Below are 1,099,693 nucleotides of genomic sequence, written 5' to 3'. Positions count from 1 at the left end.
TTTAATATATGAAATATACATGCATATATATATTTGAATTCAAAACTTGGAATTCAAAAACTTTCTGGCAGCTGGGAGGAAAGAGTGGGTTATCAGGAAAGACTTCTTAGTGGTAATGACATTTCGGTAAGGTTTTTAATAGCTAGGATTTCAGTAGCTGGGCAGTGGGAGGGAGTTACTGGTGGCGTTGATAGAGAAGCATAGGTGTGTTTGGCTGGGGACCCTGAGGTGTAAAGATTCAGATTGGAATTCGGCTGAAACAGAAAATGAGAGTCGAATAAGACTGTGTACAATGCTTTGGGCTGCCAGTAGCTGAAATGCTGACTCTGATTTAAAGTGAAAAATTATATCCTATCATATCATATTGTATCATATCACAGGATCTGCAGAGGCAAGGCGGACTTGACAGTTGCTTCAGCAGCTTGCAAATGCCATTGAGGACCCAGGATCTTTCCATCTCTCTGTTCTTCCACCCTTGGGGTTGGCTTACTTCCAGCCATCACAGCCAGACACACAATGTCCAAACAGAGACTTTTCTTCTCCCTGAGACTCTCTCAAGAGCAAGGAAATTTCCCCAGAGGCCTCTAAGACGCTTCTCCTCACAGCTCAGTGGCCAGAACTGAGCTACTAGCACATTCCTAAACTAATCACGGGCAAGGGGATTTGGATTATTCTTAGATCAATCAGGGCCTCCCTTTTCCCCTGAGACACATTTCTTTACGGGGGAATAAATGGATCTCTGAGCAAAATAAGGGTTGGTTAGGATAAAGGAAGGAGGAAAAGAGATGGATGCTGGATGGAGACCAGTAATATCCACTCTGAGGACCAACAGTTGTCACAGGCTTTCTATGTGCAGGGACAGGTTTGCTGTATTTTGTAGTTTGTCTAACACATGGTGGATCTAGATAATGAAGAGCTTTTACAAGGGCTGGGCTGAGATAGCTAGACTTTTTTCCATAGTCATGAAGAGCCTTACAGGATTTTGAGTAAGGAAATGATACAATCAGATTATGAGATTTAGAGACTTAGAGGAACGCATTTGTGAAAATGGAGAAAACACAAGTGTACCTGAAAGTAGTATAACTACTTGTCAAAAATATGGTGTCATATTATCACTAGCTTTCCTCATTCTTCATTTCCAGTAGCCCCGCCCCCATCCTTCTGTCTGGCATTTGGTAATTCAACTGTACAAGCTAAGCTTTACTGTCATATGAAGCAAATCTGAGGTGAAAATAGGATGAAATGGAGATAAATAACCAATAAAGTCCAATGATACTCAGATTGGCACTGTTTAAAAGCAAGAAAGAGTCCCTTTCTGTGCCTCTGGCTTAGGTTCTAGTTGGCAGATTCTGCTTTTACCTACTTCATGGTGTGTTTTATTCGCCTGAGCTGAGCTTCCATCTCCCTCTACATGTTCTGAGCTCAGCTCCTCCAACTCTGTTCATCCCAGTCCTTATCACCCCTTCTTCTGCTCTTGCTGTCGAGACTTTCCCAGGGGCGTCCTGTGGTCCTTCCAGGTAACTTGTAACGGCTCTCCTTCCTCTTCTCATTTTCTCATTTCCTTCTCATTTTCTTTTGGGGTTTTCAATATGCCATCTAGCCACTTCATCCAGACACGCAATATCCTTGCTTCTATGCACCAGAGGGAGTGAGACTATTTAAATGTAATTTTGTTTCTTAATCAAATCTCTGAACTCACCTTTGGGAGTCAATATTTTTATCTTTTACCATCAGAATTTTAAAAGATCCAAAACATCACAGAATTAAAATGAGAGCTAAGGTCACTAAAGATGCCCAAATATTGAAAGACCAAAAAGGCCTCAAGAAATGATGTGGTTAACTCATCTCTGAGGTGGTAACTGTGTTAAGATAATATTCTGAGTACATCTCACTTTCTTATTTGCTCTCAGAGGTTTGTTAGTTACATCTCTGTTACATCCTAGAGCCACAAAGAGCTCTCGAGTTAGGACTGGACTAGTCCTAACTGGGAATTCACCAGTGTTGGCCTCTCTATAGCAGAAAGGGAGCAGAGAGGGAAGGCCAATGCCAGGTCTCGCAGGAACCCTCTTTACTCCTTTTCCACGCCCCCTAAGCAATTCCACAAGCGCTTGTGTGCTTGTCGGTAGCATGAGGAAAAGGCTTGTAGTGTTTCCAAAGGGATAAACTGTGAGGGAGTGGGAACAACAGATGGCCCTGGAAAGTGAAGCAGAACTGCTAAGCCCAAGGTTGATGGAATACAAGCTTAACTAGGGAACTGGGAGCTGTTTCCTAGTCGAGGTCTGACTTTAGGATTTGCAAACGTAGGACAACCCCTAATGCTGTCTCCTCTCAAACTCCTCTTTGGTCTTCGCCCAGCCTCCTGGCAGCAGTGAATCAGGAGGAATTCTATCTCTTGGGAGGATAGTCCCACTCAGTGCCACCGCCACATGGGCAATGCATTCCTACCACCTCCTACTGGAGTTTTGAAAGGATTTCTCACAAAGGAAGATGCTCCGTGAGAAAGGTAGGTTTGTTGTGCTTCTGGAGACTGGACTGTATTGAAGGTACACAGAGTCTAGAAATGGAAACCCAGAGAGTCAAATCTACTGTCCCAAACCACACAGCACATTTGTTCCAGATCCAGGACTAGAACCCAAACCAATGCTCCCTTGCGATTACTCCAATGTGAGTGAACTGGGCCTTCTAGAGTGCAGCTGAGGTCCTGAACACTTCTGCTTACATAATTTATAGGACAGCATAAAGCACGTAGACTTTCAAACGATCAACTCTGCTAACATTATTAATACGGGACATCCTGTCCTGGACTTTCGGCTTTCTTTGTCTGCCTTTCCCTCCAAATGCCTACAGCGCGTCTTCCCAGGAGTGAGCAAACACCAGTGCTGCCTAGGTCATGGATTTTGTCAATATGAACTGAAAATGTGCCGCCTTTTTTATCATCGCTAACAGCTTTCTTAATTAACCTGCTGGTAGAGTCAACAGCACGGTTCACTGTTGGTTGTTTGCTCTCCAGCCACGACAGAGTCGAGATGCTCTTTGAGAAGTACAGAATACTTGCCTGAGGTTATTTTGTTTTCCCGAAAGAAAGAAAGGAAAAAAAAGCAAACCTCACCACCACAGTGAATTTGACTTAATTGCTAAAACTTCCTTCGGATTGTTTTGCCCCGAGTAACAGCCCTTCCTTAACTAATAACGTTAATTATAGCAACCACTGGTTATAAAAGTGTACTTTTTCTCTTGACTTGGGCTGTTTCTGTGAACTTCTAATTATGAAACCGGGGATCGGCAAGTCACCTTCTTAGGTTTTCGTTAGATGGGATGTAGGGTCCTGGAACTACACAGTCCGTATTTTCTGCTCTGTAAATCAGTCCGTCGTGGCTAAAATTGATCTGCTGGGTTCAGTCTCTAAAACTTGACTGTCGCGAGGGATGAGTAAGGCGCAAAAACAGGATCCTGCTTCTCAAAGAACTCATCTTTAGAGAATAACAAAGTTGGGGATGTTGTATACCATCTTTAAGATGAATATAGATTTACCAACAAAACTCAAATCCTTCATTTCACCTCAGAAAGTTTACTAGGGGGCCAGCCGGGTGGCGCAATGGTTAAGTTCGCACATTAAGTACGCACGTTCCGCTTCTCAGCGGCCTTGGGTTTAACGGTTCGGATCCCGGGTGTAGACATGGCACCACTTGGCAAAAGCCATGCTGTGGTAGGCGTCCCACGTATAAAGTAGAGGAAGATGGGCATGGATGTTAGCTCAGGGCCAGTCTTCCTCAGCAAAAAGAGGAGGATTGGCAGTAATTAGCTCAGGGCTAACCTTCCTCAAAAAAAAAAAAAAAAAATGTTTACTAGGATGGTGCAGTTACTGTGGAAAAAAAAAATATATATATACGCACATATTGCCGTTTAAATTTAAGGCACCAAAAAACATTCAATACAAGCCAATTCTCTGGCTCTGTACCCACAACGTTTTCATCTGATTATGAAGGAAATAAAAATTTTCCTGCACTTCAGGCTATTATGTTGGTATTTTTTTAATGGGATGGTTATCAGTTAAAGGCCTTGTTGGGCTCAGTGATAATGAGAAACTAAAAGGATCTATTGCAGCTGCGTTATCGCCAGGTAAGGATGGGTCTTATGTTTGATGACACATATTCAGTGGTTGATTGTGCAAGAAATAGTGATGTTTTTCTAGGTTGTTTTGCCTCCTTATGTATCAATCCAGCTTGCTTTCCTCATGCTGCCTTGCAAAGCTGTCTTTTCTCTTTGAGAGTCACTCAGCAGTGTCAGAGGCCCTCACACTTGCTGGCTCACCTCCACCCACTCTTCTGTAATGTGTGGGGTAGACATTCTCACCCCTGGCCCTCTGGGCAGTTCATGATTGGCCCTCACTTTCATATCCAAGCTAGGAGAAGCAGGAAAGGCAGTTCACAGCATGTGGCCACCATATGTGGAGGGCGGATGGCTGGGTGGGTGGTGGTGGACTACTGATCCTTTCTCTCGTGATGATGGACACACCCCTACCCACACACCACAAGAATTTCCCACAGACTCAGTTGAGAATTTGGATCCCAGCAGATGAGTTCCAACCCGTGACTGTATCTGCTTAATGGGATGCTGACTGACAAAAGTTTCCTTTCTGAGTTCTTTCCCGATCCCTCCTTTTGAGTCCTCCATTCTCTTACCCTTGTGCTTCATTTTAGAGACATATAATGTTAAATGGGTGCCTTGGTTAATCAGAATTGCTAACTTTTGTTTTTCAATGAAAGTAGATAGCCATTTAAAATTTGTCAGCCAATTCTCTACCCTAGAGATGGCAAGTCCTCTTGGTGGTTTCCCTTGCTCTGAGAAGAATAACTTTAATGAAAGGTAAACAGGTAAGTCCACAAACTAGTCTCTGGTGGATTGGAGTAGAGATCTGCTGGCAGGAAAAGACCAAGGGCCCTAAAAGGGGGACTCACCATGATGGCAAAGGGAGGGTCTAGAAATGTAACCCCAACTTTGCAACAGCAGAGTGATGGAGAGACGGTTCTGGTGTAGCATGGACAATGTGGATGTGCTGGGGGAGGGGGTGGGACAGCCGAGCAAGGAAATGCAAACCAAGAGCTGTGGACCTTGAGAACGCCATCATCATCCTGTCAGAAAGAGCTGCTCAGCACAAAGATCTGGGCCAACAATGGCATGGTCACAGGAGAGAATGGGAACACTGAACTGTGACTGTGTGGGCCTGCAGTAAGACAGTGATAAACAAAAACAGCCACAAGTGGGCTATCTAGTGAACTGGTCCTATACGGCACAATTCTTCCCATGAGGTGTTTATAACCAGAACTCGTAGTACTTTGGATAATTTAGAGACAGGGATTGGATATCCTGCCAATCTCTGGAGCCCCAAGCTAGATTTAGTTTGAAAAACAAAAGGATGTGGCTTCATATGTACCCAAGGTGGGACTCCAGTCATTGAGACTAATTTAGAACTAAAAGGGACCACAGAGATCATTTAGTTCTTATTTTGCAGAGAAGAACTAATCAAGTCCAGATTAATTTACCCTCATCACAAAGCAAGTAATGTGTAGAGTTTGTACAGGACACAGAGCTGACTCCCAAACCAGCGTCTTTTCCATTGTCAAAGCTTGCAACTCCCTGAAAATGAAGTATTTTTTACTTTAAGGAATCTGAGATTTAGGAGGGTGCAAACTTCAGCTCCTACTTTGGAATTTAGAGACTAAGCCTGAATTTTACAGTTTCACACTTTGGGAAATATATTATTAGGTTTCCTTTAGTCATCAGGGGAGCCTAGAGATTTCTCGGTGAGGTAACTACAGAGATGAATCTCTTATCTTTTACCCTAACCCCTGATCTCTCTCCTGAGCTCTCATCCTCTATATACAACCACCAACACTACTTCTCCATCTAGATGATCAACAACATGGTTAAAGCCTAATGTGTTATTTTAGGCTCAACCCAACCAGCCCCCTCTTCCCCAAACAAAATCCTATTACTCTTCCTGAGTTTGGGGAATGGTACCACCAACCTTTCCCTCGGCCATACAAAGTCCTACAGATTCCAACTCCTAAAAAATCATTTTATGGCCTCTTTTTCATTCCCACTGCAACTGCAGTACTTTAGGGTCTTACTACCTTCCACCTGGACTGTAGCAGTCTTTTAATTGGTCCCTTGGGTTTTGATCCTGTTCTAGATCTTTTTTCTCACAGCCATCAGAGTGATTTTTTTCCTCCCTAAAGCCCCAGTACATAGCTGTATATCCTAGTTGTAAGTCATTCTAGTTCTTCTATGTGGGATGCTTCCCCAGCATGGCTTGATGAGCAGTGTGTAGGTCCGTGCCCAGGATCTGAAGGTTTCTCTAACCTTTCAATTCCACAGGATAAAGATGAACATTCCACCTTTTGTGTCCAGACTTAACCATTTATATTTCTATCCTAGCACCTTTAACATTTCAGGGCAATTATTTCTTCCATGTCTGTCTCTCCCCCAAGATTTTGGGGACAACTTGGTGGTAAAGAGCATGTCTTATTTATCTTTGATTTTCTAGTACCAAGCACAGGCCTGGCATATAGTAAGTAGGCTGCCAATAATTCTTTTCAGAATGAAGGAAGGAAAGCAGGGAGGGAGGAAGGAAGGGAGGGAGGGAGGAAGGAAGAAAGGTAGGAAGGAAGGAAGGAGGAGAGAGATAGGTTGGGATGGAGGGAGGAAAACAGATACTATCACAATACGTTATTTTTCCATTTTTTAAATTGTTTCCAGAAAGAAAGGCGTGTGGTAAAACTTTGACCACTATTTCTGTAAAGCACTGAAGCTGATTACCCAACATAGAAATTCAATTAGTAGTGTTAGAAAAGATAAGTATTTATTCATTTTCAGATTGTCCTATGTGGCCATTGGTGAGAGGTCTCAATCCTAAAACAAAGAGAAATTAGTCTTAGTGACCATAGTGGACATTGGTCATGTTTTTGGCTCATTGGTCCAGATGCCCTTCCTATGTTTGGAGAATTCTCGTACATATAAGTCTTTTGCGGAAGCAGAGCCCCTACCCCCTACAGTAGCTACAGAGGTGGGGCACCCACATTCCCAGCATCCTTTCCATGCAGGGCACAGATTTATGTGTGCACAGGGCTCACCAATTATATGTACTCATAAGGAACAGGAGCTGATGACAGTTAGGTGTGGGCACAGGGGATAATTCTTTTCTGGTGGCAGTAATGGTATCAGCAGCATCAGAGTTCAGCACCAGCAGCTATGCAGACCAGAATGACTGGCAGGCAGCAGCAGTGTCCCTGTTGGCCCATTCTGCAGAGGGACATTAGCCAAGCATCTGATGCATTGCCTTCCTCTGTTTCCACCCAATTTTTGAGCTTGGTCTTCCAGCTGTCCTAGCAGTTCTCTGAACGAATTAATCTTTTCAATAAATTCCTTTTCTGCTTAAAGTCCTTTCTGTTGCAACTAACAAACCCAAAAGACCCAGAACTCCTTGATGATTCATAAATGCTCGGGCTTCAGTGAGTTGGGTCTACCAGTGAGCATGATTTATATGAGTCTGGTTGATAAAATATCTCAACTACTGGTGAGTCAATGGTTAGTTCACTCCACATTATTAGGGGGATTTTTCCAGGCAGATTATTTTTCAGAAAAGCTTCATTGGGGCGGATTTCCTTATCCTAAATCACACCCCCATGTGTTAGCACAGTGCCTGGCACACAACAGGTACTGGATAAATACTTGCTGGAGGAACGAACGAATGAATATTTTAAATCCAGGAAACTGTTGCGTAATTTTACTATATCGATTAGTACTGTTAAGACAAAACCCTTCAGAAAGCACTGGACAAACTAGATGGTCTTTAAAGAACCTCTTCTTATATGTGATTTGTGATGAACTCACTCAAGAGTAATGCTTGCAGATATTCTAGCAACCAGTTCAGTTCAACAAGTTTTATTGACCCTTACTGATCCTTTCTTGGAACTGTTCTAGGCGTTCATGTCCAGGTTATGGCTCCCCCAGTTGCTGTCTCTGACCCTTGGCCAGACTTAATCTCTATGACACTCAGTTTCATCATCTGTAAAATGGAGATAATAATCCTTCCTCAAAGGGTTGTTATCAAAATCAAAATGTTTCTGATGCCCATTTCTTTTTGACTTTATTATTCCAGTTTCTAATCTCAGCATCATCCCTTACATTTAGTTCAAAATCCCTCATGAGCATCTTCTCTGCTCCATGAACTAAGTTACTGTGGATATAAAGGTGAGTAGGGTGTGCTCTTACTCTCAATGAGTTTAAGTGTAGTCAAGGAGATGGATGAGCAAAAAATCCCGGTTAATGTGAGGGCAATGATGGAAGCGAACACAGGTACCACTAAGAAAGTACAGAGAAGGGTAACTAATGAAGGGAGAGATGACAAGTGTGGAAGGCTTCCTGGAGATGTCCTTGAGGGGAATCTCCAAGGGGGAAAGAGAAAGGAATGGATCCCCAAGAAAAATGAACTATGGGAACAAAGGTAAACACATAAAACAGCATTTCAGTATTTCTGGAAGGTGAAGTTCAAGATGGGGTGGGAAGAAAGCCAAGTTTGCAGAGGGAGTTGGGTCAGATCACAGATGACTGTATATGTCACAAAAGGGGCATGGGACTCTGGAAATAGGAAGCTCCTAGAAGGTTGTAAACAGGTAGGTATTTTCAATACTCAGTCTGGCAATAATATGGAGGATGAATATTAGAAGCCACAAGACTCAGAGAAGAGAGGCCCATTGGGAAGTCATCACCCTGGTCCAAGTGAATGATTGTGTGGGTCCAAAATGGGGAAATGGTGGAAGAGAGAGGGATGAAGAAAGAGAGCCAAGAAGTGTTTAGAAGACATTAAACATGTTATGGGGAAGGCCTATTAGTCTCCTTGGGGTTCACCTTTGTTCTGTTTTCTAAATATTATCAATGGTGAAAAGAGGTTGAACTGATGATGATAAATGGTCACTTGGCACATATATTCCTCACCTCTCCATCTTCGAATAGGATGGAATTCTAGCCTACCAGACACTGCGCCCAGTACCAAGTTGTGACAGAACCGTTCCAAATCATCTTCATCTATATTCAAAGATCACACCGGTAATGGAAAGACTTCTGATATTTTCCATGTCCAGAAGACATTTCTGACGTGGTGTAAATTATTCATCTTTCTGGAATTCCTTGTAAAATATTCTACATTTTTCAGATAATCCTACTCAGAAGTTCAAATGAATCTTCAGCTAGCATTTCCTTTCCTATTTTCCCTGGACTGCCTATATACATTTAAATGAAATAGAAAAAAGAAGCAAAAAGGATATTAGGGTAAATACATGATACCATTGGCCAAAAATGTCAAGAATGGCTGCTCTATTCTGTCAGATAGAAATGAGGGCAGATAGCTATTTCACTGAGATTTACATTCTCCTCCCCACAAACGAATCTAATCTCAGCCTGATGTTCACAGGCTAGGCCAACAGGAAGACAGCCTAAATGTGGAGTACAGAGATGCAGAAATACTGGCTCCGTTCCCAGGAGGCCAGGTCAGGATAAGAATCAATATTTCAAGAGCTCAGGATTAGGAAACACACATATCAAACCTTGTTCATTAAGGAAACAAACACAAAGCCACAGACATTGTGTATCTTGCACAGACTGATCAGGATGAAGTGTTTGACTCATCTGCAGAAATGTACCCCATATTCTTGTACCTTTCGGACTAGTACAAGTTGTGTAAAAGATTCTTAGAATTAGACCAAGACTGCTTAGAGAACAGCCATAAATAAAATCTTAAAGGCCCTGATAAATGAGCTTTTGGGGGTAAAGGGAAGACAGAGCAGGGCTCTAAATGCAATTGTGTAGTTGCACGCTGTTTAAAAAATAACAGTCACAGAAATCAAAGGAGGTAGAATTTGCTTGGGTCAGCAGCAGCCCTTGCTCAGATTTGTCAGACCTCCCCTGGGTCCTCACCTCCCGCAAACATTTGGAAAATCCAGGCAACCAAAATTAGTCCCAGCCAATTGGTACTTTTCCTGTTTGTATCAAAGGAAAAGCATTGAAACCACAGGGTGATTAATATCAGCTCACACACTGGGACATGAATCTGCAGGTATAACTGGGGGAATTTCACACTTTCCTTTTTTCCTCTCAAAAATAATGAATGAAAGCAACTGCATTTAGAAAAGGGGTTTTCCTCCAGGAAAGGTTAGGTCTCTCGTGTCCTAGGGAGCACTCAGGTTTCCCATAGCCACATGGGCTTTTTCTAGGGCATGCCTTGGTCTAGCACTTCCAGGTGTCCACATAAAGAGAAGACATACCACGAAGGAGGGGGTGGCCAAGGGCAGAGTCTCGAAGATCTAATTGCAACTCTGACAAGCATCAGATCAAAGGAGTCTCTCCTTGGTTCTTTGATCTCTTGATAACCACATTTAGCACCCTCCTCTGGCTGTGCCTGGGGCAGGCAGCCCTCCCTTCTAACTCCCTCATCTCTTTCTAGTTTAAATAATTCAACTGCTAAGCATTTTCAAACGAGGGGAAATAAGCAAATGCTTTAACATCCAACTCACTTGCTGGATTTAGTAAAGCCTCCCTACCACATTAATAACAGATTGGAAAACAAAAATAAACACCACATCATCCTAAAAAGGAGCGTTATTGCTTTTAATACGTTCTCTGACTTAAAGTTGAGCAGCAAGTGCACAGAAATGGGGCAATGACCACAACTTCACCTCCAGAGGTACCTAGGGTGGGGAGGGAGGGCAAGAGGCGGCTTCTAGTCCTTCTGTTAGTGGAGGCAAGAATCTGAGGTGCATCAACCATCATCATCAGCCCTCGTCTCTTCTTCCTTCCTTGCCTCCCAATTCCCAAGACAATTAGATGGGCCTCCCCTTCGGGCTCCACATCCCCCAGTGTCTTCTGGTGCTGGGTTTCCTCATCAGGTGTGTCCAGCATATTCTGCTCAGAAATGGCCTTAACTGAAACACTAGGGAGTGGGAGAAAAGCCATGCCATGGAACTTGCTTCTCCCCTAAGTAATACTGGGTTGCCAGCTTTAGCAGATAAAAATCCAGGACAGCCCATTAAATTTGAATTTCAGATAAAGGAGGAATCATTTTTTAACATAAGTGTGTCCCAACTATTGCATGGGACACACTAATACTAACTAAACAATATTTGTCCTTTATCTGAAATTCAAATTTGTGTCCTATATTTTATCTGGCAACCCTACCAAGGTCCCTCTGTCACCAAACCTTGCTAGAAATCCACAGGGTAACCCGGCCTTGGAGTACAGCAAAGATTGAGTCAGCCCTACCCTTAAGCTCCCTTATGAATCTGGCCCAAGGCAGGCCTTTTACCAGAAGGTGGGGGAAGAAGGGGCTAGCATTTGTTGAGCATCTGCATACTTCGGGTCCCATTTGATCCTCACAACACCTCTACAGGATAAAGACTATTTCACATTTGATGGAACTAAGACCCACAAAAGTCAAGGAGTTTGCCAGCTTCTAAGTGTTGGAAGTAGGATCCTAACCCGAGCATCCCTAAGTTCAAAGCCATGTTCTTTCTACTACCTGCCTCTGTCTCCTTCCCTCTCCCTAATAAGGCATGACACATACCCAGGTTAATGGACTTGCTCATTCTAGATATATCTTTTCATGTTAAACAAAAGTACTAGATCTTATCCTCTAGAACTCTTTGTTCTGCCGTTAGAAACTGAGGGGTATGAGAAATCCCATCTAAGAAAAAAGAGCAGATCTGAACAAGGACCTTAGATATTTAAGTAAATTGAAGGTAGTCACGAGTGGTTTTCCTCACACCAGTGAGCCGGTGTAAACTCATTAATCTGCACTGAATCCAAGCTAGGACAGCAGCATATTGTCAAATCCTGGCTTCCTTATTCTCTAAGGCAGTGGCTTTCAAATTTGCGTGCTTCAGGTCAGGTGGAGGACTTGTTTAAACACAGATTGCTGGGTCCCAGCCCCAGAGTTTCTGTCTCAGTAAGTCTGGGATGGGGCCGAGAATTTACATTTCTGACAAGTTCTCCGGTAACTCTGATGCTGCTATTCTGGGAATCCCACTTCGAGAACCACTGCTCTAGGACTAGAAAGGGGGCTTCCCTAAAAAGAATTTACAGTATTTGGAACTTAAATCCACATACGCTTTGGAATTCAAGACCAGCCTACACCTCTCATCGCCACATTGATACGGAAAATATCCTGTAATCCTACTTCTTCAATGAAATCTACCTTCATTCTTTCTCTCAATTATTCCCACCGATACAAATTAGGCACCCACAAGGTAACAGATACTGTACAGATCCTCAGGACTCACAGATGAGCTAGACCCAGTTCCTGCCAGTGCAGGAGACAACCATATAAACAAAAGAACACCAGTGAACTAAGAGATGTTATAATGGAAGCAGATTAAGTCAGTCTCAAAGGAAGAGAGAGAAGGAAGATAGGATTCTCAAGGGTCTTAACCTTCAAGGCTAAAGACCAGGTTGCAGGAAGACAAACGGAGGAGAGAAAATCCATGCAGAGGGAATAGCATGTGCAAAAGCACAGAGATATGAAAAAACATGGCAAATTCAAGGGCTGCAAGAAACTTCCAATGATTAATGTCTATGGTCGATTTGGCAGTGGGTGGGGCGTTATTGTGGGGGAACTCAGTAGGCAAGTCCTGCAGAGATACTTGGCTTTCTTTTCTTTTGAGATGACGATGAGGCGTGGGGTGGTTTTGGGGGGAGGGATGACATATTCAGGCCTATCATTTGGAAAGGTTATCAGAATGCAGAGGTTAGGGATATCAAACTCAGGAGCTGTTGCACAAGACCCACCAGAGAGGGTGAGAGTGGGACCTCTCTGAGTCGAATGGAGAAGCAAATACTGATGGTCTGAAAATGAAACCTTCCTGTCCGCTCTTGTTACTCTCCGCTGACAAAAGGATCCCAAGTTTTGAGGAATAAGACGTAAATATTTCCGTGTGTTTTTACACTGCTAACTTCGTAAGTCTGTGCCTTAGTTAAACTGTGCATTTCTATTCCAGTAATTACCGCTTTTGTAAGGATTGCTTTAACTCATTACTATTTGTTTAACTTTACTCTCCTTCCATTCCTAGACATCTGTTTATTTATCCAAAATCATTTAGTAGCTTACTGGCTGGTAAAGGAGACAAGCAAATAAACGGGTAGTTGAAATTCAATGTGGCACACAATACGATGGAGGTAACTACAAAGATCTGTGAAACCACGGAGGAAGGAAAGTTGAACCCCAAAACAGACGATTGAGCAATTAATTTTCGAATCACTTTGAAATTAATTTTGTGGACTTGAATAGAAAATATCAATTCATTCCCTAAATTAAAACCTACTTCCCAGAAGATCACGTATTTTTTTCTTTGTACAAGGCCTAAGTGCACCTCTAGCACAGATGCTTGATAAATATAGTTTGGTAATTGAGAAGGTTAATGAAACTGTTTTAACATATTAATCTCATGCGAATATCAAAATTCTAAAATAAGTAGAACTGTCTTCATTGTGTGACTTTGTCCAAATAAAAAATATTTTATTTGATTTTAAAAAGAGTTTTTTCACTTGTAGTAACCAAGGGTTCTCGAGAATGTCATATAAAATTACCAGGCACCAAAACCCAGCCTTGAAGAGAGAGCTTGACTTTAAAAGAGAGAACGAGTGGGTCATGTCCTCGGAGCTCATTATGGTGTGATATAATTGAGCACATAGGAGAAAAATACACCAATGTTCGAGAATTACAATTTTAGAAGATAAAAATATTTTCGTAAATCGCTCTTACTCATATATTGGGAATCTGAAGTAGCCCCAGTAGCATGATGAATGAACAGAATCTCTTTAAATAAGGCAAGTTTGGAAAGCCATCTTCCAACAATTCGATGCCAAATGCTTGAGGTGGAGATGACAGAAGCTACACTAAGGGGCAGACCCTTCTCTGGGCTTCCTGTAGGCTGTAAAGTCCACTGGGAGTCCTGAGGACAGTGGCTTCTCCCCAGCTCCATAAATGACCTTTGGCAAGTCACCCACTGTGGTGGCCACAAAAAGTCATTGTCTGCCTTTGAGAGCTGCCAGCAGCTGTATCCATCAAGAGACCAAGAATGTAAATGATCCTCCCCAAGCCCAGTGCCTTGACCTCACAGTGGGGAAAGTCCACGCCTTTGCAGCCAAAAAACTTCCAAGATGACTGAAATAAAATTAACTGGAAAAAATGAGAGAAAAGAAATTAAATGGAATGATACAGGATCGCCTCTCTTTTTGCTGAACTAATTCATGTTTGGCCTTGTTCTTGATAAAAATAATTCAAGATTGGCCCTAATAGTCTAAGGAAAGGCAACTTCCAGGCTGTGTTCATGGCCCCACCCCTCTGAGGCCATGCAGCTCAGGTGATGACCTGGCTGACTCCCAGAGACGACAGTGACCCAAAGCCATGGGGGCCTGTTCGTTAGGCCCTTCCACCTGCAGCCCTAGCTGTGCTGTAGGTTGCTGGCATCTTTCTTAATCGCCTAGAAAGGTCCTGGGTATTTTTTTTTTCCTTTTTTTTTTTTTTACAGCAGGCATTTGTGAAATGAAGTTTGTACGAAAAAAAAAAAAAGGCATTGGAAAAGATTTTTAGCAACTAGTACAGCAGAAAAGTTGTTAATCCTGGAAAAATTACAAAACAAATTGGGTTCATCATTGCCACCATCGCATCTTGCTTTCATCACCCCATCAAGTCACGTGACCCTGCTTCCACCTTGGGCCCCTCTGCTGTCTGGCTGCTTTCTGTCTACACAGCAATTCATACTTTGAACTTCTTAGTTTTCTTAAAGCACACCATACATTGAAACTATCCTTCTTTTTCCCCACCTTGGGTCTATTTCCATCCTATGTACCTGTCAAAATTCCTTCCTTGTAGTATAATGGATTTTAGGTAAAAAGCAAACTGATCAGTTATTTACACTAGGGTATGAACAGCAACAACAGCAGCAGACACAGTTGCTGGCTCACCTGTTCTCTTCTTCCTTGTAGTTATAATCCCAACTGATTGACTTGTTTTCCCAGCCTCTTTAGCCTAGGGGGGCCATGAGTCATAGTTCTGGCCAATGGAACATAAGCACATGACTGCTGGGAACGTCCTTCAAAGCGTTTTCCTGATAAAAGGGCACAGACGCCTCTGGCACCTTTCTTTTTCCTTCTTCTTCTTAAAAGCAGGCATGTCAGCTGTAGGTGCAGAAGCCATGCTGGAACCAGGAGGCAACCAGCAAGAGGGTAAGGCCGAGAAAATCACGACAAGACCGGTTACCCACCTTGTTTCCTCATCCACCTGTGTGGAACCCTGGATCCCTCCAGTACACTCTCTCTCTCCAGCACCTTCCCTTGTGTCTTTCTTCTCTGCTCCTTTGCTCTCTAATCCACCACTAGGGCTCCATCTAATCACTGACTTCCTCCGCCACTGCTTGTCCCCAAACTCCTGTCCTATAGCTGGAAAAAGTTGATTGGCTCCATTGCACATTTGAGGTTTTTCGTTGTTGTTTTTATTGTATGGTAAGAACACTCAACATGCGATTAGCCTCTTAGGAAATTTTTAAGTGTACAATATAGTATTGTTAACTCTCGGCATGATGTGGTACAGCAGATCGCTAAAACTTATTCATCTTGCATAATTGAAACTTTATATCTGGTGAACAGCAACGCCCCATTCTCCCCTCCCCCCAGCCCCTGGCAACCCTAATATGGACGAACCTTAAGGATATTATGCTAGATGAAATAAGCCAGGCAGAGAAGAGGAAATACTGCATAATTCTACTTATATGAGGAATCTAAAATAGTCAAATTCGTAGAAACAGACATTTGACTATAATATCCTTGAGGTTCATCCATATTGTCACATATGGCAGAATTCCCTTCTTTTTTCAGGCTGAATAATATTCCACTGTATGCACACATTTGATTTTTTTTTTTTTGAGGAAGATTAGCCCTGAGCTAACATCTGTCGCCAATCCTCCTCTTTTTGCTGAGGAAGACTGGCCCTGAGCTAACATCCATGCACATCTTCCTCTACTTTATATGTGGGACACTTGCCACAGCATGGCTTGACAAGCTGTATGTAGGTCCACACCCGGAATCTGAATCGGCAAACCGTGGGCTGCCAAAGCGGAACAGGCGAACTTAACCGCTTAGCCACCGGGCCCGCCCGGCACACTTGATATTTTAATCACGGTTTTAACCTTTCCCCAGGCCTCATCTACAGTCAGGACCACACACCCTTCCCCATGGCTAAAGGAGAATGGAAAATACTGGAATGTTATAACTTTCCCTGGAACTTCCAACTTCTGAATCCTGAACAACTGTGCTTTCAAGATCGCCAAGTGGTCTCTGGCTTCCTCTTCTCCTGCTTCTCCCCCATTATTATTAGATACAGAGTAATGGTTAACGTTTTGGTCAGAAGGTCCCAGGTGCCTACCCCAGCTCTGTTGGGAGAGCTGAGTAACTTGTGAAGCAACTTAAGTTCTTTCCACCCTCAAACTCCTCACTTGGAAAATGAATTCATTTTACATTTCATTACGGATTATTATAAAATACAAACAAGTTAACATATAAACACAGAATAAGTATTTAATAAATAGTAGCCATTGTTTTTAACAGGGTCTATGCCAGTAAACAAGTCACATCTGCCTCTCTGGGGCCACCTTACCCAACACCATCAGCATTCATTCGCTGGGTCATGGATCTCCTTGTCTCCAGAGCATCCTTAATTCTCGAGAGGGGGTAAAAACGCACTGTTATAAAGAAATTAGATTAAATTTGTTTTTAAGTTTCATTATTTTAGTGGAAGAAGCTGGGATAGAATTAGAACAGCAGAGCTGCACAAAGGGAAACAAGATAGAGGAGCGTCAGAGCACTGGGACGGGGAAGAAGAAAATAGTAGGAAAAGGAGAAGGAAGTAGGACAAATGTACATTTGCCCCAGAGACAGTCCTAATTAGGCTCTTTTCTTCTCTGTTGCTGTTTTTGCTTCCTTTGGTTTAAAAATAAAGTGGCCTGTTTTAGCTCTAATTATGCCTTTTATTTTCATATTTATAAGATTAAAATTGCATAACCTGCCCAGGACAAACTGTGATCTAAGGCATTTGATGTGTGTGGGAGAAGCAAGGGAAAAAAGGCCTCCAGCCCAACCCGAGGAGGCAAAATGCTTATGGAGTATGAGAACCTTGTTGACTTAAGTTTCTGGATTGTTCTCCCAGGCAAGGAAAACCATCTTAAAAAACAAACAAACTTGTATTCTGGGGTATTTCCCAGAAAAGACGCAGGTATGGTTTAGTAAGTTGGAATTTGGTTTTGTTTTTGGAGCTTCAGCCGGGTGGTAAAAGGTCAGCGTTGTGTTGTAATCCACTCTGGTGCCTTCCTCCCGTAATCCTAACCACAGCCCTCTAAAAGCTATGCAGCCTGGCAATTAGTAAAATGAAATTTCATTTTCTAAACATCTTCTCCTTGATACCTTAAAAAGTTACAGCTGAGTTTTAGAATGTTCTGGAAAAACTCTGGTGGTCGAAATTTCAGAATAATTTCCCTAGGAGAAAACTGTTAAAACTATTTCCCCTAAAATAAGTTAATGAGATGGAAAGATGGGGCAAAGCAGCATGTCTAACATGACTGAGGTCTCGTGAATTGGGTAGAAGGAAAATGAGGTGGCGATGTGTGGGAAGAAAGAGGTTTTTTTATATGAGCTGCATCACCTTTTGACCTGCAAACAAGTGTGCTCATTGGGAGGAGGCCCGCTAGCTCTGCTCTAGTCTGTTCAATGCACCACAACCTGTTGAAGCACAGACAGCATGTCAGCACGGTCCTGGATTCTGGGCCTCCAGGAAGGGATGCTCCAGCTCAGCCCCAGAGAGTGAGAGCTCCCTGACGTCAGCCTAGAGCAGAAGCTGCCACCTATACACACTTGGAGGTGTCAAACAAACAAATCACGTGGCAGTGAACATCGTCAGTGGAGGCCACATTCATATTGTGGTTCCCAACTTCAAACTGGATTACAATCCTTATTTCCTCATTGTCCTTTATAATTCGGCTTGGCATGCTAGACTCAAGGCAGCCACCACTCTATTCTCTATGATTGCGATGGGAAGCCACCTACACACACCATGAACTAAAAGCTTCATTTTGACCTCCATCCCGTTACCAAAGCTTAGTGCAACAAAGTGAGACACATTGGCTTGAACTTTATTTTGTCCCCTGTCTTTACCTAACTTTTTAAATAAGAAACCGGGCAGCAAAAAAGGTAGGAAGGAAAAGTTAAGAGCCTATATAATTTATACACTAGTTAATCAGCTCCAGACTAAGTCAAGAGGCCAACTCTTCTGTTATGGGTTGAATTGTGTTCTCCCCAAAATTCATATGCTGAAGTCCTAACTCACAGCGCCTCAGAATGTGATCATATTTGGAAATAAGGTCATTGCAGAAGTAATTGGTTCAGATGAGATCATACTGGAGTAGAGTGGGCCCTAATTCACCACAACTGGTGTGCTTATAAAAGGAGAAAGTTGGACATAGACACATGCACACAAGGAGAATGCCATGTGAAGATGAAGGCAAAGATCGAGGCGATGCTTCTATAAGCCAAGGAGCACCAAAGATTGCCAGGAACCACCAGAAGCGAGACGAGAGGCCTGGAACAGATTTTCCCTCACAGCCTCAGAAGAAGCCAACCCTGCTGACACCTTGATCTCAGACTTCTGGCCTCCAGAACCGTGAGACAGGAAATTTCTCTTGTTTAAACCACCCAGTTTGTGGTACTTTGTTACAGCCACCCTAGAAAAGAAATATGTCTTTATATTTAAAAGCCCTACGATTTATAAACAGGGCCCTCTGATCGTGAATAGAAGAGTGTGGGTCCCCATTCGACCACTTCCCAGAGAGCACAGGATGAGCTTTGTGTTTACAGAGCGCTGTGTGAGACTCTCATAGTAATGAACAGAAATCTTCATTGCTTATGATTTAAAGCACGATGTCTTGTTTCTCACTCATTTGCCCCTGGGGAAGTCTTGTCCACCTCAGGTTATTAACAGGTTCATTTATTCCCCACACAGCTGTGCTCTAATGAAGATGAGAGTGATCTTTAGAACCACTGTCAACCATTACTTTCTACAAAACCATCTTACTGCATCCTTAATATTACTATAATCTGTCAAATGCGTGCTGCCCCCACTCCAAGGGCAGCACAGATGTAAATTAAAATAAAGGTAAAACAATTCGTAGGGTCATAACATCAACACTTCCTCTGCCATGCAGCAGTCATTCTGCATTAAACCCTTTAGTATGCTAATATCTATTACTAAGACCATTTACTAAGGGCTTAGCAGGAGGGGGAATCTCTCAAAGCATCAGTTGATTTCTTTGAGGCCATGATTGTTATTGCCAGGACTCTCGAAACATTCTAGCAGGTCCCAAATGGAACTATGTCTCCATTCCCCAAAGGAGGCTGACGTGGGAAGGCTTCCTGCCCGGGATCGCACCGGCTATGTGGCTTATGAGCACTGGCTTATGCTGGAAAATACTGACATCAACAGGAAAGGGGAGCAGGTTGAATGAATATTATCAAGCAGATTTTCTGAACTACCTTTTGCCAAAATAATCCATTCGGTTGACTCTTTACATGTGAGCTGGTCATGAAAATGCGTTTCTCCCTGGAAATCTGCTGTCAGAGGGACTGGCATTTCATCATCCTCTCCAGGCTGTTTCCCTAATATTTACATTTCCTCACACTACTTCACTTTGATCTGACTTTTTCCTTCCAAGCTCCCAAGCTGAAATTTCAACAAAACTCCACCCCAAGAGCTCCTCCCTACTGGTCCTAATAATTTTTATAAACAGAAAATGAAAATCGTGTATACATTGAGCAGGGCAGAAAATGATGGCTTTCACTCGCGTCCCTGAAGCCAACACCTCATGTCCAATCTGCCAAGCGCCAAAGATAGCATTTGGTACTTCAAAGGAGAAAGAATGACTAAAAAAGGGACTCAAAATGTGGCGCTTCCATGGGGCTTTCCAATCAAGTAATCACTAAAGGGTCTGGGCAAGGTATTTTTAAACAATCCTTTGGAAAAGAAAAGACTTCAGACCCAAATGCAAGTAATTTGGTAATTAAATGTCATGCGAGGGACCAACTACTTGTCTTACGTGAGCACATAGAAGATGCGCCTTCTGTAAACCTTCTGAGGGTTTTACCTTCTTTTCAATCCTGTGAATTCTTTGAAATTGTCACCTCTTTAATAGTGGTGACTGTGGATGTGAAGCCCCATCCACTTGGTGACAATCTGGGAGAGGCGAAAGCCCAGGGTCTGCGGATAGGCAGGGCTGGGTTTAATGGGGGCGGTGCCACCCTGCTCGTTGTCTGATCTAGATGATTGTTTTGAGGATTAAAGAAGCTAACGTGTAAAGTATAAGTACTGATTTGGTGCAAGTGCTTAAAACTGTAGCTTTCACTACTGCTTGTGTTTCAGATCGTATCGGGCACTCAGGAAATCTGGGTAAGAATCTAATGGGCTCTTTGGCCTGACCACCCTTGATTTTCTACGCAGAGCACAAATATGAAATAAACAGGTGTATCTGTATCTCTTCCTTGTTTGGGTACTTTCAACTCAGTCAGTCCATTCAAGGTCCTAGGGGGTTCATATGTCCATTTCTCTTGAATCTGATAAATTCTGCCCTCTGCCCTAAACTTTTCATACACATTCCCAAATGTCATTCCCAGTCCTATGGAATCACCACTCTAGCTTTCTTTGCTCTCATGCCCAGGCTGCCAGGCATTGCTGCAAAAAGCCAAGAGTTTGATTGATTAATTAACTGATTCATTCATTCAACAAATGTTTACTGAGCTCCTACTATGTGTGGAGAGCACTTTGTTAGGGACAGACAGGACAGACATGATGGTCCTCATGTCTGTCACCCTCACAGACTAGTGGGCGGGACAGCGAATGAACAAGTGGACACACAATGCATACACTACTCCACAAGGTGACAAGCGCTGTGAAGGAAATCACCAGATGCTGTGATCGAGGATCATGGGGGAAGTGTGAGGGCACATCGTGGCCTTCCTCAGGTGGGGATGATCAAGCTAAAACCTAAAGGATGAGAGGGGCCGCTCACAGGGAATGGCACATGCAAAAGCCCTGGGGAAGGAATGTGTCGGGCATGTTTGGGGAGCTGGGAAGGCCTGTGTGGCTGAAGTGAGGAGTTGAAGGAATAATGGTGTAGGACAGGGTTTGGGGGCAAGCAGGGTTCAGCTCATGCCAGGCCTGGTGGAGTTAGGATTTTATCCTCAGAGAAATGAGAAACTATTGACAAATTTTAAGCAAAGGATGGGACAGGATAAGATTAAGATTTATCAAGTAAAGGAGACTCTCACATCATCCCTGAAGCTGCGCCATTCTGGCATCCAGTTCCTGTGGGCTTCCCATGGTATTGCCTGGTATGGATGCTCAAAAGCTCTTCTCCCTGCATCCTCCCTCAGAGGCCCCACCTCAGGTCCCCTCAGCACTCACCCTCCCCATCTACTTGAGTGAAAGATTACAGTCTTCATCCTTCCTTTCTCTCTCTTATTGTGTTAAAATATATCTAACACAAAATTTACCATTTTTAAGCCTACAATTCAGTGGCATTAAGTACATTCACAGTATCGTGCAACCCTCATCGCTATCCGTTTCCAGAGCTTTCTCATCATCCCGAACTGAATATACCCACTAAACAACATCATTTGTCTTTTAACTTCTCTCCTGTGCACCTTGACCAGCGGGTTCCATCTTGTCTCTGAAGGAAAAGTGGGCCTTGCCATGCCAAGGCCTGTGCTCTATGCTATTCTTCATTCCACCCCCTTCAACCTTCTCTGAGCTGTTTCCATGGACACAGCCTGCTTATGTCTTCAGTCTTAGCACTCTCTCCTTAAACCTCACTGACAATCAGACCTATGTCTTTCTGGCAGTAATGTGAATGAATGAATGAACATGTATTTTAAAAATCCTTCCTTCAACTACACCACTTCCTTGGTATGAGCCTAAATTGCTCCTTCGCGTCCATGCCTAGGTTCCGAGTTATTCTGTACTCTGTCTGTATTGCTAACACCAGCTGTATTCCCAGTGCCAGGGATCATGAGCCCCGGCCTCACTGCAGCAGGTGACAGTGCTTACTGCCCCCTCCTCCTCCTTGAAATTCTTTGATTCCCTGGCTCCCGTCATGCTACATTACGGCAGACCCTCACACAGGGAATGCCTCCTTTTCTCTCTCCTTCCCTCATTTCTCTCTCTCCTCTTGTCCCTAAACATAGGCAGCTCCCTAGGTTCTGTTCCCTAACCTAGTGCTTCAACCATCAGGCTCACCTTTTCAGCTGCCAGCTGGACATTTCCATGGGGACAGGCTGCCAGGCTCTCAAATGCAATAGGTCCAAAACCAAACTCATCATTTTCCCTGGCCGGGCCCAACTTCGCTTCCAGTTCATGCGTCCCAAAGGCCGTCATTGCCACTGCCCTAGCTCAGGCCGTCATCAACTTCTCTTACTATAGCAAGAATCTCCTGTATGTCTCTGACTCCATTCTTGCTGTGCATGAATCCACCCTATCTGTTTCTTCCAGATTAGTCTTCCTAAAGCCTGGGCTTTCGTTCAAACACATCAGTGACACAGACTGACACTGACATACAAATGTATGCCTGACATGCAACTGTTCCCAGCCCACCTTTCAGCCTTATCTATGACAACAGACTGGACCACCAGAGTCCCAAGCATTTTACAGCATCTGGGCTCCTATCCTCTTCTTTGCTCCCCCATCTGAGTTCTATATCCCTTGCCTTCCTCAAGGTGCTTCCTGCTGATGCTCTTCCTTCCTAAAGCCCTCCCTGATTCCTTCTACCCCAAGTGGTTCCTCGCTATAGCCCTTCGTTCGACTTTCCTCCTTTTTTTTTTTGAGGAAGATTAGCCCTGAGCTAACATCCATGCCCATCTTCCTCTACTTTATATGTGGGACGCCTACCACAGCATGGCTTGCCAAGCAGTGCCATGTCCGCACCCAGGATTCGAACCAGTGAACCCAGGGTTGCCAAAGCGGAACATGTGCACTTAACTGCTGCACCACCGGGCTGGCCCCTCAACTTCCCTCTTGACACTAGTCCTGTTCTAAGTTGCTCTGCCTGATGGCAGTTTCTTGCCGTCCATCTCTCTCCAAACCACTTTGCCTTGTCTGTACAATTATGCCTGGATGCCTCGATGATTTCTCCTGTGTGTTCTCCACCCACCGTCTCTGAGCCTGGCACCGTAGAAAGAATAGTGGACCAGAGTCAAAGCCCCTGCATTCCACTGGCTGTTCTACCTGAACAACTCACTTGACCACACTGGCACCTCACTGCTTCATCTGTGAAACCAATGCTTTAGATTAGGAAGATCTCTTAAATCTTTTCCACCAAATCTCAACCTTTTAATTCCTGTTTCTCCCAACACCTAAGACAATGCCTGCTGTTTACAGAAGAAGTTAAATTTTCACCTCTCATGTTGCTTACTTCTTAAACCAAAAAAGTTACTTCCAGGACATGATAGCCTTTTTCAAAAGGAAAAGTTAATTTTTTCCCACTTTTTTATAATTAGCCTCAACTCTGATATCAAACATATAATCAGATGAGTGCTCTAAAATCAGTTATGTGCACAAATAGATTTCTACGTGCAAATCAAATTAGGCTTGTTGGCCCAACTATAACCTATGTATCATACAAACCATTGGCACTCAGGGTCAGGAGTAAATGTATCAGAGGACGTCCCATTTTGCTCGACTTGAGCACTTGCTATACAGCTAGGATCATTTATGAGTATTGGCCATATCCCATGGAGATCAGAGAAGCCAGGGCTCACAGCCCCTATGGTGTTCGATCCACTCCTACTTCTCCTCTGGCTGAGATCCCCCTTAGCTTTTCAGGGAAGCCCCCTCCATGCCCCATCTTTTCCCACTTCCTCACTCAAGATCATTCAGCTTTTAGTTCTTCCTGGGACCTCAATACAGGCCAAGGACGTCTACACCCTCTGACCTAGGACCAGCCCCATTTCCATGCACTTAGTCTTTCTGAAGCCCTCATCACTCCTGGAAAGCCTGATTGAAAATAAATCTCATGCCCAAGCAATCTCCTTGGCAGACTTTCCAAACTCTTGGTCACAAGTTCAATCACAATCTTCCTCATAGTGAAGCGTCTGTGCCCTCAGAACACATGTGCATGCTCCTGTAGGAGAATGGATGAGAGAGGGTGTGTGTCTCCAGCTCTCCTGGGAGGTTGTTCCCTGCCCATGCTCCATTCTCCAGGTCAAAAGCTACCAATATTTATTCACTGAGTTACAAACTTACAGGCTGCAAACCCTCCTCCCCCAGTCAAAAGCAGTCCCATCATAAGATCTTACCCATAATATCCTTCAGAAGGCGAAGAGCTCTCTCTATTTTGTGTTGTTTGTTTCTATATTTTAAATGTCTGCCTAGTTCAGATGATTATCAAGGGCTAATCCTGAGAAAAAGAGTGAAGGAGGTGGTGTTATGCCCTGAGCTTGCATATTCCCTGCATTTCCCATGATTCCCCAGCCTGGGCTCCCTCTTCTTGGGGAGAAAGGATTGGACTCCAAGCCTGCACACCTTAATGGAGAAGGGCTCAAATTGTAGTCCAGTGTCACCCCCATCAGAAAGCCCTTGGTTGCTTGTGAAAATGCAAACTCCTAGCCTCACCCAGACCCACTGAATAGGAATAAGACTCACTGAACAAGAATATTAGGAGGTAAGGTTTGAGGTCTGTCTCTTGTGCTTAGCGTGCATTGCAGTCCATGAGCTCATACATCTCAGGGATCGTTTAGCGGAAGGCACTGTCCTCAATTACGGGAACTTGAGGATTTATGACCAATCTATAGAGAGCGTGGGAGGCTGGAGGTGGGTGGGGGGACATTTTGAAAATCAGTGGTCTTATTTATAATGTAAAAGTCACAATGCCTTCGGGTCACACCACCTGAGTCTATTAATATATTCTACCTTCTTGAACTAGCTGGCACTTCAAATCTATGCCAGTTTAGAAACTCTGAAAATAGGACCGCATTGAGGTTTTGAAATGAGCTGTCGGTGTCAAGAATGTGACACCTCTCTTCCAGGGGTTGTAACTTCCTCCCACATTCAGTTATAACAATTGTACTTTATGCACCGTTGGAGGAGCAAATGGTCAAATTAAAACTCCACAGCACACTGCTCCTTCTCCTCTCTCTTATACACAGACGATACAGAGACTTTCTGCCAACAGAAGCCTTCACAACAGATTTGAGAAATTTTTAGAATCCAGCTCAAAGAGCTTGAGAAACAGACCCCTGCTGGATTTTCTTCCAAAAATAATTCTCTTTACTAAGGAGCATTAATAGTTTCCAACTTTAAATAAAACCTGTCTATATGTACCTTAATTATCTATCTGTATGAATAAAATTAAACATTTTAATATATAGATATGGATATAGATGTATACCCATTAATCCTCAAGGCTATTTTTCAGTGCATGGCCTCTGAGCAAATCTTATTAGCTGGGCCCACCTCTCCTGCCTGACATTTTCTTAACAGATGAAGCCTGGTGTAAATGAGGAGAGCTTTGATTGGTTACAGCTAGAAATCATGGGTGTTTGTGAAAATGCTGATTCCTGGGCCCTGGATCTTACCAACCAAATCAGAATCTCAGGGAGTGAAGTGCAAGTGATCTGCATTTTTAACAAGCTCCCGAGGGCATTGTGATAACTAGCCTAGAACATAAACATCACAAACTACTCACTTGGAAGATGGACACGTTCTTGCCAGGGTCTGAGTCACGCGAATGTGGCTTAGCTCTCTAGCGAGGTTGGGTGGCGAGGTGCGAATCCGTCTTTCCCTTTGGAAATATCTCACAGCGTATACCAGGTGCTCTACAAATGCTAGATATTTGTTGGGTTGTGTCTCCTACTTTTGACAGAGAGAAGAGGGGACGCAAAATGCCCATAAGAGAATGTGTGGGCGAGGGGGCTCATACTTATGGCTTTTTATCTATTGGCTCATTTTATTAGCCAGCTAATAGTGATTTCTACTCCATATTCTAAAGCTGCTCAGACTTTGGATCTGGAAACATAGCCCCATTCAGCTCTTCCATAGGATAGCTCTGCTGTCCCTGTGCCAGTAGCACACAGCTTCACCCAGAGTCCGAATTTACCTCCAGCAGATTTCTATCTCACCTCTCAAATTGGCTGAAGACTCAGGACTCAGTCTGATACACAAATTCTTTCTGGAAATCAAATAACACTTTGGAAGGTAACTGTAATAGTATGGCTTGATACTGTCCCAAAAAAAAAAAAAAACTTTTTTCTATGATACTCAGAATCATGGCTGTTTTAATAAACCCTCCATAGCCCACAGAGTGAAAAGTTTGGAAAAGCAATATCTCAGTGTATTTAGGGACTGAAAATGCCCTTCAGAATTGGGAAGGGATAGAGAAGATAGGAAAGAGAAAGACTAAATAATTCATGAAGTAGCTTTCCATATCAGTGATATTAAGAACTACAGTCATTATTATAAAAGTTTAGGATTTGGATCTAAGATCTGTGTACTATGAGAAAACATTGAGCTTATTATTGCTTTAATATGTTTTTACAGCCTAATTCCAGGCACTATCTAAAGCTACATATTTAAAAATAATAATGCTACATTTTTTAACAAAAGAAATTCCTTAAAATGTTCATTTTGAGTAAACCATTTGATAGTGCCTTATTCCAATAAAAATCTCATTTCAGCTTCCCTTCACTGCGAGGTTCTAGGCCTGGCTGGAGCTAAAATTTTCCTTTCCTGAGATGGTGGAATTTCCATGAAGGTCAGAGTTTATCCCTGAAGCAAAGGTTAGACAGGTCAGTGATTTGGCAGTAGAATAAAGAGCTTGAGAGGGACCGAAAAGCAAGATTACAGAGAATATTAAAATACAGTCTACTCCCCAAAATGTAAAACAATTTAACATCACACTCTCATACATGGTGCACATTAACAGAAATACTTAGAAACCAAGGAAAGGAAAGTTGTTTTCTTTTGCTGCTTTTTTCCCGAAGATCTTTGAGTTTGCACAGACACGCCCAAAACATTTGGCTTGTTCCCAAAACTCCAGACTCAAGTACTGCTGTAAAAATAGCTGTGAGCTAGAAGGCACGAAGGGTGGCAAAGTCTGTTTCTGAAAGGGGCCTTGTTTGGCTTCAGCCTCAAAGATTTTTACGTGTACAAACTCATTTGTCCACGTGGATAAGTGCAGTCACAACGATAATCACATTTCCAGGGCAAATAGTCACATGAAGTAAAAATCTCCGACAGTCTTCACGCTTTGAGGGAAAAGAGAGAGAGGCATTCCAGATGTTGCTAGATAATGCTGAGCTGTTTCCATGAAAAGCTGTAGGAATGGCATTAGCTCACATGGAAATAATGTTTTAACTAGCTGGGAGTGGTTCCTGGAGCTTGCCCTGATCCTGCCCGGATCAAACCCACTCTGGGCCGAAGCAGAAACTATATCCAGGTACTGAACTGGCAGAAATAGTTCAGCAGAACGCTGGTAGAAACAACCTCTGGTTGCAAAAGACAGGACATTCATCACTGCCTCCGTGGGCAGGGGTAAAAATGCCCATGAAGACCAAGAACAGAAATCTTAGGGCTCCAGGTCTCAAGAAACGCTGACATAACACCTCAGAGATAACCAGGGAGACCTGTTTCTGAGCGACTCGGTGGATGCAAGTACATCAGTAGCAAAGAAAGACATCTTCTCTCCATAACCACTGGGAAAACCTGCTACTGTTCAGTTATATTTTTCATTCCTTCTGGGTAATAAACAATCCTGGTGACATGAATTGATTTTACATGATTTCAGTGCTAATGAAATGTCGAGAGTGTCAGCTCAAATTAAAATCTTTTTATTTCAGGATGAATAAATACAAAAGGGTTCTTTGGAATCAGGCTTTGAGCTTGAGTCCAGAGCTCCTAAGAAATAGTGCAATGCCTCACCCCCCAAATCCTAGTATGTATTTGTAAAATAAAATAGTGTCAAAATACTTTCCATGTGCCTCCGCCTTAACCACATGATCGCTAAGAAGTGGCTCCTGACTCCCCGCAGGGCCTGTCCACGTGGCCATCACTGTGAAATCCTTGCAGAATTCAGCCTTAAAGAGACAGTGCTCCATAAAAGCGACTTCTTTCCTGTCTTGACCACTGTGGGCATGAAATTCCTGACTTGAATAGTTAGGGAGGATCTACCAGATCTGACTGTCTTGCTAATTGGGGTAAGTAGAGTGCAGAGCACTGTCTTGGCCACGATCCTCAAAGTCAGCTACAGCTGGGATGTGGGCAAGCCTGGCTCCTCACACCTCCACAGGGTGTGAAGCAGAGGAAATCTACAGACGAGAGGAGGGCCTTGGGAAGCCAGGGACCATCTGAAAAGCAAAGTGGTGGGGCAGTGAGTAGAGGGAAGAGAAAGAACTAGAAGAAAAGAGTCAACAAGAGAAAATCACATGAAAGAGCTAGCCGGCTTAGGAGGTAAGAATCTGGAGTGTTTCTTTAAGCCATTGATATACATGGGAACAGAAATTTTATAGAGAAAGTAGAGAAACGACGTGTGGTGGAGCTATTGAGGACATCAAGTCAGTTCAGAGGACAACAGCAATACCCAGAGGGCCTTTGACTTGGGTCCTTATGAGGAAAATAGCAGGTTTTGTTGAGAACGTTGAATACAATTCTAATGAGAATTAGATTCGCTTTAGGGTTATCCCATAAAATACAGGACAGATATTGCACGGGATGGACATATACTAGAACCATTATTCATTGTTTATCTGAAATTCAAATGCAACTAGGCATCCTGTGTTTTTATTTGATAAATCTGACAACCCAGATTCGGTTTACAATGCATACTATGATTACTTACACAAAATGAAATATCAAGTTCACATAGAGGGTTTTGACACATGTCTCTCATTCTTTTTCCTCTAAGGAACTGGGGGGAGGGGATAACCTTTAACTAGCATGACTTCAGAAACAGTCTCTCTTCATCTCAAGTCTTGATCCCACTGTATATGCTGTATGTGGTTTGAGAACCACAAATCACGCCAACTGTGCTGTGCTGGCCCCTTATTGTTTCCAGGCCATTATTTCTAAGTCTTCATCTCCCTTATGCATTTACTCTAAGTACAGCGGTTCAGCACAAATCTATAAATCTTCATAAATCAACTTCTACAGAAGGCCTTGTTTGCCTCCAAAATCTTCTCCAAAAAGCTTACTAATCTATATTCCTCATTAACTTAGGAAAAGCTGCACAAAACTACATTGCATCTTTTTTCTGTGCCATAAGCATTCTCTACGTGGTGGGGCTTCCCAATTGCTATACTTCTCTCTCTCTCTCTTTTTTTTCTCTCTCACATACAGGAGACCAGGCCCTATGGAGCTTTCTCTATCTTTCAGAGGATTCAGCATGCTGTGGAATTTTGTTTCCATTTTCCATCTCCTTGCCTGACAGTCTTACCCTCTGCTATGATGTCAACTAATAGCTCCATGGGGATGATCAAAACCCGTGTCTCCAGCTGTGATCTCTCTCCTAAGATCCAGACCTAAATATTCAACTGCCTGCTCAACTTAGCACCAGGGTACTTCATCAAAAGTGCCAGAAAAACATCTTGGACCCACTGATTGCAGGCCACTCCTAATGTGGCATGATGGGAGGTGAAGCAGCCTGTAATCACAGGAAGTAGTTTTACCCTGGAGAGGAGGGTATCTGCAGGTTGTCTCCTTCTCTGAGGACCTTTGAAGGATAAAAGGCCGTGGAGTCATGGAAAGGAGTTCCACTTTGAAGGTCAGATGCAGGGTAAATAGCCCCATGTTCTGAGACGGCGGGGCCAAGGGAGATTCTCTGTGATTCAAGGAAAGTAAGAAAAGCTGCCCGAGGCTTGATGGAGGACTGAGGGAGAAGAGGGGAGCTGTTCTGCGGAGAGGTAGATGCCTGGATGAAACTGGAGCCGAGTGTGGCTGAGAAGGGGCGTGTCCTCTCTTCTTTTACATGAGCTCAAATGAGTTTTTGTTTTGCTTTGTTTTGTTTTGTTTCCACAAAGTCTTATGGAGGCTAGCGTTTCATGGGTGGTTACTATAAGTTTGATAGCACCCTTGTTAAGGATAAGAGAGGAAGTGCTTAGCCAATAGCGTAATATGCAGCAAGCAGCGGTAAACCTGAGAAGGATGGCCGCCTCCGTGGGGTGAGCATCTGGAAAGGCAGATTTGGTCAGTGCAGTGGATTGTTCTCACAGCTTAAAGCTTCAAATTAGATTACTGACTAGGTTAATTTTCTTTGGGATATTGGATTTAGTTTGCATTTCAAAATCAGAGTTCATTAAATTTGCATTGCACTTGATTATCTTCCATTAAGAAGCACATCTTGAAGTTTCATTACTGGGAAATGTATGTACGTTGACACCTCCTTGGTTTCAATGCTGAGAATGCAAATATAGGAGCTTCCTATTGATCTCATTGTCTTCCACTAGGCAGCCTAAACCCATCTTTTATTTTAAATCCCCATTCCACTTTCTTGGAAAATTAGCACCACTGCCTGTAACTACAAAGAGGGGCAAGCCTAGAAAACAACTGCTAAATTGTATAGGTCCTTCACATAATGAACAAAGTAATTTAATGAATAAAAACTGCTTTAAACAATATTTCTAACTTAGTAAATACATGATTCAATACCTTGTAAGCCTATTTGGGGTTTTGTTTTTAGTTTGTTTTTTCAAATTCTGCCATCTCTATGCAGGTTTTTAAAGCTATATTTCATATTTCATATCAATAACCAGGGGTGGTACATCAGATCACAGAATCTGAGCTCTGGAAAACATTACAAAAGCATTTAAGAAAGAAGAAGAAATAATCCTATGAAACACCAAGCTAGCTTTGCAGAACTGAAAATCTCTGCCAGTCAGCCCTGGCTTTGGGTAATATGGGTGACTCTCCTCTTTATGACAAAAGAGTATGTTCCAAGGCAAATGAGAATTTCAAAGGAAGAGCTCACAACTTCTACACTTTTTTTTAACCTCTCGCTTGCAAGAGATCGGGACTCCTGGAGGTTTTAACCAAAGCTGTGGAGAGGTGGAAAGTTCTCACTCTTTTTGTTTGTTTTAACTGCAACACTGGGGGGCCCTTGCCTCAGGAGAACGAACACAAAGTGGGGAAGGTATTTGTGAAGCCTAATAAAAGCTTATGAGCGTTCTACCTCATTTCTAAATTCTGGAAGCCATATGTCATCCTTTCTGTTTCCTCAATTGTGACGTGGTAAAGTTTAGACAACACACAGGAGTCCCCCAGCAGAGGCCAGGCATTTTAGAAATAAAATTTGTCTCATTTGGCAGTACACTTTATCGAGGCAATGTGTGAACTTTGATCACCCTGTCTGTCCACCTGTCAGAGGTGTATAAAGTTCCATAATCTGAGTGCTGGCTCTGAGTTGGAGATCCTTGGGAGCCATACGCACACCTTCCAGCTCCCCCTTGGGTCTTGAGCTCAGGGAGCCATGGAGGTGGCAAGAACCCTGAAGACATGTTGCTACAGGCTCGGGGTTGTGATCCCAGATGCTCCCATGGCCACATGTTCTTTTCATTTAATGTCTCACAGCCAGAGACTGAAAAAGGAACCTGAAAAATCATGTCCTGGTCACTAGAGGCAAAGGTTTCACTAAAATGCCTTTCAACGTGATTAGGTTTTCCTCCAGGCAAAGCCATATTCAAGAAGGCTTGCAGAGGAGAAAGCAAGTTTCAGAGGCTGAGTGGGCAGTACGTTGGGAGGCAAGACAAACAATTATCGCAGGTGAGAATCCAGGCAGGCTGGAGAGTCAATACAAGGTAAATTCAATAGAAGTCAATACAATAGAAGCACAAGATAAACCCCCCACAGAACCCAGGTATAGATTCAGCTAAGCAATGGTTCTCAGCTCTGACTATACATTAGACTCCCCTGGACTATGCTTTAATCCGAATTCAACACTCAACCCCTCTCCGTAGAAACTGAGGCCAAATTTGGAGCTTGGGTATTGTCATGTTTAAAATCCTCCCCTAGTGACTCTAATTTGCAGTCAGAATTGAGAAGGACTGAGCTAAAGATTTCTTAAATAGTCCATCTGGGGCAGGTAGGGATCTCACGTCCCAGACAACAAGAGCTTAACTCCAGGTAAGGACAGGGAGTGAAGTACACCCGGCTAGGAAAGGGAGTGAGAGGAGGCAGATGAAGTTGGAACTTGATGTAGATGCTTGGGCAGCTATAACTTCTGGTTATAAAATACGTCCTTGGGCCTGGGAAAATGGAAGAGGGTCTGATCCTCAGTCTGTGGGAGTCATATTGCTGTTATTCCCCAGGTCTACATAATCCCCTCAAAGCCAAGTGGCCCCATTGTTGGCTCCACTTCAATAGGGATCATGGCTCTATGTTCTCCTACCAAACGCTCCCCCCAAGGCCCTGCCACCTCAGAGGCCCTGAATGTATGTGGGCTCAGTTATCCACCCCTCGGAGATCTGCATCCCCCCATCATCTTTCCCAGTCTCCGTGGATCCAGCAAAAGATGTTTCAGATCCGCTCCACTTCTAGCAGAGGAGAAAATTAACACACATAGGTTTCTCTCAAAAGTATCTTTGCACACTATACAAAAATCTTGCCACCTTCTTTCTTGTCTAATTATGAACACATTGAAAAGCAGTAAGTCCTATTAAAGCCATCTTGGAGAAGTCAGTCACCAAGAAGAGATATGCAATTTTCTGGCCAAGTTCGAAGTACTTAGCAGATGTCATGACTTCCTCCCAGCATGGCTCAGTCTATCTTCTAGCAATAAACACAGTCAATCCTTGGATAATTTCTCTGTTTCTAATAATCTTCCAGGATTAATAGATAATGAGTACTTTCCCACATGACTGGAGCTATCCTGTCCATCACTATTCTACCTTCTGAGCACCATTTCGGATTAAACTGGTCTAATAGTTGAAGTTCTGTGTGATAACTGGATTCTATTATTAAACCAGTTTAGAAAACATCACCTGTTTTGAGTGTTGATGTCAGCAATTTCTAGGTTAGGGATATAATATATCCACCAGAGCAATCCTTCCGGCTGTAACAATATTCTCCAAATTGACCATTACAGTTAAGATAACCGGACCTAATAGAATTATTTTTCCTTTGGCAATCATATTCTCTTTCACGCTTCTCTCTTGCTTTCATTCTCCTAAACCTTCAGGAGTTGTCCCTGTTATACCTTAAGCCACCTGGAACATAAAACTTAGCCTGTTCTTCAGTTATTTCAACAAATCCACTCAAAGCAGGTATTTTATGATTTTTTTTTCTTAGCAGATTTCACTGGAGATTTGTGGATTTGCAGGAAGGAGTCACGCTGCACACCACTGGGACTTCAACCATCTCCCTTGCTCTACCCTTGTTTTCCCCTCTCTCTGAGCGCCACACTGAAAAGAATAAATTAAACCTTCCAAAGACAATACTCTCAAAGGAACCATAAGGAAAATGCACCATCTCTCTCAAATCACTTTTAACCGAAAACCTTTGCAAATCAATGGCTGTTGATGTGTTCATTGGAAACAAAGGCTTTCAAATGGGTTTTTTCTTTCTTACCTTTTAACAAACTCCAGTTTCTAATGACTCAAGGTCCAGAGCATTCCCAAACATATACAGAATCTGGTTGTCACGGTGTCACCAGAAGTGTCATTGCTCTGGGAGTTGACTCTTCCCACCCTGGGAATGGTTTCCTTAGAATATGGAAGCTTTTTATTTTTTTTGTAGACTTTATTTTTTAGAGCAGTTCACAGCAAAATTGAGCGGAAAGCACAGAGAGTTCTCATATATCCCATGCCCCACACAGGCACAGCCTCCCCCACTATCAACATCCCCCACCAGAGGGGTCCATTTGTTACAATCGATGAACCTATGTTGACATATTATTATCATCTGGAGTACAGAGCTTACATTAGGGTCACTCTTGGTGGAAGGAAGTATTTTTAGCAAGGGGTTTTATGACACTGCTCTGTGATTTGGGCTCTGCTAGGTCTTATGAATTGATACTTAACTTAAATCCCCATCAGAGGGCAGACAAAATGAGGGCAGGGGACTCAATTCTGAGTTCTATACAGTTGCAACAGCCTTCAATATTGCGCATAGTTATTGCTGTGGACTTACCTTAAAGTTGGGGAGTAGAAAAATTATGCTTGTCTAAAAATTCAGGAATAGTCACAAACATGACTTTCAACAAACCATCAGGGGCTGTTTTCATGACGTCATATGCGTGAGCTTTCAGGGCAGGGACGAACATCGTGCCCTAGAAGGTTATAAGGTTAGCCTGTCAGGTGTACCCATATTACTTAAGCAGGGCCAGGTGCTGGGTGTTCAACTCAAATCTGCAGTGTGACAGCATCAAAATGTGGGGTAACTAAGTTAGGCGTTGCTTAAAAGGGAGAGAGCGTCTTGTCACTGCTTCTTTTATTCCATTTGGATCCTCAATTCATTTCTAAAATAGCCTTGGTTCCAAAGCAAACACATCTCAGTTGATGTGCCCTGATGTGCTTCTTCACCCAACTGGGACCCGACAGCCTCACTTCGTGGATTTTTGAAGACATCACAGTTACTGCTGAGCTTCTCATTGCGCACTCGGAAGAGGCCTTCGCTTTTAAATGATTCTGAAGACTGAACTCTGTTAGAGGACAGCTCTCAGGGAGCTCATGTGTAGCAAACTGCTGAGAATTCTGAGGACAATGTAGCATATTATTTCATAGCTCCTAAAACTCCTACTAACACACTGAAGCAAGAAAATACCATAACTTTTTGGACACTGGAATGCAGGATAAGAGGAGGGCAGCTGGCACTTGTTCTAAGTTTGTAGAAAAACAGGTTTTCTTTTTGGAAATCATGACTAATTTAAGTGATCATGAAAGACTGAAAATTAACCTTTCTAGTTGGCCTTCCGAAATGAATAAGGATCATTTCAACATAATTAAGAAGAGTGCTTCCCTTTTTTTTTTTTTTGCTTTCTTTCTTGAAAATAAAGCTTAGTTGAGCAGCTCAGCTTTGTAAAATTCTATTTTAAAAATTATGATCTTTGTAGGGAAGGACTAAGGTGACATTTTCCAGCTTATTTACTTCTCTGTACTATCTTAATATTCTGTAATAAGTGTGTGTTGCTTTTATCATTTTTAAACCCTGTTTGTAAATACATATATATATAAAACCCTATGGTTCCTTATAAGATAAATTCAAATCTTTCTTGAGCATCCTTATCGATTAAAAGCAGAGGTAAGCAGATGGATTTATTTTAGTGATATTGCAAACTATCTTAAGTCGAGTTGGCCATGCCCAACCAGCCTCCAGAGACTAGAGCAGTGGTGTGCGGGTAAACAGTAAATGTTGACAGGCCAGCTTTCCCAGGAAAAATAAGCCCTGATTTGTAGCACTGCTCATTTTTGTGTGGATTTCAAGCTACTTTGTGATGTCACTGAACACAGAATTGAGAGGCAATGTGCACACTGACCTCTTTTGAGTCCATAGGGGCCAGTGCGTGCAACTCCAGCAAACCAGTGGGACGGCAGGTACACACACACACACTCACCACCCGGGATGTGTTACAATGAAAGCAAATCTCAGACTGATTCTGCAAACATTTCCCATCAAACAGGCACACGTGTTCTTGGAAGGGGAGTCCAGCCCCAGGTCTCTGCCTTCTTAGGTACTCCAACAAGCGCTTTCTAAAAAAGACTCACTTGAGGCACATATTCCCAAAGCCAGCAGCACGATTCGGTTTACTTTCCAGTGGGTATCAGGTAACAGAATCAGGGCCAAATAAAATGCCATTCTGAGGAGTGAAGCGACTGGGTTCCTGCATCCTTAAACTCTGAGCAAAGAGAGAGATGCCTGCGGACTGTTTCCAGCCAGTCCATGCATCACAAACACCACTTGTCTCGACAATGAAAAATGCTTTCTAACATCTCCTGGGCTAAATCACAAAACCTCTGCTGCTGATGGAGACAGCCAAGAAGCGAAGCCTTGGAGGAGCCACCTCTGGATTGCGAACAGAGGGCTGCAAATGCTAACGAACCACCCTTGGGGTGGGCGTTCCTGCTCAGAGTATACTAACCGCTCCAGAGTAGAGATTAAAACTAACATCTGTATATCTTACTCGCTGTCCTTTTGGAAGCTGTAAGTAAAGTTGGGTGCCAGTCTGGTCCCACATGTTCCCTAGGGTCTGCCAGTTGAGGCAAGATCGCTTCCGCATTCCTTCCGGTCGGCCTCTGCACCGGAAGGGAAAGCCAGGAACTGCAAAAGTTTTTGAGTCCACTGATTGGTCCAGTGGCCAGGCTGACCTAATCTGCTGTCTCCAGGCTCACCTGTGATCTAGATTTGTTCTGAGTCTATTCCTGTAGGCCTAAGGGTTTGGAAGTGAGCACAGTACAAGGGCAGGTTTCGTGGGGTAAGGGAAGGGTAAAGATGATAGAAGGTAGCTGAGCAGCGCACAGAACACCTAGGCTTAAGCATCAATATTCAATATACAGAACATTTCCACCAGCTCATTTCATGTTATCTTGGCCAATCTCCAATGGCCACTAGTCATGTGACCCTAGGCAAGTCATCTGGTCTTTTGAGCCTCTGTTTTCTCATCTATAAAACAGAGAATATTACACCTTCCTCAGGGAGATGGTGTAATTAATAGACTGGTTAATGAAAAAAGAGCTTTTACAATGCTGCCACACACAGTACAGGCCACTAAAACAGTCCATATCATTATTAATCTTGACTAATTGATATCAGGCTAAAAATCATAGCCAATTTCATGTGACAAGAAACTTTAAGAACATGAAAGTATGCTTTATCTCTCTAAAGTTTCCTCCTTCCTTCTCCCTCATTCCTCTCACTTATTCTGAACCCAATTTGTAGAATCAACTTATCAATCTATCAACGAACGGTGTCCTTTTTTTGACATTAAATTGATTCCAGACTTAAGGAATATGGGGAAGCTCTGAGCAGAAACTGGGAGAAAAGGCAATGTTATCGTTATTTTTACACACTAAAAAAACAAGAGCTAAAAATAGCTCACGGATTATTCAGGAAAAGAAGATCTAGATATGACAATCTCAGATTGTCATTTTGATTTCTGCTAGACTATCATGCCTCCTACTGTTTTAACCTAGTTTTTAAAATTTATTTTGTGCACTCCAGCAGCATCCTGCCTGTCATGGGTAGTTTTTATTGCTATGCTATCTTGTGCCAAAAGATTTGTTGCTGCTGAGAACATTTTTAGGGGATAATATGATTTAATGATTAAGCCTCTGTAAGTAAATATGTAAGCACAAACATATGCAAGAACATAACATCCATAGATGCTCTCATGCTAACAAAGATTTTTCAGTTGCTAAAAATTGGCCCAAACTCAGGACTTTTCTTTGTTTTTTCTCTTGGTCTAGTTCCCTCGAATGCCCTGATTCGACACTCTGCAAAGGCATTGAATGGGGTCTGGCTGGCAGGCTTGTGACCACAGCATCCTTCTACCCCATCAGCACCAGCCTGAGAGAGCCTGGGTGACAGGGAGGTGAGCAGGGGCACAGTAGAGAGCCAAGCCGGCCAGGGAGGGGAAGAGTGAGCTCATTTCTTCCCTGCTCCCTCCGCCCCTTAGGAGAAGCCTGTGACACCAGTAGAAGCTCGTGTTTCCAGTCACAAGATCCCCAGAAGCCTGGCTCTGCAGGATCTGCCAGGGCTGTGGTTGCTGCAGATGCAACCTTGACTCTGCAGCCTTTCTCAGGAGCACCTCCCTGGCGGACACCCCGGGGTCGGCTGGTCCACGTCAACAGAGACAGCTTTCCGCCCTAGGTTTTTCCCCAGGGCACCAAATTAGGGCCTCAAGACTGAGAGGTAGATACTAGTCCAATTCTTATTTTATGTGAAAAAAGATGATTTCCATAACCAAATAAAAAGGGTAATAAGAGAGCTCACTGGGGACACTTGAAAGTCAGCTCAGCCAAGGGCAGGTGCATACATAGGGCTGTAACCCACACAGTTCTGGCCAGGTGTTCAGAGCTGTTATGGCCAGAGGGTATTTGTGGTACTTGGAAGCATCTCAGAATCTCCACCCTCTGCCCATTAGGGGGAGAGGGAGAGAAAGAGGGCAGGAGGGCTTCTAGAAATGGACCTCTTTCTAGAAATTGACCTCTCCACCTAAGCTACAACAGGCTCTCTTCCCCGTGGTGTGGATGGGGCAGGTTAGAGAATGCAGAGGAGCAGAGAGATTGATTCCCAGCACAAGCAAGGGCGGTTCATGCTTAGAGGAAAAGATATCTTCCTCCAGAGTTAGTTGCACCATTAAAAACAGAGATAATGGAGCTATGAAGACATACTTGACTCTCTGTAAAGGAGCAAATCGTTTCTTTTTTCCCCTTAAATAAAATGGCTTGATCAGCTCTTGGACTGAGGAAGAAAGGGTAGAAGGTGAAGCACAGACGGCATGGGATTGTGGGAGGCGAGGAAACCAGGACAACGCTCCACAGAAGAAATGCCCAGCCACTTGGAGGCGGGAGGAGAGTTGTGAGGCAGGTAGAATAGGAGGGAAGAGCGTTTCTCTCATCTCCAGTGAGGTCTGACTTCCCTCCAGCGTGCTTAGGGACGGTCCTCAAGGTCTCTCCTGTGGAAGCCCCCGCTTCTGCTGCTTTCCCGCTCCAGTGGGGCCTGACTCTGCTCAGCCCAGGCTGCCCAGTCAGCTTCCACCAGGTTCCACTGGCAAGGGGAGAAAAGGTCCCGTAACCTCACTTCTACTTTACACACAGCCCCAAGACAGTATTATCCATAGAAACATATCTATATCTATAAGAACAATGTTTACATATATAAAAATATAATGTTTTATAAAGATCATCTGTTTTTAGTGACTTCTCTCCTCAAGGGCTCTGGCTCAGCCCTTAAAAAAAGGAGTGGTATTATTTAAGATGCGTCTTGTTATGGGTAGATTTGTGTCCCCAAAAAACGATACGTTGAAGTCCTAACCCCTAGTACCAGTGAATGTGACCTTATATGGAAATAGGGTCCTTGCAGACGTAATTGAGTTAAGATGAGGTCATTAGGGTGGGCCTTAAACCCAATATGACTGCTGTCCTTATAAGAGGGAACACCATGTGAAGACACAGACACGCAGAGGGATGATGGCCATGTGAAGAGAGAGGCAGACTGGAGTGATGTGGCCACAAGCCAAGGAACACCTGGTGCTACCAGAAGCTGGAAGAGGCCAGGAAGGATCCTCCATAGATTAGGAGGGAGTATGGACCTGCCAACATCTTGCTTTTGGATTTCTAGCCTCCAGAACTGTGAGAGAACAAATTGCTGTTTTATACCACCCAGATTGCAGTACTTCGCTATAGCAGCCCTCAAGGAAATAAAAACTCCTTCTGTCTCTCGTTGTCCAAATATCATGACCCTTTACTCTTTCATCCCTGAAGGTGTTCTTTCCCAAGAAACTCCTTGGATTACATGCAAATATGTCTTGGTAGGCCTAGCCTTGACCTTCCAGTTGGATCTTAGTCCTAGAATGAACACAGCTAACACTCCAAAGCTGGTACTTCCACTACATCTCTCTAAAACACGTCATTTTTTTCTAAATATAGTAGCCAGAGAGGTCCCTAAAAACATACCTTCAAAATTCTCATTTCAACAGCATTTACTACCCACGACCGTAGACTGCGGGGGAGGCTCAAATGAAGTAGATAGTGTCCGCCTTCAAGGAGCTGATACTCTTGCTGGAGAGAAGAGACTAAAAGATATTTTTTTAAGTGGACTCTAAATAATAGTATCTAATTAGACATTAAAATGTCGTATAGAGCTGAGATTCTGAGGGAGTTCAGAGAAAAGGCTTAGAGATGTCAAGAAAGGCCTCGGGAATACGGGCTTGAGGGTTGAGGTGGAGGAAATAGCTTGAGTGAGGCAAGGAGAAGGGTGAGGGTGGGATATTTTGGGACAGGAATGCATCCACCTGCCTGTCGTGGAAGGCCAGAAAATCACGAGGAATAAAACTGTTCCCAGATTGCAGAAGGACTTGACGTTCAAGTGAAAGGAAAGTCCATTTGCCTCTAAACTGCTCAGGAAAGCTGACTGCTCTGCAGGGTTAAACAGGCAGAATGACAATTAGCTAGTCTGACCCCAAGTTGTGGTTTTGACTCTCTGTTTCTATGAGTTTCTGAAATCCTTAGGGACTGGAGGTAAGTATTCACTTCCAAAAGCAATTCTCAAAAGATTAACAGAGCATTGAAATGTCATGGTGACTCTCCAAAACATTTCATCCCTCTCTGTCATAAACATAATCACAGCCTGCACCCCCACGCCTGGTGGGGAGGAAGGCTGGAAATGTATGAGGTGTCTTAAGTGTGCTCTCAGAGATAGGCTCCACAAATAGCCCTGCAAGCATTCCTCAACCCAGAGTTATGGATGCCAGATGCTGTTAGCAGCTCGTGACTGCAAAGACCAGAAACAGGGGCCTTAGCGATACCACCGTAATCTAGCTCCCAGCGTTAAGGCTCTTATCGCGCTACTCACCCACCTACGAAGTGGTGAACATTCTTCTTTCCAGGAACAGCCCCCTTGTTTTTGGCTTCTCTGTTTGCATTCTTGGTCTGTGAACAAGAAACAGCTGAGTGCATGGTGCCGCGCTCTAGAAAAGTACTGAGATGGATTTACAGAATGCTGAGCTCACTGAGTATTCTGGCCAGCCTGAGCATGGAGACCCAGTGGTCCTAAATACCAGCCCACACACCAGGGGGCACCTAAGGATGAAATGTTTGAAAGTGTCATCGTGATGTTTCAATGCTCTGTGGATCTTTTGAGAATTGCTCTTGCAAGTGGATACCTGTCTCTGGTCCCTAAAGATTTTGGAAACTCATGGAAACACTGTGCCTTCAGTTGCAACTTGCAATAATGCATTTGTGACAAACTGTCACTCTGCCCCTTCCAAAGGCCTGGAGCTGCACACTCTTTGGTTTCTCCTTCTACGTGGGGTAGACCGGGCACCCTTCGAGGATTTGCTACAAGTGTCCAGGCAGGTTCATCACCGAGATATTATCTTGAGAAAGTCTATGTAAGTTATTTTGCCACCTTCCTGCTAGGCCTGGAGACTACCACCTGATCTACCTAGTGAGCGAGACAGAACTGCCTGGGTACCCTGAGACAAGAATCCAGGCCAGGGCTTTGCCCTATTGCCACTTCACAGTTTCCCAAGTGGAGCAGAGCGACATTTATCATCACTCCTCCCACAGACTTAATGTATCCTTGAATATAAATTATTTCTTATTATAAATCGGGGGTCACTGAACTTGTTCTGTAAAGGATCAGGTAATAAAAATTGGGGGCTTTCTGAGCCATGTGGTTTTTGTCTCAATGACTCCATTCACTGGTGCAGTGCAACTGTAGCCATGGACGATGTGTAAATGAATGAGCATGGCTGTGTTCCAATAAAACTTTATTTACAAAATCAGGCAGTAGGACAGATTTAGTCTGTAGGCCATATTCCTGTTATAGATGTACATATACCTAACTATTTTGGAACAGCCTATTATTATTTTAGAAGTGCTTTCACAGATACCTTTATTTCTCACAACCCTGGTAGACATGGGCCAGTGTTGTGTACACCCATTTTGTACGTAAGGCAATTGATGCTTACTAATAACTTCTCTGATGCCAACAGTTAGAAAATCACAGAGATTCAGACACAGACCTTTTGTTTCAAAGTCCAACATATCTTCTACCATGCCAGTATGTTCCAGAATGTGTCTCTCTCTCTCTCTCTTTTAATAGGTGTTATGTGAGAGAGGAGTTCTGGAGTCAAGTAAGTTTGGGAAACTCCACATCAACCAAGGTTAAGGAGGCTTTTAATGTTTATGAAGACTCTCCAAGAGTGGATTATAGCATGCTGAGTTTTCCAAACATATTAGATGCCAGACCCCTTTTATTCTTCTTGTCAAAGCAGTTCTTGGGACTCGTGTTCCTTGGATCAGAGTCTAGGAAATCCTTCACTAAGCATATATACAAGCTACGGAGAAGAAGAGTTTCAGAGAAGAAATGTTAGACTGAGATATCAGACAGGTTAAGGCCACATGGCAGCCTACCTAAGACACACCATGAATTTTGATGAAACCTTGACCCAGGAGAGTGATAGCTGAATGAAATAGGAACCATCACACCTAGACCCAAGTTCAGTCCAACCAAAGTAACCAAAAGAAGCGGGGAGAGAAATGTATTTTGCTCTTCCCACATCGTATCTGCCTCTGCCTTTTCTCCTTCTTAGAAGGAATTGCTAATCTGATTGGCCACAATCCAAGCTGATGGTTGGGCTTCTTTTCCCTCATAATCTCTTGAGTAGAAGGCATAGGACATAGCCAAAACGCAGTATGGCATTTGGTTATAGTCCATAGTTTCTGAGGAAATACTCCTTTTTATGATGCCAGATGCCAATTATAATTAGCAGAATACTTTATTGAGCCAATCAAAGAAATGAGTTTCCCCTGAGGTTTTGATGATATTTTGAAGGCACTTGATTGGGAACCCAGGAATGTCTGAACCCTGACCGCGAACTGCTCAAGATCTAAGTGAGGTCTCCTCTCACCCTTTATCACCAAATCCAAGAATCAGAACGAGCACACTGGGACGTGTTTGTGGGGAGCTAGAGTTTAAAATATTTCTGAGTCCTACAAGGGATCCTGACTCAGTTTACGAATAGTGCTACACTTTGTGGAAGATGTGCACAGAAGAGAGGAATGGTGTGCGAGCTTCAGGGAACAGGGCAAGAAGCACATGGAAGAAGTGAGTATGGCTTTTGTTTTACAGCCTGGTCTCACTTGAGCCTGTTGGCTGCACTGCCCGTTGCAAGGCAAAGAAGTGTATGCTAGTTAGTTGAGGTCTTCTGTCTCTTCATCTTTGGCCGCCTCACCAGGGGCTATTCTGGGATGTTAAGATTATTCCTCCCTTTAACCTCCTTTAAGGATCATGCGTCAACAAGTAGGCAATGAGTGTGTACAACTGCAAGAAGGTAGAGAATCATTGCCTTTGAAAGAGCTTGGGGACAAGCTCACCAGGAGATGAAGTAAAACTGGGATACCAAGGTCTTTGATAGAACACGGCAAGACAGTAGCAGAAATAGCCTTTCCCTCCTTTTGTGAGTGAGCGCTCTTTGTGCTTGGAGGCACCTGAGAAGAGCTTGCAATGCCCAGAAACCATAGACTGTATCTGCAAAAACAATACAAATCTAGGATACAAATCATTTCTCTTCATAAACGATGCATGATCTTATGCATCTATCTTAAACCTTTGAGGCATACAAAAGAAAGAAATACACTTATGCAAATCAATCAACCAGTTCATCATATTGCACCTATTTCCAAACATTTTCCTATGAGCAAACAATCAGTTTTGGGTACTACAGTGGGCTAACTGGTGGCCCCCCCAAAAGCTATGTCTACATCCTAATGCCCAGAACCTAGGAATGTGACCTTATTTAAAAAAAAGGTTTTGCAGATATAATTAAGTTACTGATCTTGAGATGATCATTGAGATGAGGAGTCATTATGGATTATGTGGGTGGATCTCAAATCCAATGACAAGTTTCTTTAATAGAGACACACAGAGGAAAAGGTGATGTGAAGATGGAGGCAGAGATTAGAGTGATACAGCTACAAGCCAAGGGATGCCAGTAGTCACCAGAAGCTGGAAGAGGAAAGGAACAGATTCCTCCGCAGAGCCTTCAGAGGGAGAACTGCCCCACTGACACCTTGATTTTAGACTTTCAGCCTCCAGAACTGTGAGAGAATGAGTTTCTATTGTTTTAAGCCACTAATGTGTGGTAATTTGTTATAGCAGCCACAGGAAACGAACACAGGTACTTCATTTTTTAAATGTATTTTTGTAAAATTTCAAATGTACACACACACACAGATATACTCACTCACGTTGAGCTTCTGAAATTCTATACCTCCAAGTACCAAGATCTCATACCAAGCCCACCGCATAGACCTGATCTCAGCTCCTCTGTTGATTCTAGAACAGGCAAGAAGCATCTCCCTTGGTTTTAGGGAGGAGTATTGTTTGGGTGGGTGAGGGGCTGCACGTGGGGAGGAAGGGAGTCTTCTCACAGGACCAACCCACCAGCCAAATTAAATGGAGTTGGAGGTGGTCACAAACTTTCACCGGGGACTTGACTTGTGTTGCACGGACAAAGAGTTAAAGGAATACTATCATCCTCGGCTCAATCCTCTCACTCTGCTCAAAGCGGTGGGAACACCTCTCTGACAGGCAGCTTCTGAACTGCTGAAATGGGATTCGATCTGGCTCACTTCCCGGCTCTGTAAGCTAAAGTGCAAACCGTCCCTATGCCTTTTCTCCATTTAATCTAGTATAAAATTGTAATTCTCTCAGTTTAATCTTCTTCACAAAAGCTGCCATTTTACCCAAAGTTGATTTCTGTCTCCCTTGAGAAACTACAAGGGAGAGGGTGGACCCTGGGCGAGGACTGAGGAGACGATTTAGTTGGGAAAATTATCTGGGTCCCCAAATGGCACAATGACATGGAAGGCTTTTTTGCTTTAATCAATTAGGTCAAAAGGCATAGCAGATTTGGAAGGAATGAAATGACCAAAAGGCACTTGCCCTCCAGGAGCTGAATAAGCCCAATTCAATTAAGTTTCTGACAGGAAGGCACTTAATTTTTCTAATAAACAGATATCCAGCAAGAAAGTGGGAGTAAGCAAATTCCAGCAAAAAAGCAATAGGCAGTGTTCTCCATAGTCACTTCTCAACTTTCAGGTTCTTGTGCTGTATTTTTCCATTACAAAAAAAAAAAAAAAAGACTATGCATAGAAAAAAAAAGGGAAGCTGGAAGTCACTGCCAAAACAGATCAGTTCCACCAAACATGCACCAAAGAGCTCTCTTTCCTGCCCTGGAAATTATGCGGCACTCTCCACCCTTCTAAATTACACTGTCTTGATATCCTTTATTTTCCTACTAAATATACAGAATGGAGATATTAGTTGATAATGCGGCCTGTGCCACTTTTGGCAGAACATGTTCTTTATTTTTTCCCCAAGAACAGAACCAAGTTCTGGATCACAAAACCTTTAGAAATAATGGTCAGCATTTCTTTATCCTTTACAAAAACATGGTGCCCATCTCTTATCTCATACCATCGATGGGACCCAGAGGCTGCAGCAGTAGTCTCCGTGTGTAATAATTTTGTGGAAATCACAGCTGAAGAAGGGGTGCATTAATATTGCATTTGGATTTTGCCCAGTATGTGTGTCTCCCCCCATGTCTTCATAAATATTCCAGAGCCTTAGATGGAGAAAAAGTGACAGTGGAATCAGTTTCTAAGTTAAAAGCAATCACAGCCTTGAGGTGAAAACAGCAGCCAATAGCCTCAGTGTTGGTCACGATTTGGGTTGAGGTTGGCCTGCTAAGAAATTCACCAACACAAGAACCCTAGCTGGTCCCAACACTTATTTCCCACCGAAATGAAAGCATCCGACTTCTAAACGGTAGTTTCAAATAAAGGCAATAATTTGTTTCCAGCTGGTACAATTGTTTAATAAAATGCCTGCTGGGTCTCCAGAAGTAATATTCTCCTCTCCCCAACAGCAATGAAAATTACCCCGTCTTGGGGACCACTAACTCAATCCACACAAAATGTTCTCAACTTGAAGTATAAGATTTTCAATGACAGTAATTTGCCATATGGAGGAATGAAAAAAAGTTTCAGAGATACATAGTAAACCGGAGGAGAAAAAAAAAATCTGAGCAGAAGGCTGAAGCCATTTCACTATTGTAATAATTCTTCTTCTAATGTTTTAATCAAAGGAAGCAGCCTGTCTGTCTCCCCTCATCTATATTCAAGCCACCACACTTTGTAGGTGTTAATCTCCACGCCTTCAGGCTGTTAGAAGGGAACGGAAATTGGCAGTCCCTGAACTGCAGACGCCTGTACACTGACAGTACCTGGCACTGCCCTTAATTATCTCAATTATGTTAATGTGTGTTGTTTGTCAACAGCTAGAAAGAGATGAGTCTGTTAGGCAGTTGGGGAGATGGGTTTTTAGATGTAGGTTTGGGCAATGAAGATTTCCTTTCTGTTATAGTTTCTCTTTTTTTTTTTTTTAAAAAAAGGGGATTTTTATATTTATGAGAGTGAAAGATGAAACTGAAAAACCTCTCATAATCTCAGCTAGTATGCCTTCTTAAAGTCATTTATCTAATGTGGTTTTGGGAGTTTTTATTCTTCTTCCACATGAGTGATCAAAAAATATATAAATATACAAAGAATAGGAGTGAATAAATACAAATGTAGCATACACACACAGAATCCAGGGGCTGCAAGTGATTTATTTTCCGGACGCCAAATAAATAATTTAAATTAATAAATAAAAACCAAATGAAATAAGATATAAAATCAGTAGCAGCACATAGTTTCGAATGCAACAGGAAAACATGTTGAGCTATCCACGTAAAAGAAAAACAATGTGATTTAGTATTCAAAACCTTAACATTAGCTGGTCTTTTTCAGAGCAGAATGGCGAAGCTCGTGTAATAAGAATCCTGGTCAGTTTTCCAGTTTCCTGGCACAAACAAGCCCTGGAACCCAGCCTGGTCTATCTAGACCACGGAAGTGAAACTGACCTATGGCAATTGAGTTCTTGCTAGTCGCTGATCAAACACATGCGGGGTGTGCTCCCGTATCAGCAGCAGAAGGGAGAAAGAAGAGTGTGTGTTGTTTTTTTAAGCCACAGGTTACAGGGAATGTGTGTGCTCTTTATGACCTACTCTGAATGCAAGCTTTTCTGAGTATTTTCTGAGTATTTCCTGAGCTGACTAGATGCAGCACGGCCTAATCCCTGGAGGGAAAGGAAGCAAGCAGCTGCTTGCCTGAGTGACGAGGCTCTAACTTCAATCGTCTGAGCGGCAGTCTCCTCATCTGTTGAGATAATGCTAAGCAGACTGGTTGGTTTTTACCAGCCAGCTCTTGAAGCTCCTATGTTGCCGCTTACTAGAGAGACCTACAAGAGTAGGGAAGCAAAATGGTGCCCGAGTAGAGACTGGCGTGTTACTGTTCTGCCAAAAGCATCAAAAGGCACTGGAACTTTCCAAACCCCACAGGGACCCTCTTAAGATGTGACTCCCTTCTAGAAGAAGAGTCCTCACACAGCAGGGCAGCAGAATGGAGAGAGCTAGTAACAGTGGTCAAGGACCTGGGCTCCAGCCCTGGCTCTTCCATTGACTAGCTGGGTGATGTGGGTAAGTCACCACCTGCTAGCTGTGGGATTTAGGTAAGCAGTTTGATAGTTCTAAACCACATTCCTTACCTGTAAGACACAACTACTACAACACCCCTTTTACTGGGTTATTTGTAAGAATTAAATCAAACGATGTAAGAAAAAAATTGATACACTATCAATGCTGTACAGATGTAATTGTCTCCCTTTTCTTTTTAAGGCAAATCCTGCTTCTCTATTTGGAGAATTCTTATTCTTTCTGTGGTGCTGGATGTGTCACCCTCCCAGAGAGAATTTTCTTCCAATGCGTACAACACCAGGGTTTTCTGTTGAGGGGCGATCTATCTCATTGGTCATATGTTAGAATTTAATTCTATGGAGAAAGAAAAAGAACTGTTTCTTCATACTGAAAGGGCGTTTTTTTATAAATGCTGTTTGGAGATGAGGCCAAATCAAATATAAATTTGAGTTTTTCTGCCTAAAGAGAACTGGATTGAATTGACTTTGCTGTGTCCCTGATGAGAGAGAACTTGACTGGGACAGTGGGGCCTTCTCCTGCTCTGCAGCTGGGGAGAGCCAGTGAGATGGGGTGGGAGGGAGCCCTGTTCTCACAGGCACCTTCTACTGGTCACCCCCTGTCACCCAGGCAAGGAAGCAGAGCCAGGGTTACTGCCCTCCTCCCAAGAGTATCCTAACCGTTGTAGGGTTGCCAGATAGAATACAGAACACCACATTAAATTGGAATGTCAGATAAACAACGAATAATTTTTTAGAATAAGTATGTCCCAAATTTTGCTAAATCTGGTATTCCTAAACTGTTGCTTGAGGCAGAGGAATCATGGAATCACAGAATTTCTTTTTTTTTTAAGAAGGGCAACCATAGCAATCCTTTAATTCAGCCTCCTTCTTTCATGTATGAGGGAAAGGAAGTCTGGAGGGCAAAAGCTACTTGTTCTCATAAATAGCAGCAGAACCAGGCCTAGAATCACCCTGAAGAGCTGACTTTCTACCTATACCAATTTTGTGACTGACTTTTTAAAAAGCTATTGAATACACAGTCCCTTCAATTTTTCTGAATATTTATTCCCATGAACCGAGGAAATTATTGAGCTGTGATTAGTGGTTGCTGTTTTTACACCAAAGCCTTTGTGTGTTTGCGGCAACAGAAACAGCAAGTACTAAAAGGTTAATTAATGACCATCCATGGCCACCTCTGCTGACCACAGGATGTAAGAACAGTAGGGGATTTTGTTTGAGGTCACTCATTTAACAGGATTTCCACCATGAGCTAACTCGAGATAATTAGATCATCAGGCAAGGAAGGAGCAGATTAAAGGGGTAAGAAAGGAGGCAGACCAGGAAAAGACTTTTGCCTCAGAACTCAAAACCAAAGTATATATGTTTTGGTCACCATCTCATCTTTTGACCTTTATCCTTTGTCCTTTGACTTTGACCTATCTGCAGACCCAAGGATGCCCTTGTCTCGTTCCCCTTCCATAGCTGGTGCACACGTGGGTGCCTCATCTCTTATAGGAGCTCCACTTCTTCTCTAAGAAGAATTAGGAGTGGGAATTGTTTAGAAGCAGATTTTTGTCTCAAGGTCAAGGATACAACAAAAACATTGTGCAGCATAATTAAAGCTGGATTTGAAAGAAGGCAGGGACACTTACCATGTTTTAGGTGCAATACAGGGGAAAAGAGATGAGACTCAAAAGCGTCAGTGTCATGAATAGAAACCTGCTCTTTTTTTCCTTTTCTTTTCAAATATTTTTACATTGTGCTATGAGACACTTGGTACACACAGAACATTATAAAAAGAATGCTAGGAGACAAGCTTTGTCTCATCACCTTTTTTCCCACACTTCAGAGCGGGCCAAAACACTCCGACTCTGTAATTGGCCACGTCTCAATGCCCGCAAAGTGTTTTTGGAACTGATATTTCTTGTACCCTCTTCTGTGACTTGCCTTTAACAGCACACACAGCCCACCATGGGACTTTCCCCTTCGTGTTCAGCAGTTAGCGCTGAATCTCCTTGGCAAGGCTCTCAGTGACTGCACAATCTCACACCTGCCAGCACTGGAAAGTTCTGGAAATAAGGACTCTGTGCCAGACATTCCTTTGGAGCACTTCACTTCACGCAGTTCCTCATTCTCCCGGCCACTAGACAAGTAACCGATTTCTTGAACTTGGTTAAACTTTTCGCAGTGACAGTGTACAAAGAGCATATCCAAGAGCTGAGGTGGGTGCCAAGGCCCTTGGGTTCCAACACTGGCTCTCGCCTGACTTTCTTATTGCCTCATTTCTGTGTCATGCCTCCCACTTCCCAAACCCCCTCACATCTGTTCCTCCTTTGTTCTTTACGGCAGCTCTGTGAGACTGAGTGGGCAGATTCAGATCAAGTAACACGTTTTGAGAGCTTACCTCGTGCCAGGTTTTGTTAGGCATTTCCACATATTTTTTCTCGTGTGATGCCGCTGACAACCCTACGAGGCGGGTAGAGGGAAGATATCCACCATACAGATGAAAAACTTGGGGATCAGAGAGTGGAATGCTCCAGAGTTGAAAGCTGACCCTTTTTCTGCACGACATATAATCTGTTTCAAATTCTGTGCCTCCATTAAAATTCTCTCATTAACTATAGTGAGCCCAAGAAATGGCAGTCTACTCATGTGAATGATATCTCACAGTCTAAAAATAATGACAAGTAATTATGGCCACAACCTGTTACTTATGCCCATTCATGGCCTCTTTATTCCTGGACGAGGTTGGGGCCTACATCTAGCCCTTCAGATGGTTAATAAATACGAAAGTGGGAGGAGGAGTTCTAGATGCTTCTGCTACAAGCTCCTGGAACACCTTCAATCTTCTCTGTAGCATTTTCTCAGTAATAAAACTGCTAAGTGCTAAAATTCTCTTTATTTGCTACTTTACAGAAGTAATACAAGATAAGGTGTAAATTGGCGCCTCATTGCTATTTTCATCTGCATTTTCCTCCCTCCTGGGGAGGTTGAGAATCTTTTTCTGTTTATTGACCATTTAAAGTTGCTTTTCCTTGGGTTCCCTGTAAGTGTTCTCTCTCTCTCTGGAGTCCACGTTCTACCAGGGAAGGTAGCAAGTGTGTCTGTTATTCCGGTTGTTTCTGGTTCCTAGGATAGTTGCCGGAAAATAATAAACTCTCAGTAAAGAGTTGTTTAATGAATAAGTGAATATCTTTTGACCCAACAATTCTCCTCCCAGGAAGTATATTAAAGAAACAATGGCCATGTGTAAGGATCTGTCCATGAAAATTTCGTTATAGGATTGTTTATCACTGGAAATAAAATAGGTAATGACATTTGCTACAGAAAGAAAATAATAATGACTATAAGAGCTAACTTTTATTTAGTGGATATTATTAGGTAGTGTGTTGAAAGTTTTTAAAAATGTATCCCGTTTAATCCTCACAATATATTGTTTTAAAAAAACACTACAACGCTGTATGCACAATATAATTCTAGCTGTTTAAAGAAATGTTTCTCTGTGTATCAGTAAATAACTGGAAAGATATATACCAGTGTTGATAGTGGTTTATTTGCATGATTAAAAAAATACAGTTGATTTTTATTTTCTTTTTTACTTACATCTACTTTTATCCAAGTCTTCCCTACCTTTTGTGATAAGAAAAAGAATGTAAGAAAAGCTATGCCTGAATAATATTCTAATATCTAGTGCTTTCTTCTTGGTTTTTTTGTTTTTTTTTTTTGTGCTTTTTTCTGAGGAAGATTTGCCCTGAGCTAACATCTGTGCCAATCTTCCTCTTTGTTTTGTATGTGACGAACCACAGTATGGTCACCGACGAGTGGTGTAGGCCTGCACTCAGGAACCAAACCCATGCCACCAAGGCAGAGCGTGCCAAACTTAACCACTAGGCCATGGGGCTGGCCCTCTTGTTGTTTTAAATAAAGTGTGTATATATCTATGTAGGCATATATATAAAAAATATACATATAAAAACATATAAATATACACAATTCAAAAATATATTATAATTAAAATATATATAAATATGTATAATTCAAAAAATATGTGTACATATAGAGACCTCTGTTTATATACACATATAAGCATATATGTATATAAAAACCAAATAAAGTCCTACAATAAAGAATAAAGCTGATAAATACCCAATGAAATAGCTCATTGGCCATCTCATTTTTCCTACATAATGTATGTCCTGGGGCTTGTTTCCCCATGAATGAGGTCCATTTGTCTCCTCAGTCTTTTAGGGTTGGCCCAAAGGGCCATTAATCATTCTGTCTGGAGTTCAGAGAGAACCCTCTGGAAACAGGGAGAGGTGTAACAAGCCGGTCCAGCCTCAGCAGAAATGATGAAGGTGTCTGGCCACTGGGATGGAACCCGGCCCAGGCATGAAAGTGATGATGAAGAGTGTCATTTCCTGCCTCACTGGCCTGCACCGCAGGTGAGGCCCCACCTGCCCCACTCAGACCCTCAAAGCTGTTCTTTCCCCTCATATTTTATGCAACCGAGTGAGGTTTTTCTCTCAGTGGAAATCAAGACCGGAATCCAGAGAGTGGAGCTGAAATTCTGTACAGTGAGCAGTATAATGTGAAAACAAAGAAGCCATTGATAACAGAACACAAGGAAGATTTCCCCTTAGCAGCAAAACCACCCAAAACCAAATAAAAACAGTCAAAAAATTTTTTTAAACCCTTAAGAAATCCTACTCTGGTTCTCCCATGTGTTTTATCCAAAATTCCCTTTCCATGTAGCAGCAACCTCCACAGAAGCTGCCACTAATAAATCTTGCCATTCCTCATCCTCAGAAAACTCACGGGCTGATTTCGTTTGTGTTGACTTAAGCTATTTCTAAGGACCTCGTGGACATCAGGCCAAGCCCAGACCCCATCCAGGGCTCGAGGAAAGCTGTATGGAGATGCAATATGAATGTCACAAGGTCAATCCCCAAACAATCAAAGTAAGAGCCTTAACATAAGTACAGAAACTGGTCAAACCATGTCATCCTCCATGGACCCATCCCTTCCCACTGTGAGTCTTCCTGAGAGTTCAGTCCCAGTGTACCACTGGGCTTTTCTGTGAACCAAGGTCAGGTGTCAATGAAAATCAGCCTGCAGAGAGAGGATATTCATATACATCCCTATTAGTACTCTTAAAATAAATGTCTTTTTCCCCTAGAGACCTGGATCTGCCATCAACCAACTACAGCTCTCTTGGCATAGACAGTCCTCCCCATCCAGCCCAGGACCACACCTGGAGAAGGGGGGATGGAACTTTGCAGGTGTCAGAGGCATGAAGGATCCCTCCCTGTCACAAAGGGAGGTGCACCAGAAGTCAGTAACGGGCCGAGGAGGCAGGAGGCAGGCACAGAAGCAGCCAGATCTCCCGGAAAGCCCTACCTAGGTGTCTAGTCTTGGGGATATTCGTCAAGACAGCTGCACCCAGCACACAAATCATCATTCAGTTGTTGCTGAAGAAAATACAGAGATGCTGTGCTGGACCGGCTCATGCCAGCTCATGAAAACCAATGATTCCATTTTCAAGAAGTTTGAAAGCCATTCCAGTTCCCACTGGCAGCTTGAAATCGGCCAGAGAGAGAGTACTGAACCATGGCAATCAGCAGAGGCTGCTAACAATGAGGACTCCTTTTGTTTGTTTGAGAACCCGTTGTTAGGCGTTTCCCGACACACCACCTCGAGAGCCCCACCCCCAGCGAGGCCAATGTGTTGGACTAGGGTGCCGCCTTGGCTTCCCCTCCCAGCTCTTTCACTCACTACCTAGAAAACACTGGGGCAGTTTCTTAACCAACCTGTGCTTCTGTTTCTTTCTCTGCAGGATATGATAGAACCTATAGGACTAATTGAGTTAATTAGAGAAAATGCTAAGAACTGTGCCTGCACAATGTAAGTATTTTCCACCATTATCTGCTTTTAATACCCTAGGGCACACAATGGATTGAGAAGCACTGAGACAAAAACAAAAGCAAAAAAACCTGAACGCTTAACAAAGTAGTTTCAGGGTTCAAACATGGCTGGCAATTTGGAGACATCCAGGTGCTAGAATTTTTCAAAGTGAGCCAAGAAAACGAGCAGAAACACAAAAACAAGGACTCGCCAAATAGGTGTAAAAGAGAGATGTAAATTTAAACACACATGAGGAATAAAGTGGCTTCATCTGCTGATTTCTCCTCCAATGTGCATAAGTAGGAATGGAAAGATAGGAAATCCTTGTAAGTTTAAAGTCCATCCGAGAAGCTCAATTCCTTCCTAGCAATTATTCAGATGACGTTTTGCTGTGTTTAGAAAAAAAACTCCCAGAGCACTTAATTTACAGAGGCAGAAACTTTGGTAACTTCTCAGGCATTTGCAAAGCTGCTGCTGGAGCCAAGTGTTACTGTGAGTAAGTGGGTACCAGTAAACATTCAGGGGTTTTTTTCCATATGAAGAAAGTTCTATTTTGTCCAAGGCTTCACTCACCTGGCAGTTACAGGCAAAATTTCTTCCTAGAGCACTGGGCCCCCTGCCTTCTTTTGAACTCCACGACTTAAGATATTTATTGTTTCAGGGACAGACTTTGCCAGGAGCATTTTGGTCTCAGTCAGCAAACAAAAATAGATGCACTTCAAAAATGAGCCAAGTGTTGTTATGTTTCTGATTTTTGAATCCTCCCAACTATTTTCAAAGAAATTCCTGCCGTTTGAAATCATCACCTGAATGTCTTGAGAAGCTTTAAATCACGTTAGACAATTAAACAGATTCCCAGCACCGCTAAGGCCGTCCGTGTGTGTGGGTAGCACGTTCTCAACACAGGGATGCCAGAGGTAATAATACGAGGGCACGCGGCAGGTGCAGGCAGCGTCTTTTGTTCCCTGGAAAAGACCACATCTCCAAGTTGCTTTGATAATATCCCCGTCACTTCTTATCAGCATGACGCTTCCAGCATAGTTTTGTTGGGAAATGTTTTTTGTGCCAAAAAGACCACGTGAGCTTTGACTCCAATCTTGATTTCTCACGTTTAATAAAGTAGAAGAAAACAGAGCTGGAGGACATTACTCCAAAGACATAAACTTTCTTTTCCACGATTATCTACAGCATAGCATGTGCCTGAGAACACGGACAGGAGTGCTACTGTAATGTGATAATCCTGACACTGTGGAGCATAAAGGAGCCGTCAGGCTTGAGCATCTACATCTGTCTGGACAGGGTGACTTTGAGGCACTAAAAGATTGATGAAGAAGCACCATAATGCATGTAGATAAGAAGAACTTTTCAGCCTTAAATACATACTGTGATTGTGGCTCCGTGTCCGCAAAGCACACTGAAGCGTATAGAAGCAAAGGTAAGCTTTGTATGCCAATATCAGATGGACAAAAAGGAATGATGGAGATGGATATGCCTTATATATTTACTTGTAATAGCCTTGTTCCAAAAACGATTTGGGCGGCTCAAAGAAATACATAAAATTTAAGACAAGTTGTTTTTGAGTTTTCCTTAATTGCGGTAAAATACACACAACATACATTTACTGTCTTCAACTGTTTTTAGGTATACAGCTCAGCAGTGTTATGTATATTCACATTGTTCTGTGACCAATCTCTAGAACTTTCTCTTCTTGAAGAGTTGAAACTCTATACCCATGAAACAACAACTTACCACTAAGTTGCTTTTTACAATGTTTGTGAATTACTTACTGAAAATAAAAAATACTTTAAAAACTCAATCAAAACATAATGACCTTTGCTGTTCATTAAAGAAAGCTTTTGACTTGGAAGCATTTTGCCTGCCAACGTGACAATTCCTTTTGACAACAAAAAAAGGCCATTAAGGAAATCGGCATAGACTTACGTGAGGGTAGGCAACAGTAGAATGAAGTCTGTAACTTTAATACATAAAATACATGTGGTAAGATCCAGTATGTTGCAAAAGCTGAGCCACAAATTTCACTGGAGGCCCTCCAGCACCTGATATGAAGAGAGAAGGACGAGCAGTTACAGGATTCTAAAGCAAATCCACTGTGGCTCTCTTGAGACCAGCCAGGGAATGAGTTTCAGGAAAGGTAGTGACTGAAGGGTGTTGGCAAGAAGTGTGCATGAGATTAAGATGGAAAAGGATGGAGGTGAATGGAAATGAGATGAACCCAGGCCAGAAGTTGAGAGAGTCTAAACGAAATTAGAGGATTCTTCTAGAGTTCACAGGTGGAAGGATAGCACGCAATTTGCTTGACCCAGGCTGGGGTTGAGGGATGAAGACAGATCAAAAGATCCTAATTATAGATTCCAGCACAGCAAATAGTGAGCTAAGGCAGAGCTAGGTCAGGAGAGAATGCTGCATCAATGTGAGAAACTTCCTCTCCAGACACAACCTACTTTATACCCAAACGAGTGGGGCTAAGAAGAAAGCTCACCACAAAATCTATTTCTAAGCTGAGCACCTGGAATCTATATCCCAATGGATAAGTTATATTTCCATATTCCTTGTTCCATAATACACATTGCACTTTAAAGGTTTCCAAGGCTATATCCTAAAGAGGAAAATCCTCTGGGTGCTGGCACTAGAATCTACTAGAAGAAAATGGAGAAAATTTCTGCTAAATTTCAGGCATAAACACAAATGCAAATCTGTCTCTTAGGATTGATGGCATGGATGGTAGGGAAGAGAAAGTTTTCTCAGATTCTCAAAAGATGCTTTTAGATGAACGGAAGAGAAACAGTCAAATCTGGATGTTCCTGACAGCATCTTGCAGCTTTTCTTGGAAGAATTTTAGCAATGTTTTGTGAAATTTGGAGAGTTTTCAAATATATTCTGTGGCTTTTTTTAATAAAGCCAGATCCTATAGAACTAGAATATTACTCTTATTCCTATAGAAATGTTACCATTACATTTTAGCTGCAGTAGGTGCCACTGGTAGGTTCCGGGACAAGTTCCATTATTTGTTAGCTATGCAACATTGGGAAAATCGCTTAAACTCTCTGACCTTTAGTTTTCCATCTGTAACCTGAGGGTGATAATACCATCTGAGGAAAATCATTAAGATGGATGTGAATCAAATGGGACACAAGAAAGTGTTAAATGGATTTAAGAACACAATGTTTAACTTCCAGCAACATGGCAGATGAATCTGATGTGGCCTGAATTCCTCCAGTTGCAAAGATACCCAAATATTGGATAAAATATAACATTTAAAAATGTAGAGGGAGAGCTGAGCCTCAAAGCAAATAAAGGAAACCACCCAGTGACAGAAAAGAGAGAAATCAAAGCCAGAGGACTGAGAAAAAGCTGATGAGATGCAGCCCCGGGGTTTCCACTGGGTTTCCAAAGTTCCCGGATGCAGAACAATGAGTGTCTAGTGCCCACGAGATAAGAGGTAGAGCCTTTGCCTCTAGAAGGTGATGGGAGGATAAAGTCCTGAGCCAAGAGCGACCCCAGTCATTAAAAGGGGCTGTTTTAATCTGCTCAGGTTACCATAACAAAATACCACAGGCTGGGTGGCTTAGGAGAAATTTATTTTCTCATAGTTTGGGAGGCTGCATTTCTTAAGATCAAGGTATTGGCAGATTTGGTTTCTCCTGAGGCCTCTCTCCTTGGCTTGCAGACGGCCACCTTCTCCCTGTGTCCTCACCTGGCCTTGTCTCTGTGTGTGTGCATCCCTGGCATCTCTTCCTCTTCTTATAAGGATGCCAGATCTATTGGATTAGGGTCCCACCTTTCTGACTTCATTTAGCCTTAACTACCTCTTTAAAGGCCCTATCTCCAAATACGGTCACATTCTAAGGTAGTATGAATTAGGGTTTCAACACGTGGATTTTGGGGGACACAAATAATAGGGTCCATAATAGGGGCCAACAAAAACTCTACAGATAGGCTCAGAGAGGCAGTAAGAAAGCTTAAGAAAGCTTGCCATTTATGAGAAGCCTTAGAGGAGAAGGAAGGAAAAGACAACCAATGAGAAATAAAAGCCCAAGATTGCAATATGTACAAGTGTAGGCTTTAAACCTATCCTGCCTACAGGGTATGGGAACTGGAAACTAAGAAACTACCACAAAATGCTGGTCCAGGGGCACTGAAATTTCTAAAACCCCAGCAGAAACTTAAAAAAACCCAAAACTAATCAGAGCAAAAATTTTACAACTCAGGACGTGACATAGATTTTTTTTTTAATCCTGCCGAAAATTAATTCATGAAAAAAATACAAACTACATAAAGAAACTACGATGAGAGTCATCAAATACAATAGATCCATGGGTCTCAAAGTGTGTTCCCTGCACCAACAGCATCAGTAGCACCTGGGAACTTGTGAGAAATGCAAATTCTTGGGCCCCACCCAGACCTTCTGAATGAGAAACCTTGGGAGTGGGGCCCAGAAATCCATGTTTTAACAAGCCCTCCAGGGATTCTGATGGCTGATGAAGTGTGGGAAGCACCGCAATAGAGGAAGGAGCATCCCAGCCACTGTGGAAGATGACACTTCCAAACAATAGCCCCTTCCCCTTTTCTGGAAGCCACCATCTTAGACACTCATGCCATCGAACATACTATCCGCCACCCACCCCTGTTGGCATGATGTTCAAAGCCCCAGGTCACTTCCCTTCATTCCTAAATGACTCTCTCCCTCTCTCACTAGCCCTCCCTGCTCTCTCCCCAACTCAGAACAGATACATCCAGCATAATACAAACAATTTTAGTTTACCTAAAATCTTACAGCATGAAATAACGCAGTATGTAATGTATGGACACATAAATGCACAGTGAAGCTATACAAACGTGTATGGGGGTGGGAAGACCAACTTCAGCAGAGTGCTTCTCTCCAAGGAGGGAGAAAAGGAGGGAAATGGTACCAAGAAGGGACCTGAAAAGGGGATTTGACTGTATCTGTACCATTCAGGTTTTTAAAAATATAAAGCCAACACAGCTCAATGTTAACGTTTGTTAAATGTCGACAGTGGGTATTATTTTATTCTCTGCATTTATTTTTCATGTCTGAAATATTTCCAAGTATTTTGTTTGTTTATTTGAGAAAGTGGCAGTAGGGAAGAAATGTTCCTTGCTACAATGACGATGACGATAGGACAAGCCCAAATACAAAGCAATATTAACTTTGCGCAGGTGAAGACATCAAGGAGTGCCAAGTGGCAAGTGACCATATGAAAGGACAACTACAAGACATTGAAACCAAGAGCCAGGCCAGACTGCAGGAGGATGGACGTATCCCATGTCAGAGCACAAGTCATGGGAGAAGGAGGATCAGGCACGTTAACACAGGCAAAATCCAGGGGATACCACCAAGGTCAGCAGGGAAGGTAAGGCTGTGCCATCAACGTAGGTGACATCCAGGTGAGCCAGGGCCAGAAACGCGGTCCAAAGAGACAAGCATCCAGGATTCAAACTTGCTCTAGGCAGGCAGCTAAGATTGGTTGCCAGAATAGGAATTCCATTCTGTCAAGCAGGACTGGATTAGGAATTTTGCCTTAGAATTCTAGGGAGGAGGTTAGATGCCTGCAGTTTCACAAGAGAAGTTTGGAAAGTGAATGACAGAAATTCAGCAGAGGCCCCAAACCAACTTGCACCTGGATGTTTAGTTCCCCGCACCCTAGAGCGACTGCCAGATGACAGACACAAGGGAGGTGGGTGGGGTATTAGCCCTGACCCATCTCTGTCTAACTCAGAAGACGGGAATTTTTGCCAGGCTGGAGCTAAGCGCTTTACAAGCATGATCTCACGTAACCCTCCCAACCACCTGGTGAAGTTGGTTCTATTATCCCCATTTACAGATGAAGACCCTGAGGCTTAGAAAGACAGAGTAACTTGCCAATGACACAAGGACAGTAAATGGCAAAACTAGGATCCAATCCCAGTCTGTCTGATCCCAGAGCTCACAATCTCAGTCCCTGTATTTTCCAGCCTCCTTTCCTTCACATCAGAAAGACTTGCCTGACTGTCTGGAGATAACAGCATCGAACAGTCAGACAAGGGCTCTGTCTTCATGGCGCTTATATTCTAGAAAGTAGCCCACCACCCCCATCTTAAATACCAAATGTAGGATTAGAGGCTTTTTTTTAGAACATACCCCAATTACCTTAGCCTGATATTTTTTAAAAAGTGTGTGTCTGGTGGGGAGGTGGTTTGGGGAAAGAAAGCGTAATCCTGAGGTTGTACAGGCAGAAGGCCCTGCTACATGGAAAGGCCAGGATTTCTAACAGACGCTTCTAATCACTCTCGATGTGACAAAACTGTGACGGTGACCTTTGAGCTAAAAGGAAAAGAAGGGGGCTCATCCCAATGAAATGCCCACCGACAGGGAGACCCTGGTGTGGCTGGGGCACACGCGGTGATTGTTATTCTAGCCCGGGGAGGAAAAAGTCAATTCCAAAATTGCTTGTTCATGTCATGGTAAATCCTTAATGCTTTTAATGAAAATTCTTCTCCTTCATGAAGTATTTTCTATTTTAAAGAAGAACAGCAAATTAATACAGCGTTTCCAATAGCCTTTAAGTCAGGTTTAATTGGGGCACTTCCCTCCAGTGAATCGAAAGATGCCATTTGTCTTCATCGCCAGGGTGGAATGCTAAACTGGAAGCAGGGATGAAATGTCAAGGTAAAATAATGCTAATAATTATTCTGAATGTTACATTCTCCTTGACCTTGGAATTTAAAGGGCCAAGATGAAGGCTTTTTGTCAAAAGTCAAGAAGTCATCTGGAGACGCTGCTGACATTTATGATTAATGTAATCTGGGATTATTAGGAGAGAAATGCAGAATATGATTAGCTTCTAGTATCTCAGTAATTCATTTTTATGTCATTATAGAAACCATATAGAATATGGACATAAAAAGAGCTGACATGCTGTGGATAACCCTAATCTCTAGAAATTTAAAAAGGAAACCTCTAAAGATAAGTAAGACTTTTTAATTAAAGCAGCAGTGACCAATATAATTAAATTTATAGGTCTGTGGGAAAAAAGGGAAGAAAATTACCCCAGTCGAAGGAAAGATAATGATTTCTTATGCATAATACACATGTGCACACAAAAGAAATCAAGCCTCTATCTGCTGGGTCCTGTCACTTCAGAGAATTTTCTGGTTCATTTGCAGTGACAAGAGAGGCACCGTGCCCTGATCTGGCAACTCAAGCGGCCCCTGAAAAATGAGACTCTGGGTGAGCGCAACACCTCTGTGATGGGAAAGATGGCTTCCTGTATTCGTTGAAGAAAATGCAGATCCTGTTTTAAATAAAACTTTTGGTTCAAAGCTTTCGCTGGGAAACGTGCAAAAGTGAGGAAGAGCCCACTGTTTGTGACCTGGTTCCCTGCCCCCAGCCCCTCCTCCTACATTCCATCTCATTCCCCACCCCCCTCTCACTCAGCCTGAAGCAGGAATGCGGGAGGGGTGGGGCGTGCAGGGGAAATTGATTCTTAGAAAGAAAAATAAATAAATAAGAAAGATTCACAGACAAACTTAAAACAAAGCAAAAAAGAAAAAAGGCTTCTGAGAGACGTATAAAAGATTTAACCGACTCATTGTAAAATTAAAAACTGGATATGAAGTTTCCTCAAAAAATTAAGAATAGAACTACCATACAATCCAGCTATTCCACTGGTGGGTATTTATCTAAAGAACATGAAAACATGAATGCATAATGATACATGCACCCCTATGTTCATGGCAGCATTATTCACAATAGCCAAGACTTGAAAGCAACCTAAGTGCCCATCAAGGGACGAATGGACAAAGAAGATGTGGTATATATACACAATGGAATAGTACTCAGTCATAAGAAACTATGAAATCCAGCCATTTGTGACAACATGGATAGACCTTGAGAGTATTATGCTAAGTGAAATAAGTCAAAGGGAGAAAGTCAAATACTGCATGATCTCACTCATAAATATAAGATAAAAACAGTAACAAACAATCACACAGAGACAGAGATTGGACTGGTGGTTACCAGAGGGGAAGGGGGAAGAGAGGAGGACAAGAGGGGTGATTAGGCACACATGTGTGGTGATGGATGGTAATTAGTCCTTGGTTGATCAACACGAAGTAATCTACACAGGAATTGAAATATAGTGATGTACACCTGAAATTTATATAATGTTATAAACCAACGTTACTGCAATAAAAAAAATAAAATGAATTTAAAAATTAAATTAAAAACTGGCAATATGAAGCATTACATCACACAATCAAGCAATACACGTAATTCTGATATATGTGCAAACAACGTATATGTATATGATGCATGATATACGTATGTATAGTAATTATTTCCTCAATTTTTTCCCCAACAGGGACAGATGAGAAATAGCGAGTCAGCAAAGAGAGAAAGAAGAGGTGAAAAAAGGTGAGGAGGGAATAGGAGAGAGAGAAATGGGGAAGCCTCTGAGGGTGGGGTCAGTCAGGGAAAGCGCTGGTAGAAGACAAAGGATCAACAGCCACTGAGAGAAAATCTCCCAGTCAAGAATGAACCTGGTGGAATGGGCTAGAGTGGGTGACCCAGCCCGAGTGACAAAAAGACACAGGAGGTCAAGGTTCAAATTTGCACCCCATCCCTACCCCTCCCAGAGTACCTGCGTGCCATGCAGGAGGAGAGGCCTTATGGGAAAATGGCAAGAAATATCTCACTGAGAGTCCGGTGCCTCTTGTCCGGCCTTTCCTCTCAAAGGGATGAGCATTTCCAGCTGGAGAAAGAGAGTGAGGGCCAAAGATGGGGAAACAAATGGTATTTGTAGGAAAAAAAAATCCCTCAGCAAAGGGAAGAGAAAGCAGACATCCTGGGCACCACAGCCAAGCCTGGCAGCCCCTCTCAGAGCCCTGGAGATGTCAATAGAGACAGAGATAAAGAAAAAGTCACAGCTGGAAGGACGGAAGGCAGAGTAGAGGTGCAGAGTCCACACGAAGCTATCCTCCTTCCGTCAATTATAGGGATTTGTAGAGAGACTTGAGAAACAGAAGACAGGGGACACTTGTAAAAATTACCTTACCTAAAACTCAAGTTAAGAGGGCCAACAGTTATAAGCTTTTAGATTTGGGGGAACCAAGGAAAATTTCAAAGTAGGAAGACACTAACTTACCATTTTAAAAGATCACTCGATGTAAAATAGAAAATGGACTGGAGGGAAGAGATATCTCACGTAGATGGGGAGATCTGATACTCTCCAACTCCCTAAAATTCTGAAAAAATAATCAGGGTGTCTAAATTTCAATTCATTTTGACCATATGATTTTTATGATTCTCAAAAATTATGTGGTAACTATCTGCTAGACTAAAAGATTTCCTCCATCCAACACCACTAGAAAACTCATCTCCACAGAAGAAAGCAGTGTCTTGATATTTGCACGTACTGTCATTCCTTAAAACAGTTTGTAAATCACCTAAGTAAATATTTCAATACTTAATCGAGATATTCTGTTCTCAGTTAAAAATTACATACTCCAACCTGACAAACCGCCTTAATCATCAAATTTGGTCCTGAAAGACTTCCAATTGTTTCCAAACATCAAATCAATCCTCCTCGGGCAAAGATTTGTCAATTTTACTATTTAAGAAAAAATCTGAGACAAGTTCTGACTGTATTTGTTTTTAAAAGTCAAAACTGGTTTAAGCAACAGAAACATTTGAGCAACATTATTTTAATAAGCTTATGGTCTCAGAGAGTGATTAGGTGGTAGAGGGCATTGGGATACAATTTCCAGCATGAGTATTTTTTAAAAATCAGACATGATTTTATATCATATGAGACGTTTGTGTTCATCGGAGTGATGGAGGGACAATGCAGAGAATACATGTATATATTCCATGCAGTGGAGGCATCATCAAGATTCTAACGGAACACTTTTAGAATCTCATTATTCTTGAGGTTATAGGCCAAACAAAATGTAATTACGGTACATGCAAACTAGCCACATCATAACCAAACATTCTGTTCAGTTTCACTTTTGTAAAACAAAGGAAGTGATAGCATTCCTTTGGTTCAGTTTCTAAACTTCTGCTGCTTAAAAAAGGATACATTAATATCCATTAATGCAAGATCCCATTAAACAGTCATAGAGAAAGGCCAATTGCTTTTATTTCTGACAACATATCTTTTCCTGGCCAGCCCACAATGGCTTCAACCCATTCAGAGAAGGGCCAGAGAATACTTACAGTCCAGAGAGCTAATTCTCGTATCCTCCACTAAATATATTCTCCTAAAAAATTGCCAAAGGTCGTTTCTAAAAATCTACAGTGAAATTCATAAAATATTGCGGGTAGGTGATAAATATTCTGTAAGAAAATTTGCTGTTAGAATTAAATATATATCAGCAGCAACCGAACCAATTACCCAACTACACAACACATTTTGAAACACTGTTGGCCAGCTGTACCACTTACTGCAGTGTAAGAATTGACACCAGAACAAACTTCAGACATATTCAATGTTTCAAAAACACAACTAAGAGACAAAAGGGATTAGAAAAAATTTTTTTCCAGCTTTGTTGAGATATAATTGACATATAACGTTGTGTAAGTTCAAGGTATACAATGTGTTGATTTGATACACTTAGATATTGTAAAATAATCACCACCCTAGTGTCAGCTGACACCTCCATCACCTTATATAATTATTCTCTCTTTGTGGTGAGAAGATTTAAGATCTACTCCCTTAGCAACTTTCAAGTATATAATACTGTATTATGAATTATAAACACCATGCTGTGCATTAGATCCTCCGAACTTATTCATCATATAACTGGAAGTTTGTACTCTTTGACCCACATCTCCCTATTTCCTCTACCCCTCAGCTCCTGGGAACCACCACTCTACTGCTTCTATGAGTTCAGCTTTGCTAGATCCCACATATAGGTGAGATCATACAGTATTTACCTTTCCTGTCTGACTTATTTCACTTAGCATAATGCCCTCAAGGTCCATCCGTGTTGCTGCAAATGATAGGATTTCCTTCTTTCTCGTGGCTAAATAATATTCCATTCCATATGTATATATACCACATTTTCTTTATCCATTTATCTGTTGACAGACACTTAGATTGTTTCCATTTCTTGACTATTGTGAATAATGTTGCCGTGAATATCAGAGTGCAGATACTTCTTCAAGATCTTGTTTTCATTTCTTCTGGATATATACCCAGAAGTGGGATTGCTGGATCATATGGTAGTTCTATTTTTAGTTTTGTGAAGAAACTCCATGTTGTTTTCCATAGTGGCTGAAACAATTCACATTCCCACCTGCATGTGTTCCCCTTTCTCCACATCCTCACCAACACTTGTTAACTCTTGTCTTTTTGATCATAGCCATTCTAACAGATGTGAGGTGATATCTCATTGTGGTTTTGATTTGTATTTCCCTGATGATTAGTGATGTCGAGCACCTTTTCATGTACCCGTTGGCAATTTGTATGTCTTCTTTGGAAAAATGTCTATTCAGTTCCTCTGCCCATTTTTTCATCAGGTTGTTTGTCTTTTGGTTATTGAGTTGTATGAGTACCTTGCATACTTTGGATATTAACCCCTTGTCAGATATATGATTTGCAAATATTTTCTCCCGTTCTGTAGGTTGCTTGGAAAATTTCATGATAGTTCTACCAGGTAACACCTTCCATGAATAGCTAACCTTAAGGTTATTTTTTTAATAGCTTTATTGAGGTATGATTACAGAAAATCCACCCACTATAAATATAAAATTTGATGATATTTTGCACATTTGTTTCATTGTGTAATTATCATACCTACCATGATCCAGTTCTAGACCATTTCATAAAGTTTCCTTGTGCCCAGATACTGCCAACCCTCAATCCCAATCCCAATCGCAGGCAACCACTGACCTATTTTCTGTCTCTATAGATTTGCCCTTTCTGATCATTTCATATAAACTGAACCCTGTAGTTTTTCCTGCCCAGCTTTTTTCACTTAGCACCGTCTTTAAAGCTCATCCAGCTTGTAATGTGTAACAATAGTTCATTATTTCTTACTGCTGAATACAATTTCATTGTGTGGGTATACCACATTTTGTCTATCCATTCACCAGTGGATGAACGTTTGAATGTGAATATTCATAACATCATTATTTATAATAGCTTCGAACTAGAAACCATCCAAGTCTTTGTGTGGACATACGTTTTAATTTCTCTTGGGTAAATACCTATGAGTATAATTGCTGAGTTGTATGTTAAGTCTATGTTTAAGCTTTTAAGAAAAAGCCAAATTGTTTTCTCAAGTGGTTGTACCATTTTACATACCTGCCAGCAGTGTGTTAGGGTTCCAGTTTCTCCACGTCCTCATCAACACTTGGTATTGTTAGACTTTTTCATTACATTACTTTTTCATTCGAGTGAGTGCGTAGTAGTATCTCACTGTGGTTTTGATTTGCATTTCTCCAATAACTAGTGATGTTGAGCACTTTTTCAAGTATTTATAGCCATTTTTTTTCACCATTTGGGATCACACTTTAATAGTCACTCTGGGGCATTGGTGGGATACCCCACAACTACGAGAGTCATACTACAGTGGGACAATAAAAGTCAATGGTTGAAAGGAAGAAGCAAGTCATCCCTGTGCTCACGCAGGCTCCCAGAGGAGAAGGGGTCACCAGGTCACCACGGGATGGAAGCTGTGGAGATCTGGTGCCTGGTGTGAAACGGTGTAGGGGCTCCCCACAGCCAGCACCCCTGAGCACAGAGGTGCACCTGGAGGATGCAGGTATGAGGGAGCAGTGGGTACACCTCCCTCCACACACAGATGCTGTGCCATTTCTTCTTTGGCAAAATGACTATTTAAATCTGCCAATTTTTAATTGGGCTATTGTCTTATCATTTAGTTGTAGGAAAGTTTTAAAATATATATTTCATATATAAGCCCTCTATCAGATATACAAATATATGTTTTGCAGTAAGCTATAAATATATCCTCTGTGTGTGTGGGTGTGTGTGTGTGTGTGTGTGTGTGTGTGTGTCTACTCTATTCTAGGTACAAGTCCTCTATCAGATTTGCAAATATTTTCTCTTAGTCTGTGGCTTGCTTTTATTTTCTTGATGGTGTCTTTGTTTCTTTTTGTTGGGGAAGATTTGCCCTGAGCTAACATCTGTTGCCAAGCCAATCTTCCTCTTTTTGCATGAGGAAGATTCTCCCTGAGCTAACATCCGTGCCAATCTTCCTCTATTTTATGTGGGATGCTGCCAAAGCATGGCCACAGACCAGTGATGTAGGTTCACACCCAGGAACCAAAGCCAGGCTGCCAAAGCAGACCATGCTGAACTTAACCACTAGGCCACAGGGCCAGCCCCCTTAATGGTGTCTTTTGAAGAGCAAAGGATTTTAATTTTGATGAAGTTCAATTTATCAATTTTTTAAATGAAAGGTAGCTTTGGTGTCTATCTAAGGTCAAAAAGATTTTCCCCTATGTTTTCTTCTAGGAGTTTTAGAACTTCAGCTCTTACATTTGAGTCTATGATCTGTTTTAAGTTCATTTTTGTGTATGATGTAAAGTTTAGGTTGAGGTTTCTTTTTTTCCTATGGAAAAAAATGCTAACTGTTCCAGAACCATTTGTGGAAAAGATCATCCTTTCTCCTACTGAACTGACTTTGCACTCTTGTCAAAAATCAGCAGACCATAAATGTAAGAGTTTACTTCTGGATTTAGTTGACTAAACTTCATTCCATTAATCTATATGTTTTTCCTATGCCAATACTACAGTATTAGTTGCTATACCTTCATGATGAAATTGGGCAGTGTAAGATGTCCAACTTTGTTCTTTTCCAAAATTGTTTTGGCTAGTCTAGATCCTTTGCATTTTCATATACATTTAGGATCAGTTTGCCAATTCTTATTCCCCCATAGAAGCTGTTGGAATTTTTATTTTAATAGTGTTGAATCTTTAGATCAATCTGGGGAGAACTATCATCTCAACAATATTGACTGTTCCAATCCATGAACATGGAATGTCTCTCAATTATTTAGATCTTCTTAAATTTCCATCAGAATGTTTTCCAGTTTTCAGTGTAAAAGACTTGCTCTTCTTTTGTTAAAATTTTTCCTAAGTATTTTATTCTTTTGGAAGCTACTGTAAATGGAATTGTTTCTTAACTTCAATTTTGGATTGTTTGTTCCAATACATAGAAAAATAATTGATTTGTGTATAATGATCTTTAACCTGAAACTGTGCTAAATGCTCTTATTAGTTTGAATAGCTTTTTTGTAATCTCCTTAGTATTTTCTATAAAGGATCATGCTGTCTGAAAACAAAGAGAGTTTTACTTTTTCCTTTCCAAACTAGATGCCCTTAACTTCTTCTTCTTGCTCTATTTCACTAGCTGGAGTCTCCAGTATGATGTTGAAAAGGAGTAGTAAAAGCATTCAGTTCACTATTAAGTATTATGTTAACTGTGGATTTTTCATACCTGCCCTTTATCAAGTTGAGGAACTTCCCGTTTGTTCCTTGTTTAACATGAGTTTTTTAAAAGAAATGGGTGACATATTTTGTCAAATGCTTTTTCTGCATTTATAGAAATTATCATTAATTAATCATGTAGGGTTTTTTTTTTTTTGTCTTTTATTGTATTAATACGGCATGTTACATAACAGTCAGCCCTCTGTACTTGCAGGTTTTGGAGACTCAGATTCAACCAACCATAGATTGAAAGGCCTACAGTTGTTGCATCTGTACTGAACATGTACAGACTTTTTTTCCTTCTCCTTATTCCCTAAACAACACAGTATAACTATTTACTTAGCATTTACATTGTATCAGGTATTACAATTAATCTAGAGATGATTTAAAGTAAATGGGAGGATGTGTGTAGGTTATATGTAAATACTACACCATTTTATATAAGGGACTTGAGCATCTATGGATTTTGGAATCCATGGGGAGTCCTGGACCAAATCCCCTACAAACACTGAGGGATGACTTTGGAAATTAAACTAACCTTGCATTTCAGGGATGAATATCACTTGGTGATGATGTGTCATCTTTTTTTAGATGTTGCTAGATTCAGTTTGCTACTATTTTTTAAAGGTTTTTGCGTCTATCTTCATGAGGAATATTGGCCTGTAATTTTCTTTTCTTGTGATGTCTTTGGCTTTGGTATCAGGGTAATACTGGCTTCAAAGAATGAGTTAGAAAATGTTCCCTCTTTTTTCTGAAACAATTTGTCTAGAATTGATATTTTTTTCATCTTCAAGTAGTTGATAAAATTCACCGGTGAAGCCATTTGGGACTGAAATTTTATTTGTGGGAAGGTTTTTAGTTACTACTTCAATCTCTTTACTTGTTATGCTTCTATTCAGATTTTACATTTTTTCTTGAGTTAATTTTGGTAATTAATGCCTGTCTTGGAATTTGTCCATCTTATCTAAGTTGTCTAATTTATTGGCATGGAGTTATAAAATAGTCCATATATAATTTTTTTGATATCTGTAGGGTCATGGATATCACCTCTTTCATTCCTGATTATAGTGATTTGTGTCTTCACTCTTTTTTTCTTGGTCAGTCTACCTAAAGGTTTATCAATTTTCTTCATCTCTTCAAATAACCAATTTTGATTTCATTGGTTTTCTCTATTGTGCTTGCACTTTTTATTTCATTGATTTTTACTCTTTATTATTCCACTCCTTCTGCTTGCTTTGGGTTTAATTTGCTCTTCTTTTGCTGGTTTACAGTGGAAGCTTAGATTATCGATTTGAGAATCTTTTTTTTAACATACGTATTTAAACCTGAAAATTTCCCTCTAAGTACAACTCTAGCTGCATCTATAATTTTTGGTACATTGTGTTCTCATTTTCATTCGGATCAAAATATTTCTTAGTCTCCCTTTTGATGTCTTCTTAGATGTATGTTTTATTTAAAACTGCGTCATTTAATTCCCAAATATTTGTCTAGTTCCAAAATTTCTTTCTGTTATTGATTTCTACTTTGATTCTGTTATGGTTGAAATGGTTTCAATCCTTTTAAATTTATTAAGACTTGTCTTATGGCATAGCATATGGTCTACGCTGGAAAATATTCCTTTTGCACTTGAAAAGAATGTATATTATGTTGTTGTTGGGTGGAGCGTTCTATAAATGTCATTTTAGGCCACTTAGGTCAAGTTTGATAGTATAGTGCAAGTCTTCTATATATTTGCTGATTCTCTATTTAGTTACTCTATCAATTATTGAAATCTTTAATTTTGGAATCTTCAGCTCTGACTGTTGAATTTAGACATCTCTTCTTTCCTTCTGTCAGTTTTTGGTTCATGTATTTAGAGGGCACTGTTGTTACATACATATATTTACAACTGTCACATGACTTCATGTATTGATTCTTTTATCATTATGAAACGTCCATCTTTGTCTCTAGTAATACTTTTTGGCTAAAGTTTATTTTGTCTGATATTAACATAACCACTCAAACTCTCTTATGCTTATTATTTGCATGTTATATCTTTTCTACCTTTTACAGTCAATCTATTTGTGCCTTTAACCCTAAAGTGTATTTGTTGCAGACAGTATATTATTAGATCTTGCTTTTTCATCCATTCTGGCAATCTCTGCCTTTTGATTGGGGTGTTTAGTCCACACACATTTAACATAGTCATTGATTTGGTTGGATTTACATTTGTCATTTTGCTACTTGTTTTCCATGTCTCAAGTCTCTGATTCTCTTTTACTTCTTTATTTTGGGTTAATGGATATTTTCTAGTGTACCATTTTAATTCCTCTTTTTATGTTTTAATTTTTTTTTTCCCTTAAGCTATTTTCTTAGTGGTTGTAATCTCGGGATTACAATATGCATCTTAAATTATAACAATCAACTTCAGTCTGATTCTGACTTAATTCTGGTAAAATATAGAAATGTTGCTTCAATACAGCTACATTTTCCCCTCCTCCTTTATCTTAGTATTGTCACACATATTACACATATATATGTCATAAACCCAACAATATGGTGCTAGAATTATTGTTTTATACAATTTTAAATGTATTTTCAAGAACTTAAGAGAAGAAAGGAGAAAAATAAATTTATACAGTCTTTTATTTTTACTCAGACATTTTCTATTTCTAACCGTTAGTTTTATGTCTTCCCATCTATTCTCTACCTCAACCTTCTCTTCTACTTCCCTCAAAGTGGCCCAGCCACAGGAAAACATGACACCACAGAAAACATCCTGAAACTAACAGCTGGCCAAAAGTCAGATTTCTGATATATAAATTCTGAAAGAAAGAAACTTTTTCAAAAATGATTCAAGTACCATCTTCCTAAATAGCCTCTTCCTAGAAGCAATCTTGCTGTGTAAAATGAAAGAGCAATTTAACCTATTGTTTCACATTCTTCTATTTTGAGGGCAAATTTCACATTCTTCTATTTTGAGGGCAACTTACTACGACTTATGAACCTCATCCTTGAATAGTTGCTGATCTTTTTCCTTCCCACAGATATTCTTGGCAATATCCTTTGTTGTGCATTTCTAAAATCCAGGTGTTTCCCTCTACCTCTCAACGAGCCAGTTCATTTCCTAGGTGTGATTACTTGAATATTCTTCCTGGGTATTATTTAATGAGGGAGTTAGCAGGTGAATATCTTTCTGGCCTGTGGCAACTGAACTCAGACTTAAATCTACAGTAAACAACACCCTGGAAAAAATCCCTCTACATTCAAACTCTTTCAACTCTGGGATAATTAATTGAACTCTTAGACTTCTAAGTTTGCATTCCAAAAGAACAGTAAAATAATTATTCTTGGACCTGTTAAGACTCGACTAAATATTTCATAAGGATATAATTATGGTTTCAGGACATCACTAAGAAAATATTCCAACGTGTCATATCTGTTTAATTGTATGTATAAACCTATGTATGCAATTGCTTCATAAACATAAATACATATTTGCTTTCTATATATTTTTCTGTTCTTGTTTTTACTGCTGGTGGTTTGGGGTTCCTTAAATTACTGTCCACAAAGCTTCTCACCATTTTAAAATAGGAATATAATATTTATAGGTATGAGATTTCATACCTACAAACTTTCATTCTTTTATCAATTCAACTACTGGGTCTGCTTAATTCACAGTTGAATTAATAAGAGAATGAAAAAGAAGGAAAGAAAGAAGAAAAAAGAAAGAAAAAAGAAAATATAAGCTAAGAAATGTTGGTGAGATTTGGGAAGAAATAATCTGCATCTGCTTTGCTTTATCTAATTATTATCCCTTGTTTGATCTAATTACCTGGGAGCAAAACCTTGGAGCCCTGAAGAGAAGGAAGTATAGAGAATCAGGTTCAGAGGAAAGTCTAAAGAAATTGTATATTAGTCACCAATGTGCTTTAATTAAAAAAGGTAAAAAGGACATTCTTCTCCCTCTAAACAAAGACCCATTGAAATGGAAACTAATGATATCTGCAGGAAAATAGAAAGAGTTTGATGCAGAAAATAACTAACATCCTACACAGTAATATTTTGTTATTGGCAAACAGAAAGCAATAGTTCAAAATTTATCAAGCTTATCAGTTCCACCTAATTAAGGATATAGCCAGAGGGTATCATAAACAAAACTCTAATAACTCACTTCTGAGCTCCTGGTCCGAGTGAAATCTAATATCCTTCTTGAAATGTGCTTGGTGGTCTCTGTTCATCTTGACCTTCATCCAAAAGGCAACCACATGGAAACACTCTGCTCTGCTGAGGCCAGGGATGGAAATATTGAGATTACACTCTTGTCATCTATGACACACCCTTGTCTTCAGCCAAAATACTGCCAGAGGATGCATGAAATTTGTATGTGGTTCTTTGAGGAAGAAGGCCTATAGAACCTGGAGGAGGATAATTTAAGAATTTCTATTTCAATTACTGCCACTATCTCCACTCCATTTATTCCAAAATGAAGCCCAACATTTTCCCAGAAAACCTCCCTTCTCAACTTAGAAGATGTTTCAGTCTGAAACTTACTTGTTCACCGGGTGCGTGGATGAGGGTCAAGAAAGGTTCTCTAAAGCTAAAATTAGAAACTGTAGAAATAATGGGTGAATGCAAATTCAAAGACCCTCCTCATCTTCTACTCCTCCCCCGAATTCTCCATCTTTTTCTTTGGAAGTCACTTCTTATCCCCTTTCAGTCTATGGTCAGAGGGGAGAGTGTTTGGGTCCCTCCCAAATCTGTGTGTGGAAGCCCTAACCCTCGATGTGATGGTATTTGGAGATGGAGCCCTTGAGAGGTAATTAGGTTTAGATGAGGTCATGAGGTTGGGGCCACCATGATGGGAGTACTATCCTTGTAAGGAGAGGATGAGATCAGAGGTCCCTCTCTCTCCACCTGTGAGCACACAGTGAGAAGGTGGCCATCGATAAGTCAGGAAGTGAGCACTCACCAGCATCTAACCATGCTGGCACTCTGATCTCAGACTTCCAGCCTCCAGAACTGTGAGAAACAAATGTCTGTTGTTTTAGCCACCCAGTCTATGGTATTTTGTTATGGCAGCCTTATCAGACTAAGAAATGAGAGATGCGTTTAAGAAGGGATAGCTGTTCTCAGGCTACAACTCTGCGTCACACTGAGATATGGGTGGCTGTAAGAGCCAGCAGACAAGAGGAGCAGGGCAACATGAGTCAGGCAGGCAAGGCATCTCTGCCAAGAGTGGATATGACTGGAAGGGCCAGGTAGATAAATGAGTCAGAAGCAGGAAATCCACTTCTCAAAAGAATTGAATGCAGCAGGAAATACACAAGTGCTGGGTCTACCCAGTGATAAGTCAGCAGATACTCTCTGGCCAAGAACTCAAAGAAGCAGAGAAAGGGATGCAAGAAAAGGGGAAAATTGAAGGCAGACACTGACTTGGGGCAGAAGCTGATCTGTACTCAAGACAGGCTGCAGATACATCCTGGACCTACCTCCACACAAGGTGGTCAGGCTCCTATGTTCTATAATGCCCTCACATTGTAGGTAGCCTAATAAATGATTCCCAGGAGTGGGACTGGCCCCACATGAGATGGTGATAACCTGGAATCATAAAGTCTAGAAACTCAGAGCTAGGAGAAATGAGAGTGATCATTGAACACTCCTAGTTATACAGATGAGGAAATTAAGATCCCCAAAGACTAAATGATATTACCCCCAAGGTTACACCATTAGGAGTACAAAACTAGCTAAGTTACAAAACTTAATGCCCCTTCAGCACTTTGCACACTACATCACGATTATCTTCCCTTACACAGTGTCTGGAGACTATCACACATCACTCTGGCTTAGAGCTCGGCATGCTCTCCAGGCACAATCTTGTCTCAAAGAAATAATTCCTTACACTGGGGTCAAATTATGGAAGGTCTAGAATGCAAGCTTATGGAAATTAGATTTTTTTCCTGTCAGTCAAGTTTCTTCATATGAAAATGTTAACTGCTCCTGAAAGTTCTAAGTAAAGAGTATACGTGTGGTGTGCGTGTGTACACACACATTCTCCTGGGAAGAGTTTTTTAAGTAAATTATCATACAGGTAAAGAATCACCATTGTAGATAAAGGAGAGTTAAAGAACATTTTTAAGCTGGAGAATGTCATAACCACAGACTCTTTTTTTCATCTTTCTTTCTTTTTGGTGAGGAAGATTGGACCTGAGCTAACATCCACGCCAATGTTCCTCTATTTTTTTGTATGTGGGACGCCACCACAGCATGGCTTGACAAGAGATTTGTAGGTCTGCACCCAGGATCTGAACCTGCGGATTCATGCCCATGAAGCAGAGAGCGTGAACTTTAATCACTACATGACCACGACCAGGCCAGCCCCAGAATCTTTTTTCCTGGATTACAAAGAAATGGGGATTCTACTTCTAAAATACTACTTCTAACAACCATCCTGACTTATTCTTAAAGAAGCTAAGTTTTTCTTCTGTCTGTTTCACGAACTCAAAGAAATAAATATTACCCTACTAAGTGTTAGAGACTCTGTGAGCAAATACTTCTAAGAATGTAACTCCCATTCTTACCCATTGGAGCCACGTTGTCGAGATGACGAATCCTGTTCGCCGGTCCAGATATGCTGAGGAACTTGTTCTGGGCTGGCAGAGGAGGAAGAGTGACCGTCCCTAACCTGGAGTTCACCTGATGTTCTGAGAAGCCATACTCCAAGGTCTGGTTCGCTACTTTGTCACCTGCCCTTTCACTATGTGCGACAGGAATGGTTCCTGTTCCCAGCCCACCTGCAGGGCTTGCCCTTAGCAAAACTGACAAGTAGGAAGAGTTCGCCTTCATTAGTCTCTGCAAACTTTTTGACTTCAGGCTTCTAAAAGTTGAGTGGGACAGCTAATTAGTTTGTGGTTTTCAAATCATATGGCCTATTTCGCTATAAAATCCTCCTTTCGTCCAAGCCCTTTCCTCCTATTTTATTGACATCTCTGGCTCCTCCTCTCTGTCACTTCCATGCTAAGAAGAGGATTCACAATGGGGTCTGGGACCTTTGTGTTTTTGGAAATGTATATCAATGAGTTACCTCTCCCAAAGGTGCTAACATGGAGAATTAATCTCTAGATGTAGAATAAAAGGATTTCTCAAGGAGTAATATCGCCAATAAGCTATTCAGAGAGGTAAGGACATTTTCTGAGCGCCTAACATCATGCCAGAGGGTCCCACCGTCTTGCGCATATGCACCTGTAAGCTGGGCTACTGGGAATTTTCCTGTAACACAAAACAACGTTTGGAAGGAAAGTGGAGAATGCTGACTCCAAAATAGTTACAGAGTAATCACCACAGAGTCTCTCCAAATGTGTATTTTAAATCTGTTGACAATTCTTCTCTAAGTACTAGTGTGTATGTATCTACTTAGCACTAAAAAAAGGCTGAAGAAGAAAACTTCAGTTTCTACATGCAAAATGTTCTTTTAAATAACAAAAAAAATGCAGATGTTGCGAGGCTCACATTTCCAACCAGGCCTGTAAAAGATCATTTTACACCAGGACTCCCACAAGGAGCTCTGAGAAGCCAAGAATCACGGGCTCATTTTTCATACAAGCCAGAGAATTGTTTTGATCCCTTCCACACAGTTTGCAGAAGTCTTGCTAACGCAAACCATACCATTTTGAGTTCAGTAAATAGCAAACACAAAATGACTAAGCGTTTTAAAAATATTATTCCTTCAATAACCTTGAGAGCAGGAACCAGAACACCAGTTTGAATCCTGGAGAAGCCCAAAGCCACACCCTAGATCTTTCCCCTTGGTCACCAGGGAACGCTGGCCTTCACCTTGATTGCTTTGAAAAAAGTGGCAGTGTTCTCCCGTCTCCAATTTATATCTGACGTGGTTATTCCCACTCTGCTTTGCCCTGGCCAGAAGAGCATTGCTAAGTCTTCTGCTTTTCTAAAAGTTGAACAAATACGGCTTATAAAAATTCAATCTGACAGTTAGCAAGTTGGAGGACTTCAAATCATGTGGTATATCTTGCTATAGATTCTAACACTGTAACCGAAACAACGTTTCCGTGAAATCTAATTTTGACCAGCTAGTTACAAGCAATGGGCATTATCAAGCAGAATATTTTATAATTCAAATAGACCATTAATCTATTTTCTGCATTTTGGAAAAATCCGCAATGGGATTTGAGCTTTCCCAGTTTTCTTCTACATCCATCGATCCGCTATGCGACATGCAAAGTCCCTCTCCTGGCTTTAAATTCCATTATCTTGAGGAGGGACTCAAAATGCCTGTCCCTCCCACGAGGGAAGGAGGAAAACATTCCAAAATGCTCTTGGGTGCTTTTGGATTCAAGATGACCCATCAAACATGTTTGTGGCCCCCTTCTCTTAAAAATAATCCCTCAAGTCACCCCAAAACAACAATGATGGGGCAACACAAAGTTTATGTTTAATGAAACCAGAAGATACCCAGAACTGAGACAATGATACATAAAGATGGAAAGAAAATGGAAGAATGGTAAACACTTTGCAGAGGAGGGAGGGTTCAGATTTAACTGTTGGTAGGGATGACAATCCTGAGAAATAAGCCAGTGTGCCATCTCAGAATCTAGAAGAGCTCAAGTATTGGAGACATCAGTTTCAGCACGAAAGAGGTACATTTGAGATAGGAGATAAACACAGGGAAATTGTGTGGAATTCTATACAGGAAACAAATTGACCCTGGTCTTCTTCTCAACTTTTACTGAGGAAAACTTCCAAAATGGAGAAAACTATAAACAAATAACTCCCCTCTCCTCCCTCTGAAAGAAAAACTCAAGAGGAAATAAAAACAATGCAGAAAGCAGAAGAAAACTTCAAAATATTACCATCATGAAAGAAGAATAAGGTGCTATTTAATAACAACAATAATAATAATCAGCATTTAAGAGCTCTTGGAAGTTAATGAGATGCAAACTCATAAATTCAATAAAGCAACTGGAAGATAAAGCAGACTTTTCAAAAAATGATAAAGATGGACAACAGGAGGAAAAAAAGCAAGAAAATTAAGGGTTAGACAAGACTGTCCAATACCCAAATAATAGGAGTTCCAGAAAAAGAATACAGAGGAAACATTAGTGAGAACATTATAAACACAAGAAAAAATTCTAGAACTGTAGTAAATGAAGCTGAACCTCCAAACTGAAAATGTCCATTGAGTGAATATTTTTTTAAACGACCTTCATCAAGACACATTATCGTATTTGAGGACACGAAACAAATCACAAATCCTAAACACTCTGAGAGAGGAAACCCAGTTTACATAAAAGAAGCAGGGGTCAGAGCAGCATTGGGCATTGTGCTAGTCTGCTTGGGCGGCCATAACAAAATATCATTGACTGGGGGGCTTAAACAACAGATATCTGTTTTCTCACACTTCTGGAGGCTGGAAGTCCCAAGATCAGGGTGCTAGCATGGTCAGGTTCTGGTATGAGCTCTCTTCCTGGCTTGCAGACAGACACCTTCTTGCTGTGTCCTCACCTTCTTCTGTGCACGTGGAAAGAGAGAGAGAGAGATCTTTCTCTCTTCCTTTTCTTATTAGGCCACCAATCCTATCGAGTTAGGACCTCACCCTTAGGACCTCATTTAATCTTAATTACCTCCTAAAAGCCACATCTCCAGACACAGCCACATTGGAGGTTGGGGCTGCCACATACAATTTTGGACAATTCAGTCCATAGTAGGCATCTCAACAGCAATATTGGAAGCTAGAAGATAATGGAGAAATACAGGAAGGAATCATTAGGCAGATAATTTCTCAGAAACATCAACAGTGTTCAAAGGAGACTCTAGAATTACAACTACAACAAATAACAAATGTTCATTGTTTACATAACATAATAATAAAAGCTTCATAGATGAATTTAATTTTTTATTAAGTGACGCAACTAAAGTGAGAGAGGATGGGAGAGAAGAGGAAGGGAGGTAGAAGAGCTGAAACACCATGTATCCAAAAAGGAACTCAGTAATATCTAAAACCGATTACTCTGATATGGCTTTAGAGGTTGTGGTAGACATGCTCTAAGGGGACTCCAGTGTGGCATGCCCTTGTCTATTCTCCCCCACCTTAAATGCAGGTGGAAACTGTGACTTGTTTCCAGCCAATAAACTATGGCAAAGGTGAAGAGACTTTGCAGGTGCAATTAAGGTCCCAAATCAGTTGATTTCAAGGTAAGGAAAAGGAAGATTATTCTTGGTGGACCTGAATTAATCAGGTGAAAGTCTTTAGAGAGAGATTTTTCTGCTGAAAGAAGTGAGAGGGCCAGGCGGCAAGGACTATCCAGTGGCCTTGAGGAGCTGAGAGTAGGCCACAGCTGACAGCCAGCAAGAAAACAGGAACCTCAGTCCCACAGCTTCAAGGAACTGAATTTGGCCAACAAGCACGTGAGCTCAGAAGAGGATTCTGAGTTCAAGAATGGAATTCAGCTCTGTGACGTCTTGGTGACAGCTTTGTGAGACCCCGAGCAGAGGAGACAGTGAAGCTGTGCCCGGACCTCTGAACTACAGAAATAATGAGCTAAGAAATGTATGTGATGTTAAGCCATTAAGATTGCAGCAACTTTGTATGCAGTGATAGGCAATTAATGCATGGAAATAGTATTTAGAAAAGTAAGGGAACAAGCCACAAGGCATTAACGTGGTTACCTTTGAAATGCTGGACTCAGGAAGGCTGGGGTAGGGGGTGGCAGGTTGGTAGAGAGAGACTATTTTAGTTGTTGTTGTTATGAGGCTTTTGCTGTTAGCATTTGACTTGGAAAACTATATCCACTTATTACTTAAAAAAAATTAATTTTTACAGAAGGTAACCTGAGGAAGATTTTAAAATTATAGGACTTATTTCAGACGACATAGGATAATACATATAAAATTGCTTAAAAAATAAAAAGTGCTATACAAAGCTAGGGACTTGTAATTAAGTTTCAAAATCTCTACCTGTTAGAGATGAATGCTTGTGTCTCCCGCCCCCAAGGCCATGCGCTGAAGCCCCAGCCCCCAAGGTGGCTGTGTTTGGAGACGGGGTCTCTGAGAAAGTAATTAAGATTAAATGAGGTCATAAGGGTGTGGCCCTGAGCGAACGGGATTAGTGTCCTTATAAGAAGAGACAAGTGTGCTCTGTCTTTGCCTGTTCTCTCCATGAACATGTGCTTATGGAAAAGAGGCTACGTGAGGACGTAGTGAGAAGGCAGCCATCTGTTAGACAGGAAGAGAGTCCTCACTAGAATCTGAATCGGCCAGAACCTTGCTCTTAAACTTCTAGGCTCCAGAACTGTGAGAAAATACACACCTGTTGTTTAAGCCACCCAGTCTGGTATTTTGTTATGGCATCCTGAGCAGACTAATGATAGTCCAATGGTCTGGTGTGTTTTGTAGTTGAATATAATAATTTTTAAGTTCATTCTAATTATTTAAATTTAAGAAGTGCTTTTAAAATATAAAATACAGGGGCCGGCCCTGTGGCTGAGTGGTTAAGTTCGCGCGCTCCGCTGCAGGCGGCCCAGTGTTTCATTGGTTTGAATCCTGGGTGCGGACATGGCACTGCTCATCAAACCACGCTGAGGCAGCGTCCCACATGTCACAACTAGAAGGACCCACAACGAAGAATATACAACTATGTACTGGGGGGCTTTGGGGAGAAAAAGGAAAAATAAAATCTTTAAAATATATATATATATGTATAAAATACAGTTGCTTCATGAATGGGAGCAAATAAAACAAGAGCTTCCTTAGTATAATATGTGAATACAACTTAAACTTGCTATTGCTAAGTGAATACATATGTATTGAGAAAATAGCAAAAATAGAGAAAAGAACACAACAAAGCAATTATCTGATAAAAATGTGCACTACCAGTGTCATGCAAGGATGCTTATTGCAGCATTGCTTAGCGTAGTGAAAAACCACACTAAATGTCTAATAATTAGAAGGTTAGATAAATTATGTCACAGCCACACATGAAATATTATGTAGTCATTTAAAATCAGTTTTGGAGGAATAATTAACGCCCTAAAACACATTAACATTATTATTAAGAGGAAAATATTACAAAACAGTTTGAACAGTATAATTCAAATTGGGAGTGTGTGTGTTTATGAACAATATATGTCAAATGCCAATGGTTATCACTAGGTGGTAGGATTAGAAGTAGTTTTCTTTTTAGGGCTTTTCTGCATGTTCTAAATATTTTACAATAAACATTTCTTGCTTTTGTACTGTATATGTATACATATTTTTATTTGGAGACCATATTATGATAATTTTGCTCTCACTAGTTCTCAGAGAATTTGACAAGTTGGTTCTTACATTTTAATACAGCAGATAAATCCCAATTTCACAGTTTACCTAGCACATTCTCTTCTCCTAGTAGATGAGAAATGCAAGTGGGCTATAAATCTTGCTGGTAGCAAAAGCAAAAGGAGTTGCAGTCACAAACCATGCAATGGAAAGTGGAGGAATCCATTCTGAGGCTTTGCAGCCTCTGCCGTACTAGGCTGTCCACCATGTCCACCACGTCCACCACACACTGTACTGCTTCCAAGACTGGAAAGTGTGCTAAGAACACAGCAAATTCTTCTGGTGAAAACTTCCTCTGTTCTTCCAGGGACCCTAAGAATTTGGACACTGCTTTCTCCCCAAGATTTAAACGGAATTCCCAAAGGAGAAGAGAAAAGTACACCCCAGCTCTCCTCTCTCATTCCTTCTCTTCTCTTTCCTTCTCCTTATAGCAAAGGACTCCGTTCACTGAAAGAAGGAGACAGCCGACTCTCTAAGCAGTGGGGGAACCACCTCTAAGTGCAGCGCTGAGAATGGTGTGGGCAGAGCTTTCTTATAGGAAGCAGATGTTCCCAGGAGTTGGCAAAACTGTGGAACTATAGTAGTAATAATCAATTTGTTTTTAAATTTTCCCTCACCAGTGTTAGCTGAAACTATGCCAAAAACCACAACCACGTATTGGAAACTATTCCAATAACCAACCACATTGACTCATTGATTCACAAAATTGTTACCAAAAATTAACCATTTAGCCTCATTAAGAAAGGAAGGTAAATGGTGTAGATGATAATTGATAAGCCTACATTTAATTGGAAGTGGTGTTTCTTATCTCACAAAAAAGGAAGTTGGATATACTATAATCAGCGTCACCTTAAAGGTTGTGCGTGAACCATTGAATGAATGATGTCTGTCTTCAGACCTTCTCACTTACCAGTATCCCCATGCCACCTTCATTTGGGACTATCTCTTTCCACTCCACCTGGAGACCAGGAATTCTACCACAGAACTGCCTGGCAAATAATTCAGTGGATCGGGATGTGGAAGGGATCAGAGTCTCTCATCTCAGGGACCTCCAGGAGTCATACAGATAATCCCGTTGACTGAGGTGGTCTTCCCCTCTCCTCACCCCCATTTCTTGTTTAACTCCTCCTCTCCCTCTCCCACCTCCAACCATCTCTTACAAAGCAGCAACCTTCACTAAACGTGTAGAGGAGAACCTGTCCGCAGACATGGGATGGAATATTGTGCTGAGTTACAGAAAAAGTGATATTAGAAGTTCTTCAGCAAGCTCTGGGCTCACCCCACCCTAAACCACAGCAGCATATACTACTGCACTGATTCTCAAGGGGGAGGGGAGGAGCACGCCCCCTCTCAGAATAAGACATCAGAATACAGAGACCAGACATATGTAGTTGGCAAAGCACATTCAATTGATATAATGTTTATTGACAAAACCTCCAAAAGCAAAGTTCAATAAAATTGGTTTAGTTGGTGGGGATACACAGAGGATAAACTAAGAAAGTATTATATAGGTTTGAAAAGGTTAAGAAACACAGTAGCATTGCAACTCAAATTGAACAAAAGAAAAATCTAATAAGAACTCATATGAATGAAATCATAACATCCAGTGAGCAATCATTTAATCAGCAATGTTCTATCTTTTTACAAAACCTTCTATAACACCACTGGATAGCGGAGAAATCCTCACGGCTCCCTAGTTCTTAACAATTCTTGAGACATCTTCTCTCTAAGGATTCAGCAGGGCTAAGTTCCTTTTTTGAACACGGAAAAATTGAGTGGTGTTATGGGGTGAATTATGTCCTCCCAAAAGATATGTTGAAGTCCTAACCTCCAGTACCTCAGAATGTGATCTTCTTTAGAAAAAGGGTCATTGCAGAGGTAATTAGTTAGGTTAGGATGAGGTCATACTGCGGTAGCACGGGCCCTTAATCTAATAGGATTGATGTCCTTGTAAGAAGAGGAGAAGGGACACAGACACACAGACGCATGATGGAAGAAAGTCAGGTGACGTCGGAGGCAGAGATTGAAGTGATGCATCTAGAAGCCAAAGATTCCAGGGTATACCAGAAGTCAAGGAAGTATCCTCCCCTAGAGCCTTCAGAGAAAGTATGGCCTTGCCGACACCTCAGTTTCAGACATCTAGCCTCCAGAACTGTGAGAGAATACATTTCCATTGTTTTAAGGCACCCAGTTTGTGGTACTTGGTTAGGGCGGCCCGAGAAAACTAACACAAGTGGAAGAAACTCATGGGCGACTTTCTTCCAACAATTTGTAATTAATGCAATTGATCCATCATGCAATCAATGTGGTTGAGAATTATGAGGAATAACGGCAGCTAGTGAGTTTTCTGTGCCTAAAGTACAAATGAGGCAAACGTTTCATTTTCAGAAATAAGCGTACTAAGATCCTGCTGGTGGAGATATTCAACCATAGACAGGATGCCTATTCAGCAGAAATTTTGGAAAGAACTTAGTTTTTCTATATGAAGAGCTGAAGTCTAGAGACACCATAAGGTGTCTCACTGAATTTTATGCCTCCATCCTGAAGTTCCCCCATGAGAAGTGTGCAGAATCCACATCAAATCAGACTAAGCCTTTTTGGACTTGTCTCAAGGAAAAATACAAGTGTTTGGCAGGTTGTACCAAAAAGCCTGGCATATACCTTAGTTGTTTATATCCATTCTGCCTGGAAAACTCTCTCGTCCCCCTGACATAGACTTTTCCAATGCTTTCAAAACGAAGGATCATGTATTGAGCACCTACCACATTCTAGATTCTAGGTTCGTGTTCTTTTGCACTTACAGTCATATTTAATCATGTGCACTTACTCCAGGCTGTGCTGCATTATCATGTCTAAGGTACTATAATAACACCCCTTCTAGAAAAACAATGCAGCTTCTGTATGAAAACCATCCTGCATAGATAGATAAATCATGGTTTGTGAATCACTTCACCATCGACCCATACGATGCTCACTTGCAGGTAAGAGCCAATCTGAGATCTTGTCCTAATAATTGCAGAAGTAGGCCAGGGAGAAGTTCCAATACCAGAAATGGGAGTGGAAGTGGCAGATCACATCTAGGACCTGCAGTGGTGGAGGACTCAGGATGTTATTATTCAATATCACCCATTTAGACGTGCTGGCAAGCACCATGCAAACAGACGCTGTGTGATATACACTGCGATCTAATTAAGGGCGTGGGCTATTTTTCTAAAAGCAAAAGCACTTATTTATCCATTTTAATTGTAACTGCTTTGTTTGTATAGGACATTTTAAGAATTTGCTCCAGAATCAGAAGATATATATGACTTTTCATAAAACCTATAGAGGGTATAAAGAATCATGCAATGACTAAAACCTATGTTCCTATTTCCCCAGTTTAAGAAGCTGGCTTTTTTTTTCTCCTCTGATATAACTGTCACAGTCTGAGAAGTATCTTGAACGAAGACTCTGATGTAAGAGTCTCCAAAGATACAAGGCTGAGTTGATGAAAACTGGCCAAGACTGGTAAATTATGGAATGAAATGTACTCCCATTCCTCTTATCCTACTTACCCTCAGAAGTTTCCAAGTCAGCCCCTTTTTAAACACAAGATTTCTGATTACACAACTAATAGCCCTTATCTTCCTGTGAATGTGGATAGAGATACTTCTATCCGTGCCAGCCCAGACTCTCCATCTCAGACCTACTGCCAGACTCACTGGATATGGGTTCTCCCATCCTGTATTCCATCCCATTCTTCAGGCTCAACAGTGCCAGGTGCGGCAGTAATACTAGGAGTAGTTAACCCAGTAATCACTGGGGTGAAACGCTGAACCAATAGAGACCCCAGCCCCATAGAACGTCTCTGATAGGGGATGACCACTTGAATGCCCAAAGTAGACTCATTCATGAACATCAACAAAACCCTAGCTGGGATGGCAGAGGAACAGAGCGTCCACACACACATGACCTAAGAGAGAGCTCCTGGGCCTCCCTCCTGGAGCCTCCCAAAATCTCCCTGCCACTTCTCCCCAAAGAACTCCAGCCTGCCGATGCCAGAACTAGTAAAAATATCCTATAGCATTCAGTAGACCATTTTCTCAGGATAATCACATCTTTCAAAAACATTTCTGTCTGTCTCAGCATTTTAGAAGATAAAGATGAATCACGAATCTTGCTCTCAGAAAAAGGAGTCGATTCCCTGATCAGATGGCTAAGAAAAGGACTCCATTTTTGAAGATTATTCCTAAATGATCATTATACTAATACAGTCATCTATTAATTGACTGTAGACACTTAAAATACTTCTAATTAATGTTGCTGTTAATTAATGTTAAAAGCGTTTAACCTGTGCCCATCAATTAATGAATGGATAAACAAAATGTGGTATATTCATACAACGGGATATTACTCAGCCATAAAAAGGAATGAGATACTGATAGAAGCAGACCCAAAAGGTCACATGTTATACGATTCCATTTATATGGTATATACAAAATAGACAAATCCACAGAGACAGAAAGCAAATTAGTAGTTGCCAGGGACTGGGGGAGAGAGAATGGAGAATGACTGCTTGATGGACTAGGGGTTTCCGCTTGGGGTAATGAAAAGTTATGAAAACAGATAGTGATAATGGTTGCCCAATATTGTGAATGTACTTGATGCTACTAAATTGCACACTTTACCAGGGTTAAAAAGGTAAATTTTATCCCAATTTTTTAAGAAAAGGATTTAACCTCTGGGTTTCCATTTCTTCCGCTATATTCTTGAATTTATCTTCTTGGCATGTTACGGAAAATATATAATAAACTATTTTGTGAAAATTTTCAGAAATGGAAACTTGTATGGAAGTGCAGTATAAGAACCACCATGCTGAGCACACGCTCAATGGCCGCAATTGTCCATGACACCAGCTTACTGGGACCACATATTACAGGTGACAGCTGTGCTCCCACACACGTCACAAGCCCCTCGACTTCTCCTTTTCTCTCTCCATCCCCACCCCCAGAGGAAAACAGCTCCTAAGATAAATTGCTAGTCACAATTTACCATCAGAACACTATTTAGAAGCATAAACAGCAGTTGTGCTTATTTCTAATGTATTCCAGGTACTTGATATGCTGAGAGCACAGGATGATTTTTTTTCACACCTTTGAACTCCTCAGGGTCAACCTAGACCATTTTGTTGGTTTAAAATACACATTGGTCAAGCATTGTGAGGTCTCCCTGGTGGATAAAGAATGGCAATTTGATTCACCGTGCTGAGATTTTTCTTTAATTTAAATCGCTTAAATTTCAAACTACATCTTTTATTTCTTTCAACAACGTCAAATGTTAGCACATCACTTGCCTCTCTGCTTCTAGAAATGAAGACTAGAAATCTTACTACGAAACATTAACTCAGTGGGCTGGTCTGGCAGAGTAATAGATCTTAGGAGCTGCGGTGGCAAAACCTTGCCTGGGCTTCCTCAAGTCACAATAATAAAGCACTGTGATTCTTTTATTGAACCAATAGCATTTAAGTCACAAATATGTCTATGCAGAAAGCAGTTGTGGCGGCTCCTCCAACAGATGACTGAAGGACCCCTTCAGTACCAGCGTTGATGGGCCCTGGTGCTAAAGGTGAAAATAATAGGTTAGATTAGAAAGAACTGCTCAGACCCAGAGCGATCAATGACACCTCAGAATTGCTTATTTGAGCTGTGATCACTCTTATTTCACATGCAAAGCACACTGTATTAGCAACCAGATGGTATCTTCCTTTTCCTGGTGGACTTCCTAGGATTTTCAGACTCTTGCCTGAATTAGTTCACTTTCTCTGGCCGGACTAATAAGGTTTCAGCTAGCTGACAAGCTTGAATACAAAGAAAAATTAATCCCAACAGATAAGCACAACCATTTATTGGGCTTAATAAGAAGAGAGGAGAAAGAAAAAGAAAGAACAACTTAAACATCAATATAGTCGATACCCTAAAGTCTCATTTTTTTAACCCCTGAAAACTTGTAAAATCATAGATCTGAGAGGGATATCAGAGGTCAACTATTCAACATGCTGGATTAGTTATCAACTGCTACATAACAAATTACTCCAAAATTTAGTGGCTTGAAACGACAGCATTTATTATCTCACAGTTTCTGTAGGTCAGGAATTCAGGTGCAGCTGACCTGGGTCTTCTGCTTCATGATCTCTCACAGGCTGCAGTCCCAGTATTCACAGGGGCCATAGTCATCTGAAGGCTGGACCAGGGAAGGCTCTGCTTCCAACACCACTCAAGAGATTGTCGGCAGAAGTCCGTTCCTCATGAGCTGATGGATTGAGGCCTCACTCTGTCTCTTGCCATGTGAGCCTTTCCATATGGCAGCTCACAATATGGCAGCTGACTTTATCAAGCAAGCAAAGGAAAGGGCGAGAGAGAGAGTGCGAACAAAACAGAAGTCTTTTGCAATCTTTTGCAAACTAAGAAGCAAAATCCCATCACTTTTTCTATTTATCAGAAGCAAGTCACGAGGTCCAACCCACACTTAAGAGCAGGGATTACACAGGACACGCATATCAGGAGGTGGGTCATTGGGGGCCATCTCAGAGGCTGTCTGCCAACTGTGTCCATTAGACGTTTCTATCTTCTCCACAGAATCTCCTCTGGCCTCTGCTTTAACCTCTTCTGCCACGAGGAGCTAACTCACCACATCCTGCAGCCCCACCTCGTCCCACTTCAGAACGCTAACTACCTAAGCAGTTTTCATAGTTAACCCACCTGCCACTGTTTGGATCCCTGAGATTCTGTTAAATACCCAGAAACTCTTAAGAGACCCTTGAATTCAAGATATTTATAAAGGAGATGTTTAGAGATGGGAATTTTGCTCATGAGATAAGCTCTGGGAAGAGAAACAGAGTTTAGTTATCACAAGGGAATGTTCTCACACAACCATTTAGGGCAATCTCAGCATCACAAGTATCACGGGCCAGCTGTGTAAGGGGAAGACAAGCACCACGCCCATCCCACAGCTGCATTCCCCCTAATGGGCCCTGTGTCTTGAGTTTCCAAACCACCTCGGAGATGCATACAATTTTGTCTGCTTGTCCTTAAAGCTACTAGAGAATGTTTAAAATAACTCTGGACTGTGCTGTCCTTACAGAGGTTCAAAGGAAGGGTGCCAAGGACAGTTGCTGCGGTTGTGAAGCACCCCAGAGCAATCTGCAAAAGGGGAGGGGACAGTGACACAACCCTGGGGATAAGTGGGAAAAGGACTTCCAATCAATTGGGAAAGAAAAAAGCCAAAGGGCCAGAACCCTGAAAACAGTCATATCATAAGCCTCAGATGTCATGATTTTCCAAGAGGCTGTGTTGCATCTGGTCAGGGGCGGTTAGATACACACAAATGTGGACTGGAGCTGGGCAGTGGGAAGGGCAAGAGGGGAGAGAGGCCTGTGTCCCAACTGCATTCTATTCATCCCATTTCCATGGTCACATTAATAATTTTTGACACACCACACACATTTAAATTAAAAAATATATGTGGGACATGAGTCGCGGTGGGCAGGAGAAGAAAGACCAAAGAGAAACACGTCACACGCTTTTTCCTCGCTCCATCTCCTTTGTGTTGTCTGAAATTCTGTGAACTGCATCCTGAGGCCTAAACTAGTGGACGGTAACGTTATTCACTAACTTAGAGTGTATGTAGCTAAAATCTAACCCACTTTAAAAAAATCCTCTAATAAATTAGAAAGACACTCGACTCAGATAGAAACGGGTTGCAAATGGAAAACTGCATCACTTTGAATCCTAGAAGCAGGTAAAATGCTACCTGAATCGACCTGCTGGAGAGGTTATTTCCAATCAGTACTAATGGTAACATGGTTGCTTGTGGGTGTGTTAACTACTTCTGTCCCTCTCACCTAGCTTTTTCTCTCTGCCATTTGCGCTCTTCTCAGAAATGAACCATGACCTCTCTATTTTGTGTAGTTGTCCTCAGCTTCCAGGGTGATGGTCAGCATCCACCCAACGGGAGTTTAATTTTTGACTTTGGCTGAATTGTAGGGATGAGAAACAAAAAGTGCAAGGTCTATATCCACTCCCTAACTTCAGCACTTTTCCAAATGCCCTGGAGCAAATTCAGTGTGTTCGTTTAGCCTCAAATGCTTAGTCACCAGTAGACGATGAACACAATTCCCAACCAGTGTTAGAAATAACACTACAGGACTGATGACAGTACATAGGAGTGTATTTCTCGAAGATGTTCTGCTAAGAACTAATAAACATTAACCCTTCAGAAATACGTAAATGGGAGTGTGTACAGGGATATAACAAACAGGAACCCAAATTGCACTCAGACTCCCAAAGTGCATTTTAGCAAATCTGACGTTGTTTGGGAGTCCAGAAATATGTGCATGATATACCTAAATTAACATATGAGCTGTAGACCAGAGGCTTCCAGAATCCAAGGGGCCTCCAGGCCAGCCAAATAATATGTCCATTCAAATTAACCAGTCTACCTCCATATCTTCCACTCTGTATGGCAGCTCTTCAATATAAGTAAAAAATTCAAGAACAGGAAATTATATATTTCCAGATTTATTTAAAGGAAAATTAAGGTGCCTTCAACTAATCCAATTTAAAACTGAATCAATCTATCTTCCCTCTTATCCAATGTCAATGTTTCTATTACGAGCCCCATACTCTGTGGTTCACAAGTAACTAAGCTAATGATAATAAAGCATTTTGTACTTTTGAAAGACACATGCTTTAAAGAGAAACCTATTAGCAAATGAGGAGAAGGAGGCTACGGGATGGTTTCTTCCCCGTTCTTTTTCCACTAGAAGAAAATGCCTGGTGGGCTTCACCCAATGTGGGCTACATAAATCCTCCATGTGGTTTGTCAGCCATTCTCTTGTGAGATTCGAGATTACAATGAGACCAATCCATGCTGTTTCTGGCCTGACTTAATAACATACTAATTGTAATTGACTAAACACCAGGCATCAGCTCACACATGTCAAGATTCATTTCTATCACCATTTTGGATCTATTGTATTCTACAGAGAGGCATGCCGGGAAGAGTCCAGTGGGTCACCAAAACATGGCAGATCTGAGGTCAATATCACAATCTAGAATATGAAGCCAGATGGCCCAAGACCAGGGGAGAGAAGCAGGAAGCTAAGGTCAAGCAGGCACTGCAGGATGAGTGAATGAGGTCACTGAACCTGGCCTATTATGATTGTAGCTCTTCACGATGAGTGAGTGAGCTCAGTTCCTCTGAAGATCCAGAGTTGGGGCTTCGCATTAAGGAGTTTTAAAACAGGGCTGATCTCCCATTTAGATAGATCCACCACTCAAATCATCTAAATATCTTCATTTCTGGATGCCTCTGCTCTTTCTATTACCCACAATTGGAGTTCACTGCTTTGCGGGATAAGGGAAGGCAGGGGAATGAGACAGTCTTTTAAAAATATGAATTTATCTAGATTTAGGCATAATGAAGATATAAAGAGGCAAGACAGCCTAGTGAAGTTTGACTAGCCCATTAGCACCCTTTGTCACCATCAAATAGGATTATCCTGAGAAACTGGCACAGAGAGAGGTTGGCCAAGGATCTTCTGAATTTGAAAGGTAGACCACAAATAGAATTCAGGATTTCTGATTCCTACTTTGATGCTCCTTTCAGGGCTACTTAACTATCTTTACATGAAAATTGTTAGGATGCAATGTTTCTTTCCATTAGTTTCCAGCAACACATATATGTGAAATTGTGTCATTTAGAAGCATCTGCAAAACTAAGCCCAAGAAACATTTATTGAGTAGAGTACTTTGTGCCAGGGACTATTCAAAGAACTAGAGAGAGAAAGGCAAATAAGAGATTGTTCTTGCCCTCAAGAAGCTTGCTCTGCTGGGAGACACATTTACCCCCTTAATCCAGACCCTGCATGGAAATACATTTTCATACATTCTCCGCAGGGCTTTGGTGGAGAGCCCTTACCTGGGTTCTCTTGAACTGCCGTGGGGTTAATCCTTCAACAATAGGAAGCCTGGTTATCTATGAGTTTAGGTATCTCTTCTCCACCCTCATCCCTTCTCCTCCAGCTCACATGGAAGGGCACTGGGCCCAGACAACAACCTTTTCCTCAAATCTCTGCAAGATGGAAGAGCCTGTTAGCAGAGTCTGTCCCTGTCCCCGTGCATTTACTAGGACAGATTTCTTCTCTCAACACTGTATTTATTACTGGGGCGTGAAACACAAATCTGCAGATGCCTTTTCCATTTGCCTGCTGTTAAGAGCCTGCTCAATAATTTAGCTCTCTCTCCCTTAAGGACATTTGGTTTCTGTTGGCTGTTGCATAAGACGGTGCGGGATGAGTTCTGAGGTGTCTTGGATTCCTCCCACCCTCTCGCGTGCCTCCCTTGCCGTTGGCTCTTGCAAGAATTGGTTTGCAGCTGCAGGAGCAGCAGCTTCTTAACTCTTGGGCATCCACAACCCTACTGCTCTTTCACAGACATAGTACTGTTCTGTCTCCCCATTACATTATCACAGTAAATTGATGGTTACTTAAAAAAAAAAAAAAACTGTCACAATAGGAGACCAAACACTGGCAACAGATAAAACAAAAGGAGGCACCAAGCTCTTTAATTAAGGTTCATGAAGGCATGTGAATCCTAGCTCTTAGTTACCCTGCTGCGCCTCTGCCTGATTAGCGACAACGCATCTGCTCAGTTTCCTGGTATCCGTCTGTACTGCTAGGGAGAAATGTATTCGGGTCGCTCTGATTCTCAATAAGATGGCTCAAAGGCATCAGCTGTAGATAGACTAATGGTTATGCATGTTGACAGAGTGTTTCCTATGCTCCTTGCTGTGTCGACATGCAACATCACACCACCTTACACGTACCTGGGATTAACCCCTATCCACACAGACGGCCCAAATGAAATGCCCATGACTTTAGGATGACTCACTTTGCTGCTATAGTGTTTAAACCTGGAAATATACCTCAATCACATCTTTTCATAAACTCTACCTATGTATTCTGCAATGGCTCATGCCATAGAATTCCTCCTTTCTTCAATTAAAAGGACTCGGAGAATTGAGATCTTTCTGAACAACACAAGGGACTTTTCATTTCACTATGTCATGAATGTGCATCTGTGCATACAAGGATTCTTTCTCACCAAGACCAGGGCAGCCAAGACTGAAAGGACCACTAGTCAGAGTTGTTTGGGCAGAGCATGCTGTGCTATTAAAGTTATGTTTTCAGTGATTTTAGTTTTCCCAAAGAGCTTATTTGCCACATCTATAAAAATGTGTTAGCACTATGTGGATCCTAATATTCTTTACAAATACACTATTCTGTGATTCAATAACATTGATCACATAAACTCAGGTTCAAAGAATTTGAAACAGCTGAGCCGACCTCATACCCAAACTCAGAAATCTGGAACTTAAAAATATTTTCCTGGGCCTGCCTCGTGGTGTAGTGGTTAAGTTCTTGTGCTCTGCTTTGTCGGCCCGGGTTTCGCTGGTTCGAATCCTGGGCATGGACATGGCACCACTCATCAAGCCATGCTGTGGTGGCATCCCACATACAAAATAGAGGAAGGTTGGTACAGATGTTAGCTCAGGGCCAATCTTCCTCACCAAAAGTAAATAAATAAATAAATTTCCTAAAACTGGTGAAATCCAAATGAAATCTGCAGTTTAGTTAATAGTAATGTATCAACGTTGGTTTCTTAAGTTTGACAAATGTACCATGATAACGTAAGATGTTAACATTAGAGGGAACTAGTGAGGGGTGTGTGAGAATTCTCTGTATTATCTTTGCAACTTTTCTATAAATCTAGAATTATTCCAAAATAAAACAATCATTTAAAAAATTTTAATATATATTTTCCTCACTTGGGTGTAAATAAAAGCAACATTTAATTTAAACTGGGTATTTACAAAGTAACATCGTGCCAGCCCTCTGATTTCAGAAACAACAAGGTCATAGAGAGACACGGGTTAGAATTTTGCTGCAGCTGTGAGTTTCATGCTGGTACTCATTAGACCATTGTCATTCCTTGAGTACTTTGCATTCCTTCCAATGTCACAGGAAGGGGCCTCAGCCTTTTAAGAACTTCCCATTCCTTTGGAGAGGAATTCCATATTGTATGCCTTGAACTATGAAGACAGTAATTGGTATAAAATCCTAGGGAAGAGATAAACTACAGGAAGAATTTTCCTCCTAGTCTGACCAAACCAGGAAGTTTAAGTGCAAAGCTTTATAAATTCCGAGAGCTTCTAGGCAAGCATGGACCAAGCATTGTTTTGTCACTGCATGAGAGATTTCCTTATCCTTTTTCACACTAGCACATCAATTAGGGTTAAATCTGGTGCAATTATCATTAGTCTGGCCCTTTCTTTTTTTCCCCACTTAAACACCTTGTAGAACTTGTAGTGGTAACTCCATAAGGGACTTAGAAATGGCCTGACCCATTCTACTCCTGAAGCCCAGGGGTGGGTTTCAGATTAAACAAGGACACACAGGCAGAAGTACTTTGAATAAATTGCGGCATAATTATAAGGTATAATTACTATTGATATCCTGACCAGCCACTCCGCCAAGATCACACAACTGCTTAGACCATGGAAGATTCTAAACTCCAAAGAGCCTGGCATGGGTCTTTGTAATTTAATTATGGACAGTCCTGAATCCCACACGAGGAAGTGTTTAATAAATAATCAACCCATTGCAATGTGTACTCTTTAATCCCAAGCCAGGAGAGAGGCTCGCTTTCCTCTTTGGAAAGAGCGAAGCCTGAAGAGAGAGGATTTGTTTACCAATTTGAAAACGGAGCAGAGAAAAGCTTGCCGCTTATTCCTGGGGGAGAAGAATGTGACTGTTATAGGCTGCTGTGTTACATCAATTTAAAAGTAATTTTTCTGAATTAAGAGAAAATTGAGTGAGGAAAATGCTTCCTTTTGGAAATTTAATTCCCAACTGAGTATTTATATGCTGGTATTCTTCGCAAGTACATAAGCAGTAAGCTGCTACATGTGCCAACAATATCAACTAGGACAGGAAAAGAGCCGTTTTTTAGACATTTTCCTCCCAGTCTTACCCTTCTCCCCTCACTCCATACTCCTCTCGATCCCACCAAAACCCAAGCCAACTCCTTTAAAAACAGGCATAAAATAATCAAGTCCCGCGCTGAATATCAACAAAATCCATGGCCATGAATGGGAATGAAGGAGAACATTTCATTTCATATTTAAAATGTTAAACTGGGTGCTTATAATTCCCCTGATTTAGCTTTTTTAATTAAAAAATTCAAGCTTTATTCAGAATTTGCATATTCATGCCTCTATAATGTGCACTGATTGCATTAACGGCGGAGAAAAAGCATGTAAGTGCAGCACAAATATAGTTACTCATCAAGTGCACCATCTATGTATGCATAGATAAATATTTCCAAACAAATTAACATACACCCCAGCACAGGTGCCCTGGCCTCACAGCTCCCTCTATTTCAATCCTGCTTTTCCTTCCACCAAATTTCAAGAGCCGGAGCACCAGTTTAGAAATTTTATCATTCGGTGATCTATAGAATTAGTGGATCCCTTTGCCAAAGTCATTGATCAGTGACTAACTTTTTGACCAACAATAGTTAGGGAAAGGAACATTCAACTGCACTCTTTATTAAAAACCAAAAGTATCACTTCCATAATTCAGAAAAGACCTCCAATAGTTTGTAGTTGTTAGTCACAGGAAGGGGCAGTTCCCAGGCCTGAGAAGTGAATATCACTCACCAGGCAGGACAAACACTATTAATGGCCCACCAATAGCCAGTTGCCTCTGGCTTTTTGCTTCCAGAATCATGATTTTGAAGCTGCAGTGTACCCAGCTCTCAGAAGTAGGCCATGTTTGTTTGTTTGTTTTGAGGAAGATTAGCCCTGAGCTAACATCTGCCGCCCATGTTCCTCTTTTTGCTGAGGAAAATTGGCCCTGAGGTAACATCCATGCCCATCTTCCTCTTCTTCATATGTAGGACGCCTACCACAGCATGGCTTGACATGCAGTGTGTAGGTCTGCACCCAGGATCTGAACCAGCGAACCCCAGGCCGCCAAAGTGGAACGTGCAAACTTAACCGCTCGGCCACCAGTCCAGCCCCAGAGATAGGCTATGTTTTGTCTAAGCCAGAGCTTGGCAAACTACTCCTGGGCCAAATTCAGCCTGCCACCTGGTTTTGTAAATAACATTTTGTTGCAACACAGACACACCCGCTCATTTACTTATTGTTGATGGCTTCTTTCACACGCTCCAAGGACAGATTTGAGTAGCTGCAACTGAGAAAAATACAGGCTGCAAAGCCTCAAATATTTAGGACCAGCCCCTTTACAGAAAACGTTTGCCAAGCCCTGGTACAAGCCAAGACCAGCCAATTTCCCAGCCTTCCTTGCAGCTGGGAAGATGTCAGATTGTATACAGTAGGTGAGAAAAAAGATGTTACTGAGCACTACTTTTGGATAACAGAATAGATGACAGACATATTCACTGAAATAAGAACCACGGAAGGGCATCAGATTTGAGGAGTAGAGTGCATGGAAGAAGATATGAGTTCAGGAGATCTGAACATATTATTTGAGGTACTGTGGGAAGTCAGGTAAACAGTGCAACATACAAGTATAGAACTCAGTAAAGAGGTCTAGACGAAGCCCTCTAAGGTCAATTGCTTCTTTAACTTTAATTCACGCAGACTCTTCTTGGATCTTATCCTCTGCAAACCATCATCTCCAATAAAATCCTCTTGACCATTGCCTCCTTCTTATGACTCTGACTTAACTTAGTTTCGACAGCACTAGCATTTCCTGGTTCTCTTCCTACCTCGCTCACAGCTCCTTCTATCTCCTTTGCCTGCCCACATTTTGTCCTTCATGCCCCAAATTAGGGAGTTCCTTCAGGGTTTATCATCAAGCTTTTTTGCTTCCTCAATATTCTCTCCCTGAGCATTCTCATCAGCCTCATAACCTTCAAGCAAATGACTCCCAAATTGACCTTTCTCTATATCTTGACCCATAGTTACCTGTTACACATCCCCAAATAGGTGCCATGTTGGCAACTCAAATTCTATGTACCTAAAATATTTATTTATCTTCCCCCAACTAGAGAAAAGACACAGACCATGGAGCTGGAATTACTTGTTTTGAGACCTGGCTTTGAATCTTACTAGCTGTGTGAGAGTTAGCAAGTTTCTTTATTACTCTGAGCCTCCATTTCATCATTTCCATGTGCCTCAAAAGAGGTACCAAGTTCCATTCATGGGTGTACATTAGTAGAAACTGTTGATTTGGAATAAATGGTGGGTGAAACCTGGAAAAACTTAGAGGAGAAGATAACACTTGAGCTCGAAAAGTGTGGGAAACTTGAGGAATCTATACATTCTTCTTCTGTAGTGCCCATCTGGTTTAAATTGAGTATATGCTTGGGTGGAGCATACTCTGACTTCTGGCCCCCTGTTGGGAAGGAGAGAAGACCTGAACACCGGTTTTGCTTTCATCCCCCACTCCCAGCTTCATTTCATACTTGCTTAGTTCCAACCTGGTTCCAGCTGCTGCTCTGGTCTCCACGGCCTGTGCTGATTGGTGTGTCTCTGACTCCCTTTATCCTCTGGCTATTCCTGAAATCTGCGCTTCCAAGTCAGCTCAAATTTGATCTCAGGTTTGCATCTGCTTTTCTGAGGCTTTAACTTCTGTGATTTGAACAAAGAACAACCACCAACTGTAAATGAGCTCTACAAAAAGGCAGATGTTTTGAGTGGGTTTACGTCAAGTAAATGGGAGAATATAGGCAATACAACAGGAACAACTTTCAGGGGTATTCACTGAGGCAGCGGCCAGAAGGCTGCATTCGCGCCCTTCCTTGCTGTGGTACAGCTCCGGGTGGTCACCCTGAGATGCCAACAGAACATGCAATGGAGATGAAATTCTTTTGCCCTACTTCCACTTTCTCTACTACATTCCTATTTAGTGTTTGCTGGAAGATCAACTTCGAGCCTTCACGCTGGACCTGAGATGAATCCCTTACCAAAGAAAGCATTTTCCAACTTCATAAGCACCCAAAGGCCAGATTCAGAATGCCTTAGTCATCTCCCTTTTAAAATCTTTTCAAGGGGGCTGTCATTCCAGAGACCTACAATGTGGTCTATCTATTCCTACTCATCAAGAACATGAGAAAGCAAACTGGATACGAGAAAGAAAAAATAAGTGATTTCCAAGAATATGTAGTCCAAGAAACAGAAAGTAAAGATGGAATTCCTTGTCTCTCTCTCAGCTATTGCTTTAGGACTGGGAGGTGCCCAGGAAGACCGAGTTACCACAGAAGCCACACTCCTCTACCAGAGTCTAGGGGCAGAGTTCTTTCTTTGTAGTGATAACTAGATAGTTCTGCCAGCTAGTGTGGAACCACAGGCCTGGTATTTGAACAGGAAGTGAGGCCAATCCTAAATAAAATCAAACTGTGAAGAAAGGAGAATTAAAATAAAAATTGAAGGGCTGGCCCTGTGGCTGAATGGTTAAGTTCACGCGCTCCGCTTTGGCGGCCCAGGGTTTCGCCGGTTCAAACCCTGGGCCTGGACATGGCACTGCTCATCAGGCCATGCTGAGGTGGCGTCCCACATGCCACAACTAGAAGGACCCACAACTAGAATATACAACTATGTACTGGGGGGCTTTGGGAGAAGAAGGAAAAAAAATGAAGATCGGCAACAGATGTTAGCTCAGGTGCCAATCTTTAAAAAATAAAAAAATAAAATAAAAATTGACAGCATAGTTCACAGAGCCAGTGCATGGCTCAGCTGCCTGAAAGTTGCTGCCATCATACACCTTGGACATGAGATATGAAAAATTGTCTTGCTAGCTATTGGCTGAGGAGGTTGTGAGATGCACGTTTGTCTGCACTTTGTCACACCTATGACACTGGGAAGGTGAGGGGCTGGTGAGAACGTTGACAAGCTGCTAAGTTTCTTTGGAAACAGCATGTAAAGGCTGCCAGGAATGCAGGAAGCTTAATGTTCTAATTCAAAAGCTCTACCCATCATGCTGTATAATGACAGCAATATGATTTTAAAACAACTATTTCAGAAGGACATTGGATTAAGAATCCGGAGCTCTGAGCTCGAGCCCTGCCTCTGCTAACTTGTTGTATAACCTTGACCAAGGCTTCACTTCTCCAGGTCTGTGTGTCTCAAAGGGTAGTTTCTGCTTGGAGGGAAGAGAATGGAAGTCAGGGAGAGATTGGGGAGAAGGTGGCAGGGAGAGATGAGACTTGGTTCCTGGGTTCCTGGGCCTAGGTTGGGCAGGCCTGGGGCCCAGAGAACAGAGAAATGCAGAACAGGACTTAGCCAACACTGCTCCAAAGAGGTTTTAGCTTATCGCCCACCATCTTGGCTGAAACATTTCCATCAGCAGTGACTTGAATAGCAGCTTTCTAAAAGACAGGTCCAAGTCCTAAGCACGAGAACCTGTGAATGGGATCTTATTTGGAAGAAACGTTTTTGCAGATGTAATTAAGGATCTCAAGATGAGGTCATCCCGGATTTAGGGTGGGCCCTAAATCCAATGACAGGTGTTCTTAGAAAAGCAGAGGGAGGCTTGAGAGGTTCAGACACACAGGGGAGAAGGCCACGTGAAGACAGAGGCAGAGACTGGAGTTCTGTAGCCCCAAATCGAAGAACGCCTGGAGCCACTAGAAGCTGGAAGAGGGATGAAGAATTCACCCCTAGAGACTTCTGAGGGAGTATGGCCCTGCCAACACCTTGATTTCAGACTTCTGGCCACCAACACTGAGAGAGACTAGGTTTTATTGTTTTAAGCAACACAATTTTGGGTAATTTGTTACAGGAGCCCTAGGAAACTAATACAACATCCTTGTGAATGTGACAGTCTAGCATCTCTTTAAAAATAATCCCTTTCTCCCCTTGGGGTCTCAAAGATGTTCATTTCAACCAGCTTTGAGGCCCGATTTAAACATAGCAGGGAGTAGGAATATGTCTCTCTAACCCTGTCAAACACTATGCTATTCCCAGAGCGAAGAGTACTTGCTACTTTAGTCCAACTCTGAGATGAACAGCAAAGTGGCAGAGGTGATGGAAGCTATTTGATGATGTTGCCAGGAGAAGACAGTTTTTCCACAAGCACTTCCTGTGAGGAGATGAGAGATACGCTGACAGGACAGGAAAGGCCAACAATGAGTTTTTGGCACTGGCTCATTTTTGGTGTGAGTGTTTCATCATTTGAGAGCGTGGTTCTCAGCCAGCACAGGCCCATATAAGCTGTGTGTTATGTGATTATGAACTACCACTTCATGACTAATTATAAAGATGCTCTAGTTCTCCTTATATGCCAGCGATACTACCCATCCTTCACATGCATGTGCAATTCATTCTCAAGTCTCATTCATGCCTTGATTCATTAACACAACAAATATTTTCTGAGCCCCCATGGTTACTCCCGCCTAAGTGTAGGTGACCACCCCACACTCTCATCCAATTTCTCTTGTGACCCATGACATGATTTTCAAAGCAATGGCAGGTATGTGGCAGGAGGTAGGGGGAATGGTGTGGCCCTAGTATAATTTGAAGCTAACTGGTTGACCAGCAACCCAAGGAGAGAGAGAAACTACAGAACAAAATCATAATAATGATACTCCAATTTCTCAAGAAAGCTGAGATGATTCCTAATTTAAAATACCCACTAGGTTTTCATTACTGAATTCACCACCTCTGTGTGCCAGGACCAAGAGTACTGCATGGACTTTCGAAGGTAGAACAATTTTTTTTAAAGTTTTTAGCACTGAGAGGAATCAAATTGCTTCACAATTTAAGTGAGCTTGAGTGGTTTAAGAAAAGGGAACTAGAGAAATACTCCAGGAGGCATTCTCCTTCACTAGAAACGAGTTATTACAACCTTGACTGCACATTTCAGTTTCGATGAGTTAGTTTTTGTTATTTTCATTTGCAGTAAAATCTGTATAAAATTTACCATCTTAACCATTTTTAAGTGTACAGTTCTGTAGAGGTAAGTATATTCACATTGCTGTACAGCCAATCTCCAGAGCTTTTCCATCTAGCAAAACTGAGACTCTGTACCCATTAAACAACTCCCCATTCTCCCCTCTTCCTCTGGGAACCACCCTCCTACTTCTGTCTCTGTGAATTTGATGACTCTAGAGACCTCATGTAGGTGGAATCACACAGTATTTGTCTTTTTGTGACTGGCTTAGCATAATGTCTTAAAGGACATAATAACCTTGATAAAATGCTTAATGTCACTTAGCATAGCGACCTCAAGATTCATCCATTTTGTAACGTGTCCGAATTTCCTTCCTTTTTAAGGATGAATAATATTCCATTGTGGTAACATTTTGTTTATCTATTTATCCATTGACGGACATTTGGGTTGCATCCACCTTTGGGTGTGCTAATGATGCGTTAAATGTTTAATTCTTCTTTTGTGGGTAAAATGCTCCTTGTGCTTTTCTTTGCATATTTTCATAGCTTGTTCAGAACTAAAATACACCATGTAATTGTTAGCTACGAATGACCTTGAAGAGGTTCCTGGCGATGTAAACCAGTCCTTCTCAAGGGGCTCCTCTGCCATCCCCTTTCAGCCAGAGCTTCTTCCAAGGGAACTCCACTGCACATTGATGAGACAATTTCTAGCAGTTGTATTCCTGTTTGATCACGAAAAATGTATGTGACCTCTGCTTCTTTACCAAAGGGTCTTGTTATTTACACACCATAACTGAAATTGATTTCCATCTTTTGTGTGTGTGTGTGAGGAGGATTGGCCCTGAGCTAACATCTGGTGCCAATCTTCCTCTTTTTTTTTTCTCCTCAAAGCCCCAGTACATAGTTGTATAACTAGGTGTAAGTCATTCTAGTTCTTCTATGTGGGACACCATCACAGCATGGCTTGAGGAGCTTTGTGTAATTCTGCACCCAGGATCCGAACTGGCAAACCCCCTGGCGCCGAAGCGGAGTGTGCAAACTTACCCACTATGCCACTAGCCCAGCCCCAATTTCCATCTTCTATTCGCAGACATTTACATCTCCTGTGGCAAATACCACAGTATCCTGAGACATTGTTCCCTGGAACTTTCAACCCCTCTGGTCATTCTAATGGATTTTGAATGGCATGTCCCTTCTGGTACATTCTATAAGAGGAAGGCTATATTCTCCATCCTTGAATTCCAAATGAGGTCCTCTGCAACCTCAGCCCAACCTGAAATAGAAATTTGGGGGTCCACATTTCCCCCAAACATGTTCCACAGATCTTATGAGCATAAAAAGCTTAATGATTTCCTGTCATGTTGATTTTTAAAGATGGTCCTTAATTTCTGTTGAAAGGGTAAAGCCCATTTTTACGCCAGGCAGGTGGTCCCAGGCCAGACAGCATCTGAGATCAATCCCTCCATTGCAGAGACCAGGGAGAACACAGAGGCCACCATGGGAATATAGGGAACAGATCCTTCTCTGTCACCCCAGTCCTCCCTAGATCTTCTTCGATGTCACATTCAGAAAGAGCAAGCAGAGACTCTTATCAAAGACTGATAACTTATCTGTGTCATCAAAGAGGTTCCCACTCTGCAATTACTTGATGTGTGACCTTGGCCTCATCACATAGCCTCTCGGTGCCTCAGTTTCCTCATTTGTCATAAGGGGTTAATAGTGATACATCATTCTGTTACGATTGTTAAATGAGCTGAAACTTGTAAAATGCTTAGAAGAGTGTCTTGCACATAGTTAACTCTCAATACATGTTAGCTATCATATCATTAGTACTAGATTACTAGTTTGGCTGGATTAGAGCCATTTTCCTATCCTTTCCTCTCTCACTCCCTTTCCTTCACCAATTGCCCATTGAAGGGGGAGACTTCTAAGGAAGAGCAAATTATTTAACAGAAAAATAAAGAACCTGCATTTCCTTTGTAAGTGAAAAGTGCAAATCACACTACATTAGGTTCAGTTAAGGGCAGCGTTGATATAGAAAAGAAATGGGAATGTCTTAGTTTGTTCAGGCTGATATAACAAAATGCCACAGACTGGATGGCTTATAAACAACATAAATTTATTTCTCACAGTTCTGGAGGCTAGGAAGTCCAAGATCAGGGTGCCTGCATCACCGTGTTCTGGTGAGAGCCCTCTTCCTGGTTCACAGCCAGATCCTTCTTGCTCTGTCCTCACATGGTGGAAAGGGCTAGGGAGCTCTGTGAGATCTTTTTAATAAGAGCACTAATCCCAAAGTGACATCTCTGAGATGACAGAATAGGAGACCCCAGCCTCCGTCTCCCCACAACGATCAACAATTTGGCAGCTACCCATGAACAAAAACAGCTCTGGGAAAGCTCTAGAGTCCACTGAAGGAACTTCCACCACACATGGATGCAAACAAACTTGAGAATAACCACACAAAAAGAGAAGGAAGAACAGCTTGATTTTGCTTGTATCATCCCATCCCCCAAGCCAGCACTGCTCAGTGCCAAGAGGGAACTCCCCAGCTAGAAAGAGTTCTCTTGAACTACCAGCTTCCCCAGCCTTTTAGGGCACCCGCTTCAGTTTCACCCCACCCACACACCAGCCAAGCTGAGATGTATAGAGACACTTAGAAACAAAGAAGATAAGTAGGGACTACTATTATCAGCTACACAACAGGAGTGCCCTTAGTTCCCAGTGACCTGCTCTGCAGACAACCCCAGCAGGTTTGCCACTGAAAAAACCAATGGTCCAGCACAGCCGCTGCAAAGCCCCCGCCCCCGGCAGATTTCACTCTTTTCCACCTCACAGGTATTTGTGTTCACTCACTTCAGCTGCCTCAGTCCCTCCTCGCTCCCCACCATCCCTCCTGCCCCAACAGAGCTGGTGCAGACCAGCAGCCAGCGCAACCCTCTGCAGCTGCACAAGTGCAAGATGGTAGCCTAGATCCCCGTGGTTGACGTCCTCCATCACGTGCATGCTCAGGCTAGCCCCTCCAGCTGTGTACTTGCATGGCGCCAGCCTAACACCCATCACCAGCCTCTACTGTGGCATGCTTACCTATGGCAAGATCTTACAGCCATGGAAATCCACGCCAATAGTCAAGGCCCCCATGGTTGCTTGTGGGCCTGGATTCAGTCCTATCTTCTTTGCTAGCCTGCACCACTGGGCTCAATTGTAACTAGACCCTCCCGGCTATCCACATGCATACCCCCAGCCTAAACTCTGTCACTAGCCTCCACTGCCATGTGTACAGCCATGGAGAGACTGTGCAGCCACAGGAGGGCACACCAACAGCCAGGGCCCCTGCAGCTACTTGTGGGCCTAGTTCTGGCCTTGTCTCTTGTCATTGGCCTGCACCATTGGGATTACCTGCAGATAGTCCCTCCAGCTGTGCACCTGCATGCCCCCGACCTGACTCCCAACACCAGCCTCCACTGCTGTGTTACTATGGTGAAAACCAGCAGCCACAGAAGTGTACACTACTGTGCACTAGCACCAGGGCCCCCATAGCTGTAGTGTGCCTGCAGTAGGCCCTGGCTCTCACAGCCTGCCCTGGGCCCCACCACTATGTGTGTGTTTGCAACTGGCCTGTGACACTACAGAGACACGGATAGCTGTCTTCCATAACTAAGTGTGTGCACACCATCAGCTCCAGCCACCACTGCTGCCTGCCTTGATCCCTGGAGGTGCTGCAGAGGACCAAGGAGCTGATGCAGCCTCTGTGGACACCCCACAGCACTCACCAAAAACCACATAGTTGTTAATGCTGTAAACCACAGTGGTCTGAGCCAATGAGTATTCATACCTTCCTGGACCCAGAGCCACCACATGCTCCTCTACTTGAGGCCCTGCACCACTAGAACTGGGATCAACAGCACACTCCAGCATGCCACCACCCTCAGGTGACGGTCTTTCCTTACTGAAGTCAGTCCATAAAGTCTGGAAGAGATGACTATATCTTCACATGTGCAGACACCTATTCAAGTCTAAGGATCACAAAGGAACAGGGAAACATTATTTAACCAAATGAACAAAGTAAACTTCCAGTAACTGACCCCAGAGAAATGGAAATACAGGAAAAATTGCCCAAGAAATAATTCAAAGTAATTGTTCTAAAAGGGCTCAGAAGTCTGCAAGAGAGCACAGATAAACAATTTAATGAAATCAGTAAAACAATACGAGAACAAAATGAGAAGTTCAACAAAGAGGTAGAAAACATAAAAAAGAGCCAAACAGAAAATTTCAAGTTGCAAAATACACTGACTAAACTGAAGAATTCAATAGAGAGCTTCAACAACAGATTATACCAAGCAGGAGAAAAAATCAGCAGGCTCAGAGACAAATCAATTGAAATTCTCCAGTCAGAGAAGCAAAAAGGAAAATGAACAAAAAGGACTGAAAAAAGTCTATGGGACTTATGAGACACCATTAAGAGAAACAATCTACACATCACTGGAGTCCCAGAAAGAGAACAGAGAAAGAAAGGGGTAGAAAGCTTATTCAAAGAAATAATGGCTGAAAACCCCAAACCTGGGAAGAGATGATGACATCCAAGTTCTTGAAGCTAACAAGTCACCCCAAAATTCCAATCCAAGATGATCTTCATCAAGATACATTATAATAAAACTGTCTATGGGGCTGGCCCAGTGGCATAGTGGTTAAATTCACATGCTCTGCTTTGGTGGCCTGGGGTTCACCAGTTCAGATTCCAGGCGTGGACCTAGCACTGCTCATTAAGCCATGCTGTGGCAGCATCCCACATAGAAAACAGAAGATGATTGGCACAGATGTTAGCTCAGCAACAATCTTCCTCAAGCAAAAAGAGGGAGATGCACAGAGTTGTTAGCTCAGGGCCAATCTTCCTCACCAAAAAAAAAAAAAAAAAAAAACCTTCAAAAAACTCCACTTGTCTAAAATCAAAGACAAAAAGAAACTTTTAAGAGCAGCAAGAGAAAACCAAAACTCTCTCAAATAAGGGAACCCCATAAAGCTATCAGTGGATTTCTCAGTAGAAACCTTTGCAGGCCAGGAGAGAATAGGATGATATATTCAAAGTGCTAAAAGAAAAAAACCAACCAATAATACTTTAACCAGCAAAGTTGTCCTTCAGAAATGAAGGCAAGATAAGGACTTTCCCCAACAAATGATAGCTGAGGAAGTTCATCACCACTAAACCTGCCTTACAAGAAATGCTGAAAGGATTCTTCAAGCTGAAACAAAAGGGCACTAACAAGGAACACGAAAACATATGAAAATATACGACACACTGGTAAAGTTAAGTATATAGTCAGATTCAGAACATTGTAATACTATAACACAGAGATGTGTAAACCACTTAACTCTAATATAAAGATTAAAGGACAAAAGTATTAAAATAGTTATAGATATACTAATTCATTAATAGAGACACAATATACAAAGATATAAAGTGTGACATCAAAAGCACAAAATGTGGGGGAAAGGTTAAAGGATAGAGCTTTTGTATGCAATGAAAGTTAAGGGTTATCAGTTTAAAATAGACTGTTATATCTATAAGATGTTTCAAGTAAGCTTCAGGATAATCAGAAACAAAAACCTATAGTAGATACAGACAAGATAGAGAAAAGAGAATCAAAGTATATCACTATGGAAAATCATCAATTCATGAAGGAAGACAGAGAGGAAGAAAGGGACAAAGGAATTAAAAAACAGCCTAAAACAATTAACAAGAGGGCAATGGTAAATCCTTACCTATCAATAATTACTTTAAATGTAAATAGATTAAATTCTGCAATCAAAAGTCACAGAGTGGTTGAATGGATTTTAAAAAGAGAAACCAACTATATGCTGCCTAAAACAGATTCACTTCAGCTTCAAGAATACACACAGGCTAAAAGTGAAGGGATGGAAAAAGATATTCCTTGAAAATGGAGACCAAAGAGATGGGGGCAACATACAAAGTAAACTTTAAGTCAAAAACTATAACAAGAGACAAAGGTCATTATATAATGATAAAGGGGTCAATTCGTCAAGAGAATATAACAATTATAAATATATGTGTACCCAACATTGGAGCACCCAAATATATTAAGCAAAATCTAACTGATCTAAAGGGAGTAATAGAGAACAATATAATAAGAATAAGTAACTTCAATACTCCATTTTCAATAATGGATAGATCATCCAGACAGAAATCAATAAGGAAATAATGAACCTAAATTATACTTTAGACCAGATGGACCTAACAGACATATACAGAACATTCCATCCAACAGCAAGCAGAATACAATTTTTCTCAAATGCACATGAAACATTCTCCAGGATAGATCATGTGCTAGGTCACAAAACAAGTCGCAGCAAATTTTAAAAGGTTAAAATCAGACCAAGTATCTTTTCCAACCACAATGGTATGAAACTAAAAATAAATAACAGGAAGAAAACTGGAAAATTCATAAATATGTGGAAATTAAACACAATGCTCCTGAAAACCAATGAGTCAAAGATGCAATCAAAAAGGAAATCAAAAAATATCTTGAAACAAATGAAAATGGAATCACAACATACCAGAACTTATAGGATGCAGCAAAAGCAATGCCAAGAGGGAAGTTTCTAGTAATCAATGCCAATAGTAAGGAAAAAGAAGAATCTCATATAAACAACCTAACTTTATACCTCAAGGAATTAGGAAAACAAGAACAAACTACGCCTAAAGTTAACAGACGGAGGAAGATAACAAAGATCAGAGAAGAAAAAAATTAAAGAGAATAGAAAAATAATAGAAAAGAATAAAAAAACAAACAGTTGGTTTTTTTGAAAAGATGAACAAAATTGACAAACCTTTAGATAGACTTACCAAGAAAAAAGAGAGGGGACTCAAATAAAATTATAAATAAAAGAGGAGACATTATAACTGATAGCATATAAACACAAAGGATCATAAAAGACTACTATGGATAATTACATACTAACAAACCAGAAAACCTAGGAGAAATAGATAAATTCCTAGAAACATACAACCTACCAAGTCTGAATCATGAAGAAACAGAAAATCTGAATAGACCAATAACAAGTAAGGAGATTGAATCAGTAAAAGACCTCCCAACAAAGAAAAGCCTAGAACATATGGCTTCACAGGTGAATTCTACCAAACACTTAAAGGCGAACTAATGCCACTCCAAAACTCATTTTACAAGGTCAGCATTAACTTGATACCAAAGCCAGATAAGGACACTACAAGAAAAACAAACTACAAGTCAATATCCCTGATGAACACAGATGCAAAAATTCTCAGCAAATTACTAACAAACCAAATTTGGTAGCATATTAAAAGGATTGTATACAATGACCAAATGGGAGTTATCCCTGAGGTGCAAAGATGGTTCAATATATGCAAATCAATAAATGTGATTAATAACACAGTAATAGAATGAAAGATAAAAATCATACGATCATCTCAATAGATGCAGAAAAAGTACTTGACAAAATTCAACATCCATTCATAATAAAAACTCTCAATGAGTTAGATATAGAAGGAACATACCTCAACATAATAAAGGCCATATATGACAAACTCACAGCTAACATCATAGTCAATGTTGAAAAGCTTTTTTTCTAATATCAGTAATGAGTTTGCCTACTCTCACTACTCCTATTCAATATAGTCCTGAAGTCCTAGCTAGAGCAATCAGGCAAGAAAAAGAAGTAAAAGGCATCCAAATCAGAAAGGATGAAGTAAATTGTCTCTGTTTGCTAATGACATGATCTTGCATATAGAAAATCCTTAAAACTCTACAAAAAAATTCATAAACCTAATAAAGTAAAGTTGCAGAATACAAAATCAACATATAAACATCAGTTAAATGTCTATACAGTAATAGTGAACTGTCTCAAAAAGAAATAAAGAAAATAATCCCACTTACAGTAGCATCAAAAACAATAAAATACATAGGAATAAATTTAATCAAGGACACAAAAGATCTATAAACTGAAAACTGTAAGACATTGATAAAAGAAATTGAAGAAGACACAGTAAATGGAAAAATATCCCATGTTCATGGGTCAGAAGAGTTAATATTATTAAAATATCCATACTACCATCTATAGATTCAATGCAGTCCCTATCAAAATTCCAATGGCATTTTTCATGGAAACAGAAAAACAACACTAAAATTCCTATAGTACCACAAAAGACCCCAAATAGCCAAAACAATCTTGAGAAAGAACATAGCTGGAGGCATCACATTTCCTGATTTCAAACTATACTACAAAGCAATTGTAGTCAAAACAGTATGGTGCTGGCATAAAACCAGACACATAGATCAATGGAACAGAATCAAGAGCCCAGAAATAAAATCATCTTTATCTGGTCAACTAATATTTGACAAGGGAGCCAAAAACACTCAATAAGGAAAGGATAGTCTCTTCAATAAATGGTGCTGGGAAAACTGGATTTCCACATGCAAAAGAATGAAATTGGACCCCCATCATACATCACTCACAAAAATTAACTTGAAATGGATTATGGACTAAAATATAAGACCTGAGAGTGATGTCAGCATCATGGTGGAGTAAGATCTTTCCTTAGACTCTTCCTCCTAAGATACAACAAAAAGGACATTCGTAAAACAACAGAGGACATTCACACAGCACAAAAGAGTCTGAGAGACCCACGTAGCCATAAGTCTGAAGGTGGAGATGCTGCAGCCCCTGGAGGAAGTGGAAGGAAGTTAAGCGATCTTCTCTCCCTCTCCCAATGGCAGTGACCCAGGGCATGGGACTGCACATGGCTCTGAGAAAAAAGGGGGAGAGGAGGTGGGGTCGCTCTCTGTGGGAACACCTTTGCTCTCCAAGTTCCCTCACAGCCCGTGGGAAAGCCCCACACAGAAGTGGCTAAGCTATTGTGTGGATGTCCTCATCAAGCCAGCATACCAAGAGAGCAGATAGTGAGGGCCGAACGAGAACATACCCAGGATCTATATATAGAACACTCCATCAGAAAATGGCAGAATACACATTCTTCTCAAGTACACATGGAACATTCTCAAGGATAGACCATATATTGGGGAACAAGGCAAGCCTCAATAAATTTAAGAAGATTGAAATCATATCAAGTACCTTTTCCAACCATAATGCTATGAAGTTGGAAATCAACTAGAAGAAAAAAGCTGGGAAAGTGACAAAAATATGGAGACTAAACAACATGCTACTGAACAACCAGTGGATCATTGAAGAAGTTAAAGTGGAAATAAAAAAAATCTAGAGGCAAATGAAAATGAAAATATGCCATATCAACTCATATGGGATGCAGCAAAAGTGGTCCTAAGAGGAAAATTCATAGCAATACAGGACACCTTAACAAACAAGAAAAATTTCAAATAAGCAATCTTAAACTACAGCTAACAAAGTTAGAAAAAGAAGAACAAAAAGCACCCAAAGTCATCAGAAGGAGGGAAATAATAAAAATTGGAGGAGAAATAAATGAAACTGAAACAACAACAAAAAAGTAAAAAGGATCAATGAAACGAAGAGCTGGTTCTTTGAAAAGATAAACAAAATTGACAAACTCTTAGCCAGACTCACTAAGAAAAAGAGAGAGAGGGCTCAAATAAATAATTGGAAATGAAAGAGGTGAAATTACAACAGATACCACAGAAACACAAAGGATTATAAACTAATACTATGGAAAACTATATTCCAACAAATTGGACAATCCAGAAGAAGTGGATAAACTCTTAGACTTATACAACCTCCTAAAAGTGAATCAAGAAGAAATGGAGAATCTGAATAGACCAATCACAAGTAAAGAAATTGAAACAGTAATTAAAACGTCCCAAAAAACAAAATTTCAAGACCAGATGGCTTCTCTGGAGAATTCTACTAAACATTCCAAGATTTAATATATATCCTTCTCAAACTCTTCCACAAAGTTAAAGAAGATGGAACATTTTCTAACACATTTTACAAGGCCAATGTCACCATGATCCAAAAGCCAGACAAGGAGAAAGAAAGAAGGAAAATTACAGGTCAATATCACTGATGAAAATAGATGCAAAAATCCTCAACAAAATATTGGCAAACTCAATACAGAAATACATTAAAAAGATCATACACCATGATCACATGGGATTTATACCAGGAATGCAGGGATGGTTCAATATCCACAATAAAACCCAGATGATCATCTCAGTAGATGCAGAGAAAGCATGTGACAAGATCCAATATCCATTTATGATAAAAACTCTCAATAAAATGGGTATAGAAGTACCTCAACATAATAAAGGTCATATATAATAAAGCCCCAGCCAACATCATACTCAATGGGGAAAAACTGAAAGCCATCCCTCTGAGAATAGGAACAAGACAAGGGTGACCACTCTCACAACTCTTATTCAACATAGTACTGGAGGTTTCATCCAGAGCAATTAGGCAAGAAAAAGAAATCAAAGGAATCCAAATAGGCAATGAAGAAGTGAGACTCTCGCTGTTTGTAGATGACATGATTTTATAAATAGAAAATCCTAAAGAATCCATCAGAAACTATTAGAAATAATCAACAACTACAGCAAAGTTGCAGGGTACAAAATCAACTTATAAAACTCAGTTGCATTTCTATACTCTAATAACGAACTAACAGAAAGAGAACTCAAGAATACAATCTCATTTACAATTGCAAAAAAATAAAATAAAATATCTAAAAATAAATTTAACCAAGGAGGTGAAAGACTTACTTAAACAATGAAAACTATAAGACATTGTTGAAAGAAATCGATGATGACATAAAGAAATGGAAAGATATTCCATGCACATGGATTGGAAGAATAAATATAGTTAAAATGTCCATAGTACCCAAAGCAATCTACACATTCAGCAATTCCAATCAGATCCCAATGACATTCTTCATGGAAATAGAACAAACAATCCTAAAATCCATATGGGGCAACAAAAGACCCTAATAGCTGAAGCAATGTTGAGAAAAAAGACCAAAGCTGGGGATATCAGAATCCCTGACTTCAAAACATACTATAAACCTACAGCAATCAAAACAGCATGGTACTGATACAAAAGCAGACACATAGATCAACGGAACAGAATTGAAAGGCCAGAAATAAAACCAAACATCTACAGACAGCTAATCTTCGACAAAGGAGCTAAGAACATACAATGGAGAAAGGAAAATTTCTTCAATAAATGGTGTTGGGGAAACTGGACAGCCACATGAAAAAGAATGAAAGTAAGACTGTTATCTTTTGCTATACACAAAAATTAACTTAAAATGGATCAAAGACTTGAAGGTAAGACCTGAAACCATAAAACTCCTAGAACAAAATATAGGTATACACTCTTTGACATCAGTCTTAGAAGGATCTTTTCAAACGCCATGCCTACTCGGACAAGTGAAACGAAAGAAAAAATAAACAGGTGGGACTTCATCAGACTAAAGAGCTTCTCCAAGGCAAAGGAAACCAGGAACAAAACGAAAAGACAACCCACCAACTGGGAGAATATATTTTCAAATCATGTATCCAACAAGGGGTTAATCTCCAAAATATGTAAAGAATACACATAACTCGACAACAAAAAAACAAACAACTCAATCAAAAAATGGGCAGAGGATATGAACAGACATTTTTCCAAAGAAGATATACAGATAGCCAACAGGCACATGAAAAGATGTTCAACATCACTAATCATCAGGGAAATGTAAATCAAAACTACACTGAGATATCACCTTTTACCCCTTAGAATGGCTATAATCACCAAGACAGAAAATAACAAATGTTGAGAGGATATAGAGAAACGGGAACTCTCATACACTGCTTATGGGAATGCAAACTGGTGCAGCCACTATGGAAAACAGTATGGAGATTCCCAAAAAACTAAAAATAGGAATATCATATGACCTAGCTATCCCACTACTGGGTATCCATCCAAACAACTTGAAATCAACAATCCAAAGTGACCTATGTACCCCTATGTTCAATGCAGCATTATTCACAATAGCCAAGACATGGAGGCAATCCAAGTGCCCATCGATGGATGATTGGATAAAGAAGATGTGATATATATACATGATGAAATGCCACTCAGGCATAAAAAAAGACAAAATCATCCCATTTGCAACAACATGGATGGACCTAGAGGGTATTATTGTAAGCAAAATATGCCAGACTGATAAAGATAAACACAATATTATTTCACTCATACGTGGCAGATAAATAAACACATGGACAAAGAGAACAGTTCAGTGGTTACCAGGGGAAGGAGTGTCGGGGGTGAGCACAGGGGGTGAAGGGGAGCACTTTTATGGTGATAGACAAGAAATAATGTACAACTGAAATTCACAATGATATAAACTATTATGAATTCAATAAAAAAAATCAACAAATGGGACTACATCAAACTAAAAAGCTTCTACACGGCAAAAGAAACAGTCAACAAAATGAAAAGTCAGCCTACAGAATGGAGAAAATATTTGCAAACCATGTATCTGATAGAGGGTTAATATCCAAAATATACAAGGAACTCATACAATTCAATAGCAAAAAAACCCCAAACAACCCGATTAAAAAATGGGCAGAGGACTTGAACAGACATTTTTTCAAAGACATGCAAATGGCCAATAGGCACACAAAATGGTACTCAACATCACTAATCACCAGGGAGATGCAAATCAAAACAACAATGGGATATCACCTCACACATGTTAGAATGGCTGTAATAAAAAAAATAAGAGGTGCATGCTGGCGAGGATGTGGAGCAAAGGGAGCCTTTGTGCCTTGTTGGTGGGAATGTAAATTGGTACCGTCATTATAGAAAACAGTATGGAGTTTCTTCACAAAATTAAAAATAGAACTACCATATGATCCAGTAATCCTGCCTCTGGGTATATATCTGAAGGAGATAAAATCATTATCTCAAAGAGATACACACCCATGTTCATTGTAGCATTATTCACAACAGTCAAGATGTGGAAACAACCAGTGTTCACTGAAGGCTGAATGGATAAAGAAGATGTGGTATATATACATATACACAATGTAATATTATTCAGCCATGAGAAAGAAGGAAATTCTGCCATTTGTGACAATATGCATAGAGTTTAAGGGCATCATGCTAAGTGAAATAAGTCAGACAGAGAAAGACAAATACTGTATGATCTCACTTATATATGGAATCTAAAAGCATTTGAACTCATAGAAAGAAGTAGAATGGTGGTTGCCGGGGGCTGAGGGGTGAGTGAAACAGGGAGATATTGGGCAACGGGGACAAACTTTCAGTTATAAGATGAATAAGTTTGAGGGAATCTAATGAACAGTATGATGACTACAGTTAAGACGGTATTGTATTCTTGAAAGTCGCTACGGGAATAGAGCTTTAATGTTCTCACTGTAACAACAACAAGAAAATGGTAATTACATGAGGTCAAGGATGACTTAACTAACCTTTTTTGTGGTCAACATTTTGCAATATACATGCGTATCAAATCATCACACTGTATACTTTAAAGTTACACAATGTTATATGTTAATTATATTTCAGTAAAGCTATAAAAAATAACCCTAATCTCATTCATGAGGGCTCTGGCTTCATGACCTGTTCACCGCCCCAAATCCCCACATCCAAATGCCATCGCCTTTGAGGGTTAGGATTAAACACAAGGAATTTTGGGGGCCAGATTCAGACTATAGAAGGGAGCAAAGCTGGAAACACTGGGGACCTATAAAGAAACCCTGAAAATATGTATGGCATAGAAACTGGCCAGTTTTCCAATTCTGTCTGAGTGTTGATGGTGCTAATCTGTGGAACGCCATCTGGAGATGGAAAGGTGGGTTAAAGGAGAATGAAGTGCCAGCCACAAAGGCCTTTCCTCACTGTGTCCTCCATATGTAAATCTGATTCCCTGTTAGTGTGACAAGTGAGTTCTAGAAAGAATAAACAAAGTGCTCTGTCTGTAGGTCACTTGTCTCAACAGTCTGGTCATCTATTCTGACTTCCTTCCTGTTATTCCTTCCTGCGAGACCCTCCCCCTAATTCTCAATGAGTGCCCTGAGCTGGGCCTTCCCTTATCTTTTATGCAAACAGCCTTTAAAGGTAAGGAAAGAAAGATGTGGACTTTTATGGCTCATAAAGCTGCTCACAGATACCTAATTTAGCACAATCCACTTCCATTAACCGTATAGTTTAACACTTTCACACCACAGTGATCTTAAGTTTTCAGTAGCCAATGATGAATCCAAAAGAAGAGGGGTGCTTTTAAATCAAAGTCTTGTGTCCCCTTTTGAAAATGATAAGAATAGTCTTTTGAGCGTCACCACAGAACATCTACGGAGATCTGCTGTTTTTGGAGGGTGTAATCAAACTGTAAGGCCAACAGCAAATCCCTCTTGGCCTCTGGCTTTTCATCTGTAAAATAAGAAGGTTGGAATAGTTGGTCTTCAAGGCCTTTTCAGCTCGTATATACTATGATTCTGCTAACATTGGAGGGCCCACAAGAAGGTTACATGGAGTTACAAAATCCTTCAAAAATTTAGATGAAAAGGGGCAAATGGCCCAAACACTCCTGGCTACTTTTAGAGTTGACTCAACTGGGCTTGACTGACTCATTCCAACCCCCTGATGGGTCCTGCCTTCTCTTCCAGACTTCTCTTCTGACCACCTTTAAGCAGGACTATCCCTCCAACACAGCCAAATATCAAGCTTTCCTTGTGGCTGGTGCCCCAGATCTACAGACCTGAAGGTTGGCCTCTGTTTGGCCCATTCCACCCTCAGTTCCCACGACTCATGCACAGCCCAGTCTCTTTATCTTTCTGCACCAGCCTTTGCCACTTCCAAGACAGCAGAGCTGAGTCCCTCAAGCTTGCGGAAGAGAAGTAACCCCATTTCTAAGGAGGCAACAGTGTGGGGGGAGCTCTGGTGACCTGTCTTTCCATACTCTGCTCACCCTTCCCAAGAACAAGTCATTCTCCTGACTGGGGAGACTATGGCACGAGTGGGTGGGGTCATTTTGGTTCTGGAGTGGGAAGGAAGCAGCCTCCTCTCCCTTCTCTCCCCCAAGGCTTCCTCACAACTGGTGAGGACGGCAGGCAGCCGGCTTCTCTTCTGGGTCCCTGTGGTTCTCACTCTGGTGCAGGGCGCAGGGTCTGGCTTCTAGAATCAGCGTTAGGAGCCCATAGTTCTCTCCTCCACTCTCTGGCTCTCTCTGTTGTGCCACTGACTGGATTCATTAGGTGACTGTGACTTTCTGTGTTTGGCTGAGCATCTTTGTTTCAGACCCCACTCTCCAAGAGATGAAAACCAGGCTCCATCCTCGAGATTTAGGGAGCAAGAAGTCCATTTGGGGTTTAGGTTTCAGGCTTTGGTGTAGGATGTGGAGTGTACATTGCCCACAGTTTTCCAGGAAAGGTGTGCTTTGGGTAATGAAGCTGATAAGTCTGTTCCTCATTTGACCCCTGGTGTTTGTTCTCAATTATTTGAACATTGGAACAGATGCGAGATACGTGGTGGATCCAAATGCTCCAGCAACGTGATGCATTTACTGAGGACCTGACAGGCGCCAGGTACTCAGCTTATCCACACTTTTGGATTCATGCTCTTTTTCCTCAACGCTCTTTTTCTATTTTCCCATCAACTAAAGAGATCCTTCTTTCCCACCTCTCAAGTACAGATTTCAAATTGACCTCCTGCATGAAGCCTCCAGAAATAATTTCAAGTCAACAGACACCATATCTCTACTCTGAATTTCTTTATATTTATAAATGCTATGTAATATGGTCAGTTTAAACAGGGTTAAATGCCCTGGTTATTTCCTTCATATTCACCATGTCTCTCCAAACCTGTTAGAAGTTACACGTTGAGGAATGATATTTTTTCCAGTATCTCTTCTACTCCATACGAACACCCCTATATCCCAGGTTATCTGACACAGTTTCAATTTTGTGTAATTATATTAATTTATTCAGCAAAAGCTCTACTGAACTCCTACAACAGACAGACTTGAAAGAGACAAAGATAAATTAAACATAGACCCAGTGTGGATTTCAAATTCCATTGGGAGAGAAGTTCCAATAGGAAATTCTGTCATGGAAGTCTGAACAGAGTCATGAAAACAGAAGATAGAGTAACTCCCTTTGCCTGAGGAAGAGTCAGGAAGGTCTTACAGAGGGGGGAATGTGTGAGCAGGGTTTTGAAGGATGAATAGAGCACCCCACATAGATAAGAGGGAAAGATATTCTAAACAGAAGATATGGTATGTGCAAAGACATGGAATCATCAGTGGACAGAGTATGGCGCAGAAAATAATGAAAATCTTAGAGGACCTGGAATGAGTTGCCATAGAAATGACTAACAAGGGATTAGTTTGGCAAAGCAGATTGGCAGCATGCAGTGAGAACTTTGTATACCAATCGAAGGTGTTTGGATGTTATGCAATCAGCAACCAGCAACCAATGGTGATTCATAAAATCAGCTTTAGCTTTAAGATTTTTTAAATAGAAATAAACTTAGAATAAATTTCTGGTTTGAAAACTATGCTTAGGATATGCACAACACCCAGGAGAATGCTGGACACACAGAAGGCCCTAAATAAGTTCCTATTGAATATGAATTCAAAGAGAGTCAGAAGGAAGGAAGCACGAAAAGAGATGGTGAGGCCACATTTATCACTCTTCCAAATCTTAGCTGCCACTGATCATTCCACCAAAGATAGGAGGCTCCATAACAATACAGAAGTTATTTTTCTCAAAAAGAACAACTTCATGGTTACGGGTTCTGCCCATGCCTTAGTCATCGCTGTGAAAACTGTGCCCCTCCTAGTTGGCCACTGTGCTCTCCAGGGTTGAGCAAATCTGCTCTGGTCCCACAGGCTCTCACCTGTAGCCGAGGAGGCTGGGCATAAACCACACTCATGCATTCAGTTCATACTTAGTGAGGGCCTGTCATGACTCCTCCACTTTACCACGGGTGGTGAAATGACTATCTCGTGTCTAGAAATAAATGTGGAGGTGGAGTTACCAGATAAAAATATTTTGAAAAATTAGGCACAGATGGTTGAGCATTTCTGTAACACTTTCTTAGTCTTTTACTTTCTCCTCTTCTTTCTTTAAATAATGCAATTAAAGGAATCCCTTAAGGTGAGATCTGGTCTCCAACCCAGCCCTGGCACTTTCTAGCTACGTGACCTCAGTCAAGTCACTTTACTCCTCTAAGTCTCAGTTGCTTCTCTCTATAACGGACTGTTGTGAGAATTAGATGAGATGATGCGCAGAAAGGGCCTACAACAGCATCTGGTACAAAACAGGCTCTTAAATCATGGTGTCTATTATTATAAAAAACTTGTTCTGAGACTCTAATCTCTAAACCCTTTGGATGAATTCCAAGGAGGACCAACACACATATAGAGTGTGTCAGGGTGACATTTTTGGAAATTATCCAGGAAGCTCACTCCTTACATCTGGTTCCACCTTGATTCTGACAGCTAGATCTATGTTCTCAATTTCAAAACTTCCTTTCACAGTAATTATCAGTGAGTCTCCAGTCTCATCTCTTTCTCCTTTACTGTAGAACTGACCGTCTCCCAGAAGTGGCCTCAGCTTAGCCTATCCCTAATGCCAGCTTCTGGGCCGACGGTTGAGCTCTGGAAATGCTTTAAAAGCATTTTAAAATCCTTAACAAGTCCTCCAAAAAGATATGTTCTCCATTGGTGAAATCATCCCGCGCAAACACACATGAGGTAATAATATTAAATTAGTAGTTGCTGTTAATTATAAATGAGTGCAAAAAATAATCTCATATTTGTTCTGACCTCTTTTTAAATTCAAAGCAGGAAGGTGGGGAACACAACACACTCTATCAACCTTCCAGAATTAGCAGGATAATATGACCATAGACAAGGATTCGTTGAAAATAAAATCCCTGATAAGAGTTTGAACAGCTCACAGGCCATCCCTGGGAAGAAAATTCATTAAATCCAGAAGGGTTGCTCTCTCACCCTACCCACAGTACCCTCATACCACACTGCCCACAATTAAAAGGTATAAATCTCACCCAGCTGTCAAGAGGGCCCTCACACAGAGACAAGATGGCAGATGTAAAAATGGAAGGATGGAAAATCCCTTACAAGTACTTTACAAATCTATATGTTGATTACTAGTGTTTTACAAGCCTGTAGAGATTAAATTATTCCTTTTTCTTTCTTCTTCTTTTTTTTTTTTTTTTGAGGAAGATTAGCCCTCAGTGAACTGCTGCCAATCCTCCTCTTTTTGCTGAGGAAGCCTGGCCCTGAGCTAACATCATGCCCATCTTCCTCTACTTTATATGTGGGACATCTACCACAGCATGGCGTGCCAAGCAGTACCATGTCCATATCTGGGATCCCAACCGGCAAACCCCGGGCCACTGAGAAGCAGAGAGTGTGAGCTTAACTGCTGCACCACTGGGCTGGCCCCTCCTTTTTCTTAATCATTGTCTTTGAACAGCTTCCTCTCTGAGATCTGTCTACAGGCCCAAGTGATATGGACTCCAAAATTCCAGCTGTTAAGAACAGGCAGGGCAGCCCACAGCAGCTCCCAATCCAGCACCAATGAGCTTTCTGCTAAGAAGGAAGCTGCCTTCATATAATGGATCTCTGTCTTGGCTGCACATTGGAATCATCTGGAGAGTGTTAAAAACTATTAATGACTGGGTCTTATACGTAGCACGGTGGTCCCAAACTTTGCTATATATTAGAATTACCTGGGGAGCTTTCAAGACTCCTAACGCCCAGGCTGCACCCTAGACCAATTACATTATTTTCTCTGGAGGTGGCACCAGGGATCAATATTTCTTAAAATTTCTTAGGTGATTCCAATGTGTAGCCAAGGCTGAGAACCAGTGTGAGGTTCTGATGTGAACGGTCTGGAGTGTGACCTGGCTGTGGGATTTTTAAACTTCCCTAGGAGATTCCCGTGGGCGGAGCCCTGCCCTAAAGGAAGCCCTGAGCAATGGGATCAAATAAAGATGAAGGAGACAGTGCAGACCAAGGACACACTCCCATGAAGGGATACTGTCAACGAAGGGTCACATCAGTCCTGGACAGCCTGAGCGACCTAAGGTTGACACAATCTCGGCATGCACCGTTAGTTGCCTGCGCAATATCCACACTCCCCTTTATTCTTTACTAACAGAACACCAATTTTGTTCTGGTGACAATGTGCCCAGTTTGAAGAAAACTACATTTCTCAGCTTCTTGCAAATATGAATAGACATGTGATAAATCTCTGACCAATGAGATATAAGTGGAAGTCAGAGAGCGAGGATTCTGGAAAAGCTCTTTAAAAGGAGCCAGCTCTCTAGAAGTGTTTTTGGCCTTTGTCCTTCCTCCTGCCTGAAGCACAAACGGAAGGCTGGAGATGAGCTAGCCATCTTACAACCAAGAGGACACAACCACTACACACAGAGAATGTTGGAATAGAAAGCTAGAAAGAATCTGGGATTCTGAAGCCATAGAGAGCCGCCATACCAGCCTATCCACAGACTTCTTGTATGCAGGAGAATTATGGCCTAACTTGTTTAAACTTTTTCTCCCCCATATTCCTCACAGGATGACAGACCATCCAAAGAGGAAAGGGACAAGATAAAGCCAGTAGCAGAAGAAGGAATCCACAGCAAAAGCAACAAGAGAGTCAGGCAGAAAGTGTGAATTAAAAACAAACTGGGAGGCTGGCCCGGTGGCAGAGTGGTTAAGTTTGTATGCTCCGCTTCGGTGGCCCAGGGTTTTGCTGGTTCAGATCCTGGGCACAGACATGCCACCGCTCATCACGCCATGCTGAGGCAGCGCCCTACATGCCACAACTAGAAGGACCCACAATTAAAAATACACAACTATGTACTGGGGTGGGGGGGGCGCTTTGGGGAGAAAAAGGAAAAATAAAATCTGTTTTAAAAACCCAAAAAACAAAAAACAAAGTGGGAAGAAATAGAAACATTGGGGCAGAGCACGTTTCTATTTTAGGGATAACCTACTTGGAAAATACCACTCCCTTTTTTCTCCCTCTTGGTCTGTCACTTGTTAGTTCCATGACTCTTTTCTAAGTTTTCTTGAATCTGGCTGCTTGTTAATCTGTATGACTCTAGAATTAAGGACCATGCAGTTTATTTCACGCAGACGTATATACATACACATGTATATAATGATGCAAAACAAGCGAAACCATTGTTTTTCTAGCTCTTTCAAGCACAGAACATTTTCTTTAACGCCCCCAAAATGGTGTGTTTATGTGGTTTTCTTTCCTGCTAAAAACTGTTAGCTTCTTGTGAATGAGACTGTCTCTTTCACCTTCATATTCCTATTACTTAATAGAGCTTAGCACATAATAGATATCATTAAATGTTTGGAAGAAAGGAAAGAGGAAGGATGGATATGTCAGGAGGGGAGCAGGCACCCTTCCTTAGAGGGAGGGACATTTTAACGATTTTTAAACAACTTCCAGTGCTGGCCACTAGGTGGTGAAGTTGGCTTAAGACAGTTTTGTTGTTACTCAATCTGTATAAAAGGATTCATTATATATGCATCATTTTAAAAGTTGGGTCTTTGTAAACAGTATTGTTTCATTAGGAAGTTCAATTCCTCTCCACTTCCAGGTTTCTTCTCTGAGTTTTATCAAGCATCCCTAGGGATTTCCTTAAAGAAAATCTGACCATCTTTAATTTGTCTTTGTCTCATTAATAGCAGATGCTCTCTCAACTCTGTATGGATTAGTGAACTATTCACAAATTTTAACAACTCTAAAGACTATTAGTTATGTTCAATGAGATGACTCCTGTAAAGTGCCCAGTATTGTGCCTGGCAAAATGAAAAAAAGCATATGTTGGTTCCTTTCCCCTTTCTTTTGATTAAAAACAATACATGTCTTCCAAGAGTGGCTTTATAAGTGTTGGTTCTAGCTAGTGGCAAGATTTGAGACTTATTGAGATATTCTTCCAGACATGTGTTAATTCAAATTCTTTGAAAAATTATCAAAAGCAATTGTTGAAATTAAACAGCAAATTGAAATTCTTTCCAATTTTCCAGTATTTCCCTTTTTCTCTCTCATTCTTTCTCTTTCTCTAATCCTTCATGACAATAAGATGACTAGTTATAGTAAGTCATAGCATAGGGAGAAATGAAGTGGTTGACAGCTGTGAGGATGACACTTCTAGAATATCTTCATGAATGACAGTGAGCTAAGGTTTCATTCTTCTGGTGCTTTCCTTGTGTGAATGGGGAGCGAACATATGGTCTCTTTTTTCTTAATGTTTTCTGGCTCATGACATTAGAAATGTGCTGATATTGAAACTTCTAAGGGAAAAGCTAATGATGAATAGAAAAAGTAAATTCATTATTTTGTAAGTGCCAAGGATAGTGATTGTAGGAGGATATGAAGACCCAAGAACCTCACATCCTTTCAGAAAGTAGGCAGGAGAATTCATCTTAAATAAATTAAATGACCTCACAGATGATTCTCCTTTCAAAAATCCATAGTTAGACAGTAATAGCAAATGCTAAGGTAGGTATTATTCTTTATAACTATAAAATACAAATACTCATGTTTAAGGAAACTTACTTTAGAGAATTCGATTAATTTTAAGAGCTTATCAAAATAAATGTTCTGCCCAGAGAAGCGAATCACAATTCAAAGCAAATTGGTAATTTGAAAGTTATCCCCAAAGGTATTTTAAAGCTTTCCACCAGTTCAAATACTGCATTTGCTCACAGAAGATGAATTTCAAGATTAGTGTTTGTTAAGTCAAATTATTTGACTGTGTAATTTTGGATGGGGCAGTGATTTAACAAATTAAGAAAGAAATAATAGTTGTTGGAATACTATACACTATAAACAGTATAGCTTTGTATAATACATGTGGTTTTGTTAAGATACTCCAAATAATGTGTTACACAATTATACAGTACAATGCCAACACTCCCGTATAAGGACATGCACACAAAGATATAAAACTGAAAAGCACCAAATGTTTATAGTTGCTAGTTACTAACACGCAGAAAAGAACACTGAATACACATCAATGTCCAAAATAGGGCATTTGTTGTCCACACTGAATGATATAATCAATAGATTTCCTAGTAGTTATTTTAATACAGACTCCTAGTATTTATTTTAACATGGACTGAGAGTGAAAATTAGTTGGCTAGCTTGGTCAGTCACTTGTTGATTTGGCTCCCTTTTCAGTGTTTTCTGACCCATTTCACACCAACCTGTGCAAAAATGGCAAAGCCAGACAAAATGGTAACATCAGCAAAGCATACTGGGGTACACCGAGAACCCAGTTATCCCAGGCCGCCCCTATGTGCCCCAAGGCTGAGAAATCAATATTCGGTAGGCCCAAGTGGGAAACTGAGTTTAGTCCTTTTATTGGATAATGAACTTCTGGGCAAATTACAGTGCGACTGAATCAGAACAGTGAATGTTGGTGGTTATTTCTGGCTTACCTAGGGTGGCGTTACAGAAGCAGTATTCTTACTAATACTTGGTCAGCTCGTTGGCTAATTGAAATATATGGTTGAAGTCGTGGAATAAAAAATGACTTTAAAATATATAAATGTCCATTCATTTGAATCTTTTCCTATAGAACCAGAGCATTTTCTTTGACTTTGGGTCTAACAACTGGAATCATGTTTCTTGTAAAAACCACATCCTTAAGCACCATCTTCAATCCTCAGTTTCTGTTTCTTTAAAGAGGAGTGAGAATTTGGTCAGTCGTGAAGAAATCTGGGTGACAAGATCCTTCTGCTCTCGCACAGCTTTTTCCTCTATTGCAGGTTTCTTATGCACCATTTTTGTTAGCAATGCACCTTTATCCCATCTTTACAAAACACGCAACTTATTTTCCAATGAAATCACAACCACACGTTTCCTTCTTCTCAAACTCACACTTCACTTCCATAACACGATTTAAATAGACTACATATTTATTACATAGTTACAATAAGTAAAATGTCACTTTGGGGACAACTGATCCCCTAGTGGGAGAAGTCCAGGCATTGTGCACAGCAGTTCCCAGAGCTATTTCCTGGGCCTCGATGTAACGTAAGCTGTTTCACGGCTTATAGGGCAAGGAGACTAGCTAGGCAGGGGTATCCTTTAAGTGGTGGCTTGTCACAAGAGCGTCTACTGAAATTCCTAGTCTGAATACACGTATTTTGATAGATAGCATTTATTATTTTGGGACTTTGTGATCTACGTGTTTCCTTCTCTTTTGATTTTTACATTTTTCACTCAGTGTGCAGACGATAGAATGATTTGTATTGTAATTGCTCAAAGTGTGCACACTCTGGAAAAAACCACGCAGGGCTCGGAGAACACAGGCTGTCTGCACAGTGGCTCAGTGTTTTCCCCTATCTATCCTCGTGATTTGTTATTTGTCACAGCATAGGAGATTTATAATGGAAATTTCTATCTAGATAGGCCAAAGGGGGCTCTGGGGGGCTTTTGTGATCCTAGTGTTTTCTGTGATATAGGACTATTCTCCACCATTGATTACTCTGATTTTTGCTAATAAAATGTCTTCAGACATTTTTATATTAAATGTGTGCCATTTCCCAGACATATTCAGTAATAAGTTTCCTTAGTGATGAGAGCCCTTCTCCCCTTGTGTTGTTTGGGGGTGTGAGATGTGAGAGATGAAGGGCTGGGTGGGGGCCACATTCACACTGATTCAGTTTCCAGAGCTCATGAACTACAGTGTGCTCTACAAGACAAGAAACAATTCTGTGTTGTTTCTCTTTTTTTAAAAAATGTATTAAAACAGCAATGAAATGCCACTGTACAACTATTAGAGTGGCTAAAATCCAAAAAACTGATAAAACCAACTGCTGGTGAGAACGTGGAGCAACAGGAACTCTGTTTCATTGCTGGTGAGGATGCAACATGGTACAGCCTCTTTGGAAGACAGTTTGGCACAAGCTAAACATACTCTTACCATACAATCCGGCAATTGTGCTCCTTGGTACTCACCCAAATGAGCCGGAAACTTAAATTCATCCAAAAACCTGCATACAAATGTTTATAGCAGGTTTATATGTAATTGCCAAAATCTGGAAGCAATCAAGATGTTCTTTAATAGGTGAATGGATAAACTGGTACATCCATGCAATGGAATATCATGCAGTGATAAAAATAAAAGAGCTATCAAGCCACAAAAAGACATGGATGAATTTTAAATGCATATTTCAAAGTGAGAAAAGCGAGTCTGAAAAGGCTATATACTATATGATTCCAACTATATAAAATCCCAGAAGAAATGAAAGTTTAGAGATGATCCACAGATTAGTGGTTGCCAGTGAGCCAGGAGATGGAGGCTAGGGCCAAAGAGGTGAAGCATGGGGGTTTTTAGGACACTGAAACTATTCTGTATGATCTTAGAATGGTGAATATAAGACTTAAAGCATATGTTAAAACCCATAGAAAAATACAGCACAAAGAGTAAACCTTAACGTATGAAAATTAAAAAAAAATCATTCCAGAAATTAGAGGATCCCAGGATGGGATTCAAAGTGTGGTAAAAGAATCTGAGTGTGTCCCAAATGCATGAAACGATCTCATGAAGGGGGTTGTAGAATAGGAGGTACCTACCTAATTAACTTCGGAAATGAGTTATGAGTTATGAAGCTCTGATCTATGTTACAACAGGGATTGAAAACATTATGCTAAGTGAACTAAGCCAGATATAAAAGAACAAATATCGTATGATTCCACTTCTATGAAGTATGTAGAACGGGCAAACTCATAGACACAGAAAGTAGAACAGAGGTTACCAGAGGCTAGGGGAAGGGAGAAGCAAGAGATATTGCTTAATGGGCACAGTTTATCTCTCTGAGATGAAAAAGTTCTGGAAATAGATAGAGGTGGTGGTTGCAGAGTCTTGTGGGTGTACTAAATGCCACTGAAATGTTCACTTTAAAATGGTTAATTTTATGTTATGTGAATTTCACCTCAATTTAAAAATAAAAGTTGGGGTTGTAGCCATCAAGAGGGAGGATTTTGAAGGGCAATGTCAGGGTCCCTCACATGACCTCTTGCAAACAATGGTGAAGTGCAGCTCTACTCTTAGCTGTTCTCTCCGTGACCAATGGAAATGGTGTACGAACAAGAGGAAATGTAACAAACGACCCCTAACATCTATAGGACACTATACGCTATAAGCCTACACAACACTTCACCCACATTAGCTCCTTTGAGTCCTTAGACGGGAACTTTTCCCGCGATTCTATTAACTCGGGTCTAGAGTCCTCACTCAGGGAAAACTCCTGTTGTGGTTTAATTGAATTAAATCCACAGACTCACACTGAATTTTAATACATTATAGATTATCACTGACACCATTATTCTGTTTAACAATTAGATCTGTCAGATAGTGGGGCTGGGTTGGCAATAACCGTCAGCATAAATGCCTTCGCAAATACAAATAAGCCCTCTTTGAAGTTCAGAGAACATCTTGACATGAAGTCAGTGAAAAAAAGTTGAAAAATAAAAGGTGTCCTACCTCTGTACCGACGGAAACTACTGGCCCAAGATACTGCCTGATGTTCAGTGGTAATTCGACAGAAAAGATGAACCCAAGGATTATATTCCATCTATTACTTAATTTCAATAATTTCTTGGTCTTTGTATGCCTTCTTGCAGGATAATTTTATTGTCTTTTTTTCCCTCCTAAATCTAATTTTAATTTAATGTCATAAATACTTCCATTCCTCTGCATAATTACTTTCCCCTGGATTCATTTTGGGGTCAGATTGTGGACAATACCCTTGAGAATGAGCAGACGATACTTACCCAGGAGTTGGCCTTTGTTGGTGACCCGGGGTCTATGAGCGGTTGGAGCACAACAAGAGGTGATGACATGAGCTAGATAGAAAGGTTGCAGTAGAACTTTAAACGTTTCATCAACTGAATCCTCCTTTGTCCTAGGAATATTGATATAGCAACCCTAAGACTAGCCTCGGATTTTTGCCTACAGACTACCTTTTCATTAAATACAGTTTTTAAAAGGTAGCTGAAACAGTTCTTATCATTTCCAAGATGGACATGGGCTTAGAGGGGAAATTTTAGAAAAAATCTTGAAAGGAAAAGTTTAAATTGGGAAATAAAGATGCTAAAATCACACAGCGTGGTTTGGTAGCTGTAGAGAAAAGACCTGCTTCATCATTTTCCTCGGAAAAACTTGCCAGAGCACAACTAACCCAGGGCGTAGCTGGACAACGTGAAAATGACCAAGCTTCTTAACTCAGGCCCGTATCGCAGAGCTGGGTGCTGAGGATGGAGGGAACGAATCCAGCGCTGGGTGAAACGTCCACTGACTCCGCCCTGTCGAGGCCCCTGACTACCAAGAAATCCAGGAGCAGAACGGGTGTTCCTGGATGATGCCCAGCTCTCATTCACAGGTGCTGCACATTTCTCCACCAGGAAGAAAGACAATGAGCTTTACCCATGTGTTTTCACGTATAAAGTCAAATCAGGGTCCAGGGAGTAAAGTGAAAGAAAAACTTGGAGGGGCTGACTCAGTCCTCTGCTAGATACTTCTTTCCGTATTTTCAAATGTAAGAAGGAGGCTACAGGAAATGAAACAAGCAGTCTAATGGAGATTGATCAGGTCCCTAAATGCAGGCGCAGGTGGGCAGCTGGTCAGGAAGGGGCCTTGAGCCTCAGCTGCGGAAGAGGCTTGGTCTGGCGAGTATGGCTTTGACACCTCTCTATCATTTCTCTGTCTCCCCTCTTTTGTTTTGATTGTTCTCTGACTACAGTAAGCCTCAAATCCAGAGCCTTCTTCAAGGAATGCATAGTAGAATTTATTACAATTTACTTATTTGTTTCATTCTAATAAATTTATAATTTATTATAAATCCACTTTATTTTTCATTTTTTTAAATGGTAACCTTCTATGTATGGCAAGTGACATAGATTTTCCACTTGTCATAAAAGTTTTCTTTTAAAACAGATCAATTTAAATTTCCAAAGTGATTGACTGAAAGCAAATTATGAAGTAAACAACTCTGTTGATGGTACTTGGCTGTAACAAAAGATCATGAGGTTTGAGAAACATCACAATCGGACAAAGCCTTTCTCTTTGTTAATAACAGCTAATATTTAATCAGCATCTACTATGGATAGGACACTGTGAAGGGCGATTTTCACACCTGATCCATCACAACCCTGCAAGGTAGGTATTATGAGCCCAATTGGACAGAGAAGGAAGTTGAGTCTTGAAGTTAAATTTCATTGTGAAGATCACACAGTAAGAGAAGTCAAGATCTGAACTCAAGTCTAATGTCCAAAGCTCTGAGCTTTCTAACACACTACTCTGGGTTCTTCCTAGCAGAGTGGGGGCTGTCCGTTGGATCTGTGAGAAGAGGATCTCCATGAAGACCTGTTGGAGAACCTCCACAAAGGGCATTTACCCTCTGCCTCCTTCCCCAGCTTAGATCTCAGAAGTTGCCCATATTTCCTTCTCTCCTCATTTGCTTCATATGAAATCTGGAGCCTGTTTTCATTATTTTCATTCCCAGTCTGAACACTTCTTCCATCCCAAACCCCTACTTCTGTTCCACCGTTATGAAAACACCTGTCTTCCACAATCTGGTCTTCTAACAAGTTGTGTTGGGAAAAGGCAGTGCCCGCTGACCTCGGTGCGAATTAAAACGTATCAAAGAGTCCGAGTCTTAGAGTTGTCAGACCTCCGTCTCCATGAGGAGGAACTCAATTTTCACTCATACCCCAGCAAGAGATTAGCAGCTTGAAATCACTTTGACAGTGTCGGTTGCTCTATCGCATACCACAGGGAATTTTAATTCCAGCCTGTGAAATTGTAATTGCTTCTCGAGGAGAAGTGAGGAATCCTGGGTAATGGCCACAGCCAAGCTCAGTGTCAGAGTTGCCAGTTGCTGCCACATCAGATATTACTTGCTGTTATTCAAAAATCACTCCAGGTTTCCATATGGGAAGTTGCACTGGGGAGTGAAAGAAAATTAACAGAAACTGTCAGCTGTTCAGAACGGCACAGACAGCAGTGTGACAGAGGTGGGTGACCTCCCATCAAAAAAAGGTAACTTTTTCCCTTTTTGGGGTGAAGATAAAAGAGTTTCACAAACAAATTTCATTACTGTAGGTTTGCAGCTAAATGATGTCATTATTAAGCAAAAAATTATCTGGGCCATGGCATGATAAGATTAAAGCTGCCAATTTCTATTCACTCCTTCCTGGAAAGAGTGGGGCGGTGGGGGGAAGTGGCCCAAAAGAGTAATTAAAACAATGAAGATAGCAAGTCCATGTCAGGTTGATGTTCACAATGGATTAAAATTACCTGCTATCAAAGTTAAACTGTCTGAGAAATTGCTTCCTGGCTGTGTTTGGAATAAAGGGCATTTGGAGCTACCACATCTGATTACAAAACATTCAGAGATGGAGAAAATTATCTGCAAAGGGAAAAACCTGTTACCTGTCACCCTCTGAAGATAGGGGAAGTTCTGACGAGGACTAAGTGGTTCTGAAATTAATTTTATTTTTCTACTGAGGGTTGGAAAGAGAATGGGGCTCAATATAATTGCTTAGGAAAATACAGTCTGTGGCATTGCTTCTTTTGTTTTAGACATTAGAGAAAATTCAGTGGGCTTTACTTTTCTGCATTTGATGATATTGAGGGCAAACTTCATGTACTAGATTTCACCTTTCCGATTAACGGAAACTTGCCCTTGCAAGGTTCTTCCACCTGGGACAGCTTCTCTTAAGCTGTCCCCACTCCTCTACTCCAGTCTCCCTGAAATTATTCCGCCTCTCTGCTGGCTAAATCCACTCATCGTTCAGCTGTCTGGTTTATGGTCCTCGCTTGCTCTGTGAACTCATGACACCAGCCACTACCCCTTTCAAAGTCCTTGGTATTTTTTGTCTCCATCTTTCCCTGGCCTCACCTTCCTTTAGAAAGCTTTCCCAGACCTCCCCAGCCTGGGTTAGATGTCCCTTCCATGCTCAGATAATTCCCCATATTTTCTGTCTTGAGTAGTGGGGTTACAATTGCCCCCAAGCTTCACAAATGTAGGGACAGTGTCTGTCTTGTCAACTTTCTTTATCCCAATGCCAAGAACAGTGCTTGGCACATGGGAAGTACTCACAGAACATTTACCAAAGTTGTCTTTCCCCTTCAAAGTCTTCATCCCGCACCCAGGAGGGATTGTTTCTCCTCATGCCCTCACATGACCTTGAGCACCTCCTAAATGCTGAGCTACCCGTGTTCCCGGTCTCAGGGCATCCACTTGTGCCCTACCCACACCCTGGTCTGATACATACTAATGTACACTGCAGGCCCCACAGACTCTTGCGTGAGAGCAGTAAAGCAAACTGTTTAAGAACAAGACTCTAGAACCAGATTGCCTGGGTTATAATCTTGGCTCTGCCATTTACCAGCTAATGACTTTGGATGAGTCACTTCTCGGTGCCTCAGTTTTCTCATCAAGAATAGTTGTTCTTTCTTCAAGGTGGCTGAGGATTAAATGAGCTAATATATTGAAAGTTCTTGGGAAATTGCTTGGCTCTACATAAATGGTAGCTACTATTACAACGATGATAATGGTGATGAGGATGAGGATAAGGATAATGTTACAATTTACTATTAGTATTACTGCTACATACATCAAAGGCATTTTTTGCTACTACTTCTATTTGCCTTGACTCTGTGCCAATCTAACCAACCCTGGAACATGATTTCCAAAACCAATAATGGCAAATTACAATGACTTGAGCTTCCTCCAAAGTTGTCATCCAGGACCCTTCTCCTTATTTCTGTTCTGTTCCAGGTTCTTCCGCCATCTCCATTCCTGGATTTTAGCATTGGCTTCCTGTTCCCGCGCCAACAACAGAACAGAAACTCCAACTACTATGGCTTAGATTCATCCTCTCATTACCTCAGGGAGTGCTTCCTAGCTCCAGTCACAGACCTCAAGTCTTTTTTTATTTTTTTATGATTATAACTTCTTATTTTAGTGGAAAGAATTTTTTAATGTTTATTTATTTTCATTGCAGCAACACTTATTTATAACATTACATAAATTTCAGGTGTATATTTCGATTTGCATAGATTACGTCATGTTCACCACCCAAAGACTAATTACAATCCATCACCACACACATGTGCCTACTCACCCCTTTCATCCTCCTCCCTCCCACCCTTCCCCTCTGGTAACCATCAATCCAATCTCTGTCTCTATGTGATTGTTGTTGTTTTTATCTTCTACTTATGAGTGAGATCATACGGTATTTGACTTTCTCCTACTGTCTTATTTCGCTTAGGATAATACCCTCAAGGTCCATCCATGTTGTCATAAATGACTGGATTTTATTGTTTCTTATGGCTGAGCAGTATTCCATTGTATATATACACACCTTCTTTATCCATTCGTCCCTTGATGGACACCTAGCTTGCTTCCAAGTCTTGGCTATTGTGACTAATGCTGCAATGAACGTAGGGGTGCATGTATCTTTACACATTTGTGTTTTCATGTTCTTTAGATAAATACCCAGCAGTAGAATAGCTGGATCATATGGTAGTGCTTTTCTTAATTTTTTGAGGAATCTCCATACTGTTTTCCATTGTGGCTGCACCAGTTTGCACTCCCACCAGCAGTGTATGAAAGTTCCCTTCTCTCCACATCCTCTTCAACACTTGCTGTTTCCTGTCTTGTTAATTATAGCCATTCTGATGGGGGTGAGATGGTGTCTCATTGTAGTTTTTTTTTTTTAAAGATTGGTCCTGAGCTAACATCTGTTGCCAATCTTTTTTTCTTCTTCTTTTTCTCCCCAAAGCCCCCCAGTACCTAGTAGTATATTCTAATTGTAGGTCCCTCTAGTTGAGGTATGTGGGACGCCACCTCAGCATGACTTGATGAGCGGTGCTAGGTCAGTGCCCGGATTCCGAACTGGTGAAACCCTGGGTCGCAGAAGCGGAGCACGCAAACTTAACCACTCAGCCATGGGGCCAGTCCCTCATTGTAGTTTTGATTTGCATTTCCCTGACAGTTAATGACGTTGAACATCTTCTCGTGTGCCTGTTGGCCATCTGTATATCTTCCTTGGAGAAATCTCTGTTCAGATCTTTTGCCCATGTTTTACTTGGGTTGTTAGTTTTTTTGTTGTTGAGATGTATGAGTTCTTTGTATAATTTGGATGTTAACCCTTAATCAGATAAATGGTTTGCAAATATCTTCTCCCGATTGTTAGGTTGTCTTTTAGTTTTGTTGATGGTTTCCTTTGCTGTACAGAAGCTTTTTAGTTTGATGCAGTTCCATTTGTTTATTTTTTCTATTGTTTCCCTTGCTTGGTCAGACATGGTACTTGAAAATAAGCTACTAAGACCAATGTCAAAGAGCGTACTGCCTATGTTTTCTACTAGAAGTTTCATGGTTTTGTGTCTTACATTCGAGTCTTTAATCCACTTCGAGTTGATTTTTGTGCATGGTGTAAGGGAATGGTCTACTTTCATTCTTTTGCATGTGGCTGTTTACTTTTCCCAACAACATTTACTGAAGAAACTCCTTTCTCCATCGTATGCTCTTGGCTCCCTTGTCAAAAATTAGCTGTCCCTAGATGTGTGGGTTTATTTCTGGGCTTTCAATTCTGATCCATTGATCTGTGTGTCTGTTTTGGTGCCAGTACCATGCTGTTTTGATTACTGTAGATTTGTAGTATATTTTGAAATCAAGGAGTGTGATGCCTCCAGCTTTGTTCTTTTTCCTCAGGATTCCTTTGGCTATTGGGGGTCTTTTGTTGTTCCATATAAATTTTAGTATTCTTTGTTCTATTTCTGTGAAAAAATGTTGTTGGAACTTTGATAGGGATTGCATTGAATCTATAGATTGCTTTAGGAAGTATGGACATTTTAACTATGATAATTCTTCCAATTCAAGAGCATGGAATATCTTTCCATTTCTTTGTGTCTTCTTCGATTTCTTTCAGCAATGTTTTATAGTTTTCAGTGTAGAGATCCTTCACCCCTTTGGTTAAGCTTATTCCGAGGTATTTTATTCTTTTTGTTACAGTTGTAAATAGGATCATATTCTTAATTTCTCTTTCTGCTACTTCATTGTTAGTGTATAGACACACAACTGATTTTTGCATGTTGATTTTGTTTCCTGCAACTTTACCATATTCATTTATTATTTCTGAAAGTTTTTTGGTGGATTCTTTAGGGGTTTCTATACATAAAATCATGTCATCTGCAAATAGTGACAGTTTCACTTCTTCCTTTCCAATTTGGATCTCTTTTATTTCTTTTTCTTGCCTGATGGCTCTGGCTAGGACTTCCAAGACTATCTTAAATAAGAGTGGTGAAAGTGGGCATCCTTGTCTGGTTCCAGTTCTTAGAGGGCTAGCTTTCAGATTTTCTCCATTGAGAATGATATTTTAGCTGTGAGTTTGTCATATATGGCCTTTATTATGTTGAGGTACTTTCCTTCTATACCCATTTTATTCAGTTTTTATCTAAAATGGATTCTGTACAATGGCCTCAATCTTAACCCCAACTACTAAGTGCTGAGAAATTTTCCCTACTGATAGAGGATGAGTTGGGATGTTTTATCCTTTAAAGTATTTAATGAAAGGCAACATTTATGGTAACAGAATTATGGAGTGACATAATCAGCCCCTGAAATATTAGGTAATCCTGGACTCATGGGGCTGTAAGTGACTCTGGTGGGTGGCCCATAACCGGTGTGTGTTGAATCAGGGAATCTAGCCCAATCAAAGATATCGAACCTGGTGGAGAGTAAATGGGGCCATTGGGTTAGCCTTGGGGGGGAAATGTGTAGGTCCGCACTACTCTAAGGGTGGAGAAGGAAAAGGTTCCACATCAGGTGCCTAAAACCAAGAAAATTATCACTATACTACAAAATATAACATAGTTATAACAGAGTCCATAAACTTAGGAGTGTAAGGAATATGAGTTCCTTATCTTAACTCCACCCAAGTTTCTTTTTATAACCCCATGCTGGTGGGGAGAGAAAAGTCAGTCTGGGTCAATTCAGCACAGTGCCCCCACTGCCTTCTCTCTGGGGTTGTGAATAAGAACTCAGGGGATGGAGACAGTTGCACCTCTGGCCCAAGCTGGCATCGGGCTACATAGGCATTTTCTTAGCTGTGAGAGGAGCCTCCAGGTTATGATATGACATGCACTGAGTTATGATACATTTCCGGACACAGGTCTGTTCAGAGTTAAACCCCAAACATCCCAAAACCGAAGAGAATGCTTGGGATCCCTGTTCAGAAATGCTCCAAATTAGAGGCAGGGCCTTCGACACGTCACTTAACTCCCCTTAACCTCAGTTTCTCCATCTGTAAAGTAAGGGGGTCCACCTCCATGGTCTCTACTAGCCCCTCTTGGTCCTATTGGAAGCTGACCTGCAGAGTTCGCCACCTCTGCCTTTTCCAGCACGACCAGGTTCAGGAGAAGGGGAGAGACACACACCGGTCCCCTTTTGCTAAACTTTGGGAAAGAGCAGTCTTTTCACGAAAGCTACTCAAATCTCAACTGAAATTTCAAATACTACCGTAAGAAAGTTTCAACTTCTCACGCATTACAGCGCTGTTTAGAATTGATTACCAGGTGGTGGCTTCCTGGGAGTTTGCCTTTGTAGCTTCAGTGTTGGGTTGCCACAGGTTTTGCTTTCAATATTAACTGGAGTTACTGCAGCTCCTCAGATGGACGGCCCAACTCTGTCACTTGGCGTGAGGGAAAACTGGTGTTAAATTGCTTTTTGTCCCACTTTCCTTTTGATTGGTAGGTCTAAAGACATTAAAGATATTCTTCCACCTGAAGTACGACATTTTTAGCTCCTGAATTTTCCGGTGGCTTGTATAATTCTGATTGCTCAAGGCAATCTGGTTTGATAAGATTAAATTTTTTAGACTGGTGTCCAACCAACTTGTACCTTGTCGTATGATTGCTTTGGAGCTTTCAACCTTTCTAACTTTAAAAATCTTGGAGGATGCTGTGTTAAGAGGGAAAAAGAGAAGAAGGATCTTCATTGGAACCTTGAGAATCTTAGCCTGCACGGATGGGTTAGAGATCTTATGCTTAGGAGGAATGTACGAGAAGAAAAACTATTGGAGAATGACAGACAAGATATAAAATCAGGAAAGGTGGGAAGTGGTCAAGGGCAACAGCCATGGAAGACCTTCCCTTCGAAGTTTGCAGATCATTCTCTTAAATGACACAAAACCCAACCCATCCTGGATGTTTCTTCATGTAAAACATTTTAAAGTAGATCTTATGTTACTTTATTTTTTATTTTTCTGAGGAAGATTCACCTTGAGCTAACATCCATTGCCAACCCTCCTCTTTTTTTTTCTTTTTTGTTTGGGGAAGACTAGCCCTGAGCTCACATCCATGCCAATATTCCCCTACTTTGTACGTGGGACACTGCCACAGCATGGCTTTGAGTGGAGTAGGTCCCGCACCCCAGGATCTGAACCCATGAACCCAGGCCCCCAAAGCATAGCATGTGGAACTTTAACCACTCAGCCACGGCGCTGGGCCCTAAAGTAGATTTTAAAAAATCCTTTACTGCCTCTAAAAGGGATCCAGACTCTATAAGCTGTATCTCCTGGTTCAATTTTTGTCTGACTTCTGATTTTACTCTCGGTTATGGAACCAAGTGAGACATGATATTGACTATTCACCGTTGTTCCCTACATGAGAGACTGTGCTATAATCACGTTACTTACTCAGGCCCAAAACATAGGGTTGAGACTAAATTATAGTCTAGCTTTTCCGGTCTTGTAGACATGACAAGTTTTAACACTTCAATGGGCCAATAGTTAGGAACTTAGAATTTTTGTGAAGTTTGGAATTGAGGGTAATGAACCATAATGTGGTGTCTATGGGCAGCAGAAACCCTTCCCTTATGTCTCACATGACGCCAAGTAAGGTTCCAGAAACCATCCTGGCTGAAAAAACAAAAAACGTGGAAACAGAAAACCAGGAGCATCTGCTCTCTTAAGATCACGGCCTGAGATAGTTATCACAGGTGGCTTTTTGGTTAAGTATTCAGATCTGCTTATTGAGAATAGAGCACATGAATTCTTAACTGAACAGGTGTATTAACAGAATTTGAGACACAGAAGATCAAAACCAGAAAGCTGGAGTCAGTCATCTGAATCACAGTAGAGAAGCAGAGAAGGTAGCAGGTGCTTGAGGGATAGAGGGTTGCTAGGTCTCCAGAAGCTGTTCAGCATGGAAGTGCCAAAGCAAAGATTAAGGATCAAAGATGCTGAACTACAAAGGTGGGAGCTTGACTCTTACTGAGGCACTTTCTTAATTAAAATAATAATGGGATCCACACATCCGGTTCCAGTTATGTGTTACAGGAACAATCGTAAAACAAACAACCCCCCCATGTCAGCACTACTAATGTCAGTAATAGCATTAGAGCTGTCTTGATAGGGATTGTGTTGAATCTGTAGTTCACTTTGGGTAGTTTTGATATTTTAACAATGTTAAGTCTTCCTATCTGTGAACCTGTGATATCTTTCCATTTATTTATATATTTTAAAACTTCTTTCAGCAATATTTTGTCGTTTTCAGCATACATATCTTTTGACTCCTTTGTTAGAGTTATTCCTCAGTATTTAATTCTTCTAGATGCTATTGCAAATGAAATTGCTCTCTGAATTTCTTTTTTGGACTGTTCACTACTCGTATATAGAAACAGAACTGATTTTTGTGTGTTGATCTTGTAATCTTACAACTTTGCTGAATTTATTTATTTGCTTTAGTAGCTTTCTTGTGCATTCTTTGGGATTCTCCATTCACAGGATCATGTCATCTGCAAATACAATTTTACCTTTTCCCTTCCAATTTGGATACCTTTTATTTCTTTTTCTTGCCTAAGAGCTCTCACTAGAACTTCCAGTCCAATATTGAATAGCAACAGTGAAAGTGGGCATCTTTGTCTTGTTCCTAGTCTTCAGGGGAAAGCTGTCAGCCTTTCACCACCGAGTATTGTGTTAGCTGTGGGTTCTTCATAAATACCTTTTATCATGTTGAGGAATTTCCCCTCTACTCCTAGTTTTCTAAGAGGTTTTTGTCATGAACGTGTGTTTCATTTTGTCAAATACCTTTGCTGCATCAATTGAGATGATCATATGGTTTTCTCCCCTTCGTTCTGTTGATATGATGTATTACATTGATGGATTTTATGTTGAGCCAGCCTTGCATTCCTGGGATAAATCCCACTTGGTCATGGTGAATAATCCTTTTAATATGTTGTTGAAGTCAATTTGCTAATACTTTGTTGAGTATTTTTGCATCTATATTCATAAGAGATAATGGTTTGTAATTATTTTTTCTTGTCTTTATCTGGGTCTGATATCAGGGTAATGTTGGCTTCATAAAATGAGTTCAGAAGTGTCAGAAGTGTTCCTTCCTCTTCCGTTTTTTGAAAGAATTTGAAAAGGATTGGTATTAATTATTCTTTAAATGTTTGGGGGAATTCACCTGTGAAGCCATCTGGTCCAGGACTTTTCTTTATTCATGCTATTCAGGGGAAAGTCTAGTGTCTAAGGGAAGAAAGTTTTGCTGCAAGGCATTTTCTTAAGAGGGCCAAGCCCCTCAGAAGAATTTTCCAAGGGGCCCCTACTAATATAACTAGTTCAATCTTATGCTTCACTCATCAGATATGTTTAAATTACTTCTGGTTATTTCAAAACAAATTACACCTGCGAGGGTAAAGATATCACACAAATTCCTCCTGCAAGGGCAAAGATTCACAAAATAGCACCAGGAATTACCTTCAGGATTGAGTGTCATCAGTCATTCCAAACTGACTCTGAGGGAGATAACACTCAAATTTAAAAGCAAACTATAGTTTATAATTAGACTCATTACTTATGTATACATTACATTGATGGTATGCTTTCGTTCACAAAGTTTGGGCCCAACTATAGTCATAAGTAAATATCATGCTTTATATCTATTTGAAAATCGTTGTCTAGTTAAAAACCACATGTGATTTATTCCTCTTTATGGAAACAGGGGGTTAAAACAGAACTTAAAAGCTTGGATCTTGGAAACAGTCTGGGAAAACATCGATAGTTATTATGATTAATTAGGCATATTAAAAGCAGATTAGGTAAACCCAAGGGTGAAAGTTCCGAGTTCTTCTGGCTTTTTAAACTCTAAGTTTTCCCTTACCTTGACCTAAGGGTTTGGGTTTTTTTTGGGTTTTTTTCCTTTTCTCCTCTGGGCACTTGCCTCATCAGTACTCATAAGTGTATTCAGATGACCATAAACCAGAAAAACTGTAAAAGACCAAATGAAATCCTTTGCTTCAACTTCTACCCAGTTGGGATATTTTGGCTATGGAACCCTAGGAAACAGAACTGGTGGAAAATAATTGACAGAAAACCAATGAAGGATAATAGTGTCTGCATTTCCTTTTACCCCCAAGGTAGGGTGGGAAGTCATGACTTCTCGGCCTCCCTATTAATCTGTTTGTTCTTTTCATCTCTAGCCATGGAAAATCTCCTTCTTGATCTTAGATTGGCCACCCAAATATGCTCCACACCATTCATTAATTCAATATCCTCAAATACAGCTGCAATCCATTTTCTTTGAATTTTTCTGCCTTTGCTGTATTCGTTAAAATTAGACTCTAAGTCCCTTGAGGCAGGAATCTTTTTATTCCATATATCATTCTTTTGGGTGGTCATGTGTTAATATCAGAATTTAAAGATTTTATTTTTTCCTTTTTCTCTCCAAAGCCCCCCAGTACATAGTTGTATATTCTTCGTTGTGGGTCCTTCTAGTTGTAGCATGTGGGACGCTGCCTCAGTGTGGTTTGATGAGCAGTGCCATGTCCGTGCCCAGGATTCGAACCAACGAAACACTGGGCTGCCTGCAGCGGAGAGCACAGACTTAACCACTTGGCTACGGGGCCAGCCCCATTAATATCAGAATTTAAAACACCTAACTTTATTTATAAAATTGGTTTAATGACTAATGTAATATTTAAATGGTTAAAGTAATCATGAAAGGGGAAGAAATGATGTATGCCAAAGACATACTACTTGATATACACGATCTCATTTCATCTCTCAATGACACTACAGTGGAATCATGTCCCTGTTTTACAGATAAGGCTCAAAAAGAGAAAGTGGCTTGTCTTCAATTTTCTTTTTTTTTTTTGAGGAAGATTAGCCCTGAGCTAACTACTGCTAGTCCTCCTCTTTTTGCTGAGGAAGACTGGCCCTGAGCTAACATCCATGCCCATCTTCCTCTACTTTATATGTGGGATGCCTACCAGAGCATGGCGTGCCAAGTGGTGCCATGTCCGCACCCAGGATCCGAACTGGTGAACCCTGGGTCACTGAGAAGCGGAACATGCAAACTTAACTGCTGTGCCACCGGGCCAGCCCCTGGCTGCAATTTAAAGCAAACTTTTGCTGATATCAAAAATCTCATGTTCTTCCCCTATATTATCTGCCTCAAATTTGTATTGGAAACAAGCGAGATTTGAATCCAGTTGATTCAGATCCTTAACTCTTTTATGGTTCCCTACCTCAAAATTTATGGTTTCAACACCATAAAAATATCAAGTTCAATGGTAAGGCAAGTGTAAATTTATCAAATACATGCTATTGAAAAATTAAAATTTAAACCTAACTAAAAATTTTTTTGAGAAGAGATTAGGACCCCAGATTAAACATAAATTTGGCAGGAGTCTTCTAAATTTGGCTGTATGATAGAGGTTTTCAAGGTTTCTTGATTCATCGCACCTCTTGGCCAAAAGAAACAGCTAACCATTCTGTTCATTAAGTAGGTAGGTCCAAACAACTTAACAAATGTTTGTGTCCTAATATCTTATGAAAACTGTTTGAAAAAACAATACATGTAAATTGAAAGAAATATATTTTTATTTCATTCTAAAGTTAACATAATTGTTTATTAATGGAAGGTATGCATCTTTTTGGGCACTGCACAACTTCTGAAACCTTGAAATAGGTTTCTAGTTCCACATCAATTTTCACTTAATACAGGCTTTGTGATAAAACTGCCAAAACCCCAGTCTTACAAAGATATGGCATCATCAAAAAAATGTTGTGTGTTCTAATGTTGAAGATGAACTATTTTGAGCTGGTAGTTTGCATGGTATCTGAAAGATGTCACTGTATTTCCTGCAAAAATTTAAAATATCCTGGAATTATGTCAGCACCATGGCAGTGTGAGTTGCTCCCTTTGTCTCTCCCCTGTAAGTTGCAACCAGTAGGACACCCATAGACCAACAAAGGATCCTCTGCACAGCAGAATAGATGCCTGAGAGATCCATACATCTATATATCTGAAGATAAGTGGACTGGACTTTGCAGAGGCAGCTGAACCAGGGGAGCAACAGCAGTGGCTTCAAAGGCCAGAGTCTTTAGGAACTGCAGTGGCGCCTGCAATCAAAGGCTCCAGGAACCACAGTGATGCCCGCTAATGGAGGCTCCTGGAACAAAGGTGGTATCCATGAACGGAGGCTCCAGGAACTGCTGCAGCACATGCAACTGAATGCTCTGGGAACCACAGTGGTGCCTGTGACCCAGCCCTCTCCCTTTACCCTGGGAGCAGTGGAGGTGCCTGTGACCTTGGTCCTCCCAGCAGTGGGGGCTGCATCTAAGACCCCAGTGCCCCTGGCAGTGGAAGCAGTGCCCATGACTTGAAGTTCTAGGAACTGTGGTTATGTCCAAGACCAGAGGCTCCAAGAACCACAGTGGCACCAGTGACTGGAGGTTCCAGGAACCACGGTGGCAACCATGACCCTAGTACCACCCACCCCCAGCAGCAGTGGTGGCAGTGCCTGTAACCTTGGCCTGCTGGGTAGTGGCAACAACCATGAATCCAGTGCCCCAGGCAGAGGCAGTGGTAGCAATCCCAGAAAACCTGAGAGCAGTAGCAGAGGCAGTGCATGACTCTGGCCCCCTGGCCACAGTGGCACCTGAGGCCAGAGAGAACCAGGTAGCAGTGGCTGTGAAGCCCACAACCCTGGCACTCTCCAGCTGCAGCAGCACTCACAACTCCATCCCCTTTACCTGTGGAGATGGTGCCTGCAAACCCAACAATCACAGATGTGGTGGAGGCACCCCACGATCCTGGCTGCCCCTGTACCCTCCACCATGGTGGCAAAATTCATGACCCAGGTCACCCCAGAAACAGCAGAGGCACTTGCCAGCCCAGTGACCCCAGTGGCAACACCTGTGACCACAGCAACACTGGCAGCAGCAGGGCACTAGAAACCTTGGAGGTACAAGTAGCACAATGAGTTCACTGATGACACCTCTGGCAGAGGCAGTGGAGGGTGGAAAGAGCTGGCTCTCAAATACAACCAGAAGCAGCTCAGAATCAAAGTAACCAAAGCCTTATCTAAATAAGAAAGGTGTTTACTACTACAAATGCACTGGCAGAAGAACAACTCATCAAGCACCGTGAAAAATTGCGATAACATGGTATCACAAAAAGAAAATGACAATTCTCCAAAAACCAAACTTGAAGTCATGAAAGAGTGTGATCTAACTGACAGAGAACTCACAATAGCTGTCATGAGGAAACTGACGAGCTACAAGAAAACTCAGAAAGACAGTTCAGTGAGCTCAGGAGTAAAATGAATAACAGAAGAATTACTTTACCAAAGAGATTGAAACTCTAAAAAAAACTAAACAGAAATTCTGGAACTGAAGAACTCAATAGATAAGATGAAGAATGTAGTAGAAAGCATTGGAAATAGAGAAGACCATATGGAAGAGAGAATTAGCAAGCTAGAAGATAGGACTCTAGAAATAATTCCAGTGGAAGATGAAAGATAACTAAGTTATTAAAAAAATGAAAGGATTCTATGAGAAACATCCAACTCCACTAGTAAAAGCAACATAAGGATAATGAATATTCCAGAAGAAGAAAGGGAGAAGGGAGCAGAGACCTTATTTAAAAAAATAATAGCTGAGAATTTACAAAACCTGGAGAGGGAACTGGCTATAAAAGGACATGAAGCTAATAGAACACTTAACCATCTCAATGAAAAAGACCTTCTCCAAGACACATTATATTAAAATTGTCAAAAGTCAATGACAAAGAGAGAATTTTAAAAACAGCTAGAGAAAAAAGGACAGTAACCAGAAAGAAACTCCCATTAGGTTATCAGCAGATTTTTCAACAGAAACTCTACAGGCCAGGAGAGAGTGGAATGACATATTCAAAATATTGAAAGATAAAAACTGCCAGCCAAAAATACTCTATCCAGCAAAGCTATCCTTCAGATATGTAGAATAAAGGCTTTCCTAGACAAACAGAAGCTGAGGAAGTTCACCACCACCAGACCTACCTTACAAGAAATATTGAAAGAAGCTCTTCTACCAGAAATGAAAGGCAAAGTACACAAAACTTTGAGTAAGGTAATAAATAGACCCAGAAAATTGAAAAGCCATTACAGAATAGGGTGTTAAACAACTACAGCATAAAGGTTAAAGGGGGACAAAAGTATTTAAAATAACTAAAGCTACTTCAACATGGCAATAAACTCACAACATAAAAAGGGATAATTTATGACAACAAAAACATAAAAGGGGAGGAGGAAAAGGATGGAACCTGATTAGGCAAATGAAGATAAGATGTTATCATCAGAAAAAGGAGTATTTTATCTACAAGATTTGGTATACAACCTCATGGTAACCACAAAATGAAAATCTAGAGCAGAGACACAAAACATAAAAAAATCGGTAACTGAGAAAAACATCATAAAAATCACCAAACTAAAACAGCAGACAGAAACACAAGGGGCGAAAAACAATGGAGATATGGAACAAAAATGAAAGATAAAATGGGACTAGTAAGTCCTCACATATCAATAATCACCCTAAATGTTCTTTATATATATTATATTACTAAAGTAGGGCTGATCTATGCACAAGAGATAGCAGAGACAAGGTCTGCTGCAGAATTTCAAAGGTACGGAGAGAAGAAATAATGAGGAGAATGGCAGAGTTCATGCCAACAAGTGGATTGCATCCAAAACTCTCACATACTGCTAATGGGAACGTACAGTGGTACAATCAATTCAGAAAACTTTTTGGCAGTGTTTACTAAAGCTGGACATACACAAATGCCCCAACTCAGCAATTCCATTTTTAGATATGTGTTCACCACAGAAATGCTTCTATGTGTGTACCAAACACATGTTTATTGCATTATTATTCATAACAGCCAAAACCTAGAGACAATTCAAATGAAGAATGGATAAATACAATGTGGTATTTTCATACAATGGAATTCTATTCAGCAATGAAAGTGCTGAATGACTATTGCTACATACACAACCTGGATGCATCTCACAATCAATGTTGAGCAAAAGAAGGCAGACACAAAATAGTGCATGCTATAGGATTCCATTTATACAGAGTTCATAAGCAGGAAAACCAATCGATGATGTTAGAAATAAGGATAGTAGTTACCTTTGAGGGGCAGAGTTAGTGGTTGGGAAGGTGAATGGGGAGCCTGCTGGTGCTGGTTACAACGTGTGTTCAGTTTTTGAAAATTCATCAAGTTGTCCTAAGACTTACGTACATTTTCCTATGTATGAAAGTTTTCATATATACAGTTTAAGAAAAGAAATTGGCCAAAATATTGAAAAAAATCTTGCTATAGATTGAAGGTTTGTATCCCTCCCCAATTTGTATATTGAAACCCAATCCCCAGTGTAATGGTGGGAGATGGGGCCCTTTGGAGGTGATTAGGTCATGAGGATAGAGCTCTCATGAATTGGATTAGTGCCCTTATAAAAGAGACCCAGAGAGCTCACTTGCTCCTTCCACCATGTGAGGATGCAGCGAGAAGATCCCCATCTACAAACCAGGAAGTGGGCCTTCACAAAATACTGAATCTGCCAACGTTGATCTTGGACTTCCCAGCCTCTAGAATTCTGAGAAATCTGTTGTTTATAAGCCACCCAGTCTATGATATTCTGTTATAGCAGCCTGAACGACCTAACACAGATCTCTTCATTTCCTTTTTAGCAGAGAGGGTCACATTTCAAAATACAAAAAAACTTCGGTACTAAGGGCAAACAGAGAAAGAAAATATGAGGTACAAAATGTTTACAACCTGCAGGTCAGTTGTCCCATCATGGCTGACTCTGAGTCAGAAGAGGTTAGGTTACGCTGTGGTTAACAACTCCCAAATCTCAGGGGCTTAACCCAAATTTCTCTCTTGCTCATTGACATATGCCTAGCACATGCTGGCAGGGGGCTTTGCTTGTCACACTCACTAGGACACTCAGGCTGAGTGAGGGAGGCTTCCTCCTGACGTGTGCATCCACAATCACCCCAGCAGTGGGAAGAGCACGTTTGCCCCAAAGACAGACATGACCCTGCCACTCCCATTTCATTGGCCAAAGCAGGTCACATGGCCAGGCCTAACTCCAAAGGGTTGAGAGATATGCAGTCACACTATGGGCAGGAAGGAGAGGGGCTGGAAAGGTGGCAGCACTTCTGATGACCACATTTGCTCCCACGGCTCCCAGGCTCAGTCCCGTTCAGATTCCTGTCCATCACACTCTTCTCTCCTCCCTCTGTCTAGCAGGTGGTCATGGGAAAAAGCAAGCTGGATTTCCAGACTGCTGCCACTGCTATGGTGACTGATATCATGGACCATCTGCTCCCTGCAGGGCAGTGGCCTTTTAACCTTCTGCACCAAAGAGCAGAGTGAAGTTGCAGCCTAACCAGATAAGTAACAGTCGGGCAGAGTGGCGAGAATCCTGTTTTGTCCAAACAGTCCCTGAGAATCCCCATCAGGGTTGGTGAGAGGGCAGAGGGGATGTCGGATGGCTGGGTGTATCATTCTCTTAAAGGAAGAGAAAATGAAGGAAGGAGAGTGGAGGAGTGAAAAGGAGAGAGCTAGAGGGAAAGAAAGAAACTGATGACGGGGTGAGAGGAAAAGAGTCAGAAGGAGAAAGTAAAGAAAAATCTTTCTGTCTCCCACCAGTTACGGATGTAAAGCTTTTATGTCTTAGATAGTGTGACTCTAGGCTTCAAGTAGTATTTTCACTTCTGCCAGGTTTTGATTAAATAAGTAGCACACTGGAACCCACTCTGTTTATTAACAAAGAAATGACTGGGTATGTATCTCAAGAAAGGAAGGCCCGGGAGGGTTCTATATTCTGCCAACACTTCCCCCTCTTCCTGCTGAGATGTGCGGGGTGCACCCAAGGGGACGTTCCACCGCAGGACTCTCGAAGAGGCACAGGCATATCCTGCACATTTTAGATGTGAGTCCCGCTTAGAAGCCCATACCAAGATTGGGACAAATGTAGTTAAAGTTTTGGGTTTAACTCACCAACTGATGACATAATTAAATTTTAACTTGGGTACCTTAAAAGACACATAAAAAGCTGAAACATTGTGAGACAAAAAGCAGAGCTGAGAAGGGGTATGAATTTGAAGATGAATAAAGTCCTATGGCAACCACAGGACACCTGAGTTCTCTCTAAAATCCATATCTTGTATTTAATTCTGATAGTGATAAGACTTGCTTATTACGCCAATTCCTTTTATTGTGAAAGAACTCATTCATTCAGTAAAGGCCAAGATGTCAGGGAGACATAAAAACATTTGATGTAATTGATGAAAAATGTCAGAAAAGGGGCAGAGCTTGTTTTAGCAAATGCAGTTTTGGAAAGTTTGTAGGTGCTAAAGAGGTGGGTGATTCCTCACACTTCTCAAACTGTTGCCAAGAGTCCTTTAATTGGCAGACTCTCCCTGCACATTCCAAAAGGACTTAAGTTCCAAAAATAGGTTTCTATAGAAACTTTTCAGGAACACATCTGCTGTGAAAAATAAGATGTTTGTAGCATCGGGACTCCAACCAAAGCATAAAGAGGAAGATACATTTAAAAATGTTTATTAAAGATTGAAAATTCTTCCCACATCAGGGAAAGGTGATCTGAACAGCTGTACAATTAGGTTCTGACTTGAAGCTTGAAGATAAAAAGAAAATGCAACCACTTGCATTTCTTGCTAAAAATAAACCAAAGGAGCTTAATTGAAAAGATATGCTATGGCAGCTGTTATTAGGTTTTAGGTCAAATAACCAATGGGTCCAACTCAATGTGAGACAGGGTAAGCCTCATTAAAAAGTGTGGCTGAAGAGGAGGCAGTAAGACCCGTATAAATTACTGCCCTTTGAGAACTGATGTGGATGCCTTCTTTCTTGTTGAAGATTTTAATTAGAAATGTATTCTTCTTCACAGATGCTTCATTGAGTTGTGTTTTAATTATAGACCTTGACAAAAAAAGCACAAAGAAGGGCAAACAGAGCCAGGCCCACAGACATCCTCAGTGCACAGTCTTGATGCAGCCTTTGCAATCGTAGCACCATTCTGGAACTCGCCGAGCCTCGCCGAATCGTAGCAGAGGGGCGGGATGTTGAAGTCAGGTGATTTCCAAGCCTACTTCTGAATTCCTACAAAGAGAGAAACAGAGAGGGAAAAAAAAAGATTTTAAGATGCAAACAAAGCCATACTGTGATATCAGTCAAGTACTGGGTCCCTGGAAGGAGGTATCTTGTTTTATTATCGAGATACAATTGGCACATAACATTGTATTCGTTTTAGGTGTAAAACATAATGATTTGATGTTTGCATATATTGTGAAATGATTACTTCAATAAGTCTAGTTAGTATCCATCACTGCATTTAGTTACACATTTTTTTTCTTGTGATGACAGCTTTTAAGATCTACTCTCTTAGCAACTTTCAAATATACAATACAGTGTTGTTAACTATAGTCACCATGCTGTATGTTACATCCCCAGGACTTATTTATGTTATAAGTGGAAGTTTACAGCTTTTGACCAGGTTCACTCATTTTGCTCACTTGTCACCCCCCAGCTCATCTCTGATAACCACCAATCTGTTCTCTGCATCTGTGCATTTTATTTTTTAGATGTCACATATAAGTGAGATCATATGGTATTTGTCTTTCTCTGACTTACTTCATTTAGCCTAATACCTTCAAGGTCCATCCATGTTGTTGCAGATGGCAAGACTTCTTTTTTTTTTTAACAGCTGAATAATATTCCACTGTGTGTGTGTTTGTGTGTGTGTATATACACGTCAAATCCTCTTTATCCGATCCATGGATGGACACAGGTTGCTTCCACGTCTCAGCTACTGCAGATGCTGCTGCAAAGAATACAGGGTGTAGGTATGTTTGACTCAGTGTTTTCGTTTCCTTTGGATAAATACTCAAAAGTGGAATTGTTGGATCGCATGGTAGTTCTATTTTAATTTTTTTTAGTAAACTCCATACTGCTTTCCATAATGGCTGCACCAATTTACATTCCTAGTAACAGTGTATGAGGGTTCTTTTTTCCACATCCTTGCCAACACGTGTTATTTCTTATCTTTTTGATAATAGCCATTCTAACAGGTGTGAGGTGATATCTCAGGGTGGTTTTGATTTGCATTTCCCTGATGATTAGTGATGTTGAGCATCTTTTCATGTACCTGTTGGCCATTGCATGTTATCTTTGGTAAAATGTCTATTCAGATCCTCTGCCAATTTTTTAATCAGTTTGTTTTTTGCTGTTGAGTTGTATGAGTTCTTCATATGTTTTGTGTATTAACCCCTTATCAGATGTCAGATACATGATCTGCAAATATTTTCTCCCATTTGGTAGGTTGCCTTTTCATGTTGTTGGTGATTTCCTTTGCTGTGCAGAAGCTTTTTAGTGTGATGTAAGGAGCTATAATTTTCTTGCTCCTTCAACACAGGCACATTCAAACACCCACCCTGGGCCAGGTGGCCCCAAGTTTGGTATAAGTCACAATTCCTTTCTTTGAAGGGTCAGACCAAGTTCATGATTTTCCAGAATATACACAAACTCTATGAGAGATAAACAGTGTTTATGGAGAATCAAGGCAGAATTCATGAAGGGTAGAATTTATGTAGAGCTGAGTCATATCACAAATATATCTAACGTTTAGAGATACAACCATATCTACTCAGAGAAGGAAGAATGACAGAGATTCTCAGCTGGAGCATTGTTGCAGGAGCACTGCCCCCAACTCTCAAGGGGACCCTGAGTCTGGGTAGCTAGAAGGACCCTTCCCCACATGCAGCCACCTCCATTTACCCTACCATATAACCACTTTCATTTTCCCTGTGAGCCACACATGGACAAAGTTGGGAAATCCTGCTTGGGTGGAGCATGAGGAGCTGGGCGACATGGCTGCACTCCTTTTTAGGTGGTCTCTGTTCCCAGATGCTTTTTAGCAGGTGTGAGGAGGAGCGGACAGGCAGCACGCGGCTACTCTCACGGTGGTTCCAGTGTTTCAAAGCGTAACTTCGGTTCCATTATAGAGGATTTCCACCTGTTGTTCAGGCTTTAGAATCAGTGCCTCCTGTGGTGAATCGTGAGCAACGTTTTGAGGGATGGAGGTGGGTGTGGGGAAGGGGAACACTGGATGGAAGGAGCAACGTGGGGCAGGAGGGGCAACCAGAGGCAGCGCAGCGTAAGGCACATCTGTGTAAGAACCAGAAACCCACGGCAGCACGAAACGCCTCTGAACGACCATTTTACTTTTCTTCTTCTTCCCTTGCAAGCACTCTAACAATCTCCTGGTGACACCTTGGGCCTGTGTGTGAGAAGTGGGGACTTGCGGCTCACCACACAGAACCCTGGAACTGCGCTTTACAGAAGGTGACGCTGGCAGGAATGGGTAGGGGGATTGAGGGCAGGGCAGAGAATGGGGGTAGAGAATCCAGTGGCACGTTGTGGTGATAGATGAGGCGGGAGATGATGAGGACCTATGTGAGGATGACGGCAGACGCATGGAAAGGAGGGAACATGAGACGATGTAGAATCAACAGGATTTGAGTGCAGGTGAGTAGGAAATGAGAGGGACAAAGAGTAGGATTGGGGAAATGGAAGTAACTTCCACAGCCCAATTTCCACTGATAGATGTGAAAGAATTCTTGCTTTGACTGTAGGAGACTAATTGCAAAATTAATAAAGCTGTTAGCTGCAAAAATAAATCTCTCAACCTCAGCAGCAGCCAAACCATTATTTATTTCTGTGCTCCTCAGGTATCTGGGCCGACATCCTGCTGGTGTCCCTGCACTGGGAACCCTCAACAAGGAGGCACACAGCTGGACGTCCTCCCCACAGCGGAGGGGACAATGGCTTGGAGCTCAGTGGTGCACCCAACGTGCCCCCGCCCTAGGAAACTGCTCTCTTGCGAGACGGGCTTTCTGTGTATATTTTAGAGCTGGGAATACGTTAACCAGCTTTCATTTTGACCGATTAAAAATAGTTTCAAGGTCTTAAGGACAGCATTCATACAGATATGGCAACCTTGGGAAAGAATGTGCTCCTTTTTCAGCTGAAATGACAGAAGCCATGTGAGTTCTTCAAAAGCAGTGACGCTGCCTAATTCCTCTCTGGGTTCTTGGTACCTGCACAGCTGCAGGTCTTAAGCAGGTACTCAGTAAATACTTAGAAATGAATGAGTGAATGAATATGAGGGTGTGTATTCCAGATGAGATGTAACCAGTCAAAAACATGCTTATCTATGTCTCTGGTGATCAATGTGTCCTGTGACATATTCAGGGCACCATCCTACATGAGTCATGAGCTGTTGCCTCTAGCAATTAAACCATCACTTCTTTAGTTTGGGTTTTCAAAACCAGAACGAAGAGGCTGATTAATTTCTCCCCTGCCTGAGGTTCAACATTTTTGAGAAGCCAATGAAGATCACAGACTGTTCCCCAGAAAAATGCGGAGGTGCCCACGCGCATACACACACAGCCCCACTCATACTTCTGCATTTTATTTCAGGAGGTTCACAGACAGCCTCACCCAGGAGTGGATCCAGATATCACGGGGTCTGAAGCTTTCTCTTTAAGAAAAATAAATATGAATACAAAATTATTTGAGGTAGAGGGCCTTGGAAGAAGCCCCTCAAAGTGAGAGGTCCTGAAACGTAAGCTGTATTAACTTCAGGAAAAAGTCCCCCTCTGTTCCACCCACAGTTCTGAATGCTGGACCTTGGTTCTGTGCCTGCAGTTCAAGAAGCTGTCATTCAGTGATCAGTGATGCCAGGCCAGGGGTCAGGCTGACCCAGGCAGGACTAGTGAGTCCTAAAGTGTAAAGCATTTGGTTGAATTTATAATACATTCGGCTTCACAAAACTGCAGCACAGGTAACATGACTGTCCTCTCAGCCTGAAAAAAATTCTTTGACTTTTTTTTTTCTTGAGGAAGATTAGCCCTAAACTAACATCTGCCACCAATCTTCCCTTTTTTGCTGAGGAAGACTGGCCCTGAGCTAACATCTGTGCCCATCTTCCCCTACTTTATATGTGGGACGCCTACCACAGCATGGCTTGACAAGAGGTGCATAGGTCCGCACTGGGAATCCGAACCAGTGAACCCCAGGCTACCAAGCAGAAAGTGTGAACTTAACTGCTGTGCCACCAGGCCGGCCCCAATCCTTTGACTTTTGATGACAGTTTCACAAAATTTCTTCTCTTTCTTCCAAGTTATTTGCCATAAAATTTTGCTCAAAATATAAAAGTTACCTATTAAACTACCATAGTGGATTATTGTTGGTTGCAATCGACTTAGTCATTCTTCCTTGGGTATTACTTTTTCCCCTCCTCCCCTCAAACACCTCAAAAACCTGTGAACGTAACTGACACATAGAAAGTATTTTGGCGCTGAGCCGCCCTCCTGTTCCTAGTGGACAAGCCTATATCACAGAATCTCATGGGGAGCAGCAGCTTGCACATGCAGCCGCGAGCGGCCCACCTGACCTGCCACTCTGCCCCTAAGATCAAGGTGGGAGCCTGACAACAGAGCGGGAGAGGGAACGGGTAGCTTGTCTCCACCACGCTGTGCTTTTATTATCCTCACCTTTTACCAAGTCGAGATCTTGATTAAAGGAGTCTGATGACATGTTTTTAAATATAAGATGGAAAAAAAGTTTCTCAGATGACAGAGTAATCAGTAGGCAGCTAACTTTGTACATTTCAGCTGTCACTACCACTGTGATACTGACGGAAAAGTAATTTAGAAACACAGGAAATACAAGGACTTTCTCATAAAGCCCAAGATGCTCAAACAGTGAAATGTACAACTACAGCAGATTTCCACACAGTTAGAAGCAGTATTCAACAACAGAAAGTAATTTCATAAAGAAATTACATTTCTATAATGTAATGAAAATAAAAACTGCTTATACATGAAGTGATGACAAATAATCAATAGTAAGATAAAAGTTTACATACACACACACAGAACGATATCATTGACTTTAGAGAAAAACTTAGTATGGTTGATAGTTCTGGAAAGTAAACAGAAGGCTTGAACCTTTCCTAAACCTCTTAAACATTATCAAACATTATCAAAGTTATTAATCCCCGAAATTCAAGATGCACTTGCATCTCTATCATGCACCAAATACGAGAAATTTTATTGTTTACTAAAACTAACCAAATGCCAACTCTCAGATTTACAATTTTTAAGGAATCAAATTCCATTTAGAAATGCCTTTTTCAAAACAGACAGAAATTTGAAACAAGGCAAGATATGACCTTTGTTCAATCAAAAGGATCTACGTATTTATCCAGTTATGGCAGATGAAGGACACACTGAGAGAACATTAACTTTAAGATGGACTTTTTTCCTCCTTGTAAATCTCACTTAATTAATAACAATAATAATTATTATTATATAATATACCATATATTATAATTATATCAATATATTATATATCAATATTACAATAGCATTACTGTTAATAATTATTAATAATTTCTAAATATATTTACTTGCTAGTTCTTAAACACATTCTACTAATTTGAAAAGTATAGCTTATCAAATCCTATTAGTGTAGTAAATCTGTTAAAGTAGAACAAATATATATACCAAAAAAAAAGAAACACTCAAAACAAAAACAACTTAATGTTCAGAAACTTTAGGGATCAGAATGGAATACTACTCAGCCATAAACAAGATGAAGTCTTGCCATTTGTAACAATGTGGATGGAATTTGACAGTATTATGCTAAGCAATATAAGTCAGACAGAGAAACCCAAATACCCTGTGATTTCACTCATATGTGGAAGATAAAAAATAATAACAACAAACACACATATAGACACAGAGAACAGATTAGCGGTTACCAGAGAGGAAGGGGAGCGAGGGGAGGGCGAAAGGGGTAAAAGGGCACATGTGGACGGTGACAGATGGCAATTAGACTTTGGTTGGTGAACATGATGTAGTCTACACAGAAATCGAAATACAATGATGTACATCTGAAATTTATATAATGTTATAAACCAATGTTACCTCAAAAAAAAAAAAAGAAAAAAAGACAAACAAAGATGGTAACACTCATCTATCTTTAATTATTTCCCCCTCCTCTAGCAGTTACATGTATATCATTGGGAAAAGAAAGAGGCCTTTAACCTGAGCACATTTAATGCCCTGAGGACAAAGGAGCCCAGTTCCAGTAGCAGCTCTAATCCCAGCTCCAGCTGAGGATTCTTGGGCAAATGATTTATCCTCTTTTTGTCTCCATACAAATCACATGTAAAATGGAGATACTGTTAGCATTTGCACATCATGGGGTTGTTATGAGGATCAAATGAAATGTATATTAAGTGTCTTGAACATTTAAAACTCAATTAAGATGAAAATATTCCATGGTATTTTGTGGTTCCAATGGAATATGCAAACTGCCTGAGACAATCTTTTGTAAAATTACAAAGTCACTTTTTCATTTGCTTTTCAAATATGATTAGTTGATTTAAGCTGTTTTTGTTCCTTATACACATCATCAGGAGGCACATGGTATAATGAACTAGTGTGGGTTTCAAATCTGGCAGACCAAAAACTGAAGCCAAGTTCAGACATTTATTTGCTGTGTGACCTTGGGCAAGTGGCTTAAGCTCTCTAAGCCTCGTTACCTCTTCTGTGGAGTAGGGATAACAAGATCCACCTTAAGATGTTGTTGAAAGGGTTAGAGATAATATGCCTGGAGTACAAGCAGAATGCCTGGAATACATGTTTAAATAAAGGGCTACTATTGTGTTACACTGCAGGAGCGTGGATTGGAAAACAGAGAAGGCCAGAGCCTCCCACAGCCCTTATCAACAGTCCCGAGATGAGGACGTCCTGTGCTGGATAGCATCCTCATAAGCACGAACCCATGAGCGACAAGCTGAGTGAAGTCACCGTCCCTTACTTCCTGGGCTCAATCTGCAGAGGGAGCCTTCTGGAAAGGCTCTTAACTAGAATCATCCCATATAACAAGAGAAACTTGGATTCCACAATTTGTGAAGATGGATTCAACCATCAGATGTGCCGGGTGCCTATTTTTAAATTGACTTTTTCTTTCACTATCTAATAGGAAACTAACAACAAAAAAAAAAAAAACAAGAAAAAAGTCACTGGAAACCCCACAACTTTACATAAAACCTTTCTGCCCTTGCTCTGCACCTTGCCTGAAACAACCGTCTTCCCTCTACCCATTCTCCATCCCTGGCCTCCTCATTTTCTCAGGCCTCAACCAGTGTGCAGCACCAGACTGCCCTTCATCTAGCTTTTAGAGGCTGCCTGCATCCGTTGGCTTGTGGCCGTTTCCTCCATTGTCAAAGCCAGTAGCACAGGCTTTTTTTAGAAGGACCCTTGTGATTTACAGTGGACCCAGCTGGATAACCCAAGATAATCTCCCCATCTCAAGATCTGTAACTTGATCACATCCCTGAAGTCCCTTTTGCCATGTAAGGTACCACATTGGCAGGTTCCTGGGAATAGGATGTGGGCATTTGGTGGTGGTGGTGGGCAGGGCAATATTGTGTGTACCGCTCATGGCATACGTGACCCCCCAAGTTCTCATTATCCCAGCAGAAGGTGTGCTCAGTTCAGGCAGAGCTGAACTAGCTGCACCAGAGAACACACTGCAACAGAAGCCTATCGCTCTACACGTTTATAGGGAAAGGGGCACAGGGCGCCTCCTGGGGACTGCATGCCTGGCTGGCCATGAAGCGTCCTGGTGGAGGAAGGCAGGGGCCCTCCAGGCTCAGCCTCTGCTACCGCCTTTTCCTTCCTTTGAGCTAACGCAGACCTGCCAAGCCAGCTGCTTGAAAGAAACTGGGCCTCCAGGGCCACCGATATTTGTCCCACTCATAGCTCTTTCAGCCAAAAGAAATAGGGACCTAAAGGAGAGGGGACCTAGGAGGTAGACACTCAATGTTCTCTGAAGGGAGATTTGCATCTCTACTTGTTCCTTTGAATTCTATCTTTATATTTTCATACAGTTGCAAGTATTCTTTTCTTGGGACCTGGATGGGCTTGGCCTTCCAATGGAAGGAAGACATGCCCTTCAGAGGCCTCCCTCACAGTTTCTCCTCCTTCTCAGCAGGAATGTTTATAAATTGTAATCTGTGATACAGCCACAGAACCAGAAGCATAAGGACCTAGCAAGAATGGTGGAGGACAGGCTCTAAGCAAAAATACTAAGTAGAAGCAGCAATATTTATGGAATGTTCACTCTAAGTACTTAAATGCATTCTCCCTTTTAGTCCTCCCAACTTCCCAGGGAAGGCATTAACATGAGTTAATCCCAATTTTAAGTACTCCTCCAATTTAGAGGGTAGGTAGAGAGGGTGAGGCAGATAAGAGGCTTGGCTTTAGTCATACTAAGTTCAGCCTTGGTAGTGACGTACCAGAGATGCATCTATAAATGCAATATAAAGAAATGAGAAACACCACGGCACTGCATAATTTTAAAATGACTATCAGGATCAGGATTCTCACCAAACAGACTTCATCCACTTTACTTGCCACTGCATCTCATGGAGGTGATGGTGTTATTTTGTGTTTCCCTACAGAGGCCATTCCAGGAAAGCCACCCTCAGGTCACGCAGAGACATTTCACGCTACCAGTCTTGCAGTTCTGAGCCATGTCGAGACTTTGTAAATGTGACCTGTAGATGGCATAATGCTGGGTTTTCTCTGAACACACAGGCAGGCGCCCACATGCACACATACTTGATCTGCTCACATTAGAACATGTTGCAAAATGTGTTTTAATGAGGAACAGTTGGTATGGTTCTGCTCAAATAAAAGATATCCCTGTAAGAGAGTTGCCACCTGTCTTCCCATCTTGCAGTGCAGCTTCTAAATGAGTGCTTCTGTCCCTGACACCTGCAGGTGTTGCCAGGGCCCTGTAATGGCATTTCACGTGCCAGCTCCCTTCCTTGGGATGACAGACAACCTCGTCCCTATGCTTCATGTCATTACCAGATACTAGGACATACAGCCGATTAAGGGTGCCAAGTTACCTTTCTCCACTCTTCTTCTAGACATTCCTCAAATTGGGAACATCTTCATATTGTATAATTAGGAGTGCCCAATTATCTCCAAACCAGAGATATTAGTATTTTCTAGTTCTTAAAGTCTAAAAATGTTATATGCATAGTCCATTAGCATTATAGGTACACCCACATGGAATAGGATCAACAAATTAAATTTGGAATCAATTATGCCTTTTCATTTATTCAGGGAGAACATTTACATTTTAAAACCTCTGCCTCAGAGTTACACATGACAGCACAGTACTGTCAGCCTTTTATCACATTTGGGCACGAGCAATTCTAAATCAGCCATAATTCATATGTAATTTTTCCCTCCTCCTCTCACCTCAAATGTATAATTGCTATTAGGTCATTAAAATTGCAAAGAAAAAATTTTAAACTGAAATATACACACACATAAAAATCACTATAATCCTGGTTTTTTTATCTTATTTTGGTGACAGAAGAGTAAACACAAGCCGTTGCTAATAAGCCCAAACATAAATTATTAAACTATCTACCGTATGATCAAATGCATTTCAGATTATATTCTGAATTAATTTTGCCTTGACGTCCACCCAAGGAATACATCTGATGTGCCCCCCTGCATGGTCGTGGTGATCCCTCTCTTTCAGGATGCCCAAATCTCTGACTTGAGTTGTGCCAAATGAAAGAAAGAGATGATCATATCAAAAACCAAAGCTCGGCATCCACCACTTACCTAAACATTATTTTCTGTAAGATCACAATTCATCCGACTCAAGTGATGTGAAAACAACTCTTAAGCTCTGAACTTTTTAATGGATTCACAATATTTCCTATGTGTAAATTTTTCTCATGCCTCCAAGACACTTTTAGAGCTTATAGTGGAAGCAAACAGGGATGAAGAAAAAATCGTTTGATAGCTTGTAACTCAAGATAACTTAGAGTTTAGAATTTTTTTTTTTTAACATCCGAGCCTGAACATATGGCCTATGCGGAAAACCTATCGAAACCAAATATGTGATCAATGCAAGGAAATTATGTTAAAATATACATTATGCAGTGCAGTATACTATCAGAAAAGAACCTCAAAATCTCCCGATTTTGTAAAGTTTGCTTTGAATACAAAATTATCTCCATATCTGAAACCTGTTTCTATCATAATTGCATTTTAATCCTCAAAAATATAAACTTAAGGAAGCGCTTCTTAATGTAAACATACCTGATGCAAACTGCTGGATTAGTTCCTGATGACAAAGAATGAACAGAGGTGGCTGCTCAGTCTCTGTAAGGCGTTCTCCACCACCCAGGTGTGGCCTTCTATCTGAATACCTTCATCTTTTTTAACCTTCTTAATCTTTCTTTAACATAGCACCAAATATCCATTCAAATGGCTTGCACTTTCCTCATTTTTGGCTTGTTACATTTACCAAAATAAGCAGGTGGAGTGTAGGGTGGAAGAATCTGATCTAGAATTAACAACGGTATAAAAATCTTTGCCTATAGTAATGTATTGTCATTTGTTTGTACATAAACTCTTGAGTTCTACGAAAAGCTTTTTTAGAACCTTTTTAGTTCTAAAAAAAGCTTGAGAGGTTGCCCAAGCTTTGCTAAAAGGTATGTTATCAGAAGTATGGCATCTTAACTGGAGATCCATTTCTTTTTACTTCTTCATTCTTATTTAAATTTTTTCCTCCAAAGAGAAGGCACACAGAAAAGGTTTTCTTACTAGCCAAAATTAAGGAAAACCCAAGTTATTTATTTACTATGTCAAAGTTTGGAAATCTAGAACTTATGTAAGTCTCTCTTCTGCTAACTAAATATCAGCCACAGATGTATAGACAAGTATACACACACACAGGCACATGAAATAAAGAAGGACCAAGAGGCTCACTTAGAACTATGGAGTCTGTAATCACAATGTTCATGATAGTGGCAGAAATCTGAACTCATCTATTCCAAATATTGGCTGGAGATAAATAATACAAACTAAAGCTGCTCCACAGGTGTGGCAAAGCTGAAGAAAGAAAAAGTGAAGTGGGTCAAGATGCTTTACTGATGATGAAGTTTTTTTGATAATCTCTTCAACCACAACCCAAACCATCCTCATTCCACGGAGTGTAAACAGGAAGCTGTGAACTAGGATGCTGATGAACATAACAATTGGGTGTATTAAAGTTAATCTTCAAGTAATCAATTCAACTCAAAATAATTACTCCTAACCATGAGAATGTGTTGGAGGATGTTTCTGTTTTAAAGGAAAAAGCAGCCATGTGTGATGTTAATTGCCATTACAACGCAACCCTCTCATCCTGTTCTAAGTATCACTTTCAATGACACTGGAAATATGGTTTCAGCATCATTGAGCTCCATGAACTGCATAAAATGAATAAAGGAGACGGCAGGTGCTTTGTTCTATCTCAGTCTCATAAATGATGAGCTAACATGTAAAATGTTTCCTATAGATGACCAGGATGGTTATTCAGCTTGGAAAATTCAGATAAACTAGCTAAGAAAAATTACATGGTACATTCTTACTATAATTACATTAAACTCAGCCATCTGAAGAATGCTCACATTTCTATCTATTTTCCTCTCACTTTCAAAGGTCCATTATGTGTTCCTCTAAAAATCCATTCCAAGGCATGCCCCTTTTCCCTTTCTATTTCGAATATGGGTAATTTTTAAAAAGTAAAAAATAATGATCCTATCAAAAGTCACTTAAAATAATGGAGAAGATTAAGAAATTTAATTATTTATATCACTATAAAAGCATAGCAGGCAGCCTCTAAAATGGCCCTCAATGATCCTTACCTCCTGGTATTCACATCCTTGTGTAACACTTTCCCCTTGACTATGGGCTGAGCTTACCGACTTGTTTCTCATTAATAACACTTGACATAAATGATGGGATGTCACTTCTGAAATCAGGTTACAAAAAACTGTGGCTTCCACGTTTCTCACTCTCTCTGCTTTCCTGTTCTGAGGGAAGTCAGCTACCATGCCGAGAGTTGCCCTATGCAGAAGCCCACATGAGAAGGAACTGAGGGAGACCTCTGACCAACAGCCAAAAAGGACTAAGACCTTAATCTACAACACATGAAGAACTGAATCCTGTCATTACCACACAGGTGAACTAGAGAAGCAGATCCCCCCCAGCTGACCCTTCAGATGAGACTGCACTCCTAGCCGACATCTTGACTGCAGCCTCCTAACAGGTATTGAGTCAGAGGCACCCAGCTAAGTTGTGCCCAGATTTCTGATCCACAGGAGCTCTGGGATAATAAATGTTTATTGTTTTATGCTGCTAAATTTTCAGGTAATTTGTTACATAGTAACAGATAACTAATATAAAAAAGATGCCAGGTAGAGGGCTAGAAACCGATTCACACATATGTTGAAACATGATGAATAACAGAGGCATTGGAGACCAGTAGGAAAGATGGACTTTCAATAAAATTTTCTGGAACACCCGATTATACACACATAAAACAATGAAATTTGACCCCTATCTACCATGCTTAAAAATCAATTTCAGGTAGATTGATTACTTACTTGGGAATGGCAAAACCAAAAAAATTTTAGAAGACAGTATGGGCAGAAAATCTTTCTCACCCACAAGGTAGGGAAATAATTCTTAAATCACAAAGATAAAGGAAGTTCTAAAGGCACCAAAGAGAGGTTAAAAGACAAGCCACAAACTGGGAGATGACACTTGCTTCACACATAGCTGACTTTAGAATATATAAAGAAATCCTAAAAATCAATAAGAAGGTATCATCAATAAAAGAAAATGGGCAAAAGACCTACACAGAGTCTTTATTGAGGAGGAAATCTAAATAAATATATAAAGGAAACCCATAAATATATAAAAATATGCCAACCTCATTTGTAATTAGAGAAATACAAGTTAAAAACACAATGAGACACCAATTCACATACACCAGGCTGGCAAAAAAATCTCTGCCAATATCAAGTGTGGGTGAGAACATAGAGGCACCAGACCATCTCAACACTGCTGCTGGTGATGTTCTAAATTAACCACTTTGGGAAAGACTGGGGCATTATCTAGTGAAGCGGAAGCCGGGCACACCTCACAATCCAGCAGTTCCACTCCTGGGTGTGTCACGGACACTAGAGAAATCATTGTAGGCACATGCCAATCTCATGTCCCCATCATGACTTACGTGATTTAAGTGAGAAGCTCTAGCAGGGTTTAGGCTAGAGAAGAGGGCGGGGAAGGGGTTGGCCAAAGGTACAAAAAGTAGCCCCAGGATGTGGGGCTGACACTTGATGAAAACATGAAGTCTCCAAGCTGTCTCCCTAACGACCTGTCTCTTCTCTTTGATGGGCCCCAGTAACTACCTCCCTCTTCTCCTTTTCCACCTCTCAATTCCTAAGGTGTTCCCCCCACCTTTTAAAAAATAACTGGCCAATGTGGAAAACAGAAGGGACATAAACAGCCACTTAGTTGCCAAAACACGTATCCTCACTTTTTACTTGGACTCTATGGGATAAGATCAGTCCCTGTATTAGTTTCCTATTGTTGCTATTGCTGTTGTAACAAATCACCAGAAACTAAGTGGCTTAAAACAATACAAAGTTATCATCGTACAGTTCTGGAGCTGAGAAGTCCAAAATGGATCTCACTGGACTAAAATCAAGTGTGGTGTTGTCCTTATTCTGGAGGCTCCAGGGGAGAATCCTCTTCCTTGCCTTTTCCAGCTTGCATTCCTAGATGACCTCCTTCCATCTTCAAAGTCAGCATTCTCCTCACTATGACTTCTGATTCTCCTGCGCTCTTCCAGTTTTAAGGACTCCAGTGATTACACTGGGCCCTCCTGGATAACCCAGGATACTCTCCTGAAGGTCAGCTGATGAGCAAATTGAACTCATCTGCAACCTTAACACCCCCGCTTCCCACCCTGTAACCTAACACATTCACAGATTCCATGGATCAGGACGTAGACATCTTTGGGCGGCTGTTATTCTGTCTACCACAGGCCCCAAGAGTGAGAATGTTGAGTTGTTGGGTACATATACTTCAAAAACAACAGCCAAACTCTAGAGTACCTGAAATTTCCTAATAGAAGACCATGAGAAAGTCCCTTAACTTTTGTTCTGGATCCTTTATGTGAAAAATGAGGTGTTTTTTTTTTTTTTTTAAACTAGATCCAGCCCTTCAAGTTCTACAACTCAGTATCTAAAAACATGACACTGAGTTGTAGAGCTGGAATGCTTGGATCTATGATTGAAGCAGAATGTGATTTCTTGTGGGGCTACAGGAGGGTGGAAAGATGTGTAACCCACAAGCAAAAAAAGCCAGGATTTCACAGGTTGTGGCAGACTGACTATATTAATGGTCCCAACTCTTTATACTCCCTGTATCTGTGATTTCTGTCATATAACTTCACAGTGTTCTCCCTGGTCTTGGCCACGTGACTTACTTTGACCAATGGGATGTTATCAAACATGATGCCAAGGCTTGAAAAGCACTTGTGCATTTCTGTTTGCTGTTCTTGTTCCTCTGTCTTTACGAGAACTTGCCCAGGTTAGCCTGTTGTAGGGTCAGACACGTGGAGCACAGCTGATGCATCCAAGCAGTCCCAGCTGTGACTATCTAGATCCGCCAGCTGCCAGCTGAACCACCAGACATGTTAGTGAGCCCCATCGAGATTAGAAAAGCTGCTTAGCCACTCTACAGTTAACTGCAGATGTGTGAGCGAGCCCAGCTGAGATCAGCTGAACACCACTAAGGTTTTGTGATTCGTCATGAGGCATTTATAGTGGCAAGAGCTAATGATATACTACAGGATGACCAGATATTTGGTCTCGCAATCTTTTTCATAAGGGACACATGTCTATTTCCAGCCCAAGTATATCCATTCATTCATTCAGTAGACACTGACTGAGCATTTGCTCTCTGTCAGGCACTGCTCCAGACATTAAGGATAAAGAAGTGAAAAGGAAAATTTCCCAGCACTCATGGATGGGACTTCCATTTTATTAACTGGAGACAAAGAAACACATAAATATTTGGTATATCTGATGGTGAAGTGTATTGTTCAAGGGGAACAATAAAGTACAGTAAGGACAGGAGATACTAGTTGTGAAAGATGGTGGGGGTTGCTATTTTACAGAAGGTTACTCAGGAAGGCCTCACTGATAAGGTGGTGTTTCTGCAGAGACTTGAATGAAGGAGATGATATGTGGGCATCAAAGAGAAGCACATTCTAAGCAGAGGGAATAGCAAGTGGAAAGGCTCTCCTGAGGGAGCATACCTGGTGTGTGCATATTCAAGGAGCAGCATGGAGGCCAGTGTTGTTGGCTGAGTGTGCTTGAAAGGGAGATGATGACGTCAGAGAGGCAACGGGGTAGGGGGTGAGGGAGTGGAGGGGAGGGAAGGGAGGCCAAGGCCCTAGGGACTTTGGCTTCTACTCTGAGCATAATAGGAAACCTAGCTGGGCTTTAATTTTAATTTTTTAATGTGGTAAGATATATAACAAAAGTTACCATTTTAATTGTTTTTAAGTGCACAATTCAGTGGTATTAATTACATTTGCTATGTTGTACAACTATCATCACTATTTATAAAACTTTTTCATCACTCCAAAGAGAAATTCTGTAACCATTAAGAAGTAACTCCCCATGTCCCTTATAATGTCTAGTCTACTTTCTGTCTCTACAAACTTGCCTACTCTAGATCTTTCCTATAAGTGGAATCACATAATATTTGTTCTTTTGCGTCTGGCTTATTTCACTTAGCATAAAGTTCTCAGGTTCATCCATGTGTTAGCATGTTTCAGAACTTCATTTCTTTTTATGGCTGAATAAAATTCCACTGTATGGATACATCAAAATACTAATATATTGAATGCATTCTGTTTATGCATTTGTCTGTTGATGGACGCTTGGGTTGTTTCTACCTTTTGGTTACTGTGAGTAATGCTGCTATGAACATTAGTGTACAAGCATCTGTTTGAGTGCCTGCTTTCAACTCCTTTGGGTACATATGCTAGGTCACATGGAACCCTAGATGGTTTTGAGCATGAGAAAGACCTGATCTGATTTACAGAGAGGTAGAAACAGGGAAACCAATTAGGCAGACTGTGTTTATTTTCAGATAATATAGTAGAGAGCATGAAAAACTACCTCTCACAAGAACATTTAAAAGAAAAAGACTGTAGCAAATAACACTATCCTATACCAAGGATGCTTTGTAACTGTTCGTAGGAACTGCTCTCATCTGAAGGATAACAGAAAAGAAATAGCCAAAGTCACTGAAAATGGAAATTTAAAAACACAATCACAAAGTATTTATTTTAGGTAACTATACTTTATAAATGCCGCTGCTGTCATAAACATGCCAGAAAAGACCAATGACCAAGTCCTCGTCTCACGGTGTATACTACGTGATTTGGGCAAAACATAAGTCATGCCCATGCACATGATAATGCATCTTAACTAACTAGGCCCAAACAAAACCTTTACTGACTACACCATGTCACCAATTTCACAACACATATTCACTGATTACTTCTTATGTGCCAGTTACTGCTGAATGCTTCCCATGCATTACCACACTTCATTGTCAAAACCACTCTATCAGAAAGATTCTATTACCCCCAGTTTATAGAAGAGGATGGTAAGTGACCAGCCAATGATCACACAGTTAGTAAGGCATAGAGCCAAAATTCAAATCCATACAGGATGACTCCAAATGTCATGCGCTTAAGGGATGCTCCATTCTTTCAAAATGGATTTGGCCAAGAGAGAAGCCCTGGAGCCAGGGGCCTTTAGAAGGAATACGCTGATTTGATAAAGTAAATGTGCAATGGTTCTTCGCTTTTTTTGTCCTTTGGACTTCTGTCTCAAGTGGTGGCAAATCTGAAAGGCACTGATCTTACTTTTGTAGGCTGACTTCCCACTAGATAACTGTTGGCTTGACATGTGCTTGAATATTTATGTTTCTCAGTAATTTTATAGAATTGCATTGGGGAGATAGAGGGACAGGAGAAAATTTCATTCTCCAAAGCCCTTTAAGTTTAAAACATTACAAACTATGTTAGAAAACAAAGAAATTTATGTTTCTATTATTTTAAGCATAATACTCTGAGTATGACAGGAGAAACAGGCTGTCACTTTCATCATTAGAAAGTAAAAGGAAAGAAAACTAAAATTTATGGTTAGAAGCATGCCCAGATCTAAAGTACTTATACCTACAGTTCCCATGAAAAGCATTTAAATTTGCAAGATTACTATCAGTTTAGAAAGGAGCTTTTGCAATCTGCTTATCAAGATGTTAAACGACTTCAAAGAGCAGGTTGGGTGGCTTGAGTGTGATTTTTTTTCAGCCCTTGAAGAATATACTAATTTCTTAAGTTGAAGTAACAGAAGTTATCAGCCTATTATGTACTCTCAACTTCCCTGTCTCTGGTTGAGAAACTATCCATTCCACCGTGTGTATCACCGAAAGCCAAGTCCATTCAACAAATACGTAACGAAGCACCAACTCTGAGCCAGGCACTGTGCTGGGGCCTGGAGCTGGTGGTGACTAGAACAGACAGGGTGGCCTTGCTCTCATGAACTTTTCCTCACACAGACGACTTTCACTGTTAGACACGTGCTCAAAAACTTACCAACATGCAAGGTAGAAACTTCTAGTATTCACCCGTATCTTCTCCCTATTTATACAGAAGTATGTATTTCCCAAACTCATGAAGTTAGGAGGGGCCATGTGAATAGTTCTGGACAATGGCTGTGAATAGAAATATCACCACTCCCATGTGGAGGCTGTGAAAAGCCTGGTTTCTCCAGCAATTCTCTTCCTGCCCTGGACAGCTGCAGTCAACCTGGGTCCCTGAGTGACTGTGTGGAGCAGAAAAACCCCCAACTCCAAACTGCCCACTAAATGGTATGAGATGTGTTGTAGCGTGAGCAGGAAATAAATCTGTGCTGTGTTAAGCCTGAGATTTCCGGTTAACTTGTTACTGCAGCACAGTCTAACTTATCATGGACTAATAATACATGTGCTTTATTGTCTAATGTGTTAGGTACACTCCAAAACCCAGAGGTCCCACTCTTCATACTGAACATTATTTTACACTGCCTCCCAGCTGCCCACATCTGCTTATGGATGCCCAAGTAAAGCCAGATTTATTCCTGTGCATTCTGTCATGACTTACGTTCTTTACACAGTGAGAAAAATTTCCTTCTTCACTTGCCTCATTAAGTCCTTCTCACCTTCAAAGTCCAGTTCTAATCTCACCACGTCCATGAAACCCTCTGTAGGGTTCTTCACACTGACAGTTCTTCACCTTGTAAATTCTACCATACTGATTCCAAGAAACATTTCCTATCTTCCTCTGTCCCAAGGGTGCAAACTTGAGACACTGATTCAACACTCAGATGCAAAGTGTGCGAGACATGGATTGTGAAGCAAGCTTCCTGAGGAAGCAGACAGGGCTTGGGGCCTCTGCCCTGCTGGGGCAGGAGGGGCAGAGGTAACATCTTTTACCACCAGCTTCTAGTGGTCCTGGGTGTTGTTTCTGGAGACTCAGCAGAGTCCATTCCCCAGCCCTTCCAACAATTCTGTGAACTATCTAGTATCCCTTTTAAGCCCTTTCCTGTTTAAACTAACAGAATTGTTTTCTGTTGTCTGCAACCCTGACCCATACATTCCCTTATCCCGCAAGTCTTCAGAGGTCTCCCTATGTTCCACTCCTTACGATCTGATGCCATCCAATTTAGCACTTGATATACTATACATTTTTGTTTCATGAGCACATATCTTCTCTTCCCAACTAGACTTTCGTCTCCTCGAGGGCAGGGATCACATCTTAGACTCCCGTATCCTAAGCAGTGCTTGGCCCGGTGCTGGATCTACCTGAGGAACTGGCAGATGACCAGATAATTTATCATCCAAACCAGGACACTTTGGAGGATGAAAGAAAAGGCACTACTATTAATTTTACCAGGACAAAAGGTATAAACTAGGACTGTCCCAGACAAACCAAGACATATGGTCATACTTCACACTGATAATTATTGGCTGAGTAAAAAGGGAAAGACATTTGAAGGAAAAGTAACGTAGTCAAAATGACAACACAAAAGAGCCATTCCGGACACCTCAGATTTGGTAAAAATCATCCATAAAACTTTAATCACAAGAGGAATTACGTCACACAGGGCAGCTAGTGTACCCACATAGGACCCTCTCCCTCACCCCAAACCCTCCCGACAAAGGTCACAACAGAATAGCAATATAACCACAAAACATCCAGACTGAAATCTCCTCAAAGGCCAAGACCACTTTCATTATTTCTGTCTCCAATATTTAGTCCGGTGCTTAGACAACATTATGTTCAATCAATGCTGAAACATATCATAAGAAGCCAGGCATTACCTACATGTTGCATGTGAATAATTCAGGCTCAGGGGGCCTGATTCTCTTCACTTGCTCTCCCTGCTCTGGCAGTCTGCCCACGCCGTTGCCTAAAGCTCACAGCTCCTTCTACCCCCGTCTCCAAAGTGAGCAAAGGATACAGAGGCGGGGAAAGTGCTTGCCCAATCTCATCCTATGATGCCTTTTTGTGAGTGTGTACAGCAGTGTAAAGAGCACTTCATGTGTTCTAGCTGCCCTAGCCTCGGCTAGAATAAAGTGAGGTAATACAGGTAAAAGCCTTCACATCACATAGTAGAGGCTCACTAAATAGTAGCTATTATTATTATCAAGGCACAATTAGTTCTTTGATGCACGCAATTCCCCTCACCATGCTCCAGCTACAAGCCTCAGAAGGAGGAAAATTATCATCCGTGATTGCACAATTAGTGATGCAAGTGAAATGAAAGCTAATTGTTTAGCATTCGCTTGCTCTGATGGTACTTTGGACGGTACTCAAATTGGTATGTGGAAGGTACTGCAAACATACTAAATATACTTCAAGCTGACATAATCATACTGGTTCAGCTGTAATGCCCAATAAAATACAGCTCAGCAGCACAGAATAAAAGCTGTGTATCTAGACTGTGAGACCCAAATATGTCCTAACGGATCTGCAAAAGAAACTAATTAGATGCAATATGAAAGAAATGGACTAAATATTAACTGTATTATGGTTTTAACTGTGACACCAATTTAACATATGGGCAATGAAGAATTCACTCGTTATAAAGTTTAAAAAAAACCCCAGAAATCAGAAAAACTGCTTGGGATTGGAGCCAATATCTTGGCGGTGGAAGGAAAACTAGGAAGGAACACACCCTCATTTGCTTCTACCACGGTTAGCTGATCTGTTTGAAATTAGATCCACTTTCAACTGTTTTAACTTAATTATTAAGCCATTTTTTAACCTCATGAATGCAGTTTTCATGTGCTTTCAAATCTGGCCCTGAACTAATAGACCCTTTCACTTCAGTGGTTTTGGAAATGAATGTTAGATAGAGAGGAAAGCATTTTAGTGGTGCTTTCCTAAGGGTCAAAGCTCTACAAATATAGTATAGTTTGCACATAAAACTCAGTATACCTGAATATCCTGCTGCCCCTTTGTCTGGTAATGAGGCAAACCACGGCACCCTTTAAAATTTCTGCTTCCTTTCTAAGTGCAGTGGACTGTGTTGGTGCTGAGCTATCTAACTGCTCAAGCAAATCTATTATTAGATCAAAGTCCCAATAGATGAGAAACAGGTGGCAGCCCGGCACCCTGGGGGAGCATTCCCTTCACTCGTGAGAAACAAAATGGTAGGTCCAGGTCTCCATTCCAGAACATTCTCCTTTAAAGGGGCATTAAAGAATAAGAGGAATAAATGTCTGTCAGTAAGAACAGCCAATGCTATGAGATTGTTACTGAGCCTCTTTCTGTTAATTTGTCATTCTCATTATGCGGAGGAACCTCCTGAAGTGATCTGGCTTCATTTGCCATTTTGTAGGAAATCGATTGCTGATGATTACAACATTTGAAATGACAAAAGATTGGGCAACTTTAACCTTCATTGCTTAAAGTAAAATAATGCCTTAGCATGTACACAAATTGATAATAGTAATAGTAGCCAACGTTTATTGACTGCTAAGCCATTTCCATGTAAATCCTATCAGGTGGGTACTGTTATTATCCCCATTTACAGAGGAGAGAACTGAGGTGGAAAGAGGTTGAGCAACTTGCCCAAGGTCACAGTTCTTGTAAGTGGTGAACCAAGGATTCCAATCCAAGTGATCAGAATCCAGAATCCATGTTCTTAATTGCTATACTATACTATACTATAATTGCATAGTGAAACCCAACGGAAGCAAGGTATCTTATAAAAAAAGTAAAGTAAACAAAATTTACATAAAAGCCAGGAAAGTACTGCTGTTTAAAGGCATACTTATTGAATCCCTTTATCAAATACGAATATATCTATCATGCACGAGGCACTTTGTCCACATTATCTAATTTAATCTTTTGCAAATCTGTTATCTCCATTTTCCAAATGAAGAAACTGTGATTCAAGGAAGTAAGTTGCACAAGATCACAGGAATTGTAATTGTAATCTGAACCCAGGGTGAGAGACTCCAAATCCTCAAGCTCTTTCCACAAAGCCACCCTGCCTCTTCTTTCTTTAAAGCGATTCTTTATTACTAGGAATAAACTCAAAATGAGAACAACTTTGGAATAAAACTGACTCCTTATAAGTTTAGAAGTAGGAGAGAATTTTGTTCTTTTCCATCTTCTCCCAGGCACAACATAGCTCTGACTTCTTAAGTATCGATCTTGGTAGGAGTCAAGTGATTTGTTATAACATGGGCCATAAAAGGAGAAAGAACGTCAGTAGCAAAACCAGTTAGCCTTTATCAAGCAGCAGTAGTGTTCATATTCTCTTGTCTTCCTAAGGCAGACTTATAACTTGAATAGCACTTTTAACAGAGCACAGAGAAAATGATTAATATTATCCATTTTCTCATTTTTTTCTCTCTTTTTTTGTATTCAGTGTAACCTTAATCTGGTATATAAAGGAAGCTACTAGTCCAGAAGCGAGCGTATAAGACTTCTGTAACTCAAAAGGGAAAGGCATTATGGACCTGGGCTTAAAAATTCGGGTTTGACCTACACCCATCAGGGAAGCAACTACCAAAAAAATAGAAAATAGCAAGTGTTGGCAAGAATGTGGAGAAAGTGGAACCCTTGTGCACTGTTGGTGGGAATGTAAAATGGTACAGCCACTGTGGAAAACAGTATGGTAGTTACTAAAAACATTAAAAATAAAATTACCATATAATCTAGCATTTCTACTTCTCGGTATATAGCCCAAAGAACTGAAAGCAAGGTCTCAAAGAGATAGGAGTACAACCAGGTTCATAGCAGCATTACTCACAATAGCCAAAAGGTGGAAGCAACCTAAGTGTCCATTGATGAATGAATGGATAAACAAAATGTGGCTAATATATAATGGAATATTATCCAGCATTCAAAAGGAAGAAAATTCTGACACATGCTGCAACATGAATGAACCTTGAGGACATTATACTAAGTGAAATAAACTAGTCACAAAAAGACAAATACTGCACGATTCCTCTTATATCAGGTACCCAGAATAGTCAAATTCAGAGAAAGAAAGTAGAATGGTGGTTGCCAGGGCAGGGGGAGGGAGTTTCGGTTTTGTAAAATGAAATGAATTCTGGAGATTGGTTGACAACAATGTGACTACACTTAACACTAATGAACTGTACCCTTAAGTGGTTAGGACAGTAAATTTACGTTATGTATATTTTACCACAAATCAAAAACAAAACCAGGCTTGAAAGTTGGTAAGACCTAGATATAAAGCCTGACTTGCCTCTTCTACCTTCTAACTTTGTGACTCAAGATAAGTTATCTATTGAGTTACTGAAGCTCAGATTCCTCATCTCCGAAATAGGGATAAGAGCAGTATCTTTCTCATAGTTATGAGGATGATATGAGGGAATGCACGCGAGACATTTAGCACAGTGCTTGGTTCACAATAAGTACTCCATAATTGTTGGCTTTGAGTCAATAGCAGTAGGCACGGAGTATTTAGCCAATGGCAACGCCGAGTGGGTACTGAGAGGAAAAATCCCTTGTGGTCTCTCAAGAGGCCTCAGGAGGCAGCATTTGTTGCCTTGGGGGGATTTAACATGGCCCAGGGTTTGGCTCACCGCCTTGAAAGCTCAGAAACTGAAATGCTCAGCATCCACAGAAGAGACCAGGTGAATAAGACACAGGAGACGAGCGTATAAAACCAGAATGCCAGTTATCAACAGCACATTTATAGAAGGCTGAACAAACCTAATTTCTCGCCTGGTAATCATGGACTCCACAAAGGGAAGTAAGTGAATCAGATGTACAATGGTACCAGGTAAGATAACTAGATGTATTCCTTTCTATATAGGGATGGTTTTCAGACTTTTCGAAGTCCATTTGTCAAAGCATCCTCTCCTCCAGGATGCAAGTGTTCGCTGCCAACGTTGGCTTCTGGACCTTGCTTGTTTGGCTTGCATGTCTGACTACTCCTACCCTCTGACTGTTTCTCTCACCACTTTAATGCCTTCCATCACACTGCAGTGAATTCCTGCCGGCCTGGGAGACAGTAATCTCTTTAAGGTGATTCTACCTATCTTTTCTTTGACCAAAAAGGTGTTGGGTTTCAGACAGGGTAGTACTATTCCTCTCAGATAACAGAGCAATATAGACTTTCATGTATTTTGTTTAAAAGCTTAACAAAAATCATTAGAAACATTCACTGAATTTCTACATATGGCTAGGGAGTAGTAACCACCAAGATATATTGTTAAGTGAAAATAGCAAAGTGTTTATCATTTATCTAAGAAAAAAGTGATAAAAAATATGTCTATGTATTGTTCATATTGTTAAAACAAACCATTGGAAGAATAAACTAAAACAAACAAAAGTCCTTAAACAGGTGGGAGAGGAAGCAGGGTGGAGGGAAGAGGAGTAAGTAGAAGGTAGAAGGTGGACTTCTCACACCATACTTTTTTGTAGACTTGATTTTGCAAAGTATTTTACATAATTATGAAACAAAATTAAATTAAAAATATTTTTTAAAACAAAGGAAAACAAATGCTCCTAAGTGTGTACTGATTTGTTGGCGTAACTACATGGAGAAGAACTATTTTCAGGAAACTTTAAAACCATTATTTGCCTATACTTTCCTAGTGGGATATACCCTAAGAACAAAACAACTACAAAACTACCTGCCACACCTTAAACTGCTTTCAATGATTATATTGTTGGCGGTAGTGTTAGTGCGGTTATTATCAGACAGTTATGTGGGTATTACAGGATAAAGCAAATGAGTAATTGTGTTTTTGGGAACTGGAATGGAAGGAAAGTTACAGATGCCAGACAGAAAATTTCTAAATTTGACCTGGATGAAAGCATTGGTATGATTGGGGGAAAAAAAGGGTTTTCTAGCTCCACCTGCCAAAAGGCATAAGAACAATGACCAACTCAACAGCGTACACTATAGTCCCTAAATACTGTTTTTCACTAAAAGAAACCAGAGCTCCTTGGAGACATGGCTAATTCCAGGTCTGGAGCAGAGAGTGTCCAAGATGAGCCTGGAACATCCTGTCATATCAGAAGGCAAGGAACTATTAAGATCTCAAGGAGCTATGTCACAAGAATTGAGAAACCAATCTGAAGAGCTTCTACTGTCCAAAAATGCAACCATTTGAGTCACCAATTAAATATAATAATTGCAATGTATAAAAGCACATCAAATATGTAAAAAATCCATGAGTTTATAATACTAAAAATCCTCATTGGTTACTTTTGGAGGATGCTGAGGAATCAACTCAAATCTTGGAAACTGGTTCACAGAGAGCAGGCATCAAACCTTTATCTCACCTTTCCTGTATGAACTGTACCTTGGGGTAAATAAAAATAAGAGAACGTTTCTTTTCAGAGGAGTACTTTTAGCTCATAAATGAGGAAGGAAAGACAGAATTAGAATCCTACCATTCTGAAACCCCTAATGACTTCAATGATCGTAGGCAATGCCCAAAATTGACTGACACCTAAGGAGGACACCCAGACATTATATGCCTCATAAGAGCATCACATGAAAATAGACTCTCAAAAACTCAAACCTGAATCTGATTAAGTCTCTAAATCTAACTACCACTTTATAAAACAAATGGGGAACACAGAAACCTGTTAAATCCTATCAGAGGATGTAATTAGCAAATTCCAGACTGTGGGAAATGCTGCAGGACAAATAACCTGGTTTCTTTTACAAATAAATGGCAATACAAAAAGAGAAAAAAGGGAAAGCCTATAGGTTAAAACGACTTACAAAACACACTAATTGCAATGAGTGGACTTTATTTGCATCCTGATTCAGAAAAATTGTTTAAAAAATAGCAAAATTAGAACATTGAGTTGACACTGACCGGATAAAGAATTAATGTTAATTATTTTTAGATTTGATACTGTACTGTGATTAGGTTTTTAAAACGAATCTTCACCTTTTAGAGATATTTTCTGATATATTTCTAGATGAAATGATAAATAGGATTTTCTTTAAAAGAATCAGGGGGAGACGGAGGTGAATGTGAACACACATGACATAAGATCAGCTATGACTTGATACCTGTTAAAGGTGAGTAACGGGTACATGGAGTCATACTAGTCTCTCTACATTTGAATATGCTTGAAAATTTCTGTAATAGAAAATTTCCATAATAGAGTTAAAATGAAACAATTCTGTGATCCCAATCTTTGATAATGGCTCTCAAATAATTTTTCATATTATTGAATGGTCATGGATTGGCACAGGTGACATCAGCTCCGCTTATCCAAAGGTTTTCTTCAGATGGAATGACTGAACAGCACAGCAATTTTCCAAGGAAACTTCAATTGTATAAAAAGATCATCACATTAAACAGGGTATGTTACCACAAATTTAGGTTCCATGTGTGAACATGGTAAAAATATCATGCTCTTAACATCTTAAAACTGTTTTCCTCAAAGTTGCTATTCCTCTGGCCCCTTTCACTAAACATACACACAGCTTTTGCCTATCCCCACCACCATTTTTATAACCCCCTTCTGAAGAATTATTAATATATAGATGAGAGACAATCTCAAGCATCCAAGGGGATGTTGTTCAACTATACTTTCTGAAGCTGGTATTGTGAAAATTTGGTATTATTACATTAAAATGTTAGAACTGCTTTTCAAATATTAAACGCTCCTCCCCACTTGAGAATTATTTTCCTGGAAGAGTGGTTCTCAAACTTCAGTGTACATCAGTATTACCAGGAGAGCTCGTTAAAAGAGTACTGGGTTCCTCTCCCATAGTTTCTGATTCAGGTCTGGGTCGGGGCCTGAGAATTTGCATTTTTACAAGTTCCAAGACATCGCTGATGCTGCACTTCTAGGGACCACACTTGAGAATTACTGTCCTAGAACATCTACAAAAACTTGTGTGTCCCCTGCTGCCTCCTATCTCTTCTTCATCCTAAGAACAAAATCCCCTGACAGTTTCCATAGAAAAGTTCATGATCTATCCCTTCTTTGATTTATATTTATCCCTTTGAACTCTATGATGCCACCCATTGGATAATTATTACATAACCATTTTCTGAAATTAATTCTCCTTAAGTGATACTTATTCAAAAATGTTCCCTATTACATTGGAAGTGCATTTGGGCTTCCACCTTCCCTAAAAATAATCAGACTAATTTTGTTTCTCTTGACTACCCTCCTCTTCTTCTCTTCCTCTATTCCTCCAACCAAACTGAAAAGAGGATCAGTGATAATCATAAAAAGATTTTACTATATGCTCTTTCCATTAGAATATAATTTGTTAGAGGACAGTAACCTTTTGACTTTATTGTAGCTTTCCTTTTCTATCACATTATAGGCATTTACCTATTATTATTTGAAAATAACATGGCCTGATTTCTATTAATATTTATAGAATTCAAAGTCCTGGCGCAGGGCAGGCATTCAATCCATTTTTGTCAAATGAAATATTTCAGTCACAGAATCTTAGAGACAACTGAGGTTCAGGAAACCTAAGTGATATACAAAAGGTCACAAAGTCTGTTACCACAAATGCCAGAATCCTATAAATCTAGATGTCAGGACTCCCACCCAGCCTGTGCTTCTTCCCCTAGTCTGTTGTACCTCTCACTAGTTTCACCAAAAGAGGTCAACAGGGCCTAAAGTGAGACAAAAGAAATCCAAGAATAATCATAAAATTCACAGTTAAGGAAATACATTTACTATGGGAAAGAATTTTTTAGCACAACAGTCTGCTTTAGATACTTTGGCCTTTCTAGATTTGTTTACAAAGTATGAGGAGGAGGTTACCATTCTACAAAAACACAGGAAAAGCCTAGAAAATTCAGAAAGATAGAAATTCTGATGGGATTGGTTCTCTGGCACTGAAGAGATTATCCTAATAGAGAAATTCACCCCCAACTCCAACATATACAATGCGTACTGTATGATCACGGCTGAAATAATTAACAAAACCAAAATTGTTAGTACCAAGGTCATCTTTAGAGTCTCCTCTTTCCAGATGCAGCTATATTTGGAGGAAAGGAAAATAACCACTATTTATTATGTTCTAAGCATAGGATTAGGTGGTGAACATACACTATTCCATGTATTCCTTTGAACAACCCCTATGAGATAGCCATTATTATTCCCATTTAACAGACTAATCTAAAGCTTGGAGGAGTCACATGCCTAGTGTAAATTGGCAAGTCCAGATGCAAACCCAGGTCCATCTGACCCCAAGGTCACACTTCATCCAGAGTTAAGCTCATTTTTTTCATTTAAGAGTTCCAGCACTTTTATCAGTGTGCAAAGATCTCAAAAAGTCTGAGACATGATTATAACCTCTATCATCTACCAACAGATCCTATAAAAATGGAAGCTGTTCTCTTCCTGCTTAATTTATATTGGTTCATATAATCAGCAAAAACATTTGTAACACCAGGACAAATTCATTAAAGAAGGCTTTTCAACCCTGAATTTGGCATATCTTTAAAAGCTGACAAATAATGAAGAGTAAAGCTATGTTCAGTAATTTATATGAAGTCACAAATGGTGATGAAAGACTTGCCTGATGTTTCCCTTAATGTAAATATGCAAATCAATATTCCTAACCCTATGGTCTCATGCACGCTATAAGACTATTCCTAGAAGGGCCAGCAGCCAACTGATCTTTATCCTCATCTTACCCAGGACTTTGGGGCCATCCTGGTTCAGAGGAGGCTGGTGGTAGAACTGATGACAACACTACTTCCTAGGCTAGAGGAAGGGAGAGGAGAGTAGAAAAGCCTGCCCATAGCATTTAAATGGGTCTGCCCTTTTAGAAAGTAATAGTTATGGAACTAATAAAAGAGTACTACTTTTGCTTATTTCTGTATTATTAATGATGATATTTTAAAACACTATTCCTTTTAACAGGCATACATGAAGGAACTAAATCAGGTTGGGTCTTGGAAAAAATCCTTTGCCCACTACTGCCCATTTGTTGTGAAATCCTTTCCACTGGGGCAACATAAAATCAACCTGGTTAAACACCCTGTGTAGAAAAATAAAAAAATAAGTCAACTTCCTTTAAAAGTTTCTTAAGTATTAGCTAACATATCAAAAGCTAAATCTCTAGCAATATAATTTAAATGCTGGATCACTCTGTTCCTTCCTGGCCATCCATCCAAAGCCCCAAGTATGAACTTTTTTAAACAGCAAACATTAACGGTTATGCTTATCAAGTTTTACAGTTCACCCCTGGTTGAGCAGGATGACACACTTGGCAGGGTTTTGACAAAGGCTAGTCTACATCATTCCACTATCAGTCAGATGGCCGGGCACACGGATTCTTTACATGCACTTGTCAAGCTCGTGAGAGGTATCACCCATGTTTGGATACCAGAGTCCATCACCACACTAAGTGAGAATATAGATAAAAGCACCCTCTTTATCACTCTTCCCAAAGTTTAATTAACATGCCCTTGCAATTTATTTTGAGGGAAAACATAATACATGTATTAAAACAACTTTGGAATACGATGGCCAGATAAATATCACTTACCTTTTGTCTGTATGTTAAGTCACTGCTATATACTTTTTTTGGGAGCGCTTAACAATTGTGTTGGAGAAAGGACATCAAATGATGCTTAGAAAGGTGATACACATTTTCATTTCACACTCCATCGGCTTTTACAGCTGTAGCTCAATGAAATGTAAGAGAGAGCTTGGCAAACAGCCATATTTACCAAGGTATAAAATAGGGGTCAGGTTACTTTTTTATAGAAAGAAAAAAATGTTTAATTTTCACTCCACATGACTAAAGCAGATATTCAGCTAACACCCTAGAGAAAGGCACCATAACCACATACTCTGACATGGTTTAATGCCTGTTTAACTGTAGGTTTTTACTGTATTATAAACAGCTTCATAAAGCCAAAAACTATTCCTTTCCTCACCTCCTTCCACCCAGGATCTACTGACACAGAAACAGACCGGATCAGATCATCTTCCGTGTTAAATCTTTCTCCTGAAAATGATGGCTTTTGCCCTCTGCTACTAGCCTAGAAGCAGAAACAGCTTATCCCCTTTACAGGCAGAGAAGCCAAGCTACAGGCATCAGCAAAAATGCATCTTTCTCATTCAGACTTCAATCCGTCAGAAAGGATTAAAGCCTCATGCATATATAAAAAGGAAACTATAAATGATAACAGAAACATGGTCTGGAATCTCTGTGCTTCCACAGCTGCTGTTTACTGGCAGGGCAGAGGGGACAGTCTTTTACTCACCTCTGTTAAACCTGAGACTTCTCCTTTTGCTAATGGTTTGCTGATGGATGGCGTGTATACTTTGGCGTCTGACACTGGCTGCCCTTTCATAAAATGTTTCCCTGATTCATAAATGTCCACTTCGACCATTTTCCCCATGAACGTGGGGTTCTTTGGCACTAAAACCTTTAAAAAAATTTCAGAAGGCTTAATGTTATTTAAAATAACCTTTTTATTTTAGAACAGTTTTAGATTTATAGAATTATTGCAAAGATAGCACAAAGAATTCCTGTATACACCGCACTTAGTTTTCCTATTATTAACATCTTACATTAGTATGATACATCTGTCACATTAATGAGTCAATATTGACATATTACTATTAACTAAAGTCTATACTTTATTCGGATTTCCTCAGTTGTCTTCTAATGTCCTTTTTCTATTCTGGGATCCCATCCTAAGTGGGCTCTATCTTCCAGCTGTCCAAGGATTTGGGGATCTACCAGGAAGGGAAGGCATTTCTGGGAGGAGCTATAGGGCTGTAGATAGAGCTCTTTCATTGTAGGACGCCTGTTGTCCTAAGGCATGTGGAAGGCAGACCTGGGAAATCCCCCAGCAGTCAGCCAGTCACTTCTGGACAGGCCTTTGATATTCTGCTCTTGGCTGTCCCATGCAATGAAGAAAACTGAGACAACACTGATGAAAGCCTTACATTTTTAATAACGTCCAAGTTAGCTGTCAGACTAATGGCTGGAGTAGACTCTTCAAATAAAGGCCTACATGTTTGTGTGTATACGTGTGTTGTGAGTGTGAGTGTGCACATAAGCATCTGCTTTGGGGAAAGGGGAAGAACATTTAAAAGAAACCTTTTCAATATCCCAAACATTGGTGTTTGGAGTTAAATAACTCCTTTAACTAATGATTGCCATTCATTTCTTTTCACTCTACTATAAAATGCACGCATTTGTTAGTTCTTCCTCCATACAGAATCAGCTACTCTGAAGAGTACTTTGGCTAGTTGACAGGAAACTGTCAGATGGTCTCCTTCCACCAGAGATTTCTGATAAAGGTACTTGTTTACTTCGAGCAAACGTTTCCCCTCCTTTGGGACTTACAGGTAGTTTGTATGCATTATGTCCGCCTCACACTTCTATTTTAGTATTGTAGCTGTTTGCCAATCTCTTCAAAGTTAGGTTCCAAAATAAATAGACTAATTCTAATCCAGCAAGACTCTGACATCTAGATACAATCTTCACTTCTGGAACTCATCTTTTTTACAAAAATAACTTCTATGAAATCTTTGATATGCTCAGTGGTAGAGACAAAAGTCCGATGAGAGCCCCAAGTTCCACAGCTAATTTCTCTGAGAGGCAAAACTGGACCTTGGTCTTTCTGAGTTTGACTTTTTATGACCACTGAGTACACTGCTTCATCAAAGTATAGGAAAAAGGTCACCTGGGTGGCGAATTACTCATGGCAAGCAAATGAACTAAAAGAGCTTTCGTATCAGGATATGAAAGCCCTTTTAAAGCAGTTTTTATAAAACAAGAAAATCTCTAGAGTAAACTGTCCCTGGGAGATTTGGTACTATTCTGGGGGAAAATAACTCTCCTTGATCTGCTGCCTTGATCTGAATGAAGGGCTCAGTGTTTGTTCTCCTCCGGTTTTAATAATTGGAAAAAGCCTGACTGCTTTAAATTGGAGGAAACAGCTAATGAGGCATGCCATTGCCTTTAAAATGAAGGGGAAAGAAGTTCCCTGCTGAGGCAAAAACCCAGATGGCAAGAGAAAGGAGAGGGAAGAGGCAACCAAAAGACAATCAAGCTCCTCCCCAGGGCTGAGCAGAAGGTTGGCCTGAATAGGAAAATGGCTCTCTGGAGTCAATTAATGAGATGGAAAATGGGGAAGAGATGCAGCTCAAACATGGGGTGTTGGGAATCCTTCCTCAGCTGCAGACTCTCCTGGGTACCATACAGGGCATGTTTAGTCCGGGCCTTGAAAAGCTCCCCCACGTTTCCTGAGGACCCAGTGCCCAGTCTGAGATTATTCCACGTGGAACATCAACGCTGGAGGCTTCTTCAGCTACTGCTTCCCTGCCATCTGACATGGTCTGTCGGCTTTCCTGGCCCACCCCCTACTTGACTTGTCCACGCCGGCCTTAAGAGTCTGCCCAAGTTCTAATTCTAGCCATGACCCACAGAAAAAAATTTCACCTCTTATTTAATGAGAAAGGAACACAAAAGTAGGAAAACTCATTTGATATAAAGAAAAGTTAATACAATCCAGGAATGACCCATGAAATCCCTATGCCCCCAGGAGAGTCTCCCATCCAGGAGGCCATATTCTGTCTTCTCTTTGGCCCTTTCCAGGGTCGTGCCCTTGAAGGAGGCATTCTGTTTTCTTCAGTCACTTCTGAATTGCTTTACCACCTGGGGAAAGTGGAATCCCAAATGCTGAAACACAAGTCTGGCTACGGGTGGGGCAAGGCATGCTAGCTTGCTCGGACAGGGAAAGGCAGCTAGTAAGTGCGGAGCCCTTGGGGCTGGCCTCAAAAAAAACCTCTCAAAGTGAAGTTGGTTCAATCCTCACACTGGTCTCCAGAGTTGTTCACTCTATTTGAGTTGAGTCCATGGAACAGACTCTTTTCTTTGCCCCCAGCATTTTTATCAGGGTGGAAGTTAAAAAAAAAAAAAACAAAAACAAATACTAAAACTAAACAAAAAACCAACCAACCAAAAACCTACGTGAGTGCTGAGAGGAAATCCCTGCCCTTCCACACTGATGCTGCCCATGCAGACATGCTTCCTGTCTTCTGGACAGAACTTTCCCCTCTACTTTGCCAGGCTGTGGGAATTTTGGCAGTGATAATTGCCTGTTCTAAACTCCTAAAAGCCCTAAAGCTGGTCCTGTCAAAGATTCATGAGGACTAAAACACACTTATTCCTTTGTATAGAATGTTTTGTAGACTAAGCCACAAAGATAAGCCCCATGTTAGCCTGGCTGGCTTGATGCTATAAAATAGCCTTGCTGTGACAAGATTCTGCAGCCCGCCCTCCCTGCTACCTGAGCCCCCACCGTGTCCCTTTTGCTTAAACTGATTTACTCTTAGAACTCTTTCTCATTTTGGAGAAATCTTAAGAATCTGGAAGTGTCTCTTACCTGCTCATAGAATCGATTATGTGCAACATAAAACTTGGAATCAAAAGATTCCTCTGTTACTAACACTTGTTGTCTTTCACCAACCTGTGGAGAGAAGGGGAGAAAAAAGGAAAGATAAGGGTAAACCTGAGAATCCAAAATAAATGCCAGTCTGAAGAGTCCTAGACCAGTAAGGAGTGTCTTGTTGAATTTAAAGTAGACCCTAGATTGCTAGTTTCTTAACAGCTAACACAAGAATCACTGATTCAAATCTCCTGAAAGACATTATTATCTATGTAGTAATATAAAATTAGCATAGTATAAAATCTTACTTCCTTACATAACCATGAAACAAAACTTGATCTTATTTCCTCCTTCAACAGAAGTAAGATAATTAAGGCTTCTAAGACATACAAAAATCTTTTAAATATCACTTTGTTTCTTGAAACAAAGTTGGAAAACAAGCCAGAACAAGCTGCTACTAATCCAAATTCATGAAAATATTTTGGCAATATGAAAGAGTAGTAATAAACATTAATTTGAGTTATGAGGGATGTAACACTAAAGAAAATGCCTCCAACACTAGTCATTAAATCCTTCACATAAACATTTCACATGTTGCATATGATTCTGAAATTACTGATTAATTCACAGATCTACTTGTTATATACATTTTCTTTGTCACAGGCAACTGTCTCTTCTTTGTTGCAGCCATGACCTCATGTTCATTTTTTTTTAAAGAATAAGCAAAAATATGGGATTCTTAATTCTCTACAGGATCAATCTACATTTACGATCTAAATATGCATTTTTAATAATCAAGAAGTTAAATCAGCCAAAACACTAGTTAAATAAATGTGATTATTCTAGAAACTTCTACCATTTCAAAGTTTATTTTACTGTGAAACGCAACATTTAAAGTATCAATTACTTTTTTTTTACAAGGTTGTCAAAATGTCTGATGTAGCAAACTAGCTGTATTGAATGATTAGGCCCGGAATTATTTTTGCCATTGCTACTTGAAAAATACAGCCCTCTATATTAAAGCACGTTGGCAAGAAGACTTTGTAAAAGCAATCCCTATTCTCAGACGTAGGAACTTGTCACCCTGTTCAGGCAGTTACCATTTAGGAAACATAAACACAGCTGCACTAAATAGACTACCTAATAATTAAAAAAAACCCAAAAACCCCCAACCAGACTCCCCTCTCCAGCATACAATGCCAATACCTAAATACACCGTAATTTACTATTTCATTCAAAATGTAGCCCCCTTACCCAAAGGTTGTAAGGTCTCTAGGATGATACTTATCACAGACTTTTTTAAATCCCTGAAAACCAATGAAAGTTCCTGCAACATTAATCTCTTTTAAAAATCAAGTTGCAACAACAGAAAGTTCCCCCAACTTCTACTTTGAGCTTTAATGGCTCTGTTTATTAAAAAAGATGGATGAATACTGGGTTTCACTGAAGTATATTCTTCTGGAAGGAAACTTAGACTGTTTGCACACATTTCACAGTGTGAGTTGCTTACAACTTAGGATAAGTATTTGTCAATGGTTCTTAAGGAAATCTGCCATTACACTTCATCTAACATTAAGTTTTCAGGAAATTATCAACAATACGAGACTGGAGAGCCACTGAAAATGTATGCTGCTTCTCTCCTCTTGTAAGAATTAATGTGGATAGTTGTAGTCATCATTTGGGGGCTGTTCTATTTTATCTGGAGATAATAATGATGACAGTAACATATACACATAGAGTTAGAAAGACTCGCTATGTTTACACACAGAGGGCAGGGCTTTCGATCAACCATCAGGGAACTATTTGTCAGGGAGTATTTGACTATTATTTGCCAAAGGGATTCAGGAAAACTGCTATGTGCAGTCATTTATAGCGGCAAACACCTCTCCTTTTTTTTTTTTTGTCTCATTGGTGAGGCTCTTAAAGATCCCCAGAGGATACTCAGCAAAAATGAGCATAAGAAAGGCAGGACTTTGATCAAAAGCTGCTGCAATCTATCCTCACTCCCTAAAAAATCAACAAAGACAAATAAAAAGAAAATATGCAGAAGACCATTTATTAAGAATGAAGTTGTAATGAAATGAGTATCAAATACCATCTTTAAGAGAATCAACTATTTCAAATAACGTTAAAAACAACAATGATGTTAAGGAAGGGCATTCAGGTGGAACTCTTGAAGAGGCAAATTTGCCTTAGTGACATCAAGGAATTTATGGGCCAAGGGTATGTATATGAAGCCTCAAAATCTTTTTTTAAATAAGCCACCTCCCCCTATACTGTTTTCTTCCCAATCCCACAGGATAATCTACGGTGGTTAAAGACCCGCATAGAGCAAGATTTAGGGTAATCATCCCGATTTGTCTAAGAATGCCTCTGCTATCCAGCAAGGAACTCCCAGTCTCAGAAAAAAGCAAGGCATCTGGAGAAAAGGGCCAGACTACAGATATCCTTAGGCCACTAGGACAACCACTACCAGCTATCTACTATGCTAATGGTGGAGCTAATCCTCTAGAAGGGATCAGTTTGTCTTACATACAGAGGATGATGGAGAATACACTGTGCCTCATCTGATATTCTGTATCATCTACACCCATGTGATATTCTGCTGAGAAGCAGGCTTCCATGGCTACCTCACCGTCACTGCAGAACCTTGCCTAACAGCTGGAACCACTGATAGGAACGCAAGGTCCCATCACTGGTTTAAGACCAGCCCTTTGCAGAAGTTGTTAACAGAAAGGCTGCTTGTGTAATTTAAAACATGAACAAGCTCCTGTGAATACATAAGAGTTCGTTGAAAATAACAGTTTTCATAAACTTTGTGACTGGTACCACAATGTGGCTGTTCAGCAAGAGATGATTAAGATGCAAGTGGAATTGTAAACCTAAAGAATAGTCTAGAGGATGGCTTCAAGATAACTGGATCAAGCACAGGAAGAAAGGGGAAAGTCATCTGGAAGCAGAAGGAATGGTCAGAAGCGGGAATGCATGGTTCTAGCAGAACCTAGGGGAGAGGAGTCTGAAGAAAGGTGATTCACAATCATCAAATGCCACATATTTGAATTGGGCAGTACGGTGGGAAGACATAGGGTCTGGGTAGACTATTTTTAAGATAAAAGAGATCTGACTAAGTTTTCGGCCTTCACTTTCCTCATTGGAAAAAATGAGAGTTTGGTAGCAGTGACATGGAGGTGGGGAGAGAAGAGTGGGGCTGAAGAAGAAATGGATAATAATATTTAAAGGACCTTTCTGTTCCAAAATTCTAAGTCATCGTTCATGGTAGATCTGTAGGTTAGGGATTGGTATGCTGGCAAGGTTTCAGATGAAGGAAATATGTACTCTAAATCCAGGCTCTCTTTTCTTACAGTAAATGTATGCTTAAAGCCCTCTGCAAATTACAGCTACTTTCTTGCTGCACTTGAAGTAACAACCTGATCTTTAATACCACCAAAGAAATATTTACAAAGTCTCTTAAAAAACTATCAAGTGACCTGAACCTAAAGAAGCCTGTCAAAATCTTTCTAACAAACCCCTTTTTTATAATCCCAAGAAAGACGTCCCTTTTCCTTCTGATGTGTTTTATAGGTATATAATTTATAGAGATGATTAAATAAATTGCTTACTTAATTCCCATAACATTTTAGAGTTTAAGAACTTGGGATGGAAACAGAAACCCATGCTCTAGCATTTCTATGGAAAACTCAGTTTCCATTGACAAAATCTGCCCCTCAGGACATTTGTTAGGACTTCTGAAGTGGCTGCCAGTCCTGGTACCTGCTTTAAAGCCAAGCATACTTTGTAATTTACTCCTCAAATGTCAGCGGAGAAAGTAATTCTTCCGAGGATGCGCAGAACTTCATTTAGTTCATTTAACCTGACATTAAAAAGACACTTTATAAAAAACGTATAATAAAAACAGGCACGTGAAACGATCCCTCCATTTCACAGATTGGGTCAATGAAGAGAAGGAAGGTGCAGAAAAAGCCCCCACAAGATCTGCATTACTGGTGATCTCATAGAACGCTCGGGAACTATGGCCCTGGCCCGGCTGTGAAAGAATGAGTGTGGTACAATTTTCCAGGCCTTGTTGAAAAGATATGAGAAAAGCTCTTATACTTTTTTTTTAACCACAAAGGCGGAAAATAAAGACAATATTCCCCTAAATAGACAAAGAAGGTAAGAACCTGAAGAGGGCTTAGCAATCTCTGATTTCATAGAAAACTAAAGTCCGGCAAGATGTGATGATTTGCTTAGTGGCAGTGGCGGAGAAGAAAAGGCAGTCTTGGCCCCATTCCCACTGCTTGATGCCTCCTCTTTAATCGCTAGCTGTAGAAAATGTACGACATCATGGATCTAATTTTGCAGTGCATGACTTCTCCTTTAGTAGAGAAACATCTGTGACAAACAAAAAGCAATGTTTTTTAAATTCAACTTTTGGGTAGAATTTTCAATCCATTACATAATCAGCTAGCTGTGGTATTTGTGTCACATCTATGCTTAAAGTTTCCCAAGTGCCTGAAGTTGTGAGAAACATCAGTTCTAACCATATGGCCAGAGAACACACATAAAACACCCACTTGCATTAAAAAAGCAGCGGTTTCCAAGAGAGTTTGGTTGCTGAATGAATGCTCATTCAAGTACACTCTACTTCGTCATTTGTCCTAAAACAAACAATATTCTATATGGCTCTATGAGGACTTAAAGAGAGAAACTAAAAGGAATTGTTTCAAGACAGGCAGACAATACTGAAATTAAACAAAGACATAGAATATTTGGCCTTCTATCCTTAACCCAGTAAGAAATGCTACTTATATAAGTATTCCTTGGACTAGAAGCAAAAGGTTTCTTTTAAACTCTTCTATGACTTTAAATATAAACCTTATGTAAAGTTTACTTTTCTCTTTACTAGTTTTATTTTTCTCCTTCTCACTTTTGTTTTACTTAAACAGAAAACCTGAGCTGTGGCTTTGGAAAATAATTATAATTCAGTTTCTTTTCTGAAGGGTTAAGTTAGAGAGATTTCACTATTTCAATAAAACTGCTCAGAGTATCGAAAAACATTCACAAAGGACAGAGAGAAATTTGAGGACCAGTGTAAGAGAAATATGTATTTCTTGAAAACAGTTATAAAAAGGTAAAGACATTATTTCGCTTCCCCTGAAAAGTTTCTAGCAATTAATTTTTCTGTCCAATTGCCTTAGGAAAAAAATGGAGATTAAAACATACATATCAAAAGCTCTCATAATTATTTATATCACGTTCCTAATAAACTTGAATTTTATCTCTGTTTATCCTACAAAATATTCTGACATGCTACTTCTGCAGCTAAATTCTTTTTTTTTTATTGTAGATAATAAAATACAATTTTTCTACCTGACTGGTTTCTGAATGCATGACTCTGGGAAATGTCAAATGTCTTTCTTTAGCTCCAGTCAAATTAGTTTTTTTTTTTTTCCCCTAAGCTGCCTGGAACATGTTAAACACAAGGCTGTGACCTTAAACTCTGAAATAATATTTCTAGTGTCTGTGCAAAAGCCTGCCCTCACATACACCTTTAGACTAATTACTGCAGTGTAATGTTGCCAGTGAACCACTGTAATTACACTTGGAGAAAAGTATGGTCTTGTTCTTTCGTAGCTAATGAAAATGATAACCTTTCCATTTTGATTCATCATTCACAACAGGCAGAGCATGCGATGCTGGGTCTCCAGGGTATACGGTAATTTTCCTGACTGTTTATGCACACTTCTGTTTTCTGGCCCTGCAGAAGCTGGAATTAAAGAACCAGGCATACTTACGCTAAAAACAGTCAACAGTAATAATAGCAATAACATTAAAATTTAATATCATCCTTACTCTACAATGCCATTCTATAATGAAACAGGGCCATGACACAGGACTGTGTGTCAAAAATGATGATAGCATAGAAAACAAGTAATGGGCCTCTAAGTCCATCCTATTCAAAATGCTTGCCATCATTTTATTGGTTATTTAAGGATACTTGAGAGAAGATGTTGGACAGTTTATTCTCAAAGTCAATGGACTTGTATCTGACTCTTAAACAATGACAGAAAAACATTCTACTAGATTTTTTAAAAACAGTATCTTCTGTGTGAAAAAACAATTATTCTTTAGCTCTACTTATTAGTAGGATTAAACATATTCAAAAGGGAAGGAATGTTTCTTTGAGGTAGACTATCCCCACCTCTAAGTATTTCATCTACACATATCCATTAACTACCACGAGTGTTTATTAGAAAAGACTATTGAATATTGAACATGAAGAAAAACTGAAAAACAATTTAGCTTTTTGAAAGTCCTTCCTCCCAAAGCAATGATGCAAGATGCAAAGACCAGACCCAAGGTGGTTCTGTTGAATCAAATCAGATTGAAATTTCTTCTAACAACAGCCCCGTGTGCTGTTTTCTTCAATTGCTGGTTGGTTTTCTTCCAGCCATGTGCTCACCTCAGTAAGAGAAAGACAACCCATGGGAGTCTTTTCCCAGTTGGAGGCAAAATGCCATTTGTAATAACAAAAGTATTTTCATCTGTTGGTTGAGAACTAACAGTAATAGTACAGTATGGTGTTTTATTGATCTGGTTAAAATAATTCTTGACAGCAAATAGTTATATGACATATGCCGACCTGATCTCTTTCCAGCAGCAGAGATCTACATATGAGTGCCGACTGAACTTCCAATTAAAAAAACAGCCAAGATTTAACCACCTGCCTGTACATTTTTAGTATTCTAGAACATTCTAAGGCGTTATCTACAATGCTTTTGTGGAATTTTTTTTTTTTTTTGTGTGTGTGTGTGTGTGTGTGAGAGGAAGATTTGCCCTGAGCTAACATCTGTTGCCAATCTTCCTCTTTTTGCTTGAGGAAGATGGTCCCTGAGCTAACATCTGAGCCAGTCTTCCTCTACTTTGTATATGGGACACCACCATAGCATGGCTTGATGAGTGGTATGTAGGTCTGCATCTGGGATCTGAACCTGTGAACCCTGGGCTGCCGAAGTGGAGTGTGTGAAGTTAACTGCTACACCACCGGGCCAGCCTTGATTTTTTTTTTTTAATTTTGGTAAGAACACATAAGATCCACTCTCTTAACAAATCCAAACAAGTTACCCTTCCTTATCACAGACCTGGTACAAGTAGGTTAGATCTATTTTTCCCATGCCAGGCAAGCTCTACAATGCCCAGGCAGCAGAGGAAAACACTGAACATTTAAAACTATCTAAAGCCCTATGGCCAGATGTTGCCAGTAATATCCATCCATGACGTATTATTAATGGGATAACTAAGTGGGACTCTAATAGGATATGTGTGTGAAACTTTTTTTTTGAGGAAGATTGGCTCTGAGCTGACATCCACTGCTAATCCTCTTTTTGCTGAGGAAGATAGGCCCTGAGCTAACATCTGGGCCTATCTTCCTCTATTTTATATGTGGGACACCTGCCATAGCACAGCTTGATAAGCGGAGTGTAGGTCTGCACCAGTATTCGAATCGGCAAACCCTGGGCCGCTGAAGTGGAGCGCGCAAACTTAACCACTGTGCCACCAGGCTGGCCCCCGGAACTCTTCGCTATTAAAAGTTCAACTCTAAGAGGCAACAATTATCTACATTCACTTCCACCTTCCTGCTCTTTTCCCACTGGTCTCTATCAGTCATTACTCAGGAAGTCTGGGCCAATCTTCTTTGATGAGCTTCACATAAAAGCACAGAGGTGACTACACTTATAGCTCAGAACTACTGAACAGATTAGAGGAGATATGTTCCAAGACCCCTAGCAGCTGCTTGAAACCACGGATAGTATCAGACCCTATATATACTATGTTTTTTCCTATACGCATATAGATATGATAAAGTTTAATTTATAAATTAGGCACAGTAAGAGAGTAACAATTAATAATAAAGTTGTCTTTGAATCCATTACTAAGTAAAATAAGGGTTACTTGAACACAAGCACTGTGGTACCGAGATAGTCCATCTGATAACCAAGACAGCTACTAAGCAACTAAAGGGCAGGTAACATGTACGGTGTGGATATGCTGGACAAAGGATGATGCATGTCCATGGCGGGACAGCTCAAGATTTCATCTCGCTACTCAGAATGGTGCATAATTTAAAACTTATGAGTTATTGCAGTTTTCCATTTAATTTTTTAAATTTTTTTGAGGAAGATTAGCCCTGAGCTAACATCTGCTGCCAATCCTCCTCTTTTTGCTGAGGAAGACCGGCCCTGAGCTCACATCTGTACCCATCTTCCCCTATTTTATATGTGGGACGTCTGCCACAGCATGGCCTGATAAGCAGTGCACAGGTCCACGTCCAGGATCTGAACTGGTGAACCCTGGGCTGCCAAAGCAGAGCATGCAAACTTAATGGCTTCACTCCTGGGCTAGCCCCATCCATTTAACATTTTTGAATGCGGTTGACTGCAGGTAACTGAAACTGCAGAAAGAAAAACTGTGGATAAGGGGGGACTGCTGTATCTTCTTAGGAAGTGTCTTTAGAATTCTTGTTTCACTGATGATGCAATACATGAGTTTGATTACACAGAGAAAGAAAGACAGATGACTGAGTTTTAGAGATTTAGTGTTTATGTAATCTAATAATGTGCAGTAATTACTACCAACTCCCCTCATACCTTTGCTCAAAGCCCTCATTCCGAAAGTACTGAACAAGGATGCTGAGAGCCAGGCAACTTCAGTCTCCTACACTACCAAACACTTTATCGAAACAGTATAAGACTCAGAAGAATTCAAAGAAAGGTTCAGACATTTGGAGGAAAAGATGTGTGGGTGTGGTATGCAGGACACCTTCCAATTTTCTTTGTGGCAAAGAAGGCTTCTCTTCAAATACTAAATTATAGGAGTGAATAGATAAATTCTAGCTTACACAGCCTCTAAATGCGAATTTCGTAATCATGAATTCAGAGCTGGCGGGGTGGAGGAATTAATAGATCATTTAGTTCTAACCCTTCATTTTACAGATGAGAAAACTAAAGCCCCTTAGAGATTAAGTGATGTGGTCAAAGTCACACACTTGTAGTGTTTATCCATAACATTAAAAATAGAGTTTATCCTGAAGCTTGTTTTTAGGCAAGTGGTGAATTACTGAATTACTCTAAACCTGTACCATCTAGTACAGTGGCCACTAGCCACCCATGGCTGTTGAGCAGATAAATGTGGCAAATCCCAACTGATATGTGCTGTACAACACACCCAGTATAAAACACACACCAGATTTAAAAAACGTAACATAAATAAGAGATAGTGTAAACTATTTCATTAATTTTATATTACATATTGAAATGGTTAATATTTTTGATATATTGAGTTAAATAAAATATATTAAAATGAATTTTGCCTGTTTCTTTTTACTTTATAGAACAGCTACCAGAAATTTAAAACATCTGTGGTTCACACTATATTTCTACTAGACAGGGCTGTTCTAAAACACTGTCATCTAGTTTTTAAGGATTTAGCAGAAATCCCTTATTTCACTATTTTAGAAAGGACCGTATTGGTCATTTTTCAAGAAAATATTTTTAATCTTACCACAAACACTCTTAATTGCAGTAATCATGTAAATGCAATGCTTTAATTTTAGGAAAGAATGCATATATATTAATAAATTGTAAAGGCAGGAATTTTGTATTGCTAAATTTCTCTTTTTGATCTTTAAATTATTTTTGCTTCCATTTTTCTGGTTGACCACAGCTTCACCAAAAGCTATAGCATGATCAACTTGCTGCTTGTTTTTAGGGAAATCCAGGCAACCAAGGAGAGGCCATCTAAATTTTCCAATCTGTACATTTCCCATTTTGTGTGGCTGCAAAAGCAACCAGATAAAACACAATGACGTTTGGACTTAGGCAGAAATTGATCATTCTCAAATTCATTTTTAGAAAAACAAAAATGAATGTCCAAAATACGTACCGTCTTTGCTAAGATAAATCTTTCATTACCAGTCCTGTTACCAAAGAACTCAGCGTAGACCTGAGCAATAAACAACACGTGCAGTACACCCTACCATCTTTCAACCATTTGCCAGTCAGGATTGAGGCTGAGGAAGCAGAAAGGATTAAGCAGAAATCAAAGACAGCCAAGCTCTAATGGTGTCTAATTAGCATAACAAAAGACACTGCCACAATCTTTCAGCAGTGGGCAATACATCTCATTAAAGAAGACTGAATAACAATTATTCTCTCCTGCTCCCCCCCACCCCCACCCCCACGCTTTTTGGCTTAGCTCCGGGAGCCCCTGAGAGCTCAGCTCCAGAGCTTCAGCTTTATTGGCCAGGCATGCAGGCTGCAGGGGAAAGAGCCCACTTGTATTACTGTGCACCTGCATCTCAATGTTTTATTCCGATTTCCTCTCCCACTGTGCAAATGCAGCTTCTTCAAGCACATACAAGTCCTGCCATGCAGCTTATAGGTATATAATATTGAGAAATGGCAATGATGACCTAAAAAAATAAATACTAGTTCCTCCTAAAATGTCTTTACTTTAATTTTAAAGAAAATTAATCTTTGTCTTCACCTATTTTTTCTCCTTTAATGTGACTCCATTGTCTCAGAGTTAATGAAGCTACATAGAAATTCTACCAAATTTTATTGCACCCAGTAATTACCTGTGAGTGCGCACACACACACACATTTACACATATACACATCATGCAATTTAAATGGGAGTAGTTTGGTTCAGACCTATCCTCTCTTCCTATTTCCTCTTGATGTTAACCAACTAAGAAAATACATGAAATTCAACACAAGGAATTGACGTTGCAGGTGAATACGTGGATAGTTTTTGTATGAATTTAAACCAAGAATAAAAGATTCTACTTAAACCAAGAATAAAAATATTCTTCTAGGGTGAAGAAAGCTTCAAGTAATGCTATGTACTTTTTCATATCAATCTACTTTGGGGGAAGGATCGAGTGGGGAGGGGAGAGACAAAGGATGCACTTATTTAATCCAATTTCCAATTCTGAGCTGTATTTTTTGATCAGTAACACCTTTCAAAAAGGAATCTAGTCATAAGGGCTGCTTTGATTTTTTTTTAATGGCCTCTCCTGTCAAACACTATATTACATAGTCTACTTAAATCTGAACACTACCATGTCTGCGAGTTGCTCTAGGAAAAGCTGTTTATCACAGATGTGGACAGGAACCTCTGCAATCATTACTGAGACTAAAAAGCAGAAACTGAGCCAACTCACCGAGTAGCTGGGAAAACCTACTGAACCTCTTGGCATGTCTGGGTTTTCCAAATTGCTGCAAAGTTATTGCATTGCAGGAACTGAGAGACCTTGAGGATATTCAAGTCATTAACGTCACAGACTGGAGACCTGGGGTGAGAGATTTTAATGCTATATATACTCTGCTTGCGGCAGTATACAGTTAAAATAAAACTTGGACCCCACTTAAATCCTAAAAGGGCTTCTCTATGTGGTGAACTACTCAGCATTCAACAGTTCGTTCCTACCCTCCATCCTACAGGTAGAGGGGATTTTTATTATTCTCTCTCCCACTGAATTTCTCCTGTTTAATAGATGACATGGTAATTGTTTTTGTCTTTCTGCCTATTTCCACCTTAAAGTTTTGCCAAAAATTAGTATGCACACTATTATGAATTGTATACTGCTTTATATTTTAAAGCATAATAATTTTGTATTTTAATCCCCAGTGAGTGACAAGATCTCTCATAACCACCACAGTCTCAGGCTATTGCCTTAACATTTTACCAATTGGTACAATCTTCTTCCCTTTTAAGACAGAACTCCAGCCAATAGGATATGACCTTGAAGAGTACTAATCAGGGAGTCAAGAAGCCTTTAGTTTTACCTCTGTTACTAACCAGCTGGAGCGAATCATTCACTTTTGGGCCTCAGTTTCCTCATCTAAAAAAAAGGGGGGGGGGGGGTGAAACCAATAATGGCTCCCATATCCTTCATTTCTAAATTAAGAGTTCCATCAAGGAGGCAGGGCCAGCAAGGTGTGCTGCAGTGCATGTTAAGGGCCACAGTAGAGAGGGAGGTTCTGCTGACAGAGGTTGTGGTGGTGGTGGTGGCAGCAGCAGCAGCAATAGCAGTAGCAGTAGTGTCCTGTGGGCGCAGTGGGACCCGGCCCTTGCCTGACAGCTTGGCAAACCTCATTACCACTCTTCCTTCCTTTCACATCCAGAGCTGACACATAGTCTGGGATTAACAATATTTGCTAAAGGCAAGGATGGATGAAAGAATGAACAGGAGTAATATTTCGGGGATTCAGTTTACCTGTCTGAAAGAAATAATCAAAATAATAACCTGGCTTGAATCTTGAGTTGTCTTCAGATTAATAACCTAGCTCTTGGGAGTCAGTGTAGGTGCTGGAAAAGTGTGATTAGTATGGGTAATACTGCTGAGAGCACTCCTGCCACCGCCAGGAGTAAATTCCAAGATTTCCTGCATCTTCCATTGATAACAAGAAGATAGCTCTGTGAGCTGAAAGACATTCACGAGTTCAACATGAGTTCTACTGGATATCTTGATTCAAGCAGACAAGAGAAAATGTTAATTTTAACTAGAAAACTATCTTGCGGCTTGATCCAATGACTGCTTCAGAACAGGTATAACTTTTAGAAAGCAATACTGTATGGATACATGACTATTTTGAGTATAGATTGTTGCTAAACACACTAACAAAGTAGCAGGCTGTAGGAGAAATTAGGATCCTGGCCTTAAGGAGCACAGGTCAACACCCCTGCCCGGCCTGCTGCTGCCCCTCTTGAGGAATCCTGCCTGAAAAGCAGAGAGAACTTTCCTGCTCCCTTTCCAAAGCTATGACTCAAAAGAATTTCAGAGAGGTAAGACAAAGCACACTTAATGGGGAGAAAGAAGGAAAACCGTCCAACATTGATAAATCTACAATTCATTTTTTCAGTAGCTGTTGGAAAGATGAATTATGCGGGGAAAAAAAACCCTGAGCAGCTTCTTGTCATTTCTAAAACATGATCCCATGTCTGCCTGAAAGAGTTAAGGGTGTATAAATATTTATCATTCTTCTTTCAAAAGGATAAGAAAAATTCTTTTTGCATATATGAATTTCAGATTGCTAAGCAAACATTAGGATATGGTCAGGGGCCTATCATCTTAATGAGGATATGGTAATGATAATGGTTTTTTTTTTAGCTTGCTTATATGTGATCAAAAAAACCCAGAGATTCTGATTTTATACTAAGGCATGCACACACTCAAGAATAGTTAATGCTTTTAGAAGCATATGGATGGGATGACAGGAATACCATCAAGGGCTTACAGTGGGACCAGGGTGAAAGATTCATTAATAGTGATAAATAGGATATGCCTTTCTTAATGGGTTTGCAATTGCATATTTAATATAGCAGGCCAGTGACTATGCATTTTAACGGTCTTTATTTTTAAGAGAGCTGCCAGATTTTAATTACAGATTAAACAGTTATTTGCAAATGAGTACCTCTTCATTAACATATCAGAATCATAATAATAAACAATTCTCTGCTACTAAACAATACATAGGAGAATGTGAAGTTTAGAACAGTATATATGTATGGTGCTACGGTAACAGGACAAAATATCCTATTTACCTGGAGCAAGCTGATAGCTTAAAAAATTTTAAGGGAAATAAATAACCTAGACAAAAGCTCAAAAGGTTCTAAATTTTATGAGATTAGAGAGTTTGTTCTTTTTCTTTGCAATTATAACCATCCTGCCGAATACCATGCCTGGTTCACAGAAGGTTCTCAATAAATATTTGTTGAATGAATGAATGAAAGAACTAGCTCTTTTAACAAGTATATAGTTATATTTTTGCAGTTATGTTGTCATGCACTGATACTTTTTGAAAAATTGCTAAATTGGAATACAATCATCAGTGAGGTTAATTCTCAGAGAATTTAATTCTATAACTTATTCTAAAGGCCATGGAAGAAATGCATTTTTCTGTTATCACCTTTATAACAAACAGCAGCTATAATAATCTTATTTCACATAGTTCCTATTTATATATTTATCTTTATTAAAGACTTTATTTTTTTTGAGCAATTTTAAGTTCATAGCAAAATTGAGAGGAGGGTACAGAGATTTCACATATATCTCCCTGCTCCTACACATGCACAGCCTCCCCCATTAATGTGTCAATGTAGGTTCATTAATTGTAACAAACGTACCACTCTGGCAAGGGATGTTGATAATAGTCCCTTATTTTTCATTTTCACATATACTTTTGTTGTTTCCAACACAGAGAATTTAAATAACTTGCTCAAGGCTACTTTGTGAATCAGATATAGCTCACAGGTGCCAAGCTCTCTAGCCCAGCATTTTCTGTAGTATACAATGCTGCATCATCTCTTTGCTATTTATTTTGTGTCTGGAAGAAAGCACAGAACAATCTCCCTAAGAGAAAATAAGAGGTATTGTAACAAGCATGCAACACGGTGAAGTAGAAAAAGGTAGAAAACGGAAGAGGAATTTTCATTATCATCATTCACTAATCAACAGAGAAAGATGGAAAATTAGTCACCTAGAGTTCTCTGCTTTGTATTAGGTTACAACATATCAAATACTGAACTGCTGAGGTCAAAATGCAGACTAAGAAAACTGTCTTTAAAATCAACATACAAGACTGGTGATTAGATCTCTAAATTGACTCCAGCGAGATGAAGATACACTTGACTTTCACCATTCAGAGATGAGGAGATTTGGGGAAAAAGAAAGTCAGATATGGGACAGCTTCTTGCATACCAGATCACAACTGGAGGACAAAACCACCAAAGGTTCTTCAAAAGATGTACTTGTTCCTTTTTTTTTTTTAGGGGACATACAAGATGGATAAGAATTAATAAAACAAAATCGGTAGTCCCAAAGGATCATTCACACCTAAGCAAAAAAGTACTTGGGCAGAAGTTTTAAAACTGAAAATGTTAGTCTAGTTTCCTTAACAGTTATTTCATATTGGCTTAGGGAGCCTCTCTTCGAGGCTTTCTAGAAAGCAGTGAAAAATCAATAACTACAACTGGGACCATAAGTTAACTTCTGCTTACTTCTAAAAACCCCTGGAGCTGTAAACAGCTGTCTCCAGCAAGCCCAATGGTGTATTCCAGCTGATAAATTCTTAGGTATCACAAGGATGGGCAAGTGATATAAAATTTAAAGGTCTCAGATTTACTGTTTGAAATAATAGTGATGGTGGGGAGTCATGATCAAGTTCAAGCAACAAATGGAGAAAATTTGATTCTACTACTTACTTCTCATAATCCCATGACTATGAGCACAAGCACCGTCCCTACCACTACTTCTGTTCCGTGATGAAATGGTTTACCTATTTCTTCACTAAACACCCTATGGGGTAGGTACCGACATTATCCTCACTGTACAGATAAGGAAACTAAGGCTCACTGAGGTGCTCCTAGCCAAAGTCACACAGTTAATAACGGTGAAGCTGAGTGATGTCCCTTTTTTTTTTAAGTTCTAAAATTCAAAGTGATAGTAATCTATTACTCGGATTACACATAGAGATTTGTGCAGCAAATAAAAAATGCTGTTTTGTGAAGGTGATAGCTAATAGCTTAAAATATTCAGTCACAAAAATTTTATTTGATTTTTAAAAAATACAAAGATATATTATTATGAATAGATTATTTCCAAATTCTTCAGCTTGCCAGAAAGCTAGTAGGCAAGAAATATGAAATGAATTTAATGCTAATTATTAAAATATGCCTTCCTCCCGGAGCATTTCCTAGAAAACACAGGGGAAATGCCCCCCATGGAACTACTTGTCCCTAACTAGGCATCTTAATGTTCAGTACCAGACTTTGCTGAGCATTAGTCTTGAGGTTAAATAAGGCCCCAGACTGATAAATGAAGGACATATCTGACTGCTAATTAGCAAACCCAAGATGATGAATTGTTGATTCAGGGCAATTTGCTTTATAAGCCTATTTCAGGTAATGTTTTTATTACTGTCTCATTCTCTCTCCCTCTCCCCATCTTCCCCAATGCCAACACCCTGAACCCTTCTCTGACTGAAAATCCCAGACCCTCTTTGCAAAGGTATTGTGGCCTTCCCTGACCCTGAAAAGGGGCGAGGGGAGACAAGCAGTGCCACACCAACAGCAGAGAAATTACTTTTCTTCTGAGTCTATCACTTGCTGTGTCCTAGGTTAAAAGATGACAGAGATACGGGCAAATAAGAGTTTCTAAACTTGTAAAACTAATTGTGACAGTAATCCTGTCACAACCTTGGAGGTGAAGTGTTGTTTGGTTAAAAAAACAAGAAAAATGGGGCAGGTTGGAATCACGCTCTAAACCGTGTGCTCTACTATTGAGCAACCAGAGTGTTGGAGAAAGAACATGGAACCTGGGCGCGTTGGAGACCGGGCTTTGAGCTCGCACGTGCTTGGGTAAGTCCTCTCAGACCCTCAGTGAAATGCAAGTACAGCTGGTTCACATAACAAATGAGAACAGGTGCCACTCCTTAAGAAACTGAGCGTTGCTACATGAAGATTGGTTCTTGGTAATACTGACATCACTGTATAACCAGAGTGGCCCAGTGATTGTACAAGCGAATAAGTCATTGTCTGGAAACTTTTTTGGGCACCATTTTCAACCAAAGTTAATTCCCTTTGCAATGACTCTGTTTAACAAGATCATCTTTCACAACGTGATCCCTCCTTTCTTCCAACTAACAAGACTTATATACATGTTAAAATTAACATTAACAAGTTTTTTAAAAAGCTAAAAAATATGGCCTCCTTTTTCAGAATTACACAGGGTATATCATATGAACAGCACGCTCATGTTTTCTCCACTATCAGTGGCACTATAAATGGTGAATATTTACAAAGAAACAATAGACATTGGCTTTGTGTAAGAATTTTACATTAGAAAAGATCCTTAAATATAGAACCCTTATCACATAGTTTAGAATGATGATAAGAAATGTAATTTCATGACTGTTTCCTTTTCTCTCTCATCTCACTCCTTCCCCAGATCACTGCCCTTGCCTTGGATACTATACGATTGCCCCTGAATCTCCATTTCTCATCTTCTCCGCTGCCCTATGCTTGCAACACTGGCTGCTACTATCTTTTAAGTCACATTTCCTTATTTAGTTGACAGACTAGACAAGGTATCAAGAGGTGATAAAACAGGTCGAGTTTAAGCGAGATTCTGACTTTTGTTTGGACAAGCTATTCACTTTTGCCATCTATAAAATGGGAAAAGCTTATATTGAACTATCTTAGAATTAAAGAAATATATATAAAAGTATCAGCTAGAACACTACAGAACACATTTAAAAATTTCACTTCTCATATTGGTTTATTCAACATTTCTGGTTAGAGTGCAAGGCTTTGAGAAAATTTTTACCAAAAGTAAACTATTACTCTACGCGTTTGCTCTCATCTTTTTGGAAAAAATTATCAAATATATCAGTAAATGATGATTCTTCAATTTCCTTACAGAGTAAATGTTTGAGTAGATCCAGATAATGGATCTCCTTGCTACTAAAAAAAAAAAAAAAAAAAAAAGGTAGATCAGACGAAAACCTTAAATAATACCTAGCCAGGTTGAAGGTCATGTCACACTCTCTAAATCAAGCCTTTGGTTTTGTAAATCAAGTGTTCTGGTTTTGTTCAAAACACCTACTTTCCTCATGCATTCATTTTTAGTAGTTAAGGAAAAGAGGGTAGAAAAAAAGTCACATAAATTGAAGTTTTCAAATAGAATTAGGCAGTTAAATCAAATCTATGAAAAATTCATAATCATTACAAACTAGTTCTTTCTTGTATTTGATAACATATATGCTCTACAAAATAAAGTGTGTGTGTGTGTGTTGAGAGAGTGATGTTCAATTTATCAAAACAATAATTATCATGACATATAAAAACTAAATATTATAAAAATGGAAATAAGCCAATGTATTAAAGTGGGGGAAAAACATTCTAAAGTAGAAGGAAAGAGACCTAACTTTAAAAACAATTCAGTATTTTATAGATTTGCATTCTGTTCGTCTACCTAAATTAACTGAGAATACCCAAAAGTCTAAAAAAGCACATTTCAGTATGATTCTAATTTAAGAAGGAGAAGCCTGGCTTACGTAAATAATCTAAACGAATAGCGGAGTTATGGATTTTAAAACCGTCATTCTTCTGTAATAGTCAGGGGACTGTGAGGATTGCTTTTCAGAAATGAACTTCCATCCTGTGAAGACATTTTCAGACTACAGGGGCAGAAAGACCCTGTGCCTCAGCTGTCTTGGACTTAAGATTTCCCATTCTGTCGCACGCGTGTCATTCTTCATGTACAGGCAGCTATTTCTACACATGAATTCAAAGCAGCATTTTTGACTCCTTTATTTAGACTATAATTTCCAAAAAAACCCAAGCAGATTAAAAATGTCACCACTGGGGAGAAGAGTTGCATATGCAGCATACCCATTTGCCTTATTTGCACATCTTTTTAAATGCCAGTCTTCCACTTCTTCTGTTTCAGTGTTTGGCCTTGCAACAGTAACACCAAATTAATCAGCAGGGACACTCATAAACAATCTACGGTTTTAAATTGATTAATGTATAGAAAAATGTTCTTTTCTTTTAGAAGTATATTTACATGCATGAAAAACCAAAACCAAAGCTTCAAACCTTTAATGCTTCTCTTATCATATGGTCTTAAATGAAATAAACTTCTATTCCATCTGAAGATGTATGCCAGGGAAGAATCTTCATTTCATTTGTTTTTACTTAACAAATACCTGTAGTGAGCGCTTTACAAATATTAGCTGGTTCAATGCTCAAAACAACCTCATGCAGCAGGGACTTACTCACGAGGAGTCCAAGACCCAGAGGCACCAAGTCCCTTGCTGAGGTCCTACAACAGGGAAGCGATACGCACAGTACATGTCCAAACCCGGCGGTCTGGCTCCAGAGTCCAAGCTCTGAACTGCCATGCTGTGCTAGCTCTTCAATTCGAAAGTCAGGTTACAGCTTTAAAGTGATGTCATAAATGCTTAATTAATCCTGGAGAGCTGATGACTACCATGTAGCCTGCTGCAGAGTTAAAATGGTCCCTTTCTTATTAAAAGAACTTTGCTAAACCAATATGAAATATTCACAACTTTAGGAGATAAAAGTCAAGTGACACCTTTAAAGTCTCCAAGGGATGAAAGAGACTCTGCAGCTAAAATGGTAACTTTAATGTTCATCTATTTATTGGTAATTTTAAACCTGTCTAGATTTTCAAAACGGATAATCAGCGTACAACAAGACACACAGAACCACGAGCTTTTAAAATTTTCTGTGTGTGTGTGTGAGGAAGAGTGGCCCTGAGCTAACATCTGTGCCAATCTTCCTCTGTTTTATGTGGGATGCGGTCACAGTGTGGCTTGAGGAGCGGTGCTAGGCGCACGCCCAGGATCCCAATCTGTGAACCCCGGGCACCAAAGCAGAGTGAGCGAACTTAACCACCATGCCACTGGGCCAACCCCTAACTATGAGCTTTTGAAAATGAAAATAAAAGATTAAATCTATGGAGGAAAAAGTGGAAGCTAATTATACCCTAAACCTAATCTATATGGTCACTGCAATTGAACATGGAATTTATCTCGAGCTTCCTGAGAGTCAAGACAAAAAGACCAGCATCGTCACCTAGATGAGCTCCATTGTTTCAAAAAAGGGGGATGAAGACCTCATTTGGAAAGCAAACTTAGTAAACTAACAGATTTATAATTTTAATCTACTAGTAAGTAGATTTTATAGTCAGGAAACCTATTTTATCATCCTTGCCCAGGAAAGTGCTTTGTAAGAAGGGGCTGCCCAAAAAATGTACATTAAACTAGAATACGAAAATGTATTGCAACATAAAAATAGTTTTTGGCTGTGTAACAAGTTAGAGCTCTGCCATATTATGGGGTCACCATCAATAATCAACTGGATTAACAGGCTTGTAATGGGATTCTTGCCTCTATTTTATGTTTCTCTGATCCATTTCCCATAATCCATCTGCAGAGATATTTTAAAAACTCAAGTCTGGTCATGTCATGCCTCCGCTTAAAACCCTACAATGGTTCCCCACTGCTCTCAGGAGAAAGTTGCCACATAAAGCCCTATTTCATTTTTTAAATGAGTGCACAGGAGGCCATATAATGAAGATGTCATAATTTATTTAACTACTCTCCTATTAATAGGCATTTGGCTTGTTTCCAATTTCTGGCTATTACCAACAATAGTACTTGCCTCTTTGGACTCATGGGTGAGCATTTCTCTAGAAGTGGAATTAAACAAGGTTGAAGGAAGAATATTTACATTTATGACTTTCATATATATAACTAAATTGCCCTCCAAGATGGATTTATCAATTTACACGTTCCCACTTAGTACATGAAGGCTTTCTTTCCTACAACCAACAGCATTGCATATCATCAGCTAAAAAAAACCTTCGCTAGCATAAAAGGTGAACAAACACTTTTGTTGTAATTTCATTTTCTTAATTGCTAGTGAGATGGAACACCTTTGGTGCATGTCTTTGCCCATTTTTTTGTTATACAATTACTGAATTACAATTACTAGAAATATTTTTTCCTGGTTTGTTGCTTATCTTTTGTTTATTGTATCATTCATTATATAGAAGTGTTTACTGTTTTGTAGTAAAATTTATCAAAAAACCTTGTTGGACTTTTGATTAAGATTATACTGGCTCTATAGAATAATATGAGGAGAACTGACATTATCACTAAACTGTCCTAAGTAGGAACGTATTATGTTTTATAAATATATCTTTTATATTTTTCCAAAAGAAATCCGTTTTCATCAAAGATCTTTTTCTTTTCTTGTTAGATTTGTAGGTATATGTATTTGTTCGGTTTCTATCATGAATGAGAACTTTTCTATTACATTTATTTATTTATGTATTTATTTTTCTTAAAACTTGTTTACTCTGAGTATCTCTCAGGCAGAAAAACAAATGTATTATGTATTAAAGAACCAAAGAGTGATGAGAGAAGATAAAATAGAAATCTTCCTGATGTTTTGATTACTAAAGCATTACAGTAGTGAGAAAAGAAGGAAAGCCAGAGTTAATAGAAACTAATTTATAATTCTGATTTTAAAACTGCCTGAGAATGACAGTGTACAGTTTTTAGAGAAAACAATCTCCCAGAAAATCACCCGAGGGTGTCTCCAGGTCTGGCTTCTCACTTCAGTCATCTATCTATTAAAAAATGTCAAAAAAAAAAAAAAAAGTGGTTCCACAAGTTTCCCTAATTGTCGGTTTAGTTTTGAAGTCTTTTCTGTCAAAAATTCTTTATTAGGTCTTATCAGAGAGCCCCAAACCAATCTATATATAGCTTGTTTTACAGAATGGAGTGGCTTCTTCTCATGAATAGATCAGGCATTCCTGGTGTAAACCAAATTCCATATGCTACAGAGTAAACCCTATATAGTTTTTTTTCAGAATAGTATAATGAACCCAATTTAATATCACTCAGCTTCAACAATTAACTCATAGCTAGTTTTCTTTCATGTATTACCATCTTTTACCTCCACAGATATTTTTCTTTTCTTTTTACATGTTGACCCCTTCACTCATTTCTCTACCCACCTCCCTGCCTCTGGCAACCACTCATCAATCTGTTCTTTGTATCGATGAGCTCGTTTTTTTTTTTTAGATTCCACATAAACAGATCATATAAAATTTGTCTTTCTCTGACTTATTTCACTGAGCATAATGCCCTCGAGGTCCATCCATGTTGTCACAAATGGTAAGATTTCATTCCTTTTTATAGGTGAATAATAACCCTTTGTCCACAATGTCTTTATCCGGTCATCCTTTGATGGACACTTAGGTTGTTTCCATATCTTGGTTACTGTAAATAAGGCTGCAGTGAACTGGGAGGTGTACATATCTTTTTGAGTTAGTGTTTTTGCTTTCTTTGGATAAATAGTCAGAAGTGGGATTGCTGGATCTTATGGTAGTTCTATTTTTCATTTTTTGAGGAAACTCCATACTGTTTTCTATAGTGGCTGTACCAATTTACATTCCTACTGACAATGTATAAGGGTTCCCTTTTCTCCACATCCTCTCCAACGCTTGTTATTTCTTGTCTTTTTGATAATAGCCATCTTAACAGCTGTGAGATGATATCTCATTGTGGTTTTGATTTGCATTTCCCTGATGATTAGCACTGTTAAGCACCTTTTTATGTACCTGCTGGCCATCTGTATGTATTCTCTGGAAAAATGTCTATTCAGATCTTCTGCCCCTTTTTTAATTGGATTACCTTTTTGCAGTTGAGTTATATGAGCTCTTTATATATTTTGAATATTAGCCCCTTATCAGATATATGATTTACAAATATTTCCTCCCATTCAGTAGGTTGCTTTTTCATTTTATTGATGGTTTCCTTTGCTGTGCAGAAGCTTTTGAGTTTGATGATTTTTTTTGTTCATTTTTGCTTTTGTTGCTTTGTTGTCAGATTGAAAACATCATCGCCAAGACCTAAGTCAAGGAGTTTACCGCATATGCATTCCTCTAGGAGTTTTACGCTTTTGTGTCTTACATTCAAGTCTTTAATCTATTTTGAGTTAATTTTTGTGTATGGTGTAAGACAGTAGTGAAGTTTCATTCTTCTGTATGTGGGCATCCAGTTTTCCCAACACTATTTATTAAAGAGACTGTCCTTTCCCCATCGTATATTCTTGGCTCCTTTGTCATAAATTATATGTGTGGGTTTATTTCTGGGCTCTCTATTCTGTTCCACTGATTGATGTGTCTGTTTTTATACCAACACCATACTATTTTAATTACTATAGTTTTATAATATAGTTTGAAATCAGGAAGCATGATGCCTCCAGCTTTTTTACTCTTGCTGAAGATTGCTCTGGCTGTTGGAAGTCTTTTGCGGTTCCATACAAATTTTAGGATTATTTGTTCTCATTCTGTGAAAAATGCCACTGGAATTTTGACAGGGATTGCAGTGAATTTACAGATTGCTTTGGGTAGTATGGACATTTTAACAATGTTGATTCTTCCAATTCACAAGCAAAGACTATCTTTTCATTTATTTGTGTCTTCTTCAATTTCTTTCATTAATGTCTTGTAGTTTTTAACATACAGGTCTTTCACCTCCTTGGTTTAATTCATTCCTAGGTATCTTATTCTTTTTGATGTAATTGTAAATAGGACTATTTTCTTAATTTCTCTTTCTAATAGTTTATTATTAGTGGATAGAATCACAACTGATTTTTGTGTATTGATTTTGTATCCTGCAACTTTACTGAATTCATTTATTAGTTCTAAAAGTTTTGGTATGGAGTCTTTAGGGTTTTCTATATATAACATCATGTCATCTGCAAATAGTGACGGTTTTACTTTTTCCTTTCTAGTTTGGATGCGTTTTATTTATTTTTTCTTGCCTAATTGCTCTGACTCCAACTTCTAGTACTATGTTGAATGAAAGTGGTGAGAGTGGGCATCCTTGTCTTATTCCTGATCTTAGAAGGAGGGAATATGTATTAGCTGCAGGCTATCATCTATGGCCTTTATTATGTTGAGGTATGTTCCTTCTATATCCACTGTGTTGAGTTTTAATCATAAATAGATGTGGAATTTTGTCAAATGCTTTTCCTGCAACTCTTGAGACAGTCATATGATTTTTATCCTTCATTTTGTTAATGTGGTATATCACTTTGATTTGCAGATGTCAAACCATCCTTGCATCACTGCCAATAAATCCCACTTGATCATGGTGTATGATTCTTTTACTATTGAATTCAGTTTGCTAATATTTTGTTGAGGATTTTATATCGACGTCCATCAGGGATACTGGCCTGTAATCTTCTTTTCTTGTGGTGTCACTGTCTGGTTTTGGTATCAGGGTAATGCTGACCTCATAAAATGAGTCTGGAAGAATTCCTTCCCCTTCTGTTTTTTAGAAGAGTTTCAGAGGGATTGGTATTAATTTTTCTTTGAATGTTTGGTAGAATTCACCAGTGAAGCCATCTGGTCCTGGACTTTTATTAGTTGGGAGGTTTTTGATTACTGATTCAATCTCCTTACTAGTAATCAGTCTGTTGTGATTTTCTATTTCATCATTCATTTAAATTGTCCTTTTCTGTTAATTTTAGTTTTGCTGGGCTCTTATAGCTGGTTCATACTCAATTATCTTATTGGTTTTTCAGTTAATTCTCTTATGTTTCCTGTAATTGTGTGTATACTTGTCTGTATTCTCTACTAGACTAAAACTTCCGTGACAAAGGAGACTATTTTTAACTTTTCACGGTCATGTTCCCACTCTCTAGCACAGTTCATGGCACACAGTGGGCAATCAGTAAACATTTGTTGAAGTGAATGGAATTTAAAATTAAATTCAGGTTTCTCTTCTCCTATATGGGTGTCAGTGCATTTTCATTTCTCCCTGCAATGGTAAAACTTCTTGCAGGAATTAACATAGGATTCTACTATCCAAAAACTTAATAATTAACCTATGAAAATAATACATATGAAAATTAAAAACACTTTCCTAAATAATCACTGGATGAAAGAGTAAAGAAAAACTCAAAATAAGTCAACTTAAAAATAAAAAAGATCAGAGGCTGGCCCCGTGGCCAAGTGGTTGAGTTCATGCACTCTGCTTCGATGGCCCAGGGTTCGCTGGTTCGGATCCTGGGTGCAGACATGGCACTGCTCACCAAGCCATGCTGAGGAGGCATCCCACATGCCACAACTAGAAGGACCCACAACTAAAAAATATGCAATTACGTACCAGAGGGCTTTGGGGAGAAAAAGGAAAAAAAAAAAAGATCAGAACAGTACACACTAGATATAGAAAAATAAAATAACACATGCTCAACTTCAGCAGTTAGAAAAATAAGAACAACAACCCCAACAACAGCAACACCCTAAGAAATGCAAAATAAAGGCATACAATTAAAAACAAAAATAGAAATTACACAAATAGGAACAATTAACCATTAACTGTATTTGTGCTTGTATGCGGCGGTTCACCAAAACGAAACAGAAGAACAAATTAATACCGAAGCAGACAGAACTTTAGCAAAACCTCTTAAGGAAGACAAACACTAAAAGAGAAAATCAGGAATGAAAAGGGCATGCCAATAATTCAGACAGGATTACATACAACTCTATGCTAAAAAACGTAAAAAAGAAAATCAATAAAATGGGTAGTTCACTATAGGAATGTATTATAAAAATTGACTCAAAAAAAAAGAAAACTGATATGCATACAAACAATTAAAAAGGATATTAAACAATTTCTTCTTCAAAGACTCTAGGCAAGAAGGCTTCTTAGCAGTGAACTCTTTGAAACTTTTAAGAAACAGATAACCTCTTGCTACAGAAAGAGATGCAGAGCATAGAAAAAATATGGCAAATCACCCCGTTAGGTTTTAGGAAGTCAGAATTACTATGATTGGAAAAACCTAAGAAGAGTAACATGAAAAAAGAATGATAAATACAAGGGTGTCTTAACCTCAAGATAGTGTAATATGACAGATAAGAAAATAGATTGTGGAGTCCCAATCCCAGCTTCACTATTTCTAGCAATGTCACTTTGAGCAACTTCTTTTCCTTGTGATGCCCCAGACTGTAGGAAGATTAAATGGAATAATCCATGTAAAGCACTGAGTAACATGCGAGCAACAATATTTTAAGGGGAGGACTGTCCATGGCACCTTTAAAATATGTAAAAATTTGCATTTTGTCAGTATGTCCATTTTTCTGAGAGGAAGATTCATGATTTTCATGAGATTCTTATATGAATCATGGCGCCCCCAAATTATGATCCACTACTATATACTAATCTTACTTCTGAGTATAGATACAGAACAAAAATCTGGATGCAATATAATCAAAATAAACACAACAGCACATTAAAAGAATCATTCATCAATACTCCACAAAAAAATCTTTGGAATTGAAGGCCACTCTGGGGTGAGTGTGCACCGGACAGCTTGTCTAGAAAGCAATTTGCAGTATCTATCAAGAACTCTTTAACCTAATAGCTGTGCTTCCAGGAATATATATAAAGAAAATGGCCATTGAGACAAAAATAATGTGTGTACAGATGCTCATTAAGGGCTGCTTTATAATAATAAAACATTAGGAATAATCTGGATGCCCAACATAGAGGAATACTTAACAAACTGCCGTATCCATTCACTGGCGTAGTATGTAGCCATTAACTACAAGTTTTTTGAGAACTTTAATGACACAAAACAATGCTCACGATATGATTTTTTCAGTTAACTTGTATATATAATATAACACCAACATTGTAAAATAAAATAAATGAACATAGTCTAAAGGAAGGAAATACACCAAAAGGGTCATAATGGTTAACCCTGGGTGGTGGGATTACACGTGATCAATATTTTCCTTCTTTACTCTTCAGATAGTCTATAATAAGCATTTTTAAAACAACTACATAGAAGCTATTTAAAAATACCTTACTACGGGGGCCGGCAGGGTGGCGCAGCAGTTAAGTGCGCACGTTCTGCTTCGACGGCCTGGGGTTCGCCGGTTCAGATCCCGGGTGCAGACATGGCACCGCTTGTCAAGCCATGCTGTAGTAGGCGTCCCACATATAAAGTAGAGGAAGATGGGCACGGATGTTAGCTCAGGGCCAGGCTTCCTCAGCAAAAAGAGGAGGATTGGCAGCAGTTAGCTCAGGGCTAATATTCCTCAAAAAAAAAAAAAAAAATCTTACTAATAAAGACGGGTAATCAAAAATGGATCATCAGAATTACCGCTCCCTGTGTTGTAATTTTGGCTCATAATATTGTTCTAGCTTTCTATTTAGTATTAAGATAATTTAAGAATACTGATGACTAATGACAGAGCTGCAAGCAGAGTATAACTTTGAGTCTTTTAAATAGCTGAATGGTGTTGGCTAAAGTGTACGCTGTTTTGGCAGCCTCTATAAATGGCATGAAGTTTCCCTACCTTCCACATGGAAATATCAGTGAAAAGTGTTCAGCGCATCAGTAACATTTTAGAAACAGTGTCATGATTTTTTTGTCCCAAACTTTATAAAGAAGAAAGGAAACCTAAAAAAGTCCTGAAGTAGGTAATAGATATGAAATAAGATGACTAATAAAACTACTTTTGTAATTTTTCCTTCTAACTCCAATATTACATGATATTACATGATTTTCCAGTCAACCACAGCATCTTCTGTAACAGAAAAATATGGTCCTGATGATCATCTCGGGTGGCAGGCTTTAGGCAATTTATCAGACAAAGCTGAAGACAGCATACACTAAACTTCACTTGTATGCTCCACAGAGCATTAGCTGTCTTCATTGTTACTTTGTTTCTCTCAGTGGTAGGTATGAATTCGTCTACACTCATCAAAAATTTGATGGCTTTTCTATCACTTTTTTTCGTCCTGTCAGAAAACTGACAAACCTACTCAGGGTTATACAAGTTGGTAAACAACACTTTTTAAATTACACAGGTTTTTGGTGGGGACACAGGTACACAGCATTTATGATATCTGCTCAGCTCTATTATTGTCATGGGGTGGACTTCGTAAAATATTCTAATTGTATTTTTTTTCATGTCCAACTTGTAGACCATCTTATTTTGCTTCTTCTCGTATTCCTTTCATCTGGATAAAAATTATCCTGCATATGTTCCTACTTTCCCTAAATAAATAATTTCTTCCTTGCCTCTCACATGGAATATCTCACAAGTCTTCACTCACCTGGAACTTTGTCTTGTAGACCAAGAGGTCAATGTACATTAAATCAGCCCCTGTCTTGCGCAGAAAAGAATATACTTCCATATTCATGTTGTAGTAAAAGAGGATATTTATAAAGAAGCAGAGAGGAGAAAGAGGTGTATGAGAAAGAGAGCGAGAGAGGAACAGACAGAGAGATGGGAATAAGAAGCAAGATGGAGAGATATAGAAAAATATTAAAGCGCTATTGGTTTGGGAGTACATATATTACCTAAGAGAAAATTGCTAAAAGCTTGTTATTTACTTGGGCTATGGGTATGTTAAAAATCGTTTTTATAGCTCTTTGAAACCACACTGATTTTTAGAATACTCCCTTTAGCCCTTAGAAACAGATGGTATGCTTTTTATTTTGAAATTACCCCATCAGCTTGTCCCACTTGTGGCGTATTACTTTCTGATTTGTAAGACAATAGTTCTGAGTCCAAGGAAATGTACAAGTACAGGAAAAAATTTTCCTCATGTGCAGCTATGTCAGTTACATATTAAAGGTTCTTCCCAAGAGTGAATCAAAATTAAAGTCTCTGTAGCTTCCATATGTTACTTTTAAAGCATCTGCTCAAACGAGTTGTCTTTCCAGGCTGGTTGACATTTTAGGACCCTGATAATGATCCCATCTTGCCTTAACCTCAAATGCCCTTTATAAGGAACACTGATGAAACAGCTGGAACACCTGGATATTACCTGCAGGGAATCTGGTTCTCACCAGGAGTAGAAGGCTGAGTTCACTGATGTCAGAAGCTGTCTATTACCTTTCCAAAGAATACACTGATTGACTTGATTTCATTTTCTGCTTTTGTACTCAAGTCACTAGTCATCATGCTCCCTGTAGTCAACTGTAATCTTTGGCTACATACAGGATATCCCAAACGCAGGCTGGAATATAACCTTACCATTCCTCAGGCTTACTGTCAAACAGTAATGCTCTGCTCACTCTGCAAAGCCATTTGTAATCTAGTATACCTTCTCGGGTATGCATGTCTAGAGTCTATTTATCAGCACACAACAGTTTCAAGGGCTTCTGAAGACATCTGTAGAAGGAGACGACAGAAGGCCTCAGAAGCTCAGACATATATTCCAACATCAGCTTGCAGGTCCTTGTGTCTCCTTGAGTAAGGCTTATGAAGCCCCATGTTAAATAAATTTTATTAAATTAAATAAAAGGAAATCTATGACAGTCCTGATCTCCTTCACTAGCAATGAAGAATACGTTAGACAAGAAGCTGTCACCTGGCCATCCATTTATAACATACTTTGAATTTTGGTCACTTAATCAGCTTACAAGCTTTGCAGTAGTCATCCAAGAGTGGGCATTCTCATTGTGTCAAAGGAAGGTCACAAGAATAGAAGACAGAGGCCCTTGCACTTTCCATAAATTTGATGTGAACAGAGTATATATTCTTCACCACAATGAAGTCTAAATAATTCTGGTGACAGGTAAAATGATAAGGTTGAGAGTTGAGTAGCTATTGATAGATAAGGTCCTCACGTCTATTATAAATTAGTGGCCGTCTTTGTTTCTAAGCTAATTAAATATTTCCTGGTATTTATTAAATAGCCCTTGCATGGTTCATATGAATCAGTCATGGTTACTTTTGGTGGTACTTTCATTAGAAGTGATTAAGTCAACCAACCGTCACCTTTGACAGTACATTTGGCAGAAATATTTTGGGAAAAAACTCAAAAATTAAAATTTAACAGCATTACTACTCAAACTCCTTCTCACCTGGCTCAAAAAACCCCACTAAAACTAAGCCTGAATTCATAAGAACTAGAGGATAAACAAAAAGCTTAAAATAAGCCATATTAGATGTACAGCTTGGCAAACCACCGTGCCTGTTTTGCTTTTCTCATTTTACATGATTCTCACCTGCCCTGTCGCATTTGCTCCTCACAACAACTATCTGCAGTATTACGATCTCCAGGACATAGAAAAGGAAACTGAGGCTCCCGGAGGTTAAGTGATATACTCAAAGTCACCCAGCAGGCTGGGTTTTCTGCTTTCCACTTTCACACCCACCTTCGTAGGAGGCCAGCACTGATGTAGACATAAATAGATATTCCGGAGCAACACATGAGACAGAGTAGGGCATGATGATCTAGTGGCTTTTCTTCATGAGAGCAATTTGATTATTCCTCTATTAAAAAAAACTCATGCTCCAAATTATTCATAGTAGGTCTAAAATTTTCCCTTTCGGTAAAAATTTTCCACTATGCTGTCTTTGATTAGTCTATTCAAAGTTAAGCCTTTGTCCATCTAAAGTTCTTCCAATAGTTAAATGTGAGATGAGGACAATATGCTTGTACTAATGTTTATTTGGTTGATGACCAGTGTACTAAAGGATCTGGCCTATCGAAAAGGTATTAAGGCAATTAGCCTTTAACAAAACTGCCAGCTGAGGAGGCAGCATCCTTTCCCCTGCCACTGCTGTAGGTTTACACTATTTCTTGCTTGGCATGCTATCCTTTTCACTTTATGCTATCCTCAATCTCTCCCTATCTTTCTCAGGCAGGTAAGGCACTCCCTCTTCTCAGTTATCACACTGACAGCATGCCACCCATGGTTCTATAATTGTTCTATATTCGTATAAGACCCATTCCTCTACTAGCCTCTCAGTCTAGGGCAGTGATCAGTGTGTCCTTTATCCTCAGCATCTGCGACGTGCTTGGGCCATAGTTAATGCTAAAAAATACCTTTTGAGTGAATGAAATGAAAACATTATTAAAATGAGAACAATACGTCAACATAATAATTAACTAATCTAGTGTCTTCTAATGGCTCTCTAACCAGGATGTTTAACTTCACTATTTCCTTCTCCATAAAGACAAATGAAGAAAATGGGTTTATAGGTATAAAGATTTTTTTTTAACCTCAAAATGTAAAAACAAGCCATTAATTTATTTGTTATATTGTTTCAGAACTGTTCTGAGTAAATAAAAATCAAATATTTCAATTAGCTATCAATTACTTTTTGGCTCTTTATAGTCTGAGCTTAGAACCCATAACAATAATGATTTTTTACTGTACTACACAAAAACCTCAGCACCACATTTTAGGAGAGTTGGGCAATAAAAAAGCAGCTGATTTCAGGAATGGAGTGATTGCTCAGAAATTCTTAGAATAGTCTAGCAATTTAAATAAAGACAAAGTAGTCCTTCCTCTCATGAAACAGAAAGTGGAAGGAAGGGGATGTGAGAAGATTATCTTTGCTGTTGCCAAAGCTGTGGTCAGTTACTTTGCAACAATGTTTTTAGTCAGGAAGTTGTTCCTATGGAGAGACACTGGGCAAAGAGGAAAGAAAGGGTTTTTGCTTCCATACTGATTAACCGCATCTTTGCTGTCTATTCTGTTCAGTTCAAAGTCTTCAGAAGGTGTGCTAATGTCACAAATATGAATAAGCCAGATCCTTTACCTTGTGCAACCTTCCAGTGTAGCGATGTCAACATATAAAAAAAGAGATTCTTCCCAAGATAACGTGTTTGTGCTTATAATCAAAGCAGCAAGCACAGGTACAGAGTACAGGGGCTGGCCCACGAATGGTGAAGTCAGTAGTCAAGCTTCAAGGATGAATAAAAGTTAACCAGGTTTATAAAAATGGGAAGGCTGGTTCAAGAAGAAAAAACCATCAAAGAGGAGAGGGCATCCTGATCTCCTCTTAGATGTCAAGGATTCTTTGACTCTGTGTTTATAAATATAAGCCTCTCAGTTGACACTATACCATCATTGATGGATCTTTACTTGGTCGTTACTTTTAGGAGCCAATGCCATCAAGCTAATTTAGTTTCAGGATAGGAAATGGTGGGAAATGATGATGGAAAGTAGACAGGGGCCAGTCCAGGCCTTTGTGTGTTACGCTGAAGCATGTGGGCCTGCTTTTGTGGGTAATGGTGGGTGCTGTAGGGTATTAGGCATGGCAGTGACATGGTTAAATTTGTGTTTTGACTAGATCTATGGCTCCTAGTCTTTTGGATTCTAAACGCTACTAAAATTAGGGAGGGTAAAGCCATTAAAAAAAAAGTTTGTTTATAAGATTCATCACTTATTATTCTCTAAGTAGGGACACACTTCTTTGAAAATTTAGTATCTATAATCACAATAATTTTATAATAGCAAGACATTTTAAAGAAGAATCTTTAAATAGTGAATTTAAACTGACTGTATTGTATGGTCTTTATTTTTCTTATGTCAGATTGGTGAAAACGTCGTCCTGGACCAGCATGTGACAGTCCGATAGTTAGGAGCACTGGGACAGATCATTCCAGGACTATAATTCAGACAGAGCTGGAGGAGCAAGCAAGACCACTAATAACTAAAATGACAGCATCATTTTAAGGCCACAAGTTTAAGATAAGATTTGTGTTAGAACTCAACTCCATATACCTTTTTCTGATTTTCACCTAACAGATGTCTGTGGTTTAGGAGCCTCCACAGAATAAGGATTTTTTGCTGGTCGGTTAGAGAGGCGTTGAGGGAGAATGGAGTGAGAAGGGAAGAAAGGAAACACAGAAGGAAGGGGGAAAGGTGTGACTTGAAATCAAGACACTGAAGCTACTCTATCCCCAAACCACAGCGGGTTCTCTGTGTGGCCACACGTTGGTGTGTGCTGTGTGTTATTGTGAAGACTCAGAGGCTGGGATCCAGCCTAAGGCAGCTAATGATGTGTGTGAGGCCTCTGCATTGTTGAGAGGTGTGAAGTGGAACCAGGTACTAAACAAACCCCAGGAAGGTGGCCTATGCAACTAGAGCCCAGAAACAACAATCTTCAGCCATCTCAGAGAAGTGACTTTTTCACAAGGCAGGACTGAGCAAGGAGTGAGGAGGAGGCAAAAAGGACCATTTGCTAGCTTCACACAGCAGGCGTGAATTTAAGGCCAAATTCTATGTGTTGAGAGGTAGACATCCTACTATCATTCTGTGTGTGAGGAAAATCCATCTTGATGGATTATAACAGATGGGTTCAGGTGTGACACTAGTAAATGAGACATCAAGACAGTCTTATTCCAGGTCCTTTCGAGCACTCAAGAGGCAGGGAAACTACAAATACGATGCTAATCCTGACTGAGCCAGGTGTCTTTTGTTTTTATTTTCAATATATTAGGGCAAAACCTCCATTCACTGGGATTCATCCAACTCAAACTTTGGGCCCAGAGCCGGTTCTACGCAAAACCATGGAATAAGCCTCACAGTTTTGAGCCTTCTTTACCCTTTTTCCATCAAAGGCAGTTTTCAGTTCTAGGGTCTCAAATTTAAAAATGTTGCCTCTTTTGGTGAAATGTTCATTTTTATGATCCCATTGAGATAAAGCTTTATGGGGAATTAGGAGTCAATATGGAGAGCAGAAGGGTAGTATATCGTATGTGTTGTCCTGACAACCACGCCACTAGGAAATGCTTTTGAATGTTCTCTAGACTTTCGGGAAAAAGGAGTAAATTAAGGTTCATAATTAGGATTTTTTTTTAAAGCAAAATTTCAAAGAATTCTGTGGAGTCAGTAAAGTTCAATATCTTAAAGTACCAATGAATAAACTTTTAGTACCAAACAAATTAATATTCAGAAAAAAGATTCTAAAGAATCAAAGATACTATACTCACTAATATAATCTAGACAGAATTTTAAAAACAAAGGTTGAAACTGAAAGGACACTCTGTTTAACGAGAAGACAGCTGTTCAACGTAACCACCCATTCCAGAATCCACCCTGCTGAGTCCTGGAACTGTCCCAGTGTATTTCCTGAGTCAATTATCAATTTGAAAACCTTTCTAAGGTTTAAATTGGTCTCACAAATTAGTCACTCACATTTTTGGAGTTTGAAATCAATCTCTCCCTTCCTACCAAGGCATTTGTCAATCTCAAATCTCTGCTTCCTGCAATTAATCCTGTTTCAAGAAAATATGAGCATACATTAACGCATGGAAGTAGTGTCTGTATTATTTATTAAAAGCCTCATGCTAGGCACAATAGACACTTGCATTCAAGCACTGAATTAATGCAAATGGCACTTTATACTTTTCCATTCAAACATGCCTGTCCTTAGCACCACAGTTTAACTTCTTTCTAAATGTAGCTTTTAGTAGAAAATGACAATTATGAGCCCTTTGAGATTTAAAATCTGAAACTCAAATTATCAAGCCTTAATAAAAGCCTACTAAATTCCTTTATGTGTTATATTATGTCTGCTTAATTACTGCAAGCCCATAAAGGAAGCAATGTAGAAGCAGAGTTTATATGTTAGCTTTACACAAGAGTGGTTTTTGAGGCTCTTTCCTCTAAATTTAATTTTTATGTGTACATTTAGAAACATATATTCAGAAACATTATACATCTAAAACATAGATCACTCCTATAAATATATTAAGTGGATAAATTCTCTTAGAAGGCAAAAAGTGATTAAAACCACCAAAAAGTTCTTTATCACAAAACAGTATATTCTCAGTTCAGTGGGCATCTCTTTATTGTTGCTAACAATTTCTCTCTCACACTGATCAGAAAGAGAGATACAACTTGCTTGTTGAAACTACCATTTTAATACTGTTTTTCTACAGAGCATAAATAATCTTTTAATGAAGCAGGAAATCACTGTTACTTAGAAAATGGTCTTTCCTTATCTGCTGCTGTTTAGAAAAAAAAATAGCAAGCAACATTATTTTTATTTGGATAACGTCAATCTTATACAGTATCTTTGGAGGGGAGAAAAAAATGCAGCCTTGTCAAGTACATGAGGAGGATGGGCCTAAATAATATAAGGTTTCCACAATGCCTTTAGTTCAGAGGAGATGGGTAATTATTCTGTGCTGACATGCAAGATGAGGCTGGTGCCACCAGGAGGTCATCTTCCCTGTTCACCGCCCCCCCCCCCCCAAAAAAAGGGGCTTCCTGTATTATAATCAACTCTTATTTTTCCTTAATTTGCATTTTCTAATTTTCCACTAGCCATTTTCTTGACTGAATTAGCCACTGTTTAAGTAAAATTACATATGTATCCAAAAATTGTAGTGAATAAAAAACCAGTTTTCCCCTTCGAAAACAAAAGATAGAACGAAAACAAAAAGGTAAGAGGCTCAGATGCCATTTCAAAGCCAAAAGATTCTTATTGATCTTTCACTGAAACTTTCAAATCTAGGTATATGTGGTTTAAAGTGGATCTGCAAAAATATTTACAGACCAAAAATATGCTACATACAGCCCAAATGAGAAAAGGGCTTCCTCAGAGAACTGTCACAAATGGACAAAAGCAAAAGGCAATCCAAAGTCGCAAGAACAAATTCTAGACATGTGGTGTCACAGTGGGGCTTTTTACATCTCTTGTTCTGGAAATACATGATACAAACATAATCAGGTCTCATTGCAAAGATCTTTTTCAAGAGCAGCTAGGATGCCAATAATCTGCCTGTCTTGTCTCTTCTGTAAACATATTCTCAAACCCAATCCATGCTTGGTGGAACTACAGGGAAATTTCTGAATCTCAAACCCTGCCAGGAGCAGAGATCTACACTGCAGACCACAAAACAAATATACAAAGGAGGTAAGATCTCAACAGAGTGGCAATTAATGAATCAAGTGTCATTGTCAAGAGTGGATATCTGTGAGAACAGTGTAAACCAGGGCAACTGAGGACATGCTTTCATAGAACAGAATATATTATAGAGGTGATCGTGTTCATTTAATTCTTCTACAAGTCTTCACTGAGCATGTACCATATATTAGGCAGTGGGCTGGGCTCTGGTGATGTCACGGTAAACAAAACCAGATATGGTCCCTGTCCTTATGGAACTTACAATCTAGTGAGGGAGACGAACTGTGATCAAATAATCACACAAATGTAAAATGGTAACTCTGAGGTGTGTTAAGAGAAGCGTCACGTGTTGCTATGAGAGTGTATGTGATGGTGATTTGGCCTGGTCAGAGGGGTCTGGGAAGGGTTCTCTGAGGAACTCTGACGGTAGCCAGGAGCTAACAAGTAAAGAAGGGTGGGAACAGCATTTCAGGCAGAGGAACAGCATGGAGAGGCCCTGTAGTGGGAAGGAAGAGCATTTGCTTGAGGGAACAAAAGAAATAAGGTGTGCCTGGAGCAGAGAGGGCCAAGAGGAGTGTGGGGAGAGCTCCAGCCTCACAAACACAGAAGGGTTTTCCCTTTTCTCTAAAAATAATGAAAGCCACTGAAGAGTTTTAAGCAGAGAACTGATATAATCAGATTCGTTGGTATAAAAGATCATTCTAGTTTCCTTTTTGTGAACAGATTTGAGAGGGAAACAAGAATGATTCAGAGATGAATTAGCAGGCAACTGCTATAGTCCAGGCAGGAGAAGAGGGTCGCCTGGGCCAGAGTTGATTTTTAAGTAGAAACATACAAGTAACTTCCTACCCTGTCATCAGTGTGATGTTTTTCACTACTGGCAGATTTTCTTTTATCTGAGTAAGAGAAGTGGCATTCTATCCTAGAAATGAAAGCATCTTTTGGCAAAACAAAACTTTATCCTGGAAAGATAAATCATATGTAATTATATGACTACAATTTTATAAAACTAAAAATATATAATTAGGTACACATATGTAAAGGTTAGAAGTTGAACATTTAAAAAATTAAATGGGAAACTCATGTGCATGTTAGTCATTCTGGACTGAGTTTTAAAGGACACAATATTTCTATCAACCTAAATTAAATCACTCAGATTACGGACCACAGACTTGTAGTAGGTGATGAAATCCACACTAGGTTTCCAGACTTAAACTGTCAATACATCTATGAGTATCATCATACATGATTTGCTTGTGGTTACTCATGTCTCAAAAGAAGACAAAATGGAAATACATAAGAAACTAAGAGATATCCATAAAATGGAGTACATGTTTATGGTCCAGGAAGGGAAATGGTGGGGCATAAACCCATCCCAAGCTTTAGCAAAGAAGTGAACAAGTGCCTACAGTTATCTGGCTTGCAGCCTTCATCACGATCGTCTGAGTTTTTACCTCTGACTAAAGCAGGAAAAGCATATCAGATCCCTGCAGATGCTGAAAGCTGAAGGCAATGGAAGGAAATCTTTGACATTCTGTCACCTGAATGACAGGACAAAATGCACTGCAATAAACAACGGTTGGAGCAGGATAATTTGATGCACTGGGACCTTAAGCTTCTCCAGATGCTGAACTCAGCTTGGGATGTAAGATAAGAGAGCAGCATTTACCCTACTGAATAAAGTCGGGTTGGGTGAAACCAGAAAAAAAGAAACTTCCTTGTATAAACTGAAACCAGTTCACCAACAGGCATATCCTCAGATATATACAACAATTCACATATGAAATACACACAATATTCATATAAGTTACATACACATGTAAAACATACTTACACATACGTATAAAATATAACTTGTCCACGGGCCTAATAATAAACGATAGTAAAGCCAAAAAGAAAAACAAATGCTCATGAGGAATCTTAACATGGAAATAGCACTATACCAATATTAAGCTCACTTAATATCATATTGCTCCACAACTACTACAAATAAAATGCCTCTGAATAACATTTCTTTTCCAAATAAACAAGCACATGCAGACACAGATTTTTGACTGTGAAGATTTAATTCACAACAGAAGGATGTTGCTTATGGAGTGAGAAGTGAAATCACAGTCCCTCTGGGCACACCCAGGTGTCTGCCAGTTTCGATAACAAGGCTGAGTGATGTGCTTGCAGTTCTCAAAGACTGTTTTGTTTCAATAAGGCCAGTTTAGGTGACTGCTATAATAAAACAGAAGTACCACTACCCATTTGGGTTACGATGACTCAGAACCAACAAAGCAGCCTGCTTTACTGGCGAAGATTTTGACTTAGTTTTTCTTTATATTACTTAAGTAAAAAAACTTACAAAAACAAAAAACAAAACAAGACATCAACACAAGCATATGGTTTTGTAATTACAAGATACACCATGCTTGTGGAATGAAGAACAATGAGAAAAGACAATCTTAAGAACAATAGCTAACATTTATTGTCTGTCTATTATGTGAAAGGCATTGAGCTAGCAACTTTATGTACATTTATCTTGTTTAAAACCCTGGAAGGTGATTGTTATTAGCCTATTTTAACACTACTGGCTCAGAGCATCGAAGCAAATTTGTCCAAGGTCTTAGAGCTTATAAGCGATAGAGCAGGGCTCACACTCATATCTGCTGAATTCTGCCAAGCTCAAAAGCCCATCTCTTTCCACTCTACCCACTGTCTCTCAAATATCACTGCAGAACAAAGAACAAGGTGCAGACAAAGAAATCAAGAAACATGTATTAAGATCCAAAGGAATACATGGCTAAAATGTGCTTAAGTCCTATGCTGACAACCAACCCAGGCACAAAGTAGACCCGTCCCCTCGCCAAAGCTTACCAGGCTTTCAGAGTGCTGTTTCCTTCCTACTTTACATGGCTTGATACCTTCAGGAAGGATTCCATGCTAAAGCAACGACAATGGCGTGCACACCAATCTTGCCCCTTAGCTTTGAGGGATCTCTGTGTCTTTCCAGCTATTTGAATTCTATTAATCCCACCGTACAATTTTTTTGATGGCTGCCACTCTTAACTGTTGACCCATCTCTGTCTATCTTCCTTCCACACACAGTTCTCTCTTCCTCACCTTCCATTCATGTTTCCATTCCTTCCTCCACGGGCTTGCTGCACCACTCCACAAAATGGCACTGGAAAACTTTCCTCTCTTTCTCTCGTCTTTACAAAAGCATTAAAGGTTTGTTTTAGAAATTTTCAAAAATACAGAAAGTCACAACAAAGAAAATAAAATCACCTGGGATTCTGCCACTTAGAGATAACTACTATTAACATTGTGGTGTATATTTTACCGGTCTTATTTTTTCTAAGCAAATGCATAATTATGACTTTTATAAAATTGATATCATATACATATTATCTGGTAACACTTTTTCATTTTTTGACATACCAATGAACATCCCCTCATCATTCAATATTCTTCCACAACATGATTTTCCGGGACTGCATGGCATTGTATTGTATGAATGCAGCATATTTATTTAACTCATCACCTATTACTGGATATTTAGATTATTTTTGACATTTTATTATCATAAAGTTTTTCGATGAACAGTCTCATAGATTCATGTTTACTCCAATTCATGACTCTTTCTTTATAATATACTCCTCTGCACATTTGGAAGCCCTTGATATATTCTGTCCAGTTGCCCTTCTCACAGATTTTACGAAATTTCATTGCCAGAAAGACTAAGTACTAATGCATGGGAAATGGGTATCTTGAACATAATGAATAACCACCAGCTTACAAAGTAACTTATAAGTGAATTAACTAATTCATTCCGAAAACACTCAGTAACCTTCTAAATGTGCTGGGTACTGGGGATACAGCAAGTAGGCACAGTCCTTGCTCTTATACAGCGTTCCATTTTATCAGGACAGAAAACGAAGGAAGCAATAATAACAAACTGTGAAAAACAGGAGGTCATGAAAACGGAGAAAGATGACTAGCCTGAAAAGGCGTCCGGAGGTGGAACGGAAAGTCTCGGGACTGACTGGGTACCCTGGGCGAGGCCAGGCTCTGCCATGAGCTCCTCAAATCAAGTTCCTCACCCATCCTGCCACAACAACTATTCTCCTCGTTCTCCCATGATTTCTATTTTTATTTCTAGCTTGAGCTGAGGCAAAACAATGTTTTATTTCAAAAGTCTCCTCCCAACTGTAAAAAAAAAAAAGCTACTAAATATAAAACCTTCTTAAAGTTAATCCCTACCCCCAGACACATACACACTGATTAAAAACAGAATAATTCTGGAGAAGACTTAGGTAAAATAAAACAATTACTTAGGGAAAACGTTCTTCTAGAAGATTATGTAGATTTGAATTATAGGTTTTTCCATGAGTTTCTAGACATTTGTAATCAATATGGTAAAAAATTCTCATGAACATAAATGGCTACCAAAATTGGTCAGCAGTAAATGGCCTAACGGTTTTAAAAGGAAGCAATCAAAGCAAACAATAATTATATCCTCAAAATAACATCATCATCCGTGTATTTTAATATTTTACACAGTATAGCATTTAGCAACCACTGAAGCTAACAACTTCTAGAAAGCTATTTTTCCATTTCATGTAGACAAGAGCCCAAATGATTAAAACTTTAAAAATTATGTCTAATGAGTCCTCATTACACAATTGCTTTAGAAACAAAGCACCACTGTTTCTGTCAAAGAATAAATGCATAAGGATTGGAAAATGTACCAAATTCTGGTCTTTTTAAATACATGATGACATATGGAGCCAAATAATATTAGTACATAGATAATAAATTACTCATCATTTGATTTATTTGTCTGAGGTATAAAATACTTTACATTTAAAGGGGAAAAGAAGGTATTAGAAAAAAGGGGTACTGAATCAATTTTGATTCCTTAGAATAGGTTGTATATGTATTACTTCTCTGTAATTAAGTTTTAAGCACATACATAAAAAGCAAACCCAAGTCTTCTATCCTATGCATGTTTGCACGAGTATGGGTGATGTATATAGCATTTATCCAGTGCTTAGCACGTAAAGCATTTTTCTAATCTCTTCGCATGTATTAATTTATTTCATTATTAAGACAACCCGTTAAATTTTCTTTTTTTCTTTCCACTTTATGGAGGAGGAAACTTAGGCACAGAGCAATTAAGCATCTTTTCCAAGGGTATACAGCTAGTAAAAGGCAGCCAGGCACGAATGCATATAAAACTCAGATGTCATCTGGAGTCTCCTTGCTCCTTCAGATCTAGGCTCCAACCTTCCACATCTTGTCCTATGGAAAAAAGTTCAGTGCCCTTCTCCAAATGACTTTAAACATCTAGAGGACTGTCACTCTTAAGGTTATATCTAGCTCGCAATTTTTGGTCTTCTGACTTAGTTTCGTAATTAAGTGCGCACATGGAAAAATGTAAACCACCTAAAACTGAATATTAGTTATTCCCCCACGTCTTCTCCCTTTTTTAACACTATGTCTGTCATTTACACTGAGAGAAAAATTCCCTGTATTTTTCTACCGCAGTGAGCTCTTTTTTGTTGCCAATCTTTTTTTTTCCTGCTCCTTCTCCCCAAAGCCCCCCAGTACATACACAGTTGCATATTCTAGCTGTAGGTCCTTCTGGTTGTGCTATGTGGGATGCTGCCTCAGCATGGCTTGATGAGCAATGCCATGTCCGCACCCAGAATCTGAACCAGTGAAACCCTGTGCTGCTGAAGCCGAGCACACGAACTTAACCACTCGGCCACGGGGCTGGCCCCTGCAGTTAGTTCTTTAGTCTTGTTTCCCTCTAACTCACAGCTTCAGCTTCTTACTTTGTCCATTAAAATGGTTATCAAGATAGTGTCTTGAACAAAGCTTTTTCCTTTCCTACCAGGAATTCTGTTGTCACCTAAGAGAATGATGCCCTTCCCCCCATATGTGCACACAAATATGAAGGTAAGACGTCCTATATTATGACTAACATAAAATATTGCTACTGATGATTATGTAGGTGCCATAAAGAACAAACCTGACATATGTTCACTGACTTAGCAGAACAGAGGCAGAAGCAATCCAAGTTCAAATGACATTAGGTTAATTCATTAAAGTTTAAATAAATCCATACAGGAGCAATTATTTTTCTTTGTATTTGAGAATCCATGGCTAGAAATGACAATGCTTAATGATTAAAGGAAATCACATCCCTCCAGCCTGCCAATGAGGTTGTCTATATCTGTAACAAGTGTTAAAAAGTCATGTCAAAACATTACTAGAAAAGAAAGGTTAGGAATATAATTGGGGGCATACACAAACTACTAAATCATATGTATCTAATTCATATAAAAATGATTTTTCAAAACACCACCTACTTCTGAACTGGTGAATATGAATTATTCACATGGCTTTATATACTGGGGGGATTATAAAGAGTAGGAGAAAGAAAGGATTCAACATAAATTCCAGAAAATGAAGCAATGTTTCATAAATTGCTGGTTTCCTAAGAGTCAAACAAAAATATTTCTTGAGCATCGCTACACAAGGCCACCTAGATTGAGATGACTCTGGTAACCTCTGGAGCTGAGCAGTGCGTAGCCCAAGTGGCTGCATGAGATGGTCCTGCGTTTAGGTATTCCATCTGGCAATGACCAGGAAAGATAAAAAGTAATTCAGTGTTTGAAGAACACTCTTTGCCTTCAAAATGTTTTTACGGTAATTGAAGAAAAACTGATTAAGCATTATGGATACATATAAAACATACTCCATAATTTTGTGCTGGAAATAAAAGTTCAAAATGAGTGGTATGGCTGGTATGGGCTCCAGGAATAGCATACACTATGTGCTCCTTGAGAGCAAGGACTGTCATTAGTAGTCATTGACTCAGTCGTGAATTCACTTGAATTTGACTCAGTAAATGTTTGCTGAATGACGTTTGTAGAGGTGATATACAGAACAGGCTACTTCTTGAATAAGTTTGGCATTTGTCAGCTATGTAAGAGAAGGAACTTTTTTTTTTTTTTGAGGAAGATTAGCCCTGAGCTAACATCTGTTGCCAATCCTCCTCTTTTTGCTGAGGAAGACTGGCTTTGAGCTAACATCCGTGCCTACCTTCCTCTACTTTATATACGGGATGCCTACCACAGCATGGCTTGCCAAGCAGTGCCATGTCGGCACCTGGGATCTGAACTGTCGAACCCTGGGCTGCCAAAGCAGAATGTGCGAACTTAACCGCTGCGCCATCGGGCTGGCCCCTGGAACTATGTTTTTTAATTGAAGTATAATTTACACACAATATCCTATTAGTTTGAGGTATACATCATAATGACTATCTGTGACTATCTATTTATATATACTATGAAATGATCACGATAAATCTAGTTACCATGTCACCAAAGTTACTACAATATTATTGGTTATCTTCCCTGTGCTGTACATTACTTCCCCATAACTTACTTATTTTATAACTGGAAGTTTGTACCTCTTAACCACCTTCACCTATTTCACTTACCCCCAATCCCTCCCCCTCTGGTAACTGTTAGTTTGTTTCCTGAGTCTGTTCCTGTTTTGTTTGTTCATTTGTTTTGAAGTGAAATCATATGGTATTTGTCTTTCTCTGCCTGACTTATTTCACTTAACATAACACCCTCAACATCCATGTTGTCGCAAATGGCAAGATTTCACTCTTTTTTATGGCTGAGTAATATTCTATTGTATATATACACCACATCTTCTTTATCCATTCATCTACCGGTGGACAGTTAGGTTGCTTCCATATTTTGGCTATTGTGAATAACACTGCAATGAACATAGGGGTGCATATATCTCTTTGAATTAGTGTTTTCATTTTCTGTGGATAAATACACAGAAATGGAGTTGCTGGATCATATGGTAGGTTCTATTTTTAATTTTTTGAGGAACCTCCATACTGTTTTCCATAGTAGCTGCACCAATTTACACTCCCTTCAACAGTGTACAAGGTCTCCCCTTTTTCCACATCCTCATCAACACGTGTTATTTTCTGTCTTTTTGATCACAGCCATTCTGACAAGTGTGAGGTGGTATCTCATCGTGGTTTTGATTTGCATTTCCCTGATGATCAGTGATGTTGAACACCTTTTCATGCGCCTGTTGGCAATCTGCACATCTTCTTTGTAAAAATGTCTATTCAAGTCCTCTGACCATTTCTCAACCAGGTCGTTTGTTTTTTTGATATTAAGTTGTGCAAGTTCTTTACATATTTTGGATATTAACCCCTTATTGGATGTATGATTTGCGAGAAGGAATTCTGTCTTATTCAAGAGTATACCCGTATTACTTGGCCCAATGCCTGGTACCTATTAATTCATGTTTAGCAATTTAATGGTAATTAGAGAAGACAGTAGGTTAAACTGGAGACTAGTACCATGCCCATCTGAAAGCAAAAAGGAAAGAGTCCCAGAAAAAGGGAGACAGAGACTCCGGGGGACAACTGTTAGAATTCCAGGAAAGCCTGTAGAGACCTGACTGAGAGCTAAGGGGAAGAAAGGGCTTTATCAAGGAAGAGAGGAACCTCTTCTGAGACAGGAAGGAAAGAAAAGATCCTGAAGGATGCACAGACTTATCTGTAAGGGGAAAGGAAAGAACATCAAAGAGGTTACAAATCTCTCTATCTTCTCATTTAATGAAAATGATAATACTCATTTAAAAAGCCTAATTGTCAGCAGAGACTACTATTATTACTCAACAAGAGTAATGGTGGAGTGGGCAGGATCTGAGCCATGAAAATGGCAAAGGATGAAAATAATCTTTGTGTGTGTTTGGGGTAGGGGTGGCATGCTAGGGAGAGATAGAAAGTTAAAAAAAAATTAGATATGAACCATATTTCTCAAACCAATGCTCTAATTGTTCAATAATTTTATCAAGAACTGTGCTAGGCACTGTGGGGAATTTAGAGAAATATAAGATACGGCTCTTGTTCCTGAAAAGTTAAATAACAACCTAGAGATATTTCATGGCAGAGTGTGACTATATGCCAAAAAAGTGGAAGAGATAAGGGTAAAACGTTCCATGACAAGAACTATATTCATTACCTGTTATTTCTTGTTCTATTAAATTCTAATAATCATCTCCTCTATTGTTTTTTGTTGTTTATTTTGTTGTTTATAGTCAATAAAGTCATTTCTGGCTTTCATACTGGAATTGTCATTTTAGTAGGTACTTGAATTTTGCGGAAAAAATTGCTTTTCCTCAAGGTTCACTGAATAAAACAGGTCACAAAGCTTTGGCTGAACACAGGGTCATTTCTTAGGTAGACAGAATAGAGTCTTTCAAGAAATAGTCTTTGTGCGTCCCAGAGATACACAACAAAAACTGTTACTACTGTCCATCCATACTGAGTCTGGGGTTTGAGAGGGTTAAACTAAAAATCAAGTTATTGCTGCTTCTCTTTTGGTTCAGTACAGCTTTTCTATAATTCTCTAGAGCTAGGCAGCTGACAGCATGGATTTTTATTGAAGAAATGCTATGACATTTGTTCTAAATGTCACATTTCTCCCCCACAAACTAAAAATAGCATGTCACCATACCCCTACCCCTAATAAAATTGTTGGCTTGGAAATGACATTGATAAGCAAAATGAAGCATATAACCTTTTCTCTCCTTTTCTATAAATGTTTTATTTATTCCTGAGTAACATTTGGTATCTTTTGTAGGCTGAGATCAAAGGGACAAATCAGTAAATTTTACTGCTGAAGTAGGCTTTACAGTATGGGGTTGTCATTTTTAAAGCATGTTCCAGGCAGGCACTGCTGTCATTTGAGTAGTGATCTAGTGACTGACAGAAAATATCTGTAGAAATAATGTGTGCTCTCATAGTAATGTGACATTTTATGAGCAGTTTGACTGTTTTCATTACTCTGATTTCAGTCTGGTGAAGAGCAAGTAAGAAAGCCAGCAATGGGATATGGAAAGGCTGTCAGGATGAAGTTGATAGGACAACCTTGAAATTGGGCTGCTGTATTTAATAAGACTTTGTGGCAATTATCTGAAAGCATTTTAAATATTAAGTTGACTTGAATGCTTAATCTGATCAATTCCAAGGTCACTGGTTTTATTGACAAGAGTGTTTAGCTAACTGACACTTAAAGCCAAGTTTCAGGCAAACTTTATGCAGGCTGTGGCTATTCCTGTCTTCATTATCCTAACTAGGATTTTTGTTTTAAGGGTGAAGATTTAGTTATGTAGGAAAACTTTCATGACAACAAACTTCATAGCTGAATTGTTCTCCTCTCTGGTGGAATTCTGTTGAAAAGAGTATTGCTAGAAAACACGGTCCTGGGCTGAAGGCCACGGAAACAAGCTTGAACCAGAGGCTCTCGAAGAATCAGCAGCAGTTCAGACTTTCCACAGGGCAAGTAAGGAAGAGCAGTGTACTGTGCTTATGAGTACTCAACACCCATTTCTTTCTTGCTCCTGGAAGTGTGTGCTGTTTGGTAAATGTGCAGTTAATGGGGGAATTCTTTAGATTTTTACGTCTCATTTGAATTGGGATTTTCAGGACGTATTATCTACTTGCTGTTTTGGTAACGCACAATTTGGAATTCCCAAATTATTTCAAGATTGGTACATGGGATGGATTTACTTCAAGAGTGAATTCAGCCCCTTCCCAGTGTTTGCCTCTTTACATGGCTTCTTTGCTGTCAGTACATGGTCACTTTCAGAAAGACTTGAAGATGTCACTCTAAATTTTCAATTACTTTTATTAGCATAATTTAGGGCTACAAGTCTATGCTATAAGGTTGTTTGGGAATTTGAGGATTCACAAAGGAGGAAGCATAGCCAACAAATGTCGAAGGACCACCGTATACAAATTACTGCAACCAGGTAAGTCCCAGTTCCACTGTTTACTACCAAAATAATTTTATTATATAAGTTCCCTCTTTTAAATAATTTTTTGTAAGTAAATTACTGTGTTTCCTATTTTGTTGTAAATCCTCGTCCCCCAAATGTTTACTTTCACTGTAAGCTCCTTGAGGGAGGCTCCTGTCTTAATCATTTGCATCCCTAAGCACCTAGCCTACAGCAGGCACACAATATACACTGATATTTCCTTCATAATACTAAAGCTAGTATCTCTTATACTTCCACATGTAAAACTTCATCCTAGTGTTCTAGAACTTAACTAAAAATTCAGTCTTCACCTCATATAGTTCATACTTTTTAACTCATGAATGGTAATCTTTTCCATCTGAAAAGTATATGCACTTAATTTTGGTCAATAGTCTGCAGCTTGCATTGTGTCTTGCGCCTCTCCATGCCATAACACCCCCCCCCCCAATTTTATTATTAATTCCTATGGACTTTGTATCAGTATACCCCGTCTTTGAAATTACAATCAGATGCTTTAAAAACTCTGATCATTCTTTCCAATTTTGAAAACATAATCAGTGCGCTTTTAAAAAGCCTGCAGCCGTAGTTACCAGCCAAAAATGGACAGCATATCCAGAAAACCTGCATACATTTTTTAAAAAGGATAAAATAATTTATTTGGAACTCAAAACTATAGTACTGTGATTCTGTGCTTTGTTCAGGCCATAGAAAACATTGAAAAATAAGTGCTTCTGAATTTCGTAAAGTTCTTACACATTCTTCTGCATATATTGTTATATATATAAATGAGATTATTTAGAATTTTGACTAACTGGTGGCTATACTTTCTATTAGATCAGATTTTTTTTTTTTTAAATGGATGAATTAAGACTACTTTCTCAAGTAAATGTGGCTGTACTGTGGGGCAGGGAAGGGCAACACCGAATTCCCAGTTGTAGAAGTCCAGTATTTCACTGTACGGCCCCTCAGCTAAGGCACAGTCTCTTCCATAAGTTCATTCATAAACACTCCCATCTTCTTGTCTGCCTTCCCATCCCCCTCCAAAACAAAACATTTATTAACTGAAGCTTCCAACTGTGACAGAAATTACAGTCATGTTAATGGTACAGATGGTGTAAAAAATGTAATCTAAAAACATGATTAAAAAACTCAGGAGCTAGGTACCCCAAGTTCATCTCGGATATGGTTGACCAGACATCTATGAGGAAGGAAATACACGTTTTTGGTTAATTAGTTTGCTTTTATCCATCCCTGTAATTAGAACATGCCTTTTCCCTACTTAATCCTAAAACAGTCATTAGATTTAATAAACCTTTCTCGATTGCCACAAATGAGAAAATGAATTAGCTAAAAAGTAAGCATTAAGCTGGTATTAGCAATATGATTGCAACATTATGTGAATAAAAATGTTTTAGTTTAATTATTCAAGATCAAATATATCATTCTATAACTTGTTACAAAAGAGTATACAGGGTTTACCCCCCTCCCTTCTTCCTTATGTTGGTTCACAAGGTAGTAAAAACATTAATGCTGTCTCCACAGATTACATTCCACCAAATGGAAGTCATTATTAATCATTCTTTCCAAAAATCAACCCATAATTAGCTTCTTCTCAAGTCAAAGTAGAGTCAGAATCCCATATGACCAAAGGAGAGAGGGTGGTCTTGGTTGCCGGACACTAATTAGGAAGCTTGGCTTATATACTTTCAGGGCTCCCGTGAATTGTCCAAAGAAATGGAGCTGCAAGCTAGCCTTTGTTATTCGTATTATTTTAACTTCTAAGCCCTTGTGTGATGGTCTGATCTCTCAGGGAGTCCAGAACGGTCTCCTGACTCCAGAGGTCCCACTAATCCCCATCATGCTATACTTGCCGATCTGCTAGAAAAGTTAGTGACTCACATGGTGCTACTTTTCCGAAGATCAAAGGTTAAAATCATTTCTAAAAAGTGAAAAACAATATACTATCAAGTTGAAGACCCCAGCTTTCTAGACTTAAATCTTGTGGCGCACTTTCTGTTAGTACTAAACGAAGTTACTCTTTGTTACTCTACCTCAATGAGATAACTTCATGCATTAAAAATAACCCAAGTTGGTCTTCACCTAGATCTTGTGATACACTCACAGGAAAAAACTATTTGTTGCGTGGCAGGTTCTAGGGTGTCAAAGTTCTCCCCCATCAAGCCCCTGTCTGTGCTTGCTAAAGAAGTCCTCGGTCACGGCATTCACAGCCATTGTTGCTGATGGGCCATGGACGACTGTGGGCTTCCGGAAATGTACATTTGGGCCTGGACCAGACGGGTGAGCACAGAGGAGAGGAGGGTTATTTTGATCATAGGAAAACAGCAGAGATCTGATGGAACCCTGGATAGGAGGGTAAGTTCAAGAGTATCTTAGAGGGACCAGTCTGTTCCAGGAAAAACACTAAAGTCTCTAGAAATGATTCTACATATTTTCCTCCTCACTCCAAAACTCATAACATTGTGAAAGCAACCAGGTTCAGTTGGGTCCTTCTACATTTATTCTGAGTTGAACCTACCTTGGAATTTGTAGGATAGATTAGGAAAGTTGGGGTCAGAGATCAAAAATATTCTTTCCTCTGGGCTATGGGACATAAACTGCAACATTTGTTGGTAATTTTTATGGAGGAATGGTACTCCATGGAGCTGTTAGTTGGTTATGTCAGCCATAATAGTTAGAATTATTATTCTAATTTCATAAAGGGAAAAAACCAAAGACCCAGGGGCTGGCCCCATGGCCGAGGGGTTAAGTTCATGTGCTCTGCTTCGATGGCCTGGGGTTTGCTGGTTCAGATCCTGGGCATGGACCTACACACCACTCATCAAGCCATGCTGTGGCAGCATCCCACATAGAAGAACTAGAATGACCTACAACTGGGATATACAACTATGTACTGGGGCTTTGGGCAGAAGGAAAAAATGAAAGAGGAAGATTGGCAAGAGATGTTAGCTCAAGGCCAATCTTCCTTAAAAAACAACAACAAAAACAAAAAACCCAAGACCCAGAAAGTACCTGCCGGGGCTCAAGCAACATCTGGCCCCTGACACCCAAAGCCATATCTGATGATAAGTTTTCTTTTACTAGGCAACTACATCACACATGGTTCAGACCCACTAAGGACAGCAGAAAGATATAACATAGGATATTAGCAATTTAGAAGTATATAGTCTCAAAGTCAGTTTTCACATGCACTTATTTGAATAAAATGTTACATTCTTTTGCACCATAACCTTTAGGAAATATCACTCTTTATGTTGCCTAGAGTCAATGGCACTGAAGTGTAGGATCAGCCACAAATCGGTCACGTGATTTTAGACAGACATTTAGCTTCTCTGGGCGATGGTTACCTCGTTGCAAAATGAAATAGGTAAGATGATCTCTATGATTCTTTCTAATATTAAAATTACTTGATTTCACTCTTTTCCCCAATACACAGATTACAAAGCTGATTTACTGTTCTTTGTTGAGATTAACTTTGAATGCTCCTCAAAAAGAAGCTAGGAATGCTGAATAAACTGTTCTTTTATAATTGAGGTGGAATAAGAGAGATGTGCGTCAAGATGGCTCTTTGACCTAGAGGTTAATAGAGAGTTCCAGTTTTCTGAGATGTTGCTAACACAGTTTCATAGGAGAAAAAAAATCTCCTCTCTTAAGAAAGTTACAAAGCTTTTGGAAACATTTTTTTTTAATGAGTTACTACAAACGAGATATTTATTCTAAATGTGAAAAATAAAATCTCTTCTCATAACATTACAAAGCTTTTGGAATCTTTTATTCTTTTAAGGAGTCACCAGAAATGAGATATTTATTCCGAATGTGAAAAGATCACCTCAGTAAATGAGGACATTTACAATATTACTTTAAAATTTTTATAGACTTTCCACTCTTCATCATTAAGAACAAACATGAAAATCTGCACAGTTTCAACAGTGAGGACATTGTTCTGAGAAGGAAAATGTGACTGCCTGGAAACAGAGGCTGTGAATCCTGCACATGCAAATGAGCTCCATGCCACCCAGCTCTGCAGCCCTCACAGACACATGTGGAAGACATTAACATCCTTAAGGCTCCAGGTAACCTAAGGGGACTTGACCACCTAATGCTCAAGCTTAGCAAAACAGGAGAACGAATGTGGACACCTGATGCAGTTGAAGCCACTTTGCGTAAATCTCTGATTTAGAGGAAATAAGAATACTTAAAACAAGAAATCTTCGAAAATATGTGAGGTTATGGCATTCTCCTCGTTAGCCTCCTCACCCCAGCCCCAGCTTGCCTCGTCTGATTTCCTTCATTTTTAAGAACAAACAGATGATTCAGGAGGAACTGCCCCATTGCAGAATCCAACCTTGTGCCTGACACTGGGCTCCCCGCTCACAGCACAGTCCTAACCACATGGTGGTTGCTTTAAAAACAGTAACGAACATATGTGACTTTACTCTCGTGAAGGGAAATCCCTTGCTTGACTAAAGTCTAGGTCATTTGACCTTCACAATTCTGTTGGGTTAACAGGCCCATTTGCATAGATCAGAAAACTGAGGATCAAGGAAGCTAAATAACTTGTTCAAAAGAACATGGCTTAGTGGTGAGAAGATTCATATGTAAAGTGCTTTGTGTAAAATACTCTAAAATCAAAGTAATTAATTTGATGATTTTAGCACATCTCTACAAACTAAGGCAAAATTTAAAACTGCATACAGAATGTTATTTTAGTTTTTTCTGAATACAGTATGCCTACTAAAATTTTGGTGTTTTTCACCTTCAAACTCCCTCTTCACGTAGCTATAAATGAGGTGTTCCTCCTTTATTCCAGAACAGCAGGCAATTCAGTGAAATGCACTGTTCTACGACCTGAGTTGTTCCAGACAGGCTGTCACTGAGCCTTCAACAGAGAGCAGCGAGATACACAATTCCCCTCCTGACGAGGGTCCCTGGAGATGCAGGTCTGGAGAATTATGGCATTAAGAAACGATGTTTGGTACAATCAATAGTCTTTCAGGTTGACTTCATGTGGAAAGAAAGCAGTATTAAGCAATTATGCTGCACATGAGCATTCTATATAAGAGTGCATAGTTGATCATTTTTATGGTTTAATAAAAATGTATTTGCTTTTGTTTACTACAAATATACCAACTGAAACATCTGACACAGAATGGCAGTTGGCTGGCAAGACACCAGCTAAAAAACAAAAGCCTGACAAATTAAAAAAATAAAATATCAGTTTCTAATTTAAATAACATCAATTCAATTTTATTTAAAACAAACACAAAGCTTTTGTTTGAGCTGTTAGTCACCTCATTTTTCTTCAACAGAAAAATTAACAGAAGAGCTTTTGTGATCAAACACTAACGTTAGAGGTTTATATGGTTCTACCTTGCACTCATGAGGCACATTTATCATTACAGTCACACTTGCCTTGATGACACAACACTCAAACAGAAAAAACAAAACCCAAAAAACGAAACCTACCAAACAGAGAAATGCTGAGAGAAAAACAGACTTCTGGAAATTTGTTACTGTGCGTATTTTTAACTTTCCTAACTCAGGGTACACTGACCCATACTATTGGTTGCTTTTATTTTTGATCTTCCAGCAAAATTGTATTTTTAGCTTCTAAGAAATAAAATACAACTAAATGAAATGTGAACTTGCAGATTTCTGTTTCACCATCTAAGAGAAAAGATTAGGCCGAATCAGCAAATTAATTATGTTCCCTACATTTTGAGCCTGATGGAATGATCATTTGGCTACATGCTGCATAGATCACGCATTCTTCTCTGTAACGAGGCAAATTAGATATTTATGCTTCTATTCCAAACAAAGCAGACACGCTGTCTGGCAGGATTTTTTTCTACACTAGTTAGAACTCTGGTAAATAAAGCTTATAGCTTCACCACGCGGCTCTTCAGCCCTGCTATACATTAACAATCTTTATGAGGGTCATGCTGCTGCTTAGTTAACAGTCAATAAGTGCACCATTGCCATTACCATCTCTAACTTTTTGTAATAATTTTGTAAAAATAATGTTTCCTTGCTTGAATTTGCACACAAACTAGTTCATATTTATTCTTTAAGACCGCCTTCCTATAATTTGTACTTCCCTTTTCTCCTAAAGCATTTTATTTGTATTCTTGCCTCTGCTTTTGGTTCAGATTATCAACACAATTGCTCATCTCTCAATCTTCATAATACCTGGCACAATGCTCCTCATACCCTAGGCACATCAGCCTTCCATAATCTGCTCAGTTGCTGCCAGTGAGGGTCCCTGGCCTACGAATCCAGCCAGCCTCATTTAGTTCTTGAGCCAATCATTGTCAAGGTGGAAAGTACACTGGTGGCCACCAGCTCACTAGGAGGTAGATGCTAGAATTAGCTGTGCTACCACAAATCCTGCTGCTTGAAATGAAAACTGGGTACCTCAATTTCTGTGGAGTCCCAGCTCTCTTGAAACTCCTGACAGACTGGATTGATCCACACAAGCAGGCTTTTAAAAATTTTCTGCTTGGTAGTGTAGCTCTCAGCAGGTGCTACTCTCTTACTTAGAAATCTAGGTACTCAGAGAGGACCCTAATCCTAACCGCTTGCCTCTTAGCCAATCCCTCGCCAGGAGCGAAGGAAAGGAAAGGAAGAATTAGCAGTAGTTAAGCTCTTGCTTCTTCAGCACCCAACTTGGAATCCGGTGAGAAATAAATTCATCACCATACTATAGGGACCGCCTAGACCAGGGATGCTCAAACTACCTGTGGTGAAGATCAGCTTTTTAAAGTATTTTCCCTACTTCCTTTCTTCCTTTCCTTTCTGAAAAATATTTCAGATGCATCAGGAACCAATTTACTTAAATATACAGTAAAAATTAGAGACTAGAAAAATGAAATTAAAAAGACATACAAGTCCCCAAATTTTTAGTGTAAGACTGAAGAGACAAAAAAACTATTCTGTCAAATTTCCAAATGCTTACTCCAACTTCCGTACTTCCTTCTAATTTGTGGGCTGGCTGGGCCTGAGGACCATGCTTAGAATAGCACTGGTGTGACCCTCTTACTGTCATGTGCCAATCAACTCTTAGAGTTGTTGAGCGATCAGCAGGAGCTAGCCCCTTTGTAAGGATAATTTCATCCTTTCTTCTTGCCTCTTCCCTACCCTTGCCCAAGGTTTCCTCCCCATCCACAATGCCAGTGTTACTGATATCCTAAGCATGCCTCACGCCAAGGCTCATACTAGTTAGGAAAAGTACACAATAAATATTTGCTGAATGAACTAATTCCTGTGTGAAAATGTCATTGATTGATTTGTTCATTCAAAAAATTACTTATTAAGAGCTCAGTATGTGTAAGGAACGGGGTGAGTTCCAGGGACATCCAACTTGTTCCTAAGTAGTTTTTAGTCTAGTGGGAGAGACAGAAAGTAAACAAATAACCACAATTCACTGGAATAAATGTCACAGCAGAGGGAAGCACAGAATGCTTTGAAAGCACATAAAAAAGTGCCACTTATCTCACTCTGGGTTTGTAACAAGCAAAGGCTTCTTGGAGGAGATGGTGCCTGAGCTGAGTCCTGAAGGATTAGAAGACATTTGCTAGAGGAGAAAGTAGGACAAGAGCAGAAGAAACAAAATCTGCAAAGATAAAGAAGTAGACAGAGCTTGGCATGATCAAGAATCAAGTGGCTCAGTAAAGCTTAAATAGAGAGGACAAGGAGGGAATGGTGAATATGAGGTCTGAGTAGCAAGAAGGGCCAAAGTTTTAAGGAATCCAGAATTTCCTAGTGATGGGTATTAGTGGTATCACTGAGCGTAACAATTCTTTGCTGTGAAGGACTATGCTGTGCAACATTCAGGATGTTTAGTATCCCTGGCCCCTGGGCATTAAATGATGTCACTGATAGAGTGACATCAACCCTGGTTGAGAACCTTGGGTACACGGATGATTTGATCAATAAGTGGACAAGTCTCTTAGGAAGATGCAATGGTACCAATCTGCCTGAATTAAAATGTTCTGCAAAAGGTATGTCCAAGGAAAACCATATCAGCCTTGTCCAAGGTATTTTCAAAGAAAATCACATCAGACTCTAGTGTTTACGTCTGGCCTCCACACAAGCAATCTGTAAGTAACTTTCCCATAAATTCAATTCCACTCAGCAAATATTTACTTAGAACCTATTAAATGTCAACTACTAGCCTAGTTTCCTTTAAGGGCATTTGAAAATATAAGACACAGTCTCTATCCATGAGAAATTTACAATCTAGTTGCTAAGAGATAATTAGGCAAACATGCAAGGCAGTATATAATCCAGTGTTTGACAGTGTATTATTTCATATGTTTCATGGGAACATTTAGCAATTAAGTGGATTCCTCTTTATTCCTTCTCCTTGATCTTTCATATCTGACTCACATCCTCTATCAGAAGACTAGAACAAAGAAAGAAACAGTCAGTTAGCAGAAAGCTGAGCTCACCAACAACTACCTATGACTCTTCCCAGTCTCTCACTTACTAGGGATTTTGGAGAAAAGAGTATCTTAATTTACCTGAAAGAAACAAATATTCTTCCCTGTAATACAGCCTAATAATTAACAAGATTTTCATTCACTTTCATTAATTTTCCATAAGTGAAGATTTTAAGGAAAGGCACAAAATACAGATTTTGCACTAAAGGTGGAAATTATTTTTCTCTACCTCCTCCAGCTCTATTATATCTTTCTTAGGATGGGTTGATGACTAGAAATAACTACATCTTGCAGTTGGGCTGTAGGTGCTGTCCTCTCTTCTGTTCCCAATTCTCTTCCTTGATGACACTGTGCATTTTAATACACTACATGGTCACCGAGTATAATAAGCTTCTGCCTGAAGGGAACAGCTTCCAATGATTTGTGGATATCTTTGCTGGGGTCACAAGTCATCAAAAGTAACCTCCTTAAAGGGGAAAAAGTCAATTCAAAGTTATAATTTTCAGGGACACTGTAAGTGACAAGTTCCAGAAAGTCTGTTAGAAAATAGGAAGTTCATTAATATATGAGCATCAACAATTAGTAGTTAATGCTTTGGCTTAAATCCTTGTTTCTTTTGCTAAAATGGAAATAGCCAGGGAGATTTTCATATTGACCCTTTTCAATAATTTCTACCTTGTCATGGACATGTTTATCACATTCTCTCCTGAAAGCAGGCTTGACTGTGGATGACTGGAGACAGCAAGAGGTTGTGGAGTTCATAAGCAACGAAAAGGTCAGGCAAAGGGCAAGAGGAGAAGCTAACTGCTAGAAGAGGCAAACTTTACTTCGGAGTTTTCTCCATGATTGGCTCTGACTTTGAATTTATGGATGAAAATGGGCTTGTCTGAGCTAATCCATGATGTGTGCAAGTTTTCATTATAATGTATTTTTCTCAACTGCCATGGAAAGACATGAGAAATAAAACATGAAAATACTTAATAATTCAGTATTTCCAAGTGTCTAGACTACTGAGCATACTAAATAGTAATTGTTTAGAAGGAAGGGAAAGGAAATGGGTAAGAGATTTTACGAGTACTTATAATGAATCCGCTGTTTTCAGAGATTCGTTTCTCACAACAAAGTAGATACTATATTCCCTATTTTACAGATGACCAATGTGAGGGTCAGATAGATTAGGTTATGTGCCCAAAGTTTCACAGCTAGTAAAGGAGAGAGTGCACGTTCCAAGCCAGTTCATTTGAACTGCAAAGCACTTGTTCTTTCTGGTCTACACCATGCTGCCTAGATGTTTAAGCAAATTCGGATTACAGAAATGTTAGAAATAAAATTATGTTTGTTAAAGGATGGGCACTGAAAAAGCTGTGGGCTGTGGTTGTCTGTGGTTGAAATGAAAAAGCGACAGTTTTCCCCAAACTCATACACACACACACACTGATAATGTTGGTTATTATGGCTGAGCCACTGAATTTCTTTGGAGGAACCATTTCCTGCTGCATGACAAATATACGTGACAATAAACTATTAACCCAGACCTTTTGGGGTTGAAGGCTACAAGCATCATTTGAAGCAAAAATATGACCCCAGTAATACATATGAAAGTAAATTGCTTTGTTAATGTTACAGGGAGAAAGTGGAAAATGAATAAAATAGCAAGAATAAAACTGAACTGAGACTGAAAGGAGGAAATTCTGAGTACAAGGCATATGTAACGTGACAAAGAGTACTGTTCTAGAAATGTTTATAATCAATAAAGGTGGAGTGGAAAATTGAATAGCTGTGATATTAAGACCTTATACTCTTAAGAAAAATATGGACACCATGGCCTATAAGTTATTTGATTCTGACAAGCGTCTTCCTATCTTGTCTAACATTACTTATATTAACCATATAAGAGGCTTTCCCTTTATTAGTCTGTGTTTCTGCCATCTGAAAATAATGAGCTTAAACAGCAATCATGCTGTCATTTTACCCCATGAATAGGTTTTTTAATGAAGAATACTAATGAAATTATTGCTTTAGAAAAGAAAACCAAGTCACAATTTTATGTGTTTTATAAAAAAAAAATCCTGAATCATAAAAATAAATACTTTCAAAAGATAAATATCTCATATATTTAGGAGAAGATTTTAGCCTATTTATCATTTCAAGGCTTTTTCATGCTTAACTACCTTTTGAAAACTGTAATAGGCTGTGGAAAAGAAAATAAGAAGAGTAGTTCCTTTCTTTATATGATAAATCTGCCTTTGGCAGCGAAGGTCAAATACAGCCTGTAAATAACTGAAATAACTCATAACTAGTAATATACAGGTTGATCAACTATTATTAAAAATAAATAGTTTTTTTAGCAAGAAGAGTATCTTCAACTTGAAACTAAATAATTGCAGTACACTAGCTTAACTATAAAACGAGGAATTCTAAAAAGCAAATGTTCTCTTTATAAATCTGATGAGTCTTGGTGACCTTTTGTTCACACTAATACTAACAAACTTTGCATAATGCATGACAGTCCCACTCTTGAGCCCCTCCCAATAGAGCTTCCTGCTTTTATTCCAATCAGTGTATTCTATGGCCATGAATATGGGGCAGGACACGTTAGTAAGGGTGAGGGGAGAGGGGATGGCAATGGTAGACATCAGCCTGGGCTATCAATAACCTTCGAGGCCCTTGGGAAGAGTAGAGGGCAAATAATTTATTGCAGTATAGGAGAGATAGCTAGGAAGTAATTCCTCAGTATTATCTTTATGATTTGAGACAGAGTCAAAAGAAATAGTCCATGAGTGCACTGTTATTAAGAAAAAAGCACTGGACAGTTATTTGGACAGCCTCAGTTTTTTGGTTACAATTTCAGGCAGATGTGAAACCCAAAAATGAAACCATCATGCTCTTGGTGAACTGGCATAAGGGCCACAACGGTTAAGATAAATCTTTAAATATGGATTTTCGGGGAAAAAAGGCAGGCATTTTTAGGTCTTAGGGGAATGAGGAATAAATTTATCTAAATCAAATAATTATTGAGTCTTGGTTCCCACAACTGTTTTCAGGCGTGAATAGTACTGAATTCCTTATGCTTTCAAAGTTTCAAATGACCTTCAGTTAAATTTTTATAATGTGGTTCCTTTAAAATATATTTATGCTTTTCTATTAACCCCATTACTAATAATAGAGTAATTAATAATAGTGGTGGTAGTGGCATTCTGTATGAGTGTTAGAATTAAAAGCCGTGAATCTCCATCCTCCCCAGCACACCGTGAGTGTGCTGAGACATGGGACCACACAACATCTTATTCTCTGTGTTCCCGTTGCTTTGCACACAATGACTGAATAAACAAATCTGAGTTTTATAAAATTTCATATAATGACTATTGAGTCCCATTTAGAATGCTGGCATCAGGGCAAGACTTACTGTTTACAGACATAAAAATCTGCTCTGTGACACGAGGCAGTGTACAGAGGACACCTGATTTTACCTAAAGTCAAAGCAAACACAAAATACAGCCTAGAATGTAATTTATTTTTCCCTGATTTGGAAAACCATACATATGTCTGGTTGTCCTGCAGACAAGCCGGCAACATGAAAAAGTGTTTAAAATTCAATAATAATGTAAACATTCATATATTCATGACAGTGCAAAAACAGAATAGCATAGATTCATTAAAACGTTATAAATTTAAAAATCACTTGTGTTTTTGTATTTATATACTTGAAAGAGGTTTACTTGGCTTTCTGGGAGTTGACTTCATTCTGAATCAAAGTCTAACGATGACTTGTGGAGGAAGGGAAAGCTGTCTAGTTCACTAACTTGTCCATCTGTTCGTGCCCCCCCTCCTGCATGGCAGCAGTTTTCTGATACAGAAGTGAAGCACTTGCCTCTGAAAGCTGTCTTTTTGGCAGTGCCCTCCTGAACTAATGAAACGTTCTGGTTTAAAAGTCCTTCCCCTTCCAGTCCTGTCTGAGCTTCAGGATGAATGTCCTTAATTTTAAAGAAACACAGGCCAATAGTTTATATGTTGCTTGAAGAAGGAAATTAAATTATGTTGTATTTCACTAGCATGTGGTCCTTTTCAGGGGAAAAATAGTTTTCAACTCCTGCAGTAAACCCTAGAGGGAACTTATACCAGAAGAGGAACTCAGGCATCACGTATTCATCATCTCACTAGTTCTTAAATTTACTATGACACAGGAGGAGAATGTTCACTGTGCAAACTCTCATGAATACAACAGATGAAACTCAGGAAAGTTTAATCAACAAAAATGACAGTACATATATTTTTATAGCATTTAAAAGTTTGCAACACACGCACGTTATCTCATTTGACCCTCAGGAACACTAAAGGTAGGGCCGGGATGATCTCCATTTTCAAGATAAGAAATCAGCTTTGAGAGTATTAAAGATATTTCTTTTTCAGATAAAAAACTCACTAAGATTATTGTATCTTAGAAGGAGGGTTAATCTGGAAATAGGCCAGCCAGTTTGAACACATTTTCACTATCATCCAGCTACTGGAGTGGCAGAGCCAAGACATGAATCCTGCCTTCTCATAGCAAAACCAGTGCTTTTCATAAATTCCTAGAACTACCTCAGTTTTCTCAGGGTCAGGAGCCTGTTTATTATAGATTTTCTACTCTCTAGTTTGTCAATGCAGTGTTCTTGGCAATGTGCACTTTCAAAAAAAATCAATTAATAGAATGAATTAAGCAACAATGAGATCTAAATTATTAGAAGAAAATAGCTGAAAATAGCTTTAAAATAAGAAATGGATGAGTTGAATATTTAACTTTACTGATTTTACTCCTAAAATGATTTTTTCCAGCTTTATATGTAACGTTATTTTTAATATCTTAAAACTCTTAAGGTGTCGGTTTATACCCATGTATTACATTTTATATAATTTCTGTTGATATTGCTCACAGTGCTTATGTGACTAATTAAACCTCGATGAAATCATGTTTCAAACAGAAGCTGTAGTTTACTTATTTCTCAACAAAAACGATGATCATCTGCCTTGTTTCCCATGCAGCAGTCCGTGATTGATTACTGTTACAGCGTGGATTGTAGTTTGCATTCTGCAGCACACAAGCATTCATCTTCACTCATTCTTCAAGAGTATAATTCATTAAAATACTACTTTAAATCTGGGGCACATACAAGAAGATGTAACCACATAGGAATATAGTGCTGTTATGACAAAACATAATTAATAAAACATAAAATGTGTTTTATGAAGTTATGGTTTTAATTTGCAACCTCAAGAAATATGCTCTTGCAATTTTGTACAAGGTAACTTCCCAGGAGAATTTAAGTTCCCCACCCTCCCTCCTCCAGGTTCTGAAAGGATTATGATTAATGCACACTCAATCTCTCTCAACTGGAAAAGGTCCTAGCAAATTTCTAAAACTAAATTTAAGCTACTGATAAGTGAGAGAGACCTAAATCTGGAGCAAACTTTGTTTGACTTGTGAATTCCTGTCCTGCCTCTCCTGGCCTCTCTTTCTTTTTTTCTCTGGATGTTACTACACAGCAGGGGACAGAGTGTGTCAAAAGTGGGCCCAGCCGGAGGCAGCAGAAAAGAGCAGGGCCACATACATCCCCAGTGACCCCAGCAAACGGATGACCTACATTTGATGCAAGTAGTTCACACGAGAAAAAGTGAATCTGTGTTGCAGCTTGAGTTTAACCTGTATTTTAAGAGGCAATTAGAGATATATAAAGTAAATATGGGTAAGATCAGTATTACAGACATACATCACTCTCAATTCATATGAGACATTAGCAAAACTCTGTGTTCATGTAAATGTGCACATGGTCTTCTTTCTCTTAATTCCTCAATCTTCATAAACAAATGTACTAGTGGGAGGTTAGTACAAGTAAAAACAGCATTAATGGGTCGCATATTAATATTTATGTTTTACTATATAAAGACCTTGCATACATTATGACTGTTTTGCAAGCTGAATGAATAACTAATGTTACATTATGTATGGGTACATATTAAACAGACATGTCTACACTTTCTTAGTTCAGGATATGATTAATGCAGCCTATCAGAAGCCAGATGGTGCAGAACCAGAACCATCAATCAAAATGAAAAGACCACTGCATGCTATCCACAATGAGGTTCTCACAAATGGAGATTCTGTTCACAGACCCTAACTGGTAATAGGCAGAAAACGCCAAGAACATAGCTGCACTGTCCCACTGGGATAAAAAGTCGTAGCTCAGGGTTGGCTAGATAAAAAATCTGGCGCAGGAACATTCATCGCTGGAGCCCTGAGCAGCAGAGCTGGGAAAGCCCGAACAAACCGAACAGCCTGTCCCTAAGATTAAAAAAAAATTAGAAGCGTTTTAATTATTTTAATAATGTTTGCACTGATGACAGTATCTGTCAAACAGTACCCATTTCCCATTTGATTTAGGATGGGACAGTGCCACGTAGTAACAAAGCAGCTGCCACTGTCTGCCTGACACGTGAGCTGGCATCTTGTTTCTCTTGCACAGGCTTATTATAAATAACCCCAAATGCTTTAGTGTTACTTTGCAGCCTTTCTTCACGAATCTATGGGAAACAATTTTAGTCTCTGTTATGTTTAATACTAATGACTATTTTTGGGGCAGTTGTAGGGAGAAAGGTGGTCGAAAGACGTTTCCTGTTCCTTTAATAGCCTTACATAAAAATAACTATAGAAACACAAGGTGCTTTGTCTTTGTAAATGGATCGTGTGTGCTTAGAAAATGTTAAATAATCCCCAAGCGCTGTAGGACCTCAAAAAAAAAAAAAAAAAAAAAACCACTCTAAAACGCATATATAGGTTCCAATTCCTAATAGTCACTGAAATACCATCTCAGAATTCTAATTTTGTGGAGTTTTGGGAGGTAGACAGATGTGCAGGCATGGAGAAAATTCCAGGAAATACTTCTTCTAGAAGAGTTACGCAGAAAAATGAGATACTTAAACAATACATTAAAATCCACAAATACAAAAGGCTAATGGAAATAAAAATCTTCGGAAAACCTAAATGTGTTATCTAAAGATATTTCTGCTTCAAGATAAAAATTACATTATGACCCTCATAACTTGACATGTGGGATAACTTGGAAAGAGAACAATCCACTCTTGCTTTTGTAGCAATAATGAAAAAAGGAGTGACTATGTACATTAATATAAATAAGACCTTAAGTAGAATGGTTGAGCTTAAGAGATTTTTTAAAATTTTGGTATTTCTTTCTATCTTCATTATTATGTTATTTTAAAATAGGACTGATATTCTAATTTAGTAAAACTTTGTTACCATCTTTTCTCTAATAATATGAACACTTTCCACATTGTTATAAATTCTGCATAAACAATATTTTTCAGTTGGGTATTATTCCACTGCACATATATACTATGATATACTTATATAATTAATTTCCTTAATGGTGGACATTCACATTTTTTTCTCTCTCCCTCCTATTAACAATATTACAGTGAATACTTTTGTGAAAAGTGGTATTTGCGTCTTTAAGATTATTTCCTTAGAACAGATTTTTCAGAAGCTGAATTGCTGAGCTAAATGATATGAACTTTAAGGCTCTTTCTAAAATTTATATTCTCATCCAGCATTCAGTAGTCTCAATTAAAAAACCTTTAGTAATTTTGTAGGTGAAAATAATACTTTATTGTAATTTAAATTTGTACTGTTTTAATTACCAGCTAAGTTAAGAATTTTTCTATGGTTAAACAACTGCATTTCGTTTTTAAAGCCTTCCTCATGTCTTAGAAAATGTATCATTCTTATTTACATATAAAAAGAATTACAGAGTGCTCCTCCTTGTATACTGAATTTGTCTAATTACTTGAAAGTAATAAACTGTATTCCTTTAAAATATTTAAAAATAAATGTTTGTCAGTAATTCAGACCTTGCATACGTTATGACTCTGTTTTGCAAGCTGAATGAGTAAGTAACGTTACATTATGTATGGAAACATATTAAACAGACATGTCTACACTTCCTTAGTTCAGGATATGATTAATGCAGTTTTAAGTCTCCCTTGAAACTACTTCAAATCAGTGAAAATTTAAAATAAATAACTAAATGTTCTGAACTGATGAATAACATTTTAGAGTAGCCATCTAGTTTTTCTGTTTTTTCCCCCAGCATTAGGAATGCTAGATGACAGCTGTCTTTCTCAGTAACTCCCTCCCATGAAATCTATCCCTGTCTTACTTCTACCAAAACTTGAATATTGGGTGGTTAGTATCAAGTTCTTTTTGACTGGTTTATGGTGACTTTTCCGATATACATATAACAACATGGACCACATCAAAGTAACGTAGACACCTGGTATGAAAGAAAAGTAGTTGTGATCAAAACATACAAGACCATACCATCAAAATGGTCCAAAAACCAGTGGAAATTAAACTGAAACAGAAACTATGTATCTTTTCAGGACTAGATGTAACAGAGATAAACACCCAAAAACGCCAGACCTGCCATGAAGACTGGTATTTCCAAAATTCAGTGATGCTTATATATGTAAAGCAGACGACACAGTTAAAAAAAAAAGTCAGAGCGAACCAGATTTTGAAAAACCCAGAGTCATCAAGATTTTCTCTGGCCCAGTCATAGTCTTTTTAAAAGAAAGTAATCTTTGCTCCTTTTATTTCTCACTATAGAAATTATATTATATAAAAGGTAGAAAATTAGGAAGCACAGATACATAATATTGGCACCATACTGAATACACTGTTTTGTAACTGCTTTTTGAACTCAGGTATATCATAAACACTACCCTGCACCATTAAGTAGTCTTGGGAACACACTTCTTTTAGTGCCACTGTGGCAGCTAGTGCAGAGGGAAAACCAGGGATGAGAGGACTTAGGGCATTGCTGACAAAGAGAAATCAAATTCACGTCTAACTGGCAGGTCCTTTTCATCCTGGACTGGAGATTTCTGCCATACCTTCCTCTCCCCGCCAGCCTTCCCAGTCCTAGCCACTGTACTCCCTGGGTGCTGGCTATAGACAGGTCTGCCAGGGAGCAAAGGAACTACCACCAACCTGGCCAATTCTGTGGCTTCCTCCCAGCAGAAAAGCAAAAGAGGGCAAGCCAGAGTTGCTTTCTGTTATAGAAACCCACATTAGGTCTCTATAACCCAAGAGTAGTAGTTGTGCTATACTATACCACTATAACTTCTCCTGTGATCTGTACACTTGGCCCCCGATAAAAGCCAAGTAACCTGGAAATTCATATTTAACAAATCAAGTTCACATCAACCTCAGGGACTTAAAATATCAAGTCCAGTTTGCTACAAGGTGGAGTGTACTGGAGTTTTGAATCCCAGAATAACTGGAAATAAAGAGAGTTCTTATTCCTCAGGATGCAAATACTGAAAATCAACAATAGCTACAAAGGAAAATAAACAACGACGACCAAAAAAACCAAGAAACACCTTGTGGTGAAGTGAAAGGCCTATCAGACAAGGAGCCAGCAAATCTGACTTTAAGGTAGAGTTTTATTATTAACTAGTTAACTGCCTGTGGAACTTAACCCCTGTGGGCCTTGGTTTCCATATCTAAATTAAAAAGACAGAAAAAAGAAGGGACTATATTAAGCTGACCTTACAATTCCTCCCAGTGTTAACATTTAATGATACTAAATATATACTCCATTACTTTGATTATTTAAAGGACAAACATAACACATAAACCCATCTATCACCAATGAATTAGCTTGTAAAATATTTTAGGTAATCTTATTTTGGGTTATATCTAGAGACATCAGTACAATTATTCTATTTTTCCTCCCTGTGCTTTTTTTTCTTTTGGGTAAACTAGAGTTGGAATTTAAAGATAGAAGCCTGTAGGACAATAGTGTTTCTATAAAGGAATGACTGGACCACACCAACTAGGCTACAGCATGCTAATGAGTCTACACACATCTAAGCAGAATTCTAAGGCGCAGGTTCCGTCAGTGAAAGTGTGAATTATGAGGTCTACTTTGCGTTCACACGTGTTAGTTAGCTTTTTGGCCCTTCCTACCATTGGTTTTTCACTGTTAAGATATCTTGGAGTGTCTCAGTGCTATTCTAAAATGACTTGTTTTAAAAAAAATGACGGAAAAATTTAATCAGCTCACAGAGAGAAGCAAAACAGGATTTTCCTTTTTCTCCTTTAGGTTTCCAGCTGGTTAGATTTTTATCTAGTTGAAGGACCTTGGTGATATCTTCTAGTGTCCAATCACATGCAAGCTTTAATCACAACAAAATTGCCTCACTGCTAATATTCTTTCACAGATATCTAATTATAGCAAGAACTGTTTACTGATGGAATTTGATTATAAGATTTATTAAGCACTTGCTACATTCAGAGCACTGTACCAATCTCTTCCACATACGTTCTCTTTTTGATTCTTTATACTAACCCCAGGGGGTAGGTACTATTTTTTTTTTTAATCCCCATTTTAGAGATGAGAAAGCTGAGTTCAGAGAAGTTAAGCAAATTGCCTACGTTACACGGCTAATAAATGGCAGATTAAAGTCCATGCCAGAGTGCGTCTTTATTGAAAACTGTCCAAAATACTCCCAAAGTATATGGGGTTTTGTAAATTTTACAGTACAATGGTCCATTATGCTGTTCAACGCCCCTTAACAGGAAGATTGATGGGATATATCCTATTTAGAGATTTGCCTTAAGAAAAGGTTGTCATTCCTCTTGAATGATATACCTCCCATTATTACAAAATGAAAGCTGCGCATTTAGCTGTTTATCTATTAAGCTTTGCTTCCCAGATGTCAGGCTTTTATTCTCCACTGAGGCAATGACTCAGATTCTGTCGGTGAACAACACAGCTCTTCTTATTTTGGCCTAAAATATCTTATTATATACTTTTTATATAAGCCATTTTGAGGCTTTAGACAAAAACTAAAATAAAAACAAAACAGCTTTTAAGTAATAAAGGTAAAGTGTCAGTAAAACAGAATTACATTTTAATTGTAATGATAGTTTCTTTGCCCAGGTAAACTCAACCTGATGAGGTAGTGAAATAATAAATAACAATTAACTCTGCTTTTTTACTATATGCTTTAACATATGTTATCTCATTTGATACAATAAGTCTGTGAGATAAATGACAGTATTATATATATCTGCATCTAGCAGATAAAATTAGTAATCAGAGGAAATAACTTATCCAAAGTCAAGTGACAAAACGTTTAATTTGAAGTCAGTTCTTCAGACTCTATTAATTAAACTCATAAATTCAGTGACAGTGATTTCTTATATTGCTTATAAAATAGAACATACAACTATTCTTTTTTGCATTCACTTCACTAGAAATTCAAAATGGTCCAAATGACACAGCAATTTTACTATATCTACATGTATGACCTTCAAATTAAATATATATTGCTCAAATGTTGATGAAACCCTTCTAGATAGATATTCGATCATTTGAATTATTGTGGAACTTTGTTGTTTGCCCTTTGTGTAATCATTCTTCACCCCTTCACTACCCCTTCATGCCCTCGTGCTGTAGCCAATGCACCTGAGTGGGTTAGATGAACCCCCAGCTCCTGGGGTGAGAACCCTGACTGGCTTAAGTCAATCAACACATTAACTGCCACTTCAGGAAGGGCACACATGCCAAATCAATCAGGTTTAATGGAACTTTGGCTGGATTTTCCAGGACAGTGGCCCTCTCTCCTCCTTATATTTAGTAGTATGAGGAGTGAGGAGTGGGGCTGCAGTAGCCACTTCACTAACTCCAAGGAGGTGAGCCTGAGGATACTGACATATCAGACTGCCAGGTGATATAGCAAAGATTGCCACTGGTGACTCCATCTGAGTCCTGAATCAAGCCTTGCTTAATTCAAAATCTACCTTGACAGTTCAATTAAGGAAGCCAATAAATTATAAATATAAATTGTCTCTTTGTTAAGCCAGCATAAGTTGGGTTATTCACAACATAGTCCTAAATAAAATATCCAATAAGTCAATTAGGATCCTAAGGGATATGTCACATTATCAGATTAAGTACAATATGCGTAAAACTAGAAATTCAAAATGGTAGACTCAGGTCTGCTCTTTGAGCAATAGAAACAGAAGACCAATTTATGAGGGGGCAGTGTGTGTGTGTATCTGTGTGTGTATGTGTATATGAGGGCAGTACAGGTAGGGGTGAGTTAGGAGGACTAAGAAAAGTGACAGAGATTTAGGAGAAATGGGAAAAGGAGCTGCAGATGCAGAAAAGGATTAGGGTTGAGGGCTCAGCTGAGATGGGAAAGCATAACTTAATAATGAAGCCAATTAGCATAATTTGCTCATTTAGAACATTTGGAAGCAATGCAACACACATGCACACACACACAAGTTGTGCAGGCATGTGGGACTCAAGCATCAGTATATTTTAAAACACTGCAGGTGATCCTAACGTTCCATCAAAGTCTGTGGCCCTCTGGTGCAGAAGGGGCATCACTCCATTAGGAGGAGCTTGTACACTCTTCATATAGCTGCAGGAGAAAGCAAGCCCTGCTTTCAAATCATTCTCTTTAATTTTATACAAATGCAACAGAACTGGGAATAGAAAAGATACATTTTAAACATGAAATGTGAAAATCCAGTGGAACCACTGCTTGTCCACACAAACTTTTTAGTTGTCCATGCATGCACGGAATACAGAAGATGCTCCAGAGACACATCCAAGAGTATCTGTATAAGAGACAATCAGACCTTGGAAAAGCATCATGTTTGTTCCTTAAGTTAACTTTCATTGAACACCTTCTCTGTGGCAGCCACAGCACTTAGTCCTTCAGGGATCCAGACCTTACCAACATAATCCCTGTTCTTAAGAAGGCCACAGTCATCCAGGGGAAGCAGAAAGACAATGAGGCTGGGGGAACACATGAAGGGACACTAACCCTGAAGCAGGCAGGGAGAAAAAGAAGACAGAGATGACTTCTCAGAGGGATGACTTTGAGTCCTGAAGAGGAAAGATGAAATAGGTAAACGAAGTAACAGTAGCTTCCAGAAACAGAAAACAGCCCGTACACAGACATGGGGAACAGAGAGAGTGGAGAGGATCATTTGGTAGGGCTGGAGTGCAAGGTAAAAGGGAAGAAGCTATGAGCCATAAAGGACCTCATGTATCATGCTGGAGCTTATTCTGTGACTGAGGGCTGCAGAAATGTTCTATGCAGAGGATTAACACAATCTGAATTGTGTTTCATAAATACTCCCATCAAAGCAGCGGGAAAATGGACTGGGCTTTGGGAGCACAGTGAAAATGGAAATAGGGAAATCAGTTAGAGATAGATGAAGAAATCTGGGAGAGAACTGCCAAAGGCCTGCACAAAGGCACTGGAATGAAGACCATGAGGTCAAATCTAGATAAATCATAGGAATAGACTTGGAAAGAATCTGACCAATCAAAAGCAGTGGGTAAAGTGAGAAGAAGGAGTCCAGGGTAACATCCTGGTTCGTGGCTTAGTAGCTGGAAAGATGTGTTAATATTCATCAAGGCAGTAAACACAGAGAGTGTGCGTTGGTGGGCAGAATAGAGAGAGGATGAGTTCAGTGCAGCATACAGTGGGGTTGAGGTACCACCCAGAAGGAAATGCCCCCGAGCCTGCTGCATGTATGTTTGGGATGCAAGGGAGCAGCCATAGGCGCTTAAGGAACACAACACTTTTGTGAATGGGCAGCAGCCACATCAAAGAGACACAAATGAGGGGAAGCCTGGAGAGGTGAGAAGAAACTCTGGTAGAGATCAATACACTAACATGCATATATTACATTATTCACCTATTACTCAAATATTATGAAGTTATATACTTAGATAAGTGTTTTGTAATCCTTGAGGGAAGTTTTAAATACGTCTGTTATATATTCAAAAATTATTACGAATACTTAATTTGAAAAAGATTTTTCACCCATGACTTAAAGCCATTTGTCTAATGAGTACATCTGCATGCTATAACTGAGCGAAAACTGGTGAACATTTAAAACTATCAGGTACAAAGAGGGAATGTTGAATCACTGCTCAGGCCTAGAGAGGAATCTCTGAGAGACCTGAGGTATTAGCAGCTGCTGACCCGGGGCACAAATTTAGCGACAGCTCGGCAGCAATTTTAATCTGTTGTTCTAAGTCTTATGTAGACTGTGACAGTATTTCAGTAGGAGATATTAGGTTTGCCTCCACTTTTCAGAGCAAACTTTCAGGTTTTGACCTTATCTTCGTCAAATAATGAAAGGAGAGTGACTGTAAAGTCAGATAAACACATCAGCAAACAGGTCTGTGATAAAAGTGGGCTTTTATAACATGTGGGAGTGACCCTCACACACACTGAGATGGTCAGACAAGACCAAGAGTGCTTCGAGTTCCTTCCACAGAGGGCCCGGGAGCAGGGACAGGCTACATTGATTTAATAGATAGGTTGGGTTTTCAACAAGACTCTGACTCAAACATTGTCAACTAAATTTACGGTGAAAATATCCACATTTAATTTCTGAGTACACTTGAAGCCATTCAAAAAATTCTAAGGTCACTTACAAGGGGAAAAAAATAATATTAGCCAGAAAACATGGGCTATTTGTGGAGAATTACATTATCCCAACTAATCTTGAGATTAGCCCAAATTTGTATTTTAGTCACAGCATGCATATCTATCTACATACTTTTATACACACATATAATATACATACATACAAATACTCGTAAAAATACATACTCAAAGTCCGTATTTCCTATTTCCTCTTTTTAAAGGGACTAAATCAGTATTACATTTTAAATTCTCAAAGATTCAAAACAGTCCTATGTTGCATGGAAATATTCAAATACCTATCACCAAGTTAAATAAAGCAGTCTGTGGAGTCAAACAGTCTAAAGTGAGAAAACACTAAAATTCAAAAAGCAGAGTATAAAGGATACATACTTTATGGACTAATGAGGACTTTCCTAAAGTCCACATCCTTACAGTCAGGAAAAAGAAGAAAACTTCTTATAATAGCTCATACTCAGTTGAAAAAATTATGGTACTTTTAAAATAAAAGGTCTCATTTGTTTATTCTTTCTGTAGTAGATATACAGCATATCAAGAGTCCAAGACTAGATCAGTTGTAAAAACAGTATGTTGTATTTTAAAAACACAAACTCTAAAGTATAGGACTTACAGAAATCTTAGGATCCTGTACAGATTATATAAAACACACTTTGCCCAGTGTATAGAAAAAAATTTATGCCAGAAATATGCTGCGGATTCCTTTCTATTCAAAGCTTTTGGTTTTATAAATAAAAGTTTTCATATGTTTACTCCGCGCTTCATAGGGCTCAGCTATTTTTAAAACTAAATCACATGGTTTGTGAAAAGTCTAGAAGTTTCGGTGAGTATTGGGTAGGGATAGGGGGGTTAAAGACCACAGAACCTGAGATCCAGAACCATCATATCTGCTACTCAGAAAAAAACTAAGATTTCTACGTATACTTCTGCTAAAGTTTTGGAGGAAGAAGTAGATTAATTTCTTCAATCAACAAATATTTATTGAGCACTTCCCACATGCCAAGCACTGTTTTAGGTGTTGGAGAAACAGCATTGGCCAAACAGACAAAAATCCCTCCCTACATTCTAATAACTATACTTTTGCATTTTCTCTCTTTATATATATATGTACAATTATGCAGTTATTTATCGAGAATGTACTATGAGCTGAGTACTAGTGGTGGAGCTGACATCCTAGTACCTATAATTTTACTGTAAGAATACTAATAGTCAAATATTGAACACTTATTATGTGCTGGGTGCTCTTCTAGATGCTTTCCCTTTCATTTTTATGATAACCCTATAAGGTAGGTACAAGCAAATTTCATTAATTCTAAAACGCAAATTTGTTCTTTAGATTTTAGCATCTCTCAATTTGAGACGGATCTTCTAATGAATAGTGTCTCAAGACTGTAATGGGCAGTGTCTTTGTTTCTTTCTTAGTGTTATCTAAATTAATGGCAAGTCTTATAATTAATAGTGTTTAAAGAATCTATAAAATATGGTATTATTCTCACTTTACAGAGGAGGAAATGGGTAAAGAAACTTAAATATCTTGGCAAGGTCATACAGCTGGTATGTACAGGGGTCAGAACTTAAAGTTTTGAATGTAGAGGTAGCTAGATAAAATCAAAGACCACATTATTCTATTTTTGTGGCTGTTTCTAACAATTGAGTGGCTACACTAAAAAGAGAAATACAAATTAAAACTATAACGAGATACCATTTTTTCCCTAACAAGAAAGGATTTTAAAAGATAATTGACATAGTATGTAGGAGAGGGTGTGGGGAAACAAGCACTGTTTTACATGGTTGACAGGAATGCACACTGGGAACATCCTGTCTAGTGAGTATCTGGCAATTTCTACCATGATTTAAAATGCACACACCTATAATCCAGCCATTCCACTCCTAGAAATTGATCATACAGTTAATATTTATACATGCATGAAACGACATGTTTGTGAGATTAAACACTGTAGCACTGCCTGTGAGTTCAAAAGATCAGAAGCCGCCAAAGATCCATCATTAAGAGTCTAGTTAAATAAACACGGCAAACATCTGGTATAGAGTATGCACATCTATTTAAAAAAAAAAAAGGAATGAGGCAGCTCTTTATGTACTGATTGACATTATCTTCAAGATATGCTATCAAGTGAAAAAAGAAACAGAAGAATTTGTAGTATGTTAACATTTGAATAAAAAAGCACATATCTATATAAAAATATATATGGGGCTGGTCCATATAATAACTCTACGGGGCTGGTCCAGTGGCGTAGTGGTTAAGTTTGCATGCTCCGCTTCGGCGGCTTGGGGTTCACGAGTTTGGATCTCAGGTGCGAACTCATACACTGCTTGTCAAGTCATGCTGTGGCGGCGTCCCACAGACAGAATAGAGGAAGACTGGCCCACATATTAGTTCAGGGACAATCCTACTCAAACAAAAAAAGAGGAAGATTGGCAACAGTTGTTAGCTCAGGGTCACTCTTTCTCACTGGGGGAAAAAAAAAAAAAAAGGAGAAAGAAAATAACTCTAGAAGCATACACACAAAACCAGACACAGTGGTTGCCTCTGGAGAGGGGAAATGGGGTCTGTAAGGCAGGGTTAGGAGGGAGACTTTCTTTGAATACGGTATTAAGTGTATGTATTACCTATTCTATAATTAAAAGCCAACAACAAACTTGGCGCATTCTCCCACAGCCATGGTCATTACTACTGGAACATTCCAACTATGTAGTGACATGGACAGAGCACCAAACTGCGAATTAAAAGACTGGGTCTTACCTCTGTATTTGCTGTGGGATGATGGGAATGTGCTTTTTATAGTTATGGTATGCAGATCAAGAGAAAAATAAAATACACTTCATATATACAACACATTAAATACTGGCCCTTAATTCAGGGTCTTTCCCTGGAGGAGGAAAAAGACAAGTAGGATGTGATTCCTGTCCTAAAGACACTCACAGTGTAGCAGGATGGAATAGTTATGTCAATAATCATTACACAACAGAGCAAAATAATTACAATGCAATATTTCTTGCCATCTTGCCCTACTGCACCATTGGATTATAAGTATCTTATCCCAGCTATTATGCCTGTCCCCTAGGAAAAAAGTCACGTTTCTTAAATGGGACTGAATTTCAAGAGCATGACAAGTCAAATAACAAAGGTATATGCACATCATAGTGGTAGCATGAGAAAAATTCTCTGTGTGCATCAGAAAAGACACAAAGAAGGTGAAATTAAACTGGGTCTTGAAGGATGAATTCAAAAGGACAAAGGAGCCTTTTCCCTATCGTTACCGTAGAGATGGGATGGGGGAGGGAGGTGGGATTACATGAGCTCTCAGGGCTTTCCCAGCTCAACAGTTTAAGACTCTAAGGGAGAATGGATGAACCCAATGTTGAGTTTTCATATTACTGTCCCCATTGGATGGGAAGTAAGTACCAGGAGGTACCATGTTGAAGATCCCAAGAATTATACTCTCAAGCAGCAACAGAATGGAGGGTAAAAGGCAAGAACATTTAAGAAACTATGTAGAGAAATGCAAAAGTAAGTGGAATAGTAAGAAAATATGAGTAAAAAGAATGCATAGGGGAAGATAGTCAGCTTGTATTAAGAGACAAACTGAGGGGCTGGCCCCATGGCCAAGTGGTTAAGTACGTGCGCTCCGCTGCAGGCGGCCCAGTGTTTCGTTGGTTCGAATCCTGGGCGCGGACATGGCACTGCTCATCAAACCATGCTGAGGCAGCGTCCCACATGCCACAACTAGAAGGACCCACAACGAAGAATATACAACTATGTACCAGGGGGCTTTGGGGAGAAAAAGGAAAAAAATAAAATCTTTAAAAAGAGACAAACTGAAAAAATGATAGAAAGTAAGTGTGCCGTGGTGGGGGGTGGGAGAGGTAAACCAAAAAAATCTTAACTACATCAACTTAAAATTTTGTTTCAAATTAAATTAGAAAAAGAAAGTGTTGATAAGAAATTAAAGTAAGGAATAAAGACAAACAAGCAGCTTTAAAATTATCCCCATCCAAAAAAAAAAGAACCCTAAATTGAATTAGAGAGCTTTCTGTTTTATGCATAGTAGCTGGATTATTATACTTTACAGCAATTAAAAATGGAATATTCTTCTTTCTTACCCATTTGTGCTCCATATAATGACAGAATTAAATTAAAGAGAACTTGAGTTTTTAAAACTCCTTTATTTTTATTCGACACATGTGCATTTAAAATATCTCTGGAATTCTGAACAGCACCCAAAGGTAGAGTGTTGAATAATGCAAAATATTAACAATCATTGGAAGAAGCTGATTAACTTATTTTCTTCTCAGATGCTAAAACTCTAACTTTCCAACTTCAAGAGAAGAGTGTTAATGTATACATTAAAAAAGGACCATCGATGCTAACTGTAATCACGTCAATCTTGCACAAAAACCCTAGAGAGAATGAATTATTGGCCCATGGAAAGAATTCTGGAAATCGTGCAAGGCACAATCTGTATTGAAGGCTGGTAATCATATGAGAGGGGCACACAGATTGGGGCCTTTCAGCCGCTGTTAATAATGTGCTGAGGAAGACACAGGCCAGGCCTGGGGAGCCCATTCCACGAACAGCATCAACCCACACTCCACCAATCACAGGACTCTCGACAGTCTTAATACTTGAGCAGCAGAGCTAAAGAAAAAAAGCAGAAACAGCTTCCCCATTTCTCTAGTGGATGCCTACCTTACTTGTTTTCAGCATCGCTGGCATTAATGTATCTCAGTACATCTCAATAAAAACAACTTCAACTACAAAGAAGTCATTAATTATATTTTATGGTAAAATGTATTGCTGGGAAACAAAGTGTACTTTTCAGGGGGGATATGAAAATTCTTCTTCCTTGAAAATAAGGTAAGGTACTTTTAAATTTAACTTCTCTTTGTGCCTTCCAAGCAATTTTCCAGACAGACTTCCCAGGTTAAAATGTCATAAGATTTTAGAGAACCTAAGGCAAATGAGTAAGTTGTTTTACCTTCTTAATTAAAATCGTAAGTGTCTGAAAAACTATATCTGACACAGGTGTCAGCCTTTGATGGGGAGGCCAGGCATATCATACAAGGATGGGATGAGGAACAGGAACAAACTTTCTCAGGTCCTTCATAGTAAATACAGGGGAAGTTTGAAAATAATTTTTTATGTCACTCTATTTTGGATGTTCTTTTCCTTTTCATCTTTCTATCTCAATTTGCCAAAGTGAAATGTGCAATGTACATGCAACTTGGGTTTTCCAGATAAAAACAGGACACCCAGCTACGTATGAATTTTAGATGAACGAACAAATTTTTAGTATAAATATATTCCACATATTGCATGGGACATACTTATACTAAAAAAAATACTGTTTATCTGAAATTCAAATTGAACCAGGTGTTCCGTATTTTTATTTGCTCACACTGGCAACCCTAACATATCAAGTGCATAGTATGCTAGCCAAGTTTGCTGTCCCAGTGGGGATGGGAAAGGTTGGTAAATGGTAGCACATACTGAGACACAATGGTGAGACACAAAAAAGGGTTGGGGTGGGGTATGAGAATGGTGATGTATTTTAACTGGGTGCAAAGACTGGTGACAGAGGACACGCAGCAGAATGACTGGTGGAGCAGTGGCAGGCCAGCAGCCCGGGGGGTGGGACATTCATGTCCTCTGCAGCTCCTCTTCCCTCCTTTGCTTTGCTCATTTCTTCCTTATGCTAGTGAACTTCATATAGCCAGTATATAACCAGTGACAGCAGAAACTGAGATACCTTTAGGCTTGATAAGTAATTTGAAGATACAGTAACTGCCATATCTGTGTAGATCTTCTTTGGATTAATTTTTTATCAATACTTTTATACTGAATGTTAGCAGAGGATTTGATCATGAGTTTTGTTTTTTCCCTATTACTAATATCCTTGGGAGTGCTTAGGTAGGGAGGTGAAGGGGAGAGAATATGTTACTAAACAGGACATTCTTAACCAAGGAGTGGGGAAACTTTCCATCTTCTGCATCATGACCCTACCTGCCCACAAAAGGAAGTCACAAATGCTGGCTGGTGTCCTGATAAAGCAGACAGGACAACATTCTACCTGTTTCTAATCTGCCCTGCTGCCATTTTCCCATCTCCATGTATCATGACTTCAGTTGACTCTCTCCTTGACCTTTCTCAGTGCTTTAGGCTTGTAGGCTCTGGCTTACCTTATTCCTCTGGCTTGGACATCCCTTGCTGCGTTAATCCTAAGGAATTCCAATCGTTTGGCTGAAACCACTGTTGCCAATCTGCTGCACTCCCACCCCCACAGAGGGGCTCAGGGAGGGCAGCAAAGTTGGACAGGGCTCTATTAGAAACAGAGTGCCCAACAGTGACTAACAGTCATCTGTCAGTCTCTCATGGAATTAGCCCTTATGTCCAGCTTAAATCAAGTCTCCTTTGGCCCAGGCTGACGCTGAACTAACCAGGTGGGGCAAGAGTAGAGGCAAGGGTAGCAGTTTTTAGGATAAGCTTGGCTGCTTTATTGTGTGCTTTATAGGAAGGTCATTCAATGGAATCCTCAAGGCTCTTCCCTTGTCCACTTCTGTCCTGTGTCTCCTTATTCCTTCTCACACATCTATTTCTCTATAGATTTAGATTCGAGGTTGTAGAGAGAGAGGCAGGGTAAGAAGGCCCACTTTGACTTTGAGCTTAAATTGTGTTTGTCAATCCCCCTTGTATCAGAGTGTCTTACACTGCAGATTGTCAGCTATTTGTGGCATAGGAGTGATGAGCATGGACTCCTGGGCTAGACTGCTCTATAACTTACTAGCTATGTGCCCTTGAGCAGTTACTTAATCTCTCTCCATGTCTCGGTTTCCTCATCTGTAAAATAAGAGATAATAAGAGTACTCATCTTACAGGATTCATATAAAGATTAAATGAATCATGAATGTACGTAAAGCTCTGAGAATAGTGCCAGTTACCTGATGTGCTTTAGTTGAATAATAATAATAATAATAACAATAATAATAATAATGGTCCATCAGATTCCATTCTCCCCGTCAATTCTCAGGGTAACTCCAGAGCAGAATTCTGGCATCTGGCATATATCCCTGGATATATCATTTTAACAACATTAAAATCTCCTCCATTTGCATACACTTCCATACCACCCATCTCTGCACCTACAGCAACAAAATAAATTAAACTAACATAAAAAAATAATGTTTAATTTTTAGAACAATGCCATGTTAGAAGGAAAAGAGAAAAATACATAGGTACAATGTCGAGGTTAGGCTCAAGGACACATGACCTGCTACTCAACTTGAATGACAAGGTGAGGAGGGTTAAAAATGAGGAAAATGCTTTTGGGTGAGGTTGGCAGAGATCAGGAAGCAAAAGGGTAGATGGAGATATCTACTGTTGAAGCAGGAAACAGCTGAACTATGTCTGCATCTTCAGTAACAATTACATGCTCACCCTGAGAGGGAAGATATTTTAACAAATGAAAGCACAGATTTTACACCAAGAGATCTCTTTAACATGTCCTTTATTTTGATGCTGAGTTATTTGCCTTTAGAGTGGAGTTCACGGGGCCAATGAAATGGGTTTATTATTTACTGAAAGTGCTCACTTCCCTGTGTTTCAATGCCATAACCTGAGCGTGGTTTTAGTAGGACATGTGTCAATATAACAATAAGAGAACTCAATTAGACATTTATCCAATTGTTCCTGATATTTAGCAACATCTCTAAAATTACTTTTTAAACATTTTTCAGTCTTTGCCAAAGATGGGGAGTAGAATTAAGTGCACAAATGGCTTTGGACAATCTGCTGCAGAGAACTGTTTTAAGCATGACATAAACATGCCAAATCAATAACTTGTTTCTTTATCTGCATGTGCCATGAAAATCTGGCTATCATAGAGTGCCGGATCCATTAAAAACTGAATTTGCTATTTCCAGACAGCAGATAGCTCAAAGCTCAACAGGGCCAGCAGGCAATAATCCAAATTTGCATCTCCCTCTCTAGAAGAACAACTGAAAGCACTCTGTTGCTACATTATGTTATTCAAAGCACAGGGGATAATGAAGACTTGGCAATACTGTGGCTGCCTCAGGATTGAGTCAAATGGCCATTATTCTTCAAACATGAAGAGCTGGACAAAGTGACTTTTGTTATCTTAAATCACTAGGCAAATCTGACCACTGGAGAAATGTAAATCAACACATGATTTCTGAAATGAAACTGCCCCTTTTGCTTAAGATATGATATGCGTATTTACGAAACTTGATGTCACAGAGACTACTAGTCTCTTGGGGAAGAAAGGACGGTAGTATAACCCAAGACTTTTTGCCCCTCAAAGACTTTTGAAATAGATCTTTGCTATATGCTTCTGTCCAAACGAAGCCACAGAGAATACTTTATATTTTTTATTATGTAATACTTCACTATATACTAGATATATGAATTCCCCAACATGTCTGTATTAACAGCAGGTCTTTAGATAGTCTTAGGAAGTGTGGATTATGGAAATACATATCAACATTTTTTTGCATATTTAAAACTGCAATAAAAATGCATTGTACTGATACATTACTTACAATTATTATACTCAAGTTATGCCTAAAGTAATCTTTAAGATAAAAATATAATAATTCTCAAAGACTTGAAGTTTTACTATATAAATAATTTGGGGGAATATTGCTTCTACCTTCTTCATCTTTTATGTTCACACACATTTTTTTGTCCTTTACCCATGTCCCAGCACATGTTCAACCCCTCTTTTACTACTTCTCTTTTATTAAACCACTCTCTATAATAATTCTTCATTTACCCAGCTTTATTAAGAACCAGTTGTTCCCAAGAGCTTTTAAGATAAATAAAATTTATTCTTAAAATATCAAAGTTTCTAAAAATAGATTATATATATATCTCTGCTATTTTAAAAGAAAACATCTGTTTCTTGATGTATTTTAGGCCCAATTATTTTACCCTGGGACTACCACAATACACAGGGATTTTTGGGTATTTGGGTCCAAATTAAGCGGTCTTGGGCAGCTGTACTTTTAGAGTTCCTCTGTTACTGACTTAGAGTTTTTATGGCCTTGTCTTTGCCTTCATTTAGTATGCTGCCGCTTCTTAATGAAGCTCTGACTTCTTGAAGCAATAACCACCCTCTTTTAAATGCTGCTAGGATTGGCTATGGGGTGGGAAACCAGGCATCTATGTTTGTTAGAACTGTTTAAAAAAAGCAGACTGTTTGTGGATGGGGGACTGAGGAGGTAATGAGGTGGCGAGAGACAATTAAATAATAATTCTGACAGTCTGGGCCCAGGCTGGCTGACTAGCAGGTTTTGCGCTGTGTTTTAGGTAGCTGAGATTGCTGCTCAAAAGACCTCCAGCTGAGTAAAGAACTAATGTTCGTTTTCTACTGACTCAAAGGCTAACTTACTAAGCGTATTCATACGTGGTTGTTTTTTTTGACACATACGAATTTGTTTACAGTTCAACTAATACCTGTGTATATATGCAGAAATATTATTAAAATAACACTAGTTACCAAAAGAAAAAGAAAAGCTTACTTCACCCCCACAGGAGCTATATAATAATGTTTCTTCCCATGTGTGTCCATTGATTTATGTCTACAAATGTAGAAAATTATTAAAATAACAGTCACTTAAAAGAAAATGAGAAGCTCACTTCACATAATACAGAAACTGTAACACTGACAACCTGTTGAAGGCTCGCTTTTAGTGGTCAGGTATATATTAATTAAAACAGATCAACTGAGTCTAGGAACTCACTCAACTTTGCAGATATTAAAAACCACTGAAGATCTAAACAGAATTTTGTAACTTTTTCTTTTCAAGCATTTTCATGTTTTATAGTAACTTTTTACATTAGTAGATTATAAACATCTGTGTTTAGCTAATAAACCTAGATTTCCCCCGAACACATAACTCTGATCAAATCTAACAAGAAAGAAAAGGGAGGAAAGATGAAATAAGAAAAAGAGAGACATCCTTTTTTATACTTTTATATAGATATCTCTTTATTTTCTTCAGGCCAAAGACAGAAAGCACATGTTAATTTACATAGCTTAGTAAACGCGTTCTAATTATAGCCTACTCTACTTACCCATGACTTACCCAAAGGAGAAATTCAACTCCAGGTTGGCTTTCTGTGACCTGGGAGGCCTCTGGCCTGTAACCTTTCCTGGTATGACGTGTTTTCAGAAATTACAAGCTAGCCTTATTATGTGTTTATTAGAATAACAAAGGAAAGAATATAATGCACAAAATACACTCAGATTACCTGCTGCTCTGGATTCCCTTTACCAATGTTCCCTTTTATCAAGACAGATAAATGGGAATTAGCTTTGGTCAAACCCTTCTGTATAAGTCTATAGGAACTCCTGAAAACGATTTAAAAAAAAATGGACACAGAACCAGAGATAACAGTCCAAAATGAAATTCTTCCAGTCTCCAGCAAAATTTGTCTTAGAGTATAAAAAATAAATCAAGTATTTTCCTTAAGATTCATTCTGAGTGCACATTTTTTTCTAAGCTTTATTTGCTTTTTGCAACAGCATTTGAAAGAAAACCAACTGACCATTTACAACCTAAACAATGGCTTTAGAGTGTGATTAAGAAGTGCACCTGGCCTCACTGAAACAACACGTTTGTTTAACCTGGTGACTTCCCCGTGGCTGGGGTCAGGCAGGAGCAATCTTCGTTGGGGGGAGGAAAGGAGACCAACTGTAACTGACTCACTGAGAACAAAACGGGTGGACTAACTACCCTTTGTAATTACAACTGTTTTAACAGATTCTAGGAGGCAAGGCTATCATTTAAGTGGCCCACTATAATTTGGGATGAAGCCCCAGGAAATTATGCCAACTTTAGAACAGGAGTTTCATTTCTGAGTTTACTCAGCATAATGAACCCACTGAAATGCTGAGTCTTCCTTCTTTGGTATAAATTTACGTCAAGGGAAAAATTAGCAATAAAAGGAATCTAGCTGGAGAGGAAAAGATTACCACACCGTTCACTCTCAGGAGCAGATTATAGTTTTACTTTTTTCATCTTTTTTATTATGAAAAATTTCCATATAGAAAAAAATATACACAATGGAATGATGAACCCTTACAAACCCATCATTCAGTTTCAATAATCATCAACATATGGCCAATCTTATTTTACTGTACTCTACTCACTCCCCTTCTTGAATTCTTTTTTAAAGCAAACCCCAGACAGCCTATATTTTATTTTATATAAGCTTTTACTTATGATATATGTTCATACCTAACCTAACGATCACTCCAAAAATCTCATTGAGCATGAGATGTTGAAACCAACTTAAACCACATTTTAAAAAACATTTTACACTAAAACTGAGAAAAGTAATTTGTTGGAATATAATTGGGTAATTAAAATGACAAAGTAACTTGAATCACAACTCTCTATTATTTTATTTATAGGGAAAAAAGGAACATTCTAAGATTGAGGAAATAGTGCATGTTCCTCAATCCCAGTGATTCTAGTCTTTGTAGACACTGATGAACAAGAGACAAGGTTAAAAGTAGCATGGTTAGACTTGCCTGGATGGAGCTTGGAAAATGGGAGGAGGCTACCAAGGGGCAAGTGCTGCCTAGAAGGAAACTTCTCCCTTTTCCTTACACATACAGAATAAAACAGAATGCCAACAGGCCTAGCCTTGGGAGCTTCAAATATCACTCAACAAGCAGTCCAGCTACTTATACAACAATTTATTACTGATCTTAAAGCAAAGATCAAAAGGAACTCCATCTAGCATTTATATTCAATTCCTTATTACCTGATGACTAATTTGTAGAGGAACGAAATCTTCACAAGGGAAGCCAAAATAATCTGAGGTGACTTTGATACAATGCCACAAAGGATAAGAAGAGGAAGCCAGTAGAGGCTGCAAATGGCTAAGTTCCAATAAGAATTCTAATAAAAGAATAATGGAATTTCCGTGAACTGTGAATTAAAAAGTGTTAGAAGTGGGCAAAATTTAGACAAGTCAGGCAAAAGCTTTGTTTGTCACAGCCTTTCTATTTCTTGTTGTTAAATATTAGCTTTAGCCACTGTTGCATTTATGTTAATTAAATCGCTTCATCTAAAAAAATGCAGCTTTCCCAACAGCAATCTGGCCTATCTCATTCCTTTTGCTGTTCTCTTACTTATCAGCCTGTACCTTCCGTCTGCATCATCAGCTACTACTGGCTCTCTCCCTCTCAAACAAATTGCCATATTCTGCAGAGCGATTGATGGAACTTGAAAAATGTAACTTGAAACAATACAAGTTTTAGTATTGTATATTGCTATGGTCACATGGAACATAAACATCTCTTTTCCAAATTTTTGATGCTTAAGTCAATTGGTCACTATAGAAACACTAGAAGCTATTCAAATTCTTTCAACTTCTATGAACAACTGGCACAGTTTTTTCCTCCTGAATCCAGACATCTCCGTATTCGCAACTGAGGAAAGTAGTTTTCACACTACTTATTTTGGCTAGTTAAAAAATCCCCACCACATGTCTCCTTGTAAATTCATAGATAAAGATTTAAGTTTATATTAGCATTTCAACTGTGCAAATTTTTTGTTTGCTTCTGAAGTCACCTCAAATTAACAGATTTACTGGAACCTTATGTGATACAGAAGTTTTGCACAAGTCTCAGAAATCTTGTAATATATTTCCCTACGAAGATGGGAAGTTGAGCATTTTCTTTAAAAACAGTTATATGTTCTGTTTTTTTTCAGAGTCCTTATCTTTTACAAATATATGGTGAAATACTTATAAGTGAAAAGATGTCTGGGAATTCTTCAAATACAGGGAGTGGAAAGTGTGGGGTACAAAGGAAACAAGACTGGTCATAAAGTTGCGGGATGGATACGTAGGCGTCATGACACTCTTTGGTCTTCTATGTAGCAATACTCTTGGCAGTGAATATTTCAGATATAATGCTATGCACTCCTTTTTGTTAGGGTTTTTACTTAGAAAAATAACTTTCTCTCAGGAGCAATGGAGAACCAAGAGTTGGCAGTTAATATTTCAACTATCTTTACCAATTCAAAAGCCAAGTCCATCACTACAGTGTTTGGAAAGAAAAAACCAACCAAACAAAAAACACCCCAAAATCTGTCTTTTCACAGTCTTTGAGATTTCAATGACAATACATAACTGGATTTTAATGTGAATAAAATATAATTATTTTAGGTCAGAAATATAAATTTTCTGTTTTCTTTAAAAGAGATAAAAGAGTTGAAAAATTAAAATGGAAATATAAACGTAATTGGTAAGTGTACTTCAAAATCACTATATACTGGTGAAATTTATGCTGTATGTTTAGAAAGACTTCTGCTACCCAGGACACCAATAACATGTTTCTCTTACCTTGTGATCATATGGATTGTAAGAATGAAATACTCGAGAAAGATCTTTTGTTCTTTGCTTTTTCTGTGGAAGAAAATGAAAACATTTGAGTTGACAGGTGGCAAAAATAAACATGCATATATATGTATATGTATATGTATGTATGTATGCATGGATCTATCTACATTAAGGCATTGTTTGTCTAGAGATTCTTCCATGTACAAGGCAAGGGGCTACAATGGCAATCTGGGATACATGGATACAATTAGAAACCAAGCCACTTGACGGTTATGTGGGTTGCTGTCACAGACCAGGCAGGCAACCTCTTCCTAGAAGGTTTCATAGTTAAAACACAAATGATCATTAAAAACTCTAATTATAAACAAATAACTCAGAGACCAAAATGAAGAAAAAACAGTGAAAAGAAAGAAAACTCAAACATTTAGGATACTTTCAATTTCACTGTAATGTCAATTGCTGTCACTCTGAATTGGATACTAGCATGCATCCATTTAAACAATATACTGCCTCCAGGCTTCCTGGTCACAGCTTGGGTCTGTATGCTTGAGCCTATCTTTGTTCTGTCACTGCTATATGGCCCAGCCTTGCATGGTGTCTCACATACAGCGGGCACTCAATAAATATTTGCTAAATTAGTGAATAAATGAATCTACTTGAGTTAGGCATACAACTCTAAGTATCTGTAATGATGACATGTAAGCCTCACATACAGTTATGAAAAGAGAAGCTTTTTTTCACTTCTAATTACATACTCTCCTCAAGCTGGACCCAGGCACTACTGGAGTCCCCTCTCTACCTCCTGCTCCTCCTCCTGTGTCTGTGACAACAAAGAAGTGTGGGGTTCTTTTATTATAGTTGACTACAAGAAGCAGCTTGTTTTCTCAGACACTGTGATCTGTCCGCTTGCCATAATCACCATGAATAATTTAGTATATGGTTCTAGATCTTCCATGCAGATGTCTTCACACACAATCGATTACTAACACTTTCAAAGAAAGGGGATCATTCTATATACGCTGTTCCAAAATTTACTTTTTCCACTTCACAATTTATCTTTGCCAAACTTAAATGCTTGTATATCCAGATCTGTAATCCCTTACATGAAGTTCTGAAATCCAAAAGCTTCTGCAATCTAAACTTTTTTCTGCAATTCATTTTAATTTTTTAATATAATGATCATCTTGTACAAATCTCTTTGCAAGTTTGAAAGTACGAATTTTTTTAAAAGACAATTATGGAAGTTCAGTTGCAGGATCAAATAGTATGCATGTCTACTACCTTGATAGATACTGCCAAATTACCCCCTCCCCCCAAACACTATGCCAATTTGCCCTCACCAAGAATGAATGAGAGAAGGAATTGTGGCTTACATTGGAATTTCTTGATTTCTCTTTTCCATTTAAAGGTTAGAACATTTCTAAATTTACAGAACACATAAAACACTTGTAAAACAGATTATTGAACATCTTTCCAGCTGTCGATTATAGAATTCATTTCTTGTACATCATAGAGTTAGCCCACTACCACCTCTTAAGACTTTTTAAAAATTTTTCCTTTTTCTCCCAAAGCCCCCCGGTACATAGTTGTGTATTTTTAGTAGGTTGTGGGTCCTTCTAGTTGTGGCATGTGGGTCGCTGCCTCAGCATGGCCTGACGAGCGGTGCCATGTCCGCACCTAGGATTTGAACTGGTGAAACCCTGGGCTGCTGAAGCACAACGCACAAACTTAACTACTCGGCCACAGGCTGGCCCCTACCACATCTTAAAATTCTGTCATGAGAGTGGCCTGTTTGTCTTTAACACCACTCTCATCTTGCTCCTGTTTTTACTCTGATGTTAGTTCAACTACCAGGTAAGTGAGCTTCTCCTATCTTCACTTGTGAATGAATCCTTGCCTGGTATCCATCTTTCCTAGGAAAGTATTTCCTCCCTTTAAAGTCTAGTGTCTGCATAAGCACATCTGTCATACCTCCCCAGTGTCAGAGATCTAAGCAGATCTCCCTGCCTGGGTTCTACGTGATCTTCTGCAGCCACGTGGCTAAGCAGTCAAATCTGATATTAATTAGGACCTTGTAATAGAGTCATCTGTATACACTCATAGTTTTCCCACAGACCAGTTTCCTTATTTCAGAACTGTCCTTGGAACCACAATTCCAGCTGGCAGTCCTTCAAATCACTTGGACTTGTTTCCACATTCTGACGTCCACGAAAAGTCATCTGTCCCAGCTGCTCACCTCAAATTCCCACCTCCTCTGTCCACCTCTAGGTGTGCTTCTGACTGTCTAAGTCTGAAAGAATAATTTAAACTTCTTTTTCCTGGAGAGCAGAGATGTATCTCTCACTGATTGGAAACAGCCCCTTGGCTGTATGAGCCCTGGAACCGGTTCTGAACAGGTCATTTGCCCACCAAAGTTTTCATTAGCTTATAATTTTCTCTTGCCTTTCCATACACCCACTGAGTTGGTGTAACAGTTCTTGGCTTATACTTCAATCAGAAGAAAAATGACAGATGCTAACACTTCCTTTGGTAGGAGACTTAATATAAAACATGGGGGAAATTTTCTCAGAAAGGAAATTGTGCTAAAGAAGATAGAAGAGGGAGCCTATCAGTATTCACCTTAGGAGGCATCCCAAGGCCTGTTCAGTCCCAGAAATGACTGAGCTACCAGCTTGAGTTGGCAGGTGGATAAGGAATATTCAAAGGTAGTTTTGCGTGATCTTTTTATGTGGGTTTTGACTTTATATCTCTATTTTGTTAGCTAAAACCTGTATATACCTACGATTATAAGCTACTTCAAATTATTTTGGGAAGGAAGTGGGGTATAAATGATAAGTAAATAACACTATTCGGATTAGCCCCCAAAGAAGCCAGGGAGTAAGGAATTCCCTTTTTTCTGACAACAAATTTATTATATCCCTATACAGTGAAGTCTTGGCTTTGAATATTGAAAGTTACATGTATTAGTCCAGTTAACTGAAAACTACTGCTATTTTTCCTGTGAAGTCAGAGTGATATAGCCCAGTGGTGGATCTTCTGGGATCCAGAATAGAGACTGACAAATGATGGCCCATATGCCAATCCAGCCCACCGCCTGCTTTTGTAAACAAAGTTTTATTGAAACATAGTCACACTCATTCCTTTGTGTACTATCTGTGACTGCTTTCATGCTGAAACAGCAGAGTTGAGTGGTTACAACAGAGATTATATGGCCCATAAATCCTAAGCTATTTACCATCTGGCCATCCTTGATCTCAAACCTCTATCTTTGATCATGTCTACTTCTGGCAGTAGTCCCTTGACTCCAAACCAAGTGAACAACTACCTATCCAGCAAATTTCCTTGCTCCTTCTACTTGCTCAAAGAAGACAATTCCAAAACTAATTGTAACTTCTATCCTGACACATTAGGATGAACGTGACAGGCAAAATAACAATTAGTTGTCATTTTCAGCATATTACCTTCTGAGCATCTTCTGTTCAGACAGAGAATATACCAGTTGGTTTGCAGAACATGTTGAAATAGATATGGGGCTTTCAGAGCCTTTTGCATTCACATTATAACTGCTGATGATGGAAGCTCTGAGAAGAGATCTTTTAACTAAGTCCTGGCACTAAAGCCACGTAGGTTTCATGTACATGTCAGTAAAGCATAGCCATGATTGCTATTGAGCCAGTTTCTCATATGCAGACAATGTTAAGAGTAATACACTAAAAAACTTGTCCAGCCTTGCTATCAGCAGTTTTAACTGAAACTAAAAGCTGAGCCAAAAATGGAATAATTAGGTATTTTCCTCTTGCCTCATAGTACATGTCTAAATTACCTCCCACTTTTTAGCCTGTTAAAACAAACATCTCAGTCATGCAACCACCTGTTAATTCTCCACGTGTTTAAAAAGTAAACATGTTAAACAAGTTGGGTGATGAACTTGTAACAAGGGTGGCCAAAGTACAGCAAGTACAGCAAACATCTCTCCCAGAATTGTACAAGGTTCCTTCAAGTCACCTTCAGCTTTAATCCCAAGGTACAGGCCACAGAGATGAGAAGCTATTAAAATGTAACTACATGCCTAGTCCTGTAGTCTGTGTGGGTTGCAGATGTGTTTAGAAGATGAGACAGTATTCAAATTTGGTAAAACTTCTAGATTTCTGAGGAGCTGAACATCTGCAAATCTCCAACTCAAAGTGTTACCTAAATTGCTTTTGTATTTCACTCTCCAAGGACAGAAAACACTGGTAATAAGCCCTTTTACATCCATGTTTAAACTTCTTTTCAGACAAAACCAATGGCCCAAATGGAGCATTTTTAATTGTTCAGGTTTCCAGACAATGTAATCATTTCAAATTTTATCAAATGTATGCAACAGAGTTCCTATCTGAAAGAGATCCACATGTGATGAGAATCTGTATTTTGAAGGTGAGGTTATACAATCAATTAAATTGCAACAATATCGAGGCTGGACCAGTGGCATAATAGTTAAATTCATGTGCTCCGCATCAGTGGCCCAGGGTTTGCAGGTTTGCATCTTGGGTGCAGATCTAGCACTGCTCATCAAGCCATGCTATGGCAGCATCCCACACAAAATAGAGGAAGACTGGCACAGATGTTAGCTCAGGGCCAATCTTCCTCAGGAAAAAAATTATAACAACATTCACCAGTTTAACTTCTTCTGGTTCCCTAATTCAGTGCTTTCTGTGTTCATTCTCTACTTATATATTAAAGCTTTCTCAAATAAAATAGTGTTATTATAAGGTAAAACTGTAATAACACTAGGGACTTCATTTCTACATATGGATTCTCAAAAAATGATAAAGCCTACAAGCTTTCAGAGAGTTTGATATACTTTATATTATAATAAAATATAAATTTTCAGCAAGCCTTCATCATACTTTGTGGTAAGGGGCAAGATCAGGTTTGCATTTCAATGTATTAATTTCCAGTTTTTGGTTCCACATGCTAGGAGCTCGGAAGTCACCAATCCATCCTAACAACAAGTAACAAGTTGAACAGACTGAAAAATCAACAAATCTACTTGGATCCAGAAGAGAAGGCAGGACACAAGGAAAACTGCTGCCCCTAGAAGTGGAGAGACCAACAGGCGAATACATAGAGAATGCCGCTTCCTGGGGCGGAGACTCACAAGTGAAGTGCTGCAGGAAGCGGTGCTTGGGTAGGAAAACCTGAACTCTAATTGACAGATTCCCGGAGGCTCAGTACAGACAACCCTGAGAGTTAAGAGCTCCAGGGGGATCCAGTCATAGGGAGGCCCCCACAATACTGTTAGATTTACCTCCAGGAGCTTGACCAGGGACCCATAGTAAATACTGGAGAAAAATCCCTTCAGGCTTCCAGCAGGGGGAGGGGAAAAGGAAGCACTGTGAAACACAGTGAGCTCTGTTCTTCTTAACAAGGCCTGCCCTCAGGGGAAACTAGTTAATTAAAGCCTAACCTGCTGGGATACTGTCAGAGCCTAACTGACCTGAGGAAGGGAAATATCTAACTCCAGCCCAGCTAGCCATCCCGTCCCACCTAATGGGGGGGGAAGAAAAACTGAGAAACACTTGTTAAGTCCACAGTCCAAACGCTCACTAAAGGACTGAGATCTAATCATAGAAATATAGAAGCTTCCCCTCTCCTCACACCTCACTGCCACATTACTAAAGGCCTATTTATAGCAGTTCTTTTAAAGCAGCACATTATATCCAGCAATCGAGAAAAATTACAAGGTATATCAAAAGGCAAAAAACCCACTTTGAAGAGACAGAGCAAGCATCAGAACCAGACATGGCAGAGATGCTGGAATTATCAGACTTGGAATTTCAAACAATTATGATTAACATGCTAAGGGCTCTAATGGATAAAGTAGACAGCATGCAAGAATAGATGGGAATGTAAGCAGAGAGATGGAAATCCTAAGAAAGAACCAAAAAGAAATGCTAGAGATCAAAAACACTGTAAAAGAAATGAAGGCTGCCTTTGATTGGCTTATTAGTAGACTGGATATGGTTGAGGAAAGAATCTTTGAGCTAGAGGATATATCAATAGAATCCTTGAAAAAAAAAAGGAGAACAAAGACTGAAAAAAATAGAATAACCAAAGACTGTGAGAAAACTACAAAAGGTGTAACATACGTGTAATGGGAATACCAGAAGGAAAAGAGAGAGAGAGGAACAGAAAAAATATTTGAAACAATAATGACTGAGAATTTCCGCAAATTAATGCCAGACATGAAACCACAGATCCAGGAAGCTCTGACAACACCAAGCAGGACAAATGCCAAGAAAACTACACCTTGGCACATCATTTCAAATTACAGTAAGTCAATGATAAAGAAAAAATCCTGAAAGAACCTAGAGGAAAAAAATACCTTACCTTTAGAAAAATAATGATAAGAATTATACCTGACTTCTCAGAAACTATGAAGGCAAGAAAAGAGCAGAGTGAAATATTTAAACTGTTGAGAGAAAAAATCCACCAACTTAAAATTCTATACCCTGTGAAATTATCCTTCAAAAATGAAGAAGAAATAAAGTCTTTGTCAGACAAACAAAAATTGAGGGAATTTATTGCCAGTAGACCTCCCTTGCAAGAAATGTTAAAAGAAGTTCTTTAGAGAAAAGGAAAATAATATAGGTCAGAAATTCAGATCCACATAAAGAAAGGAAGAGCACTGAAGAAGGAATAAGTGAGGTAAAATAAAAACTTTTACTTCTTCATTCTTAATTGATCTTACAAATAGCTGCTCAAAATAGTAACAGCAATAATATATTTGAGGATGTATGCTTAGGTATATGTTAAATAAATGACAGCAATTATACAAGGGATGGGAGGAAGGAATTAGGATTATTTTGTTATTATAAAGAATTCACATGAAGTAGTATCATGCTATGTGAAAGTGAGTTTTTCTACTTGGATTAGTGGTAAATGTATATTGCAAACTCTAGGACAATCACTAAAGCAAGTTAAAAAAAAAGTATAAATGATATGCTAAGAAAGGAGAGTTGCAATGCACTTACTTTTTCCTGCTCCCTTTCTGGCAGAAAGCCTAAGAAGTGGTTAACGGATCAACTGGCAGTTGGCAGCAGAAAAGTAAGAATGAAATGATAAGGAGCCAAGACAACTCACCAATGGGACAATCAGGTTCTGAATAGCTGAGCTTTATGTCACGCAGGGGCACCTGAGACAACAGGCAATCATGGTGTGGTATGGACTGGGAGTTAGATTCTAAACAAAGCCCAAAAGAGAATGAAATCAAAATTCCAGGCAATAAGGCTAGGGATCAGGGACTGATCAGTTGCTATAAACCAGGGACGGGTATTCAGTAGGGAAGTCAGAGAACCACATCTTGAGGCAAAAGGGCCGGAACAGCCAAGACGTGCAAGAGAAAAAAATGACTGAGTGTCAAAGGGGTCCTTGGTGAAGAACTAGTTGGGAAGTGGGAGAATCACAGTGAGGATGGAGCTTAGCAAGAAGCAATAAAACACACTGAAGTCAGGGATAAGAAATGAAGTAGCCAGGAAACCTTAAGAGGTAAGCGAAAGCGTTAACCACCAAGGATGTGGTCGGACACTAAGGTAGGTCTGATGTTTATCTTAGGATCTTCTATTACACTTACTGCAGGGACAGGTTCCAACTGTCAGGGTGTGGGCAATGCTGGGCCTGTTAAATTCAGTCTGGAATGTGGCAGCGTTTGGTTGAAGAGGGAAAGTATAGCTTATAGAAGAGTTCAGTTTTTGATAAAAGCAGAAATCAAAGAACTGAGTCTATAGAGACATTATGCCATTTATAAACTGTAAGAAAGTAGGTGGAGTCCAGGCACACAGAGACAAAGAGAAAAGGAGGTAGCTTTGGTGAATCAAAGAACAGCTCAATGATTAGAGTACATGATGGGAGAAATGTGACCAAGGACCAAATTTGCATTTCAGAAAAATCTTTAATGGTATTAAAGATGGAGTATGGGAGCCAGGCTAGAGGCTGAAGACGGACGGTGTGAGAGGGCGTTGCAATGGTTCAGAAAAAAATGACAACATCCTAATTTAAGCTGGCGGCAGGGAGAGTAGGTGGGTGGATTTGAGAAACTGCTAAGAGGCAGGATGGACAGCACTTGGTGACTGATTAGACAGGAATGCAGAGAGGGAAGAGCAAAGGAAGACTCCAAGATTTCTGGCTCAGATAAACAAGGGGAGAGAAGTGCCCTCCACCAGTATCAGGAATCTGGACGAAGCAGGTTTAGGGGATTTGGGGTAGGGAAGGGAACTCCGTTTTGGACATAATATAGGTTGAGGTGGCTGGCTGTGACACATTTGGAGAAATAAGGAGAAGGAAATTAGATATTAAGATACAGGGATGGAAGAGAGATGTGAGTTATAGATTTGGGAGTCATAAGCCTACTGGTATAATTTAAAGCAGGAGACGGGATATGATCACATAGGGAGTATATGGAGAAATGGAGGCAAGAAGGTGAGAGGAGAAGATTGAGGTTAAAATCCAAGCAAATAAGAGTTCTCTGACCTTGGGCCAGGTATCTGCTCTGCACTTCATATGTAAAAATGAGGGCGTTGGATTAGGTCAGTGATTCTCACCCTTGGCTGCAGGTTAGAATCATTGGGGAGGCTTTAAAATATAACAGTGCTCCAGTCCTATCCACAGTGGCACTGATTTAATGGGCACCATGCCCATTATTTAAAAGCGCTTGGTTTTTCCAACGTGTGGCCAAAGTTGAGAACCACCAGCCAAGATGATGCCTAAAGTATCTTTCAACTGTTAACCTCTCTTTTAGATCAGTTCCCCACTATCTTTCAGCTGTATGCCATCTGGGTTCTGAATTCTATAATTTTCATTCTTAATCCTCATATTATGTTTTCAGCTTTGCCTTACTTCCTGACCTCTTTCTTTACTTAAAAATGGACTCTATGCAGGAATCCCTCTGGGGCACATTGAGGCTTTGGCTGCAGAGAACAGACTGCTGTTACATATTTAGTTCTCTACTTGATGAGTGCTTCTGAAAAATAAATGGAAAGTTAATTTAATAAAGTCGAACCTTTATTTTGTTATCAATGTGTAAAACATCAGAAGCTTAATTAAAAGCACTTGACATTATCAGCACTCAATCACAATCTCACTTTTATATTGTACGTATTTGGATGGCGTCCCTAGGACGACAATAATCACTCAAGATCACTGAGAAGAAGGAAAAATAGGTCCCTGGAATTTAAACAATGAACCTCAAAGTTTAGAAAGCAATTAAAAAAAATCAATGTTGGGAAATGAGTTTGGTGATCAAAAATACCCCAAAATGCGCAGGAAAACAAACTCTTCAAAATCTTATCTGCTTTTCCTTTATAAAGCACGTACAATACTTTCGTGTTCTATGAGAAGTAATTCTACTGTGAGGACGGTAGAGAAAATAAAGAAAAATAAGGATGCTCTAACTCTATACATTTTTCCACTTCTTACTTTCTAGTAAGATCTGCAAGATAATTGAGATGACCAAAAACGCTGCTGACTCTGACTAGAGTCTTAAATTTCCTTCTCTCCCTCTAGTTAGAGGAAATTCAAGGAGAGTTATCAAGTTCTTTAGTTTCTCAAATCTCCACAGTGGGGGGCACAGTGTAAGCATTTCTTAGAGGACACTAAAACAGCAGACTTCTAAGAGTGGAAGTTAGAAAATAGATAAGTGAATTCATTCACCCTATAATGGTATTCAAATAAAATAACCAGGCAAACATGGATATGTACTACTGATCCTAAAACACAGTAGGTAACCATGGGAAAAACTTTTTTTCAGCCTTATGGTTTCTAAAATAGCCTAAGTGGAATTCGAGGTGCAAAAATCAGCCTTTCAACTTCATAGTGGGGGTGGTACCATTTACCCTGGCAGGTCCTTAACTAGGCAACAAATGCTCTAAGAAAATGCAAAGAGAGAATTCTGCATTAATTCAGTGATTGCTGATAAAATAAAATGTAAGTAGCCATATCTTCTTATATCAAGCTCACTTTATTTTCTAAAGACAACATTTGTTTGCAAGGAAAGGTCATTCTTTGGGTGCAAAGGCATGGCTTGCACATAGGAAAAGAAGGTGACGTATTATGTTGTAGTAATGGGTGTTGCCCAGAGGAGTAGCTATTGTTACAAGCAGCTAGAAAAGAAACAGCCTTTCAACATAAAACTAACCCCTGCAAAGTAAAAAGACAAAGTCAAAGGGTACTAAGTACTAGTACCACACAATGGTTCATTCAGAGTTCCTTTGTATGGTAACTTCTGGGTGCTCAAAAGTAGCATAAAGAGCGTGAGTTGCTATAAACATCAATTCAATATCACTTATCTTCACTTTGCCCTTCTAAGGAACCACAAAGGAGAGTTAACTTTACCTCTTATCTGGATTATTGTAGTAATTTTTTTTTCCTGGACTACCTGGGTCCAATTTTTACCCTCTAAATCAAGAGCTCACAAAAAATGGTCTGTGGGCCAAATATAGCTGGCCGTCTATTTTTGTACAGCCTGTGATTTGTTTTTACATTTTCAAATGGCTGTAAAAACCCCAAAAGAACAAGAATATTGGTGACACGTGAAAATTATATGAAATTCAAATTTCCGTAAAGTTTTGTTGGAACACAGCCACACTCATTTGTGCACGTATTGTCTGTGGCTGCTTTTGTGCTACAATGGCAGAGTTGAATGGGTGCAACAGAGACTGTATGGCCCATAAAACCAAAAATATTTACTATCTGGCCCTTTACAGAAAGAACTTGCCAACTCCTGCTCTAAATCATTGGTGTGAACCCTGGCTGCATATTGGAATTGCCCGAAGATTTAAACAGTACTGATTGTCTGGGTCCTACTGCCAGAGATTCTGAATTGATCGATCTGGGGTGCAGCCTGGGATTTGGAATTTTAAAAATTTTTGCAGGAGATACTAATGTGAAGCTGGAGTTTAGAACTATTTCTTAACCAACTTCTGTACTGAGGCCAGACTGAATTTTCTAATGCATGGTCACAGAATGCCACTCTCCTCTTAAAAATCTTCAAAGGCTCCCTACTGCTCAGAGAACCAAGTTTCAAGTATCGCCTTAGGGCTTTGCCTCATTTTCTCCACTAACACCAAAGACAATGTCTTGTTCCTGAAAGACTCTGCATTTTCTTGAGTCCACATGCCTTGAATGCTTGCCCTACCATTGCCATGTATTAAATTCATTCTGAAAAGCTCAGTTCAAAGATCACCTCTTTCGTGCTGGATCCCCCTAAACAGAAAGAATCTTTTCATTTATGTGGTTTCACAGATCTGTTTACTACTTTCACTGTTCATCAATGCCTCCTTGAGGGCAGAAACCATGTCTTGGTCATCTGGGTGGCATCTCTTCCCTCCACAACACTTAATTAAGGTGCCTTGCATATGGGAGCTGTTCAATAAATGCTGCCATTCCCTTAATCCCACAACATTTTGGCTTAATCTTCATTGAGGCTTCTAGTCCCTCAAGCTATCCACCCAGGTCACCTTTTCCCTCCAGGCTCTCAATTCAGGACACAACACTTAACTTCAGGAACCTCACCTTCCCCGTTCCTTTGTCCTTCATTCTCCCTACAGACTCCCACTTCCCATCTTCTATTAATCCAGTCACTTGCCCCCTGAGCTATTCAGAGACCACCTGTGGACTGCAGCCATCTCAGCCCTCCTTGGTCATTCTACTGTGAGTAGAAGAGTAAGCTGTTGTTCTGATTCCTCATAAAAGCCTCCCGACCAGTTTTTCTTTCTCTATGCTCACGCTCTATATCTAAAATACATCCTCCGAGCTCTACACTTAGTTATCAAGTGAATGACACATTGATTCATTTGTCGCACTTACTGCATGCCCATCATGCTTCAGGGACCATATTAAGCCCTGGTACAAAGCAAGCCAGATGAGGCCAATGAACTCAACAAAACTTACAAGCTAGTGGGGAGAAATAAACAACTACTATATTTAAGCAGCCACTAGGCACATGGTAAGTACTTAAATGTTTCCTGAATGAATTCCAAAAATTCTGGGTATTAACATTTGGTATTAATACTGCTCACCATGTTGCTGTGCCAATGAATGACCTGTTTATGACTCTTACACAGATTACTAAATCAAATGCAAATTTATTTTATGTTGGAATTATTTTTATAACTATAAATGGTACTTCAAGATGACAATCGTAAAAACTCCAGAATTTGAAACTTGTTTCCCATGGGATTCTGCTTTTGAGTCAATTTATAGTTTATGTACAAACTTTTCTTTTGACATCTCTACTCCCTCACAAAGCCTGCTTCTTTCTCTGACAAATTACAGACAGGATAGGGGAATGACAGCATCCAGTATCTTTTGCTGGGGAGAAAAATATTAGGAAAGAACAAAATCAACAGCTAGATGTCAGGGGTTATGCTTACCTTAAAATAAATAAGTAAATACAACAAACATTCAGAGTTCAGAATGTAGTGAGATACCTGACTCGCTGTCTGCACGTTAGACACGAGGTTTTATGACACACCCAAACATCTAACAGCACAAGAATAAATATTATGTCCCCAGCAAGGTCCTCCTCCCTTCGATGAGTTTGAAGCTCAGCAGTTTGACAAAGAAAATAGATTTTAACCTAATTCCTGTTAAAGTTTCTTTCACACAATTTTAGTATTTCTAGACCAATTCACAGATACAAACATTACCCATGCATGAAGAAGCTTCACTGTTATTCCTAAAATTTAAAACATTCCTTTCACTTATGACAAGATAACTATTCTCAGTGATATTTTAGAAGAACGAGCAGTTGTAGGGTTAAAACTTTCAAAGTGCGTCCCTTCATCACAACACAGCAAATAGTGTGGGGCAACAAATTTCTATGTACCACACTGTTTTCATTTTTGTCTTCAAAGTTTTACTATGTTATAAATTATTTAAAATTAGAGAGAAGCCAGAGACAAGTAGTTTTATTTAACTATTTTCTACTTAATAATTACGTCTGATACCTGTAAATTATTTTAGTAAGAAGAAACTATACAATGAAACAAAAAGCAAAGATAGGAAGTCATAGTAGAGATGTAACTATGAGACAGTACTATTTTGCAAGTGGATAAAACAAATACAGTGTGGGTTTTTCTAATTAGTATCCTGGAGTTGTATGCATTTCTGCTTTGTCACTAAATATTTCCCTTCCTTTTACTTACAGAGAGATGGTAGCGTGCCTTTACTAAATCTAACATTCAATAGGATGAGCTCGGGAGGCCAACACTGAAATACAGAGTTGTGCAGTCTGGATCTACACGAACTCGATTAACGGTCAGAGCCTCACATCGGCTTCCAGAGGCTAAGCCACATAGCATCCAAGGGGAAAAATGGTGAAAAAAGAATGGGGAAAACTAAATTTCTTTGACCCGCAGATAAGCTGCTATACAGTTCTAAAAACTGATCAAAATCAATGTATCTCCTTCACGACCCCAAATAACCCCTTGGTGTCACCCCATTTGAAGAGAAGCTCGAAAATTGTTCTGTGCCAGTTATTGCTGCATCTCTAGATAAGCCCACAACTCGTTTTTATTATGATTTCACCATTGGGACCTGGAAGGTCAGACATGACAATGTAGGCTTGATAACTCTCCTACTTTCTACATCTAATTTAGCACCTACTGTAAAAAATCATTTCTATCAGCAAGGCAACGATTACTGATATCTCTCTCTGCCCCATCATACCAATAATAAGAGTCTAAAATTCATTTCAGGGGTGGCTGGGCTTTTTGACCTAACTTCTCCTCAAGTATTACGTCAAAAATAGACTTATTTTAGTCCCATATATTAAACATACACATTTTCTTTTTTATCTTTGGCCTTTATAATAAAGGAGTCTTTATTTGATAACCAGAAGAAAATTTAATATACAGCACAATCTTCCCCATTCTCTCATCCTCATGTCACTTCAGAAATCAGTTGATTCTTTTTTATGTTGTAGAGCAAGGTTGCTACACAGATAGCCAGTGGATGGAAATTTCTGATGTTGGCTCTGAGCCAAGCAATACTTCCAGCCACTGGCAGGAAGGGTATTGAGACACAGGTATGTCTGTGTGTGTTGGAAGGTTGAGGGAGAGATGGTGATTGAGAGCCCAGGAAATTAGAAAAAGGGCAAGGCAGGGGGAACATAAAGTAGCTGAGGTTTCCCCTGTGCCCATTCCAACACCTCAAACAACTCTAGTTATAGATAATTCATGTGATATAATAGCTTTCAGAGAAATTAACCCATGTTCACACAAATAGAAAAATGCCCAGAGAGCATAGGTTTCTGGACCAAATGACAAGCCTGACCATTTTAAGTAATGAGAAAATAGGCAGAACGTGATGCTTCAACTAAGTGCACCCCCACAGACCTCCTCGGGGGCTGAGGTGCTGCAATCCCATCAGCCAGGGGAGCCTATGCCCATCACCTGGGCACATTCTCAGGCCTCAGAGTAGGCCTGTCCACTTTACTTCGGGAGACTGCCCTCACCTCCCTGACAGTCTCTCATCTCTTGCTTCTCCTTCCTTTCCTTCCCTTGTCAGAGAGGAAGAGCTAAGTAGTGAGAGGACTCTGCCATGTGCTTGCTTTCTACTTTTTCACTGGGAGAGGATCCCTGAGGTGCTAAAAAAAAAAAAAAAAAGGCCTGTAGGTTTAACATAATGCATGTTTAGGATGCAAAATGATAAGAGTATCTCAGAAAAAGCTCAATAAATTACCTATGATGATCGTAAAGGAGTTATGCTTAAAATAACTTTAATCAGTGTCAAAGTTCAAACTTTTTTTGACATATAGTATTTTATATTTTCAAAGTGCTCGCAACTATATTTTAATGATAAACATTCATCTAGTCACTCAAAGATGTACTGAATGCCTGCTCCATGCATGCTATCAGCAATTAACCCCCTTTCCTTTCCCCAGTGACTGGATCTGCTGGCTTCCTCTGTCACTAAGAGCCAATGGCCATAAACTTCTTTCCGTATTTTTTTATTTTGGAGCAATGTTGGAAGTTCTTTATCAATCTATTAATAGTAGACGAATGCTATATGTTCTCTTACTTCTTTTTCAGTGCCAGCATCTTCCTAACTCTTTGTACTCACGTGCACCTAAACAAGTTTCTAGGCTGGAGAGTTTGCTTTGGTGTAGTCTTTTTTGTGTGTACGTGGTTTGGTTTTAGCACTCTGTTAATCCTACACTCACTGAGGTGCTTGCTTATTTTTTCAATTGTTTTCCAAAAGCAGTTATACATGCATATGATCTGAAAGAGTCACCCAGCTCAACACAGTTTCCCAGTTTCCCTTTCCCCATTTCTGCTTCCTTAGAAGTAACTACCTTGAATTCTATTAGTTTATTCTTTTGGTATTTACCACCATATTGTTAAATACTATGTCTTCATTGTTATTCTTAATTTTTTAGTATTAGATACTATCTACTGATTTCCCACTATGGAAGATGACTTCCATTCCTTCCTATGCCCACCCCATTTACTTGTATACCTCCCACCTCCACTCCCCAATATAATAATATATACATGCCATTCAGAATTCAGCTATGTAATAACTATGATTACATATCCTTTCCTATATATTTTGTTGCCCCTGGAGTTAACAAAAGTCCTTATTTCCGTTTGCTTAATTTTCTATGTATTTATCACTAACTCAATCTCAAATTCTCTTCCACTTATCTAAACCACTCTTCAAGAAGTTCCTTCACACTAAGTATTTACCCTTTCCATCTTCTTCAACAAGCTGCTTCTGGAACTTTCTAGCCTGCTCTGATTTAGTCTGGTTGCTCTCAGCTCTGAAGCATGGCCATCCCTTTTACCATCATCCTGGAGATTCTGCTCACCTCTCATCTGTGTTGAGTCTTCCGTTTCCTTTATCTTGTATCTTCTTTTCTAGTGTACTCTCGTTTTTATGATGCCAGAAAGTCTCTAAAAGCTTCCTGAGAATGGGATATCCTGAAACTTGACTGATGCTTTGGTAGGGTATTAAATTCTAGGATGGGAAGCATTTTTCTTCACAATTGAGAGGGCAGCACTCATTTTTTCTCTGGGTGCTGTTAAGAAGTTTAAAGTCATTTTGATTCCTGATCCTTTGAATGTGACTTGGTTTTTCTCTCTTGTCTTGGTGTAGGTCTATTTTTCATCCATAATGCTGGGTCCAGGGTGACTGCTTTCAGTCTGGCAATTCATGTCCTTCAGTCAGACGAAATGCCCTTGAATTATTTCATTGACAATTTCTTCCTTCTCTGTTCACTCTTTCTGGAATTCCTATTATTTGAATGTTGGACCCTCCTGGGATTGGTCCTTTTTAATTTCATGCTTTCTCTACTATTTTCTATTTTATTTCCTTTTGTTCTATTTTCTGGAGATTTCCTCTACTTTATCTCCCAACTCTACTGAAATTTAATTTTGCTACTATGTTGTTAATTTCTAAGAATTGTTTTGTTCTCAAAATCATTCTTTCTTTTATGGCATCCTGATCTTGTTTCAGAATACAATACCTTTTCTCATTTCTCTGAGACTATCAAAGATTTTTTTTTTAAGATTTTATTTTTTTTCCTTTTTCTCCCCAAAGCCCCCTGGTACATAGTTGTATATTCTTTTTTGTGGGTCCTTCTAGTTGTGGCATGTGGGACGCTGCCTCAGTGTGGTTTGATGAGCAGTGCCATGTCCACGCCCAGGATTCGAACCAACGAAACACTGGGCCGCCTGCAGCAGAGAGCGCAAACTTAACTACTTGGCCACGGGGCCAGCCCCCTCAAAGATTTTTTTTTTTAAGTTTTCTTCTCCCTGAATAGTCCTGTTTCTTTTTTCTTCTCAGCCTCTACATACATATATGCACACACGCCTGTGTACACCTACATATCCTACTGGTTCTCTTTCTCTGGAGGACCCTGACTAATATATTTCCCTTCTGTTGGGGTGGGTGAGGGGATATCACCTGGAAGTCTGAGTAGGGAGGGAATGGAGAAATCTAACTGCTTCTTAAATAGTTTTCAAACACTCTTCCTTATTCTAGTCCTCTCCCTCCTGCCTCATTCTCCCTTCCAGAGGTGCCAGCCAATCTTGGGCCATTTAAGGACTCTGGGGTATATATTAGTTTGTTCCCAGTTTGGTTTTTGGCTTTTCCTCACTCCCAGGTTGGTATTTAGGTTTCTCTGGGGTGGTGAGGTTAGCTATCAATGGCCTATTTTCTTGCCACTGTGATTTTGTTGTTGTTGTTTCCTCTCCTGTTTTCTTTATCCTTTGTGGGTTAACAATGCCTGTAATAAAAATCTCTACACTGTAGTTTTAGTAGGATTTGGGAGAGAATGAAATGAAATCTTTCTTGAACTTACTTTTCAAACCTGAAGCCAAATTTATTCTTTGAAAAATTGTTAGTACAGACGGTCACCAACTTACGATGGTTCAGCTTATGATTTTTCAACTTTACCACAGTGTTAAAGTGATACGCATTCAGTAGAAACTGTACTTAGATTTTCAATTTTGACCATTTCCTTGGCTAGCGATATGTGTACGATACTCTCTGGTGACTCTGGGCAGAGGCAGTGAGCCACAGCTCCCAGTCAGCCTTGTGATCATGAGGGTAAACAACCAACACGCTTATAACCATTCTGTACCCATACAACCATTCTGTTTTCACTTTCAGTACAGTAGTCAATAAATTACAAGAGATATTCAACATTTTATTATAAAATAGGCTTTGTGTTAGATGATTTTGCCCAACTGTAGGTTAATGTAAGTGGTTCTGAGCACATTTAAGGTAGGCTAGGCTAAGCTATAATGTTCGATAGGTTAGGTACATTAAATGCATTTTCAACTTAATGATATTTCATCAACTTATGATGGGTTCATCAGGACTTAACCCCACTGGTAAGTCAAGGAAGACCTAGACTTTTAAAAAGAAATAGCCTCTTATTTCACTTGGTTCACTTATTACACCTATGGAACTTATAAATTTCTTTTTTAAAAGAATCAATATAAAAACCAAAGTAAATGATACTCTAATATCAGTATCCCCTGTATAAAAGTGAAGAAGTTGGAATAATGCTAGAATTTTTCTTTATATATTCTGTTTATGCATCTTTAATGTATATACTAGTAGCAGTCTTTTGTTCTGGAGGCTGTGTAAGAGTACACAATCCCTTAATCCACAAGATCAGTCTCTATCAGCAAAAGTCTTGTGAAAGCGGCATCTTACAATTCTTTTTTTTTGTTTTTCCCAAACACAATATATTCTGTGTTTTCTGAAGATTACGTTCAAAGACAAAGACACTCTGTGTTCTGGTTATGAAAAGCAATCAAAGGTATTAAAAGTTGTGTTTACGCTTTTGGCCCCGTTGGCACTACAGACAGGTTTAACCTATACCTTAATATAGATGCCATACTTTGTAAGACTGCCATAAAGATTAGACGAAATGTCAATAAAAGCTTGGCACAGTGTCTGCATATAGCAATCACTCAATAAATGTTAGTTCCTATTATCAATGTGCGAACTTCTTAATTAGTCTTCCAATTAACATAACTGTGATATTTCTGTAATATCACTTGTATTCATTATCTTATCACAAGCTAAGGTTTAACTGATATCTATTGAGGGATAGTTACAAAGATGTGACCCTTATAAACTTTCTTCATAAATGACTAGATCTGTATTTCCATAAAGTCAAATGATGATGACTTTTCACACTGGCATGTTGTATAGCAACATCAGAAAACAACATTAAGCTGTTGTTTTCTAACCATTACTTCAGTTCATATGGACATTTCCACTTCAATTGGTTGGATCAAAAGCAAAAAAGAATTCCAGTACCCTTAAATCTTACTTTACAGAATTCAACGGTCATATGCTGCACAACAATATTTAGGTCAACGATGGGCTGCATATACAATGGTGGTCACCTAAGATTAGCACCATATAGCCTAGGTGTGTAGTAGGCTACACCATCTAGGTTTGTGCTGGTACACTGTGATGTTTACACAACAACAAAACTGCCTAACGATGCACTTCTCAGAATGTATCCCCATCATTAAGCAGTACATGACTGTATTCCCTTTATGGTTTATCCTCTCTCTATATCTTACCCTGGCCTATAAAGTCTGACATGATCTGATCCTCATTTATCTCGCCTACTTTCCTACAAGTTTCCCCCTCACCCAAGATACTTCAGCCATAAAGCCTTCCTTTTTGTTTCTCCAACGGTCGTCCCTTTTGAAAGTCTTTGCGGGAGATGTTTCCTCTGCCTAGAATCCTCTTTCCTAGGATCTTCGAGAGACTGGCTCCTTATTCTGATCTAAACTCAGCTATCACCTCCACAGAGAGGTCTTTGCTGATCAACCCAAAGGATCCATTCACCCATTATTTATTACGTTAACCTATTTTAACTTGCTATATATTCTCTGGTATTTTGGCTATTTTTATTTTTGTTGTTTTCTTCCCTGTGCTAGCACATAAGCTCCATGAGAGGAGAGTCCTTGCTGACACTGCTCATAACTACAGTGTCAAGCACATAGTAGTAGTCAATAAATATTTATTGAATGAGTAAAAAAGAAGGGAGCCAGACTGTAAAGGGATCATAAAGGCCTTCCCTGTGATTACAAGTTAAGGCTGGCAAAAACTTTTAATCCCACATTTTAAAAATATGAGGAAACATTAAGTTTCACAGCCCCTATGCGTGGTTTCTTGGATCCCTTATATCAGACTTTGGGAGTCCTTGAAGTGGGGTCTACCAAAGAAGACTGGGCCTGAAAACACGTGTTTTAAGGCATAGGAATTTTACTTTATTTTTTTTTCTAATAACCAGAAAATAGAAGTTTATTTTTAAATTTTATTTTTGTCCACTTTTTTAAACTGTTCATTTTCCAGGCCTTCAAGATTAAAAGACTACTAAGCGTTGACGACTTTAACAATCAAACAGGTATTAAAAACAAGACAACTGGCCCCAAGTTGAGTTGCTTATGCTAAGCCCCACGTCACCAAAACAAGACGACTCAACCACAGTTTGGCTCTCCTAGAAATAGACTCTTGAACCAGTCAATCAGGAATCACCTGATCAGCACTAGTTAAGTGATCTGCCTGACAAACCCCTACCATCCCCTACAGGAAAGCAATCATGCAATAACCAACTTGCCTTTGTGCCCAGTACAACTTCCTTGTTCCTGCTCCCTTCTGCATATGAAAGTCTCTCACCTTGTCCAGCTCCTCAGAGCTCCTTTCTATCTGCTAGACTGGATGCTGCCCAATTCATGAACCATTGAATAAGGCCAATAAGATCTCTAAAATTTACTCAGTTGAATTTAGTTTTTTAACAGAGCTTATAAAAAAACACCTATTTTTTAATTTGTTTTCTTAAACTGAGACATTAACTTCATATAATTGGTTCTTAACCTTTTGTGGGATAAAGATCCCTTTAAGAATCTGATAAGAACCTATGAGTTTCTTCTCCAGGAAAAAGAAAAAAGGTATAGACTCCTACACTGTTCCACACAACTTCAGCTGGTTTCCAAATCATTGGAAGCCTATGGATGGACTAACTCAGGTCAAGAAACTCCTGTGTAGTTTTTTTTTGAGGAAGATTAGCTCTGAGCTAACAACTGCTGCCAATCCTACTCTCTTTGCTGAGGAAGACTGGCCCTGAGCTAACATCCATGCCCATCTTCTTCCCCTTTATATGTGGGAAGCCTCCACAGCACAGCTTGATGAGTGGTGCGAAGGTCTGTGCCCAGGATCCAAACTGGTGAACCCTGGGCCGCTGAAGCAGAATGTGAGAACTTAACCGCTGTGCCACCAAACCAGCCCCTCCTGTGCAGTTTTTAATTCCCTCTAGAATCTCAAGGCATGGGAATCTTAGAGCATTCATCTCACCACCTCCTGACCTTCAAAAAGAAAGCCAGTCTGTCTGTTTTGTTTCATTATTTTAAAAATCAAGAAAAATAGGGGCAGGGCCCAGTGGCATAGTGGTTAAGTTCAATGCACTCTGCTTTGGTGGCCTGGGTTCACAGGTTCAGATTCCAGGCATGGACATACACACTGCTCGTCAAGCCACGCTGTGGTGGCATCCCAAATACAAAGTAGAGGAAGATTGGCACAGATGTTAGGCCAAGGTGAATCTTCCTCAAGCAAAAAGATGAAGACTGGCAACAGGTGTTAGCCCAGGGCCAACCTTCCTCACCAAAAAAAAAAAAAAAAAAGAAAGGAAGAATAAATGTTACAGTTTTAATTCCCAGAAGCAAAATATATTGTAAAGCTGTATAGTGCATGATTCAGCATCCACAAACGACAAGGTAGAAGGTATAATTTAACACTCTTTATATCATATTAATTTTTGAGACTCTTAGTAACATAGTTTCAATTCCAAGACAAAGACAGCATTGTAGAACGAAGCATTTATGAAAGAAATTACTAAATAATAAATGCAGTTCCTAACCTTTAAACAAGTTATGTTCTAGAACTTTGTTTTTTAAATTGGCTGTTTGGAACTAAGCTGCTCTTTTTCCATTATAAATGGTGATAACATTCTGATAGAACTTCCATACTCCAAAAACCCAAAACAATAACAAAAAAAACCCCAACCAATTATTTATCCTGTGGATCATATGCATTGTTTCAATGATATTTAAGTACCATTTATAAACTGCTTCTATGAATTCATTTCCAGTTCCAGGTCTTATCACACTATCTCAGAGTGGTCTCTTTTTCATTCTGTCCAAGATCTCTATGAGCCCAGATTCTGAAGTACTATCTTTGCTCTTGACCTGTTTTTTTTGGTTAGGCTTATATGAAGCATATTCACCAGCCAGATGTTGAAGTATGTTCTCATGAACAAACCTACTTCTCAAAGGTACTGTCTTTAACCAGCTTCTTTAGCAATTGCGGTCAGCCTACATTTAATCTTTCATTCATTCAACAAGCATTCATTGTTGGGGTCTGCCATTTATGAGGAAATGTCCTAAAGTGGCTGTTCTGTGGACAGGAAGTAAATTGAGACAGGAGTAACCCAGTCAGGTGACACAAACCACTACGCACATTGGTTCTTAACAGGTCCATGGATTGCTTTAGGATACCTATGTACTCCAAAAGCATATTACATTTTTGGGTAAATTTACTTTCTTCTGGGAGGAGTGCATATATATGTGTGTGTATGTATATATACGTGTATAGTAAGTTCTTTGTATATATATAATCATATTCTTAAAAAATGTTAAGAACCACTGATCTAGAATTAGGGGTAGATACTGGTCTCTTACAAACTACTCAGTTGGTGTCCATGGACAATATTCTTCAAATATTTGATGTTTTGAAAGGACTAGCTGAGTGCTATGCGGGAGGGAGCAGAAGACAGCAACAGAGGGAGTGGTGTCCTAGCTGTTCACTCCAGTCAGCAAATCAAAAGACCTGAAGTGAACTAGGCTCTCCTTTAGAAGGCAATTACAAGTATATCCTTTGGGAGTCTGAAGCCCCATTTTAGGTGGCTTCTTAAAGTTTTAGTTATAACCCACATACAGTTCCTCTCCCCTAGAGGAGTTTTAATAAAAAACTGTTTTCCCCATCTCATTCTATTTCCAGTGATGTTTGGCATCAAGTGTACCAGGCACATAATTTATCTTCAATTTCATGCAGTTTATGCTGCTCATTGTTTTGTTAGGCTTAGATGAAAAAGAAAAGAGTCCACAAGACCTATGGAAGGATAAGTAAACACACATGGTCAAGTGAAGAAACATTATACTAATTAACAAGCAAGAGAGTCAGTAGGTCACAGAGGTTCGGGATACCATCCTAATCAGTGCTTGATATATAAATGTTTCCTGAAAAATATATATTTTTTAGGACAATGACATCTAGATCTAGCTAGATACTTAAGAATTAAAGACAAGAGACTATGATATTTTTAAACCTTTGTAAATTTCCTCAAAGTTTTCGTTCTGTTTTCCTCCTGTTTTCCATAGAGATTAGCAAAAAGTCAAAGTGAAACAGGAGTTTGAGCACAGCAAGGAAGAGTTTAAACCCTGGATCTTACTTGAAATTGGTCTTTGGGAGAAAGAAAACATGGGAATTGTTGGGAAGGCAAAGGCGGAGGCCTGGGAGCGGGCTACAGATGAAATTCAATGTCAGAGCCTGACCCTAAACACCTACAGACATCCCTTATAACAGCCAGAGCAGCACTGGTCTCTGCCTGGGGTCCCTTGTCCGCTCACCCATTTTGGCCCTACCATGGATAAAGCTTTGGGTTAATAGTTTTTCCTCGCCAAGCCTCAGTTGCACAGATTCCTACGTCTTTAAAGTTGCCACACTGGTTAAAGCATTTTGCCTTTAAATGAATAAAATTTTGGCTCTAAAATTCTATACATTTAAAATAGAAAGTGAGGACTCTGCATTTTAATTCAGTCTTTTAGAGCTTTACTTTAGGCACTGCTTTTCTTTCTCCCTTGCCATTATAATTTATTATAGATAGAGTGGTTAGACAGCAGAGTATAGAGCCACAATGCTTTTTGAATCCTAACTCCACCACTGGCTGTGTGACTTTGAGCAAGTTACTTATCCTCTTTGTGCCTCAGTTTCCACAAACGTAAAATGGAGACAAGAACAGTCATCACCTAGGGTTGCTGTGAAGATTAAATGAATCAGTACATGTAAAACACCACAAGAGCACCTGGCACATGGTGAGCACTACACATCTAGTTTACAAATCACAGGGGTTCTTCCTTTAGTCCCTCTCGTTCACTCTTTTCTGCCTACTCCCATATTTGCCACCAACGTTCAGACCTCTTTGACCTCAGGGCAACACTATTTCCTTACCCTCTCAATTCCTGCCTGCAGCCTTTCTCCATCACTGATGCATCCTGCATATTGTTGCTAATTTCGTCTTCCTACGATGCTGCTGAAGATGTGGCACTCCTCTACTCAAAAACGTCTGAACAGTGGACATTGCCTATAGAGTACAGATGACGTACTTCTGATGGCTCAGCTTGTCATTATCTGGGGACATTCCCAAGGGCTGATGAGGTTGAGCCGGGTGTGATTTCAGAGTCAAAATTCCCTTGACTGGCCCCAAACCACACTGTAAAAGGTCTTTCTCATTATTCATTACAAACTCTGCATTTTAGAAGAACTAAACTTCTTATAGTTTTCTAGGAATATCTTGTACCTCACTCCTAATATCTTTAATACAGTGAAAAGCTAAGCTTAAAAGCTAATTTTCTGGACACTAATCTTGATCATCCCACTCACAGGCGTCTGAGCTTTAACAGCCCTGTGTATCACTCTCATAGCAGTTGAGACATACTGCCTTGTATTATCACCACTTACATCATCTTTCTCTTCCTTTCTGGAATATATGCTACTTGAGAGTAAGGAACACCCAGGAGTCATCTTGATATGTGGCACAGTCCCTTGCATATAGAAGTTTAATTGATACTAGGTAAATTAACTAATGCTATCACAACTGTAGTTTTAACCATAATTTTTAAAATAGCAGTAGTTTTCATTGCCAAAGTGATCAAGAGACTTCAATTACTCCCCAAAGCCATGTTTTTGGTCACTGTGGGCAATGACTGCTGTGGTAACTGCACACTGGTGAGAAGCGCCAGCAGACAGGCTTCTTCCAACTTCCAGTCTGCCCCTGGATAACTCTGGCTGCTAATAAAAGATAAAATAAAATTAAACTATTTCACAGTGGTCTTTAGGTTCTTTAATGGGATAGGATTTCAGGTACCTGATAAATTATCCGTTTGGATAACCTTTTTAAACCTTTGGAGAACACACTGATTTTCATTTTAATAGCATGTGACTGATTCTGGGTTAACTTGGTAAGAAGAATGAAGAGGGCTGCTCCCTGGGGGCCTCGGAGCTCCCAGGGCTCTCTGCTAAGACTTAATATCTAGTTAGTTGGGAAGAGATCCAGCAATTACGGCTTTGTAGTAACTTTGTAATGGCCCCAGTGATATCAATCATATATTTTTGTGCTTGATTCTAGAACCAACTGGAATTTACATGTAGAATTCCTCCTCCACCTTTTTATCTGTCTGCCCTAAAATAACAAGTTCAAAGCATCCAGAAAGTAGTTTGAGAGACTACTTTGTGATTTCACAGATAACAAAGGCCAAGAGGAAGGGAGTAAAGGAAAACAGGAGACACAGAAGTGTTTTTGACTCCAATAATATGCCTTTGACACTGACTAATATTCAGATAGAGTTGGTGAGTCAGTATCACAGTATTTCAGGAGAAATATTTCGCTTATAACCTATGAATTCCTCCTAAAAATTAAAGACATTTCATCCATGAATTTTCCTAGCTCCTCTCGACCCAAAACAAGTTTTTGACCTGCATAATTTTTGAGGATAAAATTTCTACATATAACCTACCTGCTGTGTAAATTTACAAGTACTTCAATGAAATAAATTTCTGCCTTTCCAATTTTAGTTTCCCCTCTCTGTCACTGTACACTCAATTTAAAGTATCTTGCTTAAAAAATTATAGTCTAAGGATTAAAAACTGTTAGAAATAATTCAAAGATTTAGAATAGACGAAACCTTAGAAATGCAAAATCTTTTAGACCATGTAAATGTGGCAGTTCAAGCCATCATAAAATTGAAAGTGTGAACTAAACAACTAAGTTTTCAAGGCCTACTTTTTCCTTCTTCTATAATCCAGTTCAATAAATGAGATTAAAAATTCTTATGCTAAAAATAGATAACTATACAGTGGGGGAACCAGACAACACCTTAACCAAGTGATCAAAATTAACAGCACCAATAAGGACAAAAAGACATCATGTCCCTCCAAATGTGATATTCTGAGAAGGACATAACACCACTTATTTCGTTTGACAGGGCAAAACATATAACATGAATCTAATCACCAGCAAAACTCAAACCCAAATTGAGGGACATTCCATAAAATAACTGGCCAATATTCTTCAAAAAAGTCAATATATCATGAAAGATAAAGGAAAGCTGAGAAACTGGCTGGGATAAAGGAGACTAAAGAGACGTGACAACAAGACCTGATCCTGAGCTGAGCCCTATACCCAAAAAAACAACAGCTATACAGGATACTGCTGAGACTCTTGACAAAACTGGAATATGAACAGTAGACTAGATAAAGCATTGTATCAATGTTAAATTTTCTGAATTTGCTAACAACATTGTGGTTATGCAAGAGCCTCATTCTTAGGAAATACACACTAAATGTTAAGGGGCAGATGTCTGTAATCTACTCTGAAACTGTTCAAGGGAAAAATATCTACATCTAAGTCAGTCTGTCTGTCTATCTATCTCCAGAGAAAGCAAATTTAGCAAAAGGGTAAAAGCTAATGAATCTTGGTAAAGGATACACTGGAGATGTACTATTTTCACAACTTTTCTATAAAGTTTAAAACCATTTTTAAGAAGTTTAAAATTTTCTAGGGTCTATAAACAACAAAAAAAATCACTGCTATAATAGAAAAACAACTTTGGAAACCAACACTTTTTTGGTCAAAATGTTCTAAAATTATTTTGAATTTCTGGTATAAATATTTATTTTACTGTTTATAAGAATATGGAGCAAAGAGTCAGGAAAAATGGAGTCTAAGACTTAGGCATTTCACTTCATAGTTATGGAACCTTGGGCAAGTTCACTTAACTTCTCTGAGCCTTAGCTAACTCATCTGTAAATTAAAAAATGACAGCAGATACCTGAAGGTATTGTTGGAAAAATAACATGAGACAAAGTACATGAAAAACACACACTGGCTCTGGCACATACTAAAATTCAAACAACGGAAATTTCTTTTCTCTGCCCTTATAACGTCTAATCTTATATACAACTTCCGTAAAGGTACTTTATTATGAGTAGCAAAAATAAAAGATCAGAGCATTCATCTTAGATTATTATAAGATTTCAGATAGAACATAACTAATGGAGTAAATTTTTATCCAGTTGAATGCTTATCTGCCAATATGTGATTTGTCAGTCCTTACTTATGAAATAAACATGGTTCCAAGAGGCAAGAGTTAGAAAACAGTGTCAAGTTAAATCATCAAATATATTTTGTTGACCTAAATAAACATTTAACATTAGGTCTAATACTTGCACTACACTTATAAGTCCCTTGGAAGATTATAAATATGGAGTTATTAACGAACCATGGTTATCATAGAAAAAAATAATATAAGATCAAAAAATAAGATAGATCATTATAAGGTTCTTTATCTTTAGAAGTTATTCCAAAAAGTCTACTCACTTCTAAAGTTGATATTAAGGTAATAAAAAGTGAGTTCAAATTGAATATTACAATTTTAATAAATCAAGTTCATAGAAAAGGTATAAAAGAATCATGGAGATCCTTGCAATTTTTCTGAAAGTTATATAAAATAAGGCATGTAATCACCACTGAAAAAAGCTAGACTGAAATATAATAAAGGTGACTTTCCAAAGGATAGAATTTATATTCTCCTTATTTAATATAAATTCACTCAGTCCTTCTCAACTCAATACCCACTACCATTCACCATGAGAGAAAAACTTATAACCACCTATCTTCCTACTGTTTTGGTAATTATAAATTCATAAAAGAAGCAGGATAAAGATAACTGCCAAAAGGAAAGCAAAAAACTAAACAATCATAAGCAAAAAGTTCACCGTATATTTTTCTACAGAAAGTTTTAAAAAATGTTCCATAAGCTCACTATGAAGTACAAATTAAGACTGCTTTCATTGAACTCAAGGATCAAATCATATCTGACTCTTGAGTGTCCAAAAGTTGGGTTATTTTGGAGAACTTGAAATAGTAAGATTCCTAAGACAAACCATGATTCTAAAGTATGGTCATCCCTGATTTTCTTTTGCAATTATTTATAATTAACAGAAGAGTCAGATGAAACGGCTTTAGCTATCAACAAAAATCTGTGTTTTTCTTGTCTTATCCTTACTATCCTGAACAGAAACCAATCCCACAAAACCATGGCTCCATCCTGGAGTTATAGTCTACACGTGTCTGACACATGTCTTGTCCTGTGGGTCTAACTATACAAAGCTGATTTACATGATAATGGAATTCAGTTCATCAACGTCACATCAAGACTTAATAAACAGTTAGGCAGTGCTCTGTGGCAGGCAGGCAAGAGGTCAGAAAATTAAGGGGAGCAGTGAGACACACTGAGAGAAGCTCGGGATTTTCCGTTAGAACGATTCGGGCTGAGAGGATTCAGGAGCAGCCTCTAAAAAAAATCACCCTATTAGTAAAAACTAATAGGGGACTCACCGGTGACACCCTCTCCTGCGATGTTTCACTGGGTCCCGCATACAAGTTTCTGGGTGGTGAGGTACTGCATCAGCCCACATTCATGCACAATTTTCATACCCTCAAGAGCACTTCCTTTTTAGAAACAGCACTTATTTTCTTTCATGAGATCTGGATGAGACACTCTGCCTCAAGTGACTCCAAGTTAATCCCATTTGTTAAATTCTCTAACATTTCAGGTTCAAGATGGTAGACCATCAAAGGGCTTGATAGTACTTGCAAGGTCATAGGATGATCAACACTGGCATACTTTGCTCTACACAACTGAGACTGAACAATTCTTGTTATTTTCACATTCTCTAAAGCTCCAAACATTACACTCCCCCCTCCTTTAGTCTTTTAGTGTGACAGTAGGATAAAAGGAAGCATTCGGTTTAAAAAGATTAAAAAAAAGAAAGAATGATCCAATCGGAGCTCCAGCTTGTTCAAATGTTCCCAAATCCAGCTAGTTTTCTACAGGTTCAAACACACACACACACAAATTGATAACGCTTATCTTATGGTACATAGAGTAACAAAAACACAAAGAAAGATAAAGACACCATCCTTTAACTGCCATGTAGAAACAGTTTGGGAAGAGACAAAATCATGTGGGAGGAGAGCTGGAGGGCAGACAAGGGCAGGGTCTGGAGGGGCTGGCATTTCTCGTTTGGAGCAGAAGAGGCCCAGGCAGCAATCTCATGACCGTTAGGAAACAGAACATCCACAGCACCAGCAGGAGCAAAAGGCAGAGACAACTGGTAATGCTCTAAATTTTAGTCATGTCCTTATAAAATATTCTGGCCTACTGATATTTGATCTGTGAGCCTTGAGTCAATCAAAAGCCAATTAAGTGACCTTCTGTAAATTAATATTCTCCATTGAACACAGAATAACTTTGCTGATGTGTAGCTAAAAAGAAGAACATTTATTGAAGGTCTCAGGAATAAGTCACAGAGATTTCTTAAACCCACGTATTAGACTCCAAACCTATCTTGCACAATGTCCTAATAGGGCTTTCTGACTTTTATTCCCTCTTCACTGCACCTAGAAAGAGCTTTCAAAAACAAGCACATGACTACTGCTATTCAGTAGCTCCCCACTACTCACAGGATAAAACTATTTAACATGGCTTTTAAGGCCACCTAGGTGTAAGCCTTGCCCATAGCTCCTGGCCCATTCATTGACAATAACCACACCTGCAGGTTGGTGCCCCCTCCCCACCCTGCCCCGCCCCACCCCCACCAAAAACTGCAACACACCTTACTGTCTCAAATATCCTGCATTGTATGCTCCTTAAACGCCCCTGTTTTCTTTATTCCAGGTTTCCTCACATGCTGCTCCCTCTAGGGAATTCGAGGCAGAGACGAACACAGAAGCATGCTGAAAACTACAAAGAGTGTTGGAAGGAATGGCAAGACATAAGAGTGGAGAGCGAGGCAGGAGCTTCTCCGTGATCTGGGGCAAGTTAATTCATTACTCTGAGCCTCAGTTTCCTCATGTGCAAAATGACTATAATAACAGTGCTAATGTCACAAAGTTGTGAGAATGAAATTAGGTAATATAAATTCAGTGCTCAGAACAATGTCTGATATACACTGACTGCCAAATAAGTGGTATTTCTTACTGTAATTTTTATGTCATTATGATTAGGCCTAAAGATTACTGGGCCTGTTGGGTAACATCAAGCGTAAGTTTTCACAACGTACGAACGAGCATGTGACATTTAGTGGCACAGCAAACTCTGGGTAGCATAAGGGGCTGAAAGATCAGTTAATTTAGCTGTCTCGAAAAGCCGGACAATGCTCTCAGATCAAGATATTCCATAATTGGTATATTAGTTTCCTATTGCTGCAGTAACAAATCATCATAAATTTAGTGGCTTAAAACAACACAAATTTATTATCTGATGGTTTTGAAGGTGAGAAGTCAAAAATGGGTGTCCTGGGCTAAAATCAAGGTGTTGGCGGGGCTGTGTTCCTTCTGGAGGCTCTAGGGGAGAATCTGTTCCTTGCCTTTTCCAGCTTCCAGAGGCTGCCTACGTTCTGTACTCACGGTCCCATGCTTGATCTTCAACATCTACCACTCTGATCTCTGCTTCTGTCCTCACATCTCCCCCTCCCACTTTAAACCTCCTGTGCCCCTCTTCTAAGAATCCTTGTGATTACACTGAGCCCACCCAGAAACTCCTTGATAATCTCCTCATTTCAAATGACTGGACTTAATCACATCTGCAAAGTCCTTTTTACTTTGTAACATATCCACAGGTTTTGGGATTAGGATGTGGACCTCTTTGGGGGCCTATTATTCTCTCTACTACAATTGGTCTTACTGCTGCCATTTTGAGCTCCCATAAACAACTAATTTAATTATTAAGTTTTAGTATTTTCAGTTCACATTCAAGTAAAAGTCAATTAATTGATTATACAAACGAAAAGTCATCAGATTCAAAATAAAGTAAAAGGTGAAAGAATTGGGAAATGCAGATAACACACTTGGGCCAATGATCTAGAAAAAGAAAACACCTAAAGTTTCTAAATGTGGTTTGAAAGGTGCCCTTAAAACCATATGATAGAGAACTAAAGATGATTAAGCGTTTCAAGGCGCCTTGGAGATGATTAAATTCAGTTCTCCATGTGTTAAACAAATAGCATCTGCATACAAACTCCCACAAGGGAGGAGGTTCTCAACCACCTCTTTGGATTATAATCTAGTTTATACTTCCCTACTGTTACTACAGAGCCATCATAAAGACTCTGGCAGGTGATCTGCTGAAATCCATACACGACAAAACTAGGGTCAGGCTAAAAACTCTAGGAAAAATAGAAATAAAAACAGAAATGATCTGTCTAGAAAACAGGAATTAAAAAGACCAACTGGAGGGATCAACTGTGGTTAAATGCACAAGAATCCCAAGACATTCCTTTCAAAAAGAGAAGTCAAAATGAAACGGATCTTGAGAAAAGGGGCTTCCTTATAGATATGTTTGGGAATCAATTTAGAATAAAATGCACTCAACAATCTAGATATAAAAAGTCTTGAAAATATTTTTTTTCCTCTCCCCAAAGAAAAAAGTTGAATTTGAAAATCAGAGACCGCGTAAATAGTAATGTAATTATGTTATCAACTAAGGTAAAAGTTCAGGATGCCTTCCATTAAGGCAATTTGATGTTCTCTAAAATACTGAGTTGTTAAACTTCAGGAGCATACTCAGAAACAACAAAAAGTTTTAAAAACATTTAGAGAAAGTGACAAAGCTCTCTCTATATGCTATATTTCTGTTTTGCTTTTTTAAATAAAGCATGTCCTGGACTCACAGGCAACTGGATTTTGGAAAGTCATCATATGCCACTGAATAAGCTTCTGTATATGATTTAAGAACATGGCTTATTCACATCTGTTCCAAGTGGTCACCTTGCCTTGGTTTGAACACCTCCAGCAAAAATGCACTGCCTCACAGAGGAATCTACTGTGGACAGTTTCAGTGAAGCTGCCTGTATCTACCCAAGGATGTCCCTCCAGCCTTCTCAGGAACACACACTCATACTCCTCAGGGCTGAGGCAATACGAGTCTACTGCGGCCTCGTTATCTCTGGGGTAAATATTGTAGGAATTGCAGGTGAGTTATGATTCCTTCATGCTGACATACATTTAAAGACATTATCTTTACTCTCTGGTTCCAAGATGTAAAACAAGCAAGCAGGTGGATTTAAAATCACAATTAACATTTTAAACCAATATGAACATTCCAACAGCCACTCTTATCACCTAAAGGTTTTTTTTTTTCAAGTCATAGGCCTCTTAAAATAAAGATTTCATCACTTCATTATTTTTCATCAAAATTTTCTTAAAAAGAAAGTCTGGAATTGATAGCTAAGGATCAAATGCTTTTCACACTTAACTGACCTTTTCTAGGTAGACTAAAAATCTCAGTCACAATTTAAAAATACTATTAGAATTACTTAAGATTAATGAGGACTAATGAAGGAAGACTCAATGGAATAGAAAATATAAACATGCAAATCTGACCTTTCATCTAAAAGTCTAAGGTCACTCTCATTTGACTTAGGTGATTTCACTATTAAATCTCCTATACATTAATAATCTTGCAAAAGCTAAGACAAAAATAAATTTTAGTTTATCCTCTTCATGAAAATATATTGCCAATTTATTTTCATGATGAATTTCTGTGGGTTATACTCTTCTCTTCAGCAGGATTGGCAGGAAGTCTACTTCTCCCATCTGTGCAAACGCAAAACTCAACTGAACTCTGCTCTCTTCATTTGGTGATTTAAATGATTAAGAAAACACATAATTTAGTTCATTTATCAGAGTACTACAATGAAACATTAAAAACAATGGAATTTATCTACAGTAATACTGGTATTCATGTAAAAGTAGTTATAAAGAAAGGGGAAACTATATTGAAATTATTTATTTTATGTCATTTATGGAGGAGAACATTTTGGGGGGCTTGATTTTAGTGGAAAAAAAATGTGTCTAAAAAAACAATATAATTTCACTAAGAGGCATTGTAAAGCCAGAATAAAAAGCTGTTGTTTGAAAGCGACTGGTGTTGTACTCTTCTTCAAATAATACGCTAGATTCCACTTTCACTGCTGCTTTTTAGGCAAGGAAATGGGAAATAAATTAGATAAGAAAGAATTGCTATCCATTTTGTAGCAGTGCCTTGTTTTAGTGAAGGTAAGTTGCTAAACAGTTTCATAAACTACCTGAGACAGGTAGCACAGACAATTATTAATTTCTGAGACATTTAGGAGAATCAAGACTCAATGCACACCATATATCCTCTCTTTGATGGCACATCTCTAAAGTTTCATTATTAATGCTTAATTACCCTCATTTAAGGTTCTGAATTTTATAAAGATGAACCTCTGCCAGGCTACAGTTTTCACCTAGAGTATGATTACAGAAATGTAGAGAAGTGTTGTGGATTGAGCTGTATCTCCCCAAAAAGAGATGTTGAAGTCCTAACCCCTGGAACCTCGGAATGTGGCCTTATTTGGAAACGGGTCATTGCAGATGTAACTAGTTTAAGATGAGGAGTAGGAGGATCCCTAATCTAATACGACTGAGGTCCTCTTAAGAAGACAGCCATATGAAGACAGAGACACATGGGGCACCATGTGACAATGAAGGCAGAGATTGAAATTATGCAGCTGCAAGTGAAAGAAAAAGATTACCAGCAAACCACCCAAAGTTGGGAAGTGGCAAGGAAGGATTCCTTTACGTGGTCCAGAAGGAGCCGAGGCCTGCCTTTGGACTTCTAGTCTCCAGAACTGTGAGACAATCAATTTCTGTTATTTTAAAACGAAATGAGCTATCAAGCCATGGAAAGACATGGAGAAACCTTAAATGCATATTACTAAGTCAAATAAGTCAATCTGAGAAGGCTATATACTGTGTAATTTCAACAATAGGACATTCTGGAAAAGGTAAATCTATGGAGACAGTAAAAATATCAGTGGTTGCCAGCTGTTATGGGGGAGGGAGAGATGAACAGGTGGAGTAGAAAGGGTTTTTAGAGAAGTGAAACTATTCTGTATGATACTATAGCGATGGATACATGTCATTACACATTTGTCCAAACCCATAGAATGTATAACACCAAGAGTGAAATGCAATGTTAACTACGGACTTTGAGAGATAATGATGTGTGGGATGTTGATAGTGAGGGAGGCTGAACATGTGTGTGGGCAGGGACTATATGGGAATCTATGTACTTTCCACTTCATTTTGCTATGAATCTAAAACTACTCTAAAATATAAAGTCTAAAAGAAAAAAGGTTCTGCTATGCCAGGACTGGGTGATTGAAGTCTAAAAATGTAAGAAAGATGCTAAGGGGCTATGTTTAGAAGATAAAGCAAGAAAAAAAAAAGCATCTGAAAGGTGATTTTATGCAAGGAGTTCTGCTTCTGACTAAGGCAAACTAGCTTGTATCAGACCAATGATTATTTCAAGGCAAAAAGAGAAAGCAAGTGATAAAGTTCAATTCCATTCATGATTAAAACACACACGTACACATACACACACACACACACAAACTCTGGATAAATTAGGAATAGAAAGGAACTTCCCTAATTCCATAACTACAGTTAACTTTCATACTGTATAGTGAAATTCTGAAAACTCCCTTTGAGTTAGGGACGAGAAAGATGTGCAATTCTATTCAACAGTGTATTGGAAGTCCCAGACAGCACAGTAAGACAAGAAAAAGAAATACGTTACAAGGATTGGAGAGGAAGAAATAAAACTGTGACTATTAGCAGATGACACAATTGTATACATAAAAAAATCTGGAAAAAAAGACTGATAGAAAGCTGGTAGAATTAGTAAGTGAATTTAGTTAAGTTGATGGGTGAAAGATAAACATATTAAAATCAATCATATTTCTAAATAGCAACAACAATTATAAAATGAAAATCAATCATTTAAATAGTACCAAAGGAACACACATGCAGGAATGGGATAATAAATGATATGCAAGGCTTGTATACAGAAAACTATAAAGCATTACAGAGAGAAATCATAGAAGATTAAAATAAAGAAGAGATATGCTTCATTCAAAGATGGAAAACTTAGTATTATTACAATGTCAACTTCCTCCCAAATGATCCATAGAATCAATACAATCTCAATCAGAATTCCAGCAGGATTTTTGGTGGAAGTTGACAAATCCAGAAAGGCAAAGGACCAAGAATAGGTAGGACAATTTTCAAGAAAAAACAAAGTTGAAATACACTGCCAATATTGACACTTATCATAAAGCTATGGTAATTAATTTCATTATCTGGTGGAAAGACTGAGAAACAGACCAAAGGAACAGAATAAAGTCCTAGAACAGACCCACATGTACAGACACTTGATTTATAATAAAAGTGACCAGGCAGAGCAGTGGGAAAAGGATGAGATAGTCAATAAGTGGCACTGACTCAAATGGATAGCCTTATATAAAAAAAAATCTTGACCTCCACACTTCGTAACTTCAACGAAAATAAATTCCAGTAGGATTGAAAACCTAAAGGTAAAAGGCAAAATCATAAAATTTCTAGAAGAGTACATTGAGGAATATCTTCATGGCAGTGTGGGGAAGGTAATCTTAAATAGGATCCAAAAAACCACTAAAACAAAAAGAAAAATATTGATAAATTAAACTATTTAAAATTTAAACAGTCTGTTCTACAAAAGACACCATGAAGAGAGGGAATTAAATGACCATGACCAAGAAGGACTTGTACTCAGAATACATAAATAATTCCTATAAATCAGAGGAAGGGATGGGGGATGGGAGACACAGAAAACAGGTAAGCCAATAGGTAAATGGGCAAAATGTTTGAATAGGCACTTTATGAAAAAGGATATCCAAATCACCAATAAACAAACTAAAAGTATTCAATATCACTAGTAAACAGGGAGATATAAAACCAGAATTGGGTTACATCACATTCTCATCAGAACGGCTACTAATAAAAACATAACAACGCCAAGTGTTGGCAAGGATATGGAGCTACTAGCACTTTTATATATTGCTGTTGGGACTGTAAATTTATTTATGTGTAAATATATATAATGTATATATGTATATAAAGTATATATAAATTTATTTACATGCAAATTTGGGAAAACTATTTGGCAGTATCTGGTAACGCAGATCAACTGTATTTCCCATGACCCCACAGTCCTAGCTAAACACCCAGCAGAAATGTTTACATACATGAGTTGAACAAAAGATACAGCTGGCAGCTGTATTACTTGCAATACTAATATTGGAACGTTAAAAATATCCAATCTCCTTTCACAGTAGGATGGATAAATTGGGGTTTGCATGCAATGGAACACTACATAGAAATGAAGACGGATGAACTACAGCTACTTGCAAAAACACAGCAGTCTCACTAACATACTGTTAAGTTAAAAAAATAAAAGCCAAACATTCCAACACTGATGAATTTTTCCATTTATATCAAGTTTAAAAACAGGTCAAACTAATGCATGGTGTTCGAATAAGAAATAGTGCTATCTATTGGGGAATGGGAGAGGAGAGTGAAGGGAAGGGCAGGATGGGGACCTCTGGGGTACTGGCAACGTTCTATTTCTTGTTCTGACTGGTGGTTACATGGAAGTATTCACTTTATGAAAATGCACAGGTGTACACTTTTCTACAGGTATGTTATAGTTCAAAAAACTTTTTAATTAAAGAAGTAAAGTTTAAAAAAGAATAGATTAAATTATAAGGACAACTGATCAGTAGTTGCCAGGAGCTAGGGATAGAGGGACAGATAACTACAAAAAGGTAAAAGGGAAGTTTTTTGGGCTGATGGAACCATTCTCTATGTTGATTATGGTGATAGTTATACTAGCATATGCATTTATCAAAATTCAAAGAACCGTATACCAAAGATTGAATTTTGCTGTATGCAAACTATACGTAAATTATAAAAATTATAATTTAGACATAAAAAATTAATTCGACTTTTTATGTTTATAAAAAGTTAATTATCTGTGGTGCTATAATCTGCTTTTTTCATTGATTAATTTAGAAATGAAATTAAATGGTCTATCTGTAAAATATTTTCCTATCCTTGTATACATGGAAACTTGTGAAATAAAAATGAAGAAAATTTTGGGAAGACAAAGAATTACATCCATTTCGGTTTTATTGGGAAACAGACTTAAAAAAAAATACACGTATTTGTTTTTTCAACCAAATGTTGAAGAATCTATATGTTATATGTTTGATATTCACATATGGCATAATAGAAAAACAATAAAAAGCACTGAGTAATTCCTTTTCTTTTAAGATTTTATTTTTCCTTTTTCTCCCCAAAGCCCCCTGGCACATAGTTGTGTATTTTTAGTTGTGGGTCCTTCTAGTTGTGGCATGTGGGATGCCACCTCAGCATTGCCTCATGAGCGGCGCCATGTCTGTTCCCAGGACAAAAACCGGCAAAACCCTGGGCTCCCGAGGCCAGCTCAAGAACTTAACCACTCGGCCAGGGGGCCGGCCCCTGAGTAATTCCCTTTCAATATTTGTTCATAAAAGCAAAAGCATTTGATGAAAATTAATGGTAAGGCATAATTTATTTTAGTTATTAGAAACAAAGTAGACAATTTTCACTTAAAATAAATTCTACTTTTCTCTTAAGGCTTATTTACATTTTTCCATCTTTAGCCAATAAATCTAGAAACTACATATTTGATTGAGACCATTAATTCTGGGGACATTCTGGGAAACAGTTTGCCTTTACTAGATTTCAAACTTTTTTGCATTTATTTTAAGTCATCTTATTCTAATATATCTATAAACATGTAAGGACGGAATTAAATGAGGTTCACTGTGAAAGCAACACATATTTGAAACAGACAGATAGCAAATATCAAATCTATCAAAGCAGGAAAATCATAGGACCCCCAGTAACTAAGAAATTATGAAAACGGACTCAAGAAGCAGGGTAAATATGAAGCCTGCTTTGCTCCCAGCTATTTAAATGTTGCCTTATTTTGAAACATCCAAGGATTTATCCTATAAACATAGGTAAATACTAGATATTAATTAAAAATTTTTTTCCCAGTATCATCTGAACCTCACTCTTAAAGAGAAAAAAAAAAGGTGATTTTTAGTTGCCTGAGGTCATTTAACTCACCCAAGGTCCCCCCACCTCTGACCCCAACTTTGAAAAACTCCCCCTATTTTGTAACATAAGAGTTATACCATGAGGCTGTTATGTTATGGTAGGCAACAGAGCTGCATTTTTATAGCTATTGGCTAAATATAATACCTTACAAGAAAAGTATCTTACCACTTGTGCTGGAACTTGTTCCATTTTTGCAGCAGGAGTTCCTGGTCTTGGGTAAAACTGATTAATAAAGAGGCTTGGAAATTTGTACTCTTCAACAAGTTTCACTGTTTCTTGAAAATCTTCATTTGTTTCTCCAGGAAAACCACAGATAATATCTGTAGCAATAGTTATTCCAGGAACTCTAGAAAACAAGACAAAATGTAAAAAGTTGACTGCAATCCATAATTATTCTATTTCCTTGACATTTTAAATACCATTATTCCTTTTAAAATTAAATTTTATTTTTAGGAAAGAGACATTTGGAAATAGTTTTCAAAAGCTCTAAATACTGAAAGCTAAAAAAAAAAACCAAAACAGCTCTTGTCATCCTCAAGAGATACTCACTTTTAATTTTTTCAGATGTTTCTTTGTTCTTTCTTCTATATTTTAAAATAGATGTTTATTGTGCTATTTCTAGATTTACTGATTTTTAGGCAATATTTACCAACTTCTCTAAAATGGTAAATGAGGATTTAGCTCTTCAAACTACTCTCTCTCTCCCCTCCCAAGATAATCACTACACAATTTTTAGTGAAATTAATAGCACTTCTATTGGTATAAGTGCAAAGATATCGTTCACTGCTGAGCCAATCGTTCTACTATGCAGTTTTCTTTTGCCACATGTTCAATTTTTCCTACAGTTAATAACTGACTCTTTTTAAAAAATTTGCTTAAGGGCCAGCCCTGGGACCTAGTGTTTAAGTTTGGTGTGCTCTGCTTTGGTGGCCCAGGTTCAGTTCCCAGGCGTGGACCTACTCCACTTGGTGGCCATGTTGAGGTGGCCACCACATCCAAAATAGAGGAAGACTGGCACAGATGTTAGCTCAGGGTGGATCTTCCTCAGAAAAAAGAAAAATAAGAAAGACACCAAGATGAAGCTTAAGCACTTAAAAATTTTTTTCTGCTTAACATTCTATGTACCCACGCTAATGTTTTCCAGAAGCCCCATTAGATCTATCAAAAACCAACACTATTTTCTAAACTCTCGATGTATTATATAATTCACCATTTTCATTTTTTTTTCCTCTAGAAATGCCACTTCTACTTTCTTCAAGTGTGTGTTGCTTTCATAATGAACCAGCTGTAATCCTTAAATGTTGATATCCTTGGTCTTTTTTTTTCCAATCCCCTTTTTCCTGGATCCTATGTCTTCCTAATTGATTATTCTCTTCTCCTTAATTCTGCTGGAGCATTCTTTCGGAAACACCATCAAAGAGTGGCAGGCAAATTTTATTGTTATTGTCTTAGCTTGTCTGAACATGTCTTAATCCACACAATGGATTGATCATGTGGCTGTGGGTAGCACTTCAAAATAAAAAGTATCAGCCATCAGAATTTTGTAGTGTTCCATTTGTATTTAAGCTGGCAAAGTTACTGACGAGATGTCTAGATTCACTCTGATGCAACTTGTTCATATGCGTCCTACTCTCTTCTTGAAAGCTTTTAGGATATTAACTTTATTCTCAATATTTTTAAATTTCATGACAATAGGGCTTGGATTAGACATTTAAATCCTTGTACAAGGTACAATCTGGGGATTCAAGGTCTTTAGGTCTAGGAAATTTTCTTATGTTATTTTTTTACATCACTTTCTCTTTCTGGGTCTCTTCTTTGAATGTTTCAACTACTGGATTGACCTTCTAAGCTTTTTCACTGTTATTTTCCATCTGTGTCCTTTTGTTCTATTTTTTGGGAAGATTTACTTGAGTTTATCTTCCAATTCTTCTACTGAAAAAAATTTAATTGAATAGCATATTTTAAATTTCTAAGAGCACTTTCTCATTCACCAATTTTCCTTTTCACAGCATATTGTTTTTATTTTAGAGATGCAACATTTTTTTTAAAGGTTTTATTTTTCCCTTTTCTCCCCAAAGCCTCCTGGGTCATAGTTGTGTATTTTTAGTTGTGGGTCCTTCTAGTTGTGGCATGTGGGATGCCTCCTCAGCGTGGCTTGATGAGCAAACTGGCAAGACCCGGGGCCGCTGAAGCGGAGCACGTGAACTTAACCACTTGGCCATGGGGCCCACCCCGAGACGCAACATTTTTTTATCTCTCTGAGGATATCAACAAAGTTTTCCTCACTTTTTCCTCTGCTCACTCCAACTGTGTCTATTTCCTCCATGTGCTTGTATTTTGGTCCCTCTTATTCATGGTTGAGACTTTCCATCAACAAAGTGATTCTTGCTGCCCTTTAATATTTAAGAGTAAAGCACTAAAAGCCTTTCATCCTAGAGTGATTAGGTAACAAGCTGCCTTTGTTTCTGACAGGCCCAAATGTTAGCACCTCGGAAGTTATTTCTCTGTGGCCATTGAGTTTCTCTGTAAGTCTGCTACAATATCCCATTGTATATTAACAGAATAATAGTAACAAAAAAATATTAACAGTATTTAAAACTACAATACTATTCTGAATTCACGAACAACAGGGAAATTAGCCTTAAATATTTCAAATAATAGACTACCTACCTTTATCAATTTTTCTATCACCTAAATGAAGGACTATATGAATGAATAAAACTGTTTATCTCATTAAGATATATTAGATATTTGAGGGCATAAGAGAGAACAAAGGAAATAACAACCAGGAAAGTCAAATTACTGGATGTCTAATACAAACAGCTTTGTACAAATAACAGTTTTCTATGTCTTCTTTGCATAATACCTTAATGCCTGTGTGAAAGAATGACAAATTTATTTTTAAAAATATTTTTTATTGATTTCTACTTAGTCTCATCTAGTTATTAATTTGATTTAACTTTAAGATAAGTTACAAGGACGGGAACTTTTCTCTAGGATGATAAATAGAAAAAAAGACAATATGCATACAGAACAATTAAACAACATATTTGGAAAAAAGACTATTTTAATTTTTATGGTGATATAAAAACATTTTTTCTTCTTTTAGGGTGATTATCAAACTTATGTTTGAAAATCACAAAAAATGTGCTTTTACAGTATGTTGTAGATAAAAAGACCATTTCCAGAGTTACTAAGCCATGTAGAATAAAAAAATTATGTCAATAACTTCAATTAGGAAATTTTCACACTTGACTTAGGACTACTCCTGAACAAAAGAAATCCATAACTACAAATAGAAATAATGGATCACGACAGAAATGACAGAGAAGAGTACATCTCCCCTAGGAAATTAAAAAAAAAAAAAATCTTAGAAACTGCCTGTGAAATACTGCAGGAACAAAGACAACTGGTTATTGTCCTAGGCTATGAATTGGAATGAACTTGGCACTAGATTATGGGGTATTTCCAAAGGAAAGTACCTCACTGATACCCCCACCCCCTATCCTTCTTGATCCAATATAGTTGAGCTCAGTATTACGTAACACCTGCTTACTTTGGCCTTAAGGTCCACAGTGACACAGAAAGGACAAACCTTTACAGGAGTCGTCACAATGGTAAGGAATGGGATGTTCAATGCATGGATGTATTTGATCATCTACACAAAAAGTTGACTGATAAGAGGGTAGGGGGTAGGCCACTATGAATTAGTGAAAGACCTATGTTAGTACTTAAAAGTAAAAGCAGTTTAACTGGTTTGAAAGTATGTAAGAATATAAACTGATTGCCTGTGAAATGTTTTCAAAGTAGAGACTGCACTTTAATGTTAGATGAGGCTCATCTATATATTGATTTTATATATGCAAATAATGCTACTTATGTTCTTGAAAATAATTTGGCTCCTTAGGTGAACCAACTCAAAAAAATCCCATATTTACACTATTATTTTGCCTAGTAAATAATTCTCTTCAGTACATGAGAAAATCAAAGAAGAATGAAGTGGACCAAACCTTAAATTAATTACATACTATTTGAGTGGCTATGAGGAAATTATAAGGGGTGTAAAATAGAATATTAATCCAAATATTTAATATGTTAATTGTGATAAATGCTATTTTTGAGAAGCTATGAATTTTCAAAATACTAAAATTTTAAAAAAATGATCATTTCTCCTAATTTATTGGAGCTGTGAGTCTAATGAATATAATCACTAGGTATTATGTGTTTTTAAAATTTAAAAGACTTTCTGTATTTATGTTTTCATAGCATATTAGAGAATAATTCTGAAAGAAAAATGAAAATGTTCAATTAGATTAAATAACAGAGAAATTTTGACCCATTATTTTTTCTGACTTGAAGAAGTTATTTACTGGCAAAATGGGTTCATCAAGTAATTTGGGAAAGGAATGAATGAGAAAGATTCCAATTACGCATCAGCCTTGGCAGAAGCAGTGCTATGCTTAGTTACGAAAATCTACCAGGGACATATGAGGAGAGTATTCCTTTTTTGCTGGCCTAGACTAGGATTTAAGAAAGCCCCTAATATTTTAACCCTTAATTAGTTACTGTGAACAAAAATACACATACACAGGGGCTGGCCTGGTGGTGTAGTGGTTAAGTTCATGTGCTCCGCTTTGGCGGCCCAGGGTTCACGGGTTCAGATCCTGGGCGTGGATCTATGCACAGTCATGCTGTGGCGGTGTCCCACGTACAAAATAGAGGAGGACTGGCACAGATGTTAGCTCAGCAACAATCTCTCTCAAGCAAAAAGATGAGGATTGGCAACAGATGCTAGCTCAAGGCCAATCTTCCTCACCAAAAAATAAATAAATGAATAAAATAAAATAAAATACACATATACATACACCCCATATTATATTTGAAATACTACTTAAAATGTTGTACTTTTACTTGTCTCAAGATTTTCACATGCAATTTGGTATTTTACTGCCAAAAACATGAAAAAAGATGATTCTACTTCATTCTTTAGATCAATAAATTATAAGCTTCAAATTCCATATGTGAAAAAAGACTAATACACATGTTATGAATAAATAAAAAGATAAAAATGATCAGAAAAAGGATCGGATCTATTAAAATTATTAGGCATAAGCAAAATAGATGATTAAAAGAAATACTTTTTAGTCCTGTGGAGATTAATTCCAGCACAATTACTCAAACTTCCAGGAAAAGTAAATTGGAGGTATGGAGGGGAACAAATATCTTGAATGGAAATAAAAACATAACATATCTAAATATACGGGATGCAGTTAAAGCAGTTCTTAGAAAAAATTTACAGGTTTAAACGTCTGTATTGGGAAGAGATAAACTCAATAATCTAAACTTCCATCTCAAGAAGCTAAAAAAGGAACAAATGGAACCCAAAGTAAGACAAAGGAATGAAATAATAAAGGTATGAGAAATTAATGAAATAGAAAATAGAGAAAAATCAATAAAAGTAAAGGTGTATCTTTGAAAAAAATCATTACAATTACCAAACTACTACCTAGACTGGGAAGAAAAAAGAAGACACAAATGACCAACTTCAGGCATGAAGGAAGAGACAGCACTACGGATGCTATCAACATTAAAAAGATATTAAGGGTATACTATGAACAATTTTATGCCAATAAATTAAAGACTTAGATGAAATGGGCAAATTCTTTGAAAGACATAAATTATAAAAACTGACTCAAGAAGAAACAGAAAATCTGAATAGACTTTTACATATTACAACAATTGAATCTGAAATAAAAAATCTTTCCACCAAAAGAAAACAACACAGAACTACCTACGCCCAGACGGCTTCACGGGTGAACTCTATCAAACATTTAAGAAAGAACAAAATCAATTCTACAGACTATTTCAAAGATGGATGAGAAAGGAACTCATTTTACAAGTCCAGCAGTAGCGTATATGAAAACCAGAGAAAGAGATTAGACATAAACTCCAGAGCAATATCCCTCATGAACGCAGAGAGAAAAATTCTTAACAAAATATCAGTAAACTGAACCCAGAAACATATAAAAAGGATTGTATTATCATGAACAAGTTTTTAATCCTAGGAATGGAAGGTTGGTCTCACATGCAAATATCAATTAATGCAATAAGTCACATTAAAAGAATAAAGGATAAAAACCTTACAGTGATCTTAGTAAACGCAGAAAACTCAGTTGATAGCTCCAACACTCATTCATGATAGCAACTCTTCAATAAACAAAAAATAGAAGGAACCACTTCAACCTGATAAAGGCTCTACAGCTATTATCCTATTTATTGGTGAAAGATTGAATGCTTTTTCACTGAGATTAGTAACAAGGCAAGGATTTCTGTTCTCACTTCTTCAATTCAACATATTACTGAAGGTTCTAGTCACGGCAGAAGGGCAAGAAAAAGAAATAAAGGCATATAGGTTGAAAGGAAGAAGTAAACTGTCCTTTTTACGCAGGTGACATAATCTTGTATGTAGAAAATCTAAGGAATCTAATGAAGCTACTAGAATAAGTGAATTCAGCAAAGCTAAAGATCAATACACAAAAATCAATTACATTTTTATATATTAGTAATGAACAATCAGAAAATGAAATTAAGAAAACAGTTCCATTCACGATAGCAAAATTACTTAAGAATAAATTTGAGAAGTGCAAGACCTATATTCTAGAAACAGAGAATTTAGAGATTTTCTTAAAATTTGCTGAGAGAAATGAAAGAATATTTAAACAAATGGAAAAATAATATAATTTTCATGGATTCGAAGATTTTGCTATTGTTATGGCAAGTCTCTTCAAATTAATATACAAATTCAATGCAACTGCTATCAAAATATCAGCATGTTTTTGGTAGAAATTGACAAACTGATTCTAAAATTTATATAGAGATATAAAGAACTTAGCATAGCCAAAACAACGTTGAAAAAGAACAAAGTTGCTATAATGGATGAACTTGACTTACAGACTTTACTATAAGGCTACCATAACCAAGACAGTGTGGTATCAGCATAAGGATGGATCAATGAGACAACATACAGAATCCAAAAATACACCTACACGTTTATGCCTAATTAATTTTCAACAAAAGTGTCAAGGAAATTCAATGAGGGGAGGAAAGGTGTTTTCAATAAATGGTGTGGAAGCAAGTGGATACCATAAACACACACACACCAAAAGAACTTATTAGACCCTTACCGTACATTATACGCAAAAAGTCCTTTGATATGAATCATACATCTAAATGTAAGAGTTGTACTCACTAAACTTCCAGAAGAAAATGTGAAAGAAAATCTTTGTGACCTCGATCAGGCAAAGATTTCTTGGCTATGACACCAACACTAAACCACAATCCATAAAAAAATATATATATATTGAATGAACTGATAAATTGGACTTATTGAAAAGACACCATTAAGAAAACAAAAGATGAGCCTTAGGTTGGAGGAAAATATTTGCAAATCATATATCTGATAAAAAGGTTTATATCCATAATATAGTAAGAGCTCTTATAGCTCCGTAATAAAAGACAAACAACACAATTGTACAATGGACAAAGGAGTTTAACCAATACTTCACGAAAGAAGACATACGAATAGCTAATAAGTACATAAAAAGTTACTCAACATTATTAGTAATCGGGGTAATGCAAGTTAAAACCATATAAGATGCCACACACATCCAATAGAATGGCTATATTGAAAAAAGACTAAAAAAACCAGACGTTGTTGTGCATATAGAAACTGAAACCCTTATCCATTGTAGGTGAGACTTTAAAATGGGGCAGTCACTTCGGAAAAGTTCGGCAGGTTCATAAAAACTTAAACATACACTTACTGTGACAAAGTCTACTTCTAGTTATCTATCCAAGAAAAATTAAAACATATGTCCACACAAAGACTTGCATGTGGATTTGTATAGCAGCATCCTTCATGATAGCTCCAAATTGGAAACCGTTCAAATGTCTATCAACTGGTGAATGAATAAACAAAGTGTGCCATATCCATACCATGAAAATTTACTTCCAAATAAAAAAGAACCAACTACTGATACATGCACCAACAGAGATGACCTTGAAAACATTCTCCAGAGGAAAAAAAAGGAAGACACAAAAGATTACTTTTGTTTGATTCTATTTATATGAAATTTCTACAAGAAGTAAAACTATAGAGACAGAAAACAGATCAGCGGCCGCCTTGGGCTGGGGGTGGGAGCAGGGACTGACTCCAAATAGGCATCACCAAACTTTCTGTCATAACTAAAGCACTCTAAAACTGAATTGTGATGATGGCTGCACAAATGTATACATTTAGTAAAAACCTTCAAACTATACACTCATGGTGGGTGCATGCTGTATTGTATCTAAATTACACCTACAATAAACCAGTTAAAAGTGAAAAAAAAACTTTCTAAAGAAAGAAAGATGGCAAGAATTCTCCATAACTTACTCTCTTCTAAGAAGTCCTACTAGTTGAACTTTTGACAAGATGTAAGCAAAGAATTAAATATGGCCAAATAGGAGGGAAAGGCAAAGATAAATTAATTTTCCATACTTTTATGAGAAAAAATTCTTAAAGGACCTGGGCTGAAAAAAGAAAAAGCACTGAAACATTTAGATAAGGGTTGAAAAGCCATAATGAGTCCCAAAGACAAAGAAAGACTAGTGGGGCTTAGGAGTCATCCCTAATCGTCCCTTCCCTTGCATAACTCAGAGGCTCTGCCACTAACCACACAGCTGCACGCTCTTGGGCAAACTACTTAGCCTTAGTATGATTCAGTTTCCTTTTCCATAAAACAGGGACAGTAAAAATATTCTTAGACAAGAGGATTAACGAGTTAGTACATGTACGAATTGCTCAGGACAATGCCTGCCACATACTGCCTGACACATTTTAGCTATTATTACTGTAGACCTGTCAGAGAGATGGTGACAACAACTACCATTTATTACGTAATACTAAGTGCCAGGCAATATGTTAACAGCTTACATCTTGTTTAATATGACCTCCCTATAAGCTAGACTCTGTTTTAATCTCTATGAGAAAAGGGGAAAGTAGCATTAGGGAACAGGATTCCAAGAGGTGGAGTAAATTGCCCATAGTCACAGAATCACTAAATGGCAGAGGAGGGATCTGATCTGATGCTTTTAATCATCACCCAAGGCAGTCCTCTCTCTTATCCACGTCATGGAGGTGCTTATCGCATTGATGTATTATCAGCATTGGCAGATCGCAAGTTTACATTTTAAAAAACTTAGTAATAATAACAATATTTGTATAGCAATTTATTATAGTATAGAAAAACTTGCCTGTATCTTTGGAATTGCATTTTAAAGAGAAGGTAACTGTTGTCTGAAGAGGTTAAATGATTTACCAAAGGTCACCAAGTTGTTGCTGATAGAATCAGAATTCAAACCCAAACCTTTCAACTTCATCAGTGTTCTTTCCATGTCTCTCTCTAGGTGAATATAGAGGCATTTGAAACCTAAATGGTTACCTGATAATTTTGTTCTTCATAAGATATCTTATTCTTGTTTTTATCATTATCATCTCTCATCAAGAAACAGATAGATGTAAGTATTCCTATTTACAGGCGGGTCAGAAGGAGGAAAGAGCAATAGTATCAGTAGAAAGAAGTCAGATTTTAAATCCAGTCAGATTTGGGCCATCAGTTTCTAGCCTCGTTATCACAAGTTATCTTACTCTTCTGAGCTTCAGGTCCCACTTCTACAAAATGGGGATAATAATACATCCTTTCCTGGACTGTTGTGATGATCAAGCAAAGTAATGAAGAAAGCATTTATAAGAGCAGCTGGCACATGGTAGATGCTTAAAGATGTCAACTAGCTTTCGTGCTCCTTCAGAGACTAACAGAAGTCAGGCACAAAACGTCACCATCTACCTTGAACCTGGACCCTCCGCTCTACTACACCTATGGCCCACATTCCTGCTCACACTCTTCGGTATCTGGTGCTGTAGATAAGTATTAGTAGAAAATTATAGAATCAGAATATAAAAAACACTTAAATGAATAGAGTTTATATGACATGATCAGTTTGATAACCTTTATCATAAAGAAATCGAAGACACTGACATTTGGTGAAGTGATTTATGTGAAAGTATAAGAAATCCTTAAATGCTCTAGATATGAATATTCTGGCTTCAGTGCAACCTGACAAAAGTCCTAAAATATCTAAGAAGGAATTATACTCACAATTAACTTGTTTCTAGAAGTTAATTACGTTAAAACTGGTTGCACAAACAAAAACCAGTCAATATGAGTTGAAAACTAAAACTAAGATAAAATAAAAATAGCTCAGATAAGTTTTTACTTAGAAAGTAATTGGCTTAAATAGTAGTTCTGTACATAATTTTCTCTTTGTTAAAGTTTGCTCAAAGGAATAAAAAGACGTCTGCCTGTGTGTTGGTCTGTTCGTCTGTCCATCTATCTATTTATTTCTAACTAGGGTATTCACTATTTAAGTACCTAGCATTATTCTCCCACTGTAAACTCATGAAAGAGTGACATATATCTACAGTATGCATTTCAGGTAGTATGCTTATAATGAATAAAGATTAAAGGAGCACAAAACAAAAGAAGTGGCAATGCCAACACTGCCCTTTCTTTATGTCATTCTAAGGTTTCTTTTCTTGGAGTCTGTGGACCCCCTAAAATTGCATCCAAAATTGTATGTATATTTTTCAGGGGGAAGTGACTATAGTTTTCTTCTGATTCTTAAAGTCTTCTGTGACCCAAATAAGATTAGGAAACATTTTTGTGAATGCTTTTGGTTCAATTAAAAAATATTAGGAAAAATGAATAATAGATCATCTTTGACTTAATAATAGATATCTGTGTATTAGACGCTTTAAAAAAATTTTTCAAACCGAGAAGGTAAGTTTCATCTGACTAATCTGAGTGAAATCATCATCTTTACAGTGGTAGATTTAGACTCTATTAGCTGAGTCATATGATATTGCTGTTTTGTTTTTTGCAAATAAAAAATGGTCAGGTATCATCAATTTATAAAGTTTAACCTAATAGCAAATCAGTAACATAAAATGGCTCCCACTGTCAACTATTATATGAATTGGGAGATGATGAAAACTGGTGTTATTCCTACTGTCTCTTAGCCCACAGTCATATATTCTGTACGGTAATACTGGGGCTAGAAGTCCAAAAAGTACATTTGATCCCTTTGGCAGTTGGCTTCCTGTGAGGTCCTGAGAAAGGAGGCATAGACAGGAGATCAGAAGGTGGGAGTAGGGAGGAGCTCCTGTGTTTCGGGAAGAGGTTACGTCCTGCTTCAGAGGTAGCAGCCGCTTGGTCTGTGTTCCTAGGTTCAGTAACACAACCTCTTCCTTTTGTTCCTTAGCCCTAGCGGCAGTAACTGCTTTTAGTAGTTACTACTCTCTGGTTACCTCATCTCCCAATCTTTGCTCTTCCAGTCTTCCAACATCTGTGTAATGAATTCCCTATATTAAACACCCTCTGGTAGAAATACTTAGCACAGCTTTTCTTCCTAACAGGACGCTGACCAAAAAAATCAAACTCACCACTATCCATATTCTACTCCTTAATGAGATCACATTTACACAGACCACATTCTCCTAGGATAAAGTAATAAAATTGGAAATAAATGGTAAAAAGATAGGTTTAGAAAAACCTCAATCCTATTTGCTTGGAAACTGAATATAATAAGAATATGCATATATTCCTACAAATGAATAGCTGTGATCTTTTTCAAAGTAGAACACATAAAGTTTCTGACCTTTAGAGAGCAGTTTAAACCTACCTGTTTGAAGAAACTGTTTTCAAATAGTAGCCAAATTCTATATGCTAACATAATTCACATATTAATTATAAGCAATATTTATAATCAAAGATAGCTTTTCAATTCAAGGCCTCTCCTTGAGAAAAATTTAGCAATTAGTTTTCTAAATTACTCCCTCTCTTTGAAAGTAATAAAACTACTTTTTTTTTTTTGCCCTGCAGAGGACTATTTGCCCTGAGCTAACACCTGTGCCAATCTTCCTCTGAGTTTTAATATATGGGTGGCCAGCACAGCATGGCTGCTAACAGAGCAGTGTAGATCTGCACCCAGGAACTGAACCTGGGCCGCTGAAGCGGAGCACACTGAACTTAACCACTGAGCCACCAGGTCTGGCCCTAAAACTACTCTTAATAAGCGAGGAAAAAAAAAAAATCCAGATGGCTTATTTAGTTTAAATTTGGTACAATTTAACTTTTTTGAAGTGAAAAATGTAGTATGTATGAGACAAGGAAAGGAAGAAGTACCTGGATAAAATGACAAATGATTTGCTAAAGCTTTGCAAATTTCTGGAAGTTCTGAGAGATCAGAATTTAAAAATGGTAAAAAAATAAATAACTGTTAAACATCTGTGGTAAAAATTGATCAAGTATATGGGAAAAGTATTTCTGAAACTCAGAAAGACAAGTGGCTGGCAAACAGGACCAAAAAAAGGAGGGGGGCCAGCCAGATGGAGGTGACACCAAAGAATTTAGTGTCATCCATTACATTTCTAAACCTGGTATGAATCCAGGCTTGGCTTCAAGCAAAAATGAAATGAATCATCACTGTTAACTAAAAATTAAACAAATGCTGTGTTAAGTAAGTTTTTTATCCTGTATCACTATGCTTGCATTCCACAGCAAATATTTTGGAATAAGCACAAAGCCCTACATAAGACCAAAGATATTGCTTTAAAAATTAAAAGTAAGCTAACTAGATAATATTGTGACACTATTTAAAAGGAACCATATTAAATTTCACAGAATTTTTACACATCTATTATTAAAATCATTTCATGATATTGCTGGTTAAAGTGAAGGTATTTACTATCTATGGTACTGTTAACACAATTCTTATATGAGTTTTTCTGTTTCTATGGTAACATGAATTATAAGGTTCAATGAAGCCAGATTCAGTAATGTGTATTTTTCTGTTATTCAAGGTGAAAAGGAAATGAAACATTTCTAACATTCATAAACTGCAGCAAATGTCTGAATTCCATTTAGAGATAAGACGATAATTACTAAAGTAATTAGAATTCTTCCTGGATGGAATTATTTTGCACACGGTGGAAATTTACATTTGGGAGTGAAAGCAGGGGCCAGAGTATATTCAGCATCAGTAATTAATTACAACCAAAACCAATAAGCTATTCTGATACCTTGGAACAGACTATACCTTCTTCTGTCTGCATCTGACTACAATATGAAAGAAAACTGGTCCCCCGCCCCCATCCTTAAGTCAGAAAGATAAAGTGGGTGAAATCATTTTATTCAAGAGAAAATCCAATTACAGAAATAATCAACTTTTCCCTCTTGCTTTATTTTTTTCATATTTGAAAGGGCATTCACGTTAGCAGAACCAATTAAACGAATATCAGGACAGGGCAAAAACTACAAAGTTGGGCAAATTTCTTAAATCTTTTAAAACTAAACTTTGAAAAAAAAGCATTGAAATTTCAGAGTCTCAGACCCAGATCATAGCATTCTTTAACAGGAAAGCATAATTGGAAGGTGACTAAACATCAGGTCTCAGGAAAAATAATTTATAAAATTATACAGTCATAATGCAGTTGCCTCTAATATCTAGTCTACTATAAATAAGAAATTATGCAAAATTTTATTTTTAATGGAGTGTTGTCATCATCAAGAATGGTACTCAAAGATATTCCATTTTAAGACTTATGTCATCCTAAAATGCAATTTTATAGAATCATCGTAAATAATATTGAAAAAAATAGAGAGAACATCAAAAGCCACCAAATCAAAACACGGGAGTATTATTCACAATTACTTTATTATTAGTTGAACTCATGTTTTGTTTAAATTTAGTTTGCCCTAAAAATCAGATCAAGGGTTGGCAAACTATGGCTTATGGGCTAAATTCAGCCACTGTCTTTTTTTTGTAAACAAAATTTTATTGCAACACAGCCACACCCATTCATTTTACATACCAAATATGGCTGCTTGGACCACAAGAACAGAGTAATTGTGACAGCTGCAACAGAGACTGTATGATCCACAAAGTCAAAAATATTTATTATCTGCAGATATTCTAAACAATCAGGCCCGTGACTCTGAGTTTTGGTAAAGACTCTCAGGGACACTGCAGGCTGAGTTTGACGGGACAGTGGGCATATGATGCTCTCCAAAATGTAGCCCTAATCAACTGTCCCATTATCACGGAATTCTCATTGATACAATTCAAATTAGAATACTTCCTTCCTGAGCAATCCTGGTCCACAGTCTACTGGCACCTGTCTATACTATTCACCCCCTGTGGCCCACCTCTTTGCAAAATTTTTCCTTATTTTCTCTCAGCATCTCAAGTCATTCACAGCCTTTCATTTAGGCCTCTTTGATGGCCAAATTAAGATCCGCCTGGCACCTTTCACATTTGTTTCTTGTCTTATGCCTCCTAGTAAACCCATAAGCACCTGGTGGACAAGGATGGAGTCATATTCCTATCCCATACTCCACAGCAGTGAGGCAGTAGCCTCACAAATAGTTGAGGCTCAATAAAGGGGCCCATTGAATTAAAGGTGACGGGCAAGGGAGAACTGGGAAAAAAGGGGAGACGGATAAATGAACTCAATAAAGCCATAGGCTTTATTCACATCTACTAACGAGGAATCCTTGTTTTGACTCCAATGAGGGTATCATTTCTCAAATGAGTACGTTAAAAGAGATGTAACAGTTTCTAACAGTTGTTTTACGTTAAATTCCTATTTCTGGAAATAATTAAAATACTGGCACTGGGTCAAAGCTGATTTTAAATGACCAGAGTTTACTTGCAACGTTCAGTTTAAAATTTGGGGGAATAGAGTTCAAGCTGGAATTCTTGAAGCTGAAGCAAGATTTATGAGACGTGGAAGAGTTTTCATCCTAATTCTACATTATAGTAGCTCTCTTCTATTTTAGAAGGTAGTAAGTTCCATTATTCAAAAATTGTTTATTAACTGGATGTGTTCTCAGCAAAGTTCTCGATAGTCAACATCCATGAGGGTTGCTGTGGCAGAGAGGCAGCAAGTGTCCAAGAGTCCTTTCCATACAAAAATTACACGAAATGTGTCTATTCACTAGACACTGTAGTTTTTACGTGAAGGGCCTGTCACTGTTTACGACACCGCCCGTTGGGTCCCCATTTGCCCAGATCTCTACCTCCAAAAGGGCTATTCCCTTCTGTCTCATGCCACAACTGGCTGTCTGTCAGCTGCAGGGGTTTCCCAGCCCTCCACAGCCACGCAGCACTGCCTAAGACATGCTTTACGATCCTTAAAACACTCCGAGGCTCTTCCTGATTGTGAGTAACCCAGTTCAGTTCTTGCCACAACAGCTCTCTGGGGGCAGCCTCCTTCTCACACCTGATGCAGCGGTGCTGGGATGCTGAGCATCGCTCTGATGCTGCTGGTAGCTAATCCTAAACCAAGAAACATTTCAAAACCCAAGAACAAAGCCACTGTGTTAGTGAACATCAGGGCGCTACAACAATCCCCAAAGTCATCATTTGGCGAAGAAAACAGACATGAACTAGTCACACATGAACTAGCTCAATATCAGGTTGATACTGTGGCATTTTCTGACACCAGCTTCTCTGAACTTTACTGAGCACTTACTCTGTGCCAGGAAATCCTTTTAAGTGCTTTTCATAAATTAACTCATTGAATCCTCCAAGCAGTTAATAAGATAGGCAATATTTTTCCCATTTTACAAATGTGGAAATGGAAGCACAGAGAGATTAAGTAACTTGCCTAAGGTCACACAGTAATAAATGGCATAATCTGGATCTGAATCCTAACCGTCTGTTTTTGAGTCTGTGATCTTAAACGACAAACTGCCTCCCACTGATGGAGGGCAGGGAATACTGAATAGTGCCAGATACATTTATTCCAAAAGGCCTCCTTTCGCAGAAACAAGAACTATCAGTGTCATTGTGGAGTGACTTCTTTGAGACTCTCATCTAGAAGCATGAGTGCCCTCTGATGACTCCACAACTACTAACTAACAAAAATACCCATTTGACATTATCTTCTCAGTCATTCCTCAGCTATTCAATTATTACTCTCATGTTAAAAAGCAAGGACACTGAGGATTAGCTGACTTGTCCATGGTCACAGACTGGTTAAGAGTAGAGAAGGCCTGGATTAGGGTTTCTGACTCCAAGTGCTTTATTCATGTACTTATCCTTTTAGCCAGAAAAGAAACTCAGAAAAAAATCCTCACCGATATCATATCTGTGCCAGTAGTCAACGAAAAGATATTCATGAAAGCTCAGATTTTATCACACACATTTTCAGTGGTGCCAAAATGAAAGACAGAGAGAGAGAGAGGACCCCACGAGACTAGAAACATTAATAGACACAAATAGCCCTCGGCTCAGAGAGGCAGTCAGAAAACAAAAAATCTTGTTAATTTTTAACACTTCACATCATGTCTCAAATAATGCAAGGTCTAGAAGGCAGCCCTGATTCCATCATTTTTGGCAAGAGAACCTGAGGAATATTTAGATAACTACACTGGTGCTTGATACCAGATCCTAGACAGCTCTTAGCCTGACACAAAACCCAAAGCGTCTCTGTCTTTTATACAAGTCAGACCTAACTAATGGCTGTCAAGTCCCACCAAGGGTCCCATGCTGATATTCCTTTTCTACGTTACTTCACAGACATGGGAACAACCCTCTGAGAAGGAAGGGGTGACATGTTTACTTTGCAGAGGTTCAGAGAGGGAAGTATCTGCATTGAGGAATCAGGATTGGAACAGTAACTACTGCCTCTTAAACCCACTCAACTGAGTAATTCTCAGGAACGACAGCCTGTGCAAAAGGTTTCTGTGCTATGATCTTAGAGAGGCCAGTAAAGGAGAAAATTTTCGTCTATGACCATCAATGTTAAAAAGCAAGTGTGTAAGCGTGTCATGCCGTCTATCAGACAGGAATTGAGTGGTAAGGTCTACCAGATGAAAACCTGATTTCAGGACAATTTGATTCAATTCAATCACCGATAATTGAACACCTACAACTAAGAGGCCAGGAAAACACAACCAGAGAACACTACAGGGTTGCGCAGCATTTCCAGTCACCAGTGGAGGTAAACAGTGATGTGACTGACAGTGCCAGGCTTGTACAATCCAGGGAGAGGGTGGCATAGGAGGGGTGGTGGAATGGATGGGATCATGAGCCTCAGAGAAGCTGAAATTAGGAATAACACAGGGGGAGAGAGAAAAGACACAGAAGACAACTGCAGAGGTTTGTGGGCATGACAAGGTATACAGAGCCCCGGACTGCCACCTCCTAGTGCAGAATCTGCCGAAAATTAACTGAAACAAAGTGTGACATCACTAGAATTTTTATTCCACTTCAATCTATGCATGTAGCTCCAATTACAGCAAACACTTCTTTCAGAAACAGCGTTAACAAATCAATTTCTGATGAAAAAAGTAAATGAAGAAACCCCAGGTGGTAAAACACAACTAATGACTATCTCATCATAGCTAAAAGTCCAAGACACAGCGCATGTAGTCAGTGACAACAGGGCTTCCTGCACAAAGCCATCTCCTTCTAAAGACAAAGTCACAGTCTCCAGGTAGCCTTGAATAAACATTGTTTTTAATTGTATGATGATACTTTCATAAAATGTAAACATAAACAACCTGAATGGAATGGAAAATCACAAGAAAATGGCACTGAGATAGCAAAATGCAAAGGCATGTATTGCCACTAAAATAGGGGCGATGGACCGAAGAATCTTCAGAAGCATCAAAGCGTAGAGACAAATGAGGAAAACACGTAGACAGGACATATTCTTAAGTGAGTCCAAAATGCTTTATGAAAGGAGGAAAGAGCAGTCTTGGAAATACTTCTGGGAGTATTGCCTGGGAAGTCCCCAAGGACAGTGAAAACAGAATAAAGAAAGAAACACCATCACATATATTTTTTCAGGTGCTGAAAGAACCTTAAATGCTCATGTAGTTCACCCCTCTACTGTAATCATTTTTTTAAAAATGTGGGCGGAAGAGTCTCATTGGGCTTTGATGACTTGCCAAGCAAAATTCAATTCAAACAACACAATCAATTAAAGTGACAATAAATTTAATCAATATTTAATTTAACCAATATCACAGAAGGACGACCTTCTACGTCCTACCCCTGTGCTATATAAAGATAGTAAGATGCTATTCCTGCCTTCAAAGATCTCAGTCAGAGGTAAGTCAGGTATATACCAGTAGAAGTAGTAATAAGCAGGGGCTGGCCCCGTGGCATAGAGGTTAAGTTCGTGTGCTCCACTTCGGTGTCCCAGGGTTCACAGGTTTGGATCCCAAGAGCAGACCTAAGCACCGCTCATTATACCATGCTGTGATGGCATCCCACAAACAAATTTTTTTTTTAAGATTTTATTTTTTCTTTTTCTGCCCAAAGCCCCCTGGTACATAGTTGTATATTTTAGTTGTGGGTCCTTCTAGTTGAGGCATGTGGAATGCCACCTCAAGGTGGCCTGACGAGCAGTGCCATGTCCATGCCCAGGATCCGAACTGGTAAAACCCTGGGCCACTGAAGCAGAGCACGTGAACTTAACCACTATGCCACGGGGCCAGCCCCACAAACAAAATTTTTGAGGAAGACTACCATAGATGTTAGCTCAGGGCTAATCTTCCTCACACACACACACAAAAGAAGTAGTAATATAGTTATGGAAAACATTTACACTGCATTTTGTGCCAGGCACTGTTCTAAATACTTTCCACATATTAACTCATTTAATCCTCCCAGTACTCCTATAAGGTAGGTACTATGATCATCTCTATTTTACAGATGAGGAAATTGAAGCTCAGAAAGGTTAAATGAATTCCCCTAAGTTGTGAAGTTAGTAAATTTCAGAACTAAGATTTGAACCCAGGCATCTTGGTTTCAAATTCTAAGCTGTTCCCTCAATGCTATACTATCTCCCGATAAATAAGTATAATTCCAGGCACAATGAATAAATGCTACACGAACATTGTAAATAAATCCTACAGTAACGCATTGTGGACGGGAGAGAGATGCAAGAAGACTTCATGGAAGTGGCCCAGAGGACACTGACGGTATAGGGCAGCACTGTCTAATAGAAATATAAGATGAGTGATATAGGTAATTTTGAGTTTTCTAGTAGTCACATCAAAAAAAGAAGTAGGTGAAATTAATATCTTCCTTAACCCAATATACACAAAATATTAGCATTTCAACATGCAATCAATATAAACACTAATGAGATAATGTCACATTCTTTTATTCCTACCAAGTCTTTGAAAGTTGGTATATATTTTACACTTATAGCACATCTCAGTTTGGATTTGCTACATTCCACGTGCTCAACAGACACATGTGGCTCCTGCATGGGATAACAGAGACACAGAGAGAGGGTGAATAAATACTTTCACCAGAAGGAAAAGCTAGAGCAAAGGCATTCAGATAAAAAAGAAACAAACAACAAACACCATAGGATAGGGTATGCATGAATGGGAGTGTTGGAACTTCCAGCTAAAAAGGGAGGTTAGGTCCAGCATGTAGAAGTTTGGCAAAAAAGGAACTACCAAAGGCTTTTGTGAGGAGCAACGCCTTTAAAACTATGCACCAGTAAGATGATTCTAGCAATACCGTAAGAATGACTCAAACAAGAGAGAGACGAGAAAGCACAAGATAATGATGGCCTCAACCAGCATAGTGAGAGTGGGGATGGAAAGAGGGAAGGGGTGTAAGAAACTGTATAATCATCAGAATTGTGACTGACCTGGTGACAGACTTGGATGGAGGTAGGTGTTGGTGGAAGGAGTGGAGACAGTGAAAACAGGGAGTTAATATGACTCTATGGTAGTAAGTCTGGAAGTGACAGGAAGGAGAATAAGGCCCTTAATCCAACATCTACCAGAGTACACTTCTGTTTGTTGTCTAAGGGACGAACTGCCAGTGCAGTGAGGCGAGAGGGGCAGGGGCCAGGTTACATCTGTTTTTTTTTCTTTTAAAGATTGGCACCTGAGCTAACAACTTGCCAATCTTTTTTTTTTTTGGCTTTTTTTCCTCCCCAAATCCCCCCAGTAGACAGTTGTATACTTTTAGTTGTGGGTCCTTCTAGTTGTGGCATGTCAGACGCTGCCTCAACATGGCCTGATGAGCGGTGCCATGCCTGCACCCAGGATCTGAACCAGTGAAACCCTGGGTCGCTGAAGCGGAACGCGTGAACTTTACCACTCGGCCACGGGGCCGGCCCCTACATCTGGGTTTTATCTCCCCAGTGCTTGATGCATAGTCAGGCTGTAAAAAAGTGTTGGTTAGTAGAGGAGCAAGAGTAGGGGTGAATGGTGGTAGTGGTGGTGGAGCAGGGTGGGTAGGAGATAAATTTAAAGTTAAAAGAGAAGCAAGAAGACCAAGTTATAAGAAATGCTGGGGAAGAAGATGCTGCAGGCTCAAAATGGATTAAGACTTGAACACTTCGACTTTAAATTTTACCCGCAAGTTAAAAACATTAAAGGGATAAAAATTGTGCAAAAGAAAAAAAAAGAGAGAAAAAAACACCTTCACCAGAAAGCAAATTGCATTCTAGGTGACTATTCCTTCGTTTAAAGCTAAAACAATGTATTATCCATGTAATTTATGGTACTAAAATCAATTTTGCTGGTGAACATGAAACAATGAGGAAATAGATCTTTGTACATTGACTATAATAATGTGATGTTTACAAGTCTGCAGGCTACTGGGCATAAAAACTATAACCCAGAGATACATTAAACAATAAATCCCTATTCATCAAAAATTTAAAATGCTACAAAAACCTTAAATTATGCAATGGGCAAACCGAATATTATACGTAAATACTGTCTGTTATGTGTTTAAGTATTTTAAAGCAAAAAAATCTGAAATACAAAGAAAAATATGATTTTCAGAGTAACAGTGAAAAATCTAAGATAGAAAAGTAACTTGATACAGAACCTGTATTTTATTTAATTGAAAATTTAGTTTAAAGGAGTTACATGATTTTAAGCCTGAGTTTTTTATTCAAACCTTCTGTTTCGATTACTTCTTACAAATTTAAATCTGCTGATGGTGTGCATATTTCCAATAAATACAACAGCATGAGATTCCATACTAGCAGGACACCTGCTAACATCTTTTATTCATGTACGTGTTCCCAGTGCAAAGCAATTACATTATTTCAAATATTTTAAAATGTTTTCTATTACTGCCTAACATAACTGCAGGTTACCTCACAAATGATCGCTTTCCTTTTGCACTCCCTCTATCTAAATCTCTGAGAAAAAGACTTATTTGTGGTGGTGTTTTTAGAAGTCAATAATAGCTCACAAGGAATGTCAGTCTGGTTTACTTGCATCTGATTGTTGATGTGAGAATATAGCTTCCTATCAAATGCAAGAAAAAGGCATGCATATATAGATTTTGTTTTTTATTCTTGATCCAGCTCTTGGGAAGTGGTTCCCAGTGTTACAAATTCTGGAGAAGGAAATAAGTGTTAAAAGGTAGTTATTACAGCTCTGAAATCTTGCAATAGTCACTGGTCTCCCATCAACAGCTCATCATGACATGGGCCCTGCAGTCTTGTCAGCTTCTCATCTGCAGGTGTGGGCATAAAGGTACACAGGGGGCACGATGCTTGAAAGAGGGAGGGGTGCAAGGAATTAGGGAAGGAGCAATGCATGTTTGTTTCATAGTTTTCTATCTTTGTTGAAATGATAATCATTTAGGTATAACTCACAATTAAAAATGGTAAATCTGAAAGGCAATGAATTTCTGAATATTAATTTTAGGTCGCCATATTATGGATATATTATGTCATTTATTCTTAGTACAAGTATTTAGAGGGAAAAAGGCTAGCTTTGAAGATTAATAAAAAAATCTTATTTTAGGCATTGAAATAATGACCCCAAAGTATAACAATATTTTTTAATATATCTGAAACTATTCATTGACATACGCCAAAAGTGAATGAAGATTTTTCGTGAAGCTGTTCAATCAATTTAAATCCATTATTTGTATGACTTATAAAGTATTAATTGTAGCTAGTATCTAATTGTTAATAGCCTACTATTTACTCTATCTCTTTCTCATCTAACTTTCTCAATGATGGTGACTACTTAGCAAAAAACTATTTTAATTTCAACTTGACTGAGAGACATTCATCTAAAAGAGAACAGCTTCACACAAAGCTTTATCATCGGGCACAGGACTTCAGACCATTATTGTTTTATGACTAAAAAATGAGTGACTTAAGACAAAAAGCTCAACATCCTTAAACTTCATTTCTATTCATTCTCTAATAAATACCATCTGTTGTGTACTTTAGGGATATAATACCCGTCAAAAACTCCATCGTATTATGAGAACCAGCACCAAGTTGATCTGAAATGCATATTTGAACAGATGTGTTTAAATTATATCTCCGTCTATCCACATGCATAAATTCAGAGCAAGCGTGTGTTGATTTAAAATGCATAAAAAAAGGGATTTGGAGATGCATCAAAAGTGAACAGCATCTCAACGGATCAAGGCTCACATTACGAAAGGTCATTACTAAAAATAAAGTTTGCATTTATTAAGGGTTGCACCAGGGGGCTGTTCATGGGAACTGACTTAATGTTTGCTGCACAAAATCAGCCACTGAAACTACACTAATTTTTTACAACTGCTCCATGTAAAACACTAAAACTGTCATGCATGGATAGAAAAAAATGGAATAGTAGACATCAAAACAGAGAAAATTATATGGCATGTCTATTGACTGACATTGGTTCATATGGCTCCGTCCCCCATGTTTCATCCATACTTTGCATTTTTCTCAGAAAAATATCTAATTTCTGTAGGCATAATACTGTTCTGATTCCATTTTTTACAGATATGATTCCAAAAGTTAAAATTAATTAAATCCTTTTGGAATTACGAAGTTCATCAGTGTTTAGCAAGAAATTAAGCATACAAAAATACAAGTATTAAAGTACAGACCTTAAATGTTCTCTATATTCCTTCCTTCCACAAGGTGCTAATTTCTATGCTGGTTTTTCACTGTCAATACAAAGCTTACTGGTGAGCTGCTGAAAGAGCGATGGCTTGCCCATTTCCCATTAGGTTAACAGGATAAAAAGAAGAAAACTAATTGCTGAGTGAAATTCCTAGTTATCAACATCATCAACAAACTAATTAATTTACACTATTTACATGATAGCTATATAAGCAGCTTCTGTAGACTCGGCTTTCAAAGACGGAGCTGAATGTGAGAATAAATATACATATAATATTCACCCGTGAAAATTCATTCTTAGTGCTATCACCTAAATCAGTGCTGGATATACTGGACAATTAATATTTTCTTTATTCACAGATGAGGGAAGTAAGGATTAAATGTAAAACTGATTGAGGAAAAGCTTTATATACTGCCCATCTTTCAAATAAACCATTAAGGTTCTGTGATATGTGATATGTTAGGGTAATTTAAGAAAAAAAGGAATGACCTTTTCAAAAGGAATTTCAGATTTGTACAAAAAGGAGATCTCTGAAATGCGAGAGGAAAACTAGCTGTTTCAGAGTAGAGCTAGTCTCTTAAAGGTGTAGATACACAGTTCTTCTAGCTGATAGATTCAAAACATTCTCCAAAGCTTGAATTAATTAAACCAAGGGATAGCAACGAAAGTAAGCATGGCTAGCAAGAAGTGTAATAATACCACTGTGAAAAATTTTTTTTTATTAAAATTCTAAGTATCTTCTAGGTTGTAATATGTGCTAATTAGACTGTCCCCTCCCCCATGCTCCCCAGCAAGATATTCCTGCCCCCACTGCCCTTCAGTGTACCCTAGAAGGCCCACTCATGAAGGCTCCCCATCTCACGCATTACAGCCCAGACCCACAGAACCTCCATTCCCTTCTTCGAGGCCCCGTGCTCTTTAGCCTGTAGGCCTCCACACATACAACATTCTCCTTATTGCTCCTCGGAATCTGTTTGGCAGAGCTAACTCCCACTTACTATTCAGACCTCTACTAAAAAGCATTCCCTCTAGGAAACCGTCCCTGCACAGGGGCTAGATTCAGTGCCTTTTCTGCGCTGCCAAACTCTGTATTTTCTAATATTCTATTATAATTGCTTGTTATGTCTAAGCTTTCCCCACTAGGACTGTGAAGTTCCTTGCGGATATCTGTCTTCCATGCTACTACATTCCTGGGGCCCAGCTCAGTGCTTGGCACAAAGTAGGTGCTTACTAAATATTGAGCCCATGGAAGACTCATTAGTTCCTTTTTCAAAGAGGAAAAATCAAATCTCATAAACAATTTTTATTGAGATATGATTGTCAACTTTTTATGTGAAATAGGTGAAAGTAAATATTTCTGTGATAAATTTCACAAAATATTCTAAGATAAATGTAAATTACATGATTATCTTTCAAAGAAAGTGGCAAAGTAAGGCAGAATCACTGAAGAACCAACCAGTCTGAAGGGGACTATCATCTAGAGCTGACCTTTCCAATTCAGTAGATGCTATCTACCTGTGGCTATTTAAATTAAAATGAATTAAAAGCAGTGACAATTAAAGATTCAGTTCCTCAGCTGCACTAGCCACCTTTCGAGTGTTGGATAGCCACATATGGCTACTTTCTACCAAATTTAATAGCACAGATACAGAACACTTTATCACTGCAGAAAGTTCTATTGGACAGTACTGCTCTAGAGAGTTGAGATTCTGTGAGCCACAGTACTTTAAAAAGACAAAGCCATAACTGTAGATTTGAAGTCTCTTTCTTGCTTTATAAAATGGTGATGATACCTACTGATTATGTTGCTATGAGGGCTCAATGACATGATATTTTAAAAGACTGAGCTCAGCTGTCTAATGCATAAAGGGTGATCGAACAAGCTTCCTTCCCCTTCGTCTTGTAACACAATGGTACTTTGCTCAAAGTACATCTTATTCCATGTTCCCAAGTTGTAAAATTGCTTATTTTTAATCAGAGCTAAAAACAATGGTTTTCAACCTTTTCTGCAAGAAAGGCTAAGAAGAAAGAATTTGAGTGGCACTTCAGGACTGGGGGGCTGTAGGCCTCCCATCTCCTGACTTTTCAACTAAAATAACTTCAGATTTAACTGATACAGATTGGGTTTCTCTTGAGATTGCCCCCTCTCCGCAATAAAGGACTGTGAGGCCAAGCAAACAAACAAAAAAAGTCCCAAAAAACTAATGTCCTGAAAGATATGTCTCCAGTCTTTATGAATGTCAAGGAAGTAAGGCCCATCATAATCAAACTCCTCTGGTCTCGTCTCCTCCCACTATCTCCTTCTTCTCAATCTTCTACCCACACTGAGTTGAAGATACTAGGACCAACATCAGCAGTCAACTAGAAAGCAAAGCAAATGATTTTGAATGATTATCCTTGGCTTTGATGAATCAAGAGAGGTTACTGATATTCTAAGCTATTTTTGTTCATATGTGGGATCAATGCCAAAATTGAAGTGACTGAAAACTAGCCTCTCTGAGTAGTTTGCATGGAGCATCCACAGGCAAGAATATTTTCAAAGAGGTTGAGCAAATATTAATTCATTAAAATCTGAAGTGGAATCTATGATGTGTTGCAACTGATGGTGGCTAAAAATACATGTGAAACACTAAAAGTCTTGATAGACAAATTTACGAGCTTGGGAAAATGAAAGCCTATGATATTATTCATCAGCAAGTACTTTATGGAAATATCAGAATCTTATATGTTATTGAGTCAGTAGTTTCAACAGTGAATTTCATTCACTTTTGTGGACTTAACTTTCATCAGTTCTGTGAATTTTTGTCAGAAACAGCAGCCGAATATTTTGACTTGCCCTACCACACAGCACTTCAAAGGCTTAGCAGTGATAAAGTTATATTGTGATTTTTTTTTTGAGCTCAGGGTTGATATTGAAATTTTTCTCAATGAGAAGAACCACCTTCAACCACTATTATCAAACATTGAATGGGCTTGAAAATTAGCTTTTGTTATAGATTTGATAATGTTTCTTAATGATTCCAACCTAAAATTACATGGTAAATTTTGCTTTTATGCAAAACATACTGCACTAAAGTCATTTTTAACAATAACTAAATTGTTTAACTCAGAAGTAAAGTGCTTTTATACATTTACCATGCTGTCAAAAGTTAAAGTAATAAGCATGCTCTTCATTTCCACACAAACTTGCAGCAGATTTATTTTCTGAGTTCAAACTTTAGTACCAGCAGCATTTTTCAGATCTCAGTACAACTGAAAAGAAAGCGTCCATATTTAAAAATGCATTTAACCGTGTAGCTGAGAGGAGCTGCCATTGAACCTTCAATTGGAAGTGACTGATCTGATCAAAGACAAAATATTGAGAAAAGAATCTAACAGAATTCCACAAATGCCCTCCAAGTGATAAATATGTTCAATTAAAGCCATGATATACTGATATCATGAGCCGATACCAGTATTTGGCATTATGTTTGTGTGAAAAAACATTTTCAAAAAAGAAATAACATGAAATCTCATTACATATCAACATTAACAAATGAACAAAAGCGACTGATTTATATGACAGGGCACATTAACCTTTGAACCCCAATACACGAAATGTTGTCCAAATAAAGTAATTCTATTCTTACTAGCAAATCAGTCTTTTAAACGTTGTACTATATTATTGCTATACTTTGAATTTCATCACTAAAAAATTTGTGGAAATTTATTTTCCTTAGAGATAGATAGATTATCGTTGATTTTGTTTCTCAGTCTACAAGTCTAAGATACTATTTGGCCCCTTACCAAAAAAGCTTGCTAATGCTTAGACTAGACGCTTCTCTAATGATCTTGAATAGTCTGAAATATATATAAAAGTAAAATTTTCCTTTCAAATATGAGTTATGCTCAGAACAAAATCTACGGTTGCCATATTAAATTTTTTTTTTTGAGGACGAGTAGCCCTGAGCTAACATCTGCTGCCAATCCTCCTCTTTTTGCTGAGGAACATTGGCCCTGAGCCAACATCCGTGCCCATCTTCCTCCACTTTATATGTGGGATGCCTACCACAGCATGGCTTGCCAAGTGGTGCCATGTCCGCATGCAGGATCTGAACTGGCGAACCCTGGGCGGCCGAATGTGCAAACTTAACTGCTGCACCACCGGGCCCTCCCATGTATTACACTTTTCAACCAGTAAAGAAAAGCACTGGAGTATAGGAGAGTCCCAGCAGGGTACCAGGATAGGTGTGGCTTGTCTCAGGGATTGCCTGTGCTTTATTCTGAATAATTCTGTAAAGAGAATTTCAGTGGATTTAAAACAGGCTCAGTCTCCAATCATGGGCCTCAGAATATCGCTTACTGAGAATTTAACTCTTGAGGCAATATTTAATGTTAATTAAATATTATATGTTCCCGTGATTATATGTTTCTGTGATTGCCTAAGATTGCTGTTGATAAGGAGAGAAAGGTGCTGAAATAAAATCCATACTGAATCTCAAGCACAAACATCAATATGCACAAACATTAACAGGATAAATGTTTCGATATGAAAAGTTTTTACTATGCTATTTCAATATTGTTTTATTTTGTTAAAATGAGCACCAGTGAAAGACTTTATGTCTTCATACATGATGTGTAGACAATCCACCATATTGTAAAATTCATAGATTACAAGGCTTAAAAAAGTAATTAAGGAGGCTGGCCCCGTGGCTGAGTGGTTAAGTTTGCATGCTCTAGGCTTCAGCAGCTCAGGGTTCACCAGTTCGGATCCTGGGCGCAGACCTATGCACTGCTCATCAAGCCATGCTGTGGCAGCATCCCACATAGAGGAACTAGAATGACTTACAACTAGGCTATACAACTGTGTACTGGGGCTTGAGGGAGAAAAAAGGTGAAAAGAAAGAGGAAGATTGGCAACAGATGTTAGCTGAGGGCCAATCTTCCTCATACGAACACACAAAAAGGTAATTGAGTTTACAACCCATAAATAAAATTCCTAAAATGATTTGTTGTACCCTTGTGCCTTTTGTTTAGATAGGGGAAATGTCATACATGAATTGTTCATATTTGACTTCTTTATACTTATCAAGTTGAACCAAACTTGGTTATTTTAAAAATAACAGAAATAATTTGCTGAGATTAGATTCTCCATTATCTGCGTGGATGAAAGACCAGCTGCACTAAACTAACCCTATGTTCACATGGACAAGTCTTTTACATGTTGAACTTGCAGGCAGTTTGTGTTGGCTTGATAACAACACAGATGTTTTCCTTAGTGATCTGGCTGGCTTTATCAGACTAGCCTTGGGATCAAGCTACATGTGTGCTTTAAAAAACTACTCATTTCTGGAAAATAAAACCTATCAGAGTAGCTCATCTACGAGCTGCTTTAATTGGCCACTTATCTGAAATTAAACAGGCGTAATTCCAAACATTGACTATTATTTTATAAATACCTCTTATAAAACATACTTAAAGTAAAGGATGTTAGAATCTCCAGAGATAAGGCAATGATGGCTCAAAGGTAAAGCTGGGGAACTTTTCACAGGAGTAAGAGTTGCAAAGCCAACTAGTGGTTACAGAAGGTAACACTGGCTCCTTAACTGAGAAGATGGGGACCATCTGGCAACACTAGCATTTTGTCTTCACCCACATATCTCAACGTAGTTTGCTTTAATTTTCTGTATCTTCCTTCCAGATTCTGAGGAACACGTTTGCTGTTTTCTTTATAACTGTTCTCTCATTCTTCTAGAACCCCTGATGAGTTTCTTGTCCTAAATGCTTGCTTCTTTCTCTAGCATTGTCATGCTCTTCCCTTTCAACTCAGGCTCACCTATACTTTAAGAAACAAATCAACCGAGCTTGTCTTGCCTAACTCCTCCAACTCCTTCCCCTAACTGGTTCCAAATACTTTCCCTTCTTCCTTTCCCTTCCAGACTTCTCCAAGAACAGTCTATTGATGCCTCTTCTGCTTTCTCACTGTTACCTTCCTGGTAAACCCTCTATAACCTGGCTCCTGTCCCAACACAGTGATGAAATTATGATCTCATCACTGGCAAATCCATAAATGTTATTTTCTGTCCTAATTCTACTTGACCTACTTACTGTATCTGACACTATTAATCATTCTTTCCTTAATTGTTCATTGACAAATGATGTGATGGAGTGAGCTTAAGGATCACAGTTTGGTAGTGTATAAACCGCATTAGGATCGTAGAAAGAAGGCGCTGAGAAAGATGGGACTCACAGGAGCCTAAATGGTACAGATAATGTGTCCATATTATTTAACCTCCAAACAGACAGTGTGGCGTGAAAGTGAGGTGCTCTTAATAAATATGTTAGGACGATAAGCATAAACTGGGATGGTCCTCTGCAAACAAAGAAAAAGGTCACCATAAGTAATGGAGGAATAAAGGGCTAGATGACTTCATTCCTTTGGGAAACCTTGGGTCATCAGAGCATTTTCCAAAGAGTATTCAAAAGTCATGCAAATAATGCACTGAAAGAGATGGCCCTGAAATGGGTATAAAAGCACAGGAGATAAAGGGATTGTTTGATCTCTACAACATGGGGCTCACTTATGTACCAATTATTATGGAAACAATCAAGTTAAGTGAGTTCCACTCACCCCCAATCCTGACGTCTATTGTCCAAGATACCGCTTTCTACCCTACATCCCTGCCAAGCCCAGCCCTCATAATCCAAGTAAAGGACCAGAGTGCGGTAGGCAGAATTCTAACATGCTCTCAAAATTTCTAGTCCCTTATGTGCACATCCTTTCTTTTACTGAACCAAGCACTACACTAGGTGTTGCTGTGAAGGGATCTTGCAGATGTAATTAAGGTCCCAAGTCAGTTGACCTTAAGATAAGGAGGTTATCCTGATGAGCCTGACCTAATTAGGTGAGTCCTTTAATAAAACCAGAGAGCTTTTCACCCTTGCTGACAGAAGAGGAAGTCAGAGAAAAGTGCTCTGGCTTGTGTGGAAGAAAGCAAATATCTATGCTGTGAACTACCTGTGGGGGCCACATGGCAAGGAACCGTGGGTGGCCTCTAGGAGCGGAGATTGGTGCCCAACCAACAGCTAGCAAGAATACAGGGACCTCAGTCACACAACTGCATGGAAATGAATCCTATCAACAACCAGTAAGGTTGTAAGAGGACCCCAAGTCTCAGATGAGAACATAGCACTGGCCAACATCTGGATTTCAGCCTTGTGAGAGCCTGAGCACAGGACCCAGCCAAACTATGTCAGACTTCTGATCTACAGAAACTGTGAGATAATAAATTTGTGTTATTTTTTTTCCTTTTTTTTGAGGAAGAGTAGCCCTGAGCTAACATCTGCTGCCAGTCCTCCTCTTTTTGCTGAGGAATATTGGCCCTGAGCTAACATCCGTGCCCATCTTCCTCTACTTTATATGTGGGACACCTGCCACAGTATGGCTTGATAAGTGGTGCATAGGCCCATGCCTGGGATCTGAACCAGCGAACCCCTGGCCACTGAAGTGGAGCATGCGAACTTAACTACTGCACCACCGGGCCAGCCCCCTAAATTTGTGTTATTCTCAGCCATTAGGTTTGTGTTCATTTGTTACACAGCAATAGAAAATGAATACACAAAGAATGAAATGAGAAAACTACTAGACACCCACCAGTATCCCTATCAGCTTCAATGAAAAGAGAATTGGCCGAAAGAGTAATTAAATCAACTCTTCTCAATTAAGAACATCCCAAGAAAGAGGAACTGAGTGGCTGGTGTAGGCACCTACTTTTCAATGTATCCCCTTTATACTTTGTGAATTTTTTCCCATGTGTATGCATTCTCTATTACAAAATAAATAAAAATAAAATTCATCATGACATATCACCAGATTATTTCAGGAAAGCATCAAGAAGGGATTTTATGGAAAACAGATGCCTATACTTCACAAACCCTTGAAATTAGGGCAATTAACCCTATCCTACCCTAATTATCCTAAAGGGCAACCCCTAGACAGAAGTTTTTGAGGAAATCTCCAAGGAAACAGTGCTTCTCCATGACCACCTCGATCACGTCAACTCCCAACACTCTCTGCCTACTTTATTTTCATCTTCTCTCTCTTTTCTCTCTCCTTCATTCAAAGAGTGATCAACACTACATAAAAAAAAGAGTTAGTGGCAACCAGTTAGATGCTGGATATAGGGAGCAAGAAGGAAAACAACATCAAGTTCAGTATTTCCAAATTTTAAGTTGTAGTAACTTTGAAAGTCTAAGTACGATGAAAAGGACTAATAGAGCCTTACAGTAGTGAGGCTGGCTTGGGGAAGGGAATATAATTTCTATCCTAAACTGAATCTGAAATGTCGATGGGACATCCAGGTTAAAAAGTCTAGCAGGCACTTAGTAACTAGCTATGTGATCTTGAGCTTCTTTAAGCCTCTATGTTTTAGTGTATGAATTGAGGATATAATACCTAACTAGGTGAATGTTGGAAAGATAAACAAGATTTACATGTATGCAGTTGTAAGATACTACATGGCACAGAGCCAACTCTTAAATGGTAACTATTATTATTGGTGGAAATGGGGGAGGTGAGTTGAGTCAGAAAAAAGACCCACTAGGAAGTTCTTTCATTAGTTCAGAGAAGACATTTTATTGACACAGCCTCTGGCCTTCCCTTCAGGTGATTCCATTCTGCCCAGATCCACACTATCACACCAGCTCCTTTAAGATTCCCTGGTACCTGGGCCCACCTGCTTCTTCCTTGGATTTCCTGACTCCTCTCAAGTTCCTGTGTTGAGTTCACCTGTTTTCTTCCTCTCTGGTCCTACTCTGGGCACGCTGGGCCCAGCAATCTCCACCCCAGACTCCTAAGCCAACGCCTTCGGCTGACTCTGCTCAGGCTCGTCCCCTACTGATTCTGTTTTCCAGAACATGGTTGATGGGCCTCTCCAGTACCTGGCACTGCTACTCCTCTCACCTCCCTGCCCACTAGGATTTGCTTCAGTCCAGCTGAAGAGAGGAGCAACAAATTCCTAGGCAGGAAGGGTGTGGAAAATGGCCAGTATATAATTGTATTCTGATCTTGACAAGAAGGGGAGTTGAGGCAGTACTTGTTGGGAGATCCCATCCTGTTGCTGAATAGGTTAGGAAAGGTTGGAGTATTATACTTGAAATAGATGCAAAAGACTGTACAAGGCTAATGTGAATACGGAGGAATGGACTGAAAAAGAACATAGAATGATGAACAGCAAAGAGGGCTCAATGGAGATCAAATAACATAATTCCTTTAGTAAGTTTTACACCAGGTTTCTGTGGGCATCTTTAGGCATCTAGACGGGGAAAAACTGGGTGATGGCGGTAGGGCCAAGGCTAGGGGGTGGGTAGGATGAGAAGTAAAGGAATGCCAAAGCTCTTATCAGAGGACATCACTGAAAGAGAGGACCATGGAGTCCAGGCCAGGTGGAAGCCAGAAGATTCAAGAATTAGGAGAGATTGGGGCCAGCTCCATGGCCCAGTGGTTAAGTTTGCGCGCTCCGCTGCGGAGGCCCATGGCCCGGATCCTGGGCGCGGACATGGCACCGCTCGTCAGGCCATGTTGAGGCGGAGTCCCACATCCCACAACTAGAAGGACCTGCAACTAGGATATAGAACTGTGTACAGGGGGGGTTCGGGGAGATAAAGCAGAAAAAAAAAAAAAAAAAGATTGGCAACAGTTGTTAGCCCAGGTGCCAGTCTTTAAAAAAAAAAAAAAGAATTAGGAGAGATCAAGTGATGGGAGTTCATGAAAAGGATGAAGAACAGGAAAGAGAGAAATTAAGGTGGGCTAAAGCTCACTGAAGAGATACAGTACACCCTCTGGCAGCTAGTCATTATTGTAAATGGACAAAATAATGCATAGACTCACGTCCAATAACAGATAAAGAAGTGTCTGGAAATGAAACCATTTCCTCTGATAACATTTTAGTTAAGACTGCGTATATGTCTGGTTTCAGACATGGGCAATCTCCACTTTTCTCCAAAATGTATTCCTTGAAAATGCATCATAAAAATCTGCCTTCTCTCATAGGAATAATAAAGACATTGCTTGTTGCCCTTCCAGTTGTAACTCGACATTAAATAAATTATAGATAAGAGCAAGAATATATCATAAAAGCAAAGATACAAAATAAACCTGTAAAATCATTTAAAAAGGTAAAATTGTGTTCCAAGTTATTAAAATGATAGAATTTTAGAGCAAAGGTGAACTTCAGAGTTTGTTTAGTCTAATCTCATTCAGAAGATGAGACTCAAATTCAAACTGCAAAGATTAAATCAGTTTTCCAATTCAACAACAACAAACTACTTCTTGACCCTCAAATAAATGAGTTCAAGGCCTATTTCAAAAGAATCCCACAAAATGAGCAAAATCATATGGAGCATTTTGAATATACAAGGATATATAATGGGCTTACAGTGAACCTACAAAACAGTTGCAGAAAAATGCAAGTATATGTACCACAGTTTTGTATTATCTAACATTAATATATTTGATGTAACGACGAATTTTAATTTGCTTCTAAGGCCTCCACGTAAAAAAAAAAGGAAAGGAAATTCTTAGACATCTCTTTACATGATAGTTAGAAACTGAAAACAATCCAAATGTTTAAAAATGAGGAATAACTAAGCAAAGAAGGGAATGCAAACTCAATAAAATGTTACATAACTTCTAAAAACTATAAATATACGGACAACACTGAATCCTAGAAATGTGTACTCAAAATAAGGATGAGAGAGAAATGAATATAAGTTCACAGGTGTTCAGCTGTAAATTCGGAGAACAACATAAATAGCGGAAATTTAACTTTCACTGTATTCTTTTTTTCCTATTAAGTTGTTCCACATCTATAATATAAACCAACAGAAAACAAGCAGGTGAATGAGCAAGCTGTCAGGGAAGTTTGGAGTGAAGCTTTCTTTCTCTCGATAAATTTCTTTGCAGCTAGAAATAGGAGCAGGGGTTTATAAAATCACTTTACTATTTATGTATTTCAAAGAAAATGATTAGAGCACTTAAAATTATTAGAGCATTTATTCAAAGAATGCCCTAAGAACTTTAGTTTCCAGGGCCTACAGAAAATAACAGTTTGAATTCTTTTTCTTCATCTTCATTTCATTGCTCATTACCTTCCTATGGCCAAATAAACAAACTAAAATTTATATCAGAAGGGGTGGCCTGAAAGTTCCAAAGGAAGAAAAGTAGGAATATTCATTTACCTTTGCATTTATTTGAATTCACACAACAAAAATAAATAAAAGTCCAGGACCAGATGGCTTCTCTGGTGACCTCTACCAAACATTCAAAGAAGATTTAGCACCTACCATTCTCGAACTATTCCAAAATATTGAAGAAGACAGGATGCTTCCTAACTCATTCTACCTGGCTAACATTACCCTGATAACAAAACCAGTCAAGGACAACACAAAAAGGGAAAATTACAAGCCAAAATTGTTTATGAACATATATGCAAAAATTCTCAACAAAATATTAGTAAATCGAATACAACAATACATTAAAAAGATCATACACCATGATCAAGAGGGATTTATTGCAGGGATGCAGGGATGGTCCAACATCCGGAAATCAATCAATGTGATACACCACATTAACAAACTAAGGAATAAAAATCACATGATCGTCTCAATAGATGCAGAGAAAGCATGTGACATGATCCAACATCTGTTTATGATAAAAAACTCTGGATAAAATGGGTATAGAGGGAAAGTACCTCAACATAATAAAGGCCATATATGACAAACTCACAGTGAACATCACACTTACTGGTGAAAAACTGAAAGCCATTCCTCTGAGAAGAGGAACAAGATAAGGGTGCCCACTCTTGCTACTCTTATTCAACATAGTAAGGGAAGTTTTGGCCAGATCAATTAGACAAGAAACAGAAATACAAGGGATCCAAATTGGCAAAAAAGAAGTGAAACTCTAGCTATTTGAAGATGACATGATTCTATATATAGAAAACTCTAAAGACTCCACGAGAAAGCTATTGGAAATAATCAACAACTACAGTAAAGTTGCAGGGTACAAAATCAACATACGAAAATCAGTTGCATTTCTATACAACAATAAAGAACTGGCAGAAACAGAAGTCAAGAATACAATCCCATTTATGGCTACAACAAAAAGAATAAAATATCTAGGAATAAATTTAACCAATAAATTTAACCTATACACTGAAAACTATAAGACATTTTTGAAAGAAATCAAAAAACACATAAAGAAATGGAAAGATATCACATGCTCATGGATTGGAAGAATAAACATAGTTAAAACGTTCATATTACCTAAAGCAATCTACAGATTCAATGCAATCCCAATCAGAAGCCCAAAGACATTCCTCTTGGAAACAGAACAAAGAATCCTAAAATTTACATGGAACAACAAAAGACCCTGAATAGCCAAAGCAATCCTGAGAAAAATGAACAAAGCTGGAGGCATCAAAATCCCTGACTTCAAAACATACTACAAAGCTATAGCAATCAAAACAGCATGGTACTGGCACAAAAACATATACAGATCAATGGAACAGAATTGAAAGCCCAGAAATAAAACCACACATCTACGGACAGCTAATCTTCCACAAAGGAGCCAAGAACACACAACGGAGAAAGGAAAATCTCTTCAATAAACGGTCTTGGGAAAACTGGACAGCCACATGCAAAAGAATGAAAGTAGTGTCAGACTCCATACCCATCCACTTGGAAAAACTCTTCATCCTCCAAGAGCCTGCCCGAGGGTTACTGCTCTGTGACAGCCTCCCCGAGGAGTCCTGCTCTTCTGTGCTCCAGGAAAATGCAACTTATAGCAAGAAATAGATAAACAGAAATCACTTCCATAAGAATAAGTGTAAAGAGGCTGGATTTCACTTCTCACCCCCTGATACTTCTCCCAAACAGTTAGACGGCCGCACGTGCATATAGATACGCTAAAGACTTTACACAACAATTCCTCCCACAAATCTGTGTCCTGGAAACAGTGTGAGGAGACAGTGTGAGCGGGGCAGAGGGGGCAGGTGGAGTGAGGGCTTCATCCACGTCCACCTCTATCAACACTGCCCTCTGTCCGGAAAGCTGAAGCTGTCAGGGCCTGGCCACACCGTGATTGTCATGGGTGCTGGGCATTTCTGCTTTCACAGGCCCTTTTCTCCATTCAAATATAATTTTTTTTTTGAGGAAGATTAGCCCTGAGCTAACTACTGCCAATCCTCCTCTTTTTCCTGAGGAAGACTGGCCCTGAGATAACATCCATGCCCATCTTCCTCTACTTTATATGTGGGATGCCTACCACAGCATGGCTTTTGCCAAGCGGTGCCATGTCCACACCCTGGATCCGAACTGGCAAACCCTGGGCCGCCAAGAAGCGGAATGTATGACCTTAACTGCTGCACCACCGGGCTGGCCCCAAGAACTTTGTTTTTTTACAATCTTCTTGGTACAAAAACAAACATAATCTAGGCTGCCTTCATTATCATTTTATTCATTACTATCATATTCATTTTTTTCTTCTGGTTTTAAAATAAAGTAAAATTAAAAAAAGAAAAGAATGAAAGTAGACCATTACCTTACACCACACACAAAAGTTAACTTAAAATGGATTAAAGACTGAAGGTAAGACCTGAAACCACACAACTCCTAGAAGAAAATATAGGCAGTACACTCTTTGACATCAGTCTTAGCATTATCTTTTCGAATACCATGTGTACTAAGGAAAAGAAGCAAGAAAAAATAAACAAATGTGACTACACCAGACTAAAAAGCTTTTGCAAGGCAGAGGAAACCACGGACAAAATGAAAAGACAACCCACCGACTGGGAGAAAATATTTGCAAACCATATATCCAACAAGATGTTACTTTCCAAAATAGATAACTCAACAACGAGAAAACAACCAACCTGATGAGAAAATGAGCAGAGAATATGAACAGACATTTTTCCAAAGAAGACATACAGATGGCCAACAGGCACATAAAAAGATGTTCAACATCACTCATTATTAGGGAAATGCAAATCAAAACTAAAATGAGATTTCACCTGACCCCTGTCAGCATGGCTATAATTAACAAGACAAGAAATAACAAATGTTGAAGAGGAAGAGGATGTGGAGAAAAGGGAATCCTTATACACTACTAGTGGGAAGGCAAACTGGTGCAGCCACTATGAAAAACAGTATGGAGATTTCTCAAAAAGTTAAAAGTAGAATTACTGTATGATCCAGCTATCCCACTAATGGGTATTTATCCAAAGAACATGAAATCAACAATTCAAAGAGATGTATATGCATCCCTATGTTCATCGAAACATTATTTACAATAGCTAAGATGTGGAAGCAACCAAAGTGCCCATCTATGGATGAACAGATAAAGAAGACGTGGTATACATATACACAATGAAATACCACTCAGCCATAAAAAAAAGACAAAATTGTCCCATTTGCAACAACATGAATGGACCTTGAAGGTATTACGCTAAGCAAAATAAGTCAGACAGAGAAAGACAAACACTGTGTGATTTCACTCATGTAGAAGATAAACAAACACATGAATAAGGAGAACAGATGAGTGGTTACCAGAGGGGAAGAGGGTAGGTGGAGGGTGAAAGGGGTAAAGGGGCATATATGTATGGTCACACATAAAAACTAGACAGTGGTGGTGAGCATGATGTAGTCTATACAGAAACTGACATATAATAATGTACACCTGAAATTTACACAATGTTAGAAGCCAATAGCATCTCAATAAAATAATTTTTAAGAAAAGCAAAACCAAATCAAAACAAAGAACCAGAGCAGACAAGCATGCCTTTAAGAAGAACTGAAAACACAGAAAAGCATACAGAGAAGAGCATGCTTAATCAGAAAAAGCGTTTGACTATTAATTACACTGATTAAAGATACTATCTTAGCCCATCTTTATAATCCAAAAAGCAAAAAGAATTCTGGGAAGGGGAAAGGATGTGGTGACTGACTGTACAAGTGACAACCAGGATCAATTTTAAAATGATTTTGTTCACATCAACTTTATAAGGATTAAAGTTATATCAGAGAAGTAATTTTTTAATCCTGTGGATCTGTCTTCAATTGGCAACAAAATACATCTTTAGTCTATGTAATGTTCAGATAATAAAAAGTCAGATTTTCTGCTACCCAATTATTCATGAAAGAGACAGTTGTGAGAAACAGCAGAGGACTGGTTGAAAGGATGTGGAGTCCATCCACTCTTCTAGATGCTCTAAGTTTATTCTTATATTAAGCCTGACAGTGAGAAAATATTATACTCAAACTTTTTCTGAAAGTGACTTGGCATTCTCTCACCTACAATGAGGAAGAAAGGAAAATAGCTCCCTTGTGCCACTGACGAGAACATGGTATGTTTCAAGAGGGGTCACAGGAAGAATTTTTGCTTTAGTCTCAATGATAGGAATAGCTGTGTTCCTAAGCACAGGCATTAATTTTAATTTTATAGACTTTGTGTAAATCATGTAACTGACAATATTTCTCTCTTTGCACTGGCTTCTAGAAAGCTTGTGGTCAAATATGCACTCCAAGTCTAATAAGTGTATGAGATTGGAGGACATATATTTTTGATAGTAACCTTACCATTGGCATCATCTTAATTTTCTTACATCATTTTTCTCCTTTCTCTTGATTTCTCCATCTGCATTTTAAAAAATTCAGTATCTCATGTTTCTCTATAAACTAGTCACTTCCTAAGTGGAGGTATAAATAAATAAATAATTTTAATATGTTAAAAATACCCAGGCTCACATCAACTATTCAACTGTTCTATATTTCGTCCTAGGAAAGAAAATTGCTTCTACTGTTGATATTTTTATTAACTCATCTCTGAAGTTAATCCTCATTTCGTAATAGTAAAGTATAAACTAGCAGATATAAACATAAGAAAGTAGGTACAGAGATGTGCCACATAGCCACGTTTCGGTCAATGACGAACTGCATAGGTGACAGGGGCCCCATAAGGTTAGTAGCACATAGCCTAGGTATGTAGTAGTCTATACCATCTAGAGTTGTGTAAGTACAGTCTATGATGTTCGCACAATGATGAAATCACCTAACGACACATTTCTCAGAATGTATCCTTGTTGTTAAGTGATGCATAACTGTATATCATTATTTTTTTGGCTAAAACATAACTAAGTCTTGCCATTTTACTATCCCTATTGCGTATTTATTTACAAATTAATATAAAAGGAAATGCCATACACTAAAATTCATGAAACATTCTTCAACTGAGGACAGTTTCCCCTCATTTGAAGACATTATGTAAATCAAATAAAAACAACTCTAACTTTCCTTTCCCACGTCACACCATGTGAGTAACTAACGTACCCCATTAAAGTGAATGACATACTAGAAAATGATGAAAGGGCCATGATGGATCTGTTCCCATTTTGCCATGGAAAAGCTAAATGGATATGATCTATGGTAAGTAAAAATATGTTGTGCCATTCTGTTTATTGTTTCTATTGGTGAAAATTTGCATTCTCTTTTAAGATAAATGGAAACTATACTGGAAAGTAAGACAAAAACCAGAGAAACTTTAGCAGACGTTCTCTAGAAGACAAAATTCTAGCCATTAGAAAATGGAACGATCTAAAACTGAGAGGCAAATCACTTAAATGATTTGGAGACTTTAAAAATTACAACAGGAAAGAGACTAGGGTACGAAGTTTGATATGGAAGAAGAAAATCACTTGACTTATGTATTTAAAGGGCTTGAGCTTTCTGGCTTTCCATACCAAAAACTAATTTACAGAAAGAACACAAAGGCAATCCATATCAAAACACTGCCCTCGAAGTTTCCTGAGGCTCAGAGCCAGGTACTAACAGGAGCGTGTGAGGTTACAGTCACCTTGGATCACCCTTTGTGGCTCAGTTCCTCACAGTACCTCACCACTAATTTAAGCTATCCTTTCACTGGACCTACTGAAACAAACATACCCATATATGGGCTTTAAATCATCTCAGAGTAAATAAATTTAAACTGGGATCCAAGGGGTAACAAGTTTCCATTTGTGTATGTGTCTAAATTTTAAATTGCTACTACTTATTTTCCAAGGTTAATGGTAGAAAAACAATTGAATTAAGAGGTGAGGAACACTTACCTTCAAACTTAAAAAAAAAAACCCTCATATTAAACAAACTGCTAATGTTTTGCTATTTATCCTCATGCTTTCAACCTTAGATCACTTTTCCAAACCAGAGTTTAACCTGAATGATCTAATCAAGAGGTAACAAGGATGATTAATGCTGATGCAATATAATTCCTGCCCTGCCCTAGACTAAAATATATGGGACAGATATGAGTTCCCTTTGAAAATCATCAAGTGCTATACAGATGTGGAGTATGATAGTATGACTACTAATGCACTTATTATTAAACATCACCAACAAAATTAGAAATAAATAGAAATTATACAAAGCACACAGTATACTGGCAGCCTGAGGGAACAGGCATGTGGCTAGATAACCAATGATGGGCATGAGTGGTATGAAGGATCTGAAACCTGAGCACAGCAAAAGTCAGAAAGAGCATCCCAGCCACGCTGTGAAGGCTGCAGTGAGCAGGAGAAGGGGGAATGCGACCAGAGGGGTCATCCCTTCCCCTCCTCACACACAAAAGCAGCATAGTTTACTGGTAATGGTTCACAGCTACGCCAGCTGACCAAACGGGTGTCAGATGGAAACATGAGTCAAGCCCTCTTGACAACTTAAATCAACAGTTTGGGTGCAGTCAACCCGCCGCTTACCCAAGTTCCCGCCACAATCTATTGTTTAGAATTAACTGAAACAGATTACATCTCCCAGCACTCTGGGCAGTGGCCAGGCCATGAGAGTCTTCAAGATAATTTACCCCCTGTAAATAATGCTCAAAATTAACTCTGGCACTAGGCATGAACCTGTGGAACAACTTTAGACGATATTTTTAAGTATGTACTTTTAAACAAATAGTGGAACAAGAAAGTGTTTTGCACTATCCAGAGATCAGAGAACTCATTCTGATTTTAAATGCAACTCAATTGTATTACCTGGGGACCTAGAAAAGGGGAGGCAGTGCTGGGTGTCAGTATCATCCATATACTGGTAGCTTTTCTAAATGTATTGGTGGGTCCATTACAAAAACATACAACTTGTGCTCAGGGGCAACAGGTGCTGAAATTTCTTCCTGAACAAAAATGTTTTGCATATTGGCCCTTCAGAGTTCCTAACCTAATCTCTGTTCTCTCTTATTTTCCTTTATGATATTAAAGACGCCAGCCAAATGCAAATTTTATTTACAAAAGAAGTTTGCAGGCACTTATCAACCAAGACCACTTCAAAAGGAATGACCTCAAACAAAATTGACCACCAGTGACACGGACTGTGGGGTGTTCCAGGAAAGCAAAGGTTTACACGGAAGAGGAAGGACTGAAATGTTTGGAGGACTGGCACTACCGGGAGCTGAATTAGGGTGTGGAGTGAACAAAGGAAGAAAGATCTAGAAATGGTGATGAGAACTCTAGGCCTGAAAAAACACATCTAATTTCAATCCTGATGACCCTAAATGATGGCATCATTCTCAGACATTAGTGGGCTTTGATTAATATGTAACTGATGCATATTCACCCTGCTTACTCAATCTTTAGGATGAGTTCTAACTAAACTATACTTTTAACCCAATGGCACATTTTATAAAAATTTGTAGAAAGAAAATTAAACAGAAAAAATACTTTCAATGTGTTTTTCTTCCTCCATATTGACTTTTTGTGTATTTTAGATTAAATAGGCCATGTGCATTGGCTTCCCCCTATCACGTAACAGATTTTTTTCTTTATTTTTTAGGTATCACTTAATGTCTGTGTTCTGCATTGTTGCTGTTTCTGTTGTGGTTATTATTATAAAAAAAAGTAGTAGCAATCATTTAATGAGTGCTTACCAAGCACTGTACTAAGCCGATCTTAATGCAAATTATTTCATTTAATTCTCACAACAACCTTAAAAAAAGGGTATTATTGTCCTCATTTTACAGATAAGAAAATCAAGGTCAGAGAGGTTAAGTAACTTGGTCAATATCACAAAGATAGACAGCATTTAAACCTAGTTTATCTGACCCTACACCTGTGCTCTCAATTACTGGTTAAATTAAATTCTCTGTCATCAATATTCTGATTTTGATTACTCCCACACAAAAGTTCTTGCTTGGAAGAAAATTAGGACAGCACCTCACTTGACTATCTCTACCACAGTGGCTGGGTTCATAAGACCCTTAACTTTAGCATTCTTTTTCTTTGGCTCTTGTTTTTTCTTTTTTTCTTTTCTTTTTTTTTCTTTTACATCATAAGATCTATGAATCTGCTAGAATTCCTTTCTGTCAAAAACAGCAAAAAGTAGTTGAAGATATGGGGCTGTCTCCATTAGAAGCAACTTATATAATTCTGTCTGACATTTTGAGAGAAGCAACTTATATATTTCTGTCTGACATTTTGAGAGAATGAGCCTTTTATGGCAGCCAGGTGGTGCCAAGGAAAACCAGAGACTGACCTGGCTATTAAATATATGTGAAACAGAAAAAAAAAATTAACTTCTCTGGGTTTTGGCTGAAAACAAGAGAAGACAGACTGATTTCCAAGCTTCTAATCTTCACATGTTCATGACTATATTAATGAAATGGCAAAAATCCCATATTTTATCCCTTAATTTTTTTTTCTTTTTTTTTGGAGAAAAGAGTGAAACAAACAGAAAAGAGAAAGAAACATCTGTGTCTAATAAAGTTAGTACCACAGTTTCTAAAATTTCTAAACAGTATCATTTAGGATACTGGTGTTAGAGAAGCATTTTTACTTTGGAGATAAAATATTTATTGGATAAAAGGGGAAAAAAATGAGATAATGGCCACTGCATAAATACAATGCTTTGAAAAATGGTAAAAAGGTCAAAATTAAGCTAGAGCAGCTTTTAAGATTCTTCTTCAATGCTAATTGAAACAAGTGAATTAAATGTCCTCATTGTTATTTAGCATCTCCTAGTGGCCTGCTGGCATATGAACCATTTTGAAGGATAGGCTTAAATAGCTTCTATTTTGCTGACTTCTGTATGGATGATGATTCCTACGGACATCCAATTAATTAAGAAAAACTTAAAAAAAACCAATCACTGTAATGCACACCACACAGACAGCAGTTAATCATTCACAACAGCAGGATCACAGGCTACTGCTACCAAAGTCACTTCTAAGGCTTCTAGCAAAGGTGTTATTTAAATTTCATATATCTAATCATAGCCTAAATCACTAATATTTATGCTATCTAGCCTCCAGTCTATTTTTTAACGCAAAACAAAACTTCTTTATGAACTCTAATTCTGTACACAGCAGTAGAAGGAATACCACATGGTATCTTAATTAGGAAAAAAATGTAATACATTTGCAGTGTTGCAACAAATGGCCACCTGCACAAATAGTTTTTCTTAAAAATAAGAGAGAGAAAAGAGAAAATATGAATAACTCAATGATGAGGACAATAGAAACCAATTACTTAAAAAAAATCTAACAAATCAGGCATATGATGGATGATAAAGCAAAAGAGAAAATAAGGTAGGCTAGGTATAACTTCCCTTTTGCCACTAAGAAAACAAACCTAGTTTATATGTGAATACGACCATATTTAAATACCTGTGAGAGAATGTACAACAAAAAGAGTTCACTGCCTACATTAACAAAGAAAAACCTCAACATACTAAGTAATAACAAGCAATGACTGGAAACAAAATAATAATGTACAAACTTGTAGCATTCAATTTTAGGCCATTAAAGCTTTGCTTGACCCAAGAGTTAATCTTTATCAAAAGCACCCAATGTCATAATTGCAGAAGGGTAGGCAATCTTTCCATTTTATATTTAAATATAATTTATACTACCTAGATAGAAGCTTATTCCAATACTTAATAACATACGGGGACTTCATTTTTATAAGAATACAAAGGTGACATGAAATAAATAGACCAGCAAAAATTGCAACATATACATATTTACACTTTGAAGATAAATTTTGGTTTTAGCACTTTGTTTTAAGTAATTTGCACCAAATTAGTTCACTTGGAATCAACTTTTCTTTATTTTTCTCAGCAGCTCTTACAGCAAAAAACAAATATGGAACCCTGTCTTGAAACATACAGTGTGGACCAAACAGAGCCTCTCCACGTATACTTGACTAAATTATTAGATTTATTTCCCTTGGCTTGCTATTATTTCTCGAAAAATAATATTGGGCTCTATGTTTAGCTGTCTAAAGACGACGTACTATTAATCCACAACTCTCTTAAGAGGTGACTATTCCAGCAATTTGTTTGTAGAAGGTGTAAATCCACTCTGCCCTTTCTGCGGGTGCATCAAATACTACAATGGCTTCCCCAAGGGAGACCGTACAGAAAAAGCAGAGACTCCTGTTTGACCCCTGCTGGCAATCAATTCATGGCCTCAAGCATAGAGCTTGATAGCCTTTGCAGTTCTATATTAGCTTTGCTAAGTCTTGATATTATTCTTATTCATATAAATGTCAAATTCCTATTGGTAACCTGACCTAAAAGTGTTTGTAACCTCAGTTTACATCCTTTAAAACATCTCAGAAACGGAGGGATTAAATTAAATTTTATATATTTTAAATTAAACACCCATGAGAGGGACATAAGAAGAACAGCTTTTGGTGCTAAACATAGGGATACCAAGCTGTGTGAAGGGCGATCTTTCAAGAAACATAAAATAGCTTGGAAGAACGAGCTATTTTACAATAATAATAATGAAATCACTGTCTTTCAGTGAAGAAGGTCAGCAGCGAAGAATGAGACAAACCACAGCTAGGAAGGCAATGGACTTTCCAAGGACATTTCCCACAGAATACAATGATGTTGCCTTAAAACATGGTGCATGTAAGCGTGAGGCTGCCAGTAGAACGCTGTATGAACTGAAGCAAACCAGAGAGAGAGTCATTTTTGCCCCCTCTGTGGGTCCTGCTGCATTTAGGTGATGATGCAGTCCTAAGGACTTGAAAGAGGCAGCTGCCCTGGCTAACAAGACTTTTGGCTCCCTTGACCTAGGACTAGTATCTGCCCAAGCCAGTAAAGCCTTTGTTGTCCTTCTTGTGAGCTTTTTTACAGGATTCTGAAATCTCTACATCCTACAACACAAGCTAGTTCTATGCTAACAACAACAGCAATCCTTCATTCAATAAAAATGTAATGGGTTTTGTTTTAGGCACTGTAGTAGGTGCTAAAGATACACACATGAAAAGACTCATGAAGATATGTGCGAGGGGGTAGTCTCTGTGTGGAGGCGCATGCACCAATGCAGAACAATATGCTAAGTACCATAATGCAGATGAACTATAAGGAGATTTCAAGTGTAAACTACTTTGCACAATTCCTGGCAGCTGGCACAAATCAGTAAGTGGTAGGTAGTATAATTCCTCTTGTTATTGTTTCTTGTACTGAAGGCAATGGGGAGCTATGGAAGAATTTTGATCAAAGAAATACAAGGTTTGTATTTTTAAAGAACATTTCTGGCAATGAAGTAAAAGGTGGATTGGAGGGAGCGAGCCTGGGTTAGCGAAAGGATTTAGGAGGCAACATGATTCAAGAGAACTTCCTTAATGAGGTCAGTGACAATGGGGATGAGAAGGCAGACAGCAGCTATTTGGAAGATGAAACTCATGGGACCTGGTGGCAGATTAGATTCGGTGGGAGAAAGTGACAGGGAAGTCCAAAAAAACTGTGGTTCTGATTAGGTTGGGTGGATAGTGGGACCTTTTACTAAGATAAAGAGGATGGCAGGAAGAGTCAGTGCTTAAGGTGGGGTCTGAGTGCTTAAGGAACATCCAAGTGGAGAATTCTCATTCAAGCGCCAGTCAGATAGATATATGTGTGCGGGAAATGGGGCGGGGGGGGGGGGAGCAGATCTTCACAGCGGGCCAGGCAGGAGCCACCCTAAGTAACGTAGGGATCAGTGGTAATAATAATAATAAGCCATTGCAAATACAAAAAACAAAAAAAAAGAATTAAGTGGGTTTATGTACACAAACCAATCTCAATAGTGACTGGGACATTTTAAGTACTCAATAAATATTAGTAATTAATATAATTATTACTTGAAGACAGTATTAATATATATACAAAAAGTCATGACTCTAAGGCTAAATATTTTTATTCTAATGCTGTTTGCATATTTTTGTTTTTTATTTGGAAAAACATGGAGATTTACTTTAGCCCACAGGAAAGGAAAATTTATCTTTTATGTACAAGATACATTGTTTTAGAATTTACTACAATTTAATCAATAGTTTTTTTTAAAAGCTCCCATATACTGAGATTCTTAAAGTTCTAAAATGTTTTCCAACAAAATTAGTTTCTTTTATCATTGAAGTAAAATTCAGGGAATTATACTATAAAAGTTTTCAAGATGGAATGTAATGTTTTTATAAGTAGAAAAATACTCTTTAAAAATTTAATTATATCATGATTCTTGAAAGCACAAATCATTTAAAAAGGAGAAAAAAGAATGAAACCCAATTAGAACAGTTGATAAGAGTTTGAACAAACTGGACAATGAAATAAAATTTTTCATGAAAAAAACCTGAAAAGAATAATACATTTTTCCAACAGTGCAATTAAAAGATTGAATCACAATAAATTAGGAAAAGTATATGAAAAAGAGTCATTATTGGACAGCTGAATTAAAACAGTATTTTCTAAAAGGAGTTTGATGCTTCGTCTTATTTACATGGTTAGACTAAAAACAATTTGCTCTAAATAATAATTAAGGGAAGAGAAATCTCTTCACTTTAAACACTATTCACAAGAAACCACAGATTTCATTGATCAAAATAGATTAGAGTATAAGGAGAAAATTCCTTTAGGAATTTAAGACACCTAAAATAAATAAAAGCAAAAGCACATCATGCAAGCAACCCCCTACAAATCAGAGGAAACACTGGATCGGAAATAAGCTTGAAAAGACAAATAAAAGAAAAATGTTATTTTCTCCTCTCCATCTCTTTTGTTTTATAACATGAAACTATTTAGTAATTCTGGCAGCATGCCAGCTCTAAGGTACTGGTGTCTTGGATTGGAGATAGTAGCACAAGAAATATACTAAGACTTTGTATCTATTTTTTGATCTAGTGTGATGGAAGCAGCCAATGGAAGGATATGCCCTAGATGGTAGAGAAGCACAAAAGGCACTCACCAAGAGGCTGAGGCAATTGCTACATACAGGCTACAAAAAGGAAATCGAGGACAAGAAAAAAGTGAGATAACACTGATTCTTGTTTGATATTAGAAGAAAAAAACCCTAGAAGTTAAATTTCCTTAAGTCTTTCATCAAATGGTATTTTCTGATAATCACTCAAAATGGACAACTGATAATATGCCAAAATATTAGTTTGTCAGGTTGTTACAGTAGATATAAGTTTTAAAAAAATGAAACCACCATCACCCCTAGCAACAATAAAAAATAGAGTATCAACTGGCTCATGTGCAAAACCAGGTATGATACCCCAGAGAAAACAATTAGATGCTTAGAAGTAAACACTTAAAATTATGATTACAAATTCATTTTTTTTAGGGGCAGTTATCAAACTGTAACATGAAAATTTTTTAAAAAGCACATGTAACAGCAGAAACTGTTGGTGCCCCCTCCAATATCCATTCCCTCCATCTCCCATAGAAATAGATTTTTAGCTAGACACATAGATGCCTGGAAGAAACAGTTCTTATTTCCCAGCTTCCCTTGTAGCCAGGGATGACCATGTTCTGATCAATGAGATATAAGAGGGACTGTCATGTACAACTTACAAGAGAATAACTTTTAAGGTAGGGAGGGGTACACCCTTCTTCACTCTTTCTCCTTTTTGCTGGCTGGAATGCAGACTTGATGGATGGATTTTAAGCAGTCACCATGAAACTCATGCTGAGGGATAGCTGAGCAACAAGACAGAATTCTGGGTCCTTGCTATGTGGACCATCCCAGCAGCACAAGATTACTACCTCTAAATTTCTTCTTTTTATGTGAGAGAGTACCATAAATCTATCTTGTCTGAGATATTACTTTATATTTTTGCTCATTCACAGCCAAAGCCAATCCTATCTAAAGTGGAGTACTAGATGTGACAGAACCTAAAAGTACGGTGTTAGTTTAGTTGGGCAGCAGGTAGGAAGGACTGATATTTCAGGCTGGAAGGCTAATTAATGGTATATGTTATCAAAATATTTGGTCAAATATTCACCTGCTGAACCTTGGCAGACAGACCAAGTGTTAACTAAGTGTGCAGCAGCAGAAGTGTTACAAAAAATTCAGAATGTTACATATTAGCTAGCTCCTTCCTAGTGCTCTTAGCAACAAGGAACTCAGACTAGGGCTAGCGAGCTACAAACTGAGATTTAAGAAAACAGAACTTTGTTAAGAAAATCTCTCTCTGTGAATTACAATCTAATTTGACTGAGAATCCTGTGATCTTGAGGTGTGCAGGTTCGAAAAGCCAAGCAACGCAATTATAAGCACCGAGCACAATGCACAACCACCTGAGAAGACAGAATTGGTGCCCCATCACACACTGGCCCCGTTTTCTGGCAGCGGTGGGATTAAGCGTTTCAGGTGGCCTCAAGGGAGTCATCAGGGGAAGGCAGATGACAGAAGCCAATAAATAAAAAGATAGAGTCTCCAGGTTCAAAATTATGTCCAGTCATGATTTTTGACTATACTTGTTCATGGAACTGACAAGAAACTAAACAGACCTGGGAGTATAATAAGTTATTGAGGGAGTTGGGTTGCCAAAGATCTATCAAGATGGTCTGCATAGCCTGCAACTGTACTTAACACAATCTCCAGGCAGCAAGCGAGCACCAGAAGGAAGCAGGCATGCAGGTATTAGAACCCAAAGAGGAGCATGCTGCCTAAGACCTACCTAAAACATGGCTATGGAGGACAGGAGTGATGGAGGACAATCAGCTAGGGAGCTTCTCCCACAGGGGAAAACCAGGGCCCATCACATGAGGTTACTAAAGGGTGTCCTGCAGCGCCAGCGCAGAAAGTCTTCGCGATTCCTACTCCAAGCAGGATTTGAGAATTCCCATGAAATAGCAGCTGATATGTGTTTCCCATTCTCTCATTTTTCAAAGGGGGATTTTAAAAATTATAATTATCTTCTTTCTAATCCATTTTAAATGTGGAGTTTGGGGTTGCCCCTTAGTTTATAGCCATCAGTCCACAGAAAGCCACATCTGGATCTCCTAAAAAGGACAGTACATTAACCAGCCCAAATGGGAGAGACCATGGCAGAGACTACTATTGTTCCCCTCTCTCTCACCTCCCCTCATTTCCAACAGAGCCCTTTGCTTTCAGATGGACACAAAGCCACTACATCGCTTAGCCTCTCTTTCAGCTAAGTGCAGATATGTGACTAGGTTCTGATCAACTGGATATAATCAAAGTGACATGCGTGACTTTCAGAAAGTATTTAAAGAGAAGAAACACATATCCTCCATTGCCCCTCACCTTCCTACAGACTGGAATACAAATTTTGTGTGTGTGTGTGTGTGTGTGTGTGTGTGTGTGTGTATGTGTGAGGAAGATTGGCCCTGCACTAGCACCTGTTGCCAATCTTCTTCTTTTTGCTTGAGGAAGACTGTCCCTGAGCTAACATCTGTGCCAATCTTCTTCTGTTTTGTATGTGGGATGCCACCACAGCTTGGCTTGACAAGTGGTGTGTAGGTCTGCACCCAGGATCTGAACCTGTGAATCCCGAGCTGCAGAAGCAGAGTAAGCAAACTTAACCACTATGCCACTGGGCTGGTCCTGGAATGCAAATTTGATGGCTGGAGCTCAAGTAGCCATACTGGACCATGAGATGAAAGCTATATCCTGTATCCCTGATATGCTGGACCCATACACAGCCCTACTGCCTACCTCTGGACTTCATTTATGTGACCGAAAAACAAACTTGTACTTTCTTTATGCCATTATTTTTTTTTGTCACTTGCAGACAAAATGAACTATAACTTTTACATACATAAATATACACATATACGTGTATGTGTGTAATCTAGTTAAAACCTTTCCTTATACTTGTAGATTTTATTATATCATAGACAAAATCAAACCTGTAAAGCATAATTGTCTAAAGAAAGGAGATTGGTTTTCATGTAAGATCTGTAATTCAGTATTTCTTTCTTATCCATAGAAAGCCTATAATAAACATTTAAGCCCCCTCCCCACAATATCAGAGTTAACATTGAGGTTTTACTATACTTAAACATTGTGGCTGGAAGCATTTATACATATTAACCATGATTTTAAAGAGTCAGTCCCTGGAATGCAGTTAACAAATTTACTAATTTCTTAATATTCTACACCTAACAAGTGCCTACATATAGTCTATAATCAACAATTATTGAGTGAATAAAAGTAAGACTTTGGATCCTTTGAAATTAATATTAATTCACAGTGACTTTTTTTGGTCTTACGTCCAGAATTTAAATTGGTCAGATCTCAATAATATGAGATTCAGTCTTTAAAAACACTTATGGTTACATTACCCAGTCTTTTTCCCATTGTTTGCCGCTGACTTAGTTATGGGTCCTTTCAGATATTACTGCAGTTTAGTAGAACTTTCAAAATTACATGCACTGTACATGCTCCCTTCATTTCTTCCTGGTTTTCTATAAAAACATAAGGTCCTAGATATAATACTGAGGACTCGGCAAATGTCCATCAGAGAATGCTGACAAGGACGAGTGTGGGGAGCAAGAGTGACCGATAACTGACTCTTTCTCCTTGTTCCAGCAGCCAATGATGAAATGGATCAGTGTTAGGAGTTGAGGCTGTTTACAGGCAGGACTTTGAGCTTGAGAGTTAACATACTTGGATCTAGGAAAGAAGGCTAAACAGCGAGTGGAAATGAGGACTTAAAAAGTTTTGGAACACAGCAGATTAAGTAGGATGACAGCTCTGCAATGAGTAATCACCATTAGTGCAGTGTCTTACTTTAAAAAGTGTACTTGTAAACACACTACACAGAGAAACTCTGTAGTTTATAGTTAAAGACGTTGTTACAGATATTTGTACTTTTTCTCCAGGTGGTCACATTCAAACACAGCTTCTTTATCATTCCCTTACCCAGTGGCTCTCTACCTAGATGGGGAGTAAAAGCAAAAAGGATACTGACTACAGAAAGATGTATCACATTTTTAGGAGAAAGTATGTCTAATTTAAAATTTTCTATTTAACAGTATAGCACAATTTTTAATTAGAAAATTATGATCATCCCTAACGTTTCTAAAAATTATCCTATCTGGAAAGGTTAGTCATAGTAGCAATGAATAAAGTTTGGAGCTTCACAGGCTGGAGCTTGAATCTGAACTCTGCCAGTCATTAGCACAGTGACTTTGGGTAAGGCACTTAACCTCTATTGCCTTAATCTCCTCATCTGTAAAATGGGGTAATAATATTTCCCATCTAGTACGCACTACTGAGAAAATTAAATGCGTTAATCCATGTAAAATACTTAGCACATTGCTTTCAACATACTATACACTCAACAAATATTACCTAATAATTATTCTTAGCTATTAGCCAGTAGGGGTTCACAGAACACAGAATCTGTAAGAAAGCAGAGTATTATGCTCCACTAAAGGAAATATACCAGTTTCTCTGCAAAAGGCAGGGGATTTTCTTGCTTATGAAAAGAAAACTTTAATTAAAACAGACTGAGAATGGTTTCAGAGTAAATGCCATTCATTCAACAAATACATATTATCGCTGCTTCTTGGCGCTTGTGCCCCTTGATGTCATGTATACAGTGTAGCAATATGCAGATCAAGGAAGACAAATTCAGCACTGTGCTAGGAACTGGGGACGCAGCAGTCACCAAAAGACCACAAAAACTTATTCTGATATCAGACATTACTACATCTCAATTGCTTTTGAACACGTATAGTATTTGGGAAAGAAAGCAATCTAAAAATACTTTTTTTTTCATATAACCCAGAGCACCTAGCCCAGTGCCTGCTTACAGGAGGCAACTCTAGTTGACATTTGACCCTTATAATTTTCATTCTCCTAAAACTGCAATATCCCTTGACTTCCATGGTGTCATTTCCTCCTGGGTCTTCTCCTACACCGGCCTGACCCTGCCTTTTCAACCTGTCACAGGGTCCTTTTGCCTTTTCCGTCATTCAAACACTGGTGTTCCCTAGACTTCTGTTCCTAGCCTTCCATTTTCCTCCTCGTGGATGATCTCATCCACACAGCCAGCAACCTCTGCGACTCACATGCTAACTACTCCTAAGCGTTTGTCTCTAGACCCTCCTCTCCCTTTGGGCTCTTGATACATAATTTCTACAGCGACAGGAGCTCTCCACTGGGTTTCGTACACAGGCATTTCAAGTTCAGTATGTCCAAAACCAAACTCATTACCTTTTCCACCCAAATTCCTCCTTCTTCTCATTGCCCTATCTTGGTTAACTATATCATCCTCTTCTATCTCTTGAGATAAGATACCAAGGAGCCTCCGTGACACTCATGCATACCGTCCTCATCCTCCCTTCTAAGTGCATACTGTAAATTTCATCTCCCCAATATTTGTTGAGTCTACCTTATTGTCTCCATCCCTAGTGACATGCCTTAGATTAGGCCAAGAGTATAGTACAATGGTTGAATACTGGCTCAGGAATTACATGGCCTGAGTTTTTATCAAGGTGCTATCACTAACTGCATGACCATGGGCAAACTACACAACACCCTTGGGTCTTGAGGATTAAATAAGTGAAAATATGCAAAGTGCTCATAGCAGTGCTTGGCACAAAAGTAAACACTCAAAAGTGTTAGCTATTGGTATTACAACTAATACCATACTAAGTATTATTATTGATGATGCTATTGTTGCATGTATTACAGTGCTGGGCACAAATTTGATAAATAAAAAAATAAATTGGATAGTAACTAGACTTTCAGTGGTGAACATGATGTCGTCTACACAGAAGTCAAAATATAATGATGTACACTTGAAATTTATACAGTGTTATAAACCAATGTCACCTCAAAAAGAAAAAAAAATCCAAGAGCAGCAATAAAGTATGGTAATACGGAAGGAGAGGTACCTGCCTCAGTGTTTAAGTAGAAGGTAACTTTCCATGACATTTATATGTAAAAGAGAATTTCACTCAAATAATTCACATTAGAGCTATCCACCTCTGGGGTTTTTTTGTTCGTTTGTTTGTTTAATTTTTAAATTTTTTTTTGAGGAAGATTAGCCCTGAGCTAACATCTGCGCCCATCGTCCTCCACTTTACATGTGGGACACCTACCAAAGCATGGCTTGCCCAGTGGTGCCATGTCCACACCCGGGATCCGAACCGGTGAACGCCCAGTGGTGCCATGTCCACACCCGGGATCTGAACCGGTGAACACTGGGACGCCGAGAAGCGGAACATGCGCACTTAACTGCTACGCCACCGGGCTGGCCCCAACACACCTCTGGTTTTTAAATTCTACCAGGTCACGTGTCTTAATGAAGTAATTTTTTAAAAAAGAATCATTTAATTAGTATGTATCATTGGAATGGGTAGGTAGATTGCTACACAGCAGGAACTGCGGATCTAGTCCTATTATGCATTCACTGTGGGCTTTCAACAAGTCTTTTTCACCATTCAGAACCCTGACATTCACTTTATAAAATTAAGATTAAAAAACACCTGTCCAACATACTTGGCTAAGTTTCTGGGACAACATCATGACATAACACAAGCCACATGGAATGTGAAAAACACTGTGTCAATGAAAGAAAAATGCTCACTATTAGCATATTAGACCAAAAGTATAGCACAATGGTTGAATAATGGGTCAGGAATTACATGGCCTGAGTTTTTATCAAGGTTCTATCAGTATATTATCTGTATAATAGATATTAGTATATTAGATATTAACTACTATCTATTAGTATATTACTTCATAGATATCTGATTTGACCCTTATGTTTACAGCAAAGCACTGAGGTAGGGAAAATGTACAAAGGATTAAGGGAAGGTAGCTTCTTGGTTTCTGAAAGGAATAACACCATCATTATTAAGGAAGGATGTAAGGTGGAAGGAGATTAGGAACAAAGAGATTTATTTCTCTTTTGACCAAGCTAGAAGGAAAATGGAAAGCTAAATCAATAGAAAATGTATTTGCCTTCAAACCAACAAATCAAATTTGGGGTAGTCCCCAAATAATATAGTATTTAGCACATGATGTAAAAATCTTCCAAATATAAATATAATACCATGTTGAAAAAAAAGTAAATGTTTTTCTACTAAATAACTGTTCTAATGATATGTACCTATTCTCTTGAAAAAATTTTAAGTAGCAAGGGAAAGAAGGGAAAAGAGTAGAATTTCATTACCTCAGAAAGAAATCTGACAAAAGATAAAATAGTGAACAAGACCATAGGGACACCCAAAATAACAACTTAGTTAAAGATATTAGAAATGATGAAATAAAGCCAGTAAACATCTTTGAAGGAAGTATTCTGCCTAATTTATTTTGGAGGTGGTTATTCAGTGAGCAGAAACACATCTGGGAATGCATCTGGAAGAAAAATTATCTAATCATTGCTGAATCATTCATTTTTTTTTTCCAATTTCTTTTCTTCTGTTCTGACAAATATTGCTACTTGTGTTTCCAAGCCACTAGGAATAAAACTAGATAGGAAAAAAAACCCAGAATAAAACACAAATTTAACATAACTTGTCTTTTATCAGATTGCATCAATATGAATACAAGGATGACTGGGACTAACAAAAGGAAGAAAAAGAATCCAGGATGTTAATGAGTTAGCATCATTTTTTTGCAGATAGACTGAAAAAGTAGGTCATAGGATAGGCTGGACATTATGAGACAACTCTGTGACTCACAGAAATCATTCTGCCAAAGTGATGCCGGCTTCGTGTCCTGTGCCCTTCCCTGTCTGAGTATACAGTGGAGAGGTCAGAAGCCAGAACTTTCTCTGCAAGCCCGCCACTTCCACTCCAGGTCTCCCCACTGAAAAATTCGCCTTTATCCCTGAGTGCTCATTAGTTCTTGGTTGTGGCATGTCCCTGGGCAATCTCTGGGTATAGTACACCCAGGGAGTGCAAATGGATAGCACAATGTTAAAGGGATAACATTCTAGAAGAAACAAGACAAATTAATCTAGAAGTACACAGTACTTAACAATAATAGAAAATCCTGAGATAGACAATATCATGGAATTAAAAGTCAACACAAAGATGGTAGATTAAGGTGCAACTTACTTCAGATCTATGGAACTGGCAGGTAAAAACACAACTGGTCATTAATTCATTCAAAATATATTTACTGATTGAGGTCTAAGTAGGCCTTAAACTTGTCTTCCAAATTTAAGGTCTAGTTAGCACAAACCAAAAAGCCATTGGACTTTCAACAAAATAATTTATTTAAACAGACAGGTCATTTATTATACATACTGTTTCACTTCTTAAAATGTCCCTATCAGAGGCAGGACCAAGATGGCAGAGTGAGTGGTCTTCTTTGTCTCTGCCCCGTTGAATCCACAACTAATTGGACATTCAGCGATTAACAAAGGATATCCAGATAGCATCTCAAGACGCCTAAGAGTCTCGTGCTACTCCACATTAGAAGGTGGACAGACTTCCCCCCGGGAGGAGGTGGAAATAGGTGAAAAACTCTCCAACCCCCAACCCCTGGACAGCCTAGTTCCTGTGGGAGGCTCTCTTCCAGCGGACTCCCCCATAGCATTGCCACACACCAAGGGCGGGAGTGTGCACTCACCAGCGGAGCGACAGTGGAAACAGGTGATAACAGCCCTACCCAAGCCCCCCGCGATTACACCTAAGCCCAGGGGGAATGCCCAGGGTCCCACACCCACTGGCAGGGAAGGCCTCCACTTGCCATTAGCAGGGAGGCCCCGCCCAGAATCCAGAACAAAGAGAAGCTCCTGGCGGGCCCGGCATGGCACCAGACCGCAAGCTGCGGCTAGACTCACGGTCTCTGGTGCATGGGTCAGTGCAGGGGGCGCCTGGACTTCCCATAGGCATGCTTGGGGACACAGTTGGATCTCCAGCACCTGGCTCTGCGGTGCGGGGGAAGGCTCCGGGGTCTCGCACCTCCCCAGCAGGGAAAGCCTCTGCTCGCCATTAGCAGGGAGGCCACGCCCAGAATCCAGGACACAGGGAAGCTCCCGGTGGGTGGATCCCCCGGCAAGGCACCAGACTGCAAGCTGCTGCGGGGCTCATGGTCTCCGGGGCACAGGTCGGTGCAGGGGATGCGTGGACTTCCCGTGGACGCGCTTGGGGACTGGGTGGAGCTCCAAAACCCGGCTCTGCAGCCCGGGGGGACGCTCCAGGGTCCCGCACCCCCCCAGCAGGGAGGGCCTCTGCTCGCCATTGGCAGGGAGGCCCCGCCCAGCATTAGGAACATGAGGAAGCTCCCTAGAGCAGAATTCCCCACAAGGCAGCAGCTTACAAGCCACCGCCAGGCCCACGGACTCTGGCTGTGTCCCAGACGAGGCAAGGGGCTCCCAGAGATCCCATGAGAGTGGAGTAGGGCAGAGTGGAGCTCCGGTGAAACGGCTACATAGCCCAGGGGGAACTCCAGTGTCCTACAGCAGCCTCAGTGAAAGCCTCTGCACAGCACTAGTGGAGAGGTCCCGACTGGCAATTGCAAGGCGGGAAGGCCCTGGGGCAAAAGCAGCACAGCTAGGTGAGCTAACGACAGACTGCAGAAGATACCCATAGCTCTGCTGGGACCTATAGTGGACAAGTGTGATCTTGTGGGCTCTGTTAGGGACAAAGTGGCGATTATAGGTGATCCTGTTCCTGGCTGATGGGAAAGCCCACAACACCGCTGCAGACCAGAAGGAAGGAGTGCGTCTAAGTGGGCTGCAGCAGTAGGCACCAGCAGCCTGAGGCCCCCTTGCGACTGCCCCCACAACCGACGAGGGACCCCACAGGACCACTGTGACTACGAGGAGGGGTCCAGGTCCAGTCAGTAACAGCTGACAGGGTTCCTGGTTGGTGCAGTCTAAACAGCTGGCCCCACACACACCAGTCGCAACAAGTGGAAGCAGCGACTAAACTCTATCTCTATGCGGAGGTACAAATCCACACCATCAAGCAGAATGAAAAAATATATTAAATCTCCAGAACAAAAGGAAAATGATAAGCACCCAGAAAACAATCCCAAAGATAATGAAATCTATAACCTAAATGACGATGATTTTAAAACTGCCATTATGAAAAAACTCAACGAGCTAAAAGAGAATTCAGATAGACAACTCAATGAGTTCAGGAGCTATGTCACAAAAGAACTTGACAATATAAAGAAGAACCAGTTAGAAATACTGGAGATGAAGAACACAATGGAGGAGATTAAGAAAAATCTGGACTCTCTGACCAGTAGGGTCAATAATATGGAGGACAGAATTAGCAATTTGGAGGATAGGAATATAGAAATGCTGCAGACAGAGGAGGAGAGAGAACAAAGACTAAAAAGAAATGAAGAAACTCTCTGAGAATTATCCAGCTCAATTAGGAGATGCAACATAAGGATTATAGGTACACCAGAGGGAGAAGAGAAGGAGAATGGGGCAGAAGGCCTGTTCAAAGAAATAATAGCTGAGAACTTTCCAAACTTGGGAAGAGAGATGGAACTTCATGTGACAGAAGCCAATAGATCTCCAAACTTTATTAACGCAAGAAGACCAACCCCAAGGCATATAGTAGTGAAACTAGCAAAAGTCAACGACAAAGAGAAAATACTAAGGGCAGCCAGGCAGAAGAAAATAACTTACAAAGGAAACCCCATAAGGCCATCAGCAGGATTTCTCAGGAGAGACCTTACAGGCTAGAAGAGATTGGAATGAAATATTCAAAACTCTGAAGGACAAAAACCTGCAGCCAAGAATACTCTACCCAGTGAAAATATCCTTCAAATACGATGGAGAAATAAAAACTTTCCCAGGTAAACAAAAGTTAAGGGCATTCATCGCCACAAAACCTCCTCTTCAAGAAATGCTCAGGAAGAACCTCATTCCTGAAAAATCAAAAAAAGGAAAGGGGTTACAAAATCCAGAACAAAGGAGATAAGCAGAAGGACAATAACACAAAGTAACAGCTCTCCATCAGGACAAAATGCAAAAGAACCAGAAAACAAGTGATAAAATGGCAACAGTAGGCCCCCACGTTTCAATAATCACTCTAAATGTGAATGGATTGAACTCTCCAATCAAAAGGCACAGAGTGGCAGGATGGATCAAAGAACAAGATCCAACAATATGCTGCCTCCAGGAAACACACCTCAGCCCCAAAGACAAACACAGACTCAAAGTGAAGGGATGGAAGACAATACTCCAAGCTAATAATGAACAAAAGAAAGCAGGTGTTGCCATACTTATATCAGACAACGTAGACTTCAAAGCAAAATAGATAAAGAAAGACAAAGAGGGGCAGTATATAATGATAAAAGGGACGCTCCATCACGATGACATAACACTTATAAATATATACGCACCTAACACAGGAGCACCAAAATTCGTAAAGAAATTATTAACAAAACTAAAAGGAGACATCAACAGCAATACAATAATAGCAGGGGACCTCAACACTCCATTAACACCAATGGACAGATCATCCAGATAGAAAATCAACAAGGAAATTATAGAATTAAATGAAAAATTAGATCAGATGGACCTAATAGATATATATAGGACACTTCATCCAAAAAGAGAAGGTTACACATTCTTCTCAAGCGCGCATGGAACATTCTCAAGGATAGACCATATCTTGGGAAACAAAGCAAGCATCAATAAATTCAAGAGGGTTGAAATAATATCAAGCATCTTTTCTGATCATAATGCTATGAAACTAGAAATCAACTACAAGAATAAAGCTGGGAAAGGGCCAAAAATGAGGAGACTAAACAACATGCTACTGAACAAACAATGGATTATTGAAGAAATTAAAGAAGAAATCAAATATTATCTGGAGACAAATGAAAATGAAAACACACCGTACCAAATTATTTGGGATGCAGCAAAGGTAGTGCTAAGAGGGAAATTCACTGCAATACAGGCTCACCTCAATAAGCAAGAAAAATCTTACATAAACAACCTCAAACGACACCTAATGGAATTAGAAAAAGAAGAACAAACAAAGCCCAAAGTCAGTAGAAGGAGGGAAATAATAAAAATTAGAGTAGAAATAAATGATACTGAAACAAAAAAGACAGTAGAAAGGATCAATGAAACAAAGAGTTGGCTCTTCGAAAAAATTAACAAAATTGACAAACCCTTAGCCAGACTCACTAAAAAAAAAAAAAAGAGAGAGAAGTCTCAAATAAATAAAATTAGAAACGAAAGAGGAGAAATCACAACAGTTACTGAAGAAATACAAAGGATCGTAAGAGAATACTATGAAAAACTATATGCCAACAAATTGAACAACCTAGAAGAAATAGATAAATTCCTAGACTCATACAACCTACCCAAACTGAATCAGGAAGAAATGGAGAATCTGAATAGACCAATCACAAGTAAAGAAATAGAAACAGTAATCAAAAACCTCCCCAAAAATAAGAGTCCAGGACCAGACGGCTTCTCTGGAGAATTCTACCAAACATTCAAAGAAGATTTAATACCTATCCTTCTCAAACTATTCCAGAAAATAGAGGAAGATGGAGCACTCCCTAATACATTCTACGAAGCCAACATCACCCTGATCCCCAAACCTCACAAGGACAACACAAAGAAGGAAAACTACAGGCCAATATCGCTGATGAACATAGATGCAAAAATCCTCAACAAAATTTTGGCAAACTGAATACAGCAATACATCAAAAAGATTATACACCATGATCAAGTGGGATTTATACCAGGGACACAGGGATGGTTCAACATCTGCAAGTCAATCAATGTGATTCACTACATTAACAAAATGAGAAACAAAAACCACATGATCATCTCAATAGATGCAGAGAAAGTATTTGACAAGATCCAACATCCATTTATGATAAAAACCCTCAATAAAATAGGTATAGAAGGAAAGTACCTCAACATAATAAAGGCCATATATGACAAACCCACAGCCAACATCATACTCAACAGACAAAACTGAAACCCATCCCTCTCAGAACAGGAACAAGACAAGGGTGCCCACGTTCACCACTCTTATTCAACATAGTACTGGAGGTTTTGGCCAGAGCTATTTGGCAGGAAAAAGAAAGAAAAGGAATCCAAATAGGCAATGAAGAAGTAAAACACTCGCTGTTTGCAGATGACATGATCTTATATATAGAAAACCCCAAAGAATCCATAGAAAAACTATTAGAAACAATCAACAGCTACAGCAAAGTTGCAGGGTATAAAATAAACATACATAAATCAGTAGCATTTCTATATGCTAACAATGAACTAACAGAAAAAGATCTCAAGAAATCAATCCCAATCATGATCGCAACAAAAAGAATAAAAGACCTTGGGATGAATTTAACCAAGGAAGTGAAAGATCTACACAACGAAAACTACAAGACCTTCTTGAAAGAAATCGACAACGACATAAAGAGATGGAAAGACATTCCATGCACATGGATTGGAAGAATAAACATAGTTAAAATGTCCATACTACCTAAAGCAATCTACAGATTCAACGCTATCCCAATCAGAATTCCAATGTCATTCTTTACAGAAATGGAACAAAGAATCCTAAAATTCATATGGGGCAACAAAAGACCCCGAATTGCTAAAGCAATCCTGAGAAAGAAGAACAAAGCTGGAGGCATCACAATCCCTGACTTCAAAACATACTACAAAGCTACAGTAATCAAAACAGCATGGTACTGCTACAAAAACAGATGCACAGATCAATGGAACAGAATTGAAAGCCCAGAAATAAAACCACACATCTATGGACAGCTAATCTTTGACAAAGGAGCTGAGGGCCTACAATGGAGGAAAGAAAGTCTCTTCAACAAATGGTGCTGGGAAAACTGGACAGCCACACGTAAAAGAATGAAAATCAACCATTCTTTTTCACCATTTACTAAAATAAACTCAAAATGGATCAAAGACCTAAAGATTAGGCCTGAAACAATAAGTCTTCTAGAAGAGAATATCGGCAGTACACTCTTTGACATCAGCTTCAAAAGAATCTTTTTAGACACCATAACCCCCCACATGAGGGAAACAATAGAAAGAATAAACAAATGGGACTTCATCAGGCTAAAGAGCTTCTTCAAGGCAAGGGAAAACAGGAGTGAAACAAAAAAACAGCCCACTAATTGGGAAAAAATATTCACAAGTTATTTATCCGACAAAGGGTTAATCTCCATAATATACAAAGAACTCACACAACTCAACAATAAAAAATCAAACAACCCAATTACAAAATGGGCAGGGGACATGAACACACATTTCTCCAAAGAAGATATACGGATGGCCAATAAACACATGAAAAGATGCTCATCATCACTAATCATCAGGGAAATGCAAATCAAAACTACACTAAGATATCACCTTACACCTGTGAGAATGGCAAAAATATCCAAAACCAAGAGTGACAAATGTTGGAGAGGCTGTGGAGAAAAGGGAACCCTCATACACTGTTGGTGGGAATGCAAACTGATGCAGCCACTATGGAAAACAGTATGGAAATTCCTCAAAAAGTTAAGAATAGAAATACCTTATGACCCAGCCATCCCACTACTGGGTATCTACCCTAAGAACCTGAAATCAGTAGTTCCAAAAGTTCCATGCACCCCTATGTTCATCGCAGCATTATTCACAATAGCCAAGTCATGGAACCAACCTAAGTGCCCAGCAACTGATGATTGGATAAAGAAGATGTGGTATATATATACAATGGAATACTACTCAGCCATAAAAAAGGACAAAGTCGTCCTATTCACAACAACATGGATAGACCTTGAGAGTATTATGTTGAATGAAATAAGCGAGACAGAGAAAGACGAACTCTGTATGACTCCACTCATAGGTGGTAGTTAACATATGGACAAAGAGAACTGATCAGTGGTTGCCAGGGGAAAGGGGGGTGGGGGGAGGGCACTAGGGGTCAAGTGGTGTACCTACAACATGGCTAATAATGATGTACAACTGTAATTTCACAAGGATGTTAACTTTCATAACCTTAAAAAAAAAATATTCCTATCAATGGGACATTCTTACATATTTCTTTCATACTTTCATGTGTGAATTTGAGGACTCAGAGATTCTTTTACTTAGCATTAGGACATATGATTGAGATAAGTCTGCATGTTGTCATTTTTTGAATATATGTGAATATATGGTTTATGTTGGGGAGTGACTGTGTAAATTGAATGCTGCTCAAAGGAGGGGGACCCAGTTAAAGTCTATGTCTAAGGCCCTAAGGCCTTGGGAACCCTTATTATATCATCCCCAACACATCAAAGTGAAAAAGCCTCTCATTGAGAAGTATCTCTCTCAAAATTATACAAAAAAATTAAAACGAATGATTTAAGTTCTGTACTATTTTTCCCCCAGTAATATGTTAAAAACATAAGGGAGAAGCAAGTTAAGTGACAATTAATGAAAGTGATAAAATTTATGAAGCATTTATTAAAAATCACAAAAACACAAATCTCCCTAAAACCAGAATTACACCTCTTGCTTTGTTTGATATAGTTTTCTCCCATATCTCTACAAATCCCACACACATTTCAGGAAATCATCTTATCCATTTAGATAAAAACATCAGATTGCTTAGTTAATTTTCCAACTGGATTAATAAATCTGAATGGAATAATTTAAGTCATATGATTGTCTGCCCATGACCAGCTGTTTTAAATTAGTATATTAAGTAATTTAGACACTTTTCTTTGCAAAGGTTGCATGATTTAATAAATTCCCATATGCCTCAACATGTGCCAACACTACTAGGTTATCTTCAATCCAGCTGCTGTTATGATAATAGCTGCCAACTTTCAAACAACTGAAAGAATAATGAATCAGCTTCAAGTTGGCTCATATGTAAACTTCTATTGCTCCCAGCTAAAACATGGGCCAATTTCAACTGTAAAAAAAATTAATTAAGAAGATTTCACCTCCACTGTTTGAGAAACATGGCACCACGAATAGCGCTGAATTAGTAGTTTAAAAGCCTGCAGCTTCAGGTCAATTCCCATGGTTTAAATTTGAGTCTTAAATGCTGTAGGTTGTTTTAAAGATTGGATTTTTTGAGGAAACAGATTAGGAAATGCCTTGTCCCTAATTCATAATATGAATATTTGAGAAGCCTCACATTGATGGAGGAAAAAATAAACGAGACTTTCATTTGTTAAAGGCTCATTACAACAAAGTCTTCTAAGGCTTTAGAGAAAACAGGATGCAAATGAAAAGGGCCACATTTACACAGGAGCTAAAAAGCAGACAGAAGAAGAGAGCACCAAACACACCACTGTAAATCAGGGCCATTTTATGAATGGGTGTTAGGCACACAACAGGGCAACGTGACAGTATTAGACCCTCATTCTAAGGATGACAATATTGTATTGAATTTTAATAAACACCGGACAAAACAATTTTGTGCTGGATCAGTTATCCAAACTAGTGGGTCTACAGAAACCCCTGAAACTGTAGTGTTTCTGCTAACGACTAATCTGTTTGGCATAAGGTTATTCTGGTTTTCATCATGAAAAATAAGCAAAATATTAGAGCAGAAGTCTGCTTAAAATATTTCATTTATTTCTAAATATCCATTATAGCTGAGAACTGTTGATTGGACGAATGGACTCCCCCAAGAGGACAGCAAAACTTTTTCACAAAGAGCAAAGATGGATTATATTGTCTTAACAGGAGCGAGGCTGCACTATTCTTCACAAGCAACAGGATGGACTGGACGAAATACACAACCCTATGGTTCTGACGAAGTGTTTAAAACTATGTAAGGATCACCATGTTAGTAGTGATAATCTGATTTTTTATTTTTTTCCAAAGGGTACTGGTACTTTTGCTCAGTCATCTATTCTATATATCAGGCATATCATATTGGCCGCCTTCTATGGTGTTTCAATACATCTTATAAGGTATCAGGTTATAATCTAAGTGTGAAATTGTCTGCCTTCACTGCATATACACAATACAGAGGTAATAAAAAATCTCCTGGAGATGCTAAATGGCTAGCCTCACATTCTACAATTCCAGCGATTCACAGCACTTGAAACTGAAATTGTGGATGGATGGGTATGGGATGGGGTGTCTTCTCCAGGCATCTCCAAAATCCTCTCCAGTGATTTCTGATATTTCCAGTGCTGGAAATACTGGAAATCCTTGCGTAGAGTACTTGGTTCTGGGGTCTTCCAGACAGTTTGAATAGTTCTAGAAAAGCTACACAGATGCCTCAGGGTAACTCAGAATCCAAAGAAAGGACAATGAGCTTAGCCCATGAATAAAGGCAAGAGACTATTTTCTAATACTTTGATGTGATCATCTTTTGATTTTTTTACAGCTCATGGATGCTGTTGAAACTGTTCAAGATGCAACAGATTTAAAAGATCCATCTTTGGAGCAACTTAAAAGGCTAGAACTTGTTGTGAAATTGTTGCCCAGGTGAGTAGCCACAGTAATTCTGCAAACAACTGAGTCAGCACTCACCCAAAAGAAGGTAAAAGAAAGGTGTTGATTCCTTAACCTCACTGAATCATATTAGTGCAACAGACTATTTGGAAAGTGTTCTAGTCTATTCTGCACAACAGGATGCATGTCTATACTTGGCAAAATCTTGTGCAACAGGTATGAATTGTGTGCATTATTTGCTACTGCTCTAGTAAGCAGGAGGCAAGAAATTTCACAGGTGCAACAATTTATTTGCAATTTCGAAAACATTCCATTCACCAATGCCAGCGTGCCCAAAAGGACTCTTTCATGAGACAAGTCTACCTACAATAAGCCAGAATAAATGCAAAGGAGGGATACAGGTCAACAACAGGCATCTAACATAAAAATGCTTATTGTTTAGCCTTGACCTCAGTTCTGTTCAAGATCAGAAAGTATTAGACATGGTAGAGATCCGTCATTATTCTGTTTTCTACTTTGAAGGCTGTATATACTTATTGATTGTAATTATGAAATCTTAGAATAAATATACATTCTATTCACTGATTTGAATATTCGAACAATTAGCTGTAATTGTTTAAATGCACACTAAGTGTCTTTATTTCTGGCGGTTAGGATAATCAAGAAACGCCTAGAAAGGAGAAAGTAAATGGAGGAAAAAGATCTTAAAAGATTTGTATGTATTCAGGATAAGTGACTAACTGAAGGTGGAAAAAATAATTGCTTACAATTTGTATAAAGCAATCATATCCATGTAGTACTTCAACATGGTACAAAGGTACATAATTATAAACAAGAAGATGGAAATAAAAAGTTGTATCTTAATTAAGAAAAACAACAGAGGAACAAATTATGGAAAAAAATTAATGGAAAGTAGGAAGACCCATGCCACAAATATGCCAAGATAAATGACATATCCCCAAAGGGGAGAACACTGCCCTCAACTTGAGACAGTTCTGTACGGCTTTGGCCAGCACTACTATTTCCTGCCTTGTATAATCACAGAAGGCATTCCATGTTTGGTGATGATGAGAAGTGGGATTTTGAAGAATATAATTATGGGCTGCAAGTGTTTTCTGTGGCAACAAAATGATCATTCATGTCGGAGATTGTGTAAATATGCCTTAATTTTGGTCAAAAGCAATTTAACCTTTAAAAAATAGAATCTCCAAATCTCTTTATAAATCACAATTCTTCAAGTAAACTACAGGGAGAAGTGTGTAAAAGCAAACACATTCCAGATACTCTTCAAAAAAGCTATTTAGTGGAAAATTATCTATTTTATAGTTACATGATTTAGTGTACCTCCACGTCAAAAACAGCTCACAACTTCAAAAAGCCACATGAAAGGAGATTTAAGCAGAGCAAAGCTATGCAGTTTTCATCTACGAGGTCAGGTATAAAAATGATCACAATGCATGTTACCTTAGAAAGACTGGCAACCTTACACAAGTTAATGGTGTGTCAGGCACAGATGGAAGGTGGATATAAACTGAGGAGAAAGAAGAAACCACATCAAGGGTGCCTAAGGAAACTTAAAAGCTTTGAAAACTTCGAAAGTCTCGCCTTCTCTCTGGTACCTTTAATTGTGGCTACAATAAGTGCATTTTTGCCACATGCTTTTGAAAGAAAAAAGAAATGATTATTTTCTTAAGTATTAACAGACTTACTTCTCTTTCAGAAAATCCACTACTCTTTTGAAGTCAGCCACACAGTATTCTCTTTTCATTTCCATGAGCACAGTGTCAGAGGCCGACTGGACTGGTATGTGCAGAAAAGCATAGACTCTGGGATGATTAAGGATTTTTGCCATTTCCTTTAAAAAATAGAGGGAGAAAACATTAATCATTTTAACAAATTGGGGAATGGTTTCCCTAAGATCAACACTCACAAGTGCAAGAAAATAAACATCACTGAAAACAGACCAATCATCTAGGCTCTTAAAGTGAATGTCAATTGGCAGTACGCTATGATGACATCTGGGAATTTAATATTACTTTTATACGATTCTACGTATGAGTTATTTCCTCCTGTTCATCGTCTCTCTAAGGTGACAAAACAGAGATAAACTCAGTATTCCTACAGAGTAAAAGATCTTGAGTAGTTCAATATAAACACCATTCCTCCCTTGCCTCAAAGAAGTTTTATATTCTGCCTTGTTACAACAGCAGGAAAAATAGCAATACTTAAGGCAAACAGTTGAGGTCGTATAATCTGATGTACTTGAATAAAGGTTCTAAATTTAGGGCAGGTCAACTCTTTTTATTTTTATACTGAAGGAGGAAAAAAGCAATCTATAACTCACCTGTTTGTTTTTCAGCTAGTTAATGAACACTAGCTTTTTTGAGTATCTACTAGGCAAAGGGCACAGTAAGAGACAGTGAAGCCAACCAGTTCACCACTGGTCACCTACTGACATTTACCTTTAAGATGCAGAGTTTGAAAGAAGAAAAACAAGAGAAGAACAGGAAGAAGAATCTGCCTTGCAAAGCTAAAGAGAGCCAAGTTGAATTAAACAAATTAGGAAACCCAGAGATTGTTTTAAAATTCTTCCAAGAATACAAAGAGGGTAGGAAAAGAGTGATAAAAGGAAAGCTGTGGTAACAACTATTTACGCAAGCAATAAGAAAATTGAGTAATTTAGCCCTTCTCCATTGCTGCAAGGCTGTGGGCTCATAAATTAGAGAACGAGAGAATGAGAGAGAGAGGGAGGGAGGGAAGGCAAAGAGTCTATTAGAGAAAAAAATGTCAAGAAAGGAGCAGCTTTTTAATAACTTGCATGTGTCCAGTGATTTTTAGTTTTCAAAGTAGTGCACTTTCACATCTGTTATCTCATTTCATCCTTAGAACAATATTTTGAGGGATCTCACAGGATCAGAGAACCAGCTAATTCTGTATAGTCACCTCTTAGTTATTCAGGGGTCAGTCATGCATATGTATCAACCACGTCCTTTGTTTCGCCATTTTCTTTCCACTGACTGTGAACACAGCATTTTTACCAAAGTGGAAGAAAAGAGTGATTAACTCAAATCAGTCATCCTCTCAGTAACAGCTTGTTTTAAAAAATTCTTTTGACTACAAAATTCACTTAACCAAATATCCAATATTCATGGATATCCTTTATCTACCTTCTCTACCAGGAATTAACAGGTATATATATATAGTTATGTATAGATTACTAAATTGGAACTGAAGTTGAAGAATTTCTTATTTAGCAGAAATATAGCCGGTTAACACATTACCTGAAGAGTCCCTTCACAAAACTGTTACATTTCTTGGCTGGGTACTTAGTCAGTAGGCTCTTCCCATCCATACTGAACACATACTGTGGATAAGGCTGTGTGAGGCAGGGCACCACTACGACCCCCATTGTAAATATGTCGGCCTTCTGCTCTGATTCTGCCTTTCAGGTTTTCTATAACTGAACATCAAGATTCCTAAACAGTGTAAGAAAAATAATTGTACAAAAACCTTTGTTTTCTAAAGGGGAGGACTCTCAGCTTTAGCTCACTTTCAACATCTCTGCTCTGGTAAAACATGACACCTTAACAAATAACACAATTTGTGAAACGAAATTTCACTCTCAATCTCTGTGCCTTGGTTTTCTCATCTGTAAAGTGGAGATAGTGGTAATACCCACCACTCAGGGCTACTGGGCTATTGTGAAAATAAAATAAGATAATCCAATATGTGCTTACAGAAATTATCTAATATTCTTCTTCTTCCTTGGAGAGTATTTATAGTTCATGGTAACACATTTTCACACAGATTAATGGGAACCTATCAATAAACAGAACAGCTTCTCAATAAGTTGATTCCCTTAACTAGTAAGTGAAGGAGAGAGAACTTCTAGTGATTTACATAAAATACATTTGAAAGGGGGTCCCAGCAAACATGACCCAGGCCAGCAAGGGTAGTACAGTTTCTCTTGGAAACACTCAGGGTGGCCTCCTCCTACAATAAACAGGATACTGCACTAGATGAAGCCTCGACAATTTACAAATTAAAACGTTAATAGCAAACAAGTAGGATAAATTGGTGGTTTTTCCCCTTTGGCTCTCAAAATGAGACTTCCCACTAGTAATTACTTTTATCTTCATGCTACAGACTTTGTAACCTTATAACGGTAAGCACCAGAACACAAAATAAAAATAAACTTGCCTCTTAATTAACATCCCTATTTCTCCTACTAAAAGAATCATGACAACATAAATTAATGTATCCCAAAGAGACTAAGTACATATTTTTTATTTTGTTTTTCCTTCTGTCCCTCTTCTTACTCAGCACTCTTGGTTAAGGATAACCTTTGGTCTCTTCACCTTTCAAAATTCTTCTCTTATTTTTAAGGTTTAGCTTATAGTTAACAGGTTCTCTGGTGCAAGAGATTACTTTCTTCTCTATGATTTCTCAGCAACCTGTTCCTGGTGTTAACCAAAGTGTTTCTTGGTTTTGTCTTGCAATATGATAATGGATCTCCAAAACGGAAGCTCTAAAACAGCAGAGATTATGTTTTCCTCCTCTCCCTGGATCTCTGCAATGGCTATAGCACTGTGGTGAGTATGCCACCAAACACATAAATATACATGTGGGTTAAAACCACATCAATATACACAGAAAGGGATAGAGAATATAATTGCTATTTGATAGGAAGACAAATTTTCAATTAATAAGAGTTCAGTTTGGCTAAAGCAGGTAATCAAGCGCATAGCCAAGCAGGTAAACAAGCATATAATCAGCCTGCCTTCATTTCTGGAACAAGTGAAAAATTACATGTGAATACACAGGTAAATATATACATAAGGAAAACTTAGATACTTTATAGGTTGCCCCACCATGGGTTATGTTTCTAAAAGTCTGTCGGAGCTTTAGATTGGAATCACAATGTACTTTTTTTTATAGAAGTAATTTACAAACAATGTGCAAGGTCCAGGTTAACCAAAGGAAAAAGGAGTACTTAGTTCAAAATGTAATAGAAAAATGGCAGTCACGAGCAACCCTGTGCTCTGAGCTGGGTGAGAGTGTCTGAGTACACAGGCAAGAATGCTAGAGGGCATGTGCGCAAACAAGGGTGTGTGTGTGTGTGTTGGAGAGCTCTGGTAGCAAGCAGCATGGAAATGGCAGCTATTTTAATATACGGTAATTTATAATTTAAGGGTTGATCAAGGCTGCTTAAAACATAGGTATAAAAATAAAATAGAGATGGTGACTATTGTACAGGCAGGGACCAGAGAACGGCTAACCAGATCAACAAAACAGTATTTCTATCTGGTGCTTTTACATGGAGCTCTCCTATTACAAACTGATAATCACCTCAATGTTTGTAATTTTTTTATGAACCTAAAAAGCAAAGAAAAAATAATGAATTGAATGAAAACAGGTATAATCTTTAAAAGCAATCCTATGTATAAGTACATTTTTAAAAGAATTGTTTCATTTTTATTACCCTGAAGTCATCAAATTAATAATCATATTCTACTTGAGTTTAAATACATATACTACTAGCTTAACAAAGTCCTTCTCTGTGTGAGAGTATATGAAAATATATTAATGAGTGTGTTCGGATGTATTTACATTCACATTGATAGTTATCAGTCAGAAAGCCCTCTCAGATTGTAGCTTTGCTAGGAAGTATATGCATATTTAAAACGCTAAACTTTACATTGCTTTGTTTTCAAGTAACCTAAGATATATGATAAAGCAAGAAAATACTTCAAGAAAAGAGAAAGTATATCATTAAGTATTTAAAAAATAGTTCTTTTGAGATATAATTCACATACCATACAATTTACCCATAAAAAGTATGCAATTAAATGTTTTTTTAGTATATTCACAGGGTTGTGCAACCATTACCACAATCTAATTTTAGAATATTTGTATAACCCCTAAAACAAACTCTATGCCCACTAGCAGTCTCTTCCCATTTTCCCAATTCCACAACTCCCTTCCTCCAGCCCTAAACAACCACTAGTCTACTTTCCATCTCTATAAATTTGCCTATTATTGACATCTCATATAAATAGAATCATACAATATATGGTCTTTTGTGACTGGCTTCTTTCACTCATAATGTTTTCAAGAGTCATCCATGTTCAAGCATGTAGGCAATCTTTTCAATTAAAAAAACAGGAATTCAGAATTTATTAAATACATCATTTCATGCAAAACTATTCCAAATGTTCTGAATATTATTAGCTCAATTAAGATAGTAAAGTAAGTTTCATCCATATGTATAGACTTTAACAACACAAATAATCTAATGGAATAAATTTCACAGAGCTTAGCTGTTACATATAAGATCTTATCAGGAAAAATTAGATGCAAAAGATAGAGGGGAATGTTATAAAAAATTCCTTTAAAAAACTGGTTCGCTTAAAAAGAGAAGAATAGGGGGTGGCTATAAATGATAATATATATTTTTGGCTCCTATTGTTTTTTATTTTATTGTGGTAAAATATACATAACATAAAATTTCCCATTTTGACTATTTTTGAGTGTACAATTCAGTGACATTAAGTACATTCACACTGTTGTGCAACCACCACCACCCTCCATCTCCAGAACTTTTTCATCACCCCAAACTGAAACTGTGTTCATTAAACAATGACTCCCTATGCCTCCCACCCCCTAGCTGTTGGTAACCATTATCTTATTTTCTGTCTCTATTAATGTGACTATTCTAGGTACCTCATATAAGTGAAATCATATGAAGTGGTTCAGAACAAGCCTCCCCAACTGTGCCACTGTAGCATGTGGATTACTTTGAGCTGAAGTCAATTAAGACCCAACAGACTCAAGAAAAACTTTCACCTCTCGCTTAACTACTGTGGGGACCTGGATTTGGCCACCCCAAGATATGTCTCTTTGGCATGATGATTATTTGTGACTTGTTACTTTGCAGACAGGAAAGCAACTGAAAAGCAGAATTTACTTACCCTTTGTAAGAGACATTTACATTGTGAAGGAAATCTCCATCTGTAAAAGATATCTCCCTCTGGACCAGGAAGAAGGGGAGATGACCTTGTCTCTAGAAACTCTTAAGCAATGGGGAAGGCAAGGACTTAAATTTGCATTTTATTGTGCTTGTCTGGTAACCTCCTGTAACTGACTTCCCTCCCCCTCCCAATGTTGGCATTTCTTTAAGGATTAAGCATCTTTCCTTAGGCTAGGAACCGATTGCTGCGCTCACCTGTGACCACCCAGCTGGAGACAACAGACTTGCCTCCTGCTATGCCTTCCAAGATAGCAGACCCACTACCTGCTGTGTCCATCAAGCACTGTGCCCACAGGGCAATCTTGTGACTATTGTGGGAGGGACATTTCAATCATATGTGAAACATCCTGTTTGGGGGTATAAAATCTCTCTGTGCACCCCACTTCTTCAGTGTCCTTTCTTCCTTCGGGAAGAAAGGCCCCGGGCCATGGTCCTCATAAAGCTTTGTTTAATTTTCTCTTGCTATTCTGTCTCATGTGAATTTAATTCATTCTCGGGCCAGACGAACCCACATTAGGTAGAGGAAAAGTCTTCCTCCCCTACACTACTTAAAAGAATTTAGACAGGGGGCCTGGCTCAGAGAGAGTGAGCTATTACCAGAGATAATTTTTATCTGAATGACTTATCTGTATGGCACAGTAAACATCTAATTACTAAACATCTGCCCTTCTTAGTGTCCTGTGAATTATCCCACTCCCCTTTGATGCCACAGACCCCTATCTCATTCCTTAGTTCAAGATGGCATACAAGCCTCAACTGCCCAACTTGCCCTTGGGTCTCATATTTTTATGGGGCTCCAGTATGTATGTAATTAAATTTGTTTTTCTCCTGTTAATGTGTCTCATGTCAATTTGATTATTAGACCAGCCAAAGGACCTAGAAGGACAGAAGAAAAATCTTTTCGCCCCTATTCATACAAGATTTGTTCTTTTGCATCTGTCTTATTTCACTTAGTGTAATGTTTTCAAGGTTCATCCTTGTTGTAGTGATATCAGGTTTTTTTCAATATCTCTTTTTCCAAGTAGTTGGAGTTCTACTCTCAATGTCAGAGCACACTGTACAGACTTCTATTAGCATTTATTTCCCTGTCAATGCTTTTATCCCAAGGGTATATCTTGTTTATCTCTATCTCCACATTTCCTTGCTCAATGCCTGGTCCTTAAATACTTCTTAAGTTATAGTTGAATAAATGAATGATTGAATGACCCAATCAATTAATCAACATGGTTATTTTGGAGTAAGTCCTACAAAGACTTCTAGCCAAAGGTCAAAACAGCTATGCCTGTGTTCTAGGACAACCCATTTCTGGAGTCACTTTCAACACTCTCAAATCATATAAGTCAAGATAAAATAAGATGAGCATCATATTTCATCCATTACTTCATTAATGACATTGTAACAGCTACTAAGTGAATTACTAGCACCTACATTTACTCTTAGCAATCTAAAAATAAATTATCATTAATAGCATCAGAAAGTGAATGAGGGAGCGTAAGAAGAGAACATTTCCAATCCTTATGTCCCAAATGGAAAGGATTAGGTATTTTGAACAGATTCTAATTTACATTTGATCTATAACTTAATTAGAACAGGAAATTCACTTCTAAACGGCAGAGTTAACGTTTTCAATATTTGTGTTAAAATAAGTTGAGACAAAATGTCCGTTCTAATTAGCTTTCACAGAAATGTTAAATGGCCTTCAATGCTCCTTTACCATTACCACTTCATCTTAGCGTCAGAGTGAATAAACAGACTTTGCATTACAAAGATAAAAATATACGTCTTAATACTAATGTCAAAATGCTAAGAGTTGTAATTTTACATACATTTATTTTCAACTGATATTATTAGTGTTTGGTTTTATTTTTAAATTATTATCCTGTTCTGCTAAGGCCAAGACATCAAAAGGGAGTTCTTGTATCCTGATTGTGGTGATGGTTACATGAATCTATACAAACATTAAAATTCATAAAACTGAACACACATGAAAAAGTCAATTTTACTGTATTAATTTTAAAATAAAATAAAGAGGAAGACTAACTGTAAACTCTGTTGTGACTCAAACACTATATAATATAAACAGGTATATGTTAAAACACTAATGTGTAATATACATATAATTGCCTTTTCTTCCATTTAGGAAAAAAAAGACTGAGTCTACTAAACACTAAAAGAACAAATCATAGCTGATCAATTTAATGGGGAAAATGCAGCCCAGTTAGATTGAGCATTCAGCTCAGACAATTCTATTGGCTTCTCTTAAACATGATATAAATAATTAAAGAATCCAATGGAAAGGCAGATGTTAAAGATTTATTTTAAAATATTTAACTCCCATTTATTTATGGTCTGATTACCCAAAATGAGGCTAACGTTAGATACCTTTTGTTTCATGTGTTAGGCGGTATACAGTAGGAAGAATGTTCTAGTGATTTAACTGCTCTAGGTAGAGTTGTTTAGTATGTAAAACGATGTGGCTAAGCAAGTATTTACTAAACAACAAACTATGTTTCTGGGACTGGGGGTACAAAGAAGACAATAACCTCCTCTAAACTGTGTAAACACGTAAACACATAACTGCCTCCTTTGATGATGGAGCACTGACTTATGTCAGGCACTCTGCTGAGCAGTTTATGTTGATCTCATCTGACCTCTCACTCTATGATGTAGGTATTTTTATTATTTCTGTGGTAGGCTGCACAACTATTTGCCAAATATTCTGGTTTCCCTCCCTCTGGGAGTGTTATAATCTCTTCCTAGTTAAACTCAGGAGTAGCTGTGTGACTTGCAATGGCCAATGAAACGTGGGCAGAAATGACAGGCACTATTTCTGGGCAGAAGCTTTAAAGCCAGTGGTTCTCTTTCCATTGCTTTGTGTCTTCTTTGATTTCTTTCAATGTTTTACAGTTTTCGGTGCACAGGTCTTTCACCTCTTTGGTTAAATTTATTCCTAGGTATTTTATTCTTTTTGTTGCGATTGTAAAATGAGACTATATTCTTATTTTTTCTTTGTGCTATTTTGTTGTTAGCGTATAGAAACGCAGCTGATTTTTATATGTTTATTTTATATCCTATAACTTTACTGTATTCATTTATAATTTCTAATAGTCTTTTTATGGATTCTTTAGTGTTTTCTATATATAAAATCATGTCATATGCAAATCATGAGTTTTACTTCTTCCTTTCCCATTTGGATCCCTTTTTTTTCTTTTTCTTGCCTGATTGCTCTGTCTAGGACTTCCAATACTATGTTAAACAAGAGTGGCCAAAGTGGCATCCTTGTCCGGGTCTTGTTCTTAAAGTCAGAGCTTTTGGTTTTTCACCATTGAGTATGATATTAGCTGTTGGTCTGTCATATATGGCCTTATTATGTTGAGGTACTTTCCTCCTATACTCATTTTATTCAGTTATTATCATAAATGGATGCTGTATATTGTTAAATGCTTTCTCTGCATCTACTGAGGTAATCATGTGATTTTTATCCCTCGTTTTGTTAATGTGGTATATTACGTTGACTGATTTGTGGATGTTGAACCATCCCTGCATCCCTGGGATAAATCCCACTTGATCATGGTGTATGATCTTTTTAATGTATTGTTGTATTCGATTTGCTAATGTCGTGTTGAGGATTTTTGCATTGATATTCATCAGTGGTATTGGCTTGTAACTTTCTTTTTTTGTGTTGTCCTTGTCTAGTTTTGGTATCAGGGTAATGCCAGCCTTGTAGAATGAGTTAGGAAGCTTCTCTTCCTCTTCAACTTTTTAGAAGAGTTTGAGAAGGAGAGGTAGTAAGTCTTATTTGATTGTTTGGTAGAATTCACCAGGGGAGCCCTCTGGTCCTGGACTTCTGTTTTTTAAGAAAAGCCAGTGGTTCTTTATGTCTCTGTTTCTCCCTCTTCTACAGTCTAAGTTGTGAAGTGGAGACACCTTGAACAGAGCTTTGGTGAATCCATAATGAATATGTAGCATTGGCAAAAACTACATTTTTGTTGTCATTGAAATTTTTGAGATTGTGAGGGCCTTGAACTGGCCACCCCAAGATATGTCTCTTTGGCATGATGATTATTTGAGGCTGGTTACTTTGCAGACAGGAAAGCAACTGAAAAGTAGAATTTACTTACCCTTTGGAAGAGACATTTACATTGTAAAGGAAATCTCCATCTGTAAAGATACCTCCCTTTCTGTACCAGGAAGAAGAAAGAGGATGACCTTAACTCTAGAAACTCTTAATCAATGCCAAAGGCAAGGACTTAAATCTGCATTTGTTTACTGTGCTTGTCTGGTAACCTCCTGTAACTGACTCCCCCCACCCCCAACATCCTCCTTTGTCTTTAGCTGGATAATGGTATTTAAGGTGGGGGCTTCAGCCATTTTGGCAAGTTGCTCAGCTTGCCTGAGCCTCTCCCATGTATACATGTTATAAAGCTTTGTTTAATTTTCTCTTGCTATTCTGTCTCATGTGAATTTAATTTGTTCTCCGGCCAGATGAACCCAGAGAGGGTAGAGGAAATGTCTTCCTCCCCTACAAGATCATTTGTTATACAGCATAACCTAATGCATCCTACTGGCACACTGTCATTTTATGGATGAAGAAAACTAACATTTGGAGATGTTCAAAATAAATGTATGTCCACAAGGAAGAGTACTAAGTGGAATAACTGGATTTGGAACCTAAGCCTGTCAGACTGCAAAGTCCTTTTTCTTAACCAATTTTCAATAAACACTGGAATAGAAGTATGTATCAATTACAAAGATAGAACATGAGAGGAAGAAATAAACCGTTATATTGGCAACAGAAGCTTTCACTCAAAATGGAGATCAATTTTGAATGATAAACAAAAGTTTTCCAGGCAAACTCCAACAGGTAACACATAACATGTCCCAGTGCCTTGAGATTCAAGGCTGTATATTTTGTAAAATAATTCAGTGACCTGTCAAATATGTTCTGCTTTTTTTAGTCTAAAAATATCAATTATATTTAAAAGTACACTTGGGAAAATAAAAAGTACACTAGGGGGCCACTTAATGATTCTCTACCTATTCACACTTTTCTGAAATCTAATAATTATAACATTCTTTGTTGAAATCATTTAAAGACAGAATTGTGTTCATTTGAGGGGGTGGGCTCACAGATTTTATGAGGCTGAACCTGTTACGTACTTTTAGAAAAAAGATGCATAAAGTAATTAGTGCACATAAAATAATGAGAACATATTGTTCTTTTAAAAATGAACATTTTCTCTATTATAAAAGTAACACAAATTCACTTTTGAGATTTTGGAAAACAGAAAAATAGAATGAGAAAAACTGATCATGGTTAAAATAGCTATTGTTAAAAGAAAAATTCATTACTCTTGCTATTATCTTGAAACAATTAAATTACAAAATTATATCTGTTACTATCTAGTTGGTTTAGAAAAAGTGAAATGATTTTCAAAGGGCAAAATATTAAGCTAATAATATTTCTTGACAGCGCAGCATTTGGTGTGAGCTCAATTTCTTCACAACTTAGCAGGGTCCAAATCACCCAGACACTTATGCTCAAAGGGCTCATAATGCTTCCACATTAGCAGAACAGGGGAGAGAAATCTGAATATGAAAACACAAATAAAGAAGAATCAGAGATAAGAATCAGCAAAACATCGTAGAATCATTCCTGAAGAAGACATTACCTTTAGAGCAATGTAGTCCCTGGAGCTATGATGACACAGTGGAAACAGTAGACAGACAGGAAAGAAATTTCTTTGTTGAAAAAGAACATAAAAAAGGAGAATGAAAGTAAAAGAAGGAAAGAGGGAAGGGCAATTTTTTTCCCACTCACAAATTGATTGTAATATAAAGGAATTCTTAGATGTCCATTAAGACTTTTAGTCTTAAAAACAGGAACCATAAGCAGTCATTTAACTGTAATGATTATTAGAAGAATGGAGAAAGCTCATAATACTATTAGTAGTACAGTAGTAGCAGTAGCAATAATAATAATAAAAATAATGATAGGAGTTAACATCCTTATGTGCTAGACACTGTGCTGATCACACTCATTATCTCATTTAAATTTCTGAACAAACCTAGGATGTAGTAGTTTTACTCAGTCTAATACTCAGAGAAATTAATCACCTTGCCCAAGGCACAATGGTGGAGCTGGAATGTAAACACAGTCATCCCAACACTTGAAGGGTAGCAGAATATGCCACCCCCAAATATACCTATTAGGCATATGGGTTATTTTGAGCTAAAGGCCATTGAGAACCAGCAGACCCAGCAAAAGCTGTAAAAACAGGGCCCTCCTTTTCCTTTTGTAAAGGAAATTTCTACCTATAAAGGAAATTTCCATCTGTAAATTTAGGGGGAAAAAAGACATTAAGATGGAAATTCTTATTAGGAAGAAGAGGGCTTTTAACAAGTCTTATCAAGGGTAAAGGCAAGACTTAAATCTGCATGACAAACGTTACTTAACAATTCTTGTTCACCATACTTTCTCTGGTCATCTTCTCAGAACTTGTCGCCCCTGCTTTGAAGCCCCAAATCCCTTTTCCTTTGTTGTAGCGTAAGACGGTACACAAACCCAAGTGCTAAATATCCCTCTGGGTTACTCATTGCTGGGTGCTTCCATGTGTATATGTGCGATGCACATATTAATAAACTTCTGTTTTTCTCTTGTTAATTTGTCTTTGGCCAGTCTAACGTACAGAACCCCACCTGGAGAATCTAAGGTGGGTAGAGGAAAAGATCTTTTCCCCCCCTACACACTACTCCATCAAGTGTGTCTCACAAGAGCATCCCTTCTGTGGATGGATCTGTGATCTTACCTAAACCTAAAACCATTCTTGAGGAATAACACAAACTAATTCACACGAAGATGTTAACAATAAATAATTTCTGGAACCAGGGTTGAAAAGAAGCAGTGGAGAGTAGTCTCTCCAAAACAAGACATTAAAAAAATGTATCAGACAACTTAAATTTTGTAGTATGCAAGATCTCCTAATGTGGAATTTATTAGAAATGTGTGGATTTTTTTCAAATGTCTCCAAATGCATGAATTAAATGTGTCTCATTACATTGCTTGAAATTAGATGATAGATGAACAGGACTTTTGCAGTCTTTTGCTACTGAACAATATAGATTTTGAATAGAAACTGATAAGCAGGTATATATATTTCCACCTTGTTCCACTTTAATTGTTTTCACTTGGTAAAACTGGTTTCACTTTTCAGTTCTTTAATTGGAAGTGAAATTAAAGCATTTCCAGTTACTGCACAGTAGCTAGCTTGTCTAAGAACACCTTGTCAGAATATTTTCTGAGATTCTAACCTGCTGGTTTTTTAAGCACTGTGGCTCTGAAGTGCCAAGATCAGAAAGCTCATTTAGCATGTAAAGAAAGATCCAGAAAAACTTCCATTTGGTGAGCCAAACTTACTTTTTAAGAAGATTTGAGCTATTTTTCTAGTGTTTTGTTATTTTTTAATCAAATGGAAGTTAAAATTTGATGCAATTAAAGTAGATTTCTTCAGTTGAAGAGGAAAATGTAGAGTTTTATTTTCCTCCCTGCTGTCAAAGTCTGTGGCCTCTACAAATATAAAAATCTGAGGCACCTTTCTTGCAAGGTTCTGCCTAATGACAACAGAAGCAATCATTTGATGTATAAGTACTTTCACATCTTAAATTTTGCCATTTTTATAAGATTAAAGTATTTTTTTAAAAAGATGGTAGAGCAGGCTTTGAACTTCATCTTTCCAATGATCAAATGCGTTATAAATATATACCAATACATTATGTATACCTGCCTTCAGAACTGGATAAACATGGTTCTAAAAAAAATGATTACGGATATATAACGTACCATACTACACGTTAAGAATTTCCTTCTGCCTTAGGTGGAAAAATGACTTTCAAATCAAGTACTCTGTCTTTTTTAATATTCAAAGTTAGCGAGAGATTGGGAATATAGAAGACAGCTAGGAAAAGAAAGAACTATGTCAAAGATGAATCTAACAAAATTAGTAATAAGCTGAAGTGAACCAGGATAGAGGGTGCTGGTAATCATCAACTGTTTTCTATGTGATGTTTCGATCATTTCTTTTGTCCTATCCTCACAGGACTCTAAATAATCACTCCATAGAATTACTCAATGAGCACAGTTCAAACGGGATATTTAGAAAGAACTGGGAATTATTTTGAAAGGAGTGTACAGTTCAAACGGGATATTTAGAAAGAACTGGGAATTATTTTGAAAGGAGTGTCCCTGAAAAAATGGTGTCAAGAAGTGGGAGAACACATTCCAGATGAAGAAATTTATCTCAAGTACAGAGGTTGCCCTGAGTAATATTAACATCTGACATGTCTTCAGCTGAGTGAAATGAAGAAAGGAAAATCCAACCTCTTGGGGGTTTAACATATTAAAACTAAAAACATATGAGATATTTGCAATCTGGGTGTTTTATTTTCTCCTTAATAGACTACTGAATGACTTTCTACAATCACTGATTATATACAAGTAGTTTAAAAATGAACTCAGTATGGATGAATGGATAAAGAAGATGTGGCATATATATATTTATATATACACACTCACACACAGTGGAATACTATTCAGCCATTAAAAAAGAAGGAAAGCCCACTGTGTGCAACAACCTGGATGAACCTTGAGGTTATTATGCTGACATAAGTCAGACAGAGAAAGATAAATACTGTATGATATCACTTATATGTGGACTAAAAAAACAAAACAAAAAACAAGCTCATAGATACAGAAAACGTATCAATGGTTCCCAGAGGCGGGAGTTGGGGGTAGGTGAAACAGGTGAAAGGAGTCAAAAAGTACAAACTTCCGTTATAACATAACTAAGTCCTGGGGAAGTAACGTATAGCATGGTGACTAGAGTTAACAATACTGCATTGTACATTTGAAAGTTGCTAACAGAGTAGATCTTAAAAGTTCTCATCACAAGAAAAAAAATTTCTATGTGTGGTGAGGGATGTTAACTAGACTTCTTGTGGTGAACATTTTGCAATGTATACAAATACTGAATCTATCTTGTACACCTGAAACTTTATAATGCTATGTCAATTATATCTCAATTAAAAAAAAATGAACTCAGTATTTCCTTGCCAAAGCATTAGAACCTCTTCCTGCTCAGTTACAGAGGTTCAAAATCTGAATTTCTCACCCTCATCCACTATACTCTATCAGTTGCTATGTGTTTTTTATACTACTCAAGCCCCAGAAGTCTCTGATATTTTGCCACATCTACCTCCTGGACATAACTTTGCATGGTCCAGGTCACGCACTTCTTTCTTACAAACCATAGTGTAAGTGTGAATCTTCAAATGGGCATAGGGTACTTCTGGAAGGAAGCAAACCAGCAGGTAAGGATCATCTGAAAATGAATCCATTTCTAGGTCTTCAAATTCCATTTGTACTCTTTCCTGAAACTGACTTGTCTGTGGTGAAGGCTTCCTGCTGGGGCTCCTTTCACACCTTCAGGTCACCAAACAATGGATTTGTGAAACTGCCTTTTCAAAGCAACCTAAAGAATTCCCATGTGTGCCACCCTCACCATCCATTACATTAGAGACTGCTTTTATAATAATTTTTTACATTTATGCTTAATACACTGTTTTGATGAATTGCGTACTAGTAAAAATTTAATCACAATTCAACAAAAAAAGTGTTTTTTAAATAAATACTTAAGGGGCTGGCCCAGTGGCGCAGCGATTAAGTTTGCATGTTCTGCTTCGGCAGCCCAGGGTTCGCTGGTTCGGATCCCAGGGGCAGACCTACGCACCGCTTGGTAAGCCATGCTGTGGCAGGCACCCCACATATAAAGTAGAGGAAGATAGGGACACATGTTAGCTCAGGGCCAGTCTTCCTCAACAAAAAGATGAGGGTTGGAGGCAGATGTTAGCTCAGGGCTAATCTTGCTCAAACAAAACAAAACAAAAACTTCAGAGCCTCATGGTCACAATAATGTTTTTATGTTTAATTTATACACATATTTTGTTATAGAAAAGGGCTGTAGAATGATCAATAGAAGACTTTCAAGCTTTAAAATATATTAGATAGAATTCCATAGAGGAAGTAGAAAGAAAATTCAAATTCCAGGAAAAAAAGAGGATGCTGTAAATTTCCTTATTTTTTATATTTCATTGAATACAAGGGCCATCCAAGTTGTCAAAAGTGACAGGATTGCCTTCTTTTTTATGGTTAAATAATATTTCATTGTACATATAGAAATACCACATTTTCTTCATCCATTCATTGGTCAATGGACATGTTACTTTTTATATGGGAGAATTTTTAAGGAACAAATAACTAAAAATAATTTGTCATTATTTGAAAATATGAAAGACTAATTATGAGTATTACTCAATTATAGGAGTCCAAAATTAAAACCCTTTTTAAGATAAACAAGATGCATGGAGGTCAAATAACAAGGCAAATCAGTTGAAGAGCAGAGAATACTGCTCACACACTATGTTAGTGCCCCGACCTATCTTAATTCTCTTGTCAAAAACAGGAGATTTTCTAAACAAATAAAAACTCTAAATGCCTAAAAAAAAAAACAAAAAAATTCACTTTCACTAATCATTTTACTATTGATGTCTCTAAAACAACAATCAACAATAAAGTGATGATTAAATTCATTTTATTTTTTTACTGAACAACATAGAGAAATTCCCACAGTTCACTCCAAAAAGAATATACTCTATTTCATCACTCAGTAATAAAACTATTAACTTACAGCCCAAAGAGAATATGAAAACCTGGTAGCCAAATACAGCTCAACTTGATAGTTATCTGTAAGTCTAACCTAACATCTGTTTCTTTATTATCTTTTCCCAAAGTATTTTGCATTACTAGATATAATTATATATTCTGCAGTAAGAAAAAGTACAGTATAAGGCCTCCTTTAGTCCCATCTGTATGTAATAAAGGAATCAAATTTTGAAATGGAAGACTGTGAAAGGAAACTTCTACCTTTAATCATAACAGAAACAAAAACAGCTGATTGCCCTTTTTCCTGCACTGTGGCACCTACTAATAACGGTAAGAAAAACACTAGCCACATGTGCAACTCTGAATCAGCGTGGGATCTGAAGAGCCACAGACTGGCTGAATCTGTTTCAAGCTGACTTTACAAAACCAAGTCCAAAGCTGAACCTTTGCAACATTGTATGTGAAATGTCCTTTAGGATTCTGATTACGTAGTAGCTAGTAGCCACATATGTGATGTATTACAAAACCAAAGTAGGTGCCAGTAAAGTTTTTAGTGTTTTATTTGTTAAGAATATATAATTTAGGTTTAGTAAATCCCATATTGTCTCAGTAGTCTAAAATTTGAGATTCACTTCCACGACTTTGAGTCTGTAACTACTTATTTTCTCTTTCTTAAGTTAGTGGAAATTAATTTGTTACGTAAGGAAATGAAATTATTAACTAACTTTAAGTGACTTATTAAAAAAGCATAGAATAAGGAAACCAAAAAGAACCTAAGAGATCATATGGACCAAACTTCTCTCCTACCACTACTACTTCCAGATGAAGACGTGAAGATTTAAAGAGGTTATGTGATTTGCCTAAGGTAACACAATTAAAATAGTGCTAGAATTAGGGTTAGAACCCAGGTCTTCAGATTTTCAGAAGAGTGTTCTCTTAAATATAACTCTTAAGAGTTGTATTTTATGATAGGTTTTATAATAAAACCTCTTTATTATAGATTTAACTACATTATACCAAAATGCCTTCTAACAGAATATGTGGCTCAATTATTCACTCTGCCATCATATAAATATATCTAACATAAATAAAACCTCCATAATTCTGAATTTTTCATTCTCTTGAAGGGGTATTACATCAACTACCCATTGAAAAAAACCAACTCACAACTAAACCCAAACACTTCCCCTTTTGGGGAAATATTATACTGGGTCATCTGCTGAAGGGTCCTTACTACTTCCTATACAAAAGTCTATTTAAGAGAACTGTGGCAACTTGTAGACATGGCTGGCAATTATAGTAAAGCCAAACATATGACTACCCTGTGACCCAGCAATTCCACTCCTAGGTATACCCAAAGAAATGAATGCCTATGTCTACCAAAAGACAATTATAATAATGTTCATACAAGCTTTATCCACAATAACTGAAATCTGGAAATCATCCTAATGTTCAACAGGAGAATGGGTGAACAAACTGTGATATATTGACACAATGGAACACTTCAGAACAACAGAAAGAAACAAATTCCCAATACACAGAACCACATGGATGACTCTCACAGATATTCTGTTGAGCAAAAGACAAGACAGTAGCATTACAGCAGAAACTCACACCTCTATCTCTGCTCACAGTCACTAGTTACCTATGAGCCACTCCTCCCCCTACAACTTTTGGAAAGTCTCACACTTCCCCCATGAGTCCTGCTTCACTCCCTCACTAGATTGCTTTCTCCTTCCTTATGAGGATACTAGACTTCAGCTTGCTCTGTCAGTCATGAGATTTCTAATGAGAAAATACTTAAAAAGTTGAAAACACCTGATCTAAAAGATACTTTCATACAGGAAAATATACGACAAGATCTGAAATATACTTTCAGATCTGATCATTGTTTTAAGGTAAAAATCCAAAATTCCCATATAACAACAACAATAACAGCTAATAACTACTGAGTACCTTTTCTGTATCAGGTACTGTTCTAAGCATTCTACATATAATAATTCATTGGTATAACAATGTTACTCTATTACAGGCTAAAACACTCTTAAATTTATACAGCATCCCATAAAGCACTGTTGATAGATTATTTAATATTCTTTGTACAGGGTAACTGCTGTTATGCTCCAGCTGATATCTGAAAACATCAACACCCAGAGAAATGTGAAAATTTGCCCAGTGCCCCACAGAAATCAGCAGCACATCGAAGACTACATCAGAGAATGGCCATGATATCAACTAGCAACACTCAGTTCTGTTTTCATGGACTCTCGTCGAGTTTTAAAATCAAGAATGCTTGCTTAAGACATGAGAACAGAGACCCATAAGATACACCACATTGAGGTCCAAGTATTAACTCTTCAATAACCCATGTTCCAAGCAAAAAATGCACTTGAAACTGAGGAAATGAATAGAGGTGAAGGTGGGCCAGGCTGGTGGTAAAGGCAAGAGGGACAGAAGTAGATTATTATTTATTGTGCTTTCTTTTGAAAACTGCATTCCAGAAATGGTAAGGACTTTCAGAAGGAAAGACAGAAAAAACAACTGATAGGCTTCCATTGATAAAACTGAGGGTACACAAAAGAACAGTAGCTGGTGCCCTGGGAGACTTATAAGGATCCACTAAGAGCATAGGGAGTGTCCCAAGCCTGGGGAGATTGGGAGCAAATGCCAGATGGGTGTGTCTGCGGCCACATGGAGCCAGTGACCAAAATGATCCCCAATCCCTCTGCACTCATGAGTGGGGAAGTGGAAGAGTCTGTCTGCAGAAAAATCATTCCTTGAATGACAGAGAGATCTTTGTGATACAGTTTTCTGCAAATTTCATTTCTGTACTGTATTATTTGCAATACAAAAAGCACATACAAGAGAGGAGGGCCATGCTATCCTAAAGAAACCCATTTTTCTCAGGGTTTGGGTGGAGGATGCAAGTCAAGTAACTGATTCTGCATGTTCACTAAAGAAACAGAAAGCCCTGTGTCCCAAGCCTATTGGACACAGGGTTGTATAAATATGATACGACTGCTAAAGCAAGTGTTGAGATGATTATTTCACACCAAATACTAGATGATGAAATGGCAAAACAATTCTTTAAAATGCTATCTTGTTTTCTTTTAAGTTCTAGGTCAAATCAAATAAAATGAGTTTGAAAAGATTTCAGAAGGCTCAAAATTAGAGATGAAATAGAAAATTAAAAATCTATCTCATTCAGTTCAATCCCTTCAAAGTGTTGTTCCCTTTTCAGAGAGACTGAGATGTGAATGGAATGATCAAGATTCCACTAATTTGTCAGATTAATGACAAACTGATTGCGATGCAGGTCTTCCACTTCTGTGAAGATTTCAATACAGCCAGGACCCATTCAGTTAGAATAATAATAAATAAAAACATCATAAAGATATTTTAGCAAAAACGTTGGAAATAAAACTGAGGAACTTTAAAATCGGTGTTTACTTCCATGACAGTAAAACAAATTTCTGCAGATTTCAAAATGGCTCTTTAATTCCTAGAATTAAATATCCTCAAATATTTTCCAGTGCTTTACTGCAAATTCTGGAGTTTCCAGCTATTAATTACAAGTTTGATATCTTTTCAGTTTAGTAAAGGAGCATCAACAGCAAACATCTTTCTGATTAACAAATGCCTAATCAGAAGACTGAAGATGATGGAGCGTGGCACAATGAAGGGGACATCATATATCACGAAAACAAAGTATATTTATGAATCGAGACCAACGGCAGTTTCAACAACATAGAAGACGGTGATTGTGGAACTTGAATTACCTATGAGAACAGAAATAATGAAATAATATTTGCTATGGTTCTTAACAAAAGAATAAAAAAGACGGCTGGCCCCGTGGCTGAGTGGTTAAGTTCGTGTACTCCACTGCAGTGGCCCAGGGTTTCACTGGTGTGGATCCTGGGTGTGAACATGGCACCGCTCATTGGGCCATGTTGAGGCGGCGTCCCACATGCCACAACTAGAAGGCCCCACAACTAAGATGTGGGGGGATCTTCCCTCCCACAATCCCCACAATAAGATGTATTGGGGGGATTTGGGGAGACAAAGCAGAAAAAAAAAAGATTGGCAACAGTTGTTAGCCCAGGTGCCAATCTTTAAAAAAAAGAATAAAAAAAAAAAGAGGGAAGCAACCAATTATTATAGGCAGGATTCAGTGTATGTATGCCACATTGTTTTCTATGTGGTGCTGAGAGCTACAAGTATCTGAGGTACACATTTTAGTCTGTAAATCTTTGTGATTTCTGTAAGGGTGATGTTCGTTACAGGCCACTGAAAGACTCAATTAATAGTGATCTTTTGCTGTCAATAACCTACTAATGTCATGAGCTCCTCCTCAAGAGGTTTACAAGGGCAGATGGTACCATAAGTGATTGATAGCACCTTTGACATGGAACACAAAAATTAAGCAAGAAAACTGACTCAACCCCACACACTAATGGTCTAACAGATATAGAAGTGCCCCATTTCATGGCATGAATAATATTTACTGACATCAGCAGGAATAAAGGAGTAAAAACTTCTGAAAATCCTCTCCTCCATAAAAGCAATGAGGATACTGAAAAAATGGTCAGAATCAACGTGTTCAGAATTCTGGAAATTAACTAAAGGCTTGCAGTGATCTGGGGAGCATTGATTCAAGAAAAACGAATCTTGATAAGAACAGCAAGTATGCAACATTATAAATCTGCTCTTTTCTCACCTCCCATTCCCCAGCTCTACGGTAGCCTTGAAAACCAAGTGCCTTCAATCATGGTGAAAACCAGCAGCCTGGCAGCCACTGGAGGTGGAAAAAGAGGGTTGGAGCTCCTTCAAAGCCTCATTCCCAGAAAATTATCACTATTTGACCTGTCTGATAGGTTCCCTGAAAGACACCACTCACAAGGCTTGCTTATTTAACCTGATCTGGCACTCACCCAGTGAGAATAGCCTTTTTCCTAGCAGTATTTGTCAAAAATAATTAGCTCAACTGTTTGACATCATGGCTGCCCAAGGCTGTGAAGAACAGGGCCAACAATAAGCAAACCATGAAGCTTAAAAGGAAAAGCTAGGGAATATAATGTTTAGAAGGGGCTTTCAAAAACACCAACATATTCCGGGGAATGTAGAAGGCCATGTGCAAGCATAGGGCTGTGTGCATGTCCAGTCTGTGCTCTGTAAAGACCTGAGAAAGTCCTCAGCTCTCATCTCTGGCTAAACGTGAGGTTTTACACAAGCAGGAAGTGAATGCAAGGATGGAGTTGTAAGCAATCTGACTGAGCATTGAAGGCATGCTCCAATATGCACATGGGGCTCCTCTGCAAAGAGTGAGAGACTCAATGGTTCCAGGAACTTAAGGAAATCTCTATCAAATCATTAGCTGACCACTACGCCAACTGCGTAGGGACTTCACTGGCCACACATAACAAAGAGTACAGACTTTACAGAATTAATTGAGAAAAGTCACTAAATAAACAACAACAGCAAACCCTGGGGAGGGAGGAGTATTTGACTTCCAGAACTGCTACTTTATATTTAAATGTATACTGAGGCCGGCCCGGTGGCACAGCAGTTAAGTTCACATGTTCCGCTTTGGCAGCCTGGGTTTTGCTGGTTTGGATCCAAGGTGCGGACATGGCACCGCTTGGCAAGCCATGCTGTGGTAAGCATCCCACATATAAAGTAGAGGAAGATGGGCACGGATGTTAGCTCAGGGCCAGTCTTCCTCAGCAAAAAGAGGAGGATTGGCAGCAGACGTTAGCTCAGGGCTAATCTTCCTCAAAAAACAAAAACAAAATGTATGCTTAAATGTCTAGTTTTCAAAAAAACCAAAAATTATAAAACATGCACAACACACAGATAAAAATATGGCTCACACACAGGAAAAAAAAGCAGTCAACAGAAACTGTCCCAGAAAAAGCCCAGATATTGAACTTACTAGACAAAGACTTTAAACCAACACTTTAAATATGTTCCAAGAAGTAAAGACAACCATGTTTAAAGAACTAAAGGAAAGTATGAGAATGATATCTCACCAAATAAAGAATATCAATAATGAGATAGAAATGGTAAAAAAAACCCCAAAACAAATTCTTGGGGACGGCCCCGTGGCTGAGTGGTTAAGTTCGTGCACTCTGCTTCAGTGGCCCAGGGTTGCACCGGTTTGAATCCTGGGTGTAGACCTGGCACCGCTCATCAAGCCATGCTGAGGTGGCATCCCACATGCTACAACTAGAAGGACTCCCAACTAAAAATACACAATTATGTACTGGGGGTCTTTGGGAGAAAAAGGAAAAATAAAATCTTAGAAAAATAACAAACAGAAATTCTGGCATGAAAAGCACTAGAATTGAAATAAACAATGCACTAGGGGGGCTCAGCAGGAGATCTGAGCAGACTGAAGAAAGAATTAGCAAACTTGAATACAGGTCAACTGAGATTACTTGGTTTGAGGAACAGAAAGATAAAAGCATGAATAAAAATTAACAGAGCCTCAGAAATCTGCGGGACAGCATCAGGCCTATCAACACACACATCATGTGAATTCTAGAAGGAGAGGAAAGAAAAAGTCAGAAAGAATATTTGAAGAAACAAAGAAAACTCCCAAATTTGAAGATTAATCCAGACATCCTAGAAGCTCTACAAACTGTAAACAGGATAAACTCAAAGAGCTCTATAAGTAGATACCTCACAATCAAACTTTTGAAAGACGAAGAGAGAATCTTGATAGCAGCAAGAAAAGCAACTTACCATGTATAAGAAATCCTCAATAAGATTAACAGTTGATTTCTCATCAGAAATCAGATGCCAGAAAGCAGGGGGATGACATACTCCAAGTGCTGAAGAAAAGACTATTAACCAAGAATTTTATATCTAGAGAAGCCATCCTTCAAAAATGAAGAAAAAATTAGGATATTCTCAGATTAAAAAAACTAAGAGAACGTGTTGTTAGCAGAGCTGTTAGAAATACTAAACAGTGTCTTCCAGGTTGACGTGAAAGGATACTAGACAATAACTTCAATCCACATGAAGAAATAAACAACACCAGCAAAGGTAACTATAAATGACAGTATAAACGTGGTTTCTGTTTGTAACTCTTGTCTTTATCTTATCTAATTTAAAAGACAACTGCATAAAGCACTACAAATTATAAATGCTGATGGGTATACACTGTACAAAGATATAATTTGTATGACAAAAAACAGCATAAAGAAGGGGAGAGGGAATTGGGCTATACATAGGAGTAAAGTATTTGTATACTACTGTAAAGTTGGTATTAATCCAAACTCGATTGTTATAAATTAAGATATTACTTGTAATCCCTAAGGCAACCACTAAGAATATAACTAAAAATATACATATAATAAAAGAAACAACAAGGGAATTAAAACAGCATACTAGAGAATATCTGTTTACCACAAAAGAGGGCTGTGTGGGTTGAATTGTGTCTCACAAAACGATATATTGAAGGCCTAAGCCCTGGTACCTGCAAATATGATCTTAGTCGGAAACAGTCTTTACAGAGGTAACCGAGTTAAATGAGGTCATGGTGAATCAAGGTGAGCCCTGATCCACTGACTGGTGTCCTTGTATGAAGAGGAAATTTGGACGCAGAGACAGAGAGAGAGAGGAACACCATGTGAAGACTGAAGCAGAGAGTGTGGTTATGCGTCTACCAGCCAAGCAATGCCAAGACTGCCAGTAACCACTAGAAGCTAGGAGAGAGGCCTGGAACAGACTATCCCTCAGAAAGGAACGAACCCCGCCAACATTTTGATTTTGGACCTTTGGCCTCCAAACCCGTGAGAGAATAAATTTCTGTTATTTTAAGCCACCTGACCTGTGGCACTTTGTTACAGCAACCTTAGGAAACTAACACAAAGGCAGGAATAGAGGAATAGAGGAACAAAAAATAACAAGGATCTGTTGAATGGGAAAAACGAAGGCTGAAAATACAGTAGCAAATTAATTAAAAGATTAATGTCTAAAATTTCAACTGATCAGAATGTAGGCTGATATTCCATTGACATTGCATAATAAAAGCTGATATAAAGCTTTCTTTTTATATACATTTTAACATGTGACTAGGAAGGTTACATCTTTAGAGACAGACTTAGCCACAATATTTTCTGTAATCAAACGTTCTTTTATATGAGGCAAACTTTCCAGTGCTTTTTAAAAACAGACAAAAATACATGGTATAAAAAAGAAAGAGAAGAGATTCCCCCCTAAACTAATGAACAATTGGAGAACTTTCAACATTAACCAATTTGATTCTCTCTGGCCCACGTGCAGCATCCTCTGATACTAAAAATGATTTATTACTCATAGACCATTCACTGCCATTATAATCTATTTGCTAGTTCTGCTAAAACACATGGAAATAAAAGGGTTTTTAATAATAATAAACCCTTACATTTCCAATTTTGGAAACAATCACTATTTACTGTTAAATGCCATTAAAGAATTTTGAACTTAAATTTTGAAAGCTTAACATTTTCATGTGGATTATTTTTGTGGTAGGTAAAGGAAGATGTGGGAAAAAGAACAGATGCATACTGTACCTAAAAACAAAAAGCAATTTAGTAGATTAGAAATGAATAGAAGCAAAATAAGGAAGTGCACTTTGCTTTCTGAAAAATACGCACAATGTCCCTCAACTATTCTATGAACCATTAACTTCGTTACTAACCTTTCTGTTCTACACCATGAATCACCTGAAAATTCCATTACCCACCTGATATAAAATATGAGGATTTCATTTTACTAAGTGCTGAATTAGCAAGTGCCTACGGCAGGCTTTCATAGGCTATCAGAGCAAAGAAATCGATACAGAAATGATCTTAGAACCAAAAGTATAAACGAAAGTACGCTGATTGCCTTATGTGTTAGCTGTTCTCCATGCTTATGAAGGAAAGTCAAAGGCAGCTTTTCTCAATGGTTTGAGCATAACTGACTTCCTAAATTAATGAGGAAGATAAAGCCCACAGATGGTGTATTGTGGAGTTTGAACTATACTAATTTTGACAGGTGACATGGAAGCCTTCTCAGCTACTCCTGTGAAATTAAGGATTCAGGGGAATGGCAATGTGAAATGCCTTTTAAGATGCAAATTAAACTATATCCATATCTAATGCCCTCTTTTAAAAACTGAAATATATACTAGAATGCTAAAAGATAAAATAGGAATCTTTGTATGCCACAATTGAAATAGGTAAAGTGCCAGGCTGCTCAAGGATTCTAGAATTTTATATAAATATACTTCATATATACTTTTTTTTGTTAGAGGATATATATACACAGAGAGACACAGTTCCAGATATTTGGCTATGACATCAGCTTCTTTATAAAGCATTTGCTGAGGCCTTTTCACTCATCATCTTAACACACGTTTTATCCCTATGTTCTTTTCCTCCCAGGAAAATGATCATCTCTTTTGGGAATGAATATCCATATGCCACTGCATTTCAGGAGCAATATGCAATAAGTTAGGCCAATGACAAGAGAAAAAACTGATGAGATTAGTGGTTGAGAAGTTTGGATAGTTTTTACCACAAAGTGGACTACAGCATTTTATGGTAACCAAAAACGATTTGACCACTTATATTCCCCACACTGAGTCTAGACTCCCACGCACGCTATCCGGTAATTTAGAAACTGGAGAGCAGCAGTGAAGCCCACAGGGTAGGCCTCTGTATAAATTACTGATGGCAATATAAATAGAATTTTTAAAAAGGCATTTTCCATTGTGCTCCCCATGAAGACAGAGGTACTCAATATTTTCTACATGAGAAACATTCAACCACAAAATAGTTCATTTTTCCATGAAAACATACCTGGGATGATAAGCATAAAATAAAGTTCCTAATGAAACCATTTGAGCCAGTGGCTGTGAGGGCAGGAACAAAGAGTAATCTGTTCTGAGATCGAGTCTATTTATGAGTTCATTTCTTTTTTGGGTCCTAATGTAATCATGAGCCTTAATCATCCAGACTGAATATTACAAACTGAGGCTCAGTAGTAGGAAGCAATAAGCTATGTAAATTTTTCTGAGTGGGTGCTTAGTTCAAGAAAAGCTTAGGCTTCTTGGGCCTGGCTGGAGTCGGGAGCTAAAGCCTGGGAAAGGGAACAAGTGAGGATCACAGGAATGAATGGGCTGAGACAGAAGTATGGGCAGAGATGCAGGTGTTTTAGTAGAAGGGCCTGCCTGAAGCTTTGATGATGCTCAGATCTAGATCCACTGGGGAAGCTGCAGAGTTGGAATGTGGGCTGGAGCCTGCAATCACGCTTATATGGAACAGTATTTCAATTTCCCTTTATATCAGAAGCGGGCAAGTCATTCGGCAAACACCATCTTCCCCTCTAGAGGGGCCGCTCCCAGCTCTCAGAATTAGGCTCCTGGTAAAGCCTGATAGACCTTTTACTATGGATATAAATCTTTTTATTATTTGATGAGGGTTTTCTCTCCCCAAATTTTCAGACAGGCACAAAACTTTGGTTGCCAGTTTCAGGAGTTTCACTGACTGCTTGAAATCTACTCATGAATGCCAGGTTAAGAATGAAGTAAAGTGCTGATGATCATAATTGGCAAGAAACTGGGTGGGAACAGTCAGATCAAACCACACAGTGACATGTCTGAAAAGCTATATGTGGATGATGGAAATAAAGGATTTTTCCTTTCCATTTTCTTGCTCAAAATAAATCATCTACCATGTCCTTCTATTCATCAAAAGGGGGGAAACTTTTGTATATAACAGCACAAAATCTATTTGCATACTTTTCTGTTTTTCTGGAAAGTATAAGCCCCAAGGATAAAAAAATTTTAAAGACCCCATGTGAACTGCTTAGTTCAGTTTGGAAATTTTGTATTCCTTTGACAAAACAAGCACAGCAGGTACTAAATTTGCTATTATTTTGAAACTATGAGGCATTTTTAAAAAGTCTGCCAAGCCAAGCATACTATTAATATTCATAAATTACCATGCAAAACTCCTTTACAGATATCTACTGTCTTTTACCAGATAGATTAATTTTGTTAAATATACAATTAGGTTAGTAGATAAGGTCATTTAACTAGAAGTAAACATACAAAAATCAAGGGTAGTGGGAAACTCATTTATTGTAGTGATTACAAGATTTCCCAACCAGAAACAGATAAAGCATTTAAAATATCACTATTTACAACTAACCGTACATAATACAACATATATAATATATATAACATAAATACACTAAACGTAAATCTTGTTAAAAAGTATACATATTAATTCAAGCTAAATAAAATATACTATAATATCAATGTGAATATTAGTGTCAATATTTTTCGGCAATATTTTACAGAATAATATAAATTTAAAAATAAATAATTTGCTTTATTCATAATTTAAAGGTAGGAAAATCCTTAATACTATGCATTTGCCCTCCAGTTCAATCAACTTGCCCTCCCTGGACCAGGCTGTAAGTAATACACTAAAATTCGGATACAATTTTAAGGCATACAGGACTCTTAAAGGGAGATTACAGCTATTTTAAATGATTCATAACACAGGGAGAGCCAGAATAGCTTAAATAAAATCCACAGATACTTCCCCTATCTCTTACTGGTCAATACCTTTAATATCTTTTCCCTACCAGCCAACCCATAAAACTAAAAACAAGACAAATTGCCTGATTTTAATTTCTCCTCCTTGACGATTCATTCACTGCTGACTTCTCTGATTGGGATTATAAAAAAGCTAAGCAGCAGGAAGAAGAAAGAAGTTAAGAGCCTAGACAATCTACAAATTCAGTAATCATACAATGAGCCCATTTGCTCTAGGCAGTCCTAAAGATACTACCTATCACGATGATATTTTAGCAGGGCAAATAAACAAAACACATCCTTTATATGGATTTTCCCCCATCATCCAGTGCATCTTCAAAGACGTGTGACTCGTAAGAGAGAAAGACATATGACAACCATCCACAAACTCTTCTAAAACTAGATGCTCAGCACAGACATGAAGATAGTGCAACATATATGAGACATGAAGTCAAGGAACAGCTAAACTTAGAGCTCTCACATCATTCTATACGCATTTATTAAGTGTGTGTTATCACAGGCACTGAACTGCAAAGATGAATAAGACAGCCTCTCCCTAAAGATAACAGTTTTGTTAGATTTACATGCAAATAAGTAATCATGGTGCACCATGAGTGTTGACAGAGATTCTGAACAGAGTCTGACAAAGCATGGAAGGAATCTACAAAGTATCTGGGAAGGCTTTGTGGAAGATGTGGTACAATAAAAAGCATATTAGAGTCAGACAAGATTAGAACCAGTTTAATGGCTAACTAGCTTTGTGATTTGGCCAATTATTTAACCCTTTTAAGACTTGCCTTCTCAATCAATAAAACGAGGATAATGACATCTATATAGCCTAGCTTGAGGTAAGAAGGAAAAGAGATAATGTGTGTAAAGCAATCAGCATGGTTTCTTGAAAATAAGTGCCTGATAAATTCTACTGATATTATGACGATGATGATGATGATGATGATGATGATGACGATGCAATCTTGAAAAAAAGTTACCAGTGATTTCTGGCGCCCGCTTAGCAGTAGCTCTTGTATCAGTATCACTGGCCTCATTAAGCCTTGTTGGGTTCATGTGTATTATGTTCAGTCTGAATTAATACCTTAGCTGTAGGCTACCTACAATTAAGAAGGGAAAACTAAGCAATGTAAGTTTCAGAGGTGATCAAATTCACAAGCTGCTCCACTTTCTATAAGGTCAGAGTTCATCAAAAAGGAATATGTTAGGGTTAATACCTTAGCGAGATTAATAGGAAAGCAAACACACAAGGAACGTCTGTTACGTGTCTCTATGGGGGCAATATATTAGTGAACACATGAAGTAGCAGATATTAGTACATCTGATTACTCATTATGACGAACTGTCATCACATGGCAAGTATCGAATAGGAAAAAATTAAAGTAAAAATTTCAGGAGTATGAAATGATAAAAAAAGATACAGGCTATATAGAAGGCAACCTAAGGGTACCAAAGGAACCAGAGAATGGGGATATAATGGAAGAAGCATCTTAAGAACCTGTATGTCATGCTAAAGAGCTTACCGTTATCCTATGGGTAATGGAGAGGCATTGCAGACTTTAAGATGAGGTAAAATGTTTTTTAATCTATTGTTTTTATCTCATATCCAAATTTAGAAAGTATTGCATGAGCTCATAATTATGTTTCTTCAATGTCAGGATGTTTTTCATATATATATATTTGAAATATCCCTTTGTCAGCTATATCAACATTTAAAATGAATCACATACTGTTTTTCTAAGGCAGGTGATAAAAAGAGGGTTTGTAGATATTCCAAACAGACACTGGACTAATTGCCTGCCTGTTAGGGATTAAGAATCCTTCCTCCCCTCCTTCTATTCACCACACATTTATTTAATATCTACTACATAAAGTGCCACACATAACACCAGATTCTTGATAAAACCTGAAAAGTGCAGCCTATGTTAAGTATAATATGCATTTTCTATTCCTGTAGGGATCTAATAAAATGTATTATCAGGAGATCTATTTTTCCACACCATACTTTTAAGTAATGATAGAAACTTTGGTATTTTCCTTTAAATGATTTCCCCTTTAAACTGTTCAGTTAAAAAAATAAAGCTGGTAAGATGGTTTTTAAAAAAAATCTCAAGAGTCAGGTGAATGTGAAGTGGACAGAAGAAGAGGAAGGAAAACAGCCCAGGGAACTGCTCTATAATTAAAGTCTGTAGTGTGAAGCATCTTCCAGAGACACAAGAAGGCTGGATCCTATTGCACAGTTCTTAAGGGATCCTCACCGTGAGGGTATTAAAGCATCAGAGTAGTTATGTGAAGAGTGGGTTCTTTCTATCCCTATACCTTAAAAAATCACCACCTGTCATTCACTGGTGTTATTTTTTTTCTGTTTTCATCTTTTCTCCCGCTTTTATTTTCCTCTTCTTGGTGAACTCTCTTAAGCACTCTTTTAGATAAGTCAAGTAATTTCTGTGGAGTGGTTTCAGTGGAGTGAGAGGAAAATGGGGAAATACAGTGTGTCAGTGAGCAGCGGCTGAGGCTCATCAGGTTTGGGCTCCCTTCCCTAACGTCCTTTTTTTCACCCTGGGAAGCCAGTGAAGCCTCTGCAGCTTGGTTACTTTTCCTGTTACAGAAGGATATGTTTGTGAAACACTGCAAGCTCTGGGCTCCCCCACCCAGAGGAGGCTAAGAAGACCCACCAAGGTGTGAAGGTCTTGTCAAAGGAACAAAGAAAGAATCTAAAAGCTCTTACTTCCAGATACTGTGAGTCTTTTATTCCTGCACACCTTCGCCTGTTTGTTTCATTTTGTTCTGTTTCCTTTGGATTGCTTTCTCCTTTGCTGTGGCACAACAGGACTAGATTACTCCCTGCTTAGGAGGTGCACAGGAATGGGTGGCTTTCTGTGGGACAAACTCTCACTCTTGAAGTTCATTTACTTGGGCATCTTCTGTTGCCTCTTATGGTGAGAATGTTAAGACTTCAAAGTTCAAGACTACAGAGTGAGCTCTACAATTTATTTTACAAAGAAGGCTCTTCCTTTGTTCACCCTTTTATTCACTCACTTATTAAGTCACTACTGGGCGGAGCAGATCCAGAGGTAGATACGACAAAGTCCTTGCCTCATGAAGATGACAATGTAGAGGGAAGGCCAACGTTATAGATATCTTACAGCAAGAATTTAAAAAAAGGTGACGTCATGACAATCAGAACTTAACACTCTAACCGCAGTCTATGAATTAAACATCTGGGGTTTTTCCAGGTAAAGTGTAAGGCTATATTTAGCATATTCTGCTCATTTTTACAAGCTTTCCTGGAGTATCTATGCGGAGGTTAACAACTCTAGCTCTACTTTAGGTGCTGAACATTAGGATTTTCTATAAATGTGGCATTAATTTCTGCAATCTTGCAGTTAATTCAAGTGCTGAATTTATTCCAAGAGATATTTAGCTAGTCATTTCAGAGCCAATACGTGATTTTCTTCCCCCTTGGGTTTACTCCAGGTCTGAACTTCTCTGACTTTAGCTACCACGGTTCCCTTGATCCTTGATGAGATTTTTGTTTTTTCAATCCAAAGAAACTGGCATGTTATCTACTATACATTGGTAAGGCTGATTTCCCTTCCTACCCACCACGCATCTAGTGTATCTCTGGTCTTCATGATGTATGCCTCGCATTTACTGCAAATATAGCAAGATGGCTACAGCTCTTAGCACATTGAGTTTTACACAGAATCACTTGCTTTTTCAAGTGTTGAGTCAAAAAGCTAAGCAGAAATTGACATGCCTGTGACTTATTTTTACATAGCAAATCATAATTGTCGCACACTGTCCAAAGTACCAAAGTTAACATATAAATCATAAACCTTTACTAAAAAGATCTGGTTAGGAAAATGTGAATAACAAAATTGAAATTGCTAAATTTCTTCATCACATATTTATAATTAACGATCAGATTGCTATCAGCTCTGTTTTCAGAATTTCTAAAATATATTGTTGATATTTGGGAGGCTTTTCAGCAACAACCTCTACAAGTATAGGCCTCAAATCAAATCAACAGAAACAATCTTTTAAATTTTTGAATATTAATTTCTATACGCTTTAAATTTCAGCAACTATACTTGTTTTTAGGTTTTTGGGATGTTATTTTTCTGGACAAACTAACTGCAAAGAACATACAATTAAAAATGTAAGTGACATGCTTCTATACTTTGCACATGATGTTCCAACAGCACTTATTAGATTTCCTGTCCATAACTATGGGCCTAATATAATTATTTTATTTCTCAAATAAGAGTCATGGATCCTAGTATGTGCTTTTTCATTTAACTGGCTGCTCCCGTATCCCTATTCCTTGCTCAGATTTATTGTGGCATTTGTCATCAGGTGCCACAGTTACTTGTACACAGCTATTTTTCTAGTTTAATAATAAGCTACTTGAGGGTAAGCATCCTGGTCCATGGAAGGTATAAAAATGAAACCAGGGATCTCACATTACCACACCTCCTTCTTTTTCCACAGTGATCACAAAAGAACCAAGTAGAAGAATACCAAGCTCTGTGTCTTTTTGATTCTACTTCACCTCTAACTATCCCCAAAGGGATGAAATTTAAATTCATCCTCAAACTTAACAGCACAGCACCCTTACCGATAGGGCTAAGAGTAGGTCAGATAACGTGATGTTCACTATTGGTTACAAAATTAATGCAACGTATTAGCAGTCCTGAATGGGACAAGGGTTCAAATGGAGGAAGTGAGGCAAATTTATGCAATGGAAAATTGAAGGGCTGAAAGAAGAAACAAAGAACTGTGACAAGATGCCAAGTACTGAAAAATCTAGGCAACAGTAATTAACGGTGGGGAAGCGAAAACAACGTGCAGAGTGACAAAGGAGGGGATGCGAAATTCTTGATTCATTCGTGGTAAGATGGGGCCACAAAAAAACCATGAAAGTAGATTTAAATGAAGCTCATGTGATGATGCTGCGGCTGCCACATTGTCTGGATTGGTTCATGTCTGTGTCAGCATGGAAATGTGGTGCTTTCCTTACCTCCAGATGCTCTAAAATATAAGGCGGATTTGTCATGCCAAGCCTCAGCATTGCTCCCTCAGGAATCACTTCAACCAGTTTCCACAGCAGTGCAGGGAGACTGGTGCCAATATCTCTGCCATAAGCCCCTGTGTCTTCACTGGTCAACCATATCTCACAAACACCCTCTGTGAATCAAAGGAGATAATTAACAAATCTATTGCAGAGCTGTTTCCCTCATCATACAGCTGCTCACTCTTTTTAATGCTGTATTTCTCAACACTATTATGCAGGCGGTCTGGGTATTCAATTGCAGAGAAAAAGCAGCTTATCCCATGGCACTGGGTTATTAAGTTCATTTTATGAACACCAGAGAGTTACAACAATGCTGTAAATTATCAGTGCGTCCTATGGAGTGATTAACATTCACAGCCAATCAGTTCAACTGTGCTTCCTCCAAAACACTTTGATCAAGACTAAAGCTTCAGCCCATCACAGAGAATACCGATTTTATTGAACACCATAAGCCCTGGAACTGAAACAGTCACTCTATGGAATAGGTACTATGAGCAGTTAACTCACTAATCAGTCTGTCACCAACCCAAGGAAAAATGTCAAATGTAGTTAAGGTTTAACTTACAAATTATTAATTATAAGGTACCCATTTCTCCCCTAGTAACTATTCTATTTTTTGTCTTCTTTATTCACTTAAGAATACAGTATATTGTATTGCTGCATTCAAAGAAACTGGTTGCTGTATAAACTAAGTATTTGTGTTAGAAAACCTGTTTACTGAGCTTTTATCCTATTTTCCATCAATCAGACTTTCAGAAAATGTATGTATGTCTTGCTGTTGTTGTGTTATAAAGAATCATGATTTCAAATATTACAGCCTATAGCCACATCTTTCCAAAAATCGAAAGGAAATGCTTCTGGATAACATAGTACTATTTAAAATGAATAAAGTAGAGTTAGCAAGAGCCACTCAGGTTTTCATGGCACAAAGAACCTTTCTGAACACCTATTCAACTAAAGGATTAGCCTATTTTAAAAAGCCAAATGATTCACAAGGCTATAACAAACAGTGAAATGGGCCTGTGAAATTTGTTCATGCTAAAGTGATTTGTTGCTTCTGAAGAACCTCAACACACACACAAGGCACATAAACAAAGACTACAGCCTAAACCAAAAGTAGAAGTTTCTAGAAAGAGTCTTAGAATTATAATTTTAAATTGTCTTTAGTTTACATAACAGAAGAATTTCAAAAATACATTTAAATATTCCTAGCCAAGAGAGACAACAAATAAAACACATGGGTTTTATGTGAACATTAACTTAAAACTTATAAAGAAGAAAAAAGTAAAGATCTACGCTCTAACATGTTCTACAGACGTGGAAAAATATACATGAAGTTCAGATCTCTAATCACTATTCTTTCCTTTAGAATAAGAGATATATTTACTTTATCAGAAAACTATCCAATCCACATAAAAATATGTTCACTTTCCCCCACTTGCCTATCTTTCTGAGACATGCACATCCTCGCCCACACCCATACAACATGGAAAATACAAGGATAGAAATAAAATTTTAGTTTCCCCAAATTAAAGAATCAATGACTTAGCATAGAGAACCGGAGATATCAAAAAATAGCTCCCATTTAAAAAGTTGGAGTTGTTTTTAGTATTTGAAAATCAGTAGTATTATGAATATATAGGTTTTTTAATTTAAATTAAATATGTAGTTCAGAAATTAATAAACCCTTGCTTAGTTTTAATCATTTAATAAAAAGTTTTATCATTAAAAGAAATAGTCTGGCACATTCATAGACTACCTTTGTAGTCTTATAATTTTATAAATATTCTCTGTACATGGAGTAAATATTTTCCTATTTAAAAAATGGGTTGCAATTAGTGTTATCATCTTAATTTTAGTATTACACATGTATCAGACACTGGACTCATACGAGATTTTTTAAAAAAATCTTATCACAGAATCCAGTCCAGGAAAAGAGATGGCTAAGTAACAACATAAAGGGATTTTAAAACACTCTGAAAGAGGTTATAAAAACAGGACGTTATCCATGATTTTCCAGTTACTGGCATTTGAGCAACACAATATGAATATTTTAAAATGAACAGAATAATTTTAATTTATAATGTTTCCATCCAAATGGTTCCATGTTACGCCTTATGTAGAGAGAGCGAGTTCCTGGAACAGTGCCTTGCTGTTGCTACATGAAAATAGAAGGGGAAAAATCACTATGAATAGGAATGGAAATAACATCCATGGCAGAAAACAGCAGCCAGCTCTTAAAGCTGCATAGGTGGGGACTAATAGCCCCCTGGTGGGCTGAAACTTCAAATTAGATCACATAAAGAGGAAGCAGCTGTAACACTAAATCAGCAACAACAGGAATATTGGTCTTGATGTCTCCAAGATCAAGGTTGCTAAAATGCTCTATATAATAGCAACCTGGTTTAAAACACAATGAAATGAGAGAACACGTGCAAAATGAGAAACCCCTAGACTTGAGGAGAATTGTGCCTTGCCAATTCAATCCAAAAAATCTGTCAAAGGTGACTTCTTCTTAATCACTGTGGAAAAGTTCAGATCTTGTAAGGTTATATTTCACATATTAATTGTAATGAGAGCTGATCCCTCAAATAATTAGGATATTGAAAGTCATTCCATACTAACGGTGAAGCTAAATGTGGAATCCCCATACCTGACATTCTTTCTCTGGGAAGTCTTGTGATTACTCATAGCACAAGAAGTGCCTGCCAGGTCAGCTTGCATATGAATTCACCAAGGAAACTGAAGGCTACAGACCACAATCACTAACGGATATTGGGACACATGCATGCTTCTATCCGCACACTTAATTGGTTATACTTATGGGCAGAAGTGCTTGCCTAGACAGCTTCAGTCCTTAAGGACTTCAGTTATGAGCTATATTCCTTTGCACATTCATTTCTTAATTCATTCATCAAACATTTATTAGACCCCTACCTACTATGTGCCCTGCAGCTCTTCCAGCTCATGACATATATGGATTCATCACTAAACTTCTTTGATCTAAGATTGGTTACTACCAGGAGCTGGCAAGGGGACAAGGATAAATATCCTGGGAACTTCGGTACATCCCTATCGATATCGGGTGGTGGGAGATGGGGGTGGGTATTGGAGAACACAGCCTTAGAAACCAAAATGAAGGGTGAACTGGGCTGGCTTGAAGTGGATATAATGTCAGCCCCAATGAGACAGGCCCAGTCTGCACTATAATGTGGACTTTGAATAATACATGTCAGAAAAACAAACACATGAAATGAAAAAGAGAAGCAAGCAGGAAGAACTGAGATAAGAGAAGTGAATGTCCAGTAAAAACTCTCATGGCTGTAAAAATAAATACATACAAAAAAAGAAAATGGTGGGTAGAAAAGTGAGAGACAGAAATTAACATTTTTTATGCATCCAAGGAGAAATTTTACTTTTTCCTAAAATTGTGCATCCGCCTGACTTTTGTTCATTTTCCTTAAACTGTTCAGTCTATCTGATTTTTCTAACCAATATTAGGTTTATCGGATCATCTATCATCCTTGTGTAGTGTTAATTTAGTAAAAAGAAAATACTAGGAAGAAATGAAATGGATCTTACAAGGGAAAACCCTACAAAAAGTTTAGTTATTAGAATTCATTATCATTTTACCCAAGTAATTACAGATCAGCTTATAGTTGAAACACATAGTATTTGCCTCTTATTAGAGAGCAACCTCAACAGCTGGATTCTGATCTCTGATTCACAGTAGTTTGACTTGACAGAGGATGGAAAAAGCAGAAGACATAAAAGGTTAACAATAAAAGAAAGATAATATCCTCAATAAAATAGTTTCACAACAAAGAAAATCCTTTCCGAAAAATCAAACTTTGCCAAAACTCAATTTCAAAAGACTATGACTCACTATGACTTTTCCTGTGTATGAGCTTCACTGTAATAAACTAAAATATGAGTGAAGATTGATTTCATCTGGTCGGAGAAGTGAAATTTCGCTAGCAGTTCTTGCTTTATCATTGGGGAAAATTTCCACCATAATAAGTTGTTTCATTTATTCCATTATGAGTAGAGTCTCTAAAAATAGGGATTGCAAAAATACAAAGACTGTAAACTGATTAACGGGATCAACAGTTAAAGGAACTACATGGCAAGAAAATCTACATCAACTTAAACACACAAAAAAAATCACCTCGAAATCTGCTAAATCGCTCTTCCTCAGAAGACGTGTTCCCTCCCTTCTCCTCCTGGCTTGTGCTCTCCGTTACTATCATTGGCCCTTCCTCTCCTCCTCTCAAGTCCATTTCCTACTCTTTCTTCTTTCTTCACCATTGAAGCCTTCATTCGCCATTTTCTTCAACGGCCAAGAGGAAATGTGAATTAAAAACAATTTGTTATATTTACTTAATATGCATTAAATTCTCTGCTCTTAATTCCTGCTTCTCTATTTTAAGAGTCACAGTGCATATTAATTAGATTTTTATGGACTCTTTCTTCTTAAAAAAAAAAATCTTGGAAAATTCAGAAATAAATATGGCCCTCCGTATAAGCATTTGAAAGGTCATGGAAATTTCTCCAGTGGCAATGTTTCTAAGTAACAATATACATAGGCAGCCATCCATCTATTTAGCCTATTCATTTAATAGCGAATTAGACAATATAACTCCCTGGGTCCCTTCTAATCTTATTATTGGACAGAAAGGTTTTGTGTTTTCCTTTTACAAAAAAAAAAGACTTAAATGACAATTTTATTAAAGATAACATCATAACAGGACCAACAAAGGCTATCTTTTATATATCAATGATAAAAACCCAAATAATAGGCCACCATAGAAGACAACTATTAATTAGCTCATTCTTCAATTACATCATGTTTATACATCTTTTGCAAACTTTAAAGTTTATTAATGACTTGAAGGTTTTGTCCTCTAACTTTTTATTTTGAACAATGTTAAATTTACAGAAAAGCTTCAAGAGTAATACAAAGAGTACCTGTACCTCCTTCACTTAGACTCACGAATGTTTTGCCACCCCTGTAAGCACTCTCTCTCCACACCCACAAACACACAGATATTTTTTTTGAACCATTTGAGAATTAATTGCAGATCTTATGACACTTTAAATCTAAATATGTCAGCAAATATCTCCTAAGATCAAGAACATTCTCCCTCATAATCACAATACAATTACTGCTCTTGGCAAATCTAACATTGGACAACAATTTCAGCTCAGCTAGAGTGAATTTCTTGTAATTTCTTGAGCAAGTCACTGTAGCTGAGGCCTCTGTGCTTTAGCATACGCTTTTCCCTCTGTCTAAAATGCCTTCCACTCTTCTTTACATAATCAATAACTCCTCCAGGAAACTTTTTGATCACCCAGACTAATTTAGATGCTCCTTCCCTGTGTCCCCAAGCATCTTGTGCAAAATTCTGTATCACAATGCCTTATAATTATTGGTTTAACTGTTTGTTTCCCCTGATAGAATGCAAGCACCTCCAAGGCAGACGTGCAAAAATCTTACTAATATACATATGCCTAAGACCTATTATGTTGTGTAGCACATAGCACTCAAAAGATTTTGGTTCTATATACATACATAAACATATATACATGTACATACATACACACACATAGAGAGTGTGCACAGGAGGGCCCCAGGTTCCTTATTAGGCAATAAGGAAATATCAAAATGAATTTTCTTTGGAAAATATGGAAATGCAGCTTGAATGTTGCAAAGTGCGTTGCATAGTCTCTTAACTTCTATACAAGATTAGCAATCTTGCTTCAAGTCCCTTATCCTATGGTGATAGCTGGATAGCACAGCAAGTGAAGACAAACCATGTTTTTACTTAGAAGTAAGATTTTCCACTCACAGGTAAGTTCAGATATATCGATTACCCATAAAACAATTAAACTTTAAAATTATCTTTTTTTATTGCTTTAATAACAAAAGTTTACAAAGAGATAATATTTCCAGAGCAACCTGACATCTTGTGATTATAGTGATACACAGAAAAAAGTTGTTGGCATAAACTGATATTGTTGCTAAAAAAAAACCTGTTTATTTCTTTTGAAAGGTCATAATCGGAGAGAATATTGTTTATTTCCATACTTCTACAAGAATCTGGAAATAACAGAAAGCTAAAAACAAACTAAACACCACAAAAGGATGACACATTTTCTGAAAACCAGGCATCTGATTCCCCAGTCTCCAAAATCTGCAATAAGCCTCAATGAGGCAGATTAAGTTTATCCTCTTAATACGACAATGTATTTTGTTCCATATATGGTCTTTTTTTTAATATCCCTAGAGAGAACACAGCAGTGTCTATGAATGAGCCCTCTGGTGTTTCAGCAGGATGTGGGGAGAGATGTTATTTTGTATTTAAAAAATCACAACAGGCTCAACTCCTAACAGTCCAAACATTACAGATACAAAAGGAAGTAGGAAGAGGAAAGGAGAAAATAGCTAGATGCCTGCAACATAGTACCATGCTCTCAGAAAAGATTAACATCAGTTGATCATGGTGATGGATAGACACCTATCTAGATTCCAAGACTAACTCAGAAAGCTATAGAATAGTTTAGAGGGTAAAGAAAACTAAAATGGCAAAAGATTTTGCATTATTTGGGCCACTGAACTCAACCACAGAATGAAGAACAAATAGAACTTACATTTTAAAAGGACAGAACATTTTTATGACTAGCATTTTTCTGGTCATAAAAGTCTTTCTCAGAAGTGAACTCCACCAGGTCTAAAATCAAGTAGGACCTGAAATCCTATAGTTGTAATTAGGGAAGTCAGACTTTGAATATAAAACATAAATTATTATTTCAAGTATTTAAACAGCAAACATACTTTTCTACTCTCTATTATATTCTTATGTTTAGTTTGAAGTTGCATCAGGTATATAGTTTAGGTGTCCTACTACAAATAAAACATCATCCATTCATTCACTCCTTCTAGCAAGTATTTGTAGAGTAGTATTATGTGACAGACTCTGTTATAGATCTTAGAGACAAGGTCTCTGCCTCATGAACTTTATTCAAGTAAGAGAGACAATAAACTAAGAGATAAATAATATATTGCCAAGTAGAAGTAAGTGCTAATAATTTTGAAAGTAGGCTAAAAGGAATTAGTGATAAACTGGTTGGGAAGAGACATTGCTTTTTTGACAGGGAATAGCTGAAGACTCACAGTGACCCAAAACCTGAGTGAACCAAGGTAGTAAGCCACACAGATTAGCTGTCAGAAGGAAGAGCAGTTGAAGTAGAGGGAACACAAGTGCAAAGACCCAGCAAGAGCATGTTTATAGTTCCCAAAGAAGTGCAAAGAGGTCCACGTGGTTGGGGTGAAGTGAGTGAGGGGTTTGTGGTGAAGAAGAATGGTAAAATGGAAGCCAGTGATGACAGAAGTTGCTGCAAGAGACTCAAGCTCACAAGGCAGAGATAAGGGAGCAAAAATTACATGCTGATAACCTACTCCCTGTCATATGCAATGAATATGAATATGTATATTATACGTGCTAGTGAAAGCTCTCAATAACTCTGGTTTTAAGATACTCATGCTCATGAATATTCAAAGCAGTTTCAGAACTCTCAAATCACTAGATTTGGTGTATCAAGGGGCAGGAAAAGGAAAAACAATTACAGATAATGTCACTGTCCAGTTTTTCTAAAAGAAATTAGCTTCTTTCACTCTTTTTTTGGAGGGGGAATTTGTTGTAATTGACCAAAATGTGTGAAACAAGACTCATGACTAAGTATAAACAAATAAAAGGAACTCAAGACCAGTAATACATTTATGCTCTTTAGTTGGTAGCACCTAGAGGGAGAGGAAGTGGTGTCAATCTTTTCTCTCTTCTTTTTCTTCTTCCTTTTCTCCATCCAACAGAGCCTAAGTACCAGTATTGGGCCCCAGCTTCTTACGTAGCACCATTTAAGTTGACATCCAACAAACCAAGATTTGCCACGAACTCAGAGTCTTAAAAGAGGCTGAACCACTGCTATAACTTCAGAAGGAAGGACAAAACAAATAAGAATAAGTAAAATAGAATTATCTCTTCTGAGGCAAGAAAAGGAAAGGAAAAATTCATTTTTCCTTCACTAAAGGAAAAATAGGCTCACTCTCAAGAATCTACTGGCTACACACCAAGTAACTACAATGACAAGTAGAATAATTCGGATAAGTTTTACTCTTTTTAACTAAGATAACTGGCAACTGACCAAAAAGTGGGTTAGTTAAAATAGTCTTGTTAGTATAATTGTGCCCTTTCCAGCTCTGATGTCACAGAGATACGAAGATAATTATGTTTACTGGTAAATAAAAAGCGAAAAAGGGGAAAGGGGTGAGCACTGTTCCTACATAATGAAAAGGTAAGGTGCAACTCTAGGACAAAAAAATACTTAAAAGTTTAGAAGTTTTATAGAGAAGCTGGTAGTTGTGCCTTGAGGAAAGGAAGAATAATCTGAATAGGAGGTCTGATACATATCCAGATATCAAGGTTCTAATAATCAGCTACCTCTTCAGTTAAACATTTCTAAGAACAAAGCACTACCAACACTTGGAGGTGGTGTTAATAAAAGGTGATTTTAATATCTATTAAAATAGAATAACATACATACCAATAAACAACTCTATAACTTGACCGAGCTATGCTAATCAAAATTATGTCTACCAACATGTCTGTTTCTGTAGAGGAATATATAGTCTCCAGTACAAACTGTTCACTCTGACCATATTAATGACAACACAAAATTTTAACTTAAAGAAAATATTGTAAGGACTTCTACTTCTATACCTGAAGCTACAGGAAGTGCCTTAATGCTATAAACAACTAGAAAATTTGACAAAACATGAAACAACAATCGTCAGACGAAGAATAAGAGGCAGTGCAGGACTGTGATTCTTGAGAGAAGCAAATGAGGTGAGCACCATGACTGCCCATCTTACTGCCTGGAGGCATTTCCTAGGCCGCAGCGCAGAAAAGGGGAAACTGACAGTGCCCAATGATCCTGCTGAGTTGAGGAGACACAGATTAAGAGTTCAGAGAGCTACAATTTATAGTGTTAAATATTATAGAGAAGTGAGTTGCACAGAAATGGAGCTGCAAAGATTAGCAGAGGGCTCCCCTCAAGTGTTTGGCTGAGTGCTGATCTGGGCATGCATGAGAGAAAACTAAATCCCAAGGCTGGGGAAAGAACCACAGGAAAACAGTAAGCCAAACAATTCCTAGAAATTCCACAGGACGAAGAATGGTTTGTGGTCCTACAAGCCAAAAGAAAGACCTTAGAATATGTGGGTCACTGCATAGAATCCTTAAAAGAATATCTGCTTTAGTGGTGGAGAAAAATTAGTGTTAAACCAGAAGCTGCTCTGGACCTATACTAATGGACCTTAAAAGAAAGCCTCAAGGAATCAAACTAATTTCAAATAACTTAACTCTATGACAGAACAAAGTCCAAAACTCTTTAAAGGAACACAACAAAACAGAATGTTCAACAACAGGAAATTCAAAATGTCTGGCATCCAAACAAAAGTTACTAGGCATGAAGACAAGAAAGAAAATATTGACTATGGTTATGATCAGGAGAAAAATCAATCAATAGAAACAGAGTCATAAATGACAGAGATGATGAAATTGGCAGACAACGACATTAAAACAGCTATTGTAAATGTGGTCCATGTGTTCAGAAAACATGAACATGATGAGAAAAGAAGAGTTAGAAAAAGGCCCTACTGGAACTTCTAGAGATGAAGTTGAAGACCTAGTAACAGAAACTATCCAAAATGAAACAAAGAGAGAAACAATGAGAATAAGAATGAACAGAGTAGAACAATACCAAGCTGACTAACATGCATAAGTAAATTCCCTGAAATAATGATTGAGCTTTTTTTCCAAATTAGATGAAAACTATAAACCACAAACTCAAGAAACTCAACTCTCAGCAGAATAAACTTAATAAAAACCACATGAAGTCACATTATAAACAAATTGCTTTTTTTAAAAAAAGTAATAAAAAGAAAATCTTGAAAGCAGCTGGGGGGACAGTGGGGAAAACATTGTACATAGGCACAAAGATAAGAACGACAACTTCTTGTCAGAAACTATGCAAGCTAGAATATAATGAAGAGATATCTTCAAAATACTAAAAAACTATCCCAGAATTTTGCATTCACTGAAAATAGGAAAATAGCTATAGCTATCCAATATGACGGCAAAATGAAGAATTCAGATAATCAAAGCTGAGAGAACTCATTAGCAGCAGACCACTACTCCAAAGAATAAAAAGAAAGATCTTCAAGCAGAAGAGAAATGATTCCAGATGGAAAGAAAAGCATCAGATGATGGAAAAGAATAGCACCAGAAATGATAAATGTGTAGGGATATGTAAAAGATTTTTTTCTCATTTTTTTATCTCTTTAAAATATCATTGACTATTTTAAGCAAAAATAATATATTGTAGGGTCTATACTTTATGCAAAAAAAATATACGACAATAGCACAAGGCACAGGAAGAAGGAGGAAACAGAAGTATACAATTATAAGGTTCTTCCACTATAACTGAAAAAGTGTAATGTTATTTGAAGGCTGATTGTGATAAGTTAAATGTGTATATTTAAACCCTAGAGCAACCACCAATCAATCAACCAATCAAATGGAGTATAGTATAGCTAACACGCCAATAACGGAAATTAAATGGAATCATAATACTCAATCCAGAAGGCAGAAAAATAGGAAAGAAGGAACAAACAAATGATGGGAATCATAATAAATCATCAACTCCAGAGGAGACAGGAGTGGAATGGAATCATGGAGGGATACACACAAGATGCTTCAACATTATCTTTAATTCTTTAACAAAAAAAAAGTCCAAAGTGAATATGATAAAATATAAGGGTCTGATACAGCTGGTAATTGGTATTTTTTAACTGTATTAGTTTCTGTAGTTTTTTATCTTTTTGAAACATTTTATAACAAAATTTTAATGACAAGCAATAATCCCTGTGATTAAATGAATATTGAAAAAGTCCATCTTTTTTCTAATTTATAAAACACTTAGAAAAAAGCTACATCAACCAATGAAGTCAGTGTAGTTTAAAATAAGTGGTCCTATAAGCATAATTAAGTGCAATGACCTTTATTAAATTCTGCTATGTGAGGCTAATCTAGATAGCTAATATCCAGTATTTAAACACAGAATGTTAACTCTCCTCTAGCCTAAGGGGAAAACAGAATACCATTTTAAAATAACTACCTCATGGGAGAAAAAATGATAATTTCTTACCATCAATAATTCAACTTTTCAAAGAAGATAAAATATAGTTGGTTGGTGACACTGAGGAAAACAATAAACCAATGGCTCTTTTGAACTCACCTTTTCTCTTGCCCCAATTATCCCAACTTAAGGCTCTTCAAATTGTACACAGATATGATGTAAGACTTTAATAATTTTACACTTGAGAGTGACTTAAGCTATTTTTCTCTCTCTTCATGGCCTATCAGGAAGCCATTCACCCTGGTTCACTAAAAATAGATCCCATTAGATAGTTCTTTTTTAGTTTTGGTACTATGCCTAAAACAATCCATATTAGGGCAACTGATCAATGTAGTTGAATAGAAAACACAAAGATAATTTTTTTTTCTTCAGGAAGATTTACCCTGAGCTAACATCCATGCCATTCTTCCTCCGTTTCGTATGTGGGTCGCCACTACAGCATGGCTGACGAGTGGTATAGGACCACTGAAGCACAGTGTGCAGAACTTAACCACTACGCCACGGGGCTGGCCCCAACACAGAGATAATTTTAAAAATTAGAATTATCTACTTAGAAAATGACAAAAGACTATATTCACTTCATTTTACAAACATAGACTCTGAAGATCAGAAAGGTTAGCGACTTGCCCACAGTTATACAATAACCAGTAGCAGAGCAGGGCTAAGAACCAAGCCCTTGACCTCCAAGGAAGAAAACTCCAACATAATTCTTTTTATGCCAATTCAGTGACATACAGAGAAGATCTAAAAAATTTGGCTATAATTATGGCCACATGAGAAGTACCAACTCTCAAAAGAAAGAAAGCTTTAGCACCATTAAAAATAAGAAATGACTGAAGAAAACCAAAACAATGCTTAAATAATATATGAGATACATTGAGTATAAGCCTACACTATCCAGTATGACGGCCACCAGCCACATGTGGCCATTGCACAATTAAAATGTGATTAGTCCAAATTGAGTTGTGTCTAAGTGCAGATTTTAAAGACTTAATATGAAAAAAAAAGTAAAATATTTCATTAAGAATTTTTTATATTGCTTATAAGTTGAAATGATTATATTTTGGATATATTGGGTTAATTAAAATATCATAACATCAATATAATCTATTTCTTTTTATTTTTCTTAAAGGTACTAGAATATGGCTACTTAAAATCTTTAAATTACATACATGGCTCATCTATTTTTACTGGACAGCACTGTTATGTAGATTATAAAACCATCTACAATGAAGAATTGAAAGAATTAACATGAACTTCAATTTATTAATAAATTGTTCTTTCCTCTAAATAAACTGAAAATTCTTCACAGTTAAATATGATTAATAAATATAAGATGCTATACCTTATATATTTTATATTTCCTTTACTTATATTTGTTTTTATTTACTTGATTGTGTTGCTATATTTTATTAAAATTTGCAATATATTGAAGTTAATAAACTTAGAATGTCATTGACAAACTCCCGATCCTACTACCACCATTTTGCATATTATGATTAAGTCATCTTTGACATGTACATTTCATATAATTCACACTATTTAAAAAAATGGCAAGACTATTATTCTATTTTAACCTATACCCAAAAGTTCTTTGAATCATTAATTCTCACCACTATGTTCAGTAAGGTCATTTTTACTGCAAACAGCATTCCCAACTTTGATACATTCAAAGATCTACAAACTGCTTCTAAGTGTAAACCATTATTTATCTCATAACTTAAAAATGCAGAAACAAACATAGAAAATGAGTAAGAGATGCGTCTCACCTACAGTTAACCAACACCTGAGTTGAATAGAAATCCTTTAAAAAGCTCCTAATTTCCAAGTCTGATTTATACAACTTTTCTTCTTGGGGAAAAAAATGAAGTATCATCACCAAGGCCCTCACACTAACTTAATAAAAACTAACATTCACCATGCCCCAGTCCCTCTCCAGGAAGCTATTACAAGGAAACGCTCTACCTTTCCCTCCGTTCCTGCAGCCACTACATTACTGTAGTACTTTCTAACTATGGAGAAATAATTTTAAAAGAACAGAGTACTTGTGGTAATCGCACTGGCCCAAACCCAGCCAATTGCAGCAAAATCATTTTGTTATTTTTTATAAGTGTGTTGGTTAAGTTTTTAAAAAGCTTTAATTTACCTATATTAAGTCTGCCAAATCTCTGCCAGGAAACACCACTTCAACACTTCAAATTTGAGTTCACTTAAATATTCCACAAAACCCTCGTGAAAAAGAATTTTATTCTGTATCCTGAACTTTCCTAGTTCTTTCGTGTTATTTCATGTTACTTCAGCTGATAAGGGATTAAGCTGAGGTCCTAGAGAGGGTCTCGTTCATTCATTGTTTATTTTAAAGCTCTCCAACAGCATCCATGGAGAGAAATTGCCCAGTGAATAGCGTAGGTGAGAGGAGCAGGCAGATGGAAAAATGGAGAGAAGTATCTCTTTCTAACATACTACAATTTACCTCTATGCTTAGAAGTATCTCTTTCTAACATACTACAATTTACCTCTATGCTTATTGTGTATTGTCTCTCCACCCCACCCCCAACTAGAATGAAAGCTACAGTAAGTCTGAGATTTTCATGTTTTGTTCACTGATGTAGCTCCTGCAATAGAACAGTGCCTGAGACATAGTAGGCATCTAATGAGTATTTGTTGAGTGAATTATTTAATTAACAAAAAAATAGGGAGAAAGGAAAACATGAAGGAATGAAGGAGGAGGAGAAGATGCAGGGTTGAGAACATGTGGAACTGAACTAAGAGACTACAACTGCAGTTCTCAGGCTTGTTTAAGTGGCAGGGACACAAGTCACAGTATTTCAAATAGAACACAAAATATAAATGCTTATTTCCACTATAATAGAAATTGCACAATCAGAAAATGCTTAGAATACACTGAATATATGCACTTCAAAAAAAACTCATGAAACAGACTATAAAGATAATCATAATAAATTGTTTGACCTTCTGTTAATACTTATTTCCTATTTATGCACTAATTTGTCATCTTTTATACATCCAGCCAAATAGCGGGTAGTCATCAAAATAGTAAGAAAAATTTTCTAATACTGAAAATGGAAATGATTCTATACATTATCTTAATATTTTCCTTTTGAAATGAGAAAAATTTTTATTTTAATAGGAAAAAAGCAGTTTCACTAGAGAATCATTTGAGGATCATCAGTTTATAGAGAACTGAACTTTGTTCAGCTCCAGTAGAACTCTCTACACTTGAAATATAAAAGATCAAGCCAGAGGATGATACCCAAGAAGCAATGAGCACAACTAGTGACCAGATCTTGGTTTCTAAACACCATTCTCCAATAAAAACAGCAGGGGTTGCTTGGAGCAATGATTGATTCTAGGACTGGGCCAGGGAAAGTACAAGATGAGCCTGAAACATTTTCTGGTATCAGTAAGGAAGAAAGTTCTCAAAAAATTATGATAGCATATCAAAAGAACACAGAAGCCAACTTGAAGAAGTTCCCAATGGCCAATCTGTGGCAATTTTAGCAATAATATAAATAACGATAGTCACGGAATTTGAAGTAAAGAATAAAATTAATATCCATGTCCATACTTACATAAATAAATATTGGAAAAAAATAGGGGAAAAAGCACAGCTTTTCCTTCTAACTCCAATTACTAAATGTAAAAGGAAAGATAGAAAAATCACCATGCAACAAAGACCATAGTCATAACTGGAGGTAAGAATCCTCAGTGGATATTAAAGTTAGTGGGCAAAAGCAAGAGGAGAAACAGGATATTTGCATAGTCTTGAAGTATACCTCCATAAGATATTTATTGGGAAAAACAGTAACTTCACAGTGGAGAAACCTGGCAGATACCACCTTAAATGATAAAAATTAACCCCACCTGTAACAAGATATTTCAACATCACGTACCTGGATGACCTGAATGGTGCCCAATATCATTTCAGTGGTATTGTTAAAATTACATAATCTAAATTTAATCATGTGGAAACATCAGACAAACCCAAATTGAGAGAGGTTCTACAAAATAACTGGTCAGTCCACTTCAAAACTCTCAAAGTTATGAAAGACAAAGGTACTATCCCAGATTGGAGGTGAAAGACTGAGAAGACAGGATAAGTAAATGTAATATGGGATCCTGGACCAGAAAAAGGATTTTAGCAGGACAATGGGTGAAATTTGAATAGGGTCTGTAGATTACATAATAGTATTATGTCAATGTTAATTTTCTGGTATTGATCATTGTACTATGGTCATGTAAGATATTAATATTTGAGGAAGTTGGATGAAGGGTAAACGTGAATTCTTTGTGCTATTTTTGCAACATTTTTGTAAGTCTAGACTTATTTCAATAAAAGTTAAAAAGGAAGACGATCAAGACAGGGTATTGGTTACCAGGACAAGAGACTGCGTATGTGAAACCTTTGCTCACAACTTCACTGCAGAGGCTTCAGGTGAACTTAAGCAGGGCAGACCCAACCCAGTCTTTGTCTAATGTAAATCCAGAACCTATTTCTCTCATTACTGAGTAAAGCTTTCTGATTTAAAGTAGTTAATATCAGGATGCTCCTAAAAATGATCACTTTATTACAAAAACCCATCAAACGAACACATTCATCTTCAAATAAAAAGCTTCACACACTACATAAAAAAGAGAAATTTTATAAACTGTCTTTGCAATTAGAAACTAAGAGATTGCCCTCTGAAACATGTCATAGGACTGCCATTACCATCACCAAGTAGTATTTATTAAGTAGTCACCATTGAGCCCTATGTGAAGTTTCCCAAGGCACATATAAACAAAACTGATGACATAGCTATGAAGGAGAATTCAAGAAAATAAATGTACAGAAAAATTTTACGTTAAATATTTACAAAATAGGCAATTATAACCATAAGGAGTGGGCCAGGGAGACATGAAAATGACAATGCCAGCAGGCAATGGGAAAGAATATTCTATGTTTTTGAGGTATTAATCTTAGATACAATGAGATAAAATATATTACATCTATATTTATTATTCTATATATGCACTAAAACAAAGAAGAAGCTATGGGATGAAGTACAGTGGTGTAAAGGGATCAAGATAACACTTATATCTGCAAAAGAGCGAATCAATTGCTGACAGCTGCCAATGCTCTTCCATGGAAGAGGGCAGGGAAAAGGTCTGGTGTGCAGCTCGAAGAGTCCAATTCTGCACACCACACGGGGCAGCTTTAAGAGCTGGAGGAAAAACAATGGGAAGAATGAGGAGGGAAAGTATCTGGCTCCCTAACAAATATATTACAATTTAGCCTTAGAAAGACATGCCTTTCACAATACTCACCACTTAGAAAAGACCAAAGTTAAAAAATATTCACCACAAATTACAAGGCTATTAAAAGTCATGAGTAATAAAAAATGATGTTACTTAATTTAATAAAAAGTATGTATAAAGTGAATTAAATACAGGGTCTTAAAAATGCAATGGCTTACAATATTTCTTAAAGTTTACAAAACAGTCTACTCAAGCAGAAAATGAGAAAAGAAAGTTCACAAATGAAGATAATCTGCGTAAAATGATCTTTGATTCCCTCCTGGTCAACACGTTACTCACAGTAATTCCACAAATATTCCTAACTGAGAGCCATGTGCCAGGCACCATGCTTGGAGAACAAATATGAATAAGACACAGGTCCTACATCCCAGAAGCACACTTTGGGCAAGTTATTTAATTGACCTGAGGATAAATAACTGTGAAATTCAATAACACAATTAAATTCAAAACACAGAAAAATAGCAGCAGAGGCAACTAGTACTAAGGAAAACCATGCTTTCAGTGAGTGCTTACATCAAAAATTCTATTCCACCAAGAGATGAAATGCCCTCTAGGCTTGATTCTAGAAATGGCCCAGTCATACCTGCTATGACCTGCCAAGTACCTATAAGCATGCCTTGAACCACACCGCTCTCTCATACTGAGCCTTTCCCACCCATAAAGCTATTTATTTATTTTACCTGTATCACACAAAATAGCCTATTTTTAATCCACTTACTGAATCTTGGTCTTCTCAAACTACTGTGATCAGTACCCAGCATACAAATAATGCTTTGAACATTACCCGCATTCAGTAAATAACAAACTAGCTTTACTATTAAAAAAATAAATTAAAAAACCAACAATGAACCTAGATTGTAGAAACCTCTATTGACCATAGAATTGCTGTCAGTGACACTAAAAGCTATTTTACTATAAAAGGCCCTCAAATTACAAAATATGCAAATTACCTTTAGGCAAGGAATATACCAAATAGTCTAAGATTCAGAGTGCTTAAAAATATTCACCCAACTGGGATGATTTCAGATTAAAGAAAATAAGGACTGTGTAATTATATACACTTACCTTGACAAATAGAAAGCAATCTGTGATTAGAACATAGCAATTAGTTACAAAATGCTTCACATGGATTTAATTACCCATCAGTCTACATGTAGCTTAATTACTTTTATCTCATTGCATCAGTAAAAGATTTCTGCCTGAGGCAACTGCCAGTCATATATTTATAAGGCTTCTAGACTTTACAGTGAATACATTATAACATTCAGGCAAATGTGCTAAAGTTACAGTTGCAGAGGCATTCTTAATCTTGAGTCTCTAGTTTTAGTTCATAAATATCTCACCACTTTCTTAGTATCAACTATCATCTAGCTTTCACAGTGACAGTGTCACCTATTTGGCTAAATAACATTGTTGACATAAACATCACCTCTCTGTATTCTAATCCTGTACAACCTAGAAAGAAAGACCTGAGGCAAAGGGTACTATATTCTCATAGGTAAGGTAAACACTTAAATTCAGAAAGGAGATCACCCCTCTTTCAGGACAGATGAAGAATGTCCTTTCACTAAGAGCTACTCTGCTGATTTTAAGTTTGGAAAGATGGTGGCTTCATGGGATGGATGTTTTGTGATTCAGGGCGTGAAGCATTGTCTTCCATTTTCTTCTCCTTAGGAAAACATGTATGCAGTTTTGAAATTCAGCCAACTGAGATTCCTGGCTCCTTTGCTGATTAACTCAATGTCTTTGGGTGAGTCATTTAACTGACCTAAGGATAAATAACGTTAAATTCAATAACACAATTACATTCAGTAACACCAAAAAATATCTAGTAAAGGGTCTGCCTCATAGCAAGTGTATAATAAAAGTTAACACTGTTTGCTGGGTTCCCGTGGTCTGTGAGGATTAGACAAATTCATCAGAAAAAGGTGTCTCTTTGGAACTAAGTAGAAAATACCCTCCCCTCCATTTTTCTTTAAGAGAACATTTTTGGTATTGGTTGGGAATTTAGATTCTGTAAGAGATGAGAGTTTTCAAGACTCTGGAATTTGGTGTTAGTGGAATCTGGCCTCATCCTACTCAGAGCCACTGAAGAAAGTCCCTTAGAAGGAAGGTCTTTGGGTCAGGGTGGCACTGTGTCAACTTAATTTACAGAGATCTACGAAGGCTTTCTTTAGGGCTCCCAAGTCATCTGGTATCCTCCTGTAATTTCTTTTTTACCCAAACCAGAGTTTCTTCTGCTTCTGCTTAAATATAAACAAAGTCGACAAGAAAATGGGTCTCAAGTGCTACTGTGTTTAAGAATCACCTATATCGCATGTTAAAAATTCAAGTGGGAGGCAGGGTGGGCAGGATGCTAATGATGTAGGCCCAGGATGATGTCTAAGACCATGTACCCTGGCAATCCTGATAACCACTCTTACAGAAAGGCTAGGTCTTAGGGCTCACGAGAGTATACAACAACAAGTTAAATATATTTAGTTATCAAAATCTTAAAAAGCAGAAAAGAATTTCATGCCTTTAAGACTTTTAAAATTCCCTCCTTAAATTGAGTTAACACTCACACTATAATTTCGTGCTTCCCAATTATTGATCCTCAAAAGGAGTATAGGCTCCAGATCCTTAAAAGGAGCTTGCAAATGGTTTGTGTGTCACCATGATGTATAGACTTCCCACTACAGTTGAAAGAAACATCGAGTTGGGAGAGATAAGCATGTGATACAAAGATAAGATTTCATGGTTATTTGTGGGCACTAAAGCACAGAGAAAGAACTCAAAGTTTGAGATGTATATTAAATACATAGAGATAATCTATACTGCACAATCAATCCTCTAAAGGTTTTATGAATTTTTACTCCTTTATTTGTAAACTTCAAAGCAAGCAGTACACAGTAGTTGCTCAAAATGCATTTGGAGGTTGCTCAAAAATAGCTGGAAGTTCTTTCGGGTAAGGTTATGTTCTTTGAGGTAAGATTACGTGTTCTTTCACATAAGGTTATGTGTTTTATTCATTTAGGTGCTCCCAGTTCTTCACATAATGACTACAGCACATAATAAGTACTCAACTAATATTTGCTAAAGGAAGGAGAGGGATAGGGCAGAAAGGAGGGAAATGCTTCACATATTTAACCTTCTAGGCAAGGGCAAATTGTTTGCAAAAACTTTTCCACTATTTCTCTTGGTAGGAAATACTTCTTTAGAAAGTGTAAAGATAATTCAGATGCTACAGAGACAAACATCATCACCTATTTTTTAAAAGAACCTAATTGCACTTTAATCCTTTTGTCTTGTTTGTCCAAGTAGTTCTCACCCATCAGTAGGATAGCTTTGTTTGGAGAGAGCCAGCTGGCAGACTAGGTTCTCATACCCTGGGGTGGCCTCTTACTAGCCAGCGACAATGAGCACATTAAAATCTACTACAAGCTGTTTGTAAAACACGCATAGTAACATTGGATTGCTACAATTCAATAACAGCAAATTTTCTAGTAAAGAACTTAGCACAGGACCTGATACCTGGTACAAGGCCAATCATTACATGTAGTTACTCCTCTAAACTGAAGAAGTTTCAAAGATGAATTGTAACTAGAAAAACATTACACATTTATCAAAAAAATCTACATCCCTAGGTATCAGTATAGCACAGTGGCTCATGTTAGAGAAAGCTTTAGAGTCAGCTTGGGTTAGAATTCTGGCTCTACCACTGACTAGCTAGGTAACCTTGGGTAAGTTAACTACCTGTCTCTGAGCTTAGGGTTTCTCAGCTGTGAGATGAAGAGAAGCATACCCATGCCTCCTAGAGCTGATGTAAAGATTAAATGAGATAATCCATACAAAGCAACTCCCACTCTGTCTGGCACATAGTTAAACAAATGCTAGTTATTATTATGTGAGATAACAAAGTAACAATGAAGGGATATGGGTCCATTCCAGGTCTCAACACGAGCCATTTGCCTTTGGAGACTGGAAATGACAGTATGTTTACTAAGGCCTTCGAGTTACTCTGGAATTTCCATTTGAAGAAAAAAAGACTACTTCTTTGATAGTAAAGTTACAACAAAAAGGATAATGTGGCAGAGCCTGTTCAGACCGACATGCAGAAATTGCCCCATTTGCAAATGGGAACTACCCAAGCACAGAAATAGAGCTTGATGTGGGGCTTTAAAAACAATAAAGTTAATTAAAAGGAAAAAAATACTTTTTATAGAGTTCAAAAACAAGTTAATTTTTCTCAAATTCACGTTTATAGTGTTAACAGTCAAGGAGTTAACAAAGCAATGAAATGAACGCTTAGAACCACTTCAACTGCCTTCTCTTAAATAGCTTTCAATTAATTTGGTTTAAGTCTGCTTTTTTTTAACTCATTAAGTGTTTTTAAAATTAGATTTGTTGTTTTAATGCAGCTTTTCTTGGTACTTTTTTGTCAAGAAAAAAGTCCAGAAATCACTCACACTTTTTATCAGGAAAAGCTAAATTAAGCTGATAAAGAAATTTTTTGTAAACCAACTTTACAAAGACAAGTTAAAATTGAAGACAAAAAGAAAATATAGTTTTCAGAGTATTTAAGCAAGTACTAAATTCATCAACCAGGAGCTGAAATCATTTAAAAAAACACGGGGCTGAATCTCCGAGCCTTTCTTCCTTGTACTCTTTGAGGTTCAAGGACGAGATGTTGATGTGAGTCAGTCCTCGGATGCTGTGCAGTAAGGGGTCATCAGCAGCCCATCTGCCAGTGGGGAAAACACTCCTGCCATTGGACCGGGGAAGGTCCTTAAGGCTTGTGTCAGGCAGTGAAAATTAATAATAAAAATAATAAATCAGCCCATATCCTGCCTGTTACAAAAACAACCAAAAAACCTATTTTGATGAAAATGATTGTAAAAGAAAAGGCCAAATATAAAGCAAAAATCACTGATACTAACATCAACATACAGAAGGATTATTAAAAGATTAAACAGGAATAAGGCTAAAAAGGAAACATTGAATCTGCTCTCATTCCTTCCTCATGAATAACTGCCCTTGTTAGAACATCCCCAACTCACCGCCTCCTTGACTATATCTTACTTTCCCTACTCCTGCTGTTGCAGGGACCATCTCTGCTCCTCTGGGTCCTCCCTTCTATTTTCTCCTACATTGTGCTGCCCTGGAGACAGCTATCCTTGCCCCGGAGGCTAGCCTTTATTACCAGGAAGAACAGGATTGTTCCCATATGTGCCCCCTCCCCAGAGAAGACTTAGAGTATCCCCAAAGAAAACTCAGCTGTCTGTTGTCCTAGGAAAGTCATCCCACTAAGCTTGGACCTTTAAGTGAGGATCCTTTCAATGTCCACTGGTAACCATCCATTTTATCTGGAGCTGCCAGGATTTATTCTAACAAATGCAAGAAGCAGCAGCTACATTTCCACTGAATAGGGTTAAAATTAGGCAGGGGAGGAGGCATTATTTTCACTTATAAGATGTAATGAATATTGGCTGGCTTCCATAGATAATATCTTCAAACTAAGATGAAACTCAAAACAATATCCTTGAGATTTTACGAATCCAAGACTCTAGTTCACGTGTATTTTGGGTTGAACAGATTTTTGTATGGGAAAGGTTCATAATTTTTTCAGTTCCAGGTTCTGAACATTGAACTTCTAAAAGAATATTGGAAACCTTAAGGACATTCCTCAGCAGGGGAAAGGATTTTAATTGTAGCTTTTCCAACACTGTCTCTCTTTAAATAAGTCGCTTGATTTTGCTGGATCACACTTTCTTCAACTGGAAAATAAGGAGATTAGACCAGGCTATTTGGCTAAATTCTTCTGGGTTAGAGATCCCCTTTGACAGTGATGGAAGTTGTGGATCCCTTTCCAAGAATGAGCCACATACAACATTTTGCTTGATATTTCAGGAGAGTCACAGATTCTTGGAAGCATATCTGTGGAAAAATTCTTGGACTATATATTAAAATGTGATGCTACAGTCAGCACACATAGCAAACCATTTTGAGAAGTAAAGATACACAAATTTTACTACTAGAAAATCAGTTTCTTCACATCCCCACTAAATAACTGTTGGACAATTACCTGAAAAATCTAAGTTTAAAGGGACTCTGAAATTACCAGCCTGCCCATGGCACCTACATATACCCATACATGCTGTCTAATTGTAAAGTAATCACTCTATCAGCCAAGGATGGCCACTACTGATTGGCAAGTGACTTAAGTACAAGGAGAATCATAATTTATCTCAGCTGAGACTTTCAAAGCTCTCACCAAACATTAATGAAACAGTTGGTTAAAGCTAAAATAAGTTTTTCAGAGACAATCATTTCTCTTTTATATCAAAAGCAGGCTATTCACTTAGAAAAAGAGAATAAGACTGGTTAAGAAAGAAGCATCTCAACTATCAGCAGTCAAATGGCACAGTTAATAATCCAAGATTTTAACAAAAATTCACAGATTTAATTTTTATATTCAGCAAGGATCCTATTAAAGAGGGTAGATTTTATGATTATTATTAAAGAAAGTAATGTAATTAAAGACATATAGGTTTTCTAAGTTTAAACTAGAAGACATCACGTTCAAGGGAAAAAAAATAACCATTATTTCTTGATTCAGGTTTATTGGTTACTCAGGCAAATAGAAAACAGTAAAGCAAAAAAACATATCCCTCCTTTAGGAAACCTAGGATGTGATTCCCTAAGTATCTTTCCAGTTCCAGAATTCTAGAGTCTAAGACATATCTTCCTGTTCAACATTTGATTGGTTAAAAATTTGATTTTCCACTTATCTTTGCTACTGTGGTTAAAAATCAATGAAAAAGTAATATTAATGCAAAATAGGTGTACTCCTATTGAATTATTAATAGGCAATACAACTGTAAATGTTTTTGTTCACCATTCTTCACTGCCCTTGCAAACAATTTCAAAATGGGGGGTGCTGAAGCATGAAGATTGTTTGCAGCCATTGCTTTTTGAAATCACAGCACTGGGAATTGGTGGCATTCTTGCCTCCTTGGGTTATTATCAGACATTGTGAACTTTCTTTGATAGCAGACTATAAATCCACAAGGGGGTCCCTTGCTTTCAATCAAGGGAATGCTTAAAACGACCCCATCTGCCATTTTAATGTATGCCTCTCAAAGACTGCCATAAATATTTAATATAAGAAAGGCACTGTTTAAACACAATGAATAGCTTATGAAATTAAAGTTGGCTGACGGATTACACCATGTATAGAATACACTGTAAATAATAACAAAGAAAATATGAGCAGCATTACTAACCTTCTCTTGCTTCTCTTGACATTTCTTAAGGAATATTCAAAAGATGGTTAGATATGAAGGTCAGCTTAATTGACATCAAAGGGTGACTAACTCTATGGAGCCATTCTATTCTTGATTCTCTATATAAAATGTTGGTACATTACCCCACTGGAAGTATACTACATAGGTTTTTCATTTCTCAAGAAGACTTACTTTGCCTGCTAGCTATCTTCACAAAAGTCACAAAACTAAGAGAGATACCTTCTATCTGGACCCTGGTTTAGTCTCTTGTATTCAAACATATCAGACTTTTCTATGGAAGACATTCAATACATATTAATCAAATAAGTACATATAGTTATTATCAAAAGCAACTGTATACCGCATTCAAAATTTCTAAGTAAAGATGTTCCTTTTTCTCTCTGGACTACTACAACAACCAATCTATACATTTTCCACTCACATTAATATCCATTTATTCTTACTCTGTTAACAGAAATGGAGAACATCTGGTGCCTCTTGTCCTTATAATTCCTAATCTCTTGATTCTTCTGTTCAAATCAAACAATTTCAATTTCTTTAAATTTTTCTCAGAGGTCTCTTTTTTCTAACTCATTTTCACTGAATTTCTCTAGAGAATAATAGAATTATTATTTCTCAATAATTATATAGTTTACCCCAAAGTAATGTTAACTCTCATAAGAATAACATATCCTTGACATAATCTAAGTGTGCTGCTAAGATTTCATCCCCTTTGGGCTTAGTGCCAAGTCTCAACTCTCTACATAAAGAACATTACAGTTCAACATACTGTATACCTATTGATGTTTTTGACCAAACTTTCCACAGTTAATTTAGATTCTTTTACTCTCTTGATGCTACCAATTTTTCCTATATTGATGTCATGCATCAATACCTTTGTATGTTTTTCTTTTCATTTACCAAATAAAGTGCAATATTTTTCCAGGCTAATGACATCATCTGTAGATTAAGAGAGCTCTGTAGAATATCTAACATGTATGAATTCATTTTCCTAAAATTCTTATAGAAAAAATACACTGAAGCTTGTCAAGATTTTCATTAATGTCTAGATAGTTAACATTAATTTCTTTCCCAACTTTTAGATGGGCCATCACTCCATCATAAGAGAGAGACACAAAACTAGATTGGAAGTATTCTTCAAAACGTCATAGTACTTACTAACAAATATCATTGACTTGGTATTTTGACTATTGATTGCAGTTCCAGTATCCTCCTAATTTTTATCATTAGTATGATTTATAGAAATGTCTATTTAAAAGGTGATTATTGTATATAATGGAATCTAAGATATCAACAATGTAAAATATACCTTTTTTGTTATATGTCAAGTATATATCAATAAAGCTGGAAATAAAATAAAATACATTTTATAAAATATACCGCTTATGAAAAAAACTACCACAGAATGCTTCCAAATAATTATAAAATTCCCTAAGTTATAAGATGCATCCTCAGTTAGATGTAAAATGAGCTTTAAATGTATCTTCATTTAAATGTAAAAATCAATGCACCCTAAAATTTATTAAACAAAGTATTGTAGTTTTCTGCTCTTCGAACATTATATCTTATAATAAGTACATCTCTGAACATCACTAATGTAGTATTTATAATGTAAGCTAGAGAGTTAACTATTTAACGTAACAAGTCAGTCTGTTACCAAATCAATTTTCTCTATCAGAAATCTGAACATCTTAAATACCTGAGTTTATATATACATGCTCTCCCCTCAAATAACCTTTAAAATCACTTTATCTTTTTTTATAACTTCTAGTTTGCCTTAATAAAACATTTTTGAGTCAAATACCACCCCACCCAATAAATACTTTTATGTCTAATGCTTAAGACATATACCTTAAACACAATTATGGTATTCATTTATTTTAAGAGATCAGCTCAAATGATATATGGATGCAGCTTAAATTACAAACCATCTGGTAAATGATGGAAATTTCTTTAGAAATTTTTAGTGCATTATTTGGACCCACTACAAGGACCTATTTTTATAATGAACAACAGGTTCCTAAGTGAGATGGCGAGTGTTTGTTAAGTTCCTCCTTCATCCGTCTCCACACTTCCCAGCAATCAGGGATACTGTAAGAGGGTAAAGAAAGGAAAACTTCAAAACCAGGATTTCTTTACAGCCCAAAATATTAAAAAGTTTCTATAGTGTTTCCTTTTACGTCTGTGTTTTGAAAATGTGATTCATTATGGCAAGTGCAGCAGACCCTTTGAATGTTGGTGGGGCAACGATTTATTCAAAATCAAAGTTTGTTCCTCAAATAGCACAAGAGGATTGAAATAAGTCTGATATGACTCTTCTCTCTGGCAGTGTCTCAGAATGTACGCCTTTATCACAATACCAGTTTGAATTTTGTTCAAATATCCAGTTATACTTAATTCAAAATCTTCTGTGCTTTTAAGTACATAGCTGTGGAAAATCTATCTGAGGTACTTCATTCCCAGTTACAACATACAAATATATTAGGGCCTCTAAAGTAACTGCAAATCAGTCCTGGCATCTCCTATATGAGAGGAAAAGTTGAAATGTTTGACTTATTCCTCCTTCCTCAAGAAAGAAAATAGTAGAGATATCTGCAATTATTGACAAACTAGTCAAAGAGGATTTAAATTGTCCACATAGCATTCTCTTACTCATTTGCTGTTTTAGCCATGTGTGAAGAATGGAAACTAGAGAAAGCAAAGCTCAAGTCTCTGAGAAATTACTTCACCAATAGGGAGTGAAATGAAGTGATTCTTCGTAGTCACTGCCAGCTGCTAAAAGATAAATAGCCTGTGAAATCAAGTAACAAAATTGCTCCAGAGGTTAAGGACAACTATTCTCTGAAGATATGAACTAGGATGGGCCACAGGGCCATTCTAGTTAGACACTGAGATCAGGTGTAGGATAAGTAACAACAAAAGATTCCTAAGAAAAGTACCTTAGTCTCCTTTTTTGTTTCATTAAAAATTACTCTGAAACATCAACTTAAAATAGACCTGGATAGCCATGAGCAAGTCACTGAACCTCTGGGCCTTATTTTCTTTATAAGATAAGGATAACAACTTGTCTTGCTGGGGGCTGTATGGCTTCAAGATCATTAATGTAAAACATCTAACACAATGACTGGACCCAGCCAGTACTAAATAAATGGAAGCTATCTTGATTATTAGCATTTTATTTTTTAATTAGAAATTTTAAGAAGGAAACTTACAGTTACATATATATGAGATGGGCTTTAACTAAGACAACCATCTGAATCTCAAGAAAGATAGGTACTTAGCAGTTTGGACCTTATTATTAAAGTAACACTGCCTCCTGATTGCCATATTCCCAAATTACTGGGTCAGTAATTCTCCATATAAAGGATAAGTAAAACTCTCAATATTAGGATAAATCTATTAAACTAAGAGTCTTTGGATAACAATTTCATAGGTCTACAATTACTGGAAGGGTATTTTCATTATAAGTGCTTTCTTGGGCATAATGCCTACTAATGATTGGAAGACTGGCATCATTATTTTAATACCAACCAAATGGAAGTGTGGCTGACAGTACATAATCCTAAAGACAACAAAAATAATTTTGGTTTCACTTCTGTATATAGTAGACAAAGAACTTGGTTCTCTGAAACTTTTTCAGACTTACAGTCTTGGAAATATGACAAGGGGAAGTCAGAATCAAAGAACGGTATTGAAATCTAAAATTTTCTAAAACCAAGACAAAAATTACACATATTTCAGCTTCTCAATCAAGCATGAATCTAACCTATTCTATTCACTTTGTTGACTTTGGTCTCTATCCTCCCCTCACCTAGGAGTTATCTTTTCCTATAGTGGCTCAAACCTTTATCTTGAACTCAGTCTTCAGGCCTCATTTATAGGCCTACATTTCTAGGTCTAGTCTTAAAAATGATATCATTCATTCAAATTTTCAGCCCAGATCCTGTCTCCTGCCTTTATCTGTCACTGCAAGGCCAAATTTAGTCTGGGCACCCTACTGACATGCTCCACAGTGCTGGTTGAGAATTGAGACCATTCAAGTTCTTAGTTGTAAGCAACAGCTGCTGATCCAATCACACAGAAAAAGAGTTTACTAAAGGGATATTGAGAATAAAGCTCAATATTAACTTTCTGGGAACAATGCACAACATAGTGCAAAACAGGCCTACTGAGAAAATGGTCAGTGCTTCTGCTCCACCAAGAATTCAACCCTGCAAACACTGCGACCTCCAAGAGCAGGCTGCCACCTCTGCTGCCCTGGCTAGCAAACTGGATTATAGGAGGAGCCTCCATCCTCCAGTTGCTCACTTCAGAATTTAGGTTTGTTGCTGGAATCTAGGTCCCATTCCTGGGCAAAGGAGGTGTTTTCTGAGCTTGGTCCTGGGGAGGTGGTTCTTGAAAGATTGTAAATGCCACAGATTACAGCAAGAGTGTTCAAAAGGTGCTGGGCAGCCAGGAAACACAACTAATGCCAAAGATACAGGGTTATAAATGGCTAAAACCAAATAAGCACGCATGTGAAGAAGACAAGGAATAGTCTTCATTCCTTCATCCTGGAAAAGAGACATGTTTTAAAGCAAATAATTAAATCATAAATATAGCAAGTGAATATGATTTGGCTATTGCAGTATCTCCCATCACGATTTAAGTCTACTATGCACGATGAAGAGTCTGTAGTGTACCTAACTAACTAGTGCCAACCTTTCCAATATCTATTAGTTACCTTTAACCTTTCCAAATTATTTAGGCACAGGTGATGCTTTAGGTCCCCATATTGACTTATGTCACACCTTGGCTAATTCTGTCCCCTTTAATCCTCTGTTTCCTTTTTCCCTTTTCCTTTTCCCTTCAGTAACTCAATGACTACTGACATACTAGTTTTTGCTGAGCTCCCACAGAAAACCACTTTCATCATTAAGCATGCGTATTTAAGTGGAATCACCTCTGTTATATGAACACTTTGTCCTGACTCAAAAAGTGAAGAATTCCAGGATATGACATGCACAATATCACTATTGGCCAATACTGGAGGGTAGGAATGTCCACAAAAAACTAAGTGCTGACATTCTTATTTATCTCAGTATCTTGTATGGATACACACAATGTGGATGGGCTGATCACTGTTACTTAATACCCTGTAACATAGCATCATTTTACGTAGCCTCCCTAAGCCTCCAGGCTAAAGTGCTAAAACAAACAATATGCACTTACATGCCTTAAAATGATTTGAAGCCCACAAAGAAAACTGCACAGTGCTTATCTATATAGGGAGAATTATAGAATGAGCATATTTTATTCTTCTTTGCACTTTTTGTTTTTGAGGAAGATCAGTCCTGAGCTAACATCCACTGCCAATCCTCCTCTTTTTGCTGAGGAAGATTGACCCTGATCTAACACCCATGCCCATCTTCCTCTACTTTATATGTGAGATGCCTGCCACAGCGTGCCTTGACACGCGGTGCATAGGTCCATGCCTGGGATCCAAACCAGTGAACCCCGGGCTACTGAAGCAGAACGTGTGATCTTAACCACCTGTGCTACTGGGTCAGTCCCTGCATTTTTGTTTTGATGTGCAAGGCAGCCCGGGGTTCGCTGGTTTGGATCCCAGGTGTGGACAGGGCACTGCTTGGCAAAAGCCATGCTGTGGTAGGCGTCCCACATATAAAGTAGAGGAACATGGGCACAGACGTTAGCTCAGGGCCAGTCTTCCTCAGCAAAAAGAGGAGGATAGGGAGCAGTTAGCTCAGGGCTAATCTTCCTCAAAAAAAAAAAAAGAATGAGCATGTGCTACACTTCTCCAATTCGGGGGAAAATAGGTAGACTTGGAGTATAGTCCCCCAAATATAACTGACCCATAATCCTATCTTCCAACAAAATTTAAGATTATTAAGATTCTCATTTTCCTTTTTAAAATAACATTTTTATAACTGCTTTTACTGGAGAAAGTTTTAAATCAAATAAAGCTTATAATATTTAAATGGCATATTATATCTCCCTTAAAAATATGTGTGGTCAAGGCAACCTTGTTCACTACTCCTTTTCAACGTCATATTGGAAGTACTAGCTAATGTAATAAGATAAGAAAAAGAAATAAAAGGTATACAGATTGGGAAGGAAGAAATTAAACTGTCTGTTTGCAGATGACAATCATCTATGAAGGAAATCTGAAAGAATCGACAAAAAAATACTCCTTGAAATAATAAGCAATCATAGTTAGGTTGCAGGATACGAGGTTAATAAACAAAAGTCAATCAATATCCTATACGCCAGCAATGACCAAGCAGAATTTGAAATTAAAATCATAATACCATTTATATTAGCAGTCCCACAAAAATGAAATACTTAGGTATAAATGTAACAAATTATGTATAAGATCTATACAAGGAAAACTACAAAACTCTGATGAATGAAATCAAAGAAGAATTATGTTCTGTGTTCATGAACAGAGAAATTTAATATTGTCAAGATGTCAGTTCTTCCCAACCTGATCCACAGATTCAATGCAACCCCAATTAAAATCCCAGCAAGTTATCGACAAACTGTTTGTAAAGTTTATATGGAGAGGCAAAGACCCAGAATAGCCAACACAATATTGAAGAACAACAAAGTTGGAGGACTGACTACTTGACTTCAAGACTTACTATAAAGCTACAGTAATCAAGACAGTGTGGAATTGGTGAAAGAATAGACAGATATATCAATGGAACAGAAGAGAGAGCCCTAGAGCCACGTGAACTGATCCTTGACAAAGGAACGAAGACAATATAATGAAGCAAAGAAAGTCTTTCAAACAAATGGTGCTGGAACAACTGAACGTCCACAGGCAAAAAACTGAATCTAGACACTGACACTCTTCACAAAAATTAACTCAAAATGGACCACAGACCTAAATGTAAAACACAAAACTATAAAACTCCTAGAAGATAACATAGGAGAAAACCTAGATGATTGTGGATATGATGATCACTTTTTAGATACAACATGAAAGAAATAATTAATAAGCTGGACTTCATTCAAATTAAAAACCACTGCTCTGTGAAAGACAACACCAAGAGAATAAGAAGACGAGCCACAGACTGGGAGAAAATATTTGCAAAAGACGTATCTGATGAAGGACTGTTATCTAAAATATACAAGGAACTCCTAAAACTGAACAATGAGAAAATAACCTGATTAAAAAATAGGCAAAGACCTTATCAGACACCTCACCAAAGAAGATATACAGATGGAAAATAAGCATATGAAAAGATGCTCCACATCACAAGTCATGAGGGAAAGACAAATTAGAACGAGATACTGCTACACATCTATCACTATAGCCAAAGTCCAGAACACTGATAACATCAAACACTGATGAGGACGTGGAGCAACAGGAACTCTCATACATTGCTAGTGGGAATGCAAAATGGTACAGCCACTTTGGAAGATACTGTGGCAGTTTCTTACAAGACTAAACATTCTTAACACATGATACAGCAATCATATTCCTTGGCATTTACCCAAAGGAGTTGAAAACATGTCCACACAAAAGCATGCAGACGGATGTTTATAGTAGCTTTATTTGTAATTGCCAAAATCTGGAAGCAACTAAGATGTCATTCAGCAGGTAAAGAGATAAACTTTGCTACACCCAGACAATGGAATATTATTCAGCACTAAAAAGAAATGAGCTATCAAGCCATGCAAAGACATGGAGGTAACTTAAGTGTAATTACTGAGTAAAGGAAATCAATCTGAAAAGGCCATATATGATCCCAACTACTATATAACACTCTGGAAAAGGGAAAACTATGGAGACAGTAAAAGGATCAGTGGTTTCCAGCGGCTGAGGGGAGAAGAGGAAGAGATGACTAGTCAGAGCAGAGAGGATTTTTAGAGCAGTGAAAATACTCTGTATGATACCACATGGTAGAAACATGTCATTACACATTTGTCCAAACCCATAGAATGTACAATACCAAGAGTGAACCAAACATAAACTATGCACTTTGGGTGATAACGATGTGTCAATGCAGGTTCATCAATTGTAGTAAATGTGCCACTCTGGTGGGAGATATGATAATGGAGGAGGCTGTGTTTGTGTGGGGTCAGGGGGTATATGGGAAAACTCTGTACTTTCCTTTCAATTTTGCCGTAAATCTAAAACTGCTCTAAAAAACCAAAATCTTTAAAAAAAAGTAAGAGGATGGGAAAAGTTATACAAACACTAATCAAATGAAAGCTGATGTTACTATAATAACACAAGAAAAAGCAGATTTCAGAACAAGGTATATTACCAGGGATTATGACACAGAAAAGGCACCTGAAAAAATAGAGCCCCCATTCACAATGAAAACTCTCAGCAAACTAGTAATAAATTTTCTTAATCTGACTTAACAGCGCATCTACAAAAAAACTACAGTATACATCATATTTAATGGGGAATAATCGAATACTTTCCACCTAAGAGACTGTGAACATGTCAAGGATTTTGCTCTCTCCACTTCTATTTAACATTTTACTGGTGGTCCTTGCTGGTACAATAAGGCAGGAAAAAGAAAAAAAGGCATACGTTTTAGAGAGGAGGAAGAAAAATGCATTTACTTGCAGATAACGCGATGGTTGTTATGGGCTAAATTGTGTTCCCCTCAAAATTCCTATGTTGAAATCCTAACCCTTAGCATCTCAGAATGAGACTATATTTGGAGACAAGACCTTTAAAGAGATGATTAAGTCAAAATGAGCCTTTAAGGTGGACTCTAAACCAATCTGACTAGTGTTCTTAAAAAAAAGAGAAAATTTAGATACGCAGAGATACACTGGGGGCGTGGGCACACAGAGGAAAGGGAAGGTACCATGTGCAAGCCAAGGAGAGAAGCCTCAGAGGAAACCAAGGCTAACACGTTGATCTTGGACTTCTAGATTTCCAAATCGTGAGAAACAAATTTCTGTTGTTTAAGCCATGAAAAAATTAAAATTAAAAAATGTGTAGTAAAAATATGAGTAATTATACAGCAAATACATATTGTATTATAAGCTCTTACTCACTCATTAGTTCAATAAATGTACACCAAAGCCTAACCCTCGAAAGGTATTTGATTGTATTGCTTGTATCTTCTTCTTTCTAGTGATTATTACCAGAAATCCTTCCTTCAAAGGAAGAACTTACTACATGTAAGCCTACTGTCAATTTTAAAAGCAAACTTGCCTGTTATTTTACCCTCAAAATGAGTTTATTCAGGAATAGTCAAAAGAACTGTAATTTGGGATGTTCATGCTATGGTGAACCACAGGCAAATTCAGAAAAGAAAGGAGGGGAGCTGCTTTTATAGAGAGAAAGGGGGAGTAGGAAGGGCTGTTCTCAACAGAAGCCCATTAGGGGAAACTAACAGTTCAGGGCAGCAACAGCTTCTCATTGGCTGAGCCGCAGCGTTTCTCACTGGATAGGCAGTTGCTGGGTGGGGAGAGAAATCCTTCTTCAGTAGTAAAGTAGTTCTACTTCCTGTCAGGAGATGCAAGCGGTGTCTTTTCCTGTTTAGAGTAACTGACGATGTATGATAGGGTGTGAGAGCTCCCCCTACAGGCCTTCCTGACTCCAACTTAATTAAGGTTTCTTTTATTATTGCCACATTATGTTAGGACAAAAGTATACATATAAAAACACAAACACACACACACAATGGACTAATGTTCTTAGAATATTTCAGTGATTATTAAGCATGGCATCTCCAACTTCTTGATGTTTTGCATTTTTCAGACCTAAAACATAACTGTCCTTTTATTCTGGATTCTGACTTAGTGAAAAATCCCATAAAAGCTCCTATTTTCTCCATTGGAGATAAGGTTTCAAATGCCTCAAGCACACAACTGAGGTCCACAATGAGGCCCCACCCTCTGCATCTGATCTTCCTGCCTACGACTCCACACATGATTCCCTTTCATTAGCCTTTCTCCTCCCTGACCTCCACCTCCACCGTGTTCAGTCCAGCTTTAGAGCTTCACTCTTATTTCTTCTGCCTCTCTTCTCTGCCCACCTGTTTGCCATTTTCAGTGACTTCTCAAGTATCTGTTATCTTTTACTTCTTTTTCCTTCCTTTTCAACAACTTTTAATTTTGAAATAGTTTTTGACTCACATAGAAGTTGCAAAATTAGTAGGGTTCCTTTGTACCCCTCACCCAGATTCCTTGAATGATACCATCTTATATAACCTAGTATCAATTATCAACACTAGGAAATCAACATTGTTAAAATGAGGTTAACTCAACTATAGGCCTTACTTGGATTCCACCAGTTTTTCTATGAACTCACTTTTTACTGGGGAGGGGGTTCTATAAATTTTATTGCATGTACAGATTCATGTAACTACCACCACAATTGGCATACAGAACTGTTCCATCACCTCAAAAAAATTCCCCACTTGCTATCACTTTATAGTCCTTACTCCTCCCACCTCCAACTCCTGGCAATCATTAATGTTTTCCATCTCTATAATTTTGTCATTTCAGGAATATTCTATACAGACTCATACAATTTGTAATCATTTGAGATTAGCTTTTTTTGGTGAGGAAGATTGACCCTGAGCTAACATCTTTGCCAATCTTCCTCTTTTTGCTTGAGAAAGATTGTTCCTGAGCTAACATCTGTGCTAATCTTCCTCTATTTCATGTGGAATACCTCCACAGTGTGGCTTGACGAGCAGTGCCAGGGCTGTGCCCAGGATCCAAACCTGCGAACCCTAGATGCCTGAAGCAGAGCTGGCAAACTATGCTACTCGGCCAGCCCCCAACTTTTTTTTTTAACTCAACATACAGCTCTTGAGATCCAGTCAAGTTGCTGCATATTTCAATACTTGTTCCTTTTTATTGCTGAGCAGTATTCCCCGGTGTGGACATACCAGAGTTCGTTTATCTGTTGAGAGAAACTTGGGTTGTTTCCATTTTGGGGCTATTACAAATGAACTGGCCACAAACGCTCATGTGTGGGTTTTTGTATAAACTTAAGTTTTCATTTCTCTAGGGTTAGTACCCAGGAGTGGGACTGCTGGGTCATAAGTTATCTGTGTAAAAATAAATAAGGAATATAAATAGATATAAAGAAAGAATAAGAAATATAAATGAATAAATAAAGAAAACATTTAAAATGGAGTCAGGGAGCTCTGAAGGGGGAGCTCACACGCACGTACCACTTCTTGTAGCCTACGTAACCAGGAGGAAGAAGGAAGGCAAGAATTATTTCAACAAGGGGGGACATTTTTCACATAGAATTTTTACCTCCTGCTTTTAAGAAAAGGAAAGAAGATCCCTCTTTGCCCCAGAACTACACTCTAACCACTTCTTGCGGCCAACGAGAAACCTCCATGACCTCCAATTCCTGTTCTTCTCCAATGAACTTTTATTCAAAACACCCTCCCCAATCTCCTTCTAAAATCTAATAAAAGCTGACCTTCCCTTTGTCTTTCAGACTCACCTATGGTTCACCATAGCCTGCTTGTCCCAATTTGCAATTCTCTGCTGTTCCCGAATAAACTCATTTTGCTGGTAAAATAACTGGCTATTTTATTTTTAGGTTAACATCTGTGATGGTTAATTTTTATGGGTCAACTTGGCTAGGCTACAGTACACAGCTGTTTGGTCAAACTTCAGTCTAGATGTTGCTGTGAAGGTATTTTTTATATGTGATTAACATTTAAATCTTTGAGTAAAGCAGATTATGCCCCCTAATATGGGTGAGTCTCTTAAATCAGTTGAAGGCCTTAAGATCAAAGACTCGGGTTCCCAGAAGAGGAAGGAATTCGCCTCCAGACTGACTTCAGATTCAAGACTGCAACAGGGCCTCCTGCGGGAACTTCTAGCCTGCCCTGCAGATTTCACACTTGCCAGCACCCTCAAGGATGTAAGCCAATTTCTTAAAATCTGCATGTGTGTGTGTGTGTGTGTGTGTAATTCTGTAATTCTCCGGAGAACTCGGACTAATACATTGCTCTAACATGAGGAAATAGGCAGAGATGTCTGTTCTCAACAATTCTTTTAAATTTTTTCTTATTAAATAATCTGTGATTTTCAAAATATAAATCAATTTATAATAAGTACATTTCTTCAGATATTTGCACTAGTCAAAGTGTAAGAATTTAATAGAGATTCAGTAAATATGTGAGAACATCTGATCGTAAAGTCCATTAGTATTTCAGCAAGTAAATTCTGTAATCAGGAGTAAAACAAATTACCCTATCTCCAATTTTACACCCACCATGGTAAACTAAGCAAAAAATATGTTCAGGAATATGAGTTTGGAAGTGAGCAATACTCTAAATATACAAATGATATGCAAATTTTGTCAATATGGCACCAGACCTAATCCCACATTAAAAAGGTAGGAAAATTGAGTACTACTTCAAATGATTACAAAAGACCTTTTAAGGGGGCTATATGAAACTACAGAAAACTATTATTCTGTTCTATATGGTGTATGGTGTATGAATGGTGTAGCAGAATATTTTTAAAACTTGCCTTAAATAGCAGTGTTTTAGAAAATAACGCAGGACTAGACAGGTGGTGTTAATATCTCTGCCATGAAGATAGTCGTTTAAAAATTCAATAACAAATTTCTATTGAGCATCTATTAAGTTCTAAGCTCTGAGGATATAACCATAAAGCAAATATCCAGTCCAAACTCTCACGGAATCTACCCTGGGCTGGGGTGGAGTGAAGAAAGAAAATGAACAAACATACAATAAGTCAGATCATGATAAAATCTTATGAAGAAAAGTAAACCTAGGTGAGACATTGAAAGATGGAGGTGTGGGTGGTGGTAGGTGCTATTTTAGAGAGGACAGACAGGGAAGATGTCCCTGAGAAGACATCTGGGTAAAATACGGATTCTTTAAAGTCAGGGTGACCTCCCCGAGAAGGGAAGATGGAAAGAGAAATACTCAGAAATTTCCCTCTAGTGAGGTTGACCCTCAGTTCCTCCAACTCATTTCCTGCTTACTGGGCTATCTGGTTTTCACAAGGTGCCTCTGATTTCCTTCTTGATTACCTGCCTCATTCAGCTATTCTTGAATCAGATCATCATTCCCACTCCTTATGTATCTGGACTCCCGCATGCCTTATCCTGGCTTTTTGAACTTAAGACCCAACCGACACAGCACTTCCCTCACAAAACTACTCATCTGCAGAAACTAGGAGACCAACTTCACCTCGAGAAGAGCCTGACCCTTTACCCCAGGACCCAGTCCAGGAAAGCCTGCTGCTTCCCCACCCAGGCAGGGAAAGTAAATTAGGTTTAATTGAACTCTATTTTAGATGAAGGAAAGGAAACAAATAGCAGCTAAAGAGAAGTTAGGAGGTTGGAGGGAGAAGAACACAGGAAATTTTTACGAATTTGAATGAAATAATAATAATAATAAAATTGCCCAGTAGTTTCCTGGTAAAAATCAACAGCAGAAACAGGAGCTTCTTCATACACTTTCATTCAGAACAAAATGGCAGTGGATCATGGGTACATCAATCACCATGTGGGAGAAAAATACAAGAACTATCAAACTATTGGGTGGTCCTTCTCAGAGGAAAGTTGTCAGATCCATCTGACTTTGATCTCTCATTTACAGAAACAGCCTGAAGAAACTTCTCCACCCTATAAAAATAATAAATCTCAGAAGCCACAAACTCTGCAGGCCAGAAATCACCTCTGGTGAGAAATCCTCCCTTCCAATAAACTGAGCAAACATGAACTGTTAAAATGCTGGACTAGACACATTACAGCGAAAACCCAAAGGATTATGTTTGCACCATAAATCTCAGGGGTTGGGGAAGATACAGGAAGAGAAAGAAGAGAGGGAGGTAGAATCTACATTATCCCCTGATCAGAAAGGTTTTATTGCCAGCAATCCTTTAGGGAAACTGTTAAGCATTAATAAGAATACAATACCCAGAAATTAAATTTGATTATGTCTATTCTGGTCTAAGGGCAAAATAAAAAAGAACGTAAACAAAAATGTCTGTAGCGATATGAAAAACTTAGTTGTATAAAATTCTTTTAATTCTTGGTAAAACTCATAAACAAAGGCATTTTGGGCAACGTCACTCACATAAAAAGATTACTGATTCATGTGCACAAATGCAAAATTAGCATGTGAACCAAAATATGTAATTCTAGAGAAAAAAGAATCCAACTAAATAAATAGCCTCCTTTCTCTCATCTAGTCCTTTGTGGAGTTACACGACTGGTTAGCAGTTTTCCTGACCAGAAGAAATATAGAACAGAGCTTGGAACTAGAGGATTTGGACTTGATTCTTGGTTCCACCTCTTCGTACCTACTACTAGACTACGCCAAGACACTTTCTGTTATCCGAGCGTCAGTTTTCATTCATAAAATGGAGTTGATAAATAGAGCCTACCTCACTGGTTATCTCAAAGATGAGATTAGATCATGCACATAAGGGTAGGGCACATGACCATCACCCTACAAAGGTTATTATTACAAAAATATATTCCATATTTATATGGCAATAAAGTATGAATCCCTAAATCAATAGTTTGCTACTCTGAGCTTCAGGTTTTTCATCTGTAAAATGGAGATCATACTACCTGTCCAGCCTAATTCCATCGATTTTCCACACAAATGAGAGACAGAGCTCATCAGTCCAACTTCTGTATTGCCATGTTTATTAGTTTGCTTGAGTTACCCTAACAAAGTACCACAAGCTGGGTGGCTTAACAACAGATATTCCAGCTCTGGAGGCCAGAGGTCCAAGACCAAGACGTCGGCAGGGTTGGTTCCTTCTCAAGGCTGTGAAGAAGAATTTGATGCCTTGCTTCTAGCTTCTGGTGGACTGCTGGCAACCTCTGTAGTTCCTTGGCTTGTAGAAACATCACCCCAATAGCTACCTTCATCCTCACTTGGCATTCTCCCCATATGAGTGTCTAGCATCAAAATTTCCCCTTTTTATGACAATACCAGGCATATTGGATTAAAGCCCATCCTAACAACTTCATTTTCATCTGATCACCTCTGTAAAGATGCTATCACCAAATAAGGTCACACTCTGAAGTACTGGGGATTAGGATTTCAACATACAAACTTTACAGGGACACAGTTTAACCCATAGCACCATGCTTCATCAAAAGAGCCAGCAAATCAGGGCACACGTTGAGGGTCTGAAGTAGCATCTACGTTTTAAGTCCAAGAGAACTCTCACTCCTGGCTAGAATTCTTCTGGCCCCCAGGCTACAATTCAAATAGCTGTTTCTAAGCATAAATTTATTTCCTCCAGCGGTAGGATTGCTAGATAGAACACCCAGTTAAATTTGAATTTCAGGTAAACAATGAACAATTTTTCACTATAAGTATGTCCCATGAGCCTCATGTATTTTTATTTGCTAAAGCTGGCTCTCTACCCACTGGTGGGTTGTTGTTTCAATGCCGCACTGAGCTAGCCTCTAGGTCAGGCAGCATCACCTAATCGTCCCCAATGCGACCCGGACCCAACGAATCAGACTGGCAACAAAAGAAGTCTGAAAAGCTGTAGGTTTAATCAGCAGCCAAGGTGATTCTTATCAAAGACATCTGGGAAACAATGGGTTCGGTGAGGACAAAGAACAGTTGAAGAGCTATTAGTACAGAACTACAAGGAAGAATGATAATGTAAAAACAAAATCTAGAAATAACCAGCTGGGAATAACCAACATTTTTCAAATTTAGAACATGAGAACATAGGAAATAGGACTAGGTAACCACAAATAATTAATGCTTACCTTCGGGGGAGGAGGGTGTGTGTGTGATAATTGTATTAGACTGTTTACTCCTGGGCTTACTCCACCAGGTATCAACCTGCTACACTCAGAGTGCCCTACCACCAAGGCCCCCTCTTGGTGGAAGTGAGGACGTGCTGTTCTGCCCCTCCCAGCACTGCCCCTTTGGCTCTATCTGAGGCCTGCCCAGAAACACGTTCCCACTCCTTCCGAATTCTCAACCTCCTTGGCACAGGGAAATGATCTTTCTCCCTACAAGAGGAGAATCTGAGGGCAGAACTGTACCTAGTTCGTGGGTGGTCTGGGTACAGCTCAAAGTACTGAAATATGTTTTAAATACTGGGAAAAAAAATAAACAAAACCAGGGCAAATGCCACATTAAAATAAAATCTGTGTTTAAAGTTGATTTTCAATGAAGCACCTACAGCATTTAAATATATCTCATTGACTGCATATGCAGGAACAGTTCAGATATGATTAGAGGCCTTTGTAAGCAAAGCATCATTGGTTTATGAAACCAAATTGAAGTGAATAAAGACTTGCTGAATTAATTCTCAAAGGTGCTGAACTGTGGTATACTCTTTGGTCAGTCTGACCCATTTTCGGTCCCTTCATCAATTCTGATTACCGAATACCAATTTTCTTCTTGTACTAGATGTTTGGAAAGACTTCTGAGCTCTGTGTAATTTGAACTCTGTCCAATAGAGGCTTAAGTTCAACAAGAGCATTATTCATATCACTTCATGCACACAAAATCACATATAGATACACACATTTTCATCACATTACCGCTTATTTTAGTTTTTGGGTTTTAATTTACAGTGTCTGACTTTTTATTTAATATAGTTTTGCTTATTAGAAAAGGATGCAGCAACAAGTAAGTGAAAACAATCAGAAAGTTTGAGACTTCATTAAAACCAATCCAATGTCTAATACTCATCCAGATATAATGTAGCAAGACACCCAAGGATATAGTTTCAGTGACAAAAATGACTAATATTCTTCTGACTGAAGCTAAACCAGCACTATCGCTGAAAATATAAACGAAGATTCCTCTTAGAAAGATAATCAAGAAATAAGAGTACTTAAATTTGAATAAAAATATTCTTTCACATTACAATTGCACTGAGACAGACATCAATGGAATCAGACAATATGTAATGCAGGGAGTCTATTCGTTAGAAGATTGTTACTTAGGATAAAAATGTTTATTATATAAGTTAATTTATTAATTGGGACTTTTTTCACTAAAGACAGGGTAATACCTGAAGATTGTACAATGCTTCATAGTTTTTACATATGGTATTTCTTTTAATTTTTGTAAATAAACAATCTAAGGATGAGAAAAATTAAACATTTATGTAAAGTTATATATATGGTTTATGACACAGCCAGTATTAAAATTTAGACTGAGTGATGTCTAGTCTAGGGTACCTTCTCATATGCCTAGAATGAAGATTCAGGAAGGAATTCATTGCAATCATTCAATTAAATTTGTATTTATAATTCCTATGCATGTTAAATATGACATTTTTAACCAATACTAAATATTTCCACGTAATTACACTTAGGCCCATCCAAATCTGATAAATATAGACAGGACTCAATTCTTTTAAAGTTGATCTTGCATATTTCAGACTGTCATTTGCCTTCTAGTGAAAAATACATTAAATTTCTTTGTCTCCATTCAATAATTCTTGTATTTAAAGTGGTAGAAAAAAAGGTCAACTTTTAGGAGCCCCAGTTATTCAGATTCCATATGTGGTAGTTTGTTCTTTGTTAAGTGGCTCAGCTGGAATCCCCAGAAGGCTCTTTCCTATACGGTTCTGAGTTAAGGCTGGCCCACGGAGGAATTCACGTGAGATCTGCAAGCAGAAGTGAAGCAGCAGCCGCTACTCTCTGAATGAAGGTTGTCATGATTAGAAGTGGTGACAGAAAACACAGAGACGCCAGCAGGTTCCAGCTTATCCTCACTCTCCTCCATTCTGCCTCCAGCAATTCTGTCTGAGCTGAGCCCGTTAACCAACACAGCCTGAGGTCCACCATCACATGTGTGGCAGAAACGCACAGAGAGCTGTCACAAAGGCACAGCTCCTCAGAGCCCTCCAAGACCATCCCCTTCACCGTCCACTTGGGCAGCTGGCCCTGCCGGGCTTCTGACTCACTGCTCCTCCAGCTCCCACTTGGACTTCCACAACCCCAGCTCCCCGCACACTGTGGAAGCTCTAGTTCCTGCACTAAAGTCCCTTACCCCAGAACTCATGGCAGTTCTGCTTCCCTTGATTGACCTTTGACTCATACACATACCTTCTAGACTACAATTGTGAGAGGATTAGCCTAGGGTTTCTTTTTTTCTAATTACTATTCTAGTCTTCATAGTCACTTTTAAGATTATACTTTTTAATCCTAAAAGGATTTATGTCTATCTGGATAAATAAAGCAAGCCCAACTCTGCCTTGTAATGTGAATGCACAGGGACTTTAGAGTTTTATCTGTTCCTTAGGGGTGTTTACAAGCGTTTTCGAATAAGTCATTTTCTATTTAGAAGTAGCACCTTTGTTACCATAATTCTCTCTTCTTCTCAGTTACAGTAGTCCCCCCTTATCTGAGGTTCCAGCTACCTATGGTATACCATTATCAGAAAATATTAAATGGAAACTTACAGAAATAAACCACTCATAAGTTTTAAATTGCATGCCATTCTGAGTAGCATGATGAAATCTCATTCTGTCCAGCTCTGTCTCGTCCTGGACATTGAATCATCCCTTTGTCCAGTGTATCCACACTGTATACACTACCTGTCCATTAGTCACTCAGCAGCCGTCTGGGTTATCAGATTGACTGTCTTGGTATCGCAGTGCTTGTGTTCAAGTAACCCTTATTTTACTTAATAACGGCCCCAAAGCACAAGGGTACTGATGCTGGCAATCCAGATATGGCAAAGAAAAGCCGTAAGTGCTTTCTTTAAGTGAAACAGTGAAAGTTCTTGACTTAATAAGGGAAAAAAAAAATGGTATGCTGAGGTTGCTAAGATCTACAGTAACTCTTATTATAGTATATTGTTATAATTGTTCTATTTTATTAATACTTGTCTTTAATCTCTTACTGTGCCTAATTTATAAATTAAACTTTATCATAGGTATGTACCTATGCACAGAAGAAACCTAGTATATATAAGGTTCAGCACTATCTGCGGTTTCAGGCATCCACTGGGGGTCTCAGAATGTATGCCCCGTGGATAAGGGGGGACTGCTATACTATCTGCGAGTATATGGAAAATACAATCATGACTGAGCAATCAAAACAAAGTTTGTAGGAGCAGGCATCATCTCATCTGTTTCAATAAATATATAAGGGTTCTGTAAAAGCAGCAAAGCTAAAAGAGGGAACATCAAGATCGATCTCTGAAGACTTCTAAAATGATGTATATTACTATGCTCAATTATAAAATCTCAAAGGAACTCAGGCTGAGTAAAGTAAAGAACATGCATTTACCAATTCCAGCACCACTTTATTCAAGAACACAGCTCTAAATAATGATGCGTGGGAAGATTAAAGGGATAGGGTTTCAAAGACTAACATCCTCAGAAAAGCTTTGAAATCAAAATTAAGATATTCAGCATTAAAGGTATCTGCATCCGTGTGTGTGTGTGTGCGCGTGCACACGTATCTTGAATCTGTCCATTTTTCTCTATCTTCATTGCCATGGCACAGGTCAAATATGATTTCATCAAATGGCCTCTTATCTGGTCCCTCCACTTAAACTCTGGACCTAATGTGTTCTCCATACTGCAGCTACTGATCTTTAGAAATGCAAATCAGATGATGTCATTTCACTGCCTCAAACCTTTTGATACAACTTTCCATCGGTCTTAGGATAAAGTTCAAAATCCTTAATCTGGCCGTTTATAAAGGCAAAACTAACCCACAGTGTTAAAAGTGAGGACAGTGGTTACTCTAGGTGGATGACTGGGAGATAAGAAACTGGTTTCTGATTTGCTAGAAACGTCCTGTTTCTTAAACTCGGTGCTGGTTACATTTCATATTTCTGGGTTTCAGTTTGTGAAAATCATCAAACTGTACACCCAAGATTTGTGCATTCTTTATACATACATTACACTTGAATAAAACATTAAACAAAAATTGAGGAAAAAAACAGACTGCAAATAAAGGTAGCAGTCACAAAGAAAAACTCCATCTTCATATCTGTGCATTACTAGAAGGGTTACTCAACGTGCATGTCTTATTAGACCAGTCTGCTCACATACTAGTTAGTTTCCCCCTCTTCGCTCCTCCCTCCCATCCACCCACCAACAGCAAGCACTAGTGAGGCTGTCACCTCTGGATGTCAAAGGCAACCTAAATGCTCATATTTTGATATGTGAAGTCCAATGGACATTACCTCGTCATGAATATGAAAGACGTGTCTCATTGATTTTCAGTACATGACTGCGACTAAAACTATTATAAACTACACAAATCCTTCAGGATGATGATTTTTCATTTAATTTTAATATTTAACTTCCAGGAAAAAAAGATCTACACAAATGATAAACTCTTCTATTACATGTTCACAAAAGATTTCCTTAAGGAATGGTGTCCATTTTCTTACATTTTACAGCAGATTACTTAGGCAGAGATACTACAGTAAGATTTTGAAAAAGAGAGTTTGTGTTTTCCTCCTTTACCAAGAAATCCATTAGCAAAAAACAAGGTGTGATTCCAGAAGATAAAGTTGGAAATGACTCTACCCTACAGGTGTTGTTTAAAAGTGACGTTTCTGACAAGGGAGCAGATGTTTAGGGGCAAACTCTTTGAAAAACATACAGTTAATGACACTCAGCCTCATCATTAAATTTAACAGCAGCCTTTTTCACTCAAGAAGCCTATCTATGATATGCCACTAGCAATATCTACTCATGGTGCTGGTGCTTTTATTTGCATATTGCATCAGAGTATTCACTATTTAAAGTGAAAAGATGGGAGGCCATGTGACAGTGCTGATTACAATATGAGCCTTGAGCTTCTCACAATTTACCGAGGAAGCGCCATTATCAGCACTGAACTATCTTTTAAATAGCAGAAGATATCAAAAAATTGTTTATATAACACCATTTTACCTACCTGTCTTGGAAAACGGCTTTGGTGTGATTCTAGGTATATGTTTAAGTACTGCTTTTCATGAGAATCGGGCCAAACACTCAATATCTGAATAGAGTGCCAAATTCCATATGGGTATAAATTGAAGAAGGAGGGGCTATTTAATCTCAAATCTACTCTGTAAAAAAAATTGATTGCAGGTAAAATTTAAGGACTACAATACTGAGAAGGTCAAATATAATCTCAAACTGTTCCGTAAGGTATTAAGAGCAGAGGGTCCGGGAAGAATCTCTAGTCACTGATCATTTCATCAGTACTTAAAGCTAATGCAGCATAGTCTAAAAAGGGAAACACTTATGTTACCTTGGTCAAATCTCTCAGGACCTTTTTGCTTCGGTTTCCTCATCAATAAAATGTGGATAATAGTAACAACTTCACAGGGTTATTGTGAGAATAAAAATGACATTAATGTACTAAGCAAATTTATCTGGTAAATACTATATCCCCAATAAGTGGTTTTAAAAAGCAGCATCATTCTGTTGACAAGATTCATTGAAGTAGGAACAAAACACACTGTGCCCTGAAATTAACACCCCATTAACAGGACACAGTGTGATGTGGTAGCTCAAGAACTAGAAGAGGAAGGATTCCAAGAGACTGTGTCTTGCTTGGTCTGAGTTCAGTAGAACTAGTTATACAACACTGGGCAAGTCATTTCGCCCTTCTTGCTCTCCATTTCCAAACAAATAAAATGTGGAATTTAGTAAGACGTTGTTCAAGATGCCCCTTGGCACTAACATTTTGTAGAGAGGAAATCTTGGGAGCTATTTAATCTTAGTATAAACTACTCTGAGCAAACAAATTAGGAGGCAATCACTTCATAAAAAGTTTCATAGAGGATTATTTTAAGCAAAGAATCTTATTGTATATGAAAATAAGAAAATATTTACATATCATTGATTTTACAAAACTTTATTTTACTCAATTTTCATGATGATTTCATTTAAATAAAGTTTAGTTTATCAGTACTCTCAGTAAGTGTTCCTAATCCTATTGAATCCATAACAGTTAGAAAGAGGAACTGGGTTTCTACCTCTTAAGATTTCAAATGCCAAGAAAAACAGTCATTAGTCAAGAGTAGGCCACTTTAGAACAATTATAGCATGCCTATAAAAATGAGTTCACTCCTGAGAGGAACCGAGGGAAGCCTAAGCAGGAGGCCACTCTCAAAATGACAGTCACATTTAGTGAATCTGCTCCAGTCATTATTGTCTAGTCTGCCTAAAAATCTCATTCAGGATATCTCAACTAGAGAGGGCTACGAAATCATCAAGAACAAGAAGAGAGGTGAGAGAGGTGAGAGAGAGGCAGACAGACAGACAGACATGGGCAGAGAGGACACACCACAAAGAACTAAGAGAATATTTGGAAGTACAGAGAAAAACAAGCAGGACAGGAAGACATACACAAATCAACAAGAGACAAGGACAGAGATATGCAGAAGCAAATGAAACAAACTCAGACCAAGTAGAAAGACCTCAGGTAGTCCTCCATTACAGAATTCAACTGTCACAAACTAAAATAGACTCAAGAGCAGCTGGGGCTATCCTTGCGATCCAGAAGTAAATGAGTAAAAATCTGTTGATTAACAAGACTGTACCTAAAGAGTAGTGATGTTTTCATAGACTTCTCTACAGATTCAGAAATTTAATTTCATCAATTCATCAGACCGTGACTGAGTCATTCATATAATCCAATCTTAAACAGACTGATGTATTAGTTATAAAGCCATTTAACTGAAAAATCAATAAATACACCACAAAAACATGATAGCCACCAACATATCCACCTCCTATCTGTGTAGCATTAAAAGCACGAAGTGCTTTAACTATGTGTTTTTAATTGGGGGTAAAAGTTAATTCATGTTGATTGTAGGAAAAAAAGATTATGGATACTCACCATAAAAAGTTCCAGAGTGCCAGCCCTGGTGGCCTAGTGGTTAAGTTCGGCTGGCTCCACTTCAGTGGCCCAGGTGTGAACCTATACCACTCGTCTATTAGTGGCTATACTGTGGTGGCAGCCCACACACAAAATAGAGGAAGACTGGCAACAGATATTAGCTCAGAGTGACTCTTCCTCAGCAAAAAACAAAAACAGGAAGATTGGCAACAGATGTTAGCTCAGGGCAAATCTTCCTCAGTAAAAGAAAAAAAAAATTCCATAAAATATAAAATCAAAATAACTAAAACCCACTACTGAGTGATAACCACTTAGATGTTTTATTTGAATCCAGTCTTTTTTTCTATACACATGTAGAGAAACCATTTTTTTTCCTAAATAATTGGGGTAAGATTGTGGTCCTTAATATAAAAGTAGACATCATATGATTATAAAACTAAAAATTTGGCAGGAAAGAGACATGAAATTAGGGTTATTTCTAGGAAGACTTCCCTAACAATTATTCGTTTTTTCTATATTGTAGATATATGTTGTTTGAGGCCCCTGACTGCCAACAGATTCCCAAGGTCAAAGAGGGACTGACACGTGGCCTCACTTCCAATCTAGTTTGGGGCAAGGTTGACAGCCTTCTCTTTGAAGGACATGGCATGCCGATCAATTCTTCGCCTGAGCCTGCATCTTCCCATCCCCACTTGTGGGCTCTTCATGTCAAGTGGAGGTGAGGAAATCCAGCTGCTTTTCCTGTGGCCCTCCATTTGACTTAACTCATTTCTGAACAAATCTCCACATTGCAGTGTACGGACTGGGGTCTTCTTGGAACCAAAGCTAAGCCAACGATACGACATAACTGAGAGTGTCTCCTCCCTCTTCTCACGGTTACGACATGAGGAGAGTGAAAGTACAGTACCAGCCTTCATCCTCATCCACGCTTTATATCCCAGTTATTTTTGGTCTAAGAAGGTCATCTTTTTCATGGAGAGAATCATGTCTCCAGTGGAAAGCTGGCTTTTGTTTAACACTTTAAGTTAATTGTGTGGGACCATTTCAAATCAATATTATTAATTTAGGAATCCTGAAAACAACGAAACTTAATAATCAGCTCCCAATTATTAGATACATTTAGCCAAGACAGCCACACTTCTCAACAACCTACCTGGCAGATCATATCATATATTCGTCTATCTTTTAAATGTAAGTTTCAAACAGGAATTTTTTTTTAATTCACTTTTACCAACAGAAGGTCCAAATCTAAACCCCTTTTTATTATCCTTTGGAGGTAGCAGGTCTGAGTAAAAAGTAATTTCTGAGACCATCCTCTAAATTCAATAACCTCTGAACCTGATGGAGCTGCACGTACTACAGAGGTCCAAGGCCACGGCTCTCTCTGAGAAGAGAGGTTTATTTGGAGAAAGGCAGGGAGAGGACAGGGAGGGCATTTTCATCCTGGCGATCCCTCCCATGCTTCATACCTAACTTGATAACATCTAGTAGTCTCAGTCTCCAACAATGGGGCACAGAAACCAAAACTAAACTGAAACGTTAACTGAAAAATGAAAGAACATTAATTTGATGATTTCACAAGTCAAACCCAACTACATACATTTCTTTCTAAACCACAAAACCCAATCCATACCTTTCATTATTGATTTAAAATAAAGTACTCTTTATTTTATTTAGCAGTGGAAAATGCTCATCTAAGCAACTGTGAAAATACTCATTTTACATCAAAAAGACATAAATGTTTTACTTACTAATTTGTTTTGACCTTACCTATTCTCCCACATCCCACTTCTAAATTTCATAAACTTATTTCAAAAGAAAAAAAGCCATTTCCAAATCCCAATCTCTTAATTTTTATCTGTCGGTGTTCCCTTCCAGTCATTGCCCAGAACGCTAATTTTTCTTTGAGATACCTCCAACGAATCTGGAGACCATGTTTTAAGTGGCAGCACGTCAGAAGCTGCAGCGAAGCCAGAGAAAGGAGACTTTCAGCTTCCTTAAAAGAGCCACTGGGTAAAGAAAGTTGAGGAACACAATTTTAAGAAGTGACTACTATGAAAATACGCACATTTCCATAGGGTAATCATGCACCTGAGTGTGTGCTGGGGCACAGCGGTGCTTGCACTAGGGTAGATTCTTATAGGAAGTCACTCCCTCTCTGTCCAGGAACGATTAGAAATAGTGGCAGTTAAATAAAGCTAAAGAGACAGAGACTTGACAGACCTCTCACAACTGCCAATGTTAGATGTTACTTGCAAATTCTGAAATCTCCTAATGGAATTTATCAACACAATGATGATAAATACCCAGTGAACAAATGATCTCTGTCTGTGTTTATCTACGTATTTATCATCTTACACACATATACACACACACACAAAAATATAAGGTCTTTAAGTTCATTCTTCTAATAGACATTTTAGACTCTGAATTCTGAAAATGAATAGCTGAGTAAGGATGTGAGGAAATGGAAATACTTAACCACTTCTGGAAGGAGTGTATGAGAGCATTTAGGTAATATCTAGCAAAGTTGAAAATAAGCATATTCATTAACTCAAATTTCACTTAGATGTAATATATTCCAAAACAACTCCTACATGTGTATTCAAGGAAATAAGTACGATCATTGCAATTCCATTATTTGTAATTAGAAACAATCCAACTGTCCATCGGTGGAGGAAGAATAAACTGTAGATCCATATAGTGGAATACTACAGAGACTAAAATGAGTGAAAAAGCTACACTGACAGGTAGCTTTATAAAACAAAAGGTTCAGTGAAAAGAGAAAAGTTGAAAACTATTTTAGAGTTTGAAATCATTTTTTAATATTATAAACTTACAAAACGTATAGACACACAAATACACAAAAGATAAACACCAAATTCATGAGAGCAGTTACTTTCGGTTGAGAAGCAGGAGAATAAAGCCTGGTAGGAGACGATAGCGTATTCCAACTTTATCTGTAACATTTTACTTCTGAAAAAGAAAATCTAAAGAGCATGTGATAATAGTAGCATCTGTTCACTCTGTGGAAAATTGACCAGTTTTTGCTATATTACATTATATATTTTATGTGTTAATTTTATTTGTCAAAACTACAGTTAAACAGTACATAACTTAGTGTAAAAATAAAAATGATTATCTCTATAAATTAATGGTTTATCTCTATAAATGTGGGGTCAGTTATCACACCTGTAACACTCAAACATGAAATAAAAGACCTTCTTCAAACTTTCCCAAATGGAAAATCTTTGATTCAGAAGAGTAGCTTTTACAAAGAGGATCGCTCAAAATTCTCTTAAAAACAAAAGTTAGGGGATGGCCCAGTGGTGTAGGGGTTAAAGTTCTGCACATTCCACTTTGGCAGCCCAGGGTTTGCGGGTTCAGATCCCAGGCACAGACCTACACACCGCTCATCAAGCCATGCTGTGGCAGGGTCCCACGTACAAAATAGAGGAAGACTGGCACAGATGTTAGCTCAGGGACAATCTCCCTCACCAAAAACAAAAACCAGATGAATTTAAGTTCTTTTAAAAACTTAAGGTGTTAATATGTTTTTTCTCTGATACCACTTAAAAGAATTATTTACTATATGTTTGAAAGTACAGCAAAGAAAGAATGTAGAATGCAAGAGCAAAGATTAATTCTCCCAAGTTCTAATTCTGGTAAATTTATCAGCATCAATTTCAGAAAACCATCTGAACGGTATGGTAAGAACAAAAGAATTTTTGTTGAATATATATATTAATCTACAAAACAATACTAGACTAAAAAATAGTTAAGCTGACTTTTAAAAGAATCAAATAGTTGAAGTCAATAATACATTGAACCAGGGCCGCCCGGTGGCACAGTGGTTAAGTTCACGTGCTCTGCTTTGGTGGCCCAGGGTTCATGGGTTCTGATCCCAGGCGCAGACTCGCACACTGCTCATCAAGCCATGCTGTCATGGAGTCCCACACATAAAAAAATAGAAGACGACTGACACAGATGTTAGTTGAGGGACAAAACTAGCAAAAAGAAAAAAGAGGATGATTGGCAACAGTTGTTAGCTCAGGGCCAATCTTCCTCATCAAAAAACAAAACAAAATAAAAAAACCTTGAGCTGGAAATTACTGCATCAGACTGACTCCAAAACAACATTTTAGATACTTAGTATGCAGCCAATACACAAATGAACTACCAATATCTTTGACAACAATTCCATTCACCCCTTGATTAAAATGTACTTAGTATACAATTACACGCCAAAAAGTCTGAAACCTGTTTCTTTTCTATGTATTCATATTTCATTTATAATCACACCACTTGACAAGGACTGTATTGTCAGTGTGAAATAATGTTAATTTCTGCTCTAGTAAGAAATGTTCAGTTATATACCCAATCTTTTTACTCACATACTACTATACTATTAAATACTCATCATCATCATCATCCCCGTCATCATTGTTTGAGCACTTACTCCAAACCCAGCACTTTGCAGACATTTCTTCATTTAATTGCCATCACAACTCTAGGAACTTAGTTCTGTCATTATCCTCACTTTGCAGATATGCAATTGAGAATCAAGATGTTAAAAAACTTACCCAAAGTCACAGAGATTCAGCAAATAGGAGAAGCGATTGATCTGATTACAGAAGTCAACAACTTAACCACTCTACATCCTACCAGATGGAAAACCTTAGAAACAATACAGGTAAGTGCAGCTATGTACGCAACAAAAATTACGCAATGAGGTAAAACATACCTTAAAATTTACATTATTTCTCGCCTAGGGTCAGGCCCTCCCCACTCCAATAATCTAGCCTTAACATAGCCTGTAACATACAGCCCTTACTTTTTATCATAATTATTGAAAAACAGTTGCAATAGGCATAAGATCTAAACTGAATATGCCAGGAACCATTTAGTTACATGGTGGGGAGACAGGTGCACTGAACTCTATTGTTCTTTTGCTCTGAGACAAGCAAAAGGCCGGCAAACAGCTCCTGGCAGTAAGCTATAAACTGCATTCAGTGCAGTGTCTTGAATGAATCATGATTATCTTACTGAGTCCAGTCAAAATCCCAGAGAATTTAGGACCTTATTAAGATGTCCTAATGTGCTTCTTTTGTGATGCCAAGTCAAAAATATCAGCTATTAAAAATGAGCCTGCACAAAGAGCTGCATGTTTGGGATCATTCCAGACCCACCTACAGGGTAATGCTATTCCGCTTGCAACAGCTGTTTCTCCTTACCTGAGGTGAGGCAGGTGCAGGACAAAAGGCGCAAATGGCTCCGCACCTGCTCCCTCAAATTCAACTCAGGTAAAATCAGTAAAACTGACCTTTGTGGGCCTGTCACCAGGAGCAGATGTTTAGTGGGAGACCAGGAGGTTCACAGCCACTTGACTCTGCCTCAGTTGAATTCATTCAATTTAACCAATCTATCAGACGCTATTGACAGATGGTTAAGGCAACTCCTTCCTGAAAGTTTGGTTTATCCAGGAAGATTCTGTCAGAAAACACTGGAACAAAATCTTAGCAGGCCAAGATAGAAATGCACGGTTAGCACGAGGTAAATGAAAACTCCTTAGAGAGAATCAGTTTTAAAGGAAGAACTGCTTCCTCAATCCTGGAGGGCGCGTGCAGACAAAGGGCCACAGGCACACATTTGAACCTTTGATTATAGGAAATTTCAAACGTACACAAGTAGACAGTCTAGTCTAATGAATCCTCAGGTACTCATCAGCCGGCTTCAACAAATACAATCCACGGCCACCCATCCACACATCCACCCCATTCCCTGACCCCGCCAGGGATTTTTGAGGCAAATCACAGATAGGTCATTTCATCTATAAATATTTCATTATTACTAGACCTAAAAAGTTATTAAATAATTTTTAAAAATCATCAATATTCAATTTTTCCTTTTTTAAGGAAGTTTAGCCCTCAGCTAACATCTGCCACCAATCCTCCTCTTTCTGCTGAAGAGGACTGGCCCTGGGCTGACATCCGTGCCCATCTTCCTCTACTTTATATGTGGGATGCCTGCCACAGCATGGATTGCCACGCAGTGCGTAGGTCCACACCTGGGATCTGAACCAGTGAACCCGGGGCTGCCCAAGCGGCACGTGCAAATTTAACTGCTGCACCACTGGGCCGACCCCAATATTCAATTTTTTAATTGTCCATTTTTTTTAAACATTTGTTTGAATGAGGATCCACATACAGTACACACATTGCCGTTTACTTTTAAATCTTTTAATGTGTAAGGTTCCCCTTACACCTCTCTCACTTTACCATTCTCCTCTCTCCTCTCCTCTCCTTTGTTGAAGAAACTGTGTCTTTGGTCCTATAAAGTTTCTCACGGTCTGGATTTTGCTGACTGCATCCCTTAAGTGTAGATTAGCATGTCCCCATGTCTTCAGCATTACCTTAATCAAATTTGAGTTTGACTTTTTGGTAAGGTTTCCTCATGGGTGGTGGTGTGGAAACACTTATTTTTAACAGAGATACATATACAAGCAAAAATCACAAAAGTGCTAAAGAAGAGGAAAGACAAAACAGCAGCAACTCTAAGGATGTTACAGAAACTGAAAGCAGAGTTAGGAAAAAAATCTCTGGAGACAAGGCTAAATTTAAAAAAGAAAAATAGATGACCATCAAAAAGCACACAAGCCCCGTCAGCACATAAACAATAAGCAGGATGGGCAGCAAAGGGTGAAATGGCATAGAATGGAGGATAAGTGACGCAGCGCTTGGCATCACCTCCTGTGATCCACACACCACCGGAAGTGTTATTAACTTGCAGTAAGGACAGGCTGCAGCATGCCAGCCATCCTGCTGCCAACAAGTGATGGTGTCAGAGCTCAAGTCAAACCCTTCCAACCTGTATGCAGTTCAGGATCACTAGACCAGAGGTTGGTAAGGAGATAACCAGAGGAAGGACTGAGAAACTGGACCAGTTATTCCTCATTACTGTACTGTAGAAAAATCCCTTCCAACCCTCAGAAAGAATCCATTCTTCCTCTAACCCATACTGCAACCAAGCACATCACTGGGTAAGGCACGGGCCCTGTAGCCAGAATCTCTGGGTTTAAAGCCTGACCCTGTCACCTTCTATCTTTATGACCAACGGGAAATTATCTGTCTTCTCTGGACTTGTCTGCTCATCTGTAAGATGAGATAATAAAAGCACTTCCTTCTTTTGTGAGGATTACACAAGGTAATACAAACAAAGAATTTAGAATAATGACTGGGATACAGCAACCGTTTCATAAATATTCAACATTATCTTATCATTGTTTTTATTATTATTATATTGAAATATTAAGCTATTATTGGTCATCACTAAGAATTACAAGAGTACAAGAATGTCTGATGCCTTTAGCTACAATCTGAAAACAATGTTTCCCAAACAATCTGATGCAAATTACCTGATGTACTTCTTAAAAAGACAAACATTATGATCCCCATCTCAGACCTACTGAGGCAGGATCTCCAGGAAAGGAGTGTAGGAAATATATTTTGAACTGACACTCCAGGTGATTCCTATTTTAAGCAATGTTAAAGCAACACTGGAGAGCTCAGGAGAGAAAAATCTGGATGTCACCAGAAGGTTCTGATAACAACTATATTTCTTTTCTATCAAATTGTTTAAAATTACAGTGGACATTAATAGAAAAATGCGATTTTATAAATACTCTTTTGTTCCTGAAAATATATCGAATTACGTACTGCACACTATTTCTTCCACGTATATTGCTGAGCACAACTGCTTACACTGTGCAAATCTGGGCACCAATGATTTTATCACTAGAGCAGTTCTTCAGAAAGGAAAGCTTCCATAAATACCATTTGTGCATCTTGCTTAGAGTCTACAAATGGATAATTAAGCAGTAAGAAACATCAAGATGTAGCTTAAAGCACTAGTTCTTAACATGCATAGTGAGTATGCTGTAAAACATCAGGCTGGAACTGCCCAAGGCCAGTGGTTAAGGCCCCATAAACAATGCAGTTGTTTTATGCCACTGCATGACTATCTTCAAAGCTTCGAATTATTTTTTTCTTTTCTATCGTTAACCAGTTTTTTATCTGACGCAAAATTTACATAAAATGAAATGCACAGATCTTAAGTGAGTTTTGACAAATATAACTCAAACTCCTCTCAAGACATAGAATATTAGCACTCTTCTGGAAAGTGACCCAGGCAACTATCAGTCAATCTCTACCACTCCCTCCCCCACCACATTCTAAAGGCAACAAACACACTGAATACTTTTCCCCCTTTCAGTGATGTTTATATTCACAACATTGTGCAACTATTACCAATATCTATTTCCAAAACTTTTCATCATCCTAAACAGAAACTCTGTATCCATTAAGCAGTAACTTCCTACTCTTCCTTCCCCTCAGCCCCTGGTAACCTCTGACCTACTCTCTGCCTCTATGAATTTGCCTAGTCTAGATATTTCATACAAATAGAATCAAACAGTATTTGTCCTTTTGTGTCTAACTTATTTCACTTAGCATAATGTTTTCAAGGTTCATCATGCAGTAGCATGCATTAGAAGTTCATTCCTTTTTATGGCTGAATAATACTGAATTGTATAGATACACTACATTTTGTTTATCCATTCATCCGTTGATAGACATTTAGGTTGTTTGTACCTTTTGGCCATTGTGAATAACGCTGCAGTGAACACTGGTATACACGCATCTATGTGAGGCCCTGTTTTCAGTTCTCTTGGGTACATACCTAGGAGTGAAATTGCTAAGTCATACGGTAATTCTACGTTCAAGTTTTTGAGGAAGAGCCACAGAACCTGCACCATTTTCATGTCCACCAGCAATGTATGAGTGTTACAATTTCTTCACGTCCTCACCAATGCTTGCTATTTTCCATTATTTTAAATTATAGATATCCTAACAGGTGTGAAATGGTATTTCACTGTGGTTTTAATTTTCATTTCATTAATGACTAATGTTTTAAGCATCTTTTCACGAGCTTATCTTCTTTTAAAAATGTCTGTTCAAGTCCTTTGCCCATTTTCTAATCAGATTCTTTTTTGTCGTTGAGTTGTAGGAATTCTTCATATATTCTAGATGTTAACCTCTCATCAAGTTTATGATTTGTAAATATTTTCCCCCATTCTGTAGATTGTCTTTTCACAGTTTCTTGATAATGTCCTTTGATGCATGAAAGTTTTAAATTTTGATGAAGTCCAATTTATCTATTTTTTCTTTTGCTGCTTGTGCTTTTGGTGACATATCTAAGAATCCATTACTAAATCCAAGGTAATGAAGATTCATCTTTGTTTGCTTCAGAGAGTCTTATTGTTTTAACTCTTTTATATATGGTGTGAGGTAGGGGTCTAACATAATTCTTTTGCATGTGAAAATCCAGTTGTCCCAGTACCATTTGGTGAAGAGACTATTTTTTCCCTATTGAATAGACTTGGTACCCTTGTCAAAAAATTAGTTGGCCATAGAGGTATGGGTTTATTTCTGGACTCTCAATTCTATTCCATGGTCTATCCCTATGCAAGTACCACACTGTTTTCATCACTGTAGCTCTATGGTAAGTTTTGAAATTGGGAAGTATGAGTCTTCCAACTTTGTTCTTTTTTAAGATTGTTTTAGCTACTTTGGGACCCTTGCAACTCCACATAAATTTGAGGATCAGCTTTTCCATTTCTGCAAAAAAGGCTATTAGAATACCGAGAGGGATTGTGTTGAATTTGTAACTCATTTTGGATAATACTGACATCTTTATAATATTAAGTCTTTCTATTCATGAACACGAACGTCCTCCCATTTATTCAGGTCTTCTTTAAGTTCTTTCAGTAATGTTTTATAGTTTTCAGCATACAATTCTTTCACTTCCTTGGTTAAATTTACTCCTGGATGTTTTATTCTTTTAGATGCTACTGTAAATGAAATTGCTTTCTTAATTTCATTTTTAGATTGTTCATTGCTAGTGCATAGAAAAACAACTCATGTTTGTGTATTGATCTTGTAATCTACAACTTTGCTGAATTCATTTCTTAGCTTTAGTTGCTTTTTTAAAATATAGATTCTATGGGGTATTCTGTATATAGAATCAAGTCATCCGCGAACAGAGAAAGTTTTATTTCTTCCTTTCCAATTTTGATGCATTCTATTTCTTTTTCCTGTCTAATTGTTCTGGCTAGAACTTCCAGTACAACGTTAAATAGCAGTGGTGGAAGCAAGCACCCTTGTCTTGCTCCTGATCTTAGGGAGAAAGGTTTCAGTCCTTCATCATTAAGTATGATGTTAGTTGACAGTTTTTAATAGATGTCATTTATCATATTGGGGAAATTCCTTTCTAGTTGTAGGGTTTTTTTTAAAGTGTTTTTGATCATAAAGAGGTGTTGGATTTTGTCAAATGCCTTTCTGTGTTAATTAAGATGATCGTGCATTTCTTTTACCTCATTGTTTAATGTGGTGTATTACATTGATCAATGTCCTATGTTTAACCACCTTTGCATTCCTGGAATAAATTCCACTTGGTAGTAGTATACAATCCTTTTAATACGCTGTGTGATTTGACATGCTAGTATCTTGGCTGAGGATTTTTGCATCTATATTCCTAAGTGATAGTGGTCTGTAATTTCATTTCTTCTAATGTCCTTTTCTGGCTTTGGTATCAGGATTATACTGGCTTCAGAGAATGAGTTAGGAAAAGTTCTCTCCTCTTCTATTTTTTTAAAGAGTTTGAGAAAGACTGGTATTAATTTTTTTTTAAATGTTTGGTAGAATTCACCGGTGAAGACATCTGTTCTTGGACTTTTCTTTACTGGATAATTAATTTTTCAGTAAAGTCCTATGAAAGATTTCCTCCCATCATGTTATTATAAACTTTTCAAATATACAGAAAAATTTGAAACAATCTTACAATGAACCCTATATAACCACCACGTAGATTCTATAATAAACATTTTACCATACTTGCTTTACCAAATAACTATCCATCTTATTTTTTTATGCATTTCAAAGTAAGATGCAGCCATTAGTACACTTCACTCCAAATACTTCAGTAAGCACATTATTAACTCAAGCTGTCACTACCTCTATGTGGCTATTTTAAAATTAATTAAATAAAACATTCAGTTGTTCAGTTGCATTAGCCACATTTCAATGTTTAATAGCCACATGTGGCTAGTGGCTGCAAAGTCACTGGAAGACTATCCCATCATATTCACAGGTTCAGCCACATTCAAGGGGAGGGAACTATACAAGGTATGTACCACAGAGGGTGAGAACCTTGAGAACCATATTTCAATTCTGACTACCACATGTGGGAAAGGGGCAGCTGCCTGGAATTAGTCATACTTGTCTTGACTAAAGCACAACAACTGGGAAAACAACGCATGCAGAGAAGGTGAGAAGAGGCTCATTCCTGTAGCTCAAATCCTACTCCCCACTGCTCCATTTCCTATCCAGACACCCACTGAGAGTTGGGTTTTGTTATTTCCTTCAGTATGGATTTAGGAAGGTTCTTTTGGAAGAATTACAGGTGGGATCCTATGCCAATCTGTGTCAGAACTCACGGTAATAATACTTATAGTACCCAATTTTGTCTAGACTTCACAAATGACTGTGGACTTCTTTCTTACAGAAGATGAGCAAAGAAAACACAGAACATATAAAAATTTCACCAAAGAGAAAAGAAATCAAAATGCAAAAGAGAGATTAATTCCCATCAATATGAAACGTAAATCAAAAAATAATTTTTTTTGTTTTTGAAACTTGTTCTTAAAACACATAAAAGGAGACTGACTCTACAAATCAGAGGAAGCCATTATGAAAAGAGAATGCATCATAATAGGTAAAGACCACATGAAAATGAAAAGCTCATGAGGAAAATCAGAAACTACCTTGGATGCGTTCTCACAAAAATCTGTATGTGAATGTTTATAGTGGTTCTATGCATAAGAGCCAAAATTTGGAAGCAACCCAAAGGTCCTTCAACTGGTGAACAGATAAAATGTGGTACACTCATACAATGGAATACTACTCAGCAACAAAATGGAATGAACATACAACAATATGGATGAATCTCAAATACATTACGCTAAGTAAAAGAAGCCAGACTCAAAGAGCTCCAAACCATATGATTTCATTTATACAACATTATGGAAAAGACCAAACTATAGGAACAGAAAACAAATTCGTGGTTGCCAGGGCTTACAATGAGAAGAGGGTTTGACTACAAAGGGACAAGGAGCATATTTTTGTGGGTGGTATAACTATTTGGTATCTTGATTATGGTGGCAGTTACAATTCTCAAAAAGAATGAATTTCAAAGTATGCAAATAAAAAATGTTTACTTTGGGGGCAGAGACAAGAGATTTGACATTGCATAAAAATGAATTAAGGAGGACAGACTTAAGAAATAAAACCATAACAAACAAAAGAAACTAATAACCACATGCTGGCAGACAGGAAAAACATTTCACAGAGAGCCATTTTAGGAATAACCAGAGTTCAAAGAAAAAATACAAATAATATGGTTGTTTACCTAGAAAACCCAAAAGAATCAATTAAAAAGCTACAAGATTAATAATTAATAAGAAAGCTCAATCAAATGTCTGGATAAATATAGCAAAATCAATAGTTGCCCATCTATAAGGGATAAAGTTAGAATCCATTCACCAGAAGAAGAGTAAACTAAAAATAAATTCTCAAGAAATGGATCGGGGGGATACAGAATGAAAAATGAATTTAACTTGAGCCAGCTCTGATGGCCTAGTGGTTAAAGTTTGGTGCATTCTGCTTCAGTGGCCCAAATTTGATTCCCGGACGCGGAACCACACCACTCGTCTGTCAGTAGCCATGCTGTGGCGGCAGCTCACATAGAATCAGAAGGACTTACAAAAGTAGAATATACAACTGCGTACTGGGGCTTTGGCGAGGGAAAAAAATAGAGAGGAAGATTAGCAAAAGATGTCAGCTCAGGGTGAATCTTGCCCAGCAAAAAAAGAAAAAAAGTTTATGGATTTATATATCATATATACAGAATATATGCTTATAAATATATATGGTAAAGAAGGAATCATACACCAATGGAGAAAGGAAGGTCTTTTTTCAGTGTTTCTTGAAGTATAGTCCCAGACCTGCAGCATCATTATCATCTTGGAACTTGAAAGAAATGAAACTTCTCAAGCTCTTCTTCAGATCCACTGAGTCATGAACTCTGGAGACCAGGCCCAGCAATCTGTGCTTTTAAGAAGCACCCCAGGTGATTATGATGTTCCTTAAAGTTTGCGAATCAAGATGCTGATGCTGTTGGTTTGGGAGCACACTGGGAGAATCACTAGTCTACGTAAGGAATAATGTGGGACAAAGGCTTTGCTACTAGAAGGACACCATATTAAATCTTCCTTATTTACAAATATATATATCCTGAAATAAGTGCTAGGTGGATAAAGAGTAGTTAAGGAAGATGCCTGGATAACTTCCCCAATCCTCAGAGAGCTGGCGATCCCTTGCCAAGGAAGCCCCCAACCCATCCAGCCAAGTCATCTGTGAATGCTCTCCCATCTGCTGAGTTGCTCAGGTGTGCATGAACCAATAATAATAAATTTTATAATTTTTTAAGCCTTACGAGAATTTATTTAGCAATCTTCCCCTCTTTATAACATATAACTCATTATCTGACTTTTAGATGATCTACTTTCAAATATGTTTTCAGACTCCTGTTATATATGAATTCATGGGGCTTTACTTATATTGTGTAAGAGGTGGGTCACATGTATGTATAAATACATACATATACATATGTATAAATAACAGAAATGTATAACTAACAGAAAGCCCAATACTATAATAATTTATGGCATCTTGATTTTTTGTTTTGAGGAAGATTAGCCCTGAGCTAACTACTGCCAATCTTCCTCTTTTTGATGAGGAAGACTGGCCCTGAGCTAACATACATGCCATCTTCCTCTATTTTATACGTGGGACACCTGCCACAACATAGCTTTTGCCAAGCAGTGCCACGTCTGCACCCAGGATCCAAACCAGCGAACCCTGGGCCAAAGAGAAGCGGAAGATGCGAACTTAACCGCTTTGCCACCAGGCCGGTCCATCTTGATTTTATATTAAAATATTGTAAACTATATAGAACTACTTACCATTACCACACATTTCCACTCTTAGTATTCTAGAGTCCTTGGCAAACTTCTTCATGTTGATGCATAATGAAATTACTTACAGAAATTTCAATATATATAAAAAATATGCCCAAAGGCTTGTGTGTGTGTGTGATGTGGAAGACACAGAATTTATTTATAAAAATATTTTTTAAATATGAGAAAATTAAAACTACTATCTTGGTGAACAAAATATTGTTTTCTGACAGGAAGGCAATGGCAAAAAAAATGTCAGACAATCCTGCTCCTAACATGCAGAGAGGCCTGAAACTGAGAATGATAAGAGGCACCCAGATTTCAATACAGTGAAACAGAAAATGAGGAAAGGCTGGAAACAGAAAGAAGATAATCAGTATCAAAATTTTGTACTGAAATTAAAAAATGCACAGTCAGAGTAAACCTTTACTGACTGTAGGAAAAGACTGTTAAAAAAAACTTGGGGCCAGCCCCAGTGGCCTAGTGGTTGAGTTCGGCATGCTCCGCTTCCGCAGCCTGGGTTTAGCTCCCAGGCATGGACCTACACCACTCGTCTGTCAGTGGCCATGCTGTGGAAGCAGCTCACATACAAAAAAAAAAAAGAGGAAGATTGGCAGCAGATGTTAGCTCAGGGCAAATCTTCCTTGGGGGGAAAAAAAAACAACTTGGTCAACTTCTCGGTTTTGGTAGGTTGGATTCTCTTACCGAATATTACATATTACTTCCAGATGTGGGGAGCAAAGAGCAGGGGTCAATACACAGAACAGAAACCAGAAGTCCAGGGAATCAGGGATGGCTTTTAGAAGCAGAGAGGTAGGAAAAGTTAGAGGAGGTCAGAAGCGAGAAGTTGAGGAAATCCAGCAAGGATAGGAAGGAATTTGCTGCTAGTGCATGTTAAAGGAGAATGAAGTTTAAATTTCAAAATACCAGGCAGAAATGACAGTAAGCCTGACCCTGGGATATACAGTTTTGCTTCCTGCATGAATCTTTGAATCTCAGGTTCTTCATCTATAAAATCTGGAACAATGATTACCTAAAAAAGTTGTTTTGAAGGTTAAATGGCATAGAAACTGTTAAAGTGCCTGGTACATAACAGACAAGAAATATTATTTATTGAGAGGATTTTTTTTAAGCATATATGAACAGTTTTAAGCCCAAGAGGTGTATTCTACCCCTCACCAGGGAGGACCAATACTTTAAAACCACCTGGAGGTTCTTCCTGCATCTTCCTCCCACTGCCAGAGTGGTTTTGCTCTTTTTAGGAGGCGTGGCTTTTTCTGTGGTACTACTGGCTTTCTGCGACCACAGAATTGAGGAGAGCCCACCTAAACATCAGTTCTAATCCTGTGCAGATACTTCTCTATCCTCTTAGTACTAGAACAATCACTGATGGGAGAGATTAATTTTATGACAAAGTTGTTATGGTTGGCTTGAAAGATTTGTTGATTTATTTAACACTTGAAGGAGTCCAGCATAATAGTGTAAAGGTAGATTCTACAGTAGGTTAGCACTGAAAGGGCTGCTGGAGATCAAAGTCTGCAGGGGGAACAGGGAGAAACTCATCACTTAAGAACAGAGAAGCAGAGCATTCAATTTTGCTGTTCACAGTCATTATCTAAAGTCTGGGTCCCCACTCCATTCCACCACCAAAACTGTACTTAGAACCTATAATGTGTACAACATTATATGGGATATGGACAAAAACATCTTACAGTCTAGCAGAGGTGATAAGACATAACACAAATAACTACAATGCAAAGTGGAAAAAGTAAAATATCATTAAATCATGATAGCATCAAGTAGGGAGAAATTATTTCAGTACGAGAAATCACGGCAAGTTCCAAAACCAACATGGCAATTTTGAACTTGGCCTGAAGGAAGGAAGGAAACCAGGTCAACAAAGATCCATCATCTTGGTAGGAAAGCTTGAGACACATATGCAAAAGTATAAGTAGGTGAGCTTGACAGGAGCAGCAGGAAGTGGGATGGTTAGGGCTAAGGCTGGAAATAGACCACAAATGGCCAAATTTCCAGGCTAAGGGGCTAGGATTATAACCATACAAAGCCAAATACAGACACTTCAAACACTAAAGGGCTGAGTCAAAACAGGGTAAGTAAGAGATTCTGCTTCTAAGAGAAGGCAGGCTCAATTAAGAGCGACTCCAATGTACAAATTTAAAATGAGAACCGAGGCATGAGTCACGTGTGGATGAGTAACAGCAAGAAATGCACACAGAACCAATTTAGGGTCGCAAACAGGCTCTCTGAGTTCATACTGAACTACAGCTGAGGAAGCAGAGCAAGGCCAGCTAAAGTAACACACGGTGAGTCACCGGTAAATCAATGACACAGGTCTTAGCCCCGGGGCAGTGACCTCAGGCTGACCTGTCTAACGGCCAGATATGTACATCTCGGTCCTGCTCAGCCTGTGAGGGTATCTGAAGATTCTGTGATGGTAGGAAAAGGACAGCAATTTTAGACAAAGAAAGATCTGAAAACTCCTGAGATACGCTCACTGTATTTGACTGAAAATTCCTTAAATCTGGTCAGATCTTAAGATTGCAAAGGTTTGTATGTGACACACACAAATCTGTCAGGGTCAGAATCACTATGCTCACTCAACAGCCGAGGCAGTTGCATATCCCTGAGTCATACCTGCCGTTCCTAACGTATTTTTGGTGAAGTGTTCCAACGTTTGCACCACTGCCTGCAGGAAAGCCTCCCTAACAACCCAAGCCTCCCCTATTCGCAGCACTGATCAGACCATAAAGGGCTGTTTGTTCTCCTGTATGCACAGCAGTCCACGCCGTTCCCCCCTACCCCCATGAGAATGTCAGCTCACGGAGGCCAGAATTATAACTGTCACCACTATGTCTTCTAATAGCTACCACATACTGTACCAGAAACACATGTGTTGATTGAATAAGAGTATTGACTTTTAGCTGGCTCTGGTTAGCATGCAAATTTATAATATCTAGAAGTCTGATTTGTAAGAAGATTGAAAGTAATGAGGTAATGGGATACACACACACACACACACACATATGTATACATACATATATATATATGTGTGTGTATCATACTGGGAACTGGTCAATCTTTTAACTGCATTACTAAAGGTGCTAAAGCAAAAACACTCAACACTATCTTCTTCAACATGAGGAAAGAAAACAAAATGTTTAATGATCATACTCTGAATTCTAGATCTTTATTACTTATAGAATCAGAATATATTGAGTTTGCACGATACTGACAACGTAAGGATTTAACACCAAAATGTTCCAATTCTGAAGCAAACAAAAAACTTTTACTAAAAATTTGTCCTTTCAATAAGTGTACACCAAGGGAAAATATAATAAAAGCACACTAACCACAAAAGTAATTTCATATCTGTGAAATGAATATACTACCATTTGGACACATTATTACACAAAATTGCTAAGCCTTCACATGTGCTCCTTGGTTACTATTCATAGTATCACGGATCTTGACACGGGGTGGGAAACCACAGATCACCTGACAGGCCTTATTCCCTCAGAAGGCACAGTGACCAAAAATGGGCCATTGTTGTTTTTCGCCTTTATTTACACATTTTCAGGCCTACAGAAACAGTATCAGACTAAAGTGGCTTTCCAAGGAGTATAAATTGCCCTAACAATTCTACCAAGGAGATATTATCCCTCTTTTACAGTTGAGGAAACTGAGGCTCAGACAGTTCAGGCAATTTGTTTAACATGACCACATACTTAAGAAGTGACAGTCTGAATTCATGTCTAGGTCTGTCTGACTTCAAAGTTCAAATGCTTTCCAAGAAGTTGTTATCTCCTCTATGCTCAAAATAAAAGCTTTGGAAATGAAATACAGGAAGAAAAAATATTAATGAATTTAATCTAGAGTATAAAATTTCCCAGCAATGTACTAATATTGCCATTTTGCCTAAAATATGTCTGCTACGTAAGAGACGATTGCTAGTTTTTTTCTCCAAGGATGACTCCACACTCAACAGCAGCACCATCCAGAATGTTCTGACACCTTAGCTACAAGTAGTAGTAGCCCATCCTTCTCATTTGTCTTGGCAACATCTGCAGACAAAGTCTCTCTTTATTTGGCCCCAAGTGGAAGAACCTCTGCTGCTTAAAATGGCAGTGACTTTTCTAATCATCAGTCCAGTCCTGTCAGTTTAAACTACACGCTCTTATATTTATCAGCAGCGACCCACCAGTGTGTTCAGATCCTGAGTCAGCTTCAGAAACCCCAGCAGCAGCTGGTAAAAATGGAATGCTAATTCATTACAGATGGCAAAACACGGCCTACATTTTAATTTATTTACATTTTCAGAAATTTTGAATCTGCAGTTAGATTGCCAAATTATTTTAACATGTAAGTTTAGCCTTTTCGATTCAGTCTGTGCTCAATAAAAATTAATGTTTATATGTTAAAAATTATTTCAACAAGCCCAATTAGTCCTATATTCCCAAAGTTTATATTTTAAAAGCTATTTAAGATGGTGAGCCTTTTTTGAATTTCTTATTATACAAGCCACATGCAGAGAGGGGACAAAATTAGGCCTAAATCATCCCCAAATTTTTCAAATATAACTGTTATATATAAGGATAATTTTCAGTACCTTTGTAATTTCCACAATTGCTATGTTTAGTAATGTGAGACTAATAAATTAACAAATTGTAAGATTATTAAATAGCTTTATAGACTCTATTTTTTTTTTCATTAGTTAAGGTAACAGGGACAGAAAACACCTTATTACTTAATTTTTAAAAGCCAAGTAAACAGAGAAAGGAAATACCCAAAATAAATGCTTATAGCGCTGCTGCCCCCTCCTGGCATCAGTCTTCCAACCCCCCACATCTCAGAAACAATAGTGAGGATGAAATATTTTAAATCTAAATACCGAAACATTTTCTAAGAGGTTCTATTATTTTTCTCTCTTATCAATTTCAAAGGTCTAAAAAGACATAATTATCAGGTGACATACAACCATTGCCCTCAAATCCCCAGCACTTCCTGGGAGCAGACGGCCTTGCTGCCTGCTCAGTAAAAGAGCCAGAGGACCTATCGTTTTGAAAGTCTTTAACCTTCCTCCCATCGAGCCAACATTTCTCATTTTGACACCAACACTCTTTTCCTTTTTTGTGTCAGAGTGGAAAGCATCCCCACTCTTTTGCTTCCCTAACCTTACCACCCTTTCCCATCTCCCTTGAAATCACTCTCCCATCATACAAGATCCATCTTTCCAGTAAGATCAAAATCTTTCTTTCTGCTTCCTTTTTCCCTGTCATCCAGAAGTGTGCATAAATAGCCCCTAACGTAGAAATATTGTTCCCTTCATACAATTTCATTGTCTACTACACCATTTCCATGCTTCTTTCCATAGTTGGGGCCACCAAAGGGTAGCTCTTAAAGGGCTTTAGCAATCTCCTCCTGACCCCACTACTCCTAGCCCCAATTATTTCCTTCTGTATACCTGGCCCAATGCCCTTCAAGGCAGTAGAAATAAACATAACACTAAGTGAAATCAATGTGCTTGTTTTAAAACCACAACTCCCCCACCTGGGACTACCACCTTTAAGTTCCTTCTCCATAGAATTCCGGACCAGCCACTACTCCTTAACCTCCAAACCTTGGCTACTGTGATTTTCTCACCTCCCTTAGCTACTCATTTCACTGCAATCACTCACCAAGAGCCTCCTGGAAGTTAAGAGAAGACGGGTCACTTACATTTTTAAGGCTCAAAGAATATTAAAAATTAAGCAAGGTCAAAACAGTGTTACAAGAATTGTAACATGAAACAAAGCAATGCCTTTTAAAACCCCTACAGAAATACAACCTCTAAGGGCATTGGTAGATGTAAGGCTGGGTCAATGGTCTTCCTGCGCTGACCTTTGATGGGCCCTGCTCTAAGGTACTGATTCTCAGCTGGGAGTCACAGTGATTTGGAATCCACTGGGAATAACACAGTGGTCAAGATCATGAGCTGCAGAGCCACCATTTCTAGGCTATGTAAATTTAAGCAAATTATTTAACCTCTTTGTGATTCAGTTTTCTCATTTGTAAAATAGGAAAATTACAGTACATAACTTCATAGGGCTGTTATGAGACAATGATTATAAATACAATCAACTTAAAACAGTGCCTGGCATATAAGTCATATATATATATGTATATATGTCACATATACACACGTCATACATATGTATATGTGTGTGTGTGTATAGTTCATCTGAGTGCTTACAAAAGATTTCCAGGCCCTGCCCTAGTCCTAGAGACCTGTGATAAAGAGTTCCCGAACCTACATTTTTTACAAGCTTCCTAGGTCTTTCTTATGTACTCGAAAGGCTGGGAATGACTCCTCTAATGAAATTGTTCTCTTAAAATAATCAATGAGTACCTAATTGCCACATTGATGATATCTTCCTAAATCTCATCCTCCTCAACCTCTGCAAAACAGCTGGTATCTCTTCAGCTTTCTACTTCAATGTGTGACTGTCAAATTTTCATTTATACCTGAACTCAGATGGGAATTTGGAATATACAGCTATATTTTTCTACAAAAAAAAGGACATGCAACACTACACTGAGCCCAAGCCTAAAAATATCCTTTCCCTTGAAACAAGCTGCTCCCTTTTTGATCTCCATTTCCACTACTGACACAACCTTTTCCAAGCATTCAGGCTACAAATCTCATCATTTGTGACTGTCTTTTTTTTTTTCTCATTCTCCAATTTTTCAAAATCTGTATTCTAAACCATCCCTTGGTTCTAACTCATCCTTTCCAAAGTTTCCAATGCCAAAGTTTGAGTCTCCCACCCAGAAAATTTGAACAGCCTTTAATGATCTCCTTTGTCTCCAGTGTTTTCCCTTTTCTAATCATCCTTCACATTACAATCTGAATTATTTTCCTAAAATGTAGATTTGTTCCAATGTTCTCTCTGATTAAAAAAGAAAAGGAAAAGTTTATTTCTTTCCAATAATTACAAAGTAACGGTTAAGCTTCTTAGCTATGGACATAAGGCTACAATAATTTGGCTCCTAGAGAAACTCACTGCACAGTGCCATGCACCCAGCTATTCAGACTGCTCAGTGTCGCTGACTAATACATGCATGTCCATCTCTTTCAGTATTTGCTGGTATTATTTCTCCAGCCTAGAATGGAAATGTCCTTTCCCATCTTACCATCTGCCAAACCCTACATGTCTTTTGAAAACCAGCTCAAAGGTACCTCTTTATAATCCTGCACCATTCTGAAATCCAAATTTAACCTTGCTCTGCGCTCTAATGACTCTTGCTAAATTGTTATTTTTACTTAGTTCTGAGTACAATTTTGACAAGCAAAACTATAATAATAAATCAGTCTTTTGAAGAGATAATCAAGAAAAGTGCATATTAGGAAAAGTAAGCTTTTTTAGAGTAGTAAAAAGAAAGTAGGCTGCTCTAAAATATACATTTTAAATTAAAATATTTTCAATAATACAAGTTGCTGAGTATGTTTTAAAACACCTGATAAATTTTGTGGCTATTCCCTTCTTGATGCACTCTTGCGACTATTCCCTTCCGTAATTAAGGATACATAAAATTATGCAACTACAATCTCTAAGGAATATGCTTGGGTTTTCCATGTTTGGCTAAATAATTTAAAGATTTTAATTTAGGCATCTACTCAAGCTCAGGCCAAATCATTTGAGAACTTCAGGCCTACTGTGTTCTTAAGCACTCTTTGCTCAGAGGTTAAGGGACAGATACTTTGTTTATAAACTAATTCAACATTATAGACCCATGATATATAGACAGATTCAGCAGGAAATTATATTAATTTCATGGAAAATTTGGATTCTAGTTCAAGTAAAATAATAAGTACATTTGAAGTCATAATCAAATAACAAGAACTGTTTTATATAAAATTCTAAGTAGTAGTTAATCTTAAAGGTGGGGATCCACAGAGGTAGTATTGAAGGGCCCACCAACCAGGGGGTCTTGGTCAAGGGGCAATACAACACGAACCTGCTGGTCTGAATCATTTTGGGAATATTTTGTTGTTGACAAGTGTGTTTATTAGTTTCTCATTGTTGATGTTGTTTATATCTTTTCATTCATTAAGAAAGCTGGTTGAAAGTTACCTATACTCCAATAGGGGATCATGTCTTGGGGACAGAAACCCTGAAGGCATTCATGGACAGGAACTCAGGGTTGTGAGGAAGAATGCCTGAACTTGGATGAGAAAAAAAAAATCCTAACTTTGTTTTCACTAATCTCTTGCCAAAATTTAGCATTTCTACAATTATGAATGTAGGCAACAAATTATAGGTATCAGCAATATGTGTGATTTTGTCCATAAGAAATTATAGATATTTTTATATCATATTACAGTTATCCCAGATATTCTGAAACTTCATTCACTACTTTGAAATTATAATTATTAAACACACAGCTGTATCTTGTTATTTAATGTATTGATAAAGAAGCACACATCTTACTCTATCAAAAATGTTCTTTTCATAAACTGATAACTCAATAACATTTGTTTTAACGTTATGTATTTCACGCATTTAAAAATATCATCATGAGAGAGATCTATGGGTATTTCTCCTAATTGATTAACGCCCTCCCACTGGTATTTCTTGTCTATTAAGTACCTTGGAACCGTGTGGATAAAAGTTCATCCGTGGCCTTGAGGAATATGCATTACTAATAAATCTAAGAGAATGACATATTCTTGTGTTTTCCTGTGAAGTGATTTCTGTGAAGATAATCTAAATATTAAAGCATGGGCTCTTAATCATACTTGTTGGTAAAAAAAGAACCCTAACAGCAGCAACATCTGAGAGCCTATGCACAGGCCCTGTGCTAGGAAGACATTATCATGAACTCTCATAATTTATGCAAGGTAAAAACCTATTAACATAGGTAAGAAGGCTGAGGCTTGGAAAGGTTAAATTTCTTGCACAAAGTCACACACCTGGTTAGTGGCCAAGACAGGATTCAAATAGCTTGATCTCACTAACCAGGATTTTGCTAAACTCACAGCGTGGTAAATAGGTGATCTAGCCTGTTGAATGTATGAGAAAACAATCATGATATTTATTTTATTTTTTTTTTTGAGGAAGATTAGCCCTGACCTAACTACTGCCAATCTTCCTCTTTTTGCTGAGGAAGACTGGCCCTGAGCTAACATCCATGCCCATTTTCCTCTACTCTATACATGGGACAACCTACCACAGCATGGCTTTTGCCAAGTGGTGCCATATCTGCACTCGGAATCTGAACCAGCAAATCCTAGGCTGCCGAAGTGGAACATGCGAACTTAACCGCTGTGCCACCGGGCCAGCCCCAAAATCATGATATTTAAATGCTAAGAACACAAATGAGTAAAGTTGAGAGGAAAAATAAAGTACTGCTGATATACTTTCTATCCACCACCACACTATATATTAAGTAATAATCAAGTAACTTCCCAAGAGATAACTTAGAAGGAGTTTTCAACCTCTTCTCATTTGCCACCTTACATGAATTTATACAACTAGAAAGGAGGGGAAAATGGGATACATTTCATTAATCTTTTAGGAGCCTTATTCAAGGTAAATGTGAAAAAAAATTAGGCATTTAAAATACTAAACTACTTATAACTCTCTTTTCATGGAGCTGGAAGTATCTGGACACCAGTTTGGAAACTACTGAAGGGACACTGAGATGGCAGCACTGTCATCTAGAGAAAAGCTCACCAAGCCTCTATGTCACTACACTGACAAATACTGACCACAGAGACATCCCTGGGAGTATTCATGTAGTTTTTGGAAGAAGCTAATATGTTTTTCTCTTATTTTCCATTTTAGGAAAATTCATGGAAATGAAATGACAAAAAGCATGGAAATTCTCTTGGTGGAAAATTTTAACAGGGTATTTCTGTTATTTATAGAAAGCTCTTGAAGAATCACCCAGACTGTACAAAAATTATATTTGTATTTATTAAAGAGATTGTGAAATCACTAATCTAATGTCAGTTAAATGCAACCACAGACTCCAGAAGATTGCCCAAATTATTCTGATACACTGCACTCTGTTATAAAATATATACTATAAAAAAGTCAGCCATCAGATGCCACTTTATTGTTGCGATTTGTGTTATATGAATATATACTATAGATTCCATTAAAATGTTTCATGATATTAATATTCATATTAATAAAGGAAGCATCCATATGTGAACTACCTACAATCATACATGCTGGGTGTCTTTAAATTATTTTTAATATTATGTGAAAATATCCATAAAAAATTAATTTAGTAGGTTTAATAAAGCATTTTACTTCCCTCATAATATAGAACTTCAAATACCATAATCTTCTTTTTTTTAAACCATTGTAACCATTCCTAAGTATACGGCTTAGTGGCATTAAGTATATTCATATTGTTGTGCAACCATCACTATAATTTCTTATTCTTAAGCTTGACTGAAAAATGTTTTTGTTATATTTCAGGCAAAAACTACATCAGCCTATAGAATTAAAACATACAATTTCAAAAAATGACAAAAGAAAATGCACTTTTGTAACTATTTTCTCTTTTATATGTCATTATACTTTTATTTATAAATTATTTTGGAAGACAAGGTGCGTTTGGCCAATTTAAACAGATTTTTTATTTTACTAAAAACAACCACAAAAGTGGTAAATCACTTAGAAGCAGAGGGTCTTGTGGATGTCACTAAGGACAGTTGGCTTTACTCAAAAAGAAAATCAACGAGATGATTTGTTTTAATATCTTTCACATAGATGAGATTGTGAATTACATCATATCAATACCAGTGTTGAAAGCAACTCCCAACTAAAATGAGATGAGATACTGAACAGATGAAGTGCTGTTCAAAGTCAATGTAGGCCAGACTTAGGGGACAGAAGAATTAATGAGAAAATGAGAATCTACCAGATGGTGCTGCAGGATTCCTCACTACATATCCGCCACCTCAAGCAGCTTCTATACATGCAAAGCCCCAGGGCCCCACCTGGTAGCAGCATAATTACCCTAAATGTGCACTTATGTTTCATTACACCTTGGCCATTACTATGTGCACTGATTACAAGTATCAATCCCTTTCATTTTCATACACCTCCGCAGTTCCATAGCATTCAACTGTGAAAACTCAGCACTCCAGTCACTCCTAACATGCGGCCCACGCTGATAAAGCCGCAGAGGGTAAATTATTTGTCACTCTACAGGGTGCCAATTCAGTTTGATAAGGATGACATCATCCCCATTTTACCAATAACAATGGCACTAACAAGAACGTGTAATCAACAAACCTCAGTCCTCTGCTAGCCCTGGCAGGTGCAACTCTTTTTATGCTAAAAATAAGCCAACATTAGCTTCCAGCTCAAAACTATTTCTTTTATCACAATGCTAAGCAGAAGTTGGCTTCCATAAGGCACTGCAGCTGCTGCTGCTGCCGCCGCCGCTTCTGCAGATGCCTGCATTAATTGTATCAAGGACATACTGAAATAAGTGCTTATTCAGCACAATGGCTATTGGGGAGCAGCTGGAGGCACAAGACAAACTGTCTTGAAGAGAATGTACCAACCCAGTGTGTAAATTACAATGATGAAGTACAAAGAGAGTCTAAGTTTAAGGGTCTAATGTAACTGCAGAACAGCATGAAAATTTAGTGTTGTCTATGGAGTCCAAACCAACATATTTTCTAAATAAGGAACAGACACTTTCAGATTTCATTAAAACCACTTTTAGAATGGGGGTAATATTTAGTACCTTTTCAATACAGCAGAAATAGGAAAGTCATCATTAAAAATATCAAGTGTTAATACTGCCCCTTCATATATGGATAAATTATAATATAATTCCCCTCATACGTATGTATTTGTTTCAAAGAAATAAACAGCAATATGAGAATAACATTGTTTATTCACATGATATGGAAGCAACATGTGGCTCAAAAGAAAGGACTAATTTGGCTAGCTTTCTTCCTTCTCCCCTTACTACTTATTCATGCCCCCTCTACACATCAGCTGTATGTTTCAGTCACTTCCCTTCCATTCTCCAACCTTTACATTCATGGGGAGAAATGCATTAATGGCTTTTCAAGGTGATAGGTAATTATGGAGCATTCGCTCATGCCAGTTTGGGTGGGGATAAGGGAAATGGATCAATAAAGATCCTGCTGAAACAAAGTGTAGCCCTGGAGAGGAATGGAATGTGAAGTGAGAGAAATAGGTTAGGGCCAGATCATGAAGTCCCGCGATTCCGTCCGCCTTCACCATGATCTCCCCAGTAACACGCAGTCTCTCTGGAATGGGCTGGGGATGGCCTGAAGACATCAAGTGGGCAGACTAATCCATCAATATACCTAATCTCACTGACTTCTAGGTGAGTCAGGACCAAACTGCTTCATGTCTGCACCACAGACACATCACACCCCACACAAGATGCATTTCAACCATGAACATGTTTTTTGAACTTTCACAAAATGACCCACATGCCTGGTAAAGAATGACATTTTACAAATTAGAAATGCCCTCAAATAAAAATATCAAACTTTTCAAATGTTCAATTAGTAATACAGTAGTTCATTATCATCCACAAATCTCCTAATTTACAAAGGTTACACCACTAACATGTGGCTTTCCTTTAGGTGATATCTTGGACACATAAAGAAGATGTAGTAACTTACAACTAAAAATTTGCAAGAGACTGTAGATTACAGTGAGATATAAATGCTGAGCTGCTGGCTAAACCCATTCACAGATAAATGACTTGATCCTCCACTAGAGCCTCAGAATACAGCCATTCAAATACAAATTCAAGCCTCAGAAAACTCAAGTTGCTTCTTTCCAGAGTCTTTCAAGATGTCAAGAAATAGTTAAAAACACAAATGGTAAGTCTTGAATGCCAAAGGTCTACTATACGTCACTAATACATGACAAGTACAGTTTGCTTTAATGTTAGCTAAGTGCAAAAAGGGAATTCTGGATGAAGAGACTACGATGGGTTTGTAGGAACACTGTCAAGTACATGTAGGCAATAGTAACCGTACTGGTAAGCAGTGTTAGGAACCAACACCTCACTGCTTCAGTAATAATTTCCATTTTTATGTAGCATTTCCTAGCACAATTGCCATGATGCTAAAACGTTATTACTGTCATATTCAAACCATTATATCATCTGCAATCCCATAAAATAATAATTAACAGTATGTTTTCATTCAAATGGTATATAAGTGAATTTTCAAGTTTCTAACCAATTTAATCACAATGTACACAACTCAAATGATTCCATTCACTCACCCATGACCTCACAATCTATAAAATAATATCCGTATGAATATTTGAAGACTTAGAAAAGATAAATTTAAAAAAGAACAAGAATACAATTCTGGTATAAACCACAAAGCAAGATAGCCATGTCCAAAAGATCTTAATAGTTTTTTTCTGAAACAGTGTTTTTTCTTTGAGTGTATTTGATATTTGACAGATATATTAGCTCTCGAGCATCATTTATCATGTTTATTTTTAATAGGTTTCCCTTAGAACAGCTGCCTAAGATGCTAATCTTTTCTTTTTTCTTGGGCCTTTTGTAAATATTTGAAATAGCTATTCATTAACAGTTGCACATTTATTCAGTCCTGTTGTACGGCTTGTGAACTAGAATTAGCTTTTATTTTATTTTTTCTATCTGTTGGCCAGACTAGAGAAACCCTGCTGTTTGGGTTCAATCTGTCAAGGTTCAAATTATCCTCCAACTGAGAGCTAATCAACGGCGTCTGACCTGGTTTGCAAATAAACTACGAACAAAAGTGAGTTTATTTTTTCTTTCTTTGGAGCGCTGGTTCTCAAAAAGTAAAGGAAAACAAGAGTCGGTCACAATGTAATTGCCTAAAATTAAAAACAGGCACAACTGGCAACTGAAGATGAACTGGATTTATTCGACATTTCTGAAACACCCAGTTTTCAAGCTGTAAATCCATTTTTTTATAGGAACCAGTCTGCAAATACATTTCAAATTAAAATTCACAGTTCATTTAGTGCAAGTCAGTGGCACGAGGAGAACATAGATTTTAGGAAATCAAGCTATGCTGATGGGTAGACTGGAGACTTTAAGTATCTTCATGGATCCCAAGCCTCAAGTTAATAGGTACATGTAGCAGAACCAATCTTTCTGCTTCATTAACATCATTACTATATCCATTTTATGTACATTTCTAAAATATGAAATACAGTTTTCTTTTATTTTAAACATTTTTAATCTCCAAACTTAAAGAATCGGTATTTTTACAAATTAAGCAGAGTTAGTTTTAAATGTACCTTAGTGAACTATTTAATGAAAGTACTTAATGTAGTCTTATTTGCTAATACATATATTAAAACATTTTCTCTTAGCATATTAAGGTTCCTAGAACCTAAAATTATTGCTTGAGTCTGATTTTCAGTGTTCTGTTGTTTTTAAGAAGTATCTAACTAATCTTTTGAAACAGCAATGGCCAATGAAACTGAAGGCCTGTGAAATGTGTCAGTGCCACCATTCAAGAACATTATGATTGCAGTTCCACTAAGGGTTCTCTCAAACTGATCTCAGCTGATAAAATGACCCCAGTTATCATAATATACTAAATTGCACTATAGCAACCAACGCATTTGCAATATCAAGTATCTGAGCAAAACATTTCCCCTGAAGGGCAGCATGCTACAGTGCAAAGTGCACTGGCCCATCAATCAGGACATCTCTATTTTAATACCCTTCCTCAGACTTGTAGTGTAACCTCTCTGGGCTTCAGTAACACAGGGACAAGGAGCACCAGCAGCTGGAATTCACCAGGCGAATGCAAGGATGAAACAAAAAGTAGATGCAAAAGCACAAAGAAAATTATTTGATACCCACTTCTTAGACAATTTTATTAATATAAGTGCCCATAAAAGAGCATAATATCTGAATTATGTTTATAATCAGACTTGTATTCAATGAAAAAAAACCACTGTCACAAGTAAAAAAAAAAATTAGCGATGGGCAAAGGTTCTACTTTATGGTTTTTGGTGACAGAATATAATAAATACTATGCAGCATATAAAATAAATTTTTATTTCCTGGAGATGGCAATTTTGCTTCTGGAGTCTATGCTCAGGAATAGTTAGCAATATGGTGGCTGAATCATGACTGGATGTCAACAATTAGCTGATATCCAATTTGAGAAATATCTTGTCTTACCTAAAATACATTAGTCCAAGTTTCCATTTAGTTTTCCTTTTATTTAAATTATTCTGAACAAGCCAGTCATCTTTAAGTAGTACCTTATATTTTAGCAAGTTCTATATTTTAGTGAAGAAAAATACATATTTGTTTCATAACTTGCTATAGTCATACTTAAAAATTACAAATTGCTTCTCCTAATGTTCCAGCATTCACTACAGAAAATGCAAAATGTAAACGGCATTTCAGTATCATAAATCCTCCACTTAATAGGTATTTGACAAATGTTCGTTAAATAAACAAATAATAGTGATAACAAGACCAAATTGCACACCAACTTTGGTTAACGTGCTAGGAAAAAAACTCAACCATTCTCTTATATTTACTCAAAACAGGCTACGTTAATGTCATCATTTTAAGTCAAGAAATATACAATAAAATGCAAAATGTTAGTCTGAGCAAAAACATTACAGATTTTCAAAATTCATAGAGAGAGGCATATTTTCCATGTGGGTGCAATACTTATGAATTTACAAAAAGGACTTACCATTTGAAAATTTAGTTGCAGAAATAATAATGCTGGAAACATTCAAATGCCAGGTTAATACAGTTAGAGAAATTATTTTAAATATCTTTATTCAATTTATTCTCCACTTAACCATAGTGCCAAGTTTCTCCCACCCCTTCTTTCTTTACTAAAGCTAATTACATAGTGAATTACATCTTCATGTCAGTACAACTGTAAATGAAGATCAGACCACTGTATATAAATTATTTCAAGTCTGAAAAATAAAGCACAGATGTAACCAGACTGAATATAGATGTAAAAACAGAATTGAATTCACTTGTACACAATATGTAGCAACCCAATTTTTCAAAGAAAACAGATATTATCTTTTTAATTGCACTTTTCTTCAACATTTCCTATGTAAAGCATTTACTTTGTTTCAAATATTATCTAGTTTGCCATTATTTGCTTATATAATATAGTGTGGGTATATATTAATATTCACAAAAATAAACAGTCTTAACTGGGCTCAATCTATATTATCCTCTCTAAATTACCTCACATCTGTGAACAATCCATCCTCCTCTCACCACCAATCAAGAGTACTGGCTGACTATTCCTTCAAACTCCAAGATCCACAGCCAGACATTTGGAAGGTTTATTCCGAGAACATTCACTACTTGCGGCTGGTAAGGCGAAAGATGAAGTTTCCAGTCTACAGTTAGAAGAATCATAAGGGCAAGCATGTATGCATTTGAAAAACGTTTACTGAACATTAATTTTGATATCAAGATAAGTAAGAACCAAACAGTACTTAACACAGAGGAGGTAAAGTGGAGGATAAAAACATTTAAATAAATCACTTTAACTAAAGCTGGTAGGCACTATCCTAGGTGTCTGAAGAAAACATTCTGTGTGATTGAAGAACAAATTCTGTGTGCAGAACAGTGCAAGATGATGACTGAAAAGGAAATTTAAGATCAAAATATGAAGGGTCATGAAATCATTATTACCCTATAGGCCCTTTCTACTCAGTGTGATCCAAGGACTAGCAGCTTTGAAAATGCAGGTTCTCCAGCCTCACCCCAAGACCTACAGAAATAGAATCTGCATGGAGGCAAAATCTCCAGGTGCTCTGGATGCATTTTAAAATGTGAGAAGCACATCTATAGTCCAGTGTTTCTTCTTAAAAGTAGTCCTGGCATAGGCATCTGAAAACATGTGGGTATATGCACAAAAACACACAGAATAGAGCTGGAAAGAAAAAAAAGGGAGTAAAGTAAAATGGCAACAGCATTTTCACAGGTAGCGACTTATTTTCACCTGTTCCTCTTCCTCTTTCTTGCCCTTTTATTCTATTGCTAAGAACAATAATACACAACAATTTAGTAGTATTCTCCAAGTATCACAGACTTAGCATTATGTAATCTCATTTAATTATTAAGCTGATTACCTAATAAGTATGTTTTATTCCTATTTTTCAGATGGGAAAACTGAGGCTGAGGGAGAATAAACAGCTTCCTTAAGGCCGCAGAGCTAACAAACTATGGAAACGAACCTATTCTGTTCTTAACCAAAATGCCTTAGTACTTTAGGCTTATCTGGATCACTGCTCTTAGTGATGTAATGCCTTGCCTACTAGATTGTGATTTTTTTTTTTTATTTTATTTTTTTTTTCCTTTTTCTCCCCAAAGCCCCCCGGTACATAGTTGTGTATTCTTCGTTGTGGGTTCCTCTAGTTGTAGCATGTGGGACGCTGCCTCAGCGTGGTCTGACGAGCAGTGCCATGTCCGCGCCCAGGATTCGAACCGACGAAACACTGGGCGGCCTGCAGCGGAGCGCGCGAACTTAACCACTCGGCCACGGGGCCAGCCCCTAGATTGTGATTTTTAGCTTTCTCTTTGCTTAACAGTTCCTGGTGATATGCCAGTAATTGTTTAAACCATAACCCTATTACTACCACTGTATTTAGTTTAATGGGAAACAATCCCAGATATATTTGGCTAATCTTAAAAGTTATTATAAACATAATAAAGGCATTATGACATTTTAGTATTAAAATACACTTAAAAAGTATCTAACACAATATACTTATTGCTGCATAACACACTATACAAAAAATTAGTGACTTAAAACAATAATTTATTATTGCTCACAACTCTGCAGTCTGGGTTAGGCTCAGCCGGGCTGGCCTTTTGATCAGTGTGGTAGCTTGAACATTCAATATGGCTTCCTCGTTTACATGTCTGGAGTCTCGGCTGGGAAGCTAGAATATCCGTGAACTGGCTGTGCATTTCTCTGTCCATATGATATTGCCAGTAGGGTAGCCGGACTTCCTGAGAAGGTGGCTCTGGGCTCCAAGCTACATTCCATAAGAATAAGTCCCAGTGTGCAAGTGCTTATCAAACCTCTGCATGCAGCATGCTTTCTAATGTTCCATTGGCCAAAGCAGGACCCCTGACCAAGCTGGCAGTCAATGTGGAAGGGGTCTATCCTTTCCATGTGGTATTTAAAGAAAACAAGAATTGTTGATTCCCCAGATTGGTTGTTTCCTATCTTATTCAAGTAATAAAAAGTGATTCTATTTCAAATATATGTAATTTAATTTTTGATACTGAAAAACTCTGATAATTTAATATGCCATTAAAAGAAGTGTATTTTGTTCATGTAGTCTAACTAACGGGATATGTACTTATAGAAAATTTAGAAAATACTAAAAGCAGAAAAATTTTTAATATACTCTTTGTCCCTCCAACAAAAGTAATATTTTAGCTTAATCTTTTTTTTTCCTTTTTTAAAGATTGGCACCTGAGCTAACACCTGTTGCCAATCTTTTTTTTTGTCCTTTCCTTCTTCGTCTCCCCAAAGCCCCCCAGTATATAGTTATATATTTTAGGTGCAGGTCTTTCTAGTTGTGGCATGTGGGACGCTGCCTCAGCATGGCCTGATGAATGGTGTCACGTCCACTCCCAGGAACCGAACTGGTGAAAACCCAGGCCACCGAAGCAAGTGCACGAATTTAACCACTCAGCCATAGGGCTTAACCTTTTTTTCTGCACTTAACTCTTTTTGCTTACTGCCTTTTAAAAATATTGTGACTGTATAGTACATATGATTTTATAGCATTTTTTAATCAAAGTTATGAAACAACATTTTCCAGGTTACTATAAACTTTGTAAACATTATTATTCATAACTGCATAATACTCCATCATGCAAATGTATCAAAATTAAGTGTTTTCCAAGCTAGTAGAAATGTAGATTTCCATTATAATAGAGATTTGGCATTTCTTAAATTTGTTCTTATCAATGAAAGAGAAATACACAAAGATATATCTTGTTTCAAGGAAATAAAGATATTTTCCAAGTACACAAATTTACATATTTTTTCTATTCCTATAAAAACAAACAGCTTTCATGTTGATACATAGTGAAGAGTTATTTCCACAGTACAGGCATATGTGTTTTATAAGACATGTTTAAGGCAGTTAAATGCCCTTTTGTTCTTCTAATTATAACACTGTGATATTCTGCTTTGAAAAGCCCAATCCAAACTGTACCAAAAAAATAATACTTAAAAGAAGGAAAAATCAATACAAACTTATAGATCAGAAAGAACTAGACCTCAAAAAAGATCCAGGCTTGGCTGGCCCCGTGGCGAGTGGTTAAGTTCGCGCGCTCCGCTGCAGGCCGCCCAGTGTTTCGTTAGTTCGAATCCTGGGCGCGGACATGGCACTGCTCATCAGACCACGCTGAGGCAGCGTCCCACATGCCACAACTAGAAGAACCCACAACGAAGAATACACAACTATGTACCGGGGGGCTTTGGGGAGAAAAAGGAAAAAATAAAATCTTTAAAAAAAAAGATCCAGGCTTTTAAAACAAACATTCCCAGTCTTTAGCCTAGCTTACAGAATCAGAATCTTTTGAGGGGGAACCTAGGAATCTGTATTTTAAAACTCCCCAAAACAATCTGATGAAAGGCCTGGTGTGGGAAAAATGGAGCTGGTCTACACACTGCATCAACTACAGGGGGAAAATAGGCCCAGAGTTTTAGCTTATTTCCACACATTAACAGTATGTTTTTTCTCTACTTCCATTGAATATCTTGATCAAATGACTTGGTATATTTAATAAAGAAAATCCTCTAGAAAAAAATTTCTAGAAGTGGCCCTCACACCACCTGTATCTCAATCATTTTGAGTGATTCATTTGAAAATGCAAATTCCTGAGCTTATAGCAGACCAACTGAAAGGGGAAGCTGGCCAGATACAGTCAGCCCTCGCCCTCAGCACATGCCAAACCAGTGGAAACTGAAGGCCTGCTAAGGGATTTAAGTAACTTCAGATTTTGGTATCAGCGGGGGGAGGGGGCTCGCCATGAAACCAATGCCCTGCAGATACCGAGGGATGACTGTATTTGCATTTTAAACCCACACTCCAAAGGTGCAGAGGCCATTCTCAGAGATAGTAAAGGTTAAGACCCACTTCTATAAATGATTACTATCTCACCACCATTCACCTTCCTTAACTAAAATTTGACAAATCAAAAAGATCTATGTGGAGTGTATGATCAGCTAATTATTCCTTCTTTTCCTTATTCATTCAATTCGTTCTTTCATCAGATCTTTCATCTCCAGTTATATTTTCACTAGTTAAATCCTCTTACCTCCAGGTTCTCATCCTTCCTTTGTTGACATTACCAGAAATGATGGACTAAAAGGCTTTTTTTTTTTGAGGAAGATTCGCCCTGATTTAACATCTGTGTCAATCTTCCTCTATTTTGTATGTGGGTCGCCGCCACAGCATGGATGTTGACGAGCCCTGTAGATCTGTACCCAGAAACCAAACCCAAGCTGCTGAAGTGGAGGGCATCGAACTTAACCACTAGGCCATCAGACCAGCCCCCCTAACGGGCATATTTTTTAAAGTCAACAATATAAATAGAATTTTTCTTTCTTATATTACAAATAACAAGAAATGTTGGAACTCACCAAGAGAAATAAAAAAATATAACTAAGAGCAACAAATAAAAAGAAATACAGAAATTTATAACCTCTGCAGAAAAGCCAAGGTTGTACTAACATTTTTTTTTATGCAGAAAATTGTGCTCGTCATACCTGACATTGTGCAAGCATGTTTACTGCAATTTAATATCCACACAAGCATGAGAAGAAACTTCATAATTTTTCAGCTGGAATGAATTGACAGCCAGTGTTAGAAAACTGCAGACTCTGCAGAATCAATAAAAGCTGCTGGCATCTCAAAGCAGTACTTTTGCCCAGAAAACATCTCACAAAGGTCAGGTTTACAAACCACCAGGTAGCAGTATCACTTTCACATCTTTCCAGGGCTATTAAAATTCCATTAAATAACCTTCCAAAACTAACTTGCAGCCTTTAAAGTTCACCAAAATGATCCCAGAGACAGATCAGCCTCAGTTCAAACTCTGAAAGCAAGCCCTTAGTTAACATTTGTCCCCTTGTCACCAAAAATTGTTCATAATTCTGTTTAGTGAAAGAAAAAATATCAAAGCAAATATGTATTTATATATAACTACAAATGTGGATATACCCATTTAGTGAAATAACAGATACCCACCAACTATCAGGAAATAATTCCAAAAGTAAATTATTTCTCTGTTGCAAATCTCGGAAAGCTGCCACCACTAAACATCTGGTGTCATAAAAATCAAGCCTGGGTTATAAGACACAGTATTCAATTTTGCCAGAAGAGCAGCAGAAACTAAGCAATATCTCTTGCCCACTTTAGAAACACAGCTTTTCCAGGTTATATGCATTACAGGTTTCAAGTTGCATGCGGAATTTCATCAGGCATAATCCATTCAGGATTAGCCACTCATTCAAGATTTATCGAGCACCTACTGAACCCATATACACACTGTCACATATGCCTGACCCATGCCCTACTGGCTCAGTCTTCCAATGACCGAAAGCACAGATGGAAGGAAAAGGGAACGTGTGCTACAGAGAATGAAGAGTCTCTCTACCTTCGAGCAGAGATGCACGGCAAGAGTCTTCATCAGGTACTTTAGTTTTCCTCCAAAGAGCATAAATTTCATTATTTGCTTATTTGATCTCAATACCAGATGAATTTGTACTCAGTCAAAACAGAATGTGGGCACCTTAGGACCTTGATAGCACAGAACTCTGCTGCCCTACTCAAACCAAATGCCTGGCTGAAAAAATTAGGTTGATAGTGGGAAATGGGCAAGCTATCTGTTCCTCTAATTCAGTAGTTCCCACATTTTGAAAAATCACTTTCTTGAATCAGTTAAAAAATTTAAGAATGCATCCCCATAAATGTATATTTATTATGTTCATGTACTATTGTACTAATATATAATGTACAACATAAAACATATACAAAAGAAAGAAAATTTTAAAGGATGAGAAAATACAAATAAACACAAATTCTAATATTTTCTTCCTGATGTATACACTCCGATGTATCATCTCACAAAACGACCTAGGGTCTGCAAATCCCTAAGCTGTTAGCCTCTGTCGCGGGATTCCTTTGTGGCACCCAACGGCTACAGAAGTGGGGCCGGATCACTAGCGAGTCACAAACACTTGGAATGTATTGTCTTAGCCTCCCAAGAAATCCTTTTAGAGTGTTAAATGCTTTTCAGGGCACAGCTGGAAGTTTTAACAAGGAATGCCAAAATATACAACTTTAAGAAACAAAGTATGTGACTTTTGTTAAAGGGATGCTGTTGAGACCTACTACATCTCTCAGTACTCCCTTGATGATCTCACATGTGAAAAGTTTCTTTTAAATCTAATGCTAAGCTGGGGTTTTTCTTCCTTATTGACAATAAGCTTTCAATAGTTCAGAGTCAAAACTGCATATATGACTACACCTAACTTCCCACCAAGTCTTGACTTACCTATTCTCATTTGTTTTCCCAGGGTCTCGTTATTTTATATATTTTTTACTCTTGCTTACATATTTGCAGGCTGTTTTGTGGAACACAACAGAGTAAAAAGAAAAAACTCACCAACAACAGTGGGAGATTGATTACACTCTACTTTTCCTAAAGATGGACACAAAAAGGTATTCCTGGAAGTTACAAATTTTCTGTACTTTGCATTATATGTACTCTGAACTATGAAAGCTCAAATGTCATTCTGTAAAACAGCCTCGGGACTGCATTCTTGTTTCCCACTGCAAGGATAAGCTGTTTGCTCAATTATCAGCAATTCTTACCCACTAGCCTCCCTATCTTATTGGCAGACGTAATCAACCATGTGATTGCATCACGTAAACCTCCAGATTCAGAATGGCAAGTAGATTTCATCTAGAATACTAAGCATAATCAAATCGCAGTGGCTACCACGGACTCTGATTGAAAGGGATTCTGAAGAGAGATGCTGGTGGATCAGTAAAGAAATGTTCAGAGTTAGGGAAGGCGGAAGGGCAACACAACCGTTGTCAATTTTCTGACCCCACCCTACATAGGTAATGGATGTTTTCAAAATCCAAAGGTGCTTATTTAAGTTAAAAGGCTCAATGATTTTTCTTAATACTTTAGTACTTAGTACTTTAATTTTTATTAGTCCGATTTGTTACTCTCTGTCCTTTTAAACTAGGAAGAGCTCCTTGAAGACAAGGACTATGTCTTTTCCATCTTTTTAATTCCCACACAGCACAGTAAAACCTCAGTAAATGTCAGTTGACCTTCTTATGATACCTTGGGGATAAAATCATCAAGCTTTTGAACTTAAATAAGCACCCTTGGATTCTGAAACCATCCACCAACTATCAGGGTGGTGTCAGCAACTGACACTGTGCTGCCCCTCCAGCCTCCCCCATTTGGCTCATTCTTTACTAATCAACCAGGGTTTCCTCTTCACAGTCCCTCTCAATAGAAGTTGAGATGGTCAGTTCATTTTATAGCTTCAACCAAAAAATCATCTCAACTAATGGTTCTCAATTATAGTTAACTCCAGCTATATATCAGAATCACCCATATTTTAGAAAATGCAGAGCCCACCATCCACAGAAACTGTGATGCATTTGTCAGGAATGGGACAGAGACCTAAGTTTGGTTTTGGTCTTATAAAATTGCCACGTGACTAAAATGAACAGCTAGACTGAGAAAACTGATCTATTCTAGATCAACATTAGTTCCTAAACACAATATCCTTCTTTTATGGATTTATGATACTTGTTAGCATATTAGAGACAGCAGGAAGTTCTGCCATAGTCTTATTTAAGTTAGCTATCCCTGAAGTTGACCACTGAACCCTTTCATTCATATCTCCTATTATAAATACAGTTTTATTGGAACACAGCCATGCCCATTCATTTACGTATTACCTATGGCTGCTTTCCTGCCGCAAGGGCAGAAATGAACAGTTGCAACAGAGACCTTATAGTCCACAAAGCCTAAAGTATTTACTATCTAGCCCTTTAAGAAAATGTCCGCCACCCCTGGAATGGCGTGTTAAAGAATACACCAGAGAAATACTAATCTAAACGAGGCAATACAGGCTGGATCCTAAAGGTTCTGAGGAAAAACCTCAGAGGTAAGGGCTCATTAAACAGGGCCCCGCCTCTACTTCAATCATGGTAGTTCTGCTTTCACTTTTCAAATTTCATTTGAAGAAAGTTTCCTTTTACTGCTAAGAAAAGTTTGAACACCACTGACTTAGAAACTCAAAGATCTGAATAGGCAAAGGCCAGGTAAATTATACCCTGCTTTGTCATAGACAGCCCTAACTAACATTCTCTGAAAGCAAAGAGATTAACCTCAGCTTATTTAAATTGAATATCTGATACATAGCTATTTAGACATCAGGTCCCCCTATCAAGTTACATGTACTATGTACATTACATTTATTTAGCTTTCCCATTGAAATTTCTTTTAAGAGTTACATTTTAATATTACATTTTTGGGCTTTGTAAGAATCAACAAAAGAAAAGGCTACGTAGAGACTATATTTTGAATTTCTATATATTACCAGCTAAAGGCATTTGTATTAGACTATTCAATGTCTCTTAGGAAAGGACATATGAAAATAATTCTTCTTAGTTTTAACAGCCTAGAAACATGTACATCTCTCATCATAAACTATACAGTTCCTTTTACACATTCATATCAAATTATATGACTCTCCTGATTTCCTTATTCTCCTGCAGAGCCTGGATTCACCAGTTGGTAAAATCATTTTCCCTCTTCTAAACACAATACAGCATTTTATACAACTTTCATTTTCATGGTCTATTACATACAATCATCTAATGTAAGCTGCCTAAAATCCTTTTTGGAAGTTGACAATGTATAACAAATGTAAATTAACATTATTAATGCTACAGAAGAAATAGATTTCTCAATTTTATTTGAACACAGCACAAATGAAAAGATAAAGGAATGAAGACATTTAAATAACTGCCATACAAATTAAGAGGATACAATTATTAGTCTCTTTTCAATCTTAGATCAAAATCAATATATAGTGACTATTACTAAAGGTAATCAAATGCAGCTTGATATAAACCATACGACTCAACAATATAAAGTTTATACACCAGAAAATCAAATATTGCTCATATTCTTTCCTATCTAAAAGGGCAGGAAGCAATGTTTTCCAGTTGCATTTCATAATTAATCTTATACACAGAAGACAGTATCTTTGCAAGTCTTGAACAAAATTCATTTTTTTTAAATTCCAACATTAATACTGAAATCACTAAGCATCAAGAAATTTCCTCCCTGCTTTGAATATTTCATCTTAATTTATTTACCTTTCCATAAGCGTTTTATGCCACTTATCTTGTGGGTCCTTTTTCAGATTTATGAGGGAGAAAAAAAGTAGCAACACACAAATGAGATCTAGAAAAGCACACGATAGCTATAAAAACAGCTCATCCATCATCTCTACATTTTGATTCCAGAGACAGCAGTGAAAGGTGTTGTTTCCACACCACTCACCCAGCACACTTAAAAGGCTTTGCTCCATCACTTACACAACTGAAACTGATTGATTAGCTGCTAGAGAAAAATCAATACAAATATCCTAGAAAACACTAGCTTGTAAATTCATTCTGGCCCCAACAAAGTCCTGGTCATTGCTTGACATGTTTTTCTAGATATCTAAAATGCAACCATGTCAAACCCCAGCCCCAAACACTGTTATGCCCAGGAATTTTTAAAACCCGAATCTTAGCAGAGGTGAGGAAGTAAGGGGGAAGGTTTCCCAAGAGTCTGTTAGAACAATGAGAAGATACCCAGAGGCTACCCGGCAAATCTTACACTTAAATGCAGAACTGCTGCAAAAACGATGAACACAGTGAGAAGGCAAAAATAGTCAATGAACGTGTCAAGGGGACTAGGTTAAGTGAAAGAAAAAGAAAAAAAAAGCTAGGGAACCAATTAAACAGAAATTAAATATATATATTTTTTGGTAAAAGATAAAGTTTCCATTTAAAAATATAAATAATTTTGACTTTAATGCTATCTATTCAAAAGTTAATGAGCTCCCTTTCTTCTTTTCTGGCAGCTGGATGTATAGCCAGCATGTTTTCAATGCTCTGGGAAACCATTTTACATTCAGAATGATTTCATGATTGTGTCAGAATCTCTTCTGAATGCTCCCTTGCCTTTGGGTTAGCCCTTACTCTCTTCATACATTAGACTACGAAGAAATAAATTTTTATGAATATAAAATGTTTCATAAATATGCTCTTCAGAAAGAAACTGTGATCTTATTGTATCATGTGACAGGCAACCTGGGTTCTAATTCCCATTCTACAATTGGTTTAGAGTTTTAAAAAATCATTTTGTATTTCTGACACACAGTCATTAAAAATTTAAGAAAAAGAAAGAAAGGAAATGTAATTTTCAGGGTGAAAAATTTAACTGCCACTGACAGAGTGGCTTTAAACATCATACTAAAATTTGTTGGCAGTATAATTAGACTTTCCAAGTTAAAGTAACCTTTCAAAGAACCATAATGTTTATTATTCATTATAGGACAGACAATTTAACAATGGCACAATGCAGAATTTAAGGGGTTCTTGCCCAAAGAAGATTCCTAACACCTGAATTATTAAAAGACTAAATATGTAAAAGTCATAAAAATAAGAAAACGGGTTATTTCTTCTACTGGATTTACCTTCATAATTATTCTTAACAATTCTAAAGCTTAAACATAGGAATTCTATAAGACTATTAAAATTGTCTTTTGCAGAAAAAAGATAATGGAGGGGCCGGCCCTATGGCTGAGTGGTTAAGTCCACACATCTGCTTCAGCAGCCCAGGGTTTGCCGGTTCAGATCCTGGGTGGGGACCTACACACTGCTCATCAGGCCATGTTGTGGTGGCATCCCACATAGAAGAACTAGGATGACCTACAACTAGGATATACAACTATGTACTGGGGTTTTAGGGAGAAAAGAAGAGGAAGATTGGCAACAGATGTTAGCTCAGGGCCAATCTTCCTTACCCAAAAAAAAAAAAAAAAAGACAATGGAGTAATTCAGTATCTTTAAAATGTGAGCTTATAGACTGCTATTTCCTATAGTGAAAAGGGATTAAAAGGCTATCTTTAGCATGAATTTGCTTTTCTCAAGTTAAGAAAATGAAAAATATTTGTCACGCAAAATAGATTCTATCTATAGAGACTTTTTTTTTTTTTTGAGGAAGATTAGCCCAAAGCTAACATCTGCTGCCAATCCTCCTCTTTTTGCTGAGGAAGACTGGCCCTGAGCTAACATCTGTGCCTATCTTTCTCTATTTTATGTGTGGGACACCTGCCACAGCATGGCTTGACAAGCGGTGCACAGGTCCGCAGCCAGGATCTGAACCAGGGAATCCCGGGCTGCCGAAGCAGAACATGCGAGCTTAACTGCTGCACCACCAGGCCAGCCCCATCTCTAGAGACATTTTTCATGAAACATATTTTAGGAGGAAAAAGAAAATTTGTCATTTGATTCTAGTCATTAATGTCTGTTACAGATTTTGCAATATTCTCACTGAAAATTAGACTTCTTTTCTTGGAGTCATTTTAAATTCCTTCAGTTTAAGTAATAAGTCTTCTTCACAATAAGGACACAGCCAATTACTTCATAGAAGTTATCTCAAATTCTAACAACAAACAACATTAAATGTCATAGTAATGAGAAAACCATGTCTTGAAGAGGTCAAGTACCTTGCTCAGATCATGTGGCTGGTAAGCAGCAGAACACTGTTTCAAATTCAAACTCTCCTTTGGCAAAGAGCATCAAATACTTGATGACTTAAAATTCTCCTACACATTGGCTTACCTAGAAAGTTATGACCTTAATATTTTAGTAAGAGTACCACATATCAATCAAATGAGCTCACCAGTCCAAAAACTGCATTCAGTTTTAACTCTAATATACAGCTAACAAGACAAGAGAAAAACTTTAGATTGCAAACATTCTATGAGTGGGAATAAAAGGCATATATATATATAAAATCTACAGATGATGATTAAAGTAATACTAAATAAATCTTTTAAATGCTTTCTCTATAAATAGCCACTAAGTCACTGCTAACCTCTGATACAGTCTTTGAATCACTCACCTTAACTGGCTGAACCTCCTTGGATATGGCAATGTTAATAACAACTAGAGTCTACCAGCAGTAACACACTGCACCTCTGTTGCTCAGAGGGCTTTTCTAAAGATAAGTCAGAGAGCTAAACTGGATATCTTTAGAACAATTCTATAATCAGTTTATAAAAACTATATTTATTCTTTTCTTCTTTTTTCTCAAGTCACATATAACACATAAATGTGTCCTTATTAAGTCATGAAGCAATCATATCAAACTGTTATGTATAGGTTACAGGTGAGGATAGATACAAAGGAGTCATGTGGCTTTCATTTCTACATGGTGATTTAACAGTTTCATATTTTTTAAAATAAATTTTCAGAGTAAAATGAGAAAAATTTTAAAAGTTATGTAGTTGTACGTAGAAATGAATAATGTTGAAAAAGTACCTCAAAGGAACTAATTTGTATGACTTCCAATTTGTAGTGTTTGGTGGATAGATCACATAGCTTTAACATCCTCATTATCTGATAGATACATGGGAAAACAAACACCAATTAACAGGGCCAGCAAGAATATCATTTTTCAAACAGATTAGGTTTCTGTCCAAATTTATGTTCTCTCTAAAAAATCCTTAAAGTAGTCATGTTGTAGAAAACAGCCACCCAGACTTTTCCTCAGATTATATAATTACCTGACTCTCAAACAGAACACTGGCAAGAGTCAATGAGCTTCCTTTTATTTCTTGTTCAATATAAGGTGAATATAAACAGAGGAGGGAACTGAGTTAAGAATATAAAAGTAGAAAAAAAATTGTTGGGAGGTGTTAATAAATCAATTAGGGGTATTTTTCTCTCTTATAAAAAGCATTGAAAATTCATGTTGATAAAAGCTTTACATAGACTAAATAGAGAAATGTATTTGGAACTCATACTTTCTAAGATTCAGGGTGTGAAGTACTGAAAGTAGCACTCCAAGTTACCTGGTAAAAGGAAAAGCACATTGCCAAAACTATTAACCCACAGACAACAGATTATCTCATGTTGGGTATAAACACACATCAATGTTATATATACATATTATAGACAAAGACAAAAGAGGAATTTTATGGTAAAAGCAGTTATGTGTCAACACTACTGTGACTCATGTTAAAGATAAGTCTTTAGTACATCCTGAGAGAAACCGAGACAATCACATTTTCCAGCAAGTGATGATTCAGAAGTAGCTGGATAGTCACACAAAGAATTATTGTCATTAGGACTCTCTACCAGTACCACTCTTTACTGGTCCAACCTGTGGATAAGGAGAGTTATCTTTATTGGCTGATAGCAAAATCCACCTTCCCTTTCCAAGTCTGAAAACCCTTATTAGCTCTATTTTCTAAATGGCCCAAAAATTACCAAAGAAAGAGGTACAAATCTTGAAAAGTATTGCACTCAGTCCACAGAAGTCTTTCTCTTTCCCCTTGTTATGGGATAAATGGAAATTAAAAAGAGAAAACATACAACAACATTCAACTCTCTTAGGAACTCTATTCATAAGAGAGAGGCCACAATTTGTGTTTTATTTTTAAAACATATACATCAGAAGGTGATTTCATTTTTGTTTGTCTTTTCCATGGAGTCTAAACATGGCTGATAAAGTTCACAATATGTCACTTACTTTAGAGTCATAAGAAAATGGAAGACTGATAAAAGAAGAGTAATGTGAATATTATAACTTAAATGATTGAATCTGGTAACATCTACTATTAGATAAGCTAAAACATTTATAAACTCTTCAGAAAGCTAAAACAGCATATATCTAAAGTAAAATGTTACTTAGAAGACTACTATAATTCATTAAGAAGACTAAAATCACACACAATTCTAGAAACTCTTACCTTGGAAAGACTGTTTGGCTCTATCTACTAGTTCATCAATTGGATAACTGGCCAAATTTCCTCTGGCATGTTTAGTTTTGCAGTAGGTACAAGCGTTGAGACACCTGTTAAAATGATAGCAAGAAATAAGGCACAAACTGTTAAAGATGGGGAACACTTAAGGTAGGAAAGAAAAAAAAGCCCAAAAGATACACCAAAGTGCTATTTTAGTAACATTTGCCAATTTATACTCTGTTTTTTCTTTTTTAAGGAAGATTAGCCCTGAGCTAACTGCTGCCAATCCTCCCCTTTTCGATGAGGAAGACTGGCCCTGAGCTAATATCTGTGCCCATCTTCCTCCACTTTCTATGTGGGACGCCTACCACAGCATGGCTTGTCAAGCAGTGCCATGTCCTCACCCAGGATCCGAACTGGCAAACCCCGGGATACTGAAGCAGAACGTGCACACTTAACCGCTGTGTACCGGGCAGGCCCCCACATTTGCCAATTTATATAATAGATATACAAAAACAAATAGCTACCATACTTCATACTTACTTTATTTCCATCAGGCACAGAAATTTGCAATTTGCAATTCTTTTAGGTTTCAACTATTCAAAAATGGTTGTGCAAATCACATAATACTATCTTCAAATGCACGTATTCATGAGGAATAAAGTTTATAAATGCTTACAATAATTAAGTAATCAACAGAAATTCAAGATCCACATTTTTCTAAAACTACTGACATTTCTTTGGCATCACAAAACTAAAATATTAGTATTGATTATATATACTATATGCATAAATGATAAAGCATATTGATTTAACTTTTAACTAATGATATAAGAATAAATAAACAGGAAACATAGCATTCTCACATGAAAATACACCCTTAGACATTTTCAGATATTTTTCATTCCTTGAAATCAGAAAAAAATATTAAAACAAGTCCAATGTATACTCTTTAGGATTATATTAGTCAAAGTAAAGAAGAATGACGACATTAGTTTTGAAAAATTAAAAAACAGAATTATTTCCCAATAGTCTTTAGACATGATAAAGAATTCTTTAAAACTAAAATGTTGCTTCTACTCTTGTAACTTTTAAAAACAATTTAAATAAGTGATCTTCTTATAAAAGAAACAGTTACAACATCATAAAATAGTCCTATATCAAAAAGATAAAGCTCAATAACATTGAATAAAACAAAAAAGAACATCTCTTCAGTGATTCAACTGCTATAACAAGTAGCATTTTAAAAGATCATCACTATACAAATGCTTTAAAACTTCAAACTGGGAAAAATGGAATCTGGCCAATGTTAACTTTGTTAATATATGACTTTAAAATACATGTGAATCACTGTTCTCAGAAGTCAAACATACAATGCTTAATTTCTGATAATTTTTGCATGGAACTCAAGTAAAGTAACACATACATTTTGAAATGATTTTTATTGTTTAACCAATCACACAGTCTTAAAGAATCAACACTCCCTTCTTCCTAAGCCATTTACATTTTTAAAAAATAAAACACCTTGGGCCGGCCCCATGGCCGGGTGGTTAAGTTCGCATGCTCTGCTTCAGCGGCCCAGGGTTTCGCGGGTTCGAATCCTGGGTGCGGACATGGCACCACTCATCAAGCCATGCTGAGGCGGTGTCCCACAAAAAGACCCACAACTAAAAATACACAACTATGTACCAGGGGGCTTTGGGAGGAAAAATACAATCTTTAAAAGTAAATAAATAAATAAAACACAAATTGTGGCCTCACTCTTATGAACAGAGTTGCTAAGAGAGTTCAATGTTGTTGTTGCATGTTTTCTCTTTTTAATTTCCATTTATCCCATAACAAGGGGAAAGAGAAAACTGTTTTGTGGCCTCTCCTTAAGAGAGTAACTCACTTTTGTTTAGCCCTGATTGAACAACAGATACTTTCCTAGAATGTTTTACATACATTACATCACTTACCATTCTACAGTTGGCTATTACCATCTCCATCTCACAGATGAAGAATCTACTTCAAAAAAAGTCAGATAATACAACTGATACCACAGAAATATAAAGAATAATAAGATACTACTATGAATAACTATATGCAAACAAATTGGGCAACCTAGGAGGATAAATTCCTAGAAACATACAACCTACCAAGACTAAATCACGAAGAAATACAAAATCTGAACAGATCAATAATGAGTAAGGAGATTGAATTGGTAATCAAAGAAAGAAAAAGCCCAGGCCCAGACAGTTTCACTGGTGAATTTTATTAAACATTTAAAGAAGAATTAATGCCAATCCTTCTCAAACTCTTACAAAAAATAGAAGAGGAGGGAATACTCTCAAACTCACTTTACAAGGCTAGTATTACCTGGATGCTAAAGCCAGACAAGGGCACTACAAAACAAAGAAAACTATAGGCCAATATCCCTCTTGAGTATAGATGCAAAAATTCTCCACAAAACACTAGCAAACCAAATTCGATAGCATATTAAAAGGATCACACACCATGATTAAATGAGATTCATCCCTGGGAAACAAAAATGGTCCAACATACACAAATCAATCCACATTCCACTAACAGGAAGAAGGATAAAAATCACATGATCATCTCAGTAGACACAGAAGAACCATTTGACAAAATTCAACATCAATTCAAGATAAAAACTCTGAACAAATTGGATATTGAAGGAATATACCTCAACAAAATAAAGATCATATATGACAAGCTCACAGCTAACACCACACTCAATCGTAGAAGGTTCAAAGCTTTTCCTCTAAGAGGAGGAACAAGACAAGGATGTCCACACTTACCACTCCTATTCAACACAGTATTCTAAGTCCTAGAAACTAGAGTAATCAGGCAAGGGAAAGAAATAAAAAGCAACTGAATTAGAGAGAAAAAAGTAAAATTATCTCTGTTCACAGATGATATGATCTCATATACAGAAGATCCTAAAGACTCCACCAAAGAACTGTGCGATCTCATCATGAATTCACTAAAGTGATAAGAGACAAAATCAACACACAGAAAGGAATAGAATTTCTACACACTAACAATTTATCTGAAAAGGAAATAAAGAAAATGATCCAATTTACAATAGCATCAAAAACATACTTAGCAATAAATTCAACCAAGGAAGTGAAAGACCTACACACTGAAAACTACAATTTTGAAACTGAAAGAAATTGAAGACACAAATAAATGAAAAGATATTTCATGCCCATGGACTCGAAGATTCAACATTCTTAAAATGTCCAAATTAACTAAAGCCATCTATAAAGTCAATGTAGTCCCTATCAGGGTTCCAATGGCATTTGTTACAGAAATAGAAAAAACAATCCTAAAATTCATTTGGAAGCACAAAAGACCCTGAAGAGCCAAAGCAATTCTGAGAAAGAAGAACAAAGCTGGAGGCATCATACTTCCTGATTTCAAACTATATTACAAAGGTATAGTAATCAAAACAGTATGGTACTGGCACAAAATGAGACAAATACAACAATGGAAAAGAATCTGAGCCCTGAAATAAACCCATGCATATACAGTCAACTAATATTTGACAAAGGAGCCAAGAATACTGAATGGAGAAAAGATAGTCTATTCAATAAACAGTGCTGGGAAAATTGGATGTTCACCTGCAAAAACATGAAACCAGACCACTAACTTATCCCACCCACAAGAATTAACTCAAAATGGATTAAAGGCTTCAATATAAGACCAAAAGCCATAAAACTCCTAAAAGAAAACATAGGAAAAAAAGCTCTTTGACATGGGTCTTGGGAATGATTTTTTGGATATGACACCTGAAGCAGAAGCAACAAAAGCAAAATTAAACAATGGGACTACATAAAAGTAAAAGGCTTCTGCTCTGCAAAAGAAATGGTCAACAAAATGAAACGGCAACCTACAAAACGGGAGAAAATATTTGCAAACCACATATCTAATTCAAAATATAAATGGTTCATAGTATTTGATTATTATTCCATAGTAAGAGATTCATAATATCTGATAAGGTGTTAATATCCAAAATATATAAGCAACTCATACAACTCAATAGCAAAAAACAAACAACCCATTATTAACAAAGGGTCAACAAAGGGTCAAAGAATCTGAATAGATACTTTCCAAAGAAGATATTCAAATGGCCAACACTAACGTGAAAAGGTGCTCAACATCACTAATCATCAAGGAAATGCAAATCAAAACCACAATGAGATATCACCTCACACCTGTTAGAAAGGCTATCATTAAAGAGACAAGAGATAAGAAGACTTGGTGAGGATGTGAAGAAAAGGGAACACTTGTGCACTGTTGGTGGGAATGTAAACTGATGCAGCCACTATGGAAACCAGCATAAAGTTTCCTCAAAAAATTAAAAACAGAACTACCATATGATCCAGCAATTCTACTTCTGAGTATATATCCAAAGGAGACAAAATCACTATCTTGAAGAGCTATCTGCACCTCCAATTTTCATTGCAGCATTGTTTGCGATGGCCAAGACATGGAAACAACCTAAGTGTTCTTCCATGGATGAAGAGATGAAGAAAAAAATATGTATTTCATCTATTGTGTGTTTGCGCGTGTAAATATTTACACTGAAATATTACTTGGCCATACAAAGAAGAAAATCCTGCCATTTGCGACAACATGGATGAACCTGGAGGGCATTATGCTAAGTGAAATAAGTCAGACAGAGAAAGAGATACCGTATGATCTCACTTATATGTGGAATCTAAAAAACCCCAAAAATTCACAGAAACAGAACAAATTGGTGGTTGCCAGAGGTGGGGGGAGAGGGTGGGGAAATGGGTGAAGGTGGTGTAAGGGTGCAAACTTGCAGTTATAAGATAAATTCTGGGGCTCTAATGGACAGCATGGTGACTATAGTTCTCAATACTGTATTGTATACTTGAAACTTCCTAAGAAAGTAGATCTTAAAAGTTCTCATCACAAGAAAACAATCTGTGACTATTTAAGGTGATGGCTGTTAACTAAACTTACTGTGGTAAGCATTTCACAACATATACATACATCAAATTATTATGTTGTACACTTCAAACTTACACAGTGTTATATGTCAACTATATCTCAGTAAAACTGGGTGGCGGGGGAGAGAGAGAGTCAGAAAAGTAGCTTGCTCAAGACATGTAATAACTGAGATTCAAATTTAGGCCTGCGAAATTTCAAACTTCATCTGCTTCCCCAGAATAAACGTGTGTGAAACATCCTAGCTACATACACATACAAATAATAAGATAGGTAATCATCCAACAAAAGATGTAACATACTATAGAATATCCAGTCCAAGATATGGCCAGTACTCATCATCCTGTGTATGAAGCTATTTGTTTACAACACGTGTTTCTCTCTTTCATTCTTTGGAAATCTAAGGCTAGACTTCTTTTTCATCCACTTTTTCATCCACAGTTATTTCATCCTTGTTACAAATTCTGTTTTTCATCTTCCTGCTGGCTCTGTGGCAAAACGTCACCTCCTTCCACTGGGCTGTCTTTTTAAATTCTACTGCTCAGGTTCTCAAAGCTGACTGCTGTCTCTGCCTTCTCATCAAAAGTGGCTCCATGATCCACTCTATGCGGCAGACACCTCACTTCATTCACCTGTGGTTCCCCTTTCCGACTGGCATTCACTCAAGTTACATCAGCACCTTCCAGGGCACCTGCTCTCTCCTCCCCCTGGTCCCACCTCAGGTCTCCTGACCCCTTTCTCTAGTTCTCCTCTTCCCCGGGGAGGGCTCCATAAATTAACAGACAGTCTTAACTGAAGCTACTATTATTTTCGACTTGGGTGTTTCTTAAAAGTATCTGTCTTACGGGATACCAGCCTGGAGAAGGGGAAGGAAAACAGAAGAAGAAGGGAAGAGAAACATGCATTTGGAACATTGATAACATAAATGAATGAACACACTAAAGCACTTAGAATAGTGTCTGCAGCTAGTAAGTGATCAGTAACTGCTGGCCACTGGTTGGTTAATGTGACTGTTCTAAACAATTCTGTAAGAAAACAATTAAGCATCATCATGGTCCAGGTGTACCTAACTTTATGGAACAGATGTGTTGCTGATAGGTTGACTTAAATCAACTGTGGAAACCAAATCATACTTTCCTACTGGCTCACTTAATAAAGGTGGAAATGTATCCCCCATGGAAATTCACTCATGAAAATGCACTGACACGTTTAAATAAAACAAGGTGATATTTGGAAACATTTATAATAATCAAAATAAGCCAGCAAGTATAAATATTACATTAAGAATTCAAAATATTCTTCACTAAACTGCTCCCCTGGGGTTAATTAGGGTTGTTGATGTGATATGTTTTTGAAGTTCTAAACTCTTCATTGTATAAGATAGGTTGAACCTTATCTGCAGTTACGAAAATAATACTTTATATCATTAAAATAAAGCGAAAATTCCTATGGAGTGTATTTCTTTAAGAATCTTATAATAGCACTATCTCAAGCATTAAACCTGCTATGTCTTATGTTTAAAAACAAGAGAGATTTGTTATAAGGCACAGGAAAAATATGCAGTACAAAATCAGAAAAGAAAGAATGAACTTTTTGATACTATTTGCTTTAAAAACAATTTTCTCAATCACCAGGAATTATAATGACGAATCATTTCGACACGACAAGCTTCCAATAAAATAAAGGGATTCATCATAGAAACCTTTAGTAGCTAGTTCCAGTTACCCATAAACAATAAAATAATTGTCTGAGAGTAAGAACAGTGAGCCAATTTCTTCAACCGTCAGAAACAAAAGATCTTTGAAGGCTGACTGTTGAAAGCCAAAACCAAAAAGAGACGGCTGTTAAACTGCAAGGAAGATGCAAAATTCTGAACAGACCTAGACTGTTGTGATAGAAGGATAAAGCTAGCACCCATATCTACTGATCTTTGCACAGGTTCTTACATGGCCACAGGCCAAGAAAGAACTAAAACCTCAAAAGCAGACATAGATCAGGCATCTAATTTAGCAGGAGAGCTCTGAAGTCTTAAAAAGTATCTGTGGTAAGATATTTTTAAACTATAGGAACTAAAAAGTGAAATAACAATGAATTTTCACAGATTAAAACATTTCAAAGGGCTCAAATGCATAATAAAATGTCAATTTAATACTTGAAAGACATAAAGCAAATGAAGACTAAAAGTTTTAACACATTCAGTTTTTTCTCCTTAAGAGCATCTTTATATATCACAAAACTAGAGTTATATTTTTAAAAATTCACTGTACTGATATCTTTTTTTCCAGGAAAAAAAGGCCTGTGTGCCTCAGGATTCTTCTCCCAGCCGAGGGTCAAAGATAAATGTAAATATGCAAAAACTATTGTGGACTCAAACATTAACACTTCAAACTGGCATTTTCTTTGTCACTGACATAATTTAATCCGTATTTTTAATCAATTGACAGTGTAATATTTCTCAAAGCTTCAAATTTTACAAAATAATAAGCCCTTCATAGAGCTAAACCTTGGAAAAATCATACTGTGGTCCAGCCACATTCTTCCATATTGAAGCATCATGAAACAAAGGAAAAAAAAAACCCCAAGAAACAAAAGGTTCACACACCGTAAGTTGAGCCAGGCTCATTGTTAAATATAGCCTATTGTGAGCCCTCATCTTGGTTTTAAAAGTATTTCCAGGAAAATTACAAATTTTTTGATCTTTTAAACAAATACAAAAGAGAGACTCAATATCAGCAGAATCTGATTAGGTCATCAAATGATAAGATAAAAATCTACTTGCCAAGATCAAAATCCTGACCAAGCAAAGCAAAAAGGACATACTTGAAAAACTAGCAAAATATAGTTCCAAAATCTTAAATTCTTTAAGCTTTCTGTGGCCAGGACTTTTCCCATCTGAAATAAATCTCTCCACCTTGCTTACTGACTCAATCTTCTCTCCTCAACTCCAAAATCATATTCTAATGATGAAAGCCTCAGTTCAACTGTACCCCTTCAGGAGTTCCTTTCCTTCAGGGGTTGGGGAGTAAGGGGTGGGGGGTGGGAGGGGGGTAGGGAGGGGAAGGAAGGAAGCTTAGCAGCAGTTAACCGTTCTCCTGTATATACTAAATTAAAAAACAACTACAGCTACATTTTCTCTTATTCTATCCCCATTAGCTACTGTGCTACATCCTTTGCTTCAAAAAGTTGTTCCAAAATATTTAAACTCTGTACCCTTATTTCTGGTTCCCTTTACCTGGAAGAATTATCTTTATCATCACTCATCAACCAGTGTAAAAATCATCACAACCTTTAACATTGCTTGGGGGGGAGATACTAATAATAGTAAAAGATGGTTGCTGTTGGTACTGGTACAAAAACAGGTCCACAGATCAATGGAACAGAATTGAAAGCCCAGAGATAAAACCACACATCTATGGACAGCTAATCTTCGACAAAGGAGCAGAGGGCCTACAATGGAGAAAAGAAAGTCTCTTCAACAAATGGTGCTGGGAAAACTGGACAGCCACATGCAAATGACTGAAAATTGACCATTCTTTTTCACCACACACCAAAATAAACTCAAAATGGATCAAAGACCTAACGATTAGGCCTGAAACAATAAGTCTTCTGTAAGAGAATATAGGCAGTACACTCTTTGACATCAGTTTCAAAAGAATCTTTTCGGACACTATAACTCCTCAGTTGAGGGAAACAATAGAAAGAATAAACAAATGGGACTTCATCAGACTAAAGAGCTTCTTCAAGGCAAGGGAAAACAGGATTGAAACAAAAAAACAGCTCACTAATTGGGAAAAAATATTTACAAGCCACTTATCTGACAAAAGGTTAATCTCCATAATATACAAAGAATTCACACGGCTTAGTAACAAAAAAACAAACAACCCGATCAAAAAATGGGCAGAGGACATGAACAGACATTTCTCAAAAGAAGATATGAATATGGCCAATAGACACATGAAAAGATGTTCATCATCACTAATCATCAGGGAAATGCAAATCAAAACTACGCTAAGATATCACCTTACACTGTTAGATTGGCAAAAACATCCAAAACCAAGAGCGACAAATGTTGGAGAGGTTGTGGAGAAAAAGCAACCCTCATACACTGTTGGTGGGAATGCAAACTGGTACAGCCACTATGGAAAACAGTATGGAGATTTCTCAAAAAGTTAAAAATAGAAATATCCTATGACCCAGCCATCCCATTACTGGGTATCTATCCTAAGAACTTGAAATCAGAAATCCCAAGAGTCCCCTGCACCCCTATGTTCATCGCAGAATTATTTACAATAGCCAAGACGTGGAACCAACCTACATGCCCAGAAACTGATGATTGGATAAAGAAGATATGGTATATATACACAATGGAATACTACTCAGCCATAAAAAAAGACAAAATTGGCCCATTCGCAGCAACGTGGATAGACCTCGAGGGTATTATGTTAAGTGAAATAAGCCAGTCAGAGAAAGACGAACTCTATATGACTCCACTCATAGGTGGAAGTTAATATATTGACAAGGAGATCTGATCGGTGGTTACCAGGGAAAAGGGGGGGTGGGGGGAGGGCACAAAGGGGGAAGTGGTGTACCCACAACATGACTAACAAAAATGTACAACTGAAATCTCACAAGGTTGTAATCTATCATAACATTAATTAAAAAAAAAAAAAAAGATGGTTGCTGAATCCTTGCCAAACACTCAGCCATGCATTTTACATTAATCATTTATCATCACAGTGATCTTGATATCAGTATTATTATCCCTAAGTTTCATACAGGAAACTGAGGCTGAAAAAGATTAAGAAACTTATCCCAAAGTTACAGATTGCCAAGTCAAAGATGCAATCAATCTTACCTGAAATTCCTTTATCACTGATTGTACTCTACTTCTCTTAAGATACAGCTTACTCTATGTAAGAATACATGATTGTTGAGGAGGATTCTGGGAAGATAGTGGAGTAGGAAGCTCCAGGAATGGGTCTCCTCACCTAGACAACAATTAGACTGCAGAAATCTATCTGATAGAACTATTTTGGAACTCTGGAGTCTAGACTTCTAGGGGAAGATTTGGATGATAAATTGCAGATAACTTCAGGCAATTTCAGCTCTGAGCACAGTAGCAACTACCCATCCCTCACCCCTAACCACATGACAGGCAACTGTGCATGTGTTCTGGGAGCAGCTTACTCATAGCATGTAGGAGCTAGAGTGGGCAAAATGAACCTTGTCATCAAAATATCAGGGATCTATGCTCTGATCACTCACTGCTGCTTCTGATCACAGAGGTGCCAGACAAAGAGACAGCAGCCATTGTTGCTACACCTCTCTACATTCTTAAAAGTCCCTCCCCTTCTCAATGAAATGACCGCCAGGAGATTTAAAGGGGCGGCACTTCCCATTCCCCCTTAATTTTTCACTTTTTTCTCCTTTCAGGAGCCAGACATTAAAGATTAGGACATTTGAAAAACAACTGCACATATGGGGAAAATTAGAATGTGATTACACATGGCAAGAGAAAGACTCATAAAAGACCCGAAAACACCTTAAGTTTATATTTCAGGCTGATCCTTGGCACAGAAGAAGCCTACAACAATTTAAAAAATAAAAATAAACACAAATAATAACAAAACCAGCAAAACCTGTGAATCTGATTGCCAAAGTTACCACATTATTAGATTCAAATGTCAAGTGTTGAACAAAATCACAAAGCATACAAAGAAACAGGAAAGTATGGCACATTCAAAGGAAAAAAATATTAATCAACAGAAACTGTCACTGAAAAAGACCTACTGGCAAATATACTAGACAAAGACTTTAAAATAACTGTCTTAAAGATGCTCAAAGAACAGAAGGAAAATATGGAAAAATCAAGAAAACAATGTATGAACAAAATTGAAATATGAACAACGGGATAGAAAGCCTAAAAAGAAACTCAAAAGAAATTCTGGAGCTGGAAAGCACAATAAATGAAATGAAAAAATCACTAGAGGGATTCAAGGCAGATTTGAGCCGGCAGAAGAAAGAATTAGCAAATTGGAAAATAGGACGAGGGAAATTACCAAGTCTGAAAATCAGAAAGAAAAAAATTGAAGAAAAGCAAAACAGAGCCTAAGGGAACTGTGGGACACCACCAAAACGACCAACATATGCACTGAGGGAATCCAAGAAAGAGGAGAGAGAGAAAGAGACAGAGAGAATATTTAAAGAAATAACAGCTGAAAATTTCCCAAATTTGATAAAAGACATGAATATAAACATCCAAGAAGCTCAAGAAACACGGTAAGATGAACTCAAATAGATTCACAGAGAGACACGTTATAATCAAAGTTTCAAAAGACAAAGAGAATCTTGAAAGCAGCAAGAGTGAAGTGAATCATCACATACAAGGAATCCTCAATAAGATTATCAGCAGATTTCTTATCAGAAACTTTGCAGCCTAGAAGACAGTGGACCAAAATATTCAAAGTCCTAAAACAAAAACAAAAAAACCTGTCAAACAAGAACTCAAAAAGAAAGATATCATAAAAAGTATCTTCTCTGACCACAAGAGAATGAAGTTTGAAATGAATAACAAAAGGAAAATTCAGAAAATTGTGGAACTTAAACAACACACTTTTAAACAACAACTACTCAAAGAAGAAATCATAGGGAAAATTAGAAAATACTTAGAGATGAATGAAAACAAAGATACCACAAAGCTTCTGAAATGCAGACAAAGCAGTAGTAAGGGGAAAAATTATAGCTACAAACACTTAAAAAAACAAGAAAGATCTCCTATCAACACCCAACTTTTCAACTTAAGGAGAGTGAAGAAGAAGAAGAAGAAAATAAAACCAAAGCTAGGAGAAGGAAATAATAAAGATTAGAGAAGAGATAAATGAAACAGAGAATACAAAAACACTAGAGAAAAATCAACAAAGTCAGAAGTTGATCCTTTGAAAAGATCAACAAAATTGACAAACCTTTAGCTAGACAGACTAAGAAAAAAGAGAGAAGACTCAAAATTGCCTTATGGCCAATTAGTTATGCAGTGAAAATGTTTGTGGCAAAAATGCTTGTAGTAAAGATGTCCACCACAAAAATGCTTATGGTAAAAGTACCTAGAACCAATTAAAACAATCAAGAAACTAGGAATAGAAGGAAACCTCCTCTACATAATAAAAACCACATATGAAAAACTTACAGTGAACATCATATTCAATAGGAAATAACTGAAAGCTGTTCCTCTAAGATCAGGAGCAAGACAAGGATGCCTACTTTCACTACTTCTATTCAACAGGTTTTGGAAGCCTAGCCTGAGCAACTACACAAGTAAAAGAGCAAAATGCATCCAAATTGGAAAGGAAGAAGTAAATTTATCTCTCTATTTACAGATGATCTGATCTTCTATATAGAAAATTCTAAAAATCCCACCAAAAAACCCATTAAAACTAATAAATAAGCCCAGTAAAGTATCAGGATACACAGTTAATACACAAAAATCAGTTGTATTTCTATACACAAACAATGAAAAATCAAAAAGGAAATTCTAAAACAATTCCATTTACAACAGCATCAAAAAAAATGAACTATTAACTAACTTAAGTAAGGAGATGAGAGACTTGTACAGTAAAAACTACAAAACATTGCTGAAAGAAATTGAAGACACAAATAAAGGGAAACACATCCCATGATCACAGATTGGATGACTTAATATTGTCCAAATGTAAATACTACCCCAAGTGATCTACAGATTCAATGCAATTCCTACGAAAATACCAATGACATTTCTTGCAGAAATAGAAAAACCCATCCTAAAATTCAAATTGAATCTCAAGGGATCCCAAATAAACAAAACAATCTTGAAAAGAAAGAACAAAACTGGAGAACTCATAATCGCTGATTTCAAAACTTATGACAAAGCTACAACAATCAAAACAGTTTGGTCTTAGCATAAAGACAGATATATAGACCAACAGAATAAAATAGAGAACCCAGAAATAAACTCTCGCATATATGGTTAAGTGATTTTTGTCGAGGGTGCCAAGACCATTGAATGGGATACAGACAGTCTTTTCAACAAATGGTGCTGGGAAAACTGGATGTCCACATGCAAAAGAATGAAGTTAGACCCTTACCTAACACCACATACGAAAATTAACTCAAAATGAATCAAAGACCTGAATATAAGATGCAAAACAATAAAACTCTTAGAAGAAAACATAGGAAAAAGCTTCATGAAATTAGATTTGGCAATCATTTCTTGGATATGACACCAAAGACACAGGCAACAAAACAATAAAACAGACAAATCGGACTTAAGGAAAATTAATATTTTTGCATCAAAAGACACTACCAACAAAGCAAAAAGGCAACCCATAGAATTGGAGGAAAATATCTGTAAATCATATATCTGATAAGGGATTAATATTCAGAATACATATGAAGAACTCCTAAAACTCAACAACAAAAAAATCTGATTAAAAAATGGGCAAAAGACTCAGATATTTCTCCAAAAATATACGAATGGCTAATAAGTACATGAAAACATACTCAACATCACTAATCATTAGAAAAATGCAAATCAAAACTATAATGAAATACCACCTCACACCCACTAGGATGGCTACTGTCAAAAAAAACCAAACAACAAATCTTGGCGAATACGTGGAGACACTGGAACCCCTGTGCACTGCTAGAGGGAACATAAAATGATACAGCTGCTGTGGAAAACAGGATAGTGGTTCATCAAAACATTAAAAACAGAACTACCATATGATCCAGCACTTCCACTTCTAGGTACATACTCAAAAGAATTGAAAGCAGGGGTCTCAAAGAGAGATTTGAACACCCATATTCTTGGTGGCAGCAGCACTATTTACAAAAGCTAAAATGTGGAATCAACCCAAACATCGTCCACTGACTGATGAATGAACAAGCAATGTGCAATGGAATATTATTCAGCCTGAAAAAGGAAAGAAATTCTGCAGTGTGCTACAATGTGGATGAACTTTGAGGACATTATGATAAGTGAAATAAGCCATCACAAAAAGACAAATACTCTATGATTCCACTTACATGAGGTACTTAGAATATTCTAGTTCAGTAGAATGGTGGTTGCCAGGAGTTACAGGGAGGGGAGAATGGTAAGTTACTCTTTAATGGCTATAGAATTTCAGTTTTACAAGATGAAAAGAGTTATGGAGATGGATACTGGTGATGGATGCACATAAATATAAATATATTTAATATCATTGAAGTGCACACTTAAAAATAAGATGGTAAATTTCATGTCATGTGTATTTCACCACAATAAACAAAAAGTGAAAAAAAGAATACATGATTGTTTGTATGTTTAATACTTTTAGTAGATTACAATTTATTTAAGGAACAGATATATATCTTATTCATCTTACTGTCTGCTGTAGCATCTTACACAATGCCTTGTATACTATTAGAATATCGATAAATACTCAAAGCTGTTGGTGATTTCATAATGGACTAGACCTGTTGTCAAGCCAATATTTGGTTACAGAGGCAGCAGCAGTGCTAAGCAGAAAGGTGGGCTGGCAATTATAATTGGATCTGCTTGGAAACAAATCCAATAAGATAAAATGTGGCAGGGAAAGGGAAGTAAAGAATGGAGAAGGCACAAGGCGATAATATGGATCTTGCCAGGCAAAAGGATCAGCACTCTTGTCTTTAAGGTCAGACAGCTGGGAACAGGAAACCAAAGCCTGGAGACCAGAACTATAAGGCCAGTGACCCTACAGAGGATATAAACACAATACAAGGTGTACACCATGCCAAACAGACTATCCAATACGAGGAATCGAAGAGCCAAAGTATCCATCAAAGAGCACTCATTTTCAACGTAACTGTCATCTTCCATCAGTCATTTCCAGACCTTGAGATGTCACAGAGCAATCAATTTGAAATGCACACACTTAAACCTGGCCATCAAACAGGGTGCCAACTTTTTATTTTGGCAAGCAAACACTTTTTTTAAAAAAAGTTAAACCACCCTATACTCTTTATTTTATTTTAAAAAGAGCCTATTTTAACATCAAAATAGGGGAAACGTCACGACAAAAGATCACGCATGTAGCTTCAAGAAAAACCCGCTATATTTTTCTTATATTTCTCATTTTACCAGAGACCAGCAAAAATCCATCAAGGTCTACAGAAACTATTGCTACAGATGATTCTATAACATCTACCTAAGTTTCATTACATTTCTAAGATAATCTTCAGAATTGAAGATGTATAGGTAAAAACAGCAAGCAAACGGCTTTAACTATTTGAATATCAGCCTGAATTGGGTAACACACCACTTGATACAGACATAGAAGAAATATTATTAATAAGTAACAATAATTCCAGCTGGATTTTCAACGTGTTCTATCTGTAGCTAGTAGTTTACGCCCTGGGAGACACAGTCCCACACCCAGAATAGCAACAACTGTTTTGTGAATATGTTTACCAAAATAGCATGGCGAAAGATGAAATTCTGTCAACTATAAAGCACATACTTGGCCAAAACTTTTCTTCTATTCCACTTTCATTGTTATTTTTAGTTTTATAAAACAACGACAACAGTACAAAAGATTAAGCCTAAGCTATTTTCTATACCATTCAAAGACAGCAGTGGAGATAGCTGCAGCCAATAATACTTGCTAGTGAAACAAGGATAGCTGGTTGGCCATTAGAGCTGGAGAACCCATACAAAGTGACTCTGCTACAGATGTGAATTAACTCATGAATGTCTAAGCTGAGAAAGAAACAGGAACTCTGAAGGCAACTATGTATCTCCTACCATAGCAGAAGACTTCATTTGCACAGTGTGTACATAAATCATACATATGTGACTAATTCTTTTAAAATATAATTCTGCCATGTAGAACATATTCCCAATATACTGTAAAGGCAAAAAAGCAGTAACAAATACTCTTTTAAAAATAATATAACCAAGTAGCTGTACATTTGTACATAAAACACAAACACACAAGTACACACACACACACACACACACATACAGTTTCCCCACTTCCACCCTTAAATGTTCTCTACATCTTGGAGTTTGCTTGTTTGGTTTTTTCCTTTTGACGTAAGGATACCTGGCTCCCTTACCAAACTTACGGAATCAGAATCTCCAAGAACGGAACCAAGCTGGGGCTGGCCCGCTGGCATAGTGGTTAAGTTCACACGCTCTGCTTTGGCAGCCAGGGGTTCACTGATTCGGATCCTAGGTGCAGACCTACACACTGCTCATCAAGCCATGCTGTGGCGGTGTCCCACATATAACCTAGAAGAAGACTGGCATAGATGTTGGCTCAGGGACAACCCTCCTCAAACAAAAAGAGGAAGATCAGCAAAAGATGTTAGCTCATGACCAATCTTCCTCACCAAAAAAAAGAATGGAACCAAGGCATATGTATTTGTGAAAAGTGGTACTACTATTATACACCTGAGTTGAAGTCAAATTTACATGACGATAATATCAGAAATAACATTTATTTACTTACTGTGGCTTAATAGTTAACACTTATCTGCTATTAAACTAAGGAAAATTAAAGCTTCACTTCCAAATATTCTAAAGGACAACATATGGGAAGTGATCTCTAGCAAAGACTTACCTAAGGGTTAATCTCTTTAAAGTTTGAATAACCACACACTAACTATACCAACCAAAAAGAAAACCTGAATAATGGACCTTAAAACATATTAAAAAGTAAAGGAGTATCAGCGACGAGAGCTATTGTTTTTGCTTCCTCAATGGCTTTCGAGGCTGACGTCTGCAAGGGTGAAATCTCACAGTAAACACTGGCTGAAGCTAATTCTATAACATATAACAGGTACTATATTTTGGCGCCTGGGATAAAAGGTATTGTTCTAACACGGGTCAAAACATCCTGGGAAAAGAAAAAAAAAAGCTTATATTTCAACCACGTTGAAACTAGAAAGCTAAACTCAGCTAATTTTCCAAACTGTGAGGGAAAATAACAAATTGTTTTGATCAAATAATGGTGCGAGTAATTATATAATGAAGAGAGAGGAGGTGTTTTAGATTGAAAGGGAAAAAGAATGCTGAGGCATTTACACAATTACCCACCATTTTAATTTCAACAACTTCTCCAAATTTGAGAGCTACAATTCTAATTAGCACTATAATAATCTAAGTAAAATTCAACGGCCTGTCTCTACCTTTTGGAGATTATTACCCAACGCAGGGCCAGGACAAAACACCAGTCACTGGATATAAAATGAGGGAACCAGCAGGTCCCTAATGTGCAGTGGCTGGCTCTGAAACCACAACCCCAGCCTCCCTGGAGGAAGGCTTTCCCACTCAGGCCTCAGGTGCACAGTGTTGGTGTCCACTCTTCTCCACACATATTACACTTTACTTCCATGACTGATTCTAAGAATCCCCATAGATTCAATAACAGCTCTTGTTCTTTCTTTATTGGGACGGGGAGAGGGAGTGATAGAAGCTACCTCCATTAAATATAGAATTCAATCCCTTACAGAGAACCATGCTGTTTTCAGAAACGTTAGGATAGCAAAGGGAAAAATGCATCCCAGATGGAGGAAATATGTCAATTTAAGAACTCGAATGGGAACACTAAAGAATAATGTTTTAGAGATGAGCAATCTATCAGTTGAGGAAAAGTTCCTTCCTAAGAGGTGGTGGTATGCAACGGGGGACAACCTAAAGAAGTCACCCTTTGATGCAGCCAAAGTGAACCATAAGAAACCTCTGGCTTCCCGGTCGTATCACACACAAAGGAATGGAATGTTTCTTTTGTTTAAAAGAAACAACCAGTGCAATACAGTAAGATAGTTTCTCCAAATATTATAGATCACATTAGGTATCTGAGTGTCCACAGCACCCAAACACTACAAAACAAATGACAGGAAATGCTATTTATCAGCATTTCCCAGAGATGATTGTTTTCCTACCCTTAAATGTTTATTTGGTTGTTTTTCAACAGATCCTACTGGAAAATTCTTCCTTATATTTCCAAATATCTCCTCTTCTTTGGCTTATTTTTTCCTAGATTAAATAGGGAAAGATGCTTCCTTTTAAGATTTAACAAGATAAAATCATTCTAATTTGGCCTAATAATTCCATTTCTAGGGACTCATAGATTGCTGATGAGAGCGCAAATTGGCTTAACTTTTCTGAAGACAAATCTAAGGTGCTGAAAGCCGCACAATGTTTTCCTCAATAACTGTATTTCCAATCTAATAGGCACTTCATTTTAAAAACGTTCACTTTGTATACACAGTATAAAGAAATGATCCTTCCAAGAACAGATTCTTAAAAATAAAACACTCTTGCCAGCATAACAACAAATAGTAAGCTAATGGTTACACAATGCTCACTGTGTGCAAGGCATTATTTTAAGCACTTGGCACATATTAAATCACTTCTAATCCTTACAACAACCTCATGAGGTTTGTGTTTTTGTCGTCCTTCTTTTGCAGATGAAGAAACCAAGGCAGAATGAGGCTAAGGAACTTAGTAAAGGCTACTAACGAGTGGTGGGGCTGGGATTTAGACGAAGAAGCTCTAGGTCATACTACCTCAACACACAGCCAAAATCTGCTAAACTGATCCACACGACTCCAATGATGTCCTGATGCCATGGCCAAATACCACATCCTACAGCATCTAAATTTCACCATTGTCAAAGAAAAACATCATGAAAAGTGACTAAAACATACATAACACGCGTTACAAATTCTCAAAGAAACTCTATTTACATTTTTGGATCTTTTAATCGCTGAGAAAATAAACAATTATTTTGTCCCTATTTACAGAAGAGACACTTGTTAGCTACAAAAATGTTCACCTGAAACAGCTGTAGACCCTGCAGAGTCACCATTCATCAGATGCATACTCCAATGGAACATTTTCTCCAGAACAACAGGATCATCTGTTTCTTTTTAACTGTGACAAGTTGCCACAGAAAAGCTGCAGTTTAGGCTGCATTTCTAGATAGGATTACCCTAGTGCTGCTGCCTTTTGTTTTTTCTCCTTGAGGAAGATTAGCCCTGAGCTAACATCTGCTGCCAATCCTCCTGGGTTTTTTTGCTGAGGAAGCCTGGCCCTGAGCTAACACCCGTGCCCATCTTCCTCTACTTTATATGTGGGACGCCTGCCACAGCATGGCTTGACAAGCAGTGCCATGTCTGCACCTGGGATCCGAACCAGCAAACCCAAGGCCACCGAAGCAGAATGTGTGAACTTAACCACTGTACCACCAGGCTGGGCGCCTCCTCTGCTTTTTTTAAGAGAAAATATTTTTATAATATGCAAATTTATTACAGTGGTAGTAATATAATGACCAAAATTCCACAGATCAAACAACCTTTGTAACACAATCATCAGTTTGATTTACTTAAGCCTCTCCTTTTTCCACGGCCATTTCTTGAGGGCACCTCCAAGTGAATGACAGTTACTCAACCAATTCACTACCAAAAAATGCAGGGGCGGCCTAACCATCAGTCCTCTCACTTTCTCCTTCCATTTAAATTGGAGGAAAAAGCATCCGGAGCAGAAGCCCATGGGGTGTCTTTTCAACACTGGGGAGAAGGAAGGAGCCAGAGGAAGAGTTTTAATTCAAAGGACACAAAGTGCTCTCTGACGCACTTCACGTTTGATACGCACAGCCTCCTTGTGAGGCATCCCTGGTGCAGGGAGAAGAAACTGTGTTTTTCAGATAAGAAAACTGAAGTTGAAAAGGGTTTATAGGATACAGATTAATTAAGAGCCAGGACTAGGTTGGCACCCTAGTCCTAGCACCTCTTCCTATTATAAGGAGACTCGAGGGGTTGTGTTTTTGTCGGGCGTAGGGAGAGATTGATTGCTTTGATTGCTTAATATGTATTATTATTATTATTATTATTGCTGAGGAAGATTTGCCCTGAGCTAACATCTGTTGCCAATCTTCCCCTTTTTGTATGTGAGTCACCACAAGAGCATGGCCACTAAGACAACTTGTGTAGGCCCATGACCATCACAAAAAACCTGCTAAACCTCTAAGTCAACGGTTCTTAAACTACAGAGTACATTAGATGTTCTGGGAGGGGTTGTTAAAGGACACATTGCTGGATCCCCTATTCTGATTCCAAAGGTCTGCGGTGACAGCCAAGAATCTGCTATCCAGGTCATGCTAATGCTGCTGGTCCTGCAGCTACACTGAGAGCCACTGCTCTAAGGCAAACCGAGACTCCCTCTCCCTCACAACCATGCACTCACTGTAAGGGGGCTACTGAAGTTCCGGTTCCTAGATGGACAGTCCTTCCCAAAGGCCATCTCACATGTGCCATGGAAGACAAGGAAAAAGGCGACACTCTCACAGATAAAAATCACTTGCTGTCAAATATACTAAGAAACTAACTTCTTCCCAGTACCGGGAGTACTCACCATTCCTGGACTATGAAAGAATGACCGATATGCCTAGTTTTCCATTATCCTCCTTTTAAAAATGGGATTTTTTTATTGCAGTCACCCTGCTCTTGCTCCAGCATTGTGAACAGACATTCATAAGTTATTCTTTAGCCACAGGTGCAAGCCCATGAGGAGCTCCATCAGACCTGAGAAAGATGATTATGTGTCACCCAGAGATCCTGGTATTGGAACTAGATAAGACTTTGAAATGTCCCCGTTTGGGGAGGTGATGAGGGTGTTTCATTTAAGGACAAATTTCAGTTAAGAACACATATAAGAGAAAGGATGCATATGGATGTTTGGGAGTGAAAAGGGTAAACTATGGGGCATGCTGTTAGATTCTCACCCTGGACCTATTCCTACTCCTCTTCCTAAAAGAATACTGGTTTTGTTCAGGAATCAACTCCTCTCTCATGTTGTCCATAAAGCTCAAGAGAAACTAGCTCTAGCACCAATTCTAGAGTAAGACGTGATTTTTCCTTTTTTTTTTTTTGAGGAAGATTAGCCCTGAGCTAACTACTGCCAGTCCTCCTCTTTTTGCTGAGGAAGCCTGGCCCTGAGCTAACATCCATGCCCATCTTCCTCTACGTTATATATGGGACGCCTACCACAGCATGGTATGCCAAGCAGTGCCATGTCCGCACCCGGGATCCGAACTGGCAAACCCCGGGCCACCGAGAAGCAGAACGTGCGAACTTAACCACTGCGCCACCGGGCCAGCCCCTAGAGTAGGACATGATTAATCAAAAGGAAATCCCTTTTCCTTCTCTAATAAATGCTTAGTTCAGGAACTCAGACCTAAACCAATCAGCACATGGCATGGAAACTGGAATTAGTTCAGAAATGTACAAGGATAAAATTCATACCAATAAAATGTACTATGAATTTCGGGAAATCTTGTTTTGCTCTTAAGATACGGCCCATTTCTTTCAGAGACTGTAAAGGATAGGTGTGCACTCAAGATCATTTGGTCCTGAGGCTAAAAGCCAGAGGAAAGCATAGCCAAGGAAATCACAAAAACATGCAGACAAAGCCGCTGGATTAAGGTGCATTTCTTAACTGTGAGTTATGCAACTCATTATACTTCATTATCATTAGATTATCTATGATCTGCACTTGAAATATACAGATCCAATAATCAATATATGCATTAAAACCCATAAAGAGCTTCAAAGAACCAACAAAATGGTATTTGCCGCAATAAATTTATACCTTCCTTAACCTGAACAATTTTCTTTGCATTTGCAAAGATGCCAACTTTGAGAAATGCCTTGTATTGAGAGATAGGAAGTTTACAAAACGGATAATCTCAGCCTTCAAACTAGAAAAGAATTATAGGGTAGACATATTATAGAGACTCTATAAAGATTGTTCAGGGAATTTATTAAGTTTCTGAATTTTGTGTGTTGCTAAGACTTCAAAATCATATCCCTCCCTCCAAAAAAAAATCAGAAAGAACATCAAAAAGTATATCCGTCTACTTCAATCCTTTCATTTTAGAAATGAGAAATGGAGAGATACAGTTAATTAATATGAAGAAGCAAAACCTGGGTTTTCTAAAATGCAGTTGAATACTTCCATACTGGTTGTTCTCAACCTTTTCTCCTACCCAAAGACAACACTGATATATGCCCCAGTCCCATCGACAACAGTGATCCCAAGGGGTGAAAAGGACAGGAGTGGGCAAGTGGAAAGAGGGGATGAGAGGTGCAATGGGAACACATCCCCACTGATCATGGGGGAGACAACTTCTTTTACTGTAGCCTTATTATGTTAGATGTTATAAGTAACCTTCTTTAGTTTGTTTTGGATTTTTAAACTTGGTTCCAAAATATATCATTCTAAAATTCACTTATTAAAAAAATTTTATAACATCAATTATCTCTTAGGAAATAAAATATAGTAAATAGTATCTTGAATAGTATCTCAAATTATCATGCTCAACTTCATATAATTATTGTAAAGTGCTACAAGGATACAGAACAAAAGATATTGCTGGACTTTTCTTTGTCATCGGGTTTCTTTTATTTGGAGGAAGTGAAAAGGGAGTCATACCTCTACTATCAATTAATTTATTTATTTTTGCTAGTCATCATTCTAAAGTTAAGTGAAAAAAATTTCAGCTACGATAATGTCTTTGGCTGATAACCCATTTTAAAGTAAGCAACAACAAACCTCTTGTTAAAGTCCATTTACATACATTAATTCATTATCACATTCACATGGAAAATAGTTTATCCAAGTACCTAAAGGTACACAGTAGTGTTTGCTGACCTACAGTCTCTTCCATGCATCTGAAAAATCACAATTATTAATGCTAATCCACCTCCACACTCTCAGTATAGAAGGATCTGACATAAAATATTTGATGCTACTTTTTATGTTTTGTCATCTCAGTGTTTTGGTGAGCTTGAAAAATAATACTGTCTTTAAGACTACATGAACACAAGATTCTACCTAATCCTATGGTTACCTATTTTGATGTTAACCCATATGATTAAAGTTGAAGGGCAATGCCTTGCATTTCATCTACCCAAGAAGTTTTGGTGGAATGAGGAAACAAATGGATAGGCCTAATGTAACTAATATCTATAATATTGTATTGATTGTATTAAGTACACAAGAAATAAAATCAATCTATTAAGGACCAAATACTATAACAGTAGATCACTTTAAGGCTTTGATGAAACCTAATGACTGATTCTCAAGAAAAATGTACACAACACAAAATTCTACAGACAGTGGGAATATAAAATGGTGTAGCCACTGTGGAAAACAGCATGGTAGTTCCTAAAAAAATTAAACATGGAATTACTATAGGATCCAGCAATTCCACTTCTGGGTACATACACAAAAGAACTGAAAGTGGGGACTTAAACAGATATTTGTACACCCCATGTTGATAGCAGCATTATTCACAATAGCCACAAGGTCCAAATGTCCATCGACAGGTGAACACATAAACCAAATGTGGTATATACACACAATGAAATGTTATTCAGCCTTAAAAATGAAATTCTGACACATGCTACAACATGGATGGACCAGATGGACAAATGTTGCATGATTCTACTTATATGAGGTACCCAGATTAGCTGAGTTCATAAAGACAAAAAACTGAACGGTAGTTGCCAAGGGCTGGGGTGACGGGGGGAGGAGGGAGAGAATGGGGAGTTATTGTTTAATGGGTATAGAGTTCAGGTTGGGATGATGAAGAAGTTCTAGAGAGTGATGATGGTGATAGTTGCACAAAAATATGAATGTACTTGATGTTACTGAACTGCACATTCAAAATGGTTAAAATGGTAATAAATTTCGTTATGTATATTTTACTAGAATAAAAACAAAAACAAAAGAGTAAAAAGATTGCTTATGATAACAATGCATCATGAAAGCTTCAAAAAGAAGTAAAATTCTATAGGAAATTTCAAGAGTTCACACATCACCTGAAGATCAACAATGAATCCGAAGTTATAAACTCTTGCTAAATTTCAACACAAATATAATGAAATAGGCAACATGGTACTTATTATAGAAATTAGCTTTCTGTGATCTCTATAATGATTGCTAAGAAAACCCCATGCCTACATATAATAAAAGTTTATTAAAACAGCAGAACTTTTTCTCCTACTCTGAAGTTGCCTTTCCCACACTAAAATAGAGCAATAGCAATTCCACATTTGTTGTTTGTATTTCATCACTGTTTTCAGACAGAACAAGAGATCTGCTGCCTACACACCATTTCTCAGCATCAACACCCATTTTCTTATGCAATTTTAAGTTCTGTTGGCAGGTCAAAGACATTTTTTCCAACCACAAACAAAAACTTCTTTTGATACTCTAAGTGAATGTTCAAGGAAATGTTCCCAATAAAAAAAGACTATTTAAAACAATAATGTGGAAGCGCATCAACAGTCAGGAAAACTTAAGTTCTAGACACAAGACACATAAGACTCGGCAGCTACTGTGTTGAAAGCCAGTTGTCTTTATGCCTTCAACTAGGACCTTAGCAGATGTTAAAAGAACACAGAATGCTAAAACAGGCAGAACCATATTACTTAGTCTTCCATACAACTCCATGGACAACCTTTTGTTGTTGTTGTTTAAAACACTAATTTGCAATAGCCTTTGATAATGAAAGTGTTTAGCTTCAATTGTCCATTTCTAAAGAGTTACAGATGAAAAGTGGTTTCCACTGGAAATTTTTAGCTTTAAAAACCTTAAATCCTAGTACACACTTTTAATATATCACAAATGTTTTGTTTTTATTAACAAACCATTTATAAAACTAGACAATCCCAAAGATGGTCAGTGATAGCTAAGACTTATATGCATCTACTACGCAGTGCCAGGAACTCTTGTAAGCACTTTACATATATTAATTAATTCTGAAAACAATCTTATCAAGTAGGTACTACTATTATTCCCTATTTTACAGAGATGAAACAGGCACAGAGAGATAAACTGATGTGACAAATATCACAACCATCACACACAACCAGTTAACTGGTGGGGCTAATATAAAAGCCCAGACAGTTCGGATTCCACACCCATTCTCTTAACCATTACACATACTACCTGTCATAACATAGTGGAGAAGTAAAGATGATTTTGATAATGCTGAACTAGCTCTTCAATAACATATTTCAGTTGTCTTTTCGATCATAATATTGTTTGCCACTGCAATAGAAAGTGTAATTCCCAGGATTAAATACACTAATGAAATCTAGATTTTTGGTACTGTCCATGACTAAGGAGGAAGTAAGTCACAGAGATTGAGGGCTATAGGTTTTTTAAAAATCTTTTTTTAACTTTGCAATCAATGTACAAAAATAAAAGCAAAGTTAGTGCCAGCAGGATTGGTAGTTTACTCAACTATTAAACCAAGAAATAATTACATCAACTTATAAGGGAATGAAAAGTGCAGATGACGAATCAAACAGACTCAGCTGAAATTTTTAACACTACGTTCTAGATGTTGAGGTATAGGTAAGTTGTCCAAAATAATTAGAGGTTTGGAAGAAGGACATAGTTCATGATAAGTATGACTCACATGTGTCTCACAGCAAAACAAAAACCACCAGACGTTTATCTCTTGAAAACAAAAGACACTGAGTCTGGCACCAGGCTGCCAAGCAAGAAATACCACATGCGAGTCAGAGACTCGTGTGCTGTTTAAAAATAAAAGAGAGAGATAGGCACGTGATGAGTGATGACTTCTAAACCTGACCTTCTCTGAAATACACAATTCCATTTATAACTTTCAAAAAAGTCAAAATACCTGATAATAGCAAGTTTGACAAAAGAAAGCAAGAAAGAAAAACAAAAAGGAAACTTTATAAGTCAGAGGATCAAATATCTTACAGTAAGAAACCACAATAATTAGGGAGAAAAAATAACAGCTTTTTGACACACTTACTGTATTCATCCAGCAGGTTCCCTCCTCCCTGTATTTACACAAACTCAAGGAGGCCAACCATTCTCTCTTCAAGCCCACTAGGTTGAGTCTATTGGTACGGAGGACTGGCTTGCATTTAGAGAAATTCTTACTCAAAACTCCAATTTCTATCTCAAAGGAGAAAAGCTGCAGATAGACTGAAGGTTGTTACATCTATTTAAACATGGATCCTGTTTGAAGAGGACATTAAGTAATTACATGTAGCAAGGACACCTCTTCTGGGATCAAATTCAGGTCCTATATGTGAGTAAAGAGAAAGCAGTTAATCTCCCCCAAATGTAATGTAATGTAATGTAGTAATCTCCCAAAAATTATCTAAAAAATAGAATGGAGAGGAGAGATATGAATCCAACAAAGAAATACCACAAAAATAGACTGCCGGGGGTTTGGGGGCCTGTGTATGTAGACTGCCCATATTTGGAATTTGGCAACAATTTCATGAAGTCATAACCAATAATCAGCTTGGGTTAGTATCACTAAACTGGGACCATTTAAAAATTCATTAATTATATTTGTATTGTCAGCAACAGTTTTTAAAGTATTTACAGCAAATACAGTCTGTCACTTAAGGGATGTGCTTTCATGTAGCAAGTACTGACAAGAAGAATCAAGCCATATTTTAAAAGTTCATGAGAGCTATCATAAAAGCAGAGAGTGTGACACAACGTAATAGTACTTAAAATTAAAGTACCCAAAACAAAACAAATAAGCAAAACAGACCTGACAAAAGTTTCTAAACACTGACTCTCTACTTCTATATGTATCTTGTCTTAGACCAGCAACAAATCCTTTACAAGAGGTACCAGTTCACACCTCGAGCAGCACTGACTTACAGCTCTAGCTCCGTCTGCTTGGCTTCTCATTTATAACCCCTAAGAACACTGCAGTCTCATCAGAACCCAGTTTGAAAACTTCTGGCTTACTAAATCAAGTTCGAAATTATTATCCTGTCACTTAAATGATACATTCAACACACTTACTACACAAGAAGACCACAAAGTGATTAAACTACAATAACAAAAAAGAAAATGATCCAGGAGAGGAGAATGGCAAGGAACAAAGTAAAAAGAAGGAGAACCAGAAGAAGAGCTATTTGGAAGGTAAGGAAAAGGAGATTAAAGACAGAAGAAGTAATAAACAATTTCAGATTCTGAGAGGTCAAGATTTGATTCATCCTCTCTCCACCCTACTCATCAAAAGAAGTGGGAGGAAATAGCAAAAGACAACAATAAATTCAGCTAGAATTACTAATGAATTACAATCTATCTCCTAGAAGAGCTAAAAATCTTGCTTCTTTTTACTAATTATCAAATAACATACCCATTAACACTCAAGAGTTTTTCACATGGGAATAAGCAAACCATATCACTTCTTGATTGGTGGCTCCAATAAAAATGTGTTATACTTGTATGGGCCACTTGTTAACAGATTATAAGGTGGCTTCTATACTCCTTGTCTCCTGGTTTTCACGCCCTTGTTAAACTCTTCCTCTTAACTGTGGGCAGGATCTATAACATGCTTCTAATCAATAAAATATGGTAAAGGTGATGAAATGTCACTTGCATGATAACATTATGTAACACCTATCTTGCAAGAAAACTCTCTCCTTTGCTGGTTTTGAAGAAGCAAGCTGCTATGCGGTAAGTTGCTCTATGGAGAGGGTTACATGGCAAGGAACTGACAGTCAGCAAGAAATTGAGGCCATCAATCCAATAGCCCGTAAGGAACTAAATGCTCCCAACAACTATGTGAGTTGAGACAAGGATCCTTCCCCAGTAGACTTTCAGATGAGAACTCAGCCTTTATAGACATTGTGATTGCAGCCTTTTGCAGGACTCTGTGCCCAGGCTCCGGACTCCTGACTTTCAGACATGGTAAGATAACAAATGCATATTGTTATAAGTGGCTATGTTTGTGGTGTATGTTATACAACAACAGATAACTAATACAGGGCCTGTAAAATTGTTAGACTATCTATTTGGATGATCACTTGATAGTCAAAAGAACATGGTCTCCCTGAAAGAGGATCAAGAAGCTTCACATACTTTTAGCTACACTACAAACTATACAACCTAAAGCCTCAACAAGAGTAGTAGCAGCAGCAGCAGCAGCAGTAATGGATGTGACTCTTTTGGCTAAACTATTCCACGCTTGAATCCACTTGAGGATAGACTCAGAGGCAATCTCAAAACTTAACAAAATAACCATCCACCTTGGCCAGCCACAAAAGTACTTAAAGCACAGTTTTCCAAATTGTGGGTTGTACTCAGTATTTTATTTTTTAATTATTAAAATAGAATAGGAGGGGCCAGCCTGGTAGTGTAGCAGTTAAGTTCACATGCTCTGCTTCAGTGGCCTGGGGTTCGCCAGTTCAGATCCTGGGAGTGGACCTACACACTGCTTATCAAGCCATGCTGTGGCAGGTGTCCCACATATGAAATAGAGGAAGATTGGCACAGATGTTAGCTCAGGGCCAATCTTCCTCAGCAAAAAGAGGAGGATTCACTCAGGGCTAACCTTCCTCAAAAAAAAAAGAAAATAGAATAGGAAATATTAGAATTCATCACATGTAAACATGTTAGATCAAATCAATTCAATTCTATAATAATTGAGGACCTATTCTGTACAAAACATTATGTGATCAGTTAGAAGAGTTTAATGGGGAGGAATAAGACAAATGCATAAGTGACTACATATAAGGAACAATATGACAGGGAAGAAAGGAATGGCAAAATGAAGGAAGGAAACCACCATAATTGGAATGGGGAAATTGGATGGGGAAATGTCTTCATGAAGGAGACAGCATTTTAGACAGGCCGTGAGTAAGAAGGTAGGATTTCACAAGTGTATAGAGGGGTAGATAGAGAGAGAAATGACACTCTCTCTACACAAGGAGACGACAGTAAATCGCCTAGAGAGAAGAGAGAGAGAGAGGAAGGTAGAGGGGGCAGGGAGAGAGTAGAACAAGAGTGTGAAAGTGTGTGAGAGTACAGGAGAACAAGGGTTGTTAAGATAGAGCCAGGCTGGAGAGACTGAATACCATGTTGAGAAGTTTGTATTTAATTTATGAGATATCCATAGCAAAATTTTAAACACACTGGGTCAAAGAAAACGATGCCCTCTGCCCTTTGGCTTTGTGTTATGTGATTCTAGAACTGTTATCTGAGAATCATCCCTAGGGCTAGACTCGTGTTGTGGCATGCTATGATCATGGGCAACGGGACTGAATGTGGGCTTAGAACATCAAGTGATAGGGAAGCTTATTCATCACTGGTGGAACTTCCTTCTACATTCTGCCTTTTGATAATTTGCAAATAAATCAATTTGTGTGGAGATAAGTCAATACTGATTCATGACCAAATACATTCTTAGTGTTCACTATTTGCTTTCATCAACATTACTTCATTGTAACAACTTTAAAAACGGTATTATGATAAACACTATAAAATATATAACACCATAAACTCAGTATAATGCTCTGTATCAAGAGTTGGCAAACTTTTCCTATAAAGAGCCAGAGAGTAAATATTTTAGGCTTTGAGAGCCATTGGTCTCTGTCGCAACTACTCAATTCTGCTGTTATACAGCAAAGGTAGCCACAGACAATCTGTAAATAAGCGTGACTGTGCTGTAACTAAACTTTATTTACAAAAACAGGTAACAGGCTGGGTTTGGCCTATGGGCGACGGATTGCTGACCTGGATCTATATTTTCTTTCCTTAATTTACTTTCACATAAAAGAGTAAAATGTAATTCTTTCCTGAACACTGAAGTAACATACATATAACTTATATATATACACATATATATACATATATATATACACACACATATATACACATACACACATATATATACACACATATATATAAAATTATATCAATGCCTATTGAAGTTGTATTGTATGTCAGGCACCAAGCTAAGTTTACAGCCTCCAATATATCAGAACAACTTCCAGAAATACATGAGAGCATCCAGAAGAAAATCCTGTCAGCTTTGTCTTTAAAATACACCCCAAATCCAACTTCTTCTCACCTCCTCCATCACCACTTGAGCCATCCACTCAGTTACTATCTACCAAGCACACACACTGTGTCAGGCTCTGTCCAAGGCACCTGGGAAACATTAGAGAGAAAAAGTAAGAAAACACCCTGTCCGGCGCAGCTTACATTCTGGCAAGTAATGAATGTCAATAAATAATGAACCTTATAAATAAGTAAAGGATACAGTACATTAGAAAATGAGATATACTATGGAGAAAACAGAGGGCAAAAAAGCAGACTTGGGGATGCCAGGGCAGGGGGAGAGGGACAGTTTTAAATAGCTTGGTCAGTTTAGGCCTGAGACATCTTCGACTAGAGTGTTCAAGATGGTAATCCTCCAGGAAAGGCTCACACTACAAGGGTCGCTCCATCACCTCTTCCCTGGACTATTACAGCAGTTTTCTATTACCTCTTTTTCCATTCTGGCTCCAGTACAGGATATTCTCCACACAGTAGTCAAACAATACTTCAAAAACGTCCATCAGGCCATGCCAATCCCCTGCTCACACCAATTCACACAGTGAATAAAATCCAAAGCATGACCTGGTTCCCAATGACCCTCCCAATCTCACGTCCTACCACCTCCTCTCTCCACACTCTACCCCACTGGCTTCCTGGCCGTTCCAGACCACACACCTTCCATCCCAAGGCCTTCTGCCTCTGCCTGAGATGCTCTTCCTCGGATATCCTCATGGCTCTCTCTCTTACTGTCTTCCTATCTCAGATCATATATCAGCACTTCAAAGGCCATCCCTCAAACTTCTCTGTCCAAAACAGCCCCCTCTGTTGTTCTACGTCTCCCCAGCCGCTTCATTTTTCCTCATTACACTTATCACGATCTGACCATTTCACACAGTCTTTTGTTTACCTGTCTGTCTGTTTCCCTCGCTAGAAACTAAACTCCAGGAAGACAGAGACTTTGTCCCCAATATGATATCCCTAACACCTCAAACAACGTCTGATACATAGGAGGCCATCAATAAATGTTCTGGAATGAACGCATGAAAGTGGGACTATTTTATAAAAGAGGAATCAGAGCTTTCCCAAGCATACAGTGAAAGAGTGACCAAGCCAGGACTTGAGTTTAAGATCATTGGAAACGAGAGCCAACACTCCTCACCAACAGCCTCTTAAGGCATGTCCCCATGGAACTGGAAATAGAGAAGACAATAATAAATCTACGCACATAGATAGTGCTAAATCACTTTAAGAGCAAGTTATCCTTTTGCTTAGGAACACCAGTCTCATGTTTTACTAGCTTTGTGACTTTTAGCAAATAAATCACTTAATCGTTCTTTGCCTCATCCATAAATTCAAAATAATATGAGTCCCTATCTCACAGGGTTGGTGAAAAGAATAAACAAGTTAATATCCATAACTTACTTAGAAAAGGCTTGGAACAGTATAGCTACTCATTAATTTTTAATAAATATATAGCGCTGTCACCTATTTCTCCCACTTCCCACCCCCCATCTCTATCTGGCAATCACTAATCTGTTCCTCTATATCTCTGAATTTGGGGGTTTTTTTTACTTTCTGCATATGAGAGATATTATGGTATTTGTCTTTCTCTGTCTGACTTCTTTCACTTAGGGTAATGCTCTCAATATCCACCCACGTTGTCAAAAATGGCAAGATTTCATTCTTTTGTTATGACTAATATTGCACTGCATGCATGTATGTATGTGTGTGTGTGTGTATATATATATGTACATATGAACCACAATTTCTTTATCCATTCATCCATTGATGGACACTTAGCTTGTTTCCATATCTTGGCTATTATAAATAACGCTGCAAGGAACATGGGAGTACATACATCTTTTCAAGTCAGTGTCTTGATTTTCTCTAGATAAATACCCAAAAGTGGAAATGCTGGATCATATGCTAGCTCTATTTTTAATTTTTTGAGGAATCTCTATACTGTTTTCCATAGTGGCTACACCAATTTACATTCCCACCAATAGTGCACAAGCGTGGTGGTATTATCATCATCATCATCATTATTATCATTATTGTTGAGTAGAATGGCTTTCAAGGATGAAAACTTGACTCCAAGCAGATGGAATGCACTGCTATAACCACAGGCAACAAAAGGAGGTGCGATGAGAGTCAGAAGCCTCTACCCTCTTCTGGTAGCACCACTGCAATCATTGCTTTTGAGGAGCTGTGAGAGGTGACAATGCTGTCTACCCATTTTTAGGCCTATGACCCTCAGCCTACTTTTGAGAATTCTGGGGAACACTAAGAGAAAAGCAAGCACAAACTCTTGGATGGAATCCACTGGCCACTGAGGCAGGCTACACACTAGACTTCAGCCCTGTGAAGTGGTGTTCCCCAGGTAGAGGGAGCCTCTTCCAGGTGGGGTGACTAGGGGTACTAAGTAGCCTCCAGATCTGCACGAGGCATCACCAACAGGGACAGGCGAGAGCTGTACCTAGGCAGATGACCCACAAGGTATCCTCTTAAATATTGAACAAAAATGATAACTAAAGTTTTTTGACATGGTAGTTACTGACTGCTCTCTTCCTGTTTCTATAATAAAAACCCATTTGTGAGCCAGCCCTGATGGCCTAGCGGTTACAGTTTGGTACACTCTGCTTCAGTGGCTAGGGTTCGGAACCACACCACTCGTCTGTCAGTAGCCATGCTGTGGTGGCAGCTCACATAGAGGAACTAGAAGGACTTACAACTTGAATATATGACTATGTATGCACTAGGGCTTTGGGGAGGGAAAAGAAAAAAGAGGAAGATTGGCAACAGATGTTAGCTTAGACAAACCTTTCTCAGCGCAAAAGAAAAACAACATTTGTAAAGCAGAATATGAAGAAAAGTATTTATATACTTTAAAAAATCTTCACACTTTGCATTTATTTTCAAGTATAGGAAAGAGTCTCATTTGCTTAGTGATCAAAGGTTTCAATGCAGCATAAGATGAATGTGTCATGATTTTCAGATCACTTCATGCCTGAATATCTGGTCGCCTTAGGATACCATCTAGGTATTTGGTGTTTTCTGCCACTAAAGCTGCGAAGCAAATTTCAGGTATTAGTTTGACCACCAAGAAAGCAGGAGATAAAGCCTTAAATGAATAAAAACAAAAATACATTTGTCAAAAACACTTAATATACTGCCACTTCTTTAAAAAATTGAAAATCATTATATTCATAGAGGTTTGGAGTCAAAGGAAACCTACAAGGCACATCTATCAGATTCTCAAAAAGTACATTCTAATTCTTTTGCTTATCAAATTAAAAGAGATTTTTGCTTATAACCCACTTGAAACTTTTTAGGATAGCCCAGCAGCCTGTCATCTTGGCCAAATTATGCCTTAATATAGGTAAAAACTACATACTCCAGATAAACATTTAAGCATACAAAACACAGGAAAATAAGATATACAAATTAAAGTTTTCCAACAATATATGTTAGCTATTATGGAAGAGGAAAAAATGGAAAGGACCATTTGAAAATGGTACTATCAGATATTGTTCTGAACAACCAGGTCAGGTGAGTAACTTGTAAACACAAATAACTCTAGTTCAACCAAGTGATTGTTTTTAATATAAAGCATAAATCAACCAAGCACTTGCATCATCCATTAACTGGAAAAACACATACTTCTGTATCAGTTAACAACATATAGACAAAGAAGAGACTGTTCAAAATTCTATAAAACCTATTCTATAAACTCTAAACATACACAATAATCAAAATGTGTCACAAGTAGGTGAGCAAAAAATCTCTCTCGCTACTCCCTAGGGGACCACATCATCTCACTGCACCAGCAGCACTTTAAAAAAATATATACCATACTGGTAAAGCACAACATATTTATAAGAATTTTACTATGAATTCTTAAATGTTTTGTAAGTTTAATGCATCTGTTCTAACAAAGCCTACTCTTCCGTTCTCAAAGAAGGCTTGTAAAGTCGATGCCCTGAATGGGCAATTATTTAATCACTCTTCTTTATTTTCAGTGGTCATAATATGGATCTACGATTTTCTTAAGTAATTAATTTCCATTATAGAAGATAGAAAAGTAACTCAGCTCGACTTTAATGAGAAGAACCTATCAGTTTTCTTAAATACAAAACACTCAGACAAAAAATAATTGGCTGATACTGGATTGCTATTTATAACAGTGACAATCTGATAATTTTATAACAATTTGAGCCTATTGCTCCATAGTAGGTGAGTAATGAGTGAGGTACAAATGTGAGACACACCACATTGCTATCATAGAATAGTTTATAGGATTCAATCCAGAAACATTCCTCAGGTGAAGCAATTGCTAACTCCAGTTTGAAAGATGTTATCAAAGACCATATCTAACCTTCGATTGTGACAGTATAACATTTAGTTCCCCAAGACCAAACAAGAGATTGTGAAAGCTCTGAAATAAGCCGTCATCATGGAAATGACTCACTAGTTTGAGGAGAGCACCTTTGGAAAAAGCTGACACCACAATAGGAACCCTAATGTAAATGACTACTTGGTGACAAGGATTGATGGGGATGGGCAGTGGAGGTGCAGGGCTCAGAAAAACGTAAAAAGATCCTTTCTTCAGGAAGAGGAAGCTTCTTTGGGAGCCAGGCACTTCAGGTTATCCAGGATGTTCATCCAGCTTGCCGTTATTTTCATAAAGCATTCTAGAAGATCAAGAAATTTTTCACAGACATCCTATGATAAAGTTCCTTATTGACCTAAACCATAAAAACCATTAGTATAATAGTAATAAATCTGTGCTCTCTTAGGTTACACCAAGCTGATTAGACAAACGGTGTGTTTGTGTGCTTGCTGGAGATGGAGGACATCTTTATACCACTATTACCCTTCAAATAATAACTAGCTAATTCTTTTTAGGTAGGTTTTCAAAAGTCTCTGTATTATTTAATCCAATAACATAAAACAAATCAGTAGCATAAAATAAAAGCAGTTTGAAAATAAACATGACATCTACTTTCTCTGACCTTCTGACAAACAGAACTTCTTTAAACCTATAACTACTATGAAGAGATAAAGAAAAAAACTAAGTAAGATTCCACTTCCACTCTTAAAAATGGTTCGCCTTACAGAAGACTTTATAGATGTTTACACATATCTCCTGTCTCTACACTGGAGCCTGCATGCATATATATTAATAAAAAGAATCGGCGTTATGAGGAAAATTTTGGAAATTAAGACCTAAATTCTAGTTCCAACTATACCAATAACAAGTGAAATGATTTTGTCTTTGTTTTTCTAATATTTAAAGAGGGCATAATACTTATCTTTCAGACAGTTTTAGGGATTAAGCAAAACTAACATATGTATTATGGCACAGTACATTACACATAATATCCTTAAGAACATTGGGTCCTTACCCACACCCTGCCCACAGCCCTCTATCTAGACTAATCAAAACGCAAAGTGTTAAACAGCCACGACAACAAATACTTATTAATTCATCATCATAAGAATAGCAATGGAGATGGTAGAACATTTGTTAAAGAAACACAGAAGATGACGAGAGAATGTTATAGGATATGTGAGGACCAGGACGGATTATGCGAAAAACGTCCAAGAACGGTTTGTTAATCAAACCAATGAAAAAAAGAAAACTCAAGCAACCAATTTTTTTTTTTTTTTTTGAGGAAGATTAGCCCTGAGCTAATTGCTGGCAATCCTCCTCTTTTTGCTGAGGAAGACTGGCTCTGAGCTAACATCCGTGCCCATCTTCCTCTACTTTGTATGTGGGACGCCTACCACAGCATGGTGTGCTGAGCAGTGCCATGTCCACACCTGGGATCTGAACCGGCAAAGCCCAGGCTGCCGAAGCAGAACGTGTGCACTGGGCTGGTCCCAGAGCCCAATACTTTTTTTTAAGTTTTGTGATGATACAATTTGATTAACTCTATTTGCTTTTTTATGATTCTTAATTTGGGTCTGGAAAAAAACCACTTTCATTCTACTCACTTATATACAATACAATTAATAGATGTTCAAGAACAGTGTAAGAAAGAACATTCTCATCTACTAAAATTAACCAGGACATAAGCCCTAAGGAAATTTAATGAGCTCTATCTACTTCTCTTTTCTATGATGATGCTCTGTTAGACAACAATGGAGATTTGTGTTTATGGATAAACTCTAAGTATACAGCTAGCTGCTAGCACATCACAATGTTGATATGCTCTAGTACTGATTTTGCCCAGCAGCAAATCCTAAAAATCACTTATAGAAATACAATTACAAAGGAAGCCTTGAAATAAATAGAAGAGAAAATAACAATAAAATACTGTACTGGGTTGAATAGTATATCTCCCAAATTCATTTGCACCCAAAACTTGTAAAGGTGACCTTATTTGGAAAGAGGATCTTTGCAGGTATAATCAAGACCAGGGAAGTTAGGACACAGGCACAGAGGACAGAAGGTCATGTGAAGAAGGACACGGAGATTGGAGTTAGGTTCAGAAGGAGTATGGCCTTGCCTACATCTCGATTTTGGCTTTCTGGTCTCTGAAACTGTGAGATAATAAACTTCTGTTGTTTTAAGCCCCCCAGGTTGTGGTACTTTGTTACGGTGGCCCCAGGACACTAACACGAGTATGTGGACAGAAAACTGCTCCCAATTGTGTTAAATTAACATGCAGTTATATGCATACCAACATATGAAATATTACCCAACTGATCACAATAGCTATCTCTGGGTGGTAGACTGGCTGATTTCTATTCTATTATTTGTCCTTTCTCCAAATTTTCTAAACCTTTTTTCAATAAACATGTTTACTTTTAAAATCAGAATAAAAGCCAATAACAAAGATTATGACTCTACAAAAAACTGTACAAACACTAAACTAATCAGGAAGCAAGATATTTTTTTTAAGAAACCCTGTAAAATTAGAAAGGACAAGGAAAAAATAACCACCAAAATAGAGAAAAATTTTAAAAATAAGAGACTATTTTGCACACATTTATGTAAACGATTTCAAAATTCTAGATGAAATGGATACTTTTCCAGAAAAATACAGTTTAGCAAAGCTGATCCCAGAAAAGACAGGAAGACAAAAAAATTCAATGGCTAGAGCAGAAATAAAGACTCTTAAAGCACTCCTTCCTCTACCCAGCCTTTAGAGATTAGATGATACAAGTGCTACAAAAACTATTTCTAAATAGAGAAAAACAAGGAAAATATCATTTTCTTATTAAATAAATATAACACTAATTCTGAAATATGACAAAGAATCCAAAAAGAAAACAGCAACCATTCTCAGGAATACAAATGCAAAAACGCTAAATAAAACACTGGCAAAAAGACTTCTTCTGGCCAAGATGGAGTGACAGGAAATCAAATGTATTACACAGTTTACAATATATAAAAAAGTAAAATGAAGGACAACAATTGAATCAAGAAGGAAAGGAGGAAGTAATAGTATACCAGTATAAGGTTCTTAAACTATATGTAAAGTTGCATGATATAACCTGGAAATAAACTGTAGTAAAAATACAAATATTGCAAACTATAAAGCAATTACTAAGAAAATGGGAAAATAAGGAGAATAATAAAAATTCACATTTCGTGAAAAAAGCGGCAGAAAAAGAGGAAAAAAGAAGCCAAAAACACATGGGATGAATAAAACAGCAAAATTGGAGAATTAAATCCAACACACCAATAACCATATTAAATTTAAATGGTCTTAACAAACCAATAAAAAGATGAGCTCAGCATTTCCTTGATATAAAAGCTAGACTGCAAGAAAACTACAGACCAACATTTCTGATGGGCGTGAATTTAAAAATGCTTGTAAAATTTTAGCAAATTAAATAAAAAAATACATAAAATAACGATAGATTATAACCAATTGGGATTTATACCAGTAAGGCAAAGTTGGCTTAACATTAAAAAATCTACCAATGTAATTCACCATATTAACAGACTAAAAAAGAAGAAATATGTAGTAAATGCAGAAAAGTATAACAAAATTAAATATCCATTTGTGATTAAAATTGTTAGCAAATTAAGAATAGAAGAAAAATTCCTCAACCATATAAAACCTACCATTAACAGCACACTAAATGGTTAAGTACTTTCCACCCGAGATCAGGAGGAACGCTAGCATTCTTATCCTTCTATTCCACATTAGGCTGGAGGTCCTAGCCAGCGCAATAAGGTAAGAAAAAGAATCTAAAGGCATAGAGGCCGTAAAGAAAGAAGTAAACTGTCTTTATTTGCAGACAACAATCATCTATATAAGAAATTCTAGGGGCTGGCCTGGTGGTTTAGTGGTTAAGTTCGTGTGCTCCACTTAGGCAGCCTGGGGTTCGCATGTTCGAATCCTAGGCACTAATCTACACACTGCTCATCAAGCCGTGCTGTGGCAGTCTCCCACATACAAAGTAGAGGAAGACTGGCACGAATGTTAGCTCAGAGATCATCTTCCTCAAGCAAAAGGAGGAAGATTGGCAACAGATGTTAGCTCAGGGCCAATCTTCCTCACAAAAATAAAAATTCAAAAAAAAAGAAATTCTAAGAAATCTACAAAAAACTACTAAATCTAATAAGTAAGTTTAGCAAGGTGTTAGGATACATGAAAAAATCAATTATACTTCTACATAATTGTAGAATGTAATGAACATTTGGAAATTGAAACTGTTAAAAATACCATATATAAACACATCCCCAAAAAAGAAATACTTAAGGGCAAATTTAATAAGAGATGTGTAAGACCAGTTAACAAAAACTACAAAACACCATTGACATTCAAGAAGATCTAATTAAATGGAGAAATAGACCATGCTCATAGATTAGAAAACCAATATTGTACAGATGTCAATTATCCCCAAAATGATCTATGAATTCAATATGATTTGACTGAAAAATCACAAAAGAGGATTTTTTCGTAAAATTGAAAAGGTAATTCTAAACTTTATAGAAATGTATATGATTTATATTAGTATATTTGATTTTTGAAAAAAAAGAATGAAGTCAAAAAACTTAAACTATGTGATTTCAAGCAACGCTAATCACCACAGTGTGGAACTCATGCAAAGGGAGACATAAAGATCAGTGGAACAGAACCGATAGTCCCGAAATAGACACATACATATATCATCAATTGATTATGGACAAAGTTCCAAGACAAGGGGAAAGGATTATTTTTCAACAAATGGTGCTGGAATAAATGTACGCCCATATGTAAAAGAATGAACCTTGAAGCTTACCTCAAACAACATGCAAAAATTAAGCAAAAATGCAGAATAGATCTAAATTTAAAAGATAAAATTACAGAATTTCTAGGGGGAAAAAAAGAGAAAATGCTAGCAGCCTTGGACTGGACAAAGACTTCTTAAACAGAACACAAAAATGAATAAATTATATTTTAAAATATAATAAACTACACTTCATCAAAATTTAAAACATTTGCTTTTCAAAAAAAAATGTTAAGAAAATCAAGAGACAAGTCACATAATGGGAGAAAAATATTGGCAAAATACATATCCAACAAAGAACTTGTCTTCAACATATACAGAAATTTTAGCACTAAACAGTAAGTCAAACAAGCCAATAAAAAAAGACAGAAGATTTGAGCAGGCAATTAACCTAAAAAGATATATGCATATTCAGCAATGCATATCATTAGTCATTAGAGAACTGCCAATTAAAATCACACTGAGATAAAATTACATACCCCCCTCAATGGCTCTCACTGACTGACCATATCAAGTGTTGGCGACAAAGTAGAGCAAGTGGACCTGTCACGAACTGCTGGTGGGAATATAAAATATGGTATAATCGGTTCAGTCCATTCCACTCCGAGATATTTACCCAAGAGGAAATGAAATCAATTGTCTACGGAAAGACTCACACTGTCATGGTCAAAGTAGTTTTAGTTGGAATCAGAATGCAGAAACAACTCAGACAGCCATCAACAGGTGAACAGACAAGCAAATTCTGAGGTATCCCTACCAGGGAATATTACTCAACAATAAAAAGAAATGAACTGTCATATACAAAACAATATAAAGGAATCTAACAATCTAGGCTGTATTAAAGAGGCTAGAAAGAAAATGCAACATACTATATAATTTTATTTGTATGAAAATCTAATCTAATAGTGACAGAAAGCAGACCAACTGTCTGCAGATGAGGATGGAGGGAGGAATGGATTATAAAGGAGCAGGTGAAACCTTATGGGGTAAAATGTTCATTATCACAATTGTGGTGATAGTGTATACAGATGTCAAACTGATTTTCACTTGGTACACCAGAAAGACTACTGAGACGATGTCAAAAAGATCCAGGAGCCAACTTGAAGAAGCCCCCACTAGAAAACATGCAATGGTTTGAAACACATGAAAACTGTTTTCTAAAGAAAATCCATGTGTGTAATGATTCTTGGTAAAAACTTAAAAACAAAGCAAAACTTAATGGTTATTTGTGGAAAATACAAGGGAATCAACTCATTTTTTCAATACCAGTAACTAAAAGCAAAAGAATCAGGCATCCATCCTGCATTTTCTATAGGAACTGTACATCATGGTAACCAAATAATTGGGAAAAAATTATTTTCAGAGGAATTCTAACTAAAAGATGAAAAAGCAATAATAGGAGAATTAAAATCCAACCATTTTGCAATTCTTAATTAAAAAATGGATGTAAACCAAAAGTCGACAAACTACAGCCAGCTGGTCAGATCTGGCCCATGCTGTTTACAGATGACCAGGGAGCTAATAATGGCTTTTATATTTGTAAAGGGACGTAAAGAGACACAAAGAAAATTATTCAAGAGATCTTATGTGATCCACAAAGCCTAAAACATTTATCTGGCCCATTACAGAATATGATCTAGCCAACTGCTTAGCCTTTTTTTTTTTTTATCTTTAAATAAAATGCTGATGAAACTTGATAAAGGTTGGATCAAGTTAATACATAATCTACACGGTATGGTCTAAATGTTTGCATTCCATCAAAATTCACATGTTGAAATCCTAACCCCCAAAGGTGATGGTATTGATAGGTGGGACCTTTGGGAGGTGAATAGGTCCTAAGGGTGGAGACCTCATGAATGGGATTAGCACTCTTATAATTTTGAGGCTCCAGAGAGATCACTTACCCCTTCCACTGTGTGAGGACACAGCAAGAAGGCAACGGCTATGAATAAGGAGAAAGGCCCTCACAACTAGGTGACCATGCCGGCACTTTGATCTTGGACTTTCTAGCCTCATGAGCCGTGAGCAATAAATCTCTGTTGTTTATAAACTAGCCAGCCTGTGGTATTTTGTTACAGTAGCCCAAATAGACTAAGACAGCACAGATTATCAAAAGTAAGATAGTTAGGGGGCCGGCCCGGTGGCTGCGTGGTTAAGTTCACATGCTCCGCTTTGGTGGCCCAGGGTTTCACCAGTTCGAATCCTGGGCACAAACAGGGCACTGCTCATCAAGCCATGCTGAGGCGGCAACCCACACACCACAACTAGAAGGACCCACAACTAAAAATATACAACTATGTGCCAGGGGGTTTTGAGAGAAAGAAAAAAGAAATGTAAGATAGTTAGACATAAGCCTCCTGATATGATGCAATAAGTAGTACACTCCTCCTGCTGTGAAGCATTCTTGTCAAAATTCTGAATTTGGACCAAGTCTCTAGATCTAGTTTCCAGTCTAGTACAGAAACCAGGGATAACGAAATGTTATTAAATAACACTGTGAGGATACAATGAGCAAAATCCAGGATGTGAGAAGCTTTAAGACAAGTGAAATAGTTTCCTAAAATAAATTATAAAAAAGAAAGAGAAAAACCAAAGGACAGAGGAAAAAATATTTAAGAGACCATGTGAGGGGCTGGCCCAGTCGCCCAGCGGTTAAGCGCGCATGTTCTGCTTCTCAGCAGCCCGGGGTTTGCTGGTTCAGATCCCGGGTGCAGACATGGCACCGCTTGGCACACCATGCTGTGGTAGGCATCCCACATATAAAGTAGAATAAGATGGGCACGGATGTTAGCTCAGGGCCAGGCTTCCTCAGCAAAAAAGAGGAGGACTGGCAGTAGTTAGCTCAGGGCTAATCTTCCCCCAAAAAAAAAAAAAAAAAAAAAAAAAAGAGAGACCATGTGAGTAAAGGGTTACCACTGGCCTGGGCTGATGCAGACTTCCCTGGGAATTACCTCAGTGTCCCTCTTTCACACGTGTTTCCTTGGAAACATGAAAGTTAAGATAAACGCAAAATGTTATGTCTGCTTCATTTGCTTTGTGGAACTGCCCCTGGATTGAGTAAGTTGTGAAATGGTATGTAGGCTTTGGGCCGATTTAACAGAAGGGTCCAAAAATGCGTGAAAAATTGAGACTGAGTCTTCACTGTGTCAAGGTGGCATCCACACACTTTGGCTCTTAACTGCAGCAGTTGAAACGTTCAATACAGGTGAGGGCTAGAAGAAGCTGTATATTGGGGTAGGTAGGTTAGGCTTCCTGATGAGATGAAGATGTTGTACCTGCTATGTCTCTTGCCCTTGGTCTTTCTAAGAATCAAAATAAAAGGAGGATTAGACTAAAGTCATTTGAGTCTTGTGAGTCTGATGGCCAAATTGAGGAGAGAGAAAAGGAGAGGGAGAGGAAGACTGAACAAGAGCATCAACGGTGACAGTTTTGAGACTGACGGGGTATTTGTTGACAGGAAGGAAATCTATTAATCTTAAGTGTTACAATGATATTGGGTTGGTTTCTCCCCTTTCTTCCTCCTCATGAAGAGAAGGAAAAAGAATGAACAAGATCTCTTCTTCAGAGATATATAATTCATGTATTTACCAATTAAATAATACAACGTCTGGAATTTGCTTCAAAATAATTCAGTTGTCCTGGGGCAGGAAGGGGCAAACGGCTCATGGAAGACAGAAAATAATATGGATTGCCCATTAGTTAATAATTATTGCTGCCTGGCGAGTACTTGAGGGCTCATTATACCATCCTTTCTTTTCTATACTTTTAAGGTTTTCCATAATTAAAAAAAAATAAAGGAAATGTGAAAGAGTAAAAGCTAAAAAAAGAGGATGCAAAATAAAGGATGACTCTCAGTCTGCAGGGAAGTCCATCTGTAAGGTTAAACGCATCTTTAAACCAACTTGCTACTTTCTTTTCTATTTTATATTAAATGTTTATCATATTATAAAATTGGAATACTAAATATAGTGAATATTCTTGACTAATTTCTATTCATAAGGACCTCAGAAATAAAAATATCTTTCTTCAGGGAAGTACATACCTTAGAAAAGAAAAAATCAGCTAAGAACAAAATAAAAACTAAGGATGAGCCAAACCAATGCCCAATTTTCTGTCACTTGATATGCTCTTCAAGAACTAGGACAACTCATCTGTGTGTCTCCTTTCTTCCTTCCTCTATTTATTTATTCTTAATTGTTAACCCTCTATTTTGCTGATTTTACTGAGTTCAACTGAACAAATATTACTGAGTATTCACTAGAATGAGGCATTCTGATGAGAGCATGCAAGAAGAGAGGAGAGAAGGATGTTGCCTCCTCAGGTCAGTGCTTCAGGCCTATGTACTCCCAAATACAAAAATTATTCCTAACATACTAAAACACCAATACATTAAATTCTTCACTCACAGTTGGCTAACAAAGAGATATATCTATTCAGCATGTTGGATTTCTAAATTTGGTTTCAGAAGAAGGCAAAAGTTAAAAATCATCAGTGATATGAAGTAAAACATCTTTATCATATAAGCTAAAAAAGGAAAGGCCCCAGGATACTGACTAGTAACTTGAAATACTATATTAAGAAAGGAATGTGTATGTATGTGTGTGTGTGTGTGTGTGTGTGTGTGTGTGTGACAGAGAGAGTGTGTGTGCACGTGCACATGTGTAGAAGGAAGGAATGACCCTATGGGTGACGGCTGGGACTGGGAGTTCCAGTTCCAACTCAATAGTCTTAATTAGGAAATACTGACCTTAGATGTCTGTTACAGTAAGTTGTTTTGGAAAGAGTCCTCAGGCAAAAAGATCACAGATTTTGTTATGCTTTCCACTGTAAACAAGTTTTGCTTTCCCCTGATAAAAACACTGCGGTTTCTGCAGGCAACATTGATGGAGCCAAAATGCATGCATGCTTTTTGCCTTCAAAAAAGATCTGGATTCTACTTCAAGTCTTGTAGTATTGAGAATTAAAGTAAAACACAGTGAAAGAGAATTATATCATATAGTCAAGAAGAGAATGTGAAATACTCCCCTTAGTATAAAATCAAAGAACAGTAGTTAGTTAGTGACCAGGGTCTGTATTTCAGGAACTCCATGAAAAATTAGCCTTGTTTCATAATTGAAAACATAGTGAAAAAATGCATTTATTTTCTAAAGGAATATAGAATACATTAAAAAGCACACCCATGGCTTCTATTTTCATCTTATACTAATGACCGCGTATCTAGCCCCAGTTTCCCTCCTGAAACCTAGACCCAAATTTTCATCTGGCTGCTGAAAATCTCCCACAGGCATCTCAAACACAGGTCCAAAATTCAACTACTCATCTTTGTCTCACCACCAAACCTCTTCTTCTTTCGAGCTCCCTGTCTGTAAGAAGAGTACCACAATGTCCCAGCCAGAAACTGAGGCCATCATCTTCCGTGCTTCCATCATCATCCCCCTTTCCACATTCAATTAACTAACAGATATGGCAAATTTTTTCTGTAAAGGGACAGAGTAAATATTTTTCCAGGCCAGGCTTCCCAGGCCAAAAGGTAATATCAAGGTTATTATGTAGGTACTTATATAATGAGAGAAAATAAATTCCGTTAAGCTTTTTATTGACAAATTCAAAATATAATAGTAACAGAGCATTTTTTTTTTTTGTAATACAAGTTAATCAATGAGAAGAATAGAATTTTCTCTTCACGGGGGAATAATATTTTACTTGAGTTCAAAGTTAATGTCCCCTATCATCAAAATCGATAATAAATGTTCATCTGCTAATACCAATAAAGTGAAGAGATTTTACTTCTTTCATCTTTGAAAATGTCTTTTCAACAGATAGTCAATGGTAAATAATGATAGCAACACACAAACGTGATTTTAATTGAGCATATTCATCACTTGGAAGGCATCTACAGAATTCTAGTCTTGATATTTGCCTTTTAGCATGTCATTACATCTACATTAGCATGCAGATTAATCACTTCCAATGAAGACTAGGTGGGAGTTCCTCACTGCACGCTTAAACGGATTTTCAAGTATGGAAATTTCCTTTGCTCTGACATTGAGGTCCAAAAAATGCTGCTAGCACTGTAATTTGACCTCAGAAAATTTATCTGCTGCAAATCTGGGTGGGAAGGGAGCGCTTGCCTCTTGGTTTAAGTTTTGACGGCACATTAAGTTGAGAGAATAGCCTGACCTTGCTCGTGATGCAAACATCAGTTGCTATCAAAACGACTTTACTACAATATGAGTTTTACATGTAAGTTCCATTTCACCTTTTCATTTTAGGTTAATTTCATTAAGAAATATTATCAAATCTTTAGCAAAACCTAATTTCTAAAGCCATTTAGTGTTCAGTAATAGTAGCTGAGAGTGGTTCTTCTCATTCAGAAAAATTTCAATTCTGGCTCCAACCTCAAAAAATCACAGTAAAACCTTGCCACTGCTAAGCCACCAACTGCTGTGTTTTAAGGCAAGTCAAGATATTCAGCTTTAGTTTCTGACAAAAATTTAAGGAACTGACAAAGGTTAATTCTGAGAAACAAATGAAGTTCATCCATGACACCACTAGTTCGATAACATACATAACAGATTCAAATATTTTTCTCAAAGTATCTGCTGATGAATGATACAATGAATAACTATACATTTTAAACACCCTACATTTTCCTAATTTGTAAATTTTTCTGAGACTTTTGTTCCACACATATTTTCACTGTCATCAGTTTTAACACATCTTAGCAGATTCCACTTCAGCTTGTAGTGTATTAGTGTTTTCTTAATTTCTTTGTAAATATCCTCACCTGTAATTGTTCTACACAGGCTACTGAGAGAGGCTAATTCTTCTGTCATTTCAAATTCATCACTGACTCCTCTAATAAACAGCCTAGCAGTACTGGAAACATCTGTTTACCAATCAAGAACCAAAGAAAACCACTTGAAATCATTTGTCTTGTTTCTTAATTAACTACTGATGTAGCTTTCTATGTCCTCAACTCTTTGAGCAACTATTCTCACCTAATGTCTAATAAACAAGCTTATTTTCACTGGACACACTTCTTCAGCTGCTACAAACATGATTTAATTAAATCACCATTGATAAGTGGATTTTCTTGCCGGGCTAACAAAAGTGCCAATCGGAAACTTAATTTGGTTAAAGCTTCATTTTCATTTTTTACTTTTGTAAGGAAATTCTGCTATGAACAGATATTCTAAGTTGTCTAATTTCTTCTACGGCTGCTTTCCTGTGGATTGAGAATACTGGGATGAGTGCTAATCTGGTAAAGTCAAGGCATACTTACTCTTTTAGCACAGAGAGTCACTGCATAATAAACACAATGATTTGCCATCTATTTTGATAACAAAATAATCCACACTCCATCATGCCTTAAAAGAGAGACATTCAAAGCACACTTATCTTCTTTTGTTTTGGAACTATGGGTTGCCCTGGTAATAAAAAATAAAATTAAAATAGCAATACACACCCACTCAAAACACTGTTGAGTTAGTTACAATCACAATTTGTAATGTGCTGAGCAGCAATGCAATCACTGAGAGGTTCTGTTTCAGGACACCCAAGACCACCCATATATATATTTGGCAATTCACTAGAAGGACTCACAGTACTCAGGAGACTGGCAAACTCATGGCTATAATTTATTACAGCAATCAGCAAAAGAAAAGGACATGTCAGGTGAAGACTGGGGGAATCATGCACAGCCTTCCTATGTTTTCCCTCTCAGGACGGGCCACAGAGAACACCAACACACTCCTTTCTCCAGCAGTGAAATGTAGTAACATGCACGTACAATATCTCAGTCTAGGACAGCCACTTGAGACTGAGATTGCAGAGATTTTATTTTGGGCTGGTCACAGATGCACAATGACTAGTCACAACTATCAAAACTGCAGACTTCCAAAAGGAAAGCAGGTGTTCAGTGCCCCAGGCAAGCAAAACAGTCTTATGAACTTAGATAAAATTCTAAAACCAGGTTTGCAGATGCCAAAAATGGGCCAATCCCACTCTGATTCCCCCAACCCCAACTAGGCCCTCCTAATGATGGCAACCCCAGACCTGTTACAGTAACTCTTTCCTGCACAGTGCCACATACATTCCCTGTCATAACTGCTCAACTCCACCACTGTAGCATGAAACGTAGTCACAGACAATAAAAAAAATTGTGTATGGCTGTTTCCTAATAAAACTTTACTTATGGATACTGAAATGTGAATTTCATAATTGTCATTTGTCACGAAATATTATTCTTTTTATTTTTTTTCCCCCAGCGGTTTAAAAATGTAAAAACCATTCTAGACCACAGGCTGTACCAACAGGGGAAGTGGCTGGATTTGGCCCGCAGGCTGCAGTTTTCTAATCCCTGAACTGATCAATCACCTGCATTCTCAATCCCAATTACTCTTGCCTCTCTCCTTCTACTGTCTTTCCCTGAGTTCACACTACCATATTTCTTTTCTGAATTATCACAATTCATTCACAACTGTTCTTTATTCATCAATGTATCCTTATACCCAGCACTGCTGCTGGCACATAAGTATGCATTCAAGACATTCTTACTGAATGACTACAGTGCAATTCCTAAACCTTTAAAGATACTTTCCAGATACGAGGTCATTTATAAATAGTATGGTGTAGTTATATTCAAAGATTTAACAGAATACAATAGGTGTAAACAAAATAGAAAATAATAAAAAATATAATCTTGGAAAAATATTTCACAAATGATCTAAATATCACATTTCATTTTTTTCCTAACCAGGACTGGAAAATTGAAATTCATTCTTCTTCTTCTAGTACTCTCCTGCCTTTGAGGTAGAGGTGCTCCGTCATCCTTCTAATTACTTCCGTCTATGTTCTTGATCTCATATACTCCAGGAACTTGCTCTACCAGATGGCCTTGCTTCTCATCTGGTTTCTCTCTTTTCCCAGTAGCTATTTCTCCTGAATATAAAATTATTCCCTATCTCCCTCATCAAAATATTTCAGAAAGTAATTTTTCACCTTTTTCTATTTGTTTGCTTGTTATACAGGATGCATAGGATGTCATGTATAGGCCATGAGTATGCTTTCAGTATTTTAGAAGTAAGACGAAATTAATTGCTAAAGAAAAATAACTCACTCATACTTTTTAAGATTAATAGCAAGTACTGCAGTGGTAAGAAAACACAGCTTTAAAGAAAACATTATTTTACTAAGTATATTGTGTAATAACACACTTAAACATAACACGTTTAAGAAAGACACTACAAAACTGGCTAAAGCAATCTATCATTTCCATCATGCCATGGGGAGAGAGAGGGAGAGAGGTTTACAGCTTTTTTCTTAACACAGAAAATAGAGAATATTTACCAACACTTCCTTATAAATCAAGGGGGTAACCATATTTGCACTATAAATATTATGATAGTAATATCTAGGCCAGTTTCTTTTAAGAGAGATGAGTTATGCAGGTGTACGTATTTGTCAAAACTAAGCAAATGTACTCTTAAGATGTATTCCATTGTCTGTAAATTTTACATTAAAAAACTGACATCTGTAATATAATTTGAAATGTGTTAAAAAAATAGGATGAATTCATAGATGGCTAGAAACGGATAGAGGAATAAATATGAGATGTAACAAGGATAGTAAAACGTTAATGACTGAATCTTCATGGTGGGTATACAGATGTTTTCTGCAAAATTCTTGCAACCTTGTTATTTGAAATTTTTCATAAAATTGTGGGACAATGTAAACACGCCTGCTATGGAGCCATCTGCAGACCTCTTCAGGAAGCCTAAAAGTCTGTCTTGCAGGATGTGGTCTATACACCACCCACGGCCTGCAACAAGGATCTGGACACCCAAAGAGATCGGGTGGGCAGTGCCTCTCACAACTACACCTGATGATGACCACCCACTTCAACTGTTTTTTAAAACTCCCTGTGAGTCTGAATTAACTTGGAAGAGTTAATACCTATGGAGCATCACTCCACTAGGGGTGCTGATAACACGTCCACTAAACTAAAAGCTAAGCCTACCGCCTGATGCTTCTAGGGAACAAGTGCAAAGGGAGAATGATGTTGGCTGAGAGAGACAGCCTTCCCACCAAAGGGGTAGGGTGTTAATGGGAGTGGAGCTCTTGGGGATTCTCTACGGCATCTTTACTACGTCTGATGGTGAAAATTAACAGGAAGCTATGACCCTTTAGAGGCAAGCCCACCCAGTGTACAGACCCCTCAGAAGTGAAAGGATGGGTAATCCTTGGGCTTAGAATTCTGTGCACTCAAGGTAAATAGGAAATAGGTAAAAGAGGCAGGAAATCATCATTACCTCCTAGAACCAAGGCTTTTATTTTTTTTTCCCTGCTTTTTCTCCCCAAATTCCCCAAGTACATAGTTCTATATTTTAGTTGTGGGTCCTTCCAGTCGTGGTATGTGGGACGCCGCCTCAACGTGGCCTAATGAGTGGTACCATGTCCGGGCCCAGGATCCAAACCGGCAAAACCCTGGGCCACTGAAGCAGAGGCTCGAACTTAACCACTCGGCCACGGGGCCGGCCCCCGAACCAATGCTTTTAACATGGGTCCCTAAATCCCTAGAGGTATACATATGGATTTCAAGTGTTCTGTGACCCCCCCCCATTAAAATATACAGAAACATTTAAAGAGGTACAGTGCATGTTTTTTTTTTCCTGTTGAAAGGGTCTACAGCAGTCATCAGATATTAATTAAAACTGACGAAAAATAATTGACTGAAATGTATTCACAGATGTAGGTATATTATATAATAAGCTATTTATGAGGACAACACTAGTAAACAGTTGGGCTGAATTACCTGTAACGGTAATATTCCACTTTGTATCTTCCACTCTCTTACTTGTACCCCATGACAAGCATTCAAGAGCACTAATTGGATTACGAATGATATCATGAAGGGAGTTCGTTCATGTGTGAAGTCAGGTGATTCAGAACAACTAACCATAGATACGTTAGCCCTAAACGTCTGTCATGTGCCAATGACTGCCATAAGAGGCCCAGATGCAAAAACCTCAAGAGCACATGTGTACACACACACACACCCCCGCCCCCCAAGGAAAGGAAAGCAAACAAAGTTCTCTAGTAGCCTATTATTAGCAAAACGGGGTCTAGTTTATACTCTCTCCTAGCTTTCTTCTCTTTTTTCTCCCTTCTGATTTTTCTTTCCTTTATATTCTAAGGAAGATACCAGGATGGTGGGTGAGAATAGGACACTTTTCTGGGGAAAAAGGGACAAAAAAGCATGACATAATTAAAACACATTTAAATTTCTATCAAGTGTCAAAAATAGTAAAGAAGCTGTGCTTGACAGTTTGAGAAGTATTTCGTATACATCTGAAACATCACTGCAATAAAGATTATGACCATATACATCACCCACCAAAATTTGTCTACCTGTGTAATCCCTCCCTTCCCCATTCCTAGATTCTCTTACCTCAGGAAACCACCAATTTTCTTTGTTTAACTATAGATTTGTCTGCATTTGCCATAACTTTATATAGATAGTATAAGGCAGTGTGTAATGAATGGTTTTGTCTGGGTGGTTCTGCTCTGCATAATTATTTTGAGTTTCATCAGTGCTTTTGCATGTATCAAAAGCTAATTCCAGGGGCTGGCCCGGTGGCACAGCAGTTAAGTTCCCATGTTGTGCTCTGTCGGCCCAGGGTTCACCGGTTTGGATCCCAGGTGCAGACCTATGCACTACTCGTCAAGCCATGCTGTGGCAGCCGTCCCACACATAAAGCAGAGGAAGTTAGGCACAGATGTTAGCTCAGGGCCAGTCCTCCTCAGCAAAAAAGAGGAGGATTGGCAGCAGATGTTAGCTCAGGGCTAATCTTCCTCAAAAAAAGAGCTAATTCCTGTATTTTGCTGGGAAGTGTTCTATTGTATGCCTGTGTCACAGTTTGTCCTTTTGTCTCATGACAGATGGTGGAGTCAACTCCAGTCCTGGCTTTTACAAATAAAGTTTCTATGATCATTTGACTAAAACATTTCAAAAACAGCAGCAGCAGCAGCTTGGCATGTATATGCTGGTCCACCAGCTCTGGCAGGGCTGAAGGCTCCAAGATCCTGTAGAGAATCCATGCCATTGATTTTCCACCATCACATATTTTCAAGTCAGCCCCTTCAAAAGGGAGACTTGCAATTCTTCCAAATATATGGTTAAGATGATTAAATGGTGAATATGAGGACTTCCTTATGATTTTACAGTCTCTATTCAGATCGAAAAAGCTAAATTTAAGCAAATCATTATGAGAGTCAAAGTAGCCATACACTGTTAGACTCCTGAAGTTTTTAGAGGCACAAGTTCCAAAACAATAATTCTTTCTTTCTTTATGCAAAAAGTAACAAGAAAAATTGCAAGGTTCTTATGCACATGTGCATAAAGGTAAGGGGAGTATACAGGCATCAGCTTAATTATAAGCCAAACCCTTTCTTCTGTGTGACGTTTTTGTTCTAACAAGATTCCACCCTTGACCATTCCCACTTCTAGCAACAATAGAATACTTCTGTAAGTTGTCTTCTGATCAGCAAATGGCAACTGGCAGGAATCACCCAAATGAAAGAAAGTCTTCTTTAATACGAAATGACATCAGGTAATTAAAAAGTTTTATTTAACAAATCAAATCATGACATAATCCTGTCATTTAACTGTCTTATTATTCATCTCATATTACCTCGAAGTGACAATAATCCATTCCCTACTGGGGATAAACGCAGCAATGCTTCATTTACCCTTGGCAACTGTTCCAAAGCTCAGTTCTTCTCAAAAATACAGACCCAAACCCATCTTCCTCCCTGTCCAGATGACTTTGCTTCCTACTTAAATGAGGTATAAACCCTTTCTTCATAAATTTTAATCCTACCTTGGTTCTCCACCTAAACTTCCTTAAGGTATTTTTTTCTTTGCAGGATCAATTAATTTTTTAAATAACTGTCATATAGTAAAACCGATTTTTTGGAGAGTGTACAGCTCTATGAATGTTAGCACAGGTTTGGATATATGAAACCACCACGACAATAAGAATACAGAAGAGTTCCATCACCCAAGCACATTCACTCAGGCTTTCCCTTTAATAGCATACTCTCTCCCCTCCTCTAACCACTGGAAATCACTGAGCTCTTTTCCATCAGTATAGTTTTCTCTTTTCCTGAATGTCATGTAAATAAACCACACAGTACATAACCTTTTACGAATGGTTTCCTTCACTCAGCACAAGGCTTTAGAGATTCATCCAAGACGCTGAGGGTATCAATCTTTCATTCTTTTTGTACTACTCAGTAGTATTCCATTGAACAGATGTAACAGTTTATTTATCCATTCAGTCCCTGAAGGACCTAGGAATTGTTTTCAGTTTTGGACAATTAAGAAGGGAGCTGCTATAAACATTCATGTACAGGTTTTTTCCATGAACTTAACGTTTTCATTTCTCATAACCAGAAGTGGGATTATTAGTAATGTGGTAAGTTTATGTTTAACTTTTTAAGGAAACTGGAAAACTGTTTTAAAAAGTGGCTGTATCATTTTGCATCCCACCAACAATGTATAAAAGTGCTAGTTGCTCCACAACCCAGTCAACACCTGGTACTGTCAGTATTTCTTAATTTTAGCTGGTCTAACAGGTGACTTACAGTATCCCTAGTGGTAATGATGCTGAAAATTTTTATATGTGCTTATCTGCCATTTGAACATCCTCTTTGGCATAGTGTCTTTTCAAGTCTTTTGCCCATGCTTGACTGGGCTGTTTCTTTCCTGAGTTTTGAGAGTTCCTTATATATTCTGGATATAAGTCCTGTCCATGGGTATGTAAATATTTTCTCCCAGTCTGTAGCTTGCTTTTTATTCTCTTAATAGTATCATTCACAGAGCAAAAGTTATCCATTTTGATAAAGTCTATCTTTCATCCTTTTATGGATCCTGCTTTGGGCATCACGTCTAAGAACCCTTCGCCTAACCACAGGTCACAAAACTGCTCCCCTATGTTTTCCTCTAAAATTTTTATAATCTAAAATTTTACATTCGGATCTTGGATCTCTTTTGGGTTAATTTTCATATATATATATATATATATATATATATATATATATGTAAGGTTTAGGTCAAAGTTTTTTCTTTTTCCATATGGATACCCAATTGTTCCAGCCCTACTTGATAAAAACACTGCTTTCTCCCTTGAAGAGAGTTGGCACCATTGTTGAAAATCAACTGGCCAATTTGTGTGGGTCTATTTCTGGACTGGCTCTTCTGTTTCCAACGACTTATGTATCTGTCTCTCTACCACCATCATGCTGTCTTGATTGCTGCTACTTTATAACGAGTTTTAAAATGAGGGGGCACTATTCCTCCATTTTATTCTTTTTCAAAACTATTTTAGGTAACTCTAAGTTCCTTTGCCTTTACATTTAAAATTTAGAATCAGCTTGTCCATATCTACAAAAAAAAGTCCAACTGGAATTTGTATTGAAATTACTTTAAATCTGTAGATGAATTTGAGGAGAATTGATACTTTCACTATGTTGAGTCTTCCAATTCAAAAACACCATATATCTATTTTTTTAGGTCTTCTTTGATTTCTTCTGTTTTGTAGTTTTTAATGTACAGATCCTATACAATACTTGTTAGATTTATACGTAAGTCTTTATACCTAAGCATTTTTTCTTGGAGTTACTGTGTAAAGTCATTCTTTAAATTTCACTTTCCAATTATACATTGCTAGTGTATAGAAATATGATTGATTTTTGTGGGTTTATACTGTATCCTTGCTAAACTCACTTAAGAGTTCTAGGAGGGGCCGGGCCTGTGGTCAAGTGGTTAAGTTCGCACACTCTGCTTCGGCAGCCCAGGGTTTCTCTGGTTCAGATCCTGGGTGCGGACATGGCACTGCTCATCAGGCTAGGTTGAGGGAGAGGTCCACATGCCACAACTAGAAGGACCCACAACTAAAATATACAACTATGTACTGGGGGGATTTGGGGAGAAAAAGCAGGAAAAAAAAAAAAAGATTGGCAACAGTTGTTAGCTCAGGTGCCAATCTTAAAAAAAAAAAAAATTTCTAGGAGTTTTATTGTAGATTCCACGGGATTTTCTATGTAGATAGTCGTGTCATCTGTGAATAGGTATGGTTTAATTTCTTCTTTTATTTTCATAAAACTGAGCCCTGACACATCTAATATTGACTCCTTTGGAAATAAGTCAGATAGTTACCAGTCTTAGAGGCTGTGCCTAAAAACAAGGCTGACTCTCAAGGTCACCTGTAGTGGCCAAAGTGGTATTAACCATACTTAATCTATTTGTTCCAGTCTCTTTCCTTTGCCCCTGGGACTTGTGTTCTCATGGTCCTAGCTTGTCTCACATACAAGCCTACCCAAGCAATGACCAGTTTGACTCAAGTAGTATACGCTTTACGTGAGAAAAATACAACAGTATGAGAACTCTATTATATACTTAGTGCTTATGTTTCTTTTTAAAGAATAAGCCAAATTTACTGTAACTTATTTAGCATAATGCAAACTAACAACCTTTAGTAAAAACTAAGTCTATGCAATCTAAAGAAATGTGGAGAAAACAAAACTGACATAAAATGAAGTCAATCGACAATGACACTTCTTAGAAAAGTAAGCTTTAAAAAAGATATCTGGAGGTCCAATGAAGTGAATAAACCAGGCTTTCTCAACCAGTGTTCCAAGATAATTAAGTACCACAGAAAATACTCCAAGTGATTATTTTCTCAATTCTCCCAAGAATGGTACACAGCTATTTACCAACCTGGATGCCTAGGACAGAAGTTAATTCATCACACACAATGAATGCCTTAGAACATTCAGGTATAAGTTTAAGCTTAATTCTCAGAGAACACAAACTGAGAAAGGCTGGAATATATCGTCAAGGCTCGGGAAACAGCAAGAGGCATTTTAGAATGAAAGAAAACATACCACTAGCATTTGGAAACTGAGTCACAAAAACCTTTTTTATTGAGAGCTTCCATAAGCTAGTCACTATTAGGTGCTAGGGATATAAATACACAAACCTATAGGACTAAAAGGAAGGTAAAGAGTAGAACCAGAAATATAGACGACAAAGGCAAAAAATGAGTGACTAGAAGAGGAACACAAGGAGATGTGGAGACTGGAGCTCTTGTGAAGGCCCTCAAACATCAAAGGAGAAGTCTTAAGCCTCAATTAGCCTCTTTGTCCCATGTAATCCAACTCACTCAGAGAAAGACAATTTCACTGTTTGTCACTGTTTATGCACCAAACATTAACGGCCAAAGTGATACCATTTTCTAGCATTTTGACCTTTATATACTTCAATAAAAGCTAACATAAAATATCATTGTTATGATGTCCTGCAGATCACAAAAGCTTCTAATCCTTCTACGAAGCTCTAAAAGCCTAAAGGTGAAGTTGCACCATCTGTCAGAGTAGCCTCTTCTCTCTCTCATGAATCAAACTCTCCTAACAAGGGAATGCAATATGTGGGCCACCAAACCGGGCTGTTAGGCCCGGTGGGCCTCAGTTTCATCATCTATGAAGAGAAGATTTTAAATCTCTAAAATCCTTTCTGGCTCTAAGAGTCTCTGAATATATGAATCTGCCAAAAGGACTTTTAATTATTCAAGAATGGCTTTGTATTAAGGAGGTGTGTGGGCAGCTGGTATTTGGCCATGGGGCTACAAATAATAAAGGAACTTATTAAATAGTTTGCAAAGTCTATCCCTAATTAAAAGGGGGTTTTTTCCGTCCCTTATAAAAAAGGCCTCAGACCATTCTCATTAGTTGGCAAAAGATCTTAGGCAGTATAACCCATTAATAAATAGCTTAAATCAAACTGTTACTCACTATGCAAACTATCATATTACTCTGCTCTCTGTCCAAAGATTTGTCAAGGAAATGTTACAAACGATAAATCCATATATTTACAGTAGATATGTTTAAGTTCAACTAGTTCTTTCTCATCTACTACACCAAAACAAGGAGGCTTTCAATGAGACGTCATAATTATATAGAAGTCAAAGATGTGGGTTCCAGGCTTTCTTCCTTTTCTTTCTTTCTCTCTCTCTTTTTCTGTCTTTTGTTCTTTCGTTCTTTATTTCATTCATTCATTCATTCACTCAAACGTTTGAATGGTTCAATAATTTGATTATCCAAAACACCTATGCAGTCTTAGAAAGAAAGAATATTACACAAGTAAAAATTAAAGAGAACACAGTGTATTTAATATGACAGTAATCCCTCGTAACAAATATTATTTGCCAGATGCTATTCTAAGCTATACATAGATATATTCAATCCTCACAACAAACCTATGAAACAGATATTATCATTATTATTCCCCTTTTAGAGATGCGAAAACTGATGCACAAAGAAACTTGCCCACTTACATAGTAAGCCCTGGAGCCAAGAGTTAGACCCAAGCAATTTGGCTCCAGAATTATGCTCAACACTAGGCCAAATGGCCTCTCATATTCAATAAATGAGACTGCAAATTTTAGCTCCATTTATACTAAGATGGTAGCTCTGGGCATAATTATTTAACCTTTTCAATATCAGTTTCCATAAAATGGGAACAATAATGAAGACTTACAGTGGAATAAAATATGTATCCCTTTTAATTTTTAGCACTGCAAATAGCAATGTTTTAGAAAACATGTGAGTTTATATTCCAACACCCATAAATAGGTTCTTAACCTTGACATAATAATTCCATTTCTGTTAATTCATGCTAATGAAATATAGTTGAAAATCTATGCTTTTTAATATGCAGTAGTGCACATTAGACATGCCAAAGTTAATCACAGTTAAAATCATCAGAATAGAAAGAAAATTAAAAAAAAGTAAATTATGAAGTATTATATTCTAAAAAGAATGGATAATCTAGTCTAGATCAGTAAAGTTACTTTTTGGCTACCATCAATATATCTCAATTCAGGATAAAAGTTCTAAGCTCTTCCAGGAGCCAATCTTTAAAAAAAACAAAAACCCTAATAATTCTACATCAGAAGTAGAAAAGAAAATAGTGCACTTGTGGTACTGAAGGCCGAACTGGTCTAGTAATCATAGTATCCTGAGAGCAATGGCACCTCACGAAAACCAGAAGATATAGAGAGGGAAGAATGGGAAGGGAACAAGGCAATAACTTAAAGAAGACAAAGAAACCGCAAGACAAGAGAAACCAGAAAATATAGATATGATAGAATCAGTCAGTCAAAGTTATCTAGGAACCATTGAGATATAAAGCAAAGCAATATTGAGACAAAGAAAAGAAACTAAGAAATCAGGCAAGCCATAGAGATGCTGCTTCAAATAAGCATTTGTGAAGTATATCAGGAAAATATTCTATGCATGAGTCCTAGTCGCGGTTGGATTCCAAATTAGGGTGTGCAAAAATAAGATTATCAAATTAAAAATCAAAAAAGAAAAATCAAACCCTGAAACATCTACCTTATTCTTTCCTGCATCATTCACCTTTGAAAATCTACCAGAAGAATTTAAAGTTAATGGAGTATTAAAAGTATGTTAGTTACATTCCAAATAGGACATTAGGACATCAAAGCTACAGTAAACTTAAGAAAATTAATCATTTGATATATAACTGTGAAAAGTAGACTGTATAAGTGCAAATCTACTCAGTTACACAGAAGACTGGCATTATGCCAACCACCACGTAGTCACTGTTAAGCATCACTAAATATCACTAAAATTTGCTTTCAACCCCTAATCTCACCTCATGAGCATTTGAGACAGATAGACATCTCTTTTTCAAACACGTGTACAATGTGTCAAAATCAATACTGCTATTGACACTTTGTCTTTATTTTTATTGGTTTGCTTCTTATTTCGCATGTAATTGACAATTAAGCTAGAAAAATGAAAAAAATAAACCTAACAGTATAAATAAAACCCAGAAAGAGGGGGCCAGCCTGGTGGCGCAGCAGTTAAGTTCACACATTCTGCTTCAGCGGCTCGGGGTTCACCAGTTCGATCCCAGGTGCGGACATGGCTCCACTTGTCATGCCATGCTGTGGCAGGCATCCCACATATAAAGTAGAGGAAGATGGGCATGGATGTTAGCTCAGGGCCAGTCTTCCTCAGCAAAAAGAGGAGGATTGGCAGCAGATATTAGCTCAAGGCTAATCTTCCTCAAATAAAAATTAAATTAAAAAAATGAGAAAGAAGTTGGGGTATGCAAAAAGGGGTCTTAATTCCATTCTTTGGAAGTAAAGTCAGAGGTGTTTAACAGAGTAAGCATAAAAGCAACATTCAAAGGATCATGGGTTGCCTGAATTCGAGTGAGAACAATATGTGACAGCGGTGACTGAATTCTCAACAGTAATCAATTACCAAAGAGGGTTGAGCTAGCCATGTTACACATGTTGTACACTATTACTGTACAAGCGCATTTTCAACCATCATATATTACACAAGTCTTACTTTATTCATGCTCTATATCTGTGGTCATTTCTAGTTACAAAACTCTAAGTCTCACATATAAGAACTGACAGTTATTCTATTCCATGAATACTAAGGCAGAATTATTTACCAGTTGACTAAACTACACTAGACTGTGAGACTCTCGAGGGCAGTGATGAAATAGGTAAGCCTTGTTTCCTGTATTGGACTTGGCAGAGTATCTGATAAATACAGATATTCTGCAAATGTTTGTTGAATGAAGGAGTCAATGAGTAAAGAATAAACAAACAAATATGTGAACAAACCAATGAATAAAGTAGACCACCAATCTTGCTTCAGGATATCTTCTGTTCTCAAGGGGCTACTGGTCCTAAATAAATAAATCCATACATACATACCTTGTTCTCATAAATTTATATAGACGTGAGAGGGGAAAGAACAACAGAGACGGGGAAAAGGAAGTGAGGGAGGTGGAGAACAGACTAAAAAGCCCATTTCAGATAGTTTATGTCTTCCTTAAGAGCTGTAATGAAACAATACATAAAAGGTACTTTACAAGGTAGAAAGATCTTCCTAAATCCACATTATCTCTTACAATTAATACTTATTTTAAGAATAGCATAAAAAGAACCACAAAAATATACATTATGAATCACAAAGCTACATACATTGTTTAAAAACAGAAACCAGGATTTTAAAAAATGACCTTGCTTTAAACCCAGTTTCCTTAGTGGATTTACAGAAAAACAGACATTCTTCAGAGACTACTTCATCAGATAAAGTAAATGAGGTCTTAACTGCATGCACTGTTGCCTTTTTAAAAAGCCAAACAAAACATTCTGCTTTGTCAGGGTTAGAAGAAATAAAACAATTGGTGCTACCATGCTGAGAGGTAGTAAAATAAAAGCTAAGTGGTTTCAGAAATAAATATGAGATATATATTATTCTTGTATTGAAAAAACTGAAGCCTTTATCGACAGTTACATGTGTATCCAATTACTTAATTAAAGTTGGGCTACACAAGTTTGGTGGGGGGGGGGGGGGTCTTCCCTTCCTGATAGGGCTGGAAAACAAGTTTTCTTGAAGCAACAGAGAAATTGACAGATGGCAGCGCTTTGGAGACATCCAATCATCCAGGCCGACTGCTCTCTTCCAAGCACAGCTCACCTTCACACACCCTAACTCAAGTACTGGTCAAGAAAAAAAAAGACAGGAGGTACAAGAGTCTTCTGTCTCTAAATCTATATCATTTAAGCAGTTCCATTCTTTAAACTTCCTAACAGGAAACTCAAATTCCATTCCACGGGATAAACACACTGCATCTTGAGAGGCACCTCACTCAGTGCAATATAAGCACACTGCAGAAATTCTCCTAGTCCACCTCCACTTGACAGCCCATGTTTCCCACTCTCTTTGTAAAAATATGGGGCCCACAGCATCTTTCCCAGGTTTAGCAGACTATCCCCTAGATTAGTCTCAAACTTTAGCTCTAATTGGCTTTCCTTTCAACCAACTAAACAACTACAGTTCCAATGTAAAGATAGAAAATTAGGCTAGAAGCTACTGATCTTGTGGTTTATTGAAAAAAGAACTGGTTAGATTAGATGATTTACTTCAAGTCACAACTCTGGCATTTACCGCTCCATGGTCTTAAGCAAACTGCAATCTAGTTAAGCCTGAGGTTTCTCCTCTGTATAGTTGGATAGTAATAAACAATAATAATTATATTGAACAGATACTATGTGCCAGGCATTGCATTAATTACTCTGATGATCATAATTACTCTAACAGATGATCTCTTTTAATTTTCACAATACTATTAATATTGCCATTTTATAGATGAGCAAACTGAGACCTATAGAGAGGGTGAATAACTCATACAATGTCACACAGTAAATGATGAGGCCAAGTGTGAACTCAAGCTACCTCTTTCTAATCTTTCTCTACAACTCCTTTACTCAAAACACCACCACAGAGGCCCACTCATCATTCTCTGCGTAAGACATGGTCTTTCACAGTTCAATACCACCATTCATGGGGCCGATTAGGGGCAGGGGCTCCTCACCTGCTTAAACTGCCTTTGAACCCACCTATGACATAAACTTTGAGACACAGCCTAAATATCCACTTTCTATGGAAGCCCCCTCTAACTCATCCATACAATTCATCACAGTCCTAAGATAACTTTGTTCACCCATGTACTACTGTACTTACAATCTTAGAATTCAACTGTCCTGTGTTTGTTTCACTCTCTGTCCTGTGGGATTCTCAAAGGCAGATACCAAATAAATGCATCTTTCTACCCTCTGCACTTTACAAAAGTTCAATCCCATTTTTCGAATAAATGAATACCAACACACAGGGTTCTTTAGGGGTTTTTTTTATTTTTAGGAAATAAATTTTATTTATTTATTTATTCTTTGCTAGGAGAGTCTCCCTGAGCTAATATCTGCTGTCAATCTTCCTTTTGTTCCCCCCTCCCCAAAACCCCAGTACAGAGTTGTAAATTCTTGTTGTGAGTCCTGGTAGTTCTATGTGAGCCACCACCACAGCATGGCAACTGACAGACGAGTGGTGTGGTTCCATGTCCAGGGATGGAACACCAGCTGCTGAAGCTGACCATGCTAACTTTAACTGCTAGGCCATAAGGGCTGGCTCTCTTTAGTTTTCTTAAAGAGTAAACATAGAAGACTTTTATATAGGAAATAAAGTAATAAACTTTCTAAACTGTAAAAGCATCTATAACTATTTAATGTATATCCTCACCATACAATCTATGAACTACTCTGAAGAAAGTGTTAAACATTCTACTCAATTAACTTTAATCTAGGGTTTCTTTAAGGATGTATCTAAACTTGAGTACCTCTAAATTTTTGCTTTTATATCCAAATTCAAAGTTATTCTCCCCTCCTCAAACTAAATTTTGTTTACCAGAAAAGTAGTAAGCAAGATGCACTTTTTATTTAGAGCAATGGCATATCCTTTAACAGGCTAGAATTTGAAATGATTTTTTTTTTCTTTTAGTGAAGACTGGTCCTGAGCTAACATCTGTTGCCAATCCTCCTCTTTTTGTTTGAGGAAGATTGTCTCTGAGCTAAGATCTGTGCCAATCTTCCTCTACTTTGTACGTGGGACGCTGACACAGCATGGCTTGATGAGCAGTGTGTAGGTCTGCGCCCGGGACCTGAATCCGCGAACCCCAGGCCACCAAAGTGGAGCACACAAACTTAACCACTATGTCACCAGGTTGACCCTTGAAATGATTTTTTAAAACCAGTTATTTCTTCTTATATAATTACTAAGAAGTTATATATTCATTTCAAAGTTTATATAAAATAATGATTACATAAAGAAGAATTTGCAAAATTTAAGATTAAATCTCCATTCTACTCCTGCCTAAAGTTTTTAATTGGGCCACTTACTTGAAGGTATTTATTAAACCAGAATTGAAAGTTCTACAACTTAATAATAAATACTTTACAGGTATGAGCCAATAGTGCCATCCACTGTTGCTACAGATGATCTTTCCCAAATACATTTTTATAATAAGATTGCTTTAAAATTTCATTTGTACAATAATTAAGTGAAAATAAGGTGTTTGAGGACTTCATTGAAGTTATCAAAACTGCAAATTTCAGGACAATTAGTTTTTGGATAAAAGTAAAAATGTAACAAATTCAAAACTGTCATAAATACTTCAATTTCACACATTTGTTTCAGATAAGTTTCGCTTCATTCATAGTCCAAATTAAGAAATTCTTATTTTCTACAAAACAATCATCTATTGCAAGAGGGAAGTAATTAGAATTATATTATAGCTCAGCCAAAAAAATCTTTTGCATTTAATCAACAATGCTGTCACTGAAATATTAAAATATTTGTGAAGCGAATACTGTGAGCAAGACACTGTACTAATAGCTGTGGGATAATTGTTTTAAAAGTTTGTCAAACATTCATTTAAAACTGAACGAGTGAAGTAGAGGACTGATGAGCTGATGAATTAGATAAAGTCGTAACCTTAAATTCTAGTACTAGTAACTTTCTTGCCTAAATAATACAAAGGATGAAGAGAAAGGAAGGGGAGAAGGGGTCTTGGGGAATGTTGGTATAGGATATAGCAACAGCAAAATTCTAAGGAAAACCTACTAAAGTGCCCATAATGTGTCAGGCCACACAGAGGGTAGGCAGCATGTGTGCATGTTAGAAAAGAGATCGCCTCCAAGAGGTTAACTAATTGATGTGAGTCACAGGGCTAGAAAATAACGCTGTCCATACTCCAAATCCCTAAGTGCAGAGCTCTCTCCAATAGACCACGGACTCTTGCCTTCTCCAGAACAGGCTGGTGCCATATTCCAGGTTCACGACTAGGGGTTCCTGGCCTCCAAAAGCTGAGAGAAGAACAAGAACGGTAAGAAGCTCTCTACTCACTTGGGGATGTGCCGAAAGAACAGCTACACCCTCCAGACCCAGGTTTCACAGGGGCCACGTGAGGACTTCCACAATTTACTTCTGAAAACATTTAATGTAGAGACCATAATAGAAAACGTGTGAGTTATTTTAAGCTACAACTCTGAGAACAGTCTCTCTTTGCTAGTATTTAATCAGAAAAGAGTAGCTTCCAGAGATTACTGGTATCTTTTAGCTGTCTTTTATCCTTATCCTTGGTCAACAGCAGAGGCTTTGCAAATTAGCAGAATAAATAACAGAAATAAGTTTTCATTTGTGAAAGTAGTGCTTAACTACTAACCACAAATGGCTAACTAATAGCATAAAAGATAGTAGAAATGGGATCTCATTAGTGAAATCAGTGGCACTCAAGATAAGTGGATTGGCGAAAATATCTTCCAGAAGAGGATAAAGAATCTTGCAACACACTAGCCAAGACCAGTGTTTCACAAATATCTACAGAGACAGATCAGGATACGTATTTCCAACTTCTCGTAAGCCAACATTTTTGCAAAACACAGCGGAAATGAATGACTGCAGCAACGTTAAACTGCCTTAAAAGTTCCTAAAATGTTCACTCTCAATTTCTGTACCTGTCACAGACCAGCCACCGATAGTTAATGACCCCACATTGTTCCATGGATCACACTTTGGGTAGCACTGGCCACTGACCATTAAGAATATTATTCTGGTTTGGTTCCTCCCCTCCCCTCACTCCAGACATTGGGTAGAAGATTCTAGTTGCCTGAGGCTGACAATACTGTCTCATCTGGTTCAAGTCAAACTTTCATGCAAGGTTTGATTTAATCAACCAAAAGGAGAAAGAATTAGGACTTTACCAAGCTTACAAGAGCAGCTGGACTGTGCCAGCTTGCTCAATAAATTCTTACCGCAGATTTTGGACTGGGACTTGCTTTCATTATAACCGGACAGCTGGGTTGTAGGGAGGCAACTAATCCTCACTGGTAGCTACTAGTGTCTATCAAAAAAATCCCTAAGAGTTGTACATGACAAAACTGGCTTAGGTTAATTTGCAGTCACTGGGCCTAATATATAAAAAAAAGATATTGACCCATAATTTTTAATTAAGTAAATGACTATAGTTTGCTGAATTCTTTTTGGAAAATGTTTTATCTTGAAATATTGCCTCTTAGAGAAAGGTGTCATGATAGTCTTCTCTTTTTTTTCTTCTTCTTCTTCTTCTTTTTTTTTTTTTTTGGTGAGGAAGATTGGCCCTGAGCTAACATCTGTTGCCAATCTTCCTCTTGTTTTTTCCCCTCCTCAAAGCCCCAGTATATAGTTATATATCTTAGTTGTAAGTCATTCTAGTTCTCCTATGTGGGATGCTGCCACAGCATGGCTTAATGAGCAATGCATAGATCCACACCCAGGATCTGAACCAGCGAACCCTGGGCTGCCCAAGAGGAACACACCAACTTAACCATTCGGCCATGGAGCTGACCCCCTCATGATATTCTAACAGTTGTCTTTGTGGATGGTACTGAGGCAGCAAGAGCTATTCCCAAAAGAGCAGATTCAGAATACGGCCATGGTTTATATAATTAGGACATCTGAACAACAGTACAGCACGAACCAAAAAAATAAGAATATCTTGTTTCTTGACACCATGCTAAGATATAAGGACTCAACAAATCATTATTGTACATACTAAATATGTAGTCATTTCAAAGAGATTATAATATAAAGTGTCCCAAATTTTATCCTCCCAAAATATTAAAAAGATTCACCCTACTATAAGTATGATATCACCTATATTAAAACTTCTAACAGGATCTCTTCGGAACTTTAATTCAAGCTTTATAAGAGCACTTTTAATTAAGTATCTCTAAAAATAGTTTTTTTATAGATTGTAATTTTCTGAAAGCTACAATTTAAGAGTAACATAAAAAGACAGCATTTGATGGAGGCTGGCCCTGTGGCCGAGTGGTTAAGTTCGTGTGCTCTGCTGCAGGCGGCCCAGTGTTTCGTTGGTTCGAATCCTGGGCGCGGACATGGCACTGCTCATCAAACCACGCTGAGGCAGCGTCCCACATGCCACAACTAGAAGGACCCACAATGAAGAATACACAACTATGTACCGGGGGGCTTTGGGGAGAAAAAGGAAAAAAATAAAATCTTTACAAAAAAAGAACAAAAAAAGACAGCATTTGAGGCTTATATTCTCCTTCTGTCTCCACAGTCACTACTAGAAAAAAGTAAGGCAATCACACAAATAGGGTTCCCTGACAAAAACTGAGCTTCTCACCCTCAGCTCACTTCTTCTGTTCATGCACATGCTGACTCCCTGGTATACGGACCATGGCATGTGTGTGCCAACAGTGGCAGCAGTCTTGCTTGATGACACAGGTCAAGGAGACGATGACCTTCTCACTGTGTTGCTGCCACTGCCTCTCATAGAAGGGCAGTGAAAGGATATCCGAGTATCTCACGGGTCTTAAATTCAGAGGTCTCAGGAGTCACTGCTGGGTACCCTCACCCCTGGAAAGAGTGTCACACCAGGACTTAAAAGCATTCCCCAGACTATGGAATAGAATGAGATCCAAATCCTCCCCAAACAGCAGCTGCAATTAACACTGTGTTTATAGCTCCATGTTTTGGATTATTTCAGTCGATTATTTCGATTAGTTCTGTTGTTGACTTGGGAAATGTTTATCTTTGCATATATCACAGTATCTACTACAATACCTGGTAATGTGCCATGTACATAATAATTACATTTTCAAATGTACTCTGATTATATCTGGATAATAACTATTTCATGTTTTAATCATTAGAATCAGAAAGATAACAAAATGTTGGGCCGGCCAGGTGGCGCAGCAGTTAAGTGCGCACGTTTCGCTTCGATGGCCTGGGGTTTGCCGGTTTGAATCCCAGGTGCAGACATGGCATCGCTTGTCAAGCCATGCTGTGGTAGGTGTCCCACATACAAAGTAGAGGGAGATGGGCACTGATGATGGCTCAGGGCCAGTCTTCCTCAGCAAAAAGAGGAGGATTGGTGGCAGTTTGCTCAGGGCTAATCTTCCTCAAAAAAAAAAACCAAAACAAAACAAAAAACAAAAAACAACAAAACAAAATGTCATTAGTAGTAATTATATTTCTCCAAAAACCCCTTCAGTTATACGGAATAAATTTGTGTTCCTGTTTTTTCATTCATTCATTTAAATATTTAGTGAGCACCGACATATCCAGCACAGGAATAGTGACTGACAAATTCTGGACGTTACAGAAAGAAAGTGAAAACATCTGAGTTAGTTTGTTTTCCCAGAGCTAAGATGTTACAAGGGGGAAAAAGAAACAGATACTTTAAAAGATGATAATAAATTCAAGTACGCAATCTCAAAGAAAATTAGATTCCCCTTAAAGGTTCCCATATACCATTGCTTTATGTCTGACAGATGGCAAATAACAAGAAAGACAAGATAAATGTTAAAAGAGAAAGTATCGGTAAAGCATTTCACGGTCAGACAGTATTTTCTAACAGGTGTTTAGCCCAAGGGAGGATTATCCCTTCCAACTAGGGATAATCTGATAGTAGTATCTAAAGGATGATATGACTTATATCATGAACCGCTAAGCAGCATCCAACTCTTAGCTTTGGACGAGTGAAAACTGCCAAGGGATTGTCAAAACTGATGACTTTAATAGTGACAGAGAAGGCAAAACAGAGCTCGGATTTGCTTTATGGCCCAATTTCTGATTCTTACTCTTTGTCCTCTACATTACCTTCTGGCTCCACACTCACTACAAGAAAAAAGTAAGGCAATCACACAAATGGGGTCCCTAACAAAAACTGAGCTTCTCACCCTCAGCGCACTTCTTCTGCGTATGCGCATGTCGACTTCCTAGTATATGGACCACGGCTCTTGGGTGATACATTTTTACATAAATATGTGCACATCCAGCTCTGCTGTGCTTTAGAACTTTAACCTCACTCCACTAATGTAATGAGAATAAGCAAAGATTCTAGAATCAATCTTTGAATTTCGTATCTTTACCTCAGAAACTAGATTATTTCTGGAGGAATATTAAATTAGAATCTAATACTAGATATAGCTTCCAGTTCATAGAAAATACATAGGATAGAATATCAACTGAACAGCAACACCACAGGGAGGAAGGGAAGGAAGAAGAAAATGGACAAATCCTAAAAGGGGGTGAGGAGATATTCCGATCAAGAACTGGTCATATCTCAAGTCAGTGTCATCAAAAAGAGACTGTAGTGGGGCTGGCCTGGTGGCGCAGTGGTTAAGTTCACATGCTGTGCTTTGGCGGCCCGGGGTTTGCTGGTTCAGATCCCGGGTGTGGACCATGCACTGCTTGTCAAGCCATGCTGTGGCAGGCGTCCCACATATAACGTAGAGGAAGCTGGGAATGGATGTTAGCTCAGGGTCAGTCTTCCTCAGCAAAAAGAGGAGGATTGGCGGCAGATGTTAGCTCAGGGCTAATCTTCCTCAAAAAAAAAAAAGAAAAGAGACTGTAGTATATTAACTAAACCATAAGAGACATAACACGGAACACTCCATCCTCTCTTTTACCTGACAGCATGAAGAAGCTGAATAGCTTTCTCTGAATTAAATTGGTCAAGACTTTTAAGAAAAATGAAGCGGTAAGTTCTACACTTGTACTTTCATCCATCACTCCTATCTCTAAGGAAGCACAAAAGTGTCCCTCTTCCTTTCCAACGCTTACCTTTCTAACCGTGTACATAATCCTGGATAAACAGCTTCTCCTGTCACTGGATTTCAAATCCTTACCCCTCTGCCTCTAAATAAGCTTAGATAGAAAAATTTTTCTACTTTCAAAGATCACTTCTTTTACTTTATAGTCGAACTCCTCCAAAGAGTAATCCACCTGTAGCAAAACTAATTTCTAACCTGTTTTCTAGTTTTCCCAGTCTTCCAAAATCATTTCTCCTTAAGGAGTCTGAAGCAATTGGTAGTATGACACTCCATATTCATAAAACCTTCATCTCTGACAACTTTTATGTCATGTATAACTTCTCTGTCTCCTCCTATTTCCTATACACAGGCATTGACCACTCACCTTCAGGGACCTCATTCACTCTCTTTTGGGGCTTGTATTTCTATCTCCAACCATTCTTTTTAACTTCTAAATCCACGGTTATAAATAACCCCACTGGAGTGTGCCAAAGCCCATCTTATTCAGCATTACACAGCTCTGCCACCCTTGCTTTTCATTCCCAAAACTCCCACTCAGGCTCTCAATCCTTCCTGGTTGGATTGCTATAAGGGCCTCCTAAGCAGTCTCGCTCTATCCACTTTCCAACTCCAACCCACACTACAAGGTGGCAGCAGAATAATCTTCCCAAGGCCTAGCTATGATTATGTCTCACCTCTGTCCCAGACTTCACTGGCTCTCCTTTCCCTTACCAACTGAATTAATTGTAATTTCTCATCCTGGGGCAAGTAGATTCTTTAGACAAAAGACAATTTATCCCACTTTTCCTTACATATACTGGAAACTCCACACAAATTGGAGAAAAGTATCTTCTCCATAGACAATTCATACGGTCCAGTTCCATGCCTTTGTTCATTCTTTCCGCTACCTACAATTTTCTCTTATACCTAACCTAAGCCCTGGAATCTTGCACGCCGAATGGGAATTAAAGCTGCGGATGGTATTCAGGCTGCTAATCAGCTGACATTAAAATAGGGAGGGCATCCTGGATTATCTGGGTGGGCCCAATGTAATCACTTAAAAGTGGGAGAGAGAGACAAAGTCAGAGGGAGAGACATGTGACCATGGAAGAAACACACAAAGAAACACAATGTTGCTGGCTTTGAAGATAGAAGATGGGGACCACAAGCAAAGAATGTGGGTGGCCTACAGAAGCTGGAAAAAGAAAAGAGATTCTCCCCAATAGTCTACAGAACACAGCCCTGCTCACACCTTGATTTTAGCATAGTAAGACCCATGTTAGATATCCGACCTCGAGATCTGGAAGATAATAAACCTGTGCCGTTTTAAGCCACCTAATTTCTGGTAATTTGTTACAGCAGCAATAGAAATTACATACATCTCTATATTTCAAATGTCACTACAATGCAAAGATTATTCTGCTCCCACAAAATCCCTCTCTGTCGACCACAATGGGGACAATCGTTTGTTCCTTTGAACCCACAAAATATCTGACAGGAGTTAACAGATAAGTCTCAGTCACTGACTAGCTGCACAACAATGTGAAGTCACTTAACCTCTCTGTACCTTAGTTTCCTCATCTATTAAAAAATCTCATAAGGCTGTTGTGAGGATAAAATACAAGAAAAAATACACATTTCATAGAATTGTGTCTGGCCTGAAGACAGAAAAGAATCTTGAGCTTGAGGATTTCAAGTAGTTCAGTATGACTAAATACTCGAGTGTGAGGTGGGAAGCAACAAAATGGAGAAGTACACAGAGACGAGAAAAATAAAGCATCTTTGAAAACAAAGAGTTAAAACCGACACTCAATAGGTCAAAGGTAGCTGTAAAGTCACCTTGCAGAGACCAAATGGATCCTAATAGGGTTTGACAGACCCTAAAATATTGATATACTTAAAGGAATGTGTCTAGCCAAAAAGGGGTTGATCAGTCCTGCATATTAAAAAAGAAAAAAAGAGGTACTCAGAAACGTTTTGACTTTGTCCCTCTAAAGACATCGCCCAGGAGAAAGTATGCTTAGTCAAACTCCGAGTGTTATTGTCCAGTTGGCAAGGCAATCTGTACTGTAAAGAGAATTTAACATAATCCCATTAAACTTTCAAATTACATAACTTGATGATTCATTCATTCAGTAAGTAAATACGTATTAAATCCCTACTGTGTACCTTCTTCTGTGTACTAAGGATACAATGGTGAACAAGAGAGTTGAAATTCCTTACCACCATAAAGCTTATGGCATGCCAGTGAGGGGAGACAGATGATTACAATATAAATGAACATATGTTTATTTCAATGGCGTGAAGTGTTACAGAGGTAAATAAGGCAAATGTGGAGGGGAGCAAATGTAGGGATGCTGCAATTTTATATAGGAATTCAGCAATCAAAAAAACCCCACAGGGGCCAGCCCAGTGGCATGGTGGTTAAGTTCACGCACTCTGCTTCCATGGCCTGGGGTTTGGGGTTCAGATCCTGGACATGGACCTATACACTGCTCATTAAGCCATGCTGTGGTGGAATCCCCCCATACCAAAAAGAGAGGAAGATTGGCACAAACGTTAGCTCAGAGACATACTTCCTCAAGCAAAAAGAGGAAGATTGGTAACAGATGTTGGCCTAGGGCCAATCTTGCTCACCAGAAAAAGAAAAATCAAAACACAATGCAATATCTGAAGGAAGAAGAACTGAAAGGGTCCAGTAAACAGCATTACAGGGGCCAGCCCAGTGGCTCAGCAGTTAAGTGTGCACGTTCTGCTTCGGCGGCCCAGGATTCGCCAGTTTGGATCCCAGGTACGGACATGGCACCGCTTGGCACACCATGCTGTGGCAGGCGTCCCTCGTATAAAGTAGAGGAAGATGGGCATGGATGTTAGCTCAGGGCCAGTCTTCCTCAGCAAAAAGAGGAGGATTGGCAGAAGTTAGCTCAGAGCTAATATTCCTCCAAAAAAAAAAAAAACAAACAGCATTACACTTATAAATTGGCTCAGGCTAAGGGAAAATATTAGATACCCCAATCAATGTGACAACTATACTGCTCACTGTTAAATTCTGATTTAATCACTAGTCTCTGAGCTTGATGGGTCCAGGTTTCTGAATCTTAAACAGTGAAGGCCAGACACTGGTCCAGAACAAATTCACCAAGTCAACTGAAAGTCCCCATGGGCTTTTAGGGAAAAACCAAATGTCTTCTTCAACTGTCCCTACTCTCTGGAGGCAGCATGAAGGATTAATCAGAAAGTAAAAGGACTAGAGAAAAGATGACCAGTGACAACATAGCTGCAATAGTGCAGGAGGAAACAAAGCCACTGGCTTAGAAAGAGGTAGAAAGATGGTGGAGAAGGAAAGATAAGTTCACTTGCTCTGAACGAGAAATAGCATGAAGAAAACAAAGAACAGAAGGAGAACAATTTTTTTAAAAAGGGAGGGGGCCGGCCTGGTGGCGCAGTGGTTAAGTGCGCACGTTCTGCTTCTCAGTGGCCCAGGGTTCGCCAGTTTGGATCCCAGGTGCAGACATGGCACTGCTTGGCACACCATACTGTAGTAGGCATCCCACGTATAAAGTAGAGGAAGATGGGCATGGATGTTAGCTCAGGGCCAGTCTTCCTCAGCAAAAAGAGGAGGATTGGCAGTAGTAAGCTCAGGGCTAATCTTCCTCAAAAAAATAAATAAATAAATAAAAATGTTTTTTTTTTAAAAAAAGAAGAATAAAAAAAGGGAAGAAAGATGAAATTGAAAAGGAGCAGGACAACTTAAATGTGTGGGAGATACCAGGGAGCTGTACGAATGGAGGGACTCTCTGCGACTTAAGGAACAGAAGGCCTTGGTTTCATCAAACTTTCAGACTACAATAATACAGATTAAAGTGGGAAATAACTTTTTCAGATGGAGTCATAATTTAAAGGAACCAAATTCAATAAATTGAAATAAAACCAAGCATGAATAATTACATCAAGAGTTATAGTCAGGCAGAACTTCAGACTCACACGGAAATTAAGAGTACTTGATATTCAGTCACGATATTTATTTTCAGTTTAAAGCTCATAAGAGTAACATTTTAAAACATGCATTTCAGATAGTTAGTAATCAAAACATGGTTAGTATCTTGGCAATATTTACAATAAGCCTATTGAAAAAACAGACAGAGATGATGGGATATTAACCACTCCGGAGAATGAAATATTCTTTTTAGAAAGATTTTAACTAAGGGCATAGCTGGAAAATAAAATCCATGTTTATTACCAAAAAGGAGAAGTAAAAATAATCAAAGATATAAAATCTTGCTGCAAATATAAGTGTAATCTGCATACAGGGAACATCTTAGAGGGAACTATATTCATGTGCTTTAGAGCTTTTTGATTTTTCTTTCTCACAAAAACATTCAACTACTTTTCTATGTCACATGACCAGGAAAAAAAATAGAATTCATGAAGTATGTTGAATATTTTATGAGTAACTTTGAGAGAAGCTTACCCAGTGTTGATGGAAATGATTTCTATCAGTGGATTCTTCCTAATCTTTGGCAAATCCAATGGCGCTCCCCCCAACCGTTTTCCATTATCCTTTTTCTGACCCAGCAATCTCACAGAGTGACCTTCAAACAAAGCATATAAACAGACATTACTGTGAGTCACACAACGTCACCTGAATTTACTGTTCTCAACAAATGTGTTAATGTCTGCATTTACCTTTTCCTTTATGAAAACAAACAAACAAAACAACCTAGAGAAGATGTGATCATTGAACCTAAGAATACTGCCAAAGGGAAAAACAGCTGTGCGCACATCCTACAGTTAAAAGTGCTCTGCTTATGATACTTGCACATTTATACCGCACAGACAAGAGAAACAGAAATATCCTCAGGGTATCATTCCACAAGGTAAGAACGCTCCCAGCACAGACTAGATAAGCGTATGAAGCAGGAAGGGTCCCAGGCCTGCAGGCCAAAGGCACTACAGGAAAAAAAAAAGTGCAAAAGCAGATTATCTACTCAAAGCAAACAGTAAATCAAAAGAGAAGACTAAAAAAGCTGAGATAAAATGATACTTTAGGCTTGCATTTTTAAGAACAAACAAAAGTTCTTGAACTTATTTTTATAAACACAGTACAGAAAGAAGTCAGACCACTTCTAGGGCCATTAAAATTTTTATAAATTTGAAATTTTGACTTAATTGCAGAGTTGTAGAAAAACTGGAAGAACAGTATAAAGAACTTCCAGCTCCTTCAGATTCCCCAATTATTTTCTATACTGACTTTGTAATTTGCTGTTTATATATGTACATATTTTTAATAACTTTATTGATATATGTCCTATAAAATTCACCCATTGTTACTATACAATTCAATGATTTTAAATAAACTTATACAGTTGTACAATCATCATAACCCAGCTTTAGAACACTTCCATCACTCCAAAAATTCCTTCAAGCTTATTTATAGTCATCCTGTTTTCATACCAAATACACCACATTTTGCTAATGTGTTGATCAGCTGATAGACATTTGGATTTTTTCCAATTAATACCTATTATAATAATGCTTCTATGAATATTCATATACAAGTCTTCATGTGGACATGTTTTCATTTCTCTCAGATTCCTAGGAACAGAATTGCTGGGTCATGTGGTAAATTCATATTTAACTTTACAAGCAACAACTGTTTCCCGAAGTGGTGGTACCATTTCATATCCCACCAGCAGTGTATGAGGGTTTGAATTTCTTCACATAGCTGCCAAGTCCTCACATTGTAGCTTTTTTCTGACAACTGCCATTCTAAGGGATGTGTAGTGGTATATTATTGTGGTTTGAACGAATACGCATTTCCATAATGACTAATGATGTTGAACACCTTTCCATGTGATTATTAGCCATTTGTATGTCTTGTTTGGTAAAATGTTGTGATGGTCAATTTTATGTAACAACTTGATTGGGCCACAGGGTGCCCAGACATTTAGCCAAACATTATTTTGGGTGTGTCTGCGATTATGTTTCTGGATGAGTTGAGATTTGAATCAGTGACTGAGGAAAGCAGATTGCTCTCCCTAACATTAGTAGGCCTTATCCAGTCAATCAAAGGTCTGAATAGAATAAAATGGCTGAGTAAGACGTAACTCCTCCTGCCTGCCTATCGAGCTGGGTCACTGGCCTTTTCCAGCATTTGGACTCAGACTGAAATATCAGCTCTTCTTGGGTCTCATGCCTTCCCAGTTGCAGACCTGGAACTTACACTATCAGCTCCCCTGATTCTCAGGCCTTTGCGCTTGGACCGGAACTACACATCCGCTCTCCTGGGTCTTCAGCTTGTCAACAGCAGACAATGGGAATTCTCAGCCTCCTTCATGGTGTGAGCCAATATGTGATAATACATCTCTTTATATACACAGACACACCCCTTATTGGTTCTGTTTTTCTGGAGAACCCTCACTAACACAAATGTCCACATCAGTATTTTGCCAACATTTTAATTGGAGTATATGTCTTATTATTGAGTTGTAAGAATTCTTTATACACTCTGATTACAAGACCTTTATCAGATATATTATTTGTAAACATTTTCTCTCAGTCTGTGGCTTATAGTTTCACTTTCACAATGGTATCTTATAAAAAGCAAATGTTTCTTAATTTAATGAAATTAAATTTAACAGTTTTTTTCTTTTGGAGCTCTTGCTTTTGGTACCATATCTAAGAACTCTTTGCCTAGCTCAAGGACACAAAGATTTTGCCTACATTTTCTTCTAGAAGTTTTCATTTTAGCTCTTATAAATAGGTCTAGGATCTACTTTGTTACTTTTTGTATATAGTAAAGGTCTAAGTTCATTTTTTTACATATGGGATACTCAATTGTCCCAGTGCCATATCTTTTCCTTCCTTCTCCTTTGTGCTATTATTGTCACACATATTTATATAGTTGTATAAACCCAAAACTATAGTGCTATAATTGTTGTTTCATACAATTGTATGTTTTTTTAAAGAAGCGAAAAATATATATGATAGGGTACTTTATATTTTTACCCACATAATTACCACTTCTGGCACTCTTCATTTCCTGCTGGGAATTATCATTTGGTATCACTTCCTTTCTGCCTGAAGAAATTTCTTTAGTATTTCTTGTAAAGCAAATCTGATAGCAACAAAGGCTTTGTTTATTTGGAAATGTCTTCATTTTGCTTCATTTGTGAAGGATATTTTTGCTGGATATAGAATTCTTAGTTGACAGTTCTGTTCTTTGAGCACTGAATATATCAGTCAACTGTCTCTGACCTCTATTGCTTCTGCTGAGACATCAACTACTAATCTTACTGTTATTCTCCTGTACATAAAGTGTCATTTCTCTCCTATGCTGCCAAGATTTTCTCTTTCAACCATTTGACTGTGATGTGTTGTGGTGTGGATCTGTGTGACTTTCCTGTGTGGGATTAATTTAGATTTTTGGATGCATAAAGTAATGTTTTTCATCAAGTTTGGGAAGTTTTCATCCAGTACAGTTTTAAAACTTTTTTTTGGACTTTTTCTGTATCCTCTTATTCTGTGACTCCCATAACACACTTGTTGGTGAGCTAGATGCTATCCCACAAGTCTTTGCCACCCTTTTCATTTTTCTTCTGTTCTTCAGATGGCACAATTTCTCTCGGTCTACCCTCTATCTCAAATCTGCACCTGAAATCCTCTAATGAATGTTTCCTTTCAGTTACTCTACTTCTCAACTCCAGATTTCCTACTGGTGCTTTTTTATAATTTTTTTAAAATTTTCTACAAATACACTTTATTTTATTTATTTGAGGAAGATTAGCCCTGAGCTAACATCTGCTGCCAATCCTCCTCTTTTTGCTGAGGAAGACTGGCTCTGAGCTAACATCCATGCCCATCTTCCTCTACTTTATATGTGGGACCCCTACCACATGGCTTGCCAAGCAGTGCCATGTTCACACCTGGGATTCAACCTGGAGAACCCCAGGCCACCAAAGCAGAACATGCGAACTTAACTGCTGTGCCACCCACTGGCCTGGCCCCCTTTATTATAATTTTTATCTTTCTGTGATTTTATATTCAAGTCACTGTCATTCTTTCCTTAAATGCTTTTAACATGGTTTCACTTCGTTCTTTAAAGGCTTGTCTGCTAAATCTAACGTTATTGGTCACTCAAAGACAATTTGTAGTGACTGCTTTTTTTTCCTTTGAATATGATTATACTTGGTTTCTTTGCACATATCATAATATTTTCTTAAATACTGGAAATTTTAGGTTATATACTGTAGCAACTCTTAATTCAGATTTCTCCCCGAAGGTTGCAGTTTTTGTTTAGTAACTTACCTGGACTAAGTCCACAAAGTCTGACTCTCCACAATGAATGGTCATTGATCTCTCTTCTTAGTCCCCCCATCACCCCAGCCCCAAGCACAACTTCCCAGCAGTCAACTCTATATCTGCATAGCTTTTTGTTAAGTCAAAGACTGGTCACATATTCACTCAAACACCTTCAATCAGTAAGATTCCTACTATATGCTGACAGATCCATGCACGAGCCAGTGAGGGCATTCAAAGTTAGGGCCATTTTCAAGTCTGTCCCATCTTTTACTTTCTCTTGGGCTTTCCTGGGTCCTCTCTCATCTTCTCAGGATGTGCATGCAGGCTTCAGCAGGCAGATAAGTAGCGGTGGATTGGGCCCAATGCACTCTCCACTGTGCATGTGCACAACCTCCAGTCAACTTACAGTCTGTGAAAACTTATCAAGCATCCCACCTCTGTCTCACCTCCCAGAAGTCCCTGTTAAATCCATGGCTAGTCCGCACATCTACTATTCATGCCAAACAAGCCTGCAACTTCAAGTGGGTACAGGCACAGATCTTCCCTGTCACTTGCCATAAAAATCTGCACTTTAACTGACAGTTCTCTGAATCAACTGCGCTATCTTGGGAGTAGCAGTGATGCTGCTGGTTTTCACAGCCTGCTCTGCCCTGGTTGAACAACCTTGCCCACAGATCTGGGAAAGGAAAACGGGAAAAGCCCCAGGCACAAACACCACAGACCCACACTGTTCTTATCCAAAGTTCAGTTGTTTTCAAGAATAAACACTTTTCAGTTTGCTGAATGCTTTTAGTCAATTTCCAGAGTGCTGGAATGGTTTGTTTTGACCGTTTGTCCAGCTTGATTGTTGCTTGTGGGGAGATTTGTTGACCTCCTCACACAACCATGCCACAAACAAATCAAAGCCAACTTTTTAAAAGCAATTATTTAAATTAACTTCAAATACATAATTAATGCAAATATAAGATTCTAAGCAATTATATACGTTTCATCATTGCTCATTTCAGAAAATACACTGCTTAAATATCTCTTGTATAGACAGCTTTCCATGACCAGACGTAATAAAACCATCAGTCATAGCCTTTTCGCACTAATCACTTTAATAAGAAACATTAAGTACTTCACTCATTCTGGAAATTCTTGCTCTGCTGGAGAAACATAGCTAGAATCAAACAAGCATTTGGCATTCCAGATTCCACAGATTTTCAAGATAAGTTGAACTCTTCAATCAAAAGTCCAGTTAATGAAGAGGGGAGGAAGACTGGCACGATGACATAATAGTTCTCTGAGAAATGCCAAAAGTTCAATAATGACTATGCAAAGGCATGCTATTTTCATACTAGCATGAGACAAATTTCATTATGCCCTGCTGAGACTTCAGTAATATGCAGCTTGCACTAATAACATTTGATAAATTATTCATCTTCACTATCTACATGCAAATAAAGGAACGTATCTCTGCCTGATGATATAATGAGTTATTTTCCAATCCAATGATTCATTAAAGAGTAGCAGACCTAACAATAGCCTGGGTTTCTTTATTGGAAAATATAGTACACTAAAGACAAAGTAGGAAATAACATAAAAGTCCCTCATTATATCTGGCCAAAGATGAAAGGAAGGAAATTCAACCACAGAACAATCAGTTTTTAAAAAATGGACTAGCAGAATAAAACTTTTATTTGTTATATACCATCTTTTTTAAGAATCCTTTTGCAAACAGAATTGCTGTTTCAAATTAAATCTATAGACCACAGAATAAAAACACATTTTGCAAATCATTACCTACTATAAGAGCAGTTATCAATATTGTTACCATCTTAACAAACTGATATTTGACAGAATAAAGAATAAATCTGAAAAAGATGTCTTTAGGATGACAAGGAGAGGAAACAAGGACTTAGGAACAGGAAAACATGCTGAGGGAGTAAAGATGTGAAAGGTACAAAGGAAATTTTTGGAGCAAATTTATGCAAAAATGAACATGCTATACTTAGGAAGGGACCGTGAAGCAAGACCCACAATTACACACTCACGCACTGCTTCTTTGTTTGATCCCGCCTGGTTAGCCATCAATGCCTAGCACTGATGGAAAAGAGTGACTGCTCAATGAGTACTGACTTATTTTGTAACTACTGCAAGTTTCATCACTTTTCGCAGCTATACTGAAGAGAAACAGAGGTAAAAAAGAAATCAGGATACCAGCGTTCGAAAGAAAAATAGACTGAAAATATCAGTTTTTACACCATTTCAATCGCATGTAATAAGAAATTAAAGGAGGAAGTATTAATAGGAACAGATGGGAAGAATGATGCTTAGCGTGACCAGATCAACCGATGATAACATGAAATCACTGAGGAGAGAGTGATAAAGAAGTTAAATGATTAAAATAAGAGATACACAGTTTTAATACCCAGATGAAAAAGGAAGACTGCCTCCTATGTAGAATGGGACATACTCAAACATTATATTTCTGAGATCTTTTATCTTTTCCATTTTAAATGTAAATTTAAATCCTCCTCTAAATAATGGTCAAATGTGTCTCAGTGGGTTTACTAGCCATTTTTCATAAACATTTAAGTTGTTACTTACAAGTGTCACATAAAATTCAGGCCTGTTAAAAATCAAATTTAATTTTAAGCCTGAGGCTTTCAGCAGTTATTTATAAAACAGCTACAAAACCCTGATTTTGTGCTGGTTTTTACATTTTATCTAATCCACTGAAGAATATTACCAAACCATTTTATTAGCTAAAATTATTATATATCACAAAATTTTGAACTCAAAGGTAGTTTTTTAATATAATTCACTATTACATGCATATTTGTAAATTCACAATACTGAAACAACTATGTGAAAAAATAGCTACATTTTGTACAATAATTACTAAACTAGTTGAATCAATATTCGATTTTGTTTATGGGTCTTCAAGAGCAAAAAATCTTTTCCAAATCCCACAGTGTCAACTGCACTGAACATTACTAGAGCTGAGGGAAAACATCCCACCCATACATACTAGAAGCCCAGTCTGTCAACACGTCAGGAAGCCAATTACAATGATCATCCACAAATAGAAAAGAACCAACCTCTGGAATATAAGCAAATGTATTAACTGAGTGATAGAAACAGAACTACCTACAAAATATGTATTTATGAATCAAATTATGTTTCTACACACAAACCAATCTTCCCTCCTTTGGTTCTCAAAGCTAAAGCGGGTTGTACGAATAAGCATTCAGATATTATTACTTATCACAGAAGCACCAGTGATCTGGCAACTCAGACTCCTATTGTTTATTTTTTTTCCCCTTTAATTTCTTTTCGTTCTAAAGGCTCTATAAACAGCCAGACTTTCCTTCAATACTTTATTCATCCCACCTAATTTTAAAGGCCATTAATATGTGACCACCCACTTCCACCACCAACAGAGAGGCCTCATGCCAAGTTTTCTTGATCTCTTACTAACTGTTCTCACTTCACACAAATTCAGCACTATTAACTACACATTCAGAAGACCTGTCTGAACCCTAAGCTCTGGGTCTGCCTGCTGGAAAACTTCCTAGTAAAGCATTCCAACACCACGCCAGGGACAGAGGGTAGAAAACTGAAGTGAAAAGAAAAAGTAAATGTACTGCAGACATCAATTCTCACATAAGTAAACTTAGTCACATCAATATGAGTATTATTTAATATCAGAAAGGCATGCTCTGGGGCCAGCCTGGTAGAGTAGTGGTTAAGTTTGCACACTTTGCTTTGTTGGTGGAACCCCAAACTGGGGTTCGCCAGTTTGGATCCCCGGTGTGCACTTACACACTGCTTATCAAGCCATGCTGTGGCAGGCATCCCATATATAAATAGAGGAAGATGGACACAGATGTTAGCTCAGGGCCAATCTTCCTCAGCAAAAAGAGGAGGATTGGTGGCAGAGGTTAGCTCAGGGGAGGAAGGGGGGGGGGAGAGGGGGAGACAGAGAGAGGGAGAGAGGGAGAGGGGGGAGAGGGGGAGGGAGACAGGGAGATAGGGAGACGGGAGGGGGGAAAGGGGGAGGGGGAAGGGAGAGAGGGGGAAAGGGAGTGAGGGAGAGAGGGAGGGGGAGAGGGAGGGGGAGAGAAGGAGGGAGAGGGAGGGAGGGAGAGGGAGGGAGAGGGAGGGGGAGAAAGAAAGGCATGCTCAATTTAATCTGTTTCTCTACAAAATGTTTTGAGTTATTGAATGGGTCCCATGACATAGTGATTAAGTCTGGCATGCTCCTCTTTGGTGGCCCAGGTTCAAGGGTTCAAATCCCGGGTGTGGACCTACACCACTGTCAAGACATGCTGTGGTCGCGACTGGCACAGAAGTTAGCTCAGGCTAATCTTCCTGAACCAAAAAAAGAAGAATATTGGCAATAAATGTTAGCTCAGAGCAAATCTTCCTCATCAAAAAAAAAAAAAAAAAAATTTGGAGTTATTACTTGACATATCCCTCTCAGGCATTTTTAACTATTTAATTACAAAAAAGAAAAAACCCCAAAAATGTAGCCAAAAGCTTGTCTCTACTACATTTAGTGTCAATCTTCACATATAGGCACCTCTCAAGAAAGCGAGCATTCTCTGACATTCACACTAAACTGTGACCCTCTCTTGAAATACTTTCATTTAAGAAGAAGAAAGTAAAGTAAAACAAAGAAGTTGGGTTAAATGGAAGCAGCAGCTTTGTCATGAGTCTAGGTTGGAAAACTTTATACGAAATGCTAGGACTGACTCAAAAACACAAGATCATTAAATTCAAGCTCCAATTTCAGCAAGCATGAAGAATTTAAATGTTAACAAGAACAATGACACCTAGAAAAAGATATGAAAATAAGAAAAGAACGGTAAGAATCAATTATCCAAACAGAATTCAAAGCGCAAATCAAAGTGTAAGTAAAGAGAGCCTCCCAAGGTACTGATGGTACCAGCGAGCATTTCCAGAGTTTAGCAAACCATGAAGGAGCCAAGACCTTACCCAACAGGCAGGTGGGTTGGGAAGGAAGCTAAGATAAGGTCATAATACAAAGTTTAAATCCATGTATGGAAGATGGAAAGATGAAAACATTTGTTGGAATAGAACATTCTTAGGCAATTTTTTTCTTCTATTTGCATAGCATTGCTAGTACAACTAATAATGATAATTATTTTAAGGTCATCATAGTAAACAAAGGATACATATAACAAATAATCCACATAAGCAAAATGTCTTCCTACCTTAATAGAGGCATCTTCTGGGGGCAAAGCACCATAAGGATTTAATTTTAAGTTTAATTACATCTTTTGCAAGTGGATATACCTTTGATGACAGTGGCAGATTTGTGTGGTGCCAATTTATTTTTACCATCTAAATCAAGTGTGTATCAAAGCATTCAAAAGTCAAAGCAGTCCCATATCAGTAACTCCACATTAGTACCTCACCTTAAAAGAACTCTTTAGGTCACTGGCTGTCTTGCTACAATAGGCTCTCCTGAATTCTAAATTTCTTAAATAGCTCCAAGGCATTAGTGTTTACAGCAATAAAGCTATGTATGCTTCAGTTTCAGCATGTAAAGCATCCGTGGCAGCAATACAGAACTTAATCATTGCTCATGCTCAAACCTATATTCCACAAATTACTGCACCAGGCGATGAAAGGAGAGATGCATTCAAGCTGCTAGGAAACAAGAACAGTAAAATACAAGACATGAGGAAGTTGTAAGCTACATTCAACTTTTAAAAACTGAAGCTCAGGGGCCGGCCCAGTGGCACAGAAGTTAAGTTTGCACATTCCGCTTCAGCCGCCTGGGGTTTGCCAATTTGGATCCCAGGTGTGGATCTATGCACTGCTTGTCAAGCCATGCTGTCACAGGCATCCCACATATAAAATAGCCGAAGATAGGCATGGATGTTAGCTCAGGGCCAGTCCTCCTCAGCAAAAGAAAAAGAAGAAGAAGAAGATGATGATTGGCAGCAGATGTTAGCTCAGGGCTCATCTTCCTCGGAAAAAAAAACCCAAAAAACTGAAGCTCAAATTCTCACTTGCAATCACGAGTGAAAATTTCAAGTTTCCTCCTGCTACTATTTAACTCAAGCCACTATAAAGTGTCACAGAGGAGGGATAAGAAGCAGAGAAGGATGGACAGCTGTCTCATCTATGGAATTTAAAAAATACCTGTCTGTCCTTGCTGTGTTTCATTTCATCTCCAGTTATAAGTTGAACACATCTGTACAGTGGGTAGTATAAAGGCAATCTAAACAGGAGGAGGTTAGGAAAGGGGGCATCTGGAGCTTACTCACTGGCTTTAAATTCACAGTCTTAGTCCTCAACTCCTTATGATAGGTGTTATTACTATCCTTCCACAGAAATGGCAACAATGAAATGTTAAGTGTAGAAATGTAAGAAAAACAAAGAGGATGTACACATGCATTTATACGTTAATGCATATGCATAACTGAAACAAAAGTTCTACAATACCATAGATGAGCTTAAAAGATAAAGTATGAATGAAATATTATTTTATCAATATTTAAATACAACATAAACACTCCCAAAATACACTCCCCCTCAAAAAAAATCTATCCTGTCCTAACTCACCACATTGACTTGTGCCCTAAAAGAACTTAAGGTCTCAAGGAAAACAGACTTCTAAATAAGCAATGGGCGTGAAGTGTCAGAGATGGTCTGATCCATGTTTCCAGGAACAGTGGGAGAGCATGAGAGAGTGGTCAACTTTCCTAGGAAAGACCAGGGAAGGTTTCTAGTAGAGGCGACAAGGTAGTGTGGGAGGCTGAGCAAGCAAGACACAACTTACATACATGACTATATATATTTCACAGCACATTTGGACACAGTACTACTAACACAGCGAGCACAGTTCTTGGCTAGAATTCCTGCTTGTTGTTCATTTTCCACGTCTTAAAACCAGCCTATCACTAAAATCAGATTTCACTGCAAAGATTTATTAAGACTTGGCATGAAGGAGCCACACTGTGAAGAACCACGCCTTCAAAAATGAAAACGTTCTAAATATAGTTTAAGAGGTAGAAATTATGTGGGCTTGGGATGCAATCTTAGCTCTAATCAAAAGACTGATCAAACATTATTTTTAAAACTTAATTTTAAGAAGTTACAATTAATTTGGTTATGAAATATTAAAGACTGAAAGTTATCTACATCAAAATCCTTCTGGTTAGTTTCCATACTTATCTGATCTAAATACAAAACTAGGATTTAGAACACAGGCCATATCCTTAAAAAATGCACAAAGATTTTCTTGACCTAACCCATTTGACAGTAAAAACCGTATAAAATGTGTTTCACATTAAAACCTTCAAAAATTACCCTTAAAAAACACACCCAAGAGAATTTTCTCTATAGAATCTCTTCTTCAGCTTTTTATTGGTTAGATTAGCTTTTTCTGGTTGCTTACAATTACCGAATACTTTTACTCAGTGATTTCCTAAGTTAAGCACCTTTTCGGCAACATAAGACTAAAATATTCTCTTCAGAACTTTTTAAAAAATATAACAAACCTTGATTAACTCCTTACAAAAAAAGTTTTTATGCTGGCACAAAATAAAATGGCAAGTAAAACTGAGAGGAAGGAGAGGAAAGAGACATGAAAGGAATAAAATGTGTAAGCAAGCGAGGCTACGAAAGGGAACGAGAAATGGGTGAGCAGTGACCTTAAACAATAGGCCTGAGAGAAGAAAATAATAATAAATGGGCCTCACTTTCTCACTTCCTTCCATTCAAGGTAAGCAGCTTAACAGAACTTAAAAGAACATGAAATTAGAGGACCAGGTTTCAAATTATAGTACCCTGCTTCCTAACTGTATAATCAGTAATGCCAGGGTTCCTGTGGAGTACAAATGAATCAACGTATACGAAAAAGGAAGCCACAAAGAGCTAGACAGAAGTTAATTACAGTCGCTACTATAATTAACGCGATTGTAATCCTATCAAGACCTATAGCGCTAATGACGTTTCTCAAAAGCAAGGCAAGGAGATTTTCAAAACTTTCAAACACTATAAGTTAAAGGCAGATCCCATTTATTTTTAAAGCTCTGGAGGGCTAGGAAATAGGTCACAAATAATTGCATTGATAATAATCAAATTTGCAAATGATTTTTTAAATATATAAAGTGGATTCAAGGTCACTCTACTAAATCAACTCACTTGCATTCTGATACAATTTCATAAACAGAGTGCCAGGAACCACACACGATGCTGGGTAAGTCTAAGCATATGTGCCCAGAGAACCATGGCTGTTTTCCTAACCCAGGACACCTGAGTCACATGATCCTTACTAGGCTCTAACACTGGCTCACAACGGCAGGAACCTAGGTTGAGGGCCACATGGCAAATTCTCCAACCCTCAGCTTCCCCAGGTTCTGATAAACCACTGCCAACTCCACCTCTGGCAAGGAGTCTCACAGTTACCATTCCTCCAGCAGCAAGCACCCTTGAGAATCACCACTCCAGGTCTGTTCTCATTTTACATTAAATCCTCTCAAGTCACATATTTTTCTCCACCAATCCCAGTCACCAAGACTAAAACAGCCTGTCTCAAGGTCCTGAAAATAATCATGCCCTAGGGTAGAAATGGAAGTAACTTCAAACAAGCATAAAACTCGTAAGCAACACTGGGAAGTACGCCACCCATCACCACCCAGGATGGCATTACCACTGAACGGAGTAAAGGCAAAGCAGTGGGAGAACTGTGCTTTCCTCAAGGCCCCCTTCACCGGAGAACACGGAGACAGCTGGAAGAAAAGGCATGCGACGTCCGCCACGAACTTCTTCAACTTCATAAGTCGGAAGGCATGAGGAAAGAAGTAGTAAAATCTGGCAGGTGCAGATTAGAATTTGCGAAAAAGCTAGTCACATTCTACTAACTTTTTGCTAGAGATCACTATCCAAAATGTCAACACCTCATTCTAATGACAAACTCTGAAACTCATTTCTACATTGCAGACTCAAAACATTCCGAGAATTTCCCAGTTGAAGGGATCTTCCATGCCATACAATTTACGAATCAGGAACCTAAGAACCAGTGAGGTTGTGTGGGTTGTTAAGACATTGTTAGCAGCACAACCAAGTGTTTCAACACAGCTCTTCATAGTCTTGATCCAGGATTCTCAGCCATCACAGCCCAGACTTCAGTGCAGCTTAAAGAAACGCTGCGTTTGAATTTTCAGAGTTACAATAAAGATTTAGTGTGTTAGACACCATCCTTTATAAAGACATTTCAATTACTATTTCTTTATTACTCAATAAAATATATGCTCTGCTATAAAACGGTAGTACTGATAAACTTCCACTTAAAAATCCATCCATAGTTGATATCCTAACTAGAGATTCTGCAAATGAGTTTTTTCCTCCTTCAAACTTATTAGTAAATGAAATTGGTATCTAGTCTCGCAGTCTCAGAAGTAATTGCTACATATATGCTGTACCCTTTGGAGAGTGTTACAGAATGAACTTTTAAAAGAAAAGATGTGCATCTCCAAACATTAGATACAAATGTTAAAATCAGTCAGGCATTCTTTCTCCATGCTGATTACTAACATTAGGTTTTCTAAGAGAGGTCAATGGCATCACCTAATAAACACCACCCTACAACTGTCTGATTAAGTAAATTTTTCTAATTGTCACACAAAATTTTTGAGTAAAAGAGAAAATCAGATTTAAATTTCTTCGCTACTCACATCCAAGCTATCAAATTGTTCTAGTTTGCCAGTTTTACACTTGGCTGTGATATATCATTTTACCGACCAAAAAATTTTTGTTTTTTAATAAATTTTTCAAGGATGATAATTTTTACGTATATTTTATTTTCCTACTGAAGTTTTAGATATTGCATCTCCCATATGACCTAGTTGCCACTTTATATTTCTATTTTTGGGGAACTCAGCTCTAAAGTACTAAAAGAGAATTACCAACACAATACAATTTACTATTGTGTTAAAAAAGTCAACCCGAAATAGAAAATACCACAATTAACCTACAACTTCATCCTCTATTTGAAAAATGTAATGAAGCTGCTAGTATTTTCTCTAAGTTTATAGCCCCAACTATTCTCACTACATTTAACTAAACAAAAATAGCAGATTCTTTAAATGAAGACTAAAACTTTTCCAGATGCATAATAAAGCACATATAATATGCATGCAGAGTATAAAAGCAGTGTACCACATGCCAATTCTCTTAAGAGTTAGTTATAATAAGGAAAGAACATCATATGAAAAAAATTTCCTTTTTAAGTATATTAACTTTTTTAAAAACTACATTAATTTTCATGTTTTCTATGAGAGCCTCAAAACAGGATTAATTGATCTACTTGGCTTTTTATTTTTCTTTGTGAGGAAGACTGGCTCTGAGCTAACATCTGTGCCAATCTTCCTCTATTTTACGTGGGATGCCTCTAGAGCATAGCTTTATGAGCAGTGGTAGGCCCGCACCCAGGATCTGAACCTGCGAACCCTGAGCCATAGAAATGGATTGCGTAAACTTAACCACTACATCACTGGGCCAGTCCCTACTTAGCATTTTTTACTAAACAACAACTCCTATTAGATTAAATAGAAATTAGAAATTAGAATCTTGGGACTCAGAAATTGTTACATCTGAAAATACCAAATATCCGAAATAAAAATGATTAATATACAAACTTAAAATCAGGTTGTTCAAACTTTATAAACTGTTTTACATTAGCAATTTTCACAAAAGTCTAGACTACAATAACACATTTTTTGAGAATTCAACAATACTTATAGTCTCACTTTCATGCAATCTGCCAAGGCACTATCAAGAGTTAACATGTAAGCCCAATTTCACAGTAGGCAAGTCCTTGTTAATATTTAAACAAGGGAGGATGGGGCTACTTGACCAGACAAATCAGTGGGACCACTAACAGAAGGGTTGGGTCATGGGAAGCCTGAGAGGTTCAAGCTAAAAGTAATTTCCTTTCCTTGTTTTGAATAATCAAACCCAGTGAACCATTATAACAGTGTGTTACGTGAAAACTACAGTAAGATCATCAACCTAACAAACTATTCAACATCATGCTCCCTATCCCCACCCTGGATTGGAGAAATCAAAACTTAATGAAATATCCAAGTCTTCACATAAATAAATTCCATTAATAATAAAAGGTGGTTTCAAACCATGAGAAAACGCATCTTTGAATGGAAAAGGAAACATAAGTGAGGAACACACCTAAAGCAGTGTAATTAAATTTAAGACAAACCAAAAACATATAAAACAATTCTGAAGCCATCATAAAGCAGGAGAATCTACCTGGGGGACACATTCAAGCATTTACTTTAGTTTTAAAAGCTTTAATGACAGAGAAATATTGGATAAAAAAGTTACTTAATTACTTCTATTTTTTTTAAAACAGTAAACATGACGATTTATAATGTTTAAGGAAGACTCTTTCAAGAGAACCTACTGGATATTTTGTAGCAGATAAAACTGAGGTTACTCAGTATGTGTGGGGTTGGAAACAGGACTGATAATTTAGGTAATAAAGTTATAGAAATACAGACAAGACATGACACGGTGGTTTCTCTGAGAGACAGTTCTTTCCACCACTACTCCAAACCAGCCATGATGGAATAAAGTGATGCAGAAAATCAACTGAAAGTCCTGTGGTAGAACTTTGCTGTTTGGGACCATAAAGAAATTTGCCTATTCTCATTTCTAAAACTATTATGCTTTGTATCTATCTAAGAGAGAGACAATGAATAAAAAGAAATTCACTCTACAAATAACGTATACAGAAGTATAGAGGACAAATAAGTAAAATTAGAATGCTATTGTTAATTTGGGGAGAGAAAGGTGAAAGGATAGGAAAGGACATAAACTGATGCATTTCAGAAGACGGCAATATGCAATGGGTACCAAACTGTAATCACATATTAACATAGTACATAAACTTAAACAGGCTCATTGGAAAAACCTAAGTAAATAACAGCAATAAATTTCTGGCTTTTACTTATTAGAAGTTAGAAGTTATCACTTATTTAATTACACCACTGAGACTGGAAGTATTCCCAATATGTAAAATGAACACACAACTTTTCCCACTATATTTAGACTACAGTAACTGTATCAGAGATTACACATAATGAGAGGATGCATAAAAGTGTTCTTTCAAAAAAGCATATTTTGAAAATCAATAAAACTATTTTTTTGAAAAGCAAACATTGAGAAGGCAGATGTGTTTTTGTGGTCCCAGAGCTACCATGCGACACAGCCAAGCTCAATTCACTTAATTATTAAGTTTGAAAAACATCTTAAAGCAAATGTCCACTGGACTTTGTAGGGAGGTTACTCAGTCATTAACACTGAGAAAACTACACTTGATATAGTTCTGCCTTCCAGTCTCAATTTACAAAGAGTTTATACACTGAATTAGCATCAGATGCAAAGTACAGAATCTGACAGAGTGAAGATGAATAGCAATGTGTTAAGTAAGAAAGAGCCGTTTGGTGAACTACCCTGGGAATCTGGGCTGGTCTAATCCAAGATCGCATCAATTACCGAGAAGTTAGGGGAAACAGAAAATCAGTTAAACTTGCAGATTGTACCATAGTGGGAAAGTCTTGAATCACCAACACCGGAGGCATTTGGAATCACACTGAATGAAATACCAGCAAACATATTAATAACAATAGAGACCTCTTTTATTAGAGGTTTGCTGGGGAAGAAATATGACTTAATAGTAAAAACACTTTTCTAGTTTCAATAGGCAATATTTATTTGCGATCATTTGTCTTAAGTTACCCAATCAGACCATCTTTTACAAAGATAAGAATTTTTTAAGATTTTTTTGTTTAGAGGACTTCATGTACACATATCAGAAGGAACACAGACTTATATTTCCTTCAGAGCTTTCATACAAAAAACAAAAGGTTTTAAAGACCATGTAAACCAAGACAAAGGTACATTCGAGTATTTTTAAAAGAAAGAAATGAAGGTAAATTCTTTAAACACCACACTTCCTCCCTTAGAGTCAGTTACATATCTTGTTGAATTATCAAGATGATACAGAAGAAAATCCTAAATTCATTATAATCTGGTCTCTCCTAAAGCAAACACTCTAAATGGCTGGAATTTTCAGGCCACTATTGAAATAATGAGGATTCATTCAGAATAACTTGAAATTTTCCATTTTGTTCCAACCAAGACAGATACAAATGGAATATGCTTTGTACGTATGTTATGTATATTAATTACAATAGGTTTAAATCATTCAGCATCAATGTATCTTATTAACGTTTTTTAAAACATTACTTGGTATAATATAAGAAGCAACAAGAAGAATGCAAACAGGCTGTGGCAGAGGCTGTATGTTCAAACCTCTTTCAAGAAGACATACGAAGAGAGCCCAACAGGAATCAAACGTGGAAGTAAGACAGTTATGGCAAAGCCCTCTTGTCAGGCTGTCTTCCATCTGGCCCTTCTGGGCAGAGCCCTACTTCTCCACGGAGCATTTATCAATCAGGATCCCAGCAAAGCAGATGGCACACTGCATAACTGAAGAGATTTTAATAAAGGGACTATTTACTAAAGTTTGGCAAGGTTAAGAAAACTAACAAGAGACAATGCAATACTCTCAGGCTGCAACAATGGGGTGCTGTTTCCACCCCAGGCCTGAAAAAGCAAAGGAAGGGAACAGCTACAGGAACTCGGAAAACGAGATGAAGAGAGAGGGCCACTGAGAGAAGCTGTGGCCTTCGGGTGAGGGAAGGAACCAAGCCAGGATGAGCATGGAAAGAGGGAGTGAGAGAGGAGAACAAATACTCCTATCTCACACTCTAGTCACACCTCCAATCTCCAATTATCAAAACCCAACTAGACTAGACACCAGACAGCAAGGATTCTACTGACACAGTCTACAAGTCAGCCTCCATGGACACACATCAAGGTGGAGAAGGGTGGAGAATAGACCTGGAAGAGCAAACAGAACGTATCCACTTCTGCGCAGGACCCTAAGATGAATGCAAAGCAAAATGCAAATAATATACAAGAAACATCAAATAGCACAGTTGGCTGGAGCAAAAGGTATGTATGGAATTAAAGGAAGAAAAAGTGAAAATGATAGAATGGGGTAGAAGATAATTAAGATCACGCTAAGAAGTCACAAATTAATTTGGAAGGTAATAGGCAACCACTGAAGGTACACATGCAGGAGAATAAAATAATCCCATAACAGTAGCAGTGTATATAGCCAGATTGAAAGGAGAGTCACTGATAGTAAAGGTCAGGTAGATTATTCCAGCAGTTAGGCATTAAGGAGATAGTAAAAAATAAACATTAACATGAATTGATCTCCTATATGTCCAGGGTACCTCAAAAATCTTATCCGTTTAATCCTCTCCATTTTAAACTGAGAAAACTAAGCCTCAGAAAAGTAACTTGCTGAAAAAAACCAACAACTACTTAACTGCTACAAAGGCCACATTATTTCACTAACTTGTGCTGTCTAAATGAAGTATTGGCAATAGAAATAGAAAGCAAAGAATGTAAGTTCACTGTCAGGCCCAGATCTCACTAACCAGGAGATCTCAGACAAGTTACTTAACCCCTTCTTAACTCAGCTTCTTCATCTGCAAATTAAGGGCACCTATCAAAATTATTTCTTCCCTCTCTAAAATTTTCTTGTAGCATTACTAAGTAAGACTTAATTCATCAGACTTCCCACCCTCAAACCAATCTGTCAACGGACATCCCCATGAACTTCATCTTCAACTCATCTCTTGCTACAGATACTCACAATTAAACCCAATTGCAGTCTACCTAACAAATCCACTCAAGCTGAAACTCTTCAGTGAGAAGGCATCCCTAATTAACCCAACCTGGAAGTGACAGGCCTTCTGTGATACTGTGATATACATTCATGTGCTGCACAACATCGGTTTGATCAACAATAGACCACATATACTACGGTGGTCCCATAAGATTAGTTCCATATAGCCTAGGTGTATATTAGGCTATACCATCTAGGTTTGTGTCAGCATACCCCATGATATTTACACAATGACGAAATCACCTAACAATGCATTTCTCAGAAAATATCCCCACAGTTAAGCAACACATGACTATAATAAGAAATAGATATTTGATATTCATTTCCAGTTCCTGGTACAGAGCTCCTAAAACTCTTATAATTTCCTGAGTGATAGGAGGGAGAGGAGCATCTTTTCTAATTCATAATAAGCCCTTTTCAATCATATCTGAATTTATGCTAATAAGGTAACTCTTGGAGGATGGAGGTGTGTTGCCAGAGGAATCAACCATGTGATTAGAGGACTGGAACTTTCAGTCCCATCCCTCAACCTTCAGGGAGGGGAGAGGGGCTGGACAATAAATCCAATCACCAATGCCCAATAATTTAATCAATCATGCCTATGTAATGAAGTCTCCATAAAAACTCTAAATGATCGGGTCTGGAGAGCTTCCCGGCTGGTGAATGCATCAAATAGGTGTGCAGCGGTATCCCACTGTTGTTTAAATGTGCATTTCCCTGATGACACGTGATGTGGAGCACCTTTTCATATGCTTATCTGCCATCTGTATATCTTCTTTGGTGAGGTGTCTGATAAGGTATTTGACCCATTTTTTAACTGGGTTGTTTATTTTCTTACTGTTGAGTTTTAAGAGTTCTTTATATATTTTAGATAATAGTCTTTCTTCAGATATATTGTTTGCAAGTATTTTCTCCCAGTCTGTGGCTTGTCTTCTCATTCTCTTATAGTGTTATTTGCAAAGCATAAGTTTTTAATTTTACTCAAGTGCAGTTCATTAATTCTTTCTTTCATGGATCATGCCTTTAGTGTTGCATCTAAAAAGTCAACGCCATACACAAGGTCACCCAGATTTTCTCCTGTGTTATCTTCACTACCATTAATTATTAAAAAAAAAAAATTGTGGGGCCGGCTCTGTGGCTGAGTGGTCAAGTTCGCGCGATCCGCTGCGGCGGCCTAGGGTTCGGATCCTGGGCGCGGACATGGCACTGCTCGTCAGGCCACGTTGAGGCGGCGTCCCACATCCCACAACTAGAAGGACCTGCAACTAAGATATACAACTGTGTACGGGGGGGTTTGGGGAGATAAAGCAGGAAAAAAAAAAAAAAGATTGGCAACAGTTGTTAGCCCAGGTGTGAATCCTTAAAAAAAAAAAAAAAAAAGTTGCATGGCCAGTATGTGCCTGGTACTCAAGACAGAAGATAAATCAGCAACAACACCCTCAAGCATCCTGAAGCACTGTTGCTTTAAGAAGCTCAATTGAACAACCATCATGGCAGTTATTCTCCACTGGGAGAGAGCAGAGAAGTCAGAGTACACTGTGAATGAAGTCAAACTTCAGAGCACAGGCATTGGAGCCAGCCCGCCCGGACTCAAGTCCTTACTCTGCCACTCACTAGCTGTGCACTCCTGTGCCTCAACTTCCTCACCTGAAAAATGAGGAAAATATTCATACTCACTTCACTCCCAGTTGTAAGATTAAATTGTTGTAAAGATTAAATGACAATCCACGTGAGGAACTTAGCATAGTGCCTGTCAAGCTGTAAGTCCACAATAAACGCTAGTACTTTTTATTTTTGAGGACTATTAGCCCTGAGCTAACATCCGCCACCAATTCTCCTCTTTTTTTGCTGAAGAAGATTGACCCTGAGCTAACATCTGTGCCCAGCTTCCTCTATTTTATATGTGGGATGCCTGCCACAGCATGGCTTGATAAGTGGTGCGTAGGTCCGCACCCAGGATCCAAACCGGCAAACCCCGGGCCACTGAAGCAGAGTGCACGAACTTAACCACTGTGCCACTGGGCCAGGCCCAATGTTAGCACTTCTAGATTCTCTAAGAGGGGGTTGAGGTATAGTTTGAAACAATATTCAAAATTACCACGGTTATAAATTTCTAATCATGATATTTTATTCAATTTGGAATTTCAAAGAAAATTAAGGTATAGTCTATTTCTCATATTCTGTGGCCATCAAATAAATCAAAGATTGGAAATCCATGAATAACAACATGTGGAAGGTAGTAGATGTAAGTCAGTAGGAAAAGCATGTGGTTAAAAATCTCAATTTGGTGGAAGTAGTCTTTTTTGTAAAACATAAAATTCTCATTTATAACCAAATGGTTAAAATTTTAAGTGAGAACTTCAATTGTTTTAACTTAATATTTCAATATCATATTACTGCTTTCATTTGTACCACTCTAACAGAGGAAAAGTAGACTATAAATATTTAGAAACTAAACCACAGAATTAAGGATGGCTCGTTTCTCGACGACTTCAATACGAATCTGTTTTAAAGAACGCTGGCTGGCTAATGAAAGAAAGTATAATTCTATTTCCTAGCGTAACTACAAAAATCACATGTAGAAGAGGTTATCAAAATTGACTACAACTGGGGCTGGCCCCGTGGCCAAGTGGTTGGGTTCGTGCGCTCTGCTGCAGGTGGCCCGGTGTTTCGTTGGTTCGAATCCTGGGCGTGGACATGGCATCGCTCATCAAGCCACTCTGAGGAAGCGTCCCACATGCCACAGCTAGAAGGACCCACAACGAAGAATATACAACTATGTACTGGGGGGCTTTGGGAGAAAAAGGAAAAAAATAAAATTAAAAAAAAAAAATTGACTACAACTTTTAAAAGTACTTTAAAAAAAGATAACTTCAATTAATTATGTGATATGAAAACATGCAAATGTCATTTATATCTCAATAAAACTGCAAAAAATGCAACTAAAATCATTTCACTTTAAAATTGATTAAATTCTATCTTCCTGATCTGATATTTCAATTAAATCTACTTTACACAAAAATAAAAGTGAACTTAAAAAAAAAAAAAGACTATGACCTGAGGCATTTATAAGCCAATCAAATATATGCCTCCTATACTGGATTGGTCAATGCATGGAGTTGTCAAGGAAAAAAAATTTTATGAGTTTATATCTAAAACAATAACTTTCATAAAGATGCTAAATAAATGTTAACTAGATGGTATTTTCATAATATAGTTCAAACAATATATAGTCTGCTTATCTTACTTTCAACAATTACCTTTAATTGTTTCCTCCACCACTTCTACCACTCGATCTATCTGTTGAACCTAAAAAGAAAACAAACTGTTAGGCAAGCAATTTACATGGAGAAGAAATATTAATTTGTGTTTATTCTTCTGCTTGAGTCAATGTAACACATTTTCTAAGCACACAAAACAGGTTTTCTTTAATTAATGCATTTAGAGATACTATAAAAAATATTCAGTATTAACGTTTTGTGTTACAATAACATATGAAATGATCACTGTCCTGTCCTCTGATGATAACTGAAGAAATCCTATTACATTTAAATAAACTGCCTGGAGTTCTGCTAGGACAGCCTATCAACACAATCTAAACATGTCCTGAGACAGAAACTGAAGTTTAATTAAAACATGTCTCTTCACACAGAGCTTCAAGAAAAAAGGCATAAAGTGACAATCCACACAAAAGGACATGCTGGTATTAAGGAGATCTACCCCAAATCCTATGCTGTATTATTTTAATACTGAAACCCCTTTTAATGAATTTCTACCACGTGCTTGCATACTGGGCTCAGGTCCATGGAATACAAAGTCAAGTAATAACAGCTCCTGCCCTGGACACCAGTGACTAAGGAGGACTTCCCAGGGTGCCATGGGAACACAGAGGAAAGGTAATCAAATCTGACTGAGTGATCGGGAACGCTTCTTAGAGAAACAAAGGTGACTCTTGAGGGATAAACAGGATGAAGATATGAGAAGCCCACTAAGGAGACTGAGTGAGAGCAGCTAGAGCTACAAGGAAAATGAAAAACAGCAAGGATTGTAGTCCAAGAAGCTAAAGGAAGAGAGAAAGTCAAGAAAGAATAGGTCATAAGTTAATATTACCTCTAGTTTAAAAATCCTCAGATTATCATTGTTTTACTACAGAAGAAATAGAAATAGAAAGAGGAAATAAAGTAATCCATAACATCTTCTACTCCTCAGATGAAATTACTCATAATAGTTTGATGAATAGATACCAAGACGTTTTCCAGTGGTAAACATTTATACAGTTCTGCAGTTTTTTCTTTTTTTCTTACAAATTATGAGGTAGATAGATAGATAATAGATAAAATACACCTGGCCCTAGTTTCTTTTTCTTTTTTTTTAAAGCTTGGCAGCTGAGCTAACCTGGTGCCCATCCCCTTCCCGGTCCCCTTCTCCGTCTCCTCCTTCTTCTCCCCAAAGCCCTCCAGTACATAGTTGTATATTGTAGATGTAGCTTCTTCTGGCTGTGCTCCGTGGGACACCACCTCAGCATGGCTTGATGCGCACTGCTAGGTCCACATCCAGGATCCGAACTAGTGAAACCCTGGGCCACCAAACCAGAGTGCGCAAACTTAACCACTCGGCCACATGGCCAGCCCCCTTGATTCTTTTTCCTATGTATCATAAGCATATAGAAGTCTACTTCATTAATTTTATTAGCTGCCTAGTATCTCATGTAGAGATATACTATAATGAATTCATCCATTCCCCTACTGATAGACCTTTATGTCATTTCTAATCTTTCATTATTATAGAACAATGCTGCAATGAACTCAACTGAGACAGGAAACCTTTTAAAAGACTTTATTAAAAGTGGAAAAGCAAATCTCTTTAAAATATTCCTTTGGCATCAGTGTCTTCTAGGAAATAAGAAAAGACTTGTGAGAACACACTATCCAGCTCTGCCTTTGATCATTCAGCTCAGCACGACAGTAGCAGGAGCAATCATTATTGAGAAATTGCCAAAGCAAAGCAAATTTCAGAGAACGTTGGCTCTTTAGTTCCAAACAAACCTATCTAACTGTAGATGTGTCCACCTGGAACCACTGCAACCATCAGGTTCTAGTTTTATTAAGAGAGGCCATGTGGTTTCCTTACAGAATGCGATCAAAGCCAGGATAACAGAGAATTCAAAGAGGAGGAAGTAGCCAACAGTGTGAAATGCCACAGAGATAACAAGTAACATACAGACGAGAATGGGTATGCCTGATTTAACAGTGAGGGGGTCAACGAATCCAGGGAAAGCAGTGAGTTCAGTAGTAATAAGTTATAAATAAGAAAATGGTGGGGCCAGCCCAGTGGTGCAGTGGCTAAGTGCACACGTTCCGCTTCGGTGGCCTGGGGTTCGCCAGTTTGGATCCTGGGTGTGGACATGGTGCCACTTGGCAAGCCATGCTGTGGTAGGCGTCCCACATATAAAGTGGAGGAAGATGGGCACGGATGTTAGCTCAGGGCAAGCCTTCCTCAGGAAAAAAGAGGAGGGTTGGCAGCAGATATTAGCTCAGGGCTAATCTTCCACAAAAAAAAAAAAAAAGAAAGAAAGAAAAGAAAATGGTGACAGCTAATATAGACTTTGCCATTAGTGCCGTCGAGTCAATGCTGACTCCTAGTGACCTTGTGTACAGCAAAGCAGAACCCTGCCCAATCTTTTCATGCTATCTTCTCCCCTTTCAGTGCTGTATCAGACAATGCTCCACTGCTATTCATAGGGTTTTTACGGCCAATTTTTTCAAAAGTGGGTGGCCAGGTTCTTCTTCCTAGACTGTCTTAATCTGGAAGCTCTGCTGAAGTCTGTCCACCATGGGTGACCCTGCTATTTGAAATCCTGGTCGCATAGCTTTCAGCATCACAGCAACACGCAGCCACCACGGTATGACAACCGACAGATGACCGACAGGTAATGTGGTGCCCTGCCCGGGGAGACAAATCTGGGCTGAGGTGGTGAGAGCGCCAAATCTTAAGCACCAGACCACCAAATACAGACTAGTCTTACAAAAAGGTGGGTCAAAAGGGAAAGAAAAAGAGGACTCCTAGAAGTTAGAGGAAATTGAGTATACATGTGATGGTATATTTAACTATTTCTTTTTTGTTTTATGAAGTTTACATGCTGAGGTGAGAAAGGCCACCGAGAAAAAGGAGCTGAAGATAGAAGAAATAGTTGATGAAGTTCAGTCCCTCAGGAAGTAGACAGGGTAAGATCCAAAAAACACGTAGAGACACAAGTCAAGAATGGGAGAGAGGCCAAGTCATCATCTTCTGAACAAGGGGTTAGGAGAAAAGCAGGGGACTAGATGGGAGTACCCTCATGAAAGTCAGAAAGGATGCTAAGTAAGTATCTCACCTGTTGGCCTCAACTCTCTCAGGGAAATAAGAAGCAAATTCATCTGCTATGAGTGAGAAAGCACACTGTTATACAAGAATAGGATGAATGTTTAAAATATCTGTTGTAAGTTTAACACCTGTTAAAAGAAGTGATGACTAGGGACACAAAAAAATGCCAGACAGTACTAGTTATCACAGTACTGTCTGGCCAAATAAGAGACTATGAATTTTTTTAACAATGCCTCCATGTATAGCTGTAATTTTTCTCAGGGCCCAGCAGTTCTTGAGTAGGAGCCAAACAGTTAGATAAATGGAGTGATGCAAGGTTTGTTCATTCCATCATTCATTCATTCATTCACTCATCATTTAGTGAACATCAAACATATATCAGGACGGCTCAAAGGGCTGGGGAAACAGAACTGAAGAGACTTATAGGATGAACCTGAAGAATATGGAAGAAAGTAAATTAACTATGCTTTTTGGATAAGACAAAGCTTAGGGAATAGGTCAGATAGGGAAAGAAGCAGAGCCAGAAAGTAGAAATGAAGTGGCTGGGGGTTGGGGGAAGGAAGGAAGATAGAAAAGGGAGGGTGAAAAAGGAGAGAGGAAAAAGGAGAAAAGAGGATAGGACGTTATAATCAGAGTCTGGATACAGGTATTTAGGATTTTTGAAGAATAGCAAGATCCAAGATCTGGTCATGAGAAAAAGTGGCTGAAACAGGATGAAGGTGATAACTACTGGAGTTGAGAAGTAAGAAAGTGAGAACTTACAGTGTTGGTGAGACATTACACATGGACACTCAGACAGCCAATGATATTAGAGACATGGGTAGGATAAGGAGGGAATAGTTGGTCAAATGTTTTAGAGAATGTGGGTGAATGAGAACGGTACCAGTTGAAGCTGGAAGACAGAGAATAAAAGGAGTACGATATGAGATAATCCAACAATGGATCCAAAACAAAAATGCTGTCCTATGCCATTGGAGATACAACAGCCCAAAGGGAGTCTTGTACCCAGTGCTGTAGCCCATGGACTGAATAAGACGCAGTAACCTTACAGAAGAGTAAGGGTAACATGTCGAGGAAACAGTCAAAAGGTTAAAAAGCTGGGGGTAAGCTAAAACTATAAAATTCTTAGAAGAAAATGGGGCCATAAATCTAGACGAACCTTGGATTAGACAATGGTTTCTTAGATATTACACCAAAAGCATGAGCAACAAAAGAAAAAAGATAAACTGGACATTATCAAAATTAAAACCCCTTGGTACAAAGGACACCATCAGAAAAGTAAGACGACAACATAGAAAACGGAAGAAAATTTTTGCAAATCATAAATTTGATAAGGGACTTCTATCTAGAATGTATAAATAACTCCTACAACTCAACAATAAAAAGACAAACCGGGGCTGGTCTGGTGGCACAGCGGTTAAGTTCGCACGTTCCGCTTCTCAGCGGCCCGGGGTTTGCCGGCAAACCTGGGTGTGGACATGGCACCACTTGGCACGCCATGCTGTGGTAGGTGTCCCACATATAAAGTAGAGAAAGATGGGCACGGATGTTAGCTCAGGGCCAGGCTTCCTCAGCAAAAAGAGGAGGACTGGCAGTAGTTAGCTCAGGGCTAATCTTCCTCAAAAAAAAAAAAAAGACAAACTATTTAAAAATGGGCAAAAGATCTGAATAGACAGTTCTCCAAGGAAGACATTCAAATGGCCAATAAGCACATGAAAAGATGTTCAACATCATTAGCCAAAAAGGGAATTTTAATCAAACCACAATGGAAGAGTGGGGAGTTATTCTTTAATGGGTACAGATTTTCTATTTGGAAAGATGAATCATTCTGGAGATGGATGATGAGATTGTTGCACAGCAGTGTGAATGGACTTAATGCCACTGAACCATACACTTAAAATCAGTTAAAATAGTAAATTTTATGTTAAGGATATTTTACCATAATGGGATACTACTTCAGACCCACTAGGATGGCTATAATCAAAAAGTCAGACAATAATAAGTGTGGACAAGGATATGTAGAAATTGGAACCCTGACACATTGCTAGTAAAAGTGCAGTAAGACGGTACAGTTGCTCTGGAAAACAGTCTGGCAGAGTCTCAAACAGTGAAACATAGTTACCATATGATCCAGGAATTCCAATCCGAAGTATACGCCCAACAGAAATGAAAACATATGTCCACACAAAAACTTGTACAGGCATGTTCATAGCAGCATTATTTCTAATAAGTAAAATGTAAAAACAACCCAAGTTTCATTAACTGATGAAGGGATAAACAAAAGTTGGTACAACCATATAACGAAATAGCATTAAACCATAAAGAAGAATAACATATTGACCTAAGCTAAGACATCATGCTCAGTGAAAGAAGCCAGACAAAAAAAGTCAAATACTGCATAATTCTATGTATATGAAATGGCCAGAAGAGGGAAATGTTCAGACATAAAGTAGATTAGCGATTGCCTATGATGGGTGGTGAAAGAAATGAGAGGGACTGCTAAAGAGTCCTGAGTTTCTTTCTGGAGTGATGAAAATATTCTGAAGTTGGTCGTGATGATCACATGACTCTGTGAACATATTAGAAACCATTGAATTACACACTTTAAATGGGATAACTGTATGGTGTGTGAATTACACCTCAAAAAAGCTGTTATTACAAAAAAACGTTGAAGGTGGTCAAATGTTCTAACGTCAAGGTCTGCAACTCAAGGGAAAACTGAGGAAATGTTCCAAATTAAAGGAGACTACAGAGACCTGATAATGAATGCAACTTTGGATCTGAGATTTTCCTTTTCCTATAAAGGACGTTACCGGGACAATTGGCAAGATTTGAATAAGGTCTGCACACTAACTCTAATACTGTTTCAATGTCAATTTCCTGATTTTTATAATTGTCCTACAGTGCTGTAAGAGAATATCCTTGCTTCTGAAATACAGGAACAGTCAGAAGTAAAGGAGCATCACCTCTGCATCTTACTCTCAAAAGGGATCAGAAAAGAATGTGCATATATAAAAAGAGAATGATAAGCAAACTTGTTAAAATATTAACACTTGCGGAATCTGGATAAAGAGAATATGGTAATTCTTTATATTTGCAACTTTTCCGTGAGTGTGAAATTATGTCAAAATAAAAGTTTAAGTATGTGTGTATGTATGTGTGTGTATTGAAGAAATAGCAATTTTCTTTTACCCTTAACGTCACACAAAATGTGATTGAATGTATACAGTTGAAAATACATTCTCTGGTTTTAAAAAAGTACTTGATTACATTTGCTTTTATGGCAGAGAAATGGATACCGCCTACACATGATAATTTAATCACTGAGTGGCGTGGGAGAACCCCAGGACTTTCAAAAGAATGGTCTAGCAAACTTTAAGAAAAAGAAAAGCATTTGATTACAAACAGGGCAGAAGTTCATTAAATGATTTAAAGAAAATATTGTCTCATTTCCATTTCTGGTAAGGTGGATATTGGAGGAAGCAGCGGGAGAAAATGAAAGAAACAAGGAGAGGCAGAAATAAAGGAAAGCAGAGTCAGGGGAGGGGTAGTTAAATGGAAGAGGGAGAAGTCAGGAGGCAAAAAAGCACAGGGTGGGAGGCAGGAAGAGAAGAAAAAACAATCATGAGCGAAAGAACACACTCAAGAGTCACATGGAGTAATGAAGAATATATTGAATTCATTCTGGGCAGAAAAGGAAAGCTGTTCTTAATTAATACTATAAATTGTAGCCCTGAATACACAAGAGCTTAGTCTCTGGCATATAATTCAAATAAAATAAATAAAACAGTATCTTGTGTCCTTCAGCCACTTAGTTATAAATATACAGGAAAAAAAGGACATGCAGTATGTTCTATTACTGACTCCATATGCTCTCGACAATGAAGAAAGGAGCTAGTGAATAAACAATTCATAAATAACATTAATGAGTCACTCTGCTGCAGAACTTTTAAAAGAAATCCATAAAAATATTGTATTCAGCTATTATGAACTACTCCAAATTTATAACTAAACATATATTGAAGCAACAAACCTATACAAAGCGCCTAAAGCAAATACAAGTGTTATTCCGAAATCGCCTAATTGTTTAGAGCAGTGCTACCCAATAGAACTTTCTACAATGATGGAAATGTTTATATGCTGTGCTGTCCAACATGGGAGCCACTAGCCACATGTAGTTACTGCAGACTTGAATTGTGGCTACTGTGACTGAGGAACTGAATGTTAATTTTCATTAATTTAAACAGTCACATATGGCTACTGGCTACCATACTGGAAAGTGCAGGTTTAGAGTACAGCTAAGCTAGCCACCCAGTTTGTGGTGATTTGTTATGACAGCCCTAGGAAACTAACACACAGCTCAAACACAATTTTGTCAATTAGGCTTAAAAAAGTCCAGTCAGGGAATAAGCTGATACCGTTCCGCAGTTAGAGGTTCTGCATTAGTATGCACTTCAAGTATCTTTTTTTTCTGAACAATCAGCGGGTAGATAAGTTAATGACCAGTAGTAACACAGCGATAGCTCACATTCCTTAAGCAATTACTATGTTCCAGGCTCTGTGCTAACACGTCACAGACACTATCACATTTAATCCTCATAACATGCCTAGGCAGTGGATACTACTGTTACTTCCAAGGCTGAGGGAACTGAGGCACAGGGCTATGCAGCTAAATTCTTGTCACATATTCTTAGTGGATATTATCCAGGAAAGGCACACAGGTGGCAGGCACATTTCATGAATTTCCCTTTTCCTATACGCCCAGAGGTCACTACTAAATGATCACAGAATGCTATCCAACTGAACCTGGACTTTCTAGAGACCCAGGCAACAACTATTCCTCCAAACTACCCCCCTGACAAATCACCACCAGTGTGCATGCATTCACTTCACAAATGTCTACTAAGCACCAACCAAGCCCTATGCATTGTTCTAGGAACTGGGGACATAAGGATGAAAAACACCAAGTCCCTTCTTCAGGGGTCTTACATTCTAGTTGTAGGAGACAAACCTGTAAACAACTGAAAACATTCATTTCCCATCATGACAGATCATATAAAGAAAATAAAATCTGGGGGTGGCAGGAGGTGGAGTTTGCTCCAGTGGTCCAGGTAATGCTCTTAACAGATAGCATTAATCCTAGGACCTGAACCACAAGACAGAAGCATCATTGTGAATCTCCAGGCAGAAAAGTACATACAAGGGCTGAGAGACAGAAATGATGGCGAATGAAGGGCAGACTGGTAGAAGATGAAGCCAGATAATTAGGGGAGGAAGATTATGTGAGACCTTGTAGCTCTTGCCATGTAGTTTAGATTTTATTCTACTTGCAAAAGTAAGTCTCTGGAGGGTTAACAGAACAATTTCAACAGCATTGCTCAGGCTAATCCTATTCAAAATGTGCAAAGACTATTCTTCTTCCCTTTTTTTTTTTTTTTTTGCTAAGGAAGATTAGCCCTGAACTAACATCTATGACCATCTTCCTCTATTTTTTGTATGTGGGACACCGCCACAGCATGGCTTGATGAGCAGTGCATAGGTCCGTGCCCAGGATCCAAAACTGCAAACCCAAGGCCACCGAAGGAAATCACATGAACTTAACCTCTATGCCACCAGGCCAGCCCCTAGCTCTCTTAATTTTGACTGTATATAAATACACTGGAACAACCTGTCATTATCATTCTAATTAAGAAGTATCAGACCAAAACTTTAAAACCACCTAAAAACTCTTAACCTTTAAAAGAAAATAGAAAAAAAAAGACTTCCTATCTCTGTTAAGAACTCTATTATAAAAAGTTTTTTCCATCAAATATATGTTCAAATTTTTCACTTTTACCATAATGGGATTTTGATCCAATAATCAGCATCTGACATAAGATTAAAGGCCAATATTGATTTCTCTATAAAAAATATTTTTCTCCTCAAAAATTTTTCTCCAAGCTGTTAAGAAAGTCCCTATCTCTATAAATGGTATTGGAAGAGAACTCAATTTCCAAATCTCTTAAGTTTGGGGAAGTCCATAGCAGTCACTAAGCTAAACTCTACTAGAAGAAAGATTTCTTGAATTCACAAGCCTGTGAACAAGTCTGCTAATGAGTTACACAAAAGAGCAACTGATGCTACATGTGGTTTAACTTTTGAACAAAACTTTATCTCCCAGTATATGTTTATCTCCTTTCATCTCTTCATTGAGAGAAATTCTTCCCCAATGGTAGAAATAGCCCTTTCATCAAAAATTATATGACACCACATCCCACACCCCACTAAAAGCATATTTTCTACCTGAATGGTACCAGTGAGTGACTAACACTGAGATAAAAATTACTAATTGAAAGATGAGGCCAAGCTACACAAATGCCAGCAAAATGAGTATCAGTATCAGGAACTTTTTCCTTTGAAACCCAATTAAAATAACTATAAAACTTTAGTGGGAAAAAAAGTCTTTCAGTAATTATAACAAAACTTAACATGCTAAATTAAATTATATAGAGAAACACTGTTTGAGACAGAATACTATAACCATATTAAATACAGGGCATATTATAAAGTAAAAAATGATTTTTAAAGTGAGACTAAAGTTAAAAACAGAGTAATATCAGAACTAAAACAAAAATACACATTAGAGACGTAAAACATCAACCAATAAACAACGCTCTATGTAGTAGGCAGAATAATGGCCTCCCAAAGATGTTCAAGTTCTAATTCCCGAAATGTGAATATGTTACCTTGCAGGCAAATGGGTTTTGCAGACGTGATTAAGAGTAAGGACCTTGAGATGATGAGATTAACCTGGATTATCCAGATGGGCCCAATCTACTCACACAGTCCTTAAAAGCTGAGAATCTTTCCCAACTGTGGAGCAAGACAGGGGTGATGATAGAAGGGTCAGAGAGAATGGCATTGCTGACTTTAAAGATGAAAGGGGGCACAAGTCAAGGAATGTGGGTGGCCTCTAAAACCTGGAAAAGACAAGGGAAAGGACTCTCCCCTAGAGCCTCCAGAAAAGAATGCAGCCCTGTGAAGACCTTGATCTTAGTCCAGGAAAACCCAGGTCCGACTTCTCGACTCCAGAACCATAAGATAATAAATACGTGTAGTTTTAAGCAACTACGTTTGTGGTAATTTGTTCTAGGGCATACAAAACTAATACATTAATTAAGAAACAAACATATGATAGAGTTAGCATAATAAAAGAGGGAAAGAAAAGTTTAAAAATAAATACTGTTAGAATAACTGAGAACAATATGGAAAAGATTCAGTTAAATGCTCATCTTATAACTTAACAAACATTCACTCAACAAATATTTATTGGAGCCCGCCCGGTGGCCAGCATTGTAAACTGCCAATATATTGAAGAGTTGAATAAATCTTTTTCATACTTTAATAAAAGGTTTAAAACAGAGGGAGAGAGAGAGAGAAACAGATACTTTATCAGATCTGTTTCTAGATCCTGGGAACACATAGCCTCAGTTTTGAAAGCACAGAAGAAATTATCTCCCCCCCAAAATTCCAAGTTTCTACTATATCAAAATTTTAAAAAGCAAGGAAAAACTATGATAAAAAGGTAGACTGGGGCCTGCCTGGTGGCGCAGCAGTTAAGTGCGCACGTTCCGCTTTGGTGGCCTGGGGTTCGCCAGTTTGGATCCCGGGTGTGGACATGGCACTGCGTGGCAAAAAAAGCCATGCTGTGGTAGGCGTCCCACATACAAGGTAGAGGAAGATGGGCATGGATGTTAGCTCATGGCCAGCCTTCCTCAGCAAAAAGAGGAGGATTGGCAGCAGTTAGCTCAGGGCTAATCTTCCTCAAAAAAATAAATAAACAAAAACTCTAAAAATTTAAAAAGTAGACAAATCTTTTCCTCACGTTAAAATAGGTTGATTTCCTACTGTTGAGTTGTAGGAGTCCTTTATATATTCTGGATTTCAATCCTCTAGGAGATCTGTTTTGCAAATATTTTCTCCCAGTCTGTGGCTTGACTTTACATTTTCTTAACAGCATCTTTTGAGGAGCAAAAGTACTTAATTTTGATGAAGTCCAATTTATCAATTTCTTTTCTTTCACACCAAAAGGAATAATTCTGTGTGCGTGTGCCCTATCTAAGAAATAGTTTCCTAACTCAAGGTCACCAAAAAGAGAGGAAGATGGTAAAAGATTTGAACACTTTACCAAAAATATATGGATGGCAAATAATTACACAAAAATACGCTCACCATCTTTAGTCAACAGAGAAAAGCAAATTAAAACCACAATGAGATACCACTACATACCCAGCACAGTTGCTAAAATTAAAACCAGCAGTACCAACTTTCGGTGAGGATGTGAAGCGACTGGAAGTGCTGGTGGAAAAGCAAAATGCACAGCTGTTCAGGAAAACACTTCGGGGCAGTTCCTCAAAGGGTTGAGCAGATCCTGACTGTACAACTGGGCAACACCATTCCTAGATGTTTACCCAAGAAAACGTAAACACAGCCACACAAAGACCTGGGAATGAATGTTTACAGACACTTTATCCTTAATAGGCCCAAAGTGGAAACAACACAAATTTCCATCAACTGCTAAATGGATAAACAAACTGTGGTCCATCCATACAGTGAAATAATTCCAGGCAATAAAAAGTACCAAACTATTAATGATCACAATAACGTGGATGGAACACTGACTGTATTACACCAAGTGAAAAAAGCAAGAAACAAAGTAACATATAACTCCATTTATATGACATTCTGAAAAAGGCAACACTACAGGGACAGAAATCAGAACAATAGTTGCCAAGGACTGTGTGTTTGGTGGGGCCAAGAGGTTGACTACAAAAGGACACAAAGGAACTTTTTAGTGAAATGGAAATGTTCTAAATCTTGATTGTGGTGGTGTTTACACAAGAATATACATTTGTCAAAATTCGTCAAAGGTGAATTTCACTGTATGTTAATTCTACCTCAACAAATCTGACTTAAAATAAGAAAAGAGGTAAGTATCGATAACATATAAGAAAATAATTAACAGATAAAGAATGAATAAAAGACATATAGAAATAACCACTGGATTACACAGCTTCTAACCCTAACCTTTTCATACTGCCTTACCCGCCCCCAGCCCTCCCCTAGATTTTCACCCTCAACTGCTGAGTCTCACTTAAGCCTCCCAGCGAATGCAGACTCCTTCTCTCTACTCTCACTACCCTACTTATCACTCATCTGCACTACTCCAAACTACACCTCTTAACACTAAAGTTACTCTCTCCAAGTTACACTCAAGTCAGCACACACTTCTTGCTAATTCTTCCCCCTTCTCGGCACCCTTAAGCTTTTCCTCAGCTATGTTGTTGCTTCTCCTTGAAAGCCCTTTCTCCATTCATCAAACCACTACAAAGCCTTTGAAGCCCAAGTCAAGGATGGCTCTATCCTCTGTGTACCCACATACTTTATCCCTATGCACATTTATCATGATTATTTGTGCCTTTCTTCAGATTTCACAGTCTAGGGAAAAGACACATTTTATTCAGTTCTGTATCTCTAGCAAACAGTTTCATTCCAGGCACATAATTGTGCTCAATGTTGATTCTACTAGTAACTGAATTAAATAATTATAATAAAAAAGCTAATACAGAGCACTACTTGCCAGGTGCCAGGCTAAGCACATTACATGTATTAACTGATTTAATCCTTACAAAACTCAGAGTTAGATTCTATTATCTCCAGTCTACAGATGAAGAAACTGAGGCACAGAGAGGTTAACTAACCTGTACAAAGTCACACAGCTAGTAAGTGGTACAGCAGGGATATGACCTACACAATCTAGTTCTCGAATGCATGCTCTTAACTACTATGATACACTACTTTTTTATAATTCAATAAGTGAAAAATGTGTACACATATGGGTAAAATTAAAAGAGGCCATGAAAACAACAGGTAGGGAAAGGTACAAACATGAATGGGCTTTTAAATTTACATGTCATTCTGTTACAGTACTGCTTTTTTGATAATTAAAGGTAAAAAAACAGAATATGACAAGAAGAAATATTAGAAGACATGAAGTAGAGACAAAAAGGAGGAAACAGTTTCTCAAGCTTTGCTCTCAATATCAATGCCACTGTTACCGTGACATTGTTCCACTCCATTAATTTATTTACCTTTTGCAATATGGTACGTGATAGAAATATTCTCAAATATAGCCTCTTTCAAATGCCGCTTTATTTATACACATAATTTTCAGAATTAACGTGTTCACATTTGAAATAGCATGCCGTTCGACTTCTCAGGATTAGAGCAGTCGCCTGAAAAGACGTTTAAACCACTGCAAATCACCCTGGTAGTCGTCCCATAGACGAGCAGACACCTGTGTTAAACCACATTTTTGTTCAGCTCTCCAAAGAAAGTGTGCACCTGCCTGCAGGGCTCACAGCTGGCACATCAGGAAGTTTTGTCATTTACACATTTTCAACATCAAATTATATCTTCTGCTGTGAATTAAATGTTTTTAAACGTTACAACTTGTGTATTAATTCAAAGTTTATTTAGGATTTCTAGAGATATCATACAAAGACAAGCCTAATGAATCAACACCAAGACCAAGTTCAAGTGCAGTCCTTGTTTATTAGTACAGAAAAACTACACCCAAAGTACAATTTTGTAAACATGCTTTCTTGTAACAGAGTAAAAACTAATAACTATCATGCCATGAAAAATGGCTTCTGCAATAATCGAAAAATAACACTACCTTTAGAAGAACTCAAGCAAATAAATGTGATTTCTCCTCTCTATCCCTAACACACCTCCTAACTGATGGACACAAAATGTATTTCCATCTGAGCCTTACAGAGAAATTCCTAATTCATCAATCTCCCTATGTTCTATGGGCCCATGCCACCACCTTCTCCAGGAGGCTGGAGACGTTCTAGGCTCAAACCAGATGCCTCTCCCCAAGAACTGGAATGTAAACTCTATGAGGAGAGGGATCTTTGATGATTTTATATACTGCTGCATTCCTAGCACCTGGAACAGAATAGCTATATACTAGGTACTCGGTAAGTACTTGCTGAATTGAAGAAAGAATGATGTGGCAGCCCCAGGATTTGAAGCCAAGCTTTCTGAGTCCTAAAGTCTACTGTTATTCTTTTCTACCAGACTTTGACAGAGAACATCTTGCTTTCTAGATGACTAAAAGAAACTTTCCTGCCAACAAATGAACTAAAGAGAAGGAAAGTAGCATTCAATAGGTATAGTCACAAGATCTTGGAACTACCTACAGCTAGACGCAGAGTGATCAATGTTAATAAATAATAGCAGTGACTAAAAAAAAGAGAGAAATGAAACTTTTCACTGTAAGGTAAAATGTTTCAAGACCTCGAAAAAATAAAACAGATTTTGATTCTGTACTGGTTACCTATAAATACATACATTCTAGATATAAAATATAAATTTCACTTAATCATGCTAGGAAAAAAGTTTTGGTTAAAAAGAGATCTTTTTATCCAAGACACACAGGTTTTCAAATGTGTTCTCTCTCCTCTCCTAATGCAAAAAAATTTAGACAGCTTTGCATTCCAGGATGAGAGAAGTTAGAGCTTACTGCCACCAAAGCCAGCTCCCTGGACCCAGAGGTGGAAAGGTTTTAATTCTGGTTTTTATATTCTATTATTTTATTTCTGTGCATCACCACACAAATAATATTAATCACAACTAGATAGTTTCAGAAGACAGTAAGACAGATGAAGATAAAAGGCCCAGGGGTCAAATCATCAATTACTGTGTGCCTTCACCACACTGCTCTCTCTGATTACGAAAGCAAATTAAATGCCCCATTTCTGAAGGCTGATATTGATGGAAATTAACACGTTACGACGGTAGTACGATCCTTCTCAATGTCACCCCACGTACTCCATGAGGACTTGCAAACATGGGATAGTGCATTTTTCTAACTCAGATGTGCAGGAAGTAGCTCGCTCACCCACTAATCCCCGCCTAAAGGCAGTTTTTCATTTCAATCACTTGGTCAGTAGAATTGACACATCCTCCCTGTATTGTGGGGTGACCCAGACAAATCCTAGCAGGCGGTAAAAGCAGAGGACACAGGGACAACTGTTCTTCTTCCACCTCGATTAACGCCCTCCACCACAGAAATTCTCTAAGGGATATTCTGTAAGGGAAGAGCAGTTTCCCTCAGTCTGTAAATCAATTGTGCACTACAATTTCAAACATTCTCCTAAAAATAGTTTCCCAAGTCACTGAATTCAAACATCTTCCTATATTTTTTACACTTCAGAATTGTTCTTTTCTTTGTTATAAACCAATATAAATTCACTTCTTTATTTCACTGTAACTCACTATATTTTGGAAGGTTTCTGATTCTGTAGCAATTCTAATAATTCTATTCAGAAATAGGTCTCCCAAACACCAATTACAGATGATTTTGGTTTCCTACTCCAATTTCTTTTAAATTTTAGGTTCTGCAGACACACTTTCTTTTTTTTGTTTCTTTTTTTTGAGGAAGATTAGCCCTGAGCTAACTACTGCCAGTCTTCCTCTTTTTGCTGAGGAAGCGTGGCCCTGAGCTAACATCGTGCCCATCTTCCTCTACTTTATATGCGGGACGCCTACCACAGCACGGCGTGACAAGCGGTGCCATGTCCGCACCCAGGATCCGAACCGGCGAACCCCGGGCCGCTGAGATGTGGAACGTGCGCACTTAACGCTGTGCCACCGGGCCAGCCCCCAGATATACTTTCAAATATAGAAGGAGTCAGTTATGATAAATGTCATATAGCTACCACAGAAAAAAAGGCTCTATAAAATGATGTTGACAAAGAATCATCCTATAGTTTAATAATAATACTCAATGCTGACAATATAATCAAATTACAGCTCAAACATTGTTACTGATAGTGTGATTCTACTTTTTGAAACTTTTCACAATATACTGATCTTACATTAAAATAAAAAGCCCTCTGTGGGCATTAATGTATTATACAGATATTTCCTAAAACAAAATATTTATATCCAACATTTAAGAATAGTTAGGTAAATTATAGTATATCCTTCAAATAGAATATTAATGCCGGATTTAAAATGGTTCAAAAAATCATGGAATAAAAGATCATGGAAAAAGAAGGACACAAAATTGTTTGGAGATTACAATTAAGTAAAATATGCAAAAGTTAAAAGTCTGAAGGGGATAAGCAAAGTTATAATTATTGTTAGGGTGATGGAATTATGAATTTTCATTCTATTCACTTTTTAAAACATGTTCTTAAGTTATTTATCCAATTATAAGGGAGCAAAATAAAGCAAATCTAAAGAATTTTAATGGCAATAAAATGAGACAGAACAAAATGGGGAAAAAAATGTTTATTTGCCATATCCATGGGTTTTTATCATTCCTGAAAATCATCCCACCTTACAGCACTGGACGTCCCCCTTATGCCATCTTGAGAACCTCCCCGACATCCTGACACATGAAGCCCGTCCCTGCACACAGTGGAGTTCAGGAAGACAGTACCAGGAGGTACTCAGAGGAGGGGCTTTGGCCATACTAAGGAAATTCTACTATTCCAGTAACTTAATTCTTCAAGATGAAATCAAAGATGAATCCCAAGGTTGTACCACATTCCATCTCTAAAACAGAATTCTAACAAGTTTCCTATTTCCCTAACACAGCAGGATTATGTTTATGCAGAAAGAAAGTCTGACATGAAAAGATAACTCAGGAGTCCATATTCATTTCACTCCTTAAACCAAGAGAAATCAAAATGTAAACAGACAAATGGGGAAAACAAAATAAAGTTCCCAAACATTCAGGTTCTGTTTGTTTAACACGAGAATGTTTGTTCAAAGATTATTAAATTTGCTAGTGGGGCAAGGACTTCACAGCAGAAAACAAGTTCATCACACTGAGTAGACAGTATAAGAACCTGTCAGTAGTACCTCAAATAAGGAAAAATCCAACCAATCTCAATCCAGGTGCCAATTATTCATATAAGTTTTTCTATGAACATAAAATATTTATATATTTTTTTAAAAAATTAATACAGCCTCTTTTAAAAAAGATCGTTACTGAGTATACTGAATACAGCATTAAAAGAATGGCAGGAAGGATGAAGCATCACCATTTGGTCAACAAACACGGACTGAATGCCAACTACCTTTGGGCATTTTGTGAACAGTGATGGCCACAAAGAATAAGAGAGACAGTAGACAGTACTCCCCTAACTTCACAGACCCTACTGCCCCACAGAGAAAAATGCATACCAACAACAAAAATACAATAGGAAGATTCCTTCATTCAGTCAGTCACCAAACATTAGTAGTGCCAGTTTATGTCAGGCATTGTGGAAAAGGCTGGAGAAACACGGTGACAGTTTTTAAAAAAACTGAAAAGTTGTCATTGTGAAGCTAATAATTTAAATAGAGAGGTGGCCTTTACTCAAAAAATCATTAAGTTAACCCCAAAATCACAACTCTGAAATGCTGGGAAAGCAAATGACGGGTGACTGCACAGTAAGCAAAGGGAACCCAGGGACAAGATTACTGAGGACTGCACAGAGCAGTCGGAGAAGGCTTTACACAATGGGTCATGTTGGAGCCAAGAGCTGGGGGATGGGTATAAGAGAAGGGGGGCATTCCAAAAAAGGCTTCTATGTACTATGATATCACAAGATATGGTGCTGGATGGGCAAAGACCATGTTATTATTAAGGAACTTAAATCCCATACTATGGTTTCTTATTGTGTATTTTTTTTTTTAAAAATGAGAGAACCTAGAACACGTTTTGGTGCTAGGTTGAAAAAGTTACAAAGACGTGACAAAGTTTCAGTGGCAATAGGGAAGTATGTTGAGGACAGCTGTAAGTGTAACACTGCTTGTAAATAATAAAATAAAATATGGAGCTATTACGTGTCTTAACAATGCAAGGTTTTCTTTTTTCCCAGCAAGTACAAGCTTACCCCTATGATACTCAGTCCTTTAAGGTAGTCTTGACGAGGCTGGGCTTGAGGAACACATCCAGCTAGCACTATTTTCTTATTTTCCTCTTGAGCTTTTCTAAAAGATTGAAGAGAAAACAGTGTGAATTCTTTTGCTCACAAGTGCACCCTTGGACACTGATGTTAGTGCATGTAAGTTCTCCAAATAATAACAAGCACATCTAGCATGAAACTGGATTTTCTTACAACTGCTTAAAGAAAACATATTATAATAAGACCTCTGAACTACATGTGTATTTATCATACCATTAAAGAACACAAGAGCAGTCCAATCTGATGTTTTTCATTTGTGTCTCATTATAAAACAAAAAAAAATTACTTATACAAAACTCTCAAGGATATAAATCATTCTTGAAAACCATGTTTTCCAGATAGACAAGTTGGCCATTCAAATAAGTTATTTATTTTTAAGTATTAATGAAAATTAATTCCTAGTCTTTTGTCCAGTATAAAAATAAAATATGCTTTATAAAAATATCGAACAGAAAAGTGAGAAATAGACGGTCTAATACCCGCTATCCTGAGAATTCACATATCTCCCCAGTTCTGCTCCCCAGAGACTGTCAACGGTTATAGACTGCCTATGCTTACTTCCAGACCAGCCCTCACACATGCAAGTGTAACGTGTAAATAGACCTGTGTCCACTATTCATACGCAAAGGTGAAACTACGTTTTGTTTTACAACTTCCATCCAATACATCTTATATCTTTTCTTTCATGTCTTTACCTAAAGATCAACCTCATCCTTTTTAAACATCACAATGTGAATATGCTATAGCTTAACTATTCTTGTTCTGACAGGCATTTATGTTATTGCCAATTTTTCACTATTACAAATAGTTTTACAGTGAACATGAATATATGTGTGCATACATAAACATATATATATGTACACATCTATGTGGATGGATGGATAGACAGTTATATTTGAATATCTGAAAAAGTATTTCTGGATTATGGAAACCTAGACGTGAAATTTATGCAAAGTTGTCTATTTCCCCAGCATAAATTCTAAGAAGTAGAAATGCTCATTCAAATACGTCTGGCTATTCATTAAGCATTTCTTTACTTACGAGGGAGTTGGGCTTTCTTTTATGAGTCTCACTCACTCATCCGGGCACCCATGTATGTGCTAGAAGACAGTGGTAAACTGAGCAAAGCTGATATCTTTTCCTAGAAACTATTTATCCTTTGCCCATTTTAAAATTAAATTTTCAAGTCTTCAATTCTTTTTCAAGTATGTGGGTTTTGGGATATTGTGATGCTTTGTTTACTTTTTTTCCTGAATGCTCAGGAACTGTGTTTTACACACCAGACTGTGTTTCTGGTCCCCTGGCAATCTCTAGGTTTCTGAAATCAAATGAGGGAGCTCAGGGTATCAGCAGCCCAGCTTGTGGACATGCAACTCTTAGACTATACCACTATGAAGTGAAAGTCTCTACACCTGACACAATTTTTTGTTTTCGTCAACTTTTTCTGGAGTACAAATTCAGAACAAGAAGCCAAAAAAAAAGGGGGGGGTATTAACAGAACTAGCTATTTGTGATCTACAGCCACATCAAAACCTCTGGGAAGTGTGCAGAGAATGATTAAATGAACAAATAGGCAGAGTATAAAATACTACTTTAACAGCACCTGCAAGTGTTTCATTTCAATAACTTAGAGTACTTTGGCATAATTTTTCCACTTGGAATCCTGAAAAGACTTGTTAACAAGTTTTAACAAGAATCAAAAAAATCTGACTTTGGTGGATTGCTTAACATATCCAAGAGAATTACTGCCTCCCTCTGCCGCCTGGTTTTCCTTCTTATCAGTACCAAGCACATCATTGCACAGAAACAGTTTTCTTGTAGTAAATGTGAAATACCTTATCAAACGAAAAAGATCTTTCCATTTACATTAACAATCTATACAAGGAAGTAACATCTGGTTCCCTCAAGAACTTTAGCTATAACACCTAGAATCACTGCCAAACATCCAAGAGAGTCTGTGAGGTCACCAATAATTAAAACCAAATTAAAAAGCCTGCTTCCTACAATGCGATTCAATTACCTAATTATTAAGGACATCTAAGACACGATAGGGAGTGTTTAAGGGAACACAGTAAAGAGGAAGATATGTGCCTTGCACTCAACAAGCTTATGGTTTATCATGGATGGGATGTCAAACAACATTAACACAGCATCAAGTAAAACGCCCTGAGTGACAGAAAGCTGCACAGGCAACATACAGAGGGAAAAGGAATACGCAGACAAAAAAAGCTTCATGAAGTGTGGGAGGATTTTAAGGGCAGACAGTAGCAGAAGAGGGTGGAAATCGAGGCAGAGAAAGCTCCAGGCAGTTGTTACAGTATGGACAAAGACAAGAAAGTAGGAGGAAAGTATTTCATTATTGAGAGAATTTCTGTCTAAGGGAGACTAATAGGGCTTATATTGTGGAAGGAGCCTTAAGAAAGACGGTGGAGAGCCTCTAATTTAGTGGGCAATGGGGAAACCTCTTAAGTTTCGGTGGCAGAGTAGACATAGAGTGGAGCTAAACTTTGAGAACATGACACTGATGGTAAGGTGTAAAATGAAGTACAAGGGGGAAAAGAAACCAAGAGGTGGGAAATTAACTTAAAACACCCTAGGCAAAAGGATGTGAGGACCTGAATGCATGTGGAAGATGCAAAAAAAGAAAGAATTTTTTTTTTTTTTGAGAAAGATCAGCCCTGAGCTAACTACTGCCAATCTTCCTCCTTTTGCTGAGGAAGACTGGCCCTGAGGTAACATCCATGCCATCTTCCTCTATTTTATACATGGGATGCCTGCCACAGCATGGCTTTTGCCAAGCGGTACCATGTCCGCACCCGGGATCCGAACCAGCTAACCCCGGGCCACCGAGAAGCGGAACGTGCGCACTTAACTGCTGCACCACCAGGCCAGCCCCAAAAGAAAGAAATTTAAAGAAAAGAAGATTGGTTCTCTTGCTAGACTATACTTGAGGAAAATCCCAAGGAGGAATCAAAGGTGATGCCAAGGTTTTGAGCCTAAGAGAGATCAACAAACACCTACTCTAAAGGGCTAGACGGTAAATACTTTAGCTTTGCTCCTCACAAGTCTCTGCTGCAGCTACGTAACCTGGCCACCTTAGCGCAAAAGCAAGTATATACACTACTTAAACAAACGTGTGTGTGTGTGTTTTCCAATAAAGCTTCATTTACAAAAATAGGGAGCAAGTCAGATTTGGTCAAAAAGAGAACCTGGCTGAGTATTGGAATAGAAGGTAACAAATTCACATAGGACACACTAAATCTGAAGTTCCCTGAATGCCCTTGAAGTCTCCGGAAATTCAAGTCAGCCAGCTGGGAATGAAGCGGGGAGTAGACTTTGGAAATGTACTCCAAAGTGACAGCTGATGACAGTGAATACAGCAGTCCCAAAGGGTGTGGCGAGAATCCAAATGAATAGAAAAATTTCCACAGGATAAAAATAATAGTGTGGAAAACAAAAAAGAGGTAAAATCATCACCAAAAACAATATCATAACAACAATAATAATCATGGTTAGCACTTACATGGTACTTCATCAAATTAACCATTATGTAGTTAGTTATGCAACAAATCTGAAAACAGTACAGCCAATATGTATACCAACCCAGGGAAAACGTTCTGGTGACATTATAAACACTGGGTCAGGTTGTGAAAGAGTCCACGGCTGATTTTAAGGGAGTAAGCAGAACACCAGAGAATTAAGAGGAAAAGTTCAAAACAGAGATGCTTAATCAAGTAATTTATTCAAAACATTATTTCAGGCTTTTATTGAATTTGGTTTTAAAATGTTAGGGTACACCAAAACTATAATCTAAGCCAAAAACCATAGCCCAGTTATGGAATATTAACGCCACACTTCACATGTGATCAAATAAAGTAGGACAAGTTTTAATGCAATTTCTCAGAGTATTTTTGTTCTAAACCTTCCCTTCTTACATGCTATTCTTTTTGTTTAGTGAGTTTTGTTCAGATTAATAAAAGCCTAAAAAAATTTCTTTAGAAACATACCCAGTAGAGTTATATTTCAAAAAGCTTTTATCCTTCAAAGTACGAATGTTCATAGGATAGTACCTTAAGAAACTTTAAAATAGTATGAATTTCTATGTCTTCATTTTAGATAGCCTTGAAATGCTAATTAAAATGAAAATTGAATGTAAAGTTAATTCAATATCATTCATATTTTCTTGAAACATATTTCTAAATCAAAATAGAGACGCATCCTTGTCTAAAGCATTAACTTGAGTAATACAGAATACATAAAGAAATCTTTCCCTCTTTTCTGCCAAGCACCAAATGCAAGAAATACTTTGCACAGAATCTTAAAATTCACAAAATCATAGAAAATATATGCAGATGACATAATATCATCTCCCTTATTTCACAGATGAGAAAATTGAGATTCAAGAAGATGTAATGATTGAGGCCCAAAGTTCCACACTCTGAGTTAGTGCTGGAGCCGGGATGAGCATCCAAGATCTCCTGGTTTCTCAAATACTATATTTCAGAACATAAATCAAACGAGTTTGACTGTGTAATAACAATGGAACAAACATTTCTTGATTAAAACAACATAGAAGTTTACAGAGATTATAATACATCGAATGTCTTTAAAGTATAAACACAGTATTTGATAGTTCTTGTTTCCCTGAGTCTTGTGAACAAAATAATAGTCTAATATGGTTGTACCGAGAAAAGCACAGTTCTCAACAAGCAGGAAATGTCGCTTCTTTCATTTCTCTTATTTCTTATATCTCCCCTGCAAATTGATGTTTAATCTATATAAAAATATTCATAATGTCAGTCTTCAACCAAAATTTTCTTTCATGAAAAAGTGTTTCCTAAATGAATCTTTTTTTTGATTTCTAATGCATACTGACACACTCATAAAAACTCTTCCTCACAACAGCACTGGAAAGAGAGTGAAATCAATCTGTTTCTGTACAAAGCAAGCAGGCTCTTTACTACTCTGCATGTGAGGATTCTCTGCATTCAAACAGTCAAGTGAGAGAACATCTATTTTAAGTATTTACATGGGGGCATGTAGCCACGTGAAACAAATAAAAACATCTCAGCAAACAATGTAAGAGAAAACAACAAAAGATCGATGCTTGTGAAATACCTTAATAACCATGATGCCTTTCCTAAATTTTGGAACAACCACTCAAGGAAGAAATAGTCTGCAGCAATGCAATAGTCTATCGACGCAACTATTGTCAAAACTTAGAGAGTTAGGCTGGGAGCTGCCAAAAGTTGAAGATAAAGTTACTCTAAGACTTGAAGGGAATTATCAATCTGAAAAAATAATCCAAATATATATTCAAATGTGTAACTGAAGACGTCCGCAGACATTCAAATCCAAAGTAACTAGGGTATAATCTCAGCATCACAAAACTCAATATTATTTTAACCAAATGAATAAATAAAACATAATTGCACTCTTTATGCCCCGGGGGAAGAAAGTTATTGCGAGGGGGAGTAGTCTTCCTTTGCACCTAGAAAAGAGGAGTCCAAAGGGTAAAACTTTCTCAACATTTCTAACAGTGGCAAGCACAGTAGGCACCCAAGGCAGATGATCAAAATAGTTAATCCCCTTAGACACAGTAACCATTTCTTCAAAGTGTATCTAGGTACTACAAACTCCCAGGCCCTGATGAACCAGCCATATAAACCCAGTCAACAAATTCCCACTTGATTCCAGGTTCAATAGTTTCTTTTATTGTGCTTACAGCCAATACAAGTTCCTGGGTTCACCTATAAGAACTTTTGTTTATTAAAAAGTCAATAATTCAGCATTTTGTTTTTTCACTCTATCATTTATTCACTCACCTCATGTCAGACATGAGGAAAAATAAGGATAAAAAGAGAATCACCAATCTCAAATGGCTCAGTCTAGTGAGAAAAGGAAGGAATGGGCTTTAGAACCCGAGTTTTTTTGCACGAACGGGAAAAACAGAGACCTGAAGGTAGCAAGGAGAGCTGCGAGCAGCCCTGTGGGAGAACCAGCATGCACCCTGTTAAGAGACTTGAAGGTACCCGGTTTTCATGAAGCTCTCTCTGAAAGCAGGGCTGTAGATAACCCAGACTCCAAATGAGGTCCCTGAGGGTCCAGGTCAGGGACAAAGGGGAGACTGAGCAAGGGGGAGCAGAGTCCTCCTCCACTGCAACCTGTTACTATGCTTTCATCTGCTTCATGTATCAAGGGTCTGTGAAAGACTTGTCTGAAGAAAAAATTCTGTGACTTTAAGAAAAAAAAGGGAGAATAGGACACAGACTTTTTTTTCTAGCTTCACTGAGGTATAATTGACAAGGACATAGATTTCTGTTACGAGGTTAAAGATTTAAGGAAAGTTGGTTCATTATAGAATAGGGAATTTCGATGAGAAGAGCAATAAAGTTTTAAAAAGAAGCTACCGGGGAAACATGATGGGGGAGGAGGGCAAGACCACAGACAGGAGGAATGGAAGAAGAAGGAAGCACCTCCTGTGGAAATCAGAACGTGGCTGACTGGTGCTTGCATGGTGGATGGAGGATAAGAAATAGTCAGAAAGCACCAAGTAGGCCTAACCAGCCTCACGTCTCCAAAGGGAATCAAGTGCAGAGGATGGGAATGATTCCTTAGGATCATAAGAAGAGGCTGCTCTGAATCCTGCCAGGCTGACAGCTAAAAGTCACTCTCCCTGGAAGTCAGGAAATCAGTATTTCCCCAGATTAGGGAGCTGTGAGGGTGGAGGGAAATCCTTGTAATTCTGTGAGGCTGGCCGCTGTTGACCACGGTCAGATGCGCCTCCCTGAGAAAGTGAATTGGTGAGACTGGTTATTATGTCGTCAGTCACTGGGCCCATCTAACTGTAGGTAATCCACAAAATTAAGTTTTGAAACCTGCAAAACTAAGGATCATACCCTGAAAGATACTAACAAGACCTAGTTGTCACCTGGAAAGCCAGCTTGCCTCTATGACATATGTTTCCATTTCTCTAAAACTGAAACCCTAATCCTCCAAGATAATTAAGCATACATACTTTCTGGTTTCTAAAGCTAGTAGCTTAAAAGTTGTATCAGAAGTAAGGAAAGCCATAGGTTTGTTCTTTGATTCAGAAATTGAGCATCAAGACACATGTACAAGTTAATGGTAAATCAATCAATAGCAAGTCCATCCTTCCAGTTGTTCTTTCCAAAAATCTTGGAGTTATTCTTAATATGTCTTGTCCTCTCATACTCAACCCATCAGTAAATCCTGCTGACTGTACCTTGGAAATTCGTCCAGGTTCCAACCACATTTCACCACCTCCACTGCTCCCACCCTGGGCTAAGCCACTAACATTTCCCCCCTGCTTCCTTCCACCCTTGTATTTTAGTCTCAACACAGCAGTCAGAGTGATCTTTTCAAAGTATAAACCAGAACACAGCATCCCTCTCCTCAAAATCTTCTCATGGCTCATCCTCTGACAAAGATTAAAAGTCAAAGTGTTTAGAGATGGCCTACAAGGCTCTATACTACCTGGCATGCCTCCCTTCTTCCCTCCTTATCCTCACCTCCTGCTACTACCCTGTACTCCCACTAACTCACTCTGTTCCAGCTCCATAGGCCTTCTAAGCATTCCCAGAAAACCGCAGGCATGCACTCACACGAGGCATTTGCACCTGCTGTCTCCTCTGCTGATACATTCTTTGCCCAAATGTCCACATGGGCGCACTTCCTTTCATCGCCAGGTCTTTGCTCACGTGTCACCTTCTCACCCTGTTGCAAACTGTGCCATTGCACAGCAGCAGCAGCATTCCCTGTGCTGCTTTACTTCTTCGGACTACGTCTCATCCTCTCATACGCTATATAATCTTCTCCATTTTTGAACAGTCTGTCCCCCATCTAACCCCCGCCCCCACAGCGTGACCTGCCCAAGGACTCGGGCTGTGGTGTGTTTTGGCTCACAGAGCTATCACTAGACTTACGGCAGAGCCTGCTGTATTGTAGCAGCAAAGTGGGGGCGGGCACGAGAAGTCCAACCGAGAAGGAGCAGCTAATGGCACCGGCACGCACAGGAAGGCCACGGTCCTCAGAGAAACAGTAGTGAAGAGACTAAGAGCACAGACTCTGGAGCCAGACCGCCTGGTTCTAATACTGGCTCTGCTACTTACATAGTTGAATTACTTAAACTCTCTGAGCTTTAATTTCTTTCCTTGTAATAGAAGTTCCTACCTCATGAAGCTGTTATGACAGTGAAATGTGTTAATAAATAAAAAGCACTTTTATAAGGTCTTTATAAATGTTCACCATTATTTAACAGAATTATGGAGATCTACAAGTGCTGACATGGAGAGATGTCCACAATACATGGTGATGAGAAAACACCAAGTTATAGAATAAGATGTCAACTGTGTCCTATTTTTATAAAGAAGACATATGCATAGAATAAATTCTGAAAGAAAATATTCCAAATTGTAAACTGTAAATTACAACTACCTCTGTTGGATAAGGAATTGAGAAAATAAAAAAGACACTCAACACTATTCTTAAAAGCATGACACCAAAACAGGGCAAGGGAAAGAATTCCCCAGCAGCTGTGGTAAGGCATCCCAACAGCTCCTTGGAAGGCCTCATCCTAGGATTAAGATCAATCTAGGAGGAAGTATATGCCAGATTCCTCCCTAGATACTTCCTTAACTTGCTTTAGGTAACCCCAAAGAGCTCCCCAACATCAGTAGAGCTCCTCCTGGATAGGAACGTTGCCCCATGGAACACATTTTACCCAAATGGTCGATATTTTCTACAATATGCTTGTAAGTGGTCATGTGGCTGTTGCTTCACTTCCTCAGAGGCAGGGAGTTCATTACTTCAAAATTTCCTGTTTAATCACTGAACACCTGCTTTCGTCCAGATACTTAAACTTTTTCTTATTATTAAACTCTACCTCCAGATTGCTTCCACTTAGTCATCCAAATTACCTTCTTTCACCTCCCAAAGCTTTATCCCCTACACTGGCCCACATCCCAAATCATGTTTGGTCACAAAGCATGTAACTATTCTAAAGGAAATGTTTCTAAAACACATGGCATGCTTACATTTCTTATTACACAAAAGAGAGAATCCAATTAACCTGCAGTTGATTGCCCCAGATGATCACTGTAGATATGGAATTTCACATCTGTAAGAGACCTCCAAAACTTTCCAGCCTTGTCATTTTATTTTACAAAGGAGGAAAATGAGGATCAGAAAGATTAAATTGCATGCCCAAGGTCAAAGTAAAGAGAGTACTGGCAGTCATCCATCACTGCCCTTTGCTTCGATATAATGATGTCCTAAACGAGCAGTTACCCAGATCCATAAGACTGTGTGGTCCCATAATAAATAATCTCAGTAAGCCATATATATTGATTCTCTCTTTGTGTCAACTATTATTTCTCAACATGTCATTTCTAACTTGTCTACTCAATGTACCACCACCATTTCCAACTGCTATGCAATGAATCTATAAAAATTTCTGGAATAAATGATGACCATCAACAACTTCATTTTATATATGATTTTCACAAATTCATTCATGAAATATTTTCTGCCTATTATGCGTACAATATACGCTTAGAAGCCTGTTGGGTATCAAGAGGAATTTGTGATTCAAGGAATACACATGAAGTTGAAAACAACCAAAAAACTCTTAAGTATGCACACTGAACAGAAATACAAATGAACACTTTAAGTACAAGCTTAGTACATTAATAAATGCAAATAAGTTTACAGACCAGTGGCCACCAGACTTTTTATCAAGGCACTCACCAGCTAAAAAAAGAGAGAGAGATGTATCTCAAATACATAAATGCATACAACTGTATATAAACCATACACATGTAGTACTATACTAATATATAGTATACAGTATAAAACATACCTTAATATTAGGATTTTTAAAATGAAATACTGCAAAAGAACATTAGTGCTCTGGGTTTAGCAGGGAAGAAGTTATCGCAGGCTCAAATAAAGGATTAATAGGCCTCATAAAATCTGGTGCAATGCTATCAGTCACCTAAAACCTTTTTTTCCTCACTGAAGGGGACCAGAATATGCCACCTCCAAATATGCCATTTTTGCATAAGGATTATTTTGACTTGAAGGCAATTAGGAAACAGCAGACTCAGGAAGAAAGCCCTCCCCCCACTTTTTGGCTAAAAGCTAAGCATAAACTTCTACTTGTACAGGTGTCTCCCTCTCCAGTACCAGGAAGAAAACTATGCCAGAGACAACTGTTATCACCTGACTCTTATCTGCATAACAAACCTTACTAAACAACTCTTCCTTATCATATATTTCCTGATCACAGCCCCATAATTAATGCCTCCCCAAGAAGCCCAAAGAGAGAGGAAAGAAAAGGGGAAAAAAAGGAAACAAGAATATATAAGTACATCAGAAGACCTTAATAAAGTGACATAAAAAGAGATGCCCTGATCAGCTGTTACATTTATTCAATTCACCATCCAATTTGCACATCTCATTGTACTTTAATTATCACATTCACCAAGAAAAACTAAAATTAAATTACGACATGAATCTATGATATATTTTGAGGAAGGAATAAGGGAAATTTACAGTTCTGGTTCCAACTAAAAACCGAATTAAAAGGATAAAAGTTCTAAAGAAAAACACATGCTTGGGCTCATTTCTAGCTCCATCCTGAATACAATTTGAGCTGGAATACTATTAGATCCCAACCTCGTTTCTGGTGGGAGACCCAGCCAAATTTAGAATTTAGAATTGGCTATATAGTCTGAATATAAAGTTGTTTTAAATCTTATAAAAGGTTCCTAACAAAACTTTAAAGTTTTTACATCTTTTTGAAAGACTTTTCCCAAGAGGCCTTAGTTAATGTAAAAGCTGATCCCTTGGAGGGGATAATAGAAAAGCACTTTGTTATTTAAAATAATACAATAAGGGGGTCAGTCTAGCAGTGCAGCAGTTAAGTTCGTGCACTCCGCTTCACCAGCCCAGGGTTCGCCAGTTCGGATCCCAGGCACAGACCTACATAGCGCTTATTAAGCCATGCTGTAGCAGGTGTCCCACATATAAAAAAGAGGAAGATGGGGACTGATATTAGCTCATGGCCAATCGTCCTAAACAAAACAGAAAAAAAAAAAAGAGTAAGATTAGCAGCAGATGTTAGCTCAGAGCTAATCTTCCTCAAATAAAAAAAAGAAAAGAATACAATAAAAAACGGCCAAGCAAGAGACACTTAGTTAAGACTTCCCAGAGGCTGTCTCCTTGGCTAATTTACATAGTCATGGAATCCCCACCTACAGACCAGAAGCAACAGAAGAGATTAACTTCCATCAAAGCTGCCTTAACTGGGCTTCAGCAAGCTGTAAGCCCAGGATGATCAGGAGGTTTCCCTGGAGAGGCCAGTGGCAGGGAATAGCAATATTTCAGGGCACTAAAAACAACTCACTGTTAACATACTCTAGTTGAACTAGCTAATTCAGAATGAGTCATTGTCCTAAATTACCTGTACTGTTCCTATGGCAAATGATTGATAACATTCAGCACTGACAGTACCATAATTCTTTTAATAGACATCTCTCCGCCACATGACTATAAGTTCCTTGAGGTCAATGATTTGATATGATTCACTTTACACATCTCAGAGCACATTTTCAAGAAACCTCTTGCAATTTAATAAATGAAAGAAAAGACTATACCAGGAAATAACACTAGAATCAATCATTTACTAAAGTTGTAATTAACAGCCATGTCTACGTCTCTCACAATTTAATAAAGCCACCATTAAACAGAAACTCATCTTTTCGTCATCAGAAACATAGATAATCCAATCAGAGGAACTACATTTGATTGATGTCAACATCATTTATCTATATTTGAATTTTACGGTAAATCCTCAAAGGATTTTCACTCTCACAAACCAAATAAACAGGTTATAAAAATTATCCTATTCTTAAGAATTATTTTTTAGTGTTTAAATAGCACTATTTTCCCCTCAACTCTCTCCTTTGTCCCCTCCATCGCATCTTCTTCCATTATATCTTCAGAAAAGTAACGCAGCTATTGCTTATAGTTAATCTAACCTCAGATCAGAAAGGTATTTACCACAAATGCAACTTTTTTTAAATTCAATAGGAAAAAAACTTTTCTTTAACAGCAGCAACCAACGTAGCTCGACACAGAAAGAGCTTAGAGCCACTGCTCACTTCTAGTTCCAGAAAGCAAGGCAATTTCAGTGACACAGACACTGCCACTGCCCTCCATTCTGTGTGAAAATGCCCTAACACCAACATAAATGGACAAAATAGAATCCATTTAGGGGGTAAAAAACTGTCAAGCGTCTATTGTTTGCAACATCAGCCAAAGGACAAACTCCATCAGACTAACATCACACTAACTCAATTCAAATTATCAACTGAAATAACCAAGCGAATTACTTTCACCATTTAGCAACATGACCAACAAACCAAAGTATACCGTAACATCTAACTAAAAAGAAGTTTTCTTTGTTTTTACCATTGTCTATTGTGAAGAAGAAAGTAAAGCTCGGCGGAGTCATATAGAAAAGGACGATGGGCTCCCTCTGAGCCACGTAAAAGAAAAGAACATGTTCAGAGCGCCTCTTCTATGTTCAATGTTGTCGCCATAAGAAACAGCAATGATAATAAAAAGGCTGTATGTATATCTGAAAAATACATAGGACTGCAGCAATTAAGAAATTTTTATCCAATCAATAGTTATTGAACAATCAATTTGTAGCCAAGTATGAAATATCTGGAGTCAGAAATTACATATGCTAATAAGGATGAAGATAAAAGATTTGGTTTGCTTTAACTACATAATCCCATTATTATCCATTTCACTTCATCTATACAAACAAAGCGTGTCATTCTTAGTATGGTTTTTAATTATTAAGGCTAGCTGACATCCGTGGTTAATTTAAAAGCACCATTTCCCTCTGGAGATTTTTCTCTGAATTCCACTGAAATTAATCAATTAACCAGTCCTTTAAGTAACTGTATATTTTACCAATACACAGAAGTGAGTATAAACATACACACATATATATTTATGAGAGACAGAGAGAGAAACCAACGCTCTACTAGATTGATGTTACCTCATTTTATTCTCAGAATAAATAAAGTCCTACATATCTGTATTTTTCCACATAAAATATTAGACTGTTATGGCCATATAAATAATATAAAACATTCGTAAATTTGAAGCTAGAAACAAAAGAAACTGAACCTGAAAGAAATAAGAGAGTTATATTCAGAATTACTGCTGTGGAGGAGCAAGTTATAAGTGGAACCACAGCAGCTACTGTCATCACCAATGCCTTTTTCCAAAAAAAAAATTAGTTGTGTGAATTTACTATCTTCTCTGTCCTTCATAAAGCCAAATTATGTAGTTTGATCCCAGCAGAGGGTTGAGATGACCAAATGAACAGAAAGATATACCTCTGTGTCTTCCCAAAATTCCACAGAGAAGACAAATGTATACATGTAACTGAGAGTAAATCCATAGCATTGATGGAAAACTGGGAAAGGGACCATGAGCAACCCAAATCATAGAGCAATTTGTGTAAAACTTAAAACAAAAACAAAAGACTTTTCCAAAGAAAACCCATACATCAAAAGTAAAAGGAGGTGAGAAAAGCTGACCTCCACAATTAAAGATGGACAAACAATGATTTGAGTCCCTCTGCCCTCAAAGCAATTGGCTTCCAGAGTTACCTAAAAGTTAGGGCCACAAGTACAGCTCTCAATAAAAAAGCAGAAGGTCTTATATACATGGGCCTGTGAGCATTAGCACCACAAACAGGCAAGCGGAACAGTGCCACCAAATGATTTAAAGCCACCACAGGACCCCCAAATCACCACACTTCTCCCCTATTCCTAAAAGGAAGCCAATTCTCAGCTAATTGTGATTCGTCATCCTTTCTATCACCCTCCAAGCAAACAATCAGAGTCAAAGCCCCTAAAATAGAACCACATGTACCATAGCAGCATACTGAAAAAGAAAAACCAAATGACCACCTCAGTAGGCACAGAAGAAATATTTGATAAAATTCAACATACACATTCATAAAAAGACTGTTGGCAAACTAAAATTAGAGAACTTCCTCAAATTGATAAAGGATATGTACAATAAAGCTATAGCTAATATCATGTTTTCTTCCTAAGATGAGAAACAAGGCAAGGATGCCCAGTCTTACCACTTTATTCAATATTGTACTAGAGGCCCCAGCTAGTGCAAGAAGGAAACAAAAGGCATACAATATACAATCAGGCAAAGAAAGAATTAAAACGGTATCTTCAAAATAAAATGATTTGAGTAGGTATAAAATCCTAAAGCAATTTAATAAAAAGCTACTAGAACTAAGAAGTTAGTTTAGCAAGACCACAGAATTCAAGAGGAAGTGACAAATATTGAAGACAGGCAAAGACAATCCATTATATGAATAAGAGGAGTTCCTGAATAAGAAAAAGAAACCCTTAAGTAAGGAAACAGAACAAACACTAGAAATTGTAATTCAAAAAAACTAACATAAAAATTTCTAAAAAGATTTGACTATATATTGAAAGATCATACTACATATGACTATTGTCTCAGAACAACCAACAACAAGACACATTCTAATAAAATTACTGGACTCTAAAGAGAAAGAAAAAGAGGCCAGCCCATGGTGTAGTGGTCAAGTCCACACACTCCCCTGCGGCAGCCCGGGTTTGTGCATTTGGATCCTAGGCACAGACCTACACACTGTTCATCAAGCCACACTGTGGCAGCATCCCATATACAAAATAGAGGAAGATCGACACAGATGTTAGCTCACCAACAATCTTCCTCAAACAAAAAGAGGAAGATTGGCAACAGATATTAGCTCAAGGCCATGCCTCCTCACGGAAAAAAAAAAAAAAAAAAGGAAGAGAGAAAGAGAAAACTCCCCTGAGCATCTACACAAAAAGAGCACATGACTTATAAGGGGAAAAATTATGTCGCCATGTCGCCACCAAACTTTGAAAGCAGCGCTCTCTGCCAGAAAGAAAATGTGACCCAAGGATTTTACATCCAGCAAAATTGACTTTCAAGCATAAAGAGCACTAATCGTTATCCACATGCCACAGCTAAGGAGCTCTTGTTCCCAGGAGCCCTTCCTAAGGAACCTACTAAGAATGCATTTCAAACAACCAAAAATGAACTTTAAGGATATTTACATAAGGTCTAGTGGCAAGTAGTAAATATGTATTTATGGACTGAATACCAAATAAAAGTTAAAAGGAAGAGACTGAGCATGTAATTGCTATCTGATTTGACAATGCCGCTATAAAACCCTCATTAAAAATATTTGGGAGGGGGGCCAGCCCAGTGGCATATGGGTTAAGTTCGTGTGCTCCGCTTCGGTGGCCTGAGGCTCACAGATTTGGATCCCAGGCACAGACCTACATACCACTGCTGTGGCAGCATGCCACATACAAAACAGAGGAAGACTGGCACAGATGTTAGCTCAGGGGCCAATCTTTCTCACCAACAACAACAAAAAAAAATTGGGAGGAAAATGGGGATAGCATTTGCAGAAAAATTTTTTAAACTTTTTCAGTAATCATGATTGGTGCTGTACGTGCACGTATTATTATTATTCTGAAACTATTCTATGTGTAAAGTGGGATAAAGCTAATGAAGGACTTTGGGATAATCCTAATTCTATCATCTTCTATGTTCTTGAGAACTAGGATTCTTGGTGAAGAAGGAAAGAGATACACACGTAATATATAAAAGATTAAGTTAAAAACCCTATAGTCCTAAATGTAAATTGAAAATATCAATATGAACTCATGGGGTACTGTATCATAAAACATATGTGTGATAGTGTGAGAGAGAGTGTGTCCACTGAAAAGACTGAAAAGGCCTAGAAACAATAACTAACACAGAAGCAGGGCACTCAGGTGTGGTCGTGAAAGGCCATTTCCCATTAAATGGAATTGGGCTTCTTTGAGAAATGGCTGATTCTAGGTCTGGGACAGGAAATGAACAAGATGAGCTAGGAACATCTTGTCATACCACCTGAGAGCAAGAAAGCTACCAGAGAGTACCAGGGTCATGTCAAAGGACTCAGAAGCCAACTTGAAGGGGATCACAGTAGCCAAAGACAGGACAATTTGAACTTGGCTAAGAAGTGCAATTGACTGAAGCCCAAATATGTTTAAATTCATGAGTTTCTAATCATATTGACCAAAAAAAAGAAGTTATCAGCCACCTTCTGAGAATGACAGGAAACTAATTCATTATCTTGGAAACTGGGTGAAGAAAATCTAGAATTTATTCTGCCTCTGTGAACTCTACCAATGAGTAAAGAGCAGAAAAATCTCCTTATAAAATTATTACAGCTAATTTATAACAAGCTGATAAAAGAGAATATCACCATCTTCCAAACTCCAAAGAAGTAACGAATCCAGGCATTAAGCATCAATGACTGGTAGCAACACGAAAGAATACAATATAACAAAACATAAAACAATCTGAAGTGCTGCCAAGGCTCTATAGCCAGCTAGCAATTTGCCGGAAAAACAGAGGACAGAAGAACAAGTTGAACTGCACTTTGAATATGCAGTCAGCAAAACCTAAACTATGGATGCCCACAGGTCAAAAGACCCAGGCTCTTCAACAGGTAACTTATCAGGAAAAGAAACAGATGGAAGGGGAAGAGATGTAGATCAAGAGATTTAAATACATACCAGGTTTTTAATAACGGTCAAAATTTAACTTTATTGTGTAAGAATAAAACTTGAGTGCTAAAGTCATAGGGAATATAAAGAAGTGATTATTATAAAGTCAGGACAGTAGGCACTTGTGGGGGTAGGGAGAGAGCTGCGACTGTGACGGGGAACATAAAGGGATTTCCAGAGTGGCCAGCGATATTTTATTTTTTGAACTGGGTAGTAGTTACCTGTGATTTTTAACTTTTTAATTGCATTTTACAATAAAGGAGTTAAAAATAAAATATCTAATAAAAATACTCTAGAACTAAATAACCAGAGATTTCCCAGTAAACAAAAAGGGGAAGAGAAATAAAACTGTGGTAGCTAAATCTAAAGTCTTCTGAACGTTCCCATATATCTCAAAATCCACACGAAAGTGGTTTTAACCCATGGTATATAAACAGGATGTCACAGTTAGCTGGAAGAACCCTGATATATGCTTTGTAGAAACAAAACTGTACTCTGTCCACTGACCATCCTTGTCAGAGGTAACTAGAATGACACTGAAAAGATCAATTCAGAATTATTATTAAAGAGATTTCAAAGAGAATACCACAAAAGAACTTGCTGATTTTCTATATTTTGTGGCAGTTAATTAACATCTAAACCACTGAAAGGACTGACAGGAACATTAAAAGCATGAAGAGTGTGAGAACACATCACTGTCTGCTCCCTTCTGTACTGTCTACGGGCAACCTCACTAGCTCTTTCTGAGAATACAACTGTAAGCTTTAAAAGGCATGGGGGTTGAAGAAGGAAAATGCTACACTGTCCAGAGACCTAAATTCAGGTCCTGGCTGTGCCATGAGTTGATAGTAAGACAAATCTTCTTCCTCTCTGAGCCTTAATTTTCTCATATATAAATGAAAATGGTTAAACAAGATGAACCATGACACTTATTACAGCATTAAAAATCTCTAATTAGGATAGGAAATATTTGCCCCAAAGGTAATATTTGCCACCAAAATCCAACAAGATTAAGAAGAAATACCACATTAGAAATTTTTTTCTTTTTCAAATAGTAAGTTCTTCTTTATTAGAAAAAAGTAAAATTTCTTTGAAAACTTCCCCCCAAAAGCTGAAATCTATGTCCAACTTTTCAAATCCAACTGATACAACAAGACACTATCTTTAGTAGATTTGAAAATTAGCAAATAAAAAAGTAAGAAGAAAGTTCACCTTTAATATTTTAAATTCTAGTTTATCCTTTCATATATCCATTTGTAAAACTGTGATAAGAGGGAAAGCTCGGGATTTTAAAAAGTTAGAATAACAAAATAATAGAAAACCAGCAATAAATTCAGCTTCCTTTCTTTCACCTCCAGTTGGTAGTGTTCAAATTTCAACCTCACATATGAAAATACCAAATAATACCCAACTTAAAAAAATGAAATGATAAAGGAACGTCTCTGTAAGATGAAAGAAAAGAGTCTAAGGGGTGATCCCGTGCAACTGTCTGTGTCCTCTAGAGAATAACAAAAATTATCATCATGACAATAGAATTTTGCTTTTTATACTGTTTAGGCTTTTCCAGAGCAATTTTCACATGCATCATATGCTGCCTCATGGAAACCTCATGAAGAAGCTGTGAGTTAAAGGAGAGTTTCTTACTTTACAAATGAGAAAAAACGACATTCAGAGAAGCTAGATAGAAAATGGAATTCAAGAATAAGAGATGAATTAACATTAGTCTCTGCTACTTAAAGCAAAAAGGGGTATTCAGAGTTGTACTTAGAGAAAACAGAAGATAGGGAGATGTGTACCTGCTGAAGGAGAAGGATGAGACCGCTTTAAAATCTGAACAGAAAGAATGTCTCAGCTCGGGTCATCTTCACAAGAGTAGCAGGCCCTCAGAGTTACAGGCTGCAGCATTTCCCTGTATAAGGAAGGAGTATTCAACTACTCCCAAGTCCCGGAAGCAAGCAGATGCTGCAGAACAGGAGAACGAGCATGCTGAACTATACTGAACCAAAGGAAAGCATCCTCTCTCAACTGTCAGGTGAAAAACTAGAGAACTAGAACAAGGAGAAGCCAAAAACAAAAGGCTTCTAAATTTCAAATCCCCATACTCAAAGAGGGAGAGGGGGATGCTGATTTATGCCATACAAGGCCCAGTGAAACTCAACTCTCCCTGTTTAAATAAAACACATCCGGACATAGATTGCTAACCATCATAACAACAACAACAGCTGAGGGAAAAACAGACTTCTTATATTATTTAGAACATAAACATTTTATATTGCTCCAATATGGCCTCTCCCCATTAAGGTTCTCAGCAGACAACTTTGCTTCTTATTTCACTGGAAAGTCAGAAGAGAATTGCTGTTTCCTTCCACCACCGTGTCTATCAAACTACCTGCCCTGTATCAACATACTTGTCTTTTCAGCTGTTAAAACAGACCAACTGTCCCTACTCCCACGTAAGTCCAACGCTTCTGCCTATGTGCTAGATCCCAGACCCTCTTGAATACTCTGCTCCTATAATTATCCTCTTCCCTTCTACTAAGCAATTTTTACCTCTATAATGGACCATATCCGACAGCATACAAATATGCAGTAGCATCCCATCTTAAACATACAAAATAAAAACTCTCCTTTGATTCTACACCTTCGCTCACTCCCCTCTAGTTCCATTTCTGCTTCCTTTTATAGCATATCTCCTTTAAAATGCAATTGGTAGTCTGTCTCACTTCCTTGCCTCTCTTTAAATCCACCCAAATCAGTCTTCTATCCCCACCTCTCCCATGAAACTGTTCATCAAGAACCTCCACCAGCTCCCTCTTGACAAATCCAGCAGATCAATTCTCATTCATCATCTGACTCAGCCTCTCAGCAGCACTTCCACAGTGGATCACCCCCTCTTCTTGAAACTCCCCCCTGACTTGGCTTCCGAGACAAAACACTCTCCTGCTTTCCTCTACCTCAATGAGGGTCCTCTGCTAGCTCCTGGTCCTTGGTTGTCTCCTCCTCCGTCCACCCTAATTCCTAGGTGATCTTCAATCTCACAGCTTCACATACCAGGAGGATGATTCCCAAATTTACATCTCAAACCCCAACCTCATATATACAACACATCAACTCAGGTATCTAGTACGCATCTCAAATTAAGCATGATCCAAACAGAATTCTTAATTTCCCACTCTCACACCCTTCCTACCCCGTACAAAACAAACAGAAAAACTCCTCTACTCTTTCTCATCTCAGATAAACGGTACGAATACATGCCCGATACTCAACCTCTACTCCACCCCACCCACCCACCCACACAGAAAAAACTAGGAGTTACCGTTGATCACTCTCTTTTTCTCATACTCCACATGCAATCTACCTGCAAAGGCTACTGATGCTACATTCAAAACAGAATTAAACCCAAGCCCTTCTCCTCATTTCCACTGCTACCCCATGCTTGTCTAAGCCACAGTCATCTCTTGCTTATACTTCTGTCTACCAGTATGCTAATTTCAAAAGCTCGTTTCCCAGCTTTTCACAAAGCTTTACACAGGCACAAATGTCACCTGCTTCAAGGCTTTCCGTGACCATCCTATATAACATAGGCCTCCTTTGACTTACTCTCTCCCTATTATCTTGTGCCTGCCTTATTTTCTTATTATCAAGCCTATCAAAACCTGAAATATTGTATTTTATTTATTTTCTACATTTTATTTATTTCCTATCTCCCCCTCTGCAAGGCTGAGAAACTTTCATCATCATAGTAATCACGTAGCCAGAACAGCGCCTAGCATACTGCAGATGTCAAACAACTACTTGTCAAACGACTGAAATTCTATCCAAGTGTCATATCATATGATTTACACATTAGTCTTCTCTCCCCTTTTCACCCTTCTTCTAAGTCAAAAACACTAAAATTATGAATAGAATAGTAAAACAAACCCATATCACAAATAGTAAAAGAAACCTGCATCAAAATGGTAAATTCCATCTCTCTGATTTTTTCAATATGAAGTTTCTTTAATGCTTCTGTTTATTACAAAAGTAATACATGCAACCTAGAGGGGAAAATGTCAGTAGAAGCAACTAGGAAAAATAATATTTTTAAATGTTTAAAAATTATCTTATAAATCATTCTCCTTACACTTATCTGTTAGTTTTTTAAAGAGAGTAATTTTATTAAAAGTTCACATATGATCAAAATTAGTATCACAGATACATTTTAAAATAGCCTGCTAATATAGAAGATAAGAAAGTATATTTCTCACATTTGGATTTTACACAAACCAAACCACATAAGTGACTCTAATTTCTCATATGCACTATTCTTGTAATATTTTGTGATAAGATATTTTTAAAACTTTGTAGATTAAAAAATCTATCTGAATTTTTTATTTCAATTGTAATTCTTACATTTTTCTTTTTTCGCTGAGGAAAATTGGCCCTGAGCCAACATCCATGTCGATCCTCCTCTATTTTATATGTGGGACGCCTGCCACAGCATGGCGTGTTAAGCAGTGCAAGGTCTATGAACTGGTGAAACCCAAGCCACCGAAGTATGGCATGTGAACTTAACCACTCAGTCATGGACAGGCCCCAGTTATTACATTTCTTGACCTCAAATTTTGTTTTGTTTTCAACAGGGAGAAAAAAAGGAAAATTAAAACATAAGGCAATATAAATTATAAATTCTTAATTATGAATTATCATTGCACATTGTATGAATCCTAGTTTAAGTACTTATTTGTAAACTATTTATCACATCCTTTTTTCTAGCTTACCTGAAAAAAATCTGTTGATTAGTCTCGCAAACATTCTCCATGAATATAACTTAGTGTTATACTCCCATTAACGAGAAAAAACAAATAGAGTATCAATCTCCTAATACAACATCTACGTCTGTGTAGAGTAAGGATTAGGAGCCAAAAATGACTCACTTCATGCAGTCTTCTTAGGAAGTTGTATAATTTTTTTAAAATTTAAGATACTGGTATTATTTAAAGAGAAGAAAAATAAAAATACTACTAGATGACAGAAAATGATTAGAAGAAGAAAACACATCTGTTAGTCTAATTTCTTTTCTAAATTAATCGATTAATTCAATCAAAACTCAAGAAAAAAGAGCTTTAAGGGATGAAAGCAAAGGTAACATAAGATAGCAGAATGCCTAATCCCGGGTACATGCTTTGCATGGAGGTCGGAGGGGAAGAGTCTCTCACCTGTGTTTCCTGGATAATGAAAGCCCTCCTAGTTTGTGTTCTACTGAACAGTCTTCTCACCCCAGGGCATCAGGGAAGTAACGGCTGTTTTGTACAGAAGAGGTTAAGAGCAGCACAGTTACAAGTCCTCGGAGTCTTAGACTCTTACAAAGATAAGAGAGAGCGTTTCATACTGAAGATACATGGCACTTTGAAAGTTATTATATAACTCTTTCCTGAAGAATAAGGATCATTTTGAACATTAGTTATAGCTATAGATAATGGGGCTTAAGTCAGATTGGGTCTTGAATCCTAAAGTTTTACCCTAAAACTTTCCTTAAAATAGTCTCAATACACCATGGTGGCAAGGTTTTGTCCTCCTACAAATGCGGAAGAAGGGTGTGCTGCTCCTTGACTAATTCCTGCCTGATTCGCACTCATTCTTCAAGTAACAACTTGGAGACGTCATTTCTTCTACAGTCTTTTCTTACTACTGCGACTTCAGGACTTAGGTTTCTCATATTCTCCCGTAGCAATCTACATACTTCCGCATCATAGACTGCATCATATTCTGTTGTCACTATCTCTTGGTTTACATGCATCTCCTACTAGACTGTAAGCCACAGGGTTCACTCACTATTGCTTGCCAACTCAGGTCCCTCCTCCAAACCCACTCCTTTTTTCTTCCTAGCAGAGATCTGGTTTTGCTTGTTGTTCACCCAACGAGGCACTGTGCTCAGGAAAGAGGCTTCCCCACACCAAAGTCCCAGGGTAGGCAAAACATAGTCTAAATCAGTCATGATGTTCTCATTCTCTTTGCCAGTGAATAGCTTTTGGATTTGAGTTGGGACCCAATTCTAGTCAATGGTGTGCAGTGGAGCTTTTGGGAAGGATTCTCCTCTCTAGTAAAAAGACAATTAGGGGAGTAATACCTCTCTTCACTGGCTGTCATCATCACTACATACAATAGCTGATACTCCTGTTACTGCAGCAGTCTTGCCAGAAACAAACTAAGAATGGCAGCATCAAAAGGTGAAAGGCTCTTGGGGCTGGCCCGGTGGTGTAGTGATTAAGTTCCCGCACTCCGCTTCGGTGGCCAGGGGTTCTTCGGATCCCAGGCGTGGACCTACACACCACTCATCAGGCCATGCTATGGCAGCATCCCACATACAAAACAGAGCAAGACTGCCACAGATGTTAGCTCAGGGCCACTCTTCCTCTCCAAAAAAGAAAAGAAAAGGAAAAAAAAAACCAAAAGGTGGAAGGCTCCTGTGTCATAGAAGACTGGCCATGAAATTAATCAACCTAGAACTGCCAATCTCCAAACTTCTTGCTAGGTGAGATGATAAAACCCTTACGCGGTTCAAGCTACTTTTGGTTTAGTCTTCTGCTACTTATAGCCAAAGGTATCCAAACTGAAATAGCTCCGCTCATCAAAATGTATTAATGTAAGTGGTAAAACCAAACACATTCCTGCCCCTGTTTGACTCCAGCATCTGTATTATCATTATTCTATACTACCAGGCTTTCTTCTTAACTAGGTAAGCCAGGCTTTCAACCTATTCTTGTAACTCTAAATCAAAATCAACTCTCAATCAACTCTAAAACCTTTTTACTGAATTATAGTTGATCTAGGGAACCTATACTTACACAGTTTACTTACAAACTTATTAATCTGACACCATCCCAGATGCCAGACATCATTAGAAGATCATCTGGCTAATAAGGTACTAGAAGTATTGGGGAAAATGTAATGCACTTATACCTACAAAACACTTGCCTTTCTAATGAATTAACATGTATATTTCAAAACAGAAATATTCTTTTCTACAAGTACTATATGGAGTGAGGACAGAACACCTATTTATTTCTATCTCATAACTTTGATTCACTTTTTACCTGCCCCTCCTTACTCAAACTTAAATCACCTATGATCTTAATTCCACTAAAACGCCACATCTCTAAAGGGAAGAGATATGTTATTAAATTCTCAGGAAAGGAGTGATTACAATCAATGAAAAGAAAAAGACATTTTTAGAAAACTAAAGGGGAAGTCTTTTACAGGTAAAGAAATAAGGGCTCACAGACATTGAATGTTTTACTAGAAATCACATCCATAGTCAGGGCCAGAAGCAGAACTAGAAATTTGGATTCCAATTCCTAATTCAGTGCTTTCTCCACAATATCACAATGCTTCCAAACTGCTTATTAAAATACTTACTGAGAATTCTTGGCCAAACAAAAATAATCCATTACTGTGTGTTCAAGTAAATAAAAGCCTTTTAGTAAGCTAAGGTGACAGATGCACATTACCTTACATACTGACTTTTTATTTTTTTAAGTAAGCTTCACTATGTCCTAGTTATCTTTTCCACTTTTCTAGTAAACAAGATTGCATTTTATTTAAATCGTTTAAATACACTAATTGTTATCAAAGTGCAAACACATTTAAGGGGGAGTCATAGTTCTAACTGATTTTTACATATCTACTTTCTACTTTATAAAAACAATATAGCATGTCATATTTATCAAATTTAAGAAAAGAACAAAAATTGTCACTTTTTTAATTTAAATGCTGTAATTTCTCTAATGAAGCAATTATCATGATAATGTTGACTTGACCTAGCATCCTCTTGATTATGAACCTAATTACTCTGGGAAGTCTTAACTTGGAGCTCAGGAAATCAATGGTCTTCAGAAATTTATTGACAAAGGTTAATGTTATATGGGATTTTTGTGAGTGCTGCAATTGATTCCAATATGTATTTCACTTGAGATGATTTAGTCCAAGCCAACTGCTATAATTCCATCTCTTTGGCCACTGTTCAGGAGAAAGTAGTCCGAAGCCAATTTGGACCAATGATACATGAGAAAGTCCTGCTCAGGTCTTCAAGGAAAGAAAAACCAGTCTCTTTCCCACTAAACAAGGAAAAGATGGGCTCAACTATTACTCCTGTCTTCATAACCACAGAAAAACCAGCTTTAAGGATGAAGCCAAGAATGCAAATGGGAGAGGAAAAAGAAAGCACGAACCTGGGTCTCTTGTGACAACACTGAGTTCAATCAACCCACTATGAAGCCTTCTTGGACTTGTGAGAATAATCTGCTTTCTTATTGTTTGAGTGAGTTTCGGTTGAGATTTCTATTACTTGCAGCAAAAAGGATCTTAACTGATAAAGTAGGAAAATCAAGTCTAGGGACAACAGAACTAGAAAGAGAAGAGAACATAAACCTAGATGGTTACAAGAAGAATCAGTCCAAAGTACCTTCTCCCTCATCACATGGTTCAAACCTACAGAGCAAAGGAACTCCAAGAACCTCCTTAAATAATATCTGATTTGAGGGCCGGCTCTGTGGCCGAATGGTTAAGTTCACACGCTCCGCTTCAGCGGCCCAAGTTTTCACTGGTTCGGATCCTGGGCACGGACATGGCACTGCTCGTCAGGCCACACTGAGGTGGCGTCCCACATGCCACAACCAGAAGCACCCACAACTAGAATATACAACTATGTACTGAGGGGATCTGGGGATAAAAAAACAAAAAAAGAAGACTGGCAACAGTTGTTAGCTCAGGTGTCAATCTTACCAAAAAAATTAATAATATCTGATTTGGTAAATTATCTAGAAGCTAAAGCATTTCTATTCATTTTTTAAAACAGTTATTGGGCACCCAGCACACTTCCAGGCTCTGGGAATACAGCTGTGAACAAAGCAGGATGTCTGCCCTTAGAGCTTCCATTGCACCAGGGAGAGAAAGACAATTAACAAATAAATAAATCTCTTCCTCATGGAGTTAGTTCTATTGTATAAAAATCACAAAGTACCCAAGCAAGTTCTGTCATGACCAGTATCTGAATATTATGAACAATTAAGGTAGAAATAAACAAGACTTCATGAACTCTTTCACTCAAGTGAAAAAAAGTCAGAGAGGCAAGATCTGAGAAGAAGGAAAAACTGAAAGATCAGGAGAAGGAAATCAGATGAGAATTCTAGAAAAGCAAAAGGGAAAGATGCAGAAAGATCAAAACTATAAAATCATCAGGACACACACACACAGAATAAAGAAATGGGAATTTAAATAGCATCTGTTTCAACTCTTTCATATTAGAAACAGGGAGACTAGGACAGATGAGATGTTAAATCAACTCACAAGGTCTAGAACCCAAGATCTTCTAACACCTCTTTTGTAAAAAACATACCTCAGACCAGAAGAAAACACCAAAGTTCCCAGGCCACATCAGAGAGTCCCTCAAAACCACAAGTGACTTTCCAAAACCTACCACACTGTAACCCGCATTCCTGGATTGAGCTAAATCCAATTCACCTCATGAGATGGCCAGATGGGCAAGAAACACCATTTTACTACCTCACATAGAAAAGGAGAGAAATTACTGCACCCTTTTCTAGATCTTATACGTAATAAATTAGGGCTTGTAAAGAGAGAAGAAATTTTATAAAAGAAAGAAAATGTATAAGGTGATAAACACAAAATTAAAACAGCATCAAAAATCATCCAAAATTTCAATCTTTCCACACTCTGAAAGTCTTTAAGTCCTCTGAGACAACCAAATTAAATGACTTGGCTTCCTTATTTCCTCAGAAGAAATTTAAGCAATTGCTAAGTAGCCCCTGAATTGCTTAACAACTTCAAGTAATAAGGAAAAGTAAATAAGTTACCAGGGTAAGTCATAAGCACCTGACTAAACGGCTCACTCTTCCAGCATGTAGTTTAAATTACTTTAGACACAACAATAGGCAACTGCAATTTTTAAGCACTTTCTCTACCCTTATAATATACTACATATTAAAATAGTTTCAGAGTTCAAATCATAGGTCAACAGGTAATATCACAATGGGAAAGCCTGAGACTGGGCCTGAATATCAGGAAAATGGAGAGGATTTTTAACCCAATGCTGTTTTAAAATGTACATTTTTAAAGATATTTAGCAGGAAGCTTTAGTTTTTAAAAAAAATATAAACATTTATTCAATTTGCAAATAATTGATTGAGTGTCTACTTTGTATGAGGCTCCATAGCAACCACAATTAATGCAACTTAAATATAGAAATCATCCTTAAATACATATGGAATATTTGGTTATTCTTGATCACAGAGGATGGTAAAAATGTCCATGCCTTATAAATAGAGTGACCATATGTCTTTGTCTAAGCCTCTTACCCCAGCATAATTATTAGTGGCTCTCTGTCACTCTCAATAGTGTCCCAGGATAGTCACTGAATAACATGGTTACTCCACCACAGTGGGTAAGCAGACAGGTGCTATATGGTAGCTAGTTACCATAATGCCAAATACTACTAGATTTCTTTTTTATGTTGTAGATAAGAATAAGCTAACCCTAGATAACACGTACAGACTCAGATGTTATATCAACACGGTAAAAGCATTCTGTGATTGCTGAATAATAACTTTAAAAGAGATTTGTTTTCTTAATTCAAACACCCAGTAGTCAAATATTCTATCATTCTGTGCTACCAGATTAATGGTTTGCAACTAACCTAGGCAGATCTCAACAGCCACGTGACCAACGAAAGAACCCAAATACTGGGGCCACTTGCCAGGCTGCCACACGGACAAAGGCCTGGCAGGTGGCCATCCACTGCCCCAAATTAAATCACGCTGCACAGAACATCATCTCCATCACCGTATAATGTTGTCTTTGTGCGATGTTACTCCTCATATCCAATTTTCAAAATCAAGACAAAATTGTTTTTAATGACAGGCAAACCACAAGAGGAAATAACAATGATCCAAATAACACTGTTCAAGACTCAGTGAAAAGGGCCCCTCCCAAGTGGCAGAAGTAATCACCAAACCCCACCCACCCCTCACCCCAATATTTGTTCAGTGAAGCAGTGCTGTATCTGGAACAAATCCCAAGGCCTAGTTAAATACCAGGTGGTATACTAGGGAAATTTTTTTTAAGTAACAGATGGCTTAAACTTTTCATCTTTATGACACGCAGCGCAGGACTTATGCAATGAAACTGCCTTCCAAGTACTTCATACAAGTCACACAGTTGCTCATGTGACTCATCACTTCACATCGTAAAGAGAGCAGCAGGTGAGACAGATGCTGCACTCCTGGGTTATTTATTACTTTGTCTAATAGATACACAAATGAGAGACATAAACAGTTATAGTACAGATATATTAAATATATATTTGGTATATCGTATTTGCTTGATGGTAGTCCATTTCCTCCGTTGTAAAATTAGGGGGCCACATTAATTTTGAGTTGAGTAAATAAAGGTAAAATGTTACAAATCTGAAATAAAGTCAGGAATAAGGAGAAAAGTGCGCCCAGCTTCATTAAAATATGAATTATAGGATATCTTTAATAGAAATTTAAGAGTGGAAGTGGACAGAAGTTGGTTGCGTCAGCCTGTGGGCATCTGAGAACTACCTGAAATTCAGCAAAAAGCGAAAAAAAAAAACCTAATATAAAGTAAAAGCAGTTAAATTGAGTGATTTTTTTCTTCCTTTCTTCCTATTTCCCCCCACCACACAACCTTCCAGCCAATGTCCAGCCCCAAACAGCTTTGCTTCCCCACACCAGGCAAGGCTAGCAAGGGGAATGGGTATCCCTTGACACAGCAGCAGAATTAAGGCAAGCGAATCTTCACAGAAAGCACTGTGGGGCTTGAAGTAGAGGGTCCACCTGTCCCAGCCCACTGTGCCTGGCCTTCATCACCTCCTACTGTCCTATAAAATGGGGAGCAAATGAATGGTCAGGGACACGGCCCTCCCCATCACCTCATCTTTCTTGTGGCTGATATCACGGGCATGGGTAAGACTTGCTGCCCCGGGAAGAGCCAGTGACAAGATGAAATGTTGGCGACGTCAATAACTGCCTCACCTGCAGACCCAATTCATAAAGCAACTCCTCTATGAACACAGACTATCTTACCCACCACGAGGGACAAACTGACACAGGGAGCAAATAGAAAGTAATCCTAAACAGACTCACTAAGGAGTGTGCTGCTGAAACCCGTGCACAAAGGAAAGGAAATGCTATAGGTTTTACTGGAAATGAGACCTGCTCAAAACTAGTACCAGAATCCTCTAAAATCCAGGAAATACAAAGAGATTCCTAATACATTTTTGAGTTTGCCTGAAAATTGAATTACCATATATATGATCACTCCTGACTAAAAAATGAGTCCTGAATCCCAGCAAATACTTACAAAAGAACTGTTTAAACCCAACCTGTTTACATGTGGCAGCCTTCCTGGTGAAATACTTCTCTGAATGGTACACATTTGTCTTGTCTTTGTATGGCATTTCAATAATCATTACTAACTGCTGAGTTTCAAAAACTGTACTGTTTCAAATACAGTAACTTTATAACAGCTGTGACTGGCGATGTTCTTATAATATATATTGTGTGAATAAGCTTAAGAAATAATCTTACGCCAGAAACTAAATTTCATTTGATACCTACCTATGTTAAAATGGAAAGAAGCACCATAAAAATGTGTTCAGTGATATTAAAATAAAATGCCATAAACATTATCATTTGTAAAAATTTTTTTAAAAGTCAATTATTTTTAAATATCTACTTTTGCTAAAGCATATTACACAAGACCTAAGTTAATTAGTTCATGTTTGAGGTCAGCTACCTCGCATGCCTCTCAATTATAAATATTATGATGGGTCTTTCTACAATTTCAGGAACTTGACCGTTTTGTACAACACTTCCAGGAAAAATTAACACTTGGAATAAAGCTGGCTTTTAAATTTACAACTATTAATTATCATCCCACTTCTATTCTCCCCTTAACCCTAGTACAATGAAAAATTATTGCAGGCTATACACATTTTAATTGAATGTGAATTGTTATTCTCATTTTAGTCAGGCTTTCTGACCCATTTATTCCAAATCTCATATTCTTTGTTGCAAATTAACCGGATGGCCACCCTGTAATGTGTATTGGCACACCATAAATTCAACAATTTATACGGCCTCAGGGCACTGGACTATACCATGTAGAATTCCATTTTGAGAGAGTAAATCGCAAGGAGATTCACAGAAGTGAGATTTAATTTGAGAAACAATGAGCAAATTGACTCTACTATTTCCTGATTTCTGGTCTAGGGACGTCTTCCATAGATACTTATTTTCTAGTTTTACACTGTTGTCACTTAATATAAAATCTAGCTTGGCCGAATGTGACTTTACCTCTGATATATATTCAGAGCCATTCATTAAGTAGAAAATAAACTCATCTCCTACCATTCCCCCTCCGGCTCCATCTACACCAACAGGACTGAGCTCTCCTTGCTGTTCCTTAAACGACCAAGCACACTCCTATGCCAGGGCTTTTTATTGCTCTTCACTCTGCCTGGAATGTCCCTTCCTTAAATACTCCCATTGCTCATTACCTTATTTCATTACCTGATTATCAGGTCTCTGCTAAAAGTCATCTTATCAAAGAAATCTTTCTTGACCATGCTATCCAAAATAGGATTCCCCCGTCTCTCCCAAGACCTTGCTTTCATTCTCTTCATAGCATTTGTTATCTGAGTTATAGTGACCTCTCTCCTCCAACTACAATGTAAACTACATAAAAGACAAAAATTTGCTTTAGTCACTGATATAGCCCCAGGACTTAAAGAAGCACTTGGAACAGCTCAGTAAATAATGGAGTTGATGAATGTTGTGTATTTGTTTCTCCCCGGCCCATGTAAGCTCACTAAGTGTTTTGTTTTATCAGACACTAAAATCCAAGTGCCTACGACAGTGCTTAATTCTTGAGACACTCAAGAATTATGTTGTATGAATCCCACAATACAGGCGCGCTATTTTCAAATGTTCTCAAAATTGAAAACAACAATGAAGATGTAAGTTTATTAATGTTTTATCGTTAAATGAAAGCTCAGTATTTCCTTAATAACTAAAACTTTTAGTAGTTTTCAAAGTTTAAATTAACACAATAATAGACCATATGTACACATTTGTGCATTAAAAATATTCCTGAAAACATGCATAAAAATAATTAAATAACATCATGTTTTCACACTGCTATCATATTCTTCCTTCCAAAAAAAGCTATAGCTCAAAACATACCAAAATTTTTATTTTACTAATTTTTACTAATATTAGTTTTTACTACCTATATTACTCCATGTTTTCCTGTTAACTATTATTATAATCTTCCCTAGAAACAGCTGTAGTCAATTACATAATAAAATCATAGTCCAATTGTAGTCCTAGACACTACAAAATTTTCATTTCACTCAAATGGAATAACTCTATAAAATATTTGTAAAATCATTAAAAAGTCATACAAATTTTGAAAATCAATCACATGCCTAATTCCCTTTGTGACAAAAATAACTTAGAGCACATAAAATGGCTATTTTTTATTTTGGACAGAATCATCTACACTAAAAGTCAGCACATTTTTTTCTATAAAGTGCCAGAAAGTAAATATTTTAGATTTTACAGGCCATAGGTCTCCGTCACAACTAACCAACTTTGCCCTTACAGTGTGAAAGCAGCCACTGAGAGCAGGTAAACTAACAGGTGCAACTGTGTTCCAATAAAACTTTATTTAGAAAAACAGGCAGCAAGCTAGATTTGTCCTGCAGCTCATAGTTTCCCAACCCCTGGTCTACATCACTCTTTCTATAGTAACTTTATTTAACAAAGCTCAGAACCACCAATTTATGAGTCAGCTATATGCCAAAAGTCAAGTCACGACTGAGGTGGGGATTTTTTTTTTTTTCATATATTTTAGTAGTGAGATGCTGAGACAAATGAAACTCAACTCTTCCCCAGTTCTTCTCTCTCCTCCTAACTAGAAACAAAGAAAAAGTATATTTATTCCACAGACTCTAGGTCCTAAGAGTTGAAATACCAAATAGTACAGGTGCATGAAAGAGAAGAAGGAAGAAGACTATTTCTTCCTCCCCTTCTAGGAAAATTTTAATCTCTGGGATCTTCCTACTTCTTGTCTACTCTGTAAAGGGTCTCATTGCTGTCAATCTCTCTTAAGTCACCCACCAAGGCATTATACTATAATCTGCCCTAACTCTCCATATGCCCAGAACTTTAAAAATGTCTATATTCCTTTTCTAATCGAACTCTCATCCTTTAATAAAACTGATTCCTACTAAAAACAAGGAGAAAAAGCAGCTGATTAAACTAAATCATACTAATATGTGAATCAAAGGACTAATAATCATTCAGAAAACTCCTACTCCAGGAACCTGATATATTTACCTTATTAAGGGTGGTTGGAGGGACATAACAACTCAAAGTTCTAGTGAGTATAATTCTCAAAACAGTGAAGAGGAAAAAATGTAGGCATTAAATGGAATAAAAGGGAAAGAGCATGGAGAGAACACAGCATAAAGCAAACCAATCCTAACTGGACCAAGGCTCCACAAATCTCCCCTAAAAACTGTCCTTTCTCTTCAGGTTTGCCCACCTCTAAACCCATACATCTTCTAGTCCAAGGGTCATAATTCAAATGTCTCTAGGTAGGTAACAGAAGGGAATAAACAATAGGGAATGGTAAGGACTGGAGCAAACCAAAGAGTCCACTCAGCTACTCAGCTCCAGCCAATTGCAGGAAGGCAGGCCCAGCACTGCCAGATCATCAGTTCTTCCAAGAACGCCAGAAATACAGATTTTCAAATGAGAAACTGTCAGAATTTTAAAACAATGTAGGCCAACGAAAACCCATCCATCGGTTAGATTGGGCCCACAAGTCATCAGTTTTTTATTTCTGCTCCCGCAGAACTGTTCTTTCTAAACTGCAGCTCTCCGGGGTAACAACACGGTGTGTGGAGGGGGAAGCTGCTGGCAGTGGGCAGCCTTCTTCATGGATCAGCAACAAATCTGGTAATTTTAAGGCAGGGAACTGCCTAACAGAACCTGAAGGTGATAAAATGTCATTAAAAATTTGCATTACTCTCAATGAAGACCTAGAAAAGTGTAACTCAGGTAGTCCCAAGATATAAGTCATTAAAATTGCTTTCCTCATTACACAAGTCAGATATGCTCATAAGACCAAAAGTTAAAATGTTTTAGAAATAGATAACATAAAAGTAAAAAAACAAACAAAAAAACCCCCCAGACCTCAGATGTAACGGCTGTATACCATTTGGTGTTGAGTGATTTATTTCAGTCAACATCTAAATCAATTTTAAAACTCATCTACACAAGTTCCATCTGGTCCTGAAGTTGTACAAAAGGTGGCTCAACGGGCAGTTTTCTTTCTCAAGATTCTGTATATGTTTCTCCCCTTGCAGCTGATACATAGTCTCTCTCAATACAATCTTTTTGTAGCAGAAGGTGAATTTCATACTATAAAACAAATCTGAGCTTGCCATGAAATTTAGGCTATTTAACTCAGGTCAGACCTGTCACAGGTCAGGCCTGCCAGCTGCTGTGCAACTTCTGTTCTGGTTTCTGCCCAGGCCTGTAATTATTTACAGTTTTGCACCTGTCAAAATCTTGAAACAATGACTTTCCTTGTTTCTCAGGGCTTAGAGACAGTTAAATGTACTCAGTTTCAAAACTGAACACAAGGCATACACGTTAAAGGGGTCACTATCCAGTTTTTTAAACATTTCTTTAAGAGAAGTAAAATAGAAATGAGGGGGAAAACATACTCGGTCTTGATGGTTAATAAATAAAACATTAACGTAGCTATTCTCAATCTTCATGAATATAGGAATTACCCATGAGTTGTTTAAAAAAAAAAATCAAACACAGTCCAAAAGCCAGCTCTCGAAAATGAGAATTTAGAAAAGAAAAGGATGGGTACATCTTTAACATATGGTCTGGAAAACATGTTTTTAAAAATACTGAATACAAATAATACAACAATATAATAAATCATAACCATGTTAAAAGACTGATTATCACTATTACTACTGTTGAATATACAATTTGGGGGAGCTACTTGTTAAATAATTCAGTAGGCAAGTAAAATTAAAGTACTATGTAAATCAAAAGAAGGAAAGGTAAATAATACTGAAAGTGGTTCTTTGAGCTAACCTGACCACTCATTGAGAGAGGTAAATGGGTCTTCTCACTACAGCTGATGCTGCAACTGAGGGAGACTGAGAGCTCTGGATGGCAGAGTTCTTATTCTCCTAAGTTATGCAACTCTATCCAGAAGGTGTCTATTTCTTTAAGAAATCAGCAGCACTGGGTAAACAGGGTGCATCTGGTGAACACATGTCCATGTACAGGTAAACACATGATTTCAGTAATTACTTCCAACACCATCTGTCAAGCAGGTAGTTCAAACCCTACTCAACAGGAAAGGCAGTTTGAAGTAATTTTTAAGCAAGTACACTTCTCATCTGCCTAATAAAAGTAAAGATCAAAATACAAACCTAGAAACCTGTCTGCTCTCTCCTGAATTTACCCAGGGCAGAGGCAGGTTCATTCTTGTAACTAAAAAAGATGACAGTCCTACACTGGTTAAGAAATACATGAATCTGATTAATTATCCTCAAAAGAAATTTCCCTATGATTAAAAATGGCAGTAATTTATTCATCACTAATCAATAACTAGCAAGACTGGTGTCTGTAATACATTGAAGTGTGTCACTTGTCTGCAAAATCACCTCACCATTAATTAAGGGATAAACCACTCTGGCGACAAATGCTTTGAAATGTTTCTCAATAACATTAACTCAGCATGAAAAACATAAACCCTAATGCAAAAGAACACACAGAAAGAAAAAAAACATAGCAGCAGAGGAAAAGAAAACTCAATTAAGAATTTTACCGAGTTCAAAAATTTGGTTATTTGAGAAACTTTTAAAAGATTATTGCAATTCTGTCCTGATGTGCATCTATAAACCATTGGCCTTTTCACCTGTCTGATTTATATCAGTCAAGCATTTAAATACAGTAAATACTAACACCTCTCACATAACCAAAGTGAAGCATGACAGGAATACCAAGGGCTGAATTCCCCCAGACAAACAGAAATTTTTCTTTTAGATTCAGTTCCCTTGCCTTATCTTTACCACAATGTTTACCATGGTAAAACTGACTGATTTAAATTCCTTCTTGCTCTCCCTCTCTCTCCATTCTAAGACTGAAATATTAAAAATAAGCTTGTTTAGTACGTACTCCTGATATGATGTAATGAGAATAGCACTTCACCTCTGTGGTCTTCTTCCAAAAAACCCATAACCCCACTCCAAATATGAGAAAAACATCAGACAGAGCCAAGTTGAAGGACATTCTACAAAACAGCTGACATTGTACAAACAGTATTCTTCAAAGTTGTCAAAAACAAGCAGAGTCTGAGAAACTGTCACAGACTACAGGACCATAAGAAGACATGACAATTAAATGCAATGTGGTACACACCGGATGAGATTCTAGAAGAGAAAAAGGACATTAGGGAAAAACTAGTGAAATCTGAATCAAGTGTGGCATTTAGTTAATAGTAACGTACCAATGTTAATTTCTTAGTTGTAGCAAACGTACTACAGCACTCTAAGATGATAACAATAGGGGAAACTGGGTGAAGGGTATACAGCAACTCTATCTTTGCAACTTTTCAGTAAATCTAAAATTATTCTAAAATAAAAAGGTTGTCTAAAAACTTGTTCGGTGGGGATTTTGAGTCTTCATTCATTCAACCAAAATTCACAATCAGTCACTATATTGCAGCCATGGACAATGCATTGCACTGGGGACCCCACCATGTGACAGAGTCAATGTGAACACAGACTGAAACACCATTAATACTGGGACTAAAATCCACTACTAATAGGAAAATGATCAAAAGCAGGTGGATATGAAACAAGGTGCCTCATTGATATAAAGCATATAAATTATTACCTGCTGTTACAATGTCTGTCAGTTCCTTTATAAAGAATGCGATATGTTTATGAGTTTGAACTTCAAGTTTAGGGGGATTCAGTTGCCCTAGTCAAGGATGCAAAGCCCAGGGCACTCTAAATCAGAATCCCAATTCCAGAGACAGCTACCATAAATACTTCTATTGTCAATTTCTCAAGTAACAACTTAAGGTTTGCTAATTAGTATACTAAATGTCAGAAATGAGTTTTTATTGGTAAAAATAGTAGCTGGCTGACTGGCAGGATTCATGCTAGAAATGGGTTTTCACTTATTGAAAGCAAGAGTATTCAAGAAACGTAGACTGAACAGAAATTAGAGACACTACACACTTCTGAACGAACAGGGCATAAGAATTAGTGAGGCCTGCAGCTTTTTATAGAGATAGCTCCTAAACCTTAATCTCGAAAAGGTCCTGTGTCCAGTCATGGAGAATTCCATGTTGCTTGATGTTGAATATAAAGGTAACGGAATCCTACTCCTAAAATGTCACTGTGTCTGCCTGGACGAACCTTTCATACAAAGTGGTGATCAAGGCACCGAAAAGGACAGAGGTCTGAACCTTCATCAAGCTTATGCAACAAACTACATTAATTGCTTTGAGCCTGCTTCACTAATGAATGATCAATAAATTTCTGTGTGTGGCAGAATGTGGTGAGTCTTGTAGAGAAGTAGCTCCCCCACCTTAAACTTGTTTGCCAAAAACTAAGTGTTGTGAATGACAAGGCTGACTCCTCTCAATTCTCTAGCCTTACAGAGTCTCTAACTTGACGTCACATATGGCCTTCCAGAAATCCAAGTGAAATTGTATAAAAACGCTTCTCATGTTTGTGAATGTGCTTCCTTTTGGTAGGGGGAGAATGTCCTTACCTTTTATCACATTATTAAAATGATCTGTGACTCAAAAACCATTAAAAACCATAGCCCTGAGTAATCAACAGTGAACTGACAATTATTGGCTTTTTTCCATTAAAATCAATTTTCCCTTAAATTACACAATTTATGTTTTCCCTTAAAAAAGTAGCCTTCTTTTTGGACCTAAATATCACATACCTTTAAAAACAGGTAAAATTTTAACTATTAGGAAATATAATTCACTTGACACTTCAAATATCTCACCCAAAGCTGAAACCAAAATGTTCTTCAACAAGTCATTATTTTCAAGCAATGACACCCAATGCACTTTTGGGTTTCAAAGCATTTTACCCAAAGATGTGAATGATTTTTACATCTTGGTGGAGTTTGATTTTCTTTTATTTTTTTAAACAAAATCAGTTTATTTCAGCCATGTGTTTTACAGGCTCTTCACACCAGTTTTTGCACTACACGTTACAGTTCCCAGTTCATCCAACGCTGGAAAAGAATGACCAGTTTTCTTCCTTTTGCATCTCTCTAGCGAATTTTTTTTTTCGTCTTAAATGAACTAGTACAAGGAAATAACACTTTATATAGTCAGCAGAAATGCAGCTAAAGGTAAGATTATCATCTCAGTAGCCAAATTTCTGATAAAGCACTAAATACACAGGAATATTGTCTTTAATCCTCATGAGCAAACATAGAAAATACTATAATTTACTACAAATGAACATTATGAAAAAGTGACTGCTGAGTACCCACATCATACAAAATATTCTTCAACACATACTGTTTGAATCAAGTCCTAACTGGGGAAAGCTTGAAAGAAAATGAGCAACAGACAGGGTCATTGACTACTTATATCTGTACACTAGCTTTAAAGAGACAACCAAAGAAAAATGTCTCTGCTGCTGGGTTAACTTCTAATTTTGGTTTTCTAAAGGATGGATTTTATTTCCTTCACTAATTTCAGATGACTCTAGCTACCTGATTTCTTAAAGAATTCACAGTTTACCCTTAAAATCTCTGGAGCATGGAGCCTAGGTAAAACCTGAGTAACTTGAAATTCTCCCTATTTTATAAGTATAACATTGCTGTCACAGGGTTAGAGAAATATGGGGAAGAACTCTATTTCATTTTTAGATGACTTCTCAAGATCAGTCTTTATTAAAAGGAGGAGAGCCCAACATTTCTGGGGTCTCTCCATGTTTCGCTCTCTTGCTCCAAGCTCAGCAGTCAACGTTGAATGCCTTTGGGGCCATAGCTAAAAAAAGAAATGCAAACTTCACTAGTGATTTAAGCCAAGCATTCAAGAAACATGGCAGTGGCTTTTTCAGATCTATTTTTAAAGTATCAATGAATCCACTTATATGAGGTACCTGGAACAGTCAAATTCATAAGACAGAAAGTAGAATAGTGATTACTAGGGACTGGGGGGAGGGGTCAATGGGGAGTTATTATTTAATGGGTACAGAGTTTCAGTTTGGGACAATGCATAAGTTCTGGAGATGGACAGTAGTGATGGTCGACAGCAATGTGAATGTACTTAATGCCACTGAACTATATACTTAAAAATGGCTAAAATGGTGAATCTTATGTATATTTTACCACACACACACACAAAAATATCATTGAAAACCAGGACAGCTGCACATAGCATCCTGCAGAATGGATGGCAATCCAGAGTATATCAGCATGGCCAGAGAAAAGGCAAAAAAACGAATGAATGATGGAGGTGGCAGGAAGAGATCTATTAAGCAACTAGGCGGCACAACTGAATTAGCAACTATGAAGAAACTGAAGCTCCCTAGTGGTGCAGAGATATCACTTCCTTCGATTATAACATGATATCTGAGCTCAGCTCCAGTAGAGAAAATAGTGTGTATTTATGAACCTCTGGATGAAACTATAACCTGAGCAGTCCTGGAGGATGATTTTGACAGCAAGCGCTTCACCCAAGCGAACAAAAAAGGGAAGTTATAAAGAAGAGATGAAACAGATGATAAAGAACCATTGGCTGGTGGGCCAAGTTCCCTAGAAACTTCTAAGAAACAAGTCTGGATATTACTATCACTATAAAATTTTGTCTAGAAGCATAAGAACATCCAGTTCTGAAGGCACTGGACAACTTGATTTGTTCCCAGAAAGACAATTCTAAAAAAACCATACTGTATCTTTCAAAATTACTGGCTGGGAAAGAAACAGCTCTGCATTATAGAGGAACTTAAAAACATCTTCTACTTCTTCACTAGGGGTGAAAAGCATTGACAAAGATCTTCATTCTGGTTTTTATATATTTCAGTACACAGGGTCATGACATATTTCACTATCTTCATGGGCTATCTGAAGAAAGGGAGAAGTGACTTCTCTAGCCCTCGCAACAATACAGCTTTGGTTCCTGTAACCTCTGCCGAGTCGATGCTTCCTAACAAAATTAATATAAATATGAAGAATATGCAAAAGATGTGGGAGCAGAATCTTCTCTGCACAACTTCAAGAATGGCATCTTGATGCACAGATAGAGATGCACATTCTTCTCCTTCTGTGGAACTGAAGGGGTTCTGTTACTCCTGTGAAAGTAGCTGGTAGGGTCTCAAGAAGACTCGTGTCAAACACGACAAGTTACAAGTTAATTAAACCAGTAACTTTTCTGAGTTAGCAATCTCAAGGTGAAGTTAACTAGGTCGTAATAGACTTCAATCATCCTCATTAAACAGATGAGCTATGACAAGAGAAGGCAAAAGTATTTCTATGGGCTTGTCCTTTCAGGAAGCTACAGGCAAGAAAGTAAGGCTGCTCTTGTCTGTAGTGCTGGGTGTACATTAATATGAAGTATATTAACTAAAAAGAACTAAGTACAGAACATTTGTCCCTGGAAGAAACGTATCTCATCTGGTAAGATAATTTGGTCACTTGTCTCCTTCTTCCGTCTACGTTTCTGGGAAAGGGGAAAGTGATTGCTCTTCCTCTTGATAAAATACACACAAAAAGTTCAAATAGCTGATAGTTGGAAAAGTTTTGTCTCAAAGGGATTTCAGTGGCCTGGAACTGAATAACAACAATTACCTTATCTCAGATGGGTAAATTATTAGAAATGGTTAGTATTTCTAACTAACCAGAAAAGGCAATAAATATTTGCACATTTAAAATATTGCTAAGGAAATAAGAATGGAAGACGAAAAATGAGAGGCTGTCTTAGAATGTGAAGGGTCACCCCTCTGACAGCAGCTCGGATCCCATCCCTTCCTCCAGTGCACGTTCCAGCTCTCTCTTAACTTCTCAACACTGGGGGCAGCTCCCATCTTCTCTTAATTGCGACCTCTCAAAAGGCTGGTTTTCCAAATTTATCCAAAAGGTTTGATTATTCTTTCTTATGTTCTGGGCTTCTAAAAAACAACAACAACAACAAAAAGCTAAAAAATGAAACCTCAAGAAAAACAATCTTAAGGAAAATAACACAAAAATGATAATTACCATAAATTTTCATAGCTGATATTCCCCATCAGCAAGCTTTCTAAAATGATTTACATTTCATAATTTTTCAAACCACAAGAATAATGAAATTTCCGAGTTCCAAAAAAATAACTAACCCCTCTGCGACCCAGACAGAAATTCTGTGGAACACCAAATTTAAAGATGAAGAAAACCAGAGACAAATTACTATCATTACACTTATTTATTAGCTGTAGACAGAATTCACAAGATCTCATGATGTTTGGGGCTCCAAACAGAAAGCTGTCTAAAACAGTTATAAAACTCCAGGTGAACTTTGAGGTTAAATAACAAACTGAGACTACTTCTATACTAGTCATCTCTAAAGTCTTTAGTCATTTTGACATTTTTAAATTCAGAATAAAATCCTGGCAAAGAAATAGTGAGAATTGTCCTTGACTTTATGCCCTTCATATGTACTCTATTAAGTCTGATTTCCCAGAGGGGGAAAAACCTCTTATTAGGTAAACAGTAATCGTATGTAAATGTCCCATTCCTCATATTAAGAATCAGCAAAAGCTGCTAAACCTCTACAACAAATCCCATAAGACAAAGTGCTGCAAAACCTAACTGCATGCTGTGAAAACTTACAGTTACAAATTAAAAACTTTTGAGCATACTTCTTTAATGTATATATACTTATTTATAAATTACATATTTTTATTACCGTACAAATTGATAGTGCACATTATAAAAAATACACAGAAATGGAAATTTAAAAAGAATGCGATAAAAATGAAGGTTTTAGTGTTTTTCTTCCTACCCAACTCCCAATGCATTGTTTTATCTACCCCTTCGGTATGTACAACCCATTTTGGAGACAACTGCAAGAAAAGACGAAAACCAGACTGAGGCACATAACCAGCTGCCTTTACAATGCCTTGGAGTCCACTCTAAATTATGGAAGCAGTGAAGACTCAATACCTTCCCCAACTCAGGATAGCTGCCTTCAGCCCTTCCTGTATCTATTATTATCACCTCCCTCAGAAGACACATTACAAGAGAGGAGGCAAAGAGACAAAACAGCAAGCACCGAGGCCGCTGGTTAAGAGCACTAATAAGGAAGTTTAATAAAACTACAGATTAAATTAAGTGTGTATGTTTGCTCTGCCAGCTCTGACTTTCACTTAGCCTGGTACTCTTGCTCCCCTTGCCTCAGACCATTATGCAGAGTAAGCTGTATTATCAATCACCTTCTCCAGCACCACCAAGCAGAAGGCAGGCTGGCCCCACCACGCCATCTGCACATGCACCTGCTCTCAGCAGCAGTAGCTGCTCCGGGTCTGCTGGCCCAGAGATGCCCTGGCCCAGAGGGCACCATTGTGAACTCATATTTTCTGCAGGAACTAGTCCAAAGATTCAGGAAGAAAAGCTGGAGAGAGCCAAAGACAAGAGACAGAACAATGAACAGTAGCTTACAAATGTGAGCCACAAAGCCTCTTCGGAGGAGGGTCATAAAGCATCTTACCTATCCAGAGTTCCTAAAGAATTTCAGTCATTACTGCCTATTTCCTTGGATATTTTCTACTTTTTAAAAAATCTAGTAATATAGTACTTGTTGCATGAAATAGACATTCCATTTTATTTTAAAAATATATTCATCATTATTTATGAGCAAAATAATTATCATAGCATATCATAATCTCAATTTCCTTTTTTCTGTACTGATGGAAGTACTCAAGCAGATAACGGTGGGTACATAGGATTATTATTCAATGAATTCACATTAGATCTGAAAAACCTTCTCTCAAGATCTGAATGTTAGATTTCTTCTTGATTATTGTTTTTATGAGCATGGTAAAGCAGTCCTGACTTTAAAAGTCTTGACTTATAGCTGAGTCTCAATATACAAGAAGCTCACATGAGTAGACTTGAAAACCTTGAAGTCTATAACAAAGACAACGTAAATGATAACTGAGCCAAATAAATGTAAAAGTGTTTAATTTCATGTATAATCAAACAAATACATATTAAAACAATGAGTTATCATCCCAAACCCCATTAGCAAAGATAGAATTGGTAATTCTAGAAGCATGGGGGAAATGTGGGTCTCTGTCACTCTCATACACTGCTGGTAGAGAGGCTAACTGATAGACTTTCTCTCAAGAACCATGTGACAAAATATATCTAGAGTTCTTAAAATGCTCATTCTTTGACCCCAAAGTCCACCTTCCTGAATCCGATCTTATACATAAAAAAATGTAACAACCAGAAATGAACATCAAGATTTAATGCCCAAAGATGTTCATTTAGTTGATGGTTATAATACCTTTATTGTAGTGAATGACAAATTGGATAAAATCTAAGTACTCTGAGGCTTCCCTAAGTACACAGCCTTAGGGAAGACTTCAAGAGAGAAGTGCTGTTAGATCTAGATAATACAAGATAAATGTTATCCAGTCAGAGACGGAATGGAAGATCAGGTAAGTACAAATGGTAAGGTACGGCTAGAACCAGTTTCTTGAGGGATATGGCCTGTAATGTCACTGGAAGGGAGGCAGGACCTGTATTTTCACATGAGCCTCACCAAGCCTTCACACATGAACACCCGGCTCCTGCAGGGAAGGAAAAAGGAAGGAGGACAGGAAACCCAGGAGAGAAGTGCTTTCCTGCTGCTATCACCTTGCAATTTCCCTCCAGCACCCTCTACTGACAAAGCTAACACTGCAGCAGCTAACAAAGGAGAATCATTACAAGGTCCAGTTCCAGGCCCACAAAGCAAAGCAAAGAAGGCTGGATTTGGGGCTGAGAAACAATAAACTGTTGACTGGTATACTGTCTTTCCTATCAAATGAAAGACAGGACTCTGCTTTATCCTTTTTCTTATCCTTGGCCCCTAACACAATGCCTGGCATAAAGCAGGAATTCGATAAATCTGTAACGCATAGTAAAATGGAAAGAACACACAATTTAGACTCAGGCAGATACTGGTCAAGCCTGCAGAGTCACAGGGGTGGCGGTTATGACACACAAATAAGCAGCAGAAAAGAAATGGATTTCTCAGGTTGGCGTGCACAGGACTGTTGCTACCTAGCAGCATTTTAGACTCCAGATCATGCGTAGAAGTTATTAGAACAACCTTCTGTAATGTTCTTTATAGAGATTCATCCACATACAGAGAACATGTTTTAAAAGAACTGCAAATGCATTCATGACAACACTGGAACAATTGAGGTAAAGCGGGCCAACAGGAAAGAGGCTTAAGCTAAGGATCTCCAACCAATGTGACGCAACAAACAAAACTGAAACCATGGATCCTTCTAATCTGTTTTTTCATTTCGCACAAAATACCGATTGTTCATTTCAGGCATAAAATACTTTAGTATCAAAAATGTTATTTTCTCTTCTTAAAATCACATCCTGATGTGAGAACATTTTGATGATAGAACAAGATACTTCTTTGCGGGCTAGCAAACAAGAAACACAGGTTTAAATTCTGTCCTACTGTAAACAGCCTCGCCTTGCTGAACAGAACCATCATTGTTAAATTATATTTTTCAATGTTTTTTAAAGCACGAGATTTGATCCAAAAGTGCCCTGTTGTGCCAGATTTCTATATAAAGCTACAAGTAAAGATTTTCTTTCAATCAGAATAAAGAGAATCACAGATGTAGACAGTGACAGACAACATTCAGTCTTAATAAAGTCTTGCCTTTTGAAAGAACAATTCCAGACAAGTGACAACCTGTCCTAGTTTTAACGATCTTAAAAAAAAGACTAGTCCTAGAATAGTAGTGGTTTGAGCAATGACTGTAAAGAATCAAATGCTGCTAACAGTGCTTTATTGTGAGGAAATTCATCTTCAGTTTTCCTTAATTTGGTATATATTTAAAAGAAAACTGACTTCAAATATAACGTGATATCTTTAAAAACCACCAACACTTGGAAGTCTAAAATTATTACAAAGTAAAAAGTTTTTAAAAATTGACATAATTGATAATATCATTATATTCTAAAAGATGTTCTTCCAATAAATTTCAAAAGCAACCATTCATCTTTCAGGAGCTATACAATTTAATTACACCTGAATCTTCCCATAAAGCCATTCAACACAAAGTAGAAAGAGATTTAAAGCTCTTCTCTAAAGAGGCTTATTTATAGCTGAGGACTGGGCCCATGTCCCCACTGCCTAGTACAATGTCCAACACATAAGAATGAGTGATAATATTTGCTGAAGAAATGGCTAAAAGGATCTCCCCACATGGTAGTCAAATCTACAAGGTGGCCCATGCCACGGATAACAACGCCACTCACTTTATCTCATATACACAAATTACTGATAGGAAAATAATTGATTTAATTTATTCTATCCACTGCTACTGATCATAACGAACCCTTTGCTGGCTAGTGCCAAACAGAACAAAACACTACCCACATGTAATTTCCATTCCCAGTAACAATCTAGGTCTCGCCTGGAGATGGCTAGAACCAGAATGGCAGCAGTGGGAAGGGCAAGGAAAATTACAAGATTTTTTTTGAGTGTTTTTCTGCTCTGTCTGGAATGTTCTTCTGTTACTATGAATAAATATTATAGAACTCGTTTGATATCTAGACAGACTTATGCCTTCAAAAAGCCTTCCCAACTAGCCCACCCTAAAATGATCCTATCTAAAGATCCACCTAAAACTCTAATAAAAATTTAATAGGGAGTATGGAAGAAATGCAGTGAAATAAAAAGATAATAAAAATGAGATAAAAAGAAGAAATTTTAAAAAACGAAGTCAGAGAGTGGTGGAATTAGAAAACAGGAAAGAAGGGATAATATTCATAAAACTAGAGTACTAGTAGAAGATTAAATTAAAAAAAAAGGAATAGAACCAATCTTTCCAGAAATAAAAGATCTGAATTTACATACTGAAAGAGCCAACCAATAACTGGGAGAATTTACCTAGAACAATCAATTCCTGGACATATCTTAGTAAACTCTTAGGCTTCAAAGATAAAGAAAAAAACTCTCAAGGCCTCCAGGCAAAAAAGATAATGAACAAAGACAAACAAATTTGACTGGCATCAGAGTTGTCTAAAACAAAATACAATGCAAGATAACAACGGGACAGTTTTGTTTTGTTTTTTTAGGAAGATTAGCCCTGAGCTAACATCTGCTGTCAATCCTCCTCTTTTTGCTGAGGAAGACTGGCCCTGAGCTAACATCCATGCCCATCTTCCTCTACTTTATATGTGGAATGCCTGCCACAGCATGGCTTGTCAAGCAGCCATGTCCGCACCCAGGATCTGAACCAGTGGCCCCCAGGCCGCTGAAGCCGAACGTGAGAACTTAACCGCTGTACCACTGGGCCAGCCCCAGGACAGCATTTTTTAGAAATTTAAGAAAGAAAGAACGAATAATGGATTTTATATCCAACCAAGCTGTCCTTCAAGTATCAATGCTATGTAAAAACAGTTTTAAACATACAAGAATCCATGATCCCTTCTTGAAGAATCTACCACAGGATGAGCTTAATGCAACCAGATGACTAGGGAAATTTCAGCAAAAAAAGTGATAAGCCCTTTCATACACATAACTGTAGGTCTAAGACTAAAATGAAGGCAGGGACATTAATCTTTGAAAGTTGAAGATTAATGTACAAATGTTATATGTTGTATGTACTAAAGTAAAATTAACGGGGGAAAAAATGTGAGCAAATGAGAAAGTAAAATAAGTTCATTGGTTGGCAAAAGTCAGAAGTTAAAGGATACCATTAAACTCTAACACAATAGAAGGTAAATTATTAAACAGGTAACAAGAATACAGGCATTTAAAAGATATAAAGACCAAGGTAACCAGTAGAATAAAAATACAAATGTTCCTAAATAACATTTCATTAATTTAAAGAAAAAAATACACCCCTTAGAGAAACACAGCAAATACAAAATAATATATATAATTATAAAATATAACCACAGAGTTGAGACCAAATCTATCAGTCACATCAACAAATGTAAAGAAGTTTAGCTTTCTTTATTAAAAGAAAAAGACTATACATTTGGCTCACAAAGCAAGACCCAACTCTATTCTGTATACAAGAGACATGTCTTAAGCAAAGTAGTTCAAAATGGCTAAAATTAAAGGGATAGACAAAGGTATAACAGGCAAAAGAGAAGAAAGTAGAACCAAGCCAAAAGAATTAAATGTGAATAGAACACTTTAATTCTAGAGCCACAACTGACAATGAAATCACAACACTTAAAAATATCCATGCACCAAATAATGCTGGAACCATCCCTGTAAAACAAAGTAGAACTTCTCAGTGTGAAAGGGTTTCAATCTAAGATGAAACCAGAGGATATGAAATGGATCACCGCACACGTGTGCCCTCAGAAGAATGGAATTTAAGAACTGAGAGACTGATTTCTGTAAATGCCTGATTCACAGAAGACCGATTTATCTCCTGACGAATGAACACCCACCAAGAATCTCTCCCCATCCTCAAGCCAATGAACTAACAGCTTGGACTCTAGCTAAACTCCCCCTTTCTTTGCACTCCTTGCTCATAAATACAGCCCACACCAAACTCTCAACAGACTCTCCTGTAGCTTGCTATAGCATGCATTTACTACAGTGCAATTCCTCTGCTATTCCTGAGTACTCAAACCTAATTTCCGGTAATTCAAGCTTGCCTCAGTTTACCTCTTTATTTAGAGTGACACAAGAAGAAATGTACTAAGAATAAGAGACTTTAACACACTCACCATGCAAGACAAATCAAGCACATGCACACACAAAAAAGTATATAGACGACAAAGAAAATCAGTAAGGTACATTTTATGGATCTACATTAAATGTTACATCTATTAATAAAGAATATACCTTCTTCTCAAGCACACAGTGAACATTCAAAAACATTAATGACATAATAAATCACAAAGAAAGTATCATATCAGTATGCTCTTTAAAGTAGATTAAAAACAACATTGTCTTACCACAATGCAATAAAACTAGAAACTAAAAAACTATTCCTCTGAACAACTCTTGGGTCATAAGAAAAATATAAACTGAAATTAAAGAATTTCTAAAAAAATAGTGATCTTGAGCAGACTATGCATCAGAATCTATGGGATACATTTAAAGTAGTAAGCTGAGGAAAATTTGTATTAATTTGTCACTACAGATGAAAGAATAAAAAAGTGAATTAAATACTTAGCTCAAAAACCAAGAAAACAAAGTAAACAAAAAAAGCATAAGAAAAAAATACAAATATGCCAAATAAAATATAAAAAGGAAAAAAGAGTCATAAAAACAAAGAATTGTTTTAAAATCATGAGACCACTTTTGTAGACTTCTCTGAAAATAAACTTGAAAATCAAGATAAGTTTTTTACAGATACGCAGATTACAAAAAATGCCCCAATTAGAGATAGAAAGCTTAAGCAGATCAATTTCCATAAATGAGACACAGAAATTTATTTAGGAACCATCCCACAAAAAATCAAAAGGTCCAGGTGAGTTCACGGGAAATTCTATCAAATCTTTTAAGACTAGATAGTTTCAATGGTCTATAAAATGTTACAGAGTACAGAAAACGAAGAAAAATGCCCTAACTCTTTTCATGAAGCAAGTGCAATAGATATCCAAACTAGACAGTCAATTCAAAAATATAAAACAACACCATTCATGGATATCGATGCTAATATTCTGACTATTTTTGCACAGAAAATTCAATGCAATAAGAAAATGACACACCATGTGGAATTCAGTCCAGAAATGCATGGTTGGTTCACTATTAGAAAAACCATTAATATTACACATCACATTAATAGATCTAAGGGGAGAAAAATCTATTCATTATCTTCTGAAACAACATTCAACAAAACTTTCAAGAAAACTACTCATTCCTGATAAAACTCTAAGAAAAAAGGGATGTATGGATAGTTTAACATTACAAAATAAAGTCCAAAAGCCAGTATTTCACTTAATTGGGACACAGTAAAGTTTATCACTATGACAAGAAACAAGGCAATATTATCCACTATCTGTAAAACTATTCAACAGTGTAGTAGAGGTATTTCCCAATGTAATTAGACAAGAGAAGTAAATTAAAGGATAAGAATGGTAAAGAAGAAATAAAGCTGTATTCACAGATGAAATAACAGTACATCTAGAAAATCCTAGAAAAAAACGAATGATAAAAATTAACTCAAACTATAAAAATATTCAGTAACTTAAAATATAAAATAAATAAACAACAGCCTTTATCTACACAAACAATAACCAATTCAAGGATAAAATGATAGAGAAAACCTACATCAGAGGTAGAGAAAACACTTAAAATAGCAACAAAAAACATAACATTTGTAGGAATAAACTTAAGATATGTCCAAAACCTATACTGGGGAAAAGGTTAAAACACTCCTGAAAGAAACAAAAGGAGATCTGAATAAATATAGAGCCATCTCTTATTCTTGGATAGGATGAATCAACATCATAAAAATGTCAGTTCTCCCCAAGTTAATTTATGATGTTAAATTAATTTTTAATTAACCAATAAAAATACCAACTATTTTTTCATAGAGTCAGAATGATGATATAAAAATTCATTTGAAAAAATTAGCATGCAAGAATACCCAGAAAAACACTAATAAAGAAAAACTACAAGGAGAGATTAACCCTAGTAGACATCAACTCATAAATAAAACTTCTGTAAAAACAAAGTGGATGGAACATAAGTAAACAAATAGACCTGTGGAACAAAACGGGAAGCCCAAACTAGCCCCATGTAAATTTGAAGATTTACTATATGATAAAGGTGGCTTCTCGAAACACTGGGGTAAACATAAAATTTTTAAAGAAAGAGTGCTAGGACAATTAAGTAGCTATTCAGACAAAGACAAAAGTAGACCCATAACTCACACCATACATAAGCATAAGCTCCAAATGGATCAGGGATGTAAACGTAAAAAAAATGGAACCATACAAGTACCAGAAGAAACCACGAGTGAACTTCTCTTTAGCCTTGATATACAGAAAGGCTATGACTTAACCATGACTCAAAATCAAGGAGAAATAGAAAAAAAATTTTCATAAATTTAATGACAAAAGTATTTTATATGTCAGAAAAACACCATAAGAAAAGTTAAAAGATAACTGAAAAACTGGGAGAACAAGTTTCTGACACATATCACAAATATATGTAATACATAAAAAACTCATAAAAATAGAGACAACTGATGAAAAACAAGAACATGAACAGTTGGCAAAAACATACAAAAACAGGCAAACATACGGGGCTGGCCCCGTGGCCGAGTGGTTAAGTTCGCGCTCTCTGCTGCAGGCGGCCCAGTGTTTCGTTGGTTTGAATCCTGGGCGTGGACATGGCACTGCTCATCAAACCACGCTGAGGCGGCGTCCCACATGCCACAACTAGGAGGACCCACAACAAAGAATATACAACTATGTACCTGGGGGCTTTGGGGAGAAAAAGGAAAAAAATAAAGTCTTAAAAAAAAAACCTCAAACATAAAAAGATGTTCTAACTCACTCAGACAGAAATGAACATTAAAACCCTGAGATACCATTCTCCCCTACTGAATGGTGAAATTATAGTGAATGACAACATTCTGTTTGAGAGGCTGTGGGGAAATATGCAATTTTCATTCATTGCTGGTAAGAATGCAAATTATTACACCCTTTTAGAGAGTATTTTGGTAATATCTATGTATGCACTTACCTTTCAACCTACTAATCCCTACTCTAAAAATTGATCCTGAAGATACACCTCCAACAAAACAAAAATATATTTGCAAAAGTTTATTCATTGCAGCACTATTTGGAACTGCAAAATACTGAAAACAACCTAAATGCTCACACATAGGAAAGCAGTTGAATAAACGATGACACAGCTACTCAGTGGAGCACTATGCAGCCATAAGAAAGAATGAGGATGATCTCTATCAACTGATGCGGTGTTTCTAGGCTGTATCACAAAAAAGTAAAGAACAAAAGAATATCTAGAATACGCTATCATTTAAGTAAAAAATAACGCAAAACAAAAATTTACAAGGATTCTGCATACAGAATTCTGTATATTTATTCTGTAGGATTATGACCCACAGAATAATCATGAGTCTATACTGATATAAATAAATAACTGAATAAATAAATGGGAAAGAAAAAAATAGTTTTTCCTCACAGCAAAATTCCAATTAATAAATGTAAAGGCATGAGAGAAATAGAAAATTCACAACTTGACTTGGGCTTGTATGTACAAAAAAGAATAACCCAAAAGCTAACGGGAGACAGGTGGAATCAGACTGGAAAGAAAAGAGTAATGGGGATAGTAAAAAGCGTGAGTGTGCAGTGATACTTCTCTTAGTAAACTATTTAGTGTGGTTCTGACTTCGACAACCATGCTAATGTTTCACATACTCATAAAAAAGTAAAATAAAATCAGACAAGAAGTGGGCAGAATCCATAATGGAATACAAGAGGTAACAAATTAACCTAACGGAATACAAACTAATAACCACATTGAACAGGATGGCAAAGGAAAAACTAACCTTTACTTTCCAAAGTTATTTACTTTGGAAAGCAGTATTTTGACTACATATTGTAAGATTAAAAACAAGAAGGACTTAAACATTATATTCTACTTAGTCTGTCTTTTTCACAGGAGGAAGGGTTAGTAATTCTGAAATTACTCTATGTGTTTAATAGGCTTGAACAAATAAATACCTTGTGGAAAATGAGAGCTGTGTTTCTCACTGCTACAGAACGGAGTTACATATTAAGAAAAGGGAGAAGGCTAGAAATAAATCCTAGGTAGCTGAAACAGAATCAAAGGGAGAAGTACAACCTCATGCTTTTTTTAATACTACATATACAGATAAAGCAATACAGAAATAGAGATAGATGTTAGCGTATAATATCATTTAATGATATGATATATCACATATGTCATTTCCTAGCTTTGTCCACTAACAGTGCCTAGAAGCAACGGCATCCCAGTAGCAAGGAGCATACCTAGTGCTCAGATTAGGTTTCTTTATACCACTCACCAATGAAAGAAACCAGGGCTCCTTAGAGAAACGGCTCAATCCAGGACTGAAACAAGGTAAGTACCAGATAAGCCAGAGCTAGTTTGTGGTACCAGAAGATAAGGAGCAACTCAAAGGAGTTTCCATTGGCCAAATCCAGAACCATTTGAGCAATAAAATAATGATAGTAAGGCAGTAAGTCCCACAGAATAAACAACCTTGACCTCATAATGATATAAAATTAGTTAATTAATTAATAAGAGTCAGCTCTTCCTTACAGTAAGATTCCCATTAATTAATGTAGATAGCATAATGGAAACAAAAAAATTACCACTTGATTAAATATCATAGTATTAATCATTGCAGGCAAGAATAACCAACGGATGCTAAAATTAATGGTGAAAGCATGATGAGAAACAGGATATGTGCATAATTCCAAAGTATTAAAATACTTATTAATTACAAAGGGAAAGATAGTAACTTTACAGTAAAGGAAGCTGGAAGCCACCACCTTAATTAAATAAATTTGACACCTAATTATTTTTTATATGTTAAAGTTAACTAAAAAAGAGATGTAACAACATCCTGAATCTCCTTGGTATGACACACAGAGAAGGACACATTATCTATGACTCCCGTATTCTTGATAAAACGCCTAATATCTGAATCTAATCAGGAGGAAATACCAGAAAAGCTCAAATCAGGCAATATTTCACCATATAATTGACCAAGACTCTTCAAAAGTGTCAATATCATAAAAGACAGACAGACTGAGGAACTGTCCCAGATTGGAAGTGATTGTGATATGACAACTAAATACAATGTAGGATCCTAAATTAGATACTGGATCAAAAACAAGATAAAACGTGAATAAAGCTGTATAACAGTTAATAGTATTGTATCGATATAATTTCCTGGTTTGATAATTGCATTATGGTAATGTAAGATATTTAAACAATAGAGGAAACTGGGTGAAAGGGCTATGAGAAGTCTCTGCACTATTTTTACAACTTTTCAGTAAGTACATATTATTTCAGGATGCAAGTTAAAAAATCTTTTAATACTCTATAAAGTTCCAGTCAAAACATGTTTATAAACAATATTTACAATAGCCAACAATTAGGAAAAACCTAAATGTCCATCAATAGGTGAGTGGTTAAATAAAATTTCACGTATATAAAACAGAACACTATGAATCCATAAATAAATAGGAGCACAAAGAAGAATTCTACGAATCTAAAAATGAAAGAATGAGGAAGTTTTATATGTATCTGTATGGTACTATTCCAGGATATCTAGTTGAAGGAAGGGAGGGAAAAGAGAGATAAAAGGAGGGAGGAGGGAGTGACGGAAGAGTAAGAATTGTTGTAACACTTTTTGCTCTTATCAACAATGATGCAATAAATGACTTTACATCCCTAATCCTAGTAGACAAGTGTTTTCTATATTTATAGGAGAGGTCATAAAACACAGAATTGCTAAATCAAGGAGCATGCCTATTTTTAATTTTTATACCTATCAAAAAATTACTTTCCTAGAAGATTGTAGTAATTCAAGCTCCCACCAGCAATGTATCAGAGTAATACACACTTCCCGACAATCTTAGGAACACTCGATCTACTGAAAAAAAATGCAGCCTACTCAGCAAAAAAAAAAAACAAAAAAAATAGTATCTCATTTTAATTCGTATTTCTCTGACCACTGGTGAGGATGAAAATCTTTTCAAGTTTATTTGCCACTTGCATTTCCTCTTCCATAAATTGCTTTTTCATACCTTTTGAGAATTTTTCAATCAAGCTGTCTCATTTAAGGAGCTCTTTGACATTATTCATTCACATATGACATATAAGGCATATATATATGCATATATAATCATATATATATTTTTAAATCTCTACAGATTTTTTTAAAATCTTGTTTTGAGTGTTTCAGGCAATATGGAAATTTTAATCATTAGGAGGGTAAATTTATCATATCTTTCTGGTTGTGATACTATTTGGAGAATGCAACTGCCATTTAGTGGGCAGAAGTCAGAGGTGCTAGATGTCTTCTAAAGCACAGGTCTGTCCTGTACAAAGAATTCCACAAGTCCTGCATGGGTTCTGAATGTCCCATTGCATATTCATGTAGGTAAATACATATTTCCAATATCTGGTCCTAAAATCTAACGTTACTTTACATATAAATACAATGCATTTCTTAATTTCAGGAATCCAACTTTTGTGAAAATAAAGGGAAAAGTTCACTAAGAACTTTGCCAAGACTTGTCATCCATTCTGGAAAAGAGCACCACTAGGGCAGTGTCATTCTTAGTATTGAAGCTGTTAGGACTACACACATATGAGACCTCATTCATTACCCTCACATTCAGTATAATTCTATATCTAGGCGATTTCATTAGGTCTCCTAGTGTACTTGTGCCTAAGCATTTTTATTTTGAAGTATATATTATTGATGTTTCTGTTTATTTTTGCTTACATTAATTATATTCAGAGCATTGTCTTATTTGTAACTACTTGTGGAGATTATATTAGCCATGAATTTCATTTCAGAATAATAAAGGGTACACTGCAAAACACTTGTTATACAAAATGATCATTGGGCCTGATAAGGTTCAAAAACACTCCCCTAGGCCTAGAGGAAAGGAAAAGACTCCCCAGATTCTAGGTCTCTGACTCTCCTCTCCATCACCACCAGGGCATAGTTGGCCCCTCCTCTAATCCCACCTACACAGTATATCTTCTTCCCAAGATCCAGGGTCTCAGCTGCATCTGTGTTCTCCTCTAACACCCAGTTCTAAGGCTCTAACAGTTGCCCAAAATTATTTAGGAAGTGGGACAATGTTGTTGTTAGTGCCGTCGAGTCAACTCCGACTCCCAGCAATTCTGTGTACAGCAGAGTGGAACCCTGCCTGGTCTTTTTTGCACCATCCTCTCATCTTCTGACACTATATCAGACAATGCACCACTGCTATTCATGGTTTTCATGGCCAATTTTTTCAGAAGTGGGTGGTCAGGTCCTTCTTCCTAGACTGTCTTAATCTGGAAGCTCCTCTGAAACCTCTCCACCATGGGCAACACTGCTGGTATTTGAAATATTGGTGGCAGAGCTTTCAGCATCACAGCAATGAGTGGATCAGAAACACACGCTCAAGGAGCCATGTGCCCAGACTTGCTCAATGGAATATCCATCACTTCTATTTTCATATGTTTTTAATTACCATTTTTAAATTTAAATGATCAATGACACCAAAATCTTTATTTATTAAAATAGTAAAAACACCAAAACAATAAAGTAATCAATGTTTCAACTATCGATAATGAAAAAACTATTAAAAAAGCTGATTCAAAACATTTTTTCATTTAAAGAAAAATAAGTTTTTCCCTTCAGTAACTATCATAAAATATTGACAGGAATTTAAGGAAAACATCAAATTAAACTTTTTAGTTTTACCATAAACTTGCTTATCTGATCCCTCTTAAAATAAAAAAGAAATTTATGAGCTAGAAAGCACATCACTGGCTGGCACAAAGAATGAGCTGTTGATTTCTAAAACATTTTGTAAAAGAGATCCTTGACATATACCTTAACTTGTATTTTCCCCAAAACAGTTTCTATCATGTGATTCTGTCATTTTCTTTCTTAATGCATCTACATTGAGAGAAGCAGACACATGTACGCACAGGCACAAACATAACACACTGACCAAAATAAGGAAAACATTAAAGAATGGGCCATTAGAACATAAGTATGTCTGGGCAGTCCATGACAATGGTTCAGTAGTCTATCTCTGCAGGGACACAAAAAGACTGTTGCACAATTTTCACGTTTGATTCTAGGATAACTTGATATCCTCAACTTTCCTCTAATAATATCCAATGGTGCCAATCTACAGTGAGTTTTATAGGACTCTTCCCATTGGTTAGATTTTCACTGGTTATATCTAATTCTCCATTTTTTCCAAGTGTAAAACACTAAATTTCCATCTTAGTGAAAAGAAGCACTTTCTCAGTTGAAACAACCTTTTTAGAATTATATAAAATACTGTTTTCTAACATTTAATTATAGAATGAATAAGTCTCAACCTGTCTTTCAATTGGTTAAGATTGTCTATGATAATTAATTTTAAACTCTCTTTGTTTTGTGTCTCAATTTCTTTTAAAATTTCTACTTTCTAAACCAGGTTTATAATTATAGTATTACAAAAGTGAATCTACATACTTTCCTTACAGATTCCATTTCAAAGATGGTCACTGAAGATCTTAATAGTGGAAACTAGGTATGCGAAAATCCCAATTATCCTTTTTTTATTATTATTTGTGTGTGCAACATCTAAACCATGAGTTTCTCCTGTGTATTCCGTTGTTGTTATTACTTGATCAAAGACAGCTCAGGGTAACCAGAAAGAAGAAAAGTTCTCAAATGTCAACTACATTGTTTCTTAAACATTTCGAATAAAGTAAACTCAAGAAAGAAGGGTCATTTGTTCACAAGTATGTTGAGGAGCTCCTCCAATACAGTGGTCCTGATAAATGAGAAAGATAAATAAAATACATATCTTGCCCCAAAGACTACAACCTGTAGAAGAGACATCAAATTAGCCCCCAGCGAGAATTCTCCTTTTCTTCCTTACTAACAGAACTCTGATTCTGTTGGGAATGACAATGTGACCAGTCTAAACAAATGAAAAGACACTGTATTTCCTAGCCTCCCTTACACATAGAGGTAGTCATGTGATACGGTTCCAACCAATGAGATGCAAACCGAGGGTTTGGAGTGGGACTTCCTACAAAGCTCCTTTAAAGGAGGGACAACCTCAGCTGGCACTGTCCTCTTTGGTACTTCCTCCTTTTTCGAAAGTACATATGATGGCTGGAAATAGCAACCATTTTATACCACAGTGGAAAGAGCAATAAAACCTCAGAAACTTAGCCCTTACATCCTTGAACTGGTAAACCAAAGCCAGCAACTTCCTAACTATGGACTTTGCATTACATAAAGAAAAGTAAATCCCCTATCTTATTTTAAGCCTCTACTTTTTGGGTTTTCTACGATATGCAGCTGAAGTTAATTTCTAAGTAATGCAATCTAACAGGAAAGAGATACAGAAAACATTCTATGAAAAGCTACAGAAGAAAACACTTGTTCTGACAGAGGCGGGGGTGAAGGGCGCTGGGAGGATAAACATATAGAGAAAGCAAACATATGAGTTGGTTCATTCATTTGTTCAACAATCATTGTCAACCACTGTACTATGTTCTGGGATACAGATAAAAGACACACTGCTGCCTCCAAGGAACTCTGAAATGGGGTGCAGACAGATAAAGAGATGATCAAAATACAAGGCTAGCGGTCCGGCCGTCGCGGGTCACGCCGAAGGCGCCCAGCCCGGCCTCTCCGCAGCGCCTCGGCCCCGGTGCGCCGCCGCGGCCCATGGGGAGAGTCGGCCGGGCGGGCCGGCATTAAACTGAAAAGATGTCCCTGTATGACGACCTGGGAGTGGAGACCAGTGACTCGAAAACAGAAGGCTGGTCCAAAAACTTCACACTTCTGCAGTCTCAGCTTCAGGTGAAGAGGGCAGCTCTCACTCAGGCAAAGAGCCAGAGGACAAAACAAAGTACAGTCCTCGCCCCAGTCATCGACCTAAAGCGAGGTGGCTCTTCAGACGACCGGCAGATCGTGGACACCCCGCCGCACGTAGCCGCCGGCCTGAAGGATCCTGTTCCCAGTGGATTTTCTGCAGGAGAAGTTCTGATTCCTTTAGCTGATGAATATGATCCTAGGTTTCCTAATGATTATGAGAAAGTAGTGAAGCGCCAAAGAGAAGAACGACAGAGACAGCGGGAGCTGGAAAGACAAAAAGAAATAGAAGAGAGAGAAAAGAGGCGTAAAGACAGACATGAAGCTAGTGGGTTTTCAAGGCGAACAGATCCAGATTCTGATGAAGATGAAGATTATGAGCGAGAGAGGAGGAAAAGAAGTATGGGCGGAGCTGCCATCACACCACCCACTTCTCTTGTAGAGAAAGACAAAGAGTTACCCCGAGATTTTCCACATGAAGAGGATTCAAGACCTCGCTCACAGTCTTCCAAAGCTGGTATCCCTCCCCCGGTGTACGAGGAGCAAGACAAACCCCGATCTCCGACCGGACCTGGCAACTCCTTCCTTGCCAACATGGGTGGCACAGTAGCACATAAAATCATGCAGAAGTATGGCTTCCGGGAAGGCCAGGGTCTTGGGAAGCACGAGCAAGGGCTGAGCATGGCGTTGTCAGTGGAGAAGACAAGCAAGCGAGGCGGCAAGATCATTGTGGGCGACGCCACGGAGAAAGATGCAGCCAAGAAGTCGGATTCAAATCCACTGACTGAAATACTGAAGTGTCCTACTAAAGTGGTCCTACTAAGGAACATGGTTGGTGCAGGAGAGGTAGATGAAGACTTGGAAGTTGAAACCAAGGAAGAATGTGAAAAATATGGCAAAGTTGGAAAATGTGTGATATTTGAAATTCTTGGTGCCCCTGATGATGAAGCAGTACGAATATTTTTAGAATTTGAAAGAGTTGAATCAGCAATTAAAGCTGTTGTTGATCTGAACGGGAGGTATTTTGGTGGACGGGTGGTAAAAGCATGTTTCTACAATTTGGATAAATTCAGGGTCTTGGATTTGGCGGAACAAGTTTGATTTTAAGAACTAGAGCACAAGTCATCTCCAGTGACCCCTAAGTGAGCTGCAAGCTGAGCAGAGAAGAAAAAGGTGGCAGCCACCTGCATGGCTGTTGGGTACAGAGACTCTTGAAAGAACTTCTAAGATATATGTTGACTGATCCCTTTTTTATTTTGTGGTTTTTTAATATAGTATAAAAATTCTTTAAAAAAAAATACAAGGCTATTTATAGGAGGCAGCCACACACAGCTGAGCCGGATTGTGTCTACAAGGATTGGCATCTTTTTCTAATACCCACAAAGGTGCATCCAATCATCAAAGCCTGTACTCAGAGGTGCTATTAGGACTAGCCTAAGTCCTTGAGCTATAAAAACAGTAACAGAGGTAAACATAGGGTACTTTGAGAAGGATTCGCATCCACAGGAAAGACAGTTAGCTAAAAGCAGAGCTGCATTTTACCTGTGGATTTTATTTATCCTTCACCTCTACCCCTATCCAATTTTCCATAATCACAGACAATCAAGCCTTAAAGTAGTCTAAAATCTAAGTAACTTTTTTAATATGGCCCAGAGGACACTTTCTAAACCTAAGTGCAGCCCTAAATAAGAAATAGAAGCAGTTAATATTTAATATTTTAGTATCATTTCCAATGGGCTTAAAGGTCATGTGTTTTTATTTCATTTATTACCAGTTATTAAAGTACACTACTGAGTGACTAAAAATTTTAAAAGATTATGTTTTTCACACTTAGAGAATACAATAAGGGGAGAGAAAAACACAAGAGTCTTTTTTTCTCTGCTGTTGTATAAACACACACACCAAGAATAAGTAGAATGTCTTTCAAACCAAAACAATAGGAAATCACTCTTGGCCAAAAGCACAGGCTTAGATCATGTTGATTTCTTCTTTAATCCTGCTGAAGCAAGTTTCTGCATGCTTTCTGGGGCCTCCACCTACAGAGTTGTTAGGACAACAGCCAACACATATATTTAATTATGTAAGTATTCAATGCTATCAGCCAGCTGTTGCCAGTACATAATACACTGACCTCTTTCACTTACTCTCTTGCTTAAAATGGCAAAAACAAAGCAACTGTTGATGTAACAGTAATCATGAAATATGCAAAATATTATTCTCTAAAAAGATTTGAGATAACTACAAAGCTCAGCTTTGCATTTTAAAATGCCTTACGACATCTGAACTGTTTTTTCTCTTCCTGATTTGCAAATTAAATCTTTCAACTGTAAATTTAACTATTCCTTCATTTTTTTAAAATCAATCAGGAATACAACCTTAAATATACTTTCTCCTTTATTTCCAATCAAATTTCTTACTGGGATATATCACATAATAATCTCCCTGCACTCCCACTCATCTCCTTGTTTTTCCATAGTTAGGGGACAAGCAACCAAAGCATGTAATAGGAAATTGGTCAAAGTCTGCTCTGAATTATATAACTCTCACTCCTCACTTTAGAAATCAAGAGAGAGCTCTTCATTTATGTTTCCAGAAAGCATGTTCCTCCAATACCATTATTAACCCCAGACTAGCTGACGGGGAAAAAACAATACAAAGTCCTAGCAACAACAGAAAGTAGACTAAACAGAACCAAGACTTAAGACTTAAGTAATACAAATTCACATATGGTAGATACTAAGAAGACCTAATACATAAACAGCAACTTATCCAGAGAAACTCAGTCTTCATCGAATGAGCTTTCAATTCAATGAATAATTCAGCGCCAGTTGTTTACCAGGCCCTGTTTTAGAGACCAAGGACCCCTCAGTAAACAAGCGAGACAACATCATTGTCTGCACAGATCTTACTGTTTGACTCCTCTCACAAAGATCCTATATGATAGTTAACTTTTCCAAGACTTCTACTTCTTCCCCTACAACAGCCATGTTGATGTTCTTTTCCCCACTTTGGTGGTATATCTGATGTTTTTTTGCTCATTCATCAAAACTGGACAATTCAATACTTGAATGTAAGATAGTGCTATGATATTAATATAGCTACATAATTTATAGTGTACTTAACATGAAATAATACATTAACAGTGACTTGCCAATGCATGGACAGCAGAATGATATAAACTCTCTTCCCAAAAAACGAAACATCAGTTCATGGGGGCCAGCCCAATAGCATAGTGGTTAACTTTGCACGTTCCGGTTAGGCAGCCCGGGGTTCACCAGTTCGGATCCCGAGTGTGGACATATGCACTGCTTATCAAGCCATACTGTGGCAGGCATCCCACACACAACATAGAGGAAGAGGGGCCCAGATGTTAGCTCAGGGCCAATCTTCCTCAGCAAAAGAGGAGGACTGGTGGCAGATGTTAGCTCAGGGCTAATCCTCCTCAAAAAAAAATAAAAGTAGAAACATGTATTGAGTAACTACAATTGTGCATCACACTCAAGGCCAAACATTACCAGGGTTTTATCTACACCTTCCCTCTGACTCAAGATGAGATGCTTTAATTAATCCAGTGGCCAAGGTCCTGAAGCACGTCCTGAAGTTGACCCAGCTCCCTTAGTTTGGCAGGAAGAACAGGGTCTTACCATTCACAGCTGGGCTTCTGCTAGCACGACCAAGGGACTACTTCATGAAGCAAGAAGTCTTACCCCTTTACTACTTCCCTCTGGAAAGAAACTGTGGACGAGTGGTGACAAACTCAAATTTCTTACCTCATTTAGGACAACAAGAGACAGGTTTCTTCCTAGTTTATAAGCAAAACATAAAAAGCAAAACAGCATGACTTCTTAAAAAGAGGGCCCTTTAATACAGTATTTGAAAATTGGAATGTTCTTTCCCCTTTTTGCAAATATACAGCCTGTCTTCTCTGACTAGGGAGTCACAGGCGCCTTGGGGGACATTCCTAGAATGGTTGACAAGCGGTCTTTATTAATACTGTTTCCCAGGAAAAGGAAAATCACTACATGGTAGAGTAAAAGGGTCAGAGACTCCATAAAAAAGGATTTTCCTGAGGTCAATCACCTGACCTCAAGACTCACAATCTAGTGAGAGAGCCAAATATGTCAACAAATAATAAAATGTAATATGCAACAATAGATGTTTGCATGGGATAAAGAAGTAGCACAGAACAGAGGGTGATTACCTCTCTGGACCTTGGAGGTAAGAAGTGGGAGTTAGAAAGGAGATGACCTTACAGATGTTATCACCTTTGATAAGAGTTCCAAAAGATGAATATGCTGCCAGGTGGGATTACATGGGGTATGTGAGTGTGCATTTGGGGGGAAAGGAGAGCATATTTCAGAGAAAAGGAAGAACATATGCAAACACATTATGTGTTTTGGAAAATCATATAATTTAGGGGAGAAGTAAAATTCTACAGAGGAGTACCAAGAAAAGAGATCAGAGAGGTAGGCAAGGAACAGATTTCAAAAAGACTTTGTTACACTAAGAAATTATATCCTGTAGCTGAGAAGGAACCGTTACAGGGTGTTAAGGAAGAGAAAAGCATGAACTGGAACAGAAAAAAAAGCTGAGAACAAGCTAAAATTCTACTGCAATATTAAGAGCAAGAGCTAAGGAGGACCATAACTAAGACATTAGCAATAGGGATGGAGAGAAAGGATTAAATTCAAAAGATATGTGGCTAGTTCATGACAATTTAATGAAACACAAGAACACAGAGGTTCACTGCAGGTTCCAAGAGGAACATTTATTACCACATAAGCAATAAAACACTAATAACATTGGACAAAAAGAAAGAGGAAGAATGGGTCGAAGGGAGAAAGAAAAAGATATTTTAGAAATAGGATCAATCCTTGAGGATGGGAAAGAAGGGAAAGGAAATGGGAAATCAAAGAAAACTCTCAGACTATTCGGTAGATAACTATACAACCAAACAAGATAGGCAATATAAATGGAAACACTAGCTGGGGAAAAGGTGAGGCAGATGATGAAGAGGATCTGACATGACTGTTTGAAGTGTCAATGGGTCATCTAATGGAGAAATCCAGGCAACAGCTGGATATACAAGTCTGGATCTTGGAAGGAGAGAGCAGTGTCAGAAACAGAAATTTGGGAGTAACCAGCATATAGACAGTATCTAAACAATAGAAGTAGGTGAGAAATGGTAGGAGGAAATGTAAAGTCATATTAGCATAACACTGTTTGGAGAAAAACAAATGCATTAGACAATACCTGATCAACAATACATACTAAGTCAAACGGTACCATATTTTGAACTAACTTTCCACTTAGAAAGAAACTTTTCGGCGGGCACAGACAGCTGAAACAATGAGACTATGACTGGTAGAAGCATACAAGGATTCACTGTATCTGCTGCTGACATTTTAAACAATAACATAAAACTGATATTGAACTAAAGCCATTTCATACAACCAGAAAAGCCAAAATTAAAAGATCTGTTTAAAGAAAAATTCACAACTTACAGTACTAAAAACAAGTTTAACAAAACAACTTGCGTGATCTAAATTGTTTCTTGCAAAAGGCCAAACTAAAACCCAGTGTTATTTTTAACTTCCAATGCCATTTTTTTAATTAAAAAAAAGAAAAAGATAACTGATTACTAGCAAATCTAGCTAAAAATAGAATCAGTCGAGATGGTGTTCTTTTTTTTACTTTTAAACTGGACAATTACTAACTTAAAAAGAAAGTACTTCTCTGTTCTTAATAAGTCAGCTTAAGGCAATTTATTTCACAAATTCAAGTTGAAATAATATTCTGGCACCATCCCCAACTTCAATTTATGATGAAGAACTCAAAGTTAAATCTGCATAAAGCAAAAAATATTTTCATAATAAGAACGACCATCCAATACTTTATCTTTGATCAACAAAATGCTAGAGAAGGTGTTTTCCTACAGACAGAAGATATTATACAAAGTATCCTCTATCTCAATCACACTTTTCTTCTTTGTCCATTTTTCCTTATATTTCCAATTGTTCTTTCAAGTAATTTCACTCAGATTTCTAAACCATCCCATCAACACTACAATTTATTTCTATAGGCAAAGGTGGTTCAAAGAACTAGTGGCTCTTGTCTGTCTACTATCAGTATGGCTAAACCACAGTGCCCATTTGGGTTAATAATGCACAAGGTCAAACAGAGGTTGACAGTCCATGATCAAAGCAAGCTAGCTATTCTTTCTGTCATTTATATAGAACACACAAGATGTGTTTATTTTCACCAGCCTCTGAATGACCTCCTTTAGGTGGCATGGAAAAGATCCCACATTTCTATAAAGCATTAACCAAAGGAGTTTTCTTATTTGATACTCTCATTAAGAGCAAATTTTGTTTTTTTGAAACTTTTGATCTTTTTCGTTTACTCAAGAAGCCCTCAAGTTAAAGGCCATATTGTCTAAATCAAATTGCTATGATGGATAAAAGAAGGACAGGGCAACTGGAAAATAAATGCTCAAAAGGAAAGAATATGCATCCAGTAGGCTGCCATCACAAAATGTGGGGCTCATTAGTGATTTTTCCAAAATTAGTAAAGGCAACAGCATTTAAGATTTCAAAGTTCAAAAGGCAGACAAAAAAAAAAATCATTCTTAACTCCATTTCTGCTACTTAAAACTCCTACTCTTTTATCAATCTGAACAGCAATAAAACAAACACTGTAAAACCTTAGTAATTAGATCAACTAGCAGAAAGTCAGTAGAAAGTACTGAGCAGCACAGCCCACAGATTAATACAGATACACATTTTCATATTGGGTATGTTACTTTGACTAAAGAATTAACAATAGAATGATTTATTACCAGCACTAGTTTATAAAATGAAGATTTCCAAATAATTTTAAGCCAATATTCTCTCTGACCAAGATTAAATAATACTCCTCTCAATACTGTTTATACTGTGAAGTTGCAAAACTAATACTTCTGACCACCACCACCACCACCACCAAGAGAAACACCAAAAAGAAAAAGAAAAATCAGTCCATGACTGCCTTGTCACAAATTCACAATTTATGCATCTTAATCAATGAGACTGTATTAATCACATGAAAGACAACAAATTCCTCAGAGTTACCTTTCTTTACTGTTAAAACAAGATGGCTCAAGGGACAGAAAATGACGTGATAAGTAATTAAAGACAAACAACTATTAAATATCCAGAATACATTGGAAGAGAACAGCAGATGATCAGAAATGATGACACACTCAGGAATGAGCGGTAAAGTGAAGCAATCATTATCTGTAGGGGGTTCAGGTGAGAAAACAATAGGTCCCAGCCGATCCTTGTAAATCTCTGAATGTGAGCATAAGTGATTGGGTGCAACAGAACAAGGAGAAAGGAAACACCCTATCAGACTCTCCTTCAATTTAAATGTTTCCTCACTATCGTGAAAAAGAAAAATGCACGCAAGAGAGGAGGCTGAAGGGAAAAGATGGAGCTAGAGGATGAGAGAAGACCAATGTGTAGCATGACTTAAGATATAAAAAAGTTTATGAACTATCTATCTGTGTTTTTCTTTGTTAGGATCTGATGATGACAAGGGAGAAAACATCTAAGTAAAGTAAAATGCTTGACAAGAGTGGGTAATCCATCACTGAAAGTCTTCAAATGTATAAATATCATTTGAATTTGACATTTGCTCAGTGTTAATTGTTACTGTGCCTTTTACAGGGTTATATTTATTCTGGAAACAAATTCAATGTTAGCTTAGATTTATGTTAACAAGAACTAGTCGTGATTATCAAAAGCCTTCAGAGCCATTTTAAAAAATACTTAATCACCTAAAATATTGTTTTAAAATTTTCTTTCAATCAAGCAGAATAGTGCTTGTTCTTGCTACCACTAGCTTTGTAGTATTAAAATGACACACTTTTCTTATGTGATCACCTCAATCAAACACCATACCATTACTCTGAACCACAGTCACAACACAGTTTATAACAGAACCCACTGAGACAAGTTATATTTGAATTTTTAAATAAACTTTTATACACAGTCTAGACGCGTATCTATTAATTACATTATAAAATTGATAACCACAGAAACTAACTTCTCTGGACTCTGTACTTAGGGGGCATCAGTAGCACTAAAATATCTTTATATCTTACCTACCTTTCCTATAGGGAAAAAATAGATAATCTGGCAACATGACAGACTTCTCATAAAATAAAAAGCATTCTTTGAAAATGAGCAGCATCTGGTAAACATCATTCTCTGCTCTTGGTTTTATTCGTCCTTCTCCTCTCCTAAACATGACTCTAATTCCCCTGTTTCATCCCACATCACTACCACCTTCCTTTGCCTCCCACCACAGTTCAGGTAAGAACTCTTCTCTGCTCTTTGTGCAATTTCTGAGTTGAGGATGTCATCACATTTAACTATCACTTCTATGCAAACAATATAAAATCTTTCTCTCTAGTGTCGGTCTCTTTGATATCTGCCTCAATGCTACAGCTGCCTACCTGACATCTTTATCTGGCAAGCATAGTAATAAAATGGTTTGCGTACAAACTCTAGTCAGACAGCATAGGTTAAAATCCTACCTACCCCATTGATGAACTGAGCCTTTGGGAACTTCACCTGTAAAAGAGATACTGCTTCATCTGTAAAACAGGAACTTAAAACTGGAATCTACAACTCACTGACAGACTTTAAGAATTAAGCTAGATAATATCAATTGATGTAAAGCGCTTCAAACAGTGCCTGCCACACAGAAGACAATCAACAAAAATCAAACATTATCCATTACTTTATTACAATGTTTAGCTGTGAATTCAAACACAGCATATTCAAAAGCAAAATATGTCTTCCTTCTAATTGAACTCCCTGTCTGGAATTCCCTCTTTCATTCTAGTCAGAGGGAGTCATAATCAATAATGTTGAAAGTGTAAAGAATTCTTTCTTCTCAAGCCAACTCCTTCTTCCCAATTCCAAACACCCCTACTTGAGATGAGGCCATCACCACCTGGATACGGAAAATCTGTCCTAAATGGACCTCTGATGTACGCTCTTCCTTACACTTAACCATCCTTCACATTGCTGCAAGAATTAATTCTCTGAAACAAAGGGAGTAAACACAGTTAGAAATTCAATTTTTTTTTTTTGAGGAAGATTAGCCCTGAGCTAACTACTGCCAGTCCTCCTCTTTTTTCTTTTGCTGCAGAAGCCTGGCCCTGAGCTAACATCCGTGCCCATCTTCCTCTAATTTATATGTGGGACACCTACCACAGCATGGCATGCCAAGCAGTGCCACGTCCGCACTCAGGATTCGAACCAGCGAACCCCAGGCCGCTGAGAAGTGGAACATGTGAACTTAACCGCTGCGCCACCAGGCCGGCCCCAGAAAATCAATTTTTTAAAACTTATATTTTACAATAGTATAAAAACAAAAAACAGTGCACAGATAAAAAGAGAAAGGACAAGTTTTGTTTTGGTTTTTTTTTAAATAAATGATGTTGAAACAATTCAGTATCTACATTGTTAGGAAGAAAAATCCAAAAGATGCACAGCAGGTATATGAACAAATTATAATCCTTAGAAAGTCAAAGAAGACCTAAATTCCTTATACATGAAATAGAAAACTCAAATGTAAAGATACGAATTCTCCCGTCAAAGTCATCAAGAGATTCAATATAACCACAATCAAAATCACAACAGTATTCCTTGTTGAACTTAAAACCTTATATTCAATTTATACGGAAGGGCAAAGGGCAAAGAAAAGCCAAAACTCACTTAAAGAAGAAGAAAAAGGCATTAGCACTTTCAAATATCCAGACTTTATATAAATCTATACTAATTACAACTTTGCAGAATAAGCATCAGAATAAAGAAATCAATCAACGGAACCAAGTTGAGAGCCGAGCGACAGACCCAAACATCTATGGACACTCAACATACGACAGAGCAGGCAATACCCAGATAAAAGGAGAAAGGATGGATTTTTTAAAAACAAAAACAAAACAATAAATAGTGGAAAAATTCAGTGTCTTCTGTTGAAAAAAACCAAAATTCTTTAAAGTTTAAAATATATCGGGACCCCCTTCCTGGTACCTTACAAAAAAAACCAACTTGAATGCAGATGGATTATAAACCTAAATGTAAAACGTAAAAACCATGAAACTTTCAGAAGAAAATACTGGAGAATATCTTAACTTCAGGGTAAGGAAAGATTTCTTAAACAACAAGAGCACAAACCCAAAGGAAAAGACTGATAAATTTTAAAGCAGAATTTCTCTTCATCATAAGATACCATTAAAGAAAGTGAAGAGATAAGCCACAATTGATATTCACAACGTGTAACATGTAAAGATTAGTATATAGAATACATACAATGTATCCCACAAATAATAAAACGGCAAACAACTCAATAGGAAAAGATGATTAAAAAGTCATTTTACAAAAAAGGAAATTCCATTGGCCAATAAACCTATACAAAGATGCTCAACATCATTAGTAAATATGAAAACGCAAATTAAAACCACACTGAGATACCATCTCCACCACCAGATTGGGAAGTCCAACTCATACTTTTTTTGATACATACTATTTACATTATTAGCAATATTTTAAGGCTTAATTTCCTGAAATCCTTACTTTGCATAGAAAAAATAGAAAAAAATCAACTTCCACTTACTTAATTGAGTTTCTAAAGTGGTCTTCAGCTGGGTTTTTTACAGTACAGCTATTCAGGAGCCATAAATCTGCGTCTGAAGCATTTTCTATTAAAAAAATGAATATGAAAAAGAAAAGTAAGTATCATATTTAATCATTCAAAAACGACTGTTTACTCAGATGGCACTGAGCCTGCTGGCGGAGGGCGGAGAGAGGCAGTGCACAGAGTCAAGTAACCAGGTGATTACAGGACAGTAGGTAACTGCTATAACATGGAAATATTCATGAGAAATAAACACAAAAATGTATAACCTTTGCTCTATCTTTTCATTTAAAAGATGAAGAGGACAAGCATTTTTTTTCTTTATTTTCAATATTTGCGAGTATTTAATAACTTCCAAAAACTAAAGTGAAACTAGCATAATTTTACCTTTGAATATGAAATTAATTGCCCCTTTTTGGACTGTATATTAATATTTTTCAGGCACATGTATTGTCACACACTGAATATTCTTCAGCTTGAGACATTAAAAAATATAATTTGTCTTCCTTGAAAAAGTTAATGATTTACCTCAAAGTGAACCTTTTATTTCCTCTCACCAATTTGATTAAATATTGTTATATACTGTAATAAACTCACTAGCAATGCAGCAAATAACCCAAATCCATCATGTTTGCTGAAATGACTTTATAAACGCCTATAGTGCTTGAGCTACACCAACTACCTCGTTGCCTAAAAGGACTCATACATTAAAACAGAATTACCGCAATGAAAGGAAAACCAAAATTAAAAACTACAGCACCTCCAATGGTATTTCAATAAGAACAGAAGCTAAGGTCAAAAGACATAAGAACTAAGAGGATATCCAAATGTCTGTGTGCACATTCTCTACCTGGGAAGGGAACTTCAAACGAAAGCACTGTAATTCATTACAAATAGTGCTGCAAGGAATACCACTGTGCACACATCATTTTGTATTTTTCCCAGATTATCTTTGGAATCAAGCCCAAAGAAGTAGGATTTGGGGGTCAAAGGATAAATTCTTATGTAATTCCATTACATACTGTCACATTCCTGTCCATAAGGGCTGTGCCACTTTGCAATGCTGTGAGCAAGGCATGAGACTGCCTGTTTATCCATGACATCGCCCATGGAGTGTGCTATCAAACCTCTGTACTTTTGCCAATCTGGTAAGAAACAGGATGCTAGTGAGGTGTTGACGTGTATTTCTCTTATTATGAATGCATTAAGCATCTTTTTACATGTTTAAGAGCCATTTGTTGGGTTTTTTTCTGTTCTCTCTCCACATCTTTTGCCCCTTTTTCTATCTAAGGTTAGTCATTCTCATCTCAAGTTTTAATTTACTGATACACACACACAGAGGATGTTCATCCTTTGTCTATGACAGAAGTTAGAATATTTTTTCCCAGTTTGCCATTTTACTTTTTTATAGAATTTCTTCATGCATTTTTATTTCTAGGATACCAAATTTATCAACCTCTTCTCTTTTTTCTTGACTTTGAGTCATAATTAGAACGTTTCCTCCACTCTCAGACTAAAGAATTCACCCGTGTTTTTTTCTAATACACATATGGTTTTACATTTAGAGCTTTGCTCTATTAGGAATTCATCCTGGTATACAATGATCTCACCGAATTTTTTAAATGTAAAAATGAAATAAGACCCTATATTCTCCTATCAAATTAGAAAATATTAAAAAGTGTGATACTATCTAGTGCTAGCAAAAGAACAGGGAAACTGGCAACCTCTTACTCAGCTGACGGCAGTCTACACTGATGAAACTCTTTGGAATGCAATGTGGGGATAGCTATCAAAAATTTAGGGCCAGCCTCCGTGGCCTAGTGGTTAAGTTCGGTGCACTCCACTTTTGCAGCCTGGATTCGGTTCCAGGGCTCGAACCTACAACACTTGTCTGTCAGTGGCCATGCTGTGGTGGTGACCCACATACCAAAAGAGTAAGATTGGCAGGCAGTGGATGTTAGCTCAGGGCAAATCTTCAGCAAGAAAAAAAACATTAAATGTGCATCAGAATTCCTCCTACATACGCTTGTAGGATACTTGCATCACATACACATATATTTATACAAACACACACACACGTATGTACATATATATATACACACACACACACATATAAATTTTAAAATTCTCATTGAAGATTACTGACAAAGCAAAAAGCCTGGAAAGCCTACATATCCATTATAAGGAGATTGGCTACATAAATTAGGAAACTGTAGCCAAAATACCATTCAGCTATTTAAAAAGCACAGTAAATCTACAAGTGCTAATTTAAACTAATCTTTGTCATATCATCAGATGAAACACAGCAAGGTGCAGAAGACTAAGTCCTGTATTTCGTTTGTGTTTTAAAAAGGAAAAAGAGAAAAAAGGAAATTCTGTTTTAAGCAAAGAAAATTTCTCCAAGCATATACACGAAACTGTTTGAGGTGTTTGCCCTTGGAAGTGAGACAAAGGTTCAGTTGTAATCCATTCATGTGACCTTTTATTTTATATTCTTTCTCTTTTCTTTTTTAAAATTTGCATGAACAGTACTTTTATAATTTTATAAAGCTTAATCTTGAGAAGGGATACATTAATATTTAATTTATATCCATATGTACTGTTTGAATTTTTAAAAGAATGTATTGCCCTTTCATGTAAGAAAACTAATCAAGCCTTTCTAATCTTTTTAAGTTTCCTTTTCCATAAAGTTCAGAATCAATAGTGTTCTGTCATTTTAAAGTGAGAACATAAACTATTTTCCTGCTATGATTCATCACAAAAACAAGTGATCTGACATACATTTTCTAAGGGACTTTTCTCCCCACTGCTAAAAGCTTTTGTACTCATGGAACCAAGAAAATTATGGTCGTGGACGCACTACCCACTTTGAGTGTAAGGACAGAGAAACAAACTTATTTGTTTTAATTGAAACACATTTACTTTCCAAACTATTTCTTTATGTACACAAGATAAATTACTTTTAAATCTAAAGTAATAAAAATCTGATTAGCAATAATGATAACTAACATTATTAAGTATATATTATGCATTCAGCAATGAGCCAAGCATGTATTCTTTTTTTTTTTTTTCCATTTAATCCTCCCAATTTGAGGTGGGTTCATTTTTACTCCAATTTTACAGAGGAGGAATCTAAGGCTTAGAAAGAAAAAGAAACTTGCCTAAAACCACACAGTAAGAGTGGGCCAGGGTTAGAAATCCAGACAAACTGACTCCAGGGACTGTAAATTTAAGGAAATTAGAATGCCTCATTTGTGGCTCTTTGCCTCTTGATCAAAAATAATGCAGACAATATCTAAAAAGAAAATAAAGAAGTACTACATGGCCTTGAGGTTGCCTCATGATATTTCTAAGACTAATAACCAGGCTTCAAAAGGAGCTGTTTGGCTATTTCCAAAATTTCCAGATCTTGAACCTGTCAGCTCTAGGCCTTCTGTAATCAGTGGGAGACATGCAAGTAAAGGGAGAATTAAGAATGAGCTCAGGATCATTACTCCAAAGCACAAACTGACTCTCACAGCAACCAATCTTCCCTTTACCCTGCAGGCTTCTGGATAATGGTGGCATTAAAGAAGGGATGGGCATGGTTCATATCAACACTACTCAGAACAAAACATTTATCCTACACAACTGTTCCATTTGAAAGTCAACTAGAGGAGCAGCATAAACAGTAAGAGGAGTCTATTCATAGATCTAAGTAAGGCAGTTACGCAAGCCGAAACAAATAAAAATTCACTAAGAACATGAAGAGGGGGAAAAAAGTTTGTTTTGGATCCACCAGCATTTTGGGGGAATTTCTTTACCACAGAACTCTGAAAGACAAGTCAAATCCAAACAGTTCAAATGTCCATAACGCTTAATCATATCTGGGGAGTTTATCTAAATAATACAAATTATTGGGTGCCCATTAAAAACTCAGAGAATAGGGCTGGCCCCATGGCCAAGGGGTTAAGTTCGTGCACCTGGCTACAGGCGGCCCAGTGTTTCGTTGGTTCAAATCCTGGGCGCGGACATGGCACTGCTCATCAAACCACGCTGAGGCAGCGTCCCACATGCCACAACTAGAGGACCCACAACGAAGAATATACAACTATGTACCGGGGGGCTTTGAGAAGAAAAAGGAAAAAATAAATAAATAAAATCTTTAAAAACTCAGAGAATAGAGTATGCTTTAATAAGAGAATTTAAAAGCACCTCTAAGGTACATCTTGAAAAATAATTTCTTAAAATCAATAAGAGACAAAATAAAAATTCTAGTCAAAGGATTAATTTTTTTCTTCTACATCTCATTAATTGTTCTTTATATGGACTGTGTAATGCACAGCATGGGGAAACCATGTTTTCAAAATCTGTTTTATAAAAGCAATTAAAGTGATCCACAAGAAAAATATTCTTTTAGTCAGCTAGGGTTGAAGGAGTTGGAGGATGGGAAGATGAAGATGGAGGAAAAGGAGGAACAAGCAGGGGAGAGGAGGAGAAATGAAAGAAAGAGACAGAGACTGACAAAGAGTATCTACAGCTCCCAGTCTGAAATACCCAGTGCAAGAACTAGCCCCTCCACTGTCTACTATTGGTGATTGGTGTGTTTCTGAGTGAAGCAGAACACAGGAGCTCCTAGGGGAATGCACTTATTCTTGGAGATTACTCGCACAATGAGTTTGTTCTTATAATAGTCCTGCTGAGTGCTCTGCAGAAATAAGATGAGGAAACCACTGGTCAGCTTGAACTCCGTTTACTGTATGAAGGGAAAAGGACATTTTTTTCTTTTAAAAGAGAATTAATATCTGGCAAAACTCTGCCAATAACTATTGAAAATTAATTACATAGCTATGTAGGCCTGGTCATAATCAAAATCAGAGTGTTAGACAAACCTTTTACTTACGATGTGTAACAGAACATTGCTAATATTCCCCTGTCCTCTTTCCAAATTAAACTGCTATGTTGACCTGGCACATAATTACTTCAGAAGTTACTACATCTAAAGAATCCCTAATAGGATATCTATTTCTACATGTTAAATAGGTTAATAAACGAAGAGGTGATATACACACCAAACAGACTTCACAGGGCACTTCAGGATCAGGTCACCACCCCTCCACCCAAAGCCACTGCTCAGCGTGCCCATCTTGTATGCTAATATTTCTGAGCTTTTAGGCCCTCAGGCCTAATAAGTAAAACTCGAAAATTGAGAAGACCAAAAAAAATCTAATAGAAAAAAAATGGGCAATGAATATGAACTCAGCATTCACAAAAAAACACATATGACTCTTGAACATACAAAAAGATGCTCAACTTCATTCTTAATAAATGAAAATTAAAACTGCACTAAGGGAAAAAAAACTGTACCATTTTCACTTTCTATATTGTCAAAAACCCAAAAGCTTGATAACATACTGTACTGACATAACTATGAGGAAACAGGCACTCGCACGTGCTGCCGGTGGGAATGTAAACTAGAACACCACCTATGGCGGCAATTTGACAATATCTACCGAAATGGCAAATGCATATCCTCTGAACAAGAAGTTCTAAGAATTTAGCCTACTGCAAACCTATTACACAATTAAGGTCATTCATTGCAGCATTATTTATAACAGTAAGAGGTGACTGGTTAAAGGCATTTTAGTACATTCAAAATTAAGACTCCTATCAAGCTCCTCACAAAAAAAAAAGAAAAATGAATAACCTCTAAGTCCTAATATAGAAAGATCTCTCAGACATATTGTTCAGAGAAAAGAATAAGACACCAAAAATATATACACTATGCTACCACTGGAAATCTAGAATACATATTCATATTTGTTTGTATTTGCATAAAAAAATTGGGGGATGTACACCAGAAACAAACAGCAAAGGCCAGGACCAGAAGGAGGGAGTGGGAACAGGACTGATGGGAGACAGGGTAAGAGGAAAACTGTTTCTTGTATAATTTATTTTCTATTTTTGAATCTATTCAAAAATTAAGTATTTTCAAAGTAAAAAAAAGCAATTATAAAAACTGTAGCTTGTCTTAATCTTCCTGCTATCTCCCCATTTCTTTACTCCCTTTCATAGTCAAACATCTTGAAAGAACTGTCTCTGCACCTGCTATACACTGTCACCTCCCATTCACTCTTCCACCACTTCATTTTGGTGAAGACCTTCAACTACTCCCCATTTCCCTGAATTCGCTTTCATCAAGGGAACTGACATGAAATGCCATAGACAGTAGCATGATGCAGTTAAACACTGCTTTCTTCATGGTCAATAGCATCACTCTCCTGTTTTCCTCTTACTTCTTTGGGCTCTCTACTTTACCCATCCCTCTCTGCCCTCCACGAATTAGAGTTCCTTAGAAGCAAGATTTTGGTCCCCTTCTCATCTATTCCCTAGATGAGACCATTCTTCTCATGGTTTTAACTACTACCATTATCCTGAGACATGATATCCAAATTTATACTTCCAGTTGAACTCATAGCGAGTGAACTCACTATCTTATTTTCATGGCAATAGAGTTATTTACATAAGATCCACCAACCAACTCACCTAACAACATCTCTGCCAGAATATAGCAAAGAAATATTAAAACTTGACACAAATCATTTCCAAAATTGAACTCTCAAATGTTCACCCTGCATTCATCAGGTTCTAGTTAGGAAAACAGAAGCCACTCTAGGCATTAAAATAAAGAAAAATTAATACAGAAATGTGGTTACACGGGCGATGGAAAAGCCAAGACACCAAATGGGGAATGGTGACGCAACCCTGAGATAAGCAACAGCAGGAAACCACTACAGCCTAAGGGCTGGAGAGACCCACTCGAAGAGGTGGAATTATGAGAGCCCAGAAGCTGCGATAATTTGGCAGGGGCTAGAGTGGCAGCAGGAGCTGCTCATCAGGAGCTGGGACTACAAAGGATGGAGCTGTTTGATAGGAAATGAAGCCACAGGGATGAAACTGCCACTTCCTGAGACATGACACAGAGCAAAAAGAGAGGGAGGAAAGTACCCTACCTTCTCCCTACTCCTATCCTCCAGTCTTCCATCAGTGCCTCCTATTGGCCAAATCCACCCAAAAAAGCCAAAAGGTAAAGAAGACTGTCAAATGAAGTTCCATGATACAGAGGACAGAGAAAGTCAGGGAATGAAATCTGATAGCCAACAGGCAAACGACTAAATCCCACCTCTTCCTCTCTTCCCCATCTCCATAAATGGTACATTTACCCAAAAGCTGAAACCAGAAACCTGGGAGTCATCTTTAATCATTTCTTTCACCTCACCATCTCCTGCAGCAAATCCAACAACTCCCAAAGGAGGAGACTTCACCTCCAAAATAATATGAATACATCTGCTATTTGTCTCCATCGCCACAACCCTTGTATAAGTCACCACATCTCACTTACGCCATTGCAATAGTCTCCTGCCATCCCTATGGTTGCCATAAGGCAACTTAGAAAGCTATCAGTGAACCAAAGGAAAGCAAGAAGTTTTTTTTGTTTTAACAGTCATGAATAATCTATACTTAAAGATAATTGAAACTGCATAAATAGGATACCTATATTTGAAACTATATTTTGATAAGGGAAAAAAGGTCATTATTGAGAATTTACTACACACCAAAAAGTAGAGTTGTTAAATATATATAATTCTCTCCTTTTTTAAAAAGAACTCAGAAAAATAAAATTTCAGTTTACTGTTGGACAACATTGTTTCATCCATACATCAAACAGGCCAAAAATATACAGCAACTTCATGGGGAAAAAAAAAAGAAACCTTTTATCTTTGGCCTTTTTAACCATCTCATATAACCAACAACTTATGGTACAAATAAAAAAGTTACTGACATGTTGAGAATCAGATGTTTTGTTGTCTTTGTTTTTACAAGGTTTTTTTCTCCTTTGAGATTATAATGAACACGGTCACATCACAAGTCAAGTCAGAAGTAGGACAGAGAGGACTCCAAAAGCTGGTTTGGTCATCCAAGATCATTAACATGTATAAAAATGCAAAATGTAAATTTAAAATACAAACAAATTTTCCTTTTAATGTACTTTTAAGAACAAAAGCAGGGCCTTGGAAGTTTTGTTTCCTTTTCCCTCTCCTGTTGCACATTCACATTGTGGTTTTGGTCGGGTGGCGGAGAGCTTATCATATGCAGATGGCACTGCCCACAGCGGTCAGCTGGGTGGGCCTCTCTACTCGAAGGCAACCATGTTTAGATTCTGAGATGGGAAGTGCCGGTGGTGAATGGATCACGGCAGCCTTGTTTTCCTTTCAACTTTTCCTTTTTTGCTTTCTAGTCATCCTCATCGGTCTTCTGCTTCTTGGTGTCAACATCGTCATCCTCATCATCTTTAGCTGCCCATTTACCCATAGCTGCCTCAGTCTGCTCATCTTCATCTCCATCCTCTTCCTCCCCATCTTCTTTCTCCTCCTCCACTTCCTCCCCATCTTCTTCCTCTTCTTAGTCTACCTCATTGGCAGCCTCCTGCTCCCCATTTTCCTCATTAGCGTTCCCATTAGCAGGTGCATCTCTTCCACTTTCTGCCTCCTCCACAACTTCCTTCTTCTCCTTTAAGTCCTTGGTGGTGATCTCGGAGCTGGTGTCCAATGCAGCAGAATAAAAAGAAAGCCAGAGTTTGGGGGGACTCTGGCAATAAAGTTGCCTGAGTCCACGTCTGTAGAGGAGGCACCCCGAATAGGTGGCTACAGTGAATGGGAAGCCAATCCAAGCGACAATGAAAAGATGGTTTTTCAAAGCAGCCAGTCTAAATTATACCCTGAAATTCATGTATCCCATGGTAAATTTCCTTTCTGATTCAAATATTTTAAAAGAGATATACTGAAAAGAGTTCTATTTAGCCAAAGAACAAATCATAACAACCAAGACAAACCACTCACCAGCAAATTTGCAAAACACCTGGGTTCTATGTAGATTCTACACAACCCTCAATGGTTTAGTACAAATCAACAACTCAAGTCATCTGCTAGGCATGGTACATTTCCAGGACCAATCCTAAGAACAGAAGTATCTCCTTAAAGGGAAGTTTAGATTATCTGCTGAATATTAACTCCAATACAAGAGCTACCTTTAGATTTTGACCCGGCAAACTTACTGGGTCAAAACAATTACCAATCTAGTAATCAAAAGAAAAATACCCATAGGACACTGCCAAGAGAGGAAAGATCCAGATCAAAAATAAAGCTACGGACTAGGCATAGGTTCACTACACTTCAAAGTGCAAAGAAGAATAACTTCAAAGATCTTCGAATGAAATAATGAAACAATGTGAGTGAAGGACTTTAAGGTCAGTGTCCATTCGGATTTGTCAGTGTCCATGCCATACCAATGTTAGATACTTTGAATATGACCCCTAGAGAAAAACAAAATGAGCCAGCTGTATACCAATAATTAGGTATCCAATAATCGTTGTTCAGCTGATTGATAGATATTCATAAATAATAACCCCAAAATGACAGTATCAAACTTTCTAAAATTACAAATATGTTTTACCAATTTCAGACAAAGAATAAGTAGCCACAAAGAGAAAGAATAATATCACCTTAAAGGACTACAGTCATGCACTGCATAACAATGTTTTGGTCAATGACCCACTGCATATATGACGGTGGTCTCAAAAGATTAGTACGATATAGCCAGGGTGTGTAGTAGGCTATACCATCTAGGTTTGTGTAAGTACACTCGAAATGACGAAATTGCCTAACAACACATTTCTCAGAACATATCTTCATCATTAAGGGACCTGCGACTGTATTTGGGAAAGAAGAACTATTAGAAAATCTTACTCATTTGTCACATAAGCTGTGGATTTCCTGAGGAGGGAAGTGAGTAATTATCTGACGCCACTGCACATAGATGGTGAGAATCATCTTAATATAATGACTAAGATCATTTAACTAGAATTTGACTTGTGGAATATATTAATGTTACTACCTTTTAAAATTAATATTACTATCCCCTAACTCCAAATCTACTTTTCAGATTTAAGTTTTATTTCTTTTAGGTGATTCAAAATTTACTTTATTTGATTCATTTTCTAGTTACAAAGTCAAAAATAATGTATGTAGGGGCTGGCCCCGTGGCCGAGTGGTTACGTTCGCGCGCTCTGCTGCAGGCGGCCCAGTGTTTCGTTAGTTCGAATCCTGGGCACGGACATGGCACTGCTCATCAGACCACGCTGAGGCAGCATCCCACATGCCACAACTAGAAGAACCCACAACAAAGAATACACAACTATGTACTGGGGGGCTTTGGGGAGAAAAAGGAAAAAATAAAATCTTTAAAAAAAAAAAAAATAATGTATGTATTCTAGTCTTAATTTTGCTTCAAAAAACTAGAAACAACATAAAGAACTATTATAATTCAGTGATAAAAAGACAAATAATCCAATTTAAAATGGGCAAGAGACCTGAATAGACATTCTCCAAAGATATACAAATAACCCATAAACACATGAAAAGATGCTCAAAATCATTAGCCACCAGGGAAACGCAAATCAAAACTATGATCAGATACCACTTCATATCTACTAGGATGGCTATAATAATATAAATAGGGGCCAGCCTGGTGGCGCAGTGGTTAAGTGCACACGTTCCACTTCGGCAGCCCAGGGTTCGCTGGTTCGGATCCTGGGTGCAGACATGGTACCGCTTGGCAAGCCATCCTGTGACAGGCGTCCCACATATAAAGCAGAGGAAGATGGGCAGAGATGTTACTCAGGGCCAGTCCTCCTCAGCAAAAAGAGGACGATTGGCAGCAGTTAGCTTAGGGCTAATCTTCCTCCAAAAAACTAAATAAATAAAATAAAATAACATGTTGGCAAGGAGGTAGAGAAATTGGAACTGTCACACACTGCTGATCGGCATGTAAAACAGTATAGCTGATTTGGAAAACAGTCTGGCAGTTCCTCAAATTGTTAAGCATAGAGTTAACATGTGATCCAACAAGTCTTCTCCTGGGTATATACTCCAGAGAAATGAAAACATATGTCAACACAAAAACTTGTAGATCAATGTTCACAGCAACATTATTTCTAATAGCTAAAAAGTGGGAAAAAATCCAAATGTCCATCAACTGATGAATGGATAAACAAAATGTGCTATATCCATACAATGGAATATTATTAGGCAATAAAAAGAAATGACGTACTGATACGTGTTACCACATGGATGGACCTTGTAAATATGCTAAGTGAAACAGGTCAGTCACAAAGATTCCACTTAAATGAAATGTCCAAAGAGACAAAAAGGAGACTGGTGATTGCCTAAGGCTGGGAAGGCTAGGAGGACTTAGACGTGACAGCTGAAAAACATGGAGTTTCTATTTGGGGTAATGAAATGTTTTAAATCAACTGTGGATGGATCACAACTCTGTGAATATACTAAAAGCTACTAAATTGTACGCTTTAAATGATATATGGTATGGAAATTATCTCAACAAAGCTGTTTGAAAACCAAACCAACACAACATTCAAAACTAGAGACAAGCTTGAGCCACACTGTCACTATTGTTCTCATTTCTGTACCCTCTGCCTAAATGTCCCTTCTACTCATCTGCCATAGCAAACTCATACGCATCTTTCATGGCTCTATTACATGTCACTTCCCCTAAGAAGCCTTCTCTACCCTCTTTAAAAAGAGTAAGGCACTGCTTCCTGTGTAATCACAGATTAGCTTATGGCACATCTTGGCAAAGATTCATAAATATGTCTCCCCCTTAGTATGAGTCCCTCAATGGACCATTCATCTTTAAATACTCAGAATCGAGCTCAGGACTTAAAAGAGAACACGCTCTTACTGTGGACAGATGGATGGATGGAAGGAGGGAAGGAAGGAAGGAAGGAAGGAAGGGAGGGAGGGAGGGAGGGAGGGAGGGAGGGAGAATTGGATGGGAGAAGCAGGGCGAGAGAGAGAAAGACTAGTTCTTGTCAAGCAATCAAAAGCTAACACTAGAGATACACTTCCAGCAGAAGCTGGGGTCAAGCTCTGATAGAGAATCTGGTATTTCTTCCAGGGGAGCTTCTTGTTCTAGCAGTAAAAAAGACTACAGCAACCTTTCACTCTATGAACACTGTGCACCAATTTAAAAAAAAAAAAAAGCAATTACAAAAATATCATGGGAAAATGCTTTTTTAACAGGCATTATGCAACTTATAAATACAGTTATAATTATAGAAAAAGTAAAGGAAAACAAAACCCTACGCATTAAAAATAGATTAGACGAAATGTACCAAAATGTTAACAACAGCTATATTTAGATAATGGAACTCATCTTCTAGAGCTAGGTCTTCCTGGACTCTAGAGGCTTTCACACACAAGTCTGGGCCTAACGAGACATCTTCCCCAAACCTGATCCCTACCATCTGGAGGTTCTTACAGGTCTCTGGAGACATGTTCTCTAACATCTAGCTAGCTCACGGGGAAGGGATGGCTCCTCAGAGGGCTGGGTTAGGCCCCAAGGGTCTTCATCCAAATATTCAACAGAAGCCCACGCCTGGACCTAGCAAGCTAAGGTTCTAAAGGCGGCCTTGAGGAAGCCTATTATAATAGTTCAGAGATTAGGTATTAAGGGCCAGAGGTAGGAAATTACTTAAGGGGAAACGAAAGCTCAATTGGGAAAGAGATTTTTGTAAAAATAAAAGAATTTAGTAACTGACTAGATATGGGAAACGACAGAGGGAAAAATGAAAGGTTTCTAATCTAGAAGGCTAATCCAAAAATGACACCAGTAACACAAATGGAAGCTCTACGGAGGAGCAGGTCAGAAGAGAAGAGTATAACTTCAGCATTAGGCATGTTCACTTTAAGATCCCCATCGAGTGATACATGCAAGCAGAACTCTGCCAGAAGCAATTGTAAATGCACGAAAGAACTCATGTAAGGTCAATGATGGTGAAGTCACCAAAGATGACAGAGAGCAGGCAGTGGTGTGCAGAGGACTATTGAACACCAGTGGTAAAAAACCATCAATAAGGTGGAAATATGTCACAGAGGCATAATGGGTGGGCAGGACTTCAAAAGAGGAGTGTTTGCCTGATTGAGTAATGGTAACAGAACAATGGACTCAAAGTGGCAACAAAAAGCAAAACCTATGCTGACCTCGTCTGTGCCTTATGAATCAGAGGGAATTTGCCTAGAAGTCACAAGTGCAATTAAAATGCTTGACTTAATTTCCTATTGATTTCAATTTGACTATGCAATATTAAATTAGAACTAAACAACCATATGTGCATAGTATTTTGCTACTTGCAAAGTATTTTTAAATACATTATCTCATCTGAGCTCCCCAAAAGCTCCATGAGGTAAGTATTTATAATCCCCATCTTATGGATGAGAAAAGAGGGATAGAAGGATGTTGTAACTTGCAAAGAGGCTTCATAAACTGGAAACCAGGAGGCAGGGCCAGGATCTATCTTCGGCTCTAACAGCTGAACTGAAGCACTTTGAATTTGCACTATCAATTTCCCATCTGAGGTTAGGTACTGAGATGTGGGTTGTCTTTATTCCCATGTACAGGGATTATTTCTTTCCTGATGCCCAAAACAACTAAGCTTTGCACATTTAGTCACAGATTATAATCATCAATTTTTCTCAAAGGAAAATAAATTTTACATTTAGAATGTTATAAATTACCTCTAACTACTCCTCATGAAAAGAACTATGAAACAGAAAGAGGTGAAGAAAGCAAACAATAGGGGGCTGATTAAGAAAATAACTACTAAGAAGAGACTGCAGTACCCCTTACCCTCACCACCCCTCTATACCAATTCAGTCCAAAGCCATTAGGTGGGGCCGGACGAGGCAGGCAATCATGCCGGAAGGTGGGTGGCAGTCTAAGGAGGGCTATCAGAGCCCATCCAAGGGGAAGAGGGTGTCAGAGCACAAGCAGATGAGGAAGGCATCTGTAATGGAGGGCGACTCAGCATGGAGTATCAGCACCCAGGAAACGAAGAGGGTGACCACAAAGAAGAGTGGTCTGACACAAGATGTGAGAGTCTGGGCAGAGTGAGTGTGTCCACCAAGGCAGGCAGCCTAGCAAGGGCCTCAAATCCCGAGAAGAGCAAAAAGAGCATCTGTGTGAGGGGCAGCCTAGTATGGGGTATCAGAGCTGGAGCACAATGAGATGGGCATGGGCACAAAAGGGCAGCTTGGCCTGCAGAGTCCAAGCCCAAGGGAAACGAAGAGGGCATCCACACGGGGCAGCTGGTAGCAGCTGCCCATTGTCCATTATCAGAGCATAGATGTGGTGAGGGAGGTATGCGTGCAGGAGGATGGCCCTGTGAGGTTGAGGAGCATGCCCACAAGGTGCTGGAATCCAGAAGGGGTGAGGAACGCATCCCTGTAGAGAGGCAGCAAGGTACAAAGTACAGGAGTTTAAGAGAGGTGAAGTTTGATGAGAACCAGGAAATTTACATAGCTTCAAAGAACCACCTCACAAATTACATATTAACTACAACAGGAAAAAATAACTTTACAGTGGAGAATGTCAACAGACATCACCTTAATCAACTGATCAAAGTTAACATCACCAATAATGGGACAAATCAAAGTGAGGTGCCACTTGACAAGAGGTACAGAGAGGAAGACAGAATCACTTTTGAAGCTATTCCTGCCAAGGGTGCATACCTTGAACCTACCCATAAGAAACATCAGACAAAGACAAATCAAGGGACAATCATTCAAACAACTGGCCTGTACTCCTCAAAAATGTCAAAGATAAAAACGCAAGGAAAGAGACAAAAAGTGGCCCAGATTAAAGGAGTCTTAAGGAGACATGACAACTCAATGCAAAAGGTGATTCCCAAGTGGATCCTCTGGCTACAAAAGACATTATGGGAAAAACATGAACAAGGTCTGAGGATTAGGTGGCAGTGATGCCTAAGTGTTAATGCTCTATTTTTGGTGACTGTGTTGTGATTTTATGAGAGAATAACTTTACAGGAAAAAGACACTAAAGTATTTAGGGGTGATAAGTGAACAGCTTACTCTCAAATGGCTTAGCAAAAGAAAAAAATGTACTGTTCTTGCAACTTTTCTGTAAACATCATCTTTTTTTTCCATTTTTTAAGTTTTATTTTTGAAACAAAGAGGAGATTGGAGAGGCAGGCTGTTTGGCGATATAAGAATATATAGTTGCCACAAAAAAAAAACTGCAAATGGTAAAACAGAGATTTTAAATTTAGCAATCGGGCTCCAGACTCTGTAACCTTAATCACCACTTAATCACCAATGCTGTCAGATATATTTAAAAACACATCAGAATATATCAGTAATAAAACAAGGATCTATTACATAGTGCTATTTTCTTATGTCAGGCACCATGGCTTAGAAACCAATAAAACCTCCCCTCTTAAATAACTAGCCCTCACCTTGATTTACTTTGTAAATTTGATTTCACTTTGTAAAATACACATAGCAAGCATCTTGCAGTGTATAAAAAATTTTGAATCAGTATACTACTCTTTCTGTAAACCACAGCAATAAGATTTTAACAAGATTTGAACACAACATAGCAATTTCCCTTCCCCACTGAGTTTGGGAAAGTATATTGTAGAGGATCCCATTTAAAAACCTTTGAATATACTGAATAACTTAAGTGCTATAAAGTAAGTCTGAGCTGGCAGGCTATGCTATATTACTATATCATATCCCAAATGGATCACTACATAAACTTTTTAGTTTGCTTTCTTTGCTTACTAAGTTAGCGTATATACTGATTATCTTAATATTTTTCAAAAATTATCATTCTTCTCAAATAAGCATATATATTCCACTACAACTTGAAACTCTTTTTCTGTTGTTACTAAAAAATGAATGGGCTTTCTGCAACAATGAAACTTGACTACCAGTTTATTTAAAGGGAAGTTATGCGTGCTTTGCCCTAGAAATATACAGATTATATTTCATTGCCTCACTAACCAACAAAACACCTTTAATATACATTTTTCTTCCCCCAAAAATCCATACAAAAACAATATAATTAGTCCCCACAAATATGCTTGGGCATAAAAATATTTTATTGGAAAAAGCCTGGCAAATACAAGTGGTCTCCTTTCTGTTTCAGATTAATAAAAAAAAAATCAGTGTGACAGTTTCTAACACAAATGATCGTTGTTTCCTTGTCTACAAAATAAGAGTTGTACTAGATAACAGCTAAGATAATTAGATAATACAATTGTACTTAAATGAAAATAATAAATTCAAGGGAGCAATAAAGTAGAGTGGAAAGGGCTTTAGGGGAAAAATGCGTCCATCGAGGTGAAAGGTGGCAGAATAATACAGAAGAAATGAACCTATCTTTTTTAAATCTCAATGAACTAATCAAAAGAAATAAAATTAGCAAAGAAAAATACCACAAGTGTTCAAATCGGGGAAGGGGCCAACCATCTATAAACTTTTGAAAAATGTCATCTGGAAGCAGAGCAAACAAAACTAAAGCCAAAATATTTCAATTAACTCAATGCTATTCTCCACTCCCTTTGTCCACATTATCCACCCAAAATCAAAAAGCAACACTATGAGGATGAAAGGTGAATGGATAAAATTCTCAAACATCTCACTGACAGGACCTAATTTCTATTAAAAAAAAATACAATTGCAAACATATGAGTAAACACTTATGAAATACACTATCCATGAACACTGTTTTCGGGGCAGAGGGAGGAGACTTGAGTATAAAAACACTAGATAATCGATGGAAGAATGGAAATGATTCAGGAATGGAGAAGTTCCTACACGAAACAACTGAGAGCGAACACTGAGTCCACCTAACTATAGAACCAACACTAAACAAGAGAAAAGAGTATCTGTTATAGGATAGGATAAAACTGTCAGAAACTTGTAAAATGTTTTTAAAAATCACTTAAAAATAGGAGTTGTAATGAATTAGAGTTGGAAACAGGTGAGAATTCATGTTTAACTTAACATAGATACACAAAGAAATATTTATAAATATGAGTATATAAAAAGATTAGTATATAAACACATTTCCTTGATCTGCCACCTGAGACAGTCTAGAAGAAACGACAAGCAGTAGCAACAATCACACCTAGTACCCAAAATCTTGGTTTCTAATACCTTTCTCCAATAAAAGGAGCCAGGGCTCCTTAGAGAAATGGTTGACTCTAGGGGTAGGGTAGAAAATATATACATGAGTCTGGAGCATCCTGTAGTACCACAAAGTACTCAAAAAACTAAAAAAGAAAAAAAGAAATTGATGGAGGTATGTCAATGGGACATAGGAGCAACTGAAATATCTCCCAATGGCCAAAGCTAGAACAATTTAAGTAACAAAATAAATATAAAATATATATTGGATTATACCCCAACGTATAAAATAAATATCCATGCATCCACAGTGATATAAATGATTGAATAAATCAATAAATGGGGGAGAAGAGACAAATCTCCCATATAGAAAAACTCCGAATAAATTATGCAGGTACTCTGCTCTAAAGGAGGGTGAGCATAACTCCCCATCCCTTAAGTGTGGGCTGCACATAGTGACTTCCTTCCAAAGAGCACAATACAGAAAGGGGGTGGGGGATAGTAACTGTACAGTGGAGAAGCCTGACAAACACTACTTCAGGCAGCTGATCAAGGTCAACATCAACAGTCATAAATCATGCTGATATGATATGATAATAGTCATCTCTGGGTATCCATGGGGGATTGGTTCCAGGATTCCCCATGGATACTAAAATCCATGGATGCTCAAGTCCCTTATATAACATGGCATAGTATTTGCATATAACCTATGCACAGCCTCCCATATACTTTAAATCATCTCTAGATAACTTATAATACCTAATACAATGTAAATGCTATGTAAATAGTTGTTCCACTGTATTGTTTAAGGAATAATGACAAGGAAAAAAGGTCTGTACATTCAGTACAGATGCAACCATTGTAGGCCTTTTGATCCACAGTTGGTTGAATCCTCGGATGCAGAACATGTGGATACAAAGGGCCGACTGTATATGATACGATGTGATGTGATGAAAACAGCACTTTACTTCTGTGGTCTTCCTCCCAAAAATCTATAATCCCAGTCTAATCATGAGAAAAACAGCAGACAAATTCCAACAGAGGGACATCCTACAATATACAATGACCAGGAGTCCTTAAAATTGTCAAGGTCATCAACGACAAGGAAAGTCTGAGAAACCATCACAGCAAGAGGAGTCAAAGGAGACATGACAAGTAAATGTAATGTGATATCCTAAATGGCATCCTGGAACAGAAAAAAGACATCAGGCAAAAACAAAGGAAATCTGAATAAACTATGAACTTTAGTCAATAAACAATGTATCAGTCTTGGCTCATTAATTGTAATAAATATACCATACTATTATAAGATGTTAATAATAGGGGAAGTCATGAGGGAAACGGGATATCTACAGGAACCTTCTGTACCAACTGCTGAATTTTTCTTTAAGTCTAAAACTGTCCTAAGAAAAATAACTTCCATTAAGAGAAAAAATTCATCTATTATAAAGTCTAAAGATCTCTTCACAAAAAAAAGAAAAAATAGGTGTTTGATAGGCAGGAAATATAGGCACAGTAAATATAAATATAGTAGTTGTCTCATCTTTCATGAATTCAATAGAAACTATCAAATGTTGAAAAGAAAGAGCTTTGTATTCAGAAATGTAGCTTCAAATCTTTACTCCATCACATGCTAGGTGTGTGATGTTGGCCAAGATACTTAACCTCTGGAGCTTCAGTTTCCTCATCTATAATGGGGATAGTATTTCCTCTGTGGGTTTGTTGTCAAGATTAAAGACGACATATGCAAAGTTACTACTAGAACAGATTCAGTACACTGGAGAAGCTTAACAAATGGTACAAATATTTAATTTCTTTAAAAATTCTTTAAGAATCTGGACTAATAATTGTTTTCAATAATTCTAAATTTAGTAGTCCTAAAAGGACATTAGATTTATGAAAACAGAATGTCACTCAGCTCTCTTGTTAAATACATACTGCCTGGTTACTACTATTGCAGACTTTACCATTTCCCTCCAACAGATTGAGGTGGTTTTGTTTTCTGGGGGTTTTTTTCCCGCAAACATAAACTTAGATTTTATATATGTGGAAAATAAGATTTTCTGCCCAAACTTTGTTTTACATATTTAGCCAATACATATGAACGAATAATAGGGCTGAGAATCTACCTAAAGGAAACTGAAAAACTGTCTCAACATGGAAAAACTGAGTATGCTTGCCACAGATAATCCGCTTTAATGAACAAAAGGGAGAAAAGAAGCTTCTAACAGTTTATCTAAGTCAAGGAAGAGAAGCGTGACTCGTTTTACACGAAATCACTCATTTCGAGACTGTGCCGCAACCTTTCCGAATCAGCTGAACACATACGAAAGTGAGGGAGATATTTAAAAGCTGAAGCAGAATACAGAGACTTTATTTTAATTCAATTAAATGACTAGACAGTAAAACCAATGAGATTTATGAAAAAGTGCCGCCTAGATCACGTTTTGGAACTGCACGGCTCTGGAAGATCTAACCAAACACTACAGGACTCACCAGATAATAACAAATTCTAACAAGGGAGATAAACTCCAAAACTGGGGCAAAAACACCAAGGAACTGTGGAATTGTTCAAAAATGAAAGCATTACAAACCAAATTTGATACATGAATTGTGCAAATGGTAACTAAAATCTATATTTTATATTGCTGTGAGGTATTTGGTGAATCTTGGTGGACGCCAAGGCTATTTGATGAAAAGGGTCTCTCATTCTCAAAAGAGTTTTATAGAGGTACAAGAATGTGAACCAGGTTTTAAGTTTCTGAAGCAGCCTTTGGAGATCAAATCTCAGGACATAACTGAATTATCAAGAACAAACCCTATGAGGTTAGCTCAGTTTTAAGAAGATAAAACTGAAAGGAAGCATACTATCCACAGAATCCAACTGACGAATACAACCTAAACTGAAATTTATAGTTATGTAAAATGTTTGTACCCATCTGGCACCATGGAAGTATATTTTCTCACATGAAACTGACAAATCTGAAACTGAGCACTAATTTTAGTGGTATAATTCTAGAATCAAATAGGACATATGCCCTGACACCCTTATTCTCAAGAATGCAGTCATCAATTTGATGAAAGTGTTATCAATTTCTAGCAGTAAACCTTCTATGCACTGTCAAAAAATAGATTAAGCTATATTTGAATTGCTTGTGTATCACTCCCATGCTCCCATCCATACATTTGGCTATACTTAACCACACTGCTCACAATTTTATTATTCATGCAGCCTACACACAGACTGCTCATTACGTGGCCACCAGTGAAATCATCTGGACACCTCTACACTAATAAAACATTTCATACCCATCGTAGACAGAGGCAGGCGCCACCTGAAAACAAGTGCAGGAGGAAAGCGTCCTGATGACACAATGCTAATTAGAGCACAGATACATCAAATTTTAGTCCCCAATGTTTTTTCTCTTGAATTTGGAATAAAAAGTCAAATATTTAACTCATCTTTTAAAATACCCATACTTTTAGAGCTACATGCATAAGTTATATGAGGGTCAAAGACATGCTATCTGGGATTGCATTAAAATTCTTCAGCAAAAACAGAAAATAAAAGGAAAGAAAGAGATAAATCTTAATTATTGAATCTGTTGATAGGCACAGAGGGTTCATTGAACTAGTCCCTCTACTTGTGTGTATTTACGAACTTTTTCATAATAAACAAACAACTCTTAAATACGAAAAAAATACAAATGCACATAGGAATTCAGTGTGCAGTAAAGGTGGCATTTCACATTAAAGGTGAAAAGATAAATGACTCAATAAGTGATGTCAGAAGAACTAGTTAGTCATCTAGAGGAAAGGGAGAGAGTTGGATCCTAAGTCACACATAAATCAAAATAAATTCCAGGTAGCTCAAAGATTTAAATGTAAAACAATGAAACCATTAAAGCAACAGCAGAAACAATGAGAGAATTATGATCATCATCTTGGAGTAAAAGAAAATACTGATAAAGTCAACTGTATAACAAGTAATTTCTTCATGGCAAAAGCAACCACAAACAACAAATACAACAAAGAGGAGACAATCTGGAAATCTTATCACAAATGCTTGCTTTCCACTAAGAGAGTGCCTACAAATTAGTAAGCATTATCCAACAGAAAAATGATAAAAGGATATGGATAGCTCACAGAAAAGGAAATAAAAATAGCTCTTATGAGAAAGGCAAATTAAAAGACACTGAGACACCATTTTTCATTCATCAGATTAGCAAAGATCAAAAAAGGCTGATAATATAATATGTTGGCAAGGCTCTGGGGAAACTAGCAAACTCACACTGCTGATGGGAGCATAAATTAGTACAATCTCAATAAAAAGCAATTTGGCAATATCTATCAAAATTATTAATTTATACACCTTTTAACCCAGTAATTACATTTCTAGGTATTTATTCTGCAAATATATTTACACAAGTGCAAAATGATACACACCAACACAGATGTGGGTGTCCCTGTAGCATAGCTGGTAACAGCAAAAGACAAGAATAAAAACAACACGAATGTCTAGAATGAAGGGACTGGCTAAATAAATTATCCATACAATAGACTACAATATTACTTGGAAGAAAATAAGGTCATTTACAATGAACTGGTAGAAAATCATCACCAAATCATGTTGTTAAATGAAAAGGGTGCAAAACCGTGTGTATTGTGTGCTGGCTTTTATGTAAAAGGAAGAAGCAAAAAACAAATGTATATTTACATATGTGTGTGTATGTAACTGAGTATGTACATTTATTTTTATAAATCCATATCCTTCTTTAGAGAGAGAGAGGAACTGTAACACTGGGTTTCTTCAGAAAGACTTAGCAGATGTCTAAGCTGGAGCAGACGGATGGAGTCTTATTACTGTATACCTTTTGGTCCCTTTTGATTTTTGTGCCATGTGAATAAATTCTCCATTCAAAAAACTGTTTTTAATATTCTTAGTTCGATCCAAAAGCACGACAGTAATAGTAAACACCAAAGTCTTGGTTGCATACACTATTAATTTTAAACTGAAATACATAACAAATGTGTTGGTCCAGAATCACAGAGAAAACCTTCCCTATCCAAAATATACTAAGAAAAGAGTTAGCCTCCTGAAAATGATACCATCACTTTAAAATAATCTCTAATCCCTAATTTGCTCTCATGGAGACTATTAGAATACCTCCTACATCCAGAGAGGCAGCAGGCACAATCAACTCTCTGTCATATTTACTAGTCTAGATTATCAAGAAACCATGCATAGTTTGCCTGCAATCTTCCTCTGCACTAAAGTAAGATGATGAAATGGCCACAACTGGAAGAAAATTATTCCGGGATAGGTAGACGTGAACTAATGCACTTTCTCTGGCCAGAAAGGAAGCAACAAAAGCAAAAGGCAGTCAAGTGGTTAAAAAAAAAGCAATCTACAGCAGAGAAATTTGGGAAAATTCAAGAGGCATGAAAGAGAAGCCCAGAAGTTACTGATGATAAAATAAAGTGGCAGTCATGCTAGCACATAAAATTAGTATGAGAGAGAGAGAGATAAATTCAAGAATATGTTAATAACCTGCATGAAAATGTGGAATGCTAAATACAGATTTAAGTATAGTTAATGCACATACATATTTTTAAATATGCACTAAAATTAACTGCTACCATGCATATTTTAGTGTACCACTGTCAAGGGAATTTGGAAAGTAAAGCAAAAAGACAAATAGAAAATTTGAGAGAAAAGTTAAAAGGCATAGAAAACTAGTCTACAAAGCCTATCACATTTAATAGGATTGCCAGAAAAAGAGAAGATAAAGAAAACAGAGGTATGGAAATAAACAACAAAATTTAAAGCTTCCTAGAGCTAAGACATGAACCTTCCGACTGATAATCCACAGAGCGCTAGGCATGGTAACCAAAAAGTCATCCACACACGGAAATACTTCTCTGATATTTCAGACTGAGGCTAAAGATAAGATCCTAAATGTTTTCTAAAAAGGAAAATAAGAAAAGATACCTGCAGAGAGAGAAAAACAAAGATTGACATCAGACTTCTTACCTATTAGATTGAATTCTAAAAGGAAAGAATATCTCAAAGATCTGAGGGAAAATTATTTTCAATCTAAAAACTATACCCATTTCAACAAGTATGAAACATTTTCAGTCATGCATGAGCAGAGAATTTACTACCAGAGACCTTTTCTGACACAATTATTCAAGACAGGTTCTAAGCCAGAGTTGAATTTTGTTGCCATAGTTCCCTATCCTTGGTACTTTGTTAATTTTTGTGTTCATCATCTGGATAAGATTTACAGAAAGGAGAAAGTGGGAAAAGGGGGAAAAGAGAGAGAGAAGGAAAAGCCTGACCTGCACATCAGTCATTGGTCCTATAATGAGTCTGCGCAGGAAGGGTAGATGAAGAGGAGACCAGAGAAAAACACAGCCACACATAATTTCAAAGTCAAGATTATTTTAAAAAATAAATCAGTGTTCTAAGAGCCCAGGTAGAGATAGCAAAAAAGTGATAGCACACACATATCGCAACACACACACACACAGGGCTGTGAAGAACAAACCAGTGCCAACCCCCCTCCACCACCAAGGCCAGTAATTCTGCTAGAGTCCCATACACGCAGTACAAAACTTTATTTCACAACACAGATAAAGTCATAGACATGAACAGTAATCAATTATAAATGTCTAATAATTTTGATTTATCAGTACAAAATTATCCCAAATCCAAAAGTCTATGAAAAATCATTCTTGTAAAGATTTTTGCCGTATTGTAAAAACAGCTTTTCCAACTCTCATGATGCTAGTTGCACTCACACACCACAAACACCAGCAGTTTCACATCATTAAAAACAAAGCACATCATGCAAATCTTTCTGAACAACTTAGTTATGTTATTTATTTTTTATAAGGCATTACCCTTGCTAAGAGTAGATAAAGATGCTAAACAAGCATCCTCGTGTTCTTTCCTGATGTCGTTTCCCAAGGTAGCACTAGCTCCAATTGTTTGACTAAACCAGTTGTAAAGTACTTGACTGCAGGCAGCTTCAGACATATTCTCATTTACTTCATGCTCACAAACTAAAAAATAATTGGTTCCTCTCTACTTGTATCAGTCATAGTTGTAACAGATGGTGCTATTAAATGAGGAAGGTATGGTACTGACTACAACTAATGACTAACCATATGTCAGCAACAAAGTAGTGTTCTTGTCAAGGATATAACACGCTGGATTTTATTTACTTGTTTGTTTTTGGATAGAGCAGAACATAAAGTTACATAAACTGATATGAACTTGGAATGAGGAACAAACCTAAAGCAGATCTCTAATTTCTTAAATTTTTCAATTTCCTAATGTATACAGAGTATACCAAAAACAAAAGTACACAAACTGCCAATTGCACTCTCACAATCAAACAATGAGAATTATTTTTATTAGTTCAAAAACTACCTCAAATTTGGCCACAGGCTTTAGACATTACCATAAATAATAATACCATTTAAGACAGACAATAGACTTCCCCTTTCCTCAGTAAACTTTCTTTTTTTTTGAGCAAGATTAGCCCTGAGCTAACATCTGCCACCAATCCTCCTCTTTTTGCTGAGGAAGACTGGCCCTGAGCTAACATCCATGCCCATCTTCCTCTACTCTATATGTGGGACGCCTAGCACAGCATGGCATGCCAAGCAGTGCCTTGTCTGCATCCAGGATCTGAACTGGCAAACCCCGGGCCACCAAAGCGGAACCGCTGCACCACCAAGCCAGCCCCCTCCTCAGTAAACTTCTATCTGTCCAAATGGTGATATCTTAGAATTTATTATATGTATGTTAACTTATTTCAAGAACAGAATACATTCAGACTTAAAGTACCGTGAGCTATCTATGAAGAGCTATCTCAGTATACCATTATTTAACATTCCTAAGAATGCAACAGGCTTAAACAAAAAAAGTCATACAGGCATTGAATGGTTCAACTCTACCATATTTTTACAACCACTGCCCTCCCTACCCCCTGAAAGAAAAAAGGGCAAAAATATCTGTAGCTATCACCCCCGTCTCCTAACAACATTGCTTTTACAGTGTTATTTAAATTGTACTTCAGGATCAGATTATTTTATTTGGGAAAGGGGTTCTCTGAATCTTTCTTCTAGAATACTAATATTATGACTTCTAGTGCCATCTAATATAAAAATCTATGATAGTCTACGGATCATTTAAGAAGAATGCATAATTAATTGATTAAAATATGCATTTAAATGTATGTAACAATTCCATTTAGAAACATGTATGGCCACTGCAACAAAATAGGCATGAGCATTTCAACAAAAATTACATTAGAATAATAGAGAAAACACAAAACCTAGGTTAAGTAAGCTACTCAGTCTATATTTCCCTTTTTCTATAAATTTGTTGACCAGAATAAACTGATAACCTAAGAACAACTTTCATTTCTTCAGTTTTTGCTCTTTACCCAAGGAAAGAAATCTTTGTTTATTACCTTCAGAAAAAGCAACTATAAACACACAAGCCACGCGTGTGATGAGGTATAAAGAATACTTACCTACAAGTCCAAGTCCCAGGCACAATCTCTGCTTACTTGCTAGCACTGACCTTAAGTAAACTACCTAAACCCTATTAGCCTCAAAATCTTCATCTTTAAAACGAGATTAACACCACATACCTCGCAGGATTTGTCCAGAACAGAAGATGAGATAATATACATAAAGCACTTGGCATAGAGGAAGGCAAAAAGAAGACGAACAAATACCACCTCACTTCGTAAGACTGGCACAAACAGCCAGAATACCCTTCAAAACCTCAGTGGGCGACACACAGCTATGCCATTTTCACGCTGAACTGAAACAGATTCTGTTAAAAGTTTCATGAAAGTTAACTTTCTTTCCCATTTCATATCCAACTTTTCTGTAGCATTTTAGGATCAACTCCTTCAGCCTGGTAAGTTTTCCAATATACATTAAGCAGATCTCCAATCAATAAATAAACACAGAAATATATCCTGAAGACATGACCTTAAGAATACTGTGCTTCAAAAGCTTCTCTTTTTATTCTTTGCTTTTCTCATCCTGCATTTATTTCCAAATGATTCTCTGGTACTCAGATAAACTCTACTGCCAGACTTCTCTATTACCTCCTTGAAATTTTACACATTCAGCTTCTGTTTACACAAACCTGCAGAGGCAATCAGGTCAATCTTATCTACTTTGTCTCTTCTCTCCCTTCCACGATTTATAAGGAAAAAATCTGGAGAGACACAAATCTTCAACAAAAACAAAATATCTTGCCATGATTAAGAAGTGGTTATAAATGACTAAAAACAGACTCCCATTATGCAGAAAGGTTTTCTTTTAACTTTCTAAGTAATCAATTATTTTTCTGTTTAATCCCAGTCTATTAAATGTTACGTGAATATGTGGTCCACTACAGATGAAGTGGGCCCTAAAATTGCCCCAGCTTACTGCCTTGACAGTTTTCAGTCTGAGCTGTAGTTGACCAAGACAGTCCAGAGGACACCATGTCAAGAAGACAAGAGTTAAGAGTTTGGGGAAACCAAGGTTTGCTATAGTCTGCAGGGCAGAGTACCAAAAAGAAGAGAACCACACAGCAAGAGAATTCCAGAGATCTAAAAGAAGGTGCTCTTCAAATACTCAACTGAGTATTGATGAGTGCACACATGTGAGGAAATGACCCAAAGTTAGGGAAAGAATGACCTCAAAAGAATGCAGGTAAGAGTGCCCAGAGCTCAGTCAGGCTAGAAATAATGCCTCTTCTCTCCAGCCAGATGGGAAAACTTCCTGATTCATGGGATATTGGGTAGAGTACACAGAAGGGTCTTGCCTCAGTAGCAGCCCTTGACTGAGCATGGCCCTGGTCATGCTCAAAAGGATCAAACTGCTTCCAAGTAATTTAACTGCATCCCAGAACAAAGCTCAAGAATATTTATAGGTACACAAAAATATCCAGAATCTGACAAGGTAAAATTTACAATGTCTAGCATCCAATAAAAAATTACCAGGCATGCAAAAACTAAGGAAAATAAAATCTCACAACGAGGAGAAAAGTCAGTAAACCAAAACTGACCCAGAATTAACACAGACGTTAGAATTAGAAGACAAAATAGATTAAAAAGCTCTAACTACATTACATATGTTCAAAAAAATCAAGCATAGGCCTGAAAGATTAAAAAAAAACAAAAAAGGCCAAAATGGAAGCTCTATAGATTAAACTATCTCAGCTACTCTGGGTTCTTCACCTGGCAGAGTGATCCAAACTTTCATTCTTGAAAGATCTTAGTCATTAGTCATTCTGCCCTTTTTTGGCTGACGTAGTTTTCCATTAATCTTTACTGGGAATAGAAGTATTAAGAAGTACCCCAGAAAATCCCCTGAATTCCAGATTTCGTCTCCTTGAATCTGTTATATAACAGTAACCCAATCTCTCTTTGGTAATCAGGATTAATCAATCCAGGGAATAAATTAGCCTCTTTTTTTGCTTGTTGGTTCAGTGGCATAAGGATCTCAAAATGGCCAAGTGGCAGCCTCATCTTCCAATTCAATGGAGCCACCGTTGCATCCCCTAGTGGAAGCATTCTCCCCTTGTGGACTAAGATCTCCCAACCAGCAAAGCTCAGTATCCTAGGACAGGTAGCAGAAGTTCTGCAAGTGGGTTATTTTAAGTGTAACAGTGAGAAAAGCCACTCTCACTTCCAACTCTTGATTCCTAGAGCCATGAATTATGACTACAGGAGAGACAGCAGTATATAATTCAAAGTATACATTGCACTCTGTAAAAGAGAACCCTATCCTTCTCATGGTATTGTCTCTCGACTAATACTGTAATGGAGTATTCAGTAAGCCATTCCGCCTTTCAATTAGGCCAGCCACTTTCAGGTAATGGTGTCTATAGCAAGACTAGTTAATTCCAAGGACATGAGCCCATTCTACACCTTCTTTGTTGTGGAATAAATCCTGATCAGAAGGAATGCAACACAGAATGCCATGACAATGGATGAAGTATTCTGTGAATCCACAGATGGTGGTGCTGGCAGAAGCATTATAGGTAGAGAAAGCAAATTCATACGCAGAATATGTGGCTATTCCAGTGAGGATCAATCTTCACCCTCTCCATGACAGAAGAGGTCCAATGTAATCAACCACCACCAGATGGCTGGCTGGTTCCCTTGGAGAATGGTGCTTTATCAGGAACTCAATGCTGGACACTGCACCTGGCAGATTAGGCACTTAGCAATAGCCTTAGCCAGGTCAACCCTGTTAAGATAAAGTCCATATTGTTGAACCATGAACCCTCTAGCCCTACCAACACAGCCACTTTTTCATGAGCCCACTGAGCAAGCCCTAGGGTGGCTAGAGAAAGAAGCTAACTGACACTCACAGAGCACATCGTTTTATCCACCTCATTAGTAAGTCTCCTTTGCAGTCGATGCCTTTTGGTGGGCAGTCACAAGGGACACAATCTTCACAGTCTGTGGATATTCTGAGTGGTCCATTCACATAACTCTTCCCTGGACTTCCTTGCCACCAATCTTCTCCCACTCCAAACATAGCTGGCAAAAAAATATACAATTCAAAGTTCTGCCCACTGGAAGGATTTTCCTTCACCACTGTCATTCACGGGCAGTCTTGAGCGGGGCTTTAGTGCTAGAGGTCTGCTTTTGAGTAGTACCAGCATATCATGCAGACTCACTTATAAACCAGGCTCAAGTTAGTTCTTCTTTGCTCCACTGGTCATAAGGAACTCCCAGGAAGCCAGAGGCATGGACTGAAGGAGAGGAAGCAATGAAACAGAAGTTGGCATCAAAGGCATCTGAGCCACCTGCTCATATAACCTACTTACACCTTCCAGACTTGCCCAAGCTTATATACCATTTCCACTCAATAACAGATTGCTGCTGTTCATTTCCAATCTATGGCTAAATAGGTCAGACAATACGGAACTCATGATGGGAAGCTCAAGCCACATGGTCACCTGATATCTAACGATTAGGTATTCTGTCTCTAGCAAGGCCCAATATAAGCCAGGAGCTGTTTCTCAAAAGAAGAATCATTATCTGCAGAAGAGGGCATAAATTTGCCCCCAAAATCCTTGAGGTCAGCATTGCGATTCTCTCACTGTGCTTGCCAGAGGCAAATAATAGGGAGAAAAAGGAAATGGTAGGAAGGAAGAAACTCATAGAATACAACCTTTGCTCATAATATTCTCCTTGTTTCCAAATACAGTGGGAACAAGTGAATGCCACTCCCTAAATCTACATCCTTCTGAGATTTAATCAGTACAACAGGACTATAGTCCCAATCAATAAAGGGGACTCAGAGAAAAGATTACCAGTGAGTTTTTCTTCCTTGAGAAATTGGATGTGTCCATCTTCTTCAGATTAGAAAAGAATACAATAAATATGGTTACAAGGAATTAGAGGCCTAGTAAGAAGAATAAAGTGCCTCAATGCTCTAAGTCCAGCCAGGTAATTGACATCCCAGAGTAATGAGAGAACAAGCAGGAGAGGCTGCTGAATCTATCAGTAATCTCTGAGGAATCATGGAGAAAGAAGGAAATATGGAAAAACAAGAGGTAGGCAAGTATTCCAATTTTCCAATCTAAGGTAAACTGGGTAACTTGTTCATTTGCCATCAATACTCAAAAGACTATAATTATACCATTTTAAAAATGGTTTAAAACCACTTCACAAAGAAATCACTAACCAGTGGGGAAAAGTCTGAAATCCTGATGACCAAATAATGGCAAGCTCACTTCACTCCTTCCTTTCTAAGGGTTGGTAGACCTTCCTGAATGAACTCTACCACATAAAGGAGTCTATCTTCTTGGAAGCTAGAGTGAGATCCAATTAGCTAATTTGCATTCTATAACTGAAAAGAAAATTTTTATAAAAAAGAAGAAAAAAGTTAAAATCCAGAGTGGTCACTGGATGTTAGAGCTGAAAAGGGCTTTGGATTTGTTCAAAGGCCTTCCCTTATATGGTGATTGACAAAATGGGCAGCAGAATGGGATATGATAGGAGTTCAAATCTGTGCTCCCACACTCAGTAGGTATGCATCTTTAGCAAATTACTTCATTTCTTTAAGACTTAGCTTTCGCATCCACAAAATATTATAATAATGCTATCTACCTCACAGATCTCTTTTGAGGATTACATACACGTACACATAAAGCTCTTTATACAGTGCTTCTTACACAGCAAGCCCTCAGTGCTACATTAGTTACTATTATTAACTGACTGTCAGTAGCCCTGGTCTTTAGCAGAACTGTGAAATAAACTTTTGCATTAGGTCTTCCAACCTCCATTCTCAATTATAGCTAACCATTTAGTAACCCAACAATAATTCTGTATAACCAATAAACTTGGAAGGAGAATAGTGTAGCAAAAGGTGCTGGGCTGAATAAATAAGATCTGGATTCCAGGCTGCCACTAACTAGGTTCAATAACTTGGAGCAAGTCCCCCATTCTCTATGGGCCTCAGTTTTCTTAGCTCTAAGACACATTTGAGTTAAATGCTGTCAAGAGTTCTTTCCTCCATTACAATTCTACAATGCAATAACCACATACTAAATTCTTAAGTTTTACGTTATTATTATACCTGTGCTTGATCTTCCAAGGTTTTTGCTTATATCATCACCATCTTCATCCCCATCAACTACCAGCTCACTACCAGAGGAGAAACTCTCAGAGTGCTGATGCCCTCTTCTCCATGGACAAATGTAAATCAATTCTCAGTTTATTTTTTCCTTCTACTCATTAAACTCAAAACTTCAATCACCACTTACTATTCTCCCTCCAAAAAAACTTTTGTTAAAACTTACTAAAAACTTGTTATCCTCCAACATTCATTTATCTCAAAGAAAAAATAAGAATCATTATGATCCTTAATAAATGGACCCCAAGTAGTGCAACCCCTAGGTGATCAATGACATTGGATTAACCTACATTAACTCAAAATTAAACAAGTTGTGACCACTTGCATTTAATTATGATTTTTGCTATTTCTCAGAGGCACTGAGCCTCTTATAATGATGTACAAAGGATTCATCAATAACACTGATTTTCTCAGTAATCTGACCTAAGTGTGGGCCACAGGGAGAGCAAGGCAGGAAGAAAACTGAATGCCATCCAAGGGAAATTGCCAGTTCCCTCAGGGGATCCGGGATCAATCTAAGAACATGACTGTTTATCATTCAGCACACCACAGAATCTGGGAACAAAAAAAACATGCCAGGTTTCAGAGAGTCATGCCTCCCTTTGTATAACACATATCCTAATCTAATATTGTACATAAAGTGGATGGATGGTACAAATCTAATACTTTAAATACACTAAGGTTGCTCACTAGCCAGAAATAATTTATAAAGTTACAAAATATTATATATATATGTGTGTGTGTATATATATTCATCTAGGTTTTTTCATCATTATATTTGCTCAAGGCAACTAAAACTTTATAAATAAAAGTAAATATACTGAATATTATTTCATTACCATCTTATTAAAAACCTACTTTAAAAGACATAGAGACTACTCACATGATAAAAGGAGAAACATTTTAATAGAAAACTGTATTACTTAAGGACTGATGTTTGTTCAGTCACCACCTCAAAAGTGATATCAGCCTGAGGTCCTACAAAGAGTAATGACTTCAGTGAAATTGACAGAATCAAGCAGTTCAAACACAGAGACCTATTCAATGGCCTAACACCCTTACCAATAATATTTACAGCAGGTTGAACCCCAGCTGGAGAAAGGTAAAATAAGAGGTGTGATGTTCCTCTACCTTTACAAATCTGAGGCAATCACTGTTCTAAGAAGCAAGGAACCTTTGAAAATAGTCAGGAACTTCATCTGAAAAGGAGACTTACATCAACTCACTACCCCCAATAAGCCATTATCCATGCATACACCCACAAAACATTTAGTAAAAAGAATCACCTTCCCCAGACAATAAAAGACCAGATGACTGAGAAGTTATCAGTTAATGCCAGAAATAAAGCAAAAGCCAACATAAAGTGAATAAAATCAGTGTAAATTTCTTTCAAAATTATAAAATCACAAGCCACATTTCCCCTCCTGATGATCTCCCTACCAAGAATGAGATTCGTTCAGAGAGGATTTGATACAGTACAGATGCTAGGATTTGAAACATGCTATCCACTATTTCCAGTATGAACAGGCAAACTGTCAGCCATGTTTCTGACATTCTGACATGATACTACAGCTAATTTCTAGAAAAGATTATCAGTATTCCAAATGTGCTTAGATTAGTTTTCCATCATGACAGTCAGTCAACACCGTACATGCTACCTAAGGAGTTAACATTTTGCTCACTATACCTTAAGCTATCAAGAAGACCAATTTTATGCAAATTTTCATCAACTGTAAATGGAGTTGGGTTAATAATCATAGGTCTAGATTCAATATGCAAATTAGATTTGAATACCTAAGACAGAGTTATCCTGAGAAGGTTGCCTGTCACAGCACCTTTTTATTTGGTACAAACTATAATCTTTCATATCCACAGCATTTGAACTCTTAACAATACACAAAGCTAAATGAGCCAAGTCATTATGCAAATTTTACCAAAAACTCCTTTGAGAAACACAAATAAAAAATACAGGTGGTTATGTTTGTATAAAGCACCCAGTGTTTGCATGAGTGAGTAAGTTTGCATAGGATGGGTCAGACAGAAACAATTCCAGAAAGGGCAGGTCTTCTCCAGGAACTTTCTAATCTGAAGACAAAGCAAACAGGTACACTCAACCTGAAATAATTTGGGGGGGGGGGGGGGCGGACACGACACTAAAACATAATTGACTGAACTGATTTTCAAGTATAAAAATACTGTGACTTTCCAAGTTATTATCTAACACTTATCAACTATTACCTTATATCTCTAGATTTCCACTTTCTTAAATGTGATAAGGGGGAGAAAAACAAAGATATGTATTTGTATTTGTTTGCATTTTTACAAACTATGGAAGGATACATAAGAAATTAATAAACGTTTTTACCTGGAGAGGATCTAAGAACTTGAACAAATAAAGAATTCAGATAGGAACAAACTTTAGCCTACAAATATTTTTATATCTTAAGTTGTTTAAACTATCTGAAGATATAACCCACTCCAAAAATTAACAAAAATGTAAATAAACTGATATGACAATACACCATAGTAGCAGAAAATAATTTTTTATCAACTGCAGAAGTTAAAGGTGGGATTTTAACATTCCAACAGACTGCAATTAAATTCAGGTAGACTAAAACGCATTAAAGATATTTTATAATTACAGTTTTATAATAAAAAAAAACTCAGTAAGTTTTTTTGTTATATACAAAATCCCCAGAGAATAAAAGTAGAAATGCCAATGGTTAAACGTCTGAAAAATAAATGTCTCCTTTCATCTTCCTGAGGCAGATATCTTATAGCATGTAGTAAATCTATTTTAATTACTTTTATTCTCAGTGCTAAAAACTAATTAATTATGAAGAGTTGATAAAATTAGCTATTTGAAATGTTTAATTTGATTCTAGTTTCATATGTATACTTAAATGAAACAACAGACATTTCTCAGTAGGCTACCATTTATGAATTTAAAACATGAGTCTGTGCTCGTGACAGGAGGTCATGCCATTAATGACTTGCCTTACCAAGATGTGTCAAGACACGTAGCACATGCCATCCTTAATGTAAAAGTTCAAATGTATTCTCTCTTCAAAAATGGCTGTAACCTATTTTTCAGTCATCACTATACAGCCCTCAAAATCAATATTAAGCTCAGTAAGCTGAGGTTTCAGTTTAGAAACAATTTTGCCTTCTGGGGAAAAGAAAATCAGTATGTGACACGAGCAAAAGCAAATTCTGATACTAAATTAGCCCACACCAAAGCCTTCCCTAGATTCCAAAGCATTCCAAAGCTGTCTGTAACTACAACCATTACAAACACAAAAAGTTAACGAAATGCAACTTCATCTTTCTAACGGTGCCTCTGAAACTTGTTTAATCCTTTAACGCCTTTACAGCTGTATGTGGCCTCCACGCCAACATTCTAAAATAAAAGGACTGCAATTCATATTATAGGCATGACAGTGTCTGCACCATAACAACCTCACAACAGATATTAATGGACAGAGAGGCGAGAATAATAGATAGGAGACAAAGGAGGAAAAAAATGTTGGCTCAGCAGTCACACCCTTTTTTAAACACCCAGCGGTGGAAGCTTAAGGATCCCCACCATGCTTCCTTCATAGCCTGCAATTAAGATATTTATTTCAATTGTGTCGAAAGCCCTGAATCCCAAAGGCATTCCTCCTTTTAGAAACTCTCTAGATATCCACTTAGCAGGATATAGTTCCATACTACAACAGATTAAAGGAAAAGGAAAACGAGTATCAGACTGGGTTTTATAAAAACTACAACTACTATTAATAAAATTACGGTGCCTTACTCTGCCCCTAGTAGTCATTTACATATCCCATCTCTAATCCTCATGATGACTTTATTAGACACAACATACTATAATCTCCGTTTTAAAGATAAAAAATCAGACGCAAGGAAGGTAAGCTGGGAGAGTCACTATTAAATGACAAGAATTCGAACACAGACCTATCTGCTAATACTAATAAGAACAACAATAACATACTAACAGTACAGTAGTAGAAGCTGCCTACTATTGTATATCTTCTCAATACACTTCTAAGTGTCTTAAATATTTCAATTTAAATTTACTTATTATTCATAACAACGATATAGAATAGGTACTATTATCCTACTTTACTGATGAGAAAACTGGGTATAGTGAGGTTAAACAATTTACTCAAGGTCACACAGCAAGTAAGTAATGAAGTGGCTCTTGGACTTACACAGCCTGGTGCCATTACACACATTCTTACCTGCTTACCTATATGACCTCTCTAACGCCTAAATTAAAGCAATGCAATTTACAGTCAATGAATAACTGTAAACCTTTAAAACATAAATTTGGACTTCATTCTTAATATTTCATTGAAATAAGAGAAAAAATACCTAATAAAATAATTAAGGAAGTATTTTTCGTGGTATGTTCTTTTTCTGAAATTCAATCTCACTGATAGGAATTAGGAGACCCTTTACTTTCCTAAAGAACTGAGAGGTAAGTAATGAATAATTTTCTAATCAAACAAGAAGCATTATAGGATCCTGGAATGTTCCATGAGAATATCCACCAAAGGAAACTTGAGAAACAATAATTATTAATTACAGAATTAAAGAAACAAAAACTCTTACAAAGTTAAGCCTTTCAATTTCACTGGCTTTCAGTAAGCGTATAGATTACATAAAAAATCAAATAGGAAGCAATCAGAAACTGTTTCTACTTAGAGTGTGCAAGTGTGTGTGTGTGTGTGTGTATAATATTAAGTATAAAGGAGAAACCAGAAGTAAACCCATCACTGAAGTAAAAGCCCAACATAAATATGCAAGATGTTATGATACATGTAATCTAATAGCTTTGATTTAATGCTGTCTAGCCTGAACATTCATAATATGTGAACCTGATTATAAAAGGCAAAGCAAATTTCTCAGAGTAGCACAGTAGATATTCATGGAGACAAAAAGACGACCAATAATTTCACATAGGGCTACCTGAATGAATAACAAGACACCTTCCTTTTTGTAATGAGAGTTTCAATACTATTCCCTGGACCAAGGCTTTGATTCACGTAAAACCACAAAAGAAAACTCCACATTATATGATTTCAAAATTTTCATTTCAGGGGCTGGCCCCGTGGCCGAGTGGTTAAGTTCTCGCGCTCCACCGCAGCGGCCCAGGGTTCGGATCCTGGGTGTGGACATGGCACCGCTCGTCAGGCCACGTTGAGGCGGCGTCCCATATGCCACAACCAGAAGGACCTGCAACTAAGATATACAACTATGTACCAGGGGGGATTTGGGGAGATAAAGCAGAAAAAAAAAAAAAAAAAGATTGGCCACAGTTGTTAGCTCAGGTGCCAATCTTTAAAAAGAATAAAGACTCAAATAAGTTTAAAAAAAAAAAAATTTTCATTTCAAAACTTATGTATATAATCCTATCCTATAAAGTAAAAGTGGACAGTAGCTAAATTAGACTCAAGACAGCTTGATTAATTTGAGCTTTCCAGTCTAGTCAAGGAAAATAATGTTCATTCTTAGGGCTATTATATCTACAACAGAAGCAGCAATAAAATGTAAAATAGAGGAAAATATTTTAAAAGGAGATCTCTTTTAGTAGAGAAGCAGAGTTTGAAAACAATAAACAAAGTTAAATCAGAGTATAATTTTACTAATTTTGCCTCTTAACTTTTGAAAGACTGCCAAAGAAACCTAAGAAAAAAAGAAAAAACAATTTTTCATAAACAAACCCACCTCTGAGGCACTGAAAGTAGGAGTGCTAGAGGGGAAAAACTGAAATAGAAAGAAAACTTCAAAGAGATTCTGTAACCGAAGATGCCTTATTCTTGACTGCCTCATCTCAGAGATTAAAGAAGATTTTTAAAGCTGTTCCATGGACATAGAGATCAAACGCTTATAAATGTTTACAATTTTACAAGTTCTAAATTCAAAGGTGGGCTCAAAGAAATATGACTAACAGGCAGCTAGGAGGAAGGATGAATTTTCCTGGATGAGGGAGGGATGTAGAAGGTAGCTTTAAATAATATACTGTGGGTTGTAGAAAAGAATGAGTATTTTTGAAAAGCTCCTTCATCACCCAGAACACTTAAATGAAACACAACATGCTAGGAAAAGGGAACTAAGACACAATCTTTATTTATTTCTACACGATTGTAACAAACATTAAATTCATCAAGTGCAATCCAAGATTAACATATTAACCTACTTAGTACTTCTAAAATGAAAATTTTGACAATTTGAAGATTTGCAATTTTTGAAAGTTTGTAGACAACTGACAAATTTTATTGTCTCAGTTAGTTTTCTATAGAACCCCCATCCCATAAGGAGAAAAAAAGAAAGGAGGTGGAAAAAAGAAACTGATTCCTATCAACTACAGCTTGGACCAAATCAACTACTAAGAGGAATGGACATATAGGTGCCAATGGAATCAAACAGACATATTTCTCTTAATATATTTTTTACATATTAATCTCAATTATTAAATAACGAAATATACCATTTAAGATGCTAAGAGAAATAAAGCTGACCTTGAACTTTTCATTACTTTACTCCATTTTCAGTTAGTGGATTCTACTATATTATCATATACACTGAGTTCCCTGGAGGAAGTGAGAGCATCTTATTAATCTTATTTTCTGTGTATCACCAGGCCCAGCATAGTGCCCACCACATACAGAACTCAGATACTCATTTGTGTTATCTAAATGTCAGCATTTTTTAAAACAAGGTAAAACTAAAATATAAATTCAGTCTCATAATTTTAATGTCTCTCCTAAAATTAGACAAATTTTTATTCATTCTTTAAGGCCTAATTCAAACTTCATTTTCTCTAGGAAGCTTTCCCAAGACCTGAGGCTGAAGTCTTACTTAATTCACCTGTAACTACAAGAAGTCTTCATTCATATGCCACCAAGAGTATATCACCTTGACTCTACTACTCGTTCACTACGTTCTGGGTGCCCGCTACAGGCTGGCAACTGTTCTAGCCTCTGGAGCTACAAAAGTATCACCACAGGAGGACCCTGCTCTCATAGAACTTTCATTCTGCTGGGAAGAAACACATCATGAACAAATAAATACATCAGGTAGTGATCATTTCTCAGGAAATAAAGACTCAGAGATAAAGAGTGAGGGAAGGATGCTATTTTATACACAGTAGTCAGGGAAAGACTCTCTGAGATAAGGTAACATTTGAGCAAAGATCTGAAATGAGGGAACAGAAGTGGACACCTGGAGGAAGAACACTCCAGGCAGAGGGAGCAGCAAGCGTGAGTACATGCTTGGGATGTTCAAAGAATAACAAGAAAATTAAGGTGACAGTGGTAGTGGGAGATGAAGTCAGAGAAGTAAGAGAGGTTCAGCTTATCTAACACCCCACAAGTCATGATAAAAACTTTGGCTTTCACTCATGTGGCTATTTAGATTTAAATTAATTAAAATTAAATAAAATTTAAAATTCAGTTTCTCAGTTGCACTAACCAGATTTCAAGTGCTTAATAGCCACATATGGCCAATGACTACCATATTAATGCAAAACAGAACATTTCCATCATTGCAGAAAGTTCTACTGGACAACATTGTGAATCTGAGAAGAGTGAAATAATCTGGCTTAGGTTTTCAAAGAACCTCTGATTGCTATGTGGAAAAGAGATTGTGGCAGGAAAAGCAGGGAGAGAAAGCAGGCAACTATTATAATCTAGGCAAGAAGATGATGCTGGCCTAGACCAAGGTGGTGACCGAAATAGAGGTGATAGAAAATGGTAGGACTCTGGATGTCTTAAAGGTAGAGCCAGCAGGATCTGCCAATAGATTCAATGTGGGATGTGAAAACATGAGCAGTTATCCTTGATTTCAGAATTTGTGACCCAAGCAATTGAAAGGACACAGATTCCTTTCACTGAGTTAAGAAGACTATGGAGGAGCAGATTTGTGGGGGAGATTAGGAGTTTTAGACATATTACATAGACATGCCTATTAAAGATCCAAATTCAGATGATGTATAAGCACAGAGTACAGGCTTCAAAGGAGAAATTAGATTTGGGAACACAGATTTGGGAAGTATCAACATATAGAGTACTTAAAAGCTGTGGAACTCTATAAAATTCCAAATGAGTGAGTATAGGTGGAGAAGTAAAATAAAGAAGTCAAGTGCCTTGGGGGCACCCCAACATTTAGATATCATAATAATGAGGAAGAATCAGCAAAGATGACTGAAGGAGCAGCCAATGATGTGGGAAGAGAACCAGTAACCAAGAGGGAGTGGTGTCTAGGAAGCCCAGTGAAATTATTTCAAGGAAAGAGTGATCAGCTTGTCAAATGTCAACAGATAAAGACCATAAGGACTCAGAAGTGACAGCTGCATTTGGCCTTAGAGAGGTCACTGGTGAACTTGACAAGAGCACTTTTAGTAAAGGTTCCTGATTGGAGCAAATTGGAGACAGGAGGGGAAGCAGCAGGTATAAACCGCCTGTAAGATGTTTTGCTATAAAAAGGAAGAAAGAAATGGAATAGTTGGAGAGGAATATGGTGTCAAGGAAGGAGATTCTTTTAAGATAGTATATATCACAACATGTTTGATGATAAGAATGATACACTAAAGAGGGAAAGCAGTCCAACAGAGAAAGGAAAAACTGCAGAAGTAATGTCCCCGAGCAGGTCAGAGGGGATGAGCACAAGCGAGCATGGACCATTCATCAAGGGCGGTGGAGGGACCACAGAGTATGCACATGAAGCAAATTCATGCAGGCAGGTAGATTTGATATTGGGAATGAGTGGATATTCTCTTGTGATGGTTCTAAATAGTTATTTCCCTCATTAAGTCTGGCATTTTTTCAGAGGAATGGCAGTGTTTTAATCATCTTTGTAGAGATCTTCCTCGACTTACAATGAGGTTACATCCCAATAAAGCCATCCTAAGTTGAAAATATTAAGTCAAAAATGCATTTAATATATCTAACCTACTGAACATCACAGCTTAGCCTAGCCTACCTAAAACATGCTCAGAACACTTAGAATAGCCCACAGTTGGGCAAAATCATCTAACACAAAGCCTGTTTTATAATAAAGTGTTGAATATCTCATGTAATTTATTGAATATTGTATTGAATGTGAAAAACAGAATGGCTATAAATCTATCGGTTGTTAATCCTCGTGACCAAGTGGCTGACTGGAGGCTGCCACTCACTGCCGCTGTCCAGCATCATGAGAGAGTATCATGTCGTACATCACTTGCTCGGGAAAAGAGCAAAAACCCAAAATTCAAAGTATAGTTTCTACCAAATGCGTGTGTATCACTTTCGCACCATGTAAAGTCAAAAAATCGTAAACTGAAGCATCGGAAGTCAGGGACCGTCTGTATTCCTAGCACTAGCAAGCTGGCACACATTAAATTATTTAAGAGTTCTACTGAACAAATACATCCTTAGAACTACCTAACTACCCAGGGACCTTGGCTTAAGCCTAGACTTGTGCAGGACTGACCGGTCAGATCTGTACTGTGAACACAACATGACACAAAAGGGCCACAGCTATCACTATCCACAGCCCACCCCCTCCCTCCCCTCACGGTGATTCTGCTCGTGGACGGAGTGGGAGGGTTGTGTGTATTTCCAGCCCGCATGAGCAGAAAGTGCTTCCCACCTGTTGGATTAAATTCCCCAAATGGCCACCATCCATTTTTATTTTGACTCACCCTCTCAGACACTGGTCTGTTTACTCAGAACAGGCCAACTGGTTCTACTTTTTCTTAGAATATAATTGAGTCCCTTTGCCTTTAAGCATACTATAGAGTGCCTTCCCCACTGTGACCAAACCTGACTCCTGTGTGGTATTTCCCTCCCAGCCTCAGACTTACAGACACTACAGACCCCTATTTACAAAAAAGCATTTGGAAACTGTACAAATTTTTTAAATGAGATCAGAAACTAAATATATAAAACGTAATTCAATTTCCTGAGCCCCATTCTAAGAATAAGAATACTAAAACAAATCAAATATGAGAAGTAACATTTAAAAAACATGAAAAAAAAAAAGGAAACCAGCAGAACACTTCCAACATTACTGGTGTTCATCAAATGAGCAAAGTCATATTCTGTAATCTGGAAAACAGCTGGACTGTTCCCTACACTTACTTTCCTAGTTTAAAGTAACATTTTTCATAAAATAAATTTTTATTATTTATAATAATAAATAACAGATTATTAAATCTGTTAAAACTTGACAAAGAATTAGTCTCTCAAAAATTTTGTTAAGTGGCTGAACTTGGCAAGAGAAACCATTTTCTGCAACAAGCATGCTGAAACTAATTGGGGGGGGAGCTTTTACTAACAAAAGTGTCTGATTAGATAAGATAATGCAATACATCTATTATCTCTATTGTAACAATACTATTCACACGACTAGAGCTAAGACTCTTAGCATTTCCATTATAAAAACCTGTTTTTCAACTCTGCCACCTGCCATCCATTAAAAAAAAAATTGTTCTCCTATAGCATTCAAGTGTTGATCCTAGAAACCTTCTACCACCACTTCCACTAAATGTTTTTGTTCTTTAGATTACCATGCAAATATCGTAAGAGTGTATTGTGTCTCCACATTGCACAGGTCTGATTTCAAATATTAAAGTTTTAATCTGCAAGCAAGAATCACAGGAACATTCATTCCAGAAATCCATCAGTAAGTACCAGAGGTCAAATTGCTAGACTCTTAGCCATCAGAACATCACTCTCACATCCAAAATAACAGTTAAAGATATTTATGATACTGAAGACGACATCGATAGTGATACAATGTTCTTCATCTGACTAAAGGAGGAAGAACAAATCTAACATGGTAGTATGAAATAGAGATGTGTGAAAATGAAGAAACAGGTAAAGGAGCTAAATTCATGGCAAGGAAAAGCAGTATGCAATGATGACATAACAGCAAGAGCAAAGTAGGGCCCGCCCAGTGGTGCAGCGGTTAAGTTCGCACATTCTGCTTCTCGGCAGCCTGGGGTTCGCCAGTTCGGATCCTGGGTGTGGACATGGCACCACTTGGCAAAAAGCCATGCTGTGGTAGGCGTCCCACATATAGAGTAGAGGAAGATGGGCATGGATGTTAGCTCAGGGCCATTCTTCCTCAGCAAAAAGAGGAAGATTGGCAGTAGTTAGCTCAGGGCTAATCTTCCTCAACAACGACAAAAAAAAAGCAAAGTGGGCCACATACAAACTAACTACTCTCTCCAAGAAGTGTTAGTTATTTACTAAACAAAGGCCCAAATCTAAGGCACAGTTTATTTTTCCCCAAAAAATTATCCCTAAGAGGAAATTGTTTTCTATTTCTAATAAAGTCTGTATAAAGTCTTTCTTACTACCGGGAGCTCTTACTCTCTCCATTCCCTTATTCTGAATAACAGCAAATCACTTGGAGAAGACATTACCCTGAGCAACAGGCTCTCCAGAAGCCTCGCGAATTCCCCTGAATCAGTCAAAATAGCCGCAAGAGACTGAACCCTGATTTAACTCCCAGGGATATAACCTCACACTGGCAAGTATGGGATTTCACTGTAAACAAGCCTTTCAAAGATTAATTTTTAAAAAGCATTATAATAAGTGGTTACACTTTAGAGATCAACATATATGCTTCTACAGGAGGAAAGACAAAACCAACTGTTCTTTAATTATGGCGACAGGCGCCCAGGAGAAAATTTGCAGGGGACCACATCACAGATACATTCAAAATATGCTGGATTTCAAACAAGTCACATGAAGTGAAGTCTAGAAAACTGTGTCAGACAACTCAAAAAGTGATTGTAGAGAGGAAAAAAACTCTATGTAGACGATGTCCTTGAAGAGTTTAAATAAAACTGTTTCATGAAAAGCCAGCAGAGAAAAGTAACATTTTAAAATTATTTCATATAGTGCAATTTAAATATGTATTTATAACTTAACTAAATGTAAGGATATTTGACAGCTTCATCTCCATTCTTAAAGTTTATATATTCCAGTTAGTCAAAACACTTTAATTTCATTTTCTCATTGGGAAAAAGGGGGAATCACCTTATATTGAGATCATCTCTATTTACCACCTGCAATAAATGAAAAAATAAAAACAAGGACCAAATATTTTCATTTTTTAAATTATTTCCCTCAGTGCATTGCATTGTATATCATAGATATGTCGAATAGTTAAACAACATGTTAAAATTTACTTCATATAAATGAAAAGGCCTCCATAGAATGTCTCGTGAAAGAAACATCAGAGTATTTCATGGGTTTAATACATAAAGAAAATACTTCCTCTCCAAAAAGTTATTATAAATTTGCTATATGTCTATTTTTGAAAATATATTTACCTATATACCTGTATGCACATGTTTTTTTAAACCGGGGGGAAGGGGGGAGCAGCTGCTAAGATGTCCAAACCCAGGGTCTGCAAGACAGCTTTGTAGTATTTTTTCCAAAATGACTTAGTATACATTTTTGAAAACCATGCTTAATCCTTAACATGAAGTTAATACACTTACAGCGCTCAGAATAATGCCTAGCACACAGTAAAAGCTAAGTATGTTTTAGATATTAGCACGAATTGCTAAACCAAAAACTAGGGTGTTAAAGGTTGTAACATTATTTACTTACTTGTATTTTATTGCAAAAAGCAAACTCTGCAATTTCATTTGTTATAAATCATAGATAAGTAAAATAATACCAAAACTGGGGACTGTACTTGAACGATTACTACAGGCACTTCGTATTGACCGTAAATCTCCCAGCGCTCCATTCTGAAGCCTGCTAAAGCAGCCATCATTACTAACTCTGTCACACTACTCGGATCTCTTTAATACCCACCACATTTCATGAGGAACAGCATTAAAAACGTAGGTTAATGAAACTTGCAATAAATTAAGGGTTTAATATAGTGTGCAGAATTTTTCTTCAAATATTTACCTAAACTCTAACAAAAGGAGTTATATTTGGTCTGCCCAAAACAGTAGCTTAACACCTTTCAAGTCTTAAAAGGATAACTGCTTTAGAAGAATGAAGGACAGGGCTTCATCTCCGAGTCCCCCACACCGCGTAGCTCAGTATTTTTTACATAGTAAGTATACACGGAACAGGCACAACGAAAATGACTCCTTATGAAAGTCAAAGAATAATAAGACTTCTTACCAAACCAACACGGGCAGCATATCTTACGCATTAGTATATGAAAAGAATAACCTTCACCAAAGAGAGAGTATATATGGTATCTTTGTTAAAACAAATGTGATAACCAACTTTCTTCACATTACACTATAGTATAGTAAATGGAAGTCTGACTCAAAAAAGTAAGTGTGTATTACAATAACTCCATTCGAGGTTTTCACAATAACCAATATTCCAAGTTAGTAGGAAGCAAGGAGATATCTACTGCGTCAAGGGGTGACCAAGGCTCTGGAGACTGAGCTGCAAAAACACCTGAGCTTCTCTTCGAAAAATTAATAATGTATTTTAAGAAGAAAAAAGTAAAAGGTAGAAAAAGTGTCACTGAAACCAACCTAATCATGAGTTGAGAGGAGAGACATAAGAGCTATGGCACAGCAATAAAAGGCAAAATACCATCCAGAGTGCTTTAACCCATAGCTAAGAAGGTGACAGCATTAACAGCCTATGATATAACCTGGACGGCAGAGTCAGATAATAAAAACGAAAGGAACTTCATCTATAAAGACCAAACAGAGGTAGAAAGTAACCACTCCATAAAGGAGAAAGGGACAGGAGTAACACTGAAGGCCTGAGTCCAGGGAAGAAACTTGCAGGCCTGCATGGACCCGGAGCGGCAACAACAGTGCCCCCTTGATATGGTAAATGGCAGCATTCTGAGACCTTCCCAAACTCATGAGTATCAAAGGTGAAACTGACATGTGGGAACCTCTGCTAGGTTCACTCACTAGCCAGATGACTAGAATTTGCACTCCAGCTCTCTGACAGCTAATCCCTACATACGTTATTTTTATTTAATTCTCATAACCCCACGACTCTATGAAACTGATATTATTCTCATAACAAATGACCATGAAACTGATATTATCCTCATAACAAACTACTAAATTCACGGACTTTCTGGATACCTGAAAATAACTGAAACCCCAAATACCAAATTCACAAATGTCAAGGACCTTGTGCAGGTGTGTCCAATCTTTCGGAGTACAAAGACCCCACATGGTGATATAATACTTTCAATTGCCAATGACTAAGACAACACATACATACATTCAAAGATCTTCCTGCAATAAATCTGGTGAGTCTCTCATCCCCAGGGTCTACAGACAACTAGGTGAGAAGCACCAATCCACTATACATACAGGCTTGAGTAAGCGCATCGTTGATTGCATGATTAGTTTTGTGGGGCTTAAAATATTCACTCTATTACCACCATATGTTTCAAATTGTAAATAGTTTCTTCCTAAATATCCTCCCCAACATCACACACATACAAAATCTATGCAATTTCCAGACCTATTTTGTGAATAACACAAGTGATAAAAGTAAGTTCCAATTACTACATCTGTTTGGATATTGTCAACCCTTCCTAACCCTCCCAATACTCACCCGGCATCGTCACCAGGATGGAGGAAAAAAAAGGACTGTTGTTAGGTCCGGGGACTGTGGCACACAGTGTAGTGGTTAACGCTCTGAAACCAGCCTGCCTGGGTAAGAATCACAGCTCCACCCTTGTTACCTATGTGACTTTGGTCCAGTGCTTTAATCTCTTGGTGTCTCAAAGGCCTCATGTGCAAAACAGGGATTAAACAGAAAAAATTCACACGTTGTCGAGTTATGAGAATATATGTAAAGCAGTTAGGACAGTGTCTGGCACATAGTAGGTATTATGTAAGCGCAAGTAAAACAAAATCTACACATAAAAACTCAACGCTGGACTGATATAATCTGAACAGAAAGAAGGGCACCACATTATTATAAGCATCTTTGAAAGACTTAACACAACTATTCATGTATTCAAAGGCTATTTCCCTGCAGCCAGTGTAAGGGGGATCTACACTGAACTACTGCACTGCTTTCTTTCCTATCCACTGCCTCTTTTCCATTGCCCTTTTACACCTTTCCTCTCGGTCCATATTTTAGCTCATCAATACCCACCTCAAAGAGTGCTTAGCCCTGAGGAAAACAACCAGAAGTTTACAACACAAGACAGCTCCTTTTGGCAAACATCAAGTCGTTCATCGGATGTGAAGACTCTCACCAAATATGTCTGCCACAGAGAACTAAGTAAAGAGAAAATCGCAGAACGCAACTACATAAGATACATAAGATAATGCATGTAAACCAATGCATTATCTTACGTAACTACATAAGATAATGCATGTAAACCAATGCATGTAGCATAGGGGCTGCCACTCCACAAATGTGAGTTGTTGTCATTAATTCTACTAACAATAGCCCGATAAAAGCATTACTCAATCTCTCTGCTTTAAGGCAAAAACAAATTTGTATTTGGTTGCTAGTGTTCACATTTTTGTTGTTATAAGCAAATGGAATTTATACATCAAACAACATGGATGAATCTCCAAAACATTTTGAGTTAGAAAAGCCAGACACAAAAGGGTACATACTATATGATTCTGCATATATGACTCCAGTGAACAAGAAGGGACAGAATCAGAAAGTAGCTGCTGCATAGGGGAGAGGGAAGGGAAAATCGACTGGCAAGAGGTACAACAAAATTTTCTGGGGTGAAGGAAACATTCTCCATCATCTTGGGGTGGTGGTACATGGGTGTACAAAATGGGAAAATAGTCATTGAGCTGAACACTGAAGACCTGTACATTTTATTGGATATAAATCATACCCGAATTCTTAAAAAATTTAAAAAGCAAATGCCTCTGTATATATTCTTGGTAATTTAGAGTAGGAATGTTATACATAGGTGATTTAAGAGAGGGAAGATTAGAATAATTGCCTGAGAAATATGGGGTCAAAGATTACGAGTTATAGTCCAGGGAGGACAAATATATGCATTTATTTTTTTAATAAAACTCCATCTAAGAATAAAACCTTTTCCCTATCCATCTTATTTACATCCATCTCATCCATCTCCTATTGTTTCTGTTAGTTCTGATCACTGACTCATTCTTCCACTCGTCTCAGGGTTTGTAGTCTCTGCTTACACCATGATACTAACAGAGTTAACAAAAAGAAATACTATGAATACTCAATCAAAACAGCAATGTTTTTATTAAATAGACCAGCAGCTGTGTGAGCAGAGACTTGTAAATGCATCTGTTCTACAGGATTTTATGTTTAATTCGATTTGTTGAAATCAGAGCAGCAAGGCCCTAAACCTATAGGCTAGACAAGAAAATAGTTTTGCTAAACAGGATCAGACATTAAAACGGTGTTCGTCAGAAGAGAATTGTACCTATTCATTGATTCACGCACTCAAGCAACAAGCACTTACTGAGCACCTTTTCCATCCCAGCCATTGTGTACAGTGCTGGGAACACAAAGCTGAAGCACAGCCTGGTAGAGGTGACAGACATCTGAACAGATGGTTATAATACATTGGCAGGTTCAATAATACACAGAGGCCTGGGGTAGTACTACGAAAGCAAGGAGGAGGGGAAGATTTCCTTTGAAGACTGAAGCTTTTCTGGAATAAACAGGCAGAAAGGGAGAATGAAAAATGTACTCCCACCTAATCTGCACTCCATACGTAAGGGAACTTCAGCTGTATCAGTAATGTTTTATTTCTAAATCTGAATAGGGGGTATATAGTTGTTCCTTATCTTATTCTTTTAGTCCTTTTCTGTATCCAATATTTCATAATAAAAAATTTTAGTATAGTCCACCAAGGAGTGTGTGTAGATTCTGAAAACCTTCACCACCAGCAGCTCCTCCTCCCAGGACAAGCAGCTTAGAGTTGCCAGGGTTAGCTCATCCAAAATGAGTAAATGGGGAAAAGAGACAGGCTTCAGAGTTCTCTTGTGATGGCTGTGTACGAGGCCTGGAAAGGCACAAGGGGGTGGGCCCAAGATATCAAAATATACTGTAAAATAAAAAAGATGCAAAATGGGTATGTAAACATATTTCAGCTTCATTTTATACATACACAGGAAAAATCAGAATATATACCTTTGCCGCAGAAAAGACCAGTTTATCACAAACAACAAACTCCATTCATTCTGATCACTATTCTCTCAACAAACACTGAATACTTGCTCCATGCCACATACATTCAGAAAAAAGAAAGCTCTTGCCTCCAAACTGCCCACAGGCAAATGAGAGGAGTCAGTCAGGTGAGCCGCCCTGTGGGGGACAATGGGGAGGCTCGACAACAGGGCAAGTGACGGGGAAAGAAACAGCAAGCACTAACCTTGCAACATTTGCCATCCTCACAGGTCACACCAATAAATCTTGGAAATATTGCAAAATACATATGGGAAAGAAAGAAAATATATTTTGAAAATATGTTTTAATTATTAAAAATTAATTTTATTGTGCTTCATAATACCTGACATCAAAAGGTCTGAAATTTTCAGTAATGATGAAACACCAATTGTTCTCCTATTCCATAAATAAGTAACCACATCATCTCAGTAGCACTTCCTAACAAGGGGAAAAAAAGCCAAAATTCTGGAACTCATTTAAAAGTGCAAGGTGCCACTACCCTGCTGAAATAATACTGCCTTGAGCCAAAATGACTGAAGGGAATGTGGTAGAGCCTTTAAGCAAAGGCAGACTCCTCATGACTACAGTAGCTGTGTAATACGTTTGCATTATAATACAACTCAGTTACTTATTATTCTTCTACTATTCTCAGACACTAAATGATCAGTCTTCAAATAATTTTTTGGAATCTTCAGTTTTCGATCCTAAAAAATCTGTTTAACTCTATATAAATCATATATATAAGCACACACACATACACACATACACAGATAAGTGAATTTAAGGTATTAATTTTTTTTAATTGACTTTCCTCTCCTTCCTCCAATCCTACTGTAATCCAACATGCTATAAGAACAATGCTGCTGCTTACACACCTCCTCCTTCTTGCACTGGAGAGTTTAAAGGTAAGGGGCAAGACAGATTTGTGATGTTTTGATAGAGTGTGTTGCCATGGAAATGACTGCCTTGTTTCTTATGAAGCATCATGACCTCATTGCAAATGAAAAAAGAAAAGGATGATTTCTGAGGATTCAACTCAGAGAAAAATTAACAGCTAGAAAAAAATCAAAAAACTAAATCTGGAAAATATTGCAATGTCAAGTGCTATACTGAAATATTTTCAAAGAACTTTTAAAAGGTTGACCTCCAAAATAGGAACCCTATAATCAAAAAGGAAGATATAATATTAATGTGAAGATAAACCATTCAAATAACATGGACTTGTGGTTTCTAAATAAATACATTACAGCCTCAATCCTGATAGACCATGAGCAAAATCCCATGACTTTCTGTGCCTACATTATAAAATTAAATCCACATCATACTTTTCCCTTCCTAAAAGCAGCCTGCTTTTTTCTCGCTTTTTTTTCTTTTTCTTTTTTTTTTTTTTTTTTGGTGCCCCTGTTTATACAGCTTATCCCTTATCACACTGACAAGACTGGGAACCACAGCAGATGGTCCCCCCAGACATAATTCTAACAGGTTTTTTGTGCAAACAAAAGATAAAGAAGGCTACAGCAATGATTTACTGATATCTGAAGTTGAAAACTGACAAAACACAAACTGCTTTTTTCTTACTGTTTAAACTGTTTATCCTTTAAACTACTAAGATAGATACGGCCAAAATTCAATATGATTTCAAAACTACAAAACCAAATACCCAGTTTTAACAGCCATTAAGTTTTGAGTTACCAGAATGTCCTAAATCATATTTTTAAAAAACACTACCCACCATTCCCTTTGTACTAGCAAAAGAGGAAAACATTTGTAAATTTCTACCTTATCAATCCTACTTAGTTGCTACATTGTGAAATGAACTACTCATCCGGACTTTTCTTAAGCAAGGAAAATGCATTTGAATTAAAAACTCCAAAATATTTTCCCCAAGAAGAACTAACTAAAGACTGAATTAAGTGAACCAAATCTGGAATCTTGGTTATAGGGCTAAAGTCTATTCTATTTCAAAATAACCCACCAATTGAATATACCACAAAACCAAATGGAAAATGTCCCCAAAATTACTCATCCTTCAAGATTAAAGACTGTTTACACACCATAAAACAGAAGCTCCCTCATGACAACCTAATTGCAAAGAGCACTGTTTTTATGGTATACCTGAAAATCCAGCAAGAGCCCCAAACGATAATATATAATGAAACTGACAAGCATCTGAAATAAACTACCCAGACATCAAGCAAAAATACACCAGACAGACCCACAGGGCTCTTTTAATGTAGGTCATGATTGTCAGACCATAGCAAAAACATAGTGACCCTTGATAAAAATTAACCTTGATTATATGTAATCATGCACATATTTTGCTCTCAGTAACCAGTCCTCTGAAATAAGTCCATGAAGCTGCAAGAGGTGGATATCACAGCCTGCTGTGAACTACTTTTCACCAAAGAAAATGTCTGCCCGTCATATTTCTGTCAATGGAGGTACAGGGGTAGCTTGTATCAAAAGAGCCCAAGATCTCTGAGGACTCCATAGTACCTCTTACTTTCTGAGAGGTCTCATTACTTCAGCAAAATGCACTTGCTCTATAGTGAGTTTGTACAGATGTCTAAGACTCCATAAAAATCTACACGTGCACACATTCCAGCTAAATTCCTTAATCTTTCTAGAGGTATAACACGGTTGCTTGTTTGTGGAAAAATTATAAAAGCAAGCAAATTAAAATCATAAAAGGAACAACAGGCCCAATCATATAATCTCTTATAAATTCTCTTTTTGTAGAAATCACTCACAAAGTCTGACTGGGAGAGAGGTGGTGCTAAAATGCTGATTTCCTAATTAATCCAAGCTAATGTAACCTTCATTTGAGGACAAAAATTCTCATGCAGAACAAAAGTGACTAAGTTCATATGATATAGACAATTTATCCACAGCTAGTTAATTCAGGTAGTGACAGCATAATACCAATCAAGCCAGCATTGTAAATTTGAACCAGTATGAGCCAGCTAGTTACACTGCCTTCCACAGCCACAAAACAGATGTTTGATTTTGCCAGCCAGTCATCACACATGAGAACTGAAAACAGGACCAAGTGAGAGACTATACTCAAATCAGTGCAAATCCATTACTAGTGGAAGAGCACTGGGTCAAGAAGTTCATCTCTGGAGGGCATACATCATTCAACGGAAACAATAGGTGTTCTCTGTACATTGTTTCCAAATCCAATCTAAATTCACTGTATCATGGGTAAAGCACATATTTTTCTGATGTTAGGGATATCCGAGATTCAGGAAACTATAAATGTATTAAGTATAATCTAACAGTTGTTATTTGATGGTCTGTATTCTAAACCAAATGTTATATTTATTTATGAACAGAAAATAAATTCTATGAAACACAGGAGAAATCCAATTTTGATTTTTACAGCAAAAGTATGGCATTTACTATAACTCTAAGACAAAATATAAGCACTATGCTGATATAAGAGATATAATTTAAAATAAATGCAGCATATTTTCTTTAAACACATATTAGGTTCACTTCCATCTGCCATCTTTTTGGAGAATGAAAAACTCCCTAGCTGAAATATGTTTGCTAATAAATATAACGAGATTTTTCTTTGAAATTAAACTGTAAAAGTGTTGCGAAAACTGTCTTGTTTGCATACGACACCAATCACATACTATTCTCATTATGGTCACCATACACATATTCTTAATACATAAATAACAAACATTGACAAGTAAGGTAAAACAATAACAACACTGAAATCCACAATGAAAATTTTCAATCTGAATAAGCAGCTCTAACATACTTTTTAAAAAAGACAAACAGGAAATGTGTAACAATGAGTTGTGCAACGTGGTCCTTAAAATTCTGAACTTAGTAAATGTCATCATATTAGTAGGAGACTCTGGCTACAAGCTAATTTAATACTTAAATGTTAATATAATTTCCCCATTACTACATCTGCCATGAACGTTTTTTTAACCAATAAAAGCAAGTTTAGAAAATGGTATGTAAGCAAGAAAAGAAAAATCTTCCAGCAATATCCTGTTCCATAGATAGTCACAAATACACACTATTTCCAGGCCTAGTTTATTAAAAATTACTACTATACTTTCAAAAATTTGTGATCATTTGAGCAGAAATAAAGTAAGGAATCAGCTTAATAAAAAAAATCTAAAAATAGTCTAACTGAAATTAGGCTACTATCTTGCCAGGCATGAATATATAAAACAGTGTAATTTATTTAAAACATGCAAAGACTAAATCCTAAAATAATTAATTTCTTTAACCACCACAACTGAGTCACAAAAATAGCACTGGATAAATCTTGTTACAAACACTGCAAGGTGGACCCATACATATGATAAATAAAGTATAAGAAAGCACTCAGCATTTCTATGTAAACTGCTTCTGAAGGATTATTATGGAATGCACACACTGGCTGAACTTAAAGTGTTCGGGTTTTAAACATTAATTTACTTTGACTATGTGCATGTCAAAATGAAAGATTGCTGTCTGGATCCAGACATGCCGTATTAATATTGAACACAGGCATTCACTTCAGGTCAGTAGTCACTCCAAGTCTACTTCAGCAGGTGGTAAAAGTAATGTCCTCATTAAAATGTATGTGTTACTAGGTTATCTCCCCAAAACAGCTCTCAAAGAGAGGTAGCCTTGAAACTTAAGCATTAGATATGCTAGAACCAACCTCTAATTGTCTCAAGTCTAGAGAAAATTGAACTTACTCCTGCTACCTAATTCCCAATAAATTTAGCTGCTTTCATCAGTATCTTGGGAGAAGTCAGTTTTAACTTCTATAAACTTAACCTGCTGCCCAACAGAGTTAAATATGCTGTTGAACCAACCTATACACACCAGAGTATCATTTCAGATCTAGAAGCCAAGTATCGGATTTTTCTTCATTCTGGATGCCTCACTGTATTTCTTAATTAGGTAAAAGTTTACTCCTTTAATTTTTATTAACTCTATTCAAATTATTTTCCCCTTTTGTGAGATAATAAATTTCAATTCTCCAGAATAAAGGTATAAAACTCAAGATATTAGAGCTGACTCATACCACAGAGGTTTTTTCCCAAAACCAAAAAAACTGTAAGTAATTACCCCTGAAAAGCTCAAATGCTTTTTTTGTGCTTGCTTTTCAACATCAAGGACAAACCTTTTCTGTTTACACCTGGTACACCTAAGCTTAAACAGGAACATCCTCTAGCTCTCTCTTTCACTTCTCTCACTCTGAAGTCACCCAATTATTTCCACTAACAGATAATTCACTTCTTCATTTTAATAACATTTTTAACATACATAAATTACGTTCCTTACAAGTTGTGGGTTTTTGCCCCAGAAAATGCTGATTCACTTTGTACATAAAAGCAGACAGGGTCCCAAAACTTGTAATTAATCATTTCATATTGCTTCATTTCCTCATTATCCACCCAATTACTAGATAAGGGAAGAACAGGGAGAAAGACAGGTCAACAAAGATAGGGGAAATAGAAGTCGTCTTACAAGATGAGACCACTTGTTCACTGCTGAATACACAACACCACAGGCACATGATATCTAATGAATAAATGAATTCATAAAGAACCAGAGAATACTGGAGTTCAACTCACTCATTTTAATAATAAGTAAACTGAGGCTCAGAAAGATTAAATGTCTTGGCTAAGATCACAAGGTAAATTGGTTAATCTCGCACAGAGCCTAACTCAACAGATGTGGCTCTAACATCAAGCTTTTTCTTATTCTTTCTCCCATCTACAGTATTTATTCTTTAAGCTTGATACAGTCCTCTTTCCAGAGACTTATACAGGCTTCTTCTTCTAGGAATATAGGTGAAAAGTAGTCCTTCCCCAATCTGGCAGCCAATGTTTCTAAAATTTCCCATAGCAGGATATATTTAGGGGGGAATTTTAAAATCTATTGGGAAGGTAGGAAATGGAAACGAAAGGTACAAAAACTCATAGAAGCCACTAACAATATTTTTAAAATTTACTACAACATAATGAAGATAACATACTAAAAGAAAGGACGAAAAGTGCCATTTTACTCTTTCAGTATGTAACAATGGATACTGTGCTTTTAAGGTTCTCTAACCATCCATTGCTTTCTAGAAAATTCAGGATTTCCCTTCTACAACTTCATTCAAATGTGAGTAAATTTCTTTTGACTTGCAACAGATAAAATGCATTTTAATTTTGTTGTATCCAAACATTCATAAGTCCAATCAATTCCTTTCTTACTGTAGCATATTCCCATTTTCTGGGGTTCCACAAGATCCCAGGAACCCTCCAACACAGATCTCAGCTTCCTTCCAGCTCTGAGACACAAGAAGATACGTACTAAGTCTCTCTCTCTTCTAGGCTGAGAGGTTAAAACCTCTACAAATGACCTATCAGCCATTTTTCTTCTTTGTTAATTCCCAGCCTCAATTTCCCCTTTTCTAAATTATCTCAAAAAAGGGTGACTTAAACATACCTAAGGAAAAAATTCTAATGATCCCGAAAGACTATATAAAAGAAAATTTAATACAACCTACTGGAACTTTACACAAAGGGAAATCCCACTGGGAAAGGGAAAAGAATCTTCCAATTTGATAGGTAGTTTCATATTCAGACAAAGGATTTTTCCAACCTCCATAACACCATTAGGTTTAAAACAGCATAGCACCAGAATTAAGTATTCTAGGGGCCAGCAGTCAATGCTAATTAGTATGACATGCTTAGACTTTTCAGGTGGTCAATGACCTACACCAATAATGAAATCTAATTTCAAATGTTCTTGACCAAAGAAAAAGCATTTCTCTGGCAGGTGACAGAAGGAATGATGAGTCAAGAAGAAATACTCAACACTGGCCAGATGCCTTAAGGTATCACCAGTAAGAACAGGAAAATTTTAAAAACCAACTGAGGAAACTAACAAAGAACAATGTACCTATTTTATTCAGTCACTTTAAGCATGTAATCTATCCTTATGGTGCCCATGAATCACATTTGTAAAGGACCAATAAGGCTGTTTACTATGGTCAGGCTCGTAAAAGGGTCTCAAAAGCTTATAAAGGACTACTTGAACTAGAAAAATGCTAAATTTAATTCTTTCAGGTGGTAAGAAATCATCGGTGTTTTACAAGTAATAATAAAAAGAAGGACAACACAAATGAGAAACCACCTCTGTACTCTATATAATCATTCAGTAAATTTTACTTGTTTTTCATGAATGACATGAATACTAATAAATATTCATTCAACAAACATTAACTGAGTGATTATAGGCCAAGCATGGTAGTAGGTACAATGAATACAAGAAAAAACTGCTATCTCTGCACTCAAGTCCAGTCTAATAGGAAAAAGAGATATGTAAACAAATAATTCCAATAGTCTAATAAGTGCTACAAGCAAAAACAAAGATAATCTTGGTCATAGTAGTGTGTTAAGGAAGAGCCTGATTTTGGGTGTGTAGGGGAGGACGACAGGATAGAAAGGAGTGGAATCAGAAATGTTCAAAAAGGATTTCACACCTGACATTTCTTAATATAGTGCTTTACCTCTTTCAAAGTGAGACAACCTATGTGAAAAAACATGACCTGTCCCTCACACTTCTGGAACAGCCAAAATGGGTTATTTCATAGTTGAGAATTAAAAAGCTAAAAATAGATAAGTTCACTAATAATCAATGCCATCTTTGAAGCAAGACTTCAAATCTTTCAACCCCTAATCCCTTATTCCTTCTATGAAATCACTCCACTTTGCCTCACTGGTTCCCCAAGGAAACCATCAACTGTATCTTACTTCACTATTCTATTTTCCCTCATTTCCTAATTAACACTCACCATCAGAAAAAGATGTGCACGAGAGCAACACATAAAACTAAAAGACATTTAAATAGATTTATATGGATTAGACACGTTTAAATTAAATTTCATTAAGTTACCAGTTCATTTCAGAGATTCAAATTTAAAACATTATATATATGGTGAATTTTCTTTATTAATGATTACTACATAATAACTAACATTTATCAACCATTTATCAATTTTCACAACAATCCTGTAACTCATTTTAGAGTCAAGGAATCACATGCTTACAGAGGTCTAAGAAATACTTATTGAGTTATGCCAAGAATGATAATTTAAAAATTACCCCAAGTTTTTTAGCCATTTGAGTTGATGAGTCTCTCTCAGATCAAGACGAGACCCAACAATTTCAAGGCAAATCTAAAGGGCTACTACACTTGCAGATAAGGAGCTAAATATAAGAAAGAAAAAAAATCCTTCCTAGCATAATGACTTTCTACAGAAAAGATAAAAATAATTTATAAGGAGAAATTTCTGTATGAAGAAGGATAAGTGAATTAATTATATTTGTCATAAATTATTTTTCTTCTATGAAATTTTTATTTTAACAAATTTTTAAAAATACTTTAGTTCTCCCATGTTTTAGGTCTTGGTCATCCTTACCCTATTTTTACCATAAGGTCTTGAAATTCTCAACCACATACAGTATTTTCCTACCATGGGGATTTTTAGACACATAACCCTCAAAGTTTACAGAATAGAAAAAAGTAATAAAAAATGGCTTACTTCTTAAAAACTGCCTATGACCTCTATTTCTCATTCTTGTGATATTTTCTCATTGACGTTTAAAAACATAAAAAGATTAACGTTAATAAGCCCTTACTTAATAAAACCAATGACCAAACTCTCTTTCCTAATTAAAAGGTGACAGCACTTGGAGTACTTACTATTTCCAATGAATGCTCAGATGTAACAGTCTTATTAAAATTATGTCTATTTTATAATTTCCTCTATTACTAATGCATGCTTAAAGAAATTGATTCTGAGATACATTTTTCTTGTTCTTTTCCAGTCTTTGACACAGACTGGTGAGTAGATACTATGGACTAACAAGCATATTCAACCAACACAGATGACTGAAATTAAAAAGCAATAACACAGTAACATATCTAGGCTACACAGAAGGGTCATGAGGTAAGATCATCAGCATAAATTAGCATGTCATTATAAGGCATCTAAAGAAGCCAGACAAAATCTACATGGGAGATCTTTATTTCGTAACAAATATGTAATGCTATTTGATTGGATTTCTTTTAATCATAAGTATTATCTGGAGAAAAAATATTGCTTGTATAATATCACATTTTACTTCTTCAGCTCCTACCCTGAGAAGTAAATTTGAAATTATGGAGAGTCTGGGGAGGGGTAAGGATGTGGGACAAGGGAGAAGGAGAGACCTAGCGAAAGCATTTCTGGGACACTAAGCTGTCTTTCTCCATTTCATGTCCAGAAGCAACGGTTTTTTTAAGAGGTCATTCTGAGGTCATTTTTGCCTTTTCTCATTTCTTTACAAAAATATGAAAACACAAAGTCATTTAGAAAAATAAAGCTTTGTTATTTACCAAATCCATATAATTTTACATCCCCAAAAAGAATAGGTGAAACAGCACATCAGTTTCTTGCTAAATAATTATAACACTTTTTTAATCTCTACAATAAGAATATCCTAAGAGTATGGCCTCTGAAGCATTAAGGTCTCACAAACACATTCCTTCTATTTTTCATACTATTCATAGTTCACAGAACAATTGTCAAATACTGGAAGAAAAAGTCTAAATGATAGTCTTTAGCTCCTGGAACAGTTGCTGAATAGCCAAATCCTCCCTTAATTATGCATTTTTAAACAATTGAGACAAATCACATATGTATCACATTACTAACATCAACAAAGGCAGAAACAAAAGTGAAAATTTAAATATAAGCACACACACTCACATGAACACAAAGCAAACTTCTAACTGCCAAATGTGTCTTCACTTCCCCAAATTACACACATTTAGTAACTGAGACAGTCCACTCCAGAGTTGTGAGGATGAGTTTTTAATGGAAAAAGATGTAAACTATTTCTAAGGACTAGTACCTTTAAAAGTGATATTTAGGGAAAATAACAAAAACTGAAATGCAGAAGTTAGGTTAACTTGAAACATTTTCTACTTTTGAAAAAACAAAACAGTGGAAGCACACCTGAAATTATCTTAGATTTCTTAACCTTACCCCCAAAACAAGAGTGAAGCATTTTATATTAGTAACAGAAGCATTTTGAGCTTTTCTACTTCCAGTAAAAACCATTGGCAAATTCTGTTTATAATGAAAAACAAGTATAGGTAGCTTTGATTTGACATAAAAATAGACTACTTATATTATCTTGTTATCATACAGCTATGTTGGATGTAATATGCTCTGCGAATGGACATTCAGGAGGTTTTCACCTAACTATATGGGAAGTGTATTCACTACATCCTGCTATATAAATAATCCTCACTTCAAGTCACATTTATATTATCTATTTTTTGGATTTCTCACCTAGAGAAGCTATTCATAGAACCCAGATTCTCCTTTCATCACACTACTGCCAGTAGGAAATTCAAGCAATGAAAGATTTTGCTAAATTTTCAAAGGTACTTTTAACATAACATTCCAGAATGGATAAACCTACACGGTGTGACCTAAAAGCCACACAAATCATTTATTTATGGCTGTTATGTTTTAATCACTGGATTGTTTTCAGAGGCTTAAAAAAATTAATGGTTTTTGCTATACAAAAGCAACTATGTTTTCCATGAAACATTAGCTGTCACATTAATACAAGGTTTTATCATTAATTATATTGGATTATACAGGAGTTGGTCTACAAAATGATTGTTAAAGATCTGAATTTCTAAAGCATTTCAAAATAAAAATGAAACCTGGCCCCAGTAAACCTTATATCAATTAAAGATACATTTACAAAACAGAAAACTAAACGTTAAAAATATAACCTCAATCTAATACATTTGCAGATAAAACCTCCAACACATTTTTTCATCAAAAAGCAAATACAAATATTAAACACAGGTAAACAGTGCCACCTTTTGGTATATCTGGGAATTGAGTTCCTAAATTGCAGAAAAATCTTTAACAGATGAAAGAGAGTAAAACAAGGAATTCAAAAACCATCAGTTTACAATAACATTAATATTAATTTATAATTTATTAAACATTAATAAATGAATTACTTTTAAAAAAATATTTTCAAAAACTAAAATTGCACCTCATATTTACATTTTCATTTCAATTTCATGAGGTTGGTAGAGCATTTCATTTCAAAACAAGTTGAGGCTCAGAAAATTTTAATGACTGATCCAGATATCCCTCAGTTAAGAAAGATTGAGCCATCACTGGCTCAAAATTGCTAGTTTTTAAATTCTAATATTAATTCCTTAAACATTATGTAGTGAGTCAAATCATATAATTATCCTGTGTTATAAGTAATACATACATTTCCACGTTGACTAAGATTTTACAAAATAGCTTTATTGTTTTTAGAATGTTTTTTGTATACATTTGGCAAGGAAAAGATATTTATGTTTAAATTATTACATTAAGAACACACAATACTGACCACATTCACACAGATGTTCATATTTCACAAACACAAAAACTCTTAATCCAATACAGTGTTCTTCCAATCTCTAAGCTAAGAGGAAAAAAACCTTCATTGAAAACTGCAAAGCCTTCTTTTCTTTTTTTTTTTTTCCAGGAAAAAAAGCCCTTGTTTATGGCATGCACATGATTTGTACCTCACCTAAGTCACAAGATAAAAAGCTGCTACAAATGAGATGGAAATAAGCTTCAAACACTCTCCCTAAAGCTTCTTTGCCTTAATTTGATCTCATATTCAGACATCTTTATACCATTTTCAAAGTCTTCCACTTTTACATCTTTCAATGATTTCTTGAATAGTTTTATTAGACCACAACATATTTATGCTAGAAACATTCTTTTTTGTAAGCTGGCTAACTATTCAGCTCTCACATGGAAAGGAGAAAATATTCTCAACGATCTATCTTTATCTTTGATTCACTTGTTTCTATGAATTTTACTCAAATTGCAGTCATGAAGTAGTTCTCTATAAAGCAGATTTCAAAATAAGTTAATATGTAATGATTCCCTCTGAAATTACAGAGCAACTCAATTCAAAAGAAAGCAAGAAAGAAGACCACAGCTAACAAGATGACAGCTAAAATGCTTCCTGAAAGAGCTGAAGCAGAATGAGCCAGAGGGATGGGCCAGAGGTACTACATCTTCTGTGAAACAGAACTCCATGATCAAATGCAATCAGACATTAACTCAGAAATGTATTTAGTTCATTAATTAGCCTCACCTCTTGTTCATAATATATTCAAGAAGCACAGTGTAAGACATGAAAATTGGTAAACTTAATTATTTCTAAAAATGATTTGGTGGGAAAGATTGAATACAAACATGCTAAGAATAAATTTTTGAAGGATTTCATTTCACCCCACAGCTCTTTTTTCATCATTAAGAAGGGTGGACACTCACCCTCAAGAGTAAACAACATTCCAGAACTTCTTCTAGAGACTCTTAACTCCCTTCCCCTATTTCTGAATGGATGAAAATCCCATTTTGAAGCCCTTAGTTTTATTTCTCTCAGCTTTATTGCCTAGGTAGAAAGGGAAAAAAGAATGAGAAAGTGCCATTCTCATTGCCACCCTTATACTAGCCTCTTCACCAATCGTTGCAAATAACTCAACCTTTCAATCCAAGTATACTGCTCTCTCTGCAAGTGCACAGGCATACACACAAATATATGGAACTATCTATAATCAAATTTTATTAAGTTTGAAGGAACATCAAAATTTCTAATACTAAACTCAATCCCATTAAATTGAAAGCAATTACTGCTTCCAATTTAATAAGAATGGATTAAATTAGATTTCTGATCCAATATAATTTGTAGTGTCCGCGTCAGGAAAAGTGATAGTATGAGGATCTTATCCAAGACATGTCAAGACTATGCAGACTGGACTTGACAGCCACCTAAATAGGATTCCACTGAAAAAATTATTTAACCTTTAGAATATACTTCAACTTTTTATTTTGCTATAAAGAAGAATAAAGTTACTTCAATATAATCAAAATACTGTTTTTATTTGTTCATTAATGTACACAAAAAACACCTGAATTCTTATTTTGTGCCAGGTACTGAATTTAATGATAATGATAATTCAATACAAACTGAACACTCTACGTATACTAACATTTAATCTTTAGAAAGGACTATGGCTGTCATCTCCATTAAATAAATAAGGATACTGAAGCACAGAGACATCATCATTTGCCCAAAGTCATATAGCTATTACAGGGCAGTAGCTGGTTTTACAGTCTGGCTTAATATTAATAGCTGGCTCCAGTCTGCTCTTAATCACTAAGCGACAGTGTCCCTGAGATGTCAAAGGTAAAGATGACTAAGACAGAAGGGAACTCACACACCATGGGAGAGAACATGTACAGCAGATAAATTACCCTAAGATAGGAACTAGCTGAGGCACCACTCTCTCTGTGTCTCTAAGCCAGGGGAAAGAACCTGAAGGGCAGCAGTGCAAGGAGAGGTGCAGAATACAGAAGGAGTTAGGATCTAAAATGATCAAATTAGATGATCTAATTATCATATTTAAAAAGCCCTTAAGTCCCCCATATACATGATATACATGAATCTGTGTATAACACTGTACAAAAATTCTTAGAAACTCATAAATTTGAGAATCACCAAGCTACAATGAAGAAAGAACCAAAAGGAAAGCCTCTGCAAATGTCTGAACATTCGAATTATCTCCCCATAAATTAACCAGCAAACATCTGTTGGTACAGTGAGAATGGGTGAGAAATTTTAAAGGGCTGTAGTTTACTCCATTCTCTTTTAAGATTAAGCCTCTTTAATCTTAATATATGTTAATAGATTTGAGGATTAATAAGCTACTCAAATTGTATCTTACGGGAAGGTTAGTTTGTAGTAATGGTAAAGCAACATAATGGTAAAGGTAACAAATGTTTGTCCTCAGATTCAAAACTTCCCACCTTACTATGATTCTATGGGCAAGAGGACAATGACCACATTTAGGACAAGCATCATCAGGGCAACAGAGCAACAAAGATGTCAAACAGTAAGTCAACGAATGAATAATTTCACATCTGGTCTCCAGCGTACATATTGTTGGCTGCTGATATCTGCACAGGATCATGTTGCATCTAAAAAGGTCAATTTGTCCAATTCTTATACAATATTACTAAAAAGTTTAAAAAGCAGTAAATCAGAAAAAATAAAGTGTTAACTAATTTAACGACTTCTAATAATTATATTAGAAGACTATGTATAACATGAAATTCACTTTTCATATACAATAGTATAGCTGCATTGATCACCTAATGTAATACTGCCATCTATTGTCCAAGAGCTAAAAATACAACACGTCTTTAATCCAAACCTACGAAAATTTTAAATTAAGCCAACACTATTTTACATATTTAAGCGTCAACATCTCAAAAAAGTTTTTCTCCCCAAAAGCAAAGACAACAACTCAAAAAATAGATTTTTAAGTGAAGTTTTCGTGGTAATTTATCACCTGCCCATTTTCTTAACAAAAGAGAATTCAAATTTAAACATAGGCTATTCCTAAATGAATTATCCAAAAACAATAGAGTTTACAAAATCTCAAAGGATAATCTGAATCATTAAGCAACTAGGCAAATGTCAAGTTTCTGAAAATCTATGGGTCTACGTTGATTTGTCTCTCATAAAAATTCTAAAATATTAAAAGTAGAAAATATTTTAAGTTGATCAATACCAGAAGGCCAGTATATTTTGAAAAGACTAGTCATTTTAACACAATTTAGCACTCCACAGCACATTATTCACAAAAAGTAGTACAATTACACATGAAATGAAGTTTTATTACTACATACATGCTACAGGAAATGCAAACAAAAGTTAAAAGGACTGAAAAGGTCAGGCCAAAAGTGGGACAGGATGAAAAATAATCTTCCAGGTCCCAAAGAAAGACAATTAAAGAGATGAACTTTTCCCACATCTACTAGTGATAAAACTGAGAAAACAAGTTTAAAACTTTAATCAAAATAATGTAATTACCACGTGAGTGACTATTACAAGGTATTCACCTTGGACATAATACCAGGCTAAGAAAAATTAGGACCTGGAACCAAAATATTTTGGAATTCACAGAGGTGAGCAAGATTTTCTCTTTATAAGGTGAAGATTCTAATCAGCCATGCAAGTTTACTCTCAAACATAAGGAAAATATTGCTTGCGATTAAAAAAAAAAAAAAAGGCTGACACTACTTCATTTGTATACTTAACACAATTGAGTACAATTGAGTACAAAATGAAAACTAGTGCCACTTAGCAGACGCTGGTTCAAATACATGTAGTTTTGTGCTTCATATCACGACAAGAGGAGATCACTGGGCCAACAAAATGATAAATACCAGAGACATTAAAGAGAAAAAAAAAAGAAAGTAGACTGTAGAGATCAGAAAAATCAGCATGCATCCTTTTTTATGTCCGTAATGAAGAGTCCCAAACACTTTTAAAATGTACTAAAACACCTTTTTGAAATTATATTGCACTAAAGCATCGCAAAATTTAAACAAAATTTTTAGCATATAAAATTTAGAGTTTAAGAACTTGAATAGAGAATCCTATTCAGTTTTTATAATATAAAGCATAATATAATTCCTTATGTGATGAAAAGTAATTTTCCTCCATTTCTCATTTATCTTGGATTCATTCTAAAAGTAAATACAACCTCCTTACAAGATCTTATAGCTAAAATGGGTAAATTTTATGGGCAAATATAAGGTAAATTATATTTCAGTAAAGTTGTTCAAAATTTTTTTTAAAACACAGGAAAAATATTGCATAGTTTAACTGGCATATTGTGACCAATATCTTTACTACAACACTTTCCTTAAGAAATGCACATATTCAGCTCCATTTTCGGGTGAGATAACAACATTATTATAACTCTGTAGAAAGTGTATTTATCCCTGAGGCCACAAAGGCAACAGTGATAGTTTTCCCCAAAGTTATGCATAATGTGGCAATCAATTATATCTATCAATGGCCTTCCAAACTGAAGCATTTTTAAGACACAATTATATAAAAGGTTTCAATTACATTTGTAAACATCCTTCCAAATGATGGAGCCTTTCATTAATACACACACACAAATGCACGTGCTAATTAATTCTCTTATACTGACTTTCATTTCAGTCTTTGATTTACATTTAGGAAACCAAGTCTGTTCTATGCAATTTCCACTTTAAAAATCATATTTCAACCCCCTTCAATTGCTGCTCAGCTTCCACAACTTCAACCAATGCATCTTTTACTTTGTCACCATTCCCAATCTACTTTCCTCAACAAAAGGAAAATGTGGTGTGAAGAGCAAATCATCTTTACTCATTTCCTTCTGAGATCACAAAAGAATTTGTCCTGGCTCAGGCTAGCCATTCTAGACTCCAATTACAGGATTCGAAAATTTCATCCACCTATAACACAAGGTCTGGTCAAAAAGAGGCTGTCTAGTTCACACATTTACTGTTTCACCCCAATATTTATTAGACATACTGCAATGTAATGTGCCTAGAGGTCTCATCTTACATTTAGATATCAACAAATTACTTTCTTTCACCAAATCCTAACATGAGTTGTTTTGTTTTTGTTGTCTGGGGACATAAAAGGTAGGGAAGCTACCAAACCTCTGTAAGACTTCTGACATTGAAAGCTGAGCTCCTCAGAGAGACGTGATAGACAGAATACGCTCAGTGATCCAGTAACAATTGTCATCCCGGCCACAACTGGTACATCACTTTCATTTTGCTAGAAGTCACATCCTGAAAAAACATCTACTTCTACTACCCCTGTGCTGTCAGATCTTCATACTAAGCTTTTAATAAAATTCTCAACTTTCTACATGAAATAACAGTGGCAAAAATAACTAGAAAAACATTAAGACTTAAGAAGAACATTCTTAGTAGTTGATGCAAATAACCTAATATAAGAATATTTCCACAGTAACCAGGGAGGGAAGACGAAAGTAAATTACTGGCAAGTTAACAAAGAATTTTTAAATAATTATCTTAAGCCTATAGTTTGCCAGCACATAAGATATACATAAAAAGTAAAAGCTTATAAAATTAGTCTGAAATGCCCCCATGAGAAGGAAATTTTACAGATCGACAGATACAGTTCCCATTTAGAGTATGAAAGGCTTTGTTTCTCTTTATATAACCCTTTCTATGTTTAACTTGTGAGTTTCAGAATAACGCTAAGATTCAAACATTTCTACAAGCGGATGGTCATCCCTTGCATTACAGACTCTGCAAGTGATCAAACCAGAATTTATTTTCACTATAATTTCCAGATGGACTTCAGAACCTTCAGATAAAAGGCATCATATTTGGCTACAGAATAAAGAATTTCTGCAAGGAAACTCTGGGTTACATTTAGAAAAATCTTCTATTCAGCACATAACTAAAGACCTCATTATAAATACTCATTACTAATACATATAATTTAAGTCAGAAACTTAAATGTCAGGATATCTTTAAATAATTCTTCAAAAGCCTAGGTTAACAAAATCTTGGTTCTATCTTTATCTTCCGGTACAAGCTATATAAATTTAGCAATAGCGATGAACATGTTTTATAAACTGTTAAGACATTATACACGTAAATAACTGCGGTTGATGGTAAACGAGCAAGAAGGCGAGATTAAAGAGGTCTATATGGAGACAAGTTAAGAGCCCTGCACTAAGACAGCTGATGATTCTTTCACTGAATTCCACTAGAAGTTCAAGAAGAATACAAAAATCAAGATGATGTTATATTTACGTTCCACTGGGAGATGACGTTACATTTATGATTAAATAGGTGGGAATGGACCAGCAGCTCTCAGCTGACACTGCTATCTATAACTAAAGAAACAGCTTACTCTCAACTCCTAACTTAGCACTGAAATTAATAAACTGAGCATGCTCCTGTGGCATGGATTCCTGTGGGACTTATCTCCCTTTCTCTTGCCTCCAAAAAAAAAAAAAGCCTACTACTAAGGATCACATACAAAAGACTCCTAAAGGAGAAGAAATTTCAAAATGATGGGCTACAAAAAAAAACCCTCCTCTAATAAAAGCCAATAATATTATTAAATCTCCATACTAAACTGCCTTTAAAATATCAGTTCCGAGAGACTACACAGCATAATACAAAGAGAGGCTGTGGTGACAGGCAGAATGTCTCAGCGTCAGCTCCAGCACATATTAGTTGGGTGAAGTTGTTTAGGTCATGTGTCTTCCTTCTCCCAGTCTCAATCTCCTTGTCTTAAAGTACGCAGTAACCTCAGGCCAAAGTTATTTCATTTGATCCCTGCAATAACTTATGTGAAATGCCTAACATACAGTAGGCTTTTATCCAATTCAGCTCTTTTCCCTGAAATTGTGTACAAAAGTCCTGATTTCACTTAGAAGTAGCTGGCACAAAATACCGTCCCACCTAAGAGAAGCGTAGCATACCACACATTTTTAATTTGGTTGTATTTTGAAGAAGTTGGAAGTCTACTGCTTTTTCAGCTTCCCAGAGAATTAGTCTACTCCTCATCTTACTATCTTTTATTATGTAGGTAAACTCAAGATATTAATATGAAATGTCATGGTCACCAGTTCTTTAAGAAAACAGGCACAGTTGGGTTTTTTCCAAGAAAATTTATGTGCACACTCATTCTTTACTTATGTATGACAAGTGTGATTTCCAAAGATCCAAGTCCAAACACAAAAGTGTAGCTTTAAGGTCCTTAAAATTATACTCACCACAAGTGTGGTCCTTGAAGGTATTCCTTACGCAGATATTTCCATATATTAATCTAATACATCCCACTGACTTCAGTCTTAAAATGTAAAGGTACTTCCAATTAAATGGCCAAGTCCAGAAAATATGCTTACACTTTAGTCATTTAATTAGCCATCTCTTACACCAAATAAACTAGTATTTATTTGTTTCTACAGAGATTTTTTTTTTTTTTTTTTTTGAGGAAGATTAGCCCTGAGCTAACTGCTGCCAATCCTCCTCTTTTCGCTGAGGAAGACTGGCCCTGAGCTAACATCCGTGCCCATCTTCCTCTACTGTATATGTGGGACGCCTACCACAGCATGGTATGCCAAGCAGTGGCATGTCCGCAGCAGGGATCCGAACTGGCGAACCCCGGACCCCGGAAGCAGAATGTGCGCACTTAACCACTGTGCCACCGGGCCGGTCCCAGAGATATTAATTTTCCTAATTCAAACATAAGTCGACTGAACTTTATCATAAAGCATTTCTAAAATATTAACTGTAAAAGCTCTTTTAATAAAGCAGGTCCTACTTACCCTGAATTATAAAGGAATGTAAGAGCTTGATCATTTACTAAAATAAGTTCTAAGATTTAACATACAATATAAAAGCTTTTCCTTTGCCAAGAAACAATAAACTTATCTACTGGAATACATGTCTAGTTCATTTTCTGTCTTCACACCTCTTAGCACTATACCCTGTAACACATATCATGCTCAGGGAACACGTGCTGAATGAATAAACTACATACAAATACACAAAGACACGATCAAGAACTGTAACAGTCCAGAAATTTTTAAATGATTTCTCTGGAAATGTGGGCACTCAAGCTAAACACTCTATTCTGACTTAGCTAAATATTTCATGGATATAAACTCACATTGTCATGTGTTTATGAACTAGATTATGAACTAGAACCTCGATTGACGGCCATGTGATGGTCTTTTTTCCACTAACCGAAAAGTACGTATTATATTCATTCACAGAAAGCATGACTACAAATTAAACTTCTCTCTCCAAAACTCTCGCTCTCTCTGCCTAACATATTTCTACCGAAATGAGGCCTGTCCCTAAAGCAGTCACCTTGGAAGACCATACCTTTATTCCACTACGCGGCTAGGCAATGGTTATGAATTCTTCGATGAAATTGTGTAAGAGTTGTGAGGTTCTGAAGAGATCCAAAAAGCATAAGAATCACTGCTATAAATATTTTTTGGAGTTCATGTAGAGCAGTTTCAGAACCAATTAAGATTTTAAAAATGCCTTATTTTTAACTAAATCAGCATTGTTCAACATCATATCATATCACCAGATTTGGTCTCAAATGACCTGTGACCATTCTAACACTAAATACACTCTCAAGATATGAAGATCTGTCACCAATGAGGACACTGAAAAAAAATTACCAACATCTCCAAAGAAATAATCCAAAAACAATCACCAAAGGCAGTTTTAACTGGAAAAAAAGTTTAGTCTACACAATTTGCTTATTTGAAGAACACACTCACAGAATATATGTGTTCAAATCATATTTCTTTAAAAAGCCATGATACCCACAGGGACAGTGTAACTGTTTTCCATGATATTAATTTAACTGTATCATGTAACCATGATACAATGAAACATGGATACGATGTATCCATGATGCAATTAATTGTTCCCAGTTTTACTAATGACATAATTTCTCCTCAGTAGGTTTCATTATTTGAAACAAGAAACAAGCAGGCACTATTTTGTAACTGAGGAACCACCTTTTTCCTTAAAATAAAGAGTTTGAAAGAGGCAATGAACAAGAGCTAACTGCTCTGAATAAGCTTCTATGAGGTTTTACTATGGAATGATTGTATTCCTGGATTCACATAGTTAAAAGCAGCAATTTCAAGTATATACCCACATAATCTTTCTTTCTTCCCCAAACAGTAAAAGTATCTACTGTCAGCAATTGAGAGTTAATTTTTAATTTCTCTATATACCATTTTCAATAATCTCTGTACATTATACATAATCTATATTTTATACCTATTTTATATCCATTATACAGTTAAGTGAAAATATTTTAGATCTATATTTGATTAATAAAACACTTAAGCAATAATTTTTATAAACTCCCGCTATTCCACAATACTGAGAGACTACTAGTATACGTAATCCAGAAATCATTGATATCATATATATAATTTAAATAGAAAATCTGTAGAGATTTTCTTCTTGAATTTTTACAGAAGCTACTATTGTTCATTATTTCCTGAGCCTAGAGCACGTAGACAAGTGTGGAACGTGGTCCCACAGTATGCTGCACATGAGCCAGACAAGAATTAAAAACTGACTATGAATTTCTAAAGTGAGGACAATCAACAGTACATAAGGTTAATACAAATATATACAAATAATGCAAGCATATGAAAGTAATACACTACACTAATAAGAAAAATCAATTTCATATTCAAGTGATTACTTCCTTAATTCTCCCTTTTTACTATTCCCAAACAAGAAGCCAAAATTAGGTGTACATAACGAAGCTTACTATTCTTGTGTAAACACATCAGGACTGTAATTTTACATACAAGAGTACTGTTACAACACCAAGCACAAACTGCTAATGGACTAAAATTTAAATTAAAATGTGTTATATATGTAATATCAGCTAGGACAAGTCAAGCTTTGAGTTTTTTAAAACATTTTAGGACACTATCTTAAAGGCTATTTTCTTAATACTAAAACTGCACCATCAGAATGTGTTAAGGCAAGCCCAAGATAAATTATACTAAAAATTACTAATGAATACTGAGAACTAATTCTAAAAGCATATTTTGAGTATTTTTACCTAAAGAACAAAAGTATTATGATTGATTCTGCTGTCTAAAGAATAAGTTATCAAAAGCACAGAGTTAATGGGGCCAGCCCCATGGCCCAGCGGTTAAGTTCACACGTTCCGCTTCAGTGCGTGCAGTTTGCCAGTTCGGATCCCGGGTGCAGACATGGCACTGCTTGGCAAGCCATGCTGTCGCAGACGTGCCACATGTAAAGTGGAGGAAGATGGGCACAGATGCTAGTTCAGGGCCAGTCTCCCTCAGCAAAAAGAGGAGGATTGTGTGAGCTCAGGGCTAATCTTCCTCAAAAAGAAAAAAAAAAAATCTATATATATATATAAAATCACAGAGTTAATGACCTATGTTGATTTCGTTGCTGAAGGAAACAATGCTTTGAAAGGAATAAGTTTTGAATCCTCTCTAATCCTCACATGCTATCTTGAAACTAGGACTTGGCAATGACACATGCAAAGGCAACTGTGAGGAAGAGCGGTCAAGAGCAGTGTTTTGGAATGACAGAGACTTCACTGTCTGTCTGATTTAAGGTAAGACACAATCTTCCCCATTCTCGCTTATGAAGTAGGGATGTCAATATTTCCTCCTATCACAAGAACTATGCCATATAACATATATAAAGCTCTGGGCCAGTGCTTGTCACATAGCACTCAAATTATGGTCCCATTTAACATACAGACAGATACAATAATAGATATAGATGTGTGTATGTGCCAGTTCTATATATACATATTTTCTAGTTCAGTCCACTGAAAGGACCTAGAAGTACTGACATTTCACAGCGGCAATGAGCACACATGCTGCCCAGATCTCTGATCTGCTTCTAAACACCATTCTCCTAATGAAAGGGATCAAGACTCCTTGGACAAGTGGTTACTTCCAAGGCTGGGGATGGGAAAATGTGAAATTAGAACATCTTGCGGTACCAGAAAATAAGAAAGTGCTCAAAAAAGAATCAGGACATGTTGAAAAGACACAGAAGCCAGCCTGAACCAGGTCCTGTGGCCAAAGCTGGAACAGTATGAGCAGCAAAATAAAGAATGATAGTACTGAACCAGAACCTACAGACTAAAATAGATATCCATGAGTTCACACTGATATAAATACGTAAAATGGGGAGAAAGGATAGCTCTTTCTCATAGAAGAATTCCAAGTAATAAACGTAGAAGAAAAGAAGAAAACAGAAAATCAGCATTAAGCAAACAGTACAGTAATAACCGCTGCAGACAAGATCCACTGGCGGATACCAAACTTATCGGATATTAAAATTAATAGGCAAAAAGTTGAGGAGAAACAGTATTTACAATGAGAAAAAACGGTAACTTTACTGTGAAGAAATCTGGCAGACATGGGTTCCTGCACTAGTGGTAAGACATCCTGACATCCTGAACCCCCTGAATGATGCACTGAGAAAGATACGGTCTCACTCCTGTGCTCTTCTTGCCCAAAATGCATACATAACCCTACTTGAAACATGAGAAAACATCAGACAAACCCAAGCTGAGGGACATTCTACAAAATAACTAATCGGTTTTCTTCAGAAGTGCCAAGGGCATAAAAGACAAGAAAAAACTGAGGAACTCTCACAGAATGGAGGAGATTAAGGACACATTACAAATAAACGTAAGGTGAGACCCTAGATTGGATCCCGGAAGAGGGAAAGGACATAAATGGGAAATCCAGGAAAATTCAAATAAGATCTGTAGTTTAGAAAAGAGTTGTGCTAATGTTAATTTCCTAGTTTATTCATTATAATTACCTAAGCTGTTAATAATGGGGGAAGCTGAGTGAAAGGCATATGTGAACTCTCCGTAATTTTACTACTTTTCTGTAAGTCTAAACTTATTTCAAAATAAAGTTTTTTAAAGTTTTTAAAAATATGATACCCATAGTGACCCAGGCAATGTATAATAGCTATCATTTTGTTTTGCCTTAAAATCATTAAGTTATGCTAAAATAGCCTTTAACTGCTGAAGCTAGAATACATATCTCTAAAAAATTTAGCTCTGAAAAACTTAATCAGTATGATACATTACAGATCTAGTTACCTGTAATTTTATATCCATAAGCAGCTAGTTGTCCAGCCATATATTCTCCATCTGAATTATTATGAGAACAACCCCATGTTCGTATCCAAATTTTCTGGATGCCTGGAATAGTGCTATTAAACAATCAATAAAGAAAAAAAAAAGTAAGTCTCATTAAGGGATTTTTAAAATAAAAATAGATGATCTCTGGGCATATTATGCAAAAACACACTCAACTGCAATCCATTTGCAGCTATTCATCAAACGCACCAACTTAATCCCTAATCTATTGTTACACCAAAAGTCTCATATCCAGATGAAAATAACCACAGAATTCTAAGGAGTCAAGGCTCTACATAAAAAGTATCTCCTTTTTCTCTGACCTTTATTTTATATTCATTACTACTAACAAAACACCACTAAGTTCGACACCTAGAAAGATACATACAAATAACAACAGCAAAGAAAATAGTTTTAGCAGAAACAGCAAATAAAGAAAAATTAAGTACATCTATCTGATCACAGGCTCCTAAATGCTAGTTACAATCTTTATTTTATAACTTACAGATAGAAATAACTGAATCAACAGGAAAAATTTTCACCCTATCGCATTATTAAACTACTCCATATATAAAAATAGAGTTCTAAAAAATGTAATAATTTCAGGAAGGAAAAAAAGGACTTTCAACTTCCATTGCCCTAATACTTTATAATTAAACAGAAATTACCTTAAGGACATGTGCAGGACAAATTTAATAAACTTCAATCATTAAAATATAAGCAAATTTTAAAAGCTTAATAATCCAAACAAAATAATCAAGTGTATTAAAACTTTCAACAACTTATTAGATAAGCAAACACAGGTATATTAAAACTATACAACTGCATAATCCTTTCCGGCTAGGTTGTATTAGAATTTCACTAAACTAGAAACCCAATATAATAGTATAAACAGCACAATAATTTATTTGTGCCCAATGCCTTTAGCTGATGCATAAGTATTTGTAAATTTGCTAAGAAAAATCAAATACCCAAACCACCACTGTCTCAAAAATCACAAATTCCAGTAAAAATTTTAATTTGGAAGTAACACAGAATTATATACCAACTATGGTAATATCAAAGAGATCCTAGGGTTGGGGAATGTCTATTTTTGAGCAAAATTCTGTCCTAGGTCCCATGTCTTCAAGGAGCACGCAATTTGACAGGTCTTTCTCTTCTTTTTTTTTTTAAAGATTGGCACCTGAACTAACAACTGTTGCCAATCTTTTTTCTTTTTTTTTTTTCTGCTTTTTCTCCCCAAATCCCCCCAGTACATAGTTGTATATTATAGTTGTGGGTCCTTCTAGTTGTGGCATGTGGGACGCCACCTCAACATGGCCTGATGAGCAGTGCCATGTCCGAGTCTAGAATCCAAACCCGTGAAACCCTGGGCCCCCAAAGCGGAGTGTGCGAACTTAACCACCGCGAGGGGGCCAGCCCATGTTTTTCTTTTTTAACCAATTACTTTACTAAATTTAAAACATTCAAATAAAAAAATAAATCCACATATTTCCTCCCAAAAGTTCCAAAATTTAAAAAAGATAATTTGTATATGACATACACGAGAAGTGCCAGCTTCTCCCTTGGTACAAAACTGAATATAATTTCAAAGAAAAATACTTACCTATCACTTGGTGGACTGTTTTCCTCTTGCAAATATTTCTGGGTATTTCGCTTTCGCACCTTTGGAACAACCTGCTTTCTTGCAAAATGCCGATGCTGTGGCTTTGAATCTTCCTGTGACACAATATCTTCTATGTCATCCAGCAGTGTCTCACATGATGCAGAAGGCATCTTCTCTACCACATAAAAAGTTATAAATGATACAAGCTTATGAGTCCCTCAAAAAATCTGCTTAACCTAGCATTACCTATAAAATATTCTTGCCAAATTTGAATCTAATAAAGCCTTTAGATTTAACTTCAAATTTACAGAAAATGCAGCAGATAAAGAAATACAAGGAAACAATGAGACAAACCCTATTGATAGTGGGACATTCCAAAGTTTAACTGGAACTATTTCTTCAACAAATCAATATCATGGAGACAAAACAGAAGAGGAACTGCTCAAGATTAAAGGAGACTTAAAGCATAACAACTAAACACAATTCACGTTCTTGATTAGATCTGATTTTGTCCAACCAGCTGTAAGACATTTTGGAAACAACTAGGACAATCAGAATATGAACTGAATATTAGATAATATCAGGATATTACTATAAATCATTTGACATAAGGCATTGATAAAAAAAGTACTGTTATCTTTAAAAATTTTATTATTTTAGACACACATATTGAATATTTGGAGGTGAAATGTCTTATCTAGAATTTACTTTAAAACAATAAAAAATAGATTAAGACATAAGAGAAAACATAAGTCTTACATCTAGGAAATAGATATGTTAGCGTTATTATTCTATTCTACTTTCCTGAATGTTCAAAATTTTTACAGTTAAGAAAACGTGGACACAGCTTCCAGGAAGATAGACTAGACACACTTTTCCCTACCCCTCCTGCTAAGCACAACTAAACCCTGGACATCACATATAAAACAAACATAGGACAACTTTGAAAGGCAGAGAGAAGGCAGACTGGCTAGGGACCTTGGAACCCAAGGAACACCACAATGGTGAGCTCCTTGGCATTTCTTCTGCCTCCTGTGTTCCAGACTTGGAGCTGAAGAAGGCAGCAACCCCAGAAATGCCAACAGATGCAGACAACAAAAGCCAAACCAAAAGCCTGTTATTTTGTCAAAGAACCAGAAAAGGAGCAGCCTAGCAAGACAAAAACTTTTAGACAATTACCATTCTACTCCACACACACAAAAACACAAAATACAAAACTATAGTCCCACCTCCAGACAAGCCACAAAGGTCAAGTAGGGAGCCTTGACTTTTACCCTTGACTTCCACCCTTACAAGGCTGTAAGGAGGTGCCCCATCACACCCCATGAGGGTAGAATGAGAGAAGACCAAGTAAGAACGCTGGACTTCCAAACCAGTCAACCAATCAAACAGTAATGAAGCCCCACCCCCACCACGCAGTGTCACTGAAGACCAAACTGATACACAAGTTTAAAACAGTTCCCACGGGGCCGGCTCCGTGGCCAAGTGGTTAAGTTCGCGCCCTCCGCTGCAGCGGCCAAGGGTTCGGATCCTGGGCGTGGACATGGCACCTCTCGCCAGGTTACGTTGAGGCGGCGTCCCACATCCCCCAACTAGAACGACCTGCAACTAAGATATACAACTGTGTACAGGGGGGTTTGGGGAGATAAAGCAGAAAAAAAAAAAAGATTGGCATCAGTTGTTAGCCCAGGTGCCAATCCTTAAAAAAAAAACAATTCCTACCAAAATCCCAGGAAGACTTTCTATAGACATAGGTAAGATTGCTCTAAAATTATGGAGAAAGGTTAAGAAATTAATATATCTAAAACAATTTTGAAAAAATGAATGAAGTGGGGGGAATTGGTCTGCCCAATTTCAAGACTTACTATATAGCTGTAGTCATCAAGGCTGTGAGGTACTGGTGGAGGAACAGAAACACAGATCAATAGGACAAAACAGAGAACCCGGAAACAGACCCACACAAATATGCCTGCTTGACTTTTCACAAAAGTGCAAACGCAATTCAATGGAGGAAAGACAGCCTTTTCAACAATTAGTACTTAAGCAAGTGGACATTTATAGACAAAAAAATGAACTTCAACCTAACTCTCACACTTTATACAAAAATTAATTCAAAATGGATTACAGATTTAAATGTAAAACATAAACTCTAAACTTTTAGAAGAAACGATATGAGAAAATCTTCTGAACCTAGGGCAAGGTGAAGACTTGTCAGACTTGACACCAAAGCACGGGCCATAAAAAGAAAGATTAATAAATCCAGACGTCATCAAAATTAAAAACTTTTGCTCTGCAAAAGACCCTCTTTTGAGAGTAAGAAAAACCAAACTACAGAGTGGGAGAAAATATTTGCAAAGCAGATGTGTAATAAAAAACTAGTATCTAGAACTCAAAACACAATAATAAAAAAAACCAATCCAATTAGAAGATGGACAAAAAGACAGAGAGATATTTCACCTAAGAGGTTATACAGAGGGCAAATAAGCATGTGAAACAGGAGTCAACATTACTAGCCATCAGAGAAATACAAACTAAAGCCACAGAGGTATCGCTACACACCTAACAGAATGGCTAAAATAAGAAACAGTGACAATGCCAAATGCTGATGAGGACGCAGAGAAACTGGATCATTAGTACAGTCCTGATGGGAATATAAAATGGTGCAGCCACTCTGGAAAACAGTTTGGCATTTTCTTAAAAAACTAATCATGCAACTACAATGCAAAAAAATAGTCATGCAACTACAATGCAACCTGGCCATAGTACTTCTGAGGGTTAATCCAAGAGAAATAAAGACTTATATTCACACAAAAACCTGAACACAAATGTCTATAGCCGCTTTCTTTGTAATAGCCAAAACCTGGAAACAACCCAGATGCCCTTCAATGAGTTGAATGGTTCAACAAACTGTGGTATAGCCATCCCATGGATCACTACTCAGCAATAAAAAGAAATGTACTACTGATACATGCAACGACCTGATAAATCTCCAAAGAATTATGCTGAGTGAATAGAGCCAATCCCAAAAGGTTACATACTGCATGATTACATTTCTACAACATAAATTGAGATTGAAATAACAGAATTACAGAAATGGAGAACAGAATAGTGGTTGCCAGGTATTAAGGAGAGGATGCAGTAGGAGGAAAGTGACTATAAAAGGGCAACATAAGAGATCCTTGTGGTGATGGAAATGTTCTATATCCTGACCACATCAATGTCAATATCCTGGTGGTGACATTGTATCACACTTTCGCAAGATATTACCATTGGGGGAAACTGGGTAAAGTGCACAGCATCCCCACATAATTTTTGTAACTGTAAGTGAATCTACAATTATGTTAAAATACTTAAAAACTATCTAGAAAGAAAATGTACTTGAGTATACTTACTAATAGTCTAATACTATGTCCAGACATGAAGCAAGTGTTTCACAGGGGCATCTCATTAACCATTCACAATAACACCATGAGGTAAGTAGTGTTATTATCCTCACTTTAAAGCAATCTGAAACACAGAGAAGCGAAGGTACCCAAAGAAGCACAAGGATTCCATGCAAGATGGAATCACGAGGCCATATGCTGTTCAGTACTCTACTGCCTACTTAATGTATGTATACCAAATGACCACTGTTCCTCCTCTGGGTCGCCTAAACCAGTGTTAAGGATCTCTGACTCTCCAGTGGAATGTTAAGTCTCTCCACTGGTCTCAAGCCTTTCTGATGATTTTCCCTCTCCTCATTTGCCAGATTCCCATCTTTCTATTAACTACTTTCAATTAACAGAGTAGCTTCCAGCCAGGCTCATTTTGGGCCCCTTGCTATAATTTACTCCTCACAACTATGACAAATTATGCCCTATAAATCAGACAAACCTGTGTTCAAATTTCAGCTAGCTTTACATTGTCAATAAGAGCAAAAGATTAGAAAGAACCCAAAGGGCAATCAATCAGGGACTGGTTAAATTATAATTAACATGCATTCCACCTGGTCACGGTGGGACTGTCAATCACAGGCCTCCTCCTTCCCTAGACAAAGGAATGGGCAGATGACCCAAGCCTGCCAGAGTAACCCATCCTCCTGGCCAGAATGACTGGTTCAGGGTTGGACATGACAATCCCAGCCAATCAGAATCATCACAAGGACTTCTATGCCACAGCTAACAGAAGAGATGGCTTCTCTTTTCACTGAAGTGGCTAAGTTGGGAGAATGTCAACCTGAGGATGCTGGAGGCCATTTCGCCTGTCACAGGGCAGAAGCCTACCTAAGGAATAAAACCTAGTAAAAGCTGGAGAGATAAAGAGCCATACTGACATTATCTGAGCACCTGCAACCAATCAATGCCTGAAGCCAGATGCTGCCCTATTCTGCCCAGTCATGTGAACCAGTAAATTCCCTCCGTGGCTTAAATTAGTTTGAGGTGGCTTTTCTGCTCTGACGAACAAGAACTCTGGGGCCAACTCAGCAAACCGGGTAAAGAGAAATGAACTAGGTTAGACATTCTCAAATTGGTTCTATTTACTAGAGATATGAACTATCAGTGAAAAAACGGTTTTCTGTGGTCAAACAAATTTAGGAAATCCTGCCTCTTTACAGATTCCCTGTATTCATTAGTAGAGCAAACTGTGAAGAACTGCAGTAAAGAAACTTAAAATTCATTTATGTCAAGAATTTTCTGAAAATTAATTTCTCACAGATCTCCCCTTAATGAGGCTAAAGATGGTACTGAAAACAGAAGGCTTGAATGAAGCAGACCCTCAGATCCCCTCCCACATTCAGCACAGATGGATGACTTCCTTCTTTTACTGAGAAATGGTTCTTTGCCCATGTACTCTGCCTACCTGTTACTACGAATAACTGTCCATCCACCCTAAAAACAATCCTTCTACTCTGACCTCCTCAAGCACAAAACTCCAGCAAAGCTCCCTCTTCCTGCACCATCACTAACTGTCTCTCTACTGATCATTAATATCTGCATATAAACATGCTGTTATTTCTCCCATTTACCAAACAAAAACCTTAACTTGAACCCACTTCCTCCACTTACTATCTCCATCGTATTTTTCTCCTTTAAAGGAAAACTCCTTGCAAGAGCTGTCTATACTTACAGTCTCTAACTTCCCCCTCCCATTCTCTCATGACCAGGCTTTCACCACCACCACTCCATCAAAATGGTCTGTCATGATTTCAATGACTCTCAACAATATACACAATGATCAATTATCAGTCATCTTATATGACCCCATCTGCAGCATTTCAGAATATTCAACATTCCCTCCTTAAGATATTTTCTTCACTGGCTTCCAAGACACCACACTCTCTGAGTTATCCTCCTACCACTTTAGCCACTCCCCAAGTCTCATTTGCTGGTTCCTCCTCATCGCTCCAACTTCTCAACGTTGGAATGCCCCCATGGCTCTGTTACAGGACGACTTCTCTTCTCTAGTTACAGACATACGCTAGGTGATCTCACCCAGTCCTGTGGCCTTGAAATACCAACTATATGCTTATATAACCAGTCCCAGTCCTCCCCTGAACTTCAGACTGACTAGTCAACATGCCTGCTTAAGCGTCTAATAGTTATTTCACACCTAAAAAGTCAAAACCAGAACTCTTGATCCTCTCCCCACCTTACCCCACACAAAACCACCAACACCACACCAGATCCTCCCACGACTCTCCTCATCTCATTTAAAGGCAATCCCAACCTTCTACCAGTTCCAGCCAAAAATGCTGGAATCATCCCTGACTCCTCTCTCTCCTTGGAGCTAAATCCAAACCAACAAAATCCTCTTAGCACTAGCTTCAAAATATATTTAAAATCTATTTCAGACCATACCTACTTGTTACATTCTTGGTCCAAACCAACATCAGCTCTTGCCTGGATTACTGCCATAGTTAGTCTCCTTGCTTCTATCCTTAATTCCCAAAGGACGTTTCCAGCATAGAAGCCAGGGATCCCTTTAAAAACCTAAGTTCATCTCAAACTTCGGATCAAAATCCACCAAAGGTATTCCATCTCAGAGTAAAAAGCCAAAATTGTTACAAAGATCTGCAATGGCATATATATAATCAGCTTCCTGTTACTTCTCTGACCCTATTTCCTACCAATCTCCCCTCTCACTCCACTCAGCCACAGAGGGTCCCTTGCCAGTTCGTACCCACCATCTCAGGGGCTTTATCTCAGGCCTTACGCACTCACCTGAGGGTCTTATTCTTGCCTGGAATGCCTTCGAGACCTTCAGGACTTTGCGTAAACATCACCAGTGAGTTCTGAGCAACTCCACATCACCACATGCACACACACTTCCTATCCCTCTTCCCCACCCTGCTTCCTTACTACCACACTTCTTACCACTGCATACATGTTTTCATTATCTTGTTATTGTCTATCTCTTTCTACTAGAATATATACTTGGTGAAGGGAAAGGTTCCTGTGTGTTTTATCACAGGTGGTGCCTAGAACTATGTCTAGCACATTGCCGCTTCTCAATAACTACTTTTTACTGTAGACTACCCAGTCTAACAAGATACAGCCCCTAGCTACTTCCTCCGCCACCTCCCACTCTGTCCCAACTGTACTAACCTTTTAGACATTCTCTGAGTATGCCAAACTAGTTTCCGACTCAGGGGCCTTCACACTTGCTATTCCTCTACCTGGAATATCATCCCCCAGATATTTGTATGGATTGCTGCCCACTTATCTACTCAAATGACACCTCCTCAGAGAGGCCTTTCCTAACTACTATATCCAAAATAACCACACACTAACCAAGCATCCCCACACTCTCTCACTAACCTCTAATCCTGCTTTATGCTTCATTTTTCTTCATAGCACTTACCCACCTGACATCATATATACACCTGCATCTGTCTTCCTCTTTACAGTGTAAGCTCCATACGGAGAAAAGGCATTATCTCTTTTTCACCACTGTACCTACAACACCTGTAACAATGCCTAGCATATAGCAGGCTCACAATACTTGTTGAATAAATGAATGAATGAATAAATAAATTTAAAAAATGCTTGTTTAAGCTGAATTTGGCTAGTCTTTCTATAACATTGGAGGAAATTTACAGTACATGGGAAGTTAAAGTAAATATCTAACCCCTAGAGTTTCTTCTATCACTATTATTATATGAAATAATCAAGATTAGTGAAAAGGCTAAGACCAGGTAGTGCCTTTCAAAGTTACTAAAGAACGACTGAAGCATTATAAATTGAATGACACAAAGCTGTAATTTTTTTAAATTACACAATTCTTACATCCCATATGCAATTGTGTATGGAGCCAGTGAAGGGAAATAGAATGGAAGAAGAGAGATGAGAGGGGTTTGCTGCAGGGGACATACAGGATCACAGAGTTAGGGAAGTAGGGAACATCACTAAGCCTCTCATTTTACAAAACTGAAGTTCAGAGAAGCTAAAAGATTTGTACATTGATAGAGCTCAAATGAGAACCTAGGCCTTCTCTCAACCCCAAGTTCTCCCCACTATGGCTCTGCCTCATTGGCAAAGCACAAACATACAAGAGCCTAACCCGACTCTAAGAAATAAATACATTCCGGAAAAAAATGGGCAAAGGAAAAACAGGCAACTCAATTTAAAAATGCAAATATCCAGTAAGCACAGGAAAGAATGCATGACCACACTAATAGCAAGTGTTTAAATAATGAATTATCTTTCATCTACCACAGTGATAAGAAAGACTGACCAAAAAATGGGGCTGGCCCCATTTCCTACTGGTTAAGTTTGGCACGCTGTGCTTCAGGGGCCTGGGTTCAGCTCCCAGCTGTGGACCTACGCCACTCACTGGCGGCCATGCTGTGGCGGCAACCGACATACGAAATAGAGGAAGATTGGCACAGATGTTAGCTCACAGAGAAACTTTCTCAGCAAAGAGGAAAATTGGCAACAGATGCTAGCTCAGGGCGAATCTTGCTCAGAAAAAAAAAAAGGCCAACAAAGATCCTATTGTTAACTGAAAGCATGGTAAAACTCCTTTTTGGGGAGGCAGTCTGGCAACACATCAAACTTTAAAACATATATATCCTTTGACCACGCAACTCCATTTCTAGAAGTTCACTCTAGGGAGACAAAGGAGACAAATACAATGCAGAGGTTCCTAAACCTGGTTGCCTATGAAACGACCTAAACAATCTCACTCATTACTATTAATAAAGTTTTTACTTCCAACAAACTGGTAGAGGGAATTGTTAGCCCTCAGAAATTTTTAAATAAGTGAGTAAAAAGGCAATGAAAGTGGGGCTGGCCCCGTGGCCCAGTGGTTAAGTTCGTGCGCTCCGCTGCAGGCGGCCCAGTATTCCGTTGGTTCGAATCCTGGGCGCAGACATGGCACTGCTCATCAAACCACGCTGAGGCCAAGTCCCACATGCTACAACTAGAAGGACCCACAACTAAGAATATACACCTATGTGCCAGGGGGCTTTGGGGAGAAAAAGGAAAAAAATAAAATCTTAAAAAAAAAAAGGCAATGAAAGCTTGAGACTAAAAGGAAAGCAAGACAATAGTTAAATGGAACGCTAGGATCATATACAGTTCTTTCTCAAAAGTACAGCAAATCAAGTTTGATAAAGTGAATAAAAACAGTCAGTGAAAAGGGAAGTATTGAAAACGACGAAAAGAAAATAGAATGCAACATCCTACAGTAGTGTTACTTACATAGGGGATTTTTTAGGAGAGCTTTTCTAATATCAAATACCTAGGTCCCATTCTGAATGAGAATCTCCAAGAGTAGAACTTAAGGATGTGAACCTAAAACCTTCCCAGGTGATTCCACTAAACATCCTTGTCTGAGAACCACCATTCGCCTGCAGCAGAGGTTCTCAATCTAGAGTGCTCATTGTATTTACCTGAGGAGCTTTTGAAAATTAGCAATAATTGAGCCCTAGGCCAGCTGAAATATATATTGGGTATCAACATATATTTAAATTTTCCAGTAATTCTCATGTGTGTAGCCACAGTTGTGAACTAAAATCTTACACCGGTAGTTTTCACAGTGTTGTTCCCAGGTCAGCATGATAAGCCTCGCTGGGGAACGCAAGACCTACTAAATCAGACATTCTGAATAAAGCCAAGCAATCTTTAACAAGGCTTCCAGGTGATTTTGATGTGCATTAAAGTTTGAGAATCACTGTCCTAGATTTATTCTTTCATAAAAATCATCTACATTGCATGTCAAAAACACACCTGGTCAGCTGGTTTTCAACAAGGGTGCCAAGAAAATTCAATGGGGGAAAGAGTAGTCTTTTCAATAAACTGTGCTGGAACAACCAGATAGTCACACACAATGAAAGAAGTTGGAGCCCTACCTCCCATCATATACAAACATTAACTCAAAATGGATAACAGACCTAAATTTGAAAGCTAACAATATAAAACTCATAGAAGAAAACACATGCATAAATCTTCATAACGTTACATTAAGCACTGGTTTCTTAGTTATGACACCAAAAGCACAAGCAACAAAAGAAAAAAAAGATTAGACTTCATCAAAAGTAAAAATTTTTAGGCTTCAAAGGACACAATCAAGAAAGTGAAAACACAACTCATACAATGAGAAAAAATATTTGCAAATCACATGTCTGATAAAAGTCTAGTATCAGAACACAATAAAGAACACAACGCAACAATAAAAGGAGAACCCAATGTAAAATATGAGCAAAAGGTATGAACAGATTTCTCTGAAGAAGATATACAAACAGCCAATAAGCACATGAAAATATATTAACATCATTAGCTATCAGGGAAATGCAACCCAAAACCACAAGGACATACCACTTCACACTCACTAGGATGGCTACACTCAAAAAGACAGCAACAGCAAGTTGAGGAAAATGTAGATTTGATCTCCCAGAGAGTTAGAGAAAGAAGCAAAGGACTGAGCCTTGAGGAACTCCAAATTTAACCGCCAAAAAAGAAGAGAACCAGCCTATAATGGAGACCAAGAAGCAGCTACCAGAGAAGGAGAAAAATCAGTGGGTCATAGAAGATAAAGGAAGAGAGCATGTTAACAAGGCAGACAAGGTCAGTGCGGCTGCATGTAGAGCAAAGGTTAAGAATAATGAATGAAAATATCCTTAGTGATATGGCACGATTCAGAGATGGTGGCAAAATTACTAAGTAATTAGGCTACCTTTCTGAATGTTCTAATTCGTAACATGTCGCTCAAACATAAAAGGTTTAAAATAAATGAGTACCTTGATTATCTGCAATTGGTCTCAAATCCTCTTGAAAGATGAGTCTGGAAAATAAAAACTGATTTGAAAAAGCAAGTTCACAACAAGTTCAGAAAACCACAGTAAGGACTCTTTAACTAGTACCTAAAAGGTATTAGACTCCATAAAAGACTGCTTTACGTAGCAAGGTTCATGATGTTGCATACTACTTCCAACTTGTTACTGACTAGGACAGATGTGTTGACATCTGCTATATTTGCCACGATTGTGATCCAGCATCTGGCCATACTAAGAAATACTACACAGCACTATAACACGTCTGTGTGATTCAAGTAATACCAGCTACAAAACAGGAATAAGGCAATGAGAGAAGTATCCAGATCAACTTCCACCCGAAAAACACGTGTAGCCCCGAGATTCAAAGAGAGGTTTTATGAGTAAACGAGAACGAAAAGCGAAAAAGCAAAACACCTGCTCTTCTGGCCAACTTCAGTTTAAATACTTGAGATACAGCTCTGTGAAAGCTACATAACTGCGAAAGCCTGTCCTGTCCCACAAATTCGCTAAAGCAGAAAGTGAGAGAACGAATAAAGTTAGATTTGACCATAAGGAACGAAATCCCCTAAGACTCCGTACAGCTCTGCAGCACCTAAGGCCAACGACCCTGTCCTCACTTCCAGCAGCGCTCCCTGCCTCCCAGTTCCCCCATCCCAGCTGGCAAGTCCCCTGTAACTGCGAAACAAACCAGCAAACGGCCCGAGAAAGACTGAAACTGGGGAAACAAGGCTTCGCCATAAAAGGAGCTCTGGCCACACTCCGCCCCACACTGATCCACCGGCCACCCTTACCCAGTAGTCAAGAAACAACAAACCAGTCCGACGTAAGAGAATCCACACGCCACTCTCCGGAAACTGCAGAGACTTCACATGGAGCTCGCCATGACACGTACGTCCCGCCACGTTTATTTACGCATGCTCGGCGACGGTGGCCCGGAGAGATCAAATTGCATCACCGCTGAAAGTGCGAGTTCAGGTTTAACTTAATTTAGTAATGATTATAGTTACAGTTCCTTTGGTTGCAAGAGATGAAATGCACTCCCAACACCTCGGGTTCTTAGAATTGCTTAATAGCTAACTTCTGCTGAGCTCTTATTATGTGTCAGGCACATGTTAAGCATTTTACATAAACGTTATTTCCCGACATATTTATTACTACTATTCTTATTTTGCAAAAGAGGAAAACTGGGAGTTTAAATACTTGCCCAAAGGTACTCTACTGTCAGTAACCGTCCTCTCTGCTGAATCAAAGTCTAACCGATTCCCAAACAACCTGCTCTTTTCATTATATTTTACTAGCTTTCTCTACCTTTTGTGAAACGAGGTCACATCAGAGGAGAGAATGGAAAAGGATAAAGAACAGTTGGATTAAACTTAATATAGACAGTTTAACATGGACCAAGTTTTTTTGTTTTTTGTTTTTTGTTTTTAATGCTTAGAAAGCAGTTTAGCGGCTAAACTGTAAAGCAGTTTAGCAGAGAAAGAAAACTTTCACGGAGTATAATGATGCTGACCTGGTTGCCTTACATGTGTTATCTCACTTTATCCTGCTTTACCCAAGACACTGTATTTGACCTTTTTTATGGCAAGAGCATCTCCACTTTAAAAAGTGAAGACCATAGGCCATGAACAGGAAGTCGGAAATCATGAGCTTTATGCCTGACTCTGGGATTCACAGTGACCTGGGGCAATTGCCTTATTTTGTAAATGCCTTTCCTAGTGTTAATTCCTTCTAATTCAAATGCTACCCTTTGCTCATCCATATCCATAAAGAAATCTAAACTGTGGCTTAGGGTCCACTGCAGTCCTTACCCAGCTGAATTAGAATTGTGTGTTTAGGGCCCGCCCCATGGCAGAATAGTTAAGTTCCCGCTGCAGTGACCCAGGGTTTCACCAGTTCGAATCCTGGCCACAGAGGTGGCACCGCTCATCAAGACACGCTGAGGCAGCGTCCCACATACCACAACTAGAAGGACCCACAACTAAAATACACAGCTGTGTACCGGGGGACTTTGGAGGGGAAAAGGAAAAATAAAATCTTAAAAAAAAAAAAGAATGTGTGTATGTTGCCTCCATCTCTTTCACGAGACCAAAAGTAGACCCTGCGTTATCTTCTTTGTGGTTGTAATCCCACTGCCTAGCACATAAACTTGCACTTAATGACCTCTCAATAAACAAATGTTGCATGAATGAATGACTTCCCCCAAGATTTAGTTAAGTTCAATTAAGGAAATTTTATTGAGTGTACACCACGTGACCTCAAGCGCTGTGCTGGGTGCTGGAGCTGGAAAGGAAAAAAGACAACTCTCTACCACTCTTTCAGGCTATTTCAAGGATATGGTTTTAGTAGAGAATAGCAATCACTATGGAAGATGAATGCTCGAGGACCTGTGGAGCAGCAATGAAGGTTTCTCCTCTTACGTGAGGAGGTCAAGCCTTCCTAGAAGGCTGAAGTAAGGGAAACGGATGAAGGTATTCCAGGCTAGGGAGACAGTGAGAGCAAATGCATGCAGGCCTGAAACTATAGACTGTTGTACACTAGAAAAGCAAAAAACAATTGAATTGGATGATGGTAGAGAAGGTTGGAGGGGGCAAGTGGGCAAGTAATCACTACCAGATTAAAGTGAGCCTTGTTTGCTAAAATAAAGACATTAGATCAAATCCTGCATGTATTAGGTAGCATGAAAGTGTCTGAGCAGATTATTCTCTCAGGAGGATGGGTTTGAGGACAAGGCTGCAGATGAAGAAATAGTGAAAGCACGCATTGAGTTGATAGCTGTGAGGAATGGGAAAATGGGATGGGGGGACACTTTTAATCTGAATTATTTGAAAAGCCAGTGACCCTACCTCTAGGAATTTATCTTACAGAAATGTTCACTGTTACACAAAGTGACACATGCCAGATTCTTTGAAACATTGCTTCAAACAGCAAAAGACTGGAAACTCACTCTGGCTTCTCAATAGGGATTGGTTAATTATATCTATGGTACCTATACAGCTTTTTAAAACTAATAAGGTTGCTTTTGATGTGCTATCCAAGACATTCTTAAGTGGAAAAACAAAGTTGCAACATAGTGTATACAGTGTATAAGTATAGTTATTCAAATATATATATATATGTATTATCTCTGGTAGGATATATCAATAACTGGTAATGGGATAGTCTCTGAGAAAAGGAACTGAGAGGCTATAGGAAGATTTACTTTTCCCTGTATACCATTTTGTACCTTTTATTTTTGTACCATGCAAATGTATTATTTATCCAAAAAGTAAATGGATACATTTTATAAATAAAAGTAGATATTTGATAATTTACTAGTTTGCTGCATTGTAGTGTTGAACTCTGATTTTCTCTTATATGAACATTTAAATTTAAAATATTTTTTATTGTACAACGTAAAATTTACTATTTTAACCATTTGTAAGTGTACAATTCAGTAGAATTGAGTACATTAACATTTTTTGTGCAACCATCACCATCAACAGTCTCCAGAACTTTTTCATCTTCCCAAACTGAAACTCTGTACCCATTAAACAACATCCCTTTCTCTCTCCCCTCAACCCCAACCCCAGCAACCGCCATTCTACTTTCTGTCTGTATGAATGTGACTACTCTAGGTACCTCAAATAAGTAGCATTATACAATATTTGTCCTTTTGTAACTGACTTATTTCACTTAGAATAATGTCTTCGAGCATGTCAGTGTTGTAGCATGTCAGAATTATCTTCCTTTTTAAGGTTGAATAATATTCCATTGTGTGTATACACCACATTTTGTTTATAAATTTTAAATCTTTGTGCTTTGTTTCTCAGATTAGATTGTAAACTTCATAGGAATAGTCACTCCATCTTATTATTTTTGTCAGCCCATAATATAATATTAAATGCTTTATGATTGTTTGGTAATAGACAAACCAATTGGTGTATAGAAAGACAGTGAAAATGCAAGTGAATCTATAAAGTAATGGTGAAAACTAACATTTTTTGAGAACTTATAAATGTGTACCAGCAACCATATTAAGCCCTTTATATGAATTATCAAATTTATTGATCATAATAACTCCATAAGTAATCCTATTGATTAGTACTATTATTAGCCTCTTATTATTCTCTTTTCACAGAGGAGAAAATTGAAGCTTAGGCAGTCTGACTTCAGTTTTTTTTAACAACTCTGTATGAATATTTCAGAAGAAGAAAACTGTATACTTTCATTAAAAATGCAAAATTTAAAATAAAAAACATTGGAGAGAAAAAAAGAAAAGAATGATAAGAGAAACGTGGAATAAAATCTGTAAGACTTTAAAGTGATTGACTCCATTGTTTATGTTAATCTTCACAATGAAAAATAGGGAGAAAATGTGGGCAATAATGAAATTAGAGAACTGTTACTATCTCAGCCACTAACCAAGAAAGAAAGAATAAAATACGAAAATTATAAAAATTTAGGAACACATGTTTTAGAATGAGTTTATGATCTGAGCCATTAGCCAGTGTACTTATAAATTTGTACCAATCAAAATCTTTTTTGGGGGGAAACAAATCATGCATTTGATTCACTCTTGAAAAATGGTAAGACATATATATGAAATTTTCTGTGTAGAATATTAGATAAGTTTAGTAGAATGAAATTTAAAACAGATTAATCTATTTCTTATGTAAGAGATAAGAAAAGTATAATGTATTCTCAGTTTTTAAAGTTCAGCAGGTGAATACGTATTATGTGAAAATATAATTATTTATGTTTGCTTCCCATTGCATGTCACAGAAAACTAACTTAATTTCTTAAGCAAAAAGGATGAGGGGGCAAATGAAAATTAATGCTGGACTCAAGGATTTTTATTTGATCTGATAAATTGTCAGAGTAAATTTCCCAGCTGGACACCAAACAACTAAAGCAGTTTTTTAGAAAGATTTTTCAGGTGCTGCTTTTCATAAGGATAAAGAATTGAGGGTAAGGAAAAAAGTTAGGTATTATCACAGTAGTCTAAATATGAAACAAGAAGAAAAATGGTCACAGTAGAGAGAGAGAAAAAAGAAGGGATACAAGAACTATGTCAAAATAAAACTTGCCCCATACGGGCGAATGCTTCCGTGTAGAGGATAGAAGGGAAGGACACTGATGTTCTTAAATGAACTGAAAAAGAAGGTCGTATAAAAACATGATGTGAAATATATTAACCTTCTGTCGCCTTTGAACTAACGCTCAATGTTCTCCAAGTAATCTCACCACTAGGGGGCAGAGTGCTATACTTGTAGTATCAGCTATTCTATTGTATCAATTTACACTAATTGGTTTGGCTCAATTCTACAACCAATTTTATCTTGTCCTTCTCCCACTCTCACTGCAAGTGGTTTGGGGGCTGTGCCTGCGGCCCAGGCCAGAGCAATGAGAGCACCATTCCCTTGCCACAGAGCAGGTAACCCACACCAGGCCAGAGGGAATTCTGGGCTCTCAGTCAACTAGGAGAATCTGCAACCAGAGCCTCCAGGACTACGACGTGAAGAACACCTGCCTGAGACCCAAGCTGTTTCAGGGGAAAGTAGAGTTGAGAGATGAAGGGAGACATCAATAAGTTCCAAAGACAACTGTGAGCCCCCTACACCCAGCATGCCTGGAGCTAGGTTTACTTCTGAGCTGTTCAGTTTTGTAAAGAAGTAAATTCCTCCTTTTTATCCTGTAAGCTAAATTGAGTGGTTTTCTCTCGCTTGCAAACAAAAGAATTTTGGCTAAAATTCTTATTTTGACATATTCTCTTATTTAAAAAAATAATTTATATCTATTGTCTAACTCCATGATGGCTTATAAATATCTGTGGGAAGAGATGTATGATGTTTTCTCTGTCCTTTAGTGATGTATGACTCAATAAATAATAAACTTATTGAATCATAGACTAATATATATTTATTGAGTGTGTGCAGTGTACCAAGGACTGTTCTAAATGCTCAGGAAAAAAAAAACAGACCAAGATCTCTCCCCTCTTAAGAGTTTATATGCTAGTAGGTAGACATAGACAATGCACAATAAATATAAATTAAAATTATATTGTGTGTTCAAAGGTGATCAAAGTGGCAAAAATTGCAGCACATTAAGGAGTATCAAGAGTGAGAGCTTGCAATTTTTAAAGGTGGTGGTCAGTGTGGGCTCATTCGAAAAAGACCTTTAAGCAAAGGCTTGAAAACGATGAGGATATTATCCAAGGAATGTGCAAGGGAAGAGCATTCCAGGAAAAAGGACCAGCCAGTGGAAAGGCTCTAAGGAAGGAGCATGCCTGGCATATTCAACACACAGCAGGAAAATGAGAGTGGTTGAATGGAGTGAGTGAGTAATGAGAAAGGAGGTCAGAGAGTGAAGAAAACCAGATCACGTATGGCCTCATGGGCCATAGTCAGAACTGTGGCTTTTACTCTGAAAAAAATGGGAGCCATTAGAGGGTTATAAGAAGAGGATCAAGGAGGTCAGTTAGAAAACTGTTGCAATAATCCAGGCAAGCATCGACAAGGTCCTGGACTAGGGAGGTAGCAGTAGACATAATAAGAAATGGTTAGATTCTGGACATATTTGAGGACACAGCCCATAGAATTTCCTGTAGATTAGATTTAGGCTATGAGGGGAAAAAAAAGAGAAATAAAGGATGATTTCAAAGTTTTTGGCCTGGAATAGAAGAAGAATGAAATTGCCACCAATGGAGATGGAATAGATTGCTAAAGAGGGAGATCAGGAATTCAGGATATTTTTAATTCTTTTACCTTGTATTATTATTTTTTATTTTGAAACAATTTCAGATTTTTTTAAGTTGCAAAAATATTACAATTAATTTATGGGTAACCTTCACCCAGCTTCCCCAGATGATAACATTTTATATAACCAAAGTATAACTATGAATACCAGGAAATTAACATTGATATGATACTATTAAATGTCCCAATCTAGGACAGTTCCTCATTCTTTCTTTGTCTTTCATAATGTTGACACTTTTGAAGAATGCTGATCAGTTATTTTGCAAAATGTCCTTCAATTTGAGTTAGACAGATGTTCCCTCATTACTAAATTGAGTTTATGAATTTTTGGCAATACTACTATAGAAGGGATGCTGTGCCCCTCTCAGGACATCACATCAAGGAGATACATGACCTTGGTATGTCTTGTTACCATTGGTGTACTTTGAACACTTGGTCTGTGCGATGTAAAGTTACTCTTTTTCCCTTTGTTATTAGTAAGTGTCTTGTGGGAAGATACTTTGAGATTATAGAGGTACCTTGTTTCTCAGCATGTATTTGCCCACTAATTTTAGCATCCCTTAATGATTCTTGTAGGCAATAATTATTACTGTGCTGTTTACCAAATGATAATTTTCCATTTCCATTATTCCTTCTACTTTTGTTGTTAGATGAGCTGCCTCTTCTCATCATTTATTTATCTGTTCAATTCTTTATTTATGTTAGTATGGACTCCTGGATATTTATTTTATTCTATGGCTTATAATCCATAACTAGCATTTTTCTGATGCTCAAATTATCCCAAATTGACCTTCAGGTTGGCTTCTGTGTTCTTTTGACATGTCTGCATTTTTTTTTTCCAGATTATTTTCTAGAACCACAAGATGCTCCAGGCTCATCTTTCACTTTCTCTGCCCCATCCCTGGAATCAGCCAATTCTCCAAGGAGTTGTGCTTCCTTTTAGTGGGAAATGGTATTTAGAAACCAAGATATGAACACTAAGTGTGCTCATTGCTGTTGAGTGTCATTGCTTCAGGAGCTCAGCTTTAAACCTGTTAACCTTGAGATATCTATTAGACATCCAACTGGATTGTTAACTTGGCAGTTAGATTTATGATTCTGAAGTCTAGGTTAGAAGTTTGGGCTGAAGATATAAACTTGGGAGTCATTAACATATAGGTGATATACAAAGCAAAAAGACTAGATGATATCAGCTATGCAATGAATATAAATAATGAAGAGGACAAAAGACTGAGGCCTGACACTCCAATATTAAGATGACGGAGAAGAGGAAGAGCCAGCCGAAAACACTGGGAAGAAGCAACCAATGAGGTAGGAAGAAAACGAAGAATGTGCTATCTCAGAAGCCAAATGATAAAAATGCATCACGGAGGAAGGAGTGATCAACCATATCAAATCATGCTGACAGGTCAAGTAAGATGAAGACTGAGAATTAGTCATTGGCTTGTGCATCTTGGAAGGGCAGTTTTGTTGGAGTAGTGTAGGTAAAACTTGAATGAAGTGGATTCAAGGGTGAAGAAGGGAAGATAATGGAAGACAGCACCTTTCGACAACTCCTTGAAGATTTGCTGCAAAGAGGAGCAGAGATATGGGACTGTAGCAGAGGAGAAAGTGGGTTCAAAAAGAAGGAAATTTTTTTCTTAGATAAGAGAAACAAGAGCATGTTTATGTGCTAAATAAGAACAATCCCTCACAGATGGGGAAATTGATGATATAGCACAGAGAGTGCGAAACTATTGAAGTGATATTCCTGAGAAAGGACAGTGACTATTTTCTAAGCATTATATCACAGTACCTGAGATATAAATATTTGAAGAATTAATAAAAGTTGTTCACCTGATTTAAAAAATCAAATGTAGTGTCCCACCCTGTGGCCGAGTGGTTAAGTTTCTGTGTGCTCTGCTTTAGTGGCCCAGGTTCACAGGTTCGAATCCTGGGCACAGACATACTCCACTCACCAGCCATGCTGTTGAGGTGTCCCACATACAGAAAAAAAAAAGAATAGAGGAGGATTGGCACCCATGTTAGCTCAGGGCTAATCTTCCTCAAGCAAAAGAAGAGGAGGATTGGCAGTGGATGTCAGCTCAGGGTGAAACTTCCTCAACAAAAAAGAAAGAAAAAATACATTTGACATGTTATTTAAAGAAATGTGACTTTTTTTTAAACTAGAGCTTTCTAATAAGACATTAGCAGTGACCAAAGAGTCAACTAAAAATATATTTCGCTGGCAAGTATCAGAATGTGGTCACTGCCAGGAAGATGTGGAAAGAGAAAAAACCTTTTTTTCTTTTTAACCATAGGACACTCGTGGTTTTTGTTTAAAAAAAAATGCATTCATTAAATTCTCTCTATTAGCCACATCTCTCACTGGCTTCTTTCCAAATATTTTCTTACAAGTGATAAATCCATAGGGGAAATTCAGAGATTTGCAATTCCACTGAGAGCAAAACTCTTTGAGAGTGAGTGGTGGGAATAACGAAGACCTAGGAGAGCTTTACTAGACAGAAACTCTCTGCCAGAGAACAGAACCATCCTTGCAGCAGCTGGTTTCCTGAAAATTTACTCCCTGGAGCTACAGAGAAGCCAGTTTTAAACTGCAACAGCTAGGTAGGGAGGAAGGAGAGGGAGTATTCAGTTTTGGGTTTTTTTGGTTATTTTAAATTTTTCAAAGACCCTCTTCGGGGTTGTTGTCCATTTAACAACAGAGTAAGAGTAGAAATCAAAAGAAAAAGCAAGCCAGGATGAAATAAAGGAAATAAGACTTTTTGTCAGATTTTTGGTGTTGTTCTTTTATCTACCCTCTATAATTTCTCAATATATGATTTGTAAAAAGGCAGCAAAAATGTTTAGTAAAAAGGCACTCAATAAATAATTACAACGTTTATTTCCAAAGCATATATTTAATTATGTTATATATAAATAAGGGCAGAATTCACATCCTAAATGAATTTGCTCAAAGCAAGACTGTACTCCCTGAATTTGATTTGTTTTTACATAATTATGACATACTGTTAGACAAATGCATGTATAAGTTTATTTAATTGATTGTTGATTATCTTGGCTAATGGAGTGAAACAACGGTGTGGTTAATCCAAAATAGTCTAAAGTCATTTGTATTTGACTTTGAAAAAAATTGTTTGATATGTAGCAATGAATGTGGAAACTTTTAACATTCTAAGGTTTTTTTTAAAACTTCAAATAAAGCAATGAAAATATACTGAGTAAAACCTTATTCAGCTCATACCCTGGCCCTACGCATGTTAAACCTGCAGTGAATAGATGGTAATTAATCACCAGGAAGTTTCTCAGCTTCTTTACTATCATTTAGCAACTATATCAGATAGTCATTGTTTTTCCTTATCCAGAAGAACCTACTCTAATTCTATGTGGTTCAGTTGGTTCAGGTAGCCATGGACTACTTCCGCCTCTACTAGTGGGCAAGTGATTAAGACCAGTTCAATCAGAACCTAGTATTCCTCTGACTACAGGCTGGATTTCATGAGCAAATATAACCCTTGCCAGCTCCATCAGCATATTGTATATTCTCTAGCAATAGGTTCACGGATGAGCACATGGTAACAACTATGGGTCTCCAGCTGCCATTTTTATAAAATATGACCTTGTTTTTCTGGCCCTAGTTGATTTCTGTAGTGTTGACCCTGACCAAAATTGGGCCAATCAGAGCTCTTTCCCCTTGATTTCAAAACTAAGACTAACAGAGTCCAGTATTGGTTCTGACATCTCTCTAATAGAGGAGTTGTATATTAGGGAGCGTCCGTGTGACTGTGAGAGAAGAGAAAGCTGTTCTAGAGAGAGAAAAAGAGAGAAGAAAGAAGCAGTTGGGGAGAGAGGAGCAGAGATAAAAAATGAAGAGGGAAGTTTTGATTCTGGTCCTTTAAAGGCCAGGCGATATTCTTGATCCTTGGTTCTTTGAGGGTACAAATTTGAATCTTCATGTTAATTTCTTCCTTTGAAGGTAGCTCCAGTTGGTTTCTCAATCAATCCTTACTAACTCTGCAGCCCCTGAAGGTAGTAGCAGAAAGGCAGATGACTACATTGATCCAGGGTTGGGAATTTGTAGGACAGATAGAATAGAAAGATGAGAGGGGAAGGAAATTGAAGGGACCAGTGAGAACAAAGTTGCAGTGGCTGAAAATGAGGATCGAGTTGAGTGGAGAAGAAAGAGAATCCAAAATGAGATAAACCCAACTGGAAGAAGGAAAAGGGCTGAGAAGCTGGAGGGCAGGGTTAGATGAGTTTGCTGCTTTGTGGGAGGCAGGAATTCAGAGAAAAGATATGGTGTGAGAGTGAGATATCAAAGGCAGAGGAGTCCCAAACTGTAACAAGGTCCAGGATGTGGCTAAGAGAGTGGGCTGTTGAAAGGAAGTAAGAGTTGGAGTAGAGATTAAAGAACTCTGATGCTAAGAAATGGAATGTATAATTTACCTGGGAAAGGGGCAGAAGTTAGGTAGAGAAGAAGGTGAACCAAGTGTCAAAGCCCCAGTATGTATGTGTGTTTGTTAGAAATACAGGCAATTGACAGATCAAAATTATATTGGAGATTTTAATTCTCCAGTGTCAATAAAGAGAAATTGAATGGATGAAGTATTGTGTAAAAGGTCCTGACATCTTCAAATACAGAATTAATTGATATTTGGAATAAATTAAATGAGGTAGAGGACCTGTATTTATAATGCATACAAAATTTTCTCCAGGCCATCAGTTGTGATAAAAAACAGAAATTAGTAACAAAAATACAAAATAAAAAATCTAATTACATGAAAAAATTTTAATTCTTCTAAATAATAGATTTATTAAGGAGAAAATTAAGAACACAATAAAAGTTTATTTAAAAATAAAAATAAATTACTTCTCAAAAACCTTGACATACAGGAAAACTCTTCATAGAAGAAAATATATGCCTTTAAATTATTTCATTACTAATAGACAATTAATTTAATAAACATTCAATTTAAGACCTCAGAAAGAAAATTTTTAATTCCTGAGTGAAATAAAACTAAAACACAAGTAAATTAGAAATTAAAAATACACTTGACAAATGAAACCAAAAGCTGATTTTTTTAAAAGAGACTAATAAGATGAACAAATGATAGGAAAAACACAATAACTAGAAACAAGAAGGCAGATATGGCAAGCAAATCAAAAGGAATACAAAATTATAAGGAAAAATTAATATTATAAAATAATTTTTGTAGAAATCAGGAAATGTTTATGAAATTCACTTTAAAAAACACCAGAAAAACCTGAAAAACAATCCAACATTCTTCAACTAGTTAATAGTTAAACTTTGGTACATACATACAATGAAATATTACTCAGCAAGAAAAATTAATGAACTCCTAACATACACAACAGTATCGGTGAATCTTAAACATGTTATACTGCATGAAAAAAGTCAGACTTAAATAGCAACATACTGTGTGATTCTATCTGTATGACATTCTGGAAAAGGTAAAGGGACAGAAAACAGGGTAGGGTTCACTATAAAGGGGCATGAGGAAACATTTTAGGGTGTTAAGAATGTCGCATGTCTTGATGGTGGTGGTGGGTATACGATTCTAGGCATTTGTCAAAACTCTTGGAACTGTATACTAAAGATGGTAAATTTTATTGTATACACATTATGCCTCAATAAACTTGGCGTTAAAAAATTTTAATGGACAAAATATTAAAGAGCAATGCTAACAAGAGCAGGTAAAAAGCGCTTTTGCGAGAAAATATTACATAGCAATAAAAATTAAAATAATGTGTCAATAGTATGAAAACAGAAATCTAGATTCAAAGAAAAACTTGGAGAAACCCAACATAGACTTACATATAGGTAATAGTTTATTACTAACTCTTCCTTTTCCTCTTTTCTTTCTCTTAACTTTTCCTGTCTTCCCTCTCCTGCCCTGCCCTTCCTGAATAATTTAGTGAAAAAGCCATTTGATTGCGAGAATGTAAAGTGGTAGAGCCACTCTCTAAGAGTTTGGCACTTCCTTAAAAAACTAAATATGCTCTTACTATATGACATTTCTCCCAGAGAAATGAAGACCTATGTTCACACAAGAACATGTGCACAACTGTTGTCAGCAGCTTTATTTGTAATACCCCACACTGGAAATAACAAATATGTCCTTTGATCAGTGAATGGTTAAACAAGCTGTGGTACACCCGTTCTATGGATACTACTCATCCAGTGGCGACCCAGCTTAGGGTGTCAAAGCCTGAGTTGGGTGAAAAGGACATCCGTACAGGACAGCACCAGTTCCAGCCTGGTGCAAAGGATCAGAAACCAAGCACAGTAAGAATAGTGTCTGCAGTGTATGGTGTGTGTGTGTATGTGTGAGTGAGATTCCAAGTGGGATGAGGAGGGCATCTACGACAGTGGAGGAGGCATGGTGGCCACAGGGAGAGATTGGCTACATGTAGGAGGATTAAACAAATAATATATTGAGGATAATGGGAGCCAAATTTCTTACTGTCAAATAAGAGAATCATAAATAGGAAGAGAGAGGAAGTAAGAATGAACCTTGTAGTATTGGATTTGAATTGGACATGTCAACATGAACTCATTTTTAATATATTGAAGTAGATATAGAAGTAAATATAAATGGGGGCTGGCCCCGTGGCCGAGTGGTTAAGTTCGCGCGCTCCGCTGCAGGCGGCTCAGTGTTTCATTAGTTCGAATCCTGGGCGCGGACATAGCACTGCTCATCAAACCACGCTGAGGCAGCGTCCCACATGCCACAACTAGAAGAACCCACAACGAATTAATACACAACTATGTACCAGGGGGCTTTGGGAAGAAAAAGGAAAAAATAAAATCTAAAAAAAAAAAAAAAAAGAAGTAAATATAAATGGAACAGCATGTGTATATAGGTATATATACATAATATGTATGTATGATGTGTGTGTTATGTGTCATACACACATTGATATACTAACCAAATTTTTCTTAAGTGAAACAGGATGTTTAAATTTTACAATGGATCATGCATCAGGCAAAAATGGATTTAGAGCCTCAGAGAATTTCACCCAGGACCCATCTCTCTCCATCTCTTGACTCTCTTGTTTATCTTGACTTCATTTTCACTCTCAGACTCTAGAAGGTGTCAAGATGATTGTCATTAGCTTCCAGGCCATTTTCCAGATTCAAGTCTAAATGAAAAGAACAAAATTTATTTTTCACTCAACAATCTCAAAAAAAAGTCTCATAGCATATCACTGGCTCTGACTGGGTCTTGTGCCTATCGTCGTAGAATCACTATGACAGGGGATGCAGTGCATTGATTGGCTAAGGCTGAGCCATGCCCACCCTGGAGGCAAGGGTGAAATAAGCTCTCTCTAAAGCCCTGGACTGGTTGTGTGGTACAGGGTGGTTCAGTAGAGGAAAGTTGGGATACTTTTGCTAGAAGAATGGTGAATGAGTGCTGCATAGCAAAATGGATTTTCACTGCTCAATTCACTCCTTTTAACAGCTCAACATTCCCGCACACCCTTCTTCCAATACATATGCATTCAAATATACCCACATTTCCATACTGGAATACCATAAGCAATCAAAACACAACTACTAAGACAACTCAAAGTCCTGTCTAGTTGCTCAATTGAAATACATGTCTAAGTTCTCTGGGTGACTCCATATGATCTAGCAAAGCCCAGCTTAAATGATAAAAATAACGCAAGCACTCCTGAGCACACACACGGACATAGCCAACGTACAATGATAATAATGGTAATGAGAGAACCAGATTGTCCAGATAGTCAAATCAATTGGTCATCACACTGTGGCAGCCCTAGAAAGGCAACCATCAGGTCCACTCTCAAGAAAGAACCTGCTGCTCAGCTGTGAAGAGTGTAATTAGCTAACAGCCTCCATCAGCAGCAACTTCAGGACCCACCTCAGCTTCTCAGCTGAGGCGATGCTCTTCCTAAGCAACCCGCCCCCCCAGCAATGATTAAGCATGACAGGCTTATTCATATCTAGCCATTTCTGTCCAGCGCCGACTACTAGTAACTGCAAGTTTTGCTGCAGAGCTGTCCATTGCATTGACCCAGACTTTGTCTGATCTGCGTTGTCAACTGAAGGCCTTCTCTACCCAATCCAGCTTGCTCCCCCTTTGTCTTTTACAGACGTTACTCCCAATATATATATATATTTTTTTAGAGTAGTATAATGCAGTTTTTTTTCTGTGAATTCTCCTCCCACACCCTAATAAACTCTTTGCACTCCTAACTTTATCAGCATCTGCTTCCTGATAGACAGGAACCCACACAACATTATTCCCAGTATCAAAGTAACTGGGGAACAGAATTAGGAATAAAAGTGGCGTAGTTGTCTATCACTCATCTTCTGTTTTTGTTACCCAACCTCCGTATACCCTTCTTTGGAAAAATGAAGAGTAGGAAGAACCATCCAGAGGTCTCTATTCTATAGTGTACATCATACACTGCTGGACGTGAATGGCAAGTTCTCCAGCCCTGGTAGTGGAGCAAGTTTCTTAATCGGCCAAAATGATTCCCTTTCCTCCACGGCCACGTTTAAGCTGGACATTGGGGAGCATTTTCCTTCCTGAGGTTATACCTCTTTAGCTACTAATAGTGTGGCAAGAGCTTTAGAGGTAAAATAATCATTAGTGTTTGTTTACCAGACTTGAAGTTTTGTTAGCTTTTGCTTTCATGCAATTCTCTGGGCTAATAACCAAAACCAGACAACTAGTTGAGTCTAGAAGTGGACCTGTGGGCTTCTGTTTCCTAGCAGCACACTCCAATGCTCTGTTGTTCTTTCTATAACTCTTAGCTTAAAGGCCTTCATCTCCACGTCTGTGTGGAGGAATTCAAAACAACGTTCTTGGGTAGGTAAGTAAGGCTACTCTGCTTCAGGCCTGCATTCCAGCCACTTTTTTTGTAAATGATACTTGGTCACTTTGTCAGGCAAAAGTACATTAAGGGAGGTGGTTGTATGGGACCTATGGGATCAAGAGTGTTTTAAGAATGTTGATGCTAGCTCTTAGATTTTGGCTGAGCCACTTAGAATCCAAGCTCTCCTTTTTTGGAGCACCATAACATAGGCTACAAGAAATAGCCAACATCCTCTAAAATTCTGACATTGTTCTACTGTGTTCTCTAATATTCCATCCCTTGTCAATACATAGTATGAATCCCAAGATAAAATACATGATCATCATTTGACTAGCTGTTTCGCCCTTCATATTAAGAGTTAAGAGCTACCAACTTTCCAATCTAGGAAAAGACGGGTCTTCACTCTTATTAAAACTACCCTAACTTGGATGATTTTACAATTTACTGTCTTTTATGCTCCAATTATGGTATGAATTTCTTCATCATTTAGAACTTTTTAGTTGCAAATAACAGAAATCATAATCCAAATTAGCTTAAAGAAGGAAAGGTAAGTTATCGGCTTTTTCCTGAAAAGTCTTGATTAAGCTCTTACTTCAGTCAAGGCTGGTTTGGGAGGAAGGTTAAACAAAAATGTCATCAGGAAATATCATCTCAATTTCCTGTCTTGAAAAGATTGGTCTTATTCTCTGGCTCCATGGAGTAACAAGATGACTATCTGTAAGATAATCTTCCCAGATTCAATTCAATAAAAAAGAAAATGTTTTAAAATGTACCTTTATTTTTTGGTGAGGGAGATTGGCCCTCAGCTAACATCTGTGCCAATCTTCCTCTATTTTGTATGTGGGATGCTGCCACAGCATGGCTTGATGAGCAGTGTGTTGGTCTGTGCCTGGGATCCAAACCTGTGAACCCCAGGTGGCCAAAGTGGAGTGCACAAACTTAACCACTATGCCGCCAGGCTGGCCCCTAAAGTGTACCTTTTAACGTCCCAGCAAAAGTCTCATTTGTTTTTATTACCTTGATTGGGTTACATAACTGTTCCTGAGCAAATTCACTGTGGCCAGGAGAATGTAATATTCTAATTAGCCAGACTGAGTTGCATGAATTCTATTTTTTACATAAACAGCTTTATTGAGGTATAATTCATGTGCCATAAATTTCACCCCACAAGGACTCTTTGGAAGTAGGACACGGTAGGAAAGCCACCTCAAGCACGTGGAGTGAAAGTTGGGGAGGTGAGCTTTCCCAGAGCAAAATGGGCACTGCTATTAGAACAAGTAAGTAGATTCTGGCTACCAAAAACTGAGTTTAGCTAGTGTGAACTGAATTTCTGAGGGACCCACCTGACATATTGAACCTTTGCACAGTTGACAATTATTCCCTGGATTGCCCCCAAGATGCGGCACTTCCTGAAATTTGGCTCAAAACAACTTATTCCTCGCTTCTCTACAAATGTTGAAAATGTCTGAGGTCCCAGGTTTGTATCCACAACTCTTCCCAGCTCTGTGTTTTGTGCATAGCTGACACAAAAGAAAAGTTTTATGAATTTCCTTATTTAAAACTCACTTTGTTTATAGGAGTCATAGAGTTAATTTTGTAATTCTCCAGCAACATCCTGGGAAGGCTGTGTGGCTGATTGAGAAATGACTCTATCAGTGCTTCCCAATCAGGGCTCGATGGCACAGCATGGCATCACAGGTGCACACAATGTAAGGTAAGGATTACGAGCCCAGAAACGGAATCAGACAGCCCTAGCTTCAAATCCTAGTTATACCACTTCCTAATGCAGTGAATTTGGGCAAATCACTTACACTCCCCGAACTTCAATGTCCTAATTGGAAAATTGAGATGATAATATCCCAAATGACAGCTATGGGATTAATAAATGAGATGACATATGTATAAGGAGATAGAGGAAATGCTATTCTCTTGAATTATCGTGTGATCTAGCACATGAGTCTAGAAGCAATACTTTGATGTGCTTCTTAAGACCAAGATCCCAAGAGTTAACCTCTGCTATCAAAATATGCTGCCTTCTAGGAAGGGTGCATCCTGTTAACTGAAGGCCTTTTGTTTTTCTGAATGTTGAATAGGGTTTGGATATGCAAAGTTTGATGGGTAGGAGCTGAGAGATAGGGTAAATCTGTGAGGAAGAAGAAAAGAAACAATGAGGTTAATGCTGAAATGTTAGTAGGGTGTGCTGGAGCTGGCACCTATGGGTTCCCAAGGGCTGATTGTTGGCATCTCTTCCCAACTCCTTGTTCAGTGACATCATGTTAGTAGTGTGAAATCAACCATGGTGAGAATATTTACACCACAGCAGTCAGCAACTCTACAAATGAGCCCTTCCCACCCCCCAAAGAGCTGGTTAGTAAACATTTACAGCACAACACTGGATAAAATATCCCTATGTCAGAGCAGCGAAGAAAGTTGCTTTGGAACAGGGATATCTAATGGAGAGTTTTTTCAGATTGTTTTCTTCTCATTCTTCCCTTGACATCTTTAGTAAAGTTCCTTTTATTCACTATTGTTTTTTATTTTTTTGGTGATGAAGATTAGCCCTGAGCTAACATCTGTTACCAATCTTCCTCTTTTTGCTTGAGGAAGATTGGCCCTGAGCTAACATCCATGCCAGTCTTCCTCTATTTTGTATGTGGGTTGCCACCACAGCATGGTTTGATGAGTGGTATAGGTCCACGCACAGGATCCGAACCCATGAACCCAGGCTGCCAAAGCAGAGGGTGCCAAACTTAACTGCTACTGGACACCAGGCCAGTCCCTTCATTATCGTTTTTATGCATGTGAATTCTTAAAGGAGATGAGGACAAGGGTACCACTGCTATCTAAGTACTGACAAACGGTAGCAATAACTGTCTTTATTATTATTCATAACATTAACAACAAATGATGCCTTTTCTTCCCTGTGCGGGTGCTAATGGAGCTGCTTTCCTCAGGCAGGACAGATTCCTGTTCACCTCCTTCATAGCAGGACATAGTTCAGGGCCCCCAATTATGAGAAACCATTGCTCCATTTGAGTCCTGCATGACCAGGGAAGTTCTCTCTGACGTAGTGACATGTAAGCTGAAGCCTAGGATAAGAAGAAGCCATGAGAGAGGGAGAGTGTGAGGAAGCAAGAGAAAGCATTCCAGGCAGAGGGAACTGCAAATTCAAAGGCTACAACATAGGAGAAAGGGCCAGTGAAACTGGAATGAATGAATGGGGAGACAGCAGCCAGAGATGAGGTTTAGCAGTAGGCAGAGATCAGCTATACCGTTAACCACCAAGAGAGGTTTATTGGCCTCAAGGAACTTGTCAGAGATTACAATGTCATGTTTCCTGATGCTCAACATTAACTAAAGCTTGGTTGACAGATACAATATTAGTAAAGGATTGCCCTGAGGGTATAGAGTGCGTGCTTATCTCTAAAAATCTATCTGTGCGTTAAGTCAGATGAGCTGAGAGCTAGACTGCACTGTTGAAAGGTACTATGAATTAATGCCACAAGATCAGATTAAAGGATACGTGGCAAACCTCAGATATGAGGTCATCCAAGATGACCCCAATGATGTCCACCTTTGTATATTCCCCTTCCACACTGAATCCAGCTGACCTCTATGACCAGTAGGATACTGAGGAAATGACAATGTGTGATTTCTCAGATTAGGACATAAAAGACATTGTAGCTTCTGTCTTTTTCTTTCTTGGATCATTTGCTCTAGGGAAGTCAGCAGCCATGTCGTGAGGACACTCAAGCAGCCCTATGAAGAGGTTCATATAAGAAGGAGCTGAGACCTCCTGCCAACAGCCAACACCAATGTGCCAACCATGAGAGTGAGCCAACTTGAAGTGACTCCTCCAGTCCCAGTCAAGTCTTCAGATGACTACAGCCCTGGCTGACACCTTGATTGCAACCTCATGAGAAACCCCAAGCCAGAACCATCTAACCAAGCTGCTCTTGAGTTCCTGATTCACAGAAACTGTATGAGATCATAAATGTTTATTGTTGTTTTAAGCCAAGAAGTTTTGGTATTTTGTTATGCAGCAATAGATGAAAGCAGACATTGTAAGAAACAACCCTAATATACTATTTGCTGCAATAACGATAACATTGTTTATTAGGGGTATTGTCTGTGAGTTTTGGCAACTTACTTCATCTTGCTACGCTTCAGTTTCCTCATCTCTCAAAAGGGACTAATTAATAGTATCCATCTTTCACAATGTTTATAGCATTAACTGAAATAATAGATGTAGATATCTTAGAGAATAAAATGGAATCATAGATAGCCCATAGTAGAAACTCAATAAATATCATCCATCATTATTATTTGCTTTTATTTTTATGACTATCATTTTTAAATTTTAATTTTAACCAAATCTGCTTCTCCTCCCATTTTCAAAAATCAGAAACACAATGATCCAGGCAGTCAAAATACCAGAAACCTAAATATTATCCTTGACTGAATTTATGCTCATTCTTTACATCCAATCAATCATGTTCTAATGATTGTATTCACTAAGTACTTTCAGACTATTTTCTTTATCCCTACTCCCACTGCCTTGGTTCAGGCCTCCAGCAACTTCCATCTGGACTAGTAAATAGATTCCTAAATTATTTCCTGCCTCTAATCTTGTTCCCCTCAAAACTGTTTTTCACACTGCAGCCAGTGACCTGTGTACAACACAAATATGATAAAGCCATTCCCTGGTGAGACCTTTCACTGGCCCTCTGACAGCTATATAAAGTCCATTCTTCTTAGCATGACCAACAGCCAGGATCTGGCTATTGCCTGCCTCTCCTCTTATTAACACAGTGTAACCAGGTGCTAATTCTCTTATTTCTTGCATTTGGTACCTTTCTTTCATAGTATTGATTTTCCTTAGATGTTTGGCTTTGTTTTATTTTTTCCCTTCTTGTCAATATTTGCTGTGTGGGTCTAGATTAAACAGATTATTTCCATGCTCAAATGAGACTCTCTGGTCACCTAGCAATGGGTTCAAGTTTTGGTCACAGAAGACTATTTCTGATGATTGCAGGTAAGAGTTGGATCAGGCAGCAAGGTGAAGAGTAAGGACATTCACACTCTGAGACCGGGACATAAAATACTCTGCCACACACACACAAAAATTACTTAAGAAGACATAGGTGCCTTTTCCACTTTGGATAGGCACTCAGTCCTGGCACAGCAAGATCTGCATCCCTAAATATCTGCTCCTGTGCTAACACTGTTCAAGCCCCAGAGAAATACGTTTCCTCATCTCATGTCCATGACCTTGAAGCAGAGAAAGATAACCCTGCCCAAATGCCTTGAAAGTTTGTGAGTTGTGCCCGACCGATTTCAGAAATGAGTATTGTTTCAACAGGGAGGATTTGAGAGGCAGAAACAGTGAAGAAAGAGAAAATACAAATTAATTACTGTGATAAAACCTTCCTCTCAAGATCAATGCAATAGTTTTTTGTGTAATGAAGGATTATTCTTGAAGAGGGCTGAGCATCCACTTTCTTCCTTGCCTTTGGGATCTGGAGTTTCTCTTGACTTAGCCCAACATTTGAAACAATTGTACATGATAACTGAATAAAATTTTGCAATGTTAAATAATTCATATTACTCTGAAATTTGTCTATATGTGTTGAGATAATAGACATGCAACGTGATGCTGATTCTTTTTATTGGCAACTAGATTGACAATGAAGACTAAATTTGTGACTAGTTTTTAGTGTATTTTACTTAAAAATTAACAACATTTAAATAAAACTTTTAAAAATTAAATTTAAATTTTGGCATTAAAAGTAATTTGATTCAAAAGTTCATTGTTCATTAACTTGTATTTGTAGTTTGTCATTTAATTTTAAATAATTTAGAAGAAAATATTGAAAACATAAAAAACATTTTCACATTTACTTTAACATGCATTTCGACAAAAAGAATTAAATTTTGTACATTTTAAATAGAATCACATTTTATTCCTAATCCCTTAGATAATTATTATCAATGGAACAAAAATTACGTGAAAATCTTGATTATAATAATATAGTTAGTGATTTCACTAAAATGAGCAAGAAAAATAAATGTTAAGGAATAAATATAATGATTTATGAATTACAGATTTTTTTTTTTGCACATCTAAACATGATTGCACCATCAACAGAATATCCAGACAGGTACAATACTAATTAAAATCAGACCTCATTAATATTTTGCAAAACCATGGCTTTGCATGCTTAAAAAATTTTGTTATGGGGGCCAGCCTGGTGGCATAGTGGTTAAGTTCGTGTGCTCTGCTTCTGTAGCCTGGGGTTTGCTGGTTCAAATCCCAAGCATAGACCTACAAACTTCTCATCAAACCATGCAGTAACAGTGTCTTGCATACAAAGTAGAGGAAGATTGGCACAGATGTTAGCTCAGGGTCAATCTTCCTCACCAAAAAAAAAAAGCTTGTTATGAAGGAGTATTTGTCAAGGTAGAAAGATAAGATATGTATATTTATGAATGTACAAAGAGAGAGCAAGAGACTGAGCTTACCTTGTGATTATGAAGGCAACTTACTCTGACCTGGGGCTCTGCACTTTATTTTCTGAAACACAAATCTCTTTTTACAGAGAAGTGCTCATAACTTATTTTGGAATTTTTCACCCTCTGTAGTCTTGGCCAAAGTCTAGAGTTACCTCTGGCTCATCCTTTGCAGAGGGTCCAGGCACCCAGCCTATGCAGGTCCACAAGTTGCCTGAGGGCTTGCTGTTGGATGGGGCCATTCCCTAGCACAGGCTGCCCTACCTGGCTGAGCTGGATTAAATTGGTGCTCTAGTGGGTGGGGCAGACCCTAGGCTAACAGGCAGGGAAAGAACTCCAATGGCATCTGCCAGTGTCTATGTCAGCATGCCTGTACTAGGTCACAATAATGGCTGCTGCCAAGGTCTCAGTCCTTGGAGAGGTCTCACCTCTCACCAAGATGCACCCAGAGCCTATCAGGTGAGTCTGTTTTCACCAAAGGACTGTTTACCTTTCTTTCTGGTGATTTTAGGTTGCTTTCTGAAACAGGAGAATTTGTGCATGGGCCCTTTACGAGCCAGCTTTTTCCCCCTTATGTCTGACAGCTTTTCTGGAGGTATTCCCCATTATTGTTAGTAACCAGTGACACCAGATATTATGAGACTCGTCTTGTTTGTTCTGAGTCCAAAGGATGCTTATAGCAATAATACTCCACCGCTCAGGTCTCCCACTCCTCCAGAGAAGGCTGCAAACCTTAGGATTACTCCCAGCTGGCCGTTAAGAGCTGCAGCTTGCAAAGGTGGCTTTTTTTCTCTCCAGAGAGAAATTTTTGCCTCTTCCACCTCAGTCAGGACTGTCCCTTGTTGTGGGGGTTCTTTTTATCCAGTTTTTAGTTCTCTCTCAAGGGTAATTATTCCCAGAGAAGTTGTAAGTTGGTTGTGTCCAACATTGTGTATCAGATAAAAAGAATTGATGTTGATAGGCCTTTAGTGTGAGGTTTTATGTTTATCTGGCTAGGAGTTAGGCTGTGTGTATAGTTTGCTGTAAATGTGGTGTCAGTGGCTAAAATTTTCTCTTTGTTTTTTTCTTTCCTGCTGTCTTTGAGTTTTCCTTGAGACTCCCTTTTTAAACAGAGTCTGAGGCTTGCAGGTCTTTCCATTGTAGTCCACTATTATTATACACAGTCCTATTGATGTGGTGGTGAGGTGTGGGAGAGGGAAAGCATTCCACAATCCTGTGATTAGATCTCAGTATTTTAATGCCTCTGAGATGTGACCTTCACAAAAGTCTCAGGGTTTTTTCCTGCCTCTTAGATGGGACAGGAATGCTAGAAGTGGCTGGAATTGGGCATTTCCTTTCCCCTACATCACTTAGGTTCAGTCAAAATCCACATTGGTTAGACTCTGGTAAAATAGTTTTCCTTGAGGGCAAGACTTTGTCAAGGAGAACAAAATGCTTTGGGCATATTTCAAAGTAGCTATTTTCGCCTCCCCCTGCCAGAAGCGCGAAGGAAATTTCTCAGATATTCATGCTGAGAACCTGGGGGGCTCCTGAAGGAAAAACTCATGAAAGTCCGAGGGTTCCTTCTAAGGCTGGGTCCTCAGGATACTTGACTCTCGAGCTAGTCCACACTCAGGCCCCAACAATTAGTCAATTACCTTTTAGGTTTTCATCCCAGTTGCTAGTTCCAGTGGCCATTTCCGCTCCAGCAGGTGAGCTATGATTTCCTATGTTCACCTGTCTCTCCAGTTTTCAGAGTAGTGGATTATCCAGGACCTCAATTCTCTGATGCATCTAAGGAGAGGTGTTGATTTTCACATTGTTCAGCTGTTTTTTTCTTGTGAGGACAGCAGTGTCAACTTCCATACTCTTTACATGCTGGGTCAGAAATCACCCAGCACCTCTTTTTGTACAACCATGAGCTAAAATCAATTTTTGCTTCTTAAAAATTGTTGAAAAAAATCAAAAGAGGAATGTTATTGCATGACTAGTGAAAATTACATGAATGTCAAATTTTAGAAGCCAGAATTAAGCTTTATGGGAACACAGCCATGGCTTGTTTATTTACATACTCCTTATGATTGCTTTTGTGCTACAGGGGCAATTTGAGTAGTTTTGACAGAGATCTTAAGGCCCACAATGCCTAAAATATTTATTATCTGGCTCTTTACAGAAAAGAAATTTCCAATCCATGTTCCCTATCTCTTAATATTTCTTTATATTTTCGATTTCCTTTTCTTTCTGTGCTACATTCTGGATAATTTTGTCAGATGTACTTTCCAGTTTATTATGATATCTTTAGCTGTTATCTAATCTGCTGATTTAGTCATCTTTTTTCTTCAACAATTATATTTTTAACTTCTAACATTTTATTTTATTCTTTTTGTCACTCGCTCATTTTTCTGATACCATCTTTTACTCCTTTAAGCACTTATACATATTCATTTTATATTCTGTATCTGATAATTCCACTATTTGAACCCTTTGAGGTCTAAATATGATGTTTGTTGCTTCTGCTCCTAATGCTGGTTGTTTCTGTATGTACTTGATGCTCTTTGATTGTGAGCTCATATTTGGTAGATCTAGTCTGTGGTCCTCTGTTAAAGGATGCCTTGTCTGGAGAGCATTTTGCTCTGCTGAAAGCCAGAGAGAGGAGTGCGATCTGGAGCACTAGAGCCTTCTTGCAATTTCTTTGGCTTAATCTAGGAGTCTTAAATTCAGTACTTCAATCTTTCCCTGTTGGCCCAAGACTTGTTTTCTTAACTCTAGCTACAATATTGGCAACAAAATTGACAGCTGTCCTTAGGTATATCTATCTTTCCCATCTGCATGCTCCTCAATCTTTCTTTTCAGCTCAGTTTTCTTTTTTATTATTCTGGCCCTTGGGAATTTCCTGTAATCTCAGCAACATGATAAAATTATTTTTTATGTGTGCAATCTAGATGTTTTGTAACAAGAAGATGTCCTGGCTACCTAGTCCTCCATATTGCTGGAGTAGCGGTCCTATCCAATTCTTTCTTCTGCACTTACAACTAATTTTGGCACCCACTTGCTGGTTTATCCACTTCCCAGGGCTAGGTAAGGGAATTATTTCTTTTCTACACTTTCTACCTTCTCCTTTCCTTTGTTATACATCCCTATACCTTTCCTTGTCTTTATCACCCACTTTATTCCGTTAATAGATACACAAACTCTGAGTAAATGGTGATGGTACCTTTTCTTTGACTAAAGGAACACCTGTTATCTGGTTTCTTGGCAAGGACAAAACTTAGCTTGGGGCTCTTTTTAAGCACCTTGGGTCTCATTCTGTCTCTTCCCATTTCTAAGGACACATGACCTCCATTTCCATCCTTAACCCATTTAAACATGCTCTCTTTGTTGACATGGTTTAATTTTTATTCACTGATGTCATTATTTCAGGTCTATTCTGTGGAATTGCAGTGTCCTTTCTTGTTCCTTGGCTCTCCATGGTATGGCTTAAAGCTAAATGCTTTTCTTCCTCTGTTTACATCATTGCCCACATATTTTTCTGTCATTTTTTAGATTGATTAGTTACTTCTGTAGCTGTTGTCATCAGTTACAAATGGCTTTAGATGAAGAGACGAAGAACATGAAAATACTTTGTAAACTGTAAAGCTAGGTAGAATGCTAAAGACTATTCAGGATGAGATACTCAGGATAATTTAGCCTGCAGCTAAGGCAAATGCCCCAACTTTGGTTATGCAGAAAAACAGTCTTAAAGGCTTTGGAAGCTGAAAGAGGTTTGTACAGGAAGAGAAGTCTGTGCCTTTCAAAGGGGAAGTGGAACATCCTATTTAGAAGCTGCTGCCAATTTGATTCTTCCTCTATTTAAATAGAGCAAATCCGTTTTTACCAAAGACAGAGGACAGAAGAATCACGGAGAAGTCCTCCAGATTTATACTTCCAATGGTTTCCATCTCTCTCAATTTGTTATTGTGCACATAGGCATAGAGGCACAGAGGATAATGATTGCATGCGCCCATGAAACGTGATGTGGAAGAGTAGAAGGAATTACAGTGCTAATGGACAATATGGACAGGGATCTTCAAGAAGCTTATGTTAATTCAAAATGATGAATTACCCATGACAGCCAGGCTATGGTTAAAGGGCTAAAACCGGGAAGAGGCGGGTTTCTGATGCACATGTCTGAGTAAGGGAACTAGGAGACCTTATGGATATAGAAGAAAGAGCATTAGACTAGGATTCTGGAGACTGTTTTCTTGAGCTAAAAAAAAATTGATCACTGAATTGTCACATGATGTAACCAGCTCCTTGTTGGATGTGTGGTTGCCTTCCAACTCAAATTCTGTGACTCTATCCTCATTACCAGTTGACAAAGCGTTGTCTGAGTTGAAAAACGAGGCCTTGATTAACATTTTTGGTTTGTTTGTTTACCCTAATTCCCTGGGTTTTAATTCCCACGTTTTTGTGTTCCTGACTCGTGTGCAGTCAGCCACTAAAATTAATGCAGGAAAGAGAAAATACATACATCCTCTATTTCCCCTAGGAAATAACTCTACCTGTTCTGTTATATGGTAAATACCCAAGTCCTAAAACATCCCAACAGAAACAACGCTGGAGTTTCCAGCGTTGTTCCTGGGACACATCCCTGACAACAGGGGATTTCATCCATTTTGTTTCCCACAGCACTTCCCAGACGCTCTTGCATAAGGAATTCCAGAACTTTTTGATAGTACTCGTCACATACACAAAAAGCCTAAGAGTAGTTTCTAGTGTTATAAACATTTCAGAATATTTTTAATAAATGATTCTGTTTGCCTTTCAGTCTGCAAGTCTCAGATTTAAGGGCACAATGAAAAACTTGTTCTTTGCATTCTATGGATCACCGCAACTTCCTGCTATGAATATTGCTTCTTTTAACTTCTGATTGACTCCTGGCTGATTAATTCTAAGCAGCCAGTGCAGGAATTCTCAGTAATATCCCAAAGCATGACCTACCACGTAATCGTGTCATTTTCCTTCATGATATCAGGGTTGTAGTCTAGATCCAGATTCAGGCTCCCCGGCTCCCTAGATCCTAGAAAATGAACCTGTTGGTTTATTCACGTTTGAATTGTGCCTACCCGGGCAATCTTCTGCAAGCACTCCTGCATCCAGAGGCACAGGTCCCTAAACCACCCCAGATCAGAATGTCTCCTGCTCTCTACAGCTCTCCAGTAGCAAGGCTACACCATCCCTTCATTTCCATTTCTGCCTCTTACCATCTGTCCTTCCAAGTCTTCCAAGGATGGCTTCAGAAAGAAAAGTCAGGTTTTCAAGATCTGGCCCTCAGTATTTACTTCTCTTAGCTAAAGCTTGTTTCTCCCCTGACTAGACTGCAAGCTTCCTCTTGCTGACAGGAATATGCCTTTTTCTGTTTGGATTGCAGCATCCAGAACAGTGCCTGGCACATAGTAATCACTTTAGGCTTATTCAGAGTGACTGAATGAGTAAATGAACAACTATTTCTCTTAATGGGCATTGAATGGGTGAACACAATTAACTTTTCTATAATGGTTTCATTTTCTATCTCTTAACATGGCTGAGACTGATTTCTAAATTCTCCGCAGGGAAGAATGAGCCTATTTCTAAGACAACACTCAGGTAAGTTTCTGAATTATAAAACATCTATGCACCCTAGTCATATATTCACCTTTTTAAAAGATGCAGCCCTATGTGATTGATTCAAATTTATCTTGTCTACATTTTTCAACTGCTTTTGTATACAGGTAAGTCTTGTTTTATTTGCTAGCGTCCACCATCCCCCACCTTCAGTAGTCGACCTGGAAGAAGGAATACATCTTTGTGTCATTTTGTTCAGCTTTGATCACTGGCTTGACTATAGAATACCTGCTGAGCAAACGTGCAGATCCCTAGATAGGAGAGCAGCTATGTTGGATGACAGTAATCAGATGCCCAAACTCTGGGTAAACAGGACTCTAGGCAGAACTAACGAGGAAATGCAAAAATGTGGAAAAAAAAAAAAAGTCCAGTACAAGGTACAAAATGAAGCAGATGAGAGCACGGTGAAAGAGCCTTTGAGCTCATTATCTCACTGTGTTGCCTTTGGACTCTTTTTTTTTTTAACCGTTCTTAAACCTCAGACTCCTCAACTGTGAAACAGGAAAAATTTGTTCAAATATGTATTAGTTTATTATGTGCCAGGCACTATTCTAGGAACTGGGGACAAAACAGTGAACAATACAAAGTACTTCTTCTCACTGAGCTTACATTCTAGAAGGGCAGTGAGACAGCATATATATTAGCTAGTGATGTACGCTTTGAAAAAAACATAGGGCACTCATGTAAAAAACTTAAAATAGTACCTGGCATTCCAATAGGCAAAAGGTGGAAACAAACCAAATGTCTACCAACCGATGAATGGAGAAACAGAAGGTGGTATATCTACACAATGGAATATTATTCAGGCATAAAAAAGAGTGAAGTATTAATATATGCCACAATGTGGATGTACCTTGAGGACATTATGCTAAGTGAAAAAAGGCAGACACAAAATGTCCTATATTGTATGATTCCGTTTATAGGAGATATCCAGAATAGCCAAATCCATAGGGACAGAAAGGAGGTTAGTGGTTGCCAGGGGCTAGGAGTAGTGGGGGATAGGGAATAACTGCTTAATGGGTATGGGATTTCTTTTTGGGATGATGAAAATGTTCTGGAACTAGGTGGTGCTGACCTTTGCACAACACTGTGAATGTATTGAATGCCACTAATGATAAATTTTATGTTACGTGTACTTTAACACATTAAAAAAAAATAGTACCTGGCATAATATAAGTATTCAAGAAAACTTACACAGTCATGTGTCACTAATGTTGGGGACAGATTCCGAGAAATAGGTCGTTAGGTGAATTCATCATCGTGTGGACATCCTAGAGTGTACTCATAGAAACCTAGATGGTATAGCCTAAGACACACCTAGGCTATATGGTACTAATCCTATGGGATCACCGTCATATATGCATTATGCTGTTGACTGAAATGTCATTATGCAGTGCATGACTGTTTATTGTGTTTTATAACAAAACAAACAAAAATATCTCAAGAAATTTCTAGGTGAATAATTAAATAAATTTTTAACCACTGGGATGCTATGCAGGCTTTGAAGAGAGTGAGCATGGCCTATGAGTACATAGTACATGCATGGAAAGATGTCCAAGATGCACTTAGTGAAAAAAAAGCCAAAGATCAGCACATACTAGGCATGATTTCTGTTAAAATACATATGCATACGCATACACGTTTATACGTGCCTAGAAAACAACGGGACTGGAAGGACAGATAAGAAAAGTGACAACAGTGGTTACCTCTCTGGAGTGAAGAGCCTGGGGGGCCAGGGAATGTTTCTTTTTTGTGCTTTTTACTCTTGTGTGTTGGTTGTGTGTGTGTGTACAACATACATTTTGAAGTTTTTAGATCATGAACTCAGAGTTAAGAGTGTGACACTGCAGTCAAAAAAATTCTAATCTGCTCATAGGTGGCATTATAAGAAATACAGAATCTAGAACAAGGGAGGTAGTGACCAATTTTGAGAGATAAAATTTATTGGCTTCATACTCTTTATGAGGATAAAACTTAGCTTGTCACTTTCTCAGTGTAACAGTCTTTCTTCAACCCCCGTGAGGGGTTTCTGCAGGTTGTCAGAGATGCGGTAAGTTCTTTTGCTTCCCAGAGTGGTGAGCACACCACAGGCACTCAACGAACATTTGCTCAATGTTCCTCAAGTCCCAAATAAATGGTAAGGCATAGGATATTTGGAGCTTTTGTTCAACTTCCCCCTTAGCTCGTTAAAGCATGTCTTTATTTTTATCCACTTATTTAAGTCGCTTTCTTTTTTATTGAGGTAACATCGTTTTATAACATATAAATTTCAGTTGTACATCATTATATTTCTCTTTCCGTGGACTATATTATGTTCACCACCCAAAGACTAATTACGATCCGTCACGGTACACATGTGCCCTGTCACCCCTTTTGCCCTCCTCCCTTCCCCTTTCCCCTCGGTAACCCCAATCTAATCTCTGTCTCTGTGTGTTTGTTTGTTGTTGTTTCTATCTCCCACTTATGAGTGAGATCATATGGTATTTGATTTTCTCTGTCTGACTTATTTTGCTTAGCATAAGCAGTGTCTTTAAAAATGAAATTAATATAGGAGCATAAGACAATAGTAAGAAAACCCATCCACAAGTCTGAACTCTTAAAAAAAATGATTTTATTGATCCTTTACCATACAAAATTTATTCAAATTACACCCATTTGAAGTGGTAAGATCACAGCTAGGGAACAGGTTACCCTGTAACAAATCTATTTACAAAATCCATCATAAAAGCTTTTTTTTTTTTACATTATATTACATATTTTCTTTTTTTTGAACTAGCATACAACACAAAGCTAAACTGATTAGTAGTTTGCCTACTCCCAATTTCGGGAGAAATACTTCCTTTTGACAAAATCACGTACCCCATAGGAAAAGAAATTCCCACAATCTGATAATTGCCACCTGACTCACTCTGCAAGACATCTTCCTTCAAATCCTTCCTCTCATACACACGAGTTGTCATGCACACACTGAGTTCTTAACTTTCTTTTTCCTGAAAGCTAAAGCTTTAAATACTGCAATTTTATTTACAGATCTACACTTAACAACAAAAATGAAAACAAGAACCACAACAGAAAACAAAAACAAAATAACACTCTTAAAAAATTACAAACCAGCTAGAAAATATTCTGGCAGTGTTTACAAATTAATTGCTATCTTTGTACAAAATTGCTAGATAATGAAAACGTGAGTAGACTACATATCAACTTAAATAAAAAGATCGCTATGCACAAATCTGTACATATAAACACACACCTAACACTGTTTGACAGCTCATGTGTTGCCCTTTATACATTTTATTTTCTAAGGCTCACGCAGTCATAATTCGCACACTTGTAACTTTTAGCCATTTCATGTGTGAGCTTTAATAGCAGCAACTCAATGGTACCAGGAAACCTGCATACTTAGTACTTAAAGTAACACAAATACTGTAGTACTAACCCACTTTGTGTGCCAGATACTATGTCAAAAAGAAAATGACTAATGCAAACAGAATACAGTATGGACATCTAATTAATGTACGCCAGTTAAGCCCATTAACTGGAAAAAATGTTATGCATGAAGGAACTTTTAAGACTTATTAGTATTCCTTTCATTTTTAAAACAATAAATACGGCATTACATTACGTAAAGGTTTAACGAGAAATTCAACAAAACACACAACAACCTAGCCAGGTGAGCTCAGTCTTGAGACTTTGGAAAAAATCAGCTTTGTGCAGCTGGCAGAGAATTACACAAAGCTGGAAGCAGAGGCAGCTAACCAGATGAGATAAATATGGGAAATGGGGAAAAGCTTGGCAAAAATGGTTTCCCATACAGGAAAAAACCCCACAGTGCATTTCCAGTAGGCACTTGACACAAAGCTCCCCATCCCTCCCCCGCCCCAATGCTTCATCTTGGACCACACGGATATTTTGTACCAAGTCCAGTGTGTGTGAGGGGAGGAGGCTGGGGTTGGAGGCCGAAGAAGAAAAAGGAGGATAATCTGCACCTTTGTTTTTCTTCCCAAACATACACCCATGCATACCTACATAAAGAGTTTAAAGTGCTGGTGTCATTTGTTTTGACCCCACCACCACTTTGCATATTGTGGAAATCTACCTAGAGTAAACTGGCTGGGGCTTCTGTGGTTTTTCGTTTTCTTTTGTATTTTTCCTAAGGGATATTTTCAATTCAATTAAACACACGAATCGAGTGCCTACTATGTGCCCACCACTGTGTCAGGCACGTAGCATTTCAATTTAACTGTTCGTTTTGAGGTTTGTTTTTTTCTATGACTCCCTCATTCCCGCAGTCTTTAGCATCCAAGGAATGGATTTGAGGTACTATGCCACATTCCCAGCGGGAGATGACCCTCTCCCCTGGCCAATGGGAAGGCCATTCTTGGACATAACTGGTAGGATTTGCAGCTGACACGAAGCCTCTAACTTGGGACACCCTTCCTGAAGAGTAAAACAGGAGATGCCTGGCATTCTATCGCTTCACTGTCTGAATCTCAACTACCCTTGGTCCAAATTACTCGTTCACAGAGCAAGGGGAACGGTTCTGCTATGGCAGCCCCCAACACAGTGGGAGCTCCCGTTCTCACCAGCTTAAGTGAATGCCACTCACACAACAACGGGGATGTCTTTCTCTCTAGAGGCCTCTCCATCTGACCCCATCCTGAGAAGTGGTCTCCCTGAGTGCAGTGTAAGAGAGCCCTTTCCCCGGTCACGGGGGCCGGAAGCCCAAGGACGGAGGGATCCACGCCTGCTGCTCCTTGGGACTGCTATGTCATCTGACCTGGTTCTATTTCAAATGGGCCACCCATGTCAGCGAGCTTCAGAATCGACTCGCTCCAAGCTCCCCCTGCCAGGAAAGGAAGCAAGATGGGGCAATGCTTCTTGCAGAGGCTGTTCACCTTAGATCACACACGTTTAGATGGTCTGATCAGTAGAGGTTCTCTACCTCTGCTTAAATAATTTGAACTAGCAAAAATGGCTTCAAAGTAAACAATTAAATTGAAATGGTGATGGGTGCCACAGGAATGCTTCGATGGCGGCTAAAAAAATGAAAAGTCTGAAACAATCCACAAATCCTAAGTAGGCATTTGCTACAAATCAACTTTAAACTTACAAATACGTTGGGGACGGGGAGTGGAAGTGGTTTATGGAGACAGGAAAATCCACAACAGCTTAGAGTGGCAGATCTCTATTTATCTGCAACAAATATTTCAAAACAGGTTCTTCATCCGAAAGGCTGTGGAGGTCCTCATGACCCCCTAGTGGGACACACGGTCCATAGCTTAAACTGAATTATGACAGTAATTTAAATATTCCTAAGAAGAGCTGAAGAAATCCATTTCATACTTTCGCATGACTTCAAGTTTACAGTTCCTGCAGTTCCATTCCATATTAGCAGACCCCAAAGACATGCATTCTGCGGAGAAGGCACGGCTTGAAATGCTATTAAGGAAGATTGCTGTTTTCGAGTGGGCCAGGTGGCCAGACCCCATTCTACAGCCCATCCGTCAGGCACAGCAAGCCAATCCAGGAGGGAGGGAGGAAAAGGACGGGTGAGAGACACCTGATTGCACATTTTCTCACTTGCTGACTCATCCAGGAGATTTTGGAGCCTGGGGCAAAGCAGGGCTTTCCCAAGGGAGCCCACAACTGTGCGTTTAGACAATTTTTTTTTTTTAATTCATTAAAATGTCAGCTTTGTTCTGAAGTTTGTAGTTTACTTCATGATACTATCTTGGAGGAAGAAGGTAGGAAGGGACAACACTGCATGACAGATGTTCTGGTTCCATAATAAAAAAATATTGGTTTATAAGGGGAGTTCACACAAAGCATAATCAACTACACATAAAGTCTTCCACCAGTGGGAGCTTTTCCAAATCATAAGCATCAAAGAGATCGCTGATGCCTTCTTCTTCCCCAAGGCTGAGCAGATAGTCTTCTTGGAGCAGGGGAGGCAGTAAGTTCACAAATGGTCCTTCTAGGTTGGAAGGAATTTGGTCCTCAGTCTGCTGTAAAAGGTTGGCTGGGGAGGCCAGAGGAGAAAGGTTTGCCATAGAAATCGAGCAATCACTATGTCCTGAGTTGGTTGAAGCCAAGTCTGAAGGGAGAAAATTGGTGGAAACAAAAACATAAATTGGGAAAAAATCAAATTAGTTATTCTGGAAGAATGGACATGTTGCTGTTATAAATTTGCCTACGTTCCACTAACGACAGTAAGATGACATTATGATATAGATCACCTCTTATGCTAAAGGGCACTAAAGAGTGACTGGTCCACTTTTCTTTGTTCTAGTCTACTTACTCTTTTCTTTCTTTTTTTTTTTTAACATGAGGAAGATTAGCCCTGAGCTACCATCCATGCCAATCTTCCTCTATTTTATATGTGGGTCGCTGCCACAGCATGGCTGATGAGTGGTGTGGGTCTGCTCCGGGGATCTGAACCTGTGAACCCAGGCTACCGAACTTAACCACTACACCACAGGCTGGCCCTACTCATCTTTTAAAATACCTACTGTTAGCAAACAAGAATACAAATTGCTTCAAAGATTAGAGGCTACAAGTTCAAAAACTTCTCTCTGATATCGATTAGTCATCGTTTAAAGAAAAACAAAGCAAAACAAAACATACACACTGAAAAGCTGGTTCCCTAGTAGAAAAGCACTAATTTTAGTCTCTTCTGAATGACCTTGTTAAAGACACCTCTAAAAATACAAATAATAAGACACACCCACTTCGAATTTCTATGGTGAAAAAAAAATGGGCTTTAGTTTTATCATTTGAGGTGCTGTATGCTTTTGCTTGGTGCTAAATAAGACCTATTCACTGAAATCACTTCTATTCTTGCTGCTATACTGGGAAACAGTAGGGGAAAAAAATTAAATACATACCCCCAATCTGCAACTAAAAAAAAACAAAAAAAAGGCCTGCAAAGAGCTTCCTCTGCTATAGGGACAGTGGCGGGAGGAGATTTATTTTCCTGGGGTTTTCTTCCCCTATCTTCACACGTTGAGGGGAAGAATTAAGATAAAACTTTTGTGACAAGAGCCTTTTCTCTCCAGACTTTTTTCATTTTCCTCTCTAATGATTTCTGCAGCATCATTCAAAGCTGTGTGGTCAAGTGCAGCTAATGATTCAACCAGACAGCTCACAGCTTCGCTCCTCACCTCAACCGGTTTTCCAAAACACTGTAAGGAAATCGTTTCTGCCAATAGCAAAGGCCGGAAGGGACTCCATTAGTGGGCGGAGGAGTCATTTGCCCAAGATCATTATTTTGTTCCGTAAACTAGTCAGAATGCCTTTTTAAAAAATGTTACCTTAATAACAATAATAACAGAAGCTTTTGTTTCTCGCCTAGACTTGCGGTTCCGATACAAGGTCCTTCTAGTCATCTTCATTTTTAACATAGTTTCCAAGTGACAAAAGTGGAATTTTTACCTTTGGAAGAGGGTTTAGGGATATTCCCATTGTGGTCTTGGTTGTTTGTTTTCATTGGACTGTGTGTTTCAGTCTCTTCTGGACACAAATAAACCTCAATGGGTCCTTGGGTACTTGCCAAATGTATTTGTAGGCTCTGCGAACAGAACAAGTGAGAGAAGTTCAGACTGAAAGTTCCTTTAGGAACGGAAGCTACAGTAGTCTCCAGCTAAAAATGGAAAGGAAGGATAATTTTCATTGTTCATTTTGCTTCTTCACTGGTAGGCCACCTCTATCAATGACTGTCATCCTCTAGAGCAGGAGGTCAGCAAACTACAGCCTAAGGGTCAAATCCAGTCCAAACTGGCTTTGTAAATAAAGTGTTATTGGCACCGAGTGACACCCATTCCCACTGCTAATGAATTGCCTCTGGTTATTTATTTTTTTTATGCTATAAGGGCAGAGTTGTATAGGCGAGTAGTCCTAACAGACCATATGGCTCACAAAGCCAAAAATATTTACTGTCTAGGCCCTTTAAAGAAAAAGTTTGCTGACCCCTGCCCTGGAAAAGGTGAATTGTGTTCTTTAAATATATTCCTTTTATGCAAACTATTAAAAAGTCCATGAAGTGTTCCTAATACAGTATTTCCATGTTATTATTCGTTTATGGTAGGGCTTTTTTTATGTCTAACTTTATTAACCATTGGATGAACAGTATTCTTAAGTGCTAGGAACTGAGTTTAATGAGAGAATGCAGCACACTAATATTTAAAATTCCTCTCATCTAGGTCATAGAGTTATTATGATCATTTAAGGTGAGAACTCTATCCCAGATGGGAGACTGCAAATTTCACTCTTATTTTATTTTCTACGCATTTTCTTTTTACTACGTTTCTTCACTGTATAGTCTAGGCCTATGTTGCCAAAGTGTATCTGAAACCAATCACGAAAATATGCTCTCCATTTTCTTACAATATTCTAGTCTATCAATTAACCCAAAGTCTCATTTGATTTCTTAAAAATAAACATATTATAAATAATACATTCTTAAAATGTGCTAAGATAGATTACAGAGATTAAAATATTTATATCTCTGTTCATGGGGGAAGACCAAAGCCACAGTAATCAACATAAAATTCCCCAGTGGTTCAAACCAACCAGAACAACCAGATAACAAATTATGAAAAAGAGTCCAAGAGGGACAGGGTACCATATACCACTTTGAGTTGAATGCCCAGCTATGTTAAAATTAGACTTTTTGGACATCCAATGCATATCGTACTCTTGAAATGTTTTTAGTTAGCGTTAAGTAAAATAGATGGAAAAGAACAATCAAGGTTTTAGGAGGATACAGACTTTAACCATGAGTTAATGATTCTTTAACCTCAGACATTCCAAAAAGATTTCTGCAGGTGAACAAAGATGTTATCTCCTTACCTCTATTGGGTCAGGCACTTCAAGTCTTGTTTCTGGAGGGGCTTTCACAACTATAACAGTTTGGTCTTTAAGGCCACTAATTTTTCGAATATCTTGATATGTAACATAAGCTAACGTAACGAGTGTTAAGGAAACCTTCCAACTGATTGCCTCAGATGTAACCACTATGAAGATGACAAAATAGAAGCACAGAAAAATTTTACAGTACTGTGTGACTTATAAGAATAAATCTCTCTCTTCTTCTAGATCTCTAAATATTTGGGATGTTCCATGAATCTTCCCTCTGGTTGATGTCCTAAGCAACAAGAGACATGTACAGCTCTTTCTTGCCCATTTCTAAAAAGTCCATGGCTATTTAAAATATTAAAATAAACATAGAAACAGAATAGTTAAAATAAACCATTAAAGAAAACCAAAACCCAATTTGGTCAGGGATTTTCAAACCAGGTTTCTCAGGAGCACAAGTATTCTATGAACTCCAGTGAAGCGTTCTATCACTCAAATTGAATGATGGCAGATCCCAATTTACAGAAAAAAATTAAAGCTCTGTTAATCATAATTTCTTGGAAACTCCAGTAACATGCTACTTGACTATTAGCAAGTGTCAGCAACTACCCAAATGAATGAATGAGCAGCAAATAGATATTATTAGTGAAAGAACTCAGAATACTTCTCAGGCAGACAGCTTGTTTTCTTAAGTGTGCTTGGGCTGGTTGTGATTATCTATTGCCTACTGATAAGAGTGTCATTATTTCTGTTAGAAAAGTTATCCTATGTATGACATTATTAACTATCAATATTTCAGTGTTCACAAAGAGGAAAGCACCTTCCAGATGCTCTGCAACCTGAATGAATTTGAGAAATGCTCATTTAGGAAAAGAGAGTAAAAGAATATTTCAGTACTCTTGGCAGTTATTTCTGAGCACTGAAGTATTCTTTTAAATGCGCTGGCAGCCCAACCTAAGAGGATATCATGAAAGAATATGGTACTTATTAAGTTATATTATATCTACTGTTATATGTATATATACATATATAAATGTTAACATAAATGTATATATGTTATATATACACACACTCTTATATGTAACAGTATTCATACAAGCTTGCCTAAAAGAGAATAGATCACATAGCTTTTTTATATAAGGGACATGGAGTAACGTAACTAATGTAAAATGTCTTTAGCCAGTTGCTTTTTTTATATCAACCCACAAAAAATGCCTAGGATAAAATGGCAAATCACAACTCAATGAAGGCATTTCTGCATAGCAGAGTCTGTGATTTAACGTATTTACCACAGCTTAGAGAGGCTAGAGGAAATGATGTCCCTTAGAATAGTAGCTTTTTATTAGAAATTGAAGGAAGCTATGAACCTACTCTTTGGGAAAAAGCACATTCACCCAAAATCTGCACATACATTTAGGGGCATCTATCAGATTATCTTCTTTATTCTTTAAGTCTCAATAGTTCAGACAATAGCTAATTCAGTGTTGAGCTTGACAGAACAGCTCATGCAGGATTCTGGGTTTCAAGTCACCATTTATGTCATCAAGGAAGCCAACTGGTGCCTTTATAGAAGATTTGACAATTCTGAATTTTTACTGAGAACACTGGGGAAACTGATAACCAGGTACTTACCCCACAGCCTGCTGTCAAAAAGCTACGTGGCAAGAACTTATTAAAATAAAACTCATCTACAATTACTCAACATGCTGCAGGAAGGAAAATTTCAACACATTTGTGAACAAGCTGTACCAAATTCGCAACTGAATGGTGAATTGAAATAAACTGTGCAAACACATTCTTTAATCTTACAAACTCAAAAGTGCTTCCATTGTGGCTCCCCCTTGAACTTGCTTCTTGGGTTAGCAGCCCCCTGCAAGGAAGCTTTCTTTTCTGCAACAAAGGCCTCAGAGAAAGCTAATGTAGGTGACAATGCTGTAAGCTACACGTTCTGGAAAGCTGCCGGTCTTGTGTAACGACCACATTTCCTCCTCGATGGGGCTCCCAACTAAACAATGAATGAAACAGCCTGACCAGAGCTATTCTTGTTTCTTCCCTGTAAACCCACTCTGGCCATCAATGGGGGCTCAAATCATCACACCTCTTCTCCACCTCACTAATCATCAGCTGACAAGGTTAATCCTTTGGTCAACAGGAAATGAACAATCGTAGTTTCAAAACCTGCCTGATTCGAAAATAAATGTCCCCAAAACCTCCAAAGGAAAGCCCAGAGATGAGACACTAGAAGAAACTGGGCAGGACACATTTTATTTTCTGCTTTACAAAGGTAAATGTGGAATAATCAGAAGATTGGAACTAAAATTAGAGATAGAATGACTTAAAATATGGGTTTTGTCTTCTCCTAATAATTGAAAATATTGAAAAGTCTTCTTGTCAACATGTCTCCGCTTTTGTCTGAAGTGAGATGATGAACAGTAAGTTTTCCTGAGATGGTCAACAGACTGTCAGCCTGCTTAGAACAAGAATTGGCTGTTTATATTTTTATTTCTAAGGACTAATGTTTGTAGATGAATGGATAAATTAAGATTTCTTAGGCAGTAGGGTGCTTCTGAAATCAGTTTTTGTTGTTATGAATCAGCATAACGCACTTTGAAAGTTATAGAATTATTCTTCTATGCTCTTTCAATTCCTTCAACTATAGCTCTGACAGATTCAACAAATTCCAATTGCTCCAATATCTGATGAAAAGAAAACAGAATGTGAGAACCCCAATAGTGACAGCTAACACCCACCAAAAATCTGGGAAGCCAAAGATGAATCTGCTGAATGTTGTCATTAATATTAATACTGACACATTACGTATCTTATAATAGTGTTGCCTTACGCTGGAGTGTATCCATATGTCCCAATTGCACATGAATAAATGCTTTAACAAACAGTTCCCACCTGGCTATGAAAGTAGATATGATAGGACCCAGTACGTGACTATCTTTCCATAAATACTGACTTCTAAGAAAAAGATAAGTGGTTTAGACACACACACACACACACACATACTTGCATGAAACCAGAGTAAAATTCTCCCTTGTGCCTAAAAGTCAGATTGTTAACACTGGAAATAGTCTAGAAGGCACTAACCCCCAGTGAACAGGTGGCACAAAGGATATCTTTGATTCTCTGAATCCTCGGTTAACAGTTTGAGGTCCAGGGTGCAGCTTTGGATCAGTTCATCTAATTTCTTCTCCTCCTGACTGAGCTCGGTCACTTCCTTTGACAGGCCTTGACACTGGGCCAGCATGCCCCCATCCTCAGACAGACTGCAGCCCCTAGAAACCCAAACACAGACTCTTTATGGCTCCTTGACAGGCCAAAGCGGGGAAGGTGAAAGAGAGGGCAGGGAGAAACGGTCCTTTGGGTAAGTGTCCCCTCTTGATAGAGGAGGTCACACTGCTTGTTAGCCAAGTGTTAAAATTAGAACGTTTATACATAGTTTTTCATAGTACAGCCCTTCAGTTTTCACACCAGAGAAATTAAGTGAAAAAACACTGCTATTTTCAGGTTTCTTTCCTCCAGAGGAAGGCTGGAATTCAAAGGGCACAAGGAGGCAGTTCCGCCCCGCCACATGCCGCCCAGGGGGGAAAAGAAAGAAAGAAAGGGGGGAAGAAAGGATGGAAAGACATAGAAAAATAGAAAAATTTGCAAGAAAAGATAGAATGGTTCAAAATTCAACAAAACGTCATCCAAAAAGCACAAAAGACCTAGATAATTTCTGAGGGTCTTATACCAACAACTAAAAAGGGAAAGGAAGTTGAGGAAACAGATAGATGTGCTGGATGCAAGAACAAAGACCAGTACTCAACAGGTTTCTCTAAACCACAGGCCAAAATGGGTCACTGAATTATCACAAAATTCCAAAAAACTACAAAAAAGTTACCTGTTCATCTTATCATGTTTGAAGAAGTATTTTTTCAAAGCCACCCCATAACATTTATTCCTTCCAATAATGCTTAAATAGTTCCTTCTAAAATACTGGCTGTTCCGGTACTCTGTCTGTAATTCGCAAATGACGTTATCATACATTTAATTGTACATGTGGGTGGATAGGTGACAAGTGTTACCATCCCCACTTTCTAGAAGGAACAGAGGCATTTAAGTCTTGCCTTGATTAACACAGAAAGCTAATCTGCTATGAGAACCATGGGCAAAGACACTTGGCGATTGTACATATACACAGATGTGTTACTAGACAGCCATAGTTAACTTCTAAATTCCTATTAGAGACAAGCCAAAGACACGTGTAAGCGTGTATTAGATTACACACATGCGTACACACATGGACATCACAGAACAGATGAACAGCATTCTACTTTACATCTGTAGGGCCCTATTTAATCCCAGGATCCCCTTGCTTGAGGCTCATTGAATATAAACCCTTTCATCTCTGACAGTATCTAAACAGAAGCCCTCTTTGTAAACAGACTTTAAACCTTCGGCTAAAGAGTTGAGGAGGGAAGAGAGAAGGAAGGAGAAGAGAAGAGTGGGAGAGAGAAAATGAAGTGCGGGCATGAATGTGAAAGTTGGGACTGGGAGAAACCCCGATGCAGCCTGAAGGGACCCATCAGAGCCAGGGAATGGGGGTGGCGGGGTGAGGGGGGGTGGCGACTTATACTCACATCCACTGCACGTTGTTTTTAGACTTCTTCTTAATGAGGTGGATGCCTTCCAGTACATTGGTGATGTCATAAATCCTTCTCTTCTGCACTTTCAGCACCTCTGCTGCCTTGTTCAAATCCAAGACCCCATCAGGTGACTGGCTCAGTAGCTGAATGAACTTCTTGGTGAGCAGACCAAGTGATGTATCATACCGTGTTTTTTCTGAGGGAGATTTTGGAGCTTAAAGAAAAACAAAAACCGAACGGGTGGGGGATAGGGGGAAAGGTAAAGAAATGAAGGGTTTCTTTGCAGTTAAGCAAGCCCTCTTTCCCACTGCAGCCCAGGTATTAGTATCAGAAGCAAAGCTGCTGTTGCTGTTGTTTCTGGTTAAGTGATAGAAAGCTACGAAACCGATTTATCAGAAAAGGAAGGGACAGGAAAAATTCCTGTTTGACGAAAGCATTTTACTGTGAATTTCTCAGTAGTTTCTACTTTGGCTTACCCTACTCCCTGGGTCTAGTGAAGTATCTCACTCATAGTTGGTGCTCAAAAATATCTGTTGAATGAATGAAAAAGTGCTGTAGCCTCGTGGGATCAGCACCCGTGGAGCCTAACCTGATGGGGCCAGACTACAAATCTCTCCAGCATTTCATGACAGGGGCTCAGATGGACTCAAATGGCCCTTTAGACTCCAGTGTCTGTGTGTGTATATAACTCGTTCACTGAGTTTTCAAATAATGCTTCATTTGGATAAAGAATACCTAGAAAGTCCTTCAATCAAATCTCCCCATCCCTCTTGAACGAAACGGCCTTATTTAACATTGCATTTATTCTCTTAAAGTTGCGTAGGTCAAGGGTTTAATTGAGCATTACACATAATTTGTGGATTGCCTAATTTGTAAACTACAGAAAAGGAGAGAACAAAGTCTAATTTAGCCTTTACATTAAATGCCAAAGACATAAAGGACTATTTAGCTATTTCCAACCTATTTTTCTCTCTCTCCCAAAAGAAACAATGATTGTATTCTATGGAAAGGGAAATTGCAATCAAGCTGCAATTGATTGGTCTCAATCAGTTCTCACGCTGCCATATGCTGAGCTGGAGGCTGAGGCTGGCGCAGACATCACCGACTCTGGCACAGCTCATCTACGCCCAGTTAGCCTTAATCTCTGAAGTAATGTCCATTAAGGAAAGTTAACGTTAAATTTATTCTAGAACGGTGCTGAAGAGCTTGCATTCTGAGTTGAAACATGAAACTGCACCCATTTAAAGAGGCCTCCCTTTAAGTCAGTGTTCAGTGCTGGAATGACTCTGGAAACCTTTCACTGGGTGTCTGCAGACACTGTGTGTATCTTTTGGCTAGGCACAGAAAGAAATGAAAAAGAACAAAACAAGCCAAAATTATTCACACCTTGGCATCCTTTCAGCCACAAGCTTTGAAAGTTGGGAAGCCCACACCAAAGAGAGTCAGAGAAGAAAGAATCCTTACTTTTTGGACTATCTGGACTTCGTAGTGCAGCTCTTCCTTTGCCCTTGGGGGTTTTTAAACCATCTGAGAGGTACTGATGACCGCTTTCTCCTAGCTCCAGCCTTCGCTTTGCCTGTAGTAAGAAAGCACAGTCGTTTGTCAGAGGTCTTATGGACAATCACAAGGGGGAAGGCTGTTTGTGATTGGGCCCCTGCCAGCTCTCACCACCCCTGCCCCGCCTCACTCAGGATCTTGTCATTCCCTACAGCCAGGGTTCTGGCTCTGGGGCCTGGGCTGTCACGCAAACTCTCTCTTCACCTGCAATCATTATCTGCCTACACTCAGATGAGCAAATCCAACAATTCTTAGGATTAGTTTCAGGAGTCACTTTGTTCATTTATTCGTTGGTTCAACATATGTGCCAGGCATGGGCCTAGATACTAAGAATCCAGTAGACATCATGGAACTTAAACCCACTTTTCCCCAGCAAAGCTTTGCTGCCTATCTCCATCTCTGAACTGGGTCGGACTGCCTGCCTCGTGCTCCCTAAACACTCTGTGTTTATGTGCATGCTAACACTTATTGGATAGAAGAGTTATTTTACTTATCTGTTCCTCATTTCCTTTAAGGCAGGGACTGTGTCCCATTTATCTTTGTATACCTAGGGCTTGGCGCAAAGCCTGGGTGTCTGTAGGTGTTCAATCACCCTCTCTCCGTATATATTCAATGAAGGAAAGAGTGATTGAACAGTAATGCAACTAGTCACAGACTACAAATGGTCATTCATCAGAATAACAAATATTGCAAACATTCAATCTTGGGCTTCAACTAGTATTACTTTCTCCATTTTGCCGTTAGACCTGGCAAATGAGAAGTCTTCATCTAAGTTTTTGATTTAATTTAATTTCACTTTACAAGTATCCCCTTAGTGTCTTCTGTGTACCAGGCACTGGACTTAGGGAACAGAGGTAAGCGAGCTGGATAAGAGTCCCTGCCTTCCTAGTGCTTACAGTCCAAGAGAGAAGACAGACAATTAAATAAGTAATTGCTGAGGACCCGCTGTGTGGGTGTGACAGGTGTTCAGACAGAAGGGGCACCGACTAGACACCCACATGGCACTGTGTATTTAGGCTCATTTTAGGGTAGATTATTCTGAGGAGATTCACAATTTCAGAATAACTCCCCACAATATAGAAACAGAATTAATAACTTATCAACTGATGATAGATATCCAGCTTCTCTATGGAAAGTTATCAGCTAAACTTCTGCTCCCTAGAGTGGCCACTAGCCACATGTGACTCATCCAAATTGACATGTGCCAGAAGCATAAAATATACACTGGATTTCAGGAACTTGGCACAAAAAAGGGTAAAATGCCTTATTAATAATTTTTATATAGATTATATTAAAATAATATTTTGGCCTTATAAAATAATATTAAATAAGCTAGTCTTAAAATTATTATTTCACCTGTTTCCTTTTACATATATATTTTTTACCATGTGGCTTGTATTTGTGCCACACATTATCTTTCTATCGGGCAGCGTGGAGCTAAACCTCACTCTAAAGGCCGGGGAGTGACAATTAGCAAATTTATCTTCTTAACTTGATTTTCCCCTCTCCGATATTCTGTCAAATCCTTGTGTGGGCCTGTTGTTTTGGTTGGCCCAGCAAATATTGCCTCTTCACCGGGCAAAAGCTCCCTGACTGCTCGTTGGGGAGCACCCCTTCCCTCTCACAGCCTAAGTGCATTTGTGCACACAGGTGACCCAGGCCTGGCTGCTGATCACTGTGTTCCATCCTCCCCCTCCTCCACAGTGACTGTCGGGGTGTCACATGACCAAAGCTGGGTGAACAAAGGCCAACTCCAGGAATTTTTCTGGAACTCATGGCAAGAAGAGGCTGTGCCTTCCCAGGAAGGTTGATAAGCTGGTAGCTGGAAGCCACCTGAGAATGGAGCCTCCACAGGGGAAAGCAGAGTGGAGAAATGGAGAGAAAGGGGTCTGAGGCCATCCATCAAAACTCTGGATCAGGTCATACACTGAGAGCAACAGTTGGTCTTCCCCAGACTTTTCAGTTACATTAGCCAATAAAATCTCCTTTTTGTGCTTAAAGCTTAAAGCACTTTGAGTTGGGAACCTGAAAGTCTGGTGTTGCAAGTGTCAGCCTGTGGAATTGGCTGAGTCAAGATGGGCTGTGGTGCAATGGGGAGCTGGCAAGGCTTGTTAAAGAGTGACAGAGTGTGTTGGCCACTTCTTGTGGTCTTCAGGAAATTATTACTGATAGAGACCAGCTTTATCTAAGGCTTACCTAAAAGCAGAGAAGAAGAAAACAGCTTAGTAGCTTAGTTATGGAGGCTTTTTTCTCTCGGTAGAAAGCAATCCAAGAAGATATAAAGCTGTATTCTCTGCCCATGCTAAAGTCCACAGAAGGAAGGCAAAATGGGGAAAGGGTTTGGGACCCAGAACTCTTGGGCCCCTAAGGCTGTATTCTCCTTGAACCCTCACAATAAAGAACCATCCACTGGCCGGCTGCCTGGGCATATTAGTTTTGCCTCCCAATCCCAGGCTATTATTTCAAATTGCTTTGAGGCAAAGGCCTATAGAAGCAGAAAGCTGTAGGCTGGGGAAACTCCAGAGGTGTGTTGCTAAGAAACTGGGATCTAACTTCAAGGACCAGGACTAGTCAGGATATGTGACTGGTTACCAAGCACTAAACCACAGAGCTGACCAAATCTAAATACTATGTAGAAAATCTACTGAATTTTAAAGGCACTTCTGTCAGAGAATCCCTAAGTCCAGAAAGCAAAGGCCTATGATATCTCAGTCTCTAAGGGAATCAATCGCTATGCTTATAAATTTATACCAAAAAGAAATGAGCTGTGAAAGAAGGGCAGCCCCAGAAAATCCTCCCAGAGGGTAGATAGTGGGGAGGCCATATTGGCTCCATCAGGTCTCCAAGTGCCTGCTATTCCTGTTGAGAAGGACATGACGTGCCACGAGAGGTGACCACTGTGTGCCGTTTCCCCTTTTCCAGATGGATGTTTCTGCTGGGTTATCTTGTGATCTTTCCTCCACTGTTTAGTGAACGGAGGCTGAACTAGACTTGAGAAGACCACACAGCACCTGCAGGTCCTAGATCTGAGGATGGGCACGATAACTGGACTGTCTTTTGGGGAAGGGCTAAAAACTTTGATTATGATAGAGCAGCATCACTTTACTGGTTACCGTAGCGAATTCAAGCACACATGCTTGGTAAACAAACAAAAAGCCAGATGGGAAGATTTAAACAGTGCAGGTAGTCTCTGCCTACAGCCCTTTGCCCTGGGCTGAGCACAAACGCAGAAGAAAATCTCCTCTCTTGGTCATCTCAATTTTTGTTTGCTCTTAGTGTGAATGTCTTGCTGAACTGAGAGTTATTCTGTTTATAAGCAGATCTTCATATTACATGGCCCCCACCAGTAAAGTAACTAATCTATCTGGTGCTCAGCAGAAGGCCCGGCCATGTGGTCCTAAGCAGGAGTAAAGCCTGGACATGAGACATGCTATGAAGATCACCTACGAGGCGTCTTCCTGAGGTATTATCAAGGGTAGTTTTACTAGAAACGAAGTATGTGCTAACTTAGATCCTCAGCCCCAGCTAAGACGCCATGCCTCTGTAATGAAGCACTCTTACGCATGTCTGAAAACGTATATACGAAAAGAACAGGAATAACTGTCAGGCAGCCAAGCAGTGGGCTGTGGGGAACATCTATCGTTTCTGCCTGCCTGGCATTTGTCATCCCTATTTTTTCCTTTGCAGCAGGAACTTCCCCGCAGTTCTTAGTTCAGGTGGTTTCTTTGTCCAATCCTGAAAACAAAAGGCATGACATTGCTCAACATCTTAGGCTGACCCTTCCCATCAAGGTGACAGAGGTGAGTTCCGTAATCTGGGTCCACCAATCAGTGTATTCCAGTCCCTGGCTAACGTGACTGGTTTAGGGATGGGCTCATGCCCAAAGCAGGATGAATCAGTCAAGGCTGGGATTTTTGTTAGAAGCTACTGGGAAAGTACTGGGTTCTTTTCACCGGGAATTATGAACCTGGAGCTACCTGGGAACTGAGCCAACATAGAAGAAAGTAGAGTCAAGAGCTGGAGGGAGACTGTCCTGATGCCTTCAAGCAAGGTGCCAGATATGGCCATGCCCAAAGGCAGATCTACCCAAGACTTTCATTTGTGTGAGCCAACAGATTCCCTTTTTGGGTAGAAGACAAGTGAATTAGATTACTCCCACTTGCTACCACCTGAGTCCTGACAGGTATGGCCTTTTAGTCTTAACTATAACAGAATTAACATTTGAGTGCTTACAATATATCCTGGACCGTGTTAATTGCTTTCCACTCGATTACGATATCTCATTTTCACAACAACCCCATAAGGTAGTTGTTATTATTATTTCCTATTTTACAGGAGAAAATGGAGGTTTTCAGCACTTAAATAACTTTTCCAAAATCCCACAGTCAATAAATACGCCTACACTGAAGTCCATGCTTATAACCACTCCATAAAATGATTGCGAAAAATTGCCATATAAAAATACTTGAAAAGTTACATTATATTGATACCATCTTATTTTATGATAAACTTAAACAGTTTTATTTTATTCAGAAAATTTTTAAAAACTTTTCCTTTACATAATAAATGCATATGGTAATTCAAACACCACAAAGGAGTATACATGGAAAGCAAATCTTTCTCCCACGCCTGATCCCCAGTTCCCTTCCTCAAAGGCAGCACCATGAAGTTACTTCAACATCCTTTTAGACAGTCTATGTAAATGCAAGCACATATATAGATATACACCACACCTTATAAAAAATCTTCACATAAATGGTAGCAAAGCACATACTACTCTATTAATAATACATCTCGGAGTTTGATCCCTATCAGTACACACAGAATGATCTTATTTTTCATAGCTGCAGAATACTGTATTAATTAATATACCATGACTTGTTTACCAAATCAGACACCTACGAATGGACATTCAACACTCCTCTACTGTAACCATTTTTCCCAATAAAGAGTCATGATAGCCTTGGGGGGTGGGATGACTAGACCCAGCTTGCACTGAGGCAGAGAAGTTAAGGATTACCTAAAGTCTCAGCTAATAAGTCACAGAACCCAGGTCTGTTCACAGAGTTTGTCAGTGACCATGACTTCCCTGGACTGACGGAGATATCCCTCTTCTGCTGTCACAGCAACTTCTGGGCTGCCAGTGCAGCATGATTTTACCATCATAACACATATACACTCCAGGTTTCCTTGCTGGACCATGAACTCAGGTCTTAAGCAGCTCAGTTTCCCCACAGCCTTGCATATGGCACGCACTCGGTCAAATTTACTTATTTATTTTCAACGAACCAAGGAATAAATCCCCAAAGTCTCTTGATAGGTAAATCACAAAGTTCCAACATTATCAGCCTTTAAAGGGGATGTTTAAAGATATATATGTGTGTATATATATAAGTGTCTGTGTACACATAAGTTTGTACTTGTATATGTATATGCTGGAGATTAATCTCTACATATTTGGAAATATTTTAAAAAAATATAAAGGGGAAAAATTAAAGTTGCAGAAAGATTTGTATAATATGATCTCATAGGGGCAAAAAATTGTAGGCCTCACTATAAAATTTTCCATGTATCCATGGAGGAAAAAAGTCTGGAAAGATCCACATCAAATGTTAGTGGAGGTTATCTCTGAGAAGTAAAATTAAATGTGGGGTAATGACTTCATGTTTATAGTTCTGTAATATTTGATTGGATTTTACAAAGTCATGTGTCTATATACACATTAATTTATATCTTTCAAACTAGCAATTCCACTTCTTAGAGTATATTCTGAGAACCACGGTGTTCCTAGGGTTTATCTATTAAAAACAGCACAGCCAGTTTCTTGAATTTTTATATTTTCCCACATATGTCCAACATAAATGCCTAATCTCAGAAGAAAAATTCAGTAAGTTATTGTACATTTATAGAATGGGGTGTTATGCAATTAATAATGATGTACAATACGTAAGTTAAGAAAACAAGCAAGTATAAATAGTAAAATTGTACTTTTGTGAGGAAACTATATGCATAGAAAGAAAGTATCTAAGGATATATACCAAATAAAGTTTAAGAGTATTAACCTTTGGTGGTAGGATTATGGTGATCTTATTTTCTTCTCCTTAGCCTTTTCTATTTCTAAATCATTTTGAAATGAGCATGTTTTTCTTGCATAAAAGGAAAAACAAAAGTCATTTCCATTTGGGGTTAAACAAATGAAGTCTGGTGGTTTACACCCATTCAGTGTGTTTGATTTGAACTTACGGGGATGGGTTCAAAACAGAAATGAGATCTGCTACCAGCACGGGCATCCCAGCTTCACGGTGGGAAGGGAAGTGGTGTTCTCATCTACCATCCAACTGAACCACAGGAAAAAACTGAATCAAGAAAAAGGCATGGCCTGCTGTAGGTTAGCAAACTGTGAACACTAAAATAAACTCCTTTACTCCAGTTAATGCGAGATCTGGGTGATGGAAAGAACAAGATACACGATACATTTTGTCTCAAAGCCAAAGAAGAGACAGGACATTTTGAACAGAGGAAGAAGGGAAATAGAAGAAAATGGAAGTTAAATTAAAAGAATGAGGACCAGATTAAGCACATTAATGAAATAACCCAAAGGAGGGAACCTCCAGCTTGAGACCACACTGCAGCTGAACCTCACTTGGATTCTGGCCGTTAGGTCAGTGGGTTAGGGCACGAGGATTTTAAGAACAGAATACCTAGTTTCCAGTTGTGCCTATATATTAACTGAATCTGGTTAACCACTTTAAAATCCATTCAAACATTTATTAAGTGCCTGCTGTGTACCAGGACCTGCAGATGATTATAACAGTGATACAGTGGGCCCCGCTATAAAAGAAGGTACAGGCCCACAAATAACAGAAAATGCATGATAAATACTGCAACGCGTCCATGGCTGGGGGCAGGAGGGCAGGAAGGAGGGCTGGATGGAGAGGTGGGTGGAAATCTGGACAGACTGGTTAGAAGTGGTGGAATGAACCAAGTCCTGGAAGGCAAATGGGGTCTGCCCTGCAGAGAAGAGAGTGGGAGTCGGGGAACTTGAGTGAGCTGTCCAGGCACAGGCAGAAGCACAGAGACTTGGAAGGGCGTTGGTTTGGAAGTGCTGGTGGGTAGCAAAGGGCTTTGGGTGCAGGGGATGAAGGGGCCAGATCACAGTCCCTTACATGCCAGGCTAATAACCACACTCCCACGTCAACCTCATTGACATGAGGTTACCTAAGACGAAGAGCTCTAAGATCTTCTCTGGCTTTTTTCAGCCAGAGGTCAGTTCAGAAACTAACAAGGGCAGTGTCTCTAGGAGCTATGAGGTGAGAAACCTAATCAGAAACCAAATTATCTCAGAGAACTGGTGAGCTGAACAGGCATGCAGGAAGCCCTGACGGAGGCGTGTGGCAACAGGAGTAGTATGTGTACATCTTATCTTGGTGAGATTTCCCCTTAAATCCCACCTCCCCGCCACCAGCAGGTGGTGAGCAGAACATCTCCCTCTTCTCTCTCAGATGTGTCCCTCTCCAAGCCCGCCTCACGCTCCAGCTAGATTCCCCCATCATTTCTCATCGGATTACTAGAATGGACTCCAAACTTGGCCATTTTTTCTTCTTTTGATTTTTAATCTACAGTCCTAGGGTATTTTAACTTCACTGTAACTTGTATTTGTGGACCAGTTTGGGCATCTAACCACATGCATATAAATATATAAATGTTTCCAAAGGAAAAGGAATCTCAAACTGACTCAGAACTTTTGGAATAGAAGCCATTTACTTATGAACTGGTGAGACTGCCTTCCTTTCTACAAACATTTATTTTGTTTTTAAGAACAATTTAAGACAATTTAAAAATAAATAGATGCACATGGTTTTTAAAAATCCACTAGCTCAGAGAACTTATAGCCACCTCCGCAGGGGAACCAATTTTACTATTTCTCCTGGCAATCACCTCTGCATCTCTAAGTAAAATAAGCGTACACAGCTATTTGTTGGTTTAGCCATTCTAGTTATTATGTAGACTTCCTTCAGTGATACCACACCCACCCTTCTTCCTCCTTTTCTCCCAATAGTTATATCATTACTTTTGTTTAAAAACCGGTGCTATGCATTTTGACTATATAAATATTCTTCCCGCAGAGTCAAATAGTATACTGAGATTGCATCTCCTTTCTTGTGAAGCTCATCTGTTTCCTTTGGAATTTCCAGTTGTCTTTCCTGATCGCTGGCACCATTTGCCTTCACCACATCCTAAACTTTTGCCAACTCTCCATCATATCAGATATTCTACCAAGTCCCCACTTTTTTTCCTTCCTGAAGCTCTTGGACCTCCTGCTATCTAGGCCCTAGACCGACTGTTCTCCAGGCCTGTTGTACGGCTGCCACTCTGCAATTTTCCCTCACTGCATCCCGTGTTGAAGCCTGAGGTGGACATTTGTCATTTTATTTGACTGCCCAGTCTCTGAACTCCCCCTACTATGGTTAGGAACTTCCCCACTTTGTCAGTCTTGGTGGGAGGGACAGCCACCTTCCTACCATAAAATCTGGACCCCCAGTGCTCTTTCCCAGCTTCCCTGGAACCTAGACTAGAGCTGTTACCTAGACTGGGACGGGCAGACACACTCACCCTGGATTTGGCATCTGGAGCTTCTCCTGCAAAGAAGCAGACCAGTGGTGACAGCCATGGGAGCCTGGAAGAAGTGACTACTATTGTTGGACTTGTTCTGTGGTTTGATGTCTTAGCTGTGGTTCTGGCTATTGATCCTTCCTTGTTCTTGCCTGTTCTCCAAGCCTGGTTCTCTAAGCTTCCTGACAATTCAGTGGGTTATCTAACACCCTTTCAATAAATTCCTTTTCTGCTTAAGTTGGCCAGAGTTGGTTTCTGTTGCTTGCAACACAGTCAGTTTCCTGTTTTCCATTGTCAATCAGTTGTTTCCCTGGAACACAGCCGAACGGTAGTATAGAAGAGAAAACTTGAGTCTTATTTATCTGAATGTGTATTTCACCCTCACACTTGATAGTTCGACTAAGTAAAGAATTAAAGGCAGAAGATCACTTGCCCTCAAACTCTGAAGGCACTGCTCCACTGGGTTTTATTCTGTGTTGATGGTGAGAAACCTGTTGCCACTGATTCTCATTCCTTTGAAGCTATTGGATTTTGAACCCTTCTGAAAGCTTCCAGGCCTGTCTTAACATTTATTGTAAAATTTCGTAACATGTATTCAGGTGTGCATCTTTTCTAACTCACTGTGGGAGGAACTCATGTGCTCCTAGAAACTACACGATTGGCCTCCAGCTATGAGAAATATGTGTATTGTAAGTCATTCCCTCTATTGTCTCTGTCTAATCTTTCTGGAATTCCTATTCCTCTTGGATTGACCCTTTAAAGCTCTTATTTTCCATCTCTTTGTTTTTTCTTTTTCGTTCTACTTCCTTGTCCTTACATCAAATTTAGCTTCCACTTCACTAAATTTTCTCTTTTCAATTTGGGCAACTAGATTTTTAATTCCCAAGAATGTTTGTTTTACTCCCTGATCAATCTATTTTTATAGCATCTTATTCTCATTTTATGAATAGGATAGCCTGACACCACTAATTATTTCTCTTAAAGTTTTCTTTTGCTTCTTGTTTAACCTGTTTTCTCCATAGTCATCTTTTCCTACCTTTTCTAAAAAAAAAAAAAAAAAAAAAAAAAAAAAAAATCCTGGTGTCACTTTATAATGTTGTAGTCTTTTCCCAAATGTCTAGTCAAGCTTTTTCGTATTTAAGAATAAAGCAACACAATGACAACTGGGAGCTGTACGATTCAAGTTGAGGTGCTATCCTTAAATCTCAGAATGGGGCCGATCCATTTATTTTGAGAAGATTTCTCAAAAACTATTTGTCTGGGGAAAAGACTCATGGATTCTGGACATTTATTCTGCATAAACACCTTCATGTGAATCCCTTTACACCCTTGGTTTTCGTCATACTTGAGCTTCAGCGGTTCTTCCCCTAGGGCAGACCCGTGCGTGCTCTCTTTGGCCACAGCTTCCTCTGCTCTACTTTACTGGCCGCCACTCCTCCACCCATTCTCCGTATCCAGAAATCTGTTGAATTATCTTGTCCACTACAGGCCCTACTCTCATTTTCAGTGATTTAAAATAACAGTTTCTTTTGCACGGAATAAAGGCTGAAGCCCTAATATTTTTCCTACCTAAGTATCTCAATAATTGAATGTTGATCTTAAAAAGCAAAAATCTCTGAAAATCTGTTACAGATTAATTCTGTATCTAGCTATATCTATATCAAATTAAGAGTAAATGAATAAGAAGCTTAAGAGAAGGACTTCATTAATAAATTAAATAGATCTAATGTTACTCAGATGAAATAAGAGAATATGAGTAATATTTTTAATAAGAGAAATGCTATGATGACTCACAGATCATAGTGGGCTCTAAATTAGAGCAGGCAAAAGGTTCTTATCCCCCATACAATATTTAAGTGTTATTATTTCCTTTGAGGTTTAAATTTTATGTTTTTACAGAAAAAAAAAGCAGGGAAAACTGTGCATTAAACCACCGACTTAAAAGGGATTTTAAATTTACTCATATTACCAAATTCATAATGTGCTTTTCTTTAACTTAAATTATTGCTAACCTTAAATATGTAGTTATTGCCCATAAAATGGAATTTAGGAATTCTTCTCTTCAGACATCTGAATTTCCAATTTGGAGGCTGGCAAAACTACTTAAAACATATTCACTGATGGGCAGTTAGGGTGCAGGCTCTAATATTACTGCTCAGATGTCTCCCTGCAATAATGGACTTGAACCTTTCATCAGAGTACTATTTAGTTTATCTCTACTTCCCTTTCCGATTCTTAGTTTTTGGTCTTAAGATTTGACCTCATTTCAACACCAATGGAATAAACCACGAGTTGACAAACATTTTCTGTAAAAGGCCAGGCTGTAAATATTTTACACCTTGTGGGACATAGCTCTGTTGTAGCTACTCAACTCTGTTATTGGAGCAAGAAAGAAGCTAGAATACATAAATGAATGGGCTTCACTGTATTCCAATAAAACTTTATTTACAAAATGGGCCCTGGACTAGATTTGGCCAGCAGGCCTGAGTTTGTAGATTCATGGGATAAACCATTATCCTCCTACAATTTACTAATGTTTTTATTAAAGGATATCTATATTGCTCATACCAAACACTAACATTTTATGAAGAGAGAAAGCCAATCATATTTTTGGATAATGGAATTACATCTCTGTCACACTTTGGTTAAATGTAAGGACTAAAAACAAATACCAAAAATAAAAGCAAATTTGAGCTATCCATTTGAATAGTTGGACCTCATCTCATCCACAGAAAATAATAATAATTGAACACACAAAGATATTCCTTTTTATGTCCTCAACCATACGTAGCTAAAAAGATAGTTTATAAGTGCAATGAAGAGCCATAAACAAATTCTTACCATGGGTTCAACAGATCAATTTTATGAGTAATTCAATTGCTTCATTACCAGTACCAAAAAAGTTTTTGTCAGCAAACTTTCTCCCATTGAATTACTGTCGACACATCACGGTAACTGTTCTGAATCTAAACCAGTGAGTTCACAGAAGCTTACTTCAGAACACAGTTGCTATAATGGCTTGCAGGGTAGTGCTAGCACCTTAAATCTTAGAAAAAGAGCACGTGTTTAATTATCACCCTGGCTCTAAAGGACAGGGCACTTGGCCCTGGTGGACATAGTTTCACAGACTATCTCCTGGTACAGGAGCACAATAAATGGACTCCAAGAAGTAGAACACTTTTGGAAGATTTGTGAACCTAAACTAATTGAAGAACTTCCTCTTAAGATAGCATAATGTTACTTTTAAGAAACACAAAGTACTGAAAACTGACATCTGCTGGTCTTATATCATGTTAGGAATATCCATTATTTGTACAATTGATATGAAGGCCAAAAATTGCTGCTTTTCCAATCACTCAACTTTCATTTAGGGGAAACTCAGTTCCTGTATTTGGAGGTTGGGAGTTTCCAGGCAGTAGTACGGTAAGGAAGAACCCAGGGGGAGGCAGACAAACTCCCCACGTTGAGAAGATGGAGCTAAGCATCTGGGGAGATCAAAGTAGCTAGAATTTGGGCAGACTACCGGAAAGGAGAAAACTGTTTAGAGAGAAACTCTTGGAAATCTGCAAAAGGTCCCTGTTGAGGATTCAGCAGAGTACTGATCGGTGTGTGCATGTGAGGAAACTACCCAAGGCCAGGAGAAAGAAACACCTGAAAGGAATAGCAAGCAGTACCTAGTGCTCCCACAAGGCCTGAAATGGTAGGCACGTTGTTCTGACAATCGTTTCTATCAGCCAGACTGAAAAAAACTCATGATTCATGAGGCAAGGCTGGAGGACTCAGAAGGGTGTCACCTCATTGGTGAGGCAAAATTAGCCCGAGAACAAATACAGCTCTGGTCCCACCTAACAAAGCAAGACCTGAAAGATCAGACTGTTTCTAAGAAACTTCACTGCATCTCAGAACAAAAGTCAAGAACATTTACAGAAATACAAAAATGCCTGGCGCCCAACAATGACTATCGTCCAACCAAAGATTACTAGGCTTCCAAGGAAGCATGAAAATATGACCCATATTCTGGAGAAAAATCAATTAATCGAAACTGACCTAGAACCAACACAATGGTAAGAATTAGTAGATAAGGACACAGAAAAAAGCTAATGCAACTGTATTCCGTATGTTCAAAAAGTTAAGCAGAGACATAGATGATATAAACCTACAGATTCAAGAAGCTCAACGAATCCCAAACACAAGGAATATAAAGAAAACAATACCAAGGCCCAACACAATCAAATGGTTCAAAGTCAGTGACAAAGACAGAAAATCTTAAAAGCAGCTGGCGGGGGCGGGGGGAGGGGGAGATATGTTACAAACAGAGAAATAAAAATGACAGCAAATTTCTTACTTGTAACAATGTAGCCAGAAGATAGTGGGGCTACATTTTGAAAAGTATTGAAATAAACTGTCAAACTAGAATTCCATACCCAGCAAAAATATCTTTAAAAATCCAAAGGCAAAATAGACTTTTTCAGAGATACAAACACTAAAAGAATTCTTCACCAGCAGACCCGCACTGGAAGAAATACCAAAGGAAATCCTTTAAGCAGAAGGAAATGATGTCAGATGGAAATATGGATCTACACAAGCAATTAAGAGTATCAGAAATGGTAATCAGATGGGTAAATACGTGAGGTTTTCTCCCTCTTATATTTAAACCTCTTTAAAAGGTAATTGAGGGGCTGGCCTGGCGATGTAGTGGTTAAGTTTGTATGCTCCACTTTGGTGGCCCAGGGTTGGCAGGCTCAGATCCCAGGTGTGGACCTGTACGCCGCTCATCAAGCCATGCTGTGGTGGTGTCCCACATACAAAATAGAGAAAGACTGGCATAGATGTTAGCTCAGGGCCAATCTTCCTCAAGCAAAAAGAGGAAGATTGTCAACAGATGTTAGTTCAGGGCCAATCTTCCTCACCAAAATAAAAATAGATAATTGACTGTCTAAACAAAAATAGTAAATTGCATTGTGGAGTTTATAATGTATTTATAAGTAAAATACATGACAAAACTAACATAAAGGGCAGGAGGGGAGAAATGAATGTATATTACTGTAAGGTAAGGGGTATAATTTTAAGCAGACCTAAAAAATGAGTAGGGGTAAGTGCAAAAAGCCAAGAATAAACAAGACAATTCTAAGGAAAAGAACAAGGTAGAGTGACTTGCCCTACCAGATACCAGACTCTTGTTGTAAAACTACAGTAATTAGTGAAAGGTGTACTGGCACAGGGATAGGCAAGAGAATAGAACAGAAAACCTACGAACAATTCCACACATACATGGAAACATCATATATTGCAAATAGGGCACTACAGATCACTGAAAAGGGCGGACTATGTAACAACTGGTGCTGGGACTATTGTTTACCTGAGAAAAAAATAAAGTTGTATCCCTATCTCAAACCACACACAAAATTCAACTCTAGACCTAAATGAAGGGAGCAAAACATTAAAGCTACGAGAAGAAACAAAGAAGAAAATATTTGACATCATGGGAAAGAAGGTTTTCTTAAACAAGACAGAAAGGCACAAATCATACATGTGAAAAACTACATTAAAATTAACTCTGATCATCAAAAGAGCACGATAAAGTCAAGCCACAGATGAGGAGAGGATATGTGCATTACATATAACCTCCTAAGAATTAGTATGAAGAATAGATAACGAATTAATAGAAACCAGGAGGAAAAGGGCATAGAACCCAAGAGGAAAATAGCTGAAAGACAGGATAGGCAATTCTCAGAAGAGGGTATGAAATGGTCAAAATATTAAAATAAGTAATCAGGGAGATGTAAATTAAAATGAAATAACCTTCTCACACTCTCAGACTGGCAAAAATTGCAGTCTGAAAACACCAGGTGTTGCCAACATGTGAAACTGTTACATCCTGGTTGTGGGGGTGTGGAGTTATAACCCCTTTGGAGAAAAGTTTTCTCAATATTTAGTGAAAACCATCAACTCCTCTGCATGTACCATCCACTCCTGCACATCAGTACAAAGAGACATGAACAAGAATTTTCAGGACAGCATTAGTACCCAGGCTGTAGTTATCCACACAGATGAATCACACAAATATAATACTGAGTAAAAAACCCAAAAACCACATATATACACGATGTCCTTACATAAAATTTTTAAACGCCGAAAACGTTATTCAATCGCATTAGAATAATGCATATCTAGTAAAAGAATACATACAAAATACATATATAGACGAGCATGAGAAACACAAAGAAATGTAGAGAAAAAGGGACAATGTAATTGGGGAGGAAAAACAGCCTTCAACTGTATTGTTAATGTCATTACGTGGTGCTATTGTTTCTACCCCTGTATCTGAAAGTTTTCCAGTAAATTTAAGAAAAATAAAAGATGAGTAGGAGTCAGCTAGTGAGGGAGAAGGGTGGGTAAGTGACTAACCGTTTGGAAGGTGATGTGGCCGTATTATCACTATTTTAAATACGCACGTCCTTTGACCCTACAATTACACTTATCCTAGAGAAACACTAAAAAAAAATGTGCACAGAAAAGCATGTACATGGATGTTGGTTACAGCATTATATTTAATAGGGGGAAGTTGAAGAAAAAAACCCTAATTGTCCATTGTTCATTAATAGGGAAATGATTAATAAACCACTCTACAGTATGCACCCACATTATAGAACACTGTGTAGCTGCTGGGTTCTATGGGGAGGTCCATCTTTAGCTTTATTTAGTAAGGAAGAAAAGCAAGTCAGAACAGTATTTGCAGTATGGTCTCTTATGTAAACACAACCACTGTTGAAAATACATAGAAAAGACCTCGAAAGAAATCCATCAATGAGGACTGAGGTGCAGGCCGGAGGGAGTCAGGACACTCTATATACACTTCTGATAGAAGGTGTGTGTAATTCATAATTAAAGAAAACAGAATATAAACAGAGGAAACACATGTCAAAAAACAAAAAAGCCTGGGGACCAGAGAGATGATGACAGATTTGAGGAACTAGAAGCTAAAAGTGAGAAGAGCAGGGGCTGCAAGGCCACGAGAAGTTCTGAGACGGCTGGGCCTCTGGGAGACAGGGCGCAGGGAAGCCTTCATGAAGAATGACAAAGAATAAAATGTAGTGAAAGGATGAAAGGATGAGAGGAAGGAAGGAAGGAAGCAACGGGGGAACGGGGGCCTTCCGATTTTAGGATTATTGGCCATTTCTGTAATATCAGTTCTCTACTTCCCTATAGTTAGGTAACTCCCAAATTTTGAGAAAGGAAACTAAAATCATCCAACGTGTACTCTGTACTTTCACATAGATTACTTTAATTAAGGAGAAGTGGGGCCTTTTAACAAACCTTTAATTTGTTAAGATGAAACTTTCTTTGTATTTAAAAAAAATCAATGTAAACATAGTGATATCAATTCTCAGATACACCGACTATTCAGAAGCACAATATTAAATGTAATATATCGGTAACAGAAGAACTTCAGAATAGTCTCTTCATCTAATGGTATAAGTGGTACTTGGCTTTTATAGCCAGTGTCATTGTTCCTGGGATCAATGAGCATCTTCAGATAATCCCTGAGTTCATTCTTCCCATGGGAGCTATTCCTGGCTAGATCATTAAAGAGCAAACAACCGTGGAAAATCTTACATAGACCCTAATTCATATGATCCCCAATAAGGTAAATATAGGATTAAGTAGTTTTTGAGATGGGAGAATCATCCTAAAAAACCCAGACCGGGGCAGATGAGGGAAGAGCCTCCATTATTCCAATTGTTTTTTCCCAATAACTACAAAGAAGCATCCTGTTTCTGGTGAAGAGATGATTTAAAATGTACTACCCACACAAAAAATGCAAATTTACCCCCTTTGTAATGACAAGAGTTTTACCAACAGTCCTTCCTACTTTTGAGAAATCTCCTAGAGTTTAACAGAGAGATGGAATCCTTGGAAAGTGAGGAAAGTAATACTGATAAGACATGTACTGGTTCTAAGATGAGAATTCAACATTCTTAAAAGAAAGAACAAAGAATAGAAATTTATCTCCAAAAAAGACCACTAGTGAGCTTTCTAAGGCTAAGGAAATGGAGAAATGGTTTGAGAGAAATGGTACGCCGAGGAGCCAGGCTGGGTGAGTGGGCAGCAGTGTCACTGGGCTGCTTTTGCTGGGGACAGATTCCTGCACTAGTAGTAGTACAGGAGTGCTCCCTTATCTGCGGCTTCATCTTCTACAGTTTCAGTTACCCTCGGTCAACCATGGCCCAAAAATATTAAATGGAAAATTCCAGAAATACACAATCCATAAGTTTTAAATTGTGGGCTGTTCCGAGCACTGTGATGAAATATCCCGCCCTCCACCTGGGATGTGAATCAACCCTTTGTTCAGCATAGCCACACTGTAGATGTCACCCACCTGTTAGCCACTTAGTAGCCATCTGGGTTATCAGATCTTCTGGCATGGTATCCAAGTGCTTGTGCTCAAAGAACCCTTACTTTACTTCATAATGGCCCCAAAATGCAAGAGTAGTGATGCTGGCAATTCGGATAAGCCAAAGAGAAGCCGTAAAGTGCTTCTTTTAAACGAAAAGGTGGAAGTTCTCAACTTAATAAGGAAAGATAAAAAATCATATGTTGAGGTTGCTGAGATCTACAGTCAGAATGAATCTTCTATCTGTGAAATTGTGAAGAAGGAAGAAATTCGTGCTAGTTTTGCTATCGCACCTCAAACTGCAAAAGTTATCACCACAGTGTGTAATAAGTGCTTAGTTAAAATGGAAAAGGCATTAAATTTGTACCATAAGGCATTCTGGAAAAAAACAAAAAAGCCATTTTGAGAGAGATCACGTTGACATAACTTTTGTTACAGTACATTATTATAATTGTCCCATTTTGTCATTAGTTATTGTTGTTAATCTCTTACTATGCCTAATATATAAAGTAAACTTTATCGTAGGAATGTATGTATAGGAAAAAACATAGTACATATAGGGTTCAGTATCATCTGCAGCTTCAGGCATCCACTGGGGTCTTGGAATGCATATACCCCTGCAGATAAGGTGGACTACTATACTGCTTGATCTAGGATTTAAAGACCCCTCACCCTGGAAAACACAAAGTATGGATCTTCCCTTTTTAGATCTACGGGCAAAACAATACAACCATCAAAACAGAAAAAGTACAACTGTTTGAAAGGAGTCCAATTCCTCCACTCACATTCTGCAGTTTTATGACTCCCTAGGATCTGACACACGAATTGGACTTCAACTCTCTGTGATACGACTGTGGGCAAACGTTTTGACAGAGATCATGATTCAGAAGACTCTCACTGACCCACTAAAGGTTCAGAACAAGGTCTTAGCTTTTTCTACATCATAACGGGACACCATGTTTGAGGTACAGAAGAAAAACGAAGCAGAAAGGCCTCCGGCAGTGACTGCTAATGAATACATATGAAATTGTGTTCATTTTCCAAACGCACATAAAAAGATCTTGAAAATAGACTAGGAATAAATGCTCTGAAAAACGTGAGATGGAATAGTGGTGATACAACAGCTCTGAAACTACACCAACTTGATAACATTGACTTCAAGGAACACATAAAAAAAAATGTTCTTTATCTAAACGAGTTTTGAAAAAAAATGCTAGTGTGCTGTATAGGAAAGGGATGATGATAATGCTGACCTTTATTAATGATAAAATCAATAACAAACTATAAAGCTTATCAAGGACCTGGCTCTTTTCAGCAGCTCGAATGATTACAGGAAAAGCAACAATTCATTTGAACAGGACGTTAGCTCACGTGCAGCAGATGAGGCTCTTAGGGGCCAACAGTAGTGGTGGGTACAGCTAGGTGGCCACTCTGAGAGCTTGTCTCCTTTTATACAAGTCGGTTTTTTTCTAATTCATTTATCTCTTTGTTATCTCTAGTATGTGCCTTACAACAATTCCAGGCACTAGATGTTACCTCAACAGATACTTGTTCCTTGGGAGACTAAGGAGAGAACTAAGGATCTCCAAAAGTACTCTCGTTGAACCCAACAATTAATTTGGAGAACAATTTCTCCCTAGTCTATATTTATTTCCAGCTGTAGGCAAGGGAGTGTGCGAAGGAGAAACACTCTTCATCTCCGAAGCCCGCCATACATCAGGTCCTCCCACTGCCTCTCTTCCCGCTGGTTCTCAGCCTGGAAATCTCACCTGTGGGCAAAGTGAGCTCACAAACCCAAAATGCACTGATTTTCTTGATGAATGAGCCCAAGTGAACTCCAAAGAGCTCCACCTGAGCTTTTACCCGAGCATTCATCTAGAGATCACAAAATAAGCACCTGGTTATTTAAAAAAAAGAACAAATACTTAATTGTGTGATAAATAAAACTTCACAACCTCTACAAATCTGTTAAAGTTTACAGATCTGAGAAGATTAAAGCTTTCTAAAATAAAGTTAACCAATCCAAAATAATCTGTCAGTTTTATCAAACATCTATCTGATTAATGAATCTTTTAATTACTTTGGTACTTTTTTCAAAGAATGGACTGACATTAATTTCTTACAAAATCTATTTGTATTTGTTCTCACACACTGCACATTGTTCACTAAAATACATGCGTGTGTGTGTGTGTGTGTAGGCAGTCACTTCATAAAAAGCAGGGAGGAAAAGAGACAGAACTATTTGAATCATATTCCAATTTAGGAGAATGCTCTTTACGATATTCTCTGAGTGACTTATAAAGGTGAATAAAATAAGAAACTACAAGAATAGATACATTAAAATGAGTATTTCCATCATATTAGCATGCAATTCTTTTTGTCAGTTTGCAAAATATAACTTAAAAAATTTTTTTTAACTGGTAGACTGTAGAGGAATGGCAGGAAACCTTGGTGAAGTTACAGAGCCTTCCTGGGCCTCCGTTTCCTCAACTGTACAAAGTGAATAGAGGACTAGAAAAATCCCTGTAATACTTTCCAGGGTTTCAATGCCTGTGAGCGCCTCTGAAGCCTCACCTGCTAATAGTTAACCTCTTTCGTTCACTTGTCCTTACCATCTCTGAGCGAGATTCCCTGCATGAATGCGTCTTGACCAGAACCCAGCAAATGCTAAATTCACCAGAGATTTTCACTACATTACAGTTCTAACATAAGCTAAGGGAAACATATTTCAAAACTATCATAGAATGCTAAGCAAAAATTTAAGAACACCAAAAGTTTCTTCATCTGTGACTTAGTTCACAGCCAAACACGTGAGCTCTTTCCCCAGCTCCTTCAACTGTTCAACTTGAGGTGTGCAGCCACTGGATCACTTCATGAGCTCCTTTCCCTGGGTTACTAAGGGTTTGGTTCTAGAGTTGCCTGGAGTTGTAAAAGGGATGAGAGAAATTCTTTCTGTCCCCACCCTATTACCACTATTTATGACCAATTGGCACCGTTGTCAAAGCATTTGGGACACCCTTGCCCCAGGGCCACTGCAAAAGAATGTCCACTTTATTATGAACAGTGCCCTGTTTCAGGGAAAGCAGGATGTTTAGAAAGTTTTGTACTCAGTCCTCATCTCCCCTTTCAGTCAATTATGACTCGCTATAGGGACAATTGTGCTGTAGGGTCAATTAATAAAATCATGGACTTCTAGGAGTGATTGTCAAATGCTGCTGTGGACAAAACAATACCTGATGGGCAAAAGGTGGGAAAAGGTCTAAAAAGGACTGTAACTTTCCAAGGAGCTCTCAAAGATAGTAGAAGCTTCTGGAAGTCCAAGTTTCCAAAGAGTGTTTAAATCAGTCTGCTAAGTGGTTCAAAGCAGAGCCAATGGGAAAGTCCAATACTGACCCGCTGGCACTCTGTCACTTTCCCCACAACCAACAAAATCCACAAGACTATTACCATGAAATATAGAGGATGCAGAAACACATGCTACAACATGGGTTCTTCAAAAGATGACAAAGTCATCTGAGAAGGAGGTGACTCAAATTTCAAGCAAGCTGCTATTCCAACAACAAATTTCTTGTTCTGATTGTATTTGGCATTTTCAGGATCACTTTCTTGCATGTGCATATTTAATCCCTGTTATAGTCCTTGTTGTTATAACCAAAATCTCTTTAAAACAAATGCACAAGTCCTGGTTCTCAAACTTGGATACACATTGGAATCGACTGGGAAATACAAAAAATTCTGATGCCTGGGTCCCACCCCTGAGATCATGATGTAGATAGATAGGTGTGGTCTGGAGGTAGGAGTTTTAAAAGCTACCCAGCTGATTCTAATGTAAAAGCAAGCTGCAGAACCACTGCTCTAAGCTGAACCCTGGTTGGCAACTAGGCTCAGATGGTTCTGCTGTTTACGGGAAGTCTACCTCAACCTGCCAAAAATAAGCACAATTATGGTGTGGGTAACAGTCATCAGAGGTAAATGTGTATTCTATTCTGATATCAAATTATTTTTAAAGGCAGAGGGGCAAGTGATGAGAAGGAACAATGATGCTTTTGTAGGGGTAAGACAAGTCTTCAATGCTACAAAACTTCCTAGCATATTATAGAAACCAGTTTTGCTGGTTTTTTATTATATGACAAAGGCAAGCACTGACCCAATCGGCAGGACTTGGGATGTAAGATTTACTAGTCCGAAGCACTAGGGAGATATCTTTGTGACTTCTGAAAAAACCCAGAGACGTTTTCTACTCTAAGAATACTACTGTCAAAGAACAGATACTGTCATTGTCCACTAGTCTTTACATTTTTCTGTGTCAAGAAGATAAAGACCAAACCTATGGACCTAGAAGGCAGCTCTATAGGGCTGCAATTTTCCATTAAGAGATTAAATATAACTTCTAAGACCATGGGTCTCAAACTTGAGCATGCTCAGAATCACCTGGAGGGCTCATTAAATGCAGATTGTTGGGCTCCACCGCACAGGGTCTCCGATTCTATAGGTCAAGGACGGGGATTTGTATTTCTGACAAGTTCCCAGAAGATGCTGATGCTGCCAGTCTGGGGACCACACCTTGAGAACCCATGTTTCAAGGACTTGCAAACAGCATGATCCTTGAGTAACAAGAAATGCTTCTATCCTACCTCAAGCTTTGTGATAAAGAGACAAATTACTTTGAGTGAAATGAGACAGTGTCTTAAGAGAAATCTTGAGATTTATCCCAAGAGGCAAAACTGTTTCATTCCTCTAAAGAGGAATAGATGGGTTCAGTTAACTTCATTCATTCACTCATGAGTAAATGTTACCCTTGGAGGAGAAAGTAGAAGAGCTGTCATAAGTTCAAACAGAAGGACCTAAACATTCTTTTCAAAAAACATTGACCCATGGTTTCCTGTTTCAGGGAACAACGACTATTTTCCATTTTTAAAATGTTTACTGTATAATGTGGCATTTAAGTGGAGGTAAAGGTGGGCTTTTTAAACAAGTGGTTAGAGCAACTGAGTGACATCTGGAAAAAAATAAAGCAGAATCTGTACTTTACAGAATAGAGGATAAACCTCAAATGGAGCAAATATTTAAATGTAAAAAAGCCCCCATAGAAATTCTGTAAAAAAAAATATGGGTCAATTTCTGTATGTGCGTGTGGAAGGGGGATAGTGGAAGATTCCACTTTCTAATTGTAACTCAAAATCTGGAAGCCATAAAAGAAAGAATGGAAAAAAATATGCTGCGGAAAAATTAACTTCTGTTTGGGGCAAACAAAAACCTCAATGACTAAAGAAAATGATAAAGTAAGAAAAATATTTGGAGATCATATCATGGGTTTAGAGCTTAATGTCCCTATTATATAAAGAGCCCTACAAATCAATGAGAAAAAGACCAATAACCCAATAGAAGAGCAAGTCAAGCACAGGAACATACAGTTTGCAAAAAAGAAATACAAATGGCCTTTAAACATATGAGAAAATGTCCAACCTCACACTTTTTAAAAAAGGTATGCAAATTTAAACCATCTCGAGATATATTTTGCATATCAGATTGGCAAAAATCCAAAAGTGTGATCACTCATTCTGTTGGTGAAACTCTCCTAAGTTGTTGGTAGGAGCGCAAAATGAAACAATCCCTGGGAAGGGCACTCAACACCATCACAAGTACATACGCACACATCCTCTGGAAAATGTCAACCGTCCTTGTAGAAAACTGCCCTGCAGATACACCTGCACAGGTATGAAGTGATACATGTGCAACTTTGTTCATAACAGCATAAGATTAAAAATCTAAGAGTCTATTCATAGGAGATTGATTTAATAATTCTGACACATCCATACAATGAAATATTATACAGCTCAAAAAAATATGAGGCAGTTCTGTATGTTCTGACATGGAAAGCTCATTAAAGTATATCACCCAATATAAAAACAAAGTCCAGAATAACATACAGTTGTCATCTTTCCTAAGAAAAAAGGGAAAATAAGTGTTTTTTAACATTTTTAATTTGCATAAACAGTGCGAGAATTTATAAGAAATGAATAGAAATGGTGACCTGTAAAAGGCCTAGGAGGGCAGGGTGGACGGGAACAGGTCTGGAGCAATTTTCAGGCGTACTTTCATATAAAAGTTTCTCTATAATAGTATTGAAATCAAATTGTGGAACTAAATGAGAAAACTCTGGTGTATACAAACATTTTCTTTACACGTTTTCGGCACAATTCAATGCCTCTCCAAACCCCCACCCCAAGGTACTTAGCAAATATGAGTTAAGTGATAGGGCTAAGGCCAAAGTTATTGACCCTTAGGAGGCCAGACGTTAGATGGCAAAGTCCACTTTGCAGGCAAGGGCTTTTCAGAACAGCATTTACTACAGCAGGTCTCTGAAGATGAAAGAAGCCAGGCTTTTAGTTTTACTGGATCGTTCAATTTCTATAAATAGTCCCTTCCAATTAAGCCAATGAATTTACATTTCTCTGCAGCCCATGCTTTTAAGCGAAGCTCAGATGTTTGCCATAGAATGTTTCACTCTGTGGCACTTTCCCCCACCTCTGTTTTAATAAATAAACAATCAGCATAAGCACCTAATTATAGACTTCAGGAACATAAAATTCCCCAGATCAGACAAGAAATACAATCTACCCTTCCCCCACCTCTCAAACCCGTCTTTTATCTAACTCAAAATGAGGAAACACCTTTAGATACTGTACAAAGTACACCGCATGCAGTATACAAATAAGTCACAGGAACCAAGGTTTCTTAGTACCTCCACATCTCCCTGAAGAGATGCCAGTTTTTACATACTCCCTAAAGTATACTTTAAAATCATCCCCTGTGTTCAGACTGCTATGTAAAATTTATAAAAATGTAACATAAACTTCATATAAATGTTATATAATTGTTTTTAAAAAAATAAAGACAAACACATTTAACTTACTCTGGGCACATCTCAAGGCACCAGAGTTACATTTCTATGACTGTCTGTCATGTATCAATGAAAGAGAACAAGTCAGCGACTTCTCCTCGACGCCAGGAACTTACAGGAGGATCCACAGCAGCAAGCAGGGGAGCATGCCAGTCAGCACTAGGACTCCTGGGAGAGCTGATTATCATTTCTCTGGAGACGTTTCTAGGCCATGCATGGAGAGCACTCATGACAACCAAACCAAAAAAAGCCCACTATACGAACTAGCTTTTTGGCATCCTTTGCTCAGTTTCTAAAAGGACCACCTGTAATCTACCTGGAAAAAGAGAACAGGGTTGGACAAGTGAAAAACCTTTCATATCAACCCTCAGGAATGAAGCCTGAGTAAAATCCTATTCATCGTGCCACAAGGAAGTGGCGTAGAAAGACCAAACGACAGAGTATCAAGAACAGCCAGTTTTATAGTCCTTGACATGGCCAGAACTCACTGTGTGACCCTGGGCTCATCTCCAAAATGCAGCGGTGGTACTTGAGGCCTCAACAAAGGTCTGAGGCTGGAACTCTAGGTTGCTTAATTCCGACAGCTTACTCTGTCACTTAAAAATCCAATTTGCTGGCAAGAAGATATTATGGCGATGACTGAGTTCTTCTGCTGGTGAATGCTTATAATGAATGAATGCGCTGTAACCCAACTCATGGATGAAATGACTTCACAGCCTCATCCTTAGATTTCTGACACCTGATTACATAGCAGTCTCTGTGGAAGATGACATAATATAAAAATAAATTCTCTGTTTCATCCTGTCCCCTATCCTTGGAGGCTGGATCAGTGCAAATCACTGACATTTGGGAAAAAAAAAGAATCCCAGAAGATTGTTGTGGGTCTCAGCCTGGTGCAGTGGTGAACTGCCTCCAAGACCTGCTCTAGTTTAGAGGCCCAATCAGAAAAAGCAGCGGCTTGGAGTTATGATGACATTCCTGTGCTGAGGAGTGGCAGTGGATTGTTGGATATAAAGCAAAATGAGAAGACACTGCCTCTGTCTGTGTATGTGGTTCTCTCCCTCTCTCATACACACACACACACCCCCAATAATGCATATTGCTTAGCTCATTTGTCCCCTGGGTCCCTTTTTCTCTTGCCTCACAAGAGAGCCAGCGCCCCTCCCCCATGTCTGTCAAAAGCTGCAGAACACCAGGCATTGGCTGGGCCCATTCTCCTTCATAATGACACTAAACAGGATAACGTGGAAGTTCCTCTCTCCTCTATGCTCTGAGGACCAACCTATTTTCTCTGACAAGAAGCCACAAGCTAATAGGTTAATCTAACTTATTACGCCACATCCTGATATTACCCAGGAAAGGCAATTTTAAAACTATCATCTTCTGGGTCCAGAGTGGCTGCATTTCTTTGTAAATATGCAGTAGAACAGTGACATTTATGAAGCTGCTTTTTTTGTTATTAAGATTTATTTGTTTTTACTTGTAACTTTTTAGGTTCCCTCTAAACGTATGAGTTGTCTTATCCTGTCGAAAATAATACAGAGGGTAGATTACAAATCTCACTTTTCATTTCCTAGTCCAGAAGCAGATATTTGCCATTGGGGGTCAGCAATGCTTCCAACCTTCCGTGCTGCCCGTGGTGTTACACAGCACCTGGACATGTCAAGCAGGCACTCCCAATGCCTTCAAGTGTGAGTGCCCAACCTTTGGGTGAAATAATTATAGTTGATATGTACAGGGCCTCAGCTCAAAGTCAGATTGCTGTGCCAAACAATATCATTTCATCTTCTCCAAACGTCTATGTCACAGACGAGCAAACTTAACGGCAGCTAGAAAGTGGCAAAGTGGACACGTGAACCCGTCTTTGTAATACTCAATTTGCCTCCAAGAATGTTGAGAAAACAAAGTCCTCCGCTCTAAGAAGCTACTGATTGCGAGATGTACCATTGTTTCATAAACAAATATAGAGAGAGATCAATGCATATGGACATATGAAAAACATGTATGTCATAGAAAATGGAGAAAATATACTCCTCCTTATACAAAAGGAACAATCCACTATGACCTGCTGTCCACTCCCTCCCCGACTGAGGAGGAGCTTGAGGCTCAGAAGACTGTGATTTGTCCAAGGGCCCCAGGAGGGGCAGGGCCAATGCGGCTCAGTTCAAAAGAGTACTGACCACCATTCTGTGAGAGGAACTGTGCTGGGCCTGGGGACTCAGCGTGGTTCCTGCCCTTAGGGAACTGAGCATCGGAACTTAGCATCAGAACAAAGCCCAGAGGTCCTAAAGCCAGAGGTGCACACACCAGTCCTACCACACCCGTTCATGACTCAGGGGGACTTCCCAAGACCTTTGGATTGACTTGCAACATTTCCCAAGACTTAATGATGAAGTCTTGAATGAACCGTTAAAATGTGTTTTCTCTGTTCTTTTTGTTTTGCTTGTTTTTGACATAACATTTCATTTCCAAGGACCTTGCTCCTGGGTGAGGATGTAAACACATTGTGAGAACTGCAAGGACAGCACTCACACTGCTTTCCTGCATTTTCTTCCTGATGCAGCTGTAGTAAGGAGCTCACACGCAATGGAATAAAGAGCAGCAGACCCACAACTTGACTTGAGGCGGAGATGGAAACTAATATTTTTTGAGGGCCCACTAGGGATCATACTAGATACTAGATGTTCTTGTTTGTGAAGGAATGAACTAAGAAATAGACAAACCTCTAATCTGCTCAAGGTGTCAACTATGTAGGTCTACCAAGAAATGGACATCTCAAGCATTTGAATGAAGTTTATTTTACAAAGTCTAAATTTGTTATGAATCATGAGTAGCTAAGATTAAAAATCTCCTTGCCTAAAAGTATTGTATCAAATCATAAATATGTGGTGTGTACCTACAGTGTACAAGATACCACAGGGACACTAATATGTAACTTTTATCTCTAAAAAACTTACAATCTAGCTGGGAAGAGGATTCTATCATTTTAAAAGCTAACTAATGAAAAAATAATTGATAAGAAATTAAACTAAAATAAACAAAATAAAATAACTTTTAATTTGATGGGAGACATGCAATATCAGTACACAGAATTACCTGCTAAATAGTTTCCACAGGCAATAAAGCTACCGGAATTCACACGGGCTGCGACAGTATCTGAAGCACCACAGTTTTCAAAAACTGTTATTAATGGGGCTGGCCCCGTGGCCGAGCGGTTAAGTTTGCGCGCTCCGCTGCAGGCGGCCCAGTGTTTCGTTGGTTCGAATCCTGGGCGCGGACATGACACTGCTCATCAAACCACGCTGAGGCAGCGTCCCACATGCCACAACTAAAAATGGACACACAACGAAGAATATACAACTATGTACCGGGGGGCTTTGGGGAGAAAAAGGAAAAAATAAAATCTTTAAAAAAAAAAAAAACTGTTATTAATAATCGCATGCTGGGGATTTCCGATTAACAAAATGTAAAAGTTGAAAGTTATTCTGTAGAGTTGAAGGTACAGGAAAGTGATGAGTTGGGATGATTATGTACATACCCAACACGATAATTACATGAAGAGAAAAAGAATGAGAACCTGAGAAGGGTACGACTATGGAGAGAAGTCACAGATGCGACAGCAGACATGTCTCCACTCATGGCCCCCTCCCATCGTGGGCAGCGCCAATGCCGTCTCGTCTCCACCGGCCCCTCCCCCACCACACCCCAATGGGAATTCTTGGGCAGGTCCAGCTTTCCTTGTTGACAGGCATGCTCGTTTCCTTCTCTACCAAAAGAATATAATGGTGCTCATGAGCCACCTTCTGCACACAAATGTTTCAAAGTTTAAACTAAAAAAATGGATTTGAGATTTCTATAAAAATGCTTATTCGAGAAACCTAAATGAACGCTAAAGGCTTTGTCTACAATGGTCAATGAAAAGAATCATGTCCAGATACAAATACACACAGAGGCACACAAACACATAGATAACTGAAGGTGCAATAGCCTTTCCAATAATTCTAAACTTGGCTTAATTTATTGTTATTGCATAATGATAAAAAGGTCTAAAACGCTGAGTGTTATAGAAACTCAAACAATTCTAAACTTTGCTTTAAGAAATAAAAAGTACAGACGTTACCAAGATAATTGGTAAAATAATATCTGACATGTGAGGAGCCTTTCCTTTGGGTAAGCAGCACAAGATAAATTTTTCATTTCGATGAGCCAGCAGCTATTAAGAAGATGGTCACCAGGAGAATGAAAAGACTCCAAGTGTAATTGTTTCTGGAGGAGGCAGGGTGAGCACACTTCACCACACCTGCTCCCTTGACGGGGAAAAACACCAAGCGGCAGAGCACCGGATACCCACAGCCACCCGAGGCCTGCCTGCCCCTCACAAACAGGCTGGTGTGGCCAACCAGGTAACAACAAAACAGTTTGGTTTGGTCTTCTCCCCAACCAAAGCCAACTCACCAAGCAGCAAAAACAGTTACTCATGGGAAACCCAGGGATGAATGAGGCCTAGTGAGCAAATTAGAGTTAGGTGACATTCAGGAGTCAAAATAAGGGTCCCCGCCTCATGCGAGGCTGGTGGGAATGTAAAATGATGCAGTCGCTGTGCAAAAGTCTGGCAGTTCCTCAAAAAGTTAAACATAGAAATACCACATAATCCAGCAATCCCACTTCTGGGTATATATCCAAAGGAATTGAAAGCAGGAACTCAGATACTTCAATGCCAATGTTCATAGCAGCGTTAGTGAATAGCCCAATGGTGGAAACAACCCAAGAGTCTACTGACAGATGAATGGATAAACAAACTGGGATATACGCACACAATGGAATATTTTGTTGTTAGTGGCATCCAGTTGATTCTGACTCCTAGCAACCCTACAGCCGAGTGGAACCCTTTTTTTGCACCATCCTCTCACCTTCCAGCGCTATATTAGATAATGCTCTGCTGCTTTTCATAGGGTTTTCATGGCTAATTTTTTTGAATTGGGTGGCCTGGTCCTTCTTTCTAGTTGATCTTAGTCTGGAAACTCCGCTGAAACCTGTCCATCATGGGTGACCCTGCTGGTATGTGAAATCCCAGTGGCATAGATTTCAGCATCATAGCAACACGCAGCTACCACAGTATGACAACTAACAGATGAGTGGTGTGGTTCCCTGACCTGGAAATGAACCTGGGGTGAGGTGGTGAGAGCGCCAAATCTTAACCACTGGACCACAGGGCTGGCAACTGGAATATTATTCAGCCATAAAATGAATTGAAATGTTGGGCCAGCCCCTGTGGCCCAGTGGTTAAGATCAGCACACTCTGCTTCAGCAGCCTGGGTTCAGTTCCTGGGCACAGACCTACACTGCTGGTCAGTGGCCACGCTGTTGCAGTGGCTCACATCCAAAAAGAGGAAGACTGCAGATGTTAGCTCACGGCAAATATTCTTCAGCAAAAAGAGGAAGACTAGCAAGAGATGTTAGCTCAGGTGAATCTTCCTCAGTAAAAAAGCGAAAAAAAGAGAATTGAAATTTTGATATACACCACAACATGGATGAACCTCAAAGACATTATCCTGAATGAAATAAGACAGACACAAAAGGACAATTATTCTACAATTCCACTTATTTAAGGCACCTAGAGTAGTCAAATTCGTAGAGACAGTTAGTAGAACAGTGGCACTGGGGGCTGAGGGGAGGGGGTGTGGGGAATTACTGCGCACAGTTTCTGTTACGCTTGGTGAAAAACTTCTGGAAATGGATAGTGGTGATGGTTGCACATTATAAAGGGACTTAATGTCACTGAATTATACACCTAAAAACGGTAAATTTTATGCTATGTATATTTGACCACAATAAAACCAACAAACAATCAAAACAAGGATTCCCAGAGGATGCCCTTGCCCTGCAGGTCCTTCCCACCCCTACCTCTGACCACTTGCCCTCTCCCTGAACACCTGCATGTTTCCTCATTTAAAATGTCCACTGAAATACTCCTGGCAGAAGATGGCTCAAATGAATCTGGAAGTGGAGAGAAAGCAGGGGGCCTATGATCCTCAGTCCTGATATTCCACTGTCAGCTCCAGCATGTGACTTCCCCTTCCAAAGGAAAATAAGTCATTCTTAATGAGTTTTCACAGAGACGGTAACTACCAACACTCAAGACCATTATGGAAAGGAAACTTCAGTTTCTCCAGAGAGCAGAGCAAATCCTATGAAAAATGGGCTTTTTCTGCTAGTATCACTGACTTCCTACCAAGGAGCCTGAGAGACAGATAAGGGGCCCAGCCTCCCCTGTGCAGATGGGCGAATCATTTGCTCTCCCTAACTCGGCTGGAATTTTCTCCTGTTTCCTTGGACTGATGGATACATTTCTCCAGTTGTAAGTGCCTTGATAGGCTGGGGCCAAGGTAAAAACTCACAGCAGCCATTTGTTTCCACTGAGTAATTCTAAAAAAAATGCTCAGTGTAAGATAATGTTGATCCCACTAACCTAAGTTATTGTAATTTTCTAAATAGCCAAGTTAAATAATCATTACAATTTCTTTGGTAGTATTGTGCCTGTCACAATACATGTATTGATTAAGTATTTGTGGAATGAACAATCTAATACAAACAACTTCCTCAAACAAAAGATGAGCTCACAATATGTGATGAAGCCCATAGTTCAATAATGAGTAAACCCTCGATATACAGTCATGGGAATTCGAGAAAGTGCGATGAAGGGGCCAGAGAGCAAGTAACATTTTGATAAGATGTCACTGCAGGAGATGAGAAGTACCAGGTAGACGTCCTGGCTGGGCTGATGTGTCACTGCTTTCCACTGGAATTTATAAACAAAACACAAACAGAGAAAGAAAAGTAGTGGTCAAAAATTTAAGTATTTCCTTTATACATGCGTAAGTAGGATGAGGTTTGTGAGGTCAGTGAAATACGAATTCTCCTTTTCGTTCTATTTAAGAAACAATGGGAGGAAAAGAAAAGGTGGCTGCAGAGGGACACGTCACTGCACTTGTAACCAGTTAAGAGTATATGGAAAGAACTGCTGTATTGAAATCAGATCCAGCAGAGAAATGGACAAATAAATTAAGAAGGAAAATAAAGACAAACGAACGAAAAGAAACACGCATGAGCCTCCTTTTCCTCCCCAAAGGGCAGCTTGCTTTGTCAACCCATGCTGAAGAGTGGTCTCGCCCTTCTAGAACTCAGTTCGAAATCTGAGCCATTTTGCATTCTGTTTCACATTGACAAAGCAGTTCTTTGCTGCTACTTATTTATAATTTAATTCCCCCGATGGTTCTAAAAACAAGGGAAGAAATATTTTCAAACAAAAATCATTATTTATACAGCTGGAGTTTCCATTTAGTTAGGAAAATTAGTAGAAAAATGTTTGGTCAGAATTTGAGATAAGTTTTGAAGGTTTCACAAAACCTCATACCATCAACTTCCAAATCTCTTTTATTACATTTAACTCCTCCCCAAAGTCAACAAGAGAAGCCCCCAAATCAACTAAACCAATGGGTTCTGATCTGGGCAACTCCTTTGGCAAGGGGTGGGGGATCTCTGAATCAGCAGCAAAAATAGCTCAATTAAAATACCATTCTAATATGTTGTTCGTTTTGGTTTGAAAATGGAAACCAGCGACTTGCTTGCATGAGTAAACAGAAGACAGTGATTCAGGCTGGGGTCTACAGAGCAAGGGCAAAGGGGACAGCTGGCAATTATCAGGCTAACTTAACCAGATTAATTCACGCCTAAAAATTCACTCTGGTGCCCAAATTGCCCTGATCGGCTATATTCATAGAAGAACTAAAGAGCGTGATTACCAAATCTGCTTCCAACCTGTGCTGCCGAGGCTGTGCCTAGGTGGGTTGTCTTAAGGGGATGAATGTGTCACAAACTGTCCTCAGTCCTCCGTTTCCCCAGTAAAGAGCACCCGAGGATTTTCACAACATGTTTGAACATTTGCTTAAGTGTCCTATGGCCTTATAGGATGCAATTATCATATACTGAATAAAGAATCAAAAATTTTAAATAGGGCCAAAGGACTGAAAAATTGCACTGGAGGTAATCCTTTAAATTTATAGACCTTGAGACAAAGCCCAGATGAAGAGAGATGCTACCATTCCTAGCATGAAGAAATTCCAAAGGGAAAAAATACTCAGAGTAAAAAATAGAAAAAGAATTTGCAAAGAATTTGTAAGATTATGAAAATTAGAATAGTCAAAATTTGAAAATGTCTTTTTTAGCCTATCCCTAAAGATGTGTGAGATTAATGCCTTATGCTTATAAAGTACTTTATACATTTACAAAGCCCTTCACAATTAATTCTCACAACTGTGTAAGGTAATCCGGCTGAGTATTATTATTCCCATTTTACTGATTAAGAAAATAGGGCCCTCAGATGTGCTGAAGCAAAGCTAACGTCGAAGCTGAAACTTGAACCCAAGCCTTCTGGGTCCAAGTGGAGTGCCCTTTCCATCACGCCATGCTAAAGGCTAAAGTTAACTTAAAGCAAATAAAAAAGATCGCATTACCCTGTCAAATCTGTGGTATTCACCATCACAAATAGTCTCAGAGTCAACACATGTCGTTAAATAAATCTTATAACTAAGCTTGGCTTGAGAATACAGATGGCACGGGAAGGTGGCACTGAGGAGGTTGTTCCCCACCAGCTCTGTCTGACCCCAGGCAAGGGATTCTCCTGGACCCGGTTTCCTAATCAGTAAAGTGAAAGGACTGAGGAGAGACTCTCTAAGGTCCCTTCAACATTGAGCTCAGTGTGAAACTAAGTGGCTTCAGTTTTTTTGGTCTATGCCTACTCAGAATTTAGAGTGTGGACTTTCTTCCTTCTCTGAACATTAGAAGCTTCTCCAAGCGAATGGCTCTCCACTCTCCCTAACTAAACAAAAACTAGGTTCAAAATGTACTTTACCAACTTTTGCCCACTTAAGAAGTAAAACAACATATAAACACTACAGAACAAACGCTTCTAGAATTATTTGTTATTTGTAGGTTACGATGCTGCTTAGTTCCATTTCCAAACTTGATTTGCATCAGCCAATTTTTATACTCTTCAGCTAGATCAAGCCTTTTAGAAGCCAGAAAAAGTACAGTCTTGCCCCAGAGACAGAAACTATTCCTTTTAAAGTGATGGCATTTCAAAAGCTGATAAATTCTATTCAAAATGACCAGTCACTTGTAGTTGGTAATGACTGTTTTACTTTCCATATAAGCTGGGTCCAACTGAGAGACTTCCACTTCTTAGTATTACATCTCACCTAGGAATATTGATTTTTGATGTTTTAAAAGGTATGAAAGACTTTCCCACTCCGAGTGGACTTAACTGTTAGACTTTCATATAAATCCGGAGTAGAACTTTACTAGAATTCAAAGGCTTAAATTACAGGTGGCGTGTTCCCTCTGCTTTTATGTTGTCCTACTCCTGCCTGGGACGTTTGTTTAAGAGAGGAGGGAAAAAAGGACTAGTAGCGTGAGAAAGCAAGCATCTAGGGGACAGAGAAAGAGGAAGACAATCTAGAATCTCCATTCCACCGTAAATGTTCTAAGAGAAAACACAAACGTTCTTTTTTCATAGAGACAAGTCTTTAGGGTACCATCTTAGTTTTGGTAAAGTTCTCTTTTTCCACCGGGAAGGTAGAGAGAGACAAGAAAGCAAGGAAGGAAAGAGCTGTAATAATAATTGCTGTTATTATCATTGTTGTTTTATAATAACAAAAGCAGCCCATTCTTCTGAGCTCCTGTACCTCCTTAATTATGGTGTTCAGCAATTCAATGAATTTTAGTAATGCTCATCGTTCATTCTCTTTTGTGAAGTTAAAAAATTGGCTTGGTAAACTATGACTTTTATTATGCTAAAGTGGTCTGGTCTCGCTATCAAATCAAAAGGCCAAGGAATATTCAACTCTCCCACATATTCGGGGTTGACTATTAATTTTTTACATGACTTTGGGAGAGTTATAACCAACCTAGGTCTCAAATTCTTCCTCTGCAAAATGGATACACCACTAAACTAGTTCAAAGAGCTGTTGCTGGAAAGAACAAATAAAAATCACTATGAAATATTCTGAAATAATCCATCAGGACCTCACTCTTCCAAGGCCACATCTGTTTGCATCTTGCACTGTGTAGAGCACGGGGGTGGGGCCAAGCGTTCCGGCTCTGGCGCCATATTCCTGTGCCCTCCTCTCCATTGCCTATGCCTGCAAGCGGTCGCTCTCTAGCTTCCCGGTTCCCTCTCCATCTGCCATGCTCTGACTACATGCATGTGCCTTTGCTAATTCTGAAGAGCAGAAGCCACTAGTTCTGCTCACTCTTGCCCCTGGTGTGGTCCCCAGCGCTCACTCATACCAGGGATGACCACAGGCACTATAAAGCCGGCGGCAGTGAATGGGGTGTCCAGGAAGGGAAGGGATAGTCAGTTACCTGGCGCCCTTCTGATCCTAAATGAAACAAAGAAGTGAAGCTTCAGTGTGCAAGTTAAACTTAATAACAGCATTTTGGAAGAAGCCTGCATTTCTCTATATACTTTCTTGAGAAAGAGCAAGCAAAAACACTTTTGATAATACTGAAAAATTCACCGATTCATTTAGATGCTTTTAGTGGGTCTAAGATTTAAGTGGCATAGAAGACGCATAACTGAGGTGTATCACTTGTAAATTTTTCTTTTGATACCACGATATCACACTTTAAATTACATCTAGTTATGCCACAAATCATAGTGTCTTCAAGTCCAGAGATTCTGAGATCTTAGTGACCAATACACTCCCTAATTATATGGATCACAAACTGTTAAGTGACCAGTCTGAGGTTTCTTGGCTCCCTTGTGCTAAATTCACCAGAACCCAAGCCTCCTGGCTGCCACCAGAGCACTCCTCTTTCTTTATACTGCAACAGGGATTTGTGCACAGTTATTTTCCTTTAATAAATTCTTGCTACAAGTGAATTTAGGCTGTTTTTAATTAAGGTCTTAACCAAAAGATCATTTGGAAAGCTCTGTCCCTCCCACAAGACAGGACAAGCTTGTTTTGACCAGCTGTCCTAAGATTTTTCTGCTCAATCATCAAAGCTTGCAATATCCTCTTACAGTTCCGACAAGGTGAGTACCTCTTCCAATCAAACTATGAAACAAGGAATCTTTCACAAAAGGTCCGTCCCGAAATTTACAAAAGATCTGGGAGGGAAAAAAGAGAAGAAGAAGATTCAAAAGGAATCACTAAGCCCAGAGCAGGGCTGAGATCATTTTGGATAGGAATTTTCACAAACATAATTTAAGCTGAGGTGATAGGACCCCTCTTTTTACATAATTTCACCAGGACTCTTAAGTTTTTTTGTGCCATGGACACCTTTGGCCTCTGGCGAAGCCTGTGGACCCCTTCTTAGGCTAATGTTTTTATATACCTAAAATAAAATACACAGGATTACAAAGGAAACACTCTGTAGTGAAATACAGCTATTCAAAATATTAAAAATAAATTTACAATATAGTAATCTGTGTGCTTTTTTTTTATTAATGCATTAAATAAAAAGATCCAGTAGCAGGCCAAAAAATTACTGTAATTTTGAATCGTGATGAGCATACACAATATTTCAAGATATCTGCCAATGAGTGTAATGTGATATGAAAATATCTGTGATTTCTGTGGGTGACAAGTCATAGGTACTGCCAACACTACTGTGGTTTATTGCCGACATTCATAATGGAAGGAAATGCTAAATTCCTGTTAGAGGGTGGTAAAAATAAAGAAGTAATTTCTAGAATTCTATTCAGGGACCCACGTTGAACCATAAGCTGGACTATGATCCCCTAAGGTCTTATTCATTTTTGACTTCTGAGATCTAAGAAGCATAATGCGCAGCACAAAACAGGCACTCAGTAAACGTCTGAACTGAACTGAGTCAATAGATAAGTCTGCTTCTTTAAAAAAAAACATCAGGAAGGAGCTGAGGAAGCCTTGAATGACCTTCCCAACTCTAAACCTCAGCTAGTCCACCCAGTGCCACCCTACTTCAAGTTCTTCATTCATTTAGCAAATATTCACGGAGCACCTAGCGTCAGGCAACATTCCAGGCACTGGATGGACACAAGATCCTGACTTCAGATGGCGATTAACGCTAAGAAAATAAAACATGAAAAGAGTATCAAGAGTAACTGGTGGGGGAGGGGCATTTATACTGGACGGTGGCAAAGGTCTTTCTGAAGTGTCAGCTGAGTCAGTGATGACAAGGAGCCAAGGTGCAGGGGAAGATGTGGGCCAAGGCCATTCCAGGCAGAGGAAGCTGCAAGTGCAAAGGCCCCAAGGCAGGAAGAAGGTTGGCACAGGCCTTTCTTACCTCATAACATATTTTACTTTAAAGTGCTGCTCCCTTCCCTGCCCCTATCTTCCCTCTCTCACAACACTGCCCAATACATCTTCCTTAAACACTTTTGTACTGTGGTAGTACTATATACTACTTAGTACATAGTACTTAATACATAGTACCAAAGTAGTACTATGTACTACTCCAAAAGTGTACACTTTTGTATACTTTTTTTTTGAGGAAGATTAGCCCTGAGCTAACATCCACTGCCAATCCTCCTCTTTTTGCTGAGGAAGAGTGGCCCTGAGCTAACATCCGTGCCCATCTTCCTCCACTTTGTATGTGGGACGCCTGCCACAGCATGGCTTGATAAGCGGTGCCTAGGTCTGCGCCTGGGATCCAAACTGGCAAACCCTGGGTTGCTGAAGCAGAGTGCACAAACTTAACTGCTACGCCACCAGGCTGGCCCCATTTGTACAAGGTACACTTTTGTACCTTGCTCAAACTTAGAAAAAATTCCCTGTTCCGCAACACACCTAACCATACCACAGCTTGTTCAACATTTCCTCCCATTCCCTCACATAAACCCTCTAGACTCTTCCAAAACCCCAGAAGAGGCTCTGTTTATTTCTCCTGTAACTTTCCCTTCTTCCCTCCATCTATCACATTTTCACATATTCCAGGCCACACTGATCTCTCAATCAGAGAATTTCAGGGCAGAAATTCCAAAAATCACCTAATTCAACCTTACCTCTAATAATCTGACCACTCCTTCAGGGATGAGAAACTCAAACCCACTGAAGCAGCATGTCTCCTCCAAACTTCTAAGTTTATGGTCTGTACCATACAGCTTGTCTCAAACAAACTTAAACTGTTCTCTACTGATAGGGCTAACGGTCTTGCTTCTTACTTAGACTTTAAGCTCCTTCAGGCTAGCAGCAGCCTTGCCTTGCACGTCTTCTCCAGAATGTATGGAGCGAAAGCAGACACACAGAGGCTGCTCCATAAATTCAAAGGACAATAGGCAACTAATGTGATTTTTCCCCTCCAAGTTCACAGACCCAGCTCCCCAAGGCCCTGTAGTAGACAAGTGAAAACAGCCACAAACTTGAGACCAAATAACTATGGCAGTGCAGCCTGTATTTTAGATGGAGTTTTTCTTCTTCACAGGTGTTATGGGCTGAACTGTGTCCGCCTAAAAATGCCTATGTTGAAGCCCTAACCCCATAGTACCTCAGAATGTGACTGCATTTGGAGATGGGGCCTTTAAAGAGGTAACTGAGTTAAAATGAGGCCGTTAGTGTGGGCCCTAACCAATCTGACTGGTGTCCTCACAAGAAGGCGATCCGGACACACAGCAAGACACCAGGGTTGCACAGGGGCCATGTGAAGAGGTGGCAAGAGGGCGGCCACCTGCATGCCAAGGAGAGAGGCCTGAGGGAAAACCAACCCTATTGGCTTCGATTGAACCCAACCTTGATCTCAGACTTCCCAGCCTCCAGAAGTATGAGACACAAATTTCTGTTGTTTAAGTCACCCAGTCAGTGGGATTTGGTTATGGTGGCCTGAGCTGACCAAGACAACAGGTGTCTAAATTTAGATATTTCCAGAAATGGAGACTAAGACAAGGACTCGGGTGCCGGTAGTTTATCTGGAAGTAATCCAGGAGTCAGGAAGCGGGGAGTATGAGGCAGGCTGTTATTTAAGGGTGTGTGAACAAGGTCACGTCTATGGGTAACGGAGGTTCGTTCTCCTGAGGCCTCCCAGGAAGCATCCAGAATGCCCCTCTGGAATTGTTCTAGGAGGCAGGGACATGTACCCACGGGTTCCTTCCATTCCCAAAGGGTGGAGCGCTGCCTCCAGGGCCGTTAACTCCCTTGACTTGCAGGCTGTGGTGTGTGTGGCCCCGGTGCTAGAGAAGCTCCTTGAGAGGAAGCAAAAAGCAGTGCTGTGTGGACCTGAAGCAAGATGTCTCAGCGTGTGTGGCGGGATCTGAGCTCAAAGGACACTTACTGAAGCAATCAGACGTGCTGAAAATAGAGGTGGACCACAGGGATAGGATGTGGGGCCAGAGGGCACAGGCAGTTAGTTGACACGGCTGGTTCTTCCTCCAGAGGCAAAAACACCGCTAAGGCAGCTGAGGGCAGCAAGATTCTGCGATGCACCCGTTTTGAGGCCACAAAGATGTAAAGATGCTGGCATCTGTGACAGGTGCTTTTCCCCCAAAAGGAAAAATGATGGGTGTCATTAGACAATGGAGAGGAGTGGCGAAGAACACTGATTCGGGCATGCTCACTTTCAGCAGACCCTTGCAATTCTGTATTTTAAATGAGAATTTTGGTTGGGCTTTTTTTGCTATTTTCCACAGCTAATCTAATTCTTTTACTATCAACCTTTGTTGTAACTGACCCTTCAGCTCTAAAATGAATTCTATTGCTTGTGAACAGGAGAAAGAGTTTAGATATTGTCTAATTCCCTCATTTAAGTTCTAGGTAATCCTCAGAAGCCAAAACATAAAAAGGATTCTCTCTTCCATCCAGCTTTCACTTTTGGAATTGAGTTTTTAGGTCAAATATAGGGCACTTCTGAACATCAGTAAGAGATTTCTAACTCTAGTTTATTTAAGCTGCCCTTAAAGATCAATGAACATGATCGCAAAACAAATTTCCCAAATTACCTTCGGAAAGTTATTTCCTTCTTTTTGGCAAATAATTGTCTGAGATTTATTATTTTAACACTTTTATAAAGTACTACATCCAAGATGAAGTTATGCAGGGAGATGCCAGACATGAGTGGTATTTCCTGGTATTTTCCAACTCTGAGTCCCATCTTAAAGGGTGCCAGGTTTAGCAAATAAAAATGCAGAACACACAGTTGAATTATAATTGCAGACAAAAAACAATAATTTTTTTACTATAAGTATATCCCAAATATTGTCTGGGGTATACTTAAAGTATTTGTTGTTTATCTGAAATTTACACTGAATTTGGCATCCTCTAATTTATGTGACAATCCTACCTATCTTAATATTCCAGAAGGGAAAATGAGCAAAATTAGAATTTAAAAGCAGAATTTCTATTTAAATTATAAACTTCCTGTTTTAACTTCGATAAACCATAGCAAAATGCTCAAAAAGCATGACTTGTTAGAACAAGCTGCTATTCTAACACAGAGGATTCATCTTAGAACTGATGGTTTCCCCTAACAATTAGGGTCTCAATTTGAAAGAGATAAAATAGCTTAAAAACAAATATTAAAATTCCCCTAGAAATCAAGGCGTAAGAACAAAAAGCCAAGTCTTACTTGTTTAAAAAAGAGCAATTAAAATGTAGTAAGAATACATGTTGTCTATATAGCTTGCCACTGTTTACTTAACGCTTACAAAAACTAAAACATCAATGGGGCTTACGGGACACTGGGAAAAAAAACCACACACAAAAGAAAGCTATTGAGAAAATCTCTGATTGGATCTGAAAGCTTTACATATCTCAAGCTATATGGAAACAATTTCCAGCCTCTTCCTCCCCTTACTGTTTGAGAAATGGTCCTAGATTTTCAGGACTTTGAATATTTTTCATATGGAAAACCAACCTACCTTAGAAAATGAATACGCCTTATTTGAAAAGACTTATATGACTCTGCAATAAGGGGAGAAAGCCTGCCTGCAATAGGAACGGATTACCAGAGAGCCCAGCTTCCAAACCTCAGCACCACTGACATTTCGGGCCTGATAATTCTTTGTCATGAGGAGGGCTGTCCTGTGTTGTAGGATGCTTAACAGCATCCCTGGCCTCTACCCACTAGATGCCAGGAGCATCCCCCCCATCCCCAGTTATGACAACCAAAAGTGTCTCCAGACATTGCCAAATGTCCCCAGTTGAGAACCACTGGCCTAGCAGAGCCTTTAACGTCTTGGCTCTCCCCTGGCAAGTACACAGTCCTGAGTCCCCAGCAATTTTTAAAAATATCATTGCAGGGCAGCTTAAGATAACAAAAGAGAGAGAGAGAAAAAAAAAAAAACCCTCTACAATTTGCACCAAATCCATGCTGATCAAAATTGTTCTAAATGTATTTACAGTATAATTAAAATAAATAGGGCTATCTATCTAAAGATGCTTCTGATTCTCTTCACACATGGGAAATTGTGCGCTAACAACAAGATTTGGACCAGAGACCTGTTTTCAGTCCCACCTCTCCCAATTGCTCACCATGTATAGTAAGAGCTAACCCTTCTGATCTCTTTCCATGTTACAGACATGCCTTCTCATTCAGTCCGTCCATCAACCCCGAGACATGGGTTGTGAATCATCTCATTCAGAGGAGGAAACTGAGTTCTAGGAAAATGAATAACTTGCCCGAGCTCCCATAGCTTATGAGATTTTAAACCCAAGTAACTCCAAAGTCTAACCAGGGCTCTCATCTTGGGGTAAAAAAAAAGTCATTAAAGGTCTCTGACCTTCATTCTGTTTCTTCACCTATAACCCGGAAATAACTTTTCTCAGTATTTCTCAGAATTGCTGCACGAACTTAAAGGCAGTTCAGTGAGTTGCTGGAGGGCAGGGACCAAAGTCTTGGCAACCGGCAGGCAGTGATCCTCAGCGATTTCTGGATTTCCGAATGATGGAACGTTCACCTAGGCCTGCCTGCTGCATCTGAGCAGCAACCACTTCAAAGGCCAGGAGAACCACACCCTGATTCCGAGATCTACTTAGGCTGGTGCCAACTCACTTTGAAAGAGCACTATCAGGAATGCAAATGTAAATAGTAAACATCATAATTAACCCTTAGGACTTTGAAAAGAGGAGAAGTGAGAGACATCAAGTCTGGCCTGGGAAGGGGTGTGGCGTGTGGTAGGAGGGACTCAACTCCCGTGGTGGCATCCTTGCACAAGGTCTGAGTCACCTCTAATGGGACTCCAAATGCATGGTGGCATGTTGAGCAGCAAAACCTCCCTGAGGCCAAGGACCTAAGGGCCACAGTGCTGAGGCCCTGTGGCTTAGTGGACAAAATCATAGAAGGTCTGAGTGGAAAGGGACATAAAGATCACTCAGTCGACAGATAAGAAACTGGAGCCTAAAGGTGAAAGAATCCATCCAACTTATCCAGGCTGTGACCACCTGTCAGGTCCCAGGTCTCCTGAGTCTGACGACACAGCAACCCCCCTGTTGCCCAGGCCCTGGCCAACCCCTCTCCTGAGCAGTCTCCCGTTTGCTGTAAGTAATCACCGTGCAGTCTGGCTCGCCTCCAGCACAAACACAGTCACATTTGTCATCTACCTATATTTCAGTTTCAGTTCAAATTGTTGTTTTGAACTTCTAAGAGAAAAAAGACCAAAGGCAAAGTGTTTGGGTAACTCAGTCCATGAAGCATAAATGAAAGGTTTACTCTCTGGGTTACAAAGTCTCATTAGGGTAAGTAGCTGTAGGAGTGAACACAGAGAGGGTCTTGATTTCTACGACATGATAAGAAATGCAATAAGGTTGAAGTTGGTTCAATAAGCTTGGGAAAGGCAGGCAGCCATGGTGGTGAACATCTCTCTATTTTACCATAGATGCAAAAGACAGTGAACAGGGTGCCTTACACAGAACTTTTAATTCTAAATCACTTCCAGACACATATTACCCATTTCCCCCCCGACATCACACTAAAGAATGTATAGATAGGTGGTTTGGGGTGCCAGGAGACCACAGACTATTTGAAGAGAAAAATGTCTCACCCATCGTTTCATGAAGCCACATTTAGATTCTAGGTCTAATTTCAACAGATATCAGCAGAGCGGAGCTACAGTTACAGTGGACAGATCATTTGTCAAGAATGGAAAAAGCCAAGATGCCAGGGCAGTTGTATTGGGGGGGATGGGAAGGAAGAAGTGAAAAGTATATTTTAAAGGAATTGTGGAGAAAACCTGCTAACAGGGTGAGCTGAGTTAAAGCTTAAGCCCTGGGAGTGAGAGAAAGGCCAAGTCAGCCGAAGCAAAGCCACAGATGTCAGGGTTACCAGCACTGGCGGCGGTCACCACCAGGCAGCCCCAGCAGGCCCACCTGTGGTCATAATCCTGGAGCGACACTAGGTGGTGATCAGAGAGATATCAGGACTGGGGAGTCTGGGAACGGAGTAGACATACCAGCCATAACTGCAGACATATGAAACAGGGTCAGGCAGCATGTGCTAAATGAATAATAAAATAATTATACACTTATCTTTTAATCTGGAAGGAAACCTTCTAGGCTTTCACAAAATTAAGAGTGTAGTCATGCAGTAAAGAGGAGAATTCTAAAAAAAAAAAAGAATTCTTTGATGAAGTGCCTTCTATTTTATAAGACAAGATCGGGTAATGTGGCCTGATTAAACAAATAAATGAATAACAAAGCACAAGTATGTATTTTCATAAGGTCTGGCTATTTCTCTATCTTTACACAGTGATTGCTGAAGAAAAGGTAAATAAAAGGATTTAGAATATGAAAACAAACTTGACCTACCAATTGCCAATTTAATTACATGCACATGAGAAATTCACTAAGCATCTAATCATTTATATTCTGGGGCAGTATTTCCGCACAGCTATTCTGTTAGATATTTTAAATTATAATTTCAAATGGACTCATTGTCACAGGCCTCTGGGTCCATTTTACACACAAAAATCAATATACTACTACTAATAAATAGGATTACTTTTCCAAGGCTCCCAGTGGGAGCTCAGCTGGACTTCTGTTTGGGAAGCAGTTTCAAAGTTCTCCAAAGAAAATTACTTTCCTGATGTTCACCCTTAAGAATCAGCGGAAGGCACCTGAGAGAAATCAAATCAAGAGGCAACCACCTGTGGGAAGGGACGGCTTAGACCAGTAAGCAGATTGATTCAGACACAGAGAAATAATGACCCAGTTCAAACGCTCCTCTCTAGGGAAGTGTTTCCAGCTCCATCACAGACCTTTGTTCTTCCACTAGAGAGCTAACATGTGTTGCCTTGTCTTTGAAAAGGTAGACGTGCCTGGGGTTCTGTCAATGGCCTCTCCCACCTGAATTGCCCATCCTTTAATATCTAGGGCTGTGTCCTCCCCCCTTTGGTTTCCAAACCACACCCAGACCCACCACTCTCAGAGCTGAGGAGAGTTCAACAGGTGTCTGGCCTAAGAACAGGCATCTGCTAAATGATTTCTCTCCCCTCTCACTTCTGTTTTACACTGTGGGGCCACCTTGACTCATGTCCTAAATCGGAACAAACACCCTCGGCAAAGCCAAAAACTTTCAACTCTTGCTGCCCCAATATGTGAGTCCTTAGGAGAGATCTTATTAGGTCTTTCACTTCACACAATAAACACTCTGTTAATGTCATTGATGCCCCGCAGAACATGGAGACACCAACAACCCATCCTATACAAGGGCCTGTAAACGTTCAGCGAGGAGACTCCAAGTGTCTGGGTAGCATCAGGATTGAAAGAGAGGTTGGAAATCACTTGGTCTGGAATCCTGGTTCCACCACCACCTAGCAGTATAGCCTGGGACAAACTGTTTAACCACTTAGCCTCACTTTTCTCATCTACAGACGAGGAAGCACTGCTGTCGTCAGATGAAATAATATATGTAAAATGCTCACCGCCATTCCTGGGGTACAAAGCTATTCAATAAGACGGGAAATTATTATCTTTCTTATTATCCTAAATTCACAGTGGATGGGGGAGACAGAACCCAATCTGTAAAATCGCAAGCAAGTGAAACGATGAAAACTGTAATTTTAATGGAAAAAAAACAAGCATAAGATAAAAGGGGGTGGGGTTTTTCCTATTTATAGAAAAACATACCATAAAGCTACTGTATTTAAAGCACTGTGCTTTTTCCTTAGAAAGAGACAAAGCTATCAGTGGATCAGGGTAGAGAAGGTCAAGATTCAGACCAATATAGAACCGTGTGCACATGCTTGTGTGCATGCGCACACACACACTTTAATATGATAAAAGTGGCATTTCAAATTTATGGGGAAAGGCTGAACCATTCAATAAATGGCACTAATATAATTGCCTATCCATTTGGGAAAAACATAAAGTCACATCTTTAACACACACACACCCCCACCCTTCCCAAGAAGTTAAAGATCAAAATAACAAAATTATGAAGTCAGGAGAAGAAAATATAGAATATTGTTAAAATTTGGAGATTAGGAAAGGCTTTCCCAAAACTGCCACCAAACTCATAAACTATAAAGATTGTAGTTTTACATATAAAAAATTGAGCAAAACTTCTGTAGAGAGAAATAGATCTTGTGGATAACATTATAAAAGAAAAATGACAAACTAGGAAAAAGTATTTACCCCACACACACCAGAGAAAGTCTAATATCCATAACTCATTAAAAGTGCCAATAATTCAATAAGAAAATTATAAATAGCCTTGTAAACAAAAATGGTAAAGGATTCAAAGAAGCAATTCACAGAAATACAAATAGGGGCAGAGATGCTTAAATTTACTAATCTGTTTCTCTTTCATCATCTGTAAATGAGGACCATAATCATACCATATATATATATATATATATACATATATATATATAGGAAATTAGTAAATTTCACATAGCGCGCTTAAACCAATCCTGGCACATAAAAACACTCAATAAATAACAGCCAGTAGCAGTAAGAGTAGCAGCAGTGGTGGTGGTAACAGTAATAATAATTAAGGAAACACAAAATAAAAATCAGGAGATACGATCTAGCATCACTAGCAAAACCATCTCTAGCAAAAGTGCAGAGACTATCCAGTGTTGGAAAGTGTATGAAAAAACACATTCTCTACACTGGAATAAGAATTGGTTCAGCCTTTTTAGCAGACAATTGGCCTTATCTATCAGCATTTTACTTATAAGTGCCCTGTGACAGAAATTCAATATGTAGAAATCTAGCCTACAGAAATACACGTCACAAAAACATATGTACAAGGATATTCAAGGTAGCACTGTTTATAATGTCAATAGTTAGAACTAGAAATAACAATCAAATGGCAAGAGCTAACTACATTCTGGCATATCCATATAATGGGCGGCAGTGTACATCAATGAACATCAATACGGAAATATGTCGAATACCTTGCTAAGTACAAACTGCAAGCCACAATTTGCACCTTTATGTAAAATATATCTTTGCAAATGGATATAAAAGAGAAAGGCCAAGATCAAGTTATTGTGGTTTCCTCTAGGAAGGGAAGCAGGAGTAGGAGGGAGCAAAGTGGGTATTTAAAATTTTACTCCATTGACTTATATAGTCTCTCATTTCTTTAAATAACAAGCATAAACTAAAAACAAGTATTTTCTTAAAAAAAAAAAAGGAGCAACAAAGTGTTTCGTAACAGCCATCACCGGACACCTGAGTAAATGACAGTGTCCATCATGCTCCTTAAACAGCCAGCAGGACTCCCGCCTCTGCAGGTCCACTCCAGGAGCTACCACAGCTGCAGGACACTAACAGGATCATGCAACTCCTTTATTCTGACCCAGCTAATAACCTTCGGATAGGGAACACGAGATAATACCAACCTCCGCAACTGTCCATTTGGCACTTATCTTTCTCAGGGTAAATTAATAAGCTTGCATTCTAGCTTACCAGTCTTCAGAACTCTGATTAACACAGAGCAGTCTTCCAGAGCAACTAATCTGAGTTCCTAACCATGCAAACTTGGGGCCTATATCTATTCCTATTGAGATCTCTCCAAGTTGCAAAAATAGCAGCAGACCTACCTTACCTAAAACGGGCAGCCAACTGGCTGGCCATTTTAACATTATTCTTAGATTACACCAAAGGAAATGCAAGACTCAAAAGAAATGTGACAATCCATATCTAGACCGTCTAACAAACATTTATAAAACTCAACGACGTAGACAGCACGGCTCTATTCCAATTGCTTTTACCCTACAAGGCAGAGGGGAGGCCCACACCTCCGTCCCCAGACCTGGTTTTGGAAAGGATGGCAGGAGGTGAGTCATGCTAGACCTGCAGAGGTGGCGGACGTTGAGGGCCACACCTTGGCCACCCTTGCTATATAGAGCAGCAGACGTTGAAAGTCAAGGACTTAGAAAAGCTGATCCTCACATTCTCAAGCAAGGCAGGAAGCAAGAAATGAGTGGTGCTGGCCTTATTTTCCCAACCTCTGTAATATAATCAACCACAAATGGCAAACTTAAAACCGTCACTGTAACCAGAAGTTGTTTTGGCTGAAGGTGGACGGAAAGGGGGAGGAAATGCCCACCAAGGGCCAGAGAGACATTTTTAGAAGAGAAACACCAGGACAAACCTGGGCCATAATACAACCTTATAGTCTTTCCTGTAGATTTTCAAGACACAGTCTTTTATTAAAAAAGTACTATCAATCCATTCCAAACACTCCTTTTACCATGATAGTAATGAATTAGCATTTGCAAACTGAAGATGGCTGCTAAATTGACAGGTTAGTTATAAGCATACCCAGGTTTGGGCTAGTCTGGAACTAAGGAATTTCTGCCAATCTGATTAGGGCATTTTTTTTTTTCATCCATCTTCACAAAAAAAAAAAATCAGGTAACATCTATTTTGAGGGGTTTTTTGTGTGTGCGTATGTGTGTGTGAGGAAGACTGGCCCTGAGCTAATGTCTATGCCAATCTTCCTCTGTTTTATGTAGGATGCCGCCACAGCATGGCCTGACCAGTGGTGCTAGGTCTGCGCCCAGGATCTGAACCTGTGAACCCAGGGCCACTGAAGTGCAGTGTGCGAACTTAACTACGCTACCAGCCCGGCTCCTTGAGTTTCTAAGTTTATTTAATTCTGCATATATTTAATAAAGGTTTTAACTAATCAAAACTTCTGATTCTATGATTTTGGTTATAATTTATACAATGGTTATTCATATCCATTCAAAGTGTGGGTAGTCAACCTTTTCAGACAAAACTGTGGTATGTATTTAACACCTTTATTGGTTTTCATAATGAGTTGGGGATAGGGTCAGGAATTGCGCCAACATTAATCGAGTGGCTGGTCACTCTGTGCCCAGCTGCAGGCTGGACGCTGTACCATGGTCTCTCATTTCATTTTCTCCTCACAATATCTTTAAATACCCAAATTACCAGACATGTAAGGAGAGCAGCCATTTCATTTCCAGATACACCTTGTACATCTGGCTGGCAATGTGGTTATAGACATAAAGATTTTTAATGGTGCCAGATAAGAGGACGATTAAAAGAGAAGGAATTAAAGGAAAGAAAATAACTGTCAAGCAAACATGGCAAAAGTCTCTGGAGAAAAGGGAGGGAAGCAGTTTCCCTGTTCACTGGATGATGAAAAGCCCAAAGAAGGCTAAGAATTTCTGTTCCTGAGTTCTGTGCTGCAGCAGGCAGGGACCTCCCAGAGTCCTCCCATTTCAAGAAGGGATGCCAGGTCCAGGAAGAGATCAAAGGATACTGCCAGTTTTGAACTGTCTTGATACAGCTAAGACTGCCCTCTGTAAGCTCTGCTTTTGTTAGAATTGCACTATGTGACCAATACCTTCTTTGATGGCACCACATCACACTGCAGCCCATCCAAGGCCTTGGCTTTCCCATCCCTTCTTGCTGAGAGCTATCCTTTCCCAAACAGAGCCTCTCAAACTTGGTGCATCGGAATGACCCGGGGGGGCCTGTTAAACCCTACACCACTGGTCCTATGCCAGAGTTTCTGACTCAGTAAGTCTTGAATATGACCCTAAAATTTGCATTTCTAACAAGTTCCGAAGTGCTGCTGCTGCTCTGGGACCACATATTTAAGAACTATTGTTCTTAAAAAATAGACTAGAATCCATCAAAGACAGGAATAGGGTATTCACTACATGGCAAAGTCTTCATCAATTATGACCCAAGCCACACACAGGCAGGGAATTTTGTCTGTGTTGACACTGCTGTATCCCCAGCGCCTAGAAGAGGGGCTGACATATACCAGGTGCTCCATACATTTCTGCTAAATACGTCAAACGAATCAGCATGCTGCATGGTGGAAAGTGTGGCCAGCAAGGGGATGGGTAAGCAAGGCAAAGCGCTTGCGGAAGCACCAGCAACAAAGGGAATGGCTGGCAACTGTTGAGTTGCCCTGAAAAGGAGGCTCAACTTAATAACAACGATGACAACAGTAACAATATAGATGATGGTGACAACAAACATTTTGGAGTGTTCAGCACGTGGCTGGCCCTGTAGGCAGCACTTTATACACACGGCGTTCAATTTTCACAACAACCTTATGAGGTAGGAACCCTGTCAAATCTCCTCATTTGACAGATGAAGAAACTCGGGTTAGATGGGAAGTGATGTGTCCAAATCATCTAACTATGACCATGGTGATGCTGGGATCAACAGCCATGCTGAGAAGTTGGTCCTGAGCAGAAGGTCTCTCTTTTTTTAAAGACTGGCATCTGAGCTAACATCTGTTGACAATCTTCTTTTCTTCTTCTTCTTCTTCTTCTTCTTCTCCCCAAAGCCCCCCAGTACATAGTTGTATATTCTAATTGTGCGTCCTTCTGGTTGTGCTATGTGGGAGGCTGCCACAACATGGCCTGATGAGTGGTGCCATGTCCGCATGCTGCCAAAGCTGAGCGTGCGAACTTAATGATTTGGCCACCGGGCCGGCCCCCAGAAGATCTCTCTTAATAACCCAGTTGAGTAAATGATAAATGCAAACCTTCCTTGGCTTTCCCTCAACTGCAGACTTTGATCCTTTCTTCTCCAAGTCAGAAAGAGGCTTCGAGTGGCCGATTCACAGCATGCCTATCATAAAACAGACAGGGCCTCAGCCGGCTACACAGAGCATGCTTTCTCTGTATCATCTACCAAGAGTGGGGAGCAGTGAACCATAGCTCTTGGGTTCCATGGTAGGGTTAGGCATGCCAAAGTTAAAATCCAGTTCTGAGAAATCATTTACCTTTTTATACCATACTTTAAAATTTAAATGTATACTGTATATGGAAGAGCCTATATATGAGTCTCTGTTTCTGCCGTTTCTTCAAGGTCTAGTTAAGTGGTTCTCAATGGAGGTGGATGGTGGGGATGGGGGGCAATTTTGCCCTGAGGGGACATTTGGCCATGTCCGGGGACAATTTTGATTGTCATAACTGGGGGGTGCTACTGGCATCTGGTGAGCGGAGGCCAGCAACGCTGCTAAACATCCACAATGCACAGGACATTTCCCACCACAAAGAAGCATCTGGCCAAAATGTCAAGAGTGCTGAAATCCTGCTCCAGTTTCTACCTACCTAAAACCTCTGTCCTCCCCGCTCCCCACTCCAAGTTTGGATGCCTAAGAAGCTGCATCGATGTTTTCTTACAGCCTTCACTGTCTTTTATCTTGTCTTAGTTATCGGAGAACATGTTTCATCTCCCCTGTCTCCTGACAAACTCCTTGAGGACAAGAAGAGCAGTCACCTACGAAACACCCAGAACACCGGGAACTGCATTCTGCACAAAGTAGGTGTTCAATAAGTGTTTGTCCAATAATTCGTTTTCCTGAAGTGAGCAAAAATACTGAGAATTCAGACCCAAGCAACACTTAAGATTTCCTACCATGGGGGGAGGGGGAGGCACCAGGTGTGGAACATACAGTACATTTCCTATACACACTATCTCATTTAATCCCTCCAACCAGCATTGAAGGAGACAGGAACACTATTTTAGGTAACTGCAGTTCATAGATTTAATTTGTAAAAGGTCACATGCTGGTAAGTGACACACATTTCTGGAGGCAGATCTTCAAGTCCTGTGCCCCTTCCGAACCATACCACCACGTCACGGGTCTCTAGGGCTGAAAACCTTGCCTCCTAAAGACTAGTCCCAGAATTCGGGTGCCTGAGATTCTGACAAGGAGAACAGCAACACGAAAGGCTGGCGACTTTACTACATTATTAGTGTGATCGTCATAAGTTTTGCTGCCCAATATAGCAACAAGATTGGTCAATTCAAAGAGTGCTGCAAATAGGCTTAAACACAATTACATATTTAAAAATCAGTTATAAAGATACTTAGAATTTAGGTGGCTCTTTCCTCTAAAGGAGTACTCAAGGACTCATTTTTAAACATTAATATGCTAGAGCTTAAGAAAACAAATTCAAGATTTGTTTTAATCAGCAAAATCAGAGAGCATAGGAAATATGGTCTAAAGAGCCATCTCAGTTCAAGGCGTGATGATGTGACCTTTCTTTAGGCACAGCGCCCTCCAGCCGGCTCTTTGCTTTGAGAGGTTGCAAATTGGGCGTTTTCTCAAAGCATCTAAGAGCCAGGCCCAGACCTGGTAAAGCACATAATAAATAACATCGGATGGCTCATCTCTGGGAGCCCTGACAGTATTGATCCCCAAAAATCAACCTGATGAATCTGTCTCGTTTTCATATTACAGAGAGAGAAGTGAAAATGATGACAGGTTTTTGTGGCACCACATCAATTTTTTGCTTTTTAAAGCTAGGAGACCACTTCTTGGCTCGCTGTTGTTCATCAAGACTCCCACTATAGCCCCTCTGCCAAAGCCACATTCCCAGTGCTGGGCGCGACCCTCTTAGAAAGCTGGATGGCCCACGGCATCACTCACAACCGACTCATACCAACATAACCATTCCCTCCACGCAGTGCACACCCTGATGGAGGAAAAGCTCAGCCTCATTCATTCTTTTAGCCCCAGGAGGTAAACATCTATGGAGTCAAAGATCTTGTATTTCTTTTCTCCCTCTGGCTGTCCCTCACCTCCATCCTGCATTTTCACACTGTCATTGTTGCTGTCCTGCTTCCAGACTCATTACCTCTATAGCATCCATACTCTAAATGGTATGTCCTAATTCTCTTCCCAGAGAAATTTCTGGCTTTTTGTCCACTTGGTAACCTGTTCCAGGCAGGCCCAGATCCAACAGAATGAAAAGGCTTCCTATATAAGTCAGGTAAACCCCTCAAGGGCAGGGTGTCCAGCGTGTCGCCCTGGTTCCCAGTCAGTGTTGGTGTCTGGCATACACCAACAGTGCTCACTTGAATCTCCTGAGCTAAGATGCTCAACCCCTCAGGAATCCCTTCTTGTTTCACCTCCTTGGGGTCTTGGGTAACCCATCTTTGGATGGTTTGCCTTGACATTGACCTGGAAATCCAGGGTGGGCATGGGGTACCAATGCACCTGGCCAGGCCCCTGGGGTCGGCAGGGCTGCACTCTACAACTGAGGAAGGAGTTGAGATATACAAAATGTGCACTGATTGCGCAGTCAGCTCCTGCATCACCTGGTCATCCCAGCTTTAAGAACCTTTGCTTGTGCTCAACTACCTACAGCAGTGTTTCCCAAATGTTCCAGAAGATCAGAATCTCTTGGTGCTTCTGATTGAGGTGAGTAGAGGTGGAGCCTGGAATCTCCATCAGGAACAAGTGCTACAGGCAATTCTGAGTATCAGGTAAGCCTGGAAAAAGACTGCATTATTTCTTTTTGACAGGTACCTTGGGTTCCTACTATGTAATTAATACAATGTCAGAGATCATAGAGGATAAACACTGGGAATAAGCTGAGACTTTGGAGCCAGGCTCCTTGGGTTCAGCTTCGGTTGCCCCACTCATCAGTGGAGCCCTGAGCCAGCCTCTTAACCCCTCACTGTCTGTTTATTCCTGTGCAGAACAAGCAGGATAATAATGCCCACTTCATAGTTGTTATGTGCATAATGTGCTAATGCGTGTAAAGCACTTAGTTTAGTGTCCTCCATACCCGCAGGCACTTGATAAACATTAGCTATTATTATCCCATAGACCAGAGAGACTGCTGAGTGGCAGCCCTTAAGCCAAATCTGGTCTAGAGACCTATTTTGTTTGGCTTACACATTTTCCTTTTTTATGGAGCCAACATTTTAACTGGTAGATTTCTGGCATTTTAAGAAGGTTGAAGACCTGGCAACAAACGGGGCCTGCCTTACCTCTGGCAGCCATTGCCTGGAGTAGGGTCCCATGGCCCCGTTTTGATGGGCATTTCTTCTTTGTTTAAATACAACCCCCCTCTACTTATTCCGCCCTGCCCCCCCATTAACTCCCTAACAGGCCCTGGTAGGAAGGCAGTCTCTATTCTAGACCAATTCTATCAACATACCCAATGTTAGGTCCTATTATTCCCCCATACTGATTCCAGTCCAACTGGTCTCTTCTTACGCTAACCCACTTTCTGCCTCCCTACATTTGCCTTATATTTCCCCAGCCATGAACAATCTCCATCTTTTCCTCTCTACCTAGCTCAGTGGTTCCAATTGAGAGTGCACACTAAAATAAAGTGGGACACTTAAAAAAATAACCATGTCTGGATCCCACCCCCAGAGACTCTAATTAGTCTGGATGAGGCCCAGGTATTGGTATTCTTTGAAAGCACCCAGATGATTCAAGTGAGCACCCTAATGTGCTCTAAGATTGATGATCACGGGAGCCATGGCCTCCCCATTCTCATGGCCCAGCTGGCACTTCCTGTCGATACTGTATAGTTGAGGACTAGGTGAGTCTTGTTTTCCTCCTGACTCCTGTTGAGTCTTGCTTGCAAATCAACTTGTGTTTAAAGCCTGTCTCCCTAAACAGACTGTAAACTCAAGAGTGGGCGGATCATACCTCATACTTCTTTTGCATCCCCAACAGGACGAGTGGGGTGCCAAGCACACTGTAGGTGCCTAATGAAAACGCCTCTTCTCAAATATTTGAGAGTCTACAATGTAGAAGGCATTGCAGGGACTCCACGATGAAAAACCACAGACTGACTTCTCAAGGCTTGCATGTTTGGAGGAGTAAGTCAAGAACACCAGGAGACTGAGATGTGCTACAGGAAAGAAGCAGTAACTTGAGGGAAGGGAGAGGTCCAAGCCCCTGGGGAATCAGAGACGGCTCTGCGGGTTTCCCTGATGGACCAGTGGGCAGGATGGCAGCAAGAGGAGCCAGGTAGACTGGGAGGAGAAAGAACTCACAAGCAAATAAATGCACTAGAGGGGAACCTGCAGCCACTTTCAACACCGCACCACGCCAGCATCCTAGCATCCGAGGAATGGGAAGCAAAACGGGAAAGGTGAGATTTCACCATACCTCAAACACTAGAGAACAGGCTGTAATTAATTTGATAAGTCACAGAAGCAGCCAATGAAGGCTGCAGTTCTGGCATCCCTCTACAAGCCAGGCAGAGGGAGAGGTGAGGGGTAGGGGAGGAAGAGACATAACACAAAAAACGAGGGGTGAGAAGGAGATGAGAAGGGGAGAGGAAGGCCCAGAGGCAGCTCCTCACCCCAACCCCACCCTGGCTGGGGCCTCCAAGTCTGCCAGGGCACAGGGCACTCAGACAACTCTGGCTTCTGCCATTCAGTCTTAAGCCATCGTTTACTGGACAGAAATGAAATCAAGTTAAAAGTGCATTTCAGGGGCTGGCCCAGAGGCACAGCGGTTAAGTGCGCACGTTCTGCTTCAGGGCCCAGGGTTCCCCCATTGGGATCCCGGGTATGCACATGGCACCGCTTGGCAAGCCATGCGGTGGGAGGTGTCCCATATATAAAGTAGAGGAAGATGGGTACAGATGTTAGCTCAGGGCCAGTCTTCCTCAGCAAAAAGAGGGGGATTGGCAGCAGTTAGCTCAGGGCTAATCTTCCTCAGGAAAAAAAAAGTGCAGTTCATGTTAACAGTGCAACTTTATTAACACATTTAATCACAGAAATGAAGATTTTAGGCATGACACTATTACTACTGATAGTACTATTGTAAGAAGCAGCTTATTCCTCTGTTCCTTCTCCCAAGTCGACGGACAGCTTAAAAAGAGAAACAAAGATCTGAAGGACCACGTTAGGAGAAAACTGCTATATGGTTCCCTCCTCCTCCCCATCACCACCATTTTTAGAGAGGTGTAATTGGGTTTAAACGAACACTAGGGCTCATTCAGAAAAGAAGCCACAAAAGGACAGCCCAAGAGACAGCCAAGGACAGGAAGGGCAACTCCTCCATGTATCTATTGAACACTCACATAATCCTTTCCACATGCCAGACACTGGTCTAAGCACTTTACAAGTCTGAATTCATTTAATCTTCCTAACCCCACAAGGTAGGTACTATTATTTCCCCAGTGTACAGATGCAGAGGTTAAGTGATTTGCCCAAAGTTACACCACTAGTAAGTGAGCCAGAATAGGAACCCAGGCACTCGGGCTCCATCATCTGACTCTCACACTCGCCTGCCCAACATTTCGCCTTTTAGGTGGAGGGTGCGGGTTATATACACACAAGTCTTTTCCTCTCCCAAGGGCTGCCAGACACAGAAAGGCTCAGAAAGGATGGTGTGGGGTCACAGGGCTGCTGCTCTGGTTATTTATTTCTGGAGCTCTAAGCATCAGAAACGGAAAAGGGCAAAGAAGGGGTGAAATCTATAAGCTCTGAGTTCACTTTCCGTGACCCCCCACGTCGAGAGCCACAACATGAGAAGCCCTTCTCAGCAGTCAGTCAAGAACATGCTGGAGATGCCAAAAAGGTAGCCAGGCATGAGCTGGCCGGGAGGACCAAGGGCATTTAGCTCCTCCACTCCCTGAAAGATGGACTCCATCCACCAAAAGACCTTCCAGGGTAAATCTGCTCGACTGGTAACTACAACTCTCCCCATCAATTGCTACTTACTGTTCACTGGCTGTAAGACCGGGTCCCTACGCACGGCACCTTTCTGGTTTGTGGATTACGGACAAGCCATATATCCCTGGCCCTAACAAGTCGGTGAACTACAGCCACATTGGATTATGTTTCACTTTTAGGCTTCAGGGCTTGAAGTGATTCTATTTTTAAGCTTCCTCAGTTCCACACGTAAAAGAGGACATTTTAAGGAAATTAGTTCTGGCTTTTAGGGGATGGTGACTTCCTCTGAAAGAGTTAACTGATCAGCCACTTTATTAAACCAGAAATGTTCCTGGAGGAAGAGCATCTAACGTTACTGGGCAAGGGCCTGGGGACCTCTGAAAATGACAACTGTCACTTAGGATGTGGATGGCCCAGGACAAAACCTCCAATGCTAGAGCTACACTGGCCCCTCTCCTGAAGAAAGTTTCAAAAGTCCTTTTAGGTTCTATTCTCCCAAGTACGTCTGTTTCACTTTTTGAGCACCAGAAATGTCACATCCACAGAAAACAGATTTGCAAATAACAAATAAAGCTGTAAAAAATTACTATCATGTTTTCCTTAGAGTTGACGATTCCTTCCATTTTTGAAAATTCCCTTTCCTTTACATCTAAGGGAGCTTCACTGTATTTTGTATCTTTGACAATGAGTTGTTACTGGAAAGCCACTATTCACAGGACACTTCTGTATGTGTACATTTTTATAAAATGTAACTACTCCTGAAGGCAATCTAAAACGTATTCTACACATCCCAATTTTCCCACATAGGGCACATGAGACACAGTTAACTTTCTCTTAGGGAATGAGACTTCTAAGAATTAGTCTCCAGTTCCAGTTCTAGCTTTGCCACTAGGCAGCTTGTGACCTTGGGCAAGTAGCTTAACTGCATTGGGTCTTAATTTCCTCACCTGCAAAATGGAGAGGATGGGGTCAGATGATGCCTCTGTTCTTTACAGCTCTCAACTGTTAGAATTCGAAGACCATTGGAATTATCAATTATGGCCTATGTTAACCTAACGTATTGTTCTTAGGGACTGTCAAGTTATAAGAAGGTTGCCTGGACACTACAAATGGCCCCAGTTGGGCTACAGTAATAAAAAGCAGACTAAAGTCAATTACTTTTCTTTTTATCCCTTCCCTGTTCCATCAGCTGTCAATTCCTACTGCTATCAACCTCCTGCTGACCTAAATTCCTGCCTTAGTTTACAAGCTAAACAGTGGCCTGCTTTACTCAGGTTCTCCAGCACAGCAAAATGCATGTGCTTTGTGATACAATCCGGCAACCAGTGGGCTTTCTCTCTTCTCCAAGTTATATTTCAGATGACGGTGGTGGCCATGGCTACAAGGCTGACCTCTAGTTAAGGTTGGGGGGCGGGGGGAGACTGACAATGCATTCTTGTAACTTATCCCTTCTTTCTCATTCTAAGAACACATCACTTTTGGAGGGTAGTGTTTGAAGCCAAAGTGAGAACAGAAAACAAACTAATTTCCTTCCTATTGAAGCAAAGCTCTGGCCATTATCCCCCTACTTAACCCCACCCTACCCACCAATTTTCCTGCCTCCATCTTAGTTGCTGCTTTTTTGTACCTTCTGTTGTATAATTTTTCTTTGTGTAAGATACATTTTCCAAGTCACTCTTTGAAGCCAAGAGAGGATCAGAGGAGGAGGAAGGAGATACCATTAGTGGTTTCCTATATTTACTGCTTTCCCAGTTATCTTCCTTTCTTAGTTCCATGAAAAATGATTAGTAGAAAAAATGCTTTTTAGTAATTGTAAATACAGTCCCCGCAACACTATTTTTAAGCTGCTAACAAGCATGAAAATATGCATTAGACCACATGCTTAGTACCTCAAAGAATTCAGGGAAGTTCCTCTCTTTAAAAACCAAAATGAAACAGAGAATCTGATAAGAATTGAAACCTACCTTCTTTGCTGTGCACTATTTGGGGTGGTTTCATGGGAATGTATGAGGGACTTGATTTGATGAGCATAGGCAACTGATTTTCACTCATCCTAGTCTCAAATGTTAGTAGAAAGCAGGTGGTTATAAAGGGATGGGAGTTGGTTGGCCTGGGAAAGCGGAGATACAAATGGAATATTTGGAAATCACATTAAGTTAGAAAACCGGCCAGAAAATTCACTATGAATACTTGCAGCTTTGCCAAATGGGTCTAAGTCCTTTGGAAAGGTGTTAAAGGTGGGGATGGTGTATCTTTGGAGATGGCAATAAAGACAGTTAAAAGACAACTACTGCATTATATTTCTGGGAAATGAGAATAAAAGCAACTTTTTCCCACAGTCTTTCAATCTGCAGGTGCTGTTATGTATTCATGTCTAAGCTTAGAATGTTATTTTCTGTGTTCAAGTTAGCTTTACACAGCACAACATTAATCTGGGAATCTACTCTTCCAAGTATTGCACAAGGTGACGATTTATAGAAAAACAAAAAAATCCTTCCCTGTTCGCAAGCTTGGGTTCCTTCACTCACAGTGCCACATTTAAGGGTGCTTTGTTTCAGACGATGACTGGAGTGGCACCCTTGGTACTGATTATAGTGGAGCTATTTGTACTGCCCGAGTCTGGGCACAGCATTATATTAAAACTTCCATTTTGGGGTATGTAGTAGCTAAAAATTCTCCTCTAACTTAAACTTGGCATCAACCATATATCCCAGCAAAAGCAAGATTATTGAGTACAGAACCACAAGAACCCAGTATTTTTCTTCTTTCATACTTGTACAAGAAAAAAGAGACCCAGCTACAGCACCTATGGTTCCTCTATTCTTACAGGGAAATTTCAAGCATTGCGGGTTCTTTCCCAAAGTATAATCAGCGTGTTGCTACGACTGGATTAAATTAAATCAGATGTGACAGGCCATTGTCTCCTGCATTAATAGATCCCAAATTTTCTAGAAGCAGAATGAAATAATTTCAGCTTCTTTATAGAAGAGGCAGAAAATGATGAAGCTCATTCTGTTCCAGAAAATAGCACTTTGGACTCTGTTTCTCTAGAGCGCTTCCATTTCCAACAGTTCACTATCTAAAATTGAATTTATCTAGCACATGTCTCTGACTTGGGGACAACTGAAAGTTCAGTCGTACAAAAGCCACTAAGCATGGACTGCACTTATGGCAGGTCCATGAAGTCACGGGAGGAGGGGAACTCAGGCAAAAAAAAGTGAGGATCAGTTGATCTAAATTTGTCACCACCCAAGGCACAAGCTCACGTGTGGACAGTTCAACACCACCATATCTACATAGGCCTGTCATACTGACATGCCCCTATTTTACCCACTGCTTTACAGATTTAAAAGCCCAAACTAATTAGGTATAAAGAATTAATTACCTATCACTTTAGAAAACTTTTAACCATTTTACTCATATATGTAAACAAAGGGACAGTGTACATGTGACCTTACACTATTTCTCCAAGTTATTAAAAAACAGCATTTCTGAATATTAATTTTATTGGGCATCTACTATTTGTCAGGCACTGTGCTAAGTCTTTTACATGCATTATCATATTTAACACTTAAAAAGAACCTTAGAGTTAGTATTGTTAGTGTACCTAGGTTACACAAAAGGAAACTGTATTTTGAGAGATTATTTCCCTAAGATTATACAATTTGCATATGACATGCATATGTAATACAGCTAGTAAGGTTGCACTCATGTATCTTTTTTCCCATTAGCAAAAGCTGAAGAATTTGCTTCTGGTTAAGTTCTTAGATACTCTTAAGCCAGAACATGGAATTAGAACCAGGTGGGTCTGTAACTCTGGCCACCTGAACAAGAGTTCGCACCTCTTCTTGGATGCAAAGTGTTTAAATGGTCTCTTTGTTCTGCCAATCACTTAGATTCCCCATCCTGTCTTTCCTGCTTAGGGAATGAATATCAACAAAATTTCAAGACTTTAATAGAAGTCTAATACAATTTTGGTAAGAAAAAATAAACTTTATATTCAGTGCTCATGTCTTTGGAATAATCATCTCATCGCGAGGATAAAGTTTTGAAATAACTTGGAAGGTGGTGAGGGCAATTTTTAATACTTTAAATACTTAAATACAATGAACTGCATATAAGTTTGGCTAGCCTGTTTTGAAGACCTGGCCCAACAAGCAGGCTAAGATAAAAAAAAAAAAAGTAATCTGGTAGTCCCACATCTTTCCATTATCAAAATGACCCTCCCATAAATCTGAATCCAATCCAACAAGTTATGTCAATAGCTGGTTGTTTCATATTAGGTTTATAAGATAGTAACAGAACTGTGTAGGGGGCAAATATGCTTAAAATATGTGCAAGCATGTTTCGGTCAAGTCAGTAACAGTATTTAATGCTAATAAAAGCATGGAACATTGTTATGCCTGAGACTCCAGCACACTGCATACTGTATGTGTAGGCAGGTACTGTACTCTTTCCCCCCTGCTGGCAGACCCTAGTCACTAAAATACGAAGAGCTCCTTGGACGGAGACTCTATCACACATTCCCAGCAAGTATCGCCGGGGCGAGAATGCAGTTAAGATCCAACCCAGGGAGAAATTGGGAAGAGTTAAGGAAATGAAAATTTTCATTTTCCAAAACCCATCTTCTCATTTCCCAAAGTGCTGGCTATGTGCTGACTTCCTTAAAGACCCTGCAAAATCTTCATTCTCCGAAAAATGAGCCCATTTGGAGCTGAGACAAGGTGAGGTCAACGATCGGTATTCTGAGTCTGGTTCGTTTCTAGCCTCGTGGGGGCCAAGCCTCACCACGAGGGTGAAGACAGGAGGCATGGAGGAAGGGATTGAAGGAGAGAAAGGGAGAAAGAGGGAAGACCTCCGGGCCACACTTCTTTCCAGTGTCAACAAAAAGAGAAGCCGAATACTGACCTAAATCATCTCTCAAAGGCGCTTTATAAATTACAGGGACAAAGGGAGCGGGTGGCCTGGGAATCTTACAGACACCCTACCCTCTGACCCGCCCCCCTCCCCCTCCAGCACAAGGGAAGGAAGACAGAAAACAGAGCTCAACTCGGCCATTGGCGAGAAGCCCCCCTCTGGTTTTCGATCGCCCATCCATCGGCCCCCTAGGAAAAAATACACGTAAACACCATGCCCACCCCCTGGGGCGGACACTCCCGCCCCGAGGTTCCTAGAACCGGAGGCCGGGGCATTTACTTAGTTAGATTTTTCTTGCTTACTCATTTCCCTCAAGCACCCAACCCCCCGTTCCCACTCCAAAACCCCGCTCAACCGCCTACCCTCACGGCTTCAGCCCCCAACAGAATCCGGTGCCCCCGCGGCGGCGGCGGCCCCCGAGCCGTCCCGGTCACTAACCTGCTGCTGTAAGGGCATTTCCGAAACCAGCCTGGCTCCGGGGGGGAGGTGGGGGGGCCGGCTGGAGAGGGGGCCCGGAGGGCCGAACAGACCGGCGGCGCCGGGCGAGGGCGGGCGCCCGTGGGGGGGGGGAGGGTTAGGGAGAGGAGAGGGAGGGTGGCCGTGCCGGGGGCGGGTGCGAGGGCGCCGGGACGGTCCCAGGCCAGGGAGCCGGCGAGCAGGAGGAAGTGGGTGCCCCCCTCTCCCCCTCCAGCGCCCCCTCCCGCCGCCGCCTCCTCCCCAGTCACAGGCGCGTCCTCCGCGCACGTGTGCGAAACGTCACCGGCGGGTCCCGGGGAGAGGGACAGACCCAGGCGGCGGGACGGGATCACGGCTGCCCCCGCCCTCCGTCGCCGGGGGGCGGGGAGGGGGACAGGGCGGGGAAGGAAGGGGCAAGGGGAGAGGCGGGTCAAGGGCAGGCCCGGGGCCCGGCGAGGCAGGCCCGGGCGCTCGGGCCACGCGGGCGCCGCCGCTGCCACCGCTAGGATGCGCCCAGGCCGGGGCGCCAGTCCGCTAGCCCCTCACCCCCAGACAGCCCACGCCCCAGCCCACACCCGGCTTCCAGCCCCACCTCCCCGCAACACACACCCTCCTCCGCCTCCCCCAGCCCCTTTGTTGCCGGGAGTTACAGATCCCAAAATGTGTCAAGCGCAGTCAGGCAGAGCCCCTGCGCTCCGAGCACGCCTTAGGGACCCCCGGCTGCCAACGGGCCTTCGAGGCTGGCGGGGGGCGATCACCCCAACAGTCCCCCAATTTCCACCCCCCAGAGTCCCCCACTCCCCAGTTCACTACTCCCTCCCCCACCCCCTTCTCCATCCGGGGCGTGACCCCTTCCTACGCCCGAGAAAGAGGAAGCTTCGAGTTGGAGGGGAGGGGAGAGTGGGGGTAGGGAAAAGTGCAGGAAAAGAAGGGGGGGCCGCGAAAAGTTTCGGAGTGTTTGATGTGGTTCGCGCCAAGGCAATCCCGGCTGCCCCGCGCGCCTTGCGGAGCCCCCCGACCCTCTGGGCGCTGGGGGGAGCACACAAGTCTAACAATAAACCCTTGTTGGAGGGGCAGCCGCCGAGGCCCACGATGCTCGGCCTCGCGCTCTCCCGGGGCAGCCCGCAGCGCGCCCACCACCCCGCGCAGTGCGAGCCCACCTCCCGCCTGGGCTGGGGACGGTGGGAACGGGAGGGCATTACCGGAGGGCCGCCGCCGCCGCCGCTGCCGCCGCGTCCCAGCGCTGGTGGCTGCTGCAGCAGCCCGGCTCTGCTGGAGGGTCCGTGCGGCGTGGTGTAGAGGAGGCTGCCGGCGGTCTGCTCCGCGCCGGGGGCACTGGGGAGGAGGGGGCCGGCGGCGACGGCGCCGCTTTGGAGGGAGGAGGAACAGGAGGTGGTGGAAGTGTTCGTGGTGAGGATCTGGATGTATGCGCCCGGGGTGGCAGCAGCGGCGGCGGCGGCGGCGGGGAAGCCAGGGCTGGCTAGCAGTGCCCTTTTGTCCATGGAGGCTGCAGCGGCGGCGGCGACGACAGCCGCCCCCTCCCCACCCCCGGCGGTCACCAGGTACTGCTCCAGGGCGGGCTGGATCCCCTTTCTCATCTCTCGCTCCTGCTCTTTTTATTGCTATGGTATATTAATGTATTGTTTTCAATTTCTTTATTATTTGCAGTCGGAGTTTCCAAGTCTCTCCGCCTTCTCTCCTCCCCGCCCGGCGCTTCCGAGCCCCTTCTCTCTCTTTTCTTTTTATTTTTCCGCACCGCACGGGCCCCGGGGGCCAAAAATAATCGGGGCTCTGGAGAGAGGAGGGTCCCGGCCGCACGGATATCGGGCCCCGAGGGGGGATGGAGGCGTCGGGGGCGGCCGATGCAACGGATTGCGAGGCGGCGGCGGCAGCCCGAGTGCTGCGGCCGGCAGCTGAAAAATGGCTCCAGGAAGCTGCTGCTGACAATGAATGAAGGGATACGGTTTACGCGCCAAGGTCCTCCCGCGAAACTCAGATTTCCCGCCGGCTTTTCAAACCATATTTGCATATCCCCGCCCCTCAACCCGCCGAGGACCGTTCCCACAGCCCATTGGGTCTCTATCTTCTTACTTCAGTCCCAATCGGGGAGCAGGGCCGCAACTTGCTGGTTGCCATTGGCTGCCGTGCATCATGGTTACTGGGGCGACAGGGGCCCTATTTGCATAGGCCGCCTTGATTGGCTGGGAGAGACCAGAGGTTTTAGGAGGTGGGGCAAAGCCTTTCCTTCTTCCCACGGAAGACCACGCCTAACCCAGGCTCCGCCCCCGTCCCCGCCCGCCCTCCCGGCAGACTCTGCTGACCTGGGCAGGGACTCCGCTCCCCGCAGACTCAGTGTCGGTCTAGTCTACAGCGCAAGTTTCGCTTTGGGAAACTGTCAAGGTGACCAAGGGGACACTTTGGGGAAATCTCTTTCCTTTGATCAGTCAGTGTAATAGATGAACAGTGGGAGATTCTCCCGAACATGTGCCAAAGGCGAGTTGGACCATGCGGACGATGCCTGGCAGGTGGAAGCTGAGCCCTTTAAATCGTGGGTTTCTCCTTCCTGAAATCCAACCAATGCCGCGGCGAGAGCTGATCCCGAGGCCGAGGCTGATAGACAGAAGCATGTGGGCAGACAGAATCGTGGGGGCAGAAGGTTTGACTGACGTGATTGCGGGCACCATTTAGTTAACATTACAGATCATTCTTGGTAGCTTTATTATTAGTCTGGATTGGATTTAAGTAAAAATTAACTCTGAATGTTTTGCGGAGTGAAATCTTACCACGAGTATTGGTTCGAGTCCAGCAGACACCCCCCACTGGCCCAGAAGGACCCAGTGCAGTTAATCAGGACTAACCCAGGACTGATCTGCGTGTTTCTAATCCGCCAAACAGTAATCCGAAGAAGTACACGCTTCCGACGATGACGTCTTGCTCCCGAAGAACGCTGCACGCCCGGGCACCAGCGCTTTACAGTCTCGCTTTCCTAGCAAATTCTCTGAATAAAAGCAAACAGGACGACCCGAACCTATTCCAAAATATTTTAAAAGAATCTTTTTAGTAGAGAAGTATTAAATTATTGTCAAATTGACTCCTGTATTGGTGCAGGTATTCACGGGTCTTAAAATTGAAGATTGCTCCTGTGAGAGCAGGAAAAGGGACCCCTGCAGGAATGTGAAGAAAGGCATTCCTGTCAGGTCATCATTTACAGTTCGAGTCACTGAGAATTGTACAAAATAGCTACTAAGCTGGTGCTCCCTGGATGATGAGGCTTGCAATACCTCAAGCCCTTTCCCAAGACTTTATTATTATCATTATTAATAATAATAATTTCCCAAAACTCATATACTCAGTCTTATGAATGACCTGAAAAGATATGTCATTTCAGACTAGGACTCCATAATACTTCAATCCTGTTAGCGTGTCTGAAACAGGATGAGCTAAAAGTACTGTTAAACCCTGCACCAGGCTCAGGAATATTTTGGTCTTGCATTCAAGATAGTTGACAATCCATGGCCTAGTACCCAAACATTTATTAATGCTCTATCATAGAACTGTCAATATCTTTAGGGCAGATTACTCAAAGGGATCAATTCCTGGTTGGACCAGAGGTGTAATGTATTAGCAATTTCCTTGATCTTGTACCATCAATGTTGCTTTCCACTGTGGGTCACTATGGGAGGAAACTAGTATTGTAACTACTTGGATGTTAGCACCTGTAGAACATCACTGGTGGCATACATTTGTGGTGATAGTGAGGGTTGTGGAGGAGGGGTGCTATACCATACACAGTATCTTAAGATTAGACCTGCATTTTAAGATTAGAGACAAGCCTAGGACTTGGGACTGTGTACAGAATCCCCCATGGAGCTCCCCACAAATGGTTACAGTAAGATGAATATGTCACAGCCACAATGGAACAAGTGTTCACAATCCAGATCCACATCTGTGATTCTGGTTTAGAAAGCTTTGAAATATTTCTCATTCTGCCTTAGCTAAGTTATATTTTTTAATGTAGGGTATTTGGTAGAGAAACAGGTGTTTTGACCTTTTATGTCTAGTGAACTCTAGAATGAAGATGTGGAAGGAAGAGTTTAAAGAGAAAAGAGGAGCTGTTGGAAGATAGAATGCTATAATTTGAGATAGGCTGTTAATTTGTGGAGAGGTAGCATGTTTTAGTAGAAAGATAATAGGCTTTGGAACCGGAGTAATCTAGGTGTAAATTCTGGCTCTGCCACTTACTAGTTATGTAACTTTAACCTTTAAAAGCCTATTTTCTCATATGTTAAATGGGAACCCGTATTGCAACAGCCATATTGAAAAGTTATGTGAAAAGAGGCAATAATAAATGTAAAATCCCAGGCATATAGCAGGGGCTCAATAAGTGGTAGCTATTTATGATTCCACTTATTTGTGTGATTGTGCTTTGTAGCTCTTTGTAGTCCAGTCTGACTTCTAGCCTCTAATCTTCCTACTGTCCTTGGATATCCACTTGCTGTGGCAGCTTAGCTTTGTCTCAGAGTAGGAGCACAGTCATGTCCTGGTTAGTACAGATTATAGAATCCTGACTCAGAAGTTCAGGATAATAAAGTCAGCTCTGCTACTCTTCCTACTCCGACCTGCTCATCTGTCAGTGGCCAGCTTCTGGCTGGTTCCTAAATCTGAGCCCTCCTGACCTTCCCTTGAAGATTAGACTGCTCTAGCACTAGAGCCAGAATGCTTTTCCCAATCACCACTCCCCTTTCCCTTGCTCTGACAGTGGACCAAGGCAACCATTGCCCCAGAATTGGCCTGTGTAGTTGGTTGAACGATGGCTCCCCCAAAATACGTCTAAGTCTTAATCTCCAGAACCTGAGATTGTAACCTTATTTGGAAATAAGGTTTTCCTTATCAATATAAGGAATATAATATAATATAATATAAGGAATATAATATACGGTCCTTGTAGAGGTAATTAAGTTCAGAATCTCAAGATAAAATCATTCTGGGTGGGCCCTAAATCCAATGACAAGTGTCCTTTCAAGAGACAACCAGAAGAGAGACACACAGCAAGGAAAAGAAGGCCGGGTGAAGACAGAGACAGAGGTTGTAAAGAACAGCCACAAGTCAAGGAATGCCAACAGCCACCAGATGCTGGAAGGGGCAAGAACAGAATCTCCCCTAGAGCCTCTGGAGGGAGAGGAGCCCTGTCAACAGCTTGATTTTGGACATCTGGTCTCTAGACCTGTGATAGAATAAATTTCTGTTGTTTTTCACTTACCCAGTTTGTCATAATTTATTACGGCAGCCCTAGGAAACTAATACAGTCTGTTAGCCTGCCTACCTGAACCTTCAAGCCTCTTAGCTGCTATTCACTTTGTTTTGTATTGCTGCCAAGATACCATTCCTGGCTGGACACCAATGATACTAATTGCCAGCCTGGGCTATAGCCTCTGTTGAAGATTTTTCAAAGTATGACTTGCTGACTACCCAGTGCAGACTCACCTAAGGAGCTTGTCAATACAGAGATTCCTGAGCTCTACCCCAATCTAATGAATCAGAATCCTTTGAGGCAGGGCCCGAGAATCTCATTTAACAAGTCCCTCCAGGTAATTCCTTTAAACACTACAGATTGAGGGCCAGAGTCAGCTGTATGACTTTGGACTTCTTCCCACTATTTCCCATTGCTACAGCCACAATTGCCACTCCTGTGCCTAGTCATCCTGATGGATATTTCTGATTTCCTTCCTGCCCCTTCTCATCCTGCCAGCTAACATAACAAGCTCTAACACACACACACATATACATACGTACAGTACGTACATACCATATGTATATAAAGTTTGAGCTTACAATCTTCTCTAAAAGTCTTCATTTTCAATTTTGAAATAGTTTTGCCAACATCTGTGAGATCGATATAACTAACTCCCAAGAAACAATACTATTAAACAGTTTTGTGGGAATTCAATATTAAATCTTCAGATGGAAAAATTCTAGGTTTAGGAGATTAAGGAAACCGCTCATAAACCCAGAAAGTCCTTGGAACATCTAAAGTTTAAATTGTGCCTCTAATTTAGCTCAGCCAAATCTGGTTGCTGTGCTGGATTTAGACTATATAGTTTTAAATTTTAGGGGCTGGAGAAGACTAGTTTAAGAGTTTAAGGCTCTTATATTGCAGTTCAGTTAGTTGCCCACATAGAAATAACATTCTCTGTTTTATCTTCCTGGTTAGGAAGAAAGAGGAGCATGTCCTTAAGCCTTTACCACATCAAACACTAATAACAAAATTTCTAGGTGCTTATCCTAGAAAGTGGACCATTATAGTTATAATAGATAGTGGTTTAGATACCAGCGTAGTGTTTCTTGTCTTCAGTTCTTTGACCAGGAAGACACTGTTTGGATAGAGCTTCTGTTATATTAAAATACATCTAGGACAGACTTCCGGCAGAGAGCATTGCTCTCAGTCAGATCTACTGAGTCTGAATCTCTGGTTGGGGTTTAGGAATCTGCAATATAAGCAGGATAATTGTGTTGCAGGTGGTCCACAGAACACACTTTGAGAAACATTGCCATATGGTCATCTACAATCTAGCAATCTCTGCCCTATAAATTGGCTTCTCAGGCAACTACGGCACAGGAAACTCCCTTGTATGTAGCATGCTTTGAGCAGCTAATGTTACCATTGTCAGCGGAGCTATTTATTTAGACTGTACTGTGATTGCAAATTGTCTCTTTCGCTGAAGCTCTCCCTGCTCAGTTAACAAGTAATGTGATTGAGACAAAATATACTGGATGGAAAAGAAAGGTATTATCTCAAAGGTATGTGTTTCCTTGCCTTTTTGAAACAGATTTTTATTGAAACAAAAAATACAGATACAGAAAAACAAGCAAAACAAATGTGTGGATTAATGAATTATTATAAGGTAAGCACCCTTTTAACCACTGCCCAGGTAAAGAACTAGAACTTGATCTGAACCCGTGAAGTCCCTTGCACATACCTCATCTTGATCACAACCCCTTCCCTGCCACCAAAAGTCACCATTAGCCTGATATTTTTAGTTTTCACTTCTTTGTGTTTTTTACAAGTTTTATCACCCACATAGGCATCTCCAGGAACTATACTTTAGTCTTGCCCATTTAAAAAATGTTGATATGTCTCTTAAGCCTCTTGATCTATGGTTCCTCATCCATCCTTTTATTTATCTTACAATTTTTCTTGGAGAATGTAGTGGGTTGGATGGTGGCCCCTCCAAGATATGTCTACCAGAAACTGTGAATTTGATCTTATTTAGAAAAAGGGTTTTTGCAGAATAATTAAAGTAAGGATCTCAAAATGAGATCATCCTGGATTAGGGTGAGCGCTAAATCCAGCGTCTGTTATTTTATAAGAGAAGAGGAGAAACATGGAAGAGATCATATGAAAACAGAAGCAGAGACTGTAGAGATGTGTCTACCAACCAAGAAACCCCGAGGCTTGCCTGTAGCCCCCAGAAGCTAGGAGAGAGGCATGGAAAGATTTTCCTTCAGAGCCTCCAGCAGGAACCAACCCTGCTGACATCTTGATTTCGGACTTTTGACCTCCAGAACCATGAGAGAATAAATTTCTCCTGTTTGAAGCCACAAAGTTTGTAGTCATTTATTATAGCAGCTCCAGGAAACTCATTAGAAGAACCTGGCCTTTTAACCTGACGGTGTGAATTTGGCAGATGGCACACTCATAGTGCAATCGACCATTTTCCTCTGTCCTCTGCATTTCCTGTAGATTTGCAGCCGGATCCACAGTCTTGATCGGATTTAGGTTTGATTCCTTTGGCAGATCTGAGGCATGTAATGTCCTCTCATTCTGTGAGCTTAGCAATCATTCGTGCGCCTTATTTTCTTTTTTCTTATAATAATTTTATATGATATTTATCCTCAATACTTCTCTGTTGCTCATTTGTATGTGAAATTAGTTTTCTTGGACTTTAAGAGTGAGAAGCGTTCAGATAAGCTTGCCTGTCTTCACAGAGCTGCATCTTCTGTTGTTGTCAGGAATACGGAGGCTTACTCTCTGGGATTCCCTTGTTGTGCCCACTCCACCCCCTTCTTCAGTCTGGTCTACACCTTCCCTTTCCTTCCTTTCTCTTTTCCCTGTCCTGATCAATTTTGATTCCACTCCCAGCAGTTCCTCCTTGGCGTCTTCCTGTCTGAAAAGCGAGCCCTGAGGGTCCATTTTGAGGGAGGTGGGCTGGACTGCTGCCATCCCTTCAGAGCTTCCTACCACAGTCCCTTGTTCTCACCTGCTCCTGAAAAGCAAAACCTCTCTCGATTTCAGCTGCTGTTCCCACATCAGCTCACCCGCATCCCAGTGAAGATCTTCTGGCTCTTTGGGGCTTCACTTGTTCTTAGGTCCAACAAACAGCACGCAGTTCTTTCCTTCTTCCTCATACACAGAGATTCATGGGGTTATTCTGTCACCAAGTTTTGTTGTGACTATTGCCCATGGGTTTTGGCTTTTCCTACCTAGATGTCCTTTCTGTTTCCATCTAGGGGTAAGGAGAGATTGAAGAATGATGCCACCTCGTCACCGTCTTCAGATCTACCTTTCCTTTCCTTTTAAACATTTATTTTGAACCCACTCCATTGGATTGTCATTGAAGCAATGCCTTGTAGGCAAACGTTTCCGTAAGCATTAAGGGAAAGGAAAGCTATGAACTGTTGTCTATCCAGTTTCTCAGAAAGAACTTGAAAAAGCAAACTGAAGAAGAGAAGTGGAGCCAAGATACTTAATTCACTTAGGCGGTGATTAGAATGAGATCTAGAATGGGAGGAAGCAGAGGAACATAAGCTACCTTTTCATACTTGGTAGTCTGGTTGTACCTCCTTCTTGTGGGTTTTAAATAGGGAACATTGTTGGCAGCATATTACAAATGGGCCTGTGGGTAGAAAATTACTTTTCTTTTCCACCTTGGTTTCCTTGACAGCACTCCCTCTTGTTTCCCATTCCACCCCTCTGATTTTTCTGCATCTCCTTAATGGCTTCATTTTCTTCTTTATTCTTTTAAAAATCTCTTCTGAACTTTCTCCTCTTCCTATTCTATACATTATCTCTGAACAATCTTTATTATTATTACTGTTATAGTAAAATATAGATAACATAATATTTATCTTCTTAACCACTTATAAGTGTATGATTCAGTGGCACTAAATACATTCATATTATTGTGTAACCATCCCTGCTGTCTATACCCAAAACTTCTTTATTATCCCCAGCAGAAACTCTCTACCCATTAAACAATAACTCCCCATGCCCCTCTTCTCCCAGGCCCTGGTAGTCACTATTCTAGTTTCTGTCTCTATGAATTTGACTACTCTAGCTATCTCCTATAAGTGGAATTATACAATATTTGTCCTTCTTTGTCTGGCTTATTTCACTTACCATGTTTTCAAAGTCTATCCGTACTGTAAGATATGTCAAAATTTCATTCCTTTTTAAGGCTGAATAATATTCCATTATATCTTTTTACCATGTTTTGCTTATCTGTTCATCTGTCGATGGACTCTTGGTTTGCTTGCACCCTTCGGCTATTGTGAATGATGTTGCTATGAACATTAGTATACAAATATCTGTTCAAGTACCTACTTTCAATTCTTTTGGATATATACATAGCAGTGGAATTTCTGGGTCATATGGTAGTTCTATGCTTAAGTTTGTGAGGAAATTCCTGGACAATCTTGATCTTAGCTATATCTTCAATTACAGTCTGCGTAGTGTTGTCCAGTAAAATTTTCTACAATGATGGAAATGTTCTAAGGTTCTGCACTGTCCATTGCAGTAGCCATTAGCCACACGTGGCTCAGGATCATATGAAATGTAGCTAGTGTGACCAATTAACTGAATTTTTAAGTTCTATTTAATTTTAATTAATTTAAATTCAAATTTAAACAGCCATATGTGGGCTAATGAATTGGACAGCATATATTGATAGGCTGTGACTTCTTCTAATTCTGTATTTCCAACTGGCCATTTTTCCTGAGTTTCAAATACACACTTCCACTAAGTTCCCACCACCATTTCCTTAATTCATGTGGTCCCTTATTTCTCACATGCATCGTGCCTCCAGATTTATTTCCTAATGTGGGATTGGCTTCAAACTTCAGTCAGTTCTGCTGCCAAAATGATCTCGTCTACTTTACCTCAGCCCTTTAATTGGATCTAGACTGTCTACATGGGCTATGAGGTGCAAGGAAACTTTCTAAAATGTAAGTCAAATGAACTTCGTCTCTCTGAGGTTCCCCATTACCTGCAGAGTTAAGACTAGCTTCCTTATCTTAGGCTACCAGTCCTCAGGTTCTCTCTCTAGCCTCATTTCACACTATTTTCCAGTAGGCAGCATGCACTGCAGCCATACCAACCTCCCTGGAGTTCCTCAAATGCTTTCTCCTACCTCCCTGTCTGATTTAACCGTCACTCTGCTTGAAAATGCCTACCACTCCCTGTCAAAATTATAAACTATTGCTCATCTTTTAAGACTCAGCTCAGGAAACCCCTCCTCTGTGAAGCCTCCTCAGATGACCCCCGACTCATATTATTCATTTATCCAATAAATGCTTATTGAGCATCTGCTTTGTGCCAGACCCCAACTTAGAAACTGCAGATATAAGTGAGAAACAGATAGACTTAAGGGTGTCCTCATCAAGCTTGAAGATATAGGCTAGTGAATGGAATTATGATAATAATAATAATTATTATTATTATAAGGCATAGTAAATGCTGTGATGTGGGGCAATACATGGTGCTATTAAAATACTGCAGATGGACACCTAACCCAGGCTTGGAGGAGAGTTTAAGGAGGGCTTCCTGGAGGAGAAAATAGGGAGAAGAATGAGTAGGAAGTATTTAGGTAATATATAATGGGAGCAGGGAACACGGAATGAATGGTTTGTTGGAGGAAACGAAAGTGGTTCAGCAAGGAATTGTGAAGAATCTTATAAACAATTATTAAGACATTTGGAATTTATCCTGAAGGCAATGAAAAGTCTTTGAGACAGATGTGTGACATGATAAGATTTGGTCTTAGAAGTGTTCTTCTGGCTGCAGTATGGGGAATGTATTGGAGGGGCCAGGACTTTGACAATAATCTAGATAAGGAATGGGCAAACTGTGGCCCCTGGGCCAAATCTGGCCTAGTGTCTGGTTTTGTGCAACCTGGATTCTAAGAGTGATTTTTACACTTTCTGCATTTTCGAATAGTTGAAAAAAATTAAAAGAAGAATATATCCCATGACATGTGGAAAATTAAATGAAATTCAAAGTTTGGTTTCCATTAATAAAGTTTTGTTAGTGCATGCCAAACACATTTGCTTACATATTGTCTGAGGCTACTTTTACAAGGGCAGAGTTGAATAGTTGCAGCAAAGACAGATTAACCCACAAAGCTGAAAATGTTTACTATCTGGCCCTTCCCAGAAAAAGTTTACCAACCTCTGATCTATCTGGGTGAGACATAATGTGACTCACACCAGACAAGGCAGGCAGACTTAGGGGTCTTCCTCTCCTTTTTCATAGCATGTGAGTTAAAATGATACTGTATGGATTTCTTATTGTTTTCTATCTTTCGCTCTTCCTCTAAACTGTAAACATCTTGAGAGTAGATTTTTTTTCTTTAGTCGACTTTGTCTTTTTGGTGCTTTGACATAGTACATGCTTAGTAAGTGCTTGTTGCATAAATAGATGTATGTAGATTAATATGGGTGTGATGCTCCCATGTAGATGTATGTAAAGAATCTGCTGATCTGCTTGCTGGCCCCTTTTTCCCACTGCCAGGAACCATGTGATTTAGTTGAATCTGGGCCCTTGTACCCCTACTCCAAGGGTGGGAATGTGACCCAGGCCTGGCCAGTAAGTCTTTCCTAGGTCTTAGGTTTTAATACTTGGGAGCTCAGAGGACCATCTTTCACTTCAGTTGATATTGCGTAGAGTTGACCTTACTTTCATCCTACCCAAAGCTGGTGAGGTATCCATGAGGAAAAGTGAAAGTTTTGTCCCTCTATGTACTCATGAGTCTTATTCTTGAATGACGCACACCCACAAAAAAAGAGGTAGAACTGAATGTCAAGGGTAGGCATGCGGACTAAGCCAAGCCAGTGGAACTCAACTCAGGAGTTTTTCTATATCTGCCAGAAAAGAAGAACTCTTTCTTTCTGCTATATTGGAAGCCGGGAGGATGTAAATCTAAATCATCTAGGGACTTCCATTTGGAGCGAGCCTGCTTGAGAATGAAGTCAATGCAAAGGAAAATGGAAGTGAGACAGAGAAGAGAATCCAAGTGTTAATAATATAATTTGAGCCCCTAGGTCTAGGTGTATTTGAAACTGGGCTCCTTCTGTGCTTTTTAGTTATGTGAGTTAATAAGTACCCTCTTTTTGCTTAAGATAGTAGGAATTGGGTTTCCGTTATTTCAAATGGAACAATTCATATCTAAAGCCTTTTAGCACTAAAGTGTGTTAGATGCTATCTTACTTTGGGTTCCAGAGCCTGAGTTAAGTACAGGGGTGCAGGCGGCTTATTTAGGAGAGGATATCACAAAGCATGGGTGAGGGAACTGTGAAAGTGAAGGAGAAAAAGCCAATAACAGGGGTTTGTTAATGAGCTGTTAACTGCTAAGGCAACTGGGGCTCAGTTCTGCTGGTGACCATCCAGGTAGAGTTGTCCCTCCAAAGGCAGGGAGACTGGGGCATTCATCCAACAGCTCTGGTCCCTCATTGGTTGAGAGTTAACCCTGGTGCATTAATTCCTCTATGATTTTGGGATACTAGTGCACCCAGCTAATTGTGCTTCCTCACCTTTGGAGGAAACTCCAGGCAGAAGAGTAGAGAGATGCTGGGCATGTACCTGAGGTGCAACACCATCCAGGTACATGGCGCTCTCCACCACAGCTACTCTGAAATCACAGGTGGGTGGGGAGTGAGAAGGTGGGCTACAATATATTCTATGTTAGTGGTCAGTAACCCCTTTTCATCCTGTGTGCTCTTAGGAATACCCTTGATTGGAGAAGAAGCCCTAAGAGAAACAACAGAAGAAAAGTAAAAGAAGAACAAATGGGAAAGGTGAAAGGCAAGAAGACAAAGAAAGAGGTGGAATATGAACTATGGGGGTCCTCTGGACAATTGCCTCAAATGCCATTCATTTGCATAAGTGAAATCTATGATGAATGGTAGGTACTTTGGAGGGAATATTAATATCTTTAAGACATTGGGTGTGGTCTGTTAATATCTTCATTTGTTAGTGCTTTACAGATTATAAAGCCTTAAGCTTTTTACATTAAAATATTTTAATTTAACAAGTAGTATATGAATACATTCTTGTTTAAAATTTTTTAAAAAAATATTTACCATAAACAACTAGGGTTGGTACTTTTACCCTCTGTAACACATAGGTGTTTCTAAGCTTCTGAAAAACATAGGTATTTTCACCCTCTCTAACACAGAGGGTTATAGATATCAAACACCTAGCCCAAAGTAACACACCTGCTAGATGGCAGAGTGGAATTTCTAACTTAGATATTTATACTCTTGATTCAACACTCTTTCTACAAGTCATACCACCCTAAATGGGAGCCCAGTGGCCTATAGATGACACAGCTCTGAAATGGAACATTGGTTTAAACTGAGTCCCCAGCTTCTCCGGAGAGCAAGAGCTGTCTTCCAAGTCATTCTCAAATGAAATTGCAGACCTCAAATGTTATAAGTTGAGTTGTGATTCCCCCGCAAAAAGATTTGTCAAAGTCCTAACCCCTAGTACCTTGGAATGTGACCTTATTTGGAAACTGGGGTGTTGCAGATATAATTGGTTAAGTTAAAAAAGGTCATACTGGAATAGAGTGGGCCCTTAATCCAATATGACTGGTGTCCTAAAAGATGGCCCTATGAAGACACAGAGATACAGAGAGAACGTCATGTGATGATGAAGGTAGAGATTAAAGCGTGTAGCTGCAAGCCAAGGAATGCCAAAGATTGCCAGCAAACTACCAGAAGTTAGAAGAGGCAAGGAAGGATTCCCCTCCAGGTTTCAGAGGGGGTATGTCCTGCTGACCTAATTTCAGACTTCTAGTCTCCAGAACTGTGAGACAATACATTTCTGTTATTTTAAGCCCCCAAGTTACAGCAGCCCTAGGATACTAGTGCACCAGGTAAATTCCTTTCTAATAAACTCTGCATAACAAAAGTAAATGCCTTTGCTAACAACTTATTTGCAAAAAAAATATGATCACATTCTTTTGGTCAGGATAAAGTTTTCGGCTTATATCTTAAGTTGCTCAAAACAACAAAAAACATTTATAAAAAGCCAGAAATATTACAGTTTTTTACGTCTTCCAGTTACTTAATGATGTTTTAACAGTTCGAAGAAAAATAATCTGTCCTTGGTTTAAAAGCAAATAGTCCATATTTAATCCCTAAGGTTATTTTTTTCAACATTCTATTATAACGTTTTTAAAAACTGAGGTTATTTTATTGGAACAGTATAGAGAAATAGTTAGGTGTTATGGTTGTATTAAAACCTTTCAACTTAAACCATGGCAGAAAATTCGTGAAGCATGAAGGCTACTTGAAGTACATATTAATTTTTTTCTCTCCTTGTAGAAGAGGGCTAACAAGAGGTCACTGAGGTTCCTTTTGTTGAACTGGGTTTGTGTTGGGGATGACCTACATGTAATAGAATAAGCTGAAATTCCCTCCGGTTCTAATGTATCTCCTGTCCTTCTTACCCAGGCCTAAAATTCCTTCCCTTTGAGTCATTTCTTTGGGCTAGGAAACAAAGATAGGGACATTGTCTTAGAGGTTGTAATAATTCACAGATAACACCTGAGAGAGGTAAAGGATGAGTGTTCAGACTCTCCAAGGCTCTTTTCCCGTTGGCCAGTTAGCATGGAATAATTTACTTCATCTGCTAAAACTGACCAGCAACGTCAAAGAATCTGGATGGGAGAGGCTAAATTTGGTGGTGGAGAAAGCAGGATAACAAGAGTATGGGGCATTGTTGGAGAGACCGGTAGACTCCTTATGTGGACAATGGTCCTTCTCTATCTGGGAAGGTCATCCTCTCCCTTTGACCAGCCAAATTTAGGAGCAGAAAGGAAGGAAGGTCCACCCACCAAGGAGCAGCTGGATCTACCTTGTTGATGAATGGAGGTGGAGGGTAGGTAGAATGCTGCATCCTCATACCCTAGTAAGGAGGTAGGACACACAGTGAGGCCTTGGGTAATAGTGTTCTAGGAGCAGAAAGATGGGAGTCGGTGCTGATGAGGTGATGACGAGGGGAAAGCCCAGTTGAGGGGCAGCAGGAGGAACAAAGGAGAAAAGGACACTCAGAGGGGCACCTTCCCTTTAGTTGGTTTTATCTAGAGTTGACCTTATTTTCATCCTGCCTAAAGCTGGTGAGATATCCATCACGAACAGTGAAAAGTTTCTCCCTCTAGGTACCCACTAGCCTTGTTCTTGCATCACACACACACACACACACACCCGCACACACACCCCACATACAGATCTAGAACCTAATGTGAAACGGTTCACTATGAGGCAGTCATTATTTTGGCTTTGGACTACAAGAGGAGATAATTTTCCTGTCACTTTTAAAATCCTCCTTTCTCCTCTTCTCAGATTACTGAAGGGAGAGGGTAGGCCTCTGTGACCTTTACTGAGTTGTCGCTCACAGAAAGCTTGATAGGTTTCTGGAGAATGAGGTCATTGTTTTATATGTTCAGGAATGTCTCCATAAATATTTATCGATTGATTGATTATGTCTAAGTTGGCCATCAGATCATATCTACCCAAGGTATGTACATGTAAACATTCTGCTCCAAGACATATTTCCCACATGTCACATTGAATATAAAACAGAAGAAAATGAAGCAAGGGAACAGGCACATGTTACACAGACGTGCTGCCTGGTTCAAAACCAATGGCAGAAATATGCAGGGACTAATATACTTCAGATGAACAAACGTTAGAATCTGTGTTTGCGAATAAATAGAAATGACTTTAAGGAGGGAAGAGAGGGCAGAAAGGGGGTGGGGTAGGAAGGAATGTGTGGATTATGGGAGGAACATCTGGTTCAGTTAAAGAATAAAAGGTAAAAAAATAAACCTGGGAGCTTGGATGTCCAGTTTATGTTGGTGATAGCTTCATAAGAGCTGGGACTTTGTCCTTGTCACTGCTGAGACCTGTGATATCATGATTTATAATAAGAAATATACTTTTGGTCTTCATCCCTGTTTCTGGCAAGGAATCTTAAGATTCTTGGAATTTCCTAAGTGATGAGAATGACAAAAGTGTCTTTTGTCTGTTAATGAGGTGACTTTTGGACCCACACCTAAGGTTGGAGGCTGGTTGCCGGGAGAACCAACCGTGTGATTAGAGGGTTCAGACTTTCAATCCTACTCCCTCACCTCCGGGGAGGGGAGAGGGGCTGGAGGTTGAATCAATCACCAATGGTCAGCACCAGCTCGTGGCCTAGCGGCTAAGTTCACAAGCTCTGCTTCAGTGGCCCAGGGTTTCACTGGTTCAGATGCTGGGCATGGACCTCGCACCTCTCATCAAGTCATGCTGAGGTGGCATCCTACATAGCACACCCAGAAGGACCTACAACTAGAATATACAATGATGTATTGGGGACTTTGGGGAGAAGAATTAAGAAAAAAAAAGACTGATAAGAGATGTTAGCTCAGGTGTCAATCTCAAAAAAAAAAGTCACCGGTGGTCAACGATTTTAAATCATGCCTAAGTAATGAAACCTCAAAAAACCCCAAAAGGATGAGGTTTAGAGACATTCTGGGTTGGTGAACAGAACACATGGAGATTTGGAGAGTGGGTTATGCTCAGAGGGCATGGAAATTCTGTGCCCTTTCCCCATACCTTGTCCTAAGTGTCTCTTCCATTTACCTCTTCCTGAGTTGTATCCTTTTATAATAAACCAGTAATCTAGTAAGTAAAATGTTTCTCTGAGTTCCATAAACTGCTCTAGGAAATTAATTGAACCCAAGGAAGAGGTTGTTGGAATCTCCAGGGTATAGCTGTTTTTTCAGATGCAAAGGTGACAACCTGAACTTGTGATTGGCGTCTGAAGTGGGGAGCAGTCTTGTGGGACTGAGCCCTTAACCTGTGAAATCTGAAACTATTTCCAGGTAGATAGTGTCAGAATTGAGTTGAATTGTATGATACCCAGCTGGTATCCTGTGCATTCTTTATTGGTGGTGGGGAAACCACCTCCTCTACTGTGTTGGAATTGGCTGTAGAATGTTTGTTATAAGACCCTACTGCCACAACAGGCATACAATAAATACTTGTTGAGTGAATGAATGAATGAATGAATGAAACCCTAGAAACAATTTCCTGCCTATAAGGAAACCCATTAGATCTGTGGTTTTTCAAAATCAAAGATTTTTTTTGTTTTGTTTTAGCTGTTGAATTCTCCATTCAAACAAAACGTTGCTGAACAGAAATAAGAGCAGAACCACTGATGCAAGTTTAAATGTGAAGTCCAGTGATGTCATCCAATGACCTCTACCAGTCACATCCCTCTTCATTCCAGATGCTCAAAAATCACTGGATCTGAGGAGAGGCAGCCAGGGATCGCATTCTTAGGAAGCATCCTAAGCGATTCTTATGAGTAGCCAGGCTTGGACACCATAGCTTCAGGGTTCCCCTGGGCACTGAAGCTCACGGAGCTCCCCTGGATGCTCCATGAGAGCAGGGAGTATACACATTGTATCTCACCTGAGTAGAGGGCCATATTCACCTTAGACTCCAGCCCTATTTTTCTTACTTCTAGAACTGCAGCTGCACGTTTGTGGTCTTCTACGTTTCCCTCAGAGCTGATTTTAGAGTTATAATAGACAGTCAATGAATGTCTGCTGATTTAGTCTAGCTTTCTCAGAAAATTTGGGGATAGGCCAGAGAGATTATTTTTCCTCTCTTTGTCTGAGACAGAGCTTTCCCCTTTTGAAATGTCTCTCTCTGACATTTTTCTTCACAGCGTCCCAATACGTGGGGAAAGACAGATATTTTTATTCTTATTTTGTAGATGGGGATACCAAGGACTAGAAATATTTATTCATTTGCTCCTCGCCAAAAAGACAATTCAGAGCAGAGCTGGGACTGTCTTCCATGGACATATTTTCAATGATTGGCTCTTCTTAAGCAACAAAACTTGCGGTCTAGTGGTTAAGATTCAGCAGGATTTGTTTCCCGGTCAGGGAACCATAACACCTGTTTGTCAGTGGTCATATTGTGGCAGCCGTGTGCTGCTGTGATGCTGAAAGCTATGCCATCAGTGTTTCAAATACTAGCAGGGTCATCCATGGTGGACAGGTTTAACAGAGCTTCCAGACTAAGACACACTGGGAAGAAGGAACTGGCCACCCACTTCTGAAAAAATTGGCCACGAAAACCTATGAATGGCAGCAGAGCATTGTCTGATATAGCACCAGAAGGTAGAGGATAATGCCAAAAAAAAGGCAGGGGCTCGCTCTGCTGTAGGGTCGCTGGGAGTCAGAATCGACTGGAGGGCACCAGGGACAAAAAGCAACAAAAAGGAAGATCTTTTCTCAGGAGAGTACATTAAAACAAACCCTTATATAAATGTCTTCTGCTTAGGGGAAAACTGGTGATGTTTGATTACAATACAATTTCATGATTTTGTTGAGTAACAAACACAATCTTATATTTTATTTCAAAGATTATAAACTTTACAGTCAGTTAATGTTATTTTACACACTTTGGGTCCCTCAGCCCCTTTCAAAATACCACTTAGAATATTCCTCATCAGCAGTATTTATACACTGCATTTCCTGTTTATTTTCATCAAGCCTGTTCTCTTGAAGATTCTAGTAAGCTTCCTTTGCAACTCAATTCCTCTATTTCCTCCCCAGTACCTGTTAAAGAACAGACTTCCTCTGAAAGGCACAACACTTAATCTTACAGTTTATGTTCTGATTCTCAGCCTTTTCGAGATAACCTTGAAAGGGCGTCAGCTCTATGGCGTTCTCTAACAAATATCATGGGAACTGTGCACGTTTTGACCCAAACCACGAGAGGAGTTCCTTTGGAAGTTATCCCAGTTTTGGGTCCACAGACCATAAGAATGAGTTTATTTATGGACAGTGATTATGTTAAATCTTCTGTAAAAACACATAAAATTCTAATCATTGCCTTACTCTCGAGCATCTCTTCTCAATCTGAGCATAATTTCTTTCAGTTTTGATCAGGATGTGCGATGCATAACTAGTGGGCTTCTCACCGCCATCTGGCAGACTGTGTGAGTTCACAGCTCACACTACAGAAGAAGCAAGACCACAAGCCAAATTTAAAGTAAAAGTGGGCTACAGGACAATTGAACCTGTAAGAATGAATTCTTGTTTAGCTCCATAAACTCTTTTCAGTGGGATTACCACCTTTAACTGTTTGTAAATCTCTGCAGCCTTTCAGATAGGGCCCGTTACCTGCACTGACAAAGGTAAATCTGAGTTTCTGAATTGTTTTGATACCAAAGAAAAGTTTGCTTATTTGTGGAGTTTCAAAGCTTTCTTTAGTTTGAATCATTCTTTCATCACTAATTGTTAGAATACGATTCAAATATGTTAGGAGGATGGATTTTGAGGACTTTCTAACTCTTGAGTAGGTGCTCATGTATACTAATCAATATTCAAAATTGTGTTTATGCTTGATGATTATAGGAAAACATCTTAATTGACTTGCTTGAAACTATCGTTACTGTCATTACTTCTTCACCTCAGGATGAATCACCAGAGTGCTTCCAGGTAATACTGGAGCAAATGAGAACACTGGCAACCGCAATTACTTACAGGCTAATTTCTGCTCTTTACAATTCTTGCAAGAAAGAATTTTCCCCTTAAGAAATACTTACTGCCACGCCTTTTTCACAATATCCTATTCCATGGGTCGGAACTTATCTCTGCATCGTGTTCACATATGTAAGTCCATAATATATTATTTATTCTTGTGATCGTAACTCACAGCAAGCCAACTTGAATTTGCTTAGACTCCAAGGAAGAGTTGAATAACTGTTCTATTTCCTTGATTCTAAAATTTGCATTGCAATTCTTTAAAGTATCTCTGCAATAAAATGAGTCTAACGACTGATAACACATTATAGTTTAATTGCAAGTGTATTTACATAAAATACACACGTAGCATAATGGTGCATCTTTTAATTGATGGTGTCTTAAACTTGATCAGATATGGTAAGTTACAAGAGGACTGTAATGCAACAGGGTCTCAGGGACTACTTGAACTAGAATCTCAAACACTACTGGAACTTTCTGTCTGTGTCCATGGATTTCCTTACTTGGGTTGGCTTCATTTCTTTCACTGCAGACTGGCTTCCTCTACATGGCAAAAGACAGGGCTACTGATAGCTCTTTAGTTTCATATCTTATGGGTTCCACCTCTGAGTCACAAATTGAAAACTACCAGTAACGACACTCATTGTCTTAGCTTGGGTCAGGTGCCCACCTCTAGATCAGTCACATTTGGCTGGGGAGATGTGGTTGTGCAAGAACTATAAAGAGCACAAATGAATAAGGAAGTTCCTTTAGTAGCCATTTAGATGGGAGTGGCAGTAGGGAGTGCACTTCTCAGGAGCAGAGAAGTCAGTGCTGGGGGGACAATGCCACTGATCCCCACCACTGTTATGTCTACATTAACGGGTGATCAATTTCTTGGTTTGGGAATGTTACATCTTTACCGGTTTCCAGTTCTGCTCTTGGTTCTCCTCACAGCTGGAGGCACTAGTTCTCACTCATAGCCCTCCCTCATGTTTAAGACAAACTGCAAGAGGGCCAATTCAGGAAAAATAAAGACATTTATAGATCATATCCTTTTTCCTCCCTCATTCACAGAGGAAAAAACTTTACTGAACCCTTAGGGAGAAAAATCGTATGTTTACTTGTAGTGGAATCTGCTGGTTGTGTAGAACTCACTCCAAACCCTTCTGGATGGTACTTTAGAGGCTAGAAAACTAACCATACATTTCTTAGACTCCTTTGCAAGTAGCTTCTACCCAGTGGAAGGCAGAGAGAACAGTGTGAGCTGGCAGCCCATAGGGAGATGGAATCCTGTGGCGGAGACCGTGATTCTTCCAGGGCAACTGGATGGTGGCACAACCGTCTGGTGTCCACTGGTCTCAGCAGCAGCTGAGAGGTTTCCTGGTGTCACACAGGCTCCTAGTGTACTTCAGTATTTCTCCTGGCGGCATTATTCTTGGTTGTGTGATTGCCAGACTTGGTTCTGGCTCTCTTGGAAATTCTATCAGTTTAATTAGCAATGATAAATCCAATTCTGTTGAAACTAGCTAGAGTGGATTCTGCTGTCTCCAACTCAGATCCCTCAGCAATACTCTTCCACTGTCCACAAGAACCTTAGAACTTTTCATTTAGTCACAAAAATATTAGAAACAGGATCTACTGCAGAAGTAGCCACACGGAGTCTGCTTTCTAATCTTTTATCCTTTACGTCCACCTTAGGGCTCATGTGGTATGTTCACCCACAATATCTTGTGACAGATTGACAAAAATGCATAAATTCTTATTATTGATGAAGGTGTGGGGCAAGAGATACCCTCCCTTAGAGAGGCACATGGGTAAAGATATATGCTCTGGAGTCCAATTTACTAATCCAAGGGTTTGGTCAAGTTATTTGACTTGTCTATGCTTCAGTTTCTAAATATGTAAAATGAAAATAAAAAAAAATACCTATCTTAAAGGGCTATTTTAAGGAATAAACAATTCAATCCATGTGGAATATTTGGGAAAGTGCCTTGGGTACAAGAGACTCTCAGTCAACACTGGCTATGATATCATTTACCTTTGCGAAAAGCATAAACTGGTATATCCTCTTTGGAGGACAATTTGGCAGTATCCATCCAAATGTCTATAAACTTGGGCTTACCAGTTGCATTTTGTACCTAATCTACAGAAATATGCTTGCTGAAGTGTCCGTTAGTAGGGAAACAGTTAAATAGATTATATCATATGATGGAATACTGTGTAGCCAATAAAAAGAATGATGGAAATCTGTATGTTCTGCATGGAAAGATCACCCATATATCATTGATTTATTCAACAAATATTTATTGAGGACTTACTTCATCCTTACTATAACAGTGCCATCCTTACTGTTACAGGTACTGAGAGTTAAATTCATTAAATTATGCAATAGTCTATGTGGTATGATCAATGAGTGCTAAACAATAATCTGCAGCTGTGTACAAATGTATATGGGCTGTGGTCCCCTCTGTCTAGGCAGTAGAGAGATCACAAGCTGTCTCTCCTCAGGCCACCCAACACGGATGCTGGGGCTTGCTTTGTGACATCACCACTTCTTATGTATCCTGGCTCCACCCTCCATCTTGGAGACCTATAAATGGCCTGGGCCTTTGAAAAGGGCAAATTTCTGGGATATGATCAAGTACCATATCTGCTGAACAATTAACAGCTGTCCAGCTGGCTGCTGTTTACAAGAAGCCCTCATCAGAGGGCAAGAAGAAGAAATGCTTAGGTCTTCCTTGACTCTGCTTACTCAAGTGGCTGCTAGACCCTCTGTGGCATTGCCTGGTGGCTCTCTGCTCTCACAGGAAGGTCTCTTCCTCCACAGATGTGGTTGCTTCAAGTCCTGCCCCTCCTCCTGAGCCGCATAACCCGCCCTATCATATCCTGCGCCTTCTATCACTCCACTTCCTATCCAGTCTCTGGTGGCAAGAAAGTTGTGTGGTTCATCCATTCTACTTCCACACTACTCTTCATGCCGTGACCTTTTAGCCCCAAATAGTCCAGGGCTTTGATCTTGATACATGACGTCAAGATTTTGGAACTGAGAATACTTTTATTTCGTGCCTTTGGAAACTACAGCTTTGGGCATGAGTCGTCTTGATTCTGGCAATGCCCCTGCCTCACAGCCCTGCTTCAATGGCATGTGTTTGTGGGCAGTGTGACTAAAAGAGTCAACAAATAAACAAGAATTACCAAAAAGAAAAAAAAAACCCATCAGAAAAAAAACCAATAAATATTGAAGACAAAACCAAACTGATTAATATACGAAAATTCCACCACACATAGAGGGAAACCTGGGAAACCGTCCTAGCGTTAGCAGGGTTTACCTCTGAGGGACGGAGGGGGGTTGATGGTGAAGTGACAGCAGATTTTCTATTTTACTCTGAAAACTTCTCTTGATTTCTTTGAATTATTTATAGACATGTTTTAATGACGTCTTTTGTAATTAAAACTAATGATCAAAAACAACAGAGTTTTCCAAACAGGTCATAGTGTTTTGATCTTGGGCCTGAGGTTGGGTGGATGGGTCCTGCGCTCTTCGCCCCTTTGACCTTCTCCTCTGCTCACTGTACTTACTCCAGCTCTAGCCTGCCCTTGTTTATCTGGCTGATTCTTTCAGGACACCTGTCAGTGCTCACCTCCTCAGGAAGTCTTTCTGGTCTTCTTTTATATTCTCTCTTCCAGCCTGGGTTGGACAACCCTTCCTGGTGGTGCTCCCCAGAGACTGTTACCATAACACTTACCAGATGTTCTTGAAATGATCTGTTTATGTGTTTGTCTTCCCCTCTCTACTGTGAAATTGAGACATTGCTGTGTCTCCAGATCCTACCACAATGCCTGGCACGTGGGAGTGCTCAATACAATGTTTATTTGAATTTTGTTCCTGCATCCAAGTCACAGAATTGCTGCCCTGTCATGCTCTACATATGTGCAAATGCAAACAAATACTAACATCAACTCAGCTTTGTCTGCGAATTGATGGTTCTTTTTTCTATATCTTTCGTATTTCATCTCTCATATTAATTGTTCCAACCTTCTTCTCGTTCCAAAGATGAACTGCTTTTCCCTTTTAATTTCCAGAAAGATTCAGACCATCCCCTCTTTCCTGTAATCAGGAGCCCCCCCGCTGAGACTAATCTCCTACCTCTGCTTTTGGAAGCATCTCCTTCTATCTCCTCTTGAACCTAAGTTCAACGAGCTCATTAATTAACCACTTTCTGTTGTCTCAGATATAGTTGTCCATGACTTGGCGGACTGCAGTAGAATGACACTTTTGTTAACTCAGTCATTATTGAGCATCTACTATACACCACACACTCGGCTGGATGAGAGTCTACAGAGATAAATAAGAAGCTTTCTTTGTCCTTGTATCGGTTAGGATCCCAGCAGAAAACAGATGGTACTTCAAATTGGTTCATTTGGGAAGATCATAGACAGAGTTTAGGGAAATCACATGAGATAATATAAGTCTTCTAAGGCTAGTTATAGAGGGAATTACCATCCTTGGACCTGAAATGGCAGGGGGTGGGGGTGGAGGCAGGAAGGCGTAGTTACTGGAACATGGTAGGTCAAGGGGAAGTACTAGCAAGCTATGTAGAGATGCTGCCTGACAGGGCATGACCTTCAGTCAAGGTCAGCACAGTCAGCCGATGGCAGCCTAGGAAGGAATAAATATCTTGATTTCACTCTCCTTACCCTGAGATGTCCATTCCAAACCAATTGGCAGCCAGTAGGGGAGGAAGCCAATTGATGCAGTCAATTTATGCATCAGCCTTCTGGAGCCAAGTGGGAAGGAGAAGGGCAGAGAATGGATCTGGACAGGCAAGTGAAAGGTATCCTACAAGTCCTCAGGGAGATCAGTATCTAACAGAGATAAAAACAGGCACTTATAATACAATACAGGATGTGATGGAGGAGCCGTATAGCTTACACTGGAATGAGTGCTATATGCCAGGCACTATTCTAAGTGTTTTACCTGCATGAGCTAAGAAATCCTACAATGTACAAGGTATTGGGGGGAAACTAGTCTTGAAGAATTAGATAAGCTTTTTGGAGAAAGCAAAGTAGAGATGAGTCTTAGAGTATGATCATGAGATGGTCAGGCTGAGCTGGATTTAGGGATGGGGCATGAGCAGAGACACAGAGGAATAAAATAACATCATGTGTAATTGGAACCTTGAGAAGTACATTGTCGTTAGAGTTTGGGGTAGGGAGCATTGAGGGGAGATTGTAGAGGGAGGCAGGGCCTGGATGACGGCGGGCCCATATAGATTTTATCCAATGGATTATGGGCAGCAATGGACAGTTTTTTTAAAAAAAAAAATTGAGATATAATTGACATATAACATTATATTAGTTTCAAGTGTACCTCATAATGATTTAATATTTGTATATATTGTGAAATGATCACCGCAATGTCTAGTTAATATCTGTCACCACACATAGTTAGAAAACCTTTTTTCTTGTCATGAGCACTTTTAAGACCTACTTTCTTAGCAACTTTCAAATATGCAATACACTATTGTTAACTATAGTTACTATGTAGTACATTATATCCCCATGATTTATTTATTTTATAACTGGAAGTTTGTACATTTTGACCACTAACACCCATGTGGACCATCCCCACCCCCTGCCTCTGGCAACCACCTATCTGTTCTCTGTATTGATAAGCTCTTTTTTGTTGGTGTTTCCACATATAAGTGAAATCAGATGGTATTTGTCTTTTTCTGTGTGACTTATTTCACTTAGCATAATGCCCTCAATGTCCGTTCATGTTGTTGCAAATGGCAAGATTTCCTTCTTTTTCCTGGCTGAATAAAATTCCGTTGTATATACATACCACATTTTCTTTATACATTCATCCATTGATGGATACTTAGGCTGTTTCCATATGTATCCATGGATAATGGGCAGCAAATGGACTGTTTTACACAGGAGAATGAAATGGTAAGCTTTGCAATCAGGTGACTCTGAGGATGTGGGAAGGATGGACTTGAAGGAGGCAGGACCAGAGATGGGGAGACCAATAATGGAAGACCACAGTGGTAGTAGAGGAGAGAGATGATGTGGCAACAACCCAGGCTGGCAAAGGAGTGAACAACTTGAGAAATGTGTAGGAGTCCAAAGTGGCAAGTCTCAGGGATTGGAAATGAGGGTTGAAAGAGAAAGAGGTATCAAAGACGACCCACAGGTTTATAACTTGGGTAACTTAGATAATGGTGAGTCCAGCTGAGAGTTGCAGACCAAAGTCTGTGGGCCATCCAGGTGAAACTATTTATAGCAAGTGGTTGAAAAAAATGAGCTTAAACCACAGGGAGAGGTCTAGATGGGAGGAACAGATTTGAGAGTCTTCAGCGTGTAGATGGGAGGTAGCTGAAACAATGAAAGTAGATTGACTTTCTCAGCAACAGTTCAGAGGAAGAAAAGGACTGAGGACTTCTCTCGAAGGAGAGTGTTCGTGGTTGGACAATAGTTGGGGAGGGAGTGGGAGATGGATATGTAGGATCTGAAAAGGACTTTTTTTAAGGAGTAAAAATTTCAAGAAGCCTAATGTTTGGATACTTTTAACTCTCCCTTTCCTTCCTGAAACTCTCTACTTTCTTGCCTTCTATAAAATTATTTTTCCCTGATCCTTCTCCTTCTCTTGTCATTCTTCTTAATTATTCCACTGGTGTACTTCCTTCTTCTGTCTCCTAAACATGTGCCCACCCAAAGTATTATTACACCCATGATGTTTCTAAATAGTAGAGGTTCCTACCGAGTTGTTCAAAATTGAATCTAAACACCCAAGATTGCCTCAGGGATGGCTGCAGTCTCCCAAGATATAAGACCATTTCCTGTGCCAAGCTTACATCCCTTGAGGAGGGAGTTTTACCTGTGTCAATATAACTTTCAGTCACTCTCCTCCATATGAGGTCCCTTGTAGTCTTTACCTTCTTACCTTCACAATTAACACCTTTACATGTGCCAACAGGTGGGTGTACCATAGAGAAAGCAATAATAATAATAATAAATGATAATATTTACAAAGAATAGATCATTGGAGGCAGGGCCTTAATCAACTACTTGTACCCTTCTTATTCTCACAAGTTTTCTGCATACTCATACATCAAAAATTTTAAGGAAGGATCAAGGAGCAAATAAGACAGAAGGGGCTAAGTAGGGAGGAGGGTACAACATTTAGGCACAATACTTTTGCTGCCCTGCAGGCTGTAGGCATTTCATGTTTCTTTCAAGCGTCTAAGCTGAGAATCCTGGCTTTGTCCCTCTCTCCTATTCTTGATTTGAGGAGTTTGAAAAAATTTAGGTACCTTCTTGGAGTTATCAAAATCCATCATCATTCACATATGGAAAATATTTCAGGGTAATCAACTCTAGAGAATATAAGATATTGAGTCCAGAGCAAAAGCTTCTAGAGTCACTGGTTTGCAGCCCACATCCCTTTCTGGAAGCAACATTTGGCCTTATCATCTAGCTTATTGCTAATTGGTGGAATATTACACTCCCCACAGTGGACTAGTGATTACAAAACAGATTCCCGCCATCCCCTTTTCAGGAATTCATTACAATAAATGGCCTATTCTGCCTTCTGATAATTTAATCTCCTATCCACTATGCGTCATGTACTAACTGCTCTAGTAGAAAATAGATGTCATCCATGCTTATGTAACTTCTGGTTGAGTGCTTTATGCTCCAGCCTTGCTTATTTGTGAGTCATAATTATGTCTGTGTTAAAACACTGCTGCCAGCTGTGTGTGCCTGTGTGGGTGTTTTATGTATGGGTGTAGTCTACAGCCTGGGAAGCTAAACCTGTTGGTGAAGAGATTTTCATTTACCTAAGAGAAAGATCTTAACACATAATAACGATGAGATTAATTTCAACTGGTGATTTACATGTAAAATAAGGTTTGTTAGCAAAAGAAAGTGTAGCTGGATGGCAGCCACCTTCCTCCTTCCCAGCTACTGTCTGGAGATAGAAGTGGGGAGGAGAATCTAATATTCTCCAAGGCTGGGCAGGCTGTGTTTAGTTCTCCTGTCTACCTGGTAAATCAAATGGGCTTCTCCAACTTTAGAGGAAGACTAAACCTTTTTTTGAGTAAAGGAGAGCCAGGGGAGTATAACAGATAATAGGATAGACTCTGAATCCAGACCACCTTACCAGCTATGCGCCCTTGGGCGAAAGTTTCCTTATTTGTAAAATGGGATGGTAATGGTATCCATCTCATAAGGATTAAATGAGTGAACACATGAAAAGAGCTTAGTGCCCAACACCAACACAACGTGGTACTCAAATAGCTGTCTTCTGAAGGGTTCAATGGCGGTTGTAAAGCTGGAGCTGGCTCACTCTTTGGAATCACTCAAAGGAATGTCTCAAACCTCCCAGTCTGGATCTTAAGAGAATCTCTCATGTGGATATTCTCTTGGCTCTTTTCTCTTCAATCCCTCCTCTCTATGGTAGTCTTCTCTCGAAGGCCCTGATCACAGGGTGGCTCTGCCTTGTCCTTGAGACTCTGGTAAGGGCAATTCTTTCTTTTCTTTGAGTTAAATTTTCATGCAGGCTGCGGTGTGTGTCTTTTGTCAGACTCTGTGGTTCCACCCCCACTCCACCCCCAGCCCTGCAGGCACCAGGGCCTCCTTGCCAGGGCTGATTCTTTACATCTAGCTCAAGTTTGGGCAGCTCTGTGAAACCCCCTGTTTGCTCTGATGGAGTGTGGGTGACTTCCTGACTGCCTTCCCACCTTATCTGAGACCAGTTTGTTTTCTCCAGAGTGTTATAATTGGCGGGCTTGGCATTTCCTGTTTTTCTGCGCCCTTGGGCATGGTAGGGGGGCGCAGCTGAGGCTGTCTACACTCTTCGTTAGATACTCTAAGCTCTCCGCTTATTTCTATCTCAGCCTTCATTCCACCTGGTGTACTCCATTTCCATAGGCTTTGGATCCCTTCTCCAATTAAGATGGTAGCCCTGGAGCTTTCCCATCCATGTTATTCCAGTTGACTGTTTCGCTCAATTTTGCCCCAGCAGCCACTTTCATTCACTACAATCAGAAAACAGAAAAGATAAGGATAACCATACAGGTGGGCTCTTTGCCGATTTGAGTATTGATGAGAATGCTTAGGATTTTATGACTCCTGAGAGAAGGAGTCGGAGTTGGCAGCTCTACCAAGATGGTTCCCTGCTTGGCCCCTGAATCTTGTGTGCTTCCTGGACTGCCTTTTTGAGGTTTATAGTATTGAAGTGTGCTCCTTTCCTCATCTGATTGCTGCTGGTGAATTTTGAGAGGACTTACTTCTCCTTTTTTCCATTATTTCCTTAGGAATTAGCTGTGAGGCAAATTTGTTCCTCCATATTAATCCAGAAGTTGTATTTTTACTTTTAATATGCATGAGCCCTACTCCATATGCAGTAGAAACCCTGATCTTATTAGGCTGTAACACAGTTGCTTCTTTTCTGGCCTGGTTTTTTTCTTTACAAGGCTCCATACATAAACCAGCAACTCTTCTACTTGAGCCTTCTGGTCAAATGGCACCATGTATTATCTCCACCTTTCAAATATCTCCCCAGTGACTGGGGTAGCGGTATATCAGAGAATTAGTTCAGTGTGCCATACAAACTAATTTGCTATAACCAGCCACAGAAATGGGTCTCCCTCAAAAGCAGTGATGCAGTAGAGTGATTATCACGATGGGCTTCAGAGCCAGACTGCTTGGGTTCAATTTCTATCTCTACCACTTACTAGCTAGCTGTGCAAATGTGAACAAGTTATGTAGGTTCCTTTGCCTCTATTTCCTCATCTATAAAATGGGATGATGAAAATTAATTTTACCTACCTCTTAGAGTTCCTATGAAGCTTAAATGAGTTATTATGTGTGATGTGTTTAAAATAGTGCCTAACTCATTGTAACTATTTAATATGCAGTAACTATTATCCCCTTTTCTTCCTCTGTTGTTGTTTATTGTTTAATCTAGCTATTTCTGGCAAGTCTTGGTCTTCATTGACCAAGACGAAAAATATATTTTTATTTAAGGAGAGTGATGTGGAAATATAACAGCTCTGCTGATAGAAAGAAGAGACGGGAGTTGGAAAGGGAAGAGATAAAATAAGAGTGAGAAGTGAGAATTATTGAAGTAGGTGATGGGTACATGGGTGTTCGTTCATATACTTTTTCTCATTTTTGTGAACATTCATTTTTCATAGTGAAAATTTGAAAATAAAACAAGAGATGAATTTTGAAATGTGTCAGTGTGGAGAAAGTGAAGTGGGATGGGAGCCTTCATATACTCCAGGTGGGAGACCAAATTGCTACAAGCTGCCTGGAAAACAATTTGACAGGAAATATCAAGAACTCTAAAACTGTTTGTTGCAGTTACTATCACTGCATGAAAAATTACCCAGAAACTTGGCTTAAAACACCATTTTATTAAGTTCACAGATTATGTGAATCAGAAATTTGAACAGTTGGGATGGATAGTCTGTTCGATGACTTGTGGGCTTTAGCTAGTCAGACTTGAAGGCTGGGGGTGACTCAGCAGTTGGGGGCTGGAATCTCCTGAAGGTTTATTCACTCACAAGTTTGGTACCTGGACTGGCATGATGCAAAAACTAGGACTGCCCCTAGAGTCCCTTACTTGGCCTCCAGAAGGGTTGGCGTCCTCACAGCGTGGCGGCCTTGTGGTAGTCCGGTTGTTTATATGGCGGCTCAGTGCTCCAGCTATCAAAGTTCCGAGATCACACAGCATCAGTTCTGCTTACTGTATGGGTTGAAGTTGTCCCAAGTCTCCCCAGATTCAAGGGTGGTGGGGAGGCTGATAGACCCCAGCTCTCCATGGGAGGAGTGTCGAAGAATTTTGGGGTTATGTTTCAAAACCGCCTCAATGTTTATGTCTTTTGACCCAACGATTTCACTTCTAGGAATTTATCTTAATGAAATAATTCAAAATGTGGACAATGTTTTATGCTCAAATATATACTTATATTTATATTTAATAAATATATATTTCAGTGTAATTCATAATAACGAAATAGTAGAAACAAACTTAACCACCAACAATAGGAAAATGAATAAATGTTGGTAAATCACTAAGATGGCGGAAAGCCATTAAAATAGTGTTAGAGCTTTTTAATATATAGGAAAATGTTCATATTTTAATTTAAAATGATAAATGTAGATAGAATTCATATTGTATATAACATATAATCTACAATATTTTTAAAAATCTAAATTGCAGAAAATTGCATAGACAAAGATAAGGAGAAAATGTATTAAATATTAACAGTAGCTGTCTGCAGGCAGTGACACAATGGGGCCTTAAAATTTTTTCTTTATATTTTTCTGCTTTTCCAAAAGTTTCTACAATTTGCATGTTTTACTTTTGTAATTACAAAAAAGATTTTTTTTAATTCTAATATATTTGATGCATTTAAAAAAGTAATAGCGACTCAGCCATTTTGCTTGTTATACGGAACTGAAAAAATACTTGCCTACCTAATTAAAACTTGTATTTATATCACCAAACATACACCCTCTGGACTTGAAAAAGGAGATGGACTAACTGAACAGAGTTGGCAGCATTTTTCTGAATCTGGTTTTGCCTCATCTATAGCTCTTCCCTCAGCCTGTCCCCTCCCATTTTGGGACTGGGAGACCTCCTCTTCCCTGAGAGTAGCCAAGGTCTGACAAGAGTGTGTGCGTTTGACACAGGCCGGTTTCACCCTCTCTGTCTGTTCAATGAACAGAAGGCAGCACCACGAAGTTAAATGCCAGCCCCCAACCCCTAGCTAAGAGTTGTCCTCTGCAGTGAACTTTTGCTCTTCAGTAAGTCTTTATGAGTTTTTTCTAGAAAACATCCTCCTCTGCTACCCCACATACAGAAGTCCTTCCCTGCCCAGGTCCCAATATGCCCTTCCCTGGGCATCAGGGAGTCATCTGCTGTGCCCACCACTGGTTCAGCTCCCTTTCCAAGGGCTGCAAACTGCCATCCTGTCATCTCTCCTTTTCACTCTTCACATGCCTGATGCATGTTTCCCGGTAAGTTGATGAGACTGGTTATAAACAAGCTTTTGTATCTAGTCTCATCCGTGGAACCTGTCTGCCCAAAACCTGTAGCTTCCTGTAGGACGTAGTAGGCTACCTTTGCTTCAGTCTCAATCTCCACCTAAGTCAGATGGTTGTAGACTTTGGTCCCAGTTGTACCCAACTGATCCTTGGCTTAGCTGCCCTCTCATGATGACCATTCCATCTTTCTCTTCTCCATCAATAAATGTAACAGATCGATATACCTTAGTCACACCATATAGTGACTACAGATGCAGTTTTTCCTTAACCTATATAATATATTACTTTTTAAAAAAGACCTCAAACATTTAATCAGTTAATATATTCGGTAGGCAACACTTGACGTAAACTGGTTCCAAAGGAACATATTATTATTGGCATTATTTTCATAATAGTTTCCTGGTCTGAGTCACTGATGACTGTGCTCTAATATTAATATTCAATTCCTCAGGATATTTTTTTTAAAGTTTAAATAATCAAAACTGTTCATATTTTGTTTTAAATCACCTAGAATGAATAACCCTGGGCTTTTTAGCATATCACAAAATTGTCTTCTGAGTGAGTTACCAGCACCAGCTGTCTATGTCCTTACTTTCTGGTTTGATATTATATGAACAGAGGATTAGGGGGAGGGACAAAATATAGTTTGAGATAGAAATGGAAATGGTTTATGATGCAAACTCTGACTAATATGGTTAAATCATTTGATCCTCTTAAAGGATTTGCAAATCGGGAAAGATATTATTGTCCATTCCAACCCAATTTCTACTACTAAATTGTTTATAAATGCAAAGAAACAAAATGTCATCTGTGCCACTTGCCACTCACAAATATTCTAGTTCATCCAGGGACATGGTAGGGTTCCATGGCAGAATTTCTGCTTTGGAGTTAGCTTGGTCGTGAGACTTGCTTTGTCTAAAGAATTGTAAGTAGAAGTAAAAAGATGTATCGCTTCTGGGCAAAGCTTTGAGAACCAGGGTGTGCTTCCCCATATTCTGTGTCCCTGCTGGGTTGAAATTGAGCTTCTGTTACCCTGGTTGTCAAGTACCTAGATGAGAAGAATCTCCCCAATCTGCATTGGACATGTAGTAGGATAGAGAAATACGCTTACTAAGCCAATGAGATTTCAGGGTTGTTTGTTACTGGAGCATTACTTAGTCCATCATGACTGCTAAGGTAGGTAGCTAGCTGGATGGATAGGTGTGTGTGTAGATAGACAGATATACAGACAGAGAGATGGAAAGTCAGATATTCTGATAGTAGTCATTCATGGGTAGGACTATGAGTCTAGAAATCATGACTCGAAAATTCTTATCCTAACATTGATTAATTAGTCTACTGGTCACTATCTTTGATTACAATTCATTTGAATCTCTTTACCCTGAATTAAAAATTATATTTCTACCTCGTCGCTATTCCTATAGAGTTTTCACAAGGTATTTCAAGTGAAAAACAGGCAAATTACAATGCAGGACATACAGTATGACTCAACTTTTGCAAGGAAAAAATTACATATGATCAGAGAAATGTCTGGAAGGCCACAGCAAAATATGAACTGTGGTGGGAATATAGTTGATTTTAATTTTCTTTCTGTATACTTATTTTCTATTTAAAAAATAAGCATGACATAAACATCGATTACTTTTGTTCTAATCAGTGTCCATTCCTTTAGGTAACTGCCCTGCCTTCTGTCCGTGTGATTCTGGATGTCCTGGGAACGAGGAGAACTCCTCCCTTCTCATCTCCCACTCCCCCTCCCACCCAACATAAAAGTGGACATATAATCATCTGAACTTAGCCAATCAGATTCTCTTCTGGAATCCGAATCTTGGTGCAGATACATAGGAATGGATGTTTTTTGGAGTTGAATCTCCTGTTGGCAGTGCCAAAAGAGATCCCTGGAACTTCCTTGGTTTCTGTCTTTCTTGAGGCTTAGGAGTTACTTTGATTTTAGAGTTACTCAGTTTCTCCTATTTGGTTTAAGTTAGCCTAAACTGATTTGGGGGGTTGCAACAAAAATATCTTTACCTGAAAAGCGTGTATTACTTGTTTAGTTTAAAAGATTGCCAAGATAAAATATAAAGAATGAATTTGTCTCTTGCCTATGAAGTGTTAAATCAAGGAAATTTTTAGGCTTTTTACTCTTGCTTCTTTCAAGGTATTGGTGATGATTACCAAGCTTCTTTTAAGAATGAATAAGGCATTTATAATCAGCTAGTGCTGGGCGTATGTGTGTGCATGTTTGTGTGTACACTTAGCATTATGTGATAATTGGAACTTAAGCTGATACACATGTGAATGCAGACACACTGGGAGTGTGTGTATGAGTCAAGGTCGTATGGGTATGGGTGTGTGATGATGAGAATAATGGGTCAGTATCCTTCCATTCTAGTTGGCCACCCACCATTTCACCCACACCTCCTAATTATATTGTATGGACTTCTTATTTCTGGTTCCTTTCATGTGGTGACTTGGAGTGTCTCAAGTAAGGAGCCACCCTTTGTTGCATTTTGGCCCTCTCCTCTCCAGTTTCTAGTACTTATTATATCATAACTATTCCAGGGCTAGTATTCTCTCTCTCATTCCCCATTCAATAGATATTTGCTGAGCAATTGCCATGTGCCAGGGGTTGTGCCAGGTGCTGGAGATCCAAAGCAAGTAAGAGAAAACGTCTTTAAGAAGACTACAGGCTCATAAGGATCATGGAAAACATGCCTAGACCCCTTGGGAAACCAACCAAGATGACTCTGGAGACTCTTGAAACCTGAAGTCCACACCCCACCCTCTACTTCCGTGAGAATAGGAGTGTGGTAGACATGATGCTACTCCCCAATATTTCTAGTTCTCCTCCTTCAGGGCACATGGTAGAATTGCACTTTCCTCCCCTTGAAGTTAAGTGTAGTCATATAACTTGCTTTGGCCAATAAGAAGTTAGTGGCGGTAACATCTGTCACTTCTGAGAACAAGTGTTTTTGAGAAAGTGCATGATTTGCCACGTTACTGACGGGCCTGTTCCAGATGGTGAGGCTCTGTTAGTCTGGGTCCCATGATAAGCGTGAATTGGAATATAGTCCCCCACACTGACCCAAGATAGACAATAATGTAAGCATGAAAAAGCTTTGTTATTTTAAGCCACTGAAATTTGAGAGTGCTTGTTATCCCAGCATATCCTAGCCTTTCCTGACAGATACAGTGGACACCTCCCAGACCTGGCAGGAGTTAGGATTGATGGTCCTGGGTGTCCTGCAACACTAAATGATCAAAGATAACACTGAACTTGGTCTAGGTGGAATTCTCAGAAGGAACAGTCCTTTCAAGTTCTGAGGAATTTCCCCCTAGCCTCAAAGGGTCTGTCTCACTGTGCCATGAAAGTCTTTGAAATAGTAAAACCCAGGGACAGACCTACTTGGCAACAGTAAGTTCATGCCTGGTGAAAGAAAAGGGACCCTACCCACCCCCTGCCCTGAGAACCAGGATTAGAACTGTCTATTACAAAACAGCCCTGGAATATGGTGGGCAAACTGGCATGCTCTAATGAGTGAGTATAGTCTTGAAATCTCGGCTTCCCACTTAACTCCGCATTCAGAATCAATTGCTGAAACCACTTCCGAGATGTATTGCAACAGAAAAAATGCAAACTTCGCCAGAAATTAAGAAAATGCAAAATAAAATAGCATGATGATCAGTTTCTTCGGTTATTAATTTGACAAGATATTTTAAATGTCCTGTTTTGGCAAGGATGATGGAGGTATAAATTGCTACAGTCTTTCTGCAGACCAATAAGGTAGTATATATCACAAACCTTAAAAATACCTATGCACATTAATCTCCTTCTTCATGGTAACAAAATTTTCAGCCAACTTCCCTGGACTTCTGTTGTCGCCTTTGCCCCATGTCATGGAGTGTCTATGAGGAGCAATGGGTGAAATCCCAGGTTCTGGTAACCTGGACATAGAGAGGAGATAGAGAATGGTGTTTTGTTCATCCACATCAGTGAGAGTTTATGAAATCATGTGTTTGACCATTTTTAGCTATCCATGTCCTCAGAGAGACATCCTGAAGTCTTCTGGAATGCTGGAGAGATGAACTATAAAGAGTATGGCAACCAAGGTCATTCCATCTATAGAGAATCCACTTTAAGCGGCAGCATTATTTTTAAGAAACTTCATACCAAGCCTTTGCCTCATGAAATGTGTCCCAGAGATTGTACTGGAGCTTATCCTATAGGCATTACTGTAGCTGTGGGGTGGATGGGAAGGATAGATGAGAGAATTCATAATTACCGTGGAAGGAATATTTCAGCTTGTCACATGGAAGGCATTAGTCAGCAGTGGGCCCTTAAGCTACCCAATCATCTGAGTGGCATGTGATATATTTCTTGAGGCTTTGATTCCCAAGTCTGCTAGTCCATTTCACCATCATGATGCAGGTGCTGGGCAGAGGACCCATGGGCTTGAACGGCAGGGTTTTCATAACAAGCTGCCGGAGTCTAACTGGGTTTGTGATCATCTGGCCCAGGACTCCACGGGGCTGGAAAATTTCCCAGATGGAAAAGACCACTGTCTTGATGGCCATCTGAGGACATGTCTATATGACAACACACGCCATGTTATTTAAAATCAGAGGAATATAGTGCCCTTAAGACAAAAACCCATTGACAATGAAAGTCCAAGTTGTTTCTTAGCACTGCCTTTGAGTGGGTAGTGGGAGCAGGAAACTTTTAGGGAGGACTGTCTACATTCTTTTCAGGACTCAGTGCAAAATGAAAATGTGGGGCCCCTTGTTTGAAAATTAAGAATTTCAGGACAGAGACAGTAGAGCATTAAATCAAACATGGAATCCTTCTAAACTTGAGACCCTTGTGCAACTGTACAAGTTGCATGGCCATGAAGCTGGCCCTGTTTTTAAAATTTCCCAGAGTCTTTGGTTCTGTTTGAAGACGGAGACCGCCAAAGCAGGGTTGAACTGAGACAATAATTGCTGAGGTTATTCTCTTTCCAGTTTTTAATCTCTCTGGGTCTGCTAGATCTTTCCTCATGGACTATAAAATCTGCTCTTAGGGTTTCCCTAGCTACCAATTCATTTCTCTCATTTTCTTTATAGCCTAACTTCTCAGAAGACTAGTCTACAATTGCTATCTCTACTTTTATTCTGATTAGACTGTCATTGACCTTTTAAAATCAAATTATATCCCCCACAAATCCACCAAATCTAATCAGTAAGGGTCACTTGTATGAGTTAAAGATGGACTATAAAGAGTATGGACTATAAGCAAGTATGGTTACTTCTAACCACAAGTAACGGATAATCTGGCATATGGTGGCATAAACAAACATGAGTATATTTTTCTCAGATTTCAAGAGGTCTGGAGATAGACAGTTGTGGGCATTCATTCGGCAGATCAACAACGTCAAGGTCAACATCATGCTTTCACCACACGATCATAAGATTTCCCCCACTTGCACCCTGCTCAGTTCCTAGAATCAAGGCTGGGAGAGGAGAAAAAGGGTAATGCCAGCCACACGAACATTCCAGATGTACCCAGCATCCAGCACCCCAAAGACAAGTAGCATAAAAATATCCATTTTATTACGCTCACAGATTCTGTGGCATAGGAATTTGTATAGAGCAAAGTGGGAAAATGTTGTCTCTGCTCCACATTGTCTAGGGTCTCAGCTAGGAAGACTTGAAGGGTAGCTATGATTCAATGGTTGAGGCTGGAATCATTGAGAGATGTCCTCACTCACATGTCTCGTAGTTGGTGCTGACTCTTGGCTGGGACCTCCACCGTGCTGTCATCCAGAACATCTAGATATGGTCTCTCCAGGAGTGAAGTCAGCATCATAGACGTGGTCTCTCCATGTGGTCTCTTGGCATAGGCTAGTTTGGGCTTCCTCATAGCATGGCTGCTGGCTTCCAGAAGCAAGTATCCCAAAAGAATAAGGTGGAAATGCATGGCAATTTTATGATCTAGCCTCAGATGTCACAGTACCACTTCCACTGGACTCTATTGGCTAAGGCAATCACAAAACTCCCTCTAAGACAAAGGGAAGAGGATATTGACCCCATCTCTTAATGGGAGGACATTTAAGATCTCACTCTGAGAAGAGCACATGAGGTGGAGATATTGTTGTGGCCATCTTTGAAAAGCACAATCTGCCAGAACCCTTTTATTAAGAAAGCAACACTTTCCTAGAAACCACCCAGCAATTTACACTTACATCTCATTGAACACATCTATGTCACATGTATGCTTAATTGCTAGGGAGGGTGAGAAAGGGAGTATTTGACTTTCCAGTGTATTTAGTGGGAGGTGCTGTGGGGGAAGGGGAAGGATGATTGTTAGGTAGGCAATCAGCAAAGTTTGTCACACTTTCCGTCCACTCCTAGATTCAGCCACTCCCTCCTCTCTGCTGTTTCTTCTCCATACATGCTTCTATACAGCACACATAAAATTTTATTGCATTTATTTGTTTCTTTCGGCTATATTCTAAGCCCTTTAAAGGCAAGAAATGAATTATTTCTCTTAGGTTCTCCAAAGTCTGTTGCTGTGCCTAACACAGAGGAACATTTAATAAAACACTTATTGAGTAAATGACAGGTGAGGTTCTAGAATTTTCTGAGTAGAACAACTTCTGGTCTTAGATGTTTTGCGTCCATGATTGTAAGTAATTTTAATGGAAAGACACAAAGAAGAACCTTCAATACCTGCAATAGCGAGGTTGCCTGGTGGTCTATAGATAGTAAAGAATCCAAAGGTCTGGAAGACCCTTTTGAATAATAATTATCATCACTACTCTCCTGTTTCATGTAAAGTGGTTTTACCAATATCAACCTATTTGCTCCTCATAACCACTTTGAAAGTTCAGAAGGGCACATATTATCACCCACCTTTTGTAAAAGTAACTAAGATTTAGGTTAAGTGATTTGCTCAAGTTCATATTTGGAGGAAAAGCATAGTAATCTGTTTCTGAATTAACCACACATACAGTGTAAATCTGGAAGTCTGTGTGACGCAGTCAAAGCACTCACTGCCTAGTTGTCTGCTCTAATTGCCGGTGCAGTTTCTGAAAATGACCATGAAGTTTGAAATTCAAGTTTACACATACATATTATATACATATATTTGTGTATATATATATACATACACACACACACACAAAACCAAGTGTCATTTACTTTGAAGTTATCTGACAGGACGATGTAAAATAATATTCTGTAGAAATATTTATGATTTTCCTCAAACATAATTTTCTCTCAAAAGTCAGAGTGAAGTGACATCTGTTTGAAATTTGGTTTCATCCAATTCTTGAACGCCTGGCTTAGAGCCTTGGCAGCGGTGGAGACCTGTCAGATCGTTCGTCTCTCTCCTGAGGAAGGAGTGGGAAAGAATCATGAAGGATGTTAGCTCAGCACCACGTAGTCTTTGCTAAGGTAGTAGGGAGTCCAATGGAGAGGAGATTCACTCACAGGAATGTTGAAACTCAGCAGCCAAACGTTTCCAGGTGACGTGGTGCTGAACTAGTGAAACCAGAAATCAAGTAATAAGAATGTGAAAAAGGGATTCTGCAGTCAAAGAAACAAAATCTGCCCAAGGTCATCCCAAAAATGTTCCTGTGTTTCCCTAGGAGATAATCCCCATCTTTTTGCGTACATTCAAACGAGGGCTCCAGAAGTGGAGGAACAAGAATGATGGTTACTAGGAGAACGTGTCTGGGTTAATTACAAAGGAAGTGACTGAGCTACATAATACCAAGTGAGTCAGTATTCCTTAGACTCTGTTTAAAGAACAAGTGCTTAAAAATCTATAGAGAGAGTCATTACTATTTCAAACAAGTAATTTAGATCTTTACTATTCCAACCCAATAATTCATAGTAAAGTTTGTGATAAGGTTCATAGCTCTTTTACAGTATTTCTCCTAGTTTTTCTGTGTAGGAGTACGTGTATGTGAACACTAACTGTTCTAAGACTATAGACTGCTGGGCAACAGGGACTGTGTCTTATTTATCTTTGTGTCTAGCAGAGGCTCAGCACATGGCTTTGTGCTTATTAGTAGTTTAGTAAATGTGGTTTGAATTGAATAGATCTGTGGAGAGGCTGCTAAGGCAGATAATAGAGAGTGGGTCTTTGACTTAGGTTCAATCCATATATCATAAAATTCCAAGGGAAATTCAATGACAGGTGCAGGCTCTGAAGGTAAGAGCAGTGTCTGAAACAGCCAGGATTATTATCTAGCTCTTTCAGAAGAAGTTGGCATTCAGAAGAAGTTGACCTCCATATCCTGATATCTATGGGAGGTATAAAAAGGATCTGGCTGAGAATATAAGGGAGAGCATTCTACAGTGCCACTTGAAATGCATTTTTAAGAATGTTCCATACCTTTGGCAGCTTTTTAGGAGTAGTAATATCCAAGAAAAAAAAGGCATGTGCCCTGTAGAGCTTCCTACCTGACCAGATATTTCTACAGTATAAAATGTAGTTACCAGTACCCAGAAGTCAGACACGTCTCATGAAGACTATCTTTACGCCTCTGACTGATGCTTATTATAATGTTGCGTGACAACAGCGATAAGGGCGAGGGAACTTTGAACTGGCTGCCAAATGAAGAATTACTTTTAGTTTCGTGAAAGCCCTGGATAGGTGACAGCGTCTCAGACTCCTGTCTTCTTCCTTATTCGATTACTGTGATCTCTGACACCTGAATATTAGGTCAAAGTTTAAAAATTTACTCAGCTAGAACTCCCTCCTACTATTGTGGAGCCCAATTGATGACAGATCAAACTGTGGTCCCTTTCAGCTGTGCTATTTATCATGGCTTCAACGCTCACCTACCGAAGGGGGCTGTGAACTCCAAGACCTTCGTCTCCAGCCTGAACCTCTCATCCGAACTCAGTCTCATTCACTAACTCACTTAAATTTTATTTCTTGAACATCTACTAGGTGCCTGATAGTATATTTGGTGCTGAGACATAAGACGACGCGATCTCCTCCCTTAAGGAGTTCAAAAGCCAGTAATCATGATATAGAGTTACCAGGGCTACAATAAAGTCATAACCAGAGGATTCTGGAAGCACCAGAGTCAAGGAGGGGACTTCCCATGGGAGATGACCTTTCAAGTGGTCATTTCCACTTAACTAAGACTCAACGTCTCAAATGAAGAATTCATAATTTTCTCCAAAACTCTCATTGCTTCCTAATATTTCCATTTCTGTAAGTAGTACTACTATTTATTTTCCCAGTGATTCAAGTTTGAAACCTGGTGTTTCTATTTTCTTCATCCCCTAGAGCCATTCGGTCATTAAGTCAATTCTTCCCTCGAATTTCAGGTCCCTAAATCCCTGGGTACGACAATGCCTGGAGCCTTTGTTTCCTGCCTGTAGTCATCACAATTCCAGGCTCCTAGTATTGTTAAAGTTAAAAAAACAAAACAACCAAACTAGCTCAAACCACCTTCTAGTCCACACTCCATCACCTCACTTATGGATTAATGAACTAGCCTCCGAGCCAGCCCAGGCCTGCTGATCACCGCCTATCCTGGGTGCTGCTACGGAGAAGATATTTGCCTGGAGTCTGGCTGGCTTGATCATGTGGCTTGAAGATGAAGAGAGTAGGAGGAAGAAAATACCTACATAAACCTGTGAAACTAGTATACAGCACGTATGATCAAGTATAACATCAAGACGTTTACGAGAACAGGAAATATCTAGCAATTCACCAGGAAAGCCAACAGGGAAGCAATGATGATCTGAAGGGACAAGATGCCAAGGTGAAGAGAAAGATTAGTTTCCGGTGGCTGTTGTAACAAATTACCACAAACTTGGTACCTGAAAGCAACAGAAATTTGTTCTCTCCAGGTTCTGGAGACCCAGAAATCTGCAATCAGTATTAATGGGCTGAAATCAAGGTATCAACAGGGTTACACTCTCTCCAGAGGCTCTAGGGGAGAGTTGTTTCTTGCCTCTTCCGGCTTCTGGAGGCTGCTGGTGTTCCTTGGCTTGTAGCTGCATCACTCCAGCCTCTGCCTCCATGGTCACATTGCCTTCCTGTTTTCTGTCTGTGTTTTCACCCTCTGCTTCTCTCCTACAAAGATAGATGTAATTGTATTTAGGGTCTGCCCAGATAATCCAGGATAATCTCCCCATGCCAAGATCCTTACTTTAGTCACATGTGCAAAGTTCGTTTTTGCCTAACATACATCTTTGGGGGTAGGGCGTTATTCATCCTACTATAGTAATAAACAAAGTAAATTTGAAATCATGATCCAGGCCTATAAATCTGATCTCATGGTTATCCTAGAGCTAGAGCTGGGTTTTGGAGATGTGGATGAGACACAGGGTATTTCTTTGCAGGGAAACAGCTTGAGCAAAGGCCCAGGGGCAGATGTGAGGATTCGGAGAAGAGAATAGGGACTAGGCCAACTGGACCAGAAATGTCATATGTGATATTTTGTTGTAGTGGGAGATCAGCCTGGCTACATAATTAAAGAAGGACCAAATAGCACAAGAGCTGGAGCATTAAGTTGGGGACTGCTTCTGAGAGACGGAGAATGCTGTTGTTTCCTGCACAGGAAATGGCATCTTGGGAGCCCTGGTATAGGAGGATCAGTCTACACTCTCCTTGTGAAGCCCACTCCATTCCTAACCAAGAAGCTTTATGCAGAAGCTTAAGTTAATCATCCAGAAATCCAAATTCCGGCTCTGGACACCATCTCAGATATTCCTGTGAACTCACTATTAACATATCTAGTTTTAGACAGAACTATGAATAAAATCTAACCTCTACCACAGCCCACCAAGTCCTTTATGATTTGGCCACTGGGATTCCTCTTCAACATCATCTCTTGTCATTTTTCTCATTACTCCTGGTAATAAGAAATTGAAATACCCCTTTCAATTCTTTGAAGATGTCAAACTCATTCCTGCTTCATGATCTTTGAATGTGTTATTTTTTTCCTCCCAGAATGCTCTTCTTCCACCATTTTCAGGGCTGGCCCTATCTCATTCTTCTAATCCCAAACTTAGTGTCATTTCTTTCAGAAGGTCCCCTTTGACCACCCTACTTACAGTGTTCTCCATTGCTGCACCTGTTAGCTTCCTCAGAGTACTCATCACAGTTTGTAATGATATGTATTTATTCTTTTACTTGTTTATTGTCTTATAATCTTCCTGAAGGAAAACCATTTCTTTGCCTTCGTGTATTCAACAAATGTCTATTAAGCACTTAGAATGTGCCGGCTGCTGTATCAGATGCTGGGAGACAGCAGTGAACAAAAAGATGCAATCTCCATTGTCAGAGAACTCACATTCTAAGGGAAGGCAGGCAATAAACATGCAAATGAATATACAATATATCAGGTAGTGATGAGCACCAGGAAGAAAAATTAGCAGGATAAGGGGATAGAAAGGTAGAGTGCAGAGTGCCACTTTTTCAGAGGTGGTCAGGGAAGTCCTGCAGGAGAAGGTGACATCTGAGCAGAGACCTGAAGGAAGTAAAGAAGCAAGCCATGCAGATATCCCAGAGAAGAGTTTTCTAGATAGAGACAACAGTGAATTCAAAGCCTCTGAAGCGGGAGCAGCTTGGCTGGTATGCTGGAGGAAAGCAAGGAGGCTAGAGTGGCTGGATTGGAGACAGCAAGGGAGAGTATGGTAGGCCTGGTAGATGCAGGAAGTACTACTTTGGATTTCATTTAGAGGGAGATGGAAGTTGTTGGAGAGTTCTGAGCAGGAGAATGACGTGCTACAACCTACATTTTTCAAGAATCACTCTGACTTTTGACTTAAGAATAGAGAATAGAAGAAGGCAAGGACAATAGCAGGGAGGTCAGTTAGGAAGCTATTGCAATAATCCTCCACACGAGATGATGGTGGCTTGACTCAAGGGAGTAGGGGCTGAGACGGAGAGAATGGTCAGAATGTGAATATATTCTGAAGTAGAGCTGATAGGATTTGCTGACAGATTACAAGTGGGATGTGAGATCAAGAGGAGTCAAGGATAATCTCAAGATTTTCTTTTCACCTAAATAACCGGAAGAACTGATTCTCAATATATCAAGTCGGAATAGAATTTGGAGGAGAAACCAGAATTTAGCTATGGATATGTTACATTTGAGATGCCTATTATACATTCAAGTGGAAATGTTGAAGAGGGAGTTGGATCTATGAGTCTGGGATCCAAGAGAGAAGTTGGGACCAGGCTTTGGTCATGGGGAAGACGAGGTGTTGTCAGTGCACAGATTGTATTTATAGCCGTTGAAATAGAGCAATAACTTGGGGAATTTGTGACAATAAAAAAGACGAGGTCCAAAGACTGAGAGAACTCCAATATTCAAAGATTGGAGCAGTTGGGAACCAGTTAAGGAAATGGAGGAGTAGACAGTGAAATAGGAAGAATGAAGATAAAGGGATGTCTAGGGGCCACGCGAAGCAAGTTTTTCAAGAAGGAAGATGCTACACAAATATTTGTTGAATGAATAAAGAAATGAGGCAAAGTTTGTATCCTTATTAACCTAAGAAAGGACCAATCTTCTAGTTTCAGAGATGGAGCTAGAGCAGGTTTTCTGATCTAGATGAGAGGGTGTTAAAACAGAGCCTTGAGCTCTTCAAGATAGAAAAGCACAAGATGCCTTAATGGAGACCCCATCCCTCCAAAGTACCAGCTGGTGGAAAAATAGGGTGTTAAGAGTTTCTGTTTCTCCATACACAGGCAGGAACTATAAGGTGGTGATGGTGGAGAAGGACCAAGAGAGATGCTCAACTGCCTAAGTGTCCTTTGTGTCTGATAAGAAGAGAGAGAGCCCTTCCCCTAACAGATCCCAACAGAAGAGATAAAGGAAATGTTCAGTGATCTTTGCCTGGAGCCACCTCCCTCCGTCTCACCAGAGGAATGGATCCCTCCATGACGAACTGGAGGTCAGGTCACCCGACTGACACATTATAGTAGGGGTGGCTGGACCTTCAGGAAGTTGGCCTTCTTGGACAAAACTAATTCATCAATTTGTCTAAAACAGTGCTGTCCAATAGGAATACAACGAGAGCCACACAAGGAATTAAAAATTTTGTAATAGTGTCATTAAAAAGGTAAAAAAAGTGTAATTAATTTTAATAATATATTTTATTTAACCCAACCTATCCCAAGTATTATCATTTCGACCTGTAATCAATGTATAAAATTATCAAAGAGACATTTTACATTCTTCTTTCTTTTTTGTAATGAGTCTGAAATCCTGTGTGTATTTTACACTTACAGCACATGTGAGTTCAAACCTGCCACATTTCAAGGGCTTGGGAGCCACACGTGGCTAGGGCTACTGCATATTGCACAGCACAGGTCAAAAACTTACTTTGCAAGTCAATGACACACATACATTTCCAATGTAGTGTTGGTGCCTGAATGCAAAGTTGCCTCAGCCAGCTTTATGTCCAAGGCTTACAAGTGTTAGCTTCTTCAGGGGAAGTCTGGAGACCAAAGGAAGACGGTCTCACCAGGCGTTGAGGCCCCAGGGAAAGGAAATCGTGCAGACAGCATTCCTCCCCCTGCCTTTCCAGACCATCTTCCCCATCACCAGATGCCTGTAGTCCTCATGCTGCTTAGGACCCTCTCTTCCACAAAGAGAACTCCATGCATTAACTAGACCCCGTGAAACTTTGATGGCAGCAGGAAGAAAAGAAGAAACACTGTATGAACTTTCTCCTTTTTCCGATTTCTTCCCAAGGCTTCCTAGTCCTAAAGATGATTCCTTCTTCCTCTTGTTGCCCCAGGTCTGGGGAAGGTCAATGCCCACAGGAATCCTCTGGGAGAGTTTCAGACATCTCAGCAGACTGAGGTCTGGATACAGGAACTATGAGGGATGCAATGTCTTCCACATCCTGCAACCTTACATTTTGAACAATTATGCCTGGGGAGAATATTTAATTCAAAGAAATGAACATAAAATGGTGAAATTTTAGGTACCATTGGTTCTGAGTTAAGATGGCGGGTGGATATTTTTTGGATGACAGCGTCCACTGGCTCTCAGTGTGATGAACTGGTTGGCTGCCTAATCTCTTTCCTCTTTCTGCAAGAGTTGTTTGGAGACTGCCTGTAGGCTCAGTGCTCCTTGAGCTAGAAATGGAAGTCAGTAAGTCAGCACCTCATAGCTGGTCCTTCTCTGAAACTGAACTCCTATTTTTAGAAACCTAGCCTTGCTTTTTCCATAGGACCCAGCCCACTCCTAGTCCCTGCCTATCTCAGTTCTAACCAGCTTTAAACCTCCAGGCTGGGCATCATCCTTTTCCTTTGGTGATCCAGACCAGCCTAGCAGTATATTAAAAGTTCCATCTTCCTCCCTCCCTAAAGGTGTGGTTGGATTTATTCTTAATGATAGTAATAGTTCTATTTATGGAGCATCTATAAAGATGCTAGACACTGAGCTTGGTGCTTCATACACATTACATCACTTAACCTTCTCAACAACTGTGCCAAGTACATGTTGTCATCCCCATCTTAAGGATGAGGCAACTGCAACTCAGAGATGTTAATTAACTAGCTGACAGTCTCACAACTAGCAAATGGTAGAACCAAGATTAAAGCCCCAATTAGTCTGAGTCCAAAGCATAGACCAAATTCCACCATCTCATAGTCTTGCTGCCCCAGGCCAAAATCTGGTAGGCCTACAGTGGGTCCGACACGCTCCAGCTTCCCATCTCACCTCACATGCTTGTGCCTTGTCTATGTGACTGTGCTTCCATCTTGGATCCTGACTTTTACTCCTGGACTGAAGCTTCGCTCTGACCCTAAGTCTACTTTGTTGAGGCCCTCACATCCTGCCTCAGACCTTGCCTATATCCTCTCCCCAGAGGCTGCACCTGTTCCCTCCAACTGCTAGACGGAGTCTTGTGTTCAGTTGGCCATCTCTCACAGAACCATGAACCCCTCCTCCTGCTTGACTACAGGCATTATCTCTACCTAGAGATGGTTGTTTCCATGCACCAGAAGCTCCTCTTTCAATGGCTCAAGCACATCTTCATCAGCCCATGTCTGCACTGCTATATGTAAGGCCCCCTGGGGGCTCGCACTCCGTCACGAAATTACTCCAGGAGATGTCCTGTGTGCCCTGATCCTCCACTCTTCACCCTTTTTTCCCTGGTTTTATGGTCTCCTATTGGGCTCTTTAATTCGAAAACTGTTCTCAATTGAACTCTCATTTTATGAGCCAGCTTTGGATTTGCTGTCTGAGATTTGATATGATTCCCAGTCTCTACCTTCAGCCTCACTCACTGTAACCATCCCCCTGGGGAAGACGTGCCATGCCCAGTGACCTACCATAACTCGTGGGGTTTGCTTCAGCAGTTTTGCCTGGCTTCCACCTAACAAGAGAGGCAGGGATTAGGCTCCTGCTGGCAGATCTGAACACTGGCATCAACCCATGTCAGACCCGAGTTTGTGGCTGGGACAGCTGGCTCCTCTCCTTGGGCCATGCCCAAGGCCAAATTAATCCCTTTTGCTTGGTCACTGCCGATTTCCAGCTCATTCTTTGAGTGCTCACCCACCATTGAGATCCCAGCATACCCTGTAGCCAAGTCAGCCCAAATGATAGCATCCCCACTTTCCCCTGACTTTCAGAAAGTCCCTGCCTAAACTGCTGTGTCCTGTTCTTATCTCAGGACTCCCTTTCTCCGGGGCTGGAGGCTGCATGGAGTTGCTGGGACCCAATACCTGGCTTTTCCCTACCACACTGCCCCCACTGCTGTTGGTCCATCCACATATGGACTCTCCTGACACTGACTGCCTGTCTGGATTGCCTCCTATTGCCTAGTTCTGCAGAGTGCTGCCAGCCAGCCAGACATCTAACCAGGCCCATGCTCTGCCTCCCTGACACTCACCACTGTGTAACCCCTGATGCCCACATCACGTGTTCCATGTGGTGGTCTGCTGGTCCTGGCCATTCCTCATCTGGCTTCTCTCCCTGGCTCTGATGTTCAAAATCTAATGTGCTATGATGAGAATGACTGCCTGAAGTACAGAGAACATGGGATCTGCCTGTGGCCCTTCTCATTTGTTTCACAATTTACTGCCCCCCACCCCCACCCCACCCCTTCGCCACTCACTGGCTTGTTCGATTTTAGAGGCTTCCTGTGTGTAAGTCATCCCTTCACTTAGGTTTCAAGCTCCTTCAGGTTAATAACTATGTCTTATCCTGAATTAATTTAATACATATTGAGTCCTTATTATATCCTTGGCCCTATGCTGGTTCCTAGGGTGGGGGTGAGTGGGTAGGGTGAAGCACAAGCATAGCATCATGAATCAAAAAGTGGCCTTATATCTAGGGAGGTCATGTGATTAATTATTCAAATAGGGAGACTTCTGTGAGTGAAAGGGGTCTTAAAAATAATTAATTAAGTTAATTGTTCTAGAGCACGTGTAAACCAGGACTATCATGAGAATGTATGGTCATATTTCTGACACTGTCTAGTTTGGCCTTTGCAGTCCCAGCACACTGAGTGGGCTTATATGCAAGGTCTGGCTAGAGGCAGTGCCAGGCCCAGAACCATCTCCTGTCTCCTAGACCTTGCTGTTTCTGTTGTCTTGTATTTGACTCTTTGCTCTTTAGAAATTTGTAATCTAGTTAGAAAATCTACAAGAATCAGGGAAAAGCATAAGACAATGTATGTCAACTAACTCCCAAGTAAATGATACAGGCAAGCATTTTTCAAATGGCATTCTATGGTACCCCAGGTTTCCTTGGGCTATCAATGGAGGGATGCCCAAGCTACCACATCCTACTTCCAGCAGAGCCCTTCTTCTTATATCTGGCTTCCATATTGGCTTCTGCAGAATTTTTGTCTTCAGTAAAGAGTTTTATGGCTTTATAAAGTATGAAACCTTTTGGTAGACAATAAATAGAATGGGGGGCTGGCCCCATGGCCAACTAGTTAAGTTTGCACGCTCCGCTTCAGCGGCCCAGGGTTTCGCTGGTTTGGACCCTGGACGTGGACATGGTGCCACTCATCAGGTCATGCTGAGGTGGCGTCCCACATGCCACAACTAGAAGGATGTATAACTAGAATATACAACTATGTAGTGTGGGGCTTTGGAGGAGAAAAAGAAGGGAAAAAAAGAGAGAGAAGATTGGCAATAGACGTTAGCTCAGGTGCCAGTCTTTAAAATAAAAAAAATAGAATGGAAAGTCAGAGGAGGGAGAGATTCTTCTTGTGTTGGTAGGCTTTTAGAAGCTGTAGTACTTAAGTTAGGGCTTAAAAGATGGGCAGAATTTAGATACTTCCAATGTACTTCCAACCACATCCAACTCAATATCGTGATCAAAGTTGTCACTTAATAGACACTAGTTGACTTTTTTGGCCATCATGTACACACAAGTACATTTTGGGGTTTTCAAAAAAGTACTACAATAATAGCCAACCAACATGACCTTGTGCTTGTTTCTCTGATTCCTGCTTCCTGAATCATTCCACATCCTCACTCTTCCTACCTTATTCCTAATCCACACTTAGCATTGCTGTTCCCAATAATGATAGTATGAGTGTCTTCCTCTAGTAGGACTGCCCACTCCTCCCAACATGAAGGAACCCTGTTGACTTGCTTCCCAGTGATCATGATGGCTGTGTGATGGGGGTGTGATGGTGCTGCTTGTCCACAGGCAGGCCAGCCAGTGGGGGTCAGTGGTTTATAGGTGGTTGTAGGTCTGAATATAGCTGACTCCCACTAATAGAATACCATGGCCTTGACCCCATGCGCACAGGAAATGGAAGTGCCAATCAGCTGCATCCATGCTGTGAGCACCTGCGATCTGATCAGCAAGGAATCCCCAGGGCTCTAGACACCTGTAGCAGAGTGAGTCTGAAGGAAAGACTTGGAGGCTCATGAATAAAGCCTTGCTAGCGGAGCTGCTGCTAATTCCAGCTGCCCTGTTGGTTGTAGAGAAGTACAGATGGGTCACAGGGTTTTCCTGCACAATTGTAGAATATACCAGACAGAAAAGGAGATGGAAGAGAAACTGAGTTTGGGTTACGTCAAGCCCTTGTGGCTCAGCCACCTTATGGCCTCAGTGGTGTCAAAGGATGCATAATAAGCTCCAGTTCTAGTTAGGTTTTTAGTGAGAAGTGTTTTTTTGTTTTTTTGTTTTTTTGTTTTTTTGCCTTAGCCCTGGAGCTTCAAATTAGATCATTTGCAAAAGTAGTTGTTTAATTCCATCACATCTACAAAGATTTTTATTTTTTTAAAAAAGTAACCAGTGCAGTTCTCTGATCTTCAAGGATGCATCACTGCCTTTCTGTGACCCTGGGGATGTGGAAGGGACTCTGTCTCCCAACTCTTTGTAAAGATAGGAAATCAAGTCTCTCATTTCTTATAGAAGCATAAAGCTCTACCACACTCAGATCAGAGAACCAGACTCTCCGTACTCATTCAAATTATAAACGGACACCTGGTGACTTGCTACCTTGTGCCTGATATATACCAATATATGTAAAGGGAACACAACAGGCTGCAGAGTTCAAGCTATCATCAATCGTCAGTGACAAATCGCCTTGAATACTCTCATATATGCAAGAGCAATTAATAGCTTTATTTATTTTTAAACATACCCTCAAATAGTGCTATAATCATTGAGTATAATAAGCACTTTACATACAGCATCTCATTTCAGCTTCACCTATACGCTAGGCAGTAGGCATCATTAGCACCATCTTGTAGGCGACGAGGCAAGCACAGGAAGTCAACTGACTTTCCCAAGGCAGCAGAGCTAAGCTCTCAATCCACATCTCATGGAAGCCCACGCTGTTAATCAACATGCTCTACCCTCCTATTAAAGGCCTAATCAAATACTGATTCTTTATTATCTGTACTTAATTTTAAACAATACATTTTTGATTAGGGAGACAGTGCCTAGAAGACTCTGCATTCTAGAAGATGATTAATGCTAAATAAATGCTTCCCATCTCAGAAGCTGTGATATGTTTAGGAACAAATGATATGATCAAGAAAGAGTTTGGCATTTGGTGCAGCCATAGGAAGCCTTCTGAGCATTTTACTTATGCCTGTCAAAGGCATATTTAAGAATGAAAGTCAAATTTCCTACCACCTAACCATGACAAGGCATTGCAAAGACATTTCACTAATACCCCTAAGGAAAGTTATGCCCCTGGGAAATTAATAGTTATTTAACACTGGTTGAAAAAAGATGAATTTGTCAAATTTAGGTTTACATCAGGGAAAGGCGGACACATGCCTCCTGGGAATCAGTGCTGAATAACATAAAACCTGTACCACTGGGCACCCATAAACCATTGTATTTGGATTTTGCAACATTTTGTGCTCCACTTAACAACTGAACTTCATTTCAATGTCTGTCACAAGGATTTTGGCTCATGTCTTTTAGCTGGTAAAATAAATGCACTCCTGAGCTTCAGGAACACAAAGAGGAAATCGATTTATACTGAGAGACAACTAAGGATTAGTAAAAAAAAATTCTGATGTCAAGAAGAGAACTGACATCTGGGAAGAAAACAAGAACAAAATTTCAAGGGAGACAGAAAGAACAACAGCGTGTAGAATGAAGGTTAATAAGCAAGCTGGGTAGGTCTTAGCTTCTAAAAATATGAGTAGGTGAAGCTCTGGGCTGACTGATAATTAAGAGAGTGGATTTGATTCCCAGGGTTATCTGTGTTCTATGTGATTTGAGAAACACAATTATTCTGTGCCTCAATTTCTTTATCTGTAAAATGGAATCACTGATCGCCTACTCAACTCCCCTTGTGCTTACAAAGATCACCAAGATAAGGAATACAAAAGGCTATGAAGAAACGTACTGCACAGATATGGAAGACATCTCTTGCTATAAGCTATGCTGTATTTTACTTGCAGTTTCTTCTGACTAAAGTGTACTAAAGTAATATTCTAAGACAAACCCTCAGGCGCTTATCAAAGTTTCCTAGCCTGAATGATTACTCCCCATTCTCTTTTTCAAGTTCTTATTTGGAATGCATAAGAAGTCAAAAGTTTATTGTTACTCCAAGGTTCATATATGATGCCTGAACTGGAATACGTATCTACATTTAGTCTCTTAAATTTCAGGTTTATTTAGGAGAATATGAGTGGTGAAAATAGGAAAATGGCTATTTTATGTTGTGGAGGACAATTTTTATGCTCTACTGTAGTTTAATCATTGTTACTTGCAATGTAAATTTTTTTAATGAGCATATCCATTAGGAAGAAAGATAGGAAATAATTAACTATTGTAGAAAACCAAATAGGATTGTTAGCATCCTGTTATGCTAACTTAGCATATGAGTTTTATAATATAAGAAGATTCCGTCAACTCCAAGTTCTTTTGGGAGTCATAGAAGACTGCCTCTGAAATCACAGCAGCCTGGAAATGCGTGCGTCTTCTCACAGATATATACAGGGTTTAGCTATTGACTTATTGTTTTAAGGGCACAATATTTCCTGGCCAATTAGTAAAATAATCCGAGATGGAACTTTACCAGTGCAACTGTAACTGTTTAGACACTAACTGCTGCCATCTTGAAAGGCCACTGGAATTACTTTCAGGATATCATCCAGATACACTGTGGAAAAGAGGCCACTGGTTGCTTGGAAAGAGGAGGGAATGTGGGATCGAGAGAATAGAGTTTCAGTTCTGGCATTCCTTTACTTCCTGTCCTTCATCCTGGGGTAGCAATGCACCCGCCCCAATTCGTGTCTCATCCAGGACAGCTCAGGTCCAGTTGAGTTCTGTAGACCAGGGAAGAAGGAAACTTGGGCCATGCCTTCTAAAGAGCTCTACTTGGGTGGAAAGAGGGTAGACTGGTCATGAACGGAAAATAGAAGGCGTGTTGTGAAACAGAGGAAACCATCCAGGATCAAGTGCAGCCTACCAGGCTGGAGTCAGAGCTCAGACGACAGGAGCTAAGGGAAAGGAAAGCCAAGGTGGGCATCGTTTACCAATACCATATGGTGCCTGAGGCAGGGTACAGCTGCAAGAGCAGGTCTGCACCAGGCAGCATCCTTCTTCAACAATAAATTTAATAAAGACCTCTAAGCTCCTACTATGTGACAAGCACTGTGTTAGGCAGTGGGGATACTGCAGAAACATGTGCACTATCCATTCCATCTTTTTTCTTGTCATAGCTATGAATTTTTTTTAGGGAACAACTCCCATCCATCCTCCCTCAGTCCATGTGCTTTAAAAGGTCTCCACTCCCAGCTTCAGGATGGAGCATGTGCCTCAAGGCCAGCCAATAGCCGTACTGAATCCCTCTAGCCAGTGATTGGTTCAGAGGCCGGCTGATTCACTCAGGTTCCTCCAATCAGAAAGCACCTAGGACTGAAGGGGGAAGCACCGGGAAGATATCTTTCTCCTGGGATTACTAACAGCAGGATTGAAGTGAACCTGCAATTGCCAGGAGCCACCATATAGCACCTAATCCACACTATAGGAGGCAGAACTAAGAAGGCAAAAAATGGAATTCTGAAGATATTGTTAGAGCCTCTGATCCAGGCTAAATCAGTCTGGCACTAGCCCTGAACTTTTCAATTTTATGAGCCAATAGATTTCCTTTTTTTTTTTTTAACCCTCTTCTCCTGCCTTGGCTTAAGCCAGTTTGAATTAGTTTTATGTCCCTTGCCACCAACACAGAAAGTGTTTTGATATTGAGACATAAATGAAAAGACATCATTCCTGATACTGAGGCGGCAGACATATGGTAAGTGTGAATTTAGAGATGTGTTCCTAGTGTCGGGGGGTAGAGCAGAGGGAGCGACTGATTCTGTCCGGGGGAGTAATCTCCTCAGCCTGTCGAGGGTAACAGTTGGTGACTAGTCTAAACTCCTACTGACCATAAGACACACAATCTCTCTTCCTCGTGCCTCAAGCTAATTAGTTCTAGGAGGATCCAGTGGTCTGGAAAAAAATTCTGGCAACTCCTTTTCTTCTCCAATTTCCCCTAGTCTGCATTTCCATTAACTGGTGGATGTTGTGAAGACCCTATAGTCTTAGTCAAAGACTGAGCAGGTGAAAATGGAAGGAGAAAATATTTTTCTCTCTTTAGATAAGCAGTAATTGGCATTAAACCACCTTCACAGCAAGAATAGGTCATGTAAATTATTAAAAAACCAACCAACTTATTGCACTGTCAAATATTTCTTATGGCTGGATATACTCTTGGGAAAGATCCTACTGAAAACCGCTAAATTCCTAGATTCATATGGCTCTTGTGCCCTCCTCCAGGCTGAACAGCCTGCTTCAGCCTTCAGCAACAGTTCTTGTCGGATGACTGCTGTGGCTAGGTTTTGAATTTGCAAGGTTTGCTTGATAAAGACTGGCAATATTTTTTAGGACATAATTAATGTCTTTAGTTGCAGGCTGGCATGGAGGAGGCAGACCAGTGAAGTGGAAAGAACGTGACCTTAGAGTCAGAGGGATCTATTTTGATTTCTTACTGCACACAATCAAGATAATTAACTTCTCTGAACACTGATCTCATTTGTAAAATTAAGATAATAGTATCTCACTCCCAGGGTTTCTGTGAAGAGTGAATAAGATCAAGTGCTTCACATGTTGCTGGTCACATTCTATGTTCATTATAAAATGAATGGTTATAATCAGTGTGTATATTCCATTTGACTTTTGTCTGTAAAAACCAAGATCTTATAAATATTTAATCAGATCTCTACTTCCCCTTCTGCCAGCTCAGTGTACCCCAGCTTTCTCTCTTCCATTCCTGGAGTATGAGGACTAGAGATCCCATCCATACTTTACAAAGTCTCAGGGAAACTGGTGAGCCATGCATCCATCTGGGATCACAGTAGGGTGGGGAGAACAGGGTGACAGCTGGCCTGACAGAAACCCTCCCTAAAAGGGTGAGGGGCTCTATTCCAGCTGCAGAGCCTTCACTGGCTGAGGTCAGGTGGCAGACTTCTCCGTTTTCACCTGCACAGTCACCTCTATTTAGCTGGTGCTGGAACACAGCTCAGCTTCCTTGCAGAGGCCCCAGTACAGTGGATGCTCCATGAGGGCAGAGACCTGATCTTTCATTCATTGCTCGGCCTCAATGCCTAGACAGTGCCTGGCGTATAGTAGACACACACTGAATATTTAGGAAGCACTGTAGAAACAAATGAATCCAGAGCCCTGAACACCTTCCCTTCCTCAGTTTCTCCTTAGGGCTCTGTCTGGATTTGTGAAAACAAGCATGGGCTGATTACAATCCCCTGAATCCCTCACCCTCTTAGCCTGACTGCCCAGATGGGCATCCAGAGACCTTAACCTGGCACTGAAGGTAGAGGGACATAGTTTTGTTGGCTCAAAGGAGAATAGACTGGGCAAGTGAAAAGGCCCAGTTGACTTTCTAGTACCCCTTTCCCTAGAGCTAAAAAACACTCAAAAAGTTAAATTTCCAGCTGGATATTTTATTACATTATATTTATGTTAGTAAGGAATTGCTTTAAACTCAGGAACTGAGACCTCCAAATAATAGGAGCTGAAGCTAGATCATTTTTTCTCTCACCTGACAAGAAAGCTGGAGGCAGGTAGTCAAGGGACTGGTGAGACGGTGCCGCAGTGGTATCAATATCCAGTCTCCTGACTTTCTTCTCTGACACCCTCGGCATGTGGCTTCCATATTTACAAGAGGCCACTGGTGCTGAAAATATCACATCCAAGTTGAAAGAGGAGGACGAATGAGTGCCTGCCAGCCAAGTAGAGCCGTTTACAGAGCTTTCCCAGAAGCCCTATCCAAAGTCTTCCATTGCTTCTCTTTGGCCATTTATTCTGAAACGAATAATGGAAATAGAGCATATGTTTTTAAAGTATGAATTAAATCTATTTACACCTCCCCAAATTAGAAGTTAGTGAAGAAGAGAGTGGATGTTGGGTAGGTAATTAGCAGTTTCTGACCAATTATTGTATCAGTCAAGGTGAGTAAATGAAGATAACAGAATTCATCCTGTAAATTGATGGAGAAATTATGGGGAGGATTGAAAGAGCAGACTCGACAAGGCTATTCTTAAGGAACCATTTGCAGAACCACACTGCAAAACTGGCCTGCTCGGTTGGCTGCTGCTTCCTGGCTCCAGAACTACACTGCCTCTGCAGCCGTCAGGACATTGCTGGTCTCAGAATAACCAAGTGCCCCCACCACTGTGCTTGCCAGATAAACTTTCTCCTTATGTATGGTTTCCTCCTTACTTGGCTTCATTCTTTCTTCCAAGTGCAGCAAGGTGAGTTTGTCAGGACTACCCTTCCATGAGGAAATCTAGATGCGTGGAAGTTTAGGAAATGGAGTTTTCAGTTTTAGAGCCTCTCTAATATGGAATGAATGTAAGGTTAGAATGAATGTCGAGCAAATCAATTGGCGATATTTGTGCCAATATTTTAACCTGATTACACAATACACAAATTTGCCATTTTCAGTAATGACATGCTCTTTTCTTTACAAACTCATTCATTCATTTACTTAATAAATGTTTATCAAGTACATTATTTGTGTCAGGTACCATGCTAGGTGCTATACATAAAAGATTAAGAAGTTAAGGTTTACATTGGGGGTGAGAAGATGAGCGCCAATAGTGAAGTGATTTGTGGAGAAGTGGAGGGTACCAGCAACTGCTTCTCATCCCCAATCATATTTCCAGGAAGGACTGCATTCTCCGTGTTGTCAGATTTTCCCAGATGTCAAGAGAAGCCAGAATCTGAACTTTCACATCAACTCTTCATATTGTTAAAATCAATGGTTTTTTAAACACTATAGCAGGACAGTAGAACAACCTAGGGGTCTTTAAAAAACATACTTATACCTACCCCAGTCTAATCATGAGAAAACACGAAACAAATCTCAAGTGAGAGACATCCTACAAATACCTGACCAGTACTCCTCGGGACTAGCAAGTATACCAAATCCAAGGAAAGTCTGAGAAACCGTGGTGACCAAGAGGAGCCTAAGGAGACGTGACAACTCAATGCAATGTGGAAACCTGGATGGGACCCTGGAACAGAAAAAATCTTTAGGGAAAAACTGAGAAACCTGAATAAAGTATGACATTAGTTAATAATAATGTATTAGTATTGGTTCATCAATTGTGACGAATGTATCATAATAATGTAAGATGTTAAGAAGAGGGAAAACTGGGGGGCCAGCCCCGTGGCCGAGTGGCTAAGTTCGCGCGCTCCGCTGCAGGCGGCCCAGTGTTTCATGGGTTCGAATCCCGGGCACGGGCATAGCACTGCTCATCAAGTCACGCTGAGGCAGTGTCCCACATGCCACAACTAGAAGGACCCACAACTAAGAATATACAACTATGTCCTGGGGGGCTTTGGGGAGAAAAAGGAAAAAAAAGTAAAATCTTTAAAAAAAGAAAAAGAAGAGGGAAAACTGGGTATGGGGTATAGGAAAATACTCAGTTCTATCTTTGCAAAATTCTGTAAATCTAAAACTGTTTTAGCCAGCTCCTGGGGTCTAGTGGTTAAGATTCGGTGCTCTCACCACTGCAGCCAGGTTTGTTTCCAATCAGGGAACCACACCATCTGTCTGTTGGTTGCCATACTGTGGCAGCAGTGTGTTGCTGTCATGTTGAAAGCTATGCCACTGGGAATTCAAATACCAGCTGGGTCACCCATGGTAGACAGGTATCAGTGAAGCTTCCAGACTAAAATAAACTAGGAAGAAGGACCTGGCCACCCAATTCTGAAAAAAATTGGTCTTGAAAACCCTGTGAATAGCCATGGAGCATTCTCTGATAGAGTGCCGGGTGGTGAGAGGATGGCGCAAAAAGATGGGCAGGGTTCCACCCTGCTGTTCAGAGAGTAACTAGGAATCAGAATTCACTCAGTGGTACTAACAACAAAAAACTGTTTTAAAATAAAAAGTTGTTAAAAACAAATACTGATGTATTTGTACTAAACTAAAACATAATCACTGAGAGGGTAGGGCTCAGGCACTGACATTTTTTGAAAGTTTTCCAGGTGATTTTATCGTGCAGTTGGGGTTGAGAATCAGTGCCTTGCATATGGCACCCATTCATATATTTTTAAAACATTGTGATGGTAAAACAAAACATCTGTGGGGCCATATGCAGCCTGTCGCCACCAGTTTGGAAATTCTGTTCTACACTTTCAAGAAAATTACAATACGTTAGGGGGAAACACGTATCTCCAATACAGGGGCAATGGCTGAAATTTGTACAGCACATAAGGAGATGCAAAAAAGCTGGGGGGTTCCAGTGGGAGAGGAAAAGGTGGTCGTCACCAGTGTGAGTGAGATAATATTTGTGAAATACCTCCTGACATCTTTTCCCATTGCTCCCGTATCTTCTTTCCCTGCACCTTATCTGCTATTGTCCCAGGGCAGTGGAGTGGGGGCAGCAAATACAATCCAGTGAAAAAGGAGGATTGATCAGCCTTGCTTCTCAAAGGGTGGTCATTGACCAGCCTGGTTGGCGTCACCTGGGAGCTTGTAAGAAATGCAGACTCTCAGGCCCCATTCCAGAACTGTTGAATTAGAATCTGCACTTTAATAGGATCCCCAGGTGATTTATATTCACATCAATGTTTGAGAAGCACTGATGTAAGTAACTCCTGTAAGTCAAAAAGGAAATTAGAGATCCATTCCAGAGCTAAGAGAAGGCTCTGGGGGGAGAGGAGGAGAAAGGAAAGAGTTTAGTCGAATGTTGGACTCTGTCCTCAGGGTTGGGAAAGGGCGTAGGAACCTCCAGGTGGTTTTGTGGAAACTAAGAATATTGGGGCAGAGCCTGAGTTTCTTTGGGGGCAATTTATCACATCAGTACATCCAGTACGACAGAACAACAACAGAGTAGCACTGATGGGGGACGGGTCCAAATATAAGGGCTTGAGACAGTGCACCAGGTGCCCACAGCCTGCACGTGGCACTGGAGACATCCAGAAGCTCCACACGCCTCGGCGTGGGGCTGTTAAAGGATGGAAAAATCAGAGGACTGGAAAGAACCCTGCGTTCAGGATGAGGAAGCTTCAGAACACACATTTCCCCTGCTATCTGTAAGCAGAGCATTCCAACGAAAACTTTCGTAAGCCGAAATGGCATAAAGCAAAGAAGCAATTACTGTTAATTCATATGGGAACAATTTTTGAGTGTTCCCAGACCAAAAAATAACCTACCAAAATAAGTCGAGATAAAGCTCAGATGCTCACAGACACGGTTCAAAGCTATGGTGGCTTGATGCTGAGTTGCTGAGTGCAGTTCCTGGGGAAGGATCTTGGCGGCACCACTCTTCCGGCTCCAGGTGCGCACTGCCTCTATAGTGGCTCGTTGCAAAACAAAGGCTAAACGCTATTTTCGCTTTTTGCAAAAGTGAAAATCTTCTTTGGATTTTTTTCGTTAGTGAAAGAAAATTTTTTCGGATATTTTCTGTTAGTGAAAACAGGTACCAATGTAGGTCTTTCGTAAAAGCAAAGTGGCATAAAGCAAACTTTCAGGTGGCGGGGGAAACCTGCATGGAGATGATGCCATAATGCCAGATGTCATGGGTTTCTGCAGCTGGTATCATCACAATGTGCAAAAGACCAAATTGGACAAGCCATATCTCAGTGCCTACTAATTCAGCACATTCAGAAATCTGAGGGGCTGGCGGATAGCGTAGTAGTTGGGTTTGTGTGTTCCACTTCCTAGCCTTGGTTTGCCGGTTCAGATCCTGGGCATGGACCTACACACTGCTCATCAAGCCACGCTGAGGCTGCATCCCACATAGAAGAACTAGAAGGACTTACAACTAGGATATACAACTAAGTACTGGGGTTTTGAGAAGGAAAAAAAAAAGAGGAAGATTGGCAACATATGTTAGCTCAGGGCCAATCTTCAAAAAAAGCAAAGAAATCTGATAAGGCAGGTGACATCTCAGCAAAGCCAGGGAGGAGACTAAAGCACATCATCTTACCGTGGGAGGATATACATTTCCCTGCATCCAGGTACCATCTTGGGGAGTGCTGGGGGTGCGCATGAGCTCCTTTGAAAGGGAAGAAATTGTCTCATGAGGAGCTGGAAATTTCCCTATTTTCCTGAAAGCAACAGCTTAAACCTAAGGAGACTGAATTACCAGGTTGGCAAGTTGGGGTGCTCCCACTCTACTGCCCTTCTCATTATTAGGAATAATATAATATAGAGAAAAGAAATATAGTAATATATTTTTGCATATCTGAGCTGAAGAGCATGCGTTTCAACCCTGCTGTATTAGGAAGGATTTATAAGGAAGTGAAGCTTGAGTTAAGGTTAAAAGATGAGGAGTGTTTGTCAGGAGGAAAAGAAGGCAGGGGAGGGCATTCCAAGCAAAGGCGTAGGGTTGTCGACAGCCTGATTAACTTGTTGAACTGAAAATCATCCGATGGTTCGAGAATAGGGTGTGTGCAGGAGGTAGAAATAAACTGGCAGGTAGGGTCAGATCTTGGAGGACTTTGGATGCTATGCTGTTTGAATTTTATTTTTATAGGGCAGTTGTGGGGAGGAGGATGGGCACTATAGGATTTTAAGTAGTAGATTCAAGTTTCAGAATTACTGGCGCCACTGCGGAAAATGAGTTGGAGGAGGATGGCATTGGAAGCAGAGACCAGTCAGGAAGTTAATAGATGGGGGAAGGGCTAGAATAAGGTAAAGAAAGAAGTCTTAGGTTTCTCTGTTGGGTTACTGTGTGGGTGTGCTGTCATTCACTGAGAGAGGGCATGCAGGAGAAAGCAGGCACTCCACATGGCATTTACCGTCATCGACTTATTGTTTATAATATCTTGCTATTAAAGGGCTGCCATGAACATTCTTATATAAATTATTATTATTAAAATTTGGAGTTTTGAGGGAAATGAGACTATATCTCCAAATTACAACTATTTTGTCAACACGCGAAACAATTTAATAATGCTTTTATATATTGTCAGATTGCTTTGTGGAAGCACATATCACTTCATAGCACACCAGCTATTATTAGTACACCTATCTGTATACTGTCCCGCCCTATTGGCTTTTTATTATATAAATCAATTTTAGCTAATTTAAAAGGCAGAGCCCAGAGTTATTTAAATGTTGATTTCCATGATCAATGGTAAGTCTGTGAATTTTGCATGTATTGTTTTGCTGTATTTTCTCATGCTACTTGTTCATCTCCTTTGCTATCTTACGTTTGATTGACAATAGTAACTACTAACCCTCCACAGCTGTAATATTCTCTTATAGCTTCTAATTTTTTTCTTTTGGGGCAAGGAAGATTGGCCCTGAGCTAACATCTGTTGCCAATCTTCCTCTTTTTGCTTGAGGAAGATTGTTTCTGAGCTAACATTTGTGTCAATCTTCCTCTGTTTTGTATGTGGGGTGCTGCCACAGCATGGCTTGATGAGCAGCGTGTAGGTCCATGGTCCATGCCTGGGAACCACAAACCCTGGGCCACTGAAGCGGAGCCCGAGAACTTAACCACTACACCACTGGGCTGGCCCCAGCTTCTGATTTTTAAAATAGGTTTTATTTCATTACACAGCATAAGGTAGTAATTCACATAATTCTTGATATTGCTATTTGGCTATCCCAGTAAAAGTCATTAAATAGTGACTCCTTTCTTGATTTGTATTCTTTTTGGTTATCATTGTTTTCTGGTTTCTAGAACAAACATCTACTATATCTACTTCATTGGTTGGCTTGTTAATGTATGTCACTAATTTATGGCAATTCAATTAAAGTGTATGGATCTTTCTTCTAACTTGCTTCTTTGTGAAACTCATTTATAATATTTTGTAAAAAGTCATATGTTATTTTTTCCTTTTTCTATATTTGCGTCTCTTTGATTTTATTTAAAATAATGATGAACAACTTTCCTGGTACAATACTAAGTAGGATTAATGACTGAGGGAAATTTGACACAGTCCTATTTTTAAGCTGAACATTTCCAATGTTCTGAGCTAAGTATGACAGTTACTATCAGTTTTAAATATACTCTCTTTATCAAATTAAGAAAGAAAAATTCCGACAGTTTTAATCAAGAAAATGTTTTGAATTTAATCAAATATTTTCTTTTTGCCTATTCATATAATTATATGATCTTTACTCTTTCCTCTTAATGTGATGAATTGTCTTGATAATGTTTTTTGTGTTATATTAATCTTGCACTCAGGAATAAACCTAACTTGGTCATCAGTGATCATTTGTTTTTACATGTTTGGAATGATTGCATTTTTTCTTCCTTTCTCTGTTTGCTTCCCCACTTCCTTCCTCCCTCCCTTTTTTCCTTGGCATCTATGCTGATAATTATAATTTTCTTTTCTGATATGGGCATTAAACTTTGGGAAAAAATCCGTATTTAGCTTATAAAATCAGTTCAGAAACATATTGTCTTTTTCTCTTTTTTTTGAAACAATTGACGTGTGATAGAACAATTATTTATTTGGAAGATCTGCAAATTCAGCAAGGCCAGGTGCCTCTTCTCCTCCTCCTTTCTTTTCATTATGTTCTAATAGCTTTTCCTATTTTTTCTATTTAGTTCTGTTGGCTTTTTTTCCTCCACCGTAATAAGCCTATTATAGTAAATCATCTCCTGTTGTTAATTTTTCACTCAAGGGTGAAATAGCAGAGGTAATTGATACCTGTGGACTGCTTTTTAAAAAGTTCCCAGAAAACCTCATGAGCTGCTCTGCAGGAGCCCAGACCAATGGGAATAAGAACATATATTTCTGCTAGTTCTGTTAGCTTTTGTATTTTATGTTTTTGAAAACTCATCCATTTCATTTTGGTTATCAAGTATTTTAACATACAATTGAAAATAATATTCCTCTGTTTCAGAGAAATAAAAAATTTTGGTTCTAATTTTAATAGCTTTTTTTCTTGCACTGAATATTACTAATTCGGGTTTTCCCCTTATTGTAACACTTTTTAAAAATTGTCAAAGAACCTCCTGCTATTGATTCTGCAGGTTTTTCCTACTTTGTTTATGCTTAGTTTATTAGTTGTCATTTTCCCAGTTTCTCTTGATGCTTTTCTTCCTTTTAAAAAATCAAATAATTTGAAAATTCATAAAGTAAGAAAAATTAGACTCAGTCTCACAACCCAAAGACAACTATGACTGTTTTGATGCATTTACTTGCATATTGTTTGCATAATTTTGCATCAGCCATAGGTACAACTTTATATATTGTTGATCATATGTGTATATTATACAATATGAATACATTGTTCAAAATATGTTAAAATTAGGTAGTGTATTTCTTCTCTGACATAGGTTATTATTTAAGAGATTAGTTTAAAATTTTGATCAATTCTGCTATTGTTCTTTGTTTCAAATTGAACTCTTTTTTTACTTTGGGAATGTGGTATGTAGAATCTCTTTTTTTCATATGAAGACATTTTTTGTGTCTTATTTGATTGCTATTTTTGATGATCCATTACACTGGAAAAAATGTATTAACTTCCTCTATGAGTCTACATTTCTGTTAATTCTACCTAATTTATCATACTAATCAACTCCATACTTTCCTCATTATATCTGGGTGTTCCCGATTTGTCACGTGGAACACTATTTCAAATTGCAATTCTATTTCTGCCTATTTTTTCCTTGCATGGTGTTCTCGTATTCTTAGGCTTTTGTTGTTTATTATACCTTTTATTATTATACAATGCCTTTGTTTATTTCACTTTGAAATCAAACAGTAAGATACAACTCTTGCTTTTCTTATGATGAAACAGGCAAGCCATGTCAACCCCTTCCTCAGGGTTTCCCTCAAGCATGTTCCTTGGCATGCGCATTGGTGTCCTGGGGCTGCCATACCAAAGTACACAGACTGGGGGGCTTAAACAACAGAAATTTATCATCTCACAGTTCTGGAAGCTAAGTCCAAGTTCAAGATGTTGGCGGGTTTGGTTCCTTCTGAGGGCTGTGAGGCAAGGATCTGTTCCAGGCCTCTCTCCTTAGCTTGTAGATGACTGTTTTCTCCTCACGTCTCTTCACATTGTCTTCCTTCTATGTGTGTCTCTGTGTCCGAATTTCCCCTCCTTATAAGGACACCAGTCATATTGGGTTAGGGCTCAGCCTAGTGACCTCATTTTAACTTGATTATCTCTTGAAGACCCTGTCTCCGAATAAGATCACATTCTGAGGTATTTGAATTTAAACATGAATTTAAACATATGAATTAAAAAAGTTAAACATTCAGTATACAACGTTTTCGGGGGATATGCAACTCAATTCTGATCAATTCAACAAATCTTTCTAAAGCACTCAATATCCATTGGGTCCAAGAATTGAGCTAGTCATACTATTTTTTCCATCTCCTTGTAAAATGTATCTTTATTTTTGCTATTCTTTCTTCTTTCATATAGGGTTTTAACTGTGTGCTTTAAATTCTTTTTCTTTTTGAGATGATGATCTTAACTAATTTGGTTACTTTTGCAACATTTTTTAGCATTAATTATTTAACACAGTGTTTACTATTTACTCCTATAGATTTCTCATACAGACTGGTTAGCTTTCTCTCCTTCTTGGAGTGAAAAGGAGTCAAAAGGTTTTCTGTGAAGGTGCCATCCACCAGCAGTGTGTGTGTGTGTGTGTGTATGTTGATTTACATTTATTAGGCTTCTGGTTAAGATTTAGTTTGAAGAAAGCCATTGGTTTCTTGTCTAGATTCCCTTTACCAGGCCTGGTGCACCCATCCTCCAGCTGCTGAGAACATTGGCTGCATATGACCCACAGTTGCCCCCTTGTCCAAAGAATTGTTCTCAGCATGGGGCTGCCTGGAGGTTACAACCCCACTCAGCTGCCCTCAGCCAATGACCAACTGATAGGATACAAAAGGCTAGCTCCTTGCCTAGTGAATAACCGGGTAATCGCCTCTGTAGTGTAGATTGACTCCTGGGCTCCCTGGGGATCCGGCTGAAGCTTGGCTCCAGCTGAGACCACATCCTGTTCAGCTTTTCCATCCTGCCCTATCCTGCTTGCCCTCTCCTCTTCTCCAGGAGCACTTTCTCCACAAATCACTTGCACAAGAATCTCCATCTCAGGTTCTATTTCTAGGGGACCCGTCCTTAGACAAAAGGGTTCCACAACTAAACACCATGTAAAAATCATGGATCTAATTCAGTTCTGTTGTGATACATCTACCAGGGTAAATGGAACCCCTGGTGGCTCTAAGGAAAGAAGTTAGAAATCATTTTTCAGTGATTTTCTTGCCGTCTTCTGAGAGAGATCCCACCGGAGACCATTTTTAATCAGCAGATATAAGACAAATGCCTAACCATCTTGGGGAAGCTCTCGACCAGCGGACATAATCCAACCGAAGCAGATGCTTCAGAATCTGATAATAAATAGATAAATTTCTTCTCTAGGGAGTATTGCATTATTAATCCTTCTTGTTTCTCACATTTTTATTTTTATTTGCTTCCTCTGATAAAAATTAAAGACCTGAGTCTGGACTCAGGACGGAAAGAAAACAGAGAAGAAGAGATAAACAGGTCAGAGGAGCATGGCAGGAGGTGGACAGCTGAGGAGCAATGGAAAGAGCTATCTCCAACTGGGTACCTCATGTGTCCCTCAAACTCAGCATGTGCCGGATGGAAGCATCTTGTTCATAAATCGTGCCTGCTCTTCCCTAATTCAGTAGATGATGTGACCATCTATCCATGCCTCCTTATCTTCTTCCAGATTATCCTTCTGTCTTCACTCCAGTCTCTTCCATACCATTCTCTCCTCAGAAGCCAATCTAACATTATTTTGTCGGTTGTACCTTCTAAATATTTCTCGAATCCATTCACTTTTCTCTATCCCCTGTGCTACCAATTCTGTGTGCACCACCATAGTGTCATGCCTGGACTATGCTATAGATTTCCTAACTAATGTCTCCAATCCAGTCCCCACACTGGAGCTACAGTGTCTTCTGGAACACACATCTGTTCATGCCATGCTCCTGTGGAAAGCCCTTTGCTAGGTCTCCATTTGCCTCGGATGAAGTCTAAAATCCTTATCACGGCCCATGTGACCTCACTTTATTTGCCTCTGCCTATTAACATAGCACTTTTTTCACCATTTTTTAAATCTCCCTCTCCACATTCTTCTCAGAAAGGCTCGCTTTCCTCTTTTGTAACATGTTCCTTTCATTCCTCTCAGCCATTACATGTTTGGTTCCCTCTTCCTGTCATGCTTTTCCTCCCCACCCCTCACCCTTCACCCAAGTAGCTCCCACTCAGCATTCAGGTTTCAGCCTCTCCTGACCATCCCCTACCCGTCTCCCCCAGCTGTTGGAACTCTTGTCTTGTGTTCCCAGAGCCTCCATATTCTCCTTCACATCCATCATCACACTTCATTGTTTGCTGTCTTTCTTCCTCACAAGACGTCAACAGCGATGAAGTCGGGAACCCTGTCTCTCCTGTTCTCCACCATATACCCAGTGCTAGGGCTGCAGCTACTACATCCTGAACATTTTACAAACCAGAAAAAGACATCTCTCCAGGCAGACAAGTTGTAAAAAGTTTCTCTCTCTCCTTTGGTGGCAGCCACATGCCAGAATATTAGAGTTTGGGATAGATTTAAGCCCTTATTTGTCTCATTTGGTCCAATACTCTTGTGCAAAGCACAGGCCACACAACCACACACAATGGCCTTGAAAAGCTACAACCACGTGTTTTATGGGAGCTGAGAAGAAACCCATAAGTAGATTTGGTCTAGTTACTGAGATATGTGTGAAAAGATTGCTTATCACCCCATGAAACGCATGGCAGGAGAAACTGGAAAATCCTTCAGAACAGAGGAAAGAAATTTCAAAGCAAGAAGACAGGTGTGGCCAATTCATATGTCCGATAGGACTATCATGGCATTATGTTATAGTATAATTGGCAATCTTTTTTTCTTATTAAAGTGTACACAAATTAACGGTATCTCTTATAATCTACAGCATCTTAGATTTGTTAATATATGATATGAACATCAGTTAGGGATTATATTCAACTTCTTATAAGAGAAACTGAACTCTAGTGGCATAATCAAATACAGTTTGTTTTTCTCATGTGCCAGGAATCATGGAGGCAGGCAGGCCGGGACTGGTTTCCCAGCTGCACGATGTCGTCAGTCATGGTCCCCATCAGTTACCCAGGTTCCTTCTGTTTTTCTACCCTGCCATCCTTAGCATGTGGCTTTCTTCCTTCTGGTTCCCTCATGCTCGTGAGAACGGATACTGAATAGGTGACTGGCAATGTCTGGTACACAGTAGTTTCCCTTACGGCCTTATCTGTTTACTTCGATTCCTCTTTTATCCTTAAGTTGGATTTTCTTATTCTTTATTTTTGGTTTGCCATTTATTTCTCCATTCTTATCAATTGCTGTTATTTAGCTGTGATTTTTGTTTTCTACGTGCACCCTCAATGCTCCGTTAATGCTATTCTTTACAAATTCATGGATTTATTTTTTGGTATCACAGTGTTTACAAGTTTATTGAACTCTTTCTGTATTGCTGTATGTTCTTGCTTTGTAGTCGCATTTCCTTCTTTATCGCTCATAACCTGGTTAGTACCAGGTGATTTTTTTGTCTTGGAGTCTTTGGGCAATATTGCCAATTCTACCATTATGCGTAATTTGTTTTCTGTGATTTTTCTCTCCCCTTCAGGTTTGTAATTCTTTATATTTGATTCTTGTAATTAAAACATTTACATTTGGAAGCTTGTCTTTTTTGTCTTTGTTGTTCCTGTATTTTTCTTTTCTTTTTTTCCCCCAGAAATTACAACTGTGTGTTTTGTGAAAGGATTTTGTCAGAAGGAAGTGACCTTCCCTATGGTTCATAGTGTTCTTATGGACATCTAACATGGAATAATTGTGTAAAAACGTCTAGACATCTTGGGAAAGATTGGAATCTTTAATTCTTTTTCTCTCATCTATTACCAACTACCTTAATCAAAAGGATGGTCTTTCTTACTAGAGTTTTATTATCTACTAGAGCAGGAATTGGCAAATTATGGCCTATGGACGAAATGTGGTTTTGTTCACCTGTTGTTGTTGAGTAAAATTTTATGGGAACACAGCCACGCCCATTCATTTAAACATTACCAATGGCTGCTTTTGTGTGACAAGGCAGAGCTGAATAGCTGTGATAAAGACCATATGGTGCAGAAAGTCTAAAATCTTTACTATTTCATCCTTTAAAAAAAGGTTTACTGAGGGGGCTGGCCCCGTGGCAGAGCGGTTGGGTTCGCGCGCTCCGCTGCAGGCGGCCCAGTGTTTCGTTGGTTCGAATCCCGGGCGCGGACATAACACTGCTCATCAAACCACGCTGAGGCAGCGTCCCACATGCCACAACTGGAAGGACCCACAACAAAGAATATACAACTGTGTACTGGGGGGTTTTGGGGAGAAAAAGGAAAAAATAAAATCTTTAAAAAAAAAAAAAAAAAAAAAGGTTTACTGACTCCTGGACTAGAGACTCGCTCAATTCTACAGCAGCCCTGTAAGATGTGTGTCATAGCACCTTCGAGCTCAGAGAAGTTACGGAATTTGCTCAAAGTCACGTAACTAGTAAGCAACAATGCCAGAATCTGATCCCAAGTCAGGGACCCTACTTCACTCTTTATGTGAGGCCTCTTTTATGTACATAATGCCATTCAAACCTCACAAAAATCCCCTCGTTCCTTCTTTAAACGAGAACCAAGGCTTAGTGACCTGTCCAAGTTCACACAGCTGGTGAGCAGCAGAGTCAGAAATTGTACCTACGTCATTCTAAAGCCTAATTGCTCAGCTCTTTCTACCAGGGAACACTGTCTCTAAATATTATACTGTTAAATGTATTATTTCTTGAAGATCTTTTGAGGAGCAATGATTTGATCCTAGCTTATAAGAAATTTGTCATGAAATTAATACCGAGTCCAATTCCTTTCAGAAGGAAAAGTAAAGCAGACTGCTGACACGGCTGGCATTGGTTGACAGATCCATTTTTATCCCTCCAGCACTGGATTTTTGTAATCTGTAAAGCGTGTGAAGATATCATTTACCTAACAAAGCACTCCTTGCAGGAACTTATTAAACCCAAGTTAGTTCCATTATCGCACTATCATTCCCTCTACTTTTTTTTCCAGATTAGCAGGCGATAGATGCAAAAATCACTTCTTACACAAGTTCACTACTAATCCCACTAGATTGATTGGAAGCATACAGTTTAAAAAAGAAACTGGATAAGATTCCCCCTCCTGTGTTTCTTTTTGACCTTTGAATATGTAACACTGGAAAGTAATCTTCATTGTATGATGTTCAAATACTCTCATTTTATCAAAGTACAGATAGGATGTATAGGACAAGTAGGTAACCCACATTCAAACTGTGCAGCATTGGGTTGTAATTCCATCTGGCTTTGTGGGAAGGAATTGGCAGCCAGATGGCAGTTAGTTGAACTAGAGAGACCACGTCAGCAGCAGGAATAGGAAAAGAGGCTGTGATAAAGGCAGAGAAAGAAACAGAAATTCCCCTTGCAGATTTCCATGTGGGGCTTGCAGGAGCAGGCAAGTAAAGTGACACAGACATGGACATAGACAGTGACATGGCTGTGAGGCCAGTCCTCACTGGCATACTCAAGGTGTGAGGTTATCACTGTGCTTGTTTCACACCTGAAAGAGCAGAGACCTTCTTTGAAGTCTCACCCAGGGAAAATGGGGAGAGGAGGGCACGCAGCAGGACTGGTTAACAGGACTGATGTGTCTGAGCACCTGCCATCACATGACAGAAGCAGCCTCTAAGATGAAATCTTCCTTCTATGACTTTACATGCCTGGTAATGCATTTTGCTTACATGTTGGTTTGTTTTTATCCCGTAGGAATGAGCAGCATGGGCTTGCTTTGCATTGCAGACAAGAACGTACTGGCACGTTGCTTGTTAGGCTTCTTCTAGAAGGTAGCATTTTTAGGCTGGAGCCTATGCTACAGAGAACAGGAAGAAATTAAAAAAAAATACTCGTGGGACAAGGGGTCCCCTTCTAATTATATGTCTGCAAGTCTCCTGTTTACTTCCCAGGCTGCCCTGAATCGAGCCCTGGGATACTAACAAGTGGCAGGTGAAATTCATACCAGGCGGTCTGTAGGGGTTGGGAATTGACACCAATAATTCCCAGCAGGCTATTTTTGCAAAGGTGTAAAGTTTGTTTTCTTAAATTACTTTGAACACACTTCCCATGATTTTAGAGGCTCTCTTAACAGGACCCAAAAGGCCCGGCAGATGGTATGAGAGGAGATTGTGATTATAAGGACTTTTGAAATTAGTTATGACATCAGCCTTAAGTACTCCAAACATTGCTATTGTAATTGTCATGCTTTTTTTTTTTTTTTTCGTAAGCCACTGCAACAGGACAAATACTCAGCAGATCGCTTACTCTGCCAGCTTCCACATAACACTGAATAAAATAATTTGCAGAATTACTGGAGGAGTCTAATGATGCATTTAATGAGAGAATAATCAGGTGATGTTTCACTTGTGTCAAACAGAATAACAAAGAAATTCATTCATGAAACAAAAATATAGACTAGGTCACAGCAGAGAACACTTATGCTCTGAGGGACCAGCCAGATAACCCTCAGTGGCCACTGGATAGAGCCACTGATCTGAAAGAAAGTGATCCAATGGGCTGCCTTCTGGCTCGTTTTGACAGGGAGTTTTGCCTGTGTGTGGTTTCAGTGGTGTGGTACAGGTTGACTGGTTTGGTGATCTTCTGGGATTTCTACTACAAGTGAACATTGACACTGTTCTCTAACTCCTAAGAGTAACAAAAAAGATGACGTGATTTAAGAAACAGCTGATAGTAAGAAGAGGACAAATAAAACATGTACAGATTGTATTTATTTCTATTTTGTTATTTTTAAGTATTAAAGTAATTAAAATGTCTCACAAGAATGAGAATGCAAAGCTGCCTAATGAATGCAGGCTGGGTTCAGGCCTCCTTGGGGTTGGTATTGCCACAAAATGTCTCCCAGCAGCCTGTCACTGGTGCCTCAAATAGTACCACCAGGTTCATGCCTTTGGATTTGGGGTAGTTATTAAAGGGCCAATGCCCAGACAGTATAAAATCTTAAGTCTAGGCTAGCTTATTCATGAAGGACCTCTTTCTCCAAGTGGTAGATAATTGGCTGGGGACATATGTGTGTAGACTTTCCAGAGGATGGTTCTGGGCAGGCAGAGTTACCAGGTGGCAGCTGGGAGAAGAGGAAGCTCTGAGGGTGCTAGGGTGTGTTCCAACAGAGCCAGGAAGGACTTCACCCGTTTCACAGTGTTTCCTGGGCTAGTGGTCAATTCAGGAAGGATGACAAAATATTATTCAGACATCTGACCGGCTGTTTCCTGCAAAGTTGGGGAACCAAGGAAATGCCTCTGGATTTCAAAGGCCTACTGTCAATGTTATTTGTGAAGCACGGGGAAAAACCACAAAGGATCTAAGAAACAACCCATTGTTGGCAAGATCTTGACTTTTGAATTGACTAACATTGTCACTCAGGGAGCTTTGGCCTCACTGTGGTAGAACAGATTGAACTGTGATCTTTGCAAAATAACGGATGCAGGGAAAGCCAGCAGATGGTTTACAGTGATGTGGCTAAGGCGCTAATAGCAACAGAGCCCAGTGCTTGCAATTGCTCAGTCAGCTGAGGCCTCGCATACAGCACACAGGAGGGAGTGGGCGGTTACAGGGTCGCGTAAGGACAAGAGTGGAGCCTGAGTCCCAGCTGGGCAAAGCAGATTTCCCCTAATCTCCTCAGCTCTTGGTCACAGGGGTGCAGCCCTATAGAGCTTCCCACATTCTCTGAGTGTTTCTAATGGTTGTATAATTTCATGCACCTAGGATATTTTCTGAAATCTTTTGGTGATATTCAGAACTTACTAAGTTAGAAAAGTTTCCATGTGTATGGAACTTGTCTTCGGGTACCAACTTTCTAGGTTCTTTTTTTCCATAGTTGATTGTGGCTGTGTAAAAGAGATAAAAATGGACCAACTAAGAAAACCTTTTACAAGTCATTCCCAATTGGGAGAGGAGGTGTTGGGGACTTTTAAATATATATATTTATAAATGTATATCTAAAAAACTGGGCTCCACAGACAAATATTCTGATAGGCCCCATCCCATTCGCCAACCCTTTCAACTTGAGTTATTTCATTAGTGTTTTGGCTACAGTTGTATTTAGGTGTGGGAAACAGAAAACACATCTGTAGTAGTTTAAACAAAATGAGAATCATTTTCTCAGACAACAAGAAATCTAGAGTTGGTGGGTTTTGGTTCAGCAGTTAGACTTAGCAGGGCCTACATTGTGTGATTTCCTTGGCTTTTTCTTTCATAAATGGAAGATAGCTGCTGCAGCTCCAGCCATCCTGTCCATGAGGGGGAAAGGGAAATGTGGAAGAGGGTCATGCCAACTTTCCAGCAGCTGCCTGGGAAGACTTCTGCTTATGTCTCATGGGTCTCAAGGGGGTCAGTTGGCCACTTCCAGCAGCTGCAAAGAAGGAGATATAGTAGGAGGTGGGCAAGGAGAAGAAGTTGAGCAGGCTTTGGGTAGCCATCCAAAGAATCTGCCATGATTACTTTCTGGAATGGCCAGAAAAATTACTAGCTCTGGCTGGTTGACCATCACAGTTGAGATGATATTGTTTTCTCCATCTAATGTAAGAATTTCATTGCTGGAAGTGGTCACTAAATTTTGGTCCTTAGGGACACCATCTAATAATGCTTTTCCGTGAAGAAGGAAACTCATTCAAGAAGAGCCTTTGAGTGGTATCAAAGTCTACACTTTAAATCTAGAAGGGAGAAGTGGCTATACATTTTAGTAATGTGGAATCTGAACACGCCTTGGAAGCCATAACTTTTTTCATATGCAGTTCCACTACATATTAAATAGTGAGTTAAACTTTACTGAAAGGTAATACAGAGTGAAAATTCCATGTCTGACAACAGCTTTACTGGGTGAACAGATGGGTGAGTGCAGGATATCCAGCTAGCTCTGGTCTTGGTGAACTGCAGTGTAGTCATGATGAGCAATTTTGAAGGAATCCTTCCAAGGATAGACCAAAACAGAAATCAAAACAATGTGCCTGTAGTTATGAGCTACTTAGAAACAAATAAGAAATCTGGATTCTAGTTCTGACTCTGCCACTGTTCAACTGTGTGACCTTAGGCACGTCAGTAATGTCTGAGGGATTTTATTTCCACATATGTGAAATGATGAAGTTGGATTAGGAGATCTCTTTTAAATCTAAAGAGTAATGATGTTCCCGTAAAGGCTAAAGATTAATTTTCATATTTAACCGGCTGGATTACAGAGTATATGGCTTGAGGATTGGATATCTGCCATTAAAATTGACCCAGTTGCAGTGAAAATAAAATAGCATTACTCTATTTTTATTTTAAATAGAAATTTCATTTCCTGCATTCCATACAGTTTTAAAAATATGACCAGCTTGGCTGCCTATGAAAGCGCATGAGTCTGAAGTTAATTGGCAGCATTGAATACGTACATTCAAGTACTTATTCAAAAAGTATAACCACTGACTAACTGCTGCTCAACAGTTATCAAAATTTCCACTAAGATTATATTTTATGAACTGCTAAATCTACATTTCTAGCCCAGATCTCTCTGCTGAACATCTCTAACTGCCCACTGAACATCTCAATGAGTTTAAAACGGAGCTTGGCTTCTCCCATAAACCTGCTCCTCCTTCTGGGTTTTCTGACTCAGTGAAAGAACCCTCCATCCAGCCTCTTAATTCTCTCCTCTGAATATCTCTGTATTCCTAAATCTCTCTTTGCCCCCACTGCCACTATCCCGGCCATCGCAACTGCTTCTGCGATTCCTACAGCTGCCACCCAGCTGGTTTCTCCTGGTCTTGTCTCCCGCTGCAACCCATTCTCGCAAGCTTTCCAAAATGCAAACGTAGTCATTCTTTCATTCAGCAAGTATTTCTTGAATGTTTCCTACCTGCCTGGAACCATTCCAGTCACCGGGGATTCAGTCGCGTACAAACGAAGTCCTTGCCCTCGTGGAACTTACATTGCAGGAGGGACAGACAAGAAACAAATGAATGAACGACATATACTAAAATGATGGGTAGGGGCAAGTGCAATAAAGAAAAGCAAAGAAGGAATGTTTTTAGATGGGGTGGTTACGGAAGGTGCTTGAGGGATGTTACTGGAGCAGGATGAAGTGAGGAAGCAAACTAGGTGAATATCAGAGGAAAGAAGGTTCCAGGGTGAGAGAGCCCTAAAGTAGGAGCTTGCTTAGTGTAGTCAAAGGGCAGCAAAGAGGCCAGTGGGGCTGGAGTGGGGTGAGCCAGAGGGAGAGTGGGGGAGACTAGGGCAGGTAGGTGACAAGGGACCAGATTACTTGAGGCCGAGCTGCCCATTGAAAGCTTTTCAGCAAGAGAGCAATGTGACTCACTCATGTTTCAAAACCATCACTCTCTCTTAGAAATAAACTGTAAGGGATCAAGAGTTGTTTCAAGGAGATCAGTTTAGAAGTTTTAGCAAGAGATGATGAAGGATCTGTTTTATTTTTTTATCGTGGAAAAGCATACATAGCAAAATTTACCATTTTAACCAATTTTAAGTGTACAGTTCAGTGGCATTAAATACATTCACATTGTTATGCAACCATCACTACCATCTATCTCTGGAATTTTTGCCTCTTCTCAAAGTGAAACTCTTGTACCCATTAAACAGTAATTTCCCATTCCCCCTTCGCCCCAGCTCCTGGCAACCACCATTCTATTTTCTGTCTTGGTGAATTTGACTGTTCTAGGTACCTCATGTAAGTGGAATCATACAATATTTGTCTTTTTGTCTCTGACTTATTCACTTAGCATAATGTCTTCAAGATTCATCCATGTTGTAGCATGTGTCAGAATTTCCCTCATTTTAAGGCTGAATAATATTCCATTGTATGTATATAACACATTTTGTTCATTCATATGTTGATGGACACTTGGGTTGTATACACGTTTCGGCTATTGTGAATAATGCTGCCATGAATATGGGTATAGAAATATCTATTCAAGGCCCTGCTTTCAATTCTTTTGGGTATATACCTGGAAGTGGTATTACTGGATCATATGATAATTTTCGTGTGTTTATTTTGAATGTAGAGATGACAGGAATCTACTCCTCTGCTTAAAATTTTTCAGTGGTTTTCTATTACCCTCAGGACAGAGTCCAAAAGTTGGTTTAACACGGTTCAAACAACCTGCATGATTTCACCGTTGCCAATCTTTCACAATCGTCCACCTCTACATTCTAAATTGTAGCTAATTTCTTTGAATCCCTAGAATGAGCCATGCTGTTTCCTTTTATGAGAACTGCCCCCTCACTCCAGCTGACTTCTTCTTCTTGGTTCTCCCTTACAGGGCACTTCTCTGTCCCACCAAGTCCAGATCAGGTTTTCTAATGCCACCATCCTTTGCGCTCCCCATGGACCTTGCTTTTCCCTTACACATGCGTAGCTTATCCCACAGTGCTGACCTAGATGGCTCTGTGTTGCCCTTAAGATGGCAAGCACTGTGTCTGACATAGATTTGATACCTCTCAGATAGGAGGAGTATTTATTGAACAAATGAACAAAGGAGGATATAGAATAATATTGCAATGTGGATTACTTCAGAACATGCGTTACAAACAAAACCGCCTCCAAGGGCCAGGTAACCTAATTGTGTGGTGCTGAGGGTGGGAGTTTAATAAAGTAGAGAATGGTGGGACCTGTGGCCATCTAGAGCTGTACTGCGCAATAGTGTCATCACTAGCCATAATGACTATTTAAATTAAAATTTTGTTTTTGCTGTCTGTGCCCTGGAATTGATTCTAGCTCCTAGCGAAACTGTGTCCAGCAGAGTGGAACACTGGCCGTCTTTTTGCACCATCCTCTCACCTTCTGGTGCTCTATCAGACAATGCTCCATGGCTATTCACAGGGTTTTCACGGCCAATTTTTTTGGACGTGTGTGGCCAGGTCCTTCTTCCAAGTCTGTCTCAGCCTGGAAGCTCCACTGAAACCTGTCCACCTTGGGAGACCCAGTTGGTATTTGAAATCCATGTGGCATAGCTTTCAGCATCACAGCAACATACAGCCACCACAGTATGACAACTGACGGACAGGTGGTGTGGTTCCCTGACTGGGAAATGAACCTGGGCAGAGGCAGTGAGAGCACTGAATCTTAGCTACCAGACCACCAGGGCTGGCTAAATTAAAATTAGTTAAAATTAAATAAAATTTAAACTCAGTGTCTCCATCAAACTAGTCACAAGTACTCAGGAGGTAGCCACATGTAACTCTTGGGTACCACACTGGACAGCACAGATACAGAACAGTTCATCATTGCAGAAAGTTCTATTCGACAGCACTATTCTAAGGAGTGTATGTCCCTCCTAAGGCATTCAAATTTAAAATTTTTAAACACTGTGCTGGCCAAGCAAAATACCTTGGCATCTCAGTTTCTAATCCCTACTCTCAGAAATGAGTCTTCTGATAAAGCCAGACACTTGGAGGTTGTGGCACAGGGAGGTGACTTTGCAGAAATGAAAGTCAGACCTGTGGATAAAAGAATGACATTGAGGATGTTTCTTATTACCCATTTTACATGGCGGCCTCTTTCTGAAAACCCTGGAGGAGATTTCTCTGTGATCTTAGTGTCAGGAATAGTTGTGTGTTCTTACATCACAGTCTAATTCTATAATTGATCAGATTTCTCTTTTTGCCTTGGCTCCTAAAAGTTTAGAGTCAAACGTGACCCTGTACTAGCAGATGAGCCAAACCTCATTCTGAGCATAAAACCCTTAGGTTAATCTTTTCCTATTCAACCTCCCTTAAATAAAAAACCGGTGGCATGTGTTTTATAAATACGCTTTTTCCCTAGTTAATCTAATTTATTTATTTTGGTGCTATATAGTATTCCATTACGTATATACACTATAGTTTAATTCTCTATCCCTTTATTGATAGGTATTTGAGTGGTGTTATTTTTCCCTATTACAGACAGTGCTAACAGATGTCCCTGTGCATATATCTTTACGCCAGTGGGTGGCAGTACGTTGAGAAATGGAAATGGCGGGTTGTAGGATATGCTTATTTTTAAGTTTGAGGTGTTACCAAATTGCCCTCCAAAACTGTTGTACCAATTTACATTCCCACCAGCTGGGTATGAGATTCTCATTCTCACATCCTGCTATCCTTTGGAATTATCATTTTTGCCAGTATAATGGGTTTGAAATATCTCATTGTTGTTTTGTTTTGCATTTTCCCCAATCACTCATAATATTGTGACTGTTTTCCTACTTATTTGCCTGACTGTGTTTCCTCCTTTGTAAGTTTCCAATACATATCCTTTGCTCATTTTCTGTTGGGTTGTTTATCATCTTCTTATGGACTGATGGGAATTACATAACCCCATTTTTTAAAATAACAGCTTTGTTGGGATATAATGCACATACCGTAAAATTCACCCTTTAAAGTGTACGGTTCAGTGGTTTTTAGTGCATTCACAGAGTTGTGCAACCATCACCATCTAATTTTAGAACACTTTCATTACCCCGAAAAGAAAACCTGTACCCATTAGCAGTCATTCCCCTCCCTGCCCCAGGCAACCACCAATCTGCTTTCTGTCTCTATGGATTGGCCTATTTTTCACATTTTATATAAATGGAATCATATAATAAAATCCATTTCAAAATAAGATGGGGGTATAAGTAAATAGTTATTTTAATTAGTTACAGGATAATTTTGCATTTTTGAATTATGTAAGCAGACCTCATACTTAGATGCTTTTTACTTGCATCTAAACCTTATTTTTTTCCTCTAACATAAGTTATGATGAACAAATATACACTTTAAAAAATCCTGCCTTCCTGATCCCTGGCATCTTTCACCTTGAAGGATTCCCAGAGATCAAAATCTCCCCTTTGAAAAACATTGGCCTGGAGCAAATCATAGTCTAAACACAACTCTTGTAAGAACAGAGCTAAAATTCAGTTTTGTTTACATTTGGCTTAACTAAAAGGGGTCATTTCAAGAAAGAGTCAAGGACTAGAAAAGGAAATGGCCTGGAATGAGTCTAAAAGATTTAATGTTTAAAAATTGGGGAACTCTAAGGGAACTTCCAGCTATTATCAACTGCGTGATTGAAAAGAAATCAAGGGTTAGGGTAGCCAGCCAAACCAGAGTTCTTTGAGGGCAAACATCACAAAGTGTATATTTATACGTATATCCAATACAGTGTACAGTGCAGAAATAAGAACGCAGACCACAAAATTCCTCTAGGATATACATTCCTAGTGGGTTGAAAGTGGAGGTGGTGAAAAAAAAAGAGTGAATAAGAAAGTATCATATTGAATGAGCAACTTATAGTCAGAATTTTTCAGCCCTCGAGACAAAAAGGATGGGGTTAAATAGAAATGAAAGTTAAATCTAATCAGGAAGTCAAATATAATGTTCACATATTTTGTTTTTCTAATCATGCCTAAGCAAACAGTGGTGGTGGTTATTGATTTTCTTTGCACATTCTGACAGGCAAAATGGTATTTTTAATTCTATGAATTTAAAGTTCAATATCATGTTATTTTTAGTGGAAATATTCTGCCTATTTTTCTATTGGGTTTTAGAAATCCAAGTTATCCCAACATGTCTTTCAATGTTAATGTGGTGTTATTTTTCTCCCCTAAAACGTAAACTCTTATAGAGCCTTTCTAACACATCCAGCATTTCACACATGCCCACAAGGGCTTAACAAATGCCATTTACCGTCAGACACAGATAATGACTGTGAATATTGTAATACAGGCTGGCATCTGCTCCCAGGAACTATATCTATATATCAAGATCTTTGGGCATGCGTTAGATCTAAGCATAAATGAGATTATTAAATAAATGCAATACGCTTTCTTGACTTGAAACTTCCTCATATTTCTCACTGGTTAGCCTCTTCTATTTATCCTACTTTTAAAGAGAAAATTGCCAAGTCCTCTAGTGGTTTCCTGAAGTAAGAATAAGGAGGTTCATGAAACATAGACTGTGACGCTTTAGTAACCTCAACTGACTGTGGGAGCGCAATCTAAACCTGAGAACATTTGGAAAGAAGTGTAGTTTATGACTTTCAGGCACATACGTAAAGGAAAGCTGCAAGGAAGGTGTTTCCAAGCCAAGGGGCTCCTGGTCTGTGTTTATGTCTCATCTGTGATGGACGGTGAGACACAAACGTGCAGTGTGCTAACATACTTACAGCAGACTGGGCAAGGAGAAACGAAAATACGATCAACCTCTAACTTTCTTCATTAATATGCTTACCAAGATTTTCTTTTTAGAGATGAGCAGTAGTACAGCTTCTTATGTAGACTTACATACTTCAAAGTATTTAAGTTGTCAAGGTTCAGTCAATAATATGGAAGGTTTGCACCCCAGGCACTTACCAAAGAACCCAGCACTTACTGGCTGCCAAAAGCACAGTGGAAGCAATTAATATCAAAAGAGGCAGTTTAAAGGACATGTTATTCATTTTCCTAAATCTTTCCATTTCTGCTTCTGCATTGTTACATGACCTAAAAGCAGTTACTTTTCTTTAGGGGTGGTTCTCAAACTTTAATCTACTGGATCCCTGGTTCCCATCCCCCCAGATTTGGGTTTAGTTGGTCTAGGTCATGGCTTAGGAATTTGCGTGTGTAACCAGTAGCTCCAGGTGATTCTGATCAAGGTGACACCATCCACCATGTTTGAGAAACTGGATGTGAATATCTCAAATTTTTCTACATGTTTTGTTCTGATGGATTATGCTGAAAGTGGATACAATGCAATTCCCTATGAAGAAATTCTTGCATCTCTTGCAAAACTGTTGTTTTTCATGATCTTATTCAATATTTCTTATGAGTCTTTTACATAAGAAATTATGTGACAAATTTATCTGAGAATTTAGAGACAGAAAAGCATTTTCCTCTCCTAAAAAACTGATTTTCCTCCAATTAACAGCCAAAAGAATAAAAATGATCTCTTTTCCCCTGGACTAGATACAGGAAGCTCAGAGAACAAAAAAGCATCTTATTTCCAGGTTCTCAGCTGAATATTTTCCTTGTTTCTTCCTCAAAATGACTTCTGAACTTCCTGATTTATTTTTTAGTTATTCTGGTGCAAATAGCTTTTTAATATTATAATGCTTTCTGAAAAGTAGGGAAGAGAAATTATAAAAATATAAGTAAAATATTTAATGTGATTGTAGCTTCATAAAATTACCAACCGTTCTCCTGCTTCCAACTGCATTTCCTGCGTTCAACTGCCCGCCAGGGTCCAGGATTGATCTAGGCTGCCGTTCTGGCTCCCCATGCTCTGTATCCTGATTGGAGTTTCTCACATTCCCTGTGGGTATATTATCCTGACTAAACTGATCCTATAGTGGCCTTTCTCTCCATTTTCCTGATAGCCTTTCTTCCCTGATTTTCTCAAAACTTAAGTGTTGCTTGAATCTGTTGCTTTCCTCAGTGTTTGGGATATTTTGTGTTTGTTCATCATAAGAATTACATTTATTTTTCCCAAAATCCTCATTGCCAAAAACTGGCCACAACTAAAATGTCCTTTAGCGGGCAAATGGATAAACTGTGGTGTATCCATACAATAGACTATTGCTCAGCATTATACTGTGTGAAAGAAGCCAGTCTCAAAAGATTACATACTACATGATTTCATTTATTTGAGATACCGGAAAAGGCAAAACTATAACAAGAGACGACCGATTGCCAGATATTGGGGTAGGGAGAGGGTCTGACCAAAGAGGGGACATGAGGAAATTCTTTAGGGTGTTAGAATGTTCTATTCTTGTTTGTGGTGGTGGTTACAAGAATCTATGTGTGTGTTAAAATTCACAGAGTTGTACACCAATGTGAATTCTATTGTATGTAATTTTTTAAAAAAAAGACAAACTGTAGACTAGGAGAAAAATATTTGCAAGACATGTATTTGTTAAAGGACGTGTATCCAGAATTATAAAGAATTCTCAAAACTCAATAATAAGAAAACAAAGTAATTAAAAATGACAAAAGATTTGAATAGCTATTTCATCAAGGAACATGTACAGATGGCAAGTAAGCACATGAAAAGATGCTCAACATTGTCATTAGAGAAATGCAAATTAAAACTACAATGAAATATACCTATTAGAATTGGTAAAATAATAAAAAAAAAGAAAAAAACCTGACAATATCAAGTGCTGGTGAGGATCTGAAACAAGTAGAACTGTCCTATGTTGCTGGTGGGGATAGAAAATGGTTATAGCCACTTTGGAAAAAAGTTTGAGATTTCCTTAAAAAGCTAAGCATACCACGTGCCCCAACAATTCCACTTCTATGTATTTACCCAAGAAAAATGAAAACATATGTTCACACAAAAACCTGTACATGAATGATTATAGCAGCTTTATTCTTAATTGCCCCCAAACTGGAAACAATCTAAACGTTCTTCTGCTGGTAAATGGATAAACAAACTACGGTCTATCCATCCAATGGAAAAAGGAACAACCTATTGATCTATGCAACAAAATGGATGAATCTCAAATACATTATGCTAAGTGAAAGAAGCCAGGCTCAAAAGGTCATGTACCGGATGATTCCATTTATGTGATGTGCAGAAAAGGAAAAACTATAGGAACAGGAAACAGATCAATGATTGCCAGGGGCAGAAGGAGAAGCTGACTACAAAGGGACATAAGGGAATGCTTTAGAGCGCTTTAACTGTTCTCTATCTTGAATATGATGGCACTCACATAACCACAGGCATTTGTCAAAACTCAGAGAATTGTACACAATAAAGAGTAAATCTTACTGTATGTAAATTATCCCACAGTAAACCCGACTTAAAAAAAATCAATATGCTCCTCAGAGCTGGAAGAATTTGGCAGTATGTGAGTTTCACTCTTTTCTCTTCTTGTCTTTCAATTTTCTTTTCTTTTCCAATCAATTCAATGTGTTGAATGTTTACAGTTCTCAGTCACCATGCTAAACATTCCTCGGACTACAATAGAAGTTTAAAACTAGCTTTCGAACCTCAAGTTGTTCATAATTATAAGGACAGGCATTGCAATTTTGGCTTTCTCTGGTAAGTAATAAATGGTCATTACAAGTCCTTAAGTATAGAGATGACTAATGAATGCAACATCTTAGCTCAATCAGAACGTTTTGTGTTGTATAGATTATAGCTGGGAGGTACTGAAGGCGAAGACTAGTTAAGAAGCAATTGAACTAACCTAGAAGTGGATGGGTGATAAGAATGCAGGCAGAGGGTTGGCTAGTTTTGGAGATCTGAGAGGCAGGTTAAGCACATACTCAGGGGCAAAGCAAGGGCACCTAAAGATGAAAAGTCCTCAGCTTTCATAAAGTTTTACAGACCTTTGCAACTCACAAAGAAGGGCACCATACGTTTTTTAGTCTTAGGGCCAAGTCTTAACCTGTCTCCTTGTCATGACAGCAGAGATTGAAAGAAAAGGATATATCCAAAGACAGTAAAAAGAAAAAAATTAATAGAACATGAGGAATGAAGTAGAGAAGGGATAAAAAAATGACTTCAAAGTATGATCTTGGAAGAATTGAACATTAAGAAAGAGGGAAAATATAACAGAAGGTTTGGAAGGGGGAAGATGCTGAATTTTGTTTTGGACCTCATGTAGTTTGGTGTGAGAATGGGTCATCCAGTTTGGAGATGTTCTCTCCACTGCAGCTGCCCTGGGCTCCTTTGCTGTTCTGGAACAAGTCAGGCACATTTCTGCTGCAGAGCCTTTGAACTAGCTGTTCCCTTCGCCTGAAATGCCCAACCCCCACCTACCACCCCCAGCTACGTGGCATCTCCCACACTTTCTCCAATTCTTTACTCAAGCCTTACCTCTAAATGAGGCCAACCTGACCATCCTATTTAAAACTGTAACTGGCCTTCTCAAGTCTCTACGTTCTGCTTTACTTCTTTTCTTTTTCGTAGCGTTTACCACCTCTTGCCTTCTAGCACACTTTACTTAGAATGCCTATTGTCTACTGTCCGCCTTTCCTCACTAGGGGAATGGCAGGGATCATTTGCAATTTTGTTCATGGATGCATCCCAAGCACCTAGAATCGTACCTGGCGCACCATAGTTGCTCAGTAAATATCTAGAGTAAATGAGTTATAATAATTAACATTTATTGACCATAGTTTTGGACTAAGCTCTTTACTATATGCTTTACACGATTTATCTCATTGAATCCTTACAATCGCTCTCTGGGGTAGGTATTATTGTTCCCATTTTACAGAGAAGGAAACAGAGGCTTAGGCAGATTAAAACACTAACCCAGGGACAGCCTGGTGGCGTAGCAGTTAAGTTTGCGTGCTCCACTTCGGCGGCCCAGGATTCATGGGTCCAAATCCTGATGAGGGCCTACAAACTGCTCATTGAGCCATGCTGCAGCAGTGTCCCACAGACAAAATAGAGGAAGATTGGCATAGATGTTAGCTCAGTGACAATCTTCCTTGAGCAAAAAAGAGGAAGATTGGCAACAGATGTTAGCTCAGGGCCAATCTTTCTCACCGAGAAAACAAAACAAAACAAAACAAAACAAACAACAACAAAACCCCAAAGTTGCATCTAGCTAGGAAGAAATGGAAATACCTGACCCCAGAGTCTGCTCTGGCCCATAAGCACACACACCACATCTTGGCTGGTAGGTACCCGGAAGCCCAACAGATTCTTGGTTGACACATCAGATCTATGGGATCTATAGGATGGATTTGTCAGCGGAAGCCATTTGCAGGAATGAATTTTCCAAGAGAAGCCCTGTACCAATAACATGGAAAGACAATGAGGCTGAGACAGCTGCTATTCACTCTTTTCAAAGATAACAAAACTGGAATTTGAACTCAAGTTTGTCACTCTTCTATAGTGTAGAAGGGATACAAGGTTTAAATTCGCATCTTCCCTTCCTTTCTTTCTAAAAGGGAAATGCAGGCTGAATCCCTTTTATTCTCTAATTTTTGGTAAAGTTCTGCCTGAAATAAAATTCACTTACTGCTGACACTGACTGGAATTGTTTTATGTGAGCAGTTCATTTGGTTTCTGTTTTACCATGCCGATGGGAAAATTTATCATTGTTTATATTGGTATTTCTAAGAATTCATTATAGAAATGGATTGTAACACAAAAACAGTATTGGAGAAAAATCCTAATTTAGATCGCTGTTTTACTAATTCTAGCAGCAGGTCCCGATGATAAAAATATTCTCAACTCCTTTAGACAGGGATTTACTCTTCCCGTGCAAATTTAGGGCAGTGTGACCTTTCACTCCCTTTTGATGAGCGCTCTCTTGTGGTGGTTTATGAGTATGTACGTCTCCATCTTGCTCCAAGGTTCTTTGTGAGACAACATGAGCTGTGTTTTGTCTTGAGCATTCTCTGATATTCCTGGTGAAGATAAGTACACCCTGTACGATTTTATTTCTTGAGTAGTTTCTCGTGTTCTTTAAATATAAGGGCAAATATGTTGTTTTTATTTCTAGACTTTATTTTTCACTGTATATTTTTATGCCAACTGCTGTTACTATGACCAATTTTAGTTATAATTATTTTCTCTTTCTATTTTATGGAGGATAATTGGTGAATGAGAGTAGAAAAAACAACTTAAATGGGTTTAAAAGGCTGTAAATTTTAGTTTCTAAATTCAATCTAACACAAACTCTGCTTTTTTGTGTTAAAAGCATCATGTGGGTTTAAGGCTGAGAAATATCAGAATGTCTTGGGATTGTGAATTCATCTCATTTCAAAGCTGTCTTAAGGTCAGGGGGAAAATGGCATGATTTGGGGAGATGGAGGAGGATGATGATCATGTTAGCCCTTAGAACATGTCTCTGGTGCATGGACCCTAGATAACATGCCTCCTGGAAAATGATAATAAATGGTATGTCTAGATCCCTAGTCCCAATTTGAATTCTCCTATATAATGCCTGTCATTTTAATTTCACTAAATCAAAGGACAATATCTTATGCTTAATTCATGAGACTTTGAAAAGGTCTTGGACCTTTAGAGTCAAATAGAACTAAATTTGAATCCAAACTCTGATATTTAGCAAGTGTGACTTTGGGCAAATTATTTAACCTCTCTTGTTGTAACAAGGGGATACCAATCCCCACTTCACAGTATTTCAAAGGAGGCCATGAGTGTTATGGGCCTCCCTGAGCGTCCTTTACCACCCACTCACCACTGATTTATTGTAATCTAGTTGGGGCAACAAGACACATTCTGAAATACTCAACAGACAGAGTATAGTAAATTGAAAATTATTTTTTGTATACACCAAATTTCCTTATTGTACTTTCAACTTTTCTTTGTATGTTTGGAGGCTACCTTAATAAGAGTATATACATTTAGAATTGTTATAGCTTCCTGGTAAATTGAAGCTTTTAGAAATATCATTGTTTGGTAGCTCCTAATAATGTTGTTTTCCTTAGAACCGATTTTGTTTGATATTGCCATGGGTATACCAGTTCTTTTGGCTAATATTTGCCTGGTTCAGGTCTGTAATTCCATATCTGCAGTTCTGAAAAGCAAAAAGCTCTGAAAACAAAGTTTTTTTCAAAATTTTTTTGGCGGCAAAACCTGATCAATGCTGATGTGAGTCTATTTATCGTCTTTATTTATCCTACTTGGTGTGAATATTTGGATTTTTCTTTCAGAAATATTATTGTGTTTCATTATGGGATGTTGCCTCAAACCCCACTGTGGGTGTTATGTAATGTATAACATATGCCCTGTATTGGTTTCTTAAATTAAAATTAATCTGAATTTGGAAACACATTTGGCTTTAGGGTTTGGGTTAGGGGTATATACATACATTTTTCTCCCCTGTATTCTTATGTTTTAGATGTGTATCTTTAAGTAGCATTTAGCTAGATTTGTTTTTAAACTGATACAACAATCTGTCTTTTACATGGAAAGTTTGGTCTGTTTACATCTATTTCTGATGTCTTTGGATTTTTTTTGTCCTCTCTTTTTTTTTTTTGCTTTCTAATTGTCTCACATTATGTATAATTTCCTTCTTTCCAGCATTTTGTTGGATTAATTGACTTCCCTTTCTCTTTATTCCAAGTTTTTTTCTCAATTAGCTAGGAAGTTCTACCTTCTTTCTTCTCTTAATGGTTACTTTTAAAATATTTTTGTGCATATTTAATTTACAAAGTCCAAAACGAATCAACATCTTGAGCTTATGCCTCAAAAATCCCCCAACACTTCCTTGCTGTAACTCTGATCACACTCTCCCAGCTTACATGCTATTGTCCACTATTTTTGTTTATCTTATTTGTTTTTAACCATAAAACTTAGACATTATTGTTTAATGGAAATGTTTATTTAGATTTATGCCCCTGTTTACCAATTTGTTTGCTCATCAATGATTTATCCAAAAGGTATTTTTTGAACACTTCCTATAGGCCTAAGGACTCACGTAGTGAACACAGTGATGTCTCCAACCTTCAGGGGCTTCACTTCCAGCTCCAGTGAACTGGTCCTTCCTGCATCTCAGATCTTCCTCCTGGGATTAGTTTCCTTCTTCTTCCTGTACATCTTTTAGAATTTCCTGTACTGGGGGTGTGTTGAATCTTAATTCTTTTTCCATTTTAGACAGCTTTTTTGAGGTATAACTCACATACTATGCAATTCTCCCATTTAAAAGGTATAATTAAATGGTTTTTAGTATATGCACAGTTGTGTGCAGCCATCACCATAGTAAATTTTAGGACAATATTGTAACCTCAGAAAGAAACCTTGTACCTGCTAGCAATCACTCCCTATAGTGTGTGGAATAGTGTTCCCTTAAAATTTATGTCTACTTGGAGCCTTGGAATGTGACCATACAGCCATGTACTGCATAACAACTTTTCAGTCAATGATGGACCATATATGTGATGGTGGTCCCATAAGATTAGTGCCATATAGCCTAGGTGTGAAGTAGACCATACCATCTAGGTTTGTGTTAAGTACACTCTATGATGTTCTAACAATGACGAAATCACCTAATGATGCATTTCTCAGAACGTATCCCTGTCGTTAACCAGCACATGAATGTATTTGGAAATAAGATCTTTGCACATATAATTAGTTAAGATGAGGTCATACTGAATTAGTGTGGGCCCTAAATCCAATGACCAGCTTCCTTATAAGAAGAGGAGAGGACACACAGAAATACACACAGGGAAGAAAACCACGTGAAGATGGAGACAGATATTAGAGTGATGCAGCTACAAGCCAAGCGATGCCAGATTGCTGGGAGCTACCAGAAGCTAGAAAGAGGCAAGGAAGGATTCTGCCCATGAGCCTGGAGACGAAACACAGCCCAGCTGACACCTTAGATTTCTTACTTGTAGCCTCCAGAACTGTGACAGAATAAATTTCTGTCATTTTAAGCCACTCGATTTGTGGTCATTTGTTATGGCAGCTCTAGGAAACAAATACACTTTCCATTCTCCCTTTCCCCCTGCCCTTGGCAACCACTCATCTACTTTCTGTCTCTGTGGATTTGCCTATTATGAACATTTCATATAAATGGAATCATATAATATGTGGTATTTTGTGTTTGGCTTCTTTAACTTAATATAGTATTTTCAAGGGTCTTCTATGTTGTAGCACGTATCAATACTTCATTTTGTTTTGTGGCTAAATAATATTCCATTGTAAGGATATACCACATTTTGTTTATCCATTCATCATTTAATTGATATTTGAGTTGTTTCCACATTTTGGCTATTATGAATAATTCTGCTATAAACATTTGTGTACAAGTTTTTCTGTGGACATATGTTTTCATTTCTCTTGGATATATAGCTAGGAACGTAAATGCTGGGTCACATTGTAACTCAATGTTTAATCATTTGAGGGACTGCCAGACTGTTTTCCAAAGTGGATGTACCACTTTACATTTCCATAGCAAAGTATGAGGGTTCCAATTTCTACATAACCTCACCACCATGTATCATTATCTGACTTTTTGATTCTGGGTATCCTAGTGGTTGTGAAGTGATATCTCATTGTAGTTTTGATTTGCATTTCCTTCATAGCTAATGATGTTGAGCATCTTTTCATGTACTTATTGGCTATTTGTATGTCTTCCTTGGAGAAATGTCTATTCAGATCCTTTGCCCCATTTTATTAATTGGCTTATTTGCCTTTTTATTTTTGAGTTGTAAGTGTCCTTTATGTACTTTAGATATATATCCTTTATCAGATAGATGATTTGCAAATATTTTCTCCCATTCTGTGGGTTGTCTTTTCAGTTTCTCCTAGTGTCCTTTGAAACACAAAAGTTTTTAATTTTTATGAACTCCAATTTATCTATTTTTTTTCCTTTGTTGTTCATGCTTTTTGTGTCATATCTAAGAATCCACTGCCAAATTTGAGGTCACGAAGACTTACTCCTGCATTTTCTTTTAAGAGTTCTACAGTCTTAGCTCTTATATTTAGGTCTCTGATTCATTTTCAGTTAATTTTTACGTATGTTGTGAGATAAAGGCTTAACTTCATTATTTTGCATGTGGCTATCCAGTAGTCCCAGCATCATTTGTTGAAAAGACCATTCTTTCCCTGCTAAATGGTCTTGGCACCCTGTTGAAAATTATTTGACCGTAGACAAACGGTTTTATTTCTGAATTTTCAATTCTATGCTGTTGATCTCTATGTCTGCTCTTCAGCCAGTGCCACACTATCTGATTATCACTGCTTTTGTAGTAAGTTTTGAAATCAAGAAGAGTGAGTCTTCCAACTTAGTTCTTTTTTAAGTTTGTTTTGGCTATTTTGTGCCCTTTGTAGTTTCATATATATTTTAGAATCAGTTTGTCAATTTTTACAAAGAGGTCACCTGAGATTCTGATGGAAATTGTACTGAATTTGTAGATCAATTTGAGGAGTACTGCCGTCTTAACAATATTAAATCTTCCAATCCATGAACAACAGGTGTTCTTTCATTTATTTAGATCTTCTTTAATTTTTTCAACAATGTTTTATAGTTTTCAGAGTATATTTTACACTTCTTTTGTTAAATTTATTCCTGTTTTATTCTTTGTGATGCTATTTTAAGTGGAATTGCTTTCTTCCTTTTTTTTTTTTCTTAAAGATTGGCACTTGAGCTGACATCTGTTGCCAATCTTCTTCTTTTTTCTTTTTCTTCTTCTTCTTCCCAAAGCCCCCCAGTACATAGTTGTATATTCTAGTTGTAGATGCTTCTGGTTGTGTTATATAGGACGCTGCCTCAGCATGGTTTGATGAGCAGTGCCATGTCTGCCCCCAGGATCTGAACCGGCGAAATCCTGGGCCACTGAAGTGGAGTACATGAACTCAACCACTCAGCCACGGGGCCAGCCTCATGGAATTGTTTTCATGATTACATTTTCAGATTGTTCATTGAAAGAGCATAGAAATACAATTGATTTTTTCTTTTTACTCTTTTTTTTTTTTTGAGGAAGATGAGCGCTGAGCTAACACCCACTGCCAATCTTTCTCTGTTTTTGCTGAGGAAGATTGGTCCCGAGCTAACATCTGTGTCCATCTTCCTTTGGTTCATAAGTGGGACGCCTGCCACCGCATGGCCTGATAAGTGGTGCATAGGTCTGCACCCAGGATCTGAACTGGTAAGCCCTGGGCTGCTAAAGCAGAGTACGTGAACTTAACCGCTATGCTACTGGGCCAGCCCCAGAAATACAATTGATTTTTGTATATCAATCACGTACTGTGTACTTTGCTGAACTCATTAATTAGTTTCAATAATTTTTTTAGTGGAATCATTACGATTTTGTATATACAACATCATGTCACCTGCAAAAAGAGATAGTTTCACTTCTTCCTTTCAAATCTGGATGCCTTTTAATTTTTCTTGCCTAATTGCCCTAGCTAGAGCTTCCAGGACAATGTTGAATAGAAGTGGTGAGAACAGACATCCTTGTCCTGTCCCTGATCGGAGGAGGAAAGGCTAGGTTTTCATCAAGTATAATTTTAGCTGTGGGTTTTTCACAGATGCCCTTTATCAGGTTGAAGAAATTTTCTTCCATTCCTAGTTTATTGAATGCTTTTTAAAAAATATTGAAATGATGTTGGATTGTGTCAAATGCTTTTTTTGCATCTATTAAGGCGACCTTGTGGTTCTTGCTTTTTATTCTGTTGATATGGTGTATTGCATTAACTGATTTTTAGACGTTAAACCAACCTTACATGCCTAGAATACCTACTTGGTCATGGTGTATAATTTTATATATGTATTGCTGAATTTGGTTTGCTAGTATTTTGTTGAGGGTTTTTGTCTCTATACTCATGACATGATGGTCTTTAGTTTTCTTTCTTTGTGATATTCTTGTCTAGTTTTGGTATCAGGTTAATGCTGGACTCATGGAATGAGTTGGGAAGTGTTTCCTCCTCTTCTAATGTTTTGGAAGAGTTTGTAAAGAATTGGTATTAATTCTTTAAATGTTTGATAAATTTCAGTGGTGAAGCCATTTGGGCCTGGGCTTTTGTGTGTGTGTGGGTAGTTTTTTTTTATTATAAATTCAGTCTCTCTATTTGTTATATGTCTATTCAGATTGTCTGTTTCTTCTTGAGTCAGTTCTGGTAGTTTGTGTCTTCCTAGGAATTTGTTCATTTCATCTAAGTCATCTAATTTATCAGCATACAATTGGTCATAGTATTCCCTTATAATTCTTTTTATTTCTGTAACATTGGTAGTCATTTCCCTGCTTTCATTTCTGATTCTGATAATTTGATTCTTCTTTTTCCCTTGGTCAATGTAGCTTAAGATTTATCAATATTGTTGATCTTTTCAAAGAACCAGCTTTTGGTTTCATTGGTTTTTCTCTATTGTTTCTCCATTAGCTATTTCATCAATTTCTTCTCTAGACTTTATTATTTCCTTTCTTCTACTTATTTTATGTTTAGTTTGCACAACTTATTCCACTGTCTTAAGGTGAAATCTTAGATTATTGATTTAAGATCCTTCTGCTTTTTAAATGTACAGTAGTCCCCCTTATCTGTGGTTTTGCTTTTCATAGTTTCAGTTACCTATGGCCAACGTCAGCCCAAAAATATTAAATGAAAAATTCCAGAAATAAACAACTCATAAGTTTTAAATTGCATGCTGTTCTGAGTAATGTGATGAAATCTCAAGCCATCACACTCTGTCCCACCTGGGATGTGAATCATCCCTTTGTCCAGTGTACCCACACAGTATCTGCTACCTGTTAATCACTTAGTAGCTGTCTTGGTTATCAGATCAACAGTTGTGGTATCTCAGTACCTGTGTTCAAGTGACCCTTATTTTACTTAATAATGACACTAAAGCCAACTTTATTATTGGTTATTGTTATTAATCTCTTACTGTACCTATACAAATTAAACTTTATCATAGGTATGTATGTATAGGAAAAAGCATAGTATGTATAGGGTTCAGTACTATCCATGGTATTAGGCATCCACTGGGGGGTCTTGAAATGTGTCCCTCATGGATAAGGAGGGATTACTGTATACATTTACAACAATAAATTTCCCCCCCAAGCACTTCTGTAGCTGCATCCCATAAGTTTTGGTATGCTGTGTCTTCATTTTCATTCATCTCCAAGCATTTTCTAAACTCCCTTTTGATTTCTTCTTTGACTTAACAATATTTTTCTTTTTCATAGATCATCTTTTTGCTGTTGTATATAAGAAGTCATCACCAAACCCAAGGTCACCTAGATTTTCTCCTGTTATTTTCTAAAAGTTTGACAGTTTACATTTTACATTTAGGTCTATGATCCATTTTGAATTAATTTTTATAAAAACTGTAAGGTCTGTATCTAGATTCATTTTTTTGCATGTGGATGTCTAGTTGTTTCAGCACCATTTGTTGAAAAGACTATCCTTTCTCCTTTGAATTGCCTTTGCTTTTCTCCATTTAATTGTTTTTTTCTTACTATTTTTTGTTATTTTTTTAGTGGTTCCTCTAGAACTTATCATATACATCTGAACTTATCAGAATCAACTTCAGGTTTATATGAACTTAATTCCAGTGAAAGAGAGAAACTTTGCTCCTATTTAGCTCTATTCTCTTTTCCTTATTTTTTATGATATTATTGTTACACATATTACATCTATCAATGTTACAAACCTAACAATCATTGTTATAATGATTATTTGATATAATTTTATGTCTTTCAAGGAAACTGAGAGAAGAAAACAGGGCACACATATAGATATAGTTTTGTTATATTAAGGTAATTTATTATTTGTGGTGATCTCATAAGCATATTATCATTTCTGTTTCTCTTCATTTATTCTTATGGAGTTACCATCTGGAATCACTTCCTTAGCACAGTACAGCTTTGGTCTCATATACCTCTTTTGTGTTTTTATTGACAAATATATTACATTTATATATATTATAGGCCTGACAATACGTTATATACAGATTGTTTTTATATAATTGCTTTATAAGTAAGTTAAGAAAAAACCCAGAAAAATATGCATATTTACAAAAATATTCATTTTTTAATTGTATAATTAGTTTCCCCAGTTCTCTTTATTTATCATATGGATTCAAATTATCATCTGGAATCAGTTTCTTCAACCAGAAGAACTTCCTTTAGTATTTCTTGTCTGGCAAGTTTGCAGTCAACAAATACTCTCAGCCTTTATCTGGGAATGTCTTTATTTAGCCTTCATTTTTGAAAGATAGCTTTGCTAAATATAGGATTCTTGATTGAAGTTTTTTTTTTCTTTGAGACTTTGAATATGATATCACTGTTTTCTGGCCTTCATTGTTTCTGCTCAGAAGTGAGTTGTTGATCATATTGGAATTCTCTTGTAATTGATAAGTAATTTTTTCTCTTGCTGCTAAGACTTTCTCCTCATCTTTGGCTTTCAGCAAATTTATTATGATATGTCTGTGATCTTTTTGCATTTATCTTACTTGGAGTTCATTGATCTTCCTGGATGTGTAGATTATTATTTTTTGATAAATTTGGGAAGTTTTCAGTCATTATTTCTTCAATTTTTCTTTTAAAGATTGGCACATGAGCTAACCTCTGTTGCCAATCTTCTTTTTTTTTTCTTCTTCTCCCCACAGCCCCCCAGTACATAGTTGTATACTCTAGTTGTGAGGCCCTCTGGTTGTGTGATGTAGGACACTGCCTTGGCACAGTCTGATGAGTGGTGCCATGTCCACACCCAGGAACCAAACCAGTGAAACCCTGGGCCACTGAAGAAGAGTGTGTGAACTTAACCACTCGGCCACAGGGCTGGCCCTCTTCAATTTTTTTTTATTCCTTTCTCTTTCCTCTCCTGGTACTTCTGGTATACATAGTTGGTGTACTTAACAGTGTCCCACATTTCTTTGCTGCTGTTTTAATTTTTATTGATTCTCTTTTCTGTCTGTTCTTAGGATTACATGATCTGTCTTAATCTTTCTTCAAGTTCACTAATTCTTTCTTCTGCCAGTTCAAATTTCTATTGAGCTTCTCTAGTGAATTTCTCATTTCAGTTATTACACTTTTCAGCTCCAGAATTTCCATTTGGTTCTTTTTTATCATTTCTATATCTGTATTAATATTCTCTATTTGACATGACTTGTCATCATACTTTCCTTTACTTCTTTAATCATGGTTTCCTTTAGTCCTTTGAACATATTTATAATGGCTACATTGATGGCTTTGTCTGTTAGATCTTACCTCTGGTTGTTCTTACAGGCAGTTTCTGTTGCCTGTTTTTTTACACTGTATGAGTCATATTTTCCCATTTCTTTGCACGTGTTGTAATTTCTTACAAGGGAACTAGACTTTTTAGATGACATATTATAGCAACTTCGGTACTGATTTCTCCACTGCAGGGCTTATTATTGTTATTTGCTTGATTATTTATATAGTGATTGACTGCATTATTTTAGTGCTGTTTATCACCCCCTCGCCACCTGTGTTAAGCTTCTGACGTTGCTCTTCAGGGGGTATAGGGGGCATAGCCTTAAATATGCTCACAGTCACCCTGAGATGACTGTTGTTTTGATCCCCTTTGACTGTCTCTTTCTCTGACCACACCTAGCTTTAAGTTCCACTAACTGCTGGCTGATTGCTCTATTGTTTTCCACAATGCCTTGGGACATGCATTTCTCCATAGACTAAACAAATCAAATTTGGGTTCCTTTGAAAGGATAGTTCCCCAGATCAGTGTTTGAGATTTGTTCTGAACCCAGGCAGGCTCCTCCCAGCTGTCTCTTTCCCTAGTTCTCTCAAGTAAAAGCCTACAGTTTAGCCTATATGTCAAATGCATTTACCACTCTCCTCCCAATTGCATATCAACACAACCTCCACTGTTTTTGAGAGGGTCCACAGACTTGAACTTCTCCGCATTCTGTTGCAAATGAAGTCAGAACCTTTGGAAAGAAATTAAGAGCTATCTGTTTTATGCCTGCTGACAGATAAAAATGGCAAGTAATAGGATATATTGGAGTATATGAAGAAGCCATTTGGTGTAAACCTAATTCGGCCTGACTTTGTTTTTCCAAAAGGGCCTGACTGTGGCTGTTGAGCACGCATTGTATATCTGCTTTAAAACATTTCCTAGGGCAAGAACAAATGGCCTTAAGATAAAGGTGCAACTTCCCCCCACATTGGCATTTCCTTAGGGATAAGCATCTTTCCTTAGGCTAGGAACTGATTGCTGCACTCACCTTTGACCACCCAGCTCACCTGTGACCACCCAGCTTGAGACAGCAGACCTGCCACCCTGCTGTGTTCACCGAGACAGCAGACCTACCTGCTGTTTCCATCAATCGCTGTGCCAACAGAGCAGTCTCATGACAATTGTAAAAGGGATATTTCAATCATACGTGAAACATCCTGTTTGGGTATATATAACCACTCTGTGCACCCCACTTCTTTGGTGCCCTTTCTTCCTTTGGAAAGAAAGGCCCCAGGCCATGGTCCTCACATTTTAGCTCAGAATAAACTCACCCAAATTTTCATTTATAGATTGGTTATGGATTATTTTCATCAACACTGCTTCTCTGCCAATCTCTGAGCCTGTCTTTGGGGAAAGGGGGTGGGGGCAATGGCATGCTTCTTTCTGAATGACACCTCCACTTGAAGAGTTAAATTCTTGGTCATAGGGGAGGGACAGTAGTCTCAATTCTCCTTAGCTTATCCTGGCATGGAATTGCTGCTTTATGAGCTGCGTCAAGGGCAGTCAGGGTCCCAGTATTCTCAGCAGTGCCACATCCAAGGGAGAGCCTTCATCTCACAAATGAGCTTTGGGTAGAAGAAGGGAGCTCCCACCTCTCAGCCACTCTTTTCTGGAGCTTTGCCTCAGTAACAGGTAACAGAGGGCAGCATGAGAAATGCTGACACCCTGTTTCCCCTGGGAAGACAGTCCTCTGACGGGGAGCTGAGGGAAGAGTGACCCCTATGTTTTGGCTGCACCGGTCTGGAGTGGAGAGTTTCCACCTTGCTGAGTTGGGGTGGGGGAGGCAGGCACTGTTCAAATACCACAGATTCTCACTGTTCTCATCGAATTTTAGTAGATTTTCTAGAGTAAATTTTTTTTATTTGATGCATAGCCTTGGGTTCATTTCCAGCGACTTTAATCAGTTGGGTTTTTTTTAAAAAGTAATCATTTTCACCAGTTTTGCTGGGGGGTGGGTCTGCAGAGCTCCTCATATGTCCCTCTCAATGCCCATTGAAGGTTAATTCTTTTGATTTTTAATCCGCAAATTCTTTTACCCTCAGTCATGAAAGACAGTTTTTTTTTTGGAGGGGGATGCATAATTCTAGGTTGACAGTTATTTTTCCACTCTTCTGGATTTTCCTGTTGTTGTTGAGAAGTCTGCTGTCAGTCTGATTTTAATTCCTTCACAGTGATCTGTCTTTTATCTCTGGGTGCTTTCCTCATTTCTTTAAACATTAAAAAAGTAAGGTCGGATTTAACAAAGCATAATATGCATACAATAAAATTCACCATTTTTAGGTGTAAAGTTCTGTGAATTTTACCAAACATATATAACTTATCTGCCATTACTGCAATCAAGAGAGAATATTTTCATCATCCCAAAAATTTCCCTAGCAACCATTTGGAGCCTATTTTCTCTCTCCCATTCACAGTCTCTGGAAACATTGATCTGTCTCTATAGTGTTACTTTTTCTGTGATATCATATAAATGGAATCAGACTATATGTAGCCCTTGAGTTTGGCTTTTTTCATTTGCCATGTTTTAAGCTTCTTCCATGTTGTAGTATATATTTGTAACTATTCCTTTTTATTGCTATATAGTATCCCATTATATGGATGTACCACAAGTTGTTTATCTGTTCACCTGTTGAAAGACATTTGGGCTGTTTCCAGTTTTTGGTGATTATGAATAAAACTGCTATAAATATTTATGTGAGGGCTTTTGTGGATATATATCTTCATTTCTCTTGAGTAAATAACTAGGAATGGGATTGCTGGGTCTTATGGTAAATGTGTGTTTAACTTTACAAGAAACTGCCAAATTGTTTTCTAAAGTGGCTGTACCATTTTGCCTTACCTCCAGCGACATGAGTACTTTTTAGATCTTCTCTATCTTTGGTGTTCTAAAGTTATACTACGCTGGGTCCAGGTGTGTATTTATTTTTATTGTTCCCAAATTTGAGAATATATACCTATTATTAATTATAGAGAATTCTTAGCTATTATATCTTCAAGACAAGGCTATTGTTTCTACTCTCTTCTTCAGAAATCTCATTACATGTATTTTAGGCTCTCTTACTCTAAAATACATGTCTCTTAACCTTTCTTTCATGTTTTTCATATGCTTTTTACTCTGTGTTAAATTATGGGCAGTTTCTTTAGATCTATCTACCAGTTCACTAACTGTCTTTTTAGCTATCACTTATCTGTTTTTTATGTATCTACTGGGTTTCTTTTTCATGATTAAGCTTCCCTTTTCTAGAATTTCTATTAGTTTCTTTTTCAAACCTTCTCAGGCATATTTAATCATACGTGTCCCTTGCACATGTCAAAATTCCAGCTTTTATGTCTTTAAAAATTGTATACGGTTAGTTTATGCTCTGATAATGCAATATCTCATTAATTCCGATCTCTGAAGACATTGGGAACTCTAAATCTTTTGTTTGTTATTTCCAGTGACTCTTGTTTATGAGGTTTCTTCCCTCAGGTGTTTTGTACATTTTGATTGTGAAACTCACATTTGTCAGAACTTAATCTGTGGGAATCCTGGGAAGTCTGAGAAGAGGATGTTTTTCTCCAAAGAGGATTTATATTTGTTTAGTTTTTGGCTCTGTGTGGTACTAATAGCTTAGGACCACTTTAATTTAATTTTTGACTTGGATTTAGCAGTTGCACAAATATTTAAATTCAAAACCCAGACTCGTATACAGCTAAACTTAGTGATACAAATTCTCACAGAAGTTTTTTCTCCCTTTTTCCTCGTTAGAGATAGATTTTTTTGTTGACTCTTTGCTCTAAGCAGAGAGCCTTTCTTCCGTTTCACAACGAGCAGGGTCTAGTATCCTGTTCCTCATGCAGCTGGCTCCTGATCCTCAACACTTTATAGTTCTGGAATTGGCATTTATGCCCAGGGAAGTCCGAGCTTCTGTATTCACATACCACTCTGGTTTCAGAAACCTGTATCTTCTATTTTCTGGGATGAAGGATGCCATGGGAGTTCTTTTCATGACTTAGCAATGCATTTAAAAAGTATTTTTGGTGATTAATCCAGTATCTGGGTGTCTTTCAGTGAGATGACATTTTAGAATATCTACACAGCTATACTGCTATAAACAGAAACTCTACAATTTATTTATACATTTAACTATTGGATATCTAGGGTATTTCAAATTCATTTTTTCTTTATACTGAAATAAGCGTTATTGGTCTTATCTCCTTGCACAAATATTTGTAGAATGTCTCTAGGTTATATGACTAAGAGCAAGATCGCTGGAGCAATGGATGACATGGTCAGCTTTATGAGAGATTGTCAACTTCGGTTCCAGAATGCTTGTACCAAGTTATCAGTAACAAGTAATGGTGCTGGACATCGTTGCCAATACTTAATACCATCAAACAGATTTTTGTCTGTCTTTTGGGTAGGAAATGACGCCTGCTTGTTGTTGAAGTTTGCACCTGCCTGATTACCAATACGGGAGCATCTGTTCATGCTTATTTGTCGTTTGGAATTCCTTTTTGGGTATTGACAGTTTACATCCTTTGCTCATTTTATACATAGTTGTCTTTTTTCTCATTGATTTATTAGACATCTTTATATACCCATTTTCAGTTACATTCCAAGTATCTTTTCCCTTTCTGTGTCATGCCACTTTATTTTACATACCCAAGAGATTAATCAACATTTTGCTTTATGGTTTATGCTTTTGGGTTTCTTTATGGACTTCTTCCTAACCATGAAGTCAAAATTATATTTCCCCATATTCTCTTAACCTCTATCTTGGATACTTACTGATGTAAAAGTCTTAGACTCTTTGGACTTGTGGTTTGAGACCTCCTCCTCTTCCCCAAGTTTATACTAAGTAAGGAGAGATCATTTTATTTTGGGGATGGGGAAAGGTGTCAGAGTGGTTGATAAATTTAGCCCATGGGTCATTCGTCACCTGGTAGACTGCTTTTACCCTTTGAGTCTCAGCTCAAAAACTCTCTCCTCTATGAAGCCTTTACTGGCTTCCCCAACCGAATTTAATTCAGCATACATTTATTGAGCACCTTTTGTATACTTGGCCCTTTCCTAGAAGATTAGGACACAGGGTTGAACAGAGTTTATATTTCAGTGGAGAACTAACATTTTAGCCAGATCTAGGCACAAATTCTCCTATGGTTCCACTGTATGCTGTAAACCTCCACCACAGTAATTATTATCTTAATAGAATAATTCGTGCATGATTTTCTCCTTCATCAGCCGTTTCCGTTGGCTCTACCTTCAAAATATAACCAAAATCTGACTACTTCTCAATATCTGCAAAATGACCTCCATCTTCTGCCTGGATAATATAATGGTCTCCACCTAATCTCCTTGCTCCTGCCTCTGTCACCCCAACCAATCTCTTCTCAATACTACACCAGAGGGATTTCATTAAAATCTAAGTCAGTTCCTGTCACCCTTCTGCTCAGGACCCTCTAGTTGCTCCCATCTCTGCACAGAGAAGAAGCCAAACCTTGCCATCCATGCCCTCAGGATCTGGCCTGCTCTTCCTCTCCTTTCACTCCCCTCCCTCTTGTGACCCCAGACACACTGATTCCCTACTGTTTCTACAGCATTCCAAGCATTCTCCTGCCTCAGGGTCTTTGCATTTGTGGTTTCCTCTAGCTGAGCCTTCCCACCCCAAGATCTCATATCCACATGGCTTGGCCCCCTCACTTCTATTGTGCCTCTGCCCAAATATCACATTTTCAGTACCAGGACCTTCTTTGGCCAAAAATGAAATAAAAAATAGAATAAGGATAATAAATAAAAATAAAAGACAAAATAAAAAATAGCGCATACAGCCCTACTCTCTATCCCCCTTAACCTAGTTGATTTTTCTCCATGGCACTAATCAACATCTGATCTATTATGTATTTCTTTCTGTCTGTCTACCACTCCTAGGACATAAGCTCTTTGAGGGCCAAGAACTCTGTTTATTCACTGTCATATCACCATTGCCTAGAACAGTGTCTGGTATGTAGTGGGTACCCAATATATATTTATTGAATGAATAAATATGTGTATGTGGGAATGTATAAGTGGCAGGTCTAGGGGTAGGGGTGGGACAGCATAAAAACACTGGTGATATTAGAACAGGAATAGGTGCAGAGGGAGGAAGAGACCATAAAGAAAGGAGGAAGGCAGATAAATTTCTCTCATTTTGCAATCTTCCTCAGAGCCTTTGGGGCAGCTGACCCGCTTGGCACCGACCTCCTCTATTGTCTTTGGTATTAGTTTCCTCTCTGTAGGTCCTGAAGTTGGTTCTCAATAAATACTTCTTGACTGACATCTTAATTAAGCTATTATAAGCAGTTTTCTCCTGCATTACCCAGTGAATGGAATCATCATCCAGATTGATTTGGTGGGCCGGCTTGTCCTTAGAGCTATGAGGAGAGGGAAGGACCAGGAGCTACCCGTGTTCATGCTGAGAACTCCAGAAGTTGATTTAAAGGAGCTGTGGTCTATGTTAAGAGAAGGCTTCTATTGGTTTATCATGTACAAAACCATAAAAGAAAAAGTCAGAACCATATGTGATGGAACTTGGCTGGAATCCAAGATTTAGCTCAATTCAAAACTACAGGAAGAAATAATACAAGTAAGTTAAATCTCAAATTTTATTGGTTGTCATCTTTAACTTTGACTCAGTAATTTCAAGTATTTCAATTTTTGTTTGTATATTTAGAAACGGTGTTGTCTACTAGAAAATAACTGGAGGGAGAGAAGACCTGCTTATCTGTTAATCAGCTGTACTGTAGGCAAAATATTTAGTCATACTGTGGCTCACATATGGTGGAGATGAAATACGAACTTAAAATACGAAACTCCAAAGAGGAAGAAAGTAACCAATTTTTAACCCCAGCTGTCACAACCACAGACTATCAATCAGAAAGGGACAGACTTCTAGGAAAAACTTTTCCAGCCGACCCTTTACCTCCCTTTACCTCATTTTCTGTTTAAAGACAAGGATTAAAGCATTTCATTATAGGAAAGAAAAAGTACCCAAATTTTGGAGCACTCCTGCACTTCTGCATTTCCTTAGATTTGTGTAAGAGCAATTAAATTGGGAATTATCTAGAAAGTTGGCAATATAAATATAAAAGATATGTGCCTGAAAAGCTAAACTTTGAGAACCATAGGTATAAATGACTGACATCTCCTCTGCAATCCACAGATCTGAAGGCAGGGTGTATGCAGACGGTGAGAATCAGCACGGGATGGGGGCCGGCATGGCATGTGGGCTACGTGGGATTCCGAAGCACTCCAGCAGCTGACCAAGGACCAGGACAGGGACTGATGGAGCTGCAGGAGAGAAGAGTACAGGGCACTTTGAGCAGCAAGTGACAGAAAATCAACCCACACTAGGTTTAAAACAAGAGTGATTTGTCTGAAGAACACAGAGGCAGCTCCAAAGACCGTCAGCAGGACCCAGAGCCATTCTGGGGTCTCAGGGACTGGAACTAGGAATCCAAACATTGTCAGCATATTTTCTCTCTCTCCCTCCCCCCATCCCTCCTCTGCTCCACTGAGGCTTCATTCTCTTAATAGAAGTGGACATTCTTTGCCCAGCAGGACAAAGTGGCCTTCAGCAAGAGTTAAAGTCACATCCTGAAAGATTTGCAACCAGCGATGTCTTTTCATCTCTGAATCTCAGTTGGAAAGATCCTAGGGAATGGCTCAGACTGTCTAGGTTTGACTCTTATGCTCACCTCTTGGACTATCACTGTGGTTAGGGAGTGGGCTCTCTGATGACTGAGCCTGTGTCATGTTTCCTTCTTTGGTCCAGAGTGAGCAGGTCTGTACCTGTGGTGGCTTAGCCCAGACATGGCCACTGGTACATTTGTTTGTGTTGGCCAGCCCTTAGGACAGGTCCCTGACAGTCACCACCTTGGTCATTCCTGGTACCCCACTGAGGAAAAGGTATAGGCAGTTACCATAAGAACTCCACCCTGGGGGTATGTGTGTGACCAGGTGTAGTCAGACTGAGTAGGTTCAAATGTCTGTTCCACCAATTACTAGACAAACGATCTTTCTATGTTTCAGTTTCCTTGTTTATAAAATGAAAATAAAAATAGTACCAACTTCATGAAGTTGTTAATAAGATTAAATGACTTATTATACGGAAAGCCCTTAGACCAAGCCTGGAATATGAAAAATTAGCTGTCACTAATACTAACAAATATGTCAGTAGAATAGAACCATAAAGACAACTCACTAAATAAGGCCATGTTTCATGCTATTTTCCGTGCCCTTTACAGACCATGAGGTCTGTGAAGTTACTTTCCATTTATCATCTTCTGCTCACTGGAAGCTGTCCAGGCTTCCCAAAAGGTGCTCAGTGGGTCTCTGAAGCTACCCTGTGTCTTTCTGGGGCCTCAACCCCAGAGTGAGTGTCTTTCTCCTTTTATGATCCAAAATAGTTTACTTCTCAAATAAATAAACTTTTATTACAGGGTCTTTGTAAGACCTCGGAGATAAAGCCTCACTTGAAAGCTCACAATAGGCAAAGCTATATAAGCTTTGCTTGGCTGGCTCAACCTGGTCAGGTCCATATTTTTGAGCAACCTCCTTCTACCTGCAACAACGGTTCCTCCCACCTTTGGTGGCTTCATGTCAATCGGTTTGCCATCAGACTCTTTTTTACCCATCACAGGCTTCTATTCCTAACAGTGCCTTTCTAAGGCTTGGATTTACTTTCCCTTCGCTTTTTTAAAATAAATCTTTCTCTCTGCTTCATTACACAAACCTCCATTTGCTCTTAGTCCAACTCAATTCAGCCAATACTGTGTGCACTTCTATTAAATACCAATCACTGTGCTTGGCATGACTCATTTTATTTCCTCTTTCTTTTCTCTGCCTTTAATTCTCTCTTTCTAAGTTTCCTTGATAGAGGGAACTACAACTTTTGTATACTTGAAATAAAATTCTCTTTGTTGTTGAAAATATATTCAAAAAGAAATCTTCATATATCAGAACTTCGTATGAGAGCAAATTCCAGTTGGGGATGGTTATGTGTACTTGACTCTGTCTATCTCTATGTCTGTAGTTAGTATATTGATCATTCCATAGCATGAGTTCATTATTCACAATTAATCCTTTTGTTAAACTTATAAAGTCCTGAGTTTTGAAGTAATTTTTCATATGCCTTTAATAAGAGATACACGAATCAGATAGACCTATCAACATTTATGGTGTCTAATTGGTTCCCCACGGTGGTTAAATCAGTCAAGGACAGACTAATGCCTAATGAGGGCCTCCTCTCATTTGCGTGTGCCTTTTTGCACTTTCATGCCCTTGAGAATAATGATATCTCAAGTATGGAAGATAACAGGTTAATTAGATGTCAGTAACCCTCTTTGAATATGTTACTATGTAACTAAAGGAAGACATGGTTTAAGTAATTTGACATATAATCATAATCAATGGGAAGGCGAGGATCCACAGATAGATACTATGTTTGCAGATATCCACTTAATTTCATTGCCTCTCATTCTTTTCAGAGACAGTATTAGAACTCTGAGTCAATTGCTATAAAATAGTACCTATTTGTTAAATAGTTATTTTCTGAGATGACATACTAGGTCGTCTGCAGAATCAGAATAGAGATGATTGATGGAAAAGGAGAAAGGCCCACAACCTGAATCTTTTATTTTAAATCTTCTATGTTTACTATTCATTCATTAATTCATCAATCATTTATTGAACATCTGCAGCGTGTCAGATACTATGCCATGAGCTGAGAACTCAAAGATGAATAACATAAAGCTATGCCCTTGAAAAGTGGACTATCTACTTGGGGAAACAGATCTGTTAATGAATAATTATAACACAGGAGGGAAGTATGAACAGGCAAATGTGCAAAGCATTGTGAGAGGAGGAAGGAATGAATAACGAACTACGCTTGGTGGGGAGTCCGGAACATCTTCATTCACAAATCTTAAGAGATTAATGATTCATTGAGAAGAAAGGGTGCTGGGGGAGGGGGTGCATTTCTGGAAGAGGAAATATGTGCAAAGACCACAGTGGTTTGAAAGAGTAGAAGGTTCAGAAGGTGAAGGGGAGCTCAGTGGAACACACAAGTAGGGGTGTGCGTGAGGAAAACCTGGGAGGGAAGCTGGAAAGGTAAATAACAGATTGGGAAAGGCCCTGTGTTTCATGCTAAGAATTTCAGACTTCCTCTTGGAGGGGATGATTTAAGGATATTAAATGGGGAAATGATTTGACCAGACTCTAACAGGAAACCATTGGAATATTTAGTGAATAAGACACGGAACCTCCAGAGATAATTGAGCGATTGCCCTTCAGAGCAGCTTTTTGGGGATGCTCATTGAAAAAAGGAATTTTTGTTCAAATACGTTTGCAAAAAACTGCATACTTAATTCCCCTCTCAGAGAAATATTACACACCGGAATATATTTGTGGCTCTGTGAAGACCAGCATAAAAGGTATTTGTTTAACTTTATTTAACTCAGTTTTCCCCAAACCTATTAGGACATAAAATATGTTTTCCAGATGAAATACAGGACATCCAGTTTAAAGTCGAATTTCAGATAAACAATGAATAACTTTTTGTTATAAGTAAGGGATATTGCACAGGACATAGCATGTTGAATTAGAATTCTGAGGAACACTTGCACAGCACTTTAAACTTCAAAGATATTTTCTGATGTGTTTCTGATGAGACAAGAAAAGGACTCCACTCGCCAGAACTCTGCGTCCTTAAGAAATCTGTTCAATGAAATTTAAACCTCTTTATATTAATTGTAGTAGGTACTGAGGGTTTGTTATCTCTAATTTAAAGTATCTGTTGTATTTTACATTTTTTTCTTCATGCCTCAGTAACTATATGCTAATGTAAATGAAAGTTACTGTTTTTGTTATTGATAAAAAAGTATTCCCCTCGCAGTGATAGGGTTTAATTGGTTAATCTATCCAACACACAGCTGTTGAGAGTCTACTATGTATGCGACACTGAGGATACTGAAACGTACAAGGAAGATACGTTCTCTGCCTTCTGTGGCATTTACAGTACAGTGGACAGTCTAAGCCAATCTATGGTCCTCTACACTGAGCACGCTAGCTTCGCCATGACCTGGCTCCAGGTGATTTCTGTAGCCCATCACCCATCATTCTCCAACTTGGCCCCTGTCTCTAGCCACGTTTGCAGTTCCCAGGACATACCAAGCTTTTGTACCTCCAAGCCTTTGCATATCACCAGAATGCCCCTACTCCCTCCTTCCCCCTCTCCTCCTCCGTATCATACTTGGCCTTCAAGATTCAGTTTAAGCACAATCCTGGAAGGCTTTCCTGACACAACCTCCCCCAGTCTGATCAGATGCCCCTTTTTTGGTGCTCCAAATGTTCCTCTGTACCCAAGTATAACTCCATCATAACGTTTACCAAATAAACTTGCGTAATTGCTGGTTAATTTGGTCTTTCCCCTATGTTAAACTATTAACTACCTGAGACCAAGGACTATGTCTTTTTACATTCTATGTCATTTTATATTCTTACCACCTAGCACCACCCCAGGCTAGATATCCCATAAGTGTTTGCTGAATGATAAACTGAGGGTCAACACCTTTCTGCCTCATAGCGATAGAATCTCATCCATTCTCTCCTGCTATCATTATGATACTGAATTATTCTAAAATGAATTGTAGGTCAGAAAATATCATTTTTTTTCCATCTGGTTAACTATAGTACACTAAGATGAAAGACAAAAGAAAAACTTTAAGTCCCCTCTGAAGAAAAATTTTAAAGAGTGCAACTTATTGGTTGCTAAGAACTGTAGCCATGGTCCTGCCTGAGGTAGCCAAGATGGGGGGCAGCTCGACCCAGAAAGGCTCTTTGTCAAAGAGACTGATTTATCCAGTCCTGACTGTTCTGTAAATGGCAGCTGTGGCCCCAAACCAAGGAACAATCTTTACATCTCCTTATGGTTGTAAGATGACTGGGCTTGCCATGGTGGGTGCAGTCACATCCCACACTCAGATAAGAATTGTTCTGAACAGTTTCACCTACAAATGCCAGAAAGAAAGTTAGGTTATCTCCTGTTAGAGGATAATGAAGTTATAATTGTGTTAATTATGACTTTACTGGAGCAAGAGTTAAGCATGAACATGTAAGTGTATCTCTTCTCTGTCTTGTTCTTCTATTCCATTTCTATACCACCCACCTTTCCTGATCCCATTTTCACCACCCAACCAGGTCAGGTGAGTAGACTCAGTGGGGCCATTGTGTGAAGGCTAAAGCCCTTACAATGTAGAGCATGGCTTCCACGGTGGGAACTTGTGCTGTGTCCCTCGTGGATCCAAGCATAAACGGGCCTCTCCCTCCTGTCCTAGTTACACCTCTAACTTTGAGTAGTTGTAGTAAAACCTTAGCCACCAAGACTAAAATGAACCCAGCCATCCAGAACAGCCTGCATATGCTGGGAGGCTGGGCCTGGAGACCAAGGCTGGTGTGGGAGATGAGTTTCTCTTTGATCATAATTTGGGTTTGTTGGGCTGGGAAGGTGGGTGAAGACTGGGGAAGAGTGTGAGTAGACACACACTGTAGTGTTGAAAGATGCCTGTACAGTTGTTGCCCTAAGTTTTTGATGTTCCATTCAGTTTGAGAAACATTTATAGGGCACTCATGGATGGCAGGACAAGGTGCTAGAGATATAATAGTCTTCAAGGTACATACTGCCCTCATAGCACTTGTGGACAAGTAAATACAAGGAGATACAGACAGGTGTTATGATAGGGACTTATAAGATGTTAAAAGACCATTCTGGAGGAAAGGATATTACACAGCCTGTTAATCAGAGAAAACAAATAGAACTGTCCAGCCCTTCCATATAGAAGGGTAGATAGCTGCCTTGACTCATACTGTTCTGGTGAAAGAGCAATGTTAAGAATCTGCATGGAACAACAGAAAATCTATACCCCAGATGTCCCTTCTTTTCTCAGCTTCTCCAAGGAACTAATGCAGTAAGAGAGCAAACAGAGCCAGTGGTGGTGGAATCAGTGATGGCTGGCAGGGGTCAGGGTGAGGAACGACATTGGTAGGGGAGTATCTGTGGTGCTAGTGATGACAGCTATGATTGTGGTCTAGCAAGAGGAAGTGCAAGTAAATGCCAGCTTGGTGTTGTACTGGCAAGGCAAGGCAACTGAGCAGCCAGTAGAGGCTGCATAGAATGAAAGCAACATGATGCCTCAGGGCAAGGAAGAGCGCCTGAAAAATACCAGGGTTTTGTGAAAGGATCTACCCGGGCTACATGCACTCATTTGGAAGGGGAGAAATGAAGGAGGAACTGTCGCCTTCGTCTGAAGACTTTGGATTGGGCTGTGGACATTTATCACTGGAAAGAATTCTCCTTATCTGGTTGGGTGTCATCTGAATAGTGAGTGAATCTATATTCCCTTCAGGGTGTTCTTTTACCACTATAATTTGTGTGACCAAACCAATAAGATGATGGAATTTAACATCTTTTTCAAATTATTAATTGGATGCACAAAACCCAAATAACATGGTGATGAAGCTAAGAAAAGTAAAATATATCCTACCTCTTTTGTACAAAGACTTTCGAAACATCTCTATTTGTGGTAATTGGCATTTTTCAATGATGCTGTTGCCCAAGATTGCTGTTAGGAGCACACGCAAGATCCTGTGATGACAAGGTTCCTTGGCAACTAGGCTCCTTAAACAGTGTTAGAGACAGTCTATAAAACAGAATTCTGTGCTGTGTCAAGATATGTTTAACAAGACTTCAGTGTCTATTTGGTATTTTTATGGTTTGTAGAGCAGCAAGGCAAATGAGGACAGCAGCCCAAGATAGTTACCATAGTAATAACCAGTGCAAATTTTGAGATCTCTTAAACAATTTTTTAGAATGAAAGATGTTTAAACATTATGATAGTGCTCTTTCTAAAATAAACCAAAATACAGAAAATTCATTAATTTGCTAAATTCTCAGAACTCACCGTGTCTTTTCATATAGATGCTTAGAAAAGAGTGTCTTGAAACGATAATCCAAGCTGACACCTTCGTTTTCCTTTACACTAAAAATTCTGGTATTGTCATGAATTCTTGACTTTAGGTTAAAAATTGCTCTATGATGGAGAGCATAACAATCTCTCTGACAGACTGAAAAATTGATATGTATCAAAGAAACAATCCCTCGCCACTGACCAAATTCAAACACTCTGTCACCATAAAAGCAATAAATAACCAATCTTGGGTTGGAATACATGGTGCCCTCACCCAACTTCCAACATTCGCAGGGCTCAGGCAAGAGTACAAATGGAGGCCCACGTGGCATAGGTCTCAAAGTTATAAACCAAGCTAACAACTTGCTAAACAAAATATGTTCTATCTTCCTATATTGATGAATGTACTTTCATGATTGGAAGGAAAGGTCAAATTTAGAGTTCTTGGACCGTTTAGTGTTGTACACTTGCAACCCCCCTGGCCACCCCTCTACTCTTCTTACTACCAATTCCATCCTGGACTGGGGAGGGCTTATGCCACATGGCGTGTGTGAACACCCTAGACTTACACATCTATCTACCTTCCACCACCTCCTCAACAAGCAGTCCATGGCCACCACAGGACTAGGATTGGATATTCTAGCTGTTCTGTGCACCGTTGGGCCAGACCTAGAGAAGAGACCAGTGCAGGACCTGGAAGAGAGTTCAGGGTTATTTGGAAAGGGAATTCCAGGGTCTTGGGTACCTGGAATGTGATCTAGAAGAGAGGTCTTGAGCTCCAGGTTGGTGTTTCCCTTTGGTGATGAGGGAGGACATGGCAAGCATGAGCTCTCTAAAGCACGGGGTCCAGGGTAGGAGGCTTTCTTGCCCACATTGTAGGGTGGTCCTGGGGAACTTCCTTACACTTGACTAAGGGCTGAAACCACCCCCTCTATTTAACGGTGTTATCTCTCCCAGAGTGTCTAGTTTACTTCAGTAGAATAATTGCTTTTATGGGTTTCCAGACAAATGCTAGGACATGCCATTATCCATGGAAAAAATAGCCCAGAAGAAGGCAAAGTGGCCTCCAGATATTTGGGTTGCAGAGAGGATATTGAAAGCAAGGAGCTGAAACCAACCTTTTACCTTTCTAGAATTCTTCTTCAAATACAGCAGAGTTTCTATAATGAGCAAATGCATCGACTCCTTACATCAGTCAGATACCCCTCCCCAGTGTCACCTGTACATCTTACTCCTCTGCCGTCTCTCCCCTTTGAAAGGGTACCAGCAGGGCTGGCTGTGCTAGGTCATCTTCACTTCTCTCTGATAGGTATCTCTTAGCTCTTACCATCAGTGTCTCCCTGTCTGACATCAACAATTTCTTTGTGGGTCAAAGTCTGACCTGGATCTCTTGAAACCTGGTATGTGCTTTTTTGCCCACAGAACGTCAATTCCTCTTCCTCTGCTTACCTCCTATTGAGTGACTCATCTAGGGGTGGAGTGGGGAGGCCAGCCACACTGGAAAAATGTGCCTTTTGGAACCTTGGAAATTTAATTGCTCTGTATTTTGCATTTGATTTTACTATTTTAACCAGCGTAATCAGAGAGATGAGAATAAAGCTACTTGTTGACATTTCCTCATTTCACATTGAGAACTAGAAAATGAAAACAAGAACTATCTTTTTTCTGGCGACAGACATCTCCCTTTCACTTGTACTATGCTCCTTTGCTCATTTCCTGCCAGGGCAATTCAGGTTCAACCTGTTTTTTAAAGTTATGAGTCATATCAATGACTCAAAGCCAATTTTTGGAGGGAAAAAAAAAGCTAAGCTGGCTATCTATAAAGAATCAAACCTAGTAGGGAATATACATTATTATTCTTGGAACTTTTGGCAAACACCCACTAAAACATTATTCATTCATTCATTCAGCAAAAATATGTTGAAGCAAAAATATGCTCAATGGATGGTGTCATATATAAAGGCAATTAAATGCTCTTTTCTGAACATTGCATAGATTTTTTCTTTTTAAAGCTGGATTCTTATTTTTCTCATAGGAGAAAAAAAACTTAGAAATAGTAGTTACTATAAATTTGTCAGCTGTGTTTCTATTCAAAAAAAAAAAGAAATTATGGAGTTCCTCCACTCAGACATACTATGATAACGAATTAATATGTTAAACATTTATTTTATAAATCACAGAACTAGGAGAAACCGCAAAGATTGTACACACAACTTTTGAATTTCACTAATGAGAAAAGAGAGGCCCAGAGAGGGTGAATGACTCGCTCGAAGTTGTACAGCTGATCAGCCTATGGCAGAGTCAAGCCTGGAGTCTGGATCTTCCATCTTTTTGTGAGCAAGCACGCTCTCCAGGAACAGTCATGATGGTCATTATTTATTTACTATGACAGCAAGACACTTTCTCTTATGCCATATAATTTAATATTCACTCACTTTTACAAGATAAATATTATTATCTTTAGAGAAAGGGAAAGTGAGGTTGAGAGAAAATGTCACTTAACCAACGACTCCCTGACTGGCTAGTGGCGGAACTAGGATTGAAAAAGGCAAGAATTTGATCCTCAAAGTCACATTCTTTCCATTCTTCAGCAGCACTTTATGCTGTACAGTAGTCCTCTCTTATCTGCAGTTTCGTTTTCCACGGTTTCAGTTACCCTCCTTCAACAGCAGTCTGAAAATATTAAATGGAAAATTCCAGAAATAAACAATTCATAAGTTTTAAATTGCAAGACATTCTGAGTAGTGTGTTGAAATCTCACACTGTCCTCCTCCATCCTGCCCAGGCTGTGAATGATCCCTTTGTCCAGCGTATCCACACTGTATTACACGTATAGGAAAAGCATAGTACATATAGGGTTCAGTACTATCCTCGGTTTCAGACATCCACTGGGGTCTTGGAATCTATCCCCCATGGATAAGGAGGCCCTACTGTATCATGCCACTGGGGAGCGTCTTCTTGTGGTTGTCACCTTTTGTTATATAACCAAGACCAAATGAGGATGAATGAGAATCTGTCTCCGAATTGGTATGTTTGTCTATTTGATCATTTGTCCTTTCATTCATTCTTCTCTGTGCAAAGCATTGAGCCAGGTGCTATGGAAATAAAAAGAATGGGTAAGATATAGACCTGCCCCTTAGGATAGCCAATGTCTAAATTAAGATATACGATTTGTCCACAAATAAATGTAGTGCAAGGGGCTGGCCTGGTGGCATGGCAGTTAAGTTTGTGGGCTCTGCTTTGGCAACCCGGGGTTTGCCGGTTTGAATCCCAGGCATGGACCTAGCATTGCTTATCAAGTCATGCTGTGGCAGGTGTCCCACATATAAAATAGAGGAAGATGGGCACAGATGTTAGCTCAGGGAAATCGTCCTCGGCAAAAAAGAGGAGAATTGACAGCAGTTGTTAGCTCAGGGCCAATCTTCCTCAAAAAGAAAGAAAGTAAAGAAGGAAAGAAGGAAGGAAGGAAGGAAGGAAGAAAATAAATATAGAGCAAGACAGAATGTAGTAACAAATTAGAGGAAGTAGAGAGTATTACAGAAATTCCTGTATTGGAGGAAAATAAGATAATTTTGTACAGTTTAGAAGGTTTAAGAACTCTGAGAAGGAAGTATCTTAGAAAGATGATGAGTTATTTTAGTCTTTGACCTGTAGGTGGGGAAAGAGAGTGAGTACACGCTTATGGAGATTTCCTTCTCTAAGAAAGTGCGTAATGCCTTATCAAAGAATAATTTGAATTAAGGAACTTAAGGGGAAGAGGAGGAAGCTTGGATTTCCAAATGGGTCCTTGCAAAATAACAAAAAAAACCTCTAAATTTTTGGACAGTCCCATCTTCTAGGATGTAAAACTTTAGAACGCCAGCTAAAATTGAATGAATAACTAAAATTACATAGTTATTACGTTTGCTGGGCTCTCACCTGAGATACGTAAATTTGAATGAATTGGTAGATAAGCAAACATTCAGATTTTGATGGAAATGAATAAAAAGTCAGTTGACTAGGAAGAGATTCATTTGGGCAGGAGCAAAACTCAGTTATTTTTCAGGGATTTTTGCAACCCTAAAGAGGTACTCTATGGGGAAACAAAATATAAAATCAAGTATCTTAACTTGTGAAATTACACAAGCTCTTCCTGATGTCTTTGGGCGTTTTAAACTTTAATAACTTAGATTGAAGCCAGGTAGGAATTTCAAACCAAATGTGGATCTGTTTTTTGTTCACAATCTAACAGCACAATGAATTCTAATTCTGAATTTGGAGATTCTTTGAAAAATGAAAACAATGGCACTGCAAATGAAAACATGCCCTAAAACTAGCTAAATTAAAGCTCAGAGTAACCTGAGAAGAAGAATTTCACTTGGCCTTTGAATTCTGTTTTCAGATTTATTACTTCTGTGCTCACAACCTAGTATTTAAGTTTAAAGTTTAAATAATAATGATTAACAATTAAGAATTAACTGCAACTTCAAGCAGAGGGATTAAGAGGACTTCAACCACACCTGTGATATTTTATCTCCTTAGAAACATCTGAAGTCAACACGGCGGAAGTGAGAACAATCTAGATGCTGATGACTAAGAGCCTGTTATTTTGTCGTCCCTCCTTTCTTGACTGCTTGAAATGCCTTATAATAAAACACTTGCACGCAAGCTTTATGGAGACCACATCATTTTTATAAGTCATCAAATCATTCTGCACACCTACTCATATCAGTGTTCTGATTTACTGCTGGAGAAATTACACCTCAAAAATGACAGTATAGAGTGACTAGAACTTCCAACCAATTAGTGGAGGTAGGGAAAATGACTGGTAGGAGCAGATAATTTGGAGGGAGGAGAAGTTTTCTGTTCTTCAGCACTCCCAAAGCTTGTCCATGGTGGTGTGGGTAGGCACGTGGTGGGGGCAGGGGAGGGTGGGATGTTGGGTCATCTTCCCTCAGAGGAGGTTCCCTTATTACTGGGTGTTGGCTCTCCATCTGAGGGGACCTGGCTACCAGAGAACCAAAGAATGCCTTTTCCAAGGGGGTAGGAAAGGTGTTCCACTCACAAAGTTGGGGAGACCTCTCAAGTGCTTTGTGAAATGTCATGTCACATGGTGTTGAGATTTTCAGAGATATAGGGAAGAAAGGCCAAATGTATGATACCAAACTAGGATACCTGGCCATCTTTTCCTTATAACTTATCTCACAGTATGGTTTTGATGTGAGAGCAGGAGCTGCATAAGGCCTTACTGAAAAAGATCATGGTCAAAGGAAAGCACCTTAGAAAATATCCAATCTTCTGTGATGCTCTCAGCCCACCACTAGCATTCTGGGCTTTGACAGCTCTGCCCACTATAACTTATTCTATGCTAGGCTTGGGGTTCCTCATAACTATCAGATGTAGGATCAGGCAAATTTATGAAATAGGTGAGGGGTGTTCTTAATATCTGATGTGAGAGACTGAGTGCTTCTAATGAGACAGTTTGTGCTGAACATTTCTTTGTGTGCATTATCTTGTTTCATTCTCACATCAGTCTTTAAGATAGGTAGTTTCCCTGTTTTGATTATACGGAAACAGGCTCAGAAGTTCAAATAACTTGACAAAAGTCACTTAGTAAATGGTGGAGCTGGGATTTGAATCAAGCTCTGTATGATGCTCTTTTAAAACATCCCATACTGCCTCCCCTTCCTTCATAATGATCTTTGGAGACTTTACTCTTATCTTATGCACTTTCTTTAGAGACATGGGGCATGGGGTATATGGAGATGGAGTAGGAGGACACAGTGGCAGCTTTGGGACTGGAGTAAGATGTCCCTTCTTCTCTCCAAGTTTGGTCCCTCTGGATCCTACGTCCTCACATCTCCTTGGGGACCCTGTCCATCACTGTGCAGTACCCACTCTCCCTCTTCATCAGCGGCCTCCCCTTAGTGTACCATGTGTGTAAGTCTCTCTTATCTTTTGAGAAGCTCCCTGATGACGCTGCATTTCTCTGATCTGGTAGCTACTAGCCACATGTAGCTGGTAAGTACTTGAAATTTCGCTCGTGTAACTGAGAAACAGTATCTTAAATATTACTTAATTTTAATTAATTTTAATTTTAACTTAAATAACTGAAACAGTGGAAAATATTTTCCGTTAAACACAGCACTAAAATTTTGATTGAACTGCATTTCACTGTAACCATTCATCACATAAGATGCTATTTTATTGCAGTGCATGTGTCGTGTGTGTGTGATCTAATATCACACATACACACATCACCTATCTAATTGGTCAATGAGTACTCAGTGTGAACTTTTTTTTTATATGCACCGATGTAACGCTACAATGTAGTCATTTAAATATTTTATGGAGAGAGCACAAGTTACAGCAATACTTATGTGAATCATAATGGGTAATTAAATTGAAATGTTATTATTATTTTAATTGTAATGTCTCTAAGTAATTTTATTATTATACTATTTAAATTGTTAAATATATTTAAATATATAAATAATTATAAATGAGAAATAATTATTAATTACAATATCTTGAAATAAGCTTATCTTATAGTTATTTGTGAATAAGTCTTACCTCCTCTATTAAATGTTGAAAATCTTGAGAGGCCGACCTATAAGTATGGAAACGTTTTAAATTTAAAATGAAAACATACTTCTGATGGAGAGTCAAGAGAAAGAAGTTAGTACTCTAATTGGAACAGTGAAGGAAAAAAGACTGGGAGGAGGTATATCGTAAATTTCACAATGAATGCTAATCACAATTTGCTGCAGCAGAGCCAAATGAAAAAGCTGTTAAGTGAAAAAAATACATGTATTGTTTCCATCATATAACTATCATGTAGTATTTCCCAAAGTGAGTTCCACAGAATGTCAATCAGGAGACATGTTCATAAAATAAAAAAAAGGGTTTGTGGTCAAATAAGCTTTAGAAATGGTGAAGATTTTATTCCTTTATTGGAGACTCACAATGTATCTTAGCTGATTAAAAGCATTGCAATATCTGGTAGAATAGAAATTTTTAAAACTTGATTCACCCCAGCATTCCCCAAGCTTATTTTACCATTAAATCTTGTGTTTTATCTGTTCAGGTCCCCTGTGGGAGAATGATGCTATTACTGCAGGAAAGTTTAGTGACTTGTTCTCACACAGTAAATAAAGCTCTGGGCATGGAGGTCTTGGCTAGCACACTGGCAGAAAGTGGGCTCGCCTCATTCTTAGTAACTTAGGCAGAATTTGCTGGCTTTTGATGTGATGTGCACAGAAGAATAAATACAATCCAAACTAAATAAATAAGACTTCAGGAAGTTGAGGATGTGGGGATTGCTTTGGCAATGTCATCTGGAAATGGTAGTTATTCTGGAGGATGACCTGTCAACAGGTTACATGAATTGTGGAGAGGATCACACATTTTGACCCAGTGGGACTTTATCTATGGGAATACAGGCATATGTTGGAGACAATGAGGGTTTGGTTCTAGACCCACTGCAATAAAGCAAATATTGCAATACAGTGAGTGACAAGAATTTTTTTGTTTCCCAGTGCAGATAAAAGTTATGTTTACACTATACTGCAGTCTCTTAAGTGTGCAAAAGCATTATGTTTAAAAAATATGAATACCTTAATAAAAATACTTCATTGCAAAAATGCTAATCATCATCTGAGCCGTCAGCAAGTCATAATCTTTTTGCTGGTGGAAGGTCTTGTAAAAAATGCAATATCTGCGAAGTGCAATAAAGTGAAGCACAATAATACGAGGTATGTCCATAGTCCCAAAGAATTTTCTAAACTTACATGTTCAAATATAATTATAGAGAGATATTGAAAGCAAGGAAAATTTCAGGTAACTCAAATGTTCAAGAGGAGGGGAAAGCTCAAATAATAATCTTGAAGACCACGTTGTTTTGTGGATAAGTGTATATGACCTACATGTTCATTTCTCCCTCAATTTCATGGGCTCCCTGTTTCAGACATGTGATATCTGAGCCAAAAACATGGTATTTCTACATTTCCTCAAAATCATCCTATTATGCCCAAAGCATTATTGAGCAACATAGAATTTCCTGCCAATCTTGTAGAAATTAAAACTGAAAGTTCCTTTCTCCAATTCTTATTCCCATATTTCATTTCCACCCTAGAGAAGCCCACTGACACAACAGTTTACTATCTGTCCTTCCAAATCTTTTCCTTGCATATATAAACATGTTTATTTTTATTTTTACATAAATTGGCTTGTATTACACATAGTACTCTGTAACTTAATTTTCCATATATATCATAAAGACCTTTGTATACTTATAGACCTGTTTCCTTTTAATGGCTGCTTGCTCATTCATGTGGTCATTATACACTGATTTAGTCAATCATGGATATTGATGGACATTTAGATTATTTCCAATTTTTTAGTATTTCAAATAGTGCTGTAGAACATCACATTGGTCCATTACATCAACGAAATTGTGCTTATCAGGCAGGATTAGTAAGAAGAGCTGAGCAAATTCGAGGCCTTGGTGAGACACATGTGCTCCAGAGGATGGGGAAAAAAACCCTACAAGGATTCAAGGACTTGCCAACTCAGACAGGTTTTCAGTGGTCTAGTGGACAGGGATGTGTTGTTACATACCCTCCAAAGTAAAGACAAATTGCTGCATCTTGCATCCCCTAACACAAAAGAGGGAGCACAGCATCTAGAGGGCCTCTATGAGTTCTAGAGGCAATATATTTTACACATGCGAATACGGCTACAACTCACTACCAAGAGGCCTGAAAGGTTGCCAGCTTTGAGTAGGTCCTGGTGCAGGAAAGGGCTCAACTGGGCCATGCAACCTAGCAGATCCTATGGTGTTGGAGGTATCAGTGGTTGAAAAAGTTGCTGTGTGGATTTTGTGTCAGGCCCTAAGTGGAAGAATCACAAAGCAAGCCTCTGAGGTTCTGAAGCAAGGCTACGCCGTCTGCCACTCAGAATTATTGCCTTTGGAAAACAGCTCCTGGTATATTATTGGGTCCAGGTAGAGATGGAATGTGGCACGTGGAGCACCAGGTAACTTTATGACCAGCACTGACTATTAGAATGGGTTTGTAGAAACATAAAATCATAAAGTCAGACAGGCCCAGCTGCAGTCCATCATAAAATTGAAATGGTACATCTGAGATTGAGCTTGATCAGGACCAGAGGGCATGAGTAAGCCCATGAGCAGGTAGCCTAAACTTTCATGTCAACTGCCACAATTTCACTAGGGCTCTCCCCCAGCTCCACCTATATGGTAGGTCCTATACAACCAGTTGAAAAAAGGGAGAAAAGCCCATGATTGGTTTATGGGTGATTGGCTCGGTACATGGCTATAATCTGAGAATAGACAGCAACTGGATTATAGCCATACCTAGGATCGCCTTGAAAGACAGTAGACAGGGAAAGTCTTCTCAAGAGGGCAAAGCTTATCATCTACTTTGTGTGGAAGAAGTGGCTCTAGATGAGACTATTCACAGGTTTCCGGGCAGTTGGTCAGTAGCTCAGAAGGAGAAGGACTGGAGGATTGGAGACAAGGAGGTCTGGGTTAGAGGCATATGGGTAGACATATGAAAATGGGCACAAAATGTGAAGATTTTTGTATCACATGTTAATATCCATCAGAAAGTATCCACCATGGAAGAGGCATTAAACAACTAAGTAGGCAAAGTGATTCAGGCCAGTTGACATTAGCAGGCCTCTGTCATTGGTCATCACAGAACTGGGAACATGAATTGAGTGGCCATGGTAGCAGAGATGAAGGCTATGCATGCACCCAACAGCATGAGCTTCAGCTCACCATGGCCAATTGAGCTACCACTTCCTCTGAATGTCCAATTCTGTTGGTTTAAGAATTGCTTTGGTTGTTCTAGATCCTTTGCACTTTCATATAAGTTTTTTAAAATGCTTGCAAATTTTGACAAAAAGACCTGAAATTTACATGGGAATTTTGTTGAATTTATAGACTAATTTGGGAAGAATTTCTATGTTAATAATATTGTCTTTTAATCCATAAATAAGGTATAATCGCTCCATTTATTTAGGTCTTCTTTACTTTTTCTCTGTTTTTATGTGTCTTATAGTTTTCAGTGTAAAGGTCTTGGACAATTTGGATTGATTTGTACATAGCTTTTCTCTTCATTTTCCCCTTTTGGATAACTAGAAAAAATAATTCTCAGAAAATAATTGGGCATATGTGTAGCCTGCAAAGTATAGCTCCCACAATAAAATGCTGTAGGTAGAGCAGAGACAGAAAGAACTTTAGTAGCAAATAAGAATATACAATTTTTATGTACATATTTATGATGATAATTGTGTAAAATAATTTTCACACAGAAAAATAGTGGGGAGAATGCAAGAGGGAAATATGGTAGCAGTATCAAAGTGTTTCTGAATCCCCATCTAAAAACAGAGAACACAGGAGCCAACCTCAAGGTGCTCCCAATGGCCAGAGCTACAAGAATTTGAGCAACAAAATAAAGAAGCATTGGATTATAACCCAAAGTATAAAATAAATATGAGTCCACACTGATACAAATAAATTATTGAATAAATAAGTAAATGAGAAAGAAGAGACAAATCTTCCTTACGAAAGAATTCCAGATGGTATACATAGATACTGCCTGTCCCTCTCCAAGAAGTGGAACTTAATTCCCATCATCCTCCCTTTAGGGTGGGATGGAATTAGTGATGCACTTGTAAAGAATTGAATATGCAAAGGGAAAATAGTACTTTACAGTGGAGAAACCTGAACCACCTTAGTCATGTGATGAAGGTTATCATCACAGTGATGTCATGTGGATATCATGTACCCTCTGACATGATGTGACGAGAAGCGTTCTTCATCTCTGTGGTATTCTTTCCAAAAGCCCCCAAGCTCAGTATAATCATGTGAAAAATCTCAGACGAATTCAGACTGGGGGGCATTCTACAAAATATCTGGCCAGTCCTCCTCTCGACTCTCAAGGTCATGACCACCAAAGAAAGATTGATAAACGGTCACAGATCAGAGGAGATTGGAGAGAGACGACAACTAAATGCATTTGGATCCTGGATCAGAAAGATGACGTTAGTGGAAAAATGATAAAATCCAAATAAAGTCTGGAGTTTAGTTAATAGCAATGTACCATTGTCAGTTTCTTAGTTTTGACAAACGTATCATGGTAATGTAAGATGTTAACAGTGGAGAAAACTAGGTGAGTGGTATACTAGAACTTTCTGTACTACCTTTGCAACTTTTCTGTAAATATAAAATTATTCTAAGATAAAGAAGTGTATTAAAAATCAGGTAGAGGGAACCTGACCAGTGGCCGAGTGGTTAAGTTCACGCACTCCACTTCGGTGGCCCAGGGTTTCACTGGTTTGGATCCTGGGCGCGGACATGGCATCACTCGTCAGACCACAGTGAGGCAGCGTCCCACATGCCACAACTAGAAGGACCCAGAACTAAAACATACAACTATGTACTGGGGGGATTTGGGGAGAAAAAGCAGGAAAAAAAAACCAGATAGAGAAACAAGATAATGAAACCAAAAATCCATGGACAGCATTTACAATAAAACTATGTAACAACACATCTTCACAAATTCCAAAATACAAGAGGGTGAGGTCAAAACACTAACAGCCACAAGGTCAGCATGGTATCAACATCTGTGTAAGAGAAAGCAATAGGAAGTGCCAGGGGATCTGATGGACCTGAACACAGAGAACCCCAGGAGACAGCCACAGCAATGAAGAGAGATTTTACACAGTCCAACAGCAAACGAGTGTAAGGGGTCTGCAGTAAGGTCTGAAGGGTCTGGAGACCTATGAACTCTCAAAATTGATCCACCTGGACTCCCTTCCAGGACAGCACTGCACATTGAAGAAAACACGCTGGTAGTGGACAGGGCCAATAGAGAGGAAGGAAAGGGAAGATCTCAGATGCATGTGACGGGGGGACACACCCAAGAACACTCAGAGAGCAAACCACATTATTTTTGAACACTGCGTTCTGTACATTTTGTTGCTTACAATCAACAGAAGTGGGAGTTCTACGAAGTTAGGAACGTTTTCCTGAACCATGCCTTCTTCTAAAAGTTCAGGAAATGAGCTTCACATAAAACGAGCAGAGAAACTTATAGCAATCAAATGCTATACAAAGTTACTATAAGAAAAACATATTAAAGAGCAAAATAACACCCCTAGAGACAACAAAAGGATGGCATAAATGTCCAATGTGTTGGAGAGGATGTGGAGAGAAGGGAACCCTCATACACTGCTGGTGGGAGTGCAAACTGGTGCAGCAACTATGGAAAACAGTATGGAGATTCCTCAAAACATTAAGAATAGATCTATCATATGATCCAGCTATTCCACTGCTGGGTACTTTCCCAAGGAACATGAAAACATGAATGCATAAAGATACACGCACCCCTATGTTCATTGCAGCATTATCACAATAACCAAGACTTGGAAGCAACAGGTGCCCATCAAGAGACGAATGGATAAAGAAGAGGTGGTATATACACATAATGGAATACTACTCAGCCACAAGAAATGATGAAATCCAGCCCTTTGTGACAATATGGTATTATACTAAGTGAAATGTCAGAGGGAGAAAGTCAAGTACCATAGGATCTCCCCCTAAGTAGAAGATAAAAACAATGACAAAGAAACACATAGACACAGACTGGATTGGCAGTTACCAAAGGGCAAGCGGGCAGGGAGGAGGGCAAAAGGGTGATTAGGCACATGTGAGTAGTGACAGGTGGTAAGTAGTCTTTGGGTGGTGAACATGATGTAATCTACATGGAAATCAAAATATATGATGACCTACACCTGAAATTTATGTAATATTATAAACCAATATTACCACAATAAAAATAAATTAAAATAAAATGTTTAACAGCAAAAAAAAAGAAAGAAAGAAAGATCCACAGAGCAGATCAAAATTGTAATCTTCTACTTCAAAATGAGCTAAAAGAGAATAAGAAAATGACACAAGTGAAAGAACAATATAAATCAGAATCAGAAAAACTCAGAATGTGGTGACAAAACTAAAGAAAAAGTCAGAAATAAAAGAGTAAATAATTTCTCTAATGAAAACTAAACTAGAAGGAACAGAAGAGCAAATGCCTTAAGATAAATAGAAGGTGAAAGGAGGAAATGGTTAAAAGTCAAAAATAAATGAAGATATATATAAAAAGGATTTGAGAGAAACTGACAAATATTGAACATGGGCAAAGAAGATACAAAAATGCACATAATAGGAGTCTCTGAGGAAAAATACCAGAGTTAGAGAACAGAACAAATGCCACAAATTCCAGTTCCAGAAAACTTTTTGAAATAAAAAAAGATTCCAAATTCTGTATTGAAAAGAGCTCGTTGCATATGTGACAACATTGACCTAGAATGGCCAACACCAAAACATAGTCTAGCAAAATTACTGGACTTTAGAGAAAAAGAAAAAAAGTTCTTTGGGCACCTAGCCACAAGGATTATGTTACTTAAAAGGGAAAGAAACTTAGATTATCATCAGATTTTTCAACAACTACACTTTATGCCGTAACATTTTAAATACTCAAAGAAAAAAGATGATAGTCAAGGATTTTATATCCAGGAAAACTGAATTTCAAGGGTGAAGGGCACAATCTGTTTTCAACTTGTAAGAATTCGGAGAACATTATTTACATGAGCCCTTCCTAAAGAATTAACCAGAGAACAATCTTCAAAGAACCAAAGTAACTAGGAAGACATTGACCTTAGAACTGGTGAGGGACATTAAACAAGTAATTGCTTATAGAATAATAAATGAGGGTTCAGATGGAGAGAGTATGGGACGTAATGGCTGTGTACTCAGACAGTGTAGGCATAGTACAACTACAAAAAAAAAAAAGAATAAGATTGTTATTCTGAGATCATCATGTATGAGATAAATAGGTAATTATGGAATATTCTAATCTTATCAACTCCTGTGACCTTAAGAACCAGAATTCTCAGTGTGGGAGAGACACAGAAATACTATAATATAGAAAATGTTGAATACATTATACAGTAGTTGCCTTTTATCTGCAGTTTTGCTTCCTGTGGTTTTAGATACCAGCAGTCAATTGTGGTCCAAAAATATTAAATGGAAAATTCCAGAAATAGACAATTCATAGATTTTAAATTGCCCACCATTCTGGGTAGTGTGATGAAATCTCACACAATCCCACACCATCCAGCCCAGGACGTGAATCATCCCCTTGTCCAGGATATCCAAGCTGTATATGCTACCTGCCTCTTAGTCACTTAGTTGCTGTCGTGGTTATTAGATCAACTGTTACAGTATTATAGTGCTTTGTGTTCAAGTAACCCTTATTTTACTTAAAAATGGCCCCCAAGCACAAAAGTAGTGATGCTGGCAATTCAGATATGCCAAAGAGAAGCCTTAGAGTGCTTCCTTTAAGTGAACGGGTGAAAGTTCTCGACTTAATAAGGAAAGAGGTTGCTGAGGTTGCTAAGATCTACAGTAAGAAGGAATCTTCTATCCATAAAATTGTGAAGAAGGAAAAAGAAATTTGTGCTAGTTTTGCTTTTGTACCTCAAATACACACATACAGGAGAAAATACGGCATATATAGGGGTCAATACTATCTGCGGTTTCAGGTGTCTGCTGGGGGTTTTAGAATGTATCTCCCACAGGCAGATAAGGGAGGACCACGGTAGTCCTAAATTTGAATAGGAAGTATTAGTACGAACCTGTGAGATATTTTATCTTAAAAGAGTAAAACAAAACTACCCTAGTTTTGACCGCTGAAGACGCCTAGAAACAATGATCAACCCAGAAGCAACGAGCATCCTTAGTGCCTAGACTGTAGTCTTGAAATTCCATTTCCCTCTAAAAGAAACCCAGGGAAGCTTTTGATCAGGAACATGTGATAAGATGAATTTTGCTTAGCTAAATAAATGGCAAAAAATTAATTTTCAAAGGCGGTATGGGAGAAAGTACACACCAAAATATAAGGAGCACCTGATATGCGAATGGTTCTATTGGAGATTGTTAGAGAAAGGATGAGACAAAGATTTGGGGGTTTCATTTTTTTTAATTTTTAAAATTATTTTATTGAGGTCTCTTTGGCTTATAACTTTGTGTAAATATCAGGTGTATATTATTGTGTCAGTTTCTATATAGTCTGCACCATGTTCACTACCAATAGTCTAGTTTTCATCTGTCACCATACCTATGTGCATCTTTACCTCTTTAACCTTCTCCCCACCCCTTCCCCTCTGGTAACCACTAATCTGTTCTACTTATCTATGTGTTTGTTTTTTTATCTTCCACATATCAGTGAAATAATATGATATTTGTCTTTCTCTGTCTGACTTATTTCCTTTAGCATAATACCCTCAAGGTGCATCCATGTTGTTGCAAATGGCATGATTTTGTCTTTTTTATGGCTGAGTAGTATTCCATTGTATATACATACCACATCTTCTTTATCCATTCATCTGTCGATAGACACTTGTGTTGCTTCCACATCTTGGCTGTTGCGAATAAAGCTGCAATGAACATGAGGGTGCATAAATCTCCTTGAATTGTTGATTTCATATTCTTTGGATAAATACCCAGAAGTGGGATAGCTGGATCATATGGTATTTCTATTTTTAATTTTTTGAGAAATCTTCATGCGCTTTTCCATAGTGACTATACCAGTTTGCATTCCTACCAGCAGTGTATGAGGGTTCCTTTTTCTTCACACCCTCTCCAACACTTATTTCTCGTCTTGTTAATTATGGCCATTCTGATGGGTATGAGGCGATATCTTACTGTGGTTTTGATTTATGTTTCTCTAATAGTTAGTGATTTGAACATCTTTTCATGTGCCTGTTGACCATCTGTATATCTTCTTTGGAAAAATATCTGTTCATTTCCTCTGCCCACCTTTTGAATGGGTTGTTCATTTTTCTGTTGTTGAGTTGTACGAGTTCTTTATATATTTTGGAAATTAATCCCTTGTCAGATACATGATTTGCAAATATTTTCTCCCAGTTAGTGGTTGTCTTTCCCTTTTGTTGATGGTTTCCTTTGCTGTGCAGAAGCTTTTTAGTCTGATACAGTCCTATTTGTTTATTTTTTCTTTTGTTTCCCTTGCTTGAGTAGACATGGTATTTGAAAAGAGACTGCTAAGACTGACATCAAAGAGCATACTGCCTATGTTTTCTTCTAGGAGTTTTATGGTTTTGGGTCGTACGTTCAAGTTTTTAATCCATTTTGAGTTAATTTTTGGGTATGGTGTAAGATAATGGTCTACTTTCATTCTTTTGCATATGGCTGTCCAGTTTTCCCAACACCATTTACTGAAGAGGCTTTCCTTTCTCCACCGTATGTTCTTGGCTCCTTTGTTGAAGATTAGCTGCCCATGGCTGTGTGGTTTTATTTCTTGGCTCTTTATTCTTTTCCATTGATCTGTGTGTCTGTTTTTGTGCTAGTACCATGCTCTTTTGATTACTGTAGTTTTGTAGTGTATTGTGAACTTAGGGAGTGTGATATCTGCAATTTTGTTCTTTTTTCCCAGGATTGCTTTGGCTATTGGGGTCTTTTGTTGTTCCATATACATTTTAGGATTCTTTGTTCTTCTTCTGTGAAGAATGTCATTGGGATTCTGATTGGAATTGTATTGAATCTGCAGATTGCTTTAGTTAATATGGACATTTTAACTATGTTTATTCTTCCAAGCCATGAGCATGGACTATCTTTCCATTTCCTTATGTCTTCTTCAATTTCTTTCAATGATGTCTTACAGTTTTCAGTGTCCAGGTCTTTCACCTCTTCAGTTAAGTTTATTCCTAGGTATTTTATCCTTTTTATTGCAATTGTAAATGAGATTATATTCTTGATTTCTCTTTCTGTTAGTTCGTTATTAGTGTCTAGAAATACAATTGATTTTTGCATGTTGGTTTTGTACCCTGCAACTTTACTGTATTCATTAATTGTTTCTAATAGTCTTCTGGTGGATTCTTTAGGGTTTTCTAACTATTGAATCATGTCCTCTACAAAGAGTGACAGTTTTACTTCTTCCTTTCCAATTGAGACCCCTTTTATTTCTTTATCTTGCCTAATTGCTCTGGCTAAAACTTCCAGTACTATGTTGAATAAGAGTGGAGAATGATTTGGTTTTATATAGCAGTTTCATTATGTTTATTTGCTTAGTCACTAACAACCTAAAAAAAAAACATGCCCTTGGATGTCTTAGGCCTGGGAATTTTATTTTTGGAGGTGTACAAACTACTCCTGGAATCATCTTTCTTGTTCGGATAGTGCTTGGTAAGAAAAATGAAGTTTCTATGTTTGGCTCTGATAAGGAGAGAGGTACCAACATGCATTAGGCTGAAAAGTTACCTTCTTAAGTTGAGAACGTGCTTGGATACAGCCTAATAGCTGTAGAATTATCTGGAATGTTTTACAAACAATATCAATAAAGTAATTGCAAAATGTGTACATCATATGTTTTAAAATTATTTCATTGAGGTCATAAAAATTTATAAAATTGTGAAATTTCAAGTGTTCAATGTTATTTATCAGTCACCATATATATGTGCCCCTTTACTCCTCATGCCCACCCCTCAACCCCTTTCCCCTCTGGTAACCACTAACCTGCTCTCTTTGTCCATGTTGTTTATCTTTCACATATGAGTGAAATCATGTGGTGGTTGTCTTTCTCTGTCTGGCTTATTTCACTTAATACAATACCCTCAAGGTCCATCCATGTTGTCTCAAATAGGACAATTTTATCTTTTTTTTATGGCTGAGTAGTATTCCATTGCTTATATACATACCACATCTTCTTTATCCATTCATTAGTTGATGGGCACTTGGGTTCCTTCCAAATCTTGGCTATTGTGAATAATGCTGCAATGAACATAGGAATGTATAAGTCTATTTGAATTGTTGATTTCAAGATCTTTGGATAAATACCCAGTACTGGGATGGCTGGGTCATATAGTATTTCTATTTTTAATTTTTTGAGAACTCTCCATACTGTTTTCCATAGTGGCTGCACCAGTTTTCATTCCTACCAGCAGTGTATAAGGATTCCTTTTTCTCCACATCCTCTCCAACATTTGTTACTTTTTTGTCTTCTTAATTATAGCCATTCTAACAGATGTAATGTGATATCTCACTGTAGTTTTGACTTGCATTTCCCTAACGATTAGTGATATTGAACATCTTTTCATGTGCCTGTTGGCCATCTGTGTATGTTCTTTGGAAAAATGTCTGTTCATTTCCTCTGCCCATTTTTTGATTAGGTTGTTCATTTTTTTGTTGTTGAGTTGTATGAGCTCTTTATATGTCTTGGAGATTAACCCCTTGTTGGATATATGATTTGCAAATATTTTCTTCCAGTTGGTGGCTTGTCCTTTCATTTTGCTCATGGTTTCCTTTGCCTTGCAGAAGCTTGTTAGTCTGATGTAGTCCTATTTGTTTATTTTTTCTTTTGTTTCCCTTGTCTGAGTAGACATGATATTTGAAAAGATACTGCTAAGACCAATGTCAAAGAGTATACTGCCTATATTTTCTTCTAGGGGTTTCACGGTTTCATGTCTTACCTTCAAGTCTTTAACCCATTTTGAGTTAATTTTTGTATATGGTGTAAGATAATGGCCTACCTTCATTCTTTTGCATGTGGCAGTCCACTTTTCCCAACACTATTTATTGAAGAAACTTTCCTTTCTCCATTGTATGTTCTTGGCTCCTTTGTCAAAGATTGGCTGTGAATAGGTGTGTGCTTTTATTTCTGGGCTCTTGATTCTGTTCCATTGATCTGTGTGTCTGTTTTTGTGCCAGTCCTGTGCTGTTTTGATTACTATATCTTTGTAGTATATTTTGAAGTCAGAGATTGTGATGCCTCCAGCTTTGTTCTTTTTTTCTCAGGATTGCTTTAGCTATTTGGGGGTATTTTGTTGTTCCATATGAATTTTAAAATTCTTTGTTCTATTTCCATGAAGAATGTCCTTGGGATTCTGATTGGGATTGTATTGAATCTGCAGATTGCTTTAGGTAATATGGACATTTAACCTATATTTATTCTTCCTATCCATGTGCATGGAATATCTTTTTTATTTCTTTATATCATCATCAATTTCTTTCAATAATTTCTTATAGTTTTCATTGTATAGGTCTTTCACCTCCTTGGTTAAATTTATTCCTAGATATTTTGTTGTTGTTGTTGTTGTGATTGTAAATGGGATTCTATTCTTGAGTTCTCTTTTTGTTAGTTTGTTATTAGAGTATAGAAATGTAACTGATTTTTGTAAATTGATTTTGTACCCTGCAATTTTGCTGTAGTTGATTATTTCTAATAGTTTTCTGATGTATTCTTTAGGGTTTTCTAAATATAGAATCATGCCATCTGCAGACAGCAAGAATTTCACTTCTTCTTTACCAATTTGGATACCTTTTATTTCTTTTTCTTGTCTAATTGCTCTGGCCAAAACCTCCAGTACTATGTTGAATAAGAGTGGTGAGAGTGGGCATCCTTGCCTTGTTCCTATTCTCAGAGGGGTGGCTTTCAATTTTTTACCATTAGTATGATGTTGGCTATGGATTTGTCATATATGGCCTTTATTATGTTGAGGTACTTTCCTTCTGTACCCATTTTATTGAGAGTTTTTTTTATCATAAATAGATGTTGGATCTTGTCAAATGCTTTCTCTGCATCTATTGAGATGATCATGTGGTTTTTATTCCCCATTTTGTTAATGTAGTGTATCACATTGATTGATTTGCAGATGTTGAACCATCCCTGCACCCCTGGTATAAATCCTACTTGATTATGGTGTATGATTCTTTTAATGCATTGCTGTATTCAGTTTGCCCATGTTTTGTTGGGGATTTTTGCATCTATGTTCATCGGCGACATTGGCCTGTAATTTTCCTTCTTTGTGTTGTCCTTGTCTGGCTTTGGGGTCAGGGTAACGTTGACCTCATAAAAAGTTAGGAAGTGATCTGTCTTCTTCAATTTTTTGGAATTGTTTGTGAAGGATAGGTATTCAATGTTATTTGAATGTTTGGTAGAATTCTCCAGAGATGGCACCTAGTCCTGGACTTTAATTTTTTGGGAGATTTTTATTACTGTTTCAATCTCTTTACTTGTGATTGGTCTGTTCAGATTCTCTATTTCTTCTTGATTCAGTTTTGGGAGGTTGTATGAGTCTAAGAATTTATCCACTTCTTCTAGGTTTTCCAATTTTTTGGCATATAGTTTTTCACAGTATTATCTTATCATCCTTTGTAATTCTGTGGTATCCATTGCAATTTCCCTTCTTTCATTTCTACTTTTATTTATTTGAGCTTTCTCTCTTTTTGTCTTAGTGAGTCTGGCAAAGGGTTTATCAATTTTGTTTATCTTCCCAAAGAACCAGCTCTTAGTTTCATTGACCCTTCTACTCTTTTTTGTTTCTATTTCATTTATTTCTGATCTAATTTTTATTATTTCCCTCCTTTTGCTGACTTTAGTCTTTGTTTGTTCTTCTTTCCCTAATTCTGCTAGGTGTAGTTTAAGATTATTTATTTGATATTTTTCTTGTTTCTTAAGGTGGGCTCATACTGCTATGAATTTCCCTCTTTGGATTGCTTTCGCTGCATCCCATATGAGTTGGTATGAGGTATTTTCATTTTCATTTGTCTCCAGATATTGATTTCTCCTTTAATTTCTTCATTAATCCATTGGTTGTTCAGTAGGATGTTGTTTAGTCTCCACATATTTGTCACTTTCCTAGCTTTTTTCTTGTAGTTGATTTTCAGTCTCATAGCATTATGGTGGGAAAAGATGCTTGATATTTCAATCTTCCTAAATTTATTGAGGCTTGCCTTGTTTCCCAACATGCGGTCTATTTTTGAGAATGTTTCATGTGCACTTGAGAAGAATGTGTATTCTGCTGTTTTTGTGTGGAGTGTCCTATGTATATCTATTAAGTCCATCTGGTCTAGTTTTCTGTTTAATTCCACCATTTCCTTATTGACTTTCTTTCTGGATGATCTATCCATTGATGTAAGTGGGGTGTTGAGGTCTCCTCCTGTTATTGTGTTGCTGTTAATTTCTTCTTGTAGGTCTGTTAATAGCTGCTTTACGTACTTTGGAGCTCCTGTGTTACCTGCATATATATTTGTAAGTGTTATGTCCTCTTGGTGGAAAGTTCCTTTTGTCATGATATACTACCCCTCTTTGTCTCCATCATCTTTTTCATCTTGAAGTTTGCTTTGTCTGATATAAGTATGGCAACATTTGCTTTCTTTTGCTTGCCATTAGCTTGGAGTATTGTCTTCCACCCCTTCACTTTGAGCTGTGTTTGTCTTTAGAGCTGAGATGTGTTTCCCATAGGTAGCATTTTGTTGGGTCTTGTTTTTTAATCCATCCAGACACTCTGTATTCTGATTAGAGAATTCAATCCATTTACATTTAGAGTTATTATTGATATTTGAGGGCTTAATACTGCCATTTTTTCTCTTGTTTTCTGGTTGTTCTGTATTTCCCTTGTTTCCCTTCCCATATATTTCTGACTGCCATTTCAGTTTGGTAATCTTCTATGATGGTTTTCTCTTTACTTATCATTTGTCTCTCTGTTCTAATTTTTTTGCTTAGTGGTTACTATGAGGTTTGTATAAAAGATCTCATAGACGAGATAGTCCATTTTCGGATAGCCTCTTATCTCCTTAGCCTAAGCAGGTTCCATTCCTTTCCTCTTCTCTGTCTAAGTTATTGTTGTCACAACTTATTCTATTTTGTGTTGTGAGTTTGTGATTAAAATGAAGTGAGTACAGTTATTTTTGATGATTTCCTTCCCTTTATCTTTGATGTTATAATTAAGTAGTTGCTAACCTGATCTATTAGAGAGCTGTAATTTTCCGATTTTGTCTGTCTATTTATCCCCTTGCTCAAGGCTTTGTAAACTTCTTTTTTTTCAGATATGAGGACCTTGATAATTTCTCATGAGGGTGGGGGCTCTTGTGGTGATGAACTCCCTAAGCTTTTGTTTATCTGGGAAAGTTTTTATTTCTCCATTATATCTGAAGGATAGTTTTGCTGGATAGAGTATTCTTGGCTGAAAGTTTTTGTCTTTTGGTATTTTGAATATATGATTCCACTCTCTCCTAGCCTGTAAGGTTTCTGCTGAAAAACCCATTGAAAGCCTGATAGGGTTTCCTTTGTAGGTTATTTTCTTCTGCCTCACCACCTTTAACATTTTTTCTGTCTCATTGACTTTTGCCAGTTTTACTAATATATGCCTTGGAGAAAGTCTTTTTACATTGATGTAATTATGAGCTCTATTGGCTTCATTTACATGTGATTCCAGCTCCTTCCCCAGGTTTGGGAAATTCTCAGCTATTATTTCTTTGTACAAGCTTTGCTGCTCCTTTCTTCCTTTCTTCTCCCTCTGCAGTACCTATAATCCTTATGTTGCATTTCCTAATTTAGTCAGATATTTCTCAGAGAATTTCTTCATTTCTTTTTAGTCTTAGTTCTCTGTCCTCCTCACTTGAAGCATTTCTATATTTCTGTACTCTAAATTACTAATTCTGTACTCCATAATGTCAGGCTGTTTTTTAAGGATTTTAGACTTTTTAAAAAAAATCTCATTCATTGTGTTCTTCGTCTCCAGCATTTCTGTTTGGTTTTTCTTCAGAGTTTCAATCTCTTTGGTGAAGAATTCCCTCCACTCATTAATTTTATTCCTGAGTTCATTGAACTGTCTTTCTGACTTTTCTTTATAACTCGTTGAGTTTCTTTATCATGACTATTTTTAATTCTTTGTCATTTAGATTGTAAATGTCTATGACTTCAGATAGGTTTCTGGACACTTGTCACCTTCCTTCTGGTCTGGAATCTTAATGCATTTCTTCATGCTGTTTGATGAAGTGGACCTTTACTAGCAAATAGTGGTAGTATCTGGTCGCAGATTCCGCCTGCCGCCATAGGGTATGTGTTTTCTGAGCCCACTGCATCCACTGGCAGTTGTGCCCATCCATTGGAAGATGTGCCAACAGGGCCTGTCCACTTTTGCCCACTGGCCACTGTTGCTTCACACACACAGGCACAGGCACTCTGGTGTGGATCCCCTGCACTAGCTGACCGGCTGAGCTGGTGCTCGAGGTGGGATGGGGGGAGAGAGTGCCTTCTTTCTCACCCATGCTTCTGCTCTGCACCCACTGGCAGCCTGTCTGTGCTGCTTGTCTTGGTGGGGTTGCCTTCACAGTGACTGAGCCGCCTCAGTGTGAAGCGTTCCTGTGGGCTGGGAAGCAACTCCAAGAGCAAAAGCATTCCCACAGAGGGCTGCCTTTACCCCTGTCTCCTCTCAGACTTGTGCACCAGCCCGTGCGTGAGGCCCTATGCCCTAGATCCCTGCCACTAGGGATGGAGAGGAGATCTGCTTATCTCCTTCCACTGCTTCCTGAGGGATCCAGTACCCCTCCCTTTAGACATATGACTGTGTGGATCTCTCAGATGTCCACTGTGTTGAATGGATATCCTCTGTTGGTTAATGAATGTACTTTTCCTTATATCTTTGTGAGGAGAGATTAAGGGCTCCACTGCCATGATGCTGACATCACTCCTACATCACCTGTTTTCAAAGACACTTTTCTGCTGCTCATGTTTCCTGAAATGTTGTTCCCAAAGATGTTTGGCCCTGATGCCACCTGGGATCTCTGTTGAGAGTGGCATAGACCACTTTGGAGGAGGCAGAAGAAGGAGAAGAAAGCAGCCCTCCAGGTAAAGGTCAGCCCTGAGTTCAAAGGTCAGTTTGGGCAGGTAGTCTCAGGTGAAGCCTGGAAGGAGTAGCTGAGTTCTGGAATGAGGAAGCTCTACACCTCCATCAGGTCTAGCAAAGTCTGGTCCAGCATGCTTTGTGTTTAGAGGTGCCTCTCTTGTGCATTTCAGTTCAGCTTCCAAATCATCAATTGTCTTTTCCAATGTGGCTGTCAATCTTTCAGCAAGCTCAGCCCTAGGCTCTGGCAACTTTATTTAATAGTAAAACTCTTTATCTCTTCCTCAGGTTTGCCTTCTTTTAAGAGAACTGTTCTTCAGTACACTCAGACACTTCAGGTGCTGGCCCATCAGTCTGGTCTGCTTATCCATCTCTTAACAACAACATTTTGTCATTCCAAGTCCCCCACAATCACCAGCACCATACAAGTCCCTCTCCTGCTTCTGAACTGCCTTACGTGTATTGGGCTTAGCTTCTGTGAGTTAGATTTCCTGGAGCCCCACCTTTTTCTCTTCTCTTTATCATCAAGCCAAAGTTTGTAATAACCTTCAAACCTCCCTCTCTCCTCTGACGCTTTCTGAGCCTCATTTAGTTTTTGCAGCGTGGTTGCCAGGCACTAATGAGCTTTCAAGATAGGATTTTATATGACAGGGTATGTAGTAAACAAATCAGTATTTTTATTTTGTAATGCTTTACCTTGAGAATCTACACTGATATTCCAGGGATGCTGCCACTGTTCAAACTGTTTTTGGATTCTCCTTTTGAGTCTCTGCCATACTCTTTGGAAATCTTTCAATGGTAAAAGACCATCATTTGTGGACAGGCTTAATTTTTAAAACGAAAGTCATTTTGAGCCCCGTATGTTAAATAAAGTTGATAATGAAATGAGTCACACACACAATTGAGATACAAACAATACAATGAGTCTGATTTTATGGGATGTGTGCCATGCTGCCCATAGTCCCGGGTAAGAGGAGCCCTGATATTGGGCCCATGACTTAGAGGGCCCTGCATATATCATGAACACACTAAAAGGTAAGGAAACATGGAGCCTCTATAGCTCGGGGGCTAGTGCTCAGCACTGGTGTGGTACGACTCATATCCTTAAAACATTTGCCCTCATGATGAACACTGTTCAGGCCCCAGGGAACTACTTCTCAATGGTTTCTGCACAATACTCTTCATGTCTTTGAAACAAAGGTAAATGTCTGTGCACCGAGCAGGGATACCTCTGCCGACACAGCTTTGGAGAGCTGGGACGTTTTGAGCAGTAGATGTCCTTAGATAAGAAAAAAGATAAATGAATAACCTAGTCAAATGCATTTTCTCAGAGAGCTAAAAATAATAAATTCTTACTGAGGGATGTATCATTTCCAGTTAGCATCCAGCGTCAACTTTCATCCTTCTCTTCATGTTACAAATTGTGATTGAGGAGGCAGTTCACAAGAATGGCACATGCTGGCTGAGAAAGATTTTGCAATATTAAGCATTTCATATTACTCTTAGATATATATATGGAGGTCTAGATGTAACATGTATGAAGTATGATTCTAATTCTTTACACTAGCTACTAGATAGACATTGAACACTAAAATTGTGAGTAGTTATATTTTTACAAATCTTTAGTAATGTTTAATTAAAACCTTAAAAAATCCTTAACTTAATAATTTGATTTAAATTTTAACATTCATTAATTATAATTTGTAATCTGCCACTTATTTTAACAGACAATTTTAAAAGTTTGGAAGAAGAATGACTTTTTGGGAAAGTATATATGCAAATATTTTAATTTTTAACTATTACTTTAATTAACATTTTTATGAAAATGCATTCAAATTATATATATTTTGATTACAAATACACTTCTTTTTTTAATCTTTTAAATCATTACCATCAATAGAACACAAATTACGTGAAAATCTTTACCAGTACAACATAACCAGTGATTTTCACTGACAGGAAAGAAAAAGAAATTTTCTGAAGTAAATAATTCATAAATTATATGTCTATTCCGGTTTTTTTTTGTTTTTTGGTTTTTTTGGTAAGGAAGATTGGCCTTGAGCTAACATCTCTTACCAGTCTTCCTCTATTTTGTATGTGGGGTCCTGCCACAGCATGGCTTGACAAAATGTGTACAGGTCCACTCCCAGTTCTGAACCCATGACCCCTGGGCTGCTGAAGCAGAGAGTGTGAACTAAACCACTACGCCACCAGCCCAGCCCCTGTCTTTATTTTTTGACTCATCCAAGTTTGCCAACCCATCAGCAAAATATCCAAACTTATGGAATAATAATTAAACTGAGTTGTCTTTGATATTTTGCTGATTGTCAGTCATGTAAAAACCATGGCTTCACACATAGTTTTTTTCCTTTTCTTATGAAGGTATATTTGTCAAGTGAGAAGGATGGAACATGTTTTATTTAATTGTTAGTTTGATTTGTAATTTTAAATTATTTAGACATATGGTATGTGGGTCTCAATTTACACTCTTGGTCCAGGCTCTTCAAATGGTAGGGATGGGTCTGGGGTTCTATAACAGAAAAATTCTAATACTGTTTAGAGCACTGCTATCATAAAGCTAATATTTCCAAAGATGACCGCTCAGGATAACACTCACTTGCAGATATACATCTATTTAAAAACTCCTCATTTTTCTTTAAAGCAATGCCTCTATATCACTGGTCATGTATTTCAGCAGGAATAATAGATATTTATGTTCCTAAAAGGTAATGTGCAAGTTAAATTTCTTAAGTGATCTAGAGGACTCGCTATTTGAAAGACTGCTTGGGATAAATTTTGTATTTTAGAGCAAGACTTTTTATAAAGCAAGTTATCATCTTCTTAATTTACATATTTTTGGAAATCCATGCTTACTTAAAACAGTCGTTCAACCCTGAATGCATATTAGAATAATCTGGAGAGAGTTTTTAAAATATTGATGTCTTGTCCCACACCTGGAAATTTTCATCTAATTGGTCTGGAATAGGGCCCAAACATCAGTATTTTATTAATGGACTTTTTTTTTGCTTAAAACTTTTACTTTGAAATAATTATAGATTCACAGGAAATTGCAAAAAATAAAAACGTATGGGGAGGCCCTGTGTACCTTCACTCAGTTTCCCCCTGTGATAATCTTGCATAACTATGGTACAATATCAATTCCAGGAAAATGACATAGGAAGAGTCGACAGAGCTTATTCAAATTTCACCAGTTTTACCTATGCTTGTGTGCATGTGTGTGTGTTTCTATGCAATTTTAGATTTGTGTAATTGTAGATTCGCGTAACCACCACTACAATCAACATATAGAACTATGCCATCACCACAAGGCTCCCTCATGCCTTCCTACCATCTCTAACCCCTGACAACTGCTAATCTGTTCTGCATCCCTATAATTTGGTATTTCAAGAATGTTATATAAATAGGATCATACAGAATGTGACATTTTGAGATTGGCTTTTTTCACTTGGCATAATTCCCTTGAGATTCATCTATATTGTTGTATGTATCAACAGTTTCTTCCCTTTATCGTTGTGTAGTATTCCAAGGTATGGATGTACCACAGTTTATTTAACCATTCACCCATTGAAGGATATTTGGGTTGTTTTTAGTTTGGGGCTGTTATGAATAGAGCTGATATAAACATTACGTACAAGTTTTTGTGTGAACCTAAGTTTTCATTTCTCTGGGATAAGTGACTGCAGGGGTCTGGAATTGGCCACCCCAACATATGTCTCTTTGGCATGATTATTTGAGGCTGATTGCCTTTGATAACTGGGACAGGGAAGGAGGCTCTGAGGAATGGAACTTGCCCCTTGTTAGGACACATTTACATTTGTAAGGTAAATCTCTATCTGTAAAAGGTGCCTCCCTCTCTGTACCAGGAAGGAGAAAGGAGATGACCTTCTCTCTAGAAACTCTTAATCAATGCCAAAGGCAAGGACTTAAATCTGCATTTTATTGTGCTTGTCTGGTAACCTCCTGTAACTGACTTCCCTCCCCCCTCCCAACATTGGCATTTCTTTAAGGATTAAGCATCTTTCCTTAGGCTAGGAACTGATTGCTGTGCTCACCTGTAACCGCCCAGCTCAAGACAATAGACTTGCCTCCAGCTACGCCCTCCGAGATAGCAGACCACTACCTGCTGTGTACATCAAGTGCTGTGCGCACAGGGCGATCTTGTGACTATTGTGGGAGGGACATTTCAACCATATGTGAAATATCCTGTTTAGGGGTATATAACCACTCTGTGCACCCCACTTCTTCGGTGCCCTTTCTTCCTTCGGGAAGAAAGGCCCCGGGCCATGGTTCCTCATAAATCTTTGTTTAATTTTCTTTTGCTATTCTGTCTCATGTGAATTTAATTCATTCTCCGGCCAGGCGAACCCACATTTAGGTAGAGGAAAAGTCTTCCTCCCTACATGACCAAGTGTGGAATTGTCAGGTCATATGATGTGTTTGTGTAGTTTTATAAGAAGCTACCAAACTATTTTCTAGAATGGCTGTACCATTTTACAAACTCATCAATGTATGAGTGGTCCGATTCCTCCCTACCCTTGTCACCATTTGGTAGTGTCTTTATTTTTTTATTAGCCGTTCTGATAGGTGTATAGTGATATTTCATGGTTTAGATTTACAGATCCCAAATGCTAATGATGTTGAACATCTTTTCACTTGCTTATTCGCCATCTGTATATCCTCTTGGGTGACATGTCCCTCCATGACTTTTGCCTATTTTTAAATTGGATTTTTTTTTTACCATGAGTTATGACAGTTCTTCATATTTTCTAGAAACAACTCCTGTGTTGGACGTATGGTTTGCAAATATTTTACCTCACTCTGTAGCTTGTCTTTTTCTTCTCTTATAAGGGTCTTTCACAAGCTTTTAATTTCGATGAGATCCAATTTTTCAGTTTTTCATTTTATGGATTATGCTCTTGGCATCCTGTCTAAGAACTTTCACCACTCTTAGGTCCTGAAGATTTTCTCCTGTTTTTTTCCTAAAAGAGTTACAGTTTTATATTTTATGTTTAAATCTGTGATCCGTTTGAATTAATTTTTGTGTCAGGTATGAGGTTTAGTCTGAGATGCACTTTCTGCCTGTCCTCATCCAGCTGCTCCAGCACCATTTCTTGATAAGGCTATTCTTTCTCATTTAGATTACTCTTCCATCTTTGTCAAAAATCATTTGGGCATATTTATGCAGGTCTATTTCTAGGTTCTCTTTTCTGTTCCATTGGTCTATGTATTTATCCTTCATCAGTACCACACTGTCTTGATTACTGTAGCTACATAAGCTGTAGTATCGGGTGGAGTGATTCCTTCCACTTGATCATGATGTATGATCTTTTTAATGTATTGTTGTATTCGATTTGCAAGTATTTTGTTGAAGATTTTTGCATCGATGTTCATCAGTGATATTGGCCTGTAATTTTCTTTTTTTATGTTGTCCTTGTCTGGTTTTGGTATCAGGATAATGTTTGCTTCATAGAAGGAGTTAGGAAACCTCCCCTCCTCTTCAATTTTTTGGAAGAGTTTGAGAAGGATAGGTATTAGGTATTCTTTGAACGTTTGGTAGAATTCACCAGGGAAGCCATCTGGTCCTGGACTTTTATTTTTGGGGAGGTTTTTAATTGCTGTTTCGATCTCCTTACTGGTGATCGGTCTATTCAAATTTTCTACATCTTCTTGGTCCAGTTTTGGAAGGTTGTATGTTTCTAAGAATTTAGCCATTTCTTCTAGATTATCCAATTTGTTGGCATATAGCTTTTCATAGTATTCTCTTATTATCTTTTGTATTTCTGAGGTGTCCGTTGTAATCTCTCCTCTTTCATTTCTGATTTTATTTATTTGAGCCTTCTCTCTTTTTTTCTTGGTGAGTCTAGCTAAGGGTTTGTCACTTTTGTTTATCTTTTCGAAGAACCAGCTCTTGGTTTCATTAATTTTTTCTATTGTTATTTTAGTCTCTATTTCATTTATTTCTGCTCTGATTTTTATTATTTCCTTCCTTCTGCTGATTTTGGTCTTTGTTTGTTGTTCTTTTTCCAGTACCTTTAGGTGCACTTTTAGATTGTCTATTTGGGATTTTTCTTCTTTGTTGAGGTAGGCCTGAATTGCTATAAACTTCCCTCATAGAACCGCTTTTGCTGTATCCCACAGATTTTGGCATGTCGTGTTTTCATTTTCATTTGTCTCCAGGAATTTTTTTACTAACAACAAAGTAGCAGAAAGAGAAATTAAGAATACAATCCCATTTACAATTGCAACAAAAAGACTGAAATACCTAGGAATATACTTAACAAAAGAGGTGAAAGACCTGTACACTGAAAACTATAAGACATTGTTGAAAGAAATCGAAGAAGACACAAAGAAATGGAAAGATATTCTGTGCTCTTGAATTGGAAGAATTAACATTGTTAAAACGTCCATACTGCCTAAAGCAATCTATAGATTCAAAGCAATCCCTATCAAAGTTCCAACAACATTTTTCACAGAAATAGAACAAAGAATCCTAAAATTTATATGGAACAACAAAGATCCCGAATAGCCAAAGGATTCCTGAGAAAAAAGAACAAAGCTGGAGGTATCACACTCCTTGATTTCAAATTATACTACAAAGCCATAGTAACCAAAACAGCATGGTACTGGCACAAAAACAGACACACAGATCAATGGAACAAAATTGAGATCCCAGAAGTAAACCCACACGTTTATGGACAGCTAATATTCGACAAGGGAGCCAAGAGCATACGATGGAGAAAGGAGAGTCTCTTCAGTAAATGGTGTTGGGAAAACTGGACAGCCACATGCAAAAGAATGAAAGTAGACCATTCCCTTACACCATGCACAAAAATCAACTCAAAATGGATTAAAGACTTGAATGTAAGACCCAAAACCACGAGACTTCTAGAAGAAAACATAGGCAGTACGCTCTATGACATTGGTCTGAGCAGCATATTTTCAAGTCCCATGTCTGACCGGGCAAGGGAACCAAGAGAAAAAATGAACAAATGGGACTACATCAAACTAAAAAGCTTCTGCACAGCAAAGGAAACCATCAACAAAACGAAAAGACAACCTAACAATTGGGAGAAGATATTTGCAAACCACATATCAGATAAGGGGTTAATATCCAAAATATACAAAGAACTAATACAGCTCAACAACAAAAAAACCAACAATCCAATTAGAAAATGGGCAAAAGATCTGAACAGAGATTTCTCCAAAAAAGATATACAGATGGCCAACAGGCATATGAAAAGATGCTCAACATCATTAGCTATCAGGGAAATGCAAATGAAAACTACAATGATGTATCACCTCACTCTGGTCAGAATGGCTGTAATTAACAAGACAGGAAACAACAAATGTTGGAGAGGGTGTGGAGAGAAGGGAACCCTTGTTCACTGCTCGTGGCAGTGCAAACTGGTGCAGCCACTATGGAAAGCAGTTTGGAGTATCCTCATAAAATTAAGGATAGATCTACCATATGATCCAGCTATTCCACTGCTGGGTATTTATCCAAAGAACTTGAAAACACAAAGGCATAAAGATACTTGCACCACTATATTCATTGCGGCATTATACACAATATCCAAGACTTGGAAGCAACCTAGGTGCCCATCGAGGGACGACTGGATAAAGAAGATGTGGTATTTATACACGATGGACTACTACTCAGCCATAAGAAATGATGAAATCCGGCCATTTGTGACAACATAGATGGACCTTGAGGGTATTATGCTGAGTGAAATAAGTCAGAGGGAGAAAGTCAAATACCATATGATCTCACTCATAAGTAGAAGATAAAAATGACAAAAAATAAATCACATAGCATTGGAGAGTGGACTGGTGGTTACCATTGGGGAAGGGGGGAGGGGGGAGGGCAAAAGGGGTGATTAGGGTCACATGTGAGGGGATGCACTATAATTAGTGTTCGGGTGGTGAACATGATGTAATGTATACAGAATTTGAAATATGATGTACATCCGTAAAAAAAATAAATAATTCTTAATTTTATAGATGAGGCAACTGAGGTTCAAACTGCTTAACAAATGCCAAAGATCACTTAGCAAGGTAGCGGGAAAACTTTCTGAACTCTGACTTTCATCTAATATAATTCCTGTTCCTTTAGTTTCGTATCATTTGTGATATCAAGTGAATGGCCTCATGATTTCACACGAGTCATTGACAAAAATGTTCAGAAGGTCAGGCCTGTTGGAGGAGGAAGGGAAATCTCTTGAGTGGTTACTTGGTGCCTGCAGCTTTATTTGATGTAATCTCATTCTCTTGAGGCAAAGTCATTATATCCATTTTATAGATAAGGAAATAGACTCAGATGGGTTAGTAGGTTGCTCAAATTCCCAAAGAGAGCAAATAGTAAGTGCAGAGATGGCCTTTACTCCAATTCTGTCTGAATTCAAGGCCCCTTCCTTCTCTACACTATGCCATGTCTGACAGGGCAAGCCTCAAGTAATTCTAGATTTTGGACTTCCTGTTATTTCTTATAGGTCAATATCATATTTTGCTTGTGTTTGGTTGTTTCATTCCTTCAACCTTTCCTGAAAATCTTTTTAAAAATGTGAGTTAAATAGAGCCTGCAATGGAAACCATTTCTTTCGATCCCCTCCTCCCTTGCCTTTGGTGATCATCTGTGATTCGGGGTCGGTGAGCCGAGGAGTCAAAAGAAAGATTTCTTAGACTCTTAAGATCTGGCAGTAGTGCTCTTTTATTTAGAGAATAGTGTAGCATGGGGACAGGACCCATGGGCAGTCAGGGCTTCTGCTGCCGCTTCTGCTGCCCCCGCTGGCATGGGGACAGGACCCACAGGCAGGCAGAGCCGCTGCTGCTGCCCCCGCTGGCATGGGGACAGGACCCACGGGCAGTCAGAGCTCCTGCTGCTGCCCCGAGTTGAGGGTTAGGGCTAAATTTAAGGCATAGGTATATGATTCATCTCTTTACAAGACAAAGGAAAGAACATGAAAAAAAAAGTTAAAATGGTATCAGTGCAGGTGGGGTCTGGTCGTTGGGTGATCCCATGACTTTTAGACAAGAATCAAATCGGATTAAGTGAAGGTCAGAAGCCACCACCCTAAACCAGTTACATGAGATTGCCAGACAGCAACCAACTTAAGTTCTTGCCTTCCCCATTAAGAGTTTCTAGGGATAAGGTCATCTCTCCTCTTCTTCCTGGTACAGAGAGGGAGGCACCTTTTACAGATAGAGATTTACCTTACAAATGTAAATGTGTCCCAACAAGGGCAAGTTCCATTCCCCAGAGCCTCCTTCCCTGTCCCAGTTTATCGAAAGCAATCAGCCCAAAACAATCCTGATGCCAAAGAGACATATCCTGGGGTGGCCAATTTCGGGTCCCTACAAGGTCACCCCCCTTCCTTCACAAACGCAAATGTCTCTCAGAAGGGCAAGCAAAATTCCAGTCCTCAGAGCCTGCTTCTCATCTGTAGTTTTAAAAGTAACCAGCCTAAAATCCTCATCAATCTGCAATTAAGAAATCAGAATTTCTCTCTTGAATACTTCCCAAGAGCCTTTTCCCATTTAGAGGAGTACTTCCTGATTAATTGATATCAGACCCTCAATGAAGATTTTTAGAATTTACTTTAGGGATTCCTGGGGAGCTAGCATACGTGATAAACATTATAGCAACAGGAATTTTAACTTTATCATTGTTTTCATTTGAGAATACATTTTAAAATCCTGTTTTCCTCCACTTACTACATATATATAAATGTGTGTGTGTATATATATATAACATATATACATATATAATATATATTTATATATATATAAAATCACAAAATGAGGGAATTAAGAGTGGAAATAGCTTTAGTGATTAGTTCACCTCCTTCTCTTCATTTTACAATGATGAGTAAATTAACCCAAAGTGATTAAACCAAAACCAAGCAGCTAGCTAGTGAAGACATCAACATGAGAATTAGAAGAATGAGTTCAATTTTGAAAGCCTGACATCCATTCCCAATTCTTTTGGTAATGGAACTCTATTTTTTTCTTAGAAAACTCCCCCTCCTCCACTTTCAGTCTGAGAGGATTGGGTTGAGTGAATTTGATTCCCAGCTCCATGGATGGGAATGTGGTAAAGGCCTAGCCAATCAGAGTGCTGCATTCCTTGCTTGGTTCAGAGATGGGCACGTGACCCATCAAGAGCTAGTGAGACTCAATCCTGGGATTTCTGTGGGGAGGACGGAATCACTCTGGTTACTGAGAGGATGGGACATTAGTCTGGAACTGCAGGCAGCCATCTTTCCATCTTAAGGGGATCATTGAATGAGAGTGGAGCTACTGCAGAGGGAAACAAAGCCTAGAGATGGCAAAAGACCAATCCTGAAAACATTGAGACCCTGGATCCAGTTGTATCTGAAGTGCAAATACCCTTGGAATTTTCAGTTATCTGACTAATTAGTTAACTGAGCCAATAGAACTCTGCCCTGTTTTTTGAAAAAAATTTATTGCCTAAGAACACTTGAACTGGGATTTATGTAATTTTTAACTGAAAAAAAAGAACAAAAACAATAAAAACATGATCAAAAAGCTAATTGATAAGTACAGATTTGGGGAAATATGGCCTAATAGCTATTTGTGTAGAAAAGGCTCTGAGTAGAAATCCTTATGCATATTAAGTTGAAATCTGATTTCCTGAAATACATAACAATAGGTCTTAGTTCTATACTGAGAAACCAAATGAAATAATGTAAATTTGCTTCTATACGGCAAGGATATTTTCAACTTCTAGAAATAGCTGATGATAATTTCCATCTACACTGCACTGGTCATTTCTCACTTGGAAGATTATTTTCAGTTTTGTGTAATGGTTTTCAAGAGAGACAGGGACAAACAATGGCATCTCAGGGGGAGGGTGGCCAGATATATGGGATCTTAAAATCACACCATTATTGAAGGAATAGAAGTTTAGCCAAGGAAAGTGAAGGCTTAGAAGAGAAAAAAAGGGATCTTTTCATTGACTTTAACTGCTGTCAATTGGTAGAAAATATATTTTATTTTACCATTTTATTTTATTTCCTTTGGCAGAACTAGGAATAATGGTTAAGAGTTTCAGGAAGGCAGATTTTAACTCAATATGAGCAAAATTTTTAACCAATATGCTCTTTCCACAGTATCTGTCTTGGGTTACATATGAACCCCATATGTTGGTTATTTTCTTGGAAGAACCAGTTGACACAAAAATTTTGCACTGTTTAAACAGAGTCCCTCCCCTTCCCTCAGCTAATAACTGAGAACAGACTGTGTTTGTCTGTACATCATTACGTCTATAAGGTCTGGGACAATATTGGGTAAGGGTGTTATAAATATACGTTCAGTAAGCGTACGAATAAAATGATGTTTGGTCTTTTAAATCTATCTTTTTGATTCAAAAATAGTGTTATACCCGTGTTAAGACTTTGTGAATGTTTATATAATCGACTTCAGTTAGCATAATATTAATTTGTACTTTTAAGCTACAAACGTAAGTACATAGTAGGACTTGATCTCTATCTTCAAAGGAGGAACTAAATGTGGCCTTATTTAGTTTCCATACATTTCACGCAAATTATTCCTATGCCCTGTCACATTGCTGACATATTTTCTTCCCCCAATAAATCACTTCAAGGAGAACGACTAGGTCTTATCCAACTCTATATGAAAGTACTAGAGGTCTTAGCCAGCTCAACAGGATACGAAAAAGAAATAGAAACATAAGGATTAGAAAGGAAGATTTTTAAGAAGATGACATGATTTTCTACTTAGAAAACTCAAAAGAATCTACAGTAGTCCTTTATCCACAGGGTATATGTTCCAAGAACCCCAGTGGATGCCTGAAACCACAGATAGTACCAAACCTTATATGTACTATGTTTTTCCCTATATTTACATACCTATAATAAAGTTTAATTTATAAATTAGGCACAGTAAGAGATTCAAAACAATAATTAATAATAAAATAGAACAATTATAACAATATACTGTAATAAAAGTTATGTAAAAGTGATCTCTGTCAAAATATCTTATTGTACTGTACTCACTCTTCTTTTTGTGATGATGTGAGATGATACAACGCCTGTGTGATGAGATGAAGTGAGGTGAATGATGTAGGCATTGTGACAGAGCATTATTTTTGCACCACAGTTCTTGGCACGTAACTGAAACCATGGAAAGCAAAACCATGGATAAGAAATACTGTATATACAAAGAAATAAAATTAATAATAAAAATTTAAAAGGTTGCCACCCATAAGATGATAGATGAATTTAAAAAGTAAATTGCAACAAATAGAACATGTAAAAAAATGTACAAGTGCAATAGAAAATATAAAGTACCTGGAATAAATCTAATAAAAATGATCAATGCATTTACATAGAAAATAATAAAACTTTGTTCAAAATCTTAAGAAGACCTGAATAAGTAGAGGGAAATACTATACTCATGGAGCAAAAGACTATATTATAAAGATTTCAGTTCTCTACAAATTGAGAATTTCTCCACAAACTGAGAAATAGATTCAATACAATTCCAACCAAATCCCAACGGAGTTTTTCACGGAACCAAGAAACTGATTCTAAAAATTTATATGGAAAAAGAAGGTCCCAGGTTAGTCAAGATGCTCCTGAAGAACACATTCTACCATGTACCAAAACTTACAACATATCTAACACAATGGCATTGTGGTGTTGGCCCAGGGTAGACAGATGGACCACTGGAATAAAATAGCGAGCTTAGAAACAGATCAATGCAAAAACGAAAACTTGATATGTGACAGAGCTGGATCAGTGAGAAAAAAGAGGGACAGGTTAATAAAAGATTCTGGAACATCTGATAACTCATGTGGAAAAAATAAAGGAAACCTGAATTTATTTCACATCATACCCAAGAATTAATTACACTTGAGAAAAGGACTTAAGTATAAAACTAAACTTTAAAAAATTTCAGGCAACTAAGATGTCCTTCAGCAGGTGAGTGGATAAATAACTGTAGTACATCTGTACAATGGAATATTATTCAGTGGGATTAAAAGAAATGAGTTGTCAAGACATGAAAAAACATAGAGGAAGCTTAAAAGCATCTTGCTAAGTGAAAAGAGCCAATCTGAAAAGACTGCATACTGTATGATTTCTACTATATGACATTCTGGAGAAGTCAAAACTACAGAGGCGGGGGATGTGGGGTAGGGAGAAGACGGGAGAGATGAAAAAATAGAGCATGGAATCTATTTACAGCAGGGAAACTATACCATCTGATACAGTAATGATGGATACATATCATTAAAATTTGTCAAAACCCATAGCATGTACAACATGAAGAGTGAAATCTAATGTAAACTATGGACTTTACTTAATAATGATGTATCAGTATTGGCCCATCAGTTGTAACAAATGTACTACATTAACACAAGATATAAATAATAGAGGAAACTGTGGGGCTGGGGGGTTGAGAGAAGGTATGTGGTAACTCTGTACTTTTTTCTGTAAACCTAAAACTGCTCTAAAAAAATAAATCTATTAATTAAAAAAAATTAGAAGACAGAGAATAAGCTTATCCGTGAATTTTGGGTAAGATGGATTTCTTAAATAGGTTGCAACAATAAATAAAAAGGTAGATAAGTATGACTAAATTTAAACTGATTATTTTAAAACACCATAAAGAGAGTGGAACATAACCTACAGGCTGGGAGAAGATATTTGTAACAATTATGACTGATAAATGTTCAGTACTAGTATCTAGAACGTGTAAAATACTCCTAAAAATAAAAAATATCTAGAACATGTAAAATACTCCTAAAAATAAAAAATAGATAAAACACAAAACAAATGATAGAAAGAGAGGAAAAAGGCACAAACACTTATTTCAGAGAAGAGGACACATGAATGGTCTCTAGACAAATGAAAAGATGCTTAACTTCATTACTAATAAGAAAAAATAATAAAAGTACCTCGCTCTTACCAGTTTGACAAAAGTTAAAAAGGCTGCCAACACCAAGTGCTCGTGAGGATGTGGAGCAGTGGGAATTTCATACACTGCTAGAGGGAGGGCAAACTGGTACAACCACTTTGGAAAACAACTTGGCCTTATCTTGTAATGCTGAATGTGCACTTAGCTTATGACCCAGCAATATTCACTCCTAAGTCTTTTTAAGGCACAAGGCTATTTAAGGCATTAGCTTTCAAATATTTTGTTAATTTATTCCATTAAAGAATTTTGAAAAACCATGTATGCTCCTACATGTCGAAGTGAACACCTAAAATTTTTTTGTTATAGGTTGAAATACTTTGCAAAGAAGGTAATTTCTAGTATATTGTAAATATTGGCATTTAAATACAAAACTGTCATATCTCGCTTTTAAAAGTACTCAATAGAATATAAAACCATAATAATTTGATACTACTACCAACCAACCATTTAAAACATAAGTGAACAAGCTCTTTAGCATTTAAAAATATGTAAATCTTCCCTTTTTCTCTTTGAATCATATTTCTATTCTACTTCCTCCACAAACTTTTGTCCTAATACATTTTTATGCTTGAAAGTCTTCTATTGATTTCCCTATCATGCTTATCCAAAACAAAGTATGCATATAAATGTAATTCTTAACATTTATCTCATTTCCTGACGTCATAAGGCTCTAAAATTAAAAAAAAATTCTTCAGATTGATTTACCTTTATAATTATTATTAGTACATACTTGATCAAAACTCCTTAAATATATTACAAATGTTGATAATCATAAAACAATAAGTAAAATTTATTGGAAATACATCTCTTTACAAGAAGAATCATGATCTTATTTCTTCTATGCTTTTAATGAAGAGAAAGGTTTTACACTGGTAAGCACTGGTGGGTCTACCATTTAGTTCATTAAAGATTTTTTATTAATAGGAGATAGAAAATAGTGAGCATTTTATTGGATGAAATACGGTGAAGAATCACTGTTATTACAAAAAGATTCATAATATAATTGTTAAAATAGGTTTTAATTACTACACTGAGTACTACACACCAAAATGGAAAGAAGTTACACAAAAGATTTATTTTTGGGTTTTACTCAAAGTCATCCTGAAAATTTTGGCAGTCCCAGAAAACATTCCAGTCACATTGAAAAGAGTCAGAATTATTCTGCTTCTTCAGCTGATCAAGATGTTTTTATTTCCAGCAAATGACACGCCCTAGGAAAGAGCATTGAGAACAGCTGAAAAGAAATGCTTGTTTTTAAATACCATATGAAAAAAAGTTTTTAGTGTTGACTATTTCCTGCCCATGTTCTCTTTGTTCTGCTCTCCCAGGGCTCTTCCTCATTCTTTGAAAATGGGCTGGGGGAGAAAGGTGGAAATTATCATTGTCACCCTCATCTTTATCATCACCATAGATTTAATTTCGGAACATTTTAACAGGAGCCAAAATACTTGATTCTAAAATTCATTCTTTGCTCTTAACAGAAATATGTATAAAACGGGAAACAGAAAGCCCCGTGGGTTTTACGGCGGCTTGCTTAATCCCTCAGGAGACCTGGTGCATCTGGAGATGAGAGGGTTCATGCTCCAGGACCCTGGTCCACTGTGAGATTTGCAGTGGGTGGTTTGGAGGACTCAGGAGGAACTCAGCAGTTCTCAAATTGGATTTAGGAACAGTATATATGAAATCTGGGTCTCTAGAAATAGATTTCCTTAAACTGGTAGATACTATGCACCCCCAGAAAGTCCTTATGTACCAGAGTGGGGGTGGGGGGTGGCGGCACACAAGCCTCGGTTTGAAGAACATTGTTGATGGTATTCTTGATGTTCTAGTCCTTAAAATGGGTAGTGGGGAACAGGAGTATCTGTTTTATTTGTGAGGATGTGGAGAAATTGGAAGCCTTGTGCACTATTGGTGGGACTGTAAAATGGCACAACTGCTATGGAAAACAGTGTGATGGTTCCTCAAAAAATTAAAAGTAGAACTACCATACGATCCAGCAAGCCCACATCTGGGTGTACACCCAAAAGAATTGAAAGCAGGATCTCAAAGAGATATTTTCACACCCATTTTCATAGCAACACTATTCACAATAACAAAGAGGTGGAAGCAACCCAAGTGTCCATTGACATATGAATGGATAAATGTATATATCATATAAAATGTGGTATATACATGTAGTGGAATGGATAAATGTGGTATATACATATAATGGAATACTGTTCAGCCTTAAAGAGGAAGGAAATACCGTCACATGCTCTACTATGGATAAAGCTTGAGGACATCAAGCCACATGACATAAGCCAGTAACCAAAAGACAAACACTATGATTCCACTTACATGAGATATTCTAAAGTGGTCAAATTCATAGAAACAGAAAGTAGAAGAGTGGTTATCAGGGGCTCGGAGGAGGAGAAAAGGGGAGTTGTTGTTTAAAGAGGAAGACACTCTTCTGCTCAAATCCCTGCAATGACTCCCCATTGCAACTAGAAGAAAGTTGTTCTAACGGCCAAAGTTGTTCTAATGGCCTCCAAAGGCAGGCTCGCCATACTTTGCTGGTTCATCTTCTTTCTCTCTCCCCTCACTCACTCTGCTCCAGCCTTCCTGGCCAGCCTGAAGTTTCTCCACCCTGCCAGGCCTGCTCCTGTCTTAGGGCCTTTGCTCTAGACAGTTCCTGTTTCTGGAACATTCTCTGCCCAGAAATTTGTTCGGTTAACTTCTTGGCTTCCTTCAAATCTTTGTTCAAATGTGACTTTCTCAATGAGGCCTACCCTGACTACCCTATTAGACCCTGCAACATACGGACCCTGCTCCATTCACCCCTTCCCCTTGCTGTATTTTCTTTTCTTCTATGCACTTACCATCTTCTGACATATTAATCTTTTTTTTATGTTTTTTGTTTATGTCTTCCCCTCCTAGAGTGTAAGCTCTCCCAGGGAGGGATTTTGTCTGTTTGTTAGTTAATGTGTATCCCAGAATGGTACTTTATAAATCATGGCTCCTCAATAAATACTTGCTGAATGTTGACTCAGTTTTCACAAGGGAAAGCACTGTTTCCCCAAGTGAATCTGGGGAATGCTAATTCTGAAGGATGCACCACATACACAAAAAGTGTCCTGTGGTCAACTAAGCTTGATGTCCCATTCTTGGAGATTGAAAATCATCACAAGTACCTGCTAGCATATTTTTGTGAAAATCTAAGCTTGTTTTATAAAATATTTTGAGAGAATTGATGAATAATGACACAAAAATGTTTAGAAATGAATGAAATTTGCACAAATGGCACATTAGGAGTATAGGAAAAGAGTCAAGGGAATAGAGGCAAATACCTACTTCAGCCCTATAAATAACAGACTTTATTGTACACTCAGCATTTAGGGCTAGCCAGCCTAATGTGCTGACCAAAGGCCACGCAGGCTCTGAACAACAAGCTGGGTCATGAGGACTTAAATGAGAGAAGAAGAGACAGTCATGAGTCCCATTGGTTGCACTGATTGCCAGGGAACCATCCATCCATTCATTCCAAAACACTGTTGTTCTTGGCACTATCACTGGGCCAGGCTGCGGAACACAGAGTGAGGAGTAAGGCAAAAATACAAGAGTTGGGAGATTCCAAGCAGTCTCCAAGATGAATACAAGATCTGGGGTTACAGGGTTAATTCTCTGGAGCTCCCTAAAGTCTAAGATGACAGTGGCCTCAGCAACAACACTCATGGTGGGGTTGGGGTGGGGGATGGAGAGGGTGGGGGCCAAGCATCTCAGGACACCTAAAGGGTCCAGGGGCATCCTACCTTGCTAGGCCCTACCTTGCTCTTTTTTAACTGCAGCCAACTAGAGAATCCTGGCAGCATAAGCAGATACATTTTTGCCTATCTCTATATTCTCAAATATTATCTTCAATCACACTTTATTATTCAAAGGACACGTCTTTGGCAAGAACAACTATTTGGAACACAACCAAAGAAGCAGGAAGTAACGGAAAAAAAAGACTCTGAATATCCAAGATAGAAAGCATGGAGTTTACTTAAAATTGAAGTACTTCACTTCTTTAAGAACTCCTTAGGCACTCAGCCAAAGCCTAGCGATTCTAAGGCAATCTATAGAGCTCCCAGATCATAGGAGAACCGAAATAGCAAGCAAGGCAGCAACAACTGAAATATGAGAGCAGAAGAGGAGACTGAAAAACCAGAGAGTGGACACAGTAATTGAGAAAGCTTCTCTCTTTGGGTGCAAAGACAAACTCCTGACATGTCAACGGACTCCAAGATATCACTGTATTGCAGTATGGGTTTTGCTCACAATAATGCCTGACTCATCAACAAAAATTCAGTTATGATCACTAACTCCATTTAAGTATGCCTGGATGCATTTTAGGAGGCTCTCCTTCCCAAAAGACTAAAGTTAAAAATAAACTGTTGGCTCCTAAAGGGTAAGCTTCAGCTAAGCAGAGTTAGCTAATATTTTTTGAACAATTACTTTGTGAGAAGTTATTTCACACATAATCTTTCCTTCAGTCCTTATACCAGCCACAAGAGATCGAGATCCTTATTCCCACTTTATAGAGGAGGAAGTTGAAGCTTGATGAAGTTAATTGATTTGCTCAAAGTCACAAAATCAATAAAAGGCAGTACTGGTTTTCAGATCCGGTTTTGTTTTGCTCTAAAGACTGGGTTCTTTAGATTTTCATGATCTATTCCTCTTCTTGGTTTTAGGCTCTGGTCCTGAGCACTCAGAAGTTGTATGAAATCGTATTTATAAATATTGTTGTGAGTAATTTTAGTTAATAGAGTTTTGTTAGCGGGCTTTATTTCTGCATTCAGTTATCAGTGACTAACTTCTACTTTGTATTTCTCACAACTGGTTTCTTTCCGAGGTTGGTATATTATTTGGATTCTTTTGTCTTTAGACATATCAACATCTCCTTGATGTATGTACATAGGTTAGCATGCTGCGGCGATTTATTTTGATTTATCTTGAATGACTAAATGATACAGTATTCTTAGGGAAAAATGCTATTACTTAACATTAATAGCTAAATCTGATAGGTGTTCAGTTATACTAATTTCTTCATTTTCTGAACATGCGCATATATTATAACAATGTTTAACTGTGACCTCAAGCTTGGAAACTACGTCAGGCAGGTAGGTGGCAATTTATGTTCCAAGCAAATGCAAACTCGTTGAGCTAAAACGTGAAGAAATGAAGCACTGATTGCAAAATCTAAATTGCCTACGGTGTTGTGGAAAATTCCTAAAGAAACTGCTTAAAAAGGCAGAGTGATACCCATCGTGGATGTTTTTAGGCCATTCTCCAGATCAGCTCTCAAATGTTAAGCATAAAGTTTAATGTCCTATGCAGGCAACAATTTCTGCTGTTTTCCTGAAGGTGGACTCCTAGTATAATAAAAAGAACAATGGAATAGCCAAATCGGAATCCTACTTTTGCTGTTTACTAGCTGTATAACCTAGCTTCAAATGACCAGAAATTAATATTCTTGTGAATAAAAATGGAGATACATAATAATAAAAATGAAAATAATACCTACGCTTCCAACCTCATAGAGTTGGAGAGAATTAAAGGGGATGATGTAAACGAATATGCTCTGTGAGTATACAGTATCATTATATAAATATGTATTATTATTAAAATAGTAATTTTACGTCTTACATGGGTTAGATCATTGTAGATGGTTTTAATGTGGTTTTGTTGGTGATCATCTTTAGTTGAATCTAGACTGAATGTGTCATTATAATTTTATCTTCTTGAGGGGTTATGCCTTTGTAAACTTTGAGGACAGTTTTGAGTTTTGATGAGTATCTTTGGCTGGGTCTGGACTGGCACGGGATTGGTGTTGAGTTTTTACCAGTTCACAGCACCATGCTGCCCTCCTGAAACATGTCAGCATCGCTTTCAGGTCTTTTTGTTTGGCCTTTAATTTTAGAGACTAGTCGTCAGGATGAGCACTGGATCTTCTGGATTGACTTCACATTCTGAGCATGGTTCCATAAAGGAGATGAAAAAACTGATCCTGAAATCAAGCCTCATCCTACTGCAGATGGAAAACAGGTGAGACAGAGTGCCTGAAGGGTCACCCCTGCCACCTCATTTTTGAGCAACGTAATGCCTGCCCACAGGAATGACAGGTCTGTGTCAGGTGTGGGGGTGGGCCTCTTTTTTAGAGGAGGCAACACAGCCTAATGACAGAGAGCCCAGGCTCTGGAATCAGACAGACATATTTTTCTTAACCTCCCTAAACACACCCAAGGTACTCAAACTCTCTAAACTCCAGTTTTCTGATCTGTAAAACAGAGATTATAACAACTACCATATCGGCTATTGTCACCGGTAAATGAAACAACTTTTGTAAAGTTATGTCCAACTTTGTTATATATATTGCATATATTGTAAAGTTATACCTAATCATTATTATTATGAATCTACGATTGATAGATGATGGAAACAGAGATATAGGGGCAGTAAAAGAGGTCAATGAGTCTATGGTACAGCTCTTTTATATCTTAGACTCATATCCCACCCTCCAGAAGCCTATTTAATTAGTCTACAGTGTAACTAATCCATTCTCTTGATACTGAGTCATCTAAAAGTTTTTTTTAAACATTAATTGTACTACAGTATCAGTAGAAAAGAATTATTAAGATTTAACTTCTGTGCCATTTTGTTTTACAAGATCTAAGCACAGTTCTGCATTTTAAAGGAAAATTTTAGACTAGATTATAATCTGTGTTTTGTCAAGCAGAAAAAAATCTGTATAGGACTAATCTTCTGTTTTTAAATTTATGCTAAGGTGAAAACTACTTTTTGACATCTGAAAGCATAGCTTTGTTTCTGGAAAATTATGAGTGGCCTGAGCCTTTGCTTCATAAATACTACCCAAACTAGCCTATTTTTCTTTTCTGGCAGTTCACATCTGTGTTGATTTTTTTTTAACAGAGCTTTCAAGCCCCTTCTGCCCTCAAACACTTCCACTGAAGCTGTCATCTTGCTCAAGATAAGAGGAACATTGCTTCCGTTCTGGTCATTGTCTAGAACTGTGTGATATTTAATGAGTCTTTCTAGCCTGTTGATCCTCAAGCATATGCCTGTGTGTGAGTGAGTGTGTAAGAGTGGTGTGAGTAAAGCAGAGATTGTCATCTGATGGCGATGACATCTTATAAAGTCTCCACGGGGACACAGAATGGCCGTAGGGACATTTTTTTTGCCACTCGACAAGGGGCATGGGTTAAGAAACTCTGGCCTGGCAATTTAAAGTTCAGCGCAGCTTGTTGGTGGTGCAACTCCTCAAGAAGGCCGGGGTGCGGCCGAAGCCTTGGAGGGCAAATTGTCAGTGTCTGCAAGGCCTTCAGCTGGGTTTGAAGGTGGCCTCCAGCTTCAAAAGTCACTGCCCACCTGCTTAGGTGGATTCTCCACCAAGTAGTCCTTGGCTGAGTAACAGCTCCCAGACAAACTGCTGATGCAAAAGCTTTGGACTTGGTTTCGAGGTGAAGCCTGGGGGCTCACATAAGCTCACTTTTCTTTAGTTTTTTACTATGAGTTCAGAGCGTGGCTTTCCTGAAAGCATTCTTCATCAGCTTGCCTACAGCACTTTCTGGAAAGGATCTTCAAGACTTCCAAGATTCTCAAAACGTATATATCTACTGAAAAAGTTTTCCACGTGCCAGTGATATGCTCAGGTGTCTGAGGGCAGAGAAGAGAAGGGGCCAGGTACCCATTTTTAGAACCCGGGAATGCAAAACACTTACCCGAAAGCACATAATGTAACAGTAACACCCGTTCTGGGGGGGTAAAATAATTCTCGATCCAAAGGGACGGAAGGAAATGATCGAAGCTAGAAGTCCTCCGTAGCTGCTTGTATGACACAGAGCGTGTCAGATCAGGGTGTAGGAAACCGTGTCTTGCCTAGAGGAACGTAAAGAGAGAGAGGGAGTCTGGGGCGCTGGCTAGCAGCACCGGGGGCTCCTCGGGCTTCCAGCGGCTGGTAGATTAACCCTTTGCGGCAAGGACTCCGAAGGAAAAAGCGTGAAAGGAAAGCGCAGGAAATTTTAGCCAGCACGGGGACAGGGAGGGGGGTGCCGCGATTGCGGGGAACCAAAACAGGGTGGGGCGGGGTGCTCTTTAGTGAAAAGCGCCCGCCTGGGTGACACGGGTGGCGGTCGTTTCGTGCGGCGGGGACACAGGACGGCAAGCTCGGGAGAAGGAGAAGAGAGGCGCCTCCCTCCGCCCGGGGCTGCGCGCCACCATCCGCAGGGCGAGGCGGCCGCGCCCGCTGGCGTTGCCTTCCCTCTCCAGGTCCGGGCTGGGCGGGCCGGGTGGCGCTCGGGGGCCGGGCTCCGCGTCGCCCCTTTTCCTCCCTCCCTCCCTCGTCGTCCCCGGCGGCTGGGCCAATGAGCGCCGAGAGGAGGGGAGCGGGAAGCGCAGCGCGCTGGGCCGCGGCCCTCCCACGGCACCCGTGGCCGCAGCGCCAACGCCAAGTTTGCGCCCCGAGAGTTTGCAACCGTTCGCGTTCCCCGGCCTCGCCGCTCGGTCCGGGCGAGCGAGGCGGCCGCGCGCATCTTGGGGCAGCCACCCACGGGCACTCGGTTCGGAGGGCACCGAGCGGGGCGGCGCGGGCTGGAGCCGGGGCGGCCGCCTCCCGAAGATGCAGGATGGCAGCAGCGCCGCCGTCCAGCCTCTCCTACCGCACCACGGGCTCCACCTGTCTGCACCCGCTCAGCGAGCTCCTGGGCATCCCGCTGGACCAGGTAGGGAACTGCTGGCGGCCTGGCCGCGGCCGGGCGTGAGCGCTGGAACCCCCCTCCCCAGGCGATGCGGGCGGAAAGCCTGGGGGAAATGTTATCTACCTCCGTCCTCCACCCCTGTAGCCTATTTTACTGCTACAAACTAGAGTAAAAGGTGGAACTTTTTTTTTTTTTTTTGAGTTGATGTTTTTCTCCTGTAACTGAAAAAAATTGGTATACCCTGCATGGCAGGTTCGAATGAACTTTTTTTTCTTTCTTTCTTTTTCTTTTCTTCTTCTTCTTCTTTTTTTATTTAAAGTTTTGGGTTACCTTGTTTTCTGTAACCAAGTTCTAAAGAATTCTGATAAATGAATCAACTGTCTCTTCCATCAGTGTAGTGAAGTCTTTGTTATTTTCAGTTTAGATGACCCTACTTAAAAAATAAGCCTGATTAATCTGTAGGCTATAGCTTTTGAATGAGAGACGTGGATTTTAGATTCCAGCACTGAGACTTGTCAAATCACGGTGACGGTTATTTTATACCATGTGTGATGTCCATTTGAAAGGGCGGAGGGACACGGGACACTATGGTTTTCCGAGGGCCTTAGTTTATTCAGTCAGTTTATCCTTGAGGGTCCAGGCTTCTGAATAGGACAGGTTAATGGGAGAAGAGGAGTTCTGTCTAGGAGTTGTCTGCTACCATTAACATGGAAAATGGCGACAACAGTAAGGCCAGGTGAGAAATTGTCCTGAGGGTTGAGGCTGTCTTCACTCATTTTCTTGTCTCATTGCATGCTGCAGGCTCGATCTGCCATGTATTTCTTAGTGAGTCAATAAACACGTGTTGATTTAAATGGAACTGGGTAGAGCATGCTGGAGGAGGGCCTGATGGTTTCATGCTGAGTTTTTGCCCAGTTTTCTTCCCCTGCCTCTCACTAAGTGATCTTTCTTTAAATGCTTCTTTTCTTCAAACAAGAGCATACCTGCTGCCCTTTCCACTCACATTCCTTCAGCAATGAGGAAGTGAGACCTGGACGTCTGCCTTACTCACATACTGTTTACTGAGCCACCCTTCTACCTGGCACCCTCTGAGGATATCATTTGTAATTCCACCTAGTCTGACCATTGCCTTCTCATCAGTTGCAAAATCCAGAAAGTCAGGTAATTGGGAGAGGTATCAGATGCTAACTCGTGCTTTTGTAAATTACTCTTCAGTTTGCAGTGAGGATGGGAGAGACCCCAGGACCTAGGCAAAGGCAGAAATATTAGCAAATTCTTTAGCCCTGAAACTAACTCATAGCTGAATTTCCTTAGGGGAGTTTGTTTTGTACTTACCCCTCCGCCCCCTTCAGAATTTATTTTAATTGCTTTTTCTGTTTTAAGCTATTCTGCACAGCTAGAGAGAGGAATCCAGGGAGGTTTTTTTGTATGGAAAGAGGTAGATAGTTAAGGGACCCTGGTGAGTTATGGTGCTAGCCTCATGTTATTAGGCGCTTTTTGACTGCATCCACCCCATCCCCAATCTCCTGGATTTCTGTCAAAGGAGCTCTGTCTTTAACTTACAAAAAAGAGCAAAGAGGCTTAGGGATGTTTAAGGCTGGGTGGGAGTGATTTCTGGGATGAACTGAAGGAAAAATGTGGGCGATGGGCAAGGAAGGAGACCTGTGATCTCTTAGGTCTTAGGACAGCTCCACCGCTCTTGCTCTCCAGCAGGGTCAAATCTGAGTGACTCTTGGTGGAAGAAGCACTTGTAGGGCAATGCCCCAGCCAGCTTATTTTAGGCCCAGGGAAAAGTCCCAAACCATAAATAATGTGGTTTGAGGCTAAATTGTGGCTTGAGAGTTTGGAAGCTTGATGTGTTTTTCTCCTTCACACTTTCAAGGGCTTTTTAAGGTCTTAGATGTCAGGCTGACTTGGGTGTCATTCCTGCTCTACCAGCAAACTTCCTTTGTGACCACTTCTGTGACCGCTGGCTGGCACTCTACCCTCTCTGGGCCTCACGTCCTCATGTGTAAAAAGGGAGATAGCAATAAGAACTGCACATTGGAGTTGAGAAATGTGTATAGATCTCAGATGCCCTACATCAGGAAGGTCCATCTATCAGACAGAGTCCTGTCAGGAAACAGAATTTAACTCATTGGCTCATTGGGTTACAATGAGGAAACTTGAAAGAACTACTTTGAGGTATGTGTGCAGCATTAAGGTGGACACTGGCAAAGATGTTCAGGTACCAAGATCTGGGTGCTGAAGGGGAAAGAGGAGGAAGTCTTGTTGCCATTGTCCACTGAGACCTGCCCCCACCTCCTGCCACCTCAACCCTTCTCCTTACCCCACAGCCCTCCATCTCTTGCCACTGCCCCCCAGTGGTCAGACCCCACCCAAGGCTCGCTGGCTTGGGGTGCCTAGGTGATGCGGTCTGCGGGGCCTCCTCCCGGGGCACAGGCCATGGAAGAGAAAGGTAGAGCCAGACCTAGAGGACGATCCAAGGATAAGAGCAGAGTCCTTGATGAATGCTTGCTGCTGTCCCATTGAAAAGTGACTTTTTATTGGCCTGCGTTATGCTAAAAATTATAAAACATGTACTTCAGGTTACCCAAATAGTTCTTCATATGCTACTTAAGGCCACTGAATCTTTTTCCCACTGATTTTACATTTCACACTTAGATTCATAATTTCTGAATTGACTGCACTTCTGAGAATGACTTTGGATCCTGGGCGTCCCCATGTCAAGAAGTTTATTATTTGCAAAAAACTGAAATATCCTTTGAGCACTGTACTTCATGAGTGAAGAACTCTTTCATTATTTTTCATTTGATTCTTCCATTTATCTGTTCTGTCAACTCCTGGGGGAAGCCTGGGTGCAGTTGTGACTATTCTGAGGAAAAGTCTATTATTTGAGTTTCCAGGGACTTTTACTAGTCTGACATCCTAAAGATGTTCAATGTAAAATTTAATTAGAAACAAATAGAGCACAGCAATTCAGATGCAGAATATAGGAAATGGAGGATGACTTAGGGGCCTCCACAAGTGTCTCACAGATGAGTTTGTTGAGAGTTGTGTTTCTAAAATAGTGAGTCCCTGTCTGTCTAGCAAATATGGAGCTCTGGCTGTTACTAGGATTATTCAGAAATAAAGTTTCACTTACCCAGGACAAGTTAGGGAAGAACTTTTCTTTCCCATTTAGGGGGAATCAAGGAACGGAGGCTGAGTGTTTTATTTTTTGTTTAAATCGCCTGCTCATGCTGTCTCCACTTTGTTTTGGTTGTGGAGTGTGACAGGATCTGTCTTTAAACTAACCATAGCCTTCCAAGTGTGCAAGATTGACTCAGCTACCAGGATGGATGCAATTATGTTGACATTATTAATTTGTGTGGTGCACGGTCCTGTCCTACGAGCTGTGAAAGCTCAGAAAGAAACTGTTTTCTGACTTTAAGGAATTTACAGTTTGGTTGTGGGGCACTCTGAATACCAAGGCTATTTTTACCCACTGCCACCCCCAAATTTTTTGTGTGTTTGCATAAAGTATCAACTCAGTGTTAAATTACGATTCTTTGTCTGGGTTCCTTTCTTTTTTCCCCCTCTAATTTAATCAGCAAAAAAAGGGACAAGGGAAAAATAGATCAGGAATTAAGAATCCAGGAAATGGGGCCGGCCCGGTGCCACAGTGGGTAAGTGAGCACATTCTGCTTCTTCGGCACCCCGGGGTTTGCGGGTTCGGGTCCTGGGTGCAGACATGGCACCACTTATCAAGCCAGGCTGTGGTAGGCGTTCCACGTATAAAGTAGAGGAAGATGGGCATGGATGTTAGCTCAGGGCCAGTCTTCCTCAGCAAAAAGAGGAGGATTGGCAGCAGATGTTGGCTCAGGGCTAATCTTCCTCAAAAAAAAAAAAAAGAATCTAGGAAATGATTCTGAGATTAAAGCAGCAAAGATTTAGGACTATTAACATAAGCTTGTGTTAGAATTTAAAAGGCTAGATGAATGAAGACCAGCTCTAAAGACCTGATGCTCTCCACTAATGGTGGTACCAGCAGTGCGTTTCGATTATTCCTCTGGGCCCTCTGACCACAAGGTGTCTTTACCTGCCTGGAGCTTTCAGTTGTCTGGTTGGTTCCTTTGGTTATTCTTGGAAAGGCCAACCTTCATTTCTCTTCTTATCTGAGTCTTGCCCTTTGTTGAAAGCTCAGCTCACATTCCACAGTCTTATGTATTATTAAATCAATTGATTATTAAATCAATTAAATATTTATTTAATGCTGTTAGTGCCAGCTCCCTGGCCAGGTGATAGAAACAGAAGGATGAAAAAAATCAAGGTCCCCATCCTGGAAGAGCTTATAGACCAGTAGAGGAGACAAAAGATCCATGTAAGTATAGAAGGGCCATACACTCACAGACCTGTGTAGGCGCTTGTAGAGGTTTGTAGATGGTGCCTGCTGGAACAGAGAAGGGAAAGCCACAGCGCACGTTGGACTCCTGTAAATTTACTGTGTACCTTTGACATGGTTTACACTTGACATTTAGTAAATGTTACCGTATATTGTTAGTTACCTTGCTGGATTTATATGCTGAATTTCAAAGTAATTTATTTATTTATTTTGAGATTTTATTTTTCCTTTTTCTCCCCAAGAGCCCCGGTACATAGTTGTGTATTTTTAGTTGTGGGTCCTTCCAGTTGTGACATGTGGGTAGCCGCCCAAGCATGGCTTGATGAGAGGTGCTATGTCTGTGCACAGGATTCGAACTGGTGAAACCCCGGGCTGCCGAAGTGGAGCACCCGAACCTAACCACTCGGCCATGGGGCCTGCCCCCTCAAACTAATTTGGAGTTTTCTTGAGGTCGAGGTTTTATCCCTCCTTGTATTCCAAGGAAGAAGTAGGTGCTCACTAAATATTTTAGGCATCCCTGGTGGTCTAGTGGTTAAGACTGTGCTCTCACCACTGCGGCCCCGGTTCATTTCCTGGTCAGGGAACCATACCACCCGTCTGTCGCTTGTCATACTGTGTTGGCTGCATGTTGCTGTGACGCTGAAAGCGATGTCTCTGGTATTTCACATACCAGCAGGGTCGCCCATAGTGGACAGGTTTCAGTGGAGCTTCCAGACTAAGACAAACTAGGAAGAAGGACCTGGCCACCCACTTCTGAAAAAATTGGTCATGAAAACCCTATGAATAGCAGCGGAGCATGGTCTGATACGGCCCAGAAGGTGAGAGGATGGCGCAAAAAGAGCAGGGGTTAGCTCTGCTGAACTCAGGGCCTCTAGGAGTCAGGATCAACTCGATTGCACTAACAACAATAAATGGTTATCATTAGTAACACTATATGCCAATGTTAAGGATATATATTATCAAATTTCAATATATAGAATCTGGTTTTTAAAGTGGACAGTAGATTGACCTTTGTGGGAGAAAGGGTCCATGTAATTTCCCGCTCATTGCTGCCTCCAGACCATACCCTTGGGTTTCTGCCTTGAACAGTCTGCTCTTCACGTTGCGGCTTTCCAGTTTACACCAGCTTAGGATGCTTATGACAGGCCACAGAACATCAGTCTGCAGAGAGCCACTTTATTTTTCTTTTTTGGCCTCAGTAGTTCCTGCAAAGTCAGGTCTCCTCTCTCCATTTAATTCCCCTTTCACTGTCTGATAATGAAAATGATTAACCTGCAGGAGGAAAATAATGTGGTTAGACCACAAACAACAAGTATTGAGTTTCTGCTGTGTTCCGGGAAAATTCCTGGGGCTGTGCTAGGCTGTGATGATTCAAACATGAATAATATAGGGCTCTTCCTCAAAAAGCTCATTGTTGGGTAGGAGACGCACATGTCAACCGGTGTGGCTCATGTCTAGGACCTGGACCAGCAGCATCAGTCCCGAAACTTGTTAGAAATGTCTGTCCTCTGCCTGGTGCCTCTATCTGCTGCTCTGGGGCCAGGCCCAGCCGTGGGGGATTTAGTGAGCCCTCCAGGTGGTGCTGATGCTCCCCAAAATTTGAACTCCCCTGCTGCACACAGATAATTGGGATACAAATTAATCAAGGACAGTGGGGGGGGCTGAGTGGTGGTTGCCAGAGAACTTCTCACAGGTGAGGAGGAACAAGAGTTGGGTCTTAAAGGGTGAAGAAGGCTTTGTCATGCAGAGTGGGTGGAAAGAACATGGAGGACAGAGGTGCGGAGGTGTGAAATTATGTGGTTCATTCAAGGAACTGAGTGTCCACTGAAGTGCCTGGTGGGCTGCACTTGTGTGGGCTGCTGGACTCCAGGTGGGAGAAATAAGCATGGGCCACATCACAAGGAAGCTGAAAGGCTCTGTTGAGGGGTTGGCACTTCATCCTGCAGATCAGGACTCTCAAACTTTTTCTATAATTGGCTAGACAGTAAATACTTCCCACTTTGCAGGCCATACAGTCTTTGCTACAACTGCTCAACTCTGCCACTGTAGCAGGAAAGCAGCTGTAGACAATATGTAAACAATTCGGCATGGCTGTATTCTCATGAAACTTTATTTATGGATACTGAAATTTGAATTTCATATAATTTTCATGTTCTGTGAAATTTTCTTTTCTTGATATTTTTTCAGTCGTATTACAATGTAAAACACATTTTTAGCCTGCAGGCCACACAAAAACAGGCAGGGGGCTGGATTTGGCCCAAGGGCCCAAGCCCCTGGGATAGACTAATATTCTTCAAAATTTGGTGTGTGGACCATCAAGAGAATCTCTTGCCACGCCTGTTTCTGGGATCTGGCCGAGACCTAGTGAATCTGAATATCAGGGTGGAGGGGTCCCCGGCTGATTCTTATGCCAACTGAAGCTTAGAGCCACTGCTGCCATCAAAGGGAAGGCATTGAAAGGATTAAGTTGTGAAGGGATTTTCGTTTTGTGAGGTGATGCAGACGGTCACGGCTGAAGGATGCAGGGATGCAGGAGGAGCAGAGGATGAGTGAAGGTTTAGGGTAGGCTTTATGGGGGAGTGGAGAAAGAGCTGACAAGGATCAGTTTACTGGGTTGCTGAGTATACTCAACCCACTGAAAACCAAACATTTTAGAGGGATGACTTTGTGCCAATATGTGATGTTTCTCTTTCAACAGCTCCTTCTAGGAACAAAAGTAAAACAGACAGCTGGACCTTTGCAGAGAAGGTTGTTGGAGGGCTAAGAAGGAAGTGTGTTGAAAGATGCTGACAAGTAGTTGGAAGTGATGAAAGTGAAAAGGGAGTATCTAGAGCTGGGAGGGACTCTGAGGAGCAGGTGCAGAGGAAGTGAGAGAGCTGGAGGCTGGGATGTTAGAGTGGAAGATTCCTCATGAAGCTTTCCTGGATGATGAAAGTCAGGGTGCAGACACGGGAATAGGGGTGAAGGTCAGTTCGGTTTAGCAAGCCAAGGGACTGGGGCATTTGATGGATTGTCCTCCTAAACACTGAAGCTGCCCAGGTTGACTGGGGATATGAGGAGCAGCAAAAGACTGTGGTAGCTAAGCTTTCTAGGAATGTGGAGGTTGGTGGAGTCTGACAGAGTGAAGAAGGACCAGAAAGGGTATGACCCGCTCTGCTATCTGGCACTCAGCCAGCTGCTCTGCAGGCAGCATCTCATTTACTGTTTGGAGTCTGGGTGGAGTCTGGAGGGAGGAAAGGTTTCGTGTAAGGATGGTGGAAGAAAAATGGTCCAAAGCAGCAATGGGGAATCTGGAAAAGCAGTGAGTTTTTTCGCTCTATTTGCCGGTTGTAGTGGTAAAATGAGAAGCAAATGCCTGGAGGCACATAGTTCTCCAACAAGGCTAAGAGGGAAGGGAGAGAGCTGGGAAGGCTCCAGTGAGGACTTTGAGAAGGTCAGCAGTGGGAGGGAGGGAGGTCGGTGGTGGGAAGATGAGTCATGGAGCAGGGGGAAGTCAGGAGCAGCAGAGAGCTGCAAGTTGCTAAGTGGAGCTTGCATGCTGGTCATGAGGGTCGGGGGTGAGAGGGACGGTTCTAGGCAGGTAGAGGTGCCTGCACGGGTCCTAGAGTCCTGATAAGGGCGTGGCCAGTGACTGACCCTGAGCATTTTGGTCTTTCTTGGAGCTGCACATGAATGTAATAGAAAGTTCCTTTGTGGGTCTGAAGAGATTGCGGTTGGGAGGTGGAAGGTGGCTCGCAGAAACATCAAAGGATGAGCTGTATTGAGGGCCTACTGTGAGGTATAATCCTCGAATTCCAAAGAATTGAGAGGACAAGGCTGGGAGAGTTGGGGACGTCCCTTAGTGCAGCCCTGTGGGAGTCTGTGCGCGTACAGAGCAGGAGGATGAGCAGTCTCCATTCTAGGGGACCCTGGGTGAGTCCAGGATGTGGGCTGGCCTGGCTGGAAAGTGCTGGCTGGTGTCACAATCTGGTGGCTTGATTTGACAGTAATTGGAGGGAGGTCAGAGAGAGTGCAGGCGTGGCCATATACTTCCTGGCATTTCAAGCAGAGGCCTAGTGGATCCTTGAGCTTGTTGCTGTTGTGGAACAAGAGGTGGTTCTTCACACGTGGGCTCACTTTGCCCGTCTGGCTTAATGACACCAACGACTCCGTATATTCAATGCTTATGCTATCAGGCCTCAGCCTCCTGCTCTGTGTACATTATCTTGTTTAATTGGCAGCACTAAAAGTTAAACCCCAAATTTCAAGTTAAGAAAGAGGCTGGGGGCCGGCCGTGGTCGAGTGGTTAAGTTCCTGTGCTCTGCTTTGGTGGCCCGGGGTTTCACCAGTTTGGATCCTGGGTGCGGACCTAGCACTGCTCATCAAGCCACGCTGAGGTGGTGTCACATGGCAGAAATAGAAGGACCTACAACTAGAATATACAGCTATGTACTGGGGGGCTTTGGGAGAAGAAGAAGAAGGAAAAAAAAGAAAAACAGAGGAAGATTGAGCAACAGATCTTAGCTCTGGGCCAATCTTAAAAAAAAAAAGGGAAAGAAAGAGGCCTCCCAGGCTTAGGTAACTGCCTGAAACCCTGAGGCTGGGAAGGGGCAGAGGCAGGCTGGAGTTCAGGACTATCTCTGTAGGCCTTGCTCCTGGTCACTGCACTGCGTCCCAGCCACCATTTCCTGTGCACTGTACTGTCATCACGGTGGACTATTTATTTCCTTCACCTCAAATACTTCCGCTCACGCTCTTGCTTCTCCCTGAGTCCTCATTGTGGTCCTCATTTCCTTTTTTACCTCCTCGTCTCTGTACCCCTGGCCTTGTTGTCTCCTCTCCACTTGGGGAGCCCCCTCCTGCTCCCCTAGTGCCAGATGGATCCCTTCTTTTTCTTTGTTTCTGCTGAGCATTCTCTTCATACCGCATTGTGCCTCTTACCTTATGTCTTAGATACTTATTGGTCTTTCTGCCCTGCCTGACTCTGAGAGGCTTCTTTCAATACTGACTTATTGAGTGCCGGATGCCAAACATTAGGCTAGAATGGGGACACAGATTAATTAGAGTCTGTGCCTTCTAGAGACAAACCTATAAGCACTTGGTAAACTACTATATTACTGTAAACCCTTGTAAGACAGTGTTCACGATGCTCCAGGAGATGGGTGCACGCGCCGTTGCCTGAGGACACGGGGCCTCAGCACCCCTGGGTGAGGGGACGGACTTTGTGGGAACTGCTGCTTTAGGAGGAGAAGGGGAGTGTGCTAGGTGAGGCCAGGTGGGATAGGCAGAATATTCCGGGAAGAGGAAGCTGTTCGAGCAAAGGTATTGAGACTCGAGAAAAAAATGAACCTTCTTTGTGGGCAGTGATGGTGAATGAGTCTTAGTCATCTTGGTAGGCTTCCTACAAAATAGGAACTAAACAAGCGATGGTGCGTTGAAATGGAATTTTATTTACATTCTTGCATTGGAATGAAGGACTAAATTAAGATAAAATTGGGAGCCAGTTCTTTTTACCGACTAGTCAGGTCTGTTTATTGTTTGGAACCAGCCTTTCAGATTGAATAGGCCTAGTTTCTGATTTGAAATTTAATTAATGGCCCAATTGATGATAGTTCAATGTTAATCTTGGGTTGTTTAAATATAAAATACTCCGTTCCCATTTGCATTTTGTGGAGTTGATGTATACATCACATGCAATTATAAATGCACATTTTAATATTTTTTGTACCAGTTGTCTCAGGTTTGTGTGAACAACATGTAGAACTTTCCTTGTAGCTGTCTAAAGTCAAGTTACACATATAAAAGCTACCACATACCCAGTGCTCCCAAGTGTTCTGCAAGCATGGCCTCCGAATTACATTTATAAAGAAAATTTTTGTGAGAAGTTTATATCTAAGGAGATAAAATCTGGAAATATCTTTTGTGGCAGCAACTTGTGAAAAGAATTCAGTGTGTGTAATTTAATAACAGTGTTTGGTTGTGTGCCTTCTAGAGCTTTCTATTTTAAGTCAGTCAACCCTTTCAGTAAACAAGATAAATGGAAAACTCGCTGCAGTCTTATTAATGACAATTTCTAGTAGTTTTACCAGGATAACACAAGCATAGAATGTTGTGAGTGGGAAAAGTAACTTCAAATGGTTTATATTGGTTAAAAATGTGTTTTATTATAAGACTGCTGTCCCTCTGGGCTTAAGAATCACAGCCTTCTGCCACAAGATGAACTCGTTAAGCCATTTGTAATGTGTTTTTTAGGTGTCCAAAAAATATGCGCTTGGTGAATCATTTACCAACTTCCCTGTAATAGTAGGGCTCTGCTTATAACTTTTTAAAGTTATCAGTGGTTAATCTTCTTTTATGCATTAGTAATATCGACCTGATTTGAAGTACGGTTTTGGAAGTCAGCAGCATTAACGTGGTTTCAAGTGTTGAAGATTTCTGGGGATTTCCCAACCGTGATAGCATTACAGATAGTCCATTCTCAGGTTTATTTCCCAAAACAACAACACAGAGCTCAGGTTCTGGTCTTATCTGATAAACAGCAGGGGCCTGTTGGAAAAGTTTTGTTCAGATGATTCTAAATTCTTATTTCAAACAAGTAATTAAAATAAAAAAGACTGTGTTTTGTTCCCTCCACTCCCCTCACTTTTGTCTCATTCATCGTTCTGTAGCTCTAATTTGAAACAGAGGCAGCAAAGGTGTACAGCAGAAGCTTGCTAAGGCCTAGAGGAAATTGCTAAATTCGGAAGTCATTTTGTGAAATTTCTTGAAGTGGTTCAGCTATGAGTGTCACTGCGTTGAGACTTCTTTGTGACCAAGACTTTATTTTTTTCCTAGCACTTTTTTTGGGCTCTGTCTTTGTTTTTATCTTGTCTTATTTATTTTAAATTTTGTGTATTTATTTATCAATTTTGTTTAAAATTTTTTGTTTTAAATAAGTTAAATTTTTTGTTTTTCTTTTGTATAAATACAGTTTTAAAAATTAGTTTTCTGACTAGGTAGCTTATATATTTAGCATCAAAATCAGAAGGCAGATTAGTCATCCTCCCCTGTGCCCGCCCCAGGGTTGCAGCTGCCCAGATCACCTCCCCGCTGGCAGCCAATGGCATCTGCCTATGCATACATGTGCACAGAATCTTTCTATTTTCTGACACAAGCGATAGTGTGCAGTTACTCCACTCCTTGCTTTTTACTTTTTTTTTAACTTAACAGTGTCTCGTAGGGATTGATTCATATCTGCATATACAAAGCTCTTATGACATTTGACTTCCTTTCTCCCTTTTCTGAGAGTTCTGTTTCTGTGCTTCCAGAAACTGCCTTGTTTTGTAGCAAACGCTGAAAGTGCTGGTGTTGGTGGGTGAGGGGGCTGAGGGCTTCCCACGTCGGCACAGCCTCCTCTGTTCACATTCCCCAGGATACGGAGAGCACCGAGCACCACTTATAATGGGACACATGGGGGAAGAGCACTGAGCTTGGGAGAGGCAGAAGATTGAAGTTCGTTTCCAGTTTCCTCTTGGATGGAGAGAAGCACACTCTCGACTTAGGCATGAAGACATCAAAGATGCCCGCATCCATTGAGCTTCAGGGCTGCAAATGGCTCTGCCTCTAGCCTGGTGACAGAGCGCTTCTCCAGAATTCTGGGTATCCCCATCTGCTGGAAATGATGCTCAGTAGGCCCTCTTCAGCTCTAAAATTTTGTGATTCCAAGATCTTCAACAGTAGCAAGGAAGGCTTGGTTTTAGATTGTAAAGAAATACTTCTTGGGGGTAAACCCCACAAACCAAGACTGTTTTTCTTTTTACTTTTTAGTGGATGTCGCTAAAAGGATTGTACTTGTTTATTTTACTTTCTTATTTCTCTAAATGAAATGTGTGCTTTTTGATACATGTTGGCTGAAGTGAATTTACTGTCGGGGCTCTGGAATCTTCTCTCTTCTTTCACCTCCTCATTAATGTCAGAATGCCTTAGGAACTTATGTGCTTTGCTCTGAAAAAGATAATAAAGAAGAGCTTCTAGTTCTTGTCTACTAGAGATATTCAGGTGTTTTTCCCCTCTTCTCCATTCTAAAGATAATTGCCCATTTGTCTTCTTACAATAAATGTTAACTTGCCTGCAGGTTATTTAACAAAAAGGGAAGCAAATCAACATTTATATGAAATTACACTCAGAGAGCCATTTTAACAAATTGTAGAGGGAAGGACAAAAAGATTTTTTATTTTTTTAATGTATGGGGCCTAGGGGTGGCGTGTACAAAAAGGGTATGGTGAAAGACTATCTTAAACTCATTTTTGTAATCTCGGCCTTCCTGGGTTAATATTTACCTTAGTTTTATAGTTAGCTTTACTAAGTTGCAAAACGTAAGTCAACTTATGTGTTTTTTTATCTTTCTCCTGAAATATTTAGAGTGTCTTTATCTACCGGTTTTGTTATCTTATTTTAAAAGAAGGGCAAAATGAGGCTATAAACCAAAAACTATCATTTCATCAAGGTACAAGGTGGGGCTCTATTTCATCATAATAACGAACGATGACTGTGCCTATTAGCTAGTTGAAATCGCAGAGTGGATTTGAAGACAGGTAGCGGGCTGTAAAAGGGTTTAGAAATTGGTCACTTACAAGTTTTTGTCAGAGCTGGAAAACCATCTCTTGTGTACTCGGCAACTCTCAAACATTTATTAGAGTAATATGTATCTAGATTTGGTTCTCTGTTGCAACGTTTCTAGAAGAATTGGAGAAGTTAGAAGAGATCAAGAAAATTGGTCATAAGAACAGCTAGACTAAAGTTGCTAAACCAAAGGAAATGGAAGTAGCTAACATGCTCAGTCATCGTGGAGTGGCCATCAGTGAGGACCTTAAAATGCTGGTTAGGCAGCCATAGGTTGGGTGTGCCAGGGACGCGTCTTATTTCCTGAAGAAGGTCTTGAACTTGATGGCCTTGCAGACCTCCTTTGGTGTGTTATTTTATAATTAACCCTCTTTAGCTCAAGTGAAAGTATCAAGGGTCTAACCAGTATTTCAAGAAATGACTTGCACATCACTTAAGGATTGCCCTTTGCTTCCTAATAGATGGATCACATTCCTTGGTAATTTTTTTTTTTTAATATTTAATGGTGGGTTTTTTTTTTTTTTAACTGGGAAAAGTTTGCTCTGAGCTAACATCTCTTGTCAATCTTCCCCTCTCTCTTTTTTTTCCTCCCCAAAGCCCTCGTACATAGTTGTATATTTTAGTAGTAAGTCCTTCTCGTTCCTCTATGTGAGCCGCCTTCACAGCACGGCTACTGATAGACCAGTGGTGTGGTTCCACGCCCTGGAACCGAACCCTGGGCTGCTGAAGCGGAGCACGCTGAACTTTCAAAACTGAAAAATCAACATTGGTATATTAACTATTAAATAAATCCCAGCCTTTTTGAATTTCACTAATTTTTCCATGAATGTCCTCTTTCTATACCAGGATCCCATACCTTACAATTCACCCACTTAAAGTATACAATTCAGTATTTTTTAGTTTATTCACGAGGTTGTATAACCCTTGTCACCATCTAATGTTAGAACACTTTTGTCTGCCCTGAAAGAAACCCCATATCTTTAGCAGTTCCCATTTCCTCCCAAATCCCGCCTCCCACCTCTCCCCCCAGCCCCTGGCAACCACTAATCTACTTTCTCTCTCTATAAATTGGCCCATTCTAGACATTTCACATCAATGGGATCATATTATATGTGTCTTTGTGATTGGTTTTGTTCATTTTCAAGGGTCTTTGATGATTTTCACTTGGGTGCTCATGCTCTGTTGTACTTTGTCTGTGGGAATATTTTGAGACCTGGATTTAAAGCACAATCCTTTTGAGAGAAATTGAGTTTTCTTCTGCCAGGGTACCTGGGAGCACTCCTAAGCTACATTCTCTTGAAGTGCATTTCCTGCTTTAGGTTTTTTTTTGATCGTACAAGGCATGTGAACTTAGGCCTCCAAACTCTCATTCTCAGAGGAGTCTTTGTACATTTTGTCTCTCCACCCAGAGCCATATAAACATATATCCCACTCTCTCCCTCTCTGAGGAGGGCCTTTTTCCCTAGTGAGGCGTCACCTTCCAGAAGTTTAGGAGGGGTTCTGGCTTCAAGACCTGTCTTAGCTTTATGAAGTGTCTAGATCTTCTTCCCACCACTCCTTTCTCGGTCTGTTTTGTGTCTGGTGCCCAAGCTCCAAGCTACCTGGATGGGCGTATGTCCCAGGGCAAATGCCAGGGGTCCTTACATCTCTGATTTCTGCTTTCTTGTATTTCTGGCTTCTGAGGAATTTTCTTACTTTTCCACCAGCTGTGCATGAAAATGATCAAGCACATCAATCTGAACTCATGTTTAGCTTAATATAGATATAGATGGTTACTTGTAGGAATATTTATCGATATGTGTATATTCGAGGGTTAATACACACACATATATTTCCTTGCTTGATAAGCTGAGAGAGAGACTACAAGGAGTGACACTCCGTTAGCAATGAGAACACCTACACTTAGATCTTGGTTTCTAATACCATTCTCGGGCTCCTTGGAGAAATGGCTGATTCTAGGACTAGGACAGGAAATACACAAGATGAGCCTGTCGTATCTCGTAGTGGCAGAAAGTAAGAAAGTACAAAAACAGAAACAAAACCCATAATGATGAAAGTGTGTCAAATGGACATAGGAACTAACTGAAAGAGCTTCCAATGGCCAAAGCTGGAACAGTTTGAGCAGAAAAATAAAGACGTATTAGATTGTAGAAGTATAGATTAAAGAAGTATGTTATAGATCTGTAATTTATAGATTATAAAAGTATTAGATTATAAGACAAAGTATAAAATAAACATCCATGAGTTCATACTGATATAAATAAATATTTGAATAAGTAAATAAATGGGGGGAAAATAGACAAATCTTCCTACGGAGAGATTCCAAATAATTCATGTAGATGCTCCGCCCTCAAGGAGGGGGAGCATACATAACTCTCCACTCCTTAAGTATGGGTTGTGCATAGTGACTTCCTTCCAAAGAGGACAGTATGGAAAAGGAAAGAGGGTGGTGGGAGTGCAGCTTTACAGTGGAGGAACCGAGTAAGCTTGACCTCAGCCAAGTGATCAAGGTCAGCATCAATAGTGATAATTGTATCGATAGTGTGTTACCTTCTTTGTAGTCTTCCGCCCCCAAACCCATTCTCTGTCTAGTTATGGGAAAAATATCAGACAATTACCAATTGAGGGATTCTGTAAAATACCTGACCAGTATGCCTCAAAACTGTCGTGGTCATCAAAAACAAGGAAAGTTTGAGAAACTGTCATAACTAAGAGGAGTCTAAGGAGACATGACAACTAAATGTAATATGGTATCCTGGATGGGATCCTGGAACAGAAGAAGGGGTTTAGGTAAAAACTAAGGAAATCTGAATAAAGTATGGACATTAGTTAATACTAGTGTATCAACATTGGTTCATTAACTGTGACAAATGTACCATAAGATGTAAGATGCTAATAATAGGGGAAACTGGTTGTGGGCTATTAGGCAACTCTATATTATCTTTGCAATTTTTCTGTAAATCTAAAACTATTCTAAAAACTAAAGTTTATTTAAAAACTGATGCTTTTTATTTTTAATCCAGGGTCATTAATTGTACTATATCTGTGAATATCAAACTCACCATATTGGCAGAAAAGGATGTTGAGACCTGTATGTTTTTAGATAATTTTCTAGTCAGAAGAATGTTATGAAAATATGCAGTTAGTGCTTTAGATTTATTGTTCGCTTTAAAGTTATATTTATTAAAATTTTTGCATTCATCTGTGTCACACCTCAGGCTCCTCATCATGTAATTTTCATGAATGAATCGTTGTTTAATAAGATAAATATTTCTCTCCCTGTAACATCAAACAACAGAGCCACCTCCAAACAAACTTCCCATGTGTTTACCATTGCTCACTGAGATATTTCCTCATTAAATTTTGACTCCGGAAATGCTATTCTGCCTCTCAGTTCTTCATTCAACAGAACCGTTCCAAGTGCATATTGTTTAAGCCACAGGAATCCATGCAAAAATCTGCTCATAAGGAATGATAGAGTGCTAGCTGTATAGAAGTAGACCAGATTTCAGACCCAGGCTGTGAAATTACCATTTGGGTTTCCTTCTGAGCTCTGACCCGTGAACTCACCTTGTTCTAAGGTAGTAGGGAGAATGCTGGAATAGGACTATGAAGAGCTGGGGTGTAGGCCTAGAGCCAGTATTTATTAGACATGTGACCTTGGACAAGCCATTAAACTTTCTAAGCCTGATTCTTTATTTGTAAAATGAGTTAATAATAACTACATTAAGGGGTTGTTGTGAATATCAAATGAGGCAGGTGATCCTTGGGGAAGGTTTTGGTAAACTCTTTAGTAAAGATAGGGATATTGTTTGTTATTACTTCCTCATTGGCAGCCCCATCACATTTTTGAAGCCAGTAGGGAAAAAGACTTCGTTATTATAGCACTGAACTTAATAAATACACATTTATTGTTTATTTAATTAAGTTTAATTACACATGTATTAATGTCTTACAGGAGTTTACTTTCTAATGGTCTAAGTTGGACAACTGTCTTACTCCACTGAAATGTCTTGGGTTTAAGTATGTTCTTGGGATTACCTTAAGGAATGGACAGGATGCCTGGGCAGTGAGGTGGGTGTGGGTGGTCGGAGGGGAAGTTGGGTTTCAGTTAGTATCTGGTGAAGAGGAAGAAAATACTCAACTCAGGGGAAGGGAGGGGATGAAGAGACTTAAGATACTTCAAGGCAGAAAAAGATGGGGCAGAGGAAGGCAATAAGTAAAGGCGTGGGTGACAGACGGAAAGAAAACTTTTTTTGACTGTGGTGAAACGGGAGGGTAGAAATCTGAGCTGAAATGCAGGTAAGTTTAGTGCGCCCAGGAAGTATGCAAGAACCCTGCAAAGGAATGGCTCTTCCTATTAGTTAAACATTACTTCTTATTAACTGAAATGCTGGGGTTGTTAGTTGGGGTGTGTTTATGGCCCCCTGAGTGGCTTTTCCGGTGGGAATATTTAAAAAAATTGTCTTTTAAAACAGACACTGAGGCACTTTTTTTTTTTTTTTTTTTACTCATCAGCCAGTTGGATATGTAAAACTTGACTTCTTTCTATGTCTTCCATTGAAAAGAAATATACAGCTTAATTCCTGAGGAGGTATGGGCCATAGGTATATTTATTCTATCACATGGCATTATTTCTACCTTCAACTTCTGGTCATAATGCTAATTGAGCTATAAATGAAACTTTTTACTATGAGTGCTACCTATATACTGTACTAAACACTCCGCGTGAATTATCTCATCTAAGTCACACAACAGCACTGAGTAGTAAGTGACCTATGAAAGATCCCATGTCTGGTCAGCGGTACAGCCAGGATTCAGGCCCAGGAAGTTTGGGTTCTAACCCTGGACTCTTATCCCTCTTCTATTTTATGCCTGTGGTCATCAGGTGCAGCCTCAAAGCAAGGATGATTCAGAGAATATTTGGGTAAATCTGGGAATGAACCAGAATACAAAGCAGTTTTGCACCTGCTGTGTTTGGCTTGTCAAATGTGGAAAAGTGATCCAGGGGACTTGTTTTGCTTTCCTGTCCATAGCAGCTGATCCTTTGGAAGGGCAGGTGGCCATTGTAGTTCACTCTGTACTGGTCAAGTCACAATTCTCCTAGGTGTTTAGTGCTGGGTGTCAGCTTTTAAGAGGGACATTGGCAAACTGAGGTATAGCTGAAGGAAGGCAAGCAGCAAAGTGTGTGGCCTTGAACCTAGTTCATTCATATAAGGAGGGATTGCTGAAGGAAGAGGAGGTGTTAAACTTGAAGAAGAAAAGCCTTAGAGATGATATGATAGCAGTTTTCAGATACTTGAAGAGTCTAATTATGCTCTATCCTCAGCAGAATTAAACTCAAGGGACAGAAACTTTAGGGAAGTGGGTTTCAGTTCATCATAAAGTTACTTATTAATGAGAGTTGTGTAGATAAAAGAATTGATGGCCATGGGAGTTCAAGAGTCCCCCACCCCTGGTGGAATTCAGGCAGAGGCTGTAAGGTGATGATTCCCATTGTCAGGAACATCCCTGTTCCTTACCTGTTTGCCCTGAGTTCTATTCCGTATCCAGCTGCCAGTCCACAGTGATTCTTGTTTTAGTATTAATTGACAAATAAGTCGGTGGTTTAAGGAGTGACCTTTCTCAGTGGGCATTTAAAGACAAAAAGATGTCTGTTAAGCCATGGAGGAGTGCAGTTATGTGCTGCATAACGACGTTTCAGTCAACGATGAACCTCATGTACAACTGTGGTCCCATAAGATTAGTACCATCCAGCCTAGGTGTGTAGAAGGCTATACTATCTAGGTTTGTGTAAGTACGCTGTATGATGTTCGCACAATGACAAAATTGCCTAACCATCGATGCACTTCTTAGAGTGTATCCCTGTCGTTAAGCAATGCACGACTGTAGGTAGATTAAATCATGGTATATTCAAGCTATGGAATCATATACAAGGATTAAAGAAAATGAGGTGAGATTGAAAGATGTGCATCATATTGTTTAAAAAGAGCAAATTGCAGAACAGTTTGTGTATTGTGATCCTATTCCCATTTAAATTAAAAAGAATCAAAATGCTCTATCTCTCTATCTAGTTCTGGAATCAAACTTAGTCAGCAAAGTGTAGATAGTGGTGACAGTGATCCTGACCCTCTTAACAATCACCCAGATTACTGGGGAGGGTGAAGGAAGCTTTTACTTTTTAACTTTTACATCTTCATATTTTTTAAACAAACATGGTATTTTGGTACTTAAAACCTTAAAAAGACCCAAAGGAATGAAGTAATTGTGTAAAATATCAGACGGTGTGGTGGTTATTTTGGGGGTCTCCCAGTCATATAGCCAATAAGGTTGCAGAGGCAGGTATAAGAAGAAGAAGATAGAGTTGTTACAAACTTGGAGTCCTGAACATCCTGGTGAACGGGACTACTTTTTACAAGAACGAGGAAAGTTGAAATAGAGGTTGACTAAAGGGGTGAGTTAATGACTTCTGCTTGAGCCATGTTGAGATGAGAGCAGGATTTCAAAAAAAAAAAAAAATGCCCTGGAGGCAGTGTGAAATGTGAAAGATCAGAGTTGGAGATTTGGAAATCATTGGCATCTGAGGACAAGGGTGGATGAAACCAGGTAATGGAATGAAGTCACTGAGAAAGGAGATGAGCTGATACTACAGCAGAGACTCACCTTGGCGAACACTCCTGGTTAAGCACAAGTGGAGGAGCTCAGAGAGAGGGCAGCATCAGAAAGGTCATTTGGACCAGTAGCGTGGAAATGGGGGAGGAAGGAGAGGGGCCCTCAAGGGAGGTAGAGGGTTCAATTTTTTGAGAAAAAGTTGCTGAGGATGGCGGAGAAGGCAGTTTTAGGCAAGTGGCAAAGAAGGCAGACTACAGTGTTTAGGAGGGAATGAGGTGGGAGGAAATGGACTTATGAGTAGATGGCTCATAAGAGAAATCTGATGGTTTCAAAGACGCGAGACAAGAGACAATGGCGGGAAGGGCCAAGGGGAGTTTTGGGTTTGTTTTGAAAGATAGCAGGGAGTTGTCCATATTTGAGGACAGAAGACAGAGGTGAAAAAATCACAAAACCTGTGGAGAAGAAGCCGACAGAGACTTGTTGGTGCAGAGTGGGTTAAATGTGAGAGGAGATGGGATCCAGAACTTGATCAACTGAGGACAACCTCTCCACCAGGAAGGATAAGAGTAGACCTGAATCACTTCAAGGTGGAGATAGGAGGAAGTGTGGAGTGCTCCTACTGAATAGCCTTCACTTTGGTTTTTCATTCATCTGAAGAATGCCTGGGTGAAAATGTGAAAAATTAATTTATCCGTATTTTTTCTCCAGAAAGAGCCAAGTAGATGGGAACAATCAAAAGGGTGGGATGGGCCTCACAGTGCCCTAAGAACCTAAGATGTCCTAAGGTGGCTCACAGTGTCTGTGGTTTACAGCGCTCATTCCCAAGCAGTGGTCATCATCAGAATCTCTGGGGCAGCTTCTTAAACACAGGGATTCCTGGGCCCCGCCCCTGATCTCACTCAGAATTTCCTAATAAATTCAGGCTAAGACTCTTAGGGAATCCAAAGAATCCCTTCAGGAGCTGCCTGGGATGTGCTGGGGGTCTTTAAGAGGAAGCATGACTTTCTAGGGCATAAATACTCCGAGTATTGTGTGAAGGTTGGTCTGAGCATTTACTCCTATAGGGACTTGTTCTAAATTTTTGCTCACTTGGGAATTTCAAGTCTCCCAATGGTGATCAGGCAGCTTGCTATTTCCAAGGCTGAGCCATCCTTCGTGTGTGTGGATTTGTGTTTTGTTGTTTACTATTCTTAACCTACCCTGTCTTGTTCCTGTTAAGACTCAGAGGTGTCTTTGAGCACCCTGAAGTCCTTTTGTCTGGGTGTTCTTGCAGTTCACAGGGTTGCCTCTCACTCATGCTCCATAGGGTGTTCCCGTTTTACTTTTAAACTTAGGGAGAAAACCAGTGCTCTGTTAAGTTTCTTCCTTTCTTCACCTGACCAATGGAAATTATTCTTTTTATACTATTCTTTCATATTAATTAATCCAGGGGTCTTTTAATGACACGACTCTCTTTTCTTCCTTTACTTCTTTGTTGAATTTCTTCTGGTTTTGTAAATTGTTTTAAATTTGTAAAATAAGAGTTTGGAACTATTTTCACAGGGGAAATGGGAAGAAGAAAGTGAGCTCTATGGGACCACAGCAGAGACTTGCCCTGGAGAACACTCCCCAATAAGTGCATGTGGAAGAGCCATTTAGATGCTTGTGCTAAATGTGCTACATGTATTTCGTTATGGAATTTTCAGAATTATCCTAACAATAATCCTATTTCCTTCCTCATTTTACAGGTAAGATCTAGGCTTATTGAGATTAGATCACTTGCCCAAGGACACCAGTAAGCTAGCTAGTGGCAGAACTGATTGTCTGACACCGAAGTCCATGCTGTTTTCAATATGGCATGCTTACTACTTTGCTCCTATCTTCTGAATTAATAAATGGGGTCATGTTAAGAATGCTAGACCTTTGAATTAAATGGTTTTGCAAACAGAGTTGCCATTGGTTGGCACGTAAACACTCCAGGCAGCTTAGGAATCCTCTCTCATGTCCTTGGGAGGAGTTTATATTAATATCTGAATAAGCAAGTTGTAGTGGTCAAAGATGTTTTAGAGGAATAAACATGGAAGGTTATTTTTATCCCAAAGATGTTTAAGTTTGAAGTAAATGTTTCCAACCAACTTGGTAAATAGTTTTATAGCCATATTTACAGGTTGCAGGTTTTCTTTAAAGCTTAATGGCTTATGTTTTGCTTTCCACATTTCAGAGTGTTGAACTTGTTAAATTAACTAGAAACTGATCATTGGACTGACCTTAGGCTCTTGGTTTTTCTTCTGAATTTATGGTTAGTTGACTTTTAGAAGTAGACATTTTCTTTCTCATGTGGTTTTCTTAAGTCCCAGACTCAGATACAGTTTTTACCCCTTTATACTGTCCAAGAAGTGCCTTTGACAGAATATTCCTATTTATGCTACTTCTTCAAAGCTCAGAGCTCTGCCCCAAAGCCATAGCATTTTAGCCGGCCTCGTTAGCTCTCCAGATTCAGACCCAGCAGCCAGCCAGGGAAGAACTTGCCCACTAAGTTCAAACAGCAAGTTGTTATCCATTCCACACAGGGTCACACTCTCGCCTCTCTTTCTGCTTCTCCTTTTCTTACCCTGGGCTTCAGGAAGGGTGATGAAACTCAGGGCACATGGGTCTTTAAGTACTTGAACCTGGAGAGAGAAGACACAGGGAATGCGTATGCCAGAAGCGTCGATGAAAGGAATATGTGTTGGTACAGTCATTATGGAAAACAGTATGGAGGTTTCTCAAAAAACTAAAAATAAACTACTATATGATCCAGCAATCCCAATTCTGGGTTTACATACCAAGGAAGTGAAATCACTATCTTGAGGAGGTATCTGCACCCTCATGTTTATTGCAGCATTATTTACAATAGCCAAGACGCGGAAACAACCTAAGTGTCCATTGATGGATGAATAGTTAAAGAAAATGTGGTATATTTATATATATACAGTGCACTCCTATTCAGCCAAAAAAGAAGGATATCCTGCCATTTGGTATAACATGGATGAACTTTGAGGGCGTTATGCTAAGTGAAATAAGTCAGATGGGGAAAGACAAATACTATATGATCTCACTTGTCTGGAATCTAGAAAAGGTAAATTCATAGAAACAAAGAGTAGAGTGATGGTTACCAGGGGTTAAAGGGTGGGGTAAATGGGGAGATGTTGGTCAAGGGGCACAAACTTCCAGTTATAGAAGGTATAAGTTCTTGGCATCTAATGTACAGCATGGTGACTATAGTTAACAATACTGTATTGTATAATTGAAACTTGCTAAGAGAGTAGATCTTAAATGTACTGCTACACACAAAAAAGGTAATTAGGTGAGATGATGGATAGTCAACCTTATTGTGGTAATCATTTCACAATATATATGTATATCAAATCATCACGTTGTATACCTTAAACATACACTATGTTTTATGTCAATTATATCTCAATAAAGTTGGGAAAAAAGAGATTCTTGAGATGTGTGGAAATGCCCATAATCGAAAAGCCACACTCTCTTGTTCCCAGGAGGAAAAAAAGATGAAATACCTGCAGATGAAGACATAGCTGAAGCTTTCAGCAAATTCCAGCCCTCTCACCACCATTTCCTTTCTCCCAATCGTTTATTGATGTTAAGGACTAGTTAAAGGCAGGAAGTCCAACAGAACTGGTATTAACTACCTGCAAGGCCTTGAGCAAGTCACTAAGACTCTCTGACTTTTAGTCTTTTCATCTCTTAAATGGAGATAATAGTATCTGCTTCATAGGTTTGTTAACAGGATGGAATGAAAAAAATATGGAAAGTGCTTGAACCATAGAGAATAAAATTAATTTTTATTTTCATGTGCTAGGTACTATCCTAGGCGCTAGGTACTATCCTAGGCGCTAGGTTTACAAAGATAGGTAAAACTTCTTCCTTGCCTGTGGAGAACTCAAACTCAGCTAGAATATAGACATGCAACAAAATAATTGCGATTATGTGTGGCAATTAAAATGATAGATATGTCCAGGGAGTACAGAGGTAGTACAGAGGCAGGTCTGGCCCAGCATGTGTGTGTGTCTGGGGATGGGTGTAGGAGAATGGGATTGAGGAGACCATTTCTGAAGGAGGGAGGTAGGTAGGGAGGGGGGAGTCAGATGATGGCAGGGGATGGGAATGTACCTAAGGGGCTTTAATCCTGGGAGAGACATGGGTGGATTTGTGTTATCCGTAGTTCATTTGGTGGAGGATGGTTTGAGGAGGTATGGACGAATTGCTCACCAGAAAATTTGGGAAGTCTTATAGACACACAGGGGCTAGTCATTCTTCTAGAGATTGAGGCCTAATCCTCAGCCTTGGCTTAGTGACTAGGGTCCTGGTCCTGCACTCTGAGGATAGTTGCTCATCCCTGTTTCCCTGTCTGCCAGCATGAGCTTCCAGTATGGTCTGGTCTACCTTGGGTTGTCACCAACTGTTCTCTGCCCACTTGTGAATGGCATCGCTGTAGACAGTGTCCCATCCTCCTCCTGCACCCTCACCCACCCACCCCCTCTGCATGGTGATCAGCAATACTGTGCTCATCAGAGCTGACTCTGTCAGCCAGGCTGGACTTCCCTGTCAGCACCAGCACCTGGATGGTTCCCGATAGGCTGTCCTCCTGGGTGGCCCTGATGCTAGGTCCCTGCTTCTTTCTGCTTGTCTTGCTGTGAGTTACTGGCCAGAGACCCCATGGATTCCTGTTGTTAGTGCTGTTGAGTTGATTCTGACTCCTAGCCACCCTGTGTACAGCAGAGCATAACCCTGCCTGGTCTTTTTGTGCCATCATCTCATCGTTCGGCACTATATCAGACAATGCTCCACTGCTATTCATAGGGTTTTCATGGCCATTTTTTTTCTTGGAAGTGGATGGCCAGGTCCTTCTTCCTAGTCTATCTTAGTCTGGAAGCTCCACTGAAACCTCTCCACCATGGGTAACCCTGCTGGTATTTGAAATACCAGTGGCTTAGCTTTCAGCATCACAGCAACGCACAGGCACCACAGTATGACAACAGACAGACGGGTGGTGTGGTTCCTGGGCTGTGGTGGTGAGGGTGCTGAATATTAACCAGTAGACCCCCAGGGCTGGCTATTCCTCAGATACTGTTCAATTTAAGAGGAAGCAATATTGAAGATTTTAGAGTTGTGTGGTGAGCCTTTTGGGCAGGGTCTTGCCAGCAGTGGTAACTCATTGGAGTCACACTGTTCAGGGTCCTGTTCTTAGATTTGCTAATTAGTCTAGGGTCTTGACTTTTGTTGGTGGACACTTGACGGTGCTCAGGGACGGACACCGACCAAACAGAATGCCATTTTATCCATTTACTCTGATTAATACAGGTGATAAGCAGGATGGGAATTGTGATATTGGGTAATCATTCCATTTATGTCTCATATAGGAGACTTTCCTTACAAATTCAAAGCATAACCAGAAGTAAAGGGAGTCAGCTGGATGGGTGTCATGGTCATGGTGTTGAGCCGTGCTGGTCACCTGGACCCAGGTGCATCGTATGGCTATACCTGGGTCTGCCAGTTGTGGCAACTGTTCATCTATAAGGTGCTGGGGACATCTTCACATAGTCAACTATTTTCCTTTTTTTTCCCTTTTAATAGAATCCTTGCAGACCTCCCCTTTCTGTAAACACATTATCTTTTCCAGGTAGATCATAGTACTGTGGGTTAGATTATGGTGTATTTTAGTTACATTCCAGCCTGGAGGACAGGGCAGCCTGCCAGGTACCTTGAGTGAGAGAGAGAGTAACCAAGGGGAGCAGAGGACAGGGAGTTCTCTTTGGCTGTAGTCACAGCCTTGCCTCTCTGGATAGGAATGAGAGATAAGGGGAGGGGACTTTCACATGTGAAGAGCACTGTATGTCAGCTTGTTCTCTTTATAAATGTAATACCAGTCCTTTCCATTGTGTTTTCCAAATTTTTCTCCATTGGAAAATTGGAAAGTTCTCCATTGTTTCCCATAGTTAGAATAAGTGTCAGGGTTTGAGGCTTCCATTTTCACCCCTCCTATGGGTTGTGAATCTGTTGAGAAATATGCATGGGTGTTAGCCAGGGGTACAGATATCAGCTTTGATACTGGGAAAGCTAAATGGAGATGTCAGTATGGCCCTGGGGCTAAGTTAGAGCTCCTGCAACCTGAGTGGATCTGATTTATCTCAGTGGCAGGTGGAGCAGCTGCACAGTGCTGCATCGGGCGCTTGTCCCATGTTGGGGGGAATGGGGAGACTGGGCAGCCATGGGCAGGCATCTCAGGGGAGAGGGTGGGAGAGTGGACCCTCAATGCATCCCTCCCCTCGAGGAAGAAAGGATCACCGTAGTGTCAGTTATACTCTCCGTCCAACATGCTGAGTGAGGAGGAGGAGAAAATGGAGGAGGGTTTCTTCCCAATGTTCTAGAGATGAGAAGTCCTCGATTATATATGGACCCAGAAGGAAAGGTTAACAGCTTATAAAGGTTTGAGTAACCATGCATGACTGAAGTTCTCTTAACTCTAGAAGTAGGCACTCGACTCCTGTACTTGCATTTTATAACAGGAACTTGAGTAATTTGTCCGGGGTCCCCCAGATCTATGTGGGAGAACAGGGACTTAAACCCAAGTCCCCTGACTCCGAAGCCCAGGCCATCCTATCACACCAGGCCGCCTGATGAGAACATGTGTGTGCTGCTGGCCTTTCCTTACATTTGCTATGGATGTAAAGTACTCTCTTAGTAATCTGAGTTCCTAGACCAAAGATACATATGCCCGTGTCTGTTAATATGCTTTGTTTTGCAAGCACCGTCTCCGCTTAGAATGATCTCTCCTTCATCATCTGGTCCCGTGCAGATATGAGCTCTCTCCCCTGGTTGCCCACGGGTTCGTGTCTCAGGCGAGTGAGGACCAGTGACGCTTGTGCTTTAGGAGTCGGCTGTGCTTGCTTTACCCCTTTCTTAGAAGGTGGGAACCAAAGCACCTGTCGTTTTTGCTCATATAGTGCCTGCAGCACAATGCCTGAACTCACAGGCTCTCTGGGAGTATTTATGTAACTGAATCAATTTAAGTGACTACTTTTCATTCACTTTAGAATTCAAGAGGGAAGAAAACATGGAGAGAAAAGGCCAGCAGGAGAAAACAGAATAAAGTGGGAGCAGGAAGAAGGAGAAGGCAGATGGGAGATGATAATAAGGAGATGAAAGAAAAGACCTTCTAGAAAGGAGAGGTCACACAGCAGGCATTCAAAGTGGACCAAGGATGTTGTGTTTCCTCTTCCACCTGAGGTGGTCCTACCCCTTTTGAGTGGCTCCGACCACCCTTGTGTTGTGGTGGTATTTGGCGGCGGGAGGGTGGGTCGTCACCACAGCAGTGGCCAGAGTGTCATTCATAATTCATCCCTCCTCATTGGAGCCACCCAGTCGGAAATGCCCTCAATAGGCATGTACTTTGGCAGCTGAGAAGCAGGCAAGGTTAAATCATCTGGTTTCTATTTTTACCCTGCTGTTAGCACTGCCCCCAACTGATTGGTTCAAGGTAATCATTTGCTTCTATTTTAATTATACATCTCATTAAACTCAGTTTTGGTTACATCAAACTGGTTTCTGGTCATTTCACTTTCTTTAATTCTTAAATTTTAAGTTCTAATTAAGCTTTTCTATGTCTCTAATTTGAAAACATTTTATGGGTTTACATAGGAGATGTCATTTCTTAAATGAAAGTTTTCGTTAAATTCACTTGTCCGTGGTAACAAGTGAATTAAAAAATTCACTTGTTTTTAAATTAAAGAAAAAAGAAAAGTAATAATTGGTATTTGTTAAGTGGTAGAGGGAAGAGTGGGTGTCGTCTTTAAAGGCCAGAAATGCAATATTGTTTAGGGAAGCTCAAAGTGGGATTTTGTTGGCAGATTCACCAAGGACCGACTCTTGAGTTTAGCTAGCAACAACTCAGAGCAGCTGATTCTGTGAGGGCCACAGAGTGCGGAGGGTGTAGGCCATCCAAGGCCAAGGTGTTGATTGGAGCAGGAAAGGGGCTAGGGAGCTGCACATGAGGCCTGAGAGTCCACACTGGGGGGGCCTTGGGGAGATGCCAGGAGTGAGCAAAGGATGGAAAACAGCAGGACTGGTGTGGGGAAGGGGAAGGAGCATTGGGGATGTGTGACAATAGGAACTAGTGAGAGCAAGGGTGATTGGAAGTGGTTGGAAAAAGGAATGAGGGAGAAATTAAAGCAAGTGGGAGGACATCAAGCTACGTCAGAGGCTTATTGGAAAGAGCAGAAGTGTCTGCTTTCTGGGCAAAGTGAAGATCAACCGGGTAAGTTTCTTCTCATCAGGGAAGAAACGGTCTAGTAGCGGAACTGACCTGAACACAGACACTTAGAGTACAAGACAGTATGCAGCGGGTACAATAGGCTGGCATATGCCAGTCGCGGTGGTCGCTGAAGGGAGGTAGAGATTCAATGCTTGCCTCTCCCCAATTCTTTGAGGGAAGCTATTGTTTGTTTTTGTTTTTTTCAGTCCAACTCTTGGCAAGTCCCTGACACGAACCAGACACCCAGTGTATGTTTGGTGAGCTGAACTTTGAGGAAGAGTGGCCATTTGGTGGGATAACCTTGCTACCCGCATTGTATTGGTGTCAGTACAATGTATTTATTTCCCATGCTGTCTTGTGTTGTCACCAGTGACTTAATATGACGGCAATCAGTTAATCATTAGCTAGCTGTCAGATGGCAAGCAGCCTGCTCCCCTAGGCTAAGTCACTTAATCCCAGCCAAAGCATTAAAAACATTTATAAGAATTTAAAAAAATATTTTTTTGGTGAGGAAGATTGGCCCTGAGCTAATGTCTCTTGCCAGTCTTCCTCTTGGTGCTTGAGGAAGGTTGTTGCTGAGCTAACATCTCTGCCGATCTTCCTCTTTTTTTGTACGTGGGGTGCTGCCACAGCATGGCTTGATGAGTGGTGTGTAGGTCAGCACCAGGGATCCAAACCTGCGAACCCCAGGCCGCCAAAGCAGAGCGTGTACTGGCCACTGGGCCGGCCCCCAAAATTTTTGAGTTAGAAAGGATTTTATGGATCATTGATATGATCTCCTGATTTCCCCGGTTAGAAAGCTTAGGCCCTAAGGGTTAGATGAGTTGTCTGATTAATTGGTAATAGACATTGACTGCAGCCTACAGATGAGCCTGTCACAGAGCCAGTCAGTGTCTGGTCCAGGGTTAGGAAATGGCTATGCTCACTCTGACTCCAGGTGTACTTGGAAGGGCCATCACGTTTAAAACAACAGTTAATTTTTAAATATTTATTTCCCAGAATGCTGTGATGATTTTCTAAGGTATGTTTCTGTGGCATTAGCTACTTGGTAAGAATTGCAGTGATGAAATCTTCATAGTAGTAGGTAGCCATAGCAAGCTCAGCTTTTGTTCTAAAGGAAAATGGTGTCATGGGGGCCGCCTAGAAGTCTGTTCATTGAATAAACAGGTCATAATTGTCTGCATATTATGTACAAATTGTGGGGACTTTCCTGTTTCCTGATGTGCAGGCTGCCCCTCTGCCGCCTCCTCTTCCCTGTAGGATTTATATCCTTGGGAACTGGTAGCAGCAGGCAGTAACTTCTGCCTTCTGTGGTGGAATGGTCCAATTCAAAGGTAAAACAGAAATAGAAATACCACAATAGGAGAAAGGGAGTTGTATCTTGGCTTAGTGGGGTTCCCAGGTGAGTCGATATTTTTTTGTTTGCACCACTGAAAAATTTAAATTATATACTTTACAGGACTAAGGGGTTACATATAAAACCCGAAGGACTTTCCCCTCTACACTGAGTAGCTTTAATGCTCAACTGTGCATTCGAGAAGCTTTTAGGCAAGTACAGGACATGAGTCTTGTGAGTGACACCCAATGCCATCAGGGATTGAAGAGAAATTGGCATCAGAGGAAAGGGAAAGAGGGAGTCAGGTGGTAGAGGTGGCTGCAGACAGGCTGAGCTTAGGAGGAAAGCAACAAAAGTGAGAAAATAAACGTAAAGTTTTAGAGAAAGCAGACAATTTAGGATAATGCCTCAGAAACGTTTGCCAAGTTTCGTAAGAAATCACAATATTGTACGTCACTTTATTGTCCGTATCTACACATCTTGGTGGATTTTTTCATAGACATATTTGTTAGCACAGCACCCCAAGGCAGGTGTGAACCTTCTGCTGGCTGCGGAAGATAACGATGCAGAGGAAGATGTGACTTCCTGAGGCTCCAAGGCCAGCTCCCGGGCGCAAGCTGACTGAGCACTGGCCTCTTTTTAATTGTTGGAACACCAACAATTAGGGTCTTTAGTGTTTTCAACCAGGTGGTGACTATGGGCAGGTAATTCTCGATGGTAGGTTAGACTGTTAAGAAACTTTTAGTGTTTCTAATATATATGAAATAGCTTTGTAAACTGTCAAATTTTACCCATCTTTATAATCAATAATTTTGAGACTAGACCTCAACATCTTTGAAATGCAGTAAAAACTGATAGCAAATGCCATCATCTCCTCTGGGTCTTACTTTGGCCCTGTTTAAATCCTTAGCTTTAAATAAATGAACTATTTCCGAAGATAAATAATCATAATGATACTACTACTAGATACTTAGGCCTTGGCTGGCACTATTCTATTTACTAATCTTTCACATGTATTCATTAAAACCTCACACCATCCTAAGGGGTAGAGCCTGTGTCTATTTTATAGATGACAAAGGTAATAAATAGTGAGTGGGTCCAAGACTCCAGATTCTGTGCTTTTAACCACAACACGGCGCTGTGTTAATCCTAAAACAAACGAAAACGAAAACGCACATGCCCTCACAATCAAGCTCTAAATAGTTCTTTGTAGACAACCCTCATGATGCTATTGGGCTGCTTGATATGTTTTGCAATTGTATATATCTTTTTCAACAGGGAATATTTTTTTCTCGAATTTCTCTTGAAGAGAAAAATACGAATTTCTCTTAAGAACCTAAGCTTAAAATTCCTTACTTTAGAAGAAGCAGTGTCTGTGCTAAAGATAACTTCTCTCTTTGGACTTTTCTTGCTATATTATTTTTATTAATTAAAAACAAATTTTCTGTTGGCTCTTAAAGGAAACCAGCTTTTGCAGAGGGAATGGTTTTTTTCTCTGTCCCTGACTTGCCCGCAGAAGTCTTCATTCTGCATTCAGAACTTACCACACAGTGGCTGTGCTGTGCCCTCCCTTTCTTGACTGTCTTATTAAAGATACATCCAGGCTGAATTAATTTGCCTCTCATGGATGTTACTGCCTCTCTTCTGGCAGGTACCCATAATGTCAGACGTGAAAATAGGAATTAAAGGAATTTAAAAAATAGTAACTTCTTACCTTGACAATTCCTCTCCATAATTGGTAACTTGATATCATTTTCATTCAGTGCAGATCCCATGAGTGGAACGGTTTTTGGGCACTCCTGATTTCTTCAGGCTCCTCAAAAGAAACAGCTTTTCTTTCTTGGGCCCTGATTGCTTCCAGCTGCCAAGCTGTTGCACAGAGCAGTGCAGAGTATGCTGCATGTGGCTCCAGGAGTGGCCGCCTGGAGTCGAGCGGTGTGGCCTTGCTGCACACCCTTCTGTAGATTGGTGGCCAGGGCACTTGGACACCTAGTATTTTTTTCTGCCTTCTCCTTCAGATGTCTTAGTTTTTCTCTTTAGAGCATACTAAGGAACTATTAGCCATATTATGAGGCTCAGTGTTTACTCTGAGAGAAGGACAAGTACAACCCCACCACCTGGAAGGTGGGCAGAGGGTCCACTGACATCCATGTATGTTGTACATATACATTTTCCTCGGACCAGGATGAAAGAGATCACAGAGTGGGGGTGGGTGGCATCTGCCGAGAGAGCTGCAGGGAGGTCCAGGAGGAGGTGATGCAGACACAGCTTGTCCCCAAGAGCAGAGAGCGCCAACAGCATTACCTCTGAAAATGAGCTATCCAGATCCGGAGTGCACCACAAGAATTGTGATTAGTACCCTCACAGCTTTGTTTAGTTAGTGTGCTACCATTTTTAGGTTCCTTCAAACCCTTTATTTTATGTAAACCATGCAAACCTCTGCAAAAAGACCTGACAGTTATCATTAGTCCCGTTTTTCGTTTGAGTCCACAGAGGCCCCAGTAAGTGGTTGTTGGGACCAGCCAGGTAGTCTGTGGAGCTTGACCTATGAGATGAGGAGGGAGTCACTTCCTCTTGGCCTGGTTGATGCTGTGTTTGTGTAGGACTGGTCTCTTGGGCATTGAGAAGAGGTGAGAATATCAGGTTAGATTTGCCTTTTTTTCAACTCTAGAGGAAAAAGAGATCAAGTAGCCTTCCAGTCAATAAAGCCTGACTATAATTCTGCATTTACTCAAATAGCATGTGATCCACTGTAAAGCGAGAAGGGAGAGGAACTAGTTGGGATCATTCTTTGGAGCCACCAATTGTGGGTGCCACTGAATGATACCTGTTGTAACTGTCTCAGTACAACCCTTTGTCTTCTGGCTTTTCTTTAGCTTTTGTCTTTTTGTCTTTCCCATTCATTCATTCTATAGAGATAAATACTTACTATGTGCCAAGCACTGTGCTAGGTGCCAGGGATCCAAAGAATAATAAGCCGCTGGGTTTCTGTCCATGAGACCCTCACATTCTATTGGAAAAATAATTAGACTTTGTGAAGAGTTTATCATTTACACTGTGCTGCCAATTCTAAGATCTCATCTGAGTTTTATAACAGTCTTGTAAGAAGCAACTGTCACTGGTCCCTTTTTGTCTTTTCCCTTCTTATTTATTTCCCTTCCCCAACATTTTTGTCTTTATCCTTTCTCCATACTTGAAACCTGGTATTCCTAAATATTTACTGGCATTGCTTAGCTCTGCATGTAGTACTCAGATTTAAAAAGTTGTCCGATTTCTGGTCTGTCTCTTCCTAAGTCAAACAAAATTTTAAATCACTTTTGTGTCCTCCTCTTCACGAACAGCCAAATGTATTTTGACTCTATTTCAGGTATTTTCCAAAATGAGTCATCAGTCTTTTCTGATGAAATGTTTCCATTAAATGGTGATATCTTTTAAAAACCTGTTTTAATCTCTGTGATTATTTTATGGAAATTAAGATTTAAATCCTAGATTAGCTTTTGAAAGCTTTTTCTTCTATAGTAGCAGAAGACTAGAAAATACCAGTTTCTATTATTCAGAGACCACAAAATTCCAATTTTGTGCAACCTTGATGAGAACTTGCCTTTTTTCAGGAGTGGGCATCAGGAGAACGGCTCACAAAGGAGAGGGGTAAGGACTGATCAGAAAGGTAAAGACAACCAAGAGAATGTGGTGTCAGGGAGTTAAGAAGAAGGAGCAGAGAATAATGCACAGGGTCAAATGTTGCAAAGAGCTCACGGCAGACAGAGACTGGATATGGCTCATTGGCTTTAGCAAATAAGAAGATAGTTGGTGACTTGGTCAGAGCAGTTGTTGTGGAGGGCTAGGGATATGTCATGGTCAATGGCATGAAGAGGAGGTTAAGAAATGGAATATGATTTTAGGATCCTTTGGAATTAAATTTTTAAAATACAAATCCTGCCCCACCCCCTTTCTCCTATGACTCTATAGATGGGAGAATTAATAGTCACCAAAGAAAAGCTTGCTTGCTACTTAAAAATTTTTTTAACCTATAGTTGGTAATTTGTTCCCCACCTTTGAAAACTGTTGTCTAGTTTACCACTGAGTAAGCTAAGGTTTTTTTAAAACAGGGTTGCACGGTTTCTTGGACTCTTGGTTCACGTCAGAGTTTCCCTTTTATTATAAACACGTATTTTAGAGGAGGTGATTACATAATAGGAGCTGAAAATAGCTAAGTTCCTAGGGACGAGGCGGAATCACAGATATTCCTATTTTGATGGTCCGCGGTTGTACAACGGCCACCAGGCCTTGGGGCTTTCCGCTCCTGGAGTTGTGACATTTGTATTGATCCCATCTGGCTCCACAAGATGTCTGTTTTATAAAAGCTAAATGTTGATGTATTTTATTTTCAACTTAAACTAAATTAAAATTAATTCTGTTTTGACACTTTTGAGAATTGCATAACACACTGAGATAATTGGTCACACCCTAGGGTGTTGCATAAGAAAATGTAGCCCTGGTTCTGCATTTTCCATTGTCCCCAAAGATCTCACTTATAGTAGCATCTTAAATAGTAAGTAGTATTATTGGTGATAGGAAAGTATATATGTCTGAAGAGGGCACTTTCTTTGGAGTGATAAAGTTTTTACTTAGGAAAGTTTTACACCAGGAAAGGAATTGTTCAAGTCAGATTTTTTGTTTAAGAGGCAACATAGGTTGTTGGGGAAAGAGGTGACTTGGGAGTCTGTTTCCCTCTGTCTCATTAAATAACCTTATTTAACCTCTCCATCTTACCCACTGGGAAAACACTGATGATATTTGTACTTACTGCCTCCTTAGTGATATGAAACAACCAAATACATTTATGTTCGCATATGTGCATGTATGTGTGCGTGTGTGTTTTTGTGTGTGTAGTTACTTTTTTATAAGAAAGACGACACTGTAGTAGCATAGTATAGTTGATTCATCCTCTTGTTTCTTGATTAATTCTACTATATCAAATGTGTATGTCTAATAATTTTTTTTTTTTTTAAGATTTTTTAATTTTTTCCTTTTTCTCCCCAAAGCGCCCCGGTACATAGTTGTATATTCTTCGTTGTGGGTCCTTCTAGTTGTGGCATGTGAGATGCTGCCTCAGCGTGGTCTGATGAGCAGTGCCATTCCACGCCCAGGATTCGAACCAACGAAACACTGGGCCGCCTGCAGCAGAGCACGCGAACTTAACCACTCGGCCACGGGGCCAGCCCCTGTATGTCTAATAATTTTAAAATAAATAATGTGGAGATTTAAAAAAAAAGTTAGAGTAATGAACAGAGCCTCTTTAAAGCACAGTCATAAAGTCAGATCTCATTTGGGAAAGAAGATGAGCTAATTGCATTTTTACCTTTAGGACAGGTCTTCGACTATATAGGAGCTTATTATGCATTTCATAGGCTATCAGTGATTGGGGGTGGCGTACATCATTTATATGCTTTCTACTGAAGGATGTGTAGAGAAGTTAGTCAACTAATTAGTAGATTTGAGCTTTTCTCCTTGCTGCTGTGTTGGGTAAGCAACTTGATGGAGAAAAGATAATAATATTTAGTATGCATTGAGCATTTCATGCTGGGCAGGCACCATGCTAATCACTTTACATGTATTAACTCATTTAATCCTGTGAGGGTAGCTATATTATTATCCTCATCTTTTAGGAGAATTTGAGATAAGGTAATGATTTGGCTAAGGTTGTACATCTAGGAGGTGAGTCAGGTTGGGATTCTTTCCCCTGCAGCTTGACTTCAGACCTTGTGCTCTTAACTCTACCTGCTCTCATTTCTTTTTTTTTTTTGAGGAAGATGAGCCCTGAGCTAACATCTGCTGCCAATCCTCCTCTTTTTGCTGAGGAAGCCTGGCCTTGAGCTAACATCCATGCCCATCTTCCTCTATTTTTTATGTGGGACGTCTAGCACAGCATGGCTTGACAAGTGGTGCCATGTCTGCACCCGGGATCCAAACCGGCAAACCCCAGGCCGCCGAAGTGGAATGTGTGAACATAACCACTGCGCCACCAGGCCAGCCGCAACCAGCTCTCATTTCTATTGATTAAATCTGTGTGCTTAATTCATCTGCATAACTCTCCCTTTTTCCAGTAATTACTTGAAAATGTTAGTCCAGTGGCCAATAAATTCATTGGCCAAAGGCCAATAATAAATGAAAAGATGCTCAACAAGTCATCAGGAAAATACAAGTTGAAATTAATACAATATCAGTTTTTCCACGATCTGATTGAAAAAATTGAACAGATTCATAGCATCCAGTGCTGGCAAGAGTGAGGGGTAAAGGGGTCGTATATGACTGATGCGAGTAAAAAACTGCTTCAACTTGTAGAGAAGGTAATCTGGTCATATTTATTAAAATTTTAAATAAATATGTTATTTGACCAAAGTCCTAGGAATTTATCTTATAGACATAAAATCACCAGTGCATAAGGATATTGTACAAGGATTTTTTTTTTTACAGTGCGCCATTTTTGTAATGATGAAAAAACTGGAATTCATTTGGAAGTTGGGGAATCCTTGAGTAAATTGTGTCACATATGTAGTACTGGAGTTTTGGGAAACTGATAAACAAAATCCTTTTCTTCCTTTCCTAGATATGAAACCAATTGGAAATAAGACCCAGGAGACAGACACAGGGAGCAAAATGTTATTTTTATTAATGATAAAGCTGATTGACTGCTTCCCTGGGGAGGAGGGAGTGAGGGGGTCAGCATAAAGTGAAGGTGGAAATTATCCTGTCATATTTTTCCTCCTAGGGAATGGAGTGGAAATTATTTCACCCTTATGGAAATCTAAGGAGTGGAGAGTGTTTACCCCCTCCAACACATATTATGGAATACAATGCAGCTTTAAAAAGTATAAATTAGCTAGATAGGAATAAACTTGAAAAGATATCTATGATATTTTGTTAAGTGAAAAGTTGAGTTACATGGTAATTTTTGTACCATGATTATATTAAACAAAAGGAGAGGGGCTGGCCCCATGGCCAAGTGATTATGTTCGCGCACTCTGCTTCCGCAGCCCAGGGTTTCCCCTGTTTGGATCCGGGGTGTGGACTGAGCACTGCTCATCAGGCCATGCTGAGGCGGCGTCCCACATTGCACAACCAGAAGGACCTGCAACTGGAATGTACAACTACGTACTGGGGGGCTTTGGGGAGAAAAAGAAGAAGAAGAAAAAAGATTTGCAGCAGATGTTAGCTCATGGCCAATCTTTAAAAAAAAAAAAAGCAAAAAAAATCCCCAGAAAACCCCCGACAAAAACAAAAGGAGAAACCATTATATATGGGTACATTTTTATAAACATAGACAAAAAGTATTAAAAAATGTAATCCGATTTGCTAAGAATAATAGTGGGTGGTGTATTTAGAAGATTGAGAATGGGGGTACTGTGTGCTTTTTTTCACTCCATGTGTCTGTCTTGTTGAATTTGTTAAAATGAGCATTTATTAATTTTATAATAAAAAGAAATTAGACTTAAAAGAAAAACCTCTGTGGCTTCTTTTGATTGACTTCGTTTAGCTGTAGTTTCACTAGATGCCGGAAGAAGAACCTGAAGTTGTTTTAGTATGTTTCATTCAGTCCTGGGAATATAGGATAATAGTTTGATCAGCTTGGATGACTTTTAACTGTTTTATATGAGTCACTTGGTTTCCCTATTCATTTTTAAGCCTTCTGTGAAAAGCTAGGTATGCAGTGTGCTAAACCTTCTTCATAGCTCTTCTGCCAGTTCATAAAGCAGGGTGTAAATGGAGTGGTGAATGTTAGGGAGATGAAATGAAGTCAGAGTTAGTCAGCCAGCACATATGTCAAAAAAGTCTCCATCAGTAGAGAAGTCATAGTTCACATGGGGCATGAAGTTTTAAGTCCATTGGTAAGGTGGAAGCTCATCCACAGAGCTACGAGTCTCCTGCCGTAGTCTCCCTATTACTTCCCTCTATGGACCAGTTTCCTTACCCACAAAATTAGGGGCTTGGACTGGATAATTGCTAATAGTCTGAGATTCTCTTGTCTGCTTTATGACTGGTTTAAAATCTTTAGTTACTCTAAAATATATTCACCAAACTGCCTCTTACCTCCCAGTTAGCAACACGATAAGTTGAAGCTGTGATTCTCAGACCTGGCTGCACTTTAGAATCACTTGGGAACCTCGTAAAAAAAGATGGCTGGCCTCTCTTCTTGCCCATCCCTGCCAAACTCAGAATGGGGCCCTAAAATCAGTCCTTTTTATTTTTTTTATTATTTACAGTAGCTAAGACATGGAAGCAACTTAATTGTCTACTGATGGATGAATGGATAACGAAGATGTGGTATAGTTACCGTGGAATATTATTCAGCTGTAGAAAAGAAGGAAATCTTTCTATTTGTGAAACATGGATGGACCTTGAGGGCATTATGCTAAGTGAAATAAGTCATACAGAGAAGGACAAATAGTGTACGATCTCACTTATATGTAGAATCTTTAAAAACAGCAAACAGAACTCATAAATACAGAGAACAGATTGGTGGTTGCCTGAGGGGGGGTGGGAATGGGCATAATGGGTGAAGGCAGTCAAGAGGTACAAACTTCTAGTTGTAAAATGTCAGTCATGGAATGTATAATCTACAGCATAGTGACTATAGGTAATAATACCATATTGTATATTTGAAAGTTGCTAAGAAATCTTAAAATTTCTCATCACAAGAAAATATTTGTGGGGGCCAGCCTGGTGGCACAGCAGTTAAGTGCGCACGTTCTGCTTTGGCAGCCCGGGGTTTGCCAGTTTGAATCCTGGGTGCAGACCTATGCACTGCTTGTCAAGCCATGCTGTGGCAGGCATCCCACATAAAGTAGAGGAAGATGGGCGCAGATGTTAGCTCAGGGCCATGCCCATCTTCCTCTATTTTATACATGGGACACCTGCCACAGCATAGCTAGATATGCGGTGCATAGGTCCGCCCCTGGGATCTGAACGAGCGAACCCTGGGCTGCCGAAGCAGAACATGCGAACTTAACCATTGCACCAGTGGGCTGGCCCTCAGAAAATTTTTTAACTTCTCCATGGCTTTATTTATTTATTTATAAAATGAATGCCTCAAAGAGCCTCAAAGAGTTGTGAATATTAAGGGAGTTATACAGACAGAAGGACTTAGAGCAGTGCCTGGGATGTAGTAAGCACCCTAAATAGTAGCTACTATTATTATTTTGTTATTATTGTTATCAACATTATGAACTAGCTAACAATGGAATTAATTCTAATGGGGAAATTATATCTCCAGAGGAGCTGGGTGACAGCATGTTTGTGAACAGGGTCTTTCTGGACTCCTCAAATGGTCCTGAATTCTATTCAGTCTTTGCTGCTTACTTGGCCAAAGATTATAAGACTATGATATATGGGGTGGGAAGCAAGCTGGATGCAGATCCTTAAAAGATAGCACCCACATATTTCAAGGTTTTTTCTTTGCCATGGCTAGAGGAACAGCATAAACATTTTTTCCCCTTGTATCCAATGGAATCAGTTTTTAAAGGATTTTTAACTCTAAATCATAACTAACACATGACATGATATTTACAGAATAAGATAAGCCACCAGTCTTCCTGTACAATTTAAACTCTAACCAAGCAACTAGGGTTCTTTCCTGAGAATTAAGAGAGGGATTATCTCATTCCAGAGAGACTGGATGCCTTCCTCTGAACTGGTGGAAGGAGGCTTGTTATGTGAGTATACAAACTCCAGAGAAAAAGTTTGCGCAAGCCTCAAAGAAGAATCGTTGGAAAGGATTTTGACCCCAGCTGCTTAATTCAAGTCTCCCCCTGTACCTGATTGAGATGTTGAGAGGCAATCCTAGGCAGTCACCAAGCGTTCCAGTTTAACTCATGGTGCTGCCCTATAGCTGGATGTTTTGGGGCCATTACTTTGTCTCAGTTTCCTCAGTAGTACATTGAGGGTTGTTGGGAAGATTAAATGAGACAATAGATATGAAGCATTTAGAATAACAGCCGACATTTGTGGAGCTCAATAAACACACATGCTCAATAGGTGCTGATTGTTATTACCTAAAAGTAGTGTGTTTGAAACAAAGGCTAAGGAATAATGAACTTTCTCAACATGCATAGACCATTATCGGGTAACAAGCTTTTGACAGAGGTAGGAGCAAGGAGGCAGGGGCAGCATCTGGGAAGCCCCTCACAGGAGCTGGTTGTGGTGGGCTGAGAGATACTTCCAGGCGGATGGGAGGCTCCAGCTTATGCTGAGACTCACAGCATCCCTCCCAGGCTTTGGTTTGGGTCCTCTTACTTTTCACCTGTAGGAGCAAGGAAAATGAAGTCTGTTTCACTCCATGTGTTTGAGTAGAGGATTTTTATTGGGCAGTGTTATGGGCTGAATTGTGTTGTGCCCAAATCCAGATGTTGAAGTCTTAAGCCCTAGTACCTCAGCATGTGATTGTATTTGGAAATAGTGTCTTTAAAGAGGTAACTAAGTTAAAATGACCCAGTGACTGATGTCCTTATGAAAAGAGGAGGTTTGGATACAGACACGGACAACGAGAAGACCACATGAAGATACAGGGAGAAGATGGCCATCTGCAAGCCAAAGAGAGAAGCCTCAGAAGAAACCGACCCTGCTGACACCTTGAATTCAGACCTTTAGCCTCCAGAATTGTGAGACAATAAAGTTGTATTGTTGAAGCTCCCCAGTGTGTGGTACTTTGTTGTGGCAGCTGGAGCAAATTAATACAGGCAGCTACTAAATTCTCCTTGAATGGTAGTGTTTCTGGGGAGAATGTTGGGGGTTGAGGGGAAGTGGTACAATATAATGGGTGAGAACTCAGGCCAGGTTTTAAACCCTGGTTCTGCCACTCACTAGCTCTGTGAAATCAGCCATTATACTTAAACATTTTATTTCTCATTTTCCTCCTATATAAATTGGGAGTAAGTTACTTCATAAAGTCCTTGTAAAGCTTAAATTGAATCATTTATGTCAGGTTTATCACGTGGTCAGCACTCAATAAATGGCACTTACTGTTATGATGAGACAAAATGCCAACTGGAAGCTTGTTTGGTTATAAGTTATGCACATTGATTATCAATCTTAAATAATATTTGCTTATCTGCAAGCTTGGAAAAAATAGGCTCCTGACAGATGTAGAAGCATTTCTTGCTGACATTCCAAGGAGTCTGGAATGAAGGCAAACAAGGATCTCTTTGAAAGTGCAGAGCAGCTAAAGAGTGTGGTACAAACCCTTTTTGTTCTGTAGGACAGAAAGGAATAGCATTTTTCATACTCTTGCCCAGCCACATTTATTTGTAGGGGACAATGCAAAAGAGTACTGTTTGTGGCGGGGGAATGGCTTGCCTTTAAATAAGGAATTGTTTAATTAGATTGGTTTTGTCTAGGAGCATATAAGGCAGTGTTGCTGAGAAAAACATTCCAGGCTGGACAGTTGCCTGCGCCTCATTGGTGAGCCTCTGGTAAACTACTGTGGAGGAAATCATTTTGGACTGTTAATATTTGCTAGTTGTTAAAAATAGCCTGCTTGCATCTCTTCATTAGGTGGAAGGCAATGTTTTCTGCTCCTGGCAAGGTTCATTTTTTTGTTGGAAGAGTATGAAAGTCATGGGACAGAAATCCCCAAAGAATGCCTTTCCAGCAGCACGTTAGAGCAGAAAGATTTGAAGCTTACATCTGAAAATGGCAGGACAGTTTTATTGTGCTTTGGTGAAATAAGAAGTCAAAGCCTTGGGCTTGTGTTTTATTTCTTCTCAGTGACTTCGAAATCTTGCAAGGGCTGTGGAAATTGAGCTCCTGCTGAATCCGAGTTATGTCAGTCTTGCTTGTCTTGGAGAGTCTGATCAAAACAGCTGTGCTCTCCTTTTCCTTATGCATGAGGGCCCACACAGTGCTTTAATTGTGTAGCACGCATTGTTGGAGATCATGACTGGCAGTGCAGAGATGGTCATAGTTCCTACCAGCTACTAGTGTTGATGTGAGTTAGCAAACACGAAGAAACTGGTATCGTGCTACAGCTGGTATTTTTTTTTAAATTGTGGTAAAATATGTGTAATGTAAAATTTTCCATTTTAGCCATTTTTTAAGCTTATAGTACAGTTCAGTGGCAATAAGTACATTTACATTGTTGTGCAACCATCACAACCATACATTGCCAGAACTCTTTTCGTCTCGCAAAACTGAAACTCTATACCCATTAAATACGAACCCCATTTCTTCCATCCCTCAGTCTTTGGCAACCACCATTCTACTTTCAGTCTCTCTGAATTTGACTATTCTAGGTACTCATATAAGTGGAATCATACAATATTTGTCCTTTTGTGACTGGCTTGTTTCACTTAGCATAATATCTTCAAGGTTCATCCATGTTGTAGCTTGTGTCAGAATTTCCCCCATTTTAAGGCTGAATAATATTTCATTGTATGTATATACCACATTTTGTGTGTCCATTCATGTGCTGATGGACATTTGGGTTGCTTCCACCTTTTGGCTATTGTGAATGATGCTGCTGTGAACATGGGTGGACAAATATCTATTCAAGACTCTGCTTTCAGTTCTTTTGGGTATATACTCAGAAGTGGAATTGCTGGATCATATCTAATTAGTTTTTTAACTTTTTGAAGAAGTGCCATACTGTTTTCCAAAGCAGCTGTGCCATTTTACATTCCCAATAGCGATGCACGGAGTTCCAATTTCTCTACAACCACAATGCTTAGTACTTTGTTTTTTTTAAAGTAATAGCCATCCTAATGGGTGTGAAGTGGTATCTGATTGTGGTTCAACCTGTACCTTTTAAGATGTACATGTGGTAATCGAGAAGCATTTCTGCTAGAACCCTGCTGCTAGAACTAAGTGATGCTGTTGTGTGTTTCCACTTTTGCCTTGGAGCCGTTTGCCATGGAACATTCAGCTAGCCATCCATGACTCACTCCTGGGAAGAGGGTGAGGGAGTGGGTTGTGTCTGTGTGTTGGGGGAAGCTTTTAATTCATAGCAGTCATGTGTTTAGGCACTTTACCGTTAACAGTTAAGGGAAAGGATTTGGGTTAGATATAGAATCAGAGACCATTAGAGCCAGAAGGGACGTTAGAGACAAGTTCACGGAAAGCACACATTTTGCAAAAAAAGGAACTGAAACCCAGAGCATGTAAGTCACCTCTTCTTGACTTGAGGGTAGTGACAGTGTCTTGCTCACTGTCCCCAGTCTCTGGCAAATAGAGTCAACCAGTAAATGTTTGTGGAACTGATCAATGAATTACGTATGCCCAGCTGACATCTTAGTGTCAGAACTAGGGCATTCTGTCGGCTCCACATTCTATTATGGTGACTGAAAAATGGCCGATTGCTTCAAGGACCAAGTGAATCTTTCTTGCCTCCTTTTCAGTTGCTAGGGCCACAAGATCAGATGTGGTTTTCCCATGGTGAGGCCCTCTCTTCCTTGGAGGTAGGTTTGAAGGGGTCTTAAAGAAGACAAACTCAGCTCAGGAGACTGACAGAAGGCTGAGGAGGGCTGGGCTGGCCGAGTGATAGCCACCATGCTTTGATCACTCATAAATCTATTCCGCCTCATCCCTGCCCCAGAGCTTTCACCTTCCAATCTTCCTGTCCTTTGTGTTTTTCTTCCCTCTGGAGAAGCCCAGCTCTTCGTGGCTGCCTCTGTAGGTCTCTGTGCTTCTAAACTAGGAGGTCTCCATCTTGCCTGCATCTTAGAATCACCTGACCTCTCTGGAAAGCCCTGCTGCCAGGCCAGTTAAGTCAGAATGATTGAGGATAGGACCCAGGCAGCAGTATTTTTAATGTCCTTAGCCTCCCTCCTTTTTTACCTATTTCAACAGTTTTCCTGATTGTCTGCCTGAGTCTCATCCCTCCTTAACCGTGAAACTTCTTGTTATTTGCTTTGGATCTAAAGGGCACATACTGTAAGAATATAATAATACTGTAATAAATTCACACAATGTTAATGTTACTTCACAATTACTTGGAGGTTATCTGTGCTCTTTTCCATTTAGATTATAAGTTCCTGAAGGCGGGGATCATGCCTTCTTTCTCCTCTGTCCCAGTGGTTCTCAAACTTAAGTGTGCATCACAATCACTTGGGGAGCCTGTGAAAACACAGATTTCTGGGCCCACCCTGGGAAAGTCTATTTTGCTAGGTGTGAGTTGGGACCCGAGAATGTGCATTTCTAACAAGTTTCCAGGTGATGCTGATGCTGCTGGTCTGGGGATCACATTCTTAAGAACCACTGCTCTGTCTTCTGAATCATGTGTAGGGATGCTCGATAACTACTGGCCAACCAAAAGGAATGGAGCACATTTCCTCTTGGTTGCTCTCCTGAGTCACTGTGTTCCGCTGTGGCTGTGGGCTGGTCCCTAGGCTGAGAGAATGAAAGAATGTGTGATGGATCCCCTACACAACTGATCATAACTGAATGATCATACAATCATATGTAGTCATAACTTGGACTTCCCAGTTGCCAATTCCTTTCCATTTTGAACCTTGCTAAGAGGATTATTTTTCTCTGTGTGTGTGTGTGTGTGTGAGTTGTTGGTTGGGCATTTAGGCTATATAAAAAGATTTGACCAAATTATGCAGGATGGGATCACAGTTCACCTTCTCTCTGCCTTTTGAGGTAGAATGTGAGGGTGGGCAGTGGCGGGAGTAAGTTTTTGGAAAGATTGGTGAAGAATGATTTCTAAATAGAAGGGAAACTCAGCACAGTCAATTTTTAAAAGCGAAACAAAAAATTCCCTGAAAGTATTATTTTCTATGAATTATAGGGCGTCCAAAGTATTCTTGTTTTTTATCGGGAAAACAAAAAGAGCTCAGGTGGAGCTGATAACTGCTACCCCCAGCCCTAGTGAATTTCACCAAGAGCTACAGTTTGTTGTTGTGTGAAAAACTGCCGAGGTTGATGTCAACGGTCTGTTCAGATATTTATATCCTCCATATCTTTTAATTAAGTGCATTTCCGAAAGGGAATTGATACTGAAGTTTTCATCCTGAATGCTCTGAAAAGTTTAAACTACTTTTCCAGTTTTCATTAATGGTTAAACGACTTAATGTATTTTGGTTTTTTTGTTAAATCAGCTGGTCTTTCCAGGGGTATCAGGGAATTATTTTGTATTTTCTTTTAGGTAAAATTTTTTTGAGAGATAGATCATTGAGATTTTCTCTAGGGAAATTTGGTGCCTATTTTGCATAACTGGAGAGGGTTGGCATTGGAAGTTTAACGCAGGGCTGTTTCGTTTTTTGTGGATCTTTAGTGTCACACCTTGAATTTGAGCAATGCTCTTGCTTATATGGTGTTAATTTAACATGAGGAAAATTAGAGTCAGAAAACAGCTGATGATTACATTGGAGAAGCACTTGGTTTCTTAGGTACCGAATGAGGGGAGCTTCATTGATCTGATTCATTTGCATCTCTAAAAGAACACATTCTTTCTTAGGATCGTGCTGGGGGAGACGGGGAAGAGACCCACCCAGCTGCTCTTAACAGTCAGCTAAGGGCCCTTTACACTGAAAAGTCCCCGTTTGTGGGTGGAAAAGCAACCTTGGCTAGTCTTAAATGATTGGAAAAGAAACCATTGAGGCCCAGCCAGGTGGGGCAGCGGTTAAGTGCGGGTTAAGTTCCGCTTCGGCGGCCCGGGATTCGCGGGTTCAGATCCTGGGTGTGGACATGGCACGGCTTGGCAAGCCATGCTGTGGCAGGCGTCCCACACATAAAGTATAGGAAGGTGGGCACAGATGTTAGCTCAGGGCCAGTCTTCCTCAGCAAAAAGAGGAGGATTGGCAGCAGTTAGCTCAGGGCTAATCTTCCTAAAAAAAAAAAGAAACCTTCGAGTTCTTCACTTATATCAGATGAGGTTGTGGTTATCTGTTCAGTCTCTTGCACTTCCTCCAAATGAACGCTACTGAGAAAAAAATCCATATCCAAGTCTAAGATGCACCTGGATGTGGAAATCTGAAAAAAGTAGAGAAAATTCGCACACAGGCAAAACAGTAAAGATTTTGATTCTCTTTTTTTCCCATATAGGTGAATTTTGTGGCATGCCAGCTCTTTGCTTTGCTTGCTGCTTTCTGGTTTCGCATCTACTTAAGTCCTGGTAAGACCAGTCCCGATGTCCGGCACGCATTCGCCACCATTTTTGGCATCTATTTTGTCATCTTTTGTTTTGGCTGGTGAGTATGAGCCTCATAAATTCTGGTCTTTATCATTTGGGTGTTTTGTGGCAATATTTTTGGCATTTCCCAGACACTAAGGAAAGAAGTATATTTAGTCTTATTGTAAAATACGGAGGATGTTGCAGGAATCTCCATTTACTGTAAGAACCTGGAACCAAGAAACTGACTCCCCATTAGAAGGTGGTGTGTTACCCCAGCCCCAGCCCTGTAAGATATTAACCACAATCTGCTCAGAACAAGCCTAACAAGTACGGTGAATTTTTTCTTAAACCTTTACTCATCTCCCCTGGGTCATGTAAATGGAATGTTATGAGGTTTTATTTTCTGACCGGGAGACTTTCCTAACCGTTGTAGATATTGGTGTTTTTCTTGCACGACTGCTGGAGATATTGGTGTTAGTCCTGCACTTAGAGTAGAACAGTAGTTTCAGTCCGGCTTTAGGCAGTGGGAGTTATTCTTTAACAGAGAAAGCCTGTGGATTATGCTTTTCTCTACCAGGGAAGCTGGACAAATACCCTGGGAGTGGCACTTGTTGGGGAAGAAATTTTAAAAACCAGCATTTCTAGAAGTCCAACTTAAGACAATTTGTGAATTTGTTCAGGGTCCTAGAATACTGCTCCTCTTCCTTCAACAAAAATTTGGGAAAGGGTGATGAGTATTTTGAATCAGCCACCAGGTGAAAGTCTTGGTATCTGGGGCAGCTCGGTTTTAAAAAAGTCCTGAAGAAAGAAAGAACTCTCTTCCAGACTGTCAATTGTATATATGAGAAAGTATAAGCATTCCATTTCTGGATTCCTGACATTGCTAGTGCTGCAGTTGGCAGACTATGGCGTAACTTCCTAGTGTCATTTCAAGATATAGTGTCTTAATTACATATACCAAAAGTACTTGATTTCTTTTCTCTTACATAAACATGAGTTAACAGATCACTTGCTTTTTGGCAGGGGGTGGAGGTGGAGTAGCAGTATGGGTGGCCAATAGGTATGTTAATACAAAATATATTCAGTGTTCCTCCTTCCCCCCCTGTGATGTCTTAAAGGTACTCTGTACATCTTTTTGTGCTGGTGTTAATGTGCTATGGAATCATGGTCACTGCAAGCGTATCCAATATTCACAGGTAAGACCCTGGGAATGAACAGTGCAAGGTGAGGTTTGTCCTGATCTTTGACATGTATTTCTGGGGTAAAGGGGGTACCTTCCCCCTTTGTCACAGTGGTGTGTCCTAAGTTCTCTGGGATGTTAGGGGGGATGGGGAGCCCTAAATGCTGGGAGTCTTCAGAGAAAGCTTTATGAAAAAGGTGGTATGCAAATTGGGTCTCAGGGGAAAAAGAATATATCAGAATTCGGCAGCTCTATTGACCGATATTGGTGATAGTTCCAAAGTGGAAACAACCCAAATATTTACCAAAATGGTGAATGGAATGGTGAAATGTAATACTACTCAGCCATAAAAAGGAATGAATGATTGGTACACACAATTACATGGATGAATCTCAAAATAAATATGCCGAATGAAAGAAGCCACACAAATTCTATTCTCAAAATGCAAACTAATCTGTAGTGACAGAAATCAGAGCAGAAGTTGCCTGGGGTGGGCTGGTGTGGGGAGATGTGAAGGGGATCACAAAGAGGCATGAAGAAACTTGGAGGGGTATGGATATGTCCGTTATCTTCAATTTGGCTGTGGTTTCCTGGGTGTGTACATATGTCAAAACTTTGTATACTTTAAATCCCATATATAATTGCAACAAAAAGAATAAAATACCTAGGAATAAACTTAACCAAAGAGGTGAAAGATCTGTACACCAAAAACTAGAAAACATTTTTGAAAGAAATTGAAGAAGACACAAAAAAATGGAAAGATATTCTGTACTCTTGGATTGGAAGAATTAACATAGTTAAAATGTCCATACTTCCCAAAGCAAACTATAGATTCAATGCAATCCCTATCAAAGTTCCAACAACATTTTTCACAGAAATAGAACAAAGAATCCTAAAATTTATGTGGAACAACAAAGACCCCAAATAGCCAAAGGAATCCTGAGGAAAAAGAACAAAGCTGGAGGTACCTACTCCCTGTTTTCAAAATATGCTACAAAGCTATAGTAACCAAAACAGCATGGTACTGGCACAAAAACAGACACACAAATCAATGGAACAGAATCGAGAGCCCAGAAATAAACCCACGCATTTATGGACAGCTAATATTTGACAAGGGAGCCAAGAACATACATTGGAGAAAGGAGAGTCTCTTCAATAAATGGTGTTGGGAAAACTGGACAGCCACATGCAAAAGAATGAAAGTAGACCATTATCTTACACCATGCACAAAAATCAACTCAAAATGGATTAAAGACTTGAATGTAAGACCTGAAACCATGAAACTTCTAGAAGAAAACATAGGCAGTATGCTCTTTGACATTGGTCTTATTTTCAAGTACCATGTCTGATTGCACAAGGGAAACAAAAGAAAAAGTGAACAAATGGGACTACATCAAACTAAAAAGCTTCTGCATAGCAAAGGAAACCATCAACAAAATGAAAAGACAAGCTAACAATTGGGAGAGGATATTTGCAAACCATATAACAGATAAGGGGTTACTATCCAAAATATCCAAAGAACTCATACATCTCAACAACAAAAAAACCAACAATCTAACTAAAAAAATGGGCAAAAGATCTGAACAGAGATTTCTCCAAAGAAGATATACAGATGGCCAACAGATACATGAAAAGATGTTCAACATCATTAGCTATCAGGGAGATGCAAATCAAAACTACAGTGAGATATCGCCTCACTCTGGTCAGAATGGCTATAATCAACAAGACAGGAAACAAGTGTTGGAGAGGATGAGGAGAGAAGGGAACCATGATACACTACTGGTGGGAGTGCAAACTGATGCAGCCACTATGGAAAGCAGTATGGAGTATCCTCAGAAAATTAAGAATAGATCTACCATATGATCCAGCTATCCCATTGCTGGGTATTTCTCCAAAGAACTTGAAAACGCAAAGGCATAAAGATACATGCACCCCTATGTTCACTGCAGCATTATTCACAACAGCCAAGACTTGGAAGCAACCTAGGTGCCCATCAAGGGACGAATGGATAAAGAAGATGTAGTATTTATACACAAAGGAATACTACTCAGCCATAAGAAATGAGGAAATCCAGCCATTTGTGACAACATGGATGGTCCTTGAGGGTATTATGCTAAGTGAAATAAGGCAGAGGGAGAAAGTCAAATACCATAAGTAGAAGATAAAAACAACGAAAAACAAACACATAGCAACAGAGATTGGGTTGGTGGTTACCATAGGGGAAGGGGGGACAGGGGAGGGCAAAAGGGGGATTAGGCTCACATGCAAGGTGATGGACAATAATTAGTTTTTGGGTGGTGAACGTGATGTAATCTACACAGAATTCGAAATATATTATGATGTACATCTGAAAAAGAAAATCTTCAATGGAAAAAAAAGGATGATCAACTTTTTTTGTAAAACATTCATCCATTTTGTGAAGTTAAGCTTAGTTAAAATTGGATAACATAACACGTAAATCCACTAACCAAGTAGACATAAATGTCAATAAGTAACAGTGAATTGAAAGCTAGAAGGAGTAAGGGGTGCATTGTCATCCCCACTGGTTTGAAATCTCCACACTTCCCTAAGGATGCTTTATTGACGATATGCGACATGGGACCATATGACACACAGACCAAATGTGAGTGCCAGAGCAACCCATATATTAAGTATTACAAAGCTCAATATTTTAATATTGTAGATTAAAAACAAATAAAAGAAGTTCTAATATTTTCTTCACTATCCCATTGCAATGTGATGGCCAAGCCCTGCTTATGCACACACCCCTTTAGAGACTGCAATTGTAAAGCACAGGTCTGATCATATTCCTCTACTTCCTGAAAATTTGAGGGGCTCTCTACTGCTTTACCAAATTATTTTCATATTCAAGATAGTCCATGCTGTAATTCCAACCTATCTTTCCTAATTAGTTTTTATATATGTACCATTTGTTCTAATCACTTGGAAATACTTATATTTCTCAAATACATACCATACCCTCCCATCAATGGCTTTCTGTTCAAGCTATATCCTCCATCTAAAATATAACTCCAATTCCCGTTCCCACCTGTCAAAATACCTCCCATTCTTCAAAGACCGTCTCAAATATTATCTCAATGGAATTCTTTTAGATTAGTTAAATAAATTAATTTCTAACATAAAAGACTGTATACTTTAAATATGTACAATAAATTTCTTACTATGATATTTTGATTTCAAAGTACAGAAGTAATTTAATTCTACCTTGAAGGCTACATGCTTGGATGGTCAGTTAAGATACCTGGGATGTTTGTTTTGCGTTGTCTCTGTTTCCCATGGTCTTGCTGAAACCTCAGTATTAATTCTGCCTTTCAGTAACACTGGAGTGTAAGCATGGTGAAAACAAAGCCTTTTCTCTTTTGTTCACTGTTGCATCCTCAGAGCCTAGAACAATACCTGGCACAAGTAATGGCTCCATAAATATTGATGGAATGAATAATCAAATATCTTTGAAAAGACATTTACCGTTTTTCTACTTCTTTTCTGATAGCTTCTCTGAAAAAGCAGATGCCTTATTTCAGCTTCAGAAAGCTCTTTGATTAATAATAAGACTATTGGCACCATAGTTTTCCTTCTTAAAAGCATTGAAATTTAACTTTTCAGTGTATAATCTTGTAATGACTTAAAGTAAATTTCTGGTTTTCAAGGGAAAATATTTTTGCATGCTTTTACATTTTAGTAGTCATTCAACTTCGTATCCAAGTGAGCTGTGAAAATTTAGTTCTGATCATCTCTCTTCTAAGTGCCCTCCTTGAAGGGGATAGCGTCATTCCTTCAGAAGGGAAATAGGAAATCCATATTTCTAAATTGGCAAGAATGGATTTGGGAAATGCTTCATATTATGACAAAATGCCCTTTTTAGTGGGGAGCGAAAATGCGTGGCTTTTCCTAAACTCGATTTTGGAAACAATTAAATGATGAATAAAAATGTTGTTGCATCTCTATAGCAAGCACATTTCCAACTACCTCACAAATCATAATTTGACAGCTCTACCCACACTGGTGATGCTCATGGGGTATAGTCTGATTTTCAGAGGGTCAAGAACTTGCATGCATACTTGTCCCATACCAGCCCAGGTTTGCTGTGTTCGTCTCTGGCCAGGAATGGAATTCTCCAGCTTTGGCAGAGCCGAGCAGTTTACAGACAGGCGATGACTATTTCACTGCAATAATATTGTGGTAGCAGAGGGCTGTGTCATAAGACCACAAAGAAAGGATGCCAGAGCAAGTTCTTCCCCTCCGTCTTTGCCTGTGCGTTTGCCAGAACCGCAGATGTGGGGAGCGGTTCACAGTTCCCGATGGATGGCAGTTGTTTCCTATTGATGCAGGGAAAAAGCATTAGACAGGAGTCAGGAAATCTGGTTCTTTCTAGCCGTGTGAGTTCAGACAAGTTACGCAGTTTCTCTGTACATCACATTTCCCACCAATAAAACATAGGGTTTGTGGAAGTTTGAACTTAAGTTCTCCTCAAGACCAGGATTTCATGATTCTTTGTGAATTGTTCTCTTCTTCCCTTTACTGAGCCAGTTATAAGAGTTGTGTCCACAGGAATAGCGGGGGGCAAGATTAGTATTTGTTGCCAGGTGGAACTAACCCTTTTCTGGACTGATTGTTGTTATTCAGGACTTGTCTAGAGAGTTCTTGGAGTACCACCTCTGTTTCCTTCCCAAGCCACTATGTTGGGCAGAAGTCAGAGGCATGAATTTATCCTATATGAACCAACTGGAGCAGAATATAGTTAGTATCTCCTAGGACAGAGGCCTTGTGTGAGAACTTGGTGATGCATTTATCAATTTTGGAGTACCCGCTTTATGCCAGTGCTAAGCCAGGCTCTTTTAAATATATTACGATTTCAGTTTTTTTTTTTAAGATTGGCACCTAAGCTAACACCTGTTGCCAATCTTTTTTTTTTCTTCTTCTTCTCCTCAAAGCCCCCCCAGTACATAGTTGTAGATTCTAGTTGTGAGCGCCTCTGGTTGTGGCATGTGGGATGCCGCTTAAGCATGGCGTGATGAGTGGTGCCACGTTCGCACCCAGGATCCAAACCGGCGAAACGCCGGGCCGCCAAAGCGGAGCGTGCAAACTTAACCACTCAGCCACGGGGCTGGCCCCCATATTTCATTGTTTCTAACATGTAAACTTTTATTTACTATATCATTTAATAATCATTGAATATATTATATATAAATGTGTTAATATACATTTCATGTTATTATTGCAAATATATTCTTTCTAGGACAACTCTGAGATTTTTTTTTCCTGAGATGAGGAAATGAAAGCTCAGAGAGGTAAATAGATATCCGGTTCGATGAATTTTCACAAAGCAAATACACCCATGTAACCACCACCCAGGTCAATTAGTAGAATATTACTGTCGCTCATGTCCCAATCTCTACGAAATTCCTCCTTCCTGAAATAACCACTATCCTGACTTCTTACACCACAGATTAGTTTTGCCAATGCTGGGATTTGAACTCATGTTGGTCTGTCTCCAGAATACATGCTCCCTTTAGCACTCCTGGATTCTTTAGGTTTTTCCGGTTTGTCCAGGGCATGAATGCATTGCCCTGTTGTACTGGGATGCAGGACTTGCACCATCCTTGATAGGTGGGTCTTATTATAACAATTGAATTGACCTTGTTTTTCTCTCTGGGTGGGGGGCAGGGGAAGGTATGGGTCTAGCTCCTTCCTGTGGAAGAGAAAGGGGAAGCCACAGGCATGCCTGCATTTGAAAGGGCCCTGGAAGAATCTCTTTTGAATTTGCTTTGTGCTTCTGCCTTGAGCTGCGTGAACTCACTGGAGTAAGGGAACCTGTGCTGGAGGCAAAAAGGCCTAGGTCCATTCTACTTCTGCTTCAGCTCTTATGGGAGTTGTTTTTTCTTAGTCATTTGCTTTGTTCATCATCTTCTTGGTTTGGGAAGGGTTAAGGATGAACCCAAGGTAGGGAAAAATCTTTTTTGTGTAGTAAAGTCTTTGTTTGCAAATAATGGTAAGGAGAGGTAAAGTTATATAGCGCTTTAGAGTTTACAGAACTATAAACCATATTAATATAATATATTAATATTAATTACCTTAATATTAATATAATATAATTAATATAAATATTGCTATAGTTGAGAGTTTCCTTCCCATTCTTATCTGGCTCTCCCTTGCTACCAAATGAATTTTTATTATCCCTCCGTTACTGTTCCTTAGGTCGATCTAGTCTTCATGAATTATTTTAATGTGAATTTGTGAATTTCAGTATAATTTAATATCAGAATATGTATCTTCCCTGTTTTATGACCCATGTTTAAAAGTTATACCTTGAATTTATGTCTGTTTCTGATGAGCTCCTGAACCATTTAAAGTGTTTAATATACTCATTTCAGCTCCTTCCAACTAATAGTAAGTGAACCCCTCCTATGGTCAAAGGTTGGGATGCTCAAGGTCACAATGAGCTGGGGAAGCAGATGCATATAATTTTAATACTATAAGTTAGCATGTAGCACTAGAGAAAAACAGGCAATGGAGCAATGAATTGTGCTGGGAGTGGGGGTGGGATGGATAGAGCAAGGTCAAGCCAGGTGATTTTGGAGATAATTAGGCAGTTTCCAGATTGGATGGAGAAGGGAGTTGCAGGCAGAGAAAAGAGCGTGCAGAAAGAAAGCTGGCCTGAAAATGCAGGATGTAATTGTGGAAAGTGAGCAGTCCAGTGTAGTTTGAACATAAGGTGGACATGGAGCATGGCTGGTGATGAGTCCAGAAAGGAAAGGTAGAGCTGAGGGTGTGAAGTACCTAGAATGCTGTGTACTGGAATCCCACATCAAAATTCCTAGAGTGTGGGATCTGTTGGAGACTTTTAAGACAAGTTATATTTATTTGGTTGTTTGTTCATTCAACACACAGTAGTGGCTCTGGTGAATGAAACATATGGCCATCCTTGCTTTCAGTCTCGTAAGGGTGACAGTAGTTAATTGGATTACCACATATCTTTATAATTACAAATTGATGAATGTTCTGAATGGCGTGTGTGTGTGTGTGTGTGTGTGTGTGTGTGTGTGTGTGTGTGTGTTTGTATTGCTGGTTTATACTATAGTGGTCAGAGCCAGACTCTGAAGGAAGCCAGGGAGGGACCATGAGCAGGTGGTAACTGCAGCCTCAGGCATGGACGGGGAGGGCTCTGAGCAGAGCACTGGGAATGCTAACACTAGGGAGTAGGTAGAGGAAGATAATCTGAGCAAGAACCGTAGAAGAATTATCCAGAGAGGTGGGAAGAAAACAAGAATGGAAGCCAAGAGAAGAAAGTGTGTCAGAAAAGGAGTGGTCGGCACATGGTGATGAGTTGTGTTTTACTAAAGATCATCGTGTAAGTGTGATGGTTTGTAAAGATCAGAATCTGAGCACAAGATCTTGCAGGTCAGTGGTTCTCAGCTCTGGCTGCACATTGGAATTACACCTGCCAGGTGCATCCTATACCCATTAAACCAGAATGTCTGGGGGTAGGGACCAGACATCTGTAGTTTGTAAAGATCCCCAGGTCATTCTAAGGTGCTGCCAAAGTTGAGAACCACTGCAGTGGATGGACCAGGTGAGAAAAGATGAAGGGTTCAGAGCAGTGGTGGGAGGTGAAGGGAGGGGAGGGACTGGGATGTGGACAGACCAGATAGGACTTTGCGACTAATTTCAAGTTGAGGGGTGAGGGGAAGGAAGAAGATTAAATTGTTATGCATAATAATCTGAGCCTCTGTGTTTTTGGTTTCAGATATTCCTTTTTTGTAGCAATGGGATACCTTACGATATGCCACATCAGCCGAATCTACATCTTCCACTATGGAATTCTCACTACAGATTTTTCTGGGTGAGTATCTTGACTTGGGGAGGGCAGTTTGACTGGTGACTTTAACTCAGTCCCTTGGGGTCTGTAAAGATCAAGCATGTGCAGAAGAATCATGGGTGGCTGTTAAATCAGTTGGTAAGACTGTGCTAATGAGGTTAAGGTTGGAGATTTGATTGCTCTATAGGACTGTTAGCTCTGCTGTGTTGTAAGGCAGGAGTTGCAAACTATGGCCCGTGGGCTGTGTCTGTCCTGACGCCTGTTTTTGTAGTTATATTAGAACACAACCAGGCACTTACTCATTTATGTTTTATCTCTGGATGCTTTTGTACTACAGTGGTAGGTTTGAGTAGTTGTGACAGACATATGACCATATGACCCACAAAGTCTAAAATATTGACTATCTTGCTGTTCACAGAAAAAGTTTGCCAATACCTATTCTAAGACCCTTAACACAGTGTTGGTGTTTATCTCTTACTAGTTATTGATAGCTCCCATATTAGCTAATAAACGGCTGCCACCCTGACCCCCTTGAGTGCCCCCTGGCTTCCAGCAACTAGAAGGGTAATGCCCAGCGCAGAAGGGGGCTCCATGCTAGTTGTAAAAATTTTCTGTCACCAGGCCTTTGCCTGGTGGGCCACCCATCTCCCGATTGGTCACCTGTTGAAGACTGGGGATGGATCAGTGAACATTTTATGCTCTGGTGATGTCTGTTCAGGAACAACTTTTTATGAATCCTGAGGAACGCATGCTAAAGCAGAGTGATTCCTCATAACACGTTGTATCTTATCCACGAGACCTTAGGAGTTTGGTTCTGTTCTTTGCAGGCAGTCTGAGGTCAGGGGGACCCTGAACTGTCTTTGAGAGAATGGCTTGCATTTTATTGGATAAAATACTGGAGAAAAGGGAATGAAGTAAAGGGGTTACAATTCACAGCTCATCTCTGTGAACTTTGCAAGTTGTGCAACTAAACTGTCCCACCGTCAAGAGGCTCAGGAAGGCAACGTGTAGTTTTGGGAAGGAAAGACTGTTGCATTGAAATTTCCATGACTGTGGTTTGGTCTCAGCTGGCTTTTTGTGCCTCAGTCCCTGCTCTCAGGCCTCTGGGATTTCACCTGTTTCTCTTTCAGTTGTCTCCTCTCTGCATTCCTTTCCCCCCAGATTGTGGAGCATGGTTTTTCAATTTTTCCGAGACAAGTTCACAGACTTCTTTTATTTTTTAATGATGTGCATTACTAGCAAAATATGGACAATATGGGAGCAACAAAATTAACAGTACAGCCAGGAAGTTATAGTATTAAAAGTAATTTTTAAACATTGATCATAACTCTCCCTAGTATTTAATCAACAAACTTCATTTCTTTGGTTTCACCCCAGAACCGTGCTCCTCATCCCCCATACTTAGAAGAGTTCCTGGCACTTAATAGGTGTTCAATAAACGAACGTATGAAACACCTAGTATTTGTCAGTCCTTTATTCAGTGCTTCCAGGAACCTCAATTACACAGCCCCTCCAGCCATATTTGGTTGGGATATTGAACAAAAACTTTGACTTCAGCCCAAAGTAGATTATTACCTGTTTCTCAGTTGTATCATCCTTTTAGGCCACAAAGCGTATATTCATCCATTCGTTTCTGCAACAGTTTTTGAGTCTCCAGTATCCTGGGCACAGTGCCAGGTGCCAGAGACACTGCATTTGAGCAGCAGGAAGGGTATTCCAGGCACAGAGATGTCAGACAGGTGCCTGTGAAGGTCCCAGAAAGCCACCTCCCTTTCTGTTACCACTCACATCCCTGTGTCACCAGGTCCTATCAGGTCGGCAGCCTGGCTGTCGCTGGACTCCATCCGTTGCTCTGCATGCCCACTGCCACCACCCTGGACCACCACATGTCTGCAACTTTCCTAGCTGGCCGTCCATCTTTCCACCCAGCCCCTTCTCCAGTCTCTGGTCTCTATACCAACCAGAAGCAGGTTCTAAAATATCAAGCAGATGAGGAGCTGGCCCTGCCTCATCGCCTGCCACCTCCTGCTCCCGTGGTGCACTGCAGATGGCAGCAATGCCGAAAAGTTTATGGTGCCCATGCATGCTAGGTTATTTCATGTCTCTGTGCCTGTGCCTTGCTCATTCGCCTGATCAGAAGGCCCTGTACCATCCTTGTCTATATGGAAATCTCTTCCTTCATTTTCTAAAACTCAGCTCAAAGATCACCGCTTTACAAAGCTTTCTCTAATTGCCACCCCCTCCCTCCCCATCCCCTTCCTCCACATCAAATTAGTCACTGCATTGTGGACCTTGCACCTGGCTTTTAAGGGCTGGTGCTGGCCAGAGAGACCGTGGTGCACAGAGTGTTTGTAGTGGGCAGGCAGGGGCACTTCTGCTTTCATCCTTTGATTTGTACGCTTATCCTATGACATACGTGTTTATTCCCAAACTTGTTCATTCTGGTTTGTACCTATATATAAGCTGATTATATATGAATGTGAAAGGAGATTGAGGAGAACCTAAATTTAGGTTGGGTCCTTTGGACAGCCACCAAAGCAAGTTTAGCATGTTAAAAGTGATAGCTGTTGAATTAAATGGGGGTGGGAATGCTGAAAGGATTTGCGGGAAGATTATAAAAATTAAGGATTCTGTACTCAGATTGTTTTGCAAGCATCTTTACTTGCTTTTACCTCCTTAGTCCATGGTAGAGGAAATAACTCTGAAGAGAGTGGATGGGGTTTGTGTAAGAGAGATGCCATCATTCAGCAGATCCCCACTCCAAGGAAAGGCTTTAGTCCTACATCAAAAGTTTTGTTCATTCATTAGACACTGATTGAGAACCCTGTAAATTCCGGGCATGGTTATAAGAGACAGACGTGGGCAAAGACTGCAGAATGAATGCATAGTTATCTATTTCAAGTTTGTATAAAAGGTTCAAATGTGAGCATATCATTGTATACTGGGTTGATTCGTGTTCCCCCAAATGCATGTCCACCTGGAATCTCAGAATATGCCCTTATTTGGAAATAGGATCTTTGCAGATGTAATTAGTTAAGATGAGGACATACTAGATTAAGGGGGACCCTAAATTCATTATGACTGGTGTCCTTATAAGGCCATGAGAGACACAGACATGCGCATAGAGACACAGGGAGAGAACAGCCCATGTGAAGATGGAGGCAGAGATAAGAGTGGTGCAACTACAAGCCAAGGAACTCCAAGAATTGCTGTCAGCCGCAGGAAGCTAGGAAGAAGCAGGGAACAGATTCTCCCTCTGAGCCTCTAGAAGGAAGCAATTCCGCCAACACCTTGATTTTGGACTCCTAGCCTCCAAAATTGTGAGACAGTGTTTCTGGTTTTAAGCCACCCAATTTGTGGTAATCCCTTACAATAACTCTAGGAAACGAATATGCAATTTTTTATGATTGCTTATGTTTGGTGAACTAACAACTGTTGCCTTCTTCTGATCGTGCAGGATGAGTGCCTCTACTGCCCGTGTTTCTCCCTGCTCTTGTCACACCTCCTCTGCTGTTGATTTTATTCATAAAACCATAAAGTCTTGAATGATTGTTACATCATTTTTAGTATAACCAGAATTGTAGGAAGTTAACAAAAGGAAAAAATAAAGGGCCTTTGCGGAAAACAGCAATGTGCTTGTGGAATGTGGTGGATTTGGGTTTTGACAGCAAGGGAGGATGAAAATCAGTTCCTGTCAACTTTACTTTCAGCAATGTTATCACAATACATTTCCTCAAGGGATGGTTGTTCTCTGGCAGTTTTTGTATCTTCTTGTATTAAGAAATTCTGACATTACACACAAAACCACAGAATGTTTGAACTAGAAAGGACGCTGTTAATAGGGAAAGGATACAAAGAAAATATGTCTGCTACCTATAAATGGCATGCGATTTAGTTCTCTTAATTGCTCAGTGGAAATACTATCCAGTTCTTGGGGAGTGTGTGTGTGTTTTTTTTTTTTTTTTAACTATAGAGCATTATTAAGCAGCACTATTTTTTCCCTAGCATCATAAGTGCACAGTGCCTTACTGACATAAATCCATCTTCTTGGATAATGTCAGTAAACATAAACGGAGAAGTACCGGCCAACCTGAAATTGACAAGATTTTTTTTTAAAGATTTTATTTTTTCCTTTTTCTCCCCAAAGCCCCCCGGTACATAGTTGTGTATTCTTCGTTGTGGGTTCTTCTAGTTGTGGCATGTGGGACACTGCCTCAGCGTGGTCTGATGAGCAGTGCCATGTCCGCGCCCAGGATTCGAACTAACGAAACACTGGGCCGCCTGCAGCGGAGCGCGCGAACTTAACCACTCGGCCACGGGGCCAGCCCCGACAAGATGTTTTAAATCACAAATTGTCAATTAGAGAGATTCTTTGCCAATGTCTGTTCTCATTATGCTTGCAAGCAACTGCCAGTTATCCTTCAGAATGGAATTTAACATTACTATTTTTTTCAGTTTAAAAATCTTATTTAGGATTTTGTTGAAGAATAAAGTTTTGAAGTTGAACCTGGCGTTTTAAAGCAGCCTGATGTGGTAGCTCTTCTCTTTTGACATGCGTCCACGTCTAAGTGCAGAGCATCCCGTATTACCCCTTTAGAATAAGAGCACAGACAGGCGTTGAATGGGATTGGATTAGATTAGTGTTAGTGTCAAACAACATATATATGTTTTTAATTTTGGAGAACACACAAACTTGTACTTTAGATTATTCTGGGGTTTGAAATTTTATTTATTCTGAAAGTAATCAAGTTTCCATGAGCTGGATTGGTATTAATGGTGAGAATAACACACAAGATACACTTTTATTAGTGTAGCTAATACAGTTTATATCAATACATGTAGTAGCGAATGTCCTCTGTGATTTCTCTGTGAATGTGGGCTATTAAAAATACTGGAACATTTACTGTTCCCCTAGGGGAGGCTCAACAATGGCTTGTAATAAAGCTGGTACTTGATTCCTTTTAGGTTTGTGGCAGTGAACTAATTCTCTTTTGCTCACAGAAGAATGCAAATCGAGTTTTCTTCTGACAGAAACAGCAAGAAGCACCCTTATTTCCTTTTCGCAGGCCAGGCCAGATTCAGGCAGATAATTACTCTCCTGTTATGTTGACAGTTTGAGGTGCCCATGTGTTTTTAACGTTATGAAATGAGAACTTTTATACACTGCTAGTGGGAGTAGAAATTGGTACAACTCTTCTAGAAGGCAATTTAGCCATAAATTTCAAGCAAGAATTTTTTAAAACTTCTTACCCTAGAATAGGATAAATTCCTAGGAATTGAATTACCTTGAGGAAACCTGATTTGTTCATAAGCTTGTTCAACTGTTGTCAATAATAGTGAAAAACTGGAAGCATCCTAAATGATCCCAAAGAGGTGAATGATTAAATGAAATTAAATGAAATATGCTTCCATTGAAAATGATGTCTTCAAGAAGTGTTTGATGACACTGGAAAATGCTTATAATGTAATGGAAAATCAAAACCACAAAACAAATATGTGTATTAAGATTCCATTTTTATGAATGTGCGCATGCATAGGAAAAAAGAGTGGAAGGAAATACTCAAAACGCTAAGACAGTGATTCTGTTGGGGGGGGTCTTTATTGGTGATTTTAATAATTATTTTATTCTGTCATATGATTATAATAATAAGGGGAAATTCTAAATGTTATTTAAATATATTTGCATTCGTATTACGGTGAACTGCAGCCTACGCAAGCAGAGCCGTAGCCGTTTGTGTTCCATGGTACTCTGTTGGGGCATAATAGAAATATCACGTGCCCACAGCCCTTGCGAGTGGTGGAGATCATTTGTCCTTTTGTACCATAGGAAACATTTCCTTCTGTTGGTTTATGACATCCTGATCACTCCACTGACCAGCCCAGTATTCAAATCATTGGGTTCTATAATGTGGAATAAAGAAGAGATATTTGCAAAAAGATTTCAAGATTGCTTATGTCATATTTATCCTTCAGGCTGCTGCCAGCTTTTCAGTAATTAGCACAATCCCTTGGAATTTAATTGCGAGGAGATGAGTATAAGTTATACCAGGTCTATTTGGTGGGCTCCTGTTAAAATGGGGAACTGATTGTTGTTGAGTGTCAAAGTATAGAGATTAAATCTTTGAAAAGATTAATGGAAAGAGTAAAAACCCATTCTACTCTGACTGACCTCTGGATGGTTCTGAAAAGATACTGGTGAACTCTAAATTATGTCTAGGAGTTCCCACTGCTTTCAGTTGAAGCCTGATGGAACTGTGTTTTTTCTTTGCTATGACTCCTGGAGTCCCTTATTTTCTTCCCCCATGCTTGCATAGTTGGTAGGAGTTTGGAAACATGACACTAACATTGTAATATCATCATCCTGCTCTTCAGTTATCCAGGGAGCAGGGGGTCCCAGAGGGGCAGATGCAACGGGGAGGTGAGGAAGTACTGCCTGAGCCTTCTCTGTCCCTCCGCTGCTGGGTCCAGGCTACGGGTTGCACAGTTCGCACTGTTATCTTGGTGCCCCTGGTTGTTGTGTGACATGGCAGGCCCGGCCTAGGTTGCAGCTGATTGGAAGTCTGTTATGATGGTATTCTCCCACCCTGCCAAACTTCTTGCTTGTCTGTCTCATTGCTTTCCTAGTCTGTAAGTATTACAAGTGGATTTTTATTATAAACAAAGAAGTAATAAAAATCTAAAGTAGAACTTTATGGATATAGAATTACCTGTTGAAGAGAGTAAGACCCTTGAATGTCAGATCTGGCTTGATGCTGGCCAGCCAGCTGCGTGATTGGTTGGCTCTTTTGACACCTTTAACTGATGACTGCGTCATCGCATTCTTCCATCCTAGCTTTACCAGGACAGAGAACTTAACCACCTTAGGTCCAAAGATTAAGGTAAAATTGGTAGGCTTTATTGGAATATTGCTCAAAACTGAGTTTCTTTTTAATGTTTTAGAGATAGGTTATTTTTTGTTGGGAATTGATATGAGAAGTGGAAATAGATGAATGGACACCACTGCTGGTAAATTGCCCAGAGTCTGTATCAGAAGGCATTGAGGGTGTGTGTGTGTATATGTGTGTGTGTTTGTGTGTGTGTCTGTGTGTGTGTGTAGAGGGGAGTGGGGACTGGCATTGTTCTTTCTTTTTACTCTAAATACATCTCCATCTGCCTATTTTCCCGTATTTGTTTCTTCTTATATTTCTTTATCCCAATTAGATTAATAATCGTAGATTCAGGGAGGAAAAATTGGTTTTCTTTGGCTTTTTTTTTTCCAATCATGAAAAAAATTCATAGAATGATAGAGGAGTGGCCCTGCCTCAACCAGGCTGGATGCACACCTTGATTTCATATTGGTCAGAAGGTTCCCATGGATTCAAGGGCAGGGCCTATGACTGACGAGTGTGTGCAAATCCAAGGACAGGGCACACTTCTCAGGGGGTGGAAAATCTGAGTACAGCTCAAGTCCTAAGGCCTCATTGTCTTGAGGATGTTCTTTGGCTGCACCAAGGAGCCTTTTTGTGTCCTTCCTGTGCTTGGAGTATGTGCTTGTGTACGCTGGGTTTTGCATTTTTGCAAAAAGAAAGCTTGAGTTCCAATCACAAAACAGCAAACATGTCTTAGATTAAGTTATGTTTTGATTGAAATGCAGCATGGATGGTCTTTGAGTTTTATCTTAAGGCAGTAACTCTAGGGATTTGACTCTCAAATCTAAGGAACTTGTGCAGTCTAAACTTGGCATCTGATCTATCCATAAGTTTAACTGGAAAAGTGTTCAGAGAGGAATTCCTCTGAGTAAGAACATACGGTGCACTTCCTTACACCCATAGAAAAGTTAGAAGTTTTCTAACTCTGTTTCCTTTTAGTGAACAGGTTCTAGTTCTAGTTTGTGGATTTTAGATCTAGTTTTTCACAAGTTATCAGAACACTGTGTTTTATAAACCCATGATCAGTTGTGTGAGTTGTTTCTTATTTAAGTTGCTAGAAGCTTCTTCGGATATTTAAAACAGAAGCAATATATTGTTGAAAGTATAGTCTGGATGATGTATAACAATATTTGATCCATAGCTTCTTATTTTTATTCCCAAGAAAAGGGAACATTTTTTTTCTAAAGAGTGACAACAATATGGTTTTTACATAGACCCAATGGTGCAGATTTCATATTGAATAATTATTTATTGACATTAATCTAGAAATTTAATATTATGTATTGCATTAGTCTGGGTTCTCTGAGGAGCAGAAACCAAGATGGGAACAGAAGTGTAAAAGATTTGTTGGGTGAAATGCCTGTGAGGGAAACCGTGGAGGCAACTGGATGAGGCTGGGAGGGCAATCGGATTGAAATGCACATCTGATCCCTGAGCAAAGAGAGAGGGAAGGAAGGAAGAGAGGTCTTGGACTGCAGTGCAAGTCTAAGAAAGTTTTGGCAGGTTCAATGAGAAGTCCTTGAGCTAAAATTCCTGGGCCAGAGGAGCACTGTGCCTTGAGTGGAGGGGCCTGCCTGGGTACCCACCCTGCTGTGCTCATCATTGGCTAGGAGCAGCCTCAAGGGGACGTGGGCTCAGCATGAACAAGGTGGCAGTGGAATCAGAGGGTGCAGCTGGAGCCAGTCAGTTTTGCTTCCACAGCAGCCGATCTGAAAGGCTCATTTTCATGGCCACCGCATATGTGAATATTTGACTACCAAATGCTTTGCTGAAAGCATGTGCCTAATTAGGGAATACATTAAATCTAACCCCGATAAAGGAAGACAAATGCTGTATTTCTATAGAGACAGAAAGGTAGGCTAATTCCATGGCACATTTTCTTTACTGATATATATATCAATTTGTTAGGCCCTTTAAAAATGAAGTTCTGAATTAAATTGAATGTAGGAACTTACTTGGGCTGCAAATTGCATAGTCACCAGAGTATGCCTCAGATTTAAAAAATTTTTTTACTGGGATTTGTGTAAGGAAGGCTGGAAGTTTAGGTCCTATTCCTTATTCCTAGGACTTTCAATCTTGCAGGGAAAAAAAAAGACAAAAGCCTTTGGAAAGATAACGGTTGTGCTTTGAAAGTCCTATTTGGAAACTACGTTGAACGTGACAATTAGAATGAGTCCTTTCAAGTAGAACAGCCCTCAGCATCTGTCATACGTTCTATGTCAGAGGTCTTATTGAATATCAAGAAGGGGAGCTGCAAAGTTATGTTATTCTCTAAGACCAGTTTGGCTTTGATGTAGCCCTCATCACTAAGATCCAAACCTCCGTGTTCTGGAAGAGCAGTTACTTTTTTCACTATAAAAGAGCATAGTCAAAATCATTGTTAGCTATGAGCATGTCTTATTGCCTTAGAATGACTGCCAAGGTGGTTCCCTTGTTTGTCATCCCCACTTCTCACCAGTCCTGGCAGAGCATAGTTGCCCTTCCCTTCTGCAGTCAGACTCCTTTCCCCTTCTCTTAGCCTCACACACAGTATTAGGAATCTTGTTTCAAATATTAGCCATTGGGCTTTTGCAAGTAAAATATAAAGTTGGGCACAGGTGTGAAGATTTCAAAGGGCATTTGTTGGTACTTTTTAAAAGATGGCTGATCTTATTAGTTGATATTGATAGTTTAAAATATCACATGTGCTTTTTTTTTTTTTTGGTGAGGAAGATTGGCCCTGAGCTAACATCTGTTGCCAATCTTCCTCTTTTTGCTGGAGGAAGATTATTGCTGAGCTAACATCTGTGCCAGTCTTCCTCTATTTTGTATGTAGGACGCCGCCACAGCATGGCTTGATGAGTGGTATGTACGTCCATGCCCGGGGTCCAAACCCATGAACCCCGGATGGCTGAGGTGGAATGTGAGAACTTAACCACTGACCCCACATGCTTATTATTTTAAAGAGGTGGAAAATAGGAATGAGAATGAGAGGAATTAAAGAGGAAAATGGACTCAGAGAAGTGGCTGAGTGCAGTTGACACACATCAGACTTGGCCTAAAGATGATTTGTGTCTGATCCCATCCTCCCACACACCTGGGCCTGGCCTGAGCTCAGGGCACAGAGACTGTATGGAATCCCATGGTCATCCCAGGGATGCTGCCAAAGGTCACTGATCTAAACCTTAGCTGTCTGTGTAAATGAGCCATCAGTCGATAGGGATCAGAGACAGGAAATTCAGTAAGAAGCCACAAGAATCAGAGATCAGTCTAGGCTAAGAAGGTTTGAAAGAAAGTATGGTAGTTAGAGCAATGGGATTTTATTTTCTTGTTAGGCAGGAATAGGGCTATTAAAGGTACTAAACTAGGGTAGATGATTGGAAAACAGGTACCATGTTTTTTATTGCAGCTTTATTGAGATATAATTCACTTGCCATACAAGTCATCCATTTAAAGTATACAATTCATTGGCTTTTAGCATATTCACAGAGGGGAATTACAGAGGACAACCACCACCACAATTAATTTCACGATATTTTCATCATCCCCAAAAGAAACCAGTGTGCATTAGCCATCACTTCTCATTTCCTCCCAATTCCCCAAGCCTTAGGCAGCCAGCAATCTACTTCATTTCTCTATGGATTTGCTTATTTTAGACATTTCATATAAATTGAATCATACAATATGTGGCCTTTTGTCTCTTGCTTCTTAGCATAATGTTTTTAAAAGGTCCATCTGTGTTATAGCATGTATTGTACTTCATTCTTTTTATTGCTGAATAGTATTCTCTTGTATGGACACACTACATTTTATTTATCCATTCATCAGTTGATGGATGTTTGGGTTGTTTTCTTATGGGTTATTATGAATACTGTTGCAGTGAACATGTATGTACCAGTTTTTGTGTAGACATATTTTTATTTCTCATGGGTATATACCTAGGAGTGGAATTGCTTTGTCATATGGTAACTCTGTGTTTAAACTCTTGAGAAACGGCAGACTATTTCTAAAGTGGCTTCACCACTTAATATTCCCACCAGCAATGTGTGTATGTCCACCTCCTGGCCAACACCTACTATTCTTTGTCTTTTTGATCCTAGCCATCTTAGTTCTTGTGAAGTGGGATCTCATTGTGGTTTTGATTTGCATTTCTCTGATGGCTGATTACTGTTGAGCGTCTTTTCATGTGCTTATTTGTCATTTGTATATCTTTTTTAGAGAAATGTCCATTCAGATCTTTTGCCCATTTTTAAATTGGGTTGTCTTTATTATTGAGTTGTAAGAGTTCTTTATATATTCTAATACAAGTCCCTTATCAGACATATGATTTGCATATATTTTCACGCATTCTGTGAAATATCTTTTCGCTTTCTTGATGATGTGTGTCCTTTGAAGCACAAAAGTTTTGTTTTTTTTTTTTAAAGATTTTATTTTTCCTTTTTTCTCCCCAAAGACCCCTGGTACAAAGTTGCGTATTTTTAGTTGTGAGTCCTTCTAGTTGTGGCATGTGGGATGACACCTCAGCATGGCTTGATGAGCAGTGCCGTGTCCATGCCCAGGATCCGAACTGGTAAAACCCTGGGCCACCAAAGTGGAGCGCGCCAACTTAACCACTTGGCCACGGGGCCGGCCCCAAAAGTTTTAAGTTTTAATGATAACCATTTAATCTATTTTTTCCTTCTGTTACTTGTGCTTTTGGTGTTACATCTAAGAAACCACTGCCAAGTCTAAGGTCATGAAGATTTATGCCTGTGTTTTCTTCTAAGAGTTTTATAGTTTTAGCTTTTATATTAGGTCTTTGATCCATTTTGAATTACTTTTTGTGTTTCTTTTCATGTGGATATCTAGTTGTACCATAACCATTTGTCAAAAAGACTATTCTTGCCCCCACTGAATTATCTTGGCACCCTTGTTGTACATGGGTGCTACTTCTTAGGCAAGTTTTTATTTGATGGCTTTTTTTTCAAATTAAGATTGGTGTTATGTTTTGGTCACTAAATGGTTTATTTACAGGCAGCTGCATTTTACAGATTTTTACACTTTTACTATGTGTGCATGGAAGAATTGCCTTTAATAGGACAAAGCTTATTAGAGCATCTTAGGATGAAGAAGTATATACATCTATCCAGGTGGACCCCGGACACTGGATTAGGTATCTCCAAAACCCGTGCTGCTTACCCTTTGATATGCATTCAGATTCCCTAGAGATCTTTTTAAAATGCCGATTCTCATTTTCTGGGTTTGGAATGGAGGGTAAGATTCTGCATTTCCAACAGGCTCCAGGCGATGCTGATGATGCTGGTCCTGGAACTTGCTCTTTGAGCAACAGCGCAAGAGGGACATTCTAGTGTGATCTTGTGCAATGTTGTTATATTTACTTATTTAAAGTGATTTGAAAGGGAAATAAAAATTGCTTGTTTTGAATTCACTGTTTTTGTATTTTATTTAATAATCTTCAAGATGAAAAGCTACCATGCAGAGAAATAGAGTAAAACTTTCTTTCAGTGGCACTTTCATTAATCTTGACTATTTTCTATCTTCCTTTTAGGCCTCTGATGATTGTCACTCAGAAGATCATAGCCTTGGCATTCCAAGTTCACGATGGTGAGAAAAAGCACCCTCCTTTCAGTTCTAAAAGTGACCCTGACATTCAGAGGTCTTCCTTTATCCTATATCCACACTCCAAAGTTTAGACAAGTGCTGGCAGATCCTGCTATCTCCGGCCTCTTTAATCACAACCTTTTACCCTCCCAGCTATTATTTACCATTTCCTTGCTGAATCCCTCGTCTAAATTTGCAGAATTATTTGCTTTGAGAACAGTGGGTTTTTCTATTAACCTTTACAATGTTTTAAATTTAAGTTAATTTATGATACTCTCTGCCCTTCATTTCCAAATCTGTTAAGAAGACATGGCATCCTTTTTCTTTGGTTTAATCTCTGAGAAGCTCACGAAGTAATATAAAGAGTAAAAACAGCATTGGCTGGTTAACAGTTTTTTAATGCTAGTTTTTTTCTTTTGCTTGGAAAATCATCTAAGGAGATTAGCCTGACTATAAAAAGCTGGGAGAAGGAAGAATCTTCTGTTTGTATAAAACTGAACGTTTTCTTCTCTCAGGCCCTTCCTGAAAATGGCCAGAACGTGTGATTTCCACTGTTAAAGCTGGGTTCCAGGAAAGGAGGATGGTACTTTCAGCCAGGCGGAAGATGGCAATATGGGTTTAAGAGGCGCCAGGTGCCATTAGTAAAAGTATCTTCTGCAGATTTTTACTGTTCTGGCAAACGCTTTCTGACTGTTGAAACTTCTTTAGGTGTTGACAGGTTGAGCAGATTGATAATCTCGGCTAGCTACCTTGTTTTTCCCTAAAGCTTGAGAACTGCTTGAATTTCATTTTGACCCTGTGTATTCCTAGTTCATACTTGGTGATTTGGTCATTCTGTAGAGAACTGGGTAACACCAAGGATGGAGTCTTTCCGGGGTGGCCAAGAATCCTGGTTGGCCCAGAACTGAGAGGTTGCCCCAAACCTGAGACTTCCAGTGCCCAAATTGCTAAAGTCCCCGACAAACTAGGGTGAGTCGGTCACCCTCTTTGTACCTGAAAATCCTCTTGGTAGTGGTTTTAAACCAATAGCTAAAATCAGCGTAATTTCTGGGATTGCCAGAGATGTCCTATTTGATCTCAGAAAAAAGTGAGTGTAATTTTTAACACAGCTTCTTGGTTTTGTTTTGTTTTTTTATACATAGGCTTTTTGCCTAAATTTACTTTTTAAAGGATTCTCAGTTTACCCTGTTTTCTGGAACATCCCTTATGCGGCAAAATGTTTATTTGCTTTTTCCCTTTTTTCTTGTGTGTGGCAAGAACAAGTAAATTCGAGAAACACTCCGCCTTCTCTTAGGCATGTTTTTGAGTAGCCTTTGTGATTGGCAAAAATAATAAGTCTTAGCTGAATATACCGTTTTAAAGTCGACTTCTGTTGCTTATAAGATGACACTTAAATTTCTTTGACTATAAGTTAACATATAAATTTTGTAGGAAGCACAGATGTGATTCGGTTGGGAGTTTTTCTGGCATAGATGCGTTTTAAAAGAAGAAAAATCTCCTGATTAATTTTTTTGTGTTTTTGCTGCATTCAGGGTTACATTTCCTGTTTTTTGGAAGAGGGAAGTCTCCTATTCTTTTCCCCATTACATTCCACACCCATGTTTTCAGCTTGTACCAGGTGTCTGCACCCAGCATAATCAGACCGGTATTTAAGGTGCTGCAGGCTGCAAAGGCAGGCTTCTCTCTCTCATGTAGCAACAGAAACAGATGCAGCGTGGTCAGGAGTGTAGGCGACGTGGAGGGTTCTCTGGGATCCGTGTCATACTGTGCAAATTAAATAGGAGCAACCCCTGAATTCTGCCCTTTTCATAAGAACCTATAGAGACTTTTTATAAATCACTTTTTTCAAATGAGTTTTATAAGCCTCTTCTAGGATTAGTTATCTCCTTCACTTCAAACGCCTTATTTCTAAATTTTCTCCTTTTCGTAGGATTAGGTCGAAGAGCTGAAGACCTCTCTGTGGAGCAACATCGACTTGCTGTAAAGTAAGTGAAGGTTAACAATACATTCTCGAGCCCTTTGTGTATCAGTATCTAGACCTCCTCCTGATTTTGTTATATCTACATCTTCACTCCATTATATGGATGTAATATTGTTTATTTAACGAATCTGCTATTGCTGGACACTTGGGTTGTCTACCACTCTTTGGCTTTTAGAAATGGTAAGCGATGAATAACCTTGTCCATAGGTCATTTTAAGTGGGGTTGGGTATAGCTGTAGGATAGAGTCCTAGAAGTGGGATTGCTAGGCCAAAGAGTAAATGGATCTGTAATTTGTTAGTTTTGCAGGATGATTCTTCTCTGGAGGTGTGTCTATTCCAGAATTATTTTTATTGGGCATATATCTGGGGGTCCTCAAGAAACAGTTAATTATCAATGCATATCAGTGGGATTAAACACTGGCGTGAAAAAAGATAAGAAGAAGGGCTGGAGAGATAAATATGGGCTGGGAATAGCAGGAAGACGGAAGACCGAAGGCGGACTTCGACCAGTATTGGTGTGCAGCTGAAAGGCGGGTGGGTGATGGAGAGGAAGGGAGGCTATGTAAAATAGGGGAATAACATTGATCTATGGGACTGGAAATGGCATGTGGAGTAGCACATCGGGGAGGGTTTGCCAGCCATGGTGGAGGGTTCCTACTGGAGGGGTTTAGGAGATAAATGGCGTAAGGAGGGTTGGGTGGTAAAGAGATTGAGTGCTTCGTTCCTTCATTAAGGAATTAGGACTTGGAAGCAATGGAAAAGCATTGGAAGAGTCTAATGAATCAAGTTCTTTGCTAAGCATTATGGGGGTGTAAAGGCCACAGGGCGTAATTCCAGTGACTGCTTAACAACGGCATTTTAGGAAGCCGTTCCCCACAGTGCTATCCTGCTAGAGGAGCACGCCTCCTAAAATGCCATTAAAACGTTACACAGAACTAGTCTCTACAGGATTTTTTTCCTGCTACCTCTCTTGTCTGTTCAGGACCTCGTGCCTGGATGCCAAAGCCAACTAGACTTAGAGCGGTAGTTTTGTGTGGCCTCTTCAAGTGGAAACTGGTTCCACCCATCATTTGTTTTGTGTTTATTTTGGCAGTTGGAAGGGAGTTTTCCCATTTCAAAGCATCAGCTAACATGAGGTCAGGTTCCCACCCTGCCTTATGTTTATTACCTTCGTTTTCTCTTGTAGACAGATGAGGTTTATGAGAAAGAGCTTTTGCCAGCTTCAGAGTTGCCTTTGCCCTCCACCCCGCTCTCGGTGCTTGTATCGGTGATTGGCCAGCAGAGGGCGCCACGGAGTGCTGCGCCTTCTCAAAGCCACTCGCCCACCTTGTTATCTTTCCCAGAAGATCTCTCTCTTAGGCGTATTTTTAAAGAAACAGGGCAAGGAAAGATCACATCACGTTTAATAATCTACAAAGACAACACCTGTGTTTACAATTTGCTTATTTGCAAATATGAAAGAAAAATCAAAGGCTTGTCAATTTTTTACTTTTTATTTTCACAGAGTAAAACCCTCTTTTTTGGAATACTTAAGCTACCTTCTCAACTTCATGAGTGTCATAGCTGGCCCTTGTAACAATTTCAAGGACTATGTAGACTTCATTGAGGGGAGACATATACACATGAAGTTGCTGGAAGTGAACTGGAAGCAAAAAGGTTTCCACAGCCTGCCAGAGCCTTCTCCCATGGTAAGTTTCTAGTGCCAAGTATTTACCCAGAGGTCCAGAAAACGAGTTTTTCTGCCAGAGCTGACTCTCACTAATAATTGTTCTAATTAAAAAGCCAAACAGTTTACCAGAAAGCTTGGCCAATGGCTTTTTTCCCCATTTGTTTAAAATACCAGTATTGGTATTTATTTGCAGCAGCTCTCTGTGTTGGAGCAAGAGATGTTTATTTCACAGAGCTCATTGGCTGGGAATATTACAGAAATTGATCCCTTAGTCAGCCAGCCAATCTTCAGTGCCTACAATGTACTCAGCACTGTGCTAGTTAACACATTCAAATTTATGAGTGTTTTGTCTTTATGAAGAGAAATTAATATACAGCCAAAGGATAGTATGTCATCAGAGGTGGACGAGAATCAATGAGCTTTTTATGGTAGAGCCTGCTGATTGCAAGGGAAAACAGTTTTATGCTGGCATGCCCAAAGCTTGGTTTTATTGACTTTGAGAGAGTTTAAGATGGTTTTTTGAAATCATATTTTAATTTTAATCTGAATTTTATTAATCTCAAGTTAGATAAAATTAGGATAATTTATTCAGCTTTAAAGATATGCTAAATTTACTCAGATCAAATATCCTGTATTTAAGGGAAATTTGTAGTTAATTGAAGGAACGGGGAAAATTGGAAAAGGGAGAAAATGAGGATAATTTAAATATTTCAGAAATGCTGGTTAAAGTCCAGACCAAATTAATTATTTGAAAATTTAAGTGATTTGTTAATTAAGCATGAATTTTCAGATAGTTCTGACACAGTCGTGTCCTCAACACTTTGTGGTTAGTCAACTGTCTCAGCTCCAGCTGCTTTATTGAAACGATCTGGGAGTGAAGTCGCCATGGTTAGAGACATCAAAGTAACCACAGGTGTTTGTAGTCAGTGTGTGTCACAGTGGTGCTTTTGTGTTTCACGTTCTTTTATTTAGAAAATAATTTTATCACAGAGTCTTAACCTCAGTCTCCAAGAAGACTCTAGTGCACAGAGAAAATGAAGTGGTGAGGCCGCGTTTTGGCTAAAGACACATTAATGGGAGGGGACTGGCAGCCACGACCTGGTGTGTCCCCAGTGGTGGTGTCATAATTGTGGCCAAGAGTGGTGAGCACTTAACTGGGAGCGAGACACTGTTCTCAGTACCTTGTAAATATTCATTCACTTAAACCCCTAGCTACTATGTGAGGGAGGTGCTGTTGTTATCCCCATATTACAAATAAATGGAGCCTGTTTTTATAAAGCTGGGGACTGTAATTCTGTTGATGTTACGTGACATTCCCTAGAATGGCAGGGAAACTGGGCAAGATTGCTCCTTCCAGAGGTATTTAAAATGTCAGAGCAGACTACGTGTAAGTTACTCTGGAAGGCGTTCGAAAGCTTTCCATTACCTACCGGCATCCTGGTTCAGGCATTTAATCACTTTGATCCTTCCTAACGAAGCCTCTGTCCTCGCCGGTGATTCAAACCCATTTCCTTGGCTCTGCTGGCTACAGAAGTGGAAGGCAGTGGTTCTTTCTTTCCGAAGGAAGATTGCCGCTCTGTAATGTCATCTATTTCTCTTGTGTTTTGGATAATAAAACCACCTACCCTTTGTAGGTAGAATTTCCTGGTACGAGTTTTCTTCCATTTTAGATACATTCAGTCCTCAAGTGTCAGAGGTCTATTCTGCATCTAAATATAGTATATCGGCTGATCATCCAATTCGTGTCGCGAGGAACTATGCCTGCTGCCCCTCCTTCTGGGGAATGTTGTCAAAACAGCTATTGCAATAGCTTTGTTCTCAATGTGCCCCTGCCAAAATGGTTTTCCTCAGCCCAGAATCTTCTGAACGGTTACGCTGATCTTTTCCTCGTTTTCAGGGAGCTGTCATACACAAGTTGTGCATGACCTTGGTGTCTCTCCTTTTGTTTTTGACACTCACGACGACCTTCCCTGTCACCTGCCTGGTCGACGACTGGTTTGTTCACAAAGCAAACTTTCTGACTCGACTCTGCTATCTATATGTTGTCATGCAGGCCTCAAAGCCCAAGTATTACTTTGCCTGGACATTAGGTAAGTTTGATGGAGTGGCCCTAAAGGAAGGAGGAAAAAAATGGTACTCCCTTTGATGGCTTACCCAGAACAACATTTTGGATCACCTAATCTAAAAAAGTCTAATACATACTGGAAGACAGTTGAGCCAGTATCCTTTTTCCCTTCCCAGCATAGCATTCTTCTCTCCTGCCATCCATAAACCCAGTCACCTGTAATAAAGAGAAAAGTAATCCTGGCTGTTGTTTAAACCCAATGTTATTAACAGATGTCAAAACTTGGAAGCTTCTGTTTCCACCATTCAAACTTGGCCATTTAGTGCAGTGGAAAGTTAGGGAAAAATTCCAGGCCAGCCCAGTGGCGCAGTGGTTAAGTTTGCATGTTCCACTTCGGGCGGCCCGGGGTTTACCGGTTCCGATCCCGGGTGCAGACATGGCACCGCTTGGCAAGCCATGCTGTGACAGGTGTCCCACATATAAAGTAGAGGAAGATGGGCATGGATGTTAGCTCAGGGCCAGTCTTCCTCAGCAAAAAGAGGAGGATTGGCAGCAGATGTTAGCTCAGGGCTAATCTTCCTCAAAAAAAAAAAAACAAGAAAAAAAGTAAGTTAGGGAAAAATTCCAGAATGATCTGGCTTTCTTGTCATTTTTCTGGATTGTACATCATAGAGGATACAGACTGAATTAATTTTATCAACACACATGCTAATGTAGGTTACATTTTTTTGTTAAGAAATTGTTCGTTAAGCTTTATGCCTTAGAAAGAAGCTGACTTCAAGTGATTTTCCTTCTTTTTTAGGGTTGAAAGTTCAACTTCATTTGGTTTTATCACACTTTTTTTTTTTTCCTGGGAGGTAATTTAGTCAATATTAAGCTTTTATCTCTTTCCTTTCAAACAATTTTAGACTGGAAAAGTTTAAAGCTTTACTAAAATGAGCAATAAACCCTTTATTTACTTCCCAGGAGTGGTAAAGGGTTTGGACCGTTTCACATTGGGAACCCTTTCAAGAACGGAAGTTTAACATCTCAGCTGGAAGGAACGTGGGGCTTGATGTCAGCGAGCAGGGACTCAGCTTATTGAGTCAAATAGATGATGAAACTCAGTTCCTCGTGCTTAGCCCATATTCTGTGAGTGAGGCTGTAGCATTTAATTGAGTTCCTCTTCTCTCATTTCATGCTTCAGGCTTTTAGCCTCAAATTGAAGTTTACAGCTATTAAATTATTTTTCTCATTTATTATATTTTTTATTGTGGTAAAATATATGTAACATAAAATTTACCGTTTTAACCATCTCTAGTGTACAATTTAGTGGCATTAAGTTCTTTCACACTGTTGTGCAACCATCACTACTATCTATCTCCAGAACTTTATCCATCACTCCAAACAGAAACCCTATTCATTAAACAAAGTAATAAGTCCTCATTCCTCCCTCCCCTCAGCTCCTGGTCCAGTTATTTTTAAAGGTCAAAATGTTCAGGGATAAGTTCAGTCCAATGCAGCATTTATGTAATACTTGGCCAGTGATCTGACTTAGAGCTTTTTAAAATTGGCAGTGTGGGAAATTTGTTTCTGTGTAGTTTAATTCAAGGGGTTTTCGTTGAGTACCAGGTTCTGTGCTATGAGGAATTCAAAGGTAAGATATCTTCTCTACCCTCAAGATTGGTACACTCTGTGGGAACACAGACGTGCACCCGCACCAGGCAATATGCATTGAGAGCTGTCCCAGAGGTAGGAAGACAGAGGAGATCTCGATGCATATGGACTGGTCATTGGGGGAGGCTTCAGAAGTCTCTCTCATTCCTTTTTCTGCAGTTGTGTTATTATTGGAAAATGATAATTTCTTTAGTAGGTAGGTCTGATACCAACTACGGTTTGAACCTACTTGGAACACCAGGCTTATTTTTCTATGTGAAATGGTATTTTCACTGTGCTCTAACCTGTGTGTGTATGTGTTTTTAAGAGAGAATCTCTCACTCCCTTTACTACCTTCTACTTGCTCACTCATCCTCCTTTTCTCTTTCCCTCTCCCTACCCTTCCTGCTCCCATATTCTGTATCCCAGGGCTTGTGGGCTGGCTCCTGGACTAAATCAGTTCCCGATTTAAGGAGGAAAGAATGGCCATTCCGTGGCCTGATAGGGAAAGTCTAACACGAGGTGGGTTGTGCTGGTGGGGCTCTGGCTGGGGAGGGGGTGACAGGGAAGAGGGGGTGTCTGGCATCGTTCTGCCCTTTTACCCCAGATAATCTGGAGTATGGAAGGAACCCTTTCTGTGGATAGCTTTCTCTGTGGACTTAGCTCTTTTTCTTTTCTTTTTCCCCCCTTTATCTTTTTTGGTAGCTCCAGTAGAAACACTTCATTAATTTGTATGGCCTCAATTTGAAATTTGTTACCGCTTAGATTTCATGGGCTGGTGTGACATTAACCTTTGTATTATTTATGAATAAAGAAGCAGTTAATAGTATAACAGGGAACATTTAAACTGCTTAACCAAATAATTGTTTTATCCAGCTCCTTAAAACATCATTTACATATAATTGATGTACTAATTATACATGATTATAAATTTAATCCTTAAAGCCAGGCTCTTGATGAATCTCAGCTTAGCTGCACTGTGTTAGCCTAGTTCTAGTTACTGTTTATATTGAAATAATACAGCTATTTTCTTTGGACTTAGTGTATAATTCTGGTTGTTTTTCCCCTACTAATTAGTGAGACTCAATGTTAGCCCAGGCTGTGTTCTAAGGATCACAAACTCCAAAATATGGGTGTCCAAATTAATTTATCCATAATAATACAATACGGTGTACAATACGAGTAAAGCCAGTTTTGGACTGGTGAACTTAGAACCTCTAACTGTTCTAAGACAAAAGCAAGTCTTGGATAAACTGTAGTGGAATGTACAAAGGAGAGCAGGGAATTCTGACATCGTCTAAATGCACCAGTTCTGAGTCACCGCTTCTGGTCCTGCATCATTTATCTTTCAGAGTGGCTCCTAGCTGCTCGGACTGTGGAATCAGAGTTCTACTATTCAGATTCTGGCATTGTTTACCACCTGAGTGATCTTAATGTTGACATCACTAAGCCTCAGTCCCCTTAACAGCAAGATGGGGGCAATAATAATAATAATAATAATTAATAATAGCAACTGCTACCATTTCTTGAGTGCTAACTTGGGCTAGGCACTGTGCTATGCACTCTATACACACTTAATTTCGTTTAATCCTTTCACCATCCCTTTAAAATAGGTCCCATTGTCACATCCATTTTATACTCAAGGGAATAGGTTTCTAGAAGTTAGATAACTTTCCCAAGGCCATGAATTTGCTCTGTTGCTGAGTGGAGATAGGAACCCAGGGGATCTGCCTCCAGAGCCCGCCCTTAACTACCCTCTTCATACTGTTGTGAGCATTAAATGAGAAGTGTCTGTAGAATGCTCTATAGAATCCTGGAAAGATAGTAAGCATGCATGCACACACACAGATAGTTATCATTATTCTGTTTTTCTAGATCTGACCCAGATGTGCCAGATCAGAGGCTAGAGATGGAAGTAGGAATTTAGGGACTGCTATGCTGGTCCCAGCAAGGGCAGCCCAACCTGGTTTTTAATTGTCAACACAGACATCAGGGCCCCTCTTCTCTCAGTCTAGTTTCTCTTCTGTCATTCACAAATTTCTTCCCACACATTTAAAACTATTAGTTTTTTAACTGACACACCCTCGCTTTGTTCTTATTTTTCTTTTCCACCAAGTTTCTATCCAGTCGGCTTGGGAGAAAGACATAGCAGGACTTAGTACTTTTCATCCTTTCTTCTCTAAAAGAAACCAGATCATTTTACAGTGAAGCCAAGCCTAAGATAAGCAATATTAAATCACCACCTCTGCCAAAAGTAAATGAGACAAACACAGAACACGTTGTTTTTCTTTAGAGGAGCCTTTCAGAAGTCCATGTTGAGTTGGACTTGAACTCCTATAGAAACAGAAGGAATAGAGCTACAGGAAAGAAAGATTTATCTAAGATTTCCTCCAGATCTAAGACTTGAGGGTGTTGTGATTTAATTAGTTCGGTTAATTACATTTTTAAGAAAATATTCTGACAGAATTAGCTCAAAATAAGATAAATGAAAGGAGAAAATTGGCCTCTTGATCATCATCATCAAAATAAGTTGATTTCATCAGGTCTGTATTTGGTTACAGAAACGTTTCATTAAGGATTTGATTAGAAATGTAATACCACAGGGGGACATTTTCTTAGAGTTCAGTCATGTGAAATAAGGAGGGAGACAGGAGCTTTCAGACTGACTTTATGGGTAGGATGGGTTTGGTAATTGTGTCCAGGTGTGGCATCTGTGGCAGCTGGCCCTAAATTCACATCTCTAGCTCTGTTTTTTTCTTGTGTTCTTAACTTTCCTGACTGCATGTTGGCAGCCCCATCTGATGTCCTACTGACATGTCATGCTTAATATGTCCAGAGTGAGCTCCAATTTCTCTTTCAGAGCTGGTTCCCTCCTAACTTAATGCTGTCTAGCAGTTAATGTCCTGCCTTCTTTAATGACAGTTCTTGGACCGCTACTGAGACCCCTGTTTCTTCTGGTCTCTGCTTCTGAGCTTAGATGTATTTTTACCTTGTTCTCTTTCTCCCCTTCTATCAAATGGTCACTAAATCCTCCTTATTGCTTTCCTTTGGTTCTTCATTTCTCTTTTTTCTCATTTTGCATTCTATGAGCATCTAGTGCCTTTCTTCTTACTTAGCAGGTGCTCACTAAATGGTAGTGAATGAGTAAAGATGAATGAATAAAAATTGAGGCCACTCAAGAGCCAAAAATGTTTTCTCTGATTCATAACAGTAGCAGGTCCTTTAGATTTTTTTGGTTTCTTTACCAAGGAAGCTACTGTGTATCTCTTGATCTTAAAGCTAGACAGACATTTAGTATCTTTTAAGGCAACAATGTGACTTTTGTTCCATATCCTAATGTGTTGTTTTAAAAACCATAGCGGATGCAGTGAATAATGCAGCTGGCTTTGGGTTCAGCGGAGTGGATAAGAATGGAAATTTCTCTTGGGATCTACTTTCTAACCTAAACATCTGGAAAATTGAGGTGAGTCTACCATGCTTTTGCATCAAGCTTCCATAGTGAGTAAAGCAAGTGGTTTGCTTGGAGCGTGGGATCCATGGACGTTTGTCATCAGTGTCCAAAGAAAAGCTACTATCAGGGAATGCCATGTCTAGCAGCCTCCTGGACATTTTGTGTCTTGGAATTTTTTTCCTCCTTGTTTTTTTAAAGATACCTACTTTCTTGATAGTTTTAATGGTTCAAGGAATAATGACACACACAAGTCTGAAAAAGAGCCAGGAAAATCTTTTTGCTGTTTATATTCCTGTTCTTTCAACTAGAAAGTACAGATGTCATTTTCTCTTGTTCACGTTCTACTTTGTTTGGTCGAGAACGCAGACTGGAAGCCCCTGTATTTAGATTTTAATATTGCAGGTGTTCTCTGTGGTTTCTTTGGACGCATTTATAATCCATTTCCTTTTAGGGAGAATTGTCAAGGCACCCAGCTTTTAGGCCACTAGAATCGGTGTGTTTTTTCTGTGTCTTCTTTCTTCCACAATTATCGACCACAATCCTTGATGTGTCTTCCTCATCAGAGGTGGTTTCTTTGGAGCCACATCACTCTTGGTTTCCTTGGCACTGTCAGCACTTGGAGCTGATAGGAATGCCAGGTCTTAGACCCTTTTCTCCTTGTAGCTGGATGGGAGTAAGGACATGATTCTCAACATACAGAAGTCTTGGTTCTCTAACCAGGTGACTCCAGTTTGCTACAGGTTTCGGTTTTCCACCCATCCCAGGGCAGGCAGAGTGCCATTGGAGAGTTTGGGCAGAGGGGGATGTATCTGTAAAGCAGGAAACAGGGATGTGGAGACTGACCACCTGCCACCCACATTAGGTGGACACTAGGCCACAGGGGACATGGGGGGCGCCCTTCTCCTTCTTGATGCCTGAGGCTTCTCTTTATCTTAAGTAGACAAGCTCCAGCCTTCAGAACAACCTTTCTAAGTTTGGGGAAGGCAGTGTAGATAATCTGCAAGCTTCTCTTTCCTACATGGATGATGTCAGTGAGAGTCCAAGTGTATTATGACTTTCCTGCCTTTTCCCACTAAAATTCTTCTCTCTCTCAAAACTCTTGGACCACTGCTGGCTGCCTTGGAGCGCAGTGGGTAATTGTCCTTCAGAGTGGCTCTCCTTGATCCTTGGCTGCCCACAGTCCACTGAGCTATATACACCAAAAGACTGACTTCTTTCACTGTGGGCATGTGTTCAGGGTAAAGGACTAAGTTATTAAATGTTTATTATAAAAGAAAAGGAGAAGGAGAAAGTTTATATTTTCTTCTTCTTTTTTTTTTTTTTTTCGCTTGAGGAAGATTCGTTCTGAACTAACATCTGTGCCAGTATTCCTCTCTTTTATATGTGGGTCGCCGCTGCCACAGCATGGCTGACAAGTGGTGTAGGTCCTTGCCTGGGATCTGAACCCACAAACCTGGGCCGCTGAAGCAGAGCTTGCCAAACTTAACCACTATGCCATGGGGCCAGAAAGTTTGTATTTTCAGTGGAGTTGATATACAGCAAAGAACTAAAGAACTCCAAGGAAGTTTGATTTAGTTAAGGTACCTTGAGCTGTGCATATAGCATTTTATTAGTCAGAGAAGACAAGGATAATTAAAACTCCTTAGGGTTTTGAAATAAAAACTCATAATGCAAAATCTGTCTGGGGGCCAGGTTGGTGACATAGTAGTTAAGTTCATGCACTCTGCTTTGGCAGCCTGGGGTTTGCCAGTTCGGATCCCTGGGGTGGACCTATGCACCATATCACCATGCTGTGGTGGCATCCCACATACAAAACAGAGGAAGATTGGCACAGCTGTTAGCTCAGGGCCAATCTTCCTCACACACACACACAAAAAGAAAACAAAAAGAAAAAGAAAAATCTGTCTGTCTACCTACCCACCTACCTACCTACCTGTCTTCTCTCTCCTTTCCTCCCTCTCTGCCTTCCTTTTAAACATACTGCATTAGGCCAGTGTACAGCTTCCTAAGATTTTCTTATGGTTGAAACAGAAAAAAGTGGCACTTGTACTTCCCACCTTTGTTAGGAATTCTGGTTCTTGAGTGTTGGTTTCATGCTATGTGCCACCAGCCTTTGAAAAGACTTTTTTTTGAGTGAGAAAACCCGATTGATGGCTTCTTTTGGAATCTCTCCTCCTCAGTGGTTAATTTACCTGCGTCTTTGCCAGTTGGGTGATATTTCTTTGTTTCCTTTTCTGCACGGTGACTCCTTCATGCATAAAATGTCTTACTATTCTAGATACAATAGGAAGCATTTGAACCCGTGCAGCCGTTTGTAGAATAACCCCACAAGACTGACCTAGTTTATAGATGGCCGCCTAGTGAAAAGATGACAGTTACATTCAAGCTGTCTCCAAAAGGGCACGAAATTCACAGGATTAAACTTTTCCTGTGGCAAATCCCCTTTTAGATTATTTGGTCTTCAAATTCAGATGACTCAAATTTTTTTTTTAACCACAGTGGAAGGAAAACCCACAAAACAGTCCTTCAGTTTTCCTATAATTAGAAAATAAATTTTGAGAAAAATGGAGACTTTGCAAGTTAAGCTTTAGTGCAAAGTTAATCTTGTCAACACCAGAAAATTCTACTGCATACAATGGAACAGCTGATCTACTCTTGACGGAGTCGTCTCTATTGAAATAGCACATCTACTCTGCTGCCAGGGAAGTTCTGGAGAAGACTTTCCATTACTTGGGGTATTTTTAAAGCTAACGATAGGTGTTATTTTCCTCTTTCTAGACTGCCACAAGCTTCAAAATGTACTTAGAAAACTGGAATATTCAGACAGCTACTTGGCTAAAGCGGTAAGAAAAACAAAAACGACCTCATTACTCATGGCACTCGGATATGTTTAGATGGAAGCCGTCAGATGAACAGCAATCCTCTGCCCGTAGTAATGTCATCTGATGCTTTGTTTTGTATTAACATTTATGCCCTGTAAATGAAAAAGTAGAAATATAGTGATTTGAGAAGGTCACGATGTAGCATGTTTATTTTAATATATCAGACACTGGATGCTGCCATTCCTGTGTACCAGGCACCCATTTAATCCTCAGAGCAATCCCATGAGATGGTGGTAGTTATTACCCCTGTTTTACAGATGAGGAAAGTGAGACTCAGAGAAGTTATGTCACTTGCCCAAAGTCACACAGCCAATGAATAATAGATAAGAGCCCAAACAGACTGTCTCCAGAGCCAGGCTCTTAACCTCTGTACTGCGCTGCCTCTTACCTAGCAGAAAGTCTGTCAGCATCAAATGACTGACAATCTCTATGCTCATCTCCAGCACTAAAGGCTTTATGATACCCCAGATGTTTATGCTTTTTAACTGTATTTTTGTTGATATTTCTCTGTCCTTTTGTTTCTCTACACAGTCCAAAATTAGAAACGTTGCTTATTATGGACTAATAATATGCTGTCCTTGAAGCAGCAGACTCTAGTGAATATTCCTATCATATGAGTGCAGGGAGAACATAAGAATATTAAGCTGTAGATTCTACTGTTTTTGATAAATAGCATTTTTCATAGGTCAAAACATTGGGGTAAAAGAAGAGACAAGTACAGTAATCTCTCCAAAGTAAGCTTGTGCAGTGTTGTCTGAAAATTGATCAAACATGCAGTTTTTGAAATTTTGCCCTTAATGTTGTTGCTATTAATTTTGCAAATAATTTTAGCGTAAACCTCTATTTCTGTATATTGAGTAATCTCAATGTACCAGGAGTCCTACTGTCTCCATTAGGAGTTTATATTCTGTGGTGACTGAACATACAGGATTGCACATAAAAAATGAAAAAAAGTATTTATTTAAAAAAATCATTTTAGAAAATGAAATATTTCATTCCTACAAAAAGATACAGAGGGGAAGAAAAAAATACCTATGCAAGCTACCCCCATTTCAAAAAGAAACATTGCAAATGCGGTCCCAGTCCTTTTTTTCTCTCCCCAAGTACATTCTGTTTCTTCCTTTGAAGAGGGAGCCATAATCCTTAGTTTGGGTTTAAATCAGTTACTTTGACAACCCATATGGTGCTGGATTGGTGTTAACTGTTTGAATTTCGAATTTATTCTTTAGCAGGGTCGTCTTATTTACTAAACCACGTAGTGGCTTCCTTACAGTGCCATTGGCAATTCATAGGCTGAATTTGGGAGAAAGCCCCCTATCGCTTTGTCTTAATAATCAACCAAGAAGCCAAAGATCTCCAGGGTATTTGTTGACAGTTTCTAAATCCTCACAATATCCTCACTCTTTAAGGCAAATGCATGGATTGAAATCTGATGGACACTGTGAGAACTGGAGAGGTCATATAACCAACACATAGATTTTGTGCTGGAGTCATTGCCAAGAGAGATGAAAAGTGTTGCAGCATTGATTAGTTAGATGGCATAGGGGCCAGGCTGGAAAGGTAAATTAATTTTGACTAAATGAAGATATCCATTTCTAAAGACCCTTATCCTGATTCCAAAACTTTTAGTGCCAAGGGCACTTATCCATAAGTATCCCTGGTAGATTAGGCCATTAGTGGAATAAGCTTCCACAAGGCAGGAGCTCGTGCTGGGTATAGAGTGACCACTCAGACTTTTATTAGGTATAGTATGATGGGGTCCAGATCATTTAGTTCTATGGAGGTTAAAAACTCATATTCATCTCCCCAAAGGATTGCCTATCTGGTAGTTTTCAAGAAAACTAGAGCTCAGGCTGCTTGGATTGCACTGCAAGTCCCTGAATGGGGTTAGGCAGGCATGCCATCAGTAATGGATCAAATGATTTCTGCATGGTCTGATCCAAAAAGATGCAGTGTAGCTAGACGTTTCTGGTATGTTTGACCTGTGGCTTGTTGCCCCTTCCTCTCTTCACAGAGTGTGCTATGAGCGGGTTCCATGGTACCCCACCATGCTAACCTTCATCCTGTCTGCCTTGTGGCACGGGGTCTACCCTGGATACTATTTTACCTTCTTAACTGGAACCCTTGTCACAATAGCAGCCAGAACGGTAAGCTTCCTTTGGTTGTAGGGTCTTTTCCTTAATAATCTGATGCCTTTGTGTTTGTTGTCTTTTAGTTCCCATCAGGAGTTGGGAAGGTGGGGGCGGGAGTGGTATTTTGAAAAATCAAACAAAAGTCTTCCCACTAGAGAAATACTTCAATATATGGGAACTTTGGGTCATAAAATGATTAGCCATTTTATTTTCTTAGTATTTACGGAGAGTGTTTGCAAAACAAAAGGAATTTTAGCACTAATGTTTAAGACCTTAAGAGATGAAGACATTTTTAGTCATTAGAGACGGTAAACAGTCTACTAATTACAGATGATGATGATTATTAATTAACGTAGGCTCCGTAGGACTTCATTTTGCTTATACTCCACTTACTTTCCCTTGTCATTATCCTAAGCCTAGAAATAATTCACAAAGTCTCTGAGCAGCCAGTAAAATTGCAGCCACAGGAACTGTGTTCTGTTAGAGATTGCTCTAACCTTTCATGCACGGTCTCAGGCCTGATCCAATTAATTTGTGTAAAATTCTTTGTGACTTTTATAAATTTGGTTCTCTAGGTTTTTGGGTAGCCTTCAGTTTGTCCTAGACTGTTTCTACTATGTGCTGGTTATAGAGCAGGATAATAGAGGAATAATAAAATATGCCTGTCCTCAAAGAATGAGATGGACACATATGTAGGTAATTGCAATTCAAAGAGCTCTGTCAAACAGAATTTTGTATTTGATTTAATTGCAATCTTTGATAAGGATTGTGGCCTTCCTTATTCAGGTACCAAGAATTTTTAATGACATATGTCAAACTGTATTTTGGATGTGAACTTAGGAGCTCCAGCCTATGTGTTGACCCATTCCTTAATTCATCTATTCTGTGAATATTTTATAAGTCCTACTATGTGCCAGTCAGTGTTCTTGGTTCTGGGCTACCGCAGTGAACAAGACAAGGGTCCCTCCCCACGGAATTCCTATTTTGGTTAGATGAGTGTTTGTTGGAATATGTGTGTGAACAAGATGGATAATTGATTACTATTCATGCTGATTAGCACACTTTTAAAATATGGTATATATTGTACATATACATGTACATATGGTATATATTGTACATATTTGTGCATAGAAAACAGGGAAGACATTTTTCTTTTCTCCCATTCGTATACCTACTTGGATTATAAAAGAAAACTAAAGCACAGATGGCCAGGAAAAACTAAAACAAAGGCTAGAATTTTGTTTGTTAATATATTCAGAGTATTATTCCGTAAAATGTCTTTAGTCTGGTGATCTCAGCTGGTATAAAAACATTGATTTATGTAAAACCTTTCTTTTGGGTGGCCTGGAGACATTTTCTGTAGATGAGTCAGGTAGGGCGTGGAGAGGAGAGAGTTGAAAGGAACAGTATTCCCATTTTTTTCTGAAAGGAGAATGAACTTGAAGAGTCATGAATTGTCTTAGGCCCAGGGAGTCACCTAATAAATTCTCAATCGTGCTTCCAGATACTGCTCAGGCTCCCCCCAGTGGATGGACTTCTGGCCTCTGTCTTAAGGAACTCAGGGCCAAGGAGAGGAATCCTAGGCTTACCAGGCAGCCATGGTACCAGGCATGAGCCTTTCCTGCTTTGGGGCTCACCTACCTATAAGCCAGCCATTGTTCCAGCTCTGCCTTTGGTACTTGGATCTGGAAATTAGGTCTTTTTTGGAGGCAAATCTAGTTACATGTGTCAAAAGACTGATAAATAAGTGTATCCTTTGACCCAGCACATTCTATTTCAAAGAGCTGCCTCAGTTTCCTTTTCTGTAAAATGGGAATAATGATGCTTACATGATAGGCTTGTTGGGAGAATTAACAGAGATATATATAGAACATTAGCACAGACTTGGCACACAGTAAGCACTCAGTAAAGGGTAGCTGCTCTTATTATTATCAATAGTAATATTATTTTATTATTATTATTCAAAGGTAATAATTAGGAAACAATGCAGAGTTTTAGCTACAAGGTTTACGTATCACAGAATTGTTTACAATAGCGGAGGATGGGAGTCAAGCTAACTTTTCCAAATTAACTTAAAATTATATTGGAGATTAATATTTACCAACATGGAAAAAAATTCATGATTTAGGACTTATTCATAAATGAAAAAACAGGCTAAAAATATATTGATGCCATTGGAAATATAAATATGGATATATATGAATAGAAAAAGTCTTGGAAGGATATGTGCCAAGTTTATAAACAGTGCTTTTCTCTGGGAGATGTTAAAGAAAAAATTTTTTTGCTTAGTTGTTCTTTGAACAGTTTTCTACAGTGGACTTGTACTGTTTTTTCTTATAATAAGAAAACCCATAATGGTATTTTAGTTGAAAATAGGCTATTGAAATTCCAACCGTCTGAGTTCCGTGTTCTTGAGGTATACCACCTGCATGCATGGAGTAAAAGTCATTATTTTTCACCCTCCCCACCTTTGCCTTCTTTGGCTTGCAGATGAGGAACAACTACAGACATTACTTCCTTTCTTCAAAAGCCCTGAAGCTTGTTTATGATGTGGTCACCTGGGCTGTCACTCAGCTGGCTGTCTCTTACACGGTCGCGCCCTTTGTTATGTTGGCTGTTGAACCAACCATCAGTTTATACAAGTAAGTTTCCGTTGTTCTCCATGGCTGTTTAGTAAACTTGTCTGTTTTCTCTGTTTAATTTAGGAGTTGGTAAATTCAGTCAACTAGTACTAAGCATTTCTAAATATGGCTTCACTGTGAAAATGTCCATAGAAAGCTTTAGGAAGAAATGGCCATCCCAGAGATACCAAGGTACAAATAGTGATATAGATGAGCAAAGGTGACGGGAGGCCCTTCAGCCATTCCTGAGATAATTAAGGAATGCTTATGGGAGTGAGTTTGTAGAAGATGTACCTGGATTACAAACCCAGAGGGTGAATTTTGCTGCCCTTGCCTCTCTTTCCTGGGGCTATGTCATGTTGGAGAGCATGGGGCATTCTGAGAGCAGGACAGAAATGGGCGGGAGCTGGATGGGCTGACTTGAGTGGTCTCCAGGAGAGCTCTGTGCTCTCCTGAAATGGCAATGCTGGTGGGTGCATGTGGGGATTTCTGCTATGAGTTGCACATAGTAGAGGGGAGTACGCAGCATTTAGGGTGGAGGAGATGGCAAGAGGCCTTTCGAGAAAGGATGTCAGCCCCTTTTATTCAAACACCAGTGCTCCAGCTGAACTGCAAACCTATTCTTGCTTGCTTTTACTGTTTCACTCTTATGTCAAATAAGTCTTATTTCTCCGCTATTGCAAACTGGCTGCGTGACCTCTGGCAAGTTATTAACCTCTTTTACCTGTGTTTTCTCAACTGTAAAATGAGGGTAAGGATAAAATCCACCTCAAAGCACCTCTGTTAGGATTAAATGAGGCAAATGTGCAAAGGGCTCAGCTGGTGCCTGGTGTAGTGTCTATACTCAGTAAATGCCAACTTGTATTATTTAGTGGTTTGCACAGGCTTTTGTAGATTAATTTTGGAAATAGCTATCATCAAAAAAGTGACTTACAAATAAACAGTGCAAACACCCCTTATTTGTAAGTTGAGGATTCCCTATAGTTGATACACCGGTCAGGAATGATCAAAGAAACTTTGAATATTCAATGTAGATGCCAGTGTTTCGCAGGTCATAGGAAAAGAAGGTCAACACTCATCAGTAAAGTCTATTTCTATAATACCAGTTAGATCATAGGAGTTATGTCAGGATAACATGGGAGTTGAGCTGGTTTATTAATATATAAATTTTCCTAGACCAGGCATGCCAGTATAGAGGGAAGAGAATTATAATGTTCAGCAAAAAAAGCCCTCAGTTCAGCTGCTACAGAAATAGAAGCACTTCGGCTCTATATAAGAACATGGAACCTGAGCACCCCTTCGCTGGGCTCCCTCTTCTGAGAGGCACCCTCCCCCCAAAAAAACCCGCACCTCTGGCTGTCAGCTGGGTTTACCTCCCCCATGCCCAGCCTTAGGGCAGCCCCACTTGCTCACAGCTCCATTTCCCTTCCCCTTGTCTCAGTGCCCTCCAGCCAGCATTTGCCCTTCATTGTCTGCCACCCGCTAAAGCAGCTGTTACCCGCATGAGCTGTCTGCCTGGGCTGACCAAGTTGTTGGCTTAGGTGCTAATTGTTTTTTGTTAGTGCTGTAGTTGCAAAGTCTCATAGGTTTTGAGTTGTCTGCTTCTGACATGATCCCTACCCTCCCATAAGCCTTCGTATTTTAAGCACGTGATATTGCCAAATGAGAGATTTTTCAGGAAGATATGCATCATATTATAGCAGAAATGCCTGTATTCACCTGAGTACCATTTAATACCTGCAGTGTGCTGGGCGCTGTTCTAGAAGCTGGGGATAGAGTGGAGCAAAATATAGAAATCATTCTTGCTCCCATGGAAAGCACAGTCTTCATGGAAGAGACAGGCAATAATTGGCAAATTTATAAACACACACTGAAATCGTACTCTGAGTCAATGGTCCAAAGATTTAAGGGAGCATGTAACAGGGATCAGACTCAGACTGGGCATCGAGGGTGGCTTTTGGGAGGTAGTGGCGTTTGAGTTAAGTCCTGGAGGCTGCATAGTGGGAGTGAAGCAGGCACAACGTGTGTGAGGGTGGTGGGCAGGTTGAGCACTGTGGGCTGTGCTCCAGACACAGGGAACAGCATAGAAAAGCCCCCTCATGACAGGAGGAAACTTTGTGCACTGAAGACCCGAGAAACATGAGTATGGGCAGAACATAGAATTAGGGTAGAAAGTGGTGAGCTGAAAAGAGAGAGTTGTTAGGTTTTGGTTTCCCTGTTTATCATTTGAGGATATGGAGGCTCAGAGATGGTGAGTAAATTAATAAAACTCACACAGCAAGTAAGTGCTAGACCTGAGTTTTAGACTCACAGTTCCTTTAACAGCAAGATCAATAGTACATTTACTAAAAATTTCTTTAGGAGAAGCAATTTGGGAAGAAAATGAACTCTTGGGGATCATAACTAAGCAATGATTTGTTTGGGATGACATGCTTTAACCAACTAAAGCATGCTACTGCTACACGTAGGCAGGGGTTCCAGGGGAAGAATCAAATAGTTACCAATCCAGATCATGCTTAAGTAGATTTCTTTCCAAAAACAATCTAGAATATTAAAACAAAAACACCTTTGTTTAGGGTGAAAGTGACATTTCTGTCAATTTTGTCAATGTCAGATGATTCAACCTAATGTGTTATGTCGTTATCAAAGTTGCTTTATATATGTAATTTAAATTCCTTATCTAGATCAGCTGTGTCCAAGAGATGTTTCTACAGTTATGGAAATGCCATCCCATGTGTGAGCCACCAGTACATGTGGCCATTGAGCATTTGAAACCTTGCTAGCGTGACTGAGGAACAGAAATTTCAATTTTATCTAATTTTAATTAATTTGAATGTTGGCAGCCACCTATTGCCAATGACTATCATAGATTGCATCTCAAAAAACAGTGTTTTCAGAATCTTTTAAGAGAATTACAGAATCTGGTAAAAGAAATTAAAATTGAATGGTGTTTTAGTGGAGGTGGGTCTGGTTGTATTCCAGATCTGTTCCTCACATGGGGCTAATTTCAGTCACTGGCAGTGAATGACAGTTGTATGCAAATCCATTTCTCAGTATAGTCTTCCCTGCTTAACATTTGCATTTCAGATGTGCTTCATTTTTATGTCTACTGTTTTCAATCTATAGTGACTTCAAATTTCAGCTTTGAATTTCTCAGTCTAATTTTTCCTTAAGTGGTAAAGGAGCCCCAAGTGAACACGTAAACGTTATGAAAGAACCTGTCTTAGTCAGCTCGCGCTGCTATGACTGAATACTATCAACTGGGTAGTCGATATTTATTTCTCACAGTGGTGGAGGCTGGGAAGTCCAAGCTGGTAGCAGATTTGGTTTCTGGTGAGAGCTCTCTTTCTGGCTTCAGAAGGCTGTCTTCTCACTGTGTCCTCACATGGCAGAGAGAGAGAGAGACAGACAGAGAGAGTGAGAAACATGGAGGGGGACAGGAAGAGAGAGACAGAGAGATGGGAGGAGAGAGAGATGGGGAGAGAGATGAGGAGGAGAGAGAGAGAGACACAGACAGGAAAAGTGACAGTGAGACTGAGAGAGAGAAGAAGAGAGAGAGAGAAAGAGAGAGAGAGGGGAGAAGAGAGAGAGAGAGACAGAGCTCGTGCACTCTGATTTCTCTTTCTCAATAGGCACTAATCCTATCATGGGGGCCCTACTCTCATAGCCTCATGTAAACCAATTACCTCCCAAAGGCTGCTCCTCCAAATACCATCACATTGGGAGTTAGGGCTTCATCAGATCGACTGGGTTGGGGGACACACATTCAGTCCAGAGCAGAACCTTTCTATGAAATCATTTTGAAAAGCAAACCCTCATACATTAATTTGTCTTTAACTAGATAACACTTTCTTAAACTCAATGTGTAAGAATGTTAGAACTGGTGTAGAAATTTGTGTAGGTAGCAGACTCCTTGAGAGTGGGAACTATGCCTGATTCATCTGTGTATCTGGAGTACTTAGTCCAGTCCTAGCATGCCCAATCATTGTTAGTTGAGTTTTTCCATAATAAAAAGATCAAATATTCCTTAAAATTTTAGAGAAATATAGAATGTCAGAATAAGTTACTAAACCTCCCTAGGGGACTGAAATTTTTTTCCTTGGCTTTTTCAAAATATTTTGTTTTCATCTAGCATAATTACTCCAGTGTAGACTTGGCCACGTACGAAGGAGGAAAGCAAAATGGTGCAAGAACAAAGTACATTTTAGATAAGCAGACTTTGAATGCTGGACTTGCCTGTGGCTGGGGTACGCCTGCAAAATCCCAGTTTACGCCTGTTGCGCCAGCGTGTTTGTGGAGTTCTTTTTCACTCTCAGTAATGTCCTGGTTTGGACAGTACATTCGATGGCCACTTGCCTGTGGCTCTTCACCCCTCTGCTGGTTAAAGTACCATTACTCCTGTGCTGGTCCTGTTTTCCATTCCTGAGAAAAGGGGGAGGGGCTTTGCCTTTCTGTGGATCCCAGTTTAAAGCTTTGTACATTCTAAGCAGTAAATGCTTATTGAAAGAATAAATGAGTGAAGCTCTGCTTCTGTTAGAGCTCTGGACTATTCTGTAGACATTTTCCAGGAGGCATTCCTCTTGCTAAAGGGTGGGCAAGTTTAGGGGATGTGTGAGTTACCTGCTTCTAAGGTAGCTGATCATATGATCACAGAAGCTGGGGAATGATCCGTAAACCAACTGTGGGTTTTTTCCCCCGCTTTTAACATTATTTTTCTTCATCTTCAAAAAGGACTGGAGAAAATATAAGTTCAACTTTTCCAAATGGTTATAGAACAGTTGTACAAATGCCAGCTCTTTTTAATTACTTGCACTTATTGATATACTCAGTATTTATTGAGAGTCTGCGTTGTACCCAATGTGCTGAATGCCACAGTTAGGCAATAAAAGGCCACAGACCTCAAAAGCAAAGCTTGTTTTTTATCAGTTTGGATGAAAGTTATTTTCAGAGGTATGGAGTAGGTTTTGAAAATCTGGATTCTTCTGGCTCCTAATACACACAAGAAGAACTCCTTACACTGAGCAGAGCATATTGGTTGCATTTGTGTTTAGGGAACAGAGTATAGGGTTTGAATTGGATCCTGGGCATTCTGACACTTTGAATATTGGGGGTTTCGGGCTGTTGTGGGGTTAATTCTCTCAGTCTGCATATAATGTCAGTGAGACAAATACTACACGCCTATCTGCAGACAGCTGGTTGGTTTGCCGTGGCCAGTTTTGTGGTTTTGGTCCATCCCTGGCCCACTCACCCAGCAAAGTTGTTCCCTGTGCAGTGGATCGAGGCAAGCCTGAGTACAAACGCGTCCACTCCTGCCGAAAGCACTGCCTTCACTCGCCAGACTGCAGATGGTGCGGTCATGTTCGTGGGATGGTTCCCATTTGTATCCTTGTTTGAAATACTTTTTGTCTGTTTTTCTTCCTAGGTCCATGTACTTTTATTTACATATCATAAGTCTCCTGATAATATTATTTCTGCCAATCAAACCACAAGCTCATATTCAGAAGCAGCCACAGACTCTGAACTCTGTTAATGAGAAAAAAAAAGATTAATACCTCCAAGAAAAGCTGAACGAGGGGAACTGCAAAACGTTGGAAAGATGAAATGAAAAGGCTCAAGGTTCTCCAGTGACTTAGAGGCAACGTGGACATGCATCTTTTTTTGTTTTTTAAGTGCAGGGAATATTTTTATAAAGCCTTTTTGTACCAGTAAATCAGCCATGTCCAGTTGATTTAATATTTTATAGGACACTTAAGTGGTGTGGAGAATGTAGCAGAGCTGCAGAGACAGTCCGTCCTGCGCTGCTGGGTCCGTGTTTTTCTGGCATGATTTCCAGCCACTGAAATCTGGATGTTGGAACCCAGGCTCCGGAAGTTAGAAGGTGAAGCTGAGATGACTTGTCTTCCAGAACATACCCAGAAATGGTTGTTCCTCCAGAAGCCCCAAATCCTTTGACTTGCGACATTGCTGTTTTCGAATAACTACACTCAGAAGACCGTGGAGTGAGGTTTTCAGGGTACCGAAGACTCTACGAGCCAGGAGGACCAACCGTGAACACTTGAACGGACTGGAAGGCAGACAGGCCCTAAAGTAGGCTGCGTTATTTTCCCGGGATGTAACTCTCCCCTTTTTTCTTCTGAACTGAGCCAAAATTGGAAATAAGAAAGTCTCCTGTCCCCACACCAGGAATCTAGGTGGGGCCACTGCTTCCAAATGTCTTCCACTTCACACGCGCCTTCTGCTGGGAAAACACGCAAGTGTTACCCCATCACAGGCAGCGAAATGTCTTTTAAAGAAATAATTTTTTAAAAAAGTAATTTAAAGTTAAATTGAAGTTTATGAAAAGCAGCAGCTATTTCTCTTTTCTCCCCCATTACACAGAGGTGTTCACAATCATGATGTACACACGGGCTGGTTTTCATTTTCCCGATTTCATAGCTGATTAAATCTGACTTGTTTTAGTTGACTCATCATATTGGAAAGCAGAAATTGAAAGATGGTTTACTTTTCAATCTTTGTTATGAATGTGCTGTGGCTCCTTCTGGGGACTTCTATTGAGTAGGATTCTCTGTGGGGAAGGGAAATGTGGCATTAACTATTGTGGAAAATAATAATAATGATAATAATAAAATATATCCTATAATGGTGTGCCCGCTATCAAATGCCTTGGGAAGAGAGAATTTTTTCAAATCAGATGGTAAAAGAATTAGTTTCTTAATGAATGAATACTGTGTTTGTATATAAAGCAAATATTTCTGAACAGAAGAATTGCTTTTTTTTTGTGCCAGTAGAGACTTGCCATTTTGAAGCACCTGTGTGTTTTTGTGTGTGTTTTAACAAACGTGCACAAGCTTAAGGTTTTACTTGTTGGAAATTGGAGCATTATAACATGTTCAGTTTGTCCTCTATGCAAGGGACTCAGACGGTTTGGTTTTGGGTTGGATTTCTAGCCTTTATTCTCAACTTTTCAGGCAGGACTTAATCCCCTTTTACAGAT

The 1,099,693-nt window shown here is 38.8% G+C and overlaps 3 protein-coding genes and 2 pseudogenes across 18 annotated transcripts; 2 read left to right on the top strand and 3 right to left on the bottom strand.

Moving 5' to 3' along the window:
- Positions 1 to 141,211: 141,211 nt before the first annotated feature.
- On the bottom strand, positions 141,212 to 751,530 carry CDKAL1 (CDK5 regulatory subunit associated protein 1 like 1). 13 transcript variants are annotated; one of them, XM_070244143.1, is made up of 17 exons: positions 751,416 to 751,521; positions 750,566 to 750,609; positions 740,347 to 740,521; positions 738,702 to 738,814; positions 715,298 to 715,337; positions 667,206 to 667,290; positions 599,820 to 599,916; positions 581,778 to 581,826; positions 559,879 to 559,999; positions 487,752 to 487,855; positions 396,784 to 396,950; positions 364,139 to 364,284; positions 297,956 to 298,136; positions 259,870 to 259,932; positions 177,324 to 177,407; positions 174,186 to 174,350; positions 141,212 to 144,507 (listed from the first exon to the last, which is right to left on the bottom strand). In XM_070244143.1, the coding sequence occupies exons 5-17, from the start codon at positions 715,305 to 715,307 to the stop codon at positions 144,316 to 144,318; spliced, it is 1,464 nt and encodes a 487-aa protein (XP_070100244.1). In that variant the 5' UTR covers positions 715,308 to 715,337; positions 738,702 to 738,814; positions 740,347 to 740,521; positions 750,566 to 750,609; positions 751,416 to 751,521; the 3' UTR covers positions 141,212 to 144,315. The 13 variants fall into 13 exon arrangements, with proteins under 13 accessions (XP_070100244.1, XP_070100245.1, XP_005603656.1 ...); XM_070244144.1 differs by lacking the exon at positions 751,416 to 751,521 and adding an exon at positions 751,290 to 751,401; XM_005603599.4 differs by lacking the exon at positions 715,298 to 715,337 and having other exon boundaries at positions 751,416 to 751,530.
- Positions 655,283 to 657,829, top strand: LOC100052363 (splicing factor 45 pseudogene; annotated as a pseudogene).
- Positions 675,417 to 679,617, bottom strand: LOC102148147 (prothymosin alpha-like; annotated as a pseudogene).
- Positions 751,531 to 780,927: 29,397 nt separating the features above from the next.
- On the bottom strand, positions 780,928 to 855,236 carry E2F3 (E2F transcription factor 3). Of its 4 annotated transcripts, none has more exons than XM_023624509.2 (7): positions 854,733 to 855,236; positions 793,296 to 793,407; positions 791,826 to 792,027; positions 790,320 to 790,478; positions 787,189 to 787,303; positions 785,773 to 785,908; positions 780,928 to 784,435 (listed from the first exon to the last, which is right to left on the bottom strand). In XM_023624509.2, exons 1-7 carry the CDS (start codon positions 855,126 to 855,128, stop codon positions 784,173 to 784,175), a joined length of 1,383 nt encoding a protein of 460 aa, XP_023480277.1. In that variant the 5' UTR covers positions 855,129 to 855,236; the 3' UTR covers positions 780,928 to 784,172. The 4 variants fall into 4 exon arrangements, with proteins under 4 accessions (XP_023480277.1, XP_023480275.1, XP_070100242.1 ...); XM_023624507.2 differs by having other exon boundaries at positions 791,826 to 792,045; positions 854,733 to 855,233; XM_070244141.1 differs by lacking the exon at positions 854,733 to 855,236 and adding an exon at positions 853,513 to 853,850.
- Positions 855,237 to 1,006,963: 151,727 nt separating this feature from the next.
- MBOAT1 (membrane bound O-acyltransferase domain containing 1) lies at positions 1,006,964 to 1,099,339 on the top strand. Its single transcript, XM_001496844.6, has 13 exons — positions 1,006,964 to 1,007,469; positions 1,052,689 to 1,052,834; positions 1,053,877 to 1,053,954; positions 1,061,704 to 1,061,799; positions 1,074,211 to 1,074,266; positions 1,076,194 to 1,076,248; positions 1,077,749 to 1,077,932; positions 1,079,811 to 1,080,003; positions 1,084,973 to 1,085,076; positions 1,087,843 to 1,087,907; positions 1,089,961 to 1,090,093; positions 1,092,569 to 1,092,720; positions 1,098,122 to 1,099,339. The coding sequence occupies exons 1-13, from the start codon at positions 1,007,113 to 1,007,115 to the stop codon at positions 1,098,246 to 1,098,248; spliced, it is 1,746 nt and encodes a 581-aa protein (XP_001496894.2). The 5' UTR covers positions 1,006,964 to 1,007,112; the 3' UTR covers positions 1,098,249 to 1,099,339.
- Positions 1,099,340 to 1,099,693: the final 354 nt, after the last annotated feature.

Source organism: Equus caballus, chromosome 20, assembly GCF_041296265.1.
Source record: "Equus caballus isolate H_3958 breed thoroughbred chromosome 20, TB-T2T, whole genome shotgun sequence".
Taxonomy (NCBI): Eukaryota; Metazoa; Chordata; class Mammalia; order Perissodactyla; family Equidae; genus Equus; species Equus caballus.
Note: the sequence above shows the minus strand (reverse complement) of the source record. Positions and strands in the feature narration are given on the sequence as shown.

Coding starts and splice junctions, on each gene's coding strand:
- MBOAT1 (XM_001496844.6), top strand. CDS start 1,007,113: ATGAGCGCCGAGAGGAGGGGAGCGGGAAGCGCAGCGCGCTGGGCCGCG. Junction 1,007,470..1,052,688: donor TGGGCATCCCGCTGGACCAG/GTAGGGAACTGC, acceptor TTTCCCATATAG/GTGAATTTTGTGGCATGCCA. Junction 1,052,835..1,053,876: donor GTCATCTTTTGTTTTGGCTG/GTGAGTATGAGC, acceptor GATGTCTTAAAG/GTACTCTGTACATCTTTTTG.
- E2F3 (XM_023624507.2), bottom strand. CDS start 855,128: ATGAGAAAGGGGATCCAGCCCGCCCTGGAGCAGTACCTGGTGACCGCC. Junction 790,479..791,825: donor AAAAACAACGTGCAGTGGAT/GTGAGTATAAGT, acceptor TTGGGTTTCTAG/GGGCTGCAGTCTGTCTGAGG. Junction 787,304..790,319: donor GAGGATTCAGAGAATCAAAG/ATATCCTTTGTG, acceptor AACACTCGTTAC/GTTAGCTTATGTTACATATC.
- CDKAL1 (XM_005603599.4), bottom strand. CDS start 740,516: ATGCCTTCTGCATCATGTGAGACACTGCTGGATGACATAGAAGATATT. Junction 599,917..667,205: donor CACTTTAGAAACTCAATTAA/GTAAGTGGAAGT, acceptor TCAATCTTTTAG/AAAAGCTCAAGAGGAAAATA. Junction 487,856..559,878: donor ATCATTTCCATCAACACTGG/GTAAGCTTCTCT, acceptor TCATTTTAACAG/GTGTCTCAACGCTTGTACCT.